Here is a 1,066,815-nt window from a genome sequence, read left to right on the forward strand (position 1 = left end):
ATTTCATCGACCTGCTGCTCCCGGGTCTCTTTGCCGTCCATGGCCGTGTGATGCTGTTGCTGCTTTCCGCCGCCGCCGCCGAAGCAGAACGGCAGTGGTCTGCTGCATCTCGAGTCGTCCGTGCTGCCCGTGTTGTTTGTGTCTGATCGAGCAGTGTTGAATGATAGTCGGCCGTGGTATCGAGCCTTGTCGCGCGAGGGCGCACCTCTTTGACGTCGGATGATGGGGCCATTGCTTGTAAGCACCCGGACGTGCGCTGCTTGGTGGCCTTTTGCAGCTTAATACTCGCTTGAATCCCCCTCGGACTGGCTCAGAGCTCGTGAAACAGGCTGGAGGGAAAAAGCAGGCAGGCCCAGCAAAGCAACCCGGATATGCTTGGCGGGGGGGAAGGAAAACAAAAAACAAAAGAACGAGGTGAAGTCAATAAGAGTAAAGATAGAATAGAAGGAGGCGGAAAAAGATAACGTGGCAGGCAAGGTGTGTCAATACGCACGCATGCAAGTATTTTCGTCGGGCTTTCGCTCGCTCTCTCAGGGAAGTTGCTATGGAGAGCTCATGGTATGGACGGCGACAAGCCAATAATAGGGTGTGTCACTTGATCCAACCCATCGACGACGACAAGCTCCAAGGTAAGATTGCTAGGTCTCCTGCAGCATTCCTGCTTTCGGGCAGCAGGGCGGGTGAGAATGTGTAAGATCAACTCAGCTCTTTTCCCACGAGGTCGACGGTTATGCGCCCGGCACTACGTAAGTACATTTTATGGGATGGGTTGGATGGGTCATCGATGTGTGTTCAGACACGCCATACGACCTATCTCGCTAGCCATTGTCCGCCATATCACCTAGAAGCCAGGGACGTAGGGACCTAGGGACCCAAAGCTACGTCCATTGGCCGAACCGTGACCCCTGCCAGACCCGGGATCCCACCTCCACCGTGTTCCTCAATATTGCCAGCGCAAGGTTCGGGAGTTCGAGAAGGCTAGGAAGAAAGCGTGTTCGTGACGCAGGGGAGGGGAGAGTCCAGCGTCCAGCAAAGGCCGAGGATTGGTACGATGGGTGAAATTGCTCGGTTGGCCGTTGCATGCTACATGGTACTAATAGTCTCGAGAGAAACAGCTGCCATTCGCCCGCCCACGGACGTGAAGACATGCCAAATGTCTGTCCGTGGGTCGCGTGTCGAGTTTACACGTAGACTGGGTGGGCGTTGCGGGCACCGAGTGGACAAACAATTGGAATGAGCTGGTTGCGGGACGGACAGAGTCAGGTCAGACTTACTTCCTCAGGCTACTCTGCCTATCTAGCCATGCCCCCTTTTTGGCTCTAGTGGTGCTGGGTGCTGGGTGCTTCCTTCCTCCCAGGCACCAGGGCAGTACCAGGGGTCTTGGGGTCTGGCTAGGGTTCAACGCTGAACGCTCCCTTTCCTCTTTGGGCCGTCCAGACTGGTTGCGACGGCGACCTGATAGGCAGTGATCGGCGCTTGTTTCCACCGCGGGCAGACGAGCACTGGACGAGTACTGGACGAGCTTCTTGTGCCTGCCACGCTATTTTCTGACGTGGAGCTCCCTTTCTGCTCTCTGTCGGTTCCCTTCCCAGTCTGTTCGGCAGGTGAGCCAATTGCTTCGGCCGTCCCAGCCGAGAGCGCGCGCATCAAGCACGCCTTCTCCAGAGCTTGGAGAAGAGCCGGCTCGCGGTCTGGCAGCCGTCAGGCTTCGAGGCCGTTCATTGGCATTCCTTCACCCTCGTTCATGCAGAACCCGCCCCGGAGTCACATTCCCAAATGGCAGCATACCCCGCCTACCCGCCTACCACCTCCAAGCCGTGAAGAATCCAGATTGGGCGTCAAATAAACACTCAGTCGCCACTGACACTTCTCCATAGCTCTAAGTCGCCCCTTACGAGCTGTCGCGCCGACTTGGCAACGCCCAGCTAGGCCCGGTACACGTAGAGACGCGAAACGGTCATGACCAATAAGGGCTTACTAATGACCAGATTTATTGACGGCTTGCATTCGAAATAATGGCCTAAGTAATACCTTGCAAACAAGAACAATATAATATATCATATTCAAGGAGAGAGAGTAGGAGATAAGCAAAAGAGATTTCCCCGGAAATCGCTTTCCCAAATGAGAAGTAGAAGAGATAAGTTCAGCATCCCTCCTGTCCTTTAGGGATGGAAAAGAAGAAAACGTGCCTGCCTACTCGGCCTCGACAGCCATCCCGGCTCTTGTGAGATTGCATCAGGGAATGAATACCCATCTCTTTTTCACCATGCCGTGCGTGATAATTATAGCCCAGATTAAGCCAGGCCATGCCAGAACAAACCCCAGGCTTTGGCTCGCTTGTCGGGGAAAAAAACTTGGATCTGTAATCTCACCAGCTCCGTATTCTTCCCTTCCCTTCGTTTCGTCCATTCCCTAACACTAGTGGGGAGAGAAGGGCCAAAAAAACCCGCACACGAAATACGCGCGCGAGGGGTGGCATGGTAAGCCGCGGCTTCAGTTGGGGTGGTGCTCTGTCTGCGCTGCCAAGGGTAGAGGGTCGTGGTACTCGTAGACCTTGTTCACCTTGGTCCCGCCACCGGTAACGGCCGGCGCTGTGAACCGGGACACGCCCGTGTTCCGGTCGTAGGAGAGGTGGCTACCCGCGAGCCGCTTGCCGCCGCCCTTGGGGAGGTCGACAATGAACTGGGGCATGTCGAAGCCCGCGATGGAGCCCCGGAGTTGGGACTCGATGTCGATGATGGTTTGGAGCGGCGTGCGAAGGTGCTCAACATTCTGTACCATGTCGCACTGGTAGATGTAGTACTAAGTGGGTGGGGAAAGGGTACTCGCGTGTTAGCTAGGCTGACCCCTATCGCGACGAAGAGCTACACATTCATATGTATGCATAGGGATGGGGCAACAATGATAAGGGTGGAGTTACCGGCTGGATCCGTAGATCTTCCGCGAGCGACCGGATGAGCTTCGACACGGTCTCGGCATCGTCGTTGATCCCACGCAGCAGAACCGACTGGTTGCGCACGGTCAACCCGCCCTCGATCAGCTTGCGGCTGGCCTCCTTGGTCACCCAAGAGATCTCATTGGGGTGGTTGATGTGCGTGTGCAGCGCCACGCGCTTGCCCGCCTTGAGCGCCTGCCGGTGCACATAGAGGAGGGCGTCGGACCACTGGTCGTTCGGGTCCAGGATGCGGTTCGGCGCCACGCCCAGGCCCTTGGACGCGATCCGAAACTTCTTGACATTGGGGATCTTGATCAGGCGCTCGCCGATGTACGCCAGCTGTTCTGGGGTTAGGTAGTACGCATCGCCCCCGGACACGACAACGTCGGTGATCTGCGGTGTGGCCCTGATGTACTCGAATGCGGCTTCCCATCTCTTAAGAGTCGGCTGCAACTGCTTTTTCGTTACCTCGGCTGTGTGGGGTCCGACCGCCCATGATCGAGTGCAATATGCGCAATAGGTAGGGCAAACGGCAATCGCTGCCATCGGTCACCGGTGTCAGTAAAGAAATTGCATGGGAGATGTGCGTGCGAGAGGGGGAAAAAGGGGGGTGGAGGTAAGCTTACGGAGGAACAGCGCCTTGTCTGGGTAGCGGTGTACAAGAGCACCGACAGGCTTGTCGTCCTCCTCGTGCAAGGAGTCTATCTCACACTGAGGGTGGTCCGGCCGCATCAAGGACTTGAGTGGGATGAACTGTCGGAATATAGGGTCATGCCGGGGATCTTGCCAATTGATACGGCTGAAGGCATGGGGCCTGGTGGTTGTTAGTTCACATTCATGTGAAACCATACAGGGGTCGTTCAATGGCTTGGGGTCTATCAGCGTACGTTATGCGAAGTGACATGGACGACTTCTCTATGCCGTCGAAAATGTCGCTGATGAAATCCTCACGACTCTGCAAAATCGACCCAGAGCGGTTGAGTGGCACATGGCCAGGAAGCACGCCCGTCAGGGTTCCCCGAAGCTTTTCTGGCGCTGAGCGTTTATGATGCTCCACGAGGTTCTTCAACTGGTGGCATTGTCAGCTAAGTGAATGCAAGTGCAGGAATACGGGATGGCAAACAGTCCAACTATACGACATAAACTCGTCCGTTGATACATCTTTCCACATGGGCACCTTTCGCCAGAACTCGTCCACTCCGTTCGAGCACGGGAAGGGCTCCTCCGGCTGCGGTGCGGCCACGGCGGCTGCTTGGCTGTAACGGGCTCTGGGAACCACGGAGTTGCGGGGTGGCGTGATAGCTCTGGAGGCTAGCTGTCTGACCACCAGAGTCCCAGATAACGGCGTCTGGATCCGATCGGCTCGTCTCATCATGGTGGTGGAGCTAGTATACTACTGACACAGACGGAGATCTCTTCACCCGACTGTATGCTATCTTGATGGGATATTTGGTGTCTGACGAATTGGTGTTCTGGATCGTAGTGTAGCCGAGTGAGGCTGGGTGGTCTTGTTTGTAAGTCGCCGGAAGACGCACGACCTATGTCGAGAGAGACGACAGTGTGTTAGTGTTGAGCCAGAGCTATGTGACGAAATTGTGTTTGATTGAATCATTGATGGCCATGATTCAACCCTTCTCATGCTTGAGTCCGGTCTTATGTCACCAGACGAACGAAGTATAGGACAGCAGACAGTAGGAAGTGGGAGCCGCCTCTGTACATCCAGGGTGGTTGTCGAGGACGTTTGAAAGCGATACGAGAAAGAGAACACTCACAGGCAGCAATATCTGGGAGTTCGCCCAAGTACTCGCTGGTATCCAAGATGTCAGTTAAAGAGAGATAACTTCTGCCCTGAGCTGTCAGTATCGTCCTGGCCTTTATATACACATGTCAACACCACTACGACATCAAGCCCACACTGGAGAAGAGAAACCCCGAATGGACGCTACATCAACCAACATCGTTTTTTGCCTCCTTCTACATCTACTCAACGACATAGACTCACGGGAAAAATCATTGGCATGGATGGGTGTTCTCGTTCTGCATCACAGGCAGACACAAGAGGGGAGCAAACCATAGCCCACAACCGGAACCCTAGCTTGGGTACTATGCATGCATGCTCCGCGACGAATTACACGCACAGGACCAATGGGTGAGTCGTTTGCGTATCCCCTCCCCGTCGTCATCGGGTAAGAGGCCCCGTAGAGGCTACAGAGGCGTAGGGGTTGCGGAAGCAACAGGAAGCTATCTGATCGGCACGTCTGGCACCTCCATGGCGGGCTTTGGTTATCTCCTGGCCCTATGGGTCGTGCCCAATCGAGATTTCTAGACTCGGCCCAAGTTGGTTTGGACTAGTCGGTGATGTGCCTTACTCGGACGGCTAGTATAATGCAATCTTGTCCCTGTGGGGGGCTAAGCCGTGCGGAGAGGTGGCGATAGTCGCGATATTCCTACCCTGGTCTGGTCTGGTTGGGTTTGCCCCTTTATTCGACTTCGTCTTAGCATAGACGCGATAGACCCGGGGTATGGCCTCCTTTGCCGCGAAATGAGGCGCGGGTGCTGAACCAACATTGGGGTAGTATAGTATGACCCTTGTCACCAGGCGTCTATTGGTACAGTAACGACAGCTGCCTATTAGGTTAGTTAGAAGGTGGACCTGCAAGTTGACGGGCCGAAGGCAGTTACTACACATTCGGAGCTCCAGGTATGCTGTTATTTCGCTTCATGTCAACCTAGCTGGCGAGGGTGGGCTTCTCGGAGCATGGCGTATCAGTGTGTGGACGTTGAGCGACCGTCTGTTTGGAGGCCTTCGGGGTGCCATACCAGCGATGCTATTGGTTACCAGCAGGATGGGCGACGCTGTTGCATTCGATGCAACTTCGCCCGTAGCTCCACCAAATGTCGATTCTGCGTCATTCCAAGTTACTCTGGCGCCCCGAGGCGCCTGTAGTCGCCAATTTCCGGGCAGTTGCCTGCTGTGCCATATTTGAGCAAGAACAAACGGCGTAACGTGTCTCGGGGAACAGGGGGCTGCGCCGTATTACGGCGCGGCGGCGAGGTTGAATGCGCCTGAGTACTCGGGCGGCGCTTAACAGGACCAATGGGGCTCTTGCAGCTTCCACGGCTTCTCCAGTTTCTCCAGTGCTGGCTGTTGGCTGTTGGGCTCGTCCCTCACCGAGTTTTGGATTGTATTTGGAGCGCCGTCGAGCACACCCTAGTCACAAGCGCGCTTGTCTACTAGGTTCAAAGGTCGAAGAAGTGTTGCTGGTCCCCAAGACGGCCGCTCTTATGCGACCTCGGGAGATGACCGGGCCCTTTTTGTCGGCTTCCCGTGACTCACGAACTTGGGGGGCCATGGGTGAGGGTTGTCATTGCGCACCTTTTTCTGTCCCGACTTCGCGTTCGTCACTCGGCTACTACATCCGTTTGGTGTCCAGACAAGGCTTGCAAGAGATGAGTTCTCCCTACAAGCCGAAGGTAAGTCTCCAGGTGAGAGGGGTGCGTGGGAGCAAGGTGTGTCGGGGTAGCAGGGGTGGCGAGCTCTTGGTCTGTTGTCCTGCACGATGCAGTGTGATAGTGCCGACCTCGCTCCAAGCAGACTCCTGATGGGTTGTTCGACCACATCGCTCTGCTTCCGAAAGACACGCTACCGATGACAGGACTGGGTCATGTAAAGAGCAGCCACCCGCCATCCCGAGGGCACGGGAGATGACCAGGTGACCTGAACTACATGCGGCCCATTCGTGGCCAGCGCCGAGAAACCGTAACTACATCTGCGAGCGGCCAAACTCCTGCAGAGACCTGGTGGCCTGGGTCCCAGTGTAATCTGGGACAAGGTGGCGTGACATCTCCGAAGCGTGGCAATAGAATGTAGAATGCCGACTTGATAAGGAAAGGACCAGCCCTCTCGTTGAAACCCAATCCTGTCTACACACAACTCACAATGATGACAATGTTTCGGGGAGGAGTGTCCGGCGGTGCGGGCCGCCATCGATTCTCTGTGAAGAAGCTGTGCCGTATGTAACGTAACCTCGGTGTGCAAACGACCAGTTTGGCATGTCGATTCAGTTCTGAGCCTTTACACCGATTGCCAAGTAGCACTGAGAAGGTGCTGGGAGGGTTGAGTTATTTGTAATGAATCTTCTGAAGCGCGCCTGTTGGGTGTGTCGATGTTACGATTTTCTGATCCGAGCATGGCTGCGGAAAGTGGTAGTCATATGCGCCCTTCCCCCTTCGCCTTAGGTAGAACTCGGATATTCCATGTGGTTCCCAGTTGAATGTAGATGGATCAACAGTCATGCAGTGTAAATGCAGAAGAGCCTATAGTCCGGTCATGTGGTACATACGTGACCCCGTCTTCTTCACATTGGAGCGCTGTTATTTTCATCGGTGCGCATCCCATAACGTTTCTACTATAACGGCTATCAAAAATACATGCTGTATGACCCGTCTGAAACTTGCCTGGGGGTTGGTGGTATTTGCCACATCGGCTCGCACGCCCAGCTTCCACATTCCGCTAATCCCCTCGGTTGGTGGTGGTGGCACCATGGGTGTAATCTGGACGAGGTCTGCTCATATCCCGCATCTCGAGCGACTCTCCATCATTGCTGGGGTCCACGCTTGGTAGCTGGCCTATTGGGTCATCTACATTGTCTCTGGTTAATTTCTCGCATGCCACGGAGGGGGTCAGTAGTTTAGGCACTCACGTCTTGAGTATTCAGGCAACCGATCCTCGTTTAGCGGTAACCTATCCAGCAACTCCGCGTTGCCATTGTCGACTTTTTCCAGCGAGTGTCGCATGCGAGACCACGTCCACTGTACAATGGCGGCCAAACACTGCGCAGTGGCAGCGCAGAAGACGGCAGCGAAGAAGCTCCATCCCGTCTCCTGGTTCTCTACCTTGTAGGTTTTTTCCAACACTCTGTAAGCGTTGTCGGCATCGGCCCGCAGCACCATGCCGGCGACCATCAGGACCACACCGGACAACGCATGCGTCACAACGCTGCTTATCCGCGTGCCCTTCCGGAGCCCAGGGTGTTGGGCTCGTCTATTCACAAGCACGAGAATCCATGAGCTCAACCCGATGGCCATGCCGATGACCAGGAGTATGAAGGGGCCCAGCGTAATGCCCGTGCGGGCCATCTTTTCGTGACTCCCAAACTCGAAGGCTTTAGCCGGGAGATCGGCTTGGTATGTCTCGTTGAAATGGTCATGCAGCGCCTTGTCAATGGAGATATCGTCGAACTGGTGACCGATCGTATGATAGAAACAGCTGCCTCCGTTGATATGGCGCACACAAAGCGAGTTGAGATAGAAATAGAACGTGTACAGTAGCACCATAGTCTTGTTGGGTGTTTCTGCGACATACCATCCACTCCACTATGAAGTATGTCAACCCTTGTTTGTTTCTGTATGCCTGACCGGGAGACATCACAGCAACACATAACGGACGTACTGTGATCATGAAAGTGTCTTCGGCTAATACCGAACCGTTGGGTCCCGTGGAACCGCCGACATTGATGGTTATCAACAGCGATATCGCCAAAGCTTGTAGAGCTGCCACGCCGGCGAGAAGTCGTCTACTTATGGCGATCCTTTGGTCTCTGGTGAAATGCAACTGTTCTTCTGGCCTAGCCCCGGCATCCGCGGCAGCATAAGGCGGGCATACATCATCTGTTGAAGGCGACATTTGGCGGTTCGCGATCTCGTGGGGATTTCAGAATGAAACTTTCCCGTTTATATAATCGTGGTAGTACGAGGTGCGGGCGGGCGTCAGCTGGTTCCTACTCAATTGTCGATCATGCTGGCGGCATCGTGCTGCTTTGTATGGCTCCCCAACTCGCCAAGGGGGCGCAGTAAGATCACGGCTGTTCTGTTGTGGGCAATTTTAGCATCCTTGGCCCAAAATGGGCCAACGAACGATACGTCCACATGTCATATGCCACACGCGAGGAATTACCACCCAACTCCCAAGAGCCAAGTGCCAAGATGTAGCTGACATTGTATTCGGCACAGCCTGCACCAAGAACACGAACTGCGCTGAGCAGACGTGCCGCTGTGCCGATGGATACTCGGGACCGTACCTGCGTATTACTATGCCGTAAGCGATTGCTCAAGGCACACTCATATATGCCAAGCAGATGGATCTTTGTCCTGCAGGAAATGGGTTACAGCTCTCGATTGTCTAAAATAAAAGGGGATAGCATCCCATCCAAGTTCCCAAGAGAATTGGAGGTACCAGTATACCCTCAAGCTCATGGCTATGGCATTATTTTAACCCAGCAATCTGGATCGCGTATCACATTGTAGTGTAAAGAGCCCAGAGGCCGTAAGAGTGAGTTCATCAAATCATGGCTGACGGTGTTCAATCTCCCTCGTGGGCTTGCGCACCAGTCATTCTGTGGGAATCAGCAATACTAGCAAATTTATAATGACGGGCGCGCATCATGTGCGCGCCCTTGGTTAGGCAATGATGTTGTCCTGGCATGACAAAGTCAGGGAATTTCGCAGTCTCAAGCGTGCCGTCGGGGGTGGCACAAACCAAACTGTCTTCCCTTGATTTATTGGATGGAAACGGATGGCCTCATTGGAGTGCAGGTTCATCCCTTTCTATCATGAGACCTAGCTTATCCGAGTGCGTGGCATCTCTTTTTTTTTTTCTCTTTCTTCTCGTCCTGACGCATCATGCACACGGGCAGTACTCGGACTTCCATCCAAAGGCGGAAGAAACCGTGCAGTACTTGGAGCCGAGCACGCCTTACGTTTGAATGGCGTCAGTCAGAGGTCTACAGGCTCCTTTGTTAGCAAACATGTACGTTGATCCATAAAGGTATTCGATGGAAGAAGTACCCGAGATAGTCCTCCTTGATGCTGCCGATAGCCCAAAGGTCTCCAACCTCAGCTCGCGTGCCGATGATCTTGACTCTCACATGCGTACCGACCTGGATCGTGGTATCCTCGTCATGAAAGCTGGGCGGCGTGCCATTGGGATCCCACTTAATCTCACCCGGAATCAACTGAGAAGCGATGTGTCAGCCATCAACGATGGTATTAATGGCTAAAGTGGAAGCGCGTCATGGCAGAAATGAAAGAAAAGGTTAGTATTTGACGAGAGGAGCACACTCACGTGAGCAGAAACGAAGATGCGAAGGGGCCCAGCCTCGGCAAAGAAACCATGCTGGTTGACCGACACGACCACCGTATCGATCTGAGTTGTCAGCAAGCGATTACACCAACGAAAGCAGCTGCGAATCTGCGCTCACCGTCTCGCCTTTGAAAGGCCGCCAGACTACGGCACGGTATGCGACCGTGAATTCTGCAAGCCCGCTGCCGGGCAGGATGCGACCCTCGGAGATAGAAGAATTTCCAACAACAGATATGATATAGTAGCTACCCGTGCATGTCCCTTCGACGTCCTTCGACAGCTTGGTGGTGACGAGGTCCTTCATATTCTTGCCGAAGTAGGAGGGGTGAAGCGTCAAGCGACGCTCGAGGTTATAGAGGAAAAACATGATGAGGGCTGGGTGGTAGCAGGTGTTGGTGCGAGGTAGTCGCGTGTCGTCGTCGTCGTCGTCGTCGTCGTCGTCGGGAAAAGGCTGGAGAGGTGGAAAGCGGGAGATACGGTGGCAGGCCGTTCGCCTTGGTAGACACTCGCTATCAAATCACCAAGCTCGTCCCATCCCAAGAATCCGGTCCGATTGCAATGGCGACGCGACGGTTCGACGTTGGCGGGTATCGCGGTCGAGACGAATGGAATGGGTGCAAGGACGGAAAAAATGTCTGTCGATGGACCGCCGAATCCAAATCCGAGTCCAAATCCAAATCCCAGGCCAAGCGCGTGGGTGCAGGTAGATTTCGAAGGTTTCGTTTTAGCGAGCTCTCACGCGCGCGCGCAAGGTACCTTGTGCCACAAAGCGACTGCGGTTGGCTGTCGCAACAAATAAATGCTGGTTTCTGTCAAAGACTGGACACAACGAAATAATCAATGAACCGGCTGAAGAGACAATGGCACTCACATTCCAAAGCGTGGGTAGGCAGGCAGGTATGTATGTAGTAAGGCTGTTGCTGTTCTAGTTCTACCTAAAGGCTCTGACCGACAGTGCAAGGCTGCACTAATGAGGCTTAAAAATAAACCTGAAGCCTGGCAGCACTGGCAACTGGGGTCTCGCTATGCAAAGTATGTACGTACACGTCCCTTTTCCCTGTCAACCTTTTCCCTGTCAACCAAGCACCTTCAGTGTTAGGCTTAGCTCTAGGGGAGCTTTACCTCAAATATCCAATTGGACCTCATCAAGTCCAAGACATTCTTACCATACAATTGTCCATTTCCGAGTATCCCACCTCAGCCATCCACATGTTTAGCCAGTTCGACCCTCAACTTCCGACCCGTCTATTCCCACTTGCCCGAGTAATGAGCCCAACTGTAGGGATCTCTAGCTATCAAGAATCCTCGTTTTTTCCTTGCGTCGCAAATCTTAGGGACTGGCTCTGAGGGCCTTGGTTTTTACGCGCCCGTTCCCTCCAAATCTGTCCATCTACCGGTATCGCTCTTATCATGGCACTCAACTTGGAAAAACAGCTCACCTTCGTAAGAACTGCTCGCTCGCTGCCCTGGATGCGCAACCCTTCCAGCTCTCTCTCTCTCTCTAACGCTTTGGACAGTACGGGGCTTATCATGCTAACCCCGTGAATGTCGGCATACATATGGTATGCGTGCCGTTGATCCTGTTCTCTGGCTTCGCCATGGTATGTTCGCGCTCCAGATCACTTCTCCTTTCCGCGCGGTGACATAGCAACTTTCTAACCCTCACGCTTCTTTCATCTTAGGCCGCAAACACGGGCAGCTTGATCCCTCTCCCGGAAGCCTTGACAGTCCCCTACCTCCCGCCGAACCTGGGAACCCTTGCGGCCATCACTTGGGGTACGCTATATGTCCTGTTGGAGCCTGTGGCCGGAACTGCCCTGGCTGCCATCTGCCTTGCCGGAGCCGCCGGCGTCAACGCAGCCATGGCGATTGACCCGGCGCTTACGAACCAGGTTGCCATCGCTACCCACATCGTCTGCTGGCTTCTTCAATTTGTCGGCCATGGCGCATTCGAGGGCCGCGCGCCGGCACTGTTGGACAACCTGTTCCAGGCCATTTTCCTTGCTCCGCTATTTGTTTGGTTGGAGCTGCTTTTCAAGGTCGGCTACCGTCGGGAATTGCAACACCGCGTCGAGAAGGAAGTAAAGGTTGAAATCGCCAAGTACAGAGCTCAGAAGGAGAAGTCCGCAAAGAATGAAAAGGCCCAATAAGCAACCGGCAGCTCTAGAGTCGACAGGTGACAAGATACCAGAATTCCTGTCTCATCCGGAGGATGCGATCGATTGTAAGTCTATGTGTTTATCCATAGCAAGGACGGTCAGGCATGGCATGTTGGCATTCAACCTACGGATGAGAATTCCGAAAGTCGGGTGTTGGCCAAGTCGCTCTCGAGACGCTTCGTCAATCCAGCAAATGGACAAATCACATTTCACCAAGATTCACCATCACCAGCCTTGCGACGAAAGGTTTCCGGAAACAACCAGGGAACGCCTGTTGAAAGTCGTCGTCGGCTTTTGTACACCGTCCATTCTTATACCCCTTTGACATGTTTTATTGAGACTTTGGTTGCCATGGGGAGAGTCAGGCAGGCAGGCCACATGGTTAATTGAGGACACAGATCTAAGGATTTGGCGCGCTCAGTCACTGAGCTGAACATGGCTCAATAGAATGTTTATATACTGAATTAGGCTATAAATGCAAAAAAAAAATAAACTAACAGCGCTTTTGCACAAGGACCATGGGCCAACTTGCCCAAGGTCTTACTTAACTGACTTACCTCCTACTTACCTTTGTTTCATTGGCCTGCCTCGACCCTTCGGGCATCTATGCAAGCAAACGAAACATCGGAGTCCGAGTCATTGGAATGCTCAAAGCCGAGCGCCAGACCGATGGCCTCCAACTTGCTCCTCCTGGGGGCTCAGCCGGCTTTGGCTTAAGGCTCAGCATCGGATGTTGCGCGGGCGGCTTCCAGCCTCCGTATTGTCTGACCAGCTCCGAGTTTTGCTCGGCGAGGCACTCCTTGTACAGAGGCAGGCGGGCAGGCGGGCGGATCTTGAGGGGTGGCGGCGGGTGTCGCTGCACGTGCCGCGGTTCGCGGCGGAGAGGGTGCTTGAAAGCCTCTTGCGTGAAGGACGTCGGCAATGCCGTTGGGCGTTGGGCTTGGTGGTCGGTACGCACGGGTCGGCTGTAGGAGGGGTCTTGGCTCCTGTTGGTGCCGCTGGCGCTGTCGGACTCGGCATGCTGCGCGAACGTGCGCGCCTGCTTGGGCAAGGGCGGCAAGGGTACATTGGGCGGGGGGCCGGTAGGTCCTTGCGTCCTCAAACCGCCGGCCCTCAAGGCTGGCCGAGGTTCGGCTGGCGCGCGGAGCGGCCAGTCTTCGCGAGTGCTATAATCGCTGGTGGTGGACGGCTTGGATGACTTGTATGACTTACCGTGACGACTATGGCTACCGCCGTTGTTCATCTTCTCGCGGTGTCTACGCGATGTAGAAGATGGTCGGGTAGGCTCTCTTATATCTTTAGAGGGGCGAGGCGGGCATACCGGTGGTGCGGGAGCGTACTTCCGGCCGTACTCTGGCGCCGGCACCGAGGACACTTGTTTGGTCTCGTCGTAGAGGTTTGGGATCCAGGCGTGTGCATTCGTCGGGACGGCGGCATGATGGCTGTGTCCGCTGTGCCTTCTCCTTTCGGTGCTCCTCCTCTTGTGCTTGGGGGATCTCCGCCCCGCACCCGGGCGTTCCTTGCGAAAGCCCTCGTCTGCCACCTTACGACGAGGTAGATTAGCTCCATCACCTACCCGATGCGGCTGCAGCCCACGTGCTTCGATGGCACAGTCATCGCATGGACTTTCGACCGTCTGCCGAGACCGACGGACTTTGCCGCAGTGTTTCTCGTGCTTGAACGCCCCAAAAGGCTGCTCCAGAAGCCAGATCGTTTCTTCTGGAAGGTGGGACAGGGGCTCAGAGACTCAATGAGGCAGTTGCACCCCTTGTAGTGAACGGTAAGCTTGATACACATGATTCTCGCTGTCGCCTGCTGCTGATCCCAGATTCCCACCGCCTTACCTTTGTTGTATCAACCGGGATATGATTATCTCGAATTTGAGGTTGTGCCAATGTCCAGTCTGGCGAATCCGCCAGCTATCTTCACCAGAATGGAAATGCCAATCTTGCTTGTTTGATTCGGGGGAGTACTTTGTGATAGGGCGCAGGGACTTCGACGCCCTTATACCAACACTGTTCCTCTCGAGGGTCAAAGGAATATTATGCACATTGTTACATGCCACAAGCGGCTTGTTCTGCTTTGCCACGAGTAGCAACTGTCCTACTACACAAAGTGACAAAGCATCTCTTCATAATGGAATTGTCTGGCTCCTCTGTAGACAGTTGATTGTTTGATGCATGGCAGCTTTATGGTGTGTCCTTGAGCTTTGGTGGCTGAAGGTGACATAAAAGGGGGTATTGTCCGCATCGGCTTGCTTTTTCCGGCAACTCCGTTCCATCGCAGCCTGTTCTAGAATACAGATTGCGTCATAGTACCGTTTTCGACGATAGCCAAAGCTGTGTTTACTAACCTGCCATGGACTCCCGCAGTAGCCGACGTTTTGGCGACAGTGACTCGCCAGACGTTGGCTCGTTCACGTGTAACGACCTTCTTTTATCGCATCGTCTCAAGTGGGCTCGTGCGGTTCTACAGGCGAATGAGATTCGCCCCAGCCTCCCAGAGCGTGGCGATGAGGCTCGAGCCATTGAAAGGTGTGTCGGTCCTCAGCCTTGCCATGCACCTTGTCCTCAACATTGTCTACAACGTCGCCCTACACCTTACCCCCAACGTCGTCGGCCCCAACGCCGCCCTCAACCTCGATCACAGCCTCAGCCCCGTCCCTTGGCCATATACTGTGAATCTCCGGTTCCGTCCCATGAAGTCCCGGCCGTGACTCATAGAGCATCTCGCCCGCTAGCCTCTGCCCGAGGTACCCCAAGTCCTCAGCCACCAGAGTCGGCAAGTGTGCGAGGGCTAGCAAGTAAGCTTTTTTCTTGAAGGCTGTGGGCCGTTTTGGCAGAAAGCGAGGTTAGGTAGAAAGAATACAGATACCTAGGTTTCGGTTCATTGGTGGTCGGGAGGGGCAGGAAGAAGGAAAGAAAGAAGTAGAAGCAGATGGGGCAAAGAGTATGTAGAAGAACGCAATTTGGTATTTCCTAAACCTGGCCGCATCCAATCATTGTCTTTCATTTAGACCTTCCCTCAACGAGTTAGGGTAAGGCAGTAGTAGTCGTACATACGCAGTGACGCGGGGTTGTAGCTGCCTGTCATACAGCCAAGTGAGACATGCTGAATATGATTCTCCAGACAACAGATATTCTCGACTTTACCCAAGCCAAACACAGAAGCATTGGGACAAATTGACTTGACAAAACAAATTCACCATGGAGGCCAGTTCGGTGCAGGATACAGGCACAGCAGGGAAAAAGACTTGGATTATGCTAGGTATGGACGCCCTTTGTTTGTTGGATGCTTGGAGGAAGTGGCAGGTTGTCTGACGAGTCAAGAAAACAACCCGGACGTCATGACGGAGCTGGCCACAAAGCTCGGATTGTCCCCCGAGCTGCAGTTCTACGACGTGTATTCGTTGGACGAGCCTCAGCTTCTGCAGCACATCCCGCGCCCGGCTTTGGCACTCCTGGCCATCATCCCACTGACACCAACCTGGAAGGCCGAACGCCAAGCCGAGGACAGCGAGAAGCCTGACTACTCGGGGGTGGGCTCTCGAGAACCAGTCACATGGTTCAAGCAGACCATCGGCAACGCCTGTGGGTCGATCGGGCTCTTGCATTGTGTCATCAACGGAGAAGCGGCTTCCTTTGTCCGTCCAGGCTCCGACCTCGACGTGATCCGAAAGAGCGCCATTCCTCTTCGCATGGACGAGCGGGCGAACATGCTATACAACAACGCTGCGTTCGAGGCGGCCCACAAGTCGGTCGAAGCTCTTGGCGACACGTCTGCCGTAGAGACGGCAGGGCATTCAGGTCAGCATTTCGTCGCATTCGTCAAGGCCGGAGGCAAGTTGTGGGAGCTCGAGGGCGACAGGAAAGGGCCGATAGACAGGGGTGGTTTGAACGACGACGAGGACGTCCTGAGTCGGCGAGCCCTCGAGATGGGTCTCGGGCGAATCATTCGACTAGGGAAAGACCACGACACGGACGATGTTCGCTTCAGCTGCACGGCGCTCGCTCATAAGTAGGGAACCCGAATGGGCCCAGCGTGCAAAGTCCGATTCAGCCTTTTCTCTCGCCAGTTTACAAATCAGGTGGGTTTCCGGGGCCGGGAAAGGACAAAGATCTTCGCCCTCCATATTTAATCCAGCATCAGCCTGGCAAAGTGCTGGGCACAGGACCACCCCGTTAATCGTGCATGTGCAAATGCTTGCGTCGTGCTGTTAAAATGATACTCGCCTCTCACGTACGGGCCGTGTCAACAGCCAATCACAATGGCCGGCGTCTGCTCCTTTCGTCCGGTCATTGGCCCAAGCCGTGCAACGACGGATCTTGCAACCAGCCGGGTTCTGTGGACGGACTGCTCTCTTCGAACCAAGTAATCTAGATGGCACTGGTCAAAGCTTCGTCTCGTGTTACTCCTCCTAGACCATCCAGTCCAGGTGTCATACAGACTTTTCTCATGCCACAAGAACCGTCAATATGGGTTTCCAAAACCAAGAGTCGGAATCGTTGAAAATATGTAGTCTTGATTTAGGTTCGTCTGATTGACCACTAGTCAGTTACCGTCGTGGGACCCAGCTAGTTGCTGCATCCCATGTGGGCAGAGCCAACTGTCACGAAAACCATGAGGCCCTGGAAACCCTGGAGACCCCGATAGAGGCAGTGTAGGGCTATGCTGATGTGCAGAGGCGGGGAGCCGGAGTCGGCTCCGTTCACAATCCACCAGGTCATCGCCAACAAGGGCAGGGGTACATCTCGCGTATCGTATGTGTTTTCTGGGTGCAGGCTCTATTCGATTTTTGGACGTCGTTTTCACACCACTCCGTACTCTCGGGAAACTCACGTCGCGAAAATCATCATAGCAGACTGTAAGAGCTTGACTACACGGCCCGCTCCCTATATTCTCAGGGGACCCAGCCTGCCCCCGTGGGGTGTGAAGGAAGACTAACCACATCCTAAGACGGCTAAGTTTGCGGCCAGCTGCGACGTTGCTGTCCGGACCCCTTACTAGGACTCGGTTACGATATAGGCCAGCTAAAGAAGGCCTTCGGCCGATCTTGACAGCCTTCGCGACAACCCGAGGGCCTTGAACGTGCACTGACAAGCTGACTCGGACGGATATACGCCAAGCCTCTCGAATAAGAAGGTCGCCGACCTTCTCACGGGGTTGTTGCCAAAACGATAAAATCTCCCCAAGAAGAATGAACATCGAATCTACTTTCCGAGAATCTAGCTCAAATGGCCCGGCCACACCGTTAAATAGCAGAAAAGAAAGGGGGGCTATTGCTGCCCAAGCTGTAAGCTGCCATCTTTTTCCTATTGTTCTGCTCCTTCGGCCCTAGGCATCTCGTGGCAAGGAGAGGGTTCGCAACAAAGTCTGCTTCTGGGAAGAGGTACTAACTCGCGGGTGTAGTGCGAGAACTGTCGTCAGGTTGGCCTTTCCAAAGTTTCTTTGTGCTATCACGCATAGTCGTGGCGTTGGATGGGGCTCCCAACAGCCGAGTATGCACCACCGGAATGGCTAGGGACTAACGTAAAGTCGTACCACAGAGGAAGCAACGATGCTCAGAAGATCGCCCAAGATGCACTTCCTGTCAGCGGATGAATGTGAGAAGACTGTCGCGCGACACGGCTGGATATCTGCTGACAATAGTAGCTTAACTGCCAATACCGAGAGCCTCAGCCTACCAAGTAGGTAGCTCCCAAGGATGCCAGTTACGATAATTCGACATAACCGAGTACCAATAATTGACTGATGATAGGAAAGACAAGACGCTGGTTGAAATCTTGGATCGCCTCAAGAGCCTTGAGCACAAAGTTGAAAACATCGGTCATGGAGGCACTTACCCCCAGCTTCGGGCTACGAAACACGCCGCCCCAACCCCCAAGGTCCCACGCCAATCACGTTGGCACCCGATGCTCGAGATCCAGGCCGCTCAGGACAATGGCATACTAGCGCGGTACACTCGCCGGCTTCTCTAGGCCACACCGCACCACCACAGACGCAATACGGTTACTCGTCGGCTACGTACAAGGTGCTTTCGTGGCCCTTTCTGCAGCAGTTCCTAGGGTCTTCCAAGAGGATAGCAGCCATGGTAGAGCCGCTGGTGAAGAAGAACGGAGCTGCGGCCATGCTAGATCTACATGCGCGGGCAACTCCCCTGCCACAGGACACATTTGAAATGGCGGCTTCGAGAAGAGGGTCGATGGTTCCCAGTATCGAGGTTCCGCTCAGGAACCCTTCGGGCGGCCTTCACATGGACCCGGTGTCATTCAGTTGGGAGAACATGCACCGCCTCAGCAAGGCATACTTCGACACATTCAACCTGCTATATCCCTTTATGGATCGTGCCCAATTCCAGACCGAAATCCTCTCATCCGTAGCCGCGAACGGGTTTGACGAGAGCCTGAACTCGACGCTGGCATGTCTGGTGCTAGCGCTGGGCGAAGTTGCTATCAGTGGTATTCAGGGCAATCCACTGACGACCAACATGGGAAGGCCCAGCGGGATAAAGGGGGGTCCTTTGAGAGACCCCCTGGGCTCGCTTTCTTCAACGAGGCAAGAAAAAGAATGGGATTCAACTTAACGCAATGCAGTCTCGAGAATGTGCAGATATTCTCGCTTGCTTCGTAAGTCGGTTGGCGCAACGAGGGAGGAGATTCACCAGCTGACGGCTTGCAGTCTATATTACGAAACTTGTTGTCACCACGTAGTATGTATTGAGTGCTCCGATCGAGCCAAACAGAAGCGTCACGTAGCTCACGTTGCGTTCTAAACAGGAATTCTGGCGCATGACAACTTCTGCCTCGCTGGCGTGTCAGGCTCTCCTAACGAGGTAAGCGATGACACACTCACGCTCCCGCAGAAAGGTGGCACGATACTAATGACACGCGAAACCTGCAGTAACCCCGAGGAGTTGAAATCACCTCGCGCTGACCTCGTTCGGCGGATGTTCTGGCATTGCATCATGACGGAGACGTACGACCTCCCCCCCTTGTCCGACAACACATTGCCTGGGCCTGCTGATAATCTCGAAATCTAGCTACCTCAACCTCGAGTTCAACCTTCCTCTGACGGGATTAGAAAAGTTTGACGACATGGTTGGCCTGCCCGACTTCAGCGCGGGGTCATTTTCGGAAGAAGACTATATAGGGAACCAAGCCTCGCACTTCCAAGAGCACTTTGCGTCCCAGATCGTCCTGAGAAGACTGGTGGTGGAGTTTCACACTACCCTAACCAGTGGTACATCTCTCTCTCTCTCTCTCTCTCTCTCTCTCTCTCTCCTACCTTTTCATAATAAACGTTCACACCGTAGCCGCTGACTTTTACGACAGCGTTGGGAGCAGCGGATGCCCGTCAATCTTCGATACAAGCCACCGATAACTCAGATGGTTCCAATCCGACAGCGACCATCAAGCAACTCGCAGAGCAGCTTGACCGATGGCGTGGAATGCTCCCCTCGCACTTATATTGGCAAGACGAGCACGTAAATAGTGGCCATGTCTACACGCCACCTGTGCCGCACGATAGCTTCGTCTTCACGGCAGACTTCGACGCGCCACCCGTGATATACCCCTTTGCGCCGGATATCCAGGCAGCCATTCTGAGAACGAGATACTACTACGTCAAGTTTCTACTGCATAGACCATTCATATTTAAGGCGCTCCATTACCCCGAAAGCATAACCCATGAGGATGCCGAGGGCGTTGCCATCGCCCTAAAGAGTGCCTGTAAGTCCACCACCGTCGAGGTGTACACCCATCAATATATGTTTATATATAGCCATAGGCCTCCCTGCTGACCACTGTCTTGTTTGCTCTCTTTCCTCGTACAGTATCATGGCCTATCACCACGTCGCCGGTACGGAACCAAAAGCGCCTGATCCCTGGCCTGTACTGCTGGTCCCAAAAGTTCCTCGCCGTGCTCTTGATCCTGCACCTCTCACAGCAGGTGCCTATCCTCGCTCGCATTCGGGCCACACACCTGGGCGATCGCTTCGATGCCGACGCGAAGCAGGCGACGGCGCTGTACATCGACTGGATCCGTGACTTGAAGGGTGTCGACCCGATGGCGCTCTGGTGCTGGTCTATCCTCGAGGAGGTCTATTCGCTGGAAGAGTGATGGGGAAACGGATGGACAGTGGCAAGGGTCAACTTGTGCGCGAGCAATCTTGTGGAGAAAAGAGTCGAGTCATGAGGCTGGACTTGGGGGGTTACTAGAAGCAAACTCTTAGCGGATCATTTACTTATTGACTCCGTCATATAGCAGTTTATCCAGAGGATTACTGCTCGAATGTAATCCCCCAATGTACATCACATTAAGTGATACGGCTTAGGATAGATGCTGCCTCAGCAACCGTTCGATATGCAGCACCACATCTTTCCCGGTCTTTTGGCTGCCCATGAGATACAGGACGTTCCCCAAGACCCTGCTGTGCACGTTCCAGGGATTCTGCGCCGGGCCATGGTTGCTAGCTCGAAGGGCATCGCGGAGCGCAACGGCCGCAGTGCTTGTGTACCCCGAGCCGCCTGGCGATTCGAGATGGATGGACATGACACTGCCAAGTGCCCAGACTCCAGCCACGGACGGGCGACGCGACAGCCATTCCACCACTTGCGGCGACCATATCGACCAACATGCGTCTTCGGCCCCGCTGCCGCCAGTCTGGAACTCGGCCCAGCTGCCACTCGATTCCATGGTCTGCATCTGTTGCAGAGACTCTAGCGCGACCTGGCAGCCGACAGGATGGGCCGTGTAGCTGTGGCCGTGCAGCAAGGCATCTGTCTTGTCGTTGCTTGCGAAGGCTCGGAAGATGCTTTCTGAAGCTAGCGTTGCGCAAAGCGGCACGAGCCCGCCGGTAAGCAGCTTGGCATGGACGGAGATGTCGGCATCGAGCCCCAGGAACGAGGACGCCGTGAACCGGCCCAACCGGTACAAGCCCGTAAAGACTTCGTCGAAAATGACGGGGAGGCCCGTCCAGTCGGGTTTCTCCCTGGGCTGCTGTACGGACTCGGGGCTGAACAAGTGCTGCGAGCGGCGGACGACATTCACCAGGGCACGTTGGAATAGGGGGTCCACGAGCACCATGCCGCCAGCCCCCAGGATGACAGGCTCCATCATGATTGCTCCAAACTTTCTCCCCTTGTCAAGGTGATGCTTCAATACCCTCTCCACGCGCGCCTCATAGAGCTGGTGCTCGCCCCTCGCCTCGCGCGTGCGGAAATCGAACACATCGGACAGAGACTCGGCACTCATCTCGCCAGCCATGCCTGACCCAGCTTCGTGAAACTCGGCCGGGATCTTGACTGTCCATCTGCCTCCGCGGCACATCACGCTTGGCGGTGTAAGCCAGACCCCCTTCCCCTCGTACCACTCGACTTTCTCGTTGTACGCGCTCGGATCCGCGCAGTCCATGGCCCCAATCGTGTCGCCGTGGTAGGCTCCCTCGAGGCCGATGATGCCAAGCTTGGTGTCCACCGGCCACCCGTAGCGAGTCCGCGCCGCGCGCAGTCCCATTTTCAGGGCCGATTCGACACCGGTGCTCCCGTCGTCGGAGTAGAAGACGCGGCTGAGCCTGTCGTTGCCGCCGTCGCTCATGCCTTTGAGCAGCGTCTCCGCCAGGGCGAGAGCCGGCTCGTGGATTGCTTCGGCAAACATGACGTGCCCGTAGCGGCCGGCTGCGTACGCGGCCGCGAGGGTGAGGGAGGAGTTGGCGTGGCCGAGGCCCTGCGTCCACCATGATGCGGAGCCGTCAAAGGATGACTGCAGAAGCGGCTCCTGGGGTGCCGGCGTCTGTCTGGCCCGGTGCTCTGAAAAGTCTTCCGGTCTGGGTGCGTTCAACGTCTGGAAGAAGTCGCCGTTTGCGCTGTCGATGGCGGTAATCTTGGCTGGCGAGAGGAGCTTCTGCTGCGTGAATGGCCACCATATCCGTTGGTGCCCCTCCGATGACAAGGACTCCAGACGGGTGACACGAGCCTTGTGTCGCTCGTCCAGATGTTCTAGCACGCTCTTGACTGTACCGGAAAGCATGGTTTCATTGTAAAACCGCGCCATTCTCTCGGCATCTTCCTGGCTTCCCTGTGATTCACTCAGCGGGGGTGCAGGAGCCGACACGACCCGCACTCGGTGCTTCTTCTCGAAGTAGGCTTTGAGGTAGTCGTGGTTGCGGAACTGCTCGTCCTCGAACAGTAGGACGGCCTCGATGTCATAGCCCCGCAGCCGCAAGGACTCGAAGGCCGATATGGTAGTCGAGATGCCGCCTAGTTTGGCGTCGCCCACCAGCAGTACCGGGCAGCGCAGTGGCCGATAGAGCTCCGCTTGCGATGTCCCTGAGGGCCCGGGCGAGTGCACGCCGCCCGCCGTTTCGATGAAGAACCAGCCACCTGGGTTGCCGGACCTTGCCGCATCAGACAAATGCGAGTAGATGGACGACAAGAGATCGGCATCTTTGGGGATCGTCTTGTGGAATCGCCACATGTCAGCGCTGCGTCAGGAGGGCATTCGTGGGGGTCTTTCTACCTTGCCAAGTGCCGCGGCGTGTGGGCTTATGGCCAGGTCATACTGGTGCATTGTCGTGACGGATACACCCCGAGCATATTTTCTTATATGGCTGTAACCAAACCCCTCCTGTTGAGTATCAATGCTTTTCCAGCCCGCGAGGGGGACGATATCCTACTCCTGGAACCTGTCAGCATTGTCATTGTATGTTGCTCATCGCTTTCTCGGGTCGTGCCCACACTGTTCGTCAGCTGCGGGTGCCGGGCCTGTTGAAACCGGCTTCAAATAGGCCGTCGACTCGCTGCTGTAGAGCTTGCTTGTGGCATTGCACAAGGTCGTGGTGAAGATGGTCTTTCCGACCTCGGTGTTGGCGCCGTATATCTGGTACACCCTCAGGTTCCGCCAAAGCAAAGAGCCAGAGTGCGCCATGGCCTACCGATGCCGTGCCATGCTGCGAAGTGTTCGTGGTCGCAACCCCTGCTTTATATGCCCGATATTTCATGTGTTCGCAGATCAGCGTTGCACCCGCCGCATGCCGCGCAGCCTAGTCCCTAGGCAGCAGGTGTGATTCCGGTCCAGCAGGGCCCGAAACCCCTGTTGGATGTCAAACGTCATCTCCTCGGCCGATAATTGGCTGTCGTTGGCCTAGGGAGGCCGGGTTGGGGGCCACAGCAATTAACTTGAGTCGCCTGCAATGCCAGTCCAAAGTAAGAGCCCACGATTGGTTGAATCGGATGCGCTGAAAGCGTCCGTCGTCCACAGAGACCCCACTGATAGACCGACCGGTGTGGAGATGCCGAGAGAGCCACGGTTAACGACGCTTACGCCGGTGTTCCCAGATATAAAACTGGCTGCGTGGGGAGAGGGAGAGTCTTCCCAAGGAGTCCCCCGACGACGACTGATCCCGTGCTGCGATATGGGTTTGGAGGAAACCTTTGAGGCGCTGCTGGCAAGACGGAGAGATGCCGGACGATTGAGACGGCTGGACTTCAACCCCCAGGTCTCGTCGACTTTTCGTCGAATGACTACCTGTCGCTTGCAGAGAACGCCGACATCCAAACGAATGTGTTGGCCAGGCTTGAGCGCAGGGTCTCCGTCGCCAAGCGGCATCAGACAGTGACGCAGGCTCAGGAGCATCGGCGTATACTGGGATCTGGGGGTTCACGGCTCCTAGATGGGAACTCGCCGTTGGCCGAGGGGCTGGAGAAGAAGGTAGCCGCTTTTCACGGAGCGCCGGCAGCGCTTCTCTTCAACTCTGCGTATGACGCCAATGTTGGCCTCCTAAGCTGTGCGCCGCAGCCCGGCGACGTGGTCCTCTTCGACGAGGCCATTCATGCCAGCGTCCACGATGGCATGCGGCTGAGCCGCGCGTCGCAGTGCATTCCATTCTCGCACTCGTCGATAGCCAGGGGCGTGGAGAACGGCGCGGCCGCAGACTCGGCGGCGCCAAGTATCGATGATGTCTTGAAGGAGATCACAGCGGCAGGCTATCCGAACATGGGGGTACGCGATGGCAGCTCCAACGTGTTTATCTGCGTCGAGGCCGTGTACAGCATGGACGGCAGTGTTTTGCGTGCACGAGATCTCGTCAAGACGGTGAAGAACCATCTCCCGCACGGAAGCGGGCATATCATCATCGACGAAGCACACTCGACCGGAGTGCTGGGGAGTAGAGGTCGCGGGCTGGTCTGCGACTCGGGGCTCGAGAAGGCTATCTGGGCTCGCGTCCACGGATTCGGCAAAGCCATGGGCTGCGCGGGAGGTAAGGACCATTTTATCAAGCCCAAACCACGGTTATCTGGAAGCGCGGACGGCTAAGATGGAAAAGTAGGCATCGTGCTTTGCTCTCCCACAACCAGGGCCTACTTGGTAAACTATGCCAGGACATTCATCTATACGACCTCCATGACGTTCCCCTCTCTTGTTTGTATTGACGCCGCCTACGACTACCTCGCCGGCGGGCATGCCGAAGACGCGCAAGGGCGTCTGCTCAAGCTCGTCCATTTTGCCCACCAACTCCTCCGAGATATTTGCGGCAACCACGGTGCACCCTCCTCACATCATGGCCTGATCCGAGTAGGGACAGACGCCCCGGGATCGCCCATCCTGCCTATATTCACAACACGGCCGCGCAGCCTAGCGTCCTTCTGCCAGCTCAGGGGATACATGGTGAGGCCCATCGTTGCGCCAACCGTACCAGTCGGGGCCGAGAGGGTTCGCCTCTGTCTCCATGCCAGAAATACGCTGGAACAAGTCGAGGGGCTCGGTGCGGTTGTCAAGGAGTGGATTCAGCTTCAGGGACAGGGTGGCTGTGGCAGATCCACCACGGGCAGGCCACGACTGTGATGGACTTGGACAGTGGCAACTGGCCTGGCAGGGGAGGCGAAGGGTGAAGACAACACATACCCACTTCATACGGTTCAGCTTACTTGCTACAAATAGTTTCTTTCGCCAACGGACATGACTCCGGTGTGAAGCGTGAGCAGCAAGCCTTCTACCCCTGTCCCGCCCGCTCCACTATGTTATGGGTGTATATACTAGTATGCATGCCCCATGCCCGCCCCCCCGCCCCCTGGTCGGGAGGGCGCACGAGCCCGGCTGTTCTGTCGTGTCGTGTCGTGTCCTGCCGTTGGACAGTTTTGCCAGAGGTCCGAAGGCTTACGTATCGGTTGCTTGTTTGTTTCGCAGAAGACTAACAGGGCTAAGGGAAACTGCTTTCCTTTCGTCAGAAAACACCACGGGCGACAACCGTCCGGCTGGCACGGCAGTGGGCGATTCGGCGGCATTGTGGCCCTTGCATGGGGGTTTGTTAACTAAACTACGGGTACGGCTAATGGTGGGTTTCCCTTTTCGAGATTGCCAGATCTGGTAATCCTACATATATATATATATAGGTATATACATACATATAGGTGTATACATCTATACATATATGTAAGCGAACTTGCCTCCCCTCCCTGTCCCCTCCCCTTTCTCAAGGGTATTTGCTTGATTCCCCCGCATTGGGACATTGTTCGTGGATACGAGGCCCGCCTAATGGTATGGCATCATGGGCTACGTACCTACTCTGCATGCCTACTTCCCTTATATGTATATGAAAAAAGGAGGATGAGGAAGCGGAGGAGACGGAGGGGGCAGAAAACAGGGGGCATGGGAAGAACAGGGCCGGCTCTCGGACTCTTGGGTTACAACCAAAAGCACCTGATTGCTTGTTTTATAACCTGTATGTGGAAATTGACGTGCAGCAAAACGCCTACGCAGAGCCTCGCTACGGCATGCATGCTGTCTACCGGCTTCGCACTTCGCAATTTTGTATCTCGCCGCGGTATGAGCGTACTTGCCGTGCCTTCTGCTGTCGCCGCTTGTCCCGAGGAACAGGTTCAGGAAGAAGAGGGTCGAGCGCCCATGCTCCATTCCGAATACAGAGCCCGGTGTGCGTGCACCTTGGATACAGACGTGCGTGTCTGTGTGCTGGTTCTGGATGGAGGGGGCAGGAGATGCATAGTGCTCCTTGCTAACACGCATACATGGTACACATATAGCACATTGTAGCGGTGGCGGTACATGACCGTCCCTTCTGCCCTCTTGTTCCCTACATGCTGAGTGGGTGGATACTTTCGGCGTGCGTGCGTGCGTACGTGCGTGCATACAGGATGGACAGGGTTGACAAGGCTGGGCTTGATGCTGATGCAGCTCGGGCGTCTGTGCCAACCGGCCGTCATGCACACACACGTTGGGTCATTCTGGCCGTTTGTGTACATATACACGCAGACGTGAGAGAGAAAGCGAGGAAGGAAAGACAGAGACAGAGACAAACACAGAGAGAGAGAGGCAGACAGAGAGAGAGAGAGAGAGAGAGAGAGAGAGAGAGAGAGAGAGAGAGGCAGACGAAGACTCCTCCAGCACTGTTCTCTCCCTGCGAAAGGACCAAGCCAGCAAGATGTTGCCGAGTATTCATTCCCCACCGGAGTAGCAGTCAATGAGGAGGCTCGACTTGGTAGCCAACGTTTCTTTCATGCATACCATCCCATAATCTACCTGCGTGGGATGGATGCCGGTTAGGATATGTACGCCTGGGTAATCGCCCAGATTTGGAGACCCAATACTATCCCCGATTCGACGACGATCTCAGAACAGATCTGGCACTAATCTGGGATGCCATGCAGGAGGAAAGACAGCTAGGCAGACACAGACAAGGCCGAATTACTGGTCCCCCGAATCCCCCCCCTCTCTCTCTCCTCGGCTCCTAGGGCAACAAGCTGTGCCCAATAACAATTAACAATACTTCCTTATCGTGACTGTTGCCAGAAGTAGCTGCAGAATTGGGGCAAGAGGTACCGCAGTCGATTCACATGACGCCCAGGCCAACTTCATTTTAGCCAGTACTGCTGAGGTCTCATCATCCCACAGCCCTCCGCAACTGCTGTCCTTGTGCGAGAAGAAAGCCAATGAGGTGACAGCTCGGCCATTGTGGGTGGCTACTCATGACAGCTCAGCAATCTAAGTCGTATATTAAGTCGCCAAAAGTTGCTGCTCCAGCGGTCGCCTCTGCAAGGCTGTTTGGGGCTGCCCACGACGGATTCCATCACGGGGGCAAAGATGCCCCTCAGTTGGCTATAATACAGCGTATAATACAATATCAGGGCCACCGCAAACATGGCCTACACCGAATTGCGTACTCCCAAACGCCCCGCACATGTGAGAGGGTCATTATAAATTACCATGCAGCCCGAAATGCAACTTGTTGTGAAACCCACGATTGCCAATGCCTTCAGCCAGTGCCAGAAGCGAGATCTGCCCCTTGTCGTATCCCTTGCTTTCTCTTTTGTATATCCCTGACGCCCTGCAGCAACGCTTCGCTAATATTACTTGATATCCATCCCTCCCATAGCAATGAGGGATAGAGCCGGAGATCGTGGAAGCCATGTGCCTCCAGGATCGAGGCTTGACTTCCGGCCTCCGGACATCTCGTTACCATCCCACCCAAACGCCCAACCGAGCTCGCTCAACTGCGTATTGGTGCTGTTGCTGCTGCATGTGGGAGATGCGATGCCCTTGTGACAGACGCCTGCGCTTTCCCGCATACAGTCTGCCGTCAAGGAAACACAGGTACTCCACAACGCCATCAACTCGTTCGCACTGGTTTTCCAACAGAGGTACGAGGTACTTGTCCGTATGATCCCGGATGGACTGGAAAAAGAGCCAGTGAGAGAACACACAACCTGAGCTATAGCCAACCGAAACGCCGCAAAAGAACCAGTTTCCGGGCCTGTTACCGGTTCGCTATCGAGTAGCAACCAACAGTGGCTTGTTGTCGTAAGGGGTAGGAATGAAGTCCGATGAATTGCGTACCCATCCATATCGGATATGATGAGCCCTCAGCCACATAGTGGGCATTGGCCCGGCAAGACGATGTATCGCTCATGAGGCCCCCGAGGACACGAGTGCTTCTTGCTGCCGTCCATGGACGTCCGAAAGTAGTGTGCGCCGGGATCGACACACGATGTATAGATGTAGTAGTTCTTGATGAAGTCACACATGATGACTGAGCATACGTGACCTAGAATACTAGTAGCCTTCCGAGTCAGCACACGGCAGGAAATAGTAGGCAGGGTGATCATTCTTACACGGAGAGAGAGGGGGAGAGAGAGATGGTTCTTTGCTGTGCTCTAGCAGAGAGGCTAGACGATGGTAAAGTTCGGGTAGGAGAGCAAGCACCGGGAGAAGACAGCTTGGTGGGCGTGTTAAGCTGAGGAGGGAGCAGTTGACAGAGTTTTGGTGACAGCATGTCGCGGCAGCTTATATAGTCGGCCGTAGCAAACTCGCCTGTCGACGCGGTGTCTTGTGCGTGTGTGTGAGTGTGTGTCGCCTTACCCCAGAAAAAGAAAAGCAGGAAAGACTACGAAGCTTTCCCCCTGTAGCCTGTAAAGCCAAAAAGGAATAATAGCAAAGGCACGGTAAGGAGCCAGGTTCATTGTCGACGGCGGTGGATCTCGAGAGTTTTCCCAATCCAGGCATTTGGCGCATCACACTCCTACACCCACTTACAATAATACGCAAGCTACTGGGGGGTTGTTTGGTGAGGGTGAAGCAAAGCATCGTGGTATGACCGGTATTAAAAGGCATGGGTGTCAGCTATTAAAGAGATGGGGACGACAGGCTCCGTGGGGGGCAGGGGTGCGTAGCCGGTGGTTGTGGATTGGACATGGTCGGCCTGCCCAGTCTAAGCTGGCCATGTCTGAGAGCCATGACGGCTGGTAGCTTGTAACAGAACAGAGAGGATGGGTGGGAAGATGGGACTTTCTGGAGGAGCCGGCAAGAGGAGCAGGACGGAGGACGTTCGTCTGTGTGTAGGTCTGGGATGGGCTGGGATGAGAAAAGAGGTTAAAAAAGAATGAATGGAGACTAACATCAAAGCGGCATGTACGGAGGAGTACGGAGCACTCTGAGGACGCCATCTCCCATCTCCCCTGTTCCCTACAACGAGCAAATCCATGAAGCGCATCCATAGCCACGGTGGAAGATCGTAGAGCACTTCGCTTAACGCAGGTAAAGTTTTCTTCCAGGTGCAACCCCGGCTGCGAGGGGGCGACGAGGAGGAGGGAAAAGACTTCACGTTTAATAAATAAATAAAAAAGTGCATGCATACGAAGAGGGAAACCTAGCGTAAGGCCCGGGCCAGTAGGGTCCAGTCGGAGGGGCAAAGCGGACGTTTCTTTCTTTTGTTGTTTCCAGCCAGAATGCATCGTGGTGTTCACATAGCCAGCATCCGACGCATGCAAATAATCTACGCCCATGCTTTGACCAATATGCTACAGGTCATTCCAATCTGTGATACGGACGCATAGCAAGCACACGGTGCTGCTCGGCGCCAGCACCGCGGTCCACTCTAGTGAGACCTGATTCAGATACTGGGCAGCTCAGTTCCCTGGGTTCATGTCATGCTCCCGGTCGATTAGCTGTCATAGCCAATTCGACGACTCACTTGCACACGAGCCTGTGTTGCCGACCATGCCATGTAGGCCTAATGCCATGCTGTTTGCCAACCGCAACGTACAATCTAGTATGTATACGAATGTGTCCCGCTACGGGGCCGTGGTCGGATGGGACCTCCGCCATCCAATGGCCAATCAGTAGTGGGCGGTGTCCATTTCAACTGGGGACGATATACGGCGGCTAGATCCTCTCCTCGGGCAGTCGGACACTCAGTTCTTCGAGTCAATGCCCCGAAGACTTGAGACGGCCGTGACATGTGCAGAGAGAGAAAGAGAGAAAGAGGGAGAGAGAAAGTCGTGCCGCGGGCCGTGATATGCATCGCGCGCCCTCTACGTCATAGCATCCCCCAGGAAAAGACATCGACAGAGAAAAAGAAAACCGAGAGCCCCAACAGCCGGCCAGGCTACCGCATCGTACAGATATAGGCTTTCAGCAAAGCCCAACAGCCGCGGCGCCGAGAGATCAAGAAATGCTAGATCGGCCAAAAGTACCGTACCGGCCATGTGGGGCCGCCGGCCGCGTCCAATTGAAACTCGAGGTGGAAAGAAAACGAAAAGAACATCGAGGGAACAACAGTCTTCCGCGGCCGTGTCCCGACCTGACCGTCAGACAAGACATGGCTGTTGCGCGTGTGTTGGTTGTTTCGCTTTGAGTCCTCGCGCAAGATGGTGGAACTTGCTAAGGTGCTATCCCACCTGCCCACTCACCACTGTCAGAGGTCCGAGGGCAGAAAGGCAGAAGGGCAGAAGGGCAGAAGGGCAGAAGGGCAGGTGGGCAGGTGGGCGGGTGGGCGGGTGGGTAGGTGTGGGTGAGCCGGGGAGCGACTATGTACATACAACCATCCATCCAAGTCGGCTACCGTGTCAAGTCTACCTCCCGCTTGGTACAGCCCCTGTATCAGGACGTGACAGCCTGATGAGGCGGCGGCGGCTTCACCGAACGAACGCACCAACCGTTCACTTCTGCCATATCGTGTCTGCCCAAGTCCCAGGCGGAGAATTGTATTTGGAATCCGCCGTTGTCACGCAGTCGGAAACTGGGAGATCCCGAGCATTTCTTCTTCTTTTGGCCGTGAATACCACGCATACTATGTGCGGATAGTAATAACGTGTCATGCCGACCATTCCCGCGCACAGTTTCTCATTACTGGCACATCGAATCTGGGCCCTCAGGGTTCCCGGGGGACGGAAATAGCCAAGCTGTTGTTTGCTGCTCGAGATCCGATATTTTAAATCCAGAGATTACTGGGGCCCCTGGCCACAATTGGTTTGGGATAGAGCGAGTTGCCTCTGTAGTCTTCTGATATTGGGTTCACGTACGAGCTGAGGTATAAAATTATGATTGTCAATAGATGGTCCGGGGCGGATCACTAAACTAGGAGACGACGGACACTCAGACACCCGCCGCCCGACAACAACACAACGACTAGTCGCTGGTTTACTGGTTTACTGGTCTGGTCACTGGCCCGGTCACAGTGGAGGCGATACACAATCGGACCCTTCAACATGAGTCTACTTGCCTCGGGAGATTGAATCTACAGTACGCATGAACTGGCAAGGCCTGGATGTCGGTGGGCTATAGGACTCGCTATAGCAGTGGCAGGCGATGACTGCCTTTTCCAGGTTCAAATGGTTGCACTGGACGTAAGCTGTGTGGCATCGCATCGGGGGTTGGCGGTGCTGGTGTAACGGATGGCGCATTTCGGGTCCTGTTACCGCGCAGTGGCTTGCTGCTGTTACCCTACCGCGCTGAAACAGAAGCCGATTGGGCACAGCCTCAGCAGGACCGAAGATTGGGACTGTAATTCTGCAAAGGCACCAGGAGGATTGTGTTGCGTACCTGGTTCGATCGATCGGACCAGGTCGTGACAGTGACAGTGACAGTGACAGTGACAGTGACAACGAACCTGCTCCACCAGGTAACCAATCATACCTTGGACGGCAGCAAACCAGTGTGCTACGTTGTACATGCGTGTAATGCAGCCTTGAGCCTCATCTCAATGCATCCTAGACATCCCTCCCCCTAGCCCCTCCATTATCACCGTCTTTTTTTTTTTTTTTTTTTCTTTCTTTTCGGTTGTTCTTTGTATTATCCTTTATGGTGTGCCTCTGCCTCTGCCTCTGCTAAGCGAGCCCTCACTTGTTTCGAGATGCAGCCGGAAAACATCTGATCTCCCTCCAATGCTACCCACTCGTGCCTCTTCCCCTTCTTAAAACAGCTTCCATTCGAGGAGACCGGCCGAGCCATCTCGCATCTCCGTCCACTCACTCTAACGGCGGCGAAGGCCTCATCTCATGCGAAGCCTGCTCGCGTTACTGTGCACCCTTCCGTTGTTGCACTGGTACCAGTCAAGAAGAGCACACATCAACATCGTCATCACTGGCATGCCCGCAACGTCTAATAACCCTCCGGCGGGGGCCCAAAGCTAACGAAGGTCAAGGGTGCCGGGATTTCGGGAAACTACCAAGATTAATGGATCGACAGTTCTGGAGCTACGTGGACTGAAGGTTTCAACGAGCGCCGAAACGTTGACAGGCCAAACCAGTCCCATTTGGAACCCCCGTCTATTAGTACGTTTCCCTTGTTACCAAAATAGGCATGTTTTAAAATCATATAAAATGGTTCCTGGCTCATGTGATCAACGGTCTTATTGTTAGCTGATGGAAGATGGTAGAGCCCATCTGGCTGGTCTGGCCCCCTCCTCTCCGCGACCTTGTCGGCGAAACGAACGTACCGGCGTTCTTTGCCCTTTTTTTTCAAGCTTTTTTTCTTTTTGTTTTTTTTTCTCCCTCTCTTGAAATCCTGAAATTTTGAAGAGTGAGTACGGCCTGACCCAGGCGACAGGCGCGATGTATTTCCCTTAGGCTCGGCTGTTATATTTGCCAAGTCAAGTCATCGCCATAGTCTGGGCTCTGGCATAGGGCCCGAGCAGGTCCGATCACCCGCACCCGTGGCCTAATGAATCTTATTGCATATATATTTTGTGACGAATGGCGAGAACAAATAGGATCTTCTTCGTGGTCCTCTTCTTCACCGAATCAAGCAAGGGAAGTCCATAGCGGTCAGCCATCACGCGAGCGAGATCCGTAATTATGAGCCTTACCACCTACCGTCTGTTGCGCTCAGATATTGGACGTGCGGTCCATGACATGGTTGACAAGCGTCTAATTGTATTATGTAATTTCATAGTCAGCTTTAAGCTCCTGCCTACTGGCGGCCTTCCCAGCAGCACCCAGCACCGTGTTAGGTAGGCCGCAGAACTTCTGGCAGAACGACGGGCAAACATGACAATCCAGAAGCTCAAGGCTCCTCATGATCGTCCAACGAAGCTGGGGCTATTTAGCCGTCCCAAAGACGGGCATTAACAGCATCTCGGCGGTTACCCACAACGCGTAACGCGCAACGTGGAGCCTCAGGAACAGGTGAATTCATCACGTCGCCTCATGCAAGACGCTTTGATGTCAGGGGGCCATCATGGGCCTAAAACATCATAAGTGGGATTGAAGGAGGAAGGAACAAAGCAGAGGGCACACCTAGCAGAGGATGCATTATTGGTGTGATATAGCCTTGGCCATTCATCGCCTATTAGACATGTCCGGTCGCCTGCATCTATTGCATTGCACTCATATGGCACAGGCGTTGATGGGATTCATGTACCGAGTACCCAGGCAGTACGACCCGGCCAATAAGCAGGACAGGCGGCTGCTGGGAGCCGCCAAAGAGGATCTGCAGCATTGCTTCCGTCGAGCCCCGTCCGCCCGTCGCGAAAAATGCCCGTCTTATATCGGAAAGACCCATGGGTATATCTGCTTTCCAACGTCCAAGAGATGTGCAGGTCGAACCAAGATATGTACATATCACATCTCACACTTTACCACTCGCTGTCTTCAGATGAACATCCCCATCCTGCCCACCACGCCGGACCCGTTTTCGCCGCATCACGTTATGCCATTGCGACCCCTCCGCCTGCTCCAGTTTACCCAATTCAGCAAGCCGCCCCCGGGCAGACACCCCGAGTTGGTTGCCGAAAGGAGCAAAGCAAAGCCAAGTCGGGCGTGGTGGGGGTCGCTTTCTCCCGCAGGTTTTGTTTGCAGTCCCTTGGAGCCTAAGCGCCTGAGACCCGTCCCTGGCGTCGTTTAGACGCCAGCTGCATATGACAACAACACCTATCGTCACATGGAATTGAATAAGAGTGAGGCGGGCATTTCCCACCCCCTCCCCCCTCAATGCATCACTGGCAGAAGTGGGCACGCGGGGCTTCACGTCAACAATCTTCCGAGCCCGCAACGCTTATGGTAGCGTTCGGGACGGCACCGCACTTATACCCGTGACAAGTGACAGGTTTTAGTGGCGGAGCACCGGACCATGGATGGCATAAACGAACTAACACAGGCTCTATAGTGATATTAATATTACGACATACGTAGATACATGTACATACAAGTGCTTTCTCCGAGGACACGATGGCACGACGTAGCCAACAGTATGTCCACGGCTGTGCGCAAACGGCGGCCACCCAGGTGTCCCCCGTTCTTCTTGACCTCACAGGTCTGGTAGTTCAAGCACCTGTGGGACACAGCTCTATTGCCGATTCGAGCTGCCACCCCCTTCTCCTCCCCCCCTAGAACAACAATCGTACGTGCGATACTACAAGAAAGCCAGGGCGGCACCAAGAGCAGCGCCGACGGCGCCAGCGGCACCCGCCACCACCGTGCCGGCCGCGGCCTTCGCAGTCGGTGACGACGCTGCCGCGGACGCCGTGCTGCTGGGCCCGGCCTGGCTGCCGCCGGTGGCCGACGGGCCACTGGCAGCGGCCGACTTGGAGGGGCAGCTCACGACGTTGGGGACCTGAACACCCAGGGTGCCGCAGAAGGTGGAGGCGAAGGTGATGGAGGCGGCCTGGTCATCTTTGCTGCAGGCGTCCATGACGCAGCACGAGATGCCGTCGATGAACTCCTTCTTGGCGCAGATGCACTTGGCGTCAGTGGCGGGACACCCGCCGATGGTCTGGCCCGAGCCAGAGACGAAGTTGTTCAGGCAGCCTTTCTGGGGTTGCGCACGTGGTCAGCCAGTGTTCCGTCCTGCTTCATTCAATTGTGGACCATTGACTGTATATCGTGTGCATAAGAGGCAGGTATAAACAAGACATGTGCGAAAGTGGTCGAAGAGGCGACTTACTGAACACTCGGGGAGGGCACCGAGTCCTGATTGCTGGGCGGCAGCTAGGCCAGCGAAGGCGGCGATACCGACAGCGGTGAACTTCATAGCTGCTGTTGACGGGGTGTGCGGGATGGCTGGTATTGTCTTGGGGCGTCGTAGTTCGGATCGTTCGGAGAGGACTGGGGCTTCTGAAAGTCAATTGTGTGAAGAGAGAGAGAGAGAGCGAGGTGTTTTAAATAAATGAGGTCACAGACAGCTGAGAGTAGAAGAGACAAAGAAAGCCGGAAAGTTGACGGTTACGGCGCAGACGTACGAGAGAATAATAAGTCGGTCCAGATCGACCTATTCTTTCTCCAATTGACGTATCCTCGCCTCTCCAACTGTCGACCCCAACGCCCAATAATGCGATTGGCAGACGTGCCAAGCAGTCCGGCTCCCACTGGGACGGCAGGGAGTCCCCCAATAGGCTCTCGCAGTAGATAGCGGAGTGTCCCGTCACGAGAATTTGGTTGTTACCTAGTAGTACCTATCAATCAATCAATCAATCAATCAATCAATCAATCAATCAATCAGAGTTTCCGGGACTGTTTCCTCCAGCGAGGCTATTAGATGATTGCCTCCCTTCTCCCCCGGATCATTGCGCAGGGCCCAGGTCCACCTTCTGGCGACTAGACGGACTGGGCCTACCAGATTCCAGAACACCAGGGTCGTTCCCGCATTTTAGACTTGGCCGTAAGATGCGGTCGGCCTAGCGTCGTCCCCTCTGGCGGGTGCGTGGGAAGCGGGCAGAGAGTGAGCAGGAAGTGAGGTGGTCGTCGTAAGTCGAGATCAGGCACTCGTCGTGAAATGATCGAATGGCAACAACCCAGCCGCGGCATGGTTGCCGTACGATTCCAATATCCCCCGCCGCTACTTAACATACGAACACGCGCGTTTGCTCCAGTTTCTCCTGCAGTTCTTTCTTCCCCTTTTCCCTTGCTCGTCCAGGCACCCGCGGAGTCGGACAATTTAAAAGCAGCCATGGGTCGGGCCTCGTGGCACAGTGATTGAGTTTGGGTTATCGAGAGCGACCTTGCTCAATGAAACTCTCAGCTGGGGATCTGGTCGTATATCATCTCACCTCCCTGCCGCCCGGGCTAATGACATTGGGGCTTTAGGTTAGACCCTTGCCGCTGCCAGCCAGTATTGGAAACATTCCCCCTCATCTGTCGCTCGCTGCACGGCACTGACCCTCCCCTCCCCCCAAAAGGTCTGCTGTCGATTGCGTCAACAGCCTGCTCCTGCATATATGCGTATTAGGTATATGCGCAGACTGGCAAATCCTTATTACAGAGTCGTTGCGCCTGCCTTTGGATTTGGACGTTGCTCGGCAATGCATCTGTCGACCCGATAGTACCACACACTTCTTTGCAAAAGAGTCGCAGGTTATCCTCTTTCGCCATGGGTCTCTGGGTTCTTGAGTCCAGGGAGATGGAGCATGTCCCTGGTAAGTTACGCCCAAGCACTTTCCGGACCGCCTCAAAACACCTTGTTAAACCGAGTCTCCCTCACAAGGTACTACGCGATACTATGACGACCCGAACCAGTCGCAGACCATCGACACTGCCACCAATGCGCGGCACATCAAGTATGATAAGAATGGCATTATGCTCGTGAGTATCTACCTGACCAAACCCACACCCATCGATGCTGTGCCATGTAACTTCGAGTCTTAACCGTTGTGTGTGTGTGTGTCACTCTGCTATAGAACCCGCAGCCGTCTGATGATCCCAACGACCCCTTGAACTGGCCGCTATGGCAGCGCGACCTCATCACGCTCGTGCTGTCCTTGACGGCCATCTTTGCCACGGCGCTCGGCCCCATCCTCGCCGCCAACACGCTGACCCTGTCGGTCTGGTTCAACATGAACTTCACCTACGTCGCCCTGCTCACGGGTTACTACCTCCTCGGCGCCGGCTGCGCCGCCATCTTCTTCGTGCCCTCGGGCCGCATCTGGGGCAAGCGGCATCTGTTCATCATCGGCACTCTCATCCTGGTCTTCTCGAGCGCCTGGGGCGGCGCTGCGGGCAAGAACTACACGAGTCTTCTCTGGGCCCGTATTATTCAGGGCGTCGGTACCGCGCCGTTCGAGTCGTTGGTGAACGCGGCAGTGGGTGATCTATACTTTGTGCACGTAAGTCTTGGTCGACCATTGGCATGGACGGAGAGGGTATGATGCTCGCGCCGATGCTAATTTAATGTGTGCAAAAGCAACGAGGCATACGCATGGCCTTTACCAACTTGGCAGTGTTCGGCGGTGCCTTCTTTACCCCTGTGGTAGTCGGCAAGATCACCCACACTATCGGCTGGTGGTGGACGTTCTACCTCATCGCCATCTTCACCGCCGTCTCCCTGTTCGGTGTCATCTTCCTGTGCCCCGAGACTTCCTTCCGCCGGGACACGCACCTCAACACGGACATGGCCGCCGACTCGGGCCGCGAGAGCAGCTCCACGCAGGACGAAACCGAGAAACACGCAGGACCGTACTCGCAGACGACGGCCACCGAGGCTGGCTCTGCCGCGACGTCGACGACCGCCTCGTCCAGGCCCAAGAAGACGTACATGGAGTCTCTCGCGCTCTTCGACGGCCGCAAGACGGATGAGAACTTCTTCAAGCTGCTCGTCCGGCCCTTCCCCCTGTTCGCCCAGCCCGCCTTCCTGTGGGCCTGTCTGATCCAAGGCACCATGATCGGTTGGACCGTGTTTATCGGCGTCATCCTCGCCGCCGTCTTCCTGGGCCCGCCGCGCTGGTGGAGCGAGGTCGAGACGGGTTACGCCTACGTGGGACCCTTTGTCGGCGCCGTCATGGGCTTCGCCATCGCCGGCGGGCTCTCCGATTGGAGCGCCACCTGGCTCACCAAGCGCAATGGCGGCGTTTACGAGCCCGAGTTCCGCATCTTCCTCGTCATCCCCCAGTTCATCTTCGGCTGTGTGGGCCTCTACGGCTTCGGGATGACCAGCCAGGGGCCCTACCATTATGCCGTGCCCATCATGTTCTTTGCCTTCGAGGTCTGTGGCATGGTCATCGGCGCTGTGGCGAGCTCGTTGTACATTGTAGATGCGTATCGTAAGTTCATTACTCTCTCGCTTTTCATGTGTCGAGCAGGGTTACCTGAACGTTTCGTGGGTCAATATTCCACCACTAATACTGTTGTGTCACGATATATAGGTGACTTGGCTATTGAGGGCTTCACTTGCCTTATCATTTTCAAGAACTTCTTCAGCTTTGGACTCACCTTCAAAGCGTACGATTGGCTTGTGCAAGGTGGCACCGAGCCAGTCTTCTACGCTCTTGCCTCGGTGCAGGTGGTGGTTTGTCTGACAAGTATTCCAATGTGTAAGTCTTCTCCCCCCTCCCCCGGTGGGCATCCGCTGTCGTCCCATTTCAATGGGGTTCCTTTTCAGACAGAATGCGGACGGCTAATAGCTCTGGGCAAACACAGACATCTATGGGAAACGAAATCGCGCCTATTTCCACAGGCATGATATACTGGCCATGACTGGTCTACGCTGATCTATCTCTGACGGAACGCTGACGACGTATGGGCGATGAGTTGAGATGAGATGAGATAATTGATTTCTTGGATGATGTTTTCAAACGGGAACAATCTATGAGTGGCCATCTAACAAACACACTCGCTTACGTGATGATGGCTTATTACGATATATATATTCTTGGCCTCCTGAAATGGATCACACTCCCAGTTCGGTCGCTACTAATGCTAATTGTAATTTCTTGAAAGTTAACGAGCTACCGATGGTGACACTAGCGGGTTGACATTGTCCGATTCCTCGTGATAGAAAACGCAAATCATTACTCGTAACGTGATCCATAACATAAATTATTTACCTTCATATCCACAGATCGATATCCTTGACTTCAAAAATGAGTTCTCTACCGGTATGAAAGAGCCATAATGCTCTAGGCTTTGGAAGCACCAGAGGCTTCGACCTTGCCAGTCAGCGTGGACTTCCTGACAAGGCGTAGGCCCGCAAGAGCGTATACCAAGCCCTCGATGCCCAAGACGACGACAAGAGTGACCAGGGCGCCGATGACGCCGGCCACAGCAGTGGAGATGCCGTTGCTGTCCTTGCCAGACTTGGAAGACGTGGTAGCATCACCGTCGTTGCTGCTGCCCGACGCATACGGAGCGCACTGGCCCGTCGAGTTGCCGCAGGCGGTGCACCAGCTCTTGGTGTCGCCGATGGCGAATTTGTTCATCTCGTCGACGAAGACAGACCAAGGCGTCAGCGCCTGGGTGCGGCCGAAGAGCGGGTAGGTGACAGGGACATTGCCGGCGGCGCCGGCGGTGCCGTTGGAGAAGAGGAAGCGGACCGAGACGTCATCCTTAGACGCGGGCGACGTGGTCGAGTTGGTGACGAGCTCGAAGGCCATAGACGAGGCGTAGTCGACGATTGCGGTGAAGTCGGACGAGACCTTTGCAGCTGCGCGAGCCCGAAGAAGGACGAGAAGCTGGCGTAGGCGCCGAACTGGACGCCGAGCGGCGACTTGCTCTTCCCGTCCACGACGGACTGCAGCTGCTGCAGGATTTGGCCAGCCAGCACGGAGCCGGCGATGGCGCGGATGGGCTCCGTCTCGTTGAAGGCCAAGTTCCACTCGTGGATGTTGGCCAGGTTCTGGACCTCGGCGACCGTCTCCGGGGTGAGGAGGTCCGACGAGGGGATCGTCTTGTTGTGGATGCGGGCCACGTTGATCAAGTCGAAGACTAGTGAGGAACTTGTTATTGGCTAGCTGTTCGAGTAGATGCAACAAGCAAAGAGGATGCGAGGGAGAGCAAGATAGATACATACTGGTGTAGCCGTTCTTGAAGTTGGCCTGGTCAGCACCGAAAGTGCCGCCAATGACGGGCAGCAAGGTCTGGTAGAAACCCTTGGAGTCGCCGTACGTCTTCTGGTACTCGGCCGAGGCGAAGTAGTTGTTTGAGCTGACCATGGCGTTGCCGCAGCCGCTGCCACCCTGGAGCCACTCATTGTTCTCGGCGTCGGCGCGGGTAGACGAGGCGCCTGACGCGGACGACGCGGACACGGCCTTGACGGGGACGTATTGGTAGCCACCGAGGGGCGCCTCGACGGAGGTGCCGTTGGCGAGCTCCTGGGCCGAGAGGCGACCGACGGGCGGGTACAGCCCCTGGGCGAAGACCTGGGCCGAGTTGTGCAGGACGGCGTCGTCGGGCGCCGTGAGGGCGATCTGGGACGCCACGGCGACGTCGTGACTCAGGCCTCGGACGGGTGAACTGCCATCGGACGCGACGTAGCGGCTGCGGTAGTAGCTCCCCGACAGGAACACCTCCTCGGCCCCCAGCGACGTCAGGTTGGCGGGTGGGTGCGACTTGGGCGTGCGATCGCCGTGGCGGTGGAAGATGTAGACACCCAGCACGGTCTCACTCTGCACAAGCGGCAGAGTGGAGGAGGCCAAGGCCAGCAGGCTCAGTTTCATAGCCATGATGGGGAAAGGCGGCAATCTGTAGTGCGTCCAAGGGCCGATGCTGGAAGTGAGGGAGAAGGATCTGCGACAAGTGGGCGACAGACGGCTTCTAATACTTTCCCCTCGAGTACGCAACTAAGTCGATTAAATAATAGAATCAATGCGATAACCACCTGCTAATCAGATCGAGTTTTGCATCTCCGCAAGAGAAAGAGCGACCCGATCCAACCCCCCAGTCCATTTCCATTGATAAGCAACGTGCAGCCCGCCTGTCCAGTCGAGATAAATACGACCGACCCCGCGGCCGAGGCCGAGGCCATTACGCCCTCTCTCCTGCAAACTGTAAGAAGCAGGTACCAATCACGAGCGAGCCAAGCTTCTCGCCCGCAGGATCCCGCTCGGGATCGGTCTTCAGCGATAACGGACCCGGTGGAGGCGGGCGCCCTTTGTGGAAAAGCTTGATAGGACTGGCCAATGAGAGACTACTCGAAATGTCCACAGAAGATCCCGGCTTCTATAAGTCGTTAGCTTGGCCAAGCCAAGCGGGGTGCCACAGTGCTATAGTGGGGGAAGGGCACATGTCGAGCATGTTGACCTTGTTGACCTTGTCAGCTCACGTCGCCATTCGCCGTGTATCGTGAAGTTTGCTATTTGGCCTTGATATGCGGAGTAAATCAGGCTGGATCCCCATTCTCCCATGGGATAGACGGTATGGCTATGTTCAGAATGCCGACATATCACCGGGCAGCAAGTGGATTAGCATCTTCTTCCTCCGCTGTGATTTTCTCGTGGAATGATAATAATACTACTGTGCATGGGGGCTCCTCAAATAGCTTACCTATCCCCTGCGCGTAGAATCGAAGTTTGGCCAATGACGGTCAAATATATAATATATGAGCAAGGTATCAGAAACGCACAATGGTAATCCTGCCCTCTGCGTCCTCCCCCACAACCCACCGTTCATCACCGTATATCCGCCCCTTTCCCATGAGCTCGGTCCACATCTCGTCCGCGAACCTAGCCTCTGGGTTCTCAGTGTCTGCATCGGCGTCCTCGTCTGCCTCGATGCTGATCCGCGGCATGACGAAGACGGACAGCGCCTCGACCATGAAACACTGCCGGGCCACGACCCGAACGCCGGCCAGCGCATCCTTCATGTCGCTGACGGTCAGGTAGGGGAACTCCTCGTGGCGCCAGCAAGGTGCATACCCCGGCCAGGTACTTTTACGGTATGAGGTAAGTGGCAGTGGCGTCGGGGCGCGATTGCCTGCTGCTTCCGCTTCCGCTTCCGCGTCGGCATCTGCAAAGGACAGCCCAGCTGTCGAACCGGACCGGGGACAAAATGACATGTGAACATCGCCATCGGCGCAGCACTCATCGTACCAAATCGGGCCTATCCCGACGAGGGGGAATCCGGTGCACCGCACTGTGTGGTGACGCGGGGGAAATATGGATGATTGCGTGCCGGCGAGCCAGCGGTGCTCTTCCTCGTGTACGTAGAGATTGTTCTCATCCATCGCCAACTCTCGAATGGCCGGGGTGTGGCGCTGGCGAAGACCTATGATTTCCAGCTCCCGCCACGTAAGCCGCTGGATGACCGAGGGGCCCAAGTCGGCGTCAGGCCGCTTGGTGCCGGCCGGATCCAGCGAAGGGCGGTAGGCCGAGGGGAACGAGATGTTCCAGACAGCGAGCTGCTCGATGGGGTCGTCATCGCCCCAAGGCGAGCGGTGCGGCTGCCAGATGTAGAGCGCGTAGTGCGTGCCGTTGTGTGTAGAGAAGAAGCGGTCCGTCGCGTTGAGCGGGAGGCCTAGGAAGTGGATCTTCCACTCGGAGCGAAACACAATGGTCCAGGCCGACGAGTCGTCCGACGGCGAGCGCACTATGGCGAGCTTGGCGGACCGCGAGGAAGACGACCGGGACTGCGCCCGTTGCACGTCATAGGCCGTGGCGAAGGTCCGATGGACCACCTCGCGTTCGTTCAATTGGTGGTAGGGAGCTCGCTCGCACCACTCGATGACCAGGACGCCACAGGCTAACCGCACTCTCCGGACAGTCTTGTCGGCGTTGTCAAAGGGGACGTGAAACCGCCGCTGCGTCTCCAGGTCGTAGGCGACGTACTGCCCGCCGTCGAGGCCCGGGTATATCAAGAGCCCATCGTCCATGCACCAGGTGGGGTCGCTGTACTGAAAAATGGCCTTGTTGTCGTTCCAGCGCAGGATGCGATCCCACGGAGCGACCCCGCGATGCAGGTCCCGGTGCGTCGCCTCCTGGACCACGTCAATCTTCTCGATGAGGCGCGGCTTGGCCTGTCGGAGATGGTGGTAACGCCGAGCCACCTTGGCGAACACGGCGGCTATGGACTCGCGTCCAGTGCCCGGCGACCTCGAGTCCCAGCCCGAAACCAGGGCCCGGGTTTCCCTAGACCTGGAAAAATGCCACCGCAGTAGAAGTAACGAGGCATCTTCGGATGTGAAGGCAGCATGCCAAGCACGGCTTATGCTGCGGCAGGCGACACTGTCCCGGGCAGACAGGTAGGTGATGATAAGTAGGAAGACATCCTGAGGCAAATCTGCCAGGTCTTTTGAAAGAGTAGCAGTAGAACATGAAGCTGCATCTCCGTTTCCTTCAGCCGTGTCTGCCGCCATAATTGCTGGTGGGAGCTGGCTGTATCAGAAATCAGACAAAATAGGCAAGTGTTATGGGCTTTGCCAATGAGATCAGCGCCGAGGGAAGGTGTTGGAGTTCGGGAATCCGGCAGGCAGGCAGGCAGGCAGGCAGGCACTTCTCGCACTTACCTTGTTTGGTCTCGCCTACGCAAGGCCGACAAGCAGCCTGTATCGACAATCGACACACGCATGCGCACGCCAACTCGACTCCTCTCCTCTTAAGGAATCATTAAGGGGGGACGGGGGAACGGGGGGAACGGGGGAACGGGAACTTGCGAACCAAGCGGCGATTGATTGATGGATTGTCAAGATCTTGGGCAATTGGCGTAGGCCCATGTGATTGACACGCGCTTACTCAATTGAGAACCTGCCTCACTAGGGAAAAATATCGCCACCCCGCAACCGGGTTTTGGCGGATGCATTGATGTATGTATGAACGTATGTATTAGCAACTACCACAACAATGCCATTTGACTGACATGTCCGAAGCGGATTCCGAACAGCAGCTTGGAATTATTCAGATGCACAGCCCTCCTTCTCTATAGTTTAGCTATGCGTAGGCATGGCCACATCGGCCTTCTGTGAAATTGCGTCGGCACTGGACCACATTGCCGTGACGGTCTTCTGCTGCGTGTAGAAGTTGATGCCCGGTCGGCCGTAGAATGTGTTCGCACCGCCACCCGCGATACTCTTCTTGTTGCCGGTGAAGGAGAACATGGGCAGCGGCACGGGGATGGGCACATTGATACCAACTTGCCCAGCCTCGATGTTCTTGCGGAACGTCTCGGCCGTGGCGCCCGACTTGGTGAAGATAGCAGTGCCGTTTCCGTACTCGTTCTTGTTGATCATCTCAATGGCGTCGTCCAGCGTCTCCACGTTCAAGCAAACCAGGACGGGCCCAAAGATCTCCTCCGTGTAGCACTTCATGTGGGGCTTGACGTTGCTGATGATGGTAGGTCCGACCCAGTTGCCGTTGGGGTACTTCTCCGGCTTGAAGTCCCGGCCGTCGAGCAGGATGGTTGCCCCTTCCTCCTCGGCGCTTGCGATGAGAGATTTGATTCTCTTCTCACTTTCCGGCGAAATCACGGGGCCTAGATCAGCCCCTTCCTCGAAGCCGCCGTTGATCTTGAGGGCCTTGGCTCGCTCCGCAAGCTCGGGCAGCCACTCCTTTGTTTCCCCCACCATGACCAAAGTGCTCAGAGCCATGCATCTCTGCCCTGCGGCACCAAACGCAGCGCCAGTGACCGCGTTCAAGAAGTGGTTCTTGTTGCAATCGGGGAGGACTGCGGCATGGTTCTTGGCACCCAGGTTGGCCTGGACACGCTTGCCATTGGCCGAGCCTCGGGTGAAAATGTATTCTCCGGCTTTGTTACCACCCACGAAGCTGATGGCCTTGATTTCAGGGGCATCGAGGAGGAAGTTCACAGTGCGGTGAGCGCCGTGGATGATGTTGATCACACCAGGTGGGAAACCGGCCTTCTGGGCCAACTCCGCAAGAATCACTGCGGCACCGGGGTCACGCTCCGATGGCTTGAGGACCAAGGTGTTACCAGTGACGGTGGCGATGGGAATGCACCATAACGGGATCATGGCGGGGAAATCTAGAAAACACAACAGCGTATTAGTAAAGAACAACTTGGTATAAATCACGACGGAGTGAATTTACTTACTGAACGGGCAGATAGCGGCTGTAACACCCAATGGCTCCTTGTAAGATCTCGTCTCCATATCTTTCGCCACCTCGAGCACCTCGCCCTTGAGGAGCTCGGGGGCACCACAGGCAGCTTCCGCCACCTGCAATCCCCGCAGGACGTCGCCCTTGGCATCGGCGAAGGTCTTGCCTTGTTCCAGGGTGATGCTCGCCGCCAGACGGTCCCAGTTCTCACGCACCAAAGCGACGAACTTGAACATGATCTGCTGTCGGGCCATGACGCTGGTGGCCCTCCAGGCCGGGAAGGCCTTTTGGGCGGCGTCGACGGCAGCCTGCAGCTCGGCGTCGGTCGACTGCGGAACGCGGGTCACGAGGTTGTTGGTGGCCGGGTCGTAGAGGTCGATCCACTCGGTCGCCTGCGACGCCTTGAACTCATTGTTCACGAACCAGGGGGTGTCTTGCGGCTGGGCGATCTTCTCGTGCGTCTGGGGAAAGCTTGTGGCCGTCGAGGCCAAGGCGCTGTAGGGTCGGATATGCTGGGCAGTGGCGGCCAACCGCCGCGCTGCAGCGTCTTGGGACGTCATTCGGGCGATTGACGTCGATATCGAGGGGGAAAGAGTAAGACGGGTTGCAGTGCGGCCGGCGTGGATGCTGATGCCTCTTGCGATGGGTAATCGCTGCATTGTGAGGGAAGGAGGAGTGAGGGCAACGTGGCGGAGGAGGGGATCGATCCCTAGCAAACAACACCAGGTCTGATTTGGATAGGGGCCACTACGAAAAGCAATAGCCAACCAAGGGCACGGCTATCTACTTCTTATATGTATATGTCGATAACATTGAGTAACCGATCTTGCCCTGCAGTAGCCGGCACCTCTCCTATCTCGCCAAGGCGCCGCTTTCGGTGCCAACCTCGCCCCAGACTTAGATGGAGGTCGGGTGGGGTAGTTTGTGAACTTGTCCGCTTCCGCGACAAGCCGAGATCTGGGGTAACTGTGAGCCGCGGGTAACTGAGCCTACTCGTCCGCAAGCGCTTCCATTACCTAAGACGAGTGTCAAACACAAGTGTCCTGGTCAACGTGAACAGCATAATTATCCGGAACATTCATTCAGTTTCTGTTAACACAATGCTATCAAAACGGGACCTATGCCATGGTCCCAGGCCAAATTGATCAAAAGGGGGAAGTATACATGAGCTCCCGACACATCAGTTCTCGAAGCTGTATTTCAACCATCCTCCCAGAGCCTTTAGACTCTCCCACCGTACGTTCTCGTCAGGGTCTTGCATCAGCTCCATGACACGTGTCTTGAGACCTAGCTTTTCCAACTGGTATCTTCGTTCGGGCACTTCTTTGACAAGGCAGCCCACGTCGTTGCAAGCAATAGCCAGCACCCCCTTGTCGTTGTCCCAAGGTTTCTTCATGATCTCAGCAAGCTGGCGAGGAATCTCGCCTGTCTCAAAGTCAAGGATCTTGCGCGCGTTCTCTGTCCAGAAGGTCTGGCTCCGATGGGGAGGCGACCATCTCAGATGGCCAGACCGCACTTCGGCAACATACTCGTCCAGAGTAGTCTTGGTCTTGGTGTATTCCTCCAACATCTCCTTGAGCTTCTCCAGATCATCTTGCAAGTCGGGATCTGTCAAGTGCCGTCCGCTCACGTTCTGCAGAACCCCGGGAAGTCTCGCCAAAACAGCTGTTGGGAGTAGAGAGTTCGAGTTGGGGCTGAGCAAGTTGTAAAGCGTAGATACAAGCAAGCGTGTCGTCTTCTCCTTTGGAGAAAGGCGAAGTAACTGGGTATATAGAAGAATTATATCGTACTCGCTGCGACCAGATTAGCAATTGACCCTACCGGCAAAGAACGGCCCAACTTACTCGTCCATCTCGTCGCCGATCTCCTCGGCCTCGAAGCTAAGCTGCCACATAACCAGAAGGACATGATACAGGAGCTGAAGTCCAACGCCGCCGCCCAACGAGCCCTCAAAGCCACTGCTACCCCTGGAGGTAGAGATTCCACTCCACAGACTGGCCGATGTGTCGGCTCCGATTCCTGCGGCTTTTCTGAGGATGTCGATAAGTGGGGCAACGGTTTCGCTCTTCTGCTTCCAGAATAGCTGCCTTGAAGACTGGCCATAGAGCAAGGCCGAATACTCGGTTACCGCAATGTCTTGTAGTCCCGCATCATTTGAGTTTTTGGCCAAGCTGCAAAGATAGCTGAGGATTAAGGGCAGGGCATTCTCGGTGGCGGCAGATTCGTCTTGCGATCTCGCCATCAGGGTGGTCAAAACGGTCGAGGTCAATAATGGGATAGGATCTTCGGAGTTGTTCGAGTGCGCCAGGAGCGGTAGGAAATGCTTGTAGGGGTCTGCGTCCTTGAACAAGGCTTTTGCCAGCGAAGGTACGGCTGCGCGACGTTCGTTAGCATTGTACGATGTACGATGGTGGTAGACGACGCAGCTGCCGTGGATGATAAGGGGATGGAAACAACATAGGAGAGGATGGAAGGAACGAGGGAAGCTTACCATCAAGCAAATCGCTCAGCAGCACCAGGAGGTACTGAAGCACCTCGGAGCGCTTGCTTGCCGACTCGAACACACCCTGTGTGCCATTGCCACCAACGAACAGTAATCGGTAGCCGTCCAGATCAGCTTCGACCACCTGCTTCCGCTGCTCTTTTCTGACCTTATCTACGGCTCGGATCTTGGCGAGTTGTGCATCGGTCACAGTACCAACACGAACGGCGCCTTCCCAAGGTATGGGGCGCTGCCTGATGTTGTTCTGGAGCGAACCGAGGTACGGAGGCGGATCCAGAGACATGATATGATGCCCGTAATGGCCTCACACGATCCAATAGCTTCGATCAGGTGTAGTCGAGAAGCAGCTTGTTGAGTGGCAGGTTTGGACTTGCTGGCGAAGAGGGGGAAATCGCTTGCGATGGCGCAAAATGAACGGAGATGGCCTGAGTCAGGCGGGGTGGTGCAATCTGATGTCTGGTGTCGGTGGTTGTGGCTATTCCAACTCGAAGCTCCAACTCCAACAGCAAGCTGGCAAGCAAGCAAGTACGTCAAGCAGCTGGACCTTGCGGCCTTTTGGAGCACCGACACTTTAGTGGGGCTCCACCTCTGAGATCACTTCACCTTGGACTTATAATAGGCTTCTGGCTTCTGGAGAGAGAAGAGACACATACAAAACAAGATATACCTGCCTTGGGCCCTACTAACCTGCATGCATCCTATCCTCAGCTGCCCTCCGATACTATGCTTATTGGCTGGCTGGTAGTTGGATCTGAAAACAGCTATCTCAGATCTACATGCACACGCTGCGTTGATGGTATCTTGCAATTAACGTAGTCCGCTAACACAAGAGCAGTTGATGAAAATATGCAGTATCTCATCCGGAGCAGATCCTACAATACAGTACAATACTATCGTCTTGAACCACCAGATATAGAGTCCGGCTCAAGTTGTTCTTGAACTTCTCGTTGCACGACGGTGATGCTGGAATACCTGCTCCAAGTCCATCCTCTTCAGGCCTTAGCATATCGTCTCTGGAGTGACAGATGACAGGTGATGGGTTGCACGTGGCGAATACAAGTACATAGATGCAATACATGTTTGTGTGAGAGGAAATATGAAGGTTGGACTCTGCCGAAACCTAGCTCAGGTACTACAGAGACGCAAGGTACGCAAAACCTTGGAACTTACGCTCCGTTCCGGGGCGGGCGCGTGGGACGCGTATCAGTCAGTATATTAGTATGCAGACAACCGGTTCCTGGATAATGGATTGCTTCCATAGAATCGATCTGCAATGACGGAGCCCCGAGTTACTTTGATGGAGTATCAGGGTTGATTGCGCATGATTGGAAGCACTGGAACTGGGAAACGGTGAGGCCCAGCCCTGCACGCTTGGGAGGGGAGAGATGCGAGTTGAGTTTTAGGCTGGTAGGAGCTGATAGCTGATGGCCGCTGGTATCAGCAGTCGATCTCGGTTGCACGGTTGCACGGTTGCACGCTACAGCCAGAAAGCTGCCAAAGAGACCCTTGTCTCTCGCGCCAGATCGGGTGGTAGTTGTCGTCCAGTCAACCACCCCGGTCGCTGTAGGCCTGGAGCCATGCCAGATCCTGTCTGCAGCTCTTGTGCTGCATGCCAACTCACCTCGCCATCACCATGTGCTTGCTGTCTGCCTACGGAGTACCGAGCGCATACATACGCCGAGTACCTAACCGAGAGCGTCTTTGGAATCAACCGATGAAGCCAGAAATCGGACCAGACACAGACGGAAGGGACAGTAGACAAGGTGTTCCCGTATTATTCAGAAGTCAGGCAAGTGGACGGCCTTCTGGACGGCGACGACGACTGGGAACAACCAAGTAGCACCCCTGCCAATAGCTGTGACCGACCAGCCCCCTCTGTTTTCCTGCGATTGGGCAGACAGCCTATGACACACCACCATCCAGCGTCGCGAACTGCCCGACCCCGCGACTTTTTGGGCAGACGGCCGGAAGAGAAGAGGTTGGGAAGAGAAAGGGAAAAAAACCCCCAATCCAAAGGCCCAAAAAGACGCAAGTCGTGCATTAGTAGTACCCTGGTTCAGACTGGCCCTTGATTGTATCTTTTCTCCCCTTCCATCCTGCCATCCCATTGATTGTTGTCTTGCTTGTCTTGTCTTGCATCTTGCAAGTCTTGTCTTGCATACCTAACCTCCATACTTACTTTTACTTACACGCCATACTCAAATCTCACAATTATCGAGGTGCTCCGTCATCGTACCTTGCAATTAACAACTGCACTAACACCACCTGTACTGCCGAGTTGAAGCTTGCTGGCCATTCCGCCGCACTTCCCATCTTGTTCCTTATCTTTTCAATTCTCACACCGAGACTGAATCCAAGCCTCAGGGCCTTTTGCGACTTCTGCTCAAGAATTGAGCTTGGTGGCTCCGTTGAGGGCGAGGAGAGTGAGAAGGAGGAGCTGATTGTCTCACCGCTCACCTCCCATCGTGGGCGCCAACATTCCAACAGCAAAACACCCCCCATCAGAGACTGCCAGGAGCTCTTGCACCGTCGCAATGCGACTCTCCCAGCGCCAGCAGTGGCCACTTCCCACATCCCTCGTGGCCCTGCTACTCACTTTCACATTGACCACCGCGTCGCCCTACCCCAAAGATGAGCTCCGGGATCTCGGCTATGGATACATCATGGAGCGCGCGTGCGACTCTTACTGCGGCGCCGACAACCAATACTGCTGTTCCGCAGGTCAGCAGTGTTACACTTCGGCCGGCATAGCAGGATGCGCCGCGACCGCCGCCAACGGGGGGAGGTGTTGATTTCCACACGACAACGTGGACCGAGACAAAAACCTACACAAGCACGTGGAGCACCTACGTGCCCGGTGCTACCGATGCAGCCGGAGCCGGCGTCGGTGGCGCTGATTGTGTCCCGAAGGCAGGCACGGGGCAGATCGCTTGCGGGCCCATCTGCTGCACCAACCAGCAATACTGCCACCACAGCGGCCAGTGCATGCCGAATGGGCCTGCAGGGTGGGTCACGACGACGGCCGTGGGCACAACTGTGGGCGTGGTAACGACGCAGTATTCGGCGCCCTATCGCGTCACCAGCGGCTCGACTGTCTACGAGTCCACGGGCACTGCGGCCAGCCAGACGGCCGAGCCCACAAGCGACGAGGGCGCCGTCACCACCACTAACAACTCACTGAGCGGTGGCGCCATCGCGGGTATCGTGATCGGCACCATCGCAGGCCTTATTCTGCTGTTGCTGCTCTGCTTCTTCTGCATAGCCCGCGGCCTGTGGCATACCCTCTTCGGCGGCAAGAAGAAGGACAGGAGGTCGGAACGCGTCGAGGTCATCGAGGAACACTATTCTCGGCATGGCGGCAGTGCCGCTGCTGCTGGCCGACCCGCTCACCGAACATGGTTCGGCGGCGGCGGTGGCCGCCCGGCTACTGTGACCTCGCGGAGAGAGAAGGAGAAGAAGTCGAGCGGCGCCGGGTGGCTCGCCACCGCCGGCGGTGCTGCTCTGCTGCTTCTTGGCCTCCGCCGGGGCGACAAGAAGGAAGAGGAGAAGATGCGCAAGCCGCCCAGAAGTGACTTTGGCAGTTCGTACTATACCGACTCGTACACCGCGAGCAGCCCTAGTAAGTTTACATATTCACTTGAGATTTGAAGACTAAAGATCACATGACTGACTGTACAAAACAGGTAGCGCTAGTTCTGACCGCAGGACGCGCAGGTCTCGACACTCCAGGGGAACGAGGGCATCTCACTCCCGCGTGTCGCGGCATACGAGACGCTCTTAAGCTCGTCGCTTTCCCCAGAACATTGTGACACAAACACACTCACGCATACATATGATATTTTGCCTTCTGTGGACCAAAAATTTGCTCACCTCCCCCCCCACACATTTACTGATCTGTTTATAATAAGACCTTGCCCCCCGAACTCAGCACATAGTTATCCGATACTTGGAGTATAAACACCCCTTCCCCACACATCACGCGATACAGATCATGACCCCCGGCGTTCTGGATTTTACTGCTTTTTAAGAGGAAAAGAGAGACTGGTCGGTGGTCTTCTCAAAGTTTCTCATTCCGAAAGAGGATTTGGCACTTTTCACTGTAATTATTTTCCGCGAGGGAGACGAACGGAACGGGATGGGATGAGATGAAAAGAAATGGTTGATCATCTGGAAACGAGGATCGGAAAGGGAAAATGGGGTTTCCTGGTTGATGAAGTCGAACGAGAAGGAACGGGAATGAGAACATGCGACAGAATGACCCAATCAATGATTAGTTTGGGACTGGATGAGATGTAACGAGAATGCCTCGAGGATAAGAAAGGAATATACGATTGCTTCTTCTTTTTCTCCAGGAAATGAGACTTCCTTTTTGCGTGCTTCGTGTATTTTCCTTGAGAACAATGTCCAATCCGGCAAGATCGACCTGCTGCTAAGACAAGATACCATTTCAAGACCATTTTGCAACTCTCATCTACTCAGGTGATTCCTAGACTTGTTCCCCAACATCCACTTCGAACTCGGGGTGAAACTACGAGGATGATCTCAAATTACAGCTTCACATGTAGCAAGGCCAGAAGAGAGCATCCCTAAGAGGGTGTCAGGAAGCCTGCCCAGAGCATTGCTGGTTTAACTGTATATTACCAGTGAACCCGGTGATCCACGAGTAGCAATCGTAACATCGTCACCCATACTAGACTCCATAACTCGAGAAGATCAATACATAGATGAACCTTCCTGTACCGAACTCAGCTAGCAAGCGTCCTCGCGAGATGCCGAGCATCGAGCCCGAAGTCGAGTCGACTGCTCCGCGGGCCAGGGCAGACTCAATGGAATCACATTTGAGGAGATCGTGATATGCTTCGTAAAGGATCCGTTCCATTTTCGTAGCTATCTTGCCACGCAGGAGGTGATGCAAATGTAGAACCCCGGTCACTCCTTAATGAGACCCAAAAGCAGCAAAGAAACCATGACGTCCGATCCATTTCCGCCCTTTTTAAGCCTCCTCCTCGATGTGGCCCTTCTCCGAAACGTACAGACCGTCCAAGAACTGCAAGACGGGGTTATGTCAGTAAAGCGATTCCTAGTTTTGTCTCTGCAGTCAACCGCTCGCTCTCTTACCTTACGGATATCCTTGTTGCGGACTCGGCAGATCTGTTGGATGTCGGCGGCGGATTGTGAAACGTCCTCCAGGGAGATACCGGTGAGCGTCAACTCATCCTTCTGGTTCTTGGAGGGCTCGATGTCGACACCATGGCGCATGATGACGCGGCGGACAATCTTCTCACCCAAGAAGTTGCGGATCTCAACCTCCTGGCAGTCGGTCTCGGAGTTGCGGTCGATGTTGACGTTGATGGGGAAATGGGCGTAGACGTAGCGCATCTTGTACTTGTAGCCCTTTGTCACACCGGTGATCAAGTTGTTGATGAGGGTACGGACAGTGCGGAGAGCAGCAACGTTCTTGCGGGCGCCGTGGTGGATCTCGATGCCGATAACATTCTTCTTGGGGTGAGAGAAGTTGACGGCCAAGTGGCTCAGATCCTTGGACAGCTTGCCTGTTTCCTCCGTTAGACGACAAATTCACCGAAGCCGGGGGTTCGAGAGATTGCATACCCTTAGGACCAGTAACGGTGACGTTACGGGCCTTGATCTGGACCGAGACTATTCGTAAAGAAACCAGGTCAGCATATTGATCGATGGTGTTTGTCGCAGTCGTAGATTTTCCCTCCCCCTTCTTGTCGAAAATCCAACATGGCCTCCCCACCCAAGCCAAAGCGGCCCATGTTGCGCGCAAGCTTCCAAGATTGAAATCCTCCAAAGGAAAGAATCACGTACCGCCCTCGGGCACCTCCAGGGTCTCTTCGCTGTGAATGTAACGCATCTTGTCGTCGGGGTTGGCGGATGTCGACCTATATGCTCAGGAAGGGCTGGGGTTAGTTATTTGATGCCAGAACGATTGCAGCGTTTTGGCAGAAAATCGGATCTCGAAAATGTCGGCCAGCGCAAAGACAAGGCGAGAGTGAAGTGGCTAGGGGCATGTGCATACCTGAGTTAGTTGAGATGCGGTGATGTGAAGTCCAATTTCGGGGCCACAAGCCAGACGTCGAGATAGATTCAATCAATTTCGGAGGGAGAGTGCTTAGCTCGCACCAAAATTTACTCGTAAAAAATTGTGAAAGCAGAGGCACACTAGGGCACACTTGCACCTTATCGGAGGCATGTGGCTGATGGACGTGGCTGGAGCGGGAAAGCCCCACCAACGAACCCTTGGCGGATCTGGTCTGGAGCTCCGACCTGTGCTAGCTGTGTTACTTGCAAAGCACGGGATACAAGAAAACAGCACCACTCGATGCATAAATGCTTGCTAGTCGGGCATGGTTGCAGCTATCATGCATGTACGTCTCCCTGGTCGTCAAGTCGTCTATGTCTCTGTCTACGCACTGCGGTGACGATTGCGAGCACCCGCAGCGCAGCAGCAGCTCCACCCTCCCCCCAGGCACAGGCACTCACTCTTGAAGCTACCCAGCAGCTAGGTTGTCGTTGCGCCAGAGAGAGGAACCGGCCGAGCATCGCATTCACATCACCACCAACCCATTCTTCCCCAATTGAGCGTATCAGCCATGTCGTATTTCTTTGCCACCCCCGTCGACATCGACGTGGTCCTCGAGGATGCCGACGAGCGCTCCATGGTCGACGTCAAGCTCGACAAGAACCGACGCGAGAAGGCGCCGCTGTACATGGACGGCGAGAGCGTAAAGGGCGCCGTGACGATACGACCCAAGGATGGCAAGAGGTTAGAACACACAGGCATCAAGGTGCAATTCATCGGCACAATAGGTACGTGAATAACAACAGCAACAACAACGGCCTTCCTCCGTTCGTTCTTCATGCCGTCTTTCGCAGATTGTCACGATAGCCCCTGCCCACCACGCTCCCCCCTCAGTTTGCCCTTGACTTTATCTTTGTCCTCTTTTCCGTACAGGCATCGGCACGGTGAAGAAGAAACTAAGACGGCCCTCAGAGATGTTCTTCGACCGCGGCAACCACTACGAATTCCTCTCGCTCAACCAGGAGCTCGCGGCGCCCGGTGAACTCCAACACCCACAGACGTTCGACTTCAACTTCAAGAACGTCGAGAAGCAATACGAATCGTACAACGGCATCAACGTGAAACTGCGCTACCTCGTCCGCGTCACCGTCTCACGCCGCATGGCCGACGTCATCCGCGAGAAGGACATCTGGGTCTACAGCTACCGCATCCCGCCCGAGATCAACAGCAGCATCAAAATGGATGTCGGCATCGAGGATTGCCTTCATATCGAGTTCGAGTATTCCAAGAGCAAGTACCATCTGAAAGATGTCATCGTTGGCCGCATCTATTTCCTGCTGGTCCGTTTGAAGATCAAACATATGGAGCTGAGCATCATCCGGCGTGAGACCACGGGCGCCGCCCCGAACCAGTACAATGAGAGCGAGACCCTCGTGCGCTTCGAGGTAAGCTCCAACGACCAACCCCATTTCCTCCCTTTTGGGGTGGGCATATTTGAAAGAGAGACACGCGCAATATTGACACCCCTATTTACAGATCATGGACGGTTCTCCATCTCGGGGCGAGACCATCCCCATCCGCCTCTTCCTCGGCGGCTTTGATCTGACGCCGACGTTCCGGGACGTCAACAAGAAGTTTTCTACACGATACTACCTCAGTCTAGTGTTGATTGACGAGGACGCTAGAAGATATTTCAAGCAGTCTGAAATCATCCTATACCGGCAAGCACCCGATGTTGTAGTCGGCCAATCACAGATCACTGCTGTTCCGGATCCTGCCCGGCCCATGCCTATGCCCATCGAAGGATAGAGACTGGGTGTGCATGCAGCAATGGGTCGAACCCCTTAATTTTGTACTTAGGCAGTTGCGGCGAATTCTTGAGCATGGGTGGCATGGCGTTCATAGGTCTTTTAGAGGCACTCTTGTAATAAAATTACGGACCATATTCAAATCATGATGCATCATTCAGCCCTCAGTAATAACCCCTCGCTACTTTTCTGCTTTCGTCTTTACATTATCCGGAAAAGCCAAGAGACCAGACTTAGTCCATCACCTTTTGAAGACCACCGGAAAGATATCATTAATCAGCAACGACGTTTTTGCTACTATACATCATCTCTACAGATCCGCCTGCAAGAACCCGGCCTTTCTCTCTCCCTCTCCCTCTCTCTGTCTCTCTCTCTCTGTCTATTTCGTTTTCTGCCTCATTCTCATCACAAAACATCCATCTCGTCCCCTGCAGCAAACCCGAACTGGTTGTTCTGTATGGCAGCAACGCGATCCAGCTCCGCCTGGTACTTGCTGCGGATGTCCGCCAATGTCACTACCTTCCTCCTCGGCGTTCCATTTGCAGCTTGGTCCTTGGACAACGGCTCCTCTGTCGCGATCCACGCCTGCTTGTGGTCCACGCAGCTCAGGACATTGATCAGCATGAGATACTGTCTCGTCACGGCCGTGTCAAGAACGTCGTCACCATTTTGTTCATCGGACTCGCCGAGCTGTTGTAGCTTGTGGATACGGTCCAAGAGGATGGCGGCTGCCCCACGGTAATCGTTGCGCTTGATGCGCCACGCGTAGAGAATTTGATGGTAGGGCACTCCAGTAACGACGTCTTGGGTGGACTGGCACTTCTGGGCGAGGATATCGTCTACCGCGTTCTCCAGGTTGGGGAAAGGCAGCTGGACGAGCTCGGCATTGTGCAGGTTGTCACACATCTTCTGGATGAGCGTTCGCAGACACGAGTGCTGTATGGCATGATCAGACATGGCCACCAGCGTGGAATGTGCCAAGTCGAATTGCGAAACGCCGATGGAGCCGCTGAACAAGCGGCTTTGGATTTCGGTTCGCACCGAGTCGGCATCTGGCGTCTTCGCATTGACAAATTCAAGTGCTAGCCGAGCAAACTCCACAACGTATGAGTGTGCCTTCTGTCTCTCAAAAAGGGATACGATGTGACAATAGTATCGTGGGAGGCCTGAGTAGAATAGTCGCCACTCCGTATCGTCAAGCAAGCCACTACTTTGCTTGTTTGCATGCTTTCGAGTAACACCTGCAATGGTAATGGTTAGCAAATGATTGGAAGATACCAGTTGAGAAGCCTTACTGAGACCATAGGCTGCTTTCTTAAAGTAGATGGCAGCTGTGGTAAAGTCCCTTTGCGCAAGGTGGACTCGTCCTTGCACATAGGTAGAAAAGGGATCGAGTTCTGAGAATGGAGCCAGCTCTGAGGCCAAATCAGACCTGCTCTGGACCAAAAGGGCGCACTGCAGATTCTGCGGCGGGATGTCAATGCTGCTGTCCGAGGTACAGAAATTGGAAGCGATATCTGTGATGCCAAGGGAGATGGAACCCATGTCTGGAACTTCGAGCAGGTGGCCCGTGGTCCATTCTAATGTCGTGATAGCCTGGGTGTCTTCCCCTGGGCGCTTCGCAGCAGCTGGCGAGCTTCCCACGGAGTTTGATCTCTCCGTCTTTGCCAGCGGCACCGTAATCTGTGTTTTCGCGAGCCATCGGATTAGTTCAAGCCTCCGCAGGCATCTAATCAAATAGCGGTAGACTGTGCCTATATCCAATCTTCTGCTCAAGGCGTCTTCGGGGTTATCAAACTCAAACTCCATATGAACTAGTAGAATCAATTGGCTGAAGCAGATGTTCCATCGCAGCTCTGCCATCTGTTGTACTGCTCTCACAGCCATCTTTCGTCCAAATTCAGTCAAAGGCGCCTGGCTATCCTGCATGGTCTCCGCAGGGGGTCCATAAGCTCCGAAAGCTTCTGATACAAGTCAGGGACCACCGCCTGGAAGGTTTGTCCGAAGGCATCGGTGACGACGGCACAGTCCTCGTCGGAGGTCTGCCGCCAGAATCCGGCTTTGTCTGAAAAGTATTGAATCCGCTCGCGATCGGTCTTGGGCGAGTCCTCGAACAGTTCTGAGCGAAGTACCGAGTGGCATATGTCGCGCATGCTATCAGAAAAACCGTCAAAGAAGGTCAGGCCAGTGGTGACAAGGGTGGCGACATTGTCCAGTCCTTCGTAGCTAGCCGTAGGATTATGAGAGATCTGCTCCAGCTGGTTGCATTCCCTTATAGCAGACAAGCTATCGGCGCAGACCACCCAGGTCAGGTCCGAGTCGGCATCAAATGCCAATGCCAAGGCCTCCCCACGCTGTTTATCGAGTTCTAAAACCAAGCGGCAGAACCATCGCCATTGTTGATCGCTTGAGTTCCGGAATGATTCATAATCCATGCCGCCCGACGAGCTCCGATCCAGTGCCGAAGTTGACGCAATAGCACTGCATATGGCCTCGGCCATTCCCTGACTAGCACGCGAAGATGAGTCTTTCCGGGACCCGAGACCACGCTCATATATCGAAAGAGCGGTTTCAAGCGTGGCCCGTGTAAATCTGCCAGGATACAGTAATAATTGCAACCATTTCTCCGAGATATCGGTAGGGTCACAGGCATTATGTTCTGGTGCCCGAGGATTTGTCCGGTCAGGGACAGTGGCAGTCCAACCTGATGGCCAAGCCTCCTCCACATCCTCGGGGAGGAATACAAGATGCTGGACTTGGTGGTTCATGTTGTTCTTCCACAGGACCCAGATCTGTATCTCCCGCGATGCATCTTGTGCGACCACGAAATCGGCAACAGTCCACACATCTGAACCGGAGGGAGGTGACGGGACAAGCCGTGTATGTGGGAACAGGTCGCGGATCGTCAAGCCTTCTTGGTCGGCTTCGATGCTCCAAAATTTGAACTCGCCGGTACCGATGGGAGAGTACGTAACACAGGTACGTTTGCCGTCGGTAGTGCCGACGATTTGAATCAGGTTGCTTTGCGATGGATCGATAGTCCATTTTCCGATTTCCTGAGGGTTCCGTTCGGCATCCAGCAAGTCTCTTGCTTCAAGAATCTGGCCGGTTTTAAGATCCCAGGTGCGCAGCCGGTGATCAAGGCAAACCGTGAACATGTACATGTTGTTGTTGTTAAGGCCAAAATCGGAAACAGCTACCGAGGTTGCTGCAGCAAGATCCATGTTGACGCCGTCGTACTTGACGGTATAGCTGCCTTTCAGGAAGCTCTTGAAGCCTTGGGTCCACCCTTTGGAGTTATAGAATGTCTCTTTCCATGGATGGCTGGAAGCTATATTTGGATCAGCAGTGGGAAATCAACGGGAGTCATTACGGAAAACTCACCATCATGAGCTCTGTTCCGGTCCAGTCGGATGTTACCGCCATCGTGCACTGATACTACAAGAACATCGTTGCTGACAGCAGTGAGCCTGTGCGGGTGTTTGAAACTGAAGCCGGACGATGTGTATATCTTGCACGAGTCGGCGAGACCAGACTCTGACGCTGATGGCTTGCGAAAATGGTCGGGTCGCAGAGTTATGGTGTAGAGATGGTTCGTCCGGTCAACCACGAAAATAGTGAGGGCATCGTGTTCTTTCGGATCGGCAAACGCGACGCAAGAAGGGCGAATTGGATGCGGGAATCGGAGGTTGAGAACTACGTTTGCATCCGGGCCCTTCTTCGCCCTGCCAACATCGGCGGCGCGCAGGTTGAGCACGGTGTTGTCGTCGAGCACTCTCCAAAGGAAACTCTTGGGACCAGCATGGTGCTTTCGGTGATAGATGGACGACGCTGTTGCGCAATTTCGGATTCGGAAAAGCTTCTCGTCCTCGGTGTTGTTGGCTCGGATGGGGCCGCGACGGGGTTGAGAGTTCACGGATGGGAGCTGAACATCGACGAGGTAGAAGCTTGAAGGCGCTTCAAGATTCAGTTTTGTCTCCTTGTGAAGATACAAGAGCTCTCTGGAAGCCATGCCGAGCCCATCAAGGCTGCGCTCTGGCCGCGCGCAATTTATTCTGTGGTTTTCTGTGGTGCTAGTGCGGTTGCGATAGTCGACGCGGGTGGTGATGCTGTGTTATCCGAGACGCGGTGACAGAGAGCTTTCAGAATAATAATTATCAAATGGGTTTGTTTCCCCAATGTTTGCATGCTAACTAGCCTATGCTACCAGCAAGCGTGCAAGCTTGGGCACTGACTGGCTCGGGCTTGGCAGTTGGATGAGTGATGAGTGACGAGTGGGTCCAGCGACCAGCCAGCCAGCCAGCCAGCCAGCAAACGACACCCAACGATGGACGTCAAGAATCTTCACATCACAAAGCATTCGTGAATCACTCGGGCGTGTTACTGGCATAGGCAACGGAGGGACAATGCAAAGGACCATCAAATATTATAATCCACCCGGCTTGTACAGAGCCAAACAAGGTGCAAGATTCAAAGCAAAAGATGCAAGAATGCAGATCTAATCACCCAACGCCAAAAGCCATGCTGATAATGCTTCCACCCTCCCATGTCGTAACTTCATCTTGGAATTCGTCTTGGCCAAGTAGAGATCTTCGTCAATGGCCTCCAAGTGTCCGCTCAGTCCTTTTCCAAGTCCTTGGGGGCCGGGTCGCCAATGCCATCCTCGTGGATAGCAAACAAACAGTCGCTTTCCGGCAAGCAAGGGCTGTCGTAGATCTTCGCTATACGAGTCTCTGCGCGGCCCTTCTTCAGGCTGATTCTGGTAGTCGAGGCATGAGCAATAATATTGCCTCCAATCGGCTTCTTTGGGTCCGGATTGAACATGGCACTCGGTCCACCGTCAACTTGAGCCACGACCTGGTTGGTGATGACGACTGCAATGCCAAACTCATCGGCGAGTCTCTGCAGCGTACGCATGAACTTGGCCAAGTGCGTCTGGCGAGAAGACAGTTCTCCTCTGCCCAGGAAATCCGTTCGGTAGAGTGCAGTAGCACTATCTACGATCAAGAGTGAAAAGCGCGTCTCGCACATCATGGCCGATGCCTGTGTCAAAAGTTGCAGCTGATGATCGGAATTGTAGGCTCGTGCGTAGGCAACATTGTCAAGCACCTCCTCGCCGTTCAGGCCAAACCGATTGGCAACGGATAATAGGCGCACAGGTCGGAAAGTACCCTCGGTGTCAATGTAGAGACATTTGCCCTCGCCGCCGCCCATGTCAAAGGGGAGCTGACAGGTAACCGCCAGCGTGTGGCAAATTTGACTCTTGCCGGTACGGAACTCGCCAAAGAGCTCAGTAACTGATCCGGTCTCGACGCCACCCGCTAAGAGGGTATCGAGCTGCTTGGAGCCCGTGGAGATGGAGATCAGCTCACTTCTCCGTTGATGCATCTCAGTTGCTGTTGTGAATCCCATTGGCACCAGCTTCGAGGCTACGGCACATATTAGTACGTCGCTCTCTTGCCCATCAGACGAGTCGCAAGAGGCCCTGGGCTTTCAACACAGAGACATACCTTCAGTCAAGATCTTGGTGGCCTTCTGCTCAGAAATGCCCTTGATCTGCTCGAGGACACGCTTAGGCGTGTAAGCAACGGACTCAACAGTCTGAAACCCGCCATCTGTGACCAGCTGGATATCACGCTTTGTGAGGCCGCCGACGCCCTGTTGTGGTTGAATCAGTATTTGGACATATCGATTTGGCTGGATAAGAATGATGCATACCTCCAGTGCCGAAAGTGGCGTGGGTGCACCGGGGCCGGTCATGCCACTGTCGTCCCCATTTTGTGCTTCTTCGTACTCTTCCGACATCTTGGGTGTTACGAGGCGTCTTTGCTTCCAATGCGAAGATCTGTCTGATGATATGAAAGGCCAGTGATAGACTACTTGGGGCAAGCTCAAGTTGGGAGTGCGAGAGGATTGAAGAATAATTACGTCCGAGACTGGGAGGGACAAGTCGAGGGGCGTGTTGGAACAAGCGCGACTCGGTGGCGAGTCAACAAGATTGAAGACGCGAAGGCACGTGCTAGGCTTCTGCCCATTAAAGGCAGGCGGCAGGCGGCAGGCGCTGCCTGCTGTGCACGGCTACGGCCTCCAGTACGGGTTTTCGGGTCTTCGGGTCTAACTGCACGAAAGTTGGGCCCCTAGGCACCCAGCACCCCCTAGCCGCTAACTTCAAGCTAACCTCAACTCTTCCTAAATGGCATTTCCTCCATTTACTCTCATGCGAATCAACTAACTGTACCTGCAGGCTGTGTGGCTGGTGGCTGGAGTGACCAGACTCCCGGAACGAGAGGCGATCAGGTGGTTGCAATCCATGCCCTGCCTTACAAATATGTACGAGTCTCTGGAGGGGGCCTAGGCATAGTCCCCACCGGCTCCAGAGTGCTTATCGCCGGCGGATGTCCAGATGGCAGATGGATGTATCGTTGGTGACCTCATGGGCTGCGACTAAGTACATCAACGTATCTCCCGCCATTGGGCCACCAAGCCCGGCAGCATATCACTGGGAACCTCGGGGGCTGTATGGTCTTGCCATGGCTCACAGTGTTTCTCAAGTGGCCTTTATATGCATCAACATGATGACATCCCAACCCCCACATTCCCCGAGAACAGCTCCTGCAGTCTCGGGTTGCAGTCAGGGTGGGTAGTGGGACCTGTGACACCCTTGTGCTTGTGGGAAGAGACCTCCAATAAGTTACCGCGAGGTATGTATCGCCAGAATCGCGGGATCGCCAGTACAGGAAGCTGTTGGGGGGTTCGTTTTGATAAGTGACATGATGGATTGCCGCCCCCCAAGAGTCTTCTCCAACCAGAAATTATATGCGCGTTTGCTACGTGAAGTCAAACACACCATTGAATCCGACAGAAACCATACCTCCTGCAAGTAGCATTCCTCCGTGGGGAACAGGGCATACTGTCATTATCATTTGTGTCAATCGGCACTACAACGCAGTGAGCGACGAGGTGCAATTGCTGCAGCGGTCCTAATGTGAATGTGCCTTGAGAAGTGAAACATTAGGCACCCAATTCGCTTTGCTCATTGTCTTGGTCGCTTACCTCAAGCTGGCACTTACACTATTCGACGTCACACCCTCGCGCGAGCGTGTTGGTTGGACCGATGTTACGGCCGACTACACTACTACAGATTCGACCATTCTACACATTGATCTGATTGCTACCTGCTTTGCTAGAACCGGCGGGCGGACAGTCGCTTGCGCCGCCGCCACGACTTTCTCAGCCGCACCGCCGCCGCTGTCGGCGCACCGCGGCACACAATATGCCGTCCTCCAACCAGAATGGTAGTCCCAACAACCAGCCCGACATCGAGCTGAAGCTGTTCCCCATCAAGGAGGACATGTCCTCGTCGATCGCACAGGGGGGCCACGACACGATGCGGGAGCCCATCTATAGCGAGTTTGCTACCGCGCCGGGCGGTATGCATCAACAACATCTCCACCACCCCACGGCGGCGCCGCCGCGCTTCCTTCGCTCCTGGGCCGATGGCTTTCGGCGCGACCCAAACCAGCGCATCTCGCCCAAGGACCCGATGTCCGAAATCATGGCCGGCGAGTCCGGCTCACTTCTGACGCAGCAGACATCGCACAACGGGCGGCACCTCTCGGCGCATTCTTATGACATGCGCATGGCGGCACTGGGGACTGCGCACAGCAGTCTCTTGCGCAGACTCAAGGGAAGACATCTACAAATGATCGCGATCGGTGGCTCGATAGGTACGGCTTGCCTCAAGTTTCCAGGACATCGGGTTTGGAGGCACAGCTAGCTGACTCGGCATATTGGCATAGGCACCGGTCTCTTTGTGGCGTCGGGTAGATCACTGGCAGTGGGAGGACCTGGCTCGCTACTGCTCGCCTATCTTTTTGTTGGCACCATGTTATACTTTACGGTCCAAGCCCTCGGTGAACTGGCCGTTGCTTTTCCGGTGGCTGGTTCATTTTCAGCGTATTCTACGCGGTTCATCGACCCATCATGGGGCTTTGCAATGGGGTGGAAGTGAGTTTCCCGGCTGACAAGATCGTCACATCATAGAATTTACTGACCAAAGAAAAGCTATGCTTTACAGTGGATGGTTGTCCTTCCCCTGGAGATCATTGCTGCTTCCATAACAATATCATTCTGGAATCCGGATATTGACAGAGCAATATTCGTCAGTATATTTCTTGTTATAATTGTCTTCATCAACCTCTTCGGTGTAAAGGGCTATGGAGAAGCCGAGTTCATTTTTGCTATTATCAAAGTAATAGCTGTAATTGGCTTTATGTAAGTTCCCTCGTCGGTTACTCAGCTTGTACCGGGCTATAAGTCAATCGTTCACGCAACAGAATGCTTAAACTTCTATGTTGTTCAGACTACTAGGCGTTGTCCTAAATATAGGCGGCACCCCCAATGGAGGCTATATCGGTGTCCTCTACTGGCACTACCCTGGCGCGTTCCACAACGGCTTCAAGGGCCTCTGCACCGTGTTCGTGCAAGCTGCCTTCGCGTTTGCGGGCACGGAGCTCGTGGGGCTCGCGGCCGCCGAGACCATGAACCCACGCAAGTCGTTGCCCACGGCGATCAAGCAGGTCTTCTGGCGCATCAGCCTGTTCTACATCGTAGCGCTGACGCTGGTGGGCTTGCTGGTCCCCTACACCGACGAGCGGCTGTTGCAGGCTGACGACGGCGACAAGACGCCCACGGCCGCGGCATCGCCCTTTGTCATTGCCATCGAGAACGCAGGCATCGAAATACTGCCTTCGGTCATGAACGTCGTCATCCTTATCGCCGTCCTCTCCGTGGGCAACTCGTCCGTCTTCGGGTCCTCACGCACCCTCGCGGCCCTGGCCGACCAGAAACAGGCCCCCAAGATCCTGTCGTACGTCGACCGCCAGGGCCGGCCCCTCGTCGCCATCCTCGTCACCTCGTCCATGGGCCTACTGGCCTTCCTCGCGGACCTCGGCGCCCAGTCGACGGTGCTCGACTGGCTGCTCGCCATCTCGGGGCTCTCGAGCCTGTTCACCTGGGCCTCCATCTGCTTGGCCCACATTCGGTTCCGCCGAGCCTGGGCCGACCAGGGCCACAGCCTTTCGGAGCTCGCGTTCCGCTCCCAGTGCGGCGTCTGGGGCTCCTGGCTCGGCTTCGGTTTCAATCTGCTGGTGCTCGTTACTCAGTTCTGGGTCGGCGCCTGGCCTGTCGGCTGGCGCGACAAGACGCCGCGCCAGCTCGCCGAGAATTTCTTCCTGCAGTACATGGCTGTCCCCATCGTCATGGTCTTCTACGGCGCCCACCGCCTCTACTTCCGCCGCGCCTCGGGCATCGTCCGCACCCGCGACATCGATATCGATACGGGGCGGCGCGACTTCAACCTGCCCATCCTTGTGGCCCAGGAGGCGGAGGAGCGCAGCGGTTGGCCCAAGTGGAAGAAGCTGTACAAGTTTCTCTGTTGATTGCGAGAAAGGGGTAAAGGGGCCATGGTTTGAGATTCGAAGCGGGGGGATACATATTTATACCATTCATATAATGATGATGTCGGTAAAGAACATGATAAAGGGGGTTTGGAATATTGGGGTCTGCTCATTCTGGGGTATCCGGTCCAGCAGGGCGCCATAGGAACTGAATTTGGGATACATATACATATAAATGTACCTTGTAGTATTATGTAGAGTGTTTTTAAGGACGGCAAATGGAGTCGCTCACGGGAAAGGGACAATTGATGGCCTGTGCAAATATCTCCCACTGTACCATGAACACTCTCAAGATCTGACATGACATCCGAGAAGTGGTTCTTGTGGTCGAAGCGTCAAGATCGCGATGATCTGGAAAGACCCAGGCAGAGGTTTATTCGTCATCTGGGGCGGTGAAAGCCAAAGCAGCAACAAACATACAGATATATTGGTATGGGGCCATCTTGGTTGTCCTCAAACGCGATCTACAGATACTACCGATTCGTAGAAACTAGCATAAACAGAACACTTAAACAAATTGTGATCTGCCATCCAGAGGGGTATACAACCGGTCTTCCTTTCTCTGTCTCCCATCCCGAGAAGACCCCAGATCCCTTGGTATTGAACAAGCCTGTGCGCGTAAAGCTGCAAGGCATGTTCACGTAATCATCGTCAACCTTAAGATACAAATACTTCTGTGCACGGCTTCCCTCGTGCACATACATTCCAGTCGCCTTCTTCTCTTTACACCTCTCGAGTCTACTAGCACACAGCTAGAGATACAGTTTCCATTCTGTTTACAAGATGATGATTCGTGATCGGGTGCCATCAGACGTGTGCAACACCATGAAAGAATAAAAGGGAGACGTCATCGACGTGGTTTGGTCCGTCCAGATCGATGATTTACCTAGAAATCCCAACTGAACCCCCTGATTTGGCTCCCTGTTTCCGGCCGGGCATCGACTGGGCTGGCTTGGATTCCTCCTCACCACCGTCGCCAAACATCCAATCGCGGTTGGTGCCTTTGGCACCACCCATGCCATCGCCACCAATACGGATTCCCTCGGAAGTCGAATGGCCTTTGTTGGAGGGTTTAGCCGGCTGGTTCTCTTTCTGAGCAGGCGAGTTATCGCTCATGGCAAATTGAGAAGCGAAGTTCTTGCTTCTGCTTTTGTTGTTGGTGATGTTACCTAGGGCTTGCGAATCGGCATTGTCGTCGTCTTCCTCGCCCATGATCTTGTCCTTGTACAGTCCTGAGCCAGCGTTGGAAGCGACACCACGGGGCTTGGTCTGGCGTGGTGCAACAGGGGTGCCATCATCTTGCATTTCAAAATGAACCTCTGCTGATGGGCGGGTTCGTTGCTGAGCAGGGTGGTCGTCCTCCTCGGCTATGTCATCGCCAGCGCCCCAATGGCGCGAGTCCTGGTTGATTCTTTGCAGAGTTCGGGTAGGCGCCACCTTCTGGGGAGTGACGAAGTCATCAAAAGACCATTGGCTACCGTGCTTTGCTTTGCTAGTCTTGGGCTCGCTCTTCTCTGATGGTTCTGGGGCATCAGAGCCGTCGCCGAATTCGAAATGGTTGAACCTTTTAGGATTGGGACGGTAGAAAAGCTCTGGGCCTTTTCCGGAGTTCTCCTGGTCCTCGTTGGTTTCAAACAGTCGGCTGGGTTGGAATTTCTTGTCCGCTCCAGCCTTTGGCGCAATGGATTTGAAAGGCGATTCGGAACGTCCACGGGCATGCTCTTCAGCCTCCCTGGACGCTTGAGACTCCTCGTCCCTCTCAAACAAGCGACTGGGCTGAAATTTCTTGTCCCCTCCAGCTTTGGGGGCGATGACTTTGCTCGGTGATCTAGATCGACCACGGCCCGAGCTTGGGGACCCTTCTTCGTCGTTGTCGCTTTCTTCGGCAACGATGTCATGGAAGCTTCTCTGTGACGGTCGGGCCCCGCCTCTAGGGGAAACGACCGACGCGGCGGCAGTCCCTGCTGGCTCTTCTCCCAAGATTTCGTCGAAGCCGCGCTGCTTGGGCTTCACCCCACCTCTGGGAGAAATGACCGAGGCGATATTCTGCGTGTTCTCTTCGCGAGTTCCAAAGAGGGGCGAGCTGTTGGAGGGGCCGCTGGAGCGCACGGCAGTATCAGCTTTCCCCTGGGATGAGGCGGCGGCGCTGACCGATTTGGTTGCGTTGGTGATCATCTTGATCTGCTCCTGGCTGTCGCGAATGGGCCAGTTGCGTCCAGTCTTCCCAATAACATCAACCTGTTTCAGCATAGCTCCTTGGTCCCAGCTTTGGCGGATCTGCACAATCTTGCCCTCGGCGTCAAAGGTAACTATGTGCATCTAGAAGGCGAATTGGTTGGTTGGTTAGCTGTCGACCGCAACACCCCCCAAAAACGGTAGGCATGATGCCAAGACATACAATAGGTAGGTTGACAGTGCGGTCTGCCAGGAAGTTGTCATCGAGCCCAGGCAGATAGGTGCCACCGCTTATGACGAACTCGATGGCCGTGTCGAACTCGATGGCAACAACACTGTCAGCCTCGACGGCCGTGAGAACATCCTCCTTCTTCTTCTTGATTTGATTGCGTTGGGTGCTCAGATGCTTAATTATCTCGGCGGCGCCCTTGAAGGATGTGGTGGTGGTGATGTAGTGCAGCGCGGCGTCGGTTGCGAGCAGCGAGGAGTTGGGGGCAGCAAGAAACTGCTTGTAGACACCTTGGAGAGACATGGTTGGGTATGTATTCGCCTTGCTGCTGCTGTTGGCGTACACCGGCTTGGCCCCAGAGTGTTGCGAGTGTTTGCGACAGCGGTCGGTTTGTGAGGTGCGCAATGCGCCAGAGGTGGGATGGCGGAGGATAAGATAGGTAAATAAATCGGGGTGCGCTACTCCAGAACTGCTGCCACACTACCTTGGATAGTGCTGATCTAATGTGGTCGAGTAGCCTGCAATCTAGATCTAATGCAAGATGAAAGGTGCAACTAGGTCTCCAAGTCTAGACGAGTATGCTGTCGGGCGTTTGTCGTGGGATGGTGATGGCGGACAGAGAGAAGGAGGAATGAACCGTCCAAGGACTACGTGTAGAAGAAATGGTGTCAAGGGTGGTGTCCCGGCAGGTATAGAAGAATTGGAATGTTTACTTTAGATGTACATACTGTATGTAGCCAGGGTAAGTGTAGGTACATGCACCTCCCGTCTTTACGTGTGAGTGTGAGGTAGGCAGTAGGGTTTGGCGGCCTGCGTGCTATGTAAGGACCGAAGGAGCGAAGGGAAACTCCTTGCCCCCTGTTTGTCATATCTACACATGGCAGCCTCTTTTCGTTGTCTGGCTCTCTATATGAGTTTTGGTGTGTGCAGGTGACGCGCGCTTCTTCTTGTTGTTATCATTGTTCATCCAGGTCAGTCCTCCCTAGAAGCAAGCAAGTAGCTTTCGCGCTTTCTCTCTCCCTCTCCCTTCCCGATCTGGCCTCCATGTCAACAGATGCTCCATCTGCCTACATACGATCCAATCCTATTGCGGAAGATAGATGCTGTGAATTTGTGTGGCATCTTTCCAACTTAAGATTATGAGGACTTGGCTGGGGGCCGGATACCTACTAGGCCCCGCTTCTAGGAAGGGTAAGAAAAAACTGGCTTACATGCAGTCAAGTTAATGCGGCCCCCTGCAGGCAGAACAGATGGAATCCCAGAGCAGGCAAATGTGCATCATTCATGCACTGCTAAGGTACATTGACGCGTCCAGTGGCTGATAAAGGGGGTTGGTCTGGCCAGCCGTCAATGAGCCAAGAACTAGTCAGTCTGGTGAGTAAGACTTGCCAGACTTCTTGTAGAGCTGAAGCATATCGTACTTGCATGGCCTGCGACAATCATCAGCCGTGCCCTCTGTATCTCCTCTCAGCCCGTGAACCGTTTTTGTTTATGACTGATCTATCCTGCCCTCCCATGTCTCTGCCGTCGCTTTCACCTCGGATCCTTTACTACTACCGCCTACTGTATGTACTGCTTGGCCAATGAAGGGTCTTCCAATGTTATGACTATCAGAAGACTCAAGCGTTGAGACCCCACGTGTGCCCGCAGGTCACGATACGTGGAGACCATCTGTACCCCAAGAAGGCAACGGGCCCACGACTTCAGCGTGTTTCATCACCGCGACAAGGGTCAGCTGTTTCAGCCATCGGGGCTAGGGCGTTTACTGGCTACCATCCAAATTGCATGCACAGTACCCGAGCCATATTCCCAGCCTGGACTTTTGGCTCGCCACACTGTGGACTATGTTGAAAACTGGTTAATACTATTATGAGCATTGAGCCTATCACCTATCGCCTAGTGGCATTCGCGTCTGAGGATACGGTGCTCGCTGCTCATGCCGGCCCTCTTGGCTAACGATGCGGCGACCATCAGGGCACCAATAGACTTCACCGATACCGAACAGATGCATCCGAATTAGGTGGTACTGAGCCGAATCTGATATCATACTCCTCGTAGGGGACGGGCTGAGGCTCACGATACCCCCCCTTGCGAAGGTTGCCTCAAAATACGCTCACTTCCGGGTGGTGGTTCGTGAGCCGGTGAGAAAACCATATTCTCGTGTCGGTAGGCGGTGCTAGGAGATCCCCCTTCAAAGTACTTTAGTCGTGCCGGACCGGCATATGCCGTGGCATCCCTCTCGCGTCTGACCGGCCTGCGAATCAAATACTCGCCATCGGCATCACGCATTCTGACTAGTTCGTAAGTTTCGATGTATTGGACGCGTGCCTGTTCTCTACGCATGCCCAATTCTTCCGCGTGTTCGTTAGCGCTTAGATTGCGCAAGACTTGGTCACCTCGCTCTTCCGTCGAATAACCTCGCAATGTACCATCATGGTGCATCGGTTTCATCGCCAAGTCGTGTGCTGTTGCAGCTGCCCCGATGATCCGACCTTCTTTATAGTTATGAGCCAAAGCTGGCGAATTATAATTTGTAGGCCGTTGGCGAGACCGTGAGTTCTGCTCTCGATGGTGTATCAGCTCAACACGATCGCCTTCTCTGGTACCTCTCGGTGGTGATATTCGTTCATATGAGGACAGCCCTGAATTCATGGTCGGACTGGAAGGGCTTATCGAGTCGCTAGGTTGGCCAACGCGCATATGATGCGGTTTGCAAGTAGGTTGCCGGTTATATGTCGCCGCTCTCTCCGCCGCGTCAGGGTCTAAACAAGCTTGTTGGTCCAAATGGGACTCCAGGCCAGCAAATAGGTCGTCGCCAGGCTCCGTCTTCACCGGCCTAGATGTAGGCAACGAACGCCCGTGGGCCTTGGTCTGTATTGGCAATGGCGGAGACGGCATTTTCGGGGCACGCTTTGTCACTGGGCTTTCTCCTCTGCTCTTTGACCTGTTTCTCTTCTTCTCCTTATGTGGTTCAGAAGTCGAGGCTAAACGAGCAGTTTCTCGACGTTCGGCAGCCCACATTGCCCGAATGGCTTCCTCTTGGCGCGACTCCTCGGCTTCAGCCTCTCCATCCCTTTCGTCGTGGCTGCTGCTTGCGACCTTAATCGTAACTTCCTTGAATTTGACATTGCCCGTCCGCTTAAAATCATGGTGGTTGAAGCCCTTCCGCTTCTCTTTTGAACTAGATTTTCGGTCGCGGCCTCTCTCATGCAACTCTTCATTGGGAGTCACGGACGGCCTGGCTCCATAATCTGGTAACTGGTTAGGCGGTGACCCGGATTGAGGCGGATGTGATACGACGGGCTGTTGTTCCTGACTCTGTCCGGCTTGCATAGGAATATATCTGTGTTCCGGACACAAACCTGTCTCATACTGACTGGAGATATTAGGATACCCTGTATCAACTGTTGCAGAGGGTGCCGTGGCTGCATTACCATACCCCTCATGGTGGATACCAGTGAGAGTAGGAGAATAGCCTCTATTGCCAATCCAGTCTGAGCCTGTCTCACGTACATCTTGAGCCTGGCGGCAAGAGGCCGATGCCCCGATTCCCGCAAAAGCTTCAGTGGCAAGTGCCCATTTCTGAGAATCCATTCCCGGTATGGCTTGTAAATTACTCAGGTTAGGAACATATATCATGTCGATTGTCCAATCCAGAAAGGGTGCGCCTGCACTTTGGAAAGGGCCAATGTGGCTTTGTTGGAAATGATTCGCTAATTGCGGGAGCGAGAATGTTCTCATCTCTATTTCAGTTGCATCACCAAGACGTAGGTGGCAAGCCTTGCAGCTCAAACCGTTGACATTGCGAACAGGCCGCATGCCTTTCTTGTTCGAGAGCCCGTCGATGAACATTGCCAATGGAGGACTCTCGGAAAAACGTTGTCTGTATCGCTTCGTCAAATGAAAGATGATGATAGCAACCCGGACATTTCCCGGTAGATCCTTCATACTCGCCAAAGCCATCCAGACATCGCGCGAATTGAAGGCCAAATCATCAAGCTGCGCATGGATCTTGTCTTCGGAATAGAGTCCATAGTCAATATGGTTTCTCTGATACGCTGTGATGTGGTGCTCGTATGGAATAGGGAAATATTGCTGTTGCTGATAAGACGATGCCATATGAACCGGCATAGATGGTTGATGTGCTTCTGGCCGCTCGAAGGAGGCATGATAGGACGGGCTATAAGATGGCGGGGTGGAAAATGGTGGTTGAGGCGGTGGGTATTGAGGATAATATGAGTGATGCTGATTTCCATATTCAGGTCGATATGAAGGAGCACCGTAGCCGAGAGCACCATGATGAGGAAACTGATGGGGTTGAAGGAGGGTATGAGTTGGTGGGTGCGACATATATTGTTGCTGATAGATTCCTGAGTATGAGATAGGCACGCTGGTCGCAAGTTGTGTATACTTCGAAAGAGGATCAGGGTGAAAGGGAGGGGTTTCGGGCCATTCCGATCGCCAATAGACAACGATGTTTCCTAGACTCAGGGAGCTCGTGTGTTTGGCGGCATAGTGCTGAATGACTCCTTCAAACCCGTATGCCTTCGAGTTCCCGTCGCATCCGTTGCAGAGAAATAGCTCCTTTCGATATGATTCCGTAAGTGGCTTGATCTTCACTTCGAAGAGCCACTTCATATTCTCCAGGGTCAATTTTTGAGTAAAGGGTTCGTCAGGCGCATCACATGGCGGTTCTCGGCCAGCAATACGAGCAGCAGCCATGTCCTTGGCCACCTCTGCATAGAATCTCTTCCGTACGTATAATAGAACGTCGGCAGCAAACTTTGGGCAACTGTCCTTCTCAACTTTGTGGCCATTACGCCAGGCATCCTTGATGGTTTCGTCAGCGTACTCCGAGATCTTCGCTCGTAGAGGTGCTTGAGCATCATCCCAGTCCTTGTCCGCAAGTTCTTTCAATTCATGATGCGTCCCATTGGCTTCACATCGATCTTCCGCCTTTACTCGGGCATCTCTCAAACTGGCGGCGAGCTTGTGGTCTTGTGAGCTTCGTATCTCTGCATCCCCACGTTGGGCCAGCAAGCGCGGTTTCAAAAGATCCCACGCGTTGTCATCTAGGGGCTGGACAATTTGGAGAGCTGCCTGGAAGGCAGGTATGTGTGCTAAGACGCTTGATAGAAGAGGAGGGTCAAGAAGTGCAGCCCTGCGTTCTATCCCAAGCCGCCGGGTCGCCTTCATTTCTAGGATCTCTTCCTGGGTCTTAGAACGATTCGGCACAGGGCGAGAAAGAGGATCTTGATCTAATTCACAGGTAAGCAGTGGTCAAGGCCAGCTTTAGCAGTTGCAATCGACTTACTATGGGCCAAATGCGGTGTAGTAGGTTTTACATGTGTATTTGCTGGCGCTGTAGTAAAAACTGGAATAGACGCGCCAGCTGATGACAGGGCTTTTCCATCATGGGATAGTTTGTTTGGTGCCCCCAAGGGTGCGCCATCATGACTTGTGTCGTGTGGGGATTCGGCTTGTGTCTTCCGCATTTGCGAAATCCCCCGGCAGACTCCCATTTCTCCCATCGACCTGCGTCACCACGAAGCTCTTTGCCTCTATTCTCGAGACCCTTTATCCATTCTTCCGCAGTAGCCAGGCCCATAGCTTTCACAGTGGTGAATTCCTCTTTGAGGTCTTCGACATGTTTCTTATAAAACAACTTAGTGAATTTCACGTCATTGTAGCCATGGCCACTTTGAAGCGCTCCTGGCGACAATACGTTTGTGTCTTCAGTAAGCAAAACCGAAGGCAGCGCAGGTATAATGAGAGAGGGCGTCGAAGATAGAAGTAAGTCAATCTCCTGTGATGAATGTTAGGCCTAGACTTTGCAATGGCAGGCGATACGCACCTTGAGAGACGTTTCAAGAAGGCAATGGCCACAAGAGCTCACTGCAAAAGGCCATATAATGCTAACCCCATGCGCCCCTGGGCCGGAGCGTGTCTTGTGGTTTGGGGCGACTGGACTTGGTAGCCCACGCTTATCACAAAATTCGCACTTCTTGCAACAAGCAAGCCTCCACATCTGTAGTTCTGTATGGTTCCTCAGAGGGGCAGGCATCCTAGGCCAGAATCGCCTTCTTGCTGTTTGCCAAATCACATCCGGTTTTAACATGGAAAGAGGGCCTTCGCTCGTCACCGAAGGGCGGTGGGCTGCGTGCTCATTCACAGGGAATGAAGGGTTTAGGTAGGAGTGGAAGGCTCTGTTGGTCAATAGGAGTTTACCCAGTTCTCTGGGAGAGACGAACGTGAAAATATGCTGCCAGATTTCTGCAGGCAGCAGCGATCTATCACTTCCTGGACATACTGAAGATGCTACCCGTTTTGGCAGAGTGCCGGCCAAGGTTCCTTCCACCCTGGCCCTTTTTGTCGTCTGTTTTGCGGTCGGGGCAGCATGCTCATCGTAAGATGACTTCCGTTTCCGTAGTTCCAGATTGGCTTCACTTGAGTGGTTCACGACAGCAGGTGATGTGGTGCCAACAGCATCGGTCATCTTGTATTGATCAGAGATGAGCCCCCTGACCTCCGAAACAGATGGCATTTGAATACCAGGGCTGGAAGCATCATCTGGCTTTCCGACGTCGTCAATGAGTTCCGTGGCTATTGACTCATACGCTCTTTCCGCATTAAGAGGAGCAGGGACAACAACGTCCAATGACGCTTGCTCGCCGGTGCCAGCCATTTCGCTTCCTGTCGCCTCTTATACCTGCCAGTGCCTGAGGACGACTCAAACAAACCAAACTTCTCTTGAGCTTGACACCGAACGAGATGCCAAGCTCACTGGTAGCAATAGCCAATGGTTTTATGCCGCAGAAGACAGACTGATGGAGCGGTGTGATAAAATATACACAACCGAGAATACCTCAATAAACACTTGTCATAAAGGCAAAAGCGCTGTTTGGTCTGGCAGTCCAAGAAAGTGCAGGAAAGGCCGGCAAGGCAAGTCACAACTTGTTACATGAAACAGTCGTGGCTCGACTTGACGTGCAGAAAGTGAAGAATTGGTGGATAAGCTAGCAGGGCTAACAAAGGGATTATTGCTACAGCCAGCAACTGTGTGTTTGGGTGCACCTCTCTACTTTGGGAGGTGAGTTCGGAAGCGATGAGAGAAACTGTTTGGAGAGGTGGAGGCTGGAAACGTGCATGTCAAGGACTGTCTTGCGACGGGAGGCAACGCTTCGATAAGAGCAAACTTGAAGAACGCGGAGCAATTCGGCCAGGCTAGAGTTCTTTGGGCAGAAACACAAGAAACCTCGTTGGGAGGCTGAAGGGGTCATGAGTGCTTTGCGATCAATTGTAGTCTGCGTTTGCTCTCGGAGGGTGTCTTGGTAATCGCGGTAGTTCGGTGGTGAGCTCAGCTGAATTGCATTTGGTCTGTGATGGAAAAGTTACTTGTCCATCCCAGGGTGGAAAGTTGATCCGACTGGCCCAGCTGGTTGGGCAGGATCCACCCCGATCGAGGATAGCATAAATCCAAAGCACTTTTGCATAAATTCATTTATGTATTAGTCAGACCACTCTGGTTACTATGCTCGAGTCGAACATGCTTGTGTTAACAACACCATTATTCTGCACCTATACTATCACATTGATCAAAAGAAGGAGTAGGCAGATACCTGCGCTGTTACATCGATTATTCTGCTGTGCGAGACGTCTTAGCGCTCATTGGCAACGCCAGCTTGTCTCATCCATTGGGCCCGTTGCTTACATGCTTTGTCACCGAGGCCCTCAACCCAACTCTGGCCGCCGAACATGTACGAGAAACATGTCATGCTAGTGGTGTTCCGATTGCCAATCTTCTTTCCCTCGTTTCCGACTGGACCTATATTGTCGAATCTTGTGTGGCCTCTATGTTTAGTGCATTCTCTTCCAATATCTGATGGTACTAACGAACATCCCAATCTCTCTTTACGGTTCGCAGTCGCCAGCGCTGGACTCTTCTGCTAAGATCGCAATCACCAAGCGGGATGGATTTCAGTGTTGCATTACTGGGAAGGCAGGCCATCTCTGGGATCTACTGGCCATTGTTCCAATCCTTCCAGTGCCCTCTCGTTTGGCTGACCCTGAGGTACGTGTAATGATCTAGACGCTCACAATTCATCACACCGCGGTATCATTTACGCCCTCTTAGGCCCGGATATTCGATATACTCGGCGCTTTCTTCACTCCACCATATCGTGACTGGTGGCTTGATGATGATGCTCGAAAACCCGAGGTTATGAGCCCATATGAGAATCAATGGCTAGTCAGGACATCAGCCGCCTTTGCGTTTTCCCAGGGGCTTTTGAGGCTGAATCTACTATAGCCGTCGATGGTCGAGGTGGGTTATTCATATTCGTATACATATTTCACCTTTGCTAATACGGCACCGAATAGTACGAGATCCAACCAGTATATATTGGCAGCTTGGCCAACCCTATTGACACCGACGGTTCCTATCCGCTCCTAGGTGATAATTCTTGATTGGGAACCACCAAAGTCGATGCACAGTTCCTGGGAACATACGCGCGACTTGCTCAGAGTGTTCGATGGCTCGAAGTTTGTAAAAATGCATCCTTGAACAACCGGACCAGGAAAGACCCTTCGGCCGTTCTAGCAAATCAACAAATTACAAATCAGCGACCCAGTCAAAGCCGCGGCTTCTCCTTTCTGGGACTCTTTGGCGACACCTGCCTCATCGCTTAGCGCATGGTGTCAGCTAGGGACCGGATAGCGACTTATAAACTGGTCAAAAGAATAGGACGTCGCATGTATGGACTGACTGTCCAGTTCCCCTGACGTTCAAAGGCTCCCATTTAGGCTGTATCTTAAGTCCTTGGGTAGCCCCGATGGCTTACATAACGAGTTCAATGCCCTGCGGTTGGTTCTCCAGTACGCTTCAATTCCTGTTCTATGACCGCTAGACTTGGTGTCTAAACCAACCGAGACCGAAAACGGTTTCTACAGTCGCGGCATGTACCTCCTTATAACTCGTGTACCTGGCTTTACACTTTCCAAAAGTCGGGAAATGCTATCGGATGATGACGCCGCCGGTTTCGTTGCTGAAATGCAGGACTACCTGACCCAACTTCGAGCCATTCCAAAGACTGTTGGCCCAGAGTATGCCATTTGCAATACTCTTGGGGGGCCTTGCACCGAAACTCGCATCCACGATGAGAACCCCGTAGGACCGTTTGTGGATGAGGCGAGCTTTAACCAGCAGCTATGTAATCCGGATGAGCCAAGTCGTAGAGGGCACAAAGTTGTCTTTACACATGCGGATTTGAACACACGAAATCTACCGGTCGATCAAGTCACCAGGCCGGATGGAACTAGGGGCTGGAAGCTTACAGGAATTGTCGAAAGAGTTCTAAGTGGAGAAGAGAAGCTGCGAGGAAGGTGATTATATCTAGGTAATACGCAATATCTGTGCGATGTCATGCCAGCCCATACCTATAACCTCTGAGTTCAAATCTATCTTACACCGACCGATATGTACATTTAACAATGGACGCGGGAGGCCAAAAGCAACGAGAGAAAATGACTTGTACTGTAGCCGGGCAATTTCAATGACCCGGGTACCAAATATATTCCAGCTAAACAACTATTTGGCGGACCTCACAGCACACCGCAGGCAGCAGCAGGATGCCACCCAATTAGCCGCCAGCCGGCTTGCAAACACAACATCCGATATCTGATGAGCTATAATTATAAAGGTGCCAATTCTCTTGCTATCCTCGTTCATATTCTATCCTAAGAATCCCCAACCACTCAATTTGATTTACGGTAATCAATTAGTATCACTAGCAAATTTTCACTCTGTCATCAAAGTTTATAATGGACCTTCCCTTTGACATAATCACCCCTACGGCCCCTCACACACATACGGTAGTGTTTTTGCATGGCCGCGGAGACCATGCCCACAGCTTCGTACAATCACTACATCACTCCCGAGACTCACGCAACAGGACGCTTCTGGAGTCCTTCCCCTCGTTCCGCTGGGTCTTTCCGCAGGCCAAGCTGCGAGAATGCGCAGCGTTTCCCGGACAGGCCATGACGCAGTGGTTCGACATATGGAACACCAATGACTTCGCGGAGAAAGAGGGGCTGCAAGCCATCGGCCTACGGGAAAGTGTCACGGGCTTGCGGGCTGTTCTGGACCGTGAGGCGGCCCTCTTGGGCGGCCGGTGGGATCTCCTTGTGTTGGCCGGGATCAGCCAAGGCGCCGCAACCAACGTACACACACTCCTAAACCTGAACCCACCTCCGCCTCCGTATACAGGCGGCAAAAACGGCACGCGCCGCCTAGGTGCGTTTCTCGGCTTCTCCTGCCGGATGCCTTTTCCCGGGAGGTCACTCCCGGAGACAAGGAAGGTGCTGAGTCTGGAAGGCACCCCTGACCACGATGAGGCCATCCGCAATACCCCCGTACTGCTGGAACATTGCGTTGATGATGCCACCGTATTGGTAGACGGCGGCAGGAATTTGCGAGATGCGCTGCGGAAATTCGGGGCACAGGTCGCATGGAGAGAATACCCCCAGGGGGGGCACTGGTTCAACTCGCCAGCCGGGATGGACGATGTTATACAGTTTCTGAGTGCTGTACTCCCCACACCAAAGAATAAGTCGGACACAGACACCGGAGCGCAGATCCAGCCCTTGCCCGATGCGATGGACATGTCTTAGAACACCTGCATGGACTACGGCATGTCTTCTGGACCACATGAGCCTCTCCTTAACACCCTAGACATTTGATGGACGAGACTTAAAATCGCCTCCCTCGCCACTGTGTCAGGATAGCAGGCAGTGGAAGGCTACTTCTCACTTCTGATTGTAGATAGATGGTTGCACATATGCAAGTCTGGTCTCATTGCATAATTCGTTCACAAGTGGGCAAATACATTGTCACGTGCTAATTTATCATAAACTACCAAAATCTGGTAACAGGCAGTAAGCGCCGGTAACGTTCCCCCCTGCATGAACAAAAAGGTTACGCGCCAGATGCAGCTCGACCGACTGCCAACCCAACAGTGAGTGCATTCTTGTCTGGAATTCCTGGGAATGTGCATCGTCTATGAGAAAGACAAGTGATGAATGGCTGCGGCCGCCATCCGTTCTCCTTTCCTGACTCCCTCCCTGGTAATTTGGCCAAAACCTATAGCTGGTGAGCTAAGGAGAAATTCGGGCGCGTTGCCAGGTGCGACCCAGTGAATCCCAAATGACTGACTGACCCCTCCCCCGCCTTAACACGCTAATTTGCCCTGGACTTTCGAAATTGTACAAGTACCATGATAATCTCCTCGAGCGGCCCTCTCTCCATGCGATTTCTTCTACTGCTTTGAAACCCATATATTGGTCCCTTCGTCCCGTCCGCATTTTGATCTGCTGCATTTTATATTATCTCCTTAGGTTCTGCTTTTGCTCTTCCGCCTTCGCCGTCGTGCCTGCGTCAACACAAGAAGAATCCCCAACATGGCTGCGTTTACCAAGGTCTTCTCCCTAGAGGGGAAGGCATTGAAGCTTAACACCGCCGAGGACCTGGAGGCGCACATCGCCGACCTCAGGTCCATGGAGGATGTCGAAGAGGTGAAGATTCTGGGAAACACTCTCGGTGTCGGCGCATGCAAGCGCCTTGGTGAAGTTCTGGCCACCAAGAAGTCGCTTCAGGTAAGCATCCCACATTCATCCCACTTCACGTGAACGAGACCCCCCCTTGGGCGGAACCAGGACTGATTTGTAATTGATATCCAGTCTGCAAATCTTGCCGACATCTTCACCGGCCGACTCTTGAGCGAAATCCCTGAGGCGTTGTCTTACCTCCTCACATCCATCCTCAACCTTCCCAACCTCCGAACCATCAACCTCAACGACAACGCCTTCGGCGTCAACACCGTCGCGCCCCTCGTCCCGTTCCTGTCGAGCCACGTGCCTCTGCAACATCTCTACCTCAACAACAACGGCCTGGGCCCACAAGCCGGTATCATCGTCGCTGATGCGCTGTCCGAGCTCCACGGCAAGAAGGAGGCCGCCCGCAAGGAGGGCAAGGACGTTCCCGACCTCGAGACCGTTATTTGCGGCCGCAACCGTCTGGAGAACGGTAGCATGCTGGCCTGGGCCAAGACCTTCAGCCTCCACAATAAGGTCAAGGTGATCAAGATGGTCCAGAACGGCATCCGACAAGAGGGCATCTCACATCTCCTGACTGAGGGCCTCAACCACACCCTCGTCTTGAACTGTCTTGATCTCCAAGACAACACCTTCACTCTCTCGGGCGCCAAAGCCTTGTGCAAGGTCGTCGCGAAGTGGACTGAGATTCAGGAGCTCGGCATCGGCGACTCCCTACTGGGCGCGAAAGGTGCCGTGCTGCTCGGGAAAGCCCTCACGCTGGGCAAGAACTCCAAGCTCGAGATCCTGCGCCTGCAGTACAACGACATCACCGCGCCTGGTGTCAAGGAATTTGCTGAGGCTGCCAAGGAGGGCCTTCCTGCCCTCAAGAAGATCGAGTTGAACGGCAACAAGTTCGAGGAAGAGGATGAGTCGGTTTCAGCTCTGAAGGAGCTTCTCGAGCAACGCAAGGAGAAGCTCGGCGGCGACGTCGTAGATGAGGACGCCTGGGGTCTCGACAGCCTGAGTGATCTCGAGGAGCTCGATTCGGACGAAGAAGAAGAGGAGGAGGAAGACGAAGACGAGGAAGAAATCGAACCCGAGGAGAGAGCCGATAAGCTGGTTAAGGAGGCCGAGGAAGCCCAGGGAGGAGCCCACCGTCCAACTCAAGGACAAGGAGGTCGATGCGTTGGCAGCTAAGCTGGAGAAAACCAACATCTGAACGTGACATTAGGGACGTAGGAGCATATATGATGGATGACGACACATTAGAGACCATGATCGATACCCTGGACATCCACACTGGAGTGGTATGGAAAGTAGAAGTAATCAAAAAACAAAACAAAAAAAACTACTCAACGCATTGGAGAAGACCGCCGACCTTGTGATTTTGAAACCAAAAAATGTGAACTTGTGCCGACCAATTCAGAACATGGCGATGTTTCTCATATACTAGTGCAGTGACGAGTTGCGTGGTGCCTCGCTGACTATGTACACAAATGCGCTACCCTCTACGAACTCCCCACCAACGTCTATCCTCCCCCTTCCCTTCCACACACGGATACGGGTTCCCATATTGACAGCACAGGCGTTTCCTCCCTATATCTACTTGTACATTGCGCAAGAGAAAACAGAAAGACACCAAACAGAAGTTCAACGAGGTTGTTGAGGTTGCGGGCCATTATCTCAAGGGGGTGTACGAAGGACTCCTTTTTGCCTTTCCCAGTACTCCATTTCCCCCCTCCCTGATTTGGCTCGCTGTGGGGAGATGATAAACGCTCTTTGCTTTTACATGACGAATACAAAAAAAGGGGAAGTAGCAGCAATACACAAGAACGTACAGTCCCTTTCCCTCCCTCTTTCATTTGCCCCTTAGATTTATAGCACCTCGCCAATAATCTTGGCGGCTTCGCGGTAGGTCTGGAGTAGCTTTTCGCACTTTTCGCGCTCCTTTTTAACAGCGTCGTCCTCGTATAACAGCTCCTCAAAGAGAGCCTCCTTGTAGAGCTCGCTCACAAGGCGGTTCTGCACCACATCCTTGCTATGGTTGACAAGAAGGTGCATGACGGCCTTGGGTACCTGGTCGGCAATAGACTCGCGCACGATGTTGAAGTAGGATGAGATCAGCGCCCGAATAAGCTCCGTCTCCATAGCTTCACGGTCCGTCAGGGCAGGCTCGGTGTTCTCGCTCTATGGAATATTATTAGCATGGGACGTCGGGTTCGTAATCCAATATCTCGGAACTTACAAAGGGCATAACCGAACCGAACTCTCCATTGACCGGGGTTTCTGGTTCCCGGATCAGGGATGAAGAGAGAGCAGGCCGGTGCTTCTCCTCGCGACTTCGAATACTCTGGCTAAAGCTAGGCTCGACTGACTGGCTGACGTGGCGTGGTAGGGAGGGAGGGGGGCCCCAGCACCGCCGGGCGGCGAGTTGCCATCCTTGCCAAAGAAGTATGTCAGGAAGGTATCCCGTGCACCACCAGGGCCAGGCCTGGATGGCGAAGCGGATCTGGTACCGTTCACTGCAGATGCCAGGCTTCCGGTGCCGTTTTCACGAATAGCGGGCGACATGCTACGGGGTGCCTTGCCAACCTGCTTCCTAACAGTGCCGGATTCACCCTTTTCCGTGGCTCCGTCCTCGCCATCTTCGGTTGCCTCGACACCGTTAGCCTCGCCAAGCTCCTTCATCCGTCGACGCTCACGTCTCTCACGCTCCTCCTGAATTAGTCTTTTCCTTTCCTTGTCTTGCTTGTTGCTTACAACGTGGCTCATCGCCGCAGCAGCACCCAGGAAATTCGGATGGTTAGTGTTGATATAGGCGCGTTGGATAGATATCAGAGACTCCACGTATGAGGAGGCTGGGCCCAGCCTTTCTCTGAGCAAATCTGACACCACCTCGATCAGCTTGGCTTGTAATCTTGGGTAACGCGAAAGCTCAGTGGAACCACAAGTGTGGCAAATCTTGATCAGCTCCTCGTATACGAGCTCAACACAACGTTGACTAGGGATCTCCAAGAGCTTGATCTGGGGCTTGACAAGCAGATCAAATGCCATCTCTGGAACAAACAGACTTGGCCGAGGTCCAGTGGAGTTGCGGATGGCGGTCCGGATATCCAAGGCGGAAAGATTTGAGGTAGGATCAATGGTTTCCAGAGCACTTCCAAATACCGAGTTGAAGATATAGTAGATCCGAGCACCGCCAGACAACTCTTTGGTGGAAATCTCAGTCGAGGTACCGTCGATGGAGGAGATGAAGCCTGAAGCGAATTTGGTCATAAGTTGAAGAATCATGGAGCCCCGGTGCTCCTTGCCGCTGAAATGCATGTCACCATAGCTCGCTAGTTCTTGTTGGGTTTGTCCCATCAATGTGTTGAGACGGGCTTTGATATCTGGGAGACGCTCCCGAATATGGGACATCAAAGTTTGGTTCAGAGTCTTGGCAAGGAAATGGGTACCACATCGAGTTGCAATGTTCCGGTAGGCTGGGTGGTGACGGAAAAACTCGTTCTCTGCTTTCAGCGCCTCCTCCATGGGCTTGTTACCCTGGATGTCGTGTTGCGATCGGTTGACAACGCCGATGAATCCAAGCTTCAGGGGGTAGACCCGACCTGACAAAATGTCCAAAGCGTTGGTGCCATGGTCCATCAAGTCCACCTTGGTCAACACTCCGACGGTTCGTCGGCCAAGAGGGTCGACATGCCGCGCAAGCTTCAGCGCTTCCGAGTTAACAATATCTACATTCGCTGGAGACACGGCCAGAATGATACTGTTGGGTTTAGCGATGAACTCGGAGATAAGAGTTCTGGTCTGCTTTTCTATGTCTGCAGGTTGATCCCCAATGGGAACCTTGGTCAAACCCGGCAGATCGACCAGCGTCAAGTTCAGGACAAAGGGAGAGTAAACCTTGAGGTTGATGGGCTGTCTGTTGATTCCCTTGTTGTTGCCAGCCACTCGCGAAGTCTCGCTTTCGATTTCGCGTTTGACGTCGCCAAAGTCTGTGAACCTCCGACCGGGGATGTGGTGGAACTCCGCCCACTCGGATCGTCTAGCTGCGGAAGCGTTTCGGTAGGCGGCGTTTGCGTCGGGTTCGGATTCATCCTCGTCGACGTTGATCAGCTGGAGGATAAGTGGTCGGCGTGTGACAATACCACTTCCTCGTGGCAAGAAATCACGACCGACTATATTCTCCAGGACCGAGGACTTTCCAGCAGACTGGGATCCGACAACAACAATTTGGGGCAGATCGAGACTATCGGAGCCAATTGTGTTGAAGACCAAGTCTTGAAGCTGGTTCACCACCCTCAGCAGGTCATCTCCGAGTGAGGCCATGGTTTCAGCGATGACGCAGCTTTGGCTGCTGTGAGGCTGCAGATTACGAAACTGCCGGGGCGAGGACGACGAGGTTCTCGTTCTCGGAGAGGTGAAAATTAAAGTCTGTTGGCTGTCGAGTGCGGCGCAACAGAAGTGGACGGGCCGTCACGTAGTCGATGTTGATGGAGGTTTTTGAATATTGCATGCAGCTCTGGTCACTGCAACGTCAACGGAGCCTTTCCAATGTTTTTGCCGATAGGTGCAGTTCCCGTAGTCACCCGTCAAAGTTCCCGCGAGATGGATCGGGCTGATTGTTCCGCCACCCACAAAAGCAGCTCTTCAGCGATAGGAAGAGAAAGTCGAGGATTCGCGGCAGCGGAAGGTGTCGAAAAGCAAAAAAGAAGGCCAAAGGGTTTTTGGTCAGGCAGGATATGTGCTCCTGGCCAGGACGAAAGGGGAGGTCAAGGTCGAAAATCCTGAGGAAAATCGACAGCACAGCATTGATCCGAGCCCATGTCGAAAAATTGCCCAGTTTATGCGCCTATGGTCGGGTTTGCTGCAGGATGGCCTACCTCTGAGCTGTACCTACATCTTCCTATGCTGGAAGTATACTAGGTTGTCTTTAGGTGGGAAGGTACATACATACTAGCCCTGCGAGGTGATGGCCGGCCACCAGAAACCACGACCAGAGAAGCACCACCTACGACTTACGTTTTTCCAACCTGGCAAGCATGCAGGTATTCGATTGCAAGGATCCACACCACCTTAGCTCCGCTACTCCCCCGCAAGCATTGGGATTGTTGGACCTTCTCCTTCATGCGTGCCCGACTGTCACCTGGAATTCAATCTCAGCCGCATCGTCCTGCTAATTGTACTGCCCGGGCCTGAGGAGATTATGGGACGAGCTCAGGTCATCCTGGCTGCCGGACGTTTGATACGTACATGTGTGTGGGCAGTAGATGGCTGTTGGGTTTGGGGAAACATTCGCAGGGATCCGCAGCGAAAGAAAAGGCGAGTATAGCGTTGGTTGGCGCATGCGTGCATTTTTGCCCACTACAGGTATAGATGTATAGGTAATAGAGCTAGGTAGGCAGGTAGATACGTTTCCGTCGCGATCCAGTCCACCAAGTTGGGCATCTATGGCGAATCTTTCTATTCGTGCTCAGGAGCGAAAATAGGACCGTGTGTTCCCATGCAATTGCATCCCGTACGGATTCAGCAATCCGTCTCGTAGACAGACGGCTTATAAAAACTATGATGATGCATGTCTGCCATCGGCAGTACCAGTAAACCGCGCCACAATTCATCGTTATCGGCCCCCTCGGATATGATTCAAGACTTGCCGAAGTCTTCGCAGTGCCGGCATTTCTGGGGGACCGACTGCATCGGGATCCCGAGCTGACGCCTCCTCCACCTCCTGCCGAGCCTCATCAACTAGTGAACCAAGATCTCCCCATACCTCGTCGGTATAACCAGATAAGACGTTCTGCCATTGATTGACCCAAAGATCTCTGGCCTCAATGGGGTCTGTGACCCCCATGTGATTAGGTAGCTCGGTATAGCCCCACCGAGGGCTGCTGTCCGTGATGAAGTTAGGGAAGAAGTTCAGTATGTTCCAGTCGATGTCATGGTGCTTTGGGTTCTTGGAGTCTTGGTCCGGGAATAGCGCCCGTCTTAAAGCTGCTGCCTCATCCAGAGGTAAAGTAACACCAGCTTCATCCGGCTCGGCAACCGAGTTGTAGTTCGTACTTTCCAAGAGCTTGACTACGTCCATGCCATCTCTTTGAGCATGCTCCGCTGCGGAGGGTGTTTCAACCGTGGAAGATGTGTTGACTAAAGTATCCCGAATGCTATCTTGGTAAGCCGCAGGGAACGACGATGGCTGCGAGTTTTCCCCATCTAAGAACGCAGAAAACGCGGCTTCTTGCGATGCAACGTGATCTTCCACGTGTGCCGACTTGAATGCTGCACCGGGGGTCTGTACGACCCGCTGCTCGCCTTGTCCCAGTCTCTGCAAGGCCTAGAGGGACGGTGCTCCCGCTCGAACGTCCAGCCTTATCCGCAGGTAGCATATAGTTCATATCACTCGAGCCAGGTATACTTCGAGCTAGATCCTTTGTCAAAGAAATGGAAGAATCGAGTACTCGTGTCGCGACCGAGTTATCCGTACGTGGCCTATCGTTGCCCAGGCTTTCCCCCTGCGATTGAGGAGCGGCTTCCGCCGCCTTGCCTTTCCCTTTCGAGTTGGAAGCCATATCATTATAATCCCTTGAAGAGCCACTTTCTCCAGGACGCATGCTGAGAGTAGCTTGTGGTCGGTAATGGCAGTGCAATAACAGTTGCTGCATGGGATGAGGCAGTTGTGCCGTACGACTGGGTAGCTGTAATAAGAATATGCCAAAATACTAGCTGCCCAGCAAAATCAACAATACTTTGTATCAAGTAGCATCTTCGTGGCCGGACGTTTCTAGAGCAATGATATACAGTTTAGGGCTGTAGAGAAGCATCGCAGACATAGCAGCTTGTGTCATGTTGGAGAAGGACCTTATAACCGGCTGGGCAACGCCTGCAGGCTTATATAATCACATGACAGATATAATAACCTCGGGCTTGAACTCAGGGCATGACGATCGCTATTGCCAGTATCGAGTAAGGACAGTTTCGACAATCCTCAAAAGAATTGCAGACATACGAATGTACTATTTGACTTTGGTGGATGATCAAACCAGTTTATACTGACTTGGAATTATCTAATGTATAGCAACCCCAGGAGCAAAGGGAGGAGGTTCATTTTGTTGAACTTCGAATCATCCTTGACCAGATGTTTCGTGACCCGCTCATAGCGGGAGACTAGAACAGAGAGCGCGTTCAAGTCAAGACCGATTCATTGTCTGCCACGTCACATCACGTGCCCACCTTCTTCGTGAGGGAACAACCATATCCGGATCCGGACGGGCAACCAATATTGGTTGGAAGAACTGGGTGCATCAGTAAAGGTACGGCAAGCGGTCAGCAGGTATTTCGACTGGGGCCAACATTTTCCAGCCTCAAATGCCACCTGGACCCAGTGAGGCCCTGTAACACAGTGGCAGAGAGATAACGGCGCGGGGAGCGAAGGGTGCGCCCAAGCAGACAATGAGCTCTGCACGATAGGTAGGATGCGTGGTATTATGTCATTGTTGAAGCCGACACGGACGGGCGTAGATATGATTTGATACAGTTGCCCTCGGGGGCTAGACTGCTAGGGTACCTAAGAACTCACCCAATAAACCGTCTTTATTTGCCCCTTATTGCTGAAGGGACACAAGGTCGGTAAGAGGCACTCAAATCAAGCCCTCTGCCTATCAGCAGGAGTGTAGAAGCGCGGAAGCGCCTGGCGCCCGCTCCGTATCGAGATGGACGGTGATTGCATCATCTCGAGCTGTTAGACCAGGTATCGTCGTGGAACACCCTAGTCCGCCAACCTTGTACGTAGATAGTTGGGATACATGCATATAGCAGTGGGAAATACGTCCAGGTCGGCTCGCTGGGCTGAAACTGCCTGCATGCATGCATACACACACACACACACACACACACACACACATACATATACACACGCGCACACAAGATAAGGTAGGTTAGGTACTTCTCCGCAAAACCCATCAATCGAGGTACTTGACATGGCTGCAGACTCGACAATACTGATCAATCGGTCTTTGTTGAATTTTGCTCGACTTCGACTTCGATGATGATGATGGAGGCCAAGCTGGTTGGACGTAACGTAGTGGTGGGGCCACGGGAAAGACTGAATGAATGGAATTGAACATTTCTGGTGGTGCACGTAAGGTTGTTGTGGTACGTAGGTACAAGGCTGGGCTGGGCTGGACTGGGCTGGGCTGCGGGCTGCGGGCGTCTGTCTGGCCGGGCTGCTCTCTGCTCTCTGCTCTCTGCTCTCTGCCTCTGCTCTGCTGCCCGCTGCCCGCTGCTCGCCCTCTCAGGCAATCTAAAGCCAAAGCCATCCATCCATTGATGGCACGGTCACTGCTTGCTGCTACTACACCTTAACCTTAGGCTCTTCATTCACTCTTGCCCGCCTAGGTCGTAACGTAGCCCAGTCCTTGTCCATGTCAAATCCCAACTCGAGAAACATCGTCACAATCATTGTCCCCATTCCAGCCCTGCGACGTACCCTCACCTAGTAATCGTCAGACTTTTTCTTCATCACATATCCCATCTCTGCTGCGCGCTGACGCTTCGTTTGCGCCCTCACCCACCACCGCCGCCCGCACCCAAAACCCACCCCGCTACCTCCTGGAGAAGCCTTGCCCTTCCGCGCCACCAAAGACTTTCTCCAGATTGAACCATTTTGAATCCCCGTATACACCAACCGCCGAAGGAGTGCAGCAAAGATGGCTCTTGAGGAACAGGGGCCGACTTGGAAGTTCACCCAGTACGTCCCTTCTGCCGCCTGTCGCACCACACGTTGCTTTCGAGCTGGCTGAACTAATTGCTCATCCTACCCTAGGTGTTTCGGAGACAAGGGAGATGTGGAAGACATCACAGAAGGTGAGTTCTTCCTCCTCCTGTCACGACTCGTCTGAAATATTTTGCCCGCATGCTGACGGCGCCCCATAGCCGATATCATCTCGACTGTAGAGTTCGACCACACAGGCAACTATCTGGCAACAGGAGACAAAGGTGGACGAGTAGTGCTATTCGAGAGGAATGAGACGGTCAGTTACTACAATGCCGAAAGACATTATCATCATCTATCAAGAATGATATCCCCACGCCGGCGATGGGCCAGCCCTGCCTTGCCTTGATGCTGTTCCGACTCTAACAACCTACAGAAAAAACGTGTGAATACAAGTTTCATACTGAGTTCCAGTCGCACGAGCCCGAGTTCGACTACCTGAAGTCGCTAGAGATCGAAGAGAAGATCAACAAGATCAAATGGTGCCGCCGCCAGAACGCCTCACACTACCTGCTGTCCACAAACGACAAGACGATTAAGCTATGGAAGGTCTTCGAGAAGTCGCTGAAGGTCGTAGCTGAGAATAATCTATCACACGACCTCACACCCGGCAATGCTCTGGGTGCGGGAGGCGGAGCCCCGCGTGCCAGTCCAAGCCTCACCCACTTCAAGAATGCCGAGGATCTGAAGCTTCCGCGCCTGACCCATCACGATACTGTCGTGGCCGCTGTACCTCGACGCACCTACGCAAACGCCCATGCGTACCACATCAACAGCATCTCTGTCAACAGTGATGGAGAGACCTTCATAAGCAGTGACGATCTCCGCATCAATCTCTGGAATCTCAACATACAGGACCAGAGCTTCAACATCGTGGATATCAAACCAGCGAATATGGAAGAGCTGACCGAAGTCATCACTGCGGCCGAGTTTCACCCCACCAGTTGCAATTGGTTCATGTATGCAAGCTCAAAAGGCACCATCAAACTCGCCGACATGCGTGAGAGCGCGCTATGTGACCAGCACGCTAAACGTACGTCAACCAACCCTGCAGTCTCCATGTGAATTGTGTTTTTTTTGACAGTAGTATAGTTTTCGAGCAGGAGGAAGATCCCTCGTCGCGATCTTTCTTCTCTGAGATCATTTCGTCCATCTCGGATGTTCGCTTCTCACATGACGGGCGCTACATACTCTCGCGAGACTACCTGACGGTGAAGATATGGGACGTTAACATGGAGCGCCAGCCGGTCAAGACCATACCTATCCATGAGCACCTACGTCCGCGCCTGTGTGACACGTACGAGAACGACAGTATATTCGACAAGTTCGAAGTGGTTTTCTCGGGAGATGCGAAGAACGTCATGACGGGCAGCTACAACAACAACTTTATGATCTATCCCTCCGATCCTGAGAAGGAAACCGAAGTCGTCTTACAAGCAGACAAATCGGCTTTCAAGGCGAAGAAAGTTGGCGTGGCTACTCCTATCAACTCGTCCACTAGCCCAACGGCGAACGGCGGCAAGAAGAACGGATCTCGCGCTGGAAGTCCGGCGGGTGCTCAAGGCCAGCGTATGCGGAAAGAGACGGACGCGGACCAGATCGATTTCAACAAGAAGATTCTGCACATGAGCTGGCATCCATTTGAGGACAGCATAGCCATTGCTGCCACCAACAATGTAAGTCCCCGCGCTTCACCTCGTCGTATATATTTTCACGGTTTTGTTGTACTTACACATTTACCAGCTTTTTGTTTTCTCGGCGCTCTAGAAATCCGAAGGGTGCAGGATCGGCCCATCCCACACGAGGCAAGCTTTGTTTCTGTACGTGTGGGCTCTCTAGGCCTCATCGAGAGCAGCTTGACAATGTGTCGGGCCTTTTTGGGCCGCCTAGAGACATCTCTGTGCATTGCTCACAGAGATCCATGGGTCTTTGAATTTGGTGCTGTACAGGCCATGCTGGTGCTTTGTTCAACATACGGCTCTTCTAAGGGTGCCGTTAGATCAGTGGGTGTCTGGTTACCGAGCAAGGAGGCTTACAAACCCAATGCATGGTAGCTTACCAACAATGCATATGACAGGATGGGCTTCATAGCCCAACCTGCGGTGTTAAGGGGGAGAGGCGTTTGCATTGGTATAAGTCTGGTAGGAGCAGGTACCGGATTGGTCGGAATGCCAAAGCACAGCATTGAGTTGGTGACAAGAAATGCATACCACATCATAGACATTACAGACAAGCATGCAAGACAAACCACGACCTTCCGAGGTGCTGCATACATGAATTGTGATTGTGTGATATCGTCTGCGCTATGAGGATAGGGGCGAAGGTGAGTCGAGGAGCTTGGCCAATCGATATTCCAGAAGCCCAGGCCAGCCCTGGACGGTGTGTCCAGAAGACTAAAGAAACAGTTGCAAGACTGCAAGACACACATGACGTATGAATTCTGTACGTACAGCAAAACGGCCAATGGGCCGTACAAGACAGGGGTTTGCAAACACCTTTTAAGAGGAGGGGAGAAGATGGGGGAGGTTGGCCTATGTAAACTGTGTGATATTTTTGGCAGCACTGACACATTAGCCCCAAGGCAGCCCTGTAGCGGCGGGCCGATCGCTAGACGTAAATGTGAGTATATGTATTTCCAGGGGTCCATGTCCATGTCCATGCGCGCCTATCTACCCTCCCATTTGAAGATTTCCGTGTCGGGACTGACGCGAAAGGTCATTAGTGGAAAACGCCAAAGATGGTCAACTACGGTCTTGGTATCGGCAATTGAATCCGTTTTTGACATGCATGACATTTTACCGATCGTGTAGCTTAACCCGGTGCCTTCCCTCCCTCCATGTAAGTAGGCAGGGGGGAAGGGGGGGGGGCGCCATGGCGGGCAAGAGCAATCCCAGCTAAATACATAATCTGTGATTGACCCATTTGTGCACATGCCTTACACCTCACGTACATTACATGCGTACTTGTTTGTTATATGTAAGATGGAAATGGAGGACCTGGCCGCAGTCACAAAACGGGGCCGTCCCTCCCCCGTAGGCTGGGTCTGGTGGTTTTGATTTATGGAAGGGTAACCTCCGAGAGCCTTGAACGAACAAAAACATGTGCTAGAGCAAGTGATCAAGGGAAAACTAATTTATTCTTTGCTCTGACCACCCGTCTCCCCCATCTGTTACCTGTTACACTTTTTCTTCTTCTGAATGCACTCACGTATAGACAACGCGAACGTTGGTCCCCCCTTTGCCCATTGAGTTAGTCACCCATCTTAGCGGGCGTCTTCTTCTTGTGTTGCTCAAGCGTCAACGTCCCTGTCGCGCTGCCCGCGCTGCCACCGGCCTGTGGGGTTTCGCATCCCACGTGTCAAGTTCTCTCGACTGGAAACTGCTGACTGAAAGTGAACTAACTGGCATTCCTCCGTCACCCAATCCTCCCTCCACTACATCCACATGACGCCCCGATCGAATGCTCGGAAGCGCCAAACCTTGCGAGACTCGCATGCTGCGCAGAGCAATGGCGCTCCTATAACCCCCAAGGTCATCAACGCTGGGCCGTCTCTCGAACAGGCCGAGCGCTACGGCATACACGATCAGCGTCCGACTCTGTCCAAAATCATGGCTCTCGCTGGCCGCATCTTCATCGAAACCATTCCACAATGGCTGGCCATCGGGGTTATGCTGGGACTGATTTTCGGAGGTTGTTGCTCAAATGTAAGGAGTCGACGTGCTCCGTCACACCCAATTGCCTTGACGCGCTTGTTGGTTAGTGAACGCGTGTGGTGTGCTAACACGATTCCCTGCAGGTGTTCGCATTGGAGGCAATTATCAAGTAAGTAGTATCCAGCTTTGGTGTCTGCGCGCAAAATTCTCTACGTTGGCTCAATAACTAACGTCTCTTGCCAAAAAGGGTCGAACCAGCTAGCGGTACGATTATGCCCACGCCTGGGTCGATTTGAACATACTAACATATCTTAAGGGACGCTTCTGACCTTTGTTCAATTCCTCTTCGTTGCTGTTACCGGATACGTATCCCAATTCGACTCGAAGCGTCCACCGTTCTTCCTCACGCCGAACCGAGTGCCCATCCGCCGCTGGATCATCAATATCGTCCTGTTCTTCAGTATCAACGTGCTCAACAACCATGCCTTCAGCTATGATATATCTGTACCTGTTCACATTATCCTACGATCCGGCGGTAGCATCACAACCATGATAGCCGGGAGCTTATGGGGCAAGAAATATTCTCGCATTCAGATCGTGGCGGTGCTACTCCTGACTGTCGGTGTCATCACGGCTGCTTGGTCGGATGCGCAGAGCAAAGTAAGCGACCTGTGGCATTTTCCTTTTCGTATGAGCGGCATTGCTAAGTTTATGAGAAGGATACTACGTCTAAGGATGCGCACAACTCCGCGTCCAGTTTCGGCACCGGGCTTATCATTCTGTTCGTCGCACAAGTCATGTCGGCCATCATGGGGCTATACACCGAAGAGACGTACAAGAAGTACGGCCCCCATTGGAAGGAGAACCTCTTCTACTCGCATCTACTCTCCCTGCCGCTCTTTATCCCCTTTATGCCATCATTGTACAGGCAGTTCATGAGGCTCGCCAACAGCGCGCCCTTGACATTGCCCGCTTACGTAGAGCAGTTGGTAGCCGTGCCAAACCTCTCGGACGCTATGCGTGACAGCATCAAGAGTATCCGGGTACCTAGCCAGGTGGTTTACCTGGCACTTAATGTTCTGACCCAGTACGCCTGCATTCGCGGGGTCAACCTGGTCGCGGCTGTCTCTTCGGCACTCACTGTCACGATTGTTCTAAACATCAGAAAGCTTGTCAGCCTGCTCTTGAGCATCTGGCTGTTCGGCAATAGACTTGCGCCTGGGACCCTCGTAGGGGCTGTGGTAGTGTTCTCGGCCGGTGCGCTGTATTCGCTGGATGGCAAAAAGAAGGCTCCTCCGGTGAGACCCAAGTCAACCTCAGTGTCTAATACGAAAGAGGGTTGAGTCCAGAGGGATGTGTTTCGTGGTGTACAAAACAGAGTTATACATGCTCGTATAGCTTAGGAGCCGCCAGTGCATCAATACAATACGGGGCTTTCCGTATATACTAGTTCCCCGTCCTGAGCAAACTGCCTAATCCGGCTTTAACTAGCCTTAGACGAATTGTAGACTTCGGATGTTGTATTGGGCTCTCCTACGCATTAGTAGATGCATTTTCAGCCCATGTTCAAAGTTGGGCCGGTCTGATGGTCGTTGGCGCTTCATCTGGACGGGGCTCAGGCCGCCGCCCCTCGATACGCGTACGTATGTACATAGACAGAAATGGGCCAGAAGCCCCACGTGCACTGACCATAGCAAGTGCACAGGGATAGGGACAGGGACACACGGCTCGGAGGGTGGTGGCTGTATTCGCAGCCGTTCGAACATGAGTTGCCTGGCCTGGCTGCTTTGGAGAAGGCGGCCCCCCGGCAGATGCTAGTGTGCAACCGGGGGAAGCTTGAGTTGGGTCGTATCCAACGTCACTTGTGCATAGTTTGGTACTTCCATACCAGGGACCCTCCGATTGATCAGGCCTAAAAAATCGAAAAGGGTGATTGGTGCTACCCAATCCCGGCACCCGGTAGTCTAAGAACTTAAGCTACGGGCTGAAAAATGACAGCGAAGAGAGGGATGGTGTCGTAACTCAACATTGAAAGACGGTATCAGAATAGCACAGCGTTACTCTGATACATACACTACCTACCATCTGATCAATTTTGGCCCGCAGGGTTTCGCGTCACAGTCGCACGGCATCTGGCCTCGCGAAACAATGCCTTGTGAGTGCCCTGGTCTCTCTTCTTCTTCTTGTACTCAAGTCGCAATTTACCCCGCCATACTCATCCCGTCCAAGCCTGAGTGAATTCCCAACACCTGCACTGCATGCATGCGGCTTCGAAGCTGCCGCCCCGACTGACCAAAACTGCTCCTTAGTATCCGATCTTCCTGAAATGGAGACACCCCTTGAGGGTGCACCGTCATCCTTTCTCCAGGAGGACGCCGACACCGACGAGGATGAGCGGTATGCATATGCGGTCGAAAGCGACAATGAAACAGAAGGCGGTCACAATGCAGAGCAAGACCTGGCACCGACGCCACTCGACGACGAGCAATCCGCCGAGGGCATGCTCTATCGAGACCGCCCCAAGAGAACGGCATTCTACGACCCCGTAGACGAACGGCAAATGAGCCAAACTGATGCCAAGCTGTTCTACCAGAGACACCAGCAGGAATACCAGAGAGCGGATGGTGGGGAAGTGATTCAGTCGCACACCACCCCTCAGAGTCCTGTGGTCTCTGCCGGGAAAGGTCCGAGAACGCTGGAGAATTTCGGTGCCCATGGTGGAGTCGAGGGCCAAACTCCTCCCTCGATCTCGCTCCCGCCCTCCCGCATAGGCACCAATGCCACTTCATCATCCAGCTATAAGCTACCTTACGTCGGCCCCTCGCCTCCCCGCGCTAGCCTGGGCCGCGAACCCGCACCGCGAACAGCCACTCGACCATCTCTTGGGGGGCAATCCTGGCCAGACTCCAAACATGTTGAGCACGGAAGACGTGGGTGGTGCCGGAACCGAGAACCAACTCCTGCCAGACATGACCTTGCCAGAGGGCCAGGTGCCGATGGGGCTCGGCACTGGCTTTGTGGACAATGACCCACACATCGCCGCCGAGCTGAGCACCATCTTTCAGAATATCCAGAAGATTCTAGACACTCGCCACAAGTACATCCGTCTCTCGGTGCAGCGTGATGGCGACAACCCCAAAGATGACCCCAGCTGGGACATCTATCCTTCGCCGCCGGAGCCAGCCTGGGTCGGGCCTCATACAGTCGCCCCTACCGCAGTAAACAGTCTCAGCAATAGCACGGTGCTTCCTCCAAAGCCCGATACCCAAGCGGCCCTTGCTGAAGCTGCAGCGGCCGCCTCGGACGCCAAGTCGAAGCGCACGTCTAAGAAGCGCAAGCCTGGGCACGATGTTGGCGAGGATTTCTCAGTCGAAGACCTATTGCCTCTGCCCCCACCCAGTGACTTCGCATTTAGGCTGGACGAGAACGGAGTGTATCAGGTTTTCGAAAACGCAGAGGCAGAAGCGGCCAACACTCCCATCGTTGGCGTCCCGACCATCAAGGATTACTACATGGACCTGGAGAACATCCTAGCCATATCATCAGATGGACCCAGTAAGAGTTTTGCCTTCCGGCGCCTGCAGTACCTCGAGGGCAAATTCAACCTCTACACGCTTCTGAATGAATATCAAGAGACTGCGGACAGCAAGAAAGTCCCGCACCGCGACTTCTACAATGTGAGAAAGGTTGATACCCACGTTCACCACTCTGCCTGCATGAACCAAAAGCATCTCCTGCGTTTCATCAAAAGTAAAATGAAGAAGTGTCCCAACGAGGAGGTCCTGATCCGAGACGGCAAAGTTCTTACCCTCGCCGAGGTCTTTGAAAGTATTAAGCTCACAGCATACGACCTGAGTATTGATACCCTGGATATGCATGCCCATACCGACTCCTTCCACAGGTTCGACAAATTCAACCTGAAGTATAACCCCATCGGCGAATCCCGCCTGAGAACGATCTTCCTGAAGACAGACAACCACATTCAAGGCCGATATCTCGCAGAGATCACCAAGGAAGTAATCGCTGATCTCGAATCAAGCAAGTATCAGATGGTGGAGTGGCGTATCTCCATCTATGGCAAGTCGTTGGACGAGTGGGACAAGCTTGCTGCCTGGGTGGTAGACAACAAGCTCATTTCCCACAACGTCCGATGGCTGATCCAGATCCCACGCCTGTACGATGTGTATAAAGCGACAGGTCTGATGGAGAGCTTCGAGCAGGTTGTTAAGAACGTATTCCTTCCCCTGTTTGAAGTAACCAAGGACCCTGAGAGCCATCCTAAGCTGCACATCTTCCTCCAGCGTGTCATCGGATTTGACAGCGTCGACGACGAGAGCAAAGTTGAGCGCCGACTGTATAAGAAGTTCCCCGTTCCCAAGGAATGGACCTCTAAGCAGAACCCGCCCTATAGTTACTGGATCTACTACCTGTTCGCTAACATGAGTTCGCTTAACTTTTTGGCGGCGACAACGCGGGTTTAATACATTGTTGTTGCGCCCACATTGCGGAGAGGCAGGTGATAGTGAGCACCTTGCCATCGCCCTCTTGTGCTGCCACAGCATTAGCCACGGGCTGTTGCTGAGAAAGGTGCCGCTTCTCCAGTATATCTTCTACCTGGAACAGATTGGCATAGCCATGTCGCCTCTCAGTAACAACGCCCTGTTCCTCGCGTATGAAAGAAATCCGTTCCATCAATACTTCAAACGGGGCCTGAACGTGTCACTGTCGACGGATGACCCCCTGCAGTTTGCATTCACCAAGGAGCCTCTCATTGAAGAGTACGCCGTAGCAGCGCAAATCTACAAGCTCAGCCCAGTTGATATGTGCGAGCTGGCGAAGAACTCTGTCAAACAGAGTGGGTACGAGCAATCGATTAAACAGCAGTGGCTCGGGCCCAAGTTCAATCTTCCAGGCAAGGAGGGAAACCAAATGGCCAAGACCAATGTACCAGATCGTCGGGAGGAGTTCAGGTACCATACTTGGGTGGAGGAACATCGCATGTAAGTATCTGCCGAGCGCCGTTTGAGGGATACTGCTGACACCTCGAAAGGATTGCAAGTTACACCTCGGGCGCAGCCCAGGAGACGGCGACAGGCTCTGCGTCGGCGGAACACCATGCGGTTCTACAGCCAGTTACTAATTCGCCGACATCGTCGCTCAAGACCACCCTAGCCAGCAACACCACCCTCCATGAAACCAAATCCCATGGGTTCGTCGGAGTCTCGACCCAAGACCCTCGCCTCCAGCGTGCAGCTGCACAGACTGACCCGAGTAGCAATACTGCCCCTCTGGCCGCAGCGTCGGGATCGCCGCTAGCAGCATCAGCCCCGCGCGATGGGCAGTGGCCATCGGAGAGAGAGATGCACCTCTCCGGCCATGAACCCCGATACCTGCCCGGAATGATGGCACGAGCTTCGAGGCGCGCTAGTAGGCGACAAAGCTCGGGCATCGATTCCGACGACGGCGTTGGTTCCATTCGCAGCGCCCCTAAGAGGAGCGTTCCGCCAAAGGACGACGCACAGTGAAGCAGGCGGGTGAGACTGGCTGCAGTGGGAGTGGGCGGGCACGGGACGGGACGGCGTACGGTGATCAGAAACCGACGACACAAACACTTAATTGATCAAACACACTTGGGTGTATATTGTACATATCCGAACACTTGGTTGAGATATTGTGTCAATAAACAACCGCCATTGTAGTATGCACGTACATTACATATATGCAAGGGCGTACGTACTCCGGAGCATAAGCGTTTATGAAGCTGGCCCACGTACGGTGCGCGGGCAGTGACGATGCACTGTGAGCCGACATGAACGGACCCACTTCTCCCTTACCTCATAGGTTCCAGTCTGCTGGCCATCAATCTTCGCCCAAGGATTCCAAGGTGCACTCACTGTGTGTGGTGAGAGTTGTTTGTGATTGACTGATCGATTAACAAGGACCATATAGACATTATCGTTTCTTCTGCTTCTGCTTCATCTTCTCCTTCTTCTTTTTGTTCTCGGCAAGGTTTCACCCAGCATTCGGGCTGTCTTTCCACAGTCCCCAGTACTCCATCTCGTAACCCACCCACCAATCAAACACTTGGTAACCCCCCTACCCTGCGGTCTTGCAGGACAGACAGCACTCACTCAACCCGACGTTCGGTATTGCCTACTCCCTACCTGCATTTCCCATCTGCAGCTTTACCGGCCCAAGGAGACTGCCGCTTGCGCCGAATCGACCGTGATGATCCGACGATAGTGATAACGCGTCATTCAAGAGCTCATCTCGAACCTAAGGCACCAACACGCTCCAATTCATACCCCCTCACATAGTACGACCAACATCACCCTGACTTACCTCCCGCCGCGACTCGTGCGACTGCATCGATACCCGACATCGCAGCCATGGGGTTCATCGGCGTTTGCAAGGCCATATATGATTACGAGCCTCAAGGCGAAGGAGAGCTGGCCATAGCCGAAGGCGATGTTCTTTATATTCTAGAAAAAAGCAAGGAGGATGACTGGTGGAAAGCGAAAAAGAGAGCGAGCGCCGAAGAGGAGGATGAGCCTGAAGGCTTGGTGCCTAACAACTACGTTGAGGAAGTATGTATCGACCCGTTTCTTCCGACTCTCCTGTTCTTTGGACTTGGCTTCCCTTCAACCGAATGATATAGACTGACACCTTGGACTCGCTCATCTGTAGACTCCGCCTGTTGCACAAGCTCGTGCACTATACGAATACACCAGACAAACCGATGAAGAGCTGTCATTCCCCGAAGATGCGCAACTCATGGTCTACGATACCTCAGATCCCGATTGGATCCTCGTAGGGCTCAATGGCGATTTCGGCTTCGTCCCTGCCAACTATATTGAGATGGGTGATGCTGTAGAGGGGGAGACAACAAAGGCTACGGAGCCAGAACCAGAGCCGGAGCCAGAGCCAGAACCGCCGGCCGCTCCAGTATCCGTACCACACCCCAGCACTTCCCACCCGCTCTGTTGCCTTTGCAGAGCCCGAAGAGCCCGTGAGCCCTCCTTTACCGGTCAGGCAGGCATCCGCTGCCTCGGAACAGAGCCGCGGAGCAGGCAATCCACAGGCTGCACTGGCTGGCGTTATGCATGGCAGAAGTTCGAACCGCGCCCCCACTCCGCCTCCGATTTCTGTCCCCCCGCCCCGTCAGCAATACCTATCGGAAGAATCGGAAGAGGAGCCAAGCCCGGCTCTGCCAAGCCGCCCACGTTCGTCGACCTACTCCCCTGAGCTCCAATCCCCACCGCCCCAGCGAACCAGCAGTCGGCGCGAGCGCAACGATGACGTCCCGGCAGGTACTACAGGGCGCATCGCGCCAGGGGGTTTCATATGTACAACATCAACGAGATGGTTTCGGTCATGGGAAAGAAGAAAAAGATGCCAACTACTCTTGGTGTCAACCTGAAGACGGGTGTCATTCTGATCGCCCCCGAGCGCGCCAATGACGGGCCCACTAACGAGTGGACTGCTGACAAGATGACGCATTATTCTCGCGAGGGCAAGCACGTGTTCTTGGAGCTGGTTCGTCCCAGCAGAAGTATCGATTTCCACGCTGGCGCCAAGGATACGGCGGCGGAAATTGTGAGTGCTCTGGGCGAATTAGCAGGAGCTGTCAAGGCCGAGGGGCTTCGTGAAGTCATCTTGGCCGGTACCAGCAAGAACAGCCAGAAACGGGGAGTCATGCTCTATGACTTCATGGCCCAAGGCGATGATGAAGTGACAGTCGCTGTGGGAGACGAGGTTACCATCATTGACGATCTCAAGAGCGAAGAATGGTGGCAGGTGCGACGAGCAAAGAACGGAAAGGAAGGCGTCGTACCCAGCAGTTATATCGAGGTCAAGGAGTCCATCTTGTCGCCATTAACGCCGAACGCGCCGACCGGCCTGGACGCAGGCAGGTCAACCGTCGCCCAAAACCGTCTCGAGGAAGAGCGGCTCACCAAGGAGGCCCTCAAGAGGGAAAAACAAGCAGCAGAGGTAGGACCTGGCATCCGTTTGCCTGACAGACGTAGTAGCTTGTCAGCAACAGACAGTAGTAACCAGTATCGCCAGCAGCGGAGCAAACGAGAAAACGGTCGAGCCGAAGGCAGTGGCAGTGGCCGCTCGGGATCTTCCAAATCGAGTAAGTCGGACACGCGAGGCGCCCTATAACCCCAACACGACCAGATGCACTAATAATATGCACTTAGAACCTGACCCTAATAAGATTCGGGTGTGGACCGATCGAACCAAATCCTTCAGCGTTGAGGCCCAATTCCTTGGCCTGAAGGATGGGAAGATCAACCTGCATAAGACGAATGGCGTCAAGATTGCCGTCCCCGTAGCAAAAATGTCAGTCAAAGATCTCGAGTACGTGGAACTAATCACGGGCATTTCGTTGGATGAGGATAAGCCCCTATCCGAAGTTAAGCGCGCACAATCCACGAGACCGCCTAGAGAGTCGTCATCGTCAAAGAAACCTGTCGGCGCATCTATCGGTAACAGGACTGACTACGATTGGTTTCAATTCTTTCTTTCTTGCGAGGTCGCAGTCGGGCTGTGCGAGCGATATGCGCAGGCGTTCAACAAAGACTCCATGGACGAGAGTGTTCTGCCTGATGTCGATGCTACGGTGCTTCGCAGTCTTGGGCTCAGAGAAGGTGATATCATCAAGGTGATGCGTTACCTGGACAAGAAATACGGACGAGAGGGCAAGAAGAAGGGCGTCAGTTTTGCCGAGGAAGGAGAAGGCGAGGGGGGCTCTTCTCAGGCCCCGGGGGGACGCTCCGAAACAACACTCGCAAAGGCCGACCCGAGCCAGCAGTCAAAGCCAACGACACTATTGATCCAAAGGCCTTTTCGCAGCAAAAGGAGGGTGCTGAGGGATCCCCCTCGCCTACGCCTGCTGCTAGTCAACCCAAGGGAGGCGAAAAGAGCAGCGGTGGCTTTGATGACGATGCTTGGGACGTAAAGCCTTCGAAACAAGCCGAGCCACAACCCAAGGCGGCTCCTGCGCCAGAGCCGGAGGCACCCAAACCAGCGCCTCAAGCACCACCTACGCAAGGAATGTTGGACCTCTCTTTGCTCTCGCAGCCTTTAGAGCCAGTCAAGGCCCAGCCAACAGCGTCACCCCAGGTTGTCCAGCCCCCTCCACAGCCCGTGCCTCAACAGCAGCCCGTTGCGACCGGAGCGCCTGGAGCAAGCCCGGCATTCTTTGCTGGGCTTGCACAACAACAGACCGGGCTGCAAAGCATGCCGACAGGTCAAAGTGCTGCTGCCCAGCCTTTGAACCTTGGGTTGGCTGCCCGTCAAAGGCCGATAGCACCCCAGATGACGGCGGGCCAAGGAGGGTTGGTGCCCCCGCCCCCCTCGCGGCCACTCTCGGCACCACAGTCGGCGCAGCCTAGTCAATTTGCACCGCCGCCGTTGCAGCCACAGATGACAGGCCTGGCACCTCCTGGGCAAAGTCTGAACGATATCAACCAGCAGAGAATGCAGCAGCAATACATGCAAGGCTTCCAGCCCCAACCGACAGGACCTGGGATGATGGGATACAATCCCGGTGCCCCTATGCAAGCGCAGCCGACAGGCTTCGGTCAAAACCAATTCATGCAGCCGCAGATGACCGGCGCGCCGCAAATGCAGAGTCCATTCGCAGACCCTCGGGCCTCGCAGTTTGGGCCAGTTCAAGCTCAGCCTACCGGATTCCAGGGTGGATTCAACCCTGGGCAGCAATTCCCGCAAGCCACCGGGGTCAACTCGTTCTTACCTCCTGCTCTCGAGCCGCAAAGAACGGGCATGCCTCCCTTGCAGCAGCAGCCAACTGGGTTCAATCCTGGCTTCAACTCTGGGTTCAACCCCAACACGAACAATACACCGCAGTCGCAACCCCCTCCCGCTGCGCCTCTGGTACCACAGCAGACGGGACCGGCACCCCCGGTTCGCTTTGGAGTCGCAGACAAGATTGCTCCTCAGGCAACGGGACGGCGTGCAAACCTTGCACATGCCAGTAAGTCATACGGCACTCGCGCGCGCTCAGTCAAGTTACTAACTCTCTCCAGCTCCGCAAAACCCCTTTGGCTTTTGAGTAATCAATGGGATCGGTATTCATTTCTACGCTGCTGGCTGCTATGAAGAGAAAGCGGTATATAGTCGGGCTTAAAGCGTTTTTACTTGGTGCGAGATGGTTATGAGATAAGGGGCAGCGGATCAGGAAGGGGTTGGCACGGGAAGCGGTACATAGGGGGAAGACTCGAGCGGAAAGTGCCATTGAGATGATGAGGTAGCATTCATTGGACACCTTCAGAGCACTATAAACATAATTCAATCAAAGCCACTTGTAAGTACGTCCTTCTATACCAAACATGAAAATGGTAATTGTCTACAACTCTGTCTGCCTGTTTGAAATGCGATATACACATCGAAACCAACGACGAAGAGTGGGGAGAGTAGGATCAGATGGGCAGGCAGCCGAAGCCGGTACGGTGCAGGTTAATTCAGCTTGATCATGGCGAAAGACCGTTGCTCATCAAGAAGTTGCTGATATTCCCATACGTATACTCGTGGTTATCGTCCTATGCGCGTTGGGACCACGGTTAGCAAAGTCCTTTCGAAAAGCATCCCCCTGACAGACACCAGAAAAGAGAACAAAGCAGAATGGAGCAATTCCAGGATTACTTGCCAAATTCAGACCGTGGCCCGATCCGGGCACGGTGATCGGCAGAATTGGCTTCGCCAGGGGAAAGCTTGAATTCACAAGTTCGAGAAGCGAATGCAGACTCGCGTTATTGGTGCCGTAGCAGTCGGTTCCGCAGAAGATCAAGTCCTTCTCTAGAAGATTGCAGCCTCTTAGTACACAGTCGCAGAACGAAAGGAAGTAGTGAAAGCGTTCTCATCAAGGGTCAAGAGAGGCAAAATGGGGGACGCAATCTCAAGACTTACGGCCAGTGATGACCAGCGACGGCACTGTGACCTCAAGCTTCTGGTTCGCCATGTAGCTGCCCGTGGCAATCTCGCCCACCGTCGTCGGCTCGCCCGCCGCGAAGGCCGGCTCCAGGATTGCCGGATCATAAGCCCCCGGCGCGAAAAAGTCGGTGTGCAGCGCCGTCACGTCGCCCACGACGACGTAGCCGGGAGCGTAGTCGGCCAGGTGCCCGCCCTTGGGCCCCGCCTGCTCCAGGTGCAGGCCGACGAAGCCCTCGTCCATGAAGTCGGTCACGGTCGACCAGCCCGTCAGCACGATGCCGTCGAGGGCCGTCTTATCTACGGCCGCGAGCGCGTAGACGACCGACGAGCCCAGCGAGTGGCCGACGTGGACGATCTTGTCGAATTTGGTGCCGGCATTGGCTGGGGTCCCCTTCAGGTCGACCGAGCCCGCGCGTATCAGTCGGGTGAGCTCGCGCAGCGCCTCGACCTCGAGCGGCAGCTGCACCTCCTTCACGGGGTCGAGGCGCGACGACTCGCCGAGCCCCAGCCGGTCCCACGCCAGCGTCGCGTAGCCGTGGGCGAGCGCGTGGTTGACGTAGCTGTACTCGTAGTCGTTGTAGGCGAAGTCCCAGTAGCTCCGGCCGAAGCCGATGCCGTGCGTGAGGATCTGGAGGACCTTGGGCGGGCTGCCGTCCGACGGCTCGCAGTACGTGGCGGCGAGCTTGTAGTCTCCCGTCACGTCCACCGTCTTGGGCGAGGGCATGTCGCGGGGCTGTCGCCCGTGCTGCAGGTTCGACAGGAAAAAGTCGGTGAACTCGACGTCGGTCTGCGGGGTGGGGAGGCCTGAAAGGTCCGTATTGGCGGCCGTGACATGCACGGGAATCGTCAGGTTCTGGCAGTTGCGTCCGGCCAGCACGGGGCTGGCGAGGGCCAGGGCGAGGAGGGCGCCGATGGACATGGTGCCGCTCAGGGAAAGGGGGTGGTGGTTGGAGAATCGCGGCATGGCTGCTAACTTCTTCTTCTTCTTCTTCTTCGGCTTTCTGGTATTCTCCCAATGTAGAATGTAGAGGTTTACTCTGAGGAGCGGTGGTGTTCCCCATTCATGGTCGGGACGAAGCCCCCTATTTGTACACTCCCCATTCCACAAAGTTGCCAATAAGACGGGAGGTTATCCTTCGCGGATTACTTCCTCGGTGTTCGGGAAGAAACACAAGTATTGTGCTTCGTGAGCCCTTCAGCTGCGCCGCAGCAAGCACGAAGCACATTTGAACAGGCGCGCCCCTCGCTCTCATCTGTCACATCTCGTACTTGTGCCAGGTCTGGAAGGCAAAGTGCACCAAACCGAAGGGCAACATGTTGTAGGCAGGCCTGGCCTTCTCAAATAGGAGAAAGTACATCAGCGACCAATGGCCATACTATTTGTCATGCCGATGTCAGCCGCAACCCCATGGCCTCGACGGTACAGGGTATTTTCGAGAAAGATTGCCTAAAGTGTGAGGGGGCTTGTAGAGTGACATGGGATGAAATGAAAATGTTTTGGGTTGAGCATGCAATCTAAACATGACATCAGATGAACGAAACTAGACCTGTCAACCTTCTTAGTCGGTTTCACGACGAGGGGCGTCCCCGGCGCTATTGCCACCCAACCACGGGGCCGGCACGAGCCCACGGATCGGCCCCAGGCCGGGACCCAACGCCTTTGCACCCCTAGCATGTCTCTGGTAAACTGGACGCCGGTGCTTCTGCCCTGCAGATATAGTGACGTGCTGTTTGAAATATCTATCGTGCGACCCGAAACTGCCCGTCTGTCGTGAGAAGACGAACGCACGGGGCCAAGGATGAAGCCTCCCCGCATGCCATCCATCGACAGAGACGGGCGTATATAAGGGGGGTTGCCATCCTGCATCTCGATACTGCTGTACGTTTTGTTCGCCAGCTTTCCGCTCTCCTTTCGTTCTATACTCTTCGAGCAGTCGTTATTGATTAACTTCGTTCGTTTTCTTCCGTCTTTCCCTTCTTTTCCTCTATATTGCAGTGTATGCACGCTTCTCACATCCAAACACCCGACCAGAATGCTTTATTCAAGCTTCTTCGTTCCCGCGCTGGTTGCTTCCTTCACGGCCGTTACGGCTGTGCCAGTCCCCCAACAACAACAACAGTAAGCCACCTATGAATCTTCATTTCCAGGAGAGGGGGGGAGAAACGCTATAAACTCTCCCACAAAGACTGAGACTAACCACTTCCACAGGGCTAATGGCCTAGAGGGCATCATAGGAGGCAGCGTAGGCGGAAACGCTGGGTTCGTCCTCTCTCTCTGACCTTCATTTTCTTCAACTCGATCACTAATACTTATATCTCTTTGCCACAGAGCCGGAGATGATTTGAAAGGCTTGATAGATGGCTTGATCGGCGGCGGCGGCGCCAAAGCCGGCGGAAGTGCAGGAGCTGGAGGCGCCGGCGGTGCCCAAGGTGATGCTGGCGGAATCGGCGCCATCATCGGTGACCTGACCGGTGGCTTGACAGGTGGTGAGCGCTATACTTCTATTTACCCAATTTTTCCGGTTTCCTCCATCTAACGTGTTGTCCCAGGAGCTGGTGGCAAAGCCGGTGCAGGCGGACAGGGGGCGCGCAAGGCGGCGCAGGCGGAATCGGTGGCATTATCGGAGATCTTACCGGAGGTCTCACTGGCGGTGAGTAGATACCAACCCCATTGCTGTGTGTAGAGAACACCGCGGGACCTTGGACATACACATCATCGGATCAGGCATGTCCAGAGGACAGACACAGGTTCCCGCAAAGCTCTTACTAACATATGGCATTAGGAGCAGGTGGTAACGCAGGTGGCAATGCCAACGCAGGAGGAATTGGCGGGCTTTTGGGTGGCCTGACCGGCGGTCTGATCGGAGGTGCTGGTGGTAAAGCAGGTGCCGGGGCTGGAGCGGGAGCTGGAGCCCCGGCTCCGGCCGCCTAGGGAAATAGGGGGTGGTATGGTCGGTTTTCATGTCGAGACTGGGTTACTCTCCATTCCTGAATATATAGAGGGCCAGTAGAAACATACTCTTGATCTACGGCTTAGACAACCACCATTACACTTGTTTAGACCCTACGTGTGCCTCCAACTGCTAAAGAATTGCCCCGTTTCTTATGTCAGATATTACTTGAAATCGATTATGTACCAAAAGCTACAGCAGTGATGGTAAAGATAGCTCGCGTACGAACACCTGATAGATCCGACAGCAGTTTCGCCGCATATTCCAACTGAGTCTCCGACTCGGCAAGCCTTCTGTCCAAGGTTTCTGCTCAAGCCACGCCGTCAGCTGAAGCTAGTCGCATGTACACGCCACACCCAGACTCTCCATCATGCTCTAGTCGAGGTTGACGCCGAACAGACATCACTCTTCGCGCCGAGGACTCTAAATGCGCCCGCAAACAGTGAATGCCAACTGTCACGTCAGCACTGTGTCTGCGTACATGTTGTACTTCCAACACCGTTCTAGAGGGCCAGCGTGCATTAGATCCCGGGTGGTGGGTGTTCCCCTTCTTCCTCGCCGTCGAGAATTGTTCGTCTCCGAGGGCGCCCCTTGATTTGCGCCTTGGCGTCTGCGCCGGTGGTAGCACCCTCGGTCTTCTCCGTCTTTTCGGACTCTTCCTCCGCCTTGGGCTCGAATCGCTTGCGCACAGCGTCAATCATCTTGAAGAACCAGTAGAAGTTCAACGAGTTCAGCGTGACGTTGGCGCCCAGGTAGATGACTGCCAGCCAGATGGGAACGTGGGAATCCTCGGTCACGAATCGCATGGTTGACTCGTAACGTGTAGGCACGGAGAGATCTTGGGCGATCTTGGAAGTTGTTGGAATATAGGAGACTTTACCGGTCACGGCGGCATAGACATCCTTGGAGACCTGGAATGACTGGTATGTTCCCCAAACGAGTCGGCAGCAGAAGAACGTAAAGATGAGAGCAAGTCCGTTGTAGAGCTGACCCTTGGTGCCAGTCAAGCCGAGCTTGTCAAAGAACCAGTGGATGTTCAGGAAGACAGTCGAAAGCTCCCACAGGATGAAGGTGGAACTGTAGTAGTTCACAAATGGACGCTGTGGTGGCCGAAGTCTTAGCACTTGGGACTGATCAGGCAGACACGCCGTCGGAAGAGCGAGGGAAGACTTACATATCCAAATGAGTATACAAGCAGAGCGCTAATGGCATGAGCAAGCATCCCCACGCCGAATACCGGCACGTTAGACAGCGTAATGAGGAGATCCCACAAGAAATAGCCTGTAGCTAGAGCCTGGATCATAGCACAGCCACCCGTATAGCCATAGACACGTTCCTGGGCGTCCATGTTCCAGCGCTCGTCATCCGTGAACATAACCCATAAGGCCAGAACGTTGATCATGCTACTCTGTACGAAAGACACAACATGAACGTTCCAGTTCATTCGTCTGTTTTTGGATAGCGCATTGTACTTGACGGGGACTAGATAATTGGACACGTTCGGCGCAACGACGGCGAAGACGAATTGGTATAGGCATGCCGCTAATACAATCTCGTGAATGTGCAGAGGCAAGGTCGGAAGCCCAAAGTAGTCGGCGAAAGGCTGGACAGCTCTGGACAACGCCGGTATGGGCGGGATCGGGAACGGATCGTGCATCGTGGGATGGGCGGGTGTGTGTTGGGAGGTCGTTTGTGTAGCACGTTGGCAGGCGTGGGGTTGTGCGCCCAACGCAGAAGCTGCCGGTGGGCGATCCAAACCTGCTAGCTACTTCTGGCACGCAGGACTGGCAAGGTGTGACGTCCAGAGAAGCGTGAGAGAAGCGTGAGAGAAGCCTGAAAGAAGCCGACGTGAGTGTGCAGTCAAGGCCCGAAAGACAAAGAAACAGAGGGAGGTGCCAGGCCGGCGCAGGTTGGATGTTGCGACGCGATGACGGCTTGTTGAAGAAGAAATTGGAACAGCCGCCGCTGGGAAGTGAGATATGTAGAGGCGACGACTGGTGTTGAAGTGAGCGAGTGGACTCCGGCAGGGCCTGTCCTGTCTGCTCTACCAAGTTGGGTCCGGTCCTGAGACGTGGATCGCGTGCCTAGGGTTTTCCACAAGTTGCTTACCCACGACCAAGGTCAAGTGCAAGTCAGTCCACGTCCACTTGCAAGCGGTTGAAGCATGACGCGGCTGACGGAGAAGCGTGTTTGTGACGGGATTAATGCCCAGCCATGCTGAGCATAGAGTGTAATACGCAGCAACCGCCAGTCGCCAGTCGCCAGTCGCCAGTCACCAGTCGCCAGTCACCAGTCACCAGTCACGTCAAGCAGTAGGCAGGTAGGGCTTCCCGCGAGCGTGGTTGCGTGGTTGCGTGGTTTCCCATGTGAATTTTGTTGGGACGCTACCGATTAGCTCTCCCCTAACTTTTAGCTCTCTTTAGCCTGGGTACCTTGTATAGAGGGGTTGCATCCAAATGGCTTAGCATCCAAATGGCTTAGCTGTCATCCCGTTCCAGTTCTGCGTTCTAGATGCCCGAGCATTCGGCTGGCCTCTCTGTAGATCCAGATGACCCTTTAGCCTTGAAACACAGTCTAGCCAAAGATCACGTTACAACCTCCCCGTTCTACTGCCCGTTGCCGCGCATGCCGCTTGACAACCCATCACCGGATCACAGCCGCCCCAGATCACAGCACTCAATGAGTCAATGTTAGTTATTGGGCTCATCAGTGCCGGCATATTTCGGAAGCTTCCACTGCGCCAGCAAGCTCAGGCTAGTGAGTGCCGTCCCCAGCATGGCAGATCTGTTATATGATCTGCTGCGGCCGGCCGGCCGAGGGCAAAGCTCTACGCCCAACGCCGAACCTGCCGCCTTGGAATATCTCTCCAGCTTGGCCTCGTCATCCCTTTCGGCCATAGAGTCGGAACAGCCACAAGCCTTGGCCCAGACCTCTCATTCTCTACTTCTTTCGCTGCAGGCATTGTCAAAAAAGTCCCACAAGTCCATCATAGAATCGGCTTCAAATCATGCCAATCTGCGGACTGCCTTGCCGGCTCTGGCCACATCTACAAGCGACTTGAAGCTGGGAATCCCGAAGCTGGACAACGAAGCTGTGCGCTTCTCCACGACATATCACAAGTCTGGCGAGAATGAGATGCTGAACTCTCGCAAACGCGCTCTGCTGCTCTCGAGAAATGTCGAACGGCTTGTAGACGTGCTTGAGCTCCCCACCATCCTGTCATCTGCCATAACCACCGGCTCCTCGTCTGCTGCCGCCAACTACACACCTGCCCTAGATCTCAATGGACACATCAGGAGGCTGCACTCTCTGTACCCCGAGTCCCCCACGGTCGTCTCGGTTTCCACCCAGGCCGAAGAGGTAATGCAAACCATGGCTACAAACCTGATTTCCAGCCTAAGAGCCCCGGGACTAAAGCTCGCGTCTGCATTGCGCACCGTCAGTTGGCTCCGCCGAGTCATCCCAGAGCTGGATCCCGCTGGTGCTACAGGTAACGGAGGTGGCCTTGGAGCACTGTTCCTCGTGTGCCGTCTGGCTACGCTCATGAATATGCTGGCTGCCCTGGAACCACTGAGAGACTTGGCAGACCAGGAAAAGACACGCCAACAGCAGGCCTCCACTGGCAATGCGTGGTCTGGTGGACAGCAGACGGAGCGATATCTCAAACGCTACATTGAGATATTCAGGGAGCAGAGTTTCGCAATAGTGTCCATGTTCCGGAGCATATTCCCTACCTCCCATGGGCAAGCGGGCGTGGGGGCACCGAAGGAAGGAGACAAGGATCCTTTGCAGCCAATACCCTCGGCGCTGTCAACTTTTCCTTTCCACTTGGTAGAAATGCTTATGGAGACTCTGCGGACATACTTACCAAATGTCAAGGACCAGACGTCGCGGGACAGCTTGCTGACCCAGGTACTTTACTGTGCAGGCAGCCTAGGCAGGCTAGGGGGCGACTTCGGCGTACTGCTAGCGACGTTGGACGTGGGACAAGAGCAAGAAGAGGAATGGGTCGAGGTTGTCAAGAGGCACCGCGTTATGGCTGGCCGTTTGGAGTCCATAGTCGGCTCCAAGGACAACAAGAGCAACCCGGAAATTGCTATCAAGGCTTGAGAACTTTGGGTTGTCGGCAACATGATTTGGTTGGTTGCGATACTACTCAAAGCATCGACGCTTGCCGAACAATGAATATAAAATATCAATTACTCTCACTGGTGGCGCTAGACGCTGGATTAATGCTTTGTGCCACTTTATGCATCAGATATGCATGGTCGATGATGATGGACAGCTGCAATGCATGACATCAGCTTCTGGGGGTCCCACTTGAACTTTTCGATAATCGTTGGAAGGAATGTCAAGCTAAGAAGGTGTGCCTCCCGCCCGCATCACATTGTTCGCAAAGTTACTACGAGCGCTGCCTTCTTCCAACGATTGGCTCAGCCGCTCTTTGTTGGGATGCTGACCTGGACGGCCGTCCTCCTACCTATTTTCCTTCAGGTTTTGTGAAACGAATGGGCCAGTCCCTCCGACAAAACTTTGCCTCGGCAGGACTGAGCACGAGATGTCGCAAAGCCCTAGCACCGCGAACAGGTCCTCTTCGAGCAAGAGTAAGCCTCGACTTGCCCCGACACGTTGTCGCAGGGCCCTCCCCGACGGAAAGAATCCAGGCTGACCTGAATACCTGCCTAGCTTTTCATTTCGTCGCCGGCCTATCTTCCGGAACATCCGGTGCTATTTTGTTGCAGCCCATCGACCTATTGAAGACCCGAGTTCAGCAGTCTGGGTCGCCTTCCATACGGGCGACGATCCGCGAGATCGCCAAGTCACCCAATGCCATAGCCGCCTTCTGGAGGGGCACCGTACCCTCGACGCTGCGTACGGGCTTCGGGTCCGCAGTCTACTTCACCACTCTGAACACCATCCGCCAGCATGCGGCGGCGCCCGTCTCGGGCTCGGGGTCACACTCGTCGTCCCTCCCCAAGTTGTCTCACACGGCCAACCTGATGTCCGGGGCCGCGGCGAGGGCGTTTGCGGGGTTCGTGATGATGCCCTTGACCGTGCTCAAGGTCCGCTACGAATCGAACCTGTACGCCTACAAGTCTATGGCCGGCGCGGCCCGGGACATATACAGGACTGAGCGGTTGCGCGGTTTCTTCTCCGGGTTCGGTGCGACGGCGGTGCGGGATGCCCCGTACGCCGGCTTCTACGTTCTGTTCTACGAGCAGTTCAAGAAGCACCTCAGTGCCTTCTACAGCAAGGCGGGCAGGGATGAGAAGGGCCTGGCGGCGACCGCTGCGACTACGATGGGCTCAAGTCTCTCGGCAGCGATCAATTTCAGCTCGGGCGCCATGGCAAGCGCAACGTGTTCGTTCCTGACCAATCCATTCGACGCCATCAAGACGCGCATTCAGCTGCAGCCACACGATTACCGGAACACAGTACAAGCGGCGAAAAAAATGGTGACGGAGGAGGGTGTGAGAGCCCTGTATGACGGCCTGGCGTTGCGAATGACTCGCAAAGCCATCAGCTCAGCACTCGCTTGGATGCTGTATGAAGAACTGGTCCGCAGGGCCGAGACTACATGGGATAGCCACAAGCGAATGGAGAAGAGCGGACATGTATAATAAATGTACCCAACTAACACTATAAAGCGGTGAGACATAAAGCGAAGCTATGCTTTCGCACCCACCCTTCTCACACAAAAAGAGGCTTTGCTGTGTAGGCTCCCCTCACGAGGAGCCTCAAAAGAAACCATCTACCACATTCAATATACCCAAGCTTCTCAGCTCTCATTCATTCTTGACATCAAAACCTCACCCACACAGATCGTGCACATCTTTATAAGAAACAGGGATGCCCCCGGGTGAAATCACCCTCCAAAAACCAGAAGGACAGAATCATTCCCCAACTCCCCAAAGCCTAACCTAATCGTTCATTCTTTCATTCTATATCTATCCACCGCCCCCTTCTCTCACGCAGGCTTGGCACCGGCAAGGTACATCAGCAAAGAAGGCGACTTGCTGCGTCTACGCTCCTTCTTGCGCACCCATTCGAACTCGGGCTCGAGATGCTTGTGGCGGTGCTCCTTGTCTTTGATGGTCATGATGAGCTTGCCCGACCGCTCCTCACGAATGATCTTGGTGTGGCGCCAAAGCATGTCCTGCTCGGGCTCGGTTACCCATCGCTTGATCAAGACATATTCAGGGTCCTGTGGACGAGGAAAATACATGTCAGCAATAATCCCATCATGAAACATAGCCGGGCAGCGGCGAGGAGGTGGGATAAGAACGGGGTTACTTGGGTCATGTTTCTGACTTACCTGGTCCAGCACATAGTCCATGCCGTATACTCGCAGTGTCTCCAGCGACAGATGTCTCCGAGCCATCTTGGTGTAAGTCGGGCGCTCGTGCTCGTGCTGGTGCTGGTGCTGAGGGGGATATGGTTGATGAGGGTAGGGTTGCATCTGATGCTCCTCATTCTTCCCCTTCTCATTCCCCTTCTTTTCCTTCTCGATCTTCTTGCCGGCGAGGATGGCGCTGATCTCCTTCTCGCCGAGTCCCGACTTGAGAAGCTGCTCCTGCATCTTTGCCTTGACCTCGCGGTCGCGTCTCTCGGCCTCTTCCTTCTCCCGGAGCGTACGCTCGGCCTCTTCCTTCTTGTAGCGCTCGATGGCATCCTTGGCCTCTTTGTCGCGACGCTTCTTCTCGGCTAGGTCCTTTTCTTCCTGTTGGAGGCGCTGCAGGTCGAGCTTCTGCTTGATGCGGCGCTCGTCCTCCTCGCGCTGTCGGGCGCGTCGGATCTCGTCAAGCTCCCGCTTGGCGCTCCGGAGTTCTTCCTCCTCCTTGAGCGACTTGTGCACCCGCCGCTCGTCGGCGTCGATCTTCTCCTTCAGCTTGAGCTCCTGCAGTTCCCGCTGGGCCTGCTCGAGGTCGAACTCGCGCCGAGACCGCTCCAGCTCGCGCTCGTACTCGCGGCGGGCGTCGTCGCGGCCCTGGCGCTCCCCGCGCTCCCGCTCGTGCTCCCGCTCGTGCTGCTCGCGGTAGTAGGACGACGAGTCGCCCCGTGAGTGCGAGCGGTGGCGGTGGTGGGCCACTTGCAGTCGGCGCGGCGGGGAGCTCGATGCATACGACTCCGAGTCGGAGTCGTCCGAGTGGTTGTAGATGCGGTTGTTGATGATGACGGGCCCGGCCTGCTGGGGCTGCGCCTGCTGGGGCTGCGCCCGTTGACGCGGCGGCGACGACAGGGGAGAGCTGTCGCGGCGGGAGCGGCGGTCCCGAGAGCGCGAGCGGGTGGTCACGACGGTGCGCTCCTGCGCCGGCACCAGGAACCGGTCGTGGTCCTCGTAGAAGGGTCGCCGAGGGGCCCCGGCTTGGACATAGTGGACAGGTGCGGTTCGGACGGGCGGTGCCGGTGACCTGCCGGTATGGCGCTCACGTGAGATGTGAACTTCGTAGTCCGACTCGTCGTCGGAGTAACGGCTGTACCTGCTCATGGTAGGCAGCGGCAGCGACAACCAATATGTGAGTCAAGTATAGCTATCTGTGTAAGTGTAGCTCCACACGAAGAATAGGTAGGTATATATGCTTGCAGAGGAAGCTTCCCCAAGCCAGATGAAGGGCAATTCTGGTTGAAGCGGAATCTCAGGATCTCGCTCGAATTGTGCAATTTAGTAAAGTAAGAGAGAAGATTGGGTTATCTGGGTGGAAGTTTGGAACAGCGAAGAAAAGAATGTCAGCAATAAGGTCAGATTCACAATAAGCGGGGGTGCCTCTGCCCATTTATCAGGCCGGGGACCAAGCTGGGCTGCAGAATACTTTTACTAGATAGACCACACACACACACACACCCTTACGTACCGACATATATCTGGCTTGCTTACAGTAAGTAGGTAGGGGGGGAGGAGGGAGGGGAGCGGAAACGGTAGGCGTCTTGCGTGCGCCACTTGATATGCAGCACCCGAGAGGCCCAAGGCCCAAAGCCCAAGGACCCCTCGGCCCTCATTGCTCATCTTACTGTCCTGCATGCGAGTAGTACCGGTGCTATGGATGAATGGTCAGTTTTCGGGCTGGCGCCTGAGACTAACTAAAGAGCGCTCAAGGGCGCTCAAGGGCGCTCAAGGGCGACCGACAGGGCAAACCGTCGGGCCCTCCCCTACTGCCTCCCCTCACTTCATTCACTCGCGCCCTCTCCAATGTCGGTATACTTAGGCGGGTTCGTGTGGAGCGACGACCGGGTGGCAGACACATACCACTTATCACCTTAGATACCTCAGCAGCATAGCATACAGCAGATGCCACACCACACCACCACGTCCAAAACTTCAGCTTGGCTGGCTGGCTGGATACCACGGGCAGGGGAGGGCTGGCCTATCAACATGTCGGGGAGGTAAGAGGAGGCGGCGCAAAGTGGTACCCTCTCGTAAGGGTTTAACAAGACACTCAGAGAGAGGAGTTGGGGGCCCAAAAATAGCTTTCGTCCTGCGTGAGCGCTAACGTCTAAACCCGGCAGGAAGGGCTGAGTTGTTGCTGTGCTAGTGGGGAGCTACTGGGTGCCTAGGTGGGCAGCAGAAACAAAGAGAAAAAGGCCGGGGCTCCAATGATGGAGGGGTCGAATTTGGGGGCCGGGAGTGAATAGTCTGGGACTGTATGGAGGCGCTGCCTACATATGCTTGCTTTGCTGTTCTGTCAACCCATCCTCTTTCTTTCCTGGTTCCTGACTCGACAACGACGACTTGTCAAGACGCGAGATGACGTGACGTGACGCGGTGTGTTATCATGGGTATATCAATAACGGACTGTACGTGCGTGAGCACTTGGAGATGGCATGTCCCGGTTAAATAGGAGGCATGTGTGGGAGGGCAGAAGGGCTGATGTAGAGTTGAACGGCGTCGCGTCTCGGTGAGCCCGTGACATCGCCCGCCACCCAGTCGGTATTGCATTGGGTTGACGGCGGCTGTTGCTGGTGAATGATGGGGTTGAGACACGCTTGGTGACTACCGAGTAGGCCTAGACTGCAGTTGGGATTTGGGGCGATGCCGCTTGTCGCACTCTCTCTAATCCGACTTCCTTTGTGTTCCGTTGAGAAATTGAGCATCTGCTCGACGGCTGACCGCATCGTGTCCACGTGCCGCGTAGCCGCCTGTCCTTGGGAAGATAAGCACATACATTAGTCAGATGTTATTTGCTGGGCGAATCCCATTGGCGAATGCAAGGGCGACAAAACATCTCCATCTGCTTGTTGCACACCAGTGATCAAAGGTAGAGTCGATTGATTGATATGAGTTATCGTGGTGAGGGCCCCTCCCCGCTTCTCGAGTAACTGCCGCTTCCTTGCCGTAAGGGGATCGAGAATGCACACGAATCTACTTGCTGCTTCTGTCTCCTCCGCCAAAGAGCTTGCGTCGATTCGCCTCTTCTTGTTTGAGACAAAAGCGCTTGATGTTTTGGATTTCTTTTTGGCTCTGCTCGACGGTTTGCCCTAGTCTCATGAGGCCGCAGATGCACTGCCCCGTAGCATTCTATCGATGTGCTCCTTGCTGTTCTTCTGCGTGATCTCAAGCGAGGTCAGCTTCTTGCCCAGCCCCTCGACCTCCTTCTGTGCATCCTTGATCTGGCCCTCCAACTTCTCGTTGAGAGACGAGACCGGCAAGGCCACGAACCTGTATTCTCGCCATTAGTCAGACGTTCAATCATAGTCCCGGACGAGATATTTGGCGTCATAATAATAAAGCGAAAAATAGTATAAAAAAAAAAGGGCGGTCGTTGCCCAACACATACATCTTCCCCACGCCTTCGTAGACGCCGGTGTCTTTGGGCAGCGACGCGATCTCGCTCCGCGTCAACTGCGCCATCCGCATCTCGCGCTGCTTGGAGGCCTGCTGGGTGCGGACGAGTGCTATCTGCTGCTGGGCCACCATGGACTGGGATTCAATCTCCCGCACCAACTGAAGTGTGGGTTGTATATCAGTTCTACGGCGTCCAGGAAACCCATGTTTGCCAGAGAGAGCATCGCACGTACCTTCTGAAGTGCCTCGTTGGAGATGGACATCTTGAGTGCACGCTGTGTTTTCCTGTCTATTTTCAGTTCCGGTTGATATTGGGGGTTGAGTGAGGCTCTATCAACGTGGCAGGTGGTTGTATGGCATATGGTTTTGTTGGTGGGGTTGATGATGCGGGTAGCAAGAAGGTGTAGCTTAGCTTCAGACAGTGTGAACAGCCAAACCTCCTAAGTTTTCTGCACTGTTTTGATGTGCGTAGTAAGTAACTACTGGCATCGCACATACATGTAGGCTCCCAAGGATCGACCATGTGTCGTGGTTGGATGCCGTACGTACATGCCATGCCAAGTATATGTATATAGTAGTATCTAGGTGATTTACAGCCGGGCACGGCTTCTTCTATGTTCTCATTTATCTATAGTCTAACTTGGCCCAATAGACAGCACATGGACGAGACATGGTCACCTCGCCGTCCCTTCCGTCTATCTTAGCCGTGTAAGATAGTCCGATCTTGCCATAGGGGCTCAGCCCCCTGTTTTCTGTTGCCTAGATGGCAAACTGGAGGGCTTGCTTACTGGTGCTTCTTGGTTGCTGTGCCATTCTGAGCCTCCTGGATTGTAACAACTTCAGGCATCCTCCATACTGAGGGCCATTTAAGCTGGTACTTGTCCTCGTCTGCGTCCAAGCAGCGGTGAATCCACACACGCCAGGTGATGTAATAGTATGCTGGTTATCGACCCAGTCAGTAAATCAAAGATTATCTTGAGAAGTGCATACGGGAGGTTCGACGAAGCAATGATCGCAGTGCGTTTGTAGTTACTTACCACCTAGTGATAGTCAGTTAGCAGGGCACTGTAAATGAAGTGAAATTGGGCAGGACTTACCAATTCCTGTCATCAGATGCCACCAAGCGTGGCCCTCCAGCAACATAGCAAGGGGAAGACCGATCTGGCGTCTCCATCTCGTAATGGTTTGACAGTACATGTTGTCTAGGTTCCAGACCAGAAATCCTCCCAAGAATATGGTGAGACCTAAGCCAACAAGGTCAGTGTCAGTTGATGCAGATGTGGTTATGTTTTCCGATTACAGACCTGTAATGACCATAACCCACATCTCGTTGACAATGGCGTCCGCTGACGGTATGGCTGGGTTTGGGGTTCTCTTCTGTTGCCGCTCCTTTAGAGCAGGCCGTACTTGTTTCTCAATGATGTACATGTTCGAAAATACAACGATGGCTGTCAAGATTCCATACGCATCCTGGTGAAATTGAGGGTCCTTGGTGCGATAATATCTCTCCTGGACCCCATTGTAAGCTGCGATCATCCTGTTGAAGGTGTGAATGGCCAAATGCATACCGTGATGTAGTAGGAGAGTCCAAGGAGAGCAACTCCAAGCATAGCCGAGACACCCTTGTTCCTCCCGTAGGAAAATGTTGCATAGCACATGAAGCATGTTGTGTAAATCATAGAGAGCTCGTCGACCAGTTGCATGGGATCTGGGGCATGTTAGTAAATCAAAGTCACCGTTGCACAACCCACCCTAGATGACGAGTGAGATTGAGACGCTTACATTTCAGAGTGGCATGGAAGAACGTAGAGCCTACGCCTACAACCGAGTAGCCCATGAAGGCAACGAAGAATATCCAGGGATGAGAATACTTCAAGCAGTCCCTAATGCCTCTATATCCGAGCCAGATAAAGAGAGCATTCGTCAACGTCTTTATACGGAGCGCAGAATTAGATTAGCGTGAAGCTCACAGCCGGCTGGATCAGGTGGCTTACATTGCAGACCTCAGCAACATAATGGCTCATCACGTAGTCCTGTAAGGGCAGGGATGATCAGTATCCAGATAGGGGTATTATAATCCAGTCAGAAGTACTCACCTCTTCGCAGAAATTCAGAGTTACAGTCTTTTCTCCCCACCATCCCTCGAGCCCCGGCTCGCGGTAGGGTATGCCAAGAGAGAAAAGCGTATCCATCGTGAAGGCCAAGTTGAGGCAGAGCCTACGGCTACTGAGAGTGCGGGTATGATGGTGTGAGTTCTCGGGAGCAGAAAGTGGTTGTGCCGCAGGAACACAGATGGTCCAAGTTTACAGTTTATGCACTCTTAGTTTTCGTTGGGTTCCCGGCGCCATTGGCTCAGCAAAATAACGGCTGTGAGTATCAAAGAAGTCAAGTGTCCTTCCTGTACGGCATCAGAGAAATACCGAGTATGAAGTTGTGTTGTGAACCGAGGCATCCGACAAGAGCACATGCGTGTCATGCAGGATGTATATGTAGACAAGCAATGTCTGGCAGCTGCGGGACCCGTGGGAAACTTGGATTGACCGATTGCGTACATTGAGGAAGCAGACTCCAGTCTCTAGTCCTGGTTCCAAAGCCCGACTGACCCGGGGTGCGATACAAGAGGACCAATAGACAATAGACTGCGGTCGTGCACTGGTCGGGTTCTATGTACATACCGCAGTCAAGTCCCCGGCAGGCATGCGATTGGGCATGTTTCTTCTTGATTGGCATTTTGATCTCACACACAGCATGAGGATTGATATGGGGGAAGCTGAGCCCAGCTGCCCAGCTACGGACTCCGGCCGGTAGGTTGATCTTCAAATGTAACCAACCACCTAAACGGCCTAGTTCTAGACCGCAAAACCAATGGGGGGGTGGATGGACTTGCGTCATTCCACCAACACGATCTTCCGATACAGCGACAGAGTCAGTTGCTGTTCGTAAGGGTTGGCTTCCCAAGGTACACTCGGCTGCATATCCGGACCATGTGGCGGCACAGCGGGAGGCCATGAGAACTAGAGCCTCCAAGAGTCCCGTTGTCGGGAGTTCATTTCAGCTCCAGGCGCCCAGCTACTTAGTGGCCGTAGGTACGTACCGGTCGTTTGATTTGGATGATCCATCCAGGTGGGAAGACACACGTCAGGCCACAGGCACGTACTTACTTACTGACTGGCCTGGAGTGATAGCGACTTGACTGCCAGAGTAACGAGACTGGCCTGGCAGATAGTCATTCTGCTTGCAACCGACAGCCATACCGAGGAAGCGCATTTCATTCAATTCCCGACTGAGTTGGACAGTCAACTCTTGGTATCCATAGGGAGACAAGAGGGGGGGGAGTGCGCAACGTGTTCTCGGCACCAGGCCCTGCGACACGCAATTGCACCCGGCCGCAACGTAAAACCACTGCACTGGCTTGTCAGAACTTTGAGGCCAGCAAGACATTTCCAGATCATCGTGACACACGTTGGCCTCGCACACACGCTGGACCACCTGGGGCCAGCCCAACTCCGCCAACTCCGAGTTTCATCTCTCCTCCGGCCGCCATAAACGATGCATCGCTATTGCAATCGGGCTTGTTCGCGAAAGATCCTTGTACATGACGCCTACTAATACGACGCACAAACCACAGCACTTTAGAACACCAATAGAGAGAGAGGCACTCGGTCTGGAGTCGAGATAAAATCGTCGACAATGTCTGCTCCAGCCAAATCCTCGAAATGGGGTTCCTTTCTGTCGCAGGCCGTCGCCAATGTCGAATCACGACTCGACAACATCCTGTCCGAAGAAGAAACGAACGGGAAACCATCATCACAATCACCTTCACGCCCCGCCTCGGCTGCCTCGGCTGCCTCGACGAACAAGCCCACCACAACGACGGCCAAGTCGGCCAATGATAGATTGCAAGAGAGACTGGCCAGGGCAGTTGCCGCCAAGAACGCTGCGTCTGGCTCCGGAAGCCCTCGCTCTGAGGTCTCTCCTGCTCGGCCCCAAAGGACCAGCCTCGAGGCTTCTTCCGCGAAACAAAGCCCACGTGCGAGCGTGGACCTTGCCGGTGCTGATACCACTTCGCAAGCACCGCGATCCAGCCTATCGAAGGAACACCCCAGTACGGCTAAAAATGAGACCAAGTCAGGAAAGGGCGAAGACAAGTCGCAGCCAACGACACAGATCTCTGATGCCACAACAACCCCGCAAGAATCTCCACGGCCGTCCGAGCAGGAAGACCGCCCTGAAGCCGACGAAACACCGGCTGCTTCTATGCCCCCGCGAGGAACGATGTTGTTTCTATCAGCGTCGCGACAAGCGAGAAGATGGTATCGTCTTTAGATCTCTACGAAAAGCGGATAGGCGAGTTAGAGAAGAGGCTGGAAGAGACCCAAGCACAACACCAGGAGGAGCTCCACAGACAAGGCGAGCAAGTGGACGCCTTGCAAGCCAAATTACAGTACCTGGCCCGGGAAGCAGCGGAATCGGCGCGGAAGGATGCGTCTTCTGCGCCGGGCGGCAGCCTGGAAAAGAAATTGGCAGAGAAGGACCAACAGATCGCGGGCCTGATGGAAGAAGGCCAGAAGCTTGCGGGAAACGAACAGAAACTCCGTACTGTTATCAAAAAGCTCCGTGTCCAGATAGCTACGGACGAGAAAGAGGCCAATGACCAGAAGATGTGGCGCTCAAGAACAGAAAGGGAGCTCAGTAGCCTCCGTGATGCTTCGCAAGCCGCAGAAGCTGTGAAAAAGGCCAATGAAGAGTCGCAAAAGACCATCGGCCAGCTGAAAAAGGACATGGACCGCTTAAAGTCCACCATCGCCTCCAAGGATACGACGATAGCAGAGCTGAAATCCCAGGTTCAAGAAGAATCAGAGCGCGCCAAGAGTATGGCAGCAAAGGCTAATGACCAAATCCGAGAAGCGGGCCAGTCAAAGATTAAAGACCTTGAGGAGGCAGTAGCGACTTTAGAAGTAGAAAAGAACCTCCTCGCGGATAGATCAAAGACGCAAGCTGCAGAGCTGAAAGAAAAGTCCGAGAGGGCATCCGAGCGAGCGCGTGTTGTTGAGCTCGAGCTGAGAGGAGAGGTGCAAGTGCTTGAAGCGAAACTCGAGGCTCTCCGTGCCACAGCCGAGGAAGCCTCGTCAGGGGCTGTTGGTGACGCACAGGCCAAATTACTTCGCCAGATCGAGACATTACAAACACAATACTCGATAGCAAGTGAGAACTGGCAGGGCATGGAAGCATCGTTAGTTGCACGGGCTGCCAGTCTGGAAAGGGAAAGAGACGAGGCTTTGAAGCGTGAGTCGGAAATGAGGAGGAAGGCTCGCGAAGCTGTAAGTCCAGCTCACCACACTTGTCGGGTCTATCCCATGCCGCAGCAAACTAACTTGTCTATAGGCCTCGCGCTCCAAACGGCAGGAGGAGGAACTGGAAGAGGCCAAAACGAAGCTTCCCAGCGTGCAGAAAGATTTATCGGATCACCGATCCCAAATAGAATCACTTCGCAAGCGTGCGGAAGAAGCTGAGGCTGCATTGGCCGAAGCGAAGACCGATTTCGAAAAACAAAAGGCGTCCTGGAAAGAGGAATCGCTAGATAGGCAAGGGGCTGATCGCCGGCCATGGCTGGACGAGGTTGCCCTGAGAAACAACAATAGCCGGCCAGCGTCGCCATTGCTATCAGCAACACAAAGGACCTTCAGCACCGACTACCTCGGTCTGCAAGGCCTATCTACCAAATTCCGCAAGCCCTCGGCGCCATCGAGTAACGGAGACCCTCTCTCTATTGAGCGCCCACTCTCCGCCCGGCGCCCGTCCCACCAGCCTCCTTCCCGGCCCTCGGTCCTCTCAGGGCCCCCTCGGATCACGGGGACCCCACCGCTGCTCGGCGAGGAGATTGTGCGGTCGCCCACCGGCACTCCGCACCCCGGCCTTCTCGAGCGCGAAGACTCGTTCGACAACATGGAGACACCGGCCTCGCCCCACAACATGATGCAGGACGTGGTCTCCGTCTCGACTGTGGGCGCGGGCCCGTCGGTGCAGCTCGTGGAGCGCATGAGCGCCGCGGTGCGCCGGCTCGAGAGCGAGCGGGTGGCGGCCAAGGAGGAGCTGGCACGTATCTCGGCGCAGCGCGACGAGGCCCGGGCCGAGATCGTGACGCTCATCAAGGAGGTCGAGTCGGGCAAGACGGCGACCAGGAAGGTGGAGGACCTGGAAAAGGAGGTGACCGAGATTAACGAGCGGTACCAGACCACGCTGGAGATGCTGGGGGAGAAAAGCGAGCTGGTCGAGGAGCTACGGGCGGACGTCGAGGACGTCAAGGCCATGTACAGAGACCTGGTGGAACGTACGATCAAATAGTAGTTGCGTCAGTTGAAGAGGTGCTTTATTCCTGTTTTATGGCCAGCCTACTATTCGTCCTGCATCTCCCACATCTAGGTTGTTGATGCTCTCATGGTGTTGCCCTCCTTATAAGACGGCACTTAGACGTTCACACCCTTTGCTAGATATTACTTATAACTCAATGCCTTCGTTCTCCGCCTCGCGCTCGATGTACTTTCGCACCTATGTGTCCCAGTAGGGTTAGTCTTCGTTACGTTTGATGGTGCAGATCATACCAATCCCGGGCTTACCTCTTTGTCTGGGGCAAGATCGAGAGCTAAAAAGCCGTCCGAATCTTTCTTGTCGGTGTCAGCCCCCGCTTTCAGCAATGCCACAGCAGTGGCCCCTGTGTCATTATCGTGTGTTAGCAATAACTTCTAGAAGACATTTCATCAAGTTAGGTTGTGTACGTGCCATGTCCCTCCGCCACGGCATGGTGCAATGCCGTGTAGCCTGAAATATCGGTGGCGTTCAGGGGCTCTTGTTCTTCAAGAGCAAGTTCACCATGGGCACGGAGCCGGCGGCGGCGGCCCGGTGCAGGGCGTACTGGCCGCGCTTGTCCCGCACCCGGGCCGAGGCCGGGGGTTTGCTGTCGAGGAGCAGGCGGGCCACTTCCAGGTTGCTCTTCGATGCTACGAAATGCAACGCCGTCTGAGATGATGGTAGGTAAGCACGATTCTTGTCCTCCATCACTTACTCGCTGTCAGAGGGAGTATTACGTACTTGACCATTGTGATCTGCATTTGATGTCAGTTACTGCCCTCTAAAGAAACACCCAAGGGGCACGCGTATTCCCAGGGTAGTAGAAACGGCCCAAGACTTACTAGTCTGATTCACATCGGCGCCTCTCGACAAGAGAAGCTCGACCAGTTTCTCGTTGTCCTTGACGCTGGCCGCGATCATGAGCGGGGTCCAGCCGATATCATCCTGGCAGACAAGGTTCTCTTAGCCAAGACCATCCAAAAGTGGGAGATAGTCGGGTCCTTACCTCTGCATCCGGGTCGAAGTCCTTCTGTTGGGACAGAAGCAGCACGATCTCGAGCTGGTTGGACGAGGCGGCCCAGTGGAGTGGCAGACGGCCGTCGTCGTCCTTTTTGCGTGCCTGCTTTGGGTCTGCCTTCGCATACGAAGGTGTGTCTTAGCAACCACATGACGATGCAACCACGGCCTTCGCATCTTGATGGTCGTACTCACATTCAACAAGGACTCCACGACTCTCACTGCGGAAGCGCATCAGTGACTGGCATAGCATGGGCATGTAAGAAGGGGCTAGTCGTAAACGTACGCTTTCCCTCACGGGCTGCAGCGTGTAGGGCGTGTTTTGTCTCGTTATCCATGGCGAGTGATGGACTTATAGCTGGCTCTGCGGAGCCACGCCAACAACCAAGACTCACCAACGTTCGTTTGCGGCCAGTGGGATACGAAGAAGACCCAACTTTGACGCAGTAATGTTCATCACGGTGATATTTCCATGACAGATGGATGTGGGGAAGCTCCGACCTGGGCTGGGGCCACAGTGGTTTTATGTGGGGACGGGGACCCGACGCCGTCGTAAATCCAATAACTTTTATGTCTTCTTGTATGCCTGGAGCCGGCATCTTCCAATCCCCAGTCCAGTCTCCAGCAACTTGCTTTGTCTTCGTATATCAATCCCCCGAAGCGTATCTTGTCTGCACCCCCTCCCCCCTCCAACATACCTCTCCAAGCTCTCTCTGTCGTCAATTTGCCGCCAACACAGTAGCCCCGGTCCAGAGACGCGCGCCGCGACGACACGGGCCCAACTCCAACCAGCCAACATGGAGGTTGCAGCACAGCCTGACCTCAAGGCGTTGGTGCACAGCAACGCCCGACAGTCGAAAGCGCTCTTTGCCGACTCCGAGGGCAGCTCTTCGCGGAAGCGCCAAAGGCTAGCCACCGACACCGAGCTCGAGAAGACGGCGCTATCCGTCCGTCTCAACGCCGAATATGCAGACATGAGTGAGCTGCCGCCGGCCCTGGCGCAGAAGCAGGCCAGCGCCCTGAACGCGGCGCGCAACAAGAAGAGGGGCAAGGCCGCCGCCGCCGCCGCCCCGGCAGATGGCGCCGCTGGCGAGGAGCAGAAGACGATGAAGATGATCGAAGGCATCGAGGAGAAGAAGGGTGCTACCGGTGCCGGGCCCAGCTCGGGATTAAACTCGACTGCGCTCGTGCAGAGGACTAAGCAGACGGCGCCGTTCGCGCAAACGGCCAGGGGAGACAGCAACCCAACCACAACTCTGAGTGTCGCGCGGGCCCAGGCGCATATGCTCAAGCCCGACTGGCACCCGCCGTGGAAGCTAATGAGAGTCATATCGGGACACTTGGGCTGGGTGCGGAGCTTGGCCGTGGAACCGAACAACCAGTGGTTTGCCAGTGGCGCCGGCGACCGCACCATCAAGATCTGGGACCTGGCTACGGGCAACCTGAGGCTGACCCTCACCGGCCACATCTCGACGGTCCGCGGCCTGGCCGTCTCGCCCCGGCATCCTTATCTCTTCTCGTGCGGCGAGGACAAGATGGTCAAGTGCTGGGATTTGGAAACGAACAAAGTCATCCGGCATTATCACGGACATCTGAGTGGTGTCTACACCCTCGCGCTACACCCTACCCTGGACGTCCTGGTTACTGGAGGAAGAGACGGCGTTGCTCGAGTATGGGATATGCGTACCAGGAGTAACATCCACGTGCTCGGAGGTCACACGGGCACCGTGGCCGACCTCAAGTGCCAACCGGCCGACCCGCAGATCATCACCGCGTCGCTCGACCACACGGTGCGGATGTGGGACCTGGCGGCCGGCAAGGCCATGGGCGTCCTCACGCACCACAAGAAGGGTGTCCGCGCGCTGGCCCTGCACCCGTCCGAGTTCACCTTCGCGACGGGCAGCACCGGCTCCATCAAGCAGTGGAAGTGCCCCGAGGGCGCCTTCATGCAGAACTTCGAGGGCCACAACGCCATCATCAACAGCCTCGCCTGCAACGAGGACGTGCTCTTCTCGGGCGGCGACAACGGCTCCATGAGCTTCTGGGACTGGAAGTCGGGCCACCGCTTCCAGTCGCTCGACTCCATCGCCCAGCCGGGCTCCCTCGACGCCGAGGCCGGCATCATGAGCTCGACTTTCGATGCTACCGGCATGCGCCTGATTGTGGGCGAAGCCGACAAAACTATCAAGATCTGGAAGCAGGACGAGAAGGCTACCGAAGAGACTCACCCTTTGGAGTGGAAGCCGACGTTGGGCCAAAGGAAGTTTTAAGGCTGGGACGAAGGTACCACTGGCGGGGAGCGTTGTATAAATAAGTTACATGAAGAACGCTATGGAATATGGCGATCAGTCATAAAGGAAGAGGATTGCTACCGAAATAGAGGCCACGGATGGTCAGTCATAAAATGCGAAGAGCTTTTTGCACAGCGATTGGGTGGTTTATCATTAGCATTCATGTAATATTTTCACGTAGGACTAAAACACTATACCCAAAGCTCTGATCTCAGGATCGTCACGGAAAGCCAGTTTGATCTCCTCATCGCCCACAGCAAGCCGTATCTTGCTTGGTCGTTCCGGCAGCTGCCCCTCCAGTATCACAACACCGGCCCCTGTGAGATCTATCGTGGCGGCGCTGATGCCTGCCGGGCGAACCATGCCTTTAAGATCCTGCTTGCGTCGTGCCGCCGACATGCCGTCCGCGTGCAACAAGTCCGAGTCGACCTGTCGTCCCGTGGTGAGAAGACGCACGCGTCGACTCGTCGAATCCAGCACGAGCGCTTTCTTGAGTTCTTCCTGCACATCGCCAAACGTAGTATCCGGCAAGCCAGTGCGCTGATTTCGGACCAACAGGGCGGCGAGGACCAGCTTGGAGGCGTACGGCAGCGCGCGGAGGTACTGCTGCATGGGGCTTGAGGTCGCTTCGTTGATCGCCCGCTTGACGGTAGCGATGGTCACCCTACCAAGCTTGGCGCTTGGCGTCTTCTTCTTCTCCGGCTCGCCATTCTTCTCTCGCTCCTTGGCCCGTTTACTGGGCGTGCCCGGGTCCCCGGCATCGCCGGAGAGACCCTTGGCCTCGCTCTCGGCGAGCTCCACGGCACGCCGGCAGATGTCGAGGGCACGACGGGCGTCGCCGCTCACGGCGGCGACCTTGCGACTGGCGAACTGGACGGCGTCAGGCTCGACAATGTTTCCAGGGACGCCCTCGAGGCGGGACTGGATGATCTTCATGAGCTGCTCGTGGTTGTAGCCGGGGAACGTGATACGAGTCAGGCCCAGACGACTGCTGATCTTGTTGCTAAGTGTACGCTCGGGCAGATCCATAGTGTTGGCGACGGCGAGGACGATGAGGCGCGAGTGGCGCAGCCCCGGCCAGTTGAAGAAGTTGTACATGACGCTCTGGTTCTTGGTGACGAGCTGGTCGAGCTCGTCCATGAGCACGACGACGGGGACGCGGCGCGGGCTCGGGTTGTTGAACTCGCGCTCCAGCAGGTCGAGGGCCTGGCTCGGGCTCACGCGCTGGCCGCGCAGGGCCTCCCAGAGGAGCGAGTAGGACTGGTGCGGGTCCGTGATCTTCATGCCGTTGATCTCGACGAAGATGAAGTCGTCCAGCTCGTCGGCCCGCACCGACTCGTCCAGCCGTGACACCACCTCACGCACCGTGGCGGTCTTGCCCGTGCCGGGGGTGCCCGAGATGTAGATGCAGGCGCCGGATCCGTCGGTGATGGCGGCTTCCAGATGATTGTGAACCGTAGCAAACTCGGCCTCTCGGCATGGGAGACTGGTGGGCACGGACGCGACGTGAAGTTGTGCGCGGGCGAGCTGGAAGGGGGAGTTTTGGTGATGCGCGGGTGAGAGAACGCGGGTGCCAAGGGGCGTGAACTCTAAGGCCTTTTTGATGACAAGTTTACGATTCGACGGAGTCACTATCTTTGCCGTCGTCTTTTGCCTTTTCTTCGGTGTCGCGGTCAAGCCCCGGGGCTTGTCTTCTATCCACTTTTCATCTTCGTCGTGAGCGTCATGTTCTGCGGTGTACGCGGTTTCCTCCACGACCTTCTTCTGCCGCCTCCTGGTGGCTTTCGTTTTCGACTCGACAAAATCCAGGAGCTTGGTCAAGTCTTCTGCCCCTTGGTACATGTCTTCCCAGGTGAACTCCTCCGTATAGCTTGTCGTCCGCGTGTTGCACCCCCGGCGACAGACAAACGTCTTGTTGTATCCAGAAGAGCTGCGCGGTATCCTGCCGCTAGGGTATTTCTCTGTGAACTTTCGCTGCGACATTATAATGGCCTTTCCGTTTATGGAGGCGAGCGGGTTCACATCCGACCAAGGCGTGATGTAGAGTTCGTTCCAGAGGGAGTCGGTCCGCTTCTTGTCCCGATTCCGGATCTCCTTCTCGGTTGAGAACCACAAGAACGTGGCCGCCTTGTCGCCGTCTTCGTCTTCCTCCACGAAGTCACTGATGATTCCGACCCATGCTTCGTTCGAGGACCCTTCGGCCTTCAGCAGGACGCAGTCGCCGATGGCGCACTCGAAGGTCCCCATGCGCGCGCCGATTATGCTGCCCGAAAGGTCATCGCGCTTCCTTTTCCGCGCCGGCTCGGCCCTGTCCGAGCTCTGCTGCGTCTCGCCTGCTGCTTCGTATATCCATTCCCACGGGTGGTCGTCGATCCCCAATTCGTCGTCCGAGTCATCTCTGGCAACGCCCCCTAGACGGGAGCCAGGTTTTGGATGTGACATATCCGTACAATGGCGAGCAGCAGAGTGATAATATGGTGTGATCCGGTGCTGATCAGCTATTCGCCCAGGTTACTCGTATTCGAAAGTGCGTAAGGGCCAATTGGGTGGTTTGTCTCGTTGGCGGGTTGCAGGTTGGATTTCGAATTATTGTCGCATGGGTTGAGCGACCAGCACAAGCACAGCGCGTTAGGGGCATGATCCACACGCGTCGCCCGCCTGTCCTGTTGTATCGCGTTGGCACGTGATAGCCATTAAGTCTTTGTCACAGGCGGTTCAGCGCTGTAGCGACGCCACTTGGTGCTGGAACCCGCCCAGCCGCCCCCCGAATTAGTGGGTTTCCCATGCAGCACAGAAGGCAAAAGGTAGCAGCATCCTTGCATCGCAAAGCTCGGCTTGCGCTTGCTGGCCTAGTGGCCTGACGAGTACAACCACCAGATCGATCGCAGTCGCACCTTCTTCCGCCCACAACCAATCGCTGCTCGGGGACTTGATGGCCGTCGAGCATCAGCTGTTTCTCTTCTCGACAATATGAGAGAAATATTGCAAGATGAGCTTCTTCTCGTTCGTTCGCGATGAGCGCCTGGTCTTCGCCGGGCTGGGCGTCGCTGCTGTCAGTGTCGTCGGCATGATGCACCTGATCCTCGAGTACTACCGCGACGAAACCGAAATCAAGCCGCAACAGCCTAAGACGCAGTACATCACGCAGGAGACCGAGAACGCCCTCAAGATCGACACGCTCAACTCGCTGATCACGCACTACAATTTCTCCATCCGCGACACCGCCGTCAAGATTGCAGCCGGCCGCGCGGTCAATGACCCGTCCATCGTCGACCAGCTGTTCTGGGGCATCACGCGGGAAGACTACGAGGAGCGCATGAAGTCCCTCCGAGCCATCACCTTCGCCGTGGAGGAGAAGGACGTCCTACTGGATCCGCTCAGCATTCTGGATGCCCCGAAGGCCTACTCGGCCCTGGTGCGCTGTCTCGAGCTGGGTCTCGACCTGCCCGGCTACGGCACCGACAAACTGGACGACCCCCTCTACGACGAGTACTACCTGCGCGACACCGGCGAGCGCCGCTGCCTCCTGCTGCTACACGACCTGCTGCACAAGCACGGGGTGGACAAGCTGGTGAAGGCCAAGTTCATCGAGAAGTGGCTCGTGCGACAGAACTGGGGCGAGACGGACGAGGAGCGCAAGAGCAACTTCGCCAACTACATGAAGTTCCGCAAGAACCGCATCGCCGACATCTGCCACCGCCTCAAGCTGGCCCGGGTCGGGCGGCGGGCGCTGCGCCACGCCAAGCTCATCGGCCGCGACTCGGCCAGCCGTCTGCGCCCGCAGGACCGGGGCTCCGGTGGCGGTCGGATCCAGGTCATCCTCGAGATTAGTATGTCCAACGAGGACGAGAACGGTGAGGTGCAGCACGAGAACTTCCAGGCCGAGATCGTGCCCCGGGCACTGGAGCAGAGCGCCGAGGAGCAGCGCCGGCGGAGGCGCCACCGCGAGGCTATTGTTATGAACGACGGCACGCATTCTTTGGGCAGGGGAGATATTATACAGCGGGAACACGGAGAACATGACGGCCTGGCCTAAACCAGCCCTTTGCCGTCGTGATAAATAGCATTGAATGATCCTCGCCCACCAGAAGAGAAGCATGTACTCTTAAAATTGCTAGCGAATTATTCATTCCATTGCCTAAAATGCAGTGCCTTTTATCAAGTAACTTGTTCATGGTGTTAGGGACAATCCCCGTAAACCAGGAACTCATTAGATTTCGAGTCGAAACATGGATAAAGCTCTCCTGTGCCCCGCCCCCACTTCCAGTAAACCGGAGTAACAATCGAGACACTGTCAAATACTCTCCAAAATTTAGAGACTCACAGAGCTCCTAGTTGTTGCGACAACTTCGTATCCTCGTGTCTTCCGTGTGTCAACAAGCACACATTACTGCAACCCCGGGCACTAGCGAACCACCACCACCATCACCCAAGACAGCACCCGATCCCGTCAAGATGTCGGCCCAAGCAGGTGGCGAGACAGGTTCGTGTTCCTCGCTTGCTTTGGCAATAGAACCAAGAAGCTAATGCTCCCCCCTTTTGCGACCGGGCAGTCAACCTGGACACCCTGAGCGTGCAGCAGCTGAGCCAGGTCAAGAAACAGCTCGACGAGGAACTCGAGCACCTCACCTCATCCTTCACGCAACTTCACGCCGCCCAGTCTAAGTTCCGCGACTGTCTGCGGTGTGTACAACAACCCGACGGAAAGACGTCCGCCCTCCAAGGTACGCTCGCCTCCATAAAACTCGATCCGCTTCCCTCCGCCGGCTTCATTCCCCATCTCGCGGGAGCAGACGAGCACGCCCACCGATCGATGGAGAGGAAGAAGGAGATCGTTATGCTGTGAAGTCTGTGGGGCAAGGGACGAGAACCGCTGAGAGACACGCAGGCTGGTATATGTAACGTAGCTGACGGGTGGATGTGGAAGAGCAGAGGGCAAGCAGGTTCTGGTACCCCTTACCAACTCTTTATACGTGAAGGGGTCGCTCTCGAGTGCGTCGCATGTCATTGTGGACGTGGGCACCGGCTTCTACGTCGAGAAGGACGTTAAGTCGGCGGCGCAATTCTACGAGGACAAGACAAATGAGATCGGCACCAACGTCAAGGATCTCGACTCCATCATTCAGGGCAAGACCAATAACGTGCGGGTCATCGAAGAGGGTAAGAACTCGAGCCATGCGTGGTTTTCTCATGAATGTTTCATTCGTGGACAGCAAACTAACTCCTCAATCTTTTTTTTGTTTATCTAGTATTGAGACAGAAGATGGCCAGCGCTCCGCAACAGCAGGCGCCCCAGTCATAGTGTCTCCTCTCGCAGAGATTCATTTGCCAACGAGGTGCTTGGGCCCGGTTGACCACCAAATGGTCTAGGTAGTGAACCACGGCGCACCTATACAATGCCAAATCCGACAGGTTGAATGGGATATCGTTGTGTTGTATTCGCAATGAACCAAATTCATGCCAATTGCGACAGCAACCAGTACAGTTTCTCCTGCCACTGAGAGGGGATGTGATGTGGAGGCATATGCTCCGGCAACATATAAGACGTACAGAAAAGAGGTTATCTTCGGCGCACAGGAAGTATGCGCGTCGTAACTAGACATACTTGTCAAACAATCTGCAACGTTCAGCCGGGAAACGTCAGGCGGGAGTGCATCAAGATCGCTTAGGCCATCACCAAGATCTTATGGATTTCCTTGGTCATGTTCACAAGAGCCTCAACTCTTGTGGTGCCGGTAGTTGCGTTCTGGTCTGGGTCGTTTGGTAGCAAATCTTCAAGCTCGGCTCCCCAGCCACGTCCAGCTCGACTGAAATCCGTTGCTCTATTTCCTTGGTAATCGCCCCAGTGCTCGCCCCTGAGGGTCACAGAGTAGGTTTTCGAAGACGGCTCGTGACGGAGCGTCATATCTCGGACACTAGTCCACTCTCGCCGGATGACAAAGTCCAGGATGTAGTTCGTAAGGCCAAATCTGAAGCTGTAGACACTGCGGATCGCTGTCTTTTGGATGCATCCCACGAGCGTGTTGCTTTTGAGATCCAACTTCACGTGGGGAAAGATGATCGAATCAGGATCCGAGCCTAAAGGGGTCGAGGGAAAGGTGATCTTTGCAGTTGCCAGGTATGCCTTCAGGGACCGATAAGACTCGTCCGACTCTCGCACCTCATTCATAAGTTGGATTTTCCAGTCGAATCCCCTGAATGAAACCAAGTTAGCTGGCGTTGCTCGTCGACAATGTTGATAAGTGGCTACATACCTGCCCAAGCAGAGGGTATTGTAACAGAGCTCGGCATTATCTTCGTCCTGGAGGGGGAAACATTGGAACTTCTTCATGCTGAAAACTTTCTCGTCACCCTCACGAACCAATTGGGATGTAAACTTGTGCTGAGCTGAATACACGTCGAAGGTGAAAGTAGGCTCCATATCATCAAGCAGAAGAGTGTTGACTCCAGGGGGTTGGAAGACACCATCTTCTCGTTTCAACGCGCTCAATATTCTCATGGCCTCATTGGGACGTCCGAGACTAGGGCTACATTAGTTGCGTCCTGGTCGACGAGGTAGGTACTACCTGATATGACAGTTGAATGGGAACTTACTGCGATACCAATCTGCCCTGACATCGGGACTGGCCCATTAGTTTTCGGAAGCCCTCCAAATCGTAGGTGTCTCTTTTCTTGGGGTACGTTGTGAGAATATACCGACCAAAGGCGACCTTGAGATTATAGCCAGAGTTTAGGCGACCTATTCGCTTCAGAATTGCAGAGAGCTTATGGCAGAAGTTATCAAGATACAGAGGATCTTCATCACATGCAGTGCGGTCTATGGACTGGGCATCCGGGTTCGCATCACAGGGACGGATCGTTGGTCGAACTCCCAGACCGCCGGCTTCTGGGGATTCTGGATCCAGGAATACCTCAAACCCAGTCAGAGGGCATTGGGAAGGCTCCACGAACGTGGCTCGGGTCTTTACCGTCTGGTCGAAGATGAACTCATCTGTCAATGTTCTCGCCATCTCCAGACGTTGGATATTGATGTCCGGCGAGGAAGCTTGAATCTGAAGAAACTGTACAATATTGTTCCCGAAAATCCTAACTTGGGAATCCGTGTAGTTCAACTCCTTGGCAACCCCCTCGAGTACGCCTTTCGAGAGCTCGGAGTTATGGATGATCAAATACCTTGACTGATAATTTCACTTCGGTTAGAACAACAAAATTATCATCGTGGGATTGCGTAAGATACTCACTTCGGTAATATTGGACTGCTCCGAGTCTCCTTGATGTCGCGAACGGTCGAGTTTATGCAGTTCCCACTGCTTTTGGATACAATCACCCCAGATGCTACTAACACGCTGGCGGTGGTAGCGTCGGCCGGGTGTTGGACGCGGAACCGGGCAATTCTGAAGTAGTAGATGGTCCGGAACCTCGGGAATGTCTACGACGGTCGACGACTCCGGAGAAGGCGACTGGGTCTTGATAACAGATGCAGCAGTGTCAGAGGGACGCTCGACAGGTGATACAGCTCCAGCTGGGTTGCCATCATCGGCGGAAGGATGTGGTTTGGCGGGCGACAATTCCAATTTCTCAGCAGGTATGGGACTATCTCCAATAGCAAAACCTGCTCCGTCGTCTAGGCATGGCTCATCAAGGATAGTCAGTTCGGAAACGAGAGGAGTGATATCACCATCGTCAAATATGTCCTTGCAAGGAGGTAACTCGCTGCTGTTTCAAGGTAAGAATGACTGCTAAACCAGGTGTAGGGTAGAAAATCTTATTACTTACAAGTCGATAAGATCATTCATTATCACAAAGCTTTAGTGCAGTACTTCTGGTGTTTTGTACGAAGGATCACGGCAAAATACCCCAGTTTGAAGCCAAAGACTTCTTGTAGGAGTTGGTGTGTTTGGTGGTGGCTTTGTAAAATATGGGTGGTCGGGAACAAACAACTGAGGTACGGGCGAAGATTGTGTTATCATCAGCACGAGTACAATTGCCACTGGTCTGGCCAGTATCATGAACAACGATTGTTGTTGCGTATGAATCAGCAGTGACTGGACAACGCACAAATAGCAATCTCGCAGCACAACCAGGTGCAACTACCTAACTCGTAGCTTGGTGTAACACGTAAGGCACCACAGCCAACAAGAAATTACTATAGTGAAAAGTCAAAAGACGAACGACCGTGTATAGATGAAGGCAACTTGATTGTTATCAAGTGTACATTTCCCCACTGGAATAACTTGACATCGGATCAAAGCTGAGTAAGTACGACGAATAGATTCAAGTCATCCAGCGAGCAGTGGGTAGCAAACCTGCTCTGACTTATGAATTATGGAAGCGGGAGAAGTGGAAGACCAACCAATTGGACCACTCGAGAAAGAGCGCAGCAGGCAGTTGCTGTCCCAGTTAATCAACAGAAGTCACGGTATGGAGGGCAGGCATATGATCCAATTGCCTCCATAGCTCAGACTTGCATCATGGAGGATAGGAGACGGGTAGACGGGTATCTATTCATAAGTGGCGATGCGTACATGGAATGCATTTACCCGAGCCGCTTCATCAGGATTCCCTAACTATTATAAAACATTTCAAGCCTATTGTAACCATCCGACGGTAGAGACATATTGAAAAGCTGAAAGGCTGCATGTAATGTTAAATTGCAAGCCGTACATTCTATGGAAGCTGCTGACACCAGTGCTGAGTGCCATGATGTGTTTCTAGGCTTTAGGAAACCATATGTGCCAGAAACATACCCACTGAACAGTGTTGGCTGGACCTCTGGAGCGTAGGTCGATGACCTGTCATTATCTTTGATATGCAGGATCCTTACGTTGCGGTGTCGTGTTTCAACTTCGAACATCTTCCAAGCTCATACCATATACAGAACTTATGCTGGGAGGTACTTGATTTACAAGCAAGTGAGACGACGGGCAGAATGCCAATGCAAGTTGCGTATAGAGCACCGGAATAGCTGATAGCCGATGGGTGCACACCAGAGACACCCCAGAGCAAAAGTACCAAATAAATTTATCATTCCTTGCACTGGTCTTATTCATCCAAGTCTTTGCCGAAATCTACTAATCGCAGCTTCGTGGAGTCGCGAGGATGAAATTGTGCAACCTTCGACCTGACCAGGAACCTAGCTGCCGCCGATTCCTTCTCGAGCTGAATGTATGCAGCTGAGCCGTCACCGTCTGACACCATGAGTTGGTTGAGCAGCTCTTCTGTCAGATCGCGCAAGTCGGAGGCTGCAGCGGCAGACTCTCCCATGGGCTGAGCCTCTGGCTCATCACGCGCACCCCAGATCTCGTCGATGCGACGTTGCCGTTTGCCTTGGTCTGGGTTGTCTTTCGCCTTCTTAAGTTTCCCGTGCGCACTAAAACCGGCGGCGAGAGCACTGTCATCAAGATCCATCATGTCTCCCACCACGGGGCCACCGAGGTCTTCCGCGGCAAGCATCGATGCAAGATGATTATCGATGAAGGTCCGAAGAGACTTGAGAAACGTAGACGTCTCCTTATTGTAGCGCTTCTTCTTCTGTTCCAGTTCGTCGATGCGTTCACTGGCAATATCATCTGCGTCGGTTTCCATACGGTTATCAATACTGTTCTGCAGCGATTGAATACGGCTTCGCAAGCTTCTCCCAAGTGCCTCCTGATCCCGTAATTTTGATCTCTCAGCCTCGAGCTTCTTCTTCATGCTCGCTGCCAACTCTTGGTGAGAAACGAGGAGCTCTTTAGTTTCCACGGCGGTCTGGGAAGTTTTTCGCAAGGCGACCAGTGCCGGCAATACAGAGTCTGGGAAGGGAAGAAAAGGTGTGGCAGCCGCCAGCTCTTCATAAGCTGATTTCATAACAGCGAGTGATGCTTCAGGTCCATACCCGTCACGTTGGAGACTGGTCGATGACATTCGCGCCTAAACCGACATGAGTAATTGGGTCGTCAATCGAGGATGCTACATATTAAGATACCATTTGCAAAGCCACTTCATGCTCCCTCACTAGATGTTGAAGCTCTGCCAGCGTCTCTTCGACATGGCCAGCGTGGAGGGGGCCAACACCATCGCGAAGCTCGTTGTCGTCCATATCGGCGTGTTCGGTCGACCGAGATGCCGACTACGCCCTGACTGTTCCCACCGACAGCTGCCCCGTCTGTGTCAGAATCAAAAGGGCTGTAATGCGGCTTGCTCGAAGCCCCGAGCCGCGTAAGTGTGCGCTGGTACAGTCACACACGACGTCCAGGATAGGGTGGAACACAGCGTCGACCCCTAGACGAACAGTGTCTCGGCTTCTCCCACAGACCGCCCGACCAGTACGAAAGGTACTTCTGGACCGCAACAGAGGCCGAACTCTAGTCGCGATACCAAGCTGTTCTTGATGGCAATTGCCGAAAGGAGGGAGAGAGGAAAGTTGCAGGGGTAAGCCGTGCTCAAGAGATTGTTATTAATCAACAAATCAGGACGAGGCTCAATTTGATATTGATTAGCCATATAAAATCCATAGCAGACACGATACCTCGATGCAATGCAACGTGGGCAGCTCCCTAGTAAGTACCGCCTACTTTAGCTACAGCATGCGCCCCAAGTAATTCAGTGGACCGCGTTTGTGGGTTGAAACACGACCAAACGCGTTGGATAACGTGGTGAAGCTCATGAAACCAAACAGACTGGAATTGTACGTACGATTGCAGCTGTTGGCAGCGCGCATATGCATATGGCCTACAGTTCGTTCGGCAGGACATGATGGATAACCCAACCTCAAAGCGCCTAGAACACGAGATATAATTTAGGCAAGCAAGAGATAGATGGGAATATTGTGCGCTAAGGCATCTATTGCTTGCTTGCTTCCCATGGACGCGATGCCAAGCGTGGTCCTGGCTTCAGGCGACGCGCAGATCATGGCGGCCAGACGCAATCTACATTACCTTATTACATATCAGATATGTACATATGTATGAGGAGGCAAGACGAATCTCCCTCGCTAGGCTGGGACGGACGCTGGCTGGCTCGCGTGCAGTGTGCAGTGTGCAGTGTGCAGTGTGCAACCATGTCCTCCCATTAAACGACTGTCCCTCGATTGTGTCAAGTTTTGCGCACCCTTGGCGTTTACATACCACTGGTCCAGTAAGCGAGATTCACTGGAATCTTGATCATTTGATGTGTTTGTTTCGTGGCAGATAGACAGACAGACTGAGGTGAGGGTTACTGTTTGGCGTCTGATTCCCAAACTTTGGTTTTCCCACACCACCCGCCAGAAGCACCGAAGCACCTACTTTTTAAGCTTTTCCCCACAACTTCTCAGCAGAAAGGCCAGAGGAATCTGCACTGCACCAGCACCACTGCACCCGCACCCACTGCAAGCTTTCAAACATCATAATTTGATCGCAGCTTCACATTTTTAATCACCCCCCGTCCCGTCAGCATCAGCAGCATCAACCGGTCGCGAACCAACTGTCGATTGAATTCTTTTTCGTTGCGCTGTGTCGCAAGCCGTCTAGCCAGCTTCCTGAAGCCTCAGTCGCAGAATTGCGGCATACGTAACCCTTCATTCCATCCAGCTTTTACCAGTTGGACTTGCCCAGGCATAGGTGGGAAGGGAAAGAAGATACAAAGAGAGAAAAGCGAAAGACAGAGAAAAAGGAATCAGTGTCGCTGCCATCTTCCGTTTGAGCAGACCAAAAGGTTTGGCGACTACTTGCGTCTTGCGAGTCCTGCAGCTTCTTTTTCTTGAGCGACGGAAGGCACACCCTCCATCTTCTATTCTAATCCGAACCTCGCTGTCGTCCATCCTCTCTTCCTCACTCACGACATCCTCCTCCTCATCACCATCATCACCATCTTCTGTCTCGCTTCATCACAACCAATACCTCTCCGCTTTGCGAAGCAATCCACCGCCGCTCCTGCACTTGCACCTCTCCGCCCTCGGCTTGCCGAAGTCCACGAAGCACAAAGTTGCAGAGGTGTTTTCTCAGAGTACGCCGAGTCCCATCACGAGCACTCCCAGCGAACTTGAGTTCTTGATCTAGCTCATCACCACTCCATCGACATTATCACATCCCATCCGACCTCTTATCCAGCATTCAGCACCGCAGCTGCCACCTCCCACAAGATTCGATCTGTTCCCGTCTATTCGTCCCCGAACATTACATCAGCACCTACACGCTTTCCTTCGGAAACCTTCTAGGTGTAGATAAGAAACGTCAATAATTAAATCAACTTTATTTCGACTCAGTGATTCATCCAATCACCATTTTGTGATACTGCTGTGTCTAGGTCACAATGTCTGCCTCACCATCTCAGACCACAAACCCGGCCAAACGGCCCCTGGAAGATGCTTCTTCGCCATCAAGAGCCAACGACCAGCCGGATGCCAAGCGCCCGGCCCTTGACAAAGTTATAAAGAATGGCCATGACGAGGACGAGGATACCATTCCCCTCAGCGAGAGCAACGGTATCCCGCCGCCCGTCGAGGCCGAAGCAAACGGCACCGAGGTCAAGCCGGAGGAGACCACGAACGGCGAAGAAAAGGCCGAGTCGACAAAAGACGAGCAAGGCGACACCATCGTCCCGGATGTCAATGAGACGAAGACAGATGCCCCAGCTACTGCTGCTCCTACTGCCTCGGTTCCCACGGCCACAAGTAGCAACACACATGACGAGACCGCATGGATCCACATCCGCGCCGTCATCTCCAGTCCCGAGGCTGCCACGGTCATTGGTAAGGGCGGCGAGAATGTTAGCAATATCCGCAAGCAGTCTGGTGCCAAGTGTACTGTCAGTGATTATCAGAAAGGCGCCATCGAGCGCATTCTCACCGTTAGCGGTGTCGTAGATGCTGCGGCCAAGGTAAGTTTCCATTTCTCGCCACTCACGACGAACACGACCCACTCACACATTGCAGGCATTCGGGCTGATTATCCGGACATTAAACAATGAGCCCCTGAACGAGCCGTCGAGTGCCCAGTCCAAGACGTACCCTCTGCGCCTCTTGATCCCTCATGTGCTCATAGGATCTATCATTGGCAAGGGCGGATCCCGAATCCGAGAGATACAGGATGCATCTGGAGCTCGGCTGAATGCGTCCGATTCGTGTCTGCCCTTATCCACTGAACGCTCTCTTGTCGTGATGGGTGTTGCGGACGCGGTTCATATTGCTACTTACTATGTCGGCAGTACTCTCTTGGAACAACTCAACGAGCGCTTCGGAGGTCCTGCTGCTTCTGCTTATGCCACGAGAAGTGGCGGCCCTGCCGGTGTAGTCCCCGGTGGTATGCAGGTCGTGCCATACTCTCCTCAGCCTGCCGCCGGGAACTTTGGTAACCGTGAAAACTATGGACGTCGGCCGGATCCCCGCTCCCACCATATGCCGCCTAACCCCTATGCCCAGCAGTATCCTCCTCAGCATGGCGGCCCCATGCCCCAACCTGCGGCCAATGCCCCCATGCACTATGCGCCTCAGCCTGCTGCCGCCGCGTATGGTGCAGGACCTCACATGCCACCTCACCAGGCAGGTGGTCACCCCGTCCCGCAACCTCATGGAGGCCCACAGGCTCAGCCAATGCCCGGTGCCATGGCAGGTGCGCCCCTGACACAACAGATTTACATCCCCAACGACATGGTCGGGGCTATCATCGGCAAGGGTGGACAGAAAATCAACGAGATACGCCAGATCAGTGGAAGTGTCATCAAGATCAACGAACCGCAGGACAACAGCAACGAGCGTCTCGTTACGATCACTGGCACCGAAGAGTGCAACAGGATGGCGCTTTACATGCTGTATTCTCGACTTGGTGAGATCAAACACCAACTCGCAACTGGGAAGAAATGACATACTGACACTGCTTTTCCCTTGATAGAGAGCGAGAAGCACCGAATTTGATGAGTTACGACGATTACGATCTCTCTACCTGCGCCCTCACTTAGACGCAGTACCCTCTGGCTCACATGGGCCAAGCTCTCTCGCATCTACAGCACTCGTTGCTTGCGCATATTGACTGACTAAATCTGCCGGCTGCTTCGGAAGGGTGGATTAGGTTGTTCATTGGTGGTTTGGCGTACAGGCTCGGTCACCAAAGTTGTGTCTGTCGTCGTCACACAAAAAAGGTGTTTGTTATTTCTAGACTGGCAAGTAAGATCAGGTGGTTGAGGAATGAAAACTGGCCAATGCTCTTTTGGAGGTACTCTATTTAATATGCATGATCTCATCGATTATTCCTGTTGTACCTTTGCACACTCAGCCTGTTCCCTGTCGTGCTCTTTATTCCGTGTTGGGTAACCTGTCTTGCACCTTTGGGCTTGGCGTTTGTTCAGTCTAGTCACTTCCAATCCAGCAAAGCCGGTTTCCGCCCATCCAATACGTCTAGGGTTGCTATACCTTCGGGGCTATCTTGGAGCGTGTGTGTGCCACCAAGCAGGCACAATGGAAAGCTAACGTGACAATAGGACATCAAGAAGAGCGGTGTACCGACGGGAATGAAGCTTCTGCTTATTCTAGCAATATCGACAATGCGACAAGCGATAAGTTGCACCCATCTCCTGGCTGAAATACGGTAGTCTTCGGAGCTGGGTCAAGCAATATAGGCAAACATCAAGCATTTTGTGTAACATGTCGACTGAGTTTGCGACCCAAACGTATAGAAGGGTACACGAGGGATGGTATAGAGCCCAATCCCTCAATAATTGCGTATTCGCGATCTTCTACGAGGGCTATCGTGCAAGTCGTTTTTGCGTCACTACTACAGCTGCGTACGTTGGTATTCGGTTATTTCGGTGTCCCGTTGACGTGCTTTCTACTAAAACAATACATAAGCTACATACGAAACACTATCAAATAATAATCATCTTCTCGTTGGGCTGTACACCACATGCCGTGATTGTTTAGCTATATCATGGGCTTCCAGATGCCATGCTAGCATGGTGCTGCTACCTATGACAGACGAGGTTTAGCATTGTGCCACCAATCACTGCGAAGGTGGCCGAGTATTACATACATGTCAACGGTCTACTGGACATAGGAACACGAAAGGACGTTCTAGTAAGCAACCCAAGCAGGCAGGTGGCGTATGGGCATATTAGTCGACAGCTATCAATGGCTAAGGGGTTCTGGGATGGCGCCTTATATGCAGGCTGACATGCATCTCGAGTCTGGAACGTTACGCCTAAGAAGCAAACCCTAACCAAGCATCACCGCTCATCTGGCAATCTGGCGGCAGAGGGTCAGCCACGTCATACCTTACGAGGTTTTGGGTAGTGCATGTCCTTTATGGTGGTACGCTATTTCACGCGGGTTACACAGACTGTGTACAGTGATGGAAGCTGACGAGAGCATGAGCTGAAATGGAATGGTATACATACATACATATGTAGGATAGGGATAGGCGCTTGGATCTCATTAGTTAAGGTTCAGGGCTTGGCAAACCTTCCATCTGATTTATTTCGGTAGATGCCATAAACGGGACACTGTAACAAGTTTTTCCTTGACTCGGAATCGCGCGACGGGTCTATGTATGGATGGAGTAATTGCAGGCATCGCAGGCATCGCAGGCATCGCGGGCATCGCAGGCATCCATCCCACAGCGGAGTCGCGGGGTGGATATGTGTACATGTCAAGGCGAACTGAAATAAAACGTTCAATCTATAGTAAAGGTGCAAAGAGCAATCGAGATGAAAGCTGGGGCAGCACATAGATCAATGCGTTCGCAAATAAAACAACACGAAGATGCATCGCAGCCAGACGTCTCCGAGGCCGCTCAGCTCTGGGCGAGTCAGCCAATGAAGCGGGATTGTTTGAGGCGTTGAATCAATCGTGTTGCATAACCAAGCGAACCCATAGGATAGAGCACAGCATTACCTTGGATGAGCCCATGAGCCCATGAGCCCATGAGCTCATCCGCACACCCTGGGCTGACGGGCACCACCCAACCCCAGACAAGGGAGAGCAGGGAGCCGTTTGGATTTTCGACCAGGACCAGATTGCATGTATGTAGATGCTTACAAGCAGCAACGCTGCTTGTTGCACGACCGCACGCTACGATTGTCCTCAGATGACGCGATGCACATATTACTCGACGGCCTGATCCAGGAACGTCTCGTGCTACTCGCGTGCCTCGCGTGCCTGGCCGGCGCCCGGAAAGGCTACATTCCCCCGCGTTGGCCAATCACGAAGCCGGTGTGATGGTTCCTGGCTGTGGCGTGTTGGCGTTTAGCAGACACCAGAGCAGCAGCGATGCTCAGCCTTAATGGCGGCCTGCGGCATGAGGCTAGCAGCGGATTGGCTGGGCTATGGCTGGACTATGGTGAGCTAGGCTACACCTCCACAAATAGCTGGCCCCCTTTTTGGGTCTGCTTAATTTTCTTTTGCATGCAATCTTCCCTCTTTTCGCATCCTGACCCCGGCCCTGGAAATTACCTCGAATGAGCCCAGGATCCACCCCATGCACACCAGGAAGTAGCCAGGGCCGTCAGCAGGCTCCTTGGCTCCTGGCTCCTGGCTCCGGTCCTCTGCTCCCAAACACACGGTGGGGAGAGCAGGCAGTCGCTACTTGTAGACACTAGGAAAGTCGACGAGATGAAAGCGGTCGTGGGCGCCCATAGCGCACCTCCCTACCTCCCAAGGCGAAGCTTCAATAGGCTTAACGGGTGGGCTCGTCGCCACACTGCCACTGACCCGACGACCACGGCTGGCGGGTATCGCTCCTAGACTGGTGACTGTCGGCGGCTGGTGAAGACGAGACGAAAGAAGGGCGCGGCGCAGGGGGGCAACCAAGGTCTTGCAAGGGAAACGAGATGGGCCTGATGCCGCTTCGGCCATGCTACGGGGTAACGCTTGCTCGGATGATTTGACCTGGCCTGCGCGACCCTGGCCGACCCTGGCCGACCCTGGTCATCCCCGTCCCATCCATGAAAAACCAAAGTGCAGGATGGATATGTCAGGTCTTCGGGGCAGTAATTCTGGGTAAGGGTGGACGCTGTGCGGTTCGCCAAGAATGGATTTGCCCTCTTCTTAACCATCTTCGGCTCACCTCTCTGTTCCTTCCCTTTCTTCCTTCTCACCACACGCTTTCAGACCACCTTCAGTCTCCCACACTCTCTCAGCCTCACGGCACTTACACTCTTTTACAGAACCACCTTAAAAGCCTTAATCCCTCCCTCCCAGAGGCACTGCTTTTTTCGTCACTCTCTATACTTAATACATTCTTCTAGTCACTCTTTGACCCTATTTCCAATCTTTCCAGTACTCTTAATCCATCTACCATCAAACCAGTCAAGATGCGTTTCGCTACTATCTCCGCTGCCACCCTGACCTTCGTGGTCTCGGCCATGGCCCAGGTTCCCGGCTTCGACGCCGTCACCAGCCCGCCCAACAACGCCGAGCTCAAGGCCGGCGAGCCTTTCACCATCAAGTGGCAGCCCGGTGATGTCAAGGGAACCATCAAGATCGGCCTCATCGGCGGTGCTACCCAGAACACCCAGGAGCCCATCACCACCATCCAGGGTGAGTAATTCCCGCTTGTCACGCGACAACCACAAACGCATACTAACCTGCAATGATAGCTGGCGTTGACAACCAGGCCGGTTCTTTCACCTGGTCCGTCCCCGAGACTCTGGGCGACAAGGCCGTCTACGGCCTGACCCTCACCCTCGAGTCCAACCCCGCCACCTTCCAGTACAGCTTCCCCTTCCACATCAGCCCCAAGAAGGCTGCTGTCAGCGCCGCCTCTACTACCAGCGCCGCTGCCGCCAACAACGAGGGTGGCTACAAGGCCTCCGGCATGCCCACCGTTACCGTGAGCCTGTCCAGCGCCTCCAGCACCGCTGCCGCCAGCAGCTCTGCCCCGGCCTACAAGGTCTCGTCGGCCCCTGCTGTCTCTACCTCCAAGGCTGTTGTCCCCTCCAGCTCCGCCCCCGCCTACAGCACCATGGCCCCTCCCAAGGGCACCAACGCCACCTACAGCGCCGGTGTCCCCACCACCATGGCTACCGCTCCCGCTGGTAACAGCACCAAGCCTACCGGTGCCCCTACCCCGGTCCCTACTGCTGCTGCCTCGCGAATGGCCGCTGGATCAGTATTCTTGGGCGCTGCTGTGGCGGCCGCCTTTTTTCCTGTGAGGCGACATACCATTTCCCGTGTAAATGGGTGTAGGAAGAGAAAGATTCAGAGATTGGAGAGAGTTGACTGCTGGATGCGATCTTAATGATCGACACGGTGTGTGTGAAACGAAAAGAGGGAGCGGAAGCCGCGATATCTTCGACATCGCTGGCGTTCCGTTTCGCTTGGTTCATATAGACGGTTGTACATTCTGATTGCACATATATACCCCATAAAACTTACGTTTTTCTTGTGATTACTTGGCCTTTCTGTGAAAATATATACATCAAAGTGACTTCCATGAGCCAGACACCATCCAGCTACCAATTCCCAACCTGAGTTGGCACGGCTACACTGTAGCGGATTATGCTACCATGTGGCGCACCCGAAATCCCCTTGAGCCGGCGAAGTAGATCATGATCGACGTGCTAACTAAGGACCAGGACGTCGACTGTTTGCCTCCTATCTTGTAAGTGAAATTCAGCAGTTGACAGTGCTCAGTACGTCGCAGTCCCGGCTCCTTATCCGACTTGACTCCTCCGCTGTGGAGTATGGATGCAGATCTTCTGGATGCAGATCTTCTATCTATAGACATCGTATGCCTATAGCCTCGTATTTATCTAATCATGGAGCCCTTTTGTGGCTCGTCCATACATACGTCTAGGTAGGCAGGACGTGCATCATCGTATGGTGCACGCCTACTCTTCCAGAAACGATTAAGAGGATACTTGCTTTAGCTCATCAGCTGCCTGGCAGTCGGGTTTGTGATGGATGTATCAATGTATCAATAAGTAAACAGCATTAAAAGACCGGGTGTTGTATTGCACAATGCTATGCAAGAACTCTAATAAATGTGAATATATGGGTAAATCCATCTGTTGGCCATGTGCTAGCCTCTGGGTTAGGGGTGTTTTTGCTGGGACGCCTGTGGCTGAATATTGATTGATGGCACTTGTCAAGGTGGAAAGAAGGTTAGAGTTCATACGCATTATCAATGGCATGGCGTGACCTATTACTTGCTGGTAAGACTCATAGCGTAATTAATGTTTATATTATGTGACTTCTCAACTAGGCTATCATAAGTAGATCATTTTGTCTCGCTTCCTGAACTCAAACTCCTCAACTCCAGTTGGATATCCTCTAAGAACATCGACCCGAACTAAAATGCATTCTCATAAGCAGCGTCATACATGTAAACCCAACGTTTCAGTGGCCACCGATTTGTCCCCTGGGCAGTGGCGGGACCCAGCAGAGCACGAGGTTAAGTCCAATGTGGATGAGCCCGATGACCCAAAGCGCCTTGGCGTAATTCGTGCCGCCGTCCATGAAGCGGAAGACGATGGCGAAGACGACGCCGCCCATATTGCCCACGGCGCCCGTCGTGCCGGAAAGGACACCGTTGGCGTGGGGGTGGACGTGAGGGATCAGGGAGAAGTTGGCGCCGTTGCCGGCCTCGAGGAAGACGGCCATTAGGGCCACCAGACCGAACATGGTGGACTGGTCGTGTGGGTTGACCTCGCCAATGACCACCAGAAGGCAACCGGTGAGGCAGCCACACACCACAATCCAGATCTTCTTGGCCCAGAGGCTGCGGCCGAGCGCGTTAAAGACGAGGTCGGAAATGACACCTCCCATGGGGCGGGTCACGAAATTAAGGAAGCCGAACATGGCCGCCCAGTTGGCCGCCTGGGTCTGGCCGAGCAAGGGGAAGTTCTTAACGTAGTAAGAGCTCAGGATGGAGTTGATGGCCAGCTCGCCACCAAAGGAGCAAAAGTACGTAAACATGTGGAAACCGGACTGGGGAGAGAGGAAGACACGCATGCTCTCCTTCAGCGTGGGCTTCACCACAGTTTCGCCCTGTGCTGTCTCGAGCATCTCTTCCTTTGTGCATGCAGCTTCGTGGTCCCAATTTCGGTGATGCGAGGGGGGCTTCGGCTTCGAGTCTTCCTTGGCATCCTGGACGCCGGAGGATTTGGAGCTGACCCTATCAGCAATGCTACCGGGCACGTCGACCAAGTTGCTATCGACGTTCTCGATGACACCGCCGTCGACGACGTGTGTATGCAGGTTTTGTTGAGCATGTAGGTGGCGTTCGGACCACTTGCCAGTAGGAGTGTCGGGGCATAACGCGATGAGGGAGATGCCAGTGAGGATGGTGATGATAAGGGGGACGATGAAGGTCAGCCGCCAAGCCACACCGGGTGTGTAGCCCCTGCCGACCAGAGAATCGAAAACAGCTGGCATGATGAAGTAGGTAATACCGCCACCGGCATTTCCCCAGCCTCCGGTCAGAGCATTGGCAGTGCCAACAATATTCTTATCGAAAAACCCCGTCGACCAGACCATACACGGGACGAAGGACCCACCGAGGATGCCAATGAAGAAGCGACTGACGTATAGGCCCGTGGCATCGTGTACGAGAGGAGCTAGCCCGAGGGGTATTGCGCCGACGAGAAGTAGACCACCAAATACCCAGCGAGGCCCGAACTGGTCACATAGGGGGTCCAGCGACGAAACGGACTAGCAAACTGATTTTGCATTAGCAAAGAACAAATAACCCCATAACGGCTGGTTCTACGTACGTTGCACACAACGATACAATGTTAGAGTTTGCAACCTGTGCTGCACTGAGGCCGAGGTTCGCTTTGATGGTATGGGTCAACTGCCAATGTGTTAGAGACATAGAGGCATAACATTGAGCAGGAAGATTGTGTGTGGATACTTACAAGGGGAGGAAAGGTGTACCACGCCCAGAATGCAGTCACTGTCAGATACGTTAGCGGCTGAACAGCGAGGCCAATCATAGACGGAACAGATGGAAAACGTACTGAAACCAAACCAGGAGAAGAAGAAGACGCGCCCGTAGACATTGAATACGTTTAGTACTGGAATCGAACGAGCCTTTCCGTTGATCGGGTTGATCTCTGGAGCAGCCCAGAGGTAGGAGAGCTTCATTATGATGATATGGGTAGCACTTCAGGGGGTATGTCGCCAAGGGAGTATATAAAGGGTTATGTTACTGCGGTGTTCGCGTTTCGCCTCTGGTAATGTATCAAGGCCGTGTTGGAGTGACTGTTTGGTCCCTTTCTCACGATATTCGAGGCCTGACAACTCGGATTTCTTATACCACTGAGCTCTTTTCTATATCAGACCATGAACTGCAATGTGCATCTCCGGACGCAACCCTTTTTAGTGGGCCGGATCTTCGGACCTCGACGCTAATGTTGTTGTTGTTGTAGTCTCCGCGGGTAGCCCTTGTTGATAAGTGGGCGTCAACTAAAGACGGCTTGCCGGAGATGCTGGAATTCAGCAAAGCTGAAGCCAAGTGCGTGCCAGGCTGGGTGTCGAAAGATACGGGAGCTCAGCTCTGGTTGGGCTCCTTATCGGGTGATGTTGGACACCACGGCGTGACGGTCATCTGTCTACAAGTTGCTGACTTCCTTCGGCATGGACACAGGCTTTCACGGAGAGAGGAAGTAGAGAGGGATGAAGCTCCTGCGTAATTCGCGAATGCCAAGTTGATGAGGACTGGGTAAGCACGGAAGCTGCTGAACTGACAATACTTGACAGCCAACGATGGTCAGCTTGGGCGACGCAAGGGCATGGTGCGACAGCTGGTAGCACAAGCCGGAATATAAACAAGCAGCCACAACACCGCAGTCAGATTGTCGAACCTGCACAAGCCCGATGATTGGAGGCACTGACTGCCGGCACGGATATAATCGACTCAGGACCTGTGCACTATATCCTACCAGGATACTGGCCAGCGTAGCTACCAGTTGACACGACTCGGCTCATGCCGCATGTACCTGAACGTTTCTTATCAGAGACATACTCTTACGGACCATGCCAAATTCGTATGTATGTACGGGCGTGGTGCAGCGCAAGGGGCAGCGCGACAGGATTAGCCTGTGGCCTCCTCGCCTCTGGTCCCTGTCCTTATCAAGAGCGACGTTGAAAAGGAAGGACGGGACCCACCGTACAAGAGATAAGCACGACTGATGTCGTTGGCCCGGCGCCTTCGCCAATATCTAGCACTATCTCCCGCGCAGATCTCCGCGGCTAGCAGCCTAGTTCAGACCAGTGTTGAGTGTGTCCCGGAGTAGGGGGAGAAGAGGGATGCAATGATACTGCGGACGCTCCACGACGCTGCAAGAGTGGTCAGTGAGTGACTTTGGCCGGTCATTGATATTCCCAAGCGCAATGTGTGTAACATACGTATACATTGAAGCAGTTTCACGGGGGCAGGTCTGAGCCAAATCCTGCCACACGACCCGGGCTTCCAGGTTTCGAGGTGGCGACCGGTTCAGGACCACTCTCGCCTACCGCTGCTGAAGATATTGGTTTCGAGGGCAAAGCCAGAAAGCCAGAGCGAGGTTCGCATTTGTCACCAGATAAGGCTGTTCTTATCAGAGCAACACTAAGACTATCAATTAGCGTGGAACTTGTTAAAAGCCCCATGTCAGGCATAACCCCCGGCCTAGATCCCCCACTGCTGGCATCGTCTCTGCCGAGCCCTCGGGTGCTGTCTCTCAGCCTCATCGACTTCGCCTGGATACACGTATGTAGATGGCGTAGATGCATCGTTGCTGCGGGCAACTTTGGTTCTTACTCCTCACCATCGGCCCTATCAGGCAAGCCTTCCACGGTCAACAACACCTCTAATGCTGTGGAAATCGAAGCATTTACCGCCCACAGCAGCAACATGTGCCATTCGTAAGCACTGCGGTAATCCACCGCCAAACCAAAGCAGAAGTGATACAAACACAACGAGCCCTCGATTGTCTGCACGGACATGATTCATATGCCTACTTATGGCGGCCTCGGCTTTGGGCTACCCGGGTGCCCACGGGTATACGCACGAGTGCGGTTTGGGCGTGTTCTGGAAAGCTTACCAACGACCAACGACCTGCCTCAAGTGTAAGAAAAAACTCACCACGCGAGACTTACTCGTGTAAGAAGCCGTCGTGGGAAGACCATGCGGTCGGTGGATGCGCCCAATAACAGCAACGTCACACACGCGCCAATCATTCCTTTCCGCCAGGGGCACACGCTATCGGCGAGGTCCAATTGACGGAAACCAGTTGACTGGCGATTGAAATGTCAAATGAGCTGAACGGCTAGCCAGAAGCCAGAAACCTTCTGGAGGCGGCTCAATCGGCTGGAACCGGATGTCGGGTTACCTGCCAAGCCGGAGGGATACATACGAACGGGAACCCACCGCCTTATCCACAGAGCCGCAATAGGATAGGACGACTCCTGTCTGCCGAACAATCGGCTGCCGGTGTCACCACCCATTTCCCCCATTCCATTATGCCGTGCCGCTGGACATCGTCATATAGAAGGTCATGGATTTCTGAGGCGGCAACTCAGCTCTCAGCTCTTGCGAGCAACCGAGCTGGTATTCCTCTTGGATGGGTCACCGCTCGAAACCACGACCCACATCCATTCATGTTGCTTCCTCTTGCGCGGCTATCGGTTGCGCGCCGTCTATCATTACTCAGGGCGCCGTGGCCGACTCGACGGTAAAGGAGGCGCTCTTAGAGCAAACTTTGTCGGGGTGGACAGCACAGCCCGACCCGGTGACCATGCCTGGAAAATATTTAAGAATCAACTGACTGAGCGATGGATTGAAAATTGTGACTTGGTGGTTATACCTAGTACTAGTATAAGCAATCCTTCTGCAAAACTATATTACTTCACAGCTTGCCTCCTCTCGAATAGTGCCCTGTTAACAAATACTGTGTATCATATCTGCACAACCAACTACTACGCAAATTCGAGTCACAAACTAGTGCTAAACACCGCGCCATGATGGAGCCATCCAAAGAGGCCTCGCCTACCACCTATTCGCACAAAGCCGGAACACCCCATGGGCCGTCGGAACGTCAACGACCCGAACCGACCTCGGTGGTCTCCAGAATACAGAGTCATATGAATGATTCTGTTCGGCCATCAACCTATGCCGAGCTCGAACTTTTACTCCTCACCTTGTAAGTAGTCTATCGCGGCCGGACGTCGACTAGTCATACCGAAGCTTGCCAAGTGCTGGCAAAGGAACACTTATCAGCCATACCTCCTTATTACCTCCGAAGCTAAGTGTGTCTGTGCTTGTAGTTGTACTGGAATACAAGATGCCGTTTCCTTCCCCGACTACCACTGCTTCGCCTCGAACCAGACGGGCAACACCGTCTTCCTCATGCTGGCTATCGTCCTGCCCAGCTTCGACGGCCCAATGTTCATCACGGCCAACATCGGCGCGGCCCTAGGCTTCTTCCTGGCTGCGGGATGGCTCACGGGCCAGCTGAGCCACTTAGTCGGCGCGCGTCGGCGGTGGTGGCTCGTCTTCTGCAACTTCTTCCAGGCGTGTCTGGTCTTCGCCGCCGCGGCCATCCAGCTGGTGTACGGCACCGAACTGCGAGGCATTCCCGCCGTGACCTCGATCGCCCTGCTGGCCTTCGCCTCGGGCAGCCAGGTCGTCCAGTCACGCTCCCTCGCCATGACCGAGATCTCGACCGCCATGGCCACGGCCGCCTGGGTCGACCTCATGATGGACCCTCACATGTTCCGCGTGAAGAACAACCGGGCCCGCGATCGCCGCGTCAGCTTCCTGCTCGCCCTCGCCGTCGGCTGTCTCGCCGGCGCGGGCATTTACAAGACGGCGGGCTCGGCTGCGGCTATCTTCGTCTCGGCATCGGGCAAGATGCTGGTTACCGTCATGTACCTATTCAATGGGGCTGAGCGGTCCAAGGAGGAGGATGCCGAGGGCGGCTCTCTGAATTAGATTTCGGCCCAACTGGTGCAAAACTTGGGTTTCTAGAACAGAAGAACTAAGGAGAGCGCACATGTTCAAGGCGACTCAAAAGTATTTGTTTCCTCAGAACGATAGCCTACGCCTCATAGACTGCCACAGAGATAGATAGATATCCAACTAATATATTTAACCTCGGGGATTATCGACGCTGCAGTGTACATCTGATAAACCATTGTATTTATATCCATGCACACATAAGCACAATAGGAAGGCGCAGGGTTGTGGGTAACTGCAACTGCAGCTGTTAATGCTTACTTCCTTGTAGATGCTGGAAGCCGATCAAAACCCACAAAAGATCTCAATTGTGGTCACCTGACTGGGCGACACAGGCAGTTAGAGGGAACCGCGTCTCTGGTGGGGCAGTGGCGCGTCTAGGCGGAAGCTCGAGAATTGCATGGCCGATTGATAACCGCCAAACAAAAACTCACAACGTAACGCGCGATGGTCAACTCGACCTGACAAGTACTATCCGAGGAACGTTTTCACTACAAGTCCATGGAGGTGCCTGTGGCTTGTGTGTCCAAGCCGGCTTCATGACTCGCAACAACCTTCGCGATCATCTTACCTGGTTGTTGGCCAACGTTGCTCTGTCTGCCCCGAACGCGCCTTTGGCCCCCCGGCCCGCGATACGTCAAGTCAACTATCAATACGCGGACCCAGCCTATATCCCACCCTGCCGCCCGTCGAGAATAATGGAGCTTCCGAAACCGATAATTTTAGCCAGGCTGGGAGTTTGAATCGGGCGACCTCTGTTACGAGAGCCACGCGAGCCCATGGTTCTACGGCCGCGGCAGCACAATCGCAGGAGGGTCTGGGTGTGGAGGGACGAAGAGGAAGTCATACGGAAGACATGGGGCGTCTCGTCACGGCCTCGGCCTCCACCTCCAAGAAACGTGGTCTTCTTTTCAACCAGGAGCAGCTGCTGACCCCAGCTTCAACCTCTGGTGTCGGTCGGCTTCAGCAAGCTTACTCGGTTTCATTGTCGAACTCGGGAACCGGTATTACCGGAACGAGGAAATCCCCGCCTCGCTCGAGGTTGTTTGACAGGCGGACCGAAACACCAGCACCTCCCTTGAATGACTACGAAGATGACCTGGAGGCGCTGGATCTGACAGACAATCCCTCATCCGATTCCAATCCCGTGGGGTTTGGTGACGATGTGCGACTGTGGACTGTGGGCCACGCATCACGCCCGGAGCCGGCGCAGTCCCAGCGTGGAACCAAGCGCAAAAGCTACGAGATTGCTCAACCCCCAACATCACCCGACTTAATCGGCGATGACGACGAATTCCCCGATATCTTTGGCATCGTCCCTAAAGACTATGCCACTCCAAAGTCCACTAAGAAGCGGAGGCCGGAAACGCCTATGAGCCAGCGCATTGTAGATTCCAAAGCATCTGCAAGCTGTAGAACCGGTAGAGGCAAAGTCCAACCGATATCAAGGATTTCCCAGGCTTTCGAGGATACTTTCGGGGAAATACAGGGGAAGATGGATGCACCATCGCCGAAGAAATCGCCGAAGAAATCGCCGAAGAAGACAAAGTTAAAAGGCATCCCAGTGGCCCCGAAAGTGCCAGGGAGTCCTATAGAAGCTGATAATGCGATGGAGGTTGATCTCGACCTCACTACTCCACAAGAGCCTCACACCTTACGGAAGACCCGTCGCGATAATCGGGTAATACAAGATTCGGATGATGAATTCGCAACCCCAGACACGCACAACTCTTCAATCATCTCAATTCCCTCGACCGACGACGAGAGAGATCGGAAGGGGCGAAGGCGGGAATCGTCAACTGCCATCATTGCTCCTGATACCCCTTCCAAGACCCATTTGCATCCATCGCCTGTTGAGCAAACGACATCGGGACCCTCTACTCAGCAGGGCGAAACCCAACAGGCGGAGCCTTCTGTCACATACACGACGCAAGGTAACGACGATCGGGAAGCTTTTCTCAGACACCAGCATCTAGCCAAGCACTTCCTGTGCTGAGCCAAGAGGCCAGAGACCAACTCTTGAAGATGTTTCTGGAAATGCCGTCCGTAGCTGAAAGCAGGCGTGCCTCGATAGAAGAGAAGCTTCAACAGAACCGGGAAGCCTACCGCGCAGCCTTAGTCAACAGACAGACACGTGCGGAGCAATCGGCCAGTTTGAAACGGGAGAAAGACCAACTGATGAAGCAGAGACTTGCACTCGATCAAGTAGCGAGCGCACATCAAACATATCGAGACTTGGTTGCTAGGAGAGATGGGTTCGTATCGCAAATAATGGATAAATACGATGATCTGGATGAGGAAGAGAGTATTGCCGAAATAGAGTATGCCCTGGAAGGAGTGGAGACGGAACTTGCACAGCAAGAAGCACCATTGACAGAGTCACTGTTACGCGCTGGAATTAGCAGCGTCGATATTTTCACACAACATAAGCCGTCCACGTCTAATACCCAGCAAGCACCCCTGGGCCGTCCGACTTCGTCGTTCAAGCTACTCAGCCGCCTCGTTTTGAACCAGCGTGGGCATCGTCCCGAGGCATTGCGCCCGTGTCTGCTTCTGCTAGGAACAGTCAAGTCATCAAGCAGACTCAAATGCCCGCTCAAGAAGACATATCTTTCGAGTCAATTTCCGACTTCTATCCCCTGCAGGATCGTCCTCATTCCAGACCTCTCATCGCCAACAGTCAACGCTTAGCATCAAGGGAGACCCTTAGCAGAGATAGCCGAGTGCCTGCAGCTCATCCATCGGAGCCTACCTGGGATGAGATGGAAATGGAGATGATGATCGACGATGAGTTCAACGAGCCTGCACCGCTCAGACATTCAGTCCATTCAAATAATAATACTGGACGACTGAGTCCTTCTGGAGCATCCAGCAAGCGAGCGCCCACATACGCGAGCGATAGCGACTATGGCGATGACGTTGACATGTTAGAGGTGGCAGCGACGTTCGAACTGAACCAGTCGTCGTCGGAGAGCACGGCGCCAAAGCGTACCCGACCGGCATTGTCAACGACCTCGGGAAACACGAGCTCTACCTCACAAACGAAGACGATAGATAAAAAAGCGGTTAGCTCGTCCGCAAGGGCAAGAATACCCCCCGAACTCATGAAGTTTCCGTGGTCGCCGGAAGTCAAGCGTGCACTCAAGGACCGGTTTCGCATGAGCGGCTTTCGCCACAATCAGCTCGAAGCCATCAACGCGACCCTGGCGGGGAAGGATGCCTTTATTCTCATGCCTACAGGTGGCGGTAAGTCCCTCTGCTATCAACTGCCCGCGGTGATCAAGTCGGGAAAAACTCGCGGTGTAACCATTGTGGTATCTCCCTTGATTAGCTTGATGCAGGACCAGGTGCATCACCTCCAGGCTCTCCATATACCTGCAAGGGTATTCAACGGAGAATGCTCTGCAGAGGAACGCAGAGAGATTATTGCCACACTGAAGGGTCCAAACCCGGACCATTACTTCCAGCTCCTCTACGTTACACCTGAGATGATCAGGAACAGCAGTACCTTCAACACCGCCCTCAGTACTCTGTATAGAGGAAATCATCTAGCACGTCTTGTCATTGACGAAGCGCATTGTGTCAGTCAATGGGGACATGACTTCCGTCCCGATTACAAAGAGCTTGGCGCATTTCGTCAGGATTTCCCAAGAGTTCCTGTGATGGCCCTTACCGCCACGGCTACGAAGAACGTCATGGTAGACATCAAACACAACCTGGGTATTGATCAAGGTGAGGAATTCTCGCAGAGTTTCAACAGGCCAAACCTCTTCTACGAAGTCAGGCGGAAGGAAAAGGACACCATCGTAGAGATTGCAGAATTGATCAACGGCACGTACGAAGGGCAAACTGGCATTGTTTACACTTTATCTCGGAAGAATGCGGAAACAACTGCGCAAAAGCTGAGGGACCACGGCATCGCCGCTCACCATTACCACGCGTCGATTCCCGCAGAGGCCAAGAGCAAAGTTCAGCTGGAATGGCAGAGAGGCCGCATTAAAGTCGTCGTTGCCACTATCGCGTTCGGGATGGGCATTGACAAGCCGGACGTGCGATTCGTCATCCACCAGTCTATGCCAAAGAGCTTGGAGGGTTACTACCAAGAAACCGGAAGAGCTGGGCGAGATGGTAAGCCCTCGGCTTGCTATCTGTACTTCAGCTTTGGAGACGTCACGCAACTCCGCAAAATGATCAATGATGGCGAAGGGAACGAGCAGCAGAAACAGCGGCAGCGTAATATGCTGGCTGCAATGACTGCTTTTGCCGACAACCAAAGCGATTGTCGGCGTGTCGAGATCCTCCGCTACTTTGGTGAAAAGTTCGACCAAGCCAATTGTGACAAGTCATGCGACAACTGCCAGACCGGTGCTACTTTTGACTGTAAGGACTTTACCGACATTGCAGTTGCTGCGTTGCAGATGACCAGGTCCCAACGTCAACTTACGCTTAACCAATGCACCGAGTTGCTCATGGGCCTCAACCGGAAGAAGGCCCTCGAGTCTCTGGATGATGACGCAAAGCCGTACCTGGGAATCGCCAAGAAGAACCCCAAGCATGAGATTCACCGCGTTATCGACAGGTTGCAAGCTGAAGGGGCCCTGGCCGAGAAGAATGTTTTCCAGCGGAGTCAACGGATGGCCGTTCAATATTTCCAGGTACGCGATCCCGCATGAAACGTCATTCTTCATTAGTGCATCCAAAGCTAACTATTTGGACCAGATTGGGAGGAATGCCAACTCCTTCATGACGGGCCGAAAAAGCTCGTTCTGACCGTCCAAGTTAAAAGCGGTGGCGGTCAAGCTTCCGCGCCCAAGGGGGAGAAGAAGACTGTGGCAGCAACGGTAGCGCCTCCATCGACTATTGTTTCTTCCCCTATGCAAGCACGCAAAATCAAGGCCAAGGGGAAAGGCAAAGCGATTGCCACAATACCGTCTGATGATGATGATGAATTCAATGACTTCGATGACGATTTTGAAGAAATGCAGACGGCGAAGAGGCCGCAGAGGCGCGCGCCTGTTGGCCCACCAATCCGGCAGGATGCCAAGCTTGCGCCGTTGGACGATGTTCACTCGGCACTGGTTGAGGAGTTCCAAATACAGGCTACCGACCTTGCAGAAGAGATCCAGAACAACATGCAACTTCGCAAGCCCATTTTCTCCATACAGCAGCTTCGTGACATGGCGCTGGGGTGGACAACCGACCTGGAAGCTATGAAGCGGATACCGAACATAGACACGTCAAAGGTCGTGGAACATGGCCGTAAATTTATCCCCCTAGTGAAGCGGCTTCAGCAGCGGTACAAGAGCATAATAGCGGACATGGACACGAGCGTCGTGGATCTGGTGTCTAGCGAGGACGAGAAAATGGGCGATTCGGAGGATGACGGGGAGGAGTCGGGATACTTTGGGGGTTCTCTACGCCAACAAGAGCCACCCACCGATGATTGGAAGGAAGAATTAGACGTGATGATGCGTGGATCACAGACCGCGTCGACATCTTCGAGGAGGCGATCCGGAACATCCGGGTCGGTGGCACGAGGTGGAAAAGGTTCCCATAGCAAGGGCAAACGATCGTACCCACGCAAGAGTTCGGGCAGCTACCTCTGGGGAAGCAAATCCGGTGGCGGCGGCGTCACGAAAAGGTCAAGCACGGGCAAGAGGTCGTCCACTGGAACCTCATCGCGGTCTGGTGGTGGCTCTGGTGCATTCATGTCCAATCGAGGTGGGCGTAGCGGTGGTGCGGGTGGTGCTCAACATAGGATTGACTTGATGCCGCTCTAGCTGATGTCCTTGGGCAAAGAAAGGTACAAGGGACGGAAGGAAAGGAGGTGCTGAGACGGAAAGTCTTCGCATTTAGGGGCGGCCAGTTGGGTTTCCCTACAAGTCTTTTTTTGAAAAAAGGAGCTATTGCATGCATGGCTTTGGCGTACTGTGGTTTGGTTTTGATACGATACCTAGCATTTGTCGGCGGCGTATTGCGGGCATATACATATGTCTCCAAGGGGGTTACGAACAGCTTAGACACAACATGAAGGACATGAATGAGCACTCTTCACGCAGGAGGAAGGGGCCAAGGGAGAAACTACATTAATATTCTTTTGGGTTGCACTCGCCGCTGTCGGGATTGGAGCATAATCCAAAATACCCTAGATAAAACACAATAGAAAGAATGCGTCTTAGGAGAGGATGTTGCTGCTGCGCTGCCTGATTGGAAGATAGGACAGATGGACAGCCACATCGAGTTTGGCACAGCACAGCATTCAATTAGGAGACTATATCCAGCTATCAATGGCTGCATAAATACCCGGTCGACCAGGACATATGTCTATATCTCGAAATTCATCGCAAAAGGTTCCACGATAGAGAGCAGTGTTCAAGTGCCGCTTTAACGTTAGCCTCGCAATTCATAGCAATTGACGTCTAATGGTCCGTTCCGTTAGGTCTCGCGAAATCAATCATGAACCGTAAGCTATAGAGAGCAGTACTCAGGGGGGCGGTATTGTACATCGTCCAGGGCTCTCTCTATTGTTATCATGAGAATTGGAAACACGTAATTCCCTCTCCCCATTAAACCGTCTGTGTGCCGTAGCCCTTGATCCTGTCGGCGAAGGCCCAGCTCTGGTTCTCGAGCTTCTCGTTCTCCTTGAGGTCGACGCCGTCCTTGGTGATGACGGCGATGCTGTACTTGTCCATGCTGCGGGCGTCGCGGTAGAAGAGGACCTTCATGCACTCCTTGATGACCTCGACGGCCTTCTCCTGGGTGAGCTGGGCGGCCGACTCCTCATCGGGGGCGTAGCGGCGCATGATAGGCTGGGCGAGGACGCTGCCGAAGCCCGTCGCCAGCGAGGGGCTCGTGAAGGTGGTGCCCAGCAGGTCGGTGGCGGCGAGGAAGGGCTTCTGGTCGTCATCGAGCCCGGCGACCAGCAGCGAGTTCCAGAGCGGGTCGAACTTGGAGCGGCGGTTGTACATGAGCTTGGACAGGTACTTGTGCAGGTTGCGGGCGTTGAGCGAGTGGCCCGGGTCCGACTTGTAGGCCTCGTCGATGGAGAGCTCCGTCAGGTGGCGGTCGAGGTACTGCATGTCCGAGACGTCGCCGCCGAAGCCGACGACCGAGGTGCCGGCGAACTTGCGCAGGCGCTTGACGTCGGTGAAGCGGGCGAGGGAACCGTACGAGGCTGTTGGAAGACGGGTGCTCGTGTCAGCCGAGGCGAACAAACAGGCCACAGCGAAGGCAAGAGCGAGGGGATCGGGGGACAGAAAACTCACCCAGGTTGTCGGCGGCAATGACTACACCATCCTTGAACTTGATGGCGACGACGGAGGTTCCTGTCACGATGGGCTGTTGTGTGTGCTGTGTCGGACCGTTGTTTGTCTGCATGTAGGAAGCGTCGTAGGCGCCGTACACATCGTCACGAGGCTATGCACGAAACAGGCGTTAGTCAACAGTCCAAGAGACAGGCCGGATGTGCGTCGATAACTCACACGACCCCAGGCTTGCGGACGGTGATCCATGGTGCGGGCTGCTGGCGATGCGTCGGGCAATCAAAAACGGCGAGGGACGGCCGTCGATAAACAACAACGAGGTCAAGAAGACGATCTGGGTACCAAAGGCGGGAAGATGGAGCGTGGCCGTCGTGGGAAAGGGAGGCTTTGGCTGGATTGGTGGTCTGTGTGCAGTGTCTGTAGCTGTAGGTAAAGTAAGCACTGGAACGACGTCGTCACGGTTCTGCCTTCGCAGCCGGAAAGGCCCTGAGAGTCGAGAGCTGGCGCTGGAGCTGCGGGGACGGCGGCCACTGGAGGGAGCTGGGAGCTTGGGCCACCGCCGCCTGGCACAGATCCACAGATCCACTTCACGTCCTGCTGGCGCTGGACTGCTAGACACACTACAAGCACTCGCACTCTTCACCGTATAGATGACAATCTTTATTAAGCAGATCGTAACATCTGGGCTGTGTGTCTCTATGTGAGGAAAAGAAATGAGGGAATAAATAAAAGCCGCACGACCGATCCACGTCCTCCTTCCTCTCTTCGGCGATGCTGATGCTGATGCTGATGCAGTCATCGGGGGTATATCGTTTCAAAACCTAATAAGCCTCGGAGATGCAATTTCGTCTCCTGAATGTGTCCTTGAATGTGTCCTGTCCCTGGATGCCCTGAATGCCTCCTTGAATGCACCCGCACCTATCCGTATATCCGCAACAAAACCGCCCCGACAAGTAAAACAACTCCCTCGACCTTCTGCACCAAAGAATATGAATCTGTGACCGCGTCTAGAGCCGCCCCCCTCCCGTCTTTCTTAGCTTGGAGGAGTGACCAGCTCAGCCGTGATCTCCTCGCGTACCTTGCGGCACCATTTCCACAGAGCCTCCTCGAACTCTACCCAGACGTCGTCGCTCTTGTTATATACAACGCCTAACACGTCCACCTTTAACATGACCTCCCATCGGAGCTCGGCAGCCTTGATCCAGTAGCGGAGGTTCTCGGCACATCTGTAGGGCTTCTGTGTGTCGACATGGTACGATCCGATGACGCCGAATCGTCTTTTGGACTTGCGTACCGTCGCGTTGTGCAGCTTCACAAGCCGTACTCCATTCTGCAGGCTTTCCAGGAAAGGCGTCGGCTGTTCTGCCGCTTGGGCCGCAGGTGTGTACGCAGGAAGCGGCTCGTCGTCGGGTTCCATAGACCGCAAGAAAGCCAGTTCTCTCTCAATCTCCCGTCCCGTCCAGTCGCCCTTGAGCCATGCCCACCCTTGTCTCTCTACACGCTCAGCCTCCTCGATCTCCTCTTCCTTCTTCAGCATGTCGCGGATACCCTCGATCCACGAGGTCATGATGGATCGCTCATCTGGGCGCGGGCCGCCGTTGAAGTTGCGTGTAGCCATGTGCTTCAGAGTCTCCATGACTGCAAGCAGGTCTGCGCGGATTTCCTTTTCGGATCTGATAGTATCCAGCATCTCCGGCTGCTCGTGCGATGTGTAAAAGTTCTTAGCTGCCCGGATCGCCAACGTCATAGTGTCGAGGATCTGCATGCCCTGAACTTGGTCCCAGCCCTGCTTGGCGGGTTGTGGGTTGGGCGGGGCTGGCGAGCGTGACGGGATTTCGGGCACAGGACTAGTGGTCTGCGAATTGGCCGGGGAGATGGACTGTAGTAGAACCCGGCTCGCGGCATCCAGAGAGCTGTTCAACTCCGACTTGAGCTCCTCAATCGTGGGTGGCTTGGGAATCACCTTCTCCCGGTGCTTGTATGTGCTCGTAGTTGGCGGCAAAACGTTCGGGTCAGCTTCTTCAATGTCATCCGTGTCGTACCCGGAGTGGTCGTCGGTAGGAGACTCGACCATCGGCCCCCTCCGATCCCTTGACCGTTGAAATCCGGGCTGCTGCTCAGCGAGGCATAGGACGAATCGCCATCCGACCCTGTGCCCTTGGGGTTGAGAAACGAGGATGCATCGACCGATGAAAGATCCAAAGTGGCTCTCGGGTTCCTCTTCCTGGCAAGCTGACCCCCCTTTCCCTCCAGCAACCCGGTTCTAGCGAAGTAGTACTGTAGATGAGCGATGCTTCCCAGGCTCAGAACACTTTCTCTATGCTTGGCGCTGGCCGCAAACTCGGTGCCTTCGGGCCTCGTATACCCCCGCCGAACTGGGCGGTCCATGAAGCTCATCGTCGAAGCCCGGTTGGGATTGTGCACGAACGTACCGTCGGCTTGTCGCCCGTAGCTGGATGAGGACTGGCGCGAGAGCGAAGGGCTGGCCAGAGAGTCGCGGTAGGAGCCATCTGTGCTGGAACCATGAGAAGCGGTAGAGTCGTTGGATACTATGCGGGGTTTCGGTTCCATCGCTTTCGAGGGAATCGACCGAGGCGAAGGCGATTCGCAGCGAACAACGGGAGGTGCATTCTGGCCTGAAGTGGCAGCCATGATGGGGAGGAAGCTTATCCAAGGTGTTCTGGGGGTTATGCGAAGTGAAGCTGCAGCTTGGGGCGGTATGGTCGGCGAGCCTGGCAAAAATACAGCTCTTGGGGTATCAAGAATCAAGAATCAAGAATCAGAGAAAGGAGTGTGTGAAGAATGAACAGTAGAGTGCTTGGTTGAAGAACCACAAGTTTGTACAGTATTTACAAAACAGAAGAAGAAAAAGGTCGAGAGGGGAAAGCGGAGTGTTGACAAGGAGGAGGAAGAGGAGGAGGTTATGTCGAGGGTCCCAGGCGAGGCGTGGGTGGTGATTACCCGGAAACTAATCTAAAGGAGTGGGTGGAAAGAATGGCCATAGACAAGAACGTTACGCTACGCCAATGCAACGGGCAGATTGGGGGACCTCAGGGACCTCGGGAATTGAAAGTGGCAGAAAGACAGACAGACAGGCAGACAGACAGCATTGATTGATTACATGTATTTATTCAGAAGGGCTCCCGTGTTCCGTTCCATACTTTCTCATTAACCCATTTGATTGGGTACCAACTGCACAGTACTCGGGTGAGACGAGATCAGTTGGTATCAGGCCGGCTCCCGGTCGGTGTCAATGTGTGCACACACAGTTCTGCACAGGGGTTGGCTCGACTCACCAAGTCACCAATACCAATGCCATGAATGCCATGATGTGAGTGGCAGAGAGGGCACAGGAATGGAATGTGCTGGTGCCGAGCCAGGCCTACAGTGTCAGTGCCGCTGGGTCAATCACGGCCATGGGGTGTGGGGGAGCCGAGTTCCAATGAAACAACTTACTTTCTATTTTGATCTCGCCATGCCATAGACAGATACGAGCCGGGTGCATTTGACCTCTGGAAGAGTGGGCAATATCCAAGTAGACGATTGTCCATACTGCAGCCAAAAGCACGTTGCATACGCCGTTTCCTGTCAGACCAGGCGGCACACACACACACACACACACACACACACACTCACACCGGATGGAGTGAGACAACTGATATCATAGAGCCAGGTCCTCGGTATGCTGGACACACGACCCTCCAAGTGATTGTTCCCACGTGGTAATTACCTATCTGTGTGCCTTCATTAGAGCCCTGTGGACCCCTAGAGATTGAGCCGGCGACGTGTCTCTTCAAGAGATCCATACCAGCACCCAGGCACCAGGGCGACGGAGGAAAGCACTGGCAACGGTGGTACCAGCTGGGCGCTTCAGGCATCGCATTCGTATCCAGTCACCATCTCATGTTGCTGTCCTCTTTCCAACCGTCATACGTCACACGCTGATTTCCAGCTCATTGCTTCATGGCTTCCGGTACTTATCTTCTATACGGGAGAAGCCACGAAAGGAGAACAAATATATCGTGGGTGACATGATCGGCACAGCGCTAGACCGTCACAACCTCTAGCATTATTCCTCCTCGTTGCTTTTTCGTCCTTGGCTTGCTTTTCGTGCGTCTGATCAATATTGCAACCTAATAGGGGCATCATCGAAGTCAATATTTAGTCGCAGAAGTAACCTGATCGTTGACTGATTTCTGCCCAAAGAGAGCATTGTGCTCACAATCATCACGGCATTTCACATCTGCAGCATGCATATGCCTACATTGTGTACTGTCAGGCACATTGTCAGGGGATGGATGCATCTTCAATTTGCGCCACCCAGGCCATAACGGGTTTAAATATTGGGTTCCTCTCACTCGGGTATGCAAGGTACCATGCTGCCCTGCATCCAGATGGGGGAGCAACGCAATCTCACTTGTTATATTACAGTACTCTGTTCGGAGTACTTGGACCCCATAGCGACTCAATCCAGCTTCCTTCTCCGAAGTCAGCACAAAGCAGGCACCGCTGAGGCCTACATATCTGCGACTCAAGATCATGGCTCTGTGTGCTTGTGCACATGGGAGAGTGAGAAGCCCTGTAACGCTACATAGCGAATAGAAGACGATATCCTCGAGCTTCCACCACTCCGACCTGGTCATCTTATATTTACTCGACCAACTAATAGCAATCCTACCACGAGCCAGCTACAGGGGTATCGCTATTTCCGCCCGCTCAAGGGAAAGGAGGCTCCACTGCTAGCCGAGATGCACGGCCTTTTGCAGCCGTGCACCTACCAACGCTACATATGTATGTAACATGGCAGAAGTAACTGACGTTGATTGCATCAGTTCAGTGGTGATCCGTTCCACCCCAACATGGAAAGTGCCCAACTGCAACAACACAACGGCAAAGCATTCACCAATACAACCTATGCAGGCCTCAAGCCTGTGAACGCATATTGTCACCACAAACCTATCCAGATCAATTTTGATAATGTATCATGCAATATGTTGCATGCACAGGGAAGGCTGCAAAGTAGATCCCACCCGCGTGGGCAACAGGGATACCGGACCCCCAAAGCTATAGACCCCCTCTACAGAGTATATATCTTAGCAATTAAGTATTCAACCTCACGTCTCTCTGACGTTTGGTCGTTTCATACAAACATCACGCCCATCACAAAGGCCGCTTTCCCGGGCATTAGGGGAAGTACAATGGTACATCATGGTCTGCATCTATCACTAGCAGAGTATTCAATGGCTCGCAACAAGAGAACGGAGAACTGAAACGGGCTTTCCAAAACGTGAACGGTGCTCTTGAGTCCGCATTACGGTGTTTAGGGAGTGGGCCACGTCCGTAATCAGTGCCTCAACGACGGATTATCGCGAACTCCTGGCCGCGGACATGATCATGTACCGGTCAGTGTAATTTCGATTGCGCACCACCCCTAGCGATGGCGGACGATCCTTGAGTTGGCCTGGTTTGTTAGTCCGGGGATTCGTCTGTAGGGTGGTGGTCACCGTGGAGCAAGTGCATCGTCACATTATTGAATACCCAGATGAGGAAGTAGCAGAGAGAAGCCGGCGATGTGACTGGAGGAAAGGGCTGGCTCGCGCTCGCGGGACGAGGATTGCATCCAGCCGGGTCCAAGGTTGAAGCGTGTGTGGGTTACTTCGTACTTCGTACTTCTTCGTTCCCGGGCCAGACGACGAGAAATGAAGCTATTGATTATCTGGCCGGTAGGTCGCTATTGAGCAGACAGCTATGTAACCTACTGGATCTGTTGCCGTCGCGAATGGGACAAGAAAAAAACCTCTGCATGTGTGCGTGTGTATGTGTGTGACGCAGTTTTCCTGCTTTTCTCTTTCTTCGTCTTCTTCTCCTTCTACCTCTTCTCCTGTCGTCGCCAACACATAATACATCCCAAGTGCGCCTTCTCTCTTTTTTCCTCCGATGTAGTCGGGTCGCCTAGTTCCAGGTCAACGTCGCCGCTTGGTTGGAAAGAAGGACATCAAAAACACTTCTCATGTGTTAGTGTGACCGTGATATAGCTTTGTTTCTATTTCTTGTCGCTCCTTTCTGACACTTGTTTCACTTGGACTCACCCTATTCGCCCGCCTTGCGGGTTTGTCTTTCATGTGTTTCTCAACTGGGAAATCCAAGCCCAACTATCTATCAACTGCAACTGTCATCAACCTTCGACGCCTTCGGGGCGATCTTATTTTCCTCCAACACCCGTCCAACTACGTACGACGGCTTCCTTTTAAGTTGAGACGGAACGAAACCCAAAACCACATATCCCGATACAGCTGGTGCCCATTGGCGATGGGTAAATGCGCCTGATAACCTCCCAGGGCATCACAGCGCGCATCCTCCTCCTCCATCCTGCAATCCATGCGTCGCCTTGCATGCTGCAGCCGGAACGCGAACGCACCACCCAGTCACCTCCGCCAACGTATCAAGCTCTCCACAGCTGCGTACGGTAGTGGCGGGCAACCATTCGCGTCTCATTTACCTCAATTACCTCGCACGTTCCAAAACACAGCACAACAGCCTGAAAGTGACGACACGCCGCAATTACTTCCACTGCAACTGACTGACGGCCTACCTCCCCGGTCGTTGACCAGGGTCCGTAGGCACCTGGAGATTGCGTTAGGTAGCGAGCCCAGAGAAACCGGGCCCATCGTAGAGGCGGATTTCGGTATCCAACTCCAAGCCCGATCGCTCAGAGGTTACCAAATTGGTCCGCAGTTTGGCAGGCGATCCAGTGTAAATGACAGGCCTACCTCACGCGGCAGACCCGACTCCTTCTGGGTCTGCAGCGCAATGGATTATTCCTTCTTCTAATTTCCAGAGGAGCAGCAGCAAGAACAGGAGGAACCCACGGACGTCTCCATTAGGGTGCCGCCAGAACGCCCCGAAAAACCCAATGTGATAGGTCACCATGATGATGCCGATACCGACCTAGCCTTCGAACCAAACACCCTGACATTCTCCGACGTGCCAAACGACCTGTTGAAGCTGGGCCCGCTCGATCTAGAATCCCAGCACGTCGATGAGGCCGCCACCTCTTTTGTTGCGACAACACCAAAAACAACTCCGCCAGGCAGCAAGCTGTCACCGCTCAGCCGCCACAACTCGCAGAATCACCCGCGCAAACCTTCCCCTGGTCTAGCAGCGCGTCTCAAAGCTCTTGGTTTTGGTGGTGGAGGATCGGCGCCCAAGCAATCATCGCCCTTGCCAGCGACCGTGGGCCGGCTACCTGAAGACCAACTTCGATTACTCGACCTACAGCACCAAGCTAACAGCTCCGCGGCTGAAGTTGAACGGCGCGGTCGCCCCTGGAAGGGTGCGGGTGCCCCTCTCCAGCTGCTGAGATCCAAGTCGAGCCGCAGCAGTCTGTTTTCGAGAAAGGACCACGACGACGAAGAGAAGCCACCAGAAACGCAGCCCGACACCCAGAGCCCGGCGCCCGAGGCAGAGGAACCGGTTTCGAAGCCCGACTTTCTCCCGGAGATCGTTGCCGCTGATCCCTTGGACATGGATACGAACAAGTACCGACTTCCCGACCACACGAATGGCAACGGGACAAAAGCTCTGGCGGACACTAGACGCGAACACATTGAGCGCGAGATACCACCGCCCCCATTGCCCAAAGATACGCCGCCAGGGGGCTGCGCCCGCCGAGTTCAGTAAAGATGCCAGCTCATACTTCAACCCGCTCGGCCTGCAGCGGCCTGGGTCCATATATACCATATCACGGCTGTCATTTGCCAACCAGCTAGCACAGCTGACGCAATTGCAGTTGCCAGATGCAGAATCACTATCAGGCAGAATCTCGGCAATCCCGACCGCCCAGGCAGCTACCAAAGCTCTGATCAACGCGGCTGAACAGATTCGGATGTGGATATACAGAGCTACGGATGTGATCGGCGGCTTGGACAGCGACGACGATGTCGAATGGGCAGCCGCAGGTGGCAGAGAGGGTTACGAGGACGTTGAAAACGCCATTCATAGGTTTGAGGAGCTCATCAACGTTTACGTGACCGCCATCGAAGATGTCCAGTGTCGCAACGACATTAACGTCGTCTCCAGCGACGATCTCCAAAAGGCAGTGACGCAGATGGAGTCTATTCTTACGGAATGGGCCAAAGTACGGACATCTCTGAAAACCGCCAAGAGCCAGGTCGAGATCGCGATGGAATGGGAAGAGCTATGGGACACCGTACTTGGCGAAATTCAGAACGAGATGGACGAGCTCACTCGCCTGGTCTTCGAGATGGAGGAACGGAGACACAAGTCACTGATGGCTGCTGCCGGTGGGGATAACCTCGACATGGGTGACCTTCAGACTATAGTTGAGGAAACACCGCCAGCAGGGGCGCGGAACAGTCGCTTTGGTCTGCCCCCTTTCCCACTCAGTCCAGCATCGCCCGCGACCCCCACCATGACGCAAGATGATGGCAGTCTTCTTGGTCTGTTTGCCAGGATGCAGCCGTTGCGAGCCTCGTTAGACTTCCTGCCGATGCGGCTATCCGTATTCGAGGCCAGAGCTTCGAGGTCCTTCCCAACCGCTTGCGAGGAGCTTGATGAGCGCAAGACTTCGCTGGAGGCCAGCTACAAGAAGTTGGAAAAGGATGCCGAGTCTTTGCGAAAAGAACTTGGAGAAGACAGATGGATTGTCGTCTTCCGCAATGCAGGGCGTCAAGCCCAGAAGATGATCGAGTCGGTCGAAAGGAGTGTGGCCAAGCTGCGGGAAGCTGTGGACTCGGGAATGCACCTAACGAACGCACCCACGTTGGGCAAGAGAATCGAGGGCTATGAGGCCAAGAAGATGCACTATGGGCCCGCCATCGAGCGCGTTCTTTCCATCATTGACGGGGGCGTGAAGGGCCGGCTCACCGTTAACGGGGAAATCCTACGGTTGCACACCGAGATGCAGACAGGGTGGCAAGACGTCAAGGACCAGATGAAGGAGTTGGATGCTATACTAGAGGAAGTCCAAACCGACAGAAAGGGACAGACTCTACGAGATTCCATATCCAGCCTCCTGTCTAACGATAGGTCTACCATTGCCAGCGGCAATGAGACGCCCGGTAGTTCTCCACCATCGTCGGTCGTCATGTCTAACCTCGGTTTGGACCCCTTCTCTCCCCATGGAGGTAAGAAGAGCCGGTCTAGCAGCACAGGAAGTCAGCTCCCGCAGCCCACCTCGGCGCGGAGGACAACCGGGCTAGCGCCGCCCTCTCATATTACCAGGAGACCGGTAACCTCGCGCGTTTCTACACTGTCCTCGCCGTCATCCAGCCTCACCACGCCGCCCCGGAGCTCTTCCGCCACCCCTGTCAGCTTTGGCAGTCGCGCACCGCGGTCGGTCTCCAATGCTGCTGACAACCGACCTCGGTGGAGCAACACGACCAACACGAGGGACTTGGACGTGGGCCACAACTTCAAGCCATTGACTCTCACGACCCCCAGCCCCTACGCGAAGAGGAGTGCTACCCCGGTCCGCTCCGGCTCGGCCATGCAGCAGGCCCTCACGCCCAATTCTCAAAGCTCCAAGATACCCATGCTCCGCACGCCGAATGGCCGAGACGGCTCGGCATCACCCATATCCGAGGTCACCCCGCCCAGGCCCGGCGGGTCGCGGATGAGCTTCCGGGAGCGGATACTGTCTTCACCTGGCCCCTATTCACAGCAGACGCTGAGCCCGGCGAGGCCGCGTCTTAATTCGAAGGCTTCGATGTCGACGCTGGGTAACCGACGTGCCTCATTCCACCCGCCCAGCAGACCCGAGAGCCAGATGGCTGAGACGAGGCGGCCGGCTAGTTCCCTGGCCGCTTCCCGACGTACCAGCATGCTCCCTCAACCTAGTCATTTGAAGACGAGCACTTCTGCAGCGGGAACTATTCCTGGCAGCGTTGGCGCTGCACGCGCAGGCTTACAAGCTGGTATTTCTGCCTTGCGCCCGAGCGTACGCAAGCTGAGTAGTGCCGCTTCTTCCTCGGATCAGGACAGCAGCAACAAGCCGAGGTGGCGCTTCTGAGGGCCAGAGGGCCGTGCACCCCTCCGGCAGTGTGAAATTGTTTTTAAACAGCGAAAGGAGTTCTTCGATGATACCATACCATACATACTTCTCTGTTCGCTCTTCTCTTTTGGGGGCACGGGTGTATATCAGGAGAGAGAAGGTGAAGGGGGGGACAAGAGTGTTATCAACCATAACCACATGTCATTTTGGCCGGAAAGGGGAGGGGAGGGAATGCAAACACAAACGATGGATATTATAAGGGGGGGTGGATGGGGGACACGCCGCAGCTAGTCGGAGAACAGCTCCGAGACATGGGATGGATCGATCAAGTCATTCATATCATACAATTGCGAAATATACCCCCTGACAAAGAAGGCGGTTGCATGCAGAGATGCAACCACCTGAATTTCAGTTCTGTTTTTTAAACTTGCTTTTATTGTACGATTCTTTTACTTGCCTCTTACTCCCTTACTCGTTTGCTCTTGAGGTTGCCCATGTTATCTCCCAAGTGATACCAGTCAATGGAGGAAAGCATCATAGTAGAAATGATTGGTTGGCAGTTCATTCAGAATGCTGTATTGACCGAGATTTGGTCGACTATAGGCTGCGTACGCTTCCTCCCCCCATCCCCGGAAGACCCCACGATTATCGTGACAACCTAAGCTCAAGACTTGGGCCCGTCTACGCTTCCTCCTCTTCTTTCTTCATAGACATATAATAGGCCAATATGGCCTAGAGACTGTTCCTCTTATCATGGCTCGTGCCGCCCCATGCCTGAGAGGACATTGGATCGTATAGTCTTTTCCCAAACCAAACCCCATCGCCAACCGAAAGGATACCGTTTACAGCCAACTCCATAACGTGAGAGACCTCGTTTCATTGAAACACCAGATATCTGGCGTCGCTTACTCGACCGTGACCGACTTGGCCAGGTTACGGGGAAGTCCACGTTGAGACCCTCCATGACCGCCAGCCAGTAAGCAATCAACTGCAGAGGGATGACGTTCAGGAGACCCTGAAGCACATCGACCGTCTTGGGTACCTCGATCTTCTCGGCCTCCTGGTTCGCGAACTCCTCATCGGCGGGGTTGCAGATGACGATAGGCTTGCCACCACGGGCAGCGACTGCGGATTTGGTTAGCAATTTTTCATTCGATGCAGGGAAACAAGAAATACATACCCTGTTGGTAGGCGTTAAGAGACTTCTTGAAGAGATCGTCCCGGGTAAGGATCATGATGATAGGGAGGTTCTCGTCAACCAGGGCCAAGACACCGTGCTTCAGCTCACCCGACATGACAGCCTCGCAGTGCAGGTAGGAGATTTCCTTGATCTTCAAGGCACCCTCCAGAGCAGTGGAGTACTGGCTGCCACGACCGAGAAGAAGCAGGGACTTCTGGTTCTTGAAGGTCCTCTGGCACATCTCCTTGATAGGCTGGTCGAGCTGGAGGATGGCCTTGATCTGCTCGGAGACCTTGCCGAGACCCTCCATGATCTCCTGGCGTCTCTGAATCTTGGAGGCACGATCCTCGCTGAGCGACAGGGCGAACATGACCATGGCAATGAACTGCGAAGTGTAGGCCTTGGTAGAGGCAACACCGATCTCGGGGCCGGCGTTGACGTGGACACCGCAGTGGGTAAGGAGAGAGATGGAAGAACCGACCACGTTGACGATACCGACGGTCAGAGCACCACGCTCCAAGCAGTAGCGGAGAGCCATCAACGAATCGGCCGTCTCACCAGACTGAGAAACGAAGACGCAGGTGTCGTCACGGAAGACGGGAGCCTGTCGGTCCAGGAAATCCGAGGCCAGCTCGACCGCGATCGGAATCTCGCTAAGCTCCTCGAAGACACCTCGAACAGCCATGCAAGAGTGATAACTAGTGCCACAAGCGATGAAAATGATACGGCGGCATCGGCGGATCGTGGCGATGTAGGAGCGGAGGCCACCCAGGGTGACGGTCCTGTTCTCGACGTCCAGACGTCCACGCATAGTGTTGACGACTGACTCGGGCTGCTCGAAGATCTCCTTCTGCATGAAGTGGTCGAACTTGCCCTTCATGATCTCCTGGAGCTCAAGCTCCAGGGTCTGGATGTTACGGACATTGGAAGTGCCGTCGGCCTTCTTGAGGCGGTGGATGTTGAGGGAGCCCTCGTGGATGTGGGCAATATCGTCATCCTCCAGGTACATGACCTTCTTGGTGTGCTCGACAATGGCCGAGGGGTCCGAGGAGAGGAAGAACTCGGCGGGCATGGGCATGCCATCGTCGGTCATGAAAGCACGCGACTGCGAGCGGTGCAGGAGCGACTTGTCAGGGGCACCCAGAAGGTTGTTGTTGGGCGAAAGGAACTCGCCGGGGGTCTTCTTGAGAGCGGCGTTCTGAGACGCAGCCTCGGCGGGCAGGGCGCCCTCCTCGGAGTACTCAACATCGACGAAGTCGACCTTCATGCGCTTTTGGGTCTTGACACCGATGACGAGGGGAGAACCCTTGCGAGCAGCAATGACCTCATGGGGGTAGTGAACCGACTTGAGCAGCAGACCATAGGCACCCTCAAGCTCGGTAATAACGGCCTTGGCCAGGTCGACGAAGTCGATGGATGGGTGCTGGTCGTACAGGTACTTGGCCAGCTTGGCAATGCACTCGGTGTCCGTCTCGGTCTCGAACTTGAAGCCCTTGGCGCTCAGGAGAGTCCTCAGCTCCTTGTAGTTGGTAATGATACCGTTGTGGACGACGGAGAACTCCCAGTTAGGATCGGAGCTGTCAGAGAAAGGGGGGTCAGCACGCCATTGAATTAGAAGCTTTCGTAAGCAGGTTGCTATGTTTAGCTCGAGGTTCTTTTACCGGTGAGGATGGCAGTTCAGCCGAGAGGGGGGCCGTGGGTGGCCCATCGAGTGTGGGCGATACCGGCATGCGAATCAAAGATCTTGGTCATGTCGGGCTTCTCCTCGTCGATCAAGGCCTTGAGCTTGGCAACCTTGCCGACCTCCTTGAAGGCCATGACGGTGTTCTTCTTGTCGCCATCGACAGCGAGACCGGCCGAATCATACCCACGGTACTCAAGGCGTGATAAGCCTAAAACAAACAGATGCGTGTTAGCAACCACTCGACTGGCTTCGACTGGACCAGCTGAAGCATAGGATAACAATATGGCTCACCATTGATCAGGCACTGGGTGATGTCGCCTCTGGACTGCTCCACCAGGTACTATATGGAGGCAGCTTGGTTAGTTCTTGCGCTTGGTTGCACACCGACATCTGGGCAGAGGGGGCATCTCGACCGCCACTCCCCCTCCGTTACAATGGCATTGTAGGTGCTGAGGTCGGGTAGAAGCAGGGTGATTCGCTTACGTTGACGTATCCAAAAATTCCACTGCAAACAGAACAAAGGTTAGCATGGCCAGGTCTTCCATTGGAGTCGCAGGGAGAGCAGCAGCTGAGGCGGGAGGGAGGGGGAGAGGGGTAGTTGTCGAACGTACCACATTGTGTAGTCTAGTTGAGAAACACGGCAGAAAAGGACCCGGGTTGGTGGTGGTGGGGGTGAGCAGGAATGTCAGGGCAGAGTCTAATTCAGTATTTTGCTTTTCTCGCTCGCAAGCAAAAAGAGGGTATCAAGAGAGGGAAACGAGGGTATTCTGGGGTTGGAGGATGGTGAAAGTAGGGAAGAGGAAGGGGGAAGGAAAAGGCTGATGTTGACTCTCTCTTTCATTCTTCTAGTAGTTGGCTGGGTGGTGGGGGGGCTCGATGGCCTTGGTCTTGGTCTTGGTCTTTGTCTTTATGGGCTATCAAAGCAGGTCGGTTTACTGACAGTTACTGTGCACTAGGGCAGGCTTGGCACCCCGGTTGCTGCCCCTGGTAGCTGGCTGGCGGTGCTGCAAGTACACGGAGTACTCTGTCACTACATCGCGATACATACATACTGGCAACCCGGGCGGTGACGATTTCCCAGACCTACGCTAGCCCGCGACGTGCTACTGGATCGCAGCCAGGGTCCATTCTTCTAGACTGCTGACTGGCTGGAGGTGGTGAGTTCGATCGGTTTCATCCAGCTTGAGGCCAACAGCACACCTGTTATTACAGGATCAGGCTGATCGACTTTTCCCTCCTCCATGCACACGAACACAACGCCCCCATCGCATAACCGTAGCTGCACCTGAATGCACCGGTACCACCCACCACCACACACCGCACGGCTGTGGACCAAGCAGCCCCTCCATCCCATCCCATCCCCCATCAAATCATCATCATCAACAACAACAACAACAACAACATGGCATCGCCCTATCCGTACAGCGTGTCTCACTTGTTCGGCAGTGGCCGTAGATAGATGCCTCAGCCTTCTTCAGCACGTGCAGCTTCTCATTACGTAATGCCTAAACGAACAGGAGCGTCCCTCTTGTGGCGTATGTGTGCTCTGTCCGGTCCTGTCGGCGCAGTATCATCTACATTGCTAGCTGGACCCCTGCCATCATCTCATCTCTATTCTGCGAGTGTATTTTCCGTTACCCTTCGCTGCCAACCCCCCGGTCCCCCTCCCCCACCTGATATTCCGGCATACGAGCTTCACAAGTGACACAAACACGTTTCCGTTACGACGGTTTTCCCGAGCAGAACCCGTCTGGTCTAGTAGTTGCTGTACATCCGCAGTCGGGGGGATGTCGGGCCTCCTTTTCTTTCTTTTCTTTTTTTCCCTTTCCGTTCCCTCTCTCGCTTTCCGCCAGCTGTCTCGGATTTTCGAAGGATCTACAGAACAAGATTCGTGTTTTCTCTTCAGTGGGTTCTCTCTCTCTCTAGCTCTGCCTCTCTCCCTCGTCCTCTTCAGTCGTCCTCGCTTTCTTTTAGCGAGAAACTTTAGCGTACATGTTCGGGCTTTTCTGTCAAGCCAAGCAACCGCCGTAAACCACAATGCACACCATTCCGTACCGCTAGACTGACTAGCAGCCAGGTGCTGGTGGGGTTCTCGACCAACTTCACAGCCTCAATCTTCAGGGGACGCCGATGGGAAATCGAGGGCAGGAGGGTTTCTGCTTATTTTTAGCAAAGCGATGCTCCTTTTAGTCCTAGCCCAACAGCCCGAGACTTTTGGCAGATCCTCCTCTTCTTCATTTCTGGCTTCTCTCAACACGAGAAGGCAACCTCGCTGATCGTCCATCCATCCATCCACCAATGGCCATGACTGCCGGACATGGAATCTCTCCCGTTGGCCGGGTCCCGAAACTCGATATCTGATCGCACATCAAAACAAGGTAAGAGACGCTGCTTCCCAGCCGATATCCCCAAACACGATTGCATTGCTTCTATTCTTGTCCAAGAGTGACGTCGGTGACCGTGTTGTGCATTGATTGCTGTGTAAATGCGCTCCCGGTGCTGCAAGTCGACGTGGCGCAGCATCGTGTCTTTGCGAATCGGATATCGCACTCGCAACAGTACTCGAGGAGTGCATAAGAGTCTTATGCAAGTCTCCACTCAAGTATGATTACATAATTCAGGGGTAATCCCGTATTCACCCAACAGAATAATTCAAGAATTCGTATCAAATATTTCGTCCCGTTATATGGTGGAACAGCTTTCGACAGACCGTTTTATTGATAAGAATGCAGACGTTGCTTCGCGGCACGCCAGAATCTATAGTACCAACCAGTACACAGGGATTAATTATAACGACTCATTCAAAGCCCCCATGTAACCTGTGACCTTTTTGGGTATGCTTAATTCAACATATTCCGTCTAGTGACAGAGCATTAGTATCTGCTTGCCCCAGAAGGATATCATAAGCTGTCACAATCATCAAAGGCTCACCAGGACAGCTACGCACTGGCCGACTGTTTTGCATGGGATTCTTTTGCTATTGATGCAGTACGGTAAGGCTGAGGACCCATTTCCCTCTAGTTTACATGTAGAATTACGCCCCAACGTCCGAAGAGGCCAATTCAGGACACAGCCTGTCCCGCCTCTTATATGCCCTATCTGCGCACCACAACACCAAATATCATTACGACCGAAGCAAAGATGACGTAGATTATATTTGCTTATAATCAATTTTGCTGCAAGGGCGCATTAGCATTCGTTCGCGATCAAAGATACGTGTCTCAGGTGGTAATGTATGTAGACGACTCTGTAACAAGTCGGAACAGCTTCCCCGAGACGCACTGGAATGGGGAGGAATTAGACACGAAACCACTTACCCTTCGAGCTTCTTGCTCTCGCACAGCTTTCTAACGGCCTTGTTGAAGTCGTCTTGGCTAATTGCATCACGGTAGTCCTTGATGGCAAAGAGACCCCTGGATCGTTATGTTAGTCAAGATCGGGCAGCAAGCCAGAGGCACTTACGCTTCAGTGACGACGTTCCGCAAGTCGGCACCGTTCAGTCCATCGCTCATCTTAACCACACTTTCGAAATCGATCTCGCCTTCTGTGACGACACTTTGAGAATGAATCTTCAGAATCTCGAGGCGGCCCGCTTCGTTCGGCAGCGGAATCTCGACCTTGCGGTCCAGTCGTCCAGCACGGAGCAGCGCAGGGTCGAGAGTGTCGGGCCGGTTGGTGGCCATGATGATCTTGGTCTTGCCGAGGTAGTCGAAACCGTCAAGCTGGTTCAGAAGTTCCATCAATGTTCGCTGAATCTCTCGGTCTGCACTAGTTCCTTCCGAGAAACGACGTCCACCGATGGCGTCAATCTCGTCCATGAAGATGATGCAAGGCTCGTGCTCCTTGGCGTAGCCGAACATCTCTCGGATCAGCCGAGCAGATTCTCCGATGTACTTATCCACGATAGCTGAAGAGACGACTGCATTTCCAATGATGACAATTAGTAGACGTGACCGGAGAGTGGTATTGGCAGTTGACACAAGCTTACCCTTCAGGAAGTTCGTCTCCAAGCTACTGGCCACAGCTCTGGCCAACAAGGTCTTGCCGGTTCCGGGGGTCCGTAGAGTAGAACACCCTTCGGCGGCTTGATACCTACTCTGAGGAAGAGCTCGGGGTTCTTCAAGGGAAGTTCGATGACTTCTCGAAGCTCACGGATCTGGTCATTGAGTCCTCCGATTCCGGCAAAGCTGACCTGGCCCGGATCCTCCAGTGACATGTTGTAGACCAGAGGGTCGACCTCTCGCGGCAGCATCCGCATGATTGTGAGCGTGGTCATGTCTAGCGCCACCCTTGTTCCCTGCTTCAGCTTGGCCCGGTCGACTTTCGATCTGCATCCCACGACGTATCGAGGGCCTGAGGACGCCTTGACGATGTCTGTTGGAGAGAAGGAGCTACGGTCAGAAAACGCTCATGGCACGATTGGGGCAAATGAAGCGACAAGCGCAATTCAGCTTACATCTCTCCTCGTCGAGTTGCTTGAGCACTTCGCCTATTATTTGTCCCACGCTCTGGAGCGCCTTGATGTTGTCTTCGGTCTGGTCGTAGTCCTTGGCGAGGCCCTTGATCTCCAGCCGCAGGGCCTTCAGCTTGGCCTCCCATTCTCTCGACTCGATTAGCTTGGTCCGAAGCGCCTGCAGCGCATGATCACGCTCCTGGTCACTAGCCATGACGTATTACGGGCTGGCGGTCTCGTGTGCGTGTGCGGAGAAGTGCAGATGAAAAGTGTCTGCCGCGGCTTCAGGTGTGGTCGTTGAAAAACGGGCGCAGAAGGGATGGGAGATGGAGAGGGGGGATGTTGATGGCAAGATGGGCGTGAGCGAGAAGATGGGCGTCGTTTGAAGAAGCTCCAGATCGGAGCTCGACAGATGGATGAGGCTGGCCCGAATGATGCAGCTCCAGTTGCCTGGCCTTTCTTGGGTGCAAGGGCCAGCCAGCGCTGACTAAATCCCGCCGCTAATGTGGGTTACCTAATCCGTCCATTAATCCAGTACTTCATCCCTTTGGCCTCCAGTCCTTCTTTATCTCCCCCCCGAGCAAAGAGCGAATCCCCGCCAATTCAAGACGCGGCTTTTCGGGAACATGGCCGGCCTGGTTGCGTATGGGAGTAGCGATGAAGAAGATGAAGTCGAAGTCGCACAGCCACCCGTCGCCTCAAAGGTAAGAGCCCGCTAGAGAAAAGTCTACGCCAGACTACCTATTACGAACAGAACAGCGGGCAGCACTGATGAATTTTGGGGGAGACCAGCCACTGGAGTCACCTCCAAAGACCGTTGTCGAGGCCAATGTCGCACCAGGTAATTAACTAATGATGCAGATCTCGTCCCCATTGCCGAGGGAGCAAATTGCTGATGCACTTACAGCCACAGACCCCAGAGCTGAGCCAACAGCTCAGGCTCGGCCTCCGTTGGCCGAGCCGTCGGGCGTAATAGGGCCTATGCCGCAGCAGGGAGATGTCAATCCTAGCTTTCCACCTCTGGAAGACGCTCCCATAGAAGATGCGGAAACGGGCCTGGTTATGCCCCCCAGGCTCCCCTTACTCGGCGAGCCGGGCGCTGCTGCGGAACCTCACGCTGCCGCGGGTGCCCAACATGGACATCCCGCCGTCGCCGCCGGGCTCGCCGCCCCCCAAGATCAACAAGCAGTTCGAGCAGTTCCTCGAGCTCAAGAAGAACGGCGTGCACTTCAACTCCAAGATCGCGCAGTCATCGGCGCTCAAGAACCCTGGCCTCATGGACAAGCTCATGAACTTCGTCGAGATCGACCACAAAGGCCAGTACCAGACGACGTTGGTGACGGACCTGTGGGATCCTGCCGCTTTCCCACGAGAAGCGTACAGGGAAGGGCTCAGGCAGAGCCAGGTGGACATAAACCAGGCACGGGCGCGGAAGCAAGGAGGACCAGTGGAATTTGTTGCGGCGACCAGAGGAAGTCGAGAGACAACGCCGGTGCAGAAGACGGTCGATGGCCAGAAGCAGACTGCAGGCGCCACGTCGAATCCGGCTAAGAGGAAAACGCGATTTGATGCATAGTGGTGGGCCGAAATCGAAATCAACTACTATACACAAATGCAATTCACGTGTATTATGCAAGGAAAGCGTATGGTTCTTTTGCTGTCAATTTCAAGACTTGTTCGACTCTACTTTGACTACGGCCTACGCCGAAGGCTGCTTGGTGCCCTCCTTAGAGTAAACCCTCTCTTCAACACCGATATCCTCATTCCTGAGCAACTGTCAGCAATATGAACCCGTACACGAGAGGCAAGGGAGATTTGGGATTCGAACGTACCAAACGTCAGGCTTCTCTTCGATGAACTTCTCCATCAGCCCACGGCATGCCTCGTCATCAACCACGACAACCTCGACGCCCCGCTGCTTCAAGTACCCATCGCCGCCAAGAAACGTCTTATTCTCGCCGATAACGACACGGGAGATGCCGTAGAGAAGGCAGGCTCCGGTACCTACCGCATTGGAAACGGGCGAGTGTCAGGTACTTCTAACATGCAACGTGTCCAGGAAGGCAGGACTTACACATATCGCACGGAGACAAAGTTGTATACATAGTGGCTCCCTTGTACGAAGTGGCCAGCAGCCGCCCCGCGTTTTGGAGTGCTGATGTCTCGCCCTGCAAGACAACGAACACATTAAAACAAGCCCGGGGAATTCGAATTAAAAGAAGAGACGGGTGTAGGCGCCAGGCAGGATAGTATTTCTCACGTGAAGAATCGGATTTCCGAGCTGCGTCCGCATGTTGTGCCCACGACCAAGCACAGTGCCATCTGCGCCGACCAAAGCCGCCCCGATCTGTTTGTTTACTTGTTTGGTTAGCCCAAGAGCTCTTCCCCTTCCCTTTCGGGCGCCCATCATCCTCTGCTATGTGGCCTGGGGAGGGGAGGGGTGACAGACCGGAATGCCGCCCTCGTCATACGAGATCTTGGCCTCCTCCAAGGCTATCGCGAGCCCCTTTGTGTCATCCATACTTGTGCGTCTTATATAGAAAATTGTTTCAACAGACAGGCAAACTCGTATTGGTTTCAGTAAAAAGCAACTTGTGAAGATAATCGACGATTGGGCGTAATACTGGGTCACCTGGAAGCTGGTTTTGCACAACTCTGGCTCCGCTCCAGGAGCATCGGGGTTTATCGGCAACTGATAAGGCAATAGGAGTCGGAACGCCGGGCAGAACTCTGGATAACTCTGGATAACTCTGGATGCAAATGCCCCCCGCCTTTCCTCGCTGGCCCCGAATAATATGCAGGGGTTACGGATGATGTACGAAGTACGCATGTCAAAAGTGGTTTTCTGATGTAGCAACAATGTTCGCTTCATTTTTTGTCTATTTTGGGTTGGCAGCCCTGGCAGATTCCAACCATCTAATTGTACAATGCATACGAGCCCATACCCCGAAATGACGCTGAAAACACCAATATGCTAAACGGATTGTCTGCAGGCCTCGAAGAGGTGTCCTTCCGTACTCCATCCATAATTGCCCTTGACGCCCATTTCAACGCATTCCGCTTGAAAACATATCCATGTAACCCGGTACTCGATTTTGTAAATGCTCTATCACGAAAGGAGATTGCGCAGACAAGGACTTGCGCTAGCTCCGCTGGCTGCGCGTCCATCATTCGGCCGCGGTGGGTTGGCGTTTGGCATACTCGGCTCACGACTCATTGGTAAGCCATCTCGTGCAACAGGCGGGCTGCCATGAGGTGTTGTGAATGGTGATCTGTTCCCCAGAAGTCCCGCCGAGAAAGAGTGGTCTACAGCTCTCGGTGGAGGGCCGCCATTGGTGAGGCTGTGTAGCGGGTGATGTGTGGGGTGGTGATAAGCAGGAAGATACGGCGCCGGGCCGTTCGGCACGGCAGGTGCTCGTCGAGGTGGCGAAGGCGGCATGCCATTGGCCATGGGTTGGCCCATCACGTTATGGTGAAGTGGTGGCCCTGGGTGGTGCGATATGGGTGCAATCGGCGGGGGACGCAGGTCGCGTAGATGATTTGGGTGCAGCCCACTGTGGCTCCCAGGACCGCCGTTCATATGATGCACCGGCGGCGAATGCTGCGTCGCAGTGCGATGCCAGTCGCTGTACGATGTACCGGTTGGGGGTGGAGGAGGATAGTGATGGGGCGGCGGCGGCTGGGTCATCGGTGCAGCCATGGGGCTGGGCGCGACATGAGGGGCATTTACTGATGGCGGCGCAGGGGGCACCACCGAAGGAGCCTGCATGGGAGGCGGTGCAACTGGAGGTGCGACCGGCGCAAGGGCTGCCCAAGGGCGTGGCTCATACGCATCAGCTGGAGGATACTGGGCAGCAGCAGCCACGGCTGGAGGACTGGTCAGTGCTGCAGCAAGTGCCGGCGGTGCTCTTGCAGGGTCCATCTGCGGCGGCACAATCTCTTCTGGGGGGGACGGCATATGAGGGGTGGGCTTCCGGCCAGCCTTTTACACTTGTGGCACTGGAAAGTCCGTTGGTCGACAAACTTCTGCGCCTCGGTGCCCAAAGAACCGTAGTGGCCGTTGGTAAGGGTCTTTTCGTGCACCTTATCAATAGGCCACCACCTCGGACTAGTGTCGATACCACAGGTAATGCAGACTTTGTCGCCCTTGGGTCGATCTGCGTATGACGGGGCATAGCTGCCTTGCTTGAAACCTCCTATGAGTTCCAGAAGCTTGGCCTTCCGAACAGTACCCGTAAGCGCCTCATCCGCCTGTTTAAAGTTTTGTACGAAATGCTGCAGAGCATTAAGCCCCGGGGAGTCGGTGTTGCCGTCTCCTTCTTGGTTGACCGTATCGTGCATGCGATGGACCACTGTCTTGACTGGGATGTGTTCTTTGCACCAGACTGCTGCCGACATCGAGCCTGTTTCTCCATTGATGTTAACAATAGTGGCTTGATCGCGGCGCGAGCCCTTGACAGGAGACACCTCGAAGCCAAGGAGATAGCCAGCCTGACGCGCGCACTCGACGTGGATTGGAGCCTTGCAAGAATGACAATGCACACAGGCGCCGCTTGTAGTCTTGCAGACCCTGCATTCCTCATGCCATCGGCTTCGTGGTATCAGCGGGATGCCCTCGGAGGGACTCAGTGCCTTGGGATTACCGAATCGGACTTCAGGTGCCCAGACCGCGCAAGCGACATGAACCCAGTTGTTGTCGGCAGTTCGTTTCAAGGGCTCTCTGGGGTTCAGAGGACGGTTCGATTCCTCTTGCTTTTTGCGGTAGTAGTCTGCGGCCTTCTGCGCAGCTTCGCGCTCTTGGCGGTCCTTCTCTCGCTCCTTTTCCGTCTTTTTCTTGTGCGTACTCTTTGGCGGTTCTACAAAATCATGTTCGGTAGCCTCAACAGGGCACAGCAAACACTTGTAATCCTATAAACCCGTCAGTATTGTGAGGTGGCCTAAGCATAAGATGATACTGCTACTTACGAGTGAGACCTGGGGATTTTTGTCGTTCTGGCACGTATCACATGTCCACTTCCCCGGTTGTCGGTTATCGACAACACCGTAGCATTTCCGATGAACGCTCAGACGACACTCCTTGCATGCCAGAAGCTGTTGTTGGTCTCCTACGGGATCCAGCTGCCCACATATTGCACAGGGCAAGATTCGGGGCTTCGGTATCTCCGGGACTGGAGGGGCCGGTTTTTCAACCACAACTTTCTCTTTCTTCTTGGGCATCACAACACCAGACATACTGCCAGAGTCGGACGCATTCAGCTCGGCTTCTTTGTCCGCAAGGGTCTTGAGTTTCTTCCGCGGTGGAGGCTCCACTGTGCCGTTCGGCGGCGGGGCCGAAGCACTCGGCGTGGCCGAAGCACTGGGCGTGCTGTAGACCGTGGCGCTCATCATCTCGTTTGCCGTAGCCAACTCCCTTGAGCAGCTCCTCGTCTACACGTCGTTTCCATGACCGACCACCAGCAGTCTGTACTTTCTTTGCCAACTCCTCCATGTCCTCCCATTGGATTGCGTAACGTCGCCAAAGTTCGGCACAGCGGCGGCAGAGGGCAACGATGTATTGCGAGCCTTTGTCCTTATTCTTCCCGCTCCCTTCAGTGACCATGGCTTGAGTCACGTTGGGTGCCCTCCGCCATTGCCTCGAGGCCTTCGTCGAGCAAAACTTGCACATGAAATTGCGCTTGCGTTCTACAGCCTTTTCGGTATCGAAGGCCGAGTCATCCTGGTCATCTGCTACATCATCTTGGAGCTTGCTGGCGGTGGCTTCGGCCTTCCTAAGTTCTTTCTTGCCTTTCCTGCCCGAGTAATTGCCCCAGATCTGTTTGCCCTTGTCCGTCTTTTTCCAAGTGTAATAGAACCGGACGATATTTTTATGTTTGACGGTTTTGACATGCCGTGTAACATAGAGTAGCTCAGACCCGAACTTGCCAATAGCCTCCTCGAATTTCTTGAGCTCTGCGGCACTAAATTGAGGCTCCTTGAATGCCGCATGGTGCGTCTTCTTAGTTGCTTCAATGGCCTTGGCGGTATTGAATTGATTCTTGAACAGCTCGTCTCGCGCCACGTCCTGGAGATTTGTCGAGCGCTCAGGGAGGCCCAGAGACGGCGCTAGAGCGTCGGCATTGGCCATGTACTTATCGATCTCCTGGGGCGTGATTGACGCACCACACTCATCCGCTGGCTTGTACAACAACTGTGCCGTGTTGTTCGGGTCGTCATTGTCATAATCCTCGCCACGTGCAACATAGCCCGCGGGCTCGTCCTGTATCCATTTCGGCCGCTTTTCCCTAGCCAGCTTGTCGGCTTCGATGGCGGCAAGGACCTCCTTCGAGTGCTTGCCGTCTTTCCTGCTGCCCTTCTTGATCTCCAGTGGCTTGACGAGTTTCACAGGACGACCATACCATGGCAAAACGTTTGCTTGGTGCTTGGGGCCCTGGCGCGACCCCGCTCTCGGGTAAATCCGGTCATCGTAGTCGAGGGCGTCTTCGGGCTTGCAATGGATTCCGAGGTATCGATATGGCCAAAGACTGGCATGGTACATTTGCTCAGCAGTTGCGGGCTGGTGGGTGTCGTCGATGCCGTCGGCGGGGCTTGTGCCGTTGGTGTTGGCGCCGTGGTCGTCCTCTTCCTCGTCCCAGTACTCTTCTTCCTCAGCTTCGGCATGTGGATCCAGAAGGCTTGGCGTGTTCCGTGCTTCCAGCTTCCGTTCCTGGGCGCGACTGCAGGCGGCGCAGGCCCAAGCGAATCCACGCGACGGCTTCTTCAAAAGAGGTGGCCTCACGCAGTTCATGTGGTATGTCTGTTGGCACACAGCGCAATCGACGGAATCGTTGCTGTATTCTGCATGAGCGAAGTCCCGGAATTGGGTTGGGGGTCGCGGGCTTGGTGGTCAACTTACTTGGCACAATAACCAACACAACGCTTACAGAGTTTGACGGCACTGGTAAACTCTTTGGAGCGGCCTTGCTCGACCAAGATGTACTTCCATCGCTCATCCAGCACTTTCTTGACTTTGCCGGGGACATTGACGATTTGCGAACAAGGGATGACATCGTAGTTCTTTTGGATGTAGCGGTCGTACAGTTTTTCAAACCAGAAGCAGTCGGGGTTTTTTCGGTATGCGTCCATGCTCTCGATTTCGGCTTTATGGCGGATCTCACACTTGCCGCGCAGCGCCGTCAATGGGCTAATGTCTGAATGCATGGTTGCAAAAACGAGTCGCGTGTCGTTTACCTTCTTGCCAATGTCCTTGGGCCTGTAGTACCAATTAATTCGCAACGCGTCGACCGGCTTGGAGCTGTCATTTTGCATGTGCAGGAATTCCATTATGCGACCCAGGTAATATGGCTCCCCAGGTGGTTCGCATACAAGATAGACGTGATCTATGGGTCGTGTCGTGTCAGCATCACCACCCCAGCACAAACATAATGCACCGTCAAAAGCGTGAGGTCCTACCATTGTGTTGTAGTACCGTTCCATCATCTGCAATCATTTTCCCGTCTTTCGGCTTTGCGCCACAGCCCTCAAAGCTTAACATATTTGTCTCTCGGAAACCTGCGCCAGGACCACCAGAGGGAGCGGTCGTAGTAGCTGCCGCGTTGCCCGTGCTCCTTCGGCTGCCCGTGGTAGCTGTAGGCACATTTGAGCCTTGCGTAGTAGCAGGTGCTGTGTGCGCATGGGCGCCATTTGTGGTAGATTGCGATGCAGCTTTGCGCTTCTTAGACGACGACGACGACGCGCTTGAAGGCGTGGCATTCGCAGAGCTGGCAGCTGCTGATTGATGGTCCTTTGTCGCGGTGGTGCTCGGCTTGCTGTCATCCGCTGTGGTGGTGTTGGTGGTGGTGGTATTGGTGTTGGTGGTGTTGGTGTTCGTAGCAGTGGTGCCTTTGCGAGAAGTAGGTATGCTAGTTCGTGGAGTATCTGAGCTGCCATTTGCTGAATTGCCCGCTTGCCGTGATGGTTTTTTGGGCTCCTCTTCCTTTTTCTCCTGCACGGCATCATACATCTCTATGTCGGCATCCTTGTCCTCGGCGTAGTTGGGGCGTGCCTGGCCACGGTTCCTCGAGCGTGTGCCATAGGGCGATGGCTGCGACGAGGACGACATATTGTCCTTTGTCGCCGAATTGGCGCCCGCAGTTGCCATAGATTTGGTCATGGGCTGCGGGTCGGCGACAAGCTCAGGCGTGGCATTATTTGTGGTTGCTTGGGCGGTTGGAGAGTGGGTGGTGTTGTGGGAGGAAGAGTTATTATGGGAGCCAGAGTCCGGGGTGGCCTTCGTGGAGGATGACGCAGGATTTGGCTGATCCTGGGTACTGCTCACGCTTTGGGACTTTGGCGCCATGTCGAGATATCTAGAGGTGGCGCATACAAATCGGCGTGGTGGAACACCGAAAACTTACAGTGTCATGTGGGGGACCCAGGTCGAACGAGAAGCAAAAGCCATGAATACTATAAGCAGCCGCGTCTACGTGCATTCCAATACTTTCAAGACCGGGGCTGCCCTGAAATCACGACAAGCCTGAACCGGCTGGCTGCAAGTGACCGTCTAAAGGGTCGTTTCGAGGGCGACTTCGCAATCCAATGCCGGTCTCATAAAAGCTGCCAGCCAAAAAAGCCAAGGTATGCCGGGGGCAAGGGCGTTGTGGGATGTCGTCCCTTAAAAAACAACGGGATGAGAAAGGCGACGGGGGGCCGAGGGAGAGAAAATAGTTTGATATAGGGCTGGTGGCACCTGGTTATCCTTCGTAGAAAGAATGGCCAGGTTCGTCAAGATGAAAGAGAGAGAGGGAGAGAGGGTTGGGAAATGGGTTGTGTGATAGAAGGGAGGGAAGAAGTGGATTATGGGTGTATATGTTCGAGAAAACTAAAACTCATATAGAGATGGATGGAGGTATGGATGGATGGATGGCCTAGCACGCCCGGGGCAAGAAAGAGAGAGGGAGAGAGAGGGAGAGAGAGAGAGGTTTAAGGCCGATGGAATATGAGGTTAGGTAAGTAAGGAAGGTCAGGTCAGGTCAGGTCAGGGTCAAGCAAAACAATAAGTAGGCAAAGGTAGGCAAAGTCAAGCAGCCTGGCCTCGCAGCATGGCATGGCATGGCATTTCGGTCAGTCCAGTTCCAGTCCGATTCCAGTCCAGTCCTGTCCAGTCCTGTCCTGTCTTGTCTGTGTCTGCTCGCGCTGTCTGTCTGGACTGAAAGTGAAAGGCAAGGGCAAAAAAAGAGGTAGGCTACGTAGACTAATAAGATACATGGGCAGATGTACCGCGAGCATGCTAGTAATGCAAGTGTACCGTCGAGCGGCTCCACAGGTTAAGTTAATGTTGGAAAAGGGTCTAGTCTCCCATTGTCTCCCAGGTTCATTTTGCTGACAAGCCCAATTCTAGCCCCATGTCTGTCTCTTCTCGCTCCTATTGCTTTCGAGCGCGCGCACTCCATCCAACATGCCTGGCCATAGAGACTGCTTTCCACGTCGGCTCAGAGGCTATGGCTTATTTATACCTACTACCTACATGCATGTAACCATATCCATATCGATGATGATGGAGGTTCTTGGAGTGTATATGCATCCTCATGGGGCAAGCACGTGTAGCACGCAGCGCCGTGCGATGGCACATACCCAGCCTCCAGACCAGGACTGAAAGCCGACGTGTATCGCGGGAATCACACGATAGAATGATGCCTTGGGCCTCACATCCATAAGCGCATGTGTAAAGGTTGACTCGCCCACCTGGTCCTTACCGCTTGGCACCCCAAACCCCTCGCCTAGCAGAAGGTACAGGGAGGGCGAGGGCCTCTATGTACATACATTGAATATAAGCCCCCCGTTGGACGGAGTCCCATCCTGGTGGTAAATCTCACGTACTGGCATGCATCCACCTACCACACAGAATAGTGGCGTATCTGTCTGCTGAGCTGATTGAACTGGCAGGCTGGGCAAGTTGGTGAAGAGAAAAAAGTGATAGCAAAGCGCAGTGCTCTTGATTGGGGCGATAGCGTCGCTTTCTAGTGGCCACGCGGTTCGAAGCCGGGCCAACATTCAATGGGCATGATGTGGCATGCCATCTGCTGCCTCCAGCACATACCTTGATACACCCCAGCAATGGATATGTATACAAACCGTACACGCACCAGATGCTTTGTTTTTCGAATTGGTAATAGGTAGATAGATATATGGCCACTACTGACCAGCAGAAGCAATTTGAATCCGATGTCAGATCGCCGAGAGACATGAGACGGAAACCAACAAACAAATCGCCCCATTGGGTGTACGGGAAACTGGTGGTGAGGGCTCTCCCTCCTAGCGAGGGCTTGTTCCTTTGCAAGTTGACCAGAGATCGCCGCTGGGCTTGCCAGCCCTCCGCATATTGGGGATTCTGATTTCCCAATGAGACGCTACGAAATCGAACTCCATCCCATCGCATAATCGCGCCTCATAGGCCAGCACGTCTCCGGCACCAAAATTCTCTCTCAATCCGATCAGAGGTACGTACTTGCCTCCCTGATTAAGGCTGGGACACACATAATACCTACCGAGCACCCTGCATGCAGACTTCTTGCCTGATAAATGCGAGTAACCCGCGTTACCCAACGAGATGCTCACTTCTCCATGTTATAGTCATACATGCATATATGTACGTATGCAGGCAGGCAGATAGAGAGAGATATACACACGCAGTTGTTCAGGGCTCAATCGCTGTCAGTACGACGCACAGAGCAAGAACAATGCGTGAGTGAATGCTTGCCAAATCAAATCTAAATGGGTTGTTTAAACTAATTCACAGTTGAAGTCTGTCGTGCCGGCGCCTCCAGCGACAGCGAGCGAGCCAAGTCTTCTTTCGAATCCTGATGAAACCGAAACGCCCCCACCCTCTATGGAAGGTCACACAACTTGACAGACAGGGGTCATTTGATGATGGCGGTCCAGGCGAGGATTGACCGGTGGCTATTGATGATATTGCATGCAGGTTTTTAGAGATGCGCACGGGAATAAAGAGCAAAGAATAGAGGGAGAGCGGGAAAGAAGCAGGGACGAATCCAGCAGACGATACGAATCGGCGATAGCGTCATCCCAGCTGCCCTCATTAGCCAGTCTAGTAATGGACACGATGATGGACCAAGTACATGGCGATGGCTATCCTAGGATGCATGTGCAACGAATCAACCCCTCGCACCTCTGTAGTATGAAGTAGGGCGGTCGATCGAACTCAACTCAGCAGCCGGAGCCGGTCGGAAGCTTTGCGTAGATACATCACCGCCCATATATCTCCTGCTCTCTCTCCCTCTTTTGCGGTACTCCGCCCTTCTTGCCCACGCATACTAGTGCCAAACGTTTTGGCGTGACCTCACAATCCAGAGAAGGACATCTGCCCGGAAGTCAGATATGGAATCTCGTGAACTCCCTGTTTTCGCAGCTCTCCGACCTGTCTGTTGGCAGATGCCTATGCAAGTAGCAATTCAATCAAAGTCGCCCGGAGTCACATCACTGGACTATCAACCACCTTACTTGCTACCACAGACGTGCATCTGCAGCATGCACCCATTGCCCAGTGGGCTTAGAAGCGAGGCGATTTTCTGCTAGCGTGGGTCTGTCAGACAGGGATGGCGTGCAGAGAGAGGTACTACTGTCCACGAAATGGTTTAAACAACGCATCCTTTTACATATCAAGATCAAGTGCGATCTCATCAATACTAGGCACACAATCTTAGCCAGCCCAACTTTAATGGCCCAAACCAGCTCGGTGGATATAAAGAGCCTGGTGGCCTCTTCGTAGCCGTTCGCCGTCTGTATCGGCAGTCATATTGTACATGGTGCCGCCCATGTATTATGGGTGAGCCCGCTGCGCTCACACATTTACCCCGAGTCATTGGCCCCGTCTTCTTTGTCCTTGCTGTGTGTTGGTGTTGGTGGGAATAAAGCCGTGGTGATTATTGGCCAGCACAAGGGAAAGGCGAAACTGGGACGTGACGATTGCACAGCTGGCGACCGAGGCTCGTCCCTAAAGGTACACGAGAAGGCAGTACGATGAACATATCGCCATCTGCCTTATGCCTTGGCACATACAAATTTTGTATCCAAAGGTCGGAATCACCCGGGAAATCAAGATTCCCCATAGGACCAGAATAAGCCTCAATATGCTTTAAGGCCGCCCTGGATGACTAGCGACTCCGGCTCAGGTGCCGAAAACAAATTCTGCAGCTGATAACTTACGAATGTCTTATATACGTGAGAGGCCCCGGGCAAGTCAAGAGGGAAGTAGGCATTATCGTCGTAGGCATCAGCCCTGGATAGCCAAGTAAAGCATACGTAGTAGCGGCAAAGTAATCCAACAATATGCTGTAGTAGATTGTGGTTGAAGTCAATCCTTGATCAGGCAAGAGCAGCCATCATTCGACGGAACGGGGAGAATTGCTTCCCCAAATAATGTGGGAGCACAGAGGGCTTGTTAGCTGCTTGTTTTCTACCAGACTGGCGTGTCCGGATATTCCCAGCTGCAGGCTCCAAAAGAGAGGTCAATTGATGGACGAACACGACCTGACGTTGGATCGGAACCAGCTCTGCCAGGCTGCCAGGGGAAAAACGCACAGGCCAGCCAATACCATACCATGCAATCACTTTAAATGACCGAGGGAACCTCCTCAATCAGCCACGTGATTTCGCGTGGGAGTGGAGTGCGTTGCCCGGCCCTGAATCCCCCTCGCGTCGCTCCGGGCTGGAGTCACTAATTTCATCCGGCGATCGGTGGGAGCTGGATACGTCTCCCTTGGTCTGAATAGGTACTTACTTGCACGGTTCACTCCTCTTGAAGGTTGCTTCTTTTCGATGACCAAATCCATGTCGCAGACGAGTCACGAACTAAGCTCTGACAATCCTGGACAAACATGCCAGACCCGCCCCTCCAATCAGATTCCTGCTCTCTGTTAGAAAGCCACTATGGCCTCACGACAAGGAGTGTTTCATCACACCACAGTGCAAAATGTAGCCCAGCAGCACCAGACCTACAACCTCACTGCAGTCACGGGAACCAAAAGGTCTTTCTCCACCGCTGATGTACACGGCAACGACTCTCGGATTCTGGTGGAGAGGACGGGGTTTCAGAGAGCATCCTCTGTCGGTACAGCAATATCAAGGTTGCAGGCAAGTGCAATAGACGCCACAGACCCAGGTGCAAGCCAGGAGATATCCGAATATTCTCAGAGGAAAGCCATATCATCAACGCCCACGTCCTTTGTGGACAGGGCGCTACAGCTGTCACACCCTCGATATGCGCTTCCAGAGAGTTTGATCACGAACTTTGCTTCGCTTGGCATCAAGGACATATACCCCTGGCAGAAGCAGTGTCTCATGGGGCCAGGTATCTTGACGGGTGAGAAAAACCTGGTCTACACTGCTCCAACGGGTGGCGGCAAATCATTGGTAGCCGATGTCCTCATGCTCAAGAGGGTTCTTGAAGATCCCAGCTCCAAGGCACTTCTGATTCTTCCGTATGTTGCCTTGGTGCAGGAAAAAGTTCGGTGGATTCGAAATGCAGTCCAGGGAATTCGTCGTAAAGAGCCCGAAGGAGGATCCGTCAAAGAATCTCTCTGGCGCAAGAGGGCAGACGAAGGGACCATCAGAGTCGTCGGCTTCTTCGGCGGCGGCAAGGTGAGAGCTGCTTGGGCAGACTTCGATATCGGAGTCTGTACTTTCGAAAAGGCGAATACCCTGATCAATACCGCCATAGATGATTATTCCATTGTCAAACTCCGAGCAGTTGTGCTCGACGAGTTGCACATGATCGATGACGACCACCGTGGCTATCTCCTTGAGTTGATGGCCACCAAGCTTCTCAGTCTCGAGCAAAACGTGCAGATTATTGGCATGAGCGCAACATTGTCTGTAAGTTGGTAGATCTCTTCAAATATGCTTCCGTTGGTAGATTGTGACTACGCGTTACTAATACGTTCAGAACATCGATATATTGGCCAAGTGGCTGAATGCACACACCTACCAAACGTTTTACCGGCCAGTGCCCATTGAAGAGCACCTAGTTTACGAATCGAAGATATATGCTGCCTCGGCCACCGGCTCTCTGCTGAAAGCAGTCAGTCAAGTTGCTTCTAAAACTTTACCTACACAGTCTTCGTCAGCACACCTCAGGTTGATCCGCCCTTCTGATCACAAGGAATTCAAAGACCCTGTTCTCAATGCCGTCATTGCTCTTGCCAACGAAACTGTGCGATCTGGCTATGGTGTTCTCATTTTCTGTAGCAGTCGGCCAGGGTGCGAATCAGACGCTCGCCTGGTAGCCCGCGTTCTACCCGACTTGTACGAGATCGACCCGGCTGTCTCGGATCAGAGATCAGATCTATTAGGGGAGCTACGAAGTTTACCCACGGGGTTAGACCCCAGTCTTGCCGAAACTATACCGTTTGGTGTTGCTTTTCATCGTATGTATTTGACGGATATTGTGTCCCAATAGAGCTGACACAATGCAGATGTAAGTACAGAGCCGTGTGCCGTCTTTGTCGCAGTCTAATAACACCTATAGGCGGGCTTGACGATTGAGGAGCGCGACCTTCTCGCGAGTGCCTACGACAGTGGTGTACTCAAGGTCATAGTTGCCACCTGTAGCTTAGCCGCCGGCATTAACTTGCCTGTACGCTCCAGTCCAACTTCTACAGCCATAGCCTCATGACTGATTATGTCTCAGGCTAGACGAGTGATCCTACATAATGCGCGCATGGGCCGCGATCTTGTTGGGCCCTCCATGTTGCGACAAATGCGTGGGAGAGCGGGGAGGAAGGGCAAGGACGAGATCGGCGAGACATATCTTTGCTGTCGCAAAGCCGACCTCGAGGAAGTCATTGAGTTAATGCATGCCGAATTGCCTCGGGTCTCCAGTGGACTCATGACAGACAAACACAGAATTCAGCGGTAAGACTCCGCCCACGGACTCGGTATTTCGGGATGGCTGATGATTAGTCGCACAGCGCGCTGCTCGAATCAGTCGCAATACGTCTCGCTACAGGAAGAGATTCGCTCGCGGACTTTGTGAGTAGAACCCTGCTAAATCAAACAGAGAGCCCAGGCACCATACAAGGTCATGTTGAATCAGGTCTGAAAGATCTTAGCGAAATGGGCTTCATCGAATTTGACGACTCTGGAAATCATCAAGCTACCCAACTGGGCAAAGCTGTCGTGGCTTCATCTCTAGAACCAGAAGATGGTGCTTTTGTCCATCGAGAGTTACAGAGAGCCTTGCGGGCTTTCGTGATGGATGGTGAAATGCATATTCTTTACACCTTCACACCCGTGCAGGACTTTTCCATCACTATCAACTGGAAAGTTTTCAGAGACGAGTTGGAGGGACTAGACGAGAGTGGCCTACGAGTCCTTACCTTCCTTAGCCTCAAGCCCACTGTGGTCAACCGCATGTCAGTATCTTGCATTGTTAGCATGCATCCCTCTGTGGCTGACTTTACAATAGGGCCCAAGGAGGGAAGATGAAGGTATGTACGCCTGAAGAGAAGGAACTAGCGCGGGTGTATGGCAGATTTTACTTGGCCCTTCAACTTCGAGATATGTGCAACGAAATACCCATACATCTTGTGGCACGGAAATTCGACGTGCCCAGGGGTACAGTCCAGACTCTGGCCCAAACCTGCCAGGGTTTCGCGGCGGGGATGATCAAGTTTTGCCAACTCATGGGTTGGGGGTATGTCATCCCGCTTATCTCCCAGCTCGTGGGCTGTCCATATAACCTCTGACTAACACGGGATTAGTGTCATGGCAGCAGTACTTGATCACGTCGCCGACAGGCTTAAGGCCGGAGCTAAGGACGACTTGCTGGCGCTCGCACAGATCACTTATGTCAAGAGCCGAACTGCTCGAGTCTTCTATGAGAACGGATACAAATCCGTGGCAGCAATTGCGAATGCAGACCCCAAAGAACTCGTGCCAGTTTTGATGCAGGTAAATACCGATACGGCGTACTGCAGAGTGTACAGCATTACAGACTGACGAGCCATCAGGCGCAACCAACAAAGCTACGTCTGAAATCGCAGGACGAGCAGAAATACGAGGAGAAGCTGCTGGCCAAGGCCAATGTTATCTCGGATTCGGCTAACAAACTATGGCGTACGTATAAGCGGCTTTCATACAGAAGATGCCACGTGCTAACCCATTGCAGAAATCGAGATGCAGCAAGAGATTGACGAAGAATAACAGTCTGTCCTGTCCTAAGAGGCAGGTGTACATTGGCATTGATTTCCTTCCGTTGCATTACTATGCCTGCACAGAGTCGGTAAACGTGGCTTTTGCGACCGGCCCTGTGGTCCTTTGGTATCGTTAGGATAGAAGCATGTTAGAGTTGCCATGGGCTTACACCGCCTAGAGTAGAGTCGAGATCTTTCCGAAGACCAAACAAAGAAACGCATCGCTCTACCTGTCGTTGAAAGACGTCGACAGTTGCATGCATATTTCCATCGCTACTACTCAATCCCTGAACCAACCCCCATACTACCGTCCCAGTACGATAGAGCCACGCCGGTTTCGCCGATGTGCTTGCCGGGGGTTCTCCCGGAGTTTGCCAGAAATGGCGGGTGTGGCTTGCCCAAAACGGCAGCCCAGACACCTGATGGAGGGATATACCCCGAGTGTAAATACGCGGGGTATATGTGCGTTGCTTTTGAGTAGCGATGGTAAGCATGTATTTCGGTTTGTTGTGAGATTATTAGATAGCAAGTATTGTCCTCGACGCACGATCTGCGCTATAGAAGACACCAGATGAGGGCACATCAATTAGTTGCAGCGCCATTACTGGCCAGTCTTGTTCCAGCACAGAGCTTGGTGGCGCACCTTGGCTATGGTACCTTCCAAGGAGCGTATAACGCTGAGTACAATATCTCTTACTGGCAGAAGATCCCCTATGCAGCACCACCGGTGGGCGGGAACAGGTAGGGCATGCATGAGCCCCTCGTGCGGGATTGAGAATCACATGGAGTGAGTTGTCGGACTGAATAGTTGGAGTTCCCAGGTTCCGCGCACCACAGCCGCCACTGCCTTTGGGCAATCAAGTGTATAACTCGAGCCAAACGTTCGACATGTGCCCTCAGAGAACAGTGAGTATCTATGGTGGATGACTCTGAGCAGTCGACTCAACGGTATGCGTGTACTAACTAGGATGGCATCCCCGTTCAAGGTCAATGGCTCCGAAGATTGCCTATACCTTGGCCTCTACAGCCGCCCCTGGACCGAGGGCCAGCCCCTGCGCCCCGTCGTCGTGACCTTCTACGGCGGGGGTTTCGCCCAGGGCTCTGCGTCCTTCACTATCCCACCTTCCGCCTACCCGGTTCTCAATGTATCTTCCTCATCCGCTAGCAAGGACAACGACCATGACAAGGACGCTGACGATGGCATGCTCTTCGTGTATCCAAACTACCGTGTCAACGCCTTCGGATTCTTGCCTGGGCGCCAGGTCGCCGCGGACCCCTTCTCGGACACGAACGCGGGCCTGCTAGATCAGGAAATGGCACTCCGCTGGACGCAGAAGCACATTTGCCGCTTTGGCGGCGACCCGGCCCGCGTCACCATCTGGGGCCAGTCGGCCGGGGGTGGCAGCGTCGTGGCGCAGGTCATATCTGCCGCTGCGCATCAGGGACGAAAACAGCATCAACAACAACAGCCAGGCGGTCCATCGCCCCCGTTATTCCGGCAAGCCCTGGCGTCGAGCCCGTTCTGGCCCAAGACTTACCGCAACGAGGCGCCCGAGGCGCAATGGCGGTACGATAGGCTGGCCAACCTGACGGGCTGCAGCGGCGCAACCGTCGACAGTCTGGCCTGCCTGAAGCAGGCGGATGTACAGACGATTCGCGATGCGAGCCTACAGATCACTCAGAGCCTTAAGTACACGACGTCATACTACTCGTGGGTTCCTGTGATCGACGGGAAGTTTCTTTTAGAGCCCCTATCCGAGGCTGTAGCCGCCGCCGATGCTACTTCGGCTACACCACGTCGTGACAATAACACCTTGCAGGTTGCTTTCGCCATGTACAACACGCACGAGGGAGAGAGCTTCGTCCCAACCGGGCTGGGCAGCGCAACGAGTACGGGAGACGCACCGCAGTTCAATGCTTCTGTCGCCTCGTTCCGCGAGTGGGTTGCGGGTTATCTGCCCGGCTTTTCCAGCGCAGACCGCCAGAGGCTCGAGCAGCTGTACCCGCCGAGCGGAAGTATGGGCACTTTGCGAGGTGGCTATAACGACACGTATACCCGGGCCGGGCTGGTGTATCGCGACTCTGTCCTAGCCTGTCCGGCGTACTGGATGACAGGCACGGCACCCAGAGGCAGCTGGCTGGGCGAATACACGATCGCGCCGGCCAAGCATGCCTCGGACGTCTATTGGGTAAGTGAGTGGAGTGGCGGGGGTTTTCGGAGTTGAAGTCGCACATATACTGAATTTCTTGCTCGTGACTTTAGTGGAATACGGTCAATTCATCCCAACAGTCAGATCGTCTCCATTATGAAGGCTATGCAGGTAAGTAAACAGCAGCGGTAGTAGCTGATTGATGCCTGTGCCATCGATGATGATGACGATGTCAATGGGGCTTTCGATAATACACACACAGTTATGACTAACTCAACCAACAATCAAGGTGCTCTGCGTTCCTTCTTCATGACCGGAGACCCTAACGATATGAAGCTTACCCCCAAAGATGTTCCCGATGTACCACCCCTGAAATCCGGTCTAGAATATGTGGTTGATGAGCGAGGGTTCTCGACGGCAAAGCTCGCCGAGCTTAAAGACCGGTGTAACTTTTGGTTTAACGTGGCGACTCGGGTACCTATGTAACGATGATTTCATCCTCCGCACGAGCTATCAGCCGTCGTGTTGTCGTCCGTCAGTCAGTTTTCGATCTCCCCACCAGAAGCTCTGGGAAGTTACGGCGGAACCAACACGACAGGTGCCAAAGGAATCGAGCAGCTTCCTGGGGGAGTCGGAATGCCAAGTCGACCAGGGTAGGTAGCCAACGCATAACCCAGCGTATAATGCGATTCTTCATCCAACCCAGTTCGTGGATGGCCGTATTCAGCATCAAGGCTGAGCGCCCCAGAAAGTCCTCGGTGTCCCTTTTCAGTTTGGAATAGAAATGGGCAAAGTCGCGTTCGTCTTGCTGATTGGTGTACAATCTCGACATCCAACCGCCGGGCTGTCGTCTTGGTTCTCGCACGACGATAGTCAAGCGGACCTCCTGGCCGGGGTAGACGTTTGCGTTCTGGAGTCTCAACAGCCTCTCCAATATACATCCAGAGCTGTTGTCTTGGCGTATCGCTAGCTCAGATCCCGGGCGCGGGGGAGAGACATACTCGTTGGGGAGGAGGGCTTGGGCTTTTGCCGGCTTATGTGTCGAAGGAGGGTAGCCGGTCGGGTCGCTTAGGCGGCCTTTATAGCGTTCTCTCGGCGGGGGCTTGCAGTCGCACGTGTCGCCGTGGTAGTCAGCTAGGGGCATCGGGCATTGTGGGCAGTCCGGCAGCCGGTCGGGGCTCGCGAGAACTCTGTGCAGCAAGCAGCGCAGGTGGAAAGTGTGACCACAACGAAGACTGACGGAGTTACAATTGAAGGTGGGATACAGGCAAAGTGAACATTGCTCCAAACGTGACAGTAACTTGTAGAAACCAAGGACAACACCCTTGATGCAGGCCAGCACGAAGCATAACAGGGACATATTGGAGCGGATGGTGCAGGTTTCTGTTGTTGGTCGTTGGGTCGTTGGAGTGCTGTCTCTGTTTGTTGCCAGTCTCTCACTCACCGAGCGCGCTCGTGTACGAGAAGTTACTGATGAAGCTGCTAGAATTCCGGTCGCTAGCTATTTAATCTGTAGCTGTATATCCCAACTGTTGAGGATTGGTAATGGGATAACTAGATGACGGTAGAATGGGCATTGACGGACTGGGTAGCGGTGACCCTGGCAGCAACTACGATTGTCTCTAAGCATTGGAGCATCCGAGATGCTACGATGTATCCATTGTAATTGATTAGTAACGATATGAGTTAGAAATCAGACAGTGACGTAAACGTACGGCGGCAGTTGCCACTGACCCGGCTCTCCTGTATCTCTAACTAGTCGATGGTATCGTCACGCAATCTCAACAGCTCACGGAACACATCTTGCGACCGACTCCTTAGTGCGCTGTGGTAAAGGACGTTGGTCTCAAATACCCTGATCCCCTTGATCCTCGAGGCGGTAATCCTAGCCGTTCCAGGATCGACGTACATGTCCTCATAGCACGCCGCGTAGACCGGGACTTCGTTCTTCTGGAGCTGCTCGATATTGTAGAGAGATGGCCAGCTGTCGAATTCGGCAAGAATCTGCGCAGTCTCCTTGAGTGGTTTCAACCCACTGCAGACGTCGAAATAGAACGAGTAGACCATCTCCCCGGAAAAGTACATGGGCTCATCTTCTTTCAGCGACTGCGGCCCAGGCCAGTCCTTGTTGAGCCACTGGTAGCGGCTCAGTGCCTTGCCCACACGCTCGGCCGCCCAATTCGCCGCTGTACCTGGCCCGTATATCCAGCAGGGCTCGTGAAGCATGGCATAGATTGGAGCGTTATCCCAGCCCTGGTCCTGCTCAAAGGAGTTCAGGGTCGCCCGAGTAAAGATGCCAAACTGATCAAGATCTGCTTTCATCTTGAGTATCACATTATGGACCTGGTCGATGCCTCCATGGGCGCCAAAGTTGAGGCCAATAGTCATCAGTCGTGAGACCGTCAGTTGGCCGCCGCCCGGGAGAAGAACACCTTCGCTGCCTCCAAGCTCAAGAATCTTCTTGGCGACCTCCTTGACGACAGCGACATCACCAGGGAATTTCCTGTAGTAGTCTTGGTTGCGTTCCGTGACCTTCTTGTAGGTTAAGGTGTAGACTTCCTCGGGGCCCTTGTCTAAGGCGGCCAGCCCACCTGTGATGAACGACTCTCGCAATCCCTCAGGGTGGAAAGAGAGATATGTCAGGCTGGTCATGCCGCCAAACGACTGGCCGAAGATGGACCATTTCTTCTTCTCTGCTGGGTAGTCCTTGGTGAGACACTTGCGGACGGCTTCACAGTCTCGGACAATGTTGTCGGCCCGGAACAGCTTCAGATAGTCGGCCTGTTCCCGAGGTCCGCCAACGAGAGGAAGGGTCTCGGCGGAGACGGTGGAACTGAGGCCAACGCCACGATAGTCGAGCAAGAGGAGCTCGTATCCTCTGTCGAGCATGTAAGTCGACAAGGGACTGTCTTGGGGGAGAGGATTGCCATAGCCTGGACCTCCCTGGAGGTAGACCAGGTAAGGCTTTTGGTGGGACTTGTCGCCGGCAGCGGGCTCTACTATCGGCCTCTCGTATCGGACAGCCGAACGGGCGAACAGCTTGAGCTTCCGAGAATCAGGGTTGGCGTAGTCCAGAGGCACTTCGAACCAGAGTTCGGCCACCAAGATCTTGCCTGGGATTTTACCTCACATTAGTTGAACTTTGCACTGACTGTGTTTGTCGGTCAAGTTCAAGTTCAAGTCGATTGCAACATACCGGGGACCAAATACGGCTGGCTCTTGGAGACAAGTTTGGCAACGCAATCCATGATTGATTAAGTAAGTGCTTGGGCAAACAACACTGGCTGGAGGTGATGTTTGATTGATCAAGACAAGACGTGGCCGCAGAAAGCCCCCTGCTGTGATTTCCATACACATGTTGCCTTGCTAGCTGCAGCATTTGTCGGGCATTGATTGACCGAGGGGAAGGACGCTGAATGAATGTGTACCGGCTAGCTGGACAGGGAAAATAGGCTCCATCTCCGACGCTGCCCGGCCGATGGACGTCCCCAACCAAAACGCTGCATAAGCTGCTGCATGCATTCCTGCGAACTATTTCTTCTCCTCCAGCCTCCTCCATCCTCATCTTCATCAAACCAAGAACAGAAAACCCTTCTTTCCCTCCCAGTCTGACAACAGACTCAAACCCTGCAGGCTATGAATCAACAGGGCCTCACACAGACCCTGATTGATTCCTTCAGCGCCCTGGCAAATGAAGTCCAGAATCTAACTGACCGGCAGACCATCTTGGAGCACAAGCTCCGCTATGCGCATGAACAGGTAAGAACGCATTCTGCTTCCTCTTGGATTCCTCTCTCTCTCTCTCTCTCTCTTCCCCCTTTTGTATGATGATACACATTAGCTCTAGATCAAGAGCTGCCTCACGCAGCACAGATTGACAACCATTTACCACTTGTCTGACTCACACTACTATTACCTCTACATTTTGCCCATCTCCATTGTGTTCGGAGCTGCCTGACTGACCTGAACACTATTTACAGTACCAACAGCTCGCCGACAGATATGCGCCGGCTTCGACAGAAATCTCAGAGACGCTGGTGAAGCTGCAGCTGCCTCCAGAATTGGAAAACTCTGCACTAGCCAACACAAACCCCGTCCCTCTACCCAAGCGGAACCCTTCCGACTCCAAGCACCAGATTGCACTGCTCATCCGGGAGGGCCGGAGTGCGGCCTCTTCTCTTACCGAGTTGAGCCGGAGCAGCCAATCGAGTAGAGAAGAATCGATGCATCCCACTACTATGACGTCCATGTCTACAATTCTGGAACAAGACTTCACCGTCGAGGGCAAGAAAAAAGGCTCACTGGACTGTCCCTTCTCGAGACCCATCTCGGAAGAGGCCGAGGTTCAAAATGCTCAAGATGGCAGCCAGCAAGGCAACGTAGACTCCACGCCTCATCAATCGTCTGATCCTATTTGCGCCGCTATGTATGAGGAGACCGGCTCGCAACACGCCTCGGCTCAGGGCGGTGCTTCCAAGTGTCCCATACGATATATGGATCAACACTCACCCGAGGAGATCGCTCACTATCTAGAGACGCATAAGCATGAGCTTCCACGTAGCCATGAAGTGTGCGTACGCAGATATCAAAAGAATGAGGAGCACATCCGAAAACTGGATGCCAAGTACGGAAGTCTGGTCCACATGGTCGAAGGGCTCAGCCGGATTCATCAGCCCATGCTGCCTGAGCAAGACACGAGACCCCAGAGTGATGTCGAGAGAACCTCGGACGAGCGGGTCCAGACGTGGGCCGAGACTGTCAGTGCCATTACTGATGACCCTGACCGAACTGCGTTGGAGGGCAACTCGTCAGTCGACGATGATCGCCAAAGTCACTTCGATCGTCCACTCAAGGAGGTGCGCGTGGGCGAGTCTCCCAGTCGCCCATGGGGTATATCCGTGCCGATATACGACACACTGTCGCAGCGAGGCGACGGTCCTGAGCGTCCAGAATCGCCGCCGCCTGCGCCAGTGCATATGCCCTCGCCTGTGCAAAACCCTGAGACGCCAGGTAAGAAACCCGGTAAATGTCCTTTCGATCATACCAAGATGAAGTTTAACGGCTTGACTCCTCCGCCCATGCCTACACTGGAAGACAAAAGTTCAGACAGGCTTGATGGTGCTGCAAGCCAGTTGCCCTTTAGTCCTACTACTCAAACCCGTGCTCCTCCTCCTCCACCTCCCATGACGGTCCCTGGTCAACCCACGTTCCTAGATGCCAAGCAATTTGCACGCCCTACACCGGCAAACACACCTCAGATGATCTTCACAGGACCAGTCTTTATTGGATATCCCATGGAACAAGCTGTGCAGTTCATGCAGCACTTCCAAGGGCAACAGTAGTAGTCTCATGGCACCACCACCACCATTGTGACGCTTATTGAACACTGATTCTTTCTTTCCCTTTCATATTTGAGCCGGCAACAACATGGATTTAGGGTTTTCGATTTGTTGCGAGGCGTTTCTACGTAACAGGCATGGGCATGGCGTTAGTTGTATACTTAGTTTGCACTGATCGGTTGATGAGACTCAAGATACCCCGAAGAGAGTTTGCGGCACAGCTTTCGATAGTTCAATTGGAACATATACATGCATTGCATTGCCCTTGTCGCCACGATATTCTGTCTTCCATCCATGCTGCTTCTTACCACCCAAGACGTGTATCGCGACAGAAAGGCACCGCAAATACCGAACCCTTCCTAGATTGTTGAATTCATAGTAATCCTGAACGCCTAGCCAGATAAACTCCGCCGTCCCATGGACCTTAGCCCGCCTGTCTATTGTTTGATGGTGATACAATAACTGTACGCCCTATTTATCGGTAGTTTCGTTCGTGCTGTCATCGTCCCTATAACCGTGCTCCATGGCGTCGGTTTCCCACAGAGAGATGTCATCATCGTCCATCAACGCCGCAGCATCCGACTCACCCCGCCTCGATGACCTACCACCACTGCCCATGGCAGTCGAGAGAACCCCCGCTCCAAGTCCCCGTCCTCGCCATCGTCGTACTCGCCGAAGGGCATCTCGCCCGTGGGGTCGATAACGCCGCCCGTCTCGGCCGCCTCTTCCAGTGCCAACTCCTTGGCGCGGGCCATGGTGCGGCGGTAGATCACGAGGCCGATGGCGGTGCCCAGGACCATGCTGAAGAGCATGCTGAGGTAGTTGATGGCCTTGTCACCGGCCGTCATGGCGTCGCCGCCCAGCATGGCGAGACGGCTGCCGATAAAGACGTGAATTAGCAGTTTGGGCGAGGCCATCGCCGTCGCGAGCGCAAAGCTCACGGGGCTAATGCTGGGGATGGTGGCGAGAAAGCCGTTGCTCAGGCTGTAGGGCAAGGGGCAGAAGCGGATGGCGGCCAGGACCCAGAGCCCGTCGTGGCGCAGGACCTGGCTCAGGGCGACGAAGCGCTTGTCGTTGCCGACGAGGCGGTCGACGTAGCTGCTGAAGACGGTGCGGCTCGTGAAGAAGGCCGTGGTCGAGCCCGCCACCGTCGCCGTGGCCACGATGGGCCAGCCGCCCGGGAAGCCGTAGACCAGCCCCGCGATGGTGATGGTGGTGCTATAGCCGATCATGGGCGGGAAGGCGCAGCCGAACGTCAGGAGCCAGACGATGAGCCAGCCGCCCGGCAGGTCGCGCCACCCCTGCGCGAAGGGCGTGAGCCAGGCGAAGATGCGGTGCGAGAAGACGAGGAACACGACGCCCAGGACCAGCACGCCCACGCCCGCCACCGACGCCGCGATCTGCTGCCAGAACGTCAGGCGCGAGTACATCCGCAGCACCCAGTTCATCGTGTCGGTGCTCGTCTGGAGGATCCGGGCGCCCCAGGGCTGTGGTTCGTCATGGCTGCTGTTGATGCGGCGCGCAAAGGAGGCGGTCGAGAGACGGGTTGCGTTGGAATTGGTTCGGCCCGGGCGCACCCAGGGCGGCGGCCGATGCTGGCGGGAAGAAGGACTCGTCGGGGATGAGCTCTGAGGACGGGGGGAGGGCGTGCCGATCGGCGAGATGGGCAGCGAGAGCGCTTGCGCGGTGGAGGCGTAGTCGGCGGGCATGTTGGCGGTAGGAGGGTAGAGCGATATGTGCCTGCGGGAAACGCCAAGCAAGACCAGGCTATTCTTCTTCTCGTCCCAATTTCTCCGGTGTCAAGGAGGAATGTGATAGTGAGTCTGGTTCTATCTCTAGCGGTGGGTTGACTAGAAAAGCTGACGGGCCTTCCAGACTGATGGTATTTGTCTCTCCCACGGCTATTCCTCCATGTCAATGATTCTTGCTTTGATCAGTTGCAACCGTTTGGGTATTCAAAAGGACACTGCTGCACTTAGGTAAGTAAAGCAAGTAATGTACGTTATATTTATGTGTATGTAGTAAGACGGGCGGATCGAAGCTCAGCCACGACACACAAGCTGGCTGACGGGCGGGATCGATGGCAGGAGAGAAAAGGTTGGATGAATGGAAATCGACGAATGTTTTACAGGCCCAGCTATTTGATTGACAATCAAAAACCACGGGAGTACCCATTAGTTGCAACCTGCAATACCCAGAGAAGGCCAGAAAACATCTCTTTGCCCAAATTTAACCATTGACTCGTTTCATCTGGTCCAGCTCCATGTCACAGACTCGTAGCAAGGCTTGACCTCTACCTGATGGCTGCTAAACACGAGGGCCTAGACGCAGCCGTGAGTGGATTACATCATGTACATTCATGCAGGGGTCTTTTGCCAGTCTGAAAAGGAACCCCGACAGCTCCGGCCCCGATGGCAGCCTAACCCAGGGGCTAAGGCCAGTACTTGAGTAGGTACTATAAGGGGGGGGAGCTATGGCCCCCCATTAGGTATGTAAGTCCATTCGTTAGTCATTGGTGATCAAATCGGCAATCTGCATGCCAATCCATTCTTACATCTGCTCAGCAACTATCAATCACTGGCAAGTATCAACCATGTAGGATTTATTGGTTCCTTTCTTTATTTGTCTTCTCTATCTGTCACCTGACTCTACTCCCTCCGCTGGGGCCTTTCGGGGGATCTCTAACTAGAAGCCTGACGGCACCATCCCCAATCTCCTTTCCTTGACTGAGGATGTCCACCTTCTCCTTTGCCTCGTCCTGGTCCTTGGCACCATCGCTCTCGCGGGACAGTGACTTGTCCCAGCTTCGTGCATCGATGCCCAGAATGCCGCCCATGTTGTTGCGGTCTCCAGGGACCGAGAACTCACGGTATGCATAGCGCCATTCGTTGAGGAAGTTGCGAATCGCTTTGCCTACCTTATCCTTGCCATTCTTGCTATGGTGACCGGTTCCGGTGATGGCGTAGACGGGGCGGCTTTCCTTGCTGTTGTCCAGGAGCACGCGTTCCAGATACTCGACGGCCTCTTCGGGGTGCAGTCCGTGGAGGTCCACGTAGATCTCGGTTCCGCCACTGCCGGCCTTGTTGCGCTCCTCGTATAGCTCTCTGGCGGCGTCACGGTGAGCTTTCCTCATAAGGTCGTTTTCACTCTGACCTCGGAGGCTGAGTGCTTTGGCAGCTCGGGCATCGTTTCGGTTCCAGGCTTGAGCAGCACTAAGGGGGCTATGATTAGCAAATGTCTTGATGGAAATGTCGCCTAGAGCCTACCTTTGTAGAAACTTGTTGCGGAGGCCACCGTGTCTGATGGCCTCCTGGCGAGCCTTGAGATAGGCTTTGTTGGCCTTGTCTCCCGTTTCCAACCATGGGATGTGTTTAGGGCTGGGGATTGATTGGGCTGCGGCGCTATTCTCACCACCCCGCATATTAGTAGAGCTTCCGTTGCGCCCAATCTTCTTGGTGTCTGGCTTGCCCACAGATGGCGTGGGCGAGGGCGACATCTTGACCACATCGGCCATCGAACTAGGTGCGTAATTCTCCTTGGGACCATGCCCATGCCCACCTCTCTTTCCGTGGTGCTTCTTGCTGGGCTTCGCGGACGCCGAGCCGAGGGAGGGGAACGCATCGTTGTCATCGATGGCAGGCGCCGCCAGTGACTCCCGTGGTTGATGGCGGCTGTTGGGTCGCGATCGCGAACGTTCATTTCCGTGTTGGTTATGCGGTCGAAGACCCGGAGGTGGAGTAAGGCCATTGGTCGTGAAGCTGAAGCTGGGTGCGAACGGGTTGAGCTCTGGCGTAGTGGGACGGAGTGCCGGGAAGGAAGCCAAGTCCTGCACCGAGAGATTCTTCTGAGGCGGTGTGCTACTTTCATCCACGGAGAGCTTGTTCATGAGATGTGCGGGATCGTGTGAGAAAAATACAGGTTGCGCCTGCAAGGCAGTTGCCCATGACCCAGTACCTATTGTAGTTAGCATATGACGATATCTTCAGGCGGCATACTAGAATCCCACGTACTTGCACAAATGATTGCTCAGATCGTGACTGAAACGGCAGTCGGCGCGCAGACACTGGCCCTGGGACAGATAAAACTTGCAGATTATGCCCGACTTTGGCTGTCCTGAAGGCGTAGTGGGCCTTCCTGCATCCGGGGTCATGGCCTTGCCGATGAGAATGCTCTTAGCTTCCGGAGTGAGGTGCGTGGCATTCGTAGAATCCTGTCCCTGGCTGTCCATGATGGCGGCAACAGTAGCACTCAGATCATAGCCATGGAGAGCGAGGGCCTCCTCGATCTCGTCGTCTGTCTTGAACTGCCCCAGTATAGAGCGTAGCATGTCGTAAGGTGTCATGTCAGACTGCTGCGCGGACACGTACTCTGGAGCGGCTGCATTCAGGCCGCTCGGAGTGCCTACGGAAGAAGAGATACTGAGGGCATCGTCGCTGACAAGCCAGTCAACATTCTCTGACTGGAACTCGCCATATATTTCCTGAGCAGGGCTGGTATCACTTGCGAACTCGTATGCGTTGAGGTTCGGGCTATGCGGGATCACGGGCGCGGCAAACGCGAGACGCGGCGACGGGCGGGGAGACGAGAACGGGGAGACCGTCGACGACTTTGTTCTACTGAGCGTGCTGGGCACAAAACCCGGTGGCGCAAGAGGACTCACGCCCAAACGCGGGGAGCCGGAGATGGGCGTGGCGGACGAGTTCCCCCTCCAAGAGGCGGGAGACGGGCGTCGGAGAATGGTCTGTCTAATGGGCGGGGGTGAGGTTGCCGTGCCTCCGCCTTCGCGGTATCTCCATAGGACGTCAAGCACGGCGTTCTCTAGGCTATTGCCGCTCAGTGAGGTTTCTTTCTTGAGGAGTTCCTCGAGCTTGTCCGTCTTATCTTCTTCTTCCAGCGAGGGATCCTGCAGGACCGGCAGGCATATCTCGTACGTGTCGTCCGAGACCATGATGGCGCCGGCTGGGCTCGCTCCGAGCAGATAGGGGGCCTGTAGATATTGATCGAGAAAACGGAAGGGAGGGAGATTATAGACGAGTGTTGTTGGTCAGGTCGGTTTAAAACGATGGAGATGTATTTCTAGCAGGGTAGCTTCTGGAAGGCGGGTACGACGAATCATAGGGCTGACTGGCTCGGTGTAGCTGGCAAGCAAGAGAATTGATACGTGACCAAATCTAGTGTATGTTTATGTATATAAGTTGCGAGAGGTGGTTTCGGTCGCAGATGTCGAGGGCAGGCTGTATCAAAAGGGATGTCCCCGAGGGAAAAGAACCGGCGAAACGGGGGGTGGGCAACCGTGGTCAGGGGCGGAAAACGAAAGACACGAATGCTAGCTGAAGGCCGGCGACAGGTGCATGATTGGTTCCAAGAAGAATGAAGAAGCAGTTTTGGGGAGAGAGGGGGGGGGGCGGTCGGGCGGAGAGGTACGAGAAAAAGCCAAGTAGCGAGTGCGATCAAGAGGCCTGGGGATGACTTCTTTTGGCGGATGTTGCTCAGCTGCGACCCGAGTTGACGACACACAGGCAGCTTGACACAGTCTCTCGAACGGGAAGCAACTAGATTAGTGATTAGCAGCCGTGGCATGGGCAGTAGTAGCACACAGTCGGTAAGGGTAGCATGACGGGGCAACCAGCAGCCAGGTTGAGAGCTCTGGCAGCCTAGCGGGGTCTTTTTCACTACTTTAGGGGGTTTTCGTGGGTCCGTCTCCTTTTGGCCTCTGTCTTTTACTGGAGATTGGACAGCTATCACTGGCTATACGTGTGACATGGAGTGGACGATGGGAAAGGAAACCTTACATATATGATGCACGCTGGAGTGGGGGCCCCCTTCCACCCTTTGGGTTGGCCGAGACCTGTGCTACTCCCACTGTACATATACAGCCAGTCAGTCAGTCAGTCCATCTACATGCTGCCCAAGTCACACCTGCTTATATTGATTGTCGCGACATCTACAGCACTTGGTTGTTGGCTGTCTGCAAGTACGATGTCGTAGTGCTCTGCAGTACATAGCGTGTGCCACCAATCCGCCTTGTCTCAGCCCTCTCGATTCGTCTTGTCGCTCGCATTTCCATTCCATTCCACCCGCAGCTGGTTTTTGAGGGCGCCTTGCACTTCTCATTGGCCGACCCAGCCAAATCTTTCACCGAAAACAACTACGAGATGACCGACATGACACTGATCGCATGCAGTGAACGTGGGCAATGGAGGTATACCACCGCACGTTCGGTTATCGATGTACTTACATGTTGCGCATAGAACGGCCATTGGGCGTGCTAATCTATCACCATGGCGCTCCCAAGGTTTCGCCTTTTGCGTTTATCGCCGATGCGCAGCTTGGGGCGCATAGGACGATCTGGTTGGCATATACTACCGCCCCGTGAGTAAATAAATTGGTCAGCAGAGAAATGCCAAGCCACACTGGGTTTGATTGGCTCAGTTATCCTCACTGCATAACTCACGCACGCCAGCACGCGTAGTCAGCAGGGCACGAGAATAAGTTCATGTATCGTCGACAACAGCTCTGTATAAAGCACCTCTGGTAACAATGCCTACGCATAGGTCTGAACTGCATTGCGTCACTATATCGCACCACTTGCCTACATGAAGAACTGGTACTCCGAGCTGATGGCCAACTGGTAGTCCCAGCGCGGGTTGCCCAGCTGCATCTTCCACGTCCAGAAGATCCAGCCGCTGGTCTTCCGGGCGCAAGCGGTTGTCTTTCTTGCATGTGTACCACATGTAATCGGCCTGCTTGGCGCCGTCCTTCTGGTCAATAGCCTCGCCTACGTAGTTGTGATCGTCGAACATGATGCGGCCGTCGCCTGACGGCAGGTTGGACTTTGGGTCGCCGGCGTCCCACAGTCGGTCCATGAACTGGACGTGGAGGCGTTCACCTTGGTTGATGCCCTTGGCATCCTCGACAGCCCGCACAGCCTGCAGCGCCTGGGGATAGTAGACCTAGGTCAGGTTATCTCTTTCCTGCTGAGACTGGGCATTTCCCCTCTCCGGCTCGTTGACCACTTCGGATCACGCCGACCGCCTTCCTATACGACGGCTTGTCGTAGATACGCTACGTCATCCAGGTCAGGAACTTGGCGGCGCGGTCATAGTTATACTGGCTGAAGAAGCCAGGCCACCACCGCTGTGTGAGACACTATCACTCATACTAGTAAGCACCTATAGATGTTTGCTGTATTGCAGTATCAATGATACTTACTTGGCCCGTGAATTCGTCTCCTAACTTCTGTGCACCTGGTGCATCGTGGAGGTCACTGACCACGAACATACCGAGATCGGCAGCCTTCTGGACGACGGCATCAAGGTACTTCAGGTCGATTTTGGGGAAATGCTCGCTCGAGTCCACGATGTCCCGGTAGATCCAGTACCCCATGGGGATGCGGATGGTGTTGAGGCCCGCGTCATGGATCTTCTGGACGTCGTTTGGGGTGATTCACTCCTGGTAGTATCTGTCGAATGCCGTGTCTGCCTTCGACTGGCCCGGCTTGGACACACAGTTGAACTCGGACTGGCACTCACCGGTGGTGCTAGTGACGCAATTCATCTTGCTCCATTCCTGCGACATCATCCACAGGTCCGAAACGAGCCATCTCCCGAGGTTGACGCCGCGGTTCTTGGATGGCAGGTTCATCCACTTGAGGCTGACAGTGTTCCTGTTGAACGTCTCAAGGTCACGCAGCCAAGCGCGGACGCCTGCTATGGCAACAGCCAGGAGAAAGACAGTAGTAGTTCTCATCGTATCGAACCAAACAAGGAATGTGAGTTCGATGGGTGCTTGTGAGATCTTGCTCGGGGTACTTTTAACTTTGAACAGCCCCAGTCCCGAGACAGGCCTATATATCTACATTTGTATATAAATGCACATTGACACTCCCCTGTTACGAGTAGGGAAAAAGTTTAAGCAATAAAATGATGTTCGTCTTCTAGCAGTTGCCTACTACATTGTAGGTTTCAATCACCTTCCGAATGTGATCGTCGGACGGTGAGCCTAAGGAGGCGGCTTATTCCTCGAGTATTGCTTTTTACAGGGAATATACAACGCGTTGCCAGAGCTGAAAGGCAAAGGACCTGGGGATTGGTCAATTTTGGTCAGCATCATTTCCAGACGATGTACTTATAGACTAGACGTTTGCCATACCTCTGCATACAATTAACCCCGGATGAAGCAAAGTGGTTTGAGTAAGAAGCTACTGCCATTGACTACCACGGTATTGGCCTGGTCACCTATAGTCAGGCTCTTTCGGGTATAGCCTTCAGAGATGTAGAGGGGTTTGCTCCCCCTTTATGTTGGCGCCACTTTCGTAGGAATGCAACCCACGATACCCAACCAATAAGGGGGCCAGCTGGCGTCATTAACTAAGGAACCACCAAAACCTGAGAGGTCATGCCACCATTTCGAAGTGCAGCAGCAGCTCAACATGCGCTTCTATCCGCTTAAGAACTGGTCCGGCTGGAACTGTTGACGGGCCGCACTCGTCAGCAACTCAAACAGTCTTACGATATGACTCACCGGGCTCGATTTTATCACGTTGACTGCTGACATTCTACTGCAACGTTAATCACTTGGGTGCAATGGCCTCTTCTGGCCCTGCCGATTCCATACAGTTGCGGGTAATATCTGCTCCAGCATTTCCTCAACCATGCAGTTCTGTTGAACTACCAATACGGTAAAGTTTCGAACGCCCGACACCACCCCTGTTGGATATAGCCAAATGTATTGCCAGAACCAACAAATTGAACACCGCAAAATTGTAGCAAGCTTATGGTTTCCGTATTTAGTATGTAAGATCAGAGCATGGCTTTACCAGAGGATGAGGCAAAATAGTCATCGGGGGCTCTTCCAGCTGAGGGCTATTTGTTAAACAACTTTGAAGCACCGGCAGCCATGCAAATCTCCTCTTATCACCGTCAATGGCCATACTGCTTGTTTAAGACAGCTATTCAAGGGATTTCGTCGTCATCGCCACCCCCAAACCCAAAGCTGAAGCCGCCTCCACCTGTGCCCGACTGATCCTCGTGAACACCGACTGCTTCTTCCCATGTCCGTTTCTTCCCGTTGCTAATTCGTTGCATCTCCGCAAGAGCCTGGTCTAGAAGCCCAGGTTGCTCTGCCCTCAAGCGTTCAACAAATAAGTCGTACGGGCTTTCGATCTCTTTTGCGAACCCCGTGACTTGGTCCGGTTTATACTTCAGGAAAGACAAAACATGTGCCAAATGCTTTTGCGAATTCGTGACGAAGTTTTGAGTGAGGGCAATCCCCGCTTCAAGATTTATGACCAGATGCCTATAGGGAGGTTAAGTCAGCATCATACCGTGTGTTCGTCGTCGGGCGTATCGGACTTACCACCATCCATTTGGGACGTAGAGCATTTCACCTGTGCGGCAGATGCCTTCGATACAGCCAGCTTCTCTTCTAGCGTCCGCATGGAAGGTGAGCAAGTACTCGGCTATGCTCAGAGGACTCGTTACTTCGCTGCTATCCTCGGAAACAAAGACGCCGGGGGGGTGTTGCAACACTGGGCGGGAACATAAGCCAGTATTTGGATCCCTGGATGACAGCATTCCATGCATTGGTTGCATTTGGGTCTTTATGGAAAGTCGATCCACTACGCTCCGGGCCAACGACTGTTGATGTCATATCAGTATCAGTTATACGCCCTTGGGGTCTTACGAGATGGTGTAAGAAACGCATCTAGATGAGCTTTACTTACTAAGCCAACGGTATGCTGGCCGTTCCTGTCCCAGTAAATGGAAGAGATCTTCCCCGAAACACTCCGGGGGCCAGTAGGCGGAGTTCTCGCCTTGGCCAGTCTGCAGGTTCATTTTCTCTGCGAACCTCCTGTCGAACAAATACAACGGACTCTCGTCACTGCTGTTCTGCATGTAGGTATTGTATACAGAGAAGGGCCAATCTACCGCCTCGGCGCGAAATTCGATATCTGCGTACATCTTGTTGAGGGTATCAATGCTCCAGTGATTGTAAACAGGCCATTTCTGGATGAAGTCGGTAAGAATGAATGGCTTCTCGCTCCATTTCTCAAGGTACTCTTTCTGTGACAGATCCTTGAGCCTGGTGATTTGGTTCCCAACAGGTATAGCAGAAATATAGTTCTGCAGGACAATTTGACTGCAGGCAAATGGCCGATGGAGTACATCCGAGAAGACGTTGCTGCAATCGAGTCCTGCTAGTGCCTTTTGGGGCAGTTGAAGCAATGTGCTTCTCCAGGTGCCTTTCCAAGGCGGCAGGCTTGAAGACGTATTCTCTTCATGCAATCTGTATGGAAGTCAACGCTTGATCATGTAGACAATGATTCAAGGGGCTGGTGCAGCCCCCTTTGGCCAAGAGATCCTGCGTGACTCTTCTTTGGACACTAGGTCGCACCAAACAGCAAGATTCTACACCAAGAGTCATACACAAAATTACTTACTCCAAGAAAAGCGGCTTCCATAGGTCATCAAGATGACAGAAGGCGTAAAGAAAACGGCATGTGGCGCCAAGGGTCTTCAACGATTCCGCGCCCAGCAATTCGAGGACCTGCAAGATCATCTCGTCCGGGAGAAACCCCAGGAAGCCCAGAGACCCTCGGGCGGATGGGCCAGCCGCAAAATATTGGTTGCCCAGGGGCTTGACACCCAGAGGATGAACAGGAATAGCCTCTGCTGTTGACTCAACTTGCGGCTCCACTGGGAAGGTGGCAACTCTAGGTTCTCTAGATGCTGCAGTGACATGGCCGCCACTGGCCAGGCCTGCATCTTGCGAAAGAAGCATTGCGTCCTGGGATACGGGGTGCGTTTGCAAAGAGGGATTGTGCACTGCGTGTTGAATAGCACAGGGCCGGCGGGGGTAGTTGTCTACAGGGAGGAAGTTGATTATACTGCTGAACTTGGCTTTCTAATGACTTACAGCATACTACAAAACGTATACCGCTCAGGGAAATGCTGTCAAGGAACGGGGAGAGTATATGGAATAGCGAGCGACGTTGACTACTACACAGCCAACTAATAAAATAAGATACTGTGACTTGGCCGTGACTGCGTGCCCTGTGACTGTAGGACTGGCTGTTCCCTACATCTGCCCTCTGCTTGCTCCGATCGCATGAGCCCATTTTCGGACCGTCTCACCACCTGCAAAAAAGACTTGTACGATTTTCCAGCTTTTTTTACCCCACCAACCGAGAATAATCGCACCACAATTACAGCATTGCCCTTCCAGCAAGTGCGGCGTGCCTGAGCCTGACCTAGAGTGCCCAAACACCTAAGCGTAGTGGCCAAGTGAGTGGTGGGGCAGCCAGAAAAAATCCCATTTTCCCACTAAAACATTGAATTCAGAGAGGCTGTGGTCTGTGCACCGCCAAGGCCAATGACTGGAGCTTTTTCGCCCAGTGCTGAACAGAATTCTAAATATTCGAGGCATCTTAAGAGAATTTTTTGCTGCTCCCTCTGTTCTGCCCCCCTTCACAAGTTCTCTTACCCAACAACAACTGAAATACCAAGGACAAAACACATCCACCAACTAGATTTGCACAGCTCTCCCTCTGCGAGAGTGTCACTTCTGGTTCTTTTCACTTCTTTCAGCCTTTTTCAGTTCTCAGCAACTGTTGTCGCAGGACCTTGTTCGCTCCACGCGGGACATTCTGCGCAATCTAACCCCGCCACCACAAATTCATCACCACAGTCGCTTGATCCAGCAGGTCGGGATCAAGCACTTTTCTCAACCCAACCGCAATCATGGCTGCCGACAAGGGTCTGGAGGATATTCCGGACAGTAAGTCAACACCAATAGCCGTCCCCGCCCATTTTTTTATCGTTGCTTGATCTTCGTCGACTCTGCTTGCCTACCCTGCCGGAGGTTCGTGGCATTTTTGCCGCGGGGTGGTGGGTTGCGGTCAAAGAGGAAATGGCAAAACCAAATAATTATTTTGTCGTCTATGACAAAAAAACCAGCAATTGCCTTGTCTACTGTATGCTAACTTGCATGCTCTCTTTAGCCCAGATCGAGTCCAACTACGATGAGACTGTTGACTCTTTCGATGAGATGGCCCTGAAGGCCGAGCTCCTCCGTGGTATCTACGCCTACGGTTTCGAGCGCCCTTCCGCCATCCAGCAGCGCGCTATCATGCCCGTTATCAAGGGTAAGAATATCCCTCAACCTCGAATTGCGTATACGATATACTGACACGATCCGCTATCAGGCCACGATGTCATTGCCCAGGCCCAGTCTGGTACTGGCAAGACTGCTACGTTCTCCATCTCGACTCTCCAGAAGATCGACCCCGCCGTTAAGCAGTGCCAGGCTCTGATCCTCGCACCCACCCGCGAGCTGGCTCAGCAGATTCAGAAGGTCGTTATCGCTATTGGCGATTTCATGCAGATTGAGTGCCACGCCTGCATTGGTGGTACCAGCGTCCGCGATGACATGAAGGCCCTTCAGGATGGCCCTCAGGTCGTCGTCGGTACCCCTGGCCGTGTCCAAGACATGATCCAGCGTCGTTTCCTTAAGACCGACAGCATGAAGATGTTCGTTCTCGACGAGGCCGATGAGATGCTTTCTGTAAGTTGCCCTGGCGTGGTGTCTAATGATGAAGCAGTTCTAACCATCTTGTAGCGTGGTTTCACCGAGCAAATCTACGACATCTTCCAGCTGCTTCCTCAGTCTACCCAGGTTGTCCTTCTGTCCGCCACCATGCCCCAGGACGTCCTCGAGGTCACCACCAAGTTCATGCGTGACCCCGTCCGCATTCTCGTCAAGAAGGACGAGCTTACCCTTGAGGGTATCAAGCAGTTCTACATTGCCGTTGAGAAGGAGGAGTGGAAGCTCGACACCCTGTCTGATCTGTACGAGACTGTTACCATCACCCAAGCCGTCATCTTCTGCAACACCCGCAGAAAGGTCGACTGGCTCACCGACAAGCTCACTGCCCGTGACTTCACTGTCTCGGCCATGCACGGTGATATGGACCAGGGTCAGCGTGACCTGATTATGAAGGAGTTCCGATCCGGCTCCTCGCGTGTCCTGATCGCCACTGACCTTTTGGCCCGTGGTATCGATGTCCAGCAGGTGTCGCTGGTCATCAACTACGATCTCCCCGCCAACCGCGAGAACTACATCCACCGCATTGGTCGTGGTGGTCGTTTCGGCCGAAAGGGTGTTGCCATCAACTTCGTCACCGCCGACGATGTCCGTATGATGCGCGAAATTGAACAGTTCTACAGCACCCAGATCGAGGAGATGCCCATGAACGTTGCCGACCTCATCTAAATCCGGCAAGATACCCAACCTAGTCCATCTCAATCTCAGTTGCATAGGGGATACAGTTTTCACTCTTGCGCGCGCATTGGTGGTGGCCCCTCTTTGAGAAGGGGCCGCCGCATGGTGGTTTGATAGACGGTGGCGAGCTCTTGTCTGTTCCTCGGGCGTTATGCTGGGGAGTTTCCAGTAATGAATAACGGTCGGTAACGGGCAAGAAAAAGTTTTGATGCATCTGGAGCTTTCGGCCAAAGTACTGGGTGCTTTTTAATGCACAAGGGGAGCACGATCTATAGTCCTGCAAAGATTTGCCGACTAGAATCGTTCTGCCTTCTCATTTGTCTCTGTACCTAGGCCCGAAGCTTTTTTTCTTTGCGAATAAATGTCCTAAACTAATGTCTTCTTCTACCTGCTTGCAAGTGATTGATGCCTCGAAGTGAGTGGTTGTTATCCGCCAGTACTGTGCCTATGTCATGTTGATCATCCAGTCGGGTTGCTGTGGCTCCTGACTTTGTCATCCACAATAGGTAGGACCTTCCAAACCGACACCTCTTGACACATCTGATCGTATGTACTTGGTAGTACATTTGGTGGTTTCTGCTCTGTCAGTTCCCGGGAAGGCGCTGCCCCCTCCACCCAATCCCAACTGCTAACATTGGCATGTGCTGCCTACTGCCTCAACAATGCGCACCTTCCCAGGACGGCGGCACCTGCCTTCTTTACTTTCGATATGTTGAGAAGTAACGAATTGCCTCTTGCAGCCTGCATCTTGCATTGCCTAAACCGCCTGCCTCTCCTCCGAACAAGAGAGGTTCTCTTCCACATGTTCGTCTCCAATACAGCAGTGCATCCTGCATCTGTCCCTTCGATCAACACCTCACTCTGGTTGCCTGACCGCTGTCCGTTGCTGGCCAGCTAACCCTCATTCGCCCAGCCGTATTTGTTGAAGCTGCGCCATGCCTCTACCTCGGGGCGAAGCAGCGGCTCGACTGGAGCAAGTCAGACTGGCAACTGGCGATGGTAAAAAGTCTGCCATGTTCCTACCTTTGGTAGCCTTGGGTCAGTCCAGGGCAATCAATGTTCTATATGACAAATCTAAGCAGACCAATTCTGATCTTCAATCATTGAAAAGATCTCGCCAGGAATTGCAGGAAGCTTTCGATGAGTCTGTCTCTCGTATGACCAAACGGGAAGAAGACACTGTGTCGAGGATGGACCAACTTCAAGCCCAGGTAGAAGATTCCATCAAGCGCCAGAAAGTAACGGCCACAAAGTACCTGGAAGTGTCTCAGGGCCATGAAGATATGACAACCAGGTTGGATACCTACTGTTACACACTAGATACGGTAGACCATCGCTACCACGAAGCTATGGCACAGCTCGAGCTGCGGGTGAAACGAAATAATGAAGCCTCGCAGGAGACTTAGCACAACTCCAAAAGCAGCTTCAAGAAATGAAAGATGCCTGGGAGACTTTCGCGGCAGAGCAACACCAGAGTGGTAGGCTACGCACTGAAGGCTCCCCGAAGACCTGCATACTAATCATGACCTCACAGAAGTCGTCCGTCCGTTGGTGGAAGCGAGAGCCATTCGAAGATTCAGGAGAGAGAAAGACCGGTACCAGCGAGCATGCGAGACCAAGAAGCCCGCCAATGAAGAGAATTTCATGTGGGGGTTGATAGCTTTACTGCATCCCATGCTGGCTGAGTTCGTACAGCACACACTCTTGGCGAGATGTCCACAGTACGTTCAACTGCGAAAAAGGAAATGCCGTCCCTCCGCGTCGGGAGTCGAACCTATCATTCTGCTATATGGGGTAACGGGCAAGCGTCTCCCATACGATGTGTTCTTTAGAGCACTCGCCGAATTAGACGTGGGGTATCTGAACATAGAGCTCTTGAGATTGGAGAACGGAGAGTCTTAGGTTTATGCGATCTGGCCGTGCGAGAGCAGGTCTTGGTGTCTTGTGCGTTTCAGATTCACTAGCTGCTTAATAAGATATTTGTCTGCATCAACTGTATGCCATTGAGCCAGATCAACAATCCCGAAATGCTCATATCACTTCTGAAATTCGGTGATCATATCATTCTACAGAGCGCGGTTAAGCCTACAAATAACCAAACTAATGTGTTCCGGCTCAACTTCTCAAGACAACGTAATTGCCAATCTTCGTTTCCATTCTCCCTTGTAACGTCGTAGTGCCGAGGTAGGATTACACACGTGTGATCATCTCCTCGGGATACCTTTCGCAATATCTGCGTTCTCTTCCAAACCACTATAATGGTTTATCCAACCCAGAACCTCCTTGTGCCACACGAGACTGTTCTCGTGCTTCAACACCCACTGATGCCATGGGTTATTTCTGTCAGCACTGCTGTCTATGCTCTTTGGCAAGCGGCAATGAATGTACTTGAAGGGAACAAGGGAAATAGAGAACGAGAACTTACGTGGTTCTCGTCAGGGAACATCAGCAACCGACTCGGCACACCTCGGGCCTGTAGCACGTTGAAGGCGGCCAGGCCCTCGGTGATGGGCAGGCGGTAGTCGAGCTCGCCGTGGATGATGAGCTGGGGCGTTGCCCATTCCTCGGTGAAACGGGACGGGTCCCACTTCTCGTACGTGGCGCGGTTCTCCCAAAGGGTGCCGCCCATGTCGTGGATGACGAAGAAGAGCTCCTCGGTGGCCCAGTCGTTCATGGTGGAGAAGATGCCGTCGTGGCAAACGAGGGCCTTGAACTTGCGGCCGAGCGGGTGGCCCTGGATCCAGTTGACCATGTAGCCGCCGTACGAGGCGCCGAGGCCGACGGCGCGGTCCGTGTCGACGTAGTCCATGTTTTTGGCGATGTACTCGAAGCAGTTTTCGAGGTCCTTGTAGGGGCGGCCGCCCCAATCGCAGGCGATGGCGTCTGTCAGCGCCTGGCCGTAGCCGGTCGAACCGGTCGGGTTTGGCATCACGGCCACGTACCCAGCCTCGGCTTCATTTTGGAGGACACCCAGTTAGCTACAGGAACTCCTGTTCAGGGGCGTGGGCGTTTGATTGGCCAGCGAGGGATCGTGATTTAGCAGGTTAACTTACCAAAGATGGCTGGGTTCCATCTAGTGCTCCAGGAATCTCCCCAAGCTCCTTGCGGGCCTCCGTGAATCAACATGGCGAGTGGGTACTTCTTAGAAGGATCGAAGTTGGAGGGCTTCATCACTAGCGCGTGAACCTTGTAGTCGCCGTCGCCCTGAAACCAGATGTCGGATACCTGCGACTTGGACAGACCGAATGACTTTCCTTGCTTGGAGGCCGACGATACCAGCGCCACTTCCGAGGCTTGCGGGTCGACAATTGAGAAGGCCGAGCCATCAATCAGCGAGTTGGAATGGATCAGAAGCCGCTCAGAGTCATCTCCCAGGTTGACGACATCTCGTACCGAACCCTCGTGGGTGATCTGTTCAGGGAGCTTCTGGGCCGCTTTCAGCGGCGAGGAGGGCAGCCTGTAGAGCAAGGTCCGGCCGTGATACTCGGCCGAGACGAATAACTCGGAGTCGTCCTTGCTCCAGACGACGGCATCAGGCCGCTGGTCCCAGCCGCCTTCGCCGTCGTCGGACTTGTAGAACTCCTGGACGTTGCTGAGATCCTTGATGTCGGGCACGACCATCAAGCGGGGCTTGTCCGACTCGTACTGCTGGTGTCGCATGCGCTTGAACGCGAGTTGTTTCCCGTCGTGCGAGAAGACGGGCGTCATGCTGTAGCCCTGAAGCTGGCCGGTTTTGATCTCCTGGGGTGCTGGGGCCTTCTCGGTGAAGCTCTCCAGGGGCACGTAATACACATTCGTTTTGGTGTTGATGGCCGGGTTGATCTCCGGGTCGCTGGAAACGAACGCCAGCCCCTGGCTGCCGATGTCGTAGTCACTCGCTCCCCCGAAAGGAGGAAAGGGTGATTCGAGCTGCGTGCCGGCCAGCGCGTTCACGAGGCCCGGCTCCTGCAGCTTCCACGCACCCTTGTCGCCCTTCTTGAGAGCGCCGTACCAAATGGCCGACTTGTTCTCGGTTACATACGTGTCCCAATGGCGCACGAAGAGCTGGGTGTATACCCTAGCCGAGGACAAAGGTGTCTTGTCATTGGCCGGATTATACATCTCACCGGAGGGCGTGGCGAGGGCCGAGCAAGCGATGGCCACTGTATCCTCGCCGATCTTCTTCGTCTTCAGGTTGGATATTGAGCCATCGAATATCTTGACTTCACGAGGCCTTGAAGGCAGTCAGCATTGGGTTTCGTACACGAAAGTTGAGTTCCACAAGTGAAGAGGAAAGCTGGGCTTCACTCGGGTGAGTACTCAGATAAACTAGTTTCACCTACTCGGCATCAGGCTTGGTGGCATCGGCCACAACCAGACTGGTGCCCTTGTCCAGCCTCTTGACAAGGACGAACTCATAGTCCGAGATCCAGGTCGGCTCACTGTAGGCAGCAGCATCCTCATAGAAGGTGGTAGACTGGCCTGACTTGATATCGAGGACCTTGAGGACCGAGTTCTTGGACTTGGACTCAAACGAATATGTCGAGACGGTGTAGAGAGCCAAGGTCCCAGTAGCGTTCGGCACGGCCGAGGAGCGGCGCGGGGCCGAGAGCATGGCCTCGGGCGTGAATTTGGCCATGATGGTCATTGTTGAGTGGTACACGACAAGAGGAGAGGGAGTGTAGCAGCAATGGGAGACTGGAGACCACTTGCTTGTTCGTAAGTGGCGACTCAGAAGAGACGACTGCTGGATCAGCAAGGAGGAGGCTCGGCGCAACATACACAAGGAAGGGGGGGGGTCAACGAATGCAGGTCGAATAAAAAGTCTACGGTAGGTACACCACACACGCACACGTACACACACACCATCGCCAGATCCCATCGCGCCTCCATCCACCCCGCAGTGGAACCCCTCGCCCTTAACCCGTTCAGGGGTCAATGCACTACTGGTCTTCCCGGTCCTCCCGCCTGCCCGCCTGCCCGCCTATTGTCGTGAGTTAGTGGAAGCTTCGTACCCCTCATTCGCGTGTCCTCGGTTTCTTGGCATGCGAATATCATATCAGTCTGGCCAACTTACGAGTCGTGCATGTGTTATGCCTTTCGCCCCAAGATGTAGACTATTGCCGACGAAATTCATCTGCTAGCCAATACAAAACCGGCATTCCACCACCACCCACCAGTTGTTGCCTTTCCCGTAACGCCAATTGCATGCCAAATTCAAAGGGGTATCATTCAATGCCGTAGACGCCGTAGACGCGGGACCGAGACATAATTCTACTTGCGGGTAGCGCCAAACTGAGTGCGCACTTTCTTAACCTCGCGGCTGTCGGTCTCGCTGTCCTCGGCAGCGGCCGCTGCCGCCGCCTTCTTCTTCTTGCCTGCGCCTTTCTTCTCGGTGGCCGAGCCGGGGGTGGGGGCATCCGACGCCGCGTTCTTCTCCTTATTGGCGAACGAGGTCGAGGCAGGCGTGGGAGCGGCCGGGGTCGAAGCGCCAGAGATAGGTGTGTCGGCCCCACCTTGCTAGAAGAGGGTGACATTCCAAGGTCAGTATAAGAGGAACGGGAATAGGTTCGGACTGCCCATGACTTCCAAGATGACGTACATTGCTGGGGTTGTAGGATATCGAGGAGCGCGAGAAGACGCGGTTCTGCTCCATGGCGCCCACCTTACGGCGCTGGGCAGAGATGGCTGTCACGCCCTTGGTATAGTTGTCGAAGCCCGTGAGGATGTTACCAACGGGAGTGCTATCCAGGTATTTGGTCTCCATATCGGCAATGCGGTTATCAGTGCCCAGCTGTGAAACAAGACATTGTTAGTATCAGTAGAAGGGCTGGGAAAAGGATGGACGTTGGGACGACTCACGATATTTCGACTCAGCTGGTTTCGGCGTTGCAGAAGCTCCTTGACAACCTGCTTCTCTTTCTCGTACTCGGCCATCTCCTTCTCCCGGTTGAATGACTCATTGCCATTGTTAGCACTGGCGCTGCCAGCAGCCGAGGCAGCGGTATTCGAAGTTTCCGTCATGATTGTGATTATGTTGTGAGATGTAGTGATACACACGAAAGCTACAAGGCTGAACAATTGCCAATGAATCTGGGAATGCGCGACCGCGTTCTTGAAGCTTGCCAAATTTGTGGAGATAAGCTTAAGTGTCTGACGCCCATCTTAGTGCACGGTTCAGATGCGGACCGAGACCGAGACCGAGACCGAGACCGGCAACTTATGTACATACATATACATATATATATATACACATGCATGTGAGATACTGATAATGCCCAAGATGGATGGATTCACTTCGTAGAAACACAGGCACCGTGGTGCTTAAAGGCTTTGTTTGACCTGGGCTTGCTCGTTGATCGGAAGGCTAAAGAAAACCTGACATATATAACTACTGCGCCATCTTGCTGATTATTGCCTACGAATTAATTACCTTATACACTTTATTGTTGTTGCGCACGTGCCGCGAGGAGCGAGTGAGACTGAGTGATGTGAAACGGGGGACTCGGGGTGTCACGGATACAGCTAGGTAAAACGGTCAACAGTTCAGCTGTGTTTTTCCATTGATTGTTTGTCTATTTCATGACTGAGGGCAAACTGGGTCATACCAGGGATAGTGTTGGACGACTTCTTCTACCTGGGTGTAGAAACCGACCTTGGCATCAGAGAAGAATGAAGCAAACAATGGTTGGAGGGGCGATAAGTTCTGCGAGCCAGTCATTGATTAGCCTCAACCATTCATAAGGTACCGCTGCTCGATGTTCTTCTCATCTTCATGATCTTCTCCTTCAAAAGCTTCTCGCGCAATTCACTGGCCCGCTGCTGGGGGGGTTTTTGTCTTCTTGGTCTGATCGACAGTTTCAAAAGGTCAGTTTGTTCAATCCAAGCACGTAGCATAGCTATGAAGAAGTCCTATTAAGAAGAACGAACCTCCTCTGCCGCTGGAGCCGCCGCGCCGGATTGCGTACGTCGAGTTGCGCTATTGTCATCTTCCGAAATATCAGCTTTTTTGTCACCGGTAGGAGGGGTCTCGGAACGTTGTCTCCGCTTCTTTGATGCCGGTGCATCGCTGCCTCGGCTCCTGCTCCTGCTGCTAGTGCTGGAGCGCCTCAATCGGCCAGGGGAACGACTGCGGCTGATGAGCTCCCGGACGGGCTTGCGGCGAGGACTGCGACTGCGTGAACGAGAGTACGACGAAGACCGCGACCTGCGTGATCGTCGGCGGCTGCCTCGAGGGGGAGATCGGGACCGACTTCTCGAACTGGAATATCTGCGTCTCTTTGGTGCCGGCGAATATCTGCTGCTGGCCGACTCAGAAGCGCTGTCAGGCGACGATGAATTTTTCCGGCGGCTGCCCCTGCGGGCCTTGTCATCTCTGACTCTAGACCTTGACCGCTTGCGCGTCTCTTGGCGACGAGACGGTGATCCACGGGATCGATGGTTCCGTCTCGGTGGAGTGACCGACCGTGCGCCTGGCCGCCTGCTACCACTCCTGCTACGGGAAACCGAGCGAGAGCGGGACCGAGACCGTGAGGCCGAGCCTCGGGAGTCGGCAGACACTGATCGGGTCGGCGAACGACCGCGACGTCCGCCACGTCGGTCTTGCGGTACGTATCGGTCGCGGTCGCCACGGAAGGAACCTCTACGGGGCGGTGAAACAGATCGATCTCGGCCACGCCCAAAACCCCTGTTGCGGTCCTCGAAAGCCCTGTCGCCCCCACGTCTGTTGCCGCCTCGCCAGTTGTCACCACCACGGCCGCCCCGGAAGCCTCGTTCACGTCTTTCCCGTTCTCGAATGTCAGCCAGCTCACGATCGCGTCGCTCATGTATTTCGCGTCGTACACGAGCCTCTTCTGCAGCTTTCTCAGCCTCGATCTGCGGTAATGGTCAGTCATTTGCTTGGACCAAGCATGCCGCTCAAGCTTGTGCGATGCTGGTTAAACCCACCTTCTCTTGAATCAGCTCGGCCTTCTTGGCTTCGAGCAGCTCCTTCGGGACACCCTGAGGACTACCCTGGGCACTCAGAAACAACTTCCAAAGCTCCTTGCAGAAAGGCGCAGTATCTTTGTCGAGAAAGCCCGTAAGCTGGATTTGCATGGATTTGATGTCTGGCTGTAGATACGAGTGGTCAGGCCGGTTCTCGCAGGCAATTCTAGAAGGTATAGGAGGTACATACGTAACGGGAGCCCTCGACCAAGTTGAAACAGAGCTCGGTCACCACATCGTCCTCAGAACCAAGAATCTCGGAGATTCGACTCGCAATCCACCTATAGAAGAGAAAGATGGTCAGTACTGGTCGCGGCGACAGATGCTCATGATAGCTGGGAGCGCCTACTTCTTCATGACCTGCAGATTCACCTTCTGCATATCGACTTTCTGATTGAATTCAGGCGGGAACTTGGTAGCTCGTAAGAGCTTCATGTCTACACCAGAAGCCATTTTCCGGTACGTTGACAGTTCCTGGCAGATTGGCGGAAGTTGTCAGGCGTGCGCCGACGCACTAGCGATATCGTCTGTTGGAAAACGAGAGAAACAATGCTCGAATAAAGAAATCCGCGATGATATGTTGAAATGGCGCGGTAGCCGGGGTCGGGAAGCTAAAGTGACGTTTTTAAGAAATGGTTGGAGAAGATTTCTAAAAGCCCAGCGCCCAGGGCAGAATTCAGGCGTCGGCTCAGACAGCGTAGAGACCACTGCAGAAGACCACTGCAAGGTTGCAACGAACGCTACAGGCCTACAGGCCTACAGGCCCGTGGAGCGGGGCCTACCAGCACTAAAACCAGTAGCCAGGGCAATGGAGCTCGTAGTTATTTAGGGAGCTCTGGGGTTGCTGAGCTCGCCCCCACATCACTAACAGAGCCTCCTGGAATATTCACTCCAGGATGTGTATGTATAGCTGTTTCTTCACTCCTCACGCACAAAGATGTGCAAGTTGGCGCTTAAGGGTACCTGGTCCGCGTGACCTGCCCCGAGATGCAGCACCCCGGCACCCCTGAATCAATGGACATCGCTTGCTGTCTTTCAAAGTTGACAAGTCAATATAGTTGAAGACGCCCTATTGGAGTCATTATAATGCATTCGTATCTCGTGATACCTCCGTTATCCCATTAAGTAGGCAGGCCCGGAAATGATGGTCGTCAGTATAACACCAAAGTAAACATTTGCGCGTTCCCACCCTGTTTCCGCCCAGGCAGGATCGAGAACGTTTCCCCTTTTGAACCCATATGAACCCCAGAAAGTCCCAGAAGCCTCAGAACGGACTGCGTGACCCCGTCCGCCAAAACAAAACAAAAACGCCGCTGATGCTAAGATTCGTGTGTAACGCCTGTGTTTGCTCACTTCGGGTAGCTGATCCGGCCCGGGCTTTTCAGCCCCCCCGTGATGATGTGCCGATGTCGCTTGTTCCCTAGACAACCTTTCCTGCTTCGCCGCCAGGGCATTGATCTTCTCGCGCGCCTTCATCAGACTGCTGTTGTCCTGGTCCTTCAACTTGGCGCGGATTTCGTAGAGGGAGAGTAGCGTCGAGGCACGGTCGATGTCGCCGTCGGCCTGTGCAGCGATGGTCAGTTTACTTGTAATACGCAAAGCCAAGACGTCTTCTGCCTTTGGGTGCCTCACATCATGGTTCCTGGGTGTGCCCGGAATGGAGGACGGTGTCCCCGAATTGGTGCGCGAAAGGGGCGGCGTGAAGATGCGGCGACCAAACTTGTCGAAGCGGCCGGCCGGGGTTGTTACGGTTCTCCCATCTGGCGACGAGGTCTTTGCCGACAAGGCCTGGACCTGGATGTTGTCCTTGCGATCGAGGGTCTTGTTGACTGATACCAGTGCCTTCGCGGCACCTTGGTCCTGCTAGAGATGCGCGATTGCGGGGTTAGTATATTGACCGACGAGTGTTTTTGGGGAGTGGAGTTAAGTGAATGCAACTATGTATTCGGCTGCAATACCACGCTCATCACTTACAGCAGCTTGGAGATCGTTCAGGTCAGCCAGCATCTGAGCCAGCTGAAGAGCTTCCATGGCGCACTCGGTAAGAGTAGTTGGAAACGAGAGGAGAAATCCCCAAATTGGTTGATTAGATAAGAAGTAAGTTGGGAGAGAGAAGGAATCGAGGGAAAAGGGCCGCTCTGGGTTTTAAGGTATGTAGGGTCAGTAGGTAAAGTAGCACTAGCCCCAGGTCCTGAAGGAGGTTCGGATCAAATTTGGGTGAAAGGACGGGATGAGGAGAGAGGCTTGCGCCGTGTGTGCTGTGTGTGCTGTGTACTGGGTGCTTTTTTTACTTTGACACGACATCAGGCTCCAGGCCTTGGCCAGCTTGGAAAAGCAACGGGTTCAAGGTTCTAGATTAGGAGGGCAGACAGGCTCCTTGGAGGTTAAAACATCACGTACTAAGGTGTGTTGTAGGCAAGCATAAGTATCAATTACAGAAGATTAATGAACTTGGCATGTATAGTGGGGAAGTCGCGTGTGGCACTTGCAAGCCAGGGAGGCCAGCCCGGCTACTTACCCCATATGCGGGTGTGCTCATCACTGTACATCTGCTTGCACATCGTTGCCAGCCAGACGCCAGCGTCTCAACGGTTGCCTACCCTAAAAGGCAGGTCTGGAAGATGTGTGGTGTTGGCACGTCGGTCAGCTCTGTCTACCCCGCCATTGGCGACGGCAGTCAGTCCCAGTCAGCAGCAGTCAGTCTCGGTTAGGCTGGGGATTTGAAATCAACCGACACCGTAGTCGGGCCCGGCTCTCTGATGACATATTCTGACTTCATACATACCAAGCAATGTCCGGGTTCCACAAGAAGCGAGATGGTGGATGGGCATTTGTTATCGTCACCAAGCAAAATATAAGAGGGGGGGCAACGGTGAAGTTTTACTTGTATCGTTAGGCTGTCCGGTCTAGTGGATCAGAGAAACGTCAACGATGGCTAGTATGTAACAATAGCTCACATAAGCTCTCTCTCTCTCTCTCTCTCTCTCGGGTATTGGAGGGGTTGCGAGAGCAAAGCTCGGCTTCCATCTCCGTCGCCCGTTAGCTTTCCCTCAAGTCGGAACCTCCCGAGTGTCTGTCTCTGTCTCTGCATCTGAAGCCGACTATCGGATCCAGTTCAACCTCCGCTTTACGTGCAATAATCTATCCCGCAGCAGCGTAGCAGTGGTGACAAAGTGTCACACCCAATTGGTGAGCATATTCGCATACGCCGCAAGAGCAAATCCGTAGAGAAAGAACCTACAGACTCACTGACTCCTGTCAAAGCACGATATGAACGTTTTTCGACGCGCCATGTCTTCTGCATCAACTTTGAAACAGGCCCGTAAGGTCGTCTGCATTGGCAGGAACTATGCGTAAGACAGCCATGGTTTCCCCTTCATCCAATTGACTGTGGTTGACACACAATCTGCATGCAGAGACCACATCGCCGAGCTCAACAGTGCGCGCCCAAAGCAGCCCTTCTTCTTTTTGAAGCCATCTTCGTCCATCTTGTTACCTGGCGAGGGACCTGTCATCCGCCCGAGGGGTGTGAGCCTTCACTATGAGGTCGAGCTGGCCCTGGTTATGGGCAAGCAGCTCAAGGACTTCTCTGGTGATTACCACGCCGCCTTGGACGCAGTTGAGAGTGAGTGGCCAAATAAGCAATTCAAGCCTTGCATGCCCAGGGGGCGGGGGGCGGACGTTTTCGCTTTATTGACTGTTGCTTAATATAGGCTACGCTCTGAGCATCGACATGACAGCCAGGAACACCCAGAATGAGGCCAAGAAGAAGGGTCTTCCTTGGTCCATCGCCAAGGGTTTCGATACCTTCCTCCCCATGGGAAACATCATTCCCAAGTCGGCCATCCCCAACCCTCACGATGTTGAGTTGTACTTGACCGTCAATGACAAGGTCCACCAGAACGATTCGACCGAGCTCATGCTCTTCCAGATCCCCCGCATCCTGGGAGACATCTCCAAGGTCATGACGCTGGAGAAGGGCGACATCGTCCTGACCGGTACACCCAAGGGTGTCGGCCCGGTTGTGCCCGGCGACGTCATGAAGGCCGGCATCAAGATCGATGGAAAGGAGCTCGAGGAGGCCAAGATTGAGGTCAAGGTCGAGGAATCCACCAGCTCGTACGAGTATGCTGAGACATAAGGGTGCACTCGCTGCTCGCTGCGAAAGCTTTATAATCATTAGGCTACGACTGGACCATATATATCTTCAAGCAGCCAGGTTTTACCAAGTCAGGTATTAGGTTGACACCATGGAGCGCAAGTGGACTTAGCCAGAAGTAAAAATAAGGCGTATGTATATATTACACATGTTGCTTCCGCTCACAGTAAATAGTATGTCCGTGGCAAATTTGACACTTCAGAGTGCACATTATACAAAAGTAACGGGGCATTACTCGTATACTCTCTCTTGAATCCATACGTTTCCCTTCGTTTTTCATCTTTACTTTAGACGAGAAAAAGGTGTAAGAAAACATCGACACCTATATATTTATACGCCAAGTATCCCCCTCTTGGCTGTTTATAATATTTCAGACAGCTTAAAAGAAAAAGAGAGAAAGGAAGTCAGAACTGCTAGACCCCTGGCATACCCCAACGGATGTTATCGTACTGGCTCATTGGGTACCACAGGTGATTGGGGCTCTCGTCCAGCCAGTCGAGGGTCTTGGACATAGTGTTAACAAGGCTGGCGGCGCCCGCGCGATCACCCGTGGCCTCCCAGAAGAAAGCGCCGCCGAGCTTTTTGCGACGGACATACCTCGCTTTGAACAAGGTGCTTCGGGGCGTGTCGTAACTCACGAGCTCGTGCGTCTGATTGTTGTAGCTCCACGACGCCTTGGCCTCGTCGTCCCACATCTCTTGGGCGCCGGGCCGGGGAAGCGTCTTGTACAACAGCACGCCGCCGCCCTCGGCCCCCACCCCCCGCGTACGCCTGGCCCAGCCCAGAGGTCGACTCGAACGAGCGGCCGTACGTGGGCACACCAAGCAGGATCTTGCTAGACTGAATCCCGAGCGACTCATAGTATTGCACCGCGTCGTCGGTGCTGAGCTTGGTCGCGCTCGGGTAGCGCGGGCTGCGGTAGAGGTTGGACTGGTGGCCTGTGGTGTTGTCCCAGCTGCCGGTGTAGTCGTACGCCATGAGGTTCCTACAATTCTCTCCGTTAGCTTACGTATTTGGCAGCCTCGGACAAGGAGACAAAAATGCCTACCACATATCCACGTATGGGTCCATCCCCACGAGATCCAACTTGTGGGAATTCACTGGTCCTGCGGGAGTCGCCACCGTGAGGAGGAAGCGGTACGGCAAGCGGTGCTGGAACGAGAACTTGTCCAGCGCTTCGCGGCACGCCTTGAGAAGCAACACGAAGTGCTGGCCCTGCTCGGCGTTGGCAGGATACTCCCAGTCGAGATCGATGCCGTCAAAGCCGTAATCGGCCATCATCTTGACGGCGGAAGCGGCAAACACGCGCCGCCGGCCCTCATCAGCGGCGACGGGGACGAATTTGGGCGAGAAGTCGAAGCCACCGACGGACAGAAACGTCTTCAGGTTGCGATTGTACTTCTTGTGCAGGTACAGTTGCTTCACAGCGCCGTAGGCATTGTGGCCCAGGGTCCGGTTGCCTTGGGGGTCGTGCGCGTAGCGCTTGCCCACGTCGGCAAAGGCGTCGGACGATTTCACGGTGCCATTGGCGTCGATGTCGGCAAAGGCGTAGAGAATGTGAGTCAACTCGGACACGGGGAGCTCCTGTGGCAGGTAGCTGTTGTTGCCGGATGTACCCCTGTACGAAAAACAAAAGAGTTGGATCAGCCTCCTGCCACACATGATAAAACAAGCACACTCTTAGGAGGATTATACTCTTTTGGATATTGATTCGAGCTAACTTACCAACTTGTGAAATAGACGGCATTCTTGAAACCCCTGAAGATAGGGGGCGGCGATGGTGGCCCTGGGGGCTTTATGGTCGGACTTCCAGGAGCACCACTCGTTATCGAGCTGGAAATAGTGCCACTGGTGGCGCTGATGCTGGTGAGCGGATCCGTAATCGGGGTCGTGATGGTTTCCGATCCAGTGGATGAAGTCCCGCTGGTGACTCCTCCGCTCTCCGATGCTGTCGTGCTTGGCTCATTTATGATCGACGACGATGTGCCCAGCGTCACACTGAACGAAGTTGTTCCACTTCCACCCGATGGAGCTCCAGAGGATGATTCTACGCCAGAGCTGGTCCCAGATGATACACTTCTCGACGACATCGACAACGATGATGGTGACGCGGAGACCGTGACGTATACCGTCGTGGGCATGAGTACCGTTGTGACGAAGGTGAGTGAACATTCGTCCCGCTTCTGCCCGCGAGCAGCGGCACCGCCAACAATCAGCCCGCCCAGGACAACTACACGGGCCGACGCGGCCCATATAGAGACACCACGCATTCTGTCTGCTTGTAGACTGATTAAGTGAGTGAGTGAGTGACCTGCAGATAAGACAGATGCTACGATAGCCCCAATGAGAGCGATGCGACAACTAAGCAGACTCGGTCAGAGCAATGAAGTGCGCATAGTAGGGGCCAGATGGGATAGAGAGTGTCCGTGTCACTCAAGCTCAGTTCCACCAGCTATATATTAAACATAGGTTGTAGTCCAAGATCTAGGATAAATTGAGCTCTATCAAGGGCGCCATCAGAACGTCCATGGCCCCAGAAAACGGGACCGCCACACCATCTTGGAGATGTTCCTATGAGTCCATCTGCAGCCTGGTGCCGCAACTGGCCATCAGCAAAGTCAAGGGGCGTGCTGTGGGCGGAAATTTCGCTACAGCCCGTTGGCGACATGGCTTCCCAATCTAGATCTTCCCTTTAGCCTGCAAGAAAGTGCTGTAATCGACCCACCGCCAGGGGTGATTGTGCGATATGGAACACGGGCAACGTTGTCGTGCCTGGCTTTTCTCCAAAGCCAAGGGTGGCCAGCCCGTCTCACCTTGCAGTCCTCGCGTGGTAGTCGATGTTGGAGTTGGTGTGCGTAGTATTCTCACATCGGTTCCACCTATGGGATAAAGACCCTTATAGCTAGGTGGTAGCTGAGAAGAAAAGGAAAAACATGATATGCATACATTGTGGTAGTATTGGTTTTTTTGACCGAATCAGATTGTCCCCCCTTAGGCATGCCGTCGAAGGATCGGGAAGCGATCGGCAACGCAGGTCGCTCGCGGTTCGGAGCCACTTCTCGACTGTGGGATAAAAGGGAAGGCTCTTCCCGCCTGGGCATATAGAGTAAGCAGGTCGAAGTTGTTTTCGGCAAAAAGGGGAAAAGAACCAGAACAATGTGTAAACCAGCTACCCGATTGGCCAAGCATGTGAAGGGGCTGTTATAGATGCATTGCCAAGCATGTAAGTAAGCACGTTGGCTTCGATGAGACAGACAAAAAGAAACCAGTATCTCCCGATGCTGCTCTGCCTGCACTTGGATTCCCAGTCAGCTATAACAAGGTTAACCATTTCTTTCTGCGAAGATACCACCGTCGTTCGAATGGTCTGATCGGTGCGATCCGGGGATCGTCTTATGGAGCGGGCTGCGTCTCCAGGCGGCATCTAACATAGAGCCGGCGACTCGGCCCTGTAGCATGCATATTATAACCACACCAGAGCAATGACGCTGGCGGGAAGTAGGACTAGATATACCTATTGCATCGGCACATTACAACCCTTCTGCATAGGCCACACCACCCTAATACTGGTGTAATTCACCAGGAGTGCAAAAGTGTTCGAGTTGTACATGATGGAAATTGCACCCCAAACGATGTATCGCGTGGTAGACCTCGTAAGAAAAGAGGCCTTGCTGCAACGGCTAACTGGCCGGCTCGTAGGGCGGGAATATCGATTCTTTATATAGATGGAACAAATATCTCTGCTTTCTGCCGGCGCCATTTTCATATGCTCTATAAAATAAATCATCGTCTACGTCCGACGCCGTTTTTTTCTCCCCCGTTTCCTTCACTCATGCTTCTAGATCTTACACAATCGACCGCATCCGCCCGTGATTCAGTCAAGCGTCACTTGCTAGATATTCACCTCTATTTGGCGAAATGCAAGTCGTATCCGAGCCACTTGCGGCGCAGGATCTGGTCCACGTTGAGACCAGGGTAGCCGTAAGTAAGCGGCAGGAAGAAGTACCACGATGCAGCGGCGATCGCAATGATGACGCCGCACGCAATCCAGGCCGGCACCATGCTCTGCCCAGAGAATCGCTCACGGGCAGTGACATGTCGCTTGGGACCAGGGGCTGGCTTTTTGCCAGATTTAATGGCCTGGTAAGTTGCCTCATCAACCGCTGGATCCGCGTTGAAGACAAATTCGACCAGAGCGCCCACAACCAGGCAGGACGCGAGGTGAGCAGGCAAGTAGTGATGCAAGAACAGCTGGCGACCCATCAGGAAGAAGGGGAAGAAATGAGTAGCCCACGCCAGGAAGAAGAATCCAGTTGAGTTATACAAACGAGAACGAGTGCCTGAGAAATGTTAGTTGGCCGACTCGGACAAAGAGGCGAATTTGGTACTTACGATGATCAAGAGCATCAATGCCACGGCGCAGCGACACTTGATCGGCTCCCACGATACCTGCGTATACAGCCAAAAGACTGCTTGCGAGCCACCATCCGAGGGGGTTTCCTAGGAAGTAGATTTGCTGGCGGGTGTCGTTTTGGGTCCAGAAGCTGACACCTCTCAACAGGAATGGCCACTGGTAAGGTTGGCTAGCGTAGGGGTGGCTGCTCGTCAACTGGTTGTTATGCCAGAACATGGATCGCTGCAACTCAAACCATTTCTTGAGGAATGGCATCGTCTTGACTTGCTTCTCGGGCTTCTCGCGTCTGGGGTGCTCCTCCGGAAGAGAAGGAATATCGTCAACGATCCAAACATTGGAACTAGGGGCGAGCTGCTTGTTTCCGTTGATTTCTTGCTGGCGGTGGCCCCAGTCGGGAAGAGGCGTAGTGTGAGTCCACATAGCGACCTTGCTGGGGTTATGGATAAATTTGAAGTGACTCGAGACACTCTTGAATTCCTGTCCGTTCTTGCCACCCTCAATACGGATCTCGAAGAGCGTATCGGCGGATCTGCCTCCGTACGCCTCTTCAAGTGGCACAGTTGTGAACTCCTGGTTGGTAGGGTAAGAAGGCGAGGCCACATCGTGAGAAAGTAGAACCGTGTTCGTGACCAGATGTCTGAGGCGAACAAGTTCATGGTTCTTCACATTGCGTCCCATTTCCTGCTCAGTCTCGACTTCGGCGGGAAGAATTTGCCAGTGGTTGTTGGTGTCGTTATAGGGGTAGCCAGTCACCTGCTGGCCCTGGCTGGAAACGCGTCCATCATCATAGCGGAGAGGGTACCTCGCTTCATGGCTGTGGAGGTATGTCTTAGTCTCCTTGTGGCGGAGAGTGATGGTATCGTAGTATTCGATGTTGACAGCATTGGCCAGCATGACATTGTCTGAAAGTGTCTCCTGGAATTCGGGCGACATAAAATCATCACCCGGACCGGAGCGGCTGAGGATAGAGAAATGAACCTGGAACCAGAACAAATAGAAGATGAAGGGCATGATGATCAAACCGAAAGCACGCGCGGCGAAGTGCTTGCCAAAGTCAGGCAAGCTCAAGCCCCCACCGGGTCGCTTGACGTCGAGCAGATCCCACAAGTCGATGATGACAGCGGAACCGATGGTAACGAAAGCGAAAAGGCCAACGTATTTGGTTGAAATGTCGCAGGACAGAGCGAAGCCAGTGAGGATCAGCCACTTCCACCACTTGCGACCAAACGGCTCGTGTCGCTGCTTGTAGAACTTGATGTAGAAAAGCAGGCTGCATGCCATAGCCAAGACGAGGGTGGCATCGAGGAGAATGAGTCGGGTCTGGCCGATGTGGGCATTGTCGAGGAGAACCAAACCAGCCGCAACGATGCAAGCCGGGAGACTATAGCCGGATTCCCACATGATCAGATAGGTGACCGTGACCGTCAAGGAGCCCAGAATGGCGGGCATAGCGCGAAAAGCGACATAGGGAACCTTGTTCGAGATGTAGGAATCGCCAATGTTATCAAAGTGGAAGTGGCCATCGTAGCCAACGACCCAGCCCATGAAGGCAAAGAGGAGTTTTCCGAAAGGGGGGGTGGACATCGAAGAAATAGGTCTTTTCGAGGTAGTACGAAGCGAACTAGCGAGTGCAGCCATGTTAGCCATACATTACTGAAGGTATACAGAAGGGTCGGTTGATTCATCGGGGACTGGGCTGCCTTACCTTGCCAAAATGGACCTCGTCGAAGACAACCTCGTTGGGGTGGCTAATACCCCAGAATCTGGAGATGAAGGCCAAGACTGTGATGACGGCCAAGGCAATCTTGTAGTCCCAGGCGGAATCCGCGACGGAGGCTTGCTTGGCCGACTTCACCAAGACGTCGAGCTCGCTATCATCTCCAGATCCGGTGCCGACCTTTTTCTTGGACCCAGGCACATTACGCTGGCGCAAACTGCCCTGGGGAGTGGCAGTAGACGCCATGCTGTGCTAGAAGGAGAAAACAATGTGATGTCAAGGAGCGTGTCGGTCGAATACTATGCGAGGAACATGGCATTGTTAGCGCTTCGATTCGCAGCGTAGGCGAGATGGTTGAAGCAAAAGCTCAGACGGATTCGAGATGCATTCAATGCATGCACGAGACGCATCGAGGCCGTTGCATGGCTTGGCACCGCATACGGACCAACACCTGGGGGGGAGAGAGCTTACTACTTGCTTAGAACAGAAAGAAACGGTGGTTGTCGTCGACCTCGTTGGGCTGAAGGGTGACGACAATGCGACAAGAAGATGAAGAATCAAACAGATTCAGCTCACAGATCAATAGGAGAGTGGGTGCAACAGTGCAAGCTACGCTACGCTCTACGCGGCTGACTTTCTTTGCAGGGGGTTGCTCTAGTGCTCTAGTGCTCTAGTGCTACTTACACACTACCTGTCCTTTTCAGGCCTTGTCAGCACAACCCTGCTGTCCATCCATTCCATCCATTCCATCCAGGCCGGCCCGCAGCGGAACTAGCCCCAGTTGCAAACGTCCGAAATACGGAGGTTTGCGACCATCCCATCTCCGCCCTCCGACTCTAGCCATCACGTCAACTCATTAAAGACCGACTCCCCATCCTCGACCGACAGAACTATGTCACTGAGTCTTCGTGTTACACCCGTCCGGTCCATTTTGTCCCCGACTCCAAGTTTTTCTTCCTCCCTCTTCCAAATATCCAGGAAAGCTACCATCTTCCGTCCCTCACTAACACCACGGCGCACAATGGCTGAAATGACCCAAGTCTTTGCCAAGGACGCAGCCCCGCGTGAGTTTCTGTCCCCATTGAAGCCCCCTTTCTATACGGAGCAAATGTCGACTAACATGCTGCAGCTGCCGGTCCCTACGTATGTATCACATCCGGGCTATGACGAGCAAAGCTTCTAACCTCACTGTGCAGTCCCACGCCATCAAGACCCCTACGGCCATCTACTGCTCAGGCCAGATCCACCTGGATGCCGCCGGTAACATGCTCCAGGGCACCATGGGCGAGAAGACGGCCCTCTGCTTCCAGAACTTGAAGGCCGTTCTGGCCGCCGCCGGCTCGTCCATCGAGAAGATCGTCAAGGTCAACATCTTCCTCGCCGACATGGCCGACTTTGCCGCCATGAACGAGGAGTACGCAAAGTGGATGGTCCACAAGCCGGCTCGCAGCTGCGTTGCCGTGAAGCAGCTGCCCAAGGGTGCCGATGTTGAGATCGAGTGCATTGCCCTCCCTTAAGCTGGGGGGGATGGGAGATAGCTCTATCGTCGCCATGGAATATAGCCAAGTAGGCCGGAGTGGCACGCAAAGCGTCGAGCTAATAATGAAAGACAACCTTCACGCCATCTGCTTCTTTCTTTCCGATCTCTAAGTTTTACTTGCCTTCCACCAACCGAAGCCATGGGGATCTAGTGCTTCCTGAGCTACCTCCGCCTTGGCTGCAAGCATTTTAGAATGGACGCAGACATATAGTCAGCATTTCTCGGCCGAAAAGGCCCAATAGCTTCATCGTGCGGCCTGGCATGGATGCTTTTTGCACTGATCGAGTACTCTTGGTAAGTTGGCTAAGAATAGCTTTGTCTGGGAATGGCGGCTTGTTCGAACGTGATCTTAATCCAAAAAGTATGGTCTTGTCTCATGAGTCGGTTAGTTGGCAGTAGTCAGCATTAGCTTTGACCCTCTCTACATGTTTTCTTTCTTCGACAGTTATCGCCTTGATCAATCTCTTGGCAGAAACCGGTCCAGACTAGGACGAGGGCGCAATACCCGACCTCAATACCTGGAAAGGCCATTCCCAGCACTCGAAAATGCCAGGTCACAGTCGACCTGGCGCATCTCTCCCCTTTCCGCAATTGGGTGCAAATCCGAGTCTGTTATGGCATCTGCGTTGCAGAAGCCAATTGGACCAGATGGGTGCTTGCGAGACGTCTTTCTTGCAGCACTACGTCGGCGCCTCCTACTTATGAAGTCTACCCAAGACTTTGACCAATCGATAGTGTCAGATCAATGATGCCGTAATTCGACTTCAAAGCGGTCGACTATACACTATGCAGGAACAGAAGGGAGGCTGAGCCGGATTAGATTGCCGTCTGTCTCATTGTTGTTTATTGCTTATCATATGTAGGTTTTCGATAGTGGAAGACGCGCTCCGGTACAGAGTTAAAGACAGCACTCACAGATGGTATCTCAGGAACCGCCGTCCGAGGTGAACAGCCAATGGACGGGTGCCGTGCATGGTGCCAATTCCACGTTTTCCTGCAAGCTGAGATTTCCCCGGAGCCCGGGTCCGCAACCAGCTAGCCAGGTGTCACTTTTCTTCTGCTGGCCGCGGCCCCGACACCCAGACATGCGCAACATTTCGATTGTGTAGGTGCGTATGAGAATTGCTGGATCCGAGCGATGCACCCAAAGTTTTACTTGCAGAGCTGCCATTCGTCAATGGCATGGGAGCGGCATGTCCTGCCTCGTTCCCAACCAATCCCGTCGCCCAATTCGATATATGCAACCCTACCAGAACGCCTCGAGGAACATTGGCGGGCTATGCATACAAGACCAAAACCACACCCTTCAAGAGTTCGCGACCTGGGTCCTTCGGCTGTCGTCATGGCAAAAGCAAACATCTCGCGCTTCCCGGGTCTTTTAAGGTCTGGACGGGCGCCGATACCCTGTAAAGGAATCCCCCTTCTTAGTCTCCCCCTCCCCCCCGCCCCTTCGCCTCAACACTGCGGCCTATCAGGATACCGATCAGCAGTATACCTTGCAGTGTAGCGATGGCAAACACCACCAACACGAGGCTGGATGATCTACCCGCCGATTTTGTCAGCTTCAACCAGGGCCCAATCGCCGAGAGGGTGGCCGCGGCGATGATGGGTATATCTTTTGGATTCGTCTTGCTACGCTTAGTGTCTCGCGCTACAAGGAAAGCTCGTCTGGGCCTGGACGACTGGATCATACTCGCTGCCTTGGTATGATGCTCTCCAAACTGCTATCAAAACTGGTTATGATGCGTGAAAGGTCCTGACCACCAAGCAGATACCATCCATGGCTTATCTCTCCACCACTTTCATCTGTGAGCACCGCCTGCTAGAACGGGGAGGATGATCTACGTGTACACTGAATTACAGAGCTGACTGAGTACATGATCAGTATCAAGAAATGGTCTGGGGAAGCATCTCCTAGTTGTGATCATAACAGATCCGGGCTCATTACGGATCATTCAACTAGTAAGGACTCCCATGTTAACTCATGATGCGAAACCTCGGATGTATAAATTCTGACCTGACCCCAGTGGACATTCATCAGCGAGATAACATATGGCGCTTCGATAACAGCAGTCAAGCTCTCCATACTGGCCATGTACGACCGGCTCTTTCCAACCAAGTTCATGAGAAGGGCCGTCGTCAGCCTCGCAACAGTAGCAATGCTCTGGTATCTTGCAGTGATACTGGTGGTATTTTTCCAGTGCGACCCGATTCCTCGCTCCCTGGGGAGGCACTGTAGAGGGTCACTGTATAGACCATTACAGTTACTATACAGGCCTTGCTGGTACGTAAACAGAATATTATTATGGTTACGACGTACCTACCTTCGACCCTGCAGCCGTCGTCGCAAACATATGTTCTCAATATGCTAACAATATTCTCTTCACAATAGTTCCTCATGTATGTCTTCTCAATGACACTCCTGTGCGAGTTCCATAGAGGTCGACATAACTCACACAACACCAGATTGTTATTGATATTATCATACTCTCACTTCCGATACGAGAAGTGCGTCGTCTCCAGATAGTCAATTGGCAGAAGGCGGCCGTCTGCGGCATGTTTCTACTTGGGGGTTGTAAGTAGACCAACCAGATCCGATACATATCAAGTGCGCAGAAAGGCTAACTTCGCAAAGCGTCACCCTCGTCAGTATCATACGCCTCAAATTCGTTGCCGAAATGGTCAACACGGAACCCGGATCCGATACGACGGGTAAGTAGTTTCATCCTCCTTTCTCCGAAACTGGCTTTGGCAAGCCAAAATTTCTGATTGCCTGCGGTAGTCGTGGTCAGTACGGCGATATGGAGCTCGGTCGAGGTGGGAGTAGCGATAATGTGCGCGTGCCTGCCCACGCTGCAGCCGCTGATCCGCATGGTGTCGGCCTACATCGTGCGAAAGACGCAGCAGTCAAGCAGCAGTCACGCCAGCGCGGCCGCCGGCCGTAGCAACTTCCCGCCGGCCGGTAGCAGTTACTCGGATAACCGTGGCAGCCGGGGCTGGACGGGCGACAGTTCGCGGCCCCTGAACCACGCCGACTCGGAGGCGTCGTTCAAGTTCGTGGTGCAGGACATCGACCTGGAGCTGGGCCACCTAAGCAAGGAGCAGCAGGAACTACAGGAGTTGACCCGGCAGCACCCGGCGTTTCGCAACACGTTCCCCATGGGGCTGAACATCCTGCCGACGGCGCGGCGCAGCGCGGGGCCCCTGACTCTCAGCCCCATCCGGGCCGAAAGGCCCATCTCGTTGGGGTTGCAGGGTATACTGAAAAAATCCTACATATAGACATACAGCAGAGAGCCGGTCTCTGTCCAACAAAGAAAGTAAAATTAGTATCTAATCATCAATCAAACCATGTTGCATTTATCCTTTACTTGCTTTTGGAATCGAATAATTACTATTTACGATGAAGTATATACGCTATAACAAAGCAATGCGAATTAAACAAGCCTGGCTCTACTGCCATGCAACCCCTGACACCCGCTTTCTCTCACACAAGTAAGTTTTGTTGCAAGAGTATCGCCAAATACTCGTGGTCCAGTTCGTGGGCCTCGGCCACGGTGTCCACGTTTGCCTTGAGGCTTGCTAGACCATCGACGAGACGCTGGAGGCCCTGCTCCATCACCTCGAGCTCGCCGCGGACCTCGCTCGCTCGCTCGTCGATCCACGCCGCGCGCTCCACGGTGTTGTCGTAAATGGCCTGCACCACCGCGTGCGCCGTCTCGTGCGCATGCCGCGTCCATAGGATTTGGTTCATGGCCCGCGCATATTTTTCCTCGTGCGGCAGCAGGGGCTCAGCCGCCTCGACCTGGTGCAGCAGCGTCCTCCGTTTGGTCCCTTGTCGTCGTCCTCCTTCTTCTTGTCCCGCTGCCGCACCTCCTGGGGTAGTCGTTCCGGACCTCGACGATGACCTCCTCCTCCGGACGCGACCGTGGCCGCTTCGACTGCGAACTCGCCCCTTTTTGAAGACGAAGCTGGGCGTCGCCATTTCTTCCAGGAAGGCTTCGAGCCACTCCCGGTCCGCGGCTTCGATCATAGACCCGCTCACATCCAGCAGGTCGCGCCACCGCAGCGAGCGCAGGTGTCGCATGAAGTGCCAGTTGATCTCGTAGGGCACGTCCTGGCTGCGATAAGTCAACACCTCGTCCTGCCGCACCATGTCGTGCTTGGTAGGCACCCACGTGGGCACGAACGTCATGATATCGCGCAGGTTCGCCACCTGGTGGAACACCTCGAGCGCACTCAGATCGGCGGAGAGCAGCAGCCAGGTTTTGATGAAGTCTAGGATCTCGGTTCCGTCGCTAGAGAAGGGGTCGACTAGACCATCGTCTTCATATAGTGTCTCATCTTCCTCTGACACTGGCTCTTCTTGCTCCTCTAACTCATCAAGCTCACCTGACCCCTCGGGCGGTGGCGGTGGCGTCATCTCATCAACGTTGTTATCCGTCTCGTGGTTAGAGTCTGTGGTTTCAGGGGTCTGGCTTGTCTCATCGAAAGACTCATTCGTCTCAACCTCCCCCTCCTCCTCAATATCTTCGTCGGCTTTTTCGACGATCGTTTCTTGGACGGAAGGCTCTACTGGCGAGTTCTCATTATTTTGTTCTTGCTCTCGCAACTCCATGAAGATCCTGAGCTTTGTGCGCAGGTCGACAAGCTCCGCACGCTTCTGCGGCGACAGCCCCGGCGGCTCATTGAGGGCCATGTCCTCATCCTGCTGCTGCTGTGGCGCGGCCGTGGTGGTCGAAGAGGAGGCGGACGAGACCGACGAGTTTACTACTTCCAGGGACTCAGGCTTGTTCTCTCTTGCTCTGAAAGACTGCAAAAGCTCCAGCTTGGATCGTAGATCCAGCAGCTCAGTGCGCCTTTCTGGAGAGAGGTTGTTCTGATGGCGTAAGCGGGGGGACTCTTGGGTTATTCGCTCGAGAGCCGGGACAGTCTCTATGGTCTCTTTCGCGGCTTCCTCTTCAGGGGTATTCTCTACTGCGGCTTCCTCCTCTGCTTCTTCTTCGGATAGCGGCAGTTCGTATTCTTTCGTAATATCAGTCGCTGGGTTTGTCGTAGCGACCTCCTCGTCGTCGTCATCCTTGTGCGATTCGTCCTCGTAGTGAAAGCTAAGGCTGGTGGACGGCCTCTCAATAGATTCTGGCCTTACCTCCTCTCCATCCGATTCCGACGATACGCCTTCGTCGCCTCGAATCTCCTCCGCGCCCGTGTCTAGCACATCCTCTATAGTGTCGTCTGTGGGAAGAATGATTTGAGTCGATGATCGCTTCTCACCATTGTTGTTGATATGTTGTATATCAACGGTGTCCCCGTGGTCAGTAACCTCCTGGTCAACATCCTCCTCCTCCGCCTGAACGACAACTTCCTCTGTAGTGTCGTCCACGTGAAGACCGATCTCAGTCGAGGAGTGGGTTTCATCATCGATGGTATGTTGAATATCGTCAATCTCCTCCTTGTCGGCGACCTCATCTTCCTCGACAGTGTCCCCTGCCTCGATTTTCCTCGGCTCCGACCCCTCGCTCTGCGGTCTTAATGGAACATTCGCTTCGAGACAATGAACATCTTGGGCGTAATCGAAAACATAGAAAGAGTCGTCGTGGGACCCCTGACGCACCCATTCCAGCGTTCTCCTCTGCTCGGAACTCAACGGCGCCGGTGCAGAAAAGCTTGCCTGAGATGCTTCTGAGCCAGAAGGATTATTTGCCTCGCCGCCATCCGTTGTTGCCTCCGTCGTCGTCAACTTAGGTGAGCCAGTCTCCCGGTTGACGAAACCGACCGTCCTCGTCCTCGTCCTTGTCTGCCGCCTAGGCCTACGTACCCATGCCCTCAGGGCTTGGAAGTAAATTGAAATTATGAAATAAAGATATAAGAGTCCCCATCGGACCTTATTCCACGTCCTTGGGTTCCATTGGAACAACATATTATAATATAAATATAAGGAGACAAGCAAGGAAATAAGAAAAGAGATAAATGGAAATGTACTGAGGTTTTTTTATTGTTAGTTGGAATGAAACATGACAACTTCGACTTCTTCCCGTAGCTACGCAGCGGAGCGGGAGATGGTAGTATCTTTATGCTGAAAGCCTCTCCCCGTGAAAGGATACGGCAATCGCCATGATATGAGCGAACATCTTCAAAGGACCCTTTTGAGTCTCAGTACAATAGGCCTTTGTGGTCTTTTCTTTTCGAATCCTGCCTGGTCTAATCTCCCTTTGAGCTGGGCTCAGGCCATGATCTAGAACTACGTAACCTCGAGTTTATGAGACGTCACGGTTTTGGTCATCACACCCAAACATGCAACTCGGCAACGTCCATAGACCTGCACACGTCTTGCATACATGTGGATATCGTTCTGCTCCCCATGGTATCTCGTGTGCTGGAGGGGTTGGTATAACGAAGGGTAGACTGGGTGTTGCAGCTGCAATTAACGAAGCCCCGCTGACTGATATATGCCAATAGGAGCAGAGTCTAGTGATGAATTCGACATCTAGGACGTGATGTTATCGTTTGGGAATACTTGCCAAGGGTAGTTAGTATCTGTAAAAGTCTTCACCTTTACGATCCAGAAGTCTTTGTCCCCTTACATGGATCAAAGACAAAGTAACATTCGGGACATATTCTCCCCCTTTGTTCTTGGTGAATAATGCTCCTGATGGATATAGTGAAGGACGCCCCAGTCCCCAAAGTCTGAGGATATTGTAGTGATAGATCCAAACCCGAAACTTCCACGAATCTTACGCTCTTTCACGTCTGCGAGAGCAGATACACCGCTCACTTTTCTTTCTTTTCTTCTTCTTCTCTTCTTCTTCGAGATATTTCCAATACCTGTCAGGAACAGTTCGTATCGGTACCCTTCTAACCTACCGACACTCCCTCGCCCCTTTCCATACATACACCTACCCCTATTTTGACATCCTCACCCACACACACAATGTGCAACCGAGTCTACTACCTCTGTCGCCACCATTCCTACGTTAAAGAGTGCGTGGCGAAACAGGAGCCCGAGGCGAGCTGCTGCTTCGGCGGCGGCAGAGGTTGCCGGGGCATAGATGCGAACGTAACGAGACCGGAGTACTGTCCTGACTGCAAAGCAAAGCAGGCGGCGACGCGTGCCGCCAAGACCCACGGCTGGTATGGACACAAAAGCTCTTCTTCCCATGGTGCGAACCGTTTGAATAACAAGAGCAGTTGCGACTCGATCATCGAGGCGGACCTTATGAAGGGTGTCGCGGCCATGCCCGGCATGGTGACGTACGACACCCGCCGACGCGGGCCGCCCCCGGTACAGCCGGCGTACTACCCACAAGGTCGTCGCACCCGCGAGGCTCCGCAGCGACAGCCCGTCGTCCGAAACATGCCTTCGATCCACGAGGCCTCGCACCGACCTCAAATACAAAGGGGCTATGTGGCGGCGCAGCCTATGAGCGCGACGATGGTGTATCCGACACCGCCTTCTTTCCGCCATGACAGTCAGCGTAGGCATCAGCAACCCCAGATGAAGTCGGTTCAACGACACGAACCCCCATCTTTCACTCGGCATATGCAGCAACATACGACGGCCCAGAGGGCACAGCCGGAGACGGCAACGCCCGCTCGACACAAGAGTCGGCATGCGCGACCGCAAAGAGCACAGGGGCTGCCGCAACCCGTTCGAAAGCCGACCCGACGGGACAGCAACGGTGTATCCGATTTTGGCAGCGATGACGAGGACAAGGACGAGGACGATCGCCAAAATCCGTGGACACCATCTCCAAGCCGGGAGTCGTTCCATCCTCATCGGTGATTTAGCTACTGGTTGATCCAGTAGCACCAAACACCTAAGTATATAAGCGGCCTTGGGCGGCGTCTATTGCATACCGCAGACGTACGATGCCCCGGAATACATAAACGTTAGTAGTACAATTGTATATATACCTTCCTTGTTTCAAAGCTTAAGTTTGACTTTCATTTTGCATGTAACGTTCCTTTTTACTGCTTGCCTCCAACCTTGATCAGACGCTTATGTGTTGGATAGGAGCAGCCCTGCATGCCAGGGATGAAGAGCACGACAATGCTTCAGAGCTGAGCGAAGTCAAGGAATGCGCTATCGTTCGCGAAGGAGGCGAAGAATGTATCCCAGTCTGTTGTCTCCTCAATTCCTTGACCGACCGGGAGTTTGGTATTCGCTGACCACCCATTGAGCTCCCAGGCCTTGGATTTTAATCGCCTCAGCCTCTCCCACATATATTGATTATCATCAGCGGAAGCCTCGAAGCAGGCGGCGACTGTGTGGCCAAGGTCGTCAGCCTCGGCGCTACCCGGGTGTTGTATAAGATCTCGTAAGATAATCACAACTGGTTGGTATATATTGTATAGTCCTGTGATCCACTTCAGGGGAGCGAATATGAAGTCGTGTGCGCATAGTATAAACGTTTCGATACACTCCTTGGCAGCATCAATCGCTCTGACGCGAGAGATCAGGTCAGCATGAAAGGGGCAATTTCCTGGTAAATTTGGAGCTCACTTTTTCGAGACGGCGAGAGCGGTCGCCCTTCTTTCCTTAGATAAGGTTGATGTAATGTCAACACCAACCTACAGCTAATGATAAGCAAACTATGCTGGACATATTTGGCGGGAACTCCAGGACTGGGCCCCCAACTATGTCCTAGTTCTCTGATTGTCTCTTGGAAGTTTGTGGCGGCAGTGGCTAGGTCCTTATGGACCTGTGGAGTGGCCTGGCTGTGGCCGAGCGTCATCTCGAGAACATCAGAGAAGATCATGTGGGCTCGCGAGCAATGTTTGAGGAATATGAGGCCCGGATGGGAACCTGCGTCTAATTCCCGCACGTCGTAAGACGAAGGGCGAAGCAGTGTTGGGAGTCCATGGGCCACGGAGAAGGCGATATCAAGTCCGTGGACTTTCCAGAAAAGCCTTCTCCTTTCCTCTGCTTCAGCCTCGGATGGTATGTCCAACCTTGTTGGATCGCGGTGCAACCCAGCCAGCTGTGCTGAACGGACGAGAGTGGATATAGGGCTTGCCACCGGACAAGCCGCTCCTTCGGTGATGCTGGGGATGGCCTTGAAGACCAACGCTTTTATGTATGCAATTGAGTAGGACGGGCTGCATAGACGAAAGAGACTTTCAACGCATCTTCTCCATATATCAGAAGGATAGAGCAGAGTCAATTCTGGCCTCCATGCCTCTATGGACAAGGATGACGCATGGCAGCTGGTGGCAAGGAGCAGATACGATTCCTCATCGAGTTGGAGGGTTTCGCAGGCATCCACCAGTCTTTCGATTTCTTCTACCTCCACGATGGGCACGAAGATGTAACAATGTTCGGAAAACCAGCGCATCAACTTCGTATAATGGCTTCGGGGAATCGACTGGAGCCAAAGTGTTGGCTCGGCCTCAGCGGCTAGTCCGGGGCTCGAGCTGCACTGAGAATGTGCCGAAGGAGGTGCCGAAGCCTCGTCACGTACAAACACTTCAGACATCCAGCTGCACCTGGATATATAGCGTTTCTGGGGGCCTTGAGGGGTGAGTATCCCCGGAAGCGATGGAGCAAGTGGTGATATATTCTCCGGCGATGCCAAAGACAACGTCTTAGGCCTTTGTGTGGCGTCCGGGGCACTGTCTTCGGTGTAGCAACATTCATACTGGCCAAGCAGACAGTTACCACAAGAAGGCCGAGATTGATTACATTTGATTTTACGGGCCCGGCAATGCTGAGAGATGGTCAGCCGAAGTCGAAGTCGAACCGAGATTTCTGACTCTCCTGCTTACTCACCTGACAGGCTTTGCTTACTCGGTTCCTGGAAACCGCCTTGCGCTTTATTCGAAGACTGTTTGTGGTGTTGCCGGCCATTTTGCTTCATGCAGAGGGGGTGAGAAAGGTTGATCGGGCCAACGTCTCTCTGTCCTGTTCGTGCCGCGTCTCACTGACTAATTGCTAGTCCTCGGCCGAGAAACCTGCCTAGAAGGGCTTAGCTCAAGCTGGCCTCCTTCCCCCTATGCGAACTGATACTCCTTTGCTTGTAGTCCAGCCATTCCCGTGGCGTGCTCGATTCCGCTGTAGCATTGATGTAACTTGATATATCCAATGTGTGCTGCGTGAAGCGTGCCATAATGCATTGCTCGGCCGAGAGATCTTCATATAAGACAAGGCATCGACGCTTGTAGAAAGGTACCCTACGTCAAACCATATAGTCACCAGCAACAACTGCACCCCATTACCGAGTCACCCGAAATAATCACCATGCTTGTCCTAATTGCTGGCATCACAGGGCATGTCGGCCAGAATCTTGCTCGGGCAGCCATCAAGCATGGCCTGAGCGTCCGTGGCCTAGGCAGATCGCCCCAGAAGCTGGACCCATCCATCCAGATCGAGTCGTTCGTCACCATTCAGGACTACTACGACGATACACCGCAGCTGACAGCGGCCATGGAAGGCGTCGAAGCCGTCATTGTGGCGAACGCGGGCCACGCTGAGCTGCAGCTCGACGCACAGCTACTCCTACTACGGACAGCGGAGCGGTCCAACACCGTCCGCGTCTTCCACGCGCAGTCGTGGAGCTACGACTGGCGCACCCTCCAACTGGGCGAGCACGAGATGTACGATCCGTTCCTCATGTTCGCGCGGCAGGCCGCGCTGTCAGTCCGTCGCCTGCGGCCCCTGTACCTGTTCACGGGCGTGCTGGGTGAGGTTCTGTTCGGCGCCGCGGGCCGCCATAGCTTCGCGCCCCAGAACGGCGGCGGCATCTGGGACCCAGCGACCAAGACGCTCGAGTATTACGGAATGGGCGACGAGAAGTACTATTGGACGGCCGAACAAGACGCGGCCGAGCTCAGCATCGCCCTCATCCTGTCCGAGAACGCGGAAAAGGGAGGTTACTATTCCGCGTTTTCGGGGGAGCTCAGCCCCAGGGAGATGGTAGATAAGTACACCAGGGTCAAGGGGAAACAGGCTCGCCTTGTCCATTGCGGTACTGTCCCGGATCTCGAACAGAGGGCCTTGAAGGGTCGCGAAAGCGGAAATATTCAGGAGCCATGGTTGTATATCGGAGCTTTTTACCAACTGTTCGTTATCAACGGTCGTTGGACCTTGGAGAAATCACCGGAGTTGGCTAACGTACCCATGACCAGCCTCGAGGAATTTCTGGGGGAAATGCTAGCATGTAGAGAAGCAAATTCTGCTTTTTTTTTCGATAGACCAACTAGTTTGATTTTAGAGGGCTGTATGTCCTGTGTTCAATTAGCCTGTGCAAGATAATTAATAACCCAATATTCTCTGCCCTCGAAAGTTTTGCTTAAGCCAAACAAGTAACAGTATTAGATCTTCACTCCAGACATGTTGATACTTTCCAAATGCATTGGTCTCGTTGGGCTCTATTCAGGGGTCCGTAAAGGACCCCGTATTCCGCCGTCTAAGCTGGCAGAATAGATTACATTGATACATTGGTTGTGAACCCCGAAATACCATGCCTCTAATTTTCAGTATTTACCGGATTTACCGGGTCAGGCAGATGTCGTCGATACGCAGGATCATCTTGACGGTCTCTGCGGCCAACTCAATCGCGCTTGTGCTCACCAGAAGAGGCTGCAACACATTCTCTTTAGCAATGTTGGTGTTGACACCACCACTCTTGATACTAACACCGGCGTTCTTCTCGCCCATCTCGTGGCGGTGACGCAACTCCGTCACAACCTTGATGCTGTTCAGACCTGCGTTCTCGGCGAGCGTCGTGGGGATAACCTCGAGAGCATCCGCAAAGGCCTTCCAGCAGATCGATTCGGTGCCCGTCAGCGACCGAGATTGTTTTGAGAGCTGAGCAGCGATCTCGATCTCTGGGGCACCACCACCGGCAATGAGGGCCTTCTTCTTGACCAGGCAGCGGATGACACAGAGCGCATCGTGAAGGGATCGCTCGGCCTCGTCCAGAATCATACCGTTGGCGCCACGGCAAACCACGCTGACAGTCTTGCCAGCGCTCTTGGTGCCAAGAATCTTCACCATGCGAGCACCGCTGGATTGCGACTCCTCGATCAGGTCGGCGCTTCCTAGCTTGTCCTCGGTGAACGAGTCGATGTCGGCAATCGGCTTGCAGCCAGTAGACTTGCAGATAAACTCGACCTCGTCACGCTCGATATCCTTGATGGCCAGGATGTTCAGCTTGGCCAGGAAATGAAGAGACAGGTCGTTGACAGCGTCGCGCAGGATAGACTTCTGGATCAAGAGGACGTTGCACTTGGCCTTCTTGATCTTCTTAACAAGGTTCAACAGGTACAACCGCTCCTCCTTGACAATCTTATCCATTTGGCGGTAGTCGTTGACGGCGATGCTGTTCTCCATGTCGGGCTTCGGCGGGCTGAGCTGGAACTGGATGAGACCGATCCTGGCCTTCTCCATTCTAATGGGACCACCGGCCGACTTCATGACAGGCTGGTTGAGTACCACACCATCAACCAGCTCACTGTCTTCTATCGTGCCCCCGACCTTCTTGACAATTCTGATGTTCTTCAGGTCAACGTTGTCTGCGCTCTTGATATCGATTGTCTTGGTGACTGCATGGACAGCCATGGAACCCAGCAGGCCGGAATACTGCGAGACGATCTTGGATGACAGCGAGGTGTTCGCAGCCTGGAGGAGGGTGGCGGTGTCGGTCAAGGCAACGGGCTGGGACATATCGTGTAGAATCTGCACGGCGGCGGCGGCGGCCCTCTGGAAGGACTCGGATATGACTGAGGGGTGAATACCCTTGCCCAGCAATCTGTCAGCAGCACCAAGCAGGGCACCGCAGATGACGACAACCGAGGTGGTGCCGTCTCCAGCCTCGACATCCTGGGCAGCCGACAGGTTCACCAGCATCTTGGCGGTGGGGTGCATAACGGACATGCTCATGAGCATTGTGTTTCCATCGTTTGTGATGATTGTCTCCCCCCTCCCACTTCGGATCATCTTATCCATGCCACGAGGGCCAAGCGAGGTTCGGATGGCATCTGCGACGGCTCTGGCGGCGACGATGTTGGCAGAGCGAACTGCTATCGGCTTCTCCTTGTCCTGTATCCCGCATTAGCTCAGGTGCAGCAATAGACACTCGGTGTGGGCAGACATACTCTGAAAGTGGTGTTGGAGTGGGCGCCCGACCCAGGAGCCGCTGTTGTCGACATGTTTGGAGAGGTTGCTTCGGGGACGAACGTAGGTTGATTTGGCGTCTTGGGAAGTGGTTAGAACAGGTCAACGAAATTGATTCCCAGATAGCAAACGACCCTTGTGCCTTGAGAGAGATCCCCCGCGCTGAAGGCTACTACCATCCCAATTATTTTTTTGACGGTCAACCCAAAATCCGACCGGGGGGGAGCTGCAAGGCTACTACTTACTTACTGGCTGTCGACCCGCTAAATCTGCTACAACCACGCCCGGGGTCTCTTCGCACTGCCGGCTTGTTCAGCAGCCCAGCAGCCAGGCAAGAGCTAGCTGACGTGCCTGGCACTCACTCACTAACTCGCCTCAACCCATCATCACCTCTCCCCATCACACCTTCAACAACAATACCAGCCGCATTCGTACTTTCCGATACCCGTGATTCCTTCCTTGCTCCAACTCCCTGCCCCCCCAAATCACCTCCCACGGGCTGGTCGGATACACGATCCATTTGTCCCGTCCCCAATCCGCCCCGTTCCCACAGCTTCCCTGGGCACCATGGTACGTCTGCGACAGCCTCGTTTGGCCCCCGATCTCTACTAACCTGCCCTCTACGCAGCCGTCCGCCACCGGTCAGAACTGGGAGAAGTACCAGAAGAAGTTCGCCGACGATGAGGTAGAAGAGAAGAAGATCACGCCCCTCACCGACGAGTTCGTTTGGCCTCTCCCGGACAGTCCCGCAACTCGCGAGCTAACCTGCCACCAGGGATATCCAAGTCCTCAAAACCTACGGCGCTGCGCCCTACGGCAACGCTCTCAAGAACCTCGAGAAGCAAATAAAAGAAAAGCAGCAAAGCGTAGATGAGAAGATCGGCGTCAAGGAGTCGGACACCGGTTTGGCTCCCCCACATCTCTGGGATATCGCCGCAGATCGACAACGCATGTCGGAAGAGCAACCGCTTCAGGTAGCGCGGTGCACCAAGATCATTGCGGATGAGAAGGACGAGCAGAAGAGCAAATATGTCATCAACGTCAAACAGATAGCCAAGTTTGTCGTGCAGCTGGGCGAGCGCGTCTCCCCTACCGATATCGAGGAGGGCATGCGCGTCGGTGTCGACCGCAACAAGTACCAGATTCTGTTGCCTCTCCCACCCAAGATTGACGCCACAGTCACCATGATGACGGTGGAGGAGAAGCCCGACGTCACCTACGGAGATGTTGGTGGCTGCAAGGAACAAGTTGAGAAGCTCAGAGAGGTGGTCGAGATGCCTCTGCTCTCACCGGAGCGGTTCGTCAACCTCGGTATCGACCCGCCCAAGGGTGCTCTACTCTACGGTCCTCCGGGCACCGGAAAGACGCTTTGCGCAAGAGCCGTGGCGAATCGAACAGATGCGACATTCATCCGCGTCATCGGTTCCGAGCTGGTACAGAAGTATGTTGGTGAGGGTGCTCGCATGGTCAGAGAATTGTTCGAGATGGCGCGGACCAAGAAAGCCTGCATCATCTTCTTCGACGAAATCGACGCTGTCGGTGGTGCCCGTTTCGATGACGGCGCAGGTGGCGACAACGAGGTGCAACGTACCATGTTGGAGTTGATTACACAACTTGATGGTTTCGATGCTCGTGGAAACATCAAGGTCATGTTCGCCACCAACAGACCCTCTACACTGGACCCTGCGCTTATGCGACCCGGTCGTATCGATCGTAAGATCGAGTTCTCACTCCCGGATCTCGAGGGCCGTGCCAACATTCTCCGCATCCACGCCAAGTCCATGAGCGTCGAGCGTGATATCCGATGGGAGCTCATCTCTCGTCTCTGCCCCAATGCTACCGGTGCCGAACTCCGCAGTGTGTGTACGGAGGCTGGTATGTTTGCCATCCGGGCGCGGAGAAAGGTGGCTAGCGAGAAGGACTTCTTAAGTGCAGTCGACAAGGTCATCAAGGGCAACTTGAAGTTCAACTCTACTGCTACTTATATGCAATACAACTAAGGGGGCTTTGATGCCATAATGAATAGGGGTTGAGAAGCTGAACTGTACTATCTGTATGAATATGGACAGGGTGTCGAAACAGCAATCGGTAGCCATGCTACTGCTGCTGATATTCTGACACTCCGTACTCCATTGCTTTTTGGGGTTGAAGTCATTCGATGCTTGGACAGATCGTCGTATCTCAAGTACAATGGCGTGGGATGCTCAAACGCGCTCTTATTAGACAGGCAGTCTGCATGCGTAATGCGGCTTGAACGATAGACAATGACATCTTTTTCCCGACTGCTGTACCTTTAGACAAGTGGTTCACTCTCACTGCCGAGCCTTGATTTTGGTGAGGGTTCAGGGGAGCATGCATCTTATGCGGCAGCATTCGAGACATCCCACTGGTGTAGCGGGTTATGTATCCTACTCCGATTCCGGCCAACCGCCGAGACAAGTGCCGGGGGTTCGTTACAGTCTAGGAATCGATTGCCATCACGGCACATTTTACCGGATTCAAGACGTAACATAACCGTTAGTCTACTTAGAAAGGGTGACGCAACCAAAGTGCATTTAAAGGCCAAGTTGCCTTCGAGATCGTGTTCCCACTTCCACAACGACATGCACGGCACTGGCGGTTTTGTGTGCTGTGTTTCCTCGTCCCTACCGTGCTAGCAATCGCTGCGAAATTATCTCTACACTTCTACCGTCCAACATGAGTGCTAAGCGACCCAACTTTCTTGTCATCGTCGCCGATGATCTGGGCTTCAGCGACACTTCCCCCTATGGCGGCGAGATTGACACACCGCACCTACAGCGGCTAGCCGATGAAGGGCTGCGCATGACTGGGTTTCATACTGCGGCCTCGTGCTCGCCCACCCGTGCCATGCTCCTTTCGGGAACCGATGCGCATATTGCTGGGCTTGGGGCCATGGCCGAGAGGATTGTATGCCAACGCCATTGCAGGGACCGCTGGATAAGAGGTCAAAGACTACAGTGGGCAGTGACAGTGGAGCTTACTCTTATTGCAGAAGAAATTCCCTGAAATATTCAAGGACAAGCCCGGCTACGAAGGATACCTAAACCACCGTGTTGCTGCACTCCCCGAGTTACTTCAAGATTCTGGCTACTTCACATTTATGTCGGGTAAATGGTAAGAAAGACCGTCCGATCGCTTCGACATCGCCACCACATTTGCTGTCCTGCTGACGTATACGATGTTCGGGTCCTCATCAAAGGCATCTTGGTTTGACAAAGGAGCTCGGCCCGCACGCAAGAGGCTTCACCAAAGTCCTTAGCTCGCTGCCCGGCGCGGGGAATCACTACAACCACGAGCCGCAACTCTACGGGGTGACCGAGAAGCCCCGTGCCATCTTCCACGGCGACGGCATCTGGATGGAAGACGACAGATTCATCAATGGCGGCACCGACTTGCCTAAGGATTTCTACTCGTCGAACACCTACACGGACTACTTTATGAAGTTTCTGCGGGAGAGGACGCTGGAGCAGAAGGAACAGCCCTTCTTCGGGTATTTGGCCTTCACAGCGCCACATTGGCCGTTGCAAGCCCCTAGGGAAGTGGTTGACAAGTACCGTGGCCGATATGATGACGGGCCTGCGGCTTTGAGGGATCAGAGACTCAAGTCTCTGATCGAAAAGGGATTGTGCCGCCAGATGTTGAAGCGGCGCCCTTGCACACACTGGATACCAAGCCGTGGGAGGAACTCAGCGATGAAGAGCGACAGAAATCGTCGCGGCATATGGAAGTTTTCGCGGCTATGGTAGATTTGATCGACTACAATGTAGGGCGCGTGCTAGATCTACTGAAGGAGACAGATGAGCTTGACTCGACTTTTGTCGTATTCATGTCCGATAACGGGGCCGAGGGCCAGCTGCTCGAGGCCGTCCCTATCTTGGCAGGGTACCAACTTCAGGACATGATCGAGAAATTCTGCAACAACTCCCTCGAGAATATCGGGAATCACGACTCTTTCGTCTGGTACGGGCCACAGTGGGCGGGTGCAGCGACGGCGCCGTCACGGGGGGCCAAAGCCTATACGACCGAAGGCGGCATCCACTGCCCCTGCATAATCCGCTATCCGCCCTTGGTCAAGGCTGCTGACGCGGGGACCATCACGGACACGTTCACGACGGTCATGGACATCCTCCCGACGATGCTGGAGCTGGCCGGCGTGGAGCACCGAACCCCCTTCCGTGGCCGCGACGTCGAGCCCGTCAGGGGAAAGTCGTGGACACCGCTGCTGCGTGACCCGACGAACGAGAGCCTGGTGATATACGACCCGGAAGCGGCGGCAGACGCCGTGGGTTGGGAGCAGCTCGGCGTTGCGGCGGTCCGCCTGGGCGACTGGAAGGCGCTGTTCCTCCCGCCGCCCAAGGGGCCCGGCCGTTGGGAGCTGTACGACCTAGCGACGGACCTCGGTGAGATCCATGATCTGTCCGAGAGCCATCCGGGAAGCTGCGCGAGCTGCTTCATCACTATGAAACGTACTACCACGAGACAGGCATGTTTGATTCGTATACAATGTTCCAGGAGGCGCTGAAGAGATCCAAAGCAACTGATGGTGGTGGTACCGGCTCAGGGAAGCGGGATGAGAAGGCGGAAGTTGACACTGGCAGAGCCAAGCACTGATGATGTGTGATTTCCCAGCAAGACAGGAGAAGTAGCTGTATTATTGTATTCGCTGATTTACCATGGTGGTGTAGAACACATCCCTCCCTTGACGGAATGAGTTTAGAGGCCAAGTCATAGTGTTATCTGATTGGTCAAAGATGCCAGATACCGTTTCACACGGTTTCGCCTCCCGTTATCCCAGTATACGGAGTAGTTGCACCAAGCCACTACACCAGCCACTGCATTAGCCACGTGCCACATTGGGTAACTCGGGAGCTGAATATGTAGTTTTAGGCCTGTACAACTACTGGCAGGCTTCAGGGCAGCAGACCATCCAAGACGCTAAACCAGAAACTAGACCCCTGATCTAGGCAGCGCTGGTCGCGCTACAATCTTTAGAACAGCGCCCTGGGTACTGGTACTGTACTTACTTATCAGAATGGCTTAATTACTTCCAACCTCCGAGTGATTCTTCCGCGCCGCCATGGTTTAACGGCAGCTACTTCAGCCCAGGTCAACAAAGCAACCTCCTGCCTCTCTCCAGCTTGAAGTTTGGAATGCCGGAGACATCCTTCTCTTACATCCCCGACTTTGGCACCTATCACAAGACATCTGCATGATTCACCGCCGATTCGCCAAGCCAAGCCAGGCCCCGGGAATTGGAGCATTTGATCGGCGCCCTTGATGCCCTCGGCAACCCATACCGAGATGCATTTGTTGGCATCGGGCAAGAAGCGGCGACTGGATGACAGCGCTGAAGTTCAGATGCCATTGTAAGTTTATTCCAGGCAGACTCTCGCTCTACTCGACTCGAAGACCCCCTTGCTCATTCCTAGCTACAGGAACTCTACAGACGGATTCATCGCCACCCTCGACAAAAATGACGAACTGCCACTCTTCCAGCAAGCCAACCCGAACCGCGGCTTCAGCATTTCCAGAAAGATGATACCTTTGCCGTCGAACAAGCGAGCTCGTGTAACTCACGATGGCGAAGAGGGCCTGCATGCTCTGTCGAAAAACCCCTCCTCCTACGATGGTTGCCTCAACATCCACGAAAGACTGCAACAAGAGCACCACCAGCAGTTCTCTCACGCTCACCCGACATATGCTCACCAGGCACTCACCAAACCAGTCGTATCACGAACCAATTCTTCAGCTCTGCTCAGTCCTTGCCATATATGCCACCGTAAGCCTACCAAGAAGTCGGACTTGGATTCGTTCGCCGATTGCGAGGGCTGTGGGCAACGAACTTGCTATATATGCATGCGGTCTTGTCGAGACTGGACCTTTGCCTTGAACCCAGCCAGAAGTATTCCCCGGAACGAGGACCAGGGCTACTCGGCGTCCTTCATTATGCAGGATGTAGGCGACGAGAACGATCAACAACCAGAACGCAGTCCGGCGAGCGGGGAACCTAAAGATAGGCGTGAAACAAGCGGCCGCGATATGGACGGTTGGGTGGGCAATGGCCATCGCTCTACGGTTTGCAGCCGCTGCTGCGTGGAACGGGGCAGCGAGGGCGACGTTGTATGCCTTGGCTGCCTTTCCGGCCTGGAGGGGGCTTAGAAGACGATCACGACAACGAGGCACCGTGTACGATTAAAGAAGAGCCGATGCATATACTAAAGGGGACAGTATTGTTACGAATAATGCAGCGAAGACCAATAACCATGAGAGGCACTGGGAGGAAATGTTTTTATTATTACACTAATGGCACACACCCGACGGCTGTGGCCTCTAGGATGAGGAAGCAGCGTGCCCAATTGTAGCAAGGCGTTCAGGAATGGGATATACCATATGTTTTGGAGCATACGCGTTATATTCATGTTCCCTTTGCATTTTCAGGGCAGGGCCATGTGTGCCACGGGCATCAACCTCCGCCCGGCCAGGGAGTCAATTTTCTATCTTGTGTAGTGATAGCAAGGAAATCCGGCTAGGTAAATAGACACATAATATTCATATGGCAAGCTGTTTACACTAAATGCTACTGTACCATTACCATACTCAATTAAAAGATGAAAACAGACAATGCTGTATCTTATATAGCCCCTATAATCTGTTTAATCTCCCTCTCTCTCTTAATCTGATATTATATTACAGCTTATAGAAAGCATAAATAAAACAAAATTTAATCGAGGCTATAGTTAATAATATGCAGCGTTACCACAGTAACAATACTGACTATAAATCTAGATATATATTTGGCATCAAAGTACGAAAATGTATTAAGAGAGCATAGTTGCTCGATCTCGACCGCGGTTTGTGTCATTAAGGGGCAATGTAGCCTATGCCACGGCATCCATTTGTAAGCCTAGGCGTGCTTTACCTTCGATGACCGCTGCTCCGTTCATTTTAGCAGCCCCTACTGAGAATTGTCCGGTATATTTATTCTCTTTGAGACATCGGGTTTATGGAGAATCTTCCTTGTAAACCTTATCTTCCTACGAAGAGCTTACTGGCCCCTTAGCTGGAAGGCTGGTAAACCTATACTTTCTTCTCGGTCTACCACGATCACCCACTGCCATGAAAATCAGTTGCGTATCTGTGATCCAGATTGTCCCACCACACTTGGCGAGGTTAGCATCCCATGGTGATATTGTAATTCACGTCGATGACATGATAAGGGCTTCTTCGTTCCAGAACATCACCATCCTTTATCGAACGGCCACTTATGGCAGTTTGAGTAAGATATGTCCAAGTCTACCCGAGCGTCCGACCACAGGTACAGAGCTTTCAGCGGGGAGACGTTGAGACCAATTAGGAAACTACGCCAGGCTGTTGTTGTTGACCCAATGCCAGCCCAGGAAGGTCTGGCTTGATTCCCCTCGACCGCTTGGTGTATCCCGAAGCCCCACGGCATCTTCCTTAAGTTCTTGATTTGGCCTATTCATCGATGCTTTCGGCAAGTACTTCGCTGAATGCCCGCCTAGAGACGCCGATCTGCCAGTGTTTGTGGGCAAGCCAAACTGGTCAAACACATCAGAGCCCTAGGTATCACATATTTCAAACAACACGCCGCTCCAGCTTACATTCTTTCTAGACCTGAGCAAGACCGTGAGTGTTGCTCGAGAATGGGGCGGACGCAAACCTTGTCATTGATAAATTTGTCTTCGGGACGCCGCTCTTGGCGGCCGTCGCGGGGGAGCGGACGCGAGGCCAGACCAATCCATATGGCTTGGAATTTTGCTATCCAACTCTTCTCGCGGCAGGAGCCGATCTCGACATGGCAGCGTTTGGATATTTCCTGGCCAAGTCCATCAATCCCATGGAATCATCTATTGATCAGCTTGGCTCCGCCATCGACAAGGACGTGGAATCAGGCAACGTAGTCCGGGACTCTCTCCTGGCCGAGTTCGTCTGTAGTCTATAAGAATGATGTATCGCCGAAGCCCTTGATTTCGATTAGGATAAGCTCGATTGCCCGAGATATATCTGATTGTGGTGAAATTCCCAGCTTGAGATTGTGAAAATAGATCATGTAGTACCGAGCGAAGCAGAAAAGGAATGTTACCCCAAACACGATCCCCTCACTTTGTCAGTCCTCGCAGGATTCGTCGCATTGCGAGTGAAGCAGCCAGGGACGATGACAACATCGGTGGACACTCGTTAGCCAAGGTTATCTGAAGACTGATCTGCCTCGCGGATATGCTGAGTCATGCAAGGGCAGTTCGGACGATGGAAATGTATGTATGCGCATATGTAAGACCAGGTACGAGAAAGGTTAAAGAGGCCTTTTACTTGATTGGGGGTTCACAATGCAGCCAAGCCTAACAAGGTCGACGATCAGCGATCAGCTTGTTGCACCAATTGTCAATCGCACGCGGAAGCTGGACTCGTCGACCAATACGTACAGTACAAATCCAGGTAGGGAGGTCTAGAACTCAAGAAAGCAATTGGATTTCTTGACTCGGCTCTGCAGGTGCGTTTTGCATGCTCGTATCACCCCAAGTCTTCCTGTGTCATATCGACGGTTAAATCCACGGTTCTCGGGTTGAATGCAATGCGCAATGCACGCACACAACAGAGCGACCGCACTGGTACTGTTACTGATACCCGTGCCCGGCAAGCGCGTGACTCGGGTGGATTCATGTCAGTTCCAAGGCAGCATCGAACATTGAATTGGACTGAACCCATCCGCCATCAGATAGCAAATCACAAATCACGCCTTCCTTGGGGTCACGTGCTGATTGCTTGGCGGGACCCACCCTGCTGGCATCCAGGCGACCCGGCCCAGTCTCTCTTGTCTGGCGCATTTACTTCCTTATCCTCCAAGCATCCTGCTCATTTGACATCAAATCCAAGTCGATGTCAACTCACACCACCACCTAATAAACACGATACTATCGAACGGTCAATAACCGAACATAAGCCCCCCCAGGAGATTTCAACCGCCGAAATCTCATCGAGATATGAGTCGCGCCGGAAAGCTTGCCCCGGAGGTCAATCGGTAAGTCGCTGATCTCATCTATGCCGAATCTCGTTCGTTTCTCTGCTGCCTCCGAACAAGGCGAGGCCCCCGTGGCCCCCGCTCCCGTCTCCCGTGCTGCCTCGCCTTTCGTGCCGGGCCTTGGGAGGCGGCAAGCCCCCATGCACCTCGCACTACGTCTTGATGTGTCACAGCATGCTAATAACAATTGTCAACAGAGCTTTATTCGTGAAGAATCTAAGGTATGTCTCTCGGGAACCCGGTCGCCCTTCAGCCACCCTTACCTTACTCAACCTTGGCTCTAACAATCTCTCTGTAGCTATAACGTCACGCCAGAAGACTTGTTCGAGCTCTTTGGAAAGTTCGGGCCTATTCGGTACGCATACCCGACTTTATAGTCACCTTAAAGTGTTAAGCTGGGACTATCATTGACCCCTTTGTACAGACAGGTCCGACAGGGCATCGCCACCAACACCAAGGGTACCGCATTCGTCGTTTACGAAGATGTCATGGATGCGAAGCAAGCCTGCGACAAGCTGAACGGCTTCAACTTCCAGAACCGATACCTCGTGGGTATGTAATATGCGGCACCGCATGGTGTTCTTGTGCTGCTTGTCGTTTGTATACCAAGCCAAGACTAACAGATGTCCCTTGGCATAGTATTATATCATCAGCCAGAGAAGATGGTCAAGTCAAAAGAGGACCTCGAAGCCCGCAAGGAGAATTTAGCTCAGCTCAAGAAGCAGCACGGCATCGATTGACAGTTAGACGGGTCTGTGGATAAGCTTCAGACGTCTCGTTCTCAACGCACGTCTGCAGTCCCGTCTTTATCGCCAACCAGCACCTACACATCGTCATCGGTCCCTTCGTTGAGGAAGATGACGACACCGCCACCTCCTGCCAAGAAGCCAGTGAAGTCGACCATGGCAGCTACCACTCCTGTTACTAGGAAGAACAGGGCTGACGACTCCGCCGAGCAAGCGCGTAGCACGCTGATGGGATTCGTGCGAGGTTTCCTTCCCCGGAACTCTACCAACAAGATGTGTATAACTTGACAAGGAGCTATTGTACGACTATCGACCGGCATCGCAGACATTTGGCCCACCTGGCATCTCGACCGTTTCATTAAGGGCATGGAAGTACCTGGCATATCTAATCGGCTTTAAACGTGCGTTGGCCTCCCTCGATAACTACAAAATTCATTCCGTCCCGGACGCGTTTTCGCCAAGGCCAATGGATGCAACTTTCTTCTTCTTTCGTGTTTTCGGCAGGGGTTCAAGGCTTTAGGCCCGCCCCATGCTTTCGTTGTCAGACGGGCTTTCACTTTGCCTCGGTTTCGTATGGATTTGTTTTAGGCAGAATGACGTTACACTACTCTCTAAGGCCGTTGGCCTATGGTTTACTTTACGGAATGCAATTCGGTTACGACGAGCACAGCTGAACGCGGGCTGTGACTCTGCCGGAGAACAAAGAAAGCATCATCTTCTCGCTCCCTGTGTTTGTGTCGTAGCTCCTGTGTTTGCCGCCGTGCTTCATTTGGCTTGCAAGTTGAGGCCCGATGTCATAGTATCGACCATCTGACCTCTCTGCCCAAGGCAAGGTAAATGGCTAGCCATGCATTGCCAGCAATCGGAGGGCAGCACGTAATGATTGCGCCGTGACTAGAGCCCCGAAACCAGCCAAGTCTATTGGCGGTGAGCCAAAACAAGTGGAACTGGGGGTGATGCTGTAATTATTTGGCAATATATCTTAGTAAGGCGTTGCTGGTTGGGATGGACGATGTGCTTCACGTAATCCGCTACAAATAGCCGTGTTAGTGTAGCGTAGCGCATGATTTCGTTGGCTGGGCACGGCATTTGGGCGCAAGCTGGCAAGAAGGCGCGCGCGTGATCGTCGCGAGTATTTGCTGTGCTACTTGGACTATTGATGGATAGGCTGACAGGTGATGGCAAAGTAAAGTTTGGCCATGACATTGCGACTCCCGACATGTCTGTCTGGATTTGGAGGCGACACGATACGAGGTGCCTGGGTGCCAATTCGTCCCATCTATGGATCGCTGATGGATCGCTAATGAACAGGAGATAAACCGACCGAACTTTTGGCATCTGGGCACTGTCCCTTTTGTCTGCTTGCCTCGTCCCGGCTTGCGACTTGCGGCTGAGGGTCCAGTTCTCTGTGGCATTTCTTGGGTGTGGTTTCAGGCATGAGCTGCGGCCGTGTTAATTCGTGCCATTTATCCGCCCGCTTCCAGGCCCCATGCGCCATGACAGCATGGAGCGCTCCTCCGCCCCAGCGGCAGGTAAGCAGGTACAGTAAGGACCCGAGCCAAGCACCCCCAAGCACCCGAGGTACCTACAGCACTGCCTACAGCAGTAGCACCACCCCCCTAAAGACTTCTCCCCCGGGTCGTGTTTCATTGTCATCCCATATCCCATGATTACATACTTTGATTGCCCTCTCTTTTTCTTGTCCGGCTCACCATCAGCTTCTTTTCGACTGCTCTCTGGCTTGGTACTTGGATATAATTTCGTTTTGTTCGGATCCCATGAAACCAGGCCGATTCGAGAGACAGTAGCCACCGATCCCCGAATCCTGCAGCGCTGCGTCTCCAACTCTGCCACGCCACTTGCCGCTGCTACTTCCTACATACGCGCGGGACACCACTGCCTGTCTGCCTTGTGCCTGTCTGCCGATCTATCACTACACACACACACACACATTCCATTCGTGGCCTGCCTGATCGACGTCCATTTCGAACTGCAATAACTTCCTCGAATCTTGTCTCGTTTAGTCTTGTCTCGTCTTATCTTTCTTCTCTTCGACCACCAAGAAGCTAGCAGCCTATTGCGTACTCTTCTGTTACCCGGTGCAGCTGCCAGTCGCCCCGACGACTTCCCCTGCAAATGTCACCAAATCCGATGGTAGACGGCCCTCCTACCGCCCTCAACGATGCCGCAACCGCGATAGCCAGCGCAACTCTTGCCGCTAGCCACCCCGCCTCCCAAGCGATCGGCATGCTCGCCTCGGCCACGACCACAGCGCTCGCCGCGGCGGCCACCTCGGCCTTATCCACGGCGGCCGACGACAAACCCAGCGGCGGGCAGGGCGAGTGCAGGCTGCTGGGCCCCTTCGCGCTTCTGGTGCAACTGGCCCTCGGTGGACTGGCCCTCATGTCTCTCGTTTACAAGCGATGGCGAGAGCGGCCGCAGCGGCCCGTCAAGATCTGGTTCTTCGATGCGTCCAAGCAGGTGTTCGGCAGCGTCCTGGTGCACATGGCCAACGTTTTCATGTCCATGCTCACGAGCGGCCGTTTCTCGGTCAAACTGGAGCCCACGAACGTCCAGACCGTCGCGAGGCTGCTGCGAAGGGACGAGGATCCCTATGTGCCCAACCCATGTTCCTTATACCTGCTAAATTTAGCTATTGACGTAAGTTGTTGCTGCATATGCACTGACTCCGGGCATAACCTTCACCCCAGAGGGGGCACGAGCTAACATACCACACGACACTAGACAACGGTTGGAATCCCTATACTCATCATCCTGCTGCGCGTCATCACCGGCCTTGCGTCGTACACGCCGTTCGGCCAGCCGGCCGAGTCCATCCAGTCCGGATACTATGGTCGCCCGCCCAACGCGTTGTGGTGGCTCAAGCAGTCGCTCATCTACTTCTGCGGACTCTTTGGCATGAAGATCTGTGTCCTGATCCTCTTCTTGGTGCTGCCCTGGATATCACACATTGGCGACTGGGCCCTGGGATGGACCGAGGGAAACGAGCGCCTGCAGATCGTCTTCGTCATGATGCTGTTCCCGCTCATCATGAATGCTATGCAATACTATATCATCGATGGCTTCATAAAGAAGCAGGAGTCGGACCACGAAAGGCTGCCCACAGAGGACCCTGATCACGACCGGCGGAGCCCCTTCGATGATGCGCCGGCGGACAGCGATGACGACGTAGCCTCGGGCAGCGAGAATAGCGACGACGTCCGATTATCACGGTCACAGGAGTTCAAGCGAACCCAGGAATCTAAGCGAAGCGAAGCCAGGGGGGCCCAAGGTCAGCAGTGATGAGTACAACCCGGATGTCGATGGTCATTCCGTGATAGGGAGCAGCAACGTGCCTAAGGGGAGAGGCAAGCTGTTGCAGAAGGAGATGATTCCGCATGAGTAAAGAAAGAAGAAGAAAAAGGGGCTTACAGGTATCTGCATTTTCTATCAGCATTCAGTACGGCGTTTCCAAACGGTTTCTCGATTAGTGCGGGCGGGAGAGCTTTGCATTATTGCATCATGGCATCATTGTATATACATAATGGGGAGTCTATCACAAAGGTGCATATACACACCTCGTCTTAACACGGCATGAATTGGACGATCCCTGGCTACAACCATTTACCAGTTGATTCGTGATTTTGACTGAAACGTCGAGGTTTGTCTGCGTGCCGGGAAGAGAGATGGCAAAGAGAAGAGCCAGAATCGTCATATTGGTTGATGATTTGTGCAATGCTATTTTTCAGAACATGCTACGGTTCCATCCCGTGAGCGCTCAAGCAGATACAGATAAATGTACAGGCACAGACAGGCAGCGCAGATGCCCATGGCCCGAATCGGAATGGGGTCGAAGAAACCTCCCAGATACAACCACGCAAATTACCCTCGATGCTACCACTATAGGTAGATGAATGCATGTAACCCAATCTGCCATCCCACTTTCACTCCAGGACGCCCAAGAACGCCTAGCTATCTTCATGCTTGTTGTCACATGGCCGGCCTTTTCCCCTAGCCACCCTCTGCTCCCGTAGGCCCATTCTCAGAAACTCCGTGGGGGTAATATACAAGAAAGCAGAGGAGGGTTTCCATTCGAATGAGTAATGATTAAGCCACTGGCTTTCGTTGTTCTTCCTTCCTTTCTTTCTTCGTTTCTTTTTGTTTTGTATAAATATCATAATATTTAGTCATGAATATAGGGGGCCTAGATCCAACACGCGAGCACTCCACGACCCTGTTGCTTAGAAGACGCACGCGCTTTTATACAGCGGGCTTGTAAGTGCGATATCCGGGGTAGGCCTTTCCGCCGTTAGCCGCTTGTGGTGGCTGCGGACTCGCGCTATCGTCAGACCGCGAATAGCCCGAGCTAAAGTCGAAGCCGCCCGCGTTCTGGATGGGCGAGACCGGCGGCGGCACGTCGGTATATGAGCGTTGTGGGGGAGCACGTGCTGTCTGCGGCGTCACATCATAGGTGTTCTGCCGTCGAGGTCCAGGCTGCTGCTGTGGCTGGCGGCCGTAGCCATTGGGTGTTTGCGATCTCGCACCGTAGCCACCATAGCCGCCGTTCTGCCCGTACCCGCTCTGTTGTTGCTGCTGAGGTGCAGGAGAAGCCCTCATGCGTGGGTCCGGACCTCCGTATCCACCCTGATTGTACCCTCTCGGATCATTGTAACCGTCACCGCCCTGCTGTTGGGGTGCCGGAGTCCTCATTCTATTGGGGCTTCCTCCATAAGGACCGTTGCCTTGCGGTGTAGGCCCACGAGGAGGGGGGGCATTGCCGTATGCAGCATTTGAAGGTGTTATACTCCGAGAGTAGTCGTCGTATGGCCTAGGGGTTCGAGATTGGGGATAACCCTGGTTCATGCCTTGGTTCATCTGCTCATGCCCGTAGCCACCGTTATTGTTATAGCCCTGGCCCATAGCGCTCGCAACAGCCACTGCACCAGCGGCTGGCATGCCATAGCCCTGGTCATAGCCTTGTCCGCCGCTTGGATCGCTATAGGGCTGGTTTCCATAACCTTGATTCATGTTCTCGCGCGAGACTTGACCATAACTGCCATTGTTGAAGCCGTCGTTGTAAACCTGTCCGCTGGCGTTTCCATTCATGCCATACATGTTATTTTCCGGACGGGCCGCACCCATATATCCATTGGGCCCGGCTTGTGAGGGCGGACCATATGGGCTGTTACCGCCAGCAGGGGAGACACCGTTTGGTGAAACCCCGCGAGACACTCCACCAGCAGCCATCAGGGAAGCGTTCTGCATTGTGTCCGGCTTCTTCATCGGCTCCAGCTCAACAGCGTCCTCTTCGATCAGCACTTTCTTCGATGAGGCTCCGTCCCAGCTTGGCATCTGCGGCAACTCGTCACCTCCGCCCTTCTTTCCCATGTCGAACTCGGCGTATTGCGGCGGCTCAGACTTGGCGGCGAAAGACGGAGCGGCCGTGGGGGCCATTGTAGGGGCCATTGTAGGGGCGAACATGGGAGCCTGGGATCGGTAGGCCTGGTTTTCGGCATGATGCGGCGGGATGAAAGGGTCATCGAGGTATTTGTTCTTCTTCTGCGGCGAGTCGCAGCACCCGCAGCAGTTCCCACAACACTTGAGGCATTGGAAGCAGGAACAGCAGCACGAAAGACCGCAGCACAGACACCGAATGCAACACCATATAATGGAGAAAAGGATCAAACCAAGTACAATAATAACTCCAATCACTGGCCACCTGCGCACACACTATTAGTCAATGCCGACGTTTGTGTACATGTTTGAAGGAAAGGGAGACGCTTACTTGCAATACACTGCCTGCATGCAGTTATCCCAACTCGAGAAGGCCGTCTTCACGTCCATAACCTGGCCCTTGGCATCGCTTATCGCATCTCGTTTCATGAAGCCAGCTGCTACGCTTCTGGCCACCAGGTTCAGCAGTGCCTCCCCGGTGCTCCTCTCAGGCACCAGGCTCCGCTCCATGACGGAGCCGATATGAGGCATGTTGTCGTCAAACCCGCAGGTACCAGAGAATCACCCAGAAGATTCTGTGACTACCGGAAAGACACAAAAACGTTGGAACAGGTGCTGCGCATTCGACGATTGAAATTCAAATCGGTTGCTATGTTTCCATCCTCCAATGGCGGCCAGGTGTGGGAAATGGGTGGCTTGTTCGCGCGGGATTTGGCTTTCGAATTACTCGCGAAGTAACAATTGCCGGAGAGAGAAACTAAGTCGAATTGCCGATTGCGAAGATGAGGTCGTAGCACCAGTTGAGGCGCCAAAGCGAGATAGCGGCTAAGAGATCAAAAACAAACAAGCAGCCTGCCAGTTCTGCAGGACCAGGATCCAACTAAAAATCGAATGCAGTCGAAGGCGTAGCCGGCTTGGTCGAAGTGGTAAGGATGATACAAGGTAATGAGCGTTGGCGACAGGCGACGTGGTGGTGGAAATGCGCACAAAGGCACTTAGAGACTGGTAAGCGAGAACGAGGCAGTGTAAAAGGAACGACTGTTGGCCATAGACCAAGGAATAAATCAATTGATTGATTGGGTGTAACACGAGATTCTCTTTCTTCTCACGCCCGTCGAGGGGTAAATAGGAAACTAAATCACGAGCCCAACGTCAACGACAATTCAGAAGGGGCCTCTTTCGGTTAACCAAAAAAGAAGAAGAAAAAAGAATGTAGAGAAAAAGAGAGTCAGCAGCCCCAGATTGCTGTGAGACGGGACAGGGTCACGATAGTCTCTCTTCTTCACGAGAGGGACGCTTTGCGACTGGGGAAACACAAACAGAGAGAAGGAGAGAGAGAACTCGGCCACGCACACAATCAAGCCGAATCCATGGAACCCATAGAATCCATAGATGCTGGGGGCGAGCGGTCGGGCGGTCGCAATTAGCTGGAGCGGAGCGACAAGGATGCTGCTTTGATCTGCCTGGCCTCCTGGCTAGCTGGTCGGTCCGCCGCCAAGCACCAAGCTTCCATTATGTATGTACTTGCCCCCAAGCCCCTAGCTGCGTGAGAAGTGGCCAAGACTTCCAAGAGCCGTCTGGGGGTCCCTCAAGCAGTACTCAAGTGACCAGGCATATTCCGTAGGCTGTAGATTGCACGCTGCAAAGTAAGCCATCGGGATTGATGAAACCGAAAAGTATCAGAGCTGGGTGGCTGTGTAGGCAGCCCAAGACGCCTCGGCGCCTAGACAAAGAATCCTTCAAAGAATCCTTCAACAAACTAGGTTCGTCCAGAGTATTTGATTGCTCCTGCTGTCCTACCTCGGTGCTGCGACGCTGTGCTGCCATTCTGCTCCATCCTGAACGGCGTTTGGTGTTGTATTGGATATTGGGCCTATTTGACATTGTCCATCCCGCTCAAACCGTTATGAGTATGACCCACCCGCCATTGTGGCTAATTTGCTGCTCGCTTGTCGTCTTGCCGTCTCGCCGCCCTGGCGCCTGGCGATCTGCTAGGCAGAATTAGACCAAGCTGCAACCCGTCCCTGGGCCTACTAGGCTGGCTACCTGACTGCCAATGCATTTCATTATTGCGATCTGATGCCGACATGTGGATCTTTACCCGAGCAAGATGGATCGTCTGGACTGCTGGACTGCTGGACTGCTGGACTGCTGGACTGACATGAAGCAAGCTGCTCCCACGAGTTGAAGTCGTCATTTTTATGTGTCGTAAAGGAAGTATTTTGCATACAGAAGTGCAATGTATCCCATGTACAGCGCAATCTTACTTTTTCGGATCCGGCTTCCTATTGCTGACATCACGTTTGCCATCTTGATTAGGGGTTCAATCAATCTAACACAATAGCCATAATCATGTCTCCCGGCCCCGCACGCGAGAGGAGGGACCTTCGTAGATACCAAGCTCGATCTGGATTTTCATAAGACGGAAACATATGTAAACTTCGTAATCGGTTGCGACAACTAATCTCAACCTTTGTAAATTCATTACTAAGGCTGCCAGGTTGGGCTATGGAGAAAACCATCATGATATAAAACAAAACAAGGACCCTTCTCTTTTTCAACGCCTATTAATGCTGCTCCAATAAGACACCCGGTTTTCGAATCATGCGGCAACGAGTGCGGGCTGCTGGCTATCGGCTGTCCTGCCCGATGCGAGGCCATCCCATCTCGTTTGGACCAGAGGGCCTCGTCGAGTCGCGTCTTTGGGATCTACGCGATACTTGAGCTTCACACCCATGGCCGCAAGTTCGACATCAAGATACTTCAGAGCACCGGGCACCGCCACGAGTGTAGTGTCCTCGCCGCCAACCCACTGGTTGCCCTGGCCATCTTCCCATATCTCGCCCGTGATTTTGGCCAATTCCCCGTCCTTCATCTGATCCACCCGCTCGGCACAGTTTCGGCAGCGAACCGTGCTGACCGTCTTCTTCTTCGTCACAAACGGCGAAACTGTTGGCTGCACCGAGAGGAAGGAGCCGCACTTCCTGCAGATCCATGACCGCGAATAATCCGAACAGTTCATCAGACGGTCCTGGAGGAGGAATGCCGTGCCGTGAGCAAGCAAAGCATCACGCTCCATCTCTCCCACACGGATACCACCACCACGTTTCCTTCCCTTGATTGGCTGGCCAGTAGTGGATACGACAGGACCAGTCGTTCGAACTTGGTACTTGTCGTTCACCATGTGTCTTAAGCGTTGGTAGTAGACGACACCGATGTAGATGTCCGCAGCCAGCTCCTCGCCAGTAATTCCAGAATACATCGGCTCGTTTCCATGGTAGTTGTACCCGGCCATCTTCAACTGATGACCAAAGTAGTCGCCGGCCGTGTTCTCCTCATTGAACCGGAATGGAGTCGACTCTTGCGCCAAGCCGTGAAGACAACCAGCTTTACCGGCCAGCGACTCCACGAACATACCAATTGTCATACGCGATGGGAAAGCGTGAGGGTTGATGATAATATCCGGCTGAATGCCCGATTCTGAAAACGGCATATCAATAGCTGGCCATTTCTGAGAGGCAACACCTTTCTGTCCGTGACGGGAGGAAAACTTGTCACCAATGACAGGTGAGCGAGGGATGCGGAACTTGATGGAGATGGTCTGCGCAGGCTCGTTGCCTGTCTCGCTGCCGAGCAGTCGAACCTCGTCAATGAAGCCGACTTCCGAATCCTTGTACTTCTCGTAGTGTGTTAGACCGTCTCTGTTCACCAAGTTTCCGCTGTAATCTGCGGAAACAGTATGCCAGGCGCAGATGACATCGCCCTCCTGCACCATTCTCCCAATGTGCGGTAAGCCGTCATCGCCCAGCATGGTCTGAACAGAGTCCTTGACAGGAGCGCCCGGTGCGAACCCAAAGAGCTTTTGTACGCCCTTGGTATTCTTTGATCTACTCTCTTCCTTCAGAGTTACCTTTTTCACCTTATAGATAGTGCCATGGCCAAAGCCACGTTCGTGTGCCGATTTATTAATAATCATAGCGTCGTCCATATCGTATCCAGTGTACGAGATAACAGCAACCACCGCATTGAAGCCGTTGGGAAAGTTGTCGAAACCGTAAGCATTATGCAGGGGCGAACGCACGACTGGTGTTTGTCCGGTTTGAATGCGATACATCTTGCTGTCGGTTCGGTAGCGTAAGGCTGTAGCGGGAGTCCCCATGGTTTGTTTACCCATTTGACATTGGTACATGTTTCTTGGCGATTGGTTGAAGTCTGAGAAGGGCGTCATATTGGCCAAGATGGACAGCATGTTGGTCGGATCAAACTCGACATGAGTAGATTCTCCGGAAACAACTTCTGGTTCCGTGCAGGCAATTGACATGTAAGGCTGTTCAAGCGGTCCAACGTAGTCTTCCTTCTCTAGCGGTAGGTACTTCACCGGCCGTGTCATCCTGGCAGGCTCTGAAGACATGTAGATACCAGGATAAGAGCCACCGTTGGAGGCAGGAACATAACCAATCTCAAGATGTAGCGGAACGCCGTGAGATCCCTCTACTTTCCAGTGCCGGAATGTGTCCGCGATCCTTCGCGATTCAGCGGGTTTACACCATCCGAGAATGCGTCCATTAAGCATGACAGGGACACTCTCGTCAGTAGCGGCCGAAGAGGTACTGACCACTCCGAGCTCTGCAGCAAGCGCTGGAATCGATGAAGCATCAACTGCTTTTGTCATGATCTTGCACTTATGGGCCAGGTGATTAAGAAGTCCACATGGAGAACCATCTGGAGTGTGCACAGGGCAGAGGAAACCCCAAGATTCGGGGAGCAGTTTCCGGACAGTGGTGGTCTTCAACTGGGCGAAGAAACTACCACGATGCACCATGCGGAAGTGACTAATGAATCGCAAAAAGTTCAGCTTCTCGGCTACGACTGTGAAACCGGAAACTTGCTGCAAATCCAAGCCAGACTGAGAGTTGAGATTGCCAGTGGACAAGAAATACTGCAACATCTCACCGAGGTTCTCGGTGGTCTTCTGGAAGATTTTCAGGGGAAAGTCCTTGGCAAACTCTTGTGACGTAAAAGTTCTCGCCGAGTTTCTCCTGAAGTAATCCCGCAGCGAAGCCCGTACGCCGGTCGACAGAAGTTCATCAAGTCGCTCCTTGATAATCATACCGTACAAGAAGCCACCAAGGAGAATCTCCTGGTTCTGTGCAGCATCAGGGTTGTCCACGGCGCATTCACCAGCTACTAGAGCATACAGCTTGCGGATGGAGAGAAGAAGCAGGCGGAATTTATCAGAATCTTGCTTCTCTGTGACGTTGACGTTCCCCAAATGCACCAGTACGATCTTCCGCAAGAACTCCGTTCCTGCTTCGTAGTTGGACAAAGTTTCCGATACACCAAGAACTGGTCGGAATTTTTCTCCGAGGTATGCTCGAGTCTGCTCTTTCGTATATAATCCATATGTTTTGTAGGTTCGCAGTAGAAGCTCAACTCTGTCTGTAAGGAAGGTGTTCTTGATACCTTTGGAGTCAGGCGAGCCAACCAGCCCCTCAAAGATTTCGCGATCGTTTGTCTCGACGAGCGCCTTGAGGATCATCAAGACCGGAACGAGGTACTCGGACTTGCGCCAAGAAAATCTGAACGTGACATTGCCATCGTTCAAATAGTGGAGGTTGTTGGTCTGAGAAGTCTCGTCGGGGCGTACAGATCTGATAATGATGCCGTACGAGGTATAACTGGGACCACGGTTCTGGAAGCTCGGGCGTTCAATGGCCAGTGGAAAGTTCCTTCGGTTCACGAGAAGAAGTCGGATGATTTTCTCGATACCATTGACAATGAAATAACCTCCCAGCTCTTCGGATTCTTCCTTTCGTGCAACAAGCTGCGCAGGACTGTTGTTTCTGAGGTGACAAAACTTGGACTAATCCAAAGTGCATTAGTATCGGCTCGTTTCGTCGTTGCGCATTTTACAGTCTGCTCTTACCTTAACCATCAAAGGCATCTGTCCAAGCTCTCGTACGAATTCCCTTGATTCGCCATCGTTGATTCTGTACTCAAAGGTGGCGGCTAGTTTTCCTCGGTAGGTGACGTGCCTCTCCCTACACTCGGCAGGGAAAATCTCGCGGACTTTGGCGAATTTGTTGGACGGCGGTACCTGTGACTTCTGCACGTGTATATCCTTGATCTTAATCGAGAGGCGATTCCTTGAAGCTAGGGGTGATCTATCATCACCATCAAGGAATGTCCTCGTGCCAATATCGGCAATGCCCTTGTCGAGAAGCCCGCCTTCCTCGAAGATCGCGTCAAAAGACTCGATATGGGGATCGACGGCGATCTGGAGTAGAGGATAGGCAGAGTGGTCCGCCGGCGGGTCTGTAAAGAGCTTCTGGCGACGCAAGGTGTTGTATTCGTGATCCCAGCTTGTGCTGGTCGGCGCGGGCGCCATGATGAGGTCCGGTCAGCGAACTGCGCCGAGATGTTTCAAGCAGATAGCTTAACAATGCACCCGAACACAATCCAACATGGGAGGAAGCCAAGATGATATTCAATTGCAAGGCTTGCTGTGTCGAATTTGGACCGTGGTATTTGGCGTTATGGGCGATCGAGTGTACAACTTTCTTGGACCATAGGAAAAATAAAATAAAAAGTTTCCAGCGATAAGCGGTCGCAAAGTGTCTTATCTTAACCCCGAAGCCGCTGTGGGCTTGGAGTGCCCCGCATACATACATGTCTAATGTGCAGTAGCTCCTCCCTTCGGAGTCCTCACTATCACAGATCTACGGTCCCTGGGTGGTACAATTACATGCCATACGAGGAAGTGAAAGCGGCGATTGGCATGTCGACACGCAATTGATGATAGACGCATGTATGTAGGCGCTTCGGAGAAAACCACCAGACCAAGTAGACTCAAGTGGGAAAACGATACAAATCGCCTGAGTTGATGTGTGCCTTGCGTCGCCGGGTTTGATGCACGATTACGTCCTTGTCGATAGCATAAATTCCAATATATGTTACTGTAAAGTATTAGGTTTAGGAAACTAGTTACTACAAGCCCATGAATCTGGTATATCATCCCCGGGCAAGAACCAGGACATGAACGCATTCTACAAACCAAGGCTCCTCTGCTGCCTATTGCTGGCCTCGCTGACCTCATTTGGGGTACACAACCGACAGGACTGACACCAATGGCTTCGATAATTGCTTGGCTGTTCTTACGAATCCTTTCCATGATCTGAGCCTCGCCAGTGGTATCTCGGCAAAGCAGGCAATATGCGCGACCGGCATAGGCTTTGGGTGTGTACATGGGCGTCATTGGGCTGCAATCTCACGCGATGTGTGCAGTATGCCTGTACGTCGTAGCTTGAGGGTCTTGCACGGATGAGTGGTTGATAAACCTCCTAGAATGTGGTCTGCTGGTCCAAGTAACAGGTCGCGGTGGGAACAAATGCATGGATCTCGGTTGTTGCAGTGATGCCTGATCTCTGGCCCGTGGGTGCGGCTCTCTCTCTCTCTCTCTCTTTGGATAGCGAATTGAGAGGTGAATGATGCCTGGAATTCATGAGCCCAGGGGTCGCTCCGGCCTTCGCCAAACCCTTTCGTTCTCGCCGTGGCCATGTCCGAAAAATGCTAGCAAGCTTCATCGTCTTTTGCTCATTCCACCTTGCCTCAGTTGCTCGCAGCACTGCGATCTTAAACAACGAGCGGACGCCAACCTATCAATCTGAAGTTACAGGGGTCTCGTTACAATACTACCCCAAGCAGTGTGTGACTTTCCGGCTGTACGTTCTACTACGAGCGGAGAACTGCGCAGGTCGCCGCTATCTGTTGCCGGCTCCCCGGACAGACGAACATCTTGTGTCCTCTTGCACGACTGGTACCTGTCACCTTCGTCTGTTCTCCTTGTACGACCAAATTTCACACAACGTCGGGTTTAACATAGTATTCGCCAGGCCGAAGTAGAATCAAAAGCACGAGGCAGTTTACATCTCATGGATGACGAGCCTGTTGGTGTGTAAGTGGAAAAAAACACCCTAAAAGGCACCATGAATGCGGAGAACCCTGGACAGCCGAAAGCAACCCCAAAAACGGGCTTCCGAAGCTGCAGAGCGAGCAAGTCGGAGATACCCAACTACAGCAAAGAAACGAGACTTGATCTCCGCGTCCCTGCATGCAAACACCAAGAGAAGAAGAAGAAAACCCTCTTGTGGCCTCGAGACGAGTACAACCAACAAGCGATATCTTGTCTAAAGTACTATGCCGAACGGTCGTTTTAGCCGCTGTCCTTGCCGCAAGGCACTCGTATGAAACATCACATCGCACTGGCTCCTTTCCCCAAACGTTCAACCACCTAACCTACTAGGTCATCTTTGCTAGGTTATTCCTTTTGCTCAAGACCCCCCAACTAATTAGTCGCAAGCTACCCAAACACAACGAACCACCGTAGGGCTATCTTTTGCAGCCACCGCCGCTGCGGACGGCCACTGGCAACCACAAGGGGATTCCTCGCTTGCATCCTTCTCGGAGCTTGAGAGCTAGGTGCTCCAGGTGCTCCAGGTGCTCCAGGTGCTCCAGGTATGGCCCCAGCCGCCCTTACATGTCCCTCCCTATTCGGCCACACCTAAGTCGGTCCTGCCCACCTGCTGATGGCCTCCTACCAGTAGCTACAAGAGCCTACGGCCTACCCTCTACCTGTCAAAACCGATGTTCAAGGCCGGCGGGGCCACGGTGACACCCTCCAACGAATGAGAACCCCAGTCAGTCCTATTGCGCTACATTTCGACCTGGCCTACCTACTGGCTTAGCCGCCGCTCTGCCTCGTCAAGTGCAAGACCAACTCCATCAGTTCCCGCTCGACCACTATCTGAGCTACCCGGGGCACGGCTCATCATACTGCTTGTGCGAAGCTGATGGTGGGGATTTCCAATGCGACCCTCTTTCCTTCCCGTGACTTGTGAGCTCTCAAGTCGTCACCAGTAGCAATTTCACTTTTACCCCCGTCGTCCTAAACGGACTGGTCTCAAGCTCGATCAGCGACCAGGTTACATAGGCTTAGGTACATACTCAGTACTCTATCACTGGTCACTGGTCCCGTACCACCGCAGCTTTTGGGCTAGGGTCGCTTTTGCGCGCGAACGAACTGGCTGGGTCTTGACCTGGGCCTGCTCACCACCCCTCATCGATACCTACCTACCCTGAGCGGCCGCTGCGAAAGAGAATGCTCAATGTTGCATGCCTTCATTATTTATCGTCTGTCATACGAGACATTTGATTTCCTAATTTCCAACGCCATCGCAGCAACCGAGCGCAGCTATTTAACATCTGTCTAGAGAACACCATCTCGTCTAGCATTTGCCAGCGTTTCCCCACCACGCGCGTTCCCTAGGATCCAGCCTAACGACACACACAGGCGCAAACCGATTTCTCGCGGACCTTGGCCGAGAAACACCCTCATTGATACAAATTCTTCTTTTTTCTTCTTCTATAATTAAATACACGTCCTTGCCTCTCGCCTGAATCTCCAAGCAGAGCAGCAGGCTCATTTCACGCCAACGCTTCGCCATGGCGGGCTTATTCCGAAAGGTGTACGACTGGTTGCTCCGGACCTTCTGGTTAGTACAATGAATCTGCGTCGCGGGGTCACGTCACATGGCACAAAAGTCTTCACCGCCGCCTGGGACATCTTGACCTTTGCCATGTCGCCAGAGAGGACGGCACCTCCGACTAACTTCTCACAGGGCAACCGAGATGGACGTGACGATGATCGGACTGCAGAACGCCGGCAAGACATCCTTGCTGCGCGTCTTATCGGTGAGCTGAAATGATTTCTGATGGGTGATTCGAGTCGGAGCCGCTGACCTTTGCCGATCCTTTTCTTGCAGGGTGGAGAGTTCACGATCGAGTAAGCCTGGCCACTCCTTGTTTCTTGGGGCAAAAGGCATTTTCATGTCGGCGCTTCCATGTGTACTCGCGCATGTGCTATCTTTCAGAACCAACGCTAATGAACGGCTGTGTAGCTCTATACCCACAGTGGGCTTCAATATGAAAAAGGTACAACGCGGCCATGTCACACTGAAATGCTGGGATCTTGGAGGCCAGCCGCGTTTTCGCCCGATGTGGGAACGGTATTGTCGCGGCGTAGACGCCATCGTGTTCATTGTCGATATCGCAGACCAGGCTCTCCTTCCTCAAGCGAAGGACGAACTGCACTCGCTGATGTCGCAGCCTAGCCTTCAGGGAATTCCTTTGCTCGTGCTCGGTAACAAGTCGGACTTGCCCAACAAGTTGAGTGTCGATGAGCTGATCGATGCTCTGTCGTTGAAAGTCATAGGCAACCGTGAGGTGTCCTGTTACGGCATCAGTGCGAAAGAGGAAACTAACCTTGATGCTGTCATCCAATGGTTAATGAAGTTTGCGAGATGAACGGCCTCCAGGCACACGCTACGACTTCTTCATCAATCTTCGCGCTCTGTTGGTGTCACTTCCATTGCTCGGCAGCACCCGGGAGGGTTTCGGTAACGGCCATGGCGCATGTAACGACGATTACGAGATTTGCGATATAAAGACGGTTCACCTCGGCGACGATCCATAATATATAAGTTCTCTCGCGAGTGGGAAGCTGTGGAACACCACTGGAAGTCAGTGCAGCTTCCTGGAGACTCACACCTTCGGCATTGATATTTCCTTCACCAACCCCGCCATATTGAGCTTGCCGTTGCTTTTGGCCAAGGCATTGCGGCGCAGTAGTGGCAGTTCGATTTCCAGCGCCTGGAAGGGGTTTGGGTGGAAGACAACAGCTCGGAATCGACTTATAGCAGATGGGTCGAATATCTAAGCAAGTGTGTCTAGTTTTGTGGGCGTGCGGCGGGTATCATAGCAGGCGTGAATGAAGCCTCGGTGTATTTAGGCGCGAATGATAGGCGGGTCTCTTTAACGACGATATGAATTTCCTCGATATATGACTTTCCGTCGGGTAGATTTGTAGACTTGTCCATGGGAATTTCAGATTGAGTGCCCACTTGAGGCAATGAGATAGTCTGTCAGGAGAGAATCAAGAATCCCCTGTTGATATCGGTAGAAACAAGTGCTAGAGGGGGCCCAGTTAAGGTGTAGGTGGAGAAGGTCGTTTCACGAGAGCAAAGTAGCGTTGAGCTTCGACGTCGACAGCTCGCAAAGATCCGAACAAGCGCCACACAAAAAGGGGGGCTGAAAAAGGGATTCTGTAGACGATTAAGAAGATCCGAGGAGCAACAAGAGTCGAAGGAGTGGAATGGAAGAAGGGGGAAAAGGCAATGGTGCGAGGGAGTAGGATGTGAACGATACTTCAATGGCTACACACAGACCACTCGCAATGCGGTGATGCGTTGGCAAGCTCACCAGAGCGTTGCGTTGTTCGAAATGGCCTCGCCCTGGCAATGATTGGCCCGTAGCCGGCCTCGCGACGGCTCGCCTCTGTCAAATCATAGGCCGACTCTGCTGCTGTTCTTTCTCTACTACTACTACTACTGCTACTACTGCTACTACTACTACTACTGCTACTACAGATTCTCTATGCGGGGGATGGGGCATGTCCTTGTCCTTGTCCTTGCATGGTTTTCTGCTTCCGTCGTTTCTCAGCTCCTGTTTCCCCCCCTTGGTTTGGATTGGCACACACACACACACACACACACACATACACCTGACACCACGGTTCCGCTCCGGCCCCGTTGTTCGTTGATAGGCACTGCGAGAGACGTGGGCAGAGTAGGTATGGTTGCGCTCTCTTACACCAACCGCGATCGCATGCACATACATACGCTTCGGCGACAGGTGTGTACGGTGACTACTGCACATAGAGAATCCCGTTGTTGCCGCCCTCTTCTCGCTGATCCAACTAGAGCCAATAATAGTGTGCCCGGAGAATTTTGACGTGTCCGCGCATAATCTAGTGCCACATGCTCATTGCAGCGAGACAGACCCTGACAAAATTGTTTCTTACTCTGGCCAGTCTTCTGTTGCAGTAAGTCTATAATGTTGTGTCAAGGTAGGCCGGGCGACATCAAATATGTACTCTTACCAGCCCCATCCATCTTCGGGACTCGGGTTCGAAGGAGGATGGAAACGGTCGGGTCGGTTGACGAGCTTGCATTTCTCCACGATCTATATCTGTATACGGAATTAGGCCATTCGTTCACCTAGCTGACCCGCAGCCAGCAGGGCTGATGCTTCCTCCTGCCAAACTGACTCACGAACTATTTGACCCGCCACTGCTCCGCAAGGCGGAGTCAGGTAGTCAGGGCCGTAATATAGGATCGGGACTATGTGAGAGTTCCGAGAAAACGAGACTTTCCATGGCATCCCGGCTGCGCAACTTGGAATCTTCCATGTCGGCGGTGTACCGGCTGTACGGGTGGTTTGAACCCCGTTTCCGATGTGTCAGTGGATGATAGTGGGTTGATCAGGTACGGTTTCGAAACATCCAATAGTTGCAGGGCTACTTTGCGCGGACGACTCAGAAGATATTCGCAATCTGTGTGACAATCCACCACGATAATACGTCACTGGGGCACAATTTGGAAAAGGAAAGGACGTATTGTCGCTTGAGGTTCGGCGAGATCGGAAGTACCGGCATGCAGGATGCTGCTGCGTCGGGCAACACCTGAGCAAGAGCTTACGAAGTGGCGCGCGCTCTCATACGGCTTTCTGCCATTGTATTTTCTCAAATCATTCATATATGATCCCTCATACGAAGCTGGTGCACTTTGTTGACAAATATGCTTGTTAGTGAATGGGTGAGTGAGTTCTAGCCATTTGCTTGTCGACATCAAGGGATTGGATTTGATTCCAAATGACACCCGAAAGCTTTCCAGCTGCCTGCCACAGCCTTGATAGTGGGTGTAGGTACTCCATAATGCACGCTGTTCGTTTACTCAGCTCAGGCAGGTGCCTCGCGAGCCATAGTACGTTTCCGCCAGTGGTTGCCAAGTCCCGCACAGCCCCTTGTTTCCTTGGTATTTGCGCCATCTGACTTTGATGAAGAGAGATGATGAGACGGCAAAAAGGCTGGGCTTGTATTTTAAAATGCTGAAGGTCTGCCATCCCCAGTCTTCCTGCACTATTTACGTCAATTCCTCCCTGCATATTTACCTCTGGTTGTTCTCGTCTGAACATCATTTTACTCAAGGATATCCATCTCCTCCTACATACCTTGCGCGCAACTTGGACTGCCGACTGCCGGCATTTCATTATTAGTGAAGTGACGCGACCAACGACCTACGTACGTCACGCGAGCCAAATTAAAGTATCCCTGCAATTCCACAGGATTTCACAACCAGCATTTGTCCTCAACAAACATCAACAGTACCACATTTGCCTTAATTGTTTCTTCAATCGAGGCGCACGAAACCAAACATTATCGATGGCGTCTTTCACCGACCACGGCAGCCTCCTTGGCAAGCGATACTACTGCTCGGAGCGTGACGAACAGCTTGGTCGATGTTATCGATCAACCTGGGGCGATTATGGGCGATGGATTTTCGCCGCTATAGTAGTGGTGTTTTTCATCTTCGTCTTCTTCATCCTGGCGTAAGCTTCTCCTTCCATCAAGTCAATCCGTGGAAATTCTCTGACCTGATTATTTACAGTTGCATTACATCGCGTCGCCGCCGCCGCCGCGGCATGCAGCCCATGTACGGGACTGGTTGGATGGCTACCAACGGTGCTGGCAACTACCAGAACAACCCGCAAGCCTATGCGCACCAGCCGCCCCCGGCTTACGGGGCCCAGAACCAGTCCTACCCTATGAACAACTACCAGCAGAACGGCTACTACAGCGGACAGAATGAGGGCGTGCAGGCACCTAAGAATGTCTACCCCCATGACAGCACTGCTAACAACAACAACAACACAACTTACGCTCCCCGGAGGGCCCGCCGCCGCCCAAATAAGCAAGCAAGGCTACGGGATACGATGACGATTTGAGGATAAGGGGACAACTGGATGGACTCACCTTCGTGCGAGCGACGGGCGTCGCTAATTGAACGTCTATTGACGGCGTGGTGAAATGGATAGCCTGCTCGGCATGTACTTTGTGTAATTCGGGGATTTTGTACGGCGCTCAGCCATAATAATTCAAGTCCTAGAAGACCGCAAATGGCGAGCCTCCCTTAACTATCATGCCGATCTTCTGTGTATTCCTTGAAATAAAACTCACTTCTAACGAGGCTCATGCAGAGTCGAAAAGCTGCAAGCTCATGGTGCGGTATTACTAGGCTCAATGCCAAATTGCTGGTGGTTTGAGAGCTTACCTGCGGCGAAGGTCGGGAGGCCTCTTTCAACGCCGGTTAGCATAGCCACCTATAGTTCAGCTGCCGAGTCCGAATCGGCATTGCCTCCCGGCACGATTTGGGGCTTTAGGCTTCTTTAAGTTAGCTGTGATTCCGACATTGCTAAACGCTGTATGTATTCGATTGGGTTAAAATATAGCAGCTGGGAGAAGACCTCCACGCTGTTTATTAGATACGCCCAAGGTACACGGCCGAAGAATATTTGTTTCAACTTTTACCATGGGGGGCTAAAGCTTGTTAGTAAAGAGAACTGTGATGAGCTCAAATTCGTTTGCGCAAAGGGGACCAGAACAGGGACCTCTTTCTCTTGACCGAATCATTATCGAATATATTCATTTTTCAAATCAAAAACCTATCGAGGCATTGTCTCGAATATGTATAGTTGTTTCCAATTCTCGGCTATGCTATGTGGATATTCAGCTTGGGAATACGTATATAACGAACTGCTCACCTCTAGGTCCAATTAATAAGCCACATAGCCAGAGGAATCGATATTTTGCAGCGGACAAGCTTTTCCATCTCTACGGTGCAGGTTATATATTAAATACATACACTCCGTGTCTCGTGTACACCTTGGGAGTAGATCGCAGAACAGCTTTTTGGAGGATAAGTTACGGTGTCACGATGAAATCTCTGCATCCCCAAGTCTTGACCCTTTTGATAGTATTTCAGTGGCATATTAGGAGGCTACGATTCCGATAATTGATTACCCATCACCTACATTATGACATCGGATGCCACCTGAAGAGACGATTCATGCCGTGGGGTATTTAGTTTTCTACGGCCGAATTTTAGAGGGTGTTGCCACACTGCACCATGTGCTCGAGGACCTGTCTTAGGGCTGCGACTATACATGCCTAGCTACATGTGTCATGTATTGGAGTATTTCTGATGTGGCTCTTTTTTGTGATGGCAAAAGAAGGCCATGTGTTTGATTACAGCTGAACCCGAGATGCAGCCAGCCGTTGGAGGCAGACCGACTTGGGGGACTGCCCCTGACGCGAAGCATGGATGGTCTACGTTCGATGGCAACAAGTCAAAGCAACATCATATGCCAATATCACCTGATGAGAAGAATTGTATGTGTATATTGGATAGCAGCTGCCATTACTCTACAGGCTTCGAGTGCCAGCGATGTGTTCGCAACTCGTGGCATCAGACAGCAACTGCTCCGAGGCGTATGAAGGGAAGCGGCATTGGCAATATTCGTACTTTCCCAAGAAGGAGATATCTGCAATATCTGAGACGGGTAAAACAGGTAAGTGCCCATGAGAAATCTGTCGGACCACTTTAGTGGAAACCTACCCTCGTTTTACCCAAGTGAGGAAGGATAAGATCGTGAAATCCTGGAGTTTTCACTTCTGGTCATCTCGCCAGCAAATGCTTCACCACTGACGACAATTTGCTTGTCATTACGCTCAACATGCTGTTGGTTTTTTGACATCTCATTCCTATTCAATTTCTGGTCAATTCGTTTGGGTCTTAATTCGGACCAGCTTATGACTGTCCCGTACATAATCCAATCATTCCTCTTGAAAGCCGTTCTTTTCTCTCTTGCTCGCTCGTTCCCAAAACAACTATCCCACAACACTCGACATCGCCCGCCTATTTCCCCATGGGGGCCATGGATATCGTCATTCTCTTTACATTGGCTTTATCTGCCTTGACCGTCCCACACGTTGAGGCGAGATATGATTATGGCCGTGATGTCCGTCGCGCTTTGCAGAAGCGTCAATCTACCCAGCCAGCAATCACCACAGGAGCGCCCCGAATCAACGGAAGCATCCCCTTCAGAAAAGAAATTCGAAAACTGGAGCAGGATCATGAACAATGGACTTTGTACATCCTGGCCCTGGATTGGATGCAGTTCACCAGTCAAGATGACCCATACTCATGGTACCGCATGACTGGTAGGTCAAGCTTCAGCAGTACTGATCTAGTCTTGTGATATCGTGACTGATTATTCGCAGGCATACACGCAGCTCCATTTGTTGACTACGGCGGCGTCCACGCATTACCAGATGGCGGGGAGAATGGGTACTGCCCCCATGTATCCGTCCTCTTTCCAACTTGGCATCGCCCCTATTTGGCCTATTTTGAGGTTAGTAATGTCTGATATGAATATCTTGGGGACTAGAGTCCCAACCGTAAGTGTAATGCGAGATGCTAATACAGGGTATTTAGCAAGTGATGTACAACATCGTTCAGTACATTGCCTCTCTCTATCCTGCCGGACCACAGCGAATTCGCTTCCAACAAGCTGCCCTAACGTTCCGCATGCCTTACTGGGACTGGGCAGCCACGCCACCATATAATCAGAGTGTGCTTCCCCTGAGCGTTGGTGGCGATTCCGATATTACGGCAGACGGTCCCAGTGGCGTGCAGCAAATTGCCAACCCCTTGTTCACCTTTACCTTCAAACCACTGGACCGTTCAGTTTTCCCAGAATTCCCTGTATGTTTTCTCCTGATTATGTTTGAGGGCAACATAACTAATGAGGATTCAGTTCTTCGAATGGAACGAAACAAAACGGGCTCCCAACCCTCCAAATAGCCCCGATGCCATCTCGAACAACTCCGATGTTGCACGCATGTTGGACGCAGGACTGCGCCAATACCAAACACGCCTCTACAACTTATTTGCCAACAGTGGCAACTATAGCAGCTGGAGCAACGAAGCATGGATACCGGACCCTACCAACGCTTCATATGATTCAATCGAGTCTCTCCATGACACCATCCACCTTGCAGCCGGTGGTGACTCGGGCCACATGGCCATCATAGCCTATTCTGCCTTTGACCCGGTCTTCTTCTTACACCATGCCAACGTGGACAGAATTTTTGCTATGTGGCAGATCCTCTACAACGACTCGTGGGTTGAGCCGATGATGGCCGTTGAGCCTACTCGTACCATGTCGTACGGAGCCAGCCAAAATGCCAGCACCAACTTGACGCCTTTTTCGTCAATGATGGTCAGTTTTGGACCTCAGACATGGTTCGAGACCACCAGGTCTTCAACTATACTTATCCCGAGGTTGCCTCCAAGAGTCGGTCAGATGTCATCAGTGCCATCAACAGGCTCTACACGGATTTCAGCGCGGCCGCGATGTCCATCAAACATGAACGCAAGCGCTACCTTAGAATGGAACCCAACAAGCGCGCAACAGGGGTATTTTGGAACAAAGGGACCCCTGGCGGGTCATTCGTCAACCGAATCATCAAGGCCGGCCACTACCGTGAGTGGGTTGCGAACATCATTGTGAACAAGCATGCCATGAAGACTTCCTTCAAAATACATGTGTTCCTAGGCAGCGTCCCTAGTGATCGTTCGACATGGGAATCAAGCCCCGATCTCGCTGGTAGCCTGGGGATATTTGCTGGGAAGATGTCGGGATCTGATGAGCAAGGACGCCGGATATCTGGAACTGTTCCTTTAACATCAACACTCGTTGACCACGTCTATGACGAGAGGCTCCAGAGCCTTGACTCGACAGAGGCGGAGGCATACCTGCGAGAGAATCTGATGATACGCGTTGTTATCAGCGACGGAACAGTCGTAGAACCCAGCCAGGTAGACGGCTTGAAGATCAGCATCGTGAGCTCTAATGTGAAGGCGGCCAAGAGCAACACTGAATTGGCGAGCTGGGGTAGGGTGGCGTCACATTTTGACATATACGCCCCCTAGATCTTCTTTGTCAAGAGACGCCAATATATTAGTAGCGAATAATGGGCGAGTCCGTAGAGGTGCCCAGAGGCCATTACTGCGCGTAACTAATACTCCAAATACGCTCAGTGCGATGCGATGGCTGATGGCGCGTTGGGTTAATAATCCTAGGAGAGTTTAGCGAATTGATTTCCTCTCCTCTCCACGATTCGCGATAGTTCGAACTCGATATACGTACTCGGTGTTTCAGTTTGCCGCCCTTGGGGGCATTCCACTCTATGTGATAGTTTTAGTTGGAAACCTGCCTTCTTCACAACGTCCAGAGGAAAGATGCGATGCTGTAGAGAGAGCAACTGCACATGAACGAACTCCTGTCGTGTCACTCCAACTCCAGGGAGGGAGGATCGTACGACCGATGCCTGCTATAGCTCCAAGGATATAGGATACAGGATAGACTGTGGGATGTGCAACCAGAACTGTCCGACGATGACCTTCTTACCCAACGAGGCCGGGCCTGGGCCGCGTGTTTGCTTGGGCCCTTCCGGATTGCCTCGCGGGCAAGTTTGCTTGCTTGACACGGCAATGCCAGGAACGGTTTCAGGGTCTCTGGGAATAAGGTTACTTACGGCGTTTCCTGTTTTCCTTTTTGGTCATACGTTGCCTGGCCGCCGTCCTGTCTTTTTTGGGATGGAATAGGCTTACTTGCAGTACTGTGCATGCTGTTTTATGTACAATAACAGCAACACCACTGCCCTCTCTACCCCCCACGCCCAAGTCTGGGCCAATGAGCATGTCGTGTCTTATCTTCCCACACAGCGAGGTGAGTCTTGGGCTGCTCAGTCGGGTTTAGCTTGATTGGCAACCTGCTATCATCTCAGCCAACCTGCTATCATCTCAGCCCCTGCAGTACGACCATTACTTCACCACCAACCTATGAGCTTTCTTTTTCCTCTCTCGTCTTCTCGGCTTGGCGGCTCGCGTCTGGGAAATGACAATGCAATCAGCATTACGACTTGGCTCCTGGCCACTGCCATTGCATCCTGGCCACGACGCGCACAGGTGCTGCGCCGTCTTCCCTGCCCAGAGCAGAGTCTCCTTTCTGCTGCCCACCAATTCCACTTGCGAAGCGGTGGACCAAGACCGACACCGTCCCAGCCGGAGCTGATCGTGCTGATCCGGCAATTTGGCGTAAGGAGTGATGTTGACTGGTAATATCCAGGCTTGTCGTACCCAATGCCCTACGTACATAACTTGAGGACTGCCACAGTTGACCGTGTCTCTTGTCCTTTTCTCTGTCTTCACCCCGGGCACCAAGCTGCATTTTTTACTTTGTCCAAGCCGTGGCCTGTGTAACGCCTCTTCGCAACTAGTGCTGTGCTGTACATGGTGAGGTTCGTGTGATTGGCTGCCGGAGAAGTTGCTTTTTCTGCAGTGTGCGGCCTCCTCTTACACAGAAGACAGGCTCTCCCACACCTCATCCGTTACGACATCAGCCCATTCCCGCTGCCTAGCTTGCCGTATTCTACCTGCCTACTCCTGAAGTACAATAGTCCAGAATATTAGTCTTGCTACCCCACGCTCACACCCTAGACTTCTTCGGACGGCGTGGTATGCTACTTCACCTGGCTGAAACCATCCTTGCGACTCATGGGCAGACCGAATCTCTGTTTTAGTGTCTAAGAGCTCCTCTGGAACAAGGTGCCCGTCCTTCCCCTACAACTAAAAAACCGAGGCGTTTCCCTTCTTCGTTGTTACGCCGAGCCATATTCGTATCGGTTTTGTCGAGATTTCGCTCCTGGTTGGGCTCAACATCGTCAATATGGTGGTACTCGAGGGCGTCGACCTGGACGCCTTGAACTACATCGTCAAGGTGCCCTACAATGGTACAGGCGCGCAGGGCGGTGATTCTCTGACGGAAGACCTCAACATTTGGTATGAAGTGAGCTACACCTGCCCCTGAACTATCATTCTGACGCTATCTTCTAATGATCTTGGTGATGATAGAGCGGAGACATTGGATGGATGATCACAGCAACGGCCCTTGTTTTACTCATGATACCTGGCGTTGGGTATGTACAAGAATCGCAGCAACAGACATGATCGTGACTGTAATCACTAACGCGAGTCTTCCAGTTTCTTTTACTCCGGCCTTGCCCGAAGAAAGTCGGCCCTGTCACTCATTTGGCTCTCGATTATGGCCACTGCCGTAACCTCGTTCCAGTGGTTCTTCTGGGGCTACTCCTTAACCTTCTCGCACACGGCCGGTCCCTATATTGGCAACCTGGCAAATTTCGGCTTCAAGGACGTTCTAGCCAGACCCTCGGTTGGATCCGACAGGATTCCCGACTTGCTGTTCGCTGTTTACCAGGGCATGTTCTCGGCCATCACGGTGGCACTTGCGACAGGCGCCGTGGCTGAACGCGGCCGCATGCTTCCTTGCGTCATCTTCATGTTCATTTGGGCCACCATCATCTACGACCCGATTGCTTGCTGGACGTGGAACCCGAGCGGCTGGTCCAACAAAATGGGCGGCCTAGACTTCGCTGGTGGTACCCCGGTGCATATCGCGTCGGGCGCTGCCGCCTTGGCCTACTCGATGATGTTGGGAAAGCGACGTGGACACGGGACCCACGAGCTCAACTATAGACCGCACAACGTCACACATATCGTCATCGGCACTGTCTTCCTGTGGGTCGGCTGGTTCGGCTTCAACGCCGGATCTGCGCTCTCGGCCAACTTGCGCGCCGTCATGGCTGCTTTCGTCACGAACCTTGCTGCTTGCGTGGGAGGCGTGACTTGGTGTGTCTTGGATTACCGGCTGGAGCGCAAGTGGTCGACTGTCGGGTTCTGCTCTGGTATTGTTGCAGGGCTCGTCGCTATCACGCCGGGTTCAGGTATGTCCCAATAAATTGAAAGAAGCCGCTGTGATGTCTACGGGCTTTCAGCTGATACGACAGCCATAGGATACGTACCCTCGTGGGCTGCTGTTCCTTACGGGATTCTCGGGGCTGGCTTTGCCAACTACGCCACGAAGCTCAAGTTCCTCGTTGGCATCGACGACGCTCTCGACATCTTTGCCGTGCACGGGATAGGAGGCTTAGTGGGAAACATTCTCACGGCCTTCTTCGCACGAGCTGACATCGCCCACCTGGACAACATCCAGACCATCGAGGGTGGTTGGCTCAACCAGCACTGGATCCAGCTCGCCTACCAACTGGCCGACTCGGCCGCGGGAGGAACCTACTCCTTCGTCGGCACGAGCTTGATTTTGTTCCTCCTCAACCTGATCCCGGGTCTGCAGCTGCGCGCCACCGAGGATGCCGAAATCCTGGGCATCGATGACGCTGAGATTGGCGAATTTGCGTACGACTACGTCGAGCTGACGCGCGAGGTGCTCAACGACGTCGATGGCGATGGCGGCGAGGCCGGGAGCCACTACTCGGGCGCCGACTTGAACCCGTTCGATCCCCGCGAAAAGAACTCGATACCGCTCATGGACACGCGCATCTACGCCGGGACGTCGGCGCAGCAACCGCACGCTCGGTGACTATCAATGGATCTGAGGCGGTCCAGCTCCAGTCCGATCGATCAATCGCCTACAGCTAAGAGGAGCATGCTATAACAGGACTATTCAGATGATAGATGAGAAGAAGAGCTACCGATGCCAAAGGATCATACGCAGAAGCCGGGATATAACATTCACGACTTTCAAAAACGTGGTAAGCTACGAAACTGGGAAAATTGTTCTTGGTGCATGTGTCTTTTTATGTTATATAAAGGCGGATGGGAGCCGGGAGGGGTTTTGGACTTTCTTCTACTATGCATTTCCATTATCATCACTTGTATGTAATATAGAAATCCCCAAAAAGCTACCGAGTAGCAACTGTATGTATGTATGTATGCATCTCCAGATAGAGAGACCGCTACTATGCTTCGCCCAATTAACATATACGTTCCAGGGGGTATCTTGAATTTCAACATGAAGAAACCAATGCTTGTCCCAGCTAGTCTAGTTCCCCTTCCCCTTTTCCTTTAACACCACCGCTCATGTGGCTCTCGCCAGTGCACACCAAGGTGACGGAAGATCTTTCGCTCATCCTCGCCCTCGACCAACTCCCCCTCCGTGATCTTGACGTTGCCCCTGCCGCGGAGCACATCCTTGTACAGACCGCGCTGGTTCAGGCGCATGCCCCTCTTCTGGGCCAGTAGCCGCATGCTTCGGTTGAAGATGTCGTTGCCGGTGAAGTATATGAGGGCAGCGCCGAGCTGAGACTCGGGGACAAGGAGCAGGTCTATGCGACGCCATACTGGGCGCCACTCGTGGTTGTCGTCATTATTACTGGCAGTGGCGACGCCCTCACAGCCATCGCCGGGGTATTCGTCCTGTGGCAGCACGCAACATCCCTGCCACTTACTGCCGTTGGTGTCGTCAGCGTGACTCCTCCGATGAGCGGCCAGGGCCGCGGTCAGGAAGCCCTCGTTGGTCAGCTTTGCAACGAGTTCGTCCAGGAAGTCGATCAACTGACCCGTGCTCGACGTGCCCTGTCGGGTGATGAGGATGTCGATATCGCCGGAGCTGTCAGCGCCGCGGCGGTAGCTCCCTCCGATGACCAACTGCACATCGCGGTTGACTTCACGGGCGGCTCGCGTGACGTGGGCGCCGAGAGCCTCGGCCTCCCTGCGTGGGATCCGCGTGTTGAGGTCGTCATAGTGGTCGAGGCCGATCTTTTGATTGGTTGTGAGTTGCGCCTTCTCGCGGATGTCGTCGAGCGTCCGGTACCCTTGCGCGATCCAGCGTTCCGCCTGGCCGGGGCCGACGCCGTAGATCTTGGTGAAGGCTTCCCGCAGCTGAATAATGGGGTCCGACTGGAGGTCCAGGAGCTTGCGCGCGCGGCCCGTCTTGGCGATCTCCTCGATCTTCTGGGCCGTCGACTCGCCAATGTCGTCGAGGACGATGGCCTCGGCGTACGTGTTGACCTTCACGGGCTGCCGCTTGAGCGCGCCGGCCGCCTTCCGGTACGCCGTGGTGCGCCACGGCTCGCTGCCCATATTGGCGTACTGGTCGGCCAGTTGTAGGAGGACGTCAATGGTCCCGGCGTTGGGGTTTTGTGAGGCGACCCCCTGGAGACCCCCTTTCATGCAGGCGAATGTAGACTGCCAGCCATCCGTGCCCTTGGCCGCCCTCGCACTCGTGCGGGAGGTCCGGGTTCTCTTCGCGGGCCGTTCGTCGTCGGAACAGTAGGGTTCTTCGTCCTCCTCTTCGACATCTTCGGGTTCCGGAGACTTGTCCTCGTCCTCGCCAGGAATTACGACATCGTCGCCGAATTCCTTAATGTGCCCTATACATCTAGATAATTCGTCGTCAAAATCAACCTTCTCGCTGTGCTTCTCGGACAGTACTGCTTTTCTCTGAGGGCGTTTCCGAACCGGGGTCTGCAAGTCTGATGTGGGCAACGAACTACTTGAATTTCCTCGAGTCCTTGAAGCCGTGACGGGCTGTGTATCGGGTATGACCATGGGCTCTGCGGGCTGCGCTGCAGCTGCTTGAGAGAACAACTTGCCACTTCGAGTCGCCCTTTGAGATACATCATAACGTTCCCTCTTGGACTTCGGTTCCTTTATCTTCAGGGAATGTCCCGAGCTCTGAGGTGGCAAGGTGGAATCAACGTCGCGCTGCTGTGAAGCCGCTGGGTTACCTGGCACCTGATACTTCTCTTGCTCATGAGATACTAGGACCCGGTGTGTCCAGGAATCGATTGGGAAGTCGGCATTCACCACGATTTTCTTGGTGACGTCGACAGTGCCTTCCTCATCAAACATGGCCTTTAAGTCTGCAAAGGCAAGTCCCTTGTCGACGATGACATGGGTTGCATCTTCGAGAGACCTGGTCCAAGTAGCTCCGTGCTCTCTCGATTTGTCAATGCGTTTCTTCCGAACACCATTGGCGTCGCTGTTCGGGAAGAAGAAGAAGGTCAGGCCAGCAAAGCAGCGATCGGACTCCGGCACCATCTTGATGGGCGCGTCCTTCTTGCGCTTGGGTGGCATCTTGAAAGAGGGAGTCTCTTGCACAGATGGGGAACCGCCGGTGGCGCGGCGGCGAAGTAACCTGTCTGACACCCTCCTCTGGGGCGGTTGTCTGGTGCTTGCCTTGGTGGAGTCCGGGATGGGCGTATCGGAGATGTCAATCACTTCCGAGGCGGTTTTGCGAAGGCGTGGGACGAGGTGGGAGTTGGGAGGCGTGCTTTTGATGATAAGACCGGACTCGCGGTTCTTTGTTCTCCGGATGGGATCTGACGCGGTTCTCGCAGGTGCTGACGCAAAGAAAGGCTGGGTCGCAGCAACCACCACCTGGTTTGCCGGACGAACCCTAGCAGAACTCACCAAAGTCGAAGTTGCCCCAGAAGCAGCTTTCATAAACGCCTTGGCGGCGTTGCGATGGGTGTCCTTCTCGACCTCGCTGTCCTCATCGCCATCTCCGGTTCGAACGGCTTCGAGGCCTTGGAAAAAAGCGACTTTGTCGCCCAGCGTGGGCTCCATAGCGTCGAAATTACAGATGTATCACGAATCAGACCATTTTCTTGTATACTTGTTCAATGTGTCGTGGAACCCAAAAGTGGTGGAAGCCAGCATGGCATTGATGAGTGTAAGTCGCCGGCTGTGTTCACGCCTATGTTTTTTGTTCTTTTTGTTGTTTTTGGAGGTCATGCTAAATCATATCCACTTATGTCATTATAGGCAACAACAGCAACATTCCTTGACCGCGGCACTCAGTCAAACCTTCCTCGTTTACCCTTTTTCGAGAAAATCTGGTGTATTTATTAGATGGTCTCTTTTTCCCCAACTCCTAGAAGTGGCTATGTAGAATTTGCTAAATGAAGCAAGCAGTTGCAGCATACGCTGCTTAGAATGGTGGACTATTCAAGGAAATTCAGGCAATGTGCACCTTTGAAAGGTTGAACAGTACTGTGTCTTCAGTATGCTGTTTTGTGTGGCTGGGCAAGGAATAAAAGTGGCGTCAGTCCTCCTTTGTAGGCAGACCGCCGTTCCTGGTACGACCCAACGCCTCGATGAGCTTGACGCCCACGATGTCGCTAACGCCTTCTCTGGCTTGCTTGGTCCAGAAGAGGTCGGGGTCGGCCATGCGAACCGACTTGCGTCGCTCCATCAAACCCACATCCAGGGCATTGCGGGTTTTGCTCGCCTGCTCCAGATCTTCCAGGTGCTTCTTCCGGGCCGCATAACGTTCGTTGCGCTCGCGTCGGATCTGTTCAGATCCAACCTTCTGAAGAACTAAGCGCACCACCCAACGGAGCAGCAGGAAGATATGTTCGCTCAAGAAGATGGTGATCGGGAGCGACCACCACGTTACACCGCCCCATCGGTCCAGCAGCGTAGTTCCGCCATGCCCGGTGGCTTGTGTACCAAACATGTGGACAATCGCAGCCGTGCAGATGCTCCCCATCCACGTCAGCGAATCAAGCGAGTTCATCCAGGGACCGATTCCATCCATTCGGATCGGGTGAGGGCGCTGGTGCTCCAGACAGATCTTAAGGAAATCGGACCTCAGCTCTATCAAGTTGTTGATGAAGAAGCCCACCGAGACCAGTGGCCACACAGGCGCAAAGAGCGCAAGATATCCGAACTGAATCACCATTTCGGATATGTCGTCTTGTACGTTGTACGGCTCCAGACTGGCTTGCTGTCGGACGCTTCGCAGGAAAGGCTCCTCCGCCGGATCATCGGGTGCAAGAGCCTGGAAGGCACCGTGGTTAGAGTTCCAGAATTTGTATTGGTGCCACCAACCTCGCAATTTGTGCATCAGGTACGGCATCACCATCTCCTCGAACATGTCAGAAACTTGCCCCGTCACCGTCAAGGCAATGACCTCATTCCGCAGACGATCCGTGTCCCCTTCAAACGTTGCCACGTTAAGCTTTTGTCCAACGTAGCCAGGTAGATGGGTCTGCAGGTAAGGGACGAGCTTCCCTCCCAGCGGAACGTAGACAAATGCGGTGAGCAGGATAGGGAAATACTGCACGATGAAGCTTAGAACGAAGGTCTTTTGGGTGACAGACATCTCGTAGTAGTCTGCTGTGCGGTGGTTCTCGAAGTCGGCAAGTGCCGTGGCCACGTCCTCGAGGAAAGATCGAGTGTAAGGCAGGCATGCAGCGAGGACCAGAGTTGGGACATATTCCTGCAATCGTGAGTATATTCCGCTTGAGCGTGGGACAGTGGCCGCGACTCACCAAGTAGGACTGGTATGGGCCTTGGTAGGCTTCAGAGAGGATAATCTCCATAGCATAGACCGCCGTGATGGTAAGACCAAGTACCAGGACAGCGAGGGCGAAGAACGGAATTTGGGCAAGTTGCCTGAGGATTGCCTTCCACCTGGGGTAGTAGTGCTTCTTCCTGCCTGCAGAATCCACAATGACCTTTTCGTAATGGTATTTGGGCCGGTTTTGCTTTAGTGAACCCACGCCCCGGACGTTCCAGCGAATACTCAAATCATCTTGCTGGATCTTCCAGTACTCGAGGAAGATGGTACATCCCAAGAGAGTAACAATGGCGTAGACGAGCGAGTACTTAGGAAGAAATGCCCAGGCCAGGATTCCCGTGACGGCCGGGAAGGTCAAGAAGAGCAAGTAGGTCTGCATGTAAGCAAAATAGAAGGCAACCTGGCAACATCCAATACGATTAGTATCCGGAGAAGATTGCGAGGGGGCTGAACAAACCTTTGCACCGAAGAGATCGCGGATCTTGTCGAAGTCCTCCTTGGTGAGAAACATCTTCTGGCTCAAGTGTTTGAGCAACTCCTTGTTGGCAGGTCCATTATGAATGGGGAAGATGGATTTGACATTCGTCCATTTGCCATAGCCAGGAGTGATAGCAGCGCCGCCTTGTTCCTTTTGCCAGTTGACAAGATGATAGACGGAGAGTACACCCTCGGCCTCGAATGTGCGTTCCAATGCATGTCTCTGGTCCCTCCTGCCGACCTGGGGCTGCTCCGAAGTGATGCCCCACAGCCAGTCCTTCACTCTGTAGTTGGCCGTTCCGTCAGTATACTGTAGTGTGTGCCAGGGCAAGTTGGCAGATTCGGCCCATGTGCTTGCTTCCTACCTGGATTTGTGCATCTCGTCATTGAGCAATTCCGTGGGAGCCCTGACGAAGACGAGCAGTGAATGATCCGCGCCAGCACGGACTTCGGTCTGCAGGCCGGCCTCTTCCAGGTCAGCAACCAGAGTGCTGAACTCCTCTTTGGCCGTCTCATCGTCTGCCAAGAGCGTCAGTATTCGACATGATACGAGCATGGGGGTTCGCGTAGGGGACAAATGTGGGAAGTATACGCACCAACGTCACTGAAGTCATAGTGGACCACGTATTTGTCGTGGAAGGTGCGGTGCAAGATGGACTGGTCCCGATCGCCGAAGGTGCCTTGCCTCTTGAAGGAAAACATCTCGGACATCTGAAAGGAGGGTAGCCTGGCAGCCCGGCATCAACGAAGCGGTGAAGGAGAATCAAGGGAGCCCGAGTCTACTCTGCGATACTGTATGTCGTCTTTGGGACGAGATAGCACAGCCCACCCCTGAGAATGAATCAGGTTAGGATAGCATGCAGGTGATGTGGGAAAGGGTTGTTGGTAACCTAAAACAAGGGAAGCGGACAGGTAAGCAATCCAGTGCAACACGCGTAAGGAAAGGACCCAAGGGGACCCTGAGATTGAGGGATTCGCAAGCTGGCCCACTTGCCAGAGCCGCACGGGCGACGGTTATGGTCAGCCCAGAAGTCAGCCCTACCACCTACCAATCCCAGGGAAATGCCAGCCAACCATTTACGTCACTCCGGCTAACCGGCAGACGCTGGCAGACGCGGCCTTGGCTTGCAGGAGCACCCAGAAGGAAAGAAAGAGGGCTATTGAATTGATCTCCTGCCGATCGAATCTCCTGTCGAATCTCTTGTCGAATCTCCTGTCGAACCTTCTGTTGAATCCTTCTTTCGCATCCATCGGCATCGGGATGGGGCCCTGGCTGCTGGCCAATTGAGTTTGGCCGTCGCACATGGTCAATATTTACCTACATCCAAAAGACAGCAAGTATGTACATAGTTGTACGTAGATTGGCAATTGGGGCCTGGGGTCTCTTTCCCAGGCGGACCCTAGGTTGATCTAGGCCTAGCTACAGGCTACTCGACTCACATGTCGAATTCAATTCCCATTGGGATGGGCAGGGCAATTACATATACATACATATATGTGTTAAAGCGGGGTCCTCTCATCCTCTCTGTCGGATTCCCTTGTGGGTGGGGAGACCTTTCTGTAAGCGTCATCACCACCACGACTTTAGAGCAACCTGCTACAGAACATTGGGATTTCCCGTACATCGCAAAACATCATGTTCACCGGCCTCGTTGAGGAGATTGGGGGTACGTTCTTTCCCATGTCCTGTCTTCCTCCTCCTCCTCCTCCTCCTCCAGAAGCCAGCTAGCTGAACTCAAACCCCCTACCAACCCTACAGAAGTCTCCGAGCTCAACCCTCAAGATGCCACCGGCGGCACCTCCCTGACCATCACCCTGCCAGCGACCTCGACCCTGCTCTCCGATGCGCAGCTGGGCGACAGCATCGCCGTGAACGGCGTCTGTCTGACCGCGACGTCCCTGACCACGACCGCCGACCCCAAGCCGAGCTTCACCGTGGGCATCGCGCCCGAGACGCTGCGCCTGACGAACCTGGGCGCCCTGACCCAGAACTCGCGCGTGAACCTCGAGCGCGCCGTGCGGGCCGACACGCGCATGGGCGGCCACTTCGTGCAGGGCCACGTGGACACGACGGCGACCATCGAGTCCGTGGCGAAGGATGGTAACGCTCTGACCTTCCGCTTCAAGCCCGCGGCGTCGGACATGCTACGCTACATCGTCTTCAAGGGCTACGTGACTATCGATGGCACGAGCCTGACCGTCACCAAGGTCGACGACGCCGCCGGCTGGTTCGAGGTCATGCTCATCGCCTACACCCAAGAAAAGGTCGTCGTGGCCGGCAAGAAGCCCGGTGACTCGGTCAACATTGAGGTCGACGTCCTGGCTAAGTACGCCGAGAAGAGCATGCAGGGCTACATGAGCGCCCAGGTCGGCCGAGGCGGCGAGGACGCCCTCACGCCCATCATCGAGAAGATGGTGCAGAATATGGTAGCTCAGGCCATGGGCGCGCATTCGGCGTGAGGCATAGAATCACATGTATATAAATAAATATCGCGCCTTAAGCTCTGCCACACATTCATCTTGCGTTTGAGGACTTCGGATCGTCAACTTCCATCCCCGTTGGCCTGGGCTTTGTAGATTCTTCATCTTAGCCATGAAGCCAAAGCAAGCACTGTCTCGTTCCTGGCTTCAAGTGAAGACATAAGCTCTGGTACGAAAGCTAGAAGAAGAGTTTTGTTTATTCCTTACTACGGTTGAAGCTAGAAAAACCGTGTTCATAACGTCGTATCTTCTTACCGCCAGCCGCCAAAACCGGTGGGTATAATCGTTCTACTCGCCGGTCCGTTTTCCTTCTGTTCGTCAATCAACCTACTCTATGGATACGACGGCCTTGTTACAGGTTTTAATTGCGTACTGCACAAGGTGTGCTGCATCTTGTTCATTTTCTGTCCGGACAGCTGCAGCTTCCTATGCTCCGCCGTAAGTCTTCACAATGTGAGCGACCTTGTTGGCCAGGTCATCTGCCTCTGAGCGGGTGGCCGCCTCAGCATATACTCTGCATGCCTGTGATGGAAATATTAGACTTGGTTCTTAAGTGATTTCACTCAACCCTACTGCTAAAACTTACATTCTCTGTGCCACTGGCACGTGCGAACGATCGTGCATTGGTGTACTTCTTGACGCATTGGTCGATCTCATCCTGGCATCCGAGAGGGTGCGAAAGTTTCCTCTCGGCATCCGTAGTCTGGAAAAGGTCCTTGTTGCCGACCTCTACGCGAACGAGGCGGTTGGGGAGATCCTGGTATGTCATGGCCCAGTCCCGAAGACCCCACCCCTTGTGGGCGAGAATGACCTCAACCATCAGCATGTCGGAAATGGCATCGCCAACCGTCTGGTTGATGAGATCGGCGAGAGCGCGTAGGGTATCCAGTGCCTCCTTCTGGGCGGGAGACTGAGGCTGCTTCTTTTCGAAGGTCTGGACCGCATCGGTGGAGAAAAGAACAGTACCGTGGCCGTTGGCCTCGAAGTAAACGCCAATGTCGAAGGCGCACGCAGCGTGGTGCAGGTGCTTCACACCGGTAGGCGTGCAGACTACAGGCAGCTGCAGGTGTTGCTCGACATACTTGGTGCTGGCGCCGTTGGCATAGGCAGTCTGCACAACACCGATGCGCAGCTCACCATCAAGACCGGCGGTTCGAAAGAGGTCTGCGATGAAAGATGCGGCGAGAGTAGCAATGCGGTCGCCATCGAACATGAAGAACTGGGTCGTCTCCGGGTCAATCCAGTAGTAGATGAGACGGTCAGCATCGCCATCGAGGGAGCACCATCTGCCACCAGGCACGGGCTTGGGGTTCGGGGGAGCTCGCTGTCTCGTCTTGACAAAGTCGGCGCCGCAGTCCAGGTTGAGAATCTCGGGCTTGAGCACATCGTCGTTCACGACCTTGGTCTCCAGGCCGGTCTTGGAAGGGTCCATATATTTCAAGAGCTCGTTGAGCTTCGGGCCACCTACACCGTTGGCGCAATCCACCGTCAAAGAACCATTGACCTTCTTGTTCTTCATGGCACGCTCCCAAGCACTGTTGATCTTCTTGTAGTAGCCAACCTCGCTTACCTCGCCATATGAGCTAGGGGTACCTTCGGTGTTGACACATCGGGTCAGGTAGTGGAGTTGGGGTGTCGTCAGGATCTTGTAGTCGACAAAGGACGTCTTGGTAGCGGTGCAGGCGTCGGAGAGGGCCTGGATGAGGGTGATGCCCGAAGGACGGGTGTCTCGGCCGGCAATGACCTTAGCGCCGGACTTGAGATCGACCTTGAGCTGCTCCGCCAGCTGGAAGAAGGTGTCGGCAAGGGCTTCGTGGGTAGGGCAGTTGACCAGTTGAGTGGCGTAAACCTCCCACTCTTGCTCAAGCATGTCACCCATGGGGTCTACAATCTTGACGCCGTTGTCCTTGGCAGGGTTGTGGCTGGCAGTGATCATAACACCGATGGCCTGGCCGCTCAGCTTCCGGCTGCGGAGGGCAGACAGCAAGCCGACACGGAAGGCAATGCCTTCCAGGAGATCGGCAGCCATTCGGAAGCCGGCTGTGCCATAGGTGTAGAGCTTGCCATCGGGCAGAGCCACGATGTCATGCTTCTGGGAAGCAGCAATGATGGAATCTCGCTCCATGGTGGGGCAGAGCAGACACCGGCTGGCTGTACGACAAGAAGTGATGTGCTAGCTTGGGGCCAGGTGGGAATACTCAAGCTCGAGCTAAGTCGAGAAGGAAAGAAATGCGGTATGGTGAATATATCAGCGTGGTAGAATAGCGGAGGCCTCTGAGAGCAGTGCTTTGGGGTGAGAGGGAGAAGGAAGAGGAAGAACAGGTTGCTCGCAGAAGAGGGACCAAGAATCACGCCAATTGTCAAATGCAGGCCAGGCTGGATCAGGTCAGGCCAGGTCAAGTCTGTCAATCAATGCTTCAATTAATCGGGAGACGGGAAATGGAGAGAGTGGGATGAAACCACAGCTAAAAGGGACGATCTACCCAAGCCACGTTGCGCCAAAAGCTGCATCCAATGCAAGTCGGTGTGCGTTTCTATTCCCAATTATTACCTCAGAATATCGCCCGGCAACGGGAGGAGAAGCTGCCAGTAGCTCTGGTTCCTAGGTAGCTAGCAGTGGTGTCTCCTGCAGGCGCTGTACACTGTCACTGTTGTTATTGCCTTGCCCCCTGCCCCTCACCATCTTCACTATTATTTCGACTTGCCCCGCCATCTCAAGTACATGTGGCATGGAAGCTACATACCTAATACGTGCTGGGACACTAGGACACTAGGACACTAGGACATCGTATTACTACGCCCGGCGCTATACTCAAAACGCCGATGCCTGGACGGAGCACCCATGACGGCTCCTTACATAGTACATAATGGCTGCATGTGGAACTTCTGTTGTTGTTTTTCTTTCCGCCCCCTTGCACCTTCTGTTTTGGACCCTTAACAGGAGTCAGGGTCACATGGTCTGGCGTCTTCTACCCGAAGTCCATGACGCGCTTCTGGCGCGTCGCGTCTTCACTTGTCGTACAGCACCTGGGCTCCCAACTTTATGTGAATGACACCAGACGAACTACCCCAAGTTTCAAACGATTGCGCGGGGGATTGAGCGGAGTAGCTCATGCGTCTCATTCGTTTCGTTGGCATTGCTGGATTAAACACTCTTCTACAAAGCACATGTATTGACACCAACATGCCAGTCGACGACGACGAGACCGCCAACCCGCTCTATCTGGGCTGGGTCAAAGAGTGGCTGGACAAAGCCCGGGAGCTCAACTCCAAGGGGGTTACGACATATAGAAATGCCTACAACTCCTTAAAGGCGTGCCCTGTGGCTTTCACGCACCCTTGCCAGCTTAATGCGCTCAAGGGTTTCGGCCCCAAGCTTTGTGACCGCCTTACCCAGAAGCTGCAAGAGCACTGCGACGCCAACGGTTTACCCATGCCGCAAAGAAGCGCCGTGCTCCGGGCACGGGTCAAGCAAATGGCATTGGCGGAGGTGAAGGCGACGATGATGAAGAAGAAGCCGAAGCGAGGCCGGCCAAGAAACCCAGGAAGGCGAAGCCCTACGTACCAAAGCTGCGGTCTGGTGCCTATGCCCTTATTATGGGACTGGCCGAGTCAAACTCGCCAAATGGGATGACCAAGGCCGAGCTCATCGAAGAGGCACAGCCGCACTGTGATTCTTCCTTCTCGGCTCCTTCAGACCCCGCGAGCTTCTATACCGCGTGGAATTCCATGAAGACCCTCCTGGACAAGGATCTGGTCCACGAGCGTAGAGGGCCAACAAAACGGTATACCCTCACGGACGACGGCAGAGAAGTCGCGGCACGTGTTTATCAGATAGCGAACCCAGACGCAGCAACACTCCCCAGAAACCTAGAGCCCACGCCTAGGATAGGCTATTTTGATAGGAACAGATCACAATCCGTCGAGGTAGAAGTTGAACCAGCAGCACCCCAGCCAGCATCTGCCTATACAGATTTAGTACCGACTGCGGACGGTTCCTCGTCGAATAGTTCAGCACTCCCCAAGTTCCGGCCTATTTGCTTACGCCCTGGCTCCTTCACCGTGCAACTGGTCTTGGACGTGCGAGAGATCCGTGCAAGGACGGATCGTGACTATATGCAGCAGGAATTGGCCAAGAAAGGTATCCCACCGATCGTCCGCTCCCTCGAGCTAGGCGATGCTCTGTGGGTAGCCAAGTGTCACGACGCCAACTTTCTCACTAGGACTGGGGCTGAGGGCGATGAAGTGGTTCTCGACTGGATTGTCGAGCGCAAGCGCCTGGACGATCTGATGGGCAGTATCAAGGACGGGCGATTTCACGAGCAAAAGTTTCGACTCAAGCGCTCTGGCCTCAAGAATGTTGTCTACATAGTTGAAGAGATAAACATCGATCCGCTGAATAAGGACAAGTGGGAAGTGGCCGTCGAGTCGGCCATCGCATCGACGCAGGTGGTGAATGGCTTCTTCGTCAAGAAGACCCAGAAGATGGATGACACCATTCGTTACCTGACGCGCATGACGCTACTACTCAAGAAGCAATACGAAACACGCCCGCTCTACGTTATCCCGACAGGCATTCTGACCACTCAGAACTACCTGCCTCTGCTCGAGCATCTGCGCGAGAAGGAGCCCGGCATGGATCACTACGTCAGCTACCCGGCCTTCGCGTCCCTGGTTTCCAAGTCGGACACCATGACACTACGCGATGTCTACCTCAAGATGCTCATGTGTACCCGTGGCGTCACGGGCGAGAAGGCCATCGAAATCCAGAAGCGGTGGAAGACGCCTCACGAATTCGTCAAGGCCTTTGAAAAATGTGGCGGCACGGGAGACGTCGGCAAAAAGCGCAGGCAGCAGCTCGTCGCCGGTGAGATGGGCAACCTGTTCCGCCAGAAGAAGATTGCAGGCGCCTTAAGCCAGAAGATTGCCGGTGTTTGGGGCGATGCTTGAGTCTCGTTGACAAACCCGGTTGTGTATGTATGGTCCAACATTGTATGATAGGGTGTAGGCACAGCCTGGACGTGGGAGGATGTATCCAGTCCGTTCGAACGCTTTGCATCATCAAGTAAGTATATATTATTACGATGCACATGCATTTACTACAGCATGTGGCAACTGGACAATGATTGCCACCAGTTTTTCGTGAACTTGACATGCACCCGGGGATCGAGTCATGCTTGGCCCAGCGGCCTGCGAAAAGTGAAGAAAGAATTGATCGTTCGCATCGTTCGCCCGGCCGACGCTCCGGCAAGGCAGGCGGTGAAGGCTCAGAAAAGTTGTACTTGGCAAGGATGTATCCAATTGATGGGGGGGGTCCTGTTTTGCGGGCAGCAACCAAGCGGAACTAGAATTAGACCCCCCAGCTGCTGCTGCCCTTCAAGAAAAATTGTGCCTGACGCGCGCCAAACAGCCCTCTCTACTCGTCTGTCTCTTCGTCTTTCTCAACCTCTTTTTCAAACCCGCCAAAAGAATATCTCAAAATGTCTGGCCCCGAAGATGTCGCCGCTGCTGAGCTTGCGCTCAAGGGAATGGCCCATTCCGAGCAGCATTACTTCAACAGGTACGTTGTGTCAGGCTTCGTCTGTTGCCCCTCCTCGCTCCAGACTCCAAGTACTGCGCTTCGAGATGGAATCCCTTTACTGACCTTTGGCGCCCAACAGCTACAACCACCATGGTAAGCCCGTGTCTCTGGCATGATCCGATGCTGTTTTCCCGACTTTGTGCTAACCGCAGTGTCCCTGTTCTCAGGAATCCACGAAGAGATGTTGGTATGTACATGCGACCCCCTCGACCTCGACTTTCTTTGCGACTTGCAGCCCAGCTAACAGGTGATCCCCCCGACGCAGAAAGACGAAGTCCGCACAAAATCGTACATGAACGCGATCGTCCAGAACAAGCACCTGTTCAAGGACAAGGTCGTTCTCGATGTGGGCTGCGGCACCGCCATTCTTTCCATGTTTGCTGCCAAGGCCGGCGCCAAGCATGTCATTGGTGTTGATATGTCCACCATCATCTTCAAGGCGAGGGAAATCGTGGAGAAGAACGGCTTGTCCGACAAGATCACCCTTATCCAGGGCAAGATGGAGGAGATTGAGCTTCCTTTCCCCAAGGTCGACATCATCATCTCCGAGTGGATGGGATACTTCCTGCTGTACGAGTCCATGCTCGACACCGTGCTCTACGCCCGCGACAGGTACCTGAACAAGGATGGCCTGATCTTCCCCGACAAGGCCACCATCTTCATGTGTGGTATCGAAGACGGCGATTACAAGGACGAGAAAATAGGATGTAAGTCTACCAAACAAGCACGCCGAGACATGCATGAGACTGACTTGCTGTTGCGTAGTCTGGGACAACGTCTACGGCTTCGACTATACCCCTCTGAAGCACACGGCCCTCTCGGAGCCCCTTGTTGACACAGTTGAGGTCAAGGCGGCTGTGACGGATCCCACATCGATCCTGACGCTGGATCTATACAAGTGCACCGTTGAAGACCTTGCCTTCAACATCCCCTTCAAGCTCACCGCTCGTCGGGACGACTTTGTTCATGCCCTCGTGGCGTGGTTCGATATCGATTTCACAGCATGCCACGTGCCGATTCGCTTCTCGACAGGACCTCACACCAAGTACACGCACTGGAAGCAGACCGTTTTCTACTTCAGGGATGTCCTGACCCTCCAGCAGGGTGAGGAGGTCCAGTGCAACCTCGAAGTTCGTCCTAACGACAAGAACCGTCGTGATCTAGACATCAAGATCCAGTACCAGCTCGACACCCCGGATAGCGTGCGCAACGCCAAGGGCGAGTGCGAGTACAAGATGTGCTAGTAGTTGTTTGTATCACGGCATTGGGCACTGGGGGTCTAGATTCCTGTCTGGGATTGGCTTGCCGGCGAGGCTTTATAGACAGTGCATGGTTATAACAGCCTTCAACCGATGAGAGCTGCATCATCACACATATGCATAGGGTGGGAGTTTGGGATTACTGCTTGGACAGGGAACGGCAAGAGGCCGTATGACTGACGAAGATTACGACGTACTGTAACTCCCACACGTCCCTCGAGATACCACGGTTTTTTTTTTCAAGAGGTTGATGGGTCAGTTGGTAGTGGATCCATAGAGTGAAACTGCTGCAAAGAATAGACTTGTTTTCTCTCGTAACATCTTGCCATACGCAGTAGAGTGAGCACCAACCTTGTCGGTCCTCTAATGTATAACTAAGTGGAGCAGCCAGCTGCGAAAGCTTGGTGGCGAGAGGATACCATCGGCTATCGATAGAACGAATATCTAACAACGGCAAAGATTTAAAGACAGTAGCCATCCCTTTGCTAGTCATGCTGTCGGTAGTTATCCCGGTACTAATCAAACCCTTGGCCAGTCGCTGAGCACCAAGTGCCTAGGTTACTAACGGGTTCTAATTTCACTATACTAGTACTATAGATAATGGGTGAACGAAGAATGCCGTTGGCATGGATTCCTGGATGTGCCGGCGCTTCTCGAGTTACAAAGACCAGCAACACTTCACAGCCTCGCTGCTTAAAATACCGTAATAATACGTCTTGGCTGCGGCATAATTGCTGGGTCATACCGTGCGTGGCCAATTATAACATCGTCACCAGTGGACTCCAGGGCCTCTGAGCAGATCGTCCGTACTAATGCCGGCGTTTTGGGCATGTTCGATGCTCATTAATTGCCTTGCTATATGTTCCATGTCGATTGCAGCCAAGCCAACCGCCAAATTGCATGGGGGCGGTAATAAACGGCCCAGGTTCCTCGTAGACGTACGGCTGAACCACCGAGTGAGTCCCAGTCCAGCGCTTGCCAAAGCGCAGTTGATAAAATATCCATAAGACAAGGGAATGCATACTAAAACTTCAACTTGGCGCCACCCGAGATATCTTCTTGGGCATCCCTGACCAAGAAGCTGTGTTTACGTCGGTTAGAGTGAACTTATACCGAGGAGTATTGGATGCGGACTCACCGGTACCATATCGCAGCGACGGGGATGGTCCCCAGATGCCATAAACTATGCGCGTCTATCGCGCCCCATAACGGAGGAAAGTCCAGCAACTCTAGACTCATAGCCATCAGGAGCCAGGCCACCAAGATACCGGGCAGAATCGTCCAGAGCTGACGGATCTCTCTGTACTGTTTATAGCTCCAGTACGTCAGGATGGAGTTCTGGATGAGTCCGACTATGACGTTGGCCGTCATGTTGTACGTATAGTCCCACTTCCACATCTTAAGGTAGAGGACGTGACATCCGTACAGCGTGCAGCACAAGATGGTCCAGAGCCTCACCAAGCTCTGTCGGCGCGGGGATGGCCTCTCGACGCGGAACACCAGCATCGGGGTGTAGTACATGCCGTACAGCACGTCGGCGCCGGCCGCGAGGTAGTCCATCTGCTCGGTCGCGGCGAAGTCGCGAACGTGGAAGATGGTGCTGAAGACCCAGGCGGTCATGCCGAAGTAGGCAAACATCTCGTAGTAGGGTCGGAGGTGGTAGCTGGCGGGGATCTGCTCCCTCAGCTTGGAGAGGCCGTTCTGGTGCGCAAGGAAGTTGCCCATGCTAAACAGCACGCTGAAGGGCTCCTGCATGCCGAGGACCCTGACGAAGGGCCACTTGCCATGGAACTGGGTGATGTCCTCGCCGCGGGCGACGCGCTTCGCTGTGACGATGTGCTGGCAGGTGTGGTCGCATTCTTGTGGGCAAGTCCATAAGAGGAGGCGGCGGTGGATGGCTAAAATTGGCTTCCTGTCAGCTTCACGGGGGTCTTATAGATCGGACACGTCGGATGGTCTGGTCGGGCTCGGGCTCGCGACAATGCAGGCTTACGAATGGGTGTCGGCTTTTCAGAATAGCAATTCTCTCGTTCGCAGATCTATGAAGACAGCAATGCCAAGTCAGTCTATACTCCCTAATACTCCCATCCCCCGATTGGTTGTGTCGCAATGCGCCAACGTGGAGTGGGTTCTGGCTTTTGCACGTACCTTGACGCACTCTCGAAACTCGGGCAGTCGATCGCCCACGGAAGCTTGGGCAGTGTCTAGCAGCAGACAGAGTACGAGGACTGCCGCTATAAGGCGGGGGATCCTCGCGTATGATCGTGCCAACATGATGTGCGCATTGGCAATGCTTGGGCAACGCGGACGCCAGGGGGTTGGGATGGGCTTTTTATGAAGGGGAGGAGGGAGGAAAAGGGAGGAGGATTGGTCGTATGTAGAGAACAACGCCAGTACCGGACCCAAGACCCAGGACCCAGGACCCTTAGGCAGTGGTAGTAATGCTTGTCGGGAAGTCGGGGTGGTTGTGGATGTTGATGAACAAAGCTTCGATCCTTATGTTCTGTGATTGTCATGTACGATGAAACAGGCTTTCCCATTGGCAGCGAAATGCCCGTGCTCCACCGCCGAGCCCCCCGAGCCCCCGAGCCCCCGAGCCCCCGAGCCTCCCAGCTTGCAGACAGACAGACATATACTAACCAGATAAGAGCCCGAGAGACAAGTCAGATAGCCATCGTCCGGTTGTATGAGTAGTTGTATAGCGTCCATGCATGACGCAACGAACTAGTCCTTTCCTTCCCTAGGCTCAGTTCAGCGTGAGCTAACCCGGCCCAGCCGCGGGCATCCATCTTCCGCGTCCCTGCATCAACGGCCCCCCCCAGAGCCTCTTGTTGCGACTCTATCGCGAACAACAACTGTACTTCCAAGAGCTCGCTTTGCCTACCCCTCATCCATGTCTAGGCGCGCAGCACCCAATTCCGGTAAAGGGCATCCACCATGTAGGTGTATATATAGATGGCATTTAGTGTCTGGGGGTAATGCCAAAGCTGGAGAGCCAGCAAGAGTAACACTTCTTCTGATATATATTCGTCCGAGCTCTTCTCCGTCCGAGCCATGAGATCCTGCATGTGGCCGTTGCAAATCCTAGCCGCCGCTGCAGCAGCCGCCGCCGTCGCTGCCGCGAGCCGTCCCGCTGCCGTCCTGTCCCCCGTGACACGCACGGGCTCGACGCTGCTCGTCGACGGGAAGCCGTGGAAGGCCGTGGGACCCAACGTATATTGGCTGGGGCTGGACGAGAACGTCGTGCCGCCCGAGGGCGAACCGTACGACCCCGTCACCAAGTCGAGCTACCCGGCCAAAGGTCGCATAACCGATGTGTTGGCGACGGTGAGGGCGCTGGGCGGGACCATGATTCGATCGCACACGCTGGGCATCAGCTTGGGCAACCCGCTCAGCGTCATGCCGGTGCCGGGCGTGGTCAACGACGCCGCTTTCGCATCTATTGATTGGGCCGTCTACCAGGCCGGCCAGTACGGCATCCGGCTTATGATCCCACTGATCGACAACTTTGTAAGGAGAAGTGTGACTTTCAACCCCTTACCGCACCTCCTGGCACACGAACTACGCGCGCGCAGACGTTGTGAACGGACGAGTTTCATTGACATCAAAGATAGGATTACTACCATGGGGGAAGTACACCTTCTTGCGGTGGGCCGGCTTCAACCTGACCCAGGGCGCCGACGCGACCAACCCCGAGATCCAGCAGTTCTACACCAACGCCACCATCGTCGCGGCCTTCAATGATTACATCGCCAAGATCCTGACGCACCAGAACCCCTACACCAACCAGACCTACGCCGAGGATCCGACCATCTTTGCGTACGAGACGGGCAACGAGCTCCTGGGCCCCGTCTGGGGCGACATGGACTGCCCGGCGGACTGGGTTGCGGACATCGCCCGGGTTGTCAAGCGCCTGGCCCCGCAGAAGCTGTTTGTGGACGGGACGTACGGCGTCAACAAGACGCACCTCGCTATCGACGAGGTGGACGTCTTCTCAAACCACTATTATCCCGTCGACACGGCCAAGCTGCAGGCCGACCTCGATCTCGTAGAAGGGGCTGGCAAAGCGTACTTCGCGGGGAGTATAGTTGGGTTGGGCCGGACGCGAACGGCACTAAGAACATGACGGCCTTCTTTGACATCATGGAGAAGAGCACAGTGGCCGTTGGTGACGCATTCTGGAGTCTCTTCGGGCGCAACTTGCCAGACTGCGGCGTAAGTGATGGTCTCTTCCTCCTGATGACCGATTCGGGCCAGGCCACCAAGAGGTGTCAGAGCTAACGCAGATACTACAGAGCTTTGTAGATCATTCGGACGGGTTTACCTTGCAATACGGCAACCCTGCGAACTCCGAGTACACCAACCATCGCATCCAGCTGATCCGGAAGCATTTCCTTGCTATGGGTCAGGGGACACAGATCGCTCCCGATGATGACCTCCCTGTCGTACCTTGTCCCGCACCTGCTCTTTGACATTGATAGTAGATAGCAGCGCACAATACAACAGAATCAAAACCCGCATCATGCTGGAGACATACTGGGGTTCTTCGGCAGGCCGACTTGACGTAAATTCGTGACTGGAGTTGCCACTACCTCAATTTTGCAGTGCTGCCTGCGTGCCGGGCAAGGTAGATAGATTATTGTCTGATTTTGGTATTGTAAATCTGGAAAAAGCATTGGCACGATCTACAATCACCGCGGGATGACGGCAAGCACGGATAGAAATGAAGCAGCGGTACGTAACAAGTCATCAGAGCGCGACCAAGGTGCAGTAAAGTTTGTATTGTCATCGTGCTATCTAGGTCCATGAAGCTCTACAGATCTGGTCTCGGAATTCGGAAGTGCAGTGGTACGGATGAGCAAGCCCCCAGCAAGATAGGAAGGTCATGCATCAATTGTCTTCCAAACCGCAGCCTCGTCAACAAACCTGTGTTGAAATTGTAGGTGGTGAAAACCTGTGTATGTTTGCCGTTAGCAAGCATATCCCAACGTGAACGTCCAGTGAGAGCGAGTTTCGCAACACCACGAGAGATAAAGGTAAAAATCAGAAACCAAATTTTATAAGCACCGCTCATCCTCACCTCGCCATCAGATCCATGTCGTCCATCCCAGCAACCGGGAAGCGTGGCAGCATATGACGATCCCGCCACGCCTCCAAACTCGGCCAGGACGAGCCAACACAGGCCATAGATGGGTCGGCTAATGGGGTTTCGAGGCCCCGAGGACGGCCTAATACGGCTCTTCCTAAGATAAGAATGGTTATAGTTGACAAGCCCAAAGGGCATAGTCGAGAAAGGTCATCATGCGAGAGTGGTGGTCAAATGGGAAATGAGAAAAATGCTGGGAGCTTACCGTCTGTTCAGGGCCGGAGGAGCACCAGCAGGCCAGTCAGCTAGTAACCGATGGAATATCCGTCGAAATGCGTGTTGCTCTTGTCTCGGTTCCAAGCCATCGCCTGTTTACTTCAGCAAGTTGAAGTGAGGACAGATGCGCGCCAGAAATGCTTTGATGTAGAAAAATCCTGGCTACTGATTTTGTTGCGAGTGGAGTGTGGGTCGTATCGGCCTTGCATTACGCCGGTCCGCCCGCAGCTGAGAGAACCAGGGAGGCACATTCGAAGCAATCCACCAGTGCCAGTATCGCTCTACTTCTGGTGACATTGTGTTCCACTGGCTCTACGGGTGCACATCACAGCAGCATGCAAATACTCATTTTGGGCGACTTCGTCTGCCAATGAGGGGGAAGAGTTTGCTCATTCTCCATCGCTAGCTACATACATAACATAACTGATTGCCATTACAACGCCACAATCCAATAGACCCAAATAACTTCTGTTGCGACGCACTGCAAATCTTTTTGTGTCTTCATTCTGATGGCATGAGAGATGAAACGAACCAAAGAAACTGCCGAGAAACCACAAATAAATCGCTAATAACTAAAATATTTTATACATCCATGTCTGGGCTTTGTAGTTTCTCCAAGTCACTGCATTCTCCAAATCATTTCATCGCTCGTCATCAATGTCGTAATACATAGCACCCAGGACATCTTTAATTCTGGTGCTGGAAAGCGCCGTAGTCCGCAGTCCAGTCCATGCCGTGCCCGAAGTCCATATTGAAGTCCTGAGACGATGGCTGGCTGAACCCGGCAGCAGCGCTCGGGGTCGTGAGGAAGAGGTTGGCGTCGAACTCATCCGACTTGCCCATCGCATTGGGAGGGAAGAGAAGGAAGTCGTTGCCGAGGTCGCCAGACGGGAACTCGTCAAAGCCCTCGTCAACATCAGCCAAGGACGATGGGGTGTAGAGCATCGTGTTGCCATGGCCAACAGGAGAGATATGAGCTGTTGTAGCGGGCAACGAGTCATCCGCGAACGTGGTTGTGAAGATATCTGCGACCTTGTTGCAGTTGTACACTGAGTGGGTTGGGGTAGGTAGTTGCACGTGAGCACCGTAGATATCCTCAAACTGCCCAGTCACGTCGGGGCTCAGCTCGTGGTAGCTGGTAAATTGTCCCGCATCGGTGGAAGGAGTGCCGTTCTCAATGGGAGAGTAATCCAGGCTGATCTCAGCATCGAAAGGCACAGGGTCGAGGATGGGGTCAAACAGTCCCGAGTTCTCAAAAGCTGCGTTGAACTCCTCCGAGGAAGCATAGTTGGACATCTCAAGATCGGGATAGTGGATCAAGGGCTCTTCAGGCGGTGTCATCATCGAGGTTCCCTCGCTGCTGGGTGTGGGAATTCCCTGGATCATGGGAGTTGGCTTAGAAGAGCTGCTGCCGTTCTCGGAGCCACCCTTCTTATTGGTCTTGGTGCGAACATATGTCCATCCATGTGCCTTCTCCATGTGCTGCTTGCAGTTGGACTCCCTTTTTGACTTATACGGGCATGGCTTGAATAGGCATTCGTACATGGGTGGCGCCGACGAGTGCTTGTCGTTGATATGACGGTCCATTTCCTTTTCGGTAGGCCACCCATATTCATGGTATTTGCACGTGGGGAGTGGGCACTTCCAAGGACGAGAGTGTGTCTTCTCGTGCTTGGTCAGGTCACATGGTCGCTTGAATTCCTTATTGCAACCAGGCTCCTTGCATTTTTTGGGTGCGTACTCCGAGGGATCAGCGTTCTTCTTGCGGCGAGCCATGGAGCGCATGATCTCCTCTTCATCTTCGAGCTGCTCGCTCATGGAGCGCTTGAATCGAATAGGAGCCTTGGTGTCTTCGTCGAGATCCTCGACGGGCTGGCCGGTGGCAATGGAAATGGCCTTGCCGTTTTTCTTGACACGTACCAGCTCGGCAGGCCGGCCGGTGGATGAGATTCCGCCCATAAGCTTCACCTCATCAGTGCTGGTAAAGTTAGCCTGGAGGTTCATTGTGTGTAGGCACTGGGTCACATACGGATCGACGTCCATGTCGTCGAGTTCCTCACCTGCAGCCTGGCGCTCACGGGCAGTCTGCATTTGCTGGGCGTGTTGGCGAATCTGTTCGACGAGGTCAATAAAGTAGCCGTTGTTGTATGGTCGGTCGTGAGGTCGGGTCTGATCTCGGTCGCTGAGGTATTCGACGGTGGCTTGAATGCATCGGATCGAAGTAAGGCAGAAGTCGAGGTACAGTTCGGCAGATTTGGCCCTCTCCTTTAAACACAACGCCCGATAAGTATTTCCCCAAACGCCAGTATCCTTCAGGAGTTGACTCACCGGTGCCATAAAAATAAGCGTCTTCTCCAGATCTCTCAGGCAGACAATCTGGTTCTCCTGAATCCGCCTGGGACAATCAAGAATAATGGGCTCAAATTCCTTCAATGAGGGCTTGGCCAACAAGGGTTTCAGCGTATGCTCATGAATGCGGTTCACGGCACGCTGACTGAGGCGGGGCATCCTTTCCGGCTTGGTGGAAGATGCAGACCGTGTGATGGCGGAGGCGATAGCAGACGGCTTTGTCTCCTTGGCCCTCAACTGCTTCGAGGCCACAGATGAACCCAGACCACTGTCTGACTCGTGGTGTCTTGACGAGCGGCGATTACGAGGGCGCAAGACGCGCCTCTCGGGTTCGTGCTCAGTCTCCATGGTTTCGGGTTCCTGGGATGAGGTCTCCGCGACAGTGTGGCCAAGGAAGCCCTTGGGGACGGGAAGGCTGTCGTCCCGGAAAGAGCGGCGAGATGCTGAGGTCTCAGGATTGGAGCTGAGGGTATCCTCGATGTGGCCCAAGGTCATCATAACACGCCGACGATGAGAGTCAATCACATCATCCAGGCTCGTCTGGGAACGACGAGGCAGTGATGGGACCTTGAAGGTAGAAGCCGGGGGAGAAGAGGGAGGAGTAGTAGGAGAGTGGAAAGTAGCACCCTTCCTGAGGGTCAGGTTGGTCTTAAGTCTCAGGCCATCTTTACCATCAGTATCGGGTCGAGTCACCCGAGCAGTCCTTCGAGGGTTAGAGAAGGACATGTTGATCTCGGTGTAGGTCAAGTCAACGACAGTGGGGTAGTTTATAGGTAAAGTCGAAAGATGGGTGGGATATGGCCCGTGGAGACTGTGCTGAGAGACGGAACGGTCAGCACCCTTATGCATGCAATAGGACCGCGCCCAGCTTGTGTGAGTCACAACGATGGATGGCCTGAGGACACCACAGATGATATCACAGTTGCTGGGTAGGGGGTACTGGTCAATCCGTGGAGGCCGGCGAGCCAGAGGTAGACAGGGCTGGCGTGGGAATTGGGGACAAAAGGGATATATTGGTCCTTACTTTCCAAGTTACGCCGGCAAGGCGGGTCGAACCGGGCAAGAGGTCGTCGAGCGTTGTAGATGAAGACTCGACAGACCAGATCTCTCCAGTCAGATATACTCGGAAGCAAACGTGGGGAGATCCAGGTGAATCAGAAACTCAGATGGACCCGCGGTTTCACGAGAGCATGCCGTCAATGAGCAAATAACGGATCTCTTGATATGCCAGCAGTGGGATTGGTCGTTTGCTCGAATATAGGCTCAGTTGGGTTGAGTCTGAAAGAGCAAAGATGGCGGTATATAGAGACAACAACTGATGGATGGATGATGGGATGGGAATGGGGACAGAGATGGGGATGGATAGCTTTAACGACTGGGAGTTTGCCGGCTTACTTTCCCCCACTGCAGTTGATGAAGAGCTAAAATGCAGAAAATATGGCAGCCTTGAGAGCCTCGGGCTGATGATGCACGCAACAGATGAGGTTGTGAGGACACAAATGAGTTACAAGATTGTCGTGGGAGAGGAACAGGTTTGAGGGCAGAAGGGAACGACGGGAATGATCAATTGAGGTGCTCCTTCAACCGACGTTGGGATTGCTCGAGTTGCTGCCTAGAATTGTACCCTCGTACCGACAGGGGGTGGGTGGCACTAGTCGACGGCGCAGCTGGGCTGTGAGGTTCCTCTAGGAAGTCTAGGAAGTCTAGGAAGTCTAGGAAGTCTAGGACTTGGGGTGTTTTCTCAACCTCCTACTCCGGGTGCCAGGACTCTCTCCTCTCAGTCTTTCTCTCTTTCTCCCCCCCCATCCAGTCTCCACTGTGACCTGTCTGCGCGACGGCAGGCCATTCTTACATACATGTGTACGGAGTGGAAGAATAAGAGTTTGTTTTCTACGGCGACGCTCAGTTGCTTGCTGGCTGCTGGTGGCCGCTAGCAGACCCAAAAGGACCTTCCCCACTGCAGACACAGCCTTAACAGAAGAATGTCATACTAATGTTTGCAAGCGAAAGCGAGCCATCCCCATGCATGCAATCCAATCCACTGACCCTATTTCCATTGAATTTCTCCCTCAACCGAACCTCGGGTTTATGGGCGCCCTGACCCGGACCCGGACCATGTTCTGGTTGTTTCATTTCGCTAGATGGTAGATGGTGTTGCTTATCTTGTGGGTGTTTCGTTCTCGCACGACATTGGCATGATGATGCGTCCCCCGAATTCGTTGGCATTACTGTAAATCCAGGGACCTCTTCTTCAAACTGGCCTCAAACGATTGTACAAGCATTGTCTCAAGCAATTCGCGGCCGACGCGTCAATGGACAAGCGACAAAGCGACAAAGCGACAAAGCGACGGGACGTCACTGCAGGGATGCTTACCAATGCCCTTTGTATTGGGATTGGGTCAGTTCCCCCTGGTCTACTTTTGGATTCAGTTCGAGCTGGTGGCGCGCCAAGCTTTCCGTGTGCTGGGAACAGGGGACGGGATCGGTCAGTCATGGGCAATTAATCAGCCCGCAGCCCGTTTCCCATCTCCCATTAGCCCGTTTCCACTTGTATGAGTCTTTGGCCGACGACCTCGACTACTATCTATGCCGACTGGCCGAAGTGAGCGGAATGTCTCCGAGCCAAGGGCTGGAACAAGTCGAGTTGAGAGTTGAGAGCAGCAATGGCTAGCACATCGTGCTGCCGCCGTGTTACTCCTAAAAACAACAACAACAACAAGAAACCCAAAGATGGAACCACCATGTTCGAATCCCTCCGAAACAATTCCTCCGGCTGTCAACCGCAGTTTGGCCCGTTGGCCTCAGCCACCCCCAATCTCCAACCTTGGTCGTGCTGGCCCAAGAGGTGATTGATTACTGTGTCCAATGGCGACTGCGCATGGTGGCTAAGAGCTGCACCACTGCTTCCCATACGTACTACGGGTCCTTTTAATATGTGCTAACGGCTTAGCCTATGTGTGAGGTCAGCATGGACTGAGGCCGCTGGACGAATTGCTCCCGCGCCTCGCATTGCCTATTACACTCAACTACGTAATGGAGACCATCCAGGACTACAGGGCCCAGTTCGTATTGTCTTGTCGTCTATTTCCTATCTGATCAACAAATCCAACCTGGGCGCAGAGAGCTTTGGCCATTGTATCACTGCGCAGATCCGTCCTCCACAATTAGGGCTATGAGGAGAGGCTGCTCTGCTGTCTGTTTACCAACGAGCACCAATCGGTTGCGACCCAACCAGATTTTGCAATTGACTCGGATCTTGGAAAGTGTATGTATCTTGGGGTGACTGGGTGACTGGGTGACTACCTACTACCTGGTGCGAGAGGGACTTTTCGCTCGTATCCGATATGCGATCTGTGACCGGGTGGGCTCTCCCTCTCTCCAGCCCGGTGCCAGATCTTTGGTGCCAGGCCTAGGTGACGAACCGATCGCAAACACGAATCGTGGTTTCTTCTCCATCGGAGGGACACGTAACATCACGCGCATATACGGCTTACGCATTCCCCATCTCAGAATATGCGATGATGGTTCAGCCCTATCGGTCCAGTCCATTGCCATTGCCGTTAAGCTTTGGGGCCCCAATCCGACCAATGAGCCACGGAAGAATGCAGGAGCCTTAACAGCTGGAGGGCACCATCATGGACACCGAGCCGGAAAATGAGACATGGCGAGCGCGTCAGACCGGCCACCGGCCTCGCGCCCAATCATAAAACAGGTGCCTGAGAAGTTCTCGTCTTTGCTGCATGCTTGACAGAGACAGTATGTGTGATATGTGCAACACCAGCAATACAGGTGTCTTCGGCCAACCATTTGCGATGCCGCGTCATACCCGACCTTGCCGGAAAAGCTCACTCGGTACGGTTTGTGTGCGAGAGCAAACACCAAGCGCGCTTAGCAGGGCGTATTGGCGTGTGCATTTCCTTCTCCCTGCTTCCTTCTGCTCTGAACCGAGGCAGCTTCAGGGGTCACAGGCAGCATCTTTCGATGCCGCGCCACCATCTCATTGGTCCACCCAAGAGGGTTGGGGCCAACCCATGCCAATGATGCAAAAACAAACTAATCAATCCTCAACATGCAATATGACTGATCACCTCACCATCAACGGCTAACAACGAACCAGCTTGGCCGCATTCTCTTGGTTGTTGGTGATCCCGCCTATTGTGGTAGCCCCTTTTCGACTATGTAGGCGTTCTAGCTTCTCACATGTTTACCAGTCTATTTACTCGCCATTTACACCTTGAATCAATGCGCCCTGGATGCACTGCACGACCCAGCTTGCATTTGTTTGCTTGCTGCAGCTTACCGAGGTTGTCTTGTGCTTCGAGTCGCTTATCGTATCCAACGACTCCCACTTTCGTGCTTTTATCATGGTCGCTGAGGCCATGTCTGATGCGGCTGATTCAATAGCCTTGGTCGATACGCGATCAAGAATGAGTCGGCTTCTACTTGGTGTAAGCGACTTCTCTGGGTCGCTGTGGATTATGTGGCTGTATTCATGTCTGGTATCTGAAGACGGGAGAAATCCTCGGGAAACCTAGACAGTATAAAAGGCTACTTCGGTAGTTGCCTGCTAGGTAATACTCATCTTGCCTCAACTTTTGGAGAGGGGGTGAAAAGGGATTTATAGAAGAACGCCGACATAACCTAAAATAGATTAGGAGAGGCGGTCTTACTCCATTCACTAGCTATATGTGTCGTTGTTCTTGAAGTTGTGTTCACTCCACTGTGCCTCTGATATTATAATGACCGCGTCACTTTGAGGGCTAACTTATCTAAAATATCTAGTCTAGCAAGCGCACTTCCTATTACCCCCTTCCCAGAACACGAATCACTTGAGAAAAGGAAGTATACACAGACACCCCTGAGGCCTGAAATGGTCTCCGACCACCTCGTGTGCCTAGACGAACCCCAATGAATGGCCATGGACTCCGGAATTCTCGACCTCATCTAGAGAACCATCGACGGTCACTGTGTACGAGAAATACTGCATCAACGAAGGGGCCATCATTTGATGCTTTCTTACCTTCATACGACAATGTATATAGCAGTACACCCAGTCTCACTATAACTACAGCCGGGCAAACAACTTTCCCTTACATCGCTACTCTTCTTTGGCTCCCATGTTGCCTATTTCTTCCATCTGCATGGCTCCTTGGTTCCATAATTGTCCGTCCATGTTTCCGTCACGTCTGCAATGACGAGGTTCCCGTCTGGATTCGACATACAGACAGTCGCAGATGTGCCAGACGATTACAAAGATCGAGTAACTACGATCCGTAAGGACGGATCGCCTCCCGTGTTCCCAATAGTCAACGGAAACGGGGCTTCCAACCCTGGTCGGAGTCCAGTTCAGGTCGAGCTCGTTCAAATTTCCGTCGTTCCATCTGCCCTGTATCCAGATCTTGTTCAACCAAGATCAACTATCCACCAGCCTATCATTCACGATGCGACGAATGGCTCTGGATCACTTGGTACTTCTCCAGCGACCGAGCTTGAAACCCCTCTAAGTAGCAATTCCATTAATACCATCTGCCAAAGGCGTCAAGATGCAGAATCAAGGAATTGCCACTCTCGGTTAAAGTAGCTCAACATCAGCGTCTGGACCTACTCAACCTTACATATTCCCAAACGTATATAGCCATACACAAATGCCCAAATCGTCACATACGACCACAGCTCTCAGACAACTTGGGATCCCGTCCGCTCTCCCCGAAATAAGCTGAGAAGCGCCGGATTAGTACTAGAGTCGGTGACGATTTGGGAATCCCCGGTGTTGTATGTTTTGCTTTTGACTTCCTGGCTTTTTGGCATACCAGGAGTGCTGTCTCCTTTTGTACTAACTGCTACTCACTTAAATCTCACTGGTTCAAGATAATTGGCACCGACCGAGTACGGTGAAAAAGATACCCAGTAGCAAGGTGTCTGGCAACTTCACCTGAAGCAAGTATCAATGATGTAGAGGCAAGGGGCTTCCGGTCGTCGACAACCACAAAAGCGCAAAACACTGCATGGGACAGGTTAAATGGCAAGGCACTACCACATGGGGTAAAACAAGTTACTAAGAATGAAATGTGTTCAGCTTGTCTAAGCTATTTATATGCTACAAGTAGGCGTTTCTACGCAGCCCACAAGCGTTTTTATCAATCTTTGCTTTGAAGAGATGTTTTCACTTCTTGTCCCCAGCATTGACAATGAATTTTGGTCCTGGCACTTCAACCGCCCTGAAAAGAAAGAAAAGAAAGAAATGCAACGCCTGACCCTATTCCCATACACTTTGCACAAGAGCATCTAGCAATTCTTCCTCATCGCAATGGCGGAAGCCGCATCGTTTGCGTCGAAGGCCGTAAGGGCGCTTCGGACGCCTTCCCAATCCAGTCCGCTAAACTCGGAACCGACAGAGCCTGGAATTGCGCAATTCCCATTGTTAGCTGTTGAAGTTTGAGCCTTCAGGCGCGACATATTAGTTTTGGGAGTGGAACCTCTCTAGTAGTTCAACTCGCCACCGCCTCCAGCTGCTACGTGATCGAGATCTTCGTAGCTCTTCAGGCTGCGACCTTGAACAGCTTCACGAGGACCAACGGCTGCACCTCCTGCTGCGCCATCTCCCCACCTGCCTGCACCACCTCGGCCACGGCCAGCTCCCGAGCCGTCTTGGCCCCAACGACCGGGCTGTTGGCGCCTATCATAAGGGCCACTTCGGTTATTGAAACGGTTCCCACCGGGACCACCACCTCTACGGATAGGCCCAGCCCCGCGATCGTCGCCCCCGGCGTTCCAACCAGGAGCTTGCATAGGGTGGCCACCTGTGAACAACGGAGGCATACCCGGAAGACCAGGGAAGCCAGGGAAGGGCGGCATCACGTTGTTCATACTAAAGTTCTGCAGGTTGAAGCCACGCGGTGTACCCTGCTGGGTTTGACCGTTAGAAGGGGGAAGTGGCCATTGGAGTTTGCGTCTGTCCGAGATGGCGCGATATGGGCCGGGTCAAGCACATATGCGTTGATGAGGTCGAACTGCTTACGTTAGCTAGGCACTTTGTTAAGTGTCGTCAGTGAACAACTCACCTCATGTTTGATCTGATCCAGCCAGTCGGCGTGGCGTTTCTCAACGTGTTTCTTCCAGAAGTGCTCTTCCTTGAACAGTTTGGTACACTCGGGAACTTTGCATCTCCATTTGTGCTCATCCTCTTGTTTATTGAACTTGAGCAACTCCTCGGCCAGAGCGTCTTCTGTGGACTTTCCGCCAAGCTTGCGGATGTCAACAGACTCGGGTTCAAGTATCTGCATAATCTTGTCCTCAAAGGTCTTGACCCATTTGTATGCGCGTTCGAGCTGCTGCTCCGACTTCGATGCGCGAGGTTTGCGGTCAGGCTCAGGAGCTTCACCTTCTTCCTCATCCTTGACCTCACGCTTCTTGGATGGGAAAGGCTCGCCATTGACAGTCGCTCTCGCCACGTTCTTGGCAGCCGAGGAGAGGGTGCTGCGGGGGCGACGGAGGTGGCCGCCGGGACATTTTCTAGTCAACTCATGGATCGAATCACTCTCGAACACACAGAAGAAACAGAAGTTGAAGACTCGACGGAGATACTCGATCATCAAATCAAGCTGTTTCTTCTTCGTCAAGAGGTCTTCATCATCAATCTCATCATCAACGGCACCCTCGTCCTCATCGTCTTCCATCTCGCCTTCCTCGCCTTCATCCATATCAAGATCGAGGTTTCGTTCCTTTTTAACCTTCCTCGATGGAGACACAGGACCGGCAGGCTGGAGACGACCAGCGTTTTTGAGATCCTCCGTACGCTCCTCGATCTTGAGAGTCGCGTTGAAGTCGGAACCAAAATCCTCCTCAAACTTATTCACCAAGCGCTTGACAAGGTTCAGGTCCTTTTCAATTCTCTCTGGTGCTGAGAAAAGATCCCAGAGTGCCTTCTTACGAGGGTTACTGGGCGGGTTGTGAACACCAACATGGCAAACAAAGTCACCACGCACTTCATCCTTTACGGTCTTCCCGTTGACGGCTTCCAAAGCCTTTTCGGCTGTCGATTGCGGCGGCGCAGGCGATGTTATATCCACATCACCATCTTCGTCTTTGGGGTCGGTGCGCTCCACAGGGGCAGCCGCATCGGAGGCAGGATGAAGCATGACCCAGCCCATTCGGTGGTATCGCTTACTGGGGTTGGGGTCACTCAAAGAGAGCCATTTGAAGCCCCCCTTCTTCTTCGCCAAGGTTCTCTCGGCAGAAAGTCTCCAAATTCTGACGGCTAACGTGAGGAGCAATTGTCTTGATGAGGAGAGTTGGCTGGTAAAGGTTCTCGTCACGAATGTCGTTACCGTTCGCAGGAGCCAAGTCACCGACACCAAGAACCTCGTTGGATGCTGTGGCTTCGCCTTCCTCCTTTTCGACTAGACCGTTGGACTCACTTTTCGGCAAGCCTTCCAAGGAGAACTCGTCGAAGGTGCCAGACTCTATGTCTTGCTCCCATTGACTATAAGCTCCGCGACGGAACTCATTGATCTGCGCTCGGAATGCATCCCGAACCTCGGGGACATAACGTTCCCTGAACCACTGCTCCTTCTTGTGCTCAGATACGAAGGTTCTAGCCATCTTTGCCTGCAGATCTTCTCGGTAAGAATCATACGCTGCCTGTATCCTGGCCTTCTCCTTCTCGCGATCCTCTTGAGATTCGCGGCCACGGGGGCGCTCGGAATCTCGGCGGCGACCAGTGCGGGCGCGCTCCTTCTCGTCCTTGATCTTCTCATTTGCTCTCCACCATTCCCCAAAATAAGAGAAGCCGACCTGAAAGGGAAGCTTTGAGGGGTCTGTGAGGGGATTGACCGTTGGTGCTGGAGGTTCAGTGCTTGTTTGGCCCGGAACATAGCGGTCGATGTTGGCAGGCGGTGAGGTAACGCGCCGAGGCCTTTCGTCGCGGTCACGAGGAGCGACGTATTCGTCGCGACCTCGAGGACGGGGTTCATAGCGGTCTACAGGCAAAGGCGACCGAGATCGGGGTCGACGGTTACGGTCGAAGCCTAAGCAAGTTAGCCACAGCTATACCGAAAGATGGGTGATGAAAGAGGGTGAGGATGGGAGAACGGAGTGGTGCCGATATCGAGGAGATGAAATGCATGGGTGTTCATAGTACGCACCAGGTGAACGACCACGGAAGAAGCTGTCTCCGCCTCGTTCGGGCTTCCTGTCATCACGGCCATCCCAGTCGCGACCAGGTGACCGCCCTGAACCATCGCGCTCGCGGTCTCGGTAGGTGTTGTAGGAGTCCATTTCGTCGCGCTTAATTCTTCCAATGCTGGTCCAGCAATGCGTCGCTTCGTTCTGTTGGAGTTGCGTGTATAACTCTTATTTAGTTAGCTTCGCAAGTCGCAATGCGATCAGGCTGGTTTGCTCCTTGAGTGAAGCCACGGGATTGTCGGAACAAATGAGCTTGATGGCTGCTGTTTGGCAAAGCGATTGCTGTTAGAGAAATCATCCTGACCAAAGTTATGAAGGGAACGAGAGAAGAAATAATGGTAGGAAGGGCAAATATGGGCATTTTCAAGATGTAGAACGAAGATGGGATTGGCTGATGGGAAGCCAAATAAAATGATGAGAGGGCTCAGCAACGCAAGCTATGCGATAAGCAATCGATCTCATGTATGCCAAGAGAAGTAGAAGGGAAGCAGAGCAACTGTGCAGAGGAAGGTTATTGTTTCTGGGGGAGCGCCATGGTGATTGGATTGAGAGATGATGAAGAGAGAGGTCCAGAAGCCGGGGAGAGCATTCAATAGCAGATAGGCACACTACAACAGAAACAACGTGACCTGAGAATGGAATGACTTGAGAAGGGTGATTGACGGGAAAGGATAGACGAACTGTAGTTGTAAATGAGTCGAATACGATAGCACTCCTAGATGGGCGCGAGGTCCCAAGAGTATGGAGGTTATCGGTCCCTTTTGCTAAACATCGACAGAGGCGACGATGTCTTTGCTAAGAGAGAACAAAGGGTACGGAGGATGTCGCGTCAGCCTCTAACCTAGAGCCAGTCGGGCCAGGATCGAGGTGGATCATGCTTATCTAAAGACGTACTACTTACTATGTAGACAGGCAATTGTGGGGGCTGGGTGACTGGCAGCTGCAGGTCGTGGCATTCGAGCAGTGGCGGCTGGCAGCAGCATATCAGTACCTCCCTACCTCCGTTTTGAACGCCAGACCGGACTTTTTTACCTGAAGGCAGAGAGACCTTCCACACTGGTAGAAGCATCCATTTCGGAACTCACAAACCTGACGACCTGCATACTCAAAGTAGCTTAGATGCTGTTCATGACAATGGCTTGGCTAGAGGCCTGACCACAAGGTTCGTGGGAATTTGCATCTGCAGTTGCTATATGTGGTGCTTTGCTGTCTTCAGTTGAGGTCGCTATAAACCCGAAGTCCGCCATATCGATATCTGGTGTATTAATTGGACATCCATCATCATAGCCCAGCTCCGCTTAACTGCAGGTACCGCGGCTTCTAGCTAGGATCCTGAGATCCATACGTCATGCAAAAACGGAGAGCTCCAGAAGCGCCCTCGTATGACCAACCGTCCACCCCCTTCAGTCACCGGTCTGGAATAATATAATAGCAACAGCGATTCTGCCATTGTCAAAGATCCTCGGCCACCTTGTCCCTTATCCTTCGCAGCAACCTCGAGTCTTCTTTCCTGAATATCGCCCACCACAATGACGACGTACATCCCCCAAATTACGCTACCGAGCCAGGTCTTCTCCAATGCGGCAGCCTCGGTCCTGCTGCCCATTGCCTTGGGTACCGGCGTAGGCTTCGGCATCAGCCGTAAGCAGACCTCCCTCCCCCCTCTCTCACCCCTCCAAGCTTCCTCCTAGTCAATGGAGCGCATGCGCTTGCTTGCGCTTCTCAAGTAGGCGGCTGGGTGCCCAGTCTGTGTGTGAGAGAGCTCTAATCCCACGTCGCTAATCGTCTCCAGCTCGCGACAAAACACAGAACACCTACCGCCTCATGAAGCAGCCCCCGCTGCGGCCCCCGCCCTGGGTCTTCGGCCCCGCATGGACAACGCTGTACGGTCTGATGGGCTACGCGGCACACCGGGCCATCACGACGGGCCTGAACCCGCTGACGTCGAGCGTCGAGGGCGTGCGCGACGCCAAACACGCCGCCACCCTCTACACAATACAGTTGGGGCTCAACCTGGCCTGGACGCCGCTCTTCTTTGGCCTACGCAAGCCCGTCGCCGCGCTCGTCGACATCGTCGCCCTGCTCGGCCTCAACTCGTACCTGACCTACCAATTCTTCCAGCTTGACGCCACCGCTGGCTGGTGCATGGTTCCCTACGTCGCCTGGCTCACCTTCGCCACCTACCTGAATACGGGCGTGGGTATGATGAACAACTGGAGGATCACGGACGAGGATCTGTTGAAGAAGCGCAACGAATAAGCTAGACTTGCAGAGCCTTCGATCTTCCAGGATCTAGGAAGAAGTGGCTACATATCGGTTAGCCCCTTTAGCCAGGGAGGGTTCTTTGAGTGGATTGTAGCCTAGCATAATACAACGTATGTCGAAGTAAAAAAAATGATTGATCTAAATACGTCTATTTGGCCTACGCCAGGGATATTGTGCAATGTCATCCAAAAACACACCAGCCACGCCAGTTCTCTATACTGCATCATCCAACGCCGTGAACGCCAATAGTCATCACACATTATGTATCGACATTTTGCGGGTGCAGTCCCCGCTGCATCCTGGCCCTTTACAACTCGAAGGGGCCGTCCTGTTAATAATGCCCCCCATATACGGGATCTGGAAATACTTGAGAAGTGTTTGCCAGCGCTGATCTATGATAGGGCCCTTCTATCTTGTAAGTTTTGCAGCGGCTTGAAACAGGCCACGCGCCAGCCAGAGGAATATGACTCATTTCTGAAAGGCAACTTATTGCCTCTCTTCAATTCTTCAAGACATTTATCCACCAAGCGGGAAGTACTTCTTTAGCCCATCATACACCATAAAGATGAATGCCGAGCTTGGCGCGGAGCGAAGTACTGTGATGCCGCAGCCACGGTACATTCCACGGAGTCCATGCTGGTGCCACAGAGCTCGGCCTTCCTGCATAAATGTCTTCTTCACGGCAGTTCCTCCGGTGGCGGTTGTTTGCATGCGCGACTTGATGGTGTCTGCCGGGAAGAACAGGAAATTGTACGACATGCCAGCCGAGGCGCCAGCGATGGCTTGTTGCCAAAGGGGCAGCGATTCCGTTCGCAGAGCATCCTTCTCCGCTTGTGTTTTGATGCCGCGTTCGTTCAGCACATAGAAGAGCTTGGTAGTCGTCTCCTTGGAGCCAAACCAAGCAGCACCTCCACCAGCTTCACGCAGAAAGGTGCCCATCTGCCCATGCCAAAAGCCTTTGAACCCATCATGTTTGTAGACATTCTTGATGACGGATAGCACACCTGGGGGTTTTTCCTTGGCACCGCCAGTTATCGGGGCTGGAACTTGGATCTTGCATTTTACCAGCTCGATCGGCGTCAACACAAAAGAAGTGAAAGTCCCGGAGAAAGCGCCAGTGAACCATAAAGCAGGCAACGGCAAGACTGTGTCTCTAGCATATAATCCGCTGGCATACACGGTCTCCCTCCCTAGGCGTTCAAAGAGGAACATGCTGCTTATTTCCGCAGCAGCTCCGACCAAAGGAGCGCTGATACCTCGGTAAAGACCCAAGAGACCGTCCGCTCGAATAGACTGCCGAAAACAATCCAATGGTCCGCGGTAACGGAGTGGGAGGTGATCCGGCTGAGACTGTAGCCGCACCTTAACGGTATCGAAAGGGTATTCGATGTATTTCCCAATAATACCAGCAGCCTGCAGTATGGTTAGGGCCTAGTTGGTCATACGGGAGGGGTTTGCGACATACCGAGCCGTACATTATATCTTCAATAGCCTCCATGCCGTTCGTCCTCTTTCCGCCCACGGCGTGCGAAGCTTGCACTTGAGGAACCGGGCTCTGCGCAGCAAAGTCTGTTGAAGTAGCCATGGCGAACGTAAAATGCTGCTCAGCTCCTGGCATCTAGCAACAAGTAGCGCCTGTGTGGTATAAGTAGGCACTGAGCTCCTGGGCAGGAGGTAAGGTTGGTGACGGTGCAGCCAACAACAGTCTTGGGTTTCAGCCGTTATAATGCGATAATCACAGATAGCTGAGGATTTCCTTGAATCATATCTTCCGAACAGAGCTGCTGTTGGCGCGATCTGGGTTTTCTTGCAGGAAATGGGGGCGGTTGCGCCAGGGTGTTGTTGGGTTGGGACCCTACGCTACCAGCGACCAACCTGATATGGCGGGTCGTCGTCACCGCGGGTCGGGGTGCAATCGGAGGGGTGGTCGCTTGCAAGGTTCATGTCGGGTAGCCGGAGCAGAAGTGGAAATACATATGCAGTGCTATGCAGTTATACTTTGCATGTTCTGGCGAGATTGGAGAGCGGCGGCAGGCGTTGGAATGGGCGTAGTGCGGGAATTAGACGTTGCGGTCGCCCTCGAAATTTCTCGTGAGCTATCCCCAATCGATAGGCGATAGGTCGTCGATGTTACTGTGTTGGGCTTGGTGTGATGGGGAGATCTTGGGTGGTTTGGTGACGCGCTGGCGCTGGACTGCAAAACGTTTTAGTGGGGGTGGGGTTAGAGGGGCTGCCATGCGGTATCGAAACCCAAATAGAGGGGTCGATGTTCATTCGATAATTGTGTCTGTCTGAGCACAGTTCGATTTGACACAAACTGCCTGCTGGATTGCAGCTTTCCGAGGGAGCGAGGAAGTGCGCAAATTCTCATTTGGCTGGGCACATGACCTCATCTTGTCTCCCAACCAAGGTTATACACCGTCTGAGCGAGCGTCGGAAACAACAGCCATGGCGAAGGACAAGAAAGGGTCCAAGGCCGAGACCAAGAAGGCAAAGCTAGCCGAGAAGAAGCAGAAGCAGGAGAAGAAAGCCCAGAAGAAGGAGAAGGTGAAGAATGCCAAGGTTGAAGGCAGCGATGCCGAAGACGTTGATCTGGAAGCAGTGCTCGAGCAGTACAGAAAGGAGCAGGAGCAATTCCTCAAAGTCACAGAGACTGTTTCCGAAGTGCCTCCTAAGCCACGCTCCTCTGCCACCTTGCTAGCTTCTCCTTCGAATAGCAACCAATTGCTGCTGTTTGGAGGGGAGAACTACAACGGTGCTATAGCCCATTTCTATAATGACCTGAACATCTACTATACCGACAAGGACGAGTGGCATTGTGTCACGTCACCGAATGCGCCTCTGCCGCGTTCCGGCCATGCGTGGTGCCGCGGAGGAAACCAAAGCAATTCGGTCTTCCTATTTGGCGGGGAGTTCAGTAGTCCCAAACAGGGTACCTTCTATCACTACAATGACTTCTGGCGACTGGAGCCCAGCAGCCGCGAATGGACTCGGGTAGACACAAAAGGAAAGACGCCGCCTGCGAGGAGTGGTCACCGAATGACTTACTATAAGAATTATATCATTCTCTTCGGAGGTACGTTTCGACGACGCGCTGTGGGGGTCTGCCCCTATGTTAACACTTGACTCCAGGGTTCCAGGATACGTCGAATCAGACAAAGTATATGGCCGACCTTTGGTTGTATGACACGCAAGTAAGTACACGCAAGGAGCAGCATAAGTCGAAACATCTACTGACTAATGCGATCAGAACTTTGTCTGGTTTAATCCAACTCTCCCCCCTGCGCAGCTGAAGCCGGATGCTAGATCGTCCTTTACTTTCCTCCCACACGAGCAAGGCGCTGTCTTGTACGGTGGATACTCTCGTGTGAAATCAACTGTCGCGGTGAACAAGTCAGGCAAGGGTGCGTCTCAGGGCCAAAGGAACATTCTCAAGCCAATGATTCATCAAGACTGTTTCTTTCTGCGGATCACGCAACCTCCGGCAGATGCCAACCCTGGAACACCTCCGACTGTCCGATGGGAGAAGCGCAAGAAGCCGGCAAACACTCCGGCACCAGCAAGGGCTGGAACTACCATGACGTATCACAAAGGCCGTGGCCTGTTATTCGGTGGCGTCCATGACGTGGAGCAAAGTGAGGAAGGTATTGACAGCGAATTCTTTAACCAGCTGTTTGCCTGGAACGTGGACCGCAACCGATTCTTCCCTCTGGGACTCCGAAAACCTCGAGTGCAAAAGAAGAATGTCAATGCAGACCAGCGTGTGGGCAGACGTGGCCGAGCCCAGGCGAACGAGGAGGAGTTGCTCAAGAACTTGGCGGCTTTGCAGGCGGGGTCATCCGTCGAAGATGCCGATCAGATGGAAATCGATGTAGGTAAAGCCGACGATACAGATACGCCTGACAAGCCAGTGCGCGAGATGCCCGTGTCGATGGAGTTTCCTCATCCTAGGTTCAATGCCCAATTAGCTGTGCAGGATGATGTACTTTACATTTATGGCGGCACTTTCGAGAAGGGAGACCGTGAGTTCACGTTTGACGATCTGTACGCCATCGATCTGGGGGAAGATGGATGGCTGCAAAGAGGTGTTTAACCGAGAGGTCGAGAACTGGGTGGTAAGTATAAGTGCCAGGCTTGCCATGAACCACAGGCTAATACGGCGACTACAGGGATCTGATGACGAGGATGACGATGAAGATGAGGAGGATGATGAGGACGATGAGGAAGATGACGAAGAGGATGACGAGGGCGACTACGAAATGGCCGAAGAGATACGCTCCCCGACCAAACGAAAGAAGAAGCAGTCAGACGAGCAGTCCACAGCCGATTCGGAGTCCAGCTCACAGACTACGACAACGTCGGCAGATGACGAAACTGAGACAGACACTATTGCAACTTCAGTGGACGATGGTCTGCCTCATCCCAGGCCGTTCGAAACCAGGAGAGAGTTCTTCCAGCGCACGTCAAACGAGTGGCAAGAGCTTCTCATGACGAGTCTGCGCTGGAAAGGCATCCAGCCTGAGACTCTGGCTATCAAGGAGATCAAGACCAAGGCCTTTGAGATGAGCGAAGAGAAGTGGTGGGATTGCCGAGAAGAGATCACAGCACTCGAGGATGAACAGGAGGCTGCGGGTATTGGCGAGGTTGTATCCCTTGCGGATAGGGGCGAGGGTACTGCCGGTCCTGGCGCGGCGGGGAGAAGACGTTGATAAGTACCCAATCTTCGTGATTCTAGAGAAGGGCAAAAGCTATCAGGCGACTATTGAATATACTTGCAGTCACCTGGTGGAAATGTAGGCATTGATTTGACGAAGCGCATGATCCTTGAGATTTGGTGAATTTTTGTCTGGGCTGCGGGTGGCGAATTGTTTAAATGAGGTCGGCCCGGGCCGCTGACCTTCAGATGTCCAGGCCACCTTCGGTTAAAGTCCATCGCCGCTTCAACGCGCAAACTATACACACCCACATAAAATCACGTCTTGTCTAACCCGGAGGCCGGTTTCTTTGTCCTATGCACTACTTCCTTGTCAACCTTGGTCAAGACATCATTCTCAATATTGTGGGCAAAGCCACTTTATATATGATAACCACGTAACGACCATGCCGATCGGCATACAGCGCATCAACGCGAAGAAGTCGCAACCGAACTCCCTGGTCATATTCATCAAGCCATTAAAAGGCCCGGACGAGTCGGTCGCTCAGGACTTCCTGGAGCGCATCGCGGCGCAATGCCTGCCAATCATGAAAAAGCACCATCTCTCGGTTATGTCGCTGGAGGAGTACGAGCCGAACCGGGAGTTTGTCGGGCGCAACTTCAACGCCGGGGAGGTGATCCAGCTGGTGTTAAAGTCTCCCTCTACGGCTCGGTGGCTACCCTTCCACTACGTGCAGATGGTGATGATGCACGAATTGGCGCACTGCAAACAGATGAACCACTCCAAGGCATTCTGGGCCGTCCGCAACGGCTATGCAAACGAGATGCGCACGCTGTGGTCCAGCGGCTACACGGGAGAAGGCCTATGGGGACGCGGTGCGTCGCTCGAGACTGGAGAGTTCGAGAATAACACAGTCTTACCTGGCGAGGTACTGCCGGAACACCTTTGTGGTGGTACCTACCGTTCCCGAAGAAGAAAGCGCAAGCCGAAGGCCCAACTCTCCTACCAAGAGCAAAAGCAAAGGAGGATATTGAAAAAGTTCGGTGCAAACGGCGTGGCACTTGGCGACGACGAGGAGGTCAAGGCCGAGCTCGAAAAGGGCAAGCGGACAGCATCTAAACCCCGAGTGGCTGGCAGCAAAAGGGGTCGTGAGCTGAGAGCTGCCGCGGCCCTCGCCCGGTTTGGCCAACAGAAGAAGACCGAAGAGCCAGCGGCGAAGAAGGAAGAAGACGGCAACGTCGTCAAACTCGATGACGACGAGACTAGCGGCGGCAACGAATCAGAAACGGCAAGTGACAGCGACGATGATCTACCAGCGGATGCCGATACCGATGGACAGCAAATCTTAGATCGCAAGGGCCATCGTATGATTAAGGTGTGCGAGGACGAGAACCCCGACGCCCAGGACGCGCAGCAAGAACTTCGAGAACTGCAATCTTCCATTGGACCAGCACCGGCCCCGAAGGTCCGCGCTGCCCCAAGGACGGCCAGTACCACTAATAAGAACCCCAGTACCAAGTCTATACCTGAGGGGTCCATCGGAGAGGCCGCAGAGCTAAGAAACGACAAGCCGCCCAATGTAACCGCACTCAGCGAAAAGAGCAAGTCGATCGCGGCCCGCAGCCCAGCCGTCTCCCAGGAGAACTCCCAGAGCTGCCTTATGTGCTCTTTTTGACAATCAACCAGGTTCCGTTACATGTACTGTCTGTTCTCATGTCGTGGATCCGCAGCAAGACCCAAATGCTTGGAGTTGTTCAGATGCGCGGTGTAAAGACAGTCAGTACTTGAATGCCGGGGGACAACTCCCTGTGTGGTGTCTGCGGCACGAGAAAGACAGCAGCGGGCCAATAATAATATATTTGTTATAGCCCTATAGGGATGGACAATGTAAGATATAGACAGATAGGTCTTTGCTTCTCCCTATGCTCTCTCCATCGGCTGTCATTGCAAGCTGTTGGGTGTTAACCAACATGACCCCTAAAGATCGGAGTATGTGTCAATCAATTCTCTCCGATGTCTGTCGAGTCCTCCGTTGGGCGGGTCGTGGTCCCCGCAAGCTACACAGCCTCTCGGGGTATAATGTATGTATAACACAGCCACGGTCGTTTGAGAGCCAGCTACCAGCAAAAATGGTCGTGGGGCATTTGGCCGTCTGCCCATTTCCGAAACCGATCATTCTCGCGTTTTACAGGAATGGCCTTGGGGTATATTCGTTCTATGGTGACCTGATGGCATTCTCTGCATAGGACAATGACTGTGGTCGGGTGTTCGGGAGGTAGAGGTTCATTACATAACACTTGCAGTTTCGTTTCGGTAAGATCTGCATCTGGTCTCAAGTTATGAGATCCCTTCACGGCTACATAAGCTGAAATATGCAAATGAAGGCCGGCAAGCCTTCTGCCTGGCAGTAGGCAGCTACCAGTTGCTTTCACAATCAGGATACCCCCCACTGTTTCCCCCCTCTAGTGACGAAGCGGGAGACAAATCGGATCCAAGTCTGGTCGAAATGGGAAGGAAAGAAAAGCTTGAGTTGCAACGGTTCCTGTTTCAGGACCTGGCACCCTGTCCGCCCTGTCCGCCAAGACTCGCGCTCCCAGCACGAAAAACTGGGGAAGCTTGTCGGGGATAATGGCATTGCGAAGAACAACACACACACACATTCACGGGAACAAGCCAGAAACCAGGTAGATCTGTATGTAGCCCCTACGTGCGATCTCCCGCGCCTGCTGTTGCTCGTATCCGCCTTGTCCGTGCAGATCAACGCATCATATTCGGCAACTTGACCGACCCAGCACTGCGCGAGTGCGCGAATGCTATCAACCTGGCCGTACCTGCTGCCTGCCTCTTGGACAACAAGCAACGTCAGTTCTCGGAATGTCTTCCAGTGCAAGCATTCGTGGCTGCACGTCTAGCGTATGCAATGTACATGCAAGGCTCGTGGACTGGTAGGTTTGGGAAGGTGCTCTCTCGATCTGAGACGTCCACATCTCCCTCCGTTGTATCCAGACTTTTCTGTCCAAACGCCGGCCTTGGCGACTTTATACCTTGCAACCTTTGCGTTATGGTTAATTCTCTCACTTCCCTATCCCCGCATAGCGACCCCTTCGCTTGTCTAGGTAGCTGTTAAAGAGTCGTGGAAGTCCAGGCTAAACTTGGGTGCCCTTCTTCTGTTTTCTCTTCGTCCCTATCGCCAAGCCAATTTTGATCATCTATACCCGGTCGATCTGTGATCGTTGCCTTTCTCTTCCTTTCTCTTCAGCCGAACAGATTACGTTCCTTTGCAACACACTGCTTGACGCAGCCGATCTCGTTCATTTTCTTCCCTGGTTGTCGTCCCCTTCCTTTCCACGACTGTTCTATCGTTACCTGGTCGAAAGCGAACCAACCCTTGTTTCATCCGAAGTCCACCTGAGATCCGAACCACCTCATACCACTCTTCGTCACAACATCTCTCAACATGCTGTCGTCCGGTGTCTTCACTCTTTTGCTGGCTGGCCTGGCTGTCGCTGGTCCTGTGTGGCCCAGATACACCGTTGGCCCGGAGCACCTCGAGGTCCTGCAGATGCGGGCGTCCACCAGCGTCAACCCTGCTGCCGTCAGAGAGACGAAATGCATCAACTCCAAAGTGTGCGTAAACGTACTTCCCCTCCTAGTTGGGTTCATTTGTCCCGATGACGACACCGCATCATAATGAGCTACTCCCAGAAGACTAACATATTACAATAGTAACATCGCCTTCCATGACGAGAATGTTGCTCAGTTGGGCATCTGTGGAGGCATTGCAGGCAAGATCACAAAGTGCGGCGGCGCTCCCCCAGCACGACGGGCGTGTCGGGCACAGCCAAGTTCACAGTCAACACGGCGACGAACGGCGGCACTATCAACGTTTCCAAGGGACGTTGGGAGCAGTGCATCCGCGCCGCCCGTGCCGTGTGCCCGACAGGCAGCATGTCGGCCACGTGTGCCGGTGGTGCCTCGAACGGTGACATCAAGTTCACCCTAGACAACCCGTAAAGGAGCCGATGAAAGAATCGGACATCTGGGGTGGATTGGAGCTGGTTTGTATTTTCAAGGGGCGCCCGGCTTTAGAAGGGATATGTACATATAATGACGGACGGGGTGTTTGAGAATTGTATGATACCAGGGACCTGGGAATACTGGGCTTAGCATCTTGGCACAGACTGAGGGGAAGGAGGAGAGGTTTACCGGTTAGATGATCCAATGGCAAGCTATATTGTTGGCGCCAAATTACTTGACCCTGAAAACCGAGGGCTGCTCGTTTTCCCAGGACACGAAGCGATCGTCGTTCTACGCTACATGTCGAGTAAAACCTCCATCATATGACGTTATGGTTCCGGGGCGGTGCACCCAGTCCTGTAAGGAGCATGCTACTGCAGACACGCAGACACGTAACCCATCGCGAGTCATACCCATCCGCGGACTATCACTCTCGCCCTCTTCTCAAGGTCTAATGTCGGAGGTCAAGAACCGAGTACCAAATTCTGGGAGAATTTGGGAGGCATCAAATTCAAGGAGGTTTCAGTATCCGGTGGGTACTGGTAAAGTTTGGAACCGTACGACAAGACGTAGGCTTGTTCGGCAGTTGGCTTTGCTGGATCGTCATAGTGTATCATTCGGATTTGTGTAATACTGTCGACTACTCTAGCAAGAATCTAACCAACTCTACCAATCTTCGGGTATCATAATATATGCAATGCTCGTTTTAAACGCCGGATTCACTGTTTTCTTCTCCATCTTGCTTCAGAGCCAGCCAGTCATGCTGGAGCCGTGCGCCAGCCAGCCAAGCCAAAGCACCCTCTAAAGTCCGTATCGCGTGACACAGTCTTCGCGATGCGTGTCCAGGCAGTCCAGTGCGCATACCCTGGTCCCGCACTTGATGCACTTTACCCGGCCCCAGTACCCGCAGACCTCGCAGAACACGCGCACGGGATACTTGCGGTCCTCGTCGCCCCACCCCGCGCGCGCCTCGAGATACGTCAGGGGCGGTGCCGCGAGCAGCGCCTTGAGCTCCTCGTCCGCCGGCATAGACGGCACACGCGACACGAGGAGCGGGTCGTCGTCGCGGGGGTGCGGCGCGGGTAGCGGACCGCGGTAGGGCGAGAGGATCGTGCTGCCACCGCCGCCTGTCTGCTCGCCAGCTTCGATGTCGGGGGCATCCGTCATTTCGACGTCTTCCTGTTTTGACTGCTGTTTTGATGAAGAGGTACCTCCGCGTGACGCCGGTGTCTCTGGCTTCTTGTGCTGCTGCTGCTGCTGCGGCTGCTGTACTGCGCTCCCCTTCCTCCCGCCCGCAATCGCCAGCATTGCACAGGCCGTTGCATTGCCGGCACCGCCTTCCTTCAACGCGAGCCAGTCGTCCAGGTGGTTCGCGAACGTCTTCTGCGACTGCAGGATCTTGCGCACGTTGGGGGTGTGCTTGGCGGTGTCCCTGCCGCTGCCTTTGGGTTTCGGCGGGATGGGGATGGACAGGTCGCGCGGGTTGTCGCGGTCGAGCAGCTCGAGCTCCTTGCGGACCTTGGCCTCCTGCCGGGCGCTCATGTCGGCATAGCTGAGGTTGGGACCGCCGGTGCTGCGGGCGGCGCGCTTGCGGTTCTTGCTGTTCTTGCCCCCGGCGGCGGCGTGCTGGTGGGACAGGCCTGGGTGGCCCGTGTCGGGTACATAGGCCCAGCCCGGCGCGTTGGTGGTCTTAGCACCAGCGACCTCTATGACGCCGAAATTGTTCATGGCTCGGCGCGGCTGGGGGTGTATGTGTGGTGTGCGTGGTGATGTTGGCCAGGCCAATCAGACGGTGTGGGTTGTTGAGATTGCGATGGTGGTGTTGCGTGCTCGCTCAGCACGTGGGTTGGAAGCAAGCTAGGCTGTTGCGCAGGGCGCCGCACGGCACGTCGGAGTCGGATAGAAGCAGCTTTGACGGTAGCGAGCCACGGCCAATCATCCCAGGTAGAAGGTGGCGGCATCCCAATCCATCTCCAGCTGGAGAATACATCTGTATCTGTATCTGTATCTACGATAATTGGAGTACTGGACCTCGAGATAATCACCCAATTTTCTCTGCCAACAAATTACAATGGGTGCATTTGCACCCCCTTACCGTTATTGCTATCTGGGGACACATGACTCGAGCAACGAGACGCGGCCGGTCCACTGCCTTGGGTCCGGTCGGATCAGTGACATTGAACTCTAATCCGTCAATGTCGCCCGCGAGAACCAAGACATCAAGATGAAGAAGAAGCGAGAGAAGGGCTCGGGCTCGGGCTCGGCGCTCAAACTTATTTTTGGATCGTGCTGACTCCAGAAGTCCAGGTAAAATTAGGAACGGAACGACCGTATGACAACCGGGCTGCCGGGTCCTCCTGGCAGAACTAGACAGCCTCTCTCATCCCGCCTCTTACATAAGCCCAATGGAGATGGTGACTGCGCCATGATTCCCTTATGGTTGTCGTGGAATTCTCTCGGACCTGCCCGGCGGGGAAAGAAGCGGCAAGAAGGAAAGTCGGGTTCCAGATGGCTACATAGAAAACCAATCAAACAGCAGGTGTATGCATCCTCTACCCTGTGCATGCCATGCAGTCACAACTTTCTTATGTGAACCTGCCGGGAAGCGTCAGCCAGCTTCTCTGGAAGGCCCATGACGGAGCGTGACCTGCAACGGCGGGACAGCATGCGCCTGTTTCAGTCTCGCTGAAGAAGTCTGGTAGAAGAGCCACATAAGTTTCCATCAGCTGTGCGGCGAATCTGGATGGGGCGACTCTTCGCTCTGCGCAGAAGCTCTGGATACTCTGCGGCACGGGTGGCGGCTCGGGTTACATCCCATTATCAAATTATCGATCGACATTGGATTATGCCATAATATGTACATATGTACCGGTCGGTTAGAAGGACCCAGAGTTCTGCCCAAGCTCCGGAGAATAAAGAGGGAAATACCTACATAGAAAAGCCGTTGTAAGCGCCAGACGGGGGGGGGGGGGGGTCCATCCATATGTACTTCTTTCTCGGTAGGAGGGACAAGCTGAGAAAGGCACTCTGGCCAGAGCAGTACTGGCCAGTACTGCTCTGGCCACTCTAGTCTCGTGTGGGCTTTCAGGGAAAGGGAACGCAAGAGCGACGGAAGAAGAAAACTCTTTCCACCAGCTGGACCCGAAGGAAAGGAGTATGCGACGGTACCCCATCTGGGCTGTCACCAACATCGCCGTTGAAGGTCTAGCAGCATGGGCGAAGCATGCTGGGCACGGGATGCTGATTATGAATTGGGAGCCCTTTGCATGGGTTGCTGAGCTTTGGCCCCCATCAGAGCGGAGGACATATTGGACATCCCGGCCTTCACGTGGACGCCCTCATTTACTGGGCTTGTACGCAGCACACCGGCAGGTCTGACACGTCCCGTCACCGAAGAGACATGTGTGTTCCTTCTTTCCTTGTTTCTTCCTGTCTTGTCTTGTTCATCAATTGCCCAACGAAGCATGGCTAGATGGAGGCTGGTTGGTCGTGTTTCAGATCCGATGTTCGTCGAGCCGTTCACCAGAAACTCAACAAATGGCCATGCAAAACAATCCGGAGATTGCTCCAGCTGGATGGCAAACCCCCAAACCAACCCCCCTGCATATTATACCGGGCTACATAGTAAAAACGCGCTTGCCATACTGTTTTCATCATACTAATGGCTAATCCTACCATTTCGGCAGGGGACTTGCTCGGAGCTGTTCAGTACGATGCCACCTCAACACCTTACACCCCGGATCCAAATCCAGTCAACACTGAGCCTAGTCGAAAAAAAGAAAAAATACACAGCAAGCGACACAGGCTGACAGGGTTGAGGCATGACCGGACCAAATCGTCAGTCAGACAAAACAGCGGGCCAGCTATAGAGCTGTCTGTGCGGCTATATCCGCCTAGCCCGGATTGATACAGTCGTGAGGATCATCAAAGGCCATGGCCCCATGAGGCAAAGACCGGCAGGATCACTTCCAAAGACAGGCAGACTGAGTCGGACTTCATGGCTTCTTTTGATCTTAGCTCCTGACGGGGGCCCCTCCGAGAGAAGAAAGACTCGCGCCATGGTATTGCGCCGCCGGCAAATCCAAGTATAACCGTGCAGTCCCGCCCATGTGTGTATAGAGCTACGTCTGATAGACAAAGCTGGGTCAAGATAGTCGTGTAGGGTTGGGCCTTGCCATCATATTAGGAAGCATACATACATATATGTCCTCACACCTTGACAATTGAGGCAGGGGGAACGAGCCACGAGTTTTAGCAAGAAGCGTCCGTCGTTCGTTGTTTAAGGTCAACGTTACAGCACTCCACCTTCGTTGTCAACACGCTGCCCGCAACCGCCATCGCAACAAACATCGATCGCCCGCCCGACCCGTCCACCCTTCCGTGTCCCCCTAATAAGACCATATGGCCCTGTCTCGTTGCTTTGGTCCCCGAACTTGAGCTTTGCTTCCTAGGCCAGGAGCTTCATTCAAGTCGTGTGCCCTAACAACCTCGTTGCGGAAGAAGGCATTTTCTCTCCCTCCCTCCTCCCCCTCCGTGTTTTTACCAAGGCCGGATCTTGGGTGTGCTAGTGTTTTGTGTGTGCTATTATACCTACCGTAATCATGGCGGCGTCCGACACCTTCACCTATTCATTCAGCAACTTTGACGAGCCGGAACCTCTGGCAAACAAGAAGTCGACTATCCTGGCCGTGGTCATCACTTTTATGGTACGAGACCAGCAGCTTACACATCCCGTCCTCACCAGATGATACCAATTAGACCATGACATATCTTTCTGACTACCGTTACAGTGCTTCTCATGGGCATGCGTGTCTACTCGACTATGGGTTCGCTTCAAGTTGATTCGGGACCCTGGCTGGGATGACTTTTGTGTCGTAATGTATTTGGTACGCAGTCAACCATCCATCGGACAGACGAAAGCATGGCCGACAAAAGACCCGAAGACTAACTAACACGGCGGTTGTGTGTAGCTTACGACTACGGCTGGGAGTATTTCATTGGTTCTCGGTGAGTTGTCATGTCTTCTTTTTACGCCTGAGCCTCGTAGCTAATACTCTCTATTCCAGGTACGAAATACGGGTTAGGCCAACACTTTCTCAAGTTATCAACCGAGGATATGATGACCTGGTCGAAAGTGAGTTTAGATCATACCTTCGCCTCAACGTCAGTGCCGGTAACTAACGGAATGTCAAGACTTTCTATGTAGCGAACGCTGCCTATTGCACATCCACAGCATTCATCAAGCTCGCTTTGCTGCTCCAGTACCTGCGCGTCTACCCGAAGGGCTCTCTCATGCACCGAGCCTGTCTAGCAACTTTGGCATTGACGGCCCTTTGGGGGTTGGTTTACTCGTTCATCTCGTGGTTCCCATGCTTTCCGGTACGTAGAAAAGGATCACTGGCAATACCTCTCGCAATATCTCTCTCTACCGACAATCCCCCTACGGGTGGACAAGTATGCACAATACTAACTCAGTCACGTATAGGTCAACCATGTATGGGAGCTTAAGCCAGACGCCAAGTGCTATGGTTATGGGTCGTCGAAACCATCCGAGTTCTCGGCCACGTACGAGAGCCACACAGCTATCAACATGATCTTGGACGTCATCGTGCTGATCATCCCCATGCCGCTGCTCTTCAAGGAAGGGACCGGGTTTGCTCAGCGCCTGAGAATCACTGCCCTGCTATGCATGGGAACTATGTACGTCTCACGCATACACACACACACACACACACAAACTTAATCTCGACGCGTATTCACGTAGGATATTGTGCTAACCTAGATCTACTGTTAGTGTTATCGCACTTGCTATCTGGCGTCTCCAGACCATTCTCGAGCACAAGGCCGCCACGGTGCCCACGCGCGACCCGACCTGGTACGGCCCCATCACCATGCTGCTCGCTGTCCTCGAGGTCGACGCCGCCGCCGTCTGCGCCAGCGTGCCCATCTTCTGGCCGGTTCTGAGCAACAAGCTCGGAGGCATCTTCGTGACACAGGAGATCGAAATCCGTCGCGAGACGCGGTTCTTCCAGATGGACGACGAGGAGTCCGGTAACGGCGGCGGCGGCGGCGCAGTGATGATGACCCAACAAGGGCATATGGACCGCAACCATAGCCGCCAGCAGTCGCACAGCCGGACGGGCAGCGAGGCGGAGCTGAAGCAGCACGAGAGCGACTCCAAGCAGCCGCTGAGCTACCAGGGGTCCTATTCCATGAAGTCCATGGATCCGCTCACGCTCCCGCCGCTCGAAGACCCTTCGCTGAATGCGCACGAGGCCACGGTCCGAACGGAAGGGAAGAAGCCCGGCTGGAAGTGGCTTTAAGAGCCGAAATTGCGACAATTTTCAATGATTCATTTTGACTAAGCGGGACGGACGGACGAACAGGTGGGATAAAGCTTAATGATCACACTTGGTTTTTCCAATTTAACGTGTCGCTGCCAGCACTGCTTTGTATTAGTACTCGATACCCTATATAGTATATTTTATGGTTTTTATTCATCTATCAAACGAAAAACCCCTGGAAAGCATAATATTCATTTTCGGTCATTCAATTCCTTGAGCCAACCGTAATAAGAGCTCGACGTCTACATCAATTTGTTCATGCTTTCTCCGTCTCCTCGGGCGCGCTCACCGATATGTCTCGGGCGTGGACCAGGCCAGCCAGTCTCTGGAAACATGCGACCGAGAGGTCGTCGAGCTCCTGCTGCAGCTCCGTCTTCTTCTGTTCGTCCTCGTGCATCTCCCATTGCAGATCCAGCGCCCGGGTCCGGTGCCACAGCCGCTCGAAGGCGCAGAGCCACGCGAAGTAGCGCGCCGGGTGCTGAGCCATCCGTCTTTTCCCGTAGACGGCCTGGTCCTGCTGGCTGTTCCGCAGGGCCGGCAGGTCCGCCTTTTCCCATGCGTCCCAGTCGGCTTGGTTCGTGGGGCAAACCCGGCTGGCGACGGCAGCCCGCAGATGTGTGAAGTCGCCCATGTCGATGGCGTAGGCGAGCTCCGCCCTCGTAACCCGGGCTGATTGCTCATGGTAGACGGCAATCCGCTGACCGCTGCCGTTTGTGGGGGCCGCGGCAAAGAGGGAGGGTCTGTTGGTCTGGCAGTAGTAGAATCTGCCCGTTGTGGCCCTCTCCTCACTGTCCCGTTTCTTCCACCGTTTGTAGTCGTTGAGATCCAACCCCTCGTTCGGGTCGAGCAGACCGCACAGCGAGTCCTCGTTGTCACAGATGGCCTTGTAGAGCTCCTTGAACCGCTCCTCCCCATTGACTATGGAGTCGAGGAGGAACTTCGTTTGGCCGCAGGCGGTGCAGGGCAGGGCAACTGGAAGGGGGCCGGGCGGAAAAGTGGTGGCCCAGGAGGGAACGATGGTTATGTTACAGGCGCCAGGCTGACCGCAGGCGTGTCCGTATTCGGCGACATGCTTCTTGCAGTAGGGACACTTCTTGGAGTGGCCGAGGCCCCACCATCTGGTGATACATTCTGGGTGGTAGACGTGAGAACATCCTAGAGCAACGAGCTCAGAGAGGTTGGATTCCTCATGGCAGATGATGCAGTTCTCTCTGCGAGAGGTTGAGTAGTGCGTCTGGGCAGGGGCGTTGTCTGGCATTGTTGTTGTCGTATCTTAGTTGTCTTCAGCGAGTTGTCTCTCGATCTGCGTCCCTTGGCTTTTACCGAACACACCTTGCCAGGCAGGTACTTATAAGAAAACGGGATGTATTATTGCGCACAGGGCGTGATAGAGGATAAAGAAAGTGGATGGTAGTGAGTAGATGTTTCCACGACCAATTGACAATGGGAGATTCTGACAATTTACCTGCTTGGGTTTGTCTGCAAATTTCAAGTCAAAAGGGAAAAAAAAACGAAAAGTATGAGGGTTGACCGTGATTATCGAGAACTATATCACTCCGCCACAGAAAGCTTATTTGTGAGTTCTTCTATATGCAGACCTGACCGGCCACAAGGGATGTTGGCTAAACGAGGGGCGACGACAAGGTGAGGGCTGACGACAGGGGTAAGGGCGAGAGGTTGAGGAGCACTTGGATAGTTTGTTCTTGTACGCTGGTTGATATTCATCAAAGTGGGCACACACACACATATACCCCTTTTGTGATCCGTCAATACGCATACCGAGACTGGCTGGTTCGCTCATGAGGTAGGGACTGGTCTGGCTCTTCGCACCCTACTCTTTGTGTTTGTTTGCTCTAGACTCTCACAGCCACGCACAAGCAAATGAACGAACAGAACTCATACCGTGACCCAGGCATTCAGGCTGCTAAGGTGAGCCCTCTCTTTGTTCCACACACGCTCGAGCCGGAACGGCTCCGGCAGCCACCCGGGCGCCTCCCCGGTCGTCATCATCTCAACCAGCGCCTCGGCGCACCGGAACGCCATGGCCATCCCGTGCCCGTTCATGCCCACCGACATCCAGAGGCCCTTCTGCGGCTGCGTGGTGGTGTCCTCGCCCACGAGCGGAAACGTGTCCGGCGTATAGCAAGTAATGCCGCCCCAATCGCGGACCGGCTTGCCCTCGTCGCCCCATGCCTCCGCCCCGAACACTTGGCGGCCCGCGTGTCGGAGGTACTCCATGACCTCCTCGTTCAGGATCGAGTCGTCGACCGTGTGGAGCGACTTGGACACGCTGCGTCCGCCGCCGTAGAGAATATCGCCGGAGCCGGCGAGACTGGCGTCGCGGACCCCGAAGTAGTCGCCATTGCCGACGTCGTTGAGGCCGACGCTCGTGCTCTCCATGATGGGGTGATGCGCCATGTTGGACCCCGGGCGGATCGCGCTGACTTGGCTACGGCCAGAGACCAGAAAGCCCGTCTGTCTGAGCTTGGCGTGCAGGGCGTTCGTGTAGGCGTTGGTTGCCAGGACCACTTTCTGGGCTTTGACGGTGCCGCGATCCGTGACAACCTCCCACCTCACCGTTTCGTCGTTGCCGCCGGCGCCGTCATTGCTACTATTCCCTACCGGTGCCACTTCGAGCGCCATCGTGTTAGTCTGCAAGTTCAACCCCTTTTCTAGCCCCAGCTCCAGCATCCGGCACACGAGCTGGTACGGGTTCTGCGTGTGGGCCGGATACGTGATGGCCCCCACCGCCGACGGCAGTCCGATGCGCTCCCGGGCCGCCTCGCCCTCCCAGGCGCGCCTCTCGATGAACTGGCCCCCCTGGCCCGGACGGCGCTCCTCGACCTCTTGGCGTTTGCGCATGACGGCGCGAGCCTCGTCCCACGCCGCGGCCGTCGTGTAGACGTCGGCCGTCGTGACGTCGCGGAAGTCGCAGTCGACGTCGTGCTCGCGGACAAAGGCGGCCATGTCGGCCACGTTGGCGGCCTCGAGGCGCTCAAAGGCCAGCGCGGCGTCTTCGCCGAAGACGTCGACGTAGCGCGCGAAGTTGAGGTGCCAGCCGGCGCGCACGTGGCCCCCGTTGCGGCCCGAGGCCGCCGAGGCCGCCGTGCGCGCCTCCAGCATGAGGATCTTGAGGGACGGGTCGCGGGCCAGCAATTTGTAGGCCACGGCGGCGCCCGTGATGCCCGACCCGATGATGACGTAGTCCCAGGTCGTGGAGGTGGGCAGGTCCGCGGTGGTCCGGTGGCTGGCGATGCGGTGTGGGGGGCAGTTGCCAGTAGGACGTCACGGGGTTCGGGTGTGGAAACCCGGGGATTGCTTCGCCGCCACCCATGATGCACTAGGTTTGCTGTTATGTTAGAGAATGGCGAGTGCCGTGAGGTTGATTCGGTGCAAGCTTGATGCTGTCTTTTACTATGGTGAATCTTGATCCAGATTCGAAAACCCGACTCTTTGAGGTATGATGGCGGTGGCATATATACATGATGAAATACCGTCTTGTTAGTCCGGATGTTTTGCTCCTCTCGGCTTCGGTTTCGGCTCTCGATGATTGGCTACGCAGCTGCTGCCGTCATGATGCGCGCGTCAGCGCCCTGATGAGGAAGGAGGTCCCTCAATCCCTTTTATACGTTACTGTAGTGTTGACAACATGACATCTACAATCCACAGTTGAGCCAACGACATACCATAGAATTCGTAGGCCATGGCGCGTTTGGTCTGTTCCCCGTCGTGTGCTATGCTGCTTGCTTATTTACTACCAACGGTATTAGGGGTGAGATGTAAAAAGAAAGCCAATACATCTATTCGTTGGCCGGCTCAATACTGGTGATAGGCCTAACTATGTACCTAGAAGACATCTCCGAGGGCCCCGCCCGCTCGCAGCAACGACGGCGCGTCCTATCGACGAGTCTCCGGCATGTCAGTCTACTTGGCCGTGCTCCAGAAAATGATAACGTGAGATGTCATGTGTTGATAGATTACCTAGGATAGAGTGTGCATTCATAGCTAGAATTTTGAGTTGCTACAGCAGCGAAACTCCATAGTTGGCAACATTAGTAAATAGCAATTCATCAGCGAGGGACGAAATCAACTTTCCATGGAATGTGTGTCCAGACCCATGATGTGGCGTATGTACGTCAGCTCAGCCGGAGCCAGGCAGGTTCCACTCCATGTTTACTCTGTATTGTCGGATGTCGCCCCCGTGAAAGATTTTCATCCCGTTTAACTCCTTGAAAGCACGTTTGGCTTGCTCTTTTGTTGCGAGCTGGACGTAGCAATAGAATAGGGGGCAGTTGTGAGCCACCTCGGGAGGGCAAGGACGGAGGGGGAAAAGTGGGCGATGGGGATCATACTGGTAGATCGCCTCGCTGACGCCCGTCACATTGCATTCCGTCTTCTCGAGCAGCTTCTCGATAAAGGCCTTGAATCCGCGGTAACAGCCCGGGACGGGCGCCAAGTTCAACAGCTCGACCGTTCTGCCGCTGGCGTGGGATGAGTCCGCGGGCGGTTTATACACGTCAAGGTAATCCATTTCGAAGTCGATGCCACCGTCGTTGGCCTCAACCGCAGCATCCTGCTTGAAACTATCGAGGAGAACAGCCCGGTGGTCAGAGCAGGGGTCTGGGTAGTACTTCGGCATGGACATGATAGGTTCCGGTATCATGACTTGCGGCTGCCCCGCCACGCCATGCGGATCATCGTAGCAGCGAGGATAGTGGTCATAGGGCGTGTACGTCGGCTGCACAAGGAACCGGTCATACTTCCTCTGCTGGTAGCGGTGGTGCAGCGAACGGGAGTGGCCTGGACGTTCGGGGTGCTCTTGATGTTGCTGTCTAGCAGAGCCAACCGAATGATAATGATGGTAGTGGTGATGCCGATCGGATTTCGGACGTCTGTTAGGATTGCTGCCACCATAAGACGACATGTGAGAGGCGTTATGAGGAAAACATGACTCCGGCAATGGGAAATGTTGCTGATCTTCTCCCTCTGAATCCTCTTGCGGCGGTGGCGGCTGCGGCAGAAACTCCAATACGCCGCGTTGCTCGATAAAGTCGGAGCGCTTGAGATGCTCGTTGTAGGGCACGCCCTTGGGCAAGCAGCAGCGGCACACAAGCTTGCGCCCGGCGAACTCGATGTGATCGAGCGCTTGCATGGCGGCCGTGGCGCTCTCCGAGTCGGTGAAGGTGGCGAAGCAGTAGCCGCGGTTACGGTGCTCGTCCTTGGTCTTGGGGTTCTTGCGGAGCGAAGGGGGCGGCACGTAGATGCAGCAGCACTCCGGCTTGTAGACGTCGTATTCCCAAGGAGGCCCGCGATGTTGTCGCGGTCCAGCGTGAAGTCCAGGTTCCCGATGTAGATGCGCCGGCGCTCGCTGATGGCGGCCTCGGTGGAGCAGTGATGCTTTCGGCCGCTGCTTCCCTGGGGCGGCTTCGGCTGTTGCTGCCGCGTCCCGGGAACAAACTCACTTGTAGTCGGGTCTAGCTCTAATTCGTTGGAGCCGTCATCGGGAGAGCTCTCATGGCCAGAATGCTTACGAGAACGACCAACCACAGTGCTTCCAGATAATATCACCTTGTGGCCTTTTTGGGCAGCCGGGGTCTTCGCAGGGGAACGGGGCTTGGCCTTGGGCGAGCTATCAAAGGTGGCCACAGATGGTAGTGTCGTTTCCTGGCCAGGACTTGGATGGGCTGTTGATTCCTCGCCGTAAAAGGGGGCGACTGTTTCTTTCCGAGTGGGAGTGGTGATTATGCCGTCGTCAGACTTACAGCCCGCCCGGCCCGCGACATATTGCGGTCCCATCTCACCGAGATCGTCTCTTTGTGGGGAAGATGCGAGCAACGAGGGACTCTGCTTTCTGTGATAGATTACCAAGTAAGTAAGAGGATATGGGTAGAGAAGGTTGGATAAGAGTCTTGTTGTCGAGTGATTGAGTCGTGAGAGGAGAGAAGAACCATGTTAATGTATATTTGGGCCATGTACTCTGTTTTATACCATACCCATAGCAAAGTAGAGCAAAGTAGATTCTCGCCTGAGCAACAATTCTTGTCTGTGTATCAATAGACTGGTGGAGTGCCAGCCTAGATCATGCACAGGTCGGAAACCCATGTAGAGAGGTATTCGCGATCTTTGAGCACTCAGGGGACGAATCAGTTCCACTTGTTTCATCAATTAGCACTTCCCAGCTTCTTGAGGCATGGTCTTTGAACAAACAAATCCAGCCTAGGTCCTCCCTAGAGTTTTCCAACCCGCCTGTTGATAGGTAGGTGATCTTGGAAAAACTCGAGAACCATCAGGAATCCTAACCCCTTTCAGCCTTCGGATGCAAAACATTGACTCCCGGCCTGGCTAGTTTGAAACCTGACGGAACTGCTAGCAGCAACTCCTTCATCCTATGTCTCTGTGTAAATAATGCCTTAGGCAGATTATAGCCTCCCGATGTTAAACGTAACCGGGATCGGAGGTGGGATTGGGTAGTCTCATGTTGTCGTAAGTTATATGCTTACGATAGACGGCAGTTCATTCGCCATTATCAAGTTTGGCAGGTGTGTGAGTACGATATCATTATACACCTCAACCAGTAAACCGAATACCACTGTTGTACAGTCTCGTATCTCAATGCTCTGCTCTGCTCTGCTCATAAATCAAACAAAGAAGCCAGAGAACCGAAAGAGATCGCGATTCGCCGATATCTTGGATGCCGACTTTGTCGTTGTTGTGTCCCCCACCTTCCATGCTTTCCGAAAGGATAGATCAACAAGAACGTGGAAGAACATCGTTCTGCCCTCCAAGTACCCCCGTGTCCTCATACTCGGTCCTCCCGACGCCTAAACCATTACTTTCGTTTGCGCTCCGCGGCGTCCATCTTGTCCTCCAACTCATGAACGTATTTACTCAACCGCTGGCAAGCGGCCTGCAGAGCCTGTGAAAAGAGTAAAGGAATTCCAGATTAGCCAAATACATTCCGCTCAAACCGAATCCGGGGCGACAACCCATGTAGACCATTGCCTTGAGGGGGGGGACGAAACATAGAAGAGAGAGTTCCGTGGTGGTCTTCGCAGAAGAGGCAGGCGGATGGCATGATCACTAAACCTGTCCAGCCCAATCTTTGAAGACCCCGGGCACCCCGCAATCGCAATGATCTCTCGGGGGCCCCATGGCATATGATCGATGGCCAGAATATGTTTTTTCTTTTTCAGATGCAGTAACGCACATAGATGTCTTCTGTCAGGAGCTCGTTGCTCGCCTTGTATTCTTGCAGAACGTAGGTGTAGACGCTGCCGCCGGCGAGGGTCGAGCCGAGGAGGAAGCCAAAGAGACTGTCGGGGTGCAATTGACCGGGGTTAGCAATTCTGCTTTGCTCGAGTGTGTAGACATGGACCTGGCAAGGGATCGCTTACCCTCCACGGAATGCGCCGACGGGCTTTCGTGCGGGCAAGACGGTCGCATCAGCGAGTCTGCGAGTAGAAGCCGAAAAGTTGCGGGTGGCAGTGGCGCGCATGGGGGACAACGCTGCGAGGCCTCGGGCCCCGGAAGAGAAGAATCGCGCAGACATGTTGGATATGTGACCTGTCCTATGGCGGGCAATGGTGATCGGGGGGGTGCTGTCGGGTCGGGTGTGATTTATGAGAAGAATTGAGGTTGTTTCTGGATTCCGGTGACGATGGACTGCTTTATCGATTGGAGATTGGAGGAGCTGTCCATGAGCTGTACCCGACCAAGCCCACGACAGGGGTCCGACTGCCTGGCGTATAGCGAGCGGCCTTTCCCACTCACTACTAGAATCGCCCAACGACAGGCCCACACGATGTTTTCTATAAATGCTTCGGCAACCAAGAAATATTAACTGCCGAAAGGGCTCCCTGTCTATTTCGCCTTTTCAGCTGCGACGACATCAACTACTTATAGACTTGGGCTGTTGCTCGAGGAATGGTTAGACTGATGGTCAATGGCCGAGGGACCAATTTCAAGAGCATATTAAGTTCAATCGCCATCACAGCGGCACGAAAGCCATTCGCTGATGTTTATCAAAACGCATAAAATCATTAACCCTATTGGCATTCTAGGCTTGCTTGTCCTAGTCCTAGGTTTTGGTCCCATTTAGTCCCATTCCGAGAGACCCAGTTGCTCCAGCTCAAATCATCAGAGCAGAGCCGCAAAGTGCAATCGTACATCGTGAAATGTGATATCTCGCTAAATTCCTAACTGTCTTTACAGCTCATCGTGCGTCTCCTCAGCAGCCTCGCTGCTGGTGGACTCGGTAGCCGCAGGAGCCACAGGGGTCTCCTCGGCAGACTTCTCCGAAACCTCGGCCTTGTACTTGCCATTCTCCTTCACGAAGGTGATGAGATCCTCAACGGTGCGGGAGCCGCTGTAGGTCACGGGCTCACTCTTGCCACCAGCGGGGAACAGCTTGATGGTAGGGAAACCCTGGATCTCATCGGGCACATCGTTGGCAGTGGCATCAACCTTGGCAATGACGACCTTGTCCTTGTACTCGCTGGCGGCGTACAGAGCAGCAAGGTCCTCGTACTTGGGAGCGAGAGCCTTGCAGTGACCGCACCACGGGGCGTAGAACTCGACCAGGACGTCCTTCTTGTCGTCCATGACGATGTCCTTGTAGTTCTTGGCAACGATGACAGTGACGGCGCCTTCCTGAGTCTCGGGAATGGGCTCAGACTTGATGCTGGGCTCCATCTTGCCAGAGTCGAACTCGGCAACGAAGGCCTTGATGGCCTTGAGGGTAATCTCCTTCTCCTGGTCGAAGGGGAACTTCTGGTTCTTAACCGTCTCCTGGATGGCGAAAGAAGGGAACTTGTCGGTCTTGAGGTTCAGGTTGCCGGCGTGAGCACCGAAAGCCTTAGCGTCAATGGTGGCGAAGTTGATCTTGCCGCGGTAGGTCTCGGCGAGAGGCTTCAGGGTCTCGCCCAGCTCCTTGCGCTCCTCCGGGGTCTCAGCGAAGATGTAGGCTAGGGGAATGCCGGCCGACATGTAGCCAGAGTAGGTCTCGGGGCCGACCTCGCCGACCAGGGGAGTAGAGGCGGTCTTGGCGAAGCTCTCGATGGCCTCGGCGTCGAACTTTTCGGTGAAGGTAGCCTTACCCTCGTCGAACTGCTTGTACAGAACAACAGCGGGGGCCTTGACGCCCTCGGCCTCGGCCAGAGCGGCATCATTGCTGGCACCGAAGGGGTACGAGTCTCGGAGCTTCTCAGCGAGAGCAGTGAAGGTCTCGTTGGAGCTCTTGTCAGAGGCATCGATATAGGCGACAAGCACAACCTTGTCGGCGGTCTTGAAGTCCGCAAGGGTCTCGGATGTGAGGATGGAAACGGCGGGCAGGGACTGCTTGATCATGTATGAAGTGATGCTGTAGATATGCGAGGTCAGTGCCGGTCCCAATCGAGCAGTGAGCTGATATGAGCATGACTTACGCATTCGCCTTACGCTGGCCAGAGTAGGGGGTGATGTTCTCCTTGCCACGGAAGACCTTGAGGGTGGGGTAACCCTCGACACCGAAGCTTTGGCAAAGCTCGGCCTCCTCGGTACAGTCGACCTTGGCGAGCTTGATGTCCTTCTCCTTCAAGGAGGTGGCAGCCTCCTCGTACTCGGGAGCAAGAGCCTTGCAGTGTCCGCTATTTGCAAATTAGTACACTGAAAGGTAGCTGTTGCCATACTGGCCGTGAGACCTGTGCTTACCACCAGGGAGCGAAGACTGTCAGAAGGGCAAGTTAGCACGGTGTTGAAAAATACGGATTCGTATTGTTCTTCTTCCATTCAAGGGGACGTACACTCTGCGAGGACGAGATCGTTCGTCTTGACGAAATCGTCGAAGGTGTCCTTGGTAAGCTGGTGGACATCCGAAGCGTCGGCGGCCGACACAGTGGCGGCGGCGGCAGCCAACAGGCTGAAAGCGACCTTCTTGTACATGGTGAAAACGGCTGTTTGTGCGAGTAAAGCTGTCAGCTATCTGTCGGTTCCCAAGAAGTGCGTCGGTTGCGCAAAGAGCAATTGGGTATCAGGGCCTTCCGAGCTTGCAGACAAACAATGGCCGAGGGCAGGTTGGTTGTGTGTGCAGAGCTCTCTCTCGTTGAGCACGACGATGACAGCTCAACCGTCCCACCAACGCAAGCGATAGGGGAAGATAGCAGAGGGGGCGACAGCAAGACTTACTTCTCTGACTGGAAACTGTTCAACGTACAAGACAGAATGCGAAATGGGCAAAAGATACTGAGAGAAGAGAAGGGAGTGGCCCGGAGCAAATGGAGTTGAAGTAGTTTAGTAGGAATACCGGGTCTGTTGATGCCAGTCTGTCTTCAATTCGCAGGCTGCATTCAACTACACCTACACCTACACCTACATGCCTTGAATGTATAAGCCGATGCAGCACCCACCCCTCCAGCCTACGGCTCTTAGCTGCTTACAGAGCCATCCCCCACCTAAAAGCCGGAATGGCCTGTCGTCATTGGCCCCATCGGCAGGTGGCGTTGAACGTCCAGCGGTTTGAACTTGACACTCTGTCTTTTTTTCAGGCACCTCGCTGCGACAAGTCTAGGTATTTTTGGGGTCCTTGGGCTGCGCTAGACAGGGATTGCACGGCGGACTGGCCAGAATTACGGACCTCCCCTCCAACTTTACCGCCTGTGTCTGTAAATATACCTGGACCAGAAGCCAGGACTGGACGTATGCGATGCCTCCACCTTGCCCAGCCGCCCTTCCGCCCCCCAAGGCGCAACGCAAGGGTTCTCCCGTCTCCCGTCTCCAGCTATGCATCTGTGGTGTCTTGATGCGAAGGAGTACTTGGTGTCTGCCGTTGCCATGACACGACAGCCACCAGTTTGATCCTATCGTCTCTTTCGATGTGCGCACACAGCACAACGATACGCGACAAGAAGGAAAGGAGAAAGCTGAACAGGCACATGATCCAATGGGCAAGTAGGCAAGTAGGTATGGCGACACATTGCCCTTATGCAGATCTTTTCGAGATCCAGCCTCACCCTCCCTGCATGCTTTGTCTTAGGTCCTTATGTACCGCCCTCCGCCGCCTCCGCCGCCTGTCTATTGCCTAAGGGAGTAAGCAGTCCAACAACGGCACACAACGGACCCTGGAGGAAACTAGAAAAGGACACGTCTCTGCGATCTGATAGTCTTAGATCCCTCGAGGTTCCTGCTTGTGCCCAATCCAGACAGAACTCGCATGGATTCACACCTGCTACTGGCTCCGGTTCGAATGAGGCTGACCGAGATGCGAATGCACCATGTAAGTAAGTTGGTAGGCAGGCTTCAGGGCATGGATTGATTAGCTCCTGCAAGAGCCCATGGGGCAAGCTGCATAAGTTTCGTTCCTAACCTTGATACCCACCTGGATCCTCTCGCTGAGAAACGAGGCCCTCTCCCACGAAGCTCTGAAACAAAGCCTTGGATCAGCCTGGTTGGGGTTTATAAATGTCGTCGTTGGGCCCGCGTCAGGCTCCCCGCATTGGCATCGGGCGTATAGAACACGATGGTGGGTTGGATGGCGTGGATTATACGACCGACTCACTCAGCTTGTAGTGGTAATACCATTGTTGGTCATTGATCTCAAGGACCTTCATGGGGTGCATACTGTAGTTATGTTCCATGAGTGCCTGGTACGATGCCCCGTTAAACTTATGCTCGCCCGAAGGACCTTCCCGAATGGCACAAGTGGCATACGCAGCATGCAACGTCTTTGGTAGATAAATCGCAACAGCGGTAGTTTCTTACTATTTACGTTATCTCCCAACCTGACAACCATCGGTATGCTTGTGGATGAGACAGGATGACAGTAAGAGTGGTTGAAGAACATCGTAAGTCTCGTTCTCTTCGTATGTATCTCTCGGGCTGCATCTCAACAAACACCATATGACCATACTCTGCGAGTTTCGTATGACTAAGTGCACGCATCTTCTGAGTCTCCCAAGGATAACGAGGGCCTAACGTCCAACAACAAAACTGACTTGTTTGCCATCGCAGGAGGAGGCAGCCTCTCCCCGACCGTCTCGGGCGCTGCTACTACACCATCATCCATGCCCCTGGGCGGCTGACCAACCCCATCTTCTCCACCGGCCTGGGCATTGCCATTAGACCCAAGAATTGGCAACCCAGCAATGTGCGCCGTGGCGATGAAAATGACGGCCGCGGAACAAATTCCTCGATAAATAAGGTATTCTACACCATCGTGAAGGCTGACCTGCTGATCCCGGGCGACGGCGAACCCTACGAGGACGCCGCGCTCGTCATCGAGGGGAACCTGATTGCCTGGGTCGGCGCCGCCGCCGACCTGCCGAAGAAGTACGCCGATGCCGGGCCGCAGGAACGCCGCGTCTTCTCTGTCCCCGCCGTTATGCCCGGGCTCTGGGATGTGCACACCCACTTCGATGGTGGCGGGCCTGACGAGCTGGCCAGCTATGTTAGTTTCATCACGGAGCATCCGGCTTCGCAGGGAGCTCGCCTGGCCAGACAGTGCTGGGAGTCGCTGCAGCGCGGATATGGTGTGTTTGACAGATTATGTTTCTCTCCATTATCACCAAACTAATTAGCCCGTGCAGTGAGTCTCAGATGTTGGTGTTTCTTGTGCTAGGGGCCCCGAGATTTTGGTTCCCAGTGATACTGACCGAGCATAGACGTCCCTAAGAGACGTTGCTGGCTATGGCTGTGAGGTGAGAAGCTCTTGACTTACGGTATTGCCATCAAATAGCCAGCAATGCTAACAGTCCTGAGCAAGGTTGCCAAGGCTATCAATGACGGTAGTATTGTAGGCCCAAACATCTACAGTAGCGGAGGTTGTTTGAGCCAACTTGCTGGTCGTGAGTGCTATTCCTCTCTCCTCAACCCACCCCCTTTTTCAAGCGCAAACTGCGTAAACTCAACCATGGCATCACCGAAGCTTGAATGCCACGCACAGCCACTCGACCACTCGCCCCCGGGAAGTAAAGTACACACTGCCAGAGATACTTAAGTCAAGATATTACTTCCTTCCATTGACCGGGTCGGTATAGCCTAGCGGTAGTATTCTTAGTTATATACTTAAAGGCAAGAGGGTTCAACTCCTTCTACGGTCACTTATTCAATCCCCTTTAGGATCATTTATTACTTTTTTTTTCTACTTCTACCCAGTTTTGCAGAGCCCAACGTTATAGAATCGTATCATTTTCCAAACCACGATGCCAGACATGTATCATCAACCGATCAAAATTTATCAGAGTATGAAGCAACCTGCTTCAACTAACTGAGATGGCTGACCTTGTTTCCTTTATCTTCTTGCAGACGGAGACATCTTCCCCCTCCCCGCCGGCGACGTCCTCCTGAACATGGGCGTCGGCAACATTACGGCGGGCCACCACGGCACGAGCATGAGTATCATCGTCGACGGCGTGGACGAGTGCCGGCGCGGGTGCGGCTGCAGATCCGGCGCGGTGCCAAGTGCATCAAGGTGCTCGCGTCGGGCGGCGTGCTGTCCCTCGACGACGACGTCGGCTGCGCTCAGTTCAGCCCCGAGGAGCTGGCCTGCATCGTCGACGAGGCCCGGCGCCAGAAGCGGTGCGTGGCCGCGCACGTACACGCCAAGGAAGGGATTCTGCAGGCCATCCACGCGGGGGTGACGACGCTGGAGCACGTGTCGTTCGCCGACGACGAGGTCATCGAGCTCGCCAAGGACAAGAAAGTTATCTGGGTGGCCACGCGCACCGTGCTGAAGCTGCTCCTCGACTCGGGCGGCGAGGGTGTGCCGCGCAAGAGCTGGGAGAAGGCGCAGCAGGTCGCTGACGCCTCGCTCGCGGGCTACAAGCAGGCCATCGCCGACGGTGGCATCACCTTTGCCCTGGGCACCGACACGCCCCCCGGCTTCAACATGGCCATGGAGCTCGAGCTGGCGGTGCAGTGCGGCATGACTAACCTACAGGCCATCCGGTGCGCCACCGCCAACGGGCCCCTGACGGTGGGCGAGCAGGCCCCGAAGACGGGGCAGCTGAAGGTCGGCTACGAGGCCGACGTGCTCGGCTTAACGGAGAACCCGGCGGCGGACGTCGGGGTCCTCCAGCACAAGGAGAATATCAAGTACGTCTGGAAAGGTGGTGTGCTATACAAGGGACCTGACGTCGGGCCGTGGGGTGAGAATTACATATTCAACTGATCTTAAATGTCACTTGGCGTGGCTGTCCGGGAGTCTAGATCGAATTAACTAAAGTATGTATGCACCAAATTCAAATACAGCCAAGTTGTATGCTTCAAACATGCGCCAGAAGCCAGAAGTAACCGCCAAAGCCGGCCTCCACTATGCAATGCCAGCATAATGTGTATTGTATGCAACGCCAGCTCAATGCTTTCATGCCATTTCGTTACTCATTCCGTAGCCTCATTTCCTACAATCCTAGCCCCCCCTTGGGAAAACGTCTGCAAGACAAATTAATACAAATAATTGAACCGGTAGGTGACTATTAATCTGCTTGTATTGACTGGTCTTGGCAGACTTGCAACCAGGGAGATCAGAAAAGGTCATCGTAATCATCCCAACCAAGCTGTTGGTATACCGACGTTTTTGTACCGTCATCTTGTTTATTTATGTCGTTCTTAACAGGTGTAGCACCAACATAGTCGACTGTTCGCTTCTTAGCTGGAGTGACCGTCACGAAGTTCTCGATAGAAACTACTCGCCCAAGGCGAGGCCTTTTGACAGGTGTTTCGGCGAAGTTGATGCCGCCGGGAGAGGACGGCAGCATGACGCCACTATCGCGGTGTTTTAAGCGGCTACCGGGCACTTCAAGATATTGCGATCGCCGAGACAGCACGGGGGACGAAGCGAGCACAACGCCTTCGTCTGGTGCCGACACCCGGATTGTGTCTGCGTCATATTTCATCGTAGATGGCCGTGCGGGCGTAGCTACAGCCTCCTTTGCTGAAGGCTTGCCCACTCTTGGTGAGGCAGGAGACTCGGGAGCCGAAAAGGCTGCATCCCTGTCGCGCTTTCTTGGAGCAGATGACGATATCAGAGAGGCAGACGGTGATATCTGCATCTTTTCGACTGAGTTAACAAGGGAACGGTTACTTGTTGCTGGTCTGCTCTGAGCTGCTCGACCAAGTGCATCTCGGAATCGGTGGCCCATTGGTGTCGCTTGAACAACATCCTCAAAACGAGTAAACTGGGTCGGCTTCCGCGATTTCCTCAGCTGGGCCAGGGTCGTAGTCGCGCGTCGCTCCTCTGCTTCTTCCAAAGCCTTGCCGACTACCACCTCCCTGTTTGGCTTTCTTAGGCTGGAAATGGCCTCCTGAAGTTCAGCCTTGACTTGAGCCTCCCTCCTCGATTTATCCTCGGCAAGGGCGCGCTTGTTTGATACTTGCTCGACAGCAGAGTGCTTGTCTTTGGCATGGCTGGAACCCTTGGAGTCTGGTCGGGGCACGTTTGACAGAGCCGTGGACTCGCTGGCTTCTCGTTTCAATACTGGATATGTTGGAGTTGAGACCGATCTCATCAATGCAATCATTCCGCTAGGTCCACGTGACATGCTGCGTCGGTTGCGCTCAGTTTCTTTCGACAGAACTCGCTCAAGTGAGTGAGCCGACTTTGAGGCGGTCGATCTTTTCGCCGAAGAACCTGGCTTGCTTTTTGGCTTTGCTGTTGGTTCTGCCTTTTTTGATCGTGGTTTCGCTGGCGATGGCATTACCGGTCCGCCGAGTTTCCGGCTAACCTCGTCGCATTGCTGTGGAAGTCGGGCGGAGTAGCTAGCCTCAGGTTAGTAACAGCAACTCTTTAGGGTATAACGAGGCATGTTTCTTACAAAGGCACTATAATGTCGATACAGAAGTCTCGGAGGGGGTCAGAACTTGATCCCTGCGAATGATGAGTCCCGTCTGCGTCTACAGCCTGGGCTCCGTCTGGTAACTCAACCCCATCCAGTGTTGTCGATTGCCAAATAGATAGCCGGTCTGCTTGCACAACCAGAAGGACGGGGAAGTTATGTTTATTTCGTTTTTTCGCCGATGCCGGCTTTGATGAGTCCAGAACGGTTTCATCACCCGGGAGGGTAGGGAGCTGTGAGGCCGCCTCATTGCTATTAGATTTTGAGGACTCCAAGGCCAAGATCTCCAGGATGAGAATGATCTGTAACTGGGTTTCCCTTGTGCGGAGATATAAGATCTGCATCCTGGTTTCCTCGGCCTCAGATTTCGCCGAGTCTTCGTCGTCTCGACGCTGTGGCTTACGTAGCGACCACCATTGCCGGACATGCTCATCTTCATCAGGGTAAAGAATGTTTTTGCCGAGGTTTATCTTCTTCGACTTTCTCTTTTTGGTCTTGGTGATTTGTTCATCGCCTGAGTCTCCAAGGCCTGTTTTCACCTGAGCAATGATATCCGGTACCGAGCTTTTATACTTGGCGTCGATCTGCTGTGTTGACAGCACAAGGCTCTTCAAGAAGTCTATAAGATCGTTCATATCCAAAGTCGAATCGCAATCCAGATGGAATGCAGCTCGTGCTCGAGACAGAGGACCTTTCGCAAAATAGGCCAGAGAACCCTGGTGATCGTTAGGTGGGAAACAACATATGATCTCACAATACGTACCATTGAATGATACAGCGTTTCGATATACTGGTTTCGAATATTGCTGAATATTTCGTCGGCTGTCGTCTGTTCTATAGGTGGTGCTGGATTCATTGGCAATGCTACCGGAGTTGCTACTAGAGCTTCAGGGGCCGGAAGAGTAGCTGGGTTGGCGGGCTGGGAATCTGTAGCTTGGTCCACTGGCGAAGGCGCGTCGGGACTCTCAACAACAGATGCCGGCCTGATCGGCTTCTTCACCATTGACTGTATGGCTTCGATGGCAAGCCGGCGTTTCTTGGTCTCCTTGTGTACTTGAGGAGTGACCAACGGTCCCGAGTCTGGGTCCTGCGTCGAGACCTGCGGACGTGGTTTGACCATCTTTGAGTTCGTCACAGTGGCATAACCGCTGAGCTGCACCAGATCGACCCAGCTACCCACCTTGCATAAAGAGTAGAGTCCATTGTCCTGTCGCTCCAAAGCGTAGACAGACTTGTCACTCTCAAGACGTGCAATCAGAACCACGGGCCGGGCTCCCATGCGACCTTCGAGATCCAGGATCTTGATTGTGGATTCAAAGAAGCGAGCATATGAAAAATCTCCTTGAGGCGAAGCAAGGTCGAGAAAGGCAAGGGACAGATGCTCTCGAGGCAGAAGCATGAGAGGCTGAAGATTGCGGGGGCTTGACAGACAGTTTTGGGGGGTGAGGCTGAAATACGATGGTTTAGAAGAAGTGCATCCAGACGACAGGAACTTCATTGGTACTCACCCTAACAGTAATCGAGGGCCTCAACATGTCCTCCATGGCGTAGGCATCATGCGTACGCTTCCTCGCGGACAAGCTTGAAGTCGAAGAGAGGCCCCCATGTTGGCTTGGCCGGCTTTCGGAGTCGGGCGCTATATTGGTACGCAACGCGCTCGAGCTGGGCGTTTTTATAGACATAAGGAGACGAACAACGAGCCTTCCATCGAGAGAAAGAAATGGGGTATGCTATGACCCAACCGAGGATAGTGAGTGCACTGCACGACGTTTTTGAAAGGACCACGAGAAGCTTTCCCTATGTGCCAGACAGCAATGCGTGCATGGCCTGCTACAATGACATTGCACATCCAAGGAACAAGTAAGTCCGTGGAGGAAGAGCTGACACTATGCCTCAATTAGACGCGTCCTGCAATCCTGCAAGGCGCGTTGAGTACCGACCACCAATTGAACCCACGCCGGGCTTAGCTTATTCGGGAGTAGACAGGCTGATGAGCTGCTACCATGTAAATGTATCGTGTATCATGTGGCTGAAAACTTAGGTACATGCACAATCGTCGATCGAGGGTGGCTTACGCAGCTGCTGACCGGGATGCATCAGAACTGATTGATCACCATCCCTGGTCACATCATTGAAGATGCAGAACCTGTTCCATCTTGACGCCTTGCATCTTATTATATATCTTATTCGATCACGGCCCCAGCGTGTGATTGTCAATCTCCGAACACATGTTCGAGCCCGGCCTACACGACAAGCACCAGCCTGTTAAAAACAAGCTGCTTATGTGGCCGTGTCATCAAGTGTAGCTGTTGTCCCGAAGGCATTTGTACAGAAGAAGCAAAGCCATAAAGGGCATCATGCTGTTATCGTCCTTGCTCGTATCCCAGATATTCGCAGTTGTCGTCCCACGTGGCGTTAGAGTAAGGAAGCGACTGTTATTAGGGGCTGTTAGCAGTCGCAGTCCAGGGAGGCACCTAGTCTGTTAGTGTTTCGACGTTGGTGGTTGGCTGCCTGGGGGCCGAGCACCTACGTCTGGAAGTCTGGAAGTCTGGAAGTCTGGAGGTCTGGAGGGTTGGAGGGCTGGAGGTCTGGAGCCAGTAATCTCAGTGGGCAATACTGTACCTAACCTGCTAGGTGGTGCACCAACCAATCCGGGCACAAGCACGCTGATCCCACGGTTGAATTCCGATGTAGGTCCCAAGTCTCGTTTCTTTACTCGTCGATTTGATATCGTGTCTCCAACTGCCATCGCGATCGTCCACGCCTCTTTTTCCTTGCTTCTGGCTGCACCGGGCTGCCCAGATCACTGCCAACATCCACGAAAAGAAGAATTAACAAGGAACTCCGATATATATCACACAGCTGGAAGTACACCGCTGCAACCAACCAATTGTCTTTCCTTCTTCTCTCGCCCCGATTGGCACATCTCCAATTCCTTGGCTCAAATGGATTTCTGTGTCGACACTTCGTGATACCCTACCTGGCATCCCGCTTTTCCGGTACAAACTTAAGAAGATCGTGGGTGAGGATCCATCGAAAAAGCCAGGCCGGCAACAACGGCGCCACAGCCTTCGCTTTTCCACCTAGACCAGAGACATCTCCAACTTTGTCGCAACCCGCAGCGTGCCCTCCCCTCCGTGAACCAAACCCGCGCTTTTCCCAACTCGCTGTTCTACTTGGACACCACTGTTTTCGTCACCACTGCTACTCAACCGCGCCAATTCCCGGCAGTGGCAGCGACAGCAGCAAACATGTCGTCAGAAACATCGCCGCGGGCTGTGCGCTTTTCTCAGGGCGAGCACGAGATGCTCGGCGAAAAGATGAGCAACAAACCACAGCGCCCTTTACCACCAACGATAGACTCAGATGCCTCGGGCTCCTCCGGAAGCTACGTTGCTGACCTTAATGATCCTGCTGAACTCGAACGACAAGACGAGCTTGGTTCACTGGCGCGATATGCCGATGGAGGTAGCCACTCTGGCTCGGTGGCATCGTTGGCACCCAACTCGTTGGCCAATAGCACAAATAGTCGGCAGCGACTGGTACCACTCTCCAACGACGCAAACGGCACCCCTTCGCCTTCCGGCGCACTCAGTAACAGCACTCGCCAGTCCCAACAGAGGCCCTTACCTCTGACCCGAACACCCTCCGGTACCTACGCGCCGCAGAGAGGTCCTGGTCTCAACACACAATCATTTGTACTCAACAGCCGATCCGGCTCGCGTCCTCGGCGAGGTGAAGACCCTACCGATAAATTCCGCCATCAGGAACCTGCCTATCTTCGTATGATGCGCCAGGAGCCGAACATGAATGGTTACTTCGACCCCTACACCCCGAGCTTAGATTATACCGACGACGAATCGGAGGAGGAAACGCCGTCCTCTGAAGGAGCATACGACGACCGTTACAATGAAGAAACTATCATGTTCTATAATGACGACAACGATTTGCAGCCCACGGAAGACGACATTCAGGATCCTGTTAACCGCGAGAGGCTGGAATGGCACGGCATGCTGGCCGCTGTGCTAACTGGAGATGTCGTCAGGCAAGAGAAGAAACGTCTGATTGGTTCATCTGAGCAACAAGGCGGAAAGTCTGCTCACAAGGCTGAGCTCTGGGTTGGCCTACGCTCTAAAGTCTGTGGCCGGTCTCTTGCGGTTCAGAGGCGTATGGTAGAGGAGGCCCGAGGAAACCTGGATAGGGTCATTGACGAGATCATACGATTCGAGGTTCAGGGAGAAAGCGAAGCCGGGAAGCCTCCAATCGACCAAATCCGGGATGTTGTGCAAAAGATAGAAAAGTGCGAGAGTCTCTACCCATCGTGGGACGCACTCGGTGCTGAGCACAAAACCGCCAAGTCCCAAACATTCCTGGAGGCTTCTGATGCCGTTCTTTCCTGGTACAACACAAACGAGATGATCAACACCGAACTCTCGATTCTCAAGAAGTGGGTGGGCAATGACAACCTCGACTTTCATATGAAAAAGCAACGGTCACCAAGCACCAATGGTCTTGGCGACGAGACATCATTCTTGGATCGTCTTATGAAAGAAGATGGGCTCAAGACTCTGCATGATGATAATGGTGGCAGTTTCGAGGAGAAGCAGAGAAACGCAGCTAAAACCAAGACCCTTGTGCGCCGCAGCATGCTCTCAGCCATTTCCACCACCATTGCCAAAGCCAAGGAGACCCTCATCATGAATTCGGCAGCATTCAAAAAACGCCACCTTCCACCGTATATTGAGGAGATCCTTACTCTTATTAGCTTCCCATCCCGTCTGATCGAGGAAATCATCAAAGTCCGACTCGCATACGCCAAAAAGATGAAAAGAGACCACCCAGCAAAACTCGATTCTCCAGGATCAGATGATTTCGCAGTTTGAGCTTCTATTGCAGCTGGCCATTCGGATCAAGCAAGAGTGTTTGACCGTACTGCAACCGCAACCGGGCTGGCAGCTGCCCCCTTGTATCGATGATTCATTTGACCAGGTCGTCTTGGATGCCCTGAAGTACTACTTCAAAATGCTGAACTGGAAGCTAAGCAGGAACAAGAACACCTTCAAGGAAGCCGAGGTCTTGTTTCAGGAATGGGGCTTCGCCAACGAAATAGGTAGAAACCTGCAAGGAGGTGATATCGAGGTTGCTGAGCAGTTTAGCACTCTGACGTTCAAGGCACTCAACCGTCTTAGCCAGACATTCGAGCGTGAGCTTCAGCGGAAACCTAAGGAGTCCGTGGACGCGATGAGCAAACGGTACAAGCAGGTCTTGGAATCTGTCCGCGTACGTCAGAGGATGTTGCAGCGGTTTTCACGAAAACTCAGCGACCACTATGAAAACGCCTCTGATCTTAGTATCGCGTTTACCTCCGATGACCTACAAAGCTTCTACGAGCGTCTCTCAGTAAGCGGCCATTTTCTGGTGGATGAGTTCGAGGGTATTCAGATTGTCGCGTCGCCTGCCCTCGTGGGACGCGACGATGAAGTCCCAAATATTCTGAGAACATGTTTCCATGACCCTGAGCTGGTTCCAGACCGCTCTGATCCATACGTGCTGATTCTGCGGCCTGAGACGCCCTTGCACTGGTTCGGCAACCGCAGCACTCAACCATTGGACATCGACTCGACCGATCTCAAAGTCGGCCAAATGCGATTAATTGCCGATGGTTCGCAATATCCTCTGGTCAATGCGCGAAAGATATTCTTGGAGTCGATCGACATGCACCTGGATTTGGTGGTGGAACAACGATCCAATTTGCACAAAGTCAACGCCAGGCTCATGGAGATACGCAAGGTTGCTTTCAAGCTGTCAAACACTTTCATGGACAGTGTTGAGACCATCCGAAAGCAGACTCAGGGGCTGGACTGTGCAGAACTTATTCAGACCTGCTTCGTTTTTGCCACCGAGTTTGGTCAACGATCCCTGCTTAGCATGGATAGCAACCGTCGCCAGATGAACAATATGAAGCTTACCAAATTGGCATTGGATTGGGTGAGCTTCATCTGCGACGACTGTGCTGTTACCGACCGAAAGTCTTTCCGCTGGGCGGTCCCAGCTCTAGAATTTGCCATGGGTATGACAAGAGGCCGGCATATCCTAGGCTTGGATCCCAACGAGTATGCCCGACTGCGCGCCAAGGTCTCGGGATGTATGTCCTTATTGATCTCACACTTCGATATTCTCGGAGCCAAGTCAAACCAAGCCGCTCAGTCGGAACGAGAGCGCATAGAGGCTCTCGTCGGGCAGTTCAAGAGAATCGACAAGAACCGCATGCTCGATGACGAAGAAGCCTTCAAGTATATCCAAGAACAACGCCTTGAGAAAGTCGCTCAAGTCGACGAAGTGCAGAGGCAGGTCATCTCTGAAAGGCAGGGACTGGGCCGTGTGCTCGAGTTCTCCAACGAGGTCGACCGATCCCTTGCCTACCTATCTTCCTCGGCTACAAATATATCTATGCGTTGGCAGCAAGGCCACTTTGTTGGAGGAGGAACGTTCGGCAATGTCTACGCTGCTATGAACTTGGACACCGGACACTTGATGGCAGTGAAGGAGATTCGCTTACAGGATCCCAAACTGATTCCCCAGGTCGCGACTCAGATCAAGGATGAGATGGGTGTGTTGGAGGTGCTCGATCACCCTAACGTCGTGTCTTACTACGGCATTGAGGTGCATCGTGACAGAGTATACATCTTTATGGAATTCTGCTCAGGTGGATCTCTGGCAAACCTCTTAGAGCACGGCCGTATTGAAGACGAGCAGGTCACAATGGTGTACGCGCTGCAGCTTCTCGAAGGTCTTGCCTACCTTCACGAGAGCGGCATTGCCCATCGCGATATCAAACCAGAAAGTAAGTCACAAACTCTCATCTATGACACTTGCGGCGTTGCTGGAGACTAACCACGCCCGCTAGACATTCTTCTTGACCACAATGGGGTTATCAAATACGTCGATTTCGGCGCTGCCAAGGTCATCGCACGTAAGGGCCGTACATTGGTGAACGCTGGTAGTGCGCAACCTAACAGGTCTATGACCGGCACGCCAATGTACATGTCTCCTGAGGTCATCAAGGGCGAGAATCCCGGTAGGGCTGGAGCCGTCGATGTTTGGTCACTTGGATGTGTTATCCTGGAGATGGTCACTGGCCGGCGGCCTTGGTCCAATCTCGACAACGAATGGGCTATAATGTACAACATTGCGCAAGGAAATCCGCCACAGCTTCCCGGCATTGATCAGCTCAGCGAGACAGGCATCGACTTCCTGAAGAGGTGCTTCGTGCGAGACCCAGCCGGCCGCGCTAGTGCCGTCGAGCTGCTCCAGCACGAATGGATGATGGCTATCCGCAGCCAAGTCGTCGAGCCCGCGACGCCGAGCGACTCCGGAAGCAACTCGGCGCAAAACACGCCGCACCCGAACTCAGCGGGGAGCCGCCAAGGTGCCGATCAATTTTCTTAGGGGGAATATTCTTCGCCCAGCGTGCTCCCTTCCGTGGATAACACCGAGGAAGAGGCGGAACGGCTGGCTATGGAGATCGAGCGCACCGAGTCTGCTCACGGGTAGCTACAGCTGGTCCGGCGATCGACAACTCGGCAGAAACCATCAATCAAGGACGAAAGACTCCTCCTCCCGGGGCAATTCGGGAATACATATATACCCGGAATCCAACCCAACTATAGGGTGCGAGCATACCCATCAACGGACAAGCTGACTTTGAGAGGGTCGTGTAATTCTTCCAACCTCGGTTTCCTTGAAAGGGGATATCGGACAAGATCACTTCTACAGCTGGCACATTGTTGCCTAAGAGCGAATGGGGGACTGAAGGATATATACACGTGCAGGTGTTTCCCCTTTATAATGTATTCTATGGATCAACACAGTACATGAAGAACATACGAGGACCTATCATTATTCGCTTCTTCTTTTCTTTACCCTTTTTCATCCAGCATCAGCGGCGGAGTTCCAGAACTTTATCAACATTGTTGTTTTTTAGGCGCATGCAGCCATCAATCAAATATCTTTATAAAATCTGTTGTCTCAAGAGACCATCTTCTGCCAGATCAGGGAAACACAGCGTACTAAACAGACATACAACATTCGTGCACCTGTCTTAATGGTCTCTTCGGTCCGTATAGTCAACCGAGTCTTCTTTTCATATAGAAAAGGGGAAAGACTAGAGATCCAAGCCGAGAGGTTTTGTGGGCGGCTGGGCAAAAGTGGTTTGAGGGTGGTCAGGCGAACGGCTCATGTATGAAATGAGAGGTAGCGAAGAAAACGATAGATTTGTGAGATCTCAGAAAAAACGAATCGTCACTCTCCAAGTCTTATGTAGCCTTGACTTAATATCTATAGAGGCATCTTATACGTATTGAGTATTAGCATGTCACTGCATATGTGCAGAATCCCGTCGGTCACTATTTGTTGTCCAAATAATACTCGAAATTTACGTGACCAATAAGACTGGCAATCGAGAATTCATCAGTATTCATTACTCTCTAGATCCTTGTTTTCAAGACGCCAGGAACGCCATTCTACCTATAGCTTCAGGGGTTGAGGTAGCAAGAAGATCAAATACGCCTTGAGAAAATTTGTAACCTTATTTACTGCTCCATAGCATCCTCGGTGGTAGCATCGTTGCCCCAGAGTCCGTCAAGCTGGAACTCCTTGGCCCATTCCGTCACAATCTCCTTCTGATCCGCCATGGGACCGTCACCAGACTCGGCATTCTTCTTAGAGGCCTCAGTGGCGACGGGCAGCTTGGGTGCATTCATCCAGCCCTGGATGCGACCATCGCGCCAATCTGTAACCACCGTCATGGCAGCCGAGGGCAGGTTGGGTACACCACCCTTGCCGAGTCTCCCGCGCTTGCGCGCTACTTGGACGAGGAAGTCGGTCGTGTTGTCACCACCCGATGAGATGAGCGGAGGTAGATCGTACACATCCATCAGCTTCTGGTACAGATCTGGTGAAGTAGACAAGCGCTTTAGGAGAAGGCTGACGGCTGGCATCGGGTCATCAATCTGCTTGGGTGGCACAGCGTTCAGAAGCACAAGATGCGCGTGCTGGTCAATGGCCTTTTTCTTGTTGGAGGATTCGCCGTCCTTGGATGAAGGGAAGACGATACCGGGCGAGTCGAGCAGAGTCAACTTGCTGTCGATCTTGACGGACCGGATGCTTGTCGTGACACCAGCCTCGGCTCCGGCAGGGCAAGCCGCCCCCCTCTTGCCCATGCCAGAAAGCAGAGCGTTGATAACGGATGACTTTCCAACATTAGGGTAGCCGATGACGCCAACCGAGACTGCGCGCTTGAGCTGTTTCGAGGCGGCAAATGACTTCAGTGACTTGAAGAGGGTTGCAGATGTGCCTTGGACAGTGAGGTCGCCATGCTTGAAAGTCTGGGCATTGGGTGCGCATTTAGAAGCCTGAAGAGGAAGCGTGGGGAAGTATCGACGGAGGTAGTTGAGCCAATCCTTCAGCACGGGCGGCGGGATCAGGTCGACCTTGTTCAGAATGAGCATCAGGCGCTTTCCACCGCTTGCAGCAGCCATAACGGTCCGCTCCACCTCACGAGATCTTGTGCCCTCGGGGTCACGAGCGTCGAGCACGTAGAGCACGACATCTGCCTGCTCAATGACTGTCTTGAAGACCTTGTCGTACTGTCTTCTGGACGAATCAGGACCTGGGAGATCTGCGCCGCCGGCCTCGTCGTCGTCGGATTCCTCGTCGTCATCCATATCACTGCCACTCTCCAGTTCACGATCGTACTGCTCGGCGGCTCGTCTCGCACTGGCTATGAGGGCGGCCATCGGGTTGGAGCTGTCGCCTCCGTCATCCTCATCCATAGCGTCGTCGTCTTCCGCGAAGCCCTCGAAGGCGCCCTCGTCGCTCTCCATGTCGACCTCAATCGTATGGTCCTGGTCGGATGTGCCCGTCTTAGCGGCTCTGGCCATTTCCCTGCGCTTCTGTTGCTCTTCCTGCTTGCGCCTCCGTCCATCCTCGATCTCCTGCAAAATCTTCTCCTTGTAAGGGAACAGGTTGGGGATGCCGGGGTCCTTCTTCAGCTTGGAGCGCCATTCTGGGTTCTTCTTGGCCTCCTTTCTGGCCTTGCGCTGCTTCGCCGAAGATGCCTTTTCGATCTTGTGTCGAAGGCGGGTGGGCGTCCGCTTGGACTTGGGCTCTGTAGCACAGCTTCGGTCAGACTCGGAACACCTGCATCGTTTGACGACGGGGAGGAACACATACTTCCGGGCTTATTGATGCTCGGCATTGTGATGCCGTGGATTGGTAGACTTGATATAAAATACCTTTGGTCAAGGGCATCAGTGGTGTTGAGGTTGGCCCAAAAAATTCCAATCTTATCGGGAAGCAAGTGGGATGGACTTTTTCTGCCAGCCCAATGCCAATCAAAATCATTATTTCACATCCAACTCGATAGGCGCCCCCACCAAAACTGCTTCACCGCCCAAACAAGTATCGATGTACCTGTTTCTTGGGTGGCCTGGTGGCCTCGCCATTTTCTCATTTTCTCCCTTCTACCTCGAGACACGGCTGATGCATGACGTTCCGGGTTTATCACGCTCGCATGATGGGATGCACCAAACGGCATGTCAAGACGCCGACAACAGGAATCCCAGGCCCGACAGTCTGATTCTTGCAAGTCACGAGAGACGGCAGCTGTCGCTACAGTGGGTCGGCACTTGGCGGAGTTTCCTCAAGCGGCAAGACACAAGTGACTTACCACCGCCACATATATAGACGCTGTTGAGTACACATCGTTGATAGCGTCAAACCCGTCTGGTCCCGGTTAAAGCGCCTGCTCATAAAGCGCCTGCTCAATCTGTTTCCATTCTCTTGTAGGGACATTGCTGCATACCCTTCACGTCGTAAGCATGAGTTATACGGCTCCTCCGGTGAAGCTAGGCTTTCGTGGCCTACTCTTCGACATGGATGGTACCATTATCGATTCCACGGCAGCCGTGGTAAACCACTGGCACACGTAGGTACCTTCTTACTTTAACCCCCTGGGGCATGTTTGTTACACTGCTCTTGGCCCCCTATCACCACCTCACATCGACCGCTGGTACGGTCACGGCGGTACTTGCCTTTGTACACCCACTGATTCGTCTGCATACAGCGTCGGCGCAGAGATCGGCGTGGATCCCAAGGTCATCCTGCAGACTTCGCACGGCAGGAGGAGCATAGACATGTTGAAGGTGCTTGCTCCCGAGAAGGCCAATTGGGAATGTGAGTGGCTTTTTTCCTTTTCTCTCTGCAGACCCCCGCGACCAATCAATCCCCAACACCACCACCCTCCCTCCCCCTTTTCAAGATGTGAGAGGAGAGGGAGGGGGCTTTGCTGTCACCAACCAGCCGCCGTAGGCGCACAGATGAGTGAGTTGGCTTACACACCGAGTGCACAGATGTCCGGCATATGGAGGGACTCCTCCCCAAGCTTCACGGTGAGGATGCCGTTGAGATACCTGGGGCCCGAGCGCTCCTGGATAACCTGATCGCCGCCCACGCCCCCTGGGCCATCGTCACCTCGGGCACCGAACCCCTCGTCAACGGCTGGCTCGACAGGCTCCAGCTCCCTCACCCGGAGCACCTGGTCACGGCCGAGTCGGTGGAGAACGGCAAACCAGACCCAGCTTGCTACATCCTTGGCAAGGAGAAGCTGAATTTGGGCGGTAACGGCTCATCGTCGTCACCAGATGTCGTCGTCTTCGAGGATAGCCCCGCAGGGATCCTCTCGGGTAAGGCTGCGGGTTGCAAGGTCGTTGGCTTGGTCACAAGTCACACTTTGGACCAGGTGGTCGCTGCCCAGCCCGACTGGATAGTAGAAGATCTTCGATCAGTGGAGATGGTTGAGTGCTCTGGCGGTGTGGTGACGCTGCAGATATCCAACGCTCTAACGCAATGAGGAGACAAATGATAGAATGAAGGCACCGGGCAGTGATGGGTGGCTGGGTAAGGTGGGCAGGGGGCCACCAGCTACAAAATCAATAGTGCAGGTTGGAACCACAAAGTGAGAAACGACAGAATCGGACACTTTGGACGATCACGTGGTCAAGGACTTTCTCTCTGATTTTACCAGAGTAGATAAGATTTGCCGGCCTGTTATGGGGAAATGGGGGCTTAATGAGCAATGAATACATAGAGCAGTAGACAGACAAAAAGAAGTCTCAACAGCAACAGCCTACGATAGCTACGGTGGAATAGAGCCCGGGGTGGAAGGTTGTTTGGTAAGCAAGGCTGAACTAGTAAATTCGGTAGAAGCACATGCACATCGGGGTCCGTAATGGTTACCCGGCACAGGTTCGTGATAGTCTGGCCGGGATGAGCCGAGCGGTGCGGCGTTATAGACTTGGCAGGTAAACCTTTGAGCCTCGGGGGCTCATCGGGGAGGGGGCCATCTCGGCATATGGCATATAGCAACAAGGAAAATAAGATAGATCCAAGATAGAGTTGAGATTGGCGTGTGATTGGGGGAAAAGAGAGGTAAAGGGCTGCTGCCGCCAACCCCATCTTGGGCAATAGTCCGTTGGTGTAGCCAAACGTACACACGTACATGGCGTTTAATCTTTATTCGCATGATATGTGCCGTACCGCACCCTACCGCAATTTCGTCTTGCCGTAACCAGAATCCGTTGAAGTTCGGGGCTCAAGGGCGGCCAAGTGTGTACATATGCATTACGGGTAATATATGGATGGAGGGGCGTTGGCGGAGAGGGAGGCAAGGCAGAGGGAATGCATACTAAGTATGCAGTTGGTCTTCAGACCCATGTCAGGTCAGTATTTGGATCTCCAGAACTATTGATGTGGGAAAATCCCCCAAATGCAATGCAACAATACCCCTCGAAAACGGTGACCCCCACGATGGTTAAACAGGGAGTTCGCTTGACGAGGGACATAAAGTAATTTCTGATTGATTTCGTATCATAAGATGTTGGGTGCGAACATGTCTCGTCGCGAATGATGACGAAAAATTCGGGTTCGCCGCGACTCTGGGCGGCCTGGCAGGAGGATCAAAAGCAAAGAAGAAGAAAAGGGACAGTGTGAAACGAGTCACGACTATCCTCATCATCAGCATGGACCACAACAACAACAATACAGGGGAAAGGGGGGTTCGCGTCTAAGTCGCGACGCCCTTCTAGAAAGTTGTCATGGAAGGAAATGTTAGACTCAAATTCGGTCCGTCTACGTTTGATCTAAGACCTCACCTCAACCACCTTCTCCATCGATATCAAGACCAGGACATGTTCCCAAATGACGTGGTCTTTGAATGGGTCGCAGAATATCGATGTCAATGGTGATCGCCGTGGCGTACGCCGTTGAACGCAGAAGACGATAAGCAGACGGTAGTAAAAAGGGGCCCGAGCGATTTCCGGCAATACACACACACACACACAGGATGTTGAGCGAGATGGTAGGGGATCAGGGGCTGGCTGCCAGCGTCAAGCAGCATTGTGATGACAAGCTCAAATGATCAGGTAGACAGACAGCCATACTTGCCTTTTCGTCAGTCTGGGCTACTGATCTGCTCCGCCTCATCGCCCCCGATGACACGCCCATCGTGCAAGCTCTCCTTCGTATACTTGAACCAAATTGGAGAGAAACGCGACGCAAGGGGTCATATCTGTGCTTGCCGTACGTGTCCCGACTCCCGGGCGACGCGACGGCCCGGTCGTGTTTGTAATTTTCGACAATGAGCTAGGGAGATATGCAGCCCAGGGCTTTGGTTATACTTAAACTCTGCTCAACCACAGTACATGTGCGTTGATGCTTGGCCGGCGATGACATGTGTGCGTGCTTTTGTGTGTCTATATGACCCGCAAGATGCTATATTCCATTTGACGAGGAAAAGAAAAGAGAGATGGGGAGCGGAAGATAGGCACTCTGCAAGGGCCCGCCGGGTAAGTACAGGAACCAAACAGGGTGCACTGGGTGCGCTTTCTCTCCCTCTCCCCTCCTCTCTCTTCCGGAGGGAGCGTTTGCCCGGGGAGGAAGCAAATCTCAAGACATGCACCTGCGAGATCACGACGGAACAAAAGGTTCCCGAGGGGCGTTTGCAGAGCCAATGGTAGTACAGCCCCGAAATAGAGGTCGCCGACCTGAGTAACCCCCCGATGCCCTTCCTATTGACCAATCAGGGCCATTATTGGCCGTTTCGCGGGATACTTGTTGAGTGATCATCAAGACTGTGAAATGCTGTTCGTGAAGAATGCAATTCATCCTGACGTATCGGTATTTGGTGTCGCACCGTACTCGCTGGGTCGTTGATGGGGACCAGTGGGTTAACTGCGGATGCCGACGTTACCTGTTATCTTCCCTTCGCATCATGGTTACCATTTCAAGACAGGAGATGGCACCAAAAAAGCAAGCTGATTGATGAATTCCCGCGGCCCCTGCATTGCTGCATTGTACCTGGCCGAGGCGGACTCTGCAGGAACATAATAAGAATGGAAGAATACAGTGCACAAATAGGGTGGGAGCGCGCCAACCAACACCGACTTCCCATGTCCTTAGTAGAGGGCAGTTAAGATCGAATACAGGCATGGCTGGGCTATTGAAGCCTATCACCACCATCGCCATTATCTTCTTCATCCAGGCACAAACGAAGGGAGGGCTCTTCGTTGTCGTGCTTCTTGGCTGGCAGTTACCCAGCTTTATGGCTCGTCCTATCGCCGACGAAAACGCGTCGCCCGAACACGCATCGAATCGTACTCCGTAGTCCCCGAGGCTGATGGTGTAGGACAACAACGACAATATTTCTGAGAGCCAGCAACGGCAGAAAATGCGAGACGAAAGCAATGGGCAAACGAAAAGATGTACAGTGCGTACATACCTACGAAGATACCTACCGGCCTTTTTCTCTTTCTTTTTCTTCCTTTTATCGCTGCGTTTAGTACCAAAATGGCAAACGGAAGTTTTTGCTTGGCCCATCTTTGCAATTTCTTGAGATTGGTCGATGGCGGTTACTTATTAGCTGCGGCCGACAGACTCACAAAATGACGCTATGCAATCTGCTGTGCAGAACCAACGCAGCCGCTGCGCAATAATCTTCCATATACTCCCTCACTCGCTGCTGTCCATGATTTCCAATGGCCATGTCTAGCCTCTCTCCGATCGCATTTCTGGATGGGCAATTGGTAATGATTTGATATGTAAATGCACTTCAATGTGATGAAGATGCCATGGTGCAGGGAACTCCCTACCTTCTCTCAGGTACACCAGCGGGGGTCTCAGTATCGTCGATTAATGAGCGAGTCGGTACTTTCTAGGTACTTGGCTGAGAAAACACCATGACTAGTTCATGACCCTTGGCCCTTAGATGTTGCGCTGAAGTACCTACCGTCGGCCTATGTCGGTGATGACCCCAAAAACCACGTGGCCGCCCGACTAGGATCTTTTGGGTCTAAAATCGGCCGGTCCCAAGCCTGTGGAAGCGTTTTGATTATCAGACGAACCTCTCTACCTGTCACAATCTCGTTGCGCTGCCAGGATTTGATATACTCTTTCCTGCAACTACCTGGACTTTGAGTCTTGGTTGAATGTGCCTTCTCTCAGCGAGACCATCTGAACACCAATACCAAAGCCTAGTCGTGGGAGAGCCAGCCAAAGAAAACACATTTTTAGCGGCCACACCGATTATATCGACTTTGAAGAAACAAGCATGCATCTCTCGGTACGGTATCTAAATGGGGGTTCTCAGAAGTTATCCGTACCTTCTTCCGTTTGGCGAAGCGAAACTCACACTGCCCCTCATGCAGCCTCAGATCATCAGGCTAAAGCGGAACGGCGCGGAAATATATGGGCAAAGAATTGCCCGCGTCTGTGTTGAAGCTGAGCCGGCCCACCAATGACTAGCAGGCAAGGGGGTTGCTCCGAGAAGGATATCTCGCGGCTAAGCACTAGGGTTTACTGGGTTCGATCCAGGCCCTCGAACAAAAAGCTGTTCAGCTACCAATCTCCCCGGGAAGGGCCTTGGACCACGGAGTAGGAGTTTCTCGGGCGCTTCCATGGTACCGAAGACAGATCGTTTGCACTTGCAAGGTCAAGCAAGTCGTTAGAATTAGCCGTCCACGCACTAGATCAGAACATTAGCTCGATGCGTGTTGAATCGGATGCCGCTAAACTGTCTTGACGCAGGCTCGAATGGCGCGAACCCCACAGCCTGACAGCCTGCGTCCAGAGCTTCGGGAGCGAAGGGGGTTGCCAGTCGAGATGACTCGAAGCCGGGGAGCCATATGAATCATGTAGAGACCCAAGCTGAAAGCGTAGCGCATGCTCCACGACGTTGTCTGCTGCATCGGCCAGACCTATCACGAGGAGCCAGAAGTACCTCCGAATCCAACTGGAAGATGTAGAAGGCGCTGACGGGTTTGCCCAGCGCCCCGGAACGAAGTTCCAATTGACTTCAGGAGGGTTCCCTTCCCTTCAGCAAGCAATGCCCTACTTTCCGTAGGATGGCAAAAGGGAGCTACGCGACAAGAGCCCGAGACATGGCAATCTCTTTCTTTCCATCGAGTACGAGAAAGGGTCTGGAAGCTTTGGGTGTAGGTGAAGCGAAGGGAGGGGCCGAATGTTTTACCCCCGTAACACGCACCTGGGGGTTAGTTGTTCCCTGATATAACTGATGGGTGCGCGGATGCTGTGTGCGGTGTGGTGGTCTGGCCGGATCGACAAGGCGCGGGGTCACCGGAACGAGTGGTTTCCGTAAGCACATCGCCAACCGATGACGTCTAGATTCACCGTCAGGCCTCCAACCCGGGACAGCCGTTGGCGAAATCTGTCTCGCAGTCAACGAGAATGGGAGGGTGACATTGATGCGCGTGGAATGGCCGTACGTACATACATCGCCAATGCCAGGTGCCAGGTGCCCAGATGGAAGATGGCGAGTTGGTAAATTGTGATGGGGGAGGTAGTCGAACGACCCCACTAATGCCACCCGAACTGGAAGCCTTCACCTTGACGATGCCCACCTATATTGCACATCTTAAGAAAATCTTATCTCTTTTTAATATACTGAGGCTGTCAGTACCGGCTCTAACTCATCCTTTACCCATCTATAGCTGACAAGCTGAGAGCGAGAGCTGAGAACACCGTGGGCGGGCATTTGCATAGCGTGTCAGGCGCCAGGGCGCTTTCAGCTAATGGCGTTCAATCCAGTTCAATTAAATGCTTCCGGCCCAGATTCAAGTCGCCTGTCGCCGAAAGACAAAAAGGGACATATTTGCCCGAGGGAGTCTTTCCTTGCTCACTACCCATAGCCGCCGCCCAATCCCGATTTTCTACAACAGTACGATGTGTGCGGCATTCTGGCGCGTTGTTTTGTTGGCTGTGCTGCATTGCGAATCGGGAAGGCTGGCCCCTCTCAGCCCCCAACACCCACTACCCAGAACACTACCCTTTTGATGGCTGAACGCCCAGATCCCAAGCACACCATGCAGTCGAGGGCATCGAGGGCATCGAGGCGAGCAGCTGCCCACCTGGGATGTAAAGATACTGTACGGCATGTCGGGGTAGTCGTTGATGGATGCAGAGCTCTGCGCAATGCAGTCCAACTTCACCTGTATAAAAGTGCTTCTTGTCAAGTCCACCAATGAGCCAGCTTTCGCACAAGAAGAATTGGAGACGGAAATAGCAATTGGCACCCACTTCAAATGCAACCCAGCCTTCACGCAGTGTAACTGTGCGGCGCGGACCTCTCCTCTCTTTCTTACCCCCCTTCGGCTTGACTATGAACCTTTGTGACCTACAGGTCATCATCGCAGAGACTTCGGCATGGCTTTTACGGATGAAGTCAACATCTGCCGCTGCTTACTGATGAGGGGGCCCCTTTTCCCACAGCGCCACTTTCTTCGTAGTAAACACCAACCTAGCTGGGCCGGCCGTTGCCTGTCGCTAGGCACGCCATACTGAACATGACAGGTTAGGATTTAGAGCCGTTGAAAACTTCTTTCTAGCTCTCACATTAGTTAAGTGGTTTGGCAGACGCCTCGCCAGCCGTCCAAACCGTCGGGTGGGCTTCCAAAGACTTGGGGATTGTGCAGTTTGCTGCCCTTCAGCAAGTAAGAAAGCATTGTGATGATCCATCCCACTCTCACTTGAACGGGCAACAAGCATATGATCTGACGGCCTCTAGAAGATAAGATCTTCCCGTAGCCCCGGAAAGATGGATGTGTGTAGCTTTTTTGGGAGGTTAGGCTGTCCTCTTGGGGGCTATAGAAACCGGCGCATCTTGATGGCCTGTTAAATCGGGCCTATGCAGAGCCTACTGCTACTTATAATCTCCAAGACATGCAATTGGGCCACAGGCGACTGTGAGTGAGTAAAGGGCCCCCAGACCGACCCTACCGTAATGTGCTGACGGTTAGCAGCAGGAGCATTCCCTTCTCGTTTGGGCGTGTTGGTGAAATGCGGGCATCAGTCTCATTCTTTTTCAGGAAAGGATGTCGCGGCTTTCCGACGCCGAGAATTGAATGGGGTGCGCCTCCCTTCGAAGGCGCATCACGTCACGCCATTATGTACTACGGTGCGGCCAGCGCTGCAGTCCTGCAAGCAAAGGGGAAGAAAAAACAAATCATGACCACATTGCAGACGATGCGATGAGGGATGTGACAAAAAGGACTGCCCGGAGGCGTGTTTAGCGCAGCGCCACGAATCAAGTAGCTTCAGGGGTATGCAACTTGATGATGGAGTATGGTAGCGATAATGCCCCCGGCTGTCCGGTCCCGTTAAGAAGGGAAAAAAACCATCCTCTAGCTCCTCTCAGTCTGTGCAGCACTCGAGCTCTGGCTCGAAAGAGCGCTGAGACATTCAAGCCAATTGTCTCTCCCTTGCGCACACGAGCGATAGGAACAGGCAGGTATGGAGACTACGATGGAGACAAGTCGACGACGACTGCCTGAAATGTGACAAGACCCCTCGAAAGATGCCGATGATCACCACAATGGCTTTCGACAAGGCTCCATAAGAACTTGGTGACGTACAAAACCCGGTCAACTACTACCGCCCAGGTGACCGTCAGATCGACAGGCGGGATGGGGATTTCGGGATCTACGTACGCTAGAAGGCTTTGTGATAAATTGACGTGGGCATCATAAGCATGTATGTATTCTGTATGTAAGTATGTATAAGTTTAGATGTGCCATGAACGGTAGGTAGGATCCGGGTAAGCAAGTCAGGCTCTCCATATTTGCCATGATCAGCATGATCTAATAACCCTGCCAACCAGTTATCTGGAATGCATACGTGCTAACACAACATCCATACCCCCAGGGCGACAGGCAACGATTGTGGTATCATGCCCATGGATCAACTGCACAAGCTCTGGCTTGGGGTCGCTTGGCGCATGTAAGTCCAGGCCAAGCCGCCAATTGGAGGCAGAGGTCGTCACGATACGAAAGGGCTATGCTCTGTCCATCAGTCAGTCATGTCCTGTGAAGCCTAATCAGGTCGAATCTGACGGTGCGTATCACCCACGCAGAGGTGAAATTGCCAGTCCACCGCACTTTGGCCCTACGGCGCACTGTGAGGCACAAGGCGGTCGGCTAGACAAGACAGGTATGCGAGAAAAGCGAGGCCCGTAGTACGATGGCGCTCAGTCCAGGCGTGGACCGTATGAACTCGATGATTGCCCGTTCGGGGTGGTGCGGTAGTCTCCGGTCACGGCGAACGACGTTACAAGGTGGGCAGGTTTCTGAGAGCAATAACATGGAACACACGACATTGGTTGACTGGCGCTCACCATTGGAAGGGATCGTGAGAATCTGCCCTGATCCACCCACTTGTGGTGCGTTCCCCGCATTGCCGGACCCCTTCTGAGGGAGTCCAGTGAGCCAGTCCTACACATGTGGAAGCAGGCTACACGTCGACGGTTGGGTTCGTCATAAAGTTTGACTCTGCCCTGCCTATACACGTAGAATCCCTCGAGATATGGTGCCGACGGGCGCAGGGGGCTGCCCGACTCTGTTTAATGAATCCGGATACAGCGCTTAAGCAAGAGGATAGATACTGATTGGCGCTTTAAGACTTGTCGTCCGTCTGTCAATTCCACCTATTCATCCATCCATCCCCATCCCGCGCCACCCACCCCCAACGATGCTATACCAGGTGTAACGATTATCCCTCGAAGGGAATTGAGCTGTGGACAGGGGAACAAAGCCCGCGCCCCCTAGCCTCCATACCCAATACCATGACTGACTTCTGAGTGTGTTGAGTTGGCTGTACGGTGCCGCGCATCTGATGTACCCAGTATCCAGCTACGTGCATCTGCATATATGTATCTGCTAGGCCCCCTCCCCCTGCCGACCTTTTGGCGCGTGGCACGTCTCTGGCCCACTTGAGCGACAGAGCTTGGGTCACAGTCTGGCTGGCCGTTCCTTGGCTGGAGACAGGGGCCCCTGCCTTAGTCTACGTCTACTTCCAGAGCATATCTGATGTACACGTACAGTATGTATCCTATCAGATCGATCAATCCCAAAGGAGGACATGAAATACGAATGTCTCTGTTGCCCTCGCCTTACTGGACATTGACAGGGCGGGCTGCTCGGCCGCAAAAGGGAGATCTGTAGTGAGGTGGTTTACTTGGTGCATGCACACCTGTCAGGAAACAAGTATGTATGTAGCAGGTCTCTGCTCTGTGCACACCGGCCTGGGCTGCCTGGTGCCTGGCCTGACCTGACCTGACTAATGTGATTAAGAATGTTGAGGCCAGGTAAATGACATGTTCGTCCCCGAAAGTCCGTGATCTCTCGCCCTCATTTGCACGTACATGAACAACATTACATGACTTGCGGTGCAATTCATGTGGCCTAGTCCATCGCAATTAGGTTCCCTGCGATTTTAGAGTGTCTGTCTGGCGTCGTGTCTAGACCAGGTAACATGAGAAAGTTCAAACGACCGCTGCAAACGGGAGTCAAATGAGGGTTCCTGATAGCTGGAAATGCTGGAGTGAGTTCAGACCAGGCCTGCCAGGCCTGCCAGGGGTCAAGGATCAAGGGACTGTCTAACTGTCTCTACATCCGTCTCTGTATACGCTGGAGGTACCTTGCTTCGCTGCTGCTGCAGTGCAGCAGTGCAGCCGTGCACGACTAGACCCAGCCAACAGCAAGCAGCGTCAGAACCCCTGTCCAACTCATCAAAGTAGTCTGCACCAAGCCAGGGCGTCCCTTTTTTTTTTCTTCCTGTCTTTTCTTTTTGGGGGGCATCCATCAGGATCCAGCGCACTGTTGCTGCTTCGCGCGGAGGGGGAATTGCATCCGGGTACAGCTACGGCTGCCAGTGTTACCAGGCTTAACCACTTTCTCTCAGGGCGCACTTCCATTCGTTCACCACACTCTCTCCTAAGTGCTCCACTCCCTAATCTCCAATTTGGATTGATGTGCTTCTCTTTGCTCTTGTTTTCTTCACGGCTTTGGCCAAAGTACCGCAGAAGTACTCGCTCACCTCACCCACCCACTCAAGTACAGCTGCCCTTTTTTCTTTTCTTTTCTCCTTCGTCGATTGACTGGACTGCCTCCACCCCCCTCGCTCTGGGAAACATCCCCCAGCTAAACGCTGCTAGGAGCTAGGTCCTAACTCAGCCAGCCCAGCCAGCCCAGGCGCGTCCACTCTCGTAACGGACAGGCTGCGAGGTGCGAGGGCGGAAAAGACGGTTCCCTTCCTACGGTGTTGTGTTGGGCAAGGGCAGTTCGCGCGCGCGCACATCACAACCAAAGTAGCGTATGGGGCGGCGGCCCACTGCCGCTACCACTCCTACTGTACTGTGCACTAGGGTCGACATGGCCTTACCATGCCCATATCCATACCAGCATTACTTTACTACGTGCCCACCCCCTCCCTTCCCTCTCTCGTGATCCTGTGTTGTTTTTGATCCATCCCGGACGTCGTCTGTTTCTTCTGCGTGTCTCTCGTCGGCATCACGAATCCTTGGGTCGCCAGAGTGAGCGTTGTCTCACTTGGACCTGGACAGATCAAACTCCCTTGGTCTACCTACCACTCACTGCTTCCTGCTTCCTGCTCGCTCTTATACAAGCCGCAGTCCAACAACCGCGAATCCTTCTCCCGTCTTGCCTTGTTCCCAAGCCGACCATTACTCTCGTTCTCTACCAAGCTCTTTTTATTTTTGGAATTAATATCAAATCACACCTGACCTGCAGTCCTTCTTTACCATTACCGCCTAAGCCTAATTTACCCCCATCAGTATATACCAGCAACGATTCGTCGAACCAATACACCGTCGACCAAAAAAAATATTTTAATCGACCTGTTGAACTTACTATCGCTGTTTCCAACAATCTGGAGTAACTTTTGGGGTCTTGTCAACATCACCAGATATTGAGTGACAGGCACTCCTTCACCATCCATCATGGACATGCAGTACTGCGCGCAGTCGAATTTCGGGCCTGTCTTCAACTTCAGTCATGGGCAGGGAATGCCTATGCAGTACACCGAGGAACAGTATCCCGCCTATCCTGGCTTCCATGGCCTTCAGTATATGTACCATGCACAGCAGGCACGTCACATGGGGTCCGACCGCAACTCTATGAGTGATGGGAAGACGGAATCGAAGCCCCGGTTGTCGAAAGAGGAGGTCGAGAAGCTCGAGAAGGTCTTCCAAGAGAACCCAAAACCGTCCAGCTCGGTCAAGGCCGCATTAGCAGACGGTCTGGGGCTTGAGCGGCCCAGAATTAACGTAAAAGATCCCAATCACCCTCTCGTATAGTCGTGTGGCTTACCATATTTATAGAACTGGTTTCAAAACCGTCGTGCCAAGGCAAAGCAGGAGAGGAAACAGGAGGAATATGAGGCCCGCCGCGCTGCCGAGAAGTCCGTCTCCGAGACCAGCACACCTGAGGGCTCCAGGACCGAGACCTCCGATGCGTTTGACGAAAGCCCCCCACCCGAGCATCCGACTATCATCGGCGCCATTTCCGGACATGAACTCGGCTGTCGATTCTGCCGAGTCCTTTGACGAGGATGATGAGGATGATCAAGCCGACCCTCAGGACGATGAGAACCCTACGCCCAGCTCAGAAGGACTGGAGCCACACTACGCTTCTCACCCCATCAAGATCGACCAAGAAAGTAACACAGTGGATTTGCAATCACCGATGTCGCTTAGTTTCTCACCTCCAGATCAGATGGCGTTCAACTACCCGCACATGACTCAAGATTACACCCAGCAAGGGGCTATCTTCGGCTACAACGGCTTCGTAGCGCAGCCGACACAATCACTGGCATGTGGAATAAACCAAGAAGCCATGCCAGCAAGCCCCGTGGAGGGCTTGTCCCCAGACCAGAATATTGCGAACACTGATTTCCGCACTGGCCTCCGTCTCCAGATGGGAGGAATAAACACAATGCAGCAAGGTTTGCCTCTATGTGACGACGTTTCACCTGTGGAACAGCAGCAATTCGACGACGCGTCGGCAGAATCGACGCAAGGCGCCATGCCATGTTCTGAAAGCATGCCTATGTCCTTAACACCACACATGCACTCGCCACAAGACACGCCTGCTTCGTCGGATTCTTTCAAATCACCACCGCCTCCTGCCAACATTGCTTCGCGCCGTAATATCCCCAGGCCAGCTGCTTTGCAGGTGCGCTCACGTCCGTTTAACTTGCAGAATGGACCCAAGACGTCGATGGACGGCGTCAGGCGGAACGACCCCTCCAGTCCCGCCACTGCCATGCGCAGGATCGCTTCAGCCAGCGGAAACATGCCGGGACGGATCCAGAAGCAGAGTGCAGGTCCACGATCCCCCATGTTCTTCGGTCGAAACACCGAGACATACCTACAGTACCATGCGCGGTCTCCCGCCGGTTCCATGATATCAAATCTTACAGCCGGCGCCCCCCGACGCCAATGACACCTGTTGTGTACAACCAGCAAGGACTACGTGAACCCACAGTTTCTTCCAACTGTTCCGACGACGAGGCGCTCATGCTTGGCGCCCATGCTGGTGCCTTTGGTCTGGGCGCGTCTCTCAAGACACCGCCAGGAACCCCGGGTATGCTAGGAAACTTCACATCCAGCAACCTCGGAGTCCATCCTTTGAGTGCTGGCCTCGACTTCTCCGCCGACCAACCGCTCTTGACTCCTCACTTTCAAAGCGAATTCCCCGACCTGAGCATCCACAACATCCCTAGCTATGTCGAAATGAATGACAACAGCCTTCCATCAACGCCACTGTATCCCAACATGGCTGGCTGTGCTCAGGATTCCCCTTGCGTACGTGGGCGCCGGCCAAGGAAACCAGCAGTTTGACTGGGAGACCAATGAATCGATCAGCTCTTCTAGGTCTTCACCCGGTCAATCTAGATCCAAGCAGATCCACTTCACCCAGAACATGACTCCGCAAGACTACAACTTACAGGAAAACTGACGGGTGTTGCTCGACCACTTCTCCACCGGCCTCTCCGGCGGAGCTTCGCCGCCTTGCGTACAGGCGCAGGCGTGATATGTACAATTAGGTGGCCTCTTCTGCAATTGCATTGGTCCGTTTTTCCAGCGTTTGCATTTCAGCTTCCAAGCGAGTCATTCTGTCGATATAGTAAGACCATACCTGGAATTTCCCTGCTCACCCTACTGCCAACAGGCTATGGGGGGTTCCTTAATGTAATGTATGAGAGCAGATTCATGTGTTGGAACGTCGCGAGATAATTTGATACCCCATATGGTGTAGGGGGTGGAAGGTAGAGGCTGCATGGATTGGAAAGGTGCGATTTGGCAGATAAACCTGTTTGGTTCAGGACGGATCGTCTTTATAACGGTGCCGCGTTCAATACCCAGAAAATGTTTGGCTGCGGCGTCTTGGGATCATGGGATGCGCGCGTATGAATGTCGCGCTTGGGTGGTGGGTATCCGAGAGAAAGTGGGAGGGGATTGTATACACACAATGAGCTGAGAAGTAATCTAGTCGAGTGGACTTTGTATCATGTGTTCGTCAGGCAATGTGACGATGGCCAGGGACGGAAAGAACCGAGACGTGACGTTGAGGTTGCAATGCCATGGGGAGGCAGGCACTTGTATTTGAAGGCAAAGCAAGAGATGGCATTTAATCTGGTCTGACCCAACTATGTGGCTCTCTTCATTCCGACAGCCTGGCCCGTGATGTTTTGGTTGTTTGTTGGCGCGGAACAAACAATCTCGTAGCATGAACGCACATTCCCGAAACTACGGGGAATGGTGGCACCTTGGGAAAGCACTGCAGCGTTGCAGAAGAAATTTGGCCGGGATTTCTTTGGCCGCGTGTTAATGCCATTCCAGCTGAACGCTCTCTATTCTCGCACCTCGGCATCATTTGTTCTCCCGACCCTCTTCTTTCTGTGCACCCGGCATGTCAGTCATTCGACGACACAGCGACTGTCACTCCACACCGGCCGAGATATCTCGATGCTCTTTACTCGGTGCACCCAGAGAGACGATGGGTGTGCCGGAAATGTCCCGACGTCTGACACTCACTCCGCATTGCTTTCCGCTTTGGACCTAGATCTCCCCACAGTAGCTTGCCATTGCATGGCCGTCATCCTAGTCGCAATGCCCCGGGTGTGGGGATGAGGGAGAAAACAAACATGTTCCCGGCACTTTGACCGAAACCCCTTGCCCACCGCTACTCAATGATCATGAGAGACGGGACGAGGTAACAGGAAAGGAGGATCCTCACGTGGTGTCATGGCTCCATTATCAGCGCCTATTTGTGAAGAGATGACAAGAAAAAGGAGAGGGAAAAAGACGAAGGGTGGGGTGGGGGAAAGGCCGCAAGTTGACATCTCGTAGGCCAAGATTCATGATTCAAGTCCGATCAGTTCCTGCTTGGCCTCTTCTTGGCAGGCACACTAGGAGTCGTTGAAAACATGCTGCCCGGCCGACGCCGGTTGTCACGTCCACCCACGTGTCTAAATAAATAGAGGGAGCTTCTGGAGGGAGAGCGTGAGAGAGACAGCAAAGGGGAGGTGATTTGTTTACCCGGCATGCCTGTACCTGTCCTGTATAATGAAGCCAACCTCACCAATCTTGCTCCACGTCCAGGCGCGTGGCATGGCACATGGTCGGGACCCTTTTTCTCCCTCTTTCCTTCTTCCTTTGCTTCTTCCCCACACCCAACGTGGAATCCCCGCACCGAATGCTGCCCCATGGCCGTCCCATAGCCCCCCCTCCGCACTGAAGCCCGACTAGGCTGGCCATATTTGCTACGGAATCACCAGTCTCTTCAGGTCTAAGGGCTAGAAAGGGTAGTTCTTCTTGGCCAGCTGCTCTGCTCTTCCCCACCCGTCCAGTACTTTTCGAGAGAAGGTCCGATTACCTTCCCCTGCGCAGCAAGGTCTATGAGTCGTCGGCCTTGGTGTGTCGCAAGGCTTCCGACTCCGAGGCCAGCCCGGAATTAAAGTGACAGGCATTTGGAGACTTGCCGGTGCGGAGAGAAAGAGATGGTATAGGAGAGATGGTATGCCGTACGTCATGGAGGAGAGTGGCCTGAGCAAGCAAGCGAAAAAGAACGATATGACCATCCAGACAGGGGTTGCAGCGGCAGGATAAATAGGCCATGTCCTCGCCGCCACGAACTGAAGAGAGCTTTGGAAGCCACGCGATCCCAGGGTTCCTTCATTGCCTACCAAATTCCCCAAGCTGAGCACCCAGAGCTGGCTTACCCGTCGTCATGCTTCGCCTATCCCTACTCGCGGCCTTTGGCTGTTCCATCAGCCCGGCCCTCGCCGCTCCTGTTGCTGGTGATGCCGACTCGCCTGTTCCTACTGTCACGGTTAAAAATGGCACATTTTCGGGTATCCACAGCCAGAGCTATAACCAGGACTACTTCCTGGGAATGCCCTACTCCCAGAAGGCTGTGCGCTTCGCCCAGGCCGAGCCGCTCAACAGCACCTGGGAGGGTGTGAAGGAGGCGACTGCCTACCCTCGTCATTGCATCGGCTACGGTGGCGACGAGGTCGGCTACGAACTCTCGGAGGACTGTCTGTACCTCAACGTCGTTCGGCCCGCCGGCATCTCCGAGACGGCCGACCTCCCTGTGGCCGTCTGGATCCACGGCGGCGGCCTGTTCATGGGAGGATCTGCCGACAAGCGATACAACATGAGCTTCATGGTCGAAAGCAGTGTCAAACAGGGCACCCCGATGATCGGTGTCAGCCTGAACTACCGCCTTTCGGCTTTCGGCTTCCTCGCGAGCAAAGAAGCTGTGGATGCCGGTGTTACCAACATAGGTTTCCATGACCAACGCCTGGCCCTGCGCTGGGTCAACGAGAACATCGCCGCCTTTGGTGGTTCGCCTAAGAAGGTGACCATCTTTGGGGAGAGTTCCGGTGCTGAGTCTGTCCATGCCCAGGTTTTCGCCTTCAATGGTAAGTCAGATTGAGATGGGATGAATACGCATAAACCACGCAAAATTAGTATTGACCATCTTTTTAGGACGTGATGATGGTTTGTTCCGAGGCGCCATGGCCCAGTCCGGCTTTGGTCAGAGCATCTTCCGATTCCGTGGTGGCTTCAACGACACGGTGAAGCGCCAGGAGACGTTCGACAGCCTTGTTACGAACGTAACCTCGTGCGCCTCTACCGTGGGCACTGCTGATGCCATTCCCTGTCTTCGAAACGCGCCATTCGAGGAAATCAACCACGCCCTCAACGGTACAATCGCCGGCCCCTGGGCCCCTGCGTTCGATGGCGATTTCTTCGCCGACTACCCTGTCAACCAGCTCAACAACGGCAAATTCCCCAAGATCCCAATTCTGATTGGCGAGAACACGGATGAAGGCTCCGCCTTCGGTGTTGGCAGGGGCCCCAACGGTGGTCCGATCAACACGGACGCCGACTTTGAATGGGCCATCAAGAACGGCCTAGTGGGCTCCCAGGCCGCCGAGGCCTCGGGCAAGTCCATCGACGTCCTGACCTCGGAGTTGATGGCTCTGTACCCCAACATCCAGAGTGTCGGCATCCCATCGATGGCCTCGTGGCCCGAGGTCATCAACGCCTCCACCAAGGGAGTTGAGCAATTGGGTCTGCAGTACCGCCGTGGCTGCGCCCTTTACGGAGACGTTATGATGCACTACGCCCGCCGCCGGGCCAACATCGCCTGGGCCAAGGCCGGCCTCCCCTCGTGGAGCTTCCGCTTTGACGTGACCACGCCCGGCTCGCCCGGCTCGGTCTCGGCCACTCACTTCCAAGAGGTCGCGTACGTCTTCAACAACCTCAACGGCGACGGCTACACCGAGGACCAGAAGCCGTTCCCGGCCGACGCTCCCGGTATCGCCACGAACCGTGACCTCGCTTTCACCATTTCGTCGGCTTGGATTAACTTCGTGACCGGGCTCGACCCCAACGGCGACAACGTGAAGCCCGCGTGGCCCAAGTACGACCTCGCGGCCGGCGGCGGTGCTGGCCAGAACATGGTCTTCGCCGTCGAGGGCGAGGGGTCGCACGTCGAGATTGACGATTACCGCGCCGAGGCCATGAACTGGATGATCGAGAACAGCCTGACTGTCTTCGGCGCCTAAACCGGCGGCGGACGGAGGATTGCTAATGATAGCTGTCGGGATCTAATGTGTACTAAGGCTTCGTTTTGTTGCCATCTACGAGAAAAGACGACATATACATAATTGCTAAAGATAGTCCAACTCTAAATGAAAAAATAATCCCAATGCATACTCCAACACGCTGCCACATGGCCAACCAGTGGTGGTAGGTCCAGGCGGACGGTCATGGCGAAGCTAAAAGTAGATGAGATCGAAGTCAATCTGGCTGGGTAGATCGGCACGACCAAGACACACCAAGACAAGGAAGCCCAGCCGTGATACCCGGACCCGTCGCAGTTGGCGGCTCCAGTATGATGTAACTGTCGACCGTTAAGCCTGCCGCTAACACTGGGGCCGCCTGCCGACGAATACCTAGAATTTCCCCATGTCTTGGATTAGTAGAAGAGTGAAATGCCTTGGAACAGGCCACCTGGTGTGGAATAGGGATGACGAACCTCAAGAACTCCGGCCGGGGGTTGCAGATGGAGAATGAGGCCCTCCCATTCATATCCAACCCGTTTTGTCCACAACTCGTCCGTCGAGACTTCAAGTTCTACCAGCCGCATTGCGACAGACGAGAGATGCTACACCGGAAGAAGAACCACACGGGCGAGAAGGACTCTCCGCCGCCACAGGACGAGCCCCAGCGCCGGCACTTGCCTTTCCGCCTGAGGGTGACGCGCATCACATGGGGCTGGTTTCCTTCAACCATGTCGACGGGAGCGCTGGCGTCGCTGCTTAGCCAGCAGCCCTTCACCTTCCCGGGGCTCACGACCATTGGCAAGGTCGTCTTCCTGCTGGACATGGCCTTGTTCCTGGCCTTCTCGTCCCTCATCGCCGCGCGCTTCGCGCTCAAGCCCCGCGCCATCGTGACCTCGCTGCACCACCCGTCCGAGAGCTTCTTCTTCGGCGCCTGGTGGGTCTCGCTGGCGCTGCTCCTCAACTGCACCGCCGCGTACGGCGTCCCGGGGCTGGGCGGCGCCGACGGGGGCGGCGCGTGGCTGGTCGCGGCGCTGAGGGTCTTGTTCTGGATGTACTTCGCCTGCGCCACCCTCGTCGCCGTCCTGCAGTACTACATCATCTTCCAGACCGAGCACCTGCACGTCAGCGACGCCATGCCCGCCTGGATCCTGCCCGCCTACCCCTTCCTCGTCTCGGGCCCGCTCGCCGCCGTCATCGCCAAGACGCAGCCCGACACCACGGCCGCCCTGCAGATCATCGTGGCCGGGGTCTCGGGCCAGGGGCTCGGCTGGGTGCTGTCGCTGCTCATGTACAGCGTCTACTTCACCCGGCTCATCCGCAGCGACATGCCCGACCCCAGCCTCCGGCCGGGCATGTACGTCTCCGTGGGGCCCGCGGCGTACACGGCGGCGGGCCTGCTGGCGCTGGGCCAGCAGGCACACCTGCAGATGCCGCCCGGGTTCCTGGGCATCACCTCGCTGGCCGTGGGCGACGTCTGGCTCGCCGCGGCGCTGCCCGCGAGCCTGTTCCTCTGGATGGTCGCCATCTGGTTCTCGGGCGTGACGACGATGCACATCGTCCGCGACGCGCGCCGCATGCGCTTCTCGCTGCAGTGGTGGGCCTTCGTGTTCCCCAACGCCGGGCTCGCCATGGCCACGGCGCAGATCGGCAAGGCCTTGAACAGCGACGGCGTCAACGGCGTCGCGTCCGGCCTCACCGTTTTGCTGGTTTGCTTCTGGTTCTTCTGCGCCTTCATGCACGTCCGCGCCGTGTGGCGGCACGACTTGCTACATCCGGGCAGGGACCAGGGCGTCGACGATGTCAACGCGGTGCACGATAGGGCTATAGCAGAAAGCGAGGAGGAAAAGCAGAGTGTGTAGCTGCCGACGAGAATGCAGAAAGCTATAGTAATAGAAACACAGTGCTGCTGGGCAATGATGTGCACGACCTCGCGTATTGATTTGATGATCATATTCTTGCCCGTTCTTCAAGCCAACCTACATGGGCAAGACGCCTTTACGAAGGTGTAACAAAATGTTACCACGGCTATGTCCACGCAACTCACTTCTTTCGCCCCAAGACGCGAAGTGTCGAGAAAACTGGGCTCGGAGAGAATGCCGAGCTGCGTGGTATAAGCTGCTTGTGCGGGGGAAGTGGCCGTGTCTACCGGAAAAGGGGCCCTTCTCCAAATGCCCCGGGGGGGCGGGGTAGCATGCGGAGGGAAAATAGGCACTCATGATGCTGCAGGGGAGGTCAAGGGAATAATATTGAAGAGTAGTACTTACACCTCCCACTGCTTTCGTATCATTCGATTTCGGGAAACAGACGAATTCGTGGAAGGACCCCCCGGAGTTGTCCCTTGTTTCTACCTATCGACTTTCACAATGAGCACCGGTTCGCGGACATCAGAGCCCAAGATGAAGCCCCTCCCTGCGGGGGTCTGGACGCCCGTCATCACCTTGTACGAGGACACGCCCGAGCAGAGCGTGGACCACGACGCCATGTACAAGCACTGCCAGCACCTTGTGCGGTCGGGCATGCACGGCTTGGTGTACCTCGGCACCAACGGCGAGCTGGCGCTGCTGGCGCGCGAGGAGCGGCAGGCGATCCTCCGTAATGCCCGCCGAGCCGTCGCCGACCTGGGCAAGCCCGGCTACCCTATTGTAGCAGGCATCTCGGCCCAGAGCACCGCCGAGACCATGCAGCTGGCCAGGGAGGCGGGCGAGGCGGGCGCAGGTTGGGGGCTGTTGCTGCCCCCGTCGTACTGGGCCAAGGCCTTGTCTACAGAGGCGCTGCTGACGTACTTCCGCGACGTTGCGGATGCGAGTCCGATACCGATCGTAGTGTACAATGTGAGCCGCCTCATTTTCTCCGCGGGTGGCGATCATGGAAAGCCAGGCAAAACTTGTGAGATTGACCGGCTGACTCCCTCCTCGACAGTTCCCGGGCGTCACGTCGGGCGTGGACCTCGACTCGGACCAGCTGGCAGCGCTGGCATCGCACCCCAACATCGTGGCGACGAAGCTGACGTGCGGCAACGTGGGCAAGCTGACGCGGCTGACGTCCAAGTTCGAGCCGGCGCACTTCGGCGTCTACGGCGGCAGCTCCGACTACCTGCTCCCCACGCTGCACGCGGGCGGGCACGGGTGCGTGACGGGGCTCGGCAACGTGTTCCCCCGCGCCACCTCCATGGTGTACGATCTGTGGGCGGCGGGCAAGCTCGACGAGGCCCGCGTTCTGCAGGACAAGGTCGCCAATGCCGAGTGGGCCTGCAAGAAGGGCATCGCGCAGACCAAATACGGCGCCTGGTGGTTCGTGGGGCGCAAGAGCCTCGGCCTGGACGCGAACCTGTTCAACATGCGCAAGCCCTACCTCCCGCTCGGGGAGGAGGCGAAGAAGTGGACGGTCGAGACGATGCAAGTGCTGGAGGCCGCCGAAGATGCCTTGCTGCGTGGCAGTTGAGGGAGCAGGACTTGGGGTTACACGCAATTTGGACTACTGGTTCGTTGGTGCTTATAGAGGATTTACATGATGGACTTGTGTTGAGACATGGCGACTAGAACATAACTGTGAATAGAGCGAAAGGTAGTGACTATCCACGAAGAGACTCGATGGCAAGAATCGGTTGCCTATGTTGTTCTATCTGCGGTGATGCTCTGCTCATAGCTTTGCACGCTCTCGCTGCCCCGGGATGTCCGGGAATTTGTTTGGTGTGCGTATCAGATAATCCACATCCGACGTGTTCAGCAGGTCCGGGCTCGCCTGGCTTAGGTCCGTGATGCCGCAGAGGCGCATCGAGACCTCGATCTCGTCTTTCAAGACTGTGCAGAGGGAGAACGATGTATTGTCAGCGACTTTTCCCCTTTCTCAAGACCGGACTAGGGATAGAAGTCTGCCTGTCTCTACTCACTTTGGGTCAGGTGCTCGGCACCCTCCTGTCCATATACTAGCGAGTACAAATACGGCCGTCCGATGCCGACCGCGGTGGCCCCGAGCGCGATGGCCTTGAGGATGTCGGTCCCGCGCTCGAAGCCGCCGTCGACGTAGACTTCGAGCTTGGTGAAAATCTCCGGGCAGCGCATGCGTAGCTCCAGAAGGTTCAGGATAGCCGGTTGCGACCTTGGTGCATAGTAACGCTTTCTGTCAGTCGAGCCTTTGTCTTTCCACACGTCGGAAAAGGGGCAACAAAACTCACGTGTCCAGGGACCGTCCCCCATGGTTGCTCAACATGATCCCATCGACACCGTACTCGGCAGCCATGCGCGCATCTGCGACGCTCTGCACGCCCTTGAGAACCACTGGCAATCCCGATGTGCGCTTGATCCAAGCGATGTCGTCCCAGATCAAGCTCTTTTCAATGTACTGGGCCATCAGCCGTCCCAGCCCGCCGCCCTTTTTGTCATTGGCCGACGTGGCGCCCGAGATGGCCGACCGCACCGTCGTGGCCGCCGCGACGCGCTCGTCGGCCTCGCGTTTCCCCGGGACGGGCGCGTCCACCGTCACGAAGACGGCCTTGATCCCGGCCCCAGCCAGACTGCGCAGCAGCTCCGTCGTTTTGTCTCGCTCTGCGTTGACGTACAGCTGGAAGAAGAAGGGCTGCCCCGGGTCGCCGGACTCGACGATGCTGCCAAGGGGATACGAGGCGTTGCTGGAAATCTGTTTGGGCGACAGCTCTGTCAGCTTCTGGTCTTCGTGTATACATATCCATACCATATCTACGCTGTACTTTTTTGGGATCCAGGCTCTCCACCGACTTACACACTGGATGATCCCCTCTAATGCTGATGCTCTTGCCAGGGCTAGCTCGCCGTCTGGGTGGGCTAACCGGGCCATGGCGGCGGGACTGACGAAGAAAGGCGCGGAGCTACTGAGGCCGAGAATTCTGCTCTTGAAGTTGACGTGCTTGACGTCACGCAGAATCCGGGGTTGTATCATGATTCTGCGCAGGAGCGCCTTGTTTTGAGTATGCGTGATGAGATCCGTGGCGGCGCTCGAGTAGAAGGCCCATGTCTTGGGGGACAGGGCCTCGCTGGCCAACTTCTCGAAGTCGGCGGCGCTGATCAGAGAGAACAACGGCGGATGTCCTGTTTCGGGACATGTCGAGATGGCTTTATTGTCGTGCTCCTGCTGCGCTTCCTGCAGCACACCCTTGAACTTGTCGACGGGCAGGTTTGCCTCCAATATGCCCGGCGCATGAACCTCGTCATATATTCTCGTGGCGTTGGTTCCGGCACATTGGAGAAGGACTTCACGGGTTCGTTAGTCTCGGCAGCAGCCTTTTTCCATCCGATAGCAGCGAAATCGGGTCAACTCACTGTCCGCTCCGCCGGGATGTTTGTCAACGAAATCGGTCAGATCCCATACTTTTTGATGAACAGCCAGCCAGCAGTCGTCTTTGGTGTTGTGGCGATGGAGTTCAGACGAGGAGACCTGAACAGGTTGTGGTGAGGTCGAGGTCTCCATGGCTGCTCCTATCCTCGGTGTCAGCGGCGAAGACTGTGGATGGTATAGTTCAGTCCTCAGCGCGTCGTCTATGACCCGGACACAGAACACAGAAATGTATACTCAGCCCTGGACTATACCATAAGGAACTCCGGCATGCCGTTGGACCATATTCATTGGTCCGGGAATAAAACACATTCCAAAACACCCCATAGGCGGAAAAGCAAGCTCCACTGCAGCTACTGCTGGGCCAGAGTACTGGCCAGAGACAAGAGGTCTTACTTCCCCCCCCGATCGGCTTTCTCGCCGATCTCCACATCCGTCCTCCACCATGGGTGAAACCCCAGTCTTCGGACTTCCCCGCCTATCATGGTGCTGGGCACGATCCCAGAGATCAAGTGTCTACCTTAGACTCCAAGCAGGTTAGTAGACTGATCTATCTCCTGCGTCTGCTGTTGAACTAGTACGCTCCATGGGGCTTTGCGTCTGGTCGTGCTGTGATATGCTGCACCGTTGACACCCGGTACTTTAAGAATCTCCCTTAGCTGGGAAAGCCAAATCTTCCCGATTCACGAGTGCACCACTTTACAGAGCTGGATATGCTTTGGGGGAGAATGCATTGTTATTACTAGACAGAGTTACATGCCTTCGACATTCCGGGGTCGGTACCCGGCCTCGAGGAACTTGCAGTCTTCGTCCGTGAGCTGAACCTTGAGAGCCTCGATGGTCTCTTTGATCCTCTTCTCGCTGCTGAGCCCGACGATGGGCCAGCAGCCCTGCCGCAGGACCCACGCCGTGGCGACGAGGGCCATGCTGATACCTTTCTCCTTGGCCACCTTCTCGACGGCGTCTACTATCTCTATGTTTGCGTCGGCGAACCATTTTTTGGTCTTGACGTCCGATTGGCTGCGCACGCTCTCGCCGGCAGCCGCCGCCGACTGGGGCTTGGCCAGCATTCCCCTGGCCAGGGGGCTCCAGGGGATGATGCCGACGCCGGTGGTGCGGCAAAAAGGCAGCATCTCGCGCTCCTCCTCGCGGTACAGCAGGTTGTAAAAGGGCTGCATGCTGACGAACTCGGTCCAGCCGTGCAATCGCGCCGTGTACTGCAGCCGAGCGAACTCCCACGCGTACATGGACGAGGCGCCCAGGTAGCGCACCTTGCCCGACTGGACCACCTCGTGTAGGGCGCGCATGATCTCTTCGGGGGTCGTCTCGCGATCCAGGCGGTGGAGTTGGAGGACGTCTAGGGACGATCGGGATCAGCAAATGAACAGACACGCATAGACCCATCTGCAAAAGCGCTCTGCGGGGTGTCACGGGCTTACCAATATAGTCGGTTTGCAATCGCTCGAGGCACTTGTCGACCGCCTCGAAGATGTGCTTTCGGCTCAGACCCATTTGGTTCACCAGAGGGCCGTCGTTGATCGACGCCGGCCTTGAGTCGTCATCCATAACCGGGTTGAAGATCTTGGTCATGATGACCACTTTGCTGCGGGGGATGTTGAACTTCTTGAGTGCCTTTCCAACGACAACTTCGCTCTTCCCGTTGCTATATGTGTCCGCCGTGTCCTAGAAGAGATACTCATTCAGCAGATGGTTCAAGCATTGGGGGTCAAAGGGGTGCAACCACTCACCCATGTGTTAATGCCGTGGTCATATGCTGCCTTGATCACCTGAAGACTCTCCTCTTCGTCTAATACCCAGGGGCTGCCTTCCCATGTTGACGATCCGAAGGTCATGCACCCGAGTATGATCTTGGAGACCTTGAGGCCGCTGTTCCCTAAGCTGTGTGGGCGAGATTAGGCGCTCGAAAGAGAAATCATGGTTAAAGGCGATGTGTAGCCTTAGAAACGTACCGAGTGTACTCCATGATCAGACTATATGGGTGAATCTGAAAGCAAGAAGGTGATGTCGAATAGTCTGAGTCTTGTTGTTAATCTGCAACGAGTCTTGCTACCTATATCGGCAATGTAAAATGCCTCTTCAACTCGGAGAAAAACCAGGAATCTATTTGAACCAGTGATGTTCTGGCGGGTTTCTCTCTCTCAAATTACATGTGAAGCTGCGCAGACCACATCCCCATACTTTCGGAGGCATGGCACTATTCCAAGTTTTGGAGATGGGGTTTTGGGGTATGCAGTGTGTATACATCGTACATCGGCTTTCTCTCCGTGATGCTCGAAAACTGGTCTTATTGGCCGAGATGGCGTCCTCTGTCCCGTTTCGGCAAGTTGGATCCGCTGTCGGTGTTCTATCCCTCTGCGAGCATGGGCGCGGGGTAGTTGGGGGTCCTCGGGATTGACTCGCCCGCCGCTTCTCCATAGCCGTGACGATGCATATCGCCGTCGCTCCGTTTCAATGCCGCAGCATACACCGAACATTGGCAGGGGTCTTCTCACAATATACATCACATCCACCCATGCAGGCAGGACCATCGCTAAGTTTGGCACGTCTCGGCATCTTCGTAGAAAACATGTCTAAACAGCAACACGTTCTCGTCACTGGCGCTGGCAAGTACACTCGAGCTCGTACATGAAAACCTCCTTTGCCAGCGACTAACAGTTGGCACAACAGCCGGGTTCATCGGTCAACTCCTAGCGGCCGCCCTACTTGAGTCGTCGGCCGAACTTCAATTGACCCTGACGGATGTCATTGAGCCTCCCATCCCTTCTGCTGTTGCGCAACACGCAACCCGAATTACCACAACCCAAAGCGACTTGACTGACACGCAAGCCATATCCTCTTTACTTTCCACACGATTCACCGCCGTCTATCTTCTCCATGGCCTCATGTCAGGGGCCGCCGAAGCTCAGTATGAGCTCGGCTGGAAGGTTAACTGGGAGAGCCACCGGTAAGCCCGACTGTCCCCTCAGGTGATTTCTCCAACCAGCAGCGCCCCTAACAATTGTTGATAGAGCCATACTGGATCACCTAAGGATCCACAATCCGGGAGTCGTAACTATTTTTACAAGCTCTCTCGCAGTCTACGGCCCGGCGTCGCCAAAAGAGGTGACTACCGAGATGACTGGTCCGATGCCGATGACGAACTATGGATCCCAGAAGTTGATGGTAGAAACCTACTTGAACAACCTCTCCCGGAAACGGCTAATTGATGGGCGCATTGTGCGGCTCCCGACCGTAATCGTACGACCGGGAGCCCCGTCTGCCGCGGCAAGCTCGTTTGCTAGCGGGATTGTCCGCGAGCCCCTGAAGGGAGAACGAAGTGCGCTCCCGGTCCCACGGGACTTGGAGATGTGGGTTTGCAGTCCGCAAACCGTGGTTAAGAACCTCGTGCTTGTCAAAGATGTTGAAGATTATGTGTTTGGCATCACGAGATCCGTGAATCTCCCGGGAATCAAAGTGACGGTACAGGACATACTGGATGCTTTGGAGGCTGTGGGAGGAAAGGAAGCAATTAGTCTCATCGACGAGTCCCCCGATCCTAAAGTCAGCGGAATCGTGGAGACTTGGCCGGCCAACTTCAACACAAGTTATGCCAAAGGGCTCGGTATGCAACCAGATGTGCCCTTGGTCGATACCGTAAGAGCCTTTGCCGATAGTTTGAAACTCTGATGTAATTTATTGTTCGATGTTCTTGAAGCTTTTCTGTGTACGAGGGCTGATGGAAGCCGATATATGTAAGTTGCCTTGCCGAAGAAGCACAGAGTGTCGTCAGAGGGTGGTATATCAGAAAAAGGTCGGGCTTAGATCGGCTGTATCGAATACCGAAGGACCTCCACCCAGGAACATCAAGTGAGAGGCACCCATGGTGACATTGTAATCCGTGACAAAGTTCGGGTCCATGTCCGAAAACATGTTATCACCAGCAGCCGCGGGCGGATAGAGGTGCGTATTGGGTTCCGACAAACTTGGATCTGGCCGATGGTTGGTCGTCATGTTATTTTGCAGTGCCATGACTACTTTGTCTAGCCCATCCGCCATTAGATTCATGAGATGAAACTTGCCAACCAGAGTTGATCGGTAGAGTGCCGCTAATCGAGAGGTCAAGTCGATCACCAGTGATTTTTCGATGAGCTGGTCTCCGTGGACCGTAGCCAGCTTCGCAAGAAACATACATGTGTAGCCAGTCATTGAGTGCATGTACGACGGCATCCCCACCAAAGCTGGTTGGATCTCTGGATCTGAAATCAGTACATTCACTGTGTTTGTCGCAGCAGCTACTGCTGACGCTGCTGAATCCAGGAAATGTGCTGGTATGGAGGAGTCGTGTAGCCCCCCTAAAGACATGCGAATACAGAATGAGCTTTGCATAATGGTAGTGAAGAGTAACCCCCTTCCTTGGGAACCCGCCGATTTTTCCATGGTGCTCTGCCTCGGGTCAGCTCATACTAATCGGTAGAAAACAGTAATCGCACATACGTATGATGGCCGATGACCATCTGGCCAACCATTGGTCTAGCTGCCTGGAGAAGCTGGAGATTTGCATCATGTAGACCTTTGAGATAGGTTCTCCATTGTCTGGCCCGAAAAGCTCGCGAATACTATGTAGGATGTTGAGTAAGGAGACTTGACTGGCCAGGCGGTTGTCTTCTTCATTGGTAGCGGCGCATTCGATAAACTCTTCCCATCCTTGCACCGTATAGTCGTCGCGTATCACCGGGGACCGCCCAAATAGCGTCGAGAGGTGCTGATCGGAGATGTACAGAATGTACCAGATGCGTATGTAGTCCAAAGCGTCATGGTTCCCTTCCGAAATTACACGCCGGTAAAGACCTGATATGTTAAACTCGGATGCGCGTCTGATAGCATGACCCGAGAGGATCCAACTTATGTCCGACAGCCAGTAAGCGCCAATACTAAGGGCTCGAAGATAGTCTCTGTCGATCTGGCGCTGGAACATGGAGCTAGCAACTAGTCGCCTAAACTCTTTACTGCACACGCCGTAAATCACATTGCTCTGGGGGTCATGCTGGGCCGCCACTGTGAGTATACAGGCTGCGAGAATCCGGGAGCTTCTGCGCAGTCCATCGAGGGTCTTATGGCGACCGCCAATGCCGTACATGAAATGGTCGAGATGGTTCATGTAGAGGTTGAACAGCCGTTGGGCATCTTCCACAGACAGTTGCCCCTTGGAGATGAAATCGTCTATGACCAATGACTGCTCGTCCATGTGGCTGGCATCGGTATCGTCCGGTGACCGAAGGGCGCTCAGTTTGGTCAAATGATACACGGATTGAATAGGCGCTTTCGGGAGATCGTTGATATCTGCGGGAGATAGTCGTGGCGAGTTGTCGCACGACGGGCCGATCTCGTGAGGTTCCTCGGCAGCTGGAGTCTGTAACATTTGTCTCGTGCTTTGGAGTGGCCCAAGTGAAGGATGGTTCATAGTTCTGAGCACTCGTTGCAATCCGGAATGCAACATCTCTAGATCCTGTACTATAGCTTCGTTCGTCCTAGGCCCAAGATTAGCTATCGGGGTAAGTAGATCAGTTCCATGTGTACTTGCTGTGATCTTTCGCTGATTAATGTCTGCAAACTCTTGTTGAGCACACAACCCTGACGAGGAGAGTCAGAAACAATATAATACGAGCGAATCCCCCCAAGCGAAATGCAGTGGTCGTACCAAATTCTTCTCAATGCATCTTCTGCATCGCTTCTGATTCTGGCCCATCACACACTTGATCTAACAGCGACCAGTTAGAGCTTTCTTGGTTGGGATGATACGGCTTCCACGGTACCTTGTGCTTCCTACAAGAAGCGCATGCTGTAATGTAAGGTCAATTCGCGTCCACGCTGCATGCACTCGACTATTTGAAATACACGTACCTTTAATCTTGCGGGATATCATGGGTATGTGGTTTGTGGTGCCATCGCTGTTACTATAGTGTTCCGTAGCCTGCGCGGTCGTGGCAGTTCCATGGCGGTTTCGCGGCGGTGGCGACTGCTGGACGGTGCCGAATAGCGAGACAGGAGAGTGATCTAACCCGTCGGCTTCCATCCCGGAGCCCTCGTGGTTGGCTTGTTCCCAGGAGCGCTTCGACATGTCTTCTTCATGATGCGACGTTGGTAAACCAGGTCGACTGCGTTGGAACCAGTTTGTTAGATTCTGGGTTGGAAGAGGGATTGAAGCGGCAAGATTCGGGCCATTCCCCCCGTTGTCGCAGGCCCTTGCCTACACCCCAGGCAGGCACCCCAAGCCAGCCCCGTAGCGAGAGGATGCGGGGGTTCTGGTCTGGGGAAGAACCCGCGAGTTTAGGGATCCTTGGTAGTGGAGGAATAGCCACCTCCACTATTGACGCACTATTTAAACCTACTACGGTCGGGGCAATCACGCACAAGAGCTCGACTTGAGTAGGACTTCTTTGTTGTATTGAAGTACGTATGGATTGTGAAGTGTCGAGGACTAACCTCCGCGGACGAAAACCTCCACATCTTCTACGTGAGCATATTTGATATTCTGGCGATGGAACGTAAAAGCAATATGTATGCTCTTCCCGCACGATTCCCTCTCGACAAAGATGCTAGGATAGCTCAACTCCCGATTGGATCGCTCCTTGGAGTTATTAGTCATACAGAACCCGTCACCATCTTCAAGCACCCTGTATTGCCACGTTTGACCCTCGTCCTCGGACAGGCCGACCGACAGCGCCTTTCGTGGAGTGCCCCATATGGCCGTTTTGCCATCAACCCCCGGCTGATTTGCCCGCGTATCGTCGGCCGGCGTGATGTCGTCGTACAGGCCTTCTCTTCGCTGCATGTCTGCCGAGGCGCTCGAATCGTTGAATACGATGACCAGATTACCGTTGGGAAGAGCTGCTGCGCAGATGCCCGAGTTCGGATTTGGTAGCGTGGTCTTTGTCGGCGGCTCCCAGTTGAGGCCGTCGTTGGATGTGGAACGGTAAATGTGGTCGGCCCAGCGACTCCGGAAGAAGGCGACATATGACTGCCTTTTCGGTAGTGCCACAATATTCATGTGGACACATCCAGTCGATCCAGGCACGCTCTTTTCCAACCATGTTGTGCCGCCATCACTGGTGTACATGACTGCTGATACATCATCGCTGCCGATCCAGCGGAAGCCCGGCGGCACGCGGCAGTAGAAGATAGGGAGCACCCAAGTCCCGTTGGGGAGCACGACGAGCGGTTGGCGAACAAACGCGCCCTTTTTGCCGGGGAAAGGCTCGAATGCTTCGGACCATACCTGCCCTCCGTCTTTTGACGTTCGCGCTAAGATGGCCGCCTCGTCTTGGTTGCCTGCGGGCTGTGCAGTGTGGAATAGCCAAAGAGTTTCTGTCGCTGGGTCGCGGAATAAGATGGGGTTCTGGCAGCTTCGGCCCTCATCCGAGGAGATCTTAGTCGGGGTTGCCCACGAAGAAGACCCAGGTTGCAGGCGAGACTGATAAATCGATATGTCGGAACAACCTTCTTGAGTCCCTCCAAACCAGACGCAGAGCAGTGTTCGGTCGGGAAGTTCAAGTAGGTTGGATGCATGGCACTGTACTGTCGCCGCTTCTATATGGTCGACCCGTCCAATACCCGGCTTGGACTTGGAAATCAATGGCGTGGTCATGTTGATTTGATGAACGGGTCCTCTCGGTGTCTAGGGACACTTGATGACTATGATACTTGGAGTGACAGCCCATAGATATCCGAGAAATATAGCAGTGTTGCGAGCACGGCCTTCTCCTGAGGGTTAAGCAGAGCCAACCAGATATCTCACAACTTATTATTTCGAGCTAATATAATCAGACAACATGAACCCCGGCATCTTCAACAAGAAAAAGGACCTTGCGTATCTGCATTCTCTCCGAAGCCCCCCTCACTACCCTGCTGTGCTAGCCAGCTGCCATGTTCCAGTGTATGCGGGGAACAGCCTGACTAGCATGACAATGGTGATCTCGGTCTTCTCTCCGACGCATGCCATCACCAAGTCGGCCCAAAATGAAGTCCCACAAGGATGCAACCAAGCCTTCTTTTCCCCGCAAAGTAATGTGTCCACCGGCATTCAGAACATGGTAAGCGAAATCTGGGGTACTCCAAATATGGGGGAAACTGGATCTCGTATATTTTTCCTGGGGAGAAGTCCCCGGATATCTACGAGGGAGTGTGCTAAGGGGTGTCCAAGCCTGTCAATACAATACAAGCTACTACAAGCATATCTGAACCCTCAACTTCCGCCGGTATAACACAGGTATACTCACCATCTCCCTAGTTCTGCCGTGTCATCTTTTTAGACCCTCCTCGTTACTATTCTGTTTCAAGGATTTGCAGAAGCAGACCTTACTCTAGCAATAACAGGTTCAACATTGAGAATGGGCGGTGGTACTTCGATCTGGGCAAGCCCTGAGTGGCGATCGGATCCCAGGGAGATCTTCAATGGGAAGATATACTACCTGACTGCGTCCGTCGCCTTTGCTGGCTGCGCTTACGGGTTCGACCAGGGGAATATCGGAGGAGTCTTGACCCTGAAGAGTGAGTCGCCATCTGTGGTCCATCGGCAAAGCATTGCGCACATAAATTTCCTTGACAACACTCAACGCCAATAGATTTCGTGTTACCGCATCGAAAGTACCTGCTGGAGAACATACTGACCTTCGGGTTACAGGTTTCCGACATGCATTTGGCCTTGACGCCATGAGCAAGGAGGATGCGGACCACCGAGGTGAGAAACCCATGAGTGAACTCATGCGACATGTATCATACTAACATAGTTATTAGCCGGTAACATTGCCGCAATGCGTATGCCGATTTCACTCCTACCCCTGATCGAGAATGATTCGCTGATATGATAATAGTGGCTGCTGGGGGTTCTGCTGGAGCACTGCTGGCTGCACCTTGCGCTGACTTCCTCGGTCGAAAAAAAGAGTATGATCATGTACGGATTGCTGTTTATCATTGGCGCTGCTATGCAGGTAAGTACAGTATTTTTCAATGCTTTTATGGCCACACAGAGGCCCATCATTTTGTGTCCCTCCCGCCGTTCGACCATTGCGTGCATTGAGACGCATTTCCGCCAGACTCGAGGCTCTTACGGTGCATATATCTATACTGACATTTTATCATCTAGGAAATCGCCGATCTTGGTGTATTTTATGCCGGAAGACTGATCGCTGGGCTAGCTATAGGGGCTACCAGTATGCTGGCACCGCAATATCTGGGAGAAAACTCACCCAAGAGCGTTCGCGGCAGTTTGACAACCTCTTATAACCTCTGCATTGTCCTGTCTCTTTGGTACGTATACTAAAGCACGTCTTCGTCCTTCCGGGTTTTCTAACCTCTTATAGTCTAGCCTTTTGGGTCAATTATGGCATCTCGCTTTGGCCCTCTTCAAGTGACTTGCAGTGGAAGCTGGCCCTCGCCATTCAAATCATCCCCGGAGGTTGCATGTTCTTAATGATGTTCTGTAGGTTACTATATTAGTAAACTCTCACATGATGGGAAGTACTGACTCAATCTGCAGTTGTTATCGATACCCCAAGAGGCCTAATATCGCGAGGCAAGCGAGAACTCGGCCTCAAGAACCTATGCGAGCTGCGAAATCTCCCGGCAGAGCACCCGTATGTTCACCAAGAGTTTAGCGAGATCTGCGCACAGGTCGACGCAGAACAGGAATTAAGCAAAGGTAAGCCAAATAGCCTCTCTGCACATCATTAGATTTCTAACGACTGTCCCCCAGGCACAAACTACTGGATTGTCATGAAAGAAATATTCACAGTCCGCTCCAACACGCGTCGCTTCTTCCTTGCCACGACACTGTTTGTCTTCCATAAGTTCACGGGTACCGACAGCCTCAACTACTTCGCGCCGGAGATTTTCCAGATGATTGGCGTGAAGGCAGGGTCGCTCTCTCTACTGACCACTGGTGTCTACGGGCTTGTGAAACTTGCCACGATCATCGTGTATGTGACGGTCATTGTCGATCGCGTAGGCAGAAGGAAGCCACTGCTGGTAAGACACTGGTTGTTGTGCCTGGTGTTTTGGTGATTGCTTGTATATTGACACTCTATGCAGATTGGCGCCGCCCTCCAGGCTACGGCAATGTTGTATATTGCACTTTACGTCAAATTCGCACAGCCTGACTCAACGGGCGGGACTCCTGCTGGCGGTATTGTTGGTATCATTTGGATATACATCTATGCGTTTGGCTGGTATGTTTGCGAGCTTTCCATGGCATAGACCTATCGAGAAAGGCCTACTAATACCGAAGTGAACAGGTCGTTCGGTCACAGTGTGGCTCCTTACATCACCGCAGCGGAAATATTCCCAGCTAGGATCCGATCATTTTCGATGTCCTGTTGTTTCTTCATTAACTGGATCGTGGACTACGGCATCACCAAGGCCACGCCCATCATGATGACTAAACTCGGATGGGGCACATTCCTTCTATATGCTATCCTTACCTACATCGGCTGCGTATTCATCTTCTTCTGCGTAAGTGGGCTCACATGAAATAAGACCGGTCTTGTTACGGCACTGCAGGGACATATGCTAACGTGGAAGGAACTGCATAGTTTCCGGAGTTCAAGGGACGATCCATAGAGTCAATGGATGATCTGTTCCAAAACTCCATCTGGACCATGTGGCGCCATGCGTATCCAACCGAGGAAGACAAGGTCCGGCATGATGTTCAGGACCAGGCAGTCCAGATGGCCAAGGACGAGGAGGCCGGGCTTGACAAGAAAGACAATGAGGCGACCGTAGTACATAAAGAGAGTCGATGAGTTGGTATTAGCTATGTGTATTTGGAACCAACCAATGCTTTTATATTTACTCTCAATTGACATCTATCGATGTTGCAGTGTAGCTCATATAAATCGTGATCTTGTCGTGGTGAATCAGTAACAAGATGGATTCTGGCCTGGGCTGGTCCCGCTTTTCCCATCCTACATCACCAAAAATCAGCACCCACCTCAAGTACTCGAATGAATGAAATAATTCTGGTTTTTTTCTTCTTCGTCTCACTTTGCTCCGACAACAATACATTGTCACGCCTGGCTTCTGTTTACAATCGCTTTGGACACATGATGAACTAGCAGCACAAGCGCTATAGGAACGTGACGCCGCCTTGTCCCGAATGCGAGTGCAGTCGCGCTCGCTAATCGCAAATCGTCAAACGTCACCAATCATTTGCCCACGGGAATGGATCCGAGCTGAATTTCATCATGAGACTCCGCGCAACCAACAAGCAGAAACGCTTCCGAACCTCGGATTACATCCCCAGTCTAGGTTCTTCGGATGACGAAGTTGATGATGCAGCAAAGGTAGCTGACGAGGACTGTAACGAGGCCTTCGTCAACCCGCCTGGCGCTGGAGACGACGATGACGAAGACGTTATAGAGCCAGATCCATCATCAGAGTCCGACAATACGCCGTCACATAACCCTGGCAATGGAAGGACCAGGTCCCGCAGAACTGTGGTTAAGAGCAAGCTGCGAGAACCTGAGAATGAGAGGTCGCCGGGAGAGGTCCAGCCCTATCCCTCGGATCCTGCCTCGAGGTGGACACGAGCTTACGTAGGACCAGTGACACGATGGTCTCGCTTTCCGGAGCTGTGCCAATACTGGTTTGACGATAGAACCGACTACCAGACAGTGATCGATGTTTACTTATCCATGTGGGCCAAACACGAGCTTCTACCACCCAGGCTCCTATCTGCGCAGCAAGTGAACACCGCCCGGAACCCCTGGATGCCCATTAAATTCTTTGAGGACCAAGAAAGTAGTTTTCTGCAGTGGTATATCCGTCATCTCTCTAGTCGCGCTGGTGGCCAGAAAGCTGTGCTTATGCCGGACAGCACTGCTTTACGTTGGTATATTCCTCAGACTGCGACTGCCCTAATTTCGCTACTCGGCCCCTTTGATGCACTGAAAGAGTATAAGACCCAACAGGGGCAAGCTGTTACGCTCGCGACGAATTCGTTACCAATCGATGACACACCTGACGACAGTATCGAGCAAGGTGGTTACCTATTGGACGTCGGGGGCATTGTTATGTCCATGGGATGGGCGCCTCTTAAAAAAACATGGCGACCAACTCCTGGCCATGTCAGTTATACCGTTTACCGACCAAGCCTACTACAGCACGCCGGAAGAAGCCCCAGAGGAGTCAACTTTGAAGCAAGGCAGTATCCAGATATGGCAAGTCCACATTGAGCAAACAGAACATGGCACAACACGCCCGTCCAGAACCCAACCGAAGCTTGCAGTAGCGTTCTGCTTTGATTGGGGCCGCGTTATGCGCATGCAATGGTGTCCGGTTCCGCTGCCCGTCGATGACCACATTAGCCTGCTTGCCATTCTTTGTAATGACGGTAGGCTGAGGGTGCTGGAAGTACGACAACCTCAGCTGCAAGGCAGTAAAGCCACATACGGTAAGTTGTCTCGTGATAGCTTCTAGCTAGCCATTACTAACTTCTTTCCAGAGCAGATCCAAGAGCCTCTTGCTCTCATGGAGATAAGAAACGAACAGGGCATAGAGATAAGCTGCTTCACTTGGATTAATACCAACCGCATTGCAACCGGTCTCACAGATGGGTCCGTGGTAGTGTGGTCTATATTCCCATGCAGAATCCTTCAGCGGCACCCCATTCATTCGAGCCCTGTGATGGATATCAGCTCCAGTTATCCTTCTCACCCGTTTGTCATTGCATCGTTGCCAGTGGGTGGCGTCGCTACTATCACAGACCTGAACAAACCCAATGGAGAGATGGTTTACAACCCGAATCTTATAATCGACTTCCAGCCGAATCTGCTCGCCTGGTGTGAGCACATGCGGGGTTTCGTCGGCGTGTGGCCCTCGGCTTTCCCTGCCAGCGGCTGCATCTCCTTCATGGCAGCCCGAATATTTCCGCAAGCCCGACTTGTACTCTCCCTGGATGGTCAACCCACCTGCCTCGCTGTGGGATCCTGCCACCCTTATGTTCTTGTCGGTTCCTCAGATGGTTCACTATGGATTGTCAATATCTTTCGGAAGGTCACTTTCTATCGCAAAGCCTCTCACAAGCTTAAGCTCTTCCAGCACGAGTATCAGGAAACTCCCACTGCCTCAAATTCACACCACGGCGAAGATGAGCAGGGAGCCCCACGAGGCGTCTGCCGGATTTTGCATGGTTTCCGGCCTTTGCACAACGGCCATCCGAAAGCCAGCCGGGGCCTGAAGATGAGGCAAACACAAATAGAGCATTCGAAGAACCGAAAAAAAGCAAAGGCTGCGTCCGCCAAGAAGAAGGGGGGTCGAGGTAAAGACAAGGCCACCGCCCAGGACAACGCCATCCCAGGGGTAGAGAATCCGAAGCCCACAGAGGATCAAGCGGACGGACCGGTGCCTTCTGGTGAGATCGCTGTCTACGCGCCCCTAAGTCGTATCACTGCCGTGTGCTGGAATCCCAACGTTAACCTCAGCTGGTGGGCCGCGGCAGCGATGGGTTCAGGACTAGTCAGGATCATGGATCTGGGCGTTGATATGCGCTCTGGCCAACGGCCGGAGGCGAAAGGAAACAATGAGGAGGAGCCGGGGCTGGACATCGGACAAGACTTCCAAGCGGACGAGGATATGGACGATGCAGAAGATGATTTCGATGAAGGTGATATCCTTGGCGACGAAGGATCTGGTGATCCTGGCATGATGGGTGATGGTGGTTGGACGGCGGTCAATAGTAGATAATATTGGGCCAACCCGACGATCGGGTGCTGATGCACAATCAAGTCAACTCGTGTCCTGCCTTATCGTTGCGTCTATCTAACTCTAACTCTATCTGTTTGTGCAACGCTGGCTTACTAGCATTGTGCGCCCAGGATTGTGTGGTGATAATCGAATGCCTTCGCCATCCCAATCAAATGCGACACCGCGGCGAACAAGATGAGGATGTGGAACAGCTGGTGCGAACTGCCCCAGATGTCAAAAGTTTCGGGGAAGCTTCTCTCTGGCCAACGTACCTATAGTGTGCGTGTGTGTTAGCTACATACTCGATTCGGGAGCTGGGATACAACACTTACAGCATAGAGAAACGCGCCGAAGATATACAGAAAACCTTCGAGCAAGACCCAACTCAGACCCATCCGCTGGTCAAGACCTTCGTAGCCATAAGTCCCCAGAGCGTGGCAGATGGGAAGCACGCCGGATACACCGAGGCCCACGAACATCATGGTCCGGTATGGCCTCCAAGCAGGCGTTCTGAAGAACTCGACCCAGCTGACTATACCGCAGCCTGCGCCAAGGACAAAGATCTTCCAAAGCTTCATATTAGCAAAGGTTACACACTCGAAGCGGTTTCATTGGAACACTCACTCCGTACATATACACCGTCATCAGCTCCGGTAGGCAGAACAGCCCGTAGTAGAGGGCGGGGACGTAGCTCCCAACAATGAGGCAGACGATGCCGGAGTAGTCGAGCTTGTTGCCCCACTTGGCAACGTCCGGGCTGTGATTCATGAGCGTGTGGAAGGTGGCGCTCATGCCAAGGCAGGCGACGGCGCCGGCGAAGAAGCACGAGAAGACGAGCACGTCGTCGCGGCTCGCCGAGGCGTAGCGGGCCGCGACGAACTCGAAGCCGTGGTAGAGGGCCACGCCACCGAGTGCCGCGAACGCGCCGCAGCCCAGCAGGTGCGTCCAGATATTGACGCTCTCGTTGTGCACGTAGAAGAGCGACCGCAGCGAGCCGCCGTAGCTGCCGCTGTCCGTCCGGTACCCCCGCAGCAGAAACTGGTTGTCGCGCCGCCACGCCGGCAGGTCGTCCCAGTGCAGCAGCCGAAGCAGCGCCTGCTCGACTTTGGACTCGACCTCCTTCGCCGTCGACGCCAGGGACGTCGACGCGGCGCGGCCACGCTGGCGGAGCGTCTCGCTTCCGATTGCGGTGTGGTCGTGGGCGGAAGCCGGCTGCCGGCCCGTTGCCTTAGCGTCGGACATGATGCTCAGCCAAAGTAACTCTAATGGTTGATCTGGAATAAAGCTGGCTGTCGTTCTGTACACTTGGATGCTTCTCGTGAACTTAACTACACATGTGGACGGAACGACACACCTTCGACGGTATTATACTAACCCCGTCTCTTGGCTTGCGAGTCGTTCCTGTCGTCGAAACAGCCCACTATTACGTGTCGGCCTAATCGGCATGCGGGATTTGCGGTGGTCTATTTTTTGTTGGGAAATCTGCTTGGGGCCTTTTTGTTGTTGGATGCACATGTAAAAGTAACCATTCCCATGGATTCTTTCTGCCGAGGCCGAACGTGTTACTCGACTAGGTACTAGCAGCTGAAGACTTATTGTAAAGATAATTCGATTAAGCATACCCACCCCCAGCGCCTGAGGGAGAGAAAGAAGAAAAGAGACAGCCGTTCTTGCGCTTCCATCTATTTGTTTAAGAGTTGTGAACCACATGCACTCAAATCATGTACGGACATTACGAAAGTTCACATCCAGCAGTCACGGTTCCAATAGGCAGTGAGTGCATGGCGGCAACCCGAAGGCACCAAATCCAGCTTCGTAAGCAAAAGTATTGGCATGGTTTGATTCAGCAAGGGGCATGTAACGCCCCGAAACGTGTGATCGTGTATTGATGGTATTCAGTCGTATCGCGTGAGATATCTAGATGCTCAGATCGTAGTAAGCCGGATCCCGCCTCTCGTCACCCATGCATCGCTTGTGTTGACAATAGCAAACCCGTGGATCGAAACTGGTCGGGGTCGGCCGCATCGCAAGTAGGCAGTCATCTATTTCTTGCCGCTCTTCTTGATGCCCTGAGTGCCGGCATTCAGAGGGCCCTTTCCTTTCGCCTTAGCGGCCATCTCGGCTCGTGCCTTGGCATCTGCAGCAGTCTTGTCAGAACGAAGCTGTTGCGATATCATAGTAAATACGTACCAGCTCTTTGCTTCTCCTGGTACGCCAAGTCCTCCTCGTCGAGTTCCTTCGCGACCTTCTTGGGGGCCTTCAAGGGCTTGGCCTTGCCGCCTGGATTCCAGTCGTGTCAGCGGGACATGATCCTGTGGGATGTTCATGGAGGGGCATTGCAGATCTCAAAAACGTACCATCTCTGTTTGCGCCACCCATGATGGTGCTGGGAGTAGGGTATCTAACGTGGGGTGAAGGAAGTGGAAGAAAACGAAACGCGATTGGTAAGGCACCTTCGATCTGAAGTGCACTGGTTGGGTATCTCGAATGGCAATGTCTTCGGAAAGACTTCTCTGCAACGGTCGGCCAAGTCAGAAAATAAATCGCATCCCTAAAAGTTCCAGACCGCGGGGCAACCCACTGGAACAGGGTCCTTTGCCAATCCATCAGCGCCCAAAGCCCCCAAAGTCTCGGCTCTCTGGCGACTCATGGGGCCATGGTGGGTGCTGGAATGGAAACCGGCGGAGATACGGGCCCTTGTAATTCCGTTGTCCAGCAGTTTCCAACAGCCAACCAGCGGAAAGGAGCTTTAAGGTTAATTGGGGCCAAGGCTCGCTCGGCTCGCTCCCCAGTGCAGAAGCCCAGTCCACCAGTCCAGTCGGTTCGTCACCTCCGTCTCCGCCGAGTCAGCCTCGTAAATTGCTTGACGTTACCATACCGCCATCCAGCACCATCATAACATAACTCCCAACTCCTTGCGTCTTCTTTTCTGGCCGCAAGCACGAATCTGGCAAAGTCCTCTCAAGTAGAACAGCCCACCAACCAGACGAGCAACTCGTACAGGAACGCGCTCGTGTCCACTCTTCTGACGCTACCTGTGTGCGCAGCATTTGCACCGTGATGAGAAGGAGCTGAGAAGAGACTTCCCGGTTCGGCTCAAATTTCTGCGCCTCGATATATATTTGTACCTCTGGCTGACACTGTTTCTTCTGTCTTACCAGGCAGGGAAGGACTCTACTCGAGCCTTATAGCCTTTACGCTCAACCGCTCTTGGAGACAAAGAGCAGCAGGCCTTGACCATGGGCAGTCCAGCTAGCTCCGACGAGGGCGAGATCCTGGAGAACGGTGTGGGGAACTCCAAGGCAACTTCACTGCCGCAGATTGATGGGATTGGTGTTGACCGTCAGGACAGAAATCGAGTTGGGTATTCGAGATCAAGATCGCCTGATCATGGAGACGGCTCGAGACACAACAGCGGACGCAGCCGCTCGCCACGAGGTTACAAGCGCTCCCGGAACGACCGCGACTATCATTCATCCGGACGTGGGAACTCGGACCCTCGACGATTCCGTGTTCACTATGAAAACGAACGCGACGATGCGCATCGTTCCCGCCTGCCCTACGACGACGATGACCGCCCGCCGCCCCGATCCTCAACATCTGGCCTACGATATGATGACAGCGACCGACCAAGAGCTGGAGACCGGCGTCGCGATCGCAGCCGAGATCGTGACAGTTATCCCGAAAAGCGACCACGAAACCGCACTAGATCACCCTACCGTCCGCCCCGTGGCGGAAGAGATAGAGATGAGCGTACGCGGCGCGATAGCGACAGGCCCGGTCGACCGCTAGAGAACGGCCGAAGCAACAAGTATGGTCATCAGGGCTCCCCAAGGCATGTTGAGAACGGTGTCATGTCCAAGCGGGCTACTTCGGTAGAAACTACTGGTACTTCTAAACATGATACTAAATCTGCTAAAGGGCATCCGGGCGATGATGAATCTGCCAAGGCATCGGCCTCGCAAGCTGCAAATGGACCCGAAGAGGTACATGCAGAACCAGTCGTTGACGAAGAAGAAGAGCTTGAGCGCCGACGGCGTCGGCGCGCAGAGCTTCTGGCGAAGACACGCGGACCTAACCCCATGCTAGTACAGGCCGTACAAGCTTCTGAGAAGGCTGCTACTGCCGCTTCTCCAGCTCATACACAATCTAGTACACCGCTGGCCACAGAATCAAACACCCCACGATCAGGTAAGCCTGGGTTTGTTCCATGGACTCGAAAGCCTACTAACTGTTGTGTAGTCGTGTCGTCTCCTGCTTCGCCAGGTCCTGGAATGCAGGAGGGTATGTCGCCCGCCGCGCTGGACATCGCCACTGACCAGGACCTCATCAATACTCATGGTAAAATTCGGGATGCCGAGGACGATGGGCCTTCAGCTGCGGATTACGATCCAACGGCAGACATGAGAGAAGATGAAATGAGAGACGAACTTCGCAATGGCAATATCGGACCTCATGGGGAAGTCTTGCCACCTGAAGAAAAGGCAGAGATCGCGCCTAAGGAAGAGCCACAAGCTCCCCCTGTACAAACTTCAGGTGATGATGATGATGACCTTGACATGTTTGCCGAAGACTTCGACGAGGACAAGTTTGCTGCCCCTAAACCTGACGCTCAATTAGATATGTCTGCAGATGATCGTAACCTTCCCGCAGCTCTTGCGGAGCCAAGCCAGGGAGGGATACTCGAAGGCGACGATAAAGATGGCTACTACAAGATTCGCATTGGAGAGGTTATGAACGGCCGCTACCAAGTTCAGTCGACTCTGGGCAAGGGAATGTTTTCGGGAGTGGCGCGGGCTATCGATATCACTACGAAGAATTCGGTCGCCATCAAGATGATGCGAAACAACGACGCACTCCGGAAGGGAGGCTATGTCGAAATCGCCATCCTGGAAAAGCTCAATCAGGCCGATCCCGAGAACCGAAAGCATATCGTAAAGTTTGAGCGACACTTTGAGCACAAGGGCCATCTATGTCTTGCTTTCGAGAACCTCAGTCTTAACCTGAGAGAAGTCCTGAGGAAATTCGGCAACAATGTGGGCATCAACCTGCCCGCAACGAGAGCCTATGCCCATCAGATGTTTGTTGCTTTGGCGCACATGCGGAAATGCACCATCATTCACGCTGACATCAAGCCTGACAATATTCTGGTAAGCTTCCCAAGCGTCCCCATCGCCAGGCCCTTGACTAATTCTATCCAGGTGAACGAGTCTCGCAATGTGCTCAAAATTTGTGACTTGGGTACAGCTATTGATAGATCAGATGCCGCAACTGCGCACAACGAGATTACCCCTTATCTTGTTAGTCGTTTCTACCGAGCGCCAGAGATTATTCTGGGGATGCCGTACGACTACTCAGTCGACATGTGGTCCATCGGCTGCACGCTATACGAGCTATACACGGGCAAGATTCTATTTACCGGCGACAGCAACAACCAGATGCTAAAAGCGATCATGGAGATTCGAGGCAAGTTTAGCGCCAAGCTTTTCAAACGCGGCCAACTGTCACACCTGCACTTTGATGACATGGGCAACTTCGTTAGCGTTGAGCAAGATAAGACACTTGGAAAGGTACGTTGTTTCTTATTAGTCTTGAATTTCTTGTTTTGTTTGTGAACCCTGCCGGTGGCCCTGTCCCAGACCATCTATCAGTTATCACCTCCATCCCTGTCTTTCTATTTATAAAGGTGCCGTTATTTTTGGCGGGGAACAACCTGTAGCCATTCTATGCGGCTGCAACACGCGCCAAGCTGTGGTTGCTCCGATCTCTGGGTCACCCAAATCCCGGAGGGCTCGCTTTGAGATCTTCGGGTGGATGCCAACCGAAACTCTGGCCTACTGGAGCAGATCCGGGGTGCTTGCATAGACGCTCGTTTCAGGTCATGCGGCCTCCTCCGGAACCGTTAGCATCCTCTGCAAGCTGCGGGACACAGTTGGCGCTGAGTCGAGCGAAAGTAACAGCGGCTCTTTGGATTGGGTGGACATATGGAATTGCAGATCATAGTTGTTGGATCTCATGCCCTGTTCCTTGTTTCACTATGTTATCAACGTTGACTTCATTAAGTCTACGACGCTAACTTGGACCTATCTTTACAGACTACTGTGCGGACCATGGCCATCGTGAAGCCAACTCGGGACCTGCGAACCCGCCTCATGGCTGCCTCCGGTGGTATGAGCGATACCGAATCTCGAGAGCTAAATCAGTTTGTCGATCTGCTGGAACGATGCCTAGCGCTCAATCCGGACAAGAGGATCACGCCTTTAGAGGCATTGAAACATCCTTTCTTCACGACTAAACTGACTATGCCAGTGAGATAAGCACTACAACTGCGGCGCCTTGGAAGACATGCTTGGCTTCGATATCCATGTACATTGGCCTAGTTACATATTCAGACCACATAGTGATAGATGACCCTCAAGTATAATCGATTATCAGGTTGACAAAATCACATGCCGGCTCATAAATGTATCATATATAGCATTATCCACCATCCTTCTGCGCCATTATACACCATTTGACACATGATTTTCACGGTTTGTCACGATGGCTTACGTACTAAGCTCTGTCAACGGTGCCGTGCGGAAGCAATATGTATTCAATGTGTCAGATACGTAATAATAGAAGAGGGTGATGTGACCTGCGCTTTATCATGTCACCCCAAAGGGAAAAAAAGCCTCTAGGCTTAGTAGCGTCGGCGTTTATGTAGCTGCATGCATGCCGTACAGAACCCCTGAGAGTTGCATCGAGTCATCCAATAGCTCCTGGTCGTGGAGTAGACGCTGACAGATGCGGCTATGCGTATTATAGATAATCTTACACGCTGTTGGAGGTGAAATAGCATTTGCACAATGGCCTGCTGGAGTTGCAGACACCACGAAAAAATCATCAAGGATGTATCCTCCGCAGGCGCGGATACAAATCATCCATTGAAATTGATTTTGAGCTGAGCAAACCAACCCAAAGCAGTACCCAAAGATCTCCCTAGGCTGCCCCGTGGCAAGGGGGTGATCCTCCCGGCGTAATCATGCCGCTTGGTGATCCTACCGTGCAGTCATCGTAACGGGTGTAAGGGCCAGCAAAGAGAGAGCTGGGTATGGCTAAAATAAGCCAGGGTCATGATCACCAGTCGAGCCATCGGAGAAGCCCATGACAAGGATCCCGAAATATCTGTTCATTGTTACTATCCTATCGCACAGCTCGAAATGTGTTTGCCCAAGGTGCATACTTACGAAGAGAGGGCGCCGAGGATGGTGACAGTCATCCAACCTCCCTGGCTGAGTCGAAGTACGGGTGCGTTAGAGGATTTTTGAATGCATGTCATGCGATGCACGCCTACGGCGCAGTCGATCAAGGATCTCACGGTCTTTTTGTTTCCAAGACGGAAAAAGAACAAACCAAGACGACGAGGTTCTCCCAGGCGAAGCAAACGAACCTATCTTTGATTTGATTAGTTGACACAACGGTCATGGTTGATCCCTTCGACGGAACGCCCAGCCCCGATTCCGGTCAATGGTGTATAGGTTCTGTTCGGATTCTACAGATGAGGCGCCAACAAGCAGACACGTGTGGTAATCTTATCTCGCCCCCGGCCGACACGAAACATTGGCAGAAAGCAGAAGCACGCTCTCGAAATAGCAACAACGTATAACCCAGGTGGGCCAGACAAAGTCCCATGGAGATAACGATCTTAGACGCCCGCGTGCAATGCCGACGTCGACCTTAGTAAACACGGTGAGATGCCTCATCCTCCACCCAGCCACATTACACAGCAACTGTATGCATGCACGCGTGTGTCAGCTCCACCTCCCTCCTCCTCGTCCAAGTTCCGGGAACGGATGACATGCCTCGCGAGCGAGACACAACAGACAGGTCGGCATGGGAGGTAGGAGGCTGTGTCTTTAGTGTCTCCTGCAGGCGCCCGTCCCGGTTGTTTTAGTTCCCATCCCGTCCCCCGCCACGTAACGTCTGGTACATGCTACCAAGTGGCATGTATGTAGAATTTGGGATTTCGACATCCTCGTCGGCATCGTCATCCTTGTCTCTTGGCGCATACCAGGCGTCATGTCAAGTCTCTCCTTCTCTGGCCCCCTGGGCCCTTGGATGCCTTTGCGTGTTGTGCTGGGTGGTGGTGGCCAGATGCGCGAGTAGCCTCTGTTAGTATTGGCTTGTTTGCCTGTTGATGGTATGGCCGATAGGGGCGGGGGTGACATTGTCTCAAATTCTTGGTAGGAAGAAGAAAGTCTCGCGTGGTGTCTTGTCCTGCCTGTCCTAGACATTGGATTCTTTTCTCGGGGTTGCGGCGAGGAGTGAATCACGATAGATCACACCTGCTGGGATTGATCATATTCTCAAGATGTACGGGTCGTGGTACCGTTCCTCCCCGTTTGCTCGTTTGTCCAGCAAGCCGGCTTAGGTATCCGCCCGGCTCTGCATATCACCTTTGGGAGGGGGTGAAATGTGAGTCTGGAAGTGCAAGGGGAGGAATCAACCAGATCCTGGCCTGGATATCGGCAATTCTCCTTAGTGTGATAGAGAAACCTCGAATGGTCGAGGCCAAGAACACACGCGAATATAGCTTGGCCCGGAGTGCGCGCCCTGCTCGATGCGGTGTTACGTATTTCAATATAGGGGAGGCAGACGGAGGTTGCGCAGTGAAATGAGGCAAGGCTGAACCGGAGGACAGGTGAAGAGGACATCATGTTCGAGCCGCCCCAGCTGGGCAAGCAAATCATTTCTTGTCATACTATTTGCCGGCTCGGGGTGGCGCAGTGAGCAGAGAATGATACGCCTTTTTTCGGTCCCGCACTGCGGCCTGCCGGCACTAAGGCGGGATAGAGAGGGGTATAGACAGCTACAGGTGTGTTACGTCCCACGGAGGCTCCGGGATGTACGCTGGTACGCCCCCTTAAGTTTTCTGGTGGCGGCTAGGAGAGACATACTGCTTTCAAGATAGGAGAGCAGCCACTTGCGGCTGGGAAGCTCCGTCTATCATTTATGGCCGCTTCAAAGCCGGCAAAAGATGAAAGATAGTTGACATTACTCAATCGGCACATGATGGCAACGATAGTCTGTCAGTTGGGCCCCGGAGATTGACCCCCTGATAATAAATGGGACCCGATGCGGACGAGGCTATTCGCAACCCGAGATGGAGGGTGCGCTGTAGTACGATGCACCACGAGATCTAAACAAGTCAGACACGTACCACCGAGTCCCACGTTTCTTTTCTCGATCGATGGAGCATCACCATCCTGGCTTGACTCGTTCTCTTCGTCTCCCTTCCTTCCGAAGGACGAAAATGCCTGTTGTTGGCGGAGATGAGATCGTCATCTGTCAAAATTATGTGCTCGATCTCAGCGTTTGTGAAAGTCTTCTATGGGTTGCCTCGTTTAGGCATGTCGATATCGAGAATTGCCGCTTATCTTTGGCGGTGTTAACCTTATGTACGACGAGAAACCGAAGACCGAAGGAACCGCCGGCGCCGCGCACGTTTCAACGTCTCATTTCTTGCATATAACTTCTTCGGATGAACAACTAACGACCTCATCAGTATTAGTGAGCAACCAAGAGGCCTAGACTCTAGCTTCCTCCTCATCAAGCGCTCAAGATTGAGTTCGAGTTCGTGGCCGTGACTCGCAGTCTGGACGACGCGAGCGCCGCAAGGCAGGACCAGCAATACATAATGAAATGATACTGTTGCCTGTTTGATGGAGACCCGACGGCGGGCTGCCTTAGTTCACACACACACACACACAGCCAACAATGGCGATCATCCGTCTGCTCCGGGGTGCCTTTCTCCGCACATCCGCGCAACCATGGGAGAGAGCACGCACGCTAGATGAGGTTCGGCTGGAACGCAACATGTCAGGCTCTTGCGCACCCGTTAGCCCGTGACCGCCTCCATCCGTGTGTAAAACAGCTAGTCAAGGCCTCTAGCAAAGAGGCATATTATTACTCAGCCACCACAGGTACGATTGTGGCTAGATACCTAAAACCAGGGAGTTGGGTCAAAGAGGCCCGAGGAGCTAGCGACTTTGCATGCAGTCCGGGCAACTCAATTGATAAACAGTGACGAAATGATGGGCCATGATGACTTCTGTTTCGAGGCGTCGGACCCCCTGATTTGCGAATGATTGGCCCCTTTTCGCCTTGCACAAATACCTCGAAATGTACGTAGGTGGCCGCCCTGAATGCAAATCAAGGGTCAAGCGCTAGGCAGAGGGAGGTTGGAGGGAGAAGCGACGAGAACGACGAGGTCAAGGTTAAGGTCTCGCGGCAAAACCCAAAACGCTGTCGCGCAGCCAGCGTGATACAAACCCGGAGCAGGATTCCATCATCTGATCTACCAGTACTTCACCAATACGTGGTCAGCCACAGACAGGCAGGCACAATTCCCTTTGCATAGCGATGATCCTGACGCAGAGGATTTTCTTCGTCGTTCGTCGTCGCTGCACCAACGGGGTACACTGGTGCGTCAAATGAGACTTGGTGGGTTTACTTGCAGCGCACATCATCATGTAGGTCTGAAGGTCGGCGGGAGAGCGCCGGACAGGCTGTAGCTAGAGCCTATTGGCCCCCTGTGACGTGACGCGGGGATCTTCGGCGCTTCTCTTGTGAGAGATATCAATGATGGTCAACGGATTCATCAGCGCTTGCGCGTGTATTGATTGGCCTGACACGCCATGATATGCCTATTGGTAGACAATACACGAACGATGTGCATCAGGTGGGACGGGATCGTGGGGTCCAACCGTGTTTGCGCCGGCGTTATGCCTTGCTATCAGCCATGTCGTGTTCCAGTTTGTTTGCATTGCGGTTGTAATTGTCTTGTTCTTTTTCCTCTGCCTCGTCATTCACTAGAAGGCGCAGCTGAGCTGACGGGGGACAGTGAGCGACTGTGCTTTTTTATTTTTCTTTCTTCTGGCCACCAGGCGTCACAGCCACAGACACAGACGTAGACACAGACAAAGTAGGTCTTTCGGCTGCGATGGAAACGTTCCCCGGAGTCATCGCAGCCATGCTCATCACTCAGGGCAGGTGACTTGTGAGTCATTTGGGGATTCGGGGACGACGGACGGGTCCATCCGGCGAGGGACGCACGAGGGGACACGGAAGAAAAGAGAAGCATTCGGGCGAATAGTCTTACTCACAAGGCAGACGTCGGCTGAAGGTTATCTTGGTGATATCAATTGTCAAAACGCCGGCATGTTTCCGATTAACCCAGCATTTGGAGGCCCCGTCCCGAGGCCATGGATTGGCTAGGCCAGATCTGTGTTAGTATTTGGGCCAGTTATCACGGGAACTAGCCCAACCTCCAACGGCCGGGTGAGCTTGTGCCTTGTGCCTTGTGCCTTGTGCTCGACGAGGACTACTACTACATATGTAATTGCACCTCCTTTCACCCCACAAACATACTACGACAGACTGCTATCACCAGTTCGTCAAATGCATGGCCTTGTCTTGCATTGGCTGGCGGGCTCGGCGTTACAATCGCAACGAGGGCCAACGATTGGACCATCCAACCTCCGAGTCCGAGAGGTGCGTCCTGGAAGGCAAGTCTAGCGACTGGAAGGGAAGTCTAGCGATTAGGCACAACCTAGCCTTTCATTTCATCTCATCCCACGCATTAAATCGGCAAGTAGCCAGCTGTTTCGTCATAACCAGGTATAAAACACAACACGCTGTTGGATGTTTCCGAGTCCGTTGGTTTGTCTGGGCAGCGGGAGACAACGTGCCCCGACTGCTACCCTGGCGTCGTAATTGTAGCTGATGAGCAGCCGGGCGTTGTGTCAATGCTTGATCGATCATAAGATTGACGTGAGGTTGCGCATCCGGCATGGTGCGGTATGAGCTGAACGTGCCAATATCCAAGTGTCAATCAAACACATCGGGATCACATCGTCAGCTGGGAGGGGGTGCGAGCGAGTTGCGAGTTGCGAGTTGCTTGCTGTTCCCGCCATCTTACTTTCCCCACGGTTTGCTGCATGATGGGCAAAGACCACATCGACCGCTTTTGCCAGGGATTCGGCCCCTTCTGGCCCCTTGAAGTTTGTTTCGGGCCCAGGGTCCTGAAAGCTTGTCAGCCTTGGAGCCTTCCAACAAGAACAAGCGATGGATCGAAAATTCTCAGCAAATTCCACATTCGTACGCCGACCGAGGCCTGAATCAATCATACAACAAAGCAAGGCATGTCCATTAGCGTTTCTCAAACCCCATCCCATCAACCCGTCGACCGAAAGGTGCCAGATGGTCCAAGCGAGGTTTGGAAAAATGGCTAGCAACCAGCTCATCAGCAAGGCAATCCTTGGCCTAGACGATGCCGACTTCCTCGTCATGATCTGACATGGCATGGGGGACGGGGATGGGCAAGCCGCACGAACGATATTGCCAGATTTGATCAGTCAATTCCAGTTCTCATGTGGCTTGGAAGGATCATTCCAGCAGTATTAGCCAGGAGTGACTGTTCAGGAGGCGGGGAATTGGTGGTGTTGTTGACTGCATCTGAGGACAAGCTTGATTGGACACGGGCTGCCGATGTTCCCTCAATATCAACAAGCAATATCAACAACTGCGAATAGAAGACGAGCAAGTGAGACTAGCGCCCTTGCCCTACCCTTGGATACGTATGCTATGCATGCATTGCATTAATTCTGCATCAGCGGTGTAGACGATGAGCTGGATAGCGAGCATGCATTATGGCAGTCGCATCGGAAGGATGATGCGGGCATTACTCCATACCCAAGCCACATATCCATCTCCATTATTGTCGTTTGACCAGACGGACTTGGTGGTTGCAATGGGCAAGTCTGTCGCACTTGCACACACACACACACACAAACACACTATACACGCGCACACAACCGAGATGGAGGGGTAGTAATACATATTAGTATGTGTCAGCAAATAGGACCAGGTAAGATGTTAGATGTAGCCATCCACATTGAGAAACACACTCGAGTAGAGATGGGATGGCGGTGAGTTTCGCTGTTTCTCCTCCAGCTATGGCCCCCAAGCCGTCGTCCCATCTCTTATCGATATCTCGCGCGACGTACAGTCTCATACCGCAATTAGATGCTACCGGCCAAGACCCTGACAGGTGGGAAGGCAGAAAAGAAATGCATGTGGCACTGGGAAAGCAACAAAGTTAGAGTCCGAAGTAAGACGCCGCAGTTACAGAACAATGGATGTGGATGAGCGTCATGGGAGGGAGAGAAGAAAAGAGAAGAACGCGGGAGGATGTTGATCAGTCTATAATCAGCAGTCTTGGCTTGGGGAATGGATGATCCAGCTTGGACGTGTCGTAGACGCTCGTGTAGACCGGGCGAGTGTTGGGTGGTGGTGATACAGTCGATCTTGGCTTGGGTTCGGCCAAAATAGAACATCAACCGTGTTTGCATACTTCTTCGTCTTCTTCTCTTCTTCTGCAACCACGAACTGTGACTCGATTTACATGAGGCCTGCGTATCGCTTGGCCTATGTTTATCCTAATATTGAATCCTATTGTTTAAGTAGAGTAGTATCAACCCCCCATCCATGTATTCAACGCATAAGGCTACCTACCTACTTGCTAGAACACACACTTTTAGATTTGCTGCTGCCGGTGGTCGATCATTGATGATGATGCCGCTGATGGATGAAGCCGTGATAATCACCGACAGGCGATGCTACACATTTGTCAGGGGGATGCTGCAATAGTACGCCGGCCGAGGTTTCCTATTGGGTCGATAGATCGGCCGTTTCCAAACCCTGAGCGCACGGAGCAATTTGTCGTTGGACAGGGAATAGTGCCTTGTTATCCCAGATAGATCAAGATCCTAGGGACCTCTGGTATGTAACCCGACAAGGGTGGCAGGTGGTGGTGGTACCGCAAGTCAGATGGATGTTGGCTGCTTGCAGGTCTGCTTGCTGGCAGCCTCACTTTTGGTTTTGGCCGTTTGCCGCTTGGAACTGTGAGGCGCTAAATTATGGGGGCTTCATATTTCCGTTCAATGAACAGTCACGCACCATCCACTACGACATCCCTTGCCTCTCATCCGCCTCCCTACCACTAGCCTAGGCTACATGATATGAATTCTTTACGAGGCTGTTGCATCAGGCATGCTTATGCAGCAATGCCATGCCATGCGGTGCGATGCAACTCAATGTAATAGAGACCCCCTTTGGCGAATGAGAAGGGGAGAATGGGGGAAACACAAAGGGAGCCGATACCACCCACACCAACCCTGACTTCGGAGATAATCCCTCATGGGATCGTGGCCGACCAATCTCGTTACAAAGCTGGTCTCGTCAGCTGCAGCAAGAGAAAAAAAAGAACACATCACCGTCTTCGAAGGCCATGTATACTTCTACCACTACCTTTTCTTGGTTGAGAGGGCATCCCCTATTGGCTGTCATTTAATTAGCAGTGGGTCGGATCGTTGCGAGTTCTCAGTCAAGTGGGAATCCACGGTTGAACAAATGAACGCTGTGATGAAGCTTCTTCTCCTCAAAGTTGGGAAGTTGGGTAGGCCGGCATCAGACCTTCCAATATTTGAAAGCCGCCCCGCTGTGCTCCGAGTCCCTAGTCCCAGTAACAGAAGACCCACGCCGCCTGTCATTTGTAGCAAAATACGTAAGTATGCTGGAGGGCGCCAGGCGCCGCATTACCGTCCTCTCACCGCGTATTCTGCTGCGTGTGTGCGTGTGTGCGTGTGTGCGTACTTACATGCGTCTAGCCAACTCAATTGTTCCGTCCATTCCAGCTGCTGGGAAATGGGCTGGCACCGCTTAGTTGCCGAGCAAGCCACCCATCAATGGGAGCGCCTGCCGGGGTGGGAAATTGCTAGGACATGACGGCTGCCTCTCTGTCTTCGGGCTGTGAGTGACGCGGCTCCAGGCGGGTTTTGCTCTGTTGTGTATCTGCTATTCCACCACCGCCACCATTACCATTGCCATCCGTACTTCTGCCCCGGCGGCACCGCAATAGATCAACCGTATAGAAGAACAGTATGTACAATAATAAACTCGCCTGCTGTGCCGCAAAGAGGGTCACCGCAGAATGATTAGATGAGTCGGCACTCAATGTTCGGAATCGACATTCCCTGTCTGTCCACTCCGTTGGCAGATCCTATCGACCCCATACCTGATGGTCGTGAGACGGCGGCGACGATCTTGCAACGGGGCACATCGGTCTGCGCACGCATGAACGCCAACAGGGCGCGAAGCAATTGCTGTGACAGAGCTGCTGGGAGGCTGGCGGAGCGCACCGTCTCTCGCCTCTTCCCTGAGCAATTTACACTGGGGTGACTTCATGCAAGCCGTTTGCGGGAGTTTTGCACAAACAATGCCACGGACCAGAAGCTCGTCCGTTGACATGCCAGGGTTTCGCCCGTCGGTCATTTGGCTGATCTGGGGGGAACAGGCCTAGTCATTGGGTATGTACATATTTGCTATTATGCTGCAGGGCCGGTACATACACGGCAGTCATCAACCGCGGCCCTGGTCTGTTCGCCCTGACTGTCCATCAATTCGATGTGTAAACTGCCGTGACCCAGACACGCAATGTAAGTAAGTATCTTACTGTTGATAACGACGACGACGACGACGACGACAGCAACAACGCCGAATATGACCAAGTAGAAGACGATGACGGTGGCCGTCTTGATAATCAATAGCTACGGACTCTAATCTCGATCAAGAAACGCCGAGGTCAAACCATCTCTTCACACTACGCCTTTCACTATTTGTCCCCCCAAAGATCACTAACAAGCACGACAGCAGCTACCTGCTACTGCTAGTAGCAGGCAGACGCTATCGATTGGCGCTTGCGGGGTGTGGTCAATCAGAGTCTATTCAAAACATTCGTCTCTCTGCTGCTTCTGCTAAAAAAGGGCCATCAGGGATCTCCTAACCGCCCGATGGCCATGAGCGTGCCGCCACAGGTGGGAGAGCTTTGTCTTCGTCTTCAGATGAAGGGGAAAAGCATGCGAGTCACGGGCCCGTCAGTAATGACGATTTGCCCACACCCAAGGGGCCAGTCAGTCAATGGGCGGAAGCGCAGACAGTGGGGCAAAGTCAGCAGCCACACCCTTTTTTCCAATCCCCTTCTCTTCAGTCAGTCAGGTCAGTGAAGGAGTGTGAGAGAGATCACGCGGCACACGCCCTGCTCCTGCTCCTGCTCCTGCCTGCCTGCCTGCTCTGCTCTGCTGTCTGCTTTTCCTTTTCCATCCGTTTTCTTCGACAAGGCCCGACCCTGGGCGCTGGTTGGTGGAGGGGGTGTTATTAGCTGCCTATCCGTCTCTTCCTGTTGTGAAGTGAAGTGAACGAGAGCAAGAACAACATGGGCCCATGGACTGTCTCGCTTTCCCAGCCGGGGCGTGTCAGTGGCACACCATCTTCTCTGCGAGTGGGCCACTTATTTTCGTGTGTCAGACACATCCCTGCTGCTCGTATATTGGCTAAGGCGTCACGAATTTCGACCCTTGCTCTTAGGCTGCGCATCCTTACCACTCTAGTGGACGCCATTGCAGCAACAGGATCCAGTCCTTGGCTTCGTCCCTCCCTTGCTCCCTTGCTCCTGCGGTTCCACCGCGCCCAGGCCGCCCTCGTTCTTAGCGGCACCCGATTTCAAGAATAGCGCGCAGACGTATGAGGGTGGATCATGGGAGAGCGCCTGTACATGGGTACCCAGCTACATCACCACCTCGTTCCAGCCAGGCTGCCAGGGTCTAGCAGGTAGGTCGTAGGTGGCTCCCTACTCGTTGTGGGCTGCTGGTGCTGCAGACTCAGGCTAACCTGGCCGGGGTCTGGTTGAGCCACTCAAACACGCAAAAGACGGGGCCCTTTCTGGCATGCGAGGGCGACTGGACGGAGAGAAGAGAGAGAGCGGGAGAGAGAGAGTGAGAGAAACTCAGAGCCGTTTCGTTGGTCTGTGTGTCTGAGAAGATACTTGGGTACAACCCATCTCGTACCCAGCCCGGGCTATCTCAATATCTACATCAACCTACCCCGTCGCATCTTGCTTCGACATCACTTCAACTCACTCACTCATTACAGAAGCATCCTTCCTCGACCTCACCAATCTCCTGGAGTTCCGTCTCCATTCTTGTCGCCCTCACCTGCCACTGCTTCTCCAACACGCCTTACCTTCCAGACCTTCCTTGACTCCCGTCGGCGACACCATACCCGGCCTGTTTGACCCGTTGATTCGTGGTCGAGACCTTTTTGCGATCCGAGGATATATCTACCAGGCCACTTTAGGATTTCAGCCCAGGAATACTCTTTTGGTTGAGGTTACCGCTTTGTAGAAAGGCCGTTTCCTCTTTCCTATAATCTCTCTGTCTCTCTCCTTGGATTTTAAGCCGTTGGTTTTCCCGGAACCGGACCGTGTTCCGACATATAACATGCAGCATGTGCCAGCGTACGGATATCCCACGCCACCGGCATCGCCGTCATACGCCCAACAACCCTTTTCCATGCCGCCGGTATGCCAAAGTCAACGATACACCCCGATTGCACCCGAGGAGAGGCTAGGGAAGTTCCTCGGCGACAGCCTGCAGTTGATAGGGATTCTGGGTACCGGAGCCTATGGTGTTGTCTACTCCGCTGTTGATATCAAGACTGGCATTCGATATGCCGTCAAGACTTTGAGCAAATTCAACATGGACGGATCGCCGCTGGACCGCCGGCAGGTTGCTTTCCAGCACCGCGAACTCCGTTTGCACTATCTCGCCTCGGCACACCCCAACGTCGTTTCCATGTTGAAGATTGTAGACGACCCGGACTGCACCTATGTCGTTCTAGAGTACTGTCCAGAGGGAGACCTTTTCTTCAATATCACGGAACGTGGCCAATATGTGGGTAAGGACGACCTGGCAAAGCGAGTCTTCATGCAGATCCTGGACGCTGTGGAACACTGCCATACTCTTGGTATCTACCATCGGGACTTGAAGCCCGAGAACATCCTCGTTTCCAATGGTGGAGAGACTATCAAGCTTGCCGATTTCGGGTTGGCCACCTCATCAGACCGATCCGAGGATTACGGTTGTGGATCGACATTCTATATGTCGCCAGGTAGGACTTGACCACGCTCTTGCATCTGCCCTCCGTTTGGATATACTAACCCTTTCTCTTTCTCTTATACAGAATGCCTGGACCCCACTTCTAGGAGACCATTCTATTTCTGTGCCCCCAATGATATCTGGAGCCTTGGAGTCGTCCTCGTTAACCTGACTTGCGGCCGCAACCCGTGGAAGCAAGCCTCATTCGAGGATTCAACATACCGTGCATTTACCAGGAGCCCGGATTTCCTTAAAACCATTTTGCCATTGTCGGATGAACTGAACGACATCTTGGGCCGGATCTTCACCCGCAATCCGGAAGACCGAATTACGTTACCAGAACTCAGGAATTGCATCCACGCATGTTCCCGATTCACCATGCCAGTCATGAGCGCTGCTCAGACCGGCTCTCTCCCCGCCTCACCGGAGCACATTGATTATAGCTGCGAACCCGCTGTGATCGACGAGGACGGCTTCAGCAACTACGACGCGCCTTTGTCGCCCGCCTCTTCGGATTCAGATGGGGAGTCCACTTGTTCGTCGGATGCCGGGTCATTAATTTCAAGTTGCTCGACCATTGATGAGTTTGACGATGATGAAATCCCGGAAGACTTGTCCTGCCCTGAGCCAGATATGTACGATCTTGAGGAGCCCAAGGTTTCATTTCCACAGGAGTTTGTGCCGCAATTCCACAACCCGGCTGCCGATATGTGCCAGCCATGCCCATGTCCGGCCACATTACCAGCTCCGGTTCCCAACCTCTGCACACCGGCTCAGGGGAAGTTTTCCCATTTTTCTTACAACTTCTGGGATGTGCTCCACAGGTACAGCCAACCAAACCCATTGCACCAGTCGGTTCCATACCACAACCCGGCGCCTCTTCTCAACTTGCAAGGCTGCTACTAGAACTTGGATCCAGTGCCAAGTTCGCACATCCCGTGGCCTTTCTTCTGCGACGCAAGTGTATACTCAATGTATACCATACTACCGGGTTTCTGAACTCAGGCCCCTGAGTTGCAACGAGATACACGCCGTTGGTCTTTTAATAACGTCTTGCCATTTTTGGATCCATCCTGGTCACTACCCGGACTTTCTACATTGGAACTTCTGATTACATCGTTACGCCATTGGATCAACAAGAAAAAGCCTGGAATTTTCGCGCACTTTGCGCACATTCGGATTGTACCTACTTGGGGCAAAATTTACGTCTATCTCTTTTGTTTTTACAGCGCGGAGTTGGTGGATTGGGTTCAAGAGCACAAAAGATCTGGGGAGCCAACGGACTTTTGCTTTCAGCGAGTACGGGAAGAGCCATTGCATTGTTACGCGGCGCACACAGCTCTTGTTTTGGAATGGCCTCTTCTTTTACCTTTTTATATTTTATAACCGTCTTTTTAATTGCGTGCAGCTCGGCGCATTTAGACAGGGGGCGGGTTGGCCCTTGATACCTTCGCTTGGATATACCTTTTTCTTTGGATTTTGGCAAGGATACGCGGATATCTGGTGCTTCATTCCAAACGGATTTTGGAGATGGAGCATGGGGGCTTACGGGAAATGCGAAGTTTAGATACACCCGGGCGAAAGCCCGTCGCGCCGAGTCGACTCGCGCAACTATACGTTTCTACGGTGGTGGTCACCAACACCCAGGCCAGTGCACGCACGCACTTGTCCGGGGTTGGTGACCCCTGGGATGAGGTCATCGATGATAGACACTTCATTACCCAAATACATAAATACACAAGTCTGGGCAACCAGAAAAGCATTCTCAAGCAATATCAGTCTCGCTCGGCCTTGATGACGGTCAGTGACCTTGGTGGGTATACGATATACCTGATACTCGTCGATTATACCTGTTTCTACTTGGCCCGCTGGGTTGTGTCGGATTGACAGGTTGGAATGATTGGGCGTACGCCAAATACGCCACCCGCCTTACTTTTGTGTCTTGGTCACCAGCTCAGGGTCACTTGCCATGGATGGCAGGCTTTGGAAATTACTCCGTACCGTCCTAGAGTCTTCCCCAGCCGTGCAGCTACCCTGATCTGATGTATGGGATAGAGTTGCTTTTGGGTGGGTGATAGTAATGTGCAATATGGTATGCCATGTCTGGTTCAGCTCAGACTTGGTGCCAATCTATTTGACGCAATCTATCGTAGGTCAAGCCAGAAAGTAGTCCAGTCAACCAACCATCAACCATGGCCTCCCAAGGTTACATGGGATGTGGTGAGTAGTCTCGCAAGGCCCGGTAGGCTTGCTCATCTATCGTCCCGAAACTGCCGACTGCCATGTATTTCTTCCCAATTTGTGCCACACGCACGCTCTTGCTTACCCACGCAAGCCCCCCTTCCCGATAATTTCGACGATCCCGCCAGACGTATTGCGCCGCCACCAATCACGTTCAGGGTTCTATAGTTCTTTCCACACTAGCCCCAACACGGCATGTTCCTACGAAGTTCGAATCCTTCCCCATGTACGGTGACGCTTCCTTCGCGCCCATCGCAACTTGCCATATGCGAGGTGCGTCCCAGATCAAGATTACCAAAAAAAAAAAAAAGAACAACCCTTCCGAGAGGTAGGCTTGTAGGGGGAGGAGAAAAGCAGCGTTTCCCGTATGGCGGGTTCAGCCGGTCGCGGGTCAACATGCCATAACGAGTCAAGATGGTTTTCTTTTGTTGTCTTTTCGCCCTTCCTGGGGCTGCCCAGCGCGGCGCTGCCTGCCTGATCAACGAACTATAGCACGGAATGATGCAGGAGAAGGCCATAAGCCTCGACATGCAGGCAAGTGCGTACGTATACTACCTTGGATGGGTATATTTCTTCGATTGATATTGGCTCGACCCGTTGCAAACACAGCTAAACCGACGTATGTACATATGACAGTGGATCGAGATAGGTACCCGAGAGTGGGTGACATGCAAGGTGACCAAGACCCAAGAGAAGGCAAAAGAAAGAGAAGACTGTGACCGTTGAACATGCGCATCTCTCACTGGCCAGGCTGGCTCTCGCTACTACTATCGGTAGGGTTGCAGTGCATCGTGGGAGATAAAAAAGAAAAAGAAGGAATGGCGCATGCACATTCGCCGTAGTAATCTCATCCCCATCCCCCATCCCCCATCCCCCATCCCCCATCCCCCATCCAGTACCCATCCCACTTCCGCAACTTGCCAAGTAAGTAAGTGAAGTGCCCTGTGTTTTCTTGCGTTATTGCAGCATTGGCGACGACGCTGCGATGGGTGACTGACTGGTGTCATGGGCTACACATCTTGTAAGACGACGACCGTCTGACTGGAGCCAAGACGATCCAGGCCAGAAAAACCAAGGCTTGGGGGGAGGCGGGGTTCCACTTGCCATGCATGAGAACAAGCAACAAGGGCAAATAGAAAACATGTTTAAACATTGTTTCTCCCACTCGTCTGCGCCCGCGCCCGCGCCCCCGGCCATCCATGCACAGGAGTCCCCTTCTTTTCTCCTTCGGGCTGAGCTGCCAAGCCAAGGCAAAAGAAAGAATACACTGAGGGGCCGTCTTGATTGGCGTGTCCCCCAACTGGGCACGGCACATGGCGGTGAGATTCACGTCCAGTTCATCCCCCTCTGTGGTGCCCCTCGCGCCCCTCCGCAGCCTGCGCCCTTCTCCATCTTGCTGTAGGTACAGCTGGTACGTTTATGCGCCCCCGTGACTTCCTGGAGTCTTCTATCAGGGCCTCTAGGGCCCTAGACCTTCTACACGCATACTTGTCCTACCATTATTGTCTGCTCAGCCCCTCTTCGGCTTCCACCTCGTTGATTAGAACCACCACCGGATGCCGAAATTGTGGTCGGCAAGCTGCTGTGACAGAACGATGGATCTCCGAGTCACATCACAAAGTCAAAAACCCCCATGTCCCATTTCCAGATCCATAATAGCCGAGCGGCATGGGGAAACGTCGGCAGAGAATAAGGGATGATGGCGGTGAGTCACGACGTCTCTCTCTCTCTCGCTCAGTCTCGGGTCTGGGTCAATGTGTCTATTTCGCTTCTTAATTCCGGGGGCTCGGCTCTGATTAAGCCCGTAGTGCGAACGTTGTCATTTTTTGTTTTCAACTACGCTATCCGTAAAGCAGACGGTTACGTAGATCGTCCCTGGTGGCCTACTCGCTCACTGCTCGTTATAGCACTGGACCACAGAACAAAGTAAGGCTAGCGCTCTAGCAGAGTGCGCCGGTGGTTAGGTGGTGATGGTGTGAAGAGATGGGCTGGGGTCCATCGGCCGCGGGCGAGACAAGGCGGGCGCGCCATTCACTCGGGGAGCCACTCAGGAGCCGGCCTGTCTGCAATAGTTGCCCGTTCGAGCCGCTCTAGCATGGAGGCCGGGCGCAAGTTCAAACTAGGGAGGATCCTCTCCCACCAACACACAACGCCCATTCCCCGTGCCCCAGTCACCATCGCCCGCGCGTGTTGTTCGACTGTCGCACCCCCGATGCGTGTCATTATGTGGCTGGCTGCCCTTTTGAGTCCAATGACTGGACGGGATGGGGTCTCGACCCGGCCGGCCTATCATGAGCGCGGCAAGGTGTACATATGTAGAGGTGGGTGTGGGTTTGGGTATGGGTAAGGGTGTGGGCGATGGGTGGGAGTGGAGAGTGGCTGCCGTGACGTGGAAGGCCCCGATATGGCGCAACGGGTCAGTCATCTCGCTCATCAGTCAAAGCGACCGGCCTAGCTGCGAGCTCATTGGCCAGCTTGGTTATATGAGATTATCTTCGCGATCTCTCACAGCAGCCGGACGCTACTCGCCAGCGTACCGGAAAGGCAGCCGCCATGGGTAGGCACAGAAACCAGCTGATGCCAATCGACTGCATGCCATCTCGATGACCCTCATCAGTCTCCACACTCCTCCATAACGATGGCCTCGACAATAGTCCGAGGGTATCTGTCTAACTGCATACAGCTCCCACTCCTGCAGACTACGTACGGCACTTCATTTCAAAGACAGGTCGCTACTGCGCGAATAACCCAGGAGTGGTATAGGACCATCAGCTCACCATGCAGCATCTGCTTGGCTCATGCCATGGGCGCCGGCAAGATCTTACCAATAGGCATCCAACCATTGTCCAAGTGGAACGTGATGCAGGCAACTGTCGTCAAGGTAAGTTGTGTTCGTAACCATTTTGCCTTTCGTAGCATCTCGGCGGGCCTAGGTTGAGTATGCGCGCACTCTAATAGACTTTCCTGCCACCACCCCTAGTAACGAACTCTGATGTGGTTTCCAGGCAGGGCAGGGAGAGGCACACAGTGACAGCCTAGAAAGGGAGCCACCAATAGCGCAAATCCGTCGGTTCCGCGATGCAGGTAAATGGATACCCTCGAGGAATGAATACGCTCTAGGTCAGATATGGATGGCATACTACTTGCCGTCATTCAACGTTGCTGAGCTGACAAAGGACTACCAGCTAGGTTGCTTGACTACGTACGAACGTGCAACGATCTGAGCTCATCGTCTCGTAGAACCAAGACACACTCGACTCATAATCGCCCTCTTTGATCACTCATCATTGAAATCTCGGCTGTTACAATCGCATCTGATAAACAGCTTGATGGCGCACACACGCACACATAGTACCACCACCAGAGCAAGTTATTATTCAACGCCGCACGCCACACACCTCGTTAGAGTTTGTCATCTCTACCACCGTGTACACTATGCTCTGACGACACAATACTAGAGCACATGGTCTTCTTCAGTGGCTAACCGCACCTGTACACGGTGGATAATGGCATCCACTTGGCAGGGCTGTGCAAGTATATTATTGCCATGGCCAATAAGCCACCGAATGGGGCTTTCTGGGAAGAAAAAGAAGATCGAAGAAGTCTATAAAGGCTTGTGGCGCAGCTGAGGAGGAGTATAGTTAGTCACTAGACCATGACTAAAGAAAGCGCTTTTGCGCTGGGGCGAAACCGCAGAGAACTTCTTGGTGCCTTGGCGGGCTGAGGGTGACGAGAGGGGCGAGCGTGGGCTGGAGAAGAACAGTCCAAAAAGGTTTCAGTCAGCCTCGTGTGAATCACGCCCCGCCTTCGACATAGTGTCTGGACTGGCGTGATGGCGGCTGAGCATGTCTCAAACTCACTCATCACGTCGTCTCACATTTTCGAACCCAGTTACCTAATTGTCGGGTTATTAAGTCTCTATCTGTCCCTACACTTGCTTACTACTCGCTGCGGCCATGTACTTGTTGTGACCTGATGTCAGGGGTCAGGGGGAGGAAGGAAACCCAGAGGCGGATAGACAGACAGGTGGCAGGTGGTGTTCACGGCGCCAATGCCAACCAACATGATCTACCGATCGGCAGCCTCCGACACGCGCGCTCGCGGCTGGAGTCAGTCTCAACCACCCTTCTGGGTGAAGTGTCAGTGTCTAACTTTGACTTCGTTCGTTGGATCGGGTTGTTCAAGCTACACATTCGCAGTCGTCTACGCTTCTCGTGTTCGGCCAACAGTAGCATCAGTTATGGTGTGATGTGCTGTGCTGTCAGTATCCAGCTGAGAGAAAAGAAATTGTTTGTTTACACAGACTAGCCGGGTCCCAAGGGCGTCATGCGAGCTATTGTCCCAACCTGTCAGTGTCTCGCCTTAGGTGCTGGCTCGACTGCTAAGAGGAAGCCGGCGCGAAGGCTGTTGGAAATGTTCCGTCCAGGTCAGTAGCTCGCTCGCCGCTTGCTCAACTTAGTCGGTGCCTTATGTCCAGCGGCCCCAGCGGCACCTCCTATCCGGGGGCACCAAGATCGACGCACCTATATTAGTCGGCCCGCATAGCTTCGCAATAGGGTCTTCTTCATTGCCGTACTATCTCAGCTCCGTAGCGGCCTTCCCCCGGGCCTATTCGCATTTGATGGATAGTACGTGGTAGTAGGTCGATGAGGTGCATGCCGTAGGCTGGTAGGCGGCTGGGTGGATGTCTACAAACTCACTTTTGCTTTCCTGGTGTCGGAGCCGAGTGGGAACGAACGAACGCTCTGCTCGCCCTGTTTTTCGCTGTTAATATTAGCACCAGTCCGCCGTACGCCGCCCCGCCCCTTTATTAATAATCCGACACTAACATCAGCAAAATGACAAGGCCTGACGCTTAGGAGGGAGGCCTGGGACTGGGAATGGCAAGTGTGCTGGGCGTTTGCGTGGGACGTCAGTGGGTGCCTCTGCGCCCATGTAGATGCGGCGAGCAGAAGCTGGCAACAGCTGGCGTAGAGCCTGTCGAATGACGACGATTGTAGTGATGATGCGACATAGGCGGATGTCCCTACCAGTTTACGCTCCAGGCGAGTCGGGACAATGGGCGTGTAAAGAGCTCGGCATGTCTTCCCTCCAGATAACACCAGATTGACGGGGGAGGGATTTCACTCTCCCTTGCGATCACGCTCCTTGTGGCTTCGTGAGTACTTCGCATGTCGCCTTGGCGCAAGTCTGGATTCTATCCTGCGTTGAATTGGGATGGCCTTGCTCCTACGATATGTTTATTCAATCTATAAAAGCTGCATAAAAGACGTGCTGGACTCCTCTGAGTGATATCCATGTTTCTTGTTGCTAGGTGCCGATTCCGACAGATATTTAAGTAAAGGGGTAATACAGCTGCAAGCACAGTACCAAGTGGCCAACTGGTGAGATAATTTCCACCCATTCCTGACAACTCTAAGTCGGCACTCCTCTCGCTCTACAACGCCAGTTTTGCTACCTACCCTTGAGTTCCTTGTCTAGCGAGTGCGGCGGAGAACAGCACCCATCAACATTGGGGGTCCTCAAGATTTCGCGTCTTGTCTTACGAGGTATTCTCATACTACTCGGCGGTGTCATTAGACTCCCTGAACCGCGCCATTGACTCTCGTACGAAGATGACATTCCCACAATCGGGGCGCCGATCGCAGCCGACTATGTTGACCGAGTTATGAAGATGCGTAAATATTGTCAAGTCGTGCGAGACCTATCATATATTAAGGTATATCTTGAAAGTAACCCGAAGAAGTGATCCAATTAAGGGGTGCGGCACTGAGCCTTGCGTATGCCATCCGTGACTCTTAGCCAAGTCAAACACTCTTCAGAAACAACGCCGTGACTCCCCTCGAGATCCGCGATCCTCAACCGTGGTTGACCAGCAGATTGACTCCACGCACTCTGAACCAGAACCCTCGACCATCCACCAGAGCATGTTCAAGTGTCTCCCAGTTTCCAACAAAACACCAGCAAGCCGCTCTGTTCCTCCCGCTAGAGTTAGACGGCAGGGAGGCTGCTGCGCCCTCATTGCACGGACAAAGCTGCAGCAGCTCAAGCCTGCCAAGACGGGGCGAGCAATCGCGTTCGGACTTTTTGCCCAATAGCAACAAAAATGGGTAGATGTATATCTTGTCTCACCGGAACTACCGGTCGCCAAGGAAAGTGACGAGCTGCGCCAGATGCATCATGCGCGTCGAGGCTCGATCTCGGTCTCTACCAGAACTCGCCTCTATTGGACGTAAGTGCCCGCGGCAGGCATCCACGAGAGCGCGGCCTGGAAGCCTTCCACGCTGTTCCAGTTCAACTCCTCCTGGGGATCCATGAGCAACGTCGTATCTGCCGCGGTGGTTACCGGGCTTATCGTAGCATCGAACGATGCCATGGCGGGCACGTAGATACAAGTAGGCAGTAAAATGTCAGGGCTATGGGATGGTGACATGTCCATCATACCGGACCAGACCGAGCTCTCTGCCATAAAGGGGCTTCCGGTGTCTGTTGTCACGACGCTCTCCTGTGGCTCTGTGAATTCCAAGCCGGATAAGTCGGGAACCCAGGATAAGTACACTTGCTGGGCAGATGCTGTATCATGATGCCCGTCGTCTTGGGTGGGCGTTGCTGTCGACGAGTGCGAGGCGAGGGACTGGCTGTCGCCGAGAGCTGTCATGGCCTGGCTTTGCAAAGGGGCTAAAGGCGGGGGATTCCATGAGCGGGACTCCTTGTGCTATGGTAGGATATAGCATAGAATCCAACGCAGATGTGTCCAGAGCTAGTGGCTCGTCGGTCCGGAACGACGATGCCTGCTCTATTGTTTGGTTCTGGGCAGCCAAAGGCGCCGAGTAAGCAGAGCTCGACGACCAGTGCCAGTCATTCGGCCAAACAGTGGCTAGCTGGTTGTCTTGCTCAATCTGTCGTATACGCGCCTGGTTCCTGCGCGCTGCTCGGGTCAAGATTAGCCAAGGCCACACGAGCAAACAGATGACTGATTCGAGCCCGATCCCGACCTCTTCGTGGGATGATCCAGTCGTGACGATGGGGCATAACTTACTCCGGAACCGTCTCTGGGCCTTGCGGTTGAGTTCACGACGCCGTTCAAGCCGCTGTTGGCTCCCCGACTCAGGGTCTTCCAGTTCGAAGGTTGGAATGGACATGTTGCGACGAGGTAGTTAGCGCTAGCAACGTCGAGAATAATATTGAGGCTGCTGTAGAAAGCCACGCGGATCCAGGAAAACCAAGGATGGGAAGCCAAGGATGCCGACAGATGTGCCAAGCGGAATCCCGGCCATATAACAGGCTGTCCCCCTTTAGCTCCGGGCTGACCCGTCTCCCCGTCTCACCTCATCCCGTCTGCGACTTTCGTATCTGATAGCTGATAGCCTCGCATTCGTCGTATAGAAGAACCCCCACATCCTCTCGCACGCAAACGCACACGACTGACTGCCCGGAGAAGCGGTAAGGGTGAACTCGACATGAGAGATGGCCTGTGTGGTGTAAGTGATATGACGAAGCTCACCACCTGGCATGCCGTCAGTAAGACCTAAGCGACTTGGCAGGCACGTACGGTTCCGAGTTGGTGCGTTGGGAGGGCCAGGGTGGCTGTCGGGCGCTGGCACCCGAACAGATTACCATTTGATATCATCTAAGCAATGCCGTTTCTTATCACCGCCACTTCCTATTTCCCGCCTGCCCATACCAATCCGGCAGGAGTCCCTGTTTCGGGTCTGGAACGAGGGGCAGGCAAGCAGGCCAGCCAGAGTATGCATGTCAGCCGTACCCAAGCGTGGTATAAATGCGGTGCTATATCTGGGGATCTTTCCTTCGAGCGACCAAACGTGGGGAGAAGTTAGCCCATTGGTTGCGCGTCCTCGGTCTGTTCCAAGGGTTGAGGGTGTGCTGCAGGAAAAGCTTGTATGTACTCCCTATCTGGACCATGGCCATGTCTTTGGCTCGCTAACGCCACTAATCTTTCACCGGGAATAAAAATCCCTGTAGATCGGTCCTCGATGTGTCAATCTATCCCATGGCCGATATATCCCCGTGGCGGATTGGCCATTGCTCGCCGACACGTCTTCCATGACACCCTTCAGCTAAGGCGCTAGCTATCCGGACTCGCTGGATTATCATGATCCATCCCCATGCAACAACCGTTTCCCCCAGACACGCTTAGGAACGGAGTGATTTTGCAACCATTAAGCCGAGTGAGTATGATGGGAAGGCGGGGTAGTTGGCAAATCAAATCAGAGGGTTGCTTGGATGGAAGATACCATCTGAGTGATATCAAGCCAACCGCCGCTCGTCTCCTGGTCACATGGGCATGCCAGCCTGTCATTCAGATTACTCAGACTTGCATGCTCAGGTGTCTAGCCTGTATTATGGAAATCGATAGTTCCCTCGTGCTCGAGCACGACTCTCACCGGAGCTTTTCTACAACTTGCCTTTTCCATCGAAGAAGTTGGTGTTTCGCAACAACCTCCGGAGCAACTTCCCACTGGGCGTCCGGAGTAGACTATCCACGAATTTGGCGCCCCCCGAGGAGTTATTCATGGCTAGCGAGTCTCCCATATGACCAACGCCTAAATTGGTCGGCCGCCACTACACCCTCCTCATCCTCATAGCTAACCCTCCAACCTGGCGCCTTGATAACGTATGCCCGCGGCACTTCTGTGCCGAGAGTCTGCTGGTCTTGCACAACCACAAAGCAGACGTCGGCGACGCCCTCGTAGCGTTGGGAAATTCCTTCCAGCTCCGCGGGTGCTACTTGGAATCCTATGTATTCGATTAGCATCAGCTCCTTGAGCCGGTCCGTTATGCAAAGGCAGATTCCCACTCGTGGCAGAGTTGCGAAACGCTGAAATCCTCAGTGCAGAGGAGCCGTACTGCGTAAGGCGTCTCGAGCCGCATTGGTGTTGTTGAAATAACTTTGAATACGTTCGGGCCTTTCATCCACACCTCGCCTAACTGGTCTGGCTCGGTATCTATCTCGCGCTGGGGGCTGTTGACGTCAACGAGTTTGGCCTGTTGACCTTGGCCAGCGAGGAGGCTTCCCACTTTGCCTATGGCGACAGGGCAGTCTTCGACAGACTGACTCAGCTTGCTTAGCTAATGCTTCGCGAAACAAAACACGTAACAGCGATCCATTAGTAGAGCGAAGCCTGGTGACGTACCACCATGAAGGCCTCGGAGCTTGTCTTCAAGAGACCGTATCTTCAATAAGTTTGATGTCGCGACGGGCATGCAGCGTGTGTACATGACGGGGTTCCGAGGCGCGGCTGCCGGCATCATGAATCTGATGGATGCCAAGTCGTTACTGGCACCTTACGACAGGACGGATTGCGCTAGTTCCAAGGCAATGGGGGTACAATATATATAATAGAGACACTGTGCGCCTCTACGGCCTTGCAAAAAAGAACCCTGTAACGTGACATGACCACGACCTTTGCGCGCCCAGATGAATCGAGTAAAAAAGCAACGTAATGGTCGGGATGTGCGGTCGCTTTGCAAGTGCAGCCTTATGCGTCGACCACAATGTCCAAAAATGCAACACACTGCTGCTGGCACCCAAAAGGGGTGGGGGTCGAGAACAAAAAGAGCTATTCGAATCTGACAGCGGCCGTGGGTAATGCCCGAAATCGCAACCGCCCTTTTGGATATAACCAAGGAGGTTTGCTGAGTAACGACCTCACTGGCTCTAGAATCCTGCAGTGGATGAAGCTGGAGCTCCTCCACCCCGTACCCCGGACTTGTTGGCGGCAACACGCCGCCGCAATAGAGAGTACCCCAGATGACGAGCGCCATGTGCGTAGAACTGGCGCTGACCAGGGTCAGGGCGACTCCGGGGCCGAACGAGAGCCTCGTCTCAGGGCTCTGGAGAAGTGGAGCACGACCTCCTTTACCCCCAGCGTCGTATACGTATGGATGCTATCTCCGTTGGGAGACAGCACTTTGCTTAGCCGAACTAGTCCTTGTTGTCAGGCCTGCTGCTAACACACTGGTAGCCTACCTGACTCAGACTGAGTAATCTGCCGCATATGCGTATCGAAGAGGAGGTCCTAGATGCCAACATCGGGTATTTCCAGTGGTGGAAATGGCGCCTCGAGCTCCATCTTGGAAACGCGGTGGCGTGTCTCACTCAGGAACACGCACTTCACCCAGTAAGGCATTTCCCGCTGTCTCACGTAAACTTCAACCAAGAACGAAAAGGGAGAAAGGACAATGAAGGACTGGAAAGACGGAGAAAATCTTCGATGGCCTGTGTGATTTGGCAGAAAATTCCGCCCGTAGAGGGAAGATTACGCGGAAGGGGAAGGATCTTCTCGTCGGTCGGAGGTAGATAAGCTGACTTGAAACTTGCACGTTTGACTGCATATGCCGATCCTTCAGCCTGCAGTCTGCAGGTGTCGGCTATGCATATCTGATTAACATCGCGAAGGATCTCGGAAGACCCGGCGCGACGCTTGCGCTGCTTGCTTTGCAAGGAGCGAGCCTGGTGCGATTGGTGTGACGAAGAGTGACGAGAGTTTTCCGCAGTGCAGACGTCATGCCCTGTATTTGTTGTTGCTGTTGTGCAGCCTCGTGCGGACAATCGACAGCGTCCGTAACATCTGAAATGCAACATCTAACATCTTATAACGGGAAAGTGCATGGGAGGGAACTGATGTTTTAGTGGATCCTGCTCCTCCCTTCTGTTGCTTCATTCCTCTCTACTTGCCACGTCAGGCGAGGAAGCGACAGTTCGGGCTATGTGGATGACGATAGAGCACATGGGACATGATGCCGGGAAATAGCTCGATCAAGCCTTGAATTTTGGTATAGAGAAATAGGAGAACCTCGAAAAGCCGGAATTTCCTCTCGTCAAGACTATGAAGATAAGAAAAACAAGAAGAAAGGGAATGTGCCAAGCGACGTCTCGCCCCTATCCTTTTCCCTCCCCGCTCCCAACAAGCATACCTTCGTACGCGTACCGTTCCGCTCAAGGAGTAGTCTCAACATATCCTTTCTAGAAGCAGTTACCTTATACGCCCCCTCCCCCCAAATCCCATTCGTAGAGCCTTATGTAGAAGGGCCGATAACGACTGTACCCGGGCCCAGCAGGGGCGGCCAGCCAGGGATGATGAAGTCGTTCGCCTGAAGGACGGTAACAACATTCTGCATGATGAGAAGCACCTGGACGGGGACAGCGGTGGAAGCAAAGGTACCGTACTGCGCCTCGAGTGTTGACAGCACGGTCCGAAGGCCCTTGAGGGCGCTATTGTCTCGCTTCGTGCTGGGCTTCATCTCGCCACCAGGGACGGTAACGTCGGGAATCATGGGACCGCCTGGGATGGTGGCGTCGGGCACCAGGGGCCCGCCGGTGACGGGGCGGTCAGGTACCATGGGCCCACCGGGCACCGTCTTCCAGCCCGGGATGACAATTCCCTGGGCACCGAGGATGGTGACAATGGACTGCTGAATCAGGAAAATGTCGCGCGGAGTATCGGCGCTGTTGCCGTAGGCGCCCAGCAGCATATGGTAGAGAACCTGCAGGAGCTCTGTGTTGACGCTGTTACTGAGGTCGATGGGGCTGGCGCGCTTCGTGGCGGTGGGGATCGACTGCTCGGGGGTCTTGACGCTGGTGGCAATGCCGTACGACCTGAGGATCGCCGCGATATCCTGGATTACAACCCAATCGGCCATGGGAGGTCGCTGTCCATTGTATTTCGGCACGAATGAATCGAAAATCACCCGCAGGGCTTCGACGTCATAGCTGGCTGCCTCCCGCTTGGTGGAAGGGGTGATTATGGTTATCGTGCCATCTACATAGATGGGGTTATTCGGTCAGCCAGTGACTACGTATAAACGAGAGGATTTGACGTTCAACACCCCAAACATCTGTGAAACGGAGGCCATCGCTTGCAGTGAACGAGTCCTTAGACCGGGGTGGCTTACCAGGCGCACTTATGATAGTAATTCCGTAGGCGGCCAAGATGTTCTTAATTCTTTCCTCGATAATGTAGATATCATCTGTCATTAATGTCAGTCAGTACGTGCATGTATTGTGTATCAATTATTTGTGTGTATTGGTCTTCGATGCGTGGCCGGGAAGCTTGAATCGGTCATGTTGTATAGAAAGGGGTTTAGGGTCAAGCTCACGCGGAGGGTTGGGACCGTACTCCTGCATCAACTGCTCCAGCGTCGTTTCCAGTCCAATGAGGTTGAAAGCAGGGTCGCCATACCCGCCGTCTCCGATCGTCAATTGCCGCTTAACCTTGCCAAAGGTAATGACGGTGCTGGTGCCATCGGGCGTCGCTATGATGGCGATGCCGTACTTCCTCAGCTCCGCCTCGATCTCCTTCAGCCTCCTGGTGACGTTCGAAGGGGTGTGCTTGCCGTACTGCTGCACCAGCGATTCATACTCAAGCTCGAGCGCCGTGAGCTTCTGTTTGAGAGAGCTGGGCTGGCTCCCGCCAAGTTTTTGTCTCTTCTCCGCCTCGATGGAAGATCCCACTTCCACCGAGGCGCCAGAATCAACATCACCACCGGGAAAGGTGATAATAGGAGTGGGTGCTGGGGGTCCCGGGGGCCATATTCCCGTCCATGGGTTGCCGATCTGGAACTGCCGCTCCTCCAGTACAGGCTTGTCGTCGGGGATAGGGGAAGCTTGTGTGAGTGCCGCAAGGGCAAGAGCGGTGATTCCCGCACGAATCATTGCACTGCGTACGAGGGAAATTGACTCAGCCTGGGAATATATTCCAAGATTATACCTTTAAATGCAGCAATGTAATGGGTATTTATAACCGAGTATAGACTATGGCGCTGATCACTGTCGAGTTCTTCATGGGATTACCAATAAGGGCACCCCCTTTACATCGACTCGGCTTGAGCATACTTATACATCTGGGTTCGGGGACCTCCTACCCAGAAGAGATAACAAACCATGGTCTACACTGGATACCATGAGATTCTAGGCAATATTTCATTTAAGCTTAATTTGCAAATAGATGAGTCGCGGTATGGTTCAGTACCAAAAGCGATATACCCGGCGTCATTATCCGGAGCGAAGCCTGACACCGAACCACTAGCAAGGGTTACGCATCTGCCCCCTTACTCATAATTTGCTGGATACAGTTACCTCGCAACAACCAGCACATTCAGACGATGCTACCTTGAGCTTCCTATACATACCTGAGCTACCGATTGTTCTTAAAATGCAGGCTGGCCAAGGAAGGCTGCAGAGGCAAGACCGATCCAAACCGACAATGACGGCTGGCAAGCCGTCTAGGCAGAGTTATTTTTAGTAGCTCAATAATGAAGTTGCATCGAAGCTTCTCTTCAGCCCTTGTTACCTCGACTTCTATCTAGTTCGCATACTAGTCGAGAAGCTAAGTCTTAGGAAAAGCCGACATAGCCGTATAACGCTGGCATGTATGGGGATAAAAGCGCCATATCAATGCTTCCAGCTAACAAATGGCCCAGAATATCCGGTTGGGCGGTGTGATTGCACTTAATGGCTCTCGAATGGCGGGCATGCTGTCGACTTGCGTCGTTCCTTTTGCGTCAACTCACAAAGAGAAGGAGGACTCGCACGGCTCGACTCAAGAATATTTCCCGGGCAGATAACAAAACAAGATTTCTCAAAAGTGGCCAACATGGCTAGCTGTGTCCATTGTCAACATAAAGCTCGGAGATCATCCCACGCCCGCTTAGTTGGGACTGATACCGGCCGAATGCTTATTGGCGAGATAGATTAAACCTGTGATAATCACAACACCGTCAGGTCATCTGTGACACGTCTCGGTGGCATCCCTGGCAACCTCGTACGAGCACGCGAAGCTGATGGCGAGTTATGTCAACGCCGTGAAATTACAACACAACTGTACATGGACGAAGTAAGTGACATGAACCCCGTTATTTTCATAAGAAGGCAAAAAAGAAAAAAGAAGAAGAAAAATTGGCATGATACATGTCGTGGAATTCGATGTTTGCAGAGACTGTTGCCTGGTCCTGTACTCAGTCCACCAGGGCTGATACTTGTTCCGTCAATATCTATTCACTTCAGGAAGGTGACTTGGAGCCCATGAGATAGAATCCATCAGCTTGGGCTGGACTCTGTTGTGAGTGTTGCATCACATGGGCTCCAGGCAACCTACGTGCAGCTACAAGCGGAAACGGGCTGGTATTTGGGTGGGCACAATCTCCCAAGAACTGGGTTAGATCTTTCCAAGGTAACGCTAAGGGTCTCGATTGCAGTCGAACTCTTCGGGTGAATATGAAAACGAGGCACGGCGATAACATGCATGCAATTCAACCATCTAACGATGAGTGACCCGTGCACCAAGACTGCAGCATCCAAAAATAGCCCAACCTCCGCATTAGGGGATGATGAATTGGGGAACCTCGGAGCTTGGAGAAGCTTCATCCCTTGGTTCTAGTCAAATCGTGGGGTTACGTCAGGAATATGGACAACAGCCCTCTTTCTGGGTTCTGCACACCGCAGGAGCCAGTCAAGTTGCAAACCAGCAACTCCAGCTAGGTCTGTCAGATATAAGCCTATTGTCTAATCATGGCGGCTAAGTCGACCTCCATCCTCCGCCGGGCCCTTCTCTATGGTAAGTCATGCTGCATTGCGAAAAAACCCAAAAAAACCTAGTACGCCTGTTATGATACACGCATGCTGATAGCTATTCTATGCTAGTGCCGTCTTCCTCGCCGCGCATGCTGGCCAAGTCCGTTGGGTTGACCTCCGACAACGTGACTTATGACCTGGAGGACTCGGTCACGCCCACCAAAAAGGTCGACGCGCGCACTGCCCTGCGCGATCACCTCGCGAGCCTGCCGTCGCGGCCCAAGTCCATCTCGGAACTGGCTGTGCGCATCAACGCCATCTCGACGCCGTATGCGCTTGACGACCTGGCCGCGTTGGCGCCCTCGCCCCATCTTGACGCCATCGTCATCCCCAAGGTCAACTCGGCCTCGGACCTGACGTTCGCGACTGACGCGTTGCGTCGCTTCGCGGCGGACCGGCACGCACGAGGAGATGCCGCCACCAACCCCGTCAAGCTCATCGCGCTGATAGAGTCGGCGCAGGCCATCATGAACCTGCGCGAGATCTGCGCCGCGTCGCCGTACCTCAGCGGGCTCATCTTCGCGGCCGAGGACTTCGCTCTCGACTTGTCCATCACGCGCACGCCCTCGCTGAGCGAGTTTCTCTACGCCCGGTCTGCCATCACAACGGCGGCGCGGGCGGCTAGCCTGCCCAGCACCATCGACCTCGTGTGCACGTCGTACAAGGGCGATGAGGGCATCCGGCGGCTCGAGGAGGAATGCATCGGCGGCAAGGCCATGGGATTTAACGGCAAGCAGTGCATCCACCCCTCACAGGTCGACGTGGCTCAGCGCCTGTTCGCGCCCGGCGTGAACGAGGTGGAGTGGGCCGTGCGCGTCGTCATCGCCGACGAGAAGGCGGCGAGGGCGGGTAGGGGCGCGTGGACGCTGGATGGCACCATGATCGATGCGCCAGTGGCGGGTAAGGCCAAAGCGGTGGTGCAGAAAGCAGAGAACTGCGGCATGGACGTTGCAAGCCTCAAGGAAAAATGGAAAGGTCAGGAGCCAGAGTGAGGAGGCAAGCATGCTCTGGAGCCAGCTCGGTTTCAATGCATCACGAGACGCTGGCGTTTTGGCGCAGTCATGAATCGCATATATTACATTATATCTCGTATTGAAGCTCTCTTTGTACAAAGCATGTAGGTCCGCTAAACTCTCCGCACCCCGAATGTGCATATTGCCGTCACCTGTCATGCGTGCGCGCTCAATCGGCCGTGTCATGCTAGTTACACTTGTGCGCGACGGTTTTCTGCCAGTCTGCCAGTCCGCCAGTCGTACGACGTCTTGCTCTATTCAGACGAGGATTGCCGGGACGTGCTTGTCTCAACCGTACGTGGCCCCCATGACGCCGCGGATGAAACAAACAAGGGCTTTGCTACGAGTAAGTGCGCCACCACGCCTCATGCGAAACAAAGTCTACATTGGCACCTCGTAGACATCACGAGCAGCAGCAGCAACAACCTCCTCTCTACGGCCGCAATTTGTAGACAAACGAGACATGGATGCTGACGGGCGATTTGAGTTGGAAGCGTAGGCGCAGCGGGCAGCGGGCAGCGGGCAGCGGGCTAGAGGCTGGAGACAGGGCCTGAGGGCGGGCGGGCGTAAATAAGTAAGTATTGTGGCCGGGGCTGCATCATTTCAAGAAACATGCCAGTCTTGGGCACTAGCCACTCGCGACGAATTGCTCTTATAATTGAGATTCTATACAGTATTTGAGATTTCTGGTGCACTTATGCACTCCCACCCCCATCGCCTGCTGGAGCTGATTCACTAACTACAGACTACACAGCCTCGTTCGTTCGTCTCGAGTCTTCCCATCTCAGACCTCTTGGAAGCCGTCGGCACTACGAAAAGCCGGCGTCACCAAAAAGTCACCAGGCTACCAAATCCGGCAAGGTTTGCCAGCGAAGGCAATTGTCGTGCCTGCAGATGTCGTCTGGTCTTTGGTCCTTCCAGCGCCTGCTGCCTGCTGCCTGCCGACTAAATAAGATTCGACTGGTGAATGTGAACCCCAGGTGCCAGGATATCTATCAACTGCTCTTTCCACTGTTCATCGGTTACAATACAGCCTTCCAAAGTGCATAGCTTTGCTCGAACATGAATCTCATCGTGCAAAGAAGTGGGCTCGGTCATGTCCAGTCCAGGTCGGTCGGTAGTTAGTAGCCGCCTCGACTGGAATTGTCGAAGGCTTCTTTCCTCCCTCGCGTCAACCTTCCCTCGTTGAAACATCATTTCCTTTTCTATGGCCCAGACCAGACTACCCAGCCAAGCCCAGCCCACTCATCCTCGTCAGCCAAGCGTTAGCTTGGAGGCGAGCCAAGATGAAGATCTCAATGCTTGGTTTTGGTTTGTCTCGTCACAAATGTGTAAGGTTGGTTCAGTAGCTGCTCCAACGTGCTACAGCCTCTTCAACTTCGACCGTCCTTCCTGACGCTTGCACGGCTGCCACAAAAGCAACCCAGTAGCCAGGCAGAGTATGGGTGCACCATGAACAGCCCATCTCTTGGTATGAAATGCAAGCACATCTTTTCATGTTTGTTTGTTTTCTCGACAAGGTTCCTGTTCTCTCTCGCTCTTTTCCCTCCTCTTCGTTCACGTCATCATCTCATGTCGTCGTCCCCTTACTCGTCTCTCGCGTCCAAGACGTCCCGATCTGCTTAACCGGTCGACCCGGTACACCCCAAATGCCTCAGTAATTCGACTGCCGAACCCTTTTCACTGCCTAATATACTTTAGATCTGCCGAGACGCGTTGTTTCGGGGCAGGTGAACTTATCTTCCCACGACCTCAAGGTCCTATTCACTTCTCTAGTCGGGCATTATGGCTTTGACAATCAAGCACCTCAACGAGGATGCCTCTTTTGCTCTCGTTCGAACCTATCCTACCTCCTCACATCAGAGGGACGGCGGCGGCGCCAAAACCATATATCATCCTTCTTGATCCGTGGATCACCGGGCCGTCCAAAATCTTCCACTCCAAGATATCCGTCTCTACCCATAAAAACCCGGCTTGCGTCACGTCTTTATCCGAGCTCCCGGAGCCGGACCTGGTTATCATCAGCCAGCATAAGAGTGACCATTGCAACGAGGCAACTCTGCGCCAGCTACCCGGGACCGGCACCAAGACGCAGATACTAGCCGAGCCGGCGTCCGCTCGTGTGATCAAGAGCTGGAAATATTTCGACAGCGACAAGATCTGGACCATTCCGAAGTGGGAGGATCCACGCACGACGGGAAAGTCGACGGTGCTCCGAGTGCCAGTACCGGCTGTGACTCCAGATGGACAGCCAGGCGAAGTCACCGTGGCGTGGATCCCACAGAAGCGCGATCTGGCATGCCTTCACAGTGCAATCGCCCTGACCTACCGCCCGCCATCCACGGACGGTCTCGCGCCAATGGAACAGTATACTCTGGCTCCTTCACTTACGAGCCCGCCGACGACCCCTAGATCGGTCAGGACTATCGTGCCTCCGTTCCCCAAGGTGCAGAAGGCAAGCGCAAAACCAGCCCCGCTTACACCGCCAATGTCACCGACAAACTCAGCATGCTTCAAGCGACCTGCTGCGGCTGCCCCGCCAGCGTCCCCCACAGAATTGGTTGCTCCTACGGGCACGTTCTCTGCCTGCCGGCCAATCTCGTCATCTGCCACGATTACGGCCGCCGCACAACATAAGGAACTCGGCAGCACGGCCCGGCCCCTTTCTCTTATATTTTCCCCGCATGGCATCAACTACGCCCATTTGGCACCCTACGCGTCTTCGCATCTCGTCTCCGAAGCTGCGTTGCCCTTGACCGCCCTGCTTCACTGCATGGACTCTATTTCAAACCCATGGTGGCTGGGCGGCAATATCTGCGCTGGTCTCCCGGCGGGCGCCGAGATTGCGCGCCGGCTGTGCGCACGTGTCTGGCTCAGCGCGCACGATGGAGACAAGGATGTGCGAGGGCTGGCCACGGGCCTGCTGAAGACGCGCAAGTATGGGCGGGACGAGGTGTTGGAGGTGGTCAGCCCAGGGGACATGGACTGCCGCAGTATCAGCAGCAGCCGACACGCGAGAACAGCAACGACGACCAGTGATAGCACGTTGGTCAGTGACCCCTGCGGATGTGAGGTTGTGGAAGATAGCGAACCAGGCTATCTCAAGCGCGTGAAGAGCGTGTCTGTATCGAACCCAACCGATATATTTCGGCTGAACAGCGGCGAGGAAGTGGTTGTGAGTGGAGACGGACTCGTCGGTGGATTTGACGGAGGAAGTGATAACCAAAGGTCAACAGCAGCGACTACCCCTACGGTGGTAGAGAGTTGAAACCCTTGTTCAAAGAAAGGGCGAAGGAAAGAATAAGCCATACACAGTTAATGGACAGTGGGCAGGAGGGAACCACAAAGAAGAGTATGGCGACCTCGAAGAATAATGATCACGATTACACAACTAGTGACACTGCACCACCTCACTTTGCGACAATGGCGGAAGAGATTTGGGGACCCCAGAAGCTCTGCGATACGCTGTCACTGCCCAAGATCACCGTGGAGCAAAGTTGACAAGGGCTCGGATGGCTTGATGCAAACATCTTCTGAGGTTGGTATTCTTGTCCGGATTTATGTTATGAGCCATCAGTCGATGGAATATTACGAAACGCGCGTTATTCAGAGCTCATGCTGGGCAACAGGACGACCGGAGCTGCTCAAACGCATTTCTATTTTCGCCTTAATCCCCCTCAACCCCCTTCGTCGTTTTCTTCAGATTTTACGCACGCATGGGATACCCTTTTGGAGACCTGGAATCATAGCCTAGGTTGAACAATAGAACTACGAATAAGGATAGGATATAATTCAGAATAACATGTCGAATTCTCGTCATAGATGGCTTTGGAAACCTAAAAGTTTCGAGACGTGTCGATTAAAATTTGGTAATGCATCGCGGGTATATCACATTACTATAGTAAATTCCAACGAGGCTCTTCCCTAGCCCGAGACGATTCATCGGACCCCAAATAATCTGCTTATAGCTCATTTAAATGTTGAACGTCAGTTACGGAAAAGATATCCCTTTCTTTTGCCTCCGTCCCCCCCCTAAAAGTCACTGGTTCAGATGGAAACTGAGATATGCCCTGCACGACAAAGCGAGTTGGCTTGTTATTGGACCACTCTTTCTCTGCACTGTCTCACTTCAACTGTTTCAGAATCTCGATGAGGAAGTCCTCGAAGCTGAGCGTAATGTACCCGTCCCGGTCGTCGTCGTACTTCTTGAAGACGTCGGTCATGCGCTTGAGGCTGATGCAGGCCTGGACGAAGAGGTCGAAACTCATGACGCCTTCGTTGCGCTTGTCGTAGGTGGAGAAGAGGAGTTCGACGAAGCGGGGGCTGAGGCGGTAGCGAAAGGCCACCAGGGCGTTGCTGAACTCGTCGAGGCTGATGTTGCCCGAGCGGTCGGCGTCGAAGCGGTCGAAGAGGGTGCGCCACGAGGCCAGGAAGGACCAGAGGCCGCAGAACTCGTCGAAGCCGATGGTGCCCGACCGGTCGCTGTCGAACATGCGGATCATCATGCGCACCGTGTGCAGGTCGAAGGCCGTCCAGTCACCGTTGACGAGGGCGGCGGAGAGCTCGCGCTCCGAGAGCTGGCCGGTGCCTGTAGTAGAGTGGAACACGAGTCAGATGCACGGACAAGTAGAGGCGGGAGAGAGAGCGGGCTTACCATCTTTATCCACGGCACGGAATAGGGGCAGTAGCGTCGGGTCCGCGCCTTCCGATGGGACAGGCGAGGGAGGTGGCCGGCTCGACGCGGGAGGGCGGTTGTGGGTGGTGGGACGGGGGCCCGAGGCCTGAGGCGGCGGCGACATGACGGACGACACAGGACTATGGCCACCGTAGTTGTTGCGGCCACCGTAGCTGCTCTGGCCGCCTTGAGAAGAAGGATTTAGGCGATGCGGGTCCGAGTTGCGGTGGTAGGATGAGGGAGCCGCATGTTGGGCCGGAAGCGGCGGCGGGGGTTTGCTGTTGTACTTGGAAGAGGAGGCACTCTGCGGTGCAGGCCTGGGACCGTTGCCCTATCGTGAGCAGCGATGTTGTCAGTCTTGGCGGGGGCGGCACAAAGGGAGCTGAGTGGGGTGGTGGGCACGGGGAAGAGGCCGAGTTTGAGAAAAGGGTTCGATGGTTGTGTGCTTTTCTTACGTCGTCGGGCTCCGCGAATCTGCACGGAACGGGGTGTTGTTAGCAGCATATTCACCATGCGCAGCGCACAAGCTGACCCGCGAGCGCGACGTGCGAGGGCAGAGGCAAGCAGAGACAGCACTCGCGACGGCACTCGCGACGGCATCGACGGGTGGTCGCGCGCGCGCGCAAAGTCCCATGGTTCCTACCAAAGGGTGGTGGCGGGGTAGCGAGCGAGCTGGACGAGAAACTCACCTGGGCAACTCGTCGGGGTTGTAGGGTCGGTTGTAGGCCATGGTGGCGTGGGCGTGGATCAGGTTGCTGCAATGGAGGGCGACAACCGACTGCACGAGGATGTTGGCGAGTTTGCAGGAAGGTTGGGCGGCAGGGAAAGAAAGCGTCTGTTGTTATTTGTCTGAACCGAGTGTGCAATGTGCAATGTGCAACCTTGCGTGCGACCTTGCGGCGGCTGCGTTGGCGTTGGATGGACTCTTGGTAAATTTAAGCCCCGTCCAGAACCCGTCCACTCCTGCCCCCTAGCGATCCAAGATCCAGGGATTCAGCCGCAGCCAAGGCATGCTGATGTCCTGTTAGCGGCCGTTTAGCCGTCTTCTGGTGATCAACGGTCTGGAGTTTGGGGATCAGATGCAGCTGCCACTCGCTACCTGGTAGCTGCCCAATACACGCCCAATCATCATGTCCGCAAAGTACATGGAATTGTTATATTTAGCTACGTCTTCCTCTCTACTCTCCGAGGCCTGTGTAGGGACAGCGAAAGTCCCTGCTTCAACTGACGGCGACCCTGACGTCTGCACGTGGGGCAGATGCTGCGCTGAGGCCGCTGAGGCCGCTGGAATTCCAGGGTCTCAGAGGGGCAAAGACCATGACGTGTGTCAACCCGCGACCGAACCAAGACAAAGGACTGATAGCCGAGTGAACACTTTGGCTTTGGCGGCAGAACCCGGAATCTGACATGCAGGCAACGCGTCTCTCGGCGACTGGCCGCCGAAACAGAATTGATCGAGTAGGGCCAGCGAGTGCAGCTCAGGGGACGCCACGTCGTTTCAGCGTAGAGATTTCACGTTTGGAGGCTTTGATCGGCAGGGACGTGTGCGGCATCTCTCGACCCTGCTTGAAGAAGCCCGCAGAGGCTTCTACTCTTTACTATAAGCTATGTACATAAGGGGGTCACCCAGGCGGCGGTCCATAGGGTCGCCCTCCACTCCACTTTACTTGGCCAGGTAATCCGCTGACAAAGCCGAGGAGCCGAGAGCGGACGGGCTTGACAGCGACGGTGCATAAACTCTCAGCTCCTTAACCCGAACCCCTGGAAAGCTTAGCATCGCAACTTTTGAGGCAGGAAAAAACAGACCATGGCGGCCAACGGCGATAAGGCTACTAGCTCCGACGAGTTTTGGTTGTTTGGTTATGGGTGAGTTGTCGTCTTTCGAAATACCCATCACTCCTGGATTGGGGCCACCGCTTCCTGTACTGCTGGTCTTGGTCTTGGTGCCGTGGGCACCATATGTGTTGGCGTAGTATCACATAGGACGCTCTAGTAGCTAATCAAGACGATAGGAGTCTGATCTGGAAGCCCCCGCCGCACTTTGGTACGCACATGAACTCCATTGGGTCCTCCGAGAAGGGGTTCTGATTCTCATACTTCCGGCGGGATTTAGACCGGAGAGTGCCTGGTTGGGTAAATGGCTACGTTCGCCGCTTTTGGCAAGTAAGTGCATCCGCATATCCTCAGTATCTCAGAGCCATTTCTCACACTTCGGATATGCCTAGGCAAGGTAAATATTAATTTGACAGGCTACCTCGCCCCTCCCCCTTGCCCACGATCGGGGATTTCTCTGGTTGCTCCTACCCTAGGGGTGACGGGGGACAGGGGACGGGGGCTGTGCCAGCACTTTTCCAGGTGAGGCTAACAAAAGCCGGCACTTGCAAATCATAGTCAGGACCACCGCGGCACACCCGAAGCCCCGGGCCGCGTCGTCACCCTGATCGAGCGCTCGTTCTGGGCCAGCCTGGCGGACGCGCACGACTCCGCCCCCGAACGGGTGTGGGGGACGGCTTACCGGATTGAGGCGGCCCGGGTGGCCGAGGTCAAGGACTACCTGGACATACGGGAGATCAACGGGTACACGATCCACTACACGCCGTTCCACCCGGCCGACGGGTCCGACACCATCAGGACGCTGGTCTACATCGGGACGCCCGACAACGACCAGTTCACCGGGCCCCAGGACCCCCAGGCGTTGGCGGAGCACATATGTCGCAGTGAGGGGCCGAGCGGGCTGAATCGTGACTATCTGTTGGGCTTGGAGAAAGCGTTGGACGAGCTCAGTCCGGAGAGCGGCGACGCCCACATCACCGATCTCTCGAACCGCGTACGAGAGATCGAGGCGAAGGATGCCAAGGCGCAAGCGCACATCAGACTCTCGGAGGAGCCAGCATCGCATGAGTTCCGCAAGGTCAGCAGCATCGATGAACAGGAGGAGACCGAAAAAGCCTAGTTTAACTCTCTGGGAAGACGAACTAAATAGAATACATCATCAGACACTAGCATAGAGCCAAAGGCGTAAAACCGGCCAAGAAAGTAGTCACATTGGTATCTACAAATTTGCTACAAAATCCCAAGACCATCTCGTCATGTCTTTCCCCTCTCATGATATGACAACCCCGTCTGCAGATGCATCCCTCCCTCCGCTGGAATCCCACCCCTTAACGAAATGTCATGATAATGATCGTATCGCGGCCGTAAGCACGTGAACAAGACAAGTCTTGCTTAAAAGAAGAGATAAAAAGAAAACCAGCGAACTGCTGGGCGATGGAGAACCGATTCGCCATCTTCCCCAATGCCGTCACCCTCCTTATACATCAGAATGAGTGGGCGGCTCTCGGGGCCGACTATCCGCATTGTAGGCCGTTGGTTTGTTCATTGATGGCTCTAGAACCAGCCGTGAAGCCCAATGATACTGCCTGGTCGATCAGCCTTCCTCCAAAGCCTCCGATTCTGTTCCAATCCCTCTATCACCACTATCGTACCCAAGGGACGCCGGAATCCCCGCATCGACTAATACCGCGGGGGCCCTTGAGGCTGCCCCTGGGGCATCTGCTGGCCTTGTTGCGGGTCAGGGTAGTAAGGAGCCGGCATAGCGTAGCCTAACGATCACAGTTAGCGAGCCCGTGAGAACCGTGAAATCTTTCAAAACGCTGGGTTACCTACCCTGAGGGGGGAGGGGTGCCGTATCCAGCCTGTTGAGGAGGGTAAGCGCCCCGTCCGTATGCAGGCGCATACATCCCTTGGTTTGGCATCCCGTAGGCAGGCTGCCCGCCACCATAAGGCATCGGGGGTGCCCCATAACCACCCCGTGCGGAGAACCCTCCACGGCCGCCGCCGCCGCCGCCACCACGAGGGCCCGTGTCCGAAGCCCTGTCAACTCGGATGGTACGTCCGTCGAATCTGGAAGCCGTCAGTGATATGAACTCCTTGGCATGATGCGTGAGTCTTAGCCTACTCAACGTTGTTCATGGCAGCAATCGCCTTCTGGGCATCGGCATCCTGGGAGTATCGTACGAAGCCAAAGCCTCTGCTTCGGCCAGTATCGCGATCTTTGACGACCACCTAATGTAAAGAAGCGTTGTCAGCATGAAAGTGCCTATTCATACTCGTTGTAACGGGGGAGGCCGAGTCCGTGTACGGAAGAAATTTCGGAGTAAACGTACTGCTTCTTCGATGGCACCGAATTCCTCAAACTTCTGCCTCAGAGTGGTATCCTCCGTGTGCCATGCAAGGCCACTGTATCGCAGCAGCATTAGCAATGATGGGATAATAGCGCATTTAGAAAGTGAAACAAACCCAATGAAGAGCTTAGACATGCTGAAATGTTGGAAGCACCGTGTATGATCTAGTTTTATCTCAAGTTAGCCACTGCTTGAGTAGACAGTGTATCTCTGCCGGCACTAGTGACCTTTGCAGTTTCCCTTTCTGCTGACAAGAGCATTCTGGTAGACTATGCCGCGATAGCCATGGTCTTGAGGACGTGGTCTGGCTAAGAGCCACGATCACAAGGCCCGACGACTACATGCCCTTGGGTGCGGGATCGACCCAGAGGTTTGGTAGCAGCAGAGATACGAAAGGAGGCACACAAACATTATAACAGATGACAAATAGTGCTTTTCAACCAAGAACAGCTCGATTGCTGGAGTAGTCGAGGAGAGTAAAATGGTAAGAGTTCGTGAAGATTTGTCCGAAAGCTGTAATTGCCGGGCGAAGTAGTCGATAATATGGTGGTCAAGGTAAGAGGAGGAGGAAGGCAGGGGTCCAGTAAAGACAGCGGGGTCGATAGCCGGGTATGCTAAGTGGCTAAGTCGAAGGAAGCAGTCAGGGGTCGAGGCCTATTGAGATATCCGGATTCCTTGTCGTTCACTAGAAGCATGGTACAAGAAACATACTCGGAAGGTCACTAGTGGCGAGACGTCTGATTTATATATGCCGTAGCTGGCCTGCTGAGGCACAGCTCCATTACTCGCTCCTCTGGCCAGTCTCCGTGAAATCTTTTTCATCTGATATTGGGACGAAGACCAAAACTCTGGTGTTTGGCAAGCATGAGTATCCCAGCAGGGTCGAAAACAAGCATCAAACGGACGAGGCAGAATGACTTGCGCCAGAGTGTACTGGAATAGAGCCCTGTGTGCACATACTGCTGTGTGAAGTGATGAACTCCACGCGACAGGACTGGCGGGTCGGTTGCTAAATTGGGATCCTCTGGATGGGGGGCACCCATCCAGGATCAGGGACATACCCGCCTGTCACCGTCCGCGTCGTCAGGGAGAAGGGCCAATGCTTCCAAGATGATCTGCTAAGATTCAGCTCAAACATGATAACAATCCACAACGTCCACTGCCATCAACCGGGCATGTCTAGTTGGATCGATAGCCAGTGTTTCCGACCTTGGGAGACCGTGGCCAGGATGGATGTTGTCTCAAGATTTCAGACCCCTGTCTGTATCCGCAGGTATCGATCACCCAAATACTGAGCATGGAACCAACCACGAAGGCGGGTGACAATCCCTGAAACCCCCGCTCTCTCTCTCCCTCCCCCCTGCTGGCTCCCAGTGATTTGAATATGTCAGGTTGGCTGGCTGGCCAGAGCATTGAGAGGCATCTTTTGCCGGCAGTAGCAGAAAATGCAGTTGCCCACTCACTCACATGCACACGCGTTTGATGGTGCGCGGGATCCTATCGATAAGGAGGCCTCCAGTAGTCAAGTCGAGTCAAGACTCTGGCCAGTTGGCCAGCTGGTCAGTCTTGGGCCTCATGGCATGGAACATGACACCGAGATCAGCCTGACATTGACATGTATGCACGTACGAGCGCCCGTTTTCATCATGGGCGGCGGCCGCATCAGAGATGCTCGCAGGCTCGGACGGGCAGGGTTCAATGTTGATTCCCACTGCATCGACGACCAAGCCAACATGTAACGACTGGTTGGGGTCAAGCTATGCCCCTCCCAGATAGCTGCGTTGCTGCCCCTCACTAGAAGCCGCTAAGGCACTTTCCACCGTGGGGCTACTCGGCTACTCTGTTTGAAGTCATTAGATTGTCCCCAAAGCGGTTACCCCTGGATCCAGGAGAGAAGCAACCAGGAGGGTGGAGGGAGCATTCAGGAGCCTGGTCCATTTCACAAATATAGCGACCACCCCGACCATAGCTGAGACTGAGGCGATTTGGCACGTATCGCTGACGTTGTGCTTCGTGTATCGAATACATGCCACTGGACGGTGGACTGGTTGGTCTTCGCTGCGCTGTCTTGGCGTCAGGAAAGGACGCGGGGATCTCGGGCGCCCACGTGCCCCCTACGCCGGCGGTGATGAATACTACATCGGACTTTTTTCATACCCAATAATCTCCAAGTGGGTCGAGTGACAAAAGAACTAACGGTCGATCTACGTACTTATACCCAATGAAGGACGCCCCTGCTCAGCAAGTGTGCCAAGACCTCAGGGGAGGCACGAAGACGAGCAGAAGGAGAAGAAGACGAAGAGAAGTGAGAATTCACTACGCAATGGCTGGCTGGGGGTTGGTTTGCAGTGGTCAACGCCGTGAGTCTCCTACACTTACAGATCTGATCCCCAACTCGTCTCTGAAGCCTTCACGATTAGGCACGTCATCACGGCCTTGGTAACAATTATATTATTAACCTTGAGCTGTCATCACTCATACGGGTCAAACTGAAACATGGCTTTTTTAAGCACACACAAGATGATTTGTGATGAATTTGAATTACCAAGGCTCGCCCGGAGGACTCGGGCAGTGGCTACCTAATGAGGAGTCGGCTGCATCTCGATACACGGAGTGTTCCGCGGTTTTTATGGGCGATTACGAGCATGGCGATCTACAGGCACAACGGGGAACTTGCAAATGTATGTAAGTTTGGCATGCGGTCACTTGCCTCTCTGGCCCTCTTGGCCCTGGACAAGCACCCCCCAAATTTAATAATTGATTCATGCCGTTTCTTGGCTTGGTATTATATTTCAACATACACAGCGGTATCTCGCCGCCAGCCAAGATATTATAGTGAAGACTTTCAGGAACAGGCAAAGCCCAACCTGATCGTTAGCATATCCATTGGCGTTGCAGCCCAAAGGACAACCATTGAAGTTTAAAAGGGAACCACCATGGACATATCCTCGTGGGTAAGCTAGGTAAGGTAGATTCGTTTCGTTGCCAAGAGATATCACAGAAATAGCTAGCTTGGCTTCGAGGTGTCACCACAGAGCAGAGCAGCTCGGTAGCCTACCTCGCTGCCGTGTATCGTGACGGCTCGCGAGATGCGAGGAGCTTGGGCCAGTGCATTTTTAGTCATGATCTGATTTCAAGGGGTTTCTGGGACAAAGGGAGCCGATGTCATTGGTCTTCGGCTTACCACTAAACAGCATTTGGCAGGGCTCTCCGACGTTTTCGGATCGAGACTATTTTTGTAGATGTAGCGCCCTTGCCCAACTGCCGAATACCTGCTCTAGGTAAGGAGGCCTTGCTAGGTAACATTGGATCGACGTGATATGTCGCTTTAGGCGAGAGCATATGTACATACGGCTGTTCTGTCGGGGAGGGTCGTTGCGACGTTAATTAATCCGCAACTCAAAATGTTGTGTGTAATAGTGACACCGATCTGAGGCCCGTAAAGATCTGGAGTGTCACCGGCCTGACATGCGCAAAGTCGACCAAGCCTAGATTGACTTTCAAGAATGCTATGTAACCGACCGGGTACCAGACTCTCTCTGTCCCCGCTGCCCCGTACCACCACGGACTGAAGCGGCCACAATCGCATGACTCTGCCTTGCTTCTCCATCATCAATCTCAAAGAACGATTAGTCAGTTCTTCGTAAACTGAATTCTCGCCTGCCCATGCCAGGGATGCCGATTCTATGCGGATAACGTCCCGAAAGAAATGCCTCATGACTGCACGGTGCGCGTTTCCGGAGCGGATCGTCGCTTTCTGGTCGCTCACTCCCCTGGATGTTGATCGCCGAGCCTAGAGGAATCCCCAGCGGAAAAACTTCTAGCATCCGTAGATCTCATAATCCCATCATAGGCAAAACTCATTCACACATCCATATAGCTGACCAGATACGGTGGCCTGTTTGCGTGCCCAGCTGGCTAGCTGGGTAGCCAACACAGCGCGGGGTTTGCGTACCCCTTTGGCATCCCCAAACACATCATGTTAGATCAAGGGGTAATTATATGGCGGCCGAAACGCCATGTCACCCTGTGATGATGGGGGGATGCGGCTTCCTGGCAGTCCTGCAGAGCCATCCCTCCATCAATACCTACGATTTGCACAGAATGATGCGCGTGTGTGTGTATGTACATGCATGTCGACGTGACTTTTACTGCCCTCGAGTTCTGCTCGAGCACGAGCCTGCACGGAGCTGCAATTGGGGCTGCAATTGGGGCCGCATGTGGGGAATTGACAGGACGTTGGAACAATGCGGGCCTGGCTGTTGTTCAACCTCTAGAACCTACAACACGTACTTCAGCACGTACAACCTAACAACCGTCTTTGATTCTATTCATAGCTACACACTTGCATATGTGATCATCCCGCCTGCATGGCCGCGCAATAGCCGTTGCTCACTTCTCGGGGAAGATGGCAAGCCCTTGCTGCTAGGATGTCCTCGGGTTTCAATCTACATGGTCCCATTAGATGGATCCCAACCTCTCGCCTCGGCCTGCTGCCAGGAAGAAGTTTCACCAACATCGTAAAGGGGTACGAAGACGCAGACAAGGACGTCGCGCAAAAGCCCCGCCATGGGCACCAAAATAAGCATCGCCGTCATGAAAAGAAGGCCGCGGCCTTGAATTTGGGCAACTTGAGCCGGGCTTCGGGTCAGCGAACCGGCGATGACATGGTTCAAACCTGGCTTGCCCAGTCCACATTTGCAACCCAAAACTACCCCACGGTAACGGTATCTGAGAACCACCAAGTCGGACCAAGCCATACCCACCGCTACTACGACCTTCACGGGCAAAGACACTCCAGATCCCTGCCACGCGATGCTCGCCGCCCTACCCTTACGAGGCCGCAAGTTCCTCCCCAAACCTACGAACACCCGCCAAACTCCCGCAAGCGAGCTTTGTCCGACAGCTCTATACTCAGCGGAGGCAGTAACCCAAGGCTGTCTCCGAAACATCGGCATAACGCTTCTCGCCATGAAAGTGCGTTACATGGGCTGGACCCAGCTGAGCTGTCGGGCAAGCTGGAAGTCAGTGTCGAGGGATCCGGCCCCGACGAACCGGCTTCTCCTATGCAGTCTTACAGACCAAAGAAGCCACGGCATAAGACGCGGGTTGATAAATATGAGCACAAGAAGGATAGACACCGCAGCAGGAAGTCTGCCGAAGATGAGCCGCCGCCAAAATCCAGTAGGCGCAGAAAGGAAGATAAAAAGAAGGCGATGGCAACCAGCAAGAACGTTATGAGTAATTGGGTTTCGAAGGCAGTTCTTAATGATCGCATCACGGTTCGTCAGCTAGCCCGCATCCCCTCTTCTTAGCTGCTGATGACAATCTATGCTCAGCAGCCCATTAGGCCTGGCATTTTCAAGAATGGTCGTGAGGCAAATACGAAACCTGGTACGCTACGACCGACAGTACGCAAGCATGGCGCATTGCTAACCATGATCAGTTGATGATCTTGTTTTCTCGGACATGCATTTTCTCCAAGATCAAAAGTGCAGCACGAAGCCGAAGCCCTTGTCTGAGAGGCGGCTCCGAGAACTTGAAAAACAGCAAAGAGAGATGAAAGAAGTTTCCTCGTTCTTTCTACCAGCGGAGGCTGTGGGCGAAACGCTTGACGCGGTTGCCGGCGACAAACGCGGGCGCGAGCAAGAAGCTCCCCGGAAGTTACTGGAGAGATCCGTCGTGGAACCCCGACAACACACTGCGTCGAAGTCGTCTGAATCTGAACCTAGACACAGCCAGGATTCTTTTTTGGCCGAGCAGGTATTGCCCCAACACCGAGATCTTGATCTCTCGCGTCATGACGTGGAAGGGGCGAGGAGATATCAAGATCACCATAATCGACCAATATCAAGCAGAAGCAGTAGACCAACCACATACTTCTCCTGGTCCACAAGCCCACCAAGGTCACCATTGCAGTCGAGTGGATCTGTATCACAGGATTCATCCGGACTACAAACTCGTCAAACAACAACCCCAGAGACAATTCGAAGGGCCCTAGTGGATTCTGGCATCTTCCGTGGCACTGGCATTGCTGCATATGACCAAGAATTGATGAGTTCAAGCTCGAAAGCGATCAGTGATGAAGACCAATGTGGAAGCGAAGGTCACGGAGGTGAAGGCATGCCCCCAGAAAAGACACTGAAAGACACAAGGTAATGCGGCGTCTCGAGATACTTTTGCCACCAGCCTGGCGAGTGGACCACAGCCAGACGGACCAAATTCATCCGCCTAGGCCCCAGCAAACTGATGTTGATTCTATCTCCGCCCGTGGACTTGTGGAGAAGCGTCAAAAGCTGTCTTCAAAGGATAGAGGTTTGAGGGAAAACATTGCGAATTTCGCGGATATAGGGGTACTAGACAAGCAACGAAATGCCCATTCTCTCAGCCATATTGGTGGATATGCCAACAACCAAGCAGCTTGCTTGGTAGGCTCCGACAATGATGATGGTATATCGATCACATCTAAAGACTTGATGCCCCCACCACCACTACCAAATAGCATATCTCAGCCTCGGATGAGTGGTGCGATGCAGAACGCCTCCTCAAATGGGCCAAACCCAAGGTACTATCCTACCAGCAAAGAGTTATCTGCTGCTGCCCGAGTGGTGGCGCAACATGACACAACAAATCGAAACATAGAATCGAGGCCTCTGAACTTGGTAGGCAATGAATCGTCGACTGAGGGCTCTTCTCATCACGGAATAGCGTCGTTGGAGTTTACTTCCTGGGTTACCCCATCGCCCAAGCCTCCTACCCCTTCTTTAACTACTAACATGGCTAAACCAGATGTAAGCTCGACTTCGTCATACAACATTGGCTATACGGCAAATAAAGAGCCCTTCCAAGCAGTGACTCAAGCCAAAGCCCGGCCCCAAGAAAGCATAGCCGACTTCATTGCGAGGATTGAACGCGAGGCTGAGATTCTTCCACCAACACCGATGAGTAGGAACTACAAAGCGTGCGAAGTCGTTTCGCCCTTGATCGATTCGAGGTTTGTAAACCGGGACGAGGAGATCGACACCGCAGAGTTTGGTGATGTATTCGATGGCGATGTGGGCTCCTTGTCTAAACCTCCTTTGCATGAGAACCAGCCACCTCGTCTCCCATCAAATAGGGCCCCATCTGGAAATTATAATGCGAAACCAATCACTCGAGGACTCGAAGAAAAGATGGGTTTGGCGGATCATGAATGCCCTCGTAGCGAATATATCAGCCCAGGAAGTATCGAAGACGTGGCGCACCCACCAGAGAGCCATGACCAAGGCGCGCCAGGTGATAATAAAGCTCACGGATTGTCAACCTTCTGGGGCCCGAATAACTTTATACAGTTCTGACTGTGCACTGCTACAAGCACGCGCTCAACCACGGGAGTTACTGTTGGTTGAGCACCTAAGGCATGGGGCAGGTATGGGCCACCTTACTCGTCACCGCCTCTTCTACACTGCAATCTAAGCCGACCGTGCCTGAGCATGGAATCGCATATTTGGAAGGCAACTGTGAATCCCACAATAGGGGCAAAATCAACAGGTTGGTGAGAAGGTTTGGTGTCTCAGGGGTTAGTTGGCGCGTTGATGAGGGCAAGTTGGCAGGGGTTGTATTCCAACAGCAATGGGTGTTTGGTGTGAGATGTGATCTGAAGCAGGAGTAGGAGCTCTGTCTGTTAAGTAGACTCTTGCTTGTTACATATAGAAAACACTGCCTGCATCTTAGATGTTTGTCTGCATGGTGCTCACCCTTCTGCTGAGCCCCAGATGGCCTAAAAGCTCACCGTGGCGTATAGTGGTCTAAGTTGAACTATCCACTGGCTATAGACAGTTCTCGCGCCAAGACAATACGTGCTGGCCTGTATGCAGGACTAGCATATAAATGCATCATGTGAGTATAATCGGCGGCAGGCGGATGTTGGTTCTGCCTCATCGCCTCAACCCGTCGACTCACCGCTCTATCTGTAGTTATACATTCGTTCAGCCGAATCAGACCATGGATCTGAACTGCCGGGAAGAACACCCTACGAAAGATCCACTTGTCCTTATGAGTGGGCGAGATCTAAATCCACCCGGTTTATTCAAGGAAACATACTTCATTTCATTTTTTTTCTTTAGTGTTCTCACTTAGCTGACTGGCGTAGTAGGAGATGACTTTCTGTCTTATTGTACCTAACAGCCCGTCTGAGTTATACAGAAGAAAGCGAAAGGAGCTAGCTATGGGTGTGTGGGAAGATTTCATCATCAAATTTGATCTGGACCCTGAATAAAATACCTTACAGGGCCCGGCCAGAATGACCGGCAGAACGAGAGTGGATTCGGCAGTGAACCAATCCCACACTTGGAAAAGAGAGAGCTTTATCGGGCCCATGAAGCAAGCTTTATCGCAGAGAGAGGAAGAGAGCTCTCTCCGGCTATCATTTTGCACCTCGGTTCACTTCTCCCAGATGCACCATAGCTTCTACCGACGTCTATTGAACGTCACCTCTGACCTGGCATGCCTGCGAACTTCATTCACATGAGGCCCCCCGGTAGATTAATATGCCAAAGCCGCACTAGAAACACCGAAGTAAATCAACAGCACGCCCCCAGGTTTAAGTGAAAAGTGGTGCTGGACGGCGCGTTCTGCAAGCCTGCGTGAGGAGACTAGAGAGAGGAGTACATAGCACTTTGCAGTATCTAGTATGTAGCTAAGGTACTAGAAACATGTGACCCACCGTCGATGTGGACGCCCGTTGGGAAGCGTCGGGTCATGCAGTTTGGCAATATTGTTGTGTGTACATACCGATGGCCAAAGCAGATAGATACCCTCGAGCTTGTCCCAGGTAGACCGGATATTGAGGGAATCAAGAGCAGTGCAAACAGGGTCTGGCTGGTGGAACACGAGCATATACTCGTCACGAGCTGCCCGGCATCCCATCGCATATAATGTTCGATCGCTCTTCCCGAAGACACGACTCAAGCACCTGTTTCCGGAATTAGTTGCAGCCCCAAACGCAAGATGGCAGCATTGACTGGAGGTCATCAAGTATGGATGGAGCCGAGCCCCCGAAGTCAAGCAATCCAGGTACGGAGGAAATCGCAGCATCTCGCTTTTATCCGACTTGCCCTCTCATTCGATTCCCACTCTGCTGGGCCCTCTACCCGTAGTGGTAGTGATAGCGTGTGTCTTGACTCTCGAGTCCAGTCCCTGCACGGCGCCACTGCCCTTATATCCTGGGTCAGCGGCGTCGTCGTCTGGCTCCGCCTTTATTGCTTATCTATCTTGGTCTCTCGGGCATGCTAAGTAACCGCCAGTCAGTGAACGGGTCCAAATAGGGCCCCAAGGCGATTGATCACCTACAGACTATCAATATGGGAAAACTCACCTGACTAGCAGCTGTCGTCACAGCCGAACTGGCACTGCTCTCGAGATACATACATATATGGCACAGCGACGGAGCGATGCTGTGGGTATGAAGAAAAGGTCTAGGATTGCCCGACATGTGAAGCGGCTATGTAAACACACTATCCACGAGCCAAGTAAGGAAAGGGCATGATCCGAGTGACTGGGATCAGTTGGCAATGCTTGCAAACAGAGATTCTCTTCGCCGTACTCCGTACGTGCGTGCCCCGCCGGCATTTATTTTTTTCAGTTTCGTACTTGTAAGCCTCTCTTTTGCGCCCAGCATCAGGGCACCCAGCACCCCCCTTCACATATTCGTTGCTCACCTCAGCTTCGAATGAGCCAATGCGAGCGCGCTCGAAGGTGCGGTGGTAACAGTGGAGGTTTGATTTGGTTCGGAATGGAGAACTGCTCATCGGCGCTCCCCCCTTCTACGACTTAGAAGCAGCAGCAGCCGCAAAAAAATAAGAAGCAAGCATCTATATATGCACATGATGTAGGTGAAGCATGCAGGCAGGATGGGCCCGTCCTGCTGATACAGACAAGGGCCTGCAAGATAACCGTCACGGCTTTTAACCAAAGGCCCAAGGCTGCATCTCTCTCTCTTGCAGTGCTCCATCTTGCGGACCATGGCACTCGCCAGAGGAAGGCTCTCGGTGGTACTTACAGCGGAATCGATGCGCCCGTATAAAACATGGCAGCATGGGCTCCGACTGAGCTCCAGGATTGGCTGGGGCCATGCTGGAGAGCTCCCTGACTGCTGACCTTGATCTGAGAGCTCTGGACCTCTGACCTCCAAGCTATCAGGTTAGCACCCTCCTGCCTCCTCCGCCCCTAGAAACACTCCCACCTCTAAAAAACAGCCATTGCGTGCGCGGCCCAACCGATCATCGATCGAGTCAGACTGGCGAATTCCTAGAGCATTCTGTAATGTGCATCAGCCCGCCCAGTACTGGCCATGGCCAATAGAGGACGAAGACGAAGAAGAAGCAGAAGAAGAAGAAGAAGCAGAAGAAGAAGAAGAAGAATAGCCCAGCCCAGGCAAGTCTATAGGCGAGCAAGGGCATGGGTTGAATGGCAAGGTAAGGATGACCGGGAGCTCATGTAACAAGCCCAGCATGGTTCAACCGTCGAACATGCCGCCAGAACGAGCTACCTTCCTTTCTAATAATGTTCTGGGATATAATAGGAGACGGCTGGTGCAAGATAGCGCAGTGGGCTGTTTAATCGACCTAAAAGCCTTGAATCAAGTTTCTCTCTTGCGCCTCACGCCCGTTCTTCTTCAGTCCGTCAGTCACTCAGTCACTCAGTCAGTCTGGGATCCAGCGCCCCAATTCCAGCAGCTGGATCAAAGGCTGTTTTCGGTGACCCGACCCTTTCGTACCTAGCTACCGCTACCGTAATTGCATAGGGTACCAGGCCTGCATACATGCCATGCTGCTCCCATGCCATACCATGTCTAGTACCTACTACTTGCACACTTACACCACACTTGCTTGCAATCATGCCGATTTGATTCGATCATTGATCATTGTCAACCATTAAGCCGGCCGGTTACATTGACTTATTCGACCTTTGCTGCAGTCTTTTCCCCCTTCTCTGCCCAAGAACTGACCAGCCTAGCCCCCCCCAGAAAGTGAGAGGGAGCGTGAGAGCTAGTTCGCCCTCCTACCGTCTAAGGCCCCCTCGTCGTCCCCTCAATCCTCCACCGCACCCACCCACACACCCAGCCCAGCACCTACTACCTCACCTCACCTACCTACCCTCCAGTCCCCGTCCCAACTTCTCATTCCATCCCAAACGTTTCTTGTAACACCCACTGCACCTTTCGATAAGGCAAGCTCGAAGCTACTGTCTGTACCTCGACCTTCAGTTCAGCTCCAGGACTCGGACAGCCAGGTGATTCAACCCCCAATGCGAAACCTTCACGATACTTGGGCCCAAGCCGTCGTTGTTGTTGCTGCTGCCACTGCTGCCGCTGTCAATTGATCGTTCCTCGACAACCCACACATCCATCCCACCTGCACCTCTTATCGCGACCTATCGCAACCTTAGCATCTGATAACGGGGTCAATCAACTATCAATCAACCATCACCAAAGAAAGGACCCCTCCATCGAATACCAATACGACCCGCCAGCCCGTCGCTCTACGAAAGAAACGAACTCCCAAGCGCATGGTGGGGTTGCCCTCACTCTGAGCCAAAGTAAAGATGCCGCCTCGAGCCTCTTTGACGTCGTCCTTTTCCATTGCCGATTCAACAAATGAGGTAGTCTGCCCGTTGCGGAACCAAGATGGCTCGAGCTGTCGCAAGCGTTGCCTCGGTGTAAGTAGCTTATGGCTTCCTCTCAACTTGCCCCTGGGGTGATGGTCGTGATGCTCGCTTTGTTGGATAGGGTGCAAGCTTGCCAACCATTCTGCAATTGACCCATGCGAAGTGGTGTTCGTAACTATGCAACCTGTATCTAACTGGAACTCGACGCCATTAGGAGAAACGGTTCCGGTCAATGCAAGAACATATTCGAAGGGCGCACCCAGAGCACTACATATCCAAGCTGCCCGCGACCGAGGAGAGCTTTAATCTCATGGTCAATACCCCACCTCAAGACCGTTCGCAGCTCCAGCAGAACCAGCCAGTCGGCGCGAACTTGCAGCAACAACAAAGAACACCAGGAAGCGCCCCGGGCACAGCCGAACAGATCAGAGGATACCCGCTCGACCCGCGGGTCAACTATGCCCACGACGACCCAAATGCAGCTCCCGAGACCCCGAGGCGTGCAGAAGACTACAGCAATGGTCTTTTGCCGACTGCGAACGCAGCGGCCGCTCTAGCACAGTTGGGGCAGATGCACAAGTTAGAGCCGGATTGGGACTCCGGTGAAGTATACAATACGCCTCACGTCTCGGCAGATAGCCATCTGATTGATCCCTCATTACAGGATTGGCACTCTGACAATGATGCCCGGAGGATACCGAGGACTACCATTGAGCTGCCTCCGATTCAGATTGACCATGCCAGTGATTCCTTCCCTGCCCTGAATTCTTCTGCCAGGCAGCTGGATCTTCTTCCATCCATTTTATCTAACTCGCCGCCCGGCCGGTCCTCCACCCTCCCGCCTTTGCACAGATCCCTTGGCCCCAACCGGCCGAGGAAGCAGTCTGTCAGCAAGCGCCACAAGAAGCAGAAATCGCGTGGGACCGCTTCTGAGTGGCTCAGGAGGATCCAGAATGATGAGCGGTCGAAGCTGGGGGTGATGGGAGGTATTGATCGCAAGGCACATTCGGTCGAGCCCACCGCGGATTACGGGAAGCGGTGGGAAGACCTCATTGATGCTGCTGCGTCGGCTACAGAAGACATAGAGGACGACAGGACCCCTGTAAGTCTCTATCGACGTATTGATCCTGCTCTCCTAACGTCTCAGGTACCTCAATCCCCCATTTCCATCCATCGAACCTCTCTACCCCCTATCCCACAGCAGAGCTTTCAAGGCTATCAGGCGTCGCCTCTTCAACAAGCCCTTACCCCACCGTCCTTTGCTCAAGAGGTGCCTGAGCCGTTTCCTTCTGTGGAGAGCGGAGAGAGCGGAGACAACTTCCACATTGGGACTGCTGGGCTGTCCGACTCGTCGCCAAGTTATTCGGCACAAGACGTCCATATATACTGTGCCGCGTGCCAGAGGGCGTCCAGGCTTAAGGAGTCGTACGCATGCACCGAGTGTATCTGCGGCCTGTGCAGGGAATGTGTGAATGTGCTCATGGAGGAGCAAGGGGCCCGGCGGAAATGTCCTCGCTGTGCCACTATTGGTGGCAGGTTCAAGCCGTTTCAACTCGAGATACGGTGATTCTTGTACCAATCTTACATGGACTCGCCATCCAACCCGAGGAAAGCATCGGCATTCGTGACGGCAGCCGCCCACCATATACACGATGGGGAAACTGGCCAAACTCACACCATCCGTACTCGATATGCGGTTCTCTCTGTCTTGACGACGGCAGTCAAATGTGTCTAGTCGGATTTTGTCGAAGGCGATTACGATTTGGCCAACTCGCTTGGCCTAGACCCTGCTGCGGCTTGGAGCGGGCGTAGAGAACGTCGAGCTTTCTCCTCGGCGCTATAGACCATGAAAGGTCGTTTTTTTTCCACGTTGAATTTCGGGTCGCAGATTTTGCATCAGGGATAATGGTCGTGTGCCAGATAGACACACTTTAAATTTATGAAGACCGGAGGCTCAGGCGTTATAAAAAGGGAAGGCTATACGGCGCTGGTTTCAGGGGTTTCACTACTGGCTGGGCTCATCATTTGCTTGCGCTCAATTTTGCATGGGTACCTCCGCAAAGGGCTATTTGACACGGCACAGGCGTCTATTTGTTTGCACACGCGGTGGCGAGTTGGCTCGATGTTCACTCCTTTGTGCAGGAGAACTGGCCAGGTTTACTTGACTCATCTGCTAGAGATCTCTTGTTGGAATTTGGGATGTGGTCTGGCTTATAAGCAGAAACTGCTGCGACTGTCATGTTTATAGATACGTCTCCATGAATACACTTTTTAAAACATCAAGGGGCGTATGTACATCAGGCCTCCAGATCATCGTCGGACCTCGAACTGTGACTCGCCTTCCTGAACATCGCGATCCTCGTGGTCAACTTTCATAACCTTGGAGTGTGATGGACCTTGGTCGATATCCTTGAGGAATTGCTTGAGTGTGCTTTCCTCGCCTTGGGCTTCACCCTCGACCTGATGACGCAGATGGACATGTGAGCCCAATGATACAGGACTGGTCACTTGATAGGGCATACCTTTTGGTTATCTGTATTTCGACACCATCCAGTGATGCCGCTTGCTGTCGCCTTCTTCTGGGTGTAGTAACGAAAGCCCACGCCTGTTTGTGGAGGGATGGTCAGGTGACGTCAGCGACACGATAAGAAAGGCTCGCTCTCTACTGACCTTGTACCCGGCCGTGCACGAGGAAATAGATCTATTAATAAGTACGTAATGATTAGCGGTGGGACGGGCGCGCAGCTGCTGACGGGAGACTTGTGGCAGTAGTTTACTCTTTTGGCCATGGCTGGTGCTCGGTTGTGATGCAGAATGGGAAGCTGGGTTGAGAGATGGATTCGCTGCTGGATGCGTTGCATTCCCGCCCTACCTGGAGGAGGAGCCTTTTCTCTGGAGCTGGAGCTGGAGCCGGAGTACTTGCACTATCTAGACTACAAGTATTAGTATATTCGCGGGCGACCGGGGCAGGCATGAACAGCGGGGAATCCTCGGCCAATCACCGTTGGACGCCTCGACCAAGAACAGAAGTTAGTTATCGCGTACTTTGGACACCCACCCATCCGTCCATCAACCCTCGCTCTGTCAACAACATAGCAAAGCCCGAGACCCATCGAGGCACGACACTTCGATTGCCAGATACTAGCAACCGCACACATCATGAACCCGGAAGCGACCGCCGAACTGGCACCTGAACCCCCAGTCTTATTTCGTGGCAAAAAGCGCAAGGGCCAGTACAGGCAACGAGCCATTGACGATGGTGTACAAACAGCACCGACCGAGGCCGGCCACAGCGCCGATGCCGACCGCGTAGATATCGCCCCTGCCGCATCAGATGTTGAGCGCCTAGCCGAATCTGCCCAGCCCGAGGAACAAGCCACTGCAGAGGATGAGGGCGTCTCCGTGGCCGAGCTCCTTCGCCGGCGCAATGCGCGAAAGTCACGTTTACGAGGGGTCGGGTTTGCGCCCAAAGACGCCCAAGGCAACGACGCACCCACTTCCTTTGAGGACGACCTGAGCCTCATGATCCGCGAGGAGGAGCAGAAGGCCACTGTGGACTTATCGACCGGCGGCATGAGCAAGCGATTCTCGGCCCAGACCGGCCATGTCGGCGAGCTCGTGAACAAGCATATGTAAGTCGCGCGCCTTCTTCCCACCCTCCAAGCCCCTCTCTGCAAGTTACTGATGGAGCAAGGGAGGACTACATAGCAGCCCAACTAGCCAAACGACATGCGCCTACTTCGACGCAACCGCCCTCCTCAGCCACCGACCAGTCGCGCTCGTCACTTGACCACGCGAATAGCAGTGCACACGCGGTGCCGAAACCAGAAGGCCACATTGCCATGCAGGGGAAACTCCTCGAAGTCGATCTCGGCGACGAAGTCCGTAACCGGACTGCTAACATGACAGAACGGGCTTGGAGGCAGCTACAGGGCGAGAAGGTCGAAGACGACGAGCCGGCAGGTCCGCCCAAGAAGGTTCGCTTGGGCCGCGACGGCAAGCCTTGGAGGCCGCGCAACAGACGCGACAGCGACGCCATCAAACGCGACCAGCTCGTGGAAGAGTTAATGCGGGAAAACAGACGTGAGTGCCCGCCGCCAACCCCTCCTGCGTGTGATACGAATCTCGTAAAAGCTAACTTCGTTTCCAAGTCGACATGTACGAGACCCCGAAACCACCGGTGGCCAGCACCTCGGCCGAGGATACTGCCGCCGCCGATGATCGCATCGCGGAAGAGTTCCGGAGGGAGTTCATGGATGCCATGGCTCAGAGGCAGAAGAGGAGGAAGGCTCCGGCGCCTGCTGCCAAACCAGGTGCCAAGAAGGACGAGGACATACTGAGGGGGCCTAAATTGGGAGGAAGCAGAAACACACGGGCGGCTATGCGAGACCTTTTGCTGAAGCAGGAGAAAGAAAAGCGATAAACCGATAGGTGTGCGCAACCCTCGTGGTCTTGGCGGCCAACACGGCCAATACTTCATCATGGTCCTACTGTCATCTGGCGCTTCTGGTTCACTCTTTGAGTTACTGTATACTTTAATGCGAGCGGCTTGGTTTTGGCATCTGCTACAGCTGTGTATCTCCTTCAGACACACGGCTAGTTTTGGTTCATATTATATTACATCATAACCGGGCATCCGAAGCGCTCTCCCATTAGCTGAAGTCAGACCTGTCGTTGTGGTTTGTTAAGTAGACATCATATTCGATGTACGGCGCCGAGTCTATTGGCCGAGCTATGCTCGAGCGATGAACGAGGGGCGCCATGCACAATTACAGCATCGCGATATCGAGACAACTGGGGGTGAATCGTCACAGTTCAGGCGTTGACTTCCGGACATTGGATGCCCCTGACCGTCTGGGCGGCGCAAGTAGAGCCTTGGCTGGGACGCCAATGGAGGAAGGGCTACCAGACTGCCCGCCATGCGTAGTTGGTAGTTCTCCGCTGCTGGCTATGTCGGGAAAACAACCGAGCGCCAATGAATGCCAAGACGTCACAACTCGTCCCGGGACGGCGAAATCTTAACCAATCTGCTCCCACGTTGCAGTATATCGGATTTCAGCCACACGGCAGTGATCTGCAAGGGCGGGCACCACCCGCGGACCACGGCAGAATATGGAGACGTGGAAATGGAGTCGAGGCGGAATTGGCCCTCTTGGGAATTCCATAGGTCGGTTTGATGAGAGGGAGCGAAAGTGGATGGCGAGATAGGAAGAGGCCATGCCACGCCATGCCATGCCAAGCCGATAGAGCTGATCAAATCTCATGTTTCTCTGCCCGCCGGCCCGTCCACCCACTCCGCTATCCGCTTTGGCGACGGCGCTTCCACTTCCATACAGCCGCAAAGAGAACCGGCGCGGGTACCAGGGTCTTGGCGACGCGGGCCTCTTTACGCCATCTGGACAAACCATGGCGAGAGAAGCGGCGCATCATGGCCAGAGTTGGGGTAGTCGTCTGGAGAAGCTCCAACGGGGTTTCTACGTGTTCATGCATGCGTGTCGGTCAGGCCTGGTCTGTGGTCTGTGGAGAAGAAAGAAGTCGGGTCGTGAGCGAGAGGAAGAATGGCCATGGGCCGTGTCTCATCAGAGGGGGGCGATAATGAGTGATTGATGTATAAAGCAGCCCGTCACCGTGGGGTTCAAACGGCTGGATGGTTGGACCATCAAGTGTGTGTCATTCATTGCCTCTCTTTATTCCTCCCCCATCCCCCAGCGAACCGCCGCCATCCATCCGTTCGGTTGTTTTCGTGACAAAGGAAGAAAAAAAGCAACCATGGCTCGCAACATGATCCTCCCGGCGCTCCTCGCCGGCCTCGCCGCCGCGCAGAAGCCGGTGGGCACCGAAACGCACCCCAAGTTGACTACGTACCGCTGCACGGTGGCGGGCGGATGTGCCGAGGCGACCAACTACATCGTACTGGACTCGTCGTCGCACTGGGTGCACCAGGCCGACGGCAGCGGCTGCGGCGACTGGGGCAACGGGCCCAACGCCACGGCGTGTCCCACGGTCGAGGCCTGCGCCGAGGCCTGCGTCATGGAGGGCGTTTCCGACTACAAGACGGTGGGCGTCACCACGCAGTCCGACTCGCTCACCATGACGCTGCTCGTCGACGGGCAGACCAAGTCGCCCCGCGTGTACCTGCTCGACGAGACCGAGGAGAAGTACGAGATGACCAAGTTCACCGGCGGCGAGTACTCGTTCGACGTCGACGTCTCGAAGCTCCCCTGCGGCATGAACGGCGCGCTTTACCTCTCCGAGATGGAGGCCGCCGGCGGGAAGAGCGAGCTCAACCCCGGTGGTGCCTCCTGGGGCACTGGGTACTGCGATGCCCAGTGCTATGTCACGCCTTTCCAGAACGGTGTGGTAAGTAACGGCGGCGGATCACTTCACCCTCTCTCCAACGCAGCTGGCTGACCTCCCACTTTTGTTTGTTGCAGGGCAACGTCGAGGCCAAGGGTGTCTGCTGCAACGAGATGGACATCTGGGAGGCCAACTCGCGGGCCACGCAGATCGCGCCGCACACGTGCAACCAGACGGCGCTCTTCCTGTGCGAGGGCGCCGAGTGCCAGGCCCAGGGATCGTGCGACAAGAACGGCTGCGGGTGGAACAACTACCACTTCGACCAGCCCAAGTACTACGGCCGCGGCAACGACTTCACCGTCGACACGACGCGCCCCTTCACCGTCGTGACGCAGTTCCCGGCCGACGCCTCCGGAAAGCTGCTCGAGATCGAGCGCCTGTACGTGCAGGACGGCGTCGTCATCAAGGCCGAGACCATCGCCAAGGCCGGCACCCCGGCCGTCGACAGCATGACGGACGAGTTCTGCGCGGCGACGGGCGCGACGCGCTTCATGGACCTCGGCGCCCTGCAGGGCATGGGCGACGCCATGGCGCGCGGCATGGTCCTGGCCATGTCCATCTGGTGGGACGCCAACGGCGCCATGGTCTGGCTCGACGGCAGCGAGAACGGCGCCGGGCCTTGCACCAAGGACCAGGACAAGCCCGACGCCATCCTCGCTGCCGAGCCCGACCCGACTGTCATCTTCTCCAAGATGAAGTGGGGTGAGATCGGCTCGACCTTTACTGGCACCAAGCCCGCCACGAAGCACCGGGCCTTGAGGAACTAGGGTGAGGGTGTTGTCGTGCTTTCCCACTAAGCATATATGTATGTACATAAAGGTGTGGCCGAGTTGGCAAATACAAACAGTCACGTGCTCATAGTATTGTTATTCTTGTTGTTATTTCTTACCGAAACCACCAAGCCAGTTGCTACTAGGCACGACGGCCCTTTGCGGGGCAACATGTGGTACTGGCCTAACAAATCCTAGAAGATGCGAATGAGATCCGACATAGGTATTATCATTACTTCGCCCCCTTTGCAGAATCCGATGCCAGTAGTAGAAAGCTGGGACTGCAGTTCAACAGAGCTGCGTTGCCGCGGGATGTATTACTCCGCCATGTTCCTACCAACGAGTTGGAAGAACATTCGCCTCTGAGATATTCTCCCTGGTTCCAGCTCTCGTCTCATGACTCGATGAAGTCCCGGACAGCCTCCCGACATCGCCCACAAAGCTCGCCATATACCCTGGCGAGCGACTCCGGGTCCTCGCCTCCTTTCTTCAAGAGCGTTTCCAGCTCCAGAATGTTGTAATGCTGACCATTATCATGGTCGACCTCTAGCTGTTGCTGTCGCCACCGCCGCCTCTGCTGCTCTTCCGTGACTTCGGCCTCGCCTTGAGTCGTCGCCGCCATCGTCCGTGTCCTCGTGCTGCCAACATGCTCCTGCACCCGGCGGTTGTCCTCTCCGGAGCCGCCGCCGCCGGTCATCGGCCCGGAACGTGCGCACTGCCATGCGCGCCATCTCCTCGTTGAGATTACGCACCGCGCGCCGCGAGCACTCGAGCTCCGCTCGTGCATGGCTCAGCTCCTGAGCTAGCACCCGCTGCCGCTCCGCGCTCAGCGGCCCCCGGCGTCTCGCACCACGCGCTGCGCGAAGCTGGCCTGGGGGTCCTGTGTCGGCTGCGCGATTAGGTAGGTCCGCGGCGGCGACGACGGCGGCGACGGTGGCGATGGTGGCGGTGGTGGTGGCCGCGCAATACTTGCTGTTGCTACTCTTAACAATAGCTTTTGCTGCTGCTGCGCCTGCTGTAGAACCTGTAGAGGGCGACAGTCCCTTTCCACGCTTCGGCCTCGGGCGGTCGCTTCAACCGGCGCGGCAGGCAGTTCATAAACAGGCCTAATCTCCTCCTTGGCAGTGGTTGCGACTGGTTTTCGCCGTATGCTCAGTCTCTGCGTTGGGGGCTCTGCGGCACGGGAGCTTCGCCAATGCTGCTGCCATCAGCTGCATTGGTCTTTGATTCTCCCGAAGAACTGTTGCAGCTGCGCTGGCTACTAATTGTCCTCGTTGTCTTCGAGCTCGACTGTCTTACCACAACGGGAGCTTCAACCACCGAATATATGCTTGGTAAGGCCTTTGACCCCCTTTTACCGCGTTTCTCCAACTTCGTGGAACTTCCATTAAGCTTTTGTGGCGGAGGTGGTGGCGCCGCAGGAAACACCAGAGGCTCGGCCTGGAGCAACGGCCTTTTGTCGTCCAGACGAATCTTCAACGGCGGAGCTGTACAATACAACTTCTTGTCACACTCGTTGCAAAGCTCGGTGGGCAACTGCACGTACGATTTCCCACATTTCCTACACGGCTGCCATGGCGGCTGAGTGGCGGCCTTGTGCCCTGGCGTTGTCTGCCGTCGCGGCTGCAACCGCTTCCTGGACGTCGTGGAGGAGCCCATCAGACCTCGACGCATATCGCAGGATGGTGATGGATGTAGCAATGCTGGCTGAGATAATTTGGCCCTGGCCATCGACCTGTTTTCTAGACCATGGTTGACATGTGACGCGGCGGCTGACGCAGAGACGCTCGGGAACTTGAGACCCATGTTTTTGGTTTCCAACAGCATTCCAGGCAGACTCCAGCACCCTATATCTATGGCGGCCAACTCTTCTTCGGTCCGTCGAGTTAGTACGTTCTGGTGGATATGGCAGTTTTGTCGCACTAGTTCGTGACCTATGAGGTTGCTCGCGGTGTTTCTCATCGCTACCCATGAAGAAGAGCCTTGGCTATATCTCCCTTTCCCTTTACACGTCGTGATGTGTAGGCTGCCACCCGAACCCCCATCTCTTTCCCAGCCCCCCGCGTCTTTTGATGCAAGGCCGAAATTATGAACCGAAGGATCAAGCGGTGGGTTGAAGGTTAGTGCCCAAAGTTTCCAACTGCAAAGTAAGTTTGGCAAGGTTGATGTCGGTGGCAGCAAGAGTCTTGACGTGTCACTTACGCCACGACGTTTGCACAATGAGGAAAGAGGTAGTGAGCAATGACGCTTTAAGAAATCCCGGAACGCTCTATGCTATTATATAGTCCTCGTCTGTCAAGCTGGGGCTGAGACAGTGTAATCAATATATACAAGAGGCCCCCTTCAACACAACTCGTGTGGGGTTGGATGACAGCTGCAGGGTCACAGTTAGCCTCGCATATATAAGGTCAGCAGGTAGCTCGTCGTCGGATGATTATAATGTAGCCATCAAGCGTGACTTGAGTGTGTCAGCCTCCAGTCTAAGACAGCCCCGTATTTTCCTGCATCGTGAGAATGGTCATTGCGAAAGACCGCCTTTTATTGGCCGTGTCATCGCTAGCAGTCCAATAATACTACTGGGGCGCCCGTGTTTCCCATCTTTATGGGTGAGCGTCTTGGCGTGAGGGGAGGAAACCATCGATTTCAATCTTTTTGGAGTACTGAGTTATGCACACGGAACTGTTTGCAGGCTCACCCTACACCAAAGTAGTCGAGACCGGCTTCTCCTCAATCAGATGTTACTGGCTATAAGACAGTTTGGCCTCAGTACAAGCCGTTTCGTGATGAACAGCATGTTTGAGCTAAAGACTGTCTTGCATAAGGAGGCCGGCAGTTGATGATGTCGCGGCGGCATCTTCGCTAGAATCCTCGCGCTTTCCGTTTGATGACGGGTTTTTTCACAGCACCCGAAGTGACAATCTTCTTGCCTGCTTTCTCAGTCACAGTCGACTTAACGCGCTTGGAACCTTCCTCTTCGTTTCGTATTCTCTCTTCCTCTTTCAGCTTGTCCTCGGCCATCTTTGCCTCGATCTCCATCTTCCGGTTGAACTCGGTCTCGGTTATGCGCTTTTCTCGCGCCGAGTAGCCTTTCTCCTTCACCGAATAGAAGACGCCACCAAGCTCGGCAAGCCAATGAGGGTCCACTGAGGTCACAGTAGACATATACTCCTTGGAGGTCAGAATGAGTTCGTGGTAGACAACATAGTCGGGCAAGAATCCCAAGCCATACAAGGCACTTGTCGGGTGAAGCTGTACAGTGACCGATGTGCGCAGATTGATGTACTCTCCAATTCCTTTGACCTTGGCAGCTTGATGATAGTAACCCGAGCAGATGCACTTTCGTATGACGTCCCAGTCAGTGCCGCAGCTGATCATTTCCATCTTCTGCATTTTCATGATGTCCAGCAACTGTGTCCGAATTTCTCTAGCACGGTGGAGAGATTTCGGATGAAGGAAGTGGCGGGTAGACCAGCCGTCGGAATACCCATTAGACTTCCATTGCGAATAAACGTGAAGATATGTCAAGTGGTCCGACTCCGGAACAAAGAACTTCTCACGGGCCGCATCCGACTCTTCCTGGCGTTCTTTCGGACGGTAGAAAACATTTGGGACTGAAAGCATGGATACAATAGTAACCATTTCCTCGCTGCAGCCATATTGCTCTGACATGATCAGGAGCTTCGCCAGAGGCGGGTCCATGGGGAAGGCGTTCATCTTCGAACCAAGATCTGTCAATTCACCTATGTTGTCAAGCGCCCCAAGAGCCCAAAGATCAAACAGTGAAGTAGTAATGACTTCCTGGGGCGGAGGATCCATGAAGTCGAAGTCGAGGGAGGTCTCTGACTCCAAGCGACTTCAAGAGCAGTACTGTATTGCTAAGGTTTGTTCTTTGAATCTCAGGGATGGTTGCGATGTAGAGCTCATCCTTGTACGCCTTCTCAGTGAAAAGCCGGAATGCTTTTCCAGGCCCAGTACGACCCGCACGACCCGCACGCTGACCAGCATTTGCCTGGGAAATAGGAGTGATCTGGAGGGCGTCCATACCCATCCGGGGGTTGTACACCTTAAGCTTCGAGAAACCGCTGTCGACGACATACATGATACCATCAACAGTCAAACTGGTCTCGGCAATGTTGGTAGCAACGATACACTTCCGCACGCCAGGATCTGCCCGGTCGAAGATCTTGGCCTGCAAATCTGCGGGCATCTGACTGTAAATAGGCAGGATACTGAGCTTTGGTGGATCGTTCAGTGCGTTCAGTCGTTCTCTGACCAACTCGCACGTACACTCGATATCTTCTTGGCCAGTCATGAAGACCAAAAATATCACCAGCTCCCATGGACACATGGATGGCTAGTACTTGCTGCACAGCTTGGTCAACGTAGTCCTCAACCGGCGAACGATGGAACATGACATCAACGGGGAAGGTTCGGCCCGGAATGAAGAATTCAGGTGCTCCGCCAAAGAACTCGGAAAATCGCTTCGAGTTCATAGTGGCAGAGGTGACAATGAGCTTCAGATCACGCCGCCGCCGTAAGATCTTCTTGAATAGGCCCATCAAAACATCAGTATTCAGGGCTCTCTCGTGTGCCTCGTCCATGATCACACATGAGTAGCGATCAAGGTCTTGTTCATTGAGGGACTCTCGAAGCAACACGCCATCGGTCATATACTTGATGACGGTGTCTTTGCTCGTGCAATCCTCAAATCGAATGGCATAGCCGACGAGACTTCCTAGTGTCACCTCCATTTCTTCAGCCACTCGCTTGGCCACACTCATAGCGGCGACTCGCCTGGGCTGGGTACACCCGATCATGCCTAGGCTTCCGTACCCGTCTTCGTAAAGGAACTGTGTGAGCTGCGTTGTCTTTCCCGAACCGGTCTCGCCTACTACGATCACGACTTGATTGTCGCGAATGACTCGAAGAAGGTCCTCTCGCACGGCAAAAGCAGGCAAGAACTCACGTTGCTCTCTGAGCGTCTTGCTTTGGCTGAAATCACTCGCTCCTTCGTTCTTCTTCAAGTGCTCGCTGAATTTGTTACCGGCTGGCTTAGCCTCTTCTTCGGCCGCAATAGGCAGCGCGCTGTCCCCTTCGTCCTCTTTGACGCCCATGATATTGCCAAGGTTCGTGCCTGCCAGATTTGTAGCTTCCTGTGCCTGTCGCTGGCGCTCCCTCTGCTGCCTCCTGTCTTTTACTGCACGACTTCCCTTGCGACTGAAAACGGCCATATCGCTCTGATAATCCTTCACCGCGGGCACAGGCTCCAGCTGCTTCGTAAAGACGGTTCGACCATCGAGGAAGGGCGGCTTCAAGTCATGGACCAATAAATGGACTCTTGTGCCTTCTTCGTCGTCGGCAAAGTCATCGTCCATCCCGCGTCGTTGAGCTACACCGGAGGTGAGCATTCGGTTCGTCTCCCAGGCATCGACGTCCTTCTGTTTCTGCATTTGTCGCATGTTCATGTGGCGCATTTGCCCCGACTTCTTCTCGACGAGGGCTTCCTCGCGCTGGCGCTGGTCGACCCATGACGCGTCGTAGCTACCGAACGGATCGTGCGATTCATCGCCGAAGGTGTGGCCATTTTCATCACCCAGATACCAATCTCGGTCGAGTGCTGTCTCATCTTCAGCGCTCACCTGAGGCTCTTTCTGGTTGTCGAACTCCTCCTGTCGTGGCGTTGCAGCGAAGTTCCTCCGCGGTGTTGAGGAGCCATTGTTGCCGTCGTCTGCGAATCGATGGGGTCGTTTGGGCAGTGATGAGTATCTATCATCAGATCTGAGTGGGTTGAAATCGACCTTCCGTCGCTTGGGACTGAAGTCTCGTGAATCGCGGTCCATGGCCTCGGGTATTTCGATGTTGATGAAAACCAGGTCCACTGAAAGTCGGCGGTATGGAAAGAAAACAGTAACCTCGAGGTGGCAGGGCAGCAAGTTGGACCAGACAGCGGCTAGTGCCTCCTCAAATGGCGGCCCCGATTGGAAACCGACTTGCTAACCTTACGGCGTGCTTCCTATATTCGAAAACTGGGATGTAAAAGTCACTATAGGTACGCATGCAAATTTGTGCAAATGAAGATTTCTAGTCACCGCACGTACGAGATCATACATCGCTTTGCACATGCTACGTAGCCTAGGTGTTCCCCGTAAATATGCACAGTCGCGTCGCCAGTACTATACGGAGTGTCTAACGCCAAGCTTTCACCTACAAGTACATTCATAGGCATGGCAGATAAGATAAGTCCCGCTAAATTTTCAAAACTTTTTGGAAGTTTAGAGGTCTTGGTTTTGGCGGTCACAGCGGGGCATTTCAGCTCTGGAACTGTAATTCTTTTGCCCAAAAAGGCGGCAGCAACATACCCATCCTGAGTTCTAAAGACTTTGCCCTGTTGCTTGGGAAGTTGCGACCTTCGAGGTATAACGTCCGTCATGTCTTCCATGATCACGACTGCGTCTTGGGTGCCGCGCGGCTTTGCGGCGCCGTTCCCCAAGAAGTACAACTTCGACGAGGCCGAGTTCGAGCGCATCGCGGAGCTTGCGAAGCTGCAATTGGACGATGCAAATGAAGATTACGAAGAGGCTCAGGAGGAGCAAGAGGGTGGCGCCAGCGCAAAGAAAGCAGTCAAGGAGGATGCGATGGATGAGGACGAAGAAACGTACGCGGTAACTACCAAGATAGAGACCGAGCCCCCGCTAACAGGTGTCGCAGAGTTGATGTTAACGCCGACGACCTGAAAGAGTACGACTTAGAACATTACGACGACGACGAGGAGGACCAGCCGGAGGGACAAAAGATGGATATGTTCGGCAACGTCAAGTCTTTGGCGTATTATGAGTCCAATAAGGAGGACCCCTACATCACGATACCCGACGGCCAAGACGAAGACGAGGATCGCGAGGATCTCCAAATTCTGGCAACGGACAACCTCTTATTGGCCGCCAAGGTCGAGGATGAGCTGGCGCATCTCGAGGTCTACGTGTACGAAGATGAAGCGGACAACCTCTACGTGCACCACGACATCATGCTTCCTGCCATCCCGCTCTGCGTTGAGTGGTTGGACGTTGCTGTTGGTAAAGAGTCTGTTGAGCAGCAGACCTCCGCCGCCAACTTCGTGGCGATAGGCACAATGGATCCCGATATCGAAATCTGGGATCTCGACACTGTAGACTGCATGTATCCCAATGCCATCCTGGGCCAGGGCGGCAATCCTGAAGACGAGAAGAAGAAGAAGAAGAAGAAGAAGTCAAAGAAGGCCAACGACGAATACCATGTTGATGCGGTATTATCCCTGGCTGCCAACAGGAAACACAGAAACCTCCTGGCATCCGCCTCAGCTGACAAGACTGTCAAATTATGGGACTTGAACACAACCAAATGTGCTAAATCATACTCATACCATACCGACAAGGTTTGCTCGCTTGCGTGGCACGCGGTAGAATCGACTGTCCTGTTGAGTGGCAGTTACGATCGTACAATAGTTGCGGCTGACATGCGAGCCCCTGACGCCAAGGCGCCTCGATGGGGTGTTGAGAGCGATGTTGAGAATGTCAGGTGGGATCCGCATGACCCGAACTTCTTTTTCGTCTCGACCGAAAATGGTATCATTCACTATCACGACATCCGAAACGCGCCCTCAAGCCCGCAAGACAGCAAACCCGTGTGGACTCTGCAAGCTCACGACGAGTCTCTCTCGTCGTTTGACATCAATAGTCGCATCCCCGGCTTCATGGCCACTGGTTCCACCGACAAAACGGTCAAACTATGGAACATAACGCCCACCGGCCCCCAGATGGTAGTGTCGCGCAACCTCGACGTTGGCCGAGTCTTCTCGGCAACTTTCGCGCCTGACGACGGCGTGGCGTGGCGGCTTGCAGTAGCGGGAAGCAAAGGCACCATGCACATCTGGGACACCAGCACCAACGCCTCTGTGCGACTAGCTTTTGCTAACAAGATGGCGAACAAGCCCCAAGGCGAGCTCGTTGAAGATAGACTTGTGGGCGTCGCTGCCGACGACAGCAGCTCTGACTCAGACGAAGGGAGTGAGGATGACGAAGATGAGGAGGAGGACGATGAAGATAACGATGCCGACTCGATGGATGAGGATTAGCTGCTTAACACCCCAGGGTGAGCTCTTGAGTTGTGCATGCGTGTCAGCTCTACCCCTTGAAAGGTCTCCAGCTAGCATTCATCTAAATTTACAGTTCGATCTGTTGGACGTCACATGAACCCTGTACTCGGGTTGAATTAAACATTCTTAGAATGGGGTGAACCAACATGAGACCCCCATACAGCTAGACAGTTAGAGCTGATTCAAGCATCACTCAAAACTATTGTGTGATGACCAAAGCCCTGGGTAAGACGCGCAGAACACGTCTTTGAATTTGTGGTGTGCATCGCGTGGCTATGCTGTAAGTGCAGTGTAACGTAGCAATTGTTGATAACAGGAAGCCGGCTAAGCTCGAAATGTAAACCCGTGCTGATGATTATTCGAATTCAACATGTTCACATACGTTTCATTCTCCGATGTTGCAGCAGACAGCGAGCGACAGAGACCCGGTGAACATGAGTCGGCTTTGTTAGATAGTTGCTGCTATAACGTAGACGCCGTTGTTATTTACAAGATTTTCAGAGGGCTAGGGCGACTAGTACCTAAACCGAAGGCTCATCATAGTCCGTAACACGAATAATGTAGTCGATAGCTTGTGGGGCACGCAGCACGTTCTGTCCTCAGTTGGCGTCGTGCCATGCGGCGGCGATAGACCGATTTGACCAAAGGAAGATCATTGATGGATGCTGCCGTTGTCGGGACTGACATGACAGGCAGTAGGTAGATAAAGTCGTCATTCCGAGCCTAGATGCTTCTCTCCCCAACAAACATTCCTCTACGGTCCTTCACACCATCGGTTAGTGAATTGGTAGTCGAACGCCCATGTAGTGTATTGAGAGGCCTAGCGAGCCGGCCTTTTCCCTTTCGCGCACGATACCACACAGTTGTCAGTTGTCAATAAGTGCGATGATGGTGTGGCTCTCGAATTCTTGCCGGATGTTAAACAGTCGTTTCCCGACCGACATGGCGGGTGGTGATAATGCATGTTTGGACAAGAGGTGACGGGTGCTGAAACGCTGGGTTCGGAGATATCCAATCAAGGCCTGGAACACCCGACCAATCACTTAGCCTCAAGCCACGCCTCGTTCGTTTCAACTACAGACAACCTTGGGGGGGCAGCTGGGCAGGGAACTGTCCGCGGCCAATGCGAGCGGCTTGGCCAAGAGGGATCTTTTGGCTTGTGGATGCAGACCCTGGGGCACTGGGCAGAATTAGGCTTGGCTGCTTGGCTCCTTTCCCTCTTTCGCGCGCTGGGCCAGGGCGGATCGGAGTTGTGCGCATCACGCAACGCATGCACTCAAGCTGAACTCCATTCAGGCGCATTGATGATGAGCACATGGCGGCTCCAGCATTGCTTGACCTGAAATACCTGAAATACATCGCCCTGGGCATCTGGCCTCCTGGGCAATAAGTCCAATTTCGTGCCGGGGGGCAACTGGCGCACGCACAGCGCATCCAAACCACTTGATCTTCATCCTGAATGAACCAACCGATTCATGCAAAGAAGCAAAGATTTGTGGTGCGACAGTGGATGACCACGTAATACACGCATGCAAATACCTCTTTAACCTGCAGATGGAGGGTGATGATCGATTCCATTCCACCGACTACTGAAAAACATTTTTTTCTTCTCGTCTGCTTGTCAGGTTCAGGATTAGCCCAGGGACAGGAATGGCTTGCTAAGCCGGTAACTGTTTGCGGTAATGTTGTACGAACCGCCTGCACCTGCTGTACGTGTACCTGCATTTGGTGTGTGCTAATTATTGGCCTGCACTTGCTTGCTTGCATTCTCCCTCCAGCGTGGACCGAACCAACAGAGCAGAGAGCTCAATCCCCTGCCCCGACCCCTGCCCGGCCAGCGGGGACCAACAAGGGTTGGCAGCAAACAAGAGGGCAAAGGGAAACAGCCCAACATGATTGGACTCCCCAAAATGGATAGGCCTATCAGGCCCGAGTTGATGCGCTTGTTCGCCATCCAATCCAGACCTAGCCTAAAATGCGTCGTGGTCCGGCATAGTAGGCGAGATAAGTGGGAAGAAGTCAGTCTAGGGGGGACCGTCTACGTTAGAGTGCATGAGGGTTGGGTTCGTTGGTTCGTTGGATCATCATCGAGAGCCATCTTCCATCCCTTTTTCCCTTTCCGCCCTGCGCTATTCACCCCTGCCGCTAATGTACGCCAATCTACTGTAGCGGGCGTGTAAGTAAGTGCCTATTTAGGGAGCAGGGAGCTACGTAGTGCATGGAGTGTGAGCGTGAGAAGGAGGAGCAAGCCAAAGGTTGCAATGGTGGCGGTGGTGGTGATGGTGGGTGGCGTGAATCTGGGCCGAGTGCTGCTTTTTGGGGTTTCTTGACAGCAGCCCGGCAAGCTGTGAACCATGCAGAATGACCAACTTTCGATGTTTATTTGTTTTTCTCTCCTTTGAAGCTGATATCAGAGCTCAGGGGCACCCGCTTGGCTGGCCAGCACATGCAATGGTAAGTCAGGAGTAAACAGAAAAGGAAGCATTCAATGGAAGTCTTAGGTGCTGTAGGACAGCAGACAGTGAGTGGTAGGTGGGTGAGTCGGGAGTCTAGAATTAGTCGCCTGTTCTTGCAGGGTAATACATAATCGTCGCCATCGACTTCACCCCACCCCTGCCTAGTGTAGTATCAAAGGAAAGCTCGATCCTAGGATCCCCCTGCTCTGCCCTGGTCTTGCCCTGGCTGCCCTCCGCAAATCGTTGGTTACTTATCCTCGGGCCCACTCGCGATTTTATTACCGTAGGTGGTCCCCATCCTCACCCCCTCGTCGTCTATGCATCTGTCGTCGTCTATCCACACATTCCAACTCTCTTTTTGGTGTTGCTGGGACTTTTCACAACTTCCTCTCCCACAAGTCACTCTCTCTTTAGTCTCTTGATACGCAGGTCTCTGCTTCGACCTTGCTCACCGGCCCGTGAAGTCATTCTTTTCTCTCGCCAATCACTTTATTCTTCACCACAATCCCTGAGAAACCTGGTTGTTTCACTGTTTTCCTGTCTGGTACAACAGCAATCCGGCACACTGATATAGTTGGGCGGGTCTATTCAATATCGCCGAGAAGGCTGGCTATAACGCACAACGACCGCAAAAGAATACTGTGCTTGATACCATATCTGCACCTGGTCCGACTCGAAGAAGCAAGCATCACTCCTTTTGCTCAAGCAAACGCAACACGCAAGGCCGTCCCAACAGCACGGCATCTTTCTCTCTCTCCCTCTCCATTTACTTCACTACAAGTCCGTACCTTTGAAAGGAGCGGTACTCCAAGACGACGCATTTAGCTGGACCTTCAGACTTCGATCAAGCCTCGGTTGTTTTGAACATCCCTCAAAACTTTGGCTTGGATTCAACAGTCAGACAGCGTTTCGATTCTTCTTTGCCATTGACTTTTACCGCCTCTCCGCATTTCGAGGAAGGCCCCCATTTAACCGCATTATTCGCCAGGGATCTCTGTTGCGCGTCAAACCCAGATTTGGTCATTCTTACTTTTGGTGTGCTACGGCAGGAAACGAAGCTGTTGCAGCAGTCGCGGTCTGGGATTTCCCGGGCTTTTAGATTCATCGCAAGCCGAACGGTGTTGGACAAGACGTGAATCGCACCGGACCATTGGATCTTGGTGTGCTCTGAGTGACGTTGACGGACCGAGTGTCACGGCGCTGTTTTCCAGAGTTCTCATAGGCTGTCACCAACAAGCGGCCCATCTGACCCCAAATCGTCAAAACACCTTCCAAATCAAGGTGACATCTGCTGTGGCACAAGTTCAGAAGAAGGAGCTATTCAAGCGACACGCGACGACACAGAGCTGCACCTTGCCGCCTATTGTTGCAACTCCTTGACGCTCTTGGCAGGATTAAGGATTGTCACATTGCCCACACTACTTGAAGCAAAATCAAAACTCGCATCACTCCTGCTGGTTTTAGCCTTCAGAGTCAAACCCTCTATTGTCCTTGAGATAAACCAAGCCGTTCCAGAAACGCCTGTCAGATTTATCGTCTTCTACTTCTCTCGAGCTTTATATCCCTTGAGAGGCTACATTCGACCCGCTCGAGCTTCCGCAGTCTTAACAAATTTTCCTTCAGTTCGCCATATTCCTGAGCGCACCGCCAACAACGCTCAAAATGTCTCTCGCCCGTGCTTTCACCACCCGGCGTACGAAGCAGCCCATGGATCTTAAAGATGCAAGCACCCCACAACGCAGCAACACGGTGAGCCGGAGCCTCGGGTATTCCGGAACTATTCGCAACAAGATATCTTCGCCCATGGAGCTCACTCACACGACAAACATGCTTGCGTATAACGCGCCGGATCTCTACCCGCTGTCGGCCCGCTCTGTATCATCATCAGCCTCCAAGTCCTCAGACGATGAATCGGATGCTCGTACCAACGCATCCTCGCCCCCGACCAGTCCCGATGTTGCCTCTGTCGAGGAGCGTTCCAACGAACCAGAGCCAAACCACCTGTCTTGTTACTTTACTGCCCCCGGTCAAAAGCCACCTCCCCGCATCAACGAGGCACCCTCGATTCCCAAGAGAGCCCCTTCGCACACCAAGAAGGCGTCCTTCGACAATTTGGCGCAAAAGCAAGCTGCTCGTTACTCGAACCAATCCTTGCAAACAGCATCTTCCAAAGCCAGCTTCTCCTTGTCCCGGTCTTCGTCCACATCGACTACGGCGACATCCGTCTCATCGACCTCTTACAGCCGAAACAAACCTACAGCCCCGTCAGTACCTTCATCGCCCGTAACGCCCGTAATGGCCGCTTCTTCGCCCGTTCGACAGCGATCTCTGAGGAGACATGATATATCGCCTGTCAACCATCCCTTTGGCCAAGAGCTGGCTCAGGTGACAGAGATTGCGGAGGACTACGGTGTCTCGGATAAGCTGGATTTGGTAAGGGAGGAGCAGAAGGAGCTCGCCTCAAAAGGTCTTTGCAGTTTCAAGGCGGAGGAATATGCGGCCGAAGTGCAGAGTCTCTTCACGACGTTCTTCCAGCCGGAGCCGTATCGCCCACAGGAGATCTGGATTTAGCCAACGGCGGATTCGGAGCCTCAAACTCAACCCATTCTTTTCTCAGAGTTTGAGGTGCCTATGTCTTTACGACATTTCATTGTACATACTTATACGACATTTTATTATCAAATCGGACTGGAGGCCAACTAAAAGAACTGCGGCATTCTCGATTCGGGAGCTGCTGGGCGATTGGAATTACTTCGCGACGAGCATCATGTGGCGTTGAGAGGTTTTCCCTGGGAACTTTGGGGTGTTTTCAACTTGACGACATGTCTGCCTTGACTACAGGCTGCACTTTCTTTGTTCTACGCGCGGTATATTCGGTGGACGAGCTTTCATCCTGAAAGTCGTGACATAGAGGAAAGGTAGCAATGGGACTTCAACCTCGATATTTTCATTATATTCTTTCGGTTTCCTGAGACAGCTTTCCTCCTCTGAAGCTCTGTGAAACTTAGAACAGTGTCACACTTAGCATTGACGGTTATTTTGTTCATGCGCTAGATGAACTGGTTTCTCGCTTTACGTGACGTAAATGGAGTTTGCTGTTATTAGGATTCATGCCCCAATATATGCCAGACGCTTTGAGTTTTGGTGAGGGGAAGAAGACAACGTTGGTGAGAACTAAAGGATCCATGCAGTCAGGGCACGGCTGTGATGGAGAGTTCCCGTTCAGCCTTGATCGACAATTAGTCCCATGAGCTAGGCATGGCCAAATCACGGCATCTGCCCAACGATTACCAGCAAGAATCCCACCTACCTAACTTACAATGGCTTCGGTGATATGTAATCTGATTGACCACTTGCGGTTTGAATCCACCTGGTATATGAAGAGGCCATACCGAGCGTCGCCGAAGACGCTCGATCTTAGTCGTCTGTCCATACTTTCTCCACTTCCTCGGAAAAGATCTACGCCAGGATTGTTGAGTTTCATTCCTGAGAACGGATCAGGGGCCGGGAACATGCTGCTTGGGGCCCCGGGTACTTGCTACAGCGGGTGTGTGATCAACACTTCCCGGCATTGGGGGATGTTTATGTGTATTGTTTAAGCTTCTTTTTATCCTTATACATTGAGAGGGATAAAAAGCTTTTGCAGCATGAAGGTTTAGACAGGAACGTCCCGTGCCCAGACTTCGTAGTGTTTACACTTACTTGAACATTCTCCTTTCTAAGTTGCGATCCTCCCACGTAAAATCCTGCGTGTAATCGTTGACGGTCATTCCGTGTTTTCCTTTCCTTCTCTCTGCCTTTCCAGGAGTAAGGGCCAGCAGCGAGGAGGTCAGCAACCCACCAGAACATCGTAGCACCGGTGGCAGCCAAAAGAAGGGTTTGGGGTGGTTTCTGGCACAGCAAGCAGATTGGATAGTTACGTTACGTTACAATATGAAAGAAGCCAGGTCAAGATGACATAACGTGACATGGTATGGCATGTTCATGATTGCGGATGGCTCTCCAATTGCCCACATGCTTTGACGCTGACAGTCGGCCAGCTTTGCCTGCCCGAGAGCGTCGGTGTTTTCTACCCAGATTGCAGATTATGGTGTAGTAAGACAGGTCATTTCGCAATTCTCAGACTTCCGCCGACTTCGATTCCCTCCTTTCAATCGAAGGCCTGAGAGGGAGGAGAATGAGAAACGAAACAGTGTGTCAGTGTCAGTGTCAGACCTAATGTTGTGCTACGACAATGCTGTAGGCAGCCGAGTTTGGGGAATGTCAGCTTGCGAGTGCAAGTGCTCAGTGTGGGCAAACATAGATATGCAACATGTCCGAAGCCAGGATTCGGTTTCAGCTCCTTAATCTCAGCTATGTTTGTGCCGCGTCAACAGTAAACAATCGCATCGAGTTCGCGGGTTCGAGCATTCTATTAACATCTACCACATTCGTCGCGGGCTGCTGACTGCAATGTCAGACTCAGGAAAAGCACCCTCTTCCCCTGGGTGGACTACATTACTCTCCAGTGATGCAAAAGCTATTCCTACCGAGAATACCGGCAAGGGCAGTCGATGCACCGACGGCCGGCCAAGTACAGACAACAATATTGCCCCCTTCCCCTACCCAAAGCTCTCGGGCTCTTGTGACATGACTCCTATCAGCGGAATGGTGTCCTAGGCCTCTTAGGTACCACGTCACTTTTGCCACAATCTCTCTATTGTATTTCGTATAACAAAGGGAGGTGAAGGGACGGTTATCCTTACAATGCCGGCTTACAAGCACCTTCAATCCTTTGTTCGTTTCTTTGTTTGCGAAAAGATAGGGCTATAACTATTCCTTAGTGAAAGAGCCTAAGGGTTGCAATACCATTGTCTTTCGAAGCGAAACAAAAATTTGGTAATTATATAAAACCTAAGAGTATGACAATCGTGGTGAAACGTTCTGAGATACTTTCGTAGCTACTATAGGCAAATAAATCGATTACAATTCTTTTTTTTTTCACTTACTTTTATCACAACATGTTCAGCTGCCTGAGGTGGTGCTTCGGCGGTCGTTCGAAAGATAAGGAGACGGAGAAGGGCAACAACGACTATAACGATCCCACCAAGCTAGACGCCGAATATCAGCAGATCCAGCGCGGCATTGCCGAACGCCTAGCCCAGGCCAATGCTGCTGAGCGCATCCGTATTCGCGACATGCTCCGAGACAAGGAAGAGTGCACAAGCGGCAGCAGCAGCAGCGATACGGCGACGGGTTCCCTGCAGGCGCCGCAGCTCCGTGTCATGTCCCCGGTGATGTGCTCCGCCCCTGAGCCAGAACCACCAATGACAGCGGAGTTGCAGCCAGTCCTAAACGATCTACCAGATGAGACAAGGCTTTGTACTTCTAGCCACAGCGAGGCTGGGGATGCCCGAGATGCCTCTTCGCTCTTTGCTGTTGGCCTCGATGACGAGTAGGAAGACGTCGATAAAAGGACAGGACGGAGTCGAGTAAGTCGAAAGTGTTATGCAAGTGAACTCTGGTAAGTCAGTACATAGATAATAAGCAGGTCGAAAACTATCCTGGTGTATATGTCCACAATGGAAGGGTGATCCTTGATCTCGATTTCAAACATACGCAGCTAGACATCAATAGATGGTAGACTTAGTTGCTTAACTCAGAAGATGAGCCATGATCGTAAACTCCCCGTATCCCAATGCCACCGATATAAGAAGCAACACAGGTTTCGTGGTTTGATAATGCAATGGTCAACCAGTCCAAGTGTTATAGAGCACTCATAGAATTCATTTAGATCGTATCAAGGAGCGACAAAAGCAAACAGAACATGTATCCTATACCGCGGTATTCATCCATCCATCTATCCGCCCCAAACGAATGTCCCTCTGCCTTCTCCCGCACGACGCCGGGTTCTTATGTACTGTATAAAAGCCAATTAGACGCCCAAGTCATGAGCAAAACCGGTTCGCCCGTCCCTGGCCGCCCATAGCCATCCCCGGCATGTAGATACCTCTTTGGAACCATCGTCATGATCCAGCCAAACTATACAATCAGCCGAGGAAGGTACGGGCAGACGACCATACAAAAGAAAGTAGGCCAGATAGCCAGCTTATGCCGTGGTCAGGCTGCAGGTGACGCTGGTCTGCGTCTGGGGCGGGCCGACGTCCTTGGTCTGGCCACCCTTGACGGTGGTGACGCTGCCGTCGACACCCTTGGCGATGCAGGAGACGTAGTTGGGGGCCTGGACGTAGATGTGCGAGATGCTCAGGGCGTTGTCTATTACAGGAAGGGAAGGCAAGGCAGGTTAGCTATTTTATATCCCACAAATAAAGGGGAAGCTCCCCTGAAGGTCTGGCAAGAGGAAGAAGAGGGTGGCTTTATAGGGAGAAGATAGCGAGGGCCAGTTTATGGAAAGGGGGATTCGTTCTCCCCATACGTGTTAAGGGGTGAGGAGAAGTAGTAACGCCGATACGAGGTGTTTGTGTCTGTCTCTCGTCAACTTACCAGTGGCTTGAGAGTGGCCGTCGACGGGGACACTGCGAGAGTAAGACGCGCCGGCAGCACCCTCAAACTTGACGGTGGCCCTGAGGATGATGGTGTCGGCCTCAGGGGCAGGCGCGGCCATGGCGAGGCCGGCGAAGAGGGTTGTAGCGGCGAAAGTGAAGAACTGCATCTTGAAGATTTGGAGTGTTGGTGGTCTCTGAAAAGGGAGATGATGAGGTTTTTGGGAGGTGATAGACTGGGTCTGGTGCGTTGCTTGATGGTTAGTGTGAGTCTGTTCTGTTCTGTCTTCATCGCGGGAGGTCGCCGTCCCCTTTTATAACCACAGAGCGCCATGCTCATCGTCGCCACTCCCTCGACCTAGGCTTCAGAATTCCATATTCCAGCCCCGGGCTCCCTCCTCTGACCTGGCATCTCGTAACTGCTTACCTCGCTCCTCGTGTTTAGGCATACACATTTGGGCATATCTTAAGCTGAACACGGAAGACGGCTTCGCTCAGCTCTGGAAGCCCGGGCAAACTGCGTCTGCTGATGGATTGAGGTGAAGCCACGATGACGATGATGGCAGAGCCCCTCCTGCCAACCGTCCAGTCGCTGCCCGTACTGTTGTTCCGCCGACGTCAAACTCCTCCCTCCTTCCCTCACTCAGCCCACGATACCGACCAATCCACGATGGCTGGCGCATGGGGTAGCACGATAGGACTTTTGCGCGGCCCAAGATCCGGAGTCCCCAAAGCCTCAGCTGGCTGCCTGCATACTCTCACGCCTCAGCCTCGTTGTAAGTATATGCGATGCGTTGCGGCTTTTTTTTTCTCTCTCTTTCGCGATGCAGTATGGGCCGCCCGGTGCGAGTCACTCACCACCATATAGGGCTTACTTGTATGTGTAAGCTGAATCAGACCAAAAGGGAAAAAGTGTTGTCAAGTTGAAGCCGAATCATCCACACCCTCCTCCTCCCTCCCCCCGCAAATAGGAACACCGGCACATCAAGAAAGAACCCGATCACAGGTATTGTCCGATTTGCCGGTTGCAGGAAGAGTAAGCCCTCTCTCAGGAATGTTGGCTGTGGATGTCAGCAGCCTAATAGGATGACGAGGCATTGGATATATGTGCTCGATAAGCGACGTTTCGTGTTGCACTCGTCAGATTATAGATCCTGAGTTTGAATGGCCATTAAAAATACGACATCCCTTTAGAATCAATGCTAACTACCCTCCTTCAGAAGAGCTTCCCTAAAGATGGCGTATAAGTTGATTGTCATTGTAGGAATAGTTCAATAGCCTACGACATATTGCTGTGGTATATGGTGTACGGTATCTGGCAACTAATGAGTACGCTGCCGCAGTTGGTAATATCTTGCGGGGGACGGTGTGAGACACCTCAGTCTCAAGCAAGCCACCAAGCTCAGCCTTTTCCTAACGCTTACACTCGCATGGGGACTTGGTTGTACGACTGATCATGCGTCGTACGATGGATAGGGAGGGGTCTGTTTGACCTCGAGAGGAAGAAGGCCTAGGCATTGCATTGCAAGCACAGAAATCACAAATCAGGGGGCTTGCATAAAAAGACTGCCAGTGTTGGACAAAAAGGATATTGGTATTCATAGTTATTGATAGTGTATAGACTATAATGTCATAATGTTTATGACGCGCTGTAGAGGACAAGTCATGTGTTGTCCGTCGATACAATTTGGGTCCCGAGTGCCAGCTCCAGGGCGTCGAGGCCGTGAAGATGGGCTGACAGCGGTCCAGCGCAATGCAATGCTAATGCTAAAAGTGGTATAATGGTCTCCAGCCTCAAACTCAAAAGGTGGCTGAGAGGCTTTCATAAAATCGTTAAGTTGTTTTCCCCAATCCGAACCGGTGTTTTCCAGTAAACTCCGTGTTGTTGTAGTAGTGGTGGTCCTGCCACACAGTCCCGTTGGAATCAGCTGAGAGAGCGGTCCCTTGATTCGGGCCTTCTCGAAACAAAACAGGCAGGCATATGTCGAGGGCTGTAGCTGCGTCCTGCGCCGGCCGGATAGCCGGAGTAAGATGGTAGTCGTCCCTCCTTTGCATGTGTATGTTGATGCCAGGAAGTGTGTGTGTGTGTGAGTGAGTGCGAGGCCGTAGATTTGTGTTTGTTGTGTGTGAATGTGTTGTGTGTGTGAAATCCTGACTAGATCCCAGCTCTGGGCTGCAGAGATGGGAATGCTCGGCTGTGCGAAGATGGAATTGTTCATCTACTTGATGTGCTTGGCGACAACGGCCAAGCTGCGCTCCCTGTTCATCTGGCGCTCGATCTGAGCGTTGCGCCTGGCCTCACGGATGGACGAACGAGTCCAGCCGAGGAGAACACAAGCCATGGTGAAGGCAGCCATGGGAGCGGCCAGCTTCTTGGACGTGACAGCACCCCCCATTGGTGTGAAGATCTTGGTGGGTGTGAAGAGCTTGGTGGTGAGAGCCTTAGGGGTGAAGACCTTGGCGGAAGAAGACGAGAATGCTTGCGGGGCCATTTTGTCAGATAGATAAGCTTCAAGATGATAGACAAGCAAGATAGAGTGGCGAGATGGGCGAGATTGAGATGGGAGGTGATGGAGCGGAGAGTGGAGATTGTGTTGTAGTTGCTGTTGTGAGTGCTGATGATGAGAGGGAATGGCCAACTGGTGAAGGCGATGGACAGGCATGCTTTATAGAAGCCGACTCGAGCGCAGACTTACCGTGCGGCAGAGTATTGTCGATGAAGCGAGAGAGCTGCAATGGTTCGATTGTGCAGGACCAAAGTGAAGCCTCAGCGGGTGAGTGCTTGAGTCGCAAGTGAGGGTCGGTATGAGGTTTGGCTCATTATGGACTGACCATGCTCCGAGACGACAAACAGGCCAGTATCAGAATTGGCAGGGCGGGACTCGGGGCGGCTCCCGGGGCGGGCACTGCAGGACGCCAGCAGCCAATCGTCGCCGCTGCAGGCCCGCTGATAATGCGACGTCTAAGTTTAGCAATTGGACACATCTGGACTCGGACGGAGTCACCAACCGTTCAACCTTCTTCTCATATGCCGGTACTACACCTTGTTCGGCCTAAGCCCGTCTGCTCCCTGCGGCTATCCTGCTCTGCATTGCCATCCTGTGGCCTCTGACGACACTGACACCTGTCCCTTCCTTCGCCCAAGCCACTGTCATCCCATTTTCCTGCCAGCCAGCCAGCCAGCCAGCCAACCAGCCAACCCTCCTACCATACCACTCTCCCGCGACTGGCGACCTTGCGACCTGGCGACCTGCCGCCGCTCCCCCAGCGATCTCCAGTATTTAAGAAGCACGGATTGTCACAGGAAACAACCTCGATACCACCTGCGACGCCCCTCCCTGCAGTCACATCAATCGGCCTATCTGCGGTCGCTTGCCTGTTGCTTGCTGCACCGATATCCATCGGATACCGCGCCACGACTCGTATCTTTCGAGACCTGCTGCAGAATAAGATCATGCTCTAGCCCGCCATCGAACCACGATTATATTGCCCAGCATGTCTTCAAACGTCCTGTCCCTGCTGGGATGGACCTTCCTCCCCAATGTAAGCCGCGACCACCCCCAGTCTTTTCGATTCCCGTCGATTCCCTTGCAGCGCGCCATCGAGTGGTGGGCGCTAAAACATGCAAGCCGAAGATGAAGAGCCGCCAGATCAGAGAGGGAGGAGCCGAGAGAAGTTGTGCAAGACCGCAAGCACTCCCGAACAAAACATAGACCACCCGCCCCTCTTTCTCTCATGCAAATATGCATGCCTGTCCATGGAGTGCTTGCGCGTACAGCTAAGAAGTGGTACCCGAACTGCATAAGGACCAGAAAACTGACATGATGCCTCGTCTCTCTTCCTCTAGCTCGTTACTGGTTGGGCGCAATCGATCTACTACGGCGTGACTATCCGCGCAGGCTCGCCACGCCCGCAGCCCGGCTCGCCAAAGTACGCCGAACACCGTCGGCGCATCCACATCCTGGTTGTGTCCGCCTACCTCCTCTACACTCTGTACGAGGCCGACTGGGAGCTGCGGGGCGCCTCGAGCTTCTACCAGGACCTGGGCGTCCCCCTGCGCGCAACCGAGCGCGAGATCAAGTCGCGCTTTCGACGGCTTGCGGCCCTTCACCACCCGGACAAGATCAGCGGCAGCGGCGATGGCGATAATGTCGGCGATTACTTTATGCACCTCAAGACGGCGGCCGAAACCCTGACGGACCCCGCCCGACGCTTCGCCTACGAGCGCTTCGGCCCGGACATGGTGTCGTGGAAGCACTGTGCGACGGTCCACGACTACGTGTCCCGCGGTGCGCAGCAGCTGATCCCGCACTACGGCGCCGCCGCCGTCATCATGTACGTGCTGGGCCTGTTCGGCTACCTCGAGTGGGGCCGCTACTGGCGCTGGCTGACGCTCGTTGTCCTGGCCGTCTTCGAGGTGTACGCCGTGACGCGCCCGCGCTTCCCCTGGCTCGTCGGCTCCGTCGTCAATCCTCTGCTGGTGCGCTTCACCACCCACCCGCCCTACCTGCCATTCCAGATCATCAGCCTCGCCCGCAAGTGCAGCATCACCCTCTATATCGCTTTCAGCCAGCTCGGGCCCCTCCTGCGGCCCCAGGACCAGCAGGAAGTCGCCACCACGTCGGAGAAGCAGCTGAAGCAGAACCTCGAGCGGCTCGAGCAGACGACGCGCGCCATGGACGCCGACGCCGGCCGCCTGCTGGAGCTGGAGATGACCCCTTTCTCCGGCGACCCCGAAACCATCGCCAACATGCGCTCGAAGCTCAAGGAGTGGCTGGTGCAGAACACGATTCGCTCCGACCCCATGGTGCGCGACGCGCTGGGCCGGTCTTTGCAGAAGCGACGGGTTGATGCGCCGGCCGGAGCACGAGGTACAAGATAAGAAAGAGCAACACGCGTGTGACTTTCTCTTGAAATGCGATAGATTATATACCAGTATAGACATGGTTTAACGCCGGAGAGAGCCCTCCCTCTCTTTTATCCTTTCCCGCAACATAGAATACAAATACCCTTGGTACATACCTTAACACCCTTACCATTCCCAGCTATCCGTGTGCCTCTTGCAATGTATGCGAATACCATGATCAATAGTAAGACCAAAATGACCCGCCAACGCGCTCCTCGTGGTATATAGTCCTTCTAACACATCTATACACTGCTAAAATCTCAACCACCGCAACCATCCCAAAGTGTTTATATGCAAGGGGCGTCACTTCAACCAAATAAGCCAGGTGACCAACAAATATGCCTGCAGCAAAAGCTTTTATAATCTCTGCCTTCCCCTGGTCTCTATCGGGATAAAGCAGATGCACACGAAAGCGGCAAGAATCAGTGCCGCCGAGAGGTAGATGGGCAGGGCCGTACCGTCACCGGGTAAAATGGCGGCCAAAACCGGGGCAATAAGGCCCGTGACGCGGTTCAGGAAGCTGGCGACGCCGGTCCCGCGCCGCGGACGGGGGCGGGGAACATCTCCGGGGTGAAGGCGTAGAGGACGCCGTACATGATGTTCTGGACGAATGCCTCGACGCAGGTGAGGAAGAGCTGGGCGTTGGGGGTGGTGCCGAAGGTGACGAAGAAGAACAGGAAGATGGCCGAGACCAGCGTCGAGATGGCCAGGGTGCCCTTGCGGCCCAGGAAGGGCGACGGGTGGTCGACCGTGTAGGCGGCAAGCAGGCTGCCGGGTACGCCGACGGTCGAGATGATGGCGTAGTTGCGGTACGTCTCGGCGTTGCTGGCTTCGGTCATGGTGGCGGCTCCTCCGTCGGCGGGCGACGTGGAGACGCCGTGGGACAGATATTGCGGTAGAAAGGCGTTGAAGAGCGGATAGCCCATGCCGATGGTAGCCCAGCAGAGCCACATCAGGGTGGTAGCCATGCCCAGTTTGCGATTGCTAAACAAGGGCCGAATGTGTTCGCCAGAGAATGCAGCGAGGTTCTGCTTGAGGACTTCCTTCGTTGACAGGCGGGCCGTTGACCGCTCGACCGCCTCCATGCCAACAACGGCATCAAGTACCTCCTCGGTAAGCCATGTCTTGGCCGAGTTCCGGTAAGCGATGCCATGCACCACGGCGACTGCCTCGGCCTGGCGGCCCTGGGAAAGTAGGTATTTCGGGGACTCGAAGAGATGGAAGACGAAGAAACGGATAAAGAACATGATGAAGGTGATTATCCCAATGGCGAAGACGAAGGAGCGCCAGCCGAGCTCGATTGGCTGGTGAGAGATATAATACCAGGCCACAAAGGACGATGCAAGCTGACCAACTGGCCACCACACCGACAGCAATGTCAAGAGTGCGCTCGACGAATCTGGTAAGAATTCCAGGAACAAAGCGCCGTCAACAGGCAGGTTGCCACCAACTCCCGTGCCCACGCACGCAAACAAGAAGCATAAAGCTCCCCAGCTCGAGGCATAGGATGCCCAGATACCGAAGATGGCCGTGATCAGGAGCGTCATATTGAAGGCGATCCGACGTCCCATTATATCAGAACCTAAACCCCAGCAGAAACTCCCTATACAAAGTCCTGCAAAAAGCGCACTTGTCGTGTATCTCACCGTCTTCTCTGGAACGCCAAACTCCCCTGATAAGGATGGCAACGTCAGAGAGACGCCCTAATCTCAATGGTTAGAACATATATTGGGGCAAATACAGTGACGCCCCGTGGGGATTGTGCCATGATTGACTTACTTGCATCCAAAGACTGTAAGGGGTCAGCATAAGTGCTCAGTATATTTTGATGGGAGGGGGCAACTCACTTATCGGCGAACCAGCCAAACCCACACAATATGAATAACTGCCAGTTGTACCTGCCCATGCCTATATCCTGGATGGCTTTGTTGATGAGCTTTGATTTTACTGCAACCGCCATTAGCATTATGATCCCCCAGCAGTTATACTCGCGCAATAGTTTCCAGTGACTCCACCGGCGTATCGTTGGCAGAATTTCTTTCCACAAACTTACACTCATACTCGCTCCAGACGCGTCCCCTCTCCCCTTGCCTCACCTCCCTCCTCAGGCCCTCAATGGTGTACTCGGCAGCGCTCATCTGCAGCATTCCCGTGCCCTCGCCGCTCTCGTTGTCTTTGTCGACATCATTGTCGTCCCCCGCATTAGCGGATCAGCGCCGCCATCCTCGTCCTCGTGGCGTCGCTCCTCAAACTCGGTGCGACCCGACCGCGCCGAGTGACTGTGCAGATGGGCCTCTTCCAGCGGGACCAGGACGCCCGCGTAGTCGTGGACCGACTCAGGACGGTACTGGAGAAACGTCCAGCCCAGAAGCCGTACCATGATTGCTGCGGGCAGTTTCTCTTTTGCCTCCTATTCCCTCTTCTCCCCTTTATGGTTGGATGGGAAAGATGCCCTCCCTCCTACGGCAATACTACAAAAGACCTGCCACCGCTTGCTGACAAATGGACAGACTGGTGGCGTTTGTTGATATTTTCCTTTGTGATAGTAATGTCCTCGGTGTTTCAAAATGAAGATGTAGAGTAAAAAGATGAAACAAATTCAAAATGCTTTAAGCCCTTTCCTCTTCCGTTCTGTTCTGGTGGTGGTTGACCGACACTACTGAAAACGGTAAAACTGCCCAAGCCGCCTGGGCTAGAGATGGTGGCTGCCACGTGATTGTCTTCCTCCAGAGATTGGGATAGTGAGACAATCCTGGGTTCATATGGTTTTCTCTCTCCAAAGCGTCGTGATAACGAGAGACGGGGGAGTGAGACTGTGTCCGAAATAAGTGAGCGCTAACCCCCCAGTTTATTCTTCTTAGGCCCAAGTCGGAGGAGGCGGCGCCCGACAAAACACTGACTGGTTTGGGTGCTGGGGTCTTGTTGTATTGAAACTACCTTCTGGCGACCAAGAGAGGAAAGATTGGCAAAGATATATATTCCTCTCAGAAGACGAAAGCGAAGCGGAAACAGCACTAGTTTGTGTTCCTTCAATTCCTGCGATGAGAGAGCGCGCGAGAGCCAAGACACGAATTGTAAACGTGTTGGGTTGGTTTCGATACCTTGAGATGCGAACTCGTCAGCTCTTAGGTAACAAGCCCCCTATGGCTAGGGCCTATGTACCTATGGCACAAGGCTTAGCACACCCGTGCGTGCCCCGGTGATCCCAATGCGCCAAGTCCGTCATTGGGCCACCCCTTATGACGGAGATTAGCCGCCGCAGCCACTCGCGATGCTGTCCAGACTTCAAGATGACTTCTTAGTCATAGAGGCACTTGGCAGTCAAGAGTCGTCGTAGAAATTACTAATACCAAGCCCATCCCTCATATTTTGCTTCATCCTCATGAAATGCTTGGTCCTCTACTCGCAACCAATCTCGCCTAAAAACAATCTGCGACACGGACACGAGTCACCTTTCACTCACTAGGTTGCAGCTGGAAACGGGGGCCAAAATTCGTATCGTAGAACTATCCGAAATACACAGCGAGCCCGGATATAGGTAGGTGGGTATCATTAGCGGACTCTTCAGCCTATTATTCTATAGCAGTATCGCCTCATCGTCTCCTCCCGCTCCTTCCTCCTCCTCCTCCTCCGAGTCATCCCAGTCGAGTGCCTTCCTCTGCACCTCGGCCAGTCCGCTTAGCTCACTGACGTACTCTTTATCATTGAGGGCGCGTTTTAAGAACTCCCACCCATCGCCTTCTCTGTAAGCTGAGAGGATCGGCTTGCTGCAAGCACTGCAGGACGGGTACGACACACCACGGATCTTGATCTGAGAAAAGTCGGCTAGGTATCCTCGGATTTGATGGGGCACCAGGCCGAGGGCATGGTTGGGCGGATCGCGTTCGTACGAGGTCCCGGATGCATCCTTGGGCATAGGGGCAGGAGCGTGGGCGCCAAACGGGTGTTCCAGGACGCTCGTGAACAGCTCGACGAGCAAAGCAGAAGCCGTAGCTGCCACCCCCGGTCTTGTCACTGTACACTGCTGGTCAAGCGTTAAATCCTTTTGCGACTATAGTGGAAACGAATTAGTATAATCTTATAAAGAAAGCATCGAGCAAAGCCATTCAACGAAGCAGAATTACTCACGTCGCCGGGGGCTACTACATCATTACAGAAGTAGCAGCCTAGAGTATCATCACTGCCATCTCTAGGCTCAGCTCCGTGCCTCATGACTACGTATGTATCAAACCCGAGCGCCGCATTCATAACCAACTTGCCTGCGGCCTTGCCCATGAGTGTCGGCAACCAACGCGACTCTCTGCTATCCATGAGAAGAAATATGGCGTCGTGCTCGTCGATGAGGCCTCTGAGCTTCTCAAAGTCACCTTTTGTCTTTTCCGTTATAGGATGGCCCAACATGGGCACAGACAGCACATGACCCTCGCTCTCGACTCCTGGATAGATCTCCTTTAGGGCCTCCGCTGCTCGTAGAGCCTTCGGTGCGCCTCCGTTGAGGCAGTCTTTGAAGTTGAAGAGAGGCTGTCGCACAGGATTCGAATATGATACTGCACCGTAGTCGACAAAGCTGATTTTCCGCACACCCCACCCTTGCAACAGCCTCGAGACGTAGCTGCCCAATGTACCAGCGCCAAGAAGGAGACATTTGGTCCCTCGAATGCGATCAAGATGTAGGTCTGGGGCGATCCGCCATTTCATCAATTTGAGATTCAAGTCGACGGACTGGTCGGCGATGCGCGTTGGATCAATCGATTCAGCAAGACTGACAGATCGCCACCCGAGCTTTCCGGCATGGTTGCGTTCCCATCCAGTAACCTTGGGCATTTCTGTGAGTTCCATAACCTCTGCAGCATCCATGGATAAGGGAAGAACAATGCTTCGCGCTTCGTGCCGGCGCGCCTGCATATCTCTGTAGCAGAGGATTTGAACCTTGGAGAGATGGAATCGTTCGCGGATAAGCACCAATAGATTCCGGAGTGGCCAGCCGGGGTTTTCCTCGTATGTGGACGGGTCGACGAAAGCGACATACTGGTCTTCGTCAGGAATGCCCTTGAAGAAGCCATTTTCGAATTCACCAAGCGAGGCAACGTCCCACTTGTATCCGAGGTCTACCTCTCCTAGATCCAGGGAGGACCGTGTCTCTCCGCGCACCTTCTTGGCGAGGAAAAAGCCGTACTCTCGGTCGTCTGCACTATACCGCCACGTACCTACACGCTCGACTAGCTGCGAGCTTTCATCTGGCTTAAACCGACCAATGTGGCCACTTCTCTTCCACTGCGGGGTAGCCTGCAGAGCCGGAAATGCGAACCAATACGCCATGCGGTATTTCTTCAGGTCGGCATAGGACAGGATGACGTAGGAAGAGAGTAAAGACGGGACAGAGTAGATGGTGCCGTCTTTGATGGCCTCCCAGATCTTTCGAGCAAGTCAGCGCACTAGACATAGGAGGTCACCATACATACACGAGCAACGCAAACCTACCTGTCTGCCAGCATTCTGGATCATCTCAGCTCTGTCCGCATTCTTAAACGCGTCCATGGTGTTCTTGTTCCGGATGATGCCTTCCGCTCGCACGGCGTTCAAACCCACCGCGCGGCTCGTCAGCGCATTGCCTAGGATCTGCATTTTGACGCTGTCCTCGGGGGCGATGCCCGGCTGCGGCTCGTAGATCCCGAGGACCTGTCGCGCCGACTCGTCGAGCTTGTCATGTTCGAGCTTGGAGGAGAACAAGGCCGAGTAGAAGGGCAGTTCGATTTCGGAAGAGAAGGGCACGAACTTGAGGTTCGCCTCGGGCGGTGATGACGCCCCACTCGGGTTGGCCATGATGAGAGGCGGCGGCGACGGAGGCGCGGTCTCGCTGGTGTCTCAAAGTCGGTAAATGCGAGCGAGCGACAACGACAACGACGGCAAAGGGGACCCTCGCTCTAGGAGACGACGCCAATCACAGTAGTTATACGGGAAGGGTCCGGTCGTGTCGGTCGTATGATTGGGTTGGAAGGGGAGAGTCTAATCCGCCGACGGGAGGGGCAACTTCCAGTAAGCGGGGTGGTTCGGCGAGGGACAAATGCTGTTATTGCAGTTAACTTCGGGGATGCGACGGCGCAGATTGAGTCCCTTGGAAAGTAGGTCTGTTTATGTATGCAGCTCACTGCGCCATAGAAAGAACAGACAGTGTATGTATTGATTGTATGTGTGGAAGAGTCGAGAGTCGAGCAAGGAATGCCTAATTTCACCCTCGTGATTTGCTTTTTGCACAAGGTAAGGCAGTCATCTGTCATCTGGGGGTGACGGGCTGATGATGACTTACATGCCTCCCAGGCAGGCGACCAGAGACAACGAGAGACAGACACACACCAACCCCCCCGGCTTCTAGAACACGGATTGGGCGAATGTGAAGCTCTCCCCCGCTGGAGCATGTCCACTGACCTGCATTTGCCCGCCCTGGACAATGACGGCAAACACCCGCTTGGCTCCCGCACTACCTGCACGTGCCTGAGCTGAGATGGTTTAGGTGCCTAGTGCCAGGCGTTAGGCGTTGGGCGTGCTGAGATCGATCGGTTAAAGTGCGGTAGTGCTGGTAGGACACCAATAGGTGCCCGGCTACCCAGCACGCGACGCGCCCGCAGCCCGCCCGTCGCCCGTCCAATTTTTGCCTAGCCCAGCAGAACATCGGATACATGGAGATTGCCAGCTGCCTCGCCTGGAAACAAAGTACCTATTGCAAACGCAGCCAGGATTGAGATGACTTTACATAACGAAGCCTGACAGAAACGTACACTTGCCTTTCAAAGATATATCCATTCAACATGTTGATTGGTATTTGTGGCTGTGAGTCTCAGACACAACCCCTTTCTTTGTCGCTCTCATTTTTGCGTTGCTCCTTTACTTATGCAAGGGGGACACAGCAAAATGCGCTGGGAAGAGCACAGTGGCCCAATACCTGGTTGAGCACCACGGTTTCCAAAGGCTACGTCTTTCCGCTCCTCAAGACTCGAACGGCACGGTGTCTTCGTCTGAGCTTACCGAGGAATCTTCACCGTCAGATCCCGCAGAGCAGATCCCAGCCCCCAGCAAACCCTCACCGCCTGCTCACTCCTTCACCTCAGCAACCGATCTGCTGGACTTCGTGACCAAGTACTGGCGATCACGCTGGGTGACGACGGACATCCACGATGAAGCCGTTCTGGATATCCTCTCCCGCCGGCCATTCTTCATCCTGGTCAGCGTGGACGCCCCCATCGTCATCAGGTGGCGCCGGTACCAGGCCCGTAGCAGCAGCAGCAGCAGCAGCTGTGCTGGCTCTTCCTCTTCCCCTCCTTCTTCCTTGTGCGCCTCGCTCGAGGAGTTCATCGCCGAGTCCGACGACCACCTCTACTCCGGGTCGTCGGGGGTCCTGCCGCTCATCTCGCGCGCGACGGTGCGCCTGCTGAACACGTCGAGCTCGCTGGCGCACCTGTACGCGACGCTGGGCAAGCTGGACCTGACGAACCCGGAGCGGCTGCGGCCCTCGTGGGACAACTACTTCATGTCACTGGCGTCGCTGGCGGCGCAGCGGTCCAACTGCATGAAGCGGGCCGTGGGCTGCGTGCTGGTCGGCCGCGAGCGCCGCGTCATCAGCACGGGGTACAACGGGACCCCGAGGGGGATCCGCAACTGCGGCGAGGGCGGCTGCGCGCGCTGCAACGCGGGTATGGGCTCGGGGGCCGCCCTCGCCACCTGCCTTTGCTTGCACGCCGAGGAGAACGCGCTGCTCGAGGCGGGCCGCGAGCGCATCCGCGACGGCAGCGTGCTCTACTGCAACACCTGTCCCTGCCTCACCTGCTCCATCAAGATTGTCCAGGTCGGCATTAGCGAAGTGGTCTACAGCCAGGGCTACAGTATGGACGGAGAGACGGCCGAGGTCTTCAAGAGCGCTGGTGTTAAGCTCCGGCAGTTCTCGCCCGTAAGTTGCAATTGGTCTATCACTATTCTTTCCTCCCTCGAGGCCAAACTCACTCTTGCTAACTTCGTCATGACAGCCTGCCAATGGGTTGATTCACCTGGAGAAGATGGATCTCTACTAGGGAACAAAGCCAGATGTTTTCAGCAAATCGGTGTTCTCTATGTTGCAAATTACTGAGGACGGCATATTCCATCTCAAGCCCACCTTCCGGCAAATAAAATCTAGGGTCACCCTGCGTTCAGTCAGAAACGAAACATGCCAAGAAGTGTAGATCTGGGGTGCATATCAACTTGTCGGCAGCGACCCCACCGCATCACTCCATCACGTAGTAGAGCCACGAACACGTAGAGGTTTTGACTTGACTTTTTATTATTAAAGAAATTAGAGTACAACGTAAATGTGCACCAGTTGAGGCAATGCTACCCCCTTCCACCAACATATGCTATTCGGCATAATATTTGGGCGCATAGCTGCCAATTGACCCGAGCTTTGCGGCAGGTTCAGTACGGTATGTATTATCGTCTGTTCCCGCCGCCGACATATTCGGTTGCTTGTGCCATGGTGTGGCTTTGATAAAAGCCCGTCACCTGGTGTTCAGGAGGTATTTGTGCTCATGGAACATGAACGCGGGTGGTGGTATCGTAAGGTCTTCCCATCATCCATTCCTTTCCTTCGTCAACACGCTCGTCCAACCGTCACGTATCCCCAGTCATCGTTTATGCGGCGTTGGCAGCAGCAACCTTCTTGGCCTTGCGGGCAGACAGGCACTTGCTGATCCAGAGACCGATCAGGCCACAGGCGACGATGAAGACAATGGCGAACACGACGACGACACCGGCCTCTTGCTTCGCCCTGCATCGATATCCGTTAGCACTCATTCGAGGCTTGGTCATGTAGAGACGTCCGCACGGCAAAGCACCATAGATGCGAAGCCGTGGATTTTCGAGAAGAGCTTACCAGTTCTCACGCTTGGCGAATTGGCTCATGGCCTCGCGGGCGACAATGGTGTTGCTGATAGCAGGCATTTTGAGGTCTGAAGGAAATAAGTTTTAGCATGAAGATCTAGATGCAGCGTTGCAGACCACGATTGCAAGCAGGCTATCCTGCCAATTGACGCCATGGGGGCTTCGAAGTTCCACAAGTCCGTAGTGGTGAGTAGTAGTAGCCTTCCACTTGGAAAAGACCGCATGTGACTAAGGAGCTAAGACTGCTGGTCCGTCGCAATCCTTCCCGGTACCAATGACCTCAATGGCGCCATGAGGTTCTCGAGGACAGCCGAAAGAAAGCAATTGTTGGCTGGCGAGCCATTGCAGCGGCATTGGGATACGGTGTTGGGCGCATGCAAGACATTTTGGCAGGATAAGCCGACTGGAAGAAGAAGATGCCGGGATCGTACCGTCTGATATGGAGGGAGCTGGGGCGCTTCTATTGTTGTGATGGACTCAGAGCTGGGAGTTGCGGGCTTCGAACGACACGCGCCTTGACAAAAATTGTCGAAGTATTGAACAAACACACAACGGACGGGGAGATTTGTTCAAGGACGAGCGGTTGAAGAGAGAGAAAAGGGAAGAGAAAGAAGATGTTGCTAGCGGGGAGCCAAACAATATGTAAGGCTCGAGTCAGAGATCAACGAGGAAAAGCTTGGCTGACCTATTACGGGAAACGGCAAGCTCTGCTTTTCACTTTTTTCTCCTTCGTCGGTAACGCAGGTAACTAACTACTCCAAGCAGCTAACAACAAATACACACGCACCCAGGCCGGCAAGGTAAGGCAAGGCCTCTTGGCCTCTCGCTCTTTTCGTCTCTTCGCCTGCGCGAATTTCGACACAGGCGTCCCACGCACCACTATGGCGCATAGCAGAGGCCGGGGGGCTGCTAGATCGCTCGTGGGGTGGATAACACGGACATGGATACAGGTCGGGAAATGGAGTGACGGCGGGAATTATTGTCACCATAAGATGGTAACCCATTCCATAACAAGCCATAACATGGGCACATCACTACCACCGTGCGGGCAACCAAGCTCTGGGCCAAGGGAAGCGCCTGTGCTGCGAGAGAATGAGAGAGAAAAAGACCATAGCTTACCTGGTTCGGGCCTGAGCTCGTTAGCGATGGTCGCGATGATATCCTTGGCCTTTTGCGATGGCTTTCCAATCGCAACACGATCAATGGCGTGCCTACGTTCGACTCGCCAGGGGAGCCGATGATAGCTTTCTCGAGTAGGTACACAAAAAGTCGCGCAGGAACTGTGAACCCACTCGCAGCACGGAGATGGCGGAGCTCCAGTTCTTGTCCAGCAGGTGTTTTGATTGCGCCAGAGCAAAGAGGAACATGATAAACTGCTGCTGGTGCTGCTGCTGGCCCAGCCTACCAGCCCAGCCGTCCGAGCCCCACAGCGACGAGTGACCACTAACCTAGCGCGGTGATGACGCTAGAACAAGCTAGGGCCAAGCAAGCATTAGCCTGCATCTGCATGTCCGCCTTGCAAGCTTGCTCATGTTGCTCTTGTGGAATGTTGTTGAAGGATTGCAGACTTGCAGTCATCAAGCATCTACTTTATCGGGGGAATCGTCTGCAGCATAGCATGGGCGGTAAGGCGCGAGCTTCCCAGCTGACGGCATCTTGTGGCTGCAAACCCTCGCAAACCCTGCTGGGCCTGCTTACCGCGGGAGGTCCAGAGCAACGCACCAACGCACCGCCGGCCACCCACTTACTCAAGCATCGATTGTCAAGGGAACGGCCGACAAGGCCCCTGCGAATCCCAGGTACCTGCTTCTGCTGGCATTGCTAGCGGTCCAACCAAGTACACCCCTCGTGCACTCGCTCCCTCCCCAAGAAAGCACCGAGAAAAACAAGTCTTCCCCATCCAGGGTAGGATCTCCGGACGGTCAGGATTCGGGGTGTGTTTGTGTCGAGCAAGATTGCTACAGCAATACTGTGTGTACGCTGCTGCAAGCATCCTCACGTCCTTTGTCTACATACTACCCTATGGGAAGCGCCGGGTTGTCTCTCGCGAGTCAATTTCTGACTTGCAATCGACTCAGAACCGGCAGATAAAAAGCTCAAGATACATAATGCCTCACCAGTATCTAGGTCCTGCTCTTAAGCTCCCATGGCTCGTTCAAGAAATCCAAGAGAGGAGATAGTCGCTTATTAGTCAAGCTCGTACGAAGGTTCGGGCAAGAAGGGCAATGTTCGGCATTATCCTTAGTCACCTGATGATGCTGGAAGCCAGAGATAATAGAGAGCAAGAGAGAGGCATATTTGAGCTCGGTTGCCCAATTGGATACTTGCAATGGCACGCGAGCCCAAAGCGTCCTGGTAACATTTAGTCAAAACCCTTAACGTCACCGCTCCGGGGTGGAACGGAAAGGTTGCTGTGCTGTCCAGGCCCGATGTGCATCCCCTAATTCATTTGTCTGGGACCCCAGACTTGGCGATTTGAGAGGCACGCTTGCTCCCGGCCTTCCGTCGTGAGCAGCCTATCCAGACTCGGTACTGCCGAACTACTGAGTACATGTATGCCACACCCGAACAGATAATAAGGTCGTTCTGCAGGCGCAATGATGAGGAAAGACGCACGTCAAAGGACGGGTGAAGGCCAACTTCTTGTTCTGTATTGCATTCTTGCCGTGCAGCATCGTTGCATACCGAGAAATCCTCTTCGAACTTACCGCAGTCCTATCCGCAATCCAATCGGTCTGTTTTTGGTGGATCACAATACATACATGCACAGAGTGGTCCATCCGTCTGAATGTGGGGAGCAGCTGTGTCGTGTTTCCACCCTCGCTGGCTGGTGAGGCGCTTGCGAGAGATCTCTCTATGTTGATAACAAGAAAACAGATAGCGTCCTCTGGGGTGTCTATTTGATATTAGACCCAAACCAAAACAGCAATGCAGTTCGCCCCGGTCTTCGTTTATCATATAGCCCCTTCTCCCAGGCCATCGCATGTCGTTGCCGCCCTGCGCCATCATAGCTTGGCCTCCTCCTGGACTGTGCCGACCTTGAATCGCGGGCCGTACTTTTCCATCACGCTCTTTCCATGGTACTTCCAGAACTGTTTGGTCGAGTCTTTGCCAGCCATGCGCTTGAGAATCTTGGAACCTCCCGGGTGCTCGTCAATAAATTCTGTCAAGAGAAACACCGCATGTCAGTCACCGACCGCTTGAGATCAACATGATCGATCGTGTATTAGGTAAACAAGCAAGTCGCTTTTAGGGAGCGGCGCAACGCAGACCGACTTCTCGCGAGTAAGACAGGCGCAACACTTACTTGTTATATCATAAACACCATCGTCGACGATGATCCAAATCCCTTGGTCTTCGGTCTTGTGCTCGGCGACGTCCTTCTTCGTAAACGTCTGGGACATGTTGGCTGATTCGAGTGAAATGCGCCCGGGGACTTGGTCGGCGGTCTGGAGCAAGTTGTCGATTGCACTAGTCGCGATGGCGGTTCCTGTCGAGAGAGTTTGCCCTTTGAATCGTAGAAATGACTCCTATTGTTCTGTATGTACGTATGTATGTATGCAGCTTGAAGGGACAGGGGAAACTTGACTTGGACAATGATCACAACACGTTCGATATGATAGGTTGGCTGGAGCCAACCTGGCCGAAATGAACCTCGGCACAGGAGACCGCCGGCGTCGACCAAACTGGGGTCATGACTCCTGGGCTGATTCGCTGCGACATGCGTCACTGGACCACCTGCCAACCCGCCAAGCACTTAATGGGCGCGCGAGTGAGTTGCAAAAGTGGCTGCTTACCCCAACCAAACCATTGAGCTGTTTTGCGGCTATATCAATATCATATGCAGGTACTCCGTCCTAATTGATGATTTACTGTTCCGAATAGGTTCACACTATACGAAGGCTCTGCTTAGATAGAAGCGACTTTGAAAATAAGCATGACCGTTGTTTCGGTACCCCATTTCGAAATTAACAAGCTTTCTCCATCGGGAATCTCTCGGCTTCCACGGATCGGATATTGCCATGGGAATTCAGTGCATTGGTCCGTTTGCGATCCGACAGCAACAACTGACTGACAAGATGGTCTGAGCTGCGGCCGGTGCCCGGGGGATTCTAGTCGATTCGCAACGAAAGCCGAGACGAGGGCTTCATCATCACGCCATGTCTAGTCAATATTGTACATTAATGTGAAAAGGAAGTCGAGTGGTGCTCTCTATTATTGTATCACGAGCCCCTGCGCCAGAGCCCTTCGGAACCTGTCGGCGAAGCCGGCGGTGCCCGAGCAATCGCTTTGTGCCCTCTTATCCAGTGCCTCCGGTAACCATTGTTTGATCTTCTCGATCCGGTTATGGTTCTGCATGGCCCCCCGAACTCATTAGCAAGCATTTTCTTTTCGCCAAGATCATGATTAGTAGTAGTGGTAGTAATAAAGTCAAGACTTACAGATGGATGCGTGCTCATCCATTCCGGTGGCGCGCCCTCTCGTTGCTGCTCCAGGTGCTCCATGCGCTGCCAGAAGCCGAGAGCCTGCTCGGGGTCGTAGCAAGCCTCGGCCATCATGAGTAAGCCTATGTAGTCGGCTTCGGTCTCTTGCTTGCGGCCCATCGGTCGCGAGAAGAGCAGGTCCAGGACCGTCCCGCCGAAGAGCTGCGTGCCGAGGATGGCACCACCCCAGAGCGCCGTCAGCATGACGAAGCTGCCCAACAGGATATTGATGCCGATCTGGCCGGACATGCGCTCGCCAATGTGCTGCGCGAGGTTGTGCGCGATCTCGTGGCCCAGCACGGCGGCCAGGCCGTCCTCATTGCGAGCGATGGGGATGATGCCGCTGTAGACGAAGACCTTGCCGCCGGGCAGGACGAAGGCGTTGGCTTGGCGCGGGTCGTCGATCACGCGCACCTCCCAGTCCGAGTCCTCCATGCCGCTGACGGGGATCAGCCGCCTCATGACCCGCTTCACCATCCGGGTCCGCGGGTCCCAGTCGCTCAGAAACCGGCCCCCTTGCCGCTCGACCTCCCACTCGATCCGCTTGACCTGCTGCTCGCTGACGGCCTCGACCGACTCCTCGGTGAAGCAGTTGAAGCGCTTGCGCCCGCTGACGGGCACCGTCTGCACGTTGTAGAAGTAGAAACCGACCGCGGCCAGGAAGGCGAGGCCGGCCACCGTGTGCGTGCTCGGCGAGCGGATGAAGCCTCGAAGCCCCTGGTCCGTGAACAACGGTTTCGCATTGCGCAGGCGCTCGTGGGGGTCGTTGTTGTAGTTCCGGTAGGCTCGGCGCGGTGTCTGTGAGAAGAATCGCCGGGTGGTCGCCGCGGCGGAGAATCTCGTAGGCGCAGGAGCAGCACGGATTCGAGGCTGGATGATTTGCTGTCGGATACGTGCAGATAGCTGGACGCGAATCGGGAAGAGGCAGGCAGTGGATGTTCTTGGTAAGCCACGCAGTCGAGTGCAGGCTCTATTGAGCGCCACCATGCTGTCGCATGCACACACTCGTCGCTGTCTCGTCGGGGGTTACTGAAAGACAATTCCATCCTCCCGTTGCCAAGGGGGTTCGGGTTCGGAATATGCTAGACGACAGATTAGAACCCAACTCGCAGTCGCTTTTCGTAGCTTGCGGGATGACGTAGCCCCACCATAATAGGTATAGTATCATAATCATAGACCCATACCCAACGTATCTTCTTATTGACGTGTTATATTCAAGAATACAACGTGCCGTCTTTTCCCCTGAAGTTCTGCTCAATACTCAGTGGATAGAGCTTCCGATAGAGCTGCCCACAAAAAGGAAGTTTGCCGGGCTGGGTTCTACGATATGCCAATTAATGACAGGTCGAACATACCTGCATAACGCGTTGGAATCCCCGTTGTGACGGCTATCTCATTTGGGGCTATTTCCCTATACAGCAAAAGTTGGCGGATAAGAAACAGCAATAGGAATACTTTGGCCTTGTGCCCATGTCCTGGCGCTGCATTGCTGGCCAGGGAGTTCCATGTAAGTAGTGGTGGCTGATGGCTGTACTGAGAAGTTCTGTTTTATCATGCTTGCACTCTTTAAGGGGCATCCGCCATATGTGAGATGTGTCCACAAATCACACTCTTTCCAGCCATCGGGCCTCTAAGCAGCAGAGGTTTTGTTTCGATAAATCATATAGTACACATCGATATCACAGCTTCAAGTTGCTATTTCAGTCCATTAGGCTTGTATCTTCTCGGCGGGTTGACACCGCCCAAAGACCACGCAGCGACGAAAGCCCGTCTCTGCCCGGTGTTGCACGGCAGTAGGGTCGGCCGGTAGTCGTTGGCTGTGTGTGGCCTCTGTGCCTTTCGCAATACCCCCCATGAGAGATTGAAGTCGCGTGATACGCATAACGGTCGGGCGACTGGTTGAAGACGTGGACAAATACTCCGGTGATGTACATGAGAGGAGCCTGGCAGGAGACTTGCTTGAGCAGACATCTTTCTGCTGTGTGGAAAAAAGTTCCCAATACCCCTTGACTATCTAAGTGTTGCAGTACACGTTAGCATGAACATATACAGTGGCAGAGTGTCAGTGGGTATTGGCTGGCAACTGCAGCCGAAAGATACGTATGTATTGCAGAGATAGATAAAATCGTCAGACCAGGGGACGTGGCCACGGTGGACTTCTCTTGTCTGCCAGCAACTCGAATAATCCACATCCCTGCACGGCTGCCAGGACTGCACACCAGTTATCTTAAATATTCAGGCGAAGGGGGCCAGATATCCAATGGCTTATCAAAACGAGACACGACACACACCATCTCAATGAAGTCCGGAAGCCCAAGGCCTATGGAAATCAGGCAAAGCAGCGGCCAGGTAATAGTCCTATGTTCCTTTGACGTAGGCCTGTCTCGGCGATGTTAGCAACTTTGCAACATTGAGAAAGGTAAGTTACGCTACTTACAGCCAGGTGTGGATGTGCAAGACTTCTAGTAGGATACATCGAAGGGCAGTCAATGGATCTCGGGTGTCTGGAGCGCCCTGCATTTGTCTTGAGGTAACTTCTGTAATATTTTGCGAACTGTGTACTATCAGTGTCGGCCTCAACTCTAGTGCGAGGTTACGATCTTCTAGTTTATAATCCGAGGGTGGAGGGTCGAAAGGAGTAACAATACGGCTGCCATACCTTGATAGTAGTCATCTGAGGCACCGCCCTTTGGCCACGTGGATTGGGACCGGAAAGCGTCGGTTTCAGCAGCTTCTCTGGCGATAGTTCTGTTCCGAGGGGCATCGACATGTGATGCTTTCAGCCCCCAAGCTATGGGGGCCATTGGTCGGCCAATGCATCGCAGAAAGTGCATTTTAACGGTCCGATATTGCTGACAGTAGCAGCACATTGCCCTACGCCATACCGTCCCCTTTCGAAGGGGCGGCAAGTTGCTAGTCGGAGGTGTTCGTCGGAGAGACATACCTGCGTACAACACAACCCGGGGCCTTATTATCGAGTTGGGTTTCAGTATATTGCGGTTGTGTTACACTCTGTAAGTGCTTTCAATGACGAGGAGCATATGACCTCAACAGCCGCCACGTCAATATCCACAAGAACAGGTATACCCGCCTCACGATATGCTGGCCAGGTGAGAATCCAACAGCCGTGACAGACAGCCTTGCGGCCCCAATTTCTCTAGGCTTGCCTGCTGCTAATATGTCACCGGCGACAATCGACTGTGTGTCATTGGTCTGCAAAACACCACCCTGGGGGAGAACTATTGGGGGCTGCACTGCAAAAGCAGAGCCAATGGAAATGGCCAGGGCTAGAGCAACGAATAAACACCACCTACGTTTGCATGCGGCTCTGGCTCCATGATTGCGTAGGAAAGCTCCAGATATGGGGAGAGCCAATGCTATCTCGGATGAGAAGGACGAACTAAGCATGGTGGTGATCGAAAACAAATCAATGTGGAGGTGTCAATGTACTTGCGGTATTCGTTGCTCTATGAGGTATCTTGGGTCGAAATAATATAATAGGACGCAGGGAAAGGAAATCGACTTCAGTTGGGGGGGTTGCCCCTACCCCGGAATTATGAGGCTCTGTTGGGTTGGGGCTAAAAACCAATGAGCCAAAACAGTCGAAGTACGGTACGTACCTGGAGTCATGGAACTGAAGCATCCATTCGCATCCCCCAGACCTCATTTCTCGTGGCTCAGGATTGGTACTGCCCAACCAACCCAGCTCGCCCTCGTCATTTCGACAGAGCTGCGTGAGGCCGGGAGTAGTACAACACCGTCCGTGACACTTCACCGCAATTAAAAGGTTCACATAGGCTACAGGTCTAAGACATCACGTTGGGAAACTCCTTGCTTGAGAAAATCGCGACTATCATTACAGTGTAGGTGGATATACAGGCGAGGCTACGGCATCTACCGAACACCTCATCAAACATACAGGATATGCCAGCCATGTAGGCTAGCAATGGGCCGACGCTCGCAAAGCAGCCGGGCTGCACCGGGCTCCCCAGCCTTCTCGCTCGCCAATGCCTATATTAAGACAGCCAGGGAGCCCTCCTTGGACAAACCCATGCGGCTCACGATCATATTCTGACTACTTGGTCGTTGCTTGCTCTCAGCTTGGCGGGGCCAGAATCAGTTAAGCTATATGGATCCTCGATATGAGCTCAGATCAGTTGGCATTGGATCCGGTGCGTGGATTTGGACTCTTCCGGTACGATGAAAAGGCTTGCTTCTTCTGGTGGGGGCACAGCATCGTCAAAGAATGATGTTATGGTGGCATGGCCCTCCTCTTCGGGGCTGCAAAAACTGCCCTACGAGATGATGGCAAACGTCGCCACGAGCCTCAGCCTTGAGGACGTTTTTGACTTGTCCCTCTGCTGTCGCCACTTTCAGTACCTCATCACTGAAGATAGCTTCGCCAAGCGTATAATTCATGTAAGCTATTCTCAGCTGGTTGCTGCAACATCCGGGCAGCTTACTTACTTCTTATCCAGGCCAAGGCACAATTCTCACTTGAGGCGCAGCAAGCAGAAATTGACGGTCGCTATGCCAGAGCGTTGCGGCGATTGGTCAAAAGACGAAGAGCCATCGCAGAAGCCCGCCCCTATGTTGTGGCAATGGTCGGGCTTGCCGACACTCATGTGTTTTCAGATGGAAAGCTGTGTTACGTACACCAGGACTTACACGAGGACATGGCACAACAATGGCTTAGAATCCTGGACCTACACAATCCATCCGGCCAGGAAACAGTAATCAACATCCCCAGGCTCACCGCCGAGGCGATCCCGCGCTCTGAAACCCGCCAAAACTACTCATTCAGTGTTATTCACAACGCCGAAGGTATCACAAGCTGTTTGTGCTCGTTCACCCTCCCAGAACCTGAAGATTGGCTCTTGATTATCGACACCGAAAAACACGAACTGGTCGGCGCAATCCTCCTCGAATCTACAATACGATTATTCGTCCGAAACAGCGAGTCTTACCTTTACTATGGCACGCATTCGGAATACGGAGCCGATGGGTTTCGGAAATGGGTGCTTCGATTCTTCGACCTCACAAAACGCCATCTGTCGAGACGGAAAATCCACCTTTCCAACCTTGTCGGGTACGAAATCGGTTCCACTGTCTGTTTCGACATTATAGATGGCTATCTCTATGGATTGTCAAATCAAACAGCCTTCGAAGTTGAAGAGATCGACTGGACGTCTTATTACTACTGCTTTCGGTTCCGCCTCGAAGATCCGGACCCTCATAAAACACAGATCATGAAGAAAAGGGATAGCTGGCGAAGACAGCATGCTGAAGGTCCCATAGATGACAGATGGGGTTTTTTGAAGCTCGAGAAAGACGAAAGAACAGGGCAAGTGAGAATCATAGAATCCCGCAAAGAATGGTTGACCGGGCAAAGTGGGAATCGACGGAGTTACTATGCAACCAATGTCGTATTCAAAAACGAAGGGGAGGGGACGACCGATGAAGAACTGGACGACAACACTGAAAACAACCTGCCCGACGATCCTCTGACAATGCTGCTAGAGTCGAGTAGCAATCCAAACTACTTGCGTCCGCCATCACGCCCGCCGCGCAGTGTCCATTCTGGAGATGATGGAACTTTATTTGGTCTGAGCAAAACTCACCTTCGCTCCTATTACGATTCCAGTGAGACGTTTCTTGATCTGGTTGACGACCCGACGCCGCTAGCACCATGCACGCAGCGGCTTCGTATACGGGCTGGGAAAAGGATGGCAGCACGATTTATGAAGCTCCAGGAAACGTCGGCAAGCTCAAGTGTTCAGGGACACAGGGAAAAGGAGAAGGCGGAGGAAGTACGCAATCTTATCACCATGTGGCCAGGAGAGCCTGAAAACGGTTGTTCTGATCCGACTTCGGAACGCTTATCTCGGCTTATGAACCCTATGGGCCATCAAGGGAACATTCTCGCGGCAGACGATGAGCGATCAATGGTCTACGCCACTGGGGGCACTGCTGACACCCTGAAAGTTCTTGTCTGGCTCTCATTCGACCCGGCCACGAAGCTCACAGGTAAACCGAGTGGGGGATTACTGAATTCACCCGCGACCCCTGTGGTAGGCTGTGCAAACGGGTATGCACGTAGCCCTAAACACGACGATCCAGGCGGGGGTATTATTCAAGGGGGGTCTCCAGGAGTCACTGACAATCACCCCTTACAAGTTGGGGCTTCAAACAAATCATTGTCGGCTAATACGTTTATCCTCATCGAAGGGGCCAGTGGCTGGGCCAGGACTGAGAAAGCCATGTACACGCACCTCCCTGGGCAGTATGTCTAGGTTGAGCTCGTGCAGTGCCGAGATCGAAGAGCAGACGATGAGGCGGAAGAGAGGGCGAAGACACGGGTGAATGAGACAACCACGTGTTTGTTGGGGGGCTATGCACATTTTTATTAAATCAATATTGCCAATGGAGATTTCGTCAAAGCGAGCCCGGAATCCAGTCGGGAAAAGGGCTTCCTTCCCCAGAAACAATGCTTAATACAAAGGTTGCTGGATTTATTGGACCGCATACTGCGATGTCGTTATCAAACCCTTCCCCTTTCTCCAATATCTCCAAGTCACCTCTGCACCCAAGATGGGAGGATGAGGTATTGCGAGGTTGGGTGGCAGCAAGGCAACTGGCAGCAAGGCAACTGGCAGCTTATATTGTGAGGCAGGCCGCGCCCTTCCGTGGACGAGATCCACCACTGCTGCACTATCCCAGTCACTCTCGCCCGGCTTGTATGTAGAGGGCTTACGGTAGCGCTCTGCCTTACCATCTACCCCATCCACAAGTTTGAAGGTGTTCTAATTGGTGCTTACGACCCAATGGTTAAGGAGGGCCAAGGCACAAGACACCTGGTTGAATTCAGGAAAGCCGACATGAGTTCGCGAGAGGTGGATATGTGTAGGAAAACCAGCCCATACCGGCAATCTTGGCAGCACACTCATGACAGGAATATTATCGAGCTTTCGTGCTACCAAACAAGCTCGGGAGTCGACTCGAGGATCGTATGTCACACACGGAACTGGCAAAGGGCTTGCTGCTAGCCAAACCAGGCGGAGCAGTGAGGCTGTGTAGATAGGCCACGTCCTAATACCTCATCATTGCTTTTCCCCGACATGATAAGCGGAATCGCGGGTTATTTCCGAGACGCGGGGTCTTCGATATCATGCTGATTTTGATGATGGCCATGCCTGAGGGAGACGCAGGCTCAGACCTACGACAGGAGTTCGTACGGTACTCTCATTGGCCATGGTCATGCAATCTACCGGCGACCTCCCACCGGATCATCTATAGTCTGATTCCACCATGTTCGGACAGATTCCACCTGCGTGTCAATGTACATATTAGTGCCCCTGATGTCTAACGTCGTGTTCTCTTTCCCGTCACTCGAGGGTATTCCGAGTCTAAAGCATACGGTCTAGTACTCAATGCAGCTTGCTTACTGACTGTCAGCTGTTCTCGTGACCTTGAAACAGATGTCACAGGAAGTACTTCGCGAAGCAAATGTCTTCCCTTTCCATTTTGATGGGGTTATATTGGACTTTCGGTGTTGTGCTCTCAACTAGAGAGCGAGATGCGGCTAAGTTTGGCGGTGGAGAGCAACGCTTAAGGGGTTCATCCATACGACCTGCAGGATCGAGCGTCTGACGAACGACGTTACAATTCGTGGCGTCCGGCTACCATACCTTCGAGTACAAGAAGGGCAAGGTACCGGCTCTAAGAACGAGGCTTGCCAGGGTTTCTCGCACCGAGTGCGATCAGCCACCTTCTCAGCACTAATAGATCGCCGCGGAGATCGTCATGTGGGAAAATCTTTCGTCTCAATGGATGACGGGAAACTCCGCATCGGTCTTGTGACACGTCTAAGAGACATCGTCATTGCGTCTAGGGGAAGCCCTAGGATCTAGATAGGCCAATGTGTGTTGCACACATGATCCTCCGTAGACATAACATATACGCACCTGCAGCAGGAAATAAATGCACCGCGTGTTACGGTACTTTCCTCCCAAGCTTGCGTCGTCACCGCATGTCTTGCCCCAGCTACAAGTCTACAAGAGTTAAGATATCGAATCAGCGTTTTGGGTCTTATCAAGACTTACCAAGGCCGTCATACCTGGACATCTTCCATCTACTTTTTTGTAGGTTGGACCCGCCACGAAAAGGGTACAATGTCTTACATATCCTCTTGAGCCGGCTTATGTCCCATTACACCAGCCTTTAGGGCTCCTTTATAAACCACCCTCAAGATGTCGGTTTGACTATATTACTCTAGCAAATATATCTGCTGAGAGTTAAACTTATGTCCTTTGTATCGTGGTTCTCACGGGAGGAGGCAACCAGGCATGATTCTTTGAGCACTTGCACCGGAGTAGCTCCACTGATACCCCCAGGATGTTCACACCAACGCTGAGATATATGATATATCATATGCAGAAGTCGTCGCTGCAAGTGTTCAACGGCTCCCGGATGGATTGGAGGAGATGCGATGAGATAAGATGGCGAGAGTGGATCGCTCCACGGCCAAAAGCTACTTGACGAGGAAATAGGCACCGCCAGAGCCAGACTGACTCACAAGTAACCCATCCCTAGTCAGGATCGATCACCTTGCCCGTCTGCAGCAAATCAGAGGCCTGGCTCTACCGAAACATACAGAGTTAGTCGTTGATGCGGCCAGGACTCGGATGGCGGTTGGACACTAGTCCATCGCCAGTCTCCGTGAAGACGAAACAGCTAACCCCGTCTCTTGAGCTGCTCACAACGTCGGCTCCGCGTGAGCAGCATGCATGAAAACCAGCACATGAGCAACGCGTCTCTCGCTCCTCTTCCCCCCGCCCCAACTATCTCCGTGGCACACCATCGCTGTGACCAATGAGGTCGTCATGGTACAGCTATGCGGTGTTTCCGCCACCACCACGACCATCGCGGAGCAGCTTCCCGGTTCGAGTGGGCGGAGACATCTCCGGCCCTCTACCCCACTCTGGGCGATAGGTCGATATGTATGGATCCTGCAAGAAGACGTCGCATATATCACGCGCTTGGAGTAGAAGCACATTTGTTGGCGGGAAATTTGGTGCTGCAGAAAGATAGGATAGTGGTAGTGTATGCACGCACCCTATGAAACCGCTGGAGATAGCATTGCATACCCCGCGCGTCCAGAGATTCGGGCAGATATATAAGATCAGATCAGATCCGGGGCCAGGTGGGTATGAAAATGAGCTTTAAGGAGTCTTTCTGGACGATCCCTTGCCAGGACACCCACCGAGGTATAAGCTATGGCTTTGACAACACTGGCGTACGGAGTGCTCTCCATGGTTTGCACATCCCCTCTGCAAATAGGAACTGGCGGCTCAGCTGATTGATGGCACAGCTCTCTGTGTACTGGGGTTTGCGGTGTGTTTACTCGCTTTGGTTTCATCCCTAGCCAAGTTCCCGGGGCCTAGATTGGCAGCCGTTTCTGAGGTAAATCTAACTTGGAATACCCCCAATGACAATCGTCGAAGCACTAATGAAGAGACAGCTGTGGTATATTTGGACGTACATCGGAGGTCGATGGCCCTATGTTATAGAGAATGCCCATAAACAATACGGTATGACCGGTCTACTTGCAGCGAATCGAGGTGATATGCCACTGACAAATTTGCCCAAGGTGGTGTGGTGCGCATTGCCCCTAATGAATTATCCTTTATAACGCGGGACGCGTTTAAGGACATCTACGCTGCTCCGTCCAAGACCCGGAAGCTGTTCACCAAAGCCCCCATGATGTACGACATCGGCCAGCCTTCGAACATCGCGTACGAGATGGATCCCGAGAAACACGCGCAAAAGCTCAAGTTGATGCAGCCTGCCTTTCGCGTGCAGTCCTTGCGCGATCAGGAGCACATAGTCCACGAGTATGTCGACCTCCTTATGGACCAACTCCAGTGGGTCAGTTCACGCGCCACCGGTGGCGTCGATGTAACCAAGGCTTTCGAGTGGTTAACATTCGATATCATGGGTAAGTACTTCGGGCCCTGGAGGCGGTGGTTATAGGAAGTCAGCCTGATGACATATGTAGGCCACCTGACCTTCGGAGAGCCTTTCGGAGCCGTCAAGGATGCCCGTTCGCACTACTGGGTCTCGATCTTGCTTGATTCACTATTCGCTGCTGCGCTGTACTCGATGCGGCCGCGCATGCCGGGCCTGGGTTTCCTTCTCGGGCTGGCGCCCTACTTCTCGCGCTCTGCCCAGGCTATCATCGACAGCAACAAGCATCACGCCGACCTCACGTTGGAGAAGGTGCGAAAGCGCATCGACTTGGGCGACACACACATGGACGATTTCTTCGACCACGTCCTCAAGCACGGCAGCCTCAGCGAGGCCGAGCTGGCGTCGGAGGCGAACGTGCTATTGAGCGCCGGCGCCGAGACGAGCTCGACAGCGCTGGCGGCCACGTTCTGGTTCTTGACGACGAACCCGACGACGCTGAAGAAGCTACAGGAAGAAGTCCGCACGAGCTTCGGGTCCTACGAGGCCATCACCGGCGACGCCGTGGCCAAACTGCCCTACCTCAACGCCACGCTCGAGGAATCGATGCGCCTGTTCGCCCCTGTGCCTACGGGTGGCCCGCGCGTCTCGCCAGGGGAGCTGGTGGACGGGCAGTACATACCCCAGGGCACCGCGGTCAGCGGAGCCGCTTTTGCCATGTTTCGCGACCCGCGGTGCGTCCCGGCCCACGACGCGTTCGAGCCCGAGCGCTGGATCGGCGAGCGCAAACAGACGGAGAAGCCCTATTCGGCGCCCTTCAGCACCGGGCCGCGGGCGTGCCTGGGCATCAACCTATCGTGGCTGGAAATGCGCATCACGCTGGCCAAGCTGGTGTACCGCTACGACTGGGCCCTGGATGGCGACCAGACCCAGGGCAGCTGGATTGCACGATGCAAGATGCATTTCATGTGGAAGAAGCCGGAGCTTATGGCGCGTTTTGTCCCGGTCAAGGAATGAAAGGAGGTTTAGAATGCATCCCTTGCCAGTATGTACGATCCGAGCAGGATGCCTCGGTGGGATGAGCCCTCCTAATAATAACAGTGCAGATATCCAAATCCCCACGGGCATGAAACCGAAACCCGTCAAGGATCCTCCGCATTTGACGGAGAGTTCCCTGGTCCCGAACCCTTATCAGTTTGTGCAGGTTCCCGAAGCCCCAAACAACAATCGCCGTTCTTGTTTCGTTGGTTTCTTTAATTAGACGATCTACCGTGGGATGCCGACACGGCGCCAAACATGGCCAAGACAGGCCAAGCCAATGTTTCTTGGCGTCATGATATGATCAATATCGCTTGTTCCAATAGTCGGAATGCACACAACTGCCGGGGACCAAACAATTTCAAAACGCCAAGAGTGATCAAATATGATTTCTTGGGCTTTGACATAGGGAGCCGTTTCGAAACGCAACCCGAGGGGGCTGTGAAGGTTGAACGGATCTGCTGCTACCTCGTCGACATGTTCACTGAAAAATAGCTCAGGCCGTGTGGCACACAAAATAAAAAGCCAAATTAGGGACTACCTTGGCAGGCACACCAAGACTATATCTTAGTGGTGCGGCGATATCTCGTGGCTTCGTGATTCCAAGATAAGCGCGAAGAGGCCGAGTTCCCAGGTTAAGAGCGAGCGAATGTGGAAAAGCGAGCGAATGCGAAAAAGATTGAGAGCGTTCGGGGGGTTAACATCGGTCATCATCGGCTCTTGTGGTATCGGTGCGTCATCGGTCTGGGGGTTCTTCACATGGCGGGCGCTGTTTGCATAAGGCAGGGCATGTCTCTGGCATCTCAGATGCAAGTATGGCCAAAGTGCTGCCCAACCACCAAACGTCGCATGTATGCTAAAATAAGCTGAAAACCCCCTGGTGCCTGGACCCTGAGATGGGGATTCCTGCCAGGTCCGCCAAGTTCTGCTACGCAAAACCAGCCATGATACAATATCCAACGCCAAGAGTGGACGCGACCAGTAGATAATGGCGGGACGGGTGCTTTGCACACCGAAGATCGGCGCGGGCAGGCGGGAACGCCAGTGCATACGGTAGGTTAGGAGGAGAAAAAAGAACCAAAATGACACAGGAGCTAAGCAAAGTATGCAAATGAAAACAAAATCAAACCACTGGATTGGCTCACCGCAGTTCGCAGTCGATCACCAGGGCTGCTGCTCGTAATGCCGAAAGCCTCTTCCACCTGCCAAGCCGAGTGAACCCCATGATACAGCACAAGCCTCACATCATATACATAGAGTGAGGGTAACACACGGTTACCGTCATCTGATCTCATAGGCCAATCCCCCCCCCAGGACTCCCCATTGCTCCCCCATCCCGACAAGCGCCCTCTGTGGTTGGCTGAATACAAGCTCCCGGCTTGCCAGCTCTCCATTGCCCTTTCTACCTGCAGCAGCGAACGGCTTCGACATAAATACCTCTCCCTGCCTATTCCTCCCCTGACCCTGAGACATGCAGAACTCTCGACACTCTTGACAGGAAACCTACAAAACAACAGCCAGACAGACTTGCAGCGACAAGCCGCAACACCAAGTCACTCAGCAAGAGCTTCGCTTCGCATCGCATCACCTCAGTCGCCCACACTCACCATGGCCATTTACCAAGAGATGCCCGACTACCCAGCCCAGCTGGTCGTGATCAAGTCCTTTGTCACGAAGCCTCTCGAGCTCACCTCCCCCACGTTGCAGGTGAACTCTTTTTTCCCCTCATCGCCCTCCATAATACCCCACAGCCACTATCCCGCCTCCTCCACACTCTCATCGTACGACGAGGACTACGAGTCGTACGATGATGATTCGGACATGGACGACGACGACGACACGCGGTCCGTCTTTTCCGACTGTGGCTCCGTCATCTCCTCGGTCTCGAGCGCGCCCGAGGACGAAGCAGAGCCCTTCCAGGTCATCGACTACAGCAGCGGCTATGCCGTCCCCGTCATGGTCTACGCGTCGCTCGAACAGGCGGTACGCCTGTCAACGCAGCATGCCGAGGCCGAGGCCCGCCGACAGGAGGCCCTGATGAACGAAGTCCATACCGTTCCTGCTGCGCGCTCGTCTTTCTCGCCACAGCAGTCGCAGCTGCCACCGGGACTCCCTGCCGATGCTGCCGACTGGACCTCGCCAGGAGCAACGAGCATCTACGCTGATGGGGATGAGGACGAAGACGCATTTTTCTCCATGGGCTAAACCCCCACATCCATCTCTCTCTCTCTCTCTCTTTCTCTCCATTCAGCAAACTACTTACTCCTCACTGTACTACTTTCAACTGCCGCGAATTTCATTTCTATGGCAGAAACAACACTATCAAAAACTACCGCACTTGGAGGGGGAGATGATGCAAGGCTGCAGCTGCAAGCTGCATGCAAGCATGACACGACATGACACGACCCCTTGTCACGAAATTTTCTAAGGCGAAGCGAAGCGCGGTACATTTTCACAACGACGGGCATTTTCTGGAGTTTCATTTTTCGGGTCTTTATTTTTCTGTCTCCTCTCAAATCGATTGGATCATGAGCAGGCGTACTGGTGATGATGACGGAGGAATGGGGGATTGGCGTTCAGGGTTGGGCGTCATTGAGATTCTTTATAAACGTTTGATTACATGAAACCTGTGTTTCCCATCGATTGCGTATCACACATTTCTGAAGGTTGCTTGGTCGCCATACTCTTCTTCCCTGCGCTTGGCCGTATGAGAGCGCCCGGGCTACGCGTGAGAAGATCTGGAGTTTTACAGGAGATGAAAGGTTAAAACGATACGATACCCCTCTCTTACTCATTGTTAGCAAACAAGAAGCACACGAATGAAGCTTAAAACATGTATACATGCATATGTCTATACATCTCCACACCAACTTTTTACACACAAGTGCTCGTTATCGATACATTTGACTCATAACGTTTTCGATATTCGGCCAAAAAGCATGCAATTGGCCTATTGTTCATACGTGCACACAGTCGAAACCACCCAGGCCTTTACAGTCTGGACGCATCCTGCTTTTGCATCGTATCCGCAACGATGCGCCTCTGGATTTTGCCGGTGGCCGTCTTGGGCATAACTTCGGTGAAGTAGATCTGCGGTTGTTCAATCAGGTCAGTTTATTTCCGTCTTGGTTGAAAGAGGGGAAAGGAGGCAACCGAAAGCCCCTTAATTGTTATAGGAAAGGGGAGTGCACAGCCCTGACTTACCTTTCGCGGAATCTTGAATTTGGCCACCTTCTCCGCCATCCAGGCGCGCAGCTCGTCCTGCTCGAGCTTCTCGCCGGGCCTGAGCACGACGGCGACGCCGATGTCCTGGCCGTACATCTCGTCCGGTGTCGCGAAGCTGACGGCCTCGGCGACGGCCGGGTGGCGGGTGAGGACGTTGTCGAGCTCAATGGGGCTGATCTTCTCGCCGCCCTTGTTGATGAGCTCCTTGATGCGGCCGGTGATCTGAACGTAGCCGTCCTCGTCGAGACGGCCCTGGTCGCCCGTGCGGAAGAAGTTGGATGGTTGGTGGAAGGAGGATGCGTTGGCATCCGGGTTGTTGAGGTAACCAGCCGTCACGTTGGACCCACGAATGCAGATCTCGCCCTCGCTGCCCTGGGGCACCTCGTCGCCGGTGTCGCTGAGAATCTTAACCTCGACACCCTGGCCCAAGCCCACGGTGCCCGGCTTGCGCTGCGCAGGCGGAAGCGGGTTAGATGTCATCTGGTGGGAGGCCTCGGTCATGGCGTAGGCCTCGAGCACGGGCGCGTGGAAGGCGGCCTCGAGCTTCTCGAAGACGGCCGGCGACAACGGCGAGGAGCAGGAGCGGATGAAGCGGATCTGCGGCACGGGGTCGGGCATGGCCGACTTGAGCAGGATCTGGTGGATCGTGGGCACGGCCGTGTACCAGTTGGCCTTGAAGGCGATGAAATCGGCCCAGAACTCGGATGCCGAGAACTTGGTCGGCACCACCACGGAGCCGCCGCTAGACAGGGGCGCGAGGAGTCCACACAGGAGTCCGTGAACGTGGAAAAGGGGCATGACCAACATGTCGCGGTCCTTGGCGGTGAGCTGGTAAGTACCACGGATGTTTTCTAGGGTCTCATGTTAGTCCATTGACCCCTAGATCTGACCAGCTTACAAGCCACGGGAGATCCCAGCAGGAAAAGCATAGCATCGAGCACTTACCCATGGTCCGGCTCAAGTTTGCGTGTGTCAATGGCACCTAAGCTCAACATTAGGACGCATATCAATCTAAAGTCGAGGATCGCGGTCGAACTTACAGCCTTGGGTCGTCCCGTAGTCCCACTTATCAGCAGAGAGTCCGATATTAGTGCCAATGCCAACTCGGTTTCCATCAGAGAGACTGCCTGGTATCTTACCTTGTATGCAAGACGAGGGCAATATCGTCAGATTGCGCCTCCAAGACCTTTTCCTGCGCCTTGCCCTTCAGCTGGCCCAGCTCCTTGACGTCCAGCGCCACCTCCTTCTTCACGTCGTCCCAGTAGCACTCGGCCACGGCGGCATTGTATTTCTGGGCGGCGAGCACGGCGGGGGCGCCGGCCTCGTAGTCGCCGCGGGGCACGAGGACGATGGCAGACTTGAGGTCGTCGATATAGAACTCGAACTCCTCCTGCTTGTAGGCCGGGTTGAGGGGCGCGGCAATGGCGCGCTGCCACGAGGTGGCGAGGAAGGAGACGATGAACTCGTACGAGTTCGCGGTGGCTATGGAGACGGGCGAGGCGTGGCCAATGCCGAGATCAGCCAGCTTGCGCTGGAAGGCGAGGCACTCGCTCTCGAGGCCGGCGTAGGTGACGGTGAGCGGTTCGGGCTTGGACGGCACGATGACGGCGACGGATTTGGCATCGCCGTTGATTTCTGAGCGGAGGGTTGGGGTGGTCGACATGGTGGCGGTTTGGTTTGTATGGGGACAGTACAGAGCTCTAGGCTAGGTAGCTAGACACAGGCCGGGACCAAAAGACTAGAAATACAACAAGAGGAAGTACAGTAGCTTATCAAGTGTGTCTCGGACAAGACCGCCAAACCTTATAGCCGGAAATGGAGATTCCAAGGACCTATAACATATAAGAAAGAAAGAATACAGGAAGCCAGATGGCCACTCTAGGAACAGGTGCGTAGTGAAGTAACCGGGTAGATAAGAAGGAGAGAGAGAGGGGTCGTCGATCGAATGCTAAACCGGCATGGCGAAGATGTCGCAATCCCAGATCTTAAGTACCTGGTTTTAAGGAAGGCCCATTCGGCAAGCCCTGGAGCCTTAGTCAAGACGAGGGGATCTTGTCAGTGCCGTTCCGTCGTATGACTGGCTTCTGGTTACACCTTGACACCAGGGAACAACACCAGGGACTGCCAGGCGGTCAGTTTCCGAAATCCCAAATCCAACCGAAATCTTGCAACTGACGTATCGGGGCTCTGCCGTCCACGCACTGCGCACGCACTGCAGTCCCAACCATCCATGCCGAGAATGGGGCGCATGGCAATTCGCATGGCAGCACTGTAAGCAAGACCGGCTACTCGGGTTCGACAGGCTGGCTGAGGCACCTGTTTTTCTGGCTGGGCACCGAGCCTGGAGCTGGTTGGCTCGGTTGTGACGGCCTGGATAGCTAAAGGAACCCCTGCACCCCAAAGTCGCAGCTCCATTGCCAAGATCGTGAGGCTCCGTTTTGATTATCAAATCGCGTGCAAGCTCCAAGTAGCTCGACAATCTACCTTCGTCATACCAGCGACCAAGCATACGTGGACTAGCCGGCCACGATTGATCATCTACACAACTTTTCTCCGAGGCCCCTCATTCCGCCATGTCAGGACAACCGCCTCCCCCGCCTCCCCCGCCCCGACCAGCCGGCGGCGGCGGTCTGTCTCTGTACGCCGACCTGCTCGACCCCCCAGCCGACCCCTCTGCCTCCATCTCACGCGCCCCCGTTGTTTCGCACGAGGCCCTGAGTGCCATCAAAGACCAGGGCGCGGCCGCGGCAGCCTCCAAGAAACCCGCAGTCAATCCCGCCCTGCACTTCCAGCCCATAAGGCGCCCACAACAGAAGACGGCGCAAAAGCCCAAAGTCGGCTTTCCCAAAGCCCCTCCTCCTGGCGCAGTAGCTGCCACTACAAACAGCGCGTCGGGGACGGCATCCACCAACGCACCGCCGCCGCCGCCGCCAGTAAAGAGCTCGCTGGCCGACTGGGCGGCAACCGAGGATGACGACTGGATGTATGCCGGCGAGGAGAAGCGCCCGAGGGGCGGTCGGAAGAAGAAGAAGAAGGCCAAAGACGCTGCGCCCATCGAGACCGATTGGGACGAGATCTACGACCCCTCCAGGCCGACTAATGTAGACGAATACCTGCGAAGCGACGAGCGCATACGGGAGGTACAGGAGTGGAAGGCATTATTATACCGGCATAAGCGCCCGGCGAAGAGACAGTCAAGCTGGAGTAGCAGTGACGAGGGGGGCGGCAATGACAGGCCCATGGCAAGTAAGTTGGATCCATCATATTCCGCACCATACTTTTATATGCTAATATTCATCTGCTCCAGACCAGTTTGCGCCGCCCAGTTCGTACGCCTTCGCCCCGCCGCCCAGGTCACCGCCGCGTGCGACTATACCAGACGATAAGACAGGCGACGACGCATATGCGCGTCGACTGGCGCTTTCCCAAGGCGCGGCCATTCCTCCGCCGCCCTCTTCTATTCCGCCTCCGCCACCCCCGCCGCCCAATCAGTCGAACACAACATCTTCTGTGCCGCCGCCACCGCCCGAATCCGATTTGTCCACCATCTCTCGAGCGCCTGTGCGTTATGTGCAGCCGGACCCCACACCAGCTATACCTGCGGCATCAGAGAACGATCCAGAGGCCATGGACGTGGACGAGCCAGAGGCGGCGGCGGTGGCCGACGACGATACGCCTCGTAGCAACCTTCCAGGCCAAAGAGGGTTTGCAGCCCGTCTCATGTCCAAGTACGGCTGGTCCAAGGGTCAAGGCCTGGGTGCGGACAACAGCGGCATTGCACAACCCCTCCGAGTACAGGTCGAGAAGCGGCGCAAGCGCCCCGACGCTGAAGGTGGCGGTTGGGCAGAGCCAGGCGGCCGCGGGCGCATCATCGACGCGTCCCGAAACAACAACAAGAAGGCAGCTGACGGCGAGGGCGACTCTACCAGCGTCGGCAAGTTCGGCGCTATGTCGCCTGTCATTGTGCTGCGCCGCATGCTCGACAATATCGAGGACCTGCAGCACGAGGTCGAGGAAGGGCTGGGCCAGGAGATCGGCGAGGAATGCGGCGACAACTACGGCCGCGTGGAGCGGCTGTATATCGACGTCCAGGGTCACAATGTCTACATCAAATTCGTGGACCAGGTGAGCGCGCTCCGGGCCGTCAATGCCTTGGACGGCCGCGTCTTCGCGGGAAGTGCCATCGAGCCGCAGTATTACGACTTGGAGGCCTTCGAAAAGGGGGTTTACGAATAGTGAAAGGAATAGGAAGCGGCTGTATATGGCCTGGATTAATGTTAATTGTCATCACCATGCTGTACAGGGAGCGCTTTGTTTGGGTGTATCAGCCTACACCGTCCGGACATTTGGTGAAACCACGTTGGATCGGGAGGTCTCTTAGCCGGCGACCTCGAGCGGCCAGATGACGAGGCCCTCCCGTCTACCGGCATACTGGGATGAGACACATGGGGGGTACAGACACCAGATCACTGGCCGTACACAAAGATTTGGTAGTAGAAGGGTGTAAATAAGATCCAAGTAAAGTCGTTCGATCTGTAACCCAATCCCGTGATGGAGCATGGCCAACCGGCAGTGGCTGACACCACCGCTTCCTTTCCTTGTGTCTGTGTATTGTGTGTGATATTATGATACGGAGTGAGTAAATCATTTGCATGCCTACTTATCACAAGAAGGCTTGTGTCTTATTTGTACCCCTTCCGGTTTCCTGGTTACAGTAACACTTGTAGTGCTGGATCTCACCATTCACCAAGAACGTCTGTGTCTCGGCAACCAAGGTGGAAGTGCCACAGCAACGGGCCCAAATATCCTTGGAGAGTACATCTGTAGTCGTGAAAATGTACACCTTTAGTTTCCGAAGGAGGATGAAGGTGGAAGAGTAACTTCGGTCCCAAGTAGCGAGGTTGGTTGTACAACGGTACGTATGCGTGCATACAAGGTAGAAAGACTCTAGACTGGGGACCTGGCCGACGGCCACGACAAATGTTCATGTGACTTTCCCAACTAGCTATGCCAGAATCCATGCATACAAGAGATACAAGAAACAGTCTAGAAACCAAAGATGCATTCGTATTCCTGCCTATTGCATATCTATCTTCTCTACTGTTACATACACCGCTTCTGACCAACCACGCTGCTCCCAATCATCATCGTTTACTTGTTACATTCTGCTATCATCCAATCCCATGCTAAGGTACGACGCTATCAGATTCCAGTATACATGACAATGCCTGGTGTACATATGCAAGGGATACAAAGGATGACTAGCTTTCTGCTGACGCGACAATGTCGAGTGGTTGAAAACCATCACAAGGTAACAATGCGGGCTTGGTTACAGATGCGTCGGTATTAAGTCTAGAGAATCCTTGTACGTAGCCCAACTTGCAGACACGAGGCAAAAGAAATGACAGTGACGAGAGTTCTGCATACACTGGAAGGGAAAAGTTTGCAAACGCCTCCAAAATCCAAATCCCCGGCACTTTTACTTAGTTGACCCTGCTTACAGGAGGAAGGTGACGAGGCCACCAACAGTCGCCAGGCTGAGGACGGTAGACATGCTCATGGACATGGAAGAGGCGCCGCTCTTGTCGTCCGAGCTGGAGCCATCGGAGCTGCCAGTGCTGGAGGTGTCGTTGTTGGCGTTCTGGTTCTTGCTGGTGCAGTCAATCTTGCCACCATCGCCACCGACCTTGTTACCAAGACCGTCGAAGACCTTGCAAGAGGCGGAGATGTCCTCAGTGGAGGTAACCTGGAAGACACCACGAACATCGTCGATAGCAGGCAGATCAACCTCATCGAAAGAGCCACGAAGTCTGACGGCACCACCGATCATGGCCAGCTTGGGGAACGAGTTGAGCTTCTCGAGCTCAGTGTTGTTGGCAATGGTGAAACCGCCACCAACCTTGGTCAGCTGAGGGAAGCTGATGTTCTTGACAGCGGAGTTGCCAACGAAAGAAAGATCACCGGTCTGGATCTCAGTCAGGTTGAGCAGAGAGACGCTCTCGAAGAAGTTGGAGTCGAAACGGAGCGAGCCGTTGACGGTGGCCAAAGAGGGGCTGGAGTACTCGGTGACGTTAGAGATAGTAGCATTGGCGAGCCACTCAATGTTGGGCATCTCAACGCTAAGCTTGAGGCCGTTGGCGTTGATGTTGAGGAGGTTGCTCAAGCTCTTGATGCTAGAAGTGAACTTGGTGAGGAACTTGTTGTTGTTGATGTCCAAGTCCTTGACGGTCTGAACGTTGATGCCCTCCAAGCTGCTCAGACGGGTATCGGAAATGATAACAGTATCAGCCTCCTTGATACCCTTGGTACCGAAGTTGAGGGCAGTAAGGCCGTTGAGGGACAGGAACTTCAGGCTGCCGACCGAGTTCAACGAGGTGAAAGCCAGGTTGGAAAGCTGGGTGGCGTTCTGCAGACGGAACTCCTTGCCGATCTTGGTCAGGGAGGCGGCCTTGAGGCTGACAATGACACCGTTGTTCTCGCAAGTGAAGTCTCCGCCAACCTCGGACAGCTTGCCGAAGTCGAGCTCGGAATCGCCGGAGGTAACAGTAACACTGCCCTTGACAGTCTTGCAGTCTCCGAGCTGAGAGGCGTCACCGGAAGACGAGACACTGATGAGGTCGTCCTTGCAAGAGAAGGCCATGGCGCCTGTCATAATTGTTATTAGTATTCTACCGCAGATAGTGTGATTGGGTTGTTAAGAACTTACCAGTGGCCATGCCGACGGCGGCAATAGCCGAAACGATGTTCTTGGAGTACATCTTGATAAACTGCTCCTCAAGTTCTTGGTCAGTTTATTTTCTTCGATGCGACAATTGTAGAAATATTTATCTCGAAGTCGAGTGTGCTCCAAAATATCAATTTTGTATTCACTCGAGGGTAGGCGAATTTCCTGGCCAGCTTGGCGATGGTGCGGGGAGAAATGAATGCAATAGGACTGCTGGGCTTGATGTCCACTTGAAGAACCCGGGTCGGCTTCAACCAGCATGTCACTCACAGCTTCCGACGAAGGCAAGAGCAGCTCAGTCGCAATCGTAGCCCAATCGCGTCGACTTGAGTAGCAATGACTTAACCGTCATTTGTTTACTACAAGAAGTTGCGGTTGGCACAAAACTCAAAACTGGTAATGGAAACTTCCAATAATAGCAGACTGGCTTTCATGTTTGGACAGCCTGTTTTGCGCCAAAACAGAGCAGCACCCAGCAGCAGCAACAAAGCATGACGCCATGGATATAGTTGTCGCCGATTGCAGATCGCATCTTTAATCGTCGAGCAAATTCCACATCCTGGTCTCCGCGACTGGAATGTAGCTCTGAGTCCAATAGCGTGAGACGCCCAGATCCCTTGGCGGTAGCTTAAGGGTGAGAAGTTGATGCGATGGGATGACAATCATTCGCCAATGGCCGTTGACCCGACCGGCAGCTCCCACTGTACACGCCACTGGCCAGCTATTGTACGCTAGAGGATTAGAGCTACAGTAGTGCGTTCCTGGGCAGGAAGACTGAAGCCGCTTCCCGGCGTGGCAGTCCCGACCTTGGAGGTTGTGGTACTCCAAAGAGCTGTTCCCGTAGTGGAAGGGCTGCGGTACGCGCGTCGTGTCTCCAAATTGGCCTCCCATCGCTAGAGGCTCTTTTGCTTGTTGCTACTTGGGCTGCTGGCTGCTCGCGAAAAGAAGGTTGTGTCGCCGTCGAACTTGTGGACGGGTACGCGTGTGAAGGAGCAAACCCGGGGCGGGACAGTAAAGATAGAAGATGGGTGTACAAACCTTTTGCTTCTTTCTTACAAAATATCTGCTACTTCACAACCAAAAGGAATTAATCGTCTCGTGGCTCGGTCGAAGTGGTATTGAGTTGGGTTGAGATTCGGAATATCGAGTTGTTGGGTGAAATGTTGATTGATTGAGCGGCTCGGGGAAAACGGCGGGTTTGGCTGGGGTGATGGATGGGATTGGGAGAGAAGGTATTAAAGCGAGGAAGCTATGGAGCGAGTGCTCTTCCTCTGGTACTGACAGGAATATCGACAAACGAATGAATCCGAAGGGGAAAATGGGAGGAAGAAGGTTTATGGAAGGAGAAAAGGTCGGTTCACGTCAGGAGAAGCCGAAACGTTTTGGAATCCAAGTGGTCTTTTGGGGATGGGAGGTAGGTGGTAGAAAAATAAACCGGGCGGGTCTAAAGGGGGTGGGATCCAGGAACATGCAGGCGGGAGGGAGGGAGTCACTGGAGTGAGGGAAATGGGAAATGGGCAAATCGACTTGCCAATCGCACCACCCACGCCGCTCTGCCACAAGTACCGCCGGCTGTACCCTCCTCCACCCTCCTCCATGGGCCCATGAGAACCATGAGAACACATGAAATCTAATCCTCCACTCTGCAAGGGTGCGTGCTTTAAAAGAGGCCAGGTACTAGCCATGACTGCACAGTTCCTTGACCTTGGCCCTGGCCGAACCAGACATGATGTGGGCTCAATATCTGCCTACCACCTACCTGTACGAGAACTCGAGGTGGCCATTCATCTCAGCAGGCCCGACAAGCTCCAGTCTTCGTTACGACGGACAGAAACGGTGTTTTGGTGGCGTGGATGAAATCCTGCGAGTTTAAAAAAGAAAACGCGACTTGTTACTGTACCGCATTGGATGAGCACACCCAGAAGCCAAGGCCGAAGCAGTCGAGTCAACAAGCCAGACTGCCTGGACCTGTGTGTTGTGTTGTTCTCCCACAGTGTCGCAGCTCTCATATCAAACATCTGCAATTGGCGAGATTACTTCCGCTTCCAATCCCAGCCCCCGTCTTGTTAGGTACATGTTGATGCTGAATAGCGGAGTCTGTTAGAGAGGATTGCTGGGGGCCAGAACGACTATTGTAATGGGTACATCCATCCACCATCCGTATCAGCTCCGCCACACTCATTGGCCCTCTCTCTCTCTCTCTCTCTCTCTTTCTCTCTCTCTGCTCACCCCCTTCCCCTAGCCCCCTGTCGATACTTTCCAGGAGTTGGTATCACCGTATCGGTCATTCTCACTGGCATACCAGACTACTATGTAGGTATTGTATCGCCTGGCTTGATGATCGCCTGGCCGGACCAGATCCCCCCGCTCACAGTGTTTCAATTGGCCTTGTTTTTGTCCAATCCATAACAACGAAGACGTCGTCGTCAGTCGTCTTGCCCAGCAAGCCAGTCCTTCAGAAGGCTGTCCTGGACGTCGTTCGTTCTGCCCGTCTCGAGCCATCTGCGCTGTATGCGCTTCGTCAATCTGCAACACCCACCTCCATATGTACAGTAAGAAGCAAGGTTGTCGATATGGTTGCTATTCCGGGAGAATAGGATTAATGGCGGCAGCCGTAATCGACACACAGCCTCTCCCGTGTCCCTACCCAACCTACTATCTAGCAACTTTTCGGCTACACCCATGCCGTAGCTTTCTTTATTGCACACTACCTTTGACATGGAGAAGACGAAAGCTTGGAAGCTCTGTTTGTTTGCTTGATTGTTGTTATTATTGCTCCAGTTGGGATGCTCTGTAGCGTAGCAATGATCGGCTGCGGCTAGCACAGATAGCAGAAATTATGGCTAGAAGCCCATTTCCCGCACATGCCTCCGGGATCAATCTCCGTTGCAATGGGCTTGCTGCACTTGCACTGATATCCCTCCTCAGCCAGTCAAAGGTCGCCTTGCGAAAAAAACATCCCTGTCTGCCGCGTAGACGTCACATGCAGGATTTTCCAATCTGGACAAGCAGACAAAGGCGGTTCTGCCAAGCATGGTGCAAGGAGGCATGTCTTGATGTCTGCGCTCGACTTCAACTTGCGCTCAAGAAATATCTGGAATGCTCTTTGCTTTGCTTGGCCCAGAAATGTGTTCACGATCGTCATCCTTCTCCCCGCACCCACATGTTCGTACTTGCTGATTCAGAATCGGTGTTCTGGAGGGATCCGATAACCCAAAGCTTGGCTGTTCCTGTTCCCAGCAGCTTGAGCCGTGTAAAAGTGGCCTCTGTCCGCTCCGCTAGTGAAAAGCGCATTGAAGCCGTCTGTTTTGATGACGACAGCACATCACATCGTGGGCTCTCCCTCGCACATATGTATACCTGACCGTACCTAACGAAGCTCCACGTCTTGACATGCTTGCGATTGGCAAGTGGTATGCGGCGTGGCGGCTATCAATTGATCTAATATGAGCTCCGGCTATGCAAAAGACGAACAAGCTCCACCCCTTTTTCCCTCCCGTTACCGGTAATGCAGATGCTCCATACCTGTAACCTCCCTTTCTGGTTTGGCAGCTCTGTATACTATCCAGAATGCGTAAGAAAAGCCCATAATTGAAATAAGATTTATCCTCACGCATCAAGTATCCTGGCCTTGCAGCCCGAGCCTAGGCTACCTAGGCTTCTCTAGCTTCTTGTCCGACGAGAGCCAACATCCATATCATTCCGTTGCCCTCTGGTAACGAGATAGAGATGTTCATGACATGGATCGACTGCAGTAGCGCCTAAGGATAGTCCTCCTCCCTGTCCGCGGATCTGCTTTGGTGCGAGCTTGTCTTCGCTTGATCAAGCCACTCTCAATTTGACACATTGGGTAGATTGGGAAGACGGGGTTACCTCCTTCTGATCCCTTCTATATGTATGGTATATAGTATAAGGCGGCACATTACAGATGCAACTCTAACAACCGAAAGTTTGATAGACTGTGTATACATAACGACGCTTGTCACCTGTAAATCACAAGAGACCAAGACTTTGCCTAGATAGAGGCTCGGCACGGCTCTACGCTTTGTGGCTACCCAAACACAAACAACCCTGAGTCTATCGCATGTTCTAAATCAGACGCTGTTGTGGTTGCGAATCGCCACCCGCTCTTCTCGAGACGAGCAGATGAAGGCTTGTAGATGAAGTGAATCATAAACGTCGGATATGTCGGCACTGATGGGGGCAACCAAGAGGCTATTCCCGCCCAGCATCTCACCTTAAGCTATCGACCATCTAAAGTTGGCGTACAAAAAGTCTTCATTCGTCAGCCAGTGGCAAGGCTTGTACGCCACTTAGCTCTTGCCTATTTCGGTAAGAGACGCATCTCCCTGCAATGCAAGAACAGACATGTGTGGCACGAACACGAGGTCTCACACAGCAACCTGGCACGAGTCTGTCTTGTTTGTCGTCTAGGTAAGGCGGTATGCGTTTTACGAAGTTCTGTAAAACAAATAAGCTTTTGGAGATCTTGACACCACGATGCTGTGTTATACAGAGCACAGAGGGGCTTGGTATTCCCTGTTTTGGGGGTGTTGACATGGCGGCGGACGACCTTTATCGACAACACAGCATATTGTCGTGGGAAAAGCAAAAATATTACCCAAACACATCCGACAGCATGTCAAACAGACTTCCCTGTCTTAGCAAGAATCCAAAATAGTCCATCCATCCCGAAGAGACCAAGTTGTGGACGGCGTCTCTCTAGCAAAGCCCAGAGATTCGGACGGTTTGACATTCTTTATTTTTATCTAAAAAGCAAGTGTTTCTTCCTCAAACTCGCGGCGTCCCCGTTTTTGGCTCCCTAGTCAAGGGGCGCCCTGGCGCTTCGACGTCATCCATCTGACTTTTTTCCCACATCAAGACCCAACAGCCAACCAGCCAAGCCGATATTTAGGCACGAAGCGATCCATCAGCCGCGGTCCCAGGGCGTTAAAGCCATTGCCGTGTTTCGCGACCATGCATTCGTTTCGTGTTGTGATTCCTCTAAACTATCATATCCGATTACCCGTCGCCAGGCCGAATGTGGCTCTTTGTATGAGTCCCATCTTACAACGTACGTTCATGGGTATTAGCAGAGTGCTACCGACTCATATAAAACCACCTGCGAGTCCCGCTGCTGCCGCGGCCCACCGTTCATCACCACCGCCGTGCCGACACTTGTGGACCGCCACCAGTGGCTGCTCTCACAAACACGACGGGAATTCAGCTAAATCTGTAGGTTCACGTCTTATGATCTCTTGCCGAAGAACGACTTTTTTACTGTTGTTCCTCCTCTGGTTAGTGGATTCGACGCCGGACATCAAACCCCGACTTGTGTTGCGCTATGGAATTGCTTAAGCGATCCAAAAGCTTGTTGTGTCTGCCATGCAAGTGCGAGGCATGTTGCCGTGCACTGCTACCTCCCCGGAGGGTAATCATGGAACAGACGAGGTAAAAAACGTAGTTGCGCGTCGTGGACAGAGAGGAGGCGCCCTCCATCCATGAGTTCATGAATGAACTAATCATGTCCAAGGGCGGCAAGAACATTTCGTTAGTACGGGAAAGTCGTATATAGTCATGCCATGCATTATACTCAGCCGGGGTGGCGAGATTCAACATGTAGTGGCTCATGTAGCCCAGTGACTTCCATGATTTCTGGTCCCGCTAAGCAATGCGTGTAGCTATTCTCCGTGAAGTCAAATGCAGAACCTAATTGCACAATTATGAAACAGCCAACGGCGCGTTGCCTTCCATCAAGTAGCAGCGATTCCCATCGCAGTCGTCCATGACAAGTTTACCTCAGATGATAGTAGAGTTGCGCCAGACAGCTGGCAACTGGATGCAACAACATCATGACATTAGGGCATCTCTGGTGGTACCCGGCACATGGCAGAAAATTGCAAACAAGGGCTTCGCCGTTGGGTTTCGACGGTATAGTGTTACGCATTGTCGAGTAATTAGATACAAGACTCGAAAACCCAAGGGCCGAACACTGTGGTCCAACGTCCCTCTAGAACTTACTCCATAGTGCTAACGTCAGTCTCCTCGACTCGCCACATGTACCACATGAACACACTGCGGTAAGGGGCAAACCGCGACGCTATCTCCTCCATTTCCTTCTCGCTCATGTACTTCCACTTGCCCGCCTTGGAGGCCTTCAGCTTGGCGATGTCGCGCCCCACGAAGGCCGCCATGCCGCGCTGGACGCCCAAGTCGCCAACCGAGAAGACGTCCATACGCTTGAGCGCGAAGCACGCAAACATCTCGACGCTCCAGCGGCCCAGCCCGCGCACCGCCGTGAGCTTCTCCAGGACCTCCTCGTAGGGGGCGTCGGCCAGCATCTGCGCGCTCAGCTCCCCCGCAACGAACTTCTCCGCCAGGCCCTGGACGTACTCAGCTTTGCGCTGCGAGAGCCCCGCCGTGCGGAGCGTCTCGAGCTTGGTTGCCGCCACCTGTGATGGATGAGGGAAACGGCGGCCCGTCGTGACTTGCGTGGGAATGTCGAAAAGGTCCACGAAACGTTGCTTGATGGCCTTTGCGGCAGCGCCTGAGACCTGCTGCGAAATTATGCCACTGCAGAGCGACTCGAAGGGGTCGATCTTCTCGGCGAGCCCCTCGGGACTGAAGACACGGCAGTGATTGGCTTTGACCAACGGCTCCATTCGCGGGTCGATCTTGATGAGGTGTGCGCATGCCTCGTCCAGGATGTTGGCGGTAGTAGGTTTCATGCCGCTGGACTTCGTGGGCGAGAGGAACTCTACCTCCTTCGAGGCGACAACCCGAGACGTCTCTGGAGACAGGAGGGTCGCGTTCGTCGCATTTGGGTCGGCAAGCCGTCTTACAGCTGCGGGCTTGGGCTTGGGAGTGGTTCCAAGGGCAACAGGCTCACCGAAGAGCTTGGCGTTGCCTGGAGTTGGGGTCACCGGGGGAGGGCCTGCCGTCCTAGCCTTTGTCCGCCGCTTATTTGGCGTGGACGGACCTGCCAACTCCGGGGCTGTCGTCGGGCTTCCTCCGCCTTCCCCAGGATTAGAGGGACCCGCCTTCCTCTTGCGCGACTTTTTGAGCCACGGGCTGAGGCGGCGGAATAGCCTCGGGCAAAGCTTCCGCTTCAGCAGCTGCGCTGAGTCTAGCTGATCTACGTATTGGCATACTTTGAGTCGCCAAAACGCCTCGGAAAACCGTAAAAGCTGTAAGTCGGCTTCGAACCGCACAAGGCGCAACGAGAATGGATGGAGCCAGAAATACTCGGAATACCGAATTCTCGAAAGCCACACAGTGTGGTCGACTATAACAAATATTCCTCTGCCCTTTGAAACGTTTGAGGCTGAGCAATGAGGGGCTTCTAGCTGGCGACTGTGTGCCGAATGCTGCGATGCTTGATGACGTTCTGAAGTGTGTGTTAGAAGCGGCTCGTCGAACGAACATGATATTAAGTTGGAAATCAAACACCTTGAACGTTTTCAAAAACAGGATTCAAATCAACATGTCACACTGGCGGTGATTTTATCTTGCTATAACGTATCGGTACAGTTCTGTGTGTTGATCTGTATAGTGTCGCTGTTGCCTGTGTGAGGATTTGGCTGTTGGGTATATCATTTACGCCCTGCTTTGTCAGCAAGGCAATTCGGTTGCCTAGCTGTATTGTAAGACCGTCCCGTCATAGCCCTGGTGCACCTCATCTGAACCACGATTCAACGGGAGCGATGCACTTAGTTCAACTGCTGGATCGTTTGCCTGAAGACAGCGAAGTCCCTGCGAGCCTGGTGGCCATTCGTACCTCGGAGAAGACTGCGCTCTCTCCTTTATGCGTTTCTACATCATGTCCCCCGTAGCTTCTGTTATCCATCTTTCAGTGCTGCTCCCTCTGGGGGTCATGGTTGCGCCACCCAATCAAAACATGCTGTGCTCTCTTTACACAGGAGCTGACTCACTAACTGCATCGCGCACTCGGGGGACGACTGCTGCATATTTATCATGGGAATGGACACCGGTAATCGAGAAGTGCCTTCGTTCTGCTGTCGCCCATATCCGCTGTATCGTATCGTAGTAAGACAGTTTTTACCGACAGCGGGCAACTTCGGGGGACGACTGGGTGTTGATTAACGTGCATACAGCGCCCAGGTCAGCCACTACCCAGGTCGCTGGTGCGTTAGTGTTAGTGGGTTGAGCCTGTAATGTCCCCATCCCAATCTATCTTTAATCTTGCCCGCAAAGTTAGACCTTCAATCTTGGAATCCCTGGCGCCAAGACCCAACTTTAGGTCTCTCGAGATTATTTACTGCGTTGACAATGCACCCGCACCTACACCTAACAAGAACAGGTACGTGGACTTGACCGCAGTGAATGAGTTGCCCCCGGATTTCTACCAACCTTCGCAAGCAGCAATTGGAAGCAGGCTTTACCAACTCTTGACGACCACGTCCCTTCGATTCTCGTCTCGTTGTTCATCTCTTGTTGGCTCAAACGAGTGCAGCGAATCAATTCGGATACCCGTCTGGCAGAACATCTATAAGTAACATCACTGGGCCGCGGGCGCATAATCCTGGTCATTTACATACTCGTATTTCCCCGTCTCCTCTTCCCTAGAGGGTTAGCACAAGGCCAAGGCCTAAACTCGCTGTCTGTCCCTAGTCCCAGAACCATCCGACCCTTCTATTCAGCTTGGACATTTATCCCCTGAAAAACGAAGTTCTTGCTCAAGGACAATACTTGGACGGCTCTCGTACACCACTCACTCGCACACCCGCACAACCTAACGACACCGACATAAAGGTCGCGCCGCCTCGAATCGAACCTCGCCCTTCGATCGACAGTCGTCCGATCCGACAACCTTCCCTCATTTCCAGAATTCGCGTTTCGATTGGCTAAGGGTCGTGTCGGAAGGCCACCCTTAAGAGCTCGCCCACCATGCTTCTCCCCAAAGGTGGCATCACTTGGAAATCAGCAAAGTCTCAATTACCTCCAACAAGAGCGATATGGGTGTTTCTGACAAAAACGCGATTCCTCGTCTCCGTCGCCCTCGCTGGCATCATCTTACTGCTATGGCGCGGCATTAGAACAGGCGCCAATGAGATGCAAAGGTATGGAAATCCCACCCGCTGGCCAAAACGTGCTGGATCTTCTGGCTGACTCTGGCTTCGTTCCGCGATAGCTTCTACTGTTGGGGCCCTTCGAAACCGCCCATGGACATGTCTGCGAACGAACACCACGCTTGGCACGCGCACATGCAAACTCCCGTAATCTTCAACCACCACGCCCCGATAGAAGTCAACTCCTCTACAATCGAGCACGTCAACCTGAACCCAATTGTGTCTACGCAAAAGGGCGCCGCCAACGAGGAACGCGTTCTCATCCTCACCCCCTCAAGGATGCTTCTAACTATCTGTCAAAATACTTTGAGCTCATCGCCGAGCTGACATATCCCCATCATTTGATTGATCTGGGTTTCCTTGTGGGCGATTCGAGCGATGATACCCTTGGAGCTCTGGCTTTGGAATTGAAGCGCATCCAAGAGCGTCCGGACAAGGTTCCCTTTAACAGTGCCACGATTGTTGAAAAGGATTTCGGCTCTCACCTCAGCCAGAGTGTCGAAGACAGACACGGGTTTGAAGCCCAAGGCCCACGGCGCAAGGCTATGGGCAAGGCCAGGAACTATTTGCTGTCCGCCACGCTCAAAGCCAACCACTCATGGGTCTACTGGCGCGATGTTGATATCGTTGACAGCCCTGAGAAGATTCTGGAGGATTTCATTGCGCACGATCGCGATGTCATCGTACCGAGTACGTTTGCCAACGTTCTATGATTACCGCCAGGCTTGGGTTCAAGAGGCTAACATATGCCACAGACATCTGGTTCCATCGTTATAACGAGAAAAGGGAAGATATTGAAGGACGATGTAAGTCACACTGGACAGAAAAATGAAGGTGCACGCTTTGCTAATACACCGTTATGCAGTCGACTACAACTCTTGGGTTGAATCTGAGAAGGCATTGAAGCTTGCTGCTAGTTTGGACAAGAACGTTGTGCTCGCCGAAGGTAAGGTAGACGCTGCAAAGACGACCCGTCAGTCTGGCTAATCTGGGTGTCTATAGGTTATAAGCAGTACGATACTGGACGAAAGCACATGGCTCGTATGGGCGACTGGCGAAACAACAAGGACGACGAGATTGAGCTCGATGGCATCGGCGGTGTCAGCATTCTCGTCAAGGCTGACGTCCATCGCTCAGGAATCAACTTCCCATGCTACGCCTTCGAAAACCAAGCAGAAACCGAAGGCTTTGCTAAGATGGCGAAGCGCGCGGGCTATGGCGTTTACGGCCTGCCCAACTACGTCGTCTGGCACATTGATACCGATGAAAAGCCCGGTAATGCATAAACGGAAGCTGCCGTTGCTTCTGTACTATTTCTTGTCTTATCATATATTTCCTGGTTGTGCTGGTCTGGGACAGCACGGGAAACGTAATTACTGTACGAAAGCTTCATGATCCACGCATACAACATATCTACGCCTATTATTCAGCATTCGGCAATTCACATCAGCTGTTGAGCCCAAGAGGAGTTGGGGGAAGCACTCACTGTATTCTTTTTTCATCTCAAAGCGCCGTCGCCCCCAGGGACTTTGGCCCACCACGGCGTGGAATATGGAGTGAAGAGACGGTCGATTTGGTGTTGAGGGGTCGATAACAAGAACCCCGAGGCCCTCATATCTGACGAGTCGAGTCTCCTATCCACCTGCCAAGTCTCCTTGTTTTCTTCATCGGCCGAGACCGAAGCGCATTAGATTTGTCCTTTTCTCCGCGTGCCTGGCGAGTTCCTGTTATGCGCCAGGGGTGAGCACAAGCAGGTCTTCTGGGAAGGTTTACAAACAAAGTTAACTGATAGAAGCTAGCTATCCATAAAGTAGCAGAGTTTTGTGTGGGAAGGGAGTGTTTTGTGTATCTGGAAGGGACGGCGCGAAACGGCACGTGTATTTCGGGGGGTGACCACAGTATATTTGATGTAGTGTATTGGATGTATGTGTGTTGGTCGTACAACAAGTTTTTGCCGCAGAGTTGCACCCCTTTCCCCTTACACAGGTAGGAAGGGAGAAGCAATGATTGAGGGGCAAGCAGGGGCGTATTAGGATCTGATGGGCCACACATTTGGGAAGGGGACGCTTGTGGCACTGAGAATAGGTGAAGCTAATTATACCAATTTTCTACTTGGATTCCCGCCTTTACTTGATCTCACATTCTGATGTCTCTTCCAAGCTGAATGTTTAGAACGGTCCAAACCATTCCAAGGGGCGTCGGTCCAATGAGAAGTAGACTGTGGCTTCTCAAAGGTGATTAAGCATATAGTGCTTGGAATAGTTCGACCTAACAATACTTTCCCACGAACAATGACTTGATGCTAGCTATCGGAATAATTCTTACAAGCCGGTCATGTCCCGAAAATTGGGTGACAGTTACTCCAGAAGGGGTCGCCTGTAGGACATTGAAGCTGCTCTCGAAATACACACTTAATAGAGAAGACGCTAACAACAGTGGGAGCGAGATGTCCTGTGGACGGACGGGCTTGGAAGAAGGGAGAGGGAAGTGAAGCAGTTCATTGTTGTATCCAGCTTTCTCTCCCCCTTCTCCAGCATTGCACACCTGCCACAAGCAACCTCATGGGACACTCGAACATGTTCCTCTAATGTCTCCTTATTCTCTAAAGTTTCTCACGAGGCAGAAAAAAGGCGTCATGGATGTCATCACGGGTAGGTTCTCTATTTTCAGCCTATTGTACAAAGCTTGCTTGCTCGCTTCTCTGTCTTTAGTCTACACCTTCTCTCGGACCCATCCCAAGGTGCTGCTGCTGCCGTTGCTGGCTTGACAGCCCACACCCTTCTCCCTTGCTTCAGCGCACCACATATTTGGTAGGCCGTGGGGTGATTTAGTGGTTCTTGACGATGGTCAGAGAGTCGAGATCCTCCTTCTCCTTCTCCTCGGCCTTGAGCTGCTCGATGAGGGGCATCAGGTAGGGAGTGTCCTGTGGATTTACCGATGATCAGCATGCTGAACTCACTTTATTCCCTCCAAAACACGCCTTCGAAATTGCAGTCGAAACCCCTCTCCTGGAGAGAAAGGGGATAGTTAGGGTTGGGGGAGCTGCTTACCTCCTCGGGCTTGGTCCACTGGTCCTTGGGCAGGATCTTGGCAGTAACGGAGCACTGCACCGCGCGGCGGAGACGGTAAACACGGTCGTAGGCCTCCTGGGGCGGAAGGCGCTTGAGAGCCTTGAGGACCTGCTCGTCCTCCTCGAGGATCAAATCATCGGCCCTGTTTCGATTCCAAAGTTTCCGCAGTCAGCAATCGGGTTCCAATTCATCCCCCCCTACTTCCGTTCCGAGCCCCAGCATCTCCTGCGTGTTGTGGCGAGCTCAATTGGCGAAAACGGACGGGTCGGTAACAAACGTACCTGAGGCCGAGCTGGCGGTAGCCGGAGGCGTTGGCGTACCAGTTGGCGACAGGCTTGAGCATGTTGCGCAGCCATGGGCGCTTCATGACAAAAGGCGCGAGGCTCGGGTAGGCGGACATGATGGGCGGCGGGGGTGGTTCGTAAGGTGAATTGATGTCTCTGGACGAGTCGTTCTAGTGAGTGATATTGTACGTCGTTCAAAATCGCAGGCCTGCACCAAAGCTTCTACGGGTGGTCGGCAGTCGGGATCCGCAAAAGCAAAGCGAGGCGGTGGCAGCTGGCTGGCAGGCGACAGAGAACCTGGCCCGACTTGCGACTTTGCGACTTACGACTTATGACTGCTTGAGTTGGCGCATTATCCGCGACTCTGCATATTGCCGAGAATTCCCTCGAATGATAATGCATAATAGGATACTCTGTACTGCAACCAAGATGTTTTCTTTGTCGATATCGCTTGTGACGTAATTATTGTCTGCCGAGTGCCTCTGGAGACTGAAAGGCTGGCAACGGAATGGCTAGCAACAGAATGATCGCTGAGGGTGCTTAATCGGCCATGGAATTAATCAGATAACATTTATAGCACTATTGTCCTGCCTGAGCCTGTGTATACAGCGCTGCCGTCGCAGCCATCACACTACCAGAAGAGCCGTCACCTCGTAACGCCTACGCTACATACAGCCCGTCGGAATTGTCTCCCGCACGCCACAATTGCACTCCCTCACCAACCCACTACCACCACAATCCCAAAGTTGAGGTCAGCAGACCCGACTCACCCGACAAACCCGTCGCCTTGCCGGTGCAAACAGAGTATGGGATTTTCTCGTCGCCGTCCTCTCCCCCACCACCAACTATTTCCAGCCTCCAGCAGGTTCGCCGGCCTCGGCGCCCACAGCCATGGCTTTGGGCCGTGGAGATGATCCGACTTTCTTGCAGAACTGGACGACAAACGCTTCCGACACCCAATTCAATGCCGTCGCCGGTGCCATCGGCGGCTTCACCTCGGGTGTGGTCACTTGCCCGCTCGATGTCGCCAAGACCAAGCTCCAAGCACAGGGCGGCTTTATTGCCATGTCCAAGGGAAGACATGGCGAGCATCACCCCCGGATGTACAATGGTTTAGTTGGGACGTTCAAGACCATCTTCAAGAACGAGGGCATCCGCGGCTTGTACCGAGGGCTGGGGCCTATCGTGCTGGGATACCTGCCGACATGGGCTGTATGGTTTACTGTCTACAACAAAAGCAAAGAATACCTCACAAGAAGGGGAGATACATACGACCTATGTAAGCACATGCGCCTATACCCGCACCAAGTCGGCGACGATTGCCTTTGCTGACCAAATCTTTGTTCCAATAGTGCGGTATCCAATGGCCGTTAACTTCTTCTCCTCCATTTTTGCGGGCGCAAGCAGCACCATAGTGACGAACCCCATTTGGGTTATCAAAACAAGGCTCATGTCGCAGTCTGGCAGCAACAGGAATCAGCCATACCCGAGAGCAGGCAATACTCCTACGGCGCGGCCGCATGTCAACTCTCCATGGCATTACAATTCGACGCTGGATGCCGCCCGGAAGATGTATACTACAGAGGGTTTAAGGTCATTCTACTCGGGACTTGCGCCGGCATTGTTGGGTCTGACGCACGTCGCCGTACAGTTCCCAGCCTATGAGTATTTGCGTAAGAAGTTCACAGGCCAGGGCATGGGTGAGACGAGTGACAAATTCAAGGACCAGTGGCTCGGTGTGCTGAGCGCCTCGATCCTATCGAAGATCTTGGCTAGCTCTGCCACCTATCCCCACGAAGTTATACGCACAAGACTCCAAACGCAACGAAGGCCAACCCCGGGAATAGAGTACCTGCAGGGTCTGGGCATCTCGGAGACCGCCAGTGGAGGCAAGTCGGGGCCCGACGGGATCCAAGAGCCCAAGTACAAGGGCATCGTGAGGACTGCCCGCACCATCTATTTGGAAGAGGGCGCAAGAGCTTTCTACGCGGGCATGAGCGTCAACATGCTGCGTGCTGTCCCCGCTGCGACGGTAACGATGATGACTTACGAGTTCGTGATGAAGACATTGCACCACAAGAAGAGCGAAGGTCAGCGGAAGAGAGAGATATTTGCAGGTGCTGCGGAGTTGCGAGAGCCATGAGACAGCGTTCGTTGGCTGCTTATTACAACATAGATCGAGGAACCACATGGGGTTTGGACATAAGGGGAAGAAGAAGAAGAGGCGGTGGTAGTCAATTAGTGCGTGCTTTTTTCCCCCACGAGCAAAAGGGAAGCGAAACGATCATCAGACAGCACAGTACTGGTTTGGACGGGGGTTCAGAGATACGATACCCTTCCTTGTAGGCATAGACAGATCAAGACCGGTTATGGGTCACGATCGGCATGGCATTTACTTCTATTCATACGTCTGCGCAACGTCTTTCTGCGTCACAAGAATTTCTTAGCTGCTTTTTAAGTACATAGGCTCACTCGGAGGGAGGGTGCTCGGCAACGGCACGGCAGCATTGGGGCGGCGCAAGGTATCTAGTTTGATTTATCAGGCAAGCAAGTTGACTCCAAACATCGCATCGTGAAAGAGACCGTCGCCTGATCTGAGGTGCTCTCTAGTATCTACTGGCTCAAAAATGCGAAACTTGAGTTTACTCAACACAGACTTTGGACACGCGACGTTAACCTTTGGGTTATATAATATAGCCACCCTCTGAATTCGTTGTCCACAATCTCCCCTCGTCAACTACCCAACCAGTTCACCCTTTCCGAGGAGCGCAAACCGCGCACCGCACGAGCAGTTCCTCTGCTGACTTAACACGAATGTGATGCCAGGCTTGTTCGTCGGCACATCCTCCATGACGCTAGCGCATCTCACACACCTCCGCCACTGCACTTGTTCGTTGCCGCTGTTGTTGCCTCCTCCCGTCGATGGCGCCCCCTCCTTAATTCGGCAGATTTCGACACGCTTGAACACGTCGACCCTGACCCCCTTCTGCCTGCGCGCCGCTAGCGCCCGTGGGTCGTCGTCCACCTCGAGGATGCCGTAGTCGGCAAAGAACAGCTTGGCCGGGTCCACGTGCGTGCGGAACTCCTTGAGGTCCGTCTTGAAGAACTTGTTGACCACGTTCAAAAAGGGAGGTGGCGGGCTGCCCGCTAGCAGCAGCGTCAGCTCGCAGTGCGTCTGCGCCCGCTTTACCGCCTCCTCTCCCGGGCTGGGCTTGAGCGCATTGGGGGCTTGCGGTTGGTTCTGGTTGGGTTGTTGCGCGGCCGATGCCGTCGCACGCTTAGCCAGCTCGGCGAAGGACTCGCTATACTGCTTGCGTATATCCGCCCCGAGCGTCGTGAGCAGCTTGTCGAACTCGGCCACGTTAATGAGCGACGCGTTCGTGTAACGATAAATCTTTTGGTAGGCCAGATGCAGGGCGACAGGCGGCCCGTTGCTCTTAGTGCCCGGCGGGGCGCTGGGGTCCTTCGAACCGCCGGCGTTGCGCGTCTCGTAGTACGTGAGGGCGCGCTGGGAGATGCCATGGAGTACAGCCATGCGGCGGCAGACAGCAGAGAGTAGCCCACGAATCGCCGAAGATAAGACCATGTGCAGGGCGATCTCATTTTTGGAGAGAAGATATGCACTCATGTCTCCAAAGCTCTGCCGCGATTCCAAGAAGCTGAGGAACTTGGCGTCATCCAAGAGGTTAAAGAGCGAATCGGCCAGCCAACATAACAGATCGATGGACCATTTACAACAGCCAGCTAGGGCATCAACAACCTCTGTGATTGGTAATGTTAGAGATACTCAGCTGGATTGAGGGGGATGGTTGGCTTTACCTGGTTCATCAAGCGGCGAAGTGTTGTTCTTCAACTGAATCGAGCCATTGCTGGCGATGGTGATGAGAATGACAATATTGCGCAGGTGAAGAGCGAACATGGATAGTTTGCCGCGGAAGTTGCGCGGCTGGTACTCCCCGTTCCATCCCAAGTTATTCAATGTACTGAGGCAAAGCTGCAGGAGGTGGTTGCGCACTAAGCTGTCATGGTGTGCTTCTTCTGAGTAATCGATCGATACTCTCATTAGTCGAATCATCTCCGTGACCCAATTCTCGGCAAATTCTGGGTTGTTAGTCAGAGGGTGACTCTGAAAATCCAGGTGGTTGAGGACTTACTTTCTCTGCCAACAAAATATCTCGCCACGGCAAGAATGTCGTCGATGTTGTTATGTGTTGTGGCAGCCTGTGCTGTGGACATGGTAAGTGCGGCGACGACTCCTGATTGTTGTGCTGTTGGGCTGTTAGGACTTGACCATAGATTATATGAGTTCACAAGAGTCTTACCGTCGGTCATGGATAAAGGGTCTGCAACAGTGTAATGGACAGGGTGCCATTTTACCTTCCCATCCTCGCAAAGCTGCACAACGGAGAAATGGGTCGGGGATATGGCTGTTTGTAGACCTAAAGAACAGGGCATGAGCACAGTAATCTCACAAGTTGCTCATATGGTACCTACATGACGACTCTCCGCCTTGCGTGAAACCAGCATCGTGGACAGAACTGATGCGGTCCAGATTGAATGAGTTCCAGGTCTCGGCCAGTGTAGCCCGGTCTCGGTACTCAGTCGTTCCGTCGTGATACGTGAAGGCTACTATTGTATCCATACGAATCATATCAATGCCTGTGACTATTTTATTGACGACAATAGGATCGAGTCTCTTCAACTTTGGGGCCGTCTGCAAGTAGGTTAGCGCCGAGAGTGCGATGGCGTCAAGGAGATCATACCGGAGGTGCAGCACCAATACTATTTCTCCTAGAACCCAGCTGCTCGAAGGAAGGGTGCAGGGTTTGCGGCTGCTCAAAGATAACCTCCCAACGGTCTATGATACTTTGGACTTCCTGGCTGTAGGGGCTGTCCGAGGGCGGCACAAAAGACCGTACTGTCAACACGATCAGATTGGAGACGTTCTTCGTTCCTTGGTCATAAGCACTGGGCAGCAACCTGATATGAGATAGCTGTGTCATGGATGAGTCGAGAGGGGACTCGTTGCTTCCAATTTGAAGCCAACTAGAGACTACTACGTGTCTGGTCTTGAGTGTTGGGCTGAGTGTCAAGTTCCCCGGAGGGACTCCTTTGTTCCCGGTGGCAGGTATTCCCCAGTCAAGTTGCATCTGAACGAGCTGAATCTGCTTGGACGACGTGGCTAGAGCGACAAACATGCATTTCCCTGAATCTGGTCAGCAACTTGACAATAGTAATGTTTGGTAAGCTTACACCTCGGGTCAGAGCAGATGGCAGCATGTGTGATAAGATCGTCGGCCGAGCCGACGCTCTCGAGCTCGTGAGGAGTCTCTTCGATTCTGCCGTTGTTTTGTGCCCAAAACATCTTCATCAAACCATTGGTGGTAACACAGAAGAAGGCGGACTTTGTAGGATTCGGATGAAACGGCCCCTGTTGGGGGACGAGGGTTGTCTCAATCGAATAATTATTTCCATTTCCGTCTCTCACGATAGGGGCATGCAATAGATTCCCCTGGTATGTACATTAGTGGCACGTTAGGAAAAGAAGTTGTGTGGCGCGTGCAAAGAATAAGACAACTCACCACCCCCCTATGCGACGGAATTGGGTTCATCCAGTACGTGCCTACGATGGCGTGGAGGTCGTCTACGGGGTCTGCATCCCATTTCCGACTAGGGTGCATTTTGTTTAGATTCGAATTGAAGTTGAGTATCAAGACTCGCCCCGCAGCGTCGATGACGGCCAGCTCGGAAGTCTGGGTAGGGGCCCATGAGATATGCACAATAGGCCCCCGGAAAGGTTCGGGGAGACGACGCAGCGGGTAGGCTCACTGAGACCCCATGTTGCGTCCTTGGGATGAGCGCGGATGTAGCGCAGGTCCAGGGATTGGCCATCTGGAGCAATAGAGGCAATAGTGCCAGACTTGGACCATGCCAGCCCTCTATATAGGAATCAGTTGCAGCCACGACACAAGATACCACGGGGATACCACATACTGGCAACTACCGCGGCTCCTCAGCTCGTCAAGGCGGAGTAGCAAGCGTTTGGTTGGGGGTCGGGTCTGCAGGTTAAGGGGGACCGAGTCGCCGAACAGATCATCCACATCACCCAGATCGACCTGCATCTCGGCCCCTTCCATCGGGTTGTCGAGTATTAACGGCATCTTTTCAGAAGCCATGGGGCGAGGCAGGATGTGCTATGGCGATCTTAGGCGCAGAGGGAAGGAGATGATGTCCTTAGGAGGGTCAGCCACCCTGCCCTTTGCCGGCTGATCAATGGAGTTGCATCCATGTACTTTTCGAAGTTGAGGCTATACAAATGCCAAGAGCGAGTTATTATCATATCAAGAGCATGGGTATCTGTATTCTGTCGTCTGCAATGAGCATGAATACGCAAGGCTGAGAGGGTATGAGAATGGACGCTGGAAAGCAAAGCACCACGGGCCGTTAGCTAGCGTCTCTCCAAGGTGCTCCGGACGGGTACAGCAGGTGCGACAAGCCACTCACCACTTCTGATATGGGACAGGGAAATGGCAGGGGTTAGGCGGATAGACAGATAGTCACCTATCAGCGCCACATGTCTCCCCCCATTCGATCCACTTTTAGGGGCAGTTTCCAAAGCAACGGGTAGCGGTCGGTGCTGTCAATCTAGATTTTCCCCTGGTGCTTGCCGCCAAATTGCATCATTCCGTTCACAGGTACATGCTCTCTGTACGACACACTGAGCAGGAGCAGCAGCAGGAGCAGGCGCAGGACATACCGAGGACAGACAGCCTCGTCGTGCCTGCACTGATTGAGGGAACGACCAAGTAGGCTTCGTGTCCAAGCTGGGTTTTGGTTATAAGATTCAGAGAACTATACATATTGCGGTGCCCCCCCGTTGAGATCTCTTACGCAAACCTTGGGTCTTACATATTCCCGACCATAATAGCCTTTTAACCTTTGATGCCTGCATGCACTGGTCATACCCACTGTGCCGTCAATCACTCTTCCCAATTAAACACTTAGGACTTAGGTATAGCGAGTATCACTATACATCAGCATATACGGCCTGGTTTGCACTCATATGCTCTTCAAGAATGTGTGGTTGAAATGCAGTATTGCATTGTCAAGTTCATTCAGGGTGATTGAGGCAATGTTCCATGTGAATACAGCCACCCATACCGTACGTAGTATCCACATAGTAAGTAGTATTCACATACAGAGAGGCACAAGAAGACCACTCTGACTCTCGTTCGGCGAAGAGTCCCGTCATTCGCAAAGGAAGGCGGAGGAGCAGTCAAGTCAAAGAGCCCACCCCCATGCATGGCGGCTGCTCGTTGTTCACGGTTCCACCCACACCTTCTCCCTGCTCATAACATGCAGATCTTCGCACCCCCAAACCATACAACCAAGCCTAAGCAAAGGAGCCTCAGCACCAACTCCCAACTCTCCTCTCCTCTTCGTGGCCGCTTAGTCTGAACGCTCTTTCTGACAACAACCACTCTCGATATATACGCGCGTGCGTCTTGTTCGGCCGTAACGAGACACGCGACTTTTTGCATTGTTCTTTCGATTCAGGATAATCGCAACCCAATGAGATTTCAGTGTCCAAAAAGATCGGCCTGTCTTCCTTCGTTTTACGTCTTCACTGCGGGACAACAAACACTCGATCCAGCGGCGCACCCACGTGAATCCCGCCCTCCTTTGCTATTCGAAGCGATTGTCCCAGCGGCCGTTGAAACTAGTGGACTGTTATTCGACTTTTGTTATCCTTAGGAACAATCAATCGGAACTGGCCATTGTCGGCGTCGCAGCCACTGCGCAACATATTACCATGGATTCGTCATCTTCAGATCTCTCCGACCCTCCCTCTTCAGATCCTCCCTCCTCTCCACTCTCCGAACTCTCCAAGTCGCCCTCGCTCTCTCCAGTGCCGCGCGCTGCTATATCCCGCTATCTCTCGCCTGTATCGACTGCACCTTCGGGAAGCGCCTCGCCCATGAAGAACTCCTCGGACGCAGATTCTATCTGCGTCAACCCAGAGGGCCCACCGCCCGCAAAGCGACGGAAAGTGGAGCGCAAGCCCCGGACTACTGAGCATTTGGACTTGAAGGCCGGCTACACAGACAACCAGCAGGACGAGGAACTCATAGATCGACTGAAGTCGTCTTTGTCCAAGAAGAAGAAAATCGTTGTCATTGCTGGGGCTGGTATCTCTGTGTCCGCTGGAAGTAAGTACATGCCACTACACATTCCACTTCTCAAAGCTTTTGCGGCTACGATCTGATTTCTGATCACGTTTGCTAACCTACGTTCTTCTTTTATAGTCCCGGACTTCCGTTCTTCGGACGGCCTCTTCAAGACACTCCGCAAAGACCAGAAGCTCAAGGGCTCTGGACAGCAGCTCTTCGACGCCTCGGTCTACAAGCACGACGATTCAACTTCGTCATTTCACGATATGGTTCGAGAGTTGGCTCAAAAAACCAAGACCGCCCGGCCTACCCCTTTCCACCACATGCTCGCGACCATGGCCGAAGAAGGTCGTCTCCTGCGCCTGTATAGCCAGAATGTAGACGGCATCGATACTGCTATGAAGCCGCTGGCGACTCAAATTCCGTTACCCGAGAAGGGACCTTGGCCCAAGACGGTTCAGCTGCATGGAGGGCTCGAGCAGATGATATGTTCCAAATGCAACAGCACCAGCCCTTTCGACGGCTCTCTCTTCCACGGGCCTGAGCCGCCTCCGTGCAAGAGTTGCGAGGAGATGGACAACATTCGCACTTCCTACGCTGGCAAACGCAGTCATGGCATCGGTAAACTGCGCCCGAGGATGGTCCTCTATAACGAGTACAACCCCGACGAGGAAGCTATTGCCAACGTTGTCAAGGCCGATACGCGCGCCAGGCCCGATGCTGTCATTGTGGTGGGTACCAGCATGAAGATTCCCGGGGTGCGTCAAATCGTTCGCAATATGTGCAAAGTCACAAGAGAACGCAAAGATGGCATCGCTGTTTGGATCAACTTGGATCCTGAACCGGCCGGGGCGGAACTGAGAGAGTGCTGGGATATTGTGGTCCGAGGGAAGTGTGACGATGTGGCCAATCTGGTTGGATTGCCGCACTGGGATGAGACCTACGGAGACGACGTTAAAGTTGATGATCAGAAGTACGAGAAGAGCATACGCAGCTCCCAACTCGAGGTCAGGATTCCATCCCCGAGTCTCTCAGCCTCGGAGACAGCCAAGAGCGAATCGCGCGCCATCACGCCTGTCGAAGTCAAGCCCAAGTCGATCGAGAAGGTTCAGGGCATACCTACACCCACTGCTAGTCCCAAGATGCGGAATGCCTTGCCCACTGGCAAACTCGGGGCGCGAACGAGACAGAGTCAGCTCCTCTTTCAAGGAAACAAGACAGCTGCTTCTAGCGGTGCCATTCCTGCCGTCAAAGCTGCTGCCAAAGGCGCGAAGAAGCCCGCGCCAAGAAAACCCAGACAATCAAAGAAGACGGAGCAAAAACCGGCAGTATCGGCAGCCACGGTCAAAAATACCTTCAAGGCTACAAAGGCCGCTACCGCTGTGCCTTCCAAATTGCCAGCCAAGCGTCTGGCCGGCTCAGATAAATCCAAGGACAACGATACCCGTTCCGAGTTCAGTCTGCGCCCCACGACAATTCGGCAGAAGCGAGTTGACGCTGATTACGATTCCAACAAGGCTCAGGATGCTGTAAACTCGCAGCTTCAACAAGAGACCAATGCTCACCGTTCCCCTCCGACTACGCCTACGCAGTCGTCACGTCCGGGATCTGCGCACTCTGGAGTTACCATCAGCCCTCCCTCGAAACCGCGAGGGATGGCGAATCTTATCGAGTGACTGGCTTTACTCGCTCATCGTCTCGGCTACTGACTGGCTGGCTTTGAGAACTAATCTGCATCTTTGCGTATATACATCGGAACACATGCATTGTACATAGGACTTTCTGCATACCCCCATTATTGCATGAGAGGATTCTCGACATTCTAGCGGAGGATCCCATGGCGTTGTGCTGGCGTTTTATCTTTGGGCGGGCCGAGACGGCTTTGGCGAGGGGAGATACCAAATCCGAGTTCTTCAGCATGCACTCAGCAGGTTTTGCTTTCTTCTGGTGGTCCGTTGTTGAGCGGAACCGAGGCTTAGAAGAGCAAGCAATTAGACCAACTATAGACCGAAATGCAATATGGCTCCCGTAACCGAAGGCGTTTGGCCTCGGTTCACACTACACATCATCACCACCCCTTTGTGTTGCAAGACTATGTGAAAAGTGCAACTCCCAAGTGGCAGGAGCACTTTGACAGAGTGACTGGCTTCTGGGCTGAAGTAGCTCCCTTAGGACATGCGTGTGGCCAGCTCATAATGGTTAATAGTCTACCTATGACATCTACTCCGGCCAAGGAAAACGGTACCAGAGCAGCCTTGACTCTGGCGATCGGGTAGGTCATACCATCACCCACATCATCGAGAACTTGTCACGATGACGACCCACCACCTCACCAAGGTGCTGACGATGATATACATCTTAATACAGAAGCAAGCCCTCTCCCCTTAGCACACACACGCACCCCTTTTCTCGCTCATCCCACCATCATCGTTATATGATCCCAAGCCCAGCCATCCGCTCGACCAAGTCCTCCCCCACGCTGACCTGCGCGCCGCTCGCGTCCCGAAAGGGGCTGTAGAAGTCGCAGGTGCCCATGCGACAGACGTAGTGCAGCCGCCCGGAGCCGCCGGCGCGCTGGGCCCGGGAGGAGTGGCCGCAGGGGCAGGGCGGGTTGCGCGGGTCGTTGCCTCGGTCGTCGGCGAAGCCCAGGAAGTTGTTGCAGGGCACGCACTTGTGGTAGGGCCGCCCGGCGTTGTGATTGCGGTTCGAGCTGCGCGTCACCAGGCGCTCGCTCGGCCGCCGGCACCGGAAGCACGGGGGCGGCGTGGCCGCGGCTGGGGCGAGGGGCGCGGGGCTGGCGAGGGATAAGAGCGGTGAGGCCATGTTATTTTGTTCGAAATGTTGTGAACAACGACTTTACGTATGGAAGAGGTAGTCCTGTGAGCTGGCCTGGCTTACACCAGCAATGTTATCACCACAGATACGTTGGCCGCACAATGAGTGGAAGAGTCCTGAGAGGGACGAGTCACTTGAGAACTAGGCACGCCCTCTTATTTCTATTTGATTTTGGGCGTCTTCGGAAAGGGTGGCTATACATGATGGCCATTGGCATGAGGCAGCCTCGCACGCTGTAAGTCCTTCCCTCCAACATGTCGGAGGCCCACCACACGATAAGATGGCGAAGCCAACCACAGCCCGCAAGGCAGTAACACCAAGTTTCGAACAACGAGGCTCCCGCATTGAATGACACATTAGAAACCACATACTGGCGCCTGCCTGAATCAAGGACCTATTCATTTGCTCTCCTTTCCCCAGACCCGCGCCGAACCTGGGCGAACTTGAAAAGAAAAAAGTAGAGTGTGATATACACAATCCATGGGGACAAAAAGACCAAAAGATGCAATCAACTCCGATGCGGGGAATCGAACCCCGGGCTACACGGATCTACAATGAGAGCGTGTAATGTTAGCCACTACACCACATCGGATGGGTTTGTATTGGATGTTGAGATGTTTCGTCGTTGGCAGCATCTAAGTAGCAAAGGTGGGCAGATGGGCAGATGGGCAGATGGCACGTTGTAACTGGCTGGAGTATGAAAATCTCTGATAGCGACTCAGGTCAGGTGGAGTCCAGCAGGGTAACCCCCATGGGACGGTGCCGAGAGGGAAGAACTAGCCGGGGAGAGAACAAAGCTAGGTATTAATAGAGACGATTTATTTGTAACAGTGTCTGAATCTATAGCATTTCAATCGCCATGATTGAGCGACCAGGCTGGATTCTGTCCAGCCAAGAGATGCAGACCTTCTAAGGGGGGCTTCTCCTCACCACCACCGCCATGCCAACGACCCGACGAGAGGAGAGCAACAAGAGTAGCTCGCCCGGTGGCGGGGAGAACAATACAAGCCTGATATTCCGCATAGCATGACCCATACCATGACCATGTCTCTCGCGCATATATGTCCACATTTCCCTCGCCATATGCTCTTGTTGCCTCCAGCCATGCTGGCGTAGCTAAGGAAGAGAGAAGCAAACACGGCAGGAGCCACACATGTGGGAACAATAAATCAAACGCTGGATCCGCTGATTGTCGCGGATCCTACCAAAACGCCAATAGTCCTATAAATCGATGCTTTTGCTGGGTATGTCGTGTCATAATTCCAGACCGTGGTGAAGACGACATCAATACGATACCGAACCGTAACGCCTGAGGATGCTGTGTTGCCGTCTTGCGTTCATGCCGCTAGCCGGACAGGGTGAGCCCTCGGGATACGGAGGCCCGAGAGCTGCATAATTAGTGCTTGGATTTCGAGGATTCGCCTCGAGAAGAGCCATTGGCCACGGCCGTGTCTCCGTTCTTAGCCTTTGGGGCATCGCCATTCTTCTCGGCCACCTTCAGCTGCTGGAAGAGGCTGGCAAGACGAGGGCCCGTCATCCTGTTTGGATCAGGGCCCGCTGGCTTGTCCTTGCCGGATGGCTGCTTGTCTTTATCAGAGGCCGGGATTCTCTTGGAGACAAATCGCCTGGTACGGGTTAGCATGTTGAGCCCAAGTAATCACGAGGGAAATACAAGTCGACTTACCAGAGTTTGGGCTTCAAGTCCGCGAGCTGTTGGTCGGATAGCCCCGAACTCTTATGCAGGCCCTCAATGAAATTGCCAATAGCCGTGATCTCGTTCTTCAACACCTTGGCTCTGGCCTTGGCGATAGGAATGTTGACCTTCGTACACGATTCAACCTTTTCGACGTGAACCCAAATAGGCTGCATAAGAGCAGCAATGATGGGCGCGTTTCTCTTGTCGTCGTCATCGTCGGTTTCCGGCTCCTTCGCCTCGCTTTCGGAGCGTTTCTGCTCCTCCAATCGACGGTGCTTGCGATTTCGCTCATCCAGATCACCGCTGTGCTTGCGCTTCGAGTCCGGACGAGGTGTGCCGCCTTCACCAACATTGCTGCGAGAGCGATGGTGCTGATCACTACGTGCGTAGGCACGCTCGTTATCACGCTCCCGATGATGTATATGCTTCTTGATGTTCTGGGGTGCCGGCGAAGCCGACGCGCTGGTCTTATCAGAGCGTCTGTGGCCGTTCGCCATGGCATGGCCGGATTTCTTGTTGTTTCGATGATGATTCTCAACCACCTTCTGCGCATTTTCATCGCCAGAGTGTATAGCAGTCAAGACCGAGAGGAGGTACTCGGAGCGGCGCACCAGATGTACAGCGCCTGGGGCCTTGGCAACCTTGACCTCGGTATGTTCACGTTCCTGCTTCTTTTCGATGCGGTGCTCTTCCAAGAAGAACTTGTCATGCATGTTCAGTTCGCGGTCGTCTCTGATTTGAGTCCACGCTCCAAAGCCATAACGGTCAATACCAACAAGCAGCATGCCGTCTTCCCTTGCACCCCACTCGCAGCTGTAGTGGGCTGCCTTGGTTGCATCAACCAGTCGGAAGTTGCGGAAATCAGACTGTTCTTTGACAACGCGGCGAAGCAATCGCAGCTGAGGAGGTCGTTCGAGGATGGTCTCGGCGTTGATCTTCTTCACCTCGCCAAAGTCGAACATGACCGCCTTGATATCTTTCTTGGTCATTTTCTTCTTGGTCTGCTGCTCCTGAGCGCGTATATCATCCATTTGTCTGTCCATAGCATCTTGAGCCGCCTGGAAAAGTGCGTGGAGGGTGTCGTTGATGAAGTCTCGGTCTCTGTCGCTGAGTCGAGCATCGCGAAGGAGTTCATCCGCCCGGTCGTCCATGTGACCAAAACGCATGAACGCTCGAATGAGGTTACGTGTCTCCTTCTCATTTAGCGGCCGTTTCGGGTCAGACAGCAAAGCACGTTGTTCCTCCAGCCGTTCCTGCTTGAGCTGCTCTCGCTCCCGTTTCTTAGCCATACGTTCGGCTCTTTCGGTATCGCCATCGTCCTTGACGCCTTTCAGAGCAGCCCGCCTCGGAGCGCTTTCCTCCACGACTCTAGCGAGGTATTCGGCGTTCTTCTTTTTCTCCTCCTCGTTCTTGATAGCGGCTATCTCCTCAGCAGGGATAATTTGATCCCAATCAAGGTTGAGGTCGTCAACCTTGACATCGGTATACTGCATGAAGTTATCCCAATCGATACCGCCCGTGCTGAGGTTCATCTTGTCGCTGATCTGGGTCTTGGTAACCTCTGCGTTCTCAAGGATGGAATCGATATCAAGCTTCTCCAGCTTTTCTTGGTTGCCTGACTGCTCAAACATTTTCTGCGAACGCATCTTGAGAACCCATTGAATATCGTCGGCCGACTTGGCCTCGTCAATCTTCAAGCCCCTCTGTTTGGCCTCTTCCCTGAAAGCCTTACCGTCATCTGTCACGCCGGCTTGGATGGCTAGGAATTCGAGGAGAAGCTTGTTGCGAGCACGTTCCAATACCTCTTCCTCGATTGTTTCCTTAGATACAAGGCGATAAACAGTGACTGGCTTTTTCTGACCGATTCGGTGAGCGCGCGCCATGGCTTGGAGATCAGCCTGGGGGTTCCAGTCGGAATCAAAAATGATGACGGTATCAGCAGTCATCAGGTTGATACCAAGACCACCAGCACGGGTAGATAGCAGAAAACAGAAATCCTGGCTGTCCTCGGCATTGAAATGGTTGATGGCAAGTCGTCGTGGGCCGGCCCCAATCGTTCCATCAAGTCGCTGGAATTGATAGCCACGCAGACGCAAATAATCGCCCAGAATGTCCAACACCTTAACCATCTGGCTGAAGATCAGGACACGGTGATTGTCTCTCCTTAGTTTCGTCAACAGCTGATCAAGGAGCATCATCTTTCCACTGCTGGTGATGAGCCCTTTGATTTGATCCTCTCGGCGCTCACTGCCAGCGAGGACCTTTTCTTCGGCGCCTGGAAACATGTAAGGGTGGTTGCTGACTTTCTTCAGCTCCATGACGATGTTCAACAAGGACTGCTTCTGGCCGTTGTTGCCTTCATTCAGGGCAGCATAGTTGCGCGTAAGGATATTCTTGTAATACTCAAGTTGTACATCTGATAGCTCAACGCGGATGATCTTCTCGGTCTTCGGAGGCAGATCTGTCTCGACAGTTTCCTTTGTACGGCGCAGGATGAAAGGTGCAATAGCGGCGTGAAGCTCTTGCAGTTTGGCCTGGGCATCGGCATCAATCATGCTCTCCAGGTCTTCGTCGATCACAACCTTCCCTGGATTCAAGAAATCTAAGAGGGCAGACAACTCGGCCAGATTGTTCTGGATTGGAGTACCGGTAATCAGGACCTTGGCCGGGGCACCAAAGCTCATTAACTCGGCATAGAGCTTCGACTCCTTGTTTTTCAGACGGTGGGCCTCATCCACAGCCAGGGCCTGCCATTTGATGCTGCGCAGGAAGTCGGGATCCGCCAGAATATACTCGTAAGAGGTGACGAGGACATTGAATTTGGGCTTCTTTGGGTTGTTGTTGATCATCAGTTCATGCTCACGGATGGTTGCGCGTGCCTCGGAATTACCGAGATACACAACGTAGTTGAGATCCGGTGACCACAGGTTGAATGTGTCGCACCAGGCGGGAATGACACTGAGGGGCGCGACGACAAGGAAAGGCCCCTCTTGCTTGCGTTCGTTGCGCAACCAGCTGAGGAAGGATACAGTCTGGACTGTCTTGCCCAAGCCCATTTCGTCGGCCAAGATGACATTGTTCGCGCGACACCAGTTCAGACCTAGGAAATTCAACCCCGTAAGCTGAAAGCCCCTGAGTTCGCCGCCAGTGATGTAGCTGGGTTGTTTATCAAGCTTCAAAAACTTGGTACGGGTGTTGGGGTTCGACTCGGATTTGTCCGACGTCCAGGATCGCGACTGGCGATCAAGGAATAGATCAATCTTATCTTGAGCGTCGTCACGAATGAGTGTAGCAAGCTCCCAAGTGCAGCAATCGTATGACAAACCCTTCCATTTGACGAAGTACTCCTTGCCTTCATCGCCTGCGCGGACTGCGACAATGCGCTCGACTTTGGTGTAATCCTCCAACGCTTCTTGCTCGCGCTCCTTGTCTAACAGATACTGCTCGCGAGTCTCGGGTGGGATGTCATCGCCAGCAAATTTGAGGTCGATCTCGTACTCGATAGTCCTCCGGTAGTAGTTCTCGAGCTTGCGAACTCCGCGATAGCCACGCAGGGTGTCCATGGTGTCCCATGTGTTGTGTAGGTGAGATTTGCGCTCCCATTTGATATGGTACTCAAAATCTTCACGGGAAGCGTTCACAGCCAGCTCACCACCGTCTCTGACCCGGTGGCCGACAACCTTCTCGATGTAGGGGGAGTCGTCGGCCATTTCTTCGCCACCTGCCCAGTGGTTGGGCGTCAACTCATCCTCATCTTCATCCTCATCGGATTCTTGGTACTGGACTTGGCGTGTGGCTGCCCGGCTCGACCAGCGCTTCTCGGCGTATAGGTGCGATGTTCGGGGATGAGCTTGTTCACGACGAGCCTTCTTCATGAAAGACCGTGCGCGTGCTCCGCCATACGTATCGGATTCGGAATCATCGGCTTGCGTATGTCGAACGGGAGTATTTCTCTTTGAGGCTGTCGAACAGTGTCAGGCGGACTCGGGTATATCGAGGACGACAAGGTCGTCGATACTATGCAGAATTGACCAGATAGCGGTACTTACATTGTTGAGAGATTTGTTCCACCCGCCGTCTCTTGTTGGAGCGTCTTTGAGTAGGGACATCAGACTCGGAGTCCTCATCTTCATCATCATCCGAGTCGACCTGTAATGTAAGTGTGTGCCAGGGCAGCGACGAGGAAGAGTAACTCACAACTTTGGCCTGCTTAGTTGGGCGAGACTAAGATTTCGGTCAGTCGGATTCAGAGCAGTGAAAAATTTTCAGTTAACATACGCTTCTCCTCAATCCATAGAGCTCTGGGTTCGCGGCGATGTATTCATTCTCACCGCCGCCGACCTTTCGTTTGGCGGCACGATGAGAATCATTGGACTCTGACCTCTCATCTTGGGCAGCGTCACTGTGAGAGGCAACTGGACTATCTTCCGCATCGAAATCAGCGTCATCAGAAACCTCATTGTCCTCCTCGGCACTGGAATCGGCGACTTTGTGAGGCTCGGAATCTTGCTTCGCATCATCATCGGAATCGTGATCGTGATCGAACGCGGATGGGGAGCCACGAGGCCGGGCAATAACGACCGTGTCATTAACTTCGGAAAGATCGCTATCACTTTGGGCACCGTCGGCGACGGGTGATGGACTGGACTCCTCCATCGGCGAGCCATGGCCATTGGCTAAGCTGGGCTCTGGCGAGCTCGACATGATGGTAGATGATAGCACTCTTGCGAGATGCCTAGGAGAACTAGGTTAGCAGGAAACACGGTGAAAGCGACCAAACAAGCACAGGCCATGGGAAACAACCACTGGCGATCTCATCAGAGTTATAACATGCGAAATTGAGCGCGAATCAAGCTCTTGAGGGTCTCTGGCGCAAATAGTGATGGTTCCAGATGGATCGCGAGGCTGGTTGATGGAAGAAGCAGACGCGAGCTAATATCAGCAAGACAGGGCAACAGAGCGTGTCTGATGGCTGCATATCATCGAGAACAGCTGGATCCATCAATCACAACCATTACGAAGAGCCCAGGTGCCTTGAAGCATCCGATGGCAGGGTTACATGTGACAGTTTTCGCGATAGATATTGCATGTTGGACTGGACAGGCGGAACAGCAAAGCCCAGCCTTGCCAACAGGACAGAGCACGCAACGGCTCCGGAGCAGGGAAAGCAACTTACAATTCATCAACTGGACCACCTGAAGGGGTAGAGCAGAAAGCCTAGCAAAGAAGACTTTCTTTGGGTTTTATTTCCTAGGGCAGGGGAGGCCCCGAAGACACGAGAGAGTGTGTGGTGGTGATGTGTTGAGAGTGCCTAGGTGCGGACTCCAGGGCGTTCTGTTCCAATTCTGGGGGCAATGGGTTGGATCTTTTTGCTGGCAGGCAGGAATCAATCAGATCAATTGAGCAGGTCTGCAGGGTGGGTAAGAGAAAAGGCCTCTAAACCTAAATCGATCTAGCGGGGCTGCTCCAAATCGCTTGAGGTCGCTGAGGTCGCTGAGGCCGCTGAGGCCGCTGAGGTCCGAGGCTGCGCTTTTCTAGATGTGGTGGGGAGAAAGAGCTGCTGCTTGATACAGTGTGTGAATGGAACCCGTGATCGAGCTGGCAAGCAACCCAACCACTTGAACAAAGCTGGCCGTTTTCGAGTCAACTGCCCTCAACAGCGCAGCCAACACACCCAGTCACTTCTTTATGTAGCAGTCTCTTTTTCCGAATTGCCATGCTTCATCAACGATAGTTGAGGCTTGACCTCCAGTCCCACATGCACCAATGCCTTCTTACAGAGGACGAACCACGTGTAGTTAGCTAGCAGTGGACCAAGTGTGTTTGGGCGTGTTTGGTTATGAGGAGGTTGGTTGGCTACTTTACTTGGTATCGCACGCGATATCAACTATGTATTCAATGGCCCATGACGAATCTACCCAGCATGACGGGAAGAGAATGTACCAATAGTCTGATACAAGTAAGAGCCCGCAGAGCTGGGTTGGAGCAAGGTGACGGACGAAGCAAGGATCTTGGGATCATCCTCAATCAGCAATACAATGGCAGTGATTGGGCACTCCCGGCCCCCCACACCAAAAAAGTACCTAGGGCTTATGGCTGTTGCATGCTGCGTATTTCTTTCTTCTCCCAGACCTACTCATCCTTTGCGGCCAGTTGTGCGATACGCGACATTTCCTCGTTCTGAACAGCTCGTACCATCGCCTGTTGCGTGACTCAGAGCAGAACACCTGCCAGCTGCATTGCCTCTTTGTCTTCGTCGTCGATCGCCGACTGTGCCACGCGCATCTTTTCCCTCCAACATCCAACACTTGATCGGGACCATCTAGGACTGACAACAGCAGCCAGCATCATGTCTGATAAACTCACCCGGTAGGTTCACTCCTAGTCGTCTACCCATTTCCACCGCGCAAAGCATTCCAGACCCGTGGAATAAATGTTGGCTTGTCGCTAACCACATACGCAACAGTATCGCCATTGTCAACTCTGACAAGGTAAAAATTAAACCCCACCAATTTCTGGAATAGAATTACCCCGCCATGACAATGTGACGATGTGCTAATGCGACGACACACAAAATGTAGTGCAAGCCCAAGGTATGAACGAACATCTGCGCCAATGCCAAGAGAAAATGCTGATCTTTCTACTCAGAAATGCCGACAAGAGTGTAAGAAATCATGCCCGGTTGTCCGCAGTGGCAAGCTGTGTATTGAAGTCGCTTCGGATTCGAAACTCGCCTTCATTTCTGAGAGTCTCTGTGGTACGTATGCACCCCAGGCTTACTGATCTAGAACCCAACCCATGAAAAAGCAAATACTGACAATCTTGCAGTAAGTTATTTAGCTGCCTAAATATGCTGTAAAAGCTGTCTGCGACGCGGTATAGTTATTAACACACATAGATCGGATGCGGTATCTGCCCGAAGAAGTGCCCGTTCAGCGCCATCACCATTATCAACCTGCCGACCAACCTCGAGTCTCAGGTCACCCATCGATACTCGGCCAACAGCTTCAAGCTTCACCGTCTGCCCATGCCCCGGCCCGGAAACGTTTTGGGTCTGGTCGGAACCAACGGTATTGGCAAGAGTACGGCACTGAAGATTCTTAGCGGCAAGCTCAAGCCCAACTTGGGTCGCCACGATAACCCACCTGACTGGAACGATGTCATCAAGTACTTCCGAGGCTCCGAGCTTCAGAACTACTTCACCAAGATTCTCGAGGATGATTTGAAGGCGGTCGTCAAGCCTCAGTATGTCGATCAGATTCCCAAGGCCATTCGTGGCCCGGAGAAGTCGGTCAGGGCTCTCCTCGAAGGTCGCGCTTCGCTTAGTAACCTGGACGAAGTCCTGGATACTCTCGAACTGCGACATCTTATGGACCGTGAGGTTAACCAGCTCTCTGGTGGTGAACTTCAGCGATTTGCTATCGGAACTGTCTGCGTCCAGAACGCCGATGTGTACATGTTCGACGAGCCCTCCTCGTACTTGGATGTCAAGCAGCGTCTAGCTGCAGCTCGTATCATCCGCTCGCTTTCGCGTTCCGACAACTATATCATCGTTGTTGAACACGATTTGTCTGTTCTTGACTATCTCTCCGATTACGTTTGCGTTCTCTACGGTAGACCCGCCATCTACGGTGTTGTTACGCTTCCGCACTCGGTCCGTGAAGGCATCAACATCTTCCTTGACGGTCACATTCCCACCGAAAACCTGCGATTCCGTGAAGAATCCCTGACTTTCCGCCTGTCGGAGGGCGCTGATGACTTCATGGCCGACAAGGCTCGAGCCTTCAGCTACCCCAAGATGGAGAAGACCCTCGGAGGTTTCCACTTGAACATCAAGACTGGTGATTTCACCGACTCAGAAATCATTGTCATGATGGGTGAGAACGGAACAGGCAAGACCACATTCTGTAAGCTTCTGGCCGGTGCCTTGAAGCCTGATGGCACCCAGAAGGTCCCGGAAATGAAAATCAGCATGAAGCCTCAGACTATCACCCCCAAGTTCGACGGAACTGTCCGCCAGCTGTTCTTCAAGAAGATCCGACCCGCATTCCTATCGCCTCAGTTCCAGACTGATGTTGTCAAGCCCCTTAAGCTTGAAGATTTCATTGACCAGGAAGTCAAGAACTTGTCAGGCGGTGAATTGCAGCGTGTCGCTATCGTGCTTGCCCTCGGTATCCCTGCTGATATTTACGTCATTGACGAGCCATCTGCTTACCTGGATTCTGAGCAACGTATCATTGCTGCCCGAGTTATCAAGCGTTTCATCATGCACGCCAAGAAGACAGCTTTCATCGTCGAGCACGATTTCATCATGGCCACATATCTGGCCGACAGAGTCATTGTCTTTGATGGCCAGCCTGGTGTGGATGCTACTGCTAACACCCCTGAGTCGCTTTTGACGGGCTGCAACACTTTCTTGAAGAACCTGGACGTTACTTTCCGTCGCGACCCGACCAACTTCCGCCCTCGTATCAACAAGATGAACAGTCAGTTGGACCAGGAACAGAAGCTGAATGGAAACTACGTAAGCATATCCCTAAGCTACTATCCGTCGCATACCACTAACCAAAAACCTAGTTCTTCTTGGAGGAGACCGAAACGTCCTGAAGGGCGTCCCAAGATATAACGGCCATCGACGAGAGAATAGAGGCCCCGAGAATGATGAACAGCCAATGAACATGCCTCCTTCTTCCAGCAAGTGTCTCAACGTCCAAACCCACAACAGTAAGTGCCGCGCCGCGGACGGGCCCTGTGAAATGGACGATGAGGCGATTGGTGAAGATGCCGACGAGCCGGATGGACATCCGACTGCGATAGCCATATTCTGTTCCTGCCGGGTCCTGTGATTATCTACTTTACACCCGTTCCTCTCTGCGCGGAGTTTCCCACTCGGAAATATCCGGCTAAGAAGGGTGTCAATGGATGCACATTGAGGAACAGTCAGATTGACGAAGGCTCTTGGTTCGATGTAACCCACTGAGTGGTAAAAAGCGGCGAGGACCGATGACGGGCAAAGTCATTGAGGACGTATATAGTTCACTTGACGAAGACCAGCCTTATCTGTAACAATGGCTCTTGCTTCGTGGCAAGAAAATAGGAACTGAGTCTTTGCTATATGCTATTTCATCGATCAACATCAGCTATTCCCATGCAAAGTGATACCGTTGGCTATCAGGTTTACAAAATAATGGGTAGTGATTCATCTAGGACAGCAGGCATCAATCAACACCATCAAGAGATCATGGTCCAACCCACAATGGATTATACTATCTAGGAGTTTGATACGAAAATACATAGATGTCGAGGCTGTCTGTCTGAACTGAGTAAAGGGGGGAGAAAGAGTGTACATACTCCTTTTTGTTCTGTTCCCAGGTCGTTTGCGAAGGAACCTTGAGAAGAGTAAAAGAAACAGCCCCCGTCATAAGAGATGGACGTGGAGCGTGAGGAAAATAAATCTGAAGGGAAGACATGTCGGGCGCATGCTGGATGCCGATACTCGTGGTTGGTCGAAGGGGATGTGATATGAATATGAGCGACTAATTGGTGTTGTCGTTGCGCCCTAAGACATTGAATTCTCCCAAGTCTGTCTCTCCGGTCTGTCCGTGTGTGCCAAAAGGTCATCATGTCCCAAGAGATACAGCATAGGTTCGGGGTGCAGACACGTACGTCAAAAGAGTCTCTCCACGAACGAACTGGGCCCAAATTCATATTTCTCAGCAGGGGGGAAATGCCTTCCCGCTTTGGGGGTTCGTGTATTCGGTTGTCGCGACGCACTGTGCTTTGCGCTATCGAGCAGGGCATCATCGGCGAGGCGTCCCTGAAAAGCGGCGTCGAGAATGGTAGGTCGATGGAGGTACCTAGTCTTCCTCGATCTCTCCCTCTTCACTGCCCGAATGGATATTCTCTTCGACCTTGGCCGGCAGAGCGGCGGCTGCTGGTGCTACTGCTGCTGGTACTGCTGCGGGTGGCGGTGACCTAGTCTTAAGACGTGTTTCGCGTGGTGGGGAGCGCTCACGTGGAGTTCTTTCTCTTCTCAGCCTCTTCGAATCTCGCGATTCCCGACGCTCAAAATCGTCGTCGTCTTCACGGCGACGGCGAGAAGAAGCTGGACGGTCATCGCCATAGGGCAACTCGTCAACGGGTGCTCGCTCCACGCGACGACGATAGGAACGCTCGCGTTCCTCCTCGCGATCCCGCCGTTCTCGGGCGTAGTCATCACGGCGAGGTCGGGGAGCGAAGTCTCGGTCCCGACTTCGGACCCGCTCCCGATCGCGATCTCTTTCACGCTCGCGCTCACGATCTCGGTCCCGGTCTCGGTCCCGATCTCGGTCCCGGACGTCGCGCGTATCACGCTCTCGATAGTTTTCCGATGCGCGGCGGTCAGATAGTAAGCTTTCGGCCATGCTTGACTTACGATAGTTCTTCTCCCGCTCGGCTATAGCCTTCCGACGGTCTGCTTCGTATGCATCTGGCTCAGGGCTGCGGCTGGTGCGAGAAGGGCGCACACGATCGCTACGGTGAGATCTGTCTCCTCGGTCTTTTTCTCGGTACGTACCACGATCTGGAGATCGCTCTCGTCGCTTCGGACGATCCCTGTCTTCCTCCTCCCGATCCCGAACTCGGCGGAGCACCTTCTCAAACGCACCGCGGCGGGCTTCCTCAGACGTTACGGCTTTGAACTCAGGAGTCCTTACGAGGCGAGGTCGTATCTTTTCCCATGTGTCTTCGTGCAGGATGGGAGGGTCCATATGCTTAATAAAAGACCTAAGGTCATCGACTGCTCTACGTTGCTGGCGCTCTGTCTGTCTGTCGTCATCTGAGCGTTTGTTGGTTTTCTTTTCCTGAAGCTGTAGGAGGTGTTAGTCACGACATTCATGATAGAAGGGTTGGAAATGTCCTTACCCGTTCAAAAATCAAATTGAGAATATCACGATCAATGTTAGCAGTTTTGCGATTGTTCTTGACAACGGGCAGAAAATCGTCGAACGTGGTTTTGGGGGTCAACTCAAAGCGGTTGTCCTGTAATGCGATCAGTCGGGGTTCATGACGAGTGGCTTGATAGACTCACATCCAAGACGTCCAGGACATCATTCCGGGTGGAACGAAGAGCGCGTTCCTCTTCTTCAACAACATCCCAGAAAAGGTCGATGGGAGACGATCCAGGCTGACCAGTTGCCATGGTATAACGTTCGTCGTTGACGATGAGAGGGTGGATCTGGCTCCATTTCGTGCCGGCCTTGATTTGGCCAGCTTTGCGCAGCTCTTGCAAAAGGCCGACGAAAGCCTCGCGATGCTTGCGTTCGATGCGCAGCTTTCTGTTCTTCTGGTCCTGACGCGCCTCGTTAAAGTTACGCTCCAAGGCTTTGATATGATTCTGAAAAGCTGTCAGAATATCGAAGTCGGACAGAGTCTTGTACTTCTCCTCCATTTGGAAGGGGGTGGTTGACTTGAGGAGGCCTTGAGCTTCTGACCAGCGCGTGTAGGGTTCGAGGTTAAGCTGCGGAAGCAAGTCGATCAGACCATCCATTGCGCTTTTGCGGAGACTCGCTTGGCGCTCGACATGAGCTTTCTTGAGTTCAAGAATGTAGTCTTCAAACAACTGGCGGCGCTCTTCGTCATTGTCAGTGGAGCGGAAGATAGTCTCGCCTTCAATGATGGGTCTTGCCGTCTTCCAGCGAGTATAGTGTTTGATTTCAGGATGGCTGCGGAGCATCGTGGCGAAGTCTGAACGAAGCTTGGACAGGCGCTCCTTGGCCCGTTCCTTGTCCTGGATAATCATGTCGTGGCAGTACTCCTCGAAAGCAACCTTCCTGTCTTTGGGGTCTTTGATAGCACGGTACTGTGGGTCTTTGATGGTCGCTCGCATAGCTTGGTCCCAGGTCCAGTCTGGTTGAACTCCGCAGCGTTTCAACATCTTCATGAAAGCGGCCTCGGCCTCTTCGGGAGTGTCATACTCGGGATCGTTGCTGGCGGGAACGAAGGACTGAACGCGGGGGTCATTGCCAAAGGTCAACTGACGCGACTCGGGGTAGATATCACGCTGGTCACGGTCGCGGTCGCGGTCACGGTCGCGGTCACGGTCACGATCGCGGCCGTGGTCATAGCCCTGGTTCGAGTAGTTACCACCGCCTCCGCCTCCTGAAGAGAATGAAGCAGCAGGTGCTGCAGGGGTGGAGGGGCTGCTGTCCTCCTGGCCCAGAGCTTTTTTGTAGACATCGGGCATCTCCCAAGAACTCTGCTTCGTTTCGGTGTTGTACCAGTACTTACGCCCACCTTCGGCCGTGTATTCTTTCCATGGCTGGTTTGCTAGAGCGCGCTGTCATCTAAGTTAGCAATGAAGTCAAGAGCAGTTTCGCTATCCACGGCGTACCTCAGCAGGCGACAGCATCTCCTCGGGCTTCGTCCATTGCGTAACCTTCGTAAAAGGATTGTAGTAATAAGGGCGCCCGTCTGGAGTCTTGTGTTCCTGCCACGGGTTTGGCTGGCCAAAGTGGCCGCTCATCCCGTTCATTTTGACTGCAATTTGCGCGCTCAGACGAACGCAGGGCACGCAGACGAACTACGCGAGACGGGCAGCGGTCGTTTTGGTAATCGTGATATAGACGGGAAGTCGGAAGAGTCGTGGACAAGGCACTGGCAGTGGCTCGTCAACAGCAGTTCTGTGGCTGCCGATGGAAAGGGACAGCTGTGATTGTACAAGGCCAACACAGCGAGATGGCACTGGCAGAAGTTTGTTCTGCAATGCGACGAAGAGCTTCCCAGGTGACCGATTGATTTTTGCTTGCCTGGCTTGAGTGGCTGGACCAACCGGGACCAACTGGGAGGGTACCACCAACCTTGGCCCTTGGCACTAAAAATGCGGGCTCCGTCCACGGGTTCTGCACGGGTCCCGCCCCTGTTGCTGGGAAGCTGCTAGCCTAAGCTTGGCCAGCATGATGCATCCCAGTTCGATTGTTTGTATCCCGGGCGCGAACAACTCCTCGACCCTTTCCATGTGCCAATGGACTCACCGGGCCTCTAACGGGCCTCTAACCACCACTCTAGATTGCGAAATCTCAAGGGCGCCATGGCGACTGTTGATTTCATCCAGGGGGCGGCTCTGTCGTACTTCATACCCCTCGCTACCGACTTCCAGCTCCAAGACGCCCTTGCAGCCTCCGAGTTGTCTTTGCAAGAGAGAATCGATGCGATCGAGCCTCGCGACGCCCTGTTTTTTGGTGAGTTGACTGTCCGCTGCCTAGTTGTCTGTCTCTCACATGCTTATTCGTAGATCCCCAGATGAAACCGTTCACGTCTACCTTTCGTTGAGATCGCCCTATACAGAAGAGCATACTCTTAGGTCCTACGTGCAGCGTCTGGTTATATCTTTAGAGGCCCATATTGCCAACGGCAGCCACCCCGATCGCGACTCCCCGCCCGCTTCCGAAGTTATATTCTCCGGGGCCCTGGAAGATGGAGAAGATCCCTTTATCGTCGCCGACGAGGACGAAGACAGCGAGCCTAGCGAAAACCGTTGGATATACGCGATATGGAAGTTTCCGCTGCTCCTCGGCCGCCCTAGGATGAGGCTACAAGGACCCTCTGTGGTGTTTACTGCTGCCGCCAGTATCAAACCTGCAAGTCTGGGGCTTCCGGCGGTATCGGCAGACGGTTATCTACCAAGTGGCATAGCTTCGGGGCTCAACCTGCTCGAGTCTTTCGGTCATGATCCGGAATTGAACGGAATCACGCCGCGACTGTCTGCCTTGCGCGTATCGCGCGTGGCGCCAGTTACGCAGCAAAGTAAGGATTTGCTGCGACCTATTCAGGTATCGCCAAAGCAGCTTGCCTTGCGCATATTCCCTGCTGTACACTCTCGCATCCGGTTCGCGCGGCCGAATACCACCCCGCCCAGCCCCGCCATCATTGCTATGCTCGAGATCGATTTTACGTCGTTCTTCGACTGCGAAATAGCACTCACCTCGATATCTATGACGGTGCCGGATGGCGTTGTCGACGATCTCACTGCACAGTCCGGCATGTCTTTACCTATGTCGTGCGTTGCGCACGACCATATCACGTTTCTATATCGCATCTCGCCAGAAGAAACGGAGACGTTGGCGAAGAACCCTATGCGCGACCTTAACATCGAGATTGATGCCACTGCTCTTGTGCAGCCGGGCATCTGCACCCCCAAACTCCTCATGGCGTGGACCACGTCATTAGACTTTACTTTGCCACTAAACCCTGGCTTCGGGTCAGCTACACAGCCCATCCAACGATCACATAGGCCCAGTCAGCTATCGATCAACAGCATGACTTCTCTGGTGGCGCCGGCCGTGGCGCGACCGGATGCTCTACCTTCACTCGAAGCAGCGAACAAGACAGAGATGGCCCTTCCGGACCTTGGCATCACGGTGACCTTCTCAGCTCCGCCGCGGACGCAGCGCATACGCCCCGGAGAGGAATTCGTGTGGACGGTATTCGTCGTGAATCGGACGGCAGCCGCCACGACGGCTCCTCCCCGGAAGCTGGCCCTGGTGGCCATTCCCAAGCGCAGGAGAAACGAGAGCAGAGTCAACCGGCCGCCGTCCATGTCACACCTGCCGGTGGGCGCCGCGGCGCACCAAGGCAAACAGGCGCGCGACCGCAGTCTGGCGGATGCCGTCATGGACGAGAACGTGGTGCACGCCATGCAGCACAGCAGCGCCGTGGACAGCGCGGAGATGGTCTGTCTCAGTGCGGATGTGCGAGTGGGGCCACTGGCCCCCGGGTCTTGTCACGTCGTCGAGCTTCGGTTCCTTGCGCTGAGGTCGGGCATCGTGGGCGTAGACGCTGTAAGAGTTGTCGATCTGGGAAGTACAGAGCATGTGGATATCCGGGATTTGCCCACCGTTCTTGTCGATGCGTGGGATTCCGAGCCAGACGCAGCACTGCCAGTCAGAGACCAATCTGTAACAGTTGAAGCGTAGACCTGGCTATTGTCAGCTTTAGAAAGGCAGCGGACGTCTAGTCAGTGCCTTGTGGGCTTGGGAAGGCAAGGCAAGGCAGGGAATGCCAGAATAGAAAGTGCAGGCCGTTCCAGACCGATAATTCCCTGTAGACGATGTCCACGCCGCTGTAATAATACAATATCACAAGTTAGAATCCTTGGCTTAGAACTCTCCCTGACTCATGTTGTGCCATACATTCGGTCAATGAGATATATGCGTGTTTGCAACACCCGAGAGACTAGAACATCCTAAATAGATGAGCACGGGTGCTCCGCAAGATATATCTACGTCGCCTAATTTTAAAAGCATCGTTATCTAGTATAATTAATTTAAGATAATTATCTACGACTTATATATAAGAGAGCAGACGGGATCCTTAGTATTCAGCAGGATGTAGTCGTATGTGAGAGTTTCATCTATCGTGGTAGTTTATACTCAATTTATTTAGAGGTCTGTCAGATACACTATTCTACAAGCACTCCTACCTAAACGAGTGAGAGGTCATTATCTCAGATTCTTCTTTGCCAATTGCCATATGCCATTCATGCAGGGCATCTCTCGCTCACTCTCTAACAGTCCAAACCCTTAATAACGAACGTATTGTTCCATCACGCAAGCATAAGACTTGTCAACTCTGAGAACTAGGAACCGGGATTATCACATTGGGTCGTTATCTGCCTCAAACTCTGGCCCATCTCAAAGAGACGGCAACCAGGATTACCGGCAACACACTTACCAGCTCGCCAAGCCCAGCATACTCGGGCGGGATCCGAACGCCACCACCCGGTCCGGAAGCGGCGACGAACGCTCCGGCGGCCAGTAGGATGGCAAAGACATTGTACACGAAGCTCCAACCAAAGTTGAACATGCATCTCGATCAATCTAGAGAAGAAGAAACTTTTCAAGGCTGCCGGATAAAATGGACCGGCTATAGCGACTTGGATAATCGTGGCAAGCGCAAGGGAAATAGCGCCGTAGGTGACAGGTCGGTCGGTCAAGGGGGCTCAAGCCAATACAAGAACTGGTATCGTCAAGATTGCTGAGAGAATGCTCAAGTTACCCACATGTCGCACGTGTTTGTTCCCGGCATTCAAAGCATAGCCTTGGCGAATAGGGGCTAGCTCGAGCTGTCTACCGAAGGCTATCTCAGCCAACTCTCGAGCTCCAATGACTTTTGGGTCAAAGTTGACTTGGACCGTATCCTTCCATATAGCCTTTGTTGATGCTACTCCTGATGGGAGTCTTTGCTGTGTGGCTGCCTGCAGGTCTCCCGTTAGGACCACTTCGATGGAAGCCCCTTTTGTGCTGATCTCCTCGCAGTCGAATCCTGTCTTTCTTGCCAGTTGTCGGACCACCTCGGCAACAGAGACGATTCTTGAGTCATAGTCAAACTCTGCTCTGGACATGGCGTGACTCGCCTTGAGGTTCTTAATGCCTTGGAAGGATTCCAAGGTACGGACCAGCTTTGTCTCGCATCCTGTACAAGTCATGCCAGTAACACAGATGACGGCATGTTCTGTTCCCGAATACCTCCTTTCGATATCTATGCCACTCGGCAAGACTCTTGCCCCACAGCGATAAGTGCACTACATGTGCAACCGATGGCAGTCAGTCTCTCCGCATACTTGCTACGTGCCTGTCGTACGTGATAATTACAATGAGTCTCTGGGGATGACTTAGGTTCACAGCCAGAGGGGCCTGGAAAGATGTTAGTAGAGCAACGTAATGGCAGACATGTCCAGGCCGACCTCCAGCGGCGTCACGTCCGGCAGGGTCTTCAAGTGTCTTCTCGCACTCGCGCAGCGCGACGCGGTCGATGCAGCCATCTAGCAAAAGTGTCAGCAAATGGCTCGGCTCCCGGACCTCTGTTCGCGATGGTCTCTAACCGTTACAGCATGGAGACGGTTTTTCTTGGCAGCAGGCCGGAGTACCAGCATCGGCGGTGTCCTTCGCCCCCTCGGCCTCACAGCAAGAATATGGACGGTCGTCCATATCATTAATACTCAAGCCCTTGGCTGCTGCGCACTTGGCCACTATCTCGGGCGCTCCGCAACAACCACCTCCGCAATCGGTACTGGCGGTTGGCACGGATGCTGAGTTTTGGCAACCAGTCTTCTCGGTGGTGTTGGAACCTGGAGCAGGGCTACAGTCAACAGCTTCGCCTGAGCAATAACCACCCGTCTGCGCCTCTGTTACTCTCTCCTCGATTTTTGGCGGACAACAATCACGTGATCCTTCCACAAAACAAGCAGGTGTGAGATCTGGGTTTTGGTCTTTGTATGTTGCCAGCGGCTTATCAACGGGCTTTATAGCTGGGTGCCACTACAGCAAGCGGACTTGTTAATTTTACCCATCATCTTGCCGGAAGTCGGAAATGTCGAGCACTCAAGCAATATTTCTTTTGGGAAATACCAAGTGTGAAATCTATCAGTATAGAGAGCGTGGTAGAATATGAGTAGCAAGAGTGCAGTTGCAGTATTTGTGGTAGCGTACGAGGGGTAGGTTGCAAGTGCATATGTCGCACCATTGATCGGGGGGCACCCGCCACACCTACGGTGAGAGATGGCGATGGCACACCTCATGTATCTCTATACTTAGTTGGTCTAGCTATATGGGGAAAGAACGCCCATGGGCACCTTCGCTCCAGCACCATCAAGCAGACGGACATCGCAGGCAAGAGACTGCTTGATCGCTGCCTGGACTCGTATTCCACACATCGAATAGATTCCCTACAGCCGAAACAATGGGCCAACTGGGCCGTATACAATATGCCTGGACGAATTCCATGTTACAGCCCTGTTCTCCTTCGTGGTTTCAAGAACTATAGTTCCCAAAGGTCGGGTGGTGTGCGTGACTATTTGCCATCAATGGTTCCCCTAGCGACTTCTTGTTGTCATTTTGAGCATGTCACCATCGCCGACAAATAGCCGCTCCAAGTGGTAGAATGCTATGGTATCCTGGATAGGGTCACCCGTGTTCGTTTCATGAGCGCCCCTTTTGTGTTTGCGTACAAGACCACCACTTCGCTCGCCAAAGTAGCCCATCGATATTCGTGCGAGCGAGGGCACGGAGATGACCATCAAGGCCACAGCGCCCTCGATATTTGACCAAATCATGATGCCATGAAGTTTATCTGCAAATTTATGTGGTTGGTTAGCTCAACATTTACTATACCACATGTATCGCGGTCGAGTAAGGGGGTAGGCTTTGGAGGAGCGCTCACAGAGCTGTTCGTGGGATGTCGCATAAGCGTCAAAGGAAGGGAAGCGAGCCAGCGGCGCAATGCTGGCGTATATTGCGAACACGAAGAGGACACCGAGCGCCCACTTAGCCTTCCTAGAGAATTCGAACCGTCGGAGGACGCGCCAGGCAATCACAACCAAAGATATGTCGATGGCGGAGCTGATGGCGGAACCGACGAACATGCCGCTCGACCCCGCTAGGAAACGGTCCTGGCTGCAGGTCCCGAGAGCCGGATTCCATGTGGCAGCGATAGGGTCACAGGTTGCGATGTCGTTGGCGATATCCCAAATGAAGACGCCCGCAGATAAGGCAAATATGAACCACAACTGGGGGACGAGGTGGCTCCCCTTGGTGCGGTTTAATAAAGTCACCACGACTGTGCATCTGGCAAACAGGATCGTAAAAGTGATGCAAATCTGCCAATAGAAATGGTATTCCAGGGCCCGGAGCTTGATGAATTGGTTCAACTCATCGTCATGCTTTCCTACGCCGTAGAGCGCAGACAAGACCGTGTAAATCGTCACTGGTATGAGTGTTATCTGGTCCGGAAGAGAGCCAGGTCAGTCATCTCTGCCTATCATCGGCAAGGACCAAAGCGATAGGGGGCGAGGTTGCTCACGAAGCCCAACACCACCAGCGAGTCGTCGTGGCCCCATACAGACCCCTCTTGTGGCCCGGCATTACGGGTCAACAATCGAACCAGAGCCCGTAGGGCGACGAACAACGTAGCTCCAGTGAGTAGGAAGAAAGTGACAACGATGAGACCCAGGGACTTGCCAGAAGGAGGTGCCATCGGGGACAAAGAGTAGGCGATCTGTGCCCGGTCGCCCCCGGAGAGTTGGTCGAAACTGGCATTCATCGTGATACCCGATTTCAGCCAAGTCTAATGAGTTTACACGTGATAGTCAGCACAACTAAGTACTGAATCTGGGACTCGCATCGCGGATATATTTTGGTTAGTACCTTGCGCAGCTTTGACAGTGCAGACAGCGTATGTTGATATTGCCCTCTCGGAATCCCCCAAGTTTCGAACATGAAGATATCGGCTCTTATATACCTGAGGACTACTCTATATATCATAGATATCCGATGATATTTATCCAAGCTTTTGATACGGTGAACGAATAACTGCCCGGGCTGCGGTGTAGATCTCATCTGGCATGCCATCTAGGCTCGGGATGTTAAGCACCTACATACCGATCCATCCCAACTGCCAGCCGCCGATCGGTGCTTCTTTGCGAGATCAGTGTGGTGTTTCATGCAAGAGCAATGTCCTCGGCGAGGGGCTGGTTCCTAACGGCTGCTTAAACTCAAAATTGTACGGCCATGTCGATGAGCAATCCAGCTGGGTTGGGAAGGCACCAATCAGTGCGGACATTAACAACTTAATGGTATTGTAGAGTGCGCCCAGGGAAAAGTTAGTAAGACCACAATTATATTTTCTTGCTGAAGATGTGCTTGACATGGGCCATTAGCTTGTTGCTGTTATGATAATAGTCTAGACCTCACGATGCTGTGTTTAGTATATTAACTCTAATCTCCAGTAATGCAGACCGTTAGTATGCGAAAATAGAAAGGGATGAGCCTGTTGGTGGGTTATACACAATATAATTCCGCCATGGGCTGGACAGAGGAAGGTAAAGTTATGTTCGCAGCCGAGTGGCGCTCCAATACTACCCCTTTCTCTACCGCGCAGCATCATGTCTGTCTATATTGCCAGTAATTGACTCAACAAGCCGGCTCCTGTTGCCGTGCCCAGACACAGCCGGTAAACAAAGTGCGGCAGCTATTCAAACTTGCAATTCCAAGCGAACTGCTCGAATAATACTGTAAAAGACAAGCACTACAGGAAGACGAAGATATTCTGAGAACTAATTTGGACGGCACACATTACTTGGCGGTGTCAATGCATGTCACAACTACGTGCACAGTGTTAGCATACCCCTGGTTATGATACTTTTACATGGAAGTACGAATCCTACACACATGTGCCTAGTGAATAGCTCCTAGTGACACTGGAGCAGCGGTTGAAAGGGGTTTTCGAGCCGAGGTAAGTTGTCAGCTGTTTACAATAATTGTATATGGCCTCGCAGCCGGATCACCACAGGATCAGCTTCGAGAAAAATGCGGCCGTAACTTAATATGATGCCCAGCATTACGAAATAACATACAAAGTTACAGACCTCAACGAAGCATGTAGTTTTTGGGAATGCCTACTATACGACTTGCTCATACAAAATATAGACATTGATTCCGTACGGTAGGATTGACATGACGGCACACGAGCGAGCTGTTTCCACAGTCAAGTTGGCGTCAACTTGCCACGTGCATTGCTCTACAGACGGCTTGCCGAAGATCAAACACCTGTCGATCAAGGACGCGATGTTGACGATGATACGGGAAATCCCAAAGCACGGAGCAAAACACCCATAAATGGGCCGGCTACAAGTCGCATTCTCGATGTCATTCATTGGGCTGTTCCACCAAATACGCCACTTGAAGAAAAAAAACAAAACGTGGGCGTCTCGCCTGTGTGACAGAGAGTTTGCATCGTGGCGCTGAGACAGGTGCCGCTTGGCGCATTGGCTTCCGAGATGTCCGAGATGTTTATTCTTCTTCTATACCCACCTTGGGTATAGAAACACCGCACCCTAAAAAGTCAATCAATTGACTGATTACTGTCTTCAAGCTGCATAACGACCAGAAGCGTATATATGCCGCCTTCAAAGATGTCGGCGGTACAAGAGGCGGCGGCACAACTGGGTGGCTCGGCGACTGCGGCATGCCAGTCATCATCGGACCTTGTCCGCTTCAGATGGCTGCTGGCGTGGCAATTTGAAGTACGAGAGCAGATACTGGTGCACCGTGCTATCCAGTATCTACGGATTTACACACATAGCTATAAGAAAAACATCATGGCATGGCATGGCATGGCATGAACTGCCAACTGCCTGGGATCCCAATGAGGCTCTTTGGCATGTTCCTGGCACTAAACCCAACTAGACCGAGACCATGATGCACGGCCGTCGGGGGCCGTCGTTGCGTGGAGCAGAAGAGCAGAAAACAGGAGAGACGAGTCGAGACGGGGCTGTCCGACAGTTCGTCCGACCTTTCTCCCCTACTAATAGAGTGTCAGGTGCTCTCCGTTGTGGATCTTCTGGCTCTTTGACCACGAACAAATACATCTCGACTTCGGGTGTAACCATTGCGAACGGCTTTGTCTGTTCGGTAACACCGCCTAGTCTGTGCATCGCAACGGTCTCGCAAGCCGACATCGTGTTGGGAGGCATACGCGGTGGCAAATAAATACCCTTTTGTCCCTCCCAAGCTACGTTGGACTAGCCAGAAGCCCATAGCCTCTCTGTACACACAGGCAGACTCCCCAGGGAATTGATTGACGGAAGGGTTCTCCAGCTCCCCTCCACCAACTGTTAGGTGGGTACCCCCAAATCATGAACTCCTCGCTTGGATTTAGTATCCCAGGAACGAAGCGACAGCGGGCTGGACCTTTCTAAGTCGAACGGGTAATTTCATATCCTCCACTGGCTATAAACCTCACCAGGCCAGGGTGGCTGTGCTGTGCGAGCATTATGTATACACGGTTTATTCGAATTCCGGCTCGTGGACGGCAAGGGGATTTATTTTCCTGCCTGATACCACGTACAGTATGTACATGCAAACTTGGCTACTGATCCTCTTGACTCGGCGGCAAGAAACCCTACTACGGGCAGCAACTGGACCCTCAGCGGCCATTTACAGACAATCAAGGCGAGCGAGTGACGAGATCGAGTTTCATATGGCCACAAATTTTCGTGCTTGGTCGCGATTATGACCAATCGAATGTGTGAGCGACTGGCAATGGCAGGATCCAAAGTCTCACGCACCCATCATTGGATCACGTTGTTTCATGGCAAGGGTGCTTCTCGAAACATCGAGCTGCCAATGAGCGAACGAGAAGGAATGCAAGTCACAGACCTCCACTTCCTTTTGACCCCTTCTTTTTCCCGTCCTCTCTTGCGATTGACAAGTTAAAGTTGAGACCTCAGCAATCTCTTCCTTAGCAGCGTACTAAAAGGCTTGCCGCGCGCCATATCGCTGATCGGTCTGGACGCCTGCAGCTCGCCATTGACGTGTCTGCAACAAAGAAAGGATAAAGGTGGGTTAGCAGGTGGGCTTGCCGCGAGAAAAGAAAGCATCTCGACCAAGACCCTGCCCAGATTCTGAGCTGGCTGGGGCACACGACTCACAGATGCGCAGTTGGCACTTGCTCATCTTAATCTCAACCTTCTGCTACTCCGTACTGCATACTACGTAACAGGCGGTTCCCTGCTCAGTACCTGCTCTCCTATTGCCTATCCAGCACCATCCAGCGCCATCCAGCGCCATCCAGCTTACGAGTACTCCGTCGTTCAATGCTACGAATAAGTACGGTAATATGGATCGACCCCAGAGCCCCAGGCATTGAAAAAGACAGCATGCAATTACATGTACATACATAGATGCAGCATGCCAGGAAGCAGGGAGGCTGAGCAGTCTCTGTCCATCGTCGTGGGATCGGGCAGGATTATCTTCCCCAGTCGCCGGTTGCCGGTCGGCCAGTGGTTTTCGTACCTGCATGCCATCGGCCATGCAGCAGGCAGGAGGAAAGGAGCTAGCGCTCCCTCCATGCGCCAAGTCAGGCACATGGCACACTCCCCTCTCCCCTAACACAAACACATGTGAGATGTACAGCAGCGATAAAGCGAGCAAACCAAACATTTACCCACTCCCTAAAGACAGGGGCAAGATAGGCCGTTCTGATTAGTTTGATTGCCTGCTTCCCAAAACGGTCTGCAGCGACAGGGGCGACGTCTGCAGGGGTCACTTGGCGGCCACTCACGGCGCTTGGCCAGCGCCTCGCCAGGGAAGAGAGATTGCACTAGAAGTCCCGCATACCGCCGTCCGTCAACCATCTTCCCATTCCAATGGGCGGACTAGCAGAATGGCGCAGGATGGCAGAATGGCCAAATTTGTTCCTGACCATCGCCTGACCGACTGCAACGCTACCCTGGGCCAAGACCCCGGCATCCCGACCCTGGTGTACTAAGATACCTGCCCCGTAGATGGACGGGCGACGGACAACATATCGCTGCAGTCGTTGTGTGTCTTTCCTCCCCCTTCCCACTCCCCCCGACACCATCCACTTTCGCTGTGTGTGCTGTGCTGTTTTTGGTCGTTGGCGCAGATTGTGCCCATCTTGAAAGTCACTGGAAGTATACTGCGAGACATCCATCCTCGCTTGGCTACGCTCCGTTCGGTTGGAACTTGGAAACCAATAATCTGCCCTCCACATTCCCTAATTCCCTTGCCCATCAGCTCAGGTCATGAACGAGGTGACAAGGGCCTAATAACTGAACCAACATGGAGCCTGTCAACCATCAACATGTTCCCCAGAGGAGGAGCCCCTCCCTGACGTCCACTTCTGAGACTCTCGCTGCTTCATCTGATGTTTCCTTCCCTTCTACTCAAAGTCTTTCCCGGGACCAGGTTACCACTGCTAGAAACACACGGAAGCTCGTCATCAACAGTTCGGTAACCTCGCCTCCGCAGACCCAACCGATTCGTCGCAAGCCTCTGTCTTCCACGGCCTCGCCCATCGTCTCGAGATACTCGTCGGGTGCATACCTCGGCGTCGCCAAGGACCTCCAACGACCCGAACAGCGGTACTCGAGATCCTTTTCTTTGGATAGCCCTACCGTCTACGAGTTCCCGCTTGCCATCAGGCAGAAATCTCCGGTGTTAATCGAGCTGCCACCTAAGACCGTGGCGCATCGGACACCGGCACGCAGCGAAGAGTAAGTCAAATGTCTCGGTGACATGCAATCCAAACCAAGATGCAGCCGTGGGCAGGAGGTGCTAAATGATTAAAGCAGGACTCTTTCCATTCTTGAAGAGTTTCCTTTGCCTATGCAATCTGATCAGACTGCCGAAGTGGGTGAAGCCAAACGACCCAGGTCTCCAGACCACCACGACAACCCTGCAGCTCCTCAAACAGTGGCTACCGCTGGGCTGACACAACCCGACGACCTGGCCGTCTATGAGAATCCATTGCCTGCTGACGCAGAGGATGATCACTTGAGCGTCTTGGACGGCTACGATTCTGACTCGTCTGTCCAGTCTAATTATAATAATCATAATCCCAATCCCAATCCCGTGGCCCCCACGGAGAACATGTCACTCTTCGTCAACCGCAAACCAGCACCACCAAACCTTACTCTCAACCAAGCTAACCCAGAGCCACACGAATCTACAACGTCGCCAACCCATAATAATAATCACGAAGTCAAGACACCTAATACAGACAAGCCCCTGCCCAAATCACCTGGGTCTTCTAAGCTTGGAACTTTTTTCAGTTGGGGTTCACCGTCGGCCTCAACGTCAGAATTCTCGCCACTGCCCTCGCCGTACGGCCCCAAGTCAAGCGTCTATACAGATGCTTCCCCTGTCACCACCATCAGACCAGAATCTTTACTTGAAGCCCCAAAGGGGCCCACCACTTCGAGAGAATACAGTGAATCATACCTTGACACACCAGCCAACATCTTGCCATCTCATCCTGCGGAGATCGAGGAGATGGAAGAAGAGTTGAAGGCCATCTCGGGCGAATTGGCGTCGTCAATTCGCCGAGAGATGGACCTCGAGGACCTCGTAGATAGACTGCAAGCCGAGAGGGACAACCCCATATCCTCCTCCAACAAGAGAACCAGCGACTATTTCTCCGACTCGGGGTACAGCTCTACCAAATTCAGTGACTATGATCAGTCGAGGGAGGAAGTCGAGAGGATCCAGCGGAGAGCGGAGCAGGAAATGGCACAAGTCAGGTTGGAACTGACTAACAAGCTGCAAGACGAGCGGACAAAGCGACAGCAGCTCGATGATCAAATCAAGGATCTGTCACAACGAGCCTCTCAGATCGATTTGGAGGCGCTTAGCAATGCTGATGATTCCGACAGAGTTAAGGAGCTGGAAAACACTTGCGAGACGTTACGACGCAAGCTGACCGAGGAGCGACAAGTCAAAGACAACTTCGAGGACCTATTGGCCGTCCTCAAGGACGAACTTCAAAATGCCGCCAACGAGCGCGACAACCTGCGCGACGAGGTCGTGCCACAGCTCCGTGCTCGGGTCGAAGGCCTTGAGGCACAGGCCACTGATTTGGAAAAAATGTCGTATGAGTCGACGAAGATGCAACAAGAGCTTCAGTCGCTCAAGTCAGAGAACACATCTCTGAAACAAGAAAAAGAAGAACGGTCGATTGGAAGCATCGCTGAGGAATCTTCCCGGCTATCCCGCTCGAGCTCGCTAACAGGACCGCCGCCATCTTTCCGACTACAAAGGCCGCCTTCCATATCGAGACCTCCTTCCTTGTCCAGGTCGGCTTCTCTGTCGAGGTCCAAGTCGGTCAAGACCACCGAGTCCCGCGATGCGCTTTCGGACCGGCTGAAGGATGTCGAGGAACAACGTGATGCGCTCCACCGGGCTCTGAAGGCTCTTCTCGAGCGGCAAGAATGCCAGAACCGTGAAAACGAGAGGAAGATCCGAACTCTCGAAACCGAACGCGAGCGGCTTCTCAGCGGCTCTCCGCAGAAGGCCGGTTTCGTCAAGGAGGTCTCCAACCTGCGCGAGGAAATCAACGTCCTCCGCCGCAGGTCCGAAGAGGCCCTTGAGCAAAGGTGGCAAGTCGAGAAGGGCCTTGCGGGAATCAAGATGGATCTCGATCGCGCAGAGCAAGAGATTTCGTCATTGAGAAGCCTCCTCGATGAGAAGGATATCCTCATCCCCGAGAACCTATCGCGCTCGAGCGCAGGCTCTGACAGCTCTTATCATCCTGTCACGTCTGACTCTCTGAGGGAGGCCTACAGAGGTCTCCAGGAGGCCTATGCGGAGTCGCTCGAACGCATCCAGAGCATGGACCCCAGCAGCTCTTCCGACGAAAAGACCAAGCTGGCTATAGAGAGGCTTGAGCAAAGCTTGTCGTCCGCAGTCTCAGAGCGCGACCTCGCTTTGCAGGAGGTTTCTTCGTACAAGGCTCAACTTGATGCCTTGAAATCTCAGGAACAGACTTACCTAGAAAGCGAGAAGACTCTCGCCGATGAGCTTCACGAGTCTGCACGCCGTGTCGAGGAGTTGGCCCTCCAAGTGCGCCAACAACTGGCCGCCAACCAGAACCTGCGCCAGCGTCTCACGGACACGGTCGCCAGAGGTGAGGCAGCTCAGAAGGCCAACGCCGAGCATATTACTGCCCTTCAAGCTCGTCTGCGCACGCTCGAGGAACAAGTTGTCGCCGCCCAGACTGCTTCGGAAGAACGCGTATCTCGTCACGAGGATGAGCTCCTGACACTTAGGGAAAGCCACAGCCAGCAGCTATCTCGTTTCAGCAGCGCCCTGTCGCCTCGTTCGCCTCGTGCGTTCCCACCAAAGTCTCCCATGTCCCCCTTATTCTCGGGTGCTGGAGCAAAATCGCCTCGTCTCGAGATGACCAGGTCGGGCAGCGCAATGACTGTAGCCGAGGAGACACAAGTTACTTCTCTCCGGGAAAAGGTCGCGGCCCTAGAGAAAGCACTTGCTGAAGCCGACGACGAGATGCAAGAGGTGGTGAGCCGTATGAACACGGCTCAGATTGAGGTTCTGGGGCTGCAAGAAGAGCGCGAAGCTGCTGTTAACCAAGCACGCAAACTGGAGAAGGCGCTCCAGGCCGAGAAGGTTCGCGCCTTTGAGGATAAATTCAAGACTTTACAGCAAGTCTAGAGCGAAGTCAAAAAGATGTGACTTCATGAGTTTCGGGATACCTCGAATCTCGTATGTACGAATACGGCTCTTCGCCTAGCATTTACACGGGGGATCTGGTAGCATTGGTAGGGAAATTTGGCTCAAACACAGCCGACCAGTATTGGTCTTTTTGGCAAGGGAGCTTTGGCGCAACAATTGAAACAACAACAGCATCATCACGGGGTTTTATTGGACCATGATTACCATAATACCTCCTACCACATATCACTTGCTGAAGACGTTTGGCTAGGCTATTGTCGGGCAGTTGTATAAAGGTTCTTTCTTCTGGGAATCTGTTTATTAGCCTATATTTTGATGGCCATTTACCTGTACTCTAATGTTTTCATACTTTAGTACTACCTGTACCTATGTACACCCACCCTTATTATATTGTATATATATATATATATATCGTGCTCCAGGGGGCTTCAATGAGAAGCCCAAAGCAAAACACACTTCGCACATTAGTACTGATGCTCTAATGAGACGTTTATTCATGACATAAGCCAGCAAGAACTTCCTTCTCTTCACATTTGTCTGGGGAGATTGCCCAGCCTTTGGTTGACAACGCCAACCTGAAACATGTTGCAAGCTCGAAGGTTAAAATAAAAGGTCCAAACTTTCACCCCTTTTTCTTTTCAGCCGGTAAGGTCGGAGATGTTTTAGTGTGCATCGAAATCGTACTTTTCTGTCTTCTCAACCTTCATCATCTCAGTCACTCATGTCTCTCATCATGGGCCTGGGTATCTTCTTGTGCTATTTTTAGTTTACATCTGCTTTGGAAATTTGTGGTTTTTTCTTCTAAAGTCACTCGTCAGGGGCCCTTCCAACAGTTCCAACAGGACACTTGCTATATCTGAAAATTTTCCCCTTTGACACATTTAATGGTGGAAAAGTCTGATGTTCTGCTCAACGACAACGATACCCAACTTCTCGGCAGTCTCGAAGACAGCACTGTCGTTTTGGCTGCCACCAGGTGCGGCAATGTACTTGACACCCGAGCGAGCTGCGCGGTAGACATTGTCGACGAAAGGGAACTGCAAAAGGTGAGTTAGGAGAAAGCTCTCGTTCGTGGCTGGTATAAAGGGGCTTGAGGGAACTTACGAAGGCATCGCTGGACACTGCTACATCTCCAAGCTTGGCGGACCACTCGTCGCGCTCAGCCTCGGTGAAGGCAGCAGGGACCTCCTCGAATGAGGACTCGAACAAGTCGCGCTCGGGCCCGGACTTGGGGAGCTCACCGCTGCACAACAAGTCAATGGCATTGCTCTTGTCCGGGCGCTTAGTGCCCTTCTTCCACTTGATGCCGAGGATCTTGGGGTGGAAACGGAACCACCAGTTGTCAGCCTTGTCTCCGGCAAGACGCGTGCAGTGGATGCGAGACTGCTGGCCAGCTCCAAGGCCGATGACCTGGCCGTTCTTAGCGTAGCATACTGAGTTGCTCTGCGTGTATTTGAGGGCAATCGTGGCCACAGTGAGATCTCGAGTGGCGGCCTCGGGCAAACTGAAGTCCTTGGGAGTGACAGTTCGGCTGAACGAGCTCGGGCTGATCTCGATGTCATTGCGGTGCTGCTGCAGTGTCACACCATAGACGGTTCTCGTCTCGGTAGGATCAGGCCGGTACTCGGGGTCCATCTGCAGGACAAGGTACTTGCCGCCCTTCTTCTTCTTGAGGATGGCCAAGGCGGCTTCCTCGTATCCGGGAGCAATGACACCATCAGACACCTCCTTGGAGATGATGCTAGCAGTGGGTACGTCGACAACGTCACTGAGAGCAATCATGTCTCCGAAGCTGCTCATACGATCAGCGCCGCGAGCTCTGGCGTAGGCCTGCGCAAGACCCGATGTCTCAATGCCCTCAATGTCATCAACGAAGTACACCTTGCGCTCTTCGGCAGACAGAGGAACGCCAATGGCGGCGCCGGCGGGGGAAACATGCTTGAAGCTGGCAGCAGCGGGCTTGCCAAGGGCGGCCTTCAGCTCTTTCACCAAGGGCCAGCTGTTGAGCGCATCCAGCAGGTTGATGTAGCCAGGGGAGCCACACAGAACCTTGAAGGGCAGATCGGCCGAGCGCATGAAAGCGGCAGCGGGCTTCTGGTGGGGGTTAGCACCGTAACGAAGGGTGGAGTACTGGAGGCCGTCGCCGGCGTATCGGGCACGGAAGAAGGCCGAGATGTGGTCATCGTAGTCGGCCGTGTGCTCAAATGCCTTGAGGGCGTAGCGGTTTCTGCTGGTCTCCTGGATCTCGCCAGCCTTGAGCTCCTTCAAGAACTCGGGGTAATCCTGGGGGTCGCTCAGGATAGTAACGCGCGAGTGGTTCTTGGCAGCGGCCCGAATGAGAGTGACACCACCAATATCAATCTCCTCGACAGCCTCGGGGACAGTGACATTGATCTTCGAAACGGTGTCCTTGAAGGGGTAAAGGTTGCAGATAACGTAGTCCACCTTGTCGATGCTCTGCTCAGCCAGGTCCTTCTCGTCCGATTCGAGGTTTCGTGCGAGTATGCCGGCGTGGACAGCAGGGTGGAGAGTCTTGACGCGTCCTGCCAGCATCTCGGGGGCCTTGGTGATGGCTGAGACGTCCCTTCAGAACCATGAACATTCAGTGGGGGTTCCAAAGAACGAGGCTTGGAGCATGCTCGGAAGGACAGGCACTTACTCAACTGGGAAGCCAGATTCTCGGATCATACGGGCAGTGCCCCCCGAGGCGAGAATACGGACATTCTGCTGGACCAGACCCTTTGCAAGGTCCAGCAAGCCAGTCTTGTCGTAGACGGACACAATGGCAATTCTCTGAGCCATGATTGCTTCACTCGACTTCTACGCCAGTGTCAGTCAATTAATACCACTGCTCGTCGGACTATGAGACAGAAGCGTTCTTACCAACGAATAATTAGACTTGTTGCCCAAAATGAGAATCCGAAGACACAGGAAATTGAGGAATATAAAATTTCGACAAGCCGACCAACGGAGGTCCTAACGGGTTGGTTTAATTTGCCTCGACTTGGGTATGATGAAATGGCGGGGTAGCAACTATAGGGTCTGGCGCAGATAATTTTTGGCCCTAAAATAAGCTCAGGACGCGGGGCAGTTTTTCTTACCTCATCCCTTTGTCCGTGTGCTGAGACCACACGCACAGTGGGTGGCATGGCCAATTGGCTGGGACCACAACGGCAAAAGGGGCGGGCTTCGTACAGTACCCGCACTGTCTCGGCCCAGCTAAGGGTGGCCCTCCACTTGGTCCTGATTTACGCGCCGACGCGTTTCTGAAGCTGACAACATTGCCCCAGCCGCCGGTTGAGATAAGCCAGGGTGAAAGTCAGGTTGAAAGTGACGGCGGAAGGATATAGCTACCTTTTTCAGCCCGTGCTGCACTGCACCAAAACACGATCCAATGTATGGAGATCTCGGAAACAAGCTGGTAAACCCCCAATGCTGCGATTTTCACAGAGCTGCTATCAACTGTCATTCTACAGGTCCACCATGCCAAACGGGCCCAGAACCTGGCGCATTTGCCGCCGTACCAGACGGAACTGGTTCGCGCGGTGACGCGTGAGGTTCGGGATCTCGAGAAGGAACTGGCCGATATGCTGGAGTCCTTCCAAGGCAGCTTCGACCCTCACGCCGACCAGGCCAAATCCTGCACCATGTTGGTTAACCACTTGGCCATCCGCCGGAATAAGCGGTGCTTGCTTGCCTACCATCGCACAAGAGCCGACAAGCTTGAGGAACTTGTTTGGAAAGGCTACGATCTGGTCGATCTCCCGGGCCAGCAGCTCTCGTCCAACAGCGGCTCGATCCTCCCCGCCAAGGATAACAGCTCGAGCAGCCTAAGTCCCCAGGAAGAGGACTACGTGCGCCAGTACAGCGATCTTCTGGCTGCCTACAAGGGCCAATGGACCGATATAGACCTGACCGGCAGTCTTGAGCCGCCTCGCGACCTCTTTATCGACGTCCGAGTATTGAAGGACGCTGGTGAGATCCAGACGGAATACGGGTGAGTGGAAGACTCTCCCCTCAACGAGACTTGCCTATGGCTGAACGTTACTTTGCAGCGCCATCACTTTGACCAAGAACAGTCAGTTTTACGTGCGTCAGGGTGACGTAGAGCGGCTGATCGCCCAAGGATATCTCCAGAAACTCGGTTGAACAAGCTAGTCGTCTACTAGACAATAGGAAACCCGGCATTGGTCTTCGGCAGTATCGCGTGAGAGCACATATCCATAAATTGGAATACCTGACATACCGAAGCCTTGGGCGGGCCATGGCATTGTTTCAAAGCATCACCTCTACTGCCTGAGCTTTGCAATCGTCCGGCTAACCGGCCAAACTTGCGTTCATCCTGATTCGATTAAGGCCATCGCGACTTGGATGTAGGCCTGCTTGGATCGGCTCGATGCAGATGGTCGAATCGAGTCGTGGGTCTGGCCTGAATGTGCAAGCGTAAAATTGGCAACCCCACGCTCTTTACCGAGCAGGTTGGCGTCGGAGGCAGCCTGGCGGGGCAACAAGGCTGTTTGTTAGTTGTCCAGTCGGCATCAACCGCGACATCGCACTCGTACCGATCGGGCAGGCTATGGCAGGCACACTTGCATATGCACTCTGGCAGCTATGGGGTAATAGGGGACAAAGCTCTGCAGAAGCACGGGGGGCTCGAATGAAATGCTGAAGCCTGGCCCATAAGCTAGCACCGGCACCGCTCAACATGAAATTCAAGAGAATCTGTGCAGCGTCTAAGCCCATCAAATACCATACCCAGAAAGACTCTACAGCGTGGTGACTCCAGACCAAATATATGACTTGGCGATGTCGTGGCGTTAGATGCTACTCCGTTCCCACTCCGTTCTCCTCTGCCAGCCACGGAGGGCCGGCCCGCCCGCTGTGCTCTCCACACCGGTTTCTGGGACCTGCCAACCAATGCTGTAGCTTGGAAATACGTAAGAACAATTGGTATATGCAGCCCGTCCCCCCTCCGATCTCGAATTGGGGATTGACCGTTGCAATATTAGTACTACTAATACCTTTGTCAGTAAACGACCCAAGCGAACAGCGGGTCGGTTCTACCGGGGATGCACTTTTCGACCATAGGAGTGGGGGCCGTCTTACTATTATCCCGTGGCATGACTGTCTATCTTCTTTTCTTGTCGAATGAAGCAGTAGCGGATATAGTATCAAGTACGCTTTTGCATATTCACCGGAGACGGCATTGCTGTCCTCGTCATATACGCATTCAAGGGGGTTTGTAACTTGCTGTCTCAGTTGGAAAGACGAGACAGAGGCCATCTCCACGTGGAACTGGTAAAAAGCAACCAGAGTCCACATTTCAGCCGCATGGGCGGGATCGGGTTGCCTGCCACCTGCTGGCTCGCATACTACTCGGCGCCAACGACGTTTGCATCTCCAATTGAGATGAGGAGACGCAGCCACCGAACCATGCTAACATGGTTGTTGGCAGATTATCGCAGCATCAGTGCTGTTGTGGCGCCTCCTCGTTTCCACTTCCCCTCCAACGGCATGGCATGTCCCTAAAGTTGTTACTGCAATCGGGGAGGTTGTTGATTCTTGCGATCGATTGGGAGAGACTCACGACGAGGGGCCGCAGTACTGGCCACAGCCTTGCGTACCGGTGACCTGTGCACATGGAGAGAATAGTCCGCCATTGGAGACGGAGCGCGTTGAAACTTCGGATCAAATGCGAGTGGATGTTGTAGGGAGGATAACATCCGCTTGCATTTGCATGCTTGATTACGACATGGCACCTGCACAGCCCGTTACACCACGTAGCCATCCTGTGTGCGCAGTGTGCGTAAAACAGGTGATATAAAGTCCGGCACGGCACATGGACGGAAACAAGTTGTCCAACCCCGCATGGAATGAGTAATGGGGTTGTGTAAGTTACAGTTCGATGCAGTCGGTAAAACATCAGCTCACACTGCTTCTGCGCTCCATGTCCAAGCACGATCCTACCAGTACTGCTACCAGGGCCGAGACGACAGACGACAGACGACTCGCTGGTGAATGCAAATAAGGGGCAGATGCGGACTTTTCTGTGTCCTCAGCCTCTCGCCCACCGACCCATGACGTTCTGCGCAAAGATAACAAAACACCCCCTGTCCTGGCAGGGATCCGAGCTGCATACGGATATGGAGGATGGATGGACACATCTGACATGGATACATCTGACATGTAGTGTCTTGGTCTTGGGTCTTGGGTCTTGGGCCCTGGTAGCAGTCCTGGCAGCAGTCCTGGTAGCGCAGGTGCGCAGGTGCAGCAGTGGGGCGTTGGAATCGCTAGACACCTAACAGCTTAGACAGTCAGCATCTCAGAAAGCATCTCCAGCCTATCAGCCGCCACATGCAAATTTCATCGAGGCCCGTTCTGGAACCCGTTCAAGCCTGTCCAAACCTAGCTCCAATTCTATTCGCTCGCAGTGCCACTCTTTTTTTTTTTGACGATGTATCGAGCAGGTATGCTTGCTGGTCTGGATGGCCATTTACCTTTCCTCTTGTGAACGGCCTTGACGGGACATTGCCGTTTTTTCCTACTCAAGTTCGAGTTGACGCATAAACTCGGGTTCCCCATCCTTTTTTTATTTTATCTCCCTTGCCGCTGCAGCTCTCTCCTGTACCCTTGGACCTGGGGGCTTTCCATTACGTTTCGGATGTAACTTTTGTTTACTCGCCTGATCATGGTTTACAACGAAAACCCATCGGTCCTACTCACGACTTGAGCCCCTCCCGCCGTCCCCAGCCCTTTTGTACAACAAGCTGCCGCTGCAAATAGCCTTCAGAGCGTTTCGGCAGCTGTCGAACGAGCGACCCATTACCTGGCCATGTCTGCTCCCAACTTTGGCTTTTCCTCTTGGAGGAGAGCTTCCCCCTCGGCACCCTCACAGCGCGAACCCGAGGACATTCCCGTCCCAACCTCGAGCTCGCGCCCTGCCTTCGCCGACCCGAGACTGCTATCTTCTTCCGTCAATTCCAATTCGAATGGCTTCCGAGAGCCCACGAGGTCCTTCATCCCAGGCTCCGTGCGAGACCACCTATGCAAGTACCCCATTGCCGCCCCGTACTATTCACGCTGTATACTGACTGTACCGCAGCTCCGGTGGATAGCGCTGGCTATGCGCGAACCGTCCGCGAAGATACTGCAGAGCTCGCATCGTATGTGCTCTCCGACAAAAAGGAAAAGCGTAAGGCTTCCTTTCTGAGGCCGAGGGCTTCTTCCTCGCCGCACCCGGGCCCGGCGGCACCACACCAACATGAAACCGGAGAATCGTCAGGGACTGGCGCAGACGATTCTATACAAGAAGTCTCGGAACCCAGCTCGCAAACGGAAAGCGAAGAGGATTACACACCGCCCGACGGACCTTCTATGCTAGCCAACATGCTCAAACACTCACCCCCGCAAACAGACAACGAGATGGACATGGAAGACGAATCTCGGATGACAGGGCCCCGCGAGCGACGAGCGAGGCCTACTACCCGCCTAGACTCACGTAAAAAGGCGTCCTTGGTTCTTGATATCGACGGGCCGTCGGAGGAAACCCCCTATTGATCGCGCAATCGAACGGTTCTCGCCCTCTTGATAGCCCGGCCTCAAGCGAGATCGCGGACTTGAGCGACCTTGAGAGCCAGAAACCAGGACATCAAGGCTGGGGCAGATCATATGGTAGCATGAGGGGTGCAGCCACCGAACGACTCCAAGGGGTTGTCAGTGTGTTGAACCCCAAGACCTGGGATAAGAAAGCTATCCTGGAGGAGGCTGTTATGCACCCGCTACGCTGCTTGCCCAGCGTCATTGTTGGTTTGCTACTGAATATCTTGGATGCGTTGTCTTACGGTATGTATTGTGGCTCCCGTTCTAATGAGAGCTGGGCTGAAACTTGATCTATCTAGGTATGATATTGTTCCCGTTAGGTAACCCAGTCTTCGCTAGCCTTGGACCAGCTGGAATATCCATCTTCTACGTCAGCACCATTATTGCGCAGTGTACCTTTTCGACCGCAAGCATATTCAGGGGTGGTGTAGGGTCAGAGCTGGTAAGTTCCCTCTGATGCGTAATACAGACGGACGTAGCTTACTGGACACAGATTGAAGTCGTGCCTTTCTTCCACAGCATGGCCGGTACTATCACGGCTTCCATAGGAGAAGACCAGCCAGATGCCGTGATCGCGACTACCATCACGGCTTATGCTCTGAGCACCATGTTGACTGGTGTTGTCTTCTACTGTATCGGGAAGTTTGAATTTGGCTACATTATTGGCTTTATCCCGCGCCACATCCTCATTGGCTGTATTGGCGGAGTGGGCTGGTTCCTTATTGCTACTGGATTCGAGGTCTCGGGAAGGCTCGAATCATTCCATTACGACTTAGACACGCTCCAGAGATTGGTGCAACCGTCTACTTTGCCTCTTTGGATCATCCCGTTGGCTCTCGCGATTCTGCAATGCCTTTTGCAGAAGAAGATCAACTCGCAACACTTTGTGTCAGTTTACATACTTATGATCCCCTTGATCTTTTGGTTCTTTGTTGCATCGATCGACGAACTGGAGCCGAGCAACCTGAGACACACAGGGTGGATATTCGATGCGCCACCAGCTGAAGAGCCGTGGTGGTACTTCTGGACCTTATATAGTAAGAAGCTCACCAACCCCCTCCCCCCTTGAGAAGACTACTAACAAATGGACAGAATTCCACTTGGTTCACTGGGGGGTGATATTGGAGACGGTTGGGGCCATGTTTGCTCTGACTTTCTTCAGTTTGCTACACGTTCCCATAAACGTGCCTGCGTTGGCCCAATCAATCGGAGAGGATGACGCAAACCTAAACCATGAGCTCATACTCCATGGCTATTCGAATCTGCTGTCCGGATTTGCTGGAAGTATACAGAACTACCTTGTGTATGCTAACACACTGTTCTTCATGCGATCTGGCGGTAACAGCAGGCTCGCCGGCTTTATGTTGGCGGGTCTAACCGCCGCTATCATGGTCTTTGGCCCGATCATCATCGGGTTTATTCCTGTCATGATGGTGGGAACCCTGATCTTTGTCCTGGGTATTGAGCTCCTCATGGATGCGCTTGTTTCGCCTAGGAGGAAGTTGAAGCGCTTGGAATACCTAACAGTGAGTGTCCTGGTCATCTCGGGGTATTCGCAAACTTTATTAACCTGTCTTTAGATTGTCGCCATTGTATTGACCATGGGTATCTATGACTTTGTGGCGGGTATTTTCCTTGGCATCGTATTGGCATTTGTTTCGGTGATTGTAAACCAGTCCCAGGTGTCGGCCATCCGGGCAACATATACGGGAGACCAGATCGGATCGATGGTGAGACGGAATCCTTCGCAGTACCACTTTCTCCAAGAAGTTGGCCGCCAAACCTACATCGTCAAACTGTTTGGAAACTTGTTCTTTGGAACCATTGTTGGTGTTCAGGAGAAGGTTCGAGCACTGATTGCAGACGACCACTTCGCCGAACACCCAATAAGGTATCTCATACTCGACTTGTGGCAAGTAACTGGGATCGATTATTCGGCTGCCGAGGGGTTTATGACACTCAACAGGCTCCTGAACAAGAAAGGCATAGTCATGTTGATCAGTGGCAAAGATGCGGATAGTAAAGTCGGCCAAGATCTCAGAGCAGTGGGACTTGGCGAGAGCGAAAGCGGGATTGAGGTCAAGTTCATGCCTGATCTCAATTCGGCCTTGGAGAGCTGTGAGAACGAACAGTTGAAGACATTCTATGCCCAGCAGGAGGCACTGCGGGTGACCCGGCCTTCGCCGCAGCCCAGCCTGGACGTTCCGGAGACAAAGTCGCCATCACAGCCACTGGAGTACCTCTCGCAGTCGCCAAGGCGAAGCCAGTTGCACCAGGTCGCCAGAACCGTTCTGACCCAACACGAGTCGCAACGCACATCGCGCTGGCGTGGTATCAGCGAGCCGCTCCGGCTGATGCTCCAGATCTTCCACGACATCAGCGACAAGAACGAAGACTTCTGGTTCCGCGCTAAGCCATACTTTCAGAGGCGAGAGTATAAAACAGGCACGGTCCTGTACCACCGGGGCGAGCCGGCCAATGGGTTTTACCTTCTTGAACGCGGCGAGTTGCGCGCCGACTACGAGACCCCCTCAAGGCAAATTGTCGGAGCCCATCGTCCAGGGCACCACGTGTGGCGAGCTGCCCTTCTTCTCGCAGACGGACCGCACGGCGACGGTACTCGCCGTCCGCGACTGCACCGTCTGGGTCATGGACACCAGCGCCTGGGAACGTCTCCGTCGCGAGGAGAACGATGTCTATCAAGAGCTCCTGATGGTCTCGCTGAAACTCACGACTGAGCGGATGAATGCCATGACAAACTATACGTTGGCAAACGCGAACTGAGTGACGTGAACGCCACACACACACACACACACACACACACACACACACACACATATAAAAAAGGGTAGAATCGAAGAGAGAAAGGCAAAGCAAAGCCTTGGGGAAAGGAAAACAACCAACTGCTATATGGTTATGGTTATTTGGAAATGGCTGTTGCATCATCAAGTTTATCCAACTCGATTAATGGCGTTTTTTTACCGGAAAGCGAAAATTGTTTTTGGTTTTACGTTTTGATATCCTAGATCGGGCGGCAGCGTCTTGCATATATCGGTTTTGGGTTTTGCGCAAACCACAAAAAGAGTACGTTGAACATATAATGTCTGCATATTAGAAGAAAGGGGTTGGGCCAGGGGAGAGAGCGATGCTGTTGTACTAGCTGGGCGCATAGGTTTGCCATCTTTGAGTATTAATAGAATGAACCACCGTACGAGATCGGGAAAGTCGATGAAAATCGTTATATTTGCATGTCTATATACGTCCATTCATATTTCTGATCCTTCTGTTTGTCTCATTATTGGTGTAAAAGCAAATATGCAGTACCTGCTCTGGTATGTGAAGCTGGTAGGTATCTCTTCTAATTCCACGTGCATCCCTTCCCTCATAGTCTGCCTTCCCTTGCCTTCCTCTTTCCGCCGACCTCCCCCTCTTTTCCTGCGTCGATGTCATAACTTCGTAATCATGGTTTGATTTGTCGAATTTGCAACCGAAGATGAATGAGCGTACTTCGGACCCAAATTGAATGATTGTGTTCCAATTGGACTTTGTCGAATTCCCCGTCTACCCTGGCCGCATCATCTGGGACGCGAGCGTGGCGCCAGCCAGCAAGAACATCAGGCTGGAACTCCTGGGCCGCCCGGCGCCCGGCCGCTGATTCTCGTCTCCGTCTTCGTCCCCGCCCTCGCTTGCCAATGCCGACTTCTTCTTCTCCTTGCGGACGACTTCGCGTACATGCAAGCCATCCAACACGTTCGAACTGAGAGACCGCTTCATCACGGCCGCATCCAGATCGGCCGTGGGCTTGTTCTCTGCGTCGCCGTCATGTTGGGACGCTGACGTCCCCTCTAGCCGAAACCGCGACTCGAACTCGCGGCCGGAGCTCGCGGGCCTTTGCGACAGGTCGCCGCGCAGCGAAGGCCGCTTCAGGATCTGGAGCTCGCGGGCGCCGTGGGAGCCCCTGCGCGGTTGCGTGGCGAAGAAGTCGATGGTCCGCAGCGCGAGGGGACTGCTCGGGAAGGACGCCTTCCGGCGAGGCGGGCTGTTCATGGCGATGGCCCGGCGCAGCCCCACCCCGATGAGATTCTGGGAGTCGGCGAGGCCAAGCAAGCCCGCGCTGCCAAATGAGCCCCGAGTACGGGGGGACGACGGATTGCTGGGCTGGGCAAACCCCCCATTAGCCAGGGTGGGCGTGGACGGGACCGACATTGTCATGCCATTGCTCTGGTTATCATCGGCTATGGCATGCTCGTTATCATCATCAAAGACGTCGTGCAATTCGCCATTGATGTTGGTGTAGCGCATTTGGGGCGGGCGGATGGCTGTGTAATCGCTTGGTGCTGTAGACGTGGAGAAAGAAGGGGATGAGAAGGATGAAAAATCAATCTCCTCGCGGGTCTGGGCGAAATTGCTATCGTTGAAATTGAAGCCGGCGTCGCTTGGGGTCTTCGGTGGATTCAGGCCATATTTGCTGGTACCTGCTTGGCTCTTCGATGCATCGACGAGTGTCTCTGAGGTGATCTCCCTCGAGCTTGATACTTCGGGTACGTTATCTGAAGATGGTACCAGCGTGGCATTGCTCAGTCGATTCTCAATTGAGCCGCTGGGTGCTCCATTGGAACTTTGCGGAACTTCCTTTGGGAACCCATGATCACTGGCTTCGTCGTCGTGGGTACCATCGCTTGAGGCAGAGTCATGTCCCTCTTCTGCTGGTCGCACTGTTGTACTTGTTTGAATATCACTCTCAGAGCTTGCGTCGCCTGAGTCGCTTGATCCAAGCATAAACAGGTCACGTTGCAGCGGTGATGGTCTCTGCTTAGGCTTGGCGATCTTCGCAGTGGGCAACTCTTCCGGCGTGCTTCCTGCGGATTTCTGCTGTGTCTCGGCCTCGATTGATTCACTGGGAATTTCTACATCCTCGGCATACGCTTCGGAGTCGCGCCTCGCCATCATGAGATGCAATTCTGCGCTAGTCATTGAACCTGGCATCTGTGGTGTGGTCAAGATAAAGCTGCTTCTGGGAGACTGGCCATTTCCGGATACCAGACTGGGCGTTGAAGGGACTGTCGAAGCTTGGTATCCGGAACCCCTTTGCCGCTGCTTTTCGGCGGATGCTGAGTGTTGAGACGACACGGTACTTCGAGCGGGCTCGGATGCAGCATCAGATTTCTCTGGGCGCTGACTCTTGGAATCCGAGTCAGCTGTGCTCGTAGGGTGATTATTTAAGTCTTGCAATACATCGTCAATGGGCAACACTGTTGGATAGATCGTACCTGGCGGGCTCGATTCTTGGTATTCTGTGTGGGAATCAGGCTGTTCAAGCAATTCTTCGACTCCATACGTGCTGGTAGAAGGCACAAGTGGAAAGGCACGAGCTCCGGTCTTGAGATCCCTGTAGATCTTGGAGGACTTCGAGTCCATGCTGGTGACACTGTGACCAGGCGAACTGGGCCGTTTTTCGTCTGAAGAGGGCTTGTAGGAGCCCACGCTGGATTCCTCATCGGCGCCAGATACTGATTCGGCAGCGCGTGCTAGCCTGGGACCAGTCGGTCGACTCTTTGGCAACGAAACCTCCTCGTCGTCACCGGCAGGCTGTCCTGTGGACGAGGATGTCTCGGCAGGTGGCTGTTCTGACTCGTCTGGTTCAGAAGATGGGTCATCAGGCAGAGAGCAAGTATCTTTACAGATCATCTCGATGTCTTGTTCAACTCGCCGCCTCAACTTATTCACAACAATCGACCTGGATACAAACGGTGTATCCCAGCGCCTAGTTTGAGATTTCGGTTCTCGGGCTACCAAAGTCTTGTCGAGAATCAAATGTCCACGTTTCCAGGCGATATACCGAACCGTGGCGGCATTACCTCGCAGTACATCACTGATTCCAGTCTGAACTCTGTCTAGGATAGCCTCGATGCTGCGCCTCGAATAGGAGGTCGAGGAGGGCAAAGTGAACACCAATGGTTCATCAAGGGTCCAGTCGGAGCCACGCAGCTCAACAATTTTCAGGTCGAGATCATTGGTCTCTATAATGGCCACATCAGCTGTGTCACGTGCATCAGCAATGGACTTCAGTAGCTTGTCGACAAATTCTGTGCAGTCCTGCGCCTCGCCATCCTCAAACAAGACGAGTTTGCTTTGAATGGATCGGGCCAAGTGGTCGAAATCTGGGCCGAAATTGTTCGTGATCTTGAGAGCTATCTCGGAGGCTTCCTCTAAGTAGTGCTGACAAGTACCGCCGTCGGATCGGCATTGAGCGTGTTGGTCCTGAACATGTCGCCTTCTGGACCGAACAGCTCCTTCCAACGCGTATGAAGCATCAGAAAACAAAGTTTCAGCGACTGCCAACGTCAATGGCGTTGTCTGATTGCTGGATACCTGGATGTCTTTCTGCCATCGAGGGTCTTCTCCTTGCCGGTTTAGAAAAGTGAGGGAAAGATCAAGCTGATAGCCTGGCGTCGCCTCAAAAGTCTGTGTTTTCTCAATAAACTCGGACCGGGGTACGCAGTTGAGCGACTGGATGCTGCCAATTCTGTACGGAGACCTCTGCGCATCTGGAAGCGGAGACAAGTCGTCGTGCAAGGGGCCAGTCCTCCAGATGAAATCAGGATCGTGCCTTTTTAGGAATAAACCAACCATGCGGTTGCTGGAGAGGATAACCTCCTTGGCAGCCTCGGCGGTTACCGGGTTCTTCTGGTATGAGGTGTATGTTCTGGTGGCCCAGAGCTCGCCTCCCTGACTGATCTGGGTAGTGAGCTCGAACCGCTTTGGTTTTGTGCGGCCACGGTCTTTGGTAGCTGCCGAGGCGTTGGGGTCTTTGCGAGTAATCAGCTCATAGCAGCTGTGGTCGATGCGCCGTATGAGCCCTTGGCAGAGGTTCTCGGTCACCCGAAGGGTGGGAGAGCTGTCATAATTCCGACTATAAGTGAATTCGAGCGGATGCTCAAAGCGCAGGGACACGCGGACGGACAGCCCAGGTTCGCGATCGTCGTCGTTCTGTGGCGCAACAGGCCCTGAGATGGCCCATGAGTTCTCTAGTCCTTCTTCCTCGGCTTCCCAATGATGAGGCTCTCTCAATGAAGCATCCGTGGAGGCGCGCCGGGAAACCTGTTCCCGTTCCTGAGGCTGTTCCTGCGACGCTGTCGTTACCAACTCTGGTTGGCTTTGCGTTGGCTGGAAATAGTCTGTTACGTCACGGGCCTCTCTGCTCTGGATAGTCGATGACTTCTCACTGGTATCACCACTCTTGCGAGTATCGGATCGCCTCAGAGTTTTAACAAAGGTCTTCAAGCGTGTTTGGAAGACCTTGGGACGGCCTTTGGGCGCGGACCAGGCCATGTTTTCTGTTTGATAACTGGGCTTTGGCGGAATGACACAGATGGGGAGCTATCGAACAAGTGCTGAGGGTGAAACAGCAGAAAATGTCGCTCGGCTATGTGCGTGACGTGCTGTTATTGCAAGGCGGGCGGGCGTCCTCGCTCTCTTGCTCTTTATCAGCTGAAAAGAGCAGCCCCTTGTCCCTCTCTTAAGCCACAGGCAATTACTTTAGCAGCCCAAATACCATGGACCGTTTGCCAGGAGAACCCGACCAGTATACCTGGGCTGAACGTGAAGAAAAAGAAAGAAAAACGGTTTAGCCAAGGAAAGCACGTCGACCTGCTGGGTGTCAAAAACCTTGGGTGGCGACGACAAGAAGCGAGTGTCTGAGTGTGGTCAATGTCCGAGATAACTGGCTTGATAGGTGCTGCTATTGCTGAAGCACCACTATTCTGCGTGCTAACACCGGGTATGGAGTATTAAGAGCCAGGGTGCCCGGTATTATTAGTACCTGGTGGAGGGATCCCGGTTCTCCGGGTAGGCCAGGAACCTCAGTCCAGGCAAGATACAGCATAACCTGGGGGGAGCCGGGGCTAGTTGTGGAAATCTCTGCGTGAGCTGCCGGCAGAAAGAGAGAGAAAAAATAGGGAAGTGGATGTTGGTATGGCTGTATGGACAAGTCGGAATTATTGCACGGAAACGCGTGAGATCGTGTGGTTCAGGCAAACCACTGCCAGATTCCAGCGCCAATGCGCGCATGCGGACACACCATCGAGAGGTTCGGAGATGCCCATCCCCAATGTCGCCTGATCGGGCAGTTGGTGCAAAACCGGATTCTCGCCAGACCATCAGCTACGTACATGCAGTAACGCTGAGGGTGTGGTAGCCAGGTGGTTCACAGGTGTTTACGTGGAACACCAACACCCTGCCACATACCAGTACAAACAGAGAGGAGAGAGGCCTGCCAGCCTGACCTGGCTGGCCTGTCTGACCTGCGGTCGTACCCGAGTCAGACTTGTCAGCCATCCTACTGCACGGTTAGCGATTACGGGAAAGCCCAGCTGACGGACAGTCAGACTGGCTTTGGCTCGGCTTGGTCGTTCGATACAACCCCACGAACAAGATAGGGCCTTCTAATCGAGAATCGAGATTAATTCCTAGCAGGGTAAATGGCTGTTCGTGTGGGCCTTCCAACCCGGCAAGCCGAGTCGCTTGGCGTCTTTTCGGGGAGAACTAAGCCCCTCAAACTACCTATGACAGTAGCCATAGCACCTGGGCTAGAGGGGATGAGGGGTAGACGGAAGAAAAAAAAGAAAACCTCAATGATCGCGACTCCCCACCGATAAAAAGATGATATGCATGAAAGAGGGGGGAGAATGGATCTAGACATGCATGTCTGTCGGCAAGTGGCTGGTATTCAAGATTTTCCTTTTACTTTTTCTCCCTCTCTCTATGTATCTCTAGACGAAAGGCGATTGCTTGTACGCCGGAAGGAAAAAACCAACCTCTGTCCAGTAGTCTGTCTACTGTCTGTCCCCATGGAGCAGAACTTGGCAGCTGTACGATAACGGGTCATGGTGGGGGGTCATTCGTCATAACGCACCGGCCGGATCCTGCCATGGCGCCCGCCAAAATTGCAAAACCCCGAGTCGACCCGGCCGTGGGATTCGCGTAATTACTCACATGTTGTTGACTTACAAACTATCGTATGTGTGGTTCGACTTGTCGTGCAAGCCTCAGCCTTATCTCGAATAAGCTGGCCCAACAGCTGCGCTCAGCCCCGCGTTGGAGCGAGTGGACGAACGTTTCAGGACAAAATCGTGGGGGATGCGAGTTTGACAGACGGAGATCGCAGGACAAACCTGCTGGAATAGTAAACATGCAGCTCGACTAGGGTTTCTCGGAAGTCGGAAGCTATCGTGACAACCCGAAGGAATGAATCCTTACGGAATATCTCGGCCCAGTCCCCTCCTTGTCTGCAGTCCAGGGGATCGCGAACGGCAAAATCAGTTTCTATCTTGAGTGTACCACTTATATTGAGTGCACCACTTTTGCGTGCAGGATAAGATCTCCTATCTGGCAATGGCCAACTGCGGGCAAGCCTTTTTGCTACTCGGCAAACCAGTGTCGTTTCCCGAGAATCCATGCGGCCGGTTGGAGCGAGGCCGCTCTATCGGATTTGTCCATTGCTCGTTTGCTGCGGTAATTAGGATTGTGTTCGTGTACAGGGTCCTAAGTCAAACACTACTCATCACATGTCTGTCGTGTGTGCCGTGCTGTGTATCATCCAAGGCATATCGGTTTTCTATGACTAGAAACGTATCCTTTGCTGTGTCGTTCTTGAGTATGGACAAACCAGGATCTGCACCCATTATCATTTTGATCTCTAAACAGGTTGCTTCATAACCAGAATGATGGTCGTTGCCATCAGCCATCATATATCCTGCGGGGCAGCAAACTGCTCTTGAGGTGCCTTTTTTTTTCACGCAACGGGGAACTCATGTATGTGGCGGGAAGGAGCATCCAGCCAGGCTGCTCCCGTTTGTAATGGATGGGCTATGTGATGCAATCTCTTCCTTTTGGAGATAAATGAGATGAAATGTTCCCTGCGTTGTGTTGTCTCTGCGTTTGTAGTTCTTCTATCTGGATTAGGTCAAACCAGAGAGACTCGAGTAGTTAAGGATGGGTACTGTCCTTGAGCTTCTCGGGAGAGGAGAGGGAAAGGGGTTGTCACGCCCCTCAACCGATAACTGAATCAAGGCCAGATATCTTAGATCCCACCTCCAATCCTGTCTAGCGACAAACGTATAGTCCATCTCGACAAGAGCCGACAATGGCCAAGAAGCACAACAAGAAGCTTGCCATCGTCCGCCAGTGGAATCAGTACATCCAAGACGGTGCTCTGGAAAACTGGCAGAGACTCTTGAAAGACTTGGGACTCGAAGGAGAATTCCGGAGCAAAAATCAATGTAGAAAGGTAAGCCAATGCAACGCCCAGGGGGCGTATGTCTATACCCAGTACCTTGGAGGTCTCCATCACACGAATCATAGCTGACCATTATCCCTTCCGCTTTGGCCCCCATCGATCTAGGCTCTGAAGAAAATATGGGTCAACATCTACGACTTTCTCGAGGCCGTGAAAGTTGGCAAGCCTGTACCTCGATTCAAAACCGAAGCTGAGCTTAGCCACTACACACTGCGAACAGACAGGGTGTTCCCGAAGAAACACATCACCAAAGGCAGTCCCCTGGCAAATTTGATGGCGCACATTGTTGGGTAGTTGGCTGCTCATGGTCAAAGGGGTCATCCAAGTTTGTCGGGAGGAAGTCGAAAGGCCAACACAGAAGATGGAAGGAGGCAGGGTTGGAAAAAGGGTTCTCGAGATAGATGGTAACAGGGTATTCTCTCGTCTAGCTTCTAATCTCCCACAATCTGATTTTTCCGTTGTCGTTGCCAACCGCAAGCATGTCGCTGTCCTTGGAGAAGGCCACACACTTTATACGACCCAGCGGTGTGTTCTCAGTCGGCCAGTTGCGGAAGACTGTACAGCTTGGCATGTGAGCAAGTCTGAAGTTGTCCGTCTTGTGTTTAGAGCCAAACGCCAAAATCTGCCCATCTGGACTGAAGGTGAGAATAGTGACCGGTGTCGTGAGCTGCATAAAGCTCTTGGTAGGCTCCGGCCGTTCCTTCAAGCTCAGCTCATCGTCGTCTGAAGGCAAAATCAGGGCTTGCCTGTCATAGACGTTCATCACACCGGTGTTAGATCCTACTGCCACCCATCTGTCTCCACCAAGTAGCTCGGGGCCCTTATGACCGCCAAGCGCTATGGCTGTACCGCCGACAGAGCCCTCGTCGTTCCATATTCCTACAAATCTGCGAGAGGCCATGCTCCATTCTCCGAGCTGACCTGCCTTGCCGAGAATGGTCATGCCGTTGCCATTCTTCCACCACTGGAAGTCGATGATGCCGCCCCGGCTGTCTAATCTAGCGGCAGCGATCCATTGCATCGTGTTCACGTTGAGCGTATTGATAACACCACCACCCTTTCTCGTAGAAGCGATCAACCCAAGATATCTTCCACAGGGACTCAGCTTAAACCGCTCCCAAGTCCTCTGTTCTAAATGGTGGCCCTGGATCTTGGATGTCCGTTGGATGGCGCCTGTGGGCATGTCCCACGAATGGATGAAGCGTCTTCTACCGGCAAAGAAGATTTTGTCACCGGCAGGCAGCATAAACTCGGCGTGACGTATAGGCACCTGCTTAACTTGTACCGAGGTAAGTAGAGGGTTAGGTGTTGGGTGCGCCGTCGGCGCTACATGGTGAAGATATAGCATTGTGGATGTGCTGGCCGAGAGGAGCACAGGATATTCGGGATGAAAACAGAGAGCAGTGACTTCCGACTATTTTTGGAATTAGCAAGTTCTTCAAATATTGCGGTCGAACCATAGCAGGGTCATCATTCTCTTTCTTACCTTATGGCTGTCAGCCATGTCTCGGGACCGCTGGATATCAATAACCTCAGGCCGAAGGGTCTTCGCTCTGGTAGACGCCCCCTTGAGCGAGCTGGCATCGCGAAGAAAACTATCCAAGGGCAATGCAGACAAGTCGCCGTCGTCCTCTTCGTCGCTCTCGCTGAGCTCAGACGCGCCCGAGCCGCCTGAAGCAGCAGATGACCTGCGGCGGCGCTTCACGGGCCGTTCTTCTGAGGCCTTCGCCCAGTTGGGTAGGGGGTTGAGCCGCTTGAACTGCTGTCGTAACCTCCGAGTGTATTCGGTGCCCGTGATGACGTCGTCGTCCTCGCTGAGTCGGAGCTTGCGCAGCTGGGTGGCGGTAGCCAGCGACACAGTCAGCCGCTCGTCGTCGCTATCGTGCCAGGCGGGAGGATCTTTTTCGTCGGCAGGTGCCGGAGCGACTTCTTTCGCGGGGCCAAGAGCAAGGTCCTTGGGCCCGGCCGGGGGCGTCGAAGAAGAATAGCTGCGAATCGTCGAGCTCTTCGTGGCCGGTACCGTCGTGCTCCGCATCGCCAGAGTCTAATTCGGCATCGTCAAAGTCGAAGTCTTTCCGGAGCTGTTCCCGGAAGTTCTCCGTATCGCCCAGGACAAAGCGTTCGAGATCCTCTTCATCCGAGTCCTTGTCTTGGGGTACGAATTTGCGGACTTCCAATACCGAGTCTTCATCGCTATCGGATGATGAAGTGTCATCGTGAGCAGATACGGACATCGCATCAACGTCTTCCTCAAGGAGGCTTTTCTCTGGTCGCGGCGGCATTTTGTCTTGGTTGTGAGTATTCGACCAAAGCTCTACTGTTTGCAAATGTAAATTTTCAATCCCGTACACACAGTCACACTTAACTTTCTAGTGGGGCGCAGCTAGCTAGCGATAAGGTACTGTGCAAGGGACCGACAATCTCCACTTTACCTTGATAGACGATAGTCAGCTATAAAACGGAGTGAGGCTTGTTAAGCCATTATGGGACACCGCAGAGATGAAGAAGTACAGTAGGGGAGCTGTAAGACGGAATCGTGGTCGAGGTAGACGGTTCCCTACTCTACAAGGCGCTCTTATACCAGGATGAGTCCCAATACGGCCGCTGGTTCTAGATCAATGAAAACAACATGGTGTTGGGATATTCAAGGTCTTTCCATTTTGTATGCTAGACAAGTGGTTTTGCGAGAGTAGGGAGCCTGACTCGATAATTCGTCTGTCAATGTCTTGAACTCCTTAAAACATCGTTTGGTCGTCTGCTCCTCATACGCAGGAATGATCCTGGCATCAATTACGTTTCCCATATCGTCATATAAAGAGTGATAGAAAATGATAACCCCAAAAATCCACCAGCGTGACCGTGAGGCCGATGCTGGTTTCGAGGGCAAGCACCGGCACTGAAACCAGATCCCATGCCCGACTACACTACAGCTTGATGATCGGGGCATCTCCCCCAGCACTCGGTGAGCTCCATCACCCCAGAGGCCAAGCACAGCCATGGTGAAACCAACACCAGAGAGGGCGGTTTGCATGAGCTGATTTTTGACGAACAGCTCGACCTCGCTGCGCACCTCCTCGCCGTTGGTATCCTCGTCCAGCTCCTCGCCGCTCGCGCTCAGGGCGCCCTCGTCGCTGTGGGAGTCGCCTAGCACCTCGTAGCTTGCCTCCATACGGCGCGCGGCCTGCTTCTCCTTGCGAGCGGTGGCGGCGGCAGCTCTGCGTTTCCGGGAAGCGCGGGAGGAGGGATCAGAAGAGGCGGTGCCAAAGAGGCTGGGAGTGACGAGGTCGGTGAGCTTCGTGCCCAGGACGAAGAGCGAGGTGTAGAGCAGGTACGGGTGGCGGTATCCGCGTGGCGATAGCGTGAAGGCGAGGAGGAAGGCAGAGCCCGCCACGCCGGTTAGAGCATTGAGATGGGTGGTCGCGGTTGTCCTAAGGCCGCCGAAGACCTTGGCGGCCGATGAAGCGGATGGGAGGTCGAGGAGGGAGGGAATGGTCAAGGTTGACAGGGTGTAGGAAACGCCCTATCCAGTCATGTTAGAATCCATCGTGCAGAGTAGCTAGGGTAGCTTCTCAAACGCCATCCCGCCAGCAAAGGCCCTGAAAGGCAATGAAACTGCGTAGGGCTGTCCCGAGATGCGCAATCGTCCAGAGAGTCATGCGGCTGGAGGGGCCAAACCTAAGGTGGGGTTGGCGATTCAACACAATGGGATACGAGAGCAACTCACCGTGAGCAGGCCGAGCGAGACGGTTCCCACGAACTTGAGGGCCGTCACCTTAGTCGTGGCCATAGTTGATGGATTCTATGCTGATGAACTGAAGTGTGGTGAGGAGTTGGAGGTTTACGATGCGGCTAGATGAAAGTCGCATGAGGTAAAGGGAAAGGTTGGGCGTGGTGAGGGAGCTTGGGCTACATACAAAGTGGGAGCGGACGGGCGGCAATGCGGGCGGGCTACTTCGCGTTGCGTCACTACCGATACTCCCCCAAAGTATCAAGCGTCTGTACTAGAGCATTGGATGCATGTGTATGTATGTTCTATTGCTTAAGCCCGTTTGGCGATGGATTGAATGAAGAAGACAGCGCTGTAGCCCACTGTTCGCTGGAGAAAGTCTGGGGAGGCCAATCAGTCGCCCGGTTTCCAAAACGACCTCCTTTTACGGCGAGCACTATGTTGGGTTAGCAGCAAGATGCCTTATTACTATGCATGATAGAAAAGGCCATGCTGTAGGCTCGATGATTCATTGCGACATGCCCATCTGCAGCCAAGGGGGCGTCCTCGACGTGCAGCCGAGGTAGCAGTTGCAGCCAGGCAGCCCACAATTCTTCTCCAACCGCGATCTGAGTTTGGTCACCAGTTCGTCTCGGGAGATTTACTGCTAGATAGACCCTGGCACCTGGAGACTGGATAACATCAATGCTGAACTAAACGACGGGCGGCATATGAACAAGAGTGCTCCCAGTCTGCCAGTGTCTTGTTGCTGTTGTTTTCTGACACCGTCTTGACTCAACCACAAAAGGCTATACACTATATCAACATCCATCTTGGGTGCTGTAGCTCGCTTGCTTCCGAAACCCAAATCGGCCGCTACCACGCTTGTTCCCACCACATCGCACCTCGGCAACGCCCCTCCCCGTTCTTCGTCTATACCACCAGCACTCAAAATGCCGGTCCCTAGGTCAGAATATCTCAGCACCGTATGGAAGGATGGCATCTTTGGTAGGCTGGCAGTTGCCCAATTGCTGGGTGTGTACGACCTGCTAATTCTTGTCCGCAGATGGACGTGTTGCATTCATTACCGGAGGCGCCGGCTCGATCTGCAGCGCCCAAACCAGGGCTCTTGTGCACCTGGGTGCAAATGCCTGTATCATCGGCCGCAACGTAGAGAAGACCGAGGCTGCCGCTCGAGACATTGCCACTGTCCGTAAGGGCGCCAAAGTCCTGGGCATCGGCGGTTGCGATGTGCGCGATGTGAGTCTTTACCAGAACTCTCTCTCTCTCTGCTTGCGTAAGCTTCCAACACTAACCAAAGACATAGCCGGAGAGCATGAAGAAGGCTGCAGAGCGATGCGTCAAAGAGCTCGGCGCCATCGACTTTGTCATGTACGCATCATCCGCCCAAGCTTGCTCTCCGTCGTAATCCCACTAACATGTAACCCCCCTTTGCAGTGCTGGCGCAGCTGGCAATTTCGTAGCACCCATCTCGGCTCTGACGCCCAATGGGTTCAAAACGGTGATCGACATCGATGTGATCGGCACCTACAACACAGTCAAGGCGACAATGCCGTATCTCATTGAATCTGCGACGCGGAATCGAAACCTCGAGGCTGTCGATATGCTAACGGGTGGGCGCATTATCTACATCTCGGCCAACTTCCACTACACGGGAATGCCGTTGCAAGCGCACGTATCCGCCGCCAAGGCGGCCATAGATGCGCTCATGGCCTCGGTCAGCCTCGAGTTTGGGCCCTACGGCGTGACGTCCAACGTCATCGCTCCAGGGGCCATTGAAGGTACCGAAGGCATAGCCCGGCTGGCGAGCAGCAAGACGAGCCAAGCAGACAAGGCAAGCACGGTACCTCTCGGGCGCTGGGGCACCTGCCGCGACATCTGTGACGCCACGGTGTATCTGTTCTCCGATGCGGGCTCGCACGTCAACGGCGAGATTCTGGTCGTCGACGGAGGGTCTTGGCGACTGAAGGGCGGCTACGCTGTTGGTTTGGAGGCAAACATGAAATACCCCGACTTCTTGCTCAAGGGGAGTTCTCGAAAAACCTGAAGGATGGGAGGAAAGAGAGGAAGTCCAAGCTATAAGTGCATGTATTCAGGCAACCTAATGATGTTCAATGATAAGGCTCTTAGCTTTGGGCATAGCAATGGTGTTCATGTAGGCAAAAAACTAATATCTGGAGTTAAAACAGAATCGCATATTTGCCGTCAAATTGCGATCACGTCACGTTCACATAAGCAGGATATCGTCGCATGCCACATGATACATAGGATATTTACCAAGTACGCTTCGCGATTCTTCACGACTGGTCAGGTGTACTCTAAGTAATGTACGTGCATTGTTGTATCTGTATTAACAGCTTTGACCTTATATCAGTCACCTCCACAAGTTCCTATCATCTCATAACCGGTTTGCCTGATTGCAAGTATACACAACCACAACCGTATACTTGCGTAGACCAAGCAACAACCTAGTGACGTCTAGATCACTATATGTATCCTCTATTCCAAAACTATCTTTCTTCGGGCACAAGCACGGTACTTTCGTCGGTCTCAGCTGAAGTGTTGTCACGACCCTCGTAGTGTTTGTCCGCGTCCTTGACGACCTGGCGGCCATTGAAGTTGGCCATGATGTTCTCGCCTTTGGCCCGCAGGCGGTAGCTATACCAGTGGGGTAAGGCGCGGAGCAGCTGCATGACAGCGCCGAATTTCGGGGTGATGATCTGGCCGGAGCGACCGGTGAAGATCTGGGCGACGATCGCGTCGGCGACGGACTCGGGCTCGAGCGCGGGTACCAGGAAGGGCGCCTCGTTGTGGTAACCTGTAAACAGGGCGGTCTTGGTGTAGCCCTGGTTGACGAGCACGGTGCGGATGCGGGGCGCGTTGTAGCGCGTCTTGAGCTCAGCCGCGAGGCCCTCGTGGAACGAGGCGGCAGCCGCCTTGGAGGCGCCGTAGTCGACCATGTTGGGTACCGTCATCCACGCCGCGTAGCTCGCCACCGTCACCACCATGCCGTGATTCCGCTTCACCATGGCGGGCAGGAACTCGTGCACCGTGTAGAAGTGCGCGAAGACGTTGACGTCAAAGGTCAGCTTGAGGTCCCGCTCCGACGTGCCGAGGATCGTCTTGCCCCGCGCGATGCCTGCGTTGTTCACCAGGATCGTGGGGTCGCCCACGTCGGCCCGGACTTTGGCGGCCACCTCCTTGACGTCGGCCACCGATGTCAGGTCGCACTTGTAATAGTGAACTTCCGGTCCTGTGTGTCTGTGTCAGCTGAGCACTTCACTTTTGTGTGTATGCAGAATATAACACAATATCTCAAGTAACCTGAGCCAGTCTCTCTTTTGGCGCGGCATCTTCTTTTACTTTCAGCTCTTCACTTACCGGTCTCGAAGGACATTGGCTGAATATCCAAGACCACGACCTTGACGCCTCGCTCAGCCAGAAGCCTTACGACGTGTCCACCGATTCCACCCGCACCCCCGTTACCACGGCGACCTCGTTGGGCCAGTCGTACGTATCGCTTGTAAAGTTGTTGACCACCCTCTCGGAGAACTTGGCGCTCAACCACTTAGCCAGACCCACGTACAGCAAGGTCTTGAGCCGCGAGAAGGCCAGAGGGTGCAGTATGGACAGATCCTCGCCCCTTTTGGTGTAACGGGCGGCTAGGACGAGCGGCAGCAGGCAGGCTGGGTTCAGCACGGTCTTACCCAGAAGGCCGAAGATGGGGTCCGCCGTGAGGCCCTCGCGAGGCAGCCATCCATTATGTACAGGCATTTCGCTAGTGGGTTGCCTTCGGATTTAGGCCGATATGGAGTTGATTGTTCAGTGTGAGGAGGACAAACAGTCTGTTGAGACTACTGAACCAAGTTTGCGCAAGACAAATGTATGTATGTTTCTTTTTCCCTGTGCATAGATAGCTGGCTAAGGCAGGAACGATTCTTATCAAGAAATCCAACGGCCTGGCAGGAGCCCAGCCTGGCTCTTGCTGGCAAATGGGTACCGAGGCATACCCCAGATGACTGGACTCGCATACAGATGAGTGCGGGGATGCTGGGAGAGGAGGCGATGCTCGGCGATCTCATTGCCATTTTGGGAGCTTTAGCAAGGGGAACAGCCCCGCATGGGTTCTTGGTATGATGGCACGCATATAATAAGTCATATGGCTTTTCGTGTGTTCCAGCTTCATCATCATCTGTTGTTCAGGGGGGGGAATAAGAGAGAGAGAAAGTGTGTGTGTGTGTGTCATTTCCACACTGGGTAATCATTGGGCTTGAATGCAATGCCATCATCGTCTGAAGTTTTGGGCGAAATTTGAAGAATTAGTTAATCTCAACCTGACGTAGAGTACCAATGCCAGCCACCAAAGTATAACGACGTCGAGCTTGCATACTTTCTGTATGATAGATGTTACGCAGATTGATGCAATCCCGATCCAATAGCCGTATACCTGGACCACTTGTCTTGCACGAACCCCTACCACTAGTGTGTACATGTAGCAGACCTGCCGCCGTGGGTATCATCAAGTAAACACCATGAAAAACAGACAAGTAGCAGCAAGCCAGCTTGCTGTCCTACTCCAGCTTGGCGAGCCCAAGCCACCGCCAAGCCCGTTCTGCCCAGTCACCCCGATCTGTTCGATCTGAGTAGCATCACCCGGCGCAAACAAGATGCCGACTGCGTTGGCCGAAGTGGCGTCGATCTCTTCCGGCGTGAGCAGCGGGTTGTTGACCGAATCACACGGGGGTTGAGGCCGGTGAAGTCGATCTTGTTCGTGACGGAAATCGGCACGTCAAAGATGGTGTAGTGCTCTTCTCCGTTCAGACGAAAGGTTTGCCGGATCGATATCTACTCACACACAATCATCAGCGAGTGGAGAGGTTGCCATTGCCACCGGGGTTATCCTACGTTGTACGCCCCGCGATCACTATCCGAAGACTTGGGCTGACCGTCGCCTACGAGACATTCCGGCCAATGCCACTTGACGTGCTTCACGGTGCTGCCCGGCTCCGACTTCATGATGTCACCGAGGGTAGCGCCCCCGCCCGTCTCGGTGCCGTTCGTGATGGTGAAATTCCGGCCAGTGTCGTAGCTGTACATGAATATGCTGATGTTATGAATCTGGCTGGGGCTGTCGGCGCCGTACGGCGGCAACATGAGCTTGCCATTGGCTGAAACGTCGAGTGCGACCTCGATCGTATCTGGTCGCGTGTTATTAGGTGCGACGATGATTATCCGGGGCGGCTCTGAATCCGGATGCTACTCACCACCACCGAGCGGCGTTCCGGGCTGCGGCGCATCTAGTATGGCGAAACCGGGCGTGAAGATCTGGCCATTGGCAATGGTGAAGCTAAGCGCTAGGGATTGCGACGCCGCCAGCGGAAGAAGCAGCAGTAGTTGTGAATGGGTCTTCATTGCGTCGGGGTTTGTATGAGAATGCCCCAAGCCAGCAGAGGTCTGAATATCGGCAAGTAAAGACGATATAGCAGCAAACTCTAATACATTACACAGGCTGAAACAAGCAAAACGAACACAGGCTGGCAGGATATGTTAAATTGGTATCATCTGGGAAGTTTTCGTACAAATAGATCGAACCATGGAAAAGCGGCACGCTGTCGTTCATCTCGTTTAGTTGGGTTTCCGGGCCCTGCTGCTCTTCATGCGCCAATTTTCCGGGAACGCGAGGGCCGAACATCACTATTCAAGGGGCGCCGTGCGTGTCAGATTGATCTATTTTCAAAGCATCGCGTCTCATAGGAACCGTCGGATGCGAATAGAGCAAGACAAACAGACGGGGAATTACAATTTGTGCCGATGACTCGCAGCTGAAGACAGGGTAGATATGCATTCCTGGATATTCGATAACCTGGGGCAGACCGTCATCCGATCTTTAAGCTACCAGGTGCCAGGCTTCTCTTCAGCTGAAAGTGAACGAGCCCGTCTCCTGCTCGTCCGATGGAATGCAATTGGCAAGGGCCATGAGATTCCGCTGGAGTTTCAGCTTGAAGGGGGCCAGCACAGACCATCTCGCAGCTCACATACTTTAGTGATATTATTCCGCAGCGGGGCTGCCAGGCAATCGGAACTGAACATGTGCGTGCCGGAAAGAAGCCGACATCGGGAAATCTCAACTTGGACCGAGGAAACGACGATGCCGACTGTGGCAGAAGCGACTAGACGGCAATTATTGCATCAATTATTCCGCGCCGGAACTTGACCAGCCACGCCATTTATACCTCGGGGTATCGCTGTCGTATATCTCGAACCGACCAAGACCCAACTGTTGGTAGACATTGAGCCTAACCACCACTGGAACCGTCTCCCACTTACTTGACCACCTATTTGTGAAAATCTGTGGCTAATCCAGAGACGTCAAAATGAGGCGTGTTTGGAACTGTGCGGGACAGTCCGCCCGCATTCGCCAATCTATCCGGCCATCGCCAGTATTCAATAAAATGAGGTCATTACAGAGCTCCGCATCTTTGTCAACATCTGCCTCCTTCCGCAGCTCAGGCCAGCTTGGTGGCCTCCGGAGTATATTAAAGGTCTCGGAAGAGGTGACCGATGCTTTGGCAACCAACAAGCCAGTAGTGGCTCTGGAGACGACTATTTACACCCACGGAGCCTTGGGCGATGACCTTGATCTGGAAGGTGTCGTGCGGCGCAATGGAGGTGTACCTGCTGTCGTGGGCATCCTCGAAGGAGTGCCGATAGTAGGTTTGACACCTGCTGAGGTGGCTCATATGGTCGAGAACTCGCCCAGGAAGGTATCGCGTAGGGATATCGCATATCTTGCTGGCATGGTAAGTCCATTCCTTCGCATTGCCTCTGCGCCAGTGGAAAACCCCGACTCATATCGCACCCTGGAATAGGGCATGACGGGGCAAAGAATCAATGGCGGCACAACGATTGCTGGCACCACGGTTCTGGCACGACTGGCGGGCATCCGAGTTTTTGGCACTGGAGGCTTAGGTGGTGTCCACCGCGGCGGACATGATACGATGGATATTTCTGCAGATTTGACGGAGCTGGGACGCACTCGTATGGCCGTCATCAGCAGTGGATGCAAGGGCTTCCTTGATATTCCCCGGACGCTCGAGTATTTGGAAACCCAGGGTGTGCTCGTGTCAACCTTTGCCGACGGCCGAAAAGGCGGCGTTGATTTCCCAGCCTTCTGGGCCCGTGACAGCGGCACCCGGAGCCCTTCCGTGGTCCAGACCGAAGAGGAAGCAGCAGCCATGATTCTGGCGCAGGAGAGTTTGGGCATCGAATCAGGAATGTTGTTCGCCAACCCCATACCCGAAGAAGCTTCAATCCCCAGGCAAGAAATGGATGCTATCATTGAGCAGGCTGTTTCGGAGTCTCTGACCCAGGGTGCTCACGGCAGTTTGAATACGCCATTCATCCTGGGGAGGATTCGGGAGCTTTCAGACGGCAGAAGCGTGCCTGCCAACGTAGCTCTTGTGAGGTCCAATGTGGAACGCGCCGCTAAGATTGCTGTTGCGACTACAAAATTCATCGCGGGAGATATCGAGATCCCGAGAAAGTGAGCATCGAGGCTGCTCGAGGTTTGGATTGGAACCTGACACTGGTAAACTATAGGGAAAGCCCGGCGTCAAAGCATGTATCCGTCCCAGTTAGTGGTTTATCGACAGAAAAGCCGGTCATAGTCCAAGATAAGGTATGATGCAAACTGATTGTCTCTCCCTTGTGAGAAGAGCAATTGTGGCGTACAGTTGAAACCCTGGTTCCCAAGTCGGGGCATTGGCTGATCGTACTTTGTAGGCTAGCAAAGAAGCCGGTGTCATTGTCGCGGGCTCCGTCGCCGTAGATCTAAGCTGTAATTACGCAGGGCCAGATACCTCAACAAACGTATCACCCCATCTTCATACCTCAAACCCAGCCCAGATAAGTCAATCGATAGGCGGAGTGGGACGTAACGTGGCACTCGCTGCCCATAAAGTAGTCGGTGACATGGGCGTTCGCCTTTGCAGCATGGTTGGAAATGATGTGTAAGTATGGATATACTATCTAAGGAGAGTCACCGCTGACAGTCCTTAGCGCAGGAACGACTGTCCTAAACTCACTTGAGTCGGCCGGCATGGATACATCATGCATTCGCCGACTCGAGGGAGCCTCAGGTAGGACAGCACAGTACGTGGCTGTTAACGATGCCAGCAGGAATCTTGTCATGGCGATGGCCGACATGGACATCTTCACCACCAACTCGGATCCCGCACACTGGGCCTCGGTGGTGGCGTCATCCAAGCCAAAGTGGCTGGTCATCGACGCCAACTGGTCCGAGTCCGACATCCGGTCCTGGATCAAAGCCGGCAAGCAGAACCGCGCCGCCGTCGCCTTCGAGCCCGTCTCCAACGCCAAGTCGGCGCGCCTCTTCGGCCCCATCCGGGGCCACCAGGAGCCCCTGGGCGTGTTCCCAGCCCCGAGCGTCGACCTCGCCACGCCCAACCGGCACGAGCTGGCCGCCATGCACGCGGCCGCGACGCAGCACGAGCACCTGGCGGACCCGCGCTGGTTCGAGGTCGTCGACGCCTTCGCCATGTTCGGCGGCAGCGGCGTCCGCGAGCGCTTCGTCCGCCTCACCTCCAAGGCCATGACGGACGCCGGCGTGCCCCAGCAGGCCGTCCAGCTGCTGCCCTACATCCCCACCCTCCTCACCAAGCTTGGCGACCAGGGTGCCCTCCTCGTCGAGATAATGGGCCGCAACGACCCGCGCCTGCGCGACGCCGCCCACGAACCCTTCATCTTGTCCCGCGCCCCCGTCGACCACCCCACTGTGGGCGGGGTGTACATGCGGCTGTTCCCTGTCGCCCAGGAGGTTCCGGACGTCGTCTCGGTCAACGGCGTCGGAGACACGTTCCTCGGTGTCTTGGTGGCGGGCCTGGCTCGTGGCGGCAAGCTCGTGGATCTCGTCGATGTCGCACAGAAAGCGGCAGTGCTTACGCTGCGGAGCTCGGAGTCAGTTAGCGAAGACCTAGGCACGCTGGAGCGGGAACTCGTGGCGGCTGCTGCTGCTTCTCAGAGCTATTAATAGATATACTTTGTTCTGATTATACACAGTCACCTGCCTAGTTTATCTGTGGGGATGAGTATGATAGGTGTGGCCATGTAGTTGTGTGGCAGAGGCAATGGAATGCTTGCTCTGTGGGCTCTACTATTGATAGCGCCGTTTCATAGACTCAGACAATATTAGGTAGACAAAAGTTTCATCATCTCGGAGCTGCAATATTTTATTCATGTGATGGCCCTTCTTAGTCAAAAGGGATCCTGCGCAAGCTCTCGCCCCCGTTTCTCTTTCTCATCTCCTGCGCTGCGGCGAGACTGCTGGGTACTTTGATACCGCAGCAATCACCCCAGCTGTTCAGTTGATGCAAGTGCTTAACGCCCTCATGCTCCACCATGACAGCGCCGCCCTCGGTCTCTTCCTCCTCTGCTGCCACCCCAGCTTCCGCCTCGGTGCTCATGCCATCCACCGCAGGTACGAGTGAGCCAAACAGAAAATGTTGCATCACCGGCAACTTTGCCAACACCTCGGCCACGAACATCTTGCGCATGCCGCCCTCGATCTTGTTCCAGCTCTTCGCTGATGATATATCATCCAGCATAGGGCTGTGCCATCGCAGACCCTTGACGGTCTTGGTGCTGTTCACAAAGTCGACTTGGCCTAGATACATGAAGTCATGGCCGAACTCCTCTATCGTGAGCTCCTGATGAATGGCAAGTGGCGTGATGAAGGGGTGATGAAGAAGCTGGCTCGAACCGAACAGGAAGGGCAAGAATTGGTAGTCGTCCAGGCCCCACACGCCGTGCGAGCCCGCAGGCTCGAGGTAGTAGGTGGACTGGACGGTGCGCATGACGGTCAGGTAGCGGGTGAAGACCTTCAGCACCAAGGCCCGGAAGTCGCTCGGCTTGACCACCTGCAGCTGGTAGAGACAGAGGAGCCAGATCATGAAGTTGAGCTCGTGGCCCGAGCCGTAGTCGATGCGAGAGCGGTTGCCAAAGGACTGGAGAAGGTAGGTTTCAACCTCAGCGACGACCTCGGGTGAATCAACGCCGAGCCGATTGTGCCACGCGGCGCTGGCCGCTTTGGTCTTGTCGAGGAAAGTGCGGAACAGCTTGTTGCCGAAGCGCGAGCCGCCCGAGTCGTCTGGCGGGGTGGCGAGCACGAGCGCCTCGGCCTCGTCCAAGATGGCGAGGATCGACACGAGGGCGGGCGTTAGGTCCTCGCCCTTAACCGACGAGATGGGCGCGTCGACCACGGCGTCCGAGAGGCCGAAGACGAAGGCGAGGATGAGCTTGTGGGTAGGCGACGAGAGGAATAGCTCGTGGTCCTTGCGGGACAGGATCCTCCTGGAGGGGACCTGGAATGACAGCGTTGACGACTCTGGCGGGGGGCGGGAGGGCCGGCGTCTCTGGGACGGGAACCGGAGCAGACGGTGTAGCCCGGCGACGTCTAGGCTCCAACTTGGGCAGCCGGTCTTTGAGATTGGGCAGGGTGGATGGCGGTGGGACACCTGCTGGCTGTTCTGTAGCCATGACTGCGATGGTTTCGGTTCACAACGGCAAGGCGATTGTTGTGATAATTTGCAGAATGGACTTGGTTATATGCAGGCACCGAGATGGAAAGATGCCCCGCCATTAGGGGACCTGAGGCGCCACCACTTCCTTTGTTAGGGCCCCTCGTTTTTCCACGTTAAGGCCCGGAGCTGTGAGATCGGGAATGTTGCATAAAACATAACTCTAAATCCCACGCTAATTGTGGAGCCGGCCCAGCTCTAGACAAAGGTAGCTCCAACGTCAGTGGAAGAAAAAAAAGTCCCAAGTTTTGAGCCTCAAGTAGCTACCCGCAAATCACAAACACCAGACAGCGAGACACCCACCGACCAGGGCGCATTGGATTACGCTGCAAAGAAACATGACTACGACCACGACTTCGGAACCTGAGGCGCTCCTGTCGCACTTGCATAGCGCTGATGGCTCTGCAACATTTTCGTATGCTGGCTACACCATCGTCGGCGCAGTAAATGGCCCCATCGAAGCGCAACGTAGGGATGAGCTCCCCGAAGAAGCCTTGGTTGATGTCGTCGTGCGCCCCGCCGCTGGTGTTGGAGGTAAATATCACCCCGAGACCGAGTAGGTTCGCCTGCTGTATGCAATTGCTCATGACCGTCTGCTAGGAACGAGAGAGCGCCACCTCGAAGGCCTGTTGCAATCGACACTTCGCCAGATCATCCTCGTCACCAACTTCCCCCGGGCACTAATCCAAATCACCCTCCAAGTCACCGTGGCACCGGAGAATGAATACGTGAATACAAAGGTCGTTCAGGCCAACACGGTATGTTGAAGATACCCATTGGTACAAGCTGTGGCACCTAACCTAATGGTCTTGTTTATACAGAATCTACCGATCCTACCAGCTCTGATACAGACCGCCATATTAACGTTGATGTCGGCCGCCATACCATTGACAGCCACCTTGACATCTGTCGTCATCGCTGCTATTGCCGAAGAGGGATCGACCAGAGAGATCATCAACCCTACAGCCCGCGAGGTCGAGAAGTCTTGTTCACTCCATGTCTTCGCATTCGCATCCCACGGCGACTTGATCCTTACCCAAAGCGAAGGCGAATTCACAATGAAGGAGTGGGAAGATGTCCTAGCCTCTGCTCAACGGCACTGCTGCCCCAGCACTTCAGGGGACGTAAACATGAGTGACGATCTGGCAAGTGGTGCCGATTTCGGCACCTTCACCCGGTCCGTATTAGAAGCCAAGATTGCATCTGATCTCTATTGGAAGTGACGCCTGTATCGGTTACAGTAACCGCAAGGACACACAGGCGCATTTTCTTCAAAAATCTTAGGGTTTCAAACTCTTCTACGCCTATGCAGGCCTTGGATGGGTCTCGCATCAGAATAGAGGATCTCAGATGCATTCGAAAGAAGCTTAATGGACGACGAGCATGAGGGATTCACTCTAAACTCCAAACTCCAAACATGGGCGTGACTAAATGTCTGGCAGCGCTCCGCTCCGTCAGATCAACGGTAGCCCGTGCATGCAATGCTGCCAACGTGTTGCCGCCGAGGATCAGTTGGGGAATCAATCCGACTGCTCGGTCTAGGTAGGGTGGGCCCCGGCAAACATCCGCCTGAGATGACGCTGAATGGGAGCCCTATCGTAGCTATCATGGCCAGTATTATGGCTCCGTCGCAGGAAGCCAATGCTTGGATCGGAAGCCAAGATGAGATCAGCTTGCCACAGGTGTGCGTTTTGGTCCCCCGTTGTGGATTACAGGCGTGTTTCACCTCATGGCTTGTTGTCATTATCTGCAGGCTCATGGGGAAACAGATATGTAATATGCTGAGGCTTTGAACAACGGAGATCTGCAATACCCATAACTTACGAATCCTACACCGCTCGCTGCATGTCCTTGGCTTCAATGTTGATGTACCAGAACTGGGTTGAACGTCCTCGGGCAAAGTTTAGGGAGCTGGGCAAGCAATGCTCAATCGCGAGAGCCTCAGGGTAAGCGCCCTTGCCAGCTGAAAGTTGGATGGTTCACGCAGCCTTGTAGTTTAAAAAAAGCTTAACCCATGCCAGATTGACGAGAAGCAGGCAGTTCTTCTTCCTTTCGTTGTGGCCTTTTGTTGATTCGTTGACGAGGCCTTGCGGTCTGTTCTGTCCGCATGGCAGCGTAGCAAGCCTTGCGTGCGTGTTGTCTCGAGTCGAAATTCTGTAGGGATAGCTTATGCAACGGGAAGTGGGGACGGAGAAGCTCTAGAAACCTCGTAGTTGGGATGTGAGACGAGATGCTGCAGTATCCTGACCCCTGGGGCCCCTACTGGGACCCTTACTAGAGCCCCTAATAGGCCATCACCTCCGAAATCCCCCCTGGCTACGGGCCAAGATGAGACCAAACCAAACTGCGGGCATGGCCCAGAGAAGCTGTAGGGGATTGTAACGTTAACGGCCACCAAGCAGCAAACCCAATAAGCTTGTGCCTATCAACGTTTATATTTCGTTGCGATGCAAGTGGAAATCGTCTCGAGCCAGGTGGTGGTCATGATGCTTGAGCCTCTTCGCTAAACCTAGTCAACGGTCAGACATGCGAGACTGGCGACTGGCCCTTTGCCCCACTGCTGTCATCTTTGGACACGGGTACCGGCAATGCAATGCGAATGGACGAGAGCCTCAGGCTTGCGAGTCGCAGAATTGCTGATGGCATTGTACCGTAGAAACTCTGATATGGGTTCTCTGTAGCATCTGTGACTATTGTGGCAAGAAAGTGACAGTGTCCGCGTCCCACCCAAGCCAGATGCGTGCCAAATAAAGATATCCGGCTTGGTCGTCCCATTTTCCGCCTTTTCTTCCTTTGGTTCTTCAGTCTTCGTCTCGTAGACCCAACGTCTTCAACCTCCCCCCTCCGCGCGTGCGCAAATAGCCAAAAGACAGAGCTCTGGTAGTTCGTTCTTATAATCCACCAGTGTCTCTTACACTTCCTATTTGCCTTTGTTCGCATTCTTCGTACAATCACTCGTTGGTTCTTCCGACCTGATCACACTTTCTTTGTGCGTGCATCCTCGCTCCGTCGAGGTTGAGATCACTACTTCTTTGCTCTGCGAGCTTTCACTTCTAATATCTACTCATTTTTTTCTCTCTCGTTGGATATACATATACCTACTGCTGCCAGCCAGTTCGACAATTCGCCATCTTCATCCAACCTTTTTCGTTCCTCGGACTCTTCGACTTTCTCGACAGTTTGCGGCCCCTGTTTCAACTCGTGTTACGACTTAGACGCCATAGATAATCGCCGGTTAGAAGATCCCATTTGTCAACTTTCAGCTCCAGCATCTGCATTTAGCATCGTTATCGAAGATACCCAATCGGTTTTCGTCCAGTTCAGTTTCGGCAATTGCTCTTCTTTAAGCGAGCCAATTTCAAGATTCATCTCGGTGACGGGTGCATCAATATCCAACTCTAGCGTGGTCCAGAGTGTCGCGCAACAGCACAACCAGTCATGTGAGTATCTTGTCCCTCGACACCTATACGTAATCGACAGATACGGATCTGCCTAGCCCGCTTTGCCCACTGTGATGTGCCGGATTGGCTAACACCGGATCTCGTCTGATTCAGATTTTTGGCACGTCAGGAGGAGAGTCTGCGACTTCCCGAATCACCGAGCAGTGGTGTAACGTGAACCAGAGACAGTCTCTCGGGTCGGTCTCGTGTCATCCCCCAGGATTCCCAGAGATCTTCAACAAGCGAAGCTTATTGCTGCAAGTTGTGCATTGCCTTGTGCATAGCCCCGGCGTTAGGAAGTACTTGGAGAAGTAATCCCCGATTGTTGGACAGTCGGTGAAACCGGTGTTGCTACAATCCCTGTTTGTGCAACACTTTAGCCTATCGCCCTTGAACTCTCCCAGTCTCACACACCTGGCACCAAATCCCTGTCCCCTGTACATTGCTGGTACTCCGCGTACCCTTTCGGACAAAATGGCGGGCTCAGTTACTTCTCCCACCTCGATCCATCCAGCCCTCAGTAATCCATCCGACGGTGGGGTTATGTCCGTCTCCGAGGCGTCCAACAATAAGTCATCATCCATTCCTGACGGGACTCATGGATCACCCGATGCTCTTGCGGACCGCCCTACTTTACCACCACCTTCTTCCTCGACTACTTCCTTTTTCGAGTCCGCACAATACGCCAGCTATGACCAACAGAAAGATGTGCTCTCTTCAGAATCATCTGTTACAGGCTTGACGGGTCCCCAGTCGTCCAAGAGCTCGCGATTTTCCCCACGCATGTACGGCCACAAGAACACCCGCTCAGTGGAGTCTGTCCCGCGGCAGACTATTATGAAGGCGTTGGCCTCGGTGGCACGCAACAACAAACCCGAGGCTCTCTCGCTCACCGGCATGCTTTCCACACCCTCCGGCCCTGAAGGGCGACCTTCTTCCTCTTCGTCGCAGCGACTCTCCGAGGCTCTCAATGAATTGGCCAGTCGCGGCACTCCCGGCACCGCGCTTCCTTCCATTCAGTCGCCCTGCTTCTACCACCAACGGTTTGACGACAACGTGGATATCGACAAGGTCTTGGAGGAGATCAAGAATGATGACTTTATGTCGCATTCCCGTCTTGTCCAAACCGCTACTGGAGTACGAGAAGTCTCGAAACAGCTTCAGCGTCGGCCCATCCGACGGGCTGTTCGCAATGTCATGATCGTCACAAAGGCCCGTGACAACGAGCTGGTGTATCTGACTAGGGAGTTGGCCATGTGGCTGCTTCGCACCCCTCGGTACGGTTCCGACGTGGGTGTCAATGTGTACGTGGATGCAAAGCTCCGAACTTCTAAACGCTTTGGTGCCACCAGTCTCGTAGAGGATGACCCTCGATTCCAAACGATGCTGCGATACTGGTCGCCTGATCTGTGCTGGAGCCAGCCAGAAAAGTTCGATCTGGTTCTCACCCTCGGCGGTGATGGAACTGTTCTTTTCACTTCGTGGCTGTTCCAGCGCGTCGTCCCGCCTGTGCTATCCTTCAGTCTCGGCAGTCTGGGTTTCTTGACCAGCTTCGAGTTTGAGAAGTACAAGCAGCACCTGAACCGCATCATGGGCGAAGAAGGCATGCGCGTCAACCTGCGCATGCGTTTTACATGCACGGTTTACCGCCATGGCGCTAACGGCGCCGATGCCGAAGAAGGCGAACAGTTCGAGGTTCTCAACGAGCTCGTCATTGACCGCGGCCCATCGCCCTACGTCTCCAACCTTGAGCTGTACGGCGACAATGAGCTCCTGACTATCGTCCAGGCCGATGGCTGCATCTTCTCCACGCCCACCGGTTCAACGGCGTATTCGCTATCGGCTGGTGGCTCGCTCGTCCACCCGGACATCCCCGCCATTCTTCTTACCCCCATTTGCCCGCACACACTGTCATTCCGCCCCATGGTGTTGAGCGACACGTTGCTGCTGCGGGTATCGGTTCCGCGCAACTCGCGTGCCACTGCCTACTGTGCATTTGATGGCAAGGGCCGTGTAGAGCTGAAGCAGGGCGACTACGTCACGATCAGTGCATCGCAATACCCGCTCCCTACGGTTATGCGAACAGACACGGAGTGGTTCGACAGCGTGTCACGCACGCTGCAGTGGAACACTCGCGCCGCGACCCAAAAAGGGTTCGAAACTAAGAAGGACGGCGATGACATGACAAAGGAAGAGGAGCCCGAGTGGGACATCGACACAGACTCTGCCTGCTACGCCAGCGAGGATGGCAGCACCAGTGCCAGCCCTTTACGGCGCCAAATGTCTCTCCTGGGCATGTAGAAGCTTCTGGAAATGATGCATCGCCCCATTAGACTATAGAAAGATAGAAAGTCCTGGTTATTGGAGACGGTGCTAGGACACGAGCATACACTTTTGTATCCTCTACGGACCAAGTATGATCGGGCATCTCTCACGAGCTGCCCTACAGCAAGCATACCAAGGGTTTTGGCAACCCTGGAAGTCTTGGGCACTCTATTGACGCTCAAGTTGAAGAAGCCGATATGGCTCGTTTTGTGGCGGATTAGCGGTTTAGATTAGATAGCTACGGCAACCAAGGTAGTAGATGAAATATCCACAAGTCTACGAGCGTCGCGGAATTGTCTTGATTGCCAGAAACGGCGAAGAGCCCAAGTGATGTCCAGGTGAAATAGAATTTTCCAGTGTTCCGGCCGAAGCGACAAAGAGTTTACACAAATGGATTGCAATCAGACCAACCACCCCTGGATAAGCGGCACCGAAGGTGGCGAGATGGCGGTGACTCGGAGAGACTGGTGTTGGCGGTCGAGCAGGTGGCCTCCGAGCTTCCCTTAGGTGATCCACTGAAGTTGGGGGTCCAACCGATACCATTTGCTGCAGCGACCTGTGTGCCTCTCCCTGTCTGAAACGCCAAGTGGGTTGACAACTTCAACGGGGGCGGTTGTGTACGGGTAGAGACAGTGCACGTATGGGCATGCGAGCGGAAATGAAACAGCCAAAGCAGGTGGATGGTCGGTTGGTCGGCCGGACAGAGCATGTCGTCGTTTGGCCATGACCTATGTAAGTTGAGGCTCAGCTCAGGCCGGTTCGGTTCAGTTCAGTTCAGTCCAGTTCAGTAAATCGGTCAATGGGGAAGCAATACTGTTTGTTAGCAGGCCTCGAGCATTAGCTAATTCGCGCGAGGAGAGGCGGGCAACTCGGCCGGTGGAGCAAAAGAACTGCAGACTGCTTAGCGACGCTGTTAGCGGCCGGGACAGGGACAGGACTGGAAAGAGAAGAAAACTGCTGATGCATGGATGGGCAGAGCCCTCGTCGGGCTTGGGAGCAGCAGAAGGGCAGCATAGAGCAGAAAGAAGGCCCCATTAATGGAGCTTCTGGCAGGCCAAGATACGGAAAGACGGCCGAGCGAGCTTCGATTGAGCGCACTTGGCCCGCACTAAAAGCACCGCAAGCCAGGCTGGCTGGCACCTGACTGGCCCTGACTGGTCCTTGCCTGGCCCTGGCCGGTCTTGCAGGGGGGCCATTGGGGGAAAGCAATGGTCAGGTCCCCGTCCGTCGTCCGGTCCTTCTGCTGCTTCCTTTCCTTGGGCCCCTCTAGCTCCTCAGGCCAGGGCAAGAAAGACTCGATCAGTCTCGCACGCCTCGAGAGAGAGAGAGGAAGACAGAATGTGCTTGGCTCACGTTCACCTTCACTTCACCAGCAGGCCAAGGGATTTAATATAATATTCTCCTCGTTTTCTTCGCTGGGCAGTCGTTGCAATTGCATTGCATTCTTCATGCCTCGGTTCCGCCTCCTGGTAGACACGGCCCTATTTAACGACTGCTGCTGCTTCGTCTTATAGATATATTACTTATTCCCTATTGTCCCCCGACCCAGACCTCGGCCGCCCTGCCTCTGCTGCTGCCTTCCTCCCTCCAGATTGTCTGCAGCACCGCAGGCAAGCCACCCTCAGTTTTGATTCGCTGTCGGCCGGGTAAAGTCTGTGGGAGAGCACACCTCTCAAAAGCCACCCACCCTACTACCCGGCAAAATGCTTTCAATTTCTGATGCGGCGCTTTTCCTGCCCTTGTTGATGCTGCTCTCGATAGCTCCATCCCTCGCCTCCGCCTTTAGCCTCAACGTCGCCGGGCCCGACTGGACCTACGTCGCCGACGACAAGCACCTCAAGCCCTCGACGTCGGAACAATGCCGCAAGGCCTACAGCGCCGAGATCGCTTGCCCCGACACCCTCCTGGGGATCGTCGCCTCGATGCGCCCGGATTTCAAGCCCACCACCAAGGACTATGCGAACATGTGCACCACCACCTGCAAGGAGGCGCTCGAGAAGTACGTGGGCGGGGTTAGGGCCGCCTGTCAGATGGACGCGGGCGATGCCGTCCAGCTCTTGACTCAGACGACCAAGCCCTACAAGTACGCCGACTTGTCCGTGAGCGTCATCGGCCAGCTCTTCCAATTCCACCTTGCGCAGAGTTGTCGCACAGACCTGTACGTTTTCCCCTGCTGCATCGATGACGCATGCGATGCGCGATATGGCCGTCTTGCAAAAGCAATGAATCTCAAGAGCGACTTACTGACATCATAGATATAGACGCGGCAATTTCTGCGGCTTCACGGCCGAACACGCCGAGGTAGACGACGATTTCGAATGCGACGACGTGTGCTCGGCCACCTTCTTTCAGAACGCCCATGACTACTCCCCGGCCTCGAAATATGAGTTTAACTACTACTCGCTCGTGACCGAGTCGCAATGGTGGAACGACCAGTACGCGTCCGGCTACGATCGCCTCATCGCGTGCGGCAAGGTGAAGGCGCCGTCCGCGCCGACGGGTTCCTCCACGGCGCCAGGATCGTCGGCCACCTTCGCGACCGCGACGGTGTCCGGCGGCGCCACCTCGACGTCCAACATCGACCCCCTCTCCGCGGCCCAGACGTCGGCGCCCAGCGCCACGGGTATGGATAAGGCCAGCGCCGAGACGCTGAGCGCAGTGGCGGCCTCAGCCTCGGCCGCCCTCCCGGTTATCTCCGCCGCTGCTGCTGGCTCCGGAGGCCTGAACCCCATGCGGCAGCTTGCCTCTGCGGCTTGCGCCATCTTGCTGAGCAAGTTCATGCTGGGCTTATAGTAGTCAATAATTCATTAATGAAGAAGAATAAACGGACATAAATAAATACCAAAAAAACACTAAAACACAATACAATCAAATTTCCAAACAATATTTTACTCACAGGCTAGACTACATGCGTAAATACGCCCTGGACTTACGTCACTTCAGGGGTTATGTAATCATTGCAAACAGAGAGGAAAAAGATTGCTATGCTAACCCACGTGATATACGAGGTTTTAACCTTCAAGCCCTTCTATACTTGAAACAGCGGATGGTTACTCGGTTGCTTCCCCGGCCTCCGAGACGGGCCGTCACTACTTCAAGCCACGCAGGACGTTGGGGTCCTGTAGCCGAGGGGCACCTCTCCGGCTTCTCGATATGATCTGGAACAGCTAGGCAGTTTGTGGCGGCAGCCTCAAGGCCCCCTTCCTGTCCCCCGTAAATATATTGCCCGTCATGCATGGCGTTAGACTATGAACCCCGCATCGAGCGGTACATTCACGCCCGTCATGCTTCTGCTCTTTGCAAATGTGAGGACTTGCTCGGCGACGTCCTGCGCAAGTAGCGGTGTGTCAGTTGGTTGAGGGAGGGACGGTAGGTACGTAGATCAAGTGGGCGACATGCCGTATACGACTACTTACCTCGACGGTAGGGAAGCACTTGAGTTTCGTCTTCTGGCGGTAGGCGTCTTTCGCTTGCTCGGAGAACCTGTCGGACCATTCCTGTATTGTGCATTTAGCTTTAGATCGGTTTTGGGCGGGGGCGAGAGGGGGAGTTAAGCAGCGCAAAAAGCTCACAGTCAAAAAGTAAACCAGGGCTGACGCTATTCACCCTGATACGGGGCGCGGCCATGACGGCGAGGTTTTTGACCAGGTGGATCTGGGCGGCCTTGGTCACCGAGTACGCCAGTGAGCTGCCGCTCGGCGTGATGCCTGCGGTCGATGCCGTGGTGATGAAGGCGCCCTCGGCCTCGTCGAGGTGCCTCTTGGCGGCCTGCATCAGCCACAGGTGGGACTTGACGTTGATGTTGAAGCACATGTCCCAGTCTTCATCGATTGCGTTGTCTGCCGTTTGCACACCCCTTGCGGTCAGTTTGGTGAATCGTGGTAAAGTCTCGACATGATCCCTCGTATACAACCCACCAAGCCCCTCCCTTTTCTGGACCTACCGTCGATACTCGTCATGTCGCGGAACTTGGTCCACCCGCCGTTGGAGAAGACGACGTCGAGGCGGCCCATCTGGACGATGGTCTCGCGGACGAGGCGGCCGATCTCGTCGCGGCGGCCGAGGTCGGCGCGGATGGCCAGGAAGGCGTTGCCGTGCTCGTTCTGGATCTCGTGGGCGGGGAGGCACGACAGCTGCTGCAGCTCGCCGACCACCTTGCGCGCCCGCTCCGTGTTGTGGCTGAAGTTGATGACCACCCGGTACCCCCGCCGGGCCAGCAGCCGCGCCGTGGCGGCGCCCACCCCCGCGCTACCCGCCGTGATCAGGGCCACGGGGCTGCGGCTGCTCGGCGGCACTGCTGCTGCCACGTCCCCTCCTGCGGCGGTTGCGGCGGCGGCTCTTCCTCCCTCACGGTATTGGCCGTGTCGGACCAGGTGCTACTCGTTGTCTCGTCGGCGGCAGCCATCATGGCGTTCGTTATCTCAATACGTATCCGTGCACAAGCTCGTCAAGATTGCTTACACGTTGTCGGTCTCAGTTGACGTGGTCAAGACATTGGTTGTAGGAGCGGAGTCGTACAAGGCCGTCGACAGACAGACCGACTCACTGGCTGCAAGGGGCTGTTGGTCCTACGTCACCGTCTTCATTCCCGTCTGTGCCTGGCCGCATCTCCAGAAGCTTTGCAACTCTCCCGCTAAAAAAGGGCCCTCTCCTTTTCTTTAGGGATACTACATCGTGTGGCAGCAAACCACCTGTCATTGACTACTCTAGCCCCATTTCACCATCGCTAACCGACTGGCAAAGTAACACGATATTGCATACTGAGGAGACATAGACATGTCTGCCACACAGGTCGAGCGGGGTTGATGCTTGGAGGCATGGGGGGGGGACGGGGGACAAGAGAAAGCGGGGCTCATGAACCCCCTCCCCCCCTATAATCCTAATCTCGGCCCTCCACTTCGGAACAGGCTCGTTCGCGTACCGGCAACCCATTTCAGACGGAACTCTCATGGTCATTTGTGTTCACCCGCGAGGGAGAGCCGAGGGAAGCCTGGGGGTATGGCGGATACTTACTACCACCTACATACTCGACGGCCCGGCTGGGGGAATGTCAGGAATACGGACTATTGTTGATTCCGCGTGGCTTGCATGCTTGTGTACCCCAGCTTCGGAGTCTGGAATCGTCTGGTTGGATATCATATCCCATGTGCCATGCCTGCTAATTGTCGTGACTTCATCCATCGTCCCGCCCAACTCCAGCCTCGACATGCTTGGTTTGCTATGACACTTCTTTCTCCAAGGTTTGATCTTGCCGTCTAAGGTCTAGTCTTGGTTCGGACTATCTCTGACCTGTGAATATTTACATTTGTCACTCTTTCTCCTTTTATCAAACTTCTAGCCTGGAGTTGGACTTTCGCTCCTGTTCAGATGGCTCCAAATGGGACAGCTCCGGTGGTTGAGGGCACCAAGTCTAACCCGCTAGTCCACGACTGTCATGATCCGCTGAAGGTTGCCATTGTTGGTGCCGGTATAGGTGGGTTGTCGGCAGCTATTGCGTTGCGTCGCCAGGGCCACGTGGTAGACGTAAGAACCCCCAAGGATATAGATCCAGCCATTTACACATTGTCACATGACTGACACTACGGAAATGAAAAGCTTTATGAACAGTCGTCGCTGGCCAGCGAGACCGGGGCGGCGGTGCACCTGGCCCCCAACAGCAACGGGCTGCTCCGGAGATGGGGGATCTACGCCGAGAAGTTCGGCGCCTGCACTATGTCCAAGATCGTCGACTTCGCCTTGACCGGCGGCGTCATCAAGGAGATCGACCTGACGATGCCGAACAAGATGTGGCAGCACCCTTGGCAGCTGGTGCACCGTGTCGCTCTCCACGACAACCTCAAGGCGGTGGCGACGGCCAAGGACGCGTCGGGAATGCCCGCCACCCTGTACACGTCGACCAAAGTCGCCGGTGTGGATCCCGATGCCAGAACGTTGACCTTTGCCGATGGGTCAACGAGGACGGCGGACGTGATCATAGGAGCTGATGGTATTTACGTACGTATGATAAGTCGTACCAAGTCAGACGACGCAGTGACAACGAGCTGACGATCGGGTTCAGTCCAAAACTCGGAAAGCGCTCGGCGGGCAGGAAACCAGGCTGTTTGGTTCCGGGAAAGCAGCCTTCCGCTTCCTTCTCACTCGCCAGGTCGCGCTGGACGACCCTGTAACGAAACCGCTCGTCGACAGGGTTGATAGCCTCTGCATGTGGTTTGGTAATGATCGCAGAGTCGTCATGTACCCCTGCAATAACAACGAGACCCTGAACTTTGTTCTGATCCACCCGGCGGATGAGTCGCATGCTTCGCAGAGCGACGGTACGTCCATCCAGTATGAGACATGATGATGTGTGACCCCTCTTGCTAATATGTCCATGCCACCTTGTAGAGTGGAACAAGCAAGGTAGTCTCGAGCAGGTCCTTAAGGTCTACAAAGACTTCGACCCGGCCCTGAAGCAGCTGATCAGCAAAGTAGACCCGGAGGAGCTCAAAGTGTGGCAGCTACTGGATATGGACAAACTCCCCTCGTGGGTCAGGGGGCAGCATTGCCTTGATTGGAGATGCTGCCCATCCCTTTACGCCTCACCAAGGACAGGGGGCTGGCCAGGCCATGGAAGATGCCGCTGCGCTCGCCGCCGTACTGCCCAAGGGCACTACACCAGACGATGTCCCCGAACGGCTTCGACTTTATGAAAAGATCAGATACGAAAGAGCGCATACGATTCAAGAGTATTCGAGACAGGCGGGTCAAGATTGGGTAGATGGCAAACCACAAATTGACAGTAGGTTACTGTCCCACCACCCCCTGTTCTACCGTTGCCGACTCTAGGCTGACTCCAAATCTAGTGATGAAGTATACGGCCTACAATTTTGGCCACGACGAGATTGACAACTCCACCCGGGTGTTCAATGCGTGGCTCTCTTCCCAGAAGCCGGGTCTCTACCGCCGGATGCCCGTCGGCTTCGGGCCCGCCCCGGGGCCACGCCAGGACGTGTACGGCCGATCTCAGGCGGGGCTCGACCAGAGCCGTTTCGTGACGGCAACGGTCAAATTCCAGACGTCGAGGACGTACTTGGAGTCGCTGTTCCCCACGCCGGCGTTCCGTTTCCTGAGCCCCGCCACCATGTGCCTGGCCAGCGTCTCCGTCACTACCTTGGATAACATGGCCTGGCTCGGCGGCGGCGGCTACAGCCACTGCGGCCTTTACTTACACGGCGTCGGTTACTTCCCCAAGGCCGGGCCACCCGTCGTCGGGTCGTACTTGCCCGTCCTGTTCGAGAACCTCGCCGACGCCATCGTCACGGGACGGGACGAGCTCGGGTTCAACAAAACATTCTGCGATATAGACATAGACCGCAGTAGCAGCAGCAGTGGCAGTGCCTCCTATAAGGCCCGCTGTTCCTGGCGTGGCGCCGAGTTCCTCAGCATCGCGCTAGAAGATTTGCAGCAGCAACAGCCAGATGCCGCGGAGAAGCAGGAAGGATCCGACATTCTGACCTACAAGTACATCCCGGCCACAGGCCAGCCGGGCAAGGCGGACGTCGAGTACGCCTGCGTGGTGCCGCACGCCGACGAGGCCAAGGTGGCGGCCCGGACGGTCACGTCAACGGCGCGGTCAAGCCAGGCGAGCATTAAGTCCGATGCGGGCAGCTGGCAGACGCTGCCCACGCTGCATCATGTCACGTCGGTCTTGTCCGGCATCCCGGTGTACAGGGTGGTCGAGGCCACGGTGGTGGAGGGCACGGGGGTCCCGGATGTCTCGTCTTGTCGAAGAATCGAGTGATCTGGGATGAAGGGTGAACCGCGGGAGGGAGTTTATTACCAGAATATATACACCTGCTCTTGATTGGACGCCGTGTAACATAATGACATTGTGTTTCTTATCGAATTTACGAAAGTACTCAGAAACGAACAGTTACCATGACATGCTCCCGTGTTTTGGTGTGGATATGCTTGTCACAAGCATCCAAGCATTTCAACAGTCAAATCCTCTGGTCAGACAAGTCGCTGTGACGCCAAGCATGATTGATAAGATAAAAGAGTGGCTGACATGTGATATGACTGCCCATTCATCACAGTAAGCAAGTGCGCCCGCTAGCTAGGTAGTTTGCTATGCTGTATGTTGTGCTACCCACGATGATGACGATCAGGGGTTCCCCCTTCTGCCGACCCCCACGTCGGCTTCCCTCCCCCCACCGACCCGGCCGACTTCAAGTGTCCAGCTCCACCGAACACAATGCGTGGATGAATGCCGATGCTTTGTGGACAGGCCCGTTACTGGATCATCGGACGAGATGAGGGGTAGATGGAGAGGATAGGATGGGGTTCGGGTGCCATCTCTTATATGATGCGAACTTACCGTCCAAACGCCTAGCTAGTAAGAACAGATCGACACTGTCGCCGGCTACCACCGTTTACGCAAGGTGTGGCCCCATCGGAAAACCATTATTCGGCAAGTTAGAGAGAATCTCGACACCTACAACGTAACAATGGCTTCCTCTACCAACGGCGGCACCGCCGCAGCACCAAAGGAGCAGGCACCGCCGACGCCCAACAACCTGCCCAAAGTGTCGCGCTTCATCACGGACCACAACGAAGCCGGCGAAGCCGTCTTCTCAGACGTGCTGCCGGAGGAGCTGCCGCGCACCACCATCTACAACGGCGCCTCGTTCGGGCTCGGGTACGCGACGACGTCGACGCCGGTGTCGCTGAACGGCCACGCCGACGTCGAAGCCTACAAGCCCCTCCTGAAGAACCCGCCGGGGATCGTGGTGCCCGGAGGCACGGTGGCGCGCTACGTCGACGTGCCGCCCCTGTCCGTCAGCCCCATGCACCGGACGGTGAGCCTGGACTACGGGGTGGTGCTCGAGGGCGAGGTGGACCTGGTGCTGGACTCGGGCGAGGTCCGCCGGATGCGGCGGGGCGACCTCGCCGTCCAGCGCGGCACCATGCACGCTTGGCGCAACCCCAGCGCCACCGAGTGGTGCCGCATGCTCTATTTCCTGCAGGAGTGCGAGCCCGTCCGCGTCGGGGGCGGGAAAGTGCTCGGGGAGGACTACGGGGATATGGATGGGCATGTCACCAAGAGCGGGAACTAAACGAAAGCAGGCGTCAGGGCATCCCCGCCTCCCTTTGTCTGCACAGATTGATTTGCTGTCATCGGGGGTGAGGCGAGGGGGTGGATGGACCGGTGTGTGTCTCTGCATGTGTATGCGGGTGCGGGACTCGAGGGAAGAAGGGCCGGTCGGGGCGGAGGGGGAGAAATCCAGAGATAGAGGAAGAGGATCGTTATCATGGGCGAAATGAAGGCGCAATGAATGCATTAAGAGCAAATCCCTTCACCTCCGCTTGGAAGACGTAAACGATCACACCGACTCGATTTGCTGCTACCTCGGCGTACACATGCAAGATGTGGGCAGATAGATCACAACGGTACGGTATTGGTCTTGTGACAAACTGCGGCGTGCAGCCATCCAGAAGAAGAGAGAGGGTGTGGGTGGCAGCCAGGCCGCTTCCTCATATATAGATCGATGCCTAAGTAGATAGAGGGACAGGGGGGTTGGTCGGCTGTTCCTCATTCGTCCACAGTCCACTCCCTTCTTCTTCTTCTTCTTTTTTTTTGTTTCAATACGATGTACCAGCCGTGCTGTCAGCTGTGTGTTGTTGCTGTTCCGCTGAGCCACATTATATACCTAATCGGGGGAGCCGAGGTAGCACCGTTCTCCGGCGCGCACGTATACTTAGTCGCGAATCCCGGATACGACACTGGAAGCTCTTATGTGTTTCTTCGCCTGACGCTATTGCTTTTGCACAGACGGATGGGGCGTCCGCCCACCCGCCCCGTATGAGAAGCGGACACGAAGAAGCCAATGAAGGAAGAGGAGGGACAATTGTTGTTTACCTGTCGCGACGGTGCTAAGCTGCACAATGACAACTTGAGGCGACAAGAAGATGTTTACCTACTGCAGTCACATGGCCAGGTTGGTTTGGGGCAAAAAGCGCAGCACGCAATATGGGTAGCATGATTCGTTTCTTCTTCTCATCGCAACGTGAGTAAAGTATGTGCCAGCTCCCATCACCCCTTCCGATAGGTAAGCAATATGCATGTAGTGACATGAGACAGATCTACAGTGCGACGGGCCCAACTGTCTAGCCCTACGTGTTGTCTTCTGTGACGGGAAGAGTACTTGCGGCGAGGAACATGTACATAGCTGTCAGAAGAGGAAGAAGAGGACCCGCCGCTACATCGACACAAGGTATGAGTTTGCGATAAGCATCAGTTGGTTCTTTGCCAGCCACACTCGATGGCGGATAATTTCCCAGCTGGGGGGTCCGCCCAGCAGTAGCTGTTCCCGTCTCTCCGCCGCTCTAGGCCGACAACGGGATGATGGATGGATGTTGATTAGGCCAAGTAGGCCAAGGGGAGATTTCCTGGGGGTGGGCCAAGAACCGAGCGGGCCCTCTCCTCCTCGCCTCAAGCAGTAGTGGAAAATGACGGGCAAGAAACGGCAAGAAGTCGGTTGGGTGAGGAAAGACGCTCGAACTCTTTTCCCTCCCCCCGATCTGATCTAAGAGCGAGGGAAGCCGAGAGGAATGGAGCGGACAGGGATCGTGGAACACTGGCAGAACGAAGACGATGACTCGCGTGACTCTAGGCTATAGCGCATCATGAAGTCAGGAACAAGAAGAAGACGGCCATCTGAGTCATCGTGACATTTGAAAAGCCGCAGCATGTGGCATGGATATCGACCGTCTCGGTTTCTTCTACGAATACCTGTGGAAGATCGTGTACCCGCCGAATAACGTTTGACAACCTAGTGACGTGGAGTTTGGGAGGAGCACAACGAACAGGGCACGAACAGGGCACGAACAGGGCATAATTCTCACTTCAGTGCGGCTCTCTCCCCTCCTTTCCCCTCCATCCCCCCCTCTCTCTGTCTCTTCCCGCCTTCAGCCCTGCAATTCCACCCCGTCTTGTCTTGCCTTGTCTTGTCTTGTCTTGAGAGGAACCGCTAGGACCGCTAGAACCGCTAGGTGGCGCGCCCATCCTTAGACTTTGGCACTGTGAGTGCCCGCACGGATGCGCGGGAGCTTGTTGTTTCCCCAGATACTCGACGCCTATAAACTAAGGAACGGACGGTTATGCAGGTTGATACTCTGTATGTGTACTTCCCTCGGCCAACGCCGGGCGGAGGTAAACGCGTGCTAACATTGGTGCGCACCATGAGAGAGGCCAGCCGCCAGCCCGGCTCCGAGGCAGGAGAAACAGAAAAGAGAGGGCCAATATGCTTTCGCCTACGACTCCGCCTGCAGCTCTGAAGGCGGGAGAGAGAAAGAGAGAAAGAACTACATACCAAGATACCGTAACAGCAGTCTGGGAGCCTGAAGGGGTGGTGGGGAAGGTGTGAGGTGAGGCCCCAGATAGAATGCCACCCGTCCCTTGACTTCCCTTCGATTCTCGACCCCTTCCCCTCCCTTGTACACTAAGGGGACTGTACCGCGTCCCAGGATCCCGGTAGAGGAGTTGGCTATGTAATTTCTTGCGAGTTCCTCTCCGGCCCCCTTTCTCTCCCCCCCTCGCTCTTTGCTTCTACTGCAGTGGAAGATGGGACTCGCATGGGAAGGAGATTAGGAGAGAAGGCGCGCCGCACTTCACCACGTGCATCCGACCCGCTAAGGGCTGAGAGGGGTGTGGAGATGGGGCAGTACATAGAATCGACCTACCCAGGAAGAGCCTCCTACAAGAAAGGTAACGATGGGCGCGGTATCTAGTTTCCTCCGGGCTTTCTTTTATCATCATTATACGTTCTGTTGAACCATCGAGAGTGGCGCGTGCGTCATTTTGAAGACGTGCGTCTGAGGCGTACTCTCCAGCTTGGGTAGCAGAATTGCTTGACAAGCGTATCCATGGTTTACAGCGGGCAACCGTTTGGTCCGCCTGGTAGCCAAGGGGGGAGGGGGATGTGCGTGTGTGTGCAAATGGAGGTGGCAAAGAGACCTGTATTCCGCTATCCACCCGTCGTTGGATAGTGAGGGCAGAAAAGGAAAAAAAAAAAGGAAGAAGCATTTCATGCATATCCTGTTCTGCAACAAAACCAAACCGCCACAGATCATGATATGCAACCACTCGACCGCGGCCAGCGCGAAGGCTTGCATTTAGACGGGACCTACTGGACTCTCGGACAAGAACAAAGAAGGGAAAGGCGAGAAAGTACTTGGCCACAACACGCCATCTCTCTGGAATGAATGCAGGTGGGCCCAAAGTCTGGCTTCGTTAGTTTGGTGATGATGCCTACCCGAGCGCCTTCTCCATGCATACGACGTCGATGTGGACAAGAAGCCACCAGGACACTGAAAAAGCATGTTTCTTCCCCTGGTCCTGCTCGGTAGGGCGGGAAGCCCAAGGCATTTCCAACGGCCACGTCCTAGGCTCGCCTTCAAACGTGCGATGCCAGCACGAAGGTTGCTATGGTCACTGGGGGGCTACGTGTATATGGGATGTTGTCCAAGGCAGGCAGAGGCAGGCCTTACATACGATACAAGTACACACTTTAGCCCCTTCGAGCGCAAATCATAAACAGCAGGCGCAGAGACGGGCCGCATGGGTGTAGTGGTATATTCGTTACGAGAAGACGCCATCCCTGGGGGCAGCCAGGATGGCTCGATTGGGTAGGCTCCGCCCTAGACACTCTTGTTTCCCGCCAGAGACTTGTTTCTCACATTGCATGGAGATGTTGGCTCTGTACTGTGCATGCAGATGCAGAAGTACACCCATGAGGCGGAGCTGGAAACAGACTTTCCTGAAACTTCCGGGGCCTCAAAGCATATGCGTTCCAAGCTGAGAGGGAAATTGAGTTTTAAGTTACGTTACATTACATAGGTCAGACGAGATACTGAGAGAGAAAATAGTAGGCAAGCTATCCAGGGAGACTAGAGAGGAAGCGCGCGCTACTGGCAACTAGACGGTAGCTGCTAATGTCTATTGCGACGACAGAAGGCACAACCACTTTGTCCGACGGCATTGTCTGCAGATGTGTCAAAGATGTAAGCTTGTCCATGGTTTGACAGGGGCCGGCACCGAGTCCGGGTTTTGGGGATAAATCATCGCCAGCATATTTCCGTCGTCCCCAATTGGTTGATTGTTTTTCGGTGCCCGTACGACAGTATACACGAGGACTGTAACGTGCCCTGGGGAGGGGGGGCATGAGTAAAAGCGAGAGAGAGAGAGAGAGAGAGAGAGAGAGAGAGAGAAAACAAGAGTTGATAATTGCCCGGGGCTAGGTCCGGTAGCCAGTGGGATAATTAGTGGGCCCAGCGGTTCATCAGCTGATGGATGTTTCTCTAAGAAGTATGGAAGTATGCGTATGTATCAGAAAGTGTAAGTGTACGTATCAGAAATGCAATCTGCAGCACTACTGTTGGCTGTACACCACGCCCGCAAAAGCCCCTGGTTCTGCCTGAGCAGAACTCAAGCCACGTCTGAACAGGAGAGGAGGGATGAGACGGTCGGACAGACCTACATATAGGCATGCATCGAGGAGAAGTGCGGGTGGTTCCCGCGCCCGCACGTACACGCACGCATTCATTCCGCTTGGGTAAGGGTTGATTGGCAGCAGTTCTATCATTGGCCCGGTTCAGCACACCGGCAGTTGTCGTGATTGGTGAGGACTGGGCTCCCAGGTTGCGAGTTGCTCCACCACACACCCAATGGGGGGGGGGTGGCAGCATCGTTATGCCTCGATCCTCTTCCTCTCTTCCTCTCTTCCTCCCTCTTCCTCTCTCTCCCCTCCCCCGCCCCTCCCCCTTCTTCGTCTCTCTCGCCCTCTCTCTCTCCCTATTTCCCTTCGTCGTTCACATAGGTATCCGTTGGTGGGTGGGTGGAACAGCAGACAGGGCTGATTGATCTACACGTCTCATCCTTCTACCGATGTCTATCCACCACACTGTCTTCGATCGGCGGCTATCTCGATCCTCTTGTGATGCTTGTCACGTACATACAGTAGTTTATGTAGCCGAGTGCTCATATTTGAATATGAATCCCCGCTCTGGGCTATTAATCATGCTTGCTTATATTGCTATGGTGGCTTTTCGTCCCTATCCTGTCTCCCGGTCTCTTTGGCGTTTCGTTCGCTTCGTTCTGACAAGCACGCCAGTATAGTAGTCAGCCAACAAACGCATAGTGAGTTCGTGTCTACATACTCGCATACTTTCCGCAAACCTCTTGGCCTGCGAGGCAATCCATGGATAGGAGGAGGAAGTATCCTATCTCAGCTCCACTTGCCAGCACTCACTCACTTACACACATACACATCTGCATGCTGCAGATACCGATTCCCCCCCTTCCCCGAACACCGCAATTTGGCAGAGAAGCGTCTTGCGGAGATGATGACAATATCGCTCCGTTTGTGGGCAGGGAAAAACAAAAACGACAACAGCCAGGTTGGTAAACAAAACAACTTTTCCTCTTGTCAAGGATCACCAAGAATGCGGCGACTCAACACGAACACCGTCCCGCGATCTAGAACCCGTACTAAAGCAGCGGACATGTTCATCCTTGTCCACCCGGGCAAGCTAGGTAGGCAAGCGTACTGAGCCCAGCAGCGCCAGAAAGTCAAACAGAGCCTATGGCATATCATGACCTACACCTATACTTTCTCACTCCTCACCCCCGGTCAAGCTGGCTGGGATATATCTTTCGGGTTGTTGCTTTGTCATATGTAATGCACATCCCCTCTTTCTCCTGTGGTTACATTACATGACCAAGCCTAACGGTATGGCGCAAAGGCACAGACAGCTGTTGGCACGTATGTAGAAAAAGGACTGAATCTGGGCGGCGCGGATCCCTCGCTCAAGTAGGTTCTGCAACCAATCACGGCGAATTGGAAACTTCGGATGCACTCCAGCTCTTATAACCCAATCAAAATATGTGGAAACAGCATCCCCAAGAACATTTGTATGTATACTTTTGGTCCATGTAGCCAGACAGCGCACTCCACCTCGACCAGATCCCTGGCCGCCACGCATTGGCACTGTGACAGACAGACAGCCTTGAGGATGCAGGGAAGACAAGAGGAACGCAAACGGTATATGGCATATATGCTGTAGTAGATAAAGTCTTCGGCATCGAACCAGTACGCCAGCCGTTGGAAGCGGACGTGTTGTTCAAGAGACACCAAAGTCCCACCCACCTCTTGTCTTGCAACTCGTCCGACGACGTTTGATTAGTATCACCAACCAGTCACACAAACACACGCGCGCACACACACACACACCCGCGCGCGTATACATATACACTTATACACTTATACACACGCCGGTCTAGCCCGTCCAGCCGGCCAGTTTCCGGTCAGGCCGCCCAGCAACTATCTGCTTCACCAAGGGAAGAAGAGGTCCCTTCTACCCTCCTGGAGGCCAGCGGCAGACTGCTGCCAAGCGTCCATATTCGTCATGGACCAGAATGAAATGTTGACATGGAGGGAGCCCCCCATGCAAGCCGACCACATGAACTACTTCAACGCGACTGACTTCGGCCCACCCACGGCATCATCCGGCGGGTACTATTCTATGGAGGATGATCAGTACGACTATAGCTTCCCGGCAAGCCAGACTACTCTCGAACAGTATAATCTTCCCCCTCAAGTGCGTGTTAGCCGAAATCATCCAACAGAGCACAGCGCGACTGAAGTCGAGGTGTATATGAATGCTGTCCCCGCACGCTATTCATATTTACCCCCGTGTGAAGTTCCCGACGAGCTGACCAAAGAATGATGCACTAGTTCGGCCACGCTGCTTCCAATCTATCGCACCAAGTAAGCCAGGCGCTATCACAACAGCAGCAGCAGCAGCAGCAGCAGCTTTCTCCGTCAGCGACGCATGCCGGAGCTGGCCAAGGACTCAGCGGGCATGCCTATTTTAGTAGCCATGGGCCCACAGCACCTCATGCCGAATACGACCGTTCCAGCCACGGAGACTCTCCGGTGGACCTGAACGATGACCAGGAAGCGGCGTTGAACGCCTTGGGTGCGCATGGGCGGGTCAGCAGCAGCGATATGGGGTCTTCCATCTCCGTGCTGGAAGTCACTACGGCCGCGCGGGGCCAAAGACACGAACGGAATCGGGAAAAGAACCGCCTTGCGGCCAGCAAATGCCGAGAGAAATCAAAGAAGTACGTCGACGAGCTGAGAGAGCGCGAACGGGAGCTCGCGGCCCAACGTGCCTCGCTGTCGCAGCACGCTGCCAATTTGCGCGAGGAAGTGCTCTGGCTCAAGAATGAGATTTTGCGCCACGGAGACTGCAACTGCGAGTTCATCCAGAACTACCTGGCGACAGCGGCCCGGCAGATTACATAACGCCTGGGCTCATCGTCCGAGATGTTCATGTTTCCCTCAATACGAAGGTTCCTTATCCCCCCCCCGTCGTCGAGCAGCTCGGTCGACCCAACATCAGTGCCGAGTGGAATTTTATCAGTTGTGGTTCTGTCGCCTCGATGGCCGCAATCTGCCTGTATAGAGAGCTCAAAATAGCACCGGTCTATTGGTTAGTATGCACTGTTTGTCACCTTATTATGCAGCTAGATGGGGTTCGATGAGAGCTACGCATGTGGTCAGGCAGGGGACATGATGTCGCCCAGGTGCCAGGATTTCACTCGACATCTTCTTGAACCGTGGTCGCCCTTCGAGTCGGGACTACAACAGTAATGGTTGATTGAGATCCCTTCGCCAGTACACAAGAGCCGGTTGCCGATGGCACGTCTAGCCTGGCGATAATGGGTTGGGGGATACAGAATGGGGTTGATACCAATCCGAACAAAGGTCATCGTGGACCGATATGATATATGATCATATGTATGGATTAGTACCTGGCGTTAGTCACTTTAAGGGTTATAGGATCTGGGATATATTAAGTAGGACGGAGTTTCGGGATAGTCATAAGTCGCTGCAATATATGAGAGCGTCTAAGCTGAGGCATTGCAGCTGTCGTCGTCAACGTGCTACTCTGAAGTGTTTGCGCAAGCTGACGACTTAGCACTGACAAAACCGCTAGACGAGGGAGGATCGATGTGTTTGTGTATCATCTTCCGGTGTTTTGAAAGAAGAAGGGAAAAGGGTTGAGTATTGCACAACACTTCAGAGTGCAGGTGAGGACCTCAGGACTTTTATAAACATCCTAAAATGGCAACGGGATGTTCGACATATATAGAGCGGACCAGCCGAAGCCTCCTAGTCAAGCAAGCTCAGTATACGATACTATTGGTCCGGATCCGATGGGCCATACTCGCCCGGTATGACCAACGTGCCCACTGCTCTACCGGAAACCGACGTTCTTGGTGAAGGCGAGGGCCGGGAGTCTCCTGACATTCCGCCGCTACGGCATTCGTGTGCGACCTATCAACAGCCAGGAGGGTAATGAGCTGGCCCAGGTTGTCCATACCAGAGCAAGTCTAGAGCACTTTGGCCCCCAGATGGAGACTGGTATACGGGGGGATGACGTTATAACCCACGCATAATGTCGTGTTGCGGGATCTTTCAGCTGGATCCGGATCCGAACTTGTACACAATCAGCGACTGACGAAATGCCACCGTAATCAAGACGTTGTTCTTATGGTATAGTCAGTCCATTACATTGGGTGTATGTGTTGCACACTGAGGATGATGCAGTATACAGACCAAGTTCATATCCGATCATCTAGATTCATCGAACCGAGACCCCACAGGTGGCATGCCCAGCCACCAACAGGGTCTAGTGCCGCTGACGACTCCGTTATCGATAGCCGCCGCTCGGACTTGTATGGGAAGAGGCGGTTATGTAATGTCATTGCATGTAAAGGGCAGGGCCATCCGCCATCCGCCATTCGCCATCATCCATCACCACATGCATCGTCCGCCTACGTAGATGACCCCGTGGCAAATTTCAATCCGGCCGAGAGAAGCATCAACTTCGGGCTCGAAACAACCCCTCCCGCAACCAAGACACAATGCCGCCATCAATGGGCTCATCATCGCGCAGCGCCACCAAGCGCCTGCTCAAAGAGCTGACCAACTGGGAGAAGGAAGCGCCCGCCGAGGAGGGAATCGAGCGACTCGGCCCTGTCAGCGAAGACGAGCTGCTTCAGTGGGAGGCCGTCATCAACGGACGGGGTGTCGGGAACGGATACGATGGTTGGTAAACCCCTGCACACGCTCCATTGATCAATTGCCTGATGCTACATTGTCGAGACAATGACGTCCCTGTTCAATTGCCTGCTGTGCTACCATGCTTGACTATATCTCAGCCCACGCACGCACCTCCTTCCCCTCTCTCCTCGTTGCAGAAACTAGCAGTCCGCAACCCGGCCAGAAAGCAAGCAAGCTAACCCGTCTGCTCTTTTCCCCCGCAAACAGAAGGCCGCTGGCTCCTCCGCATAACCATCCCGACCGCGTACCCGCTCGAGCCGCCACAGATCGCCTTCGCCACGCCCGTGGTGCACGCCAATATCGGCCTACAGACGGGCGAGATCTGTCTGGACCTGCTCAAGAAAGGCGGGGCCTGGTCCCCGGCCTACAGCGTGCTCGAGTGTGTCCGCGCCGTTCGCATGCTGCTCAGCTGCCCCGAAACCGACTCGCCGCTCAACGTCGACCTCGCCGCCCTGCTCCGAGCCGGCGACCACGTCGGCGCCCGCCGTCTCGTCGAATTCTGGGTCCGCGATGCCGATCTCGGCGGCAAATACACGGGTCGGTAGCCTCCTCTTGCCGCACGTACCAACCTCTGCTGCTGGAATAAGAGCACCTTATTCCAAGAGAGAGCGGTCAACCAAGACAAGGAGAGAGACGCGAAGCACAACAAAAAGAAAAAGAGAAACAGAAAGGCACAAGCATCGTCTTGATGCCTACCACCTGGCCGGGGAAAATACTGGTCTAGTGCTGATGTCGAGCGGGGTTTTGAACGACCCAGTATAATGGGACGGGTGCAAAGGCCATCCAATGGCCGACCGACTGGGCCAAGCTGTACGAAATTGTTTCAATTCAGAAAACAAAACAAGAAGACACGACATAACGAAAGGTAACGAGGGAGCGTGGGGCCACTGCGGTGCCATGGACTGCGGAAGGCTAGGGAACAGGCGATGGGCGAGACGGACACGTAATGCGGGTAATACCCTCGAGGGGGTGGGCAAAGGAAAGGGAAGGGGAGGGGCCGACGGCGTGTGCTGAGACCACGATGCTATATTTAATGTATACCGCATGCCTTGTTGCAAGGCGTCCGTTTCTGGGAGAGAATGCTCAAACGTCGACCAGCACCGACCGCATAGTTTGGGTTCCTATGGAGATATTGGTTTTTACCCGAGGCAGCCGTCAGGCCAGCCATGTGCGTTTCTGTTCAGGGCCGCATGGACGACGATAATTCATTGGTCAGGTCGTGGGCTCTTCTTCCATAGCAACCGCAAACCTACGACACGCAGCCGGCCAATCACCAGAAACGACGATAGTCACTTACGATATAATGAAGAGAATGAGATTTCCAAATCATCAATGAAACGGGGTCGTCTTAGCACATTTGATTCGTTCTAAATTGGAAACAACTCCCAGCCATGCTGCCTGCCCCCCAGAAATGCAGATACCGCCAAGCCGTGTGCGTGAATGAGCTCTTGTAGCCATCGAGGAGACCGATGTCCCCTCCCCCCTTCCCCTCCAAGGTAACCCTTCGGCTCAGTAGTCCCGTCCAGCCACGCTGGTGGGCCACCGGCAGTCTTGCAAGAAAAATTGCAAGGAGTAATGATATACAGTAGTAGAACCTCTCCGGTGCTCGCATCTCGGACGTTTCTACCTTTTCGTACACTGCCTACTGCTTGGTAAATCCGTATATCTCCAGAATGCTAAGGCACACACCAAAGAGCCCGTAGCATTTCCGTCAGTTGTTGAGAAGAGGTACGAGTTGATGCATCATATTAGCAGGGATCGAGCGAACCGTCTACTCGTTATAGTGGTAAACCTAGGTACAATATGTTAGTATATGTGGTAGATCTGGTCAACTGATGTCAACTTATGGCATACCTTGTAGTTTGGCAGCCCGGTTGCTTGCCAGCCCAACCTCTTGGCCATCTTGGCGAAACCCTCGGTCTCGATGAGGTGGTAGAAGGGGAAGGGCGGGAACATGGCACCGTCTCGGTGGACGTCGGCCCTCACCAACAAGGCGGTTCCGCCCACGCCGTCGAGCGGGACCTCGGCGCCTTGCTCCTTGTCGTCGAGCTCCATATAGGCCATGAGGGTGCGGTAGGTGGGGAGTTTTTCGTAGCCCTCAAGCAGCAGGTCGTCGGGCGCCATCTTCGAGGCGAGCTCCTGGGCCGTCTCGCTGTCCTGCCAGCTGTTGAAGTCGTATGCGCGCTCAGCGGGCTTGCCGGCGTCGTCCTTATAGCGTTGGTAGCAGTTGGGCACGATAATGGGCTTGTCGTGAGACGCGAGGTCCTGGATGAGCGTGGGCGGGGTCTCGACGATGTCGCCGTCGAGCCAGAGCACCCACGACGTGTCGGGCCCCAGCGTGGTGAAGAGGAGCGAGTTGCGCGCCTTAGACATGGCGGCGCGCCGCACCTTCTGATTCTCCATCTTGTGCCGCTCCGACTCGTCCTGCGAGGCCAGCGGCGGGTCGAAGTCCTGCCGCTCGATGATGACCCGCCGGAACTTGTTGGCGCTGCTCTTCTGTGTCTTGGCGATCTGGGCCTGCAGGGCCGTGGTGGCGGCGTTGCCCTCCTTGTTCTTGGGGATAATGAAGCCGAGGGTGATGAGCTCGTGGGGGTAGCTGAGCTTCAAGAGGTTGTCCCAGTAGTCTTGGTAGAAGCGGGCCATGGGCGTCAGGATCAGGACGGCCTCGCGGTTGGCGATGGGGTCCTTGGTGATGGTGACATGGTTTAGGTTGAATCGCTGGACGTCGCGGCGGATGTGGGCGAGGTTGGACTTGGGCACGGGCTTGGAGTTGATGCTGCGGCCCTTGGATGTGGTCGGTCGCGAGGAGGAACCGGTGTTGGACAAGAAGTAGATGATGAAGGTACAGAGGACAATCCCTATAATGACCGTCACAGGGTTCGTCCTCCGTAGACGAACTGGCCCCATGGGGCGCGCCATGGGTTCGTCAAGGTTGTCTTGGTTGGTTGGATCTATGTGTCCAGTGACATAGGTAGAGACGGGCGGCGGCGGTGGTGGTCTGACGGAACGGAAAGAAATTCACGATAACGTGTCAGCCATTAATGGGGGGGGACAGATATCGGCGCCCGGCGGAAAAATAAGTACAATGGCTAATGGAATTTTAGTTGTTAAATTGAAATGAAATAGGGGCTCTCGGGCCAGCCTGTCGACCAGATTGACCTGATGGCTACAAGGGTGGACTTGTAATTGGATTCGCAGAGGTTCGACGGGAGAGTCCCTTGCTACTGCAAACAATAATCAAGCCGATTCAATTCAGAGCTGAGAGGAGGATTCGGATCGATCTGCGATTCCTCAAAGGCCACCATGAAACCGAGGTGGGCAGAAACACATGCGGATGTATGGATGCGCACCCGAGCCCAAGCCCAAGCCCAAGGCTGTCGGTGCTGCTGCTGCTGCTGCTGCTGCTTGTCTGTCATCTTTTTTTTCTTTCCAGAAGCCGACTGACTTGTGGGTCCGCGGCTGCTGGCAAGCTGGCTGCCCAACTAACCGGTGGCACTCGCTCAGTAAGTAATTGTAGCTGGTAGCCTCGCCCATACATTCCTTTTATTCTTCATACTATACTGCTTACTTGCGCATCCCTCGGCTCAGACTGTTGCCCAGCCCGGTTCGATACAGCCCAGTGATAATAAGCACTGCAGGTAAGCAAGCATCCGTACTGCAAATCATGCGATGCCCTCAAACTTCTATCTCTATTTGGCGTTCTGGGTTTGAATATGTTCGAGGTACGTATCTAGATTATCCATTTGATACGGGACAGAAACCCGCCAACATTTCTATTTTCTATACATAGGTTTGCACATGGATTCTCATATACGAGATTTTGGGAGTGTCTCGGCTCGACCTGGATACAACCAATACTAGACAGGCATGCAACCGTGTGTCTTGAAGACAGAGGTCATGTGCTCACGTCACTTCGCCTACACCTTTCCTCCGCAATGCGAATGAAAGATTGAGTGTTGCCTGAGTCAAGGACGGGCCGCCCGGCCTCAACCGAAAGTCCTTGCATGCCCTTTGGACAAACCAGTTCATCTGCATTCTACAGGAGACTGACTGCACGTGTGTATTCGTCTGCTGCTGTATATCCATTCGGAGCTCCCTATACTGCGAGTCAACTAGCCCTGGCCTACGGGTACTGCTACGGGGCCTTTTGGTGAGGTGTTTACTGTCATTGACGTAGCGACGAGGTGGGTAGTACGGAAAGGTTGCCCCTTATGCGCATAGGAATTCATTTGCCCACGGGCCTAGAAGACATGCATAGCCGCACAGGACGGTGGGTACGGAAGCCGTCAGCCTCCTACGCAAACGACTGCTGCTACCACTATAATCCCAAATCGTCTCGACAACTAGAGTGTGTGTTGTGCTAACAAGTTGGAAGACAACGTGGGGGCAAGGATGGACCTTGGGTAAGTTGGGCCGGCGCCGCCAGGGTAACACGGCGAACGGCAGAGGCGCGGACTTGAGACCTTCGAGAAAGGTGATGGATGCATGCTTCGCCCAAAGTGCTCGTTTCAACCTAATGTACGAGAGGAAGGCAGGAACTTAATTGCCTACTATAGGCCTTCCTTCCTGATTCCGATACCGAAGTATGCCATTGGCCTGAATGGCGTGCATCGCATAGGGAAGAAGCAGCAGACTCGATAGGCGTAGGAATGGGGTCTTGTCATGCCGATCCCACATTGTACATAGCAGTCGCATGGATCAGGACCCAGGGTTGCATGGGATGTTTCTCTGGGAAAAGAAACAACAGGCAGACGGCCGTGATTGACAGATGATGCCCGTCGGTGTTGCATCTCGAGGCCCAAGAGCCTCATTTCGCAGGAATTGACCATGCAGCGAAGCACTGAGACCGGCACGGCAGCCTCATAGCCGCCGAGGGATGTGCATTGGCTGGATTTCCGGGGCGAAGATTGTGCGAAGATTGTACGAAGATTGCACCCAGAAGCCGACGATTCGTGCTTTCGGCAGCCGGCTTGATGTTGGCGTGACGATTGGCCTGACCATGCAAAAGGCGAGACCTGGCTCTTCAGCTGCTAGCAATTGGTGGTTCGGACGAGTCAACTCCTGTCCAGAACCTGTGCTCCCCTCGACTAGTCGAGCCCAAGATTACCCCTGCATGGGGTTAATGCGCAGAAGACAGACGTGCAGTGCTAGAGTGGTTGTCTGTAGCCGTACGTATGCGTAGCTTGGTAGCAGGTGCAGATCCAGGGTCTCAGCCAGCAAAGAATTAGGGGGCGGGGTACTGGCAGTTCCTCCAAGACCACTTCTTTTCAATGTTATTGTCTGCGACGACTAGGCCGCCCCCGGCCAAGTCCATCATGCTAGGCGTCTGATAGGACACGGATGGTTGGGTTGGTGGCCGGGATGGGGAATGCCTAAAGGGCCTCTTGCGCGACCAGTGGATGCCGCTGGGGTTGGATTGGGATTGGATTGGATTGGATTGGGATTCTTGGTTGACCGATTGTCGAGAGAGACAGCTCGAATCCCTCGTCTCGTCCCTGATCCATCCCGATGCGAAAATCAATCAATGCAAGCAAGTCGGTCAGTTTCCAATTGTGGCCGACTAGCCAGCCAGCCCATAAATGTCAAGAGCCTCTCCTCCATCTGCCCTCTGCCCCGTACGTACCCAACGTCCTTCTGCTTCTTCCTCTGCCATCTCGAGCCTGTCTTGTCCTGTCTTACCTGCTAGATAGATAACCTTCAGGTGGCTGGCGTCGGAAGCTTAAGTACTTGTTCTTGTCGTGTCCCCGAGGTTTGATTTGTGATTCGGATCCCCCTTGCCTATCGGACTCATTTCCCCACGACATTACAGCGAAACCCTTCCCAGGCTTCGTCTTCGTCTCCGTCGGCTCTTCCAGTCTTGGGCTGTTTGTTTCTTTTAAGAGCAGAAGACACTGCTGAGGCGTGCTGCGGCAGAACGAGGAACGGAACCAACTCATCCATTTCGCTCGGCAAAACACCCTCGCGGCACACCCACGGTACCTTCAAACTACATTCAACAAGGGCGCGCGCACTTAAAAGATCAGCCCCCATCCCACGTCGGTCCTTCAGAAGCCAGAAGCCAGAAGCCAGAAGCCAATCCGCACCAAACCATCCACTTCGATCTGTCTCCGATCCAACCCAACAATAATAACATCTCGCTACTATTAAGGGACTACGATCCAAGCCTCATCTGGAAACCGACTCGGTGTCCCTGCACATTCCTTCCCTCCCTCTGGCCACCACGTTCCCCCGCCATTCCCATATTTGCGGTCGACACTCCCGCACCACACCACGCCATACATACATATATCCTAGTCGACAGTCGTCCATTTCCCCGGCCAGTTTCCTGTTTGGTTCGGCTTATGTTGTTGAAAGAGGGTTGGTCACATGCATAGTCCACTGCACTTTGGGTTCTCGCCAACACGATAGTTTGGCCGTCACTTCGGATTTCCACTACCAATCGCCGCCTGCCAGGATGGAGCCTGTACCAGAGACGGAGAGTCTGGAGGAGTTTCGCCCTTCGCCTCTGCCTTCGCTGCGACTACATCATCCCGCTGCCATCTCCACCAAGACTTACGAATTCGACAACAACCCCAACCATCGGAAGCCTCTGGCGCTCCGCCAGCCCCCGTCGCCCATCTCACCGTCATGGACCACACCGGTTACGCTGGCCTTGCCCTACCGACCCCGAACCACGTCGCCGCTTTCCGGCACCCACCAGAGATCCAAATCCACAAGCTTAGCACCTCCGTCCATGTCGCGTACTAGGTCTATGCCTGGACTAGATGGCCATGGCCGCGTCCTCTCACTGCCCATGCTGCGCCCGGAGAGCCCGTCGAGCTCGCCCAACCGGGTCCGACCCCCGCGCAGGAAGCCCGCCGACGAGATGTTTCCCCCACCTCACCCATCCGCCAGTCGGTTCTCGATTCCAAGGATCCCCCGCCTGCCAGTGGGCACAGGCGCACGCCGTCGCCGCTGCACCACCCCATTTTACCTGGCACGACTTCGTCGGGCACTAGCTCCTACGTCTCGCTCCCCTCTACGCCATCGTCCGTCGCGACCTCGCCGTCCTATCGTTATGATCTGAACACAGGCTACAACTTCCCCACCTACTCGTCCTCCGTCCCGTCGACGCCCACCTCGTTGAGGTCGCGAAGCCCTAGCATCTCTAGCTTGGAAACTATCCCGGACTCGCCCGACGCCGAGGAGGCCGCCCTGGAGGATGAGAAGAATTCCAGGATGAGATCGGGTAGCGAAGGCTCGGACGGCGAGGAATCAGCCATGGGTGGCCGCTCCAGCCTCGAACTCCCCCGCGCGGCAGGACCCTCGGCCTAAACACCAGAGACAAGCGGAAGCGCTGGAGTGTGTGTGGCGCCGAGAGACGCGGCGACATTGACTTGGAGACCATATGGGAGGACTAAAGAGTGGTTTGCAGAAAGCGGCGATGCTACTTGATTGTTTGCTCGCCCGCTCGCTTGCTACCGTTCCTACCCACGAAAGAAGCATGGATGCGCGGCATAGGAAGCCCCAAACGAACTCATGATACATGCATGCATTAAGGAAGGTCATCGTGTTTTGATAGCGTAATTTGCATTTGGTTTGGACCAAGGGTTTACCGGAGGAGGCGTTTTTCTGTCACAAGCTGTTCGATACCCTGTTGTTGCATCTGCATTTTCACCTCCCAGCAAACCCCTTTCGGGTGCAGATAGATACAAGGACACTGTATGATACTTTATTGAACTTGTGCCCTCATATCCTATTGATCTGCTATGTCTTTGTCCTGGTCGCGTGCGGTCTGCCGGAACAACAGCTGGCCCATGTCGATACCAATATCCTCCCGGCATGGCGCCTCATACTGCGGCCGCATATGGGGCTTTTTCAACCTCAGCACTTTCAGCTCTGGGCCAGCTTGCTTGGAATGAAGAATAACAACGGCTAATATCTCCAGGGCCACTAAATAATGGACTACGGATGGGATAATGGGCTGCCCCGGGCAACAAAACACCGCCCCGTCAACATGGAGGTCTGTTCACTGCTTATATAGATACATGGACCTAGATCTTTGATTATCCCCCCCCCCACCGCCGAAAGCCAGTTTCCATAATCCCCCGCTTTGGCCAAACACATACTTGTGGCGGCCGAGCTACCAAAGGGGCTGCCAAGAGCCTCGGCCGCAGGTCGGCGCCAGCGGCGCGACCGGCCCTTCCACCCGGTCGTCCGTGGCGTGGCTTCTATCCTACCCATTGGGGGGCGCGCAGCCGGCGGACGTGCCATTGCTTTGTTCCCACATGAAGACGGTGGGCGTTAGGGGAAGCCGATTCCGGGGAGCATTCATGGCGGTGTGTTTGTGCATTAAACCCTCTCTTTAAGGGGCGTCCCTCGTGCAGGCTGTTTCTTTTGATGCATCTACATATCTCCCATGGCTGGTAACCAATGAGGGTTTCTACCTTGGTACGGAGAGATATGTTATGGGCCAATTTCAAAAGCAGTGATTGTAGGTGACTAGAGAACCATGTAACGTAGGGATGTTCAAAGAGCCCATATCGTGAGTTATCTACTACGTGTTTTGTGGGCTCTCCTATGGCAGCATTTTCCTCCTGGTGGTGACCGTTATGGCCACTGGAACCTCTCCCGGGATTATGCTACCTAAAGATACAAACCCCCTTTCACTTCAAACGCCAAAGCATATGGTTCCATTGCAGAACCATCTCCAGCTAGAAAAATATACAGCCAAGAAGCGGTTTCCTGGGGTGTGGCTGATAGGTACTCGATAGTCTGTCTTACATATCCGAAACCACATTTAGGTATGCAGGAGCATGATGGCTTAAAGACGCCCATGAAACAGATGTGCGTCAGAGAAGCCTCTTCAGAAAATAGAAGGCGGGAGAGAAGAGATGGCGCGCATAGTAGATTCCACGCACGAAAGAGCCAAGCATAGTGTCTTCTATTACTAGATGAGTATATGGTCAACAAGCCAAGCGGCATCAGAGTTTACCACTAGCATACTTAGTTTAAGCGGCCACTCCCAGTTACATAGATACGCACGATTGTCCTAGCCCCTTCCGTCTCTCTTCCTTTTCCACGTTTGGCGTCGCTGATAGAGTGAGTGAACCACCCAGCACGATGCAGTGGCGTTATGCCCCTTCCGCCCAGCAACCACACGCCAGATACCGGATGACCTCTGCTTCCCAAGCATACTAACCACCAACTCACTTAGCTACTGCCCAGGTGCTTACATCCCTACTCAACTACAGCGAGAACGGCGGTAGTGGCGCCCCCCCTTTTACTTTAGTGTCGATGGCTGGTGTTGAGAGGGCTCCCGCTCGAGCATGGCACACATCAAATCATTGTAGATATAACAAATACAATGAAAGAAAACATCGTCTCAGGGATCTCTGAAGTACATCCCCCTGACTTCGTTCCACACACTGTTAGCTTTCATACAGCAAGAGACCAACAAGCGAAGAATCGTGCAAGTATATGTATCGTATGTTCATTACTATATGTCTACATGCAGGTGTGATCCCGTGCCGGCTTGGATGTGGCTTGGCCAACACCCAAACGACCCAACGCTCGAAGGAGACGTGCGTGTCGTGATCACCCTGGACTTATCAACTAAGTTGTTCCGATTTCCTAACCGAGGATTGTGGATGCGAGTGTATTACTCGGCCCCTCCTTCCTTTTCCCATACCATTCCATTCGCAAGTAGAAATAGGACGAACCCATCAAAGCTAAGGTGCATCACCGACACCTCGCCGTGGGTGGAGAGCGAAAGAGGTGGCATGCCAAGTCGCCCTAAACCGGAGACCGTAAAATTCATGCCGTATTGTGGTTATATGGTGTAGTGTGTGCTCATACTGTCGTAAATGCCAAAACGCATGGAAACGAAGTGCTGCTTCCACTGTGGCCGTCAGCCTGGCCACCGGAGGGCGACCCCGGCCTTGATACGAGCCCGCTGGATCGAAGTTGGCTCTGGTCTGATGGCCTCGGCTGCTGTTCAAAGGGAGGCCACAGTATTATGCGTCGAGGTCGTGTAAATGGCCATGTCCCATCAAATTCGTAAGTTGAAAGCAGCCAGGCTAATAAGAGGCAGTTTCTGGTGCTTTAGGCGGCTTTGGTGCTGAACGGTGTCTTCTTGTCGAACGTCGTTTTCCAACCCGCTGGGCCGAGGGGTAAGTGCGGAGAGCCTTCTAACCTCTGGTCGACTCCTTTGGCTTCCAAAATTGCATCATTTTGCTAAGTCGCTTTGTTTTGCTGGACTTCTGTTTCTTGTCCGGCTCATTATCGGCGGGCACTTCCATGCTGAGCTTGCTCCGTTCCCCGTGAGCACTGTTGATTAGCCGGCTGAGACTTGCGAGACTAGATCTTCGACGCCCAAATGCAGTTGAGGTGAACGACGCCGGGCGCTGATCATGGAAGGGGGTGTTTCTAGGCCGCACGCCTGGGAAATTACTTTCGCGAGTCATCGTCGAGTTGCTGCTCGTCAAAGATGGAACATCGATCGATATTCGCACGACCTCTGGGCCAGGCTCTCCCATGAGGAGGGACTGGAAGTCATTGTGCTCCGCGCTCGACGAGGGCGCAGTAGAAAGGCGCTGCGAGTCATCTACGACTGACGAGGGCGCAGTAGAAACACGGTGGCCGTCCAAAGACATGGGCGAGCGGGGGGAAGCCATCGATGAGCCATGGCTCATAGAGAACGTGCTGAGAGGTGTCAACAACGGTGCTGGCAGCCTCATGGAGTTTACATCTGACAACCCTGAATCTTTACTTGTGAGGATACGCCGCGGAGATGGAGCTGGAGAATCGTTTGATTCGTAGATGGTTTCGTAAATGCGCTCCTGGTCCACGGCGTTGTAGACAGGCGCTTCTTCGGTTATGATGTCGTCGTGCAGTGAGTTGGACGAAGTGTCAGATCGTAGTCTGAATCCAATCGGTAGCATCTCAAGACTTGAACCGCTGCCCTTGCGCTCAACAGACGGTGTTACGGAGGCACTGTCGTTTGACGATTTAAGACTAGCTTCGACTTCTTGGGTAGGCGTTGAGGCATCATCACTAGCTGAGTTGACATCAACATCAGCAATGGAAGCTCCACTGGCATCAGGCGTCGATTCGTCAGAACCGCTCTCATCGTCATCTTCCTCGTCTTCTTCGAAAACATCGGCCATGGTTGAGGAGCTGCCGAATCGATGAATGCCAAATCTGGCGCCTTCAAAAGGGGGCATTTCCGGGGCGCTTTCAGTACGTCTGTGGTAGTGCATCCCGGGACCAGAAAAGCCCCTCAGACCAGCTGCACTATGTAGCTGTCGCTTTGGTGGAGCCCCAGCACGCTGTGCTGCTTCCCAGGCCGGATCCAGAGACGAAGGCGTATTGAAAGGGCCCAAGGCAGCATCCAAGTCAATCATGGGAAATAACGAATCTTCTTCGGCCTTAAAATCGGAATCTGGGAGATCCGGATCAGCAGCTGGGCCGGTCACCATGACGGTGGGTGCAGTTGCAGGTTGGTGCAACATGTCAGGTACGTATTCCTCCTCCTCGTCGCTGAGATCGAGCTTTGGCGGTGGCGGGGGAGTCATAGAATGTCGTCGACCTGATTTGGACTTATGGCGTGGTTTTGTCTTCCGGGTTAGGATTGAGCCGGCCCATGCCTTGACCTTCTTTTTGTGCTTCTTGCTAGCCAGCTTCTTGACTTCAGGTTCCGTGGGGACAAACTCGCCAGCGCCCTCTGCAGTGACATTTTCAGTGGAGGGAAGCAACAGTGCTGGAGTGCTTAGGACCGGTTTCTGCTGAGCTTGAGCTGTGAGGACGTGGTTTTGTCGGGGACGCCGTCAACCCTAGTGACTCCAGGCCGAAAAAGGACCACCGCTTAGGCGTTTTTATCGGACTTGGCACAACCGGCAGGTCAGAATCAGCTACCGGGAGGTTATTTAACAGAGGAATAGAGTTGCGTCGACGTGGCGAGGTCTGAGGTTCGGCAATGATCGAGGTATGTAGACTGGGTGTTCGCTCTAAAACAGCACCCGCAGTGCTGGGACGCGACTCGATCTTTGACTCGGCGGCGGCTCCAGATTGGATTGACGTGCGTAGAGAAGCCAGCTCACGCTCCTGTGTTATTGAATTAGACATGGAGATGATGGAAGATATGCTGTTGGATACCGAGTGACCTGGCCGGGCTGTCACTGTGCTGGTTGTGTCCGTAGAGACGAGTGACAGTGGACGCGGTATAAACTCCACATTGTCAGAAAAGCCAACTCGGGCGCGGGGTGCTGATTTCTCGATGGAAGGACGAGACTCCGAATCCAGGTGCATATCGGATTCGCCACCAGCATTTCCAGGCGAATCGGCTGATTCTATCCCAGTAAGCCTTATTTCATCCCTTGTTGCTGTATCGATTGTATCCCTCGCAATTTCTTCGTATTGAGCGGGGCTATTGGGCGCACTGCTGCCCCCAGGTACGCTGGGGCTGGTTGGCTTCAGGATCATGCTCAGGTCATGGCTGGAAATTGCTGCCGATCGGCGATGAGCATGGCCGCGGCGTTGGGCAGAGGCGGTTGTCGAATCGATAGGAGCAAGGATAGGTGTTGTCGCAAAACCACTTTCTGACTTGGTGGGGCTTATGTTCGTAACAGTGATGGAATTGCCGTTCCTGATATGACCTCCAACAAATTCACTTCCGCCGCGTCGGTGGCCACCACGATTCGGGGTAGGTTGAGAGGGCGATACCGGTGGACTTGACCGATTATCCGAAGCTGCTAAAGTAGCACCTGGATGGAAGCTGAAATCGAAAGACGGTGATCGAGGGGATCTGCTGGCAGCGCTATCCGGACTAAGGGTAGCACCAGGGTTAAAACTGAAGTCGGGAAGTGCAGTAGAGCGTCGTGCACTTCGGCCCCAACTGCCGGTGTCAGCAGGTCCGCCAGACAAATCGAAAGTCTTCGTCTTCTCGTGCAAATCAATGGCGGATCTGGGGCGCTGGCCGCTCGCTCTGGAATATGAGGAAGGAGCGGATGACGGCAGCGCGCGCTGAGGAAAGACGAAGGGTGGATTAGGAGGTGGTAAGGCCGTTCGAGGCGATGGCTGCGGGCTTGCCAGGGACGAGTCACTGGCTCTCCGCCCATCCATAGAGAGGGGACTAGGAAGCGCCAGATGCCGTGATTCGCTGTTGTCGATATCTAGACCACCCAAGACTCCAACAGCATTCACAACAGTCGACTCCATGGTGCCGTTTGTAGCATATGCGGTTGTCATGGTTCCTCCAAGCCGCTCGGCGGCACGAGACTTCAAGAGCGCCCTTCGAGCGGGGTTGAGAGCATAGAGATCGATTCGGGGCACCCCGACGCGTGCAATTGGCGTAGGAATTAGGCGTTCGTTTCAAGGTGTGCTCCGTTCAATCCGCTTGGTCGATGGCGTCTCTGTTGCGCAAGATTGTTAGAGTGTGAAAAGGCGCGGAGAGGATCGCAGCAGAGGCGTTAAGCAGAGATGGGTGGCTAGCGACGGAGCCCAAGCGTGTCGTAGGCATGAAAAGGCAACAAGAACTATCCGCGCGAAGGATTTCGAGTGCGTAGCGGATGGATCACAAGGCCGTGTGATGCAGTCTAAAAGGTCTTACCTTGCGAGGAAACCGGATAATCGAAAGTATATCAACTTGAGCGTGGATGAAGAGGCCCGAAGATGGTGAAATATCTCGGGCTGCGTTTGTTTGTGTGTGTTGTTGTGTTGTTTCCCAACAGGCGACCAATTTCCGTGTCGCTTGCTCTCTCGAACAGGTAAGGAAACAAATGTAAAGGATTTTGTTTTAAAGAATTCAAACTGGAGAAATGGTAGTTCTCGATGGGAAGGGAAGAAAGGAGCGGACGGCCAAGACCAGGGCAAATCTATTGGAATAGACTTGCGACTGGAATTGAGCCAAGTGAGTTGTGAGGCCTTCTCGTGAGGATGCTTTCAGAAGGGTTGAAGGCGGAGAAGAAGTGGTGGACGAAGACGAGAAGAGGGCGTGGTGGGCGGGTGTGAAGAGTGCAACGTGCAAGGAGCCCACAATCTGGTAGTACGCGAGCTAAGCGGACTCCACCGTGCAGGGCAGGGGTTGGCAGAAGCCGGAATACTTACGTCCAGATTATGTATGTATGTACTGCCAGGTCAAGCGTCAGGGCCGGCCAGGTCGGTCAGTACTTTATGCATGGCATGCTTTAATCCCCAATCTTCTTCTTGTTGTTGTGCTCATTATCCTTGTGCCTTGTGCAGTCAGTACCTTGTGTGTGTGCCCCCTGCCCAGCGTGCCCAGCTAGCCAGCTCGCCTAAGGGGATCGACTCTGGACCCAGATGCTCAAATTAGGGGACTTGGTCTTTGATACAACCAGCGCTCTGCTCTCACTGAGGATTACTGTCGCTCATAAGAATTAGTGCGACAAGGACCAGCCAATCCAGATTTTCCCGCGCAGTCCGCCCGCGACGCATGAGGCCGGTTTCGTCCAGCTTACATCGATAAGACGATGGTGCGGTTCCTATTTTCTTATTACCAGACCAACTATGTGTTTCCTTCTCTCACGCGGCCTTGCCGGCAAGGAAATCATTCTCTTGTACATCGGCGCGGCGGCCGGCGAGACCGTTCGTTGACACATGGTCGGTCAGCTGTGTGGTTGTTTGCCTCGGAGCAAGCACGCTGATTGGTGGTGCAAGACGCTGAGAGGCGCTCTCGATGGCGCTGAAAGGCTTCTTCTAACTGATTCAAGTGCTGATGGGCTCTGTCTCGACCCCCAACTAAGCAGGCCACGCATGCGCCTGCATGCATTAGGGACGGTACCCTCCTGCACTACGAATGCCCCCTTCGGTCTTGCCTGTCGCCTGTACCTGGATCGATGTTATGGCCCAAGACGCGCATAATCTTCAGCTAGAGGTAATTCACGTACATATTACATAAATTAGCGTGGACAACATTTTGCGTATTGCCATGAACATGTTAATTCCCCATTACGGTCATTGGACCGAATACTGGACACCCTGCCCAGTACAGAGCGCTGGAAAAAAGTCCTAGCGCCTCTGGGGAAATAAGAATGTCCAGGCAATTATGCACACGCAGACCCGCAGTATCCAATGTTAGCAGGTACCTTTTGCTTTTTTGAACTCGTGGCGCTTCCTTGACCGCATTGCTGAGCACTGGATATGAGGACTAATACTAACTTGATCATGTCCGCATGTCGTCTCCTCTAATCAATTCTATACTACTTTGTTCTGCTCACCAGCTTGCCCAGTCGCAGGTAATAAACAATTTGCTTGTTCTGGCTTACAGGATCGAAACCAGAAGCCAACGTTTCACAGCATGGGAACAGGTTCTGTTTATGGCGAGGTAATACATGTGTAGGCGGGATCTACGGACACAACCCTGAGTAATTGATGTACAGCAACAGGTGAAGATCCGGCGTGTCAATACCCCTTCTGCCCTTGTATATCACGTTGGACGGAGGAGTGTCTTCGCATCAGGCAACTTACTCGCTACAGTTTGCTCCGTCGGCAACTATTCCGTCGGTACCTACCAGTTCAGAAGCCAGTTGTCCTAGACTCGGAGCAGTACTCAGAGGCCTGCGCAGAAGGGCTGCGAGCCTACTGCCGCTTACATGCTTGCTTGTTATTAACCTACGTACATCAAATAGTGGGCTACTACCACCTTATTAGCTGAGTTGAGCACTATTCAGCCAATCAGAACACTGCATCTAAAGACGCTCAGATGATCACGGATTCCTGGCGGCCGGGTAAAGAGCAGATCTTGTATTCGACTTGTAGTGGAGAGTTGTATGGCGCGCAATTAAACAGGCAATCCTCTCAGTGGTAAACCGCAAACTACCCGTTTTCATGGCTACGAGATAAGACAGACATCAGGTTTCCTTCCAATCCTTCCTTGGCGCAAAGACTTCAGGATTCAGCGAAGATCAGCAACGACCGATCCCCTTACTATATTGCACAGCAGGATGTTGCGCGTGCGACAGCTGGGCGGCTCACCGTGGTCGTCATAGCTACCATAGACTACAGCTTCGATGCCCAGAAGACACGATAACAGACGCCTACATGTACAAGGGCGTAGAGTGCAGAACGCCAGGGATACGCAAAGTATGTACGGTATTGTCAAGTAGCGGCTGGCTGATCTAAGAATATCCCGGCAGAGGGACACCTAATCTCGCCTGTCTGCCCACCGTGACCTGAGAGAAGCCGGATTTGGCGACCTGTGTAAACAATTTCACCGCTTTGGGAACCACCACCACCTGCCTACCGTGGCAGGTGTCGTATCATGGATGTACGGTACGTAGCTAAGCCTCGTTTCCTCTCTCCACACCAACAGGGGCCGAAATCTCAGGTCTTCACTCGGATTGGAATAGGAAATTCACCGTCAAGTAACGGAGATACTGCGGGGCCTTTCCTTGGACGCTTGCCAGGGCGAAGGACAGGGGGCTGCAGAGCGGCCCAAGAGCCAACTCGAATTTCGATCACAACCCACAACCAAGAGGGGACGCTATTCCGACCATGCAAATGTTCGCTGTCATGACGGAAGGCTCACGAGGGTTTTCCCCTCCAACAAGAGATGACCCCGGCGCTGTACGGATCATATCATCGCGGGGCTGACTTGCTGCCAACTCCTACCACTGGCTTTTGTCTTAGATCAATTGAACCCATTCGCACCAATACAAGGTTCTTTCGTTTCGTCTCGAATTCGCATGAACAGCATCAGCGCCATAAGCAAATTATTGTCTTGAATACAGTTTCTCGCCGATCGGCGTTGGACCCCATTTTCAAGAGGTCTCAGCCTCACTGATGTTTTCTTACTTCTTGTTTCAATGGAAATCAAAACCAAACAATTCGATGGCTTGGCTTGAACTGCCGCGCGCCAGCATTCTACTGTTGTATTCTCATTTGCGCTATCCTGTATTCCAACTTCTATCACTTTGCATTGTATACGCAGCTAGTCATGCTCTCTCAGCTTTGCTGATTCGGGCATTGTTAAACGTCTTGGGCACACTTTGTGGTCACTTTTATTGAACGTTACACGTTCTCGTCGCCATTGGTTATACTCGACTTGACTTCCTCAATTGATGAAAGAACATATTTCTTGCTTACTACTTACCTGTGACACATAGTTGCAGGACAGATATCAACGTAATCGTGAAATTGCGACTTAGCAGGAGATTACCATTGCAATGTGTTGTTAGTATGAATGTTGTAGCATAGCCATGGCTTACATGGACCCTGAAATCGGAAAATCTCCCCTGTTACTCCGTCCCCGCTAAAATTTCATGGTCTGCAAGCGGCTGGGATGGGAATTTTCAGATCTCAGCAATCTGGACTGGGCCGCGAAACCGGTACATTAGCAACAGCAACGATAACATCACCGTGTGCTATTCTTAAGACGTTGGCATTCAAATCGGTATAGGGACTCCCCCCAGAAGAATACTCTATCTTCCAGCCATGTCGAGCGACAATGCCGCAGCTGCGGTGCCGCCCGCGCCGGCGCAGTCGCAGTCAAAGCAACCGCAGCAACAATCCTTGGGAATGCGCAAAAATGGTAGGCACCGCATTAGTCCGTTAGCCGACCGAGTGTTCTATTGCTAATACGTCTGTGAAGGAAAGCAATGGCATGTGCCTCGTAAGGCGTTCCGGCCGGGCTCTGGTCTTACGACAACTTCTTTCGAGAAGCGACAGTCAGCCCGCGTGGCTATCGCGGCGATGAAGGCCAAGGAGAAGGAGATGAAGGACGAAAAAGAAGAGGATAGAAAGGTTTGTTTGCCCTCACGCAGACGAGAAATATCACTTCGATACTGACTATTACCCAAAACAAAATAGCGCCGCGTACAGGCCATCAAGGACAAGAGGTCTGCTAAGGAAGAGCGCGAGAGATTCGCGAAGATGGCCGAGAAGATGCACAAGAAGCGAGTGGAGCGACTCAAGCGGAAGGAGAAGAGGAACAAGCTGATCAACTCTTGAAGCGCCTAATGCATGGCAGACTTCTCGAATTGATACGACGGGAGCCGGCTGGGAAAGGCCTACGACTTCCCTTCACTGGAAGGATCACGGAAGGAGCACTTGGGAGACCAATGCCTTCCTCGTCCCCTTCGCTCTCAGACCCTGTATCCAGGCTGTTCAAGGGCTGATGGGGTGGGCGAAATGCGACTTTGCACTCCAGGTATCTGCTACCTAACGGTTGGTCGGAGTGTTAATGATACCCTCGTGGCTTCGATCACGAAAATTGCTAGAAGAAGGTAGGCAAGGTTTTGCAAGGCCATACCTATAACACCTAGATTCTCCAAATGCTTGCGAGAAATGACGTAAACGAAGCCTGCTACGTTGATGGCGATTAAGCATTTCTGTATTGTTTCCGAAATACCTATAAATATGCACAATCAATGCTTCCATGACAATACAGTATGAGAATGTTGTTCTGTATATAAGTATTGATTTGTGACTTGGTATTTGCGCTACCCTTCGACGTTTTATGACATGTGACGCCGGGGGTGCCTAAAATAGTGCACAGCTATACCACCGCCGAGACCCCGTTTCAGCCATCGTTGCTAACTTCACAGACCATGGAGGAAAAACGGAGACGAGAACTTTACCACCGATATTAAAGACATTGGCCATTTCTATTGCATGGATATTTCCTTGACAATTTGCCTCCTGCTCAAGTTCCGCTAGCAGGAATGCGCCTTTGCAGGGCTGGTCCACACGAAACATGTCGAACAATGGCGCCGCGCTCGACTTGTCGTCCACCCGGTCGGCCTCTCCAGCGCGACCTCAACATCGGATGAGCCGCTCAATCACGGACGCCTCCGCGCCAACTAAGCAGCGCCATGGACACCAGCATCACCACTTACCGCACCTCCATCAACGACGCAATCAGCGTGACCGCAACGATCGGGTCCCGCAGTCCGCCGTCCCGACACTACAAATGCCAGCACGGGCGTCGCTTGACCTCCCGCGCTCCGAAGGCATCACGCCGTACATGTTGAGCAGTGCCGAACAGAGCCGCAGAGCCAGCATGCTATTTCAGGGGAGTGAGGACATTGGGACGTTGGCTACGGCCGCAGCCGCGGTTAGGGAGAAGCAGCTCCAGGCGGAGAGGGAGCGTGCTGCCTCGCGCACAGCGTACGTTACGTTACCATGACGATGATAACGAATATCATCGCGACGTTGGCTGGTGCCATTGCTAATATTGCCACGACAGGGGTCTCAAGAAGTCTCTCACGGATCTCAATACATTCTCAACCGACACGATGCGCCGCCTCGATGACACATATTACGCTGTCCTGGAAAAGCTAAGCACACTTCAAAGCACCCTCGTCGCCATGAAAGAGCTGGCTTGCATGTCTCAAGAGACAAATGAGGCCTTTAGGAAGGATTCCCAGGAGTTGGTGGCAGAGGTCGAGACGCAACTCGACTCCTTCGGCCAGTTTGACGAACAGGAGGAGCGCATAGAAGCCCTGAAAAGCCGCATCCTGACAGGCCGGCAAAAGGTGCAAAGCCTCAGTGAGCGTATGGATCGTGTCCTTGCGCGGGTCGAGAACTGGGACAAGGCCGACAAAGACTGGCAAGAGAGGACCCGGCGGCGCCTACGTGTTGTCTGGATCATCACATCTATCTTGCTATTCGTAGTCGTCGGAGTGTTACTGGCAGCTCAATACGGCCCTTCTGTGGATGTCCCTGCGCTGTCGGAGATGGTTTCGGACTCTATCCCTGATGCCGTATCCGACTTCGTGTCAGGAAACAAGCCGGGGGCAAACGTGCCCGTGCCCGGAGGCATCGCGAATACGACTAGGGCATCGGATCACTTGGGGGAGGAGGTGAGGGCAGCACTGAACCGAACGAGGCACGAGGGCTCGTCCTTAGATGAAGCGGTGCTACGGGCCTTCGATGAATTGTAAACTCATCGCGATTGGTATGCTGGGTTAGCGGCTACGTGGTTTCCCCTCGGCTTTTCACTTACGACAATGGCACGATACCCAACTGTTTGTTCGATTATAGACTTTTCCTTCTTGTAAATATCCTTACTCTATGTAATAGTAATTCTTTATAGCTTGAGACCCCATTCGAAAGTACTCAAAAGATTTGCCCAAGATACGAAGCCTCCCTCCAACCCCTCTCTTGATGCAAGCCAGGGGCAGGAGACGAGCGCACAGATTCCGTATCAGCCACTTGAGGCTGTCGCGTCGTTTTCAGCAAAGGGTCCAATTCGGCTGTGCATGTAAGCGGATATTACGAGCAAACCATCATTTCTATTCTGTGGGTGCATATGATTACCTCCTTTTATATGGATGTATGATCGAGGCGAACTAGGCAAGTATCCCCTGGTAGTTTCTCCACGTTCTTGGGATATTCAAATTCCCATGCCAACTCCGGATGCGGGAATACGAGTATGTGCATGCTATTCAAACAACAAGACCGGATGGAGAATGAAGCTCATCGGTTTAGTTGCAACAATAATCAGCAGTACTTATATACTTTAAAACAAGGAGCCAATATGAAGTCGACTGTGTATATACATGTGCATACATCACATACCTATGTATTATGTTAGAGCGGCATCCGCGGCACCGACTGCCCGGCCATTCTTGGTACAACGAGGCCTAATTTCATGTTGCAACAAGTACAAGTAGGGGAGTACTGAGCGAGTATTGATAAGTTGGTAAGGCGTCCCAGACTCACTCAGCTGGGTCCCACAGCTTTAGGCCATGTTTTGAAACGGGCGACGTCATGCCTTACTACGACTCAGGAATCTATCCCAGCCCGACACGCGTCGTCATCATGAGCGAGCGCCCAGCAGCCAAGAGTGAGGGAAAAAAAGACATCCAGCAGGTTCATCAGCAGCAACTCCTCGGTGCCTTGTGCCGTGATAGTCCATTTGCTGCGACACTGGTCGCTGATGTCCGGAGCAAGCAGCAAGGAGTCAAGATGAGCAAGCCAATGCCGCCGAATCCGGCACTACGGCACTGGATTTCCAGGATGGTTGGGCGCTAAATGCAGTCATTTCTATGCCCGCGCTGCGCAATGGTGGCTCATACAGTCCTTGATGGGGGGAACCCTGCTCTTGTGCGCCCCATGGGAAGACGCCATTTGAGTTCATCAACATAAGCAAAGCCGCCTTGTAGCGACGTATGCATTTGGTTCGTTGGTTCGTTGGACTCGTTCTCTCGCTTGATTTCAACCTCGCTTATTAGATGTTTGTTGGGCCCTGAGATTGTTCTTTTCCATCTTGCGAATCGGTCCTACAGAAACTGTCCCCAGCGAACTACGGTAAGTGTGGAAGGCCTTGCAGATCGATCAATGAGTAGATTGATAGACCCCCAAAACCCCGCCATCTCCCACCAGCTCTGATCTTGGGGAGAGACTAAAAGCTGTACCTTGCTAGGACGTCACGTATGCAAAGCCAAGCCACCACCCTACCGCCCTGCATCTATTACCGATACGACACCACCGCAGTCCACGCGGCAGCAGCCATATGTTCTTTTCTTCCTGTGTTTAGATACTCGCTTCTAGCTCAGCCAGCCATTGTTGTGTGTCGTTGTTTTGACAGACCTTCGAAACCTGCCTACAACCTTTGACCATGTCTTCGGCGAACGGCACATCGACGGCGGCCGACGTCTCGCCTGCGCAATCAGATTCCACGCCAGAGCGACCTCCTGTTGAGAACGCGACCCGGACGAAGAGCACCCAGTCAATACCGCCGCCTGGCCAGACACTGACAGGAAAGCAAGAGCACTGTATGTTGAAATTAGGAAGGAAAATAGAAGCCAGCTTTCAAGCTTACACCCTCGGGTCGCATGGGAACTTGAGCTAACAAGATTGACACCGCAACCGTATAGATCTCAAGCGGGAACTCGTTTCAGAACAAGTTGCCTGGGAAATCAACGAACTCAACTCGCCTACAGCTCTGCGCCGCTTTGGCGCACCTTTCGGCTCGCCTCTCGGAGAGGTGTCGCCCCTCGATTCCGAGCTTCCCATCTTGCGATACATATTCGTACATCATGTTCGCGAGTTCCCTTTTTTGGACAAGGCGAAGGAGAAGGAATTTTGGCAAGACAAGTTGCAGGTGGTAGGTTGAACATTCCCCAGTTGCCAGCACGGAGTGCCGCGAAGCTAACCATGTATTTATATGTGCTAGTTTCTGGAATCATTTGCGAGCAAAAACATCTCATCTTCCGAAGACCGCCTGGAGGAGACGAAACGTCGCAAACTCGCTGTAAAATGCCGAAAGGTCGTCGAGCTGATGATGGTGTCCGGCGTGCCTACGGCATCGGGCTTCGAGGAGCGAATAAGATTCGCCGAGATGGAGATCGTTGACCGTGATGCCATCGATACCGGCATGTTGAATACCTTGCCCGAAGGCAACTACGTCAATGGTTGGGATGTGAATGTCGCAGGTGTGCGCATCACTTCGGTCAAGAGGAAAATCAGGTCACATAAACATGCTGTGCGTTCCAGGTCCCCAGTCATCCTGCAGACACACTGCTGATTTCTACTAGGAATTTCTACTCCGCGTAAAAAGGAAATCGGAGCTCGAGCATTTCGTTGGGAGACGATACGGTGATTTTACCCGGCTGCACAAACAGTTGCGAATCGAGCTGCCAGGAAAGGTACTTCCCCCAGTGCCCAAGAAGAACAAGTCGGACACAGCAGCCTCGAGTCTCCTGGGGCGCATGACGGATGGTGCCGCCGACTCTGACGCATCCTCGCTCTCCTCTGTATCGACGATGCAGCCTCCGGGCGGCGAATCTGGTGGCCTGAGAGAGTCGATGAGAAACCTCTCCGTACGAGATCATCGCCGCAATCTGTCCTCGGCGTCGATAGGGAGATCCTCGCGGGCTTCTCCTCGTCCCAGCACGGACGGAGCATCGAGCCCGGTGCCAAGCCCGAAATCTGCGGTGAGTACCATTCTGAGCTGTTAGGGATATACAGCAGATGACTGATGATTACAGGATGCGATATTATGGCGTGAAAACCAGAGAATATCGCTGAGAGCTTTCTTAAGATCCTTGCTACACGATCCCCAAATAGCACAGACCAAGGCGATGCAAGAATTTCTTACTCACGATACCATGACCCCAACCGATGATGATGTTTACGACATCATGCGTCGCAAGGCGGTTGATGAAAGGCGTGTGGAGGAGCAGAAGCAGTTCTATGAGATCGCCAGGAAGCGAGCTGCCGAACTTGATGTTTACATGGAACAATTCCGCCAAGACATCGTCGAGCGAAACGGTCTAACGATGCTTTTCCAAGAGATCAAGGACAAGGAAACCATCCAGGATCTGAGCATACAGTACCAGAAGTTTGCCGAGTGGCTTCGTATCGAAGTCGCTGCCACGGTGTATCATCTGTTCCTTGCGGAGGATAACTCGCCTGAACTGTTCGCGCAAATGAAGAGGATTCATTCCTTGATTCCCTACACTCTCTTGAAAAACGCCATTAGGATCGCAAACCCTGCTGCTGTCATGGCCAGTGTCCTCGACCTTTTCCTGGCACAGCCGTTTGGAAGTCGGTCACTCATGCAGCGAATATTCTCGGCGGCGTTGAATGATGGCATTCGTCAGCAGCAGAAGAATATCGATGCTGTTGCTACGAAGATAGGGGATGACGTGTTTGTGAAGAAACTAAAGGCGTTTACGGAAGCAGACGAGCCAGTAAAGCTTTCGATCCGGGAGGAGGCTATCGCAGATGATGTCGATATTATCGTAGCTGTGTTGCGGTCGGAGCTGATAGAGCCCCCACTGAAACCCGAACAGATCGGAAGACTCTACAACGCTTATGTCGCGTTCAACAATGCCGTCGAGAACGTTGACGAGGAGCTCAAGCAAGGAGCACAGCTGTTCTCTTATCTGAAACAACTACTCAAGCTCTACACGCGACAACGCGACAAGTCTATGATGCTCCATATGATTGAGGAGCCGGTCACACTGCAGCTACTACGAGATCTGTTCACAATCTTCTACGAGCCGCTAGTCCGCGTCTACAAGTCTGCCAACGTGTACAACAGCATCACGGACTTCTCCGTTTTCATGGATGACATGATTCAGGTAAGCTTGCACGAACCCCAATGCAGCATACATGACGCTGACTCAAGTTGTAGGTGGTTGAGAGATGTCGAGAAGACGACGCCTCGGCAGATCCGAACCAAACGGTCCAGGCTTTCATTGATCTTTGCCAACGTCACGAGCACAACTTCTACAAGTTCGTGCACGAAGTCCACACGCATGACAATGGCCTTTTCACGCAACTCATGGGCTGGATAGAGGGCATTCTGGAGTTCTTGAGAAAGGGGCCTAAGGCTGGCTCGTTGGATATCAATGCCCTTTTCGAAGGTGGTGTTACGAGTGGCCAGGTAAACAAGGAGAAGGCAATTGCTGAGATCAACAACCTGATTTCATGGCAAGAAGCCCGCAAGAAGTGGCATCACGACAAGACACGGCAAAAGATGGCCGCTGAGGGGCAAGCGAATGTGGACGCACTCCCTGGAGTGGCGAGCATGCAAGCTAGCGACTTTGGGCTCAACAACATGGACTTGGAAGTGATGGGGTACGACGAGGATTCGGAGGACTCAGCTGAGGAGGAGCTGCAAGACGAGCTCGACCCCATTGAGGCCGAGCGGAGACGCCGTGCCAAGAAGCAAGACCGGCTTCGACGTAATGCGGGAGAGCCGGTCAAGCCCGAGGTCAGCGAGGTGCATCATCTGAAGGAGAATTTCCTGCAGATGCTAAGACAGGTGCTTGCGGATTAATGCGGAAGGTGAAGTTGGTTTTTGCGCTTACTATAGGTAGTCGGATGATATCTGTCGTGCGGAACACGAGGTAGGGGGAGGTGGGGGTGTGGTTGTGCTGGGCAGAGTGGTGAGGCACACTCACTGGTTATACCATTATAACGCATACAGTAGTGTTATAGAATATACTGCGTTTGTTGTATTCTTGAAACATGAGACATTGACCAAAGTCATTGTGGCAGACAGGACGTGAGAAACCATGGGAGCGTCTCCTCGGCGAAGCTCCAGACGGCTATGGCTGTAAAGGCGGTGGCAACATGGACAACATAACAGGCCGCCCAAACATCACTTGCTGTTAGATATGAATGCAGCGTATAGCTTCTTTCTCTCTACCTCTGGCTTCTCTATAGATTCTAGTCAACGTGCGTTGATGTAATGTAGGTAGACCAGGATTGTGTGGACCGCCGCTTGTTGGACGGGCTTATAGATTTGCCTCCGATAGGGGCACGACATTCTAAGTGGACATGTTGAATACAAAATCTGGACACATCCAGCAAGCACACTGGGTCATCTGTTAATTCATTGTCCGCCATTGGGTTTTGGCCACCGGAGTGGTACCCCCACGCCATTGCCAGCTCACGATCCCGAAATAGGTAGTTGTATGGATGACATTGACCAGTTGGCATGGGTTGGAGACCGCCGAAAAAGAGAGATGGCCAGCCTGGGTATACAACAACCTGTCTGGCTTTCACACGAAGCCAGCCAGGGCGGCATTGCGCCCGATCTTACAATACCACTTTGTGTGTAGTATCCAATTCGTAACTCTCACCTACCTGAACCCGCCATGGTGGTCGACTGCAACGCGATGAATGTGTCGCCCACCTCGTGGTGGAACGGCGCAAGCAGCTTTCTCTCCCCTTGCCCCCAGCACAACACAGGCCACCGATCTCTGGCGCGGCGCAGACTGGAGACGCGTCGAGCAAGGGCAGGGCGTTTTCCAACCCCCCTAGTGCATCGTATCGTGATTCGGCGGGGAGTTGATTCCGTCATGGATGGCCGAGAGACATTCACAACGGGCGGGACGTCGGTGAAAATCCGTAACGCGACCATACAACCCTGATTGAACAAACTATTTAAGCGGCTTGTTTCGGTTTTTTTTGTTCTTCCTAACGAGGCGGCAAGGGAGTAGCGGGATGAGGCTGTCTCGGATCTGTATTGTTTACTTGCACGAGATTGGCCAATAGAACGTGCTACTGTGCTAGATGTGGTAGGAATTCAATCTTATGCACTTTGCATGCTGTTGATCTAAGGTGCACCCTCTTGGGGAATGGCTGGGTTGAAGAAGAGGGGATTATCTGACAGAAGGTAGTGTGTGCATTGCATTAGTTGTCCGTATTAGCCTCGACACCAGAGCTATTTCCATGTATCGATGGATGCCGGCACATAACGGTTATTGTTATGATGGCACAGTCAGCCAGGGCATTACGAACTACGGAGACACGCTTGTGCGCTAGATGGCTACAGCAAGGTTAACCTTAATACATACATAGCAACATGACCTACACTAGTAATGGCCAAAACAGAGCTCGCCTCGCTGGGTTGGCCGTTGAACGCGTCTATCAAACATGAAGGGTAGCCGGTGTTTATGTACCGGTGCGAAAAGCAAACTGGGAAGAGAAGATCAAGTGGCCATGTATTGCTTCTGGTCCCCTAGTCAAGCAAGGCAGATGGATAGATTGCCATTGTATGCAAGGCAAGCACGGTTCACGATGCATGGGGAAATGCGAATGATTGAGAGGCTGGAGGAGGATCGCGGTTTTCCCATGGCAACAAGACACGAAGATGTTTGGGAGACTGCCTAATCGGTCATGGGCAGGCCAATCAACGCGCCAGCTCGCCGAGAGTCCAGGTTCAGTTTATTTGTGCAAATCAAATTTCTCCAGGCCATCCGCATCAGGCAAGGCTTCAGACAGCTTATTGCCTACATATCAGTACAAGTACGGGCTGACCACAAGTACGGGAGTAGTGGCTTTTTCTATAGACGCGACGGACAGGGGGTAGGGGGGGGGTCTTTTAGTGAAGAAAGTAGGCGGAGCGGGGATGGACCCATGCTTTTGCGCTCTCTCTCTCACTCACGGTCGGGATGCACTGCATGTTCCACTTCAGCAGGGCAAAAGACGCGATTTGATCAACCACCTGCTATTACTTGATTGATGGATATTGGCGCCGAATTGCCTTGACTTGCCTTTCAACCGTCCGCCAAGCCAGGGAGTCGCGAGAGTTCGATACCTCACGAGCACGAGGCTAGCCCGACTCAATTAATACCCTCTTGGCTCCTCCCGCCATATACCTCTGACCTATCTGTTACATTCCACCAACTCCAGGCCTCACCCACCAGAACTCGCTCTCAACCACACGCCTTCTTCCTCTCTTGCTCTCCCCTGCTCTCGACGTCACAACGAGAGATTCCTCCAATTGAGCGGTCCTGCACCAGTGCGGCCAACAAGCCCAGCACCCTTCCTTCGTTTTGGCTGGCATCTGTTTCTATTGCGTACTGCCATCCCTACGACACGGCACGACACGACAAGGCACGACACGTCTTGCACGTCACTCCACCTGCCCATTGACCAACCACTGTACTATGCACTCATAGACCCGATTACCAGCTATCGTCAGCACCCACACCATACACTCCTCCCACATCATGTCCTCCCTACACCAACACTCTCCGGGTCCATCCCCGACCACCAGCGTCCATGGCGAACACGACGAGCGCCAGGCGAGTCAGGACGCGAGTTTCCAGAGCAGCATGAGCGATCCCGACTCGTCTGCCCTGTCTTTCGAGACGTCATTCCACATGGAATCGGGTTACCCTGTACCGCGCCCTGAAAATGAAAGACATCCCAAGGGAAAGCGGAAGCGGACCACGTACGTATTCCGCTTGGTGGTATGAGAAAGTTCGTGATGCAGCTCATGACTAATGCCCTCTGTGCTCCAATGCAGTGCACAAGACAAAACTATCCTCGAGGACGCGTATAACATGAACCCGAAGCCCGATAAAGCGGCGCGTCTGAATATCGTCAATCGCGTCACACTTAATGAGAAAGAAGTACAGGTTAGTCTAGGGCGATGCAACTCCACCGACCCACGGTGGTTTTCCTTCTTCTTCTATTGACTGACATGTCGTTATTTTAGATCTGGTTTCAGAACCGCCGCCAGAATGACAGACGGAAGTCGCGTCCGTTATCGCCACAAGAAATTGAGGCGCTGCGGTATGGAGGACCAATTCCTGGTCTGGCAGCCGAGTCGTTGTCTTTTGTCAACGCTTCCAGCATGGCCGGCGAGAGCTTCGAGACGCGTCCTGCCGAGGCGGACAACCGGGCACCCAGTCCGGCCAGTGTGGGCACCATGCACTCATTCCGATTATCTCCCTCGACTGCCAATCCCAACGCGAAGGAACCAACAAATCCAGAAAGAAGGGCATCGGAGTCGGTTGTTACACCCTCGCACTCTTCTTTTGTCGTGAACTCCAATGAGAGTTCTCAGAAGTTCTCACAGTCCCTGCCAAACTCTATTGGTTACCTATCGAACAGGTGGAATGCGGGCAACTCCTTCTCAACCCCCTCAACGCTTGACCGAAATGGCGATGAGTCGTTTAGGTAAGATCAATTTATATATTTCGTGTCCCGTGAGAAGTCTTGGCTAATACGCACATTAGGCTCGACTCCTTCCCTTCATCCGCCGGATCCGCGGTGGACAACTCTCCAGCTTCCATCCTGCCGCCACCTTCGTCATCCTCGTCCAAGTTCCGTCTCTCGTTATCACTCGAGGGCAAAGCAGAGTTGGTGTCCTCGCAGCCTTCCCCACCAAGGCCAGCCGCACCTCAGATGCCTCTCGACGCAGCAATCTTACCCCCGTGCGCGCGCCCCGCCTGCTGCAGCGTAGTCGGAGTGCTCTGCCAGGCATCACGCTACCGCCCATTTCGACGTTGACAGCCAGCTTACCGGCTCAGCTAGCCCGCGGCCGTTCGCGCAATGTCCATGCGTGGGAGTCATGCTGTGACGCCGAAACGCGGGACGAACTGACTCAGCAGGCAGAGAATGAGTCTTCTGGTTCCGCTGTTGCAGCCATTTCGCTTCTCCGTTCTAGTAGTCAGACGTCAAGCGGTTTTAGCAGTCTTCTCAGCGCTGTTGCGCAGGCAGCCAATGGCTCTGTACCGTCCAACCCGGGCAAACGAAATGCACCACCAAGTCGTCGCAGCTCGTTATCCAAGAAACCTAAGCTGAGCCGATCTAGCAGCACCATCGCACGGATCCAGACCCTCTCTCCTACCCAAGATACACAGCAACCATCGACTGATTCCCTGGACAAGCCTGAAAGAGCGGTGTCGGAGGATGTGGAGTTGGAGAAGCCGTGTGCTGAGAAGCCCGGCTCGGCTGTCGTGCTGTCACCCGGAGGAGATTCGGACAAAGAAAACTGGAGCCCTGGTTCGGAGGGAAATCGTAATCGGCGGCGCCATCCCTTACCGGCCACGACCCCATCTAAAGAGCAGACGACGGCGCAAGCGGTACTCGGAAACGCTCGACGTGTTGGGCGTGTACTGGGAGAACAAGGTACTAACGTGATGAACAAGCGGTCCTTCCTGGGAAATCGCGCCAACACGGCTCCAGTGCCGCGTCTTCGAGGCGGCAAGGCGGGGTTGGAAAGCAATGTCTCGATCTTCGAAGATGAAAATGGCCAAAAGAAAATACCCTCAGAGAAATATGGAAAGGGTGCCAAGGGAGACGACGAGGTGGACAGCTTCATGATGCGAGGCCAAGTCAGCCCCAGCAAACGACCTGATATGGACTGTGTCGCGGGGCTTTTGTCACTCAGCCAAGGCAACTGGCGGTGACGGGAGGGAAACAACAAAAAATTAAAAAAAAAAAGGATTACAACAAAAAGGCGGCTGGCGGCTCTGACGCTCACCCTAGAGCAAGGTGCTCAGATGAAATGGAGTTCTGGTCGGTTACATGGTGAACATTCTGTAAAAGCGTGAATTTTGGCGCTGTAGGAATATAATGGGGTATTTTGCAAAGCGGCCTCGGACATCTTGTCGTGGCTGGATGGGCCACAACTCTCGCAACAGTCTACGATTGTATGTCACGAGTGTATATATATATATGTATGCTGAGGGTGCCAGTGGGTTGGGGGTGAAGACGAGGATGTTGAGTTCGGGGCATCGCATGTTGTTGGATACGATGGTGTGTTGGTCGAAGTATTCAGGAGCTGGAGACGGATTGCTTGCTGCCCCCCTTCCAGAGGCACGTACATCCCTAATGAAGTTAAGATGCCTATGATATCATAGGTGACCAAAGTACTAGCAGCAAGCATATGTGATTTCGATTATGTATAGTGAGGACAGGATTAAGTCCGGGCAACCGGGGGGGTGCAATGGTAGCAGCCCACGTGGGTAGCGGGCCCGACCACATGCTAGTCGATGGTTAGTTCGTTGTTCAGTTTGTTGCAGCTGACACATACACATCACACTCTACACTCTCTCTACTTCGTGCTACCTCTCGGACTTGAAACGGGTGGCCAGGCCGTGACAATCCGTACACACAGCAACCCCGAGCTGTTCTTCTCTTGTTTTACTCCTACGACCCCCCAAAACTATGGTTGCATGGAGTCCTTGAAAACCAGGACAATTCTCCCATAGAAAATAGAGTCCACGTATTGGACTACGGGTGAGATGGACATCTTTCGCACGTCCGACACCAGCACCGCCGCCGTCGTCGCCACAACGGTTGTGACCACTGTGGCGTGCCTCTCTCTTTTCCAATACTCGCTGTACCCGCGCCGGAAGCAGATTCTCCCTGGGCCGCTCACTACGTCGCTGCCTTACCTGAGCAAGGATGAGATCAAGGATTTGCCGTATCAGCCCGACCACTTCCCTGGTGCCCGCGATGTAGAAACCCCCGTAAGTATCTAACAACGACAAGGGACAGTTGCGAGAGATGTGAACTGTGCCGGACTTTGCGAATCTATTCCCTTGCTAACCTCATCCCCCAAACAAAGTATGGCAACATCAGGGTCTACGAGTTCGGCCCCGAAGACGGCCGCAAGGTGCTCTTCATCCACGGCATCAGCACCTCCTGCATGACGCTGTCCGAGATCGCCAACGGCGTCGCCGCCAGGGGATGCCGCGTTATGCTGTTCGACCTGTTCGGCCGGGGGTTTACCGACGGCGTCGGCGACCTGCCCTTCGACACGCGCCTCTTCGTGTCCCAGGTGCTGCTGGTCCTGGCCTCGTCCCCGCTCGCCTGGACCGGCGACGGCGCCATGCACCTCGTCGGCTACTCGCTGGGCGGCGGCATCGCCCTCAACTTCGCCGCCACCTTCCCCCGCATGGTCGAGTCGCTTGTGCTGCTCGCGCCCACGGGCGTGATCCGCTCCGAGAACTTCGGGCGCTTGAGCCGCCTCGTCTTCACGTCGGGCGTCGTCCCCGAGGCCATCCTCGAGCGACTGACCAAGCAACGCCTGCGTACCCCGATCGGTAACTCGGTGTCCAAGAAGCGCCGGATGTCCACCGACGCCGCCGCCGTCGCCGTTTCGACCCCCGCCGCCAAGGAGTCGCTCCTCGACACGGCGAACCAGGAGGTCGTCGACCCCAACGAAGACACGGTCGACAGCGTGCACCCGTTCGAGGCCCGCATCGCCGCCTACGTGCACTGGATGCTGCGCGCGCACGAAGGGTTCGTGCCGGCTTTCATGTCGACGGTGCGCGTGGGCCCCCTCATGGCCGAGCACGACTACTGGCGCAAGCTGGCGCGCGTGCGCAAGCCCGGGACCACGGCATTCATCCTAGCCCGCCACGACGAGCTCATTCAAAAGGACGACTACCGCGAGGATGCACTTCCGCTTGTCGGCGGCGAAGACCACGTCTTCTGGCGCATTGTGCCCGGCGGACACAATTTCCCTTTCACCCACCCCAAAGAGGCCCTCGAAGCCATCTTCGAGTTCTGGGGATGGTAAAATGAAGGGACAGGGAGCAAGCCAAATCAATGGTTTGAAAAGAAGGATGTTTGGTAGAAGTGTTCAAGACGATGGGAAAATTATTACCGCAAGGAGATGTAGATATATACTCACGTGTCCGAATTGGTGATGATACCCTTGGAGGGGATTGTGAGATGGGGTATATTAGGTTTCTGGCTTCAGCGGGCATTTCATGATTCAGTGTTAGCTTTATAGATATAGACATCGTTACCAGGCTACAATGCAATCAGAGCCGGTTCGCGCAGTGACTACGACCAATGCGTTTTGGTCCGCGGGTGGTTCATGAAGAGAATCGAGACACCAACTTCGCCAGAATGAAATTCAGTTGAATGTAAATTAAGCTTCATAAATATAGCATTACATTGTTGTACACCATGCACAAAATAGTTCAAAACGCCGTCCGCTTTGCTTCCATGGGTCATCCAATACCCGCAAGTGCCGGCGAGCGTATCAATAAACACACTTCCTCGCTGTTCTCGCACCTCCTGTCTCCCCCAAACGATTTAGTGGTCCATGGCATCCCGGCCGTTCAGCAGGATGACGCAGGTGCTGATGGCACAGACGTCGTCGAGCTGGTCGCCCTCGAGGGCGAGGACGGCGTCCTTACCGAAACCGAAGGCGCAGACGCTGCCGATCTTGACACGCTTCTGGTTGAGGCACTTGTACAGGTCGCCGAACTGGCTCGACATGTCCCAGAAGTAGGGGATCGAGTGGCGGACGAAGCACTCGTGCTTGTTCTCGGAGCCGGCCTCGACGGGGCAGATCTCGAGCGGGTGGCGGCTGTGCTCCTTGTCGGGAAAGCGGACCTGGGAGCTGTCGAACGAGACGAAGGTCATGCTGAGCTCGCAGATCTTCTCGCCCTTCTCGCCGTCCACCATGGTCTTGATGGTGCGCATCATCTCTCCGCACGACGTGATCTCGTACTTGGGCTTCTCCTCGTCCTCTTCGGCCTTCTTAGAAGCGTTGTCCACGTCCCGCAGGAACGACTGCGAGAAGTCCCGCCACCGCGACGCCTTCACCTTCTTCGTCATGTCCAGGATCGACGCCGTCTTCTTGAAGTGGACGGCCCCCTTGAGGAAGTAAAACTCGGTCGGCTTGAACTCATGGTCCTCGTCGATAGGGAAGTCCTCGGGGAGAAAGGGTGCTCAGGCATGGTGGAGTATCGGTGGTGGGCTGTTCAGGAGCTTATGGCCTGTGAGAAGCGAGGTTCCTTGGAGGGGTAGTGTTAGTCGGTGGTGATGATGTTTTGCCGTTGTCGATCCTGGTTGCCCGTCACGGAGTCGTAGTTGTCAAGGGTATCCAGATCAAGCGAGAAGCAGTAATCGTTCGTGTCTAGTTTTGATTCATAGCGGAAGAGAAAACCGTTGAGAAGATTGGTCGACGATTTGAAGGGCGGTTTTCCACTACCCGGACTCGGCGCCGGGGATCAGCGGCCCTGCTAGTGTGACGTCACGGTGCACACCGGGATTCCTGTTTTCCAGGCCCTTGTCGTGGTTCAGTTCCAGGGTTTCTGACCAACAGAATCTTACCCATATTGACGTCGCAAGAGGTCAATCGCGTTTCAGCGCCCAATGTAACGTGTTTGTTGCAATTTCAACTGCCATTTGTTTTGGCAGAGTATGATCCCGTTCTCGACTCCCGCACTGGACCCCGCCAGACCCCGTACGTATGCTTGCTTGCGTACTGTACGTGTACTGGCGCGGAGAGAAGTCGTGATCATCATGGTAAATCAGGCAGGATAACCATATGAGACGCCACATTAGAACATGGGCCTGCCAGTGTTCTCGGCCTTCGTTTCGCCGAAAGCAAACATGGTGTTGAGTTCCAACTTGAGGCCACTGTGAGTAAGTACCCTGTGAAGCTCCAGTCTGCGGTCATGGTGGGGGCTGCCCGTTAGGCTTGCGCGCCAGCACCCGCTCTGTGTCACGAGAGCCGGAAATTCGTACAGATGTCAACATATGTCATCTCACCATGTTGCAGGGATCGACATTGGAAAAGCAGGTACCCCGAGCAAGCAGCACAGGAACATGGCCCCCTCTGACGGCCTTTGGGGTGCAAGTCAACCCATCAACTGCAAATCCAGGGCGGCTATGAGATGCCTGACTTGGATAGCCTCCGTAAGCGGCATCTCGAACCATGGAGTCGGTACAAGTTCTTTATGCTGCTGATGGGACTTAGTCGTAAAGCCAACCGGTTGTATCCCGGCGGTTTCCGAGCGCCTCAGCACTTACTTTGTCTACTTTACCTAGCGTCCTCTGCCCCTGGAACAGTAGACCCGAACAGCGAACCCGTGTGAAGATGGCTGTTTTGTGGTTGTGGGGTTGCTGTGTTGTTGACCCGTCCGAACTTTTCTTGCTCAGAAGGGACAAGTGAGATAGTTAGGCATTCGGCATTCCAGCCGCCTGCCCCGCATCCGGTACTGATTGATTGTGCGTGCGCGTGATAAGCCAGGACATACATATCTGCTTCCCATGCTGTGCAACTGTTCATTTGGAAACTTCACCCTCCACCATGTCTGCTTCCTACCCCGACAGATACCCAAAGTCGTCGAGCGCAAGCCCGGCAGACGTCGAATCAACATGTTCAAAGTACGGGCTCGACAAAGCCGAGTTCGAGGAACTGCACAAGGGCAGCGTGGCGGCCAAGGCCACGGCCTACTGTCCCTATAGCCAGTTCCGTGTCGGCGCGACCATCCTGGCCGCCGGCGGGGTCTACATCAGCGGCGCCAATGTCGAGAACGCCGCATACCCCGTGGGCACCTGTGCCGAACGCGTGGCATTTGGCAAAGCTGTGACCGAGGGCCACAAGAAGTTCAAGGCCGTCGCCGTCGCCACCGACATCGCGCCCCCGGCCAGCCCTTGCGGCATGTGTCGCCAGTTGTTAGTTCTTCTATACCCCGTTGCACACCGTCGGGACATCTGTCATGTGCTAATTTGCGGGACAAACCTTGGCAGTATCCGTGAGTTTTGCGACCTTAGCACGCCCATACTCATGTTCGACAAGAACGGCGACTACTTGGTACAGAAACTCGAAGAGGTAAGCAGAATCGATAACGTGACCGTGAACCATCGCGAGGATGTCTCATCCAGCTTACATGACACCTCTCTTATAGCTTTTGCCGCTTTCGTTCGGCCCAGAAGCACTACCACCGCCTGGCCGCCCAGGGGTCTCTGCATAGAATCTAACCCCTGTTCGAGGACTTGGCATGGGCCGACCATCTAAACTTCATAGATTGCCTATTTAGATTGACCAGGCATGGGGCCACACGGTTTCGCCCGGATCTACACAAGACATCCTCGGCTGGATTTGGTAGCCATAGATCGACAACTGGTGGCGGAAGGGCTTTCTTTTACACGATGGCGAATATGCTTCCGACAGAGAAGCCAAGAATAGCATGCATGCTAGCAACTGATCATATGTATATATCGCACGCATCTAGAAGAATCGCACTGTTCCCGCTTCAACCAAAGTTTCGGGATCCCATGTGGAAAGGGACGGGAGCTGTTGAGTGAACTCTTTTCCCCCTTCCTCAGCCGGCTGCCAGCGCCGCTAAAGTCTATGCGACAATGTTTTGATTTCGGTGGTACCCCATTGGCAGACGAATGTGAACAGGATCGCCCCTTGTTGTCCTAACAAGCAATCAGTGCTTTCGTAGCAGGCAGGAATCCGTCGCGTTTCCCCTTCAGACGAGAGATCCCCTACGAGAGAGAGAGAGTCGAACACGGAGCTTGACCGAGAGCCGGGCCCCGGATTGACGATGACTCGATGCAGCCAGTACCCGATAAACTGGGCATTACTGTTGTTATTGCATCTCACACTGACATGACTTTATTTGATGAACTGATACGGCATGTTTCTCTTCACACAACACTCAGATGTTTCATATGCAGATAGACAGATACTGCTACATGGGTGGCAGGGTGGGTACCTGGAATAGTGAGCTTGGACGGATCTTAGTGCATGCATCAACCGAAACCTCCTGCCGATTAAGGACGGACCAGACCCAGAAACAGCCTAGACACGACCTAACCACCCCCGGTTACAGGCCATCGACAATTACCAGGACCGCTTTTTTCCCTGAGGATACTTTCAGCCTGCCAAATTGATGTCGTGTTGTTGGTCGGCACCGCGACTCAGCAACACATCTTTTCCACAAGCACACCACTTCTCTGTCGGGTCCAAGTCTGTACACATACGGCATCTCTGGACACGGGAACTCGCGACCGGGTGAAGCGCCTCCCCCAAGCGTTGTCTTGTGCGGTGCTCTCGCTCTAGCTGTCGGCTCTGCGAAGCCCATCATCCGCTAGTCCACCCCCTTTGCGCGAATCCACGGTCTACCCGAACAATACACCACGAACACGACGAGCCACTTTGGCTTTTTAACAACAAAACTTCCACGAACGGGGTCTGAATAACCAACATAGCATTACAAGATGGATCAGGCAGATATACCCGCGCTCCTCTCGCGCCTGGCAAGCGACGAGGACGCCGCACGCAAGATGGCCGTCTTCAAGTTACAGTCTTCGATCAACGATCCCTCCTTCGCCGACGTCTTCATATCCTCCGGCGGCCTGATAATACTGCGACGGCTGATCATGGGCACGGGAGGCAATACGTTGGCCTATTCGTTGCAGAGTCTGAGTCGGTTACTGGAGGTTGACATGGGGTGGGATATCTTCGAAGGCCCGACGGCCGGCGAGCTGGTCGAGCGCATCGTCGAGCTAATCGTCATGAACCCGCTGGTCAACATTTTGCGAGGCGCCATGTCCATCCTCGTCGCCCTCGTTAGCCACTCGCAGGCTCCCCGAAGTTCCTCGCGAGCCCCTGGAACCTTCGGGTTTCGTGCGCTCAAGCCAGCTGTCGCCGTTTATCCACAATTCTTCGACCTGGTCATACAGCAGCTTAATTCGGCTGATCATGCATTGTGCGCCAACGCGCTGATGCTGATCAACTCGCTCATAAGGGATGCCGTCTCCGCGGAGCAGCCGAATCCGGACAGCAACGGAAAGCCCGTATCGGAGGAATGGCCAAAATTTATCAAGCGGCTGCAGGACCTGGGCTTGATCAAGGCTGTTTACAATCTTATGCAAAGCTCGGCACTACAAGACTTGGCCCATCCCTTACTGGAATTCCAATCCCTGACCAAGCTGCTCCTGCGGAAATGGAAGGAGGTCAGGGTGGACCTGGAGCGGCCAGAGCATAGGAGAGCTCTGAAAGGCTTGCACCTGGCCAGCGCGCCTAGCCGCGACCACTACAATGGAACAACAAACGGAGATGAAGCGCCCGAGGCCAGTAAAAAGGGGAGTAAGAGACATAACCCGGAGAAGTGGCGACGACTGGGTTTCGAGACGGAAAGTCCAGCAGCAGAATTTGAGGGAGCAGGGTTCTTGGGAATGATGGACTTGACAGATTATGTCCGCAAGAACGAGGACGGCTTTCAGAAGCTACTCCTGGAGCAGTCAAGTCGGCCGCTGTCAGAGCGGTGCCCGGTTGCGCGAGCAAGTTTATCCGTCACACAAACGCTGTACGATCAATTCGATTGCAACAAGTCAGATATAGAAGACTTGAGGGGCTATCAACTGTCTGATACCCGGCACCAAGACAAACTTTTCCACCCGCTGCTCTTGCAGTGGTCTAGGCTTCACACAGCTGGGCTGCAGGCCTTTTCCGGCTGTGGAAGGCTACGGGTGCAGGACAAGGCGACTTTGAGAAGATCGTTGAGCTCGTGCGCATACTGATGGATCAAGTGGTGGGCAGCTCAGGGAGGTCAAAGGACGTTGTCGAGGTGGAGGAGGATCTCCTCGAATACGACTTGGCCAGACTACGAGAGCTACAGATGGACCTCCTGGAAATGTCCTTTGAGGAGAACTGGGGCCAGCATCTATACCAGGTCCGAGATGCCTTAAGGAACGAGTCGCTTTCATTCGTCAAAGAACAGCGCGTAAGGTGTCTCTTGCAAGGATCCTGGTTTTCCAAGCCAGCGCCACGCAAGGAGAGCCAAGGGGCCAACTTCCAAGCCAGCCGTGCAGGTCACTCAACGCCCTGGCGCTATGCCAAGCTTTCACACAATCGTCGATATCTACACTATGCCGACTTCGCGTTACGGACGGAGCTAGATCCGACGCTCGAGGCTTTAACGGAGAAGATCGACTTGAGCAAGATCAGTTCCGTGGTGTCCAACGTTTCAATGACGAACGACGACGAAAAGAGCAATACGCAAACGACCGACACTTCGGGCCCCAAAACTTCGGCAAGCAGCATAGGCGGTGCTAGTGCGGCCAAAACGACGACGAAAATCACCATGTTCGGCTTTACGAGCGCCGAAGAAGCGCTGCGGCCCACTGGAGACGGGAAAGAGCAACCGTTGCTGACACTGTACCCGCTCAATAACAGCCTTGCATCCGAGTGGCTCGATGGGATGTTGATGCTCTTGGACCAAGCTCCCCTCACGGCGGACACGCAGAAACTGGTGACGCTGGTGGGGGAGTACAGCCTCAAGATCCGACTGCTCAACGTGGGAATGGAGGCGGCATATGGCGGGCCACCTCCCGGGGCGGGCGTGGTGCCCAGCAGGCAGGGATTGGACGACGATTATTATTACGAGATCTAGAATGTTTCGCGTCATCGTCTGTCTTGGAAGCGCCTGCCTTGGAGGCTTCAGCCCCGGAAGCAGTTAATGCGTTGGAAGGAACGTGCTTGTTCTAATATTTACAAGGATCTCGAGACAGGAAGGGGCGAGTTTTGCTGGTTTGCACTTGCGTTAAAGGATATACCCCCAACATGAAGAAAGCAAGGACACGAACGGGCTGCTGGTGGAAGGTCCCCATGCTGCCTCGTTGAGCCTCCGTAGGCGTCTTGTTTGTATGTATGATCTGAGCCATTGGGCGCTAGCTGTCTGTCGCCCTACTTTGTGCGCAAGGTGTATAATAGTGCAGAGGGGATGGTTTAAATAAAGAGACGACCCTTTCACGAACAACAACACGTACGTACCGTGCGATGATGATGCCACCCCCACCCCCGCCAAATTCCACTTGGGAGGGGGAGGATGTCCAGGCAACCAGCCTCCCACTTTTTGCGGCTGGTCCATAGTTAGCCGCTGCGATCGACGGTTGAGGTCCCCCCTCAATTCCGATCAATAAAGGCACTCCTTCGCCAATCTACTCGACCCGATCTGGTTCCAACAAAGGAACTCATGCCAGATTATTGATTGATGCTGCATCTGCCTTATATCGTTCATCCAACCTCTCTCTGCCTAAGCCGGTTCCGGGCACCAACCATGGGCGGCCCTACCATGACGTTCGGTACCTCGACCACACCCACCAAACAACCTCTCAACGGTTTCTTCACCAACGGCCAATGGCTCTGTAAGTCGACCATGATCAATGATTGATTCTCACCCGATGTGGAGCTCATTCACTCTAACGCCTGGCAATAAAACGAAGGCAACTGTCAGCCCCGTCTTCCCACCATCCAGTTTCAAGTGAGGCGCAAGACAAAGAATGAAGGCCGATGGTTCTATACGTGCCAAAAGGAACGCACAAAACCTGGTCATTGCGGCTTCTTCTTGTTTGCCGAGGATGCCAGGCTACGCGAAGAGGGTGCATTGCTCACTAATTCTAACACCGAGCCGTCGGCTACCCAAACCCCGAGCAGGCGTCTCAAGCAGACTACCCTCAGTGCCTCCGTTACACCACGACCACAGTCCGAGAGAAGAGTGGGCTCCACACCCATCACCTCGGTGTCGGATTTGGGAAGACAAGTCGGCGTTCCCGTTGCAGGCGCCAGCAATAGTGGCGGCTTGGCCCCTCCTTCAAGCAGTGCCACGGTGCGCGCCTCCGATAAGAGCGATGGCACGGTCGGGCAGGTGGAAACCAACAGCGAGCTGGAGTCTAGCGAGGATGAGCTCTCTCAAGCTACTCCGAGCATTGCCGCCACCGCGGCCAAGAGCAGAAACCAGCTGACCCAGACCGGGGCCAAGCGCAAGAGGCCCGCTTTCGAGCTCGATGAGGACGATCTCTTTGGTGACTGGGATTCGGACGAAGAGAGATTGGTCACTCTCATCACCGACAGCACCTCGACTCGCGGTACCGAGGGCCATGGCCGGAAGCGTGATGCCTTTGCCACCCCTGGGGTATCCAGGACGGTCAAAGACACGGGCACGGGCATGGCGACGCCGTCACTCACCGACAAGCCCGTACGCCGCGTGTTGTTTGCGGAGCCCGAGATCCAATCGACGTCTAAGAGACAGCGAACGGATGAAAGCGGCTCCTTCACACGTCCGGCTGCCATGACGCCCTCTTCGTCACAAGAGAGCGCCACCACTCCGGGCTCTCACGCAGGCGACCTCAATGTTACGGAAACCGTCATGGGGCTCTTGAAAGGCCAGAGCCTTGACGACCAGGTCCGAGGCGAGGTTCGTCGCGCGCTCCAGAAGTTCGAGTCCCGCGCCAAAGGACTCGAGCGGGGCCGCGACGCCTCGCGCCAGGCGGGCAAGAGGCTGCAAGAGCGCATCACGAAGCAGCAGGCTCGCATCGTGGACCTGGAGAACAAGTGAGCGATGGACGCCGAGTCGAGGCAGAAGTTGCGGGAGGGGATGATGAGGTTATACTCCGATCACTGAAGTTCGGGGGAGGCATACGAATAAGGGCTTTTTGGGTTTGGTGTTCTGATTTGGTATCGTTCAGTTTGCGTGCGGGTTTTGAGCTAGCGTTGGTCGCAATTCACGAAGTTTAGGATACCCTATTTTGCGCCTGGGTATGAATGAGCCCTTTTCGGGCTGGGCCCAAAGATACATAGTTCCAACCAGGTAGTTGGAGTGCCTCACAGCTTCATATGATATGCTGATGATCTTTGAAGCCGATGTTTAGGTTTCTATACACACTTCCTTAGGGCATTCCTAGCCGGCCCAAGAGCCATATTTAACGGTCGTAATATTGCCCCCTTTTGTACATGTTATACCTTCAAAACTACCTAGGGATAGATACTGAGATATCATGTGCCAAGTCAGTGATTGATGAGGTCGACCAGACAACCACTCACAGAGCACCGAAGCCCTCTCCTCTCGGAGACTATCATTTCCCCTCGTTACAGTACGCGCGGGCGAAACCGCCAGGTCTCTCGATGTTTGCTACACAACCCCGCTCATCTCTCCTCCTAGTCTCACTTATCCGGCAGGGTACGAGTTTGCATGATCCCGTGGCTTGAAAATTTGACGCCAAAACGATGAAAAAAGAAATGACCGAGTTCGGATTTTGCTTTTAGTTGTTCTCACACGGGACCAACGGGCATTCTGCAAGCGATGATATGCTACATGGGCTGCGGAAGACCCGGAGGCCAATGATGGGTATCTCGCTTCTGCCGCCTGTATTATCGGTCGTGATGGTCAGCGCCAGGTTCAGCAAATCTACAACGGCTCGAAATCGAGTGTGCTTTTTATAACAGATGGATGTACGTTATATGGACTTGCCTAACAGGTTTATGATGTTTGGGCCGATGTAGACTGTGCCGTCGTCGGGAAACCTTCAGTTACACTGCAGCCGAACTCCTTCCTGCCGGGTTCATATCACGTTCTGTACATGGATATTCCCAGATATACTATAACCCATGTCTCAGCATTAGTTTGTTTGCTTGAAATCAATCCCGTCTCACCGTATGACTCGATAATAAGCAAGTGACTGTAAGGACAACCAACCGTGGTGTCCTTGAACACATCTGCCTGCTGCCTGCCGTCCTGGTTCCCAGCCCGGTGTAGAGGCCCAACCAGGAACCTCCAAAGTTGTAATCACGCGCATCGACATGGGATTGGTCGCCACCCGTATCTGATATGCCCCGGCAGTTTGTCTTTGCTACATCAACTCGCCACAATAGGCAATCGCTCTCCGCTCGCTAGCCTCATCCGTGTATCGTATACCTCCATGTTGTTGACAACAGCTACACCCTCTGCCAATCGTATCGCTATAATATCATGCAAGGCGTGTACAATCATCGGCTAGGGACAACCCACTTGCTCGAAGGGGAAGCTCTCATATCATGCCGGACTCGTGTATAAGTAAGACAAAGAAGAAGTCCCGTTGCAGGCGACTTCTACGTCGACATCGATAAGATATCTTCCAGCCTCGTCTGTTGCAATGCGTTTCCCTTCGGAGCGTCAATGTGCTGCCGCTGGAGCGTTCACTTGGGTTGCCTTGGGCGGCGTGACATCTGCTGCGTCTCTTGGTCCTTGTCCGCCCTTGGGTCCTGTCCTTCCGGCTCCCGTCAGGCCATCATCAGACCCGGACGTCCAAGCTGCCGCCAAGTCATTCGAGAGTAGTCTGAAAGCCCTCACTGCGGGTTACAATGCCTCTGCTGTTTCTGTTGTCGCCAAGTCGATCCACGAGGACCAGCCCTTCTTCAGCTTTCACTATACTCCGCCCCATCTCAACTCCTCGGGCGCCCGGAAGGTAGATGCCGACACCGTGTATAGGATTGCGAGCATATCCAAGCTCTATACTGTCCTCGGCGTAATGCTCCTGGACGGGGTCCGTATGGACGACCCCGTCGCTAAGTATCTGCCGCAGTTATGGGACATGGCAGGTGCACCGGGAGAGCCAGCCAACGATATAACAACGCCGGACTGGGATGAAATCACACTGGGCTCTTTGGCATCGCACCAATCGGGCCTTGGCGCCGACTGTAAGCACTCATGCTCCGTTTTCCCACCTTGCCGCATACCCAAAATTCCATGGCTGACATGGCCCTAAGTGCCCCTCGAGCTCGCAACCTCTCCTGGAAATTGGACAAAACTTGGGCTGCCTGTCTTGGCTGACAATCCGGGGCCTGGCTGTGGCGGGACTCTCCTCCTACCACCATGTCCTGTATCTGAATTTTACCGTGACTTCGGCAAGCACCATCCCGTGTATGCCCCGTTCACGTCGGTCGTGTATTCCAATGTGGGAGTAGGGATCCTCGCCCTCGTCATAGAGGCCGTATCCGGGAAGTCGTTTGACGAATACATTCAAGACACCATCTTAGATCCTCTGGGCTTGAATTCCACTTTTCCCAGCCGACCACCGAGCGACACGAAAAGGGGCTTCGTTCCGGACACGACCGCCGACAAGAATTGGTGGGACGTTGATTTGGGGCCGTGGTTCAGCTCGTGAGTTTCGCTTTCCGCGCACATTGGACACTCGTCGTCGTTTCATTTCAGGCAAGTACTGACAGGAAGCCCCAATAGCGCTGGTGGGTTTTACACTAGCACCAATGACTTCCTCACCTTTGGCACGGCCATCTTGTCCCACAAGTTGCTCACGCCGGCGCAGACGCGTAAGTGGATGAAGCCCAAGATTGCCACCTCGTCCGCTGGCCTGATGCTGGGGGAGCCGTGGGAGATTTTCCGCGCCGACAACGTCACGGCCGACGGGCGGCTGATCGAGATCTACTCCAAGACGGGCGACATCATTGGCTACGACGCCACCTTCTGCCTGGTCCCGGACTACGACATCGTCGTCAGCGTTCTGACGGGCGGCTTCGAGGCCGGCTCGGCCGTCGTGTTCAAGCTCTGCTCCGACGCCGTGCGGGGGTTGCTGCCGGGTCTCGAAAAGGCCGGCAAGGCCGAGGCGCGCGCCGCCATGGCGGGGACGTACGCGGACCCGTCGACCAACTCGACGCTGACGCTGTCGGTCGACGCGGGCCGGCCCGGCCTGAGCATCACGGACTGGGTCGTGCGCGGCGCCGACGTCAACGCCAACTACGTCAACTACGGGGCCGAGGAGGCCGGCTTCGTCGAGGGCGTCTACGCGCCGGCGCGGCTCTACCCGAGCGGGCTGAAAGCCGGCAGCGACAGCGGCAGGCAGGTCTCGTGGCGGGCGCACTGGGACCTCAACACGCCCGAGGCCAACGCGGCGCTCGACGCCAACTACGTCTGGGCCGGCTTCCACTGCATCACCTGGGCCGAGCTCGACCGCCTGATCTACAAGTTCAACACGCTCGACGACATCGTGGCGACGGTGGGCGAGGACGGGGTGGCGACGAGTCTTGATCTGCGGGGATTCCGCGTGCAGCTGAGACGGAGTCTGGTTTAGTTTATCTTGGGTTATTCAAAACCAACAGCTGCTTGGGCCGCAGTTTAGGTCAGGTGCCTGTTTCAGCTACGTACGCCATCTTTCGTCCGAAAAGGCGATAGTGTCTCTCTAGTATATGCATAACTCACTCATCGTCGGCGCCAGCCCCAATGGGGTTACTATTCGTCCTGCCCGTCTGATGTAGCCTGTAGCCTGACAAGGAGCAAGAAGATCTGAGGGGGTGTTTTGGCCTTGACTCGTTCTCTATCGTAGATGCCGATATCCAGCTAGTCAAAAAGCCAGTCCTTCTAGAAGAACACACGTCATGCCTCTCTTCTAGCTGTGGCTTGGCGAGAGCACTCGACTCGCTGTCCCTCTCTCATACACAGAGAGAGCGAGGGCGAGAGAGGTAGGCCATATCCCAGTCACAAACCCAGAACTATTGACGTATCGGACGACTGTATCCTTGGATACAGTGATGTTTGCGATCCGGATCACCTCATCGAGCTCCAACGGACCAAAAGAAGACGCCAGACTCGTGAGCCCGAGATAGGCTCTCTTCGTTCTTGGTGCGTGTCGATATTCATCTCGATCGGTGATCTGTATCCCTTGGCGTCTGTGAGTAGTTGTAGTTGCCTCTGCTACAACCTCCTCCCTGGGCCGTGATAGCAGGGAATGCGCTCAACGGCACCGTAACGATGGGAAGTACGAGTCACGAATCTCGACAAAGGTGAGGCCCAGAACAATCTGAGACGCAGCTTTCCAGGACGGGCACTTGGTAAGCGTATAGACTTACATCATAGCGGATGATGACTGGTTTTGTGGAAACGAAACAGTATACGGCAAATGACTTCTTAAAGGCGAATGTCTTCCCCGCGCCCCTTTCTTCCACCATCGTCCATCTATCCTACCCCCGAAACGGAACAAAACCAACCTATACATACCCCTGCTAGACCCACCCGTTACCAGTTCCATCAAAGGAAAAAAAAGAAAAGAAAATAGAGATGCGCCATGGTAGGCTCGGCTGAGCTGGTAGCTAACCAGGACGGGGCCTACAACAACCTCAACGAACCGCAGCCGACCTGGAACCGGCGATCCCACATCATCGCCATCACCGTTGCTGTTCAGGTACCGTCACTTTCCCGACCTGAACAAAGAAGAGAGAACATGTACTAATGGACTTTACTTTTCTTTCTTACCAAAAAGGCACTGACTTTCGCATGCACGGGGGCACGGTTATACTCGCGTGCCAAGGCTTTGCGATCCTTGTGGTGGGATGACTGCCTCGTCCTCGCCGTATTGGTGCGTCAAGCCAAGCCCAGCGCCCCCAACATTTCTTTTTTTCATTTCTTTTTTTGCCTACATGAAGTTACCAGCTGACATCCAAGTTCTGTTGCTTGAACTAGATCTGCTGTATCGTAGGGTCAACCATAGCGTGCATGGGTACGTCGCAGTAAAACGCGTCCGGCATAGAGAGAGAGAGAGAGAGAGAGAGAGGGAGCTTGCTGACTGACTTACTTGGCCGCAGCTACGAATTACGGCATGGGTCAACACGTGGTTGATATTTCCTCCATGGAACTCATGAACTTCCTCCTTGTAAGTGATGGCCTGCCCATCCAGTTCCGGCAAAGGCTAACGGGCAACAACAGCTGCACTACATCGGCATGGGCTCATTCATCATGTCCAGTGTCTGCGTCAAGCTCGCCCTGCTGTTCCAATACCTGCGCGTCTTCTCCGGCGAGCCCAGGACGACCAGGATCTGCCAGGGCCTCATCGTCTTCACCATGCTCTACGGCTTCGTCATCTGCTTCATGGCGTGGTTTCCCTGCTTCCCGCCCGTGGCGCAATGGGACATGTCTCGGTCGCCGGGGAGCGCCCGATGCTACGGCTTCGGCGCCTCGACCTCCTCGGGCCTCTACGACACCTTTGTCACGGTGACGGGCACCAGTGTGGTGTTGAACCTGGTTATCCTGCTCGTCGCCACCCCACTGTACTTCCGCAAAGGGGTCGATACCCGCTTAAGACTAGGGCTGACGGCAATGCTGATCATGGGTGGATTGTAAGTAATACTTCGTCGCCCCCTCTTTTCTCCCCTATCCCACCTCGTGCCTCGCATTCTCAGAAATGAGGCGGGGGCGGTTTGCTCGCATGGGAGAAATAACTGGATACCATGTGTGCTTGTATACTAATTTCTCCTTCCGCTCCTGGTCTAGTGTTAACTCTATGGCGATCTGGCGGCTCATCCACGTCCATCTCATTGCGGCCAAGTCCGGGATGTATCCGACCTTCGATCCGACATGGTACGCCCCCACGACTGTCATGCTCGCCGTGCTGGAGGTCAATGGCGCGACCGTCTGCGCGTCCATCCCCCTCGCGGCGTCGCGCTTGTCGCGCTTCTCGTCGTCGCCGCCGCCGGCCCTGGGATCCAAGGGAATCATGGTCACACGGGACGTCCGGATCGAGCGTACCCCGCGCCACTCACTCGCGTGCGAGAAGCACGCAGTGGATGAGCAACTTGATGGCCATCTGGACAACTCGTGGATCGCACCCCCGAGTGGCGACAGAAGAGCGAGTGCAGTACTGACTACACCAGCCAGAAGAAGAAAAAGAAGAAGAGAAAGGGCGGCATCGTGGTCGAGGTGGAGGAATTGGGTTGTTGCGACGGGGGAGGGGCTCAACTCGCATTACCGAGATTCCTTTATTCGGGCGCAGGTTGACCCTTTCAATACGTATGGGAGGGTGCGGTCAGTGATCACGGCCGGCCCCAATGACGGCTGCTAGAACAAGTCGGCACTGAATGCTTTTATATACATAGTTCTCCTGTGCTTCTTTGCGGTTGGGCCTGGCGTTATCTTGCGATCATTCAGCCCCAAAGGGTTAGACCAAGGGTTGGGATGATATTGCCTGCCTGCTGTCTTCAACAAAATATAGAAGAAGATGGTGGAATACAGTAGAATCAGACGCAATCGTATACGCGCGAGAGAAGGATTCGAATCTCGATTGTCGGATATGTTAGTAGCAAGAATCGTGGATTCGAATTGGCGACTTTGCGCCCTTCGCCATGTCATCGCACCTGCCCTGTGGGGTTAGTGGGAATGCGAAACCGTTTTTAGCACTGTAGGCAGCCACTGAGTCGTTGCTCCCTCCCTTGGTTTCAAGGTATGCACGCAAGATTCAAACGCCTATACGGAAGAGAAAGAAGCAAAAGAGAAACAGAAAAAGACGAAGAAGAAGAAGGGGAGGGGAACCCATCATACACAATGCAGCGCACATACCTAGCCTTCCAGCGCAACGCCCACCTGCACACCCTCCAAACCGCCGTCACGGCTGTGCGGTCCTACGCCTCGCTTGAGGACTCCAACAAGGCGCTCTTCAAGGGCCTCGTGGAGCAGAAGGGAGATGGGGACGCCCAGACGGCCGAAGAAGAACGCCACCATGTCGTCGTGACGGAGCAGACCATCTTCCACCCCCAAGGCGGCGGCCAGCCCAGCGACGTCGGGTCCATTGAGAACAGCAGCAGCGGCGTGCGCTTCGACGTATCGGCCGTGCGCATGAGCGCCGCCAGCGAGGGAGAGGTTCTGCACTTTGGCCGGTTCCTCCCCGGAAACGACAAGACCAGCGGCAGCACCCCCGTCTTCCAGCCAGGAGAGACGGTGACCCAGGCCATCGACGCCGAGAAGCGCCTGCTGTTCTCGCGCTACCACACGGCGGGCCACGTGCTGGGGGCGGCGGTGCGGCACCTGCTCGAGAAGGAGGTGGCCGGGTTCGACGAGCTCAAGGCGTCGCACTTCCCGGCGACGGCGGCGTGCGAGTTCGCGGGCGCCATCGAGGGCAAGTGGAAGGAGGCGATCCAGCAGCGCGTCGACGAGTACGTGGCCAAGGACATGCCGGTCGAGATCGGCTGGTGGGACGAGGCCGACTTCGCGGCCCGCGGTCTCGAGCGCCTCATCCCCGACCGCAAGGCCATGGGCATGACCGCCGACGAGAAGTTCCGCGTCGTCGACATCGTCGGCGCCGAGGTCTACCCCTGCGGCGGCACGCACGTCGACAGCACCAAGCTGTGCGGCCAGACCAACGTGCGGAAAATCAGCCGCTCAAAGGGGAATTCCAGGGTGGGCTACGTGCTGCCGTGATGCTATTTGAGAAATCAATTTCTTCACAAAAAGAATTGTGGTCGGCGATAGAGCGATACACTACACATAGACGAATAGACCGGTGGCCCTATATGAGCCCAGTCCACTAAGAGCTGAACATTCGGTCTCTAAGGTTGCATCGTTCTTCTAAGATTAGGGACTGCCTTCTTCCCTTCTTCTTGATCTTATGCCTTGCCCAATCCACCAATCTTCGAGATTATAGGGGTACACCAAGAAGTGCACATGTTGTGTGGAGAATTGACACCAGTCCGTCAAAATAGATAATCCCGGCCAAAGCGAACGTCATCTTTGGGGCTGACAGCTCTCCTTTATTATAGCAAAATATGGCGGTATTATACAACATATGGGCGTCCAAACCCAAGGTCAACGCTCAACTTCCGAATTCCAAAATATTGCGTGGCGTTACCCAGTAGATTATAGCAGGATATATCAACCTGTCTACTCCCCGCCTCACTCTCCTCTCATGTTCCCTCACAGATGTGGACATCATGTTCACCCCCGCTCGCCCGCCATTGTTCCGACTCCCCTTCTCTCTCTTCGCGCCCGACCCCCTTATCCAAGTAACGAAGTCCCATTATAGGTAAGTTCGACCCGTACTCAACCTCTTGTAGCTCTTGGAGTAACTCCCATCCGCGAGCGAGACGACCGACGAGTTAGCGAGCGTCTGTCCGCTGAAGCGGCCGCGCCAGGGCGACTGGTTGGCCTCCTCGAAATAGTAGTGGTTGGCCGAGTTGGCGTAGGTCAGCCGCCAAGGGACGTCGAGCTCGCGGCCCTCAGGCCCTTGCCCGCAGCTCCCATACAACTGGCGTGAGGGCGGTGAGTTGAGGGCCAACGTGAACGCGTTCTGGGGCTCCGTCATGTCCGTGACCATGCCTTTGGCGGCAAACAGCAGATACATGAGGCAGCCGATGTTCAAGATGAAGACGATGCCCATGACAAGGTAAAACACACCCTGCCATGGCTTCTCGTAGCTCGACGCGTACTGCTGCATCTGGATGGTGGCATTGAAGCGCTCGTACGTGTCGTTGTCTAGTGTCGAGTTGGTGTAGTTCCAGAAGTGCCGGAAGGTCGACTGCTTGCTCCCTACGAGCAATGTGGAGCTGGCGAGCACGGATATGGCTTCTGCCATCGAAGGTAACGTCGTGGACAGCTCGGGTGTTCTCAGAATCAGGTTTGTAAAGATTCGCGCGTTGGAGGCATTGTTGTTTTGGACGCCGCCGTTGATGTCCATGCTGAGCCGCCACTGGTCCGCAACGTTACGCCAATCGGTGCTCGGAACAGGAGAGAGCGGAGCGTCTGGTTTGTCATGCGAGTATGAATTTTGGTCGTCCGGGTCGTCGCAATGGGCCGCCATCTTGGAGCCAGTGATGCCGGAAATGCTGAATTCGCTAGAGCATTGCGGCGACAGCCAGGAGCGCAGCTCACAGATTGTATAATCACCAACCGTTTTCTTAGGCGCTTTAGCAAGGATATAGATCGAGTCTGACATATATACGGTGGTGTTCGTTATCATATTGTATTCTATGGGAACCTATTTTGTCGTAAGTGATGTGTGGTTTGAGATGTAATACGAAATAACCACTTACCATTGGAAAGATGGGTGGACGACGGCCATATTTCGGTCCCCATCTGAAGATGTCATCAACCGCAGTACGATTTAACCATGTCTTATTGCCTGCACGGGGTACATCGTTCAGCCAGGCAGGATCAGCCATTTTTTGATTCGGTATCTCTGAATCTTTTGTTTTCGCACCCGGCCATGAGGTGTAGACGATTGGGTCAAGCTCTTTGGGGGACAAGTTTACACACAGAGTGTTGACTACTGGCGATACAACACTGGCCTTGATGTGATACTCGCCGACACCCGAAAGGTCGCTCGGCTGCAGGATCTTATTCCTGTGATTGGTAGCCGCCTCGTAGACACCTGGGTGAGGCATGGCCAGTGTAACATTGTTGATAATGCGCTTATGCTCCTCGAAGAGTTTAGCGGGATCTGAAAACTCTATGTCGACCCAAGAGGATGTAATGGTTATGTTGTCATACAATATAGCGGTCCCTACCGGTCTAGATCGCATATCTGTAGGCGACGCCTTATCCGGATTCTCCCAGTCCTTCATGAACGAGAGCAGGTTTCGGTAGGACTGACCCGAATATTCCACCTCGACACAGGACACTCCGGCGTTGAGTTCGTCTAGGCTAGAAGGAATCGGCGTGGTGCAAGTGGATTTGATGTATTTTGGGTTGGCATAGGATGTCACGACGAGACCTTGCATTTCCTTGGGCTCCCAGTGACCGAATTTGAGTTTGGGGGCCACCATGGCATCAGATGCAGTGGTATAGGTCATACTTGAAACGGTGGCGAGCAGCGTCAGTATCCCTAGTAGTGTTTTGCCGGCGTAGGGAATGGTTTCCCAGTGCGACATGAGAGTCCCTGGCTGGATGGCCCAATTCCTCATCGTCATTTCAGATATGGTCATGCCCATCGAATTGTCAGTGAAAGCGCGCCGGGTAAGCACCTGTCCGAGGGCTCCCACAAATACAGTGACAAATGTCAGTTCCGTAACCTTTGCAAATATTGCTGCCAACAATGACGCAGTAGCCGGTGCCATATTGCCCCCGGTTGATACGAATTTGCCGTATCGGGGCTGAGCGATCGAGACGGCGAGCCATATACCACTCAGCAGGGTTGAAAGTACCGAAAAGAAAAGCAATTGACCGTATATCCAGCTTCTGCGGTTCATGTGCACGTCTTTCCTCGAGTGGCAGTCCAGAGGTGCTTGTGCTATAGGGCATGAGGTCAGCTCCGGTTTATTGATGAGAGAAGGCCGTAGTGAAGGTTATTTTACCATAGCGTTTGGATAAGCTGTCAGTCTCGTAATCTCTTTGTCGATCCTCGCGGTCGTCAACGGGGAATAGCAAGCTTGACCGCGCAGACGATGCGCCCAGATAGGGGTTACCAGCCGGGTCTGAGAAAGGATCGACGGGTTTGTCCCCAGACGAAGAGAGAGATCTTTTCAGTAGCTCTGTGAATCGAGTCTGTCGCTCACTTTTGGGTCTTGGGGCAGGAGTGGTGTCTTGGGTCTGCGCTGGTGTCTCGTCTTCGTGTGTTATCACGAAAGCCGGGGTGGAGTAGGAGGTGGGATCAATGCGAGCGGCCATTTGGGCTCCAGCATCTCCGGGACCGATAGGACTTGTGGCAGACGGTCTTCTTGGCGGTTGAAGGTAGCTTGGTGCGTCTATTGGCGGCGTCGCATTGATGCCTCTTGTCCCCAGGGGCGAGTAAGTCCTTGCTGGCGCAACATCAGCGAGATCGATATCGCCATCGGAACTCATCCGTTGGTAGGCATGACCCCTGGAGAAAGCAGAGGGCAGAAGACTGGATCGGTAGTCCTCACCTTGACTGCGAGAGGAGTCTGCCATATTTCGAAAGCTGCCTCGCTCTCAGCCAGGATAGCCCAGCCAGGCGAAAGGACGAGGGGGCTTGGGACGGATGCTGTGCCCCCAAGTTTTCCAAACCCAATTGGGGTTTTGTGGTTCAATTGGCTTCGATGTTAGCATCCAAAATAGAATAAAACGTCTGGAGCAAGCAGACCTGCTGTTCTAGGACGTGAGGGGAGCGTGATTGCTTTGGGCAGTGCAGAGCAAACGTTGAACCAACAGGTCGGGTCTGTCATGCTCTCCCCTCCCCTGCGGCGAGAGATGTGAGAGCACACGCCCATTGAACGGGTTTGGACTGGTCGCCTCTCGAATGGCGCGAAACTAGCACCGGATGCGCTGTTCTGGCAAAGCCAAACTCGTTGTATCAGTCCAGCTCATTTTCTGTCTTTGTTCCAGAGAGGATGTTGGATGGAAACAGAAGCAGCCGCTAACATCAGCGGGTGCTGTTCTAATTCATTAGCGGCACCTTCGTCCGATCGTCAGTAATCTAACAATGGGAAACAAACAAACGGCCCGTGATTGGCATGGCGCCACGGTGGAGGGACATGGAAATGGAATGCAGTTGGATGCCAACACCAGTGGCTGCGCTTGCATGGGCCAATAACAAGAGATCCGTGAGTTGATTACTGTGGTTGATGGTTGATTACTTACTATGTCTTCTGGATATTCTACTCAACTTTCGGGCAGCTATCTCCACTTTGTCACACGGAATTTCCGATTGTACTGCTTGCTGGTTTCAAGCGTACCAATGGCCCCAGATGGGTGGCCTTACAAGATCCCCCTGGACCCCGAAACCAAGATGCCCAACCTGTCCCGCCCTTTCGCCATCGCCATCGCCTGCCATGCGGTTATGGCCACAGTGCTCGTCATACCACTCGGGTGGCATGTCGATGACGCCCCAGCGTATCCTGCCCCGGCTTAGCTGTTCGAATAGCTCGCTGCTCCCGACCGGCCCGTAGTGGTGCTTGTAGGCCTCATACGAGTCGCTATCGCTGCGACTTGCGAGCGTGTGCTGCGAACCTTTTCTATCCACTAGTACCTGCATCTCTAGCAGACCGCTGTCCATTCGTAGACTACCCCCTACCGCGTCGCCCTCACATGCACTCGATCCCCTGAGCGATGAATAAGGGCCCCGCGACGACGTGGAACTGTGGGGGATCTTTCTTGGTGCCGATTCCGCACTGCTGTCACCGGGTACTTTTCCCGCCGTCGTCAGGGGCGACGCGTGGCAGGAAGCCGAGATGGCAAGCGAGTTGCTGCCGACGTTGATCATGCCAATCGGCATTTTTTGAAAGGAGAGGAAGAGAGGGATGGTGACCAGAACGCATGCGACGCATAGCAGGGCCATGAGGGAATAACCACTCGAGCCTATCGTCACTGCAGTGTTGGGTGGGAGAACACCATCGTTCCTTCCAGACGGGAAAGATGAAGTGCCATAGTAGCCTGTCGTAGACACGTCAGCAGCAAGTTAAAGTCGGTCGTTGCAGGCAGTGGTTACACTTACCGCCCTCGCTTATAAAAAGATAAAGCGTGTTCGACAGCAGCCAGTGCAGGAATATGCTCATCAGGATCAGTGGAATGCTATACTTGTAAGGAAGTTGTAATCTGTAGGTCGAATACTGCATTCCCCTGCGACCGAGTCAGTCTTCTTAGTCAAGTGTCAAGTCCGGGAGACGGAGTAGAGGGGGCCAGGTATACTGACTTTGGATCGGTAACACGAAGCGGGTGGTAGCCACCGGCGAAGCGAGACCACTCCCGTGCCATTTGCAGTCTTGTGAACATGGAATTGTAAGCGAGATAGCAGAAAGACAACAGCAGCTGGGGGCTGTTGGCAATCAGAACACCTTGCGTAAAGGTGTAACTCGTCTCGAAAAATTGGTTTTTATCGCTTTCGATAAAGGAGCCCCGGCTATATGGAGCTCTCTGTCAGTCCACTCACTCCTCTCGCTTACAAGTTCCTGGGGTGATGGATGAGGAAGAATACGTACAGTCCATTGCTTTTCTTGGTTTCGTTCAGCAGGTAAGCCGCGACGAAAATGCCGATGCCAAAGAGAAAGTAGCTTGTCAGCCAAACGAACCAGGGCACGACCGACCAACGTCGATGCACGAGTGCGCTCCATCTCCTGGGCGTGGCTGCCTCTCGGGGCCTCGCCTTCTCCCGGCCCGCTTCCCGCTGGCTCAGCATGCATCGCCCCGCTGTGACGGCATCCGGGTGACACAGGAAAGACCGGACGGCGTCGCCCAGGGTGACAAGCGGCTCGTGGCGCTGGGCGCCGAGGACATAAGTAACGACGATAGCCGCAGCCGTCTTGACGAGCACGCAGACGGAGACGGCGAGCAGCAGCGTGCTGGAAACCCCAACGTGGCAGATCCTGTCGATCGGCTCTGCCAGGCAATACTTGACGGTTAATTCACCGTCCCCCTGCAGGCCAGACCGATATGTGCCGTTGAGAGGATTGGTTTTATAGGAACTTGGATAATAAGTTTTCATATCTCTGAAGAACCAGTAAGTCCATGTATAGCCATCGTGCCATTCGAGAGGTTTCCGGTAATAAATCGAGTCATTTCTGGAGAACATGGCCGAAAGACAAGTGTTACTACATACAACTTCTTCGGGCGACTTGAATTCTGCGTACATGGCACACTGCGCCGCATACCATAGCGAGTTGGGTTCATCGGCTGGGACGATAGGGTCCCAGAATTCGGTCTGGTTGTCCTTGAGCTTCCAAGTCTCTCGGCGTCGCCATCCACCAGGCTTGTCGACCACGAGCATAATGTTGCGGTGCTCCCGGAGCCCATCACACAGGAGATACGTGTTGTAGCAGTCCTGCGCGCTGATGCGATCCCACTTAGCTGCCACCGACGCGACTAGGGAGATGTTGGCCATTCCCGGAGACTCGGGCGCCAGGGAGTCGGTTAGGTTCATCTGGTTACTGCCATAGTATGGAGTCAACATGTCAGAAATATCATCGACGCCCGAGGCCATCAGGCTGGCCCCGGGCGCAAAGTATTTGCCTCCGTTCGCGAACTCCTCGTTGGCTATTGTCAGGTGGAAATCCGAGGCGCGCTGGTTGGTTTGGAACACGGCGGAATTGAAGACGAGGTGGATCGGGATCGAGCTCAGCAGCAACACTATCCAGCAACACGTCTTGAAGCGGCTGACGACGAAGGCGTTGCGTACGCTGGGAACCCCGATGCCCAGGTAGGAGCCGCGGGCATGCGCCCTGTCGATTTCCTCGCGTGAGGGCGCGTTGAGAACTTGCATGAAGAAGTTGGACGAGGCCAACACGGCCGTCGACACCACGTTGATGAGCAAATGGAGCGCCACGTTGACCTGGGCAGCGCTCCCCCGTCGCAGGTGCCTTGGAAGAACATGCTGGCCTTCGACGTGCCCTTCGTGTGTGCGAAGGCCGCGATTGTCGTGCCAAGCAAGGCTATCGACATGGCCACGAGTACGGTGCAGTTCACGTTGGCGGCCTGCCGCCAGCCCGTGGCACTGCTGATACCAATGTTGAGTCGGTTGATATCCATCATGTAAGGAGGGCCTCTTCAAACCAGCAGCGAAGACTATCCCCGAGTATTGCAGGAAATACATAGTTTGCGCCTCGGGGAGAACAGGGAGCCAAACGAAAGAACGTTGAACATCTTGGCTTGTTACGTGTGATATGATTCAAGCGACAAGCAGGGGGCTGGCTGTGCCGCATTCAGTGGAGGCACTCTAAGTGTAGATCAGCACTTCCTGCACATAACAAATGACAGCACCGTCAGCAACAAAGGAGCAACGCATATGAGAGACGTCATCTGTAAATATGCCAGCGTCGATTGGGTCTCCGGCGCTTGGCCTTCCAACGCGAAGGGCAGGTGGGTGTGTTTCATTGCTAATCAGGATTATACCAAGTCTATATATAAAAGCAATGCGAGAACTGAAGACAAATGTAAGACATGAAAGATACAGCAATGGTAGGATATGGTATTTTGCTTACCAGCTTGATACTGCTGTTATAGTCTTTTAGTTATACTATAATGAAGGACGTGATCACTTCCTCCGATGAGTTCCTCCGGTAGTGTCTGACAGTACAATAATATTATAGCCTGATTGGACAGTGATAAGCGCCGCAAAACTGGCTCACTTCCGCTTTCGTGGATGGGTCTTTTCTAGCGTAACAGCACCTTTTTTGAGCCATTCCAGTCATGTCCAATGATATGCTCGGCGTTGATGGATATCCGACAAGTGGTTACCGATCAGATTGAGGTAGGAAGAAGCAGTGAGTCAGGAAATCACCGGTAGTAGGTGTGGAGTGCTACTAGTACAGCATGCGCAAAAGCAAGTCAATTGGGAGCATCGTGACGCGGTATGTAAATACGGTATGTCGTGCAGCTATTCCCACTTAAACACACCACATTAAATAGCCTGGGGATGTCCCCGCTGCGGGCCTTCGGTGTAGTTTGCAAAAGCTTCGACTTGACGCGGGGCTGGTTTCAATCCCCTCCCCCTCCTCCGGCCTCCGAGGATCGGGATCCTGGGGAAAAGCTTCGACCCGGGCTGCCACCAATTGCTTAGCCGAGCTTAGGCAAAAAAAGTGACTCTATAGCGTGTATAAGAGACGCCTCTCCTCTTTTGTAACTTGGATGACATCTATTGAAGTTTCTCATGCCACGCTGCCTCAGCCACTGTGCATTTGACATACTCAATAAGTCATCGAGAGTGCTCCATCTTCTTCACCGTCATCCAAATCCCCGAACTTTCACTACTTCGCCAACCGCCAAGATGCGCATCCCGTACACTGCCGATCCCCCACCCGCGGACACGAGCGCCGAAGACCTGCAAATCGTCGAGCGCGTGCGAGCCCGCCGCGCGCCGCGCCCGCTGCAGCCGCTGGACCTGGCGCTTCTGCACGCGCCGCCCGTCGCCGACGGCTGGAACTCGTTCCTGGGCGCGGTGCGGACGCGGACGACGTTGCCGGCGTCGGTGCGCGAGCTGGCCATCTCGCGCGTGGCCGTCGTCAACGGGGCCTGGTACGAATGGGGCCACCACGCGCCGCTGGCCGCCGAGGCGGGCGTCTCGCAGCGCGCGCTGGACGACGTCGTCAAGGGCGTGCCCGGCGAGCTGACGGACGCCTCCGTGAGCCCCGAGGCGCGCGAGGCCGTCGGGCTGGGCGCTGCCGAGTGGGCGGTGCTGCAGGTCACGGACGAGATGACGCGCCACGTCAAGGTGCGGGACGAGACGTTCGCGGAGCTTCGGAAGCACTTCAACGAGAGGGAGGTCGTCGAGGTCGTAGCTACTGTCAGTGCCTACAACTGCGTCAGCCGCTTCTTGGTTGCGCTAGACGGTAAGTTTTGAACTGGATTGAAACCCCGTCACAAACTCTTGGTAACTAACACACTTTACAGTTGGTGAGAAAAATGGAGCTGGACCGGATGACGTCCATCATTGAGGTTGCAGGATTGTATGTATCAGTTGTTCGTAACATTTTCATTGTATAAATCTACTCGATGTAGTATGTGCATCTATTATGCTTCCAAGATTTTGCGACTTTTGGTGAACCTGCTCCCGTCACATGACTGTGCCATACATGAATCCTCCGTACCTCCTGTGCAACCTAATGATGCTGTGTGTCAAGGGCAATGCGCTGATGCGTTGTGATGTGATGTGATGTGATGTGATGTGGTAGGGGTCAGAGAAGGAACTGTGCAAATGCGAGGATATAAAAAAAGGGGTGTATAAGGGGTATCTAAAATGTCAAAGTGAAGTGAAAAACAGCTGCCCAAAACCGGGCAGGTCTGTTATAACGTAACGTCAATGCATACTGTCCTAGAGTGCATTATCATATGAGAATCGTCGAATACGGTCATGTCGTTAGTTATCGTTCGTCGTAAATGGTTTTATCATCATGGGGATTTCTTCTTTTTCGTTCATGATTGTGTATTCCGGGGTTCTTGGGAATCGTGTCCGCGGCGATGATGGCGGCGTGATCTTGTCAAACCCCCGTGGTGGCGTCTTCTCGAAATGCCGGGAAGGCGTCTTCTCAAAAAGCCGAGACGGCATGCTTGCGGGGGAGGGAGGCGGCGTGCGTATTCCCCGCATGGAGTCCTCGATGGACTGGTGCCTTTTCTTTAGCAGAGGCGACTTTTGCAGTTCTTCCACTACGCCGAGCCATCCTGCCCGGTGAGGCGGTGTGGTCTTCTCGGTGTGACCTATCGCCGACGTGGTGAGTCGCCTCAGCAATGGCTTCTTCTCGTTGATGCTCTCGAGTAAGCTCTTCCCGTGAGCGGTAGCCGGCCTGGGCTGTTCTCGCATCATGGCCGCCGTCTTTTCGGCGGCCCGGGAGACTGCCCTCTCAACCTGCTTCTCGCGCTCTCCCGCCGCCGAGGTGAGGACACCCATGTGGACGACGAGGAAGCGCATGCGCAGAAGGTCCAGCCTGCGCACGCGCTCCTCCAGCCCGGTGCGGTGCCCTGCCCACAGGAGGCGAGCACTCCACTTGAGCGCCGCCCCGTCCTCATTGACCAGCAGCTTGTTCAGATCCTCGCGCAGGTCATCGCCACTCCTCTGGATCTCGCGGAGCAGACGACCCAGGCGCATCTTGTCCTCGAGCCGCGGCATATGCGCCACATCGCGGTCGTAGCTGTCGTTCTCCTGGATGGAGAACTCAACAGCGTCGATGTAGGTGGCAACCTCGCGCGGCGCCACGATGTAGGCGCGCGAGTAGCTCACGACATACTGCGCACCAACCACCAGGACACAGGTCCATATGAGAGTTGTAGGTGGGCCGTTCATTGTTGTGCACAAATGAGGATCTTCGCTATTGCATCTGCCGGGCTCATGATCGGATGGAGGGCTGCTGGTTGGGTGGACGTGGTGCTGGTGGAGGAGGAGGAAGAGGAGAAGCGGGAGGAGCTGGAGGAGGTAAAGGAGAGGAGGAGGTGGTATAGGTGGAATTTCAAGTTGTGTGTGCGCGAACAAATAAAAGTCGAGTATACGGTACCTAACTTAGGGAGGAGGATGCAGGAGGGGACGGCGCCAGGTGGATGACGTTCCTTCTTTGTATGTACGGTACCCAATACCCCATCGAGAGATCGAGCACACTTACACGCTCGAGGGCTGGGGTTTCCGTCCACCTGCATCGAAGAAGAAGGAATTCACCCTCATCTGCCAAGAGTACGGGTGGTACGGAGTAAAAAGTTGCTATTTAGCGGGTAAGTGGTGATATCGTGCCCCGACCCGACCCCCCTGGTAGGCCAGTTAGCCAGTAGCCAGTAGTAGCTGCATTCTCGTGCATGTTGTCCCCTCCCTCCCACACTCCTCACCTTACTCTCAGCTCACTAAAATACCTGGCCACCGATGACCCGACCGAGACCAAGTTTTTTTTCTTCTCCTTCCTTCTCTTGCGACCTGCATGCCTGCTTGTCACGCACTTGTCACACACATTGTTGGGCCGTCGATGAACGGTGGTTGCTGCTGCTGCTCAATGTTTCTGCATGTGCCTTGCACAATGTTGTGCTAGCATCCTGCCACTCCTGCTTTGCCGCCAGTGCCAGACCGCATCCCGCATCACATGGCACTTGGCCGCTTGCCTGTTTAGTGTAGCGCTTGGCCAGCCGAGAAGACTCTTGTCTCGTACATCTTTGAGCGGTGAGTTTCGCAAATTGTTGAGCCGGCTCGAAATCCCGGGGGGAATGCGGAATTGCGACGACTCATAAGCAAGAACGCGGAGAGCAAGGAAATTACGAGGCGCGTTTGCGCCAATGTTCTGCAGGAATAACAAACACGAACCAATCTTTTATATAATCAACCCGTCATATTATGAGAAAAATGTTTCTCCCCCAACATTCTTGTTCTTGGAGTATTCCATGGAAATCTACGGGTGGCCGCGGTGCGCGGTAGGGTGTAAGCCACATGGTCTAATAATAAACCCGCGCTTACTTTGTATAAGTACTCTAGTACCTACTAACCTAGCACTTACACGTCAAATTCCCGTGGTGCTCAACTCAACCCTATAGGTGAATTCCACCTCGTCTGCCTCCTACGCCGCCTTGCGCAACACCCCCATCTGTCGTCTTGATCTTCACCAACGCTGCCGCGGACAAGCTGGTGGGGCTAGGTGCCCTCGCGCCAGCCATCGCCCGCCTCAAAACCTGGCATAGTGAAGGTGATGGGGCGGCTACTGTTGCTGAAGCTTGTCCGTCCCCGCGATAGGCCACCTTAAGGCCGAGGTCGATACGTATACCGGATTTCCATGTGGCCGAGCAAGAAACCTCTTTCTAGGGCCGTTTCTATCCCCTTGGGTCCATCCACGAGAATTCGGTCTCAGTCGTCAACTCCGTCTCTGGCGGTGCCGCCCAGGGGGTTCAACTGCCACTCTTTCTGATCCGTGATTTATTACATGAAACAGGACAAATTTTGCGTTGCGAGGCCAGAGGAAAACGTGTCCCATTAGTCTATGAAGGACTTGTCGTCCTCTCCAGCCGGCCTTCGCAGCGTAAAGTACAGAGCAACGTCAGTTTTGCTATGTTTCAAGTCGAGGACGATCCGGGAAGTTCCAGTTTTGGAGACTTATCAGCACCCTGTTTCCACTCAGTCCTGACAGTAGAGGACTTACAAGCATGTCACTGTTTCAAACTCGAAAAACGTATAGTAGCTTAATGCTATAGCGTGGCCAAATGCGAGGGAACTTGGCTTCTGCTTGTTTGTGTATTTCCAGATGCGGTTCGTCAGGGGTTCTGATTGGAGCGTCTAGATATCCATCCACCTGTAGGTCTAGAGCCAGCTGCGGCCTACCGTACTCACATTTTCGTCATAGCTGAGGAACCTTACGAATCGTTGTCCAGTCCAGCAGACCTGGCAGATTCATTCCACGTTGATTTCCAGAAGGAAACATACATGCGCTACTGCGTTGCTACCGTCCCTTGTCAGTCGACTAAGTTAAGGTTTCAACGTCAGCCCAGCCCAGCTCGACCAACCTTATCAGATCTTCGGATCTCGAACCCCGCTATTTTCATTTTCGAACCCCTCCATCGCCACAAACAGCTGCACACATATACGCAAACGGTCTTCGGCCAACCCGTTCCCTCCATAAGGCCTATCGACACCAAGAGACCCCCCAAATACACCCACCATGGCCACACCCGAGCCCGTGGCCGCCATTCAGCCGCCGCCCCCTCCGGCAGATGCCACACACGAGTTCCCGCTACCCCCGATCCTGCAACGCTCTGCCTCGACCGCCGAGCTCATCACCCAGGGCGCTGAGGGCCGTCTGTACCGGACGACCTGGCTGGCCCCCGACCGCTTCTGCGCCCTGAAGCACCGCCCCAGCAAGCCCTACCGCCACCCGACGCTGGACGCCCGGCTGACGCGGCACCGGATCCTGTCCGAGGCGCGCATCCTGCAGAAGTGCCGGCGCGAGGGTGTCGCCGTGCCCGCCCTCTACGGCATCGACGAGTCCCAGGGCGTCCTGAGCATGGAGTGGGTGCCCGGCCGCCCCGTGCGCGTCGAGGTCAACGAATACCTGCAGCGGCGCTCGGGCAAATACCCCGGCCGCGCGCGGGACTCGGTGGCGCGCGACGAGGAAGGGGCCGCTCCGCTCGTGGGGCTCATGCGCCGCGTCGGCGAGGCCGTGGGGAAGCTGCACAAGGCGGGCATCGTGCACGGCGACCTGACGACGAGCAACATGATGGTGCGGCCTTGGGAGAGGAACAAGAAGACGGGGCCCATCAACGGAAGTCATCAGGAGGACGACGACGACACGGAACATTCGCTCGAGGGCGAGATCGTCGTCATAGATTTCGGCTTGGCCAGTCAGGGCAGCGCCGACGAGGACCGGGCCGTGGATCTCTACGTCTTGGAGCGCGCGTTTGGGAGCACACACCCCCGGGCCGAGTCACTGTTCCCTGTGGTACTGGAGGCATACAAGGACACCTTCAAGGCAGCGTCGGTTGTGCTAAAGAAGCTTGAGGACGTCAGAATGCGTGGCCGCAAGAGGAGTATGCTCGGCTAGACCAGAAACGAAAAGATACCCAAAGTCAACAATACGAAGAAATGGCAAAAGAGACATGTATGCAATGCATAGAGGCTGCATTTATCCCGCTTCAGAAACGTGCGTATCGCAATAGACTTTCTATATATATATATATATGCATGCTATTAATGTTGTATATCAATGCTGCCCGCATACCCAAAAACTCCGAGTGTCAAAACGAATCCTCAGAAAAACTAAGCTACTAGTTCTGCGCCAGCAAAGTAGCCTTTGTTCTCAATCACACCACGGTCCTTCACGAATGCGGTGTATTTGACCACCCACTGCGGGATGAGTTCGCCCTTCAGCCCGTTCTTGTCACTTCCGTCCTCTGAGAGAACACCAGCACCCTGGAGGCCAGGACCCAGAAGCTCCCGTAAGGTGCCGCTCGGTAAAATGTCGGTGCAGTCGCCATGGGTCAGCAGCTCGATCCCCTTCTCCTTGGCCAGCTGCGCCAGCGGCGGCGGCACGTTGCAGCAGTTCTTGAGGTTGATCTGGTCGACGGCGGGCAGGGTCTGGACCTGCTCTATGAAGCGCGCCAGCTTCTGGCTGCCGAACTCGGCAAGACCCAGACGCTGGATGGCGCCCTGTGCGTGAAGCTTTTCCAGGGCGGTCCAGGTCGCCACCTCGTCGGCGTCGCTGCCCATCTTGGCGTTGAGTTTGTCGGCCTCCCACTCGCAGTCGCCCTCGAAGGAGATGCCCGGGAACGACGCAATGAGCAAGTCGACATCGGCGACACCGCCGAGCTCCTTCTTCACTAGACGCAGTGCCTCGGCAATGTACGCGGCGCGCTGGTCGACCGGCGCCTCGGGCAGGAAGAAGAGCTTCACGGTGATCTCGTACTGTGACCTCTCTTCCTGCAGGCCGGCGCCCGACCACTCTATGCGGGGTATGTAGATGGCATCGCCTTCCTTTTCTGTCCACGGCAACTCTGAAACGTTGTGGTGGCCATTAACGCCATTTCCGTTGGTGTGACCGTTGCCGTTGCCGTTGCCGTTTACGTAATCCTCGTGGGAATGTCCGTTGGTGCCGTTGGTCGTGGCAGCAGGATAATCTTCTCGAGCAGCGACGAAGTTGCTGCGCAGGGAGTTGGTGAGTTCGAGATTGGAGCGGAAAATGCCTGGTTTGCGGATGATGCAAGGTCCGCCAGAGATGATATTCCTATAATTCCACGCAATTAGTAATGCCGAGACATCTCAATATGCAAGCGGCAGGTCTCGGAAAACTTACCCTGTCGACAAGACTATCCTCGTCATGGTCGCTGGGACTTTGGACCTTCTCTGCCGATTGTAGTATATCCTCTCGAGGTAACAAGGACGACAATTCAGTGACTATCAGAGGAGGATGCGCAATAATGTGGTGTAAGAGTAGTCCTTCGTGCAACCGATGATGGTATCGCGACGTGGAGGGGTAAAGTACTCCCTTGTCTAGACGCGAAAAATATAAGTTGTCGCAAGGGTCCAAGTGGGGTCGAAGATTTGTACAGGCCGACAAGAAATAGTACGATGTTATATTAGGAGGAGTATATGTATGGTCAGTTTCTGGGAGTTGTTGTGGAATAAAGCAAGCAGTCGACTAGAGAGTTGTTGGAGACGGAGAAAGCAGATAACGCAGATAGTATATCAGCGAACAAAACGACCGTTGACCATGTCGTTCTCAGATCGACGGTACCGTCGGCAGACACTACCTTATCTAGTTATTGAATGCAAGGACTTGCCGGCTACTTTCTCCTGTCTCTAGAGCCCAGGAGCCCACAGCACCTTCAAGAGCCGGATGGAGATCATGAATAATCATGTTGATTTGTAAAGGCCCACTTGGACAGGCTTTGTTTGAATCATGGGCCTGGCTTGCCTGGGAACACACCATGGCATTTGATGGCACGAACTAGTGCAGCCAGCCATGCTGGCTTGTGTATCGTTTGGGCCAGCCGCATGAAGCAGGTCGTCTGGTGGCAAGCGTTCCGGTTGGGGGTTCCGGACGTGTCAACTTGAGTGGTGTGCAGGCGTGTACGAGTCTGAATGCTATGGCCAGTGATAATGGCATTGTTATCTCACGAGTCATAAGCCTATACATATATTAGTAGGTGCTCAAACTTTAGACACCTGCCTTTTTTTCTTCTTCAAGTCTCGAGTGAATCTGACAACCACTGCACGCTGCGGCCTGTGCGTTAGTGTGCAGGAGTCGGTTGCCATTCATCGCAAGGAATGGTAATCGGAGCCTCATCCCAGTTGGCTGCATTCACATATCCTGTAGATACATACACATACATGCATGCATGCACCTATTTATCAGACGACGCTCAATAAATTGATCACATATGGCATTCTAGATGAACGGGAGTTTGGCGGGGTAAGGGGTCGGAGGGAAGGAGGGGCAGCACGGAGGATTGGCACCGCCCAGCCGTGCCAGAGATACCAAGCCTTTGTACCTGCCACTTGTGATGACGCCCGGACATTTTGAACCCTTTGGGACAATCGTGATTGCTCCCCTAAACTGGCCGTGAGTGTCGTGGCCAACCAGTCTAGAAAGGAACTCGCTGTCCAAATCGGGTCCCACCGTCGTTTTCTCTGCCAGCTCACATTAAAACTCTCCCTCGCCGAAGAGGACCTATCCGCCGCCTTCCCCTCTCTTCTCGTCGTGTGATGTGAGAGCATCATCATGGCTATCAAGTATGGCTTCATCTTTCCATCCATCCAAAGTGATGCAACCCCGTACTAAGACCATGTTGACAGCTACCTGATCCTGCTCTCGCGGCAGGGCAAGGTGCGCCTTGCCAAATGGTTCACCACCTTGTCCCCCAAGGACAAGGCCAAGATCGTCAAGGACGTCTCCCAGCTGGTCCTCGCCCGACGCACCCGCATGTGCAACTTCCTCGAGTATAAAGACACCAAGATCGTCTATCGCCGATACGCCTCGCTGTTTTTCATCGCCGGCTGCGACTCGGACGACAACGAACTCATCACCCTCGAGGTCATCCACCGATACGTCGAACAGATGGACAAATACTACGGCAACGTGTGCGAGCTGGACATCATCTTCTCCTTCACAAAAGCCTACTACATTCTTGACGAGCTCTTGCTGGCCGGAGAGCTGCAAGAAAGCAGCAAGAAGGCGGTGCTACGGTGTATCGGGCAGCAGGACAGCCTGGAGGACATGGAGGTAAGCCCTGTCGCCTGTTCCTTGTTTTGCCATGCAGCATTTCCTACTACTATCACGTGTGCTGGGACTGACGCGTCCTTTCTCGATTCAGGTCGAGGACGAGGTTACCAAGATCATGTAGAGTGCATCAACAACATGTATAATACCAACGGTCCAGCACGGCACATGGGGACGTCCCGACACAGCGGACAGCAGGCATTTTCACAGACAAGATTCTTGGTCATGGCTTGTGCTAATGAACGGTCTCTGCTCGATGTGACCACAGGCCGACGAAGATATCAAATCATCTTTGAAGCAGCACGGACTTTTGTGAAGTCCTCGGGGAGAGACGGACCGGCGGCAACTCCAAGGGATGCAGTGCAATGCGCCCTTGGATATCTAGAGTGTCGCAGGGAGAAGAGAGGAGAGCGGCAGGTCACCATGCCACAAGAACCTGTACAACAGGATCTATTTATCAGTGGAATAAAAAAAGACTTTCGTGATGACCATCGTTGAGCCACATGCCCCCCAAAAGCGCCCATCGATTTGTTTGTTTCCATGAATCGCCGCAGCTGTGGAGATGAGAATGCGCACTCCCCCTATGAAATGCAATGACCACCCAGACCAGGCACATTGACAACACCTAACGGATTGGGACTCGGAAGACGCACCAACCAACCACAGCACATGGCGGATTGATATGCTGATTCTTGAGTTCGATTATTAGCATGAGCGCACTTATTTCACCCGAGCCACCGACTAATTACGAATCAACGAGTCCGTCTGCAGATTGACGATGCGTTGAGGTTCGATGACAGGTGTTGTTGTCAACTCGTGGCCCTCTACCGGAAGCCGATTCGCTTACAGGCCCCCGAGGCCCCTCCAACTGGGTAGGCTAGCTCCAATGGCAGCGAGAGTTTAGCTGTTGAGCCCAGTAAGCCATCCACACCAGCTCGTCCAGTACCCGTCCGCGTCCCCGACACCGACACCTCAGGCACTCTCTCGCTCAACGGCTACCTAAGCATTACCTGACATCCCCGTGCGCCCTGCCTTGGTTGACGTGCGAATCCAACCGTACCCCACGCAAAGCGACTGCCAAGGTCAAGGCGGGACATGGCTGTGTCTGTCTCTCTCCTGTTTCTTTGGGAGCACCGAAGCCGGGGAGGAACAACGCAGGCATAACGTAGCGTCGAGGTAGCGCAACCATGCAAGAGATAACGATCCCCCCCCATCCATCCCATCAGCTGATCAAACAGCACCCGCATGATTCCCGTCAGTCCGATTACGACTTCACTCCCGCTCAGGTATCCCTTTGTCTCCTTTCGCCCAATTCCCGGCTTCTTGTCTCGCAGCAAGCCAACCACTACCAACAACCACCACCTTTTTACTTTCGAACCTTCAGTATCCGCATTATGTCTTCTCGCCTCTGCTAGGCGACATCGTCTAGCCCGTTTCATTCTATACTTGACGCGCAGGGACCGAGTCAAGTGTGTATCACCTATTCGCAGCAATCGCAATAGGGACACCTCCACGTTTTAGACATACGCATCATCACTACCGACGGCTTATATTCAACAGCCTGATTGCGCCTGGTGCAGCAGCGCAACTTCCCGATTTGACCCAACTGGACTGTTCGTGGTTATTTACCTCTTCTTCACGCAGCATCGACACCGCCTTGGACGATACCTTTCCCCTTCCTCATTTGAAACAAGTAACGCGCGACGTCATTAGCGCATGAATCGCCAACGTCGCGACAACCACATTCCATCAACCATCACCACTTGCGACCAGTTGTAATCGTCGCGTCAACATCTTCAATATGAAGGTTCGTATGCAGACCGTAGATCCTCGGGCAGCACTTTTGCGCCGTCGCATCCGCTAACATGCAATCGTGCAGTTCCTACCTCTTCGCGACTTCGACACGGTGACGTCGGCCCTCAACTTCCTTACTTCGGACTGCCGGGTCAGCGGAGGCTGTGATCTATACACGACGAAAGCAGCAGGGACCGATAAGAAGCTCTACAAATCCATTGATCGCTCGCTTGAATCGCGCCATGAGGCGCTTCTCAAGTTCGGTGCGAGCCTGTCGCCGCCGCAACGGGAGCAGATGGCCGCGTCGCTCAATCTGTCGCGATCAAGTCCGTTCGGCTCCATGTCCGAGATCTCCAGCAGGCGCACATTTGCTTATCTCATCGCAACCCTCAACGCGAGCCATCCGGACTACGACTTCTCCACGTCTTGCGCCCTGCGGACTTCCGTCGGGAGAAGTCGTTACAAAGTGCCATGGCCACGTTTGACAACACAATGAGCAATGCACGCCCGCGCGGATCATCGTATCTGGCGCCGAACCTGGGCTCTTCGTTCCGCTCGTACAGCACTTCCCCCGCCGCCGTAGCTGCGAATGCCAGCCTACCCATGAGTAGCCCGGTATGGGGCCCCCAAATGTGGGCTATGGTAGACAAGGAGATGAAGCTTAAGGACTGCACCTGCTTCTCCTACCAGCCCTCGGACGATCCCTTTGACGGCGAGGAAGCGGCCATCTGGCGCGTGCATTACTTCTTCTTCAACAAAGCCCTCAAGCGCGTCGCCTACTTGTACGTCCGCGGTGTGCCGGTGGTCGTGAACTCGCCGGCGCTGCAGCCGCACAGCGCCAGGCGCGGTAGTAACTCGTTGGCCAAGCGCCAGGCCGAAGCGCAGATGATGGCATCGTCTGCCGACGGCGCCAGCAAGCGAGCCAAGTACTGGCTGGGCGATCAGTACGCCGACCGCGTCGTCGCTAGCGAGGATGACTACGACAGCGACGGGGCGGACGCCGTCATGTGGGACCCCGATGAGGATATTGACTTTGACCCTCTTACGGAGATGAGCAAGGACGATTCGGACGATGACTACTTGCAAAGTGACGAGAGTGACGAGGAGGCGGATGCCGGCGCTGATGAGGGAGAATCGGTAGCCCGAAGCCCGCAGCGCGGAATGAGCGAAGATATCGCTGCGCGCATGGAGTTGGACGTGTAGAGGGATATGTATTATCTCTCCCTTTACTCGGTCGCACTCTGCCCCTCTCCCCCATCAACGTTATCATTTCGAATGGTAATGTATGCCGTTTTCATTCTTTCCTTCTTGTATCAACTACGATGACAGGGTTGTCATGGCGTTTTGAACGGTCCTCTGGCCATGGGTGACGGCGTGTGATGAGACGCTTATACCCATTTTCCCGCAGCTCGGGAATTATTGTGTCTGGCCTTGGTTTTACGTTGTGGCTTTGCCGTTTTTGTTTTGCTCCGGGCTCCTGCCGACGTGAGGAGAGCCTCTGATGAATTGATGATTTCTTGCATTTGGTCCAATTGCGCGCAAGCTATGGAAATGAGACGAAAACGTTCCTTCGAGGGTTCGGTTCCCTCTCCATACCCATCTTGCCTTCAAACGTTGTGGCCTGGCCTGGATGGTGGAAGAGTGGCGCGCGGTCGGCGTCTTCGAAATGATAATGATGAATGCATTTCACAATGGGGAGCCGAACAAAAACCGCCGGGGAGCTGGTCTGGTTGCACATCGCGCATAACAATGTTCATAGTTTTTGACTTTGAAAAAGCAGCAGCAAATGACATGCTTAAACTCTCACCTATTTTGCTTATACATTGAACTAAATCGTTCGAGATATGTAGGTGACCACTGCCATGTTTGTGATCTAGGCCTGCTAGAGGATTTACAGCACCTGCTCCTCCTGTGTGTGCGTATGCGTGTATATATATTGTGAAGTTGATTGGGTGGCTTGGGCACGAAGTTTCCATCCGCCTTAGTGTTCCTATCAACCAACCCCCTTTCCCAGATAGCGACCGTAGGTTGAGAAACCGGCTCAAATACTCACGAAAGTCTAGTCTTTTGGCTTAAAAGGCACACACGGAGTCCATTCTTCTCATTCTCTCATTTATTATGACGCTTTTTCTATCCCTTCATCATCCTAAGTAGAAGTAATAGTTATTGGTGTTGGTGTTGTAGTCAAGAATATCCTCTCTCCATTTTGCTTTCATTGCAAATCCCACGACGAGTGGCAGCTTCCTCCTCTCTTTTGTCTTTGTCACCCCCATCTCCAAACCAGGAAGCTGGTTGAGATATGTTTAAGAAAAATGAAGACGAAGAAAATAGAAAAGAAAAAGTGGAATATGTAGAAGAAACAAGGGATGAAAGAGACCCTCGGGGTCCATTACAATACGCAGTATATGATAGAAAACAAAAGACACGTAACCCCGAATAAACCAAATCCCTTTGCAAGCATTCGTCGACATACCGTTCCGTAACAGTATGGAAGCTGCTGGTGAAGAAAACAAACGCCACTACGCCTGCTATTGTACGCCTCTCCGGCGATTGCAGATCCTGTTCCGTGTTTGCCGGGTGCAATCGTAGCCTTCCTTTTCCTCCTCTTAGAATCTTGGACAGCAACTCCACCTCGCTCAAAATCGCCCCCGAGACCCATGACGGAACATCAAAAGCATACTACTAAAATACAAAGGACGGGTATAGAGCATCGCTGACTAGTGAAATACGTGGCATAGATAAAGGCCGAAAGGGGAGATGGGGAGGCGTAGCTGATGGACCAAGTGAGTGAGTGAGTGAGAGTGTCGTGTTGTTATATCATTGTGTCTCGTGGGTTGCAGCAGCTTTCTGTTATAACCCGTTCGTCGTGATGCCGTTGGCTGGTAGATGAGGAGTGGTTCCGTTCATCAACCCGTTCTCGTTCTCCTTGTGTTCTGGCTTTTCCTTGACCTCCGGTATTGTTTGTGAAGTGGGCACCGGCATCGGGGTCCTCTCAGCAGTCGGGCTCGGTGTCTTGCTCTTTACCGATGCCGTTTCTGGCTCCTCGGGGATAGTAGCAAACCGCTTTAGCACCTGTTTCAGAGCCGGCCGGCGGATAGGCTTAGCCAGGAACTCGTCCATACCGGACTCCATGCACTCCTTGACGTTGCTTTCTTCGGAGAAGGCTGTCAGAGCTACGATAGGGGCCGAGTAACCCATCTTTCTGATCAGGCGCGTGCTTTGTAGGCCATCGAGATTGGGCATCTGAATATCCATAAAGATAACATCAAAGTTGAGGTTTTTATCCATGTTCGCCTTGACCAGGTCGTAGGCTTCTTGTCCATCTTTCGCAATGGTAACGTCGTAGATGTCCTCGAGCTTAAGCATTCTGCTGACAACCTCAATGTTGGTCGAGTTGTCGTCAGCAACCAAGACTCGCAGTTTCTGGCCCGTCTTATTGGCCATGGCACGATCGATAGCCTTAAAATGCTCCTCGGTACTAGGCTTGGGAGCGGCTTGAGGATGCGCTGCAAAGAAGGGCTGGCTTAGGCCGACGAGACGAGGCTGTTGGTCCAACACTGTGGCCTTCGCTTCAGCCGTCGTCGTCTTTGCTGCCACTGCCGCTGCCTTTGCTGGGAGGGTATTACGTTGATTCTCCCCGTCGGCTGAAGTCACACTGGGAGCCCGGGACTTCATACTGCTCGAAGCTGTGCTGGAAGGTCTGAAATCGCCATGAGTTAGCGAAAAAGCCCAATATCTAGACATGGGTCATGCTTACCTATCCTTGGTATACTTCAGCGGGATGTGCATTGTAAACGTAGTACCAGTGCCCACGGTACTCCGCAGATCGATGTTTCCGCCCATCAGGTTGGCAAGTTGTTGGCAAATACTCAACCCCAGACCGGTTCCACCAAACTTTTTGCTTAGACCGAGATCGCCCTGTACGAAAGGCTCAAACACACGCTGCTGCATGTGGTCCGGGATACCAGGTCCCGTGTCTTCGACCTCAAACTCGAACATATACGATTTCGCGTTACTAGGCGGCGGCGTCGGCGATCGTTCGCGCACATGCACGTGCGGGGTGGCCTTGGGGTCCATGGGATTAATCGTGAGCGCGGTGCCACCCTTTGTAGTGCTGCGAATTTCCTTGCCCCTTTGAGCTGGCCGAGTGGTTGGATCCAGATCCCATCCTATGGCGCGTGCGTCCTGCTCGGCCTGAACCCTTTGAAAAGGACGAGGTTCGACTTTGGTCCTGGCGCTGCTCGATCTCGCCGACACATCGTATCCTCACTGAAACATTTCCGCCGGCTGGTGTGAACTTCAGACTGTTGCTGACCAAGTTGATAATAACCTGGAGAATTCTGTGCTGGTCGCCCCAAAGACACATGTCCTTTAGTCTGCCAGTCCCCTGAGGACCAATAGCAGGCAACTTTGGATCGATGATCTCAGTACTGGCCCGTTCGGGATTCTGGCCAGGGTCCATGTCCGTGCTTAAGAAATCCACCGAAAACACGATCTTACCCTCGCGAACCTGCTTGTCGAAAATGGTCAAAACCTGCGATCGAATGTCGCCCAGCCTGAATTCCTTCTCCTCGAGACTCAGTTGCTGACCGATCTGGTTTTTGGAAAAGCTCAGCAGATCCTCCAGAAGATGCAGTAGCAAGTCGCCCGACTTGTACAACGTCTTGAGAGACTGCTTTATACGCATCAAATCGTCCTCTTCCATACAAACGGCACACATGCCGAGAATACCATTGAGTGGGGTTTTCAGTTCGTGGGAAATGTTAGCAATGAACAATGTCTTGCTTTCGTTGGCTGCTTCGGCCGCCTTCTTGCTGATTTCAAGCTCGCTCGTCCGCTCAGCGACTTTCTGATCAAGGGATGTATATTGCTTGAGCAATTCATCGCCCATGTCGTTGAACACCGTCGTGAGCTCGGTAAGTTCGTCTGTAACCCAGTGTTTGCGATCATGTACCCTTCCGGGGATCTTGAAGACACGTCGCCTCGGATCGCTGTCGGGCACTGATGGCGAAGCTCTATTACGTCTCCTGCGTCGGAATTTCTTTTTCAAAGAAGAGAAGAAGCCCTTTTAGATCGGCTGGAGTGGCCTGTAGACGGCGGCATATCGGGGTCGTCCTCGTCGTCGTAGTCGAACTCATCCATGGAGCCGTAGCCAGGAGGCGCCACTGATTTCTCAGTTGCTGATTTGAGCCGTCGTATGGGCTGCACACTGAGATGGGCGCACGGAACTATCAAAAGAATGATGATACCGACAGTTCCGAAGACACAGCCCAGAAGGATTTTCCGGAGCGTATCTACTGGGCGATACGCTTCCGCTCTCTCCTTCTCTACCACCACTGTCCAGTTGACTAGGCTTGTTTGTGGGCGAGCATAGCCAGCTGCAACGTATATTCCTTCTTCATTCCTTATCGACAACATAGCGCTGGCGTTGTTGACGGCCTTGTTTCGGTCGGTAAACACCGAGAGCACCACGGGATAACTCTTCACTGGGAAAGCCGCCCTGAAGTTTCCCGAAACAATAGCATGGTCCGCATGTCTGTCGGCATAGCCCGGTGCTGGAATAGGCGGGAGCACGAATCTAACGGTCACGTCGCTGAAATTGCTCGCAGCAGGCTTAGTAGCGGTGGCGGGGAAAGTGTACCTATTGAAACGATTCCAGCCGGAATCCGGACCAATGATGAGGACGCTACCGGTTTCGCCCAGGCCTTCCCTAGACTTCATGATACTGATCAACGACGAAGCTTCAGCAACCATGGTCATGTAGCCGAGAATGTTCTTGCTGTCCGCATTTGACCGGATAGGGAGCGTCAGAGACATCAACGCATAGTCCGCGCTGAGCACGAGGGGCCCAAATATGAGGCCATCTGAAGATCCATCAATTCTGATATCAGGGAACGGCCGAGCATAAGAAAGATTGACGGCGGGCCAAAGAGGATCTTGCTCTCCCGAGGGGTAGTAGGTAATGTTCGGGTACAGGGAGGGAGGGTATCCCGGCCCATCGTCCCCCAAATAGACATCGGAGCCATTGGGCGCTTTGTAGGGAAGCTTGATTCGGTCAGTGCCAGAGGCTGTTATGCTGAACAGGCCGGTTGCTGAGCTGCCGGTTTCATTCCGAGAATACAGTCGAGCTTGCAGAAGATTCGTTCTGGATGACCCGGATCTATCGCCGGTGGTAAGCGCACTGAGCAAATCGCTGGCCGCGAACTTCCAGTTGGATTCGGTGTCGTTGCCCAGGTAGAATTCCTTCAAAGCATTCTGGATAAGAAGTCGCGTGGAGATGGTCCTGCACGTCGTCTGGATCAAATCGATTTCTGAGGAGACCTGGGCGGCCTTGAGGGAGGCCGTCAGCGACAAGGAGTCCTTCTCGACATTGGTGACGAAGTTGTTAACATAGACCCATGTCGGTATCGAGACGATGGCGAGTGCGCAGAGAACGGCGAACAGCACCAGGGCCGCTAGTTGTTCCCGTATTGCGACCCTCATGGTTGACGAAGGAGGGGACTACCTATGAGAGGGAGTCGGAGGATCGCCTTGTCCTATGCATCCTCTTCTGTTCGTCTGAAGGCCAGGCTCTCTTTTTTTGTTGTTCCTTTTCTTCCAGATCGGACGATTGCTGCAGTGGAGAGGGAGAAAGCGTGGGAGATGTGATTCCCCTCGTCCCAAGAATCAAAATATCGGAATCTACTCTCAGGCGATTGTCGATCCGAACAGCATTACTCGGGGCCCCAGATGTTGCTGAATCGCGGACGTTCGCAAGCTTCAGGGCGTGGAAAGGCTGAGGGAGGGATCGGCAAGGACGGAGGCTGTAGGCTGTAGGGCCAGCGAGCGGGAAGAATTGGCGCGATCTGGGAAACCGCTGTCACGCCAGTCAGACACGTGTATGTGCTTGTGCGTGTGCGTGTGTTGGACGATCGCTCTGCAGGGAGGGAGGAAGAAACGAAAGTGAAGAGAACGGATGAGTAAAAAAGAAAACCAAGAAGCCAACCTCCGACCACCCTTGTGATATTCGATGATACAGCACGTTGTTGTTGGTCACCAAACAAAAACAAGACGGAGAAGGAAAGGCAGATGGCAAGCTTCGCGCTCTTTGGGCCGGGTTGCTCACACCACTGGGCTGGACTTGGCTTGACTGGGTGGTTGACAACAAAAATGGACGAGACTGCGGGAAGAGGGGCGACTGGAAGGAAGGTCGAGTCGAAGGAGTGGAATGGATAGCATGCGCGCCCAGTGGGACGTTGTAGGCAGTAGGCCGGGGAGGTTAATTGCATGGCCTTACTTGCAGTACAACAAGCACATACACACAGGCTAACAGGCAGGCCCTTCTCGTGTCATTATTCGCATTTGATGTATGTACCTAAATCTCTACATACGCCTAGTGCCTAGAGCAAGCTAGCTTCCAGCATTCTCTACTGACAGGGTTGGGTGGCCCAGTCGGTACACCATATGGGGGATGGGGTGTGAGTGGTGGTGTTTGGAGCTAGTCAACAAGCTGATGAGGGCGGGTGGAAGTATGCAGCTGAAGGAGGAAAAGAGCCGCCACCCTATGGATCGTCCTCGAGACATCAATTGAGATCTCATGCATGCTTCCTTCCTTCTAGGCAATAAAAGTGGCCGGCGGCGATCATGGCTCAACCCGACGTCTGGACGAAGGCCAGGTCTACAGGTTGCAGGTTGGCATACAACACACATTGCCATATACATATACATACACGATAGATTACCCACACGAACGGACCACGAGAGATCGGAAAGAACCAGTATTATTTGAGTCTGTTTCGAGATCCCGCCGAGCCCGAACAGAACAATGGAGGCTCCCGCACTGGGGAATTCTCTGGCTGGTTGGTTCAAACTCTCCAATAAGGCGGAACTACACTAGGGAGCCGGCCTGAGTTGAGGGGGGATAAACGCGCAAGGGCCGGGCGTGCGCAGTGGGAAGGAAAATCAGCCAAGCAGCCAAGCAGCCAAGCAGGACTCGAATGATTACACGTATTCCAACCCTCGCCCGATTATGTAAATACTTACAATCCACACACAGAGCTTTTTGTTGTTCACCTTGATTGAATATCTGATTACTTCACATGGCGGGTATATCTCACCAGTGAAGCTGAAACAGCCACCACCACTTACTCACTTGAACCCTTCGTACATACATACGTTAGCCGAGTTCGCTCCATCCCATCTGCAAACTTCGGCGGCTACGCTGAAGCTTACCAAGCACCCGGAGACAGAGAGGGCTTTTCGGACGCGGCGTCAGGACGGAGTATCCATTACTCGTCATCGCTCTTTCGTCAGCGCCTCGGCTCTTGCTGAGAGAAAGAAAGGAAGAACACACGCACTACTTGACTTGCCTTGGCGAGCTAACAATGTTAGCTGCCTTAGCCAGACTCAACTGCCTTAGGTGTATTGTATGCACAGTGGGCACTCTTCCCGGAGCAAACGACAGAGAAAGATAGCTTTTTCCCCTTTTCCTCATATCCATCAATAATAAGCAGCAGCAGGGATTACGGGATGATTGCAGCAAGGCCCAGCATCAAAGCAAAGCCCGCCGCGAACCAATGCCCAGGGGTCGGATGGTCTGGAACCCGTTCTAGCCCCAATAGGGGCAAGGATGGTATGCACACCCTTGCCAGCGCCATTTCAATTCCCGATACATAATTCGACCACCCTTCACCTTCGTCTGAGGAGATAACCTGTTTCTCGTGTCTCTGGCCTTTTTGCTTGTCGGTTTCTGTTTTGCTTGACGGCCCATTCCCTGGATTGGGACTACCGGTTTGCGATCTGGACATGTTGTATTATTCCGGTAGGCTGTACGTCAATGGCATACTTGGATAGCTGGGGGGGAATATTTGCTTTTCCAACCGGCCTTGTTGGATACCGTTCCCGGTCCTCCGCGGCGAAATCGCCGTCCTCAGATTCGGTCATTCTTGCATGCAGATAAGACAAACCAGACGCCCTCGCTTACGCCCTGTCTGTAAGAAGGAGCCGACGCTGTCTCTGTTCTCGGAAAGAGAAGCAGCACGGCGTTCGTATTATATACCTTCGTCCACCACCACACATACATACCAGCGAGCAAGCATTCGGTTGCGTTTGAAGATAGATCCGAATTGTCATATCACAACCAAAGAAGAAAAAGTAAATTGGAGCAATAAAAAGCGACTCCACTAATATCGCACCATAGCCCTCCACCCACATCCACCAGCAAACCCATGCACCGGCTTACATACGAGCTGGGAAGTGGAGGTGGCATTGGAGGTGGAGTGTGTGTGGTTTGCTCCTCTGGCTCCTCTGGGCTCCTCTGGGCTCCTCTCTTGGGTAGGATGGGAAAAGTGCTTGGGGGAGGGCAAAGAAGGGCCAAACACCGCAATTCAGCTGCTGCTAACTGCCTTCTGCTGCTCGCGCATGTCCGTGTCGCCTGTGCTTTGGCCCACACTCCACTCGCTTCTTCACAGTACCTACACCTACTTCCTCGATGCACACGACGACAAATCGGCGATGGCGACAAGTTTCACACAGAAACGTGTTTTCAACCATGCCCGCCCAGCACGGCGCCGGCGGGGGGAAGCCAAATCAAAGCAATCGAGATTATCAGAGATATGCGTCGCGGGAAAATGTGTATACTGAGATCCAGCGTAGCGGGATGAGGGAATGGCACTGTCCGTGACAATTGCGAGCACTGTCGAGGGGAATGAGTGGGCTTGGACAGCAACCCGAAAGGAGGGGGTTTATTCTCACGGTGAACTGCCCGCTACAAGAAGAAAAATTGGGAATCACGGTTGGAGCTGCATCGCAGACCAAGCGTCATCATACAATAACAGTAAGCAACCACACGATTAAACCGTTAGATAGAAACATCATCCTCGGTGCGCCCTGTCCAGCCCTATAGATCCAAGATGGAATGAGCCCAGCTCTCGCAGTAGTGCTTCTTTCAGCTCGCAAGCGGCAACGCAACGCCACGGTAGTGTCGTATCATACAAGTCGTAGTCCTCATAAGCCACCATTAAAAAGATGAAGTGAGACGCTTAGCATAGCTAGCTCACACTCATTAAACCTCCGTCTCAATGCCTGTTTCCTTCTCGCCATGGTGGAATATCCTCGACACGTTACCCAGCTTCGAGAGCTTGGACCCGAGATAGTCGGCCTCCCGAGCGACGCGCCATTGCATGATGCCGCGATGCTTCCTGTGAAGTTGGTTCTTGTGATCCCTGGATTCGTCCGTTAGCATATATACATACGAGTATTCGTAGAGGAGCAAGGGGAACCTCTTACTTGTAGTCGCGCATCTGGTTCCGCACCCCGCGAGAGCTGTCGTCGGCATCAACATGTCCAGGCGCCATAACCGACGTCGCCGTGTCGATAGTCCCATCGATCGGGTTCTTCAGAATGTTCTTAGCCTTCTTGAAACCCGACAGGGACACGACCGAATTCGATTTCGGGTCCTTCCCGTTGCCGTCGCTGTCTGAGTCCGAGTCCGAGTCCGAGGCCACGGATGAATCGTCGTTCGTGTGCACCTTCAGCTTCTTCTTGGTCTGGCTGTCGACCTTCTTCGCATCATTCTCTTCGTCCGAGGAGTCATCCGAATCCGACCCGGAGACCATTAGGCCATCGTCCGAGTCTTCGTCGAGAGATTGGTCAGAAACCGTATCTAGGCATTCCATCACGCTCCGCATATCGTCGTTCTTCGCTTTAGCCGCGTAGCTCTTGTGGTAGCCTGACAGGCCCCGCCACAGCTTGAGCGAGATCGAGATCTCTCCCAGGGGCTGCTCGCCGTCCTCCATGCCGTTGTAAGCACAACAGGACTCGGCCCTTGCTTGTGCATTCTTTCCACCCTTCCACACCTTCACGGTGTGGGTCTCATCCTCCTCTTCTGTAATCCCCTGGAGCCAGAGCACTCCAAATGCCGGCGTTCTATCCGGCCCGAAGCTGCTCTGTCTAAACTCCATGATGAGTGGTGAAGAGTATCGTTTGCGCACCGGGAGGAACTGAGAGTCGACATTGTTCTTTTGAACCCATTCACCACGGGGACCATTGCTGTTCGGATACATCTTACAGCGGCCCATGTTGGTTCGGAACTTGATACGGTGACCCTGCAGGTTATCGGGAAGACCTCCTTGGGCCTTTGCAATGCCTTTCAGTTCAAGAGTCCCATAGTCCCAGCCGCGCAAATGAGGCGGTAGCTGTAAACCAACGCTTCTCCAGACGACACTAATCCTTGCTCTGCCGTAGCCAACACCGCCGACCAAGGGATAAGTTTCCATGATCTGGCTTCTCTTCGCAAGCAGCTTCTCTAGCGGGAGGTAGACAATACCAATGAGTGGATCCGCCTCTCTCTCACGTGCGTCGCGAACAGCGATGATGACCTCGGTGTTTTTCCAATCGCGAACGAATTTCTCGGTCCCGGCGTTAAAGAACGGCTTCGAGTTCTTTGGCTTCGTTCTTGTTCGGTAGATCTTCCTGTGGTTCATAATGATGTTGCAGTAACTGTCTGGCATGTCGTTATCCTGCTCAGCTTCGTCTTCCCGATCCTCACCACCACCCTTGTCTTTCTTTTGGAGGTTGTGAATTCCGAGGCCCATAACATTATCTTCAATGGGAACTGTTAGCAATGGAGATAGCTTTAACGGCGTACTCGGAAAGACTTACGGATTTGGATGCTCAAGATACCCGAGACGAGATCGTCACTAGCGGGCGCGGAGCAAATCATCTCATCCTCGAGCTCGGCCATGTCCTGTGCCTTCTGCTGCATCACCTCGTCATCGTCAGGGGTCTTGTTGGCTTCCCTTAGCTTCTCCTCCGCAGTCTTTGCCACGTGCTCATGAAGCTGGTCTCTGGTCTTGATATCTGTATTGATCGTCTGCTGCTCCAGCTGCTTCTCTGTGATCTTTGACTTGGTGAAGTACCCGACAGACCAAGAAAGGGAGCCTGCCATCGTTTCTGAGGCATCCTGGCCGTGGAAACGATCTTCTCGGTCCATGATCTTGTTGTGCGTCTTCGGGTCGTGGACCAATGATTTGAGGTCGAGTTCCACTCGCCCGAGGTCGTCATCCGCAGACATCTTATCCGAGTCCCACAGGCCTAATCGGAGCTTCTCATCGGCATTCAACTCCTCTGGCGATACAAGAATGCTGGCATATTCATGCCAATCAGGAGTTTGGCTCGTCTCGATAATGCGGGTAGAGGCGACCGGTTTGCCGAATTTACCCCAAGAAATCGAGACGTAGGAATCACTCGATCCCTCAAAGGGGCCAAAACCGCCGTCTCCCTGCTTGAAACCGCGGGCTTGCTTGATAAAGATCCAGACCACTCCATGACTGACTGTGTTCTTCTTGAAATCGGTGCCAACAAGCATGTCCTTGAGGTTGAGGGTCAAACTCTTTGGCGCAACATATTCGGCCATTGCGGCATCGACGGCTGACTGAACGAACGAGGAGATAAGAGGCACGTCCAGCATATTAATATTGTGTTTAGAGATCGGGACACAAGAGATTCGAGCTCTGGGCTGGCCAAGAAAGGTCATAGTGCATAGACTGACGAAAGGCGGATCGGGCTGAGTGAGCACGTTAGTGGGAGATCGGTCTAGACAGATCAAGTGAGCCAAATAGGGGCATGTGTCTGAAATGGGACGGTTTAAGGAGGATTGAGCAGAAACTTACTGTAAGCTGTAACCGCATTCGCACGATCGCAACAAAACCTCTCAATTCGACCCAGATCGGGACAGGTACACCCCCTGGAAGGTAGAACTTGAGGTAAAGATGGGCATTCTTTGCCTTGGCCTTGATACCTTTGCCCGAAGAGCGGCTTCGATAGGACAATGCGAGCTCGAGGTTGATGAAATCGCCCTCCTCGGCTTCCATGCCCGCGCGTTCCTCCGCTGATCCGCCTTTCTCATCACCTGTCTGTATTCTGTCGTCCTGGGGGTTGCCTTCTGATTCATCGGTGTCCTGCTGCTTTTCGTCTTCCCCTTCCCCTTTTTCTTCTGCTTCGGTCGAATCCGAGCCACCCGTCTTGCTGTTGTCTGGCTTCTCTAAACCGCCGTCCTGGTTCAACGTCATGCTTGCGGCGCCGCTGGGTAGCCACCGAACCCCGAGGATGCGGATTCCTTCGTTGCCCTGGCCCATATCGTCGACCGATACCATCTTGACGACCTTCGGGAGCGAAGCCTGCATGATATCCTCGATCTGGTCAATGAGAGATGAGAACAGGTCGGGGTTCACGATCGGCCAGATGGAGGCGATCAAGCGATTAAGCCACTGGACAGATTCGGGAAGTTCGGTATCCGAATCGAGCCTTGCGTTCTCTTCTCGCTTCGAGGCGTCCCAAACCTCGTCATCGAATATTTCGTTGGCTTTCTTGCTGATCCATCGGCCCATGCCTACCACCACAATGCCTGCAGTTGCTAGAAATCCGCCGAGGGAAATTGCCGCATTTATAGACGGGTGAAATCGGCCCCAGAACGACGGGATCAGGAAGAACAAAGCAGCAGCAACCCCGAGACTGCCCAGGCCCGCGCATATTGCTTGCTGATACACAGTTGCCATTTCGGTCCTCAAATCTGCAAAGTCGGGCGGCGGGAACAGCCTCTGCATCCCATTGAATCCCCTTTGCAAATCGGCTTCTTCTTCGTCAAGATGTTCGTCTGACTTAGAGGCTCCTTGTAAGCCAGTGGCTGTTTTATGATAGGATCCCGGCTCTGCCATATTTTCGGGAACATGCTTCATATCTTTTTCCTATATCGATGAGGTCAGCCCACAGTAAACGTGAATTAGTAGTGGGTGGACATACCGTCTGGTCATGGATGACAATAGGGAGGTGAGTGACCGGGTCAGTTACTTGACGCCCTCCTCCATGTCGTTTCGTTTTCTTCATTGCCTTGCGTTTCTCCTTGGGATCAAGTGTGCCGATGACAGCCTCCGTTGCCGTCTGTTCCTGCTGCTGATTTCCGTCTTTGTTGCCATCACGTTGTCCCTGTTGTTGTTGCTGCCGCTGTTGCTGGTTATTTGACTGGGTTGCAGCATTGTCGTCTTCATCATCCTCCTCTACTTCGGAGAGTTCTCGGTCATCCTCGCCTGTCTTGTCGCCACGCTTCGCCTGATTATCCTGATAGTGGTGGTTGGATACCGGATAGGGATCATGGTCAGTCCTGGCGCCCTCATCCTCTTCCTTGAAGATGGCCTTGACGGAGCCGTAGGCCCGCTTCGGCCTGGACTCGTCCTCGGGGCCTTCCTGGGCCTCCTCCGTCTCCCGCATCTGGCCCTGGAGCTCCCGCCGCTCGGCCCGGAACTTGGAGATGGTGGGGGATTTGCTTCTTGCCCGATCGGGGATGGCCGTAGGGCCTTTGTGCCCCATCCTCCTCCTCGAACTGCGCGGGTTCGGCTGATTGCGACATGCTGGGATGGCGCAATTAAGGTGGAAACACCTGTAGCAGCACCACACGGAGGTGTTGTTGTGGGAGAGGTGTGTGTATGTATGTAAGAGAATGGCAAGCAAAGAGTGGGCTAAGTCTGGTTTATTCACTAGGTTACCACTGAGTAAGTGGCAAAGGGAAAAAGTCGAAACCAGAAGAGGATAGCGCAAAGTTGATGGATGCCGCCGAGAGAATATAAATCTTGATAAAATCAAGTTGGAGTTGTTGTCCCGTTACTCGTTGCATTTCCATTTGACAGACAGTTCATTTTGTTTATGTGACATGATATCCGCCCTGGGACCGAAATCCTGTCTTTTTCGCTAAGCATGGTCCTCGTGCCACCTTGACCTTGTTGTTACCAATGGAGGCTTGCAAGGACTCTGCCTGCTGCCAACAGAGGCCCAATTGACGTCGTACAGCTCCGTGTCTGTAGAGGTGGTAGGCAGGATGAGGTCATACTGCCTCTGAAACAACCATGACATCCCTGTGGGCCTTTGCCGGTTTGCCGTTCACTGTTTCGATGGAGCAACTGCAAGTACAAGCTTGAAATGCGTTGCCTTGGCTTGCTTGGCAGATGATTCGGTACGTTCCGCCTCTCCGCGCGTATATTGGATGGATGCCAAATTTCGGCACACAATTCAAGATCACTGCAGGAGGCATGCTAAACCAAATTGAATTTTTGATGCGACAAAAGAAATGCCCGAGTCGCCTCGTAGGGCCTTGCCGGCGGCTAGGTGGATGGAATAGCGTCGGGTCGGTACTTGGGGGGTGCTGGACTCCGCTAGTAAACGCCCCCCCGCAAAGCCGCGTCACCTGCGAAGAGCCGCTGGCCTTGCCTTGCTTCTTGGTAACGTAGCTTGTGCTCGATCGCGATTTGATGTGGCCCATGGTGTCACCATAGTATTAGTAAATGCTTGATTCTTTCTGGAAGAAGTGCCAGTACAGTACACGACTTCGACTTCTAAAACCGGCCCTCTTCTTTCTTGTATATATACAACAATTCTGTCTCGTGTCCTTGGTAAGATACTTCGACATAGGACATGTCCCCCAGTGTAGTGCACCCCCTCTCTAGAGCTTGGCCTGCTTGTCGCCGACCTCCGCCTTGGCCCTGTCTCGGAGCAATTTGCGCAGAATCTTGCCGGACTGTTGAGAGTTGTCGGCTGTCAGTAAATTATGCTATACCACAGAGTAGTTGGGTTTTGGGAAGTGTGCGAGACATACCGGGTTCTTGGGGATCTCGTCGACAAATACCACACCACCGGCCAGTCGCTTGTATCGCACCACCCGGCCCTCCATCCATTGGGCAATCTCCTGCTCCGAGGCCTTGATCTCCGGGTTGGGCACGATGTACGCGCGAGGGACCTCTTCCCCGTCGATCGTGACCCCGACGACGGCCGCGTCAGTGACGGCCTTGCTCTCCAGCAGGACGCCCTCGAGCTCGGCTGGCGCGACCTGGTTGCCCTTCACCTTGATCAGCTCCTTGAGCCGGTCCACCACGTGCCAGAGACCGCCGGGTTCGTATTTCTCCACGTAGGCGATGTCACCCGTCTTCAACCAGCGCGTGCCGTCGGCATCTACGTGAAGTGTGCCGGCGGTGGCTTCGGGCTTGTTCCAGTAGGACTTTAGCAACGTAGGGCCGGTCACCCACAACTCGCCAGTCTCTCCGGCCTTGGTGATCTCGCCAGACCCATCCAGTCTCATGAGTCTCGCACTGCAGTTAGGTAGCATCTCACCCACAGCTAAGCTTGGCTGCGTAATCCTCGGATCCCACGACATTGCCGTACAAGTGATCTCAGTCATGCCTGTGATTATGTGAAATTAGCAACGAAGAAAATAAGCTAGGCCAAGGAAACGACCAGGGAAGGATGCCGCTTTGGGAGGGCACAACTCACCCCAGCCTTGGCGAACCTCCATTGCTCCAGCTGGCCACAGCTTAGAAACCTCTTCAGCAATTTCCCCTGATAGCGGTGCGGCGCCGCTGCCAATGCTCTCGAGGCTGCTCAGGTCGTACTTGCGCACGAGAGGATGCTTCGCTAGAGCAACGACAATGGGAGGTACGCAGTTAAGAGATGTGATTCTGTACTTTTGCACGTTTTCTAGAACCTTGACGAAATCAAACTTCGGCATCATGTACGCACTACAGAATCGTCAGCAGGGAAGCCAGGGACGGTATAGGGGAAGCGAGACTAGCTCTTGTCGTGACTTACGGTACTTGGAGCTTAGGATAGTTGACCGCGAAGTAGGTTTGGCCATATGCATGATACATAGGCAAGAAGCACAATGCCCTCCACTTCTTCACGTTTTCTTCAAAGTTATCCTGCAGCTTCGTCATGTGGATGACACCAATGCCATTGGCGATGTAGGAACGGTGCGTGATCTCTACTCCCTTGGGCACGCCAGTCGTGCCTGAGCTGTAGTTCAGGCAGCATGTGGTGTTCTTGGCGTCCGCAGGCTCGACCCATTCAAAGTTCTCGGCGTCGGCTTGGGAGGCAAGAAGTTCGGTCCAGTGCCGTGCCCCCTGCTGGGTCTTACCGGGACGGGCGTCCAGTGCCGTGTCATCAAAGCTGAAGCAGCGGCTCTTTGGAAGTCCGGCTTGCTGGGCAGCCTCCAAGGCGATAGGGATGCTGGCATCGGCGGCGATCAGGAAAGATGCACCGCTGTCCTGTAGCTGATAGGCAAGCTCTCGAGCGACAAAACTAGGGTTGGCCCCAGTGAAAACACCTATTGAATTATTTAGTAAGTCTGTAATAACGGTAGAGAAGGCCAAGATCAATAGTTTACCTCCGGCCATCAAAATCTATGTATCATGTCAGTCATCATAGCTCCATGCACATAATGCAGGTACATACGCATGCACACGTCTTAAATAAGAGCCAATACCACGCGAGACACGGGAAAGCAAAACATAGTCTCAACTCAAGAATCAGGAATGAAGAACAAGCTGTAACGTACCCCCATGAAAACAACTGGGAAGAATAGGTTATTTCCAGAAAAGAGCAGAACCCGGTCACCGGGTTTCAAGCCTGCCTTCTGCAGGCCCAAGGCCAGTCGCTTAGCCCATAGTCGGTAGTCGTGTAAGCTCAAGTAATGGGTATCCGGGCGCTCAGGATCGATGAAGATGGGCTTGTCCGAGAGAGGGCCGGTATAACTGCCAAACAGCCATTTCTGCAGAGAGCATTCCGGGATGTCGGCATTCCAGCGAGAGTGGATTGTCATGGCGAGATATAGGTGGGAGAGAGAGCTCTCGTTGAAACGGCTTCGTTACGTCCCTCAAGCGCAATATACAGCGAAGTGCAGGCGGGTTTGTTCTGGACAAGTAGCCAGTAAGAATGTGATGGAAAGGGGAGCTATTCCAGAAGATGGGATGCAAGAGACGAGTAATGCCAATGTGAAGAAAAGGTCAAAGAAACTGTGGACGAATCACTGTGACGTGAGAGGAAGGAGGAAGCCTTTTGATACTACTCTCCAGCAGAAAGCTACGGGCACGGACTGACGGCTATAGATGACTTGTTGCGAAGACATGTCGGCTAAGGCAGCTGGAAGATAACCCTGCAGCCACGAAGCCCTCGTTCAGGGCAACCCGCATTGATCGCATCATCGGGGAGAGAGAGAGAGAGATAGAAGGGGGCGGGTGGCGGGCGGTGATAGGCCGCATACGACATACGGAGACTGAAACGGGGCTCTAGCCCACCTGATCTTGATACTAACCCATGGCTGCCCCCGCATCAACCCCCGCGAGCCCGGCATGCCAATATGCGGAGAAGCCAGCAAGCCGAGGCAGCAGGCTGGTCGACTCGACTGGCAGGCCTTTTGAACAAGACAAGTCGTGTATGGTGAGGCAACGGCCCTGTTCTTTTCTTTTTTGCAGGCTTGTGTGAGCTGAAAGCACACATGGTCGGTACGACCCACGGCTGCGGTTGAGGCGCACTCGCTAAGAAACGCCTGGGCTCTCTCTGCCAAGGTGGCCATTACGCCCAATCGAAGCCATGACCTGGATGGAGATCAACGCATGCCGTCTTGCTCAGTCATACAAAAACCAGGAACAAAAACCCGAGGTTTCCAATAGATCAGCAAGGTTCGGCGGAGAGATTGAGGATGCCAAGCCGTTCGCTCGGACTGGCTGGCATTGGTGGTACATTCTCGGTTATCATGAGTCGACGTCTGTTTTTTAGCACTGCTGTAGCAGAAGTAGGTCTCACTTTTTTTTCGCGAGATCGATTTCGTGGACGTGTAACGCAGCTAGGTCGGAGAATTATGTATGTAGCTGAGAAGCTCGCAGGCGGATAGCACCGCGAGAGATGTTAGTTAGCACGTTCGTTATACACACTTAATGAATTGCGATATATGCACTGCATATCATTCCATTCGGCCTTCCATGCTGACCTACCTCTGTCGCATGCGCGCTCGCTTCTGAAAACAGGCCAGTGTCGGCAGCGTCTTCTCGCACCATCTCTACTTCAGCCTGGCAAGCTCACTAAGCTGTCGTCAATTAACCGAGATGTTGTACATATGCCTGCCTAGAGAGTCCTTTAGCCGCGTTAGTCTCTCTAGTCAGGCCCGGGGCTCCGGATTCGGGGTGGGTGAGTAAGCCTCGCCTCTGGCAACATCAGAAGACGGGCTCGGTTTACCGTAGTGAAGGGACAGTTGTTGTACCGCCCTGACTCGATCGGTATCATTATGCGTCTACATAAAGCACGGCGCACACAAAGCAATTTGGCTTGCAGACCGCTACTACTTGTCGTTCGCTTTAGGGTGCCTGCAGATTCTCCTATTCAAGAGCACGTACCCATCACGTCTTCCAGACCCCCACCGGATCCCTAGCAATAGTGCATATTCCAACGTCTGGTCATTGGCGGGGAGAAGTCGCTAGGTAAAGATAGAGAGTCCAACCACGCAGCCACGTAACCCTTATCGTGGACTTGACCCCTTGGCGACCCTTGGGTTCCATGTACGTTGATTGACCGAATCGGTCTTGTCACATTTCCCTCAACTCGTCATTGGCTCCAGCTTGCATAGTGTCACGCTTGAGCCTCTAGGGCAGCTCCGATTCTGCCGTTCGGCCTTGGACTTGTTCGACACATAAAAGGAGTCAAGTTGGCCACTCGTACCTACACCTGAGTTTCCCTGGCTTGTCAGTTCTGATCTCTTTCCAAAACATTCAGTCGACTTGACGCGGAAACTGTCACTTCAAATCATACAGCGCCTTACGCTGGGAGAAACAACCCATGTTTTCCAACCTACTCAACAGCTCCCACAACCAACACGCCGGAGCTCGTTGCTCTTCCCCAGGTGCAGCGGACTCAGCCCCATTCACCAGATAAACCCAATCTCTTCGACAGCCAAAAAGAAGAAAAAGAAAGCCCATTTGAACTATCAAGATGGCTCCGCATGCTGAAGAGAAGACGGGCTCCGGCGGTGGCATCTCATCCTCCCCTGTTTCCGACCTGCTCTTCAAGAACACGTCTCCCAATGTTGTCTACACCGATGACGAGATCCGTTCTCGCTACACTTACCGCACTACCAGTGTGACCAAGCAGCCCAGCGGCCAGTATCAAGTCACCCCCAAGGCTCAGCTCTATGACTTCAAGGTCGGCCGCAAGGTCCCCAAGGTTGGCATGATGCTCGTTGGCTGGGGCGGCAACAATGGCACAACTGTCACTGCTGGCATCATGGCCAATCGACGTAATACAACCTGGGAGACCCGCGAGGGCCCTCGTGCCGCCAACTACTACGGCTCCGTCGTCATGGGCTCTACCATGAAGCTGGGTACTGACCCCGAAACCAACAAGGACGTCAACATCCCCTTGAACCAGGTCCTCCCCATCGTCCACCCCAATGACCTCGTGGTTGGCGGTTGGGACATCTCAGGCATGAATATGGCCGACGCCATGGACAGAGCTGCTGTGCTCGAGCCGACTCTGAAGGCCCAATTGAAGAAGGAGATGTCATACATGGTGCCCCTGCCCAGCATCTACTACCCTGACTTCATCGCTGCCAACCAGGAAGACCGCGCAGACAACGTGCTCGAGGGATCCAAGGCCTGCATGGCACACGTGGACAAGATCCGCAACGATATCAGGTAAGCCGGCCCACAGCTCGACGTGTCATGCTTAGACTCTAATGTAATTGCAGGGACTTCAAGGCCAAGAACGGACTGGACAAGGTGATTGTGCAGTGGACTGCCAACACAGAGAGATATGCCGACCTCATACAAGGTGTGAACGACACGGCAGACAACCTGCTCAAGGCGATTGAGACCGGCCACGAGGAAGTCTCGCCCTCAACCGTCTTCGCCGTTGCCTGCATCCTCGAGCAGGTCCCCTTCATCAACGGATCTCCACAGAACACCTTCGTCCCGGGCGCCATCGAGCTCGCCGAGCGGCACGACGCCTTCATCGGCGGCGACGACTTCAAGTCGGGCCAGACCAAGATGAAGTCGGCCCTCGTCGACTTCATGATCAACGCCGGCATCAAGCTCACCTCGATCGCGAGCTACAACCACCTCGGCAACAATGACGGCAAGAACCTGAACTCGCACCGGCAGTTCCGGTCCAAGGAGATCTCCAAGTCCAATGTGGTCGACGACATGGTCGAGGCCAACCACGTCCTGTACCCGGAGAAGGGCGAGAAGCCCGACCACTGCGTCGTCATCAAGTATATGCCGGCGGTCGGCGACAACAAGCGCGCGCTTGATGAGTACTACGCCGAGATCTTCATGGGCGGCCACCAGACCATCTCGTAAGTCGACTTGCACAAAGAACCCAAATCGAATTGTAGCAATAGTTACTAACCAATCCATGATATAGTCTCTTCAACGTCTGCGAGGACTCTCTCCTGGCATCCCCCCTGATCATCGATCTGGTTCTGATCGCCGAGTTGATGACTCGAGTCCAGTGGCGATCGTGCTCAGATGATGGAGCTGCCACTACCGAGTACAAGGGCTTTCACAGCGTGCTGAGCATTTTGAGCTACATGCTTAAGGCTCCCCTGACACCCCCTGGCACACCAGTCGTCAATGCCCTGGCCAAGCAGCGCGCTTCTTTGACCAATATCTTCCGCGCGTTCGTCGGTCTGGAGCCGGAGTCGGATATGAGCTTGGAGCACAAACTCATCTAGTGGTGTAAAGCCATTCCCACTGATTACGTGCAAAGGCGCCAGGGGACGAGGAGAGAACTCGAGAAGCGCGATGCCGTTCGGCAGTCGATCTTTATTTCGGGACCACCCCATTTCTCAACGGTTTGAAGTAAACGGAATTCAACATCCGAGCCCAGTCTTTACACTCAGTAAATGCTCTTTTAGCATATGATGGAATGCCGCAGCTGGGATGAGTCGTCACTACTATAATTGATCGCCTTAAAGCGCGGTAGTCATGCCATTCATTACAATAAGACACTGCATCTCCCTATATATCCATCTAGTTTGTAACCTGTGAACAAGGCCAAAGGTGAACGATTCCGCAAAAGAGAGTCCTTTGGCCATATATTATTGAGGTTTGCGGGAAGATGTTGGTGTGATCGATGAAACCATACTCTTGGATCAGTTTGTAATCAGTTGCCTACAGCCTAATTGTAGGTAGGCTCCAAAACATGTGTCAAGTTGGTATTGGTATTTGACATTGATGATTTGTGACTGAAGCTGCATATAACCTTGCCTATAACACTTTGCCGCCAACGCCTTGCCGAAGTAACCTCTGTAAGCAATTGCAACAGTTTGGTATCCTAAGCACTCCAAGGTTGGATATCCATCCACCAACGCTGATTGATAGAAGAAGGGGTGGTGCGTCTCGCATCCTGACTATGTTGATGTGGGGTCTCTGAGCGTCACACCCTATGTCTTGCATATGCAAGTGTAATGAATGGCCCTTATAGAGTTTCATCCTCACTCAACGTCATCTCGTAGTCCCAATCATCTCCGGTCTCGCGTGCGCGTTCTCGCGCCTGAAAAGCTGCCTTCCAACTCCTGATCTTATCCCTATATTCAGGGGGTTCGTTCCACTTCTTGACCAGGCCATGCTTCCTCAGCCTCCTCCAGTGGCGCTTTCTCTCCCAGGCGTTCATGTACATGATGTCTCTCTTCGTAAAGTCGTTACCCGTCACCCAATCGGTCACTTCCGCCGCTGCATCACCTATTTCTTCACCGACGCGCCAGGCCAGCTCACGCCCTTTGCCTCCCGTTGTCCACTCGTCTAGCATGAACGGCATGGCATAGGGGAAGTAAGGCTCGTGGGGCGACCAGTCGCAGGGGTAGTTGGGTGCACACTCGTAGTCCGTCACGTACAAGAAGCAAAACGCAGACTCTAGCGTGTACCAAGCGAGTAATATCATGCTCAATAGTCCAAGGGGCGTGAAGCCAAAGTCGGGTTTCCTGCGATAGAGGCGAGGGATTGAAAGGTTAATACCGCCATCACTGGGCTGCGATTTAAGAGTTGGGGATTTCCAACTGTCGGATTTGCCCAGGTCAGCAGCCAGGGTGGGTGCGATCTGATGCTCAGACTGCGCCACCCTGCCCTCAAGACGCTCAATGCCCTGTTTCGCAGAACGAATGCCCAGAAGACCTGTTTTGAGCGACTTACTCATGCGCTCTATCCTTTGCCTTTCCAACTCCTCTTCTCTTTCTGTGGAGTTAAGGGCACCGGAGGCTTCATCTACTGCTTGAATGGTTTCACTGACAACCTTTTCAAGGGTCTCATGATCCATGTTGGTGCCAGCCAGAAGCCGGTCGAACTCCGCATCATCCAAAGTCGAGTCATCTATTCGATTTTGGCGAAGAATAGCCCGGAGGTCTTCTGATGGTGTAGGGATTTTAGCGGTATTGATTAAGGGTTTGCGCCGCCGAGAGGCCGCACGTGAGTGTCGTGCTGTGGATTTCGAGCCGGCTCTTCCGGTTCTGCCCTGCCCGTCACTCTCCTCCTGCTTGATGTTCTCCTGCTTGATGCTCTCCTCCTGCTTGATGACGGGCTCCTTAGACTCCGATTCACTCTTGCTGGACGTACGCGATCGGGAGCCAAACCGGGAACCGAAGAGCAGCCTAGATGCCAGCGAGCCTTTAGCTTCTGGTTTCTTCTCGGGCACTACACCGTCTTCGGTCTTAACTCTGACGGTGGCCGGTGTGTCCACGTATGCTCCGGTGACACGCGGGGTCGGTTGACTCAAAGGATCAATGCCGCGGTCCGGACGTGGCGTCTCCTCATCCCCCATATCAGAACTTGTGGCCGAAGGGGCACGAACAGACCCCTTTTCCGAGTAATTATCTTGCGGTGCGAAGAGTTTCATTTCAGCTTCAATACGATCAATCGGGTCAGCCTCTGACGTCGCCAAAATGCGCCGTTTTTCTGGCAAAAAGTCGCCAGAGAGATTCTTACTCAGTCCAGCGAAACCAACAGAAGGTCTTTCCCTAGAGCCCTTAGCTTCTAGATTCCTCGGACGTCTGTCATCGCGTAGAAAGCGTGGCCTGGTGGCGGTCTCTTTTTCTTCCGGCTCTTGTCTGATAATCGGTTCTTGCCAGAGTGGTTCCTCAATAGTTTTCGTGTTGGGAGGGGAAGGACTTGCACTTGTGGCTCGGGCAAGCTGGCGAAGCAAGTCATATGAATCGTTTCTAGACAATTTCTTATGCGTCTCTGCCTTTTCCATTCCATCATGGTCGGATGCTCTGTTGGAGGGTTTCTCGTCGAGGCCCTTTGATGTTGTCAAGGGGTCATCCTTGATCGCTTCCCCACCGCCAGCGCCATTTACTTTGGCAGTATCCAAATCGCTGAGCGAAGATCTATGGGACGGGTCCTTATTTGTGGCTTTCGCCAATTCTGGCGATTGAGACTCTGACCGGGCTTCTGAGTTTTTGATGCGAATCTCATCGAGCCTACTTGTTGCCACAGCTCTTTTAGACGCGGCTTCCATTTCCCGCGCTCGGATCTCTTCCAACCGCCGATTGGTTTTCTTTGGATAGCTTTCGTCACTCTCGGGAAACTCGATTCCAGCGGCCTCGATCTCCGCTTGTCGGATTTGCTCAAGCCTGGCATCACTGCGGCGACCATTGGGAGTATCCGATCCTTGCGAGCTGCTACTGGGCGAACCATGGTTTGCTTCGCGGCCATTCGTCTTCGCAGCCTTAATACGTGGACTATCGGAGATCTGCAGGTCGCCCGCAGTGAAGTCGGCATCGAGCTGCCAGTTGAAACTTTTCTCGGGAGAAAAATTTGGTCGGGTTTTACTAGGAGTGTTGTAGCTTTTCCTAGGAGTCAAACCTGGCCGGGTTTTGCTAGAAGACCGGTTTAGATCGCCTCGTCCGGGCACAATAGAAGGCAGGGGCGAGAACCTGTGGTAGTCCTCCATACTGAGGAGACTTTCTGATGATTCTTTTCTCGAGTGGGCGTCCTGGCCTGCTCCAGATGGCTGTGAAGCATCTCCGCCGTCGTTCGCCCTGGTAACAAGGGTGTTTGCGGTTTCCGCCACCTTGGGCCCGATACTATTCTTCCTGGAGAAAAGGCCATTGAGGGGACCATTTCCGTTTGTGAGCTGGTGGTTGCGGTCAAACGTTTTGAGCTGTTGGCCAAGGTCTCGTCCAGAATCGCGAACAGTCGCTAGCTCTTCTGAATCTTTCCTTGATCGCTGAGGCCGAGGGGCTGGGCTAGGCGATCCCATCCTGACTCCGTCTGCCTCCGCCTTGGCCATGTCAAAAGCATTTTTGAGATCGAACGTTTCGTCGCCCTGACCATTGTCGTTATCGTTTGCTTTGGCAAGGCTCCAGGCTTGCGCCAATCCCAACGGCCGCCGTTCGCGGGGGTCGAGCCACTGTGCATTGGCGATTTTTGTTGGCCCGAAGGGCGGCGGCGCAACAATGTTTGCGATGCGTTGGGCGCTGAAGTATTCGGTCGTGGAAAGCGAGGTGAGTCCGAGCCGCCAAGGCTGCTCAAGTTGGATCGCGCACGCGTGCGCAGTGGCGAACGATATGCGTGGTGTGCAGTCGGGGTGGTCTGAGGCGCGTGGGCCTCCCCCGGCTGTGTGTTGTTGCTGTCTTTGGGCGAGGTATGTAGCGATGCCTTTCTCTCGTGGGCGCGACTTGCGAGGGTTGGGCCTATACTGCGACTAGTGCTCGGGCTGCCCGCTGATAGGGCCTCTGATGAGGTTTTGCGACACTGTTCGACATTCATCACGTCGGATGATTGGTGGTGAGCGACTCGCGGCAGTCGCTGCTGCTGTCTGTTGCGGATTGGGCGGTCAAATGGGAAGCTGCATGCCGTGTGCGACCAGGCAAGGCAAGTACATCTGCATGGTAGGTTCGGTCGGCGTGCTGGAAATGCGATGAAATGCGATTCACAAGCAGATTATCGCCGAGGAGATTAATACATCTAACAATAAAAACACAAATCGACCATTAAACAATATGAACACGTTATGATTGACAGATATGCAAGACGGTGGTACAATCGCGCTTGGCCGTGGGAAATGGCGATTGTTGACTTCACTTTTTAGTGGAGTTTATAGGGAACCGCGTCGGTCGGGGGGTTCACGTTCTCCCAAGGACAAGGGGCCCAGCTCAACCAGCCTAAGCACGAGAAGCGAGCAAGCACAGGCACGAGGTGCAGACAGGCCCTCCAGTCGGCCCTCCATCAATCAATTGATGACTTCCACGATGACAGTAAAGATGGATCTAGCGGTTAGCCTAGGAAATAGCACTGTACCAAGCAGTCTCCGTTGTCAAGCCCGGAGCAATTGACTTTGACACCTATGGAGCGTTGCCAGCGAGTGCGGTGGAAAATGCAATGCCATTGCTGGGTTTATTCAGTCGGTCGTAAGCAAACAGTGAGGTTGTTGTCCATTTCTGTGTTGGAAAAGTGTGTACGTAGAGCAATCAAGTCCAATTTGGTGGAAGAGGACCCCCTCTCCTTTCGCAGACGGAGTTCTTACTATGGACCGGCCTTTATAAACGGTATGTAGAGAAGAGCTTTCACATGTGTCGCATTTGACAATTACGGACAGGGCCTTGATCCTCGTCCGGGATGTAACGCGATCGCTGGAACTTCGATGGGGCACACCACCTTGCGACGACCTGATTACCCGGTCCTGATCAGAAGCGTCGACGAGCCTCCTCGGCACATGGCCGTACACATGGGAGAACGGTCGGACTTGGCCGCTGTCATCTGAGAGCTGAGGTTCTGTCCTGGGCAGTGATGGTCAGACATGCCCTCCCGTCTCTACATACATACACGTACTGCATCCTAGAGCAGGATAGAGCAGGCTAGAACCGGTAGGCGGTGTCTTGTCGAGTTTATCTGGGATTTGCGTCATGCGGTCAAACGCTAAAGCAGCTGAATCCGTTGTTCTCGTTGGCTGCAACAAGGGAGAAAGGAGAGGCAAGCACAGGTGCCATTCTACCTAGGCAGTTATTTACTGCTCCTCGGCCGAGAAATTGGGCCAGGGCTTGCATCCACATCCACCAAGACCAGACTGGAGAAGGAACTTCAGCATTCTACACGCAGCTGTGCGACCATACGCCATCTTTTATAAGGGAGACGGTCTCCTGCTTCCTGTCCGAACTCTGTATTGATGCGTATCTTGATTCGCTACCCGGCCCCTGTAGCAACACCTACTCGTCCATCCCACCTTTTCCGCACCGCATCTGCCCACCTTCGGACACTTCACGGCTCTTCCCCACCAAACCAAAGCCGCCTTAGATCTCAGTTTCGGCGCCCCTACTCGGTCAAAATGTCTCCTGGCTTCCTCTCAACCCAGGCCCAGGCCCATGAAAAGCGGCACAAGGTGACCGTCATTGGGTCGGGCAACTGGGGCTCGACCATCTCCAAGATCGTTGCTGAGAACACCAAGGAGCACCCCGACATCTTCGAGCCCGAGGTGCACATGTGGGTGTACGAGGAGGATGTCACCATTCCCAAGGACTCCCCTCACTACGACGAGGCCGTGGGCGACCAGCCCCAGAAGCTCACCCACATCATCAACAAATACCACGAGAACGTCAAGTACCTGCCCGGCATCAAGCTCCCTAGCAACCTGATCGCCAACCCCTCCGTGGTCGATGCCGTGAAGGACTCTTCCATTCTGATCTTCAACCTTCCCCATCAGTTCATCGACCGTGTCTCGTCGCAGATCAAGGGCAAGATCGTGCCATTTGCCCGAGGAATCTCTTGCATTAAGGGTGTACACGTCACGGATGAGGGCATTTCTCTGTTCTCCGAGTGGATCGGTGATGGCCTGGGCATATACTGCGGCGCCCTGAGCGGTGCCAACATCGCATCCGAAATCGCCGCCGAGAAGTGGTGCGGCACGACCATCGCCTACGACCCCCGCCCATGGACTCGTCGCGCAACCCGTCCCCCCGTTCCACGACGCCCATTCGTGGCTCGGCAAAAGAATCGGCTCCCAACCTAAGCATCACCCCGCTCGCCGACATGCAGCACAAGGATGCCCGAGGACGCACCAGCAAGACCAAGCTCGTGCCTGTGCCTGCCGAATACCCCCTCTCGACCACGATACCTTCCAGCTCCTGTTCGAGCGTCCCTACTTCCTCGTCAGCATGGTGTCCGACGTCGCCGGCGTCTCGTTGGGCGGTGCTCTCAAGAACATTGTTGCGTTAGGCGCTGGCTTCGTCGTGGGTCTGGGGCTTGGAGATAATGCAAAGTCGGAGATCGTGCGACGCGGGTTGCTCGAGATGATCAAGTTTGGCAAAGAGTTCTTCAAAGAGACTGTACAGCCTGAGACCTTCACTATAGAGAGTGCCGGTGTTGCGGATCTGATTACGAGTTGCAGCAGTGGAAGAAACTTCAGATGCGCAAGCCATGCCGTCGAGCAGGGCGTCAGTGTGGCTGAGATCGAAGCCAAGGAGTTGAACGGTCAGAAGCTACAGGGCACAACCACGGCCATGGAGGTCCATAGCTTTTTGAAGGTTCACAACATGGAGAAGGATTACCCGCTCTTCACTGCTGTTAACGACATCATCGAGGGCAAGAACACCTATCAGGATCTGTTGCAGTTGATCAACAAGCGCAGAAACTAGACTCGTATTACGAAACGGAACGGACTGGGCTATATATACAGGACAAGGAGTTTTAGGGGGTTGGACCGGACGATGTGATCACAGTAGATCAAAAGGCAAGCAATGATACCCTCAGCAAATACTGGTTGCGGTCACTGCACTTATATAGGCTCGAATGGCTTAGAAACTTTATTAACTGGTTCATAACCATGATGAGCAATTTCGTAACGTATTCAGTGATTGTAGTTGGAGTGTTCTCTATTTCCAGGGAAAGTATCGAGTATGTTAAAACAACATAAGGCCTGGCTAAGGCCCACAGGCTAAAAATGAATAAGTACTTACTTGTTACAATGTGACAACAGCAGGATCACCAGTCGCTCAACAGCCGATTCTTCTCGTCAAGCATTCCACCTTCCAACTGCAGCCAACGGCTCCCCTACTCCCCGCAGTAACCCTCCCAGACCTATCGTTATCGTCATCATCATCCTCCACCGTCCTCTCACCGTCACCAAACAGCTTCACGAATACAGCGTCGTAACTTATCCACATAAGGTTCATCATGACGACCATCGTAATGCCCAGCCAGCGCGGCACTCTGCCGTCCTTGTCCGCAAATACGCGACTGAAGTTCATGACCAGGAAGAACAGCGGCAGCCACAGCAGCGTGAAGAGCCACTTGCCGACCTCCTGGCGGTGCTGCGTAATGGTATAGGCCTGCAGCCGGTGCAGGTAGGCCTGGTAGTCGTCCGGCAGGGCGTGCTCCGCGGCGCCGTCCGTGATGAGCTTCAGGTAGCGCGCGCTGGCTTGGGCGTAGTCGGGCTCGGGGCGGCGCACTGGGGCCACGAACTTGAACCACCACTTCTTCTTCGGAGGCTTATCGGGGCCATCGGGGCCATCGTTTGTGTTCGTCTCGTCGTCGGGAGGCGCGTCAGGCAGCCGCGGTTGGTAAAGGGTGTGCGCGAGGAAGGGCGCGGCAGCTCGGGGATCGGCGGCTTCTCCGGCACGGCGATGGGCGCCGGCAGCGCTACCACCGGCGTCTGGACGTCGAGGTAGCCTGCGCCGCCGCCCTCGGTTCGGATGATGGTCGCGTAGTCTTCGGGCGTCACTTCGTAGACGACTCCGATGAGGCCCTTGGGCCAGGTCGGGGCGCGCGGCGGTAACGAAGGGAACACAAGCCCTGTCTTTTCGTTGCTAACATCGGAGGGAGTGGGCGGGGGAGGAAACTGCGGTGGTCGCTGCGGGGGCTTCGGAGGGTCGGGGAGGTGCTTGCGCGGTGTGACGTTGGCGAAGCAGGGCTCGCGGTACGGAATGCCCGGCAGGTCGAAGGTGAGGTCGAAGGCCGGCGCCGAGACGTTGACCTTGGAGAGAGGTCGGATGCCCCGAACGCCTAGGAATGTCTCGGCAGCCAGGTTCGAGCCGTAGGCGAGGTAGAGGTAGGTTTGGGCATTACTAGGCGACGATGGGTCGTTGTCTGGAGAAGCTTGCGCTAGTCGCTCCGGAGAGGTTCTGGGGATGCTGGAGATGGGCGGATAGGATGGGGTCGCGTCTTTGCTAGTAGGAAGCGACCGCAAAGCCTGGATGCACCGGACGGCTTTGCAGGCCTGCTGGATGCCAGCGGTTTTATTGTCCATTTTCAGGGGCGATGATTTGATGCTGGATACGATGAGTTAGAGAGTCGGGCTCACGTCTTATAACGATGGTGATGCGTAACAACTAAGACAGGCAGAAGTGGATTACATCAGTGTAGATGGACGGGCCTGGCGCGATTAGATAACCACGACCCGATCCTAGCTTGGATTAATCAGCCGCCCGTTGGCGTTCGCTGTTGCACGGGCACCGATAGAGTAAATGGCTTGGAATCCCATCGATGCTTTTCACTAAGCGTGTATCAATGCTTACCAAACATTTATTGCGCTTATCCCTCATCGTCATCGTGTAATGCTTTAGTCGGTTGAAACTAGTCGTAGAAGAATAGCAATCTGGTTAATTCAAGCTTCCAAGCCCCTAGATAGCCTGATATGCGGCAACATATCGGTAACTTTCACATTACCACTCCCTTAGTTCTTTGCCAGGGCCCGAGAAAGTCGGGCTAACCCAGGCTTTGGCGTTTTGGGACAGGCTGCGAACCTGACCCTCGTCTACCTCTATCCCCAACCCAGGCCCTACCGGTAGGTTGATGTACCCCTTTTCCACATCCCAGATCTCGGGGTTTTTTGTATAGCTTTTGAGGTCCTCACTTCCGAGGTTGTAGTGTATTCCTAGGCCCATCTCTTGAATCACGAAGTTGGCGGATACCGCGTCGACCTGCACACAGGCTGCTAGAGCAATGGGTCCCAGAGGGCAATGAGGCGCCAAGGCCACATCGTAGGTCTCGCACATGGACGCGATCCGGCGCAGTTCTGATAGGCCTCCGACGTGGGATACGTCGGGCTGGAGGATATCCACACAACCAGCCTCCATGAAGGGCCTCACATCCCATCGGCTGTGAAGTCGCTCGCCAAGGGCAATCGGCACGCTGCTCAGACCAGCAAGGTCCTTGATGCCGCCAATGTTCTCAGACAGCAACGGTTCTTCCACGAAGAGGGGCTCGTGAGGGGCGAGTTTAGCAACCAGTTGCTTCGCCATGGGCTTGTGCACCCGGCCATGGAAATCAACCCCGGCATCGAGGCCAAGGGCTTTGACTGCCTTCACTCTCTCGACGCACTCGTCCAGCTTTCTAGGCGAGTCGAGCCAGCCTAGGTCTTCGGTCCCATTCATTTTGACAGCATCAAAGCCTTGTGCAATGCGTGCCTTACTGCAGACCGAGTTAGCCATGTCGGCGCTCTCAAGATGGACTCCAGGACACCCACGCTTGCTCCTCGACATCGCTCGGCCTGTCGCCCCCTATCCATGCGTAGACCCTCAACTTGTCACGAACTTTGCCCCCGAGCAGCTGGTAGATAGGCACGTTTAGTTTCCTCGCTTAGATTCGTCAGCAAAGTGTCACGTAGCTGTCATCGTGTACGAACTGAGCTACCTTTCAGGTCCCAGAGCGCAATATCGATTCCAGACAGAGCGCTCATGAGAACCGGGCCACCTCGGTAGAAGCCTCCCCTGTATGACAGCTGCCAGATATGCTCAATATCACTATCACGGTCTCGTCAGCAAAACAATGCACAGCTATTGTCGTCGGGAATTCCACGACTAACTCGGCTTCGAGTCCAACGTATCGAGTTGCCCACGACTCCAGACAACCTTCCACTGCCTGTGTGTGACCTTCAAGCGAGGCCTCGCCCCACCCTGCGACACCAGTGTCGTCCGTGATCTTGACAAACAGCCATCGAGGGGGCACACGGAAGTACTCGATCTTGGCAATCCTAGCCATATTGAAAACCCAACAAGCCAAAAAATTGATGAAATGTACGTTTCAGCATTTCTTTCAGATCGACGGAATTCTACGAGTAACTACTATATACCTCGTATATATGTACGATGATATCTTGCGGGGGCTTGTGCGTCGTGGTTCGATGGGGAATCTCGGTTCGGGGGAACGAACGACAAACCGCGGGGTCGTGGAGAGAGGGTGGGCCGCAAGCTGCCTTTGCCGAATTGGGATCTAGAAGATGGACGTGATTGGCTAGACTGATCCGATGTGCAGCGAAATGGTTACGGGCACGGCAATTAGGCATTAGTTATAAGGGGGAACAGCTGTGGTATAGTAAGCGAACAGGGCAAACCTCCAGAAACGGACGCTTACTAAGTAACTGAACAGCCAGACAGCCGGCTGATCAGAAGTAAAGAGTGCTAAGTCCCTGGCACCTGGTGCTATCCGCTATAAGGAGTAATATATGCATCACATTGCCCCTCGATATAAATTCCACACACTATATCTTTGGGCCAAATCACATGTTTCATTGGGTAAGAAACTATTTCATATCGCATAGAATAAGAATAGGACAAAAATAAAGCCTTGAAATAGTCGTGTTTCATTCAGGGTTTCGTTCAGGGAAGAAGTCGTACGCGGGCATAGTATAGTAAGGCGCATGCTTGATTACATAGTCGTATTGAATCACGGGTTGATGCATTCGTGGTACCGACCAAGAACGGTATCATTACTGCCGATCTACTCAGCACACTCTGCACAATCATATTTAGACGGTGCTGGTTCTGTTTTCCCCGTTCAGTACTTGCAACCCAGTATAGCATGACGATTACCTATACGTAGCAGGGTAATGCATTAGTGTAAGGCCGGAAGTAGCCTGCATTCCGGCCGTAGTAACCGGCGCTGTAGGTACAATAAGGAGGCGGAAGGTGGCGCAAAGTCGACTAGAAGGCAGAAAAACGATAGCGCCAACTTAGAGCCGATCAAAGTTTGAAGGTGGCATCTAGATTCCCAGCCTGCCAGCGCTCAAGCTGCAGAAGTCCGATTTTGATTCAGTCTGACAGGCAGGACCCCTAGAGTGTCTGACCCGGCTGTGGCCGGAAGCCAATAGCAGAGCAGAGGGCCGGAGGCGAGATTGGGTGCATTAGAACCGGAAAAGAGAATGTTTCCGGCCTTGGATGGACCCTGTCACGGAAAGCAACTTAATCAATGTCGTCAGCGATAAGAGGCCCGGAGGATCAATCAGTTCAGACACATGCTCAATTGGACACAGAATGCGACGATGCGAAATTGCGAAAATGCGAAAATGCGAAAATGCGTAGACACAAGTGAGGTTGGGGGTTTATCAAAATGACACATCTGGGAATATTCCGAGAATTGGACGAACGGAATATTCAACTCAATTGAGCTTCTGGCAACTCCCGTGTTGGAGGCAGTCAGCCAGTAGTCAGCTTACCTGTTGCACCTGCACTTGCAGGCTCAGGCTTGCTTGCAGCTTGCAAAAGCCGATATCGCCACAGCTCTTGTATGCAGCAACTTGCGCGATCCCCCGGAGGAGCCTTACCCCACACAGGCCCTGACGAATCAGCGCAGACCAATTCTTTTTTCAAGCTCCGTTGCCGCGGGTTTGGTATTTTGCGGTCTACCGCACTCGCACACCCTCTTTCGCTACGGCCGCCGTAGCGGTGCTTTGGTTTGTTCGACTCATACCTGGGGGTCCCCTAGTTCTGGTTCCTACTTTTCCTTTGCCGCCACAGCTATTTATTTCCCTTCCGTCACCCCGGGCTTGAGAGATTCACGACTGGAAAGCTTAAGTTGTGTTTTTCATTTCTTCTTCCTGCCGCTGGTTCAATTGTGTCTACCAAGCACGGCACAATCATCACCATGATGCGAACTAGGCAAGCCTCCAGGGCCGTCAAGGCCCTGGCCCAGGTTCCGCGCGTCCAGTGCCAACAGCGCCTCTTCACCTCGTCGGCCGTCGTGTCGGCTGTGAATTCCAAGAAGGGCCCGACTGGCGTGAGGACCCAGACAACAGCTGCTGCTGTGTATGTTTGCCCACCCAAGTCGCTATCGTGGGGAAACTTATACTGACGTGAAATTACATAATGCAGTCCCCGCGAGGTACCCGCACCCGCTTTCAACACAGCCGAGACGAAAGACGGCAGCCATGTGCAGCCCCTCGTGAACCCTCGGACGCCTGAAATGGACGAGTCGTTCATTGGCAAGAGCGGTGGAGAGATTTTCCACGAGATGATGCTGCGGCAGGGTGTTAAACACGTCTGTACGTGAACCATGTCCACCTCGATTATGTCTGTGGAAATAAATCTAACAAGTCCTAGTTGGATATCCTGGCGGCGCAATTCTTCCTGTTTTCGATGCCATCTACAATTCCACACACTTCGACTTTATCCTCCCGAAACATGAACAAGGTGCTGGACATATGGCTGAGGGGTACGCCCGCGCTTCGGGCAAGCCTGGTGTCGTCCTGGTAACCTCTGGCCCGGGTGCCACCAACGTTATCACCCCCATGCAGGATGCTCTCTCGGATGGCACACCTCTGGTTGTCTTCTGTGGTCAGGTTGTGACCACAGCTATCGGCAGCGATGCTTTCCAGGAGGCCGACGTCATTGGTATCTCGCGCGCCTGCACTAAGTGGAACGTCATGGTCAAGAACGTCGCCGAGCTCCCCAGGCGCATAAACGAGGCTTTCGAGATTGCTACCAGTGGACGTCCTGGACCCGTCTTGGTCGATTTGCCCAAGGATGTCACTGCCAGCATCCTGAGGAAGGCCATTCCCACTGAGACCGCCCTCCCCGCTCTTCCCAGCGCCGCATCGCGAGCCGCTATGGACATGACCCAGAAGCAGCTGGCCGTGTCTCTGCGCCGCGTTGCCGAGCTCGTGAATAAGGCTAAGAAGCCTGTTATCTACGCCGGCCAGGGCATGATCTCGGGCAACGGCCCAGCACTTCTGAAGGAGTTCTCCGAGAAGTCATCTATTCCCGTAACGACTACCCTACACGGACTTGGTTCTTTCGACGAGCTTGACGAAAAGTCTCTCTACATGCTTGGTATGCACGGATCTGCTTTCGCCAACATGGCTATGCAGGAAGCCGACCTCATCATTGCATTGGGTGCTCGCTTTGACGATCGAGTGACCCTCAACATCGCAAAGTTCGCCCCTGCTGCTAAGGCTGCTGCTGCCGAAGGTCGTGGTGGAATCGTCCACTTTGACATCCTCCCCAAAAACATCAACAAGGTTGTCCAAGCCACAGAAGCTGTCGAAGGCGATGTTGCCGAGAACTTGGCACAGCTGTTGCCGCACCTGGAGACGAGAAGCATGTCTGAGCGCAAGGAGTGGTTCGGCCAGATCAAGGAGTGGAAGGCGAAATGGCCGATGAACTCCTTTAACCGCACCGAGCGAGCTGGCATGATCAAACCCCAAGCCCTGATTGAGAAGCTCAGTGATCTGACCAACGACCGTAAGGAGGAGGTGGTCATTGCCACTGGTGTTGGCCAGCATCAGATGTGGACTGCTCAGCACTTCAGGTGGCGTCACCCGCGAACCATGATTAGCTCTGGAGGCTTGGGTACTATGGGATTCGGTCTTCCGGCTGCCATTGGCGCCAAGGTGGCCCGACCCGACGCTCTTGTTATCGACATTGATGGAGATGCGTCCTTCAACATGACTCTTACCGAGCTCTCTACCGCTGCTCAGTTCAACATCGGCGTGAAGGTCATTGTCCTGAACAACGAGGAGCAGGGCATGGTGACGCAGTGGCAAAACCTTTTCTACGAGGACCGCTACGCGCACACTCACCAGCAGAACCCTGACTTCATGAAGCTGGCAGATGCTATGGGTGTCCAACACCGTCGTCTTATCAAGCCTGAAGAGGCCGAGGAGGCTCTGAAGTGGCTCATCAACTCGGACGGCCCAGCCCTCTTGGAGGTGATGACCGACAAGAAGGTGCCTGTTTTGCCCATGGTTCCTGCTGGCTGTGGATTACACGAGTTCCTCGTGTGGGATCCCGAGGCCGACAAGAAGCGAAGAGAAGTGATGAAGAACAGGACCAAGGGCCTACATAGCTAAAGCGCCTCCGTGTTGTACTTCTAGTCGGGTCTTTTCTCTTTTTTCATGTTTTCATGTGGCATCACGTCATAGCGGTCTGGGTTTCAAAAAGTGTTTTTGGCGAATTATCGGGGAGTCCATCCATGGCAGTTAACTGTATATATCCTGAGCGAGAGATCTGCCAAAATCATGATCTGACGGCGAGCTCCTTCCTACGAGCACACTAAGATAATTATATTGTTCCAACAAGCACCTCGTGATGCCTTTTTGTGGCTCGACGTAGATTCATTTTATTCTCATTGCAGCTGTGGCTGGCGCCAGTAGAGTATATATACAACATATTTTATGGGAATCCGCCCCTGCCCCCTTTCACAAGATTGCTGACATTCACAGGTATGCATAGAGACCGAGAAAGATATACTATCACTCATCTCAGACACCCAGGTAACCTTTCACCACCAGCGCCTTCTTCTCCGTCAATCAATAATTCCTCATGTCTATTCTAACGTGATAAGTCAGAAAGTACCGGCAATCCCACGAGCCAGGCCCGCCTGTCATTCAGCCCCTTTTTGGCCAAACCCCAGCGACGCCAACTTCAACAGTCACGACACAACTGCCGCATCTCCGATAGCGCAAAGGCGCCCAGACAACATTTGAATCGAGGGTCGGGAAATCCTCAGTCAGCCAACGCATCAATCCGGATCGGATTGAGTATGATACACGATAGTATTGAAGCAACGAGCAATTTACAAGTCAGGGTAGTATGTTTGTGACCGCAAGCTCCCCTGTTGGACCTCACTCCACAGCATTGAATACTGTAAACTGATAATGGGTTAGGTTCGTAAATATCACAAGATGGCAGTGACATGAATAGCCTCAGGATTTCCGTCCAGGCGCTGATTGGAATCTAACGAGGAGCCAGTTGTGCTGTGATGGGCACTGGCGCCATTCGGATGCTCTGGTTTTTGAGCAAGTTGAGCATTTGGTCAGTACCGGATTTGCAACAGACTTTCTTTCCGTTGTTGAGAGCAAGAACCGTGAATTTGCAACCATATCGGAAAAAGGATTACTACAATTTATATATATCTCCCTTTGATATCGAAAAACATACCACTCATCTGCAAAGCACTTGATAGAACAAGTTGTGCCTAAACAGCTGAGAATGAAGTTCCCACGATGGAAAAGACGCTCTGGACGCCTACGAGAAGTGAACAACGACCAAGAGGACTCACCACCCATCGTCTCTATACCATCAGAAGGTCCCGATTCCCCATTAGACCATACTGTCAGAATGAGGTTACCTCAGCAGACTCGGCAGCGTCGCAAACCGCTGCAAACTGACTATTCGGAAGAGAACGCATCTTCCATTACATCGACATCATCAGAAGACTCCTCGAGGGCCGCGGGCCCTCAGCCGACCGAGAAGAAATACACGATGCTCTTGAGATCGTCCCGGAGCATTCGGAGAGAGAAAGGGAAATGGCGCGCAGAACCCCAGCCAGCCTTTCCCTCTGATAGCGACGAACGCGGTAATAACGGCAAGAGCAAGAATGCCAACTGCAAAAAAGCCAAGCCTCAAGGTCAACGCAAACGCAACCGCGTACCATGTCACATGTCCGCAAAGCGGGTTGACGGGCACGTGTGCGACCACTGCGGCACTGTCGCCGAGGCCGCCGGGCCCTGGACGGGGACCCTAAGCATAAATTCGGATTGGGATCTGGATGAAGTGATCTGGATCGACCTGCCGGTGGCGGTCCTGGTCAAGGCCCATAAGATCAAGCAGGATCAAGCCATCCCCCTGGCCACGATTCGGCTCAAGTACGAGCGCCGGCGGCGGAGGATGCCGCGGCCCAAGTGGTTCGGAGAGAAACTCCTCGGCGCGGCCGAGCGGCGCGAGTACAACCGCAAGGTGCGCGAGCTCGACCAGCAGCGCGAACGGGAGGTGATGGAGTACGAACGGCAAATGGAACAAAGGATCGAGGAGCGCAGCGGCATGGGCAGAGGACGGCACTCGGAACCATGCGGGAGGCCGCAGCGCAGTCTCCTGGACAAGTGGCGGTGGAATAAACGTGACGGAGGGGCTTCAATATGACGAGTAATAGGTGCATGATATACGACAGACACACTGATGCAACAAAGGCGCCATTCGGTGATGGAGTTTGTGGGTTTGCTATACAACGGTTTATAGAGCCAGTGCCTACCTGATTGAGATTGTCAATATGAAGGCGTGATGCTATACTACCTCCTGAATTAGAGACTACAGACCTGTACAGTAGAGCAAATGATTCATTAGCCACGATAGTCGCAAAGAGGGAGGATTCAATTGCATCAACGAAGATATGCCCAATCGAATGTACCCTGTGTACGGACGGACGGCGTAGAGCGCCACAGACAGATTAAATTGGGTTGAGCTCTCAACAAGTTGGGAGCGGCGGCTGCCGGCCAGCTGGCAGGTGTTTTCGGATCGGGTCAAGTCGGGCCCGCCTTATTCTTTTTTCCCGCCTCTAGTCTCCAGACTTCCCAGAGTCTGAAGCGGGCTGGTACGTGCACTCGTCAGCTAGCTGGAATTGGGAAGGAACAGACTGTCCCAGGACCCGTCGGCCAGTGAGTGCGTCCGGGCCAGCAAAGAGAGCTTTTTCTTCTCTTCCCTCCGATCTGTATTCAGAACCTCCAAAACCCTTCCAAACCCGTCCTCCCATAATCTCCCCTCCCGCCTCCCCATCAATTGCAAAGAGGTTGCAATTGATTCTCCTTCTTTTTTCTAGAGGATCCAAGGTTACCTCTTTTCACAATGTTTCGCAACGCCCTCCGACGGTCCACGCGCGCCGTGAGCGCCGTCTCTACCTCTGGTAGAGCTGTTGCGGTAAGTGTGGCTCCCACTCCCACCACTCCCCATCTCGACCTGGCCTCAATGCCATCGAACCACGGCTGCATCCGGCATCAATGCATCTTAACGGCGCTTGAACAGCTCAATTGAGCTTTTTGGAAGCTTTTAAGCCTGGATTGAGAGCTCGGACGAGCTCGGGGCACAGCTGCATGATTGATTCCAACATTTCGTCGGGGCTTCGGCTAACAGCTTTTCTTCGACCTACCCAGGTGCAAAATCGCGCAGCCTTCAGAATCCAGAGCCGCTCCTACGCCTCGGACAAGGCTACCCCCACCGAGGTGTCCTCCATCCTCGAGCAGCGCATCCGTGGTGTCTCCGAGGAGACCAACCTGGCCGAGACTGGCCGTGTCCTCTCCGTTGGGTATGTTGATGATCGAATCGAAAGTGGGGACTAGCCGAGTCGGGATTTTCATGGGCGACAACGAGTCTCGACAACACATAAGAGCCAACTCTGGCGTCATCGTCCCATCGACCTCGACCATCGCCATGAAAATCGCCGTCTCGGGCTACGCTCAATTGGATCAATTGGAATTGGCATACTGACTTTGGCGCCCTACAGTGATGGTATCGCCCGTGTGCACGGTATGGCCAATGTCCAGGCCGAGGAGCTGGTCGAGTATGTATACCCCAAAACAACCCCGGATACGACGGGCCCTGGCTAACAATCTTCCTAGGTTCGCTTCCGGTGTCAAGGGAATGTGCATGAACTTGGAGGCTGGCCAGGTCGGTGTTGTGCTTTTCGGTTCTGACCGTCTCGTCAAGGAGGGCGAGACTGTCAAGCGAACGGGTGAAATTGTGAGGGATACCAGTTCTTTTCCATGAAAGCGAATTCAACGACTAATGCGTGCTAGGTCGATGTCCCCGTCGGCATGGAGATGCTCGGACGTGTTGTCGATGCTCTGGGTAACCCCATTGACGGCAAGGGTCCTCTCAACACCAAGGAGAAGCGCCGTGCCCAGCTCAAGGCCCCCGGTATCCTGCCCCGTCAATCCGTTAACCAGCCCGTCCAGACTGGTCTCAAGTCGGTCGACGCCATGGTTCCCATTGGCCGTGGCCAGCGTGAGTTGATCATTGGTGATCGTCAGACCGGCAAGACCGCTGTCGCCCTCGACGCCATGCTCAACCAGAAGCGATGGAACAACGGCAACGACGAGACCAAGAAGCTCTACTGTGTCTACGTCGCTGTCGGTCAGAAGCGATCCACTGTTGCCCAGCTCGTCAAGACCCTTGAGGAGAACGACGCCATGAAGTACTCCGTTATCGTTGCCGCCACTGCCTCCGAGGCCGCTCCCCTGCAGTACATTGCTCCCTTCACTGGTGCCTCCATCGGTATGTGCCCTTCCACCCGCTCTGTTCATGCCATCTACTCCCACTCTGTACACCATACACTATCATGTCTTATCTTGGTCTCCTGAGGCTAACACAATCGATTTCAGGTGAGTACTTCCGCGACACTGGTAAGCACGCTTTGATCGTGTTCGACGATCTTTCCAAGCAGGCTGTTGCCTACCGTCAAATGTCCCTGCTGCTGCGCCGTCCTCCCGGACGTGAGGCCTACCCCGGTGATGTCTTCTACCTGCACTCGCGTCTTCTGGAGCGTGCCGCCAAGATGAACGACAAGCTCGGTGGAGGTTCCTTGACTGCCCTGCCCATCATTGAGACCCAGGGTGGTGATGTGTCTGCCTATATTCCTACCAACGTCATTTCCATCACCGACGGTCAGATCTTCTTGGAGGCCGAGCTCTTCTACAAGGGTATCCGACCTGCCATCAACGTCGGTCTGTCCGTGTCTCGTGTCGGTTCCGCCGCCCAGCTTAAGGCCATGAAGCAAGTCGCTGGTTCCCTGAAGCTTTTCTTGGCCCAGTACCGTGAGGTCGCTGCCTTCGCCCAGTTCGGTTCCGATTTGGATGCCTCCACCAAGCAGACCCTGTCTCGTGGTGAGCGTGTAAGTATTCGGAATACCCTTGAAATCGTGTTAAGTGCACTGGCTAATCCATTCACTATCTACAGTTGACCGAGCTCCTCAAGCAGAAGCAATACTCTCCCATGGCCGTCAACGAGATGGTTCCCCTCATCTTCGCCGGTGTTAACGGTTTCCTGGACCCCGTCCCCGTCGACAAGGTTCTCCAGTGGGAGGCTGACTTCCTGGCCCACCTCCGCACCAACGAGTCGGAGCTTCTGGCCACCATCGACAAGGAGGGTGCGCTCAGCAAGGACCTCGAGGCCAAGCTGCGTGATGTCGTGACGTCGTTCACCAAGAGCTTCACGTCGTAAGCAAAAGGTGCATGTACCTTAGATAATCGATGGCTGGAGTGAAGGGAGAGGATCTGTCTATACCTGCGGGAATTCTGCATTCGTTGGCGGGACCTGTTTCTCATTAGAGGCGAGATGTATGTCAGTCGGGTGCTGCAAAAGTGCGGAATTGGTTGGGAAGAGGAAATTATATCCTCCAGCTCAGTCTTTGTAAAATAGAGCCACAAACTCAAGAGCACTCGATTCCTTTTGTTCATTAATATGTTCTAAAATACCCGCATCGTCTTGTTTGATATATATGGTGAACAAGCGCGTATATAGCGTATACTCCTCAGCTAGTCAGTCATTGATTTATTTTTGGGCTGCCTGTAGCTCTGTTCTGATAAAGTCTTTCTATGATGCGGCTCATATGGAGCTCTGGATCCCGTGATGTCATATTTCAAACCCATTGCCGGACCTCACGTTCCTCCTACCTTCATGCAAAGCAACCATCCCATCATTGTCCGACTTTGACTTAGCCCTTGGTATACGACGACTTAGTATATTGAATCTGCATTGCAGCCATTGCTCCAGCAACCCTACATCATCTCATTTCAATTGCTTCAAAGAGGCTTGTCGCCGTACAGACATGAGTGCTGAGTCTGCCGAGATGTCGGCCGCTACCAAGGAGATTTTGGGCAAGGTGCGCCAAATGGTGCCGCCCATGCTGGAGAAGTTTCACAAGGGTAAGTTCGCAACGACGGCCAAGAGACATCTGAACCCAGACTAACGGTAGTCTTCCAGGTCAGCTGGGCCGTATTGCTGTCATTGGAGGTAGCGAGGATTACACAGGAGCTCCGTATTTTTCTGCCATGGCCAGTGCAAGGCTGGGTTGCGATATGGTATGTTCACGTGCCTATATATCCCAACATCTAGAGTGTACAGTCTCGCTGATCAAAACCTGCGCAGTCCCACGTGATCTGCACGCCCGGCGCCGGCGCTGTCATCAAAACGTACTCGCCCAACCTCATGGTCCACCCGCTGATGCGCCAGTCGCCCTCGGCGTCCTCCAACGACTGCCCGGCGCCCGAGGACACGGACCCGGAGAAGGTGTCGAGCAAGATCATCGACATGCTCGGCCGCCTACACGTGCTCGTCATCGGGCCGGGCCTCGGCCGCGACCCGCTGATGCAGGAGACGTGCGCCAAGGTGCTGGCGGCGGCCCGCAAGCAGAAGATGCCCGTGGTGCTCGACGCCGACGCCCTCGCCATCGTGACCAGCCGGCCCGAGCTGTTCATCGGCTGGCAGGAGGTGGTGCTGACGCCCAACGTCGTCGAATTCGGTCGCCTCTGGAAGGGGCTCAAGCCCGACGGCGATAATGGCGACGCGGCGGACAGCGATAAGAGCCCCTCGGCCAAGGTGGAGGCCCTGTCGCGGGCACTCGGCGGCGTCACCATCGTCCAGAAGGGCGGGCACGACATGGTCAGCAACGGCGAGCATACCATGGTCGTCGACCTGGAGGGTGGGCTCAAGCGCAGCGGTGGGCAGGGCGATACCTTGACGGGCAGCATCGCCACCTTCTTGGGCTGGCGCCAGGCGTACCTCGAGGGCCTCTGGGACCACGGCAACAAGTTGGAGTCGAAGGAGTTGCTTGGTCTCGCGGCGTTTGGTGGTTGCGCTATTACGAGGGTAAGTACCGCTTCCTCGTCGATTTCCCCAGCAACCCCCATCAGGGTTAATTTGCGTGGTTACTAACACAACCTCATAGCTCTGCTCGCGTAACGCTTTCAAGAAGAAGGGTCGCAGCCTGCAAGCCAGTGACCTCACGGACGAGGTCCATCCTTCTTTCTTGGAGCTCTTTGGTGAGGATGAGCCGGATGCGAAGCTGTGAAAGGTACCTACCTAGGTGGACGAATCTTGCCTCATGGAAGGGACGGCAGTAGCACGTGGGGAGGGCCGAGACACTTTGACCGTTGCATGTCTGGATCGCTGTGGACTCACTTGGTGCGATAGGAGACAAGAATATGGGGGAACCATCAACACGAGAATTGATGTCTTTCTCTCGTGCAAACCAGCGTCGTGTCTCGCAATCTCACATGAAGGCCAGAAGGCTAAAAAGTAAGAACCGGCTCGGCTCGACCGTCCTCACAGAACGAGGCTGCCAGCTCTAAAATGAATATTAATGAACGAATGAGACAGGACCGGCTGGCCAAATCTAGAAGAGCCTATCAAGCCAGTGTATGGGCGCTCATGTATATATGCTGTTGTTGTCGTACATGACTAGAACATCGGCAAAAGCTGCCCCAGTCTCCTCTCCCACCCATGCCCAGCCTCAAGAGGCTTTATTTGGACGAGATATTCAGCTCCGAATACAGTAAGTATCCTCGGGATGCCTTTGGTCATCCTGCCCTAATGAAGGAACGTCTTGATTTTTGTCACACCCCCGGCTGTGTGTTTTTGGCGATGTGCTACCTACAAGAGAACGAAGCAGTGTGTCTCGCCCTCTCGTGGAGGAGGGAGAGCTGAAAGTCGCGTGAGCATGACGTTCTGGCCATTCGACCAATGCTCGCCAGTTTCGTGTCTCTCATCCACCAAAGGTGGAACGGAACTGACGATACCATTCCAATAGTAGTAATGGCCGTGCCAGATTCATTGCGAGGGGATACGGAAAACACCCCCACACCCCTTTGCCCCTTACATGATATCGCACTGCTACAACCACCATGGGATTAGATGAATTGGTGCTACATATCACAATGTGTGTGGACTGCCCATCTGATCAACGCTGGAGACACGGTAGAGAGCTACAGCAGCTTCTTTAGCCAGGGCTAGGCAGCAAGCAGTACCACCACAACCAATACCAATAAATCCAACTTTTATTCTTATTTCTGCCGGATGATCTCGGTGGGGGGAAAAGGCATAAATATGCCATAGGTGCGTATAGACGCGACCTTGTGCGCGACCAAGATGCGGTGTGTTTTGTCAGTGTATGTATGTCTATGTGTATGTCTACGGCATTACATTGACAGACCTTAAGGCTGCTTGCTATCTGTCGGCCAGTGTCGAGTTCTGTCACACATCCGTGCGGCCTTGGGCATAATACATTTTGTTTCTATGCATGACAAAACTTGGGATCATCTTCCCACTCCTTTTACTGCAGTGCTCTCAGCGGTTGTCACGGTGTTGCCGACGGAAACTTAACCTTCGGAGATTGGGTTTGGTTTTGTACACTGCCCACTGTGCATCTGTGCGAAGGGGGAAGACGCTGGGTTACGTGAGCACATAATGATAGTAAGAATATAACAAACAATGCCGCATTCTTACCATCGGCATATATCCAAGGGTGATTCGTTGATCGAAAGACGTTATAGTCGCCGCATCGTGACTGGACATGGACGCAGTGCCGCCACTTCTGGCTATTGCCGAGAAAACCACAGCGACCTCATGCAGGAACCAGTAGCGTCTTCCCTTGTTTACAAATTCTCACAACCACCTACTGCTTGGCGACCTCGACGAAGCTTTACCCCTGGCAGCCTGCTATTCCTAGCAACTACATTTGGGCCAATTCACGGAGCCGCTGTGCGTAGCCTGACAACCTGGTCGCAAGTATATGCATGCATGCGTGTACGTATGTATGCACGGAGTAGGTAACGTATTGGAGAGATAGGACGAGATGTAATGTAGGTGTAGGAGAAGGGAAGGAGGGGATGGGGTTTTGGTATCCGGGACGGCCCTCTTGTTCGCTTCTGCTCCGAGGATCATTGGCTCTACTCCTCAGTAAGATACCGCACGCTAAGACAGATTGCCGGATCGGTACCACCACCAAACCACCCACGATCTCTCTTTCTCTCTCTCTCTCACCCAGCCGCAAAATGATTAGATTGCTATGGGCAGCCAGATACTACCTGACACACCTATTATAGCTGAAATTGCTCTCGAACAACCCGATCGATCAGTCAACTATCACCGATTGCCAAATCGGTAGATCCATGCCAGTTAATCTATGTGGGCGTGAACTGCTGGCCTGAGTTCTTTGTTCAACCGAAATAGCCTGCACTATGAGCGAGGCTCCGGTTTCAGCAGTGACGTATCGTCTTCTTGGGGGTCGATGTGGCAGCATCCAACATGAGTCAATCTTGATAGATTGGAAAAGATATGAGTCTGAACGATTGCCCTCCCTCGCAAGGTCTTCAGGAGGCCCATAGGCTGGATAGACCACTTCGAGGATAAGACACTCCAACTCCAGATCGAACTACAGGGTCTGAGACAAACACTTTGTCCTTGCTTGGGGGAATTGATGGTAACCTCAGAAGCAAGCTCGCACTTGTATTCAGCATAAGTAAGCGATAACTGTCAGAACGTAGTCTTGTACGGAGACCATGATGCTTGCCCTTGGCGGGTGCTTTTTGGGAGTTGAGGATTGGGTTGCGGTGTTTGTTTCTTTGATGACCTGCACCCATCAGAGTACGCCCGAAAACGTTCAAGCCACCTTGGTTTTCGGCGACAGGTTACCAATCCAGTGAGATCAAAGGATCGGCAAGAAACGCCTCGTCTCATTCGACTGGTCGCATACTGATTGACCTGTCGCGGAGAAAGAGCAGCGAGTTCTTCTGCAGGCCATGACTTAGTGAGCCAGAACACTAAGCCTCCCAGGCTATTGTCTCCCGTGTTTCGAGCGCTCCAAAAAAAATCCGGTGGTTCCCCTAGTTGCTCATGCAGTCTCAGAGGTAGTCGCGCAGAACGAACGTCTTAAAACTGCAACTAAGGTTCGCTGTGCCGTCCCGGCCATGCTTCCAACGTACATTACATGGAGGGGCCATGCATGTATAGGCGGCAGCTACAAACTCCCCTACTACTGCTTGCTGAAGGAAGGGCGAGTTGAAAGCCGATTCGTTGGTCGCACAAGCAACTCTCAGATCAGAGCAAGGGTTCCCATGTAAGATGTCCAGATGGCAGGAAAAAGAAAAAGCAACGTCTCATGGCGAAGTCGGTGATCATGTGGGGAGAGCGGCCTTAGGTGTTGCCTTGGCAAGGGGGCTGAAATAGAGCCACTGATGTATTTTGGTCTAGACATTACGGAGTACGCTGTCCAGAGATCCGGGGTGTGACGGGGGTTTTGCCGCCAGTGCAGTACGGGCCTATCCCGAGCAGTCAACTCGTGAAATTATTGATCAACGTGATTCCGACAATCCTTCGTTGATATTGCCAGAGAACAGCATCCACGGTAGCGTTTCTGGCCATATTGAACCACCCGGTGATTAAACAAGGTGCCAAGGGGGATTGCATATCCGCCAGAACGAGAGGGAGAGAGCGCGAGGAGGGCACCGTTTCCGTTGGGCGCACCTAATGTTGGACCCAGCAGCCATTTGCGCCGCCGAGCAGTTGCTTTTTAGACACACGTTTCTTGCTCTGCCTACCCCAGGCACTTATGGCTGATTCAATCGTGTGCCCCAATTGTAAATCACACCGAGCAGGCTCCTTGTTGGTACCGGAAGGAGATACGGGCAGGAGGCCAACTACGGGTGTCTCGATTCTGCTCTGGTCATCACGGAATTTATGTCTGCCACAACCAATAGATAGTTAGAATGAAAAGATGTAGGTAACGTAGGCATCGCGAGGCCCGTCCAAGCAAATTTTGGCTGCATGCTAACCGCGGATCTGAGCGTGCATTAGGCGACTCCTTTAGAATCCGGGTTGCGGCAGGAGGGAAAATAGAAACCATGCCATGCCTTCCGACATCAAAAGAAACTGCCCACCAAAAAAAGAAAGAAAATAAGCAGCCGCAGGGCTAAAGAACGTTCATGTTAGCAGGTAGGTTAGTGGCGCTCCGGAGACAGCCCTCTCTTCGGATACTGGCTCCCCTCCCCATGGACGCCGACTAGTCCCATATGGCAGCCATTCCAATATTCCCACCCTTAATTGGTTTGCAACGGGCAAGATAGGACCGGTGGTGGATTCCGGTGAGGTGATGAGGCCGGCAGAAATCGGGCGCCACCGACAGTTGCCAACCAACAGATGGGCAAATAAATGTAGGTAAAGCATTCGACACATTCCAGAATGGGATGACGACAAAGGAAAAGGCCCGAGGGTGGGATTGCTTGGGCCATGCCCACGAGAACCATTCGCGTCATTCACTTGATTCAAATGCATATCGCAAGATGCAAGATGCAAGATGCGATGGATATATGGAGGTAACGTATTGGCTGAAAGCAGATGATGGCTGGAGGTGAATTAATGACCTCAGGTAGGGGAAGGCGAAGAAAGTATATCAAGGGCAGGCAGGCACCGACACTAGCGGGGAGCTTGAGATCGACCATCGACCAGCGACCATCGAATGGTTTAGATAGTTGGAAGCTACCCCCGCCCCCCCGCGACGTACATTCCAAACTTGACAGGTCGGACCCCAAACGAACCAATGGCATGACATGAAATCTACGTGCCCGCTGAATGTACATACACTTATGTATGTTATGGATTTGGTCGTCTGGTCTCGTTGATGGATGGTCCCGCATCACGGTTACATTCACTTGCACATGCAGTCTGCCTGTTCTGCTTGACAATCGCACCGTTGGGTCTCGTCATCTTCTCCATCGCTGGAATCTGCTGTCATGAAGTCTTGGGTCAGCGTTGTTTTTTTTACCTCGCATGACGGCTCATGCTGACTGCAATTTTCCATTGTCTGTTCACAACCCACCCCAGGTCATCCAGTCAGCTGCGTCCTTCTCAGTCAGCTGTATACCCTCTCGTCCTACCACCAGGCGCTGATAAGAAAAAGGAAACAACACATTCCAAGAAAGAAAAACCCTTCCACTTATTACGCAGGTGCAGCCACAAGGGCCTAACGGCTTCTACGCTAACCTGGAAAAACCAATTACTTCTTTACGGGCATCGCTACATCCCTGGGTCTACGACACCAGTGGGTTGAGACACCAAGGGAAGAACCTGTCGTTCGTTCCCTACTTCCCCCAAGCCCATCTATAATTTCTCCGAACCCCAATCGCCGTCCAGAACTCCGGATCTCTCGTTTGACACCCTGCTTAAAGAGGTTTGCCATCCCTGGGACCTGTTGTGCTATCGAGTACCGAAGTCCGTCTCGGTTGTGCCATCATCTCTGGGCCCCTTCGAAGTTGTTGCACAGCATATGTCTACAACCTGTGATACATCAATGCCGCCCTTGGCCGAGTCCTGTGCTACTTGATCCAATACTGCAGTGGACAGCCTTCCATGAAACCAGCCGTTATTTCTACACCTTGTCGCCAGTCGTCACATACCCACCGTCCCTCATACATCTACCAGCTACCTGGTGCCTCTGTGCGTTAACACTACCAGGCCACAGCCGGCCAACTTCCTCTTCGTACTCAAGCAAGACCACTACACCCCCTATCCGACAGCAAATATATTCAAGGTATGTCGTGCCAAATAGTACTCACCTAGCTTTCATTACCGCGGCGCTAACTTTGGTAAAGAAATATATACCATAGGCCAGCACAGATTCATAGCCACCAGCAAGATGGCTAGCGGCCTTGAAAGATTGGAGAGACTCTTTAATGTCTCCAGAAAGAGGGACAAGACCAGCTCCGGAAACTCGCCCGCGCTGGACAGCTTTTCCTTTCCTTCGCCACCATATATGAATCCTAAGTCCATGCGCATGACGCCAAGAGAAGAAGAATTCGTCAGAGAGAAGCCGACGGATCATGGGCTTCAGGATGACAGAAGTAGCCGGTCAAGCTTTGTGGACACTGGTGATCATTTTGAGAGAACATCATCATCCAACTATGCCAGAGCAAAAAAGACGATAACATCACGAAGCTCAAACTGCAGCGAGGACTCGCCCGTATCATCCGAATACCCACGTGAGTCTGACACAGCTCGTCAGCTGTCCAAGTTCAAGTTTCCAGAAGACTCGTTGTTTCGACATACCCCAGCTACTTACTCGACATCAGATACCTCCTCACGCAAAACAGATGTCGCACAAAGCGCCCCCAAGACACCTGAAGCAAAACCCTTCGAGAGTGGCTTATTGGATTGGTCTCCGAGGCACATCTCAATGCTGTTAAGTCCACTCGAACCACCGCCACAGGGGGACTGCCTTGCACCGACTGCCCGGGACGACACAGCGGAATCCATGATCTTAAAGCCTTCGCCAATCGAAAGAACTAGTGGCATTCCTGGTACGAGATCTCCCTCCAGCAAATTAGCTGGAAGCTCAAGCCGCCGTTCTCGACAGGGTGTCAGATTACCCGAGAGAAAGCTTTCTTTGTTCCCCAAGCTTGACTCTGGTTTTCGGGGGTCCCAACCTCTCACATACTCGCCTCCAGTCTCAGACAGCGAAGACTCTCTTCAAAGGACATCGAGGTCGTTTAGCGTCGCCGACACGTCAGTCGGCAGTGTGCCAACAACAATACCCGAGCAAAGTGCGACGTCAGATCATTATGATAATGGCGGGACTGATAAATTCCAGCGCGAGTCCCCACGGAATACTATGGCTGCCAGGCAGGCAGAGTCGGCAATCGGGAGAGGCGAGACAGGTCACATCGCCGTTCTGCCTCGATCTCGGTTGAAGCGAACGCAGAGTGCTATCACTCTTTCCCTCATGGCCTCAAACATTGCAAAGGAGCACATTCTGCAAGAACCTACTCTTGATGATATATACGCATTGAGCGATGAAGACATTGCAGAGGCAAGACCAGGCACTCCTTCAGTGAATGCACAGAAGCCTCCACCCTTACCCCCCAAAGATTTGCCGAGCCGGACCACTAAGAAGCGTGGGACTGCCGGCTTGAAACCCCATAAACCACCAGCCATCGCCATTAAGCCCATTTCTGGGGAGATCACGCCTCCAGAAACGCCGACAGAGCCTCTTTTCATTGCCCCGTCGCTGCCTAATAATGCGGCAGGTGCTTTAGGAGCAATCATGGCGGCTGGAATTGCCAAGAAGTACAGCTTCGATGTGGTTTATTTAGTCAACTTGTGGCCGCGGGAGTCGACAGATCCTTTTTATTCTCCAGCGCAAATTTCCGTTGCGAACCAAGGACCTACGTCATGCCCTACTGGCGCTATGCAGCCCGAAGCACCTTCAAACGGACGGTTTCTGGCAGCATTTGGGTTAAGCGACCTGGAAGAACCCTTCAAGATCTACACCAAAGTGCATCTTAAGATCCTTCAATACACGGAGTGGCTTGAGTACGAAAAGCCTGCGACATCATCTGATGCGATAAGTCGGGGCTGGATGCATTCCTTCAACTGTGACCGGGTGACAATGAACCAGGAGACGACGACCTGTCCACTGAATAGTGGCCTGGTGTTCGCCGCTTATCGAAAGCAAAAGAACCCGCTCGAGGTACCGGCCAAAGGCTCATGGGAGAGGAAGAAGTTTCTGGGAGACCTACGCGCAGATGCTAAGATCCTGGTTGACACCTTGTCGGAGCGGATGCAGGATTGAGGGTCAACCGAATTGTATGAACTGATGTCATCTTGTACTACCCTTGCTATCTAGTATTATCGCCCTACACTACAGGTGAACAGGCAGTTACATTGGTGGATGATTAATGGTTCAACGGATGGGACGAAGTCACGTATTTAATGAATAAAGATATTAACGGATGCTCAAGCAAAAACTCTTTCTACTTAAGCCCTACTCAAGTACACACCTTTCTAACTGTACTTCATATCCATCCGGCCAGATCCGAGTCAATTTCGTTCATCACAAGATCCTCGTGCGGCAAAAATGTGCCAAGGTCGATATCTGGGGACTGGGATGGGCGTCTCCCCATGCTCACTCGTCTTCCTGACTTAAGCTGCTCCAGGTGACAGTCGGTAAGCTTGTATTCGAATGCAGTACCCTCGACCTTTTCGGGATCATCGAAAACGAGGACGTCCTCGGCAATGTACTTGAATCCATCCGGGGCGCCTGGCCATGCCTTATCAACCGTCTTTTCAAGTGGTAGCATGCGGACCTCGTCAGGGGTAAGGCACCTTCTAAACATCCAGTCGTCAAATGAGTGGTAGGCGTGCCACAGAGGTTCAGGAACCCCAGCCGGTCGTTTCAAAGGCTGGTGGTTGTCGACATCTGCCTCTTCGTCTTCTTCTTTTTCCTCCTCTTCCTCCCTTACCCCTTCTCCCTCGTCTTGGGGGTGACGTTCCCTTCCAGGACTTAATTCGCACATGTAGCTGTTCAAAGCCTCGTAAGACTTCCAGACCTGCGGGTGCAACCCCTCGGGGCTCTGTGAGGGGGCCGGCGCAGTCCCCGGACGGGTAGCCAACGCAGGTTCCGCTGGAGGCCTTCTTCCTTATCCTCTCGCAAGACAGGGTCATCCTCCATGAACTTCTTCTCTTTTCTTTTCTTCTTGGACTTCTTGTTTCTCTCCTCTTCGTTTTCGCCATCGAATTTGACGGCCAGCTTCTTGATGGCCTGAGCGGTTGTGAGCATCTTCTTCGGGCGCCCAGGGCCCCCTGTGGACGCCGTCGCCTTCTGTACCCCGGCGGGCTTGGGTTTTAGCCCCTTAACCCTCGTACCCTCCGGAGGTTGCAGTTTCTCGCTGCCTTTCTTGACAGCTTCCTGCTTGGGTTCTTGCCCGACCACGCCCGCCGCCTCGTGAACTTGGGCTTCGGTGAGCTGATACCTCCCACCGGGGCGTCCCCATCTCTTCTTGGGAGCTTTCTTGACCCCAGCTCTGGAGTTTCTCTCGGTCACTACTGCTGTTGGCTCGGTAGAAGAATAGTTGACAATGGGTGGTAGCGCCTCTTTAGCTGCACGCCGTGGCTGTCGACGGGTCGCAGCCGATTCTTCGGTCTTACGATGCTTCGCCATGATGGGCACTTGGTGGTAAAGAATATGAGAGAGGGAGAGAGTCTTAGGTGCTTTCGAATATGCGAAAAATGACTTTCAGCTTTTGTTACTTGTTCACCTCGCAATTGGACTTAGAAAGCCACTTATCAAGCACGAAGCTACGAGATTTGCGCATGGCGACATATTGCTTGTTTTGCTTTGTTTGGAATACCAAAAGGGACCTGTTTAGGAGTACTACAAAGAAACCAGCATGGGGAAGCAACCAAATATATTGCACAAAGAGGAAGAGTTTGCATATGACTTATCTCAAAGAGAGAAACATGGCACAGTCGGGCCCTCAAGAGACGACGAAGGGATCTGGCCCAAATGTGTAGGCTGACGCTCGCATTTACTAATGTCTAATTTCGATGATTCGCCTTGAAGCGAGATAGAGGAGGACTATTAAGGTTAGAGCAGCCTACTATTCCGCGTCTATTCCATGTACATGCATGCTCCTTGCTCCTGCTATCTCTCTGCTACATGCAGTATAATGATTGCAACAACATCTGATAAGCCCCACATGGCTCACATCATCTACCCAGCCATTGGACTTATTGGCTCTGACCAGCAGTTGATCGTCAAGACCAATATACCGCCCATCCACGTCATTCGCACCACACCTTGGTCAAGCCGAATATTGTAGAAGGCATATGAGGAGGGTGAGACAGCACAGAAAAAAACAAGCAAACAAAATGAAGGCGGCAGGAGCTTCCGTTTGCTTCAGACGGCCACACAATGCCGTCACGGCCATCACACCAGCCTCCACGTCCAACGCACGGCGCGCAACGAGTGATTGATACCCTCTGATAAAGGGCGAGTGAATAAGCCAAGAACCAAGACACCGACTAACGTATTGTCCAACTAATCAATTACTTGGTGCGGCAGGTAAATGTCTATATACGACTTCAACCGCCCGCATTTCCCAACGGGTACTTATCAGCAGGAGGAGCCTTGTGATTGAGATTGACTTACTTACATTGCTCACATCCTCCCTTGGCTGGCCTCTACTCCTTCTCTCCTCACCGACACGTCGCGCCCATCAGCAACATGAAATTTGGGCACGAGTTTTACAAATCGCAGAGACCGCAATGGGCAAATGCCTACCTCAATTACGATGACCTCAAGCAAACTTTGAAGCGAAGGGACTTTGGCGATCGGAGATATGAAAGTGAGTTGGCACTGCCGCTGGTGCTGTAGCAATGGTTTGTTTGTTGCATGCGTGGAAGTTGACTCATTCTCTACGCCAACAGTCTTGAGACGTTCCTTGAGCGAGCAAGCAGTCCGACTGGACCAGTTTGTCGATAAACAGTCTAGCCTAGTTAGCCTCTGGTTCCAGGCCATAAAGTCAAGATTCTCTATCCAGCCTGCCGCCTCGCCGGTGCTGCCCGACTGGACAAAAGTTGCTCTTCCCGAGCTGAGAGACCTCGAGTTCAACCTCTGGGAAGCCCTGTCCTTCATCGAGCAACTTGACGTCTTTTGCAGGCTCAACAGGGATGCAATCGCGAGAATCATCCAGAAGGCAAGGGCAACCACGGAGAATTGGACATGGCAAAACCACGGCAATGGCCCGCTCTACGTGCGGCCCTGGTCGAAGGAGATGACCCTGATGACGGCATTGTTAGGAGCCCTCCAGCGAACGATCAACCTGAGACTGGAAGATGGAGATACCGCTTCTTCACGCTCGCTGATACTGGAAGTGGTAGACCCGGTCGCACTTGGCTGCTCCCAGGACGATGTCGTCGAGGAGATAATTGCAGACGACTCATCTGCTCTCATGGTCGTGCTGGCATCGCCCGTGTCATACCTTGAGAATCAAGCAATGCTCTACTCGGTCACTCAGGTTGCCATTCTACATCACTCCATTGACTGTATCGAATCACTCTTGGACGAGATCACAGTAACATTGGGCGGGGAGCTTTGTATTCACCAAGATCCCTTGCAACAGCTCATTACGCAGTTCTGTCGCGGCAGTAGCCTCACTGTCAACACGTCAAACCATAGTACTCTTGACAAGATCATCAAACATTTGTCGCCTTACCAGCATCATCTTCTATGGGCCAAGGACTGGCGACAACGCTTGCCCCTCCACTATGCGGCTCAGCACGGTCTAGTCGAAATATCTTCACAAATGATCAAGCTCATGGGCCTTTCGGCGACGCTGGAGGTTGATGCCTTTGGAGAAACGCCATTAAGTCTAGCCGCGATTTCTGGCCATTCGGATATTGTCAACATGTTTGTTGATCTGGACATGCGTCGACTGGACGGCAAGTCGCTGGTCTTCACTGAAGAACATGTAGGTCCCTTGATGAATGTGGCAATACGATCGAAGTCAATTGACATCGTTCATATACTGATAAAACTAGGGAAGGGACTCGGTGTCCAGAAGCAGTATGGCTATACGCCTCTGTACAATGCAGCGCGATTAGGCCAGATTGACATTGTCAAAGTCCTCCTGGACACGACAGATGAGACATACCTCTCTATTACCGATGACTCCTATCATTGGACGCCGCTGACAGTGGCCTGCGTGTGCGATCACCTTGACGTGGCCAGACTCCTTGTTCTCGCGGGGGCAAACCTACACCATCAAGATCGTCGTGGCTGGTCAGCGTTAGACCATGCGGCCTATCGTGGGCATATGCGCATCGTTGCTATGCTACAGAATGCAACGCCGACAGGCATAGGAAATCTGATGGAACCAAGGACATCGAAGCCTCCCCCGTCGGAATCGGCGACATGCGGGATTCCACGGCCAACGTATATTGCAGATCTCTCTAGCGATGACCCTGTGTTATCGTCACTCTTCGTCAACCTTGGCTCCTTTGACGTAGCCGACAGGAGAGATCCTGTTGATTTAAAAGGCCATGTTCACAAGACAAAAGTGCTGGTCACATCGAGCCACAGATATCTCGAAGTATCGGCGATTGAGTGTCCGAACATCTCATACAGGCTTTCGTTGCCGTTCTTAGGGGACGTTGGGGATACCACATGGCATTTCTTGACCGAGAATATGGACGGGGTAAAATTAAACTTCAAACTCTTCGAGATGAACGAGGGCCCTGACGAAAAACCCAAACTGATCGCTTCGGCATTTGCATTACTCGACTCTATCAAGGGGTGGTTCCGCTCGGAACGGCAGAGCTTGAGACGAGACTCAGCAGTTGCTCTTGTTAGCCCCGATGGTGATTTCGTCGGTTCTGTTTCGTTCACGTTCTTGGTTTGCAAGCCATTCATACCAAAACAGGGGACTTTGGTGAACCGACCTCAAAATATGCGCTCGCTTGCGCCGGCCCAGGTGATTGGTCATCGAGGTGAGTAACATTCATCGGGATCTGGGCAGACTCACGCACTAACCCTCTTCTCTCTAGGCTTGGGTTTGAACGAGAACGAGCTCAGAAGGCTTCAGATCGGAGAACATACGCTCCTATCGCTCGAGAGTGCACTGGATAATGGTGCTGACTTCATCGAGTTCGATGTTCAGGTTACACGAGACCAAGTACCGGTGATCTATCATGACTGGGCGGTGAGCGAGACGGGGCTGGATACCCCTGTCCATTCCTTGACACATGCGCAGTGGATGGCCATCAGCGATTCACAAACTGATCCCCATCATGATGCGCCTCGAGGCCGCTTGCCGTGGGATGAGAGGTGTCGGCCAAGTCAGCCTCCCCGCAGATCAAGCCGATCGCTCTGCGGGCGACAAAACCCAGTCTCAAATGCGATGCTCCAGCGCATGAAGCACACGGTGGACTACTCGATACGCAACATGAAGGGCAACACCCGTGGCGACTTCATCCACGACCGCTTCGTCACGCTGCGGCAGCTTTTGAGAAGTTCCCCGAAGACGTTAGCTTCGACATCGAGCTGAAGTACCCGATGCTGTCCGAGGTGGAGGACTGGGGCCTCGAGCCGTACGCCACCGAGATGAATCAGTACCTGGACGACATCCTCGATGTCGTGTTCGAGCTCAACGGAGGCAAAAGTCGCTCGATATTTTTCACCTGCTTCAACCCGGAGATCTGCATCTTGCTGTCCACCAAGCAGAAGACGTACCCGGTCTTGTTCCTCAACGACTCCATGGTCAGCGGCGACGCGGGCGACCGGCGGGCGACCAGCCTCCAGCGCGCGATCCGGTTCGCCCGGCAGTGGGGGCTGCAGGGCATCGTCATGGCGTCGGAGCCCCTCGTGGCCGCGCCGAAACTCATCCGGCACGTCAAGGAGCTTGGCTTGTTCTGCGGGTCGTACGGGGCATTGAACGATATCCCTGAGTTTGCCAAGGTGTGTATCTTATTTTGGGTGATTCATTTGCACTGCGGTAGCTGACACACCGGAATGACAGAAACAAGTTGCTGAGGGCTTGGATGCCTTGGTCGTCAATAATGTGCGGCTGATATCCAATACACTTCGGTGCGCATAACGCTTTGGGACATGATTAATCGCTAGACTCAACTGCCTGAGTCTCTTGCTTCCAGATTAGGTACTTTAGATAATTGGAAGCCGCCGGATTTGATTACCACCGGTCCTCCTCCGTGAGTAGAATAGGTGGCTAGACGCGCCCCACCTGACGCCACAGTAATGTCTCTAAGTGCCAACCACCAAGCCACATCTGGCGCCCGTGCACAGCAGGTAGTGCGGGCGGGCTGAGGCTAGTAGCTTCAGTTGAGCTGGGGTGCACCGCTACTACGTACAGCCAGCACCAGCACAAGCACAAGCACAGGGACGACGCAGCTACAGGTTGCCTGATGATTGTGAAGCTCTGCCTCGTCCCCCAAAGAACACCACCAAACCAAACCCATATTCCTCCGTCTTGGATCCTCTCCGCACCCCATCCCACACCACCACCGTAGCTCCCCTCACAGCAATCTGTCAAGATGGTAAGCCGTTCCCATCCAACAGCCGCATGGCAAGCTGCTTTGTTGTGACCCGTGAGCTAACCCAAACGATCCCTGCAGACGTCGATAGGAACTGGCTACGATTTGGCCAACTCCATCTTCTCCCCCGATGGCCGAAACTTCCAGGTCGAGTACGCAGTCAAGGCAGTAGAGAACGGCGGCACCTCCATCGGCATCCGTGCAAAGGATGGTGTAGTCTTGGCAGTCGAGAAGGTCATCACATCCAAGCTGTTGAAGCCCAGTGCCAACAAGCGAATCGCAACCATCGACAAGCATTTGGGAGCTGTACGTACTAGCACACGGCTTTTTGAGATGTATGCATCATCTACAAATAGCTAACAATCGCTCCGATAGGTTTACTCCGGCATGATCCCCGATGGCCGCCATTTCGTAGACCGAGCTCGCGACGAGGCCCGCTCCTGGCGCGATACCTTCAAGACCCCCATCTCCACCTCAGATCTCGCCTCCCGCATGGGTGGCTACCTCCAAGCCTACACCCTCTACCAATCAGTGCGACCTTTCGGCATCACTGCCATCGTCGGCGGTTTTGATTCGGAGCTCGAGGCCCCCGTAGACGGCGAGGTCGGCAGCGGCCCCTCTATTGGCGCCGGCGGCAAGGTGGAGGGCAAGCACGGCGGCCCCGGTCTGTACATGATCGAGCCGAGCGGCATGTACTGGGGCTACTACGGCGCTGCCACAGGCAAGGGCCGCCAGGCCGCCAAGGCCGAGCTCGAGAAGCTGAACCTGGCCGAGGGCGAGCTGGACCTCAAGCAGGCCGTCAAGGAGGCCGCGCGCATCATCTACGTCGCGCAGCAGGACAACAAGGACAAGGAGTTCGAGCTCGAGATGACCTGGATCAGCGGCGCCAACGGCCCCACCCAGGGCCGGCACGAGGAGGTGCCCAAGGAGCTCATGGAGGAGGCCGAGCGGTTAGCGAAGAAGGCGCTCGACGGCGACGAGGACGAGGACGAGGACGAGAAGAAGGATGACGACAAGATGGAGCTATGAAGAAGATAACGATATGATGATATTGATATCCTGCCCATCTTGAAGAACGAAGAAAGAAATGAGGTTTACGCATGTACAATACGGCGAAAGCACGCCAAAGGCGAGGCAAGGCACGCCGGAGGCAGGCATTGGGATGACGACATAGACTAATCCTATCAAGAATCTCAAGCATCGCGGTCAAACAAACACCGTCCTCGTGAGGCTGGATGGTTCTTGGTATATGAACGATTCAGCCTCAGGTCATTGACTGTATCGAGTTGGAGGGTGCCATGAATTGGGTTTTACGTAGGTCTTATGCGGTGTTTCTTCCCCACGACTCTTGCGTGATGTCACCCCCCTATCCCTGGTTTATTCATATTCTACATCAAAACAATAAACAGGTTAGACGCATTTAATCGCCTTGACAGAAGACCTGGCTCTATGGGGAGTCTGATTTACATAGTCCGATACGCTCAATCCGACCGACAGAGCCTCCCGTTCTGCGAGTTTGGGTATCCGTCCACAGCCTCGACACGCCAGCCCTCGCTGCCCACCGTCGTCGGGGCCCAGAATAAGCTCCACGGATCCCAAGTCCGCTTCACTTGCAGCAGCCGTGCGTAGTTGTCAGACCCGAAGAAGGCCTGCTGCCAATCCGGCTCGCCCGGGTCCGCCTCATTTATGTACGCGCCCGCGCCCGGCGACACGTCCCGCAGAAGGCCCGTGTAGCGCTGCATCCGCGCGTCGCGGTCGCGGGCTTGCTGGCTGGTGTAGTTGTCGGGCTGGACGTCCATGAGCATCTGTGGCAGGGAGGGACGCGAAGTTGGTTAGTCATGTCAGACAACTAGGCCCGCCGGGATCACTCGTCGATGGCTAGACTTCCTCACGTAGGATAGGTAGGCAAGTGGGGGGTGAGGAAGTACACCGACTTACAGCATGCATCAGGTTCTCCCTCCACGCGGGATTCACAGCATTGCCCTCCCCGGGCCAGCCGGCCACCTCGCGCGTCGGCGACGTCAACGTCCCGTGGAAGTAGAAGCCCTCGTCGTACCCTGCCTCGGTCGCAGTGCGGATCGCCGCCATGGTCGCGTTCCAGCGCGCGTCGTCGGCCCAATTGGCCCGGGGCAGCAGCCGCGACCGGTACCGCGTGTTGACGGGCTGGTAGCCATTGCCACTGCGTCGCGAGGCGCCGTAAACGCTCGGGTTCCCCGTCGTCGGGTCAGCGTCGGCAGTGGCCAGGACCCTCGCGCGCCGTAACGAGGTGTACAGGGGCTGCATGATGCGGCTCACTTCGTCGCGGCTGCGGTTGAGAAAGCTGCTGGTCGTCGTGAGGCGCAGGCCCCCGCCCGCCTGCGGGTAGATGTAGCTGAAGCCCTGGCCGCCCTCGCTGGCTTCGATGACGTTGCCGCAGAATCGGTAGTACAGTCCAACGCCGGCCCAGAAGGCGTCTGCATCGCGTACAACGATGGCATCCGTGGTGGGTTCCGAGGGGCCTGAGGAGGAGGGCAGTGTCAAACTTAGGGAGGTGGTTGTTAGGTTGACAGGTGGGTAGGCTTTGTAGATGGCGGAAATGATGATGCCATATGTTGCTTTATCATGCCAATTAGCAAAAGGAGGCCATACAATGTAAAATTCTTTCCTTCCCTCAAACCAGATGTTATGGCCTAAAGAGATAAAAAGGGGTAAGATTCGTTTCTTACCTCCACCACCACCGCGCAGAGCGAAGAACAGATCCGGATTCGTAAACGGGTCCGCTGTGACATAGCGTCCATCCGCGGTCACAACGCGGAGGGCGAGCACCTGGTCCGCGCCCAATCCGAGGGTGGAGGACACAACCGAGTGGCCACCGCCGCCGACCCAGCCACCCACGCCTCCCACGGTACTGCCCCCGGCGAGACGACGGTGATGCCGCCGTGCGATGCCATGAAGTTGGAAACCTCCCACGCCTCGACACCCGTGCCGAGACGCGCCGCCATACCTGTGTAGCTTCCGTTTCCACTGCCAATGGTGTACGCTGGAATGTACTGCATCTCCTTCATGTGGTGAACCCAGACGCTGAGCGAGCCGGCGCCAACAGAGCGGCCGCCGAAGTCGTGGCCCGTATTCCTAAGCAAGTGGTATGGGGAGTCAGCTTTTCTGCACTTTCCTCCGCAGACGATGAAAGTTGAAGGGCTTGATTTCGACCCTTACTTGATAACCAAACGGAGGCCCTTGTTCCTGGCAAAGTTGACGGCGATCTGCACATGCTTCGCCACCGTGGCGTTCACCACATACTCCGGAAAGCCGCCGCGGGTGCAATTCCTCCCCTGAACCATGGTCTGGTCCGTCGCCAAGCAGGTGCTCCCCTGCGTCCACTGCGCCAGCTCCGTGAGCGGGTCGTCGAGCCAGAAGTGCGTGGACCGGGCGTCGTGCAGGAGGAACAGGCAGCGCGCCGCGTCGTAGGCGGGATGGTCCGGGTAGCACACCGCGTACGCCGGCTGGGGCTGGAGCAGGGCGCCGTCGAGGGAGCTGTTGAGGAGCGTCCACTCCTTCTCCGGGGGCCAGCGGCTGTCACCCGGGAAGACGCGGCAGCGTTGCTGGGGTGGCTTGGTGGCGGTTGTTTCGGCGCCGGCCGAGGCTCGATTGCCAAAGGCGATGGCGGAGAAGTCGCCCACATGCTGTTCGGTCAGCTGGATCGAATCGGCCAGCAGCCCATTCTTGGTGTTACGTCTCTCCTGCTGCTCTGGGAAAGACGTAGCGGAAACTCCCAGGCTAAACGCCCCGAGAAGGACGGCCACAATGGTTTGGATAGAAGGCATCATCACTAGCACAAGATACTTGTATGCCCAATGCCAACGACCACGACGATACCTTTTCTCTTCTTTTTATGCCTGGACGCAATATCTCGGATAGATACCTCTCTCTTATAGGATATGCATGTGCACCCTTCTCCCCACCCCTTTCTGATCCAGTGCTTTTGCATATCACGTCTACACAATATCCGTCAGTCAGTCAACCCGCCAGCACTTCCCGTGTCATGGACGGGAGTTTGCGAGGGACAAATGGCGGAACACGGGGGGTCACCACCTCGGCCACGAACAATACCCTCTTTAGGCAGGTGGGCTGAATAATTGCCTCGACAAGCCCTGGTTGCACGGCAGCTCGCCGTGGTAGCTGGCGCTGACTGAGGTTTCATTCGCTGACACTCCCACACGGTCACGAGGCGCCTACCTTCATGCGGTTTAAATCACCCACAGCTGCAGGCTCCGTGTGTGGGTGACTTGGCCTGCTAAGGTATCGCAGGCAGGGCATTGCGCTCCTCCAGCAACGCTTATCTAATAATTGATCATCAGCTTCGAAAAGGCTTGATACCGTTCTCGCCAGGTGTAGTAGCAGTGATGGCATGTTGCCGAACAACTCTGCCGTTCTTGGAAACCATGCCACCCTACACGGGATATCATATAGAATCATACTGCAGATCCGATCGTTTTCCGGACTGTCCGAGCCTGCTGTTCCTCCCGGGTAAGGGTAGCGAACAGGAACAACCAGTCGAAATGTATTTGGGATAGATTCTTTTGCTACATAACGCATCTAACCTTTTGGGGTATCTCGGATAGGTACTATATCTACACATGCTCACGCCTTGGCATTACTGGCATGGCCCTGACACCAGTTGATCCAATCTGTAAAGAAAGACGGCTGTATCCGTTTCCTCCCAAGAGTCCAATCAACCTGGGTCTGGGTATAGACAGCCGCAGCCCGCTCGAGGTTTTCCCTGTCGGCAGCGAACAGACTGGAAACGACCAACAAGCTTGTGGTCGATACCGCCCGGGCAAAGGCGTGTGTGCTGTCCAACGAGGCCTCCTCGTGGATCTTTTGCAGCAGCTCCACCTGCTTGTCCGCGTCGGTGGTAGAACCTTCCGTATCGCCTCGTCCCTTCTTGAAAACTCTGGCAAAGTTGAAAAGAATGTCAGCCGCCTTCTTGGCGAGCTCCTTGGTTTGAGTCGAACGGATAAGGCCAAGAAGGGGCAGGACAAGTTCGAAGGCCAAGGGATTGTGCGCCTCCTTTTTGAGGTAGATATCCAAGAAATCGAGCACTCTGTGCTTGAAATGGACCATTGTCGCTCGAGCATCCTTCTTCTCCTTGCTCTTGTTGGTCTTCTGGGCTCGTTGCTTAAAGACCTCGACCAACTTCTCATCCAGCGCCATCATCTCCGAGTCTGTCATGTCCGAGTCATCATCCGATGTTTCAGCAGCGTTATCCTGGTCAAGGCGATGGCTCTTCAAAACCTTGGCAAGAGCATCATCCAGATCGGCAATGTCTTTCGCCTTAGCATCATCGTCTCTTTCTGAGTCATCATCCTCTTCACCCTCAGCTTCCTCGCCATTCAAAGTGACAAACTCGACATCAGATCCAATCTCTGAGATCTCGTCCTCGTCATCATCAATGTCGTCACCCTCGCTTCCACTTTCACCTGATTGATCTGCGTCTAGCATCTCTTCATCCTCGGCGTCGAACAGAGCCTGTTGCCCCTTCATGTTCTCTTCCGCTGCAAGATGCTCGGTCAGACCTTCGAGAGCATCCGCAGAGAGCTGCGGCGTGAAAGCCTCGAATACCTGCTGTGTGATCTGTCGCATCAAGGGAGATTGCCTAGACACCATTCCAAGCAAGATCTCGACCAACAAAGAAGATGCCGCGGCGTCAGTCTCCTTCAACTTCTCTGAGCACTGCTTCAAGTCCTCCAAGGTCGTAAGGGCATCAGCATCGCCGTCGTACAGCTGCAGAATGGTGATGGCATAGAGCATAGCAAGACTCAGAGACGGGCTGCTTTCCGAACCCTCCTTCTGGCTTTGCTTCGTTAGCTTACGCAAAGACTTCAATGCCGACTTGCGCTCAGCTTCCAGATCTGCGCTCATCTTGACTGCTGTTGGCTCTACAGTGACCACTGCGTCACACAAGAAACGATAATCCGAATGGCGCTTTGTCAACTTTGCAAGTGCGGATGCCAGTCGGCTGCGGAATATTTGACGAATCTTGTCAGACAACTCAGGGGCGAAATTGGCCGAGCTGGAGTATGAATTCTTCACCAACTCTTCAAGTGTAGTTTTTAGCACTACATCTTGATCTCGTTGCAACTCGCCCGGCTCGTCTTCCGATGACTGTTTACGGACACACATGAAGAACACGTATCCAGCATACACTTGGCGACATTTGTCTACCTCATTCTCCCTGCTTAACTGTCAGTAAAATCACTGGAATTTGATTAGGAAGGCCAACCTACTCTTTGACGACGACAACAGGTGCTCTCAAGAACTTCAGAACATCCACAACATTGTCAGATGTAACATGCTGTAGGATCTTCTCCACGGTGTTCAGGTGTGTTTGTTGGTCAAAGTCGTAAGCTCCGTTCTTACCGAGAAACTCTTCCAAAATAGGCAGAAGGGAGGTCGGTTCCGTCTCTACAATACCCTCGACTATCTTCAGTGATTTGGTAGCTGCTCGGTGGAGGTAACGATCCTCTTTGGCTGATTGGTTTATGAGACACCTCATCAAGTTCTTTGAGAACAGGGCCTTGATAGAGCTGGTTGACTTTTGAGCGGCAAACCCCTGCAAGAACTTCTGGAAAATCATCAAGCCGCGGAACTTCTGTGCTTCGGTAGCGTTCTTGGAGAACAAGCCATCTATAATCGTTAGAGAGAGAGATCTAGCCATAAACAGGGACGGGGAACAACTTACCATCAATTACTGTACTCCAAAAGAGCTTGAAGTCGCCAGCATCATTTGTCTTGCTTGTCTGGCAACGCTCAATGTAGTATGCCAAAATCAGATCCCACACAAAATGTAGCTGGGCATTCCAACTGCCCGACTTTGCCTTGATCACCACAGCATCTTTAGCGCCATCGTCTTGCTTCACGTTGTCCTTGAGCACATTTGCGAGTTCCGGCAGGCTCTTGGTGGCCAAGGGGTGGCTCCATGGTTTTGAGGGCATCTTTATTTCTGGGTAGCAGGTAGTAGCCCTGAGCCAGAGGCCAACACCCTCAGCCGTTTTCCCCAAGCCAATCTTGATCAGCTGTTGGATTGTTTCGATGGCCTTGGCTTCGCCCATTTGCGGCAGGGTCTCGAGGATGAGCCAGACGCACTGCGAGCGCAACCAGACTTTCTTGTTGGCCAATTCCAGCAGGAGACCCATGACCTGGGACCACCTGTCGTTATCACCAAAGAGGACCTTCGACTCGATGAAGCACTGTAGGCCAAATAGCTGTCCATAGTATAAGTCCCTCTCCTCTTGCCCCGGCAAAGCCCCGTTCGGTTTGGTCTTCTCCAGGAGGATGTCCAATACAGTAGAGAATGGCAAGCCAGGGAACTTTGTCTTGCTGAGTGCATTGGGACCGAAAAGCTGGCCAAGTATTTCCGTCAGTACGAGACTGAATCCGACTCTTGATGCATTGCGGGAGCTGGCGAGGCCTCGGAACAGACGCTTTTCGAGATGTCGCTCAAGGACCGGTTCTTCACTCGCAAGGAGGCCAGTGATGACAGCATCTGCCGCAGCAATGCGCTCAGCACTGTCGAGACTGCCGAGGAGGTCATAAACGTGCGCCTCTCGCTTTCGTTCGTCGTTGGTGGTTACTTGGGCAGAGAAGGGAGATTTGTCGAGATCAAGGTGGGCGGCTCCATCAGCGGGAGCTGGTTGCGAGGCCTGGGTGCCATCTTTCGACTTCTTACGCGATGGCAGGACGTCGTTCGAGTTGTTCTTAGCACCTCTCTTGCGTTTGCTTCCCATCTTGACGTATGCTCAGGGTCCAATGGGCAGATTTGATGCGACGATATGCTGCATTTGCATTAATTGCCATGGGTATTGACTATCACTATCGCCCATGCTTCAGATAAGATGGCGCTCAACTTTTTTTTAATTTTGCCGACCCTTACCACCCGGTGGCAGCTCCCCGATCCCCACAACGACCCCGCCATCATCGCCTAGCCCACGAGCTCTAGCGCTGTTGCTCGTTGCTGGGTTCACGTTGCTGTCGACCCCTAATATGTAATTAGTTGCTGGCGTAATGGCGAGGGTTACGAAAATGGAGTCACAGGCGACATATACTGTATGGAACTCCGAAACCCAGCTCGTGGGATGACCCTGAATTTGGCACCGGCACTATTGACCTCATCATTACATGCGAAATGACCACGGTGGTTTCCGTGTGGAGGTATATGTCTATCTGGGGCCATCAGTTGCCTGGGAAGCAATGAAATTTTCATTTTTCCCATGAGGAGATGGATGGGGCTCTTGGATACTAAGGGATGCTGCTAAGGTGTTAAATTTGTCACGAATCGCTCCCGAGCTGTCCCGGGCTCCTCTTGCCCCCTAAGAAACGGCCGAAACAGAGCTCCAGTCGATGGAAAAAATCCAGAAGCCCAGAAGCCCAGAGGCCCAGGAGCCCAGGAGCAAAGAAGCAAGCATAGCCGTGTTAGAGCTCAAGATAGCTGCCGCCAGGGTCCAGCAAGTAAAGTAAGGGGCGGAAAAAGACTTGTAAAAAAATGTGATGCCGGGCTGCCGGAAGCAGCAACTCCTACAAACGCAGTGGGCAAAGCGCTTTGACTGTTGCACCTGGGACCCTTTTTTGGTTGTTTGGTCAGCCTCGAGTCAAGCAAGGGCCAGACATGGACGATCGGTGAGACTATTGCGACGTTGTCAGTCAATGCTAAAACACATCATCGTCCACTTGGTTCCGATATGACTTCGCACCGTACCGATTGTCTCTCAACCAGGACACGACGTCTTGCTTTTCCAGACAGCCGGAGTCAGGAACCAGGGACTCTAGCACTCGCCACATTCCGAGAAGCTATCGGCCAGGCTGGATGGACGTGCGAACCCAGCCGAGGTTCAGTTGCAGCGTAACGACGGTGACCTGGTGACCGGCCAATCGTCACAGCCCACACAGCCGTGTTCATAACCGCCAGCGCAGCCACCCAGCCAGAGTCGATGAAAGGATCGTAGACCCTGCTCAGCTCTGCAGCTGACTGCAGGAAAGCTTGTCCGCTTGTGGCGTAGTCTCGTCTCGTGACTTCGCGAACAGAGCTGACTCGAGGCCCTCTTTGGCGGGATGGCGATATGTTTACTTACGACGTAGTAGACGCGTAAAAGATTGTTTACTTGACGCCTTTACCCCTCATTTGGGAACATAAAGCCTGCTTGGACTGAGGGGGTCACGAGAGGATGGATCTCAACCCAGAACCCTTCCCCATAGGCGCCCCACTGTTCCTTACTGAACATCAAACACCAATGCAGAACCACACCACCACCAAGACACGATAGGGAAGAGGGATCCGTTTCGCAGAACCGTCGTGCATCTCGATGAGACCAGGCCCTTTTATGCCGTGAAGCACACAGCTGCAGCTTGCCTACACCAAGCCCAATAGACAAACTAGTGGCGGGCTGCCGGAGCCCGTGGCAGAGCCGTGGGGATCGAGGTCGCTTGCCGGATGAGGAGATAAAGCTGACCATCTCAGTCTACCTTGGGGAGCTGAAGCTGCTGAGACCCGCGAAGCGAGGGGTAAGAGACCCATTCCCCTCTCCCATTGGACGTCGGCTTGTATCCCCCAAACCTTCGCCGGCTTGCTTTTCATGCAGTCTGCGTAAGGATCGGAGCTTGCAACTCATGGGCCTAAGCCGTTGTGGTCGAACCGCAGAAGGCGGTCAGCAGATTGTGTGGTGGTGCATAGGACAGATAGATAGATAGTGAGCGGCTCGAGACAGAACTTGTCCTGCATGTCATCTGGTGTGCATCTGGATGCTATCGTCGTTCAGGTATGCCGACATGTAAACAATCAACAAACGAAACAAAATACCGGGCGCTGCTGGATCTCGATACCCTCTTCTTAGTTGCGGTGAAGCGCGATCCTCATGCAACACCATTCCCTGATTTCTCGCAACTCGCAAGAACGGCCTTCATAGCGATGCTAGAATGGGACAAAGATTACTTCAGGATTCCGAAAGTGAAAATGACGATTGTTTTGTGCGCCAACACGAGGGTCGCGCCGAAGATCAGTAGACCGGACCGGAAAACTTGGCCTGAACTCTGGGGAATGACGTCGGCCACCGATTCATGAGATCGGGACATAGGACGGGTGATCGAAGCTTTCGCCCTGGCCTCCTCGAACCATCGACAGAGCCACGCGAGCGCTATTCATATCCATTTTAGAACAATTCCCGAACACATTTGTTGCTTGTCGATTGCACGCCTACTGGCTTGATCCTTGGTATTTTCCATAGTGTTTTTACCCCCTACTTCGGCCAGTTACCATAATCGCGGTCTTAGGTGTTGTGAAAAGGCCAAATCTCCAGACCCAGGCCTCCTCGGCCTGTCCATAACGGTCGGCCCATCGTTCATCTTCATCTCTGGGTAAAACATTATTTATTATTCCCTACCTCATAAGCGCCCATTTTATGCCTACGTTTCCGGGATAGGGTGACCCAAGGTGAATTTCTCCGATGCGGCTCGAGCTGCCACCGAATTTGACCGATGGAGCTTGCGCTTGTTTCTTCCAATCACACAAAGACACGCCGAATATTTGATAATATTTGATTTCCGCTCAGGGCAGTGAGAGATCTCGGGTTTGCCTGCTCACATCCGCTAGCACATCCAACACTTCGGCATTCCCTTCTCTTCCACAAGACTGTGCTCCCGTATAGTATACCAGGTATAGCTATGTAAGCCTTGAACATAACACAAATACCATAACAAAACATACTCAACATAACAGAGCAATACGGCAGCATAACACAACAGAGACTGAATCATCTGCGATGTGTTGGCAGCCCACTCCGCGTTATTCTGCTCTTCGGGCTGTGCGGTGATTGGGTCGGGAGCGGACTTAGTAAACAACGATGCCCATGTCTATCATGAGCATTGTCAAACCGGCCAAGAACGTAAGCACTGCAGGAGTCTGTGACTGCAACCAAGTTAGGTGCATGTGGACTAGGATCCAAAGGGGTAGTTCCAGGGCTACTGTGACTACTGCATGCCTACTGCATGCTCTTCCCATTGCTTCCGCCTTCGGGTCACTTCGGTCACTTGTCACCCTCATCCTTACGAGTCTTCTGTCTTACGAGCTGAACTTACCAGGCTACTTTCTCACGCTGCTGCAGCCAAAACCACCACTAACTATCCTCCCACCCGTCCTGCATTACTCGCACTGCACGGCATGGCCCAGCGGGGGCTCTCCCTGCACGCTTGCCCCATAGCTGCCCGGGGTGATGCTTATTCACACAGCAACCAGCGAGGAACCGCAGACACTGATTCGGCCAACCAGGCCAGCCAGGCCAGCCCGAACCCGCCCAATCTCCAGAAGTCTGGTACCGTTGCTGTTAAACAGAAACACTGTTTCTTCCGCTGTGTCAATGCTCTGCACGCTTTCGCTGCTTTCGTCGAGGAAGCGAGTTTCAGGCATGCAGAAAAGCTCTTCTTTGGTAGGATTGATTCTTACCCACAGGGCTGGTCAATCATTCGACACCTAGTCCACAGCACTGTGTCATACCAGCTGGAAAGTATATACATCGGGTCGGGGATATATGTAACCCAGCCGTCCGGCAGTTTGAAATCATCGAACTGTAGGTACGGTGCGCGGCAAATGCAAAATGGAGGCCTTCTCGCTTCCCGACCCGCCTAAGCTATAAGTCCAAGCCCGTTCCAGGCCTGCGACAACGGGACTGTGTAATTTGCAATATTGAAGGGTCCTGGAACCCGTTGGTTTGGACCCCTGATGAATTCCGGGTTGAGGTTATCGTCGCCCGTTAACAAATCTCACGTGTACATGGGGATTGCATGTCTCATGGTATGATGAGAGCTGCTGGACATCAGGGCATTCCTAGTTTAGCGAGATGATGTGCGGGCATCGGGGAAGGCGCCTATCATTCCCATGGCAATTGGGGACTCGTTCGTTGTGTTCGAGAACACTGCCCTCCAGAAACTTTAGGAGCCATTGACAGCTGAAAGCGTGCCATTTGGCGCTGAGCGAACGCCTGGAATGCGCGCCGTGTTCCATCCTGTTGGACCAGGGCTTAGCCTCCTGTCGCCGCCGTCTGTCTTTTGGTGCAAGTCTGAATCACGCCGTGCGATTCGCTGCTCAGACCGACATTTTGTCTCTTGCTAGCATCTGGCAAATTAATATATCTCGAAACAGACTGTTCGAATCGTTTTGGGCTTGGACTCCTCAGCCCATTCGACTCAGCCGCCAAAAGAAGAACCCCAGATCAGAGCAGAGGTTAGACCAGAACGAACACATTGATTGTACATGTATGTAAGCCGATGCAAAGCCCAGGTGACCAGGCCCTCAGACGAACGAGCTGCACGATCCTACTGGGGTATTTCCGAATGCGGAAACCACCCACAAAGCGGGCGCTTGGCGATCATCGTCCTGCTTCTAAAGCTGTGTCGCCTTTGCAACCACTAGTATCTGAGTATCTGTCTGTACGTATTGTATGCATCTGCAAGGGCAAGAGCCTGTGTAAAAGCCTATTGCCCTCCTACCGAAATGAACCGTGGAGGAATTCTCGTTTGACACAAATAGTTCCAAGAGCCAATTTTGGCAGTCCGGGTCTACTGATAAGGGATGGGATAGAACATAAGCCGTCGTCAAGCTTCACTTGGGTCGGCGAATCTCCTTTTTGCTCGTAAAGTACATGCAGGCCTGCCTGACCCTGCCCTGGAGCTGAGGGTATCTCTAGTGCGAGCTCACCCAGCAACGCCTTTGTAAACCCGCTATCGCAACGCAACGTGCATATAATGCTTGCAGGCTTTGGGAATGGTGATGATGTGCTTATGCCGTCTCAAATACCAGGCCTACACGACTCGCTAAAAGCCGCCGGCGATGAAAGAAAGAAAGAAATGTTTCAAAGATGGGGAAACTTGTCTCGCCAGTTTACCTAAATATTTCTTTTCTTCTTGATTCCCGCCAGGCCGGCTACTGGAAACGTTGAAGGGCAATATGCTTCCTGGAATCGGCCATCAGACGAGATGTCCGGCTGTAGACCGGCTGCCCAGATCTACGGTACGAGTACCCAGATTTCTTGTTGCTAGATCACGCAATATCTTCGCACGGCGGTGCCAGTGCACTCCATGGCCGGTTTGGGCGGGCAGGTAACGGATTAGGAAACGAACTGGTACCATGAAACCTGCCTGCTTGACGAGCAGGGTTTCAAGGGCAGACTGACAGGACGAAATGGCGCCGCTATTCGTCAGCGTCAGCCGAGTGATGTGTGGCCTTGATTCCCGGGACTTACTGTGACCTCGGATTCAGAACGGACTGCGATGGAGATGCCAATGGCCATGCACTACTGCATTGAGAGCTTGCAGCTGGTTAGCGGTAACGCTGGAATGGGACAATTCAGGTTTTTGGCAGTGGTTGTAACAACCACGATGATGTAACCAGCTCCTGCTCTGTTTCCTACTTCGGCCATGGCATGTACGTAGGACGAGCCCCAGACAGTGGGCAATTGGCATAGAGTAGCATTCGACCAGCTGGGTTAGCGAGGAAACGCCTTGGTTCCACAGGGTTGCAAGACCAGCGCTTAGCGGGTTTTGTTAGCCCGATGGATCAAATGGGGCGCGCACTTACAATAGAAGAAGTTGCTATTAGCAGCGACAGCAAGCAGCATGGGCAAGGGCATGGCATGCATGGGCGCACTCCCTCCTCCCTCCCACCTGCCCACCCACCAGGACACCCACCAGCGATAGGCCCCCGGCCCCTGTAGGTGACAGCGGTTGAAAACGCAACTAGCGTTTGCTTCCCTCTGCTCAGTAAATAAGTGCGGTTGTAGCACTACAGTGCACACCAAATTGCCCCTGACAACGCTGTCCCAGGCGTTTTTCCTGTGCTGGATAGCAACTGTCTCTGCTCTCCACCCACTGTCCCAGGCCGTCCAACAAAAGGCACGGTTGCCCACGGTTGATTTTGTAAGTTTCCCTTCTCTCACTCATCCGGCCTTGAAGTCGACAAGCTTCAGCCCCATTGCCGTGCCGCCTTTCCATCCGACAAAGCACTAGACACGATTCTTTGGCATAGACGTGTTCGACACCCTCGACAAATACAGCGAAGAAAAAAAGAGAGAGCCTATCCTCCGTTGTGGTGGTGCTTTCCCTGTCTCGTTCCTGATTGGACGTGTGTATTGGTCCCGCAGTTCGCCATATCGACTTCCGTGGTTGTGTGAACGAACGTGCTACGCGTGATCCAATCCCGCTAAGATCTGGACTTGCCAGTGTTGCCCATTAACACACAATCTCTATTCGTGCTTCTGGTGTTGGGAAAGGCGGTGATTCGCATTTATCTAGTCCTCTGACTGGTTCTTTCTACATCTACCTCTCACTTACAACCCTACCGCTGCTGTTTCGGTCTTCAACAAAAAGACCGGTGGGAAGTCTTACCTATACCGGCACAGTACCGAAAGCTTCTGATTCGACACGGCCCCCCTCCCGTTGCCTGGCAGCTGTTTGTATCCACGATCAGCAATCCCACCAACCAGCATCTGCAGAGATCTTGAACAACGACGAACTGAACTGAACCTCCCGATTCAGTCTTCAAGTCCCTGTTCGCCCTCCCGACTAAATACAATTCCTCCATATCACCACCTACACCACCTTTTCCGCCGGCCAATGCCATTGTGACAGCTTGTTGCACTTCGAAATTCCTACCCCTCCCGCCTCTCCAACCGATCTTCGAAGTCGTTCCAACTCGCCCACCTCACTGCGGATCTGTTAGCTCAGTTTCTGCGCCTTGGAACACGAATTACAGTCACAAGCAACAGGAAGAAATATAGATCGATATTTGCTACGCAGATTCATGCCACCAAGCAGCAATCTCAGCTCCACGACAACTACATCCTCCGATCCGTTTTTCGTATACAGACTTCCACGAGTGAAAGCATTCATTAATTGTGGCGACATCTTCCACTCTTTTGACTGGCCAGCTGTTTTCCTGAATAGGCAATTTCGAGGAGTATAGTCTTCCGACATTCACTAGTAATAGCTCCAAGGCTCTCGCCCGACTACCGCAAATATGGACGCCTCTTCACCGCTGGCTGCTATGCACCCTGCACCTCCTCCCACATGGGGCCAGTCTCATGACATGTTCCGCTCTCATCACTCTCACTATAGTAATTCGAACCCCTTCGGGTCTGGGACCCTTAATATAAGGGACCACCTCCAACGGTCGAAGCCCGACTACTTCAGCATTGGGTCTGCTCGTGGCTCCTCCCCCACTGCCAGCTTGGCTGCCGATCTATCCCAGAACTTCAGGATAGATGCCGAGGCGAGCCCGCGGTTCCCGACGCCTCGTCGTGCGCTGTTCACGTCCAACGTGATGGGCGGCATGGAGGGCAGGGAATACATCACCACGCCGCCTCTGCCGGCTTCGTCTCCTGTCCCCATGAGTGTGGGTGACATGATGGAGATGGATATATCACCACTCCCCCACAAGGGACTATACTCTAATACGTCTATAGAGGTTACTTCTCCTACGCCTGGGGAGCTACCTGACGACGACGACGACGATTCAATGATGATGGAGTCTCCCATCGCTCTGTCTCGCCCGACATCCATGACTTACCTGGATCCCCCGAAACCTTTAATCACGGACAGCAGAAAGCGGCTCGCTCTCCGCCGTCCTTCACTGACAAGAACCAAGGGCCACTCCACAACTGGTGTGACTGGCCGGTTACATCCCGACAGTCAAATGAATACTTTCAAATTCGGATCGCCTAGCCGGGTACCTTCGTCGCTATCTTTGGGGGAGTGTTTCCAGGACTCGCCTCCTCAATTACGTCGGCCCCAAACAGCCAACAGCCCTACCGCTAATGAGCCATGCTCCTTCCGTCCCAAGCCCCAGTTCGCTAGCCTCACAGGTACTCGCAATGGGTCCCCCATTAGCAGCCACAGCCGCCGACCGTCGAACCCTTTTAACCGACGACCTCGCCAATACCGTCGCTCACTGAGCATGTTCGAGAACCCTGCCGATGTCGTCAAGCCAAAACATGAGGACCCAGTGCCCGCGAGCTCACTGCAGTCGGTCATGGACATCGAGGATGTGCAAGACCCCGCTCTCCCTCACTTCTTCCCCGAAGGTGACAGTGATAGCATACCTCGCATTTCCCGGGAAACATTCCTCGATGTCATGGATGGCAAGTACAGCCACGAGTACACACAGCGGATGGTTATTGACTGCCGCTTCGAGTACGAGTATGAGGGCGGCCACATTGATGGCGCTATAAATTACAACGACAAGGAGCTACTGGCGCGCCACCTGTTCGAACAACCCATGGAGGGCAAAGTCCTGCTGATTTTCCACTGCGAGTACTCGGCACACCGAGCCCCTCTGATGGCACGCCACATCCGTTCCGAAGACCGAACCGCCAACGCCGAGCATTACCCTCACCTGACCTATCCTGAGGTTTACCTTTTGGACGGTGGCTACAGCGAGTTCTTTATAGAACACCCTTCTCGCTGCTATCCGCAATCATACGTCGAGATGAATGATTCGGAGCATGTGATGACATGTGAGCGAGAAATGGGCAAGCTCCAGCAGAAGCGCAAAGGCCTCGGCCGTGCCAAGACGTTTGCCTTTGGCGCCCGTGACTCCATGGTGGACGAATCGCCCACAGCCCCGGGCAGGTGCCATGACTCACCAAGTAGCATGCTTGGCGCCTCACCGATTCTGGGTTCTGACCGAACCACCACCCGCCGCATGGCCTCCTACTGACGATGATAATAATCGATTCTACTTTGGGCCCCTCTAATAACAGCCTAGCTGTTGGCGTCTTGAGTCAGGAGTTTGGTCGTTCATCCTATTACTCGCACATTTACACAAAATCTGCCGCATGCCAATTTGCATCTATGAAGGCATGCACTATTATTGCCCTTGCACGTTCTGCAAGGTTTCTTTTTTCTTCTCTTCATTATACCCTTTCAGTTCGGCATTAGACGGACGCATTGGCATAGCATCCCGGTCACCGGCATCGCTGTGAGCTTGTTGGATCCGGCATCTGATTTCAGCTCATTGGCGTCTTTGGTCACTATTTCCTTATATTGTGTTTATGAGCATGCCGACGACTGGCACCTTTTCTTTTTCGTCTTTTCGATTCTCCTTTGAGGGATCAACTTGTCTGCAAAGGATACCACACACACAATTACAACTACTCTCACTGCGAGAGATCCGAACTGCCACCTCCCTTTTGCGGAGTGTGGCAGCATGACGACTATTCACGATCCCGACGCCACCGCCATACTGGCCTCGATGAAAATTCTATGTACGAACAAACACTCGGACCCGACTTTTCCGAACACCAAAATATGATTTTTCCTTGTATATGGCAATCTGCCTAACTCAACAAAAACCGACCTTACGTCCTCATCGGATCCTGTGTGCTACTCGGCGCAATGTCATGCACGACATTGCAACGATAGAGACAGACAGTTTGGGAGACATCTCTGCATGGCACATTACGGACCCATAATACTTAAAACGACTGGTAGAGTGCAGATGGAGATTGGGGTGGGTGAAATTCCCGAGCTTCCCTTCCCGCTTTTGTTTCAGGGAATGGAAGAGGCTTATAGAGGAGTTCCCTACACACTTTCGATACTGGCGCAGGAGTCATTAGGTTGATTACTCTACCGCTGCTGTTGTACAATAGTTCCTACTGCAAACTCATACTTGGTCTGGGTGGATGGATCTGCTGCTCATGCATTGCGCACTTTTCTAGGGTCCAGAGTCAGGAGTTCTTTCCGAAAGGGTGGCTCTTTATCTGGGCCAACTGGGAGTTTTTCCCTTAGGAATCGTGCAGGCTTCAGAAATTGAACAAAAAAATTCACAAACAACATTCAACAATATCTTGATTGGAAACCATGCACTCTCTCGTGGTGAAATTCGCTGGCAGGGATGTTTCCTATTTGGTAAGCTATGATTGATTGATGTTGCTATAGTGATTCCCCTTTTCTGTCCTTGCTGAACGCCTCGTTGCTCCTATGACTCCAAATGAGGGCAAGGTAGCCGACGCTTACGGCAATATAAAATTCATTTCCTTCTTTGGAAATGCGAACGAACCATTTACTGTTGCGCAGGCAACCTTAAATTCCTTGGAGAAGTTGGTCGTCATGTTCCCCAGTAAAAAAGGGGCCTTGATTTCCTACGTACGAATATGGGGCGGAGCGGAGTCCGGATTGCTTTCCGCATCGGTGGGGCCCCGGGTAAGTATGGGGCTTCCAGGGACGGACCCATTCTGCTCTCGTTTTTGGTTGATGGCAACGATAGGTACGCCGGTACTTTAGATACACAGCACCAGGGCTGTTTGCTGTCCAAAGTGGTTGCTTAGTTGCTTCAGGGTGGCCGTATGCCCTCCATTGCACGCCAGTCCTCCTTCCCAAGATAACAGTTCGATGGGGCTGTCACACGAGTTCTGACACGAACATGATCGTACATGCGGCTTTGGCGGGATCAGTGAGAATCTGGGACATGCAGATGTGGCGTCGTCAAGTGACATGCGGATAGACTTGTACGACAAATCGAGAATCGCCGATCAGTAGCAGAGATGGCCAGTTTCATCCTATAGGGACATTCAGATAAGCAAGACATGCAGACATTGGTGCTTTCTTTTGGGGGCACACACGACCCGCAACACTCAGAGTAACACTTGCAATAGATGCATTGAAGTAGATAAAAGGGCGGTCACTCGACCTACTAGTAGCTTCCCGATAGTGGTTTGATGATGTCTCCATTGGATAGAAGCCTGAGATCGCTCATCGCCCAGAGCACTGCAAGGAAATGGCCTCTCTCAGTGTTGGGGATCTCATCCCACAACTGGCCAACTTGCCGTTTTACTTTCCGAGCTCCCGTGCCCTGCAACTTGGTGGCCAGAACTTTACTCACTGCTGCCTGCGGGCTGTGAACGAATCTCTAACAGTGAAAAACAACAACTTGACCTTCACAAACAGCTCCTTTTTCCTGCCCGACACAACCCCGGCCTTGCTACAGGCCGCCACTGACAACTATCAGTTCCCCTGCGGCGCCGAATGGAACGGCGACGCCGCGGGGGCGCCCGTCGTCCAGGTCCCCTACACCTGGTGCACGGCGCAGTGTCCTGGGTGGGAGATCTCGCACTTCAATAAACTGTCGCAATGGATCGGGCCCCTCGTCCAGTTCATCCTGCCCAGTCTCGCGTTCTGCCTCAACATCCCGCGCGCCCGCAAGTTGGCCGTTCCGGACTTCGTGTTCCGCGCCCGCCCGCATGAGCTCCTGGGCCTCGCCACCTACTGGCTCCGTTTCCTCGGCGCCATGTTGCTCATGACACTCGATACCACCATCTGGCTGTCCATATGCTTCGCGTTTGCGGGACCCATGCTCATGAGCGCCATGTGCGAGTTCGTGCTCGACCGCAAGGTTCTGGAGTTCCTGCGGCCTCCCAGTTACCGCAGCAAGACGGGGGCCGGTAGGCCGGTCGTGCCCGCCAAAGTGCGCGCGCAGCTGCTGCTCGCGGTCGTGGTGGGCAATGTCCGGATATCGACGACGGGGTTCGTGGTGAGGAGACAAGGGAGCTATGCCTCGGCCGCGAGTGGGATTGGGTTTAACGACACCAGTGGCGCAGTGATGGGGGATGTGGAGGCTGAGGCGGTAGGATCGCCACAAGGACAGCAGCAACTTGTGGACGATACTTGGGATAGAATCATGGTTATGATAGATGAGTATGAAGAGTTGAAAGAGAGGGGTAGCCAACAGGTCGGGGTCGTATCGTTACCTACGAAGCTGAAGGCTTTGCTGAACTCGCAAGCAAGGTAAGTTGGAGATCTCTACAGAGGCTAGCTTAGATGAACAAAAGGGGTAAGTTGGTTCTGACGTTGCATTCTAGTTTCGGAAGTACCATTGGCGCACCGGTTCTATTCTTTGTGGGAGGTTTCATCTATACGGTCATAGATATCCAAAACAGTCTCGGCGATAACGACAGCGCCCATGCCTTGGCTTTTGGCATGTGTAAGTTGCCCAGCTTGACACATGCCCCCTAATTATGCACTTATAACGCTGATTCCGCTGAAGGGTGGATGACCATACCTTATCTCGCAACGATCTCTTGTGCCATGCTGGCTTCCAACAGCTCCAGCGTTCTGCAAGGCATTGTCTATGATGGTGGCGATTCCCGTGCTGGCCCGACTAGCCCGACCAGGCCGGCACCTGGGTTTTGGGGCGACATTAAGGTCAGGTTCCAGAATCATTCAGTGGTGAAACGTATACTTCACCATTTTCGTGGCTACGAGCTTATTGAGCACACGTACGAAGGACGATTCCAGACGGTAACACTCTGGAACCGTGGACTGAACAAGAGGCGCTGGGTCCACGAAGCTATCAAGGAGTATACCAGGGAGTACGCGTCTACCACAGCCTCTGGCACCGCTGTGACGTCGCCAACAACAAACAACACCAACACAAGAGACGAAGGCGCCGTGGCCAATGGGCTGTCAACGCCACCAACTCTGGCATTCATCACGCCTGACGAGCTCCGCGACGGCCTCCGCCTCCGCCTCGGCGACCTCTGGAACATGTTCTGGGGCACCGCGTTCCTGCTCCTGGTGCCCTCGACCCTGGCGTTCCTAACGTCGTACAACACGCCTCGCAAGGTGCTCTCGTGCCGGACCATCACGTACCTGATGTACGCGGCGTCGCAGGCTTGCGCCGTGGGTCTGTGGGCCTGGGAGGCGCGGCTCAAAGTGCGGTACGGTGCCCGCTGGAGCGAGACCCCGTCGCGCGAGAAGGCGCTCAACTGGTGGAGCCAGGCCCTCGTCGGGTTCGTGGGCGTGTTTGCCGCCGTGGGCGGGACGCTGATGCAACTGTTGGGGGTGTACCGGGCTTGTGCTTGTCGGGTGAGTGCGGCCCCTTTACCTTCTTTTTCTTCAACTTCGTCCCTCTCCTTTTCGTGACATCTGTCCCTCGATTTGGGGTTCGGTAACATAATCCACCGACCAAGGCTTTGACTGTGGGACAGATCGCAGCGTCGCAATGGCTGTGGCCTACCGACCCTGACGCCATCGTCGTGCTGAGCACCAACACCGAGGACAGCATCCTCGCGGCCCAGGAATGGTAAGCGACTTTTGTAATTCATCTCTTCCTTTCTCAGTGTCCCGGGAGGGTCCGCTAGTCAACTTCATTGTAGAATTGACTACGACGCCCCCTGAAATACACCGTCTATGCCCTAAAAGAGTAATTCTGACGCTGAGAGGCGACAGGTGGACAGTTACGGGGACCGCAGCGGTCGTCGTTCTGGGTGTCGTGTGCGCGATGGCCTGGTGGCACCAGCGGAGGCTTCGGAAGCTGTTCTGGGAGGAGGCAGAGAGCCTCGAAACGGACTGGATCACCACCACCACCGCGGTGACTTCGTCCAGAGGTGTGGAGACGAGTGTCGTGGCCGCCACCGTGGTACAACAGCCAAACTCCTCGCCGTCTGAGTTGACGGCGCCGAAGAAGGAACTGGGCTAACCTTGCGTGCTGCTCAGTAATTTTCTTCTGTACTTCAGGGGTTATGATTTGTTATCAGATATCATTCATGGTCACGAAATATTCACTAATTTTACTCTATGCGAATAAGTCGTTCGTGGGTCTATGTAGTGGTTAGTTGTAGGTAAGTACATATTATACAATGATATTGATGCCGCTGCTCCCAGATAAGATTCGCAACTCATTAGGAGCATAGCACGGTAATGTGCTTGGTAAAAGTGGTTGGCACTTTCTGCATCTCCAAACCCGGGAATGCCTCTATCAACCAAGGGCCCCTATTAAAGATAGGATTCATCCCCTGATAACCATAAGGAGACGAAATAGAAATCAACGCATCTGTTAACGCCGTCGTCATGCAATTAATGCAGGGTATCATCGTTAAACTGTTCCCGCCATAAAGAAGAAAAAGAAGCGCCTGTTTAAGAGGTGAAATCCCACTTCTCAAATGCGGCCTTGAACTGGGTTGCATCCTCGGTCTCCTCCGCTTCTGACTGCCCCACGTCTTGCCAGCGGATTCTCTGCTCGAGATTCAGGAATTTGGCAAGGACCCTACGCGGGAGCTGGAGGTCAAAGCGAAAGGTGTCGTCAATGGGCATGACCAGCTGCTTGCCCACAATGCCCGTGTCTCTATCATCGGACCATAGCCACAGCCGGAGGAAGTCGCCACTCTCATCAACGCCCGATCCTATGTCCTTCTCCTCAAAAGCAGGATGTTTGGAGTCCTCGGCCTGGGCTTGGAAGCCGACCTCGATCAGACCCTCGCGGATTAGCTTGGCCGGAACAGGCATGAGTTGCCAATGATGATGGATATTGTTGGCTCGACTGATCTCCCACGTAACGACGCCCAGATTGTAGTTGGACTTTGTTGCAATCATGGCCTGAAGGGCTTCGCGAAATCGCGTCATCTCAGCGAAGGCTTCGGGGTTGTTGGCGTGAATGGCTCGCATAGTAGGCTCATGGGCAAGGGGAATGATGATTTGGTTACCCGGGAATGACAAGCCTTGGTCGGAGAAATGGTCCGAGGGTGGTAGGGGTCCCTTGGCCGTGGTGACGTATGCTTCTTCTCCAATAGAGCAGACCATGTGCGTTGCCAAATTCTCGTTACTAAGGCAGAAAAAGCATCGGCTGGGGCCCGGGGGAGGCGAGCGATGGCGTCTTCGGCGACGGGCTGGGCCGTCATGGTGGTCCTGGGCAAATCGGCCAGTATAGCCATCGCCACTTGCCGGCGGTCGTTTGGCGCCCCGCGAAGGGTTGAAGGGGGACAAAGTGGTCCCCGGAGGAAGAGTGTCAGGCATTTCGCCCGCCTGCAAGCTGAAAGCATACAGGGCCTTCTGCTTCGCCGCATTGCCGTAGGGTGCCATTGATATGAAGCGGGTAACCTGTTTGGCGTCGCTTGGCCCATCGGGTGTAGGATAGAAAAAGGGCTCGCGTTCGTAGAAGAAATCGGCAGGAGAGAACGTGAGGTGGTATCGTGGTTTGAGAGCAGTGCACAGCTCGGCAACTTCAGAAGAGCTGGCAACCGCATCCCTGTTGGCCGGGTCTAACGGGATCTTGGAGTTGGCCCAGACGTTCGAGGACCATGTCGAGGTTAACAGGATGTCGGTCTTGTTCGCGCCTCGCAGGGCGGTAGCGTCGCCGACAGTGTGGAACGGGAGGTGCTGCTCCTTAGACGTGCCACCCATAATCTCTCTGTCAAGAATGCCACCCAGCGTAACGATGCGGATGCCGTCAGAGGTTGTGATGATGCTGCGCTTGCCGAGGAAGTGAAGATTTTCGCATATCTTAGCGTCGCAAGTATGTCAGCTTTCCGTTGTTGCTATCGGCATGGCATGTGGGTTAGCAAATTACTTACCTCCTCGTTCTTCTCAATGCGCTCGGCGATCCGAGGAGGTAGCGCATGCGTGCCAACTGTGAAGTAGGTGGTAAGAGGAACGGCGACCTGGCCATCGAGGAGTCGCGTGATTAAGCCGTCATCCTGCTCGGCGCCGAAGAGGTTTCCGGTGATGATGGCGAAAGCGAAACTGTTCTTGGAGTGAAGTGTCGCAAGCTTCTGGAAGGCCGCCTCGAGCTTGCCGTTAAGGCTGCCAAGTACGATGCTGTTTGCTAGTTAGCATCTCGCTAGAAGGCTGTTGTCCGTGGGCAATTGGAAGCGAAGGCTTACACTTTGGAAGCCATGGTGACGACGTTGGGGACTACTTTCCCGGAAAAAGGGAAGTAAAGTTGGGGAAGAGACAGTGGTGCTCGAGACCCAGTGCCAGCTAGCTCAGTGACGATGAAGGCTGTGAGAAGGCTCGCTGGTGGTGGTGTTATTGATTTCAATTCACCCAATCAACTGACTGAACTGAAGTTTGGAAGAGCTGCCGCCAATGCCTGCAGCTTCCGAACCCACCCAGTTAGCGCCAGGATGTGATGTGATGTGGGGTTGCAGCTGCTGTTGAAGTCCAGCATCCGGCATTAAATGCATTAAATGTCAGATAAGCTTATCGATAACGGGGCCCGTCAAAAAAAAGTTCCAACTTCTTTGAGTAGAGACTGTCTCTCTGCAGGTGCTCGCGACAATTGCTTGGTGGGGAATCTCGACTCGCCCTTTCAACAACAAGACGAGATCACATCTCAACTACCACCGACCGACTCTCCCGGTGTGTTCCCGAATCGCAGCGATGGCCCCAACGCTGTCGGGACGTATAATCAAGTCCCGAAAGGGCAAGTATGGCACTGCTCACCAGAAAAACCATCGGTGGGAGTCCTTCACTACTAAAATCGCGAAACTTCACTCCCTCGACCCCCTTCGCAAAGTTCGCCGCCACGATCTCGACGCCGAAGACCTAGACGTTACCACTTCCTATTTCCGGAATGGCCTCGAGAAATGGGCCGACCTGGATATTTCCAAGGGTTTCACCTCCTTCAGGAGGGAAGTCCGCCTGTTTTGCGAGAGTTTGCCCCAGATCTTGCATTACGAGGACAAGATTATGGACTTGTTAGAAAAATACATATCAGTTCAAGAGAAGGAGTCCCTCGAGTCACTACTCGACTTGCTGACCGCCTTCGCCCACGACCTGGGCACCCGCTTCGAGAAGCACTACGCCAGAGCCCTCGTCCTCATAGCCAATATTGCTGGTAGCCGCCAGGATGCAGATGTAATCGAATGGACCTTTGCCTCCCTGGCTTTCTTGTTCAAATACTTGTCAAGGCTGTTAGTAGCGGACCTCCGCCCGACGTTCGATGTCATAGCACCGTTGCTGGGAAAGGCACGAAATCCTCCTCACATCGCCCGGTTTGCCGCCGAGGCTATGAGCTTCTTGATTAAGAAGGCTGCCTCCCCGTCGTATCGCGAGAAGTCTCTCCCAATCATCATAGAACACGCGCGAAAGGACCTGGCCTCTATTCGGGGAGATCGGCAATACGGCCTATTTTACCACGGTCTGATGACCATGTTTGCCGAGGCTATCAAAGGCCAAGGAAACAATGTTCATACGACAGGGCCAACCACGTTCCAGGCGCTCCTTGCCTCCGTACCCGCAGAGGACATGATATCCACAGATGATTTGATGCCTACTTGGGCAGGTCTTGTCTGTGGAATTACTGTCAGCATCATTCACCATACCACGGCCGAAAGCTTCAGCTTGATCGCAGATGCTATTTACGAGCAGAAAACCAGAGATGAGGCCGAAAACAAAAGCCCGCTACAGAACATCCTTTATGTCAGAGTTCTAGGAACCGTGGCTGGGGTTCGGAGAGGAAACAGGATCAACAACTGGAGCGCACTGCTAGACTGTCTGCAGAAGTCACTCCAAGGCGTCTGTAGTGAGCCTTTGTTACTGGACCAGACCGATCCCATTGCGATCTGGCGTCACATCTTGGTGAACACAGCTATGATCTGGAATGGATCCTCCATGGATGCCATCATCCCTCACATGGCTCATATTGTGAAAATACTGACAAGAGAACCCCTTATGAAATGGTTCATTCCGTTCTGTTCTTACTTGTCAGACCTTGACGCGCCGCGATTCCGAAGTCTTTTCTTGAAAGAGTTTCAGAAGTGAGTAGTTTTCATCAAATCTGGTGGATATAGACTGACCGCATTCGACAGATTTGTTGTGTCCCACTGGTCGGAAGACTCCAACGAGGACATGCTCTGTGTTCTGATTCCCCGTATGGTGAACCAGAGAGCCCTACCTTCAACTAGGGAGCCAGAAACCTTTACCCTGCCGCAGTCGTGGCAATCGCACATCGTGAGAAAATTCGAGCGACTGGAGATTTCTACATTCCCTGAAGAAGGGGCATCGAGTGCCTACGACAAGGATCCTAAGACATGGCGAAACAAATGCCTCCCGAAGTATTCGGCGCTGCTACAGTTGCTCGAATGCTGTACCATACATCCATCAACCATCGGGCCAATCCGTGAAGTGCTGCTGAGAAAACTGAAGCTTGCGCTGCGGCCATCACAAACCCCTCCAACCGACGAAGCTCGTTTCATCGTTAGCCAGGGCTTCCACGCCTATCTGCGCATGAGCAAAGCGGCCGCTGCGCCATTGGAAAAGTCATTGCGTCCCCTCCTCCGAGCTGCCGCGCCCCGATACTGTACTCTCGCTGGGTTTCTAGAGGCTATGCACACGTATGAAGACCAAGTTCAAGATACCGATGGACAGGATTCTCAAAGCAGTGGGAGTGCTAGCCCCGAGAAAAAAGATGACCCCTTGCTGAGTAGTCTTGTCAGCAACCTTTCTTTGGACTCGGCCCCTCTGCGAACCGCTTCTTTGAGGTTACTGGTGAAACTCGATATTGCCCCGGATCAATTGGATGCTCTTGCGAATATGCTGCAGGTTCAACAGATGCCACTAGACCTAGAAAACATTCGCACAATCTCGGCACATCTTCGCAAATTGGGCACCATCTACTCTAAGCTGGATCAGGGATCTTGGCTCCGTCAAGCTATACCGTCGTTCCTGTTCGGTATGATGACAGTGAAGGTATCCCCGGTTTGGGAGTCGGTTCTTGAAGCATTGAAGCACGTCAGCCAAACAACCGCTGGGGAGGAAGCGATCTGCGATCGCGCATTCAGATGGGTGAAGGGGAGATCAGCCCTGCAAGACGAACTCGCTGGCGATGCTGGTAAGGGCGAAGCTGCCCGCCCTTTCAAAAAGGGGCTGACTGACTTTGAGTGTCTTAACCTTGAGCGACTGTTACGAAACGCCAAGACTCAAGACCGAGTGATAACAAACCCAGCAGACATGTTACTCGAGACCTTTGAGGAAAACCAACAATTTGTGCACATGGTGGAGGAGAACCAGCAACTTGTGCCAATTGTGCCGAAGAATTCTCGTTCGCAAGCCCTCAAAGTCATGTCAGCTGTGCCATCTTTGATTGAAAAGCGGTCCAAGATCATTGTGCCGATTTTCCTGTCATGGAGTTCGAATGAAGAGGATCGAGATACACTGGATGCGGACGCAGATCAAGGTACTTGGAAGTCCTGGTCCTTGGTTGACCGAAAAGCTCTTCTTGCCGTCTTCTCGCAATTCATCAACCCTAGGGTCCTCTTTCAGCAGCAGAAGGTCTACGAGTCGCTTCTCCATCTGCTTGCGAACGGCGACATTGATATCCAAAAGTCTTCGCTCAAAGCTATACTCGCATGGAAACAAGAAGGTGTCAAGCCTTACCAGGAAAACTTAGAATACCTTCTGGACGAAGCAAGATTCAAGAACGAACTTACAGTCCTGTTCCAAGGTGACAACAAGGTGCAGCCTGAGCACCGTGTTGAGGTAATGCCTGTTTTGCTTAGGCTCTTGTACGGTAGGACTATTTCCAAGAAAGGTGTCGCAAGCGGCCGAGGTGGTTTGCAGGCGACACGACTCGCAGTGCTGAGAAATCTTTCTGTCGATGATATCGGCGACTTTCTTCAGATTGCTCTTGGTGACCTTCGTGGAAAGGTCGTTCTCGATAGCACTGGCCTACGCGAAGATATTCTCAGTCAGGATCCCGCAAGTTCGCACAAGCTGGTGACTGCGCGCAAGCAAGTTGGTTTCCTGAACATGGTAACTATCATTATCAACGAGCTTGGGGTCAGTGTCGAGAAGTATACGGATACACTTCTGAACGCTGTCCTTTATTGCCTCGTAACCTCTTGTCGAAAACTGGGACAAGCCGCCGAGAAAGCCGGAGAAGATCAACCAGATATCCAGAAAGAGGACGAGACGGAGGACGACGAAGAAGAAACTGCCGAGGATGCTGAGGATGAAGAATCAGATAATGACACCTCTCTCCTTCGCGATGTACGCACTATTTCATTGAAGTGTGTCATCTCACTCTTACGCAATGCGCCTGCTTTCAATTGGGACCCCTACAAAGATATCCTCATCAAGGAAGTTGTTAGTCCACGACTCGACAATTTCGCAATTGAGAACACCCAGGGTATCTCCGGCACTTTCCAGTTCCTGTCGACCCTGTCAATGATGCCAAGGAATGCACTGTTCCTGGGCGTTGACCAACGAATCATCCCCAAACTCATGGATTGCTTGGCAAACAAGAAGGCGAAAGATGAAGTGCGAGTGTTCACGTTGAGCATAGTACGGAATCTAGTCAAGCTCTCGCAGGCTTCTGCAGCAGAGTCCGAGTTCAATGAGGTTATCAAGGAGGACTTGATCGACACCAACCTGGAGCTCATCTTAGGCAAGATTGGGGGTGTTCTGAGAACAAACCAAGCTACGGGCAAGGACCTTGACATCGATGCTGAGATCCAAATTGGGAAGGACTTGTTGGTGGCCTGCATTGATACCATTGTCGAACTCTCTCCAATTGTCCAGCATTCAGAACATGCCCCTGGACTCATCGAGATTTCGGTATTCCTCCTCAACCAGCCTTCCCGCCGAGTAAACCCGAAGGTCAAAGGAAGCATTCTCACCATCCTTCAAACCTTCCTTCAACTCGAGGGTCTTCGGACGAATACAGAGCTTCGACAGCGCATCTACACTACGATCTCATCTTTGTTCGGGTTCTTCAAGGACAGACCTAACCGACTATCACTTTCCAAGGTTCTGGCCGTTTTCGCCCAAGAAGATGCTACGATAGTTGAAGTAGCTGCGCTATGCTTCGATCTTAATGCCTTCAAGGATGGAAGAATCGACGAACCAGATTACAACACTAGGCTGGCTGCATTCAACAACCTTTCCAAACCACGGCAGCCTGCCTTCGATCCCCGACAATGGCAGCCTCTGCTTCACAACCTGCTCTTCTATATCAAGCATGATGAAGAGTATGGTATATTGTCAATGAACTCTGCTGACGCCCTCTGCCGGTTTGTGGATGCTGTTAAGGTGTCCACTGGCACCGAAAGGGCCATTTACGACAGTATGCTCAGCGATATTGTCCTACCGGCCATCTATTCGGGGGCTCGAGAGTCCTCGGAGACAGTGAGACGCGAGGTTATCCGCGTCCTTGGCTACTTCGTATCACATCTACCTTCCTGGGCACCTGTCTGCGATCTTGTCGGCTTAGATCCTCCTCCCGACGAGCAGGACTCAGACCCTAGTTTCTTCAGTCACATCCTCAGCCCAGCGACTTCCCGACAAATGCGAGCTCTGCAATTGTTATCAAAGGTCAATTTCCACTCTGAACTGAGTAGCCGCAATCTTGCGCATTTCTTTGTCCCGCTACTTGAACACTTCATCCTCGATCGGGAGGATGGAACTGATGATCATGGAGTTGGCGCACAAGCGACCACCACAATCGCCGACTTGGCAATCTCGTTGGAATGGCCGCAATTCCGCGCCATTCTGAAGCGCTACAGCGGATATATCGAATCCAAGCCAGACTCACAGAAGCAGCTCGTTCGACTTTTGGGAAAGATCGTCGACAGTCTTGCTACTGCAGCCTCCGAGCGCAATTCTGACTCGATGGATGTAGATGGTGGTTCAACGGAAGGCCAACAGGTCAAGAAGCACAGGCTAGCCTTGACGATGCCTGCGCCGGAAAAGTTCAACGAGGACATAGCGTCGAACATCCTTCCGTCTCTTTTGGATTTCATCCGCGAAAAGGATGAAACAATGGTCAGCTCGCGAGTACCTGTTGGTATTATCATTGTGAAGTTGCTCAAGCTGCTTCCGACAGAGATGCTTGACCAGAAGCTACCTGGCGTCTTGTCAGACATCTCCCAGATCCTGCGAAGCAAAGCGTGGGATGCTCGTGAAATGGCGCGAGATACGCTGGCTAAAATGGCCTTGCTTCTGGGAGCTCCCTGCTTTGGTTTCATTTTGGATGAGCTGCGAGGTGCCTTGACCAAAGGCTACCAACTCCATGTTCTCTCATACACGATGCACACCATTCTTGTCCATGTGATCCCACAATTCCAACCAGGTGATCTGGATTATTGTTTAGACAAGATTGTCACTATCATCATGGATGACATTTTCGGTATTACCGGACAGGAGAAGGATGCAGAGGAGTATACGAGCAAAACAAAGGAGGTCAAAAGTAGCAAGAGTCAGGATTCGATGGAGCTCATTGCACGGACAGCCTCCGTCGACCACCTGGTTGAACTCATCCGACCTTTGCAAGCTCTCCTTCTCGAGAAGCTCGACCTGAAGATGGTTCGTAAGATCGATGAACTATTAACTCGCATCGCCAATGGATTGCTTAGCAATTCAGCGGCAGAAAGTCGAGAGACACTTGTCTTCTGTTATGAGGTTGTCCAAGGCGTTTACGATAGCCGAAAACCCAAAGCCGAGGTCAAACTGGATTACAAGCTTCGACGATACCTGGTACAAAAAGGCGCCAAGAAGAGTGGCGAGCGCGGTGGGACGAGCAAGCACACTTATAAACTTGTTCGATTTGCACTGGATGTTTTGCGATCCGTCTTCAGGAAGCATGACTCTCTTCGAAACGCTGGTAACATTTCTGGTTTTATACCAATCATCGGCGATGCGGTGGTTGAAGGCGAAGAAGAGGTGAAAATCGCGGCATACAAGCTTCTTCAGGTCCTTGTTAAGGTCCCCTTCAAAACCGATGAGATGTCAAAACTCTACAAGATCGCCACCAAGGATGCCGTGAAGAGTATGGGCATGTCGACATCTACAACGTCTGATCTCGCCCAAACTGCGTTGAAACTCATTTCTGTTATATTGAGGGATCGGAGGGACGCCAAAATCAATGACGTTGGAATTGACATGCTTCTTGGCAAGCTCAAGGACGACTTGACTGAACCGCTATATCGACATGTCACCTTCAACTTCCTTCGTTCTGTCTTGGACCGCAAAATCGAGTCCGCATCAGTCTACGATACCATGGACTATGTCGGCGTAGTCATGATCACCAACGACGACAAGGATACCCGCGATCTAGCCCGAGGTGCATTCTTCCAGTTCTTGCGCGACTACCCGCAGAAGAAGAATCGATGGGCTAAGCAACTCAAGTTTATTGTTGCCAACTTGGAGTATGAGCGCGAGGGCGGACGTCTTTCGGTCATGGAAATCATCCATCTACTCCTCATGAAGTCTGCCGATGACTTTGTGCAGGAGGTTGCGACGAACACTTTCATCCCCCTTGTTCTGAGGCTTGCCAACGACGACAGTGAGAAATGCCGCCTCGCAGCAGGCGAGCTGATCAAGGAAATTTTCCGCAAAGCCGACAAAGAGCGAACATCCAAATTCCTCGCACTTCCTCGAGGATGGCTTGAACAAGAGGGTGACCAGAAGAAGCTCTCGGTGTTTGGTTTAGCTATACAGAGTTTCTGTCTTTACTTCGACGCCAAAGGAGCCCTCGCCACGAGACGAGAGCGATCTAAAGTTGGTGATCAAGAGTATGATCGAGGTGTTGGACGACTTCTCCGGTGGCTCAGACTGGGAGCTTGTTAATACTATCGTACAGAACGTCCCTGTTCTGATCCAGAGGTTCCCCAGCCAAGTCCTCTCCCATGAGGAACTTTGGCATGCGATTGCCAAACCACTGACATCTGAACACCCAACCCTGAAACTTTCGAGTATCAAGCTTCTGAACATGTATCTGGATGATTTCTACAAGCAAGATAGTTCAGATCTGAAGAAGGACGCTTTGGTTGGGTCTTACGGATTGCAGCTCGACAAGAGCACCGTCGAAGCTCTCACTGTACTGGCTGTTGGGCTTTTGGACCCTGGCACAATCTCAAGATGGAAGAAGCGCATGGCTAAGAAGGTAAACGGCTCAATTGTCGAAGATGATGCGATATCCATGAAGCATCAGTCAACCCCCATCGACGAAGTCCTGGCTTCCGAGGTTGTCCTTACTCTGGTCAGATTGGCCAAGTTCCTTGACCCGAAGCCTGCAGTGTCCGACCAGACTTCAGACGCCAACAAGGAAGAACCTGATGCTTCCGACTTGGAAGAAGAAGAGGAGGAGGAATGGGGTGGAGTTGATGAACCTGAGAAGTCCCAAGTGAAGGTTACTCTGCACACCCTGTTCAACTTCCTGTCCGATATTCTCATCGCCGAGGCACCACCTCGTACAGCCGCTCTGGTGCCCAAGGTGGCTGCTATGGATTTGCTGCACCTGTTTGTCAGCACCCTCAAGCCCGCTACCGTCCAGCCGTCGCTGAACATGCTCCTCACTCCCTTACACCATCTTACCGACCCCAACATCACGGTGCCATCGTCGGTGGAGGAGACCTTCCAGCCAAAATACGACGCCTTGCGCGTCAAGGCCGAGGAGAGCATGGACATACTGCAGAAGAAGATGGGCACCGAGGCCTACACTACGGAGCTGTACGCGGTCCGGGAGGCGGCCAGGAGGCGCAGAGAGGGACGGGCCCGCAAGCGCAAGATCGAGGCGGTGGCGGCGCCCGAGCGATACGGGAAGTGGAAGCAGGGCCGGCTAGAGAAGAAGGTCAAGCGGCGGAAGGAAAAGAAGGGCGACCTGAGGGCCCGCAGACAAGGCGCCAAGTATTAGTTGGGGAGACTTGCGTTTGGAGAAAGAGGGCATTTTCCATTGCGGAAAACTAAATATAATAAATACCCTGAGAGCGGCATCTACAGCTTACCATAAAATATACATTTCATTATTGTGTTCAAAACACGTCTTCTATTCTTATCTTAACACGTGCCCTGCCGTGTTGATTTTGGCGGCAAATAACAAGCATCATGCTGGACTTCTGATGACAGCGCAAGAAGACGGTTTTGATGACTCTTGCTTGATTGGGGTATATCCTGCCTCTCTGCCTACGCTCTGAGAGTGTGAGCTCTATCTATACGTAATGTTACATAGCGTACAATAACTTCATCGTGATCGTAAATCCTGGTTGGTATACCACAAGATAGTTCCGTTCTCGGGGCTACGCCGAGCCACAATAGTAGCTGCGCTTTTGGTTCATCTTCCACTTTAAGCAATCCCGAAAGCAAACACTTTGTCTACTTCTTTCGAGGCCGAATAATAGCTACACGCAAAGGCTCTTCTCCACTCGAGGGCCATGCATATACGAAGCTGGTGGTCTCTCGTCTGCGTGGCTTCACTGGAGGCGGACTGGAAACGGCTTTGAGCTGGACACGCAGCGGTGAAGAGACTTCCTTAGTCTCCTCCTTGTGTTCTGGGAGGGCCTTAGTCTCTTCTTTGTGGTTTGGGAGGACTTCGCCATGCGACATGGAGCAAGCCTCGTCGTCCGGCTTGGATTGAACGTTGCCGTCCTCCATGTCGTGGCCCTGGTCGCTGTCGTTTGACTGTTCCTCAAAGCGCCGGACGATATAGCCTGGAATTTCACTCATCGCGCTGTATTTGCGTAACGTGAATCGCCCTGGGCCTTTCTCTGCTCTCCGCAATTTCCTTTCCTTTTCTTTCCTTGCCGCAGCCTCTAGCACCCCTATCTCTTGTTGCCTCACTACCCTTGCTTCGGGTTGCCCATATAGTTTTCGTTCTGCTTCTGCTATTACCGTCCGTGACTTGAATTTACGTATTTGGAATTTCGGCTTTGATTCCTTTTTCCTAGCCACCTTTGGCACCGTTACGCCAACTTGTAAGTCCTGCACATATATCGTGCCCACAGCAGAATCTTTCCTCCAAAACTCATCACTGTTAGACGGCAATTGTTCGGCAGTTGTTTTCTTTTTGCTAGCCAATCTCGGCGTCCCTGAGCCAGCAAGTGATTTTTGCGCAAGCTTCTTTGGTGGGACGGATTCTTGCTGCCAAGAATTGTCTGCATTGGACAATGGTGGTTCAGTGCTTCGACTAGGGGTGTAGGGCTTATTGGGCGGAAAAGGGGGGCCTGCTCAACTAGAGCCTTCAGGCTTCGCCGTAGTAAAGCTGCATATGTTGTAGTCGAGCCCCCAAAGCTACTCGGGGGCTTGGGCGCTTCCTCATCCATAGCCTTCAGGTTTTGCCGCAGTGAAGTCAGGGGTGTTCTAGACAAGTACCCAGAGCCTCTCGGGAGCGTATGCGCCATGTCCTTGGAGCTTGGGACATCCGAACCTCTCTGTGATATACCACGGCCAGGATTACGACCAGACTGTCCTAGTTCGGTGCCTGGGGCTTTAGGCCCCGAAATCGATGATTCACGATCGTTTCTGGACGCATATTTCAGTGCCGCGTTCTGGTTACGGCTGCTTTTTGGGTACATACCGTTACGACTGTAGTGCTTCCCAAACGTAGAATATTCACGTCGGTTCGATGGCGTGGTGCCGGAAGCCGAGGACGTGGCGTCGCCTATCTGAGGACGTGTTGGTGAGTTGGCGACTGGCGATCCGCTAGATTGCTGAGACGCGGGAACACCATCTCCTGGCGTCGAGGCTGTTTCGAACTCGCTTTCCGCCTCCTTGTTTCTCTCTGTCACAGTTCCATCCTCCCAGAACTCGATATCGCCATCTTCGCCCAGGGTGCCGCGCTTGACCAGTTGACCACGCTCCCGCATGAGATCCTCAACCGTGATCTGGCGATTGCCGAAGATGTTCAGGTGGTCGCTTATGACGTGGCGGTTGCGGCAGGACGGGCAGGTGATCAGGACGGAGCCCTTGTGGTATCCCTGCTTGGAGACGGTATGGGTTGACCTCTCGCCACATGGCACGCAGGTGAAGGTCAACTCATAATGGGGCTCCTGCAGCTTTCGCTGCTTGATGGCTTCCGATTCTGAAGAGGCTGCGGGGGCCGCTGGTCTAGATGGCTTAGGGATGGTATGCGCATATCTCCGGGAGAACTGGGTGGGTTGCAGAGTTCGTGGTAGGCTCGGATAGGGGCGCAGATGTGGTCGCAAAGGCATAGGCGAGATTGCAGAGGCCCTGACAGAGCGGACTAATGCCTGCAGAGCATTGAGACGGAGTTTGGAGGCCATGGCAGCCACATGAAAGGATTTGTTGTCTACCAGCGCAGGCGATTATGCATGTACCAAAACTCAAAGAGGCCGGGCCAGGCTTGTGAATGAAGTGTGCGTCAGGGTTGCTGGAAGGCAATGGACGAGTGATAAGCATTCAAGAATGGCCCCGATAAAGATTTTACAGTTGAGGAGAGCCTCGATTCAACGCTCTTGGCGTTTTTGGAGCTTGGGCACATGCAAGGATGGCAGATGGCCGAATGACGTCTGGCGATTGGGGGGGCTTTGGGGGGTTTGGGAGGTTTGGGAGGTTTGGGAGCGGATCGGCACTCGGCAGATCGCTAATCCGGATGGTGGGGTGAAGACCTATTAGTATGGCAATTGGAGGGGCCATCTTTCCCCAATCCAATCCAATGAATGAATGATTAATCAACGTTCCTGGTTGCGGGCGCGGGATCTGGAATGTGCCAATCACAGCAGCACCACTGAGGCACGCCAGCCCAGTTCGAGCTTCTGAAGACGGCCTGAGTGGCAGCCTTTCTTTTCTCTTGCCATGAATCATAACTCATAAATCCGTAACAACAACAAACAGCTGTGTGATCAGCCCCGACTTCCAAGAGCAGCAGCTACAGGCAGTCGGACAGTCCATTTCTTGACGACCAGTTGCCGCCTGCGAACGCAAACCCAAACTCAATTGTCGCCATTGTCGAGGCTCCAGGCCGGTCCAGTTGGTTGTCCTGCCTCCACCCGACTGTCACCAACACGCTTCTTGGGCAGCCGTTCTTAACTCCGTCATTGTCCATCGCTCAACAATGCCGGGGAGGCTTCTCCTACTGCATTCTTACTCTTCACCCCCATAATCTGCTACGCCCGCAGCTGTACTATGCGCCTGGGTCTGTTGTTATAGACTGCGTTAACGAACGGAATCCGCAACAATGATCACAGGCCGGGGAGGCTCCGCCCTGCGCGGTGGAAACAGGATCCGACCACCTCGAAGAGTAAGTATACCTTCTGTTCACTCCTTGATACCAGGCCCCCTATTTTATACTCGGTACCCCTATCGTATACTCGGTGGTGCCCCTATCGTATACTCGCTCTATCCTGTTGTTGCATACTCGTGCCTCACAAGCCTTGCCGTCGCCCCCTTCCTTGTCCTAGCATTGTATTATGCGGGTCCCACCTCACCGTCGCCTCCTTCCCTCACTCGTTTTTCACCTTGCCGTCGCCCTTAATATTTGCGGGTCCCACCTTGCCGTCGCCTCCTTCCTACAGTTGTGCCTCACATTCCCATCGCCAACCAGTTACCCCACGTTACTTTCCCTGCCCATTCACACAGTCCCCAGTCAAAACCAGTTCTCCATCGTGACAGCACGGTGACTGCGTTGCCCGTTTGCATTGTTGCGTTGCCTATTCTTCCTCTTATTGAGTTACCTGTTCCATTATCGTCAACTATCCCATTGTCACGAGGGCCAGGACAGCTTCTCTCGAAACATATAAATACCAAGCACCTTCCTGCACTAGATCCCACGATCTTTCTTTTTCTTTCAACCATCATCACACATCCTTTCATCCAGTCTGGAACACCACCCTCCAGACCCATACTCTGGCTCCAGACTCACAGTCTGGCACCATACTCTCTCACCACACCCATACTGCATCATCATACTCATACTCTATCGCCATCCATACCCACTCACACATATTCCCATCCACCGCTGCCATCATGTCATTGGCACTCCCGTTCAGACCGGCTCCGGCAGTGCCCATAGCTAATTACTTCTTCAACCCACAGCCCATCGTCACTCCCAATGCCGATGAGTTCCAGTTCAACTGGCAGCACCTTGAGTCCGCCTTGCGAGACATTCACGAGAAGAATGCAAGCGGTCTCTCGTTTGAGCAGTTGTACCGCTACGCGTACAAGATCGTACTCAAGAAGGCTGGTGACCGTCTCTATGAGAACGTCAAGCAGTTTGAGGAGAGATGGTTCACCGAAAAGGTCTGCCCTCGGATTTTTGAGCTCATCTCCCGCAACCTGGTGGCCATGACTCTCAGCGATGTGCCCGGATCCAGCGTTGTTGAGCGCCGATCCATGGGTGAAAGATTTCTCAAGGGAATCCGCGAGGCTTGGGAGGAACACAATACCTCCATGAACATGACAGCCGACATCCTCATGTATCTAGACCGAGGTTTCACACAGGGCCAGAATCGCCCCACCATCTTCGCCGCTACTATTGGCCTGTTTCGCGACCATATTCTCCGCGCTTCTATTGATGGAACCGAATGCATTGTGTTTGATATCTTCAACGCTACTATCCTTGACCAAATCAACATGGAGCGAGAGGGAGACGTCATCGACAAGGCTTTGTTGCGAAGCTGCACCAGCATGCTCGAGTCTTTGCACAAAACCGACGAAGAGAACGAGGACGAGAAGTTGTACTTCGCCGTCTTCGAACCCGTCTTCATTGAGTCGAGCCACGTCTTCTACAAAGGTGAATGCGATCGACTGCTTCAAGAAGGCGACGCTGCAACTTGGTTGCGACACACGCAGCGCCGTCTGGATGAAGAGTCGGATCGTTGCGCTACGACTATCTCACTTATGAGTTTGCCCAAGGTACTTACGGTTATCGAGCAAGAGCTCATCAGCAAGCACCTCGAAGACTTCATGAATCTGGATGGCAGCGGTGTTCGCGCCATGATAGACAACGATCGCGTTGAGGATCTCAAGCTTCTCTACCAGCTGGTTTCGCGCATTGACCCCAAGAAGACGGCGCTGAAGAATGCCTTGTCCTCACGCGTCATTGAACTGGGGACTGAAATCGAGAAGGTCCTTGCAGAGACGGACTTCGCTGTCATCGCAGACGGCGGATCTGCCCCAACGACGGCGACAAGCCCAAGAACAAGCGCAACAACACATCGGCCCAGCTCACTGCTGCCGCAGTGAAGTGGGTTGCCGACATCTTGGCTCTCAAAGCCCGTTTCGATCGTCTTCTTTCAGACTGCTTTGCCGACGATCTCATGATCCAGACGGCCCTGACCAAGAGCTTTGCGGAGTTTGTTAACCGATTCCAGCGCTGTGCCGAATACCTGTCCCTCTACATCGACCACAACTTGAAGGCGGGCGTGAGGGATAAGTCGGAGGCCGAGGTCGAGGCAATCCTTGACCAGGCCATTACCGTTCTGCGTTACGTCGACGACAAGTCTGCTTTTGAGACGTACTACCAGAAGCACCTCGCTCGTCGTCTTTTACACCAGAAGTCTAGTGATCTCGAGGTGGAGACGGATATGATTTCTCGCATGAAGCGCGAGCTGGGTAACTCTTTCACACACAAGTTCGAAGGGATGTTCAGAGACATCAACTTGTCCAAGGACATGACCGAGGCGTACGCTAAGCACGTACGTGGTCTGGGTGCGACTAGCAAGGACCAGATTGGCCTCGGTATCAATGTCCTGGGAGGCAATAACTGGCCAAGAGATGTCGTGGGCAAGTTTGCCGGTGCAGAACAGGCTGGTCCCAGCATCAACTTCCCCGTTGAGATCAGAGCTTTGCAGGAGAGCTTCTTCAGTTTCTACAGTCAGAACCGTACGGGCCGCAAGCTTACCTGGATCTCCAGCGCAGGCACCGCAGAGATTCGTAGCCTCTTCCCCAAGGTCCCCGGCAAGGACTCGGGTCCCTTATCTAAAGATCGCAGATATGAACTGACAGTGCCCACCTATGGAATGGCTGTGCTGCTCTTGTTCAACAACCTGCCTGACGGCGAGGCTTTGACGTTCGAGCAGATTCAGGAGCGAACGAACATCCCTCGACCCGACCTGATCAACATCTTGACAGGTATCTCTGCCGTGAAGAACAAGCGCGTCCTTGTAAAGGAACCCAACCCGTCATCCAAAGCTGGACCTGGCGACAAATTCACCTTCAACAACGCTTTCCACTCGCCGACCTTCAAGGTCAAGCTCGCCACGGTCAACGTCGCGAACCAAGTGGAAAATGACGAGGAGCGAAAGGAAACCGACCAGAAGATGTTGGAAATTCGCAAGTACGTCATCGATGCAGCCGTGGTTCGTATCATGAAGTAAGTAACCCTCTCTCTCATCAACCCTGATTGTCCGCACCCGCTGACTATATCTCCCACTCCGCAGGCAACGCAAGGAGACCGATCACCAGACCCTCGTTGTTGAGGTGACGAAGCAAATCCACCACAAGTTCAAGCCCGAGATTTCTTTGATCAAGAACCGCGTCGCCGACCTGATTGACAGAGAGTACCTCGAACGATTCGAGGCTGCTGCCACTGGACTTGCTTCGTATCGTTATTTGGCCTAATGTTTTGGCACTTGCGGAAGGATACGTAGTCGCGATTTGGAGATCCGTAGGGTCATGTTTGCTCTTGATACCCTTCCATTTACCAAGTCACGCAGCTTGACGAGATGGGAAAAGATTTGCATTTACAAGGAGAGAACAATGTGGCAAAGGCAATAGTCCTCATGACGTTCTCATGGCCACACGGCATAGCATTCATCGCATTGCATAGCAACAGGCGAAAGGTGAAAAGGAAGTTATCTTATTATGATCAGACGCTCCCATCAATCGTCGTGGGGCTTGAAGTCCATTGCCGACATTTGGCAATGATGGGAGCGATAGCTTTTACATGCATGTATCATAGACACGAATACCAACGAGAGCAACACATATAGACTGCGAAGATTAGTGTCCTCGGCACATGTGAGATGATGTACTACGGCATGCGCTCAGCTTTTCAGGTGCCAATGCCAAATTCCGAGGTTATCGAGGTAAGAGACCATTGAGGATTGACGCCGTCGAGTCGTTGTTCGCTCGTAGTGACAAAGACGAAGCTCGACAGTCCGGTTAGACAAAGCCAACGCAGCACAATGGGTATTGTGTGGCCTCGGACGAGGCCAATCATAGACTTGGTATAATAACGAGCTCATTGATGTCTTTGTCCAGTCCCTCACCCCCCTGTCATGATATAAGAAAGGCCTCTGTGACCCCTTGAGGAAGAATGTATATTAAGCAAACCAAATTTACCCCAGTCTTGCGTCTACGAAACCAGCCTTTCTTTGCATTCCAGGTTGCTCCTTCGTCCATCTGAGCGACCAACACTCTCTCTCTTAAAAATTCCAATCTCCAACCCAACTACTTTTATACCCTTGCTTCTCTCCACAAAGATAGTTACTGCTGGTCCAGCACTATAAATAAGACCAAGTAACTAGTAAGCCCAAGTAACAGGCATCTTCCTCTCTAGGAAATAAGTAAACCATTCTTGGCGGCTATGGTATCCTTGAATAGTACCAGGAATGGGCAATCGCTGGCCCGCGTGGCCGCGCTCGGCCCCTATGCCCGGGTCGACCAGATGTCGTCGTCGTCGTCGTCGAGGCTCCAAGAGAGCCCGACTGAGCGCACTACCACCCCCTGACGGCGCTCGAAAGGGAGCTGCGTGGCAAGGCCAGCAACGACAGCATCGTCGCCGTCGTGGCCACTCGCCCAGACGCCGAGGAGCTCACTGCCAGGAGGCGCGAGCGCCGACGAAGCACTGTCTCCTCGTCCAGCCATGGCGACTTCGTCGGCAGCCGCGGTCGCCTCAGCACTGCCACCGTTAGCACTGGCCCTACTACTCCTTATGCAAAAGACTGCAGCAGCACTAGCAGCCGAAAACCCCGGGCCCGCCGCGACAGTGTGGGGAGCGATGGCTCCTACACCCGGGATCGCGCATCCCTGCTCTCGGGGTCCATCTCTGGATCTATCTCTTCTGCTCGTTACTCTCCCTCACTGCCGTCGCCGCCCCCAGAGCAAGACCGGTTTTCAGAGCGTCGGCGCACAGAGCAGGCTTTGTGTGGTGACGGCGACTCCTCTGCCGTGGTCAACGGTCGTGGCTACCACGACAGGAGAGGCCGTCAGCTTACCGGCGGCGTCCTGCGCCCCACCCATGGAAACACCCCATATTCGTCTTCTCCCAAGGCCAAGAGCGAGACCGGACACTATCTGGGTGGCAGCAGCCGCCGCGACGATTCGCGACGCCAGAGCCGGGCATACCCGCCAAGAGCGCCGAACCCTTTCGATGAAGTCGCTGAATGGGCTGTAGATGCTCTGAAGGGCGTGCCGATGGTCGCCGGTGACAACAAGCGATCCTCGTCCTCGCATAGCAGCCGTCACCACGACAGCAGGAACGGCAGACGGTCGTCGACGGCGACCATGAAGAACCTTCCCAGTTTTTTGGAGCAGGAGCCTAACACGCCCACATCAAGGCCGCGGGGGCGCAAGAACCGCAGTGTTTTGAACGGACCCAAGTCCGTCTCGGGCGCCACGAATAACAAATACGATGCCGAGGATGTTAAGAGTACCTATAGTGGCTACAGCAATGCCACTTACGCCCACAACCCGCGATATGACACAAATCCCTATTACAGTACCAGTAAGAGGACAAGCCAGCTCTCCAACAGCGGCGTGGGTAGCTCGCGGGCACATGATCTGTATCGGGATCTCACTGCCGCCGCAGACTATCAGCGTAAGATGGAACAGGAACAAGAGAAAGAACGAGAACAGGAGCGAGAACGCGAACGCGAGCGCGAGCACCGGCGCCGTCAGAAGCAGAAGCAGAAGGAGATTCTCCGAGTCGATAGTGTCGATTTTGAGATGTATTCTATTCCTACCCCGAAGTCCGCGGTGCCCGAGAGTCCCGTGTACGACGTACCAAGCACCAATTCAAGGAAGACTTGGCGGTCGTCACGGGCCACGACGACCGTCAACTCTCCCTCGCAGGAGCCCGCCTCGTCATTCAATGTCGTAGGTGTCTATCGCACCGAGACGCTGTCGAAAAGCGAACTGGAACCCCTGGGTATACTAAACAAATCCAACTTTATGGATGGCGAAGTATATGATAACAGCAACGATCATGATCATCGTTCTCGTCATAGCCGGCAGTATTCACGAGATGTGAAGACCACCGATGCGTCCTGGCGGGGATCCCGAGCGAGCTCGCGAAGCTTGTCTCCGGCCCGGATCATGGAGGCGGGCGCCGAATTTAAGAACCGCATCTCGGTGGTCATGCATGACTTCAAAGAGGATCAGAAGGCTCGGGCAAGACTTATCCCTCCAGACCCTGAGAGGGACTATTATCCATACTATAAGCATCACCGAGAGAGAAGGGAGACCCAAGACTCGAGGGAGCATCGGGACTCGAGGCAGCACCGAGCTTCGACGGGGCATCGAGACTCTCGGAGGCATGAACACTACCCACAGAAGGAAGAAGAGGAGAGACATAATCACCGCCGTCGTACTCACCGCAACAGTCTACAGCAGCGGCAGATAAAAAAGCCCGCTCTAACGGCACCAACGGCGGCTGAGGCCACTACCTCCCCTTCTCCTTCTCCCTACGTCTTGCGACCCGCGGACTCCAGCTTCACCGGCCGAATGACCTCGGCCAGCGCCAGCACTGAAAGCTCGCGGAGGCAGCAGAGACATCAGCACAGCCCGTACGCTTACAAATCCGCAAAGGCAAGCGATACCATCGCGCAGCTGAGCGACGCCGCCCCTGTCACATCGCGCCGGGACCAGGAGCGCCAAGAACTCTTCTGCCACGCCAGCCGCCGAGGGGTTCCTCGGAGCACTTTCTACGACGCCCAGCCGGCGGCAGCGGCAGCGAAACGCAGCCAGTAGTTCCAACAACAGGAGCGCAGGAGAAGGCTCACGATCAGGGTTTATCTGGGCTCAACTTCGGGTTCAAAAACAACAACGATGAAATCCCGGCCGATGATCAACACCGCAATGACACCGGCGGTCTCTCGAGACTGGACTCGCTCTACCTGCCGCGTAGGAACAGCAATGTCGCCGCCAACAGCACGAATGCTGAGTTGCCTAGACGGAGTTTCTTCGAGCCGAAATGGATGCAGCAGATGACACAGCCACAGCGTCTACCTGTGAAAGACACTCGGTCATCACTGCCAAACCCCGCCGCGTCCGTAGTGAGCGACTTCAGCTTCGTGACCGGTAAGCCAGAGAAGCTAGACGTGTCGCAACAGAGACGGCCGTATGCGCCGTACAGTGGTAGCAGAATCGCAGATGACCGGCGCACTTTGCCGAGCCAATCGCCTCCTCCGCCTCCCGTGCCGGCAAAGGCGGCAGCGGTGCCTCCCGAAGACTTAGACGAACGGGTGACATCGACATTTCCCAGGTGAGGTAAGGGGTTGGGATGAGTAGTAGACGTTTTCTTCCTTTGCTTTTCTGGGTTAAAGAATTTTAATGTGTAGAAACCACGAATTGGTATGTGCATAAAAAGGGTAAGTGGTATTGGCTTCTTTGGGTCGTGTATATACAAGCGTAGGGTCGTTCTGTACATATTCAGGAATACAAATCGAACAAATCGTAGGTTTACCTACTGAAGCTGACTTACCATTCGTCTTGCATCTGTAGCGCATGCAATCTATGACATCTCCCCGTCTAGTAACATGATTCGCCAACAGCGCTGCCTTCACAGCGAAATGCATCCCCCGGCGCTGTCCTCGATGAAAATGCCGCCGTATATCTGGCCTTCGTCGATACCAGACTCCTGGTAGCCCGAGTTCACAACATCGTCTGTCCCGGTGGGCTTCTTCAACATGCCGATCTGGTACTGTCCCTCTCCTGAATTGTCGTTGGGCAATGCCGCAGTGACTTGCTTCAACGGGGCGAGACCCTTGGAGTAGAAGACTTGCAGTGTGCTAGATAAGAAGGTTAGTCAATACGCTATTGGTAACAAGGCGGCGTAAGCAGCTCCGGCCATACTTCTTCTGATAGTCTACGGTTACGGCGAAGTTCTGCCAAGCAGCGGCCTCAATGGGCGTCGACCAGACCACCTCGCCCTTTCGGTTAGTGATCTTCATGGCGTTTCTGTCGCTGGAACGGTCGAGTAGAGTGCCCATCTTGAAGTCGAACTGGTTGGCGCTGTAATCCGCCGTCTCGTGCCACAGGTTCTAAAAAGGGGGTGTGAGAGTTCTTCTTCTCCTTCTAGGCATACCTGATCTACATACCTGGTACTCATGAGTCAGATTGAGCTTGCGGGCAGGGTCTTGCTGGACGCTCCAGTGGACGGTGCGCACGCCGACGGCGCCCGGCCCGCCCGTGTTGGTGTCGCCCAGCATCTGCAAGCCAGCGCGGCGGAAGCCGTGCTGGGTCTTGAAGATGGAGCTGTCGGCGATGGTGACCTCGACCGACTTCATGCTCGCGTTGTCGAAGCGCAAATTGGTCGTCACGTTGGGGAATTTCAAAATCTGCGACCAGGGGACGTTGCTCGCCTTGACGTTGCCTGCGTTGAATATCTTGTTGGTGGCCGCTGTGTCGAAGTCGGCCAATTTCATCGACGCCGGCACTTGGCCCGACAGCACCACGGGGCACTTGATGACGCCGCCAGACGTGCAAGCGGCGGAGGCAGCAGTTGCCGCAAGGGCACCGGCGAGACACGTAGATGCAAGCATGGTCAGTGTCAAATCTTTCAACTTTCAACCAACTGCAACGTGAGGACCACCCATGAACGGAGTTCTGGCAGAAAGAGAAGGCGGCATTCAACGTATAAATAGGCGCATGTTGGCTGGGCTGTGGTGCAACCTGGCCCGGCTAACTGACTTGTTCGGACACCCTCTTCCATCCATTCCGACTCGTGCGGTGAAAGCGATTTGAGGGCACTGAGGCAATTTGGATATGAAATCGGGGTAGACGGTCCGAAGTACCCAATCGATGGAGCTGTGGGTTGACAGAAAACGCGGGGAACGGAGGGACGGTTATTATCACTTGTTAAGTTTAGATCCAAATATAGTTGAAATCGCTCTGCAAGCTAGATCATGGACTGGGGAGGCGGTTGACAATGATTACCGACGGCCATATCGGGTCGCCTGTGAGATCCCCATCGCAACCATCGCGACCATCCCAACTGCATTGCCGGCGTCTACACAGGCCACCGGCCTCCAATTTCGACGTTACACGCGGCAATTGCGATGGAAAATCACGCAGACAGGGCGGATGGCGAGGTGGGCTGGCGCCTAATCGTGCATCTTCTTTCGCTGTAATCGGGGCTTACCAGACTGTCGGGTACGAGCATCATACCGATTAGGGAACATGTCCGTATCATACCAGGCCACCAACCGCCGACAGTCACCCCGCTTGCTCAGTTCGGCTCGCGAACTGCGCATACTTAAAGTGCGTTGCCGGCGCTTCCTGAGGGGCCCAGCCGAGGCGCTTACAACGCAACAAGTCGCTCCATCTGCTTACACGGATTACCCAGCGCGCAAAATACACCTTCTACAAGATGGTGGTTACTCTCCTACCTCCGGTCAAGGACACCCACGGCATCCAGCTGCCGCCCCGGTACACCATCCGGCCCATCGATGCCGGCGTAAACGACTGGGCCAAAGCCCTTGCCATTCAGGGGTTTTTCCTCGGCCCGTCCCTCTGGCAGCCGCTGACGGCGACGCCCAAGACGCGGAGCGCCCTGCGGGCCTTTGACGCCCTGGGCGGCTACTACAAGCACGCCGTCGACAGTGGGCTGTCGTACGGCATCTTCGACTCCGAGTACGAGTTCGCCCGCGCCGAGTCCAAGTCTCCCCCTGACTCTGACCCCACTACTGGCCAAGGGGGAGAAGATGGGAGAGAAATTAGCAGCGGCGCCCTGTACTGGAGCGAGCTCGACCCGGACGCCGAGCCGGACTTCGAGACGGGCGGCGGTGCTCGCCGCATGGCCGAAGGCATGGACTTTCCGCTCGTCTGCGTGGCGCTGTCGTGCGACCTGGCGGCCAAGCCGCCGCCCGACGTCTTCGAGGCCCTCCAAGCCTTCCTCCCGCTCGCGAAGGGCGTCAACCAGTTCTGGCGCGACAACGACCCCCGCCCGAAGGGCTCGTGGAGCCCCAGGGGCCCGGCGAGGTTTGCGCCCGCATGGGGTGCATCACGAAGCCTGAGTACCAAAACCGAGGGTTGAGTAAGTAATTCTTGACTTATTGAATGGAACACGTCCACCGCTCCCCCTTCAGCCCCTCTTCTTGGACTCTTACCGCAAGAAACCCCTCCTCCCCTTTCTGCTGTCATTTCGTTCGACTGTGGTGGGGAGACGGTGGTGGAGAAGACATGAGGAATGGATACGGTCCACCACGCTCAACCCCTTCATATGTCGATCTCTATCACCAGAGGGGAATGCATGCTCTATGCTAATCTACGTCATCCGCAGTGTCGGCGTTGAACCACTTCGTCATGCTGGACCTGAAAGCGCGGGGCTTCCGGGCAATGAACGCCGGTATCGGGGTCCCGTCCGTGTACCGCAACTGGATGAACGCGCCGGCCGGCTGCAAGAGCCACAGCTACTTGGAGGTGAACGTTTGGGAGATCGAGGTGGAGGACGAGGACGGGCGCAAGGTCAAGCCGTACGCAACGGGCTCGGGCATGGCCAAGGAGGGCTGGCTGATGTGGTGCGATCTGAATGTCTAGTCTTGCCGCCCTGCCCCAGCAGTAGCCGCTTTACTAAGTACCGGTCGTCTGGGCGCTTGTTTGCCCATTTCGTTCCATCGCGTCGGGAAGGGGAAAGGGGGAATGGATAATGCGTTTATTGCCAAGGAGAGACTTTTCCATATATGTTTACAGGACTCAGGCGCCTAGCTGTCTGTGCTCCAAATGTGTGCCGACATAGCCGGCAGAAGACATGCGCCGTAGCTCCTCTTGCCTCCTGACATATGTCCGGGAATTTGGACAACGACGGTTGGCTATCAATCGTCATTGCAAACGCCAAGTAAGGTTATTTCCACCATTCCGAAATGCCGGCACTGCCAATGCTTGACTGTCTCAATCGTGTATTATGTATGTGCAGTGCCTACTTTTCATCTGCCACGAAGCGTTCAGGGTGATTTGTCGGACGGATGTACCAAAGGGAGGGAGGTAGTGACGTATCAGTCACTGTCAAATGCCATTGATGGTCCGATGCAGTTCGTTAAGCAACGAAATACAATGTGTGTGGCTCTACCCCCAACTTCTAGCATACTTGGCCTTACAGACTTACAGGCAATCCAACGGGCTGGCCAGCATCTCGCTCGACCAGCGAGGTTATTGGATCTCGTAATATATTCTTTCCATCGCCCCATGGGGGTTGGGTTGGCATATACACGTGTGTGGGTAAACGCCAAACAAAGAAAGGGCAGAGCAAATTCGGCCAGTGGTCTCCGCCCCTTCCAGAACTGTTGGAACGAAACATACACACCGGTGCTGTGTGCGACACAAGGATATTATCGACAGGCAGTACTCCGTAGTTGGACCATGGTGGCTTGAAAATCCTGCAGATAACTATCGCGAGGCAACCTGGCACCTGGAGGTAGGGGGTGACATCGCCTTCTGCCCCTTTGCAAAGAGCCCCCAGCTTCCCAGCCCCATACTGTCTGTCGTAGCCGCCTCGGAAAACCGGATCAGAGTCGGATGCAGCTAAAGAGCAACCGGGCTGGGCAGCTTACCACCTACGTCGTCGAGCATTCTGGGGTCTCCATGTGGATTGTATCGAGGGGGAACAGGCACCTCCCTGCCACCGCCTGTACTCCGGGCGCCAGAAGGAAGCGTTTGGATCGTATATGTACTCATGTGAACTGACTGAATCCGCCGGAGATATCCTATCTTCTTACCTTTGGCATGGACTCCCCTACTGCGCTGTAGTAGGCGCTGGGGTAATACGTGCGCGCGGTGGACGTCTGGGCCGCGCGTCTGTCTTGCCTGATCTAGAATCAGAACCGCCAGTGATGGTGACAGTCTGCTCTTTCCGCTTCCGTATAGGCCAGGGTTTTAGTTCGGGTCGCGTTTGGCATCAAACGCGCACGCTGCAATCTCCCTACTATCGCCGCTGACGAAATGGGCTAGTATGTCGTTATGTTGCACTGCCTCTGGTGAGCATTTAGACCGAGAAGCAACGAACGGCCATCTTCCCAGATTAGAAAGAGCCAAAGTACTGGGCTGGCTAGTGTCAGATGCATACGACTACATGATTTCTTATTGTTAGTGTCTGTCAAATGTCGAGAGTACAGACAGCTAATGCAAATGACAAACAGCGAATGACGCCTGTCCTTTCGTAGTGGTGATTGCATCGTCACATTGTCGGTCGCAGTATGTCCCTTCCTTATTGCTGATTGAGCCTAGGGTGTTCAAATCGAGAATCGCTTGTTCGGCACATTCTGCTTGGCGCTCGAAAGTTGGTGCTGTGATGATGCTGAATGCGGTAGCAACTGACTGACTACATATTGCTTAACGGGGTTCAGTACTCCGCAGGTGGTAGGTTAGCTTAGGTTAGGTACCATATCATGTCAGTAGTTGGAAGGCTACCCGCTGATTGGCCCGGCTTCTCACGCCTGATCAGTTAGATAGGCAATCAGGGGGCGGAATTGGAGACGGGCAATGGGAGATCTCAGGGGATGACGCGTCAGCCTCAGAGAAGGGAGGGAAAATCGGGGTTGCAAAGGCGTCAACGGAGATGAAACTCAGGGCTTCGTGGCTTAGAGCCCATGAAGAGTCTTGAACACGACGGAAAGCCACCGGAGCTCCATGGTTCTGGGCCCATCCGATATGGCTTGAGGCGATAAAGCATTAATCAGGAGCGATGACTGCCGCTGATTCGTGCGAGAGGACGATGTCTGTGTGCGCAGGATAGACTTTTGATCCCAGCAAGTGGAGTTGGGAATATTCCGATCGCTTGCCAATAGGGTTAATTGCTACAGTGTTGCGATTTAAAGAACATGGGACGGTCGGACTACTGGGCAGACGGGGCATCTGGCCGTGCCGACCTATAGCAGACGAGCATACAGGTACTTGCTGGTCGAATGCGCCTGGGGAAACAAGAGCAAGAGCCGGTACGGGGCTCCGGGGTAATGATCCAAGTTGATCAGGCGTCAGAAGTGAAAAGAAGGAGGTAATCATGGTGTGGGAGAAGCAAAACCGCCAAGTCGCTGCCAAGCATGTTTGATGGCTCTGAAATCTGATGAGCGGCCAAACGATAAGATGATTCGGTGGGAGGAATAAGCAAAGCCCTCTCCAGCATGGTAGCGACTGACAACCAGCCAGCAGCCAGATCAAGATATCAAGAAACCCAGACGAGTCAAGGATTGCCCGCCAACATCGCCAGCAGCATCAGCAGGCGAGCAGTGAAACAACACGAGTCGTCGAGATGCGGGTAGCTTCGTTCGGGCAGTTGAGAAGCTCACCTTACAGCTGCAGCTACTTGAGGCTCTTGGCGAGTGCGGCGCATCGCATCGCATCGCATCGGAAGGAACATTAGGTAAGGAGGCTAGCTTAAGGAGGGAGGGGCACGGAATTGTTTGTGATCGACGGATCCGAGACTTCGTACCGCAAGAAATGCCAGAGATGCCGTTCTACCCATCTTGGCACTGCAGTTCTCGCAGTTGCCAAGCGTCCACGCACCAACAACGAGTGCTGGTGGTGATACAAACGAAAAAGCGGCTGGGCATCGTGCTCGCCAATTGTTTCTGGTCTTGTTTATCCCCTCTGCAAAGCGGGCGGGCTCCGTCCACGCGTTGCATAATCTTGGACAGCGGCATACTAATAGAAGAAAAATCGAAGAGGCGCGCGAGATTGATAAGGGTCAAGGGGTGTGTGGCTGTCATCAACCTCCTCCTCCACTGTATTACCGCTCGCGGGAACCAATCTATTGGTGGTAGATGCCATGCCAAGAGAGATTGACGTCGTTAAAATCAACTCCACGACTTTTCAAGGCTCCTCTTTCGCACTTCTGCACCATGTGTAGGCGCCGATCCTGTCCGCTACGGGCAAGATTCGGCTGCTAGGTATAACTTATGGGGCGGGCGAGCCTGCCGAAAGCAAGAATTCCAGAAGAATGCCACCCCGTTATGAGTTATGGACACATACTTTAAGAGGACATAATTCGTCATAACCTGCAACTGCATCAAATAACCGCAACCCCCACTGCACGGCTCCAGCCTCCAGGATGTTCCTGCTGATACCGGCGCCCATATGACGAGGCGTTTTGTTTGTGCTGCAGCCTGCAGGTCATGGGCGACGGTGGTCTCAACCGTGAAAGAGAACTGACAAGGTGAAATCAAGCCAAGGCCAAGTGCGAACCGTTGCATGCCAAGCCTGCGACTGCCCATGTGGATATGGCTACGAGGTAGTGGCCGTAGTAGTGCCAGCAATCGATCGTGAGGCTCCTCGCTAGGAGAACTCGAACCTCCGAGCCTGCCTCGGGCTGTCGGGCTTTTTGGGTTGTGAGGCGGGGAGGCCTTTGCATCTTCTGTCCAGGCCAGCTCAGAAAGACAACTGCTTGGTTACATAGAAATGGCGACGTGCTGAAAGCCAAAGAATGCCGGTGAATACCGCATGACACCTTATTTTGCATTCTGGGCCGCTCCGAGATGATCCCTGCCGCAACATCCTTACCCAAGACCCGAGTTGGAAGGCAAACACACACACTCTCTCGCGGCACACGTAGCCCGCCTTGGAGTTGGAAACTCGCATGGGGTGGCCCGCCCAGAAACGGGGGGCTCCTAGCGCCGAGCCCGTTTAATGTGCGTTCGTAGTCTGCTTGTCTGGTCTTGGTCTAGGTAAAAAAGGCATTGGATCTCAATTTCTTCATTTCTGTACATAGAAGCAAGATCAATCGACCAAAAAAGGGAGCCCACCTGGACCGAAACCCCCATCGCCTTTGCGAGAGAGTGTGTGCGCGTGTTGCCTTGGTTTGGCTCGGCTTGGTATGTGAAATTGGGAGTGGTCGCCCATCACTATATCTTCATTTCAAGTATACTACGTAACCAGAGGTTATTTGTTCTTGGCGGTGTTGACATTGTTCCGTGTAGATACATAATTATAAAACAACATTGAAATCAGTAGCGGCAAGATCGGGTCGCAACACAGTGGTTTGAAAAGCAGCGTCCGAGCAAACAGGAGTCGTCCAAGCAGAGCCACACGATTGGGCACATAGCAGGTAAAGGTTAAAAAATAAATAAAAAAAGTACATCGGATGGGATGATGCAGATTCGACTTGAGGGAAGTCAGAGTGGTACATGGTTTGTCGTAGCATGCGAAGTGAAAGTACTGCGGCACCCCACCGGCAGGAAATACACACAGACACAGCCCAGTCAGCAACTTAATCATCCAAAGTAGTCGGTCCTCTTCTCCTACCGCCAGCCGCCTGCCTGTGTCGTCTGGCCTGGGTGACGACGCAATCATGGCTGTGGATTATGGAGTACCCATGCCCTTTTCCACATCATCCCTACCCGCCAAGCCCGGCTACTTGACCTTGTCTCGTCGCTCATTCACGCCCCCCATGGCCCATGGCTACGTCTGAAATGCTATCTTGCGCGCTCCGGGGTGGGCAGCGATCAAGTTTCCCCTATTACATGACCTCCGGTTTTCAAGTACGCATGTATCTACCATTCTTTTATTAGTTTAGCACTTTCGCCGTTCCCTTGTCCCGTTCCCCCATCTTCTTAACTTGTTGCATACCTCGGCCACAGTTGTTATTATTTGCACGCTGCTGGCAACTCAAAGAGGCACTGCCCTTCCTACTCGACTACCATCTCCTTGAATCTATTTTCTTGTTCACACTTCATATAAATACTACCTCCTGCTGGCGCACGACACCCTGTCCGTCTCTACATATCTCGTTGATCGACACGTTTTCATCCACTGTCGACCATTACCCGTCTTTGCGGTTTCTCTGGGCAAATTGGTGGACAACTCCTGCACATTACGGTACTTCCTAGCCGCCCTGGTACACAGTACCGCACAATATTAGACTGCAGGCGGCAGGCTATCTCGACCTCGACATTAGACCCGACGCAATCCGAATCTCTACTCGCTTGATTCGGCTGCCCGAATGATTCGCTAACGACGACAACTCGGATTTCACACGTCAGACAGCAACGATGGCTATTGGCAAGGAAGGCAACGTCAAATGGGTGGATGTAAGTTGGCAGCTCCCAAACCCAAACGGCTCCCCTCAACTGTTCCCATTGTTACACTTTGGCCGGGCAAAGGCACATTGAAGGTTACCCAGCGGTCCGGCCAACAACTCAAACCCAGTGGGTGCAATTGTTAGGATGCTGTGGTCCGGCGCGGCCACGATCTTGGAGGAACTGTCGCCCATACTCTGCTCGCCTTCGATCCGCCGCCGTCGGATTTCTGGGCGCTGATCCAGAGCTTCGGGAAGAGCCAAACCTAAATCCTCGCTTAGGCCGTCGCAGGTCAGAAAGTCGGGAGCCAGTGCTGTCAGACTGGTCAAGATGATGAGGCTGCCGCCATAGTCTCTAAGTAGAGGTGGCGAGCGGACTGCCCATTCAACAATCCCATACCTTCACTTCTACCTTTCACAAGTTTTCCCTACTCTACGTAATCGGGTTTCCGAGGCTAACGATGCGCCGTCATACTCTAGGGCTTGCGTGGTCTCGCTTCAACATTGGTGGTGTTGACCCACATCGCTCGCGCCTTTGATGGCGACCTCTTCTTACCAGCGTCTGCCGATGGCGCCAAGCCTCGCGCATTGCAGCTGCCATTCTTACGAATTCTAGTTCAGGGGCGCATAGGAGTTTCGATCTTCGCTTTTGTCACCGGATATGTCTGCGCCCTAAAGCCTATCAAATGCTGCCGACAAGACAACCAGGCGTTGGCGTTCAGCTCCATGTCGAAATCCGCTCTGCGCCGCTTCCCGCGTTTGATAATTCCCACGTGTATTGCCACATGCATTATTTGGGTCATGGCACAGTTCGGTCTCTTCTTGGTTGCCAAGCGAAGCGACAGTTGGTGGTCTGGACTTACGGCGCCGGATCAAGTTCCTTACCTCGGCGAAGCGCTCAAGAGCCTCGTATACAACTGCATCACCACCTGGACCCACGGCCACAACTCATACGACGGAAACCAATGGACATTACTACCGCTTCTCAAGGGTAGCTTGTGGGTATATGTCTTCATGACGGCGACTGCCTACATGCAACCGCGATACCGGATGATGGCTAGCTTGTCGATTTTCTCCTACTTTTGGATGGCTTCTGATTGTAAGTTACGCCACCCTCGCCAGGTCTGAATGATAACTAACCAATCGCAGCCGCATTTGGGATGCAATTCTTCTGGGGCGTCTTCCTCTGCGACATCCAGAACACCCCCGCTGCCAACGACTTTATCACCAACCGCACCCGCCTCTCGGGCTTGATCGCCAGCGTCTGCCTCATCTCAGGCCTCTATGTTGCTTCATACCCCGAGGGCCACCCCGAGTGGGCGACCTGGTCGAGGTACATGCACAACGTTCTGGTTGCCATCGTCCCCGAGAAGGCCGATTACCCCCGCTACGGATCCGGCATTGGCCTTGAACTTATCACCCTCGGCATTCACTTCAGCCCTTTCATCAAGGATGTGCTGTCTGGAAAATATCTCCTTTGGCTGGGCAAGCAGTCATTTGCAGTCTACCTGCTTCACGGTCCTCTTCTGCGCTGGGTTCTCTGCTGGATGGTCTACGGCACGCGCTTGCCAGCCGATGTTCAGAACGAGAATGGTGACTGGGTACCTGGCCAACTCAAGTTTCCTGGTGCTCACAAGTTGCTGATCTGGTTGCCTCTCTGGGTTCCTCTGAACTACTTTGTCGCAAACCTGTGGACCTCATATGTAGACCCATGGTGTGCAAGAATCACGGAACAGATGGTTAGCTACGTGAGGGAGGACGATGGCGAGAAGACGAACCAAGGGGCGTTGCTCCTGCCGCAATAGAATTGTGGCGTAGCTCTATGCGCTCCGTCGTCACCTCACGACTACGACAGCGCCTCAAACGAGGAAGAGAGGAAGGCATGCGAAGTTCGCGAATTAGAGCGACGGCGTGTTTCCTCTGCGGTCCCGAAGAACGCGGCAATGGCCTACCAACCACTAGTTGGGGTCCGCACCGGTTGAGCCTCTACGTGACTTAGCCTCGCGTTTCTGTTTCCAGGGAACTCCAGGCCGCACCTGCAGCCCACGCTTCAGTCACGATTGCGTCGAGCCGAATATAAACACTACGGTCCGCGGTCAGCCCGCGAGAAACAGCATCTCGCTCATTTGTACATATTTTGATGTTCCCAGCAGAGGACATGGCGTTCACGGTCCAGGATATATCATGCCCACTGGGTTTCGGGCACTTGCACTGCATGGTTAAGGAGTACATGGGAGATATACTGGTCGATTGACCTCACCAGTAATGGCCCGCGCATAAGATTCTGGCTATACAGAACAATGGAAGAGGGTTTATTGCATTACCGCTGACGATACCCATTGGGGAAAAAGTCAAGTCACGGTACAGAAACCAATGTCATTACCGGCAAGGTTTCGCTTGGCGCTATAAGGCACAAAGTCACATTCGACATCAATTTTCTCCTTTTTCTGGAATAAATACATCATTAATCGCATTCTAAACAAATCATTGCTTTTCGAAAGTTCATGTGAGATCTTGTTGAGGGGGCATGCTTGCTAAGCAACACGACGTCCTATGTTTGGATTCATGAGTTTCTTTGGTGAGCAGGCGAGGGCTGATGCTGCTGGCTGATTCAGGGTTGGACTGACTTGTTCTGAAACGTGGCCGGGCTTGTCCCTGTTTGCGGCTGGCCATGCTAATTACTCGTCGGTCGGTGGGAAGTCTGTGCCAGATAACTGTCTATTTCGCCTGATGTTTTGGTTCATCCCTCATCTCTGATCGATCTGCAGTAGTGCAGAAATACAATTGCCGAGTCGCGAGCGTTAGAACTTCTCATGATCTACCACCTTGCTCCAAACTCTCTGGAACTTCGCGTAGCTGAGTTCGTGTTATGTACGTTTTCTTGGTTGATGGGTACGTCAATTCAGGAACACGAAGACTGATTATACCAGGATGAGTTAGGCCTCGGCCCTTCTGGCCCGACCTGGCGAGAGTTGTTAAGGTTCCAACGTAAGCACTACTGCTTATGTATGTATGTACATGCATGCAAATATTGTACGACAGCCTTGAGTCTTCAGCATGTTAAGCCTAGATCACCAGTGACACAAACTACGCCGGGGCAGTCGGAGACGAAACCGAAGAAGAAAAAGGCCAAGCCGGTTCCTGCCAGAATCCGAATTGGCAAGATCCACCCGGCCATGCTTTCTCGTCGTCCCCAAATCATTTTCCCGCTTCTTTCTTTCTACGTGCATACGACGCGACTTCAACGTTCCCACAGAACTTTGGTTTGAAAAATCAGAAACGTGATCAACCTTAAGCTTAAATTGTGGTGAGGGCGAGTGAGCGTGGGCGAGTGAGAGAGTGATCACCGAACAACTGTTTCTCCCTGGCTTGGCAAACAGGCGAGAGTTCTCACGTAGATGCGTGATTGCCGTCCTATTTCTGGATTACTCGGCGAGTTTATTTCCATTAGTCTGGAGACACCGAGAGTCTAATCATTTGACCCAAGAAGAAGAAGCGCAGGGAAATTATGAAATGGCACAACCCCGTGTTAACAATCGCGCTTGATAGCTAGCGGCATCCATCGCGTCCCTGCTGACACTTTTGACACGAGAACCGGTGGTGCCTGGAGCTAGGGCTGACTGACACCTGACTGACGAGGCTCGCGATACGTCCATGTCAAGTAGAACTAAGTCCGAAATCAACTGTCTAATAACGGGAAAGGCGCAAACAAGTCTCAGAACTAGGAAAGACAGGGCATCGTGCCGAGACATAGAGTGCCGGATGATGATCTAACCGCGGCCTTAGCGCCCAAGGAGGCGTTCGCCGGCGCTCCTGGCCGGTGCATCGCTCGTTTCGATTCTTTTTGTCTAGCCGGATCCGAGACCACGGGGCGCGTGTGCATTCGCACTTTTGTCCTCATTTGCCTGATCACTCTGTCCTCCAATAACCTCCTCCTCGATGCCAAGATCCCTGGGTCGACGCCGGGGAGGGGATTCGGGGGCTCGGGGTCACGATCCTCACGTTTCGCTCGGCAGTGGCGGTGATGGGATTCAGCGCCCGGCGGACATATAAAGAGGAAGAAGCAACTAGGCGAATTTGGATGTTCGGTGGCGGGGTGGTGTTGGAGAGCCCATTGTCTCTGCAAGCCACACCCGCCCCCTGACTCCGTACTAACAACCGTTAACCCCCCTCGATACCATCGTCGGCTTGGCAACCCGCTGCATCGCGCAATCATGTCTGAAGCGTTGTCGAGTGGCGCACATTCGTCAGTTTGGTGACGCGGTCTTGTTACGCACTTCATTTGCGAGGAGATTCTTGCATGTCTTTGTTTCTCTACATGTGATCTTTAGAGGGTGAGCTCCGCCAAGAAGTGTCAGAGATTTCCTGCAATCATATAGCATGGATACGTAACGACAACAGCCACGCCCCCGATGATCCTGAGCCCAGTGACTATGCGGCAACAATGCCGCAGATAGCGCAATCCCGTAAAAGAAGACTTCAGGATAATGATCCGTAGGTTTTGCTCTTGTACCAATACTTGCCATCACCCTAGCTTGAGGCCATTCCGGCCTAGAATGACGAGCGACACGCTGATTAGGTTACTAAGTAGTCGATAGCATATGGCACATGATAAGCCAAGGGTTTTAGAGATATCTTCCATAGTCCTTGATCCACTGTTACCTCTGGATAGGTGGTAGCATAGGAAGGGACAGTCACCCCATCTTGACTCTCTTCCAGGAGTTGCGTTTTCCATATCCAGTCCTCGCCGCTCGTGGTCTGAGAGCCCTGGGAAGTGCGGACGGGTTAGCACAGGAATACGAAGTGGTGACTAGCCATACGCTGGCAGAAGCACGCCGGTTGTATGCTCATAAGACCTCTCTTTCGGATGGCTTGGTAACAACAGAAGCATGTATGTGCGGGTGATGGCATCGATGCGATATATGTGTATATGTGTGTGTGTCTCGGATAGACTTTCGCGGGAAGTAACCATCGCCATCATGATGGGTAGGGGGTGTCGTGGTTCTCTGTAGACGGAAGCGAGGTTCTCGTTTCTGTCACACGAAGCGTGGGAGCGACCAAAGGGTGAATGATGACAGATGCACAATACCGAGCCCTCGAGATGCTTCTAGCTGCTTTGGGTTACCACGTGCTCGAACTGCTGTGCCATCCGTCTGCGGATGGCTGCAGAAACCGACACGACTTCCTTAGGTCTTACCCGTGTACGATGAACAGCGCCATCGCTCCTTCCCACCACCTCTCCCATTGCACCAAGTTGGGCAGTATCTAGCGTTGGTGTGCAAATCGCCATTGAACCATAGTTGCGCCGCTTCGCCTATTAGCAGCTCTGCATGTGTTTGACTAGTTTTCGGCTATTATTTCCTTGAGGTCAAATAGATCATGACAGAAGCACAGCAGAAGATCAATCGAGGCATGTTGCAGACGTCAGAATAGACGCTTTGATTCTCATTAATAAACTCCGTGGACCAATGCAGGAGAAAAGGTATCTAATCTTACAACCAGCCCAGGGTTAGAAAGGGTTGGTACGCATGCTCATAAAGTGTCATTAGCCTCCTCCGGATTCGTATTGTTTCGTTATTGTTGCTGTTATTTTACAATTGGTCGGCAGCGCCCTTGGCCTTGCCTATAAAACAGGACGAGTTAGTATTGGGTAGTTCGAGTTGGCGTAGCAGGATGAAGAGAATCACAACGTACCAGCAGCTTTTTGCGCAGTGCCCTTGGCCTCGCCCTTCAGCTCTTCCGACTTGCCGGCGGCCTTGCCCTTCACCTCTGCGGACTTGCCAGCGACCTGACCCTTCACCTCCTCGGCCTTGCCGGCAGCCTGGTCGGCGGCACCCTTGACCTTACCGGCCATGTCTGTGTTCTTGACTTTCTGGGCGGCTTGCTCTGTGCGAAGAAGAAAACAAAAGGGTTAGCAACTGACGAGATCCGGGGGTACGTCTCCAGTTGATGGTGGGCCGGCACGTACCAGCAGTCTCGATGCCATCAACGATCTTGTCCGACACCTTTCGGTCGACCTGCTTGATGGTGTCCTTGGTGGCCTCGACCGGGGTCTTTTGCAGGCGGGCGGCCACGCTGAAGGAACGGGGAGCCTGAGTCATGGCGGACCGCGAGGCCATGACCATGCGGCGGGTAGCGACTTGGGTGAGGAACGACATGGTGATGGATTGGTCGGTTTAACGTGTAGTAACTTGGGATGGTTTGGGGTTGTTGGCAGTAGTGGAATTAGGTTTGGAGTTGAGTTGATTGATTTCACGATGGTTTGGAGAGGTGGTAATGGAGTAGCAACAGCAGAAGGGAATGTCACCAGACCGAGACAGCCAATTGTTCATATACAGAGGGATCAGCTGCTTTCATCAGCGATGATGCTTGATGATGTCACGCTGGTGAAAGAAAGCCCCAGGGCCGAATTGGGAGCTTCTTGCGGGGTAGAGCTCCCTATCCCGCAATTGAGTTCCACTAGACACCGCCCAACAAAAGCCGTCTTCAGTGGGATGGGTATTGCTGTCAACTGCGAACAACAATCCATCGCCGTGGGTAGCCCTTGAAAAGACCAATATCTCTCTTCTGGACGTGGCCTATCCTGACTCTGCATCAATATATATAATGTTGTAGGGCGCTGAGAAGTTATAGACCACTTGTTGGACCCCCGAGAATGCGTCGTTGCGATGCGATTGTCCCCACCGACACCAACACCGACACCGACACCGACGTTGCCCGGAGCATTTGCTTCGGGGATTGTGACACAATGACGCATTAGCCTACATCATCCAGCCTCCCGCCCGTCAATCCAGGGAAGCTCAACCAGGAAGCCGAGCTCTTTGTGACCTTTGTTACCTAGCCTGCTAGCTGCACCTTGACGGCCGAGATCTGAGCTAAATAGTGACTAGTTGGTTGTATATGCCGATGAGGCTCGATCGTGCATACTCGCGTCTCCACTGCGCGCGCAGTTGTTCAAGACAGACAACGTGCGTATTTGCGTAGCCAATTCGACCCTCAGTTCTGTGCAGATCAACACCGACGTAGGGCATCTTTGACCCATACAGATACAGAAGCGGTTGCTGCGGGATTGGATAGGCGCATAAAATGCACGGTTATCTCCCCGTGGGGACCGAGTTTTAGCCTTCAGGGAAATGTCTCTGTCTCCTCTGTCTCTGAAAACCCCCACGAGGTTCGTCCAGGTTATTGCAAACGCCGATCTCACTCGAGTTTGCCCGAGCCAAAGTCTTGCTTGTCCTTGGCAGAAGCGGACCGATCCATGACCCAGCGCTTGGGTCTGTGGGTATCGGTTTCCAATCTCGCGGAAAGTTAGTTCAGTGAGCTTGCTTTGCCGCAATAATCATCTCAAGGCCAAGTCGGCGATATACAATGGCGAATATTCTGCTAGCGAGGGTGGCCGAGGTACCGCGTACGTATCCATCTGAGCGGCAATGCAATTCAGAACATCCCTTGACTGATGGAGATCAGCTGGATAGGCAACGCAATCGAAGAAAGTAACTCGAAGGCGCACGGGAGTAGATCAAGCAAAAAGACTCATAACTAGCACTTGTGTTAACCTGCTGCGTGCTACCAAGAAGAGGCTGTCTTCCTCTGTTCCTGATGATGTGATATGTAATGGTCAATAGGGGAGGAGGGTCGAGATGGGTGAGTGAGCGAGTCGAGTTATAACTTCCTTCACTTGTAATAGATGTTGCGCAACTTCGAATTGCGAAGGAATTATGCCCATCTCCCCCAAATGCAATCGTCCTGCGCCTGGCCTGGCTTGATGCTTACCAAGAAGATAGTTTGTATACTCGGCGCTCTCATAGTTTGAAGAGTTTATTCGAGCTTGTCCCATTCAAGGTCCTCGCAAACTGACATCTGCTCTTTTATCTGAATCGTTCGATTACGCAAATTCTCGGAGAAAGCATTGTTCTGCAGAATGCACCCTATCCGCAAGCGATTGATCGCCAACCGTGTGACATTTCGTGGGCAAGTTGGTCGCTTGATATGAGGTGGTTTTGGTGCAGCGGAGTAAACAAGGAAGCAACGAAAGAGACAACCTGTCTTTGGTATGTCCTCTTTGGAAAATTTTGGGGCAATATCCCTTTTCTTGGACCAGGAGTTGAGTGAGCTGCAGATCAATCTGACTTATATGCAGATCACGATGCTGCGGATTCCCTCGTTGTGGAGCGGCTCCGTCATCTGACATTCAGCTTTTAGGTCAGGTCAAGTCAGCAAGATCACATCATATCAGAATGACGTAGAGGAGAATAGCATCTTATATTCCTGCCAGCTTTGACATTTCTCATTTGTTACGGCGTAGAGTTCGAGATCTTTATGAGGGTGATTTGACATGCTATCTTTAAACTATCAGCGGCGCGTCTAATCATTATGATTACGTATTTCGCTTCACAAGCATAGAGCCACGATCATCAGATGATGACGGCTCTCTGCTCTCTCTTCAACGCTGGAGGAGGCTACGTGGGGTTTAGGGGCATGGTCAGTCGATACGCTCAACAAGTTCCACTCTCACAACTTAATACTCACTCGTGGAAATTTGGCGCTCACTTCTTATACAACAGCTATGTGCTAGAGTCAAGCCAGTATAGTGAAGCCATTGGCAGGTTTTTGTCGTGGACTAATAGATGCCCTATACTGAGACACTGACGTCACATGGCTGAGTATAGTAAGATGGAGTGATGGTGTTAAACCTATTATCCCAAAGTAGGAGTTTGCGATGTGTTGATCGCTTGGCCTATAATTATTCCTCCTGAGAATAGGCGGGGGATCCAAGAGGTCCGTCTTGAGCAGGTGGATGGTTGGGGAAACTTGATTGGCAGAGATATAGACAAGCAAAAACAGGGGGGAAAGAAGTTGTACCTGGCAGAGGTGTAGAAATTCAAGCTTCCGCACCTGCATGATTAAGGAAGTTGGAGGATTCTCAGTAATCCTTTATGGGAATCCTCCAGGAAGGCCTAGGGGTCAATGAAAACCCGGAGAACATTTACTTCAATCTCCTCTCTTGGGGTCGTACGGTCTGTTTCGATTTAATATCGCTAAGTTTGGGCTGCGACAGCCAAGCAAGAATCGAGTAATGTTGCGGCTAAGCATAGTGTCCATCGGTATATGTCGTTGAGTATTGAGGAAGGACAGGAGAAGAGTGCATTCGACATTTGTGACGGGAGGTAACGTGTTGAAAGAAGCTAAGCTGTATGACGTTAGGCATCGCGGGTCGAGTCCACCTCATGCGCATCTATTCTTAGAAGCAGGGATCCATCCCATGGCGGCGATCGTGGCATTAGGCCAATGATGGCACATCCCACTATCTCCGAGCCTCTCCGAGCTTCAAACAGCATTTCTTGCGCCTTCCTGTCCCACTGGCGCGCTGCCAATTGCCCATGGATGATGACATAGCCAATCCTTTTCGGTTGCGACTCGAACTATTGAATATGTGCGACTTTGGAAAGTACGAGCCAATGTAGGCTTGCTTGTCCGTCCGTTATTCAGCCCAGTAAGCTGAGGCGACACGGCTGGCGTCAGCTCTTACTACGTGTTGACCCAGCTAAGTAGCGATCTCCGAGATGCGCCTTACGGGGTCTGAACGTTTCAGCCAGATGTGAGCTGCAGGTTCTCTGCGATGTCCGCATTGCAGCTTCGCGATGTGGCGTGCACCTGTCTGTAGGGTTGGCCGGATAATGCCTTGGCCCCTGCCCCTGGCCCCTGCTATGTTGAAAAAGTGCATCATCCTGGTACGCGGCCCCTGAGCCGAATGGCAGCATTGCAACGTGGAGCGAGGCACAGCTGACGGGGCACAGTAATCAAGCCGCACCCCATTACGCAAGTCGCCGATATGCCCGGGGACGAACATGCGAGTTATACAGGCCGTCGCGGAGAGGTGCTTCGGTCGCCTGTTTCATCCAGACAGCTTGTCCCCAGTGTTTGTTTCTTTTGACTTTTTACTGCTGCCGGTCAGCTTATTATTAGAAGAGCATCCCAGTCACCTGATTACCCGTCTTGGGCCTCGAACTGCCTGTGAACAGTTCCCGCACCAAGGAACGGCCCCCCCGCTCTCCCGCAGTCCACCACCACAGCGAAATGGGGATGCGAACCCCTGAGAGGAACATGAAGCATGTCATATCACGGCCAGGTTGAACCGCTATAGATCGCCAAGATTAGAAACAAAACCGGGCTCGATCTAGAACTACCCTGGACCCCAAGTGCACTTTGGCTGACTGGAATGACTTGTGGTAGTGACACCATAGCCGAGAAACACTCAATCGGAGAACGATCAACGTCAGGATTCCACACATGGGGGCCGTTTTTGGGCAATGAACCTCAAACAGATGGCTTCCTGATCGTCTAGTAAGACACAAGTCCAAGTGTGACGTCTCTTCGCCAAACTAGCAGCCCGTGATGGTGGGAAGCCACAGTGACGCCAACATCCAAGACGCGCGGCTGCGGGATGATGGACTACAGCGAGTACATATATGGCCAACCTCAAGCCCGAATCTATCCTCTTTTTTCCAGCAGACCAACAAGATCATCAGCTGAGAAACATTCCTCGTTCCGATCCATCTTTCAGATTCTGTACATACCTCCATTCATTCATTGTCTCCTTCGTCCTTTTTACTTCCTTCGTACCAAGCATATTTCCCACTTTCCAAAATGAAGTTCACTGGCATCCTCGTTCCCTTCTTGGCGGCCTGCGCCCAGGCTAGCCTGCCTTACAACCTCCAGGACGCCGACTGTAAGTTCGAGCACTTGACTGGACCCCAGCTATGAAAGCGCCTGCTAATGATAAACAGCCCAGCAAGAAGGAGTAGCAGAGTTCCGCCACCACTCCAAGTCCCACCCTGGAAAGCACCATGGGCACCATGGGGCCACAGGAACGGGAGGACTTCCCCATTACACCCACCACCCCGCTGGGACAGGTGAGTTTTCCTCTCTTTGATCCTTCTTAGCCCCCTTTTCTACTGTCCCGCCCCTATCGCAAGAGCTTTGAAGCCTCTGCATCATCACTTAGGCAGTATCCTGAGCTTAATCGACTTCGTCGCCACGAGACAAGAGACTGACAGCCTCGGTACAGGTTCGCACCGCCCACACCACACCAAGCCCGCCGGAGGCATGCTCCCCGGCCAACACGGCAGCTTCGCCGAGTCTGACAACGGCGAGCCCAAGGCTTGGGGCGGAGAGCACCACTGGGGCTCGTACCCGCCGTACGGCAAGGGCAAAGGCAAGGGCAAGGGCAGGGGCAAGAACCATGGCACCGGCGTCATGTCTTTCCAACCTTACCCCCGTCCCACTGGCACGGGCGGCCAGCACTACCCTGGCCACGGCGGCCTGCCTCCCACGTGGCCCAAGACCACCAAGACCACATTGAGCACCAAGACCAGGTCTGCGACTCACTCTCAGAGCGGAAGCGCGAGCCGCCCATACGTGGTATGTAACCCAATCCTGCAAGCGAATCCTCACGGGGACGTTGCCAACTAATAGTTTTGCAGGCTCAGCAGACCCAGCCGGCTCAGACGGGTGAAGACGTGCAAGACGAGCAGGATGAGTAAGATGAGCAGGACGAGGAATAGAATACCTGTTCGCGAATGGCTTTTGATAACCGTCTCTAGCGAGGCGTTTGGCATGTTACATCATGTTTTTCCCTCCCTCTTCTTTTTTCATTTTCATTTCCGGCTGGACTTCCAGCCGATTAGGGTTTCGTCTTTGGGCAGGCATAGCGATCGTTATTTGGACGATATGTACACTACATAGAGTGTTGGAAAAGGGGCCGGATTGGCCCAGTTCTGTGTCTTTAGACTGAACATCTGAGAAGCAGGAGTTGTGACTAAGAAGATAGCCTACCTAGGGCGACCAAAAAAGCAACAATACTAGATTGAACTATACGCTTTCATCTTTTCCCTGACTTGGTTGACCAGTCATCATTGGTAAACTTGCATAGATACTCGTCATTTGCCACTTGTAGTGAGGGCGGCTCTTGTCATTAAAATCGGCACCCGGAGCTGTCAAGTTGCGGCCGCTTTGAAAGCCAAGGAAGCGTCTCCATTAATTTCAGCCAAGATTATTATCGTTCTGGGGTGGATGGATTCTGGCGATGGAGGGAGGCGGAAGCGTCAAGATGTTGAAACCCATCCGGGTGGCGGGGTAATTATACTTATTTGTATGTAGAAATCCATTTTGAATTGAGTTGGCCCAGGAAAGCCAAGCTGGGCTGAAATGAACCGCCACTCGGTCCGATTTTGAAGTTGAAGATGGGACGAGGATGATCCCGACGATCAGGTTTGACTCCAGGAAAAGGTTAGATGGCAGCTTTGCTGTCGGCTTGCTTTGGAGATGGTTCCTGCTTGGTTCCTTGTTGAGCGTCAAGCTCGCTACGGCACAACCGGTTTCCAGCCCGGACTTAAGAACACAGCCACTTGAGTACGAGAACTAGCATCTTGGCAGCCAGCACATCTTGGTCAATGAACTGATCAGGAATCTTTTTGGGGCCATCGCATCGTACATACACAGTTCTGTGATTCCAGCAGAATCAGCAAACGGGTACAACAAGAAGAAGGGATCGCTGGTCCAATCCTTTTAAGCTTAAAGTGGCACAGATGCTTGTGGTTTCTTGTGAGTGTGTCGTTCCGGTTTCAGATACGAACGTCCCGCCCAACCGCCTAACGTTGTTCTGGTAGGGGACCAACGTGGGACGTGGGACGTGGAACGGGCGCAGCGGGTACGTCAGTCAGTTGTTAGCAACACTGCCAATACTGCACACAACACGAGCAAAGAGGACAAAAGCGGAGTTGCACACATCATCACTCACGCCTAACACAAGATCCTCCCAGAGCACAGCCCAGTGTTACGCGTGTCAGTGTGGGAAAAGCCGGGGAAGGGAAACACGCAATTGGCAGGGCTGGAAACCGGGACGGGGACGGGGCAGATCGATCTACATACAGACATACAATTCCATTTCCATGCGTGTGCAGGACGAGCCCAGCCGCCAAGGATGGATGCGGCGGAGTTCATCCAACATCCAGGCAGCCTCCCTTCCTGCCGCGCATCTTTTCTTTCTTTAAACCTGGCTTGATCCCACATTTGAATGCTGTTTTGTATCAACCTACAATACAGTTCTCTTGCATCACCCAACAATCCAACAACCCAACAGCAATAAGTAGCCGGCTGCTTGCTCCGTTCAATCCGAGACCTTTCTCCAAACCACAACCGACGTCATGCAGATTACACATTTCGCCCTGTCGCTATTCGCTGCCGCTGCCGCTGCCCAGTCGTCAAGCTCCAACTCGACCGACCTGTCGTCCACAGTAGCCCAGCTTCCGAAGTGTGCCTTAAAATGCTACCGGGACCAGTCCAACGACGTCGGCTGCTCCCCAGGCGACTTTAGCTGCATCTGTGGGCCTAAGCGCCAGGACTTTCTTAAGGGCATCGCCGTTTGTCTCACTCTGGGTAGCAGCTGTTCCAGTGACGACTTGAACAGTACGTTTTTATCTTACATTGTGTCGCACGTCGTGTGGCACATTGCATCTTCAAATGACGCCTTACTGACTCTTCCCTACTACCAGAACTATAAGATTTGGCCCCCAAAATTTGCCAGAGCGTCTCCGACAACCCTTCTCCGTCTGAGGTCGCCAAAGCCTCAGCGGCCGTGACCTCAGCCGTTGCCGCCGCAGCACCGACTCAGTCGGACAAGAGCGCCGCCATGCGATCCGAATTGAGTTTTGGTGTCATGGGCGCGGCGGCTGCCGTCGCAGCACTGGCCCTGTAAAAAGGGCTGCCTTTACCGTACACGATTTCTTTTTACACTGCATTACGGTATTCTGGGAGCATCACGGAAGGGATAAGAAACCTATTCCTAATTGGACTTTTAACGATCGGCGCAAAGGGATACCATACCATAGACTGGCGGGACTTATCGACGTTACCATTACAGGCTTAATTGCGCACATAGATGGCAAATGGCACTGGGCGTCTGACTTGGGAACCTCTATCTGTATTACGACTTGGGTAATCGGGATTATGGGATAGGGAGGAACGGAGAAATGGACCTGATATTGGGTAGAAGGACGAGATCGATACCCAGCTGTCGGCATTGCCCGGCACCTAAGTACTTCAACCTATTCTCGCGCTCAAAGTAGGATATATATAACGAACAAACAATAAAGATTATAAACTACCAGGCCGCGCAATCTACAATGTATAGTGCAAATGAGCAAGTCACGGCACCACTCATTGGCCCCTGTCTGCTCATCAATTTCGCCTCATTAACTGCCCATTAGCTGCAAAAGCCCGTCTGGCTACAGCAGCAGGCGACACAGACAGCCATGTCCACATCACAGCATCTAGTTGAACCATTAGTCAGTGCCTATCGGAAGTTATCATGCAATCCATCTATGTATGTGGCTTTCTGCATGGTTTTTGAGGTGATTTAGGATGTGGTGCTCATCAACATGTTACATATGCAATGCATTTGGCGTTCCCCTTCTTCTTCGTCTGCTCCTCAATAGAGATCGTGTAACCGCGTGGGTCTTGTTTCGATCCAATTTTGTGTCTTCGCAGACGAGTGCGATTGTCAAAGGACGTGGATCGCACATCGTTGGATCGACGAGGGTGTGGGATTTGGATGTGAAAAAAAGCAAAAAAGTTCAAGTGAAATTCAAAGATATCTTACCATTCAGGCTAAATGGGGAAGCTGCAACTAATGACAGTCCATGAGAGGTCCAGTATGACTATGGTATTATCGAATCCGCCAGTGGGATAGGTTGTTCGGGTCCCATTTCCAAGCCCCTATCTATATAATGGAGAGCGTACGATGCACAGCACCGTGCATCATACAGAAATATCGGTTATCTTACTTGGATATAAGAGCAAGGCATACTAAGGAATTATATATTGTATATTTATAGAGTACAGGAAGAGTCCCAGCTAGCTAGATATATATAGCTATGAAGCACTCACCAGAGATATTGTCTATAGATAATAGCTGCTCACCACATCTATAGCCCATCAGAAGCTTATTCTGTAGACCACAAGGGGAAAGGGGGCGACTGGATTGCAACTGGAAAAGTGCGCTGTATCTGTAAATAATTTCCTTATTTGATAGCTTGCATATTTTTGTTGCTTATTGTCATGTGATTTATCTGACTGCATACATGGAACTGCAGCCACCATAGGTACAAGGCAAAGTTCCTCGCCACTTTGCTATTTATATGCACGAGGTTCAAGAGTCTGACTCTGTCATAGTAAAACGAAGATGTACTCACTCTTCGACCGCACAATATGCCACTCAGCTCGGTGCACTATATCTATTCTAAACACACAAGTAACAACACTACAAAGCCAGCAACATGAGTCGGTATAGAGTAGCCAAAACTTTATCCTTGCTTGAGATCGCTTGAAGTGCCTGCCCATCTCCATATGGAGAGTGAGACTGCGGAGTCCAGCAGCCACGAAATTGTTACTCGACTCAGATTAAGGAAGCACTCTGTTAAATCCAGGCATACAGTCACTCACTATACCTATCGGGGCTTATCAACTATGCAATCTCCTACACTCTTTTACCTTCAGACACCCCCCTGACTGCTGGTCTCTGGTTAATCACCGTGGTACTCGTTTCCAACCCGTCCTCATATTTCCCTTCGGCGTGAACCGTGGAAGCGGATGGGCCTCGGTATTGAAAACCACTTCAGTAAGCGGCATGTAATCCTCGGGGGAAAATAAGAGATAGAGATATTTCAGTGTCTCGGCCTAGAACAACAAGCATCGTATATCAGCCACTGTACAAGCCATACTAAGTTTGGAGGGGCGTGGCGCTTAGAGGAATGGGAAATCGTTATATTGCACATTACTTACCAACCAGAAACTTTCCATGTTGTCCCGGGTCTTCGGAGGCACTGTGCGGACGTCGTCCAAGCTGGTGTAGCCGTCACCAAACGGCGTCTTTGTGTGCTCTTGGAATGCCTGGAAAATATTCCAGCCCCATTCACGGTATATGCTGTCACCAGTGATGCGGTACATCATAAACAAGCTCTCTACCGTCTCGGGGCGTTGGAGGTTGTGGGCATCAAGGGGTTTGATAATAAAATCTTTCTTCCAGTTTCGCAATGCTAATTTATCTTGTGTGTAAGTATATGTGCACCATGAGCGGACTCGCAAGGTAGTCAGAGGATAGGATTAAGATGTAAAGAACGGCTCACAGTTGCTCGACTGACGCGATCTCCTGGACCCCGGGTTAGGCTCTAGGTCATTGCCAGCAGCCTCGAACCAGGCAATCTCGGGAGCGAGACCCGTCCCAGTGACCGCGTACATTCCCCAGCATGTCTTCATCAACTCAGCCGCCAGTTTCATGTCCTCTTCGTGATGCTCGGTCCACCTGAGACTCTTCCGGGCCTCGGCCAGGGTACGACCCTGCGTGGCACCGAGCGCGATGGTTCCCGGCAGGAAGCACACTAGGTGGTCCATCTTTGGAGACAATGTGCCGCCTACACCAGAAGGCAGCTCCGCAACGAACTTGAGTTTGGAGTGTCTTGTCTCAGTAATGAGATGGGATTTGATACCTTCAAGAGCTTCGTCCCACATATCGAGGTAGATATCTTCTCCTGTTTGTAGATATTGTTTGGGAAGGTATTCTTTGTATGGATCTTCTAGTTAGCATTCCCCGCCGGCGGTTCAAGAAGGTAATGAAGAAAAAAAAGGGGAAGGGCAATATAGTGGCAATCCAAGATGTACTACCATGTTTTGTAAAGTCAAATACTCACCGTAGTATGAGTCCCCGCGGCTACCAAGCCGTATTTCTCGCGTGGTGAAGACCCCATACTCTGCGTGCACAAAGATGGGAAGCAAGCCACCCTCCATCTTTTGGGCATCGAGTACCTCGAGAACCTTCTCCGCCCTGCGCCAGTAGATGTTATTTCCCGTCAGGTGCGACAGGTACTTCATCTCCAGCTGGACAGTGGCCGCCTCGGCCGTTGACGACGCACCCCCGTCGGCATGGGAAGGGATTCCGACCTTCGTGCCGAGGTTGACGCTGGCGTAGGGAATGCCCGACGACGACTCGAAGCCAGCGAGCAGCCGGTCGGCCAGGTCGGTTGCCTTGGCGAGATAGACCGTGTCCCGTTTGGAGGAGACGTCTGGGAGCCGCGTGGAGAGATAGTGGGCTGACAGGAGCCCGCCCATCATGCGGATGGTCATCTCGAAGGTGTTGACGTCCTGGTCCTGATCCCAGGTCAGGTCGCGGTGGAGCCACTTGCGCGCCTCGGCCAGGGGCTCGGTCAGGTTCATCAGCATCATGGTGTCGAGGCTGTCGATGATGATCCAACCCAGCCCCTTGGGCGACATGTAGCCTCCGGTATGAGACTGTGGTTTGTATATATCCTTACCTGATATTGAAGGGCGATTAGCACGGATTGACTTATCAACCTGAAGACAATGAGATGGTCCTGAACATGAGTGAAAGGGAGAGAAAGGGTATTTTGAATCTTACCCCAAGCATCTCTGTTATATCCCTCCCAACTTGTAACAAACGCTTGTTTGACTGCGTCTCTTCGGTAGTCCCAGTCGACAAGTGCAGCAGGCTTGTAGTGGGAGAAACCAAGTGCGTTGTCTTTGGTCCAGTGGAATGTATAGAACAGCAAGCTTGCAAATAAGGCTAGAAGGGCGAATTTCTGGCGGAGAAAACGCCAAGGTGTTACAGGAGCAGATGGCCGAATCCTGTCAGTCTTCAAAGCTGATGTCTCCTTGTCTCGACTATTGGGTTCAATTCGGGTCCCCGGCGAACGGGATGACTTCCGGAGACGGGCTTCTTTGCTTTGTGCCATCTCCAACGCCTTGTTGTGTCTGTCGTGAAAGCCGGTTCAACGAAGGAAGAGGAGAAAAGGGAAAATCGCGAGTTGACATTTTCCCAACCCATCCAGGGGCATTTGCTTGCCAAGCACTATTGCAACATACGGGGGGGCTCAAGCCCCCACGGCGGTGCAATGCAACGCCTATTCCTGTGACGTACCGAGCAAACGGCATGCGGTGGGACTTGTCATATTAGAAGTGGCGGCTATGCAACCCCTGATTGGTTGACGGCGAGGGTTGTTGGCAAGGAACCGGCGGCCCTTGCATGGAGAGTACGATGTTTCGGATCGGCAACGTCCCTGATTGGCTACATCATTCCAACGACCTGGAATCTTCATATGAATACCCAACCAACAAATAATGCATAGCCAGCCATTACCGGAACCCGAATCACACGACGAACCAGGCACGTTATTGCAGTCTCTTGTCGGTGTTAGGGTTGACGGCAATCACGACTGCTATAGTTCAGTCCATCTTCCCTCTGTCAGGAAGAGGAAATATCGACTTAGGGGTAACCTATCCTCTGCAATTAGCTTCGTAATCCTGATAGTGTTTAACTCAGGATCGCAGGGCGGCTATGTGATAGTTGCTGGCAGGTTGCGTAGCCAACGAACTGGTATCGCCACCTCATATCTGCTGATCAGTCTAAGCAAGGGGGGCTGGTCTGATGGTGCGTGATCCCAATTTGTATGGATCTCTTTTACCTGGTGTCTCCGGATGCCTCTCTGTTCCGTCGAAGGCATGAATCTGGTAACAATCGTTTTATCAAGGGGGCCACCCCTGTCGGGCAAGGGAAGTGAAAGCCTGGTACAAAGGCACATGATTAACTCCTCATAACAGTGTTCTGCTGGCTTTGGCAGCTGCATGTCCACTTCTGTAGGCTACTTCTCGAGATACGGACCAGGTTTCTCTGAATGTTACTCTTGGCTGTCTGCTTGCCCCAAGAGATCTTGCAATAAACCCAATAAGAACTGTATTCCTAGCATTCTGAGTCTTCGTGTTTAGCTTTGTCTCACTCACACTCTGGGTCTTAGATGACCGAGCCAGTCAGCATTTCATTCCCCCCTAGACTATGTTTCTCTATCGCTACGATTACTCAACAGCACCATTACCATGATGAAGACGCAGTTCCCACCTGCCACCGACGCCGCCGGCACGGTGACCATATTCGTTCCCCTCACGACCACCTTCACGGCCGCGCCGAGCTGCTCGACGCTGTTCCGGCAGAACGGCCCGAGCCTGGTGGCCTACGACCCGGGCTACGGCCTCGACATCGACATGCGGGCGGGCGGGGGCCGGTGCGCCCCGGGCCCCGTGACGACGTGGTGGGAGCAGGCGCGGCTCGGCATCAACAACGACGACGGTGTCCACACGGCGACCAGCTTAGGGCCCTTGACATGTCCCGACGGGTGGGCGACGCTGGCCTCGTCCCAAAAGGACGCCAAGAGCACCGTAGCCATGTGTTGTCCATTGTAAGTCTTCCCCTCCCTTCATGGTCTCTCAACGAGGCGGTCCGTCCTACTCTTCTCACACTGGACTGGAAAGTGGCTACCACCTAGAAAACGGCTACCAGGGCTCCATAACAGGCGACTGCCAATCGGCCGTGGCGAGCGGCGCCGTGCTGACGTACGCCGCGACGATATATGGTAGTCCCTCGGTCTGGCAAACGGAAACGACGACGCTCACAACGGCGTCGTTCGTCGGCGCCATCGCGGTGGTGGGGTGGAACATTGTTGTTGAGGAGACGCCGAAGACGACGACCACGGCGGTGGCTACTGGTCCTGGTACTAGTACATCAACAACGCCCACACTTCCACAACTGCCAAACAACACGAACCTCCAACCACAGCAATCCGAGAGAAACCCACCATCATCATTATCATCGCCATCATCGGCGGAGAGCAGCAACGGCACGCCCATTGGCGCGAGCGTAGGAGCCAGCCTGGGCGTCGTGACGCTGATCATGGGCGCGGCATGGCTGGTGGTGCGGCGGCGGCGGAAACGCAGCCGGGGCGAAATAGGCGAGTTCGACGCTTTGACTCCGGCTCCGGCTCCGGCAGAACAACCGGGGTGGGGGGGGCTGAACTGCCAGCAGTTCCTCTGGGACGGGGTCGGACGGACACGATCGATAGCAAGCGGCCCAGTGAGCTCTCAGGAGCACTCGATCAGCGGGCTGTGGTGGAGCTGGACGGGGGATGGCAGCGATGACATTGTGAGATCTTGCATGCAGTAGCTGGGGAATCATGCCAGGAAATATCTTGTTTTCTCTTCCATGTATGATTCTAATATCTATCCTGTAATTGGAGCTATTCCTGATATAAGCCGCTATTATCCAAACATTACACCATATGTGAGATGGAATTCCGCCTGGTGTCTGTCCAGGATGCTATCGTTAAGTTGTGTTTTCTGACCCTTAATTCGCTCCCACCGTCTCTCTAAGTTCCTGACAAAACCCAGCGCCTCGCCATATTGAAATTAGTTTCTCTGATTTGCAATAAAACCCGCTGCCCCGATGACCATAAGATCTACCCTTTCTACACGGAAATAATAACAACTCAGTTTTCGGGAAGTTTACCCTCCAATCCCGCGACGGCAGCGAGGTTGACTGAGCTGAGGAGCGAGCTGTCGTCGTGCCTTTCACTGCTGCCAGCGCTGGCCAAGAGGCCGGTCGCTTCGACCACGTCCGAAGGTTCGAGTACGTGCCAGCGCGCCAGCGTGACCTTGGTGCTCGCTCCGACGGTGACGGTGAAGACGTTCTGCGGCTCCAGGGAGATGCCAGTAAGGCCGCTCAGGGCCCTGAACATATCTTCATCTGTGAAGTCATCGCCCATGCAAAGAACGAACCCGAGCTCGGACGGATCCTCCGCCGCCGGTTTGCCATTCACGTGGGAGATGTCCTTGTTGTAATCGTTCACGAGTCGCTTGGCGATCTCGCCTTTGTTGATGAAGGTTGGTCGGACCTCGAGGTTGGCCTTGCCCGTCATGACATCGACATCCCACTTCTTGACGACGGAGCCCTCCAGCTCCTTCTGGCACTCGAGAGCAGCGTGCGTGCCTTGCTCGGGATCTGCTTGTCGATAGTGCCAAGTTAACGCGCACCGCTTGCGTTCGATGAAGGAACCTAAGGCTTCTGTTAGCAACTGTACCAAATAATGCCAAGCCTAGAAACAAAGTGGGAGGCCTGCTTACCATGCACGCGATCGGTGTATTTCTGGAAGATGGCAACGACCTCATCCTGCCAGCTCATGTCGAACTTCTCAGCCAGGTTTTCCCAAGTGGTCTCGCCGGGATGTCTCATAAAGCTCCCGTGCTCGGCACTGAAACCTAGCTCCGAGATGTGCCCAAGATGTTGCTGCAGGAACTCTTGGTCACGACCGGATATAATCCAGACGTCGTTCCGGTGGTCAGCTGCCAGTGTCCTAAGGGTCTGAATCACACGATCCGAAGGAACAGCCGCACTAGGCTCCCTAACGATTGGTGTGAGTGTCCCGTCGTAGTCGAACATGAAAAGACGTTTCTTCGCAGAGCGGTATCGTGCCAACAACTCGGTGCGATCAAGCAACGGTGTAGCACTGGCATTGCTATTGCTTGCCAAATTGCTCACCAGTTTCCGCATGAACTTGGTGATCCAGCTCTGGACATTTTGATGGGCCACGTGGTTGTAAAGGGGCTTTTGCATAGATTCCCGCTCCTTTGCGTCCATGGTGAGCGCGTTGTTGAGTTCCTTTGCCACGCCATTAAGGTCCCAAGGGTTGATGTGGATTGCGTCCCGCAGGAAACCAGCGGTACCACTGAACTCGGACAGGATCAAAGGACCATGACTATCGCGTTGGCATACGACATACTCCAGACTGGTAGTGTTCATTCCGTCCCGGACAGAAGTGATCAAACCGATGTCAGCTGCTCTTAGCAGAGCAAAGTACTCATCCTGGCTCAAGTACTGCGGGTAGTGCTGAACGGGAGAGAACGTGAGGCCTCCAAAAGAGCCATTGATCCTCATCACTAGCTCGTTGACTCGACTGGCAATTTTGTTCTCGGTATCCTCCTCGATGTTGGTGGGTGAGGTGACTTGGATGAGGACCACCTTCTCGGCCCACTCGGGGTATAGTTCGAGGAATCGCTCAAATGCCATGAGCTTCTGAGCGACACCGCGGACGCTATCCAAGCGATCACGGCCCACAATGATCTTCTTGCCGTGGTACAGCCGCTTGAGATCATCGTACGCCTTGGCGACCGAGGGGCTCCAAGCGAGCTGCTGCACCTTGGCGAAATCGATGCCGATAGGAAACACGCCCACTTCGACGCGATTGCCGTAGGCTTCCACACCTATCGAGTCGGATGGGAATTCAAGCACGCGTGTACAGCAGCTGGAAAAGTGGCGCGAGTAGCTATATGATTGGAACCCGACCAGATTGGCGCCGAGGACGCCCTCTAGCACCTCCTTCCGCCGTGGCAGACAGCGCAAGAACTCGCTGCTGGGGAAGGGGCAGTGCAGGTAGAAGGAGATGTACATGTTCGGAGCTCGTTGGCGCAACATGCTGGGAAGCAGCATGAGGTAGAAGTCGTGGATAACTACAAGATCGCCAGGCTTGTAAGCCTCGATAATCTTGTTGGCGAACTTTAGGTTCATTCTGTAGTAATCGGCCCACTGAATGCGCTCAGATCTGCCATCAGTTGGTTCGTGCTGCTTATAATGAAATAAAGTGTAGAGCTCGTGATCCGCATATCGTCTCCATCGGTTCTGGTCCGTCAGGGTGATGCCCTCTTCGGACATTTCGTCATCATCGGCGAGCCATACGGGAATGGTCTTGATACGCTTGTCGTGTGCGAGCTGCTGCTCGAGGTCTAGCTGGTGCGCCTTAGGTATGAAGGTGCCATCCTGCACCGCTGGTGTAGGCGGCGTTGACGTATCAACGGGAATCGGGGCCGAGAGAACATTACGGCCAGGGACGTTGGCGGTAACCTCCGGAGGAGTTCCAGGGGGCGAGAAGGGGTTGTATGGTGTCTCGATCTCGCCTGTCCATGCCACGACCGTGTGGTTCCAAGGTGACTCGTCGGACGAGAGGTATGAGAAGGCATCGTAAAGTGCAGATTGGCCGCGTCGCGAGCCGAGCTCCCAGTCTCCCGACTGACGATATTTGAGCGCATAGGGCAGATTGAAGGCAGCGGAAATGATGTTTCCGGTAAGTGCCAGCTCGGGCACTGCCTGCTTGATATCTGTGATGGACTCGCGCCGTCCCTTGGACGCTAGGCTCATGCGCCGTAAAACATCTTGGTCAGACATTGCGCCCTTGGCAGCTTCGCCGCCCTCTGAGTTGCCCGGCTTCTCGTTCACGACGTTGCTCCCTTGTGTTTGGGGGTTCGCTGGGTCGGTCGTAAAGTAGTTCGGACTGGTAGCTCTGTCTTTATCGTCGTCGTCGTGATAGGTAGTCAAATGAATGCCAGGGGTAACAGGAACGTTCGTGTTGGAAGCTCGCTCGTGGGCGGGGAGTTCTGATTCGGCTCGTTGAAGTAGTTCCGGGCGAGGAGAGTTTATCTCCTCCGTCTGAAGAACCTCGTCCAATCTGCCCTTCTTAAGGGGCATCGGGTTCTGTTCCGACATGATGAATGGTTTAGTTATTCGCTGGGGCTGGACGATCACAACAGCAATGGTGGGGGTTGCGAAATAATGGTGTAGATTGCGGGCAAAGTCAAAAAGCAAAAGAGCGATCAGCGCTTAGAGAAAAGCTGGCTAGCAGAGTGGCTTTAAGCCGCTGGCGACGTTCAAGGCTACAAGAGTGAAGTCCCAAAGTGAAAGTGAAAGGGGTGTATAAGTTGACGTTGCGATCCTGATCCTGAGGCGGTAAAGGAAGCTGGCAATGGTGAGTTGCCCTGGGCGCGGACACCCTTGTCGGTTTAATACGATAAAGTGTTGTGTGGCCCAACGGATGTAGGTTTCCACGAACGAAAGGGATGAGGTGACAAGAGAAACCCGGGCCAAAGTTCAGGGTGCGGGAGAATGAGCAGGTAGTCGAGCAGATGGTTAAGCAGTCGGTCGAGTACTCGGTATTGCAGGCGGTACTGCCTCTACTATAGGTGTACAACAAAGCCGGTGGAAAAGCACGAGGATTCGAAGTTGGTTCCATCCATTGCTGACCGGGTTCATGGTGGGGCAGGCAATCACTGGACGCGCTTCCAAGGCTTCTTCCCTCTTCTGTGCCGCCGGCCTCTGACACTGGAGAGAGACTGGCAGACTGGGTACGGGAGGTTTTGCTCCTAAACTAGTAGGTGGGATAAAAGGGGATCATCACGGAATCGCAAGATCGGTAGATCTCCTCTTCCCAACGCCCGTCTCTCTGTGGCTGGCTCTCTGGGCTGAACGGAACTGGGCTGGCGCTGGAGCGACTGGGGAGGGGCGGACCGGGATGGGTACATGCATTCCCAAAATCTTATCATCCCGTTCCTGACCTTGTGTGCCTCTTGCTCTCTGTTCCTGAGCCACGTCCCGTACTGAGGTGCGACAAGGACGGCATCGCGGGCATGGACATCATCCCAGTCGTCGATGGGTGCGACTTGCACTAAAGGACTACTGGTACTGATTTAATGGGCCGCGGTGCGTTCCAGTTCTCTGTCCCACAGTCTTGTCCCACGCCTACGCAATTGTTTGTGTGTGTGTGTTTGTGTGAGAGAGAGAGAAGCCGAGGAGGCGATGACGAAATTTGGCGGGGCACAAAAAGGCTTCGCTCAACGAGAGAAAAGGAAGACTGGCCAGAAGACTGCCCGCACGTACCTTGATTAGACTGACGTAAAAGCCCGCTGTCAGACAGAACAAGTGGGAAACGACAATCAGCCACTCAGAAGGTCGCAATTGTGAAACGAGTGGCCTTGGGTACAAGCGAGATGTATAGTGTCTGTCCAGAGTCGGACGTCGACAAAAAAATGAGAGATGGGCGATGGGAAAGAAAGAGAGGGATTTCAAAAGTTGGGGTGCAACGAGGCCAACACCACCATAATAAACAATCGTCAGTTCGCAGTCAGTCGTTGCTCTGCTTGAATATTAAGGTTCGGCCACTGCACTGTCGACTTGCTCCCCTTTTTCCCATGTTCCCTGGCCCAAAGTACTCATTCATGCCATGTGCCCGTCGCAGAATTCCCATCGTTCGTTCGCTCGGCTTTCCTCGTCTCTCTAGCTACAAGCCCGATCAGCCTCGATGCAGATCGTATACTTGCCGACACCTACACCTACCTGCTACCACCTCTCCTTTTTCCTACTCATGCTCGCTCGCCCTCAAGTCCAACTCGTCAATCTAGAGCGACAGTACCTAGTCAGGTTCCGTTGCCAAGCGCAGCGCACCGAAGCTATTGACGCAACGGGCCTGAATCCCAATGTAAAAATGGATACTCCCCATGAATTTTCTCCATGGGATGAACGATCTAGACTCAGCTACAAAGTCGAGAGCTGGCACCAACGCAGAAACCGACGAACCGCGCAGCCACGATGCCTGCTGGAAGCTGGGTACTAGGCTGCGTACGGGTACTGCCAGCCTGGTTCCTTGGTCTCGCGACCGGGAGAAAGCCCGCTCCTCAGTCGGACATTACGGGAATGGCATCCTCGGAAGACTGGCCTGTGACGACATTGAAGCTGCTGGCTGAGATATCCTGTTTCCCTGCGACGATACATACATCTTTTCTGCCCTTCTCCCCCAGTCGGCCCGAGCTCCGCCTGCTGCCTATGCATACACTGTAGGTCACATTCTGTTCTCTGAACATTCGGAGAGAGTGAGAGCGAGAGACATTTACGGCACCTGCTTGCGTCTGGGCAATTGGCGGCATGGGATTGTGGAAGATGCCGGCCTTCCCCGACCCTACATGCGACCTGCATCGCGGAATCAATTGCATTGCAGAAGCGAAGCAGCGTCCGCGGATGGCATGGGCGATGGAGGGGCAGAGCGAGGGAAGCCATGAACGAACAGAAGAGGGGCAGAAACCGCCCAGTGCTTTTGGCTTTTCCAGCTTGCGACATGGGCCAATCCCAACCCCACGTCGTGCCACGCCGAATCGCTGTTGGCGATCTCCGACTAGCCCTGCATGCTGATAACTGGCGACGTTGCACTCGACATTTCGATATTTGCTGCTGTTGGTGTCGCGCTCCGATCGTAAGTTGTCTTCGGATTGAATGGCCTACTGACTTACTTGCATACGGCTTCTGGATTGTTCGACGATTGACGCCCGACTAGGGTGGGCTTACCTCCCGCTTCCTGCGCTCAAGCAAATCTGTTATCGGAGCCAGCTTCGCTTCGCCTGTAGATCTTGCTTTTCTAGATGTTGCGCTCCCATGGTATTGGCTTGATTACGAATTAAATCCTGTACACTCTGTTGGTGTTTAGATTAGTCAACCAACACATTGCTGATAGGGGCCGGCTAGGCTCACTATTATTAAGCCTGGGCCTTACCAACGTCCGCCCACTATCGGTCGGTCTCGTCGTCGGTCCACCATTCATTTATTCCTCTAGTCGGTGAGCACTTCCCCTGAGATTCCGGGGGTTAGACCGCCCCCATTCGCCAGACTATCGACCTATTGTACCTCTCTATTATCTCCATTACCCCATACCAAACGCAATTCACCTCGGGGATGCGGCCTATGGACTGTTTAGTATGGGGATATCCTTATAACCCTTGGGGAAAAGGGGTTCTTTTGCATTCAGCGGCCACGCCAGACGTCCAAAATGGGCACTTCTGCGACAAGTGCGCAAAACTCCTGTCGCGCTTGATCCTTCTCCCAACGACAAAGGTCAAGTACGGGCCCCTTTAGCTGCGCGCGCTCTTGCGTAGGAGAGTCGGGGCTATGCCAGGATACTCCAGAAGCCGTGTCACGCCTCTGCGGTGCGCCACATAGTATCACCCAAGCACCGCTCATATACGCGATACATGCAACGCCAACGCAGGTCCTCCTGGCCTCTACTGGGATTTCTTGATCGCTGAGCATATGCAACATCGTCATCTTGTATTCGTCCCTACTCAGCGTTTAGCATCGCTCCTCCATAGGGAGTAATAGCCGTCCGGTACCAGCGTCGCATCATTCGGCCGCAGGTCCTCCGCGGACTGTGTCGGGTTTCACCATCGTAATCACTTGCTAGACGCCATATGCGATAGCGGCTACTGGATAATGTGCCTATCTGAGGTTATTGCGCAGAGCCCACGCCACAAACTGCACTCCGCAAGGGCGAGATCGGTTTCTTCTTTCGGTGACCAGCAAGGGGAACGAGCTATCACAATCACAAGGGCACTTATTGGCCAGTATGAAAGCGGATTCACGAGACATGACGCGCGAAGTAATGGGCGACAATCTGTATGGTATCTAGTCTATTGGAGAGTCTGTTCGTTGTAGGGTGTTGCGAGCGACATCCTTCATCATTTCGGGTATCGAGTTGATGCCAAGTCGGCCCGGCAGAAGCAAAAGACGCAGGCAGGTCTCCCTCAGGTTCAGATACTACCGTACCGAATATCACCCGGCAGTCTAGGCATCGAAACGTACAAATGGCCGAAGGTGACTGGGGTTTTGGGTATGTATGTCTGTAAGTGAAATGTCCAATGACGGGGTTGATATGAAGCGCCATACTTGGTCAATAAAAGAAAGGGTTCTGTCTGTCCCTTCTGGAGTTCATTGAGTATCTCAAGGATCTTACTGTCGAGTGATCAGGGTTTGGGAGTACTGCGGTCCTTATTTGCGACGGTGGTGCCAGAGATGCCGTGTGTCTGAAGCACTCGGTTCCTGCACTGTTTTCGCTGAATGCGGAGACCGACGTAAATTATATAAAGAAGAATATCCTCTAGCACATTCTCTCCCTCTAGGCTACAGATCGATTCTCTCACCTGTCCAGGGATTTGGCAATGACTAATAACAAGCGCTATGGTGCAGACACGCGATCATTAGGTCTCACTCGGCTCTTCGGGCCTACCAGAGTATACAACCCGTCACTATTAACTCGTTTTCAGCTATATTGTTTCTAGTTTTGACTTGGGAAACCACGTGGGTGTGGCATAGCTCTAGTTCGGTGTGCCTTGATGTGTTACACATGAACGTAAGGGGTGAATATATTGCAAGCTAACACAGCCAAGAAAAATATCATGGCTTAGTATGTGTCAGTACAAACGAAACATAACAACTCCCGTGTATGCCTTGACGTAGGGGCCCAAATAGGGTTTCATGTTTCAGTCTCGTGGGCTGTGCTGTCTTCCGCCGAACGGGTTTATCCGTTGCTGAGAGGTCTAACGGACCGCATATTACTGTTACTTGGAGACGTTGAGCTAAAGATCATGGCTGGGGCACCTTGGAAATATCCAATCCTTCGTCGAGAGTGTCCTGCTTTTGCATTAGTGTTCTTTCTTTTTCTTAGTTCGATGTCAAGCTGTCAACCCAATGGAAACAAAACCTTATAAGATATCTGACAAATCTTCCAAATGTGGTGTTATTAAGTTTCCCTGGACGTGACTTCAATGCGTGCTTATGCAAGACTGTCTAGTTCCTAGCCGAATATGAATAAACAGCGACATTGTTGTCGACGTTACTTTTATCTTGTGTTTTATCTGAGGAATCATCGGTGTTGGGATCATGAAGCTGCGAGAACTGCCGAGGCCATGGAGCTGCTGGGAGGTTTGATTTGCCGATTCCATTACCGAGAGGATGTTATATTTGATTTTTTTGTAAATTCTCTATGCCAGGACCCGTAAGGGGTGAGAGGTTGTCATATCACAACCTTATACGTTGAGTAATATACTTCGTGATGACCATATCACAGTCGTATCAAAACTGGGCATTGGCGCATTTCGCGGCACAAAAGGGCTTGTTACCAACAAACCAGGTCGACAGGGAGACATTGTATAGTGCAGGGGAACTCAGAGTAACTCGGGTTTTCGGATTCGAAGTCGAGTCGGCGCTCCATCGGGTATACTAGTAGTATACTGTCCAATGTACTATAAGGCAGTATAGGAGGAACGGAACATATATCTGCAAGTGTGGACCGCACTCTCGCTAGCATCGAAACGAAGCAGAGAAAACGCCAACACAGAATTGGTGTTACAGGTGGCAGTGACTGACACCACAAGCCAGACACGCTTGCATGTTAAGAACGAAACCTCTAGTTGGTTCTAAACTGCCCGACGTTGACAGCGTCATTGACTTTAGTAAGGTGTGTTTATGCCGCAAGAAGAAAGAAAGGTATGCAAGGGCTGATTTTGATGGACCTGCCTAACGTCTCGAGGCCAGATATATTTCCTCCAGAGTGCAGCTATTCACTAGCCCGCCTGCAAGTGGCTGGTCAAACGGGCACTAGTCAAGAGGTCAAGACAAGTGCTGAACTCCACGATGGCTTTTGGTTTCAAGTATGCACAGAGCTGCATCTTCTCGAATGATCCTTAGAGTGCCTAGACCAAGGTCGTGGCCGTGATAGGTCATCGGAGATTTTACCGGGTTGCTTTACTTACCATTCTTCTCGCGACGGATGCTACCCTCAAGGTTGCCGGTGTCCGATCAGTTGATCATATTACGAAGCGCTAATGGTGGAATCGTGGTTGACTGACTCCACCAAGCAAAGAAGCAAAACAGCAAAGGGCAGGACGTAAATACATACATAAGTTTGTCGGCCTTTTGATCTCTACAATGAATGCCACTCAAGGCATCGGAACTTTTCTCGTCCGGTGTCATGGTCCCGTTTGATCGGAAATCTTATTAGATCAGCGGGTGAATAGGAATAGTCGGTAGTTGCTACACGGCGGGTGATGTGTTTGCTAGAGCGAACTTGGCAACCCGTCCGTTCGGGCGCAACGTTTTCACCTCATCTTTCTTGGGAGGATCTCAAAGCCGCCCGATGCACGCACGTTGGCGAACAGAGGGCCAAGAAATCAACCCGGAATGAAAAGAAAAAGCCTCATAGCAATAGTATGTACTACCGAGATCATGGGTAGCGCCAACTGGTAGCTGCCGCCGTCCTAGCGCAGCCCGGAAACACCTCCTGTCCTTGAGCTGTAACAGAAACATCAGATGAAGTCCGAGATATGGAGTGTGACGAAGTAGCGGTCGCTCGATCGTGGAGAAGAAGGTCCCCGCCGGACGGGGTCACGATGGGATCGCGGCGACGCAATACCTTCATCACCTGGCAGGTCAGAAAACAAACCGAGTTGTCAAATGATTGATGGGCCTGCTCATACTTGAAGGTCAATCTACTTGGCCGAGAAACACAAGAAACCTTTAGCCGCATGAGAAGCAATCCCCTGACCGGCCGGGCGGGCCACGGACAACAGCGATAATCCATCTCTCCTTCCACCAATCCCGACAAGTTCCTCCTCATGATGGATGTCAGGAAGCTACACAGCCCCAAATGACATCAATGCATGGCACGGCAAACGTGCTGGCTCTGAGTGGACGGGTACTGGACGGGCAGATAAGCAAACGTTTGACAAGCCTGGAATGGGTGCCGCAAAGAGGGCCTAGCTCCGGCCGGGTGGTATCTGCCTAGTCCATGCATTGCATGCATGCAGCTTCTAGCTTCGCAGAGCCGCACGCCTCAGCAACGACACCATCACATCCTCTTGGCCGGGTAGCACGTCTCAGGTTGCCGCTGCTGCCCTGCTTCCCTGCTTCCCTGCTTCCCTGCCAGAACCCTGCCTCCTCTTTACCCATTTCAGCCGGCAAACCAGCTGCGAGGCTCCAAGAACCATGAAAGACGTGCCGGCCCACACCATCGGCGCCGAGGAGCTGAAGAGGGGGTGGGCAGTGGCTAGGTGGGTGGTCAGCCAAGGATCCGCCAGAGGAGCGGTTTCACATCCGTCCTAGTATGATCGACGACAGGGGTCTTTCTACCGCAAACAACCAACAGCCAACAACACCAACGAATCGGTGGTGGTGCCTTCTCACTGTGCAGCGCTCTGGAACAGGTCGCCGGAGCCTCGACAATTTTAAGAAGGAGGAGCCCGATGGAAGAAACGGGGAGGTGGGGAATGGGGAGAGAGGCAGAGAGAAAAAGAGGAAACTGGTCTCAATAAGAGGTTACATCTTCATCGTCTTGTCAGCGTACTTTTGGTCGCCGTTCCTCTCCCCGGAGTTTGGGCACCCGATCGGCAGCTTCCCGCGAGGATCTCAAACCATGTCCACCTCTCTGGTGAAAAGAAGCTTAAAATATATCGGTACCACCTTGCGCAAAGTTGCTTGTGAGTGAGAGGCCTTCTCGTCGCTCTCTCTCTCTTCACCCCTCCTTCCTCGTATCCCTTGCACCAACCTGCTTAGGGGCGGTCTGACTGTACCCAACTGATCTTGGGGCTGATTGATCGTGGTTGAGGAAGAGCACGGAAGCAAGCAAGGAGAACACCAGTCAGCCTTCATGGATACTCACAATCACCATTACTCGTGTCTATCTGTAGAGCCAACATGTCCAATTCACTGACCGTTCCGATCGCCGCGGCTCTGACCACCGTCTTTACCCCATCGTGCTCACAATCATGGCTGCTGACGACCACCCGGGCCCCCTCACAATTCCCGCCATTCCCGACCGGAGGCCCATCCTCCTGTGACCCTCCGTCGTGGAAGGACAACATCGCGGCTCAGGGCATACGCTTCTACTCGCCCGCCATATGTCCGAGTGGCTTCTTCGTCGGACCAAACTGCGGCGTCACCAAGACGAGGACCCAAGAGGGCTTCGCTCCTGTGACTTCGGGCGAGACGGTAGCCTACTGTGTGCCTACGTGAGCAATGAGTTTACCCCGACCTTGTTGTTGCCATCCTGCTTACCATTCCAGGGACCACACATGCACAACCGATACGACGGACTTCCGAGGCGGCGTCTGGGGCTTTGCTACCGCCACAGAGGCCGGCACTCAGGTCACAGTTGCGCCAGCCATCCAGATCCGCTGGCGAGACTCGGATCTGAGTATATTACAAACGCACCCCTTGACCCCAGGACTCTTACTCGTCGGCGATCGTACTTTGCCAACGCCCACAAGTGTACCGACGGCTAGTCCGACTGGCACATCCATGAGGTTCACAACATTGGTCCCGGCCCCTTCAGAGACACGATCCTCTCCACCAATAGTGTCGTCGCAGGCCACCAACTCACCAGCACCCACCACCCAACCCAGATCCACATCTGGGTACGACACGTCCGCGACGTCGCAATCGCCGTGCTCCAGCGGCCCCGGCGGTGGGTGCATCGGGGGCGGCTCGCCCTTCAGCAATCCGAGCCCGAATGGAACCCAACAGCAAGGAAGCAAGGCCGCCATCGTGTTGGCAGCCACCTTCACCGCGCTCGCCGCCGTCGTTATTGCCGTGTTCGTTTTGTATCGCTACTCCCGGGAGCGCCGCCGGCACCATCACCCCGAAAGCGATCAACACCTGACGCCCATCGGCGTCGGTGTTTGGGCGCGCTGCGGAGAGAAAGCCGGCTCTTGGGGGTTTCTACTGAGACGGAAATCAGAGCGTCGCGTCTACGAGAAGCAGCGCGACGACGCGGAGGCTGGAGACGGTGGGCCTGTGTTGCAGACGATCGTGGAAGTCGACGGCACGCCTCCCCTGGGGACTAGAGGCAATCCGGCCGAGCTAGACGCAGCGTCGGCGAGAAACACGGCGAGGTGGAGCTGGGTGTCTCGCATATCCGACGTGATGGCAGGAGGCAGAAAATCGACCCGTACACTTTCGCGACAGGACACGCAAAGTCGATCCGAGTCCCGCCCTTCCCGTCGCGATTCTCGATGGACCTCATCCATCTTCGTCGGGCGCACGTCGGCGGACTGGGAGGCCTTTAGTAAGGAAAGGTGGCCGAACGGTCTCACGGTGCCACCTCAATCGTACGGAGGGAACAACAGACATACCAACAACAACAACAACAACAACAACAACTCAAAAAACAAACGGTCATCAGGAATGACACGCAGCCTCAGCAGGAAACCGTCACCGTCTCCGCCCTCCACATCATACACGGCCGCCGGCGCAGCGAACATAAGTGCACCGGCAGCCAAGGGCCACACGAGGAACAAGTCATCGCAGTTCCGGCTCAGCGAGCGGAGTGACGGGACGTTTGGGGAGATGCCGCGCAGCCCCGGATTCGGCTTCCCCCGAGCCCCACGAGCCCGGTCAGCCCGAGAGATCACCTTAGTAGCCGGTCTTCATGATGGTTTTGATGAGCTGTATATACATGCTACTTATCCCACAAGCCGTTTTAGTAGCCTTATTCTTTTCTAGATGATACCCAATACGATATGACAAATCCAAGCGTATAACACGAGCTTTCGAGTTCTAGTAGCCGCGACGATGGATTTCTGTGTGTACGTACTCGAACGCGACAAATGGCTGTCCTGCATGAGACGCCATCCTTCGTAGCGATAGCCGACTTCCAACTCCACAGATATTGCGCATAATCGGTCGCAAACAAATGTAACGTATCGTGGAATAGAGGTCCATCTATGGTAGCCTTTGTGTGGGTGACGATGGAAGAGGCTTCCGAGGCTGTGCCCGGGCCGAGCTTTATAAGTTTCCTGCCACGTCCTCCATCTCCGCGGGCTTGCCTAGGTGCGCATATGAAGACACAACCACAGCGCTCATCATAAGCCCAGTCACAGTGAGCGGGCTGAGTAGCCACGCTTGGCTTGCATCCAATGGCGCATTGCGAATTTCTCGCGACTCGACTCTGGCTATTGCGCTGCAATTTACATGGCGAATCTCGGACAGGAAGATTTGTGCCATGCCTTCGGGCAACTTTGCTGATTTGCTAGGGGCGGCGATGACACGACATGGCTGACGCGCTTGCGATACGAATTCGGAGAAACCTGTAAGATGTCGAGAGGATCTTACACCTTGAGCGATGAAATGGGCAGAACGAGGAGTGTTTCTGGTGACAAAGTATACTTGACTCAGACCAACACCCCGTCGTCCTCCGCCCTCGGCTCCCCTGAAAGCCCATCCAGGCATTTTTGCTAAAGCATGCAATACAGGGAATTCTACTACGTGATTCCTTGATTCTACGCTTGCCAATCAAGAAAATCAGCAGGTTAATGAAGCGTCCAGAGACTTCATTCAGCATTGACTTAGTAATGCGCTGCATTTCAGGGCCTGCTGCCGATGGGATGGAGGCCGGCGGGATAAGACTTGGCTGCCGGTGGGATAGAGCGGGATGCCGGTAGGATGGGACTTTGGAAAGTCTGAGGAACCTCTCGGTTCATGTGGGATGGCTTACAGAGGGTGGCGGCAGTGAAGGCTGAATCAACCCCTTTGGCCCAACTCTCCCACATGGCCCATTGTCCACCACGGAGAATACGAACCTCCTTTTTACTAATTGGCTTCACAATAACACCAGAGCCCGAAAGGCCACTCCTGTTTAAAGAAACGAGGTATTGCCGATTATTAAGAGCGCCTTCCAATTGTCGACCATCCATGGGTATAAGTAGTGTATGCTGAACGCATCAAAACATTCATTGACTCACACATCATCACCCTTTCCCTCTCACAAGTCAGTGTCTGCACGCAAATATCTTCGTGTCTTTCCATCCAAATTTTCAACAAAATGAGCAGCATCACCAAAGTCGCCTTGGCCGGTGTAAGTTGACTTTCTACAATGGAGTAACAATGCACGCCAGCTAACCCTCCCGGTACAGGCCACCGGCAACTTAGGCCCCGCCATCCTGGACCAGCTCCTGGCCGCCGGCTTCCAAGTCAAAGTCCTGACGCGCCAAAGCAGCAACCACAAGTTCCCGAACTCGGTTGAGGTGGCCCCGGTGGACTATGACTCCCTCGACTCCCTCATCGCTGCCCTGAAGGGCCAGGACGCCGTCGTCTCCACGCTGGCCTCGATGGCCCTCGAGAAGCAGCTGCTCCTCGTCGAGGCCGCGAGCAAGGCTGGCGTGAAGCGCTTCATCCCCTCGGACTTCGGGTCCGACACGGTGCACCCGAAGACGTCCAAACTACCCGTCTACGGGCACAAGGTCGCCGTGCAGGACGCCCTCAAGCGCGAGGCGTCCAACGCCGGAAGCGGTGACATGACGTACACCCTCGTCCTGTGCGGCCCCTTTCTCGACTGGGGCGTCCAGGCCAGCTGGCTGCTCGACCTCAAGGCGCGCGAGATTAACCTCTGGGACGGCGGCGACCGCATCTTCAGCACCACCACCCTGCCGAGCGTCGGCAAGGCCGTCGTGGGCGTCCTCAAGCACCCAGACGAGACGCAGAACCGCGCTGTCTACGTGCAGAACGCGGCCCTGTCGGCGCGCGACCTGGCGCGCTACGCGAAGCGGGCCACGGGCGACGACTTCAAGGAGCACCAACCTTCTGTAGACGAGGAGCTCAACAGCGCCTGGGCGGACCTCAAGGCGAATGCAACCCCGGACAAGTGGGCCATGAAGTTCATCACGGCGGCCGTGTACGGCGAGGGCTACGGGGCGCACTTTGCGAAGAACGACAATGACCTTCTGGGCATCAAGGATATGAACGAGGATGAGATTGTTGCTTTGATTAAGAAGAGCTTGTAGTAAAAGATACATGTATTTTATCAATCAAAATCCATTATCGGAGCCGGATTTCTGGGCGAGCGTCTCCAAGACACGAATATGTGCTGTTGAAGTCTTCAAGTGCTGCTGCATACTCGATTCGCTGCGGAAAACCCGGTTATGTCGCTTGCATGTTGTTGATGCGTGGAGAGTAAGCCTAGAGATCTTTGAAGGGTGTAAGAGTCGAGACCAAGTATCTATCAATGACGTCAGCACAGCCGTTGTCGCTGACTGATGTTCTACCTTGGGATTGAGATATATAGGAGAGAATGTGTGAATGAGGATTGAAAAATCGATAGCACTGCATATTGGTACAGCCAAGAGATATCTAGTAAGTCCAGTCTCCCATCCATTCACCTGAAAAGGACCGACCGCCAAAGGACGTGGCGGCGAAAGGTGGGACGACAAGTGCTGCGCTCCAACACCGATGATTCCGAAATCTGCGGCTCATTCATGGTGCGGACATTCTGTTCCTGGCTGGCCGATGCCACACAAGATTGAGATCGTAGATAGCCGTGCGGGTCATGCGGGAGAGAGAGGCCTAAGTTTGGATGGGGAAAAGGGGACACAGAAAGTCATGAAGGAGGCCAATAACGTGCCAGGGTGGCATTAGTTGGAGCGCCCCTGTGAAACTTATGTGGTTAGTGGCATCGCGGAGCAACAACCGAGCTGCCACAACGTCTAATCGTCATCTCGAAAATGCCATCGAATGGCTTCTTCTCACATTTCAACCCATAGCCGCCGCCCCCTAGGGCGTTTGGGCATACAGACGTCACCAAGTGCACTAGCTAACGCTTCTTGACTGCTGTACATGCGGAGCAAAGTCCGCGACACACATGCAGCAGCAGCAGTTGGTGAATGAGCCATGTCGTCATAAAACCTCACTCCCAGATGCGTATATAGTCATGTGGTTGCTCCTGTCGCAGAACTGACGTGCAACTCTGACTGAGGCTATTCCAATTGCAACTGTAATCTCATACAATACTACCAATATACCAATCTCTTCTTCCTTCACACAGAAAACGCAATCTCACCGGATACTACCCAAAGCACCCCTCTTTCAAGATGCCGTACCCTGAGGAGTTCGAAGGATTCATGATCAACGAGATCGGCAAATACAAAGAGTTCAAGAAGCAGACTGTACGTTTCCCCTCCACCAGCGCCGCGCGATCCCACGGATGCGGGGGAGACCACCAATGAGAGAGACTTACCGACAATGATGCGCACAGTTCAAGCCCAAGGCCTTCGGTGATAATGACATCGACATCAAGATCGAGTGCTGCGGTGTCTGCGGCTCCGATGTTCACACTGTCACCGGCGGTTGGGGCGAGGCTCACACTCCGATCTGCGTAGGCCACGAGGTCGTCGGCAAGGCAATCAAGGTGGGCAAAAGCGTCAAGGATGTAAAAGAGGGCGACCGCGTCGGTGTTGGCGCTCAGGTTTGGTCTTGTCTCAAGTGCCCGCAATGCAAGAGCGACAACGAGAACTACTGCCCCCACATGGTTGGTAAGTGATCCCATCTGCACTCGTCAATCTTGGAAATGTATCGGCTCATATTCTCCATTAGATACCTATGGCGCCCCGTACCCCAAGGATGTTGACCCAAATGAGACTGTCTCCCAAGGAGGTTTCTCGTCACACATCCGCGCCCACGAGTACTTCGTCTTCCCCATTCCCGATGCTATCCCATCTCATCTCGCCGCTCCCATGCTGTGCGCTGGTTTGACGACCTACTCGCCTCTCGTCCGATACGGGGTCGGCCCTGGAAAGCAAATCGCCATTGTCGGCCTTGGTGGTTTAGGACACTTCGGTGTTATGTGGGCTAATGCGCTTGGTGCTGAGGTCACCGTTATCTCCCACTCGCCCAACAAGAAGGATGACGCATTGAAGCTGGGTGCCAAGCACTTCGTCAACAGCGGCGACAAGGACTGGGCCAAGCCTCTGGCGTTCAAGTTCGACTTCGTCCTGAACACTGCGGACATGACGCACACATTCGACCTTGACAGCTACCTGTCCATCTTGAAGGTGAACTGCCAATTCCACCAGGTCGGCCTCCCAGATGAGGCGATCCCCAACCTTAAGCCACAGCAGTTCATGGCCAATGGCTCCAGCATCGGCGCCAGCCACATTGGCTCCCGCCCTGAGTGTTTGGCTATGCTGAAGTTGGCTGCCGAGAAGAAGCTCGACCCCATGGTCGAGACAATCCCTATCTCCGAGAAGGGGTGCGCTGAGGCGATTGAGAGAGTCAAGAACAACAAGGTGCACTACAGGTTCACTCTGACCGACTTCGACAAGGCTTTCGGCGCTTGAACCGACACCTAATAGATACCTTACACCACAACCATTGATAGTTAATGAATAAAGATGTATGTCAATAAGCATTTTCTATGTCAGTGATTTAAATTCTCCCCTCATTTGGGCCTGAGGAATGGGTGTGCTTCAGTGTTGAAAACGTAATCATCCAGACTGATCAGATCAGGGGGCGAGAATGCGAGATAGAAGTATTTCAATGTCTCGGCCAGCCAGAAGCTCTGTGGATTGAATCAGTACCATTTACTCAAAGGGCTGGGATGTGTGACATACCTCCATGTAGTCTTCGTTCTCCAAGGGGTCGACGGGCTTCGTAACGTCGCGAACGGACGCACTTGCAAGTGTTGCGCCCGTGGCATTCCTCACACCCTGAAACATGTTCCAAGCGGCTTCCTGATACTCTGCGCGACCGGTAATTCGATAGAGCAGAAAGACGCTTTCGATGGCTTCAGGCCGCAAGATATATCTAGGATCCTTGGCCGTGGTGAACCCCTTGGGCAGATGCTCTTTCCATTCCGGGCGTTTCTTCCTCTCCTCGACCCACACCTTTTCATCCCAAGGGCAATCTTTCCGAGATTTGCAGGCTATCATGTTGTGTCGCTCGGGTCCAACGCCCGCAGGCATCGACTTGTATGCGTAAATACACCCGTTCGTCAGCTTGGCCCCGATCTCGATATCATTGGGCCTGTTCAGCAGGCGTCCTCCGAGCGCCATGGTGCCACCCAGGTAGCAGGCGAGATGCTCCGTCTCAGGGTCCAGAACCCAATGGCCGTCTGCATCGACATTCACGGCACCGGATACAAGGATATCTTCCTCTCCGGGTACCATCGGTCGGAAGAACATGTACTTGTCGGCGGCATCCATGAACTTTTCTGACATAGTCTTGTACTTGGGCTCTGCGCCTTGAATAAGACCGTGCATCTTAGGCAGGTACTCATACAGAGAGTCGGCGCATCCCGCCAGAGTGAATTGACCTCCAGTGGACACGTCCTGCGCGCTCATGGACACCATCATGGGCCATAACCCAGGCAGTTGGGTCTCATTTTGTTGGCGGTAAAAGACATCCATTACCTTGGACATAGCGTTGTAGTACTTTGAATCGCCGGTGATCTGCGACAGACGCGTCATCTCGAGTGACAGGGTTCCAGGGGAGGCTGAAACGACGGAGCTCTCGACGAACAGCTCGTCTCCGGTCTTGGCACGGGCAAAATCAATAAAATCGACCGGCATGTGGTTGATTGTGTTGAAGGCGCCGTAGAGCAAATCGCCGAGCTCTTTCGCTTTGACGAGCAATATTTCGCGTTTGCTCAGGTCGTAAGCAGCGAGGAGCCCACCCAGATAACGAATGTTGGTCTCGAAGGTGTTGACACGGGGCGAGCTGGACTTTCCAAAGTCGATTTCGGCGACAGCAGCAACGGCCTCGTTGAACTCCTCGCGAAGCCCTAGGATCCATAGGCTATCGAGGGAGTCAACCAGCGTGGCCGCCCAGCCAGAGAATTGGTCTTGGTAAGAGCCGGTCATCGGCTTCAACGCGTCCTTTTTCCAGGCGTATTTTCGGTACGCTTGCCAGTCTCTCTGGAAGAGCTCTCTGACCTCACGCCTCCTGGCTTCCCGAACCACCTTGGCTTTGGTGGTTTCTGGCCTGAAGGAATGCTGTACACTGGGGAGAGCCTTGAACCCCTTGGTGCTAGGCAATGGTTCAGCCTCACCATGCGGCGGGTGTTGGTGCTTGACCTTGGCCCAATTGAAGCTGGATTTCGCTGTATCTGGCGACTGTAGCGGCGCTTCCAAGTTCATATAGCCCGCCAGCCATTCTGACTCTTCGACATGATGCACATTGCATCGGTAGAGGACGAAGAAGAAGGCGAGTATGGCTATGGCCGGAACGAGACGGCGGCTGATGCGGAAGCGGTTTTGGAGCTGGCTATCATCTTGACATATACGAAGAAAAATGAACGAGACAGCAAACGAGGGTAGAAGACAGGAGTCTGTCTTTCATATCATTAAGGAAGAAGTAAGGACTCGAGATCTGGAAAGACAGAAAGACGGATATCGTTCGCGCCCTTATTAGGTCAGACAACAGGCGTTTCACTGGCGAGTAAACGCATGCTTGCGCACACCCGCGAAGTGTCAGGTTCAGTGGACAGAACAGTGGAAACTGCAGATCGGTCCAGGCCATCCCTGGGCTCCCTGGCCTTTTTAGCGATGTTGGCCATGGTTCTCATCGCCAGCAACTGGCGACGTGTTGATTTATTTGTGCGTCGTACATATAGTACGGACAGCTGCTTGCGCGCTTTCCTAATTGGGGTGCCCAATTTACCCGCTATTGATCTTTCCTACTTTGGCCCTGGGTTTAGCGCTCATTGGCGCATTCTTCAGCTCAGCCATGGCCGCCCAGTATTACGGCATGTAATCAATACAGGCCATGTCCGATTGTCGGGTCCGGACTGCTGGATGCCATTCTATTGGCTATGCAATCCATTAGGCCAGAAACAAGCTGGATTGATTTTTTTTCGGCTGCCTAATATAGTAGAGCCGTTGTGTCTAAGGGGGTTCTAGAATGGGGTATATCAGCACGAACACACCTGAAAGCGCAGGGCACTAGCCTCCCCAAGACCCTGATTGACAGCTGTGTCCGTATACCACCCTTTTCGCGCCCCAAAATAAACTGCAGCCATCCGTTTCACTCGGTGCAATAGTTAATTGACTCTTGTACGCAACTTGAGGGTCCCTGACTAGATGGCTGTTCACATTAAGACTACGCCCGTATATTTCCAGACCGTGTAGTGCCGCCCGCACCTGACTCGGATTCCAGGTCCGGCTAGTCCAGAGCGATCAACTCCTCGATATTGCTTTTCTATGTTAATTGTTCTAAAGACGACGCAAAATACACAAAGCACCTCTATTCACGCTTCTCATAGTCAGTCGTTGCTGTCGACATCCTCGGGGATGCCTTCATCAGCTTCAAGGGAACTAAAGTCTCGCTGGCCGAGGGGAAACGAAAGCCAAGCTGTTGTAATGTGACTGTCGTTGATAAATATCCAGGTTACGAGGTGGGCTCGATGGTCTGTGCGTCATTTGCCTCTTTCCTCTTGCGGACAGGTTCTGTTCTTTTATGTGGAGAGAAAGCGACTCCACTTCCAACTGAAGCTCCGTTTCCCCACGCGACTTGACTTCAGGACGTAAGAATTAAAGTCTACTGGGCTGAACGCAACGTTGTTGAACGTGACCCTCGAAGCGACGGCAACAAGGACCATAGCGCGTCTTTTATTGCGCAGTAATATTTTGAGTCCATACTCATCTTTTCGCGACTATTGCCATTCCAGATCCACTGCCGTTTTAAGAAGTTCCTATACACCAATGGCGCCATCCGAGAAGAAGCTCCAAGACGAGCTCAAAGCTGAGGTCCGCGCCGTGCTTGCTAGCGATCAACGCGACGAATTGACGGTCAATTATATCCGACAACGCGTCGCCGAAAAGCTGGATCTCGACTCCGATTTCTTCAAGCAAGGTGATTGGAAGACACTGAGCAAAGATGCTATTCACGAGGCAGTGGTACGCAATTCTATTTCCAATTAGGTCGGCCCGCCTGACTAACACAATGCGTCTTCTTAGGAACAGTACCAGGAAAGTGACAAGGAAACAACAAAACCACAACCTGCTCCAGCAGCCAAGAATGGCAAGAAGAACGGCACAAAGCGATCCAGCGAAGATGTCAGCCCACCAGCTAAACGAGCCAAGAAAGAAGCGCCTCCGAAACCAGTGAAAAAGAGCCAAACGAAATCAGATTCCGAGTCGGAACTGAGCGAATTGGACGAATCAGAGGAGGAGAAACCGGCCAAGAAGGGCAAGAAAGCTGCGCCGCTGAAGAAACAACCTCCCAAGAGGGCAAAGAAGGTAGAAACCGAGTCCGAGTCGGAGCCGGAGCCCGAACCTGAAGTCAAGTCCGACTCGGAGTCTGAGCTAAGTTACTTGAAATCGGAGGAGGAAGACAAGCTAAAGCAGCCTGTATCGCGTCGCAAATCGAAGAAGACTGCAGTTTCTGACGATGATGACGCGGATGAGGTTAGCGAAGCTGGTAGTACTTCCAAAAAAGCGAACACAAATCAGCCACGCCGGCGAAAGCTGAAACGTTCGAGGCAGAGACAAGCCCTGGACCAGAGAGCGAAACAAAGACGGGAACCGACGATAAAGATGGCGATACCCAAACGGAAGTAAAGGATCAGGCTGTCGTCGACGATGACAGCTCCGAACTGTCGTCTGTCATAGATGAGCCGTTGCCCAAGAGGAAGCGCAAATCCAAGGGTGAAAGCGGCCCCCTAAGCCCAAATCCAAGTCTGCCACCACGAAAGCTACGAAGGAGGTAACAGGAGATGAGGCAGAGATCAAGAAGTTACAGGGCCATCTGGTGAAATGTGGCGTGCGTAAAATCTGGGGATTTGAGCTTAAGGAGTACGGTGACGACACCCGAGGAAAGATCCGGCATCTGAAGCAGATGCTGAACGATATTGGCATGAGCGGAAGATTCTCAGAATCTAAAGCTAAAGAGATCAAGGAGCGAAGGGAACTGATGGCCGACCTTGAAGCAGTACAAGAAATGAACGACATGTGGGGATCTACTGGCCGAGGTGGCCGCGCCTCCAGAAGCAAGGCCAAGGCCACAACAACAAAGTTGGCATCGAAAGACGATGAGGATGACGAAGAAGAGGACGAGGAGGACGAGGGGGAAAAGGCAAAGCCCCGTGTGTCGAAGAGAATGGCCGACTTGGCTTTCCTCGGATCAGAAAGTGAGTCAGACTAGGAAGCAGTCACTATTTGTGCTGTCGAATATGCTGCTCCCAGTGTTGTCAACCGCCAGCAGCGAGTTTTGGGTGTATACTAAGTCGGTTGCCTGTTGGGCAGGCATATCTAATTTTGTAAGAGTTATCATGTTGAGTTTGAGCTAGCGGCTGGCATTCATTTTCTGAGCTATGAGACTAAAGACGGCTACGGAGCCCATGAAGAGTACAGCATTGTAGAACTAATCGGGTATAAGCCAATGTACATATTCAAGGTCCTACACTATGGCAGGGCAACTCACGGCTTTGCGGGAAACGGCTCGTTCTTCGTCGTCGGACCTGGCATCTATGAAGAGGCGTCTGAGATTGGGGAAGTTGGCCTAACCAGACACTGTCAATCAATCACTGTAAGACTGCTCCGTGTAAGGCTTGATCGTACCATTATTTGCTTGGGAAGATGCCGACCTTGGACGGTAGGGATTTCCAATGCTCCTCAGATAAAACTGCAGCCGTGTTGAAGATGGTGTTTCTGGTGATAAGTTGATCACATTGCAGGTAACACATTAATTGATGCTTGTCAATCAATTGCTTGTCTTCATGTAAGCTTTAGAGGCGATGGGCCCACTTTGTCGTGTCCTAGCCTTCCAGCCTCAGACAGAGCTGTGGCTGCACTTTCCTTTTGGAGTTAGGCCGGGAGACCCTTCAGAGGTTACTTGGATGAAGCTGGCTGGCTGGTGGTGCCCGGTGCCTATCAATTTGATTGATTGATTGATTCAGGAGAAGCAGACGGAGATCGGGCCAGCCTAGCCTATTATGCCAGCTACCTACTACTGACGAGTGTGTCCAATCGAGTACCTAACACCTACATTGCCTACGCATTCCTCTTGGCAGCACGCAGGCACCCCCATTGCCCATCGACGCACAGCTTCAAGCGTTGCTCTTCCAGACGCCAAAAGACACGTACAACCACCAGCAACAAGGAAGACGAATGTATTAACGACCGCCCCTGAACGGGCTCCTATCCCCCCACATCTAATCGACCGGACTGGGCTGGTCGTCATAGTCACCGCCGCATATCCAAATCAAGCCGAGCCCCTCCAAAACAACAAGAACAACAACATCATCTACACCCGACGTTTCCAACCACAATTGCGCCATGGCTGTGAATCGCATTCGCGGCGCTTTCGCCGTGCCCAAGAAGGGCGAAACCTTTGAACTGCGGGCTGGTTTGGTTTCGCAGTATGCCTACGAGAGAAAAGAGTCGATCCAGAAGACAATCATGGCCATGACACTGGGGAAGGATGTGTCTGCGCTGTTCCCCGATGTCCTGAAGAACATTGCGACCGGCGATTTGGACCAGAAGAAGCTGGTGTACCTGTATCTGATGTGAGTTGGCCTGGACTCTGGGTCCCCCTATCGGGACAGCACTAATGTCAACCCCAGGAATTACGCGAAATCGCATCCCGATTTATGTATTTTGGCCGTCAATACGTTCGTTCAAGATTCGGAAGATCCGAATCCGCTTATCCGAGCTTTGGCGATTAGGACCATGGGCTGCATCCGTGTGGATAAGATGGTGGACTACATGGAAGAACCGCTGCGGAAGACATTACGCGACGAGTCGCCCTATGTGCGGAAAACGGCAGCAATATGTGTTGCCAAGCTGTTCGACCTCAACCCGACAATGTGCATAGAGAACGGCTTCATCGAAATACTGCAGGAGTTGATTGGGGATCCTAATCCCATGGTGGTCGCCAACTCAGTGACAGCCCTCTCCGAGATTACCGAGACCGCCCCCGAGACTTCCGCGCTGATCATCACGCCCGCTACACTGAAGAAGCTGCTCATGGCTCTGAACGAGTGTACCGAATGGGGAAGAGTGACCATTCTCACGACACTCGCTGCCTACCCTCCGCAAGATGTTAAGGAATCGGAGCACATCTGCGAAAGAGTTGCTCCGCAGTTCCAGCACGTCAATCCCAGTGTTGTGCTGGCTGCAGTCAAGGTCGTCTTTATTCACATGAGAATGATTAACCCTGATCTTGTGAGGCAATATCTCAAGAAGATGGCGCCCCCCTTGGTGACTCTGGTTGCTTCTGCCCCCGAGGTCCAATACGTGGCCTTGAGGAACATCGATCTGCTGCTGCAAGCCAAGCCGGACATCCTAAGCAAGGAGCTGAGGGTGTTCTTCTGCAAATACAACGACCCACCATACGTCAAACTTCAGAAGCTGGAGATCATGGTTAGAATCGCCAACGACAAAAACTTCGAACAGCTGCTGGCCGAACTGAAGGAGTATGCGCTAGAAGTTGATATGGATTTTGTTCGGAGGGCTGTCAAAGCCATTGGCCAGGTGGCTATCAAGATTGAGGGTGCAAGCGAGAAGTGCGTCAATGCTCTTCTGGATCTTATTGCCACCAAGGTCAACTACGTTGTGCAAGAAGTCATTGTTGTTATCAAGGATATCCTGCGCAAATACCCTGGTTATGAAGGTGTTATTCCCACTCTTTGCCAGCATATTGATGAGCTGGATGAACCCGATGCCAGAGGGTCGCTCATCTGGATCGTTGGCGAGTACGCTGAGAAAATCAGCAATGCTGATGACATCTTGGCAAGCTTCGTCGATGGGTTTATGGAGGAGTTCACGCAGACTCAACTTCAGATCCTAACGGCGGTAGTGAAGCTGTTCTTGAAGAAGCCTAGCAACACCCAAGGGCTGGTACAAAAGGTTCTCCAGCAGGCGACCACAGAGAACGACAACCCGGATATCCGGGACAGAGCTTATGTCTACTGGCGTCTCCTGTCAGGCGATTTAGATGTTGCCAAGGTAAGTTGCGCGTATCGGAAATCATCGTGCCAAGTCACTAACACGTTTTAGAATATCGTACTCTCGCAAAAGCCGGCTATCACTACGACAATGACTAGTCTACCAACAGCGTTACTAGAGCAGCTTCTGGCCGAACTGTCGACACTTGCGTCGGTATACCACAAACCTCCCCGAGTCATTCGTTGGCAAGGGTCGCTATGGAGCCGAAGCCATCCAACGCGCTGCCATCCAGGAACAGCGCGAAAACTTGGCAGAGAACCCCATCGCTGCCTCGGCGGCTGCAGCAGCCGCAGCAACCAACGGAAGTCAAAACAATATCGAAAACCTCCTCGATATTGACTTCGATGGCGGCGCTCCTGCGTCCTTGGAACAGGCCAGTGCTACGGGTACTCCAACTCGCGTTATGAGCCCTGCAGGCGGCGCGGCGCCTGGCGGAGGAATGGCGGATATGATGGGTCTGTTCGATGCCCCTCCACCTCAACAGCCGTCCGCAACGGGTGGTAGTATGGGCGGCGGTGCATCCAATGATCTCATGAACGGTTTTGCGGGCTTAGATCTCGGAGGTGGCGGTGGAAGCAGCAGCGAGCCACCACCGGCTGCGCAGCAACTAGGCCATCCTGAGGGTGAGGCTGCTAAGAAGAATGCCAACGCTAGCGAGGACCTACTCGGACTATTCTAGTGGGACAAGAGAGCCCAAAAGATTAGTAGCGATGATTTGCAGGGCAAGAATATTTCGAACGGCAACGGTTAATGAGACCAGGATAGGGACATTAACGAGGGAGGCATCAAATGGTAGGAGCAGGTCGCTTCCGGTGCCCACAGTAGGAGGATTGGAAGTGGCCTTTCTGGAAGAACCTCTATATCCAAAATATACAATGTTGACTTGCTGGTACATACACTGGAGAGCGTATTGTAGTACATGACTAGTAGTCATTCGAGTTGCATGTCGCCCTTCGTTGTTAACAGTTGGCCTGGTTGACTGACCAAGCTTACTGTGTGGCTGCACCAACAAGCCTCACGGCTGAACAGGCAAGATGCTGACCGACATCAGTACTACAACGAGACGCTCCTGGAGGGGCATCAGTGCTGACAATTAAGAATTATCAAAACATAGTTCGAGCAGAAAGGTCCAGACCAGCCCTGTATGGAAATAGAAGTGTTTTGCAAAGATTGTGGTAGCAGTAGCCCGGCGTTAATGTGCCATTCTTTATGTGCCTTCGAAGCCCAAGATACTTTAAGACACGAGCAACCTAGACAGTTGCACATGTCAGTTAAGTATTTCCTCCATATATAATATACGCGTTTAATTCACATGGCCTCTCTTATTCCCCTATTATCCGTATCTTCTACTGCGCGGAATACATCAGAACGTGAGAGCTCCAGGCCTCGGTCGAACTTGCGTTGGCGATTCAACTGTTTATACAAAATAATGTTGTCTTTTTCTTTCTTTTGTTGTCTTCGTAGTGAATAAGACCGGCACGGCGTTCAAGCCTCGACGCCTTCGACCTTCCCACCCACCGTGCCGTTCATCGGCGGCTTGGCGGAGCCGTCGCCGTTCTTGGCCTTGTCCTTCTCCCACTCCTCGAGCGTCTGGCACTTGGCGCTCCAGGCGTGGATGGCAGCGATCTCGGTCTTGAGGGCGGCGTTGACGGTGCGGTGGCGCTTGAGCGAGTTGAGGCCGGCGAACTGGGGCGAGACGATGAGCGAGGTGAAAGATTGGCCACAGCCACCTTTCGTGCTTGCGTTAGTATACATGTAGGTATATAGAGTAGATAGGTACGTAGCGTAGGGCCGACGGGAAGTAAAACAATAATATATTCACCTGACATATCTGTGACCTCGACATGGACCGCCCCCAGGCGCTCGGTGAGCGCGCTCTTGAGTGAAGCCTCTGTTATTGTCGATTCGGCCATGTCTGTTTTGCGCTGCGTGATACAGGTAGGCGATGACGAGAGACGTAGATTCGCGCGCGACCAGAACTTTTTGGGGGATTAATTGATGCGACCTCGGTGATGACGGAATTGCCCCTCCAGTGGGAGTCCAGTGGGAGTCCAGTGGGAGAGTGGGGGTGGAGACTGCCTCTATTCCTCTATTCCTCTATTTTAGCGGTCGGGTGGCTGAAGCTACGGGCTAATGGTTGTGCGTAATGCAACTGTGGCTCAAGCTCCAGCTATCCAATCTTCAGTAAGTGGATGGTCGACCCCCGATCAATATGCCCCGTACGGCGTCACTGGCTCTGCAACTGACAGCTTTTCCATCACCTTACCCCCAAAGCAGTTTGAGATTCCCGTCAAGCTGTAATAAGTTCTCCAGTCTCAATGAGATCTGTTTTGACTCGTCACATCTACTCCCAGATTGTTCCACGTATTGGGACGTGCAAATTAGCCGTACCTGTCCCCGGTGCTTGCAGAACTTCATTTCGTGCTCAACCACGACACAGAACATTCAACAATATGGCGTCTCCAGCTTTCACCGATGCCGTAGTGAAGGCCATGAAAACACTGTAAGCAATTTCTGCTACCAAATTCGATAGTATATTCTAATTCATCCCAGGTACCCGCCTGAGTTGGCCGATTCGGCATGGGATAACACTGGATGTAAGTTGAGATGGTTTCTTGCTTGGCTACCCCTTAGAAAACCGGCCGTAGACTAATTACGTGCAGTGCTTCTGGACCAGGCCTTGCTTCCTGAAGGAACCGAGCCTAAGCAGGGCGGAGGTGCTGTCTTGTTGACCAATGACCTCACTGCAGCTGTGGTGGATGAAGCTCTTGAGAAGCAGGTCAACATTATCGTCAGCTACCGTAAGTTACAATGCAATACCAACGCGCAACTCCTGATGACTAACATGAGGTAGACCCTGTCATCTTCCGCCCTCTCAAGTCTTTATCCAACCAGGATCCCATGCAAAAGCACCTGCTCCGGTTGATTGCCTCGCGCATAGCTGTCTATTGCCCTCATACTGCTGTTGATGCAGCACGAGGTGGACTGAATGATTGGCTATGCGATATCATACTCGACAGCGAGACGAAGGCAGCTGAGCGTAAAGTCGTTCAGCCCATTTCTCGACCCCTCTCTGAGAGCCTTCAGGGATTGGGGTATGGCCGCACCATGAAGTTGCAGGGCCCGATGCCCCTGACGAGAATTCTCAAGAACCTGTCACGTGGCCTGGGTGACCAGCAGCACATGTCGGTCGCGTTGCCCCACCCCCGAAAAGACATCAAGGATGTGAACATCTCAACGGTCTCCGTCTGTGCTGGTTCAGGCTCCAGCGTACTTAAGGATACGGATGCCGAATTAATTGTCACGGGTGAGATGGACCACCACTCGGCCCTGCGCTATACACAGATGGGCCAGACAGTTGTCACTGTGTTCCATAGCAATTCGGAACGCCAATACTTGACGCAGGTATTGAAGCCCGAACTGGAGCAGATGCTGTCCCAGAGCTCCCGTGCCGAGGGAAAGGTGTTGGTGAGCCAGGCGGACCGGGACCCCTTTGAGACCATAGACATATCAAGCCTGGATTCGTAAGCAGTGATGGCGGAGGACGATATAGCTCAAACATCGTCGGCGCCTGTTCGCCTCCAATTAAAGCTGCTGGGCTCTCCTCGAACCGCGGCGTCCCCGTCCTCAATACAAGCCTCTACGTCACTGCCCCCCAAACCTTTTTCTTTCCACGATTCCAAAAGCTTACGTGGTATTTTCCAAGCTTGCCGTGCATCTTCTAAGCGGCCATCGTTAACGAGGGCACGTATCTTATCTGGCGTTTCGAGCACCTCTAGAGCTAATTGTTTGGTGCGTATTTTCTTTTGCCTCGCCTCTTCGGCGGCGTTCTTTGTCGGGTTGGGAGGCGGGACCTGACCACGCAGTGACTCTCGTATCGAATAGGCCTGTGAATAGATCTGCGCAATAGCTGGGTCAAGTGTGGAAGCCATTGGGTTTAACGGGTCCATATTGGTTCTCATCTGCCCACGTCTTCGTTTAGTGCTACATCCAAACAAATCGATACCTTTGTGAGTCGGGAGTACGACCTACCTTTCGTATCGTCTCCGTTGCCGAGATAAGCTTGCTATAGTTGTCGTAGACGAGAGCCTTCTTCTCCGCGTCCAGCGCGCGGATCTCACCCAGCGTCTTGGTGTACAGTTTCAAGAGATCCTCCATGCCGCTCTCCACCAGCGCCTTCTTGACGTAAGCCTCGGCCTCAAAGCTCTCGCCGTCCATTTCCGAAGGGGGCACCTCCGACGCTTCGTGCTGGCCGCCGAGGGGATCCGTCACCTCCACGCTGGGTGGCGGCGGCACCCTGGGACGCCTTCCGCTCCTGGAGATTGTAGTACTCGCGCAGCGCAGCGCGGTTGCGTTTGGGGGCAGGACCGGTGCTGCTGCTGCGGGCGCCGCTGACGGGAGAAGATGTAAACGAGCCGTTGTTGGGGTTCGGCGACGTTGTGGCGGAGCGTGGGGCGTCGAGCGATGGCCGCGTCGACGAGTCCGGCGTCGTGATGTTTTGGAACGAGTTCATGCGCCGCGCGGGCTCTCTTGGGGAGGCTATTGTAGACATCTTCGGCGGGAGTGAGGTTTCACACAGAGCTAATGTTGGAAGGACGGACGGCTAATCGTGATATTCAGTTGATCTGCGGCATTGGTTTATGTAGGCGCTCTGTATGGGAAGTTAGGATGGTGAGGCAAGGGACACACAGGCGGTTGAAGCTCAGGTGTACATAGCTAATAGGAAGTACCGAGCTGATGGAGCAGCACCCACCTAATCTTAGCATCAGGGGACCTCTTTACACACATGTGCATTTAAGCCACTGTGGCTTTCGAGTCAATGCCGCTACCAACTACTAATTCAACATCAACAGCGCGATAGACAAAAACAGGCATGTATTCGCATGCACCTAATAACTTCAGTGCTAGATACCTATTTCACCAACATGCGCAAAGTCCCGTCCAGTATGTTATTATGAGCCGACACCCGATCCAAACATTGGGCCATTACTCGCCTTTCCATTCGTACACAGCCCGCACCTTCACTGTCTTGTTGTCTTTGGTGGCTACTGTCTTTTGAACGTGGTATCTCTGCCCGTCGATCATGCAGAATCCAAAGACCTGCTCAGCAGTGCCCTCACCGCCCTCCTGGACGACGTAGACCTGGACGTACCCGGGCTTTCCCTCGAGGCGCTCGCAGGGCTCCTCGATCCAGTCCTCGGCCAGGTAGGGGTCGATAGGGCCCTCGCCGCTCATGCTCTGCGGCTGGTCGCGTTCCGACAGGTTGAGCCAGCGGGCACGCACGTGGGTGACGCCGAACTTGCTCTCGCTGCGCAGCTCCGACCCGTCAAGCTTGTACGTCTTGGTCTCGCCCTTGAAGCCGCCCGTCGCCACCGTGTCGATGGTGATGGAACCGGTCCCCGTTGACGCGTCTGTCGTCTGCGTCAACCGTGCCGTCACGTTCATCATGGACGCGGCCTTGCGCACCAGCCACGGCACGCCTTGCAGCTCCATCAGCGCGTTCATGTCATCCGATAGGCTCTTGTTCTATAGCTGGGTTAGACAAGGGTATGTAGTAAAAAACCGGCGTGTAGATTTACCATAATCCATGTTCCACTGAGGTTGTGGATAGTGACTTCAGGAGGAGCTGCCATGATGATATGCCTCTGGCGATTTGAACGATTTTGGGGGTGTTGTATCGGAGTCCGATTAGAGAGCTGACCCTATTCCCAACCTCTCGAAATGGCACTTGCCCGTCTTATAGATCAACCCGAACACATTCTGCGGATGCTGACTGCTTGACCGAAGTTTAAATGTACGGGGCTTGCCAAACAAGGTGCTGAAAGATGGGTGAATCCGGACCAGTCGTACTGGGACGGACAACACCAGGTGACCCTAGTAGGCGGAAAGCAATCACTGCGTAACCCAATGTCTCAATAAAAGCAACCCTATATCTCCTAGAAATATCCATGCATGAGCTGTAGACTTCCCGGGCGAGCCTCTCGGTGTATCGGCGTCAGAGTCGGAGCCGGGTGGTTTGTGGAGCACCGGAAGGAGCGATATCAATTGACTTGCTCGTGGGGCGCTACAGATTTTGGGAGGGAAGTAACCTGCCAACCAGGCCTGCAAATAACTTGACTTCAACATCACTAGTTCTTCGGTACGTGAATGCACATGTACCTTCGTCATGTGAAAACCTACGACACACACTTCTGCACGGAATGAAAGTAGCACATGCTTTTTCCTACCTAGTCTGAACTACGATGGATCTAGCCGTCCAAATTCGCTCCGGCCTCCAGCGCCAAGGTTTGCCCACGCCAACCATCGAGTGGGTGCAAGGCGTGCTGCCCAACCGCAGTCCCATGCCGCCCTTGCAGGCGCTCATCGCGACAGCCAAGGCACGCCTGATGATCCTAGACATCACGAATGGCTCTGTGCTCGACGCGAACGCACCCGCGCTCCCGCCAAACCTCTCCAACATGGAGGTCGCGGAAACCAAACTTGGCAGGGACGTTCTAGTGCAAGTGTTGGACATCGAGAATCTCTCCAAGAGCAAGTGGGAGCAGGTCGAAGAGCTCGAGGCCATTGCGCGCGGAGAGCAGACTCGTGGCCGCGAAATGATCCGCCTGCCCACAGGCGGCGAAGAGGACGACGAGGTCGGCTACAGCACCGCGGCGACGCAGGCTCTCTCAAGTGCGCCTGGAGCGGCCAGAGGCGCAAATGGTGCAAGTACGACACCCAAGAACTCGACACATCGCCTGGTCTTACAGGACTGCAAGGGGCAGAAGATCTATGGTCTTGAGCTGCAGCGCATTGAGAAAATCGGTATTGGTACAATGAATATCGGGGAGAAGATACTTTTAAAGAAAGGAGCCACAGTGGCTCGCGGGATGATATTGCTTGAGCCAGCCAACTGCACGATAATGGGTGGAAAGGTCGAGGCATGGCAGAAATCGTGGATCGACAGCCGTCTGACGCGATTGAAGGAAGCAATAGACAATCGGAGTCGCGACGGGTAAAATCATAACTGCAATGGCCCAGTTGATTGGCCTGCGTGTTGTGCTTGGCTACATTTCTTTACACCATCTTGCGACTTTAGCCCTGCACTCGATTTTACCGACGTCAATACCCTATCCCACTGAGTCACTTATTATCTCACTTCCGTGGATACGCCTGACCATGCGCTTGATTTACATTGCCACTTTAGAATTGCAAGAATTCAACGATAGCGATGTACCAGACTATGCTATCTTGTCCCATACATGGGGCAAGGAGGAAGTGTCTTTCGAAGAGATGGCCAAGCCCACTCCAGACGTTCGCAATAAGGCAGGTTTCCATAAGATTCAAGGCTTCGCATCCATGGCCGCTCGGCATGCCTTTGAGTACATATGGATCGATACTTGCTGTATAAGAAAGGACAGCTCGTCAGAGTTGACGGAAGCGATCAACTCAATGTATCCATGGTACAGGAGAGCTCGCCGATGTTATGTTTACCTTGATGATGTGGACGCTTACCAAATTGACGATTTTCCGAAATGCCGCTGGCTGCATCGGGGTTGGACATTGCAGGAGTTCATCGCACCAGCAGACGTCAACTTTTACTCTAAGGACTGGAACCTGTTATTCACCAAGGAAAACGACATGCATTTCCTATCCACGAGAACAGGAATAAGCCTGGAAATCATGCGTACATGCGACCCCAGTTCGGCGAGTGTAGCGCAAAGGATGAGCTGGGCAGCAGGAAGAGTGACAACTAGGCCTGAGGATATGGCTTATTGTTTGCTTGGGATTTTCGATGTCAACATGCCAATGCTATACGGAGAAGGTGGCCTGAAAGCCTTCCTGCGACTTCAGGAAGAAATCATGAAAAAGTCTGACGACCAATCCCTTTTCGCCTGGAGAAAGCAAGAGGAATCATATTCCTCTTACACAGGACTACTAGCTCCTAGCCCAAAAGAGTTCGTCGATTCGTATGACATTGCATTCGTCGACGAATCGTTGGCGGTCCGTCCTTACTCAAGCACCAACAAAGGGATCTCACTTCGACTGGATCTAATCCCGTATCGAGCTGATATGAATGAATTCGACGTCTATCTTGCATTCCTCGACTGTCGCTACCCGGGACCTGAAGGCAAGCACATTGGTATACTACTCAAGAAGCTCGACGGAAGCCAATTCGTACGCGTGGATGCGCATCGAATATTCAATCAGCCAAGCCATCGCGAGCCGCCACCAAGCACACACAGGAGTGAGGGTAACCCAAACGAAGACGAGAGGATGCAACAGATAATTGCGGAACGGGCCTCGAGGCGGCGTCAAATGGCCCAATCAAAGCAAAGGAGATTCGACAATGCTTTGTACGAAAGTTGGCAGAAGGCGTTTGAGAGCTCTGCGGTTGGGGCAGCCTCAATAACCAATTTGGCAGCCTCAATGTCAGACATAGCTTTAACCAGTCAAAATCATGATATTAGGAGTGAAGTTTCTCACCAGTCGGAAAGAACAAAAGATGACGCACTCTCATTTGCACCAACGGACCTATACATACGCCAGAACATACGGCTTCCAAGGCGCCACCGGACTCCACGCGTGTACGGGTTCGTGCTGGTCGACTATATAAATGACTCAGACGTGGCTCTTGACATATTGTGGCCGCGGGAGCTATGGAGTTCTCCCGATAGATGCATCCGCTTCCTCCCAAGCGAGCAAAGCAAATTGGTGGTGCTATGCTTCAGCTACAGATACCATGTTATGTACGATTCCACCGTGTGTGTTGTACTTCTTCGATGGAACAAACAATCGGGGCACTTCAGCACATGTTGCTTTGAAGACACGGAGTTTTACGAGTACACGGAGTCTTGGAGAGTGTCCATTAGGAAACGCGCAGAAGAAGAACTTGTGAACCGTTCCAAGTCCAAATTCGAAAGCAAGTTTACTGAAGACCCGGAGATTTGGAGAAGGACGATTGGAAACCGCTTGAGGAGGTTAACCGCCTCGTCGGCCACGAAAGCGCAGAATCGACATTTAAATCCTTGGAGCGCGTGTGGGGGGTTGCGGTCGATATGAAACTTGAGATGAGGGGAGACGATGTTGTTATCAAAGCAGGCGTGACAGTTGGAAAAATAAGTACCTGAATGTCAAGCACTCCACGATGTTATACAGGCATTATACTGTCGGTTTATGTTGTTATTAAAGGCAGTAGAAATTAGTTTGCTGGGACGACTATTGAAATTGTGGGGTGCTCTGAAGGTCACCGTGGTACTCTGCTTTCTGGACAGTACGTGGCTGATGCATGGTGGCATAACGTCCAAGTACTCTCTGTACTGACACATACCACTCCTTCTCCGTTGCGCACAAACTTCAGACCTCAGTGCATCAACCCCGAAGCAAGGCGGCTTTTACAGCTGCTTGCCACTCTTTGGGACACCATGGCGAATCCCGAGGATGACGGGCCGTCGTACATCGACTACGAGACCTTCCTAGATCCCGGCTTCAGCCCCGCCTCCTTCGCCAACACGCTGGTCCTCGCAACCAACAACCCGAACGATGCGTCGCTCGACCTCTCGACGCCGCTCTCCAAGGTGCTCTTCGACGCCCAGGAGATCGACTCGCACATCGACCTGCTGACCACGCGCTCCTCGATCCCGCTCCTGACGCACACCCGCGACCAGACCGAGGCGAGCTCGCGCATCATCTCCGAGATCGACAACCAGGTCAAGAGCCTCAACGAGAGCTACAAGCAGCTGGAGAAAGAGGTCATCCAGAAACATGCCGAGGCGGACGAGGTCCGGCAGGTCGCCGCGCGGCTGTGGGAGACGCTGAAGCTGGGGAGGGCCGTCGGCCGATGTCTACAATTGGGGCGCCAGCTTGAGGTGCAGAATTCCGAGATCTCGGCTGCCGGGGCTGGCACGGCTGGCAAGAAAGAAGACCACAGGGCGTTGGTCCGATGCGCGCATACCCTAATTTCATTGCGCGAAACCTTGGAGAGGAAAGCGCCCGGCGAGGAAGGCCACGGTCTGGAACGGGTCAACGCGATCAAGAGCCTGCAGGAGAGCGTTATTGCGCCAGTCGAGCGCTCGGTGAGGAGCCTGTCAGAGCAGATCGTGCGCGAGTTCGCAATCGGTTCGGCCACCGGCACCGCCACTTTCGCGCAGAGCGAGGAGACCAGGGCCCGAACCACCTCGGCCATGATCACGCTGTACCTGATCTCCCCCACCTCGGGTCTAAAACCCGATCGCTGGACGCCGCAGCTGCTTCTTCAGGCATTGGAGGTCTATTTACGAAACGCCCTGCAGAGCTCGATAGCTTCGGTGGCAAGGTCATTGGCCACTTTGCCCTCTCTGGACCGCACGCTGGCTGAGGTGTCGGCGCGATGCCAGAACATTGTGGCCTTGGAGATCATCCTGGAGGGAACCAAGGCACCCGTGCACCCTATGGTACCCAATCCAAAGCAAATGTCCGAGAAGTCGAACCTACTCCAGCCTCTGCTGGCCTACCTGGAGACGGGCTCTCTAGCATCTTACTTCTGGCGGAGCATGGCCGGCAGCCTGTCGACAAGGGTCATGGAGATTATGAATCGCGGTGGTGTCTCTGCCCGAACGCTAAAGTCCAACAAAAACGCCGTTGGAGAGGCCATCCGGGAATGCGTCATTCGCGGAAGCCAGCCTCCAAGTACAGTCGCGCCGAACAAAGGAAAGGGCACAAGGACTGATACGGAGAAGTCCGGATGGGATCGCGAAGTCGCCGTTATGGTCGGCAGTGTCGTTGGTCATCTGGGTCGATGAGACTAGCTCATATACATACAAAATACAAGCCCACATCAATCATGGATACACATTCATCGTTGCGGTTTCAATAAGAGGCAGTCTATGCCGCGACCTACTTCGACGATTTCCTAGTGATTCAATCTACGAAGTGCAGCCTTCTATTGAAACCTCCTGAATTTGACAGGTGTGGATATTTTAGGTATATAAAATGGCCCCTGATGAGAGGGCGGGCCGCCCTAGTTGACAACAATATCGACTCTCTTCGTTATCCCCGCCGGAGGTGTCAGTATGAACTCCTCGCTGCTGTCATCGCCAAACCCTCCCCTCGTGGTCGTTATCTGAGTGGCATAGCTTGTGTTGCTAGTCGCACCATGTTTCATAGCTTGGGACGAACCGTCCCCAGCCTTGCAATAGGGGTGTCGCATATCTGTAAGCTCCACCTGGTTACCCTGGCCACCGCCAGCAGTGCCGGTACCGTACGTACCGTATCCTCGCTGCTTAGTGTTGCGTCCGTACTTGGTGGTGCTCTTTAGGACCCTAGAGAAGAGGGGGCGCAGAGTCGGCAAGGATGCGGCTAAAATCCCGGCGTGGAGTTCGACGCTGCAATTCAACGGTCACAGAAAGTCAGTAACGGATGAGACAATGTTGGAGGTTTTTTTTGGAAGGGCAAGATAGCTTGCTAGGGCAGCGACGTACTTGAACCAGATCAGGAAGTCATATCTTCGCGTATAGTCGGGGTCCCTCATGCGATATGCGTATACTGCTCGCACAACAGAAGCTGCGCAAGCACTGTCACGGCCTATCAGTTTAGAAAATCGAGTGGAGTTAGATTTGGGTTTACTTACAACAACCCGAGACTGAGGATGAGTACCAAGGAGATCTTCGTCTTCCGATTGACTTGCAAATCGACCACCACCAGGACTGGCAAGGCGACCATGGCCAAGTCAGTAAGGATGTTGACTACTGTGCACGTCGTTAGCCTCGGAAGACGACTTTCACCCGAAAAGAGAGCGGCGACAGAACCTACCGCTGTTGGCAGTGCCAATATCCAGCAATTTGTTCCGCAGTGCGCAATTGGCATCAGTCAGCTTCTGCTTCCATACTGCCTCCAGCGGTATGCAAGCGAACGTGTACGTGCAAATGGAATACACCAGGAAGACGCTCATGAACACTATCATGCCTAGCAAGAAACGCTTCTGCGACACCTTCTGCACGAAGCGTCGGAGAAAGAAGGCCAGGGAGATCTTGACTAGACATATACCCGAGGTCAACAACGGACCAATGATGTACGACCAATAACTCAGTCCTTCCTTCCACTCGTCTGGGATATCTCTCATCCAACGGCCGGCGCCGTGTTCGACCATGCGGATGAAGCATGCCATGGTCGATATTGCCATCCCCTATCATCGGTAGGACACCAGACATATTAGCAACTAACGCCAGATTGAAATAAGTGCGATTCCCTTAGAGAAGCTTACCAGCGCCCCGATCATGACCACATCATCTATACTGAATGCATGAAGCCAGAAATGACGAATCCAGCATCTTAGCGCAACAATAAGGGTCGAAAGACCAGCTAAGCCAATGGCGACACCCAGTAGCATAGGGGCCCTGGAGTCGACATGATCGCTGATCTCTCGTTTCGCGGCCAAGTTGGAAGGGAACGCCGCCATCGCCTTGGTTCCTGGGAGGAGGCGGAGCAAGGGGGAATGATAATTTGAGTTGGCCCCGAGCGCATTGAAGACAAGACGCGATGATTATAACACTAATAGGCCCTGGACGACTTATGCGGCGTACCTGACGCCGTTGCCATTAATTTCTCTTGCACACTTCGCCGCAGGGCTAGCGCTTCTGCTGAAAATGGTGTTGGACCTAACGTGTCCAGCAAGCGATCCGACTTGATCTCGCTCGGTAGAGTTCCCTCATACGAGGATCGTACCCGAGCATTCCTCGCGGTAGCATCGTCCTTTCCAATAGGGTAAGCTATGACGAGGGTTCACTCTCGAACGGCCATGCTGAGATGAATGCCAGACCTGTCATTTTGCTGGGTTTTAGTTGTCTTTCCTCGAGACAAGCAGGACGGAGCGACATCCTCGACGCAGCTCCCTGTGAGGTAGCATCGCGGACTAAAGAACCCAGCTATCGGGGCGCTGAGCCGTTGTGCCACCTACTTCGAAGGATTAGCAACAGGCTACAGGTTTTTATTTGGCATGAAATGTCTGAGGCAAGATCCTTCCAACACATTTGTCGCAAGTCAATAGCCTCCTATATCTGCCACTGGCGAATAATATCAGGAAGCAAGGCAGGTGCATCCGGACGATACCGAGAAGGGTCTTCCGGGGCTCTGATTGGTTCGAACTGGAATTCTACAGTCCGTCCCCTCGGAAATCGTACGAGGGTTAGAGACACAGGACAGGCACCCCGGCTCTCGGCGCTGTCGACCATTGTGTCAAAATTGACAGCTAAAGCGGGAGGACGAAGGAAATGTCGGAGCAGAAGTCGGAGTGTTCCTCCATACTCAAGCTGGACCAGCTACACATGTACTCAGCGCCTCGGGCTCCAGAGCTCGAAGATTCCAGGCTCAGGTATCATCCTTCGGTTGGGAGCAACCATGACCATCGTCATTCACGAAGTCCAGCTCGGAGACCCAAACTCGGTCCGTATGGCATCGGCAATGTGTGCTTATGCTATATGGGAAGGTGGTGGGAAGTGCATTTGTCTGCCGAGTGTGGCCTTTTCTCATGCTACCCGACGGAACGGTAAATTGCTATAGGCTCGGGCGCTTTCGAGACTGACACCGGTCACTCCACTGTCGTGCGTCTCCTATCTCGCTAGGGACTGGGATCGTAGCATTCCGAGTTGCGCGCCGCACACGCACATATTTTGAGTGTAGCCGTATTAACCGCACGCCGGTAGGGACTTGAAGCCTACACAGCGGGATAATTTTTGCCGATGGACGCATGGCGTTCGAGGTCCTCATTAGATCCGATGCAAGGAGGGAGATAAGCCAAAATGAGGCCTCTTGGCGCCTCTTGGCTGCAAATTGCACGAACCGCAGAAACCCGAACCGGTAACTCACCCGCGAACGAATAACGAGGGCGTACAATATAGTGGACCAATGCGCTGGATGCTGAATCTAGAATGGAAGGGGCCATGCCGTGGAAGGAGCGTTGCAGCATATGGGACTGGCACATGCAGTACAACCTTTCACCCCTTGAGAAAAGGAAACCGGTATAATAGACTTCCCACGTCCGGTCCAATACAATGATCGTCGTTCTGCCCAGAGCATCCTCAGCCTATCGATCTCATTCCTTCTCCTGTCTGCTACTCTCCCCTTGTCTGTGGTGTCCCAGGTCAAGTGTGTCGCCAAGATGCAGCAGCAAGGCCTTCTCGTCACATTCTGCCTCCTTCTCGCCAAGGCCTCGGTCGTCTCGTCATGGACTCCGGCGCCAACTCATGGCTCTGACCTGCTCGCCCAGCAGAGCCTGGCGAATCTGAGGAACGCCCTCGCGGATGGCACTCTGAAACAGGAGCTGGACAAGCAGGGCGTGGCGCAGACCTGCGGACCCGACGGCCTCGCCGTTCGGCGCGAGTACTCGACCCTCTCTGACGAGGAGAAGCTCGAGTATACCCGGGCCATCAAGTGCCTGATGGCCCAGCCTTCCACCGTCGACCCTGTGCAGGTTCCCGGTGCCCGCTCACGCTACGACGACTTTGTTGCGACACACATCAACAACACCCCTACATCCACAACTCGGGGTATTTCCTGCACTGGCACCGGGCCTTCATCTGGAACTTCGAACAGGCCCTACGCAACGAGTGCGAGTACAAAGGTGTGTATCTTCGACGTTGATTATATGAGGAAATGGTTGTCACAAATTCTGACAACTTTGGTATTAGGATACCTGCCATACTGGAACCACGGCAAGAGTGCTCAAGACCTGATCAATTCGCCATAGTAAGTTCATAAATCCCAGGCCTTCTTGTATGTTCCCGCGGCACTAATGCAAATACTAGCCTTGATGGGAGCCCGACTTCCCAGGGTGGTAACGGGGTCTACGCCAAGCACGGTTGCGCTGTAGGGCTACCAAGTCGCCTGCTTTGCATTGAACCGGGCGTTGGTGGTGAGTTTGTGATATTTCTATACTGATGAGTTTATCCTCGGAGAATAACAAAAATACCCCACAGGTGGTTGCGTCGAGACCGGGCCCTACGCTGGCGTCATGATGAACATCTCAGCGACAGTGCCGACGTCCGAGTTCGTTACTGCCGGGGAGAAGTTCTCGTACCAGCCGAGATGTATCCGTCACGATATATCCAATGCCCTAGGCCAGAAATGGGCGGGAGACGAGCGCGCCGTGGCCCTGCTCACCGACGCTGCTGGCCAAGCTGGCATTGCGGGTATTCAGGCTGGTATCGAGAACACTGGTACGGATACGGAGGGCTTCTATGGCCTGCATCAGTACGGGCATTTCGCCGTCTCTGGTGACCCAAGCGGAGATGTAAGCTGAACTATTCATGCTCCCCCTCCGCCTTCTCCTTTTTGCCCGTTGTTCCCTTCTCCCGCCTCGGAACCACAAAGAACTAATATTCATGTGAAACCAAGTTCTACAACTCGCCAAACGAGCCCCTTTTCTGGATACACCATGGTCAGGTCGACAGGCTCTGGTGGATTTGGCAGAACCAGAAGCCGGCCGAGCGCGCCATGCAGATATCGGGCACACGAACCATGTACAACAAACCCCCGAGTGATGACGCGACGTTGGAAGATATCTTGCTCATGGATACAACGGGCTCGGATGTGGTGTTTAAGGATGCGGTCAGCTCGGTGGGTGGCAAGTACTGTTACATTTACGAATAACGCATCGGGATAGCTGTGTTCAAAACATGGAAGGATATACTAAATACAGTACTTTGTGCTTAATTAATACAGTTTCCCCTTAGGCGAAACATCGTAAGAGCTTGCAATGAACTTCTCATATTTCATCCTATATAGTACCCCTGAAGAGTACGAGCTGCCCCTATTCGGAGCACAGGTTGGTCCCACGGAATAGTACAGAGTGTTTACCAAGGACCTTTTCTGTAAACTTGGCAGTTTCCAAATGCTTTAGCTGGCCGTATAGCCTTTTATTCCTTCTCATTTCGTGTTCGTAATACGCAAGAGCATAGAATAAACATCAACATGTATCTGCCAGGTACTCAAAGCAAACGCCCTCTCGATTTCAAAGTTGACTCGCAAGTGTTTTATGGATGTAACATGGGACTGGTTGTGTCTGAATACTATTGAACCCGAGCTCATTGGCAGTGGCTGTCAGCTGTGCGGAAATAAAAAGTGTGAAGGCGGGTTGAGTCATGGTGGGTTTCAACGACTACAAAGGGCAAGTTTGAGGAATTTGAGAATCAAGGACGGTTGATACATTAGCTCGTTGGCCACGTGAATAAAAACAGACGAGCGTTGGTAGTGGTAAATCTATTACCCCTGGATGGCCTGGGAGTCCGAGGGCTGTCACGGAGAATTCCGAAAGCTTCCACCTTGTTGGGCCTGATGCTTCATCGCATGCCACTTGGTTAGTGTATTTTGACGTCAAAATGGTCTTTCATTCATCATTTTGACATAGTTCGCGGGGAACGCGGTGATACGGTCTTCGTTCTACACAGATGTGTGTTGGGCCTCGACCACCCTTAGCACATAGCTCAGGTTCACAATTCTTTTCCATGCCGCATATTACACCCCTTGTGCCTGGCGGGAACATGGAACCGGACGCTTTTGACGCATGAGTCGTCCGGTGTTCGAGTCACAAGCCCCGGAATAGGTCACCCCAAGGTTCACGTCATGTTGATGTGGCTAGCGTAACCGAGATTTCTACTTATATGATCTGCGAAAAGAAGATCCCTGCCCGACCTCAGATCAGACGGAACTGTGTAACCAGCGCGCCAACGTGTTCTATCTCCCGCGAATCAAAGGTCTGCATTCTTTGGAATAGGGCTTGGTCGCTGTCTCCGGCTTGCGGATGGAAGAAAGGTCGGCCCCTGACTCCGAATTCTCCACCGCCAGAGCCCGACGTTTTCGCAAAATATGGATACATTGGGTGCATACAAGAAGACCCATAACGGCGGCAACAACGACTTTGCAGTCTGATATGTGCGCCATGGCTGTTGTGGTGTCCGCCGGGGACTCCGTCCGACTTGCTGGAATTCGTTACCGCTTCGGGAGGGATGAAGACATCCCATTAGAGTTGACATGCAGTCTGATGTTTAGTCACCCATAGTCACCTTCGGCCTTTATGATACGTTCGGAACACCAAGCTCGAGCTTGCTTCTGTCTCAGTGGCGGTTGACATATTCTTGGCCGTCGAGTCAGCCACAGCCAAAGTCGGCACCACCTTCATCGAGTAATGGAGAAATCGTCCTTGAGACTACCCAAATAAGCGTGAGTCGACTGACACATGCAAGTACAGTTGGATGTGAAGTAAGTAGATATAAAAGAACATGGCCATGTGAGACTGTCATTTGGTGTTTGGCCTTTTCGAGATCATAGGAAAACATTCGTTTGTCTGTTCTTATTACCATCCATTCATTCATTCACTATGCAGTCCTTCTGTGTGAAGCTGGTGGCAGCTGCCTCTCTTTTTACATCTTTCGCCTCGGCAGGCTTCCAGAAAGATTCACGAAACAACGTTGCTGTTTATTGGGGCCAAAACTTCGCGAGCGGCTCTCAGCAGAGGCTGAGCTCATACTGCGGAAGTTCAAAACTCGATGTAAGTAGATGGCGTTGACACCAAGCCGATCCTGCCTTGTCGCTGTGAAACTGACCTTATGCATGTTAGATTATCCCCATAGCGTTTCTTACCTCCTTGACGGACCCAACGATAAATCTCGCAAACGCCGGTAACAACTGCACGACTTTTCCCGGATCGCAGTTGATGAACTGCCCGCAACTAGAGTACGTAAATATCCACCCCCGATCTACACACCCCTTCTCCAAGGACCTCGGGAAGTGAAAGGAACAAGTGCTGATCTGATCAACAGGGAGGACATCAAGACATGTCAATCCAAGCACGGCAAGACAGTCATGCTGTCAATAGGCGGGGAGACCTACCAGGAGGGCGGCTTTCCGTCCGCGAGTGCTGCCAAGGCCGCCGCTCAAACGGTGTGGGACCTTTTCGGACCCAACACGAAGACGGCCAACCGGCCGTTCGGCAGCGCCGTCGTCGACGGCTTTGACTTCGACTTTGAGTCCAAGACGCAGAACATGGTGCCCTTCGCCCAGCATCTGCGCGAGCTCATGGACGCATCCTCGAAGAAATCCAAGACGCCGTACTACCTGTCCGCGGCGCCCCAGTGCCCCTTCCCGGATGTGGCGGACGGCGAGATGCTCGCCGGCGAGGTCGCGTTCGACTTCATCATGGTCCAGTTCTACAACAACTACTGCGGCGTGCAGAACTTCGTCGCCCAAGGAGGACGCCAGGGCGGCGGCTCCGCCCGTCGCCAGCAGGCCGCTTTCAATTTCGCCGCGTGGGACGCCTGGGCCAGCGGCAAGACCCTCGACGGCAGCCGCGGCAGCAAGAACCCGGACGTGAAGATCTTGTTGGGTGTACCTGCTAGCAAGTCCGCTGCGTCGATCGGGTTCGTGGAGGCGGAGTTGCTGCGGCCCATCGTGGACTTCTGCGCGTCCAATTTCAAATCCTTCGGTGGCGTGATGATGTGGGACATGAGCCATCTGTTCAGCGCCGGTGGTGGTAGTGGAAGCCCGGTAGTCGGTTCGTTCCTGGAAGAGGTTCACGGCGCTTTGTCCTTGGCTAGCTCGACCTTGCTGAAGGGCACCCACAGGGTTAACGATGTCAATGCTACGGCAAGCGCAACACGACAGCAACAGCCCGGCCAGGGGTCGTCGGATGCGGCCAAAAACAACAGCAGCAGTATTAACGATAGTGCCAACGGTGGCGGCGGCAGCGCCCCTCTCAGCTCTGCCTCGACAAGCTATTACCTTTCGTCCGTGGCTGTGTCATGGCCTGGGTTGGTTCTGGGTGTGCTCGTTCATTATAGTCTTGGATCCATTCTTTCATAAGCCAGTTAGCTGTTATCTTTCATTTTATAGCGTCAAATCTACTACATTATCAACAACCAAGGTCTTCTACCAGTTACAACATGTTGCAAATGTTGACAAACTATAAATGCATGCTATATTGATTATTTGAACGTGTATGCTGGTTCCGTATCGTTCTCGGGTTAGGAATGCGTTTCTCTTTCAAGGTTGAACAACCTCTTAAAGTTGTGTCCGTTTATCCTAGTACCACACAATTGTCATTGGGGCCCCTTTTCCTCATCTTGAAGGCCTGGTCAACGGCCAATGTCGGTATTCCGTGGTATTCACTGGCTCGAGGCGACAGGCGTAATCGATCTAATATCAGCACCCCGAAAGAGATCCCGAAAGGGACAGTGGGTTCCCATAATGGCATGCAAGACTAAACACAAGTTGTTGTTTGCTTGGAGATATTGACAAGAAATGTTAAAAGGTATTCATGACTAGCCTACTATAGATCGAAATGCAGAGAGGAAACGACAGATGTACATATCAGTTCCAGCCAAAGAAACATGTCCTTTTCTGTTCCACCTCACACACCCACTAACTACTTCCACCACACTCCGAAGGCAAAGGGTACCATGATAGCGCTTGGCTGCATCGTACGACATGCTTAAGGGGTGATTACAGCACGACCGCGGATCTTGCCGGCCAGCATAGCATCTGTATCGGTGTTAGTCACATCGCCCATTAGAGAAAAGCTACGGGAGAATAACGAACCGTAAGCTTCTTGCGCCTTGTCCAGAGGGTAGGTATCGACGATACATTCGACACCGTGCAGCTCGGTGAAGGCGATGGTCTCCTCGGAGTCGCGGCAGTGGCCGCCGGGCCACGACTGGACCGAGAGGCCCTTGCCCAGCATGGCGCCGGTGTTGATGGTGATGTCGCCCGGCACTGACAGAACCAGGAGCTTGCCCAGGAGGCCGAGGCCGGCCATGAGCGAGCCCATGCCGTCGGCCGTGGGCGCCGTCGCGACGACGAGGCGGGCGCCGCCGAGCTTTTGCAGCTGCGCGCCGACGTCGCCCTTGCTGGCGTCGACGTACTCGTGGGCACCGAGCTTGCGCGCGAAGGCCTCCTTGGACCCGTCGCGCGAGATGGCCACGACCCGGTATCCGAACCGGTTGGCGTACTGGATCGCCATGTGTCCCAGACCGCCCAGGCCCTGAATCGCCACCGTCTCGCCCGCCGCGATGCCCATGTTGCGCAGCGCGTTGAAGGCCGTCATGCCCGCGCACATGATGGGCGCATACTTGGCTGCGTCCACGTGCGCCGGCACCCGCACCGCCGCCTCGGCCCGGATCAGCACGTACTCGGAGTAGCCGCCCTGCTTGTTCTCGCCGTTGATGACAGGGCTCTCGCACATCTGGAGCCAACCCTTCTTGCAGGCGTTGCAAGTACCTGAATGTGGTGGCGGAGGTATGAGAATCAGAACAGTTTGGTAATTAGTTCGGGTAGGAGTGTGTAACTCACCGTCATGGCCGCCGTGCCAGCCCGCACCGATGCGCTCACCGGCCTTCCATGTAACGCCATCTTCAGCAGCGGCGACCTTGCCAATGATTTCGTGGCCAGGAACCATAGGGCTTTCGTTCGCCTGTTAGTGTTTCCGACACCTCTATCAAAGTTAAGTTGATCTGGTGGGTGTACTTACAAGCCACCTCCCATACCGTTGTGCTGCGCGTACATGTCCGAGTAGCAGACACCGCAAGCCTCAACCTTGACCAGGACTTCGCCGGGGCCCGGGAGCTTCAGCTCGACCTCCTCAATGGTCAGGGGCTGGCCCTGCGTCTTGAAGACGGCATGCTTGTAAGTCTTGGGGAGGGAAGAGGAAGACATTGTGCTGCTGTTGTCGCTGCTTTGACTGGAGCGCTTTACTAGCCTGAGTTTGCGGCGGAATGAATCAAGGCGACCTGTGAATGAAGTGGGAGAATCGGTCATCTAATAGCCTTGGAAGATGCTTTGATGGGTTGTTGGAGTTGTCTGATGAGAACGAAGGATGGTGATGAGAGAAGGATATTGACTTCCGACAGCTGGTGATGAAGCTCAATATGTAGGCATGCCTCTCTTCACCTCTCTCTCTCCCTGTCTTGAAGGATCGTCACTTCTCAGCCTGGTGGCCATCATGAAAGCTGAAGCCATGTGTAACAATCGACCCCAGCTCCCTTTGTTTCTTTGCTTGACAAGCTGTAGTTGATCGGAGTTAAGTCGCCAGAACGCTCTGTGCTAGATTGTCGCTGGTGTAACTAAATCCGAATTTCTCTTGCCTTAGCTAACCAAGCCACCATTGGGGAGGGACCGTCGGGGATAACGAGGGAGCTCCCCATCGCTTGGCCCCCATTGCTGACTTGATGTATGTAAGCAAGGCGGTGTTTGTTTAAGCCACAGTATGAAGCGGTCAGTGGGATGTGCCTTGTGTGCCAGCCGACGGGAGACTAAGACGGGAGGATCCTGAGCTGAGCTGACATGCAAGAGAACAAGGGTGGAACTTGGTGTTCTTCTTCTTCTAGACAATTTACTGCGCTCACCCTACTACCAAAACAGGCAATCCACTCCCAGCCGGGCCGCCCCCTTGCAGTCGAGCTGAGGTTTCTCTTTTGTCTCTTTTAGGAAGAAAGACTAGAACGCTTGGTAATTCCTATTGTCGGCAGCTGCGCAGGGACAATTGCATTGGTAATGCTGCTAACACCGCGCCAAGTACTCGACCCAAAAGATGTTCTTAGGTTTAACTCTGTTGATGATAGCCTCAGTTGCTGCTGCGTATAGACGCCGATCGATGACTAAGCCTGGCTGGCCTGGCAGGGTTTGGCCCCAAGAACTTCGACCTTTGGCATCTTGACGATTGGCAAAGTAACGACTGTCTGGTACCTGGGTGTGTATCAGGCTCTTTGGGCGTGTTTATTTCTTTCTCTTGAGAATAGGGTCAATATTTAGCTGGCTGGTTGAACAGGCTTTTAACAGTGGAAGGAAATGGAACAACGAAAATGGTGCAAAATAGTTGTTTGATTGATTTTTTTCGACGGAGTAATTCAGTAGCTAATTTGGCTGTCGCATTCGCCAGACCCGCCACAACAATCCCATTTCAACAGCCTGTTTCTCTGTTTCCCTCTGATCGATCCAGGGCTCCAGGGGCTGGGGGACGCCTAGAAGGAGGGGATGTCTAGGGGCTCTTAGGGCTCTTAGGGCTCTTGGGGCCAAGGGCTAGGGGCTGGTGGCTGGTGGCTGGTTAGACCGATCCCCTTTAATCGTCCATTTGTAACGATTGACTTCACCCTTCTGCTGGATAAAGAAGTTTATTCAAATTTAGAGCCCTAATTAATTACATAAAACATATCTATTTTCACTTCATAAGTAAAGATAACTCAATCAGGGTGTGGTTGAAAAGCGACATTCCAGCCATTGCTCGTCGTGAATATGCGTGCAGCGTGAACCGAAGTATACAGACAGAATTGGGACACCAAGATGGCCTCTTTAGTCTTTGATCGATATATAGCGCTAGTCTATATGCTGCTACACCCCTCTTTGGGTCCGACGAGAAAATATGCCAATTTATGAAAGGATGCACCACGTCGTTTCTTGTAATAGTCCTTGTCCTCGTCACGACAGCAAGTCGCCCGTTGTCGCGGGCTCGCGCTCGACCAAGTCCCTCACGATGTCCACGTACATGGCCATGACCTCCTTGGCGCGCTCGGGGCCGAACAGGCGCGGGTCGTACTGCAGCTTGAGCTTGTTACCGCCCCGGCCGTCTTTGAAGACTTCGAACATGATAGCATAGTTGACGAACATGGTCACTTTGCTCATGGCCATAACGATCCAGCGCATGCTACTCTGCGCGCCCTGCGCCGGCTCGAAGGGCTGGAACAGGAACAGCGTCTTGGCCGCCCTCTGCGCCCGGTCGACGCCCAGAGCCCGGTAGATGTCACCCAGACTTACCAGCCCGTTCTCCGTCATCTCCCAGAACCCGTTCTGCGTGTTCTTGAGCAGCTGGGGCAGCGGCGTCTTCCGCCCGTCGAACCGGGCACGGAACGGCAGGAAGTTGGCGCACGTGCCGTTGATGAGCTGCGGGTCGTCCATGTCGACGTTGCGGCCCGTGAGCAGGTAGTCGTAGGTCACGTCCGTAGAGCCGCCGCTCAGCCTGCTGAGGAGGAGCGTGTAGGCGGCCTGGAACACGATCGAGGCCGTGACGCCTGTCTTCTGCGCGTACGCATCGACCGGCAGCTCGATCTTGTCCACGAGCACACCGCCGACTTTGGGCTGACTGATGTGCTCGGGATACGTGGACACCGCCGTGTCTTCATGGTGGCTGTCGGCCAGGTGCTCCTTCCAGAAGCCCAGCATGCGCTTCCGCTCCGACGGCTCGGCGCAGTACTGCACAAAGTCCTTGAAGGCGATCGACTTGGGCATGGGCGTGCCATCGCGCAGCGCGGCGAACTGGTCGTCAAAGATGCGCAGCAGGGTTCCATCATACATGGCGTGGTCGAGCTTGGTGCAGATGTCGATAGCGCCATCGGCGTGTTTCAAAACAAGGTACCGCACGAAGGGCTTGCCGACGGCAAAGCGCTGGTCCCAGTGCTGGCGGATGAGGCGGTCCCGGTCGTCTTCCGTGGCGCAGTCGACCACGGCCAGGTCCAGCACCGGCTCCTTCACGATAATCTGTACCCAGCTCAGGGGTCGGCCGGGTCCTGTCTCATGTACATGGCCCGGAGGATCTGGTTGGCTGCCGTCAGTTTCCGCGTGAGATCGGTCCACAAGGCCAGGTCGAAGTCGTGTGGCACTCGACGCACCGTCATGAGCTGCCAGAATTGGTCCTCGGTGTGCCCCTGCGTGAGGAATTCGACCTGACCCGGCGCGCAGGGATAGATCTCTTCGATGTCTGCGGCCTGGAGACCCGCCAGCCGGAGTTGCTTATGCACCGACTCGCTCACCTCGAACTTGATCTGCGCCTTCGCTCCGTTCGTCTGTTTGGCTGACTTCATCCGGGCGGCCTGTTCGCGCAGCGACGGGTAGGAGAGGCAGTCGTTGACCGAGAGCGACCAGTTGTTCCGTCGCAGCATGCTGACGAGATTGATCGCCGCAATAGAGTCGCCACCGTGGTTGTAGAAGAGATCGGCGACGCCGATGATGTCGGCGTCGATGTCGAAGAGCTCGGCCCACGCATTGCGTAGCGTCTTCTCCAGCTCCGTCATCTCCCCCGACATGTCCACGCCCGACAACTGGACGGCGGGCGCACCCGAGTACTTGGCCAGGTCGGCGGCACTCAGCCCCTCGGCTAAGGCCTTGAGCGCCTTTCTGTTGATCTTGCCCGAGGGCAACAGCGGGAAACTCCAGAAGGGCAAGAGGACTTTGGGTACCATGTAGTGCGCCAGCGAGGTGAGACGGCCCAGAATGAGCTCAGGGGCGACGATAGCCTCGGAAGCGAGATGCTGACCGTTCTCCAGCCCGCCTTCTTTTTCCTCTAACATTTTGCCCACTTCGGTGGGTACATAAAAGGCCACAATGGCAGGCTTCCGCTGGACCGTAATGAGGCTCACTACACAAGTGTTCACGAGGTCGCCGGCATGACCTAGGATGACGTTCTCGATCTCGCCCAGCTCAATTCGGTACCCGTTGAGCTTAATCTGGCTGTCCTTGCGCCCGAGGCATTCGATCTCGCCACTGGGGAGCCAGCGCGCGTAGTCTCCTGTTCGGTAGAGAACGGAACCGTCTTCCGTCCGGAGGAACGCCGCAGCCGTGATGTCGGGGCGGTTGAGGTAGCCCATGGCGACTTGCCCACCACTGACACAGAGCTCGCCTATCGTACCATAGGGCACAGGGTGCAAACCCTCCGGGTGCACGATGGTGGCCTTCACCGCCTTCAAGGGGTAGCCGATGCTCTTGAGATTGCCCTGGGGCACGACCTTGCTCACTGTCATGAGAATAGTTGCCTCGGTGGGACCTGTGATCAGATGATTGTCAGTAAGCTCCCGTCTATCTTGGGTAAAATAAGTAGAACGGGAATTAATCTTTACCGTAGCCATTGTACACATCCATTTTCGTCGCCCAAGTGCTTGTAAGCTCCGGGGTGATGGGCTCACCGCAGATCAGCAACGTCTTCAAGCTCGGCACCTCCTCGGGGGAGATGAGCTTGGATATACTGGGTGTGATCATGAGCTGCTTGACCTGGAACTTGTTCACACACCCGGCCAGGTCTTCGATCAGGGACTCCTGGGGAGCGATGCAGATGGTACCGCCGGATCCGAGCACGGTGAAGACGTCAAAGTACGACGCGTCGAAGACGTAGTTGAGGAACCAAAGAGCCTCCCACTCCTGATCCACGTGGCAAGCCTCGATCATGCCCTCAGTGGAGGCTCCCACCGCGCCATGTGACACTTGCACTCCCTTCGGCAAGCCCGTCGAGCCGCTGGTGTAAATGACATACGCTAAGCTGTCGGGCGTGACCCGAGTGGCCGGAAACTGGCCTTCTTTTGCTGGGGGTCTCAGAGAACCCAAATGGTCCATGTTGACGATGTCGCCAGTGAAGGCGGCCAGCGCGTCGACGTGGACGCTGTCGGTAATGACCACCTTGGCGCCCACGTCGCCGATGATGAACTCATTGCGGTCCCGCGGGTTCTTGGGATCGAGCGGCGTGTACGCGGCTCCGGCTTTGAGAACCCCAAAGACAGCAACCAACGTGTTGATGGACTTCTGCATGCAAAGGGGGACGATCTGACCGCTCTGAACGCCTCGCGACCGGAGCTCGATGGCCAGGTTCATGGCCGCAACGTTCAAGTCGTGGTAAGACCACGACTGGCCGGACAGGTCTCGCAGGGCGGTCTTGGTAGGATGGCGCGCTGCCATGCGCTCCAGCAAGGTGTGGGCGAGCAGCCCCGCCTCGGTTGGCCGCGCCTGTGAGAGGGAGTCGACAAAGGCAGCTTCTTGCTCCGAAGTCAGGTTGATATTGCCTGCCGGCTCGTCCGATTTGTTTACGAAAGCCTTGATGACCTCGACAACGTTGCCAAGAATCATTGATGCCTTAACATCTGGCAACTTGGACAGGAGTCTGAGACGCGTAGTTGTGGGGTGTGATTCGGCCTCCAGCATGGTGTAGTCCAGGTAGTTCGGCTCGCTCAGCGGATGGGGTATCAATAGATCCTCATCCAAGTCACGGCTGGTTCTCGTGTCATCTTTGACCAGGACATTCACCAAGGTATCGTAAAGGTCAGCGTTAGCACCGGACGCGTGCAAGATGTTGCGCAGACCCAGCTGGGCCGGGGTGGAATAGTCCCAGATATCATCTTGGATCGATCGTGCGAGGCTCAAGAGAGACTGGTCGTGATCAATCTGCACTCGGAATGGAATGGTGTTGATGGTTGGGCCGGCCATGTCCAGGATGCCAGCCACTGCTGCATCGCGACCTGACAAAGTTGCTCCAAACACCACGTCGCTCTGCGCCGTGTGCATGGAGAGAACGATTGCCCAAGCGGCATAGATAAGAGAGCCCGGTGAGATCTTGTGTGTCGACGTGAGAGCCTGGAGATTATCCGTGATCTCGACCTCTACCATGCCGTTGTTGGCGATCTGGTGGCCCATCAGACATGGTGTGGCTTCCTGAAGCTTGGACTTCCAGAACATCTGCATTTCGGACTGGTCCTGTTGCTTGAAACTGTGCACGAAGTTGCTGAAGCTCGGTCTCTCTGTTGGTTGCTGCCCTCGCATGGTAGCCACGAGGTCTTCTAACAGGAACTCATTGGACCAGTAATCGAACAGGGCATGGTGCATAGTGACGACCAGCACGTTGTCTTGGAGGGCGGCAAACTGCACAAAGTTCTCGCCAGGCTCGAAAGATGGCTTGGGCTTGGCCGAGAAGTCACGGGCCATGATGGGGAGATCTGTCCATGACACTGCGGCCGTTTCCCGAGTAGCTTGCAAGAAGGACGTCTTGTTTGGGAGGAAAGTAGCTCTCAGGGTCGGATGCCATTTCGCAAGATCCTCGAGGGCGCGACGGAACTCTTGCGGGTCTCCCCGCATGCGGTAATATCGGCGGTATACGTAGATCGAGTTGCCGAGCAGCGAATCGGCGAGGAAGGCTTCTTGGAGCGGCGTGGTCGGGTGGGCGTCCACCAGTCCCTTGCGGTCGAGTTTGGAGTTCTCCGGAAGAAGTGAAAAGGGGCGGACGTTAGCCGTCACTTCTTCGTGTTTGCCTTGCCTCATCACCTCTCCTAGGGGTAGTCGCAGGATATCCGCCACGGAGACATCCAGATGCATATCATGAGCTTTGGAAGCGCAGCGGATGGCATCCAAAGAAGAGCCTCCTAGCTCCTGGAAGAAATCCGCGGCGGAAAGACGCGACACCGGCAGGTTGAGCACCTCGGCCCAAATGTTGCGAAGATGTAACGCCGCGGGGGAAAGCGTACCGGCAACGTCACCATTGTCGCTCTCGGGCCTGATCTCTGCCGAAAGCTCCAACAAATGATCTCGGCCCAGCCCCTGGACATACTTGGAAAGCTTGGGGACGTCGACCTTGCCGTTGATGTTGAGAGGGAGCTCCTTTTCGGGCATCCAGTAGGCGGGAATCATATAGCCGGGCACGTGCAGTTTGAGCAGTGTCTTGAGTTCCGAACGAAGCTGCGCCCACTGTATTTCCGGCTTGGGGATGACAACGGCCACGAGGACCTTGCGACCCCCGATCTCGGCCGACACCACGCTGGACGTGTAGACTCCGTGGTGAGTCTGGATGATGGAGTTGGAGTCACCGGGCTCAACGCGCTGACCGTTGATCTTGACTTGAAAGTCGATCCGACCCACCATCTCGATAGACCCATCTTCGTGAGCGATGACCATGTCACCCGTCCTGTAGAGACGGCCTGGTCCAAACGGGTTCTCGATAAAGGCCTCGGCCGTTTTCTCAGGCCGGTTGATGTAGCGGATCGCCAACTGGTCGCCGCCTAGACAGAGCTCACCGGGCACCAGAAGGGGGCTCAGCCGGGTAGTACCGGGCTCGAGGACAAAGGCTGTCGTGGTGTCGCTCGGGCGCCCGATGTTCTGCGGGTTCTGGCCCTGAACCATCTCGCGCCGCCAGTTGACCTGCGTGTTCTCGCTGAGGCCGTACGCGTTCAGCAGCTCCAGCTTGTCCACCCACATGGGGATCAGGGCCGGGTTGATCAGCTCGCCGGCCACCGTCATGCGACGGAGACACGGAACGGTGCCGGGCTCGATCAGGAGAGCGGTCGAGGGTGTGACGTCGATGACGTTGATCTGCATCTGGTTGATTGTGCGGCCAATATGGACCGTCAGGCTCTCCTTGCTCGCCAGACAGAGACATCCGCCCTGTTTGAGAGTCGACCATACGGAGCGCTGTGCGGCCGAGAAGACCGGGTTGTGGAAAAGCAACTGTCTCAGGTCCGGCAACGTGGGGAACGCGTCAAGACCCGACGTTGCGGATGCATGCGTCTAGATAGGATGCAAATATTAGCAGATAGGAACAGGTATATATGTAGCGAAGAACCATTGAAATAGTAAATGGGGACGTACATGCAGGACACCTTTGGGATTACCGCTCGTCCCTGAGGTATAGATGACGTAGACGGGATCGGAAGGGTCGCAGACACGCCCAAGATTGCCGTCTTTGGCATTAGGTGAGGTCTTGATGAGGTCATCAATGGCAAGCTCGTTGGGGAACCGGCCGGCTGTCGTCTTATCGACGATGACGAAGTCGGCATCGACGTCGTCCACGATGAAGTTGTTTCTCTCGTGAGGCGTTTCGGGGTCCAAGGTGACGTAAGCTGCCCCCGTCTTCAGAATGGCGACGAGTGAGATGACAAGGTTGAGAGAACGCTGCACACACACGGGCACGAAAGACCCTCGCGCGGCGGGGAGCTTTCTCGCCACCATGTTCGCCATGCGGTTCAGCTGGGCATACGTAACAGGGGGTCCGTCTCGAACTGGGCTGCCGGCGCATGTGGTGTCAGCTCGACCTGCTGCTCGAAAAGTCGGTGCACTTGGTCGGCGACAGGCTTGGTCAGGGGCTTGCCAACCTCCATAAAGAACGCGCGCTCCTCAGAGGAGATAATGTCTATTTCGCCCAATGGCACGCTGGGGTGCTCGATCATGTTGGACAGTGCGGCCATGAAGTGATTTAGAAGGACTTGCATCTGCCCTTCAGTGATGCAAGTGTCATGTAATGCAGACACGGTCACCTCGGTGCCAAGCTGCAGGTGGATAGCCGCAAGGAAATGGCGTCCTTCCGGCTCGAGGGAGAAAGGCTCATGGTTCGAGATGGTGACTTTGAAGTCAGATTCAGAAGCGCCATGGTTGAGCCTTATGGTATCATAACCAATGTAAGCATATGACGAAGATGTGATGTCCATACGCTCAGCAAGCACGACGGCCTGCCCCGTGGAGAGCTCGGCGGGGAGTTGCAACTTGAGTGGGTATTCCAGGTCGGCAAGACCGATGACGGAATCGTGGCCGACGACGGTCCGGTCCCGGCCCTCAACAGTGAACAGGGCGGTATCGCTACTGGCTTGGTTGTGACGGTTCAACATGATTCCGAATGCGGTATAGATCCACGACTGGACTGAGGTGCCGTGCATCTTAGCCACGTGCTCGAGGGATGTGCCACGAACAGCGGCGGAACGGCTGCATGATGTCCTGGTATAGGCATGGTTGCGTTCCCTCAAGATGGAGTAGAGAGCGGTGGGGGGCAGGCTATCCAGAGTGTCGGCCCAAAAGCGCTTGGCTGGTGCAGGGTCCCGTGCAACCATGCGAGAAACATAGTCGGGGTACGGAAGACGGAACTTCGGGACGCCGCCGTTCAGAATCGAGAGAAAATCGGCCACTAGGTAACGAAGTGATGTCCTATCCGCAACCAGACTCAGGATTAGCAGGTTAACGGTAGGGGCGCCGTCAGACCAGTTGAAAACCAGTCTGGCCGGTTCCTGGAGTCCCTGGGGACCATCACTCTCATCAAATAGGCCCAATTCGATGGTCCTTGGGTCCCTGAGAACCCTCTGTCGGTATGTACGCTTTCCGGTGGCATCTTTGCCCGAGACAATGATGGTTCGCAGGGCGTCGTGTTGACGGGCAAGAGTCAACCATGCAAAGCGAAGTCCCTCGTAGTCCCGGACAAATCCAGGGGGCAAATCCAGGGGAAAGGAGGTATGCTTAGAAACATGGTCTTCTTCGACCTTGAGCATGGACTGCTGCACCGGAAGGCAGCCCGTCTCTAACTCGAAGGCGGTGATAGGGGCACTTGGCAAAAATTCGATTTCTCCCATGTTGAATGTAGGCTTCTAAACTGTTGGGCTCTGCCGCTTGATCACTATCTCACAAATCTACAATCTATCCAGCTACCCAAGAGCCTTTATATAGTTTTGAGATAACGAATCGACAACAACAAATGCTGCCGTGAATAAGTAGAAACTAAGGGTTCCGACATTCCTACAGAGTACACACTTGCAGAATCAGCCGCACTCAGCATTACTGTGGTCACCTCATCCTCCCATGTCATTTTCCCAACGGCTCTATCACCATGTCTCCGAAGGCGCGGCCAAGGTCAACCTCCAACATCCTCCCTTACGGGCACCATCCTTGTGTTTACCGTCAAAGTCCTACCTGTTCGGTCTGACTTGGCTGATTTGCCCTCTCGAGCTTGTTGGTTATGGCTATGAAAGCCCCTTGCATGGGCCCGGATCTTTGGGCTCTCACCAGCTGACTACGGCGCTTGTGTTTGACATGTCGTACAATCCTTCAGAAAACGGGGCGAATAGGGACATGAACTCAGCTGATGGGGCGAGCGACAGCTTGCCAAACCCTGGCTCAGTTCTTCAGTCCTGACAGCTTCTACGGGGTCTAGAAGGATAGAAGGTCCTTAACGCCGAATAGTCGACACGTAATCGAAACTACAGCGCATTTGCTCGTATAACTAGCTATGCATAATCATACGTGATTAATAAGATATGAAGGACAGCACTATACTGTGGTCTGAGCGCCGGTTTCATATTTGAATATCCAGTACATCCTATAGCAGTTAATGCGAGCAAGGGAACACAAAAGGTACGGGAGGCTGACTCAGTGGTAGGACAACAGAAAAGGTTATTTTGCGCCTCAAACGTCGCCCAAAATAGGTATGCAGTATCCCGAAAAGTAAAGAATGCGTGATTAAGCCCTAAAGCGGGAACTAATTCTGCTTTGGACAGACGTGGTCTGGCCCTGATGGTGCCATTATAATAAGCTGTTTCTCTAATCGTTTCCCCGATATGTAAAGATTCCCCAATAGGGTAACACAGAGGGCACGGCTGGATCTAGACCGGCATAGTAATACATGTATAGGCAATAGGTGTGTACACCGTGGTGCAACTTGTCTTGGGTTTCAAACTAGCGTCTCGCCGTATCACCGCCCAGTTTGGCCTGCGATACGCGAACTTGCTGGGAGCTCCGGCGGTGTGGCGAAAGGGTCTAGACAAGATGCACAAACACCCCCTACGAGATGACATGCATGTGGGAATACACCACAGCTGCGGGATTGGCAAGCGACTTCCCGTGTCCCCCGCATTCCTCTGCTTGCTCCAGATGTGTCGGGCAGAAACGCCGGCGGGGTGTAATGCAAGGGTAGGACCATCTTCGAGAACATCCTTATATCTGGGCATCGTTATGCAGGGCTACAAATACATCCAAACCATCCCACCCCATCCCAGCCAGCCAGAGACAACAGAACAGCAAACGCCACAACTCGTTTTCTCAACCAAACCAATACCAATCTATATTTACCCATACCTCTCCATCACAGCCAGCATGTTGGGCAGCGTTCTTCCCTTCACTGAAGATGTAGCAGACCGCGTAAGCGAGTACTGTGAGACTCGGTCCACTCCGATTACCGACACCCTCCAGAAACACTGGGAGTACACGCGAGGGAAGTTCTCGGATGCTGACAAGATGTCATCCCGCCTGCAGGGGGCGTGGATGATATTCACCGCCAAGGATCGTAAGCCGAAACGAGGTAAGAAGCACAAATACACACCCTTCTCTGGTTCCTTTTTCTTTGCTGACACCTCGGTGCAACCCCAACCAGTCCTGGAGATTGGCTGTTTCAGCGGCTACAGCGCCCTGGCCTGGTACGAGGGTACCAAAGAAACGCAGGCCGAAATCGTCACGCTCGAGCTCAGCCCCAAGATGATTGCTGCGAGCCGTAAGGCCTTCCAGGAGTACGGGGTCGATGATCGTGTGACGTTGATCGAGGGCCCTGCTGACGAAACGTGCGTGGTCTGCCAAGCTTTCTGGGCAGGCTTGCCCGTTCCCGCTCCCGATGCCGATCCTTCCCGCCCTTTCGTCCCCCCGCATCGAATTCTTCCGCCGGGAATTGAGACTAACGCGGAATCTGTTCCATCCATCTAGTTTGAAGACCTTGACGGGGGCATTCGACCTCATCTTCGTGGATGCCAACAAGGACGGGTACGAGAACTATGTCAAGATCATCCTGGATCAGAAGTTGCTCTCCCCCAATGGCATCATTCTGTGTGACAACGGTAAGCCAGCTGATTGCCATGCGGGCGTTCTTCGCTAATTACTGCATGGCCAACAGTCTTCGCCCGTGGCCTCACCATTGGTGCTGATTGCGCGCCGTGGGTCAACGACCACATCCGCCAGTACTGGCTCTCTTGCGGCCAGGCGCTGGATGGGTTCAACACCCGTCTCATCCAGGATCCACGTGTCGAGGTCGTGGTCCTTCCCGTCTTTGACGGTGTTTCGCAGATCAAGTGGAAGGATTCCTAGGCCACGCCCAGGCGAGGCAAGGATTAGGGGAGGGGTGTCATGATGCGTCAGCTGCCGAGGGCTGAAAGATGCCGTCCTTCCTGTTTCGGACCTCCGCATGGGGAATGCTACGCCGTTGCCATCTGGTCGTATGTAAGCACATGCAGCATGTCTTGCACACTTAGCTCAATACTTCCGGCCAGGATTACCGCATGGTTTCTACTTGCCCAATGTCAATCATTCCATCGCCAAGTCATTTGTGACGTATTACGTAATATCCGTTTGCCCTTTCTGCAATCATCCTAATAACCTGTCTATAGCTGATGTGAGCATTATATCCTCATGGGGCGAGAATTGAGTCGTACGTCGCTCTTCGGTCTATCTCATGGAACTCTACATGTCTGGTTGTGACTAGAAGATTTGTCACCCAACGTCTTGGGAACAGACAAATCTAAGCAGAATCCCGGCGCGAATCCAGGATCGCATCTCAGCCACATACACATAGACAAGTTTCATCTCACAATCCCGGCAAAAGCCAGAAGAAGTTGCTATGGGTAACATGTCACACACCCTCGTGCAAGACCCGGCCATCTCAGCCGCTGGATTGCGGTTGGTTGCCCATGATCCAGCCACGCTCGATGTGAGCCACACCAAAGCCACCGCCGGCGGGAGTGATGGTGATGATCGGGACGATCAAGTGCACGTGCGATTCCTTGCCTCGCCAATCAACCGCGTCGACATGATGCTATTGGCAGGCCGGTACCCCATCAAGCCCAAATACACCCAAGATGGGCAGCCCATCCCAGGATTCGACGGGTGCGGCGTCGTCGTGCAATGCTCCTCCCCCTCCTCCAACCTCAAGCCGGGTGACCTTGTTATACCCCGCGGCTTAGGCCTAGGAACTTGGCGCCGCGAAGCTGTGGTCCCCCTCCTCGGCCCTCGTGAAGCTGCCATCCGGCATTCCGCCCCTCGGCGGCGCCCTGCTGCGGTCGGGCGCCCTCATCGCCTGGCTGCTCCTCGAGGCGGTCCGCCCGCTCGAAAGGGGTGACTGCGTCATCATGAGCGCCGGCACGAGCAGCGTGGCGCACTTCCTGGTCCAGCTCGCGCGACGCCGGGGAATCGACGTCGTGCTCGTGGTGCGGGACCGTGACGTCGCCGAACTTGACAAAACGCGAAACCGGCTTCTGGGACTCGGGGCGGCTGCTGTGCTGTCAGAAACGGAACTAGCCTCCGGAAAAAGTGCATCAGCGCCGTTGCTCTCAAAGCACCCCCCGTGTTGGCGCTGGACTGCGTGTATGGACGCGTTGGCCAGCTGCTGCTGGACTGCCTGGCGCCCAAGGGCACTTTCTCGCTCGTGGGTCTTCTGGCCGGGCCCCAGGCCAGCATCAACGTCACGACGCAACACTTGTTTACCAAACAGCTTGCTATCAAGCCCTTCCGCGGCTCCGAAATACTCAACAGTATGGGAGAAGCCAAAGCCGATGAGCTGATAGGCCACGTCGCGGGTCTTTTGGCCCAAGGAAGCCTAATCATACCCCATCTAACTGTCGTTTCTTGGGAAAGAAACATCGAGACTGGCATAGAGGATCGGTTGATTAACGCGGTAGAGAAGGCCAAGAAGGATAATATTGGTACGGGAAAGATCGTTTGGGTCTTTGAATGATAGACAGCAGTACCATTACTTGCTATATAACGTCTTAGCTCCGGGTACTTGCCTAAATTATTTAACCAGTTTAACTTAGATTTTCAATTATGACATGTCCCCCGCTGGTAATATTGCCCACTAATTACTTCACATGTTCCGAGTCTAAATAACCTCTATTGAAATGGATAATCACCTTCCAACACTTTGTCCCTCCCGAGAGTTGAGAAAAGGGGTTTTCAAAAATTTAGTAGTCAGAGCACTATACGGAAGTTGATATACGTGAGATGAAAGATAGGCATGCAGGGAAGGTTATCTAATAGTCTACTTAATATATAATAATAAGAATAAGTAAAAAGTTCTTTAGGTAATATTAAATAAATCTTCTATTGTTTTTGTTTACAGCCAAGTGAATTAAATGCGCCAATCCAACAATACTATGTCCTTTGCCTGAAGTGATCGACCCAATGTCTTTTCCACGCCTCAAAATGCTTGATCCAACCGTTCCAGCCAATATGCAATATGAAAAGCAATAGGTATTTGTTGCATGAAATCAAGTGGCTACAAAGAACAACATCTAACCAGAGCCAGCCGCTATATTAGGCTTCGTAGTATTGCACAATTTGCCCTGTATGACAGAATGCTCGTGAGGGTCTAGTTCAGGATCACCCCACTATAGCCGTGGCACCGGCGAACATTTTCCGCTTCTGTGAAACATAATTAGTAGATGTCGACCAGGACACTGGACATGGCTCACGTACCGTAAATAGGAGAGAGGCCACGAGACTGAAAGCACCCGCGACGTAAACTAAGATGAACGTGCGGCTCAGCCCACTAACAATGATGTCAATGGTGTCGGAACGTTGCTCAGGGGTGAGCGTCTCGAAGAACTTGTTGCTTGTACCAGCGATGAGCAGCTGGAGATCGACGCGGGACAATTGGGGCAGCAGTTGGGATAGACCGTTCAAAGAGGTGTTGACGAAGACAGCACCTGCGATAGAAAGACCAATGCCGATACCACCGAGCTGGGCTTCCATGAGAGGGGCGACGTTAGCACATGAAGATCTGAACAACCTCATTGAAGGTTTGAAACTCGACTCACCAAGCATCATGAAGCTGATGCCATAGGCCATCTCCTCAGGAGGCACCATGGCTTGGATGACGGCATAGCCAGCCTGGATGAAAGAACCAGTACCGACACCGACAAGGACCTCAAAGCCGTATATGCTGGCTGTCGAAGTGGTTGCGGTCGTGCGAGCTATCCAAAGTCAGTGCAAGTGCTGCATGTTTGGATGAGCAGATGGGGCAGAGTGAGTGTGGGATACATACAAAGCAGAACACCGCCAATCAGAGTAAGCACGCTACCGAAAATATACCACGGCTGGAAGTAACTGAATCTTCCCACTGTAGTTGGCAAGGTCAGCAAAGTGATCCAAGGGGTTGTCAAGGGGCAATGCTTACTAAGATGGCCGTTGAGCAGGATGAAGACACTAAGGACACAGATGAGAGGCAGAAGTCTGACACCGGCTTTAATGGGATCATCTCCTTGGGTGAACTGGAAGTACAACGGGATGTAGTAGATAGGGATGAAGCCGGCCGTGTTGACAGCCGAGGCCACCATGTACAGAAGCACTGCGTTGTGGTTTCGCAAGAAGTGACTCGGGAAAACGCGTCGGTCCAGGGTGGTGAAGATGGCGTAGGCCTGCTGGATGCCAAAAGCGATAAACAAGACACCGGCCACGACGAAGAGAGCAATGGTGGTACCGCTGTTCCAGGCGTAAAAGTGTTCCTCCGAACTGGATGGCCATGATCAGGGAAACGATGGCGCCTATGATGATAATACTGCCGACAATGTCGAACTCGCGGATCAAGTCCAGATTGCGGCTGCCTTTGCGGGGCTTCCATGACGGAATGCCGAAGAGGTAGACGGGGGCGAAAAGTGCGGCTACGCAGAGGTTGATGTAAAATGCCCATCTCCAGGTCGCCTTGGATTGGGTAAAGGCACCGCCGACGACGGGTCCTAGAATGATGCCGATACCCCAAACCAGGCCACTACACTATTGCATCAGTACCAAGATTTATGGACGAAATGTTGCCTTACGTACACGAAACTGAGATAGCCGGGTCGTTCACGGTCCGAGGTCATGACCGAAAGCAGCGTCATAACTCCAAGGTACATGCCGTTGCCACCGAGGCCGGCCAGGACACGGCCGACAATGAGGGCCTCAATGTTGGGAGCAGCACCACACAGGGCCGAGCCAACGTTGAAGATGACGGCGGAGACGATGTACAGCCACTTTGCGTCGAACAGACTGTAGAGCTTGCCGAATGGAAGAACCACAGCTACACCACCGACCAGAAAGCCGACAGAGAGCCAAGGCAAGTTCACGACATTTCCAAACTCATTGGCGACGGTCTAGCACACAAGTCAGCCAACCAGCGGTCTCCACCCCATTTCCAATTAGATGAGGCAAGGCGTTCGTGCTTACTGGTGTGACGTCTGCAACGACGGTATTGTCCATGGCATAGAGAAAGATGCTCGACAGGGTCGACATAACGACGAGAACCCAGAGGATGCCATGGATGCTGCGCGGCGAGGCAGGCTCGGCGGCGGGCTCCTGGACGGCGGTGGCATCGGCGTCGGCCTCCCGCTTGGAGGAGCCACTGGCATTGGCCATCTCCGGGTTGAAAGGTTTCTCGATGGAACTGGTGGCTGTCATGTCGGGCGATGGTTTCTCTTCCCTACTGTTGACGTTTGGGATATTGAGATGTTGATGATGTGACTTAATGAAGCCGCCGTGAGAAGCAATGCAGGGCTTTTGAAGGGCAGGAAGAATGTCCCGTAGCCCTTTGGTTGGAGGCGGTAGAAGATGAGAAATCGTGTCCGGCTCGCAGAAGAATTGACTTTCGGCTTACAAAGGAAGGCGCGGCGGGCAGAGAAGTGGAAAGACGAAATCTGAGCAAGCACAAACGCATATCATTGTTTCGGTTTGCGTGGACTGTGTGCGAGACTCATTGACTATCGAAACTGACATTGACATGACGGCCAATGGGCATGGTGATGCAGGGTACAGGACGGGCTACTTGTGTTTTAGAGACGCCTCCCGCCTTTGCAGAAGTACCTCGAGTTCTTGCCTGTTCCGTCCACACGTTGGATTGTGTATTATTAAGAATCAACCCCCACCTACTGCCACATTCGAATGTTGCCAAGGCCTTGATTAGGTGAGCAGTCCTTTGTACGGTTTCTCATTTAGTCACCACGTTCTTCAAAGCATCTTCCAGCCCCGGAATCTCGCCCTCCATGTCGATGCGCAGAGCTTTAGTAATGCGCGCAATCAGGACATAGACACCAAGCACCACGTAGACCTCGACGAGCTCTTCCGTAGTCAGCAGCTGCTTGGCGTTATTGACGGTCTGGACGTCGTTGTTGTACGTGGCCAGTTGTTGGTCGACCAGATGGAGGATGACTCGGTCGCGCTCGCTGAAGAGGGGCTCCCCTGCTATGTCTTCGGCGTCTGCTCCCACTGTGCGCTTCAGCGCGTCCAGCTTGGCCTCGGGCATGCCATTCAGCCGCGCCACGGGCGCGTTGACTTCCCACTCGTACTCGGCATCCAGAGTGGCTGAGATGCGCAGCACGACGAGTTGCCATTCGAGCAGAGGAAGCGTGCGCTTCTTGCCGTCGAAAAATGAGCCGTAGACGCCCATCAAGGGCGGGAAGGAACCATGAGAGTGGCCCAGAAGATGGAAGATGTTGCGCCGGTAGGGGAGGTGGGCAATGGCGGCGGCCACCTCGGGCGGGGCATTTTCGAGCTCGAGGTAAGGCACGAGGCAGGTTCGTTCTTGGCTTGCCATGGTCGGTTCTTGGTTACTATGATCGGGCTGCCAGCTATTACAAATGGCCCCAGTCGCGCGTTTTCATCCCTTTTGTAAACAACTGGTCGCCCTCTGGACTGCATCGCCGTCGCCCATCCCTTCATCCTTCATGCCTCCATCCCTCCCAGACGTAGACGGCCAGTAGGACGGCCAGTAGGACGGCCACCCGCGCTGGCTGACACTAGCACGAAAGACCCTACATGCTGCAAGCCTCGCCCGAAACAAACATGGTACATCGGCATGGTGCTTTGCTTGTCCAGGATTGCGGGTGCTGCCGTCTTGTCATCATTCAAATCGCATGCGGTCAGACGGCACTGCCCGCACAATAATCATCTCACCAAGCTGTAGCTGGCCTAAACTTGCTTACCTGCCACTAACGGTACGTGCCGTGTTCGGGGTTAAGCTGACAAAGCTGGAGACGCTGGCTGGCTGGCTGGGCCAGAAAAGGCATTGCCTGAATAGGAAATACCGGATTGGGCTAGTGGGTTGTCTCTGTGAGACTGACTAAAACCACCCCTTGCGGACATTCTCGTCGTCCGGGGTTAGACGGGAGCGTCGCGCCACTTTAGCGGGAGACCCTTGAAGCCAGCCAGCCCGACATCTGCAAGTCAGCATGCGTGAGCCATCCCGCCACATTTGACAACTAGTAGTCTGTCTAGCACGGGCTAGATAGGACAATCGCAAAGGTCGCGAAAGTGCATTTTGCTTCGAAACAGACACCACCATGGCGTGATTGGTCATTGGGCAGGATGTGGTGAAGCCCATCCTACGACTTGGACATGGCAAGATGAAGAGTTATATCGTATCGACGGCCCAGAGAATTCGCCTCAAGGTGGCATTGGGAGCTCGTCATCGCCACCACTACGTCGTTTAGCACCACACCTAAGTATCCCACTTGTTGAGAGACAAGATGAATTCTACCATCGCTTCCAGCCCCAAGTTGTTGGAAACCCTTGTACCGCAGGCGCGGCAATGGGTCGGCCTCCACCCATGGATCACCATCCTTACCATCATCACAGCCCAGCTCGTCCTGACGCGGTACAGCAAGGGTCTCCGCCACGTTCCAGGGCCCTTTGTGGCCAGCTTCTCCAACTTTTGGAAGTTGCGTGCCGTCTGGAATGCCAACATGCACCGCGAGAATATCCGGGTCCATGAGGACTACGGCCCCATCGTCCGCATTGGGCCCAACCACGTCTCGGCCAACGACCCGGAGAGCGTGCGCGCTATCTATGGCGTCAAGAACGTATTCCCAAAGGTTCGTTGCGGTTTCCCTTCTTTCCTGGATGAGAGAGAGAGTGGGGGAGTGGAACATGATCTGACGGCGCCTCTAGACGGCTTTCTACCCCCTGGCTGAAGCCATCTACAACGCCAAGTTCTTGCCAACCCTCTTTACCACCGAGAGCAATGCGTACCATATGCGTCTCAAGAGCGGTGCCATGAAGGCCTTCTCCATGGACGTCGTCGTGGGCCTCGAGCCGTTTGCCGACAAGTGCATAGACGTGCTGCTCCGGCGTCTGCGTGAGGTAACCAACAACGGCGAGAAGCCCATCAACCCAGTCGACTGGATGCAGTACTTTGCCTTTGACGTCCTGGGCGAGATCAACTTCTCCAAGGACTTGGGCTTCATGGAAAAAGGGTATGATGTCGACGGCATCATTGGAGCTATTGGCGGAATCCTGAGTTACGTTTCCTTCGTAAGTCTGAGCACTGTGCCCCAATCCAGATAGTAGCCTAACCTTTTTCTTCGCCTTCGTTCTATAGATTGGACAAGTCCCCCGCGTGCACAAGTTCTTGCTTGGCAACCCACTACTGCCAAAGCTGTTCCCTGCCATCGAAAAGACGAACCACGTCTTGCAGTTCTCGCTAGCACGGGTTAAGGAGAGACTCGACAAGCCAGTAGATAGAAAGGATCTGTTGAACCAACTGCTTGCTACTCACAGAGCAGATCCGGAGGCTCTAACTATGGATGAGATTATCGCCATTACCACCACCAATGTGTAAGTGTTATATATGCTGTCACAAAATCAACTCAGGCCTCATCAGCTGACGCCTCGGGTTAGAATCGCTGGATCTGATACCACCGCCGCTTCGATGGCCTCCGTCATGTACCACCTCAGCAAGTACCCCCACGCCCGCGCCAAACTGCAGGAAGAGATTGAGAGCGCGGTTCGCGACGGCCGGGCTTCGACTCCCATTACCTACGCCGAAGCCACCAAACTGCCCTATCTGTAAGTTGAATGCAAACCACCGCCACAACATCTGCTGACTTGCGGCCACAAAAAGATCCGCCGTCATTAACGAGGCGATGCGTATCCACCCGCCCACGGGATTTATACTGGAGCGCCGCGTGCCTGCGGGCGGCCTGATGCTACACGGAATCCACCTCCCCGAAAACACTATTGTGGGTGTGAACGCGTGGGCGCTGCATTACAACAAGGACGTCTTCGGGCACGACGTGCATGCCTTCCGACCGGAGCGTTGGGTCGAGGGCGATGAGGAGAAACTCAAAGAGATGAAGAGGAATATGTTTGCGGTAAGATGGCCCAGCTTTCACACCACCAAATAGCACTAGCCGGGTGAGCATTGCTAACGAAAGATGTCCACGTCAGTTCGGTGCAGGTCCACGGAGTTGCATCGGTAAGAACATCTCCATACTCGAGATGTGGAAGGTCATTTTTGAGCTGTACCGGGCTTTCGATATCGATCTGGCCAAGGATAAGGAGTGGGATACGAAGGGGCATTGGTTTGTAACTCCAAGCAATGTGGAAATGTACGTCCGCCCCAAGGCTCAGTAAAGTGGGATTTATCATGGAAGAAAGGGGAGTTGAGATAGCAATAAAGTATGCAACATTCAGCAAAAGCCCATCTCAATGATGCAGGTTACATGTTGCAGAAATCAGTCCCTCAGCGCGGGTCACACGCTTACAACTAATCTCCTTTTCCTATATGCGAGCAACGAATCTGATGTGGCAGCAGGCTGTAATTAGCTTAGTTCAGCCCGAGATAGAGGCATATTAAGGTTCGTGTGTTTCTATACAGTGAGCGCATGTTCAGAAGGAGTGAACTGGTATGCGCTTATATACTAAGGGCCTGTATATATAAAATGAGAAAGACCCGGTAAATAATTGTGACGGATGCAAAACCCTAATCGTAGCAACCTAAAGCTATAATATGAACAAAATGATTTGCTAAGATTAGAAAATAGTTGTTACTCAGAGAGAGGAAAATTCTTTGACTAGATACATGAATCCAAAAAGAAGAAATTAGATACAGAACAACAGTTGTCCGTATACAGTCTAATACACATTCAAAAAGAATGAAGGTTCATAGTTTATAGGTGCTTAGCAAAGGAAAAGGAAGAAGAAAAGCAAAATGCTATCACATCTAGCATTTGTGAGAGATGCTACAGGCAATCTTTTCAGCCAAAGCGTCTGCATGCAATAGTCAGTATTATTTCTCCAAGATGGCTGACTGGGAGCTTACAGATGGTAGACTGGGGGTGACCCGGCGGCAAGAATGGAAAGGAAGACGCATCAACGACACGCAGACCCTGAACTCCAACAACTCGGGCCTCACTATCGACGACGGTATTGGGGTCGTCGGCCCTGCCCATGCGACAAGTGCTGGAGCCGTGGAAAATGGTGTTGTAGCTCTTGCGAATGCTGGCGCGTATTTCGTCATCCGACTTAGCCGCCAAGCCGGGGTATGCCTCTTCGCCGATGCGGAACTTGGCGAGGGCGTTCGACTGCCAGAATTGGCGCGCGCGCTTGAACCCGGCGAGCATCAGCTCGACGTCGACGGCGTCGACGAGGAAGTTGGGGTCCAGGGACGGGTGGTCACGCGTGTCGGCCGAGGCGATATTGACGGACCCGCGCGACCGCGGCGTGCTGAGCACCACGGCCAGCGACGCGTAGTTGATCCCGTCGAAGGGCTTGCCTGAAGGCCGCGTGTCTTCCTGCACGCCTACGTACGCGGCCGAGCTGATGTACTCTATCTCGGGCCAATCGGCAGGGTATTTGGCGAGCTCGGCGCGCGTTTTGGTGGATAGGCTCGACCGGAGGGGCTCGGGCACCTTCTCCCACGCGAGGACCTCGGTAATGGGGTTCGAGTACATGCCCGACCCGTTCTCGTGGAACAAGGCGGCCTGGCGGGCAGCGAAGACGGGGTCCTGCAGCGACGAGATAGTCGGCGCGTTGACTTGGTAGGTAATGGCCGAGAACACGTGGTCCTGCAAGTTCTGGCCCACGCCCGGGCGATCGGCGACGACCGGGACGCCATGGCGCCGGAGCAGCCCGGCGGGACCCACCCCTGAGGCCTGCAAGAGCTGCGGGGAGCCGATGAAGCCACCCGACACGATGACCTCCTTCTGGGCGGCCAGGATATACTCGCGGCCCCCGGTGTCGACCACGACGCCCGTGGCCCGCTTCTTCCCGTCGAAGAGGATACGTTTCGCCATCGCCTCGTTGTAGACGGTGTAGTCGGGGTTCTGCAGCGTGGGCCTCAGGAAGGCCGTCTCGGCCGACTCGCGCACGCCGTTGGGCTGGATGGTGGTCATAGTGTACGATTGGCCGCTAAGCTTTCCGTCGAGAAAGCTGCCCTTGGTGACGTCGAGGCCGATGGCCTTGAGGCCCAGGACGGCCCAAGTGCCAAAGGCCTGGGCGTAATTGGGGAAAGTTACCGAGACTCCGGTGGCGGGGGCGTTGTTCTTCCGGGCCAGTCTCTCATCGTAGTCCGGCGTGGCGTTGGCGGATCGGAGATCGGACCGGGGAGGCGAGAACTTGATGGCCCTTTCGTAGTAAGGCAGGAAGTTTTCAAACTCGTAGCTTTTATCGCCGACCGTGTCCGCCCACATTTTGAGGGAGCCCTTGGTTGGTCTTTGATAGGCCATGTAATGTCTGGCCGAGCTTCCGCCGAAGCATTTACCGCGCGCATAATGCATAGGAGCGTTGTCAGCACCCTAATTATTTACAAAAATAGTTGTTAGTATCTCATTCTAGATTGAGGTTAGTTTAGTGAAACTTGCCTTTTGCGGTTCTGAGATGTAACCCCAGTCGATACCGGGTTGCCAGTCATCCTTACCCTTGCCGCCCCAAAGGTAGTCATTGGCCGGAAGCTGGCTAAGGTTGCCGTTGGAAAGTTCATAGAAAGTCCCGGCTTCTACCACGGCTACGGTGCCGGCTTTTTGCTCGACTAGTCTCGTGGCAAGGGTCAAGCCGCCGATACCGCCTCCGACTACAACATAGTCAAACGTTCGATTTCTGCCGGGTACTCCAAAGGACCCTAGAACACTCTCATCACTTGGGCCAGGCGGGCCAGGAGGCTTGGGAGGCCCATGAGGAGGCGGTGGTGGTGGTGGTGCGCCAACTGGAATGGACTGCACGGCCGCTGCCAGTGCAAAAAGGAGGTAGCCAGAATGCATCGTGGGGACAAATTCGAAAATGGGCAATGAAAAAAGAAAGCCAAAAGGGGAGGAAGGAGTAATCACCGAGAAGATCTATGAATGAGAGTTTTGTATAGTTATAATTCAGTATTGAAGATCTCTGGGCCTGCTTCACGATATATACATCGAGTCCCTGGTGGTCACAAGGCCCTTTCATCAACACAAAAGCCCCCTCGAGAGACTATTTACACTTTCTTGTCGCCAGCTTAGTTAATACTGACCAGTGGCTTGGACGAGGCAATACCCGGAAAGAATCCTAAAGGATGCCCATCTTTCTCAAGCGTACGCAAATCTACCATGGGCTTGGTAATACCTCTAGCCCCTGTTCTTGATCCCGAGTCACTGTTCATTCAGCCAAGATAATAATAGATGATCCTTCGATGGCCAGGGGCTGAGATAGGAGAAACTGTATTGCGGCGACTAATAGACATATTCAGCAGTGGGATTCACCTTGAGTGCAGTAAGAAAATGTTGCGGTTGGTGGTGGCTTCACCTATTCGGTTCCTCCAGTAGTGGTAGGTGAGATGAGGCGTAGTCGACCCCCTTACTCGAGTGATGTTGGTGTTCAGTCCAGAACTTGGCCCCCCTTTTCTCAGGGGGCTTCAAATGGCTCGGTCACTGAACAGACATGGTTGCAATGTTAGCATGAATTATTTTCGATACTACGGTCCTTCTGCTCCAGATTCCTGGGATGGCTGAGTACTTTTGTGGCCGATGATTGGTTGTAAAGGGTACGTTCAGTACAAGAGGAAGACTAGCTGGTGAGGCTACAAGCTGAACGAGCTGAACGAGAGCGCCTGAGATCTCATGACTACCATGGCCAGCCGCGAGGAGCTATCCATGAAGTCGTTGGAATCCATGACTGATCCTACGCTTGCATCAGGTTGCATACCACGTGTTTACTTTAGGTGAGACAAGATAGGATGAGCTGAGCCGTCCCGTCCCACGTGCGTTCCAGTTTTACCTACTAAGTACATGGACGAGATGGAGTCAGCAAGCCTAGGTACGGCACCGGTCTTTGGAGAGTGTCGGCGGGCGGGGGTCGAACTTTCTCATCGGACAGCTAAAAGACCCTCGTTTTAGGTCAGGGGCAACACACCCTACGACCCAAGAACTCGCTAAATGTTTCTTGTCGTGGCTTATAAGCATTAAAATGCTCACGCTGACGGGAAAATGCTTGTCTCAGCTTCCTCAGCCGCAGCTACGTTAAAGAGAGAGAAAAGAATTCTCACATGGTGTATTATCGGGCGCCGTGGAACACACTGAAGGTGCAGGGAGAATCTGGAAGATCCAATAAGACATGGCCATTTTCAAGACCGCCTTGCACAGGATTACTAGGCCGGACACTCGAGAAAAACATGGCTGATGGCCAACTGATGTGGCTGCCAACTACTTTGCTGTGTGTAAAGGTCCAGATGGATCTGAGCCCTGCATGAGACCCGAAGTACGGTGTGTGACGAGAGGCTGACGTGTGCGAGGGTGTCTCTTTTACGAGACTTACAAGATGTGTGTGGTGTAGGAGAAGCCGCTGGGAACTGTGCGGTGTTTCCCGGGCTTGTAATTGTCGCTCAAGGTACTTGTGTAGTTATTTTGGTCTGTATATGAAAGTCCAACTATGTCGGAGGATTCATGCAGTCCGCGTAGCCCTGGTGATCTCTCGTTTGGAGGTTTGAATACGGCTTCCGACCTGCCCAAAATGGTGGCAGGCGGAGGGAGCAGGAAGAGGGGCGAAGTTTGGCAGCCCATACGTACACAACCTATAACCTCAACACCCAGATCAATGACAGGCAGACGTGAATAAGGCGGAGACGGTTGTGTGTCACTATAGGCAGAGTGTGCAGTGCAGGGTAAGCAGGGGGGCAAGTAAGCTTACGTGCATGATATTATGTAGCCAAGTAATGTTACATACAATACGCTGAAGAAGCGACGCATGCATAAAAACCTCGTCTTCTTATTTCGACCCTAGCTTATCCGATCGGCTTATTCAGCTTACCCTCTCCGTCCTTTCGTCCCTTCGTCCCAACGTCGAGGCTAGACGTATGCCGGTGTCGTGACTGCGTTTCCAGCTCATCCGGCATGAAGTAGTTGGCAGGTTGTTTAGCCAAAGTCAGCCAAGACGTTGTTCGAGGACACAACTGAGCTGATATGCACCACCAGAGGCCGGCCGTAGGCAGTTATACCGTCTGCACAGACCAAAAGCCCCTAAGCCCCTAAGCCCCTAGGGCTTTTGACTTTCGGACTTTACCCGCCCGCCAACTGCGTGTTTTGCATTGGTTGACCACGGGCGCTGCAGCCGCATCCTGCCGGGCCTGCACCACCCAAACTACTGCACTGCACTATATCCACTTCCCTACTTCCTAGCCTCTAGCGCTTCGTGCCTCTGTTTCTGCCTCTACATCCTCGTCCACATCCTCGTCCCGTCCCACTGGCCGTATTGCCGTGCTTGACGATATTCCGTCGAAGGATCATTCAAATGCATGCGACGCAACCATCAGCCCTTCCTCGATTGCCACTCCATGGCAAGCAAAAGGCCAGCAATCATTTGAAAAGGGAAAGCAGCCTTATTATTCCCTCTATAACCCACCAAGAAACGCCCCTAGCCACAGTCGCACACACGGGTCGCGATTACACAAGTTACAAGTTGCTATGTTCATCACCTTCAAGAGTTCGAATGGCCGGAAGAAGAGCGCGGGCGCTGCCATGGAGCAGGTCGCCGCAAGGAATGCCCGGGGTTCTACTTCTGCGAATGCCCCAGTCCCCGCTCCCGCTGCCGCTCCAGTTGCGACGACTCAGCCTTCAGCTTCGCCTTCGGACAGATCAGATTCCCCAGCGACTCATCCACTTCGTCGACCCCGGCCTGCCTCACGACCCCCATGTATAGCTTGTCATTCCAAAAAAGGTAAGAACCATATGTTCGGATGCGAAGATTCCACATAGTAGTCCCTAGGCTGACCACTAGCCTGCGCACTACGCCAGATTCAATGCACCGGCCGTTTTCGCGATTGTGACAGATGCATCGCGAGATCCCAGGCCTGCCTCTTCCCCATGACCCCGCGCCCCCCAGATGCGCCGCCGCCAAACCCCACAATCCTTTACCGACAGCGCCAGCATGAGCGCCAGCGCCCGTGCGAGTGGAGATTCCAATCAGAGCCTGGCCATAACGCCGACCGATGAGATCGACTTGATGTCCACGCAGCCCAATCATGGCCACCCATTCCCCACGACGTCCACCTCACATGCAGTCCCGCTTAGACGGGAGGCCTTGATGGACCATGACCCTGATCAAGATGGCGGCTTCGATGACCTCCAGCACAAAATGTACTCCAATATCGACTTCTTCTCCCACTTCGGCCTGCAGCCCGAGCAGCAACATGCGCTGTCCACGCAATCTGCTGGACCAACACAAAATAGCCATGGCCAAGGACAAGGGCAAGACTCCATATTTGCCCCCGGCTTCCCCACACTGGCCAACTTGGGCCTCATGGGAATCCAGCAGCCGCCGAGCCCGCCGGGTAGCGCCATCTCTTCCGCCGCCGGCACCACCGCCGCTACCTTCTCTCACAATGGCAGCATGGACAAGGACAAGGCACCACCCAATCCGGAACAATGTGCCTGTCTCAATGACCAACTGCGTGCGATCCAGCAGCTAGACGACGACCACTTCCGCATAACCACCTTGTCGCTCGACCAGGTTCTCCAGCTCCAGAAAATGCTGATGGCACAGTGCAACAACTCTCTCCGATGCTCCTCTTGCCAGCCGTTGCCCACTGTCCATAGCGTCCTCGTCATCATCTGCGACCGCCTGACCGAGATGTTCGAGTGTATTCATAAGAGACTTAAGAGACTTCACCAGCATCTCGCCGACAATGAACACGCCACCGTACAGGAACAGGGAGAATCCGAGGGGCACGCCGACTATCCGGCTCAGCTCTTCTGCGGGTCCACGGGCGAGATAGCCGGCATGGCCACTTGCAACACGGCCCTCTTCAAGCCCGCTTTTCAGGATTCGTATTCCCACATGGAGCAGATCCACATGATGAAAGGACTGCTCAGCATGCAAGTAAAAGGCTTCCAGGACCTTCTCGTACGCGTGCGCAGTCCCATCCAGGCCTGGGGAAGCCAGGCCCGCTTGTCCAAGGTGGCGTCGCTGCTGTCGCGTATGGAGAGGGCTGGGGCCAACATCGATGACGTGCTGCAAACCATCCTGGATGAGACGATGTAATGAAAAAGTGAATGGCCAACTCGAAGGATGAATGAATGAGTACAGGCGCGAGCCTATGATAAACTCAAATGTTGGCTGACTGGGCTACCACGACACTGGCCCGGAGGGGGGGGGGGAGGGGAGGTAAGCCATTTTGTCCGTCAAAGCTATGCGAGGTCTGTCTTGGTAGCACATGCGCATTACCCGATATTGAAGGTATCAATGGCGTGGCCCATCCGGCATGTGCTACGTCTACCGTCAACACATGACGTGAATTGGCGAGCCAGTGTGCAGCAGGTAGCCTGTGTGATGACAGCAGGTTCCACGGGCCTGAAAAGGGGCAGAGTTATCGATCGTACTATTCATGTATGGTGTCCGTGTGTACTATCTCTACTTGCGGCTACATACATCCCACGTCAGCCTGCCAGTTCACGTGAACTACACACCACTCGGCCACCCCGCTAACTACTCGTCCTTCATTCTGCTCCTGGGAGCGCGAAATCCTTCATGAAGACGGCCACATAATCTTTCTTGCCCAGCGGCGCGCCCTTGCTGCGGAGGATGGCGTACGTGACGCTGAGGTGGTGGAAGTAGACAGTCGGCAGCGCGTATTTCTGCACGAAGTCGAGGGCCGAGCAGCGCAGGCACTGGTTGAAAAACCAGCATGAGACGTCGACACGCTCCTTGCCGTCGACATCGGCGCTCCGCACGGTTGTTAGTTGCGCGAGCGTCTCGTCTAGGAGCGTGTACATCTTTTCGAGGGATTGACCCCTCTCAGTGATCTTGGCGGCCAGCTCCTGTCCGCCCCCGCGAGCTCGTTAATGGTGGTGCGCGCGACGACCAAGATGACGGTAATTTGCAGGCGCAGGTCGAACATGTCCGGGTACACGCGCTCCGACAGCAGGGTTTCGGGGTCGAGACCGCGGGCGCGCGCGAAGGCCTCGCCTTTTTCCAGAACCTGCCTGGTGGTCTGCAGGACCTCGGTCAGCACCGGGATACTGAGATTGTAGAGGGAAGTCATCTTGTGTGTGGATGCGTCGAAAATAGATTTCTTGAGACTAGCAATAGGGTGGTGGGTGTATGGAGGCGTTTCTTTAGCTGGCTTCGTGGATGTGTTGGATGACGGCTTGACGATGGATTCACTTGTCCCAGGGTCATGCCCTTTGTATACGCCTTCCTTTCTTTCTCTGTCACGACCAATGCTACGGGTGTAGTAAGCCTAGCCGTACCAAATTCATGATTCACAAGGTGCCCTCAGCTCGTACGGCTACAAGGTTGCCCATTCCTGTGAAAAGCCAGATTGGCCTGGGCAGTGTATCGCTCCCTCTTACATCTCGACAGATCTTTCTATCAAGGTTCAATTACCTAGTTGGGAAATCCCATAAGCGGTTTCCCGTCCCTGGCAGTAGCACACATACTGACTAATATAGCTTCCATGGTCTTTCCCTTCTGGGTCTGTGGTAGCAGCGTATGACGTCTATTGTTTATTGGTCGGTTGCATGCACGCCCCTCAGCCCCTGTGCTACCCCCTGGAACTTCTACTGGGCAGAATACAAGAAATTGGCAAGTCAGCACCGATTTCTGATCTTGCTGACAAATTATCTATAGCATGAATTGCAACCCAGAACACACCCCAACTCAAGAGTGGGACTTTGGGTAGTTTGGTGCCATTTTCCTATTATGTGCTCAATAATACATACCTCAGCTTGAGAGTGCTTCATTACTCGTATTCTAGGCTTTACGTCTAGATGGCCTGAAAGCAAAGTCAGGTGGTTCTGAAGTTAGCTGCTTACGCAGCAACTAAGGAGCAACTCAGGAGACTGCTTATTCGTTAGACGTATGAGTCGACTGCCTGCCACCTAGAACATCATCCTATGAGACGAGTAATAGAGCGGGGGGTTTCAATATCACAGCCTCTACGGAAATGGTCGCAGGGTAGCTAAAACTTATTTTTAGTTGCTAATGGCCGATGTAGGTGAGATGGCTAGAACCCGAATCCCAAAAACGACGAATCCACTCCACACGTGTCGGCGTAATTGCACAGAAAGGCTTGTTCACCGGAGTAAGGGCTGCATCCTCTCAGCCACAGTAGCATTCCAGCCGCCTAATCGGCGTTTCTCTGCTAGGGGATTTCGTATACTCCTCAAGATGCAGCCCTAACGGTGCAGCTTAAGCGAGAGATGTCAGGCACCTATCCGTCCTCTTCAGCTTATTGTAATATCAGACAAAGCACTCAGCCACGAGCCTCTTTCATCTTCACAACTTACTCTCAGCCTTTGTGACTATTTCCGTGGCTGATCACACATATCCAATACGCCCTGTGATGGCCACGCCATGGAAACACCGAAGGATGTAAAGGATTGTGAAGAGAAGCTTCCCATTTTCATTCTTTGCGGCTTCAAACGCAGACTGATGGATCTTGTGGCTATCTGACTCAGCTCCGTTCAGGGTGGCTCGATTCTCTACTCGTACCAAGGCGAAGCAGAGAACCCCCTATTACCCCATGGCGCCTGCCTGTTTCCCCGTACGATTCATTACTCGACACATGACAGAGCATGATAGTCTCTACAGACGACCCTTACATGTGGCTATGAATTCTTCATTGGGTTGAATCTCGCGAGAACGTGGCTTCCGTGCCTCAGCGGCGAGAAGGATCGCAATACCAGCAAGCTAGCTGACGGCGTCTCTCAGCTAACATGCAACTGAGGTGATGCTGCATAGGTCTGGGATCATGAGGCCTAACAGTCGCGCTGACGATACAAATGATAAATGGGAAGAAACCTCTCTAGACATATATATATATACTAGTAATTTGCAGCGCAACTTATACCAGATCTTCCGTTTAACACGATAATTAACAAGAAAAACGAAGCACATCCATCATATCTATTTCTTATTCTACTTCCATAATCACACTCACTGATTCTGATACGCCAGTCCCTCTTTGTTCCTTGCAAATCTACTAGGCATTTGTTCATTTTCCCTGGAAACCATGAAATCTCTCGTGCCTCTGTTGGCATACCTTGCCATAACGGCGGGCGGTGGTGCGCATGCCAGCCCTCTCAGCGAGGATACTCTCAACAAGTCAGACTATGAGTACATAGTCGTCGGCTCCGGGCCCGGTGGCGGTCCTCTAGCGGCCAACCTAGCACGCAGAGGGCGCAAGGTCCTCCTGCTCGAAGCCGGCGACGACCAGGGTCTCAACATCAACCAGACTGTTCCTGCCTTTGGCCCAACTTCCTCGGAAGACGAGACCATGAGCTGGGGCTTCTTCGTCAAGCACTTTCAAGATCCGCAAGAGGCCGCCAAAGACCCCAAGATGGCGTGGGACACCCCCGACGGCAAAGTGTACGTCGGCCTGGACCCGCCACACGGATCGACGCAGAAGGGAATCTTCTACCCCCGCGCCGGCACCCTCGGGGGCTGCGGGAGCCACAACGCCCTCATCGCCACCTTGCCACGCAACTCCGACTGGGAGTACATCGCCGACGCCACGGGTGACCGCTCTTGGTCACCCGACGCGATGCAGAAGTACTTTGAGAGGCTGGAGCGCTGCCTCTACCTACCCAAAGGCACGCCTGGACACGGGTTCGACGGCTGGCTCGAGATGGAGCTCCAGGACAAGGTCTGGCAGGACAGCAATAAGGAGATTCTGAAGCCGGCGCTCAAATTCTCGCACCAGAAAGACTTCAAGAGTGACATGAACGCTCCACACGCCCAGGACGCCGACGGCACCTTTAGTCTCCCCCTGACGATGAGCAAGAGAGGCCGACGTAACGGTGCTCGCAGCTTTGTTGTAGCTACGGCGAACGCCAGGAACAAGGATGGCTCGAAGAAATACCCCTTGTACGTCAAGACGCACGCATTTGTGACCAAGGTTCTTTTCGACGACGACTTCCACGGCGTTGTGGCTGGTGGTGATGATGCCCGGAAGCCGGCACGCAAACCAAAAGCTGTTGGCGTCGAGTACGTGGAAGGAAAGAGCTTATACAAGGCGGACCCGCGCTCGAATCCGAAGGGGGCGCCGCCGGCTGAAAACGCCAGGAAGCGCATACGTGCATCGCGAGAGGTCGTTGTGGCGGGCGGGGCTTTCAATACACCCCAGATCCTGAAGCTGAGCGGCATCGGGCCCAAGGCAGAGCTGCGCAAGTTCAACATCCCCGTGCGCGTGGACCTGCCGGGCGTCGGGACCAACCTGCAGGACAACTACGAGTACTCAGTCGCGGCGCGGAGCCCGCAGGTCGTGTCGCTCCTGGCCAAAGGCGTGGTCAACGGAACCGACACCTACCTGCAGCAGTGGAAGGCGTCCGGCACGGGCCCTTACAAAGGCGACGGCATCGAGACGGCCGTGCTGAACCGGACGCGGCTCGCCAAGACGGACGAGGAGGACCTGTTTCTGTACAGCACGCCCCTGTACTTCACGGGCTTCTTCCCGGGTTACTCCAAGAACGCAACGGGCGGCGACGGCCATGCGTACACCTGGATCGTCCTCAAGTTCCGGCAGGAAGACCAGTCGGGCACCGTAACGCTGCGCTCGGGCAACCCGTTCGACGTGCCCACCATCAACTTCGAGTTCTACGCCGACCCGGACGCGGCGCACCCCCACAACGACGGGAGGCACGACCTCGACGTCATGGCCGAGGGCGTGCGCATCGTGCGCGGGTTCCTGGATGCGGTCCCTTCGCCCGGGGTCGGGCCCCTCCACGAGGTCCTGCCCGGCCGCGACGCGACCAACACGGCGGAAAAGCTCCGGCACGACATCAAGCACAACTCCTTCTCGCACCACGCCGCCAGCTCGTGTCCCATCGGCGGCGACGGCGACCCCTGGCGTGTCTGGACTCGCGGTTCCGCGTGCGCGGCGTCGAGGGCCTGCGTGTCGTCGACGCGTCCGTGTTCCCGCGCGTTCCCGGCACGTTCCCGCAGCTGCCCGTTTACATGATCAGTGAGAAGGCGGTGGACGTCATGCTGGAGGATGCGGGGTTCAGGCCGCCGCACAAGATCAACTACGATGATGCGACGCTGGAGAGCATCAGAGAGGACGAAGTGCTTATTGAGAACTAATTGACTATAGATGGGTGGATTCAGGGGTAATTTTTAGATTTCTTGTAGCTTTACATCATATAGACACTATGCACTCAGCAATAGTCATTTTCGTATCCGGTACTCCTTGAGTCCCCTAACTCTGGCGGAAATGTCCGATTCATCTAGCCAAGGGATTCGAGGCTATAGCCCCTTTCCTTCCTCAACAGCTCACAGTCTTCATCATGGTCGAATAGCTTGTTCTCACGTATCCACTTGGTATGCTTGCGTGAATCCTGCTTCCCTCACACTCCCCCATACCGCCAAGCAGAGGAAGGCGACGGCAGGGACCTGGATTCACGCCAAACGCCCGCCCAACTCAATAACGTACGATGCGTGCAGCTGAAAATAAGGCGCAACCAGACTTCGGTAGATAGTGGTCGACGCTATTATTAAGGGCTTGTATTTGACGATCCCTGCTGCTTCGGGGCCGCCCGGGGGCCCCTGTCGTGAAAGTCTTAACGGCTTTGGCTAGCGGTCGGGGGTCTTAATTGCAGGATACTTTCTGGGGACGACTCTTTGTCACTTTTCCCTGTTTTCCAGTAATTAGACCAATCGCCAACTGCCGTAAAAGCCCCTTCTTTTTGCAGAGACAGCCGTGTGTGCGAGTGCATCGCGCCATACTACGGGGCTTCTTGAGTCCTTGGCGAACGATTGAGTTAAAGTAGATGGTCTGAGGGCGAGATAAACTCCTGTCAATTCCGACGCACGAAATGCCGTAGGTGGGACAAAGGGAGGCAGGATGTTGGTTCACGACCAGCCAGAAATACCGAAGTAAGGGACGAACTTGGGGCCCAATGGACCCGTCTCGATGGCACAGGGGCACCTGCTAGCCAGCCCGGCCTGCTGGGTCACTTGGATTGACAGGAGATGATCCCTGGAAGTCACAAGGCCAACTGTTGCAATGACCAGAATGAGGCAGACGGTCAAAGAACCTAACCAGAAACCGGTAGCGCTGAAAACTTGACACTGAGCTTTCGGATCTTGCCTGGTACTGATGTAACCCTAAACTAATTGCAATTCACTACGTTGTAGAGGTAACCCTGCTCATGTTACATGCGACTCAGAACCTAAACCGGATCAAAGCCGACAATGTACCACCTTTTGACCTCAATTGAATCCCCCCAGTCTTTGACCCTATTCCGACGAAGTCAAGAAGTCCATTCCTCTGCTGACCTGCTTGGCCGCTTCGGGTGAGTCCCGAAGCTTAGACGCAAAGAGGTGTCCCGCGCCCTCGACCTCGACCATCTCGCACCGGACGCCCTTCGTCTGGAGCTGCCCCAGTAGGTGTCGGCTGAGCTCGATGGGGACAAGCTCGTCGCCGAGCCCGTGAACGATGAACACGGGCGGGAAGGTGCTGTGCACATTCCTGGCTGGGTCGAGCTCGTTATGCGCATCCAACTTGTCGTCGGGCGCGAAGATGACGTCGAAGATGGAGCTGTGCGTCGTGGCTGGCTCTATGCGCAGCGAGCTCGGATCCGCGTGCCTCTGCTGCGACGAGAGGCCCGACGCCACGGTCTGGCTGGCCGCCCTCCACCGATCGTCGCTGAAGTTGCAGGGGCCGCTCACGTCCAGGATTCCGGCGACGGTCCGGGGGACGTCCCATCCCTTACGCGAGTTAGCCTAATTCATTCAAACCATGGGAAACCAACGTCGCACATCGCCATTTGATGACGAAGACGACGTCGATTGCCATCTCATGAATATGATAGATTAACTCACCAATGATAATGCCAACAACCCACCGTAGGACATGCCCGACGCGTACACGCGGTCGTAGTCCACCGGGTAGAGTCCCGGGTGCTCCGCGTCCAGGGCCCGCTGCAAGCCACCGTCATAGACCCATGCCAGGAGGTCGCGGCAGTCTTGGATCGGCGCACTCAGTAGCGAGGATGACGAGCCGTTGGCGGAAGGGTCCAACGCTCGGTACTCCGGGCTGACAGCGACGCCGCGTCGCGCATGGACGAGGTCTTCGCTGTGCTGCCTGTTGACGATGGAGTACGAAACGCCCAGGCCGGCTTCGCTGGGGATGTCGATGACTGCAACAGCACTTGGGGGTTAGCGCAGAACAAATAGCGCCGCCACCTCATATACGCTCGTTGCTGAACTCACACACTGGGCATTTAACGCCGAAGGGGTAGCCTTCCTTGGCGTACGGGACCTGGATGTCCGCCTTGAGTTCACCGTCGTCGACGGTCTTGTATACGGCAGACAGGCAAAATGGGTTCTTCATGATTGCGATTTCGTGCTATGCGGACGATGCTATTCTTCTTGATGATCACGGCTCTGAAGTCACGTCATGAGAGGTTCGTTTTTCAATCCATTAAGTTGATCTGGCCTTTTTGTAGCTGCATCGTTGGGCGCCAACGCACAGCCACATATATCCATTTCGGTGGCGCAACCTGGTGGGTTGCGATCAGAGGAGCAAGAGCCATGACTCGGTCCGAAACCAGCGAGGTTTGAGGGGCAGATACGTTTTGATTAGAACTACCACGAAAGGTTGTATGTACAAGATTAAGTAAGGGGGTATTGGGGGCTTCGTTGGAGGCCCAGCGGTACGGTCACCTCTAGGGAGAACTCCGTACGCCAATCACGAAGACCAATTTAGAAGGCGAAACCGCTCTTGGCAGCGCCGGGGTACTTGTCCATCAGGCCGGTGAGGAAGTCCTTACCGTCCATGGACATGTCCTTGAACGCGGGGCAGGACAGGTCGAGCAGCGGGCTGAGGACGGCGTCGTTGACGAGCTTGAGGGGCAGCTCGAGCGTCTGGAAGAGCGACGAGAGCGAGTTGGGCGCGAAAGTCTTTACGACCTGCAGTACGAAGCACATCAGGTTGTTGCCCTCGAGCAGCGACGTCGCGTTGAGCACGCCGCCCGTGATGTCCTCGACGTTGACGCCCGCGAAGCTGTTGACCCGGCCCAGGTTGCCGCCGACGCTGGCCAACACCGGGTGTTGCATGATCCAGTCGACCAGGTCCAGGTTCGTCTGCACCAGGCCGTAGTCCACCGCGATCCGGTACCAGTTCTCGGGGATCTGCTCCCAGCCCCTCTTGTAGACGAGCTCGCCGTTCTCCTCGTGCACGCCATAGAAGCTTCGCATGACATCCTTGGCTATATCACATTGCGAATCAATACCGCGATCGCGGACGGGTTGGTGGGGACAGAACATGGACTTACTGAGTCTAACGCCGGTGGGGTTCTCCTGAGAATGGTTGCTGAGCAGTCGGCCGGAGAAGATGTACCCGGCGTTGCGCGCGACGAGGCCGGTGTAGGGCCCGTAGTAGAAGTTGGGGTTGATGGCGATGGCCTCGTCGAAGCGCTCAGCGGCGCGCGCGGCGATGTCGTCCAGGGTGATGATGTCGCCCTCGACCGAGTTGTACATCATCTTGAACAGGGTCATGTTCATGGTCGAGGCGTCGCCCGTCACGTAGAGGTCATCGCGGGTGCCCGAGGCGTCGCCCTCAATCCAGTTGTGACTGCCATCAAGACCGCGCGGGGTTCCTGGGCGAGATTGTTAGACCACGCGAAGAGCGAATTAATGTGGGAGCGTCATGTTGGTTAAACGTACCGAGAAGTCCCAAAAGGTTGCCCAGAATGTTGGAAGACTTGCGGCTTTTGCCACCAATTGAAAAGCCAGGCGTCAGGGACAGAGGGTTGCCGACACCGACAGTCCCCATAACGGAGAGGACAGTGATCAACTCAATGCCCATACCGAAGACTGCCATCAAGCCTGTTAGTCTACGCCACAAGTCCCTATGATTCGTCGCTCATTACCTTTGTTACCAGCCTCAACCACTTCGAGGAACTACATTGCACTGGTCAGTCAATCGAACGTATAAGACACTATTGAGAACTCAACTTACGCCGACAACACCATCGCGAGACATATAGCCGTGGTTGGCCAAGGCATTCAGTCCCGGGCAGGGACCGCGCTGGTCGCCCTTTGCGAAGTTAGGCGGCTGGAAGGCATGCTTGCCGCTAACTGCACACGAAACATGTCAGCAACGGCCGACAGGCCAGAAGGGGAAGGAGGTTATAACGGACCATCAATAGGCTCGGTCAAGGGGTCGAACAGAAGGCGCTTTTCCTTCAGGCCCAACAAACTCTTATGGAGTTCCTCGGGGAGAGCGAGTTGAGGCCATCGCGACCAGCCAGTTTGGCAAAGTTAGCGGCCGTTGGGAAGGAGTGGACCAAGCCCGAGAAGAAAACGGCGCTGAGGCCGCAGGCAGAGAACGAAAGCTTCATGATTAATCAGAAATGAGCGAGTCGCGACAGAGCGCGGTGGTGAAAGAGCGACAGGGAGTTGGAATGTAATGAACGACGATGAGGGTATCTCGACGAGTTGGTTTCGACTGTCAACAACGCATCACGATAGGATGAGCAATTGGAAAGACTAGATTGGACGTCGGCCTGTCAGTCTGGTCTGGTCTGGCCTTTTCCCTCGCTGATCTACGGAAACGGTGACACTGAATGGCACAGTGACTCTCGTGGCTGGCACGCTGTGTTCGGCTCCGCTCGCGGGTTGCGACCAAGATCCCAAAGGGGCGGACCATATTCCACGATGAGATTGTTCCTGACATGGGTGTGGCAGAACTCTTTCGCTGGTATGGAGGAAAGCAGGAAAGATCGTCATATAGGCTCCCCTCTCGACATGTCAGTCAACAACAAGGGTGCCTGGAGTGACAGGGGGGCAGACAGGTTAATGCTGGATGGAACTGCCGGTCACCAGCACAATCCAATAAGTCTGACAGCGCTAAGTCCGAAATGTATACCCCTGTTGACCGCCAAGATCTCGTCACTAGGGTTGGAACTAGAACAGGCTAGGATCGTTTGATGATGCTAGGCCCAACGGCTCCAGGCTGTGGGACGGCCTATGCTGGATATGGGGGTCGCAGTGGAGATGGAGGTGGAATGGGCAGCTCGAGTATACAACCCCTGCCCTGGCGACGGAAACCGCCTCCCGACCTGTCCAATCAGGCCAGCATCGGCTATCTTCCACCGCCCCGACTCACGGCTTCTCCTTTTGCTTCTACAGCTATTGCGCTTCCATTCCAATTGCCGTCTGGCCTGCGATCAATCTCCCCGCTGGCAGATCAGAATCACACGAGATCCTCGATGATATCGTATTCTTTTGGGTCTTGAAGGCCAAGGGCCTCGGTACGTCCGCAGGGTCTGGGAAAAGTCTTCTCGGGCTAATGCTGCGGACCGACCCCCGGGGAAAGGAGGTTTGTGTGATCCTTCGTCGACCGTTGAACTCTCTGGCCACGCTAGGAACTCCCCGCGGGTGCCAATTACCAAAGGAGGTTACATTGAGACCCGTATCCAGCATGGCAAAGTCGTATGACAGACGACTCGTCCCGGTTGGAGTGTACCATGATTCTCATTTGCACTTGGCGTTGAAACTTGTACCAGCACGCCCGGCAATCACAAAGTGCCACAATAATCGCCCCCAAGACCCTGTCATGCCATTTCTCTGAAGCATCATGCAAGCAACCCTTACCTAAGTTCCCTAAGTTCCAACGAGCCTTCCATCTCGAGGCTCCTCAATGTCTCCTCTCAAGTCTCCTCGCATCTGACGGAACTCTCCATGATCGTCGGTATTCGCGTCCGAACCGATCCAACACTCGGCCGAATTCAAAGAGGATATAGTCTGTTATCGCCCAGGAGTTCTCGATCTACCGGCCGGCTTACACTCCCTTTTTAAACCCCCGCATTTCCAGACTTTCGTTAATGATATCTTCTTGCACTTCCCCCACGACTTGACGGACGCTTTCTGGTCCTGATTCTTGTTCTTGGTTGCTTCTCTATTTTCTGGGTTGAATAGGCTGTTGGTGTACTCTATAGTTGTGCATTCACTCCGCGCCCTCTTTCCCATTTCTTCCTGGCCACCAGAGCACGACATATTTTCCGGACAACATGAGACTCGAGGCCTTCGCGCTGGCAGCCACGGCCTTCTTGGCGGGTTGCGTCCAAGCACAGTCGGCCTCCGCGCCTACAGAAGCGTCAAACCACACGGCGGCGGCATCTGCAGAGGCGGCGGCAGGTGCTGCGGCCATGAAGATGGCTCTGCAAATGTTTCCAAAATGCGCTGTGAGTCAACCACCTCTCAAGCAATTCGGCGTGGGCCTTACTAACAGGTCACGTATAGCTTGGCTGCCTCGCTGAGGTCATTCCAAAGTCACCCTGCCACACGACAGATGTGAAGTGTCTATGCACCAACAAGCCTCTCAATGCTGAGCTGGGGGTATGCATCCTGGGAGGATGCACTAAATACGAGGCCTTGAGTAAGTGATCTTCGTTCCCCCTTCTCCACCAACTTATTATCATTGTTCCCACCCCACCCCTTTGGGTATGGCAGACAACCAAGACTGATACGATATTCGAATCGTAGTGTCTAAGAACGCATCCATGACCATGTGCATGCCCGGCGTGCCTCTGCGCGACGAGACACAAAAGCCCCTACTCATCGGTGTCGTCGGTGGTGTCATTGCCGTGGTTGTCTGTGCCATGCGCATGATGTCGGGCCTGCCGGCTGGCGGCCGCAAGCTCGGCTGGGACGACTGGACGATCCTGATGGCCTTGGCGTTGTCGATGCCACCGACCGTCTTCTCGGTGCTGCTGTCTAACAACGGCCTCGGCCGGGACATGTGGACGCTGCCCATGCAAAATATCGAGAACGTGTTGTTTCTGTACTACCTCGGCGAGATCTTCTACTTTGCGGCCCTTGCCGTCAACAAGATTTCGATCCTGATCTTCATCCTGCGCGTCTTTTCCCGACCAGAGCTTCCGCCGCATTGTCTATGGTGTCATTGGTCTCACCGCTGCGTATGGCATCTCGTTCGTGGTAGCCACCATGTTGCAGTGCCAGCCACTCAACTACTCGTGGAAGCAGATCGACAGCACCATTCAGGGCAAGTGCAACAACATTCATCTGCAAGGGTGGATGTCTGCCATCTTGAATATCGTCGTGGACCTGATCATCCTCGTCCTGCCGCTTAAGCAACTGTACGCGCTCCAGACTAACCTCAAGAAGAAGATTATGATCATGGTCATGTTCAGTCTCGGTATCTTGTGAGTATTTCTCCACCCTGTCCTCCACTTTCTTTGCCTTCTGCGGGATTCCTTGCGAGGAGAAGCTGACATTAGCCCCTTTCCCAGTGTTACGATCGTCAGTGCCATTCGACTACGCTCGTTGATTGTGTTCGCCGCCTCCCAAAACATCACCTGTAAGCCATCTCCCCCTATTTCTGCCTTCCCTGTCTTGGCCCGAGCTGCCGGGCAGGTCCCGCCGCTATTGAACTTTAAAAAGACTAACCCCGGCTGGTCATGTTTCAGGGGACTATAACGAGGCTGCGTACTGGTCGACGATTGAGATGCACGTCGGCATCGTGTGCGCGTGTCTGCCCGCGCTGCGCGCCCTGTTCGTCGCCATGGGCGCCAAGGCGCTCGGCTCCTCCAAGGGCAACTCCAACGGGTCGTCGGGCTACAGCACCGGCCACTCGGGCAAGAGCGGTGCGCCACGCAGCGGCACCTTTGGCAGTCGCAGCGCCGGCGGCGATGGCGAGAAGCTGGCGGCCCAGGGCGTGCCCCGCCATGGCGACGAGTCGGACTTTGTGCCGCTCGTCGAGATCAACTCGCGGAGCAAGACGCCTGTGGGCGTGGCTATCAGCGGCAATGACAGCTTCGAATCCCCCTATGAGAGGCAGAAGCGGGATGGCTACTGATGAGGATGATGGAAACACTCCTTATTCTAACTTTTCTTCTTCACATGATACCATCATCCTTATTAATTGCCATTCTCTGTTTGTATATATTGGACTGCATAAAATCGCACGGCGTATCAAAACGGGGGTTTTGTCATCATTACTTGGATGGGTGGGCTGGCTACGCTCTACTACCATCCCATACGGCTTCACGGCCAACATTCGTTTTATTTATAGCCCAGCTTATAGTATCTTTGAGAGTGGAGACTATATGATCACCATATTACTCACCACAACCTTTCCCTTCCATTCTTCAATCCGCTCAAAGACATCACCCTAGTCGCCTCAGTGCACGAATCTTGAAGACTGAGTAAGTGTGAGTGACCCCTCAAGACTTTGCAAGGTGTATCGTTGCTTGTATGTTGGCTGCCCAGTTTCATCACATCGTCGAGAACCCACTTTCGATGCCACCCTGAATTCTGCCAGAGGGTCGGGTTTTGTGATATTGTCTGTACTGTCGATCACTATCCACTTACGTACAGACCTTCCCTGTTTATGTAATGTGGTCGGCACGGGCCCGGACCTGGCACGCCCTGTTTCTGGAAGTGTTAGTGGCAGGGTATGTAAACCATCATTTCTTTCCCTCTTTACAGCATGGACAGCAATCCACCAGGACTCCACAGACATAATCAGACATCGGGGTAAACCGCCGGTCACCAGAGTGAGCAGTGAGCCCTAGTGTCTGCTTGTATCTGTATACGACAGTTCGCTCGTCAGATATACACACGAGAAACATTCGGTAATCTCCTACCATTTCATGACTTCGTATACTGGGGAGTGGATTGTATAGTCCATGGGCTGGACACCATGTGTGTGAACGAGAGTATTCAGACCGCCTTGCATATAGTGGGCGGGTAATGGAAGAGCTTTAGATCTACGTCTGGAAAAACCTTGATGATCCATTTTGTGCGGCGCCTGCCAGATGCGGCACCGCGCTCTCGCGGCAGTCCGACTCATGAACCCCTTATCGGCATCTTCTATGTTCCCGACGAAAACCAGGGTTTGTATGAGGCATTGAGGCGGTGGGATATACGTGACGTCAAATGTGTTAGTTAAGTGGCGTGCAGTTCCCCCGAATTCAATTAATAGATCATACATAGATTCGCTGTCGATCGGCTATCCCTTACCTGAGCCCCCAAGCCGCCCGGTATGCGATAGAGGTACGGCTCACACGCCCTCAGTGGCCCGGTGGCTGGCACATGCGACATTGTCAGTTGTCAAAACGGTGCCTTGCATGGCGTGTCCACCTTATCAAACACTTCGTACGACTATTGCGTGTTAAGAGGAGTAGAACACCCAAATTCTCGGGTCGTTGTTGTTGCGAGAGGGCAACCCGTTTGCCGTGGAAACGTTGTGCCTCCTGTGCCTCCTGTGCCGTTGGTTATTCTTTAATTGTCTGTGCAGCGATAGCATCAAGGTGGGTTACATCGTCACATCCCCCCACTGTGTTATTCGTTGGACCCCTGTCGAGATTGAAGGAACACACAGACATGGTTCCTGGTCCCCCTGATCCCTGCTCCTTGTCAGTGTCAGCACCCAGTGCGAGAGGGAAGTCCGACGGTTGCTCAGACGTGTGAGAGGACTGGCCGGGGATCCTATGCGTATAGCCCTACCTGGTCCCCGCTGGCTGGGACAAGGGCAGGCCTTCTGGAAAATGAGATACGCGCGATTATTCGGCCAACGTTGACTCGTTCAGGAAGTCATCCTGACTATCGCACCTTTACTTGCTGGAGCTGGATGCGCAGCAGGAGGCAATGAGTTAGGGGAATCACTCTTTGTGGTGTCGTCCCGGGATGCCGGAATCGAGTTCCCTCACGATGCCTGAGCCTCGGGATCTATTGTCTGTGGGGTCAGCGTTCTCCTTCTTTGGACGGTGCCGAACTCGCCCTTCTTAAGCACACTTGGCGCCCTATTTGATCGATCTGAGTTGCATCCGGTCCTCAACCACCATCCACCATCCAGCTGCATTGCTGCGTCACTCCTTTTTTGGTTTTGGATTGCTGCTCCTTGTCGCGCCTGTCACTCGTTCAATACAGCTCGACCGATAGCGACCTCGTCGTCGCATCAACACATCCATTCTTTTATTTAACACCCCTCAGCATCAATATCAGTATTCGTAGTTCATAATGAGACCCATCGTGTCCGCTGCCCTCCTGGCAGGGTGCGCCTCCGCGTAAGTTATCCTCTGATCAATATCCAGCCCTACCAAGGTGACATAGCTGACTCGCTACCCGGCAGATGGGAATGGTCTTACCCAATGCACCCGGAGCAGAACATCTACCCTCCCAATGGCGAGAACTACCCGACTTCCGGCCCCAAGCCCAACTCGACCTACGAGTACGTCATCGTCGGCTCGGGACCTGGTGGTGCTCCTCTGGCCGCCCGTCTCGCCCTCGCCGGCCACTCGGTCCTGCTGATCGATGCCGGTGAGGACCACGGAACTGATAGACAGATCCAAGTCCCTGCCCTGCATCCGTATGCCAGCGAGTACAGTAAGTCAATCTCTTCGCCCTGGGAATGAAGAAAGGACAACACTAATACATCATTGCAGACCCTAGTCGCTGGGACTACTTCGTGGAGCACTATGCCAACGAGACTCAGGCCATCCGAGACACCAAGATGGCCTACGTCACCCCCAGGGCGATTACTATGTCGGCACCAACCCTCCCGAGGGTAGCGTGAGGAAGGGCGTTCTGTACCCGAGAACCGGTGCCCTCGGAGGCTGCTCGCAACACAACGCCTACGTCACCGTCAAGCCTACCAAGAAGGATTGGAACAACATCGCCGCTCTGACTGGCGACGACTCCTGGAAGGCCGAGAAGATGCAAGGCTACTTCGAGAAGCTCGAGGCGTGCCGTTACCTGCCCAACAGCATTGCCGGCCACGGCTTCGGCGGCTGGCTGCAGACCCGCCTGACCCCCGTCGCCCTGATCGCTGAGGATCTCAAGGTCGCCTCGCTGGTCGTTGCCGCTGCGACCGCCATGGGCAAGGGCCTCCTGGGCAAGCTCGTCACCACCGTCACCGGCCTCCTCGAGATCCTGGCCCTGGACATCAACAACCCGAGCCGCGACCGCGACACGGCCGAGGTCATCTACCAGATCCCGCTGGCCATGGACGAGAACTACTCCCGCAGCTCGCCCCGGGCCTTCGTCGTCGAGGTCGCCCGCGCCACTAACCGGGACGGCTCTAAGAAGTACAAGCTCGACATCGCCCTCAACACCCTTGTCACCAAGGTCAATTTCGACACCACCGGCACCGCGCCCAAGGCCACCGGCGTCGATTACCTCGTCGGCCAGAGCCTGTACCGCGCCGACCCCCGCGCCAGCACTACCGACGGTGGCGTTCCCGGTACCGTCTTCGCCAGCCGCGAGGTTATTGTCTCTGCCGGTGCCTTTAACACTCCTCAGCTCCTGAAGCTCAGCGGTGTCGGCCCCAAGGAGGAGCTCGAGAGCCATGGCATCCCCGTTGTCAAGAACCTCCCCGGTGTCGGCGGCAACATGCAGGACCGCTACGAGGTCGGCGTCGTCGGTAAGGCCCCGACTGCCTTCAGCCTGCTCGAGCGCTGCAAGTTCCTCAACGGCAGCGACCCCTGCTACGACCAGTGGTCCCACGGCGTTGGCGGCACCCTCAAGGGCGCCTACACGACCAACGGCATTGCCTTCGGCTTCCTGCACCACTCGTCCCAGGCCGACAAGAACGACGACCACGACCTGTTCCTGGGCGGCGTCCCAGCCTACTTCAACGGCTACTTCCCGGGCTACTCGGTGCACGCCACGCAGGACCTGAGCATCTGGACCTGGCTGACGCTCAAGGCGCACTCGCGCAACAACGCGGGTACCGTCAACCTGACGTCAGCCAACCCGCGCGACACACCCAAGATCACGTTCCACAGCCTGGGCGAGGGCGTGGGCGGCGAGCAGGACCTACAGGCGGTGCTCGAGGGCATGAAGTACAGCATCGACGCCTTCGAGGGGCTGATCCCGCTGGACGGCGCCTTCGAGCGCGTCTGGCCGCCGCCTGAGGTCTCGTCCGACGAGGACCTCAAGCAGTTTGCCCGCGACGAGCACTGGGGCCACCACGCGTCCTGCACTGCGCCCATCGGTGCCGACAGTGACCCCATGGCTGTTCTGGACGGCCAGCTCCGCGTCCGCGGCGTCGAGGGCCTGCGCGTCGTCGATGCCTCCATCTTCCCCCGCATCCCGGGCATGTACATCGTCACGGCCATCTACATGGCTAGCGAGAAGGCGGCCGATGTCATCCTGGAGGCTGCCAAGTCGTCGTAAGGTGGCACGAATGGGTCGATCGAGTTGGTGGAGGCTCAGATTTGGGGGATCAACAACACCAGTACCCAAATCTGTAACCCAGTTGGAAAGATAGGGCCAGTGGTCTTGTGAAGTGTCCAGCTAGCTCAGTAATGTAACACTTAGGCAGCCCCAAGGTGCGCAATTAGATACGTACAATGCATACATGCATCTACAGTGCAACACCCTGCAAGTTTGATGCTTCGAATTGTGCATGACATGTTCGTGGATCAACCAATCTGTCATTGAGTTGCTGTTGTTCTAGTCTGCCCCGCCTGTCAGTGCTCCTTAGCGCTAATTAACCCCGGAGTACCACTGTAAGTAAGCGCTAGAACACTGGACCGTACTTGCCATCAGCGCCTTAGCAACATGCTTAAAGAACCTTGGATTGATTTTGGGTTTCATTTGTTGGCACCGCTGGTGTCTGGGATCTGAAGCTTTCCTCTTTATCTGCTCCAAGCACGAAACTCTCCGGTGACGGATCGAGGGCATCGTACTATATCGCTACCCACCAGCTGTTGATTTGTTCAACCAATTTGCTTGGAACGATTGCGAAAGCAAATACAGAAACGACTTCGCTTCGTGGTCAGCATGGTGGCTGACTCACTGCCACACGGAAATCCAACGACGCATTGCCGATCCCTTCAGTCACTGGGAACTTGGGAACAATCCAACCTCGCAAATCCGCCATCTCACTGGTTGGAAGACGCCCTCCTGCATCCGCAACACCCAGAAACAGACAGCCTCGCCGTCGCGACCGCCGAATCATCTTTTGTCAGACTCCGGAATTTGCCATGTCTTTCCAGAGCTTCCAATTGCCTGATGTCACTCACTCCTACTGAGCTGAAGCTTGGCGCATGAAATGGAAGAGTAGGGTCGGCACTTGGGTGTGTCGCACACACACAGAGCGTTGGATAATACGTGGTACTTGGGGGTTCTGGAAGCCCTCGGGCTGCAGCTACACTGCATGTATGTATGCATGGAAGACACGGTAACGCTGTATAAGGGTCTTCTTCCCAATACTGCCCTGGGTGGGGTGTCTCTCTCTGTCTGCTTACCTACCTACATACCTTTGACATCTTCCCATTGATATTCTTGTTCTCGACGAGATGATAATGAAAGAAACAACACCCAGACGCGTCAAGTAGCTCAGCAAAGACGAGATGATACTATTGCAACTGGGAATACTGTGGCTGTCACCGGCGGCTTGTGCACTCGGCGTTCCACTGGCATCGGCGACAGGGCTGGATCCTATCAATCAGTTTTGCAGGTATGTTGAATTTCAATCTGACTCCGGCCCCGAGCAAGCGTCGCCTCATTCCCACCAAAGGCGATATCGCGTTACTTTCCAGAGCTGACTGTGGACCGCCAACCAGTCGGTGGTACCACCAGAGCCAGGTGAAGAATGGTGTTCTATACATAGACGGCGGACAGGCGTCCTTTTCAGATCGGTCGCAATTCAACAACGTGAGTGAACACGGTCACCCCCATTTATCCAGGCATCTTCGAGGCGCCATGGCTAACGATAGCCCAGCCCGCTGCTCATGACGACCGGTTGAACTACACAGGTCCCATCACCTTGGGCCAAAGTAAGTATCCTGAGCCCTTGCGTTGCCGTCGTGCCAGATATCAACTGACACATTCCAAAGGTAATTATGTCATCGCAATTGACATGACTAAGTCGTGGGACTGGAAGAAGAACATTAGTGAAGTTGCCATCAATAAGACCGTCGCTGATGGCACATCCAATTATGTCCCAAAAGTCGGGTCAGGGGCGCTCTTCCACGGCCCGAACAACGACCCCCAGATATATCTCTACGGAGGTGCAACTTCCACCCTCAACACTTCATTCCAAGACTACCAAGCACCGACAACAAACCAATATTCCTTGTAATGCATCATTCCCGAAAGCGTCACCGCCCCTACTGACAGCTGAACACAGATGGGGGTTCAATGCCCAGACGCATGCATGGACTCAATACGATGTTTCGTTGGCCGCGCCGCAGCGCCCGAGCTGGGGAGCCTTCGCCGAAGCTACCGAGCAGGGAATGGCCTTCTATCTCAACGGTATGATCTCGAACTTATCTTCAGCGGCTACTGCCAGCGCCAACACACCCCCACGAATCTGGAAGGAATGATAGCATTGGACCTCCATAAACATACGGTACGCAGCCTATGCAATGATATCTGCCGAACTACACTAATATCAATAAATCAAGGCTACGAACATCTCAACAAGTAGCCTCGGCGATGGGTCCCCTAGAGTTCGAGGCGGGATGGTCTACATACCTCGAATTGGCCAGAAGGGTGTGTTAGTGACGGTGGGGGGGCGCAACTGGAAGCCAGCAGTCTCTGCATCTAGGTAATGCAGCTTCACTCATGCTTTCACATCATCTATGCTCACCTGAAAATAGTCAGTATGAGCCAGGTACACATTTTTGACGTCGCTACTATCGGCACCCTGAATGCGACGAGTGGATGGGTGTCCCAGACCATCATGGGGGATGCCCCGCAGCCACGGGTCGATTTCTGTTTGTTGTCGGTTTCTGCACCCGACAACTCCAGCTTCAATATCTTTCTATACGGAGGTAGGCAGTCCTTACTTGAGACAAGGGGCTCATACTAACCTTCCCCAGGCTGGGATCCCAATAAGAACACCTATTATGACGATATATGGGTTCTCAGTCTTCCGTCATTTACATGGATCAAGGTGCGTACAACTCAACCCGCATACATGCCGCCTCCTGCCAACTTGTATGCGCTCTGTGGCCTAGAATATAATGGATTCTGAGCCTAATTACACGGCAGATATACGAAGGCGTCTTACCACGCTATGGGCACGCATGCCATCTCGTTGGGGGTCGACAGATGATTACGGTCGGAGGCGTCAACAGCACTGATTACACAGGAAATTGCGACTGGGAATGGATGGGTGTAGCCATACTCGACCTGTCAACGACTGCTTGGGGAAGCGTATTCGACTCGCAAAAACCAGCGTATGAAGTTACACCACAAATTTCAGCAGTAGTTGGTGGCGGACCCCAAGGAGGGGCAAACAAACTGCTTCCCAGCGGAGGTTGGACCTCGTTTCAGGTCGCAAACCTGTTCACCGGCACGGGCAACCAATCTGCCCCGTTTCCTGTGCCGAACCCTAGCGGCGGCACAACACCACCACCCGAATCGTCGGAGGGTGCTTCGAACTCGACCAATATAGGCGCAATTGCCGGGGGTGCAGTAGGCGGAGTTGCCTTTCTCGCCATCTTCGCAACAGTCTTTTACTATTGGCGACGAAGGCGGATAGGGAAGAAGCAAGCAGCAGCAGCAACAGCATCGGCTGCTCATGCCGACATCAAACCAGAGACAGCAGACTTTGCTTCATCTGTACCTCCAGCAATCGGCGACCCGCAATACAACTCCGTATCTCCCATCACGCCAACATCGGAACTTGCTGGCACCAGCATCGTCAACGAACTGCTTGGTGAGCAGAGACTAGCAGAGCTACCTGAGAGCCACCCAACCAAGCCATGGCATGAGGAGGGTGTCGTATATCATGAGGCGGGAGGATACGAGCAGCGCATGCAGCACGGGGAGCGCACACGTCGAGATAGAGACAGTGGCGGCGGGAGATATTAAATTCGTGAAACTTCATCGGAAAGCTGACAATAGCAGGTAACCAGTCCTAAAAGGTTTTTGGGGGTTATTATTGCTATTTTTGGTGATTTTACTAATGAAGTTCAAGCCTTTATCCAAGGCGTGATATTGACGCATGATTACACTACCTGGTTATCGAGATAAGAAGAGGATGATCCAAATGACTGACATGAAGATTGGGAAAGCAAGCAATCAGCTTGTGTACCCTATAAATAGATATTACGGGAGGGTACGTGGGAAGAAGAAACACCGCATAACGCCACCTTGAGTCTTCATGGACCAGCTTTCCATCTCGTCCAAGCCATGAAAACGAAAACAGACAGGAAAATAAGAACCCGGCCAAAAGAGAGTCAAATCAATACGAAAAGCAAGTTCGTGGGAAAGGGTAGCCGCATCAGGCGGCTTTGATAGAGTGGCTTTGGCGTTCGGTGCAGTAAAGATTGGCCGCTTTACGAAAAGTAGGAAATCGATAGTGCTGCTGACAGGCTGATTTTCCTGCAGCCGCGGAACACATGGCTTCGAATCACAGCACGGGAACACCCATGACACCGACGGGGATTCGTCAGCAACGTGCATATGCGTTGTAACCTACTCGAAAACTGCAAATCCAAAGCTGCGGTGCAACACAACATGCAGGAATCACTTTTTCATTTCTTCAGCTGAAGATCCGAAAACCGGCGATCGTGATCCGCTTCTCAGTCCCGACTAGAATCACGGTATTGAATGAAGCATTCGTTATCTGCTCGCCAACCCCGCCCGCGCTCTATTTTTGCACGCATACACACTCATCGCCAGCACGCGAGCCTTACTCGAAATCCCATCCTTAGTGAGCGAGCCGAAAACTTGTGGAAGGATGGCGGGCGGAAAGTGCACTTCTGACGATGTGGGTGGCGAGGGGTCAGCAGCCTCAAATATCAGGGAGCTACTACATAATGAACTCGAAATCTTGCAGCCTGATGCATAGAATCGATGCGACGACACTCGCCTGAGGACCTTGCAGCTACGACTCAGTGGCCCTCTGACAGAGAATACGATTAGCTGGGAGTCTTACCAATTCTACTGCAGTCAGTGTCAGACCAAAGTACAGTCACCCCCGTAACGTAACGGATCAGCACCATTACACCTAGCAATAGCAGCCAGTGCTTGAGCCAACCAAAAGAGCTACTCACCATGTCTGCAGAGCTGATCAACAACGTTATCGCCCAGGGCTACCGTTTGGCCACGCACAGCTGGGAGTACGGTGCTTTCTCCGAGGCTCTGCTCGAGTGGTACAATCCGCAGTACTCTGTCTTTGGCTCCGACCCTTTCCCCCTTGGCAAGGTACCCGTGCTGCAGGTCCACGACGTGAAAGCGCTGTCCTATGTGAAGCCTCATATCTGGACAAACCAAACCACGCTCGTCGATGGCGATGGTGAGCCTGCTCTCATGTCTCCTATATCTCCCTGAATCTTCTTCCTGTGCTGCCTCTGCATCTGTGGGTGTCTTTGTTTCCACCCTAGGGAAGGAGGGAATGTAGAGTGCTTACTAGCCCTTCAACCACCCCCTCTGGACTGGAAGCCTCTCACTAGCCAGTCCCGTATCCAACTCGTGGATTGACGAGGGATAATACCCACAAACAAGATAATCCATGCTGACGCCTCTATCACTACTGCAGGCGCAGCCGGCGACCCCGCCTCCCTGGGCGTCTTTGCCGTCCTGATTGGTCAAACGGAGCCCGACTACCTCAACGCTGCTGGGCGGCAGATGGACCACCTCCTGACGGCGGTCCCGCGCTGGCCCAACGGCGCCATCAGCCACCGCGAGGCAGTCGCCGAGCTATGGGCTGACTTCCTCTACATGGCTCCGCCCGCCCTCGCCTACTGGGCCGTGCAGACTGCCGATGCGGCGTTGCTAGCCGAGGTGCTGCGCCAGTGCTCCCTGTACCGCGACGTCCTCGGCGTGCCCAAGACGAAAAAGAAGGACGACCCTTTCGCGGCAGGTGGGCTTTGGCACCACATCATTGGTCCTCAGACGCAGGACCTGGGAATCTGGAGCACAGGCAACGCGTGGGCGGCCGCGGGGCTGACGCGGGTGCTGGCGACGGCGCTCAAGTTCCCCCGAACCACAAGAAAAAGACCGATCTCGAAGCCGGTATCCGGACCGCCAAGGCCATCCTGCGCGACATTCTCGACGCCGCCCTGGCCCTCGACGCCGCGGAGCCCCGCGAGCCGCTGCTGCGCAACTACCTGAACGACACGACCTGGTTCGGCGAGCTGGCGGGCACGACGCTGCTGGCATCGACCGTGTACCGGCTGGCGGTGCTGGTGCCGGAAGAGTTTGGCGGCAACAATAATAACAAGAAATACGTCGCGTGGGCCGACGCCAAGCGGCCCGAGATCGTCGCGCGCGTCGATTCCCGCGGCCTGCTAGCGCCCGTCGTCAACCCGCTCGGCTGGGGCGACCGCACGCCGCATACCGAGTCGCCCGAGGCGCAGAGCTTTGCTGTGCTGATGTTTGCGGCGTGGCGGGATTATCAGGAGATGTGCCAGAGCGGGGGGAAAAGTATTGCTAGGCTGGATGATTTCTGTTTGCTAGAGGCGATGGAAGCAGGCTGGCTTGGTGCGTCCATGTTACCATAGTCGCCTCCGCACTCCTCCGCGTGGTGTATAACTAGCACACCGGGACACTGTTGGCGTAGCGACTCAATGTTCTCGCCCATGTGCTAGACATGCTAAACAAGACGTCTTTGATCTCGACTCCAAACTTCCAGGTGCGAGGGTCGCCTAACCAAGCCAGGTCAGGCTCGTAACGACATCTTCGTTGCGCAATTTTCTGGCCTGATGTTACTCGATTTTGGTTTATAGTAAAAGATTGGGTTTGGCAGAAAACAAGCTGTTCCGAGATGTTGAAAGTTACCACCAAATATACCGTCTTTGGACTATTTAACACTGAACCAACTTGCCCATATACACGCATACAATTAGATGTTGACTTGAGCCATGGGATAAGCAGGACTCCAACCTACTACAGGAAATAGCAGGTCTAGAAATGCAGGTACCCGCCTGCAATAGAAAGCAACTTCCGGGTGAGTCCCTCGAGACATTTTCGTTTTCGGAGCAGATCTATAACAATGTCCCTTGGCAGCTCGAGTATGCCTAACCTCTCATATGTGTAAAAAGCTCACGAAGTGCGAAATTACTGCCGGCGAAGATGCAACTCTGTAACTCGTGCCCGGATGTCCGCCCCTATCATCAGCTATGATGATCTGGTATGTTATCAAGTTTTCAAATAAAGAGCTAGGATAATAGACAATTTCCCTTTCGGGCCGACTTACAATAAAAGAAACGCATTCTTCTATCTACTGTTCAAAAGCGTGGTGGCCTTTGTTGTTGTGAAGGATACCTAACAAAGAACCAGCGTGATGAAAACTCCCACTCGCGCCGTTTTCAGTGCGGCGTCCCTCATCACGGTTCGCACAACAAAGGTCAGGGTCTCAGCATGTAGTTTCGTATGCTCCAATTCTCCATTGGATATCAGCCGCAGGCTATCAAATTTCTCAAAGCATGACCGAGAGTGTCCAAAAAAGGAATCTCGACTGACTTACGCCTCGCATATTACCCAAGACCCTCCCACTAACGGCGAGGGCATATCCCACCGAAGATGACGGGTCGCGCAACTGACATATACAATTTCCGCGGCCTATATCTGCCATGGGGCCCCGATGACCATGTTCCTGCGGCGACAACAGATGCTACCACCCACGCATTCAAGCGAAAGGGGTTCCTATACGTTAGAACTGTGCGAAGCAACAATCCCTGGCGCTTCGGTGAGTTGTTACCATTACATGACAGAGAATCCGAAGTAGTATCGTAGCCTAGGACATGGGCGTGGGCTAACCTGGATTGCAAAGACACCCTTGTCCAGTCGCTCGAAGATGGCAAAATATACGTCAACAAAATATCGATATTCTTATACCACCACCTTATCCGCAGACCCGAGCCGTTTCGGTAAGAGAGTTATGAATAACCTACGTATTTGCGAATGGTAAAGGGTGTTTAGAAAAGAGCCAGCTGCTGACGTGGGGGATTCACAGTATTAGTTCCTATCGACCGCTGTTGAACAATCCACCAGGTCCAGCTCCAGCTCCAGCAGTTGATCCGAATATATTAGTCCCTGCTTATATCCTCCCCGATGAGCCATATTTCCCTAAACTCGTGTACGCCGAGATAGTTCAGAGTCAGGACGTGGGATTAGCACTTGGCCTCGATTGCTGGTCTATGTTTTTCGAGTAATGAGACTTTCTCCTACGTGTTTCTCCCTTGATGGACAGCGAGGCTGACAGCCATATGAAAGGTATTGCAACGGGGGGTCTCTGTGGAATTTGATCCAGTGTTACGCCGCGGCTCAACGCCAAGTGCCGGAGTCCTTTATATGGTAAGTAAGAGACGCGCATGCATCTTGGAATTCCCTTCAGTTGAAGACGGGCTGACAGGCCACATTAGGCACGTGCTTGAGCAGATAGGCGAGGCTTTGGCTTTCATGCATTTTAATCAAGGAAGAGGGGGAGCCCCAGCACCAGCGGGCACAGGTCCCTATCCTGCACCGGCGCCAGGGCAGCCACAATGGAGAACAGTCTGTCATCGAATGCTGGTGAGTCTGGCGTTTGAATGATTCCCCGCCTATACCAACGCCCTAGCTTGCATTGACAACGAATACTCGCAGTACCCTCGCAACGTATATATACATTACGAAAACCGCGGAGCGGGACGGCCTGGCCGGTTTGGACAGGTCAAAAACGCTTTCCCAACAATTCAAATCGGCAATTGGGATCATTGTGCTTTCGCAGGGGAATCAATATTGAACGGCATCAGGCCAGGCTCCTTTCACCAGAATGCCATAGCTTGGGAAGACGTATATGGGCTAGGCTGCATCTTGCGTTCCATGGCCATGACACATGTGCCGCTTTGGGACGCAAACAACCCGTGTCCCAACCCAAACCAAGCGCTAGATGAGTCTCTCGGCTGGTAAGTGACCTTTTGAGACTATTGGCCCAAAGATATCCCTACTGACGGCGAGGGTCAACAGGGCACACCGCCCCGACAGCCGCCTGATAACAACTCTACCCCCGGCACCTATTCCATACTCGGCTATGCTTCTCCGTATGTTGCAGGAATTCGAGGTTCCAGGTATGAACATGACCGGTGTTGTGTTTCCAGGGGCGGGCCCTGCTCGCGCCGCGGCCGGTCTGGTACAGCCGGTGCCCAATCCAATGAGAAGGGCAACTTCTTTCATGGTGATAAATGCGTTCCTTCCGGTGGCGAGGATGCAGGTGCAGATGTATAAGCAACAAGCAAGAGCAATGCAATTCCCCGGGGGCTTCGCAGCCTTGTCCGTAGACTGGACCAAAAAAGAGCGGGTGCCCCACCGCCATCCCCCGAGACGGCCACCGAGGTTCTACAATCATCTTCACGGGGAGCAGTGGGGAGATAACCATCAGTATAGGCCCCCGGCGATTGTCCAACGCTTCAACCAGGAACGCGCGCAAAAGCCGCCAGTGTGATGGGCGACGAATACGGGCTGGGGAGGAGAGGCGGAGTCGTGCGTTGGCAGGAGGGCTGGAGCCGGGGCTGCCTAAACACTCGGCGGATATCTCACATCAGCATTTCGCCCATTCGCTGTCGGGCTTCGGGGCATGGGGGGTCAGCGCTGGGAATGGTAGATAATAGAGAGAACGATGGCTGTCTCGTAATGTAAAAAGGCTAAAGACAGGAAGTAGTAGTAAGCATCTCGGTTACGTCAGAAAGAAACCCGTATTACTGCCGAATGCCGTATTTCACCCCATGGCATTTTGATTTTCTCGTATCTGCCAGTGATGAATGATCAGCGGGAAGCCCCGCCAAAAGAGTGAACCGTGAACCCCTCGCTGGATGGTGGATGGTTAGCGGGCTAGGCGGGTTCTAAGCGGTTGGGTTGGCGGGTTCTGGGCGGGTGCCGCCTAATCTGCAGTGTCTCTCTAGTGGCCTTTCATTACATCACTAGCCCGAGACAAAATACGGATTGTCCTAAATATATCCCCAATCGAGCCGAGAGGAAAGACCCCCCCCAGCCACTTTCCATTCCCTTCCCAACCCGCCCCGGCCTGGTCGGCATCACCAAAATCAAACCACCGCCATCGCCATCATCATCATCATCATCATCGAATGGCTGGGCCACCTGCGCCCTGTCTGCCGTGCCGCAAACTCACGAGCCCACTCAACAAAAAGTCTATATATAAAACCCCACCATCGCCCTCACACATCGTTTGTTTACTTCACTCAACAGCCCATTCAAAACACAACCGCCTCAATTCAATAACCCAGTACATTACTGATAATACTTAATTGTCTCCTCTCCAAAACTTATCTACCATGATCTTCTCCACCCTCCTCCTCCTCCCCGCACTTGCCGGCCTGGCCTCCGCCTCGCCAATCGGCGTGCGCCAGAGCAAGGGCCCTCACATCCCCAAGACTGTCTACGGCGTCGACCCGAGCAAGCCATTCTACCTGACCGCCGACCCCGTCGATGGCGGCAAGCAGCTGTACCTGGTCCCGACCTTCCTGGACTTCACCACGCTGGGCCTGTCGGCCGTCGAGCCCGAGTACGCGGGCCCGGGCCCCCGCGCCAACTACACCCTGGTCGGCAACCACTACGGCACCCAGCTGTACGCCTACTCGCCGCTGCTGTGCACAAGCCCTACGGGATGCCCGGGGTCGCAGACGATGCAGTGGAGCAACGCGAGCCCGCAGTCGGCCGAGGCGTCGCCGCCGCCCGCCGCCCTGACCTTCCAGCAGGGCGTGCAGACGCCCAGCTTTGGCGGGCTTGCCTTCTACGGCGAGTACACGGGCGGCGACTTCGCCGCCGGCGAGACCAACTACCTCGTCGGCGCATCCGACTCGGACTTCACCAAGGCTTGGGCCCTCTGCGACTACCCCCAGGGCAACCCCCGCGCCAGAACGTCCTGACCTACCACGGCGCCACCGCCTTCGACGCCGCCTGCAAACCCGTCACCGTGCGAGCGAACCAGGTGCCCGACGCCAATGAGAACTAAGCGGGGAAGAAGAGAGACATGAGTGCATAGAAGTAGCTTTACTACTTGGGAGCCGGCAAGGAGTTGGGTGGGTTTGGCATTGCATAGCGGGGTTTCTACACTTTTCCTAATGATGACGATGACGACGACCGACGACGCACATAGACTAACTGAATAATAATCATAATAATCTCCAAACACAGTAAACTTCAAATGGCCTTATGTTGATAAATATCATTTGTTACACGGGAGATGCGTTCAAACAGGTGGTGCAAGTAAGTGCTATCCGATAGAAAGATCTGAATATATTGGAGAGGACGATGTAAATGCTATATACAGACAAAGGAAACTGAAGACTAAATCTTCCGTCCCTGTTATTCCTGCAACACCTTTTAGTTCGTATTTTCGCTTCCTTGGTGTGTCCTCCTTGACAATTACCCATGCAGTATCTCAGACGCCCATGTCGTTGTGAATACATCCGAGGCAGGTAAGCCAAAGATCGGAAGACTTCGACTAAAATGAACATTCGTGATGCCATAAAAAGTACACCAAGCAACAGAACGATAAACGCTTCAAATCCTGGCAGAATCTGACCAAAGAGCATGCTGAACACGGCGGCAGTTGGAATAGCGCCTGCTGTGGTGATAGAACTTGCGTGCCACATTACCCTCTCCACGTCTGTAGGGAACTTGTAATTCTACCCAATACAATGGATGGGGCCAAATATGAGAAGAGAAGCGGCGGCAGCGTATATTGTGCGTTGTCGAGCCCCGTTTAATTTCGAATTGCCCATGTCGAAATCCAAATGCAACGCATTATTCGGGATCCAGATCGACTTCCGTGGCCAACCCTGAACCATTGGACCAGCCAAAGCCAGTCGAGTTATCTCACGCGCCGTTCTTGGATGGCGAGTTGCCGGGATTGTTATAGTATAAGTTGCGTTATTCGGTTTCTCTAGAAGCAAAAGGTACGTAAAAACGGTGCATGTAGCAAATGCAAAGACCATCAGCTCAAGGAGAGATACTGAAAGATGTCGACTCCATCGTACATTGATATCTATGGTGAACCAGCTGGTTTGACCTATAGCTATTAGCTTGAGAAATAAGTCTTGCTTGTTTCGATCGTCCAAATCGTCAGAGGCGAGAAAAGGTAGCTTGTCGATAATGCCGATCTCTCGAGCCATGAGCAGCTGGTTTGCGTCCATGACCCAGAGGTTCCCCTTAAGAAGGCCGATATTGCGAGCGAACGAATTGCAGCTTTTGCGAAGCCTTCCAAATTCGAATTGGTTTCCGAAGTGACCCACGCCAAGTGTTCGCACGGCTGAGTCCACAAGTGCGTCATTTGTGTGATCGACTTGCCAGTCTATCTCTCCTATTAATACCCTTAATGGCCAAGTTGAAAGTAATTCTGACGTATCAGGAGATAGAATGCGCCTTCTAACTTCTGCACTATTGATATGTCTCCATCTTACACGAAAAGAACAATTTGAATAGAATAGAGCACATAATATGGTAAATGAACGCCTTCGACGCCTTTTATGCACGACTGTAAAGTCTGATCAGGCTGAGTGCCAAGAGTCACTGCAATCAGTGCCAGAGATAGAGAGGGTATGGGTTATATGCCAAGACCTGCAGGAAAGGGTGCAACGCTGATAGATAGCCTGCTTCAACGCCACAATGTAGAGGCGCAACAGCTTACACCTAACATAAGAGTAGATGTGCGATACAAATCACCGCCACCCCCAGAACTGGTCCTTGTAGCCGCTGGGGTGAAGGCCGCATAATTGGCCATTTTGAAAAAGACCCGTCAATCGTCCTTTAGCGGTACTGAATAGCGGTATAGTCGGCGGTACATATATGAAAGGGGTATATACGCCCTTTTATCAAACCGTGGGGCTTCTTATCTGTAGAAATCTTACCTATAACAATAATTAGCATGGTTTCTTCTATTACTCCATCCCTAATGGCCATGATCACGATGATGATCACGGTCCCGACGTAGATAGACAGTTGTTTTAATCCTAATCGTCACCAAGTCCACCCCTGTGGCAAACCCGGCCACTTATAGCTCTATTACGATACAATTTCAACTCCGATATCCAACAGCATCGAGCTCCCCACGCTCCCGAAACGCAGGCAACTCCGCCGGCGGTGGGCTGTTAGGTGGTGGCTTTACGTAGTTTGCGTTATCTTCCTCCTTCCATGGCATACCGGAATTACTCCCCGTTGCCTGTGCGAAATCTTGCTGCGCTGCATGCTGGTCCGGAGTCTCTTGTCTTATCAACTTTTCGCCGCCCCTCCTTCCCATACGATGCCGTTTTCTCCAGAGGAGGAAACCTGCGACGGCTAGTGCGAATCCGCCAAGCGCGGCCCCAGTGGCTATCCCCGCGACGGCGCCGCCGGTGAGCTTGTGCCCGTCAGCGGCGATGGCGACCGGGGGAGTGTCGGAGGTGGGTAGGGTGGGTGGTGCTGGTGTCGTCTCCGAGGAAGGTGTCTGGCTAGGTAGGAGTTCGGACGTGTGAAATCGTGCCTTGATGCCGTGGGCGTTCATGCCACGGACTTTGGTGACCGTCGTGGTCATGGTCTGGCCGTTGCCATCCATGTATTGCGCCGTGAGCACAACGGCATCCGGGAGCTTCACAGTGCAGCGAAAGTGGCCACCGTCACATACCGCAGAGCTGAAATCACCCAGTGCGCACGAGTGCGCGCCGGTAGGTTAGTTAGCTACCCGATTCAACGGCGTCTCGGCCACTGCGTTGGGATTTGCATTGGCTTCTCACCTTGGACAGCATTGAAACCCCGTAATGGATCGATCGACATCCACCTCGGTTGCGCACGCGCTTGTGTATCCGACGGGGCAGCTCGTTAGAGAGATGGCCGAGTCGGGGTTGTGAGTACCGGGCCAGCAACTCGGATCATGTGGATTTCCGAAATAAGGGCCGCCTAGTCCAGTCTCTGTCGGCGCCTTATTCAACCAGTTTTGATCGAAGCATGTCGTTGCCAGGTTCAAAGTTGTCAGCATCTTTTAGGCGTGTATACCATGTTCTGGGTTGTTGCGAGATGGTAAAGAAGAAAAGAATGAGCATAAAGAGTTCTAGCTCCTGGTGCAGAATTGGAGATGGGACAAATGCGACGCTTGGGATACGCCGCGTCTCTGCAGCTTATTTTATCTCGTAACATTAGTTTCCTTGGCTACATGCGATGCTCGTCCTGTATCCAACCCAGCGGCTGCTACACAAGCTGGTCGAAATACCCGCCCCCAAAATCTCACGCGCCAATATCCAAGAAGTGGATTGCCAAGAAAGGCTGAGCGGTCAGCACTTTTATCAGGAAGTCAGCATTGTAAAGTGTGCCGCCAGAGCCGCTTTGCTTATAACAAGCACTTCAAAAGCCGACGACCTTCTCCATTTCATAAGTCTCTCATTCAACATCGAGCTCATCGTTGACTTTGCCTCGTTTTAGAATCCTCACGAGTGACAAATTTACCATTCACCTGTGCTATGTCAGTCAAAGCCAAAGTGTCATTTTGACAGTACCAACCTACCCATTTCGGGAACGGGGTGAATTCGTGCCGCTCCCCAGCGAATTCAAAAACGCCCTCGAACCGGTAGACAGACAAAAGCCCATCCGATGTATGGTGCCAAATCGATATCAAAGTGGGCGACCAGGTCTGCAGGTCCAGTATGCGTCTGACATCAGAGATATCCATGACATGTTTTCTCAGAAGAACAAGGAGTTCGAGCCAGGAGATGAGGAAGTCTCGATCGCCGTCGTACGTGCACCTATAACCATGCCTCTCCAGAGTCGGACGGACTCCTACATGCAGCATCTCGCGGACGTGCTCAGCAAATCCCTTGATGTCTGGGGTCACGGCAAGGCGGTTGGTGGCTGTCAGCGTATACTCTGCTATCTCGTACAGGATCCATAGCCGTGGTTCGAATGTAGGGTAGAAGTACGAGAACCCCGCCTCTCGAATTATGGCGGACATGGTCTGCAATGCCCGAGTGAAATATGCCTCCTCCTCCGGACTCCGAGGGTGCTGGGGCAGGCACGTCCAGTCGACCCAAATGTACGACCAAGGCTGTTGCCCGAGGCAATCCTGATGAAGGCGCAGATATGTTCCATCGGGGTCCGGATGCTCCGCAGAATGCCAGAAGTGGCTGACGAAGAAACACTCATCCCGGGTGACATAACCGTCCGCAGCAGGAAGGAGGATATAGTCCTCCAGGTTGTCTCGGCTCCACTTGGGCATTCTCTTCTTGGACAGGAACGACTCTCTGCGTTGAAAGAAATAGAACATGGGGCCCATTGGCGCCTCGCAGAGGTACTGTTCCATGCTGGTGTATCTTCGCAGTACGTCCTCGAAATGCGGATACTTCGGACTCGTAGGTGGCTTCCACGCAGCTATACTTCGGCGGACCAGTGACTCCCATGGAAGGGAGGCTGCATCATCTGTAGAGACAGCCTCAGATGCTCCATCCGCGACTGGAGCTCTGAGGGTACTGAGGACGTGCATTTTGATAGTGACTATCGACTTTGGAAAAGCGATGGGGCCATTAAAGCATGACTGAAGCGACGTTGAGTGAAGTTGCATAGGCGGGGTGTTCAGGGGTGTGAGGGGATATCTCAGTCATCCCACCTTGCTTCACACAGCCTACAAAGTACTATTGAGCCAATCAAAGACGCAGACAATTTATGCAGCAACGTGTTTCGTTTTGGTTTGGTCTTGGCATCCCCAGTCATTACCATGGATATCCTTCTGCGGCTTATATGTGTCTACAGTTTCGAAGCCAGCCTTGCAGTGTTATTTCGATGTAATATTGACCGCCTGCAGACGGTTGCTGCCTACCGGTATTATGCTGATCGTCACAAGGCCGAGCATCCGGCCGTCATGAGTCTCCGTCTCGGCATAGCTGACAAGGGCGTTTGCTTACTATTCCTCAAGTAAACCTGGGGGCTGAGTTGGCACTGCGCCGGTTAGCGGTATGATGTTTCCACAATGCAACGCGCTATAGGGGCCTTCATACGAACTGTGCAGCATCTGTCCCATATGGCGTCCGTGATCCCTTACGCTTGGCAAGAAATCCAACCATAAAGGGCAACAGTTTTCCCCTAGGCTTAGTTGTCTTGCTCGTTCCTCCGTCACCCCCTTTACTTGTTCCCCGACCTAGCCTGCTCGTTCCCAAAACCATCATAATGTATAGCCCCCAGATTCTTCTCCTCAGCCTCGCTGCCACTTCCGTCTCAGCAATCGACGGCTACTTCCACCTGGGCGGCAACTGCGACGGCCCCGCCACCGTCTGCCGCAACATGAACCCGGGCTTCTGCTGCACGGTGGGGGGCGCCAACACCATCGGCTATCGCGGCATCCCCACCGACTGGACCATCTCGGCCGAGGGCAGGTCGGGCGGTGGCTGCTCCAACTTCGGCGTCCGTCGCACCGCCAGCAACACCAACTTCCTCTGCCTCAGCCCCGCGCCCGGCGGTGGTCCCTTCACGGGGACCCGCTACGAGTTTGGCTCTAAGAAGCGAGACCTAAGTTCCCTTACCTGTCCTGGCGCAGAAAACACGGCTGCGGCCGGCGCCAAGGCGTGCGTGGCAACGCAGAAGGCGGAGGAGCTCATCCTGGCCGATGGCACCAGGTATAAAATCGGTGCTTTGGAGGAGGATGTTGTAAACGAAATGGTAAGGCATCATCTCCCAATTGTCCATAAATACCAGTAAACACCCCAGCTAACAACTTCGCAGTAAGCTACGGTTGCTCCAATTCCGATGTCCCCATGAAGACGATTAAAATAATTCTTTCTGTTTGAAATTCACGCTCGTACTACGCCATGTGCTTTTACTAACCAATTTGCATCTAGGGTCGAACTGGCACGCAACGGAACAAGTGCTACGGACATGCCAGAACAGTTCAAACCCCTCAGAATCTAGAGGTTCCTTGAGAGCAAGCCCGTCGGTAGAGTTGCATGTAATATGGAAAGACATAGCGTACCTTGAGACCAAGTCCAGGGGCAGCCAGCCCAAGCACAAAGTAGGGGCCGATTCTTGTGGAATATTACAGATTAGAAATAACCAAAGTATCATGAAATTACCGAACCGCTATTAAAGATACACTGACATAATACACGTTTATCCTACACAAGCTCAGCGACTCACCGAAGGCCTCCTCGAGCCCATCGGCGTCTGATCCCACCGTTTTGGTATAAGTGGAAGCGGCGTTATCGCCCGTCTCTCTTCTTCCTTTTGTCTACTCTGGTCACCCCTGCCTGCCCCGCGTGGTTCGTGAGCGAGACCTCCTCGTCATCGCCGTACCCGAAGCGCGTGCGGCCCAGCCCGTGCACCGAACTCGATAAGGACGGCCTCCGCATGGAACGCCGGCTCACGCTGCTGTGGTGTTGGTGTCCCGTGCCCTCGTAGCTTCGGTCCTGGCTCATCGTCTGCTGGTGTTGTGACTTGTTGCTTTCGTCATAGCGCGGCGGCAGAATCATGTCCGCCGCAGTACGAGAGAGGCGCCGCGCAAAGCTTTTGACGCCGCCATTATCGTTGTCGTTGGCCGCAGCGGCTGGTGCGGCAGAATGGCTGGTGGTGGGTGTGCTCTGTGCCTTGCTGCCGTCCTTGCCAGCGCTCACGGCTGCCAGCTCGATATCCTTGGCCCCGGACAGTTGCGGGCCCGCCAGGTAGTTGTTGTACGTGTCCCGCTGCCGTTGCGATTCCGATGACATGCCGTAACCGCTGTCGGCAAAATCGTTGGCGGGCTGGCCGCGGGCAAGGCGCGTGATGAGGCTCGCCATGGACATCTCGATATGCAGCTTCACGAAGTACGCACAGGGATGGAACTGAATATAGACCAACTCGTTGGGGAGGGATAGAAGGATCACAAGGCAGACCTACGTAAAGTTGTGTAAGTAAAACATGGCAGAGGAATCGAAGAAAAGCTAGGAGCGGTGGGTAGGGAAAGCTACTTACATCCATCAAGATGGCAATAACCATCATCTGGTTGGTAAAAGTGATTAGGGGCTTGTACTTGACAAGTCGATGCTGTTTCACCAATCTTTTCTTCACGACGCTGACGAACCACGCGTTCAGACCCGCATCAAGAACGAGAATCAGGACTTTGGTGATGCGATCCCAGACCTTGTTGATTTCGACCATCCTGAGAAACCAGTTAGCTCCAGTAACTACGGTGCGTTGGGGTTGTCTGTTATGACTCACCATCCAAGTAGTGTCTCATCGCTAGGTGGCGGTTGAACGTCTGAGATATGCCGAGTCAGCTTTCCCATTTCATAGCCACGGCATCGGAGGGAGAGAAAACATACGGGATGGGATCCAAATGACGAAGACAGAGATGTTGATGAGGCCGACAAAGACGACGGTGCCCCACTTGACCCAAGTGACGGTCTTCTGGGACTCGGCGATGATGCCGATCCGGTTGATGACGATCTGCGGCTGCAGCTGGGTCTCAAACACCCAGAAGAACAGCACCATGAAGAGCACGGGGAGAGACAGCGGAAGTTTGCCGTCGAGGAGTAACCAGCCGAGGACGCCGATGGGGATGTTGGAGATGAGCTCGCCCCAGACCATGTAGATGTAGGTGCTCCGGAGCGGGTTCTTGATGCGCCGCGTCTGCTTGATGGCCTCCCAGGCCGTGAACCAGCCGAAGCCAACGGAGAAACCCGCGAACAGGGCGGCGAGGACATGGTCGTCGGTGACAGCCATGGTGCCTATAACTTGGTGTGGTGTACCTGACTGCTTTCGAATAGAATGCAACTACTGCAGGTCTTGACCATGTGCAGTGGTATAGAAAGAGAGCTCTGAAGCTTAAGAAACAAGTAGTACAGTACAGAATAGTTTTGGAATTAGTAGAATGTGGCTGGACACGGGCTTGTAAGGGTAATAGGAGACTGTCCGGAACCGTCGAGTTAAAAGAGAAAAATACGGAAGAAAACGCTGGTAGCCCGGACCAGATCTCAAATGGCGTATGCAAACCTTTTCACGACGGGCTCAGATGCCAAAGGCTGGACAATATAGAGCAGACCGGCAGCTGTCTATTTATCGAGTTTCGTACATGCGCAGCCCATCGGCCCCGGTCCTACATGTCGGACGAACTGCCGAAACCCCACCACGACCATCTTGTCAGCTCAGAGGTTCAAGGGTAGCATGTTTGGGAAGTGCCTACGGGGCCTCCCTTCCTCCGTCGCGGAGCCGGTCGTTCTATCATTGGATCCCCTCGAAGATCCCCACAGTCTGTGTGCAAGTGGAAGTCATCCCCGGTGGGGTCCCGCCAGGGAACAGGGGTCGCCACCAGATCTGTGGGATTCCGATGGCGAAATGCCCTGGTCCATGACGAACCTCAGTTGCAAACTTTTCTTTTGCCGCAGCTACACCTGGCGTTTCGGCTAATGCATCCCAAAGGTGTCATGGGATAGGATTCTTGTCAGTTGTCGTTCGTTGCTGTTCAGCTCAGGGGGCCATGATTTTCATCCGTACAAAACATGCCGTCTCCCTATGAAATTCGACCTTCGACATCGCTGTCAATAGCAGCGACCGAGATATACAATCTTCATTTCATGAGCGGAATGCTTTGCCAGTGATATACGGCGATGAAACGCTGTGCTTCGTATTAGGCAACGCAATCGCTGCCAGGAGATTCTCGAAGACCCGGGATCCTGGAACGGATCGGCCAGTGTAACATTACCGGCCGCTGAAATTTCAGTTGGATGTTACCTTACAGCAACCTTAGCCCGTTACGCAAATGTGGCCCTCGTGGTTCACAGCGTAGCAACGTCGATATATGTAGCCAATCAAATGCTCCTATCAAGAACAATTTAATTTAGAAGCCATGTGTCTCCCTGTATGAGGGCGGGGGTTACTAAGAACCTGGTATTCATGTCAGTTTATTGCCGATACAGGACGGACTTATATGCGGCAAGCCGTTGTTACAGTTGATCCCTGTGAAGCTGATCGGCTGGTCGTTTGTTTATTGACGTGTCGGGCCGTTCATCGTTCAGTCTCAGGGCTGGGTGGTAAGTTCTTACTTCCCTGACTTGGTGTTTGTAAATACCGATGTATATTAGAGCGGGCGATCGCTTGTTTCGGGCTATCACCAGTTTCGGGCATCTACACATCTCCCAACCAAAGTAGTGTCGGCAAAAGCATGTAATGTGTTATGCTGGGGATGCCAAATGAAGAATTGAGCTTCGAGTGACTCGATTGATGGCTATGGTCGGTGTTCGGAAGCCCTACCGATTCTTTGTTATTCCCCCATAGCGGACGGGAGCGGCTTTCCGGGCATGACTCAAGCATCGGCACTAGGACACTTTGTATGACTTAAGGTAGGTAAATATATTGGGAAGGATCATGGTTCAGCTCATATATGAGACTGTGGAGATATACTTCCAATGCCTAGAGATTTTCAGGAGATACTACCTTCGAGGCTGCATTAGACAGAGGCACTAGAGCAAACGTAGAAGGCATTCTATACATACTGTAACTAGCGGCTGGCCATCGCCTGACAGAAAGTAAAATATACACGCAGTGGAAGGGATATGCTCGGAACCCGAACGAAATTCTACCGAAGTCAGTAGGTGTGGCCAGGCGTTTGCAATGCTCTTCGCCGGAGTCGGAGTCAGCACTCACATTAGAGTAGAAGAGGATATGACATACATTTTGACCAACTCAATGCGAGTAGTTGAGTAACCTTCCTACCAATACCTCGCCTTTCAAGCAATATTGAATCTTTGGTCAACCTCTGATCGCTGTCACAAAGACAAGTTGGCTGTACTGATGAAGCTTTATCAATTATATAGTTCTTCAAGTAAGTTGTTAAAGGAAATCGACGTTATTTTCATCGTGCAAATGTTATCCTCGTAGCGACCAGTAGGCCTCCGTCCTCGCCCTCGCCCTGACAGAACTCATTCATCAGTTGTTGATCTTCATCTTCCAAGTTATGTTTATTATAGTCGTTGCCACGTAGCACCGGCAAAGGATCGATGCCGAAAAAGAAAGCGGCCAGTATTCCACTCATCATGGACACAATGTTCTTTCGCCTCATTTCCACCCTTACGGTGATGAAATAAGGAGGCCAGCGACGAGCTCGAAGAGGAGCAACATGAGCCGCTCCCATCTCACGTACGCCAAGTACGAGGACGCATATGAGCGGCCCATGGCAGAGGATTGGTTGTGACTAGCCTGCCAAGGAGAACGAGAAGAAAAGACTTAGCAGGGGTGAACTTGACCGAAAGTTTGGAATCAACACGTCTGGGATACCCTTACGACCACTGGTCAAATGTAGTAGATGCCCCCAGCTTGAGTTTTCTAAACGTTGAAAGTGGTCTAAAGACATCTCACAGATATATGCAGTCAACTTGTTTGTCCCATTCCAGCACTGACTGAGGCCATCCGCAATGCTCGGACAAATGTCACCAGCACTTCCATGAGGGCGTTGAGGGTTATAGCGAGACACCAAAGTTGATGCTCATTGTTATTATTGGGTGTGAGCAAGACGATGACAATAGCGATACAGCAGTAGACACTGCCGAGGCAACTCGGCTTTCCACAGTAGATGCCACTTTGAGCCCGGTGGTTTTTCCTTTCGTGCTTCTCGCTTTGAATATATATCTGTCGATATGGGCTGCATACGCGATTTCATGTGATGCAGGACTCTCCCCCATAACGCCTTGCAAAAGTGGCCGTCCCTTTGCTGAAGATACCTTCATCATTCTTAAGTCCAAATGGACCATGCTCTTTGTTGCCAATAGTTGCTGAGGACGAAAACTCCTGGATTCGACACAGCAGGGAGCGGTGATAGATCGTCGACAGGCATTCAACATCGGCTTCTGAAAGTTTGTCAACTTGTATTAGTCATCGATTACAAAATCTCGTTGAGGCCGAGGGGAGCAGAGGCAGGATATTAAGAGGCCTCGGCTGGCGTGGATCGAAAAAAGTCATTACAAATATGCGACGCAAGCTTCACTTACCATAGAAAGATTGGCCGTCAACCCATTGTCCCTAGCTTCGATAAGGCTGCTTTACCACGGCCTTTCCTCTCATGCCGAAAGAGAAAATACATGTCTTGTGGATATGGACAGCGTGTATATTATTGGACATCCTGACTGAACATTGCACAGAGCATATTGTGATCGCCGTGCTCCTATTTCTCCCCAAAACATATGCAATCTCAACGGACGAGGATGAGACATACATTTGGTTATTGATTTAGATTCACTAATAGCTGGTACGTATGCAATACATGTAGTGGCTGCAATATTGTGTATAATAGGGAAGCATCTTACAAGCAATCGGTCTGCCAAGTCCATCGGGAGATAGAGTGCATCGTCAGGGGCACAGGAGAACGTCCCGGAGAAGGATCAAAGTCAGTCACCAGAACAGCGTCGGCTAAGGCCATCAATGGTTAAGTAATGGTTTTGCGTCGACCGTGGTAAATTATTGTGCCTTGGTTCTAACCAGTCTTCAGGGGTGAGCGGTTTGAGAATCATCCCTTGAGGGTTTGGCGTCAGCGCACATCCTCTTCAGCTTTTAGTTGCTAATGTCGCAGTAGACAACTACGGTTTGTGGCTGGACCTGGTTTGGGCCAGCGCAACAGCGGCGTACTGATGTGCATCATCGGCAGGTGCTTAATCGACTGGAGTCGGTTTCCCATGGGTGCCTCTCGAATGACGACCTTGAAGTGCCGGGCGGCGAGTTCTTGCACCGACCGCAGTGTCTCGACCATCAAAAGCAGGTAGCTGGGCCACTGGGAGTTGTTTGCTCAGCTCTGCCATCTGTCACGCACACCGGTTTGTTTGTGCTTCCACAGCAAGTCCTCGGGCGATAGCGCAGGCCAGAGAGCGGAGAAAGAGGGATACTGTTGAGGGCAAATAATGCTCTAAGCAGGGTGGATTTCAGGGTATTTCAGGGTATTTCAGGGTTCTTCCATCGCATTCTTAAGGCGACCCATGATTTCTACTCGAAGCTCCTCTCTCATCTGGTCCATTTCGGGCACGCGTCGGCCAGAAAGCGAGTCCCAATCCTCTTGCAAGGAAGCAAGGCCGTCCTCCAGCTCAGCTAGCGACTCCCCTTGCTGTGTCGATGTGGCGTCCAATTCAACAATGGCGACGTCGGTCTGATCCATGCGCCCCTGCAACACAGCGTGCTCATCGTCTTGCGCCTTTGCTTGGCTTTCTAGCGTCATAACCTTCTGCTGCAGGCCTTGAATAACCTTTTCTTGCATGGTGACGACTCCTCTCAGCTCAGCCAGTTCGGCAAAGACGCTATGGGCCCAAGGAGGAAGAAAGCCGTCATCATCCAATGCTCCCATAGATGCCATCGCCTCCCCTTTGGCCTTATTCGGCAATGCCACTGGCATGTGAGTCGACGAGGAGGCATCGTCACTTTGCGTACTGGATCCGCTACATTGTCGACGCCGTTTACACGGTCTCTTCTCGGAGTCTGTCTCTTTTCCGGGGCCAAGAGCCACCGGCGGCATGGGCGGCCCAGGGCCAATCTCGTAGTATGATGGTGGACTTTCGGCTTGCGCTGATACATGGACTTCGGAGTCGGGGTTGTTTAAGTTGGCAACGAGAGGGAGAATGCTGCCTCCCATGCCCTGGTAAAGTCTGTGCAGATCACCATATCGGCTGACTGAACGGCAGAGACCCGACTGTATTACTTCGGAGATAGAAGCAAGGCGTGCTTTGGACAGTGTGGTGTGTTCGAGGTAAACAGTCATGCTAAGAGCTGTCGCTAGCGACTCGAGCGCCTTGAAAATGGCACCTGTTGCGGGCTTTTTGGGCGTCAAGGGAACTTGGTCGGGCACGATGACTTGTGCAGGTTTCTTGAGATGAAATCGAAGACGCGTAAGATTATTGCCGAGTTTTGATTGCACATCAGAGTTGACAGTGTCGTCGTCAAATGTCCATTCAATAGATGATATATGACTTGGGGGAATATGTATGTACAGGACGATGGCGTGCAGGTGCATATGCGTGACAGGAACACGCAGTCGAAAGAAGGAGAAACATTGCGGGCCATCCTTCTCAAGGCAAACTTCGAACGTGAGATGTCGATTTCGCGGATCGGGGTGAACAAGACATTGCGACCCAACTCCAGGCGCTTCCCATTCGATTACAGCCTTTCCGCTGGTGTTGAAATGATTCGTGTGGTCAATCGGTACGTGAGTTGGTGATGTTGTGGCAGCTGGTGTAGGCGTTGCTGCTGCTGCTGATGCTTCGGCGGACATGGCGACGGGGTTCTCCTACTACATCAGTAAACAACTGCGAGGACGAACTTACCACTACCAGACGAACAGGCACGCACTGCCGTCACTTTGGCGAGGAGAGATGAGAAAAATAAACAAAAACAGAGCCAAACAATCCCCGCGCGCCCCAGCGGGTCAAGAAGGAACAAATGCCGGTTACGCTTGCAGGAAGACCACCGAATGGTAGTCCCCTTCCTCGGATCCCAGTCCTTTCAACGAAGGCCTTTGATGTCTATTCCTCGGGCTTCTTCTCGGCACACATGAGTACGCGGAGAGAAAACCGGAGTAGGAGACGCGGCAGTTCGATGAGTAGGAGGCTGGCCAAATTGATCGGAGGTGCGGTTCACGGGCAAGTTGATCCAGCTCAACCGGCAAGACGCGACACGGCCAAACAATCGCGCTTGATCAAATCAAAAACTGAAGTTGAAAAAAGCGCGGTGATGCCTAGAGATGTGCGTTTCTGCGGAAAGATGAATGTTGTGGTGACGTCGTTTGGAAGGAGAGAGTGTGTGGTGGGTGAATGATTGACGGGTGCATGATTGAAAGAAAGAAGCAGGAGGATTACCTAAGATGGAGTTTAATGAGGAGGCTGGAAGAGTGAGTGAGAGAGAAGTGGGTTTCCAACCATAGCCAGTGGAACCCAGCCTGAAAGGTGTGAGTTGCTTCTGCCGCTCAGAACCGCCTTCCTATACGGGCTAGTACCACGAGACGGCAAATCAGTAGCTAGGGGTCTCCACTTTCTTATTCACTGTTTCTTAGTAGCCTACCTACCCCACTGTAACCACCAGCCCCGGGAACGTCACCCCAGTGACCAACGCAACTTGACTACTTCGTGGTGGCTCAACGCGTCGCGGACGGTTTCCGTCATTACTCATCAAACCTTGATCAGCCAGACTGAAGGGTGGACAAATGCTATTCAGTACACCATCAAGGGCTTCATGAGGCTTATACTGGACTTTTCTGGTTCGCCAATTCCATGAGATTTCGGACTGGAAGCGTCTTGAGATCATACGTGATGCGGTTATCCTTCCCAATGCCACTCGTCCTTGTTCTGCTCCAGATATTTTTCCTGGTATTTCTTATTCTGGCGGTTGGAGGGTGTCATCCTTGACAAAGATGCTCCAGTGTATGCATACTCCAGTGCAGGAGCCTGATGTTCCACTCGAGTGCCTCGTCCAACTTCGTTGTACCATTTCCCTCCTGGTACAACATCGCTAATCAAATAATATTTCTCAAGCCGTCTACGAACACGATTTGAGTCTCCTCCGGGCGTTCGCCGTGGCGCGTACTCGTGCCACGAGTCTTGGCTAGATTCTACCATGTGTTTCTGTTGCTTTGTTTCCCCGCCCCCTGCATGTCCTTGTTCTAGACCGACCGGAGAATATAAGGATCCGTCAATGGGACTCTAGGCTGTCCAGCCGATGTGTGACGTCTGAAGCGCGCCATACAGCTCGGGTAGATACCCGTAAGCTCCGGCCAGTCGGCGGTTCGCCTGATGGTGCCGGGCCATAGCGCAACCCAGACCCTGGGTAGCCTCAACCCTATTCGTTTCCCCATTTTGGATTCGGTTCCCGTGCTTAATTGAACTCAGCAGGAAGCCTCAACCTTGTATGGTCGGATGGCCGAGTAGACTATTTGAGTATTTAGGTATGTGCCGCGTGGTATTTCCGCATCTGTACTATCTACCCCTTCCGAGGAGGAGCGGGGAGGAGGGCTAGAATGACTTCTGGACGCCGATCATGCCTCGGTCCCGACATGTGAAGTCCTTTGATATCAATACGGAAGAAATCGTCTGGAAACCTAGGGTGTTCTAGACCCCGAAACTCCGCAGCACCGTGTATTTTCCACCCAGTCGCCGATTCCCCCTATTACGAACTCGGTATGTCCTTAACACTCAACAGGAGGGAAGTCTTCGTGAAGACGACATCGACGCGCAATGACGTTCACCGAGAGCCATGCAACAACGCAGGCCTCCTAAGCACTTGGGCGTCGAGACCGGGCTCCGAGGTCACCGTAGTCCCATTGACAGCAACCATGTGATGAAGTCCGTTGATTCAGATGATGAGCTTCGTCTGTAGCTATCGTAGAGGCCTTGGTTGGGATGACGATACTTGCGTGTTCTACAATTCCGCTGGGCTGGGCTGATATAGGTAGGAAGAATAGGGAGAAAGATCTGTACTTAAGAAGCCACGACGTCCCTCAAAATGTCCAGTCTTCTTTCATCATCATCACGGCATACCAGCACACTATCAAGCAATCACTATCACAAACCCATTACAAATTCCAAGTCTCCATTCATCCCAAATCACTCAACATGAAGTTTCTCATCGCTGCTCTGCTCCTCACTGGCGCCTTTGCCTTGCCCATGGTTGAGGACAACAACGAAGCACTCCTCCTGGATCGCGACCTACCAGTAGAGCAATTCGAGAACGACATGGGCAACACCCCTATCGAGGTTGTTGCCCGAGACGACAGCAACGCTGTAGTCAAGAACATTGCACCCCCGCCGCCGGACTCGCCCACGGTCAGTATCTTAAGCGCCTATCCAGGTTCCTGCCCAACCCCCTTTCCCCTTTCACCAGCTGGCTTTTGCCTTGGTAAATTTGGTGACTGACATCCGTCATTGCTGCAAACGGTAGGCCCTCCCGGTGGTGGTCCTATGAGTCCCCCTATCGGTGCCCCTATTGGTGCCCCTATCGGTAGTCACGGCGGAAGTGGTCATGGCGGCGGCCGCAATGGCGGCATTAAGGGTGGGAGCGGCCATGGAGGCGGTTATGGAGCTGGTCACGGTGGCGGCTACGGAGCTGGTGGTGGCTACGGTGGTGGCATCAAGGGCGGTAGTGGTCATGGAGGCGGCTATGGTGGTGGCGTCAAGGGCGGTAGTGGTCATGGAGGCGGCTATGGCGGAGGCCATGGCGGTGGACAAGTTGGCAGCCATGGCGCCGGTTACGGTGGCGGCCATGGTGGCGGCCATGGACATCACTAGAGGGCATGTCTTACTCCAGCCCAAGCTAGAGATGCCCATGCGGGTGTTGTAGGGTGTGGACGGCCCACGTTTCATTCCAGCGAGATCGTTGTTTGAGAAGGAGTAAAGCAGTATTCGTGTCATCGTTTTATTTCTTATGTATCAGGTAGCTACCGTGTATAGTCTCTCATATCTTGCAGTTATTTAACTTCTTATTTCTCTCTTCGCCCTTTCACAAGTTAACCCCTCTAGTGACTGAGAAACGTCGCTGGAAAACCCACAACAACTACTGTGAAGGTGCCATAGATCTCATCTTGAAACATCATGCAAAACTTCTTATATTGGCCTTCAATTATATGTTAACTGCGGCCCCTTTTTCTCTGATCAACCCCGAGAGCGAACCCATCCAGGACATCAATCCGGATAATGATAACTCGTCAGACTTCCTAATAAACAGGGGTCATAAGCCTTCAAGAGCACTGCCAGTACTCAAGCTCATGCATCGTGTATCCACTTGTTGAACGAACGCGTGTTCGGCGATGCCCATAGTAATTACTTCAATAAGCAGCAACAATTCCATCATTAGCCCAGCGATTGGAATGGCAAGATGGCCGAGCGGTCTAAGGCGCTACGTTCAGGATAGATCGTCCCGATTCATCTAACATCGTAGTCAGGAAACTGGCGTGGGTTCGAATCCCACTCTTGTCACAGCAAATTGCATCGCACAACTGGATCTTTTTGGCTTTTGGCTCTCAGAAAGTGGAAGTCTTTACTTATTGCTTACTCGCAGCATGAATCGTTTACTTGTATCATGTAGCTAAGTAAAAATGTGAATATCTCGACTCCACTCTCTTTCGCCTCCTTTTCCTAGGAGATCATCAGTAGAAGATACCTCTCTCTACCAGCGGCTGAGTATGTTTTACAAATGCAGCTATCAGTCCGTATAAGAATTGCTTTTAGAACGCGAACGGGTATCTTTTATTGTTCGGCCCCCGTGGCCTAGATGCTTTTTGTTTTCGGCATCTACTAACTATCTGTGTATGTGTGTTCGTCTGCTCTAATGAGTCGTAATGTCATCTCTATCTAGGTATCATCATAAATCCGCCCTCTCTCTTTCTCTCCGTTTACATCTCCTCCTCGTCATTGTTGCTGTCCGACTCGCTGCTAGCGACGACGCGGCCTTCCTGTCGGAGCATGCCCTTGCCCTTCTTGGCCTTGCCCTTGCCGCCCTTGCCGCGCAGGTAGTCGGGAATCTCCTTGCGGACCTCGCCGTCCTCGAGGAGAAGGCCAACGTCCTGGCGGCGGCCGACGACCTGCTTCCAGAGCGCCTTGGGGACCGCCTCCGACGTCACGAGGGCGCCCGTTGTGGTGAACTGCCAGGTGATCTCAGGGGCCTGCTCCAGAACGGTGGGCAGGTGCACCCAGATGCTCACGTCGGCGCGGCTGGGGGCGGAAGCCTCGCTATCCCTGGCGGAAAAGGGAGAGTGGGTGGCGCCGTCGGCGCGCTTGATGCTGCCGAAGGCTAGGATAAGGGGGTAGGCTTGGTAGGTAGTCTCGTAGACAGCGTACTCGGGCAGGTTGGCCGAGTCTTTAGTCAGGGGAGTGCCCTCGAGGACGGGGGCTTGCAGGCTTGTCCGTTTGCCGTTCTGGCGGACCTGGTAGCTGTCCGCCCGCCCGGCGTCAGTGTCGGGCTTTTGGCGAAGGGCAAAGCGTGCCCTTATGGATGCTGCAGCCTGCTGTACGCCTTCAAGGTCAACTCTGAGCTCTGTCAGGTTGGGATGTTGAAGCTAGGGCAGTATCGTTAGTATGAGACTTCGTGTGGAACAGACATGGGTGTAGTGCACTTACGAGATCAGCGACCGAGACCCAGCCCTCGGCGTCCGCTATCAAATAGTCATTCTCCTCGTCGCTCAGCTCGGCCTCGGCGACCTCGTCGGCCTTGACGGCACGCTTGAGAAGGAAGGAGACGGCCTTGGCAACAGTGACGTCCGAGTCCTCGACGATGCTGTAGCTTCGTCCCTTGGCACTCTTGCCCTTCATGCTCATGCCTCGGCTGCGGCCATGGCGAGGAACATGCTGGGTCAAAGCACTAGCAGGAAGGATACCGCCGTTCTGGTTGATGGTGGAAAGAGGAATGAGAACTGCGGCGGCCATTGTGAAATGGTGGCTTAGTACAAGCAAGGTATATAGAGATATACAAGCTTGATATGAGGACCAGAAGATCCTGGGAGATGTTTATCGATCGTTGGATTGCCTTGTGAACTGTGTTGTGATGTGGAGGAATAAGAGAAAGGAGAAACTGGAAGGTCATCTCCTCGCCAACTTATATGCCAGTCTTTCCGAACATGGAAGCATGGCACATCCAATTGCTGGGCGAGTATCGCGATTCTGCCAGGTCCTGTGCATGTGCAGACCGCTGTCCTGGCGGTCAAGCGGCTATGCCACTTGGGCAGGCAGTGTTGGCGCGGAGTGGTGCAGTTGGAAACGCTGGAGAGAAAGGCAGGCTGCCTATCCCGTGTGGGAGGTGGGGGCTTTCCCGGATCTGACCCGTCGGGGCATCTCGAGATGCGGCATCGTGAGTGGCTGCACTTCCCCCACCGCCTCCAGCGCCGCGCATGTCGGACAGCGACCCCAAAGTCCAAGAATCCCATCCAGCCCCACACCCCTCAGGTACGTTCGCCTTGAAACCACAAGCAACCCGCCAAGCCTCGTCTCGGACACCGCGCCAGACCGCTATCTTGATCGAGAATGGACTGGCTGGCTATCATTGGACTGCATTGGGATCGCCAGGGTCGCATCGTGTTGCTCCGCGAATGGCGCACATGTCTTCCAGCTTGCAGCCCGACCTTGGTGGCCATACCAGAAGCCTGCTAAGCGCAAGGGCATTCTAGCGGTCTGTTCCACCACTCTTTCTTATCAATCTCGGCCCATAAGTCATAAATATAGCAGCAGCTGATTGCCTATATGGACCGAGGCGTCATCCCCCAGCAAAGAAACCTGCATTGCTGCCGTAGAAACGGAGTCTAGTACCTGTTTCGAGAAGGTATCAGGGCCAGCACGCCTCACGATCGCGCGGGGCACCCGGTCAACTGACGATGCCACGATGCCCCGCATCGCATAGCATCAGCACTGAGTATGCTGTCCAGCGCACGCGTTTCGGCCATGTTCTACGCGCGAAGCTTCGTACTCCGAGCTCTCCGAGTGTAGCACACTGAGCGATGGGCAACAGCTAACAGCATTACATCATCTATCATATAGGTGGAGAAGCTGGCCATGATGGGTCTTCAGATTCCATTTACCACGTGCCACGCTTTCGCGGCCAAGGGAGCGAGTTACAGTGGTCAAGTTGGGCATACTTGACGCCCTCTGACTGCCCAATGATTGGGAGAGTCCCCGGGGGTAAACAAAGACTCAGACACGCACTAGCGGATCGAGTTGCATATCAAACGTTTGCGTTGTGGAATATTGACGGTGAACGTGTCGGATGTTGATGTTGATGTCGATGGCGGCATGTCGCAGTCCTCCGATCACGGATGGCTATCTTATCGCTGTTGTGACGCATAGACAGCAGAGGCAGCAATCAGTGGTTGGTTAGCTGCCGACTTCCCTACCCGCCTGCCTACCTACCCGCCTACCTACCCCGCCTACGCACAATCTATCACCACGAACATCTCAGAACAGCAGCGACGCAATCAGGAAACCTTGCAACTGTGCAGCTGCATCCACATTACGTGAGTGTGTCTTCAGGTGTTTCGCGCTCGCACCGCCTTTCTTCGAAGTAAGTGTGCACCTTGGGCGTTGCTTCGACTTCGAGTTGTTTGTTTTGTAAGCCAGGCAACCAGGAAAGGCCCATCTGGGCTGAGCCGAGTCGAGCTAAGCAGCTGAGGATATGGCAGCAGCTTGTATCCAGCCCAATGGGCATCTTTCCTGTCATTGCCATTGTAGAGAGCCTCGGAGATGTAAAATGCAACTCTTGCTGATCCCAGACTTCCAGTCTCGTTGACTTGGCGGCTCTGGCGCGGCCAAGAGACATACACAATGCCGGCCATGTTGGATGACCCGGAGAGCCCAACCATACACCGAGTTTCTGGCAGTCTCCCCTATCCCGATCCGAGCAATCCCGCCCTGCCTTCCGATGTCCGCCCTCGTCAAGTGACACTGCGGGACCGTCAGACGGTGGCTACCATCGTGCCTTTCGTGTCCAAGGATCAAGTGCCGCCCACTTTGCTCAAGTATCTGTCGGACCAATTAGCCAAAGAGGTGGAAGGAGGCGATACATACCCAATGATCGACCCCATGCCCTGCGACAAGTTCTCTTCCTATTGGTTCCAGAACTTCGCCGCCATCATGCTCCTCGGCGACATCACCAGCCCTGAAGATGTCACCGAGGGGAAGGATTGGTCCAAGGAATGTATGGGCAGCTTCTACATCAAGCCCAACTACCCCGGGCGGAGCAGCCACGTCTGCAACGCTGGCTTCCTGGTCACCGATGCTTCGCGAAACCGCGGCGCAGGTCGACTGATGGGCGAGAGCTACATCGACTGGGCGCCCAAGCTGGGGTACACCTACTCCGTCTTCAACCTCGTCTACGAGACCAACGTGGCGTCTTGCAAGATTTGGGATGCGCTGGGCTTCAAGCGCATCGGCCGCGTCAAGGGCTGCGGCCGGCTCAAGTCCTACCCGGACCGGCTGGTGGACGCCATCATCTACGGGCGCGACCTCGTCGGGGACGACGCCGAGGGGCCGGTGAGTGAAGACCGCTTCGACAAGATCAAATTCTACCTCAAGCATGGCCGCTACCCAGACGGATCTAACCGTGCCGACAAGAGTAGGCTGCGTAGTGCCGCGACACACTATAAACTGCTCGACAACGACGTCCTCATGCTCAAGGGCAAGGAGGTCATCAGCGACCCGGCGCTGCAGATGGACATCGCCAAGCGCATGCACGAGGGTGGGAGCCACTCGGGCATCAACAAGACCACGGCCACCATTGCCGAGCGGTACCACTGGAGCCGCATCAAAGAAACGGTATCCGATGTAATTAGACTCTGTCCCGAATGCAAGGAATCAAGCAAAGTCCCGGCGTCAGCGTCCGTCCTAGAGAGGAGAGGAGTTCCGGGGGCGAACCTAGATGATCTCGATATGACGCCAGACTCAGTCGGCTTCTCACCACTCCCGACGCCAAGTGAGGCGGTTGGCATTGGTGCCATTGAACAACACTCCATGACAGCACTCCACGCCAATGCAATCCCTTACGCGAACCCTGGTGACATTGCCTCGCTGCTGAATCCCGTGCACCCGTTGGAAGCGCACGACAGCTCCGTCCTGCAGTCCCACAGCCCGATGCTGCAGGACCAAACCCATGACCACATGACCCAAGTCCATCGTGCCGCGCAGGCTGCCTCGGTATTGATTGGGCTGCATGACGATGCCAATGCTCTCTACCAACCAATAGATCCTCAAATAATTTCCCAGGCGCCTCATCAGCATGGCCAACACCATCATTTTCACGCGTTTGATCCACCGCATATCATCCCGTCACATCACAGCCCGCACGTAGCGCACAGCTCACTCTCCGACGGCTCTTACGGCACCCATTTGCAAGCTCACCACGCACACCACCAGCAGGAAACAGAGTCATTTCAAGATCTGCTCGATGACCCGGATCCTTTAGGATCTGCTGGCGGGCACCATGGTGACGGCAGCAGCAGCCTTCACGTGCACTCTAATCCCGATGACCAGGAACAAGACCAGGCGGCAGTGGACCGCGATCTAGATATGCTGCTAGACCCGGACGATGACTCCGACGACTTAGAAGATCTGGGCTTCTGTAGCCCCGATGGTGGTGACGACGATGGCACAGGCAAGCACGGCTCTGGAATTTCGGGTCTAAGTCCCGAGAAGCGGGATCGGCATGATACCGTCGAGACCGATAGGTCTGCTAAGCGGCGGAACTGGGACTCGGTCGTGTTTGACGGCGACCCGTGATGAGACAATATGCTAAAGCAGTCCCAGCATTATGTTTCGTTAACTGCCGATCATGTGTAACGGCATTTCATTGCTTGTATCAAGTTGTCGATCAGATTGCTTTTCTTCAAACGCCAACAGTGCAAAAATCGCTCATGCTCCAACACATCTTCCCCCCTATGTACAGTAGGGCGATGGAAAACCAGTCATGGGCAGCAGTGGTGGTTAGCACGATGCTCGACACGTTGATGTGATGTCACGATGTTTTCATCTGATATTATGCTCCGAACCTTTTCCCCAGTCAGGAGGGGTTGCGGAGCACACAACACTAACATGCCGGGCAGTTCTAGATCTGGGCGGATGATCTGACTTGTCTGCGCTCACCTTGTCGTGTATTCAAGTATAGACATCACGAGTTCACATTGTGTAGGGAGACGCAAATGGTGCCACTTTGCGAAAGTAGCATGGGATTCCTGGCATCCGCACTCCCTCACGAAATATTATAGGGCTGCGTTGCGCAAAAGTACAAGAGCGTATTACCTGTTGGCCCTAGCTTCCAGGCGTTGAATCAGCTGTTAGGGGTTGCTTTTTAGCGTGACATCGATTCTCAAACTCGACGCGTTGCGATCAGTCCAGTGTTTGTGACGTCGTGGCGTCAACAAACTCGAGTCGATAAAGAGCGTTGGAGAGCCCGTCAAACCATATCACAGACTTTACCCTGCACATAGTCCATTATACACATTCATCAGAAGGGCCCCCGAAATCTCTCAAAAACCGACGAGAAGATGCCTCCCAAGAAGCACACACGGGCTGAGTCGGACGCTAATCAAGCGTCGACAAGTAGCGACAAGCGGCAAAAGACCAACAAGAGCGCTGAAACACCGCCGGACAGCGGAGACGAGGTAAGTTGACCAGCCCAATTAATCTCCATTGTCCATCTATATTAGTCAAGGTAGTTTCGTGGCGGGCAATTGGCAGCAGTTCTTACATTCATCTCAGGCACCCCAGGGAGCGGCGCCCGAAAAGGAGCTTTTGGGTGGTACTGCGTCGCCCGGCCCCGATCCGACTTCGAGAACGAGGCCGGCGGACCCGGAGCCGACGAGGAGGAGATCGAGAAGCTTTATCTGGCGCAGCGCGACAAGAAGCTGCTGGGCGAGCCCGCCGAAAAGCACCCGGAGCACAAATGGGTTGCGTTCTGGAAGACGTGGACTCTGTTTATCGGTTGGTCTGAGGCAGCGGATTTCTGCGACTCGGACGCGTTCGGTATGCACATCTACACTGACTTTCATGGGTGGGGCTTGCAGGAAATCGTCGAGCGCATGTTTGTTGCTTTTGATGTCCAGTTCAAGAAGAAGCAGCGAGACGAGGAGACCATCAACCACATGTGGGCCGTGGTCGCTGCTGCCGTACACTGGCTGGCGGGCGAAGACCTCAGCCTCTGGTTCGGTATGTATCCATTGTCGTCACCGTCGATGCCCTTTCTGACCCTTTTTTAAGGCGCCGACGATGCCGATCGCATCAGTCAAACGGTCAAGGGAATCGGCTCCATGCTCCTCAGCATGCTAAACGAACTGGACCGCGCCGGCGAACTGAAGGCCGATTCGCGCATGAAGGACCTCGCGCTGATTATGGCCTGGTACCTCGAGTGGTCCAAGGGGCTGACCGACATGCTCATTCAGGGTGACGAGCTGGACTGGCGCGCCCAAACCGTCGCGTACGCCAAGAAGGCCGGCATCGACCTTGCCTCGTCGGGTCTGTTCGGCGCCGGGGACCTCGTGTCGGCGCTGGAGAAGGAGAAGGAGGACGATGGCGGCATCCCGCCGTTGGCCGCACAGGCCAAGGCCGACCTCTGGGGCTGGAAGAAGACCTTCACGGCTTTGAAGAAGGGTTATCCTAAGTTCGGCGGCAGGCAGTTCGACATCACCCAGTTTTCGAAGGCGGAGCGGAAGAGGCATTCGTTCGACGGGCAAGACCCGTTCGCTGGTATCCCGGAGAAGGAGATCAAGGCTGGGAACATCGCGTTCGCTTAGGATCTCTCTGCGTGCTCTTTAACTGCGGTCTCTGGCTTTTGTTTACTATTTGCTTCGTCCGAAGAAGTGACGAGGGAAAAGTTCAACCTCCCCATCGAGTGCACCAAGACCAAATTGATATCTGTGTCCTTTGTTGTCCATCATGTCACCACTCATCCAATCATGGGCGTGGACATTTTGCTCCAAAAATGAAACCAAATTGTAATCATTACAAATGATTAAGTATAGTATTAAAAGTGTAGTTAACCGTTTTCTTTTCCCTATCCACGTCGCGCTCCTCTTAACAGCCGCCCCCAAAATGAAAAGGGGGCTGCCAAATCAAGTAGTTATTAGTAATAGTCCTAAGTTGTTTTCGGTTGTTCATGAAAGTCGTCAGAAGAAGTAGCAAGTCAAGTCGTAAATGAGCGACAAAGAAGAAGATCGTTTCCCCCTCAGATGAAAACACCGTCGTTGCAGGCCCGGATGAAGTACGCGCTCATGTCGCCGTCGTCGACAATGGTGCCGTCTGGCAGGCGGATGCTCAGGTAGCTGCGCGCGGCGCCGCCGCCGTTGCCCCATAGCCAGGTCAGCGGCACGGCATCGCCCTCGGTCAGCGTCAGCGTCGCGGTCCCGCTCACAGGGTTGGCCGACGCCGTGCGGCTTGCGAAGAAGGCGGCGTTGGCGTCGTCCCAGTCGCAGTAGGCGGGCTCGCCTAGCCAGAGCATGCCCCTGTGATTTTTGCTGTTAGTTACCGGTATCGGGTAGATCTCGTGTTCAGAGGGGGTGGAAGAGCGACTTACCAGTTGTCAATGTTCTCCCCGGGAGAAGCGAAGGTGTACTCGCCAGACACAGTCGCGATGAAGAAGGCCTGGATCATGAACGCGGTGTCGAGGGTGCTTTCAACGTCGCCCGCGAGGCCCGGGATAGAAAGCCTGCCGTTCCCAGAGGCCGAGAAAGCATCGGTGGAGGGCCAGTCCGGAGTGGCGAACGAGAGGCCGCTGAGAGTGCCCTGAGCAACGGGTGTGCGCTTCTTGAAGAAAGCCGAGGTGAACTTGTCGTTGGCCGGGTCGGTCGCCACGAACGGGTGCGTGAAGTTCTTGTAGGCGAGACCGTTGGGCACAATGCTCGTCGCCGTCGCGTAGGCGGTCTCGACCTTGGTGGCCGTCGACACGCTCGTCACCGTCATCGAGTTGGTCGCCATCGCCGTCGAGGTCACGGTCGAGCACCGCTCATCGTCTTCACCGGTGATGCGGCGGAGGATCCCGCCAAGGACGCCGGTGACACCACCGAGGCCACCCAAAGCGCCGCCGTTCCCGCCTTTGTTGCTGCCGCCGAGACCCGCGGCGCCGGCGACCGGGAGCTTGGGAGCAGAGGTCGCGCGCGTAAGGTCCATCGCAGTAACAGTGGTCGTGCACGAAGGCGGCGGGAGCGCGAGGCACTTGCAGGCCTCCTGAATCTCCTTGTCGCTCCAGATGTCCGGCAGGCAGACGGGCTTGAGGCCATACTGGGGGTCGCTGGCTCTCTTGCCAGCGCTGAAGGGGAAGCCCGTGGGGATCGACGGGAGGCCGACGGTCAGCGCTGCTGACGCGCCGACACCTGCTCCTCCGGCAACTCCGGCTCCAGCACTAGCTTGGGCCTTGGCGCTGATGGCGGTGCTTAGGCAGATGAGGAGGTTCTGCGAGGTGACGGTGGTCGTCGTGGTCTCGGTCTGGGGGAAGAGGGGATCGTGGTCAGCAGTTGAAAGTAGGAGATGGGAAGTGAGTGGATGATGGTTTGGTGTTAACTTACCTGGACTACTGGAACGGTGACGGTCACATCAACGTTGATGGTCTGCATCATCGTCTTGGTACTCGTGATAAGCTTCTCGGATGCCGAGCTTGTAATGGGAGCAGCGGTACTTGAGCTCGTCGCTGGGACAGTTGCGTCGGAGCTTGTCGTTGGGTCCTCCGCTGATGAGGTAGCAACTGGATCGGCCGCCTTGGTGGTCAAAGCCGGGACAACAGGTGCAGCCGGACCCGTCACGACAGGCAAGACTCCCACAGGCACAACTGACGGTGTGACGTAGACAGTGGCCGTGGTTGTGCTTATGGTTTTCGTAGAATCAGTAACTATTCTCAGTCCACCTCGCCCAGAATGAAGACTCACTGCGTTGTAGCTGGTATGTTCAAAACATTGGAGCAGTAGTTCGTGCCGCCGGGCTCGTTCAGGAGAGCCTTGACGACGGCCACGTTGGCCTTGCAGAACGGCTCGTCCTTCTTGAGAAACATGCCATCCTGGAGCTTCTTCAGCCACTCGGGGCTTCCGACGTCCATGACGCCATTGCCTACCGGTACGGCGATGGCAGAGAGGGGCAGCAGCCCGAGGAGTGCGAGTAGGGTGTACATGATGTATAAAGTGGGCACGCAATAGCTGCTTTCAGGGGCTAATAGTTGGGAAAGAGTGACTGTAGAGAGCGTCGGAAAGGAAAGTGGAATGAGTGTTGATGGGTGATGCACATCGAGATCTACAACTTGGGTAACATGGCACATGCTACTTATAGCTTTAGCGATCATGCCTATTCTACTCAACGACATGGTGCTGCGGCGGTGACGGCTGGGAATCTCCTGTGATCTCTGCAGCAACATGTCCTCGCACCAAAGGCTATAGATAATGCATTGCCATGTGGTCAGATTGGGTGCACAAGGGCTTACCAGATTCTCGGGTCTTGATGGTCGGCGACCTTTCTGCATGCCATCTACGCCGATGGAGTGGATGTTTCTTAGAAAGGGCCGAATTGGTTAATTCTCCCTCAGAGTATCGCCTGTAGATGGGGTCTGGAATCTTAGTAACACCTCACAGAACCCTGACCAGAATAGGCTAGGATTGAATCTGCACGTTCATCTAAATCTCTCACTTCTAAACAAACATCCGATTTGAGTATGGCCCCTGGCTAGTAACCCCTGAAAAAGGCCGAGACATCAGATTCTATGTCTCACCTCCACGTGGGAACGATAAGCATCGGATTCAAACTAGATAGACGGCGCATGTCGGTTTCCATGGATGCTGTTTCCATACTGTTGTTTTGCTTCGCCTACTCGTCGTCCGACAGCATTGCCCACATGTCTTGTTCTGTTACCTCTTGCGACTGTAGTCTTAGTTTGAGGTCAAATTATTCAGTTATACACAATGCTTTTCTATAGTGCGAGGCGCAAACATATGACGTGGCAGGTGGTATTTGGTATTCAAACTAGATTCTTATCACTCTGCTCAAATAACGTAAAACACTGGTTGCAAAGCTACAACATTAAGCAAGTCACAGTCAGAACACAAGAAGCTTACATTTGTCCTCTGAATCATACACCAAACATACACGTGTACTTATGAAATTCATAAGTCACTATAAATAATTTACACTGGATCACCTTGAATCAGCGTATTCCATATCCTGTAGCTGGAAGCTAGATAAGATGGTTATTATAGCACGTATTCTATATCTGTATCGTGAGCAAAGAATTGCATATTTAATGCTGCTAACATCATCTGAGCAATGCCCCTGAAGTTGATTCAAATACTAAGAGGCAACCATAAATAAGGGTATGAGATGAGTCAAAATACTTATCTCTATAGTGTCCTGAATGGTGACCTATAAGTGAAACGGGCTTTTGCCCACTCACAATCAATGGCCAGGCATTGAATGCTATAAGCAAATTATCTCCTAGGTCATTCCGATTGTTGCCCTACTTCTGAAAAGTCTTCTCGTGTATTTTCAGTTGAACACCTCCTCGTTCACCGCAACTTCTAAACCAACCTCTTTCTAATCCTTGCAAGAATTAACAAAAGATTGCACGATCGCAAGCCACCTTTTCTTGCCTTTCCTCATTACTCCAGCCAGAATGTTACCCTCCGGCGTCCCTCTGAGACCTTCCGATTTGGCTCAACCCATCAATTACAATGTGCATATCCGAAGCTGCGCATTGCCCGAACGAGGGCTCGGTGTCTTTGCAACTCACCGAATCTCCAAGGGACTCAAGATATTGTCGGAGTCGCCCATACTCCTCGATGAAACTCGCGAGGGTTTGATTGATACTATCGATCAAGATTTCGCATCTCTGCCGCCAGCCTCGCAGAGCTTATTCACTCGCTTCCACGCCGGGCGGTTCGACATGGTACCGCTAATGATCAACGACCGTGTTCGCAACCAGGAGTCGGTGACGACGGCTCGGCTCCGGCTTATCGCGCAACTAAACAGTCTCGAAGGGGCTGGTGTTGGATGTGCCCTATCACCCACCATTGCCGCAATCAATCACGAGTGAGTAAACCGCTAATGTTGAGCAAAATAACTATGAGTTGCGTCTGATATTTTCCTATCTAGTTGTATCCCCAACGCGTTCGTGTACTTCAATTACGAAACGCACTTGATCACTCTTCACGCATTACGAGACATTGCACCAAACGAGGAGGTAACCATTAGTTACCACCAAGAGAACGTGTATCTCAACGCTGGCGAGCGTGGCCAGCGACTTGCAAACTAGCAGTTTGCTTGCTGCTGCACCGTCTGCTCGCCTAGCAGCGAGATACACGGTGCATCCGAGGGGCGTAGAGCAAGAATGAAAGCCCTGCGAGCTCAGATTACCCAACACCACGTCCTCGTTGGGCCTACCAACGAGGAGGCGATGGCTACCATCGCCAAGCTCTCTGAGCTTGTTGGTGTCATGGAGGAAGAAGGGATCCTGGGCCTAGAGGTAGCACTCTGCATAGCAGAGAAAGCTCGATTACATGAGGCGCTTGGCGATCAGGAGGGTCAGAATATTACCCACCATCACGCCCTGATTGTCAGGCGCCTCTGTATCGGGGCAGAACATCCTTCGTGTCGTTAGAGCATATAAAGAACCCCACAGACACGTACTGGGCCCGGAATACAAAGGGATACTGCTCTCAACTGGCCGAGACATGGTACCTATCGACACTTGGGTTGTGAGGCACACAGCTTACAGCCACAATTGGGCATAGAAACTGTTTCTCAGCAATTTCCGACAATTGCTGAAGGGGGACGCACAAGGATGGTACAATTCGCTCGACGACGGAACGTAGCAGCAAATGAAAGATGATCTCAGATTCTGCTTGACGAAGTTCGAACTTGGAACCTTCAAGAGACAGCTTTCACCGGAGCCATGATCTCCACCGGTATTTCAGTGCGTACATGGGCACTGGATAAGGGATTGAGCCTTCCGCCCAATACTCCTCCTCTTCAATCCATCACTTTTCTCAATTCTATTCTCCCAATCGTACTTTACTGATGGTAGTATCTCTTAATCGCATTATAAGTGCAATGCCATACCGGCGATAGTTTTATACGCAGCAGTCACTCACTATTCATGAATCTTCTTTGAGTCTCAATTCTTAGTAATTAGCTGTAAAATGCTCCTAAATCTACTGTAAGTATTCTTGCTTATCGAGTAGTTGTGTTACATTGTATGAGCCTGCTCATGCTCATCAGGAGGTAGTCATATCGCGCCTTTGAAACGCGCCAAGCAAGGATGAGGGTACTTCGAGACGAAGTGACCCAATTCTATAGGGAGCCGTCACCCATGTGGCTATCGACAAACTCAGAGAGTTAACTGAGTTGATGGAGGATGAAGGCCTACCAGACCTCGAGCTAGCGTTATGCATGGCCGAGAAAGCTCGACTGCGGGGGCTTGGCGATCAGGAGGGTTAAGAGATTGCCCACCGCCGTTCAATGATTGCCAGGCGCCTCTGCGTTGGGGCGGATCATCCTTCGTGCCGTTGGGGTATGTAAAGAACTGCAGATACTCCTGGGTACGGTTAGCTATGGAATATTCGGCTCTTGTATCAACACGAAGTTCACCTTTTCATAGTTATATACAGCAGCCACACAACATTTCTCAACCCTTCCTAATGCTCACGTATTAATGATAAGTTGTAAATGCTCCTGAATCTACCATACGTATTCTAGCTTACCGAGTAGTTCTGTTGCCCTCAGAATAACGCGAGAAGTCCTTTGGGAACAGATCAAAACCTGGGATTCGACCAGGTTATCTGTCAAACCATCAGTTAGCATTACACCAAGACCCACGATGGAACCATCAAAGCCCACAAGCCGCGTCTGCGACGTGATACTTACGGTCATGGGCAAAGATTGCGAGAACCTCGCCAGGTGAGGAAGGGATCCTGGGTCTAGAGGTGGCACTCTATATAGCGGAGAAAGCTCGCTTACATAAGGCGCTTAGCGATCAGGAGGATCAGGACATTGCCCACCTTCGCGCCCTAATTAACAGGCGCCTCTGTATCGGGACATATCATCTATCGTGCCGTTTATTAAGGCGACTGTCGGAGCGTGCTGAGACGGAGGGTACATTTTACGTGGCTCTGGGCAACTGAGGTCCGTCCTGCATCCGATACACACCCTCTCGCAGCACCCCAGCTGCCACGAGCCGGTTCATGACACCTTATGACGACAAGCTGAAGAAGAACTGGTAATATACCCTTAGCCATCTAATAGCAAACGGGGAAGTCACCCAACTATATGGCGAGTGGAAGATGAAACCCACACCTTCAATGGCAACTCCTCATTTGAAAAACCCCTGAAGAAGATGAGAACCCGAGCCTCAACTAAGTCTGGGGAAGTAGATAGGGGAGCTAGGGCTACCAAGGGAGCTGGAACGGTCAAGGGAGCTGGCCAGAGAAACTCAAAGTCAAAGGGGGACAACACCGCCGATGACAAGTTGAGCGTCTGACGAGGAGTCCCCCCCTCATCATCATCCTTCTCAGAGAAGGACAGCGTTGATCAATAGCTACTGCAATTAGTAATATAATGATACAACTGGGTACATCGTTGCTTCAATGTTTTTCCAATTTGAATCATTCGGATATCTATTTTGTGACATAAACTACCGCTCAACAATTACCTAGCTCATCTCAGTATCCTCAGCCTTAGCTGCCGCCGCCATTCTCTTCTTCTTTCTCTCCCTACGCCCGTCCTCTATGTTGACCGAATTCGGGTTATCCGCATCGTCGCCCTTGCCCAGCTTCTTCGGCCGGGGAGCCGATTTGGAGGGAGCCGCCTTCTCCTTCTCCGCCACCGCCTTGCGCTTCCAGATGGGCTCCGCCGCGGGGCCGGACTGGTCGTCGACCTCCTTGGCCCACGCGATCCAGTCCACCCGCCGCGTCTTGTACATGTCGCCCTGCCACGCCCGCCAGACCTTGCGGCCCTCAAACGTCTCGCGCAGCTCAGCCTCGTGCTGGCTCAGTCTTGTCATGATCTGCTCCTTGAGATGGAACGCTAACATGATGCCCTCGCTCTTCGAGGGCATGTAGATGATGGAGCTGAGAACTTTGCTGCCGTGCTGCGACTGCGCAAGCTCCAGGGTATGGGGTAGCAGCGCCGCCACGAGCGCCTTGTGAAATACCTTGTCCTGCGAAGGGCTGGTGAAGGCGGCCAAAAGGACGTGGGCGGTTGGCGCAGACGACGTAGCAAGGCTCAGAAGCACTTCATGCGGTAAGCTGTGCAGTGACTTCTGTATTGATGTTGCCGGTAAACCAGGAATCGAAAGTAGCGTCGTAGTAAGGTGGCATCCGTGGGAGGCAATCACCGATTGGGCTTTCGAGATGGACGGTTGGCCCTTCTTGCCATCGTTCTCATCGGGCGTGGGAATGCAGAGCTTCGGGACAAGTTCCTTCTTGTCCCGACCCAAGGCACTGATAAGAGCCTTCATGAGTGACTCCGTCTCGGCCTTAGCCTCGCGAACCTGGCAACGCTCGAATAACGTCTTAAGGACATTGAACCGGGACAAGGAGACGAGCTTGGGTACTTCTGGGAAGATCTTCTCCATAGCAGCGACGAGCTCCTCCTTGCCGACACGGTTCAACATGCGGATCGCAGGGTACGAAGCAATATCGTTGCGAACAAGACTTTGGATACGGGGTCCCAGGTTAGTCTTCCACATGGCCTTGAAGACCTTTCCGGGGCAGTGGGTGACTAGGGTCTCCAAAAGACGAGATCCGACCGGATCGTAAAGCATGGCGTTTACGAAGTCATTGGCTGGTGACTTCTCTTCCTTCAGGGAATTCGGCGCACCGGGAAGAAGTCGCCAGAGGAGTGTCATCTCGCCACCTTCTTTGTCGCTTTTGGGGTTGAGGGCAATATCGAGCTCCAGTAACAATTGAAGGACCGGGTTGCCTGTAGGGTGTGTCGCGAGAACTCGCAACGCTGTCTCATTCATACCGGCCGTAGAATCGTTGATAATCTTCTTCGCCGCTAACGTAAAGACAGATGGGACAGGTCGAGCTTGCGCGTTGGTGCTGTCTTTGTCGTCAACCGTGTTACTCGACATCCACGGCACCGATATCTTCTCTTTCCGTCTGCTATGAATAAGGGTCTTTGTTGAAGACTCCTCCAAAGGTCGGCCAGATAAGATCATCAGCAGGACCCGTATGCTGTGGGAGGCGAATCGATCCGTCAAAAGGTAGCTGAAGTGGCCCTCAAGTTCGTCTAGGCTGAGAAGGAACAGCTCCTCCATCAAAGGCAATGGCTGGTCTTCGGTTTCTATAGGCGCATCGTCCCGTTCGCCGGTGAGTTCGCGCGTGACTATGGGCGCGGATTGTAGGAAAAGCGTCTCGCAGCAGTGGCTGGCGAATCTGTGCTGCAAGAGGTTGAGGAAATGGGTCGCGAATTGCTCAAAGAGCTTCTTCTTCTGGCGCGTGTTGGACATGAGAATCAAGCGCTCCAGCAGGCGCGAACACGACTGGCTGCAGGCCAGCTTCAGTTCCTTGCCCTGTGCCTCGATAAAGACGTTGTTCAGGTAGATGTCTCTGTCTTCTTGGGATGGGAATTCGTCGACGTCGAGCACTTCGTCTACGGAGCGGAAGTATTCCTGCTCTTCGTCGGTAAGCATGCCAAAGAATTCCTTCTCAGGCTGCTCATGGCCGCCCTGCTCGAATCCTTGCCCGGCGCCATTCTCTCCGGATTCTTGGAACTCGGCATTGGCGTTGCCTGCTTCGTCTATTCTTTGGCGCTTGGCAGCCTGGCGTTCTTCGGCTTCGGCATTCTCGTCGTCCCTCTCTTGACGCTTCGATTTCCGCTCCTCTCGGATGGCTTGGCGCTTTGAGCGTGGCTTCGGCATTTTGGCTGGGTTTGGGTGTAATTGACCAGGAAGTGGATGAGAGACGCAGCTAATTGGTAGCGATTGACGACGCTATTCCCATGTCCCAGAACTTTTTTCGACAGTCTTATCTTATCGCTTATCGCTACTAACTAAGCCCCGCCAGCGCCCTGAACCAACCTAAGTTCCTATTGACCACCAACAATACTCGCCGTCTCGAGGTGGGAAAACGAATATGATGCAATTATGTCTTGCCTTGCGCCACTGGATCTGTAAAAAAAAAAAAAAAAAAAAAAAAAAAAAAAAAAAATACAATAAAACAAAAGAAAAACACCAAGAAGCCATGCAGTAGTGGTGGTAGGTGGTTGATGGGCAAGAACCTCGCCAACACTAAACACTAACTGCTTGGCAGTGCCAACGTCCATGTCTGTATTCCCAGGCTGTTAGCTGCAGCTACTGGGCCCCGTTCATCTTTAAAGAGACAAACGAGACATTGGGCGGAAGAGAGTATACGTAGTGACTCCCAGAACAACTATCCTCATAACAAAATTTGATAGGTGAAGTTACCGCCAAAAACATATATTATACGGTAATCAGAAATGGCTGCATGCTTTTGACCTAATGCAATAAATTCAAGATTTCATGCGTGCTGACTCTATGGTATCATCCATTCATTCCCAATCATAACGCCATCCAATGCCCGAATGCATATATCCTACTCCATTCTCTAGTGCTTCTCCGGCATTCCCATTTTCGCCTTGCGCAAAACAGCAGCATGCCGTCGCGCATGCAGTTTGACATCCTTCTCGTGCAGCGAGTTGTATAGCATATTACACTCCTGGCACTCGACGAACCCCGTTTCGTTTAGGGACAAGACCAGCGTCGTCTGCACGGTGGCGGGCTTGGGCTTCCGTGTATTTTTATTCGCCCGTGACTCTTTGCTCTTGTCTTGTTGGTTAAGTTTCGGGGCGCCGGCTTCGCTGAGAACCACAGTCCTCGACCTTTCACTGGGTTCATTTTCTGTTGCTGATCCTGATACGTCCCTCTCACTATCGTCCTCGGTGTCGGGCGTTCTTTGGTAGGAAGGCTTCGTAGTCAGCCTCCGCCGCTTCTTTCGGGCCGGAGGCGGCGAGGATGGTGGTGTGGAGGGAGGACACAGGATGTCGGATGAGACTTCGCACGGCGTCGTGGACCCAGAAGACGGAGATGTGACTTTGAAGTAACTCATAATGGTGCCTCTCTTCGGTGGCTCAATAGACCGCTGCGCCGGCAATTCGGACTGTTTCGCCTTGACGCTGTTCACAAACGCTGGCGCGGGATTTTCTGCAGGGACCTTGAACGGCGTGCTAGTTGTCGTTGGTCTTGCGACATCGCTGGTTTTCTGTTTCTTGGCTGGGGGCTCGCTGTCGTCTCTTGGCGTCGTGCGCTTGCCATATGTGCGTAGCTGAGGCCTAAAGTGACTTCATGTTAGCCTGGTATGTTCTTGACCACGAGGTCCTCAGTCGCGCCCCTCGCCATCGCCCTCAAATCGCTTGCGTCTGGTTGAAAGTGAAACGTACCTGCTGGCTACCCGACCGTTGGGTGCGTCGCGGTCCATTCTGTGAAAAGGACGACTGGTATTAGAAATCAGAGGTTACGCGAATTATGGTGCGCACATAACTGATTGTCTAGTATAGATACAGAGCAAAGTGGTATTAAAAAAACATTATAACATCAAGACCCAAAATGTTGCCAGTCCAAGACGCGTTCCTGTCCGTGGCGAAATGATCACAAGAATATGGTGGAATTGGAGCTTGACGCGTCTGTAAGAGCTCGAGGTGTTGAGCGCGTCGCGGGTCAACTTTTGAGTGGGGCGTCCATTAAGTCTCACGAGGGGTTCTGTTCTTTCTTCTGCCCACCCTCATTTATGTCATCAATTCTTGGATAAAGTAACACTATACGGAAGAGAGCTTGACAGGCAGTAACAAATGTGATATCTATCCCGCATACTGGAGATGTTTCCCACAACTTCGACGGCTACTACGAGACTAATGGATAGAAGTCTTGAATACAAAAGTCACAGTCACACGTGCAAGCAAAAGCTCGATTCTGGATGTCGTAATTTCATTCCTGTAATGTGATATGCAAAAAGAAGCAAAAGAGCCCTGAACTACCATACAATGCAATATGATCGAGAAATCCGCAAAGAAACCTCCCATGTCGTTCGTGCCAGCCATCTTCAAGCTGCGCTGGCTTTCATTTCAAGCCCGGAAAGCGCCATCATTCATCGTTGTTTTTCTCTCTCAGGGAAAAGGAAACCACTTACTACAACCACACCACAACAGTCAGCACACACTCTATATATACCGCTTTGAGATCTTTGCTCGCTCGCTCGCCTGCCGAAACATTTACAACCGGGAAGCACCTACGTTGGCCTCGTAAGGCTTGACCTCGACCAGCAGCTTGCCGGTGTTCTTGCCTTCGAAGAGGTGGCTGAAGGCGCGCTCGGCCTCCTGGAGGCCGCCCTTGACGATGGTGGCCTTGCGCTTGAGCGAGCCGTCGGCGAGCCACTGGCCGAGCTCCTTGCGGCCCTCGGCGTAGTCGGCCGCGAAGTCGAAGACGATGAAGCCCTCCATGTGGATGCGCTGGGCCGTCACGTTGGCCAGGTTCTTGATGCCGACGGCGGCCTCCTTGTTGGGGTTGTTGTAGCCCGAGATGGCGCCGCACATGACGAAGCGGGCGCGGAACGCGGCGCGGAGCAGCACCATGTCGAGGATCTCGCCGCCCACGTTGTCGAAGAAGACGTTGACGAAGTCGGGCGTCGCCGTCTTGAAGTCCTCCTTGAACGTCGGCGACTTGTAGTTGAGCGCCTCGTCCAGGCCGAGGTCCGACTTCAACCACGCGCACTTGTCGTCCGAGCCGGCGATGCCGACCACGCGGCAGCCCTTGAGCTTGGCGATCTGGGCCACGATGGAACCGGTGGCGCCGGCGGCGCCCGAGACGACGACGGTTTCGCCCTTGACGGGCTTTCCGATGCGGAGGAGACCGAAGTAGGCTGTGAGACCGGTCATGCCTGTGGAAAGAGAAAGGTGTCAGTGATCAGTACGTCGTGTCTGTAACCTCCGGGAGGAATATAAAGCATACCCAAGCAACCAACGGCATCTGTGACCTCTGCACCCTTGGGCAGCTCAACGACCTCGAAGGACTTGCCGTCGAGGATGGCGACCTCGGTCCAGCCGGTGAAGCCGGTGACGAGGCCACCCTCCTTGACCCTATCGTTCTTGCTGGCCAGCACCTTGGCGACGGAAGCGCCGCGCATCTTCTCGCCCACCTGGACGGGGGAATGTAGGATCGGGTGTCTGTGTTTCCATCTTACGTCAGCAGCAAACCCAATAACACACATAGTTTACATGTGCCTATATGCGGGGGATCTCGGGGGTTGGAAGAGAGATGCCGAGAGGGCGAGGTCAGGATGGGGGAGAAACATACCGTTCAACCAGCCGCGCATGGCGGGGTCCAGGGACAGGTACAGAGCCTCGACGAGTATCTCGCCGTCCTTGAGCTGGTCGGCGGTAGGGGCAGGGCCCTTCTGGAGCTTGAAGGTCTTGCCGACCTCGACGTTGCCGGTAGGCCTCTCGGCGAGGGTGAAGGTCTGGATTTCGCGAGCAGCCATCTTGTATCGATTTGGTATTGAGTCGGTTTCGTGATGGTGTTGTGTTTTGGGCTTGGGAAGGAAGAGAAGAATCAAGGTATGAGGAATAAGAAAGTTCAAAACAACAGGCAGGAAGGGACGGGAGGAGAGGAGGGGTATCGAGGTTCTATTTGAATCAACTCTTTTGCCTTTTCGGCCACGTCTATACGTGTCGTCTGATGATCGCATACATAGTACTTACGACCCTGGGAGTAGCAGGTCCCTGAAGCAGAACCAAAAATATGGGCTGGTGTCCATCCACATCCCCCCCATCAGTCCGACGTCACATCCACATTTCCCTCTTGTGCCATTCCTAGCCAGCCATTGAGCGCTGGCTGGTTGCTGGCGCCGGCGACTTAGCTGCACATACACGTACGGAGGCGGCAGGTCGAAGCTTTTGGCGGGAACGCCGGCCGGAGGATCCCAAAAACAGTGGCGGAATCCACCCACTTGCTAGGAAGGAGCTTCTAGAAGGAGGGACGCATCAATGCCGAAGTGCACCAATGGTCTCGTGGTTTCAGGTAGCCAGCCTGTCTTCTGTGTGCTATCTTTGGAAGTGCATGCCACTACATTGTGACTGCAGGTCTGTTGCCTATTGCGTGCACCACCCTCGTTGTCTCACCGTCTTCCGTGTAGTATGTAGTATGTAGCATGTAGTATGTATACACACAGCACCAGATGGCGTCATCCACTCTCTGCATACGACTTCCCCCTCCATTGCCATGTCGACGACGGACGGCATTCCAGAAGAGGGAAGCGCAATCCGGCCCAGGCAACCTACATAATCCCGCACCCTGTTCCGCTTTCCCTACCGATCCCCAAGAGATGCCGATGCGAAACAGAAAAAGTCTCTGAGCCCCTGACTCTTGCAGGCGGTCAATTGGCCAATGGGGACGGAGGTGTACGCCGGATTGAGTAGGCGGAGACCGAGTCTACGAGTTTGCGTAGAAACTTCCCGGGGCCTTTTTTTCTGCTGGGTTCTCTGTTCTCTGCGCTGTCGACCTAAGCTCTCTTTAGCGGATATGTCGCTTGTCGGCTTGCGCGTTCGGCCGCCCTCAGCTCTTTGACAGGAATCTTGAATGCCAGAATAAGCACCTTAATCCGCTTGATAGACGGTCGTCTGTACAAAGGCAGGTATTCCACCGCTTGGTTTCTTCCGAGGCGGACGCACGATGTGCATATGCAATGCCACTGTAGCAGCATGCATCTGTAATGGAGGGGGGTTACCTGGCGGAGGCGGGCAACTGGCGACTGGCCTGCTGGCTCTAAGAAATTTCCCGAGAGCTCCATCCGGCTGTGCATCCATCCAGCCACCATTCTAGGTCTCGCTGGCTTGCCTGTTCAACGTTTTCGGCGTCTGCTCCTGTTCTGTTCTCCCTCTCGAAGGGAAAAGAGTGAAGCGACACCCGACCCCGACCGCCTCCACGACAGCCGAGGCACCTGGTGGGGCAGGATCGTCTTCCACCTCGGTCAATGCATTTGTAAGCCTGTTGATTATGAATGCTGAGTTCCCCACGACGCTATCGTGTCTGTCTTGACACTTGAGCTAGTGCAAGCAGTAGCTGTCTGTCTCGTTGTCTAGCGCTAGCATCGTGTGGACTTGTGATATATTTAACACCAGTACTAACATAGTCATCTTTCACTCGTTGATATGCGCGGACCGACCTCCTTTCCTTGATGCTTGAATCATGGAATAGGGGTCCGAGGTGTTGAGCACACGCTGCCCAACACATCGTCTTTATCCTTAGGTGCCACCGTATGTACCTGAGATTATCATAGCAGCTGAAGGCCCCGTCGTCTGGCTATAATGATGATGGGCACCTCTTTTACCAGCTATGCCTGTTACCAGTAGTAGTGCTACCACTATCCGCCAAAATGAGTGTCGTCGTGAATGCACAGTTTCGGGCTTACTTTAATTGTACAGTAGATGAAGGCAAGACGACAGAATGACAACGGACAATGAGGATCTCTTATTTCAATACCGCCTATTCAATGATTGCCTAGACTACTTGTACACTCAACGGTCTTCTGAACCCTATGAATCCTGTATATAAGCTATAAACCGATGAAAGAAATGCCAATCGTCTTGCACAAACGGTCATCCTGAGGAACATGAACAGTGCATTTCCCATGTTCCCGGTCTAACGCTCTCTTCACCCTTTTTCGACAGATATTATCAACGCCCCAGAACTCACTGAGAATCGCAATAAAAGGAAGTGAAATGAAAAACATAAAATCGCTGCAAGCACCCGTCCCTCCATTCCTACAGCTAGCGCCGGGAGCCTGCTGTCGTTCATGGTGGCACTGTCGCCGATGGTGCCCCGCTGTTCATTTGCTCAAGACGAGCAGAGATATCGTCGCCAACTCACACACGACGAGCAGGAATGTCTTCAACATCTTCAGCATCCGTGTCGCTGCTCTGCTCCTCATCTTCTACCATGCTCGCGCTGAGCGGGGCTTTGCCCTTGCCCTTAGCTCTGCCCTTGGATGTCTTGGTGGGCGGACTGGGGGCTGCTTTGGAAGCCTTCTCCTTGCCCTTGCCCTTGGCTTTGGTGGCCTTCTTACTGCTGTCGGCGGGAGGAGCCTCTTCCTCCAACTCGGACTCCTCGATCTCGCGATCGTTGGGAATCCTGGCAGTGGATGACGGGCCAACCCCGATGTCATCATCTGAAGCCTGAGCCTCCGCCTCCGAAGCGTTGTCGTCTGCGGCCTGCTCTTGGCCATCACCGTTTTGGATACTGCTACCCTTCCGGGCGAGGTGAGCTGACCTTGATTTCCGCCGACTCTGGGCTCTGCTCTTGCTACTGAGGAGCATGCCAATCATGTACTCCAGCCCCAAGTACTCCTGATCCATGTTTATGTCGGTAGGCAGCTGCAAGTCTTTCTCCACTCGGTACTTTGTTCGTACTGCTGTTGCAATGTCACTGGGGTCGGTGTCCTCCCAGTCGGGCACCAACAAACGCAAGCGACACCATGCCACCATCAGAGCTGGCCGCGAGTACTTCGCTCCGACGCCCTCGGCATGCACCCTGGACCAGGGAATCCGGTTATGCATGGTGGCTTTTGTATCCTTAATTCGTTTGGCGATTTTGGAGAGATCATGGGCAGGAATTCTCATCGCCTCCTCCCGGGCGTTTTGAATGAGTTGCGCCATTGATTCATTGAGGTCCACGTCGCCATCCTCTCGGCGGTCCATGGCCGCCTTGATCTTTTCCATTTCGTCAGGCATTGCAAACGGCTGCGGGTTCGATCCATTTGCTCGCTTACACCCTGCCAGTCGATGAGATCCTCCGCCTTTTTGCTTGAATGCTCTGGCATTGTAAGACTTTTGCTGGTGCGGATTTCGTCAAGCGCCCTTTGAATGATATTGGCGAGTTTGAGCTCTTCTTGCGCATCCCATGTAGCAGTTTTCTGCGAATCACCACAAACCACATAGTTACGGATGCGGTCGCGAACGTCTTCAGCAAACCGGCCAATTGTGTCGGCGATCATGCGGTACTTGGGCCCATGCTGGTTGTAAAGCTCAACAAGCTCTTCGTGCTGCTCGGGCGTCCAGGCACCGCGGGCGGAGAAGTTGTGATACTTGCGCCGGCACTGACTAATAATCTTTTGGCGTTTGCGCCCTGGCACAACCGCTTGTATGGCGTCCCACATCTCACCACAGTAGGCTTCCCTTGCCTCAGCAGATTGCGGATTCTTGTGAACGAGTTCATTGCGTTTGAAGTCCGTAAGATCATGGTCTTCCTGCCATTGTTTTAGAGCCCTGTCGATATTGCGAAGCTCAAATTCACTGAAGACTCCAGTGACTTCCTCTCCCTTGCGAGGATCCTGCACCTTCCTAGGTGCCTGTGATCCCCCGCGTTTTTTGTTACTTTTAGCCTTGGTGACACTTGAAGGGCCTGAAGCGGCATCATCATCTTCTTGTATACGGCGGCGCTTGGCAGCATTGACAGTAGGAGAGGCGGAGGGCAGTTCCTCGAATGCTTGGCGGTTGCTTTCCTCGCCACGCCCAGCTTCGCTGAATGGAGCCTTTGCATGACGCTTGCGTCCGGTGCTAGATTGATGACCATATTTGCGCAACGCGGAGCCATTGGATGAGCCCGATGCGGTCTTCTTTGAGGTTGGCGTGGGCGCGGCATCCCCTTTCAAGCCGTTTTCAGAAGGATCGTGGTCGATCTCCATTGGCTCTGCCACGCCCAAGTCATCGGAGCCGAGGTGGTCCTCGGTTTCGATGTCAACCGCATCGTCCACTGCATTCGGCTCGTCATCATGGTTGTTGGCAGGCAGCTCCGCGTCGTTGTCCTCATCGACGTCCATGGTCTGCGGTGCAACCTCTTCTTCGGCGTTCTCAGAAACCTGATCAGGCTGCATGCGCTCTGCTATATTGTCATCAGACTGTTCGGCCTCGGCTGAGTTGGCTCTTGATTGTGAGCGACGCTGGAGGCGAGCGGCGCTGGGGGAAGACTGTACTTCGCTTTGCCGCTGTGCGTAGATATCCTGAGCAGCATCGGCGAATGGAGTTGACAGCTCTGCCGCACCTTCGTCTTCCTCCTCAACGTTCTCCATCTGCTGCTTTTGCTTCTTGCGTTGCTTCTTGTCGGACGAGCTACGGCCTTTGCGTTTCAGGGGTGATGATATAGGGACAGTCGAGTCATTGGCACTGCTCGTGAGAAGGATTGGGTTGCTGGAAACTCCGTTCTCGTTGTCCTGGGTGGGCTCTTCGGCAACCGGGCTAGCGGCAGGCAGACGCTTGCGCCTCTTAGAAGGTTTGGATGCCTCCACTGCTCCTGAGGTGGCCGGCACTTGATGGTTGACTGCAACAAAGCCATTGGCTCTGGGCATTTCTGGAGACGCACCATTGACTTGGGATGTGTCTTGTGAACCGGTGGCCTCGTCGATGGCATCAGGATCTGCCTTGAGTTGAGAGCGACGCATTTTCTCTGCCTTGCGTGCCTTCTTCAACTCCTTACGTTGACGTCGTTCACGCTTGGCCTTTTCCAGTATCTCGGCGCCGAATTCTTCGTCTTCTATGACCGGACCGGGCTCGTCCTCGACACTAGGGTCGCCTTTGATCTGAGCGACCGTGTCTTCATCGTCCTCTTCCTCTTCGATTCCGTTCGATCCGTGCTTAACGAATGGCGGTTCAAAGTCTTGGGAGGAGGGGGGAGGGATTTCTTGGCTGGCCTCGGGAGATCGGCGGGAGCGACGCTTCTTGGACTTCGAAGAATTCATCTTGCCGAGCTCACGGTCGCGCCGCGCAGATGCTGGTATCTGGCTAGAGAAGACGGGCTGTTCTGGCTGGGACGAGTCGATCTCGAGGGTTTCGTTATTCTCGTCGCGATAGGAACGGTCGTCGGCAAATGAAAATGGGGATTGATCTCTTTTACTTGATAAGTCGTCGTCGTCGTTCACCATCTGACTCTGTTGCGCTCCCATTGCTCAATTAAACATTGCACGGTGCTGCCACGGGCGCACACCAGTAGTCAGTAAGGGTTTTTTTTCTTTCCCTGAGAGGTCGGCAGCTGCGATTTTGGTCGTCTGGATCTGACTGGGTTGGCTAAGCAATGCCTGCTAGAGCTGCTTCTGGCTTTGCGCACCCAATTGAAATGTAGTGGGGAGGTCGTGATGGAGAAAACGCGATCAACTCACGCGGTTGGGCGGCCGGCGGTAGGCACACGCCAATCTAGTGGAGAATTGGCTACTGCTACAGGGTAGTTCGAGGCGGACCTGCCTGCTGCAAAAATTGAGAAAGGAAGTGATAAAAAAAGCAAAAAGTTTATGTGGGGCCAAGCTTGAGTTGGCTACCTAGTTGGTCGCTGGCTGATTTCAGTTGTCAGGCTTTCTGGTCCTCCAACGGTACCGGGGTCTGCTTTCGTGGTTCGGTGTTAGTAAAAGTGCAAAGAAGATTGCTGCCAATCAATTCCTGGGCATATGAACAATCGCATTTGGGGGACTTGCCCAGAAATGTGACCAGAAATCAACAAAATAACGTATCACTTCCGTCCAGCTGTGCGCATCCGAGATTGGTGTTGTTTGGGGTTGTTGATTGTTGTTGCTGCTTGCAGTTTTGCAAGCCGTAGCGCCGCTTTGTATTCCCCGTTTGTAGGGACGCCTCGTTCAAGGATCGAGCATGGATGTGTCGAGGGAGGAAGAAGTTCAATGAGGAATGAGGCTAAGATTAGTCTGGTTCAGCTCTCTGCAGGGCTGCCAGCGATTTTTGAAGCCTCTCACCTCTGTCAGGTATGGGGAGGGAGAGCAATCTCCTCTACTGAAAGGCCTCTCTACACAGGTTCCTGAGATCTTAGACTGGTTGTCCAATCCATTACTAGTCCACGCAGTAGTACCTTGCTACTTGCTATCACACTGCGCTGCTGCATATGTGAAATGAAGCCCGTCCCCCCAGGCTCTACTAATGCAATATTTATCTACTGCATGAAGTTGCTGACGGGGCCACCTCCGTCGTGCCGCGATCCCTCCCCTCTTTGCTTTTTGTTTGTTCCGTTCTGCATCCAATTTGAAGATGGCTCGGCACAAACCAAGGCATCGTGAGCGCTATTCGCCTAAGGTGGCACATTCTCCCGAAGCCACATTGCCTACAGAACGGGATGATACGATACGCTACCGTTGAAGAATAGTTACTTTTTGCCACATGGTGAAGCTTCACATATGCAAAGTGAGCTACCGACCCTTCCTCTGATAGGCAACGGAGACGTGTGCTTGGATATTTAAATGCAGCCTGGCGCTAGGTGGATGGTGACGAAACATGCGAAATGCGAAGTCCTTAGCAACGCTTGGATTTTACCACTACCAGTAATGTTCTCGCTCTCGCGTCTAGTGAATATGAATGCGTGCCCAAGCATGGAGTGCTCATCGAAATATTTGAATTGCGTGTTGTGTGACGTGACAACTCCATGCAAACAACTATAAGCTCCAGGTCGGAGGCAAGCTCGACGGGTAGGAGCATGCAGGCTGAATTGGGGTTTATATAAACAACGGGCGGCTGCAGCTCAATGCAATGCTCAGCACACGCCTTTGTCGTTGGTCTTACGATGGCATGGGCCGAGCCACAGCTTGGCAAGTTGGACGACGACACAGCATGCGCCGTTCAAGGTTCCGTTGCAACGGTCGGCGGGCTTCCTGAGACACCAAGGGGCCCTGTCAAGCTTGATGGGGTTGGAGTTGGAGCCCTGACTTAGCTGACTTGCATGGCCTCAAGTGATGGGTCGGAGCGAGTCACGATGTACTTTGCTGCGGTAGGATGCCCTCGAAAAGAGAAGTCGAGTTTACCATGATGATATTAGAAACATGGCATGGAATCAAGATTTGATCTCACCCGTAACCCACAGAATTCAGGATGTGATTGAACCAGCTCGCAGATCTACCGGCACCATTGCCCTATGCCGTTTAGAGGGATTGCGGCACTCGGAACTAGCGATCCACCCTCGCCAGAGACCCGGGTCTCGAATATAGTGCCCGCTCCAGCGCTCGGGTGTCACAGTCGACAGTACATAGATGAAGACCCCCATACTTTCGTGCCACCCGGGCTTTCTACCAATGGTGAATGGTGCTCGTCTGCCACATGCGGGCAAAGAGATTAGCTGAGGATCGATGAACAACAGGACCAGCACCATCTTCAGCACCATCCCCCCCTCATCCGACGACATTGCCAGCGCTTGGCCAGCATCGACGCAGGGTTTCGTCGTTCTCAACGGCGGCGAGGACCCACGACTGGAGTGGGAAGTGGGGCAGGGGGTTAGACTTGCCCGCTGCCCGTCGGCTCATATCAATATGTTTGTCCCACCAACAGTGGCAGCTAACTGGGATCACGAAACAACCCCGTGTAGAGTGAGGCCCAATTTGGTAGATGGCACTCCCCCTCGACCTACATCCCAGACGGGCGTCAACTGGGAAGGGGAAGAAGGGGGGAAGAAAGTATGTATAATAAGAGCTGCTTTCCCGGCCGTCTTGGAGATCGCTCTGACTGCCAAGACGAAACGCTGCTGTGTAGTACATTCATTCTTCGACAAGATCCCTTCATTTCTCATCACATACTTTGAACTCTTTCCGCGCCCGGTCGCTCGTTTTAACTCATCGTCTTTTCTTATTTTCCAACCACTACGACAACAAATTCCTCCGCAAATCCATCTTATCCATCACCATGAAGACCGTCGCTGTTCTCCCCATCCTCGCCGCCGGCCTGGCCAGTGCCTCGCCCATCGAGCAGCTCGAGACCCGCCAGAGCGCCAACTGCCCCAACATCTTCGTCTTCGGCGCCCGCGAGACCACGGCGCCCAAGGGCTTCGGCACCGCCGGTGGCCTGGTCCAGCAGGTCCAGAGCGCATTCCCCGGCACCCAGACCCAGGCCATTGACTACCCGGCCTGCGGAGGGCAGGCCTCGTGCGGCGGCGTCCAGTACGACGCCTCAGCGCAGCAGGGCACCACGGCCGTCATCTCGGCCGTCAACAGCCTGAACCAGCGCTGCCCCAACACCCAGATCGTCATGGTCGGCTACTCCCAGGGAGGTCAGATCATGGACAACGCCCTCTGCGGCGGCTCCGGCACCACCCTGACCGGCACTGCCCTCGCCGCCGTCAAGGCCGCCATCTTCATGGGCGACCCCCACAACCAGAACGGCCTTCCCTACAACGTGGGCACTTGCAAGGCTGGTGGCGTAAGTCTTTTCACAGAACCCCTTTCCAGAACTTTGCCTTTGACTAACACGATTATAGTTCGCCGCCCGCCCCACTGGTTTCCAGTGCGCTCCCTATGACACCAAGCTCATCCAGTCCTACTGCGATGCCGCTGATCCTTTCTGCTGCAACGGCAACGACAGCAACACCCACAACCAGTACGTCACCAAGTACGGCTCGCAGGCTCTTACCTTCATCAAGAGCAAAGTGTCGGCGTCCGGTGGCGGGGCTGCCGCCGGAGGCAACCAGGCTGGCGCTGGCGGCGCCGCTGCTGGCGGAAACCAAGCTGGCGCCGGTAACACATTTGGAGGTGGTAACCAGGCTGGTGCTGGCAACACATTCGGTGGTAACCAGCAGGGTGCTGGCAACACGTTCGGTGGTAACCAGCAGGGTGCTGGCAACACGTTCGGAGGAAACCCCTTCGGCGGCAACAAGCAGTTCGGCGGTTTCTAGAGCCAGCGCTTTGGAGGCCGTGCCTAAGCACTGGCCGAAGCTTTGGGGACCCAAGAACGAAAAGCCGACCATTAGGAGTGACTTTTATGAATTGTACATAGCCTCTTTTTCTTCAGAAACCCAGCAAAACATGCGGCGCCACTTGCTGCGATGTAGATAACGCCCCTTCTTGAACATGGATACCTCAGCCGGATGACCTGCTTTGGCTGCAAAATTATCTTCTTCTGCTCTATCAGCCTGGAATGATATGGTCTGCATCGAGCACCGTGCACTCATCAGTCAACTCGTATCCAATCGATGTGATCTTGCACCTTGCCTCTCACTGCTTTGCCTGATTGAGGAGATCCCTAAGCTGATCACGGGTGGACGGGTTCGGCCGTCAGATGTCATGAGCTGATCCCAAAGCACATCAACAGCAAAGTGGGCGGGACGTCTAACGCACCTGGCTGAAACGTGCGATGCAGCTTCTACTTTGGGCAGAATGCTTGGATACAACCTCAACTCGGTGGACAGACAAGAATCGCACTCTCCAAATCTCGGCTCGTAAAGTCGAGATTGCCTTGTGTAGGCGACATATTGATTGGAGCAGGGCGTGCTTTGCGCCATTGGAATTTCATGGCTGGCAATGGCAGACAGTGAGGACAACTCGACAGGCTTCACAGTACTGTATCAGCCAGAACGCGAAGCTGATACAACGGTCGAGTATGTAATCTGGTTCTCCAACACGCGCAACGCTAACGTACCACAAGCATTATATTCGTGCACGGTCTGGGAGGCCATGCTCAAGAAACATGGGCCGAACTGGATAGCCTCTCCCAAGAACTGGTCTGTTGGCCCGGGTTCTAACTTGGGGGCACGACACTGTCATATTCTATTTTTATAATCCGGACAAGAACTAAAGGCTGCAGGCTTTGGTCATGGCCAGTGCCTCAGATATCACTAGACCAATAATCCGATCCACTGCTACTGTCATGTTCTTTGGTACACCTCAGAAAGGAAACACCACGCTTGTAAAGGCGGTATGCAAAGCAATGGGCCTTCAAGTGGACGACGGGCTATTGGATGCACTGGGCTACAGCAAGTCTGATCTTAGGCATTATCGATCAAGTTTTGCCAAAGTCTGGGACAAGCACGAGTTTAAAGTGAAAGTGTTCTACGAAGTAAGACCACATTAAGGGAAATTTGTAAGTTCAACTGTTGCGTATTCATGGCACACGGCATGTTCGTTAAATAACGCAGTCTGCAGCTCGTTCCTCCCATGTATTCCACATTTGGCGATCCTGGAGAAGAATTCCTAGCGCTCGAGGGGATTTTTTTTTCAAATTTGCCGCTTAGAGGAAAGAAGTTACAGCTTGATGGCCGTTTACATGGACCTGCGGTACTTTCATATACTTGCCCGGGTCTTGCGAAGTGAGTCCGGTGTCGATGTCAGCGGCACTTCTGGGCAAACGGCCCTGCATATGGCAACAATACGCGGTGACATAACGACTGCTAAGATGCTTATATCCGAGCTGCGTGCCGATGTCAACATCAGGGACGATGAAGATCGGACACCACTACACGAAGCTTCCAAATACGGCTGTGTTGTAATCGTCTCTATACTTTTACAGCATGGTGCTGCAATCACGGCCCAATATAAAGAGGGCCAAACGCCATTACATCACGCCTCACGGTATGGTCGTCTTGACACGATTGTGCTGTTGATTGAACAAGGCGCTGGTGATAGAAACCTTGACAATTATGGCGTAATGCCGCTGGTCTGCGCAACAGGAAAGAGGCATGTGTCTATCGTGAAGCTACTCGAGAAGGTCAAAGATGAAAGGGAGGAATCCATCAAGGCAGGACGCCAATCCAATAACGGACGCAATGATACAAACAAAGGCCGAGGCGACGATATGAATAATGATCCGGACATCACACCGGGCAACAGCAGTGAGATAAAAGATGTCGCATCGGTATCTTCCGAACCTTCGAGACGAGTTCTCATCGAAGACGATCCAAGCTGCAACGACGAGCCCGAAAGCACTGCTGATGGGCAATCAGGCCAGTCGGCAACATACCAATCGGATGATGATGGGCAGTGCTGTTCAATTCTGGCGTGGTACTGTTTGGAATAAGACAGTTTCCTTATCAGACCAGGGACACGCACCCCCCTCCACAGGCTCACAAGTCACAACATCTGTTTCATCTCCAGCATCTCCAGCACAAACTACTCATCCTCAAAACTCGGCTCAACCCATACCAACACCGCCAGCGAATGCACTGCAAAACCCGTATCGCCAGGCGGCGCCGGCCCACCAAGCGAATCCCAGACGCACCTGGATGTTTCTGGGAATCCAAGGGCAAAAGAGAACGATGGAACCGGCAGAAATACCGGTTGACGAATGGACGACTGACTATCATTTTTTCAAAGCGTTGAGACTTTGTTATCGTAGACACTACTGCGAAGTTGTCAAGGTACCTTCAAGCTACAGACCGAATCTATACTAACAACTTTGCTAACGGACTTTTATTCTCGAAGTTTCACCGGCTGACCATCGCACGCATGGTCCGCGATCACTGCGACCTCCCCACACATGACGAATACAAGTATAAACCAAAAGGGCAAGAGGCCAAGAACCCGCCCATTTCACAGCACATGTTCGATGTCATGTTCAACTCCTGCGATATAGGCTGCAACTGTATGTTACCTCATAATTGTTTTTAGCCGCCAGGGGGTATGGACCAGCTCGAACGCATCCCCGAGCGCGTTAGCTCGTTCCAGCACGACATGACCGTGGACATATGGGGGCTTAGTACAGTACACGATGTCTCGTTTGCTTATGTGTCGTTTTATCATTGTCTTATGGTCCTGGGGCCCCTGATCCTCTTCGCGTACTGGATGGAGACCTTCCCCCAGGACTTGCAGAATGCTTCGGTTCCCATGTCGCTGATTCTGGGTGCTCTTTCGCTGTTTTGGAGTAGTTGCGGGATCCTGACGAGCAAGCAGATGGACTAGTTGGCAAGGTGGAAATGTGTGCTGATGTTATGTTCAGTCTAGTAGCAACTGGGCGGCTTTTGCTTGGCTATCCAGAAGCTGACACAGATAGCTCCTAATGTAGCCTCAGAATTGGGTACTATTATCAGATAGCAGTCGTCCAGTCTATGTAGATGCCTGGGGGTAGGTGTATTGCGCTGCTTCTACCATAATTGTCAGGACTCCCGAACGGCTTCCCAAAGACGACTCGCTGCCTCGAAAGGAGTTTCAGGAAACCCCGGCTTCTCTGTTTCTACAAAGAACTACCTCTCAGCCTTCTAAAACATCAACAAGACAGGAGAAAAGAAGGGACGAGTACACGTACCACTACAAAAGCACACATAACAGCCCACAAACAGTCAGCCAGTGCCAAGTCTCGCACGAACAACGAGAAAGGAAGCATGTCTACCCACGGCAGGGAAGGAGGTGAGGCATCCCAAGCCGCATCATCACAGAACCCCTCCGGATCATCCCAGCGGCGAACTCGTCAAGCCAACCGCAAAGAAGCCGTCGAAGAGGCCCGTAGGCGCGCTCAAGACAACTTTCTAGAAGCGTACCAGCCGGACCAGCCAAGACCAAAGCCTCCTCCGCGCCGGCGCGAGCCACCGCCCCCGAAGCCCCCTTCGGTCTTCGATATGGCATTGGCGGCCTGCCTCTGCTTGCCCTTTCCCATCATTGCTAGGGTTTCCTCTCCTTCTGCTTCCCCTGACCAACCTTCTTGCCCTTATCGGCCTGGCAATGAGCCAGGCCCATCTAAATACACCTCCCAGCGGCAGCCCAAGTCTCCAGGAAGGACGAAGAACACAGCGAAGCTGGGGCCAGAGCCAGAGCCGGATCCGGAGCCAGAAACAAAGCCGGACTCGGAGTTGGAGCCGAAACAAGCAGAGTCAGAGCCAACACAATGTCGGCAGCAGGACCAGCTGAAAGAAGAAGAAGAAGGAAAAACAGCTGTGGAAGACGACAATGGCAACGGCGACGCCGATGTCGACGATGTTTCTATGATGACAGGAGGAAACACCTCATCCACAAAAGGAGAAGGGGCAGAAGCAACACTAGCGGCCACAACTTGGACAGCAGTACCTGATAGTCTCGACTCTGGCCAACCTGCTGCTTCTGCTGTTGTTGTTGCTGACCCGAGTGACAACGAAGCCACATCGAGTAGCACCAGCTTCGTGAGTGCTCAGCACAGCCACCTCAGCAAGCCAGCATCAGTACTGGCCCACAGCGAGGCCGGCGTTCCCCTTCCCCCTCCGATTCCGCAAAGACATGAAGCTCGAAATTGCGCAGGTGGCGCTCCCTGCGTGCTAAGCAGTGCCTCGGACGATTGGCTACACGACCCAGGCGCAAGATGGGGCGACCACGATCTCACCGACGTCAGACCGAGAAAACCGACCAGAGCATTGCCGCCAATCCCCCGGAACGACGGTAGCCATTACAGACAGAACGATGATGCCGCTGCGGTAGGCGCCCCGCGCGCTCGACCTTCTTTTGAATTGGTTGATAGTGATGCCTCCTCCGTTTCTAGTGACGATGACCCCTTTACCTTTTACCAAGCCGCGTGGCATCGCCTGCGACACCCTGGGCTCGAAGTGGCACTGGACACAGCAGACGCACTGACTACGGTCTCAGCATAGGATAATCATTATCTTGGGATAAAAAGATTACCAGCACTGGATATTATCGCTACAAATGGTGGTAAGGCCCCCCCCAATCGATGGAGAGTTGGGATTAGGAGTCTGTTGGGATTGGTTGGCGTGGATGAACACTTCCGTGATTCTCTGGATAGGAGCGCAAAGTATGTTTCACATAGTTAATAGCAGTTGAATGGACAAGGACGCTTCCTCAGTAGCTTCATTCCTGTGGCTGTGTATAGCAACGATCATCTTGGCTATGATATCTGAATAATGTTGTGAACGACTGAAATCATACATTTCTCAGGAGGGCAACTTCATATGGCACAAATGGAAGAGAAATCCGACCATAAGGGCACGGAACGGAGACATTCTCGCTTCGGAGTAACATCAATAGGAACGGTAGAGCAAGCAGTAAGCCAACGATGTATTGATAATGATGATGCAAATGCAAAGACCATGATGAAAAAAAAAATAGATAAAAGGAAAATGGCCGCCCCGCCCGACCGTAGATACTCTACGGCAGTGCCTATAATCTAACGCCGAGAAAAGCCGAAGACGCGATGATGCATGCAATCCATAATGTGCGAAAATTCCTGCCCTGAACCGACCGACCCATCCATCCCGTGGGCACGCCGAAGAAATAGCAAAGAGGCAAAAGAGCCGACTGGTTCCGTGCATCCCGGTCTCCCTTCCCGATCCCCGCCGCCAAACCGACCTATAACAAAATAAAACGCCGCCTGTCCGGGACCATATATCATCACCATGTAAGAAACAGCCCTCCTTCTCGTTCGCCCCCCGTGCCCGCGGATGACTGCTTTCGTTTCATACAATCGTCGCCGCGTTACCACATGCTGAAAGGGTATCACTGAAGCTCACCATCCAAAGCAGATGATGAGCCCACAATTGCCTGCCAATCGCTCAAAAGCACATATTGCCACCGTATAGTAATGCAAGAAGTCTGACGCGCCAAAAGACGCTGAAGTAGGAAAGTACATGAAACGAGCGGGGTATAAGAAAATAAACAATGGTGTAAGTCGAGTATATGCGAGTGGTGTCGAGAATCAAATGCATGTACGGGAAATGCGGGGTTGGGAGATAAGTTTGTGTGAATGGGGTGACACGCTTTTAAGCGCAGGCAAAGTCAAGGCCCATGGTTTGGGCGACACCTTGCCAATCCCAGACCTGAGTCCACTCGCCCTGGTCCATGAGTTGCCAGACCGTTGCCAGCACCTCCAGGAGCAGGTCGCAGTTGCGCAGTCCCGTGTAGCCCCGGACAGCCCGCACGGCGTCCTGGACCTTTGATCGCTGGGAGGGTGCGAAGCTGGCGCAGCCAATGACAAGGCAAGGTATCAACAGAAGGGTCTGGACGGGATCACTGGGCTTGAAAGACTCCAGAATGGCCAGTGACTCGTCTACTGCGACAGTGATACGACTGTCGTGGTGAGGCGGGTATCGAATTGGCTGTGGTGAATCGGCTCGGTGCGACGACGATGCCTGGTTCGAGTTGGACACCTTGGCGGGATTGGATGCTTCGTGGCGTGCATGTGCGTGGACAGGCGACGTGGGAGACAGAGGCGGCGAGTGTCCCGAGCAGGTGATGGCGCCGAATGACTGGCCAACCACGACGGGCGGCGGCGACGACGAAGACGGGGGTAGATGGTCCTGAACAGGTAGACCCACATCATCTGCTTGTACAGCAGTCCCACGCGTTCGCGACTGTCGCCAGGGGGCCAATGTGGAGTCCAGTCCCGAATGGCCGCGTCGATTTCGGCCGCGCGGTAGAGCGACGTGTAATCGACCACGGGGTCGATCCTAGCCAGGATGTTGGTCCGGATCGTGTTCCGGATCGTCGTGATCTGAGTGAGATACTTGAAAAGACCATCGGAAACGCCAATCAGTCGCGCGGGTTGAATCGTCATCCACGGCTCCCACGTCTCAAGAGCCAGGCGGGGGTACCTGGACCTGAGGGTAGCGCATCAGCTCGTCGGCGAACACGTAGAATTGAAAGAACTCGGTGATGAAAATGAGGAAGCCCGAGTCGTCGGGAGGCGAGTCTTGGATGAGGTTCTTGTAGGCCTGAAGATGCAGCCGATGCTCGCCGTTGTGGCTACCGTTGGCGATGGACTTGAGCAGCAGGCACAGCATCTGGCCGTACCGAACTGACAGGTTCACTGTCCCGTCCTCGGCCTTTCTGCTCTGCTCTCGGCCGATATCCTCGTAGAATGTGTGCATGGCCTGGTTGTGGTGGAACTCGGACCTCGCCTGGAGACTGGCCTTGGTGACCCGGCCATTCGACTCGAGGATCTTGGCCCCGTACGGCGTCTCATAGTCGATATGCTCGCTGGCCAGGGACAAGATGGAGTGCATCAGACCGCGGTGTTCAACGGCCATCTGGAGCAGCATATCCTTGAAAGCATTCTTGTGTTGACTCTCGACAGTCAGGACGCCACTGAGGTGGTTGATATAGTGATGGAGAAAGATCATGTCTTCGGGTGTCTCCACTCCCTTAAAGATTGGCTGCAGAGTGATGAGAGGGAGGCTCCTGCGACGCTCTGTATTGCGGGTGTTAGTATCGTGGAGGGAATTGCTCTGGCCGAGTGGCAGGGGATGGACGCACCTTCTTCGGCCTTCTCTCTTCCACTCTTCCAAATCGTCTTCTCGTTATAGCCCTCACACACGACGGCGTTCTTCTCGCAGTTCATACCTTTAGGGAGTTAGCCGGCACACAGTCAACGAGATGTTTTTACATGCTTACATCTGGGCTTTGCCTCGTCACACTTCTTCTTCCTCTTCCGGCAGGTTATGCAGCCGGTTTTCGACCTGCCTTTGGCGATTTTATTGGCCGACACCTGTGGTGTCAACGGGTGCTTTCTTGGCCGGCCTCTGGGCCTCTTGGCTTTGATCACTGCCGCTCCCGTGCTCGAAGAGGGACGTGGTGTGCGTGGTGCTTCCTTCACTTCGTCCATGTGGAACTCGTCGTCCTCGACAGGTTCCATCTTGGGGACCGTCAGTACATCGTCAGAATCCTGTTCCCAATGCACGTCGTCCCCGGCATCGCCTTGTTCCGGCCCCTCGCTGTAGCCTGTGCCCCAGGAATCATTCGTACAAGACGACGTTGCTGAATGAACCATGTTGGGCAGGCCACAAGGTGTCGTGTCGACCAAAGGCATGTCCAGCTCCGTGCTAATTGGTGACAGCTGTCCCGTGTCTATTCGCGCTGCCGTGGCCGTTGTCGTCGACCAGAGGGATGATGATTGGTATAGCATGGAAGAGCTGTCTTCCGAAGTTGAACTCTGACTGTCTGTCCACGACAGGCCTGATGCGTTCCGCACCATAGGTATCGACGAACAGTCCATGGCTCTTGGTATGTAGACGACGACAGGTCACCCTCGACCCGTGTCGTAAGCAGAAGTATAGGTCCTCGCGGTGAATGAGGAAGGAAGTGAAGCAAAGAACCGGAGGAGCTCCTCGAGGAAGCGTGGCGTTATGAAGTGAAGATCGGATATCCCTAGCCAAGGTCATAGGTCCACTAGACGAGAGGTCATGCAGGAAAGGGTGGGGATGGCTGGAGCTGATCAACTTATGGGGGGCCGATGATCCAAATCGAACAACAAGTCGTAGCGCTGCCCGGTTCCGCCGCCAGACACGACAGAAGCAAGGAAAAGGAGGGTGCTCTAGACAACAGCTCAGTGACTCGCTGTAGCGGCGATGTGAACGGATACAGAAATGGTTCGGACGAGCAGAGGGGTTCAAGATCAGGGTAGTAGTGCTGATGGGAAGAGGGTCTTATTCTCGGGCGATGGATGGATGTATGAATGTCTGATACCATGGGTCCGCTAGCGGAAACAGTAGAGATATCGACGGGAGATGCACATCTCTGCCCCATCTACTGGCGACAAGGGTGTGTTCGAGGGAGCAGGGTTGCTTCGTTTGGGCGAGGACAAGAAAATGCTTAAGAGATGATGGAAGCGACTTCTCCACCCCGAGTCGTCCCCTAGGTCCTACTGGGACTGGTCGACTGGGCCCTAGTACATATGGCAGAGAGGTGGCAGGCTAAAGCAAGGTATGATGATGCTTTAGACAAGAGGAAGTGGAGGTGGAGGACGAGGGCTGGACGGAGGATGGCACTACTATCATGGCTCCAACGTGCCGTAGGCCGAAAGTATTTTGATGGGGCGGGAAAAAAAGGCCTGCCTGTCTGTCTGCGATGGACGGACGTACTGGCAGGCTGTTAGTTACATATTGGCATGTTGTCTGTGTGAGGGCAGGGCAGGACAGTATGTATGGTAGAGTGGGCGACGGGGGCGGATGTAGGAGAACGGGATGTCGTTCCTCTGGTCTCCTCTCTCCCTCACCCTGGTTGGTCCCTCTCTGTCTCTCGTTCGCGCACCCCATCGTGTTCGACCACTTTGCTGTGCTGCTTGCTTGTGGCTGCGAGCCCAAAAGAGACACGAGTCGAGCACACACAGAGAGTGAGAGAGAGAGAGAGAGCGCGAGCTGGGAGTTGGGCTACCTGAAGCAAGGTGAGGTAAGTACAGCCAGTACCCAAGCTACCTGCCGGAGAAGGATGGCAGTGGCAGCAGGTATGGTCGGTATGGGTAATGGTATGGGCTAGCGGCATGTACAGTAGGTAGCTGGAATACCTGCGTCGGCGGTGGATGTGGATGGATGGGGTCTGAGCTTGGCACCTATCAATCCATGTCGCTACCCTTGTAGCCATCGTCGGTCCATATTAAGCGCTTCCAACCACTTACTGCCCTTAGCCTCCACTAGCGCGACCCTGCGAGATACCCTGCGGTACATGGCGATACTTGCCCAAGCCCCTCCTGCGGGTCGTCGAGAGCCTCGAGGTACCCTTTCCCACTACTCTCTCTTCTTCCCTCTTCCCTTCTAAGACACCAAGAGCCAATGTGTACGACGACGCGACAAACTGTCTCTCCATTACATTCCGCCTTGGCCAACGCCCTGGTCGTCCACATGATTGTGCATGCTATTCATCCAAATTCCATATGGACGTGAAGAGGCAATTAAATCTTGTCGGACCACATTGACATAGGTTTGATCCAGATGATGTACGCCATGCGCGGTGCAGATTGAAGAAAGAGAGAAAAGGGAAAGGCAGCCTGCGTTAGCCTAACAGCGTCCTGCCACAGCAGATTCTCTTTGATGAGGCTGCAGAGCTACTTGCGGAAAACAACCACCAACCCCGGCGATGGCTTTGCTGATGGCTGTCCCTGGAGGTGGGTGCGCTCCCCAAAACGCTGTGTAAGCGGTGTCGTAAGTAGTAAGCAATACAACATATAAAGTTGGGAGAGAGAACTCGAAAAGGCCATCGATCGACAACATGGCTTCAGGTTTTGGTGTGAGCCACTTCTGACTCGCTGCAAGTCGCCGAGTTCTCGGTGAATGAATGGCTTCGCCGTCGCCGGGTGTGTTTTCGACCATTCGCTGTTCGGGGATGAAGAGCAAGCAAAACGAGGTTTTGTAAGAGCTATCAGTCGCGAATCATACGCCACCCGTCAGTTTCTTTGTCCACCCTCGTCCTTGTCGCTGCAGGCGCAGTGTATCATATCATGGTTTAATCATTATCAGAATCGTATCTCCGGCTCCGGCAAACAACGACAATCTGGATAGACCGCTCCGGCAATGCCCATTTAATTTTAAGACATTGGGCTCATGGGAGATGAGCATATGTGGTGGGCTGCAACCGTTGATTTGATCGGACAAAGACCCTCGCTGCCCCGACCCTGGCAGAGGGGTTGTTTGCATTGCATTTGTGCTGCCAGCCCTTTTCTCTCGCTTGTCTGGAAAGTAGGAAAAAAAAAATTGGTGATGGTGGGATAGGCGGATGGATGGGTGGATGGGGGTGAGCGCTGCATATTTGGCAACGCCGCCCAGGTGAATACGGGTCAAGCCTAAATTCGAGCCGTTGTAGTGGCTGCAGCAGCGTACAGTACCAAGTCGGAATCGCACCGGAGGGGTCATTTACATGTTATGCATGCCTACCTAGGAGGGTTGGTTGGTAGCGCTCTATTTTCCCCGCGTGGCTGAACTGATGTCACTGCGCCGGCACCCAATGCTCGTCCCTCGTACTCTGCTGACTGCAGGCCCTTTGGAGGCTGCCGTGCGACCATGCAGGCTCGTATCATGTCACTTTGTGGCGTCCTCGAACCAGGAATGCTCAACGAGATTAAGTAATGAAGGCTGATGCGGAACAGTCACAGTCCCCATGCCATACTGCTTTATACATGTCTCTCGAGGCCTCGGCCCGAGCCCGTAAGCAAACGACAATGCAGACCCGACATCACCAATGGGCGAATAAGCCTTCGCCACCGACGTTAAGCTCAAGGGTGCTTATCTGATAGGTATCAGGGGTGCCCAAAGCAGATGACAGATGCGACTCTCTCTCTCTCGTTGATGCCTTGGCTGGCAAGTGGCATGAAAAGCCGGTCCTGCAGTTTGCTAGGAAGCATCATGCATGGCTGCATCCTCAAGGTTGTTGTGCCCCCATTGACCAACCCTAACAAGCGACGAGGAAGCATGCAGGCAGAGGAAACGGGACTTCCCACGATAGACGTATGCGGTTGGCCATGGCCGTCGCCAGCCACGACGTACACAATACAGAGCAGCGTGAACACACATTGACCATCATCATCTACTATTTCAATAATGCGAGAGTCAACCCTATATTTAGAGGTTGAGAAGGTCTCGTCTGTTGGCTACGTGCGTGCGTCTGCGTCCGTGCTGGTGCCTTCGAGTTAGTGAGTAGTTCGTTACGATGGGTTGATTGATCTGCCCAGAGTGCGGGGAGTGCTGGCAATTTTTCTGCGGCTAAGATGGTCAACAGGGCCGATGCCGACGAGTGGTTTTTTTCGATGGCGGTGCGCCTAAACGCCGTCGTCATTAAAAGAAAGTAACCACCCAATCCTGTTGTTGAACGTATTGAAAAGGCGTGCTGTCTGTGCCGTGCCACCCCATACGTCTGGTTAGGGTATTGATGTCTTTGTCTGAATTCTAATATTGGGTGTGTACTGCAGGTATCCCATCTGGGGGGACGGATTTGATCATTGTCATGGGCAAACAGCAAGGAACCTAGGACGCCGGTACGTAAAACGGGAACCAAATTAGGCTCTCGAGCTGGTGGGAGGCAGGAGGTTTCGATCCAGCGCCAGCACCTAGCAAGCTCAAGCACAGGCTTCTTTTCGTTCTGTACAGGCGCCCGTTTCTTTTACAGGGCTGGCACTGACCTTGCGGGCGCATCCCTTCCCTGCTCATTAACAACGGGGGCCTGAAAGGGGGCTGCAAATGGGATGGAACATGGACCCTGCGCTAATCTTCCCGCCGTCATCCGTTTTTGATAGGTCTGGCAGATGTACAGTGCTGTATTGCAGTAGCAACGCGCAGACGACACACTCGCCATCACATCACATCGCATCGCACCCCAAGGCGGGGGCGCTATTCTTCTTTTCCCAGTGCTGAAAACAAGATACCGATGATAGAAACCCATGTCTTATCTGCTTACCTATTCTTGCATTATCCTGGACGCGTAACACTAACTCTCTAGCACTATGCATGGATGGATGTCGGTTGAAAGAGAGAAATCCATATCCAGGGGCAGAAAAGAAAGTAGGGCAGAGATGCATGACTAGCAGGCCATCGTGACCGTTGACCTCGAGGAAAACGACTCATTACGACGGGGTTCCTGGCGCCACGTAGGTAGGACTGTGCAGATATCTCGAATGTTGGATTGCTGGCACCAAAACATGGGTTCATGAAGTACCTGCTGCCTATATCGGCTGCAGATTCACCCGGTACCCGACGGCCAACATGGGAAAGTCCTGCCAGCTAACCAGCAAACATATCGCGAGTGTTTCACGCTGCCAACCTATCGAATGCGATGAGTGGACTGTATCACAAAGTTGTATGCATCGCTTGACTCGAGTTGAGATTATTCCAGCACAAACGATAACCCAAACCCCTTGGAGATGGCCGCCATGGGGGCTTGCCTCGCTCCAAGACAAACAGACACATTATCCGACTTCACCTTCTTGTTGCCATTAACCCCAACTTACATCCGAACTAAATGGAAATGAAGGATTTCCCAACAAGCCATGTATGGAGCTGGAGATACCTTCAGGCGTCATGTTGCCGGCTACCCATGGACCCAGGAGTCGTGTGGCGGCCTCTGTTTTGCTCTTTTGCGCCAACACGTAAAAGAACCCCCACGTTGCCGTTGCGTATGATGTAGCATCGCCAGTAGAGGAGATAGATCTCGACAATCTTCCGGGTAATACACACTTTTTTCTCTCTGGACGTTGCTCTCACAGTGCGACGCTGCTCGGTACGTAGCCAACAGTGTGCCAATGGACCCGGGCCAATGAAAACACACTCAAGTCGGGGCAGACACTCTCGGCATGCAAGGCTAAGGAGAGAGAGGTGGAAGGCCAGGCCAGGTGAGGAAAGTAGAGGGCACGTTACAGCAACAACCATCTTCTTCTCTTGCAATGCTACGGTTGCTCAGCCGAGCTTCCCTACCTGGTCCAACCCACGGAAATGAGATGTGCACGAGCAGAATACTAAGACTCGGCCCTCGGAGCTTTCCCAGGGCCTATAATGACAGACCCCAGAATTTGCGAGGGGGCTTAGGCAAGCATCTTCGGGATTGAGGATTGAGTCCATTTCTCCTCCCCACCTCTTGCAAGGAGCTTCATTTCGCACTACCAGTGTCGAACTGGACCGGATGCAAGAATAGATTTGAGGGCCAGCACAGTATGTGAATATCCAAGCAGATATAAAGGGAGAGAAAGAACATGATGAGGACTACTGCAAAACATAGCAGCTAGTCACGGCTATCTTATCAATAGGGAGCGTGATTGATCAATCAGTGAATCAGCTACGAGGGATGCACCTCTGTACCTCCTGGGACAAGCTGTGTAACCCCCTAGTAGTGCTTCCTTAGGGCGTGCGCTAGTGTCCAAAGGCTGGCTTCAGGATCGGCCAAACACCGACCAGAAACTGACCAACATCTCCGCACTCTGTCTGTCTCCCAGTCTTCCAGTCTGTCTGTAGCAGTCTCTATGCCCTTGATGGAGGTTGGCATACTCCGTATGAAGAAGTTACATACGAGGCCAAACCGTACGACTTACTCTGCGCCATGGCGTCATTGCTGTGAATGCGAGCCAATCACCCCCGTAAAGGGACCCCTCCCCTTTGACTCGCCAACCTGGACGGCAAATTGGAGCAGTTATGGGCAGGCCCTACATAATCTGCAGTAGAGTATTCGAAACAGCAAAAAATCTGTATGTCTAAGACTGACCTCTCAACCCGGCTAGCGAGTAACGAGGAGGAGACCTTGATTGATGGATTTGCGTTGGGGTGGCTCGGCAGAAACGCGGTTTGCCCAATCAGGAAAGCCAGAGACAGATATCATGCGAGCTTGCGAGCTCGCAAGCATGGTAAAGAGAAGAAATAATCTGGGGTTTTCGTGCAATACCACGGCTACGGACAGGCCAAGATTCCACACTGGCAATACTCCAGATCACAGGGACGCTCGCCCGTACGAGGAGATAAAAGATATTCGTGCGACAGCAGAGGTTGATGTCGTGTAGGTTTTCCCACTTCGCCCAAAACAGAGCAAGCGAGACAATCCTCCTGTGCCAAAGGGAAAAAAATAGGGAAAAAAAAATCCCTTCGTTCAGTGTGTGCTTGACACATGGGCATAATGCGGGTACGACACACTTTAAGCTTCACAATACCTCCAAGTCGACCCGCAAACCTCCATCTCCGACACGACATGCCTACATGCGCAGCGCAGATACGCATACTGTACAGACATGTCAACAGCAGAGGAGCCCAACCAGCACGGCGCCGAATCACCGATGCCTCCTCATGTCGTATAGTAGTGGGATGGAGACTTCTCACGAAGATCCACGAAGACCCACCTGTACCATGCCGGTCTATGCACATGGTGCATGGGTGGGTAGAGGTGAAGGTTGAAGATCAGCGACAATCCCCAACGCCCGGCATCAGAAAAGATCGGTTCTTCATCAAAGCCCTTTTCCCTTAATCAAACACGGCACAGGCCCGGGCGAAGTCGCAAGCAGCGATGTGTATGTGTATCTCGGGGTACTATCTGAGACCACGTCCCGCGGTATGTAGGACTAGCTCCTATTGGCTTCCGCAGTGCTGTCACGCCCATAACTCACCTGCAGGATCATGTTTCACGGCTTTTACATAGCTGGCCACTGGGCATTTGCGAAGGGGCTAATGGCTACTGGCTACTGGCGAAGATGACTGTACATTAGGTGACGGAGAGCTGACGGTCGCCCTTAGCACTCGGCCGAGCTGATGATTTCAGATCTGCGGCATCGCACCCAATGAAGTTGATGGATGAAGTCGGTATAGCTAGCTTTGCCTGCTTTTTTTATATTGCATAACTTAAGCAGTGCATCCACTGGTCTACATATGCCCGCCTGCCTGCTGCTGCTACCATATAGTACAGTGAATTAAGATGGCAGTCTGGTCTGGACGATATCCTCCTGGTTGACTAGGCGGACAGATGGGGATTTTCCAATGGTAGGTACATGCAGGAGTAGTGGCCGAGCTAAGGCAGTACTTTACAGTACCTAGCGGTTGCCCCTCTATACCCCTCCTCTCACGATTTTTCCCCATCCCGGAACCGATGTTGTTCAAACAACGGTTGTCATGTCTCGAAGTCCTGTTTATTTGAAATTGAACGCGCCTTGAGGAATGCACCCAGGCCATGGAATAGCTTGCCGGTTGTCGGTAGGGCATAGACATCCGTTTGGTTGCATACCTGTTAGAGCTGCTGGAACTGTCGGGCTTGCATGGCCGTGTCGTGTTGTGTCGCTTCAGTCGAGATGCGACCTCTGGCTGTAAGTGGAAGGAACACCCCACTATTCGAGGTCACAGTCTTCGGCTGTCTTAGACGTCCACCGACCCGCTTTCACTTGGCCGAACCTCATGCCTCATTCCTCGATACTGCACTTGCCAAAACCGATGCGGCACCACGGGTCACGTCACAGCTAGGCAGACTGCTGGAGTAGTATGCATCATGTAAGACTCTTCCTGGAATCCCTAGAATCCATCCTCTTCGCTTCGAGATACACATCGTTGCATACTTTAGTCATATTCCCTTTTCGCCCACAATATCTTCATCCTACCCACCTTGCAGACAGACGGTTCTGGTTTCTTTCCTTCTCTCCCTCTTTGCAGGCTGCGCGTCGGTGGGAAAGCGTTTCACCTTGAAGTCAACATGGCGAACACATCATTCTCTGGAGATCGCCGTGCTGTTTCCCAGTTTGCTCACGGCTGCATTATGCTCGCCAACGGAGGTCGTGTGCTGGGCCAATGCCCTTCCCAGCTACCAGTCCACGGCCGTGTACATATAGGTATGCGCCTAATAACACACCTACAGCGTAGTAACTTAGCTAAACATGAACGGCAGCTAACCCACCGAAACTTAGCCTCACCGCTGGGGTCTTTCGTCAGCAATATCTCAGATTAGCTCCTGTCGCTTTCGTTGGAGGGTGGAGCGGACACTCTAGCCATATTGGTTAGCAGCGTCGCCGAATCTGAACGCTGCTGAGGAGTCCGTCCATACCTATCCAGCTATCCATCCTCAGCTCAGCTCAGCTCACTCAGGCACTGCTCACCGCGACAAGCCCGTGCGCTTGAGCTGAGTACTTCGGTTGATTTCTCACAACACCATCTACCGCCTCGGTATGATACGCAGGCAGCACCTCGACTATCTTCAAGTTTGCGTCTCTCAATGCTGGCGTGCATTCCGTTGCATTGGATCGCGGCGGCGGGCAGCGTGATGCGATCTTGGTCGGGGGTGATCCTTGATCCCTCACCGCGTCTGTGCGATTGACTCCAAAGATACCCTTTAAAGCTCCCGCTGTGGATTCCAACACCGGTTGACTAACGTCAGCGTCGTCAAGACCCAACCAGCACAGCTTGACCAGTACCGCCGTCCAGCCTCTCTCCGTCGGGCCTTGCGTGCACTTGTCTAAACCTCTAGTCCGCCGCGCTGTCTACTCTAGTTCCGATGAAAATCCGGTTCTAGGCTTTCAGCACACAGCATTGAATGCCCATCTCGGACCCGTATCACATTTCTCCAGGCGCTTCCTACGTCCCAAAATGGATTGGCAGATGAAGATACGATATGGGAAGGATGAGCTTGGTGTCCACAATTGGGCAAGATGACCATCGAGGTTACGACTACATTTGTCCATGTGATTGAAAGTTACGAATATTGTTGCAGCGGTTACGAATCAACGAGAAATACCGGAGACGCCGCGATGATCGTCCTCTTCGCAAGTTACGACACTTGGTCTGTACGCGCACGCCTTGTCCGCGTCTGCTGGCGGACCCGGGCTCTTGGCCGGGCTACACACGCATGGTGGCAATGTCGCCGTGAATCCGATTGCCGACACCGGGATATTTCGCGCTCTTGCTGATCTCCCGCTTGGTGAGGGCTGCATCACTGGGCTTTCCCAGCCTTGATTGGGCTTGTCTTTACCCGGTGACTCCCAGCACACAGAGTGCTAAGAATATCGTTGAGGGACCCTGACTTCGCTAAAACTAATGACGTGAGCTACGACCAAGTTTCTATCCTTGCGATATCTACCCTCTATCACGCTTATCGACAGGGTTCATCCCCGCGATTCCTTCACCGCTTTAGGAAGTTTTCCAACGGTTAAGGCTGTCGACCAATGTCTACCGTCTGATAGGTTTGCACGTTGTCCAGATAGCTTCCCATATCCATCAACACGGGCCAACAGTGCACATGAATGGGACGATACGACTAGAAGCTTTTGCATGTTCCCCGCCTCGTGAAGCTAGCTGCTTGCTTCCCTGCTTATTCACACTTTACGCTTGAGAACCCCAGATCTACAGAGTTAATCGCGATCTTGAGCAACTGCCAGGTACATACAATAGTCATGCGCGGTCAGCCACGGCCTTGGGCTGGAAAGCCCTTTCTGCATATCGGGTGGGATTGATGCTTTCGGCCAGGGACTAACTAGACTAAGCGTCAGAGTTTGTCCAAGGAATGTTCTCTGGCTCAATAGTCTGGTTAGTCGCCTGCACACGCTTGTCCGTGTCTTTTGGCTGCATGCTGCTGTGCCAGCCCCACGGTATCTAGCTTCGAACTCTATCGAAGATCTACCTACCAAATCTGCAATTAGCACAAGGTCGGCAACTCAAATTTGACCTTGTTGTATCGAGTGACTTCAATGTACACGCCATTTACGAGGCCATGGCTCAGTTCGATGGCGATACCGCATGACACCTTGACCCCCAAACTCATGCTATGAAACCTTCGAGGCTAATTCTCAGTCTATAACGGTCACGTCGTTCCCTAAAATGAGAATCACGCATAGTCTTGGACTGTCAACTCTCGACCTTTTATGGATTGAGTGTGCGCCATGTGCAGCAAGCAGTCTTTGCCGGTCCCAATGGAATGGGACGAACGCCACCCGATTTCCCGCGAATAACTCTTCTGCAAGTTTCACGGCACGGGACTACGTGGATACAAGATAGCCCAACATGATATGCTTAACTCATCCTAGGGTTTCATCCGAGCTGGGCCCATTGCCGACTCTTCTGTCCAGATCCGACGGGCATGGCATGACCAGCGGGACGCCGTTACCTCTGTAATGAAATGCCCAACTATGCGCAAGGAGGAAATCATATGGAATGATTAATAACCACAAAATGCGCGCCGCCGGCAAATCGTAGCGAGACCGACGATGCATTGCTTGTCCTGCGTCTCTCTAAGGAGGGAGTGAACAAATCACAGACTCCAATCTCATAAGCTCAATAGAACGAAATGCGGAAAGCCAATCCAAGTATTGGGATATTCTGCGATCAGCCACTTGGCTGTTTGTCAACGCCAACATGTTGCCAGCCTTCAATCTCGCTTTCAGTCACCCGCTGCCTTATCTCACAGTGACGACAGAAGCCGATGGTTTCAGATGACCGCCACATGCGGTACCAGGCTCCAAGAGCGAATTGCCTAATCGGTCGCTCGGCAGCAAGCCATTTCATTCTTTGCCTGCCCCTGGGCGCTGTTTCTTGTTGTGCTATATCAAGATTGCGGGGTTCATAAGAGAAATCATGAAAAGGGTAGTAGGTAAAAGAAGGTGGCTGTTGCGTCGGAGAATTTCCAGCCTCTCCCACTGGCTCTTTTTCGTTTCCAGGTGAAGAGGGTACATCCATCTACACTTCGGTGCAACCCAATCATATCTTCTGTTGCAATCCGGGGAGACAGGGGTCCCAAATCTGGAGTTACCATTCGCAGGAGGCTAAGGTTGCTTTTTTCTCTTTGATTCAGTGACTATATGTACATCGGGGTGATGAAGACGAAACATGCTGTACTTGCACGGACAAATTCAAGGCGAGACAACAAAGGCTCTCACGTGTGCTGAAGAAAATTGGCTGAAAACAATACTGTGTCGTCATGTCCTTTTGGCTCTGACTCTACTCGCGTCATTCCTCGTGGTGGCGCTGTGTGTTGTCTCGTCTCGGTCGACAAACTTCCGATGACAAGCGCCACAGTCTAACAACATACAGTTAGGGTAACGGTACATAAATCGCCAGGGGCAATGGCGACACAGCATGACATGCGGCTCACCATCCGAATGACCTCGGACGAAGAATGTCATGGTTTGGCGCATTGTGGATTTAGGAGCTACTCCCCCTGATCTGGCAGCGGTTTACGTATGTCCTCGGGACATCTGGCTATCACATAATCTGGGCTAGGCAAGGGGGCCTGTTGATCTGTCGGGCATATCCGAACGTGAAGAAAGCTTATTATGAGCAGTGAGACACCTTTGCGCTCCACTATTGGTGCATGGTAGTCAGACTCCTGAGACAAGGGGGATGTGGTTTTGCACTGCTTACTAGGCACACGCCAGGCTACCACCAATGACTTTGGACTTGCTGTGTTACAGCAGCAACGACTCTCAGACATGCTGATCCGGACGCAGAGCAGAGTCAGAGAAACAAACGCCCACCCCATCTCAGGGCAAACTAAGCCCTGTACGGGACGATCTTGTGCTCAGTTCAGTTCATATTGTTATGTGCAACTGGCAACGTTACCCTGTCGCCTTATAGGGCGTGCTGCTGCGGTGTTTCACTTTATTTTACAGATTGAGTACGAGAGCAAAAGACAAAAGCAAAGAATCCGAAAAGGTGCAGGGGGAAAGGATGATCTAATTACGAATCAGAGCTCGTAGTTGTTGTCTCTGAGGAAGCCGGTGTGATGGGAAAGGTAAGTTATGTAATTGCGATTTGCAAAACCCATCAAAAGTTTGCTGACACGTAAACTCTGACAAACACATTGATAAAGGAAAAGGATATTATAACCTAGTCCAACCTCATAAACACGTCTAGCATATGCCATTGGCAATCAGGCTGTGAAACGTAATTACCCTTTCTGGTAACACATACATATAAATCCGGTGCAATAGCTCCGCTGGCGGGATGAACAAGGCCGTGGAAATATGTCGGCGCTGAGGCTGACGCCGATGCTGACGCTGACGCTGACCTTGGGCCCTCTCCCCGAGGCAGGCTGAGACAAAAAACGAACATGGAGGCCGTATTAAGCATATTGAAACCTTCAAGGTTGTCGAAAAAGGGCGTTGTCGGTTGTGCAGCACACGCAATGCTACACAAACTTGCGGAATTAAAGAGATCTGGTTCAGCACCACAATGCCAACTAACTCCCCCTTTTTTTCTTTTCTTAACCTCCTTCGGGGACTTGGCACGGAGAATGAGCCGATAGGTGGCCAAGCGTTCGGGACATTACATTACGCAGCAGGCTGGGATCATGTGTATTCGTTGGATTTCACTGGAGGCACCGCGAGCGCCGCAGCTGACGCCTGTATGAATCCATCCATACGGCTTTGCTCCGTCTTCCTCCACCTCTGCTCTACGACCCACGCCCTGTCGCCCCTTAGCCAGCACATGCCAGAAACATCCAACGACATATGTTTAGGTTCCAATCTAGAAGAATGGCCAAGAAATCCTGCAGGCTGTGTTGCTGTTCAACGGACGACACGGGATGGAAGTCGTGGAATGTCAACATGACCCCATACCCCCCTTTCTTCGCCACTAGCCCCCACACGGACAACGGTTCTATTATGTAGCCAAATAGAGGGACAGGAAAGAGAGAGCAAAGGTTTAGCTCCCCGAATGACCCTTCCAATCAGACGAGGGTCTTCCGGAGACACACCGCCGTGCACCACCACTCCTTGCCCGCTGCGTCCGTGTCGAACCAGGCGTTGGGCCGCCTTTGGTAAACTTCGTAGCCGCGCCTCACGTACCAATCTTGGTTCGTGACCTGCAACTTGTAAGTATCAACGCAGATTTAAAAATTTTGTAACAATAAGCTAGCGCTTTTGCGCGACAAATGTCCGGTTCATTGCGTACTGCTTCTATTCATAGAACAGCTTCGTGATATCTAAGGGGAAAAGGGGCGAACGCGGTAATTTGTAAGGATACTTAAGACTTAGGCTGTAGCTCACCTTGAGTATCGGGCGCTTTAAAGCAATGCGTCGTGGGCTATCGACCGTGACGTCCTCGTTGGATATGGTGTCAAGCGTCATCATTTTGGCGCCGAAGTCGTGCACTGCCATTCTGTTTATTTCGAAAGATACATAAGTCACTTGATAGCATGACTGGGAAACGGAAGAGGCATTGTCGAGCAAACATAAAGAGAACCTTCAAAAAGGAAACGTCAAACTCACCGCTCACACTCGGCCACAGCCGCACCGCCAATCCCCACGCCCTGCATCGCCCTGGACACGTAGAAGGTCGTGAGCGAGTAGACGCCGTCGGCGGCCGATGTATGGAGGGAGGGGTCGGCGTGCCAGCCGTCGAGCGAGATGTGGCCCACGGGCACAAACAAGCAGCTGTCGTCTGCTACTTCTGGGGACACCGTGTGTCCCCGGCCGAGGATGCTGCGGCACGTATCGCGCAACGGCGCGGCCTCGTCTGGGAATTGGGACTTGTGAGCCGCAACGCGGGATGCGGTTTCTGGGTGAGAAGGTGAAAGAACCTAGATGGAGGGATTTGGTGTTAGCCCTTATGCATCAGCGAGGGACAGTTAGGGTGCGGGTGCCATCATAGCCGGCGTAAGCTTGAACACTGTCCCCCTGTGTTGCTACCAAAGATCTGCACAGAAAGACCGAACTCGGAGCCAAACCGGGAACATAGCGAGAAAACCAAATCAAGCAAGATCCAACTCACTATCCAATGCAACCCTATCTTCCCTTCCCGCTGCAGCGGTCGCCAGGTCTCGGCGCTGTCCTGTTTCCAGCCGCAGGCCACGCGCTGCAGCCGCATACGCTCGACGTGGTCCGGGGCGTCCGGGTCCCACGGCACGAGAATGATGGCGGGCTTCTCACCAGCCGGTGATGCGCCCCTCCCCTGGGCGGCAGCGCCCGTCACGTCGGGAGTTAGGACAGCAGCCCCAGACGACTCCATAGCAGCGCGTTAGGAGGGACGATAGGCTATAGAAAGGCCAAGAACACTATAGGATTAGCGCCAAGACAATTGCTTTCGAAAAGGAAGTTGGAGCCTGCAGCGATAGGGTATAGTCGTAGGTGATAGAGGTATAGGGATGAGGTTTGAATATGCTTGTGATGACTCAAGTGGAGGTTACAAGGATTGTTTACGTGACTCATTTGAAAGAGACCTTTGTAGCTAGTCCCGGTGCTGAAAAACGGGGCTCGGCTTTCGGCTCGGCATCAAGCCGGTAAGCACACGTTGGGGACAAGCCGACTAAGATGATGGCCGCAAGCTACGTGATTCGTTTGTACCCCTGACTTCCCTTTCCTCGGCTCTGGCAAACATGGAGGCCATGGACAGCCTACCTTGCCCGCTCCTTTTGGCGCTTGAGCTCTCTGGCTTAGCACCCGCCACCGGTCCGGCCACGGTGCCCATCAAGACTACAACGCTCTATAAGGTCGTAACTGTATCATGGTGTGGGATGTACCGGAAGGTCTCAAGAGACCATGACTTACAAGTTCAAGGCCTATCGAATTGTCAATCTGACATGCTGTGCCCCACAAGGCTTGAACTAATAAGAAGTCAAAGATAGTCAACAACAGCCAAGTATAAGACGGCACACCTCGATGTCGATTGCTGGTTTGATGCTGGGCATCTTAACCGCATCCTCCTCGACCTCAAACCTTTGTCGACTACGGCCGCTCGGAACTATGCTTGTCAATGATACTAAACAATCGTCCTTGTTACAAGACACGACAAAGAGCCCTTATTCGACACATGCGAGATGTGTGAAAGACTAGATAGCTCTATCTAAGCCATTGTTTCGAAACAACAATGCTTGGAATGGGCAGTGACTGTTTCACGGCTCGATCATCTTCAAGTATATAAGGACTCAGTCGTCCGACCTTCTCAGTTCTCTTTCCCTCCTCACCACACCGGTTTCCGAACATGAACAACCCTGAACCAACAAACTCGACATCACTGAAATCCCCTACATTCTTGACAAACAGTATGTACACCAAGTTTAAGAGACTCTTCAGGGTTGCTCCCCGCATCCCAAATCCTGTCCCGGACGTCACTTCAAGTGCCGAGACCAGTGGTATCTTCGAGGCTGTCTCGGAAAGCATCTCGAGTGCCGCTCCATCTCCAGACACCATGGCCATCCCGGATGTCATCTCGGATGTCGTCCCGGATGTCACTTCAAGTGCCGTCCCGGATGTCATTTCAAGTGCCGTCCCGGATGTCATCTCGAACGTCATCTCGGATGTCGTCCCGGATGTCACTTCAAGTGCCGTCCAGGATGTCATCTCGAACGTCATCCCGGACGTCATCCCGGATGCCACTCCAAGTGCTATCCCCGGTGACATTTTCGAGACCGTTTCCAATGGTATTTCGAATGCCGTTCCTGCTGCAGACACTATGATGATGCTGACAACCTTGTTCCAAGTCGTCGTCGTGGCTGCGTCCTTGGTCACACTGGTGAGATCCACGTCTTCCCGTCCCCAGAAATCCTTGTCGGTCCTTCTCCTGGCTCTTTTTACCCCGTCGATCTGGTCACTGATACCCGCATCACCCCACCTCGAGTCACTCTTCATCACCATTGGCAGTCTTCTCGCCACACTCTGGGCGTTGATGACGGAGATTTGGTTTGAAGGGTCGTGGGACAACATCTCGGTACTTTTCTCAATGCTCTACCAGATCTTTGACGCGGTATTTCTCCAGTCCCGTTTCTTCCACGCCGTTTTGCTCCCTGTTCTCTTCCTCTTGGTCGTTTACCTCACCTACAGGATGATCTCCGGCGCATACGACGCCTACGTCGACCTGGGCCGCGGCGGCACCCCGACCACCTTCAGAGGCTGGCTCCGTGTTTCGCGTCTCAAACACCAAGCCCGGCTCGATGTCCTCCAGCCGCCTCGCGTCCCTCCTTTCATGGACCCGTACCGTGGCCGACTCTACAACCTCCCACAGCGTGAGGGCCTGCGCCCTACCGTCATGGGTGTAGCTCCGCAGCGACAGGTCGACCAGAAAGCGTCACCCTCGACCTTCTTCCGCCTGAGCCAGATGTTGCGCGATCAAGCCAATGCGAACCCGAAACACGTCCGCATCGCCACGTCCTTCCTCGAGGGCCACCTTCAGGCGCTACGCAAAGTGGTCCCCGATGGCACTCCCCTCGGTCGGGACGCCAAAGGTGGTGACTGGGAGTTTGGCGGCGAGATCGCACACCCGCACCGGCTCGACGGCTCAATGCACATCGTCCTGCACCCTGAGGACGTGCGCACTGTCATCGAGGCAGGCTGGGGCGAGCGTCACCCGCTGGCCATTGCCACCCCGAGCTGGAAGCTTTGGCATTGGTATGTCGAGCGCAACCGCCGTCCCGTCCCGGAGTACCTGGTAATCCTCTACGCACCCTTGAATGCCGAGCACTATCGTGCCTATGAAAGCATCATCCAGGCTGCGATGTGGTTTGCCACGGCTGGTGAGCTTTACCCTGTCGATGTGAACACGTACCCATTGGGTAATTAAAGAACTCAAGAGCTGAGTAGCGTTCTCGAAAGGTGAGTAAAGTTCTCGATAAGTGAGTAGGTTCTCGAGTGGTGAGTAAGTTCTCGAGAGGTGAGTGAGTTCTCGAGATTCTAGCGTCATGTTTTTGTTTCTTGTTTCGAGCGCCAAGTTTTTGTTTATTTGTTTATTTCCTTCTGTTTCCCCTGAACTAAACCAAGAAAATGATAAGGATAGAAAGCATAAATATTAAATGAAAATTGATAACCCCGTCCCTGAAGTGTCGGTTCAACTATCTCAAGTATTATGTGATGGCGCCTGACACAAAGAACTTTCTCACACCGGCTCGCCACCATTAACGGCCCTTCTCAACTCTCAAAGACGTACTTGCATCCTTCTCAGCAACGCCATGATCTTTGACGAAGAGCGCGCCCAGTGCACAGACGCCAATTATAGGCGCGTAGAAGATGAAAACAACGCGGATTCCGTGCATAAACGCGTCCAGGACCTCGCCGCTCTGCGTGTCGGCCAGACCTAAGTTGGTCAAGGCATTTGCTGACGAAGCCAGCTGCTGAACGTCAGCAACAATGCTGCGCAGCCGGCTCGACAACACTGTTCAGTACCGTTCCGGAAACAGCGAGACCCAAAGCGCCGCCGAGGGTGCGGAGGCGGCGACATCGGGGGATGGGGGATGCTAGTCTGGGGAAGTGGAGTTCTAAGCGGCCTTCTTCCGACACGGGCGGCAGCCAAGCCGACGACAACGCCGACGATACCAAATAATTCCTCTTCGCAGTACAGGTGACACAAATAAGGGGCGGGAGAAAACTGCTGCTTCTAGTTGAGAGCAACGTGTGAGTAACATATGGCTCACTGATACGCGTGAGTCTCCTGCAAGCAAACGTCCAAGAACGTCCAAGAGGATGGTTGAGGATATATAATTGCCAGCTCGTAGTGTGCACCTTACATCTTATTCTCCTCTTATATAAACGTCAGTAGATAAATAATAAGAATAATAAGAATAATTGAAGAATTTTATACGTGACTTAGGCGTGAGTACGAAGTGACCTGATTATCACTACACTTCTAATCCATTCTTGTTGCATTGTTTACTGTTTTTAAAATGACCAGTGAATCCAGCCATACCATAACTCGTTTCTCCTACCTCACCAAACACATTGTCTCTGATCTTTCATCAGCATACCGCTCTGATTCCACACAACACTCATCTGGACTCAAACCCACCAGAACTCCTCTGTCGAAAAGACCATTCTTTATACGGTAAGATTCCCACAGCTTATCTGATGATACGGTGTATCCTGTGACTGACAAGCTGTGTGCCTTTGTAGGCATTCAAGGAACATGGCATCCCAAGGAAATGAGAGTGGCGGGCAGGAAGATCGCCCCCAAACGAGCGCCGACCTGCCCTTTTATCCGCAGAGGCTGTATTCGAAACGCCTCAAGGCCGAAGTCAGTGCCAGGGCCAGACTCCAAGCAACGGCGTACACGCTGTTGGACGACGGCGCCAAAGCCACTATTCTAAGCGCAGTCGACGCTGAGCTGCGCACACAAATGTACGTTATCCTCCATCCACACATCCATCGAATACACAAACAGGACTTTGCTAACCGACTTATAGCGAGGCACTGATGAGATCCATGGCACCCAGAGAGATGATTCCATACGACAAACTCGCCGAGGCCGTGATTACTAAGGTATTCTACAACAACCTCGAGTTGTTCGTCTTCGGAGACGAAGACATGCCGACGGTGGAGGAGATTGTGAATTACCAAGACTAGAGCAATAGGACAGGACACAAGCAACATACCTTGTTTCTCATCTCTCCATTACTTGACGTAAATGCTCCCATGGTTCCACAGACTGTTATGTTAGCCTGCCCACCCTCATGCAGCATGTCGCCCAAACTGGTTAGCGGCGTGAGATGATTCATAGTGAAAGCAGCATGATTGCACTCCAACTTTCCAGGGCGTGGTCTGGTAAGCGATCGAAACATGTATAATAAGTGTCAGAACGCACCCCCAAATCCGCCATGCGGTCATCTAAACAACTGAAGACCATCAATAGTTTGTTACATGAAGTTATAAAGGCACAGAATGCCGCTTCCTCTGATCCTCAAGTCCAAACCGGACTACGTCGACCTAGATGCCGACTTCAAGCCCTTGCCCAAGCACGGCCACCTCACACAGCCCCATGAGGAGTATGCACTCGTCCAGCCCGCCATCGACGCCATGTTCGACCAAGTTTGGGCCTTGCCCGACTTTCATGAGTTCCGCCAGGTAGGCCTGGGCGTCGACGCCTCCATGCCACCAGGCGGGCCGGACCGAGCCCGAGACGTTGTGACCGAGTTCCTGCAGTTCCCCGCGCGCGACGGTCACATGATCGAGCTGAAGGTGTACAAGTCACCCAAGGTGCAGAAGGAGGCTGCATTGATGCTGCGAATGCACGGCGGAGGTGGGTTTCCATTGGCTCGTCTTCATCCTTGGAGCAGAAATTCCAACTAATACTCGCTGTTAACTGCAGGCTGGTGCGTGGGAGGCCATGAAACAGATGGTGCAGAGAACGTCTATGCAGCCACTCACCCAAATATTGTTGTTGTTAGCGTCGACTATCGGCTGTACGTTTTGATTACCACGGGAGCTGAGCAGCGACTTCTGCTTACACAAGAACAGAGCACCCGAACACCCTGCTCCGCAAGCGTTGCACGATAGCCTCGACGCGCTACTTTGGGTAAGCGACCTGTCAAGATGAGCATAACCGATCAGAAACAGCAGAGTATAGTATCTAAGAACTAAGTCCCTATAGAGCAAAACAAACGCCACGAAACTTGGGGTCAGCCCAGACAAGATCATTGTAGCAGGCAGCAGCGCAGGCGCCAACCTTGTAAGTTCAAGAACCCCGGAAGCGTGTATTGTCCTGTGAGGTTGCTGACACGGGAAACTGATCAGGCCGCTGCACTGACTATTGAGGCCAGAGACCAGGGGATTGCTGGCATCGTGGCCCAAGTCTTACATTTCCCTCAAACGTGCCATCCCAAACTGTTCCCGAAGGACCGCTACGAGTTCGGGAGCTATATCCAGAATGCCGAAGCCAGCGTCTTCGATCTTATCCGAGACGAATGTTTCCTCGACGCCTACGTTCCAGACACAAGCTCACCGGATGCCAGGGATCACTGGCCGTTGCTAGCGGACTCGCACCGGGACCTTCCTCCCGCACGTAAGCTATATCGTTATCCTATTATCCCCTTTCGTTCGTTAAACTAGACCAAGGACCTAGCACTAACCAACCAAACACATCGTAGTCATACAATGCGGCGGAAACGACGTGCTTCGCGACGACGCCCTGGCGTACGCCGAAGCACTCGGGGCGGCGGGCGTGGATGTTGAGGTTCATGCGTACCCTGGTCTACCGCACTGCTTCGCCTCAGCCGTTCCAACGCTGTCGGACACACAGGAGTTCTATAAGAGATACAACTACTTTCTGGATAAACATACGCACTAGTTGATGTTGGAGATCATTCAAGATGGCTTAAGTTGAGTAGCTCAACCCTTACTGTAAGTGAGCAGGCTGTTTAAGATATTCCCTACGTTGAAGAGTATTTCTTGTCCTGACCTGTGGTCCACGTAATAAGAAAACGCGTCATTCTTCCAAGACGATATTTCAAACTAACAAATTCCATTTTACTCTTTCTCAAACAGTCGAGGAAAATAGCCTCCCAAGAGAAGACGAAAGACAACGCCAGTGCGAGCTCCTTCATCGTACAGGAAGGGAACGGCCTAGCCTGCAATGAGCCGCCCTACTTCCATCTGCGCCGGGAAAGCGAAAAGGACATGGATACACGGGCTTTGGTGACACCAACCGCGGGATGGACTTTCTCCCTCACCTGATTGGCTAGACATAGACAGTTGGCTGGGAATGCTTATATTGTCTACCCCTGCGCAGAAGCCCTGTGGTCACTGGACCGGGATGCGGGCCGGTGCCGTGGGTTGTCACCTTACCGCCTCGCCCTTTAGTCAGCATAGCAGCGATACCAACACCGGCGACATCTCCCCATCTCACGGGCAATCAAAAGTTCCACGATAGTTGAGACGTGGGAGAAGAAGCCTCATCAGCAACGCGGCCTTGAGACAGAGGGTACGCCACTATTAGAGCTTGCGGCTCACTCCGTTCTGACAAGATCTCCCACAACAACCCGTCGAGTTGCCTGGAGTGGATAAGGCTATAGGTGGTCCTATTTAGCAGTGGTTGTACACATTAGTGTTTCGTTATTAATGATAAATTCACTGTGGCAAAGTCGCCTCCCGGTAACCAAAGCTACCAGATGTCCAAGAGAAGAAGAACAACCACCCGAGCCCCTGTAAAGCCGGCTGATGAAGACGCGTGATCTGTATCACAACTGCGTCTGCTCTTCGCCCTTTTGCCCTACCAGCAGATCAAAAGAGGCAAGTACACACGACCGACTTGGTCTAGCCTTTTCTTATGAAATCACCACGATCGCGGTATCTCGAGGCCACAGCTACGATCGATCGAGGCTCTTCGCTTTATCATTTGATACTCTAGACACACATAGATAGATCTTTCTATGTATTGCTTATAGCGCGATGGGACGGCGCGTGTTTTATGAGGCTGAGCAGGAAGTTTCCTTTCCGTGCAAACCTGAATCACAAATGATTAGCAGGCTCCGAGGGAGTAAATTACGAAGGCCAGGGACCAGCCTCTCCACCCTTCCCCCTTTTCTTTCTGGACATGTTGTTATCTAATGGGTAGGACCATCTGCAACATTATTTTCACTCAGACCCCTTTTACTCCTGGCGCTATGAGGTCTCGCTCGCTCACCTCCTTGAGGTTATCCCCAATGCCGCGAGCGCAAAACTCCCCACTCTCCTCGGCAAGATGATTGCATCTGCGCAAACTTAAGATAGTTCTCTCCTAATAGTACATCAGACGATCTCAGACTGGAGTAGGAGATGGAAGCCGAAAGGAGGTAGGAAAAGAGTTCACACATGCATAAATCTATCCCCTCAATTATGCTGGCACCGAGCTTAAAATAGTTAACCCCCAGACCCCTAAATGCGTCTTCTCGTTTCGGCGGCTTAGACACTTTCGCAGTCGCATGGGGCTACTGTTTAGTTTACTGTGTGCAATTCTTTTGACATATGTATTTCTACAGGTTCGATTACCACACATGAGACGAAAGGGTGAAAACCAACTAACCAATCAATGAGTATGTATTTGTCCTGCGCCCCTCGCTTTCCTTACTTTCCATGCGTCCCCCACAGTTCAGAGTTTGGGACTTTTACCATATAAACTTTCCAAAGGTTCAGCTCGTATGCTTCTTTTCGAGCGAGTTCGACGTCGTATCATGCGATCTCCAGGTTTCGGACGGACTAAAGAAAATGGAATGGGGAAGAAAGGGCGAAAGGAAGAGGAAAGGAAGATGAAGAAGTTAAAAGGAACGAGGGCCGAGAAGAAGCAAGCAACACAGGATAAGCGGATGGAATAATCGTCAAAGCCTACACTCGTAGATAAAGAGCAAGCGGCAAGTCGCTCGAGCTCTAGAGTTCGTGATTAAGCTGGTTGAAATGCCAGTCTGCACCTAGCTGCCATTGCCGCGGCAGTTCAGAGAACAGCCCCAGGGCTTTGTTACATAATTGGCATCGCCCCATGGAAGCTGTCGGCCCTTGGTAAAGGTCTTGCTAAGAACGCCATGTGAGATCAGCCAAAAGAGTCTTGGACATCAGTACATAGCTTCATCTAGAAAACTGAATGGGTCACAGAAGCACCGATGTCGCATCACCGTCATGAGAGCATCGAGATTTTGCCATTTTGTGTATTTTACTAGATTTTTATCTGCAGTATACAATAGTTCCTTGCAGTCTGAAAACCATTGGCAGTCGGAAGGCCTTGGCAACGAGCAGCAATTCATAAACCATCCATATATGCCTGTGGCAGTTCTCCTCATTTGGGATGCGATAAAGAGTCATTTCAAATTCCAAGTCGCACATGACAAGAGAGCGTCAAACCCCAACTGCCCAACTCATGTACAGTGACACGCCTTGCGCCCGCTCAACGCAGCTGGCATCTGATAACCTAATCAGCCTCTTTTCCACGTCCTGCCCAAAGCCATGCAGCCATATTTCAGGTGCTGCAGGCAACTGTACAAGGAGGTTGCCCCCCTTGGGTGCTGGCGACTAAAATCGCCAGACTTATATGAGAGGATCTCCGAGCTTCAAAAAAACATCTCGTGAGTATCCACCTCTTCCGATCGCTGATGCATGTCTAATAACATTCAAGCGTGTCTCGTAATATTCGAGCATCGTGGGTGTTTTGAGTGGTGTGGTGATAGCGTAATGATACGCTTCGTCGGCATCGTCCAAATCGAGTAATTCGAAGCATTAGGCAAAGTGCCACAAGTAGGAAAATAGCAAGCAACGGATATGCGTGCTGCCAGGTGTGTGACCAATGGTAGGTGCACTGAGAACAGGTAAAGAAAATGCGAGACTCCTTCAGAGCAAACGAAGACTCGCGCTGGGCGAGAAAATGGATCTCGAAAGTATCGTTGTCGTAGCGAGCAAGACAATAAAATGCAAATGTGCCGTACGCCGTGCGATTCCACCCCAGGTGCTACGCGATTGCCATCTGGTCAGCCCATGTCGGGCTGATCAATACAACGAAATCAAACCATAATAGGTCGCTATGCGTGGTATCATAATAATTAAAAAAGCAGAAAAAACAACAAAAAAAAAAAAAAGACTTTTGAAAGACCAGGTCGAAAAAAGCATCACGCGATGGTGTGCGTGATGGACGTTTCGAGTCGAAGACGGTTCGTTGCAGTTGGTGCGTGCATTCGTTACTGCTCCGATCCAAAGTCCACAAAGCTTTCCCAGACACCGTCATTCATGCCAGCGCCGGGTGTGCCCATCCGACTGAAGTCGAAATCGCCATCGAGACCATTGAAAGGATCCATGGGGGAATACAGAGCCGAATCGGGGCCGTAGTTGAGCGACTGTTGAGGTGACCCAGGCCCACTTTGAACATCACTCAGCTGGGCAGCGTTCAGAGTGTCAAGCTTGAGCTCATCACCGGGAGATTGACCGAAAAGCTGAAAGGTTGATGGGTTCTGACCTCCGAAGAAGTGCGACGCCATTGGGTCATTCATGTCGATGTTGGCCATCATCTTAACTTCATTGGGAAGCTCCGATGTGAAGATGGACGAGCTAGATTGCTGAATCTGAGGATCGAGCGGCGGGAAAGCTTGAACGGGTGTCTGGAACGGGGTGCTTCGAGACTCGGAAGTGTCCGTGGCTCCAGAAACAGGCGATAGTGCGGGGGGCGACGAGACAGCATTAACCACTGATGTGTGGGTGCTTGCAGTCGAGGGGCGCCGGGTCATGTTCTCATACTGATCTCCATGGTTTGCCGGAGTAGGGGTTTGGGTAGGAGACGTAGGCGAGAACTGCGCAGCCCCATTGTTCATAAGCGGGCTCATGTACATAGATTGATTGAGCTGCTGCTGGTACGCGTTGGCACTGGGGAAAGACTCGCTGAACAACTTGTTCACTTCGTTGTAGCGGGCCATGGTAGCCATAGCGGCCTGTGTCGTGATATAGGCATTGACTCGGTGGTTCATAGCCGGCGAGTTCGTCTGGAGATGAGCTGTCAAGTATTTGTATTGGCGGGGCAGATCATCCTCTTCCTCTTCGTACATCTCCTCCTTAACGACGATCTCTTCGGTGACCTTCAGTCCTCGGCCGGTTCGACGGCGATGAATCTCGGACGCCATGCGTGCTGATTGCACACGAGCCTCCAGACTGCGGTCAGCACGTCTCGACGCAGCGATGTAAGCTCGCTCTTGGTTCTCCTCGTGAGATCGCTCAGTCTGTGATCATAAATAGTCAGCAATCTAGGCTTCACGGGTGACAATGCGGAGTAAAGGCTTACCTTCAGGGCCTTTGCAGGCGGCACTCGCTTGTCAGTAGGCATGTTGCTCGCAGCAGCTGAGCTGTCAAAAGATCGCTTAGGCATTTAGTTGAAAGGTGGCGACGGCGATGCCTTGAACGCAGTTTGGTATTAAGATTGGTAGGTTGGTTCACACGGCACAATCAATGGCAGTGAGAAGGAAGAGGTCGAGGCGATATGTCGCTCTCGTGTAGACGTGCTTGCGGCGATTGGCTCGCTTCAAGGGGGCGGGGTACAGAAAGTATGACTTGGAGACACCACACCACAAGATAGAAGAAGTATATTTCTATTTCGATATGTTACCAGACTGCCTGGGAAGTAGAAGAATTATGCTTCGGTCTTGGCAGCTTGGTCGACAGGTAACGTGGGTGTTTGGCCGCGTTGATTGCTCAAGTTAACAGAACGGTAGGCCGTGTTTGATTTGAGTGGCGAGGCGAGAAGACCGTATGCATGCGAGTTGTTTTGGATTGTCGATTGGGTGCTTAGGATGTTTGGTCCAGCGTTGATGACAGAGACTTCTAGTAAAGTTCTGGTATTGGCGATTGATCTGAGAGTAGAAGAATATTCTGTGAGAAGAAAGGGATCAAAGGAGGTGTGAAAGGGTGGACTGGCTCAAGGGACGAATTCTATATATACAAAGAGGGACTGAAACCCCCCGTCTCGTTCACAAGCAACCAGGCAGGGCCGCAGTGCAGTCAGTTGCGAGGGCAGAGGTACGGCCAGTGCAGCAGCGTTCCTCGCCTGAAAGCATGTCGCTTGCAAGTACTCAGCGACCAAGCAGCCCGATCAAGCGCAACGGCAGGGATCCCAAAGACTTTGATGCGGGAGCTCCACGAGGGTGCGATCGATCGAAAGAAAAGCCAGTCACCAGTCCGGGACCAATGGCAGAGCCTGGCAGAGAGCATGCTGGGTCTGAGACGTTGCAAGGATCCGGTCGCAGAAGACACAGAAGGACAGAAGGCACCGCAGATGGCAGAGGCGCCAGACGCAGAACCAGAGGCACATCTGATAGAGCTCCAAGTAGCGCCCACTCGGGCTTAGCGGGTCTACAGGCTACAGGCCTAGCAGCTTAGCGGGCGAAGAGGCACTGATCGAACCTAATTTTCCTAATGTTTCTTCTCCAATATTCTTTCTTTCTGCCCACACACCACACACACCCTAGGCACTGCCCTGGCAATGCGGAGCAGTTGTGCACGACTACACAGACGTTCCTTTTGCTCCGGCCTGACCCCTCTCCCATTGAAAGAGCCTAATTGGAGTTTAATGTGCAGAGACGGGGCACTCGAACTGCTTTTGATTCCTGCTATGTTATGTAAGGATGAATTCATACCTTTCTTCGACTAATAAGGTATGCGTCAGGGCCTGCTGAAAGCTACGTGTCGGCAAAGCATGTAGGTAGGTAACACGCCATGTCACGCAGCCATTGCCGTGACGGCAATCCCGACATCGACCTAAACTACCAGTATGTGGACAGCAAGTAATCGTTCACTTGTGGTTGACCAGGAACCATATCGTGAACTATGTGTCTGCCGTAGACGATAGTGGTAGCTGCTGTCGATGGGGGAGCCAGTTCCCGTTCCTGTTATTCAATCCCACCATCGGGACATGCGAATACCGTCTCGAAAGGGTCAACCGTAATGTGGCATTGAAGTCTAATGGCCTGAGAGTTTTCCCTTCTTCGGAAGGCCACACGATCAGATGAGAGCGTGTGTTCAATCGTCTGCCCTGATCTGTTCAATGCACGACGAGACACACAACCCCGAGAGGGCGACGACAGCAGCAACGATGATATTGCTCAATTGTGACCTCATTGCTCATCTCGAGGTTTCCACCTGGTCCACGGCCCCGAAAAAGATTGACGGTTTTAGAGGGGCGAGGGGCAGCATCAGTCACCAAACCAGGCAGGCAGTAGGCAGGAGGCAGGAGGCAGGACATAAGGCCTATTCCAACATTTGATGTGTAAAAATGCTGTGATTCCAAACGGAACGAACGGAGTATACCAGTTACTTGCTTGGCATGTTGCTTGATTGAGGGGTGGTAGTGCCTGGCAACCTGCCCTTCTACCCCCACACTACAGTGCAGGTTCTTTTGCATCAAAACATGTCTCCATCTCCCTACACGTAAGTGATATTCGCTGAACGGCCCGCGATCAATGGCTCGAAACCTGAATTGAATCAACAGAATGGAGGCCATTTGTGCGCAAGCTGTAGGCGGAGGGAATGATCGATTACACTCTTTCTTCCCGATCCTTTTAGGCCGACCAGAGCCGTCTATCACTTATGTGTATAAGCAGGCAGCTAGGAAGACAGCTACTGCGGCGCTTGGTACGCCCACTGCCACCAAAAGCACAATGAGGGGCCAAGTAACCGAGCAGCGGCTATTGATGGGGATCTGTTGATGGGGCCTGCTGCTACGCACCTCTTGGATCTTCTCCAGCATCTCACCAACAACCACGTTAGCAGGGCAATAGAGGCCCGGAAGCTTGGATTCAAGGGTTCTCCTCCTCCTAGGAGTTCGCATGACTGTCTGGGAGAAAACTCAAAATCGGTAGTCAAGAGTTTACGTAGATCTTTCGCGAGAGGTCGGCTGTATGTCCTGCTAGGAGAGGAGAGCACAGTAGCGGAGCGCCCGCACTGCCCGCACCTGATCTGATGGCACAGATTTATCGGATCTGCAGCCTAACACACTGTGTAACAACTGAGATGTGACGAAACAGAACATCTCATCTTTATGCGATTGTGTCGCGTTACACACGCGTGGCTCTCAGATGTTGCACGCACGACAACAGTAAACCCGTTCGCCAGTGCAATTGTCTACTGCTAATATATTGTCGAGCCATGGACCAGCCATCTGTCCCACGACTCTCACCCATATCCTGCTTTCTGGTAAATGTACCGTAGACGCTGCTGGCCCATCTTCCTGGGTAATCGTTATCCCTGACACCTAAGCGTTTCGTCGGCAATCTCACAATCTGCCCAAGTCAGCCAATCCTTCGTTGTGTGGGTTCATGGATGCGCTGCGGAGAACTTGAAAGCCCGTTGTCCGAGTATGTACCTGCACCAAACACGCATACGACATGCTCGGCCACGACGGCCGTTCAGGCTTCCATGGGATATTTAATATGGGGAACACATTCAGCTGCTGGGTCTGTATTGTTCTCTAGCTGAAGATGATAGGCTGGACAAGGGCAGGTGTGGTGTGTGCTAAGTTGAAGCTATCGCCGACTCTGCTTACCCCTGTTTCTCGGCCAGCGATAAGTAGAAGAATGCTCGGATTCGGTTACAGAAGAAAAGAAACCCTTCGATGAACATCGAAGGGACCTGCCAGGATCGCCTACCAACGTGCAGGCATGATTAGATCGTAAGTCTCAGTCGTGAGATCCTGCTCCTCCCCCTTGGCACCTGGGCCACGAAGCTATTGCCAAATGGGGCCCAAATAGCAGGAAAGAGATTAGTCTTATTTTCCATATCAACGATCAACCTCTCAATTCTCGATTCTGACGTAGCTCCCCAAGACGCGCGCGGTATGGGGGCTTGCGACAACAGATGGGGCCGTGAAACATAGGCGAGCCGCAACGCACCCAAGTCGAATGAATGGTTTTCTTGGAGAAAGCGGTCCACCTGTAGATGGCATTGTGGGCGGGTGCCACTCTCCAGTTCATCAGCCCTGTTACAGGAATGGAGTGATAGAATCAGGTAACAAAGGGCTGCCGGAGCGAACTGTCCGGACAGCAGGATGAGGTCAAAAGATACAAGCTGCTCTAACAATAACCCAGCCGATGCAGCCATGCTGTATTTCCCACGCGCTATAGGCAATGGCCAATCAGCGTCGACACAGCCACGTTACCCCTCAAGATGCATACAGAGTATTCCCGTGGCTTTGTAAGCACTCGCCACAGCATTCTCGGCATTCTCTGCAGCTGAGATGTCCGATAATTTGCTCAGGCACTAGGTAATATCCATCCTTGTAACGCACCGTCAATCCCTGCCCGAAACGACCAGATCGCCACTCCCTCTGGACCTTTTTGTTCCATCCAAAAGAATCCCATGTTTATGTTGATGGCATTTTCGATGTGGTGTTGCCTGGTTCCGCATCCAGGTCCCCATAACGGTAAACAGTTGCGCTTTTCCACGCTCCCGCTGCGGTACTAGTTGTACTACTAGCATGGGCTGTCTTGTCTCATGGCAACGTAGTTGCCTCTGGATATTCTGACATGAATGCGACGAGCTCTCCGGGCTTCTGCCTTGAACTCACTATTTTGCGTATTGAGTTAAGCATCTGCAACCGGACGGCGTCCTGCTCCAGCCACTCTCGGCAAATCGGAGACGCTCCAAGCTGGCGGATCGCTCCGGGCTCCATTGACGAGAAAGGCACGAAAGGTTTTCCTCGTTAGGAAATTTAATGCCCGTCACTGTTCCTACAGGCTAACGGGTGCAGATGCTATGCATCCCAGCATGCCATTGAACTGTATTCAGCAGTGGTCGAATACACAAATAGATGTTTTCGAAGACGTACTAAACCATGACATAAGGGCTTCGAGGGGATGCCAAGGCACTATCGATTTATCAGGAAATAGGTACGATATCATCGTCTCAATATGATGTTGGTAGGGGTCCTTGACGATCTTTCCAGTTTCCTTTTTCAGCCTCATTCTATTACATGAAACCACCTGGAAAGTTTGATTTAAAAATCATGTTTCTCCATGGATTCTCTTGTCTGCGATCCAGCTAAATAGTCAATTAGTGCGCTCTCCTTCTGCCCACCGAAGAGATCTGTCTCGCATCTCGTCTAGATCGTCCACAAAAGCGTAGTACAGATTCGCGCTTTCAATATCTCCTGCTAGATCACGGTTCAGGCGTGCCATTGCTGAGCCAGCGCCGCGCCGTCACGACTGCGTCTTGACAAGTTGGCGAAGCACATCGACATCTCTGCGGCAGATCTCGATTTCAAAAGCACGGGTCGAGACTAAGCATAAGCCGAGCAAACGACGGCGTCAGACGCTTGAATCTTAGCGCTCCGGGCAGAGTTGCCCGCACTGCCAGTCGTCTCAACCGACCCGCCGCACTATACAAGTTTTTGGTTGCTAACCCACGCCCACCCACGCCTTCGGTAGACTTATGGCTGATCTCCCGGCAATCGAATGTCACTACTACAAGGGGTTGTAGCCACTGGCCACGTTCCTGGGAGAGGCCTAAGAGAAGCCTATCTTGGGACCTCCACTATACTAGCCAACCCGCAAGCCCGGTAACATGGAAACTCCAATGATGTGTGCATGTGCGGCACTACGGCCGGTCTGCCGCTCCAAGGAGAGATGGCGTACGATCGCCATCACGACGGCTCTGAAGCCCCAACCCAGCGGCCTCGTTACGCATTTGCTGCCCTACTGCTACATCGTGAGCAAACCTGCTACCGTTGATAGACTGCCGTCGAACGCGGATAGGGGCCGCTTCCGCAGCCTTACCATTTGCATTCTACCTACTAATGCTCTGGTAGATACGAACATGTGCCCGTCAGTCGGCTCTCTGCATCACCCATCACCACATAGCTCATCAGTCATGAGCATGCCTATGCCGCGTTAATCCTGACACGCAAGGTTAATTGAACTTGGAAAACCTCACGTCATGTCTATGTATTCCTGCGTAGTACCTCCAGAGGGCGTATATCATCGCCAAGGCGCACACCTAGCCTAACATGCTTGTTGTCTATTATCGTCTTCAGGCACAGCAAAACGCAAAGCCAGCGTCGGGCCTTATAAGCCGCACCATTGGCTATTGTCCTGTCCTCTTCTTCGTCCCGGATCTGGCCAGTCCACGCCGGGCAGTATGACATCAAGGTCTGGCTTGCCGTCGACGACTCCCACGAGGGTAGCGTTCGCGAGGCACTCGGCATATTGCGCTTTAGTGACATAGAAGATCAACTTCCCCTGAGTTGTCAACTTGCAGAGCTACTCAACATGTCAAGGATTTGCCGATAAGTCATAGGACTAACGTTCCGGCTGTATGTGGCTGAAGGCTAAGACGCCAACGGAATTGTACGCAACTCGATGCCGCATAAATATCCGATTGTTGAAAGCCCATCCAAGCCACGTCCATCAAATTGGGTTGCTTGCTTTTTCCACCGTCCGTTCCATATTCCATTCTTTGTCTCCGCTGTGTCCTTCCTGCGCACGCATCTAAGACAATATCCAGTGTCCCGTACTCTGGATCATGTGGGGGTGACTGACCCCAGATCATCGAGTTGAGCGAGCAAATTGGAGAGTGTCTGGTACTCAATGTATTGCTCCCTGCTTTTCAGCCGTTTATACATATTAATTGGCTGATTCTATCTATGCATGAGCGGATGTATCTTGCACATCCCAGTGACGTAATTTGGCGTCTGCCGCCAGCAATATGCTGGCTGGGTCTATTTGAAAGAAACATCGATTTCTGTTTCAGTCGCGCCTCTCTCCCCTGCATCAACTCCCGGCCTCCTCAACGGTGGGCGTCCAAGTTTCATGCCACTTACTTATCTACAAGAAAAGGTATGCATCGATTGCCGGTTCTTCTACAGATCATCGATCCTCTGACATGTACACCCAAGCGCGCGCCCAAATGGTCTCAGGGCCCGAGCCCAGATCGCTTGGACCCAGGCACTTGGGTCCGCCAAGCCAGCCGCCCCTTATTCATTGGCGTTACGCGCCGTGAATAGCGGCAGGGGCTAGCACATAGCCTGATCTAAACCAGGACGGTACGGGATAAGGAGGGGGGAAAGGAGAGAAGAAACAATAGCGAGGCCATGTGCAAGTGACGCGATTCCGCATTTTTCTTTGCAGGTACTTGTCAATTTAGCTGGGTTTGGCCTTAGTTTCACCGTAGCGTGGGAGGTGGTCTCTGCCAGATTGGGAAGGTCAGCGACGACGATGTTGTCCTCAGACGGACGAAGCAAGAATCGCGATCTCTATTTCTGGACATCAGGATTCCCATCGACGAGCGTCGCTTCTTAACGTTGTCGTCGATATTAGTTTTTGTTGAGTGAATTATGTCGGTAATCGATGCTGCCTTGGCCTCGTTGTATGCAGGTCCCGATCGATCGTGAAGTTTGGGTGGACAACTGCGTATCGCATATGTCGAATGAAGCTCTATCCATTTCCGCCATCGCTATTATACTTGTCGTCAGCATGTAGTAAAGGCCACTCCGTATGAAAGGATGGTGGTTTCCAGCCCACAGATCACCGTCCTAGTGAGCCAGCTTCCACGCAAGCGATCCTGGTCTTCGATCGGGGATAGCGGCTCCTCGTCGCGAAGCCGACGATCGGCTTGGTTGCGAGGACCCATCCTGCGCAGAACTTCGAGGCAATTACCATCAAGCCACTGTAACTGGAATTCATCGTATGCATATGTCATGACTGCTTTCCGAGGAAATATGGTGAAAGAAATACGGTATCGCTGCGTCTGTATTCAAGGAAATAGTAGAAGCAGGAGGAATTCCATATTCTCTGGCAACGTGAGTCCTATTACCGATGATCGTTGCCCGTTGGACAGCTGGTCCGGTGTCTCGGTAACGCGCAGGCCACTTTGTAACATCGCAATGAGCAACAGCATGGCCCACCGTCGCGCCCCGTCGCCGGTGCTGGCCCGCTTGATGTGCACCTTGAACATGCCGGAGTACCACAGCATGGCCCTGGTCACTGCAGGATAGTACAAGGCGAATATGGATGCTCTCTCGCTGCTGGCAGACTGCAGTGGCTAGGGCGGCTAAGGCTGAGTTGGGGCGCACCAATAAAAGGGGCTTGACAACGACGGCATGTAGCTAGATGCTGGAACACGGAAAGCTGGTAATGCAGCGAAAGTGATGCATGTAGATGAAAAGCAGGAAGTTTGCACAAAGGCTCGAACTCGCGAGCGTTTTGGGCACTGGTCGACATGAACGTGGGGGACCGAGACGTACCGAGACAAGAGCACTATGTTTGCTGAAGGCAACCGGTGCGAGACGTTGGTATCACAAAGTGCTCTGTGAAGCACCGTATAATATTAGTGAAAAGGGGTTACAAGGGGTCTGGATGATTGCCAAGGCTATTGTTGGAGGTTTTTGAATATCTCAGAGGGCACGAGGACGAGCTCACCATGCAGTCCACCTAACCCTTTACCCAGTAGTGGCATGGCTTGGCACGAGGAGAGCTTCTAGGCTATATTCAAGAGATACTGGACGGCTTCACCACCGAGTACAAATAAGCTGTCATACAACAAGGTTTGCTCGGCTGCAGCAGGCCTCTCAAGATGCTAACTCTGGTTAGGCTAGGCCGCGCCAGTGCAACCAAGATGTGGTTTGTCGTCGTGCAAGTCCGTTAAGTACGACATGAACAATCTACACGCTGGGTTGGCTATGATACAAGCAACGGAATGAGGAGTGACGCCCAACTACGACGCTTATATTCCCTAAAGATTCTCAACGGCGGCCGCTGAATTGTTCTTTGGTCATCACCCTTCATGTTAGTCAACCTACATTGGATCACTGCCTTCACGCTGTCCCCTCCAGATCATTAGTCAAACCGATCACTATCCCTTTTCACACGAGCATCAAAACCAGGATGTTGACAATCGCAGCCCTCGGTCTGCGTACCGCCATGGCAAGTCTCGAATCTTAGAGTTATTCCAGAAGACCACTGCACTAACCTCTTCACTTCAGCTTATATGCAGTGCGGTCGTATTTGGATTGTCTATCAGCCTAGCAAGAGATCAACATCAGGGTCCCGTGCCTCCGGAGATAGGATTCAGCAGCTTCGGGGGCGGCTTCGCCTTGGTCACTTGTCTAGTCGGGATGGCCGGCCTTTGGATCGACGCCATCCCAAGTAAGGTCACAATGGCACTGGACGGCATAGCCGCAGTATCGTACCTCACTGGTGGTATCGTACGTTTCCCCTTCCACATGCCATTTGACGTAATAGCGAGTCGCGTCGATTGGTTGATGAGGAAAGCTACCTCCACTGACAGTATTGCGACGTTACCTAGATTTTGACCGCTGCGCTGAAGGCCGTTAAAAGTTGCACCGCAATCGGCCCGGATCCATCGAATGACAGAACTGCTAACAATGTCCTCAACTTTGGTTGTGGGGAAGCCAACACAGGCCCTGATACCTATCAGAAATGTAACGATTTAGGGGTTCAAGACTATAAGGACGACCCAACCATACCAAGATGCATGCGCGCTGTCACAGACTACTCATTCGATTATTTCGGCTTCACGCTGTGTGCCATCATGGTCTTTTTGGGTTATGTCCTGGGCTCGTCGTGTGGGGTAACAGGTCACCTACCGTTGCCGCCCAAGTATGAGCGTCAGTGCCGTCACCCCACGGTAGCTCTGGTCCGATATGATCAGCCAGAAGATTCAAACCCACCGGAGACTGTTGTTGGAGGTTTAGTCAGTGTAGGAATGAGTAAGATACTCGTACCTATCCGGGTGAAGGCCTGGACCATCTGTCGTGGGTAATGGTTTCGACAATTAAGAGGTCTCATTCTAGAGAATACATGGTTCAGATACTATGTATGAATTTAGGTAGATGCCATGTTCCTCTTGATTTACTCGACAAAAACACGCCTCCATTATGATCATATTACTAGTTTATTTGATGTTGGCATTTCTACTTTCTTTCACCTTCGCTTTTAGGCCTATTCATCTGATCCTCCCATATCAAGTCAGTCCCAAGGTAGTTTTAGCAGGGAGACATAATCACTAGGGGCTTGAGAGCGCACACTTGAACACGAAGCTCATCATTCAGAGCCAACCAGATCGTCGACTGGTAGCTGGTGTGAACGACCGTACATGCTGTTAACCGGATTTTGACCGCAGCTTTTACCTTTACTGACTTGGCGGTCTTGGGCCCTGGAAATGTTTGATATCCACCCCTGCATTCAGCATTCAGATTCAGGGGCTCCGAACTAGTCAACTACCGGTACGTGGTTTTATCATCTGTATGAACCTATGTTAACTCCAATAAATTCATATTATATTCGAGGCATTTAGCAAAGAGCAGTTCTATTAGTAAATGTTTACTATATGAACGAACCGAGGCAATTTCATTCATTTGCATCTCCTTTCAAAATTTTATGCCGTAGCTTTCCTTAAAAGCCTCGTTCCGCAGAATTCCCTAGAAGCAGATCCTTTTCCACATGATCTAGAATATCATCCGTCAGGCCAGCAGATTTGGTTGAAGGCCGCAAATGAAGCACTATTGGAGATAGGTTGGTGGCATCGTGGAAGCATCCGGAGGGTGAAAGAGATCTGCTTTGGACTGTCAGAACTAAAACAATCCGTCGTCATACTTTCCCCAAGATTTTCCGAAACAACTTACGCTCTTCGTGATCTGTATTCCGTGACGCCCTATTTTCCTAATATGGCCCAGGTCGCCGCTTCTGAAGAGACACACCCAAGGGACCACATGTCGAATCCTTAGTTGAGCTCGGTGGTTTTAAACACGCTCAGCTTTGGGCCACCTATGTGTGATATATCCAGTTTAGAGACTGAACTGTTCATGATCAGGAATGGGCAGAGCGGCCTCGGGTTTCGTCGATACTCTGGCCAGCTTTGACGAATGAGCTTTCCAGTAGGAAAAGCAACGACGTCGTGTGGTGTTCGCCACGCTAGCTCTGTTAATCACTTGCATGATCGAGCTTGTGTCCACACTGGAGATGAAAGGGGGCAACCAAGCCTTGGGTACGCAGGCGATCTTCCCTTGCGTATTGTTCAAATATATCCTCCCCGGGATAAGGATCTGTCTCGCGGTGAAGCCTAGCTTTGAGGGCAGACTCGGCCGTGGCTCTGGTACCTGGATTGCGCATTCTGAAAGAAAGCCGATGCAGTTCAGAGAGCATGTCGGTAATCTCTGCCAAGTTGAAGGCAAGTTCCCTCTCTATTGGGCAGTCGCTGCTGCTGTCGTCGCTGTCTCTAGCACTAGTATGCTCATCTATATCACTGTAGTTAGAGAATATAGCGTCGCTATGGTCTCTCTACAACCTCTCCTAGCAACTAGACAGTCAAGTTTGTTTGGACAGCATCGGAAAGACCGTGTCGGAAAGATTGCATTTCGGGGTGAAGATTTTCTTATTCCCAACCTGTCGATAATCAGACAAACCTCGATCAATAACCATTTTTGTTTTTTCACAAATCCTTAGGATATCTTCCTGTTGTTCTTAAAAGTTTTATTAAATTATTCAAGAGGACTATCAAGATAACGGGATTTTTCGAGATAATTCAACGCCAGCCTGTTAGATGGCCGAAGTCGCTGGCCTTGTGCTTGGAGTAATACCATCACTGATAACAGCTCTGGAGCACGCCGACTACATAAAACGTCCCTTTCAAAAGCTGTTGCACTGGGAAAGGTCCCGCAAACTAAACTACTGCTCTGTTGCCTATGATCAGAGCTACGTCTTCCCCTAAAGAATGTCGTTGATAACGAGGAACTCGGCGAGATGCTTGAAGACCCACAATGTAGCACATGGGGAAGGTCTGGACTCGAACGAGACCTCAAAGTTAAGCTTGGCATGGCCTATGATCTGATACCACCTCGGTTCAACTCGCGGGGACGCCGTGGCTGCGGAGGTCGTAGACCAAGAAAGATATTATGTTCTTCGAAACGCAGGGTAGTAATATTGGCCATCTCCACACCGTTCACCCATACCTGATCAATCAACATCCCCCAGGTAAGCCGGACCAAGGTACTTCAGTAACATAAACTTACGTGATCAAAGACGATAAACCAGAGAACGGGCTTCATCATTCGCATGAAGTCGATCGCGACAACATTGCAACCTTGGGAGTAATGTTATTGGAGAAAGAGAAGCGGAGGCTGATGGGTTATTGAGAGACAGAGAGAGGCAGTGATCAAGAAGAGGAGCAGTCAGGAAATAGAAGGTATGATTTTGAACCTTCTGGGCAGACTTCTCATCGACTTCAGCCCAAGATGCCTCTCCCTCAAGAAAAATGCAACAAAGAGACCTTGAGATAAGAAGAATTCCTCACGAGATAGTTATCAAATATCATAAAGAGGACAACCCCCACTGGTTGCGGAAGAGAGTTGTTAAGAGATGGGTTGTGAGTGGACAATTGAATCAAAGACGGCAAGTGCGATCTACTAAAGCAAGGCTTGTACCTAAGAACCAATAAACGTGACTTCCATCAACAAGCAATTAACGCTCCCGCCTGGTTAGCTCAATCGGTAGAGCGTGAGACTCTTAATCTCAAGGCTGCGGGTTCGACCCCCGCATCGGGCTCAATTCCCGATGCATCCTACTTAGTAGGATTCTTCGACCGTTGAATTTTTTAATCTTAGATGGATTACATACTTTCAATTATGTATATATAAACTCTATATTTCTTTTTAATTGTGATAACGCACTGACTGGCCTTACGTCGAAACGAGTGACACCTTCTATATCTAGTAATCTATTGATACATAACTGCCCTTGTTCAAGCTTTCACAACCTCTTTCCCTACCTCGCCCAACGCCTTCACCAACCCTTCCACCGTACCTTCCAGAGTCTGACAATTCACCACAACCCTGAAGAAGCTGCCCTGGGGCCCTGGCGCGTAGTCGACCATGAATCCTCTTGCAATCAGCAAGCCCACCATCTCCCGCGTCCGTCGCGTGTTCTCCTCCTTGCTCTCGGCCAGCCGGCCGCCCGGCGCGTAGTAGAAGCACACCTGCAGACACGGCGGCGGGTTCGCGGACACGAGCTTAAAGTCATCCGCCACGTCGATGGCACCGGCCAGGCGCGCTGCCATAGCAAACGCGTGGTCGATCATCTTCTCGAACCCGGCGGCGCCGTAATAGATCCACGCCAGTGCCAACTTCAAGCTGTCGGCGCGGCGCCCGCACTGTAGCGTCAGGTCCGCCAGGTCGTAGACCTCGCCGTCGTCGCCCGCGCCGTGGAAGAGGTAGCCCGCGGGCAGGGTGTTGGCCCGGTGAAAGACAGACAGGTCGTTGGTGAGCAGGAATGAGCACGTCACGGGCACGTTCATCATCTTGTGCGGGTTGACGGTGATGGAGTCGGCCAGCTCGCTGCCCGCGAGCTTGTGCCTCTGGGCCGCGGAGAAGACGCACGGCCCTCCCCAGGACCCGTCAATATGCAGCCACACGCCGAACTCGCGGCACACGGCGCTCAGGGCCCGGAAGTCGTCAAAGGACCCCAGCACCGTCGTGCCCGCCGTCGCGTTGACGTACAGGGGCGTCCGCCCTTCCCCGTCCTCGTCGTCGAGCACGCGCAGGATCGCCGCCCGCAGCGCCAGCGGGTCCATGCAGCCCGTCGCGGCGTCCACAGGGACCGGGACCACGGCGTCGGCGCCCATGCCGCACGTCACGGCGGCCTTCTCGACGCTGTAGTGTCCGTGCGCGCTCGTGAAGAGCACGAAGCGCTTCGCAGCGTTGCCGCTGCGCTTGCACTCTGGGTACAGCGCATTGCGCGCAATGGCGATCGAGGTCAGATTCGAGGCGCTCCCGCCCTGGCAGCTGACGCCGCCCGCACGGGGACCAGTGAAACCGAAGAGATTAGCTAGCTGGCGGGCCGTAGTTTTTTCAATCACGGTCAGGACTGGCGAGACTTGGTAGACGTGGACCTGGTTAAATGGTAAGTATGAGTATCATGTAGGGAATGATACGTAGCGCCAGGGGTTTCAGGGGTAATGATATGAGGATTACCAACATTCGTATTCAGGACCGACAGTAAAAGCTCTGATACCACGCCAACCTAGAGCTTTCGTCAGTAACTATCCCAGTCATTTATTTCATTGGTACGTCAACTTGCAGCATTTGTACTCGCGTACAACTTGTCCAGGAACCCCTGATCCCAGGTGTTCACACTGTACTTGAGTACATCCTGGATCGTAGCCAGGAGTCCAGTCTTTCCTTTGCCTTCGCCTTCGGGAAGCGACAGTTTCAGTTTCCCAATGAGCTCTGCTGGTTTTTGCACATCGACCAAGGTGTTTTGTGATCGACCCTGGGCGTCTTTCGACACTTGCCCAGTTGTTTTCACTGAAGCTGCCTCGTCAGCTGACCTGACATACGGTATGATGAGGGATTTGACCGCATCAATGAGCTGTGAATCAAAGTTAGTAAGTGAGTAAACATGTGTACTGGCGATGCCAGACGAGAGTAGCAGCATACATCCTCCAACTCATCGGCACGTTGGAGGGGTTGCACAGTAGTGTCTTTGAGTTCTTTAGCAATTGACCCCATATCGACGGCGTGTAGAGAGGTTCTAAATCGATAACACGACAGACGGAATGTCTAACCAAAGCAATGACCGGTATAAAGGGTATAAAATATCGTCTAAAGTTTTATACTACAAGCAATTTTGAGCACAAGAACAAAACCAGAAGTCCCTCTCTTGAGGACGCTGTCACCATAGCCCAGTTTTTCTCCCCCATGATTCATCTGGCCGAGCCTTTGCCGGATGGGGCAACTAAGCTAACTAGACGGTGTAAGAGAGCTGAAAACAATGGGGTGGTCTTTTTGAGGCTGATGTCTACATCCTTTACAAAATGGGGCTCTTCACGACGACGGAGATGTTTATAGCCTACGTGTTACTAAGCATCAGGGTGGCAGGCGGCTCTGCGATAACAGTATCCAAGGATGCTTAGAAGCTGCCAGGTTAAGGTGTGTTTGTGCATCAGGATGTCTCAGACCAGCTATCGATCCGCTGCCAACCCCCGTTAGCACTCATATCCTTGCACCAGTGGCCCCTCATTCTCCATTGCACATCACAGATGAGATCCAACTTGTACGACACAGATCATATCTTCTTTTTTTGGTTTTTATTTGTTCAGCTCTCCGCTCGGAACCGAGTTTTGTGCGAAATGGGCCCAGGAGGAGGCCTTGGCCGAACTACTGCAAGGCACCGGCCTGTCGGGCAACTTCGTGAGCTTTATGCAGACAAGTCCAGGAACATAAGGATGCCGGGTGGATTGTGGACTGCTTCTCTACCGGCACTCCCCTCCACCCAAAATTTCGCGACAGTAAATAAAGATTTGCTCGTAGCAAAGCAGTAAAATCACCGGTGCTGCTGCGGTGGAACGACCATCCTGTTCTCGTTGAAATCATCTAAGCTCGTACATGTAGTGTGACCGATGTGAAGACCGTATTGACCGGAAAGAATTGATCCAAATCGCCCATACGCCAGAGAAAGGTATCATAAGGTACGTAATAATGCATCATATTCAGCTGCCCGCGCCCCTCTCTTTTCCTTATTCTCCCCGTTCTGCATTCGTTCAGGTTTGGAGCGCTTACAGTTTAGTCGAGTCGCTTTTTCGTATCGGCACCGTCTACGCCATTGGGGTGTTGGGTTTCTTTCCCCTTGGGCTTGGGGATGGTGCCAATGTCGCCATCGTCCTCCTCGTCCCAGTTATCCACGGCATTCTCGTCCCACGTATCAACCTCCTCTTCCAACGTCTTGCTAGTTGCTGCCCGTCCGTCGTCCACCGGTGCCGCAGCCGACATTACCCCCTCCTCCTGACCGTCGTGGTCGGCCGTCAGCACCGAGCTCTCGCCAAGCTCGACGTCCTCGACATCCTCGCCGGGGACGGCGTTGTAGGCGCGGCGGGAGCGCTTACGCTCGAGCATGCGCTTGTGGTACCAGTTGCAGAGGGCGAGCCCGGCAAGACTGCCCACGACGTTGGCGACGATGTCGTAGAGGTCGAAGATGCGGCCGTTGGGCAGGAAGCCCTGGAGGAACTCGGAGCCAACGCCGAGGATGGCGGTGCAGACGACCAGGGTAAAGTGCGAGGTGCGCCGGCGATTCGTGTCGACGATCCAGTAGAAGACCACGGTCAGCAGGAAAAAGGTGAGGAGGTGCAGGACCTTGTCGTTAACGTAGGTGTTGAGCTGCAGCGACGAGAGGCCGACGTAGCCGGCGAGGAGGCAGAGCAGGAAGAAGACACCTGTGGAAGAGAAAGACCAGTCAGTATGGAGATGCGCAAAGGTGTCAAATTTTGTGGCGATGACGATGGCGATGCTCTATCTAGGTAGCTGTAGCAAGCGACCTGGAAGCTTGGATATACTGACCCGCGAAAGGTAATCGGATGTGCATGGTTGTTGGTTTCTGTGATGCAATAATTGGGATATATGTTGGTTGGAGCTGGGATTAGGCTAGAGTCGAGAGGAGCTCGTATAATGCATCATTAGATATATCTAGAGAGTGCCGGGTAATCGGAAGTAATGCTTCGGAGAAGGCGAAGAGGGTCGGAGAACGTGTTTGCTATCTTTTGCGTATGAGGAACCGAAGCATGTAAGGTAATCAATCATCTACATATTCTTTTTCCGATGTTGGGTCAGTCCCAAAGCTGGAGAACCTGAAGAGCTTCCACTTCCTGCGATTCCGCCGCACCAAAAGCCCCACCTTTCCTTGGTAGCTGGCTAGGCTGGCTGGCTGGCTGCTGGAGGTGGTCGGTGGTCGGGATTACGGCAACCTGGCAAGGGCAATCACTCGCGCACTGATGCACTGACGGCAGAGAGGCCCAATTCACTGTCCAGATTGTTCTGTAGCGAGCCGTCTACCGTGTGGCTGGGTTTTACTGCCACGTTCAGCGACCCAAGCAGTGATCAGTGGGGGGCTCATTCATTCATCGACTCCCCAAAGAGCGCTATGCTTCATTGGACATGGGGTTTCAAGGTTCCTTCACGTTCATGCGGGACGCGGGTGTGGAGAGAGGGAGAGCGATGTTTGAGAGTCGCGCGACTCAATTCACATGTCCGTATCAAATATCTGGCAACTTCATAGCAATCTGAAGACGAGGCGCATCCAATCGCCAACGCTTGCAAAGTGCAGTGGGCGAGTCAAGAACCTCCCAGCCAAATACCAATTCGACCCCAGTGCGCTGGACACACGTGATGACTAGGCCAGCCTGGGAACCTCACTGGACGTCTTGGACGAAACATTCGATTACGAGGATGGTCTGCGGTAAGGCGGAGAAAATGCCGATACGCTGAGTTTGGTCAAGATTGAATCAAGCACAGAACAGAAAGGAGCCTGGGCCAAGCTGGCTCAATTGGCCGGATGCGGCTGTAAGGGCGTCGAGGTACAGAGCTGGCCCAACAACCGGAGCTCAATTGCAGGCCGAAAGAATGGGACAATGTTGCGAAAAGTAGATAGAAGGCTTCGGGGAAGGCCAGCGATCAGATTAGACGGCAATGCACCTCTGTTCGACCGTTGCGCGGGAGTGATTGTCCAGTTGTGGACGATTGTTCGCATGTATCCTTAGCCAGTCTGGATGCGGTCATATCTCAAGGAAATCAAGACCAAAAAACGGCCGTCTCTAACACTCACCCGCCAAAAAAGCGTGATTCTGGAGGGACTACCCTTTTCGGCCCAGTAATTGTTAACCTCCTCTCTCGACATACGCGAAAACGCCCTCGACTTCCAACCATCCAGGCATCACCATTCTCATCGATATTGGCCTCAATTTCCGTGATTCCATCTATTTCGATGTCGCTTGCTCTGTTGGTGCTCTTTTAGGCGCGCGATTCCCCCCGTGGCCATCTCCAGAACGCGCCATTTGCATACGCATGGCGTCCATCCGGAGCCCATCCCTATAATACGCCAAAGGCCATCATTTCCATCATGAACGGCCACCACAGCTGGCAACCGTCATCCGGCACTACCATCAATGGTAATCGTAGCTTTCATCAATCTGATGATGGCCAACAGCGCACACAGACTCCCACCGCCGATGGCGCCGTTCAGTTGATGCCTGAGGCATCTCTTGATTTGGAGGAAGAGCGCCGACGCGCTTATTTCGCCGACAGTTATCGCCGCACCGCATCAAAAATTGCGCTTTTGTTCGATGACGAGGGCGGATACAACCACTCGGGTATCGAGTCTCTCCGTCATCCCGTCACCCTCTCTGCGCCCCTGCTGCCGCCGACAACCGACCATGACGATGTTGAAGAACGGCCTGCGAAACGGGCGAAGCGAACCATCGACGAAGACGACTATGGCGATGACGATGATGATGAAGACGAAGAAGAAGAGGCGAACACCGCCTCCAATGCTTCCCCGCTGAAATCCAAGACTTCACAAGCCGCCGGCGCCTTGCCGTCGCCCTCCAAGTCCGGAAGCTCACCCATCCAGGCGCCCCAGTCGCCTGGAAGGCATCTCGATAAGACAAAGGAAGATTCTTCACAAAGCTCTGCTATATTGCAAGCGCAGGCCAAGACTTCTGAAGATGCGCGGAAGCTGCTGGAAGAGGCGCGCACTGCCACCGAGGAAGCAGCTAAGCGCAGCTTTCATACCTTATTCTACACTCTGCAGGATGACAGAGCTGCTATGATAGAACAGCAGCAGCTGGAGGAGTCCGAAAAGCAGCTGCAAGCCGAGATGGACAAGAACAATAATTCTGGCGCCACCAGTGGTCCCACCGGCGAGAACTACGGGTCGCTCAGCAGTGCCAACCTCGGCGCATCGAGTCTGACCCTGAAGCATCTCATTGCGCGAATCGATATGAAGCGTGAACTCGTGCGCGCGTCCGATGCCGAACTCCGCTCCCTTATGAATGAAGTCAGGAAGAATCGTAGCAAATGGGCAAGCGAAGAGAACGTTAACCAGGAAGAGCTATACGAGGCTCTGGAGAAAGTCTTAACCGAGTTGAAGGCGCATACAGAATATTCCACACCCTTCCTGCAACGGGTGAATAAGAGAGATGCGCCGGACTATTACAACCGTGAGTCAAACCTGTGTCCATCGGCCACTTACACAAGCCATATTAATCCCTGATAGTTATCACCAAGCCTATGGACTTGGGCAGTATGACAAAAAAGCTCAAGTCGCTTGCATATAAGTCCAAGGCCGACTTTGTCATCGATCTTAACTTGATTTGGGACAATTGCTTGAGATACAACCAAGATATGAATCACCCCTTGCGCCGCATGGCGAACGGCATGCGCAAGGAGGCGGAGAAACTCATCCCACTAATCCCGGACCTTGTAATCCGACCACGCGCTGAAGTCGAGGCTGAAGAGCGACGAAAGCAAAATGGTGGGGATGACGACGCTGGCGACGATTCTGACGATGAACCCATCATGTCGTCCCGAGGTCGCATTACTGGTGGAGCCAAGGGTACGAAATCCAGGAAGGCCCCTTCGGACCAGAAAGAAGACACACCGAACGGCGACCAAAAGCCCGTCCTCCAGCTCAATGGTCTTCTGGGAAAAGTACAACGGGAGGGGTCCGAAGCTGAGGGGAGCAATGGCTTCGCGACGCCCCCAATTGGCGGCTCGAGCACTCCAAGTGGCCTGAATGGGCAGTCGGGTATAGGCAGCAATGTCGACGCTATGGACATCGATGGGCCTTCCTTGAACGGGATGGCTCTCAACCAGGCCTTGAATGAAGCACAGGAGCAGATTTACGAGGATGACGAGTACAAGCATTACAAGCAAATCACCAAGACGGGTCGTGCGAAAATTGCAAAGCGCAGGCTTCAGCTTTTCGAAGGGCGGAAGTTGAACATGGACGAGCCGGCATTATTACGCACCAAACCGGGGATGCGTAGGTTTCTGCGTCATAGGGAACAGGCAGAAGCGAGTGGGGGGTTTAGCCCAACGGCCGACGACGCGGCTGCAGGTGCCAAGGACATCAAAGCATCCGAGACCTTGGCCGAGGGCATGGAGGAAGACGTTGAGCTTGTGGTGCCTGATTGGTATGAGCCTCAGTGTATGATCCCCGACATCGCGCCCCAACTCCAGTGGCACGTCGACAACGAAGGCCAGGTCATCAACCAACACGAGGAGTACCTTCGAACCATTCCTTCTGGATACTTCACTGCTCCGCGAGCTCCCCTTGCGGAGAGGTTCGATGCCAATCTCCGTCAAATGCAGGAGACACGGAAGCTGTGCTCCAAGATAGGCGTCGTCAAACAGATGCAGATCCAGCAACAGGTAAGGCACGTTCGCCCTAAGTGCCCGGCTTATCACTAACACGTATTAGGTCTATCAAAACCAGTTCCCTAAGTACAACCCTGAACCATTCCAAGAGCAAGATGTCGATCCTCAAGTCACGTGTGGCGATGGCCTAGTAATGGCACCCGAACTCTGCAGGGCAGCTTTACAGCGATCTGTTGCAAAGATCTTCTACCATGCCGGGTTCGAAGAAATGCAGCCCTCGGCCTTGGACACTGTCACAGACCTCGCTGCCGATTATTTCGCCAAGCTTGGCAGCACATTCAAGATGTACAGCGAAGCCGAGCGAAAAGGATCCCACACCCCAGTATGCCCAGCGTGGAGCTCGCGTGCAACCGCGGTATACCGATGAAGAAATTCTGCTCCATACCCTGCATGAAAATGGTTATGGTGTTGATCACTTGAAAGCTACGCCAAAGACGAAGTGGAGCGACTTGGTAATAAGTTGACCTCGATCCACGAACGTATGAAGAACCACTTGGCGGAAATTCTACGACCTGCTCTGAACGACCAAACGACGACCGATGGTGGCGCTGCTGCCTTCAATGATGGAAGCGAGCAGTTCGTTGGCGGTGACTTTGCCGAAGAGCTGGGTGAGGACTTCTTTTGGTTTCAAGGAGCTGGGTCTTGCCGGAGAGTTGGGTGGCATGCTATCTGTTCCGCTGCATCTCCTCCAGTCAAGAGTACACAATCAGTACCAAAGCCAGAACCCGACAACCGATTCTGTCGATACCGTCCTCTTTGACGATCTTCCACCCCAAGACTCCGTCAACAAGGAGAACATCCAGGGATCAGATCGGGCTTGTCAAGAACTTCTTCTTGGCCAAGCTGCACGCTAATGGGGATGCACCTTTGGTTGAAGATGAGGATCTTCCGGTAAAGCAGCGACGTCCAAGACCTCGGCTTGGCGCGACGGGCAAGATTGTCTCACCGCAGAAGCGACCACCCAAGGAGCAGAACGCCATCAACAAAAAGAAGAAGAAGATGGAAGCTGCTGCTGCCGCCGCCGCCGCTGCCCAAAAAGCCAATGGTGGCGTCAACGTGAGCCCCAGCAAAGGCGATGCGAAGAAGCCGCCAGTGAAGGCCGATCCGTCTGCGTCAGTAGATGGTTCTTTGTCGCTACCTGCAGCACCATCCGAGATGACCCGCATGGGAAGCCAGGGCGGCAATAGCCAAACGGACAAAGACGACACAGGCATACCGAGCCCCGAGAGCATGGAGCACTAGAAAGGTGTCCGTAGCTCTTCGGTGGTCTCGAATGCCACACTGGGGAGCGAGCCTATGGATCTGGATTCCGAGTAGCGGTCCATACATGCCCCTTCGTCTCACTTTGACCTGAACGGCAAATTTCTTTCCTTTAACCGTCCTGTATCACGCATAAGGGTCCTTTTTCTAAAACCTTTCTATTTTCTTTCCTTCCTGTCATCATCTGGCCTCCTATACTCTATACCCCGTCTGGTGGCCATATTTTCATTTTTGGGATAGGCTGTGAGTGAGGCCCTCGTCGATTTGCCTCTTCCGGGATCGACTGCCGTGGTCAATTCCATGGGCGGGGGTACCCACGTTTGGTCAAGTCACAATCCGAGATTTTTTGACTCGCTTGTTCTCCGGTACATCAGGTTATCCCTTCTGCATCTGGGCGTCTGAAGCAATTCGAAAAAAAGAGAGAGCACTTGGCACGTTGGCACAATACTGGTGTTTCTTGGAGTTGTCGGTTCTGCCCTTTTTACCTGCGCTTGGCGCCTTCTCGCGCTCTGCTATTTCTTCACCCTAGACCAATACGACGACGACGCATCTAATGGTGTGTCTTGGACGACACTTGCATATATTGATGGCGGATTCATCTTCTTGAGTGGGAGGACGGATCTACTGAACCAGATGAATTTATTTCCCCGGTTATGGGGGACAAGGAGAAAAGGAGTCGGGGTTGGAGGAGCCGGCCCCTTCTCGTATTACGCTTCTTCTCCGGTATCTATCTCCTCGTCGCCATTCTTGTCAGATCCCACAGTGTCGGGGATCTTAACAGCACACGAAACGGCCACATCATGAGCTGACGAAACGAGAGTCGGATATGATGTTTTTCTGAGGTGCAAACGAAGCACCATGGAACCTCGTCACTGGCTGACTGGCTCGTTCGGATCGATTGATGAAGACGGGGGTGACGTTTGCATGGTTGACAAACGATGGATGGATTTGACACGATGATGGCCTGGCTAGATAAACACTGAACAAGGAAGCGATCCAAAGAAGAGGAAAAGCGGTCTTGGTTATTCTTTGCTGGTTGGTGGTGGTCGCTTCCATGATTATGATGGCTGGATCAGCTTTTGTACATATACCCCCAAGAACTTACAAGAATACAGACCAGTGATATGACTGCCAACTGCTTGCTTGCTTGCTTGTATTAAGATAGATTAATAATTATGTACCATACTCTTAAGATGCTTGTTGTATATGTCTTGGGATGGTTTGGTCACGATGCCGTCATGGGGTCTTCTCGGTTCGGTTCCTAGTGATATGGTCTCTGCCTTCGGATTGAATACTACATTGATGTCTCCTTGGCCAATGGCTTGGTCAATAAGGGTACCGTGATTCTCCCAGACAACACCAGCATCTCAGTCACCCCTACTGCATGTCAAACTTCACCGCGCCATAAGCGAACAATGACATACCTACCCACTGTAGGAACAACGATCAGTCAGAGGGGTTGGGTTCATAAGTAGATTTAGAGCATTTCTCTTCCAACCATCCACTGGGCCATTTGGCTCAGTGAGTTAGCTGACGTATTTCCAGTCGTAAAGTAATGGCCAGATAAAACCACGCCTGGGCTCGTGTTTCCAACAGTGGTTTTTCGTATGGTTCGAACCTGACGCAGGCTCGCCTAGCTTTTTTTTTTTTTTCTTCTTCTATTCTTCTATTCATCTATCCTTCTCTTGCTATTTGCCTGTTCTCTCCACATTCCCTTGTCCCTCTTCCTCCCACCAGTCGTACCTGACGATGCTGCTCTTGCCTCTTGTTCGGTTGCAGTAACTGCAGCGCGCATACCCGCCCTTCCCCTTGTCTGCTCTTGCTGGAGCAGTCCATATGCCGCTGGCGCAACTACTATGTTCGCACCAAGGCAGCTGCGGGCTTGTGAAGCCTGCCTTGGCTAATTCGGTAATCAAATAGCTGTCGCGAATATGCACAGGTTACTGACCTCTCCCATTTCATCATCCCATCATCCACAACTTCAAGATTCTATCGCAGCATTCATCCCAACACCCAATAACAGTTGACGCAATGAAATTCATGATTCACCGCCGTGACTGTTATCCGCTGGCACAACGGTCTACAATTACCAATGTCCAGCATCTATCATCTTACAGCTGGATTGAGGCCCCCTTGGGTACGCCTACTATCGCTGTGCCAGGGACTCCGCCCAGATGGACCCCTCCCGGACCCGAACAACAACCCCAGCTTCACCCGGACCATGGCTTGATCATCATCGACCATAATGCTTATCGGCACCCCAAAAGCCCAATGGAGCCTCTCTTCCGCGCCCTGTACGAATCCGATCCCACATTCGATATAAGGCAGATCGACATTGTGACGGACGCCAGCAACCTTTGCAAGCTGCTGCACTATCTAGACTACTCCGGACCCTCCGCTAATTTCCTGCACAAACCCTTCACCATCCATGCCGAAGTGGCAGGCGAGTCTAGCAACACCGTCATCCTGTCCCAAGTTGAGCCCGAGACGCATGAGATCGTTCAACCTGGCCACTCCATCGACTATACCAATGAGTTCAAGAAGACCTACACCGTTAACGAGATCGCTAGGAGTACTGGTCACTATCGGATTGTTAGATATAGCTTCGGAGGTCTCAATTACGTTGTCCGCTACGAGGCTGACGCGTATATTCCCAATCCTGGCATCCAGTCAGATACCAATGGCTTGCAGTCGCATGAACCCTTCGCAAGCGTGAACAGCAGCAGCGACAGCCATTCCCTAGCTTCGGGGTCGACTTCCACTTCGACCTCAACCTCCACTCTTGAGATCAGAAATCAAGGCCGCCAGGTTCCTACGGACTCAATCCTGGAGATAAGAGTACGCTCTAGTGGCAGCGTGGCCTTACTGGATGAGTTCGGACCACGGCATTGGGTCTCCAGGTCGCCTAATTACCTTGATGCCCGGCTCTCGGACGGACTAATACAAGAACACTATATTGAGAACGCAGTGACGATAGCAGCATTTTGGAGCGGAAGGAACAAGACCAAGGTGAAGCAGCTGGCCGCCTTGATGGAGAAGGTCGTCCAGCTAGTAAAAGGCTCCGGAGGGCGGTACGTGATCACCTGTCACTCCCTTGAGCTAAAAGAACTCGTTGTCGAGAAAGTGGAAGAGGGCGAGGCGATGCTTCCGTCGGACCTGTACAGCAAATGGAATCGCGCCTAGACGAGATGAGAGGAATATGGTTTCGTGGCATGGCAATACCTGGCTGGTGGAATAAATAGAGTCCAGTCCCTATTTTACTGTATAGACACAATTGTCCACAATTGATATCGCATGTTATCCAATCCCGCGCCGTAATGCGGATTCGGCAAGTATTGCTCTTCCCAGCCTATCATGGGCATTTTGACCGGATCGTCTCGTGAAAGGTGATGCCTCGCTAGTCGAGAACAAAGGAGGGTGCCGGCAACCGGGGCTGTTAGTGTGGCTGGGCATGCTACGATGATGACATCCATTGGTGATCGGGTTCTGCATGGGGCCCGCGACATCCGCTACTTGGCACTTGGTGCTTGGGTCCAAAGCCGCTGGCTGCCAGAATGTTTGACAAGTCACAGGGTCACAGAGATCGATTGAATGCAATGGCTTGAAGTGGCAAGGGTAGATGGATTCTGGACAGACAGCAGAGTAGATGGCCGATGATTGATCAAGCCTCTCTGCCTGTCTTTGTCTTGGGGCCGATCTCGCGCGCCCACAATTGATTGACGTGCTAGCTCTTGGCTCTAGACTGCTAGACTGCTGCTTCTGCTGCTGCCATGCGCTCCTTGACTCTTTAGACTCGCTGGCGTGGAACCCCATTAACCCCGCGATTGGTTCCTGGTCTGTCACCTCACCCCGCTAAGAAAAGTCCATCCCGCCTCCGACATACCAAAGGGACTCATAATAAGTTTTTTCCTCCCTTCCCGTCCGATCCCTCTCCTTCCCTTTCAAATCTTCACTTCTTTCTTCAATCACCCGGTTAGAAACAACAGCTTTCTTCAGTCACGTCCCCAAGAGAAGACACACACACAAGATGGCTGCCGAATCCACCTACGCGCTCTCGGGCGCCCACAAGGATGTAAGCCTCTCGTTGCCCCGCGTTCGTCTGGGACCGAATGCTGACAGATTACCACCAGATGCTCGAGAAGTCCCTTCTGGAGACCGACCCCGAGGTCGCTGAGATCATGGTACGTCTTGACATGGATTACTCCATTGCTCTGTCCGAGCTCGAAACTGACATGCAGTCTCCTGCAGAAAAATGAGATCCAGCGTCAGAAGGAGTCCATTGTCCTGATTGCCTCCGAGAACATCACCTCGCGCGCCGTTTTCGATGCTCTCGGTTCGCCCATGTCCAACAAGTACTCCGAGGGCCAGCCCGGTGCCCGCTACTACGGTGGAAACCAGCACATTGATGCCATTGAGATCCTCTGCCAGCAGCGTGCCCTCAAGGCTTTCGGCCTTGACGCCGAGAAGTGGGGTGTCAACGTCCAGTGCCTCAGTGGCAGCCCTGCCAACCTGCAGGTCTACCAGGCTCTGATGCCCGTCCACGGTCGCTTGATGGGCCTGGATCTCCCCACGGTGGCCATCTGAGCCACGGTTACCAGACCCCCGCCAAGAAGATCTCTGCTGTCTCTACCTACTTCGAGACCATGCCCTACCGTGTCAACATCGACACTGGCATCATTGACTACGACACCCTCGAGGCCAACGCCCAGGTGTATCGCCCCAAGATCTTGGTTGCTGGTACCTCCGCCTACTGCCGCGAGATCGACTATGCCCGCATGCGCAAGATTGCCGACTCGGTCGGTGCCTACCTGGTTGTCGACATGGCCCATATCTCGGGTCTGATCGCTGCCGGCGTCATCCAGTCCCCCTTCCCCCACGCCGATGTCGTCACTACCACCACCCACAAGTCCCTCCGTGGCCCCCGTGGTGCCATGATCTTCTTCCGCAAGGGCGTTCGCAGCGTTGACGCCAAGACCGGCAAGGAGGTTATGTACGACCTCGAGAACCCCATCAACTTCTCCGTCTTCCCCGGTCACCAGGGTGGACCCCACAACCACACCATCACTGCCCTGTCCGTTGCCCTGAAGCAGGCCCAGTCCCCCGAGTTCAAGGCCTACCAGCAGCAGGTCGTTGACAACGCCAAGACTCTCGAGAACAAGTTCAAGGAGCTCGGCTACAACCTGGTTTCCGGCGGTACCGACTCTCACATGGTCCTGCTCGACCTCCGGGCCCAGGCCCTGGACGGTGCCCGCGTTGAGGCCATCCTGGAGCAGATCAACATCGCTTGCAACAAGAACAGCATTCCCGGTGACCGCTCTGCTCTTACCCCCTGCGGTATCCGTATCGGTACCCCCGCCATGACTTCGCGTGGCTTCGGCACCAAGGACTTCGAGCGTGTCGCCCAGTACATTGACCAGAGCATCAAGCTTTGCAAGGAGATCCAGGGCGAGCTTCCCAAGGAGGCCAACAAGCTGAAGGACTTCAAGGCCAAGGTTGCCAGCGGCGAGGTCGCCAAGATCAACGACATCAAGAAGGAGATCGCCCAGTGGTGCTCCACCTTCCCCCTCCCGGTTGAGGGCTGGAGAGCTGAGGCTGGCTTCTAGATTTTTCTGAATGGGTGTTTTATTATGAGCGGAGTCAGCGGTGCGGAAAATTCAACCTTTAGACAAAGGGATGCGACTGAGCAATCAACTTTAACAAGCTCGGATGGTTCATGAACTGGTTTAACACTAGATTTGATGGTGGAAAAAGGGTCAACAAGAATAGCTGCATATCTCGGCGTTTGTATTTGCGCGAGACCAGCCGGAGTCTGGGTGAGCCAATATGGGTCTGATTTCACTGCTTCAACGCAGTCTGGTATACCACGCACCACACGGGTGTTTTGCAATTTGGAAATGTGGAAGTAAATACGAAATATGTATAATGCGAAACTGGATTCATAGCGAATCCCAATTGGAATCACAAGATTTCTTCAACATTACTAATGCATGCTGTGCTTGGCTGGCATGTTGTCCCGCACAGGGATCACGTCATCACCTGGGGTAGTCTTCGAGCTTCCGTGCATCCATGCAACGACTCATATTTGATCGTTGGTTATGAACATTTCTTGCCACTTAGTAGAGATATCTCATTCATTGACGTATAACCCGTCTCAAACCTCCTGACCTCATCAGTACTTTGCACATATCATGCCGATGCCAGATGCCGATTTGCACCCTGTTGCTACAGGGTTGGCTAAAGGGACTGTCGAGGTACGTTGGACAGATCCAAATCCTGTCATGAGACAACCGGAACGACCATGCACTCACATTAGATCCTGGTCAGAAACATGCTGCAGAACAGCCACTTAAACTCTTCGCTGGCTGGTTCTGTCCCTTCGTCCAGCGCGTCTGGCTCGCTCTGGAGGAGAAGGGGATCCCCTACCAGTATATTGAAGGTTCGCATATACGTCTCTCACTGGGCCTGCCGTTTGGTTCGCATTCGTTATTATCACAAACTGACTACGATGATGCATGCAGTCAACCCCTACCACAAGGGCGAACAGCTCATGAAGGCCAACCCGCGCGGCCTCGTCCCCACCCTCGAGATCGCGCCGGGCAAGGCCCTCTACGAGTCCACGGTGCTGCTGCAGTACCTCGAGGAGGCGTACCCGGACCACTCGCCCCGGCTGCTCCCTGCCGTCGACGCCGGCAGCAGCAACGAAGAAGCGCAGCTCTTCCAGCGCGCCCGCGCCCGCATCTGGATGGACTTCGTCACATCACGCATCATACCCGCCTGGCACCGGCTCCTACAGTTTCAGTCTTCGTCTGCCGGTAAGTCTGGCGACGGAGACGGCCAGAAGGCGCTCGAGGGGCTCCGCGACGAGTACCGCGGCCACCTCGTCGAGTTCGCCCGCGCCATGGACCCCGAGGGGCCGTACTTCTTCGCCGGGGAGCAGCCGGGCATGGTGGACCTGGCGCTCGCGCCGTGGGTGCTGCGGCACTGGGTCTTTGAGCACTTCAAGGGTGTCGCGGTCGTCCCGGAGTCCTCCTCCGGGGCCGACGGGGGCGGCTTGGGACAGGATCCGCAAGTGGCAGGCCGCGATCGAGGGCCGGGACAGCGTGAAGCAGACCGAGAGCGAGAGGGAGTACTACCTGCCCATCTATCAGCGGTATGCGGACGATGTGGCGCAGAGCGAGTTGGCTAAGGCTACGAGGTCGGGGAGGGGCGTGCCTTGATCAGGCGTAGGTTAGCAGCACCATGGCGCTTGCCCGAACTCTTGTTCCGTGTCAACCAATTGCTGGGGTGTCTGTAGGGCTGTAGCAGACGGGACAACCCCCTATGGCGTCAACCAACACTGACTGCATCGACCATATTTGCTCTAACAGGGTCGCCGATTAATCTAGTGCGCAAATCGTTGAGAATTGTTAATAATCCAGCATGACTCGCCATTGACAATCACTCTAGGTAATTATTCCAAATGCGTATGACTGACAAGATAAGGCAATCGCGCCAAGAAATCACGCAATTGGGCTTATGGACGGCAGATGTGGAGGTTCACCATTGCAGCTATCCCTTCTCGGTCGCCATCCACGAAAGGATCCATGTGAATGGTTGCCATGGCCCTGGGACTATGGCACGATCCGAGACTCGAGAAAAGTCTGATCAATAGCAATGCTTGCTTACATGTACTACTTATATATCAGCTTTGTTGGGCGCTCCCCTGGGCCGGTGTGACCATGGCCAAGGATCCCGAGTGAGTCCATTACGCACCCCTACCCGTTCACCATGGCTTTCTACCGAAGCGTCTTGGCCCAGATGATCATCTGCGGCGTCATCGCCCTCCTCGGACCGGGACTCTGGAACGCCAACAACTCGCTCGGCGCCGGCGGTGCTTTGTTGCCCTACCTGGTCAATGGGGGCAACTCGTTAGTCTTTGGGCTTATGGGCCTCTTCTGCATCCTCTCGCCCGTCTTCGTCAACTGGATCGGCGTCAAGTGGACGCTGGTGGCGGGCACGCTGGGCTGGTCCGTCTACAGCGCGGCCCTCTACCAGAACAACCGCTTCGGCACCGAGTGGTTCGTCATGCTGGGAGCCGCCATCTGCGGCGTGAGCGCGGGCCTCTACTGGGCTGCCGAAGGGGCCATCGTGCTGTCGTACCCAGAGCACGCCAAGCGGGGCCGCTACCTAGCCCTATGGCTCGGCTTCAAGAACAGCGGCCAGCTTATCGGGGGCGCCATTAACCTGGGTCTCAACGCCAACACGGCGACCAGCGGCAAGGTGTCGTGGGTGACGCTGCTCGTATTTGTCATCCTGCAGGCCTTCTCGCTGCCCCTAGCGTTCCTCCTCTCGCCGCCCGAAAAGACGCGCCGCGCCGACGGGTCGCGCATCGTCGTCGAGGCCCGCACCACGGCGCGCGAGCAGCTGCGCCAGCTGTGGCGGACGGCCGCGACCAGGCAGATCGGCCTGCTGCTGCCCGTCTTCTTCTCGTGCTGGTTCTACTGGGGCTACGCGTCGACGTTCCTGACGCTCTACTTCTCGGTGCGCGCCCGCGCTCTGGCCTCGTTCCTTTCCGCCGTCACAGGAACCATCGCCTGCGCTCTGTTCGGCCTGTTTCTCGACTCGCCGCGCCTCACCGTACGGACGCGCATACGCGCCGGCTTCGTGTTTTCGTGCGGCATCTTCACGCTCCTCTGGGTCTGGGTCATGATCGTCCAGCATGAATACGAAGCCCACCCGCCCAAGGGCCTGGACTGGACGTCGCCCGGGTTCGGCCGCGGGTTCGGCGCGTACGTCATGCTGCAGACGGTCGGCAACGTGGTCCAGAACTACCTGTACTTCCTGGTCGGCACCCTGGGCGACGGCACGTCGGAGCTGAGCCGCGGGACGGGCCTGCTGCGGGGCGTCGAGAGCTGGGGCCAGTGCGCGTCGTTCGGCATCAGCAGCAGCCGGTTCTCGCCGTTCTGGACGTCTGTCATCAACGTGGTGGTTTGGACGCTGAGTCTGGTGCCGGCTTTCTTTGCGGTTTGGGAGGTGGAGGATAGGAAGACTGTGACGGCGTCTGATGATGGCGACGAAGAAATCGATAATAAGGTGGTCAAGGCTGGTGTGATTAATGAATCGCGCCGTGTTGTTTCTGATGGCGAGAAGAACGACGTCAAATGAATGATCGGCCATGGAGGGAAAGGGGAGTTACAAGAAGGCCATAAGTCCATTTCAACTGGTTGGCTTATTTGTTGGCCATCAACTCAGACCAACTAAAATAATGCAGTGATACCCAAATAAGACGAGTTCAGAGTCAATATTCCGTACGACATTGGTTGCCAAAGCTGTAGTAGCACCTCTGCCGTCCCGACCAAGGACGGCAAGCACCTTCCCTGTGTATTGGCCGAGTAGACCGATCTCACAAGGAAGGCTATCATGAAAGGGCAGATAAGTTGCGGTGCTAGTATCTCCAATGGTGTTGGCACGCGTTTACTCAATACACTGACGGCAACTTGTCTGAGTTAGGATCACCTATGCGTGCACATGCGCCCGAAGCTGCGGCTGAAGACGCGTCAGGGGGTCCTGCAAGGTGTTCCTACCTATCAGGTTTCCTTTTCACGAGCCTGCGCGATTCTTCTCTCTCTTTCACTCACTGACGAATGATACGAATGCTGCTGGTTTGATCTTATCTCGAAAAAATTTGCCGATTCCATGGCGCAAATACAACTACTGTCGTTGACGTTTCCCTGAGCGGATAATTGTGTTGGCTCGGCAGAGATAAGACGTCAGCCGGTGACGAATGCCGACTTCTAGGAAGCCAGCAAGGTGCTCGTTTCAAACCACTACCATCCAGTCGGTGTTTCACCATGAACGATGTCGTTATTACATCTCAATTACAGAAGCCATCGACGACATGATGCTTCTTTCCGGGGCTAGTCCTGAGCGCCACAATTGGCCAAAAGGCCGGCAGATGCAGCCAATTGCTTTTTCCAGTCCAGTCGGTAAGGGCCGCGTATCATGACGAGTGGCAAGGTTCCAGTACATAGGAAACGCACTTTGTGTTCTCAGCTTCGCCCGCTGGCCGACTTGAGCTTACAATTTGCTTATTTCGTTTGTACAGCAAAGACGGCCCAGAATGGGCCACTTCCGTGTCTTGCCCATAGAGACTTACGATACCGACAGGCCAGGAAAGCCCTGTCCTGCTTCCGCGAGAATCCACAGCAGTCTAGCCCTACACTTGCATCAGTAAGAAAGTGGCATCTGGGGTATTGGGCCGGTGTAGACAAGCTTATGCCCAGATCCGTGGCGTCAAATCAAGAGCGGTACTAGGCGCAAGTTTCATGCAGGCTTTTTCTTATCAACCTTTACTATTCGCGGGCCGTCAGATCATGTTCTGAGCATCAATTGGCGATAGTGTATGTTTTCGTGATGAGCTCCTTATCTATTGACGACCACGTTGTATGATCGAGGCCCGCTTCAATGTCTCACTGCATGCTTTCTGCATATCAGCTGGCAGTCGGGCATTTCAGCTTGCACAAAGACATTCGACCCTGCTGGCCGGCGACATATTTATAAAGTCGCCAAGACCCCCCTCTGCGAACTCAATGGTCCGTCCTCGTAGGCTCACTCGCTATTCCGCATCATATCCACTCCACGTCACCTAACAACGACGGCAACACCATGTACGAAAAGACCCAAAACCAGAGCGCCATGTTGTCCACCAAGGACGACGAGACACCGTCGGAGGGAACAAGAACGCACGTCTCAGAAGTGCCCATGTTTGACCAGAAGACGACCAAGAGGCTCCTGAGAAAGCTAGATTGGCACCTTCTCCCCTTCATGAGTCTGATCTACTTGTGAGTCCATAGTCATGTCACCAAGAGCAATTAAAGGGGGCCCTGTCTACCTCACGCCGGAAGTATACCATAAACTGATCCCAATTTAACCCTGCTTCATCAGGCTCTGTTTCCTCGACCGCACCAACATTGGCAATGCGCGCCTCGACAGCCTGGAACAGGACCTGAATCTGAAGGGTCTGCAGTACAACGACTGCCTCGCTATCCTCTTTCCGTTCTACATCGCCGCCGAAATCCCCTCCAACATGATGATGAAGCGGATACGGCCGTCTGTCTGGCTGACCTTCATCATGGTGGCCTGGTCGGCCTGCATGATCGCCCAGGGGTTCGTCAAGAACTACTCCGGGCTGATGGCGACGCGCGTGTTCCTCGGCGTCTTTGAGGGCGGGTTGTTTCCTGGCGTCAACTACTATGGTGAGTGGAACAACGATGGCAATAGATTGCAATGAGCCACCATGTCGGGCTAACGAGAATTGCAGTAAGCCAGCTACTACCACTGACTCCGATCTGACTCCCTGTTTTCGGAATGGCTTGACCAGTACTGACTTGTCAATTGTGACTCTAGATCACTCAGTGGTATTGCAGTCATGAGTGTGGCTTCCGCATGGCCCTGTTCTTCTCCGCTGCAACGCTAGCTGGTGCTTTTGGTGGCATATTGGCAAGATGCATAGCTGAGATGAGGTAAGGGCGTCTGGTCCATACATCTCGCCCGCGCCTAATTTATTGCTAACGGCGATGCGCAGCGGTGTTGGTGGGCTCTCCGCGTGGTCCTGGATCTTCATCCTGGAAGGTCTCCTCAGTATCTTGGTGTCATTCTCGGCCTACTGGGCCATCCACGACTACCCCTCGACGTAAGCAACCCTATTGCTATGCGATAATGACATTGTTGTTGGCCGTCAGCTGGCATTCCTTCATCTCTCGCTTCTGATAGCTTACACTACACCATGCAGAGCCGGCTTTCTCACCGAGAAAGAGCGCGACGAAGTCGAGCGCCGCCTCGCCGTGGACCACGGCCAACTCTCCAACCACTTCGACGTCAAGTACGTCTGGCAGGCCATCGGCGACTGGAAGATCTACATCTTCATGCTGATCTTCATGGCCGGGTTCGCGCCCATCTACTCGCTTTCGATGTTCATTCCCACCATCATCAAGGGCATGGGCTACTCGGCCAACAATGCGCAGCTCATGAGCGTCCCGCCCTACGTCTTCGCCTGCTTCTTCACCATCGGCGCCAGCTGGTACGCCGACCGCGCCCGCCAGCGAGGCATCTTCCTGCTGGGATTCCAGCTCGTCGCCATCCTGGGCTTCGCGCTGCTCGCGGCGAGCGGGAACGCCACGGTGCAGTACATAGGCACTGTCTTGGCGGCGGTCGGCGTCTACCCCCAGATCCCGCTGGGCTTGGCTTGGAACGGCGCCAACATCGGTGGCAGCCTGAAGCGCGGGACGGGGATCGCGATGCAGGTTATGGGCGGCAACTGCGGTGGCATCATTGCAAGCTACGTCTACCTGACGCGCGACGGTCCCCGTTACGTCACAGGGCACAGCATCTTGATCGGGATTGTAGGGTAAGTGTACACCATCCGTCTTAGTTACATCTTTCAAGTCGTGGGAGACCAACTCAACTAACGTATACAAGCATGGCATTCTTCTTGACCCTCTTCATGACTATCTGGTGTCGTCGTGAGAACGCTAGGCGGGACGCTGTGGCGCAGCAGGTCGGCAGCCATGAGTTGACGGAGGAGCAGAAGATACTAGAGCGTGAATTGGCGGACGGCGCCCCTTGGTTCCGATACACGATCTAGAGTTAGGAATATCAGAGTATAGAACAGGCTACATGGTGTATAATGCCTCTAATACATAGATCTGAATATCCAACCTTTGATGAGATACCATGTCGAAACAGCGGCGGAGTCCCTTAAAAGTCCCTTTGCCTCCTTGATGGAACAGTTAGGCTCTGTGTGGTCTGGGGGGCTAACCAGATTCATATCAGAACCTTAGTCATGGCGTCTCCCAGTCCCCTCTCGGTCAGCCACGCCTCCAGTAGCCTCATATCATTGCGATTAGCGCGTTCGCCCCGCCGCTCGCCCAGGGTGTCGGTGATCTCCTGCATATCGGGGAACGCACGCGCCGCGATTTTTCCCGTCGGCGCCCGGACCGAGTGTCTCCCGGTACCGCTCGCTGACCTTCTTGTGGTGGGCGGGGATGTCGCCCCAGCTCTCCGTCTTGATGAAACGCATGTAGTCGTCGACGGCGCGGGCCGACCCTCCCTCGACGCACAGGATGCCCGGCTTGCCCGCCAGCAGAAATCCCGTGAGCCCGTACCGCGGCGCGTGGGTCACGAGGTCGTCGCGCTTGGCGCGTGTGCTGATGGAGGGGAAGTAGAACCAGACGCGGAGGAGCGTGTTGTTGGTGTGGGCCGGATACGCCGCCTCCTCCTCCTCCTCGGCGGCGGCGGAATGGGCCTGTTGCAGCAGGTGCTGAGATGCGGCGTCTTTGATCTGCTCTATGGTCGTGAACATGTCGTTGCCGCTCTCGTCTTGCGGAATGCCGGCCATGAGCTGTGCCGCTTCGGCTTTGCTCATCCAGGTCGGTTGCTGCAGTCGGAACTTGACAGGCGGTGGTTCGTCCATTCCTGTAACGTCTTGAGAAGTTTCCACGGACAGTGGTATTGATATGTCCAGTTTTAAAGAACTGGCTGTGGCAGGTTCGTCGTTCGTATGAACTTGTAGCATAAGCAACATTGTGATGCTCGGACGGGTCTTGCCAGCGAAAAGCACGCCATCATCACCAGAGCACCAGTCCTTCAGCTCTTCGACATAGGTGCGCACATCATCCTCGACAAACAGCTCTTCCTCTGCAGCATACATGGCCAAGAGCAGGTCAATTTGCCCCAGTTGGATCTCCAGGAGCTCTTTCGGCAAGAGCTTCATAGCCCCATTTGTGGCGTCTCTGGTGCTATCCGTGGCTGGTTCTGCGACAGAAGGGCTGCCGCTAGACTGACTGGGATGGGAGCTTGTTGTCGTATTCTCCGAGCCAATGCCACGGACGATCCCCACTTGCCTACCCCTGAATTCAGTTCACGATTGGATTGAGCAAAGGGAAATGATTTGGGTTGTTGGAATAAGGATATGGAGAAAATTGCGGATAATCACGTGAGTTGCCCCATCCTCCCATCGACAGGACTCTGATTGGACAACCTGTTCTGTAGTCGCCAGGAGTTCATCTAATTGGCTACAAGTAGAAGGATACTGAAGCAGGGATTCATCACCATTAGGGACTAGCAAAAGGGGCATACTACTGTTTCATTGTCAACTTTCATCATCTTTCTCAATGTGATCAAATATGATATCGTTATTGTGTAGCTTTACTTTGCCTCAGGGACCAGTCATCACTTGTAGGTTCGCGGACCAGGGCCCTACCTAACGTCTCTGAGTTGCTCGGCAACTGCAGTTCCCATGCCTTATAGTGCTTGCAAGGCTCGAGAGTCGTGCTGACGTTATGTTTGGCCCCCTTTGTATTCCACTGCGGTGGCCGAATAAACTTGAGGCGCTGCCCGGCTTCGCTTGGCAGGAGTAGCCGGCCGCCGCTACTAAACGAAGAATAACGGTCTAGTCCAACGGATAATCATCTGGTGGCTTTTCTAGATGGGCTGAAAGAATGGTCTGGCCCCGATCGCACACTTCTCAGGAGGGTTACAGTGGCGAGCCTGTGCAAGTGGCGCTGAAGCTTTGATCTGACGAGATCACGATCACGACCCCCTCCTATGTTTAGTCGGACGCCGTTAGGAACTAACATTTGTGCCTTCAACCCTTGGAAAACCTTGCGTCGTAATATGGTGTCTAGAATATGACTGCCAAGGACCATGGTGCTTATACCCCTTTCCAATTAAACTCTACTGATACTATCACACTGTCGCCTGGGGCAGTCGTCGAGCTGCAACCCCGTGCCCCTTACACCTATGCCACATTCGCAACTTGGGGGATTGGTATGGGAACATTGTCATATAATAATCCTGCCGCATCCCAGCATCTAACGACTTTTTCCATTCTCCTTATCACACACAACCATCTACACACTGCAACAGTCTAACAGCTCTTCAGCCCAACCAATAATACACTCTCTTTTAACCAAACCCCAAACCACTCGTTTTACTAATTCCAAGATGCACTTCAACGCCGCCTTGATCGTCCTCCCTGGCCGCCGCCATCGGTGTCACCGCCGGCGAGCTCGAGGACCGCACCTACAAGCTCAAGGAGGGCAAGCCGCCCGTGTGCGCCGAGCTCTGCTTCCAAAAGGCTATCAAGTCGTCCCAGTGCGGCAACCAGAAGCACTACCTCCGCAACCTCAAGAAGAACTACGACTGGGGCTGCCTCTGCAAGTGAGTCACTGACACCTGCCATCGCCTTTCTGAAACTCCGTTTCACCAGAGAACCGACCTCGTGTACTAACTGCATCTTGTTTTCTATCTCAGGGACGAGGGCTTCCACGGTGCAGCTGTGCCTTGCATTCAGAAGAAATGCGGCCAACAGCAGGAGCGGTAAGTTCTCCCATACGAAGGCAGTCTTTGGCATGTCTACCAACATTTCGCTAACTGTGTTTGGTCACCCTCCAACAGTCTGCAAATTGGCGCGTTCATGCAAACCACCTGCGGTTATTCTATCCCAGCGGATCAGCAGCAACAGGGGGGCCAGCAGCAGCAGCAAAAGCAGCCTGAGTACAAGCAGAAGGAGCACGAGAAGAAGTCTGGATACGAGCAGAAGGAGCACGAGAAGAAGCCTGAATACCAACAGAAGCAACCTGAGTACAAGCACCAGCAGCCCGAGTATAAGCAGAAGGAACACGAGAAGAAGCCCGAGCACCAGCAAAAGCAGCCTGAATACCAGCAGAAGCAGCCTGAATACCAGCAGAAGCAGCCTGAATACCAGCAAAAGCAGCCTGAGTACCAACAAAAGAAGCCCGAGTACAAGCCTGAGAACAAGCAGCCAGAGTACCAGCACAAGCAGCCTGAGTACCAGCACAAGCAGCCCGAGTACAAGCCCGAGAACAAGCCAGCATCGTACCAGCAGCCCAAGAAGCAGAACGGCTACTAAGCTGACTCTCAGAGCCGAGACTCTTGCACACAAGGCATACCACCATGTTTCTTTCTTCTATGCTCAGTTTCGGGTGGCTTATCAGATCGGGCTTCGGATGATGATAATGGCAGGATTTTCTCTCAGTGGTGGATTTGTTGACGATTGAAGGGTGTTTCTTGGAACCGCCTCGGCAGAGGATGTTCCAGTATCTAGGATGTCACTCGTTTTGCATGTCTCTTCTCCCCTAGTTACTGTTGCCAGTTTTTAATGTAGTAATTGACAATCATGACTCATGATAACTCACATCACCGGTTGTTCACATCTGCGGCCTGGTTTCTTGCCGTCTTCATCAGAGACAAGTGTGTAGGTCGGAGGTCCGCATCCCCGCCGAGGAATGAACATTACGAACAAGGAAACAGGTTTAGACACACCCCTCATGCCTTCTCAGAGAGTTGGAGCCAAGAGTAACGGGACGTGAGCGGATATATACTGCCGAAGAGGAGGCTATCGTAATCGGAATTAAAGTACCTAAAGGAAACATATACAGGTAGGTACGTCTAGTATGTAGTGGTTCAAGATCAACAATCAACACCGACCAATATCTTCCAGTTCTGAACCAGCTGCTGCTCATTCATTGGACACTGGCCTCCATGTTCTACTGGCGTATAGTTCCGGAATTTGTCGAGATCATAACTGCTTTGTCTAATCTTAGCCTCGCGGATAGGATTGGCTGTTACCCCTGTGGACTCACCCCAAGCCAGGACCCGCAGCAGGAGCTCCAAGACCTTGAATGCAATGAGTACCAGCGCGCTCAGGATGCCGTCACCCGATGCTTTATCAAAGTCCTCACTACGGTCCCAGGTGATGACAGGGTGCGTGTCGTAGTCAGACCACTGGGTCAGTCTACGGGACGTCAAGGCAGCGGCGGCGAGCCCAGAGAGGAGCAGCCCAGATTCCCTATGCCTCCATTGAGCCGTCAAACCCTCCACGAGACTGCACGGCTTTGCCGCCTCGCTTGCCTGGACCTGGCGTGCGATGGCATCCGCGGCAATTGCAGTGCCCCCAGCCTCCTCAGCCAGTCGAGACGCAATTCGAGCACAAGCGCCGTCCCACTCTCCGGAGAGCAGTTCGGCCACCGCGACACGCAACCTCGGCGCTGTGATGTCGGAGAACCGGACAGGATGGGGCCCCAGTCGCAGCCGGCGGCATTGCGCCGCCCAGAAGTTCTGGTCGATGAAGAACGGCAGCACGAGCATGGGCACGCCTGCGCGAGCTCCTGTGGCCGTGTGTCCCGCGCCTCCGTGGTGGATGAAGCCCCGCACGGCGCGCTGCCGCAGCAGCCACGAGTGCGGGAGGTCCTCGACCGCCAGAATGTTTGCCTCCAGAGCTTGGGGGCCCGCGGGGAGACTCCGGGTCCAGGCCCCGGAGACCACGGCTCGCGCGCCCAAGTCCGCGAGCGCCGCGGACAGCATTTGTACGAATTCGGAGGGATTCTCCATGTGCATCGAGCCCATAGACACAGCTACAATGGGGTCCTCTGTAGATAAGAAGTCTAAAAGTGACGCCGACGGGAGGTAATTGTCGTCATGCTCCCGGGCCATCGAGTAGCCTGTAATCGTCGCGTGCTCCCGCCAGTCGTTGGGCTTCGGAACTATAGCATTGGACCATAGGCACAAGTGTTGCGCTTCCGCCCTCATTGGAATTTCCGACGCGATAAAGCACTTGGATCCCAGCGTGTATGCCCCCACCCTGAGTCTGTCTATGAACAGCCCGAATGCCATCAAATTGCTATATTACATTGTTAGATCAGAGCTAGGACCTTATGGCTTTGGCAGGGGTATAGCTCACACAAAATCAAGGATATCATATGTGATTCTGTTGAACCACCGATTGGCCTGATACTTGGGCTTGGTCATGGTTATAGGATGTGGAAAGTCGGCTGTTGGGATATCAGGCTGGATGGAGAGGAGTGTCAGAGGGACCTGGAGAGATTCTGCGGCATGTGTATGGACTAGGATGGGGCGGTGTGTCACGATGATGTCGGTCATAAACGGCCGGCTCTGGAGCTTTTCGCTCAACACTTCCTGGGCATGATCCATAGTAGAGCGCCAGCAGTCCGCCAGCATAGTCTTGTATGCTGAGACAACTGCCGTAAAGTGGCCTTCCAAGTACGCGCGGATCATGCTGCGTCGTTCCAGAAGGGCTTTGCCAATTACCTCGGGCCCTCCCGCAATGGGATAAAACTCGATACCTTGGTCTTGGACAAGGCCTTTGTGGCAAGTGTGAGTCGCCATCCTGACGCGAAGGCCATGCAGGTCCCGAAGACAGACTGCCACTCGGAGAAATGGCTCCACATCCCCACGGCTGCCAGTGACCATCATACTGACACACTGGCGACTAAGCGTGTCCATGATGGGTTTGGGTAACCTGATGAGTGCTCTTTTTCGATGGGCATCAAGGAATTTGCTTAAAGCCATGACCGGAAAGGCGTGATGGTAGAACGGATACCCCAGGTATAACACTTTCGGGAAGCCAGTCCCGGTATAGACATCCGTCCGCCACGACGCCCCATTACCAGACTTTATAGTCTGGTTCCTTACCAGCCATAAGATGCCCCTCTGAATCGACGGCGATGAGGCCGGTTGGTATAGCAGCAGCGACTGGAGCGCCCACGCCGTTTGTGCCGCTGTGCTAGGCCCACGCCCCGCGAGCTCGGGCATGTCATAAGACGCCAGAGTCTCGCCCCAGCCCCCATCGGCGTTCTGGATCGATTGGAACCATGACACAGCCGCCGACACGACTTTATTGATCCTCGGCCTGGGGTCGGTTTTATGGAAGTAGTGCAAGCCTCGGAGGACATTGCTCGTCCCGTAGATGTAGTTGCTGCCCCAGCGCCCCCACCACGCACCCGACTTGTCCTGTTCCTTCTCAAGATAGGCGATACCGCGGGCAGATGAAGCTGCTAGTCTTCTCTAGCTGCCCCCGTAGTTGCTTAAATGATAGTAAGAACCCAAAACACTCGAGGATACGACCAGTGATATCTGCCGAGCTTGGATCGCATAGACTGTCCATGTCGCTGAAGGGAATCTTGTGCAGCCATAGGCTATCGTTGTAGCAGTCAAAAGCTGCCCAGCCCCCGTCATGGTTCTGCATCCCCATGATCCATGTAACGGCATGAGCAATCGTGTCTGACTTGATCAGCCGACAGTCTTGTTTCACCAGAGCCATGACGACGACGGCGGTATCGTCAACATCGGGATACCATTGGTTATGATACTCGAAGCTCCAACCACCGGCTTGCCGACAGGGGCTGTAGACGCGCCAATCGCCTTTGGAGCCCAGGATCTGTCGGCACTTGAGCCAGGCGGCGGCCTGGCAGATACGGCCGTCTGACCGTAACCCAGCATCGCATAGAGAACTTGCCATCAGGGCCGTATCCCACACTGGAGACACGGTAGCTGTGAGCCGCTTCCCTGCTGTATCGTGCACCGCCAGCCGCTCGAGTGCAGCGAAGCCACGTTGAATGACGTCGTGGTCAAGCGGGTAGCCTTCTAGGACCAGAGCCCACAGGCTGCCGTGCATAGGGGGAAAGAATCCTGCCCATTCTCCTTCTTTCTCCTGGTGCTCCAGTAACCAGTCTATGCATTTCCGCAAGGCTACCTTTCTCAAAGGCAAGTTTCGGAGTCCGTCGGCGGCACCTAGAATCCCATCTGCAGCGGTGAAAATGAGCTGAACCCATTCATTCTCCTTGACTAATGTGGATAAGGGCGGAGCGTAAGGAACGTTTTTGTCTGCCGGGTTTACCCATAGCTCGTCCAAAAAGTTGTTATTAGCATCGAGCCCATTCGGGAGAGGATAAAGAGGCCGATGGTGAGCCACGATGAGTATCGGTATGAGGGTACTTCGCGCCCACGACGAAAGAGTGTATATATTAAGTACGGATGATGGTGGCATGAGAATAAGCTCGGCCGGGAGCTGTGGGATTGCGGTCCACGGAAATAGGCCGAAGGTGGCGAGAAAGAAACGTGTAAAGAACCGGACTTTGGCCACACCTCCGTTCCGTACCATCCAGTGTTGTGCTTTAACCATTGCGTCTTCTTCTGGAAGAACCCCGAGGATCTTGAGGGCCAGATATGCCTCGGTTGTGGTTGAGACATTACCAGGCAGCTCGGGAGCTAGTCCCCAAGAGCCATCTTCTTTTTGTTCATGGAGTAGCCAGTGTTTGATAGCATCGCCGTCCAGGTCTAAGCCCATGGCATACTTGAACATGACGTATTCAGAGGTAAAGGTAGCATCGGATGAGACTTCTGCGACCCAGTGGCCATCTGGGCGTTGTTGATCAAACGAATACTGTACTGCTTGTTCTAAGGCATCTTTGGCCAGTGATGGGAGGAGTGAAATGTCATCCATGTTGATGGATAGTTTAGACTGGAAGTGGTTGTGGTTCTTCAGGCAAGGGGAGATGGTGTGTTTGCACTGATATCCAGGGGGAGTCCTGGTGTTGGGGACACCTGATCCTTTTGGACACACAGATATGCAACAAGTCAGCAGAAATACGATGCTCTTGGAGAACTTGGTTTTGAAATATAAGAAACGATGTAGTTCTGTTATCTCCAATAGGATCACGGGAACCAATTCTAGGTCGTCAGCAAGAGTAAGCTATTCCCGACAGTCCCAGGCACCAACCCCCTCCACAATCATATTCCCGTGCTTGCTTGCATGATGACGATGCTCATATCTACTACATATTCGAGACCTCGATTACGGCGCCCTCGAAGGATGAGAACATACGAACGAGACTTGACTCCACTCGACGTAATACAGACAAGATGCTTTCCAAAGAACATCAGCTGCAGTAGTCGCAGCGGCTTGTAGGCTGTGTAAACTCCCAAGGGGCGAATGGAGACATCCTATTCGGTGAGAAAAGCCGATAGCATGCAGCTTACTGCTTACTGCTTACTCATATACTCGAGTGTTGACCGACAGGTATACGGATAGCACATAGCTTGGCCCCACGATAGGCATCACTGAGATGCACCTCCTCTTGGCCGGGTCAGAACCCCCTTAAGGGGAAACCCGGTTATTCACATGGTGCATGAGTATCTGGTTGGTGCATATTGGTTTTAACAACGGTATCGTGAATTGTTGGCCATTAAACCTGGGTCGTGTTTGGTAAATCGTAGCTCTTTATATCTACTCGACACTCATTCCACCACCACCAACAGAAACAAAAACAAAGACCTTCGATTTCAGTCCCAAAACATCATCATGGAACCAACTATGTTAGGAAACTGGGCCTTCTATGCCTCTGCGTGCTTGGTCATCTGGATGATTTCATCTTTTCTCAACTCCCAATTCATCAGCGCCAAGAAGCTGCAGCCCTTCCCAGCAGGAGTTCCAGTGAGCGGGATGCGCAAAGAATGGTTTGCTTTAATCAGAGCGTCCATGCGCCAGTTGACGGCCGGTGTGTCGACCTTGCTTGATGGATACCAAAAGGTAAGTAACTACATGTACCTAGAAATGGCCTCGTTCTTTTTCCCTTTCTAATCACACCACCGGAACAGTACTCACGCTCCGGCGCCTGGTTTCTCCTCTGCGAGACCAGCTTGGAGCAGGAGCTGATGGTCCCCCCGAGCACGTCAAGTGGCTGCTGGAGCAACCGTCCGCCATTATGTCGAGCAAGACGATCCGCGAGGAGCGGCACGCCTCGGGATACTTGCACATGGGGGTCGAGTTCGAGTCGACCGAGTTCTTCCTGGAACGCATCATGCGCGACCGGCTGACCAAGCACCTGGGCCTGGTTCAGGAGCCCATGTACGACGAGATCCGGCACGCGCTCGACGCGGACCTCGGCGCGTACGCCCGGGAGGACGGGAAGCCCGTCAAAGTCTTCCCGGCCCTTCAGAAGGTCATCCTGCGGGCCATCTGCCGCGTCTTCTTCGGGCCAGAGCTAACGCAGGACGACCACTTCATGCTGATGTACCATCGGTACATCCTGGCCATGGGCGTTGGCACCATGGTCATCGGCCAGCTCCCGAAGCTGCTCAAGTCCGTCGTGGTACCTGCGTTCAACCTACCGCTTTATTATTATCGCACGAGAACGCTGAAAATGCTGGTGCCCGTCGTAGAGCGCCGACTGAACCTTTCCGATGGCGAGATGGACCCCTCCGACTTCATCTCCCAATGTGCAAAAGTATCTCATCGAATTTCACCGACCAAGACACCCGCCGACCCTGCTCAGCTGGCTGAATGCATGATGTTGCTGGTAAGCTCTCAATCGAATTTTGGACTGTTCCCGAGGATATTCTATAGAACTAACTTGCCATCTCCTTCACTTTCCAGGGATTCGCTGCCTTGAATTCGCTGGCTGTTCAGGCTTCACATGTCCTGCTTGATATTCTTCACTGCCCACCCGAATTGAAACTTTACCAAACCCTGCGCGAGGAGTCAGAGGCACTTCTCCAAAGCCCCCGATGATTGGAACGCCGCTGAGACCTTCAGCAAGATGCACATAATGGACAGCGCCATCCGCGAGAGCCTGCGAGTCCACCCCATGCTGATCAAGGGACTCTCCAAAGAGGTCATCGCCACCGAAGGAATAGACCTTCCTGGCGGGGCTCACCTTGCCCAGGGCGCATGGCTCGGAGTTCCCACGCTTGGCATACACAGAGACGAGAGATTCTATCCCAACGCGCGTGTGTATGACCCCCTTCCGCTTCGCGAAACTTCGCGAGGCGCAAGCCAAGGCGTCTGGGAATAAAGGGAGCGAAGCGGCAAACGACTTTGATGCGGGAAAACCAAGCACTACGTATCTGGGTTTTGGTTATGGCAGGGGTGCATGGTAAGTTGAGTAGCAAGAGACTTTGTCCTTATTCAGTGACTCCATATTCACGCTGACTGCTGCTTAGTCCTGGTAGATGGTATGCCGTTTTAATGATTAAAACCATGCTGGCGTACCTTATACTCCATTACGACGCTGAGGCGATTGGGACGCAGCCGCCTCTCAAGACAATCGGAGACATGGCTTTACCTCCCATCTCAGCCCAGGTCCGACTCAGAAAGCGAGTTTAGCTCGGTGAGACCATGCTGATATAGGGCTCTTCTTGGCCCCTGTCGTTGAAACTGGTCTCATGGAAGTGATAAAGATAAAAAGTGATAGGCTATAAAATATTGATAGTGGTCATACAAGGCTCGCGGAATACTACCCAGATACGTACATGGATGGAGCGATGCAGCAGGTTTGCCCGAGCCTCTCCTGCGACATTATAGTATCACCAGGAGTGAATTGCGATCCTAGATATAGCAACACGGAGTTGCGCAGGGATAGGTACAATCGGATCGTCCGTACTCATCCGCACCAAAGGATAAACCCAGATAGGAGAACACCATACTAGCCATAAAATGACCCATGCGTACCCAAGAATCTTCAGCAGAGTCGTATTGATTCGGCTTCCGCGTGCCAGTCTGAACTGGGTCACAATGAAGTCTTCGAGCATGATACCAAGCGTCTGCATAGTGAAGAATCGCAAGGCACCTGTCTCATTCCAGGGGATTCCCTGAGCAATATCGAGGAGTACGTGAAAAATTCCAGAGACAGTGAAGGTGAGGAGTGTGAAGACATATCTCCCCACGATGCCCCGCCTCCTGAGGCTCAAGCCGTGGTACGTTGCAGCATACGCTATGCTGCTGCAACCATGTCGCAGGGACTGGTGCCAGAACCGGCTGGAGAAGAATGTCAGCGCTTCTTCACGCAATCGGTCAATGGAAAGGATAGGCCATACCCCAAAAGCGGCGAATGGTGTAGCAGTCCGTGGCTGCACCAAAGATAGGTGGCCATGCTGCGACCTCAAAGCCAAGTGCAACAGCCGCCATGGCCATCGAACCGTGAACAGCTATATGTAAAATGTACTGCACAAGCCAGTATCCCACTACGGCTCCGAATCTCGTGTATATCTCCTCACTTCCGACAGCGTCGAGTCGCGATAGGATGGGAATCCGCCGGGAAGCAAAAGACGTTTGGCTGTCGTTGTTGGGGGGCACAAAGTTCAAAGCCATGAGCAAGAGCCAAGATAGGACGACCTTGGGCGCTAAACTGCGTTGAAACCCGGCCTTTGTTGGGATGAAATTGGGATCATCTCGGGAGAAGGGCGGAATGTTGTTGACGGGCCACTTGGTTGCGGCGAACCGGGCCCCGGCCCCGATTTCCAGGCCAAACCGCAACCTAGAAAGAACACGGCCAGAATTCCCATTGCGTTGCTGTCCAGCAGAGAGCTCATCTTTCCGGGCTGGCACAAGGCCCCCAGCCGACGAGGTTGGGCCCTGGGCTATGTAGCTGAACTTGTGGACCAATACCGTTGCTACGTACAACACGACAGTGAAGATGGTGGCACCGCCTAGCACCCCTCGGGCGGGCGCATATGTGATGGCATCAAGATGGGGTAGCTGGAGGTAAGGTACCAAGAAGAGAATGGGCAGTAACGCAGGACGCCAAAGTGATGTCGCTTTGGTGAAACCGAGAGCAACGATGAGTGTGCCAAACTGCACGCCAAAAGGCTGAGGGCAACTGACGGTGCTGGCATTTTTCTTCAGTCAAGTGAGGATAGTGATCAAACGTGGCAAGAATGAATATTCTTGGCCCTAGCCAGCAGAAGGACTCGTATGGCTTGTCTTTCATCTCGAGGGTGTTCCCGCTATGCGAATCTTCTGCATTGAGTGGCAATGTCATATAAATATGTAAACATCGAGGTTCAGTACCCAAGCTGGGCCATTTCTTAGTGCTTACATACGTCTTACCCCCAGACCCTCCGCCACTGTACGCCCGATGCACTTCGCTCATATCTACTTCCAATTGGCTGCAAGATCCTACATGCCCTCAATAGTTACACGAAGAGGGCAGATAGGATTCCATGGCAGCCATCGCCGATCCCTGATAACGGCCAGGGCACACAGGTAGGACACTTCCAGGCAGGCAATAGAAGAATGGCTTAGAAACTTTGTTCTCGTCTGGTCAAGCAGTTATTCTGACAATAGTAGCATAAAGCGCAATGGCCATGAATACGATTGCAGCCACCGTGGTAGGACTTGTCCTCATTTCATTGTGGTCTCTATGGCCAAGAAAACACCAGGAGTGTGCCTCGGGACTCAGAAGGCCACCGACACTCTCCCCCTCTGGTGTGCCTTTGCTTGGTCATTTGCTCGAGTTCATGAGAGACGGCAGTGAGTTCTTAACAAGAGCAGCGTAAGTGCCCAGCGTCTATTATCTGATATCTTTTTGTTCCATCCTAGTAACATTGATATTCATAGCTGTTATGCGGGGAGAGATGTCCCCGTCAAGATACGTCTCCCGGGCTTCCCGAGCTTCGTCATCTCTGGTCCCGAGTCTGTCCAGGCAATGTTCAGAAACACTCGAGACCTGTCGACGACATCGCGGAGCCTCACCATCATGCAGAATGCATTTGGCTGCCCACCGCATCTAGTTGAGCAGTTCAGGCCGAGACCTTTGGTTGACGGTGTTCAAGATCCGATTGAACAAGCCATTCACCGTGGAGTACAGACGGGGCTTATGGGCCCCCAGCTAGACGTGTTGGCGAACCGATTCCAAGCCGCTTTGTTGGAGAATCTTCACACAGCACAGGTTGGTGGCACCCCTATAGGGGATGATTGGGTACACCTACCCGACCTGTGCAGCTTTGTGCAAGAGAAGGTCGCCGAGTCTGGAATCGGCATGTTCTTTGGACCTTACATGATTTCTCTCAATCCGGGCATCGTCCAAGACTTCTGGAGGTGGGACGGATACGTGCGCCTGATGTTCATGGGCATGCCGCGCTGGCTGATTCCCGAGGCGTACAGGCTGCGGGAGCGTATGGTACAGAACATCAGGCGCTGGCAGAAGCATGCGAGCGACAACTTCCAAGGGCCGGAGCCTGACGGTGATGAATGGGAGCCGTTCTACGGGTCCAAGCTCGTTCGTCACAGGCAGGCCCTTCACAGGGAACGCGGCATCACGGACGAGACAGCACGAGCAGCGGAGAACCTGGCCCTCATGTGGTCGTGAGTACAAGATGAAACAGAGGCTTGAGTTAACTCTTTTCCAGCTGACAGAAATTGGCAGAGTTAACGCGAACGCGGTGCCGGCCGCCATGTGGTATCTCATAGAGGTCCTGCGAGATGCCGACCTGGAAGCCGAGACACTGAGTCGTGTTTCGGCTGCAGCACTGGGGAAGGCAGAAGACTCCACCACAACATTGGATGTGCCGAAATTGTGTTCCGACCCTCTGCTACAATCCATGTACGCCGAGACATTAAGGCTACGTTTTGCTGCTCTCATTGTGAGAGAAGCAGCACATGGCAGCTTCTCTTTCCAGGGGTGGTCGATAGAAAAGAATGAGACGCTCCTCGTGTCCAGCCAAACCGAAGCTATGAACAAGGAGGTTTGGAATGAGGGAAACGGCACCGCAGCGCAGGAGTTGGATCGCTTCTGGGCCAGCCGTTTCCTGGTGGACCCGGCCGATCCTCAGAGCGGACCACTTCGCAACCCACGCGGACCCAACAAGGCCGGTGCTGGTGCTGGTGCCCCCTACTTCTCCATGGACGGCCTGGCCGCTTCGTGGATACCGTACGGAGGCGGCAAGCACCTGTGTCCTGGGCGCCACTTTGCCAAGCGCTGGGTCATTCTGACGGCTGCCGTCTTCCTCACTGTGTTCGAAATCAAGTTGGACAGCAAGGACCATGTAGAATCAGACGCAACCCAGTTTGGATTTGGCACAATGCCAGTAAAGGGGCGTGTCCCGTGCCAGATCCGCCGCCGGCGGTCACCTTGAGAGAACAAATTGCCAAAGCCATGAATCTACCCATATAAGCAGGTATATACTTCTAGTCGAGAGCTGATCCAGAGACGGTCTACCCCATAGGCAATGTAAAGATATATAATTGTGAGCGCATATATACACTCGCTCTGTTCCTAGACCTCGACGCATGCAGAAGCATGTGATGTATGGTACCATGGCAGGACATGATGGAGTAGTCGGGGGCGGAGCGAAGAAAATGGCCGTGTTGAGTACCAGGCTGTGGCTCATACCCCATGTTCATTTCAGTTTTGCTTTATGGCTCTGCCTTGTTTCACTGCTTGGTAGGCCGGGATATTGCTACAAGCTAGCTGGACTTAAAGGCGAGGCCCCTTCAGCCGGATCAATGCCTTTTGTGTGCAATTCATTGCCGGTCGTCCCGTCTGGTGGACAGCCTCTGGGTTGGCAAAGAGGACGACGCCCAGCAGCATCTCGTCCGACATATAGGCCAGGGCCGCCGAAAGGGCGTCGCCGAGCGCGAAAAGCTCGCGGCGTGCGTCGGACGGCAGGTCCCCAAGCGCCAGCGCAGCCAGGCGCCAGGGCGAAGGAAGGAAGAGGACAACGTGTAAGCGTAAAACTCAGGGTCTGGAACGGTAGCTTTTGCTGCCGGTATGGCTTGGGCAAGAAGTAAGCCACCAAAAACGGAGCCACATCCGTCCTATTCGGCCAGTGAGTGGCCTGCCGATATCGATTCAATTCAGCGCATAATCCAGCATCGGCGATATAGGATTCAATGGGAGCGCGTGAGGCCATGGCTGTAAAGGAACTGAAGGCGGTGCCACGCAAGGAAAGCCGCAAGCGAAACCACCAAATCTAGAGTTGTTTTAATTTTCAAAACACAAACAGCGGCTGTCAAAAAGGATAGCGATTGGTCTCGTGCATCTATGATCCATTGGTTGGGGTAGAATCCAATGAAATCAGCATTGATCATGAAAGGGGGGATACAGAATACATTCGATACACCCATCAATAGTAAAACAGCATGCCGTACTTGTCAGGTTTTCGCCCAGAATGATAACTTAGGCGCCATCTGAATCACATTAGACCTATCAGATAAGCACATTCGGTGAGTGCGACAACCATCAGATCAGGTACGGTTAATGAAGGCTTCGATCCCTCTTTCTGGATAGATGCATGAACTTCAGACTCTCACCACTTGCCTTTCGATTAGGCTTCATTGACAGAGACTGTAGGTAGAGTCGCCGTATCCTGCCTGGTAGCAGTCCATTGTCCGGTGAGGGGGTTATACTCGAGCAGATACAATGCCAGCGCCCCTTCTGCATCGTCGTACACGTGGCTCAATTCCAGATTGGGCTCTCCGTAGTGTCCCATGAACTCCAGAACGAGGTTGAGCTGCGTTCCAGTCTCGAGCTCGTCCCGCAGGTTGATGATGAAGGGTTCCGTGCGCACCACACGCCGGTTATTCTCGAGTTTGACGGTCTGTAAAAAGGTGGCGGGCGTGCCGTCGACGTCGACGCCCTCAATTTTCACCGAGGGACGTCCTGTCTCAGAGCCGATCCTAATGATGAGAAGACGACGGACCATGAATGTAGGAATGGGGATTGCAAGCTTCTCCATGACGCGTTCCATCAAGTCATCAGTTTTACCAAAGACCCTGAGGATCGACGACTTGTCAAAGGGCGTCTCTTGGAGGTTGCATATAACTAGCTTCGCAGCTTTGCGCTTTCCAACGGTCTCGGGAATTTCATTAGCCGGTGTGACAGTCAAAGAAGACCCGAGAGCAATGCAGAGATCGGCCTTCTCGGCATGGTCCCTGGCAAGCTGTAGCGATTCCGCAGGTAACGGCTCGCCAAAGTTGATGATGGTATCGATCAGAACACCGTCACACAGGGCACACTTTCGGCCGGTGCGATGATCATGGATGCTCTTTTCGTACGTAGAGACTGCGCGAAAGTCTGAGTCCGATCCAATTAACGGTCTGCATGGCTGTGGGTTTGAAAAGAGCGTGCTGGCGACGGCTCACCCCTTATGTAATCCTTACCACAGTCCCTACAATACTCGCGGTTGCTGTTCCCATGAAGTTCCGAGATTCGATCCTGGTATAACAAGTCAACACCGAGTCGGACGCCAGCCGGGGTTGAGGTGGGGGCCTCACAGGCAGAATACCGCTCTTGCGGTGCAGCCCGTCGCAGTTTTGGCTGACGACATACTTTAATATGCCTCGGTTCTGTAGCTCTACGAGGGCCATGTGGGTTGGCGAAGGAACGGCCTGCAGGGTAGTGGCGGTCTTGGATGTTCGTAGTCGCCCTTGCTTCCTCAACGTCCACACCCCTTCCGGTCCACGGAAGTCGGGAATGCCTGTCTCTTCGGTCAGCGACGTCTTTCCTGCAGTGCTACATTAACGGGACTTGCCCGTAGATGTAGATATGCCGGCGCCCGTGAACACAATCAGGTGTTTGCTCTTGTTGATGTAATTCACAAGAGTCTGGGCTTTCCGTTCCATGATGCCGGATGCATCCTGGCGCTCCTCCGGAGCAATCATGGGAGCAGAATCCGCCATGATGCAGAGCTGAGAGAACAAGAGATTATAATTTGTCGGGAACTGCAATGTGATAAATGTATGTATATATATATATACGCGTGTGTCCTTGGACTCCTGCGACGTACCACGTCGGTTTCGGGGGATTGGTTGGCTGCGGGCTGTCCAATGTCCCATGGTTGCCTAAAATTCCCCAAGATTCACTGTTCACGGCCCTGTCCTCTCCGCACCGATCGTTGCCACCTCCAACCCTTGCGATAGAACACCCTTATAGCTTCAATTTACTTGGCCTGTGCCCTGCTGGCATGAGATTTCTCCTTGAGCAAGTTTCGTTGGCCGGTGAGTGATGATGCCTACCTCCCGGGGCTTTTGGCCGTCGCAGCACCATATTGAGAGCTCAATCGACTAAATATCCACCGCCGTCTTCTATTTGAAGCGATGCCAGATCTGGTGGTATTTGGCGAGAATCTAGTCGGGATTTGGTGGCATTTGGCGAGAATCTAGCCGGGATGTGTGCCAACCTGGGCAGCAGCTTGTCCATGCAAGAGGTGACGGTCCATGTTGACGTTCTTATCACCAAGATCTCGGGGGCTAGTGACTTCAGTGCCACTGTCCCAAGATACGACTAGACTGTCCTGGGTGGCCGGCGAGACATGTAGTCCTTTGGCGAGAGGCTCTCCCGGCTATCGCCCGGGCATGCCGGCGGTACGCCCTTTCGGTCTGCAAGTCAGTCGCCCGCTGCAGCTGTCACATTCTCTTCATATACCGCGGAACCTCATCCATGTAGGAGCTTTTATCTCCTAACTGGATGAAATGATATCGAGATTTTCTAGAGTGATTCATGCGGTATGAGCACAACTGGACTTGAGTACAGAATTTAACTTTGTCCAACACAGGGTTCCAAAACACCAACAACCACCAAGGATGAATCTCGCTCCCACTTGCCAGTGCTTCATGAAGATCTTTAATATAATACGCATGCGTTGGCACGCTCCAGCAATAGTCACAAGAAACATACTTCATGCTAAAGTAGGCGCGTCTATGCATGCAGTTGCTGCAACTACTCACTAGGGTAAGTACGACAAGTACCATTAGCCCGTCGGCGTACTCGCTATATCATCACATACAACGTCGGTCCAGAGCGAGCACCAATCGAGGCTTCGATTGTCATTAGTGTTCACGTCAGACTGCAATTACCTCGTACTTTTGATTTATCACATACCAAAAGAAATTTGACTCCAATCGCTCACCCTGAGGTGTCACAATCCAAGTTAATAGCATCCGAAAGCATCCGAAAACATGCGTTCATGCCAAAGTGATTCATATATAAGACCAAAATGCAATTACAAATCTGGGTTGGCGACTTCCCCGGTCTATCTTCCAGAACTATCTTATCTTGCCTCTACGAACTGCTACTGGTGATTGATAACTACCGCGATGACCTCTGATAGCTCATTCCCGCCTTCCAGCTGCGTCGACTTGCTCGAGGCCAAAACAAGGGATGTCCCGGACAGTATTTACTGCCAGTTGCTCGAGCCGGACTGGCGTGAGAAGGGTCCTCGCGATGTCACCTACGCCCAAGTAGCGCGTGCCGTCGACGCACTGAGCTGGTGGCTGGATGAGCATCTTGGCCCTTCCAAAGACTTCGCCGCGTTCGTCTACCACGGCGAAAGCGACTTCCGATATGCTCTGCTCATCATGGCCGCCCAGAAAACGCAGCGAAAGGTATGCCATTTCAAGTTACTACGCACTTGCTACTTATCCTGACCGTTGGTTGTTAGCTTGTGATACATTTTCCGCCCTGATATACAACTGACTTACAACGCATAATAGGTGGTTATTCCCCAGGTCGGCCGTTTGACGCATGAAGCCCTCCTGAGCATCCTTGACAACACTTGTTGCAATCACTGGATCAGCGGCTCGCCAGTAAGCATGCAAACCGCCGCCACTCTCTCATCAGAGCGGCCGAGCTTGCAATGCGAACAGCTGCCGCCCTTGGATCATTGGCTGGGAGTCGACACCGCCACGACTACTCGGTACCCTTACAGCAAGGCGTGGGAAGAGGCCATGCGCGACCCGTTGTTTGTCATCCACTCGTCCGGAACCACAGGTAAGTAAAAAGAAAGTATGGCAGACCTCAAGTGTGCGTGTCAGATACTAATCGGCTGCTCTTTAACTTCCAGGGCCCCCTAAGCACTTCATATGGACGCTCTCCATGTTCAGTCACTTCAACGCCTGCCGGGACCTACCCGACGGCACCGTGGAGAATTCACACACCCAAAACGCCGCTTGGCGGCACAAGCGGTTTCTATGGGTGCCCCCGCCGACCTGGTTAGGGGGCATTATGGGACACCTCGCGATGCCCCTGTACTACCACACCGTCCCCGTCTTGCCGCCCGCCAACGCGGCGGTCCCACTACCGAGCGAAGCGGTCCTGGAGCTGCTGGATAGTATACCCTCTCTCCAGGGCGCCATGCTGACCCCGACGCATGTCAGAGACGTCTGCCGAGCGCCCGACGGGCTCGCGCGCTTCCAGAAGCTCGGCCAGGTCATGTCAGGCGGCGCCGCCATCGACCCATTAACCGGCGACCAGCTGTGTCAGCAAGGCAGCGGCGTTACGCTTTCCATCCTCTACGGCTCGACCGAGATGGGCGCGATGCTGATGCACCCGTGCGTCAAGACGGCCGACTGGAAGTACTACCACTTTGACGAGCGCATGGGCTACCGCATGGATCCCCGGGGCCGCGGCGCTGGTGAAGACAGCGGCAACAGCAATACCGGGCAGCTTTACGAACTGGTTCTGGATAGGAAGCCCGAGTACGCCCGGTGGCAGCCCATATTCGAGCTATTTCCGAACAAGACGGTGCACCGCTCGGAGGACTTATTCGAAGCCCACCCGACCAAGAAGGGCCTGTGGCTACACCGAGCCCGGGCGGACGACTTGGTCAAGCTCCAGTGGCTGCAGAAGATCAAGGCGGTAGACATTGAGAGCGGGCTCGAGAGGCACCCGCTCGTCGCCACGGCTTTGGTAGGGGGCGAGGGCAGGCCCGTCCCCTTCGTCATCTTGGAACTGGTCAGCAAAGGCGGAGAGGGGAGAGAGGGTGCGAAGACGCTTGAGGAGGAAATTGAAAATATGATCCACGAAGTCAACGAACAGGTAGTGGGCCAGGTCCGGATTCCGCGAGACAAGGTAATTGTCGCGGACTCCGGCCGGCCGTTCAAAAGGCTGGGCAAGGGGACGCTGGATCGGATCGGGGTGCTTGCTGACTACAAGGATGACATCGAGAAGCTTTACAACATTTAAAGGAGCCTGAGAGCAGTTGAACTTGGTGTACTGCCACATCATGTATATTGAAACTGTTGCTTACCAACTCGTAAAATTGCAAATGCTGCACCCCTAAGCAGTACCAACACGAGATTGCCAAGTTTCCTATCGTACAGTGGTCGAGTACATCAGCCCCCAAGACAAATACCGAGGCAAATAACCAATTCATCCATATGTCAATATATCGGTATATGTTTTGTCAGGAATGGCGTCAAATGGATCACCCTCCTTTTCCCCCAAACTAACCACGAAATATTTTGATTGGTTGCCAATGTCATCATATTCTTCTATCAACGACACCCCTCAAGACACCCGTCCCAACAGGTATCATGTCGCCAGCCCTTACCCGTCCCAGTATCACAGCCGTGATGCCCACAAACCACGAGGCTGTCATGCTGGCGACATATAGGCTCTGCCACGATATCAAGCCAAACGGACTGGTTATGCAAAAATTGAAGCATAAGGTTAAGATGCATACGCTGCTGATAACCCAGAGCCCGAACGGCCCGATCCCGACACCGGTACCGACACCGACAGCGGGTATCGCCCCGAGCAGGCTTAAGAGACCCAAGAGAACAGCCATGATTTCCTCTTCATTGGCTGGTTTTCTTTTCCTTGGGCTTTCTCTACTGAAGAGATTCTTCAAGTTGGCGTGATCTCGATAATTATTCCTTGGCCCTCAAAGAAATTCAAACCAACGGACTTGCAGGCTGCCGCGACATAGTACGCAATTTTGTCTTCGAGAGGCTATAAACGTCGAATTCCATGTTTATATGCAATTAGATCTCTATGCTATCTCCGGAAGGGATATTGCGATTTCTTTGATAAAATGGCATAGACCACATAAGCTTTTGGATCTCATATCAAAGTTAACACTCGATCTGGCTCCCTCGAGTCGTAAAGCTAACGAGACGTTCGGCATTGAAGGCTGATTAGCCATGCATTGTGGTTGTATCCAATCTGCATCTGCTGGTATTGCGATGCATTGACATGGGCATAACTCAGGATGAATGGAACGCCTCAGCATGGTCAAGTCAGTCTTTGGTTGGCTGAAACAAAAGGGGCCATGTTTGACGTCAGACCACTTTGTTCGGCAATGCAGCAGTGGTGGCGGTGCACTTGCGGGCACCCCTTGACGCGTACCATCGAACGTTCGTTCCATGCTGGATTCCAGCAACGGCCGGATGAAGCGGGTTGGTTTATCTCAATCAACATCCAAAACAATCAAGTCATTTGCTGGTTTTCAAAGGCTTATTTCTGGTCCTGAATTATTGAAAGATTGAATCTCTCTCGCAAACAGGTAGTGGAATCACCATCACATATTAGCCTCACAAAACGCACGAACAATATGGGTCGCTGGTCGCAGTACGACACAGACGAGGAGCGGCTGCCGGAGGGCATGGTACGGATCGGGTACGACGCCGACGACCAGACCTACACCTTCCGCGACACCAACGACGGCAGCATCTGGGAGAGCGCCCCTGGCAACCAATACGGGCGCCTCACGCGCATCTCGGGGCCTTCTTCGTCCTCGTCGGGTCGCCACCCTAACGAGACCTACAGTGACGGAGACGCTCCACCCCCGCCCTACGATGCCGGCGGCAGCGAACCCAACGACAGCTGGAGCGGCCACCAAAAGGTCTCATGGCGTGCCGACATGATGCCCTTGCTCAACTTCTTCATGATCATCGGTCTCTTCCTGATCGGCGTCTTCTGGTTCTTGCACAAGACCGTGGGCACTGGGAGCGGCAGTGAGGGCGGTAGCGGTAGTGGTGGCGATGTGGTGCTGAAGTGTTCCGCGGACGCCCACACGTACCGCGTCCAACGGGGCGACACGTGCTGGGATATTGCACAGGGCCGGGGTCTGGAGGTTGATGATATCCTAAAAGAGAACAAAGGTCTGGAGTGCAACAACCTGGAGATTGGGGACCTGATCTGTGTACCGACGACTTCCTAAATGTGCTACTGGCTGGCTACTAGCTTGCTATGTGAGGCGAGGCGAGGCGAGGTTTGAGTCCTCCCAAATGCCATTTCGTCCCGACACTCTGAGATGTGGTGGTGATTGGATGGGGCCGTCTGGATGGGAGTATCGGGTAGGCTTATGGAAGTGAAAGCAGTGATCATCAGCCGCAAAAATCACATAGTAAACGCAAAGACAAGCCTACGGCAATCCGCCCTGGGCAACATATCGTCTACCAATCAAGCAATCCAAGAAAGTGTCTAGCTCGTATGCCCTGCTGCCTGTACCCTACTCACTTACTCGTTGCTAACCCATGTAACGAAATCATCACGGCTCCTGATCGTACATGCACGTCTTAAACAGTGTGCTGGATATGTGTGATTTATATATGCTGAAATATGCTGAGGTATAAAATGCATAATTACCCCCTCCGTCCCGCCTACTGCTGACTTCTGCTGTAGGTAGAACCCCGCCGATCTCCGGCAGCCAAATAGCCGCCTGTCGAACGCTAGGCTGGCTGAAAAATTGGCTGCTAGAGCCCAGTAACAGCTACACTTTGCTTGTAGTCACAGCAGCACCTCAACTATAGCTATCAGCCTTGCATTGGTTCGGACGGAACTCCCTGCAATTCGACCCGCTTGACTCACAGGTTTCGATTTTTGCAGAGGGGCATAGGTCAGAATTGTGAAAAAAGAGGGAGGAAAGGTCAACCGCGGGGCTTATCAGTTGTCCTGCCCGAACACTCATACCCTCACTTTGTGAATGCCGCCCCTACTTCGTCGCGTCCTCAGGCCCCCTCCGAGACCTCCGCGACAATCCATCACTACGTTGTCGCATCGCATAGTACCTCTCCCTCTGCAGCGGACACAGTTGCTGCCTGCGACCCGGACCACCGCTCTCAGCAGTCGAGCTGCGAAGGCTGCTATTACCCCGCGAGCCTACAGTGTCACAGCCCACCACGACTACGACGAATCCACCACCATGGCTCCCAAGCAGAAATTCGATCTCAAGACCCCTAAGGGCACCAAGGACTGTAAGAATGGGAATTCCTATATTCCACCGGCGGGGTCGGGTCTTGGCGACAACACAGCAAGCTGATATAACATCTCCAGGGCAGGGCACTGATATGGTCATCCGCGACCATATCTTCAACACCATCACCAAGGTTTTCAAGCGCCATGGCGGTGTGACCATCGACACCCCCGTCTTCGAGCTGCGCGAGATCCTGTCGGGCAAGTATGGCGAGGACAGCAAGCTCATCTACGACCTGGCCGACCAGGGCGGCGAGATCACGTCGCTGCGCTACGACCTGACGGTGCCCTTCGCCCGCTGGCTCGCCATGAACAAGGACGTCCAGTCCATCAAGCGCTACCACATTGCCAAGGTCTACCGCCGCGACCAGCCCGCCATGACCAAGGGCCGCATGCGCGAGTTCTACCAGTGCGACTTCGACATCGCCGGCGAGTACGACGCCATGCTACCCGACGCCGAGGTCCTCCGCATCGTGTCCGAGGTTTTCGATGCCCTCGGCTGGCGCGACACCTACACCATCAAGCTCAACCACCGCAAGATCCTTGACGGCATCTTCCAGGTCTGCGGCGTGCCCGAGGACAAGATCCGCACAATCTCCTCGGCCGTCGACAAGCTCGACAAGCTGCCCTGGGCCGACGTGCGCAAGGAGATGGTGGACGAGAAGGGACTGGCCGAGGAGGCTGCCGACAAGATCGGCAAGTGGGTCGTCAAGAAGGGCGGCAAGGACTTGATCGCCGAGCTGCGCGCCGACCCAGATCTGTCCGCCAACGACCTCATGAAGAAGGGCATGGACGAGCTGGACCTGTTGTTCGAGTACCTCGACGCATTCAATGCCGCCAGCGCCGTCTCTTTCGACCTGAGCCTGGCCCGCGGTCTCGACTACTACACCGGCCTTATCTACGAAGTGGTCACGGAGGGCTCGGCGCCCTCATCGACGCCCGCCGCCGGCGAGGTAGTCGCCGCCCCCAAGAAGAAGGGCAAGAAGGGCACCACGGACGCCGACGAGGACCGCTCGTCCGATCCGTCGGTCGGCGTAGGCAGTGTCGCGGCCGGCGGCCGTTACGACAACCTGGTAGGCATGTTCTCCGGCAAGGGCCAGATTCCCTGCGTGGGCATCTCGTTCGGCGTGGACCGGATATTCTCTATCACAAAAGCACGTATGGAGGCCGACAAGACCTCTGCTCAGGTCAGGAAAAACGAAGTCGATGTCTACGTCATGGCATTTGGCGGCAAGGGATTCGAGGGTCTTCTTAAGGAGCGCATGTCTGTATGCAATACCTTGTGGGAGGCGGGCATCAACGTAAGTCTATGCTTTCCCAGCACTTGTGCGAACTCGTTTGTGACATTTAAACGCTAACCACATGACAGGCCGAGTTCCTCTATAAAAAGAAGCCCAAGCTGCAAAACCAGTTCAAGGCGGCTGAGGGCAACGGTGTTCCCTTCGCCATCGTCCTCGGCGAGGAAGAGTTGGCGGCAGGTCAAGTCAAGATCAAGGAGATGGGTCTGAGAGACGGCCACCCGGAGAAGGAGGGTGTGCTGGTGGAGCTGGCCAACGTTGCTGAGGAGGTGAAGCAGCGCCTTCTGCGGAAACAGAAGCTCGACGAGATGACTACCCGAGCCGAGGGCCTGCGGGTTATCCACGGTATTCGAGGAGAGGAGATCAAATCAGCGGTGGGCAGCGAAACGGCGGCCGCACCTGCTGCTGCTGTGGAGGAAACACCTGCCCCCGCGGAGCCTGTTGATGGCACTCCTTCCGCTTAGAGCGGCAAAACATTACAGGCCAAACACAAAAGAAACAGAAAGAAACTGAACCACTCTATACCGACTGATACCCAACACATCTTGCGGTGTACGATGTGATCTGCCTCCAATTGTAAAGTGTCCTGCTACGTGGAACAGCGGTATATCTGTAGAACCGGCCACGATAGGAACCAACCTCACCGGTGATCGTGAAACACTCCGCCATTGTTTCAATAGTCGCTCCAGTGCCTCGCCGATGAGAAGTTCGGGTCGGCTACTGCAACCGATATAGTCGCTGGTCCACCAGCAGATGTAGTAGTCTACTCGTGTAAGGACAGGTCAGCGCGCGCAAAGTCTCTCTGATCGTCGGTCGAGCTCAAGTCCAAGCGAGGCAGCGGCAATTCATGGTGGTAGTTGGTGGCTGGGTATGCAATGCGATGAGATGCGAGGGCCCGGCCAGTGACGTCGATCAATCCCTAATATTCTCCGACGGACGAACGCGCGGGCTAGGAAGCTCCTAATCGCACGATTTCCGCGCAAACGCCCAAGCTGTGAATCCTGCGAAATCCTGCCATTCGATCCTTCATGCAGCGTGCCGGCCGCCGTCGACGTCGGGCCTGGTGTGATTGCATACGGGTGCTACATCCCTCGTAGTTTATTTTATTCTCCGGTGTGCAAGTTATGTGCGTAATTCACATGTGCTATGCTGCATAGTTGGTTATCACCGCATATACTCCGTCTGCATGCAAAATATCTTCTCGGGCTGCTACATTACATGAGACGGGAAAGTTCATAACACCAATGGTAGACTATCCACCCGTGATATTGTTAGGCAGGGCGTATGCACATGCCCGCTTATGCGACCTATCATATTGTGACAATAAGGCACAGGGCACCGGCGAGTTCGTCTCGTATACATAAGCGACCGACGATAGCCATATACACACGGACGTCAAAAGAGTACGCGACTGTGCTCACCTCAACCATGGTTCCGCAACCTGGTCAAGTGGCATTTGGCAAGGCGGCCAAGCAATTTAGCAAGCAGGCTGGTCACATGTCACATAACTCACAAAAACTACGGTCACAAGACTTTGTTGTGCGGAGGCCGCTTATCATGGTCTTGCCCACCTGGAAGGAAGGCCAGCAATTGATTTGATTGAGCGAGGAGATCGAGAAAGAGAGAGAGAGAGAGATGCCACAAGAAAGAAGGGGAAAGTCCGTAAGTGTTGACCGCTCTGTCGGTTTTCGCTGACCGATTCTCTGTTTCGTATGCATCTACGCAGTAGACGGAGGTAGATCAATGCATAGAACTACTGACAGACAACGAAGAACCACTCTCACGAACCCACCACCCACTTTCCTCCCCGTTTCCATCTCGGCCGTAAGTTCGGTACGGTCTACTTGTACGGAGCAGGTGGTTGACCCATTCCTACCACCTACCACATGCGGAATCAAAGGGCGAAAAGGGCCAAAGAGTCGCCCCGCCGTCTTCGTCGTTGGTCGTCGCAAGTGCGGGGGAGCATTGTGCGTGCTGTGGCTATGACAGGGAGGGAGTAGGGAGGGATCATGGGTTGGGTCGGGACGAGAGATCGAACCAAATTGCGAAGCGATTTCCCTCTTGGGGAGAAGGTTGTGGGACATGTGGGTTTCTTCCCTCTTTCTCAGATCCAGATTCTGGTCGAGATTGGCAAACTCGGCCGGTTTTGTCCCATTGTCCACTTTGCATACAGTATACTAATATGGATAGATGGACTGGACGCTTTTCGTCAATCAGGTGGGAAGGTATACCCTGAGTCTAGGCTTGTGTGGACTCGCGATCATCTGTGGTGTTCCGTGTGCCGGGCCCGCCTCCCTGCCTCATTTCGCCGAGTCCCGAGTCCCTACGAGGTTTGCGAAATTCGTATCAAAGCGGTACTCGGTCGGCTGGATCCTGTGATAGCTGGTTTCTAGCTTGATGCTTGCTTGCCGTGCCTAGAGAAATTAACAGGTCGTCCCGCTGCCAAAGCAATATGTTCTATAGTTTAACCCTGCTTTGTTATAGGCGTGACTTACTAGTCTAAGCAACGTCTGTGATTGGCGACGCAGCAGAGTAGTATTGCATCTTCATCTTGTTTGAGGACGCTCAAACTGGTCTAAATTCTTCTATATGCCACACCCAGTATGCATTGCAGGGCCCCGCCGTTGTCGATGTGCTTTGGTTTCCAGTGCGCTGTGGTCTGGCGAGCCAACTGTGTCGTGGACCGCTCTGAAGAGCCACAGTCCTTACTTGCAATCCGCCGACAAACGAGCAGGTCTGCCTGCCACTGGGATGTGGTTTTGAGAATACGCACCGACGGGCCGTCGAAAAGAGCTGCGCAAGAGTCATGGAGATTCGGCTCCAGCGGGAGCATGACAGGGAAGTGGCGTTTCCAGTGGTTCCGGTCCCCGAATCGTCTGGATTCTTCCTCAAACGTGCGTGGTTGTTGTCTTAGAGTTGACGCACGACTGTGATTGCAGTAGCACGCGATGTACGGCGTTACATCATGCCTTGTGCGCCGGCAGGCGTGCATAGGATGCAGTTTGGACTTTGCGGTCTCTGCTGCGGTGTGATCCCCGGCGTCCAATGAATTGCGTCTACACAGGTCAAGTTTCATCGAGTAATGAAAGGGGACATCTATAGAGGGAGTAGAAGAGGGACGTATTGGCGACAGCGGGGGATCTCCTTTGCAGCCGGTCATATAGGGGACATCGTACAGGTTCAAGCGATGGCGTATATCGTGATGGCACCGATTCAAGGATACTTCCAAGTTCCTCCCTGGCTTATTACGGTAGTATTGCACGAAAAGGGGAAATCTCGAAACCTGTCAAAAACTTGGCAACGTGGAATACGGTTCTGTCATAATGTCAGCCTGTCCTACTGACATATCCGTTTGTCAAAGCGTCAAGACATGTATTATCTAGCATGTTTAGTCGGGCCATGGACCCTTGAATCCGCGGCCAGGCCACAGCTCCAACTAGAATGTTTTAGGCCTTGAGTATGTTTCAGCTGCAACCTCGAAGGGATGAAGAAGATTATACTTTGTGGTTGGTATGGTAGACGTATGCGGGAACCTGCAGATAATCTCCTCGGGACGAATCCGAATGACGACTCGGCCTTTCTTTGGCCTAGGTCATGGCTTCTTCTGCCAGGCTGGCTGATGCAACCGCCGCCGCTTCCGCGAGGCTCTCTTTGAGTGACAGACAATGGCGATGATCACAGCAAAGCGAACGACGCGTTCCCACACCCCGAAGGGCAGTTGGCAGTCTCGGTAACCTGGAGTATCGGCCATGTGCGATGGCATTTCAGACGAACCTTTTTCTCAAAAGTACAGATGGCAGTAGCTCTAGGGACAAGGCTGGGGTGAGACCTCCTGATCTGAAATCAGGTTTCGATTTTCGAATACCTACGTATATGCATGTTACGGAGAGCAGCAACACATCACCACATGGCAAAGGCGGGCCTCACCAACAGTGTCAGTTCGACTCCATGAGGATCTGACATATGAGGTTCTTCATTACCCGACTTCAGAGAGTTCGACTTGTTCATGAAAGGAAGGCGAGGACCCCCACTGCGAACGGACCTTGGAGGGACATCTGATGTAACGGCTTTTGCGTGGGCAAAGGACATAGCGTCGCAATCGCCAGTCGCAAGCAACAAGACTAGGCTCGACTGGGGCATATCCGTAGTTACGAGGCTCGTACAGTATGCAAAATGTGATTTGTAGTAAGTGAAAAGAGAGAGAGGAGTAAACGACGTCCATTACGGTGGTTTACTGGCTTGGGTCGCATCGATCGGTACTGGTCGTCTGAAGTTTGGATGTCCAGCTCCAATTGTTATTTGGTAGCATACGATTCGGTAGCATTAGATAATAAAACTCCGTTTACATACGCCATCGGTGGTGCAACTTTAAGGAAAGGACGAGCGTCTTATTTCCTAAAACGACCAATGATGGCTAGGATGGTAAGCACCACGGCCGGCTCAGATGAAGCGCAATCTGTGCAAATTCTTTACACAGATAACAACAACAACAGCAGCAACGGTAACCTCGACTTCGCCTGGTGGCTGGAGGCGGTCGGTTTGGGACGCGTGTATGGAGTATGTTGCATCACTTGATGAGGGACATAACATAACCATCGCATCGGTGAGTGAAGAGTCTCCAGCTTCCTACTTCTTGCACAGTAAGTCCATCTGTATGCAGGTTGGCATATCCGCCAAGTGTGGTATTGGTAGGGCAACAATGGCATCAACTGCCAGCCAGCCTCAAATTCACCGGCACTTGTGCGTACTGTAAGGATCAGAGTTTGGAGAAAAGCAGGGCAGTCTAATGCACCTAGAGGCCATACATATGTACTAGGCAACTCTGGATCGTGGAAACTCTCACGATAGTGCCAACGGGTTTAGGAAATCTCTCGCTATCCTTGCAAGCATTCTTTCGGGCGGGCAGGCGGGACTTGGTAAGGTAACTTGCGCATGCCATTGGGCCCGGACGAGGCCTATCACCTGCATGGCCTTGTAGATCACAAGAGAGAAACCACATCTCGACTCCATCGCCACGGAAAGATCGGTGTTCGTGTACACGTACGTAAATAACAGTCATATGTGCAAGCTCAGTTTCCGAGCAATGCAGGACAACACAGCGAAGGAGATTTTGATATTAACCATTGGCATTGCTGCTCCGCCTCTGTGCTGTAATCGCTGACAGCTCAGCTGTTGTATGTATTGTGTTCATCCAGTGCGGACTAAGCCGGGCATTTGCGCAGGGGTAAAAGAGACGGCCCTCGATTAGGTCAGGATCATCTGCAGGGGTTTCCCTACGACACCCTACAGCATCATCCTGGCAGCTCGGTAAGGTTGCGGAAAAAAAAGGGGGGGTTCGAGCCCTGCCCTCACGAACCCGCATATCCAAGAGGCCCAATCGGTGCTCTCTGCTCGCTCTGCCAGGACCTGCTCAATCTCCAGCCTCTGGGATTTGCTTGTATGTACCGGCTTACGTAGTAGGTGGGCTGCAAGCTGCAAGAGGAAACTGGATGAGGGCGTCATAGCGACACAGGCGCACCAAGCACAAGGCACACAATTGCATACAGTACAGTACATTACGGTTGGGACTTAGTAGCCTGTCAAGCAGCACCATTGCGAGCTAGACCAGTCAGTGGCCAGGCTGGAGATTGCATCTCATGTATGGGCACTGCTCCGAATTCGGTCATTGTTCTATTCTTGCCGTTCCAGAGAGACTAGACGCGGCTGAAGCACTGCTCTTACTACTGCTACGTGTAGGTAAAGCAGCGAATGTTAGATGAACGGAGTAATGAAGCATGAAAGGACGGTGGGTGGGCCGTCGCACCGTCTCTCTGGGTTCTCTTTTTTTGTCTGGCGAGCACAGGCCCTAACCGCCTAAGAATACCCGTAACCCAGCACCCAGAGCAGGGCGCGGCCGAAATCGAACAACCTACCAGCTACACCACTGCAAGGCAAGATCGACTCGACATGGCTGGCTGGGTGGACAGGCCGTGGCACGACAGGGGAGCGGCCGATTGGGCATGGCAGCGGGCATGGGTGTCGTGTTTTCCTCCTCTCTTTATCCCGCCCTGGATCTTGTTCTTTTCTCTGCACTCCGTATGCGTGCAGGCGTGCACATATGCAGGCCGATACCTGGCACTGACATCCAGGGACAACCCGGTCGCATCCTTTGACTCGAGTCTACAGTCTAAGCTCGATGCCGGTACTAAGGGAAGCATAGTCCGCTTCGCTTAAGGGGGGGAGGGCGACCGGGGTTGCAGGCGTAGTAGTATGGGTTCTGGTATGGGTACCGTTCAAGACTGACTGCCCGTCCAGAATTGATACATCAAATTACCGTAGTAGTTGGACAGACAGACATATCCATCTTTTCTGTCTGGTCTGTCGTCTGGTCTTGTATTCTTGAATAGCTGGTTTCGAGCTGGTGTTCCATTATTTCTTATTATTCTACAACCCGCATCTTGCATGTATGAGTCCTTCTCCTCCCCTCTCTTCTTTTCTCAGGGAGTGCCTTTTTAGTTGCTTTTGGGTGTGATTTGGTACCTGGGCTGCTTGCTTGCTTCTTCACAGACTTTTATCCCGTCCAACCAGCCATCAGCTCACCACCTTCCCTTCCACCACCCAGACTTCGCCCGTCCGTTTCCCGCTTTAAGGTTTAGACTGCTGTTGCCGCATGTAGCTGCCAGGACCCGACAGCCTCTTCTGAGTCGAACTTTCTCTTTTCCCCTGGATCTCTGCCCAGGAATCTCAGCTCGGATTCTCAAGAAAGCAAGAAAGCTAGGAGCCAGAAAGCTATTCTCATCAAACCATCATCAGCTTCCACTGCTCTGACAGTAGTATCGTGTGCGCGTGTGTCGGAACAAGTGGTTTGTTTCTTGTCGTTGACCAGGATAAACGGAGTTCTGCAATTGGCCACGCGAATCTGCATCTACACCGGATTTCGACCAGTCGCTTTTCACTTACACGCACCGCCTGCACCACTCACACCACCCCGATCTTCGATCTCAGCCTAAGCAGCAACTGCACGTTATCCCAGGGATTGAATCGGGTCTATGCGAAACCACACTTCGGACGACGCAAGGAAACTGAACAAGTTTGCATTCTTGACCCTTTTTCGCCTTCGCCCGCACGCTATCTTTCGGGGTCGGCTTAAGCCTTACCGGCCTGTGCTTCAGCGTGTCTGAAACCTCGTGGTTTCTGAACCGTCTGGGTTGCCCCGGCTTCAACTACGACATCATCCCCATTCCTTCGCACCCACGGACTGTTGGCCCAGGACAAAACGCATTGAGTGCCTGACACGCACACAGCCTCTTTCGAGTGTCAGCAACCACACGCCAGACTTCTCCTTTGATCTGAACTCACTTATACTGTTCATCCCTTCAGATCCTGACGCAGTCTGAACATCCCAAGTCTATTTTCAGACGGACTGCGTGCTCGACTAATACAAGAAAAATACCCTTATAAACCAGAGCAGCTAGTACGCCCCAGCATCTTTGCGTATATGACCAGACTGAGATTGGGTTCGCTCTACTAGTAGTCTCGCCATCGAGCCTGCATCAGGACAGACCCCAACCTCTTTTACTCGGGCGGCGTCCCGTGAGCGGACCATACTCAGAAATCGCTTTTGGAGAGTTCGTCCGTTGTGACTTGGACCTTTTTCGGACCGGCTATTCCCCAGGCTTCCCTCAAGATGGGTGGACTTATACCCCTCCTCCTGCCGTCTGGCGGCGGCTCTCGAATAGTCCCCTCCGATGGTTACGAGTCGAGGAGGCGAGCTTCAGTACAGGAACACTCAAGTCCATTACCCCCGGCGCACCGCCGGCAGCAGTCTTTACCTGTCGTGACATTAAGGAGCCACAGGCGCCCTTCGATATCCACATCGGTCCAGCAAATCACTGTCTTGCCTTACACCGCCGACGAATGGAAGAAGACGCTCAGCGAAGTGAAGCAAAAATACCTTAACCGCAAGTACCGTACTTGCTCAGCAAGGTGCTGTGACATACTTGATAATCTCAAAGACACGTCCAGCATTGAGCCTCTCCACCTGGTCTACCTGCACTTTTACGCCGCTTCGTCATTCGAGATGTGTGCCCGGCCGTTGTCTCAGTCTTCCTCGTATCGCACCAAGCTGTTGCGGGACGCACGGGAGCATTATGAAGATGCGGCGCTGCTACTCGAAAAAGCCGAGGAGGTGACCACTCAAAAGTCCCGGTCAGGGTCCGTGTGCTCTACCGCGTCTCAGTCGCCTTTCCTGCCGTCGTGTCTCAACGCCTCGTCTCTTTCCCCGCGATCCTCTCTGTCTTCGGGTGACGAGGCGCCCGGCAAGCGCACCAAGAAGAAGAAGAAGGTCTCGTTTTCGGGCCTGCCGGACCTCGAAGAAGTATGCAAACCCTCGCTACAACCGGAACCCTACCTTCGCCCGGACAGTCCCACCCTGGGATGGGAAGAGAGCTACTACCTGTTCGGCGCGCCCGAGCCTGAGCAGCAGCAACAACAACCTGCGGCGCCGGCATCTCCCCGCTTGCTTTAGTTGCTGAGACGGAGCCGGAACCGAAATCGCCAGCGCCGTCCCCGCGAGAGGAGATGACCTTCCCAGAGCGGACATCGACACCGGCCCCGCCCGCAGACGACGATGGCCGAACGTTCGATCTCGAGCTGTTCCTTCAGACGCGCTCCATGAACCGCCTCGTCTCGCAGCTCTCTGCCCTGCGCTCACAGATCTCTTACCACCGCGATGCCATTGAAGGCCTCCTGGTGACATCCGAGGAAGCTGCCGAGATCCCCTCCGTGCCCGAGGTGCCGCCCGTGCCGTCCATTCCCGGCCTGACGCGCAACGTCTCGCCCTTCTCCAATTCCTCCTCGTCCGCTGAGGATTCGGACGGACCGCCAACGCCCACGTCCACAACGGCCGCCGTCTTCGAGCAACACGCCGACTTCTCTCCCAAGACTCGAGCGTCACCCGGATTCTTCGACCTCGAAGCGCACATGCGGAGGATGGAGGAGCAGCAGCAACAGCAGCAGTTGATGCAGCGCCAACAAACCACCTACTTCACGATGCCTGACTGGAACAAAGGCAGCACTAGCCCGGCCGCAGCTATCCACCACGGTCGGTCACAATCCAACGTTGGCCCTTACTACATTCCTAGCAGGCCGACGAGCAGCGACAGTAATTCGTCCGAGGCCACCATGACCCCCTCTATCAATGCGCAACAGATGGGCCATCAGATCCAGCGACCAGCGTCCGTCGCCGCCATCGCCCGGCCCGCATCGACTGCGCCCTCGTTCTCGTCGACCTCTACGGCCTCGGACGAGGCGCTACGGGACCGCATCGAGCGGCTTCGGGCCGGCGGCTGGCAGCGGAAGCGCTTCGACAGCCGACGTTACGAGGCGCTGCGCGAGCAAGTCCTCGGCGAGCTCGGTGCCTGATAGCTCCCAACGACTCTGCGAACATACCTAACTCAATTCTCCACCGGCCATCATGACATTGGTAGCCTCAAATTTGTACAAACTCGACCTACTATGGTCAAACCACCATTTTATCACTTATGACTTCCCTCGCTCCTCGACCGATCAAAGTTCGGGGAGATGGAAGAAAGGAAAATGTTTCCAAAGGGGAAAGGCGTTTCGGCATAATACCACCATAGAAGTCCACGTTTGTTGCTGTTGTTGTTTTTCGAGAAGGATGAAGGGGCAGGGGCATGTGCAATTCAGGACGAGTTGTGATAATTCCCCCCTCCCCATCATCTTTCCATCTTATTTTCTTTTTCCTTATTTTCTAATATGTGTGTGCTATCTTGTACGAAAAGTAGTGTGTACATGTATGACTTGAGACGTTTTTATCTTTCTACCATTTTCTTTTCAATTTTTATCTTTTTTTGAGATGTGTACCAAGAGTGGAAGGAGCATTTGCATGATACCTGGGATGTTGCTAGTGGTTTAATGATTAAAGAAGCAATACGAAGATCAAGATCCTTATCTTACTCGAGATCCCTCCATTGCATGATTTGAATCCCAGCAGTGAAATTCATTCCACGGCCAAGACTGTGGGTTGAGCTAACCCTTCACACAGCAGTAGCTAACACAACTGCATCATGGTGTTTAGGAGAAGTCTTGACCGCGGTAGTCGTCACAGCAAGTTGATAGACAAGCAAGCACAAAAATAGCGATATTGGATATTGTGAATAAAAGGAATGGCCTTTGTCCTCCTTTGGTACCTCGATGGACTCCACGTATGAAAGCCCAGTTTTCCAAGCAAACCTTGATACAGTCGACTCTATATAGTGTAGTCCGTCGCAGCCTCTTCTCTACTATCCTCAAAAAGGGTATCTCCTGAATCAACGTCCCTCGCCCCTAGGATTGGAGGCTACTCTCTAGCCGTTGAAGCTCTTACGCCTGGCCTCCTTTTCCACCTCTTCCTTGACCTTGAGTGTCTGTTCCTGCTCCTTCATCTCGCGGACCTTGGCCATGACCACTTCGCGGAAGATGGCGCCCTTGACCGCCTTGTTGAGCTTCTCCTTACCACTCGCGGCGGCGGCGGACGCGGCGAGGGACGGGTTCTCGGGCAGGTCGGGGTTCTCGGGGTCGTCCTCCTGCATCTTGAGCGCCTCGATACGGTTGGCTAACTTAACCATCTCGATACCTCTCTTGAGGCGCGCCTTTGCCATGTAGGCCTTGATCTCGGGCAGCAAGTTGTGGTCCGTAGCGTTCTTGCCGCTGAGCCAGATGTGGTCAAGTGCTTGCTGTATGGGGTGTTAGTTATTCTGCATCTTTATGTGGATTGTCGACTTGACCATGAGGGTTGAACGCACCTGACTTGTCCAGCGGTTTTCGGCTTCCGGTTGCAGCAAGTGCATGATGAAATCTTTCGCGTCCTGGGAGACGTCCTTCCAGTACCGCTCGTGGAACACTACCTGGGCGTTGCTGCACTCGTCGATCAAATCCTGGAGGTTCTCCGAGCGGAATGGAGAGTAACCACAGAGGAGGGTATATGTGATGACACCCATGGACCACATGTCGACGGGCTTTCCGTGGCCCTTCTTCAGCATAACTTCGGGGGCGGCGTATCCAAAAGATCCAGCCATTGTGGTGAGGACCTCGTCCTTGGTGTCGAGCATCTTCGCAATGCCGAAATCGGCCAGGACCAAGTCGGAGTCGGAAGCCTTGCTGAGGTAGAGGAGGTTCTCGGGCTTAAGATCTGGATTTCTTTTTCGTTAGCAATCGCACTTTCAGATACAGCTTGAGAAGGTCGATATTTACCTCTGTGCACCACGTTGTTACGGTGGAGATAGTCGACGGCGCCGAGCACCTGCTTGATGGTCTGTGAGGCGTCCTTCTCAGTGAACTTGCCCTGCTCGCAGATGCGGTCGAACAGCTCGCCTCCGGTGGCGAGCTCGGTGACAATGTAGTACTTGTCCCGCGACTCGAACCAGTCGACGAAGCGCACGATGGAGGGGTGCTTGAGGCGTTGCAGCATGTCGAGCTCGTCGTAGACCATCTTCTCGTTGCCCTTGACGTTCTTCTTCAGGATGATCTTGATGGCCACCTTGCCCGTCGGGCCGTCGGCCTCGCGGACGATGCCATAGGTGCCGGCTCCCAGGGTCTTGCCAAAGCGGTACTTGGCCTTCTTGTCGTAACTATCGGGCTGGCCTTGAAGGCGGCTGAGCATCCCCGAGACTGCAAGGGGGGAAGAAACACAGCGATTAGCGCCTAGCTCCGCAGCACACCAAAGCGATTACGTGCAAATAAAACCATGGGACTTACAACTCATTGTTCCTGCGGAATTGGGTATTTGCAGGTCGCAGTCGTCGCGGACTGGCGAAGGGTGTACTTGGAATAAGTAGGTGGGAGGATGCGACTAGGGACCTCAGCTAAGGAGGAGAGAGGGTGATGAGAATAGAACTAGGAGGCCCAAGGTGGGGTAATGATGCTGGTTGGCGGTTTTGAAGGAGAGGTAAGAAAAGCAAGCCGTCCTCCACGTAGACGCAGCGGCTGGCAGCGTATTTGATTGACCAGACAGACTTGGAGGGATCCGACTGGAAAACTGGATAATCTTCTTTCTGGGCCGTGTAAAAAGCTCGGAGCCCAAAGCCAGGCGCGACTTGACTTGGAAACCAGCAGTTGGCAGTCTCAGTCCCAGAAGGTCTCTTCTCGTACTTCGAAGATCAGTCAGGGTGGGCTTCAGCTGTACGTAAATATAACCTGGCTTGGCGTCCAACGTTAGAGCCCAGGAGCCCAGGAGCCCAGGAGTCCAGCAATGGCGTGAAGGAGGGTCTTTTTGGGGAGGGGCTGAGCCGCGGGGGGCCCGATATAAGTCAATCAGAAGCAGGGGTAAACTTTGGAGTGCGATACAGTGCTGATATGAGGAACGGTCTCAAATGACCATGATGGCTATTCTATGTAGATATCGACTGCTTTTGGGCTGGTGGTCTTCGACAGTCGGATGAGGGAAGTATCGACCTTTGCACGTCTGTTGACCGACGGAGGAGCTGTTTACTTGTACCTGTGGCCGTTTTATGTTGGCTCCCACCACAGGGATAAGGGTGCGACTGGTCAAGCCTGGCACTTGTTGGCGGCAGCTTTCCTTCTGTTCAATGCGACGCGAGGCCGCACACGATGACTGACACAAGTCATGCCTTTCCTACTCCATCCTATTTGGACAAGCAAGGCTGTGTTCCTGGCGTGCGCAAATGAAACAACGCGATACGATGATGCCAGTTGCTGCCCACCATACACAGCCCACCTACCCAGCTTAGGCTTACGGCAGAGAAAGCCTTGCACCTTGCTCCAAACCAGCCTGCATGCATGGGATAGGATGGGATGGGGACAGCCCATACAGACTTCCATGTGGCTGCTCAGCCGCAGCGACCAAAGACAGCCCAACATCCAGCCCTCTTAGGCGTATTGCCTACTTGTTGGGGTGCTTGCCAGCGACACGTCTGTCGTGGAAATTGCCTTGAGTACAACCACCCTTCGGCTTTTGATAAGTACAAACATCTCCAACGACGGGACGAAGCGACAGGGGCCGGGCCCGCGGAGTACTGGCCTGGAGAATGCCATTGTGGCTAAGCCGGGAAGCCGGCACCTGATGTATAACCTAACATTTGATCGATTCAATCAACCGAGCTTGACGTCGGCAGCAAACCAGCCAGCACTTGGTGGCAAGGTAGCCTAGTAGTAAGTAAGTAGTTGCATCAGGATCCGGCTATGTGGTTCGTCTTCGTAAGCGCGCTATCCACAAACACCGTCAACAACGGAATGCATACTTATGCGTACTCAGATATTGCTCAGAACCAAGCTTGACAGGCTGTGCTCGTGGGCCTGCAACTGGTACTCGTAGCGTTATGTGTCTCTCGATGTGAAGCCACGTATTCGAGCTTCAAATAAGTCAAACATGATGCCTGCATACTGCTTTCAACCAGTCCGAGTAAGACCTACCAAGCCAGGGACTCAGGGTCCCCAACTTACATACTAGCCAGGAGTGGGTACGGCAGTACATGCGTCGAGCTTCTGCTAGTGGCCGCCGCATGTTCGTCTGGACTCACTGCTCTGTTAATGTTTTGACATGATATACTGTCACTGTCAGTCGATAATGTATTCATATAGCCAGCTGGCGTGTGCAGTATCTGGCTATTCCTTCCTGGGTATTTTATTCTGGGTGACTATATGCATTCTCTGATTTCACCCATCAGCGAGTTACGAAGCCATGTGAGATATAGTAAATGGTACTCCTGCGTAGCTTACTAGATGGCTGTCGATGGGTAGACAGCCGGGCTTTTCGACTGCCCGCTGTGGTTTCCTTACATACACACATCAGATGACTTTTCGATTCAAAGTGCCATGTGCAGCATGTTGGCTGAATGTAGGTGATATGTGTTTGTTTGACACCTCAAGCGATTGCTAGATTCCAAACCCATCCGGAGTTGTGGCCTCTAGTCACCGTTGACATGCATCTATCCCTATTGCACAGCATGCACCAAATCAATCGGCTTGTTCCTGAGGCAGCTCAACTGCTTCAACTCCAAATGCGTTTCAGTTCACTTTCC

At 53.8% G+C, this 1,066,815-nt stretch overlaps 351 protein-coding genes across 351 annotated transcripts; 189 read left to right on the forward strand and 162 right to left on the reverse strand.

The window, feature by feature from the left end:
* Positions 1-2,493: 2,493 nt before the first annotated feature.
* On the reverse strand, positions 2,494-4,310 carry PG998_002021 (l-lysine -aminomutase; the record flags this gene model as incomplete). Its single annotated transcript, XM_066868839.1, has 5 exons — positions 2,494-2,787; positions 2,921-3,474; positions 3,562-3,749; positions 3,823-4,004; positions 4,095-4,310. 5 exons carry the CDS (start codon positions 4,308-4,310, stop codon positions 2,494-2,496), a joined length of 1,434 nt encoding a protein of 477 aa, XP_066737254.1.
* A 3,138-nt stretch (positions 4,311-7,448) lies between these two features.
* PG998_002022 (uncharacterized protein) lies at positions 7,449-8,272 on the reverse strand (the record flags this gene model as incomplete). The annotated part of the gene is made up of 2 exons (XM_066868840.1): positions 7,449-7,564; positions 7,639-8,272. The coding sequence occupies 2 exons, from the start codon at positions 8,270-8,272 to the stop codon at positions 7,449-7,451; spliced, it is 750 nt and encodes a 249-aa protein (XP_066737255.1).
* A 1,024-nt stretch (positions 8,273-9,296) lies between these two features.
* Positions 9,297-10,443, reverse strand: PG998_002023 (DNA-directed RNA polymerase II subunit; the record flags this gene model as incomplete). The annotated part of the gene is made up of 4 exons (XM_066868841.1): positions 9,297-9,330; positions 9,782-9,948; positions 10,059-10,139; positions 10,195-10,443. 4 exons carry the CDS (start codon positions 10,441-10,443, stop codon positions 9,297-9,299), a joined length of 531 nt encoding a protein of 176 aa, XP_066737256.1.
* A 1,043-nt stretch (positions 10,444-11,486) lies between these two features.
* On the forward strand, positions 11,487-12,226 carry PG998_002024 (uncharacterized protein; the record flags this gene model as incomplete). Its single annotated transcript, XM_066868842.1, has 3 exons — positions 11,487-11,519; positions 11,594-11,677; positions 11,759-12,226. The coding sequence occupies 3 exons, from the start codon at positions 11,487-11,489 to the stop codon at positions 12,224-12,226; spliced, it is 585 nt and encodes a 194-aa protein (XP_066737257.1).
* Positions 12,227-12,839: 613 nt separating this feature from the next.
* Positions 12,840-13,478, reverse strand: PG998_002025 (uncharacterized protein; the record flags this gene model as incomplete). The annotated part of the gene is made up of 1 exon (XM_066868843.1): positions 12,840-13,478. The coding sequence occupies one exon, from the start codon at positions 13,476-13,478 to the stop codon at positions 12,840-12,842; it is 639 nt and encodes a 212-aa protein (XP_066737258.1).
* A 1,236-nt stretch (positions 13,479-14,714) lies between these two features.
* On the forward strand, positions 14,715-14,951 carry PG998_002026 (uncharacterized protein; the record flags this gene model as incomplete). Its single annotated transcript, XM_066868844.1, has 1 exon — positions 14,715-14,951. The coding sequence occupies one exon, from the start codon at positions 14,715-14,717 to the stop codon at positions 14,949-14,951; it is 237 nt and encodes a 78-aa protein (XP_066737259.1).
* A 490-nt stretch (positions 14,952-15,441) lies between these two features.
* PG998_002027 (uncharacterized protein) lies at positions 15,442-16,256 on the forward strand (the record flags this gene model as incomplete). The annotated part of the gene is made up of 2 exons (XM_066868845.1): positions 15,442-15,502; positions 15,565-16,256. 2 exons carry the CDS (start codon positions 15,442-15,444, stop codon positions 16,254-16,256), a joined length of 753 nt encoding a protein of 250 aa, XP_066737260.1.
* A 1,176-nt stretch (positions 16,257-17,432) lies between these two features.
* Positions 17,433-20,353, forward strand: PG998_002028 (uncharacterized protein; the record flags this gene model as incomplete). The annotated part of the gene is made up of 7 exons (XM_066868846.1): positions 17,433-17,528; positions 17,574-17,733; positions 18,085-18,693; positions 19,012-19,210; positions 19,275-19,474; positions 19,567-19,982; positions 20,021-20,353. The coding sequence occupies 7 exons, from the start codon at positions 17,433-17,435 to the stop codon at positions 20,351-20,353; spliced, it is 2,013 nt and encodes a 670-aa protein (XP_066737261.1).
* A 210-nt stretch (positions 20,354-20,563) lies between these two features.
* Positions 20,564-23,158, reverse strand: PG998_002029 (PLP-dependent transferase; the record flags this gene model as incomplete). The annotated part of the gene is made up of 3 exons (XM_066868847.1): positions 20,564-22,690; positions 22,751-22,903; positions 23,006-23,158. The coding sequence occupies 3 exons, from the start codon at positions 23,156-23,158 to the stop codon at positions 20,564-20,566; spliced, it is 2,433 nt and encodes an 810-aa protein (XP_066737262.1).
* Positions 23,159-23,423: 265 nt separating this feature from the next.
* PG998_002030 (PLP-dependent transferase) lies at positions 23,424-25,075 on the forward strand (the record flags this gene model as incomplete). Its single annotated transcript, XM_066868848.1, has 3 exons — positions 23,424-23,436; positions 23,730-24,522; positions 24,589-25,075. The coding sequence occupies 3 exons, from the start codon at positions 23,424-23,426 to the stop codon at positions 25,073-25,075; spliced, it is 1,293 nt and encodes a 430-aa protein (XP_066737263.1).
* A 9,297-nt stretch (positions 25,076-34,372) lies between these two features.
* On the reverse strand, positions 34,373-34,990 carry PG998_002031 (uncharacterized protein; the record flags this gene model as incomplete). Its single annotated transcript, XM_066868849.1, has 2 exons — positions 34,373-34,771; positions 34,904-34,990. 2 exons carry the CDS (start codon positions 34,988-34,990, stop codon positions 34,373-34,375), a joined length of 486 nt encoding a protein of 161 aa, XP_066737264.1.
* A 1,335-nt stretch (positions 34,991-36,325) lies between these two features.
* On the forward strand, positions 36,326-38,438 carry PG998_002032 (uncharacterized protein; the record flags this gene model as incomplete). The annotated part of the gene is made up of 6 exons (XM_066868850.1): positions 36,326-36,371; positions 36,440-36,537; positions 36,633-37,058; positions 37,136-37,991; positions 38,094-38,261; positions 38,368-38,438. 6 exons carry the CDS (start codon positions 36,326-36,328, stop codon positions 38,436-38,438), a joined length of 1,665 nt encoding a protein of 554 aa, XP_066737265.1.
* A 408-nt stretch (positions 38,439-38,846) lies between these two features.
* On the reverse strand, positions 38,847-40,388 carry PG998_002033 (histidine acid phosphatase; the record flags this gene model as incomplete). Its single annotated transcript, XM_066868851.1, has 3 exons — positions 38,847-39,362; positions 39,422-39,651; positions 39,737-40,388. 3 exons carry the CDS (start codon positions 40,386-40,388, stop codon positions 38,847-38,849), a joined length of 1,398 nt encoding a protein of 465 aa, XP_066737266.1.
* An 887-nt stretch (positions 40,389-41,275) lies between these two features.
* Positions 41,276-43,015, reverse strand: PG998_002034 (uncharacterized protein; the record flags this gene model as incomplete). The annotated part of the gene is made up of 1 exon (XM_066868852.1): positions 41,276-43,015. The coding sequence occupies one exon, from the start codon at positions 43,013-43,015 to the stop codon at positions 41,276-41,278; it is 1,740 nt and encodes a 579-aa protein (XP_066737267.1).
* A 567-nt stretch (positions 43,016-43,582) lies between these two features.
* On the reverse strand, positions 43,583-45,370 carry PG998_002035 (uncharacterized protein; the record flags this gene model as incomplete). Its single annotated transcript, XM_066868853.1, has 2 exons — positions 43,583-44,637; positions 44,707-45,370. 2 exons carry the CDS (start codon positions 45,368-45,370, stop codon positions 43,583-43,585), a joined length of 1,719 nt encoding a protein of 572 aa, XP_066737268.1.
* A 521-nt stretch (positions 45,371-45,891) lies between these two features.
* Positions 45,892-47,497, reverse strand: PG998_002036 (V-ATPase subunit H; the record flags this gene model as incomplete). The annotated part of the gene is made up of 3 exons (XM_066868854.1): positions 45,892-46,504; positions 46,556-47,084; positions 47,203-47,497. The coding sequence occupies 3 exons, from the start codon at positions 47,495-47,497 to the stop codon at positions 45,892-45,894; spliced, it is 1,437 nt and encodes a 478-aa protein (XP_066737269.1).
* Positions 47,498-49,748: 2,251 nt separating this feature from the next.
* On the forward strand, positions 49,749-51,023 carry PG998_002037 (uncharacterized protein; the record flags this gene model as incomplete). Its single annotated transcript, XM_066868855.1, has 3 exons — positions 49,749-49,999; positions 50,049-50,833; positions 50,902-51,023. The coding sequence occupies 3 exons, from the start codon at positions 49,749-49,751 to the stop codon at positions 51,021-51,023; spliced, it is 1,158 nt and encodes a 385-aa protein (XP_066737270.1).
* A 1,184-nt stretch (positions 51,024-52,207) lies between these two features.
* On the reverse strand, positions 52,208-53,092 carry PG998_002038 (60S ribosomal protein uL6; the record flags this gene model as incomplete). Its single annotated transcript, XM_066868856.1, has 4 exons — positions 52,208-52,261; positions 52,333-52,766; positions 52,825-52,872; positions 53,047-53,092. The coding sequence occupies 4 exons, from the start codon at positions 53,090-53,092 to the stop codon at positions 52,208-52,210; spliced, it is 582 nt and encodes a 193-aa protein (XP_066737271.1).
* A 739-nt stretch (positions 53,093-53,831) lies between these two features.
* On the forward strand, positions 53,832-55,069 carry PG998_002039 (PEP8-vacuolar sorting targeting; the record flags this gene model as incomplete). Its single annotated transcript, XM_066868857.1, has 3 exons — positions 53,832-54,048; positions 54,194-54,705; positions 54,797-55,069. The coding sequence occupies 3 exons, from the start codon at positions 53,832-53,834 to the stop codon at positions 55,067-55,069; spliced, it is 1,002 nt and encodes a 333-aa protein (XP_066737272.1).
* A 404-nt stretch (positions 55,070-55,473) lies between these two features.
* On the reverse strand, positions 55,474-59,080 carry PG998_002040 (uncharacterized protein; the record flags this gene model as incomplete). The annotated part of the gene is made up of 4 exons (XM_066868858.1): positions 55,474-56,309; positions 56,364-56,991; positions 57,054-58,399; positions 58,453-59,080. 4 exons carry the CDS (start codon positions 59,078-59,080, stop codon positions 55,474-55,476), a joined length of 3,438 nt encoding a protein of 1,145 aa, XP_066737273.1.
* Positions 59,081-59,685: 605 nt separating this feature from the next.
* PG998_002041 (dna repair rhp51) lies at positions 59,686-60,873 on the reverse strand (the record flags this gene model as incomplete). The annotated part of the gene is made up of 3 exons (XM_066868859.1): positions 59,686-60,497; positions 60,579-60,726; positions 60,787-60,873. The coding sequence occupies 3 exons, from the start codon at positions 60,871-60,873 to the stop codon at positions 59,686-59,688; spliced, it is 1,047 nt and encodes a 348-aa protein (XP_066737274.1).
* Positions 60,874-62,341: 1,468 nt separating this feature from the next.
* On the forward strand, positions 62,342-64,508 carry PG998_002042 (putative amino acid transport protein GAP1; the record flags this gene model as incomplete). The annotated part of the gene is made up of 4 exons (XM_066868860.1): positions 62,342-62,795; positions 62,868-63,075; positions 63,133-63,342; positions 63,431-64,508. 4 exons carry the CDS (start codon positions 62,342-62,344, stop codon positions 64,506-64,508), a joined length of 1,950 nt encoding a protein of 649 aa, XP_066737275.1.
* A 900-nt stretch (positions 64,509-65,408) lies between these two features.
* PG998_002043 (uncharacterized protein) lies at positions 65,409-67,233 on the reverse strand (the record flags this gene model as incomplete). Its single annotated transcript, XM_066868861.1, has 2 exons — positions 65,409-66,845; positions 66,925-67,233. The coding sequence occupies 2 exons, from the start codon at positions 67,231-67,233 to the stop codon at positions 65,409-65,411; spliced, it is 1,746 nt and encodes a 581-aa protein (XP_066737276.1).
* Positions 67,234-69,003: 1,770 nt separating this feature from the next.
* Positions 69,004-73,615, reverse strand: PG998_002044 (uncharacterized protein; the record flags this gene model as incomplete). The annotated part of the gene is made up of 4 exons (XM_066868862.1): positions 69,004-72,188; positions 72,245-72,387; positions 72,447-72,736; positions 72,785-73,615. 4 exons carry the CDS (start codon positions 73,613-73,615, stop codon positions 69,004-69,006), a joined length of 4,449 nt encoding a protein of 1,482 aa, XP_066737277.1.
* A 3,134-nt stretch (positions 73,616-76,749) lies between these two features.
* PG998_002045 (acyl-protein thioesterase) lies at positions 76,750-77,598 on the forward strand (the record flags this gene model as incomplete). Its single annotated transcript, XM_066868863.1, has 1 exon — positions 76,750-77,598. The coding sequence occupies one exon, from the start codon at positions 76,750-76,752 to the stop codon at positions 77,596-77,598; it is 849 nt and encodes a 282-aa protein (XP_066737278.1).
* A 786-nt stretch (positions 77,599-78,384) lies between these two features.
* PG998_002046 (ran GTPase activating protein 1) lies at positions 78,385-79,716 on the forward strand (the record flags this gene model as incomplete). The annotated part of the gene is made up of 2 exons (XM_066868864.1): positions 78,385-78,579; positions 78,664-79,716. 2 exons carry the CDS (start codon positions 78,385-78,387, stop codon positions 79,714-79,716), a joined length of 1,248 nt encoding a protein of 415 aa, XP_066737279.1.
* Positions 79,717-80,394: 678 nt separating this feature from the next.
* Positions 80,395-82,848, reverse strand: PG998_002047 (Dynamin-related protein; the record flags this gene model as incomplete). Its single annotated transcript, XM_066868865.1, has 2 exons — positions 80,395-80,706; positions 80,869-82,848. 2 exons carry the CDS (start codon positions 82,846-82,848, stop codon positions 80,395-80,397), a joined length of 2,292 nt encoding a protein of 763 aa, XP_066737280.1.
* A 1,291-nt stretch (positions 82,849-84,139) lies between these two features.
* PG998_002048 (uncharacterized protein) lies at positions 84,140-85,127 on the reverse strand (the record flags this gene model as incomplete). The annotated part of the gene is made up of 2 exons (XM_066868866.1): positions 84,140-84,828; positions 84,878-85,127. 2 exons carry the CDS (start codon positions 85,125-85,127, stop codon positions 84,140-84,142), a joined length of 939 nt encoding a protein of 312 aa, XP_066737281.1.
* A 2,094-nt stretch (positions 85,128-87,221) lies between these two features.
* PG998_002049 (protein phosphatase PP2A regulatory subunit B) lies at positions 87,222-89,053 on the forward strand (the record flags this gene model as incomplete). Its single annotated transcript, XM_066868867.1, has 6 exons — positions 87,222-87,262; positions 87,338-87,378; positions 87,448-87,549; positions 87,663-88,319; positions 88,379-88,962; positions 89,030-89,053. The coding sequence occupies 6 exons, from the start codon at positions 87,222-87,224 to the stop codon at positions 89,051-89,053; spliced, it is 1,449 nt and encodes a 482-aa protein (XP_066737282.1).
* Positions 89,054-90,729: 1,676 nt separating this feature from the next.
* PG998_002050 (UDP-N-acetylglucosamine transporter YEA4) lies at positions 90,730-92,282 on the forward strand (the record flags this gene model as incomplete). Its single annotated transcript, XM_066868868.1, has 5 exons — positions 90,730-90,990; positions 91,083-91,108; positions 91,187-91,203; positions 91,256-91,599; positions 91,659-92,282. The coding sequence occupies 5 exons, from the start codon at positions 90,730-90,732 to the stop codon at positions 92,280-92,282; spliced, it is 1,272 nt and encodes a 423-aa protein (XP_066737283.1).
* Positions 92,283-93,248: 966 nt separating this feature from the next.
* PG998_002051 (AMP deaminase) lies at positions 93,249-96,464 on the forward strand (the record flags this gene model as incomplete). The annotated part of the gene is made up of 4 exons (XM_066868869.1): positions 93,249-93,751; positions 93,807-95,414; positions 95,452-95,939; positions 95,990-96,464. Exons 1-4 carry the CDS (start codon positions 93,266-93,268, stop codon positions 96,462-96,464), a joined length of 3,057 nt encoding a protein of 1,018 aa, XP_066737284.1. The 5' UTR covers positions 93,249-93,265.
* Positions 96,465-97,328: 864 nt separating this feature from the next.
* Positions 97,329-101,020, forward strand: PG998_002052 (SH3 domain-containing protein; the record flags this gene model as incomplete). Its single annotated transcript, XM_066868870.1, has 6 exons — positions 97,329-97,526; positions 97,627-98,162; positions 98,250-99,076; positions 99,144-99,662; positions 99,758-100,942; positions 100,995-101,020. 6 exons carry the CDS (start codon positions 97,329-97,331, stop codon positions 101,018-101,020), a joined length of 3,291 nt encoding a protein of 1,096 aa, XP_066737285.1.
* Positions 101,021-101,438: 418 nt separating this feature from the next.
* On the reverse strand, positions 101,439-102,862 carry PG998_002053 (uncharacterized protein; the record flags this gene model as incomplete). The annotated part of the gene is made up of 3 exons (XM_066868871.1): positions 101,439-101,507; positions 101,645-101,763; positions 101,875-102,862. 3 exons carry the CDS (start codon positions 102,860-102,862, stop codon positions 101,439-101,441), a joined length of 1,176 nt encoding a protein of 391 aa, XP_066737286.1.
* A 1,069-nt stretch (positions 102,863-103,931) lies between these two features.
* On the forward strand, positions 103,932-104,830 carry PG998_002054 (uncharacterized protein; the record flags this gene model as incomplete). Its single annotated transcript, XM_066868872.1, has 5 exons — positions 103,932-104,017; positions 104,108-104,158; positions 104,228-104,385; positions 104,481-104,549; positions 104,682-104,830. The coding sequence occupies 5 exons, from the start codon at positions 103,932-103,934 to the stop codon at positions 104,828-104,830; spliced, it is 513 nt and encodes a 170-aa protein (XP_066737287.1).
* A 540-nt stretch (positions 104,831-105,370) lies between these two features.
* On the reverse strand, positions 105,371-106,506 carry PG998_002055 (uncharacterized protein; the record flags this gene model as incomplete). The annotated part of the gene is made up of 2 exons (XM_066868873.1): positions 105,371-105,949; positions 106,024-106,506. The coding sequence occupies 2 exons, from the start codon at positions 106,504-106,506 to the stop codon at positions 105,371-105,373; spliced, it is 1,062 nt and encodes a 353-aa protein (XP_066737288.1).
* Positions 106,507-107,624: 1,118 nt separating this feature from the next.
* Positions 107,625-108,959, forward strand: PG998_002056 (mitochondrial carrier domain-containing protein; the record flags this gene model as incomplete). The annotated part of the gene is made up of 1 exon (XM_066868874.1): positions 107,625-108,959. The coding sequence occupies one exon, from the start codon at positions 107,625-107,627 to the stop codon at positions 108,957-108,959; it is 1,335 nt and encodes a 444-aa protein (XP_066737289.1).
* Positions 108,960-109,407: 448 nt separating this feature from the next.
* PG998_002057 (solute carrier family 25 member 38) lies at positions 109,408-110,470 on the forward strand (the record flags this gene model as incomplete). Its single annotated transcript, XM_066868875.1, has 2 exons — positions 109,408-109,453; positions 109,536-110,470. 2 exons carry the CDS (start codon positions 109,408-109,410, stop codon positions 110,468-110,470), a joined length of 981 nt encoding a protein of 326 aa, XP_066737290.1.
* A 347-nt stretch (positions 110,471-110,817) lies between these two features.
* On the reverse strand, positions 110,818-112,338 carry PG998_002058 (uncharacterized protein; the record flags this gene model as incomplete). The annotated part of the gene is made up of 2 exons (XM_066868876.1): positions 110,818-111,054; positions 111,166-112,338. The coding sequence occupies 2 exons, from the start codon at positions 112,336-112,338 to the stop codon at positions 110,818-110,820; spliced, it is 1,410 nt and encodes a 469-aa protein (XP_066737291.1).
* Positions 112,339-114,329: 1,991 nt separating this feature from the next.
* PG998_002059 (Prefoldin) lies at positions 114,330-114,893 on the reverse strand (the record flags this gene model as incomplete). The annotated part of the gene is made up of 3 exons (XM_066868877.1): positions 114,330-114,504; positions 114,623-114,789; positions 114,864-114,893. The coding sequence occupies 3 exons, from the start codon at positions 114,891-114,893 to the stop codon at positions 114,330-114,332; spliced, it is 372 nt and encodes a 123-aa protein (XP_066737292.1).
* A 521-nt stretch (positions 114,894-115,414) lies between these two features.
* Positions 115,415-116,822, reverse strand: PG998_002060 (alkaline ceramidase-like protein; the record flags this gene model as incomplete). The annotated part of the gene is made up of 7 exons (XM_066868878.1): positions 115,415-115,569; positions 115,728-115,874; positions 115,935-116,139; positions 116,199-116,338; positions 116,413-116,560; positions 116,625-116,663; positions 116,727-116,822. The coding sequence occupies 7 exons, from the start codon at positions 116,820-116,822 to the stop codon at positions 115,415-115,417; spliced, it is 930 nt and encodes a 309-aa protein (XP_066737293.1).
* A 1,498-nt stretch (positions 116,823-118,320) lies between these two features.
* PG998_002061 (M protein repeat protein) lies at positions 118,321-120,975 on the forward strand (the record flags this gene model as incomplete). Its single annotated transcript, XM_066868879.1, has 3 exons — positions 118,321-118,838; positions 118,901-119,951; positions 120,016-120,975. 3 exons carry the CDS (start codon positions 118,321-118,323, stop codon positions 120,973-120,975), a joined length of 2,529 nt encoding a protein of 842 aa, XP_066737294.1.
* A 153-nt stretch (positions 120,976-121,128) lies between these two features.
* On the reverse strand, positions 121,129-122,333 carry PG998_002062 (ankyrin repeat domain-containing protein; the record flags this gene model as incomplete). The annotated part of the gene is made up of 8 exons (XM_066868880.1): positions 121,129-121,179; positions 121,248-121,373; positions 121,501-121,647; positions 121,720-121,733; positions 121,821-121,938; positions 121,985-122,113; positions 122,191-122,216; positions 122,282-122,333. 8 exons carry the CDS (start codon positions 122,331-122,333, stop codon positions 121,129-121,131), a joined length of 663 nt encoding a protein of 220 aa, XP_066737295.1.
* A 459-nt stretch (positions 122,334-122,792) lies between these two features.
* PG998_002063 (uncharacterized protein) lies at positions 122,793-124,265 on the forward strand (the record flags this gene model as incomplete). Its single annotated transcript, XM_066868881.1, has 1 exon — positions 122,793-124,265. One exon carries the CDS (start codon positions 122,793-122,795, stop codon positions 124,263-124,265), a length of 1,473 nt encoding a protein of 490 aa, XP_066737296.1.
* Positions 124,266-124,469: 204 nt separating this feature from the next.
* On the reverse strand, positions 124,470-126,728 carry PG998_002064 (uncharacterized protein; the record flags this gene model as incomplete). Its single annotated transcript, XM_066868882.1, has 1 exon — positions 124,470-126,728. The coding sequence occupies one exon, from the start codon at positions 126,726-126,728 to the stop codon at positions 124,470-124,472; it is 2,259 nt and encodes a 752-aa protein (XP_066737297.1).
* A 547-nt stretch (positions 126,729-127,275) lies between these two features.
* PG998_002065 (uncharacterized protein) lies at positions 127,276-128,322 on the forward strand (the record flags this gene model as incomplete). The annotated part of the gene is made up of 1 exon (XM_066868883.1): positions 127,276-128,322. The coding sequence occupies one exon, from the start codon at positions 127,276-127,278 to the stop codon at positions 128,320-128,322; it is 1,047 nt and encodes a 348-aa protein (XP_066737298.1).
* A 419-nt stretch (positions 128,323-128,741) lies between these two features.
* PG998_002066 (uncharacterized protein) lies at positions 128,742-129,588 on the forward strand (the record flags this gene model as incomplete). Its single annotated transcript, XM_066868884.1, has 4 exons — positions 128,742-128,769; positions 128,840-129,010; positions 129,219-129,446; positions 129,536-129,588. 4 exons carry the CDS (start codon positions 128,742-128,744, stop codon positions 129,586-129,588), a joined length of 480 nt encoding a protein of 159 aa, XP_066737299.1.
* A 363-nt stretch (positions 129,589-129,951) lies between these two features.
* On the reverse strand, positions 129,952-131,296 carry PG998_002067 (uncharacterized protein; the record flags this gene model as incomplete). Its single annotated transcript, XM_066868885.1, has 3 exons — positions 129,952-130,480; positions 130,541-130,807; positions 130,881-131,296. The coding sequence occupies 3 exons, from the start codon at positions 131,294-131,296 to the stop codon at positions 129,952-129,954; spliced, it is 1,212 nt and encodes a 403-aa protein (XP_066737300.1).
* A 2,032-nt stretch (positions 131,297-133,328) lies between these two features.
* PG998_002068 (uncharacterized protein) lies at positions 133,329-134,364 on the reverse strand (the record flags this gene model as incomplete). The annotated part of the gene is made up of 2 exons (XM_066868886.1): positions 133,329-134,195; positions 134,251-134,364. The coding sequence occupies 2 exons, from the start codon at positions 134,362-134,364 to the stop codon at positions 133,329-133,331; spliced, it is 981 nt and encodes a 326-aa protein (XP_066737301.1).
* Positions 134,365-136,556: 2,192 nt separating this feature from the next.
* Positions 136,557-138,105, forward strand: PG998_002069 (uncharacterized protein; the record flags this gene model as incomplete). The annotated part of the gene is made up of 2 exons (XM_066868887.1): positions 136,557-137,123; positions 137,179-138,105. 2 exons carry the CDS (start codon positions 136,557-136,559, stop codon positions 138,103-138,105), a joined length of 1,494 nt encoding a protein of 497 aa, XP_066737302.1.
* Positions 138,106-141,347: 3,242 nt separating this feature from the next.
* PG998_002070 (GPI anchored serine-threonine rich protein) lies at positions 141,348-142,838 on the forward strand (the record flags this gene model as incomplete). The annotated part of the gene is made up of 3 exons (XM_066868888.1): positions 141,348-141,771; positions 141,831-142,381; positions 142,809-142,838. The coding sequence occupies exons 1-3, from the start codon at positions 141,546-141,548 to the stop codon at positions 142,836-142,838; spliced, it is 807 nt and encodes a 268-aa protein (XP_066737303.1). The 5' UTR covers positions 141,348-141,545.
* Positions 142,839-143,571: 733 nt separating this feature from the next.
* PG998_002071 (nitrite transporter) lies at positions 143,572-145,320 on the reverse strand (the record flags this gene model as incomplete). The annotated part of the gene is made up of 4 exons (XM_066868889.1): positions 143,572-144,885; positions 144,965-145,027; positions 145,092-145,129; positions 145,194-145,320. The coding sequence occupies 4 exons, from the start codon at positions 145,318-145,320 to the stop codon at positions 143,572-143,574; spliced, it is 1,542 nt and encodes a 513-aa protein (XP_066737304.1).
* A 2,859-nt stretch (positions 145,321-148,179) lies between these two features.
* Positions 148,180-149,149, forward strand: PG998_002072 (uncharacterized protein; the record flags this gene model as incomplete). Its single annotated transcript, XM_066868890.1, has 2 exons — positions 148,180-148,358; positions 148,483-149,149. 2 exons carry the CDS (start codon positions 148,180-148,182, stop codon positions 149,147-149,149), a joined length of 846 nt encoding a protein of 281 aa, XP_066737305.1.
* Positions 149,150-149,705: 556 nt separating this feature from the next.
* PG998_002073 (uncharacterized protein) lies at positions 149,706-154,953 on the forward strand (the record flags this gene model as incomplete). Its single annotated transcript, XM_066868891.1, has 4 exons — positions 149,706-151,107; positions 151,143-151,716; positions 151,740-153,828; positions 153,901-154,953. Coding segments are annotated over 4 exons (5,118 nt in total), but the record flags the coding sequence as incomplete, so codon positions are not given.
* Positions 154,954-155,739: 786 nt separating this feature from the next.
* PG998_002074 (Proteasome subunit beta type-7) lies at positions 155,740-156,684 on the reverse strand (the record flags this gene model as incomplete). The annotated part of the gene is made up of 3 exons (XM_066868892.1): positions 155,740-156,347; positions 156,439-156,589; positions 156,655-156,684. The coding sequence occupies 3 exons, from the start codon at positions 156,682-156,684 to the stop codon at positions 155,740-155,742; spliced, it is 789 nt and encodes a 262-aa protein (XP_066737307.1).
* A 784-nt stretch (positions 156,685-157,468) lies between these two features.
* PG998_002075 (uncharacterized protein) lies at positions 157,469-159,087 on the reverse strand (the record flags this gene model as incomplete). The annotated part of the gene is made up of 2 exons (XM_066868893.1): positions 157,469-158,698; positions 158,746-159,087. The coding sequence occupies 2 exons, from the start codon at positions 159,085-159,087 to the stop codon at positions 157,469-157,471; spliced, it is 1,572 nt and encodes a 523-aa protein (XP_066737308.1).
* A 3,726-nt stretch (positions 159,088-162,813) lies between these two features.
* PG998_002076 (cortical protein KAR9-domain-containing protein) lies at positions 162,814-166,465 on the forward strand (the record flags this gene model as incomplete). Its single annotated transcript, XM_066868894.1, has 3 exons — positions 162,814-163,150; positions 163,274-164,106; positions 164,225-166,465. The coding sequence occupies 3 exons, from the start codon at positions 162,814-162,816 to the stop codon at positions 166,463-166,465; spliced, it is 3,411 nt and encodes a 1,136-aa protein (XP_066737309.1).
* A 733-nt stretch (positions 166,466-167,198) lies between these two features.
* Positions 167,199-169,927, reverse strand: PG998_002077 (glucosamine-fructose-6-phosphate aminotransferase protein; the record flags this gene model as incomplete). The annotated part of the gene is made up of 6 exons (XM_066868895.1): positions 167,199-167,572; positions 167,628-169,262; positions 169,352-169,519; positions 169,603-169,651; positions 169,795-169,816; positions 169,923-169,927. The coding sequence occupies 6 exons, from the start codon at positions 169,925-169,927 to the stop codon at positions 167,199-167,201; spliced, it is 2,253 nt and encodes a 750-aa protein (XP_066737310.1).
* A 2,535-nt stretch (positions 169,928-172,462) lies between these two features.
* Positions 172,463-173,978, reverse strand: PG998_002078 (26S protease regulatory subunit S10B; the record flags this gene model as incomplete). The annotated part of the gene is made up of 6 exons (XM_066868896.1): positions 172,463-172,487; positions 172,629-172,724; positions 172,774-173,230; positions 173,300-173,351; positions 173,408-173,685; positions 173,768-173,978. 6 exons carry the CDS (start codon positions 173,976-173,978, stop codon positions 172,463-172,465), a joined length of 1,119 nt encoding a protein of 372 aa, XP_066737311.1.
* Positions 173,979-174,806: 828 nt separating this feature from the next.
* On the forward strand, positions 174,807-175,340 carry PG998_002079 (HCNGP-like protein-domain-containing protein; the record flags this gene model as incomplete). Its single annotated transcript, XM_066868897.1, has 1 exon — positions 174,807-175,340. The coding sequence occupies one exon, from the start codon at positions 174,807-174,809 to the stop codon at positions 175,338-175,340; it is 534 nt and encodes a 177-aa protein (XP_066737312.1).
* Positions 175,341-175,463: 123 nt separating this feature from the next.
* PG998_002080 (uncharacterized protein) lies at positions 175,464-176,285 on the reverse strand (the record flags this gene model as incomplete). The annotated part of the gene is made up of 5 exons (XM_066868898.1): positions 175,464-175,530; positions 175,597-175,768; positions 175,839-175,932; positions 176,025-176,111; positions 176,214-176,285. 5 exons carry the CDS (start codon positions 176,283-176,285, stop codon positions 175,464-175,466), a joined length of 492 nt encoding a protein of 163 aa, XP_066737313.1.
* Positions 176,286-176,873: 588 nt separating this feature from the next.
* PG998_002081 (uncharacterized protein) lies at positions 176,874-182,099 on the reverse strand (the record flags this gene model as incomplete). Its single annotated transcript, XM_066868899.1, has 6 exons — positions 176,874-177,746; positions 177,785-178,672; positions 178,730-179,120; positions 179,212-180,591; positions 180,657-181,140; positions 181,214-182,099. 6 exons carry the CDS (start codon positions 182,097-182,099, stop codon positions 176,874-176,876), a joined length of 4,902 nt encoding a protein of 1,633 aa, XP_066737314.1.
* Positions 182,100-186,688: 4,589 nt separating this feature from the next.
* PG998_002082 (DNA polymerase theta subunit) lies at positions 186,689-189,961 on the forward strand (the record flags this gene model as incomplete). Its single annotated transcript, XM_066868900.1, has 10 exons — positions 186,689-187,633; positions 187,704-188,188; positions 188,233-188,248; positions 188,286-188,393; positions 188,448-188,671; positions 188,728-189,171; positions 189,225-189,452; positions 189,520-189,709; positions 189,769-189,874; positions 189,927-189,961. The coding sequence occupies 10 exons, from the start codon at positions 186,689-186,691 to the stop codon at positions 189,959-189,961; spliced, it is 2,781 nt and encodes a 926-aa protein (XP_066737315.1).
* A 561-nt stretch (positions 189,962-190,522) lies between these two features.
* PG998_002083 (uncharacterized protein) lies at positions 190,523-192,587 on the forward strand (the record flags this gene model as incomplete). The annotated part of the gene is made up of 5 exons (XM_066868901.1): positions 190,523-190,692; positions 190,773-190,857; positions 190,938-192,140; positions 192,246-192,272; positions 192,438-192,587. 5 exons carry the CDS (start codon positions 190,523-190,525, stop codon positions 192,585-192,587), a joined length of 1,635 nt encoding a protein of 544 aa, XP_066737316.1.
* Positions 192,588-192,636: 49 nt separating this feature from the next.
* On the reverse strand, positions 192,637-193,245 carry PG998_002084 (uncharacterized protein; the record flags this gene model as incomplete). The annotated part of the gene is made up of 1 exon (XM_066868902.1): positions 192,637-193,245. The coding sequence occupies one exon, from the start codon at positions 193,243-193,245 to the stop codon at positions 192,637-192,639; it is 609 nt and encodes a 202-aa protein (XP_066737317.1).
* Positions 193,246-193,856: 611 nt separating this feature from the next.
* Positions 193,857-195,349, reverse strand: PG998_002085 (Proline iminopeptidase; the record flags this gene model as incomplete). Its single annotated transcript, XM_066868903.1, has 2 exons — positions 193,857-195,214; positions 195,298-195,349. The coding sequence occupies 2 exons, from the start codon at positions 195,347-195,349 to the stop codon at positions 193,857-193,859; spliced, it is 1,410 nt and encodes a 469-aa protein (XP_066737318.1).
* Positions 195,350-195,737: 388 nt separating this feature from the next.
* PG998_002086 (uncharacterized protein) lies at positions 195,738-197,443 on the forward strand (the record flags this gene model as incomplete). Its single annotated transcript, XM_066868904.1, has 2 exons — positions 195,738-195,860; positions 196,082-197,443. The coding sequence occupies 2 exons, from the start codon at positions 195,738-195,740 to the stop codon at positions 197,441-197,443; spliced, it is 1,485 nt and encodes a 494-aa protein (XP_066737319.1).
* Positions 197,444-197,911: 468 nt separating this feature from the next.
* On the reverse strand, positions 197,912-199,149 carry PG998_002087 (uncharacterized protein; the record flags this gene model as incomplete). The annotated part of the gene is made up of 2 exons (XM_066868905.1): positions 197,912-198,050; positions 198,074-199,149. 2 exons carry the CDS (start codon positions 199,147-199,149, stop codon positions 197,912-197,914), a joined length of 1,215 nt encoding a protein of 404 aa, XP_066737320.1.
* Positions 199,150-200,078: 929 nt separating this feature from the next.
* PG998_002088 (uncharacterized protein) lies at positions 200,079-202,388 on the reverse strand (the record flags this gene model as incomplete). The annotated part of the gene is made up of 4 exons (XM_066868906.1): positions 200,079-200,652; positions 200,707-201,317; positions 201,388-201,394; positions 201,451-202,388. 4 exons carry the CDS (start codon positions 202,386-202,388, stop codon positions 200,079-200,081), a joined length of 2,130 nt encoding a protein of 709 aa, XP_066737321.1.
* Positions 202,389-203,934: 1,546 nt separating this feature from the next.
* On the reverse strand, positions 203,935-205,189 carry PG998_002089 (glycoside hydrolase superfamily; the record flags this gene model as incomplete). Its single annotated transcript, XM_066868907.1, has 3 exons — positions 203,935-204,393; positions 204,653-204,865; positions 204,947-205,189. The coding sequence occupies 3 exons, from the start codon at positions 205,187-205,189 to the stop codon at positions 203,935-203,937; spliced, it is 915 nt and encodes a 304-aa protein (XP_066737322.1).
* Positions 205,190-206,394: 1,205 nt separating this feature from the next.
* On the reverse strand, positions 206,395-208,222 carry PG998_002090 (uncharacterized protein; the record flags this gene model as incomplete). The annotated part of the gene is made up of 4 exons (XM_066868908.1): positions 206,395-206,737; positions 206,798-206,969; positions 207,165-207,727; positions 207,882-208,222. 4 exons carry the CDS (start codon positions 208,220-208,222, stop codon positions 206,395-206,397), a joined length of 1,419 nt encoding a protein of 472 aa, XP_066737323.1.
* An 841-nt stretch (positions 208,223-209,063) lies between these two features.
* On the forward strand, positions 209,064-210,712 carry PG998_002091 (translation initiation factor eIF4A; the record flags this gene model as incomplete). The annotated part of the gene is made up of 4 exons (XM_066868909.1): positions 209,064-209,218; positions 209,442-209,585; positions 209,646-210,004; positions 210,059-210,712. Exons 1-4 carry the CDS (start codon positions 209,182-209,184, stop codon positions 210,710-210,712), a joined length of 1,194 nt encoding a protein of 397 aa, XP_066737324.1. The 5' UTR covers positions 209,064-209,181.
* A 944-nt stretch (positions 210,713-211,656) lies between these two features.
* On the forward strand, positions 211,657-212,127 carry PG998_002092 (uncharacterized protein; the record flags this gene model as incomplete). Its single annotated transcript, XM_066868910.1, has 1 exon — positions 211,657-212,127. One exon carries the CDS (start codon positions 211,657-211,659, stop codon positions 212,125-212,127), a length of 471 nt encoding a protein of 156 aa, XP_066737325.1.
* A 798-nt stretch (positions 212,128-212,925) lies between these two features.
* Positions 212,926-215,348, reverse strand: PG998_002093 (prolyl oligopeptidase; the record flags this gene model as incomplete). The annotated part of the gene is made up of 4 exons (XM_066868911.1): positions 212,926-213,042; positions 213,147-213,673; positions 213,775-214,934; positions 215,044-215,348. 4 exons carry the CDS (start codon positions 215,346-215,348, stop codon positions 212,926-212,928), a joined length of 2,109 nt encoding a protein of 702 aa, XP_066737326.1.
* A 626-nt stretch (positions 215,349-215,974) lies between these two features.
* Positions 215,975-216,724, reverse strand: PG998_002094 (uncharacterized protein; the record flags this gene model as incomplete). Its single annotated transcript, XM_066868912.1, has 3 exons — positions 215,975-216,220; positions 216,303-216,494; positions 216,563-216,724. 3 exons carry the CDS (start codon positions 216,722-216,724, stop codon positions 215,975-215,977), a joined length of 600 nt encoding a protein of 199 aa, XP_066737327.1.
* A 1,069-nt stretch (positions 216,725-217,793) lies between these two features.
* On the reverse strand, positions 217,794-218,595 carry PG998_002095 (uncharacterized protein; the record flags this gene model as incomplete). The annotated part of the gene is made up of 2 exons (XM_066868913.1): positions 217,794-218,011; positions 218,094-218,595. 2 exons carry the CDS (start codon positions 218,593-218,595, stop codon positions 217,794-217,796), a joined length of 720 nt encoding a protein of 239 aa, XP_066737328.1.
* A 22-nt stretch (positions 218,596-218,617) lies between these two features.
* PG998_002096 (uncharacterized protein) lies at positions 218,618-219,139 on the reverse strand (the record flags this gene model as incomplete). Its single annotated transcript, XM_066868914.1, has 3 exons — positions 218,618-218,812; positions 218,877-218,967; positions 219,036-219,139. 3 exons carry the CDS (start codon positions 219,137-219,139, stop codon positions 218,618-218,620), a joined length of 390 nt encoding a protein of 129 aa, XP_066737329.1.
* An 811-nt stretch (positions 219,140-219,950) lies between these two features.
* PG998_002097 (uncharacterized protein) lies at positions 219,951-220,717 on the reverse strand (the record flags this gene model as incomplete). Its single annotated transcript, XM_066868915.1, is given in 3 exon segments — positions 219,951-220,025; positions 220,040-220,546; positions 220,661-220,717. The coding sequence occupies 3 exon segments, from the start codon at positions 220,715-220,717 to the stop codon at positions 219,951-219,953; spliced, it is 639 nt and encodes a 212-aa protein (XP_066737330.1).
* Positions 220,718-221,956: 1,239 nt separating this feature from the next.
* Positions 221,957-222,827, forward strand: PG998_002098 (uncharacterized protein; the record flags this gene model as incomplete). The annotated part of the gene is made up of 3 exons (XM_066868916.1): positions 221,957-222,039; positions 222,103-222,311; positions 222,400-222,827. The coding sequence occupies 3 exons, from the start codon at positions 221,957-221,959 to the stop codon at positions 222,825-222,827; spliced, it is 720 nt and encodes a 239-aa protein (XP_066737331.1).
* A 431-nt stretch (positions 222,828-223,258) lies between these two features.
* PG998_002099 (Chitinase 1) lies at positions 223,259-225,115 on the reverse strand (the record flags this gene model as incomplete). Its single annotated transcript, XM_066868917.1, has 4 exons — positions 223,259-223,616; positions 223,687-223,830; positions 223,894-224,463; positions 224,571-225,115. 4 exons carry the CDS (start codon positions 225,113-225,115, stop codon positions 223,259-223,261), a joined length of 1,617 nt encoding a protein of 538 aa, XP_066737332.1.
* Positions 225,116-226,751: 1,636 nt separating this feature from the next.
* Positions 226,752-229,222, reverse strand: PG998_002100 (dolichyl-phosphate-mannose-protein mannosyltransferase; the record flags this gene model as incomplete). Its single annotated transcript, XM_066868918.1, is given in 4 exon segments — positions 226,752-227,185; positions 227,238-228,856; positions 228,873-228,880; positions 228,965-229,222. 4 exon segments carry the CDS (start codon positions 229,220-229,222, stop codon positions 226,752-226,754), a joined length of 2,319 nt encoding a protein of 772 aa, XP_066737333.1.
* A 775-nt stretch (positions 229,223-229,997) lies between these two features.
* PG998_002101 (endoribonuclease l-psp protein) lies at positions 229,998-230,493 on the forward strand (the record flags this gene model as incomplete). Its single annotated transcript, XM_066868919.1, has 3 exons — positions 229,998-230,040; positions 230,106-230,119; positions 230,173-230,493. 3 exons carry the CDS (start codon positions 229,998-230,000, stop codon positions 230,491-230,493), a joined length of 378 nt encoding a protein of 125 aa, XP_066737334.1.
* A 1,532-nt stretch (positions 230,494-232,025) lies between these two features.
* PG998_002102 (uncharacterized protein) lies at positions 232,026-233,798 on the forward strand (the record flags this gene model as incomplete). The annotated part of the gene is made up of 7 exons (XM_066868920.1): positions 232,026-232,220; positions 232,270-232,324; positions 232,544-232,705; positions 232,813-232,916; positions 232,983-233,091; positions 233,152-233,228; positions 233,376-233,798. The coding sequence occupies 7 exons, from the start codon at positions 232,026-232,028 to the stop codon at positions 233,796-233,798; spliced, it is 1,125 nt and encodes a 374-aa protein (XP_066737335.1).
* Positions 233,799-234,003: 205 nt separating this feature from the next.
* On the reverse strand, positions 234,004-236,436 carry PG998_002103 (uncharacterized protein; the record flags this gene model as incomplete). Its single annotated transcript, XM_066868921.1, has 1 exon — positions 234,004-236,436. One exon carries the CDS (start codon positions 236,434-236,436, stop codon positions 234,004-234,006), a length of 2,433 nt encoding a protein of 810 aa, XP_066737336.1.
* A 1,011-nt stretch (positions 236,437-237,447) lies between these two features.
* Positions 237,448-238,299, forward strand: PG998_002104 (uncharacterized protein; the record flags this gene model as incomplete). Its single annotated transcript, XM_066868922.1, has 1 exon — positions 237,448-238,299. One exon carries the CDS (start codon positions 237,448-237,450, stop codon positions 238,297-238,299), a length of 852 nt encoding a protein of 283 aa, XP_066737337.1.
* A 272-nt stretch (positions 238,300-238,571) lies between these two features.
* PG998_002105 (uncharacterized protein) lies at positions 238,572-240,363 on the reverse strand (the record flags this gene model as incomplete). Its single annotated transcript, XM_066868923.1, has 3 exons — positions 238,572-238,959; positions 239,088-240,223; positions 240,286-240,363. The coding sequence occupies 3 exons, from the start codon at positions 240,361-240,363 to the stop codon at positions 238,572-238,574; spliced, it is 1,602 nt and encodes a 533-aa protein (XP_066737338.1).
* A 390-nt stretch (positions 240,364-240,753) lies between these two features.
* On the forward strand, positions 240,754-241,715 carry PG998_002106 (NAD(P)-binding protein; the record flags this gene model as incomplete). The annotated part of the gene is made up of 2 exons (XM_066868924.1): positions 240,754-241,626; positions 241,707-241,715. The coding sequence occupies 2 exons, from the start codon at positions 240,754-240,756 to the stop codon at positions 241,713-241,715; spliced, it is 882 nt and encodes a 293-aa protein (XP_066737339.1).
* A 289-nt stretch (positions 241,716-242,004) lies between these two features.
* On the reverse strand, positions 242,005-243,672 carry PG998_002107 (T-complex protein 1 subunit delta; the record flags this gene model as incomplete). Its single annotated transcript, XM_066868925.1, has 2 exons — positions 243,612-243,672; positions 242,005-243,555 (listed from the first exon to the last, which is right to left on the reverse strand). Exons 1-2 carry the CDS (start codon positions 243,663-243,665, stop codon positions 242,005-242,007), a joined length of 1,605 nt encoding a protein of 534 aa, XP_066737340.1. The 5' UTR covers positions 243,666-243,672.
* Positions 243,673-244,197: 525 nt separating this feature from the next.
* Positions 244,198-245,630, forward strand: PG998_002108 (P-loop containing nucleoside triphosphate hydrolase protein; the record flags this gene model as incomplete). Its single annotated transcript, XM_066868926.1, has 3 exons — positions 244,198-244,200; positions 244,259-244,350; positions 244,406-245,630. 3 exons carry the CDS (start codon positions 244,198-244,200, stop codon positions 245,628-245,630), a joined length of 1,320 nt encoding a protein of 439 aa, XP_066737341.1.
* Positions 245,631-246,327: 697 nt separating this feature from the next.
* Positions 246,328-248,262, forward strand: PG998_002109 (arylsulfatase; the record flags this gene model as incomplete). The annotated part of the gene is made up of 5 exons (XM_066868927.1): positions 246,328-246,558; positions 246,644-246,765; positions 246,851-247,326; positions 247,350-248,051; positions 248,075-248,262. 5 exons carry the CDS (start codon positions 246,328-246,330, stop codon positions 248,260-248,262), a joined length of 1,719 nt encoding a protein of 572 aa, XP_066737342.1.
* Positions 248,263-248,928: 666 nt separating this feature from the next.
* On the forward strand, positions 248,929-249,810 carry PG998_002110 (uncharacterized protein; the record flags this gene model as incomplete). Its single annotated transcript, XM_066868928.1, has 2 exons — positions 248,929-249,017; positions 249,081-249,810. 2 exons carry the CDS (start codon positions 248,929-248,931, stop codon positions 249,808-249,810), a joined length of 819 nt encoding a protein of 272 aa, XP_066737343.1.
* A 2,843-nt stretch (positions 249,811-252,653) lies between these two features.
* PG998_002111 (uncharacterized protein) lies at positions 252,654-253,431 on the forward strand (the record flags this gene model as incomplete). The annotated part of the gene is made up of 5 exons (XM_066868929.1): positions 252,654-252,691; positions 252,889-252,912; positions 252,990-253,046; positions 253,116-253,243; positions 253,331-253,431. 5 exons carry the CDS (start codon positions 252,654-252,656, stop codon positions 253,429-253,431), a joined length of 348 nt encoding a protein of 115 aa, XP_066737344.1.
* A 2,157-nt stretch (positions 253,432-255,588) lies between these two features.
* PG998_002112 (FK506-binding protein 2 precursor) lies at positions 255,589-256,740 on the forward strand (the record flags this gene model as incomplete). The annotated part of the gene is made up of 2 exons (XM_066868930.1): positions 255,589-256,098; positions 256,183-256,740. 2 exons carry the CDS (start codon positions 255,589-255,591, stop codon positions 256,738-256,740), a joined length of 1,068 nt encoding a protein of 355 aa, XP_066737345.1.
* A 957-nt stretch (positions 256,741-257,697) lies between these two features.
* On the reverse strand, positions 257,698-259,422 carry PG998_002113 (uncharacterized protein; the record flags this gene model as incomplete). Its single annotated transcript, XM_066868931.1, has 2 exons — positions 257,698-259,035; positions 259,234-259,422. 2 exons carry the CDS (start codon positions 259,420-259,422, stop codon positions 257,698-257,700), a joined length of 1,527 nt encoding a protein of 508 aa, XP_066737346.1.
* A 2,071-nt stretch (positions 259,423-261,493) lies between these two features.
* PG998_002114 (uncharacterized protein) lies at positions 261,494-265,279 on the reverse strand (the record flags this gene model as incomplete). Its single annotated transcript, XM_066868932.1, has 2 exons — positions 261,494-264,754; positions 264,818-265,279. 2 exons carry the CDS (start codon positions 265,277-265,279, stop codon positions 261,494-261,496), a joined length of 3,723 nt encoding a protein of 1,240 aa, XP_066737347.1.
* Positions 265,280-268,361: 3,082 nt separating this feature from the next.
* Positions 268,362-269,283, forward strand: PG998_002115 (uncharacterized protein). Its single transcript, XM_066868933.1, has 4 exons — positions 268,362-268,442; positions 268,569-268,641; positions 268,713-268,732; positions 268,848-269,283. The coding sequence occupies exons 1-4, from the start codon at positions 268,393-268,395 to the stop codon at positions 269,251-269,253; spliced, it is 549 nt and encodes a 182-aa protein (XP_066737348.1). The 5' UTR covers positions 268,362-268,392; the 3' UTR covers positions 269,254-269,283.
* Positions 269,284-272,227: 2,944 nt separating this feature from the next.
* PG998_002116 (uncharacterized protein) lies at positions 272,228-272,790 on the forward strand (the record flags this gene model as incomplete). The annotated part of the gene is made up of 2 exons (XM_066868934.1): positions 272,228-272,394; positions 272,454-272,790. The coding sequence occupies 2 exons, from the start codon at positions 272,228-272,230 to the stop codon at positions 272,788-272,790; spliced, it is 504 nt and encodes a 167-aa protein (XP_066737349.1).
* A 1,989-nt stretch (positions 272,791-274,779) lies between these two features.
* On the forward strand, positions 274,780-276,839 carry PG998_002117 (uncharacterized protein; the record flags this gene model as incomplete). The annotated part of the gene is made up of 5 exons (XM_066868935.1): positions 274,780-275,065; positions 275,126-275,256; positions 275,340-275,609; positions 275,662-276,126; positions 276,189-276,839. The coding sequence occupies 5 exons, from the start codon at positions 274,780-274,782 to the stop codon at positions 276,837-276,839; spliced, it is 1,803 nt and encodes a 600-aa protein (XP_066737350.1).
* A 1,798-nt stretch (positions 276,840-278,637) lies between these two features.
* PG998_002118 (ammonium transporter) lies at positions 278,638-280,365 on the forward strand (the record flags this gene model as incomplete). Its single annotated transcript, XM_066868936.1, has 4 exons — positions 278,638-278,757; positions 278,823-278,887; positions 278,952-279,712; positions 279,782-280,365. The coding sequence occupies 4 exons, from the start codon at positions 278,638-278,640 to the stop codon at positions 280,363-280,365; spliced, it is 1,530 nt and encodes a 509-aa protein (XP_066737351.1).
* Positions 280,366-280,850: 485 nt separating this feature from the next.
* On the reverse strand, positions 280,851-283,355 carry PG998_002119 (uncharacterized protein; the record flags this gene model as incomplete). Its single annotated transcript, XM_066868937.1, has 1 exon — positions 280,851-283,355. The coding sequence occupies one exon, from the start codon at positions 283,353-283,355 to the stop codon at positions 280,851-280,853; it is 2,505 nt and encodes an 834-aa protein (XP_066737352.1).
* Positions 283,356-283,833: 478 nt separating this feature from the next.
* Positions 283,834-286,272, reverse strand: PG998_002120 (calcium-activated chloride channel-domain-containing protein; the record flags this gene model as incomplete). Its single annotated transcript, XM_066868938.1, has 5 exons — positions 283,834-285,012; positions 285,065-285,493; positions 285,551-285,854; positions 285,936-286,089; positions 286,167-286,272. The coding sequence occupies 5 exons, from the start codon at positions 286,270-286,272 to the stop codon at positions 283,834-283,836; spliced, it is 2,172 nt and encodes a 723-aa protein (XP_066737353.1).
* Positions 286,273-287,206: 934 nt separating this feature from the next.
* On the forward strand, positions 287,207-288,030 carry PG998_002121 (Riboflavin synthase; the record flags this gene model as incomplete). Its single annotated transcript, XM_066868939.1, has 2 exons — positions 287,207-287,237; positions 287,330-288,030. The coding sequence occupies 2 exons, from the start codon at positions 287,207-287,209 to the stop codon at positions 288,028-288,030; spliced, it is 732 nt and encodes a 243-aa protein (XP_066737354.1).
* A 447-nt stretch (positions 288,031-288,477) lies between these two features.
* Positions 288,478-290,176, reverse strand: PG998_002122 (phosphoacetylglucosamine mutase PCM1; the record flags this gene model as incomplete). Its single annotated transcript, XM_066868940.1, has 2 exons — positions 288,478-288,573; positions 288,638-290,176. 2 exons carry the CDS (start codon positions 290,174-290,176, stop codon positions 288,478-288,480), a joined length of 1,635 nt encoding a protein of 544 aa, XP_066737355.1.
* A 1,059-nt stretch (positions 290,177-291,235) lies between these two features.
* PG998_002123 (Crossover junction endonuclease) lies at positions 291,236-293,001 on the forward strand (the record flags this gene model as incomplete). Its single annotated transcript, XM_066868941.1, has 2 exons — positions 291,236-291,476; positions 291,524-293,001. The coding sequence occupies 2 exons, from the start codon at positions 291,236-291,238 to the stop codon at positions 292,999-293,001; spliced, it is 1,719 nt and encodes a 572-aa protein (XP_066737356.1).
* Positions 293,002-293,531: 530 nt separating this feature from the next.
* Positions 293,532-294,876, forward strand: PG998_002124 (uncharacterized protein; the record flags this gene model as incomplete). The annotated part of the gene is made up of 5 exons (XM_066868942.1): positions 293,532-293,611; positions 293,712-293,725; positions 293,800-293,819; positions 293,898-294,339; positions 294,398-294,876. 5 exons carry the CDS (start codon positions 293,532-293,534, stop codon positions 294,874-294,876), a joined length of 1,035 nt encoding a protein of 344 aa, XP_066737357.1.
* A 1,038-nt stretch (positions 294,877-295,914) lies between these two features.
* PG998_002125 (Per1-like protein) lies at positions 295,915-297,165 on the reverse strand (the record flags this gene model as incomplete). Its single annotated transcript, XM_066868943.1, has 4 exons — positions 295,915-295,972; positions 296,030-296,789; positions 296,885-296,930; positions 297,040-297,165. 4 exons carry the CDS (start codon positions 297,163-297,165, stop codon positions 295,915-295,917), a joined length of 990 nt encoding a protein of 329 aa, XP_066737358.1.
* A 792-nt stretch (positions 297,166-297,957) lies between these two features.
* Positions 297,958-299,363, forward strand: PG998_002126 ((Trans)glycosidase; the record flags this gene model as incomplete). The annotated part of the gene is made up of 4 exons (XM_066868944.1): positions 297,958-298,401; positions 298,502-298,959; positions 298,980-299,106; positions 299,187-299,363. The coding sequence occupies 4 exons, from the start codon at positions 297,958-297,960 to the stop codon at positions 299,361-299,363; spliced, it is 1,206 nt and encodes a 401-aa protein (XP_066737359.1).
* A 1,577-nt stretch (positions 299,364-300,940) lies between these two features.
* On the reverse strand, positions 300,941-303,328 carry PG998_002127 (Zinc finger transcription factor; the record flags this gene model as incomplete). Its single annotated transcript, XM_066868945.1, has 3 exons — positions 300,941-302,231; positions 302,283-302,518; positions 302,582-303,328. 3 exons carry the CDS (start codon positions 303,326-303,328, stop codon positions 300,941-300,943), a joined length of 2,274 nt encoding a protein of 757 aa, XP_066737360.1.
* A 5,813-nt stretch (positions 303,329-309,141) lies between these two features.
* Positions 309,142-311,878, reverse strand: PG998_002128 (uncharacterized protein; the record flags this gene model as incomplete). The annotated part of the gene is made up of 6 exons (XM_066868946.1): positions 309,142-309,278; positions 309,337-309,508; positions 309,592-309,612; positions 309,664-310,830; positions 310,865-311,628; positions 311,746-311,878. 6 exons carry the CDS (start codon positions 311,876-311,878, stop codon positions 309,142-309,144), a joined length of 2,394 nt encoding a protein of 797 aa, XP_066737361.1.
* A 1,436-nt stretch (positions 311,879-313,314) lies between these two features.
* Positions 313,315-314,044, forward strand: PG998_002129 (TspO/MBR family protein; the record flags this gene model as incomplete). Its single annotated transcript, XM_066868947.1, has 2 exons — positions 313,315-313,426; positions 313,578-314,044. The coding sequence occupies 2 exons, from the start codon at positions 313,315-313,317 to the stop codon at positions 314,042-314,044; spliced, it is 579 nt and encodes a 192-aa protein (XP_066737362.1).
* Positions 314,045-314,566: 522 nt separating this feature from the next.
* On the reverse strand, positions 314,567-315,994 carry PG998_002130 (mitochondrial ornithine carrier protein; the record flags this gene model as incomplete). Its single annotated transcript, XM_066868948.1, has 3 exons — positions 314,567-315,463; positions 315,516-315,668; positions 315,926-315,994. 3 exons carry the CDS (start codon positions 315,992-315,994, stop codon positions 314,567-314,569), a joined length of 1,119 nt encoding a protein of 372 aa, XP_066737363.1.
* Positions 315,995-316,498: 504 nt separating this feature from the next.
* On the forward strand, positions 316,499-318,759 carry PG998_002131 (uncharacterized protein; the record flags this gene model as incomplete). The annotated part of the gene is made up of 4 exons (XM_066868949.1): positions 316,499-317,126; positions 317,183-317,244; positions 317,301-318,137; positions 318,220-318,759. The coding sequence occupies 4 exons, from the start codon at positions 316,499-316,501 to the stop codon at positions 318,757-318,759; spliced, it is 2,067 nt and encodes a 688-aa protein (XP_066737364.1).
* Positions 318,760-319,150: 391 nt separating this feature from the next.
* Positions 319,151-320,380, forward strand: PG998_002132 (uncharacterized protein; the record flags this gene model as incomplete). Its single annotated transcript, XM_066868950.1, has 1 exon — positions 319,151-320,380. The coding sequence occupies one exon, from the start codon at positions 319,151-319,153 to the stop codon at positions 320,378-320,380; it is 1,230 nt and encodes a 409-aa protein (XP_066737365.1).
* A 1,782-nt stretch (positions 320,381-322,162) lies between these two features.
* Positions 322,163-322,719, forward strand: PG998_002133 (uncharacterized protein; the record flags this gene model as incomplete). The annotated part of the gene is made up of 3 exons (XM_066868951.1): positions 322,163-322,332; positions 322,432-322,503; positions 322,524-322,719. The coding sequence occupies 3 exons, from the start codon at positions 322,163-322,165 to the stop codon at positions 322,717-322,719; spliced, it is 438 nt and encodes a 145-aa protein (XP_066737366.1).
* An 804-nt stretch (positions 322,720-323,523) lies between these two features.
* On the reverse strand, positions 323,524-324,450 carry PG998_002134 (uncharacterized protein; the record flags this gene model as incomplete). Its single annotated transcript, XM_066868952.1, has 1 exon — positions 323,524-324,450. One exon carries the CDS (start codon positions 324,448-324,450, stop codon positions 323,524-323,526), a length of 927 nt encoding a protein of 308 aa, XP_066737367.1.
* Positions 324,451-327,323: 2,873 nt separating this feature from the next.
* Positions 327,324-329,045, forward strand: PG998_002135 (uncharacterized protein; the record flags this gene model as incomplete). Its single annotated transcript, XM_066868953.1, has 7 exons — positions 327,324-327,428; positions 327,513-327,608; positions 327,693-327,729; positions 327,789-327,856; positions 327,916-328,101; positions 328,208-328,422; positions 328,517-329,045. The coding sequence occupies 7 exons, from the start codon at positions 327,324-327,326 to the stop codon at positions 329,043-329,045; spliced, it is 1,236 nt and encodes a 411-aa protein (XP_066737368.1).
* Positions 329,046-329,322: 277 nt separating this feature from the next.
* Positions 329,323-330,324, reverse strand: PG998_002136 (uncharacterized protein; the record flags this gene model as incomplete). The annotated part of the gene is made up of 1 exon (XM_066868954.1): positions 329,323-330,324. One exon carries the CDS (start codon positions 330,322-330,324, stop codon positions 329,323-329,325), a length of 1,002 nt encoding a protein of 333 aa, XP_066737369.1.
* Positions 330,325-330,617: 293 nt separating this feature from the next.
* On the reverse strand, positions 330,618-332,400 carry PG998_002137 (uncharacterized protein; the record flags this gene model as incomplete). The annotated part of the gene is made up of 4 exons (XM_066868955.1): positions 330,618-330,753; positions 330,812-330,897; positions 330,969-332,313; positions 332,375-332,400. 4 exons carry the CDS (start codon positions 332,398-332,400, stop codon positions 330,618-330,620), a joined length of 1,593 nt encoding a protein of 530 aa, XP_066737370.1.
* Positions 332,401-335,895: 3,495 nt separating this feature from the next.
* Positions 335,896-336,615, reverse strand: PG998_002138 (uncharacterized protein; the record flags this gene model as incomplete). Its single annotated transcript, XM_066868956.1, has 3 exons — positions 335,896-335,982; positions 336,274-336,379; positions 336,461-336,615. 3 exons carry the CDS (start codon positions 336,613-336,615, stop codon positions 335,896-335,898), a joined length of 348 nt encoding a protein of 115 aa, XP_066737371.1.
* Positions 336,616-337,271: 656 nt separating this feature from the next.
* Positions 337,272-338,984, reverse strand: PG998_002139 (uncharacterized protein; the record flags this gene model as incomplete). Its single annotated transcript, XM_066868957.1, has 4 exons — positions 337,272-338,424; positions 338,489-338,689; positions 338,754-338,769; positions 338,846-338,984. The coding sequence occupies 4 exons, from the start codon at positions 338,982-338,984 to the stop codon at positions 337,272-337,274; spliced, it is 1,509 nt and encodes a 502-aa protein (XP_066737372.1).
* Positions 338,985-339,891: 907 nt separating this feature from the next.
* PG998_002140 (uncharacterized protein) lies at positions 339,892-343,206 on the forward strand (the record flags this gene model as incomplete). The annotated part of the gene is made up of 8 exons (XM_066868958.1): positions 339,892-339,989; positions 340,208-340,318; positions 341,049-341,566; positions 341,615-341,622; positions 341,699-341,734; positions 341,773-342,004; positions 342,192-342,207; positions 342,309-343,206. Coding segments are annotated over 8 exons (1,917 nt in total), but the record flags the coding sequence as incomplete, so codon positions are not given.
* Positions 343,207-343,558: 352 nt separating this feature from the next.
* On the reverse strand, positions 343,559-346,413 carry PG998_002141 (uncharacterized protein; the record flags this gene model as incomplete). Its single annotated transcript, XM_066868959.1, is given in 4 exon segments — positions 343,559-344,792; positions 344,849-345,585; positions 345,633-346,361; positions 346,378-346,413. 4 exon segments carry the CDS (start codon positions 346,411-346,413, stop codon positions 343,559-343,561), a joined length of 2,736 nt encoding a protein of 911 aa, XP_066737374.1.
* A 1,707-nt stretch (positions 346,414-348,120) lies between these two features.
* Positions 348,121-352,318, forward strand: PG998_002142 (uncharacterized protein; the record flags this gene model as incomplete). Its single annotated transcript, XM_066868960.1, has 3 exons — positions 348,121-349,668; positions 349,730-351,713; positions 351,777-352,318. 3 exons carry the CDS (start codon positions 348,121-348,123, stop codon positions 352,316-352,318), a joined length of 4,074 nt encoding a protein of 1,357 aa, XP_066737375.1.
* A 1,142-nt stretch (positions 352,319-353,460) lies between these two features.
* Positions 353,461-355,127, reverse strand: PG998_002143 (uncharacterized protein; the record flags this gene model as incomplete). Its single annotated transcript, XM_066868961.1, has 2 exons — positions 353,461-355,037; positions 355,103-355,127. The coding sequence occupies 2 exons, from the start codon at positions 355,125-355,127 to the stop codon at positions 353,461-353,463; spliced, it is 1,602 nt and encodes a 533-aa protein (XP_066737376.1).
* Positions 355,128-355,749: 622 nt separating this feature from the next.
* Positions 355,750-356,780, forward strand: PG998_002144 (Glycerol-1-phosphate phosphohydrolase; the record flags this gene model as incomplete). The annotated part of the gene is made up of 3 exons (XM_066868962.1): positions 355,750-355,856; positions 355,995-356,104; positions 356,281-356,780. 3 exons carry the CDS (start codon positions 355,750-355,752, stop codon positions 356,778-356,780), a joined length of 717 nt encoding a protein of 238 aa, XP_066737377.1.
* A 10,452-nt stretch (positions 356,781-367,232) lies between these two features.
* Positions 367,233-369,252, forward strand: PG998_002145 (uncharacterized protein; the record flags this gene model as incomplete). Its single annotated transcript, XM_066868963.1, has 5 exons — positions 367,233-367,559; positions 367,614-367,747; positions 367,773-368,678; positions 368,714-369,098; positions 369,130-369,252. The coding sequence occupies 5 exons, from the start codon at positions 367,233-367,235 to the stop codon at positions 369,250-369,252; spliced, it is 1,875 nt and encodes a 624-aa protein (XP_066737378.1).
* A 2,274-nt stretch (positions 369,253-371,526) lies between these two features.
* PG998_002146 (carboxylesterase) lies at positions 371,527-373,375 on the forward strand (the record flags this gene model as incomplete). Its single annotated transcript, XM_066868964.1, has 2 exons — positions 371,527-372,223; positions 372,291-373,375. 2 exons carry the CDS (start codon positions 371,527-371,529, stop codon positions 373,373-373,375), a joined length of 1,782 nt encoding a protein of 593 aa, XP_066737379.1.
* Positions 373,376-373,839: 464 nt separating this feature from the next.
* PG998_002147 (uncharacterized protein) lies at positions 373,840-375,234 on the forward strand (the record flags this gene model as incomplete). Its single annotated transcript, XM_066868965.1, has 1 exon — positions 373,840-375,234. One exon carries the CDS (start codon positions 373,840-373,842, stop codon positions 375,232-375,234), a length of 1,395 nt encoding a protein of 464 aa, XP_066737380.1.
* Positions 375,235-375,738: 504 nt separating this feature from the next.
* PG998_002148 (dihydrodipicolinate synthase) lies at positions 375,739-376,816 on the forward strand (the record flags this gene model as incomplete). Its single annotated transcript, XM_066868966.1, has 2 exons — positions 375,739-376,206; positions 376,295-376,816. The coding sequence occupies 2 exons, from the start codon at positions 375,739-375,741 to the stop codon at positions 376,814-376,816; spliced, it is 990 nt and encodes a 329-aa protein (XP_066737381.1).
* A 198-nt stretch (positions 376,817-377,014) lies between these two features.
* Positions 377,015-378,817, reverse strand: PG998_002149 (L-lactate dehydrogenase (cytochrome); the record flags this gene model as incomplete). Its single annotated transcript, XM_066868967.1, has 5 exons — positions 377,015-377,175; positions 377,265-377,473; positions 377,550-378,010; positions 378,113-378,600; positions 378,670-378,817. 5 exons carry the CDS (start codon positions 378,815-378,817, stop codon positions 377,015-377,017), a joined length of 1,467 nt encoding a protein of 488 aa, XP_066737382.1.
* Positions 378,818-379,434: 617 nt separating this feature from the next.
* Positions 379,435-380,666, reverse strand: PG998_002150 (NADP-dependent oxidoreductase domain-containing protein; the record flags this gene model as incomplete). The annotated part of the gene is made up of 4 exons (XM_066868968.1): positions 379,435-380,039; positions 380,122-380,365; positions 380,431-380,581; positions 380,653-380,666. The coding sequence occupies 4 exons, from the start codon at positions 380,664-380,666 to the stop codon at positions 379,435-379,437; spliced, it is 1,014 nt and encodes a 337-aa protein (XP_066737383.1).
* A 603-nt stretch (positions 380,667-381,269) lies between these two features.
* On the forward strand, positions 381,270-382,369 carry PG998_002151 (D-erythronate dehydrogenase; the record flags this gene model as incomplete). The annotated part of the gene is made up of 3 exons (XM_066868969.1): positions 381,270-381,324; positions 381,359-381,647; positions 381,712-382,369. 3 exons carry the CDS (start codon positions 381,270-381,272, stop codon positions 382,367-382,369), a joined length of 1,002 nt encoding a protein of 333 aa, XP_066737384.1.
* A 2,791-nt stretch (positions 382,370-385,160) lies between these two features.
* On the reverse strand, positions 385,161-386,327 carry PG998_002152 (BNR repeat-like domain-containing protein; the record flags this gene model as incomplete). The annotated part of the gene is made up of 1 exon (XM_066868970.1): positions 385,161-386,327. The coding sequence occupies one exon, from the start codon at positions 386,325-386,327 to the stop codon at positions 385,161-385,163; it is 1,167 nt and encodes a 388-aa protein (XP_066737385.1).
* Positions 386,328-387,069: 742 nt separating this feature from the next.
* Positions 387,070-389,478, forward strand: PG998_002153 (uncharacterized protein; the record flags this gene model as incomplete). Its single annotated transcript, XM_066868971.1, has 10 exons — positions 387,070-387,229; positions 387,363-387,451; positions 387,553-387,669; positions 387,825-387,988; positions 388,042-388,160; positions 388,218-388,379; positions 388,434-388,705; positions 388,769-388,905; positions 388,972-389,188; positions 389,269-389,478. 10 exons carry the CDS (start codon positions 387,070-387,072, stop codon positions 389,476-389,478), a joined length of 1,647 nt encoding a protein of 548 aa, XP_066737386.1.
* Positions 389,479-389,919: 441 nt separating this feature from the next.
* PG998_002154 (uncharacterized protein) lies at positions 389,920-392,419 on the forward strand (the record flags this gene model as incomplete). The annotated part of the gene is made up of 3 exons (XM_066868972.1): positions 389,920-390,881; positions 390,943-391,127; positions 391,179-392,419. 3 exons carry the CDS (start codon positions 389,920-389,922, stop codon positions 392,417-392,419), a joined length of 2,388 nt encoding a protein of 795 aa, XP_066737387.1.
* A 113-nt stretch (positions 392,420-392,532) lies between these two features.
* On the reverse strand, positions 392,533-393,661 carry PG998_002155 (hemolysin III family channel protein; the record flags this gene model as incomplete). The annotated part of the gene is made up of 3 exons (XM_066868973.1): positions 392,533-392,691; positions 392,752-392,982; positions 393,044-393,661. The coding sequence occupies 3 exons, from the start codon at positions 393,659-393,661 to the stop codon at positions 392,533-392,535; spliced, it is 1,008 nt and encodes a 335-aa protein (XP_066737388.1).
* An 800-nt stretch (positions 393,662-394,461) lies between these two features.
* On the reverse strand, positions 394,462-394,798 carry PG998_002156 (uncharacterized protein; the record flags this gene model as incomplete). The annotated part of the gene is made up of 3 exons (XM_066868974.1): positions 394,462-394,556; positions 394,610-394,699; positions 394,777-394,798. The coding sequence occupies 3 exons, from the start codon at positions 394,796-394,798 to the stop codon at positions 394,462-394,464; spliced, it is 207 nt and encodes a 68-aa protein (XP_066737389.1).
* An 860-nt stretch (positions 394,799-395,658) lies between these two features.
* Positions 395,659-398,736, forward strand: PG998_002157 (Serine/threonine-protein kinase prp4; the record flags this gene model as incomplete). Its single annotated transcript, XM_066868975.1, has 4 exons — positions 395,659-396,610; positions 396,662-397,569; positions 397,621-397,989; positions 398,515-398,736. 4 exons carry the CDS (start codon positions 395,659-395,661, stop codon positions 398,734-398,736), a joined length of 2,451 nt encoding a protein of 816 aa, XP_066737390.1.
* An 11,061-nt stretch (positions 398,737-409,797) lies between these two features.
* Positions 409,798-411,360, forward strand: PG998_002158 (uncharacterized protein; the record flags this gene model as incomplete). Its single annotated transcript, XM_066868976.1, has 2 exons — positions 409,798-410,467; positions 410,540-411,360. 2 exons carry the CDS (start codon positions 409,798-409,800, stop codon positions 411,358-411,360), a joined length of 1,491 nt encoding a protein of 496 aa, XP_066737391.1.
* A 7,558-nt stretch (positions 411,361-418,918) lies between these two features.
* Positions 418,919-419,353, reverse strand: PG998_002159 (uncharacterized protein; the record flags this gene model as incomplete). The annotated part of the gene is made up of 1 exon (XM_066868977.1): positions 418,919-419,353. One exon carries the CDS (start codon positions 419,351-419,353, stop codon positions 418,919-418,921), a length of 435 nt encoding a protein of 144 aa, XP_066737392.1.
* Positions 419,354-421,491: 2,138 nt separating this feature from the next.
* On the reverse strand, positions 421,492-421,965 carry PG998_002160 (uncharacterized protein; the record flags this gene model as incomplete). The annotated part of the gene is made up of 2 exons (XM_066868978.1): positions 421,492-421,739; positions 421,851-421,965. 2 exons carry the CDS (start codon positions 421,963-421,965, stop codon positions 421,492-421,494), a joined length of 363 nt encoding a protein of 120 aa, XP_066737393.1.
* A 1,770-nt stretch (positions 421,966-423,735) lies between these two features.
* Positions 423,736-425,371, reverse strand: PG998_002161 (uncharacterized protein; the record flags this gene model as incomplete). The annotated part of the gene is made up of 3 exons (XM_066868979.1): positions 423,736-424,478; positions 424,612-424,686; positions 424,816-425,371. The coding sequence occupies 3 exons, from the start codon at positions 425,369-425,371 to the stop codon at positions 423,736-423,738; spliced, it is 1,374 nt and encodes a 457-aa protein (XP_066737394.1).
* A 1,854-nt stretch (positions 425,372-427,225) lies between these two features.
* On the forward strand, positions 427,226-428,280 carry PG998_002162 (beta subunit of citrate lyase; the record flags this gene model as incomplete). Its single annotated transcript, XM_066868980.1, has 2 exons — positions 427,226-427,271; positions 427,358-428,280. 2 exons carry the CDS (start codon positions 427,226-427,228, stop codon positions 428,278-428,280), a joined length of 969 nt encoding a protein of 322 aa, XP_066737395.1.
* A 1,837-nt stretch (positions 428,281-430,117) lies between these two features.
* On the forward strand, positions 430,118-431,569 carry PG998_002163 (uncharacterized protein; the record flags this gene model as incomplete). Its single annotated transcript, XM_066868981.1, has 1 exon — positions 430,118-431,569. One exon carries the CDS (start codon positions 430,118-430,120, stop codon positions 431,567-431,569), a length of 1,452 nt encoding a protein of 483 aa, XP_066737396.1.
* Positions 431,570-432,425: 856 nt separating this feature from the next.
* On the reverse strand, positions 432,426-433,706 carry PG998_002164 (EF-hand protein; the record flags this gene model as incomplete). Its single annotated transcript, XM_066868982.1, has 4 exons — positions 432,426-432,889; positions 432,956-433,307; positions 433,432-433,450; positions 433,666-433,706. 4 exons carry the CDS (start codon positions 433,704-433,706, stop codon positions 432,426-432,428), a joined length of 876 nt encoding a protein of 291 aa, XP_066737397.1.
* Positions 433,707-434,783: 1,077 nt separating this feature from the next.
* PG998_002165 (cation transporter ChaC) lies at positions 434,784-435,929 on the forward strand (the record flags this gene model as incomplete). Its single annotated transcript, XM_066868983.1, has 4 exons — positions 434,784-434,842; positions 434,989-435,020; positions 435,090-435,139; positions 435,348-435,929. 4 exons carry the CDS (start codon positions 434,784-434,786, stop codon positions 435,927-435,929), a joined length of 723 nt encoding a protein of 240 aa, XP_066737398.1.
* A 560-nt stretch (positions 435,930-436,489) lies between these two features.
* On the reverse strand, positions 436,490-437,295 carry PG998_002166 (uncharacterized protein; the record flags this gene model as incomplete). Its single annotated transcript, XM_066868984.1, has 5 exons — positions 436,490-436,578; positions 436,755-436,879; positions 436,935-437,041; positions 437,143-437,215; positions 437,276-437,295. 5 exons carry the CDS (start codon positions 437,293-437,295, stop codon positions 436,490-436,492), a joined length of 414 nt encoding a protein of 137 aa, XP_066737399.1.
* A 4,295-nt stretch (positions 437,296-441,590) lies between these two features.
* PG998_002167 (uncharacterized protein) lies at positions 441,591-444,497 on the forward strand (the record flags this gene model as incomplete). Its single annotated transcript, XM_066868985.1, has 4 exons — positions 441,591-442,442; positions 442,503-442,554; positions 442,607-443,315; positions 443,396-444,497. 4 exons carry the CDS (start codon positions 441,591-441,593, stop codon positions 444,495-444,497), a joined length of 2,715 nt encoding a protein of 904 aa, XP_066737400.1.
* Positions 444,498-448,743: 4,246 nt separating this feature from the next.
* PG998_002168 (uncharacterized protein) lies at positions 448,744-450,373 on the forward strand (the record flags this gene model as incomplete). The annotated part of the gene is made up of 2 exons (XM_066868986.1): positions 448,744-448,857; positions 449,021-450,373. The coding sequence occupies 2 exons, from the start codon at positions 448,744-448,746 to the stop codon at positions 450,371-450,373; spliced, it is 1,467 nt and encodes a 488-aa protein (XP_066737401.1).
* A 743-nt stretch (positions 450,374-451,116) lies between these two features.
* Positions 451,117-451,595, reverse strand: PG998_002169 (uncharacterized protein; the record flags this gene model as incomplete). Its single annotated transcript, XM_066868987.1, has 4 exons — positions 451,117-451,266; positions 451,329-451,411; positions 451,477-451,507; positions 451,560-451,595. The coding sequence occupies 4 exons, from the start codon at positions 451,593-451,595 to the stop codon at positions 451,117-451,119; spliced, it is 300 nt and encodes a 99-aa protein (XP_066737402.1).
* Positions 451,596-451,965: 370 nt separating this feature from the next.
* On the forward strand, positions 451,966-453,229 carry PG998_002170 (uncharacterized protein; the record flags this gene model as incomplete). The annotated part of the gene is made up of 3 exons (XM_066868988.1): positions 451,966-452,438; positions 452,501-452,889; positions 452,958-453,229. The coding sequence occupies 3 exons, from the start codon at positions 451,966-451,968 to the stop codon at positions 453,227-453,229; spliced, it is 1,134 nt and encodes a 377-aa protein (XP_066737403.1).
* Positions 453,230-454,575: 1,346 nt separating this feature from the next.
* Positions 454,576-455,930, forward strand: PG998_002171 (Glucanase; the record flags this gene model as incomplete). Its single annotated transcript, XM_066868989.1, has 2 exons — positions 454,576-455,166; positions 455,241-455,930. 2 exons carry the CDS (start codon positions 454,576-454,578, stop codon positions 455,928-455,930), a joined length of 1,281 nt encoding a protein of 426 aa, XP_066737404.1.
* Positions 455,931-456,466: 536 nt separating this feature from the next.
* Positions 456,467-457,739, reverse strand: PG998_002172 (uncharacterized protein; the record flags this gene model as incomplete). The annotated part of the gene is made up of 2 exons (XM_066868990.1): positions 456,467-456,948; positions 457,292-457,739. The coding sequence occupies 2 exons, from the start codon at positions 457,737-457,739 to the stop codon at positions 456,467-456,469; spliced, it is 930 nt and encodes a 309-aa protein (XP_066737405.1).
* Positions 457,740-458,792: 1,053 nt separating this feature from the next.
* PG998_002173 (pre-mRNA-splicing factor ATP-dependent RNA helicase prp16) lies at positions 458,793-462,043 on the reverse strand (the record flags this gene model as incomplete). Its single annotated transcript, XM_066868991.1, has 4 exons — positions 458,793-459,731; positions 459,802-460,162; positions 460,221-461,926; positions 462,032-462,043. 4 exons carry the CDS (start codon positions 462,041-462,043, stop codon positions 458,793-458,795), a joined length of 3,018 nt encoding a protein of 1,005 aa, XP_066737406.1.
* A 318-nt stretch (positions 462,044-462,361) lies between these two features.
* Positions 462,362-464,040, forward strand: PG998_002174 (rRNA-processing protein PWP1; the record flags this gene model as incomplete). The annotated part of the gene is made up of 2 exons (XM_066868992.1): positions 462,362-462,588; positions 462,642-464,040. 2 exons carry the CDS (start codon positions 462,362-462,364, stop codon positions 464,038-464,040), a joined length of 1,626 nt encoding a protein of 541 aa, XP_066737407.1.
* A 4,139-nt stretch (positions 464,041-468,179) lies between these two features.
* PG998_002175 (uncharacterized protein) lies at positions 468,180-469,088 on the forward strand (the record flags this gene model as incomplete). Its single annotated transcript, XM_066868993.1, has 1 exon — positions 468,180-469,088. One exon carries the CDS (start codon positions 468,180-468,182, stop codon positions 469,086-469,088), a length of 909 nt encoding a protein of 302 aa, XP_066737408.1.
* A 2,429-nt stretch (positions 469,089-471,517) lies between these two features.
* On the forward strand, positions 471,518-471,955 carry PG998_002176 (uncharacterized protein; the record flags this gene model as incomplete). The annotated part of the gene is made up of 1 exon (XM_066868994.1): positions 471,518-471,955. One exon carries the CDS (start codon positions 471,518-471,520, stop codon positions 471,953-471,955), a length of 438 nt encoding a protein of 145 aa, XP_066737409.1.
* A 650-nt stretch (positions 471,956-472,605) lies between these two features.
* PG998_002177 (uncharacterized protein) lies at positions 472,606-473,169 on the reverse strand (the record flags this gene model as incomplete). The annotated part of the gene is made up of 2 exons (XM_066868995.1): positions 472,606-472,772; positions 473,001-473,169. The coding sequence occupies 2 exons, from the start codon at positions 473,167-473,169 to the stop codon at positions 472,606-472,608; spliced, it is 336 nt and encodes a 111-aa protein (XP_066737410.1).
* A 2,049-nt stretch (positions 473,170-475,218) lies between these two features.
* Positions 475,219-475,491, reverse strand: PG998_002178 (uncharacterized protein; the record flags this gene model as incomplete). The annotated part of the gene is made up of 1 exon (XM_066868996.1): positions 475,219-475,491. One exon carries the CDS (start codon positions 475,489-475,491, stop codon positions 475,219-475,221), a length of 273 nt encoding a protein of 90 aa, XP_066737411.1.
* A 1,003-nt stretch (positions 475,492-476,494) lies between these two features.
* PG998_002179 (uncharacterized protein) lies at positions 476,495-477,881 on the forward strand (the record flags this gene model as incomplete). Its single annotated transcript, XM_066868997.1, has 2 exons — positions 476,495-476,542; positions 476,847-477,881. The coding sequence occupies 2 exons, from the start codon at positions 476,495-476,497 to the stop codon at positions 477,879-477,881; spliced, it is 1,083 nt and encodes a 360-aa protein (XP_066737412.1).
* Positions 477,882-478,417: 536 nt separating this feature from the next.
* PG998_002180 (uncharacterized protein) lies at positions 478,418-480,285 on the reverse strand (the record flags this gene model as incomplete). Its single annotated transcript, XM_066868998.1, has 5 exons — positions 478,418-479,608; positions 479,685-479,697; positions 479,753-479,852; positions 479,959-480,070; positions 480,121-480,285. The coding sequence occupies 5 exons, from the start codon at positions 480,283-480,285 to the stop codon at positions 478,418-478,420; spliced, it is 1,581 nt and encodes a 526-aa protein (XP_066737413.1).
* Positions 480,286-481,482: 1,197 nt separating this feature from the next.
* Positions 481,483-483,728, reverse strand: PG998_002181 (uncharacterized protein; the record flags this gene model as incomplete). The annotated part of the gene is made up of 3 exons (XM_066868999.1): positions 481,483-481,956; positions 482,034-483,320; positions 483,387-483,728. The coding sequence occupies 3 exons, from the start codon at positions 483,726-483,728 to the stop codon at positions 481,483-481,485; spliced, it is 2,103 nt and encodes a 700-aa protein (XP_066737414.1).
* A 983-nt stretch (positions 483,729-484,711) lies between these two features.
* PG998_002182 (cytidine and deoxycytidylate deaminase zinc-binding domain-containing protein) lies at positions 484,712-485,968 on the forward strand (the record flags this gene model as incomplete). Its single annotated transcript, XM_066869000.1, has 3 exons — positions 484,712-484,733; positions 484,811-485,847; positions 485,924-485,968. 3 exons carry the CDS (start codon positions 484,712-484,714, stop codon positions 485,966-485,968), a joined length of 1,104 nt encoding a protein of 367 aa, XP_066737415.1.
* Positions 485,969-486,563: 595 nt separating this feature from the next.
* PG998_002183 (uncharacterized protein) lies at positions 486,564-486,872 on the reverse strand (the record flags this gene model as incomplete). The annotated part of the gene is made up of 2 exons (XM_066869001.1): positions 486,564-486,699; positions 486,805-486,872. 2 exons carry the CDS (start codon positions 486,870-486,872, stop codon positions 486,564-486,566), a joined length of 204 nt encoding a protein of 67 aa, XP_066737416.1.
* A 2,945-nt stretch (positions 486,873-489,817) lies between these two features.
* Positions 489,818-490,216, reverse strand: PG998_002184 (uncharacterized protein; the record flags this gene model as incomplete). Its single annotated transcript, XM_066869002.1, has 2 exons — positions 489,818-489,975; positions 490,120-490,216. The coding sequence occupies 2 exons, from the start codon at positions 490,214-490,216 to the stop codon at positions 489,818-489,820; spliced, it is 255 nt and encodes an 84-aa protein (XP_066737417.1).
* Positions 490,217-491,027: 811 nt separating this feature from the next.
* PG998_002185 (mitochondrial metalloendopeptidase OMA1) lies at positions 491,028-492,283 on the reverse strand (the record flags this gene model as incomplete). Its single annotated transcript, XM_066869003.1, has 2 exons — positions 491,028-491,165; positions 491,255-492,283. The coding sequence occupies 2 exons, from the start codon at positions 492,281-492,283 to the stop codon at positions 491,028-491,030; spliced, it is 1,167 nt and encodes a 388-aa protein (XP_066737418.1).
* Positions 492,284-495,598: 3,315 nt separating this feature from the next.
* Positions 495,599-497,589, forward strand: PG998_002186 (uncharacterized protein; the record flags this gene model as incomplete). The annotated part of the gene is made up of 2 exons (XM_066869004.1): positions 495,599-495,715; positions 495,775-497,589. 2 exons carry the CDS (start codon positions 495,599-495,601, stop codon positions 497,587-497,589), a joined length of 1,932 nt encoding a protein of 643 aa, XP_066737419.1.
* Positions 497,590-500,783: 3,194 nt separating this feature from the next.
* Positions 500,784-502,279, forward strand: PG998_002187 (cytochrome P450; the record flags this gene model as incomplete). Its single annotated transcript, XM_066869005.1, has 3 exons — positions 500,784-500,886; positions 500,946-501,293; positions 501,354-502,279. 3 exons carry the CDS (start codon positions 500,784-500,786, stop codon positions 502,277-502,279), a joined length of 1,377 nt encoding a protein of 458 aa, XP_066737420.1.
* Positions 502,280-503,908: 1,629 nt separating this feature from the next.
* Positions 503,909-504,505, forward strand: PG998_002188 (uncharacterized protein; the record flags this gene model as incomplete). Its single annotated transcript, XM_066869006.1, has 1 exon — positions 503,909-504,505. One exon carries the CDS (start codon positions 503,909-503,911, stop codon positions 504,503-504,505), a length of 597 nt encoding a protein of 198 aa, XP_066737421.1.
* Positions 504,506-505,291: 786 nt separating this feature from the next.
* On the reverse strand, positions 505,292-507,188 carry PG998_002189 (uncharacterized protein; the record flags this gene model as incomplete). Its single annotated transcript, XM_066869007.1, has 5 exons — positions 505,292-505,390; positions 505,505-506,376; positions 506,471-506,507; positions 506,566-506,590; positions 506,665-507,188. 5 exons carry the CDS (start codon positions 507,186-507,188, stop codon positions 505,292-505,294), a joined length of 1,557 nt encoding a protein of 518 aa, XP_066737422.1.
* Positions 507,189-508,098: 910 nt separating this feature from the next.
* PG998_002190 (uncharacterized protein) lies at positions 508,099-509,761 on the forward strand (the record flags this gene model as incomplete). Its single annotated transcript, XM_066869008.1, has 2 exons — positions 508,099-508,771; positions 508,833-509,761. The coding sequence occupies 2 exons, from the start codon at positions 508,099-508,101 to the stop codon at positions 509,759-509,761; spliced, it is 1,602 nt and encodes a 533-aa protein (XP_066737423.1).
* Positions 509,762-511,022: 1,261 nt separating this feature from the next.
* On the reverse strand, positions 511,023-512,283 carry PG998_002191 (uncharacterized protein; the record flags this gene model as incomplete). Its single annotated transcript, XM_066869009.1, has 2 exons — positions 511,023-512,170; positions 512,232-512,283. The coding sequence occupies 2 exons, from the start codon at positions 512,281-512,283 to the stop codon at positions 511,023-511,025; spliced, it is 1,200 nt and encodes a 399-aa protein (XP_066737424.1).
* A 5,983-nt stretch (positions 512,284-518,266) lies between these two features.
* PG998_002192 (DNA-3-methyladenine glycosylase II) lies at positions 518,267-519,674 on the reverse strand (the record flags this gene model as incomplete). The annotated part of the gene is made up of 2 exons (XM_066869010.1): positions 518,267-519,364; positions 519,417-519,674. The coding sequence occupies 2 exons, from the start codon at positions 519,672-519,674 to the stop codon at positions 518,267-518,269; spliced, it is 1,356 nt and encodes a 451-aa protein (XP_066737425.1).
* A 1,482-nt stretch (positions 519,675-521,156) lies between these two features.
* PG998_002193 (Mannan polymerase II complex ANP1 subunit) lies at positions 521,157-522,624 on the forward strand (the record flags this gene model as incomplete). The annotated part of the gene is made up of 6 exons (XM_066869011.1): positions 521,157-521,329; positions 521,401-521,593; positions 521,617-522,028; positions 522,094-522,144; positions 522,204-522,284; positions 522,341-522,624. The coding sequence occupies 6 exons, from the start codon at positions 521,157-521,159 to the stop codon at positions 522,622-522,624; spliced, it is 1,194 nt and encodes a 397-aa protein (XP_066737426.1).
* A 1,541-nt stretch (positions 522,625-524,165) lies between these two features.
* PG998_002194 (uncharacterized protein) lies at positions 524,166-524,809 on the reverse strand (the record flags this gene model as incomplete). The annotated part of the gene is made up of 3 exons (XM_066869012.1): positions 524,166-524,261; positions 524,389-524,551; positions 524,691-524,809. The coding sequence occupies 3 exons, from the start codon at positions 524,807-524,809 to the stop codon at positions 524,166-524,168; spliced, it is 378 nt and encodes a 125-aa protein (XP_066737427.1).
* Positions 524,810-525,584: 775 nt separating this feature from the next.
* On the forward strand, positions 525,585-526,836 carry PG998_002195 (uncharacterized protein; the record flags this gene model as incomplete). The annotated part of the gene is made up of 2 exons (XM_066869013.1): positions 525,585-525,972; positions 526,046-526,836. The coding sequence occupies 2 exons, from the start codon at positions 525,585-525,587 to the stop codon at positions 526,834-526,836; spliced, it is 1,179 nt and encodes a 392-aa protein (XP_066737428.1).
* A 594-nt stretch (positions 526,837-527,430) lies between these two features.
* PG998_002196 (uncharacterized protein) lies at positions 527,431-530,854 on the reverse strand (the record flags this gene model as incomplete). The annotated part of the gene is made up of 10 exons (XM_066869014.1): positions 527,431-528,455; positions 528,513-528,794; positions 528,848-528,961; positions 529,016-529,132; positions 529,188-529,407; positions 529,457-529,899; positions 529,947-530,205; positions 530,276-530,446; positions 530,503-530,632; positions 530,688-530,854. 10 exons carry the CDS (start codon positions 530,852-530,854, stop codon positions 527,431-527,433), a joined length of 2,928 nt encoding a protein of 975 aa, XP_066737429.1.
* Positions 530,855-532,506: 1,652 nt separating this feature from the next.
* PG998_002197 (uncharacterized protein) lies at positions 532,507-534,540 on the forward strand (the record flags this gene model as incomplete). The annotated part of the gene is made up of 2 exons (XM_066869015.1): positions 532,507-532,903; positions 533,000-534,540. The coding sequence occupies 2 exons, from the start codon at positions 532,507-532,509 to the stop codon at positions 534,538-534,540; spliced, it is 1,938 nt and encodes a 645-aa protein (XP_066737430.1).
* Positions 534,541-535,059: 519 nt separating this feature from the next.
* PG998_002198 (uncharacterized protein) lies at positions 535,060-535,672 on the forward strand (the record flags this gene model as incomplete). Its single annotated transcript, XM_066869016.1, has 2 exons — positions 535,060-535,136; positions 535,315-535,672. 2 exons carry the CDS (start codon positions 535,060-535,062, stop codon positions 535,670-535,672), a joined length of 435 nt encoding a protein of 144 aa, XP_066737431.1.
* A 1,423-nt stretch (positions 535,673-537,095) lies between these two features.
* PG998_002199 (CDH1-like protein) lies at positions 537,096-542,099 on the reverse strand (the record flags this gene model as incomplete). Its single annotated transcript, XM_066869017.1, has 5 exons — positions 537,096-537,324; positions 537,384-541,356; positions 541,445-541,544; positions 541,593-541,619; positions 541,674-542,099. 5 exons carry the CDS (start codon positions 542,097-542,099, stop codon positions 537,096-537,098), a joined length of 4,755 nt encoding a protein of 1,584 aa, XP_066737432.1.
* A 1,645-nt stretch (positions 542,100-543,744) lies between these two features.
* PG998_002200 (uncharacterized protein) lies at positions 543,745-546,002 on the forward strand (the record flags this gene model as incomplete). The annotated part of the gene is made up of 5 exons (XM_066869018.1): positions 543,745-543,764; positions 543,977-544,152; positions 544,203-544,222; positions 544,294-545,919; positions 545,973-546,002. 5 exons carry the CDS (start codon positions 543,745-543,747, stop codon positions 546,000-546,002), a joined length of 1,872 nt encoding a protein of 623 aa, XP_066737433.1.
* Positions 546,003-547,252: 1,250 nt separating this feature from the next.
* PG998_002201 (uncharacterized protein) lies at positions 547,253-549,906 on the reverse strand (the record flags this gene model as incomplete). Its single annotated transcript, XM_066869019.1, has 4 exons — positions 547,253-548,242; positions 548,298-548,414; positions 548,464-549,711; positions 549,766-549,906. The coding sequence occupies 4 exons, from the start codon at positions 549,904-549,906 to the stop codon at positions 547,253-547,255; spliced, it is 2,496 nt and encodes an 831-aa protein (XP_066737434.1).
* A 555-nt stretch (positions 549,907-550,461) lies between these two features.
* PG998_002202 (uncharacterized protein) lies at positions 550,462-552,346 on the forward strand (the record flags this gene model as incomplete). The annotated part of the gene is made up of 2 exons (XM_066869020.1): positions 550,462-550,612; positions 550,674-552,346. The coding sequence occupies 2 exons, from the start codon at positions 550,462-550,464 to the stop codon at positions 552,344-552,346; spliced, it is 1,824 nt and encodes a 607-aa protein (XP_066737435.1).
* A 2,897-nt stretch (positions 552,347-555,243) lies between these two features.
* Positions 555,244-556,469, reverse strand: PG998_002203 (uncharacterized protein; the record flags this gene model as incomplete). Its single annotated transcript, XM_066869021.1, has 3 exons — positions 555,244-555,500; positions 555,591-556,133; positions 556,202-556,469. The coding sequence occupies 3 exons, from the start codon at positions 556,467-556,469 to the stop codon at positions 555,244-555,246; spliced, it is 1,068 nt and encodes a 355-aa protein (XP_066737436.1).
* Positions 556,470-561,010: 4,541 nt separating this feature from the next.
* Positions 561,011-564,397, forward strand: PG998_002204 (uncharacterized protein; the record flags this gene model as incomplete). Its single annotated transcript, XM_066869022.1, has 2 exons — positions 561,011-561,444; positions 561,523-564,397. 2 exons carry the CDS (start codon positions 561,011-561,013, stop codon positions 564,395-564,397), a joined length of 3,309 nt encoding a protein of 1,102 aa, XP_066737437.1.
* Positions 564,398-565,299: 902 nt separating this feature from the next.
* PG998_002205 (uncharacterized protein) lies at positions 565,300-567,238 on the reverse strand (the record flags this gene model as incomplete). The annotated part of the gene is made up of 3 exons (XM_066869023.1): positions 565,300-565,455; positions 565,523-567,002; positions 567,078-567,238. Coding segments are annotated over 3 exons (1,797 nt in total), but the record flags the coding sequence as incomplete, so codon positions are not given.
* Positions 567,239-567,812: 574 nt separating this feature from the next.
* On the forward strand, positions 567,813-568,567 carry PG998_002206 (GINS complex- Psf1 component; the record flags this gene model as incomplete). Its single annotated transcript, XM_066869024.1, has 3 exons — positions 567,813-567,839; positions 567,895-568,415; positions 568,474-568,567. 3 exons carry the CDS (start codon positions 567,813-567,815, stop codon positions 568,565-568,567), a joined length of 642 nt encoding a protein of 213 aa, XP_066737439.1.
* Positions 568,568-571,250: 2,683 nt separating this feature from the next.
* On the forward strand, positions 571,251-574,755 carry PG998_002207 (sulfate transporter family protein; the record flags this gene model as incomplete). The annotated part of the gene is made up of 7 exons (XM_066869025.1): positions 571,251-571,486; positions 571,534-571,953; positions 572,010-572,260; positions 572,317-572,459; positions 572,511-573,054; positions 573,110-573,543; positions 573,598-574,755. The coding sequence occupies 7 exons, from the start codon at positions 571,251-571,253 to the stop codon at positions 574,753-574,755; spliced, it is 3,186 nt and encodes a 1,061-aa protein (XP_066737440.1).
* An 823-nt stretch (positions 574,756-575,578) lies between these two features.
* On the reverse strand, positions 575,579-579,349 carry PG998_002208 (uncharacterized protein; the record flags this gene model as incomplete). Its single annotated transcript, XM_066869026.1, has 1 exon — positions 575,579-579,349. One exon carries the CDS (start codon positions 579,347-579,349, stop codon positions 575,579-575,581), a length of 3,771 nt encoding a protein of 1,256 aa, XP_066737441.1.
* A 2,812-nt stretch (positions 579,350-582,161) lies between these two features.
* PG998_002209 (uncharacterized protein) lies at positions 582,162-582,608 on the forward strand (the record flags this gene model as incomplete). Its single annotated transcript, XM_066869027.1, has 2 exons — positions 582,162-582,305; positions 582,420-582,608. 2 exons carry the CDS (start codon positions 582,162-582,164, stop codon positions 582,606-582,608), a joined length of 333 nt encoding a protein of 110 aa, XP_066737442.1.
* Positions 582,609-582,738: 130 nt separating this feature from the next.
* Positions 582,739-584,596, reverse strand: PG998_002210 (uncharacterized protein; the record flags this gene model as incomplete). The annotated part of the gene is made up of 3 exons (XM_066869028.1): positions 582,739-583,728; positions 583,801-584,243; positions 584,335-584,596. The coding sequence occupies 3 exons, from the start codon at positions 584,594-584,596 to the stop codon at positions 582,739-582,741; spliced, it is 1,695 nt and encodes a 564-aa protein (XP_066737443.1).
* A 642-nt stretch (positions 584,597-585,238) lies between these two features.
* On the reverse strand, positions 585,239-586,101 carry PG998_002211 (uncharacterized protein; the record flags this gene model as incomplete). The annotated part of the gene is made up of 3 exons (XM_066869029.1): positions 585,239-585,244; positions 585,274-585,834; positions 586,039-586,101. 3 exons carry the CDS (start codon positions 586,099-586,101, stop codon positions 585,239-585,241), a joined length of 630 nt encoding a protein of 209 aa, XP_066737444.1.
* Positions 586,102-586,973: 872 nt separating this feature from the next.
* PG998_002212 (sporulation protein SPS19) lies at positions 586,974-588,088 on the forward strand (the record flags this gene model as incomplete). The annotated part of the gene is made up of 4 exons (XM_066869030.1): positions 586,974-587,028; positions 587,087-587,280; positions 587,348-587,412; positions 587,479-588,088. 4 exons carry the CDS (start codon positions 586,974-586,976, stop codon positions 588,086-588,088), a joined length of 924 nt encoding a protein of 307 aa, XP_066737445.1.
* A 463-nt stretch (positions 588,089-588,551) lies between these two features.
* PG998_002213 (NAD(P)-binding protein) lies at positions 588,552-589,438 on the reverse strand (the record flags this gene model as incomplete). The annotated part of the gene is made up of 2 exons (XM_066869031.1): positions 588,552-589,294; positions 589,423-589,438. 2 exons carry the CDS (start codon positions 589,436-589,438, stop codon positions 588,552-588,554), a joined length of 759 nt encoding a protein of 252 aa, XP_066737446.1.
* A 50-nt stretch (positions 589,439-589,488) lies between these two features.
* Positions 589,489-589,815, reverse strand: PG998_002214 (oxidoreductase-short chain dehydrogenase; the record flags this gene model as incomplete). The annotated part of the gene is made up of 1 exon (XM_066869032.1): positions 589,489-589,815. The coding sequence occupies one exon, from the start codon at positions 589,813-589,815 to the stop codon at positions 589,489-589,491; it is 327 nt and encodes a 108-aa protein (XP_066737447.1).
* A 1,122-nt stretch (positions 589,816-590,937) lies between these two features.
* On the reverse strand, positions 590,938-591,453 carry PG998_002215 (uncharacterized protein; the record flags this gene model as incomplete). Its single annotated transcript, XM_066869033.1, has 2 exons — positions 590,938-591,239; positions 591,306-591,453. 2 exons carry the CDS (start codon positions 591,451-591,453, stop codon positions 590,938-590,940), a joined length of 450 nt encoding a protein of 149 aa, XP_066737448.1.
* Positions 591,454-592,493: 1,040 nt separating this feature from the next.
* PG998_002216 (uncharacterized protein) lies at positions 592,494-595,090 on the forward strand (the record flags this gene model as incomplete). The annotated part of the gene is made up of 5 exons (XM_066869034.1): positions 592,494-592,841; positions 592,911-593,584; positions 593,641-593,719; positions 593,824-594,050; positions 594,100-595,090. The coding sequence occupies 5 exons, from the start codon at positions 592,494-592,496 to the stop codon at positions 595,088-595,090; spliced, it is 2,319 nt and encodes a 772-aa protein (XP_066737449.1).
* Positions 595,091-595,310: 220 nt separating this feature from the next.
* On the reverse strand, positions 595,311-596,595 carry PG998_002217 (Serine/threonine-protein phosphatase 2A activator; the record flags this gene model as incomplete). The annotated part of the gene is given in 2 exon segments (XM_066869035.1): positions 595,311-596,420; positions 596,431-596,595. 2 exon segments carry the CDS (start codon positions 596,593-596,595, stop codon positions 595,311-595,313), a joined length of 1,275 nt encoding a protein of 424 aa, XP_066737450.1.
* A 379-nt stretch (positions 596,596-596,974) lies between these two features.
* On the forward strand, positions 596,975-597,859 carry PG998_002218 (uncharacterized protein; the record flags this gene model as incomplete). Its single annotated transcript, XM_066869036.1, has 3 exons — positions 596,975-597,170; positions 597,237-597,394; positions 597,458-597,859. 3 exons carry the CDS (start codon positions 596,975-596,977, stop codon positions 597,857-597,859), a joined length of 756 nt encoding a protein of 251 aa, XP_066737451.1.
* Positions 597,860-600,550: 2,691 nt separating this feature from the next.
* On the forward strand, positions 600,551-602,377 carry PG998_002219 (ATP-NAD kinase; the record flags this gene model as incomplete). The annotated part of the gene is made up of 1 exon (XM_066869037.1): positions 600,551-602,377. One exon carries the CDS (start codon positions 600,551-600,553, stop codon positions 602,375-602,377), a length of 1,827 nt encoding a protein of 608 aa, XP_066737452.1.
* Positions 602,378-604,104: 1,727 nt separating this feature from the next.
* On the forward strand, positions 604,105-605,194 carry PG998_002220 (uncharacterized protein; the record flags this gene model as incomplete). Its single annotated transcript, XM_066869038.1, has 2 exons — positions 604,105-604,559; positions 604,663-605,194. 2 exons carry the CDS (start codon positions 604,105-604,107, stop codon positions 605,192-605,194), a joined length of 987 nt encoding a protein of 328 aa, XP_066737453.1.
* A 448-nt stretch (positions 605,195-605,642) lies between these two features.
* On the reverse strand, positions 605,643-606,806 carry PG998_002221 (short chain dehydrogenase; the record flags this gene model as incomplete). The annotated part of the gene is made up of 5 exons (XM_066869039.1): positions 605,643-605,729; positions 605,818-605,898; positions 606,008-606,240; positions 606,345-606,716; positions 606,782-606,806. The coding sequence occupies 5 exons, from the start codon at positions 606,804-606,806 to the stop codon at positions 605,643-605,645; spliced, it is 798 nt and encodes a 265-aa protein (XP_066737454.1).
* Positions 606,807-607,768: 962 nt separating this feature from the next.
* Positions 607,769-610,181, forward strand: PG998_002222 (uncharacterized protein; the record flags this gene model as incomplete). Its single annotated transcript, XM_066869040.1, is given in 7 exon segments — positions 607,769-607,924; positions 608,009-608,395; positions 608,460-608,605; positions 608,627-608,715; positions 608,786-608,924; positions 608,941-609,179; positions 609,244-610,181. The coding sequence occupies 7 exon segments, from the start codon at positions 607,769-607,771 to the stop codon at positions 610,179-610,181; spliced, it is 2,094 nt and encodes a 697-aa protein (XP_066737455.1).
* A 706-nt stretch (positions 610,182-610,887) lies between these two features.
* Positions 610,888-611,496, forward strand: PG998_002223 (uncharacterized protein; the record flags this gene model as incomplete). Its single annotated transcript, XM_066869041.1, has 1 exon — positions 610,888-611,496. One exon carries the CDS (start codon positions 610,888-610,890, stop codon positions 611,494-611,496), a length of 609 nt encoding a protein of 202 aa, XP_066737456.1.
* Positions 611,497-617,884: 6,388 nt separating this feature from the next.
* On the forward strand, positions 617,885-618,747 carry PG998_002224 (uncharacterized protein; the record flags this gene model as incomplete). Its single annotated transcript, XM_066869042.1, has 2 exons — positions 617,885-618,037; positions 618,175-618,747. The coding sequence occupies 2 exons, from the start codon at positions 617,885-617,887 to the stop codon at positions 618,745-618,747; spliced, it is 726 nt and encodes a 241-aa protein (XP_066737457.1).
* Positions 618,748-620,372: 1,625 nt separating this feature from the next.
* PG998_002225 (peroxin-4) lies at positions 620,373-621,116 on the forward strand (the record flags this gene model as incomplete). Its single annotated transcript, XM_066869043.1, has 2 exons — positions 620,373-620,556; positions 620,779-621,116. 2 exons carry the CDS (start codon positions 620,373-620,375, stop codon positions 621,114-621,116), a joined length of 522 nt encoding a protein of 173 aa, XP_066737458.1.
* A 1,226-nt stretch (positions 621,117-622,342) lies between these two features.
* On the reverse strand, positions 622,343-623,490 carry PG998_002226 (uncharacterized protein; the record flags this gene model as incomplete). Its single annotated transcript, XM_066869044.1, has 2 exons — positions 622,343-622,363; positions 622,426-623,490. The coding sequence occupies 2 exons, from the start codon at positions 623,488-623,490 to the stop codon at positions 622,343-622,345; spliced, it is 1,086 nt and encodes a 361-aa protein (XP_066737459.1).
* A 3,535-nt stretch (positions 623,491-627,025) lies between these two features.
* On the forward strand, positions 627,026-627,885 carry PG998_002227 (uncharacterized protein; the record flags this gene model as incomplete). Its single annotated transcript, XM_066869045.1, has 2 exons — positions 627,026-627,403; positions 627,466-627,885. The coding sequence occupies 2 exons, from the start codon at positions 627,026-627,028 to the stop codon at positions 627,883-627,885; spliced, it is 798 nt and encodes a 265-aa protein (XP_066737460.1).
* Positions 627,886-630,740: 2,855 nt separating this feature from the next.
* PG998_002228 (uncharacterized protein) lies at positions 630,741-633,798 on the reverse strand (the record flags this gene model as incomplete). Its single annotated transcript, XM_066869046.1, is given in 2 exon segments — positions 630,741-632,347; positions 632,358-633,798. 2 exon segments carry the CDS (start codon positions 633,796-633,798, stop codon positions 630,741-630,743), a joined length of 3,048 nt encoding a protein of 1,015 aa, XP_066737461.1.
* Positions 633,799-638,001: 4,203 nt separating this feature from the next.
* PG998_002229 (rRNA-processing protein CGR1) lies at positions 638,002-638,517 on the forward strand (the record flags this gene model as incomplete). The annotated part of the gene is made up of 3 exons (XM_066869047.1): positions 638,002-638,098; positions 638,159-638,310; positions 638,377-638,517. 3 exons carry the CDS (start codon positions 638,002-638,004, stop codon positions 638,515-638,517), a joined length of 390 nt encoding a protein of 129 aa, XP_066737462.1.
* Positions 638,518-639,262: 745 nt separating this feature from the next.
* On the forward strand, positions 639,263-640,451 carry PG998_002230 (uncharacterized protein; the record flags this gene model as incomplete). Its single annotated transcript, XM_066869048.1, has 2 exons — positions 639,263-639,675; positions 639,755-640,451. 2 exons carry the CDS (start codon positions 639,263-639,265, stop codon positions 640,449-640,451), a joined length of 1,110 nt encoding a protein of 369 aa, XP_066737463.1.
* An 829-nt stretch (positions 640,452-641,280) lies between these two features.
* On the forward strand, positions 641,281-641,544 carry PG998_002231 (uncharacterized protein; the record flags this gene model as incomplete). The annotated part of the gene is made up of 1 exon (XM_066869049.1): positions 641,281-641,544. One exon carries the CDS (start codon positions 641,281-641,283, stop codon positions 641,542-641,544), a length of 264 nt encoding a protein of 87 aa, XP_066737464.1.
* Positions 641,545-642,130: 586 nt separating this feature from the next.
* PG998_002232 (uncharacterized protein) lies at positions 642,131-645,301 on the forward strand (the record flags this gene model as incomplete). Its single annotated transcript, XM_066869050.1, has 6 exons — positions 642,131-642,287; positions 642,390-642,619; positions 642,689-642,997; positions 643,050-643,448; positions 643,503-644,600; positions 644,654-645,301. 6 exons carry the CDS (start codon positions 642,131-642,133, stop codon positions 645,299-645,301), a joined length of 2,841 nt encoding a protein of 946 aa, XP_066737465.1.
* A 2,683-nt stretch (positions 645,302-647,984) lies between these two features.
* Positions 647,985-650,174, forward strand: PG998_002233 (homeobox domain-containing protein; the record flags this gene model as incomplete). The annotated part of the gene is made up of 4 exons (XM_066869051.1): positions 647,985-648,208; positions 648,284-648,395; positions 648,476-648,939; positions 649,049-650,174. The coding sequence occupies 4 exons, from the start codon at positions 647,985-647,987 to the stop codon at positions 650,172-650,174; spliced, it is 1,926 nt and encodes a 641-aa protein (XP_066737466.1).
* An 837-nt stretch (positions 650,175-651,011) lies between these two features.
* PG998_002234 (uncharacterized protein) lies at positions 651,012-652,294 on the forward strand (the record flags this gene model as incomplete). The annotated part of the gene is made up of 2 exons (XM_066869052.1): positions 651,012-651,239; positions 651,338-652,294. 2 exons carry the CDS (start codon positions 651,012-651,014, stop codon positions 652,292-652,294), a joined length of 1,185 nt encoding a protein of 394 aa, XP_066737467.1.
* Positions 652,295-652,818: 524 nt separating this feature from the next.
* Positions 652,819-653,848, reverse strand: PG998_002235 (uncharacterized protein; the record flags this gene model as incomplete). Its single annotated transcript, XM_066869053.1, has 2 exons — positions 652,819-653,459; positions 653,845-653,848. The coding sequence occupies 2 exons, from the start codon at positions 653,846-653,848 to the stop codon at positions 652,819-652,821; spliced, it is 645 nt and encodes a 214-aa protein (XP_066737468.1).
* Positions 653,849-654,826: 978 nt separating this feature from the next.
* Positions 654,827-655,493, forward strand: PG998_002236 (cytidine deaminase-like protein; the record flags this gene model as incomplete). The annotated part of the gene is made up of 2 exons (XM_066869054.1): positions 654,827-655,351; positions 655,428-655,493. The coding sequence occupies 2 exons, from the start codon at positions 654,827-654,829 to the stop codon at positions 655,491-655,493; spliced, it is 591 nt and encodes a 196-aa protein (XP_066737469.1).
* Positions 655,494-656,748: 1,255 nt separating this feature from the next.
* PG998_002237 (ELMO/CED-12 family protein) lies at positions 656,749-658,925 on the forward strand (the record flags this gene model as incomplete). Its single annotated transcript, XM_066869055.1, has 2 exons — positions 656,749-657,863; positions 657,965-658,925. 2 exons carry the CDS (start codon positions 656,749-656,751, stop codon positions 658,923-658,925), a joined length of 2,076 nt encoding a protein of 691 aa, XP_066737470.1.
* A 666-nt stretch (positions 658,926-659,591) lies between these two features.
* On the forward strand, positions 659,592-660,869 carry PG998_002238 (uncharacterized protein; the record flags this gene model as incomplete). The annotated part of the gene is made up of 2 exons (XM_066869056.1): positions 659,592-659,679; positions 659,758-660,869. The coding sequence occupies 2 exons, from the start codon at positions 659,592-659,594 to the stop codon at positions 660,867-660,869; spliced, it is 1,200 nt and encodes a 399-aa protein (XP_066737471.1).
* A 1,573-nt stretch (positions 660,870-662,442) lies between these two features.
* On the forward strand, positions 662,443-664,374 carry PG998_002239 (beta-lactamase 2; the record flags this gene model as incomplete). Its single annotated transcript, XM_066869057.1, has 3 exons — positions 662,443-662,986; positions 663,056-663,449; positions 663,528-664,374. The coding sequence occupies 3 exons, from the start codon at positions 662,443-662,445 to the stop codon at positions 664,372-664,374; spliced, it is 1,785 nt and encodes a 594-aa protein (XP_066737472.1).
* A 1,418-nt stretch (positions 664,375-665,792) lies between these two features.
* On the forward strand, positions 665,793-667,134 carry PG998_002240 (uncharacterized protein; the record flags this gene model as incomplete). Its single annotated transcript, XM_066869058.1, has 4 exons — positions 665,793-665,796; positions 665,882-665,949; positions 666,003-666,412; positions 666,567-667,134. The coding sequence occupies 4 exons, from the start codon at positions 665,793-665,795 to the stop codon at positions 667,132-667,134; spliced, it is 1,050 nt and encodes a 349-aa protein (XP_066737473.1).
* Positions 667,135-667,613: 479 nt separating this feature from the next.
* On the forward strand, positions 667,614-668,486 carry PG998_002241 (alanyl-tRNA synthetase; the record flags this gene model as incomplete). Its single annotated transcript, XM_066869059.1, has 1 exon — positions 667,614-668,486. The coding sequence occupies one exon, from the start codon at positions 667,614-667,616 to the stop codon at positions 668,484-668,486; it is 873 nt and encodes a 290-aa protein (XP_066737474.1).
* A 595-nt stretch (positions 668,487-669,081) lies between these two features.
* On the reverse strand, positions 669,082-671,927 carry PG998_002242 (uncharacterized protein; the record flags this gene model as incomplete). The annotated part of the gene is made up of 3 exons (XM_066869060.1): positions 669,082-670,038; positions 670,094-671,289; positions 671,354-671,927. 3 exons carry the CDS (start codon positions 671,925-671,927, stop codon positions 669,082-669,084), a joined length of 2,727 nt encoding a protein of 908 aa, XP_066737475.1.
* Positions 671,928-672,681: 754 nt separating this feature from the next.
* PG998_002243 (uncharacterized protein) lies at positions 672,682-675,540 on the reverse strand (the record flags this gene model as incomplete). Its single annotated transcript, XM_066869061.1, has 4 exons — positions 672,682-673,388; positions 673,450-673,574; positions 673,648-673,854; positions 673,934-675,540. The coding sequence occupies 4 exons, from the start codon at positions 675,538-675,540 to the stop codon at positions 672,682-672,684; spliced, it is 2,646 nt and encodes an 881-aa protein (XP_066737476.1).
* Positions 675,541-676,713: 1,173 nt separating this feature from the next.
* On the forward strand, positions 676,714-677,380 carry PG998_002244 (4-carboxymuconolactone decarboxylase family protein; the record flags this gene model as incomplete). Its single annotated transcript, XM_066869062.1, has 2 exons — positions 676,714-677,275; positions 677,337-677,380. 2 exons carry the CDS (start codon positions 676,714-676,716, stop codon positions 677,378-677,380), a joined length of 606 nt encoding a protein of 201 aa, XP_066737477.1.
* Positions 677,381-677,802: 422 nt separating this feature from the next.
* Positions 677,803-678,723, reverse strand: PG998_002245 (uncharacterized protein; the record flags this gene model as incomplete). Its single annotated transcript, XM_066869063.1, has 1 exon — positions 677,803-678,723. The coding sequence occupies one exon, from the start codon at positions 678,721-678,723 to the stop codon at positions 677,803-677,805; it is 921 nt and encodes a 306-aa protein (XP_066737478.1).
* A 2,338-nt stretch (positions 678,724-681,061) lies between these two features.
* PG998_002246 (uncharacterized protein) lies at positions 681,062-681,940 on the forward strand (the record flags this gene model as incomplete). The annotated part of the gene is made up of 1 exon (XM_066869064.1): positions 681,062-681,940. One exon carries the CDS (start codon positions 681,062-681,064, stop codon positions 681,938-681,940), a length of 879 nt encoding a protein of 292 aa, XP_066737479.1.
* Positions 681,941-682,155: 215 nt separating this feature from the next.
* PG998_002247 (glutamate-cysteine ligase modifier subunit) lies at positions 682,156-683,214 on the reverse strand (the record flags this gene model as incomplete). The annotated part of the gene is made up of 2 exons (XM_066869065.1): positions 682,156-683,119; positions 683,189-683,214. The coding sequence occupies 2 exons, from the start codon at positions 683,212-683,214 to the stop codon at positions 682,156-682,158; spliced, it is 990 nt and encodes a 329-aa protein (XP_066737480.1).
* A 1,402-nt stretch (positions 683,215-684,616) lies between these two features.
* PG998_002248 (putative clathrin-associated adaptor complex ap-1 small chain sigma1) lies at positions 684,617-685,238 on the forward strand (the record flags this gene model as incomplete). Its single annotated transcript, XM_066869066.1, has 3 exons — positions 684,617-684,627; positions 684,691-685,117; positions 685,209-685,238. 3 exons carry the CDS (start codon positions 684,617-684,619, stop codon positions 685,236-685,238), a joined length of 468 nt encoding a protein of 155 aa, XP_066737481.1.
* Positions 685,239-686,915: 1,677 nt separating this feature from the next.
* On the forward strand, positions 686,916-688,111 carry PG998_002249 (uncharacterized protein; the record flags this gene model as incomplete). Its single annotated transcript, XM_066869067.1, has 3 exons — positions 686,916-686,921; positions 686,994-687,331; positions 687,406-688,111. The coding sequence occupies 3 exons, from the start codon at positions 686,916-686,918 to the stop codon at positions 688,109-688,111; spliced, it is 1,050 nt and encodes a 349-aa protein (XP_066737482.1).
* A 1,647-nt stretch (positions 688,112-689,758) lies between these two features.
* On the reverse strand, positions 689,759-693,391 carry PG998_002250 (Histidine kinase; the record flags this gene model as incomplete). The annotated part of the gene is made up of 4 exons (XM_066869068.1): positions 689,759-690,608; positions 690,666-691,077; positions 691,133-691,923; positions 692,004-693,391. The coding sequence occupies 4 exons, from the start codon at positions 693,389-693,391 to the stop codon at positions 689,759-689,761; spliced, it is 3,441 nt and encodes a 1,146-aa protein (XP_066737483.1).
* A 3,559-nt stretch (positions 693,392-696,950) lies between these two features.
* PG998_002251 (uncharacterized protein) lies at positions 696,951-701,251 on the reverse strand (the record flags this gene model as incomplete). The annotated part of the gene is made up of 5 exons (XM_066869069.1): positions 696,951-697,110; positions 697,175-698,501; positions 698,549-699,452; positions 699,559-700,632; positions 700,688-701,251. The coding sequence occupies 5 exons, from the start codon at positions 701,249-701,251 to the stop codon at positions 696,951-696,953; spliced, it is 4,029 nt and encodes a 1,342-aa protein (XP_066737484.1).
* Positions 701,252-702,377: 1,126 nt separating this feature from the next.
* PG998_002252 (AMP-binding enzyme) lies at positions 702,378-704,525 on the reverse strand (the record flags this gene model as incomplete). The annotated part of the gene is made up of 6 exons (XM_066869070.1): positions 702,378-702,452; positions 702,531-703,111; positions 703,202-703,446; positions 703,517-704,030; positions 704,091-704,106; positions 704,262-704,525. 6 exons carry the CDS (start codon positions 704,523-704,525, stop codon positions 702,378-702,380), a joined length of 1,695 nt encoding a protein of 564 aa, XP_066737485.1.
* A 2,162-nt stretch (positions 704,526-706,687) lies between these two features.
* On the forward strand, positions 706,688-708,425 carry PG998_002253 (Myo-inositol-1-phosphate synthase; the record flags this gene model as incomplete). The annotated part of the gene is made up of 3 exons (XM_066869071.1): positions 706,688-707,388; positions 707,442-708,047; positions 708,116-708,425. 3 exons carry the CDS (start codon positions 706,688-706,690, stop codon positions 708,423-708,425), a joined length of 1,617 nt encoding a protein of 538 aa, XP_066737486.1.
* A 746-nt stretch (positions 708,426-709,171) lies between these two features.
* On the reverse strand, positions 709,172-712,455 carry PG998_002254 (uncharacterized protein; the record flags this gene model as incomplete). The annotated part of the gene is made up of 2 exons (XM_066869072.1): positions 709,172-712,302; positions 712,392-712,455. The coding sequence occupies 2 exons, from the start codon at positions 712,453-712,455 to the stop codon at positions 709,172-709,174; spliced, it is 3,195 nt and encodes a 1,064-aa protein (XP_066737487.1).
* Positions 712,456-714,010: 1,555 nt separating this feature from the next.
* On the forward strand, positions 714,011-715,316 carry PG998_002255 (glycerol-3-phosphate dehydrogenase-like protein; the record flags this gene model as incomplete). The annotated part of the gene is made up of 3 exons (XM_066869073.1): positions 714,011-714,632; positions 714,674-714,762; positions 714,804-715,316. The coding sequence occupies 3 exons, from the start codon at positions 714,011-714,013 to the stop codon at positions 715,314-715,316; spliced, it is 1,224 nt and encodes a 407-aa protein (XP_066737488.1).
* A 357-nt stretch (positions 715,317-715,673) lies between these two features.
* PG998_002256 (uncharacterized protein) lies at positions 715,674-716,926 on the reverse strand (the record flags this gene model as incomplete). Its single annotated transcript, XM_066869074.1, has 2 exons — positions 715,674-716,204; positions 716,300-716,926. 2 exons carry the CDS (start codon positions 716,924-716,926, stop codon positions 715,674-715,676), a joined length of 1,158 nt encoding a protein of 385 aa, XP_066737489.1.
* A 415-nt stretch (positions 716,927-717,341) lies between these two features.
* Positions 717,342-718,659, reverse strand: PG998_002257 (uncharacterized protein; the record flags this gene model as incomplete). The annotated part of the gene is made up of 4 exons (XM_066869075.1): positions 717,342-718,089; positions 718,145-718,256; positions 718,312-718,421; positions 718,484-718,659. The coding sequence occupies 4 exons, from the start codon at positions 718,657-718,659 to the stop codon at positions 717,342-717,344; spliced, it is 1,146 nt and encodes a 381-aa protein (XP_066737490.1).
* A 1,833-nt stretch (positions 718,660-720,492) lies between these two features.
* On the forward strand, positions 720,493-722,743 carry PG998_002258 (Acetolactate synthase catalytic subunit; the record flags this gene model as incomplete). The annotated part of the gene is made up of 3 exons (XM_066869076.1): positions 720,493-720,701; positions 720,768-720,937; positions 720,996-722,743. The coding sequence occupies exons 1-3, from the start codon at positions 720,541-720,543 to the stop codon at positions 722,741-722,743; spliced, it is 2,079 nt and encodes a 692-aa protein (XP_066737491.1). The 5' UTR covers positions 720,493-720,540.
* A 1,270-nt stretch (positions 722,744-724,013) lies between these two features.
* On the forward strand, positions 724,014-724,814 carry PG998_002259 (uncharacterized protein; the record flags this gene model as incomplete). The annotated part of the gene is made up of 1 exon (XM_066869077.1): positions 724,014-724,814. One exon carries the CDS (start codon positions 724,014-724,016, stop codon positions 724,812-724,814), a length of 801 nt encoding a protein of 266 aa, XP_066737492.1.
* Positions 724,815-725,513: 699 nt separating this feature from the next.
* PG998_002260 (uncharacterized protein) lies at positions 725,514-727,883 on the forward strand (the record flags this gene model as incomplete). Its single annotated transcript, XM_066869078.1, has 7 exons — positions 725,514-725,585; positions 725,819-725,970; positions 726,169-726,225; positions 726,284-726,404; positions 726,461-726,938; positions 727,046-727,554; positions 727,620-727,883. The coding sequence occupies 7 exons, from the start codon at positions 725,514-725,516 to the stop codon at positions 727,881-727,883; spliced, it is 1,653 nt and encodes a 550-aa protein (XP_066737493.1).
* A 607-nt stretch (positions 727,884-728,490) lies between these two features.
* PG998_002261 (ATP-dependent (S)-NAD(P)H-hydrate dehydratase) lies at positions 728,491-729,732 on the forward strand (the record flags this gene model as incomplete). The annotated part of the gene is made up of 4 exons (XM_066869079.1): positions 728,491-728,587; positions 728,646-728,743; positions 728,811-729,530; positions 729,610-729,732. 4 exons carry the CDS (start codon positions 728,491-728,493, stop codon positions 729,730-729,732), a joined length of 1,038 nt encoding a protein of 345 aa, XP_066737494.1.
* A 5,619-nt stretch (positions 729,733-735,351) lies between these two features.
* On the forward strand, positions 735,352-737,283 carry PG998_002262 (uncharacterized protein; the record flags this gene model as incomplete). The annotated part of the gene is made up of 1 exon (XM_066869080.1): positions 735,352-737,283. One exon carries the CDS (start codon positions 735,352-735,354, stop codon positions 737,281-737,283), a length of 1,932 nt encoding a protein of 643 aa, XP_066737495.1.
* Positions 737,284-737,506: 223 nt separating this feature from the next.
* PG998_002263 (uncharacterized protein) lies at positions 737,507-738,651 on the reverse strand (the record flags this gene model as incomplete). Its single annotated transcript, XM_066869081.1, has 2 exons — positions 737,507-738,064; positions 738,094-738,651. The coding sequence occupies 2 exons, from the start codon at positions 738,649-738,651 to the stop codon at positions 737,507-737,509; spliced, it is 1,116 nt and encodes a 371-aa protein (XP_066737496.1).
* Positions 738,652-739,716: 1,065 nt separating this feature from the next.
* On the forward strand, positions 739,717-742,537 carry PG998_002264 (uncharacterized protein; the record flags this gene model as incomplete). The annotated part of the gene is made up of 4 exons (XM_066869082.1): positions 739,717-739,837; positions 739,920-740,962; positions 741,914-741,980; positions 742,038-742,537. 4 exons carry the CDS (start codon positions 739,717-739,719, stop codon positions 742,535-742,537), a joined length of 1,731 nt encoding a protein of 576 aa, XP_066737497.1.
* Positions 742,538-742,545: 8 nt separating this feature from the next.
* Positions 742,546-742,992, forward strand: PG998_002265 (uncharacterized protein; the record flags this gene model as incomplete). Its single annotated transcript, XM_066869083.1, has 1 exon — positions 742,546-742,992. The coding sequence occupies one exon, from the start codon at positions 742,546-742,548 to the stop codon at positions 742,990-742,992; it is 447 nt and encodes a 148-aa protein (XP_066737498.1).
* Positions 742,993-743,491: 499 nt separating this feature from the next.
* Positions 743,492-744,569, forward strand: PG998_002266 (proteasome component C1; the record flags this gene model as incomplete). The annotated part of the gene is made up of 3 exons (XM_066869084.1): positions 743,492-743,543; positions 743,622-743,846; positions 743,916-744,569. Exons 1-3 carry the CDS (start codon positions 743,541-743,543, stop codon positions 744,567-744,569), a joined length of 882 nt encoding a protein of 293 aa, XP_066737499.1. The 5' UTR covers positions 743,492-743,540.
* Positions 744,570-745,021: 452 nt separating this feature from the next.
* PG998_002267 (FAD-binding domain-containing protein) lies at positions 745,022-747,343 on the reverse strand (the record flags this gene model as incomplete). The annotated part of the gene is made up of 5 exons (XM_066869085.1): positions 745,022-745,345; positions 745,479-746,134; positions 746,246-746,345; positions 746,411-746,651; positions 746,736-747,343. The coding sequence occupies 5 exons, from the start codon at positions 747,341-747,343 to the stop codon at positions 745,022-745,024; spliced, it is 1,929 nt and encodes a 642-aa protein (XP_066737500.1).
* Positions 747,344-748,160: 817 nt separating this feature from the next.
* PG998_002268 (DNA polymerase phi-domain-containing protein) lies at positions 748,161-751,306 on the reverse strand (the record flags this gene model as incomplete). The annotated part of the gene is made up of 3 exons (XM_066869086.1): positions 748,161-749,754; positions 749,807-750,206; positions 750,262-751,306. 3 exons carry the CDS (start codon positions 751,304-751,306, stop codon positions 748,161-748,163), a joined length of 3,039 nt encoding a protein of 1,012 aa, XP_066737501.1.
* A 7,271-nt stretch (positions 751,307-758,577) lies between these two features.
* PG998_002269 (uncharacterized protein) lies at positions 758,578-760,275 on the forward strand (the record flags this gene model as incomplete). The annotated part of the gene is made up of 1 exon (XM_066869087.1): positions 758,578-760,275. The coding sequence occupies one exon, from the start codon at positions 758,578-758,580 to the stop codon at positions 760,273-760,275; it is 1,698 nt and encodes a 565-aa protein (XP_066737502.1).
* A 2,058-nt stretch (positions 760,276-762,333) lies between these two features.
* Positions 762,334-765,033, forward strand: PG998_002270 (uncharacterized protein; the record flags this gene model as incomplete). Its single annotated transcript, XM_066869088.1, has 5 exons — positions 762,334-763,340; positions 763,415-763,536; positions 763,600-764,420; positions 764,525-764,637; positions 764,784-765,033. 5 exons carry the CDS (start codon positions 762,334-762,336, stop codon positions 765,031-765,033), a joined length of 2,313 nt encoding a protein of 770 aa, XP_066737503.1.
* A 437-nt stretch (positions 765,034-765,470) lies between these two features.
* On the reverse strand, positions 765,471-767,226 carry PG998_002271 (uncharacterized protein; the record flags this gene model as incomplete). Its single annotated transcript, XM_066869089.1, has 3 exons — positions 765,471-766,832; positions 766,904-767,147; positions 767,213-767,226. 3 exons carry the CDS (start codon positions 767,224-767,226, stop codon positions 765,471-765,473), a joined length of 1,620 nt encoding a protein of 539 aa, XP_066737504.1.
* Positions 767,227-767,711: 485 nt separating this feature from the next.
* On the forward strand, positions 767,712-775,962 carry PG998_002272 (uncharacterized protein; the record flags this gene model as incomplete). Its single annotated transcript, XM_066869090.1, has 3 exons — positions 767,712-769,090; positions 769,142-774,746; positions 774,796-775,962. 3 exons carry the CDS (start codon positions 767,712-767,714, stop codon positions 775,960-775,962), a joined length of 8,151 nt encoding a protein of 2,716 aa, XP_066737505.1.
* Positions 775,963-776,420: 458 nt separating this feature from the next.
* Positions 776,421-776,771, reverse strand: PG998_002273 (uncharacterized protein; the record flags this gene model as incomplete). Its single annotated transcript, XM_066869091.1, has 1 exon — positions 776,421-776,771. The coding sequence occupies one exon, from the start codon at positions 776,769-776,771 to the stop codon at positions 776,421-776,423; it is 351 nt and encodes a 116-aa protein (XP_066737506.1).
* Positions 776,772-777,513: 742 nt separating this feature from the next.
* Positions 777,514-778,327, reverse strand: PG998_002274 (DNL zinc finger; the record flags this gene model as incomplete). Its single annotated transcript, XM_066869092.1, has 2 exons — positions 777,514-777,566; positions 777,622-778,327. 2 exons carry the CDS (start codon positions 778,325-778,327, stop codon positions 777,514-777,516), a joined length of 759 nt encoding a protein of 252 aa, XP_066737507.1.
* A 1,702-nt stretch (positions 778,328-780,029) lies between these two features.
* Positions 780,030-782,624, forward strand: PG998_002275 (Cullin-3; the record flags this gene model as incomplete). The annotated part of the gene is made up of 3 exons (XM_066869093.1): positions 780,030-781,090; positions 781,165-782,340; positions 782,444-782,624. The coding sequence occupies 3 exons, from the start codon at positions 780,030-780,032 to the stop codon at positions 782,622-782,624; spliced, it is 2,418 nt and encodes an 805-aa protein (XP_066737508.1).
* Positions 782,625-783,591: 967 nt separating this feature from the next.
* On the forward strand, positions 783,592-786,493 carry PG998_002276 (uncharacterized protein; the record flags this gene model as incomplete). Its single annotated transcript, XM_066869094.1, has 3 exons — positions 783,592-783,689; positions 783,749-785,912; positions 785,996-786,493. The coding sequence occupies 3 exons, from the start codon at positions 783,592-783,594 to the stop codon at positions 786,491-786,493; spliced, it is 2,760 nt and encodes a 919-aa protein (XP_066737509.1).
* A 293-nt stretch (positions 786,494-786,786) lies between these two features.
* PG998_002277 (uncharacterized protein) lies at positions 786,787-787,768 on the reverse strand (the record flags this gene model as incomplete). Its single annotated transcript, XM_066869095.1, has 3 exons — positions 786,787-787,015; positions 787,080-787,267; positions 787,325-787,768. The coding sequence occupies 3 exons, from the start codon at positions 787,766-787,768 to the stop codon at positions 786,787-786,789; spliced, it is 861 nt and encodes a 286-aa protein (XP_066737510.1).
* An 827-nt stretch (positions 787,769-788,595) lies between these two features.
* On the forward strand, positions 788,596-789,764 carry PG998_002278 (uncharacterized protein; the record flags this gene model as incomplete). Its single annotated transcript, XM_066869096.1, has 2 exons — positions 788,596-789,241; positions 789,508-789,764. The coding sequence occupies 2 exons, from the start codon at positions 788,596-788,598 to the stop codon at positions 789,762-789,764; spliced, it is 903 nt and encodes a 300-aa protein (XP_066737511.1).
* Positions 789,765-795,202: 5,438 nt separating this feature from the next.
* PG998_002279 (uncharacterized protein) lies at positions 795,203-797,033 on the forward strand (the record flags this gene model as incomplete). Its single annotated transcript, XM_066869097.1, has 3 exons — positions 795,203-795,241; positions 795,709-796,327; positions 796,378-797,033. 3 exons carry the CDS (start codon positions 795,203-795,205, stop codon positions 797,031-797,033), a joined length of 1,314 nt encoding a protein of 437 aa, XP_066737512.1.
* Positions 797,034-800,819: 3,786 nt separating this feature from the next.
* On the reverse strand, positions 800,820-801,386 carry PG998_002280 (Lea domain protein; the record flags this gene model as incomplete). The annotated part of the gene is made up of 3 exons (XM_066869098.1): positions 800,820-800,851; positions 800,923-801,114; positions 801,197-801,386. The coding sequence occupies 3 exons, from the start codon at positions 801,384-801,386 to the stop codon at positions 800,820-800,822; spliced, it is 414 nt and encodes a 137-aa protein (XP_066737513.1).
* Positions 801,387-805,875: 4,489 nt separating this feature from the next.
* On the forward strand, positions 805,876-806,771 carry PG998_002281 (uncharacterized protein; the record flags this gene model as incomplete). The annotated part of the gene is made up of 4 exons (XM_066869099.1): positions 805,876-805,957; positions 806,016-806,141; positions 806,234-806,649; positions 806,712-806,771. 4 exons carry the CDS (start codon positions 805,876-805,878, stop codon positions 806,769-806,771), a joined length of 684 nt encoding a protein of 227 aa, XP_066737514.1.
* A 1,662-nt stretch (positions 806,772-808,433) lies between these two features.
* Positions 808,434-808,984, forward strand: PG998_002282 (uncharacterized protein; the record flags this gene model as incomplete). Its single annotated transcript, XM_066869100.1, has 2 exons — positions 808,434-808,695; positions 808,791-808,984. The coding sequence occupies 2 exons, from the start codon at positions 808,434-808,436 to the stop codon at positions 808,982-808,984; spliced, it is 456 nt and encodes a 151-aa protein (XP_066737515.1).
* Positions 808,985-810,813: 1,829 nt separating this feature from the next.
* On the reverse strand, positions 810,814-813,032 carry PG998_002283 (mannosyl-oligosaccharide 1-2-alpha-mannosidase; the record flags this gene model as incomplete). The annotated part of the gene is made up of 5 exons (XM_066869101.1): positions 810,814-810,963; positions 811,069-811,364; positions 811,413-811,844; positions 811,974-812,594; positions 812,699-813,032. 5 exons carry the CDS (start codon positions 813,030-813,032, stop codon positions 810,814-810,816), a joined length of 1,833 nt encoding a protein of 610 aa, XP_066737516.1.
* Positions 813,033-814,173: 1,141 nt separating this feature from the next.
* Positions 814,174-814,533, forward strand: PG998_002284 (uncharacterized protein; the record flags this gene model as incomplete). The annotated part of the gene is made up of 1 exon (XM_066869102.1): positions 814,174-814,533. The coding sequence occupies one exon, from the start codon at positions 814,174-814,176 to the stop codon at positions 814,531-814,533; it is 360 nt and encodes a 119-aa protein (XP_066737517.1).
* A 16-nt stretch (positions 814,534-814,549) lies between these two features.
* PG998_002285 (uncharacterized protein) lies at positions 814,550-815,290 on the forward strand (the record flags this gene model as incomplete). The annotated part of the gene is made up of 1 exon (XM_066869103.1): positions 814,550-815,290. The coding sequence occupies one exon, from the start codon at positions 814,550-814,552 to the stop codon at positions 815,288-815,290; it is 741 nt and encodes a 246-aa protein (XP_066737518.1).
* Positions 815,291-815,612: 322 nt separating this feature from the next.
* On the reverse strand, positions 815,613-818,659 carry PG998_002286 (glycosyltransferase family 20; the record flags this gene model as incomplete). Its single annotated transcript, XM_066869104.1, has 2 exons — positions 815,613-816,178; positions 816,247-818,659. 2 exons carry the CDS (start codon positions 818,657-818,659, stop codon positions 815,613-815,615), a joined length of 2,979 nt encoding a protein of 992 aa, XP_066737519.1.
* A 7,800-nt stretch (positions 818,660-826,459) lies between these two features.
* On the forward strand, positions 826,460-828,093 carry PG998_002287 (uncharacterized protein; the record flags this gene model as incomplete). Its single annotated transcript, XM_066869105.1, has 3 exons — positions 826,460-826,773; positions 826,828-827,871; positions 827,946-828,093. 3 exons carry the CDS (start codon positions 826,460-826,462, stop codon positions 828,091-828,093), a joined length of 1,506 nt encoding a protein of 501 aa, XP_066737520.1.
* Positions 828,094-828,547: 454 nt separating this feature from the next.
* PG998_002288 (uncharacterized protein) lies at positions 828,548-828,991 on the reverse strand (the record flags this gene model as incomplete). Its single annotated transcript, XM_066869106.1, has 1 exon — positions 828,548-828,991. One exon carries the CDS (start codon positions 828,989-828,991, stop codon positions 828,548-828,550), a length of 444 nt encoding a protein of 147 aa, XP_066737521.1.
* A 592-nt stretch (positions 828,992-829,583) lies between these two features.
* PG998_002289 (uncharacterized protein) lies at positions 829,584-830,541 on the forward strand (the record flags this gene model as incomplete). Its single annotated transcript, XM_066869107.1, has 2 exons — positions 829,584-829,616; positions 829,675-830,541. 2 exons carry the CDS (start codon positions 829,584-829,586, stop codon positions 830,539-830,541), a joined length of 900 nt encoding a protein of 299 aa, XP_066737522.1.
* Positions 830,542-831,624: 1,083 nt separating this feature from the next.
* On the forward strand, positions 831,625-832,869 carry PG998_002290 (alcohol dehydrogenase (NADP+); the record flags this gene model as incomplete). The annotated part of the gene is made up of 3 exons (XM_066869108.1): positions 831,625-831,699; positions 831,789-832,065; positions 832,127-832,869. The coding sequence occupies 3 exons, from the start codon at positions 831,625-831,627 to the stop codon at positions 832,867-832,869; spliced, it is 1,095 nt and encodes a 364-aa protein (XP_066737523.1).
* A 101-nt stretch (positions 832,870-832,970) lies between these two features.
* PG998_002291 (Endoplasmic reticulum mannosyl-oligosaccharide 1-2-alpha-mannosidase) lies at positions 832,971-835,085 on the reverse strand (the record flags this gene model as incomplete). Its single annotated transcript, XM_066869109.1, has 3 exons — positions 832,971-833,090; positions 833,143-834,789; positions 834,990-835,085. 3 exons carry the CDS (start codon positions 835,083-835,085, stop codon positions 832,971-832,973), a joined length of 1,863 nt encoding a protein of 620 aa, XP_066737524.1.
* A 1,144-nt stretch (positions 835,086-836,229) lies between these two features.
* On the forward strand, positions 836,230-837,670 carry PG998_002292 (uncharacterized protein; the record flags this gene model as incomplete). The annotated part of the gene is made up of 4 exons (XM_066869110.1): positions 836,230-836,424; positions 836,485-836,950; positions 837,013-837,174; positions 837,240-837,670. The coding sequence occupies 4 exons, from the start codon at positions 836,230-836,232 to the stop codon at positions 837,668-837,670; spliced, it is 1,254 nt and encodes a 417-aa protein (XP_066737525.1).
* Positions 837,671-838,803: 1,133 nt separating this feature from the next.
* On the forward strand, positions 838,804-841,153 carry PG998_002293 (uncharacterized protein; the record flags this gene model as incomplete). The annotated part of the gene is made up of 3 exons (XM_066869111.1): positions 838,804-839,033; positions 839,091-840,474; positions 840,650-841,153. 3 exons carry the CDS (start codon positions 838,804-838,806, stop codon positions 841,151-841,153), a joined length of 2,118 nt encoding a protein of 705 aa, XP_066737526.1.
* Positions 841,154-841,959: 806 nt separating this feature from the next.
* On the reverse strand, positions 841,960-842,387 carry PG998_002294 (uncharacterized protein; the record flags this gene model as incomplete). Its single annotated transcript, XM_066869112.1, has 2 exons — positions 841,960-842,204; positions 842,297-842,387. The coding sequence occupies 2 exons, from the start codon at positions 842,385-842,387 to the stop codon at positions 841,960-841,962; spliced, it is 336 nt and encodes a 111-aa protein (XP_066737527.1).
* Positions 842,388-842,927: 540 nt separating this feature from the next.
* Positions 842,928-844,002, forward strand: PG998_002295 (ngg1p interacting factor 3 protein; the record flags this gene model as incomplete). The annotated part of the gene is made up of 4 exons (XM_066869113.1): positions 842,928-842,977; positions 843,028-843,071; positions 843,138-843,275; positions 843,329-844,002. 4 exons carry the CDS (start codon positions 842,928-842,930, stop codon positions 844,000-844,002), a joined length of 906 nt encoding a protein of 301 aa, XP_066737528.1.
* Positions 844,003-844,028: 26 nt separating this feature from the next.
* On the reverse strand, positions 844,029-845,026 carry PG998_002296 (Vacuolar protein sorting-associated protein 51-like protein; the record flags this gene model as incomplete). Its single annotated transcript, XM_066869114.1, has 3 exons — positions 844,029-844,436; positions 844,507-844,753; positions 844,806-845,026. The coding sequence occupies 3 exons, from the start codon at positions 845,024-845,026 to the stop codon at positions 844,029-844,031; spliced, it is 876 nt and encodes a 291-aa protein (XP_066737529.1).
* A 434-nt stretch (positions 845,027-845,460) lies between these two features.
* PG998_002297 (uncharacterized protein) lies at positions 845,461-846,107 on the reverse strand (the record flags this gene model as incomplete). Its single annotated transcript, XM_066869115.1, has 2 exons — positions 845,461-846,000; positions 846,054-846,107. 2 exons carry the CDS (start codon positions 846,105-846,107, stop codon positions 845,461-845,463), a joined length of 594 nt encoding a protein of 197 aa, XP_066737530.1.
* A 609-nt stretch (positions 846,108-846,716) lies between these two features.
* PG998_002298 (mediated genome instability Rmi1) lies at positions 846,717-847,472 on the forward strand (the record flags this gene model as incomplete). Its single annotated transcript, XM_066869116.1, has 1 exon — positions 846,717-847,472. The coding sequence occupies one exon, from the start codon at positions 846,717-846,719 to the stop codon at positions 847,470-847,472; it is 756 nt and encodes a 251-aa protein (XP_066737531.1).
* Positions 847,473-849,878: 2,406 nt separating this feature from the next.
* On the forward strand, positions 849,879-851,234 carry PG998_002299 (Golgi transport complex subunit COG5; the record flags this gene model as incomplete). The annotated part of the gene is made up of 1 exon (XM_066869117.1): positions 849,879-851,234. One exon carries the CDS (start codon positions 849,879-849,881, stop codon positions 851,232-851,234), a length of 1,356 nt encoding a protein of 451 aa, XP_066737532.1.
* A 218-nt stretch (positions 851,235-851,452) lies between these two features.
* Positions 851,453-852,889, reverse strand: PG998_002300 (uncharacterized protein; the record flags this gene model as incomplete). Its single annotated transcript, XM_066869118.1, has 5 exons — positions 851,453-851,816; positions 851,913-852,005; positions 852,062-852,179; positions 852,244-852,616; positions 852,695-852,889. The coding sequence occupies 5 exons, from the start codon at positions 852,887-852,889 to the stop codon at positions 851,453-851,455; spliced, it is 1,143 nt and encodes a 380-aa protein (XP_066737533.1).
* A 1,698-nt stretch (positions 852,890-854,587) lies between these two features.
* Positions 854,588-856,077, forward strand: PG998_002301 (uncharacterized protein; the record flags this gene model as incomplete). Its single annotated transcript, XM_066869119.1, has 4 exons — positions 854,588-855,174; positions 855,234-855,340; positions 855,405-855,718; positions 855,823-856,077. The coding sequence occupies 4 exons, from the start codon at positions 854,588-854,590 to the stop codon at positions 856,075-856,077; spliced, it is 1,263 nt and encodes a 420-aa protein (XP_066737534.1).
* A 1,726-nt stretch (positions 856,078-857,803) lies between these two features.
* Positions 857,804-859,284, forward strand: PG998_002302 (glycoside hydrolase family 18 protein; the record flags this gene model as incomplete). Its single annotated transcript, XM_066869120.1, has 3 exons — positions 857,804-857,974; positions 858,044-858,159; positions 858,246-859,284. The coding sequence occupies 3 exons, from the start codon at positions 857,804-857,806 to the stop codon at positions 859,282-859,284; spliced, it is 1,326 nt and encodes a 441-aa protein (XP_066737535.1).
* Positions 859,285-859,912: 628 nt separating this feature from the next.
* On the reverse strand, positions 859,913-861,132 carry PG998_002303 (alcohol dehydrogenase; the record flags this gene model as incomplete). The annotated part of the gene is made up of 3 exons (XM_066869121.1): positions 859,913-859,962; positions 860,020-860,879; positions 860,948-861,132. 3 exons carry the CDS (start codon positions 861,130-861,132, stop codon positions 859,913-859,915), a joined length of 1,095 nt encoding a protein of 364 aa, XP_066737536.1.
* A 1,758-nt stretch (positions 861,133-862,890) lies between these two features.
* Positions 862,891-869,163, reverse strand: PG998_002304 (non-ribosomal peptide synthetase; the record flags this gene model as incomplete). The annotated part of the gene is made up of 4 exons (XM_066869122.1): positions 862,891-864,086; positions 864,137-865,264; positions 865,302-868,722; positions 868,804-869,163. The coding sequence occupies 4 exons, from the start codon at positions 869,161-869,163 to the stop codon at positions 862,891-862,893; spliced, it is 6,105 nt and encodes a 2,034-aa protein (XP_066737537.1).
* Positions 869,164-869,177: 14 nt separating this feature from the next.
* On the reverse strand, positions 869,178-870,548 carry PG998_002305 (nonribosomal peptide synthetase 12; the record flags this gene model as incomplete). Its single annotated transcript, XM_066869123.1, has 1 exon — positions 869,178-870,548. One exon carries the CDS (start codon positions 870,546-870,548, stop codon positions 869,178-869,180), a length of 1,371 nt encoding a protein of 456 aa, XP_066737538.1.
* Positions 870,549-872,064: 1,516 nt separating this feature from the next.
* Positions 872,065-873,042, forward strand: PG998_002306 (o-methyltransferase domain-containing protein; the record flags this gene model as incomplete). Its single annotated transcript, XM_066869124.1, has 4 exons — positions 872,065-872,269; positions 872,342-872,525; positions 872,665-872,795; positions 872,852-873,042. The coding sequence occupies 4 exons, from the start codon at positions 872,065-872,067 to the stop codon at positions 873,040-873,042; spliced, it is 711 nt and encodes a 236-aa protein (XP_066737539.1).
* A 538-nt stretch (positions 873,043-873,580) lies between these two features.
* Positions 873,581-874,684, forward strand: PG998_002307 (uncharacterized protein; the record flags this gene model as incomplete). Its single annotated transcript, XM_066869125.1, is given in 3 exon segments — positions 873,581-873,895; positions 873,921-874,231; positions 874,249-874,684. 3 exon segments carry the CDS (start codon positions 873,581-873,583, stop codon positions 874,682-874,684), a joined length of 1,062 nt encoding a protein of 353 aa, XP_066737540.1.
* Positions 874,685-875,328: 644 nt separating this feature from the next.
* On the reverse strand, positions 875,329-877,720 carry PG998_002308 (uncharacterized protein; the record flags this gene model as incomplete). Its single annotated transcript, XM_066869126.1, has 8 exons — positions 875,329-875,370; positions 875,425-875,693; positions 875,766-875,894; positions 875,993-876,459; positions 876,524-876,715; positions 876,769-877,079; positions 877,153-877,479; positions 877,697-877,720. 8 exons carry the CDS (start codon positions 877,718-877,720, stop codon positions 875,329-875,331), a joined length of 1,761 nt encoding a protein of 586 aa, XP_066737541.1.
* A 189-nt stretch (positions 877,721-877,909) lies between these two features.
* On the reverse strand, positions 877,910-878,515 carry PG998_002309 (uncharacterized protein; the record flags this gene model as incomplete). The annotated part of the gene is made up of 1 exon (XM_066869127.1): positions 877,910-878,515. One exon carries the CDS (start codon positions 878,513-878,515, stop codon positions 877,910-877,912), a length of 606 nt encoding a protein of 201 aa, XP_066737542.1.
* Positions 878,516-879,446: 931 nt separating this feature from the next.
* Positions 879,447-881,331, forward strand: PG998_002310 (uncharacterized protein; the record flags this gene model as incomplete). Its single annotated transcript, XM_066869128.1, has 6 exons — positions 879,447-879,791; positions 879,868-880,230; positions 880,298-880,533; positions 880,597-880,764; positions 880,820-881,069; positions 881,146-881,331. The coding sequence occupies 6 exons, from the start codon at positions 879,447-879,449 to the stop codon at positions 881,329-881,331; spliced, it is 1,548 nt and encodes a 515-aa protein (XP_066737543.1).
* A 589-nt stretch (positions 881,332-881,920) lies between these two features.
* Positions 881,921-883,955, reverse strand: PG998_002311 (gmc oxidoreductase protein; the record flags this gene model as incomplete). The annotated part of the gene is made up of 3 exons (XM_066869129.1): positions 881,921-881,967; positions 882,020-883,493; positions 883,560-883,955. 3 exons carry the CDS (start codon positions 883,953-883,955, stop codon positions 881,921-881,923), a joined length of 1,917 nt encoding a protein of 638 aa, XP_066737544.1.
* Positions 883,956-887,085: 3,130 nt separating this feature from the next.
* PG998_002312 (uncharacterized protein) lies at positions 887,086-888,198 on the forward strand (the record flags this gene model as incomplete). The annotated part of the gene is made up of 1 exon (XM_066869130.1): positions 887,086-888,198. One exon carries the CDS (start codon positions 887,086-887,088, stop codon positions 888,196-888,198), a length of 1,113 nt encoding a protein of 370 aa, XP_066737545.1.
* Positions 888,199-888,653: 455 nt separating this feature from the next.
* PG998_002313 (uncharacterized protein) lies at positions 888,654-889,198 on the reverse strand (the record flags this gene model as incomplete). The annotated part of the gene is made up of 2 exons (XM_066869131.1): positions 888,654-888,974; positions 889,016-889,198. 2 exons carry the CDS (start codon positions 889,196-889,198, stop codon positions 888,654-888,656), a joined length of 504 nt encoding a protein of 167 aa, XP_066737546.1.
* Positions 889,199-891,169: 1,971 nt separating this feature from the next.
* PG998_002314 (choline dehydrogenase) lies at positions 891,170-893,238 on the forward strand (the record flags this gene model as incomplete). Its single annotated transcript, XM_066869132.1, has 2 exons — positions 891,170-893,008; positions 893,044-893,238. The coding sequence occupies 2 exons, from the start codon at positions 891,170-891,172 to the stop codon at positions 893,236-893,238; spliced, it is 2,034 nt and encodes a 677-aa protein (XP_066737547.1).
* Positions 893,239-894,393: 1,155 nt separating this feature from the next.
* Positions 894,394-895,489, reverse strand: PG998_002315 (uncharacterized protein; the record flags this gene model as incomplete). The annotated part of the gene is made up of 3 exons (XM_066869133.1): positions 894,394-894,879; positions 894,979-895,295; positions 895,369-895,489. 3 exons carry the CDS (start codon positions 895,487-895,489, stop codon positions 894,394-894,396), a joined length of 924 nt encoding a protein of 307 aa, XP_066737548.1.
* Positions 895,490-895,860: 371 nt separating this feature from the next.
* On the reverse strand, positions 895,861-897,500 carry PG998_002316 (uncharacterized protein; the record flags this gene model as incomplete). The annotated part of the gene is made up of 5 exons (XM_066869134.1): positions 895,861-896,756; positions 896,824-896,985; positions 897,030-897,060; positions 897,119-897,196; positions 897,360-897,500. 5 exons carry the CDS (start codon positions 897,498-897,500, stop codon positions 895,861-895,863), a joined length of 1,308 nt encoding a protein of 435 aa, XP_066737549.1.
* A 1,671-nt stretch (positions 897,501-899,171) lies between these two features.
* PG998_002317 (uncharacterized protein) lies at positions 899,172-900,979 on the forward strand (the record flags this gene model as incomplete). Its single annotated transcript, XM_066869135.1, has 4 exons — positions 899,172-899,345; positions 899,404-899,539; positions 899,647-899,902; positions 900,565-900,979. The coding sequence occupies 4 exons, from the start codon at positions 899,172-899,174 to the stop codon at positions 900,977-900,979; spliced, it is 981 nt and encodes a 326-aa protein (XP_066737550.1).
* Positions 900,980-903,144: 2,165 nt separating this feature from the next.
* PG998_002318 (uncharacterized protein) lies at positions 903,145-905,301 on the forward strand (the record flags this gene model as incomplete). The annotated part of the gene is made up of 3 exons (XM_066869136.1): positions 903,145-903,191; positions 903,257-903,510; positions 903,620-905,301. 3 exons carry the CDS (start codon positions 903,145-903,147, stop codon positions 905,299-905,301), a joined length of 1,983 nt encoding a protein of 660 aa, XP_066737551.1.
* A 1,290-nt stretch (positions 905,302-906,591) lies between these two features.
* Positions 906,592-908,952, forward strand: PG998_002319 (uncharacterized protein; the record flags this gene model as incomplete). The annotated part of the gene is made up of 7 exons (XM_066869137.1): positions 906,592-906,786; positions 906,854-906,908; positions 906,969-907,209; positions 907,262-907,386; positions 907,734-907,907; positions 907,956-908,029; positions 908,128-908,952. The coding sequence occupies 7 exons, from the start codon at positions 906,592-906,594 to the stop codon at positions 908,950-908,952; spliced, it is 1,689 nt and encodes a 562-aa protein (XP_066737552.1).
* Positions 908,953-910,140: 1,188 nt separating this feature from the next.
* Positions 910,141-911,588, forward strand: PG998_002320 (uncharacterized protein; the record flags this gene model as incomplete). The annotated part of the gene is made up of 3 exons (XM_066869138.1): positions 910,141-910,381; positions 910,625-910,972; positions 911,062-911,588. 3 exons carry the CDS (start codon positions 910,141-910,143, stop codon positions 911,586-911,588), a joined length of 1,116 nt encoding a protein of 371 aa, XP_066737553.1.
* Positions 911,589-913,571: 1,983 nt separating this feature from the next.
* Positions 913,572-914,292, forward strand: PG998_002321 (uncharacterized protein; the record flags this gene model as incomplete). Its single annotated transcript, XM_066869139.1, has 4 exons — positions 913,572-913,599; positions 913,646-913,783; positions 914,006-914,108; positions 914,166-914,292. 4 exons carry the CDS (start codon positions 913,572-913,574, stop codon positions 914,290-914,292), a joined length of 396 nt encoding a protein of 131 aa, XP_066737554.1.
* A 1,064-nt stretch (positions 914,293-915,356) lies between these two features.
* PG998_002322 (uncharacterized protein) lies at positions 915,357-915,950 on the forward strand (the record flags this gene model as incomplete). The annotated part of the gene is made up of 1 exon (XM_066869140.1): positions 915,357-915,950. One exon carries the CDS (start codon positions 915,357-915,359, stop codon positions 915,948-915,950), a length of 594 nt encoding a protein of 197 aa, XP_066737555.1.
* Positions 915,951-918,100: 2,150 nt separating this feature from the next.
* On the reverse strand, positions 918,101-920,530 carry PG998_002323 (uncharacterized protein; the record flags this gene model as incomplete). Its single annotated transcript, XM_066869141.1, has 3 exons — positions 918,101-918,692; positions 919,501-919,507; positions 919,555-920,530. 3 exons carry the CDS (start codon positions 920,528-920,530, stop codon positions 918,101-918,103), a joined length of 1,575 nt encoding a protein of 524 aa, XP_066737556.1.
* Positions 920,531-921,210: 680 nt separating this feature from the next.
* Positions 921,211-921,738, forward strand: PG998_002324 (uncharacterized protein; the record flags this gene model as incomplete). The annotated part of the gene is made up of 1 exon (XM_066869142.1): positions 921,211-921,738. The coding sequence occupies one exon, from the start codon at positions 921,211-921,213 to the stop codon at positions 921,736-921,738; it is 528 nt and encodes a 175-aa protein (XP_066737557.1).
* Positions 921,739-922,235: 497 nt separating this feature from the next.
* PG998_002325 (uncharacterized protein) lies at positions 922,236-923,733 on the reverse strand (the record flags this gene model as incomplete). The annotated part of the gene is made up of 4 exons (XM_066869143.1): positions 922,236-922,904; positions 922,984-923,170; positions 923,230-923,269; positions 923,334-923,733. 4 exons carry the CDS (start codon positions 923,731-923,733, stop codon positions 922,236-922,238), a joined length of 1,296 nt encoding a protein of 431 aa, XP_066737558.1.
* Positions 923,734-927,937: 4,204 nt separating this feature from the next.
* Positions 927,938-929,254, reverse strand: PG998_002326 (uncharacterized protein; the record flags this gene model as incomplete). The annotated part of the gene is made up of 1 exon (XM_066869144.1): positions 927,938-929,254. The coding sequence occupies one exon, from the start codon at positions 929,252-929,254 to the stop codon at positions 927,938-927,940; it is 1,317 nt and encodes a 438-aa protein (XP_066737559.1).
* Positions 929,255-931,586: 2,332 nt separating this feature from the next.
* Positions 931,587-932,258, forward strand: PG998_002327 (uncharacterized protein; the record flags this gene model as incomplete). The annotated part of the gene is made up of 2 exons (XM_066869145.1): positions 931,587-931,869; positions 931,912-932,258. 2 exons carry the CDS (start codon positions 931,587-931,589, stop codon positions 932,256-932,258), a joined length of 630 nt encoding a protein of 209 aa, XP_066737560.1.
* A 1,103-nt stretch (positions 932,259-933,361) lies between these two features.
* Positions 933,362-934,391, reverse strand: PG998_002328 (uncharacterized protein; the record flags this gene model as incomplete). Its single annotated transcript, XM_066869146.1, has 2 exons — positions 933,362-934,024; positions 934,086-934,391. The coding sequence occupies 2 exons, from the start codon at positions 934,389-934,391 to the stop codon at positions 933,362-933,364; spliced, it is 969 nt and encodes a 322-aa protein (XP_066737561.1).
* A 1,884-nt stretch (positions 934,392-936,275) lies between these two features.
* On the forward strand, positions 936,276-938,225 carry PG998_002329 (putative SPT10-transcription regulatory protein; the record flags this gene model as incomplete). Its single annotated transcript, XM_066869147.1, has 1 exon — positions 936,276-938,225. The coding sequence occupies one exon, from the start codon at positions 936,276-936,278 to the stop codon at positions 938,223-938,225; it is 1,950 nt and encodes a 649-aa protein (XP_066737562.1).
* Positions 938,226-938,989: 764 nt separating this feature from the next.
* On the forward strand, positions 938,990-940,234 carry PG998_002330 (uncharacterized protein; the record flags this gene model as incomplete). Its single annotated transcript, XM_066869148.1, has 3 exons — positions 938,990-939,110; positions 939,204-939,650; positions 939,702-940,234. The coding sequence occupies 3 exons, from the start codon at positions 938,990-938,992 to the stop codon at positions 940,232-940,234; spliced, it is 1,101 nt and encodes a 366-aa protein (XP_066737563.1).
* A 431-nt stretch (positions 940,235-940,665) lies between these two features.
* Positions 940,666-942,597, reverse strand: PG998_002331 (uncharacterized protein; the record flags this gene model as incomplete). The annotated part of the gene is made up of 4 exons (XM_066869149.1): positions 940,666-940,942; positions 941,014-941,921; positions 942,002-942,296; positions 942,359-942,597. The coding sequence occupies 4 exons, from the start codon at positions 942,595-942,597 to the stop codon at positions 940,666-940,668; spliced, it is 1,719 nt and encodes a 572-aa protein (XP_066737564.1).
* Positions 942,598-944,085: 1,488 nt separating this feature from the next.
* On the forward strand, positions 944,086-944,724 carry PG998_002332 (TPR domain-containing protein; the record flags this gene model as incomplete). The annotated part of the gene is made up of 2 exons (XM_066869150.1): positions 944,086-944,501; positions 944,565-944,724. The coding sequence occupies 2 exons, from the start codon at positions 944,086-944,088 to the stop codon at positions 944,722-944,724; spliced, it is 576 nt and encodes a 191-aa protein (XP_066737565.1).
* Positions 944,725-944,799: 75 nt separating this feature from the next.
* Positions 944,800-945,908, forward strand: PG998_002333 (uncharacterized protein; the record flags this gene model as incomplete). Its single annotated transcript, XM_066869151.1, has 3 exons — positions 944,800-944,934; positions 945,307-945,384; positions 945,768-945,908. The coding sequence occupies 3 exons, from the start codon at positions 944,800-944,802 to the stop codon at positions 945,906-945,908; spliced, it is 354 nt and encodes a 117-aa protein (XP_066737566.1).
* A 1,210-nt stretch (positions 945,909-947,118) lies between these two features.
* On the reverse strand, positions 947,119-949,332 carry PG998_002334 (pumilio-family RNA binding repeat domain-containing protein; the record flags this gene model as incomplete). The annotated part of the gene is made up of 1 exon (XM_066869152.1): positions 947,119-949,332. The coding sequence occupies one exon, from the start codon at positions 949,330-949,332 to the stop codon at positions 947,119-947,121; it is 2,214 nt and encodes a 737-aa protein (XP_066737567.1).
* Positions 949,333-950,038: 706 nt separating this feature from the next.
* Positions 950,039-950,908, reverse strand: PG998_002335 (uncharacterized protein; the record flags this gene model as incomplete). The annotated part of the gene is made up of 2 exons (XM_066869153.1): positions 950,039-950,762; positions 950,871-950,908. 2 exons carry the CDS (start codon positions 950,906-950,908, stop codon positions 950,039-950,041), a joined length of 762 nt encoding a protein of 253 aa, XP_066737568.1.
* A 790-nt stretch (positions 950,909-951,698) lies between these two features.
* Positions 951,699-952,963, reverse strand: PG998_002336 (Zinc-binding dehydrogenase; the record flags this gene model as incomplete). Its single annotated transcript, XM_066869154.1, has 3 exons — positions 951,699-952,363; positions 952,435-952,649; positions 952,701-952,963. The coding sequence occupies 3 exons, from the start codon at positions 952,961-952,963 to the stop codon at positions 951,699-951,701; spliced, it is 1,143 nt and encodes a 380-aa protein (XP_066737569.1).
* A 2,383-nt stretch (positions 952,964-955,346) lies between these two features.
* Positions 955,347-958,396, reverse strand: PG998_002337 (myb-like DNA-binding domain-containing protein; the record flags this gene model as incomplete). The annotated part of the gene is made up of 2 exons (XM_066869155.1): positions 955,347-956,189; positions 956,249-958,396. The coding sequence occupies 2 exons, from the start codon at positions 958,394-958,396 to the stop codon at positions 955,347-955,349; spliced, it is 2,991 nt and encodes a 996-aa protein (XP_066737570.1).
* Positions 958,397-961,139: 2,743 nt separating this feature from the next.
* On the forward strand, positions 961,140-962,124 carry PG998_002338 (uncharacterized protein; the record flags this gene model as incomplete). The annotated part of the gene is made up of 2 exons (XM_066869156.1): positions 961,140-961,652; positions 961,711-962,124. 2 exons carry the CDS (start codon positions 961,140-961,142, stop codon positions 962,122-962,124), a joined length of 927 nt encoding a protein of 308 aa, XP_066737571.1.
* A 625-nt stretch (positions 962,125-962,749) lies between these two features.
* PG998_002339 (uncharacterized protein) lies at positions 962,750-966,774 on the forward strand (the record flags this gene model as incomplete). The annotated part of the gene is made up of 6 exons (XM_066869157.1): positions 962,750-962,826; positions 962,874-962,949; positions 963,033-963,284; positions 963,621-964,225; positions 964,582-964,805; positions 965,489-966,774. The coding sequence occupies 6 exons, from the start codon at positions 962,750-962,752 to the stop codon at positions 966,772-966,774; spliced, it is 2,520 nt and encodes an 839-aa protein (XP_066737572.1).
* A 1,125-nt stretch (positions 966,775-967,899) lies between these two features.
* PG998_002340 (C6 zink-finger PRO1A) lies at positions 967,900-970,130 on the reverse strand (the record flags this gene model as incomplete). Its single annotated transcript, XM_066869158.1, has 5 exons — positions 967,900-968,459; positions 968,492-968,642; positions 968,731-969,326; positions 969,392-969,478; positions 969,530-970,130. The coding sequence occupies 5 exons, from the start codon at positions 970,128-970,130 to the stop codon at positions 967,900-967,902; spliced, it is 1,995 nt and encodes a 664-aa protein (XP_066737573.1).
* A 7,919-nt stretch (positions 970,131-978,049) lies between these two features.
* On the forward strand, positions 978,050-978,354 carry PG998_002341 (uncharacterized protein; the record flags this gene model as incomplete). Its single annotated transcript, XM_066869159.1, has 2 exons — positions 978,050-978,185; positions 978,242-978,354. 2 exons carry the CDS (start codon positions 978,050-978,052, stop codon positions 978,352-978,354), a joined length of 249 nt encoding a protein of 82 aa, XP_066737574.1.
* A 4,654-nt stretch (positions 978,355-983,008) lies between these two features.
* On the reverse strand, positions 983,009-984,288 carry PG998_002342 (Acyl-CoA N-acyltransferases (Nat); the record flags this gene model as incomplete). The annotated part of the gene is made up of 4 exons (XM_066869160.1): positions 983,009-983,143; positions 983,328-983,439; positions 983,550-983,860; positions 984,052-984,288. The coding sequence occupies 4 exons, from the start codon at positions 984,286-984,288 to the stop codon at positions 983,009-983,011; spliced, it is 795 nt and encodes a 264-aa protein (XP_066737575.1).
* A 1,035-nt stretch (positions 984,289-985,323) lies between these two features.
* PG998_002343 (uncharacterized protein) lies at positions 985,324-986,835 on the forward strand (the record flags this gene model as incomplete). The annotated part of the gene is made up of 1 exon (XM_066869161.1): positions 985,324-986,835. One exon carries the CDS (start codon positions 985,324-985,326, stop codon positions 986,833-986,835), a length of 1,512 nt encoding a protein of 503 aa, XP_066737576.1.
* Positions 986,836-988,170: 1,335 nt separating this feature from the next.
* Positions 988,171-988,607, forward strand: PG998_002344 (uncharacterized protein; the record flags this gene model as incomplete). The annotated part of the gene is made up of 2 exons (XM_066869162.1): positions 988,171-988,382; positions 988,448-988,607. The coding sequence occupies 2 exons, from the start codon at positions 988,171-988,173 to the stop codon at positions 988,605-988,607; spliced, it is 372 nt and encodes a 123-aa protein (XP_066737577.1).
* A 315-nt stretch (positions 988,608-988,922) lies between these two features.
* PG998_002345 (Alpha/Beta hydrolase protein) lies at positions 988,923-990,327 on the forward strand (the record flags this gene model as incomplete). Its single annotated transcript, XM_066869163.1, has 6 exons — positions 988,923-989,280; positions 989,350-989,443; positions 989,499-989,556; positions 989,632-989,709; positions 989,775-990,042; positions 990,128-990,327. The coding sequence occupies 6 exons, from the start codon at positions 988,923-988,925 to the stop codon at positions 990,325-990,327; spliced, it is 1,056 nt and encodes a 351-aa protein (XP_066737578.1).
* Positions 990,328-993,676: 3,349 nt separating this feature from the next.
* Positions 993,677-994,851, reverse strand: PG998_002346 (uncharacterized protein; the record flags this gene model as incomplete). Its single annotated transcript, XM_066869164.1, has 2 exons — positions 993,677-994,705; positions 994,768-994,851. The coding sequence occupies 2 exons, from the start codon at positions 994,849-994,851 to the stop codon at positions 993,677-993,679; spliced, it is 1,113 nt and encodes a 370-aa protein (XP_066737579.1).
* A 7,370-nt stretch (positions 994,852-1,002,221) lies between these two features.
* PG998_002347 (uncharacterized protein) lies at positions 1,002,222-1,002,440 on the reverse strand (the record flags this gene model as incomplete). Its single annotated transcript, XM_066869165.1, has 1 exon — positions 1,002,222-1,002,440. The coding sequence occupies one exon, from the start codon at positions 1,002,438-1,002,440 to the stop codon at positions 1,002,222-1,002,224; it is 219 nt and encodes a 72-aa protein (XP_066737580.1).
* Positions 1,002,441-1,003,449: 1,009 nt separating this feature from the next.
* PG998_002348 (uncharacterized protein) lies at positions 1,003,450-1,004,180 on the forward strand (the record flags this gene model as incomplete). The annotated part of the gene is made up of 2 exons (XM_066869166.1): positions 1,003,450-1,003,671; positions 1,003,773-1,004,180. Coding segments are annotated over 2 exons (630 nt in total), but the record flags the coding sequence as incomplete, so codon positions are not given.
* Positions 1,004,181-1,007,225: 3,045 nt separating this feature from the next.
* PG998_002349 (uncharacterized protein) lies at positions 1,007,226-1,008,990 on the reverse strand (the record flags this gene model as incomplete). Its single annotated transcript, XM_066869167.1, has 4 exons — positions 1,007,226-1,008,371; positions 1,008,477-1,008,502; positions 1,008,571-1,008,850; positions 1,008,919-1,008,990. The coding sequence occupies 4 exons, from the start codon at positions 1,008,988-1,008,990 to the stop codon at positions 1,007,226-1,007,228; spliced, it is 1,524 nt and encodes a 507-aa protein (XP_066737582.1).
* A 1,053-nt stretch (positions 1,008,991-1,010,043) lies between these two features.
* On the reverse strand, positions 1,010,044-1,010,839 carry PG998_002350 (uncharacterized protein; the record flags this gene model as incomplete). The annotated part of the gene is made up of 2 exons (XM_066869168.1): positions 1,010,044-1,010,690; positions 1,010,815-1,010,839. 2 exons carry the CDS (start codon positions 1,010,837-1,010,839, stop codon positions 1,010,044-1,010,046), a joined length of 672 nt encoding a protein of 223 aa, XP_066737583.1.
* Positions 1,010,840-1,012,369: 1,530 nt separating this feature from the next.
* PG998_002351 (uncharacterized protein) lies at positions 1,012,370-1,015,929 on the forward strand (the record flags this gene model as incomplete). The annotated part of the gene is made up of 5 exons (XM_066869169.1): positions 1,012,370-1,013,468; positions 1,013,525-1,014,681; positions 1,014,731-1,015,009; positions 1,015,175-1,015,326; positions 1,015,380-1,015,929. 5 exons carry the CDS (start codon positions 1,012,370-1,012,372, stop codon positions 1,015,927-1,015,929), a joined length of 3,237 nt encoding a protein of 1,078 aa, XP_066737584.1.
* Positions 1,015,930-1,017,978: 2,049 nt separating this feature from the next.
* Positions 1,017,979-1,019,130, forward strand: PG998_002352 (uncharacterized protein; the record flags this gene model as incomplete). The annotated part of the gene is made up of 1 exon (XM_066869170.1): positions 1,017,979-1,019,130. One exon carries the CDS (start codon positions 1,017,979-1,017,981, stop codon positions 1,019,128-1,019,130), a length of 1,152 nt encoding a protein of 383 aa, XP_066737585.1.
* Positions 1,019,131-1,019,974: 844 nt separating this feature from the next.
* PG998_002353 (Serine hydroxymethyltransferase- cytosolic) lies at positions 1,019,975-1,021,550 on the forward strand (the record flags this gene model as incomplete). The annotated part of the gene is made up of 4 exons (XM_066869171.1): positions 1,019,975-1,020,019; positions 1,020,078-1,020,128; positions 1,020,196-1,020,519; positions 1,020,546-1,021,550. 4 exons carry the CDS (start codon positions 1,019,975-1,019,977, stop codon positions 1,021,548-1,021,550), a joined length of 1,425 nt encoding a protein of 474 aa, XP_066737586.1.
* Positions 1,021,551-1,022,135: 585 nt separating this feature from the next.
* Positions 1,022,136-1,023,164, forward strand: PG998_002354 (uncharacterized protein; the record flags this gene model as incomplete). Its single annotated transcript, XM_066869172.1, has 4 exons — positions 1,022,136-1,022,198; positions 1,022,272-1,022,383; positions 1,022,466-1,022,970; positions 1,023,008-1,023,164. 4 exons carry the CDS (start codon positions 1,022,136-1,022,138, stop codon positions 1,023,162-1,023,164), a joined length of 837 nt encoding a protein of 278 aa, XP_066737587.1.
* A 550-nt stretch (positions 1,023,165-1,023,714) lies between these two features.
* On the forward strand, positions 1,023,715-1,025,091 carry PG998_002355 (uncharacterized protein; the record flags this gene model as incomplete). Its single annotated transcript, XM_066869173.1, has 1 exon — positions 1,023,715-1,025,091. One exon carries the CDS (start codon positions 1,023,715-1,023,717, stop codon positions 1,025,089-1,025,091), a length of 1,377 nt encoding a protein of 458 aa, XP_066737588.1.
* A 1,500-nt stretch (positions 1,025,092-1,026,591) lies between these two features.
* PG998_002356 (high-affinity nicotinic acid transporter) lies at positions 1,026,592-1,028,569 on the forward strand (the record flags this gene model as incomplete). The annotated part of the gene is made up of 7 exons (XM_066869174.1): positions 1,026,592-1,026,767; positions 1,026,871-1,027,181; positions 1,027,239-1,027,245; positions 1,027,353-1,027,448; positions 1,027,511-1,027,618; positions 1,027,718-1,028,332; positions 1,028,404-1,028,569. 7 exons carry the CDS (start codon positions 1,026,592-1,026,594, stop codon positions 1,028,567-1,028,569), a joined length of 1,479 nt encoding a protein of 492 aa, XP_066737589.1.
* Positions 1,028,570-1,028,748: 179 nt separating this feature from the next.
* On the reverse strand, positions 1,028,749-1,029,697 carry PG998_002357 (uncharacterized protein; the record flags this gene model as incomplete). Its single annotated transcript, XM_066869175.1, is given in 2 exon segments — positions 1,028,749-1,028,871; positions 1,028,888-1,029,697. 2 exon segments carry the CDS (start codon positions 1,029,695-1,029,697, stop codon positions 1,028,749-1,028,751), a joined length of 933 nt encoding a protein of 310 aa, XP_066737590.1.
* Positions 1,029,698-1,030,929: 1,232 nt separating this feature from the next.
* PG998_002358 (uncharacterized protein) lies at positions 1,030,930-1,031,857 on the forward strand (the record flags this gene model as incomplete). Its single annotated transcript, XM_066869176.1, has 4 exons — positions 1,030,930-1,030,953; positions 1,031,015-1,031,145; positions 1,031,239-1,031,304; positions 1,031,383-1,031,857. The coding sequence occupies 4 exons, from the start codon at positions 1,030,930-1,030,932 to the stop codon at positions 1,031,855-1,031,857; spliced, it is 696 nt and encodes a 231-aa protein (XP_066737591.1).
* Positions 1,031,858-1,032,417: 560 nt separating this feature from the next.
* PG998_002359 (glycosyltransferase family 1 protein) lies at positions 1,032,418-1,033,440 on the reverse strand (the record flags this gene model as incomplete). Its single annotated transcript, XM_066869177.1, has 1 exon — positions 1,032,418-1,033,440. The coding sequence occupies one exon, from the start codon at positions 1,033,438-1,033,440 to the stop codon at positions 1,032,418-1,032,420; it is 1,023 nt and encodes a 340-aa protein (XP_066737592.1).
* A 243-nt stretch (positions 1,033,441-1,033,683) lies between these two features.
* PG998_002360 (squalene-hopene-cyclase) lies at positions 1,033,684-1,036,249 on the reverse strand (the record flags this gene model as incomplete). The annotated part of the gene is made up of 2 exons (XM_066869178.1): positions 1,033,684-1,034,806; positions 1,034,850-1,036,249. The coding sequence occupies 2 exons, from the start codon at positions 1,036,247-1,036,249 to the stop codon at positions 1,033,684-1,033,686; spliced, it is 2,523 nt and encodes an 840-aa protein (XP_066737593.1).
* An 858-nt stretch (positions 1,036,250-1,037,107) lies between these two features.
* Positions 1,037,108-1,038,599, forward strand: PG998_002361 (uncharacterized protein; the record flags this gene model as incomplete). Its single annotated transcript, XM_066869179.1, has 3 exons — positions 1,037,108-1,037,339; positions 1,037,404-1,038,104; positions 1,038,291-1,038,599. 3 exons carry the CDS (start codon positions 1,037,108-1,037,110, stop codon positions 1,038,597-1,038,599), a joined length of 1,242 nt encoding a protein of 413 aa, XP_066737594.1.
* A 998-nt stretch (positions 1,038,600-1,039,597) lies between these two features.
* Positions 1,039,598-1,040,747, reverse strand: PG998_002362 (uncharacterized protein; the record flags this gene model as incomplete). The annotated part of the gene is made up of 3 exons (XM_066869180.1): positions 1,039,598-1,040,422; positions 1,040,633-1,040,649; positions 1,040,723-1,040,747. 3 exons carry the CDS (start codon positions 1,040,745-1,040,747, stop codon positions 1,039,598-1,039,600), a joined length of 867 nt encoding a protein of 288 aa, XP_066737595.1.
* Positions 1,040,748-1,040,883: 136 nt separating this feature from the next.
* On the forward strand, positions 1,040,884-1,042,659 carry PG998_002363 (uncharacterized protein; the record flags this gene model as incomplete). The annotated part of the gene is made up of 3 exons (XM_066869181.1): positions 1,040,884-1,041,077; positions 1,041,143-1,041,889; positions 1,041,951-1,042,659. 3 exons carry the CDS (start codon positions 1,040,884-1,040,886, stop codon positions 1,042,657-1,042,659), a joined length of 1,650 nt encoding a protein of 549 aa, XP_066737596.1.
* Positions 1,042,660-1,042,983: 324 nt separating this feature from the next.
* On the reverse strand, positions 1,042,984-1,043,436 carry PG998_002364 (uncharacterized protein; the record flags this gene model as incomplete). The annotated part of the gene is made up of 1 exon (XM_066869182.1): positions 1,042,984-1,043,436. One exon carries the CDS (start codon positions 1,043,434-1,043,436, stop codon positions 1,042,984-1,042,986), a length of 453 nt encoding a protein of 150 aa, XP_066737597.1.
* A 414-nt stretch (positions 1,043,437-1,043,850) lies between these two features.
* Positions 1,043,851-1,045,204, reverse strand: PG998_002365 (uncharacterized protein; the record flags this gene model as incomplete). The annotated part of the gene is made up of 4 exons (XM_066869183.1): positions 1,043,851-1,044,599; positions 1,044,686-1,044,740; positions 1,044,800-1,045,002; positions 1,045,057-1,045,204. 4 exons carry the CDS (start codon positions 1,045,202-1,045,204, stop codon positions 1,043,851-1,043,853), a joined length of 1,155 nt encoding a protein of 384 aa, XP_066737598.1.
* Positions 1,045,205-1,046,620: 1,416 nt separating this feature from the next.
* PG998_002366 (nrps-like enzyme protein) lies at positions 1,046,621-1,048,487 on the forward strand (the record flags this gene model as incomplete). The annotated part of the gene is made up of 3 exons (XM_066869184.1): positions 1,046,621-1,046,908; positions 1,047,017-1,047,293; positions 1,047,367-1,048,487. 3 exons carry the CDS (start codon positions 1,046,621-1,046,623, stop codon positions 1,048,485-1,048,487), a joined length of 1,686 nt encoding a protein of 561 aa, XP_066737599.1.
* Positions 1,048,488-1,049,856: 1,369 nt separating this feature from the next.
* Positions 1,049,857-1,050,465, forward strand: PG998_002367 (peptidoglycan-binding LysM domain-containingprotein; the record flags this gene model as incomplete). Its single annotated transcript, XM_066869185.1, has 1 exon — positions 1,049,857-1,050,465. One exon carries the CDS (start codon positions 1,049,857-1,049,859, stop codon positions 1,050,463-1,050,465), a length of 609 nt encoding a protein of 202 aa, XP_066737600.1.
* Positions 1,050,466-1,051,449: 984 nt separating this feature from the next.
* Positions 1,051,450-1,053,261, forward strand: PG998_002368 (Class II aaRS and biotin synthetase; the record flags this gene model as incomplete). Its single annotated transcript, XM_066869186.1, has 3 exons — positions 1,051,450-1,051,501; positions 1,051,581-1,052,800; positions 1,052,869-1,053,261. The coding sequence occupies 3 exons, from the start codon at positions 1,051,450-1,051,452 to the stop codon at positions 1,053,259-1,053,261; spliced, it is 1,665 nt and encodes a 554-aa protein (XP_066737601.1).
* Positions 1,053,262-1,060,463: 7,202 nt separating this feature from the next.
* Positions 1,060,464-1,061,303, forward strand: PG998_002369 (uncharacterized protein; the record flags this gene model as incomplete). Its single annotated transcript, XM_066869187.1, has 1 exon — positions 1,060,464-1,061,303. One exon carries the CDS (start codon positions 1,060,464-1,060,466, stop codon positions 1,061,301-1,061,303), a length of 840 nt encoding a protein of 279 aa, XP_066737602.1.
* A 53-nt stretch (positions 1,061,304-1,061,356) lies between these two features.
* On the forward strand, positions 1,061,357-1,062,199 carry PG998_002370 (uncharacterized protein; the record flags this gene model as incomplete). The annotated part of the gene is made up of 1 exon (XM_066869188.1): positions 1,061,357-1,062,199. The coding sequence occupies one exon, from the start codon at positions 1,061,357-1,061,359 to the stop codon at positions 1,062,197-1,062,199; it is 843 nt and encodes a 280-aa protein (XP_066737603.1).
* A 944-nt stretch (positions 1,062,200-1,063,143) lies between these two features.
* Positions 1,063,144-1,064,540, reverse strand: PG998_002371 (calcium/calmodulin-dependent protein kinase 1; the record flags this gene model as incomplete). The annotated part of the gene is made up of 4 exons (XM_066869189.1): positions 1,063,144-1,063,512; positions 1,063,582-1,063,967; positions 1,064,030-1,064,446; positions 1,064,534-1,064,540. 4 exons carry the CDS (start codon positions 1,064,538-1,064,540, stop codon positions 1,063,144-1,063,146), a joined length of 1,179 nt encoding a protein of 392 aa, XP_066737604.1.
* Between the last annotated feature and the right edge of the window lie 2,275 nt (positions 1,064,541-1,066,815).

This window comes from Apiospora kogelbergensis (genome assembly GCF_038363985.1).
Source record: "Apiospora kogelbergensis strain CBS 113332 chromosome Unknown utg000001l_segment0_segment0, whole genome shotgun sequence".
NCBI lineage: Eukaryota > Fungi > Ascomycota > Sordariomycetes > Amphisphaeriales > Apiosporaceae > Apiospora > Apiospora kogelbergensis.

Coding starts and splice junctions, on each gene's coding strand:
- PG998_002115 (XM_066868933.1), top strand. CDS start 268,393: ATGGCGGGCTTATTCCGAAAGGTGTACGACTGGTTGCTCCGGACCTTC. Junction 268,443..268,568: donor TGGTTGCTCCGGACCTTCTG/GTTAGTACAATG, acceptor AACTTCTCACAG/GGCAACCGAGATGGACGTGA. Junction 268,733..268,847: donor GGTGGAGAGTTCACGATCGA/GTAAGCCTGGCC, acceptor ACGGCTGTGTAG/CTCTATACCCACAGTGGGCT.